We start from the raw sequence: 1153433 nt of genomic DNA on the forward strand, positions 1-1153433 counted from the left end.
GATTTGATCCATAGATCAGCATTTTCTAATGCAGTCTAAACTACATAACAAAATATAATAAAATTATGAAGAATAAAATAAATTAATCTGCACATATAAAATATACTGTGGAGTATGGCACACGAAGATAAAGTGTACAGTTGAAACTGACAGCAACAAGCTGAGGTTTAGAAGAAAATAGAGATGAAAAATGAAAAAGGAGGAAAGAGCAAAAAGGGAAAGGTGAAACATGATGTTGTGCCTATTTTCATCTTATGGACTCTATTCACAATCTTCACTCTGTTTACTATCAGGTTTAGTGTTCTTGTAAATGTGGCAATCAGAGTCCATAGAGGAAGTGAAATAAAACATAAAATAATGGCAAAATTTTAAAACTGGACACATGAAATTAAGTCTCAATTATCATGGAGCATGTTTGTAATGTGTCTTGTTTATAAAGCAATTATTCTGGGGTAAAAGAGGAAACACACCAAGGCAGACTGGGCTTGTTAGGTGCTTGAATTAGGAGGGTTCCACAAATTGCCAGTATGGATTTAATATCCTTCAACTTTTCCTCTGACCAAGGTAGACTGAGCTTATACAGTACTGTAAGATCCAGTGACTACTCTAATGGGTTCAAGGGTTCAAGGGGCGACCTTTGAATCAAACAGATCTCATGCCTTACTCATCACTGTCTCTGGACTGACTAGCAGGGTCTGCACCTGTAGTAGCTGCTCAATTGTCTGTTTACTTGGATGAAATATTTTGAAAAGTGCAATAAAGCAATCTATTTCCAGTTTAAACCATGTTACATATTACTTTATTTTAATGTTATTATATAAGATTAAAATTAAATAGAATAACATTAAAATAAAATACAATAAAATAAACCTACTTGAAGGTAGTAGGTTTATTTCTTCGGCTTGTAAAACTCATTCAGGAAGAATCAATAACAAACTATTTTTCTCCTTCCTCATTATTTAGTTCTTGAAGAACTAAAAATCTTATCTATTCCTAAATCATGAACACTAGGTCATATGTTATAATAAGAGGCAAAACATTAGAAGACCTTCATGATCTTGTTAGAAAACTATGAAAAATAAGTCTTACCATCAAGAAAGGTGGCAAAGGGACTAAAACCACATTTTTTGGGTACTATATGCTGCTTTCAATACTCGAAAATCCCTTGTTAAAACTGTCAATAAATAAAACAGCCCAATAAAACTTACAAAGCTAATGAACTCTCTTATTACCAGTTGTAGAAAGATAATCCTGATATCCAGCATTTACTGAGCACTTATGTGTCACTTATATGTCCTGTGCCATTTCTGTTTTAATTTCTGAGATTCTCATAATAACTTGCTGTCATAGATACTATTATTATATTCATTGTGTAGGAAATAAAGGCACAGAGAATGTAGGTAACATGACAAAGGTTATAAGTTGGTGAGGCTGAAGTTCGATTTTAGGAAGATTGGTTTCAAAATTTATGGTTAATAAACCAGGTTAGGCTAGTATTTCTCATATGATTATTGATTATTTCCCAACTAGCTGAAGAATCATAAAAAAAAAAAAAACAACAACACATTATTTTGAACTAAAAACTGGGTATACTGATAGATGTGCCCTACAGAAATAACAAGGGCATTTTTAATATCATACTCCATACTAGCTGAAACTTCCTTACTAAAGATATGCCATCCAATTCTGCACTCTATAAACTAAATATGACACAGAGAATCTTGCATGAGTCTGGATATGAGCTGTAAGAAATGATCACCGTAGAAGTCAACAGACAGACATGTACATATCCACACATAATATATATAGTAATGTCTTTTCTATCCAAAAATCTGACAAAAATGTTACATGATGGTAATTTTACATGATTTTATTAAGCAAAGGGGTGTGACAAAAACTTTAGATTTTCATAAAATTTTTAAAAATTAAAGTTTTTGCTTTTATTTCTAATAGTTTCATTTTATCAAGAATTTATATACCTTATCAGAACAGTAGCTTTCAAGCAAAGCCTGAAACTTGAGGAAACAGCTTTTAAATTAAATGCTTAAGATCCTTTTCATTGGTTATGTTTTTTTAATGTTTATTATTATTTTAAGTTTTTCTAATGCAAATTTAAACAAAAATAAACACAGAGGACACTAATCTCCTTAGGTCGGGCACACAGACAAGGAAAATATTTCCTGTTTTCACAATATTTCGAATTTCTAATCTAGATAGAAAAAATATGCATTATATTTTTTGAAACCAGCATTTGAAAATCTCTTCATCAGTAAGCATTCTTGAGTATACCACTTCAGTCACTGCACTTAATTAAATATAGAATTCCTAATAAAATGACAAGGATGTATATTTCCATTTCCTATTTGAAGGCAGAAAGCTCCAATCTATTTCTGATTCTGGGTTTGGAACAAGAAAAGAGCAACTAGAATTTTTTTTTTTTTTTAATGTCCAATATATAATGTTCGTGTACGGTGGCAGCATCTGTTCCTGCAGTTTTATGCCAGACATGATTTTGCTTTTTGAAAGATCGAACATAAATGATCCTGTACAAACACTGAATTCGAATATATATATTGGATAGAAGGTCAGTTAGGCTCAGAGGAAAACTGAACCACTACTGAGCTTTCCTGGGTCTTGGAAGTTCACAATCTACCATCAACCACTTCGCGTCTCAAGTCTGAAGCGACACAGGAAGGCTGTTCCAGCAAGCCGTGGGTATGCTAAGTTGCTTCCTGGCCTAGACGCCAACTTGGCAAGAATGTGCTGCTGGCAAACAGACTAGTCAGGATAAAGTCGCCACAGAGTCAACCAGACAAATCATAAATGGCCCATTCAGTACAAGCTTGCAGGGAAGAATGTTTCAGAGCCCAGCAACCCCATTTACTTTTTCCAGTATCCCTAAACCCCGGCTTCCTAATGCTTTCCGCTTCACGAGGGCCAGAACTGGAACCTAGGTTGGCGGCAGCACAGGTGCTTAATTACCCAAGCGCCCGCCTCCTTAGCATTTCCCCACCCCTTTGACCAAGTGCAACTTTTGAATGAGCTTCGTAGAAGTGAAGCAAAACGGGAAGCGTGGAAGGTGAGAAAAGGGGCGTTACCAAACGCAAAGCGCGCTGTGCTGGCGATGTTAAAAAATAAAGGCGGGCACGAGGACCAGGCGAGAGGCGGCAAAGATGGCACAGGACACGCCTTTCAGGGGAATAGGGGGCGGGGCCACGTGCCTGTCTCAGGGTTCGCAGCTCCAGTGCGCCTGAAGGGATCGAGAGCGTCCCAGACTGCTAGGTGTCCGCCGTTTCGCGGGCGAGCATCCTTGTCCCAGGACGCTATCCTTCGCTCAACCGGCGCGTGCGCGGCACAAAGGCGCGCCCGCATCCATGCCCTAGCCAGGGTCTTAAGAAGTGCTCGCAGCCCGAGACGCGTAATGCGAAGCTGAACTTGTGGCGGTCGGCGTCGTGCCGAGTTGAGCCAGGCGCGGGAGGACAGGGGCGCTGTAGTTTTGCTCGCAGCGCGCAGGGCGGGGCGCTCCTGGCAGGGGCTCAGCGGCCCGCGAGGAGCTGCAAAGGAGCAGGCGCGCTGTGGGCCTGAGAGGGGGCATGGTTAAAGCACTGCCATCAACCGTGAGCCCAGAGAGCCCGTCCTAAGCCAATTTACTAACTCCGCAAGCTCCCTCACGCCCCTAAACCACGTCCCCGGAAACGGTTACGCGACAGAGACATACTCAGACTCACGCGCTGCAGCCAAAGGACCAGGTGAGCTGACGGACCACGCCGTTCCCGCGGGAGGAAGGGGGGCGGGCTGGGAGAAGGTGAGGGGCGTTGTTTGCTCCCGGAGGTGAGTGCCGGGCGAATGGCTACCATCCAGGGGCGGGGGGTAGGAATCGGAAAGTGCAGATGGGTCTGGGCTGAGGGAGTTAGGAATGGATAATGGGAGTTGGGGGTTGAGGGTTGGGAAGAAAGGCTGGGGATTCGAGGTCGGGGTGTGAGGGAATTTTCTAGGCTGCCCCTCATCACGCCCGCGCTACTGTCCCTTCCAAATGGCACCCGTTTAGCATTTGCCCCTGCATTTGCTCCTGCAGGCGGAGGAAGGGTATAACAGGGCACGGAGCACCGGGACTACTGCCCCGGTGGAGGACCTTGCACTAGACCTTGGGACGTGGGCACCGAGGCTCCCTGAGGCCAGAGTTCCGTACCAGGCAGGTATGGGGGATCGGGAGGTGTTTCGGAACCTCTGCAACTCTTCTGTACTCCGTCTTTCTCCTAAGGGAGAAGCCAAGCGGAGTAAGTCGGGGGTAGGGTCACACAAACACGCACACGCACACACACACTGGGACTTGTCCGCACCAGCTGCCCCCTGCGCGGCCTTGCGACCCCCAGAAATGGGCAGTGGTGGCAAGGCCGCGCGTGGTTTCGGGCTCGGATGAGGCAACGGTCGCGGGAGCCCTTGCTTTAGAGAACCGCTTGCGGGCCTCCGGGGTTAGAGAGGTGAGGGCGGCGGGACGGAGAGAGAGAAGGACGCGCGGCGGAGAGAAGGGCGCCTTCCACGGGCTGGAGGAGTGGCGAGGGGGCCTGGTAAGAGTGGCTTGGGATGTAGGAGGCGAACCGCATTGGAGGGTGCAAGTTATGTGCAGTGCGACGGGGCAAAAGGGTAATCAAAGGAGTCAGGGCATGGTACCTGAACTGTATGTGTAAAATTACTGGTTTAATTGAGGGTTTATAAAGTTTGGGTACCGAGAACGATCCCCCCCCACACACACACACACCGACCCACAAACACACCGCATTTCCTAAGGGAAGGGACTGCCGTATAACTGTACCCGTAACTCTGGTTCCCATCACCTTAAATCATCACGGGGGGGGCGGGGGTGGAGAGAGATGGTGGAGAACTTCAGAGAGTCCAGCAAACTAATGTGGAAGGGTAGATTGTGTTGAACTTTTCATTCTCAGCAGGGAGAGGGCAAATCATAGGGAGAAGGGGTGGGTGGCGTTTTCAAATCAGGCTGACCCCAAGAGTCACTTCTATTATATGCTAGTGTTAGAAGTCAGAGCCTTTTATTTAAAGTGCGTTTCACTCGGAAAAGGTTAAAAACACTTCTAAAACCTGCAGTCCCATTAGGCTGTCACCATGTACAGTAAGTTTTTCAAGATTAATCACATAAAGGTGTGACAGTTTGATTAGATGCCAAGTGTGCTGTTGGTTCTATTTCTGATAATTTCACTTTGGAAAAATCAGTTGTCACTCGTAATTGGTGTGCTTCATTCTCATGCGTCCCTAGAGAAAATTGCCATTTGAAGGAAGGCTAGAAAGTGCTTTTTAATTGGTATTTTAATAGTATTAGTAGTAATCACACTTTGTCCCCTGGAGAGTTTTTAATTAATCTAAGAGTCATGCACCTAAATATTATGTGGAAAGGAGACCAGAAATTTGTGTTAATTGAATTAAATCTGATCCTATGTTCTTTCCATCTCAGCAAGAGAAACAGCTGACTTAGTTTTCTCCTGTAGAAACCATCTCTTGGTGAACTGAAGTTTTGCTTTAGGAATGTGTTTCTGTTCGGCAACTATTCTGGATAATTCTATAGGGAAACACTCTAGTGTTGGTTGATTTACGTGCTGTCCATAAGATTAATTTGACATCTAGTGTTGTATGACTTAGTGCTATAACAGTTTTTGGCCTGACATTTAGTAAAAGCTTGATAGTATATAGAATCTTGGGCATAACTGAGGAGAAAGTATACTACTGACTTTTTCTGAGTAACATTACTGTAGAGATTTCAACTGTGTTTTAAAATCTAAAATTTCCAGAATGTTTTGTTCATTGTATTTATCTTTGTGCATTTATTAGAAGAAATAAAAAAGTAGTGTAAATAGATGTTTAAAACAAATTTGTTTTTGTAAAATCTATTTTTTTGTTGTTGTTTAACAAACTTGACATATTTTACAATAATTTAATTTAAATTACTTAAAACAATTCATGGTAACTTGCAGATAGCCATCAACTAAATTACTATTTAAATACTGCTGAAAAGTGAAGAAAATAACCATAACCTCAATTCTCAACTCCTTTTCAAAATTGTTTATGTGACTGAATTTATCAGATAATAATGTTTTGATGGTCTTTAATTCACACGTGATTTACAATGTACACCATCAAAATAGGAAATTTTGATTGTTTATGCAGTAAATGATAATATCTCATTTATTTGAAATTTTCTAGATAGCTGAGCCCTCACATTATTAATTGCTGAGCCTTTAAAAAATTTAGCTGTTAAGATAAACAATTTCTAACTCTTACAATCTTCCTTGTTTCCTTGGAGGATATTGCATATACATTTATCTTTTAAATTGGGTTATCTTTGTGAGCATGAATTCATAAAGAATTATTGGTTGAGGTGTATAGAGTTGTTTTTGTCTAAATGGCCTTGGCTTCTGGGTTGAAATACTAGAAAGGAGACAGAAGTACCATTCTTCCTTTTATGGTTTTTCAGGGTCCTCTTTCTGTTATCAGCTATCATTTTCTACTGTTGTCAGGCTGTAATGGGCCTTGCTGCTATATTATCTGTTGTCTTATTTTCCATGAAATGCTGTGGTCTATATGCCTGAGTATAAAGCCTGTGGACTTTGTGACAGATACTTGCTGTTCACAGGCCTTACTTCTGGAATGGGCTGTGAGCTGCGTGGTTGAGGTTCTCAAAAGGATAGCCATTATATACATGGTTTTAATGTTATTTTTTATATAGTAAATTTTATGTATGGGATCATTAGAAGTGTGTCTTAATTTCAGGCAGTTCAGTCTTCTGGAAAATCTTTGCTTTTCTGAGAAACTTAAGCAGCCTTTTAAAAGATTACTTTTCTTTTGGTAAACCCAGATTGTCTTTGTGTAGGAATCTGAGTACCGTGATTTTTTACACTACCACTTCTCCATTGAAGCTCATGTAATGTTGGTAATGTTTCCCTACTAGAGAAGTAAGGAATAACAAGTATGATTTGATAATCCTGATAACCTTACTTGAGACTAGGTTGATTATTTAAATATTATTTTGCATACCTGCAGAGGAGCTACATATTTAAATTAGTTGAAATAAAGTAGCTAAATTTAGTTTTGAAAACAGTGGTAACTACATCTTCTTAAATCAGTAACAATTCACAAATATCAATTCTTTTATTCAATAAACACTTATTAAAATCATAGTATAGGCCAGTTACTGTGCTCTGGTTCTGTGCAGATAGATACAGCCTCAGAAGGCTTTGGGTTTAAGATGGAGAAATATATTGTAAACAATTTACTACAATAAGTACAATATAGTGCCATAAGTTCTGTAAGTGCTATGATAGCAATATGCACAGAGTACCCTGAGCAGGGATTTGGAAGTCATCAATTCTCCATGGGAGCAGAAGACTAGGGAGGCTTCAGAGAGATGGTGACGTAAAAGAGGAGTTGATGTTTAATGGGCAAAATCATGGAGTGCTGTTAGCCATCCTAAGTAGTATAGATCATTTACTATAAACAGTTGTTTTAAACAACTGATGAGAAGACAGCTCTCACAGTGATCTAGAGGGAGTGACCTGAGGAGCGTGAGGATGAAGCCAGGAAGAACACTTGAGAAAATATTGGAACGATCTTAAACCAAGCAGTAGCAGTGAGATGAAGAGAAGGGTTTGGCCAACAGAGAATTTCTAAGATTTAGTTTAGGTGGAGTGGCTGGGGGCAGGGGTGATATAGGAGGATGGGCTGGGAACTTTAATGGAGTTGCAGATTTGAGGAGCGTACGCTAAGAGTTGTTTTCCACACGTAGTATAGGAAGAGTTTATAGAAAATTCAACTGGAGGTGAGTGTCCAATGGATTATTGCATCTTAGTTCTGAGTGGAGAGATCTGGGCTGCGTAGATTGGTAGATAAATGAATGGATGGATGGACGGATGGGTGGATGGGTGGGTGGATAGATGGCTGGCTGGCTGGATAGACTTGATATATCAGTTTTCAGCATATGAGTGGTTATTGACGCAATGGAAGTTGATAGGTCTCCTAGGAAGAGGTGAAAGGGTGAAGAGGAAAATAGATGCCTGGGGGAAATCCTAAAACTTAAGAGTTGAGTAGAGAAATAGGGAGCAGCAAAGAAGAGTGAGAAGGTACAGAGCACAAGAGGTAGGAGGAGAATCAGGGGAGAGAAGCTTTTTAATAGCTGAAGGAGCTGATAATCTCAAGAAGTGAGAGATCTGGTACTAAAAGGAAGAACACCAGATAGTCCTGCTTTGGCCCCTGAACAGTTCTGTGACCTTGGATTCATAATTTAGTTCCATTTTCTCATGTACAAAATTAGAATAAAAGAACCTACCTCATTTTATAAAGCTACTCTGAGGTTGTAATGAGATGAAGTCTGTAAGGCTTTACTGGTTTGTGTTCAATAAATGCTAGCAGTTTTTATGAAAAGCAAGTCTTGGATTTGGTGATTAGAAGGTCAAGGACTATTGCTTACAGTAGTGCTTGCTGTTAGGGTTTAGGGACGGTGATTTATAAGACTAAAAGATGAACACAATCATATTTATAGCATTTGGGGCAGAAGCTGACATAATAGGGGAAACTGAAAATTTTGAAGAGACTCAACTGAACAAGGTCTCTGAAGAGAAGGTGAGGGGTTGTGTCAAGAGATCTGGAGGAGGGGTTGTCTTCTTCAGGGAAGTCTGGAAAGGCTGATAGCATAGATGTTTTTATCTTAAAAATTGGCACTGTGAAAAGCAATTATTAACCTGTATAATAGGTAAAGGACAGACTCAGAGGTTTTCTTTTTTTTTTTTTTAATAGAATTGAGTTTACTAAAGTAATGTTCTTTAAACCCCTATTTTTTTTCCTTAAGATTTTGTTTGGCTGAAGTGTTGCTTTATATTAGAGATAAGCATTAAAGTTAGATTTCTATTTTAATTTGGACATGAACTCATTATCCTGTAATTACTGGTTATTTTGAAAACATGTTTGTATTTATGAACTGCTTTGGGGACCAATCAATAATTGAACATAGTACGTATTGTTTACTACTTGGGTGTAAAGCTTAATGATTATTAATTGGTTATAAATAGTATGTATTATTCTTTTAAGTTTAAAAGTAACGGTACCACTTATGATCCTGTTACTTACAAAGCACTGTGATTGATTGGTGTAGGTGATTTTTTGTTCAGGGCTTCTGACAGTCCCACATTGTATATTTACCAAATCGTTTTTAGACTAAATATTGCCATACTCAGCACTCTCTTACAGAGATAACAGAGGCAGGGTAGAAATTGCATTAGAGTGCCACACTTAGATCAGCAGTTGAGTGCAAAGCCAAAACAAAAACTTTGGATGTATGAATGTCAGTACGCTTAGGACAACCTGGATCAGCTCCTACTCTCGAAGTGGAAATTTATTACATATTAGAATATTTGGATTAGATGTTTAGTAAGGAACATTTCAGAAATACCATTGCTTGGCTAATGGCTGTGCGCTATATATCTGAATTGTTAACTGGAACAATCACTATGCTAGTTTTATTTTGAAGGTATAATCTATTTCCATTGACTTGATTTAGATGACAAAAATGCATTCAGCTCAGTAAATAAATCATGCATTTATAATTGATTTGGTAAATGTGTGTTTGATTTTGGAATATTATTACTGTAAAATATGTCTAAAATCACTTTGAGGTTTTCAGTTTTGTTTTGAATAAATTTAACACTTGAAATATTTTCAAGACCAAGTGTCAAAATTTGTAACTATTGCATTAGATATACCTGCTTTAATAAGTAATAACTATAGAACTAATTATCCTCTGAACAAGAAATTTAAGTTTAAGTAATATGTGCCCATGAACATGGGAAGGAAAATCAAGTGGAAAAATTTGTTGCATATTCTTTAATATGTACCTGCAAAGTTGTATATAAATTCAGTTTTTATAAAATGAATCACATTTACAGCATTTTAAAATTTCAAAACACCTGAAATAGTAGGACAAAAATTTAACACTTGTTAAATACGGGTGAGGGGTATATAGATATTTGTTATAATTATTGTTTCTACTTTCCTGCATGTTTGAAATATTTTAGAGTAAAACTAAGGCAGACTTTGATTTTAAAGTTTATCATATTTTAAATACACCCAGAAACTTTGCTACTTAAAGCAATAAATATCAAAGTAAATCTTCCCATAAAAAGATTCCTATTATGATTAATGTGTTTTGAAAATTCAGACTTTCCTAATCCAGTTAAACACCATGCACACAAACACACACAGCAACAAACCACCACCAACCACCAAACTTGGGCAAACCTTGGTACCACATTTTGAATATAGTATCATTCATCAACAAAAATTTCTTGAGTTTCTAAACCTCATTCTCATCATAACATTCATTATTCAGGAAAGAAAGATTTTTTTTTTTTTTTAACTAGCAATGCAATGAGTGATTCCTTGGTGTTGCCTTACTCTTTGAGAGAACTACTCTAAGAGTAGGCTGTTAGTGAAAGACTTGATGCCCTCTGCTTAGGGTTCTTGTTATGACCAAAACCCTTGTGCTTTACATAGCTTTTGCATTGGTGCTGCTGTGCCTGTCCTTTAGTTGTATTCACCAGCGGATCAGGAGAGCAGGACTAAGAGGAAAACTAGTCAAACAGGTTTGCCTCTCGATTTAAAATGGGGGGAAAAAAACAGTGAAATTTATGGTTAAAGTCAAGGGTGAAATTGACCATTTTAAGGAATATTAATGAGAAAACACTCTCCTTCCTACTGGCTTTGAAAATACTTCAGGGGTATTTGAGAGACTATCTTAAGAGAGACAGAGAAAGTGAGAGAAAAGGAAACTGAAAGAGGAAGTAAGTAAGAAATAGGGAATAATTGCAAGATGGGAAGAGGGAAAGGAAAAACAACAGTGGGGGAAAACCAAGAGAGAAAGAACAGGACTGCCTGAGTCAGCGGTGATTCAGTGTAATATTTGGGCTGTGTGTAAGCAGAGTGTATCATAGTATTGATCTGAGAATGAGTGTAATTAAAACAAACACCTATGGTCTTCACCTTCCAAAGCAGGGAACACCATACCAGAACACAGCTGGGATTTATTGTAATATTGGTGGCGTAATGTTTTAGTTACCTTCTGTGACATTAAATATATCTTGAAATTAGTTCCCCCTAAACAATAATAAAACTTTACATTCATATCATTCTGCAGTTTGCAAATCTCTTGTACAACGTAGTCTATCATTTTATCCTCATTCTACCTCTGATGGGTGTTGAGTAAGTATTTGCATTTTACAGAACCTGACTTGGGAGTGCAGAGTTCTTAAGTATCTTCCTGAGGTCAGTCTACCAGAGCTCTTACCTAGAGCAGTGTGCTTGAACTATGGTTACCACCTGCTTCATTATCCATGAATGTTGATACCTTGATCCCATTTAAATTACCTTTAACTGGTCACCTGTAGGGTCCACCATATGCTCCTTTCCCACTGGTTGAGAATTTTTCCACCCTTACCTGCTGTAATGATACTCTTCTTCTACCCCTTTGATTGTGCCTTTACTGCCTTTCCTCACATTTTTTAAAATGGCTTTTATCCTCTAACCATTATTCTTCTCTCATTATTCTCACTACTTTGGCAAGCTTATTCATGTTCATGGATTGGAATTTTAATTTATAATTATGTGATTTACAATTCTCTATTTCCAGCTCTGACTTCTTACCTACTTTCCCAAGAGCTTAGAGTTCCCGGCTCAATTTCCAAACTCTGAACTGACCCTCGTTTGCATCAATCATCAAACAATAGACTTTGGTGTTGGTTTTAAGTCCACCCTCTCCTTCATCCCTTATTTCTAGTCTAGCCCCTAATTCTATCACTGTCTTCTTCATGAAGGCCTTTCACACTTTCTTGTTTCTTTCCTTTACCTTTTTGTTTCTCTGTGCAGTCCCTCATCACTTCACAAGCTCATTAATATCTCTTTCCCAACATCTTCTTGGCCTTCCATCTATCTTACCATAATCTTCAGTCAGTTCTCCTTATTAGTTACCTGCTTGCCTTCTTCTGCTTGCCATTTAACCCTGTCATTCATTTTCACATGAATCCAGAATCTTTAACCCGGCTTTCGGGGTTCTTTATTGTTCAGCTCTATTCTGATCACCCGTTTTTTTTTTTTTCTCCTGATCCGCAAAAGGGTTGCATTGATAAAGTTCCCTTTATCCCTTCAGGCATTTGGTTTGGGGCATTTCCCTACCTGAAATATTCTGACTCTTTAACACTCCACTTTCATATTCTCATCTTTATGGGTTTTACACTCCATTGTCAACTTCTCAGACTATTGCTTTCTAGTCTTCCTTTTGCATTTCTTTAAATTTTGTTTTTGTATATATTGCTGATATTTAACACTTAATTTTATGTTCATGATCTCTAAGGAGAGTAGGAGCTCTTAGAGGGTGGATTCTCACTTATAATTTTTTTGTTTCCCCTTTACTACCTTAGACAAACAGTACTGATCAGCGATAAGATATTCATATATAATTGATTATTATCATTTGTTTCTCTTAAGGCAGTGAGAGTTGGTAAGTTCCCTAATCTTCTGTATGTATTTTGATGCTTTTTTTCCCTTTTGTGTTTTCCTAAAACTGTATCATTCAAACTTGAAATGTTCTTTTCTTTTCTTTTTTAAATGAAATAGTTTATATGGGAACAACATACATCTTATAGAGACTGCTGCATCATGAATCACAACAGGGAAAAAAATTGACCTGGAAAAGTCATATTGTGGTTCCATTGAGATCCTTATTAGGAAGTATAGTGGTTTGACAGGGTTTTGTTGTTGTGGTTAATGTTATCTGGGATTTTCCAATAGATGGAAGTTCACTTACAGCTAATTCTAGGTAATGCCAAGAAAAGGAAATTATTGCAGAGATTATTCAAGATAACTAAGTATATTTAGTTTTTATTTTGTTTTTACATCTGAATATAAATATGCCTGATGTCATGAAACAGTAGTTGGAGAAAAGAATGATTACACATTAGGAAGATCTGACTTATAAAGCATTATAATTGCCTTTCTCCCTTGCTCCCACCCTTTAGACATTTTATATCAATTAATTCAAAGCACCATTCCAGGGAGCTCTTTTTTTTTTTTTTTTTGGTCAACTTTTCTGGGCTTGTTTTCTTTTTTTGGTAATTGCCAACATTCTTCTGGTTCAACATGTCTCCCCTAATGTATCCTTTGGGGCAGGGTAGTAGAAGTAGGAATAGGAATAGGAAGACATTTTAAGAAATTACCTTACCAAAGAAAGGAGATCAACAAGTTAATTAATAAGACTATTAATAAGAAGTGATGTTTGTTATGTTATTTGCCAATTTTAAATAATTCTTGAGGACATTGAGAGGTGATTGTATTATTTTTATCAGATTTTATCTACTTTGAAATGTACTTTTTCTTTAGATTTGTAAAGCATGCAAGACAGAGAAACAATGTTCTCTGGCTCTTCTCCCTCGTTTTTTTGAGGTCCTGCTCCTGCTCTCTTTTTCTTCTCTTACACGTGTCTGCCTTTTCAGAAATAATGTCCCTCCCTGCCTTTCCTAGGGAATTCAGAGGATGGATCCTAATGACTGGCTTACAAATTAGGGGTAGCGGGACAGATAAAGGGGTAGAGGGGGTAAAGGGCCTAGCCACCACTAGAGTAGGATTTTGTCTTTTTATTCAAATTGTATTATATAGTAGATTTTTAGCCTCCATGTGGGCCCTAAAGACTTTATGCTTTCTGATCATTATTTTACCTGTAAAAATAATCAGCTTTTCTTTCTAATAATACTTAAATGTATTCTTCTTATTCTTACTCCTACTGCTCTGCCCAAGTGGGGATAGAAGAGATATTTCGAACCAGGCATGTTAATTTCTTGGAGCTTTGTACAATGGATGTCTGTAACTTATTAGAATGAGTGTTCATTCGTTCAACGAGGAACCTATTATACGATAGAAACTCTAATGCCTTAGAGCCAAATGCCTGGTGATTTTTTTATATTAATAAAAAGGTGTAAGGCTTTTATAGTATAAAAGTTTAAGAAGGAAATTACTAAGGCTTCTCAGAGACCATTGATTTGTGTATCCCAGAATTCAAGAAAAAGGCTTCATCTATTACCTGACATATGGCAGTGATAACTTTGGAGGGCCTTTATGTGGCACAGGAAGAGATACTGGATTAGAACCTGGGAAACCTGAGTGCTAGTTTCCACTCTGCCAATGAGTAACTAAAAACTAGCTATTTGATGCTAGGCAACCACACTTTGGAGGCCTTGTGCCTTTCTCTACAAATACGAGGGTTTGGACTGAGTTATCTTTTATTTTAAATTATGACTTTGATTTATTTTTTTTAATTAAAAATATTTGGCATTTTAAAATGAATATATTATTTAGTAGTGTTTAAGTGTGTTTGTATTATTACAATAGCAATGATACACAGAATACATCTGTGGACTTGCTTCATTGTGCTGAATGTCTGATATGATCCTAGATGCTTAGAAGACACACAACTCCCTTTTTTACCTGTATCAATTAAGGGAGCATCCAACTAATGCATTCTGTCTTACTGCAGAACCCACCCAAATCTTTCTCTTCTGGTGAATAATCTAACATTGCTGTTTTTCTTAATGCTACTTAATTTTCAGAGTGATTATGGTGGACTTTTATGAGACAACAACAGGATAGTTTGTTATTTGTTTACAAGGAATTGAATAGGGAAATATCCAGAATTTTGTTTGTCTTATTTTTTAGTTATTCTTGGCCAGACTTTTTGGCCCCCAAACGTGTTTGAGATGTTAGGTGTGTAGGAGAATGAAGTAACTTAGGCTAAGAGATTTACAATAGAATTGTAAAGCTGTGCTTCTAGAAAGGCCCTATACCACCCCTGCCCTTATACCACCTTGGAAACCAAATGCTATCAGGGAAACCTAAACACTTTATAAAAATATCTTCCTTTATGGAGACACAAAACCTATTTCTACGACCCCCACCTTTACCAGTTTCTTCCTTTTTTCTTCTGCTTTTCCCCTTTTTTAAAAAAAGTCACCTGACAGCCCCAACTTGGGACACAATTTGGGTTGCTCCCTGAATCTGTGTTTCTCGAAGACAATTCTAAGACCCCAAATAAACATTTTTGGAGCCTTGCAATTCAGTTGGTCCTTTCACAGTCAACACATGAACATTTATTTTGTGACTCTTAACATCTACAGTGTTAATGTAGATCATGTTAAAAACCCATTTAAACAAGTAATATTAAAGAAAGGATAATATTAATTAGTAGGGAAACAGTCGCATGATCTTTTGCAATCCTAGTACATTTCAGAGGCCTGAAGAATATCTAAGTAATGGTGTATGAAAAGCTGTTTTTCCTCACAAGTCAATGTGTCTCATTATGGAAGACGAAAATTTGATCTGGATTTCCTCCAGATTCACTTGTGGTAAATGAAAAGTTTACTTAAGTAAATAAATAAAAATTAAAAATGAATAATATAAATAAAAAAATCACATCGTAATTTCATGTCATAAAGCTTTGCATTCATGGCTGCCTCGGGAAGAATAACGGGTAACCATGAGTTACCTCAGTATTATGTATGTTCAGAAATTAGGTAAGCCTTTGATTTGTCTTGATCACACTCTCCTTATCTGATATTCTATTCAGGTTTTGCTAGTTTCATAAAATGGGTTATATAATATCTGTTATTGTATATTTTCCAGAAGAATTTGTGATTTATTAGAATTTTTGATCTCTGAATATTTGTGAATGTTAATGTAAATTCTCCTGAGACAGCTTTTTCTTTGGGTAGATCTTAACTTAATAATCCAATGGTGTTATTAATTATATTTTGTTCAGTTTTTAAGATTTATTTTTAGATTTTTTAAAAAAGGTCTGTTTTAGTTTTAGAATTTAACTGTTTTCATATTATTCTCTGAATATTTTATTAGTCTTTCTAGGATTTGTTGTATTGCCCTCATTTTTTGCCTTGCATTTTTAATCTTTGCCTTTTTTTCTCAATCAGTCATTACAAAGGTTTGTATACTATAAAATTCATTAATTCTTAAGCTTATGTTAATTCCTTTCATTTTCTGTCTGTGTGTATCCTTGGTGATTTCTTTTAAGTTTCTTGATTGTATCCTTAACTTACCAGTAGTCAGTGCTGCTTCTCATCTAATATAACCCTGGGTTCCAGTCTAAGCTGTATCATCACCTGACTATTATTCAACATAAAAAATTTGTGTGGGTTTTGTGATTGTGAATTAAAGTAATGCTAAAAGTATTTTCATGATTTGTGAATATAGGTGTTACTAAAATATAGACGTGCAAATTTTGCCTTAAGGAAAAAAAAAAGGCCCAATAAAAGAGAGTGATGAAAAGTCTGAACAAAAATATTTTAATTTTTTTTTTAAGAATTGTATACCTGTCAGAATTTAAAGCCTCATACATCCTCGAAGTGGTATGACTTATGAGAGTTTTCTCATTTGTTTAAGGATGAGATTGGAATCAAAACAAAGAATTTCCGTATTGTTCTCTGAATGTTGATCACATGATGCAGTTGCATGGTGTTAACTGGTACCAAGCTAGTCTTGGGTATTTGCAAAAAAAAAAGAAACCCACACATTATACTGTATGACACATCTATTTTTAGTCTATTAATGCATTTTAAAACTAGGCTTGCCCTAAAATTTGAAATTATTTTACAGCAACTATTTCTTTTAATAAAAATGGAAAATTGCGTTATTAAAATTTGCAAACTCTTATTTATGTTAGTGATTCTCAAAATGTAGTCCCTGACCAGTTGCATCAGCAACTCCTGGGAACCTGTTAGAAATTCTTGGGCCCATCCTAGACCTACTGAAAAGAAACTCTGAAAGTAGGCCCAACAATATGTGTTTTAACAAGCCCACCAGTGATTCTGATGCTTGAGAGTTTGAGAGCCACTGAACTATGATACTAAACATCCAGTCAATTCAATTTTCTCATGTGATGAAAAAGTTTCTGATCATTTTAGGGACAAGGAAAAGTTTCTTTTTATATTTCAAAATGCTTTCCTAGTTAACACTTTGCTGGTTCAACACAGGATGACATATTTTACTTACTAATTGGTTATTTAGACATATACAAGTATTCTTAATTCAGTTAAATCACATACACACACATAGCCTGCAGTTTATTAAAAAACAAAACAGAAACCTAGTGGCTTAGTGATTCATTTTGTGTGTGTGTGTATTTTGCTGTGGCATTGTGCAGGTGTAGCCCAGTAGTTCTTTATCTTATAATCACTTGGGAAGCATTAAAATTAAATTTTAAGATGTAGGCTTCCTCCTCGGAAATTCTAATTTGATTGATTTAGGTTTGGAGATGGCAACTTTTCAGACACCTCTATTTTATAAAAGCTTCCCAGGTGGTTATAATGTGCAGCCAGAATTCAGAACAACTGGACTGTGGGCATATGTTTACAGATTGGCTGACATCCCTGAGTTTAAATATATATTTAACTTGATTTTAGATCTGTTTGGTCCTTTCATTATGTTAAGCAAGTCATCCTTTGTGTATGTGTGATTAAAAAATAATTTGTTTTCTAGTAGGTTATTCGTATTGTTGAATGGTTGGCCAAGTTATTGATGATGTCTTATTATTCTTCATTCTACCTCTTGTTTTTACTCTGAATCCTTGCTTCCTCAAAGTTTAATCCATGCACCAGCCACATCATATCTCCTAAGACCTACTAAATCAGAATTTGCAGCTTAACAGTGTCCCTATGAAATTTCTCTTAATATTAAGTGTTGGTAAGTTTTGCTGTAGAGCATAAAGCTCATTTCCGTATGAATTCCACTTCTCTTCATTTTTTTTACCTAGTATAAATTTAGCATTTAGCCAATCTTAATTTCTTCTTGAACCAGATTATATCAATTTTATTAAGGCTATTCTTAAACTCATTTTTTAGTAAGGTTTAGAACTGTAAGGGATCTTAGAGACCATCTAATTTAATATCCTTACCTGGCCGGTGAAGAAAACTAGGCCCAGAGAAATTAAATGACTTGGCCTAAATTACAAAGGCTGGTAAATTTGGGGTTCATAGATGCATGATATATATATTTTTCAGCAAGTCTTTTTAAAATGATACCGTTTAAAATGATACCGTTTTCATAATTTAAATTACTTGAAGTCTGAGTTACCCTTTTGAAAAGACGGTCTCAGGTTACTCAATATAATATGTATACAAAAAAACAAAAAATTTAAATGTGCACGAACATTTATTTTAACTCTGTATCTGTCACAATTGACTTGATAATATTTTGCTAATACGCTAATGTTTCAAATTAAAATAGAATTTTTGTAATTAAAATATATGTTAATGGGAAAGTAGAACATGTATTAACTGAATGAATAGTGTACTTCTGTGTTCTTATAAAGTACTAAAACTGTATTCATGCACTCCTGAAAGATTGCCACTGCTTTAAAATACTTTTAAAATGGTTTTTGGATTGTTTGTTTGTTTACTCTGAGTTCCTCAGGACCTGGGGTTATGCTTTATGCTTTTCTGAATCCCTGGGACAATTGAGCACTAACTCAGGTCTTTATATTTCATATCCACTTTCATTTCATTATGTCACCTGTATTTTTCCTATTGCACATAAATATTAATCACTAAGCCTTCATCTCTCAATCTGGTGAGATAATTGCATCAGAATCTCCAGCTGCTTATTGAAAATGCTGATTCTTGGGTTTCTCTCCAGGCCCCATAATAGTGTAACTGTTGAAGAGGCCCTGGGATCTGCATTTTTAGTAAGCACTTCTGGTGATTCTTCTGTACACTAAATCTTGAGAACCACTTCATTAGGTGATTTAATTTGTGTTCTAAATATTTTAATCAACAAGTATTAATTGAATACATATTATGTTCAAGGTATTGACGGCAATGTGTGGTGGTATCCGTATTATCCTATTTTCCTTTCCTTTCTGTTTTCTTGTTTTTATCATACCTTCCCAGCTGATGATTGCTGAGAAACTCAGCAGCTGGGCCTGGGCCAGCTATCACTGATAAGTGACTAGCATTGAGTTTCTCATTACAGCTTCACCACCTGTACTATAGATGCCTGAAAAGCGATAACTGCAGATACTTGTATACCTAGAAGAAATGGTAACTGCAGCTAGCTTGGAATTCTACAACAGCAGCAACAACTAAAAAAATGACACAAAAACATTCTTTACAACCTCTCCTTTGAGGTGAGGGTTTTTGTGTGTACCTTGGCACTCATCAGAGTCCTCCTAGGTGAAGAACTGAACTTTTTGAATAGTATTGCTAATGACCAGTTCCTTTCAGTATTTCATGTGTATAAAGAAAGCTCTGCCTGTGTAGTACTTCTAGATATTTATATTAGTTCTCTTTCCCTTAATGTGACATATTCATTTAAGGAATATGATGTTACTAATAAATATTTTGTATCATGCTCTTTCAGATGATTTCATTATACCATACAATTTTTTTTTAAAGCAAAATTACTGTGTTAGAAATTTTGACCAAAACTTCTAACAGAGTTTTAGGTTAATTTATTTTGAGAACTAAATTTCGTCTTCCTTTCCATTCATCATTTTTACTTGTATTACTGTGGTTAACCTGTGTCCATTCACAGGTTTAATTTTTCAGAATGAATCAAAACCCTTACTTTGCGAAAGTGGCAGGCTTTGAAAATCTGAGAGATATCCATCTTTTGTTCATAATTGTTGACAACCACCCTAAATTGTTCTTCTCCCAGTGTAAGTTTTTCACCCAGATTGCGTTGTTAATAAATTAAAGAAGCCATGCATTTACCAGATCAACTCTTTGTGGGGTGGTGGAGGGCTATTGACCAACTGGTGGCCTTAATTTTCTAAATTATCTCTTTGTCTCCTTCCGCCCAAGATAAGATGTTTCTTGTCTACAGTAGAAAGGTTTTTAAAGAATACCTTGCATTTAGCATTTTACTTGCAAAGAACAATACAAATAACTTCATAACTCACAGTATTGCCTAGGTATGATAAATACATGTTTAAAACCTGGGCTGTTTTAACAACTCTTAAGACTAAAGCTGAGTTTTCCCCCAATCAGTATAATCTACAATTTGTTTTTATCAGCATTCTTTTCTTTCTCTCATCATATTGTGTGATAAAAGTGGATTTAAAATGGAGCTGAAGCTCTACCTGAGGCTAAATCTTGGTCAAGTTTTTATCCTCTCAGTCTTATTCTCTTTATCTGTAAAATGGGAACAACTATTCTTGCCATGGTCTCAATACAAAATGAGATAATGCTTAAAAAGCCTGTAAATGTAGGTAAAGTACACAGTGATCAATAAGAGCTGTGGTTTATTAATAGTTGTATGTTAGGATATAGCTTCAGAGTTTAGGGTGACCAACTTGTTCTGGTTTGCCCAAGACCCTTTCAGTTTCAGCACCCAAATTCCTTTCTGGTAATCCCCTTAGTCCTGGGCAAACCAGGGTGGTTGGTCAACCTAACACTGAGACTCAAAGTAACAGTGGCTTAAAAAGGGTAGTTTCATTGCCTCACAGGTAATAAATAATCTGGGCATAAGCAGATAAGGCTGATATTCTGGTTCCAGTGGTCTTTGTTTTTATACTTTCCTCCTTCATACTTTTGTCTGCATGGTCCAGGGTGTTAATCATTACTATGTCCTCATTCCAGCCAGCAGGATGCTGAAAAGTGAAACCCCTGCTTCCTTTTAAAGGTATAAATTACAAATTGTACGTATCATTTCTATTCTTATCCCATTCATCAGAATTTAATTACATGGCTAAAACTAGCTGCTAGGGGCTTGGAAAATGTTGTCTTGAGTCTTTTTGACTATTAGCCCAGCTAAAGTGAAAGATTCCATTACTAGAGAAGAGGAGAATATGTAACACAGCTGCTTCCTATGTGCCTATGTATGGCAACAAATTCCTGTTTCCTATCATATTATTGTTCTTATTATTGAATATAATTCTCTATTTAGAACATTGCTGTGAAGCAAGCTAAGAAATAAGATGAAAAAAGACCCTAGGCTCAAGACCAAAGCTGTAATGAAATCTATACTTTGACTTGCTGCTTTTTTTCTTTAACTGCAGTACCCGTTAGTCCAGAAATTTTCTCCATCGCCAAGGTGCATAACTAACTTCAGTTACTCATACAAAAGTTTTTGATTTAGAATTGTGTTCAAAAGGAAGACAATTGATAGAAGATTCATTCATTTAAAATTAAAGAATAAAAATGGGGTCCTTCTGTAGCACTTACTTGGTAATAAATATATCCCTTATCTTTCAAGGAACTTGTGTTTAATGGAGGACACAGGTATGTAGTTTTAGACCTCTAATAGAAGTGTGAGAACTTTTGTGATAGAATAACCACAAAAGTCTTGGAGTTTTGGGTTGTTGTAAGAATTTCTATGCACTAACTTAATCTTAACTTCATTTTTCTGTTTCTACTTTTAATTTCTTATCTTTATGTATTTATTTTCTATTGTTTCATATACCTTTTTGTCAGCCACTTTTAAATCCCTGTTTGAGGTGATGGCAAAGTATACTGGGATATAACCATGCTTCTGTTTCATGAACAACTAGAATGTGGAATCTGGAAGGGGATCTGTGTTGGTTCATCATATTCCGTTTCATAACTTCCAGGGTCTCTCACTGCCCTCTGGATAAACTTCCTAGCAGGGATTCTGTAGCTCTCCAGTGGGTACCTGGATCTCTCTGCAGACTCACCTCTTATCTCTGCTGCACCATCTGTGTATTATTACTTCCAGCAAGATACTCAACGTAAGCCCTTGGTTTCCCTTGCAGTTGTTATTTTTTTATTATTTCTCCACATCCACACCTTGGCTTCTGGCATTCTGAACCTTCCCATAGTGTGCAGCCTTCTCTCTTGACTCTGGGCCTTTGGGCATGCTACTCTGGCCACACTCCTGGATGGCCAACACTGTCCTTCAGTTGTCAGTGTAGACATGATTTTCTCAGGAAGCCTTCCTTGACCTTGCATCTGGTTAGCACCAAGTTAGGTCTTTCTGTGTGTAGCCAGAGCACCTTGAACTTTCCCATCACAGCATTATCTTAAAACCTTTTCTATTTATTGTCTCACTGGAGGGTTACATCTGTTCTAAGTTGTATTCCCAGTGTCTGGTGTAATACTAGGGGTTCATGAATGATTTGAATGATTCATGAATAAGTGAATCTGCACATTTTTATATGGTGAAGTGATACAACAAATTAGAGAGGTGGTGAGGAGAGGAAGAAGACAATGCTAGAAAAGGACACATGGAACATTGATAGCTGAAAGCCATGGATGAGACAGAAGAGCTGGCCGTAAAAGCACATTTTAGTGGGCCCTGTAATGGTGGCACACATGGTCCAGCCATAAATCCTGGTTCAAAATCTCAATTACAGTCAGTCCTTCTTTCAATAGTATTTATTGAGCAACTACTGCATAGTTAGACATCGTGAGTAAAACACCAACTTTTATTGAAACCCCCCCCCCACCTATGGAGTTTAAACTATGGTGGTGGTGGTGGTGGTGGGGAGGTGGGCAGAAAATTGTGTTTTTAAAAATAAGAGTCATTTTTATTCAAAAACATTGTTAATGGTGCCCAGTTGGTGTTTTTACTTTCCTGGATTCCTCCCTTCTTTCCTCCCTCGCTCCCTGTCTTCCTTCCTTCCTTCCTTTCATTTTTTCTCTCTTTCTCTCTCTCGTTCTTTTTCTGCATGACCTTTTTCTAAGACTTACTAGTAGAAGGTGCTTGAAGAGAGAGGATGTTACTCTAACAGTACTAGGTATAGGGGTACAGGCCAAGGATGACCTCTGGTGGCAGTTGTGATTGATACATTTGCTCATGTTATTGTGGTCCACATAGTACTAAATGCCAGGGAAACTTAAAAGTAGTGAGAATCTCTCAGCTGTTCAGCTAGCCAGACTACTTAATCTGTTTCAAGGACTAAATTATCTATTTTCTGTTTCTAAATAGCCCAATTCACCATGTGCAGATGTGATTTTAAATTTCCCTTTAGCCCTTATTTTGTTTTTCCTTTAATGTGAAACCAGATTGATTAATTCTTGTTCAAAATGACAAACTATGAATTGCTGAGCTGCTGGGATGGTAAGCTGCCAAAAACGGAGTTCTTTCGTGTAGTTTCTGTGCTTGTCATCTTTTTCCTGTGTGGTTCATATTCATGGCCACTGCCCGAATGAGAGTTATTAGCGATCTAACCTCAAATAGGAAAAAACGGATAGAGGATTTTTTCAAGTGGTGGCCAAAGGTGGCCCCCTGTTTTTGTTTGTGTCTTGTTTTTTACTAAGTAGGTGGCAACAGCATTTTAAAGTAGGGTTGCCAGGAGTTCAGTTTGGAGTTAGACTGTTATTTTAGACTCATGTTTTTGAGAAAGTGGGGAAAATAAGGGCTCCATTAAAGTATATTTTTTCATCTTTAAAAAATCTCAGTAGTATATTGGGATGTTCTGTATCAAATTTCAGCATCTCTCAACTATTGCTTTGTCTAGGAACAGGCACAGAATATTTCATGTAAATTTTTTTCCAGAGCTCTAAGGGTCTAAAACTCTTCCTTTCGCCTTGGAGAGATCACATTTGCAAGTGAGTGTTTTTAGACATGCAAAATTTAAGTAAAGTACCTCTCAGAATCCTGGTTGTTTTGCCCAAATTAATCCACACATAAATGTTAAATGGCTTCCCTATGGTGAGGGGAGGGCATACCTATTAAAATTTTGTTTCCTGTCTTAAATGCATGAATAGAAATAATTTTTAATGTAAAGAAGAGCAGATGGATAGAGGTACAAAATGAAATTTGTATAGATTCTTTGAATTGTTGATTTTCTTCAATATTCAGGCAATGAGGAACAGTAAAATAGCAACAGCGTGCCCAAAACCAAGAGTAGATTCGGAGGATGAGATCAGTAGTGACTAGTGTTAGAGCATTTCCATGAACATTAGGTGGTGTTGTGCCTTTAACAACTAGAGTTTACACTGAGTTGGAGTCAGAGGCTGGTTATAATTATTTGGGGAGGAAATTGAACCCAGCAAATAGAGACTGATGTTTTCAGTTGCTTGACTCCAAAAGGAGAGTGAGGGTTAAACTGTAGCTCAAGGGCCATGTAGGAATGAAAGGGCGTGTTTTAAAATTTTGTATTTTTAATAGAAAACTTCAAAAGTCCAGAAAACTATAAATAGGAAAAAAAACCAAAATTACTTTTATTTGACAATCCAAAATTAGTACTGTTAACAGTTTGATATTTTACTTTGCTGTCATTATAATCATATTTATGTATATAACTTCATTTCTTGTTTTCTTAGTGTTATTTCAAGAGCATGTTGTCATCTTAAAATTCTTTCAAAACTTGCTTTTTGATGGTTTTGTAATATTCTATTGTAAAATATGCTATAATTTTATCAGCCCTTTCTTCTTGGACTCTCAGTGGATTCTGGCTCTTTGCTGTTGTAATACAGTGAGCATCTTTGACTTAAGTGTTGGTATTTCTGATTTAGTGTAGTTTCATAAATATAAAACAATGTGTCAATTGTTTTCTGGAATGTTTGTGCCCTTTTTATATTTGATCAGCTGTTTAATGCAGCACTATACCTTTGTAAGGGCTGAGGATTATCATTAATATATATACTTCTTGCCAATTTTATTAAAGAAAAGTGTAGTGTGTTCATTTGTTTAATCATTCAGCAAGTGTTAAGCTCCTACTTCTAGTTAGTTCTATGCAAGATAGTGGGGATATGTTGTGCAGCCAAGGGTAGAGGGATTGATGAGGAAGAAATGAATCTGCCTACATGGAATTTATGGAAAGATAATTCTAGCCAATGAATCAAAATATGAAGAAAATAAAACTTGCAACTCTGTTACAGGTAGCAAAAAAGCCAGTCAATGAAGTAATGGAAAGCTTTCCTGGGGAAACAGTGAGTGGAGCTCTGTAGAAAGATAGGAAAGGAAGGACAAGCATTGAAGCTAGAACATGAACAAAGTTCCTGTCTCAGGAGAGAGTTAGCCAAGAAGACAAGAGAGCTGGGATCTAGTGAACAAGAAAGGATATGAAACGAGGCTGCAGAGTTACGTAGCTCTCAGATCACTCAGGGCCAGGGGGACCACGTTAAGTATTTTGTGGGAAGATATTGTAATCTTTTAAGAGAGAGGGCTGACATCAGCTTTGCATTATGCAAAAATGTTCCAGGAGTTGTCTAGGGTGTGTTCAGAGGGTTCAGTTAGCAGATTGTTGTCGTCTATGCAAAAGATGGTGGAGCTTGGATTAAGTATGGTGGAAGAGATAAGTCAGGTTGGACAGATTTAAAAGAAAGCTCTGAGGTTACATCCATATTACTAGATGATGGTCTTTGTGAGGGAGGTGATCTGTCCAAGATAACTCTGAGGACATTTAGAATCTTCTCTTTATCCTATGTGTTCTTAATTTCACCAGCATGTGTCTAGTAAAAAATATTTGTTTATTCTCCTTATATGTACTGTTAGGCCCCTTTTAGACATCTTAGTCTCAAGTCTTAAATCTTTAGTTTCAGTCTTTAGTCTTAAGTCTTTTCCCAGTCCTGCAAAAATGTATTCTATTAGTTGCTTTTTAAATTTTGTTTTCCGCTTTCTAATCTTTATACCTTACTTATTCTCTATTACATTAGCTAGAACACTCAGAATTATGTTAAATAATTGAAATAATAGTGAAAATTCTTAAGTTGTCACCAACCCTCTGAGTTTAAAAACTTTTGGTAAGAGTGGATTTGTGCTTTTGTTGATTGGATATTACCCTTAAAGTCCCACCCAACTGTGTCCTAGCATACTTATAAGAAACTAAAGAGGTGCTGTTACATTTTTACTTTGTGTCACAAAAAACTCTCTTCTTGGCATTTAAAAATGTCAAGTGCTGTCATATGTCATATATTGAAAATGATGGTTCGTAATTAAAGTTTTAAAATCCTCACTGTGGTGAATGCTTAGTACCAGTGTATTAATGTATTAATTAATAAACGCTTATTTGAGTATTTTGATGAACATAAGGTTATAAGTGCTTATATTTTGGTAAGAAATTATGGTGCCATATCTTATTTTGTATATAAAATCCCTAACTATAAAGATGTGTAAAAACCGTATTACAATTTGGATATGGTACAGTAGGATGTATCAAAAATTATTCCTCCAATAGATAACACCCAGAAAACTGAATTAGCAGGAACATCAGCGTTAGTTGCCAGTTGTGGTATCCATTTTGTTACCCATACTGATGATTATGAGATTAAAGTGCTGTTGAAGTCTTTCATAATTAATTTTGTATTTGATTAGAAGAATAGCATTCTGTAAATGACACTTCTTTGTTGGCAGTCAGTATTGTTTCATGAAGACATGAAGATCTAGTAGGTATTTTTAAAAATTTTTTTGTCATATGAATAATGGTGTTTTTGAATAGGGAGTTTTAGAATCTGTATACAGAAATGATGTACTTTTTTCCCCACATTATTCTAGAACACCTTTCTGTAGTATGGTAGCCACATGTGGCTATTTAATTGTAAATTAATTGAAATGCAATAAAATTCTGTCCCTCAGTCTTACCAGCCACATTCCAACGGCTCAGTAGTCGCACAGGTTATTTTCTTGCACATGCAAGCAGTGATGGGAAATATTAATGACAGTAGTGGACAATGGCTGTGGAAATACATGTGTTTTTTGTTTTTGTTTGTTTGTTTTTTTAAGAAATCTCTTTGCTGAAATTCAGCACCTACACTTACATGCCCTAAGGTTTTTCTTTCTCTGTTTCTCTGGATATGAAGAAGGCAACATCAGAGAGACACTGGAGAGGAAGTACAGTAGAAAAAAGGCCTGGAAATTTTTCTCTAAGTTTGCCTACTTAATTTTCCTCCTTCATTGACCTTGTAATTGTAGTATAAATTTACTTTTCATTGCTACAGAAACAATGTTTCCTCCAAATTTATTTATTTTAAAAGCCCTCATAATAATTCAAGCAACAATTAATGCAGACTTTATGTGTTGTTTAGAATGTGCATTTACTTTTATTTGCTGTTAATGGTACAGTTTCAACTTATGTGGAAATAGTTTGAAAATTTCCTTGGAGTGGGAGAGAGAAAAGCACCCAGAAGTATATGGTATTTTATAGTTCAGTCTTGATGTTGGAAGAATCCGTCACTTGCCTGCTATTGATTTTTTTTCCTAGATTGCTTGCAGTGATTGAATGTTGAGAAACTATAGTTGTTAAAACTGCATTTAGGTGGTAAGATTCATACAAATAGGATAGTTAATGTATGATAATGAATAAAAATAGGTATTGATTTGCTGATGTACCTATAAATCTATTTTGAGTTCCTTAAAATAGAAGTGTTCAGTTTGCATTGGCAATTATCTGTTAGATCTTTTCTCTGTTTGGGAGCTAATTTAGGGCCTAAGAACAAATTATATTGCATAGTGTATAAAGTTAGCACACTATATGGCCCCTACATGCATAGTACTTATTTCTAAAAAATAATGTAACTATTTCACATAATCTATTAACATGAAATGGTGGTAGACACATTGGTCTCCAGGTATACAGCTATCATCTGAACTTGCTGTGTGCACCTGAGTTACAGGTACAGCACAACTGGAAATATTAATTCATCAGTTGCTACTTCCATATGCATTTACTGAGGAGGAGTTAACCTTCCTGAACTTTTCTTTCAGAAGTTGCTTTCCTAGATAATGGCCTGAAACGAATCAGCAAATTAATATAAATTATGTAAATTGAGACTGTCAGGATACATATGGTATTTAGGGAAGGGATAAATGCATATTAAAGATAATTTTCTCTTTTATAAAGTCTTCCTTCAGAACTACTACTTGAAAAATTATTTTCAAAAACATGATCTTTCTTTGGTATGCTTTGAACATATTTGGGAATGTAACTCCTAAGATAAAATCATTTACATAAAAAAAACATGCTGATATATTTGGAAATCAAAAATCCTGGGTCTTCTTGCTGGGATTAACATTGACTTTCAATTAGATGATAGACAAATGCTTCATAGATATTTCATAGACATCACTCAAGGAAGATGTATCATTTGTCTTTCAATCTTTGTGAAGTTTCATTTCAAATAAAAAAAATCTAGGTATCTATTAATGCAATTATATGCTTCAAAACTGATACATTTTAATGTATTTCAGTTTATGTCAGTTTAGTTTCCAACTGTATACTTAAATAAATTATCTTAAAAACAAAGGGAGAGTTACAGTAAATATTAAGGTAAGTATTGAAGCGATTCTTTAGAGAAAGAGTAGTTCTTCACCTTAAGTAGTGGCTCATCAGATAATTTTGAGGAAAAAAAAAGGCTTTGTGATTATTTTAATTGTAAGGATTGTATTCTGTTTTAAGTAGTTTTCTGGTTGTCATTTCAGCTATGAAGTCTTACACTCCGTATTTCATGCTTCTGTGGAGTGCTGTTGGGATAGCAAAGGCTGCCAAAATCATCATCGTGCCGCCAATTATGTTTGAAAGCCATATATACATTTTCAAGACGTTAGCCTCTGCCTTGCATGAGAGGGGCCACCACACAGTGTTCCTCCTTTCTGAAGGCAGAGACATCGCTCCGTCTAATCATTACAGCCTCCAGCGCTACCCAGGGATCTTTAACAGTACCACCTCGGATGCTTTCCTGCAGTCCAAAATGCGGAATATTTTCTCTGGGCGATTGACGGCAGTCGAACTGTTTGACATACTGGATCACTATACTAAGAACTGTGACATGATGGTTGGCAACCATGCCCTGGTTCAGCGGCTAAAAAAGGAAAAGTTTGACCTGCTGTTGGTGGACCCTAATGACATGTGTGGATTTGTGATAGCTCATCTTTTAGGCGTTAAATATGCTGTGTTTTCGACTGGCCTTTGGTATCCTGCTGAAGTGGGTGCTCCTGCTCCATTAGCTTATGTTCCAGAGTTTAACTCACTTCTCACAGACCACATGAATTTGCTGCAAAGGATGAAAAACACTGGCATTTACCTCATTTCCAGATTAGGGGTCAGCCTTCTGGTTGTTCCCAAGTATGAGAGGATAATGCAGAAGTACAGCCTGCTACCAGAGAAGTCCATGTATGATTTGGTTCATGGGTCCAGCCTGTGGATGCTGTGTACTGACGTAGCACTGGAGTTTCCAAGACCCACTCTGCCTAATGTGGTTTATGTAGGAGGAATCCTAACCAAACCAGCCAGCCCACTACCAGAAGTAAGGTTTGCTGAACTCTTTGGTAATCTTTTTTTAACATAAAGGTCAATTTTGATTTGGGGAAGAGTTAGGATTTGTTACTGTTTGATAACTTGTGCCATTCTGAAAACCAGTTAGGACACAGAGCCAACTGAGGTGTCTTTATTTGTGGATGTCAACACTTCCCTGGAATATGTTTCTGCTTTGAATGAGAATTTTTGTAATGCTGAGAGGCCACTCTGTCATATGGTCAGTAGACTGGCTAAGACACAGATTTTTTACTAAGTCATAATAATAGTATGTGAGGAGAATGTAGTTAGATGGTTAGTTTAATGCATGTAAATGATAGTGCTTTTATTTAAAAGCAGCATCCCCTCTATTTTACCCTAAATAACACAATCACAGATCTTGTTGCCTAAACCCTGGGTTGAGTTAGAGTTAGGTTCACTGAACCCAAAGAAGTATAACCCATGGGACTTCTTTTGGAAGTTAGAACCACAAGAATGTATGTCCCACGATGAAAATGGCTTTCATCAAAGTAGAAGTCAACTAATACTAAGTTAGGAAGAAAATGTCCTTTTTTTTTATTTCAGGAAAATCACACTCTATTGCTATTTCATTTCAAAGAAGGAATTAATGAGACTTAAGAAAACATGTTCACTAAGTCAAACCTAAATTCTTTCTGCTGCTTGAGCCACTAGCAGATTCTATTCTCCATCCTAGTTTGTTTTCTATTAGGAATCTCAAACTAGAAGCAACCAGACTCGTGTTTCATACTTGTGCATTTTCTAACCTCAGGAAGACTCTCTGGGTTTAACCTCAACATCTGATATTACCAGGAAGCTTAGGGCCTGTTCCATGATTTTCTCTATTGGAACCTCTGAAAATAGCTGCATTAGGTAACTCTGCTAAATTTTTCATTTCCAGCTCTGGTCACTACATTTAAAAATCTTTCAGGGCCCTGGTGAAGAGTAGATCCAGATTTTCTCATTTAGGCATTGGGTAAGGACAATCACAGGAGAATTTTCTTGTGAAGTAATAATATGTACTGAATATATGGCCTGTAGACTTTTCTATAATACCTTGTTGTATTTCATGTAACATGAAAACAGAATTATCCAGATTCATGGCCCATACTATCCCAGCATTTCAAATAGATGCTGATAGTAGAGGCTGCAAGGGTGTAGCCTTTTCTCTCTAACAACAACTGTGAAGGATAGGGGATAATCTCAGTTTATCCCACCCATTCATGAATTTCCTGAAGCCTATTTTTTAAAAAATAATTAATCAATTTATTTTTAATTGTGGTAAAATACACAAAAGTCATTTTAACCATTTTAAATAGACAGTTCTTTGACATTAAGTACATTGAAAATACTGTGTAACTTTCACTATTTCCAGACTGTTTTCATCATCCCAAACCAAAAATGATACTCAGTAAGCAATAACTCCCAATTCTCCCTTCCCTCTACCCATGATAACCACTATACTGATTTCTTTCTCTATGAATTTGTTTATTCTGTGTTATTTCATATTCGGGAAATCATATAATATTTGTTCTTTTATGTCTGGTTAATTCCACTCAACATGATTCCTTCAAGCTTGATCCGTGTTATAGCATGTCCCAGCACTTCATTTTCACTTCATTTCTTCTTGAATAATAGTCCATTGTATCTCTAAGCCCATTTTTAATTCTTAAATACTCTCTGCCAGAGTCACAGGATGATATATCAACTCCTCTTCCTCTGGGTAGCTAAAATCAGGTTTTTAGAAGCAGCTTCTGAAAGATTTGGTAGGCCAGCTTATCTTTACCTCACCTGATTCATTTATGATGTAATAGACATCTTTCCTGTTCCTTTGAAGTTCTTACTTTTTCACAAGTAGACAGTGCTCTTCTTCCTGCTTCTTTTGGTTTTTACTTGAATGCAGTCTGTCTTCCTCAGTCCTTTGATCGAAGAAGGAATCGATGATGAAGCATCTGATTGACTCCCTTGCCCCTCCAGTTCCTCTAAATTTTTCTGGAGTTGCAGCAGCTTGAACAAAACAGTTTAAGTATACAATAATATTTTATTATTGTATTTCTATGCTCTACCCTTCATTAATATGCCTAACATTTTGACCTACCACCCAAGTTTATCTTTTGTCCTGTTTACCTCTGCCCACTGGTGTCCTAACAAGTTTCATTATTTTGTTTTATTTTAAAAGCCGTTTTTTGCATGGTTTTTGAAGCCTTGTATAAGTTATTACTTAAATTGTTTTCTGAGTTGCTGCAATTTATAGTTTGACATTTCTTTGGCCTACTTTGTGGGCTTCCCTGTTCTTTTTTTTCTTCTGAGGACTTTTTGTGGTGACTTTTTTAGTGTCCTTTTTTTTTTTTTTTTTTTCCCCAAATAATCATTTTGGCTGTGGGAATAAGTTAGATAACACGAGTACATAGATGAGTTTATTGTCATCACTGAAAGTGTATTAGGTTATAAGCGTGAAGGTCTTATTTTGAGTTCAGTGTGCCATTTATAATTCTTCAGGGAGTATTTTGAAGAATGATGGTTCTAAACTTTTGCAGATATTCTTTACTCTGGTGAGGTTTTATATGCCTAAGAACACATGCTTTTTCTATTGAGATTTCTCTAGTAGATATATCTGAGACAGTAAATTGTTTTCTTAGAGTTCTAGAAGTTTACGTGTTTCTCAAATGCCTGTCTTATTATTAGACATGGTTTTTACACTAAAACAATAGGGCCCAATAAATGGCTGCTTAGAACACATAATTCATTAATACCATAATTGTAATTGACCTCGTATCTTACACTGGGACTGGATTAGGTTTTCCAAATGTCTGGAAATGATTTGACAGTGGGTTTTGAATTTTACAACCTGGAATGAGGGGATAGAGAAAATTTCTAAAGGACATTTTTAAAAGGTTTCATAATGTTTTAACCTAAAGAAGCTTTACAGAGCCTCTAGCTCCATTCATTTTATTTAGTTCCCCCTCACAAAAAGAGGAAATACTCCATTCATTTGTCACATAAGGAGATACAAAGAGTTTTATTGGCTCACTCAAGGGCATACAGCTAGTTTGTGGGAAAGCCATAGGTAATGTAGGTTTTGTTACTGGTTAGATATTTTGTCAAAATTCTTGTATCTCTTCTCATTCATTACACATCTAAAAAACTGTACAAAACTAGGTAGAGACAGCAATTTCTTTAATCTTATATATTTGATAGTTCAAAGATTCTGGCTGCTTAATATGAGAGTCAACTTAACTTATACTTTAATTGGAGATTTGATAATAGACCACAGCCCAAACCCAAATGCTCTTGATTACAAAGTGTTGTGTTTCTATAGATTGAAGAAATTGTCTGCCTTCAAAATTAGAATCATTTTATTGTATTTTATTTTATTTTTTTAATAATTCAATTTTATTGAGATATATTCATATACCATACAATCATACAAACTGTATAATCAGTTGTTCACAGTACCACCATATAGTTGTGCGTCCATCACCAAAATTAATTTTTGAATATTTTCATTACCACACACTCAAAAGGAATAATAAAAATTAAAGTGAAAAAGAACAATTAAACTAAAAAAGATCACTGGGTGCTTTTTTTTTTGCCCGTTTTTCTACTCATCCATCCATACACTAGACAAAGGGGAGTGTGATCCACATGGCTTTCCCAATCACATTGTCACCCCTCATAAGCTACATTTTTATACAATTGTCTTCAAGATTCAAGGGTTCTGGGTTGTAGTTTGATAGTTTCAGGTATTTACTGATAGCTATTCCAATTCATTAGAACCTATAAAGGATTATATTATGCTTAAGAGTGCCCACCAGAGTGACCTCTCGGCTCCTTTTGGAATCTCTCAGCCACTGAAACTTATTTCATTTCATTTCACATCCCCCTTTTGGTCAAGAAGATGTTCTCCAATCCACAATGGCGGATCCAGATTCCTCCCCAGGAGTTATATTCCATATTGCCAGGGGTATTTACACCCCTGGGTGTCAGATCCCAAGTGGAGGGGAGGGCAGTGATTTCCTCTGCCAAGTTGGCTTAGCTAGAGAGAGAGGGCCACATCTGAGCAACAAAGAGGCATTCAGGAGGAGACACTCAGGCACAGTTATAAGCAGGCCTAGCCTCTCTTTTGCAGTAACAGTTTTCCCAAGGGCATCTCCCGTGATTGAGGACGCAGCCCATCAAACCACCAGTCCCCAATGAGTGTGAGCACATCAGCAACCATCGAGGTGGGGAAGTCCAACTCCCCATGCATTCTCCTCCGGCAATGTTCACATTAGTGGTAGCATATAATATTTCTCTTTTTGTGCCTGGCTTATTTCGCTCAGCCTTATGTCTTCGAGGTTCATCCAAGTTGTCACATGTTTCACGAAATTGTTCGTTCTTACTGCTACGTAGTATTCCATTGTGTGTAGTACCATATTTTATTTATCCACTCATCTGTTAAAGGAAATTTGGGTTGTTTCCATCTCTTGGCAATTGTGAATAATGCTGCTATGAACATTGGCATGCAGATATCTGTTCGCGTCACTGCTTTCAGATCTTCCGGGTATATACCGAGAAGTGCAATTGCTGGATCGAAGGGTAACTCTACATCTAGTTTTCTAAGGAACTACCAGACTGTCTTCCAGAGTGGCTGAACCATTATACAGTCCCATCAACAATGAAAAAGAGTTCCAATTTCTCCACATCCTCTCCAGCATTTGTAGTTTCCTGTTTGTTTAATGGCAGCCATTCTAATTGGTGTGAGATGGTATCTCAGTGTGGTCTTAATTTGCATCTCTTTAATAGCTAGTGAAGCTGAATATTTTTTCATGTGTTTCTCAGCTATTTGTATTTCCCCTTTAGAGAACTGTCTTTTCATATCTTTTGCCTATTTTATAATTGGGCTGTCTGTACTATTGTCATTCAGTTGTAAGATTTGTTTATATATGCAAGATATCAGTCTTTTGTCAGATACATGGTTTCCAAAATTTTTTTCCCATTGAGTTGGCTGCCTCTTCACCTTATTGACAAATTCCTTTGAGGTACAGAAACTTCTAAGCTTGAGGAGTTCCCATTTATTTTTTCCTTTGTTGCTTGTGCTTTGGGTTTTAAGGTCTAGGAAGTGACCTCCTAATACAAGGTCTTGAAGAGGTTTCCCTACATTATCTTCTAGGAGTTTTATGGTTCTTTCTTTTATATTGAGGTCTTTGATCCACTTTGAGTGAATTTTTGTGTAGGGTGTGAGGTAGGGGTCCTCTTTCATTCTTTTGGATATGGATATCCAACTCTCCCAGCCCCATTTGTTGAAAAGACTGTTATCCCATTTCAGTGGCTTTGGGGGCCTTATCAAAGATCAGTCGGCCATAGATCTGGGGGTCTGTCTCTGAATTCTCAATTCGATTCCATTGATCGATGTATCTATCTTTGTGCCAGTACCATGCTGTTTTGACTACTGTGGCTTTATAGTAAGCTTCAAAGTCAGGGAGTGTAAGTCCTCCCACTTCGTTTTTCTTTTTTAGAGTGTTTTTAGCAATTCAAGGCATTTTCCCTTTCCAAATAAATTTGATAACTAGCTTTTCCAAGTCTGCGAAGTAGGTTTTTGGAATTTTGATTGGTATTGCATTGAATCTGTAGAGTTTGGGTAAAATTGATATCTTAATGATATTTAGCCTTCCAATCCATGAACGTGGACTATTTTTCCATCTTTTAAGGTCCCCTTCTATTTCTTATAGTAGAGTTATGTAGTTTTCTTTGTATAGGTCTTTTACATCTTTGATTAAGTTTATTCCTAGGTACTTGATTTTTTTAATTGCTATTGAAAAGGGTATCTTTTTCTTGAGTGACTCTTCGCTTCTTTTATTTCTAGCATATAGAAACATTACTGACTAATGTGCATTAACTTGTATCCTGCTACTTTGCCAAATTTGTTTATTAGCTCCAGTAGCCATATCGTCGATTTCTCAGGGTTTTCCAAATATAAGATCATATCATCTACAAATAATGACAGTTTTACTTCTTCCTTACCAATTTGGATCCCTTTTATTTCTTTGTCTAGCCAGATTGCCCTGGCTAGCACATCTAGCTCAATGTTGAATAACAGTGGTGACAGTGGGCATCCTTGTCTCATTCCTGATCTTAGAGGGAAGGCTTTCAGTCTCTCACCATTGAGTACTATGCTGTCTGTGGGTTTTTCATATATGCTCTTTATCATATTGAGGAAGTTTTCTGCAATTCCTACCTTTTGAAGTGTTTTTATCGAAAAGGAATGTTGGATTTTGTCAGGTGCTTTTTTAGCACCTATTGTGATGATCATTTGATTTTTCCATTTTGATTTGTTAATGTCTTGTATTACATTGATTGGTTTTCTTATGTTGAACCATCTTTGCATGCCTGGAATGAACCCTGCTTAGTCATGATGTATGATTTTTTTAATCTGTCTTTGGATTCAATTTGCAAGTATTTTTTTTGAGAATTTTTGCATCTATATTCATTAGGGAGATTGGCCGGTAGTTCTCCTTTTTTGTGGCATCTTTGCCTGGTTTTGGTATTAGACTGATGTTAGCTTCATAAAATGTGTTAGGTAGTGTTCCATTTTCTTCAGTATTTTGAAAGAGTTTAAGTAAGATGGTGTCATTTCTATTTGGAAAGTTCTGTAGAATTCTCCTTTGAAGCCATCTGGCCCTGGGCATTTATTTGTGGGAGGCTTTTTGATGACCAGTTGGATCTCTTTGCTTGTGATTAGTTGGTTGAGGTCTTCTATTTCTTCTCTGGTCAGTCTAGGTTGTTCATATGTTTCCAGGAAATTGTCCATTTCCTCTACATTATCCAGTTTGTTGCCATACAGTTGTTCATAGTATCCTCTTATAATTTTTTAAATTTCTTCAGGATCAGCAGTAATGTCACCTTTCTCATTCATTATTTTGTTTATATGGGTCTTCTCTCTTTTTGATTTTGTCAGTCTAGCTAGGGGCTTGTCAGTCTTGTTGATCTTCTCAAAAAACCAGCTCTTGGTGTTATTTATTCTCTCTATTTTTTTTTTTTTTTTTTGGTTCTCTGTGTCATTTATTTCTGCTTTAATCTTTGTTATTTCTTTTCTTCTACTTGGTTTAGGATCAGTTTGCTGTTCATTTTCTAGCTTCTTAAGTTGCTCTGTTAGTTCTGTGATTTTAGCTCTTTCTTCCTTTTTGATGTATGAGTTTAGTGCTATAAACTTCCCCCTCCGTACTGCTTTTGCTGCACCCCATAGGTTTTGATATGTTGTGTTCTTATTTTCATTTGTTTCTATAGATTTAGCAATTTCTGTTGCTATTTCTTCTTTAACCCACTGATTGTTTAGGAGTGTGTTGTTTAACCTCCAGGTATTTGTGAATTTTCTAAGTCTCTGATGGTTATTGACTTCTAATTGTATTCCATTGTGGTCAGAGAATGTGCTTTGAATAATTTCATTTTTTTTAAATTTATGAGGCTTGTTTTATTTCCAGTATATAATCTATTCTAGAGAAGTTCCGTGAGCACTAGGGAAGAATGTGTATACTGGTGATTTTGGTTGTAATGTTCTATATATGTCTGTTGAATCCAATTCATTTATGATTGTTTAGCTTTTCCATTTCCTTATTGGTCTTCTGTCTGGTTGACCTATCTATAGGAGAGAGTGATGTGTTGAAGTCTCCCACAATTATTGTGGAAACATCAATTGCTTCCTTCAGTTTTGCCAGTGTTTGTCTCATGTATTTGGTGGCACCATTATTGAGTGCATAAACATTTATGATTGTTATTTCTTCTTGTTGAATTGCTCTTTTTATTAGGATGTAGTGGCCTTCTTTGTCTCTCATAACATCCTTGCATTTAAGGTCTGTTTTGTCTGAGATTCATATAGCTATACCTGCTTTCTTTTGGCTGTAGCTTGCATGAAATATTTTTTTCCATCCTTTCACTTTCAATTTCTTTGTGTCCCTGTGTCTAAGATGAGTCTCTTGTATGCCACATATTGATAGTTCATATTTTTTGATCCATTCTGCCAATCTATGTCTTTTAATAGGGGGGTTTAATCCATTTACATTCAGCGTTATTACTGTGAAGGCATTTCTTGAATCAGCCATCCTATCCTTAGGTTTATGTTTGTCAGATATATATTTTCCCTCTCTCTCTTATTATCCTTTAATGAACCAATATTGAATCTCTTTAGTACTGAACCTCTCTCCATCGTCTTTCTCTCCTTTCTTTGTTTCTCTATTGATAGGGCTTCCTTTAGTATCTGAAGTAGGGCAGGTCTTTTGTTAGCAAAATCTCTCAACATTTGTCTGTGAAAAATTTAAGCTCTCCCTCCAAGTTGAAGGAGAGCTTTGCTGGATAAAGAATTCTTGGTTGGCAATTTTTCTCTTTCAGAATTTTAAATATGTCGTGCCACTGCCTTCTTGCCTCCATGGTGGCCGCTTAGTTGTCACTACTTAGTCTTATGTTGTTTCCTTTGTATGTGTTGAATTGCTTTTCTCTTGCTGCTTTCAGAACTTGCTCCTTCTCTTCAGTATTTGACAGTCTGATCAGAATATGTCTTGGAGTGGGTTTATTTGGATTTATTCTACTTGTAGTTTGCTGGGCATTTATGCTTTGTGTATTTATGTTATGTAGAAGGTTTGGGAGGTTTTCCTCAACAACTTCTTTGAATACTCTTTCTAGACCTTTACTCTTCTCTTCCCCTTCTGGGACATCAATGAGTCTTCTATTTGGATGTTTTATTTTATCTATCACATCCCTGAGGTCCATTTAGATTTTTTCAATTTTTTCCCCATTCTTTCTTTTGTTCTTTCATTTTCCATTTTGTCATCCTCCAGGTCGCTGATTCATTGTTCAGCTTCCTCTCTTCTTGTATTATGAGTATCCAGAATCTTTTTAATTTGGTCGACAGTTTCTTTTATTTCCATAAAATCATCTATTTTTTTATTTAATCTTGCAATTTATTCTTTATGCTCTTTAGGGTTTTCTTCATGTCCTTTATATCCTGTCCCATGCTCTCATTGTTTATATTTAGTTCTTTGATTAATTGCTCCAAGTACTGTGTCTCCTCTGATCTTTTGATTTGGGTGTTTAGGTTTGGGTTATCCATATTGTCTTGTTTTTTCATGTGTTTTAAAATTTTCTTTTGTTTTTGGCCTCCTGGCATTTGCTTAAGTTGATAGGGTTCTTTTGGGATATGTAGGCTAGTTCAAAGTCTAATCTCTAATTTGTCAGAGCTACAGCTTGGTGGCGAACACTTTCTCTAGCTAACCAGCAAGTGGTAACCATGAGCCACCCATTGCCTTCAAGCCAGTTCTCCCCAACTTTGTCTTTGTGGTGTGTGGGGGTCTGATTCTTGTAGGGGTCCAATTGGTGTACCAAGTTTGGGTATGTTGTTGCTGTCCTCCCTGAATGTGGGACGTGTGTCTGAGCAGTTAGGAAGGGAGGGCAGCTTTAATAATCAAACCTCCCAGGTGTTCCTGGAGATTTAAGGCTGTTGCAAGAGTTTCAGCCTTCAGTTCAGTCTCTCCACAGATTGTCTCTGCCGCTAACCCACAAGTCCTTGGTATTGGTGTATGGTCCCTGGGATATCAGAGCCATGCCCTCCCAGGGCCTCTGCTGAGGGAAGGCTGTGCTACGTCACAAGTGCACACTGTCCCTCAAAGGAAGTTCTGGGTCGCTGGATGTGTAGGGGCGTTCCCAGCCTGCTGTAAGGATGGCTGTATAAGGCGTGTTAATTTCCCCCTTTTCGCACAGCTCTGCCTTTCTAGCTCCAGGACAGTTAGCTGTGGGTGCACAAAAGGCCACTGTCCATGGCCGATATTGTGGAATGTGTGTATGATGCTCGAAACGCTTCCCATCACACTGGGTTTTTTGGCACAGCTCTGGGCTGTGGCGCCGGCGCCGGGCAAGAGCATTCCCAGCCCACCAGGAAGATGTCTGCTAGGGGCATGGTTATTTTCCCCTTTTGGCTCACCTCTGCCTGCCTCGCTCCGAGGCAATTAGCAGCATGTTTGTGAAAGGCTATTGTCCATGCCAGATATTGAGCTGTACCCACAGCCCGTTCCTGTGGGGCTTCACTGTGCAGTTCTTGCTGCCATATCTGCAGACGGTTTTGGTTTTTTTTTTTTTTAAAGAACTAGTCTGATTCCAAATGCCAACCCACGGTTTCCCCACACCGCAGCGTGGCTGCAGGATATTCTGCAGCTTACTAACTCATTTCAGAACGCAGACTCCTGGTTTCACCAAGTGTGCAGTTCCTGTGGATTTAGCAGACCTTGTCCATCTGATGCATTCCTGGAAGTGGTGTTCTAGGTCACTTTCTGGCTTTTATCTAGTATTTTTCAAGGAGGTGTCTTTTTGCCCTGTCTCTCCTAACTGCCATCTTCTGGAAGTCCTAGAATCATTTTAAAATGCCTGTTTTGAATGTTACTGGAGGAACCAACCTCTCACCACCTACCATTTACGTAAAAATAGCAATGGCTTCAATGTGGTAGGTAGGTGCTTAAAAGATGTGGATCAAGGGGAAGAGGTCTGGGTTGGCTCATAGCCATATAATGGTTTCTCTGTTCTACCAATGCAAGGCAGTAGAGACTATACACAAATTAAAAAGAGAAAAAAAAAAAAGGTTAGCTTCAACCAGAAAAGGGTGCTGTAGACAGTTTCCTGTTTGAATATGTCCTTTAAATATTAAATGTGAATGAAATACTGACATCTAATAGGAAGTGATAATAGCCATTGGCAGCTTTATTAGGGATTAATAACAGTAACACCACCAAAGACTAGTACATATTAATTTAAGGCATCTATCAGTTATTAAAATTTAAAATGCTTTGGTAATTTTTTTTTTTTTGATAATTCTCAGATGATTTCCCATTTACTGAAGTGGTTTGGCCTTGTCAGGCAGTTGACCTCTGCCATGTTTCAGCTCCTAGAACACTGACTCTAATCAGACTTAAAAGATTGTAGCTTAACTATTGGTTTACAAGGCTTTCTACCTAATAGGGTATGGGTGCTTCAAAAGGTCGACACCCTAGTTTGTTTACCTCTGTGCATTCAGTGCCTGGAAAATGGGAGGCACTCAATAAATGTTTAATGTTAAATGAACTGTGTCAAATGGAAATAGTCACCAAAAAATGGGTGATTCAGCTAGTACACCTATGTTGTTGATATTATAACCATTTTCTGTTTATTCCAAATTTATGTTCATGTACCATCCCAGCCTTTAAGCAACCAAAAATGCCAGGGGAAGTTATTTTAATGAATTGTAATAGCTACTCTAATGTGCTTGATATCATTGAGAATAGGGGAAAAACATACCTTTACCCAATTGGTGAATTAAAATGGTCTCCATTGTGTTCTGAATATGCACACAAAAGAGATAGTAGTGAAAGTTAGGATGGCTCTTGTGAGCTAAGAAATGTCACCTTGAAAGATGATTTGAGGTAGTTTGGCACTCCTTTGGTGCACCCCAGAGATGCTTTATTGCCTGGCTAGCAGTATTAAGGGTATCTCCATTTTATCATTTGTGGGACAGTTTTAATTTAGGGAAATATAGTCATGGGGAGAGATACAGATAAGATAAGAGAGAAGTAGGTATAAAAGGGCATGAGACCAAGGATAGGCTCATGAGCTACTTACCCACTGTTTGTTTGTCATGTTGTCATTTTCCAGAACTCCCCCATAGAGGGAGGTCTTGGGGAAAATGACAGATTGGGCAACACATTCATTAGATTAACCATGTGTGAGTGGGTCAGGTTATGGGAAGAAGATTGAACCCAAGAAAATAAATGATGAATTTGCATATTTAGTATTCATCAATTCACATTGAAGCCATTGCTATTTTTACGTAAATGGTAGTTGAAAGCTGATTTCCCCAATATTTTATCAAGGCTCTAGGCTGGAATGTGGAGCCAGAGTCCTTGGGGCAAAGAGACTTCATCCAGGATTGCAGCAGATGTATAAATTAAGGCCATTTTAATAATATATTACATTTCAAAATTATGTTTAATCATAAAACTTAAAGCTGGAATGGGATTATAACCATTGTACAGTATTGATTAAAATGTTAGTGTTTAAATAAGTCAGTTAATCAAAGTATATATCGTCTATTAGTTACTTACTATCACTTTGAAATAGGTTTTTTAGAATGTTTTCATTTATATAGCATTATTGTGCTAAAGCTATGTGGACAGCAGAAAACAGAAGGCTGTAATGTTTGGAAGAGACCAGTGGTTTAATTCCATTTGCCAATTCTGAGCACAAATATTCATCACAGCATAATGGTTGAGCAGAATGATAGATTCCATGTGGGAACTCATTCATATAAAATATTCTCACAGATACTTTTTGCAACAGTTTTGTAAGTTGACCATATATCTTACTTTTATTTTGTAGTAAGAAACCAGATTACCTTGCTATATGAATTTATCTGGGAAGCAAATCAGGCACTGTTGGAACCATCAATAACTTACTGTTTAGTTCACTGAAATGGTTATTTTTCTAAGCAGCACCATAATTGTAAATAGTTTATCACTTGCTTTATCTTTAAGAATTATAGGGTAGGCTTGCAAGGATTTCCTGGTATTATAGTCAACCAAAATATATGAACAGATACAAACAAAATTGATCATAATTGATATTACTTGATCTGATATGATTTTTAACATCCCCCCTCCCTCTGCTAAAGATTTAAGCTTTAGGGCACCCCATGGAATTGTTAATTTGGACAATAATTCCATAACTGGTAAATGCCAAGGGAAACATTTTTTAATTGATAATTTTTACAAGTGATAAATTTCACAATTGAATTGCTATTGGTACCAGTTTTGGCATATTATTCACAAATGCACTTTTTCCAAACCAATCAGTTCATTTTGGAAATTAAAATCACTACAGTCAATGAGCTTAACCGGAACTATTCGCGAGATATGATTTTGACAGGGAGAGGATGGAAGAAGCATGAGCTTCTGAAGGAATAAGATTCAATGGCATTGAAGACAAATGACCTGTTTCATAATTTTACTTATGGAATTTATTATACTAACTTTCCAGGATTTGTGGCAAAGGAGCAAGGTGGAAAAACATGGGTGTTCCAGCCAAATGGTACTGGCTTTTAATCTTGGCCTTACTATGACTCTTAGGTAAGGGAGTCAACCTCATTAAAATGAGGATAGCATTACTTACCTCACAGAGTTGTGATATGTGAGAGTTATGGCAATTCATGTTAATGGTACTTCTTGCTATTATTGTTGTTTGTGATTATTCTTACTGTTTATTATGCACTATAACTACTGAATCACTGACCACTTCCTGTTTTTCCACATGGCAAATAGAAAAGTGACTGGGAGACTGGTAGGGGTGAGGGAGGGATGTGGTGGAAATGTGTACAGCTTCACCTACACTCATTCTTGGGGTTGACCCTGGTACTTGTTCTTTCACCTTGGGAATTTTTATTTGTTGTTCCTTCATCCTCTTTCTCACTTAAGTAGAGGGAAGATGACAGATGAGTTGAGATATGTAGGTTGTAGTCAATCTGTAGTGTAAGAAATGAGCAGAAGTTGATGCTTATGTCTTCTCAAGGGCAAAAGAATTAAGGAAGTAGCTTATGGTACCTTGGAATGCTGATTCTTTACCCTCAGTGATATTGTCCGTGGTTTTGCAGGCCTTAAGATGGAGAGGAGAGAGAGAGAAAGAGAGATGAGAGAAACATACCATATTTTTTTTCTGAAAAGGTTTATCTAATTTGAAGAATTCCTATTAAAGTGGTCATTTACTTAAAATTAGAGTAATTTATTTTGGTGGCTTTTTAACAGGGTGACTTTTCTGCACAATTACAGTATTCAAATGCAAGAGGTGAAACTTAATACCATGTTGTGGATATTATTTATTTTCCTGCCATTTGCTTCTGCTTTTTTTTGCCCATCAATATATGATATAGCTAAAATAAACTTGTCAAAATAAACTGACTTGTTTTTACACTTCATAGAATATAGCAACTACTTAATAAATGTCTGTTGAATTAAATTGTTTTATACTCAATTAGATTTAGAGATAAGGCCTTTTTAGAGCAGTTGACACATTTAATTTGCATAGATGTTTAAGGAATACTCCAGAAATATTCGAAAGAAGTGAAATTCTTTCAGAAAGAATAATGAAAGAAGCAAAACACTTTGAAAGCAGGGATCTCAGCCCAGTCATCTTTTATATCTCACCCACTCCCATACCTGGTACTGCAGCACTTTGCATTCTATAAGCCTTAATGTATATGTTTTGAATTAAAGTAATTTCAGGTTAGTAAAAGCTGATGTACTTGCCCAATTTATTTTACAAAAACAGGATAAAATTGCTTTTTCACTTCTTTCTGGAGTGTTTCTTAAACATCTGTGCAAATGAAATGTGTCAACTGCTCTAAAAAGGCCTTATCTCTAAATCTAATTGAGTATAAAACAATTTAATTCAACAGACATTTATTAAGTAGTTGCTATATTCTATGAAGTGTAAAAACAGGTCAGTTTATTTTGACAAGTTCCCAACCCTTTTATCAGTGAAAAGCAGCTCAAGTGACTTGATAAATATTGTCAGAACCTTGAGGCTAACTAAATCCCTAAACTACCATTTCCAGGCTATGGTGAGGAGTAGAAAAACCAGCTTGACATTTTCTTTCTCACCACAAAGTCTTTTTAGAAATTTTTCACATGTGTAGCAGTGAAAAGATTTTGAAAACCACAAAGGGATGACTCTTCATAAAGGAATAGATAGCTATTTATTTATGCATTCAGTGCATATTTATTGAGTGCTTGCTATATGTCAGGCACTAAGTTAGGAGCTGGCTAGCATTGTTAAATGCAAGTCATAGTTTCTTTGCTCATGATGTTTATAGTCCAATGGGGTAAATGAATAATAAAGATGTAAACAAATTAATAAGTGTATAATTGCAACTCTGAAGTGTTGAGAAAAAAGGTGAAGAAGTCTTCTTTGGGGGTCAGAGGAAGGTTGCAGAGAAGGTGGAATCAGTCTGCGGAGGAAGAACATTCCAGGCAGAGAGCACAGCCCACCCATCCCAAAGCAGAAAGGAACTGGCCTTATGGAGACTGAGAAAGATCAGTGGTGCTGAAGTTCTGAAGGCATGGAAGGCTGGAGAGCCTCTGGTGAGTTGTGAGGAGTGAGAAGAAATATCATACAGGGTTCCCTAGAGATTGTTTTAAAGCTATTGGGATAAGTGAAGTTACTTATAAAGCAGTGTAGAAGTGGAGCAGAGGATTTAGGTCTGAACTCCAGCTACTAAGCCATTTAGAGGCTGAATAGAGGAAGAGGAGTCTGCAAGAATTCTGCCAAGTCATGGCCTGAGAAGGGAAGGATAACCAGGAAAAAGTGGTGTTTCAGAAATAAGTGTTTCAAAAAGACAAGGTTCACCAGTTATCATTGCTCCTGAATCAGATGTTTTCATGCATTAGTCAGGTGCATCCATGCACAATGGTACGTCACTGAACAATTTTAGTTGTTCTTGATTAGATAAATAGCAACAAATGTATAGTTCATACTCTCCTTTAATAATCCATTTATATCTGTGGTGTCAGTCCACTGATATGGGTGAAAGAGCACTCACTGAGAATCAGGTAGCCATATGCAAGGTTTCAATCTAGGTCTTTGGGAAGATTGTTTACATTTATGGGATGATTTTTTTTAAATGCAGTTTTATTGAGATATACTCACATACCATATAATCCATCCAACATAAATAATCAGTGGCACACAGTATCATCATGTAGTTGTGCATTCATCACCACAGTCATTGAGCATTTTCATTACTCTGAAATAAAGAAAAAAATATAAAATAAATTAAAAATTAAAAAAAAATTCAAAAAGAAATAAAAAAGAACATCCAAACCATCCCTTACCCCTTTTTGCCCCTATTATTTATATATTTCTTGTGATTATTTTGTTACTCATTTTCCCATACACAGGTTAAAGGGATTGTCAGTCACCAGGTTTTCACTATCACATGATAATGCAACAAAAGCTATATAGTTATACAGTTATCATCGAGAATCAAGTCTGCTGGATTACCATTCAACAGATTCATTTATTTCCTTCTAGCTATCCTGATAGACTAGAAACTTAAGAGGAATATCTGTATAACGCATGAGAATAACCTCCAGACAGACCTCTCGGCTCTATTTGAAATCTCTCAGCCACTGAAACTTTATTTTGTTTCATTTCTTTTCCCCATTTTGGTCAAGAAGGCTTTCTCAATCCCATGATGCCGGGGCCAGATCATCCCAAGGAGTCCTGTCCCTCATCGCCAGGGAGATTTATACCCCTGGGAGTCATGTCCCTTGAAGGGAGGAGGGTAGTCAGTTTGTTTGCAGAGTTGGCTGAGAGAAAGACACCACCTCTGAGCAACAAGAGGTTCTCTATGGGTGACTTTTAGGCATAATTATAAGTAGGCTTAGCTTCTCCTTTGCAAGAATAAGTTTTATAAGGGTAAGCCCCAAGATCAAGGGCTTGACTTATTAAATTGGAATTCCTTAATGCTTGTGGGAATATCAGGAATTCCCCAGGTGAGGAAGTTTAATGTTTCCATGTTTTTCATCAGACCTTCAAGGGGACTTTGTAAATACTTTTTTATTTTCTGCCCAAAGTACTCTGGGGTGCATCAGGGTATCATATTAACCTGCACAGAATAAACAAGATCTCATTCCCCATTCTAGGTTCCATGCAACCATGTTGTTTAAATAAACTGGCCATATGAGTTATATTAGAAAGCATGCTACAGAAAATATACATTTTGTACTAAATAAATATCTATTAAATGAAAGTCAAAACTCAGGAATAAATGTGACTGCTCTAAGAGCTTACAATCTATGAACTTCTACAACAAGCCTCGTTGAACACTCTGCACTCCTGCATCGTCAATTGCCCAACCTCTGTCCACATTCTATTACCTGTTACTTATGCTCTCAAATTCAGTTCTCGGTATTTGCTTATTATAGTAAGTTTAAATTAGTGAGGACTTACAATATTTTTCCTTTTGTTTCTGGCTTGTTTCACTCAACATAATGTCCCCAAGGTTCATTCACGTAGTTGCATGCCTCGCGACTTCAATCTTTCTTGCAGCCTTCAGTATTCCATATTTTGCTCTTCTGTTCACCCATCAATGTACCCTTAGGCCACCTCCATTCATTGCAAATTGTGAATACTGCTTCCATAAGCACAAGTGTGTAAATGTCTATTTGTGTCCCTGCTTTCAGTTCTTCCAAGCATATACCTGGCACCATTCTACTTCGCTGCCAACAGTGATAGGTATATCTCTCTCTCCACATCTTCTCTTGCACTTTTATCTTTCTGTTTATTTTTTAAACAGTTTTATTCACACACCATGCAGTCCATTCTGAGTGAACAATCAGTAGCTCCCAGTATAATCACACACTTATGCTTTCACCACCACAATATATGAGGTCATTTCCATTTCTTTGGCAAAAGAAGAAAAAAAAAGATAAACAAATAAAAATAAAGTAAAATAAAATTAAACTCAATTAAAAAGGAGAAACAACAACAAGAATCACAAACCCCTCTGTTATATACGCCTCTGTTGACGTTAGCTTTTAGGTATTGCCTTTGTTACAATCAATGGAAGAATATTACAATGTTATTGTTAACTATAGACCCTAGATTTCATTGATTGTGTTTTTTCCCATATACCATTGTATTTTGAACACCTTGCAATGTTGACATTCACTTGTTCTCCCTCATGTAAAAACGTTCTAATATTTCTGTGTTTAATCACCATCATTGTCCACTCTAGTTTTTGCTAAGTTATACAGACTCAGTTTTAACCTCTATTTTTCTTTCTGGTGTCATACATGCCCCTAGCTTTTCTCTTTCAACCTTACTCACACTCAGCTTTGTTCATTATACTTACAGCATTGTGCTGCCATCACACATTACTGTGCTGTCTGTTCCTGTGTCTTTACAATCAATACTGTTGAACATTCTATACTCTTTCAGCATCAAATGCCCGATCTCTACCCTCTTTCTACCTCTTGATAGCCTGTGTTCTTAACTTGTACTTTCAGAGTTTGCTTGTTATAGTTAGTTCATATTAGTGATACCATACAGTAGCTGTCCTTTTGTTTCTGGCTAATTTTGCTCAACATAATGTCCTCAGAGTTCATCCATGTTGTTTTATGTGTCATGACTTTATTTTGTCTTACAGCTGTGTAATATTCCATTGCATGTATATAACGCAATTTGTTTATCTACTTGTACGTTAATGAACATTTGGGCTGTTTCCATCTCTTGGGCTGTTTCTATCTCTTGGCAATCGTGAATAATGCCACTATAAACATTGGTGTACAAATGTCTGTTCGTGTCTTAGCTTTCAGTTCCTCTGAGTATATATGTAGAAATGGGATTGCTGGATCATAGGGCAGTTCTTTACTTAGCTTCCTGAGGAACAGCCACATTGTCTTCCAGAGTGGTTGTACCATTTTGCATTCCCACCAACAGTGAATAAGTGTATCTCTTTCTCCACAACCTCTTTAACACTTGTAGTTTTCTGTTTCTTTGATAATGGCCATTGTTGTATGTATGAGATGATATCTCATTGTGGTTTTGATTTGTATTTCCTTAATGGCTAGTGAAGTTGAGCATCTTTTCATATGTTTTTGAGCCATTTGTCTGTCCATGTCTTTTGCCCATTTTTTAGTTGGGTTATTTATCTTTTGGTTGATGTGTTGTAGGATCACTTTATATATTCTGGATGTTAAACCCTTATATGTAGTTTCCAAATACTGTCTCAGATTGCATAGGCTGCCTTTTTACTTTCCCAAAAAAGTCCTTTGATGTGCCAAAGTTTTCAATTTTGAGGAGGTCCCATTTATCTTATCTTTTCTTTCATTGCTCGCACTTTTGGTGTAAGGTCTGGGAAACCACCTCCTACCACAGGATCTTTAAAATATTTCCCTACTTTTTCTTCTACAGTTTTTATGGTCTTAACACTAATGTTTAGGTCTTTGATCCACTTTGAGTTAATTTTTGTATAAGGTGTGAAATAGGGGTCCTCTTTCATCCTTCTGGATGTCAGTGTCCAGTTCTCCAAGCATCATTTGTTGAAGAGGCTGCTCTGTCCCAGTTGAGTTGACTTGACCTTCTTATCAAGGATCAATTGTCCATAGATGAGAGGATCTATTTCTGAACACTCAATTTGATTCCATTGGTCAATATAGCTATCTTTATTCCAGTATCATGTAATTTTGACCATTGTAACTTTGTAATATGCTTTAAAGTCATTTAATATGCTTTGTAATGTACTTTAAAGTGTGAGACCTCCCACTTCATTTTTCTTTTTCAAGATATTTTTAGCTATTCAGGGCACCCTGCCCTTCCAAATAAATTTGATTATTGGTTTTTCTATTGCTGCAATATAAATTGTTGGAATTTTAATTGGTATTGCATTGAATCTTAAAACAATTTAGGTAGAATTGGCATCTTAACTATATTTAGTCTTCCAAACCATGAAAATGGTATGTCTTTCCATTTATTTAGGTCTTCCTTCATTTTTTTTTTAGCAATTTTTTTTCTATGTATAGGTCTTTCATGACCTTTGTTAAATTTATTCCTAAATATTTGATTCTTTTGGTTGCTATTGGAAATGGAATTTGTTTCTTGATTTCCTCCTCAGATTTCTCCTTAGTAGTGTATAGAAACACTACTGGTTTTTGCACATTGATATTGTATCCTGCCACTTTGTTGTACTTGTTTATTAGTTCTAGTAGCTTCACTGAAATTTTTCAGAATTTTCTACATATAGTATCATGTCATCTGCAAACAGTGAAAGTTTTGCTTCTTCCTCTCCAATTTGGATGCCTTTTATTTATTTTTCTTGCCTAATTGTTCTAGCTCAAATTTATAGCACAATGTTGAATGACATTGATGACAGTGGGCATCCTTGTCTTGTTCCTGATCTTAGAGGGAAAGCTTTCAGTCTTTCCCCATATGATGTTAGCTGTGGGGTTTACATATATTCCCTTTATCATGTTGAAGACGTTTCCTTGTATTCCTATCCTTTGAAGTGTTTTCATCAAGGAAGGATGCTGAATTTTGTCAAATGCCTTATCTGCATCAATTGAGATGATCATGTGGTTTTTCCTCTTTAATTTATTGATGTGGTATATTACGTTGATTTTCTTGTATTGAACTGCTCTTGCATACCTGGAATAAAATCCACTTGGTCGTGGTGTATAATTCTTCTAATGTGCTGCTGGATTCAATTTGCAAGTATTTTGTTTAGGATTTTTGTGTCTATATTCATTAAAGAGATTGGTCTATAATTTTCTTGTATCTTTGTCTGGTTTTGGTATTAGGGTTATGTTGGCTTCATAGAATGAGCTAGATAGCTCTCCTTCCCCTTCAATTTTTTGAAGAGTTTGAGCAGGATTGTTACTAATTCTTTCTTGAATGCTTGTTAGAATTCACATGTGAAGCCATCTGGTCCTGGACTTTGCTTTTTCAGGAGTTTTTTGATGACTGATTCAGTCTCTTGTGATTGGTTTGTTGAGGTCTTCTATTTCTTCTCAAGTCGTTGTTGGTTATTCATGCTTTTCTAGGAAGTTGTCCATTTCATCTAAGTTGTCTAGTTTGTTAGCATATAGTTGTTTCTAGTATCTTCTCATTATCTCCTTTATTTACATGGAGTGAAGCAGTTATGCCCCCCTCTGATTTCTGATTTTATTTATTTGCATTCTGGGATGATATCTAAAGTTTTTTTCCAACTTTAGTAATGGTGGGAAATCAAGCATTCTGATCCCCTTATATGTTAGAATACAGACTTACATTCTTAACTTACGTTCCTGTTTCTGGTGCAGTTATATTGATAGAACCAAAGTTGAGCAGATCTCTCTGTGTAGGTGTGTTTTAAGAAATCATTTATAAAGGTGGAGGCTGTGGAGGGTGTATAAGAGATAAGTATATTGAAGAACATGTCTTGATTTTATAATTCCTATACAAATGAAGCTTTGATTTTCTGATAAATCATAAGCAATAATTAGAAATAGGTTTAAGACAAGTAGTTTTTGATTTTTAAAAAGCTTGCAATTAAAAATTCAAACTATCATTGGTTTTATTTTGCATAGTACAGAAAATGTATGTTTTTTTTATTTTTAGGGAATATAAGTGAATTACCACTTTTCTTGAAGGATTTTTTTTGAACTCTGATCTCAAAGAGAGTTTTAAAATACATAAAACCGTATAAATAATTTGGCTTCTCAGTCTAATATTTTTCAGTTTTTGGTAATAGACAATTGTGAATTGGATTTTACAAAATATGTTTCTTTTAAAAGGCTGAAATTGAAATTCGAGGAAAATGCTTACACCTTTGAAAATTTGATCTTATTTTGGTAAAAGTCAGACTTAGTTGAATACTATATAGAGTTGTTCATAGGGAAGGAATCCACCCACCATGCTGCCAAAGCTTAGATGCATGAACACTTGGCCTGGCACATAGAAATAAGACTGAGAATAACCAATCATCTGAGCCACTTGACAACTATATTATTTTCTATTAACAGTGTCTACCAAACCAATTTGCTTTTGTTCTTTTTATAACTTATAATTATTTCAGTTAAATTTTAAGTAACTTGTTTCATAAGTAAAAATTCAAATGAGGCTTTCTTACAGGATCTTTATGGATATAAGGTTAGAAATTTAGTCAGATGTGTAATTTGGGTCAGTTTTCTCACATGGGGATAGAAAAATTTACATTGTTTTCGACTAGTTCAAGGAGTTAGATGTTATAAGAAGAATGGTGAAGATAAAAAGTGGAGTTATTTATGTACTAGATTTCATTCAGCCTATTTTCAGTTAAATACAGAAAGTTCATTTTTTTTTGAAAAGTATATGGGCTTCTGATAGTAATGCTTGAATATATATGATTTAGTTTATCCCTTGAAATTGGTTTAGCAATAAATTTAAAGTTTTAATAATGATAAATAATGAAACTCCTATATAATATGTTATACATGTGATTTCACTTGAATAAACCTCTTAGATTAGGCATATTTTCTATTTAGTCCAAATAGCTTTTCAACAGAGTGGACAAATACTACAACATTTTTAGCTCTATTCATATATTAAATATAATCAGCTTGAATGATTATGTTGATAATTTTACTGAAAAGGGTCTCAAAAGTTTTATATCCAGTATTTCAGTACTTCTGTTTTTCTGTTAAAAAAAATCAGTAATAGGCACTACTGGTTACTACCAGTTGAAGCCTCACTCTTAAGTCACAGCTGTGTATTTAGCATTTAATCATGCTAAGAATTGCTAATTAGAAAATCAAACTGGACAAAGCGTACCCAGTAGAGTTGATACAATACCATTTTTGTTCAAGAAACAAATAAATAATCTATAAATATTAGTGGCTTCATTAATACACACTTGTGCCAAGTGTGTAAAGCAGGCAGTCTTTAATAAGATGTTTTAATACTCCAGGAATAAGTTATCAATATCATACTTTCACAAAACCTGTAATCTCTTTAAAATCATGGCCAGCCTTTCTCAAGTTAATATTAGACCTTTTGATTTCCCTATCTATTCTTCACTTTCCCCTATTCTACTCCCTTTCAGTATTTCTCCTCATCCCCAACCCTCTACCTCACACATACACATAAACTCTCTACTGCTCTCCTCCCCTTTGTTTTGTTTTCCCCCTGATTTGAACCCTGTGTCCCAGGAACCCCCTCTGTAGCACCCTCAATCAACCTAACCCTAACTTAGGCTGCCTAATGGTCCAAAATCCCCTTCTTCTTTCCTTTTTTTTTTTTTTTTTGTTTCGTTTTGTTAAAACCACTTTGTTCTAATCCACAGATGCAGTTTAGCTGCAGCAATGAAGGAAGACTAAGAAATGCATTCATTCCTATGTGTTAAGGGCTGATAGCAATTTAATGTATTGCCTTTCTAGGAGTAGTGAACATTTTGTATTGAAATAGGAGGTCTAGAAGATAGTAAAGCATAAGTCAGAAGAGTCAATGCCAGCAACATAAGTCTGGTTAGTACAAGACTCATAGGCAATGGTGCAAGGCGATTAGAGGTCACATTCTGGGATTCCCTCATATCGGTTCTTATGGGCCATTCACAGGGGTGATTATACTTTTAAAGTGTCACTGTTTTTTGATGTAGGAAGTAATGCACCATTTTCAGTTTTTTGTTTTTTTTTTTGTAACACCAGATCTTGTAATCATTGTGAGTGCTTAAGTACTACAGAATGTTATGGTGTCTGACATTGTGCTAAATCTAATGAGTGCTAAACACTCTATGGTGTATTTGATTTTCCTTTTTCTGGTTTGAAAATAAAATAGGCCGGACACATACCATTATGTGAAGCTAAAGTATACAGAAGACATATGTGCATTTAAAATGTTTAAATTGTACAGGTTTTGTTGGCAATGTTTCCCTGTTTAGAAATCTGCATTTTGGGAAGTAATGAAGTATGATGATTGAAATTCAACAAGTACTCACTCATTAGTATGCTTAGTCCTTGTAAACTAGCTCTGCTCTATAATTCATATTATCAAACCATGTGCCTATAATAACCAAATACTCCTGGGATTCAGGAGGCAGTTTACATGAACTTTCCAGATGCAATTCTCTTATTTGTAAAAGGGGAGTGTTCTGGTTTGCTAATGCTGCCATTATACAAAATACCAGAAATGGATTGGCTTTTATAGAGGGGATTTATTGGATTACAGGTTTACAGTTCTGAGGCCATGAATGTGTCCAAACTAAGGCATCAACAAGAGGATACCTTCACTGAAGAAAGGCTGATGGCATCTGGGGTTCCTCTGTCACGTGGAAAGGCACATGGCAATGTCTGCTTGTCTTTCTTTCCCAGGCCCTGGTTTCAAAATGGCTTTCCCCAAAATGTCTCTGATGTTTTATCTCTAAGCATCTCTGAGCTCTCTCTCTCTGTGAGCTCTCTTAAGGACTCCAATAAACTAATTAAGGCCCACCTTGAATGAGTGGGGTCACATATCCATGGAAACAATTGAATCAAAAATTCCCACTCACTGTAAGTCTGCCCCCACAAGAGTGGATTAAAAGAACATAGTCTTCTATAGATAACAGATTCAAACCAGCACTCCTCCCTTCCTCCTTTTCTTCTTTTTCATCATTTCCATAATAATTTATTGAAGGTCATTGTTTAGAAAGCACTATGCACTGTACCATTTTAAAGCTCATTTCCTTTGGCAGGGAGCAGAGACCTCCTTCTGTTCCCATTATTGCTGACATGTTAGGTCATTCTGGTCTTTGGTTCTTGCTGAATGTTCTCTACCTTACTGGAAGTTTATTCCCTGCTATTTGCTACCTGTTTGGGTGATGAATTTTCCCTGTCATCTTGTGATTCCACTAAGTTTTGACAGTGACTAGCATGTCCAAACTCAGGTCTAACTGTCATTCTCTGTCTATTTTAATTTATTTTTAATTTTTTTATTATTTTTTATTTTGTTTTATTATTTTTTTTATTAGAGAAGTTGTAGGCTTACAGAAAAATCATGCATAAAATACAGAGTTTATATATACTCCCCTATTTTAACACCTTGCATTAGTGTAGTATACTTGCTGTGATTGGTGAAAGCACATTTTTATAATTGTACTAGCCAGTGGTTTACTCTAAGGTTCACTGTCTTGTACAGTCCTATGCATATTTTTTTTTAAGTTTTTATTCTAGTAACATATATAGAACTTAAAATTTCACCCTGTAACCACATTCAAATATATATTTCAGTTGTTAATTATATTCACAATCCATTACCAAAACTTTTCCATCATCCCAAATAGAAACTCTGTACAATTTAAGTATTAGTTCCTCATTCCCTACCACCACCTCAGCATTTGGTAACCTATATTCTGGACTCTGACTCTATGAATATGCTTATTCTAATTATTTCATATCAGTGAGATCATCCAATATTTGTTGTCTTGTGTCTGGCTTATTTCACTCAGCATGATGTATCAGAACTTCTTATTTCACTCAGCATGTATATCAGAGCTTCTTTCTTTTTTATGGTTGCATAATATTCCATTGTGTGCATATACCACATTTTGTTTATCCATTCATCGGTTGACAGACACAGGGCATACTTCTACCTTTTGGCAATTGTATATAATGTAGCTTACTGTGGAACATCATCTAGCTCCCATTCTGAGCTCACTGAGTATTTTTCGGTCTCACACACTTTCCTAATTTGATGGGGAACATGGCTGATAACAGTACTTCATCTGAATAAAAGAAAATGTCTAGTCATTCATGCCTGTATCTTTGATTTTTTCATTCATTCAGTTATTGAGCAATATTTGCTGAGTGCCTCTCTATTGCTGACAGGGCGGCGCAGGAATGAAACACGGACACAAAATATAAAGTTCTGGGAGCAGGGGACTCAGAGCCTTGAAGACAAAGAGTACCTCCGCTTGCTTCACATCGTATTTATTAGCTTCATCTTATCACAGAAAATAGGGGAGTTAGTAACAGGCCGGAGAAGGCAGGATAAAGAAATTAGTAAGACAGGGAAGTCAGGTACAGGCTGCGCTTCTTGTAGCAACAATGCGGGTGCTGCCCTGGACAGTGTTCTGTCCGGGCAGGATTTGATGTTCTGCACCCCCGAGCACGTCAAGGACACACTCCCAGCTCAGGCTGTTTTCCCACACCTCCCATGTGCAAAGCACTGTATTGCATCCTGGGGATACAGAATAAAATGTTTTAGTTCTTAAAGCTCTTGAGAATCTTATATGTGATCTATTTGTTTTATATTCCACTGTGTTTCCATAGCCAGTTCCATTTCTGAAAGAAAATCCCAAGTGGAAATAAAGGACAGAAGACTCTGGCTCTCTGCCATTCTCTTTATCACACTCTATTCACTCATTCATCGATTCTTTCAGCAAATATTGAGCGTCAGGTGTTATACTAGTTGCCATGGCCAAGTAGTGCATAAATAGTGCCTTCCATTAAAGGAACTGGAAGAGCCTGTATCCCCAAACCTGCTCTAGTGGACATTCTGAAATCCCTGGTTCTCTTGTTTAACATGAGGACGTTCCTGTTCCCCTTAAGACTGGGCAGAGTTGAGGCAAAGAGGGGGAATGGGATTATGTAAGTGGTGCCAGGAAAGGCAATCTCACTTGGCTTTATTTAATTGGAATGAAAAATCTGTGTCCTGTCATCCTTCCATTTCTTTGCTTTTTGCCTTTTCTTCTTTTATTGGCTCTTTATTTTTGCAATAACTTCTGAGTATAGTTCCTAACACAAGTAAACCTGTTTTAATCTTGATTTCACTGTTTACTGGCTATAAATCAGGCAAGTTATTTAATTTCTCTGAACCTCAACTTCTTTAGCCCTGAAATAAGAAAAACAATTCTGTTATAAAAATAAACAAGATAAATTATGTTAAGTACCTAGTACATGGTAAACTTACTGTCCTTTTGTCCCTGTGGTGGTTTGGAGCTATGTACCCCAGAAAAACATGTTCTTAAACTTAATCCATTCCTGTGGACATGAACCCATGGTAAGTAGAACCTTTTGATTAAGTTACTGAAATTAAGGTGTGGCTGAAATCATCTTCAATCAGGATGAGGCTTAATCCTATTCCTGGAGTCCTTCAAGGGGAATGAAATTCAAACAGAGAAAGCCAGAGGGAGCAGCCAAAGGCTGAAAGTCAGCAGAACCTGGAAGAAAAGGGAGAGGCCAGAAGAGGCCACCATGTGCATTTAGGTAAATTAATAGGAAAATAAGGAAGGAAGATGGAGAAGAAAGCATTTTATTAGACTTTTAGAATCTAAAAGAGGAGCCCAGGACCAAGTATCACTGGCAGCCAGCCCCTTCACACCAGTCTTCAGAAAGAAAGAACCACCTTGATGCATCACCTTGAGGATATCTGATTTGAACTTTTCTTAGTTTCAAAACCATGAACCATTAAATTTCCAATGATTATGCCAGCCCATTGTGTGGTAGTTCTTTGAGCAGCCAAGGAAACTAAATCATCTCCTAACATTGTCTCCCAGAAACAGAGCTTGGGTGGAGGAGAATAGCACATGAAAGCAATTAATAAAGATGATAGATGCTTTATCGGATGCATGAAACAAATATTGTTGACTTTAGTGTGATACTTGGTGCATTTTCCTTTTACTAGTACGATCTTATAGATTCATATTTCTTAGAAGAGAAAAAATCCTCAGGTTCCCAGTTCTGTATTTAAGAATACAGAATATTTAAGACTAAGAATATTTAATATTCTTCAGGAGGAATGGATTTGTACCTATTGAAAATAGTGACACTAGCCACATCCAAAATAAATAAATAAGAGAATACTTTTAAAGATAGAGTTAAAGGAAAAAAAAAATGATACATGGGCTTGTGTATTGTTAGATATTATTTAATTCAAGAACCATCCTTGAAAATATCACCAAAAAGACTGGGTATTCTCACCCGAGAATTGAAACTCTGATTTTTGTGGTCCTTAATTATTGTTGTCAAGCTTAAAGTAATTTCTGCGGAGAAGTTCTGCTGTATTTTTGAATGTCTCTGTATTTAAAACACCCAGCAGGCAAAATCTAAATTTAATAACCAATAGCTAATTTACCTCCCTCACTCCCCTCATAAGAAAGCCAGCCAACTACGCTTTCTTAATCAGCAGGTTCCCTGAAAGATTCCTTTACGCGAACACATTGAACTGTTTATTTATGAATCATTATCTCTTTGGCAGAAAGGAAATCAGAATATGGACTTGTGAAATAATAGTAAAACCATTTACTGGATTTTGCCAACATCTAAGTATATCTGAAATTATGGATTAGAGAATTTATGTTTCTAAACTTGATATTCCATGAAAGTTAAAGTTTTATATGTGACCCATTAAATAAATTCTAGCTTAGAAAGACTAAGAGTGAAGTTTGAATTGCAACATTATGAATTTGTAATTGATAATCAATTGCTGATAAAACGAACACAAAAGCTCCACTGTTGGTGGTATTGCTATCTTCATAGCTATTATTATTACCTTAAAATTGAGCACATTATCAGTTTATTCCTCTTTCCTCCAACCGTCTGAGACATCTGCCTGCTTTGCTCACACGCACACTCTTTTTCTATTCACATAGTCAAAGTAATAGTTGAATTCATATTTTATTAAATTTCAGAATGTTGACTGCTCTAAATGATCCAATCATATTCCTTCATAGATGCAATGAGAATGTTATTTCATAATTTAAAATGTTAGGCCTACAAATTTTTTATGATATAATGTTGATTAAAAAAATAAAGAAAACAGGAATGACCCATACCCATTTGGCCTCTCTAAACCTCTCTGATTGTTAATACAGGTTTACTCATATCCATTTGTATGACCAGAGTTACAGTGAGGTTAAGACCCCTGGTTTAGCTGACAATGTTTTTTAATTTATAAAATTAGAGGTTAACCATTTTGGTAAATTAATAGGAAAATGAGGAAGGAAGATGGAGAAGAAAACATTTTATTAGACTTTTAGAATCTAAAACAGATTGAACTAAACTTGAAGGCATTATAAGGACTAAACGGTCAGAGAAAAGCAAATGTTTATAGTCATTATATTTTTCTATCTACCTGTGCACTTAAGGATGTTTCAAAATTACCAATTGTTTTAAAGATGAATTTGCAATGTTACAAGATGAAATTTAATAGTTTTAAGTGCACAGGAATTCGCATTAAAAGGAAAGAAATAAATATCAATACAAGGAAAAAAAGGGCTCATTATGTCTTGAAAGATAGAAGAGATGGGCGTTAGGGCTTCCCATATGCTGAGTAATAGTCTCTCCTTATTGCCATGATCCCTATGTATTTAACTAGAATTGTAAGGTCGGATGCAAGAATGTCTGGAAGAAAGATAGCAAACTTTTTCAACTTAAATAAACCTTGGTTGAATTATTTTTTAGTCAGTTCTAACTTTGAGATATTGGGACTTCTGAACCTGCTGTTCTCTCATCTGTATAAAGAGGGAAACTACCATAAAGAGATGTTTTGCAGTTTAAAAGGAATAATAGAGTGAGAAAAGTACATTCTTAATTCTAATGCCATGTCCAGCACATAGTAGTTACTCAGTAATCAGTAGCTATTAGTTATCTTGTGGGAAGATGAATATACAGTTATAATTTCTTTGGTTAGAATTTAATTGACTTGTTCTTCCCAGTCGAAGACTCTTGAATCAGACTTTTTCTCATGACCAACTGTTTGGGCTGTGGAATATTTTGCTTCCTGAATTCTACTCCTATATTCTCACCTGAATGAGCAGCTGTGTAATGAATCACCCAGCATGGACAGCTGAATAAACTAGCACTCAACAATTCAGTAGATAAAACTTCATTTTATTTATTTTACCTTTCTCTTTTAACTATTTTAGTTTGTAAGCAACAGGATTTAAATTTAATGTTTTATAAGGTTTTAAAGGGATAACTCATAGAAAAATAAATAGGGTTTGATTAATTGTTTACAAAATATTTTGCTCTCATTTAGAAAAAATCTTTTGCTCTCATTTAGAAAAAATCTTTTTAATGCAGAATAGGGTGCCTTTATGTTATGAATTATTATCTATTTTATGAATTATTATCTATTGAGAAAAGCTATGTGATCTATGATCAGTATCATGTTTCATTCAGAACAAATTAGAAGCAGCTGCCCCATTAAAGGATTATTTTCTCCAAAATGGGAAATCACTATTTGGGGGCTATGAAAGAAGAACAAAAGACTTTTGTTTGTTTTTTCTGGTTATTTAATAATGTTTTTGTTTGTGTAACTTTAGTTTAAGGTCAAAAGTAAAAACTGTAAAAGGGCAGGACTTAAAGTACATAGCCACCATTTTCTCTGATTCTTGTTTAGGTTAAATTAAAAAGAGTGACTGGATGCAAGAGGATGGCAGTGGCATCAAATACAGCTTCTACATGATTAGATGCTCATATTTTCAGGGGAATGGAAAGAACTGCTGTAAGTGTAGGTTTACATTTTGATTGTGACAAGCAGTGTTAGGGGAATGATGAAGCACCTAAATAAATACTTGAAGAACAGTTGGGACAATTAGAAAAATCCTTGAGAAAAGTAGTGCTGAGCCATATGGTATCAGGCAGAAGTTTTTCTTATGTTTTGTGGAATTCCATTTGGTGCTGCTGAAGAGGAATTTGTGGAGATTAGAAAAAAGTTATATTATCACATTTTCCTGGGCAAGGCTAATAATATTTAGCTTTTAAATAGTTCTTCAGGGCATTATTTCTGAGTAATGTAATAGTTCACAAACAACAAATAAATCACTCAAACTTTATTTCTTTGTGAGGGCATATACATAGTAGGTACTCAGTGAATGTGCTGAATGAATGAATGCTTTTATAATTTTTATATCAGTTTCTCAGATGGTGGCCAAACTAAGTTTTAAAGCATTTTGCATAAGAGAGTTATAGAAAGGGAATCATTTTGGCTAACACAGACATTCTTTTTTAATCTCTGTTGAAAGCCGTATCAAAAGTGAAATATACATCCTTAAACTCTTTTAATATGATGGTTCCTCTTTGGATATGTCCACCCATTTCATTTTATTCCCACTCTCATTTTCTGCAAATGGTTTATGACCTCAGGTGTGGACACAGCTTCTAATAACCTGTTTTCCAGACTTCATAGTGCCCTTCTTCTCTGAATCTAATCCATCCTAAAAACAATGAGTGATTAATCTTCAAATAATACGGCACTTGCTAGGTTATTTTCCTCTTGACAAATTTTTGGTGCTTCCAATACCTAAATGATCAAGTTCAAACACCTGAGCCTTGCATTCAGGCCTACCTGCTTACTTGTACCCTTCCAATTTTATTCCTTACAGTTATTTACTCCAGATAAATGGATCTGTTCCTCATTTTTAACGTCACTGCATTTGAAAGGCCTCCTAGACCCTCTGATGTTCTTCATCTGTGTTCTTTATCTGCATCCCCATAGTACCTCTTGTATAATCTACTTTAGCATGTCACATTCAATTGCAATGGGTATTTTACTCATCTTTCTCTCATTGGACTGTAAGCCCCTTGAAGTAGGCACCATATTTCATCTTCTTTGCATTCCTGGCATTGGAATATTTTAGGCCTTCCATAAACATGCACTAAATAAATTAGTTAATATTTAAAATTTTTGGTCTATGCATTTTCAAACCTTTCTTTGCCTAAAACGTCCTAGCCATTTCTTTATGCCTATTAAAGCCTCGTATCTCCTTTCTTTCGTCAATTAATGCCTACTGAGTGCTTGGTGTCTTCAGGAAACTGTTCTAGATGCGTCACGCTTCTCTGTATGGTCCCTTAGCTCTTCTGGAACTCCTCACATTGCTAGTTATTCATTTGGGTTAGCATGCCTTATATTCCTAGCTTGGTTATTATCTCCTTAAAGCAACATTCAGCTTCATCTATAATTAAATAATTACAGATCACCTGCTACATGCAAGACACAGAGGTACAGTCTTCTCAAATACCTTCAAGGGCTGAAAAAAATAAGAAAACCTTGTGGTTTAAAATTCAGGTTGTATTTATAGAAGAGAAATTTTGTGGGCAAATAAATTAACAAGTATAAGAACTGGTTAAAATTTGTTTGCATGGCTTTTGCAGAATTTCTTGAATCGGCATAAGAAGTGCTAGTAGTAATGAGTTTCACTACCAAGGAACAATTTGGATCTTTTAAAACAATACTAGTGATTATCATTTGGTGAGTGCTTAACATGAGGAGACATAATGTTGACTATTTTCCTTACAACATTTCATTTTATCCTTATTGTAATCCTGTGAGGTGTAAGAATTTCACAACCTCATTATTCTTATGTTGTTTGCTAAGATTAGTCACTTCTCCAGAGTCAAAGTCGCATAGTTAAATACTGAGCCCAGGACTGTTAATTTATGTTCCTAACCACTATTTCTGTCCATTGAAGAGTTAATTTGACATCAAAATAGGCTAAACTATTGAAACAAAACTAGAGAAAAATAAGGAGAATTTTTGTGAGTTTTCAGGACTCCTCATAAACAGCATGATTATACTGAGTTGGTCAAGACATATTACCTGCACACATAGTAATAGATGTGCTCATAAATCACATTGTTGGGAATTGAAGGAAGCTCTCAAATGAGAACTCACAATTCCTTGTAATGTTTTTTATAGGAGGAAAAGAAAACAGACATGAAAAGGAAGTTTCTCTTATGATTGTCATAGGAAGAAATTGCTTACAGTAAAGAAATAACCGTTCAAAGTATATTAACAACCTCAAGTTAAAGTGCCATCTGGAGAAAGCAATTCTATAAAGGCTAGATGTGTTAGATTTGTGGATTCAAGAGGATCCGCACATCTGTTTTCTGATAGTCTGGCTTTTGCAGGCATAGATTAGTGAAATAGACTGTATGCCTCTCAGGACATTATTAACTCAGCAAATATTTATTGAGTGTTTATTATTAGTTAGCACTTTTCTAGGTTTGGGGGAGAGACGAGTGAAGGAGACAGAATCCTTCAAATATGTACATTCTGGAGCAATTAAGCCACTAATACACAGAGGCAGTCCTCCAACAATATCTTTTTATCATCTTATTTTGTATATATTTTAGAAAATATTGCAGAACCTCCATTTATCTTTGAATCTTTGAACATCGCCAGTTTCACCTTGCAATTTTCAAAGTGAATCAGCTCAGGAGTGCTTCTGACAGATGCGCTGTTTTGAAAGGTTTATATTTGATAAGATAAATATTTAAAGAAAGATTCCCATAGTATTGATAAGTGAAAATAGTACCTTTCAAGCATAAAAAATCTCCACTTATTTTTATTGCTAATTAAAAGCAGCCCTGCAATGGAATTTTGTTAACACAGATTATTTATTTGTTTGAAATTCACCGTGTACAAAAATAGCTGCTAACTGAAGTGACATCAGATTCACAGATGTATAGAACAGTCTTTCTGAATTCAACAGATCCTTAATCTCACATTTTTACTGGCTGGAAAAATAAAACACCTCAATACCCATCAACGTCACAGAAATAATGCGGTGAACAGTGGAAGTGGAGTCATCATTATCACCATCATTAAAAGTACCATGGGACACAATTTTTATTTTAATGAAAAGAAATTATTTCCCTGAAATACCATTTCTCAGTTTGGATTCCAAAACAGAAATGAGCCTTACAGAAAATTATTTGAGTGACTATTTTCTCTGTTCTCCCAGAGATGGTACAGAGCTAGTGTCATTCTAAGTGCTTAAGAGAGAAGTTAATTCATTACATACAGTGGAAGCCTTGGGTAGAAGGCAGTAGGTTTAATTCTCTCACAGATCTGTCAGTGAGAAAGGATCCAGACTATGGCTTATTTAAAGACTAGCCTGTTGAAATAAGTCTTAGTGCCCTGTGATGCTAATAATTCTTGATGATGATTTAGTGTTTTTTGAAATGCCTTGTTCTAGTTTGCTAATGCTGCTAGAATGCAAAACACCAAAAATGGATTGGCTTTTATAAAAGGGGTTTTATTTGGTCACACAGTTACAGTCTTAACGCCATGAAGTGTCCAAGGAACACATCAGCAATCGGGTACCTTCACTGGAGGATGGCCAATGGTGTCCGGAAAACCTCTGTTATCTGGGAAGGCACGTGGCTGGCGTCTGCTCCAAAGTTCTGGTTTCAAATTGGCTTTCTCCCAGGACATTCCTCTCTAGGCTGCAGTTCCTCAAAAATGTCACTCTTAGTTGCACTTGGGGTATTTGTCCTCTCTTAGCTTCTCCAGAGCAAGAGTCTGCTTTCAATGGCCGTCTTCAAACTGTCTCTCATCTGCAGCTCCTGTGCTTTCTTCAAAGTGTCCCTCTTAGCTGTAGCTCCTCTTCAAAATGTTGCTCTCAGCTGCACTCAGTTCCCTTTGCCTGTCAGCTCATATATATGGCTCCACTGATCAAGGCCCACCCTGAATGGGTGGGGCCATGCCTCCATGGAAATATCTCATCAGAGTTATCACCTACAGTTGGGTGGGGCACATCTCCATGGAAACACTCAAAGAATTTCAGTCTAATTAACACTGATCTGTCAGCCCACACAAGATTACATCAAAGATAATGGCGTTTGGGGGACATAATATATTCAAACCAGCACATGCCTATAGATCAAAGAATTTCTTTTTCAGGTAAAGTTTTTCAAGTTGTTTTTTGGGCCATTGCCAGTTCAGAGTCCACTGATCTGCACAAGTACATTTCCACCATCACTGGGACAGCCTTTTGCAAAAGTTTCAGAAATTGGGACAGAACAGATTCGTTTGGAGTTTAGAATCATAACTATGGATTTAGGGAAAAGAATCATTTTATTGTCATTAGGATTTATTCTGGCGTCTTCACTCTAGAGAGGTTTTGATTTGTAAAAAAGAACACAACTAGCACAGGTAGACAGTTTCACTGGTAAATGATGATTTTTTAATCATTGTAAAAAGTCATGTTGGCAAATGCCAAGTATTTATAAAATGCACCAGTTATAGTTTTAATCCATAATTAAAACTCAAGTTGTCTGAAGTACTTCCCATGAAGTTTTTTTTTTTTTTAACTTTTTATTTTAATACTTTGAAACTTACAGGACAATTACAAAAATCATACAAACCCCATACAGAGAATTCTTAACATATTCCTACCCCTGACTCAAATACCCAGATCTACCAGTTTTAACACTTTGCCACATTTGCTGTATCATTCTATCAGTACATTTTTTGAACACTTCAGTGTAGATTGTACACAGTATCTTAAGTTTAATACCTTAAATTTATAGTAATCTAATTTGCTTTGATACCAACTTAACTTCAATAGTATGCACACACTATGTTCTCATACCCTTTTGTACCCCCACATTTATGTAGTTCTGAATCCAAATAACATGTTTATACCTTATTAGTACAAAACCATCGATTTATCATTACATTTTATGCATTTGCCTTTAGATTCTCTTGGAAGTAAAAAGTGGAGTTATAAGTCAACAATACATTAGTAGTGGCATTTGTATTTACCCATTTCTTTACCCTCAACAAAGATCTTTATTTCTTCATGTACTTTGATTTCTTGTCTGTTGTTCTTTCCTTTCAACTCAGAGAACTTCCATTATCATCTCTGTAGGTCCAGTTTAGTGGTGGCAAATATCCCCAGCTTTTATTTATCTGGTAATGACTTAATCCCTCCCTCATTTTTGAAAGACAGTTTTGTCATTTATAGAATTCTTGTTTGGCAGTTGTTTCCTTTCAGCAGTTTGAATGTCATCCCCCTGCCTTCTTGCCTCCATGGTTTCCAATGAGAAATCATAGAGGATCCCTTGATGTAATACATTGCTACTCTCCTGTGGCTTTCAGAATTCTCACTTTATCTCAGGCATTCAACAGTTTGGTTGTAATGTTCTGTGCTATGGGTCTATTTGGTTATATCCTATTTGGAGATGTCTTCTTAAATTTGGGAAGTTTTCAGCTCTTATTTCTTTGAATATTCTCCCTCCCAATTTCTCTCTTGCTTCTTCTGGAACTCCCATAATGCATATATTGGTATACTTGATAGTGTCCTATAGGTTCCTTAGGCTCTATTCACTTTTCTTCATGCTTTCTTCTTTCTGCTTCTCAGGCTGGATGATTTCAATTGTCTTATCCTTGAGTTCACTGAGTCTTTCTTCTGTCAGCTCCAATTTTCTGTTGAACCCCTCTAGGATTAAGTTCTGTTACTGTGGTCTTCACTCTTTGGTCCCTTTTTATAATTTCCATCTCACTACTGTGAGTGTTTAGAGTAACTCCAGGCCAAAGCATAGGGACTTCCCTGATCCTTTCTGTGCATATATCTTATCTTGGGCATATATGTGTGACCCTAGAGATTACCCCATTTACATGGTTCCAAATGTCCCCTCTTCCCTATGAAACATTTTTCTCATGGTCCTAGGCACGCCACTGAATATTCTACAGCCAGTAGAATATACACGACCTGACAGCACGACTTCACTGCTCTCCCTCAGCATTCTGTAGAAGAGTTCTGTGAGCTGCCTTCCACACACAGGGCAAGTTCTGGGATGGTGAGTCCCTCAGGCCACCACCAGACAAATCAGACATGCCTACACTCGATATGTTCATGAGGGTTATTCTCCTCCCTCTGGAACCAGGACCAGGGATATGCACTGGGAGTGTGGGCCAGCTCCATAACAAGCTGGTGTGTAGTGGGGTAAGGGCCAGCCAGGATGCCAGGAGGTACTACTGCTTTTAAGTAGCCTTTTTCTTGTTTCGGTGCTCACCTTGTTACTACAGTCCTTTAAACGTTTTCTGGAGCTTTGAGAAAGATGTTTCTGCAAGTTCTTGCTGGTTATTCAAAGCTTCTGTGAAGGAACAGAGCCCTGAAGCATCTCATTCCTCCGTCTTGAGTGGGCCAAAGAAATTTTAAAAGATAACGTCAACTGCTTCTTTTCTTCAGGTGTGTAGCAATAACTTCTGATTTTCTTTTTTTTTGTTAGTGCTCACAATGACAGTTAAATAATAGCCAACACTTATTGAGTGCTTTATATACTGTTTAGCATTCTAAATTACTTAGCAATATGAATTAATTCAGTTAAGTCTTGTTTTGGTTTCCCAGCTGCTGAAACAAATACCATAAAATGAGTTGGCGTCAACAATGGGAACTTGTTGGCTCATGGTTTTGAGGCTAGGAGAAGTGCAAAATTGAGACATCAGCCAGGAGGCCCTTTCTTCTTGGAGACTGTGGCTGGCTGCCAGTGATCCGTGGTCCTTGACTTTTCTGTCACATGCCTCTGCACGTGGCAGCATCTCCTCCTTTCTCTTCCAGGTCCTTGACTTCCAGCTTCTGGCTCCTCCCCTTGACTTCTTTCTCTGTGGCCTTCTCTATGAGGCCTCCAGTAATAGGTTTAAGACTGATCCTGATTCACTTGGGCCACACCTTAAATGAAGCAACCTCATCAACAGGTCCTATTTGTAATGGGATCACACCCACAGGAATATATTAAGATTAAGATCATATTCTTCTGGGATACATAACTCCAAGCCACCACAAAGCTCATAACATAGCTATGAGGTAAAGACTGTTTTTATCCCTATTTCATAGATGAAATTGAGGTCTAGAAAGCTAAGTAACTTGCCCAAGGTCACCAGTCAGGAGTGGCAGAGGCAGAATTTAAATTCAGCTGCTGGTTCTTACACATCACACTACTGTTGTCCCCACAGGCTGTCTTTATCTTTCCTTCCTTGTCCCTTCTCATTAATTGACAGAACTGCAGAGGACATTGGTGAAAATAAGCAGATATTCCAGCTCATACTTAATGTAATGTTCTTGCTTATTATTACAGTTATTTGATGTCAATTCGTTGCCTTTTGTTTGCCGATTGGGGAGATTTTCTTATTCTCTAAAGAATCTAAAATCCAATTAATTCAGTTGTTTCTTTTAAAGTTTTTTGCCTAGTCTGTCCTTAGGCATATATAAGAATGATTGTTTTCATTCCCTTTATTCATCTGTATTATATAAGATGGAAGGCCATTCCATCATATTTGAGCTTAGTCTGATCCTATCACATCCTCTGTGCTTTAACTGATATTCAAAAACAGATGAGAAATGAAGAGTATACACTTCCTGGCTGTGGTTAGGAAGGAGGATTGTAAATGGTGTTAGTGTGTATGCCTGGTACTATCATTTATACATGACCACAGACACATAGATAATAATACATTTTTAATTTGTCATATTTTTTTTTAGTCAAATCAAATCAAGGATACCAAATGACATATATTTAGGTTGTATGTAACAATTTTGAGGAAAGGCATAATTTTTAAAATCTTGGTATTATGGCATAAGAATGAGATTTTAAGATATATGCACTTTTAGTCCAGTATTGTCATGAATCATTGTTAAAGAAGAATATATATACATGTATGCATATGTATCCATTTACATATATATGATGATGAAGCAGTTGACACATTTTTTAAACTATTGGCAGTGCTTCATTAAACTCCATACTTATACATTTTTTTAAAAGAAAAGAAAAAGAAGAAGAAAGGCAACGCATTTTTACCAGTTGCATAATGGGTTAAGGTTTCTTTATACATATCATTTCTTCTCTTCTTGCAAGTGCACAGCAAAGGGAAAAGTAAAATGTAGTTTTGGAGGCTATAATACAACATAATTCCTTTTCATTGAGCAAATAAAATTTTTCTTATGAATTCCTTGGGGTGATACCTTCAATTTACATATCTTTATCCTTGAGGAACTTAAAATATACTTTGCATTATTTCGTAGAGTATATGACCATACTTCAATTTTATCTCTGCATCTGATTACTTCCTTTCACTTAATGTCTGGCTTCAGTTTCTAGAATAAATTAGCAGGACAACATAAATTGTAGTTTTCCTTCGAAATTAATAATGCTAGGGATGAGGTTGGATTTTCACGTGCAACTTCTGGTCCCTAGGATTCTGGAGCTTTATATCTTTAGAAGCTATTCCAGTATGGGGTAAAGTATTCTGGTTTTAAAGCAATATGAATGGCCCAGAAATTAGTATATTAATAATTTACTTTGCAGTACTTTTCAAATCTAGAGAACAGAGATGAATTTGTTCACCTGGGTGATAGTGGGAAAGCCATATACAGTCAATACATTTATTTGAAGTCCCCTGTTTTGCATCCTTTTTTATGATGACATCAGACGGATTATGTTTTAATGCATATAACAGAAAAGAGAAGCCATATGTGATGGACGTTTATTTCTCTGTCATAAAAAGTAGTTCTGAGGTAGGCATTCCAGGGAGGTAGGGCATTTCTGAGGGATCTGCAGGGACCCACACTCTTTCATTCCCCTGCTCCTCCTTCCCTGTGGTTGCAGCTCTCATCCTCATGGTCAGTGGCTTTTGTGTTTCAGCTATGGGAAGTTGCAGTTATTCCTCCTTTCATCTGACTGTTCAGAACTTAATCACATGTCCACACTTAGCTCCAGCTAAGGCTGAAAAATGTAGTGTTTACCTGAGCTGCAATATGCCCAGCTAAAAGTTGGGAATTGTTACTAAGGAATTTTAGAAAATGGATGTTCCCTTTTGCTAATGCTGCCTTTTCGCAAAATACCAGAAATGGATTCACTTTTAAAAAGGGGGTTTATTTGGTTACAAAGTTACAGTCTTAAGGCCATAATTTCCAAAGTTAGCCATCAACAATAGGACACCTTCACTGGAGGATGGCCAATGGAATCTGGAAAACCTCTGTTACCTGGGAAGGCACGTGGCTAGCAACTGCTCCAGAGTTCTGGTTTCAAAATGGCTTTCTCCAAGGACGTTCCTCTCTAGGCTCCTCAAAAATGTCACTCTTAGTTGCTCTTGGGGCATTTGTCCTCTCTTACTTTCTCCAGAGCAAAAGTCTGCTTTCAAAAGCCATCTCCAAAATTTGCTCTGTAAGCTACAGCTCCTCTCTCAGCTCCTGGGCGTTCTTCAAAGTGTCCCTCCTGACTGCAGCAAGCTCGCTTTTTCTGTCTGAGCTTATATAGCACTCTAGTAAACTAATCAAAGCCCACACCAAATGGGCAGGGCCACACCTCCATGGAAATTATCCAGTAAGAGTTATCACCTACAGTTGGGTGGGTCGCATCTCCATGGAAACACTCAAAGAATTACAATCTAATCAACACTAATATGTCTGCCCACACAAGATTGCATCCAAGATAATGGCATTTTGGGGGACATAATACATTCAAGCTGGCACAATGGATGTTGGTAGAAAACTAGCAACCTCTTCCACAATCAAATACCTATTTGTTTATTATAAAAAAAAAATGTTATTTATGGATTAAAACTAACACTCCAGGATGATGTACTTGTTTATCTTATGACTTTGTATCATGAATTTCCTGGTACAGTTCAGTGTTTCTCCAGGGATGTCCTTAACCATTTTGAGAAGTATAGATTTACATGTGATTGTATACGCTACCAAAAAACAAAAAAAAAACCACTAATTTAAAATTGAATGAAAACTGTTCATTAAAGGCAGCAATGTCTTGAATCAGTGGTGTTCTTTGCACACTTAATTGGTATGTAGAGCAGTACCTGAACTGAGCTCCAGTGGAGATCTCTGTATTTGCCCTGGGACCTGATGTGTATTTGGATCACTGATTCCCCTCTACCCAAGTGTTGAATTCTTTGCAGTGACTCCAGCTGTGTAGTCACATTTGTTGCCTCTGGAGTTGCATTATTTCATGATTGGCAATTGGTTAACCTCTGAGCCCTTTTTCCTACCTGCTTATCTGCATGTTCTCCTTCTGTAGTGTATTGCAAACAACACTTGTTGGAGAATTTTCCCACACACACGTTCGTCTTAAATTAGGTAATTTTCAAAGGTCATGATCTTTGAATCAATCCATGTAAACTACTACATGAAAATATATTAAAGTTTTTTGAAATTTATTATACTTTAAAATGATATATGTGTATTCTCTACTTGTTTATGAAATACTTAGTCCAATATTGTATTTATTTTCAGTTCCACTAAAAGAATTGTTTTTGTTATTTTTGGGGGTTTTAATCTATTTTGGGTTTGTCAGAGTCAACCCTCAGTTTGCAGGAATACAGGATAAGCTCTTAAATTTGGAATTTTTTTTGTTATTGTTTATTTGTTTGGTTTTTTACCTTCTAGCCCAATGCCGCCTGGTCTTTAAATGACCATGTTACTATGTTCATTATCTGCTTTTCCATAGAAAGGATTTTTCTGACGTAGAGTGCAAGTTTTCTTTCTGTTCCTTGAGCTTCTTTTCCATCGACATTTTCTTGATTGGAAAAGTGATTTTTTTTATCCTGCCATTTCCTATCTTATATCACAAACTTCCCTACCTGAAACATACCTCTTCAAAAACTCCTTACTTGATTGATCCTCAAAAAATCTGATCTCTGCTTTACTTAGCATTCCTACAGTGCTTTTCTTTTCAGTTTGCTCACAGTTAGAATCAGATTTCCTGAACTAGATGAGCTATTTGAGATCTTTGCCAGAAAGCTCTTCTTTAATAGCTCTTTATTTAGGGAAAAAAAATTTTATTATCCATTTTTCCAGCTTTTCATTTTAGTGGATGATTGTCATAACCAGTTTTCCTTTGGAACCATGTAGTAGAATATATCACATATGAAGAAAATATGCAAACAGTTTAACTTAAAAATACCTGACAACTTACAATCATTGTTCTTCAGTTGAGAATATTTGAAGAGTCTTCTTCTTGGAAGTGTTTTTTAAGCCTTTTTCTTTAGCCAAGTTTCTCATTTTAGAAACACAAAAGCATCACATCCCCCTTTAATTTTACGTGTCATTTAAAATAATTTCAAGATTAAAAAGAAGTATCGACTTGTTTTCCAACTGTGTGTCACTTCTGCTCTTATTCTGAAATGTTCTGACAGGGGTTTTCTTCTTGTCCTTCTGCTGCTAACATATCTCAGATTCATAAATTCTTGAATGTGTTTACTGTTCAGGATATGCAAAAAGATGATTTTGTTTGAACAGATGCAAGTTCATCAGTTACTAGTTCGCACAAACAGGAGTAGAGAATATGAATTTTTTGTCCCAAGGTAGAACTAACAAGCATTTTTCCACTTCAACAATGTTATGTGCCATAGCTAGTTTCTCAAGGCATCATCCAAATATATTTTAAATTAATAATGGTTTCATAATATACGCAAAGTTCTGAAGAACAACTTCATTTCCCCTAAATTACAATGCTTAGTAATGACATTATGGGAAAATACATATGGGATTCTGAAAAGAAAATTTACAATGAGCTTTTGGAACCAACACATTTATAAGTTGATGGATGTTGGTTTGGGTTTGATTTACCAAAACAGTAGCAAAAATTTAATATGTTATCAGATATATATTCAGTGAGATTTTGTTGAGTGTACATGAATTATTGACAATACACTGTTTGGGTGCTTTGATACTCAAGGAATTTATGGCCTGCTAAAGGAGATGACATATGTATAGAAATAATTTTATAACATTAAAAAATGAACAGCACCATATCAAATAAGAGAAAGAATAGCTTTTTAAACTTGGGAAGATCAGACAAAGATTGATATAAAAAGTGGCATTTGAGCTGACCTTGAATGACCTGTTGAATTTGGACAGGTAGAGTGCAGTCATGCAAGGGAAATCATTGTGAACAAAGTCATGAGATTAGGCAAGGATGGTATGGACTAAGAGAATTCAGAATGTGGTTTAATGTGGGAAGAAGAGAAACAGATGGAACTTGAATGTCAGGTGATAGTTGAAACATTGAAAATTTTAAGATTTTCCTCATTGTAAATAAAGGTTTTTTTCTTTTATTAAGTAATTAGTATTGAGAACTTGAGTATTCAGTACTGGGTGGGGAGTTCTTGAATAAGACTTTGGGAATTTACTAGTTGGGATTAGAAAGTAAATTTTTGTGATAGGGTACTGGCATTAAGATAAAAATAAATTGGTGGGAAAGTAAATGTTGGGTTACTTAGTCGAAGATATACTTCTACTACAGGCTTTATTTAGGAACATGGTGTTTAATTGTATTAATGGAGGGAAGTCATGATTTTGATGGATTAGAAGAACAAATAAATCCAAGTTTCAGTTCTGCAGAATTGACTGTATTGTACATGTGCTGATGGAATGATCTTGTCAGAGCAACACCTGGAGCAGAGACTGAGGGTCCTAGTTTCCCCATACAGCTTTCCAGTGTGTGTGGATTGACTTTGTTGGGCCCAGCTAAGACTTTTCTCTAATTCTGGTCTTCCTGTTCTCTATCCAAGCAAAGAGTAACATTTACTCTATAAATTATCTTTATATAGGTTATTGCATGGAAGACTATACAGTCTAGCAGGCACTGTCTCCAGGGCTCTGCATGTTTGCACCCCAGGTACAATTGCTTCTCTGAGATGCTGATTACTCATCCCAGAATTAGTACACTTCTGGGTCATTAGCTTTATTGCATAGGAGGTATTGTGCTTCCTGAATAGTTGTAGGAATAGATTATCTAAAGGGAGAGTGAGATGAAGAGGAAGGGGCCAATCAGTTCCTAGTTTTCTAGTCTGTATAGTCACTCACCCCAAGAAGACAGCATAAATAAATCAAAACTTCCTCCTGCCGTTTTCCTGGCCACAATTACTGTTCATGCTTAGCAGGTAGAGGCACTAAAGCTAGTGGAAATGTTCATGAGGTCATAGGACTTGATCTTATTGCAAATTTTGGTCTTTGTCTATCTTCATAGATGCCTAATTAAGCATGTGGAAGAAACTGACTCAGTTGTACTCTCGTGCTGTCACTGACATGGAAGGAGCTATTAGGATGATTTACTTGGAAGTGATATGAACTAGGCTGGTTTTAGCCAAACTCTGAATTTATTGTTTCTCTCAATACATATTTATAATCTAGAAACACCAAACAATAGTTTTTATCAAGAGAAAATGTTATTTAATTCACGAAGAAATTTTTTAGTTGCCAAGGAATTTTTGGCATTTTGTTTAATTGAATTGTCCCTAACGCATTTCTAGTTGGTTTTGGAGACATTAGCCTACTATTAATTGCTCATGGTCAAACTATTGTTTTGGAAATTTAACTCTGAAATCAAGAGGAAAACTGTGATATAATTTATAGAAATTTAATGTAAATTCAATTTTAAAATTTTATTGTTTGTTAGTTCTGGTTCCCCATAGTGGAAGGAAGAAATAGGGCAGAGGCAATATTCATGTTCTGATAGTGAAGTCCACAAGTCTGAACTGGACTATGAACTTCTGGGCAGGGAACCATATCTTGGGCTTTTGTATTCCTAATACCTAGTGCCTGGTACGAGAAGGTTGCCAATGAAAGTTTGTTTAAATAACTATTCTAGAATTATTGATGAAAGGAATGTGCCTACAGATAAAAGGACACTACGCTCTTGTCCCCATTGGCAATATCAATAAACTTCAAAACGAAACATGGCAACAAAAATGATTATGGAAATTTACCAAGTAAACTTATGTTTCCTCTATTTAAGTATTGGTTGAGGACCATAGATCTGTGGCTGAGAATTAGATTCTTTAGTAATGATGGGATTCAACTTTATCCATGATCTTATTTTCTTAGAAGAGGTAATTTAGATGTATTTAAGTTCACAAAATGTACATTCAATGACTGTTCAATTCTTTCTGTTCTCCCTGGTCTTCTCTGGAGAAAAATGTTAAGAGACTTCATGTGGATCTGATAGCCCTGGTTTTAAAATCCATTTGTGACTCTTGAGAAAATAACCAAATGAAGACATACTGAGATATTCCAATTATTAGAACTGCATAAACAGCCCTAGCGGTGTTTAAACAACCATTTATTATGCCCACAGAATCTGTAGGTCAGGAATTCAGACAGGGCTCAGAAGGAATGACTTGTTTGTGCTTTATAGTGTCTGGGTCCTCAGCTGGAAGACTAAAGAGCTAGGGCCTGGAATCATCTTCAGGCTTGTTCACTCACATGTTTGGCGGTTAATAATGGCTATTGGCTGAAGCATTAACTGGGCTATTAGCTGGATACCTATTTATGGCCTCTCCATTTTGTCTGGATGTGCTCATAGCATGATGGTTGAATACCATGGATGAATATTGAAAGAGATGGAACAAGGTAGGAGCTGTATACAGTTTATGACCTAGCCTTGGAATTCACATAACATTGCTCAAATGTAGGGGACATAGATAGCTTCTCTTTATGGGAAGTAGGAAGGTACCGAAAGCATGCGGGACTGGAAATATTGGTTTGGATATTTTTAGAAAATTAACAAACTACCACTCAATATAATTCCCATGTCTTTTTCTATAGCTTTATAATTCCTATGCATAATTAATAATTTATTTATTTTTCCCTAGGTTGCTTTTACCAAATAAACTACTTACTATTCCCTGAATCTAGTTTTTTAAAAATAACTTGCAGTTAAATGTATTAATTAGTTGCTGAAATTGATGGAAGAAAGTTTTATTTTAAAAATAAAAAGAAATAAATTATCTAGAATATTTTACTTGTGTTTCCCAGTGAGGAGATTATAGGTTTACTAATATACTGGGGGGCAAATAATTAGGGTTTATAATAAAATAAAGATTGTAAAAGGAGTAAAATGACTATATCCTTCTCTTGCACAAGCAAGTAATGAATAGTCAGCTTCTAGATAATTTTTCTAGATTCTTGTGTTTTTGCTATAGCTTATCTAACTTTTCTCTTGCCTTATTTTAATCAAAGGCATCTTAATTCAGACACAGAGCAAAGAAACACTTGTCAATGAACTGCTGTCACTCTCCTTATAGTTCTAAGCTATATGTGTGATAAGAAAGGAAGATACAGAGACATTTTACACAGGGATTTCTCAATGGAAAATAGTGAATTCTGGAAATTTCAAAATAGATGTGTCCTCCCTTTCTCAAACTTCCTTATTTTGTTTTATATTATCTTCTCTTAGGATGAGGTGCTAGTTTTGCCAGTCAGGACGTTATTGCCTTCTTTGCCCTGATGAGTGCCACATTTGAGTTTTTGTCCAGAGAAAGCTCAGCCACCTCCTCCAGCTAGCCTGAGGGTAGTCTGTAAATCCAGGGGATTGCTCTAGCATGGGGCTTGCATGGTATTAAAATCATCAGATGAAGTTGGACTAGTTCTGGAATCACTGTAGTTGTCATTTTGAGACTCTGATTTGGTTTGGGATCCTCCCTGAAGGAACTGGATTGAGTATTAAACCAAACTGACCTTTTGTGAGACTTCCTGGATGAGGACTAGAGACATGTATCAGAAAGTCTCCATATTCCAGCTATAATGATCTCTTCCTTTCTAATCTCATTTTATTACAACTGTTTCACTCATCTGCTCCCATAACTAGATGTGGGTTTTGCCTTGTTCGTCTCTGTATCTCTGTGGCATAGCATTGTAATTAACATGAAGAAAGTGCTTTGTTTTATTTTGTTTTGTTTTCTGAGAGGAAGGGAGGCAGACAAATAGGCTGGCTGGCAAGAAAACTGTTAATTTTTTCTATGCAAACCATATAATGAATTTAAAAATGGGATATTTCTATAAAGTGTCTAACACATTCTCTGTTAGTTTAAATTCTAGGGAAAATGGACAAAGTTATTTATCCAATTAACTGAATGAAAAAATAAAACAATGTATTTATTGCTTTTTTTAGGATATAGATTACTATTAGCTTTCTTGATTTATAAGTATTGAGCTACATCTCACAACCTAGGGAGAGAGAGAATATTGTGCCTAAACACTCCATAGCAGTGTGCTAAGTGCCATATGAGCCAGTAGGTCTCAAGGGGGAGATTGGTGGATGGTGTCCTTTTGGGGGCTTTGATAAATAAGTATAATTGGAGAGCATGTTTTAGGTACCAAAGGATAGATTGTATTTGGGTATGAAGAGTAGATAAAGAGCTGGAAAGCAAATGTGATCTCCATGAGATAGAACTTTTTTTTAAAGGTAATTTTATTTACATATATTCATACAACATACAGTCTGTCCAAAGTATACAATCAGTGGTTCACAGTATCATTGCATATTTGTGTATTCATCACCATGATAATTTTTAGAACATTTGCATTACTCCAAAAAAGAAATAAAAAGAAAAAAAGAAGACCCCAAATGTCCCATACTCTTTATCCCTCCCTCTTATTGGCCACTAGTATTGCACTCGACCAAGTTTTAAGACTTTCAATAGAGATAGGTTAACTAAGACACTGTAGTATTGTCAGAGAAAGATATATAGATCGGCGGAACAGAACAAAACATCCAGAAGTAGATCCATACAAATACAGTGTGCCTGTTTGAAACTGTTATGGACCCCAGAAGAGCCATGATCTTTTAGTCCAATTTTGTTGGGTGAAACCTTTTGATTGCATGTTTCTATGGAGATGTAACCCACCCAACTGTAGGTGAGACAATTTGATTAGATCATTCCCATGGAGATGTGACCCCATCCATTCTGGGTGGGTCTTAATTAAATCACTGGAGTCCTTTAAGAGAACTGAGAGCCCACACAGACCCAAATGCTTGGAGACACTTGGAGATGCAGACAGAAGGACATTTGGAGATGCTAAACTAAGAGATGAAGCCCAGAATTTGCCCCAGAAAAGCTGAGAGAGGATCCCCAGATGCTTAAAGAAAGACACCCTGGGAGAACAAGCAAGGATGCCCAGAGGCTGAGAGAGAGAAGCTGAGAGAGACATTTTGGAGAAAGCCATTTTGAAACCAGAACCCAGGAGCCACATGCCTTCCTGTCTGACAGAGGCACTCTGGATGCCATTGGCCTTTCTTCAGTGAGGGTATCCTCTTGTTGATGTCTTAGTTTGGACACTTTTATCACCTTAGAACTGTAAATTTGTAACCTAATAAATCCCCTTTATAAAAGTCAATCCATTTCTGGTATTTTGCATAACAACAGCTTTAGCAAACTGGAAAACATGGGCAACTGACTCCTTTTTTTTTTGGTATATGGTTATGCAATCATTATCAAAGATCAAGACTACTAGATTACAGTTCAACAACTTCAGGTGTTTCCTTCTGGCTATTCTAAAACACTAGACACTAAAAAGAAATATCTACATAATGAGTTAGTAGTCACAGTCATTTGTTAAATTCTAATTTCTCAGTTACTCCTCTTCACTCTCATTTGATCTTTCCCTCAATCTTCAAGGATATCTGGGCAATGACCATTTTACTTTTTGTGTTAAAAGGGGTGTTGATCTTATAGGGTAGAGGAATGAAACTGGTTGATATTCTTGGAGAGATTGATACCTCTGGGTTTCAGGGCTTATGTGGCATAGAATCAACCTGGAGGCTTTAAATTTCTGAAAAAATAAACTTACTAAGAAAAACTTTTATAGAGACTTATATAGAGCCCAGTGCACTTCCCTAGGGATTTCAGGAATACTGTTGGTTGGGGTTTGGCATACTGTGGTAGTTTGCAATGTCTGGCTAAAGCTTGCATAAGAGTAACCTCCAGAATGACCTCTTGACTGAATTTGAAATCTCTTAGCCACTGAAACTTTATTTTGTTCCATTTCTTTTCTTCCTTTTGGTCCAGAAGGCATTCTCAATCCCATGAAGCTAGGGCCAAGCTCACCCTGAGAGTCATGTCTCACATAGGGGGATTGTGTAGTGAGATTATTTGCAGAGTAGGCTTAAAGAGAGAGGCCACATTTGAGCAACAAAAGAGGTTCTCTGGGAGTGACTCTTAGGCATAATTACATGCAGGCCTAGCTTCACCTTTGCAGAGATAAGTTTCATACAAGCATAAAGATTGAGGGTTTGGCTTATTAAATTGTGAGTCCTTAGTGCCTGAGAGAATATCAGGAATTTCCCAGGTGGGGAAGTTTAATAGTCCTCATTTTTTCTCCAGTCACTCAAGGGGCTTTTCACATACTTTTTTTAAATTTTCTGTCCAAATTACTCTGGAATGTATCAGGGTATTACATTAACCTGTACAGAATAACAAGTTCACATTCTCTATTCTAGGTTCCATGTAATTAGGCTGTTTAAATAAACTGACCAGACAGGGTAAGTTAGATAGTGTTCTACAGAAAATTTAAATTTTTGGCAGAATAAACATTGCTTCCTTTGGATGAGATAGAACTTTTGTTCATTTATTCATTGATATACCCAAGTGCCTAGAACTATTCCAGGGACAGTGTGTAGTAGGTATTCAGTAAGTGCTGAATAAATGAATGAAGTTTGAAATACACCTAACTTGCTAAGACATTATTGATAAGTGATTATTTGGTAGCCATGGCTGTTTTGTTCCAGCAGCACATTAAAAATGTAGCTGACATGAGATTAAGAATGTTCTAAGACTGCAGATCTATACACTACACTCAGATGTGCAAAAAAATTGTATCTTTCTCTACTCTGCATCTTTACCTCACCCTGCCCACCCAACCATCTTCTTGTTCTCTATTGCAAATGAACATGTTCAAATCACTTCCGTTTCCCACGAACTTTCTCTGGATTCTTAATTTCCTATTGTAATGCAAGAAAGATTTCAGTATCAAATTTAGACTGATTTTTCTTTTCTAGTAAAATTTTCAGTTTTGTTTATTTCGTATTTCTGCCCCTTTTATATTCAGTGGTTCCTTCTTCTAGCTCCTCAGTACCTTGCTGTGGTGATATACTTGGGACATCCTGATTGCTTGTGTGCAGTTTCTTGAAGGTCTTAACCGTGAAAACTTAACTTTCTTCAAAGTCAAAGGAGGGTTTCAAATGTTGCTTGCTTTTTAAAAGTGTAACTGTAATGGCAAAAGTTAAAAGCTTTATGAGAAAGTAAAAAAGATACTGCAGAATCTCAGTGGAAATGAATATACCCTTCTAAGTGCTTATTTCATTTCCTTGAATGTTCGAGTGTTCGTTCTGTTAATAAAGGCATCTTCTGAGATGTTTTCAAAAAATAACACCATTGTTGATCTCTTTTTTGTTTCTTGGGGTTAGTTGTGGCTTAAACCCCTTTGGAAAATTTTGGAAATCATTTGAATTTTCTGGTATCTGACTACTAGTTTTGATACTGCATGTAAAACAATTTTTTTGGTATGATTTCTTGTTTATGCATTCATTTTAATCAGCTTTATTCTGATTCTAAAAGACAGAATCTAAAAGACTGTGAACAAAGTATAATTGAGGGAAAATATCTTGGTTCAGAATGACTTTTTTTTTCTCAATGTGGGTATAATTTCAGCCCATAATCTGTGTATTCTTTATCAGACATTGTAATCAGGCAAAATAGGGTGATTTTTAGCTAACAAAGCATTTTTATGTATTTGATCTCATTTAATCTTCATAATAACCCTGTGAAGTATTATAATCATTTTTAAAGATGAGGAAGCTGGGTCTCAGAGAAGTTAAGTGATTTGATTAAGATAACACAGCAAATTGTGGAATTGGGGTTTGAATCAAATCCCTTACCAAATAAATCAGGAAAACAACAGTTGGTACATTTTCATTTTTAATAATAACTTTTATATTTTTGATGCTATTTTTTGTTTAAAGAAGTCTTGGTTAATTATTTGTCTTAGAAGTAGTCAAAGATGATGTCTGATATCACAAGATATTTTTAAAACTTTGTGTATCAAAATGTTAATTATTATCTTACCTATTCATTTTGCATATTTTAGCCCACCTGACCAAGCAGAACATTCTTTTTACAGGAACATTAAAAGGGGAAAAGTGGCCTATTGATGTTGGTGTTTGGAACAGAAAAGAGGCAGCAGGCACCCTTCATCATCTCCTCCCATCATCATCTCTATATAGGATTCTTTCACAGTCCAGGCATCCTTTGCTGCAGAATGGATGGGACTGACAAAGGATACAGCGTTATTGACTTTTTAACTTTGCTGGCCTCTCTCAAGGCTCCAACTCTTGGGGAACAGAGAGGAGGAGGTTTGGGTTACAGGCTGCCATCAGGACAGTTCTCGTGCTAACCTTAATGGCCTGATCTTCTCCCAAGGCTCATCTCTTTTAAAGATCTCCCTAGAGGTCTATCCAGATTCTGTTATCCTCAGAATCAAGCCTAGTGAGGGTAGAGATGGGCTTGCACAATACATCTGTAAATTAGTTACTCCTCAATGGCCCTGAAGCCATTTTAAAATAAGCAAAACCAACAACTTATATATTTTTGGAATTGGGATGTTTTACATTAGACACAATTAATATGAAGATTTTGGTTTTTTGTTCTTAGAGAAACTTAGCATATAAAAAAAGTAGTCACTCACTGATTGTTTCTCTAAAAGTCTCAAGAGTTTGCTTTTCCATTCCTTCTTTTAATATTTTTTTTTTTTAATCATCATTTTATTGAGATATATTCACATACCACGCAGTCATACAAAACAAATTGTACTTTCGATTGTTTACAGTACCATTACATAGTTGTACATTCATCACCTAAATCAATCCCTGACACCTTCATTAGCACACACACAAAAATAACAAGAATAATAATTAGAGTGAAAAAGAGCAATTGAAGTAAAAAAGAACACCAGGTACCTTTGTCTGTTTGTTTGCTTCCCCTACTTTTCTACACATCGATCCATAAACTAGACAAAGTGGAGTTTGGTCCTTATGGCATTCCCAATCCCACTGTCACCCCTCATAAGCTACACCCTTACACAACTGTCTTCGAGATTCATGGGTCCCGGGCTGCAGTTTAACAGCTTCAGGCATCCACCACCAGCTACCCCAACTCTTTAGAACCTAAAAAAGGTTGTCTAAAGTGTACGTAAGAGTGCCCACCAGAGTGATCTCTCGGCTCGTTTTGGAATCTCTCTGCCACTGAAGCTTATTTCATTTCCTTTCACATCCCCCTTTTGGTCAAGAAGATGTTCTCCATCCCACGATGCCGGGTCTACATTCCTCCCCGGGAGTCATATTCCACGTTGCCAGGGAGATTCACTTCCCTGGGTGTCTGATCCCACGTAGGGGGGAGGGCAGTGATTTCACCTTTCAAGTTGGCTTAGCCAGAGAGAGAGGGCCACATCTGAGCAACAAAGAGGCATTCAGGAGGAGACTCTTAGGCACAAATACAGGGAGGCCTAGCCTCTCCTTTGCAGCAACCGTCTTCCCAAGGGTAAAACTTATGGTAGAGGGCTCAACCCATCAAACCACCAGTCCCCTATGTCTGTGGTCATGTTAGCAACCATGGAGGTGGGGTAGGCGAATACCCCTGCATTCTCCACAGGCTCCTCAAGGGGGCACTACATCGTTTTTTTTTTTTTTTTTTTTTTTTTTCCTTGTTTGTCTTTTTTCTTTTTTTTTTTTTTTTAACTTTCCCTTCTTTTTTCAAATCAACTGTATGAAAAAAAAGTTAAAAAGAAAACAAACATACAATAAAAGAACATTTCAAAGAGACCATAGCAAGGGAGTAAGAAAAAGACAACTAACCTAAGATAACTGCTTAACTTCCAACATGTTCCTACTTTACCCCAAGAAAGTTACATACTATAGCAACATTTCAGTGAACTTGTTCCTACTACATCCATCAGAAATTAACAGACCATAGTCATTTCTGGGCATCCCCAGAACGTTAAATAGCTTATCTGTTCTTCTTGGATTATTGTTCCCCCTTCCTTAATTGCTCTCTACTGCTAGTTCCCCTACATTCTACATTATAAACCATTTGTTTTACATTTTTCAAAGTTCACATTAGTGGTAGCATATAATATTTCTCTTTTTGTGCCTGGCTTATTTCGCTCAGCATTATGTCTTCAAGGTTCATCCATGTTGTCATATGTTTCACCAGATCATTCCTTCTTACTGCCGCGTAGTATTCCATCGTGTGTATATACCACATTTTATTTATCCACTCATCTGTTGATGGACATTTGGGTTGTTTCCATCTCTTGGCAATTGTGAATAATGCTGCTATGAACATTGGCGTGCAGATATCTGTTCGTGTCACTGCTTTCCGATCTTCCGGGTATATCCCGAGAAGTGCAATCGCTGGATCGAATGGTAGCTCTATCTCTAGTTTTCTAAGGAACTGCCAGACTGACTTCCAGAGTGGCTGAACCATTATACAGTCCCACCAACAATGAATAAGAGTTCCAATTTCTCCACATCCCCTCCAGCATTTGTAGTTTCCTGTTTGTTTAATGGCAGCCATTCTAACCGGTGTTAGATGGTATCTCATTGTGGTCTTAATTTGCATCTCTCTAATAGCTAGTGAAGCTGAACATTTTTTCATGTGTTTCTTGGCCATTTGTATGTCCTCTTCAGAGAACTGTCTTTTCATATCTTTTGCCCATTTTATAATTGGGCTGTCTGTACTATTGTCATTGAGTTGTAGGATTTCTTTGTATATGCAAGATATCAGTCTTTTGTCAGATACATGGTTTCCAAAAATTTTTTCCCATTGAGTTGGCTGCCTCTTTACCTTTTTGAGAAATTCCTTTGAGGTGCAGAAACTTCTAAGCTTGAGGAGTTCCCATTTATCTATTTTCTCTTTTGTTGCTTGTGCTTTGGGTGTAAAGTCTAGGAAGTGGCCTCCTAATACAAGGTCTTGAAGATGTTTTCCTACATTATCTTCTAGGAGTTTAATGGTACTTTCTTTTATATTGAGATCTTTGGTCCATTTTGAGTTAATTTTTGTGTAGGGGGTGAGGTAGGGGTCCTCTTTCATTCTTTTGGATATGGATATCCAACTCTCCCAGCCCCATTTGTTGAAAAGACCATTATGGCTCAGTTCGGTGACTTTGGGGGCCTTATCAAAGATCAGTCGGCCATAGATCTGAGGGTCTATCTCCGAATTCTCAATTCGATTCCATTGATCTATATGTCTATCTTTGTGCCAGTACCATGCTGTTTTGGCAACTGTGGCTTTATAATAAGCTTCAAAGTCAGGGAGTGTAAGTCCTCCCACTTCGTTTTTCTTTTTTAGAGTGTCTTTAGCAATTCGAGGCATCTTCCCTTTCCAAATAAATTTGATAACTAGCTTTTCCAAGTCTGCAAAGTAGGTTGTTGGAATTTTGATTGGGATTGCATTGAATCTGTAGATGAGTTTGGGTAGAATTGACATCTTAATGACATTTAGCCTTCCTATCCATGAACATGGAATATTTTTCCATCTTTTAAGGTCCCCTTCTATTTCTTTTAGTAGAGTTATGTAGTTTTCTTTGTATAGGTCTTTTACATCTTTGGTTAAGTTGATTCCTAGGTACTTGATTTTTTTAGTTGCTATTGAAAATGGTATCTTTTTCTTGAGTGTCTCTTCAGTTTGTTCATTTCTAGCATATAGAAACATTACTGACTTATGTGCATTAATCTTGTATCCCGCTACTTTGCTAAATTTGTTTATTAGCTCTAGTAGGTGTATCGTTGATTTCTCAGGGTTTTCTAGATATAAGATCATATCATCTGCAAACAATGACAGTTTTACTTCTTCTTTTCCAATTTGGATGCCTTTTATTTCTTTGTCTTGCCGGATTGCCCTGGCTAGCACTTCCAGCACAATGTTGAATAACAGTGGTGACAGCGGGCATCCTTGTCTTGTTCCTGATCTTAGAGGGAAGGCTTTCAGTCTCTCACCATTGAGTAGTATGCTGGCTGTGGGTTTTTCATATATGCTCTTTATCATGTTGAGGAAGTTTCCTTCAATTCCTACCTTTTGAAGTGTTTTTATCAAAAACGGATGTTGGATTTTGTCAAATGCTTTTTCAGCATCTATTGAGATGATCAATTGATTTTTCCCTTTCGAGTTTTTAATGTGTTGTAATACATTGATTGTTTTTCTTATGTTGAACCATCCTTGCATGCCTGGAATGAACCCCACTTGGTCATGGTGTATGATTTTTTTAATGTGTCTTTGGATTCGATTTGCAAGTATTTTGTTGAGGATTTTTGCATCTATATTCATTAGGGAGATTGGCCGGTAGTTTTCCGTTTTTGTAGCATCTTTGCCTGGTTTTGGTATTAGATTGATGTTAGCTTCATAAAATGAATTAGGTAGTGTTCCATTTTTTTCAATGTTTTGAAAGAGTTTGAGTAAGATTGGTGTCAGTTCTTTCTGGAAAGTTTGGTAGAATTCCCCTGTGAAGCCATCTGGCCCTGGGCATTTATTTGTGGGAAGATTTTTGATGACTGATTGGATCTCTTTGCTTGTGATGGGTTGGTTGAGGTCTTCTATTTCTTCTCTGGTCAGTCTAGGTTGTTCATATGTTTCCAGGAAATTGTCCATTTCTTCTACATTATCCAGTTTGTTGCCATACAGTTGTTCATAATATCCTCTTATAATTTTTTTAATTTCTTCAGGATCTGCAGTTATGTCACCTTTTTCATTCATTATTTTGTTTATATGGGTCTTCTCTCTTTTTGATTTTGTCAGTCTAGCTAGGGGCTTGTCAATCTTGTTGATCTTCTCAAAGAACCAACTTTTGGTGATATTTATCCTTTCTATTGTTTTTTTGTTCTCTATGTCATTTATTTCTGCTTTAATCCTTGTTATTTCTTTTCTTGTACTTGGTTTAGGATTGGTTTGCTGTTCATTTTCTAGCTTCTTCAGTTGATCCATTAGTTCTTTGATTTTGGCTCTTTCTTCCTTTTTAATATATGCGTTTAGTGCTATAAATTTCCCCCTTAGCACTGCTTTTGCTGCATCCCATAGGTTTTGGTATGTTGTGTTCTCATTTTCATTCGTCTCTATATATTTAGCAATTTCTCTTGCTATTTCTTCTTTAACCCACTGATTGTTTAGGAGTGTGTTGTTTAACCTCCAGGTATTTGTGAATTTTCTAAGTCTCTGATGGTTATTGACTTCTAATTGTATTCCATTGTGGTCAGAGAATGTGCTTTGAATAATTTCAATCTTTTTAAATTTATTGAGGCTTGTTTTATGTCCCAGCATATGATCTATTCTGGAGAAAGTTCCGTGAGCACTAGAAAAGTATGTGTATCCTGTTGATTTGGGATGTAATGTCCTGTAGATGTCTGTTAAATCTAATTCATTTATCAGATTGTTTAGGTTTTCAATTTCCTTATTGGTCTTCTGTCTGGTTGATCTATCTATAGGAGAGAGTGATGTGTTGAAGTCTCCCACAATTATTGTGGAAACATCAATTGCTTCCTTTAGTTTTGCCAATGTTTCTCTCATGTATTTTGTGGCACCTTGATTGGGTGCATAGACATTTACGATTGTTATTTCTTCTTGCTGAATTGCCCCTTTTATTAGTATGTAGTGGCCTTCTTTGTCTCTCAAAACATCCCTGCATTTGAAGTCTATTTTATCTGAGATTAATATTGCTACACCTGCTTTCTTTTGGCTGTAGCTTGCATGAAATATTTTTTTCCATCCTTTCACTTTCAGTTTCTTTGTGTCCCTGTGTCTAAGATGAGTCTCTTGTATGCAACATATTGATGGTTCATTTTTTTTGATCCATTCTGCGAATCTATATCTTTTAATTGGGGAGTTTAATCCATTTACATTCAACGTTAAAACCGTGAAGGCATTTCTTGAATCGGCCATCTTATCCTTTGGATTATGTTTGCCATATTTTTCCCTCTCTCTATTAATATCCTTTATTGTACCCATACCGAATCTCTTTAGTACTGAACCTTTCTCCAAGTCTCTCTGTCCTGTCTTTGTTTCTCTGTCTGTAGGGCTCCCTTTAGTATCTCCAGTAGGGCAGGTCTCTTGTTAGCAAATTCTCTCAGCATTTCTTTGTCTGTGAAAAATTTAAGCTCTCCCTCAAGTTTGAAGGAGAGCTTTGCTGGATAAAGTATTCTTGGCTGGAAATTCCTCTCACTCAGAATTTTAAATATATCGTGCCACTGCCTTCTCGCCTCCATGGTGGCTGCTGAGTAGTCACTACTTAGTCTTATGCTGTTTCCTTTGTATGTGGTGAATTGCTTTTCTCTTGCTGCTTTCAGAACTTGCTCCTTCTCTTCTATGTTTGACAGTGTGATCAGTATATGTCTCGGAGTGGGTTTTTTTGGATTTATTCTATTTGGAGTTCGCTGAGCATTTATGATTTGTGTATTTATGTTGTTTAGAAGATTTGGGAAGTTTTCCCCAACAATTTCTTTGAATACTCTTCCTAGACCTTTACCCTTTTCTTCCCCTTCTGGGACACCAATGAGTCTTATATTCGGACGTTTCATATTATCTATCATATCCCTGAGGTCCATTTCGAGTTTTTCAATTTTTTTCCCCATTCTTTCTTTTATGTTTTCATTTTCCATTCTGTCATCTTCCAGGTCACTGATTCGTTGTTCAACTTCCTCTAGTCTTGTACTATGAGTGTCCAGAATCTTTTTAATTTGGTCAACAGTTTCTTTAATTTCCATAAGATCATCCATTTTTTTATTTAGTCTTGCAATGTCTTCTTTATGCTCTTCTAGGGTCTTCTTGATTTCCTTCATATCCCGTACTAGGGTCTCATTGTTCATCTTTAGTTCTTTGAGTAGCTGCTCTAGGTGTGTCTCTTCTGGTCTTTTGATTTGGGTGCTTGGGCTTGGGTTATCCATATCGTCTGGTTTTTTCATATGCTTTATAATTTTCTGTTGTTTTTGGCCTCGTGGCATTTGCTGACCTTGATAGGGTTCTTTTAGGGTTTGTAGACCAGTTGAAGTCCTTATCTCTAATTTATCAGATCTACAGCTTCGTGGAGTACACTTTCTCTAACTAACCAGCAGGTGGCGTCCACGAGCCACCTGTTCTCCACAAGCCAGATCTCCCCTGCTTAGCCTTTTTGGTGAGTGGGGGAGTGAGTCTTGTGGGGCCCAATTGGTGTCCCAAGCTTGCGTGTGTAGTTGGTGTTGCCTGCCCTGTATGTGGGGCGTGTTTCTGGGCAGTCGGGGAGGGGGGGTGGCCCTAACAATCAAATCTCCCTGATGATCCTAGAGTTTTAAAGCTACTGCAATAGTCTAATCCTTCAGTTCAGTCCTGCCACAGTTTGTCTCTGCCACTGACCCACAAGTCTTTGGTATTGGCGTATGGCTCCTGAGACTTGCAAGTGGGCCCCTCTTCCAGGCTGTGCACCCCGGGTCCTCTGTTGAGGGATGACTGTGCTATGTCGCAGGTGAGTGCCGTCCCCCCAGGGCAGTTCTGGGCTGCTGGGCTGTGTTGGGAGGCTCCCAGTCTGCTCAAATGATGGCTGAATGGGGCTCTGTTAATTCACACTGCTCCCCCTTCCCAGCTCTGGGACATTCAGCTGAGGTTGCAGGGAAGGCTAATGTCCACGCCCAGTTTTGTGGTGTGTGCCTGTTATTTGAAGCACTTCCGTCACACTGGGTTGTCTGGGGCAGCTCTGGGCTATGGGGCTGGCGATGGGCAGGAGTGTTTCCTGTCCACCAGGATGGTGGCTGTGAGCGGACACCCCCCTTTTCTTGGGAAGTTGTGTTGTTTAGTGAATTTTCTCAGCCACTGGATTATTGCCTTTTGTCTCAGAGCTCTCTTAGTTCTGCTCTTGACTTGACGTGCCCAAATTTCAATTCTTTGAAGCTTTCTGTATTGAGCTTCTTAGAGTAATTGTTTTAGAAAAAGCAAAAAGGATTTAAAAAAAAAAAAAAAAAAAAAAAAAAAAAAAACGGCCCTCCTCAGAGATCTAATGGGTTATTGAAATGCTAAGAGACAAAGCAACCAGGGCCATTAAGGAAAAGTGCCCAGGGCAGAGAGATCAGCCTTGCTTCGGGATTTGCATATGCGCCTCAAGGCCTGATCTCCGCCCTTCCCCTTTCTGTGTTCACCAGAACTCGAAAAATCCTCTGCTTTTATTTTGGAGTTTTTCGTGTTGTTTTTTTTTCTATGCCTGTCTCCTCTCTGCTGGGCTGGCTGCTCTCAGAGTCTCTGGTGTCTGGCCTCAGTCTATCTATGGTTGGAGTTTGAATCAGTAGAATGAGTTTCCGGTAAGAGCAGCCACTGCAATTCTCCCTTCTCCTTCCTGGAGCTGACAGCCCCTCCTCCCCCGGGACTGAGCCTGGCAGGGAGGGGCGCGGGTCCCCTGGCCGCAAAAACTTACAGATTTCGCTGATCTCAGCAGTTCCACGTTTTCATGAGTGTTGTATGAAGTATGCCCAAAGACAGATTGCTCTGTGGTGTCCAGTCCACGCAGTTCCTGGCTTTTTACCTACTTTCCTGGAGGAGTAACTAAAACATACAGCTCACCAGTCTGCCATCTTGCCCCGCCCTTTAATATTTTTTTAATCGTCCTCTATTTCTTAACATCCATTGTATCAAAATAAAATTACTGAAAAGTTTCCACTTTTGGAGCAGTTGCTCTTCAATCTAACTCTGGAGCATCTTTTAGCTCTTGTCTCACAGAGCCAGGCTACTTAAACTGGCTTTTCCTGAAAATCACCTACAGGAAAGGAAGTAGAGAGAGGTAGGAGGACAGTATACCTTTCATCGTCATATTCTTCCTTAGACCAAGTCAGGACATTTAACTCTAGGAAAAGAAATTTGGCAAAACCAGAAATCAAATCATTTTCTATCCAGGTTATGATCATAAACATATAGCTTTTCATTATAGTCAGCATAATCATTTCATCCATATTCATTTATTATCCTATCTTAAGGATTTAAGACAGCCTACTTAACCATACAAAAAAGGTAAAATGATTATTTTTATTGTGAAATTATCTTTTCTAAATTACTTTATAGCAAAGAATAGCTAGGTATCTAAATTAATTAACTGATTGCTTTAGTTGTATAGAAATGGAATTATCTGTATTAATACAGTGAGAGGAGCACCTATGACTATTGTTGATTTCCTGCGTAAGTTTTAATCCATTATTGTAATAATTTTGCTTTCATTTACATTTTGGAAATTACAAAGTTCTGCCTAGATGATGAACAAGAAAAACCATAGAGGGAGGCTGTGGGTTTGGACATGAGATGATGAATAAAGCCTGGGAAATACCGTGCACCCAGAGCCCAGACATCCACGCTTCCATTTCTGCCAGGCCTTATGGTGGGGCAGTGTGCACGCACGCAGTGCCAGCTCTATATATAAAGGACCGAATGCAATTTTTAAACTCAGTTATTGAGTCAGAGTGAATGTTTGTTTTGTACATAGATACACAAATATCCATTATCATATATAAGAAGTGGTAGTGGTAGTAAATGGCAGTTGAGGTGTCAAAAAATAAAAGATAAAAGATGGGGTTTTCAAAAAATGTATTAATATAAGACTAATTAGTGGAATTCCTAAATGAAAAGTAATGAAAAAATTCCTAAATGAAAAGTAACATTGTAAATATTAACATGTATCATAAAATAAGTGTAAATAAAACTTGTTGAAACAAGATCAGGAATGGGGAATAACATCAATGGAATAGAATAGAATTCAGAAATGGGCTGAGAGAGTAGCATTACCAACCAGTGAGGAGAGGATAAAAGGTTCAACACACAGTGTTGAGGGAAGTGACTAAGCATTTAGTTAAAATTAAAGCTGGATCCCAGCCTCATTCCTACCTCCAAAATAAATTCTGGATGAGTGAAAGATTAAAAGGTTAAAGAAATGGAACTATAAAATTACTTAAAGAATGTTGGGCCACTTAAATTGATTTTGAAATGGGGAAGGTTTTCTATAATTAGACACCCCTGAGAAACTATTTAGGAAAAGACATTTTATCCTTTTAGCAAAAAAATAAAAATGGAACAAGAAAATATTGAAAGAAAATTGCAAGCCAATAATACTTACAAGAAAAATACTACATTGCACTCTTTTTAAGTTAAAATTAATGAAAAGATACTGTATTTTGGCAACATGTAATAGAGTAATATAGAAAATACAGAAAAAGTAAAAGTTGATAATGATTTGCACTTGTGTTTCTTTGATTAGCAGTGAGACAGTGTCTTTTCTATATTTATGCCGTTTGGTCTCCTTCTGTAAATTGGATGGTTCCTCACGTTTTTTTTTTTGTTTGTTTGTTTTTTTGTTTTTTTTTTTTTTTGATAGTAATCCTTTATTATATGTGTTGCAAATATTTCTGCCAGTCTATTTGTTGTTCTTTTGCTTTTTAAAGTGTCTTTCATATTTTACAAGTTACTTGTTCTCTATAGTCAGATTTATCTGCCTTTTCTTTATGAAATCTGGGGTCTGTGACTTGCTTAGGAAGGTCTTTCTCACCTAGATGTCAAAATATTATTCTCAGGGAAAACTAAGATGGCGGCTAGGTGAGACGGGGGAAAAAAACACCTCCATGAAAAACACTAGATAAAAACCAGAAAGTGACCCAGAATACCAGTTACAGCGATGTGTCAGCTAGACAAGGTCTGTTAATTCCACAGGGGCCGTATACTTGCTGAAACCAGGAGTCTGCATTCTGAAACGAGTGAGTAAGCTGGCTGGAAGACCTGCAGCTGCGCGGCTGTCTGGGGAAGCCAGGGTTTGGTGTTTGGAGACCAATGGGCTCTTTTACAGAAAAAAAAAAAAAAAGGAAAAACCCAGGAGCAGCTGCAGCTGTGATAGTGGGAACCATGCAGTAAAACACAGCAAGAGGGGGCTGGGCCGGCCTCTTGGTGTCTAGCCTGGAAGATAACCCACTGCAGATACCCTTGGGGCCAGGGGAATGGAGGGGAGAGCCAGAAGCAGAAAGAAATCCCACAGCTAGCAGCTAGCTCCCCGGAGGGCTGGAGACACTCCTGCCTGGGGCCGTGCCCACAGTCCAGAGCCCTGCCAGTTGTCCCAGAGCTGGGAAGGAGGAACTGTGCGAGGAGGGGGGTGTGGAGACGCCCCATTCGGCCATCTTTGCATCAGGCTGAAAGTGCCCCAGCACGGCCTGGCAGCCCAGGGCTTCCCTCGAGGAACGGCGTGCACTAGTGACATAGCACGGCATTCCCTCGGAAGAGCTCCTGGAGGATCACAGCTGGGTGGGGGGACCCACTCGGAGATCCCAGGGACACTACGCCAAGTCCGGTGGTTTGTGGGACAGTGAGAGAGAGGGTCTGGGGCTGAAATGAAATGAAGGCTTAGACTCTTGCGGCGGCCTTGAATCTCTGGGAACCTGGGGGATTTGAATATTAAAGCTGTCCTTCCTCCCTGGTCACCCATACACACGCCCGACATTCAGGGCGGACGGCTCCAGCAACACACCCAAACTGAGTTCTCCAGCTGAACCCCACAAGAATCATTTCCTCACACACCTTGGGGACAAGGTGGAGAACTGACTTGAGGGGTATAGGTGACTCACAGACGCCATCTGCTGGTTAGTTAGAGAAAGTGTACGCCACCAAACTGTGTTTCTGAAAAATTAGATAGGTATTTTTTTTTTTTACAACTTGAAAGAACCCTATCAAGCAAAGCAAATGCCAAGAGGCCAAAAACAACAGAAAATCTTAATGTGTATGGTAAAACCAGATGATATGGAGAATCCAACTCCAAACACACAAATCAGGATATCTGAAGAGACACAGTACCTTGCACAATTAATGAAAGAACTACAATTGAGGAACAAAAACATGGCAAAGGATTTAAAGAACATCAAGAAGACCATGGCCCAGGATATAAGCAACATAAAGAAGACCCTAGAAGAGCATAAAGAAGACAATGCAAGAGTAAATAAAAAAAAATAGAAGATCTTATGGAAATAAAAGAAACTGTTGGCCAAATTAAAAAGACTCTGGATATTCACAATACAAGACTAGAGGAAGCTGAACAACGTCTCAGTGTCCTAGAAGTCCACAGAACAGAAAATGAAAGAACAAAAGAATGAATGGAGAAAAAAATCAAAAAAATTGAAGTGGATCTCAGGGATACGATAGATAAAATAAAGCATCCAAACTTAAGACTCATTGGTGTCCCAGAAGGGGAAGAGAAGGGTAAAGGTCTAGAAAGAGTATTCAAAGAAATTGTTGGGGAAAACTTCCCCAACCTTCTACACAATATAAATACACAAAGCATAAATGCCCAGCGAACTCCAAATAGGATAAATCCAAATAAACCCACTCCGAGACATATTCTGATCAGGCTCTCAAATACTGAAGAGGAGGAGCAAGTTCTGAAAGCAGCAAGAGAAAAGCAATTCACCACATACAAAGGAAACAACATAAGACTAAGTTGTGACTACTCAGCGGCCACCATGGAGGTGAGAAGGCAGTGGCATGACATATTTAAAATTCTGAGAGAGAAAAATTTCCAACCAAGAATACTTTATCCAGCAAAACTCTCCTTCAAATTTGAGGGAGAGCTTAAAATTTTCACAGACAAACAAATGCTGAGAGAGTTTGCCAATGAAAGACCTGACCTACTTCCGATACTAAAGGGAGCCCTACCAACAGAGAAACAAAGAAAGGAGAAAGAGATATAGAGAATTTTAACAGATATATATAGTACCTTACATTCCAGATCACCAGGACACTCATTTTTCTCCAGTGATCACAGATCTTTCTCCAGAAGGGACCATAAGCTGGGACATAAAACAAGCCTCAAGAAATTAAAAAAAAAAAAAAATGAATATACAAAAGCACATTCTCCGACCACAATGGGATACAAATAGCAGTCAATAATTTTTGAACTGTAACTCCACTATTTACTTCCTACATGATATAAAATACACAAACTCTGATGACAAATCAGTGATTTTGAACTCAATGTAAAATATGTAATTTAGACAACTATATAAAGGTGGCGGAATGGAGGAGTATAGGAACATAGTTTATGTGTCCTATTGAAGTGAAGGTGGTATCAAAGAAAAACAAGATTGATATGGATTTAAGAGGTTAATTTTAAGCCCCACAGTAAACACAAATAAATTATCAGAGAATATGACCATAGAGATGAAAAGTAGAGTCTGGGTTAAGAGAAATGGGGGAAGGGGCAGTGGGGAGTTAAGAAATGATTATAGGGTTGCTGTTTGAGGTGAAGGGAAATTTCTAGTAATGGATGGTGGGAAAGAGCATTACAACATTCTAAATGTCATTAATCCCACTAATGGAAGGCTACGAAGGGAGTGGAATGGGAAGATTTAGGCTGTATATATGTTTCCACAATTGAAAAAAAAAAAAAAAAGACTAACTAGATGACAATTGAATGCTAAGGATGAACTTGGATGGGATTGGAGGATAGAGGACAGGTGCCTCAAAGGGACACAGTTGAGACATAAGAAAAAGGAAATATAGAATGTAAGCTTTGTATCATTGTTGAATCTCTTGTACTTCTTAGCTGCACTTAATGGGATTGCATAAAAGAATGTTCTTGTTCATGGGAAGTGTATACGTGAATTATAGGGTATGTTCAAGGATATGTGCAGCTAGCTCTCATATGTTCAGAAGACAGAGCAATAGATGATGGATGATAGATAGGAAGGGAAAGAAATAATGATGTGACAGCATGTTAAAGCTGGTGGATTGAGCTTTTGGGGGAGGGGAGTCAGGGTATGATGGAATTCTGTGTGTGGGGTTAGTATTGTTTTTGCAACTGTTCCTATAACTTTGAATTTATATCAAAATAAAAAAATATTATTCTCCTGGATTTTCTTAAAGTAATTAATATTTTTTAATTCAATTTAGGTTTTTATTCCTTCTGAAATTTATGCTAGTTGAGAGATCTAACTTCATGGTTCTGTTTTTTTTGTTTTGTTTTGTTTTGTTTTCCTAAATTAATAGCCGGGTGACTTCCTTTTCCTGCTGCTGATGTGAAATGCTAAGTTCCATTTGCATAGCCCTTTCTCTCCAAACACCCCTCACCCTATTGCTGTTTATTCTTTTGGTAATACTGAAGATTTTAATTACAGTGACCCTAGATTCTGGACTATGCTTTAATATCTAAACAAGCAAGCTACCTCTGGCTGTTCCTTATCAAAATTTGCTTGCCCTTTCTTGTTCATTTTCTTTTGTACATTTTCTTTCCCAGATGAATTATAGCCTCAGCTTTTCAAGTTCTGTAGCAGTCCTCTTGGAATGTAGGTTGCAACTGTTTCGAATTTTAGATTAATTTATTAAAACGTTAGCATCTTCATAACATTGATATTTCCCATCTGGTCACTTGTTACATCTCTCCATTTATTCAAGTTTTCTTTTATGCCCTTCAGTAAAGTTTTCATGTTTTCTTCAGCTAGGTTTTGTACATTTTCTGGTAGATTTATTCTTAGGTATTTATGGATTTTGTTGATACTGTAAATGAAGATTTTTTCAAACCAAATGTTTAATTGGTATTTGCCTGGGGATAGATTCTATTGACTTTAATTTTTTTAACTTTTTATTGTAGTATTGTATATAAAACTCAAATTTTCCCATTTTACCCACTTTCATGTGCACACTTCAATAGTGTTAATTACATTGACAGTATTGTGCTGCACTCACCAACTTCCATTTTCCAAGCTTTTTTATCAAACAGAAACTCTGTACCCATTAAGCAACAGCTCCTCATTCCCCTTATCCCACCCCTAGCCCCTTGTAACCTATGATCTACTTTCTGTCTCTGTGAATTTGCTTATTCTAGTTTTTCATATGCATGGAATCATAAAATATTTGCCTTTTTATATCCAGCTTATTTCACTCAACATGATGTCTTCAAGGTTCATCCACATTTTAACATTTATCAGAACTTCTTTCCTCCTTACAGCTGAATAGTAATTCCATTGTATGTATATATCACATTTTGTTTATCCATTCATCTGTTGATAGACACTTGGGTTCCTGCCTCCTTTTGGCCATTGTGAATTATGCCACTGTGAACATTGGTGTACAAATATCTCCAGTACTTTTGGATATATGCCCAGAAGTGGAGTGCCATGTTATATGGTAATTCTGTGTTCAGCTTCCTAAGGGACTGCCAAACTGTTTTCCACGGTGGCTACACCATTTTACATTCCTACCAACAATGTATTAGAGAACTTTTATTTTATTTTTAAGTGTTACATTTCTGGAATTGGAATTTTTTAACATTAGACACATTTGTTACAAAGTGTTTTTTTAACAGTTGTTATGAAATCAACTTTATAATTGACGGGATCTTAAATTCCAGAAAATACTGTATGTGTGAAATTATATGTAGGAGATACCATTTGGACTTCCAAGCCCTTTGGAGGTCTAGGATATTTTTCATGAAGCTCCACTTCCAGTGTCTTTACCATGAGTTTAGTGAATTCAGGATCCCTTTGGTCTCTGGCTCCTACCTATGTTCATAAATGTCAGCCATGTCAGCCAAACACAAAACCCAGCCCCTTCTCTGTTCTGATGAAACATGAGTCACACCAAATGTGCTGTGAATTTAGGCTCGAGGGTAGGGCTTATGTCCAGGAGCAGCCAGCATCCACTATCTCACCATCTCCACTCTACCCTTCACTCCCTGTCTTACACTTCCAGCACAGTTTGGATATCAGCTGGGATTTCACTCTCCCTTCCAAGCAGTGTAGAGTATTGTCTTTTAAAAATAATGAATAAATTTTTCTCCACTTCCTTACACATAAGTAAAGGATATATACTTCAATATATTCTTGTTATGGTGAATGACTAGTATACGAAAAAGGCTGGAAAAAAAATACGTACTCAGATTTTATTTGATATCATGCGAAGCAGAGAACACACAACTAAAGTGTTTATTGCACAGAGATGGTTAAACACCTTTAACATCCTTGAGAAAAAAAATTAAGTAACATTATTACCATACAACCCAGAATGAATATCTGAGTTAAACTTTTTGTAAATGACATTGACTCTGAATGTTTCATCTTAACAGAATTGGGTAGTAGGTTTTAAATTATTTGAAGGCAAACCATAATGATGAAACACCATATGTATTCAATCATTCATCCAGCTTAGAGCTGTACATATTTAAAATTAAAATTTAAAATAGATTTGCACTTGTTTCTTACTTTGAATCCACAGATAACTATTAAATTTTCTGCACAAGTGATATTCTAGGTAAATGGAGCAGAATATAAATAAAAAAGAATCCAAAGTTGAAATCGGTTCTAATTCTCTGATTTATTTAGATATAAATAAAATTTCCTAAAAATAAGGTGTTTTGGTAAGATTTCCTTCACTCCCAAATAATTATAGCATACATTACTCATGCAGTAGGTAGAAGGGTATATTTCTTTTCCATCATCGATCCTCTTAAAGTTACACTATTCACAAATTCATTCTGGGCACAAAATGAAATCTACCCACCAAGAATGAATATGATAGAGTCAGTTAATATCAGATTTCACAATGTAATAAAAGAAAAAAGAAAAGGAGGGGAAAAGAGAAAAAAAAGAAAGACATAAGAAAGGCCTAAAGTTCCATTTAAGTAGTTAATATTGAGCTACATGGTGATGAAACTTCATATTGCACAATACTGCCAAGCTGCAAATCAGGTTATTCTAGAAGGCGGTGTGAAGTACAAAGAGCATCGGTAACACAGTCATCACAATAATTCTTTAGTCCTGAACAAGAGAGCTATGGGAACCGTGAGCTATAACTTTGACATCTCACTCGTGCGTGTGTGTTTCGTGACTATATTATGGCATAGGTTATTGATGTCCAGCAAGTGTATATTCTTTACAGTGCAATTATCTGTTCCACAGAGTGCTTGGGTTTATTAGTTTTCATATGGGAAACTGAAGCTCAGTGGCTTTGGCAGAGACTTATTCAAAGGAATGCCAATAAAAACAAGCTTGTAGCTGCAGAAATTAAACAAGGGTGATATCACTTAAAATGAACCACTTTCATTTTCATTACAGATCAACCATACTGAAAATATTTGTTAATGTGCCTTCCTACCAAATAAATAATTCCTGTGCTTTTAGAATTGTCTCTGTTTAACATCAGAACTGCTGTGACCTAGCATCTATTGGCTCTATAAAGACATGGCTGAGAATTTAATGTGTTCCCAGGCAATGAAGGAGAGCACTCAATGAGAAAGCTCCAGAACTCCTGGATGCCTCACCATAGAACATGGAAGATTACTGTTTCATGTGTTTGAGAAATATTCAGAGAAATAGTAATATTCTTAGACCTATGGATGTTTGGAATTGGTAGCTAATACAGTATAGCTCTGCAGAGATGAAAATTATTAAGCTTAGTCTAAGATAAAATTAGCCCATTTCCAAAATAAATTTCTCCCCATGGAGTGGAGGGAGATAGTTACTATTTTTGTCACATGTTCGATCCACAGCTTTTGCTTGTAAAGTAATACAAATTTATCTCTGACCATGTATCAGTCATCAGTTTACATTCTTTACACTTCTGTCTGAGCTACTGAATTTTTTTATACTGTTAAAGATCTTACCAAATTAGTTATCTCTCCTCCCTATTTCAGTTAACGTTGTCAGATGAAATATTTTAAACAAAAGCAATTTTTTAAAGGAAAATATCATATCCTCTTTATTTTCTAATGGTTTAAGAAAATTACCTGAAGGCTTTTTTAAACAGGGCTGTTGGTGACACTAATTATGAACTATATTGAACTTTCATAAAATTAAGTGCCATATTTTGATTTACAGGATCTCCAAAGGTGGGTAAATGGTGCTGATGAACATGGCTTTGTACTAGTGTCTTTTGGAGCCTGTGTCAAGTATTTGTCAGAAGACATTGCTAGCAAACTGGCAGGAGCTCTGGCAAAATTGCCTCAAAAAGTGATCTGGAGGTAAGGTCATGATTCAGAATATTTCTTTGCTGTTGATTTTCAGTACCCGTTTGTTTAGCCTGTAGCAGAGTACATTGATTCCCTGGCTAAATAACAAAATACTCCTGACTTTTCATTTTACTTCTTGGTGTATTGAAATCTAAGGGTAAATTTACAAGACTCTGTGATGGATGAAGAGACATCTAGCATATGGCTTAGAAAGTGATATGATTAGGAATGATTTATCCTTGTTTGGGATGCATTTTTATGTTAAGCTTGGTTTTCAACCCTCTTTTAATAGGGTTTTCAACCCTTCTGTTAATATTTATTATTTCTTAAGCTTAGTTTTTATTGTATGCGCTTCAGTATACTCCTTCAAATAAGTTTTGGAATGAGGTATAGAATGATAGATGAACAAATAAATAGGTAAAATATTTCACGGACCGTTTTTGAACTCCCACTTTGTCTTCTTTGCAAATGTCTTCAAATTATTTATCTAAGAAACCAGGCCCCTAAAAACACACTATCTTGCTAGTTAATATGGTTAAAACAGACATATAGATTGACCCCAGTGCATACCATCACTGTTGGCAGTAAACAACATCGACCCCACAGTTTCTATCACAATTAGAGGAATAAATCTCTCAAGCCGTTACTAATAGATCCTGAGTAATAGAGACTTTACTTTTATGACCATTGTGTGAAGATTAGCTCCCAACTCTTTGTCTAAGCTTTTAAATTGTACATATTTTATTCTAACCTTTCACAACTTTCCCCCTTTGGATTCCAGTCCTATTGGTTTTCCTCTATTAGGCTTAACCTAGAAAGCATCAATTCAAGTTTATATAGGGTCATCTGTGTCTGCTCAATTCAAACTCTTGCCATTCTCTCAGTTGCTAAATATCTTTTTGGTTTATCTTTTAAAAATCAAGACAGGGAACAGCCTAATTACATCTTTTGCCCCATGAAACTTCTATTTCCTAGGGCCAAGAGAGAGAAGAGCATCTTCATTTTTCTTTCAATACTTGCACCTTCTCGGGGTGTCAAGGGTTGGAGTTTATTGTCTGCCCAGTGGGGCCTTTCCTGACCCTTGGTGTTCTAACTTCTGGGTGCTGGATGGAAATGACTTCCTATCGTAGGTTTACTTGTTTGCTTTATCCCCATCTCTGTGCATAGGTGCAAGAAGCTAATGGAAAATTGCTCTCAGTATAAGCAAATTGTTTTTTATTTATTCTCAATCAGTGAAAGTGTGTGAAAATGAAAGCAATCACATTTTCTTTGCTACTAAAGTATTTTGCATTTTTAAGACTATCAATGAAAAAGGTTATGCAACATATTTTATTGTAATATAATAGTTAAGCAAGGTCCATACATGGGTGAGGTTGATTTTTGAAAGATTTGTCTGATGTACATTTTTTTTAGGTTTTCTGGAACCAAACCAAAGAATCTAGGAAACAACCACTAAGCTCATAGAATGGTTACACAAAACGATCTGCTTGGTAAGCTGGTGATGTGTTGGGCACTTTACTTTGGGTTTTGATTGTGTAGACATGAATTTATCCTTGAATGATTGTGCAATGTGCAAGTAGTTATGATAGTCATTATGCTTTTCATCTCAGATTTCAGATCAATAAGTCAAATTTTTATTTATTGGAAAATAACTTATAAAATGTAATATTTGGCCCTATAAATGAAAACTTTCATATACAGAATTTTTAGGCTCTTCAGCAATTTAATTATCTGGAAAATACACTTAATAAACAGCATAAATTAGCAATGAATAAAGTTATACCTGTTAAGATAATCAGCAAAAGCAGTAAACTATGCCTAGTAAAATTTAAACATTAAAAATGTAGATTTGTATTATAGTTTTACTACAGATGTGTCTGACAATTGAGAGTAATTAAATATTAATTTGTTTGAAACTGAAGAGAAGCAGAAGACCAACAAAACAGTCAGTTCATTTTAACTATTTGGATCATCTGACTAGATTTCCTCTTAAATCATGCATTGTTTTTGAAGCATTTTATTTCTTTTGATTATGAGGTTCTTATCCTCAGACTCAAAATCAAAATGCTATTTATCATATGCATACCTTTTAAGTATATTGAACCATAAGAATTTAACTGTGTTCAATAAGCACAGATAATAAAAATGTAAATTGTTTTCATTTGATTTTCTAAAAAACATAATACCATATTATGTTTTAATATATTATTTATTAAGTTATTTAAAAAAAATTTGATTTTGCAGTCTTGACCAGTGTTTTCTCAATAACACTGACATTTAAGAGATTTTGTAAAAGTGACTTTAAATTTTAACTTATACTAAAAAATAGAGGTTTTTAAAGTATTTTCTAGAAGCTATGATGATCCCCCCTGAAAACTACCAAATTGTATTTTTCATAACTAAAAAAGTGAAGAATTTTATTTATGTGTATTTAATCCCTATTCATCTAGTTCATTATAAATATTCCATAAATGATAAAACTGAGACAGAAAAAACTAGGCAATTTACCTTGCTTAACATTTGTATTTTTTCTTTCTTTTTTCCTTTCTTTCTCTTTCTTTCTTTACTGTTTTGACTTCAGAATCCAAAGAAGGTAGAGAAAGAAATAAGCAATTAAAAAAAAAATTCCCCATCAGCTAGCTCTGTGCAACGATGGGAGCCCAATATCTAGCAACATCTGAACTTCATTCTTTTTTTAAGCTGTGAAGCTCTACAGTAAGCTGCGGAGATATCCAGTGGTCCACAGGAACACTCTCTCCAAGCCCACAGCTCCTCTAGGTGCCTCAGAATCTCATCTCTGTCCTTTTCTGAGATTAGTGCCCTTATTTTGTAATTTTTGTATTATTTATTTATTTTTAATTGTGGTTAAATATATATAACGTAAAAATTGTTTGAACCATTTTAATTGGACAGTTGTTTGACATTAAGTATATTGACAATACCATGTAATATTCACTACTATCTATTCCCACAGTTTTTATCATCCCAAACCAAAACTCACACTCATCTGGCAATAACTCTGTTTTCTCCTCTTCTCCACCCTTAGTAACCACTATTCAGCTTTCTTTGTCCATAAATTTTCTTATTCTATGTATTTCATATAAGAGAAATCATGCGGTATTTGTCTTTTCATGTTTGGTTTATTTCACTCAACGTGATGTCTTCGAAGTTCATTCCGTTTTGTAGCATGCACCAGCACTTCACTTGTTTTTATGGCTGAATAACATTCCATGTTATGGATATACCACATATTATTTAGTCATTCATCTGTTGATGAACACTTAGATTGCTTCCACCTTCTGGCTTTTAGGAACACTGGTGTACAAATATCTGTTCGAGTCCCAGCTTTCAATTCTTTAGGATATACCTAAGAAGTGGAATTTCTGGTGTTTAACTTTCTGAGGAACCACTAAGCTGTTTTCCACAGTGGCTGCACCACTTCACATTCCTACCAAAAATGAATGGGGGTTCCTACTTCTCTGAATATTCTCTAACACTTGTTTTTTTTTCAGTGTTTTTTTTTTTTCCTTTTTAATGATTGTTATCCTAATGAGTGTGAAGTTGTATATCATTGTGGTTTTAATTTGCATTTCTTTAATGGCTAATCATGTTGAACATCTTTTTATATACTTACTGGCTATTTGAATATCTTCTTTGGAGAAATGACTATTCAAATCCTTGGCCCTTTTTTTAATTAGGTTGTTTGCCTTTTTGTTTTGAGTTGTAGGGTTTTTAAAATATATTCTAGATATTAAACCCTTATCAGATATATGGTTTTCAAATATTTTCTCCCATTCTGATAGTTGTCTTTTCATTGTATTGATAATGTCCTTTGATGCACAAAATTTCAAAATTTTGATGAAGTCTATTTTATCTATTTTTTCTTTTGTTGTTCGTGTTTGTGGTATAAAATCTAAAACTCCATCATCTACTACAAGGTTCTGAAGATATTTCTCTATATCCTTATAATAGTTTTATAGCATTAGTTGTTGATCCATGTTGGATTAATTTTTTTATGTGATGAGAAGTATGGGGTCCACATTTAGTCTTTTGAAAGTAGATTTCCAGTTTTCTCAGCACCATTTATTGAAGAGACTTTTCTTTCCCCATTGAATGATCTTGGTACCCTTGTCAAAAATCAACTGGCCATAGATGGGTGTATTTATCTCTGGACTCTTAATTCTCTTCCATTGGTCTATATGTCTATTCTAATGTTAGTACAATGGCTTTTTTTTTAAATTCAGTTTTATTGAGATATATTCACATATCATACAGTCATCCATAGTGTACAATCAACTCTTCACAGTACCATTGTACAGTTGTACATTCATCACCTCAATGAATTCTTTGACCATTTTCCTTGTACTAGAAAATGTAAAAATAAGAATAAAAAATTAAATTAAAAAAGAACACCCAAATCATCCCCCCACCCTGTTTTTCATTTAGCTTTTGTCCCCATTTTTCTACTCATACATCCATACACTGGATAAAGGGGGTGTGATCCACAAGGCTTTCACAATCACGCTGTCACCCCTTGTAAGCTACATTGCTATGCAACCATCTTCAAGAGTCAAGACTACTGGGTTGCAGTTTGATAGTTTCAAGTATTTACTTCTGGCTATTCCAATGCGTTAAAACCTAAAAAAGGTTATCTATATAGTGCATAAGAATGACCCCCTGAGTGACATCTTGACTCCATTTGGAATCTCTCAGCCACTGAAACTTTATTTTGTTTCATTTTGCATCCTCCTTTTGGTCAAGATGATGTTCTCAGTCCCATGATGTCAGGTCCAGATTTATCCTCGGGAGTCATATCCTGTGTTGCCAGTGAGATTTATACCCCTGGGAGTCAGATCCCACGTAGGGGGGAGGGCAGTGAGTTAACTTCCCGAGTTGGCTTAGCTAGAGAGAGAGGGCCACATCTGAGCAACAAAGAGGTACTCAAGGGGAGACTCTTAGACAATTATAAGCAGGTTTAGCCTCTCCATTGCAGTCACAAGCTTCATAAGGGCAAGTCTCGAGAGAGGGCTCGGCACACCAAACCACCAGTCCTCAGTGTTTGTGAGAACATCAGCAACAATCCAGGTGAGGAAGTCCAATGCCTCTGCATTTCCCCCCAGCTCCTCAGGGGGGCCTGCATACATATTTTTATTCTTTGCCCAAATTACTTTGGAATGTGTCGCTATTTCATACTAGCCTATACAAATGTACTAGGTCTTCCTATTCAAAGTTCCCTGTAATTATGGTATTTGAACAAACTGTACAAGTTAAATTGTTAAGGAAATATAGATCCTGCACCAACTAAACATCTCTTCCCTTGGTCTCACATGAAATTTGAAGTTTTAAAACACGGTCAGTGTCGTCCTTTACCCTTTGGCCTGGTTTGCCCTAGTCCTAACCACATCTGCTTCATTCATATCTCTAATTGAATTCTGGGCTCTTTTTCAGCTTTTTTTTAACAGTTGCAATATGTGCTAACACTGACATTCATATCTGCCGAGTTCTAGCTCTGAGTTTCACGTGTCACACAGATACCCAAAGTTCCAGGGATCAATCAGGTTATACACAAAGGGATCAGCATCTTGGAATTCGGAGATAGCCATTACAATTCAGGAATAGATGTGACTGCTCTAAGAGCTTACAATCGAGGGGCCGTTACAATAAGTGTTCCCCTGATAAGCTGTGCTCTAAGATTCAATGATGAGTTTACACATTGTTGTTAGTCCATATTGGTGAGGCATTATAGTGTTTGCCTTTATTTCTGGCATGGTTGACTCAAAATTGTGTCTACAGGATCCATTCACCTCTTTGCATGTCTCACAGCTTCACTCCTTCTCACAGTTGCTCAATATTCCACTGTATGCACACACTACAGTTCACCATTCTGTTCCTCAGTTGATGTACGCTTAGGCCACCCCCACCCATTGCAAATCATGCATATTGTCTCCGTAAACACCAGTGTGCAAATGTCCATTGATGTCCCTGCTCTCAGATAATCCAAATATATGCCCCCTAATGAGGGTGCAGGACATTATGGCACCCAAATACTTAGCTTCTTGTAGAACCACCGCACTGTCCTCCAGAAAAGCTATACCATTCTGCCTCCTAATCAACAATAAATATGTACATCCCTTTCTGCATGTTTTCTCCAGCACTTTTATCCCTGTTAATATTTTTCCCTATAGTTTTATGGCACTACATTCACATACCATGTAATTATCCACAGTGTACAATCAGTTGGTGGTGGTATCATCATACAGTTGTGCATTTATCACCACAGTCAGCACTTGAACATATTGATTACTATGAAAAAAGTTTTTTTTTTTTTAACGAATAATAAAAAAGATAGTAAAAAGCAAAATAAAATATCATACAATACAATATAATAGTAGGGTCAGACAACACCACTACCAAGAATCCCATATCCCTCCCTTATATCCCCCTCTCATACACATTTAGCTTTGGTATATTGCCTTTGTTACATTTAATGGAAGCATATTTTAAGGTTACTGTCGATCATAGACTCCAGTTTACTGTAATTATATTTTTTCAGCAATATCATCCCCTTTCCAACACTGTGGATGGTTGACATTCATTTGTTCTCCCACATGAAAGAACAAGTACAATGGTTTTTAGTAACTGCAGCTTTTAATTGCTGTAGTAAGTTTTGAACTCAGGAAGTGTGAGTCTTCCAGATAGGTTCTTTTTCAAGATCATTTTGGCTATTTGGAGTCACTTGTAGTTTCATTTGAATATGAAGATCAGCTTTTCCATTTTTGCCAAAAAAGCTGCTGGAGTATTGATGATCGCATTGAATTTGTACATCACTTTAGGCAGTGTTGACATCTTAACAATATTAAGTCTTCCATTCCACGAACACAGATGTCTTTCCATTTGTTTGGCCTTCTTTAATTTATTTCAGCAATATTTTGTAGTTTTCAGTGCATGAGACTTTCACGTCCTTGGTTTAATTTATTCCTAAGCATTTTATTCTTTTACATGCTATTCTAAATTGAATTGTTTCCTTGATTTCCTTTTTAAGTGGTTATTACTGGTGTGTAGAAAGCTGCCTGACTTTTGCATGTTTGTCTTGTATCCTGTAACTTTGCTGAATTCATTTATTAGTTCTTGTAGTTTTCTTGTGGGTTCTTTGGGATTTTATATAAATAGGATCATGTCATCAGCAGATAGATATAATTTGACTTCTTCCTTTCCAATCTAGATCTCTTTTATTTCCTTCTCTTGCCTAATTGCTCAGGCTAGAACTTCCAGTACAATATTTAATACCAGTGGTGACGGTGGACATCCTTGTCTTGTTTCTGATTTTGGAAAGATTTTTCATTGAGTGTGATATTTGCTGTGGGTTTTTCATAAGTGCTCTTTTTCATGTTGAGAAGCTTCCTGGTATCCTTTTAAAGTTTAGGCATGGTCTTTGTGGGTCCTCTAATGGCTTCTAAACCATGATCAGGAGATTCCTCCAGGATGGGAAATAGGAACCAAATTAGTGGCTTCCATCTTGCCCCACCTGCTCCAGCACACACAGTGCTTTTATAATTTACCCAGAATGGGCTTTCTGATAAGGTTTTCTTCAGAGAAAGGGTTCTGCTGCTAAAAGAAAATTTGAAATTCAGTGCTAGGGCACTATTCTGGAGTAGGTCCCTTATTTGGGCCTTGGAGTCTGAGAAGCACCTGAAGGTAAAACGTAGAGACACTGAGTGACCAACCCTACTGGTTGTTGGGATGTGGGGCCTCTGGAACCCCACCAAGAAAGTGGATCACACTCATAATCACTTTTGTTTTTGAGGTGCATATACTTACTGTTCATCTTAAAGAATTTTATTTGCAATCCATAATTCCATTCTGGCCATACAATGATTTTTCTAAGAGCATTCTTTCTTTCTTTCTTTTTTTTTTTTTTTAATCACTTCTTAGGCAAGTATTTGGATCCCTTTTATGAAACTTGGGATACTCACTAGCAGATCTGGGTTTTGAATACCCCATTATCTCTTACTGGTTTTCATTTTTATTCCAATGACAACTAGGTGTTGCATGATGTCTCATCTTCAACAACTGACTTTTATAAGTGTCTTTCCCTACTTGCTGGTATATATGAAGTGTAAAACTGTACCCTAAAATTGTGAAACATGGATGCTAACATCACTTCAGTGTTGCAAATGGTCCTTACCATACAGTGTTCCTTCTTAGATAAGCACATAAACTCTTCATGGGCTTCCTGTAATCCAGCCCCACATTTTGTATTTCTAAGTGTTTTTTACTTTGATATAGACAAATGCTTGAGTAGTCAGAAAGTAGCTGCCTATCTTTAGGAGGATGTGGTTTCACTCTGGTATTGTTGCCTATTTTTTGCTTTCATTGACTTATTGATTATTGGTCACTTACATAGGTGCTGCTAGCTAATTGATATTAATTTTTGAGAGCAAGTGGTAATATAGTACTTAAAGCTATAAATTTCAACAACTAAAAATAACTTTTAATTGATATATACAAATCAGATAATTATACACATAACAGACATTTTAATTGGTGTGTAGCGGAAGTCGGTAAAGTAATGCCTTTAAAAATCCTATGTTTGAAATGTATGTTTTCGCTAATGATAATCTTAAAGAAATTTCTGGAACAAGTCTTTTCCCTAGAGTAATCTGCAATGGTAAAAGTTGTTTTATTTTTCATCCTTTTTAGGCCATTCATATATTAAAGCCTTCCTGAGCCATGGTGGTTTGAACAGTATTTTTGAAACTATGTATCATGGCATACCTGTGGTAGGAATCCCACTTTTTGGAGACCATTATGATACTATGACCCGGGTACAGGCAAAAGGCATGGGGATATTGCTAGAGTGGAAGACAGTAACTGAAGGAGAGGTCTATGAAGCACTGGTCGAAGTTATCAATAATCCCAGGTAAGATTTCAATTAATACTAAAGCAGATAAAACATATATGCCATAGTATATTATCAATAACTCATTACTGTCAATAAATTATCAGTAACCAATTATAAAAGTATCTTTTAGGCTCCTGTATGTAATGTCTCATGCATGTTTTATATAATTCAGAAATTTTAAAATAGAGATCATTTGGCCAGCCATATTGTGACACTGAATATTATTCTACTAAGAGTTGCCAAACCTAAGTAGAAACTGCAGTGGGAACAATCACTGGGTACCTCCAATGTATCAAATTTTATATTCTTTATCTGATTTTAATATTCAGACTAACTGTATACCACTGTCTTCATTATCTACATTATAGAAATGAGGAGTTTGAAACTCAACTTATGTAATTTGCCCACAGTTACACAGCTATTGGAGTAGAAATTTAAAGCCAGGACTGTCTGATTGCAAAGCCTGTGTCTGTACTTCATGGTAGACCTGGATGCTGGGTTTCTCTAGCCCTGGGTTCACTGATTTACTCAGATGAATCAGAACCTTTATTTTATCTTATTTTAAAATTCTTGATGGGTCCTGTGTTTACCCAGTTCCCAACTGAGTCTCAAAGGGTGGGGAGGAGGCCTATGTAGTTTTAAAACAAAGTAGCTGGGGTGGTTTGGAGCTGTATGTGCCCCAGAAAAAGTATGGTCTTAAATTTAATCAATTCCTGTGGGTTTGGACTCATTGTAAGTAGGACCTTTTGATGAGTTACTTCAGGTAAGGTGTGACCCACCTCAAACAGGATGGATCTTAATCCTATTACTGAAATCCTTTATAGACAAAATAAGTTCAGGCATGAGAGAAAGAAAGCTACAGAAAGCACGAAGCTGAAACAGAACCCAGAAGAGAAGGAAACCCAGAAGTCTAGGAGAGACTGTCAGGCACCTTGCCATGTGATAAGCTAAGGACCAAGGGTTGCCAGCAGCCAATTCCAGATGACATAGTTTTGGGGAGAAAGCTTCTCCTAGAAAATGCCTTGATTTCAACATTTTCCTGCCTCTGAACTGTTAGGTAATAAATTCCCATTGTTTAAGCTAACTCATTTCATGGTATTAGCTTGTAGCAGCCTAGGACACTAAAACAGATGTTGGTACCTGAAGTGGGTTGCTGCTGGTGTAAATACCAAAAATGTGGAAATGGCTTCAGAATTGGGTAATGGATAGAGGCTGGAATAATTGTAAGGTGCAAAGGCCTAGATTGATTTGAAGAGTCTGTTCATAGAAATATGGATACTAGAGGTACTTCTGATGAGACCTTAGATGGAAATGATGAATGTGCTATTGGAAACTGGAGAAAAGGTGATCCTCGTTTTAAAGTGGCAGAGAACTTGGCAAAATTGAGTTCTGATGTTGGATGGAAGGCAGGTTTTGAGAGTGATGACCTTGGGGATTTAGCTGAGGAGATTTCCAAGCTAAATTTGAAAAGTGTACCCTGGTAGCTTATAGTAAAATGCAAGAGGAAAGAGATAAGCTTAGAACTGAACTCCTGGATGCATTGAAACCAGAAATTGATGGTTTGGAAAATTGTGGGCTTCCAGAAAATGAATTCCCAGAGAATAATGCTCCATATGAGGGTTTAACTGAACATGGAACTGGTCAGCAATTTCAGTGCAAATCAGCATTGGCAATGCAGTTATCCAGGAAGGATTTGTGGAAAGTTCTCTTGTCTGATGGTTTGGACCCCTGTGTACTACATGCAAAACTGTCAAGTTTTTTGCACGATTTGTATGTACGGAACCCTGCCAGCCTGGACTAAAAGGGACAGAAAGGGAACAGATAAAGGAAAAATGACTTCAAGATCAGAACTATGGAAGCTGAGGTATGAACTGAAGATATCCTCTCTGGCCAAGAGAGTGATCCCATCCATGTATATGGAAAGGACAGGTCTTCCACACCTTTGTTCAGGAAGAGTGTTGTCACCCCATTGTTTTCAGAGGTGAAGCCTATGTCCTGGGGATTGCAAAGTGCGTGGCCACCATCCAGTGCTTGAAGAGGGTGGAGTCTTCACCCAGTGTTCAGTGGGAGCTTGGCCTCTGCACAAGCACTTGGGAAGGTTGGGGCTGCCACTCCATCAGGTCTGGAGGATAAATCGCTGTTCCATATATGACTCTCAGAACTTAAAATCTAATGGAGTATGCCATGTAGGGTTTCAGAATTGTTTGGGACCTGTGACCCCTATTTTCCATAGGCTTTTGGGATATTGTGATGGAATAAACATTATTTGCATATAGAAAGAACATGCTTTTTTGGGGTTCAGAGGGAGGAATGTTGTGGTTTGAAGCTGTATTTACCCCCAAAAAACATGTTCTGAAATGGTTACTTCAGTTAAGGAGTGACCCACCTCAATCAGAATGGGTCTTGATCTTATTACTGGAGTCCCTTATAAAGGGAATGAATATATACATGGACGGAGGGAGAGAGGAAAGGAGGGAGGGAGGGAGGGGGGAGGAGAGAGAGAGAGAGAAAGAAAGCAAGCTTAAATGGAACCTAGAAGAAAATGAAGAGGTCAGGAGACACCACCATGTGCTTTGCCATGTGATAAACTAAGGACCAAGGGGTCACCAGCAGCCAGTTCCAGATGGCACAGTCTTTGGTAAAAAGCATCACCTAAAAATTGGGAGCTAATAAATTCTTATTGTTTGAACCAATCTATATCATGGTATTTTTTTGGAGCAGTCTAGGAAACTAAAACAGTAGCGCTTGGGCTCATCTTTAGACATATTATTTACTTTATCTTATATTTCAAATGACACAAAAGTTTTGAATATTGCTGAAGTTTTTTTTATTTATACCTGGGGGATATGGCTTGAAACTGGGTTGAGAAACACTGTCATGGTCTAAGGAACAATCCACAATAAGAAAAACTCTTTTATATAAAATGATGCAGCTTTGATATAAAAGGCTGTATTCAAGCATACTGAAGGTTCATTATGCTGTCTTTATGTGGGCTCAGAGGAGACCTTCCTGCTGGCTCTGTTAGGGATCCGGTACCTTGGTCACAATTCTGACACATGGAGCAATATGTTCTGTGACCCAGGGTGCCTGAGTGTATCTCTTCTTCATGTTCTGTAGTTTTTCTTTTGAAGCCTGGTGCACTTCAAAACATGATGTTTTCATAAAAAATGGTTTGCATTATACAGACTTTTTAAGGTAGACTTGTAAAATGCAGTGCTAAAGTAGATTTTGTGGGGGTAATCATTGCAGAGCTACTGAGATTGGGTCAGTCTTGGCGAAAAGAGCAAAAGACTGGCGTAGTCCGCCCAGTAGTGTTCTATTATCTTGAACCAGGCTGCATCAAAGAGAGAACAGGTTATAATCTTAGGTTACACTGCAATTAAATCCAAGCTATACAATTCTGGATTGTGTTAAGTGCTTAATTTCAGAATTTGCTTTTACTTTGTTCAGTGAATAAATGTATAACATTCTGAAAAGTATGCATGTTTAAAATCTAAGCATCTAACTAAAAGGCTCTTGCACATTGGGAGTAGAAAGACATCTTAGTATAAAAATAACAATGATTTGGGTAGCATGTCCTTTACTAAAATCATTATGTAAACTGAAGCCATTTAATCTGTCTTTCTTTGTTTAGAATATTTTATAATTTTTCACATTTAATATGCAATAATTATTGAAAAGGCTAATTTTCTTTGCTAATATTGTGTACAAAATATTTTAGTTTATTCCAAACAATCCATATTGCTAATGAAACATTACTTATTTTTTTTAACCTATAACTTAAAAGGAAATTATTACATTCCTTATTTTACTCCTACCAGTCATTTGGATTTATTTAGCGAAAACCTATTAACATTCTTGTTTGGGAGAAATGTTTTAGAGGTGGAGAAAGATGGAGAATTAATTCTCACTAACCTAGCACTTATCCAGTCTGTGGCTATTAACTTTTATTTAATAGAAGACACTTAAAGTGTGTTGTGCAAGTCATGTGAGCCCCTTACAAGGTAATTATTTTTATTAAAGGGACCTTTATCCAAAAGATTCCTAGAAATAGTTTGGAGATGGCTTGAATGACTGAATGACCATTTCACTTAAATTATATTATTCTTTCTTCTTTTATTTTTCATTTCGCAACATTTATATTCTTACTGTAAAGCATACTATGCTGAAAGGACAATACCACTTAATAGCAAATTTGAAGCCATGCCAGCATAGAAACTACCTTCCCTTCAAAATAACCTACCTTGGACGTTCCCAATATCCCATCCCAGTTGGTCCATGGACTTGTTACCTTTGAGCAGAATAGTCATAGAAAATCGGAATGATAACAAACATCCCAGCTGCATGAGTCTCCTGGGTAGGAGTAAGGGTCTGACTGACAATAGTGCTTCTTAGACCCAGAAAACCTGAGGCACACTGGTGAAGGACTTTTCTGGTAGTCATCCAGGAACACGTGAACCTATTGTTTCATATGGGTGATAAGTTTTTCAATAGTGCAAAAAGTCAAATTCCCCTCTGGAGAATCCTTGCCAGATGTAATCTGTTTAATCATCTCTACATCATCACATACACAGTGACATTAAGGTACCTGAGGACAAGGATTGTTTTTCTCCTCTCCTCATCCTCCTCCTCATTTGTTAAAAGAGAAGTTTAAATTGTATTTTCTAAGCTTATGTTTCATTTTGATCTTTTAAAGATGCTTTTTATACCGTAAACATTTTCTCACAAAACTGAATAACAGGAAGTTTCTAATTTCCATTCTGTCATCAACTGAAAATAATGATAAATTCCAAAGCAAAGTGAAGATGACCTCTTAACATTTGGATAAAAATTTACACTTTTAAAACAACTGGATTTATAATATAACAATAATTTTGTTGTGAGTCTATGAAAATAGGGAAAACGTGCCTCAATTTAAAATTGAGCCCTGTGCTGGTTTGTATATATTATATCCCCCAGAAAAAGCCATATTCTTTAATGCAATCTTGTTGATTAGATTGGAATTCTTTGATTGAGTGTTTCCATGGAAATGTGACTCAATCAACTGTGAGTGAAACATTTTGATTGGGTAATTTCCATGGAGGTGTTACCCTGCCCATTCAGGGTGGGTCTTTATTGGATCACTGGAGTACTTTAAAAAGGGCCACACAGGCCCAGATGCAGAGCAGCTGTGAGTGGAGAACAGCTAAGAGTGACACTTTGGAGGAGCTGCAGCTGAGAGACGCATTTTGAAGATGGCCGTTGGAAGCTGACACTGACATTTTGGAGAATGCCACTTTGAAACACAATCTGGGAGAAAGCAGATGCCAGTCATGTGCCTTCCCAGGTAACAGAGGTTTTTTCGGATGCCATTGACCATCCTTCAATGAAGGTACCCATTGTTGATGCCTTACCTTGGACACTTTATGGCCTTAAGACTGTAACTTTGTAACCAAATAACCCCCCTTTATAAAAGCCAGTCCATTTCTGGTGTTTTGCAAAACAGCAGCCCTTGCAAACCAGAACAGATTTTTGTACTGGAGAAATAGGGTGTTGCTTCTGCTGAGGTCCCAAATGCCAAACATGTTGGAATAGCTTCTTGGGTAGATGTGGGGAGGATTCTGGAGGAGCTTGATGGAAGAGGCCTGGACTGCTTTGAAGAGACTGTTGGTAGAAATATGGACTCTAAGGATACTTCTGATGAGGCCTTGAACAGAAGTGATGAGTGTGTCATTGCCACCTGAAAGAAAGGCAATCCTTGTTTTGAAGAGGTGGAGAATTTGGAAAAATTTTGCCCTAGTGTTGGATGGAAAACAATGAGCTGGGATAACTAACTTAAGAGATTTCAACACTATATATTGAAAATGTAGCCTGGCTTCTCCTTGCAGCTTGTGGTGAAATGCAACAGGACAGAGATAAGCTGAGAAATGAACTTTTGGGTATGAAGAATCAGAAACTGATCATTTGGAAAATTCCAGACTTTCAAAACACGAAAACCCAGAAGCTACAGCCCCACATGAGGATTTAACCAAACATGGAACCCGACTTCCATTTTGGTACAAGCCAGGATTGGAAATGGAGTTATCCAGAAAGGATTTGTGGAAAGTTCTATTGTCTGATGGTTTTGACCCCTGTGTGCTTCATGCCAAGCCAATGAGATTTTTGAGAGAACTGGATAGCCAGAGCCATGGCCAGTCTGGACTGGCAGGGACAGTGGAATAAATTGAAGGAAGAATTTCTTCAAAGACAGAGCCATGGAGATTGAGGTCTGGAGTCAGGAGGTCTCGGGCTTGGAGACTGGAGCAGCCCATGCACGTGGAAAGGTTGACTTTGCCCCGGAGGCAGAGAGTAGGCCTTCCACCTGGATGCTCAGGAAGAGTGCTGCCACCCCAGGCCCCAGAGGGTGGAACACAGTCCCTGGGGATTGGGAAGATCCTGGCTGCCACCCCACTGTGTGGAGAGGGGAGAGCCTTTGCCCTGGAGAGGCAGAGTCCGGGTGGCACCCTGATGTTTGAGGAGGGTGGGACCAAGAAGAAGGTGGTTTCCTCAATGTGTGGATATGTTGGAGCAGTCACCCCAGTGTTTGGAGAGAAAAGGGCTGCCTCAAAGGCCCTTGGAAAGGGTTAGACTCCCACTCTCTTAAGTCCCAAGGATAAATGACTCTCAAACTTTGAAATCTAATGGAGTTTGCCCTGCAGGTTTTAGGAATTGTTTTAGTCCCTTAAACCTGTTTTCCTTTCAGTTTTTCCTTATGGCAATGGGAATGTTTATCCTGACTGTCCCTCCTTTGTATATTGGAAACAGATAACTTGTTCTAAGTTTCATAGGTCCACATCCAGAGGGGAATTTTGCTTTAGGACAGACCATGCTTGTAACTGATTTTGATGAGATCTTGTACTTACCTATTGTTACTGATAAGATTTAAGTTTTTTTGATAATGTGATGGGATGAATCTATTTTGTATTTGGAATGTGCTGATCTGTGTATATTATGTCCCCCAGAAAAAGCCATATTCATTAATGCAGTCTTGTGGGGGTAGACTTATTAGTGTTGATTAGAATGGAATTCTTTGAGTGTTTCCATGGAAATGTGACTCAATCAACTGTGAGTGAAACATTTTGATTGGGTAATTTCCATGGAGTTGTTACCCCGCCCATTCAGGGTGGGTCTTTATTGGATCACTGGAGTACTTTAAAAAGGGCCTCACAGGCCCAGACACAGAGCAGCTATGAGTGACATTTTGGAGAACAACTAAGAGTGACATTTTGGAGGAGCTGCAGCTGAGAGACACATTTTGAAGATGGCCATTAGAAGCTGACACTGACATTTTGGAGAATGCCATTTTGGAATGCAACCTGGGAGCAAGCAGATGCCAGCCACATGCCTTCCCAGCTAACAGAGGTTTTCGGATGCCATTGACCATCCTTCAATGAAGGGACCCATTGTTGATGCCTTACCTTGTACACTTTATGGCCTTAAGACTGTAACTTTGTAACCAAATAACCCCCCTTTATAAAAGCCAATCCATTTCTCTTGTTTTGCGAAACAGCAGCATTAGCAAACTAGAACAAGCCCTTTGAGGATTGTGAGAAGATGGTGGAATAGGAAGTTCCAAGAATCAATCCTTTCAGCAGAACAACTATTAAACAGCCAGGAACTGTCTGAATCAACTATTTTGAAAGTGCAGAGACTACTAGAATCCTGTGAATTATCCAGGGGAAAGCAAAAGGAAGAGGCTTGTAAACTGTGGTAAATACTGGTGAATTTCACTCTCTCTGCAGTGGCTACTGTCACCCATCCCCCAGCCTTGTGGCAGGCAGCAGTGAGTTCCTCTACACCAGCTCATAATGAAATTTGCTGGTTCGTTGGTGGAATATAAATTTTCCCAAGATTCAGGGGTCTGCAGTCCAAATTACTGCTTTTGATCAGCTACCTGAGCTATCTGGGGGCCAGGCTCTGAGGATGGCCATTGTTCCAGCCCACTTCAGGCAACAGCAGCAGAGGGATCTTAAAGATAATACCGTTCCTCAAAATTACGAAAAACTGTTAAAGGGCTGTCTTTTCTGGGCAAGTGCCAAATCAAGAAAACACAGCTTCAGAGAGGCATTGGAGAAGCTCCTGGCATCCTTGCTGGCACCTTTCTCACCTCTACCCTAGGGCAGTTGGAGCCAGCCATTGAACACTTTGTGGGTCCCCGACCTCCTTCTGGCTGGGAAAGAGTAACCTAGGAAACTCCTGAGGCTCAACCCACATCCCAGAATTTGGTTTAAGAAACAATTGTGTCTGGCAACATAGGGTAAAAGCTTACCTGCTTTCATACTGCGGTGGTACAACCAGGAGAGTACTGTTAATTAGGGAGAGGAGGGGACATTCAAATTCCTTCATCAAGGGAACTCCTAAAGCCACTACCAAACACAAGGCCAGGACTTGAAGAGAAATATGTCCATACACATAGTAGTTAAACTGTTGAATGCAAAGGACCAAGAGAGAGTTCTGAAAGCTGTAAGAAAAAAGCAGCATGTTATGAGCAAGGGCGTCTCAGTTATATTAAGTGTTGATTTCTTATCAGAAACCATGGAAGCATGGGATGAAATACTTTTAAGTACTGAGATAAAACATTGCCAACATTGAGGCTGAAATCATACAATGTATCTTCTCCAATCTCAACATTATATCTGGTGAGAATGTCTTTCAAAAATGAGGGAGAGATTAAGACATTCCCAGAAAAACAAAAGCTGAGGAAGTTCATTACCACTAGACCTGCCCAACAGGCAATGCTAAAAGGAGTTGATCAGGCTGAAAAGGAAGGACACCAGACAAAGGATCAAAGCAATATAAAGAAATAAAGACCTCTAGTAAAAGTAACTACATGGGTAATTATAAATGCCAGTGCTATGGTATTGGATTTTTTGATGTGTAACCTCACTTCCTACTTATGCAAATACATAAAAGGTAATGATAAAGCTATGGTTTTGGACATACTGCTGTGCCGATTTGTATATTTATGTCACCCAGAAAAAGCCATATTCTTTAATGCATTCTTGTGGGACCAGACATATTAGTGTGGATTGGGTTGGAATCTGTTGGTTCAGTGTCCATGAAGACGTGACCCACCCAACCGTAAGGTGGTAACTCTGATTGGATAATTTCCATGGAGATGTGGCCCTGCGCATTCAGTGTGGGCCTCGATTAGTTTACTTGAGCACTGTATAAGCTCAGACAGAAGGTGCTCATAGCTAGCTGGAGCTGAGACAGACATTTTGAAAACAGCCATTGAAAGCTAATGCAGACATTTTGGAGAATGCCATTTCGAAACGCAACCTGGAAGCAAGCAGACACCAGCCATGTGCCTTCCCAGCTAACAGAGGTTTTCCGGACGCCATCAGCCATCCTACAGTGAAGGTACCCGATTGTTGATGCCTTACCTTGGACACTTTATGACCTTAAGACTGTAACCGTGTAACCAAATAAACCCCCTTTATAAAAGCCAGTCCATCTCTGGTATTTTGCATTCCAGCAGCATTAGCAAACTAGAACAACAATGTACAAGGATATAACTTTAACAGGTACAAAAAAAAGGTGGGGGGACAGAGAGGTATAGGAACAGTGTAAGTGTATGCTATTGAAGTAAGGTGTTATCAAAGCAAATATGACTGTTATATATTTGGGATATTAAATTTTGACACAGTGGTAACCAAAAAGAAAGTACATGAAAAATATATTCAGAAAGAAATCAGAAGGAACTCAAAATGATATAGCACAAAAAAAATAAATATGAAAGACATTAACAGAAGACTTGAGGTCCAAGAAAAGTAAAAGATTTACAAAGACAAAATAGCAAATGGCAGAAAAGAATCCTGCATTATCAGTAGTGACTTTAAATGTAAGTGGATTAAACTCTCCAGTCAAAAGGCAGAATGGCAGAATGGATAAAACAGCATGACCCAACTATATGCTGTTTACAAGACTCACCTTAATTTCAAAGACATAAGTAGGAAGAATGTGAAAGGATAGAAAAAATATATATGATGCAAGTGGTAACTGTTAGGTCGGAGTCGTTCAGGAATCCATACAATGCAGCGAGTCAAAGTTTAAGTATAAAGTTTAAGGTTTATTAAAGGAAGAAAGCAGGTGGGAGCCATCAGAAAAGAAGATAAAAGATAATGGCTCCAGCTCTCTATCTGAGAGCAGCATTTTTTAACAAAAAAAGGAACCCACATTGGGAAGTGTGCCTGCTGTGATGTTCTGTGCCTCGATTGGGTAAGTGCTTATCTAGTTTTGGGCTGATTGGTTGGTAGAGTTCTGAGACAATATTCTTTTTAGGAAAGCAGCTGCGTTATCTAACTAGGGAGAGCAGGCGTTTTTGGTTGTTCATCTTATGGACATATCTGACCTTGCCTTACCTGCCTTTGAGGTGCCACTGTGGCTGGAACAGCCTTGAACAGCCTTGAACAGCCTTCATTCTTTAGTTTATGGGGCACCTGTTTTCCGTGAGATAAGCTGCGGGGCTCCTGGGTTAGAAACTCCTTCTACATGTTAGTTTCTTCTTCTCAAAAGATAGCTGGGGTAGCTATATTAGTATCAGAAAAAATAAACTAAGTCAAAAATCTACAAGGTCATTATATACTGACACAGGGTCAATTCAATAAGAAGACATATCAATTACAAATATATATGAACCTAACATCAGAGTCATGAAATATATAAAGCAAATATTGACAGATCTGAAGGGAGAAATAGACAGTTCTTCATTAATAGTAGAAGACTTTAATATACCCCTTTCCATAGTGGATGGAACAGCTAGACAAAATATCAGAAAGAAAATAGAAGAATTGAATGATTCTCTAAGCCATTAGATGCAACAGACATATACAGGGCACTTCACCCAACAGCAGCAGAATGCACATTTTTTTTTCTAGTGCACGTGATCATTCTCCAGGATAAATCATATGTTAGATCACAGAATATGTTTCAATAAATTTGAAAATATTGAAATCATACAATGTATCTTCTCCGAACTCAATGGAATGAAACTAGAAATCAATAACAGAAGGAGAACTGGAAAATTCACAAATATGTGGAAATTAAACAGTGTAGCCCTAAATAATCAATGAGTCAAAGAATAAATCATAAGGGAAATAAAGAATTATTCTGCAGCAATGAAAATGAAAACAAAACATACCAAAACTTATGGGATGCAGGAAAGGCAGTTCTGAATGCTTACATTAAAGAAGAAAAACTCAAATCAGTATGTAACCTCAAAACTGAGGATCTAGAAAAGGAAGAGCAAGCTAAACTCAAAGCAATCAGAAGGAAGGAAATAACAAAGAACAGATTTGAGATAAATGAAACAGAGAACTAAAAACAATAGAAAGGTTCAACAAAACCAAATATTGGTTGTTTGAAAATATCAATAAATTTGACAGATCTTTACCTAGACTGACAAAGAAGAAAAGAAAGAGGGTGCAAATAAATAAAATTAGAAATGAAAAAGGGACATGGCATCCCAACTGACCTTACGGAAATAAAATGTATTATAAAAAGATACTATCAAAACCTGTATGCCCATAAATTAGATAACCTAGATCAAATGAACCAATTCCTAGAAACACACAAACTACCTATACTGACCTATGAGATATAGAAGATTTCAGCAAACCAATAACTAGTAAAGGGTTTGAATCAATAATCAGAAACTTCCCAACAACAACAAAACAACCGAGGACCAGATGACTTTGCAAGAGGGATTTTACCAAACATTCCAAAAAGAATTAACAACCATCCTGCTCAAACTCTCCGAAAATTTTGAAGAGGATGTAACGCTCTCTAGCCAACTCTGTGAGGCCTAAACCATCCTCATACAAAAGCCAGATAACCATGAGCAACAAAAATCACAGGCGAGTAGTTCTAATGAAAATATCGTAAACAAATTACTAGCAAACCAAGTGCAAGAGCACATTAAAATAATTATACACCATTATCAGGTGAAATTTATCCCAAGTATGCAAGGGATATGAGAAGTCAATTAATGAAATACTCCACATTGAAGGAAAAAACACATAGTCATCTCAATTATTACAGAAAAGACATTTGACAAAATCTAGCACCCAATCTTGATAAAACAGAAAACTAGGAATAAGGAAATGTTCTCTACATGGTAAAGTTCATATATGAAAAAACCAACAGCTAACATCATAAGTAAGGGTGAAAGACTGAAAACTTTCCCTCTAAGATCAGGAACAAGACCAGGATGCCCACTGTCAACACTGTTATTCAACATTGTACTGGAAGTTCTTGCCAGGCAAGAAATAGAAATAAAAGGCATCCAGGTTGGAAAAGAAGAAGAATTTTCCCTATTTGCAGATGTTAAAATCCTATATACAGAAAATCCTAAAAAAATCCACAATGAAGTTATTAGAGCTAATAAATGAATTCAGCAAAGTGGCAGTTGCAAGATCAACACACAAAAATCAGTGTTGTATCTATACACTAGTAAAGAACAATCTGAAGAAGAAATCAAGAAAAAAATCCGTTTCAATTGCAACCAGCAGAATCAAGTATCTAGGACTAAATCTAACCAAGGAGGTAAAGGACTTGTATCCAGAAAACTACAAAACATTTCTTAAAGAAATCAGAGAAGACCTAAATAAATAGAAGGGCATTCCAAGTTCATGGATTGGAAGACTAAATATTATTAAGTTGTTAATTCTACCCAAAGCAATTTACAGATTCAACTCAATCCCAATCAAAATTCCAGCAGCCTATTTTGCAGAAATGGAAAAGCCAATCATCAAATTTATATGAAAGATAAGGGGCCCCAAATAGTCAAAGGCCTCTCAAAAAGAAGAACAAAGTTGGATGTCTCACCCTTGCCAATCTTAAATCTTATTACAAAGCTATAGTAATGAAAATAGCACAGTACTGGCACAAGGACAGACATATAGACCAATGGAATCAAAATAAGAGTTCAGAAATCAACCCTCACATTTATGGCCAACAGATTTTTTACATGGGTACAAGTCCACTCACTGGGAAAGAACAGTCTCTTCAACAAATGATGCTGGGAAAACTGGGTTTCTATAGGTAAAAGAATGAAGGTGGACCACTACCTCACACCATATTCAAAGATCAACTCAAATTGCACCAAAAGACCTAAATAAAAGAACTATAACTTTAAAATACCTGGAAGAAAACATAGGGGAACATCTTCAGGATATTTTATTAGGCAATGGTTTCTTAGACTTTATTCACTGCACGGGCAACAAAAGAAAAACTATTTAATGGGACCTCATCAAAATTATAAACTTTTTTACATCAAAAGACTTTCTCATGAAAGTAAAATGACAACCTGCATAATGGGAGAAAATATTCAGAAACCACATCTCTGATAAGGGCTTAATATTCAGAATGTAAACAAACCATACAACTCAACAACAAAAAGAGATGCAACCCAATTAAAAAATGGAAAAATGTCTTGAATAGACATTTTGCCAAGAAGGTATGTAAATGGCCAAAAAGTACATGAAAAAGATGCTCAACACATTAGCCATTAGGTAATGCAAATCAAAACCAGAATGAAATAGCATTTAATACTCCCTAGAGTGGGTACTAGTTTAAAAAAAAAAAAAAAACAAAAAAAAAAACAGAAAATTATAGGTGTTGGAGAGGATGTGGAGAAATAGGAACACTCATTCATATTGGTGGGAATGTAAAATGGTGGCACCACTGTGGAAAACAGTTTGGCTATTCATCAGAAAGTTAAGTATAGAATTACCATATGACCCAGCAATCCCACTTCTCGGAATATACCCAAAAGTTTGAAAACAGGGACTTAAACAGATGTTTGCACACCAGTGTTCATAGCAGCATTATTCTCAATTGCCAAAATTGGAAGCAACCCAAATGCCCAGCAGCCAACCAGTGGATAGATGAAGTGTGGTGTATACATGCAATGGAATATTACTCAGCCATTAAAATGAATGAAGTTCTGATACACGTGACAATATAGATGAACCTTGAAGACATGTTGAGTGAAATAAGCCAGACACGAAAGGACAAATATTGCATATTCTCTCTGTATGAAATAATTAGAATAAGCAAATTCATAGAGTCAGAAACTAGAATACAGTTTACCAGCGGCTGGGTTTGGGGTGGGGAATGAGCAGTTAATGCTAAAATTATAAGTTCTATTTGAGCTGATGGAAAAGTTTTGGTAGTGGATGGTGGTGATGATACCACAATATTGTGAACGTAATTAACAGCACTGAATTATATTTTTTAGTGTGCTTAAAAGAGAAAATATTAGACCGTGTATATGTTACTAGAATAAAAAAAATATATATCCATAGTTTTGTACAACACAGTGAACCCTAAAGTAAACCCTGGACTATATTAATTGTACAATTTTAGAAATGTTCTTTCATCAGTTGCTATAATTGACTAATGCAAGGTGGTAGTAATAAGGTTGTATATGGGAACTCTGTATTTTATGCAGGATTTTTCTGTAAATCTACAACTTCTCTAATAAAAGAACAATTGAGCCTTTTATTCTCTCATCTTACATAATGCTGTAGAAAGAAGTGTGTAAGTAATAGCTGTGGCTTGCTCTTTCCTTCTGTCCTAGCACCCTGTTGACTCCTTCTTAAATTTGTTCTTATGTTTGTTGAAGCTTAAGGTTCAGAGGTAGAGCTAAATAATATATAAAACTGTTATCATATCAGTTCCTGAATTTTGAGTTGATTTTTCATTAGGCACGGATGCTCTACGTTTTCAGCTGCCTGCTCGATCTCTCCATTTACTGTGTTTCAGATTGTGGTAGTTTCTCTCAGCCTTCTCTGTGTTTTGTGTTTCCTTGTCCTTTTAATGGCTATACCGTTGTGAGCCATTCATGTTGGAAATATTGCTCGTCCCTCTGACTTCTCCCTGTCTCTTGGCCTCTAATCCAGTCTTTTAACCAGTGCTGCCAGCTCTTCTACTACACCACCTCTGGCATTTGCCCTATATGTGTCTAATCCCACTACCTATATGTCTAATCCCACTACCACATTTTTTGGTGTGTGGCAGTTTCTTTTGAGCCATTAGCATGGTTCTTTGAATGGTCTTCCTACCATCGATTCTTCCTTTCCTTAATCCTCTTCCAAAATGTCTGTTTTAATAACCCGTTTCTGTGATCTAAGGGCTCTTTGGTTCTAAGAACCAAGCTACTTCTCTTGTCATTCAGAACACCCTTGAGTGGGATTCATGTTTTCCTTCCAATCTAACTTCTAACCAAACACCTCTCATACTATAAACTCTTTCTAAATGTACTTGTTCTTGGCATACTCTCACTCTCCCACTTTCTTGCTTTAGTCACACTCTTTCCTTGGCCAATAAGTCTTCACATTTTCAAAGTTTTCTTTCTCTATAAGGCACAGCTCCAGGGCCACATACTCCATAATGTGTTTTTTTTTTATTACCTCCAGGTGAAGATTAATTCTCTTTTCTCTGAATGTTTCTGTCCCTCTTTGATGGTAATTTCTACATTTAGCCTGGTATTTAGATTAGCCTGATCTTGTTGCACATTATAAATGCTCTATGGACGTGTTATTTTTGAATTCTTAATTGTAACTTTCTCGGTGACTGTCATGGGATGTTGATCATACTCATGCTCAGCATGTTTTTATTCCATGAATGAATCAGTGAAAAAATAATGAATTCAAATTATAGCCATTGTTTTCAACTCTGTCGTTCATTAGCTGCATTGGTTTATTCAAAAAAAGAACCTTCCATAATGGGTCAAAAGATGACAAGATGGCATTATTTATGGTAGATACACATAGATCTATACATACAATTTCACCTCTTTACTTACATTCCCATTGACCAATTCCCCATAAACTTACCTGATATCTAGCACTCACCATTCCCTCCATACACTGACTGATGTATATTTCATCCTTAAGTTTCAGTTAGTGGACCACACTTGATTGTACCCATTTAATTCTGTTCCTACAAGTTGACTTACAAATTTAGCAAGAGTCAATTGTGTTTGTCCCCAAGCCTTTTTATAGTAATAATATAATTGAATTAAATATTAAATAAACTGATGAAATTGTGGGTGTTATAAGAATTGTATCTATGAAATTTTTTTTGATCTTCAATCACTTTTTTAATGCAATTTTATTGAGATATATTCATATAACATACAATCCTTCAAAGTATACAATCAGTTCATAGTATCATCATACAGTTGTGCATTCATCACCATAATCTTTGAACATTTTCATTTGAAAATTAAATTGTTTGGAAAGATATAATAAAAGTGAGTTGCTGAGAAAAGATGATGCTATTAAAACTAGGCATCAGAAAGACAACTGTGAAAGTCTGGGAGAGCACCAAACAGAAAGTACAAATTTAGGAAGATTCTGCATTCACATTGCTTCACAAGTATCTGTAATTTCTCATTCCACTTTAAAGAAGATTAAACTGGAAATCATAGAAGATTATTGATGTGCTTTATGCAGGAAAGAGTATCCATGTGGAATCCATGCCTACTCCCAATAGGGATCCATGTTCAAAGAGGCATTGACCATGTGCCAAGATTGACACACAAACGTGTAGTTATATATTTTAAATTAAAATAAAATGATTTCACTATGTATTATCACTTTTTGTGATTCTTCACTTTAATTGGTTTGTATTAACCACTTAAGAAGGGAGTTCTTTATATATACATATACACACACACATAAATGTATCTCCATAAGTACATCCATATGCCCATATACATATATTTACTGCATATAATGTCATACATGTCTTCATAGTGTTATTTCTCAGCCTTTTTCATCTGTTTAAAGTAACCTCACACCAACCATCCCTTAATGCTATCTTAAATTAAAACAATATTAAATATCATTAGTTAAGAAAAAGTAAAGCAGCGGGACTAAGTTCTGCATTTTTTCTCCATCCCTCTTTTTTAGAGTCTAATAAATTAACTTCCCTCCCTAGTTGGGACCCAATGCTTCACATATATGTAAAAGCACATGGAGAGAAGGACTAAGTGTGTATAGGAAGCATGGGGTAGTATGGAAAGAGCATAGGGGTCTAGAGTTTGAAAAACCTGAATCTGAATCTCAACTTTGAAACCATAATCAATTACTTAGGCTCTCTGATTTTCATTTTCCTCACCTGTTTAAAAAAATTGCTAATGGGTTTACATAGGAAAATATATTTAAAGCACTTAACAAAGTGCCTGGCACATACGAGGTATTTAATAACAGACGGTTGTTTTTATTGTTTGCATTGAGAGAGCCACCAGGATAATGAACCTTGCTACATACATGATCATTCTGTGTTTTGCTCCCCCGTTCCGTAGCTACCGTCAGAGGGCCCAGAAGCTTTCAGAAATCCACAAGGATCAACCTGGTCACCCAGTCAATCGGACTGTCTATTGGATAGATTACATTCTTCGTCACAATGGAGCCCATCATCTACGTGCTGCTGTCCATCAAATCTCTCTCTGTCAGTATTTTTTACTGGATATTGCCTTTGTGCTTTTGCTTGGTGCTGCCTTGTTTTACTTCCTCCTGTCCTGGGTGACAAAATTTATCTACAGAAAAATCAAAAGTCTGTGGTCTAGAAATAAGCATAGCACAGTTAATGGACATTATCACAGTGGAATCCTCAATGGCGAGTACAAAAGAAATGGCCACATTAAACATGAAAAGAAGGTGAAATGAGCCAGCAGCCCAAGTGATATTAACAAATCTGCTCAGTCATTGAATTTTTATCACTGTAATTTAGTCTAACAACTACTGAAAGTAAAAGCATCAGAAAGCAATTCTAACACTCCCTATCAGATCTTACTAATGAAATTTTGTGGAATTAAGATGGCTGTAAAAAGCACAAACCTAAAATGCAAAAACGTGTTTTATCCAAATACTGATGCAGAGTTTTGGCACTGAACCTTTTAGAAACCTTAATTATTTAAATCAACTAAATGACTGTGTCAGACCTTAGTTTTAAATTTTCATGTGTGTGTGTCCCAGATAAGGAACGGTTTCTTTTTTCTTAAAACGATAGTATGCGTGTATATGTGTGTGTGTCCTAATTAAGAGAATTTTAGCAGGCTGCTTGTTATATTTGTTGAAGATACAACACATTCAAAAATGAAATAGTTAACAGTCAGGATCCAAAATGTTTCTCTTCTAGCATTTAATATGTGTGAACTCAGACCATTACCCTGAAAGAACATTTTTCTCTCAAAACTGAATGCCGAGAAAGAAAATGAAAAGATAAATGGCACAGTTTTTTTGTACTTTTCTGTTGGCTTAGTTTTTTTGTTTTGTTTTCCTTTGTTTTGTTTTTGTTTCCCTTTTCCTACAGACTACGGACACTTCTAGGGTAGTGGGGAACATGTAATTAAGTAAATGTGCAAATTGGTTTTCACATCTTATTTTTGTTTTCCCTCTAACAATTTTCCTCTGGAAAAAAATTATAGCATTTTTTTATTTTAATGAGTAACATTATGTTAAATTTGTAATTAAGACATAAGAACAAAGCTCTGGCTTTGGTTCAAAGTACTGAAGATTATTGCATTGTTACGTGGGGACACTGAGTGTTTATGTAATTGTTTGATGGATTTTCTATAACGTGATCTTTGAATGTTCAGATGTTAATTCTTCCAAAGTTACATCTTGAAAAAAATTATCTTCATCCTTTTTACTGTCTGGGTCACACAATCTGCATTAAATAGTTGCCAACATTTAATTCTTTTAAATGGAACATTTGCAGTTCTCCATACTGGGACTTGCTTTAGAGCGTCTGGAGAGATGTGAGATCTTATTAACCATCCAAACTTTACATGATATACAGAAGTGACAGAGAAAATGTACCAATTGTTCATGAAAATGAGTTCCTATTTTTTTTCTTACTTCTTCAACCCCCGCTTCAGCACCTTTTTTCAGTCATTGTGGCTGACATGAAACAATGACAGTATTCATTTGAGAGTAAGGATGCAAGTTACAGATATAGAATCAGGACCTCCCTGCTGAACCATTCTCTGGTTGGCAACTATGAGTTTACTTAGCATTTGCACTACACATGTTCAGTGTATGCTTTATTTTTTGTAGTTTAAAATCCCACATCTGAAAGCCGAGAATTGAAAAATATACCATTTACCTATTGCCATTCACTAACATGGAAAGAGTTGTGAAAATTCTAGAATGCTGTAAGTCCTTGTCATACACAATGACATACAACTGCATTATTCTCCCACCAGGAGCCACTCTCCTCTATTTAGAAATAATGTCAAAAATAGTTTTCTAATATACAGTGCAGACAAATGTACTGCTCTCTAAATACTTGAAGAAATGATATTATGCATATAAGCCTATTAGTTATACTTTTTCACAATCTTATCACAATGTTGCAGTTAAAAGGGAAAAAGACAAAGGCAGTGAATGGTGGGATGGTAACAGGACTTAAGAGTGTATGAATGAGTTGATTTTACTTTTTGGAATTGGATGAAATTGACAGTAAACACTGACTGGATGATTAAGCGTAAGTTAATCTCCACTGTGATATAAAACTTAAACAATAAACATGATTTAAAATAGAGAAATGTTGGAAGAAATTTTTATTCTGATTTTGTTTTATAATATTATGTATATCCATTGTAAACATGTTTCTAAACATGTCTCCCAACTTATATATGTGTATAGGAGTGTAAAAACAGTATATCCATGTGAGAACATATTTTATTATTATTAAGCAGAGATACTTATAAGTAAATCAACATAGATATTCAAACTCTGTCCCAGAAGTAAGAAGGTTAAGTGTAGGTATTTACTTATCATTGCTGTTTTCTGTGCCAGTAAGCTTACTGTTAGCCAATTTGGGTAAACAGAGTAATTTAAAATATTCCACTCATGGGCTAGATTCTCCGATAAAGTAAAGTTTACAAGAAGATATTTATTCATTTATTTTTTAGAAAAACTTCTGTAAATACTTCCATAGCTGCCCATCATTATGTCAAAAGCAAATGAAAATTAAGATTTCCACCCACTTTTCCTCTGGAGTGGTAATTTCTAAGCATAAGCAAAGAGGCAGAATTTGGATGTCCAGTGTAGGAAGGGAGGATTTGTTTGGGGTAAAGCAATGATTTATGATCTTTCAGAAGTTGAAGAAAGCTAGAGATTCTCTCTCGAGAATATAGAAACTTTGTGTACAGTTTGGGGATGTTCTCAGTCTTCTAAGTATTATGTTGATCACCTTCTGAGAAGGTCTGCTACAGTGTTTATCAAATTAGGCTTGAGGTTCCTCAAAAAATCACGTCTGAGCTTTACTCAACAACATATTGACCAGCCCATCCCCATTTTATGATACACAACTTCCCCATTCCAACCCCTCTACACTGGAATCTCAAGGAATTCTTCACGTGATCTGATATCTACCCCTGCCCCCTCATCCCTGCTGGGAACAACTGGTGGCAAAGCAGTACAGAGGCAAAATCCTGTTGTTTTTTTTCACCCTTTACCTGTTTCCGCCAAGACTACAAGATTTGCTCTGAGATGACCAAATGGATTCTGATAACCTGCCCCTGCTCCTAGCTCTGCATTGTAATTAGGAATATTAGACAATGTAGTTAGATCTTATGGGGCATAAAACATGCACTGAAATTAGCATGAAAGACGATCAATTTGTTGTAGTGATAATACCTCCTGGAACATTGCTATTTATAAATAGTAAATGCCTTCTCTGAAATATACAACTGTAGTGAATGAAGGAAAGCAATTTTTCCACCAGAATTTAGAAACTGCCATGGAAGGCATTCATTGACATTCAGCACATACATATTCACAACGGACCAGACAATATGCTAGTTATTAAGGGAATTTACGGATGATTAGTGCAATGTCTCCTTCAAGGAGCTTGTGATCTAGTGGGAGACACAGATGCATAATTATAATGCAAGGTTGTGAGGGCTATGGCAGAAGTACATGCAGAGTACTGTACTGTGGGAGCCTCAGGATGCAGGGATACCATGCCTGAGAAGTCTTGGCATGCACCAAAGACAGCTCCGCCCTCATTACCCTCTTGCTTTGTTGTTGTTTATACAACTCCAGTATCATTCATTGCTTCATCACAAGCACCCTCATGAACTTAATTATTATAATTTTTGGAACATCACATTTTGAACTCAAACTCAGGTCGTCTGCTGGTCTTGACTTAGAAGGCTGGCTCCAATACTTCCTAATCTTTAACTTTTGAAGTCTTTATTTGTATAATGGTAATTATCTTGGGTTATCTTGAAGTACATATATATTTAAATACATACATAATATAAATAAACATTTAAATATATATAACCCATTTGAAACATTTAGCATCATGGACAGCATAGGGTGAGCACTCAAATTGGTGGTGTTATTACAGTCGTGGATTTACTGATTCGACTAACCTCTTTGGCATTATTGTGCTTTGGGTTCTTGAATGTTGTGTGTATATGTTTTTTTTTCATTCATTCATTCACCAACTATCCATTATATCTTATATTTGCCTAGTGCTGTTTGAGGTGCCAGAGGTGGAGTAGGCTGTCACATTTATTTCTTGTCTTCTCTCTTCAAAGCTCAGCCTCTCACCAAATCCCAAAGTGCTAGTGAAATTGAATAACTCCTCTTTGAAAATAAAAGGTTTAAAGATGAAAGAACCAAACTAACTTGGCAACATAATTTCAAGGAATAATTCAGTGATCTCTTTTATTATTGAAAGTATAATCAATTCATTTGTCATTCTTTCTTCTAAATAATTCCACTGGTTTCTAAGTGTAAAATCACATTGTAGAAGGCTTATTTGCAGCTGGTGTGATCTAAATGATCTGAAATAGAAAGCTTTTAAATTTAATATGACAAAGTTTGAGAATTAAATGAATTCTATTAGTGAAACTTATCCAAAATATGCACTTAAGAACTCCTTAGCCTTCTTACCTCTGAGACAGTGAGATTTTTCATACAGATTTTGAAGACATTTATTTCATGCAGAGGCTATTGATATTGTTGTCAGACAGCAAAAATATTGTTCCAAAAAATCTCTGTTAGAAATGCTTTGGAAAATGGCACAATTAAAACATTTATATTGCCATTTTTCTACAAATCCACAGAATGTTACAAGTTCTCAGTCATTTAGGTGAGTAGGTTCTGAGTCAAGGGATCAGCAGGGTGAAAAGAGAATGGATGCCAGTTCTCTTAGAATTCAAACAAGGCATTACAATAATTCCACAAAGCACACTATATTTACTTCTGAGTAATTTACATGTGATTTAAGAGAGAATTAATTCATATTGTAGACTGCAAGGTTACTGATAATATGCCTTATAATGTAATAAAAACAGGAGATTTTTTTCAATAGAGTAATATACAATCCAAATTCAGTCTACATAGTCAGAACTGCAATATAAAACTGTATTGTTATTCAAATGCAACCATTATAATAGTGTAAATCTCAAAGAAATCCAACACCAACAGTAAATATCTCAGGTATTTTTATTTATTAACCAATTAATAACCAATTTATTAACCAACTTATTAACCTATTTATTAACCAATTACCAAACATTTTATTTATTAACCAATAAAACCTGAAATTCTCATTGAATTTTATAAAACTAAAATATTTTATTCATGTGTTAGTTTATGTTTACAATTAGTTTTAACTATTTCAGTAACTCTATTTTGTGAAATAAGCAATTGTTTCCTATTATCTAGGGCAGAATTGGCTTGAATTTCACTGAATCATTTTAGTATCCACACTTTTAGAAGTTAACTTCTCCCCTGCCATGAGTCCAATTTTTAGTCCTAATATTAGAATCAAATTTCCATTCATTTCAGAAATAAGTAAAAAGGTAACCAAGAAGGGCTCGTTATTGAGATACTTCCTGCAAATAGATAATTTTATTATTGAGGGATCTATTACTCTTTTACTTAGTGTAATAGTGCATTAGAATGTGAAACACTTATTATGTTATAAAGATTAATTTTGCATATTTGTTCAAATTCTGCTTTAGTTATCCCCTAGAAACTGAAGCCACTGAGTAGTCGTCTTCTAGCAGGAAATGAGAAATTTTGGGTGTGAACACATTTAAGAAAATTGCACGTAACATTACATTTCAAGTTAGCAACAATGTGTAATGTTTTATCTCTCAGTGACTTGTAAGTATCTTGTTCACAAATCAAAGGAACCTGCAGTTACAGACCAGTCATCTAGAAAGGCCCAAGTCTACGATAATGCAAACGTCATCACTTCTGCACAAAATCCTGATTATGCCCCCTGGATATAATGAAAGGTTCAACTTACGAATAGGAAGGCAGTGCTTAAAATGCCAATGTGAACAGTTAGTCTCAGTGGAGAGAAAAAGCAAATGTTAATGACACATATAAAAGAGAGAAATGCATATTTATATAGTTAATTTTCTTTCTCAGTTAATATTTAAATCCCATACTAAATGTTTGTTTAGAAATTAGACTTTAAAAAATTAACTCAAACCAAAAATGGTTTCTCTGTATTTTTTAAAGAATAGCAGTGTTATTTAGCTATTTCAAGAATTCAAACTTCATTTTTTGTTTGTTTGTTTGTTTAGACTGAAGAATATTCAAAAGAACTTGCAAGTTTTAGCAACTAGGTCAGATGAACCTACAAAACCCTGAATAAATTATTAGGAAAATAGAATGAAATTGTTATAAAATAAAATCAACCCACTACTTTGAAAATATTCTTCTTTCTCATACTTCCATCTTCTCATTTATTCTAGAATAAAAAATATTTTGAAATTTAGAAATGTAAACTATATTTAGATCCTTGTAAACAACATTTTCTCTTACAATGAATTCAACTGAAACATGACAGTTTTTATTTGGTCTCTCAAGAAGATCAAGGGAAGGAAAGATGGTACCTCTGAGTAAATTTCATTTATCCAAGGGAGTGGTTTCGTCAGTCTTACCATTTGTGAAAGCACAATTAATATTGAGTTTGGATATGTCAGAGACCAGTTCCATATTTTGTGCTACTGATGTTGTACAACCTGTTCCCCAACCCACCCCCACCCCAAACCTGGTCTCTCCCATCTTCCTGCTTTCAAGCTGTTGCCTTTTTTTCTTGATTTTCAATCACCCTTGTTACGTGTTTTCTAAGTTGCCCTACCATTTTCAGGTTTATGATACATAAATTGTGCCCATGTGTCTAATGATGCTAAAAAAAAAATTTGGAAACAATTAGAAGTCTAAGCATTCCAAATTATAGTAGGCAAAAGCGAGAAAATATCCAGCTGTTTAAAATTTAAACTCTGAATGCTACCTAGGATCTAATGTCCATAAGAAACAATTAATATGCAGATAGTACTTTTTTAGGGATATCACGAGTACCCTCAGGGTACAGCAGAAGTAACCTCAGGGTACAGCATGATTCCCTAGATGTGGTACTGCATGGGATGGGTTTAGGGCTTAGCTCAGTGATCTCTAAACTGTTGAACCCCACATACCCCTTTGAATCCCACCTTGATCAGCTACAATTCTTGCACAATTGGCTTATACAAATAGAGTCCTTTCCTTTCCCTAGTGGAAGCCCATCTTCTATATTCATTAGTAGTGCTCCCTAACAGGATCCTCTATCCCAAGCTATGCTTTCTATCCCTGATTCTGTTAACTCTCATATATTTAGCATCACTCATATCCCTAATGTTAATGGAAGATAGTGGAACCATGGCCAGCTATCTGGTAATGCCAAAGAAAGGCCCAAGACAGATAAGTGTCCAGCGTTTAAGAACTTATGTGAACCTAGGATTGTAGCAGATTTATCTTCCATGTAGCAAGAAACAGAAAGACATGAATGGCAAAGGCAAAGACAAACTGAGAAGGGTTTTCTATAGCCTCAGAAGAAAAAGACCATCTATTCATGCAATTAAACTGAATATTTGTCCACTTTATCTCTGAGTATTACATGAGATACCATGTTTATTTGTTACTTTTGAGGTTTTCTTATAATCTTTGCTTTTGGATTCCAATTATAAACTGAAAGTTGAACACTAGGTGGTTTGTTGGGTTTGGGTGTAACATTGTCTAAGACTCCCTGTCCTCTAAATTTTACCAATATTCCAGTCCCTGCATCCCCTTACCTGTCAGTCCAAACGCTCTTATTAGTTCAAGGTAGGAGTACATTTTGTTGTTATCATCATCAAACAACTCCAATTGTTCTTGTTCTGGTGTCTCTTCTCCTGGAAGACTCTCTATTTCATTGTAAGTTAAATAGCCATTTGCATTGGTGTCAGCACCATAGAAAAAGACTTGCAGATCTAAGGAAATAAGATGCTTTGTGTATTTCAACTCAAATTTTGAATGTCACTCAAACCTCTTCCACCCCTTAGAACAGCACTTTGTTCTCATTAGGCTGATATTTCTGTTCCTCAAATATCCCTAGGCCATTTTTCCCTCCCACCTTGGCTTTTGCTGTATGTCTCTTTACCAATTTTGTTCTTCTTTACCTTTCTTTTTTATTATTTTTATTATTTTTTATTAGAGAAGTTATATATTTACAGAAAAATCATGCAGAAAATATAGAGTTGCTACATACCATCCCCCCTCTATTATTAAGACCTTCCATTAGTGTGGTATATTTCTTACAATTGATGAAAGAATAGAATTATAATTGTACTATTAACTATAGTCCATGTTTTACATTAGAGTTCTTTGTTTGTATTGTATAGTACTGCATGTGTGTTTTTTTTTTTAATTTTTATTCTTTTAACATGTATACAACCCAAAATTACCTTTCTTCCAACATCTAGTTTGTATTATTTCCTCTCCTAAGTGTAATCTGAATTATCTAATCATTTACTTTAATAATTACCTTCCTGTTATCTATATGCTCATGGTGTTTTTATGTTGAACCATCAACTCAGTGTTTTTATTGTTTTCTGTTTACCTCTTTTATCAATATAAGCATTTTAATGGAATAGTCTCCTTCCCTTATACTGCAGTTTTTTTATATATCCATTGGATTTTCTTTCTTTCCTAAAACTTACCAAAAACATTCATCTGACTAAGTTTTAATGGTCTCTTTATCCCTGGTCCTTGACTTAACCTTGCTTGCATTTACTTCCTAACCTCCTGTATTTCTAACATTTCTTACTTGTATATCAAAAGATGCCTATCTTTTGCTGTCAATTCTGAACACACTGATGTAAATCTTATGATCCTAAATTGGAGGTTATCTATAAAGTTTATTTTGGTTTCTGCATAATCAAACCCATTATTCCTTCATTTATGACACCATTAAATAATATCCCTTTGTTAGTATTCTTATCCTCTCTCACTGCTGTAAGTACTGTCCTTATTAAAGCACAAACAGATATTGTTTCCTACATTTGTAAAGTGCCAGGCACCGTATATGACTGAGAATGCAAGGATGAAGAAACCATAGTCCCCAACTTCTAAGAGACAAATCCAGCAACTAAGCAGTTTCAATAAGCAATTATATATTTATATAATGTATTATATGTATAGACAATGTCCATTGCAACTTAGAGAAGGGTGGGAGAAGTCACCACCTGGGTTGTTTTAGTTGCATCATAACAGATAAATAGAAGTTTGCCAGGCAGAGACGTGAATGGAGATAATTTTAGGAAGGTACGGCCTTTTGGTCAAAGGTTATGTAAAGTTTTGCACATTAGGAAACTGCAAGTAATTTAGTCTGACAGGAGTGTGAATGTTGAGTAATAAATGACCCCCATTCTAAGGAAACAGAGAACTATTTTCTAACTGACATCAAGAATTCCCTTTGGATCTTCAGTTTATGACTGTCAAACACATTCTGCACTGCATTAGCTACTCAGGAACTTCCCCCAGGTTACCCGTTTTTGTACCTGTGTGCCTGCTCATATGGTAAGTTTGAAACTTTTGGTTTCAAGCTTCTTATATTACAGATCATTTGACATAATGGAAAGGCTGATATACCAAACTGAACTGTAGATAAAGACAAAAAAAGTACAGTGTCCTTAAGTTTACTTTTGCTTCGTTTAGGAAATCTGCGAAATAGTTGTAATATGTCCACCTTCTTCTTAGCTACTTTGAAGAAACATAGATGAGAATTTTTTCTTCTTAAATTATAAAAGAATATATTGTGACAATGAAAGGATTCACCTAAAGCAACAATTTATAAACTATTTTTTTACTTAACATAATAAAGAAAAGTAAATGCCTAAGAATATTGATTGACAGAGATATCAGGGACAGAGTAGAGACTATGGTTATTTAAGTGGCCATGGATTAAACTATAGTACATAGATTACTGCATAATGTTGTTTATGTCAGAAAAAGAAAAAATTACTATAGTAAAAATAGTAAATAGGAATAATAATAACTGAATATTATGTGCTTTAATTTTAGAAATTTTTAAATCTAGCCATACATATTATCCAGTCAGCAGTCATTGTTTCTACCTACCATTTTTGGTTTTGCTTTAGCAGTTGCTACTCTGTTTTTATTAATCTCCATTTCACAAAAGTACACATTCCAAACACCCAACCCAGGTCCCAGAATCAGATCAACTGTGGCTTTTAAACCTTTCTAAAATTATGGAAGAAAAGTGATAAGCAAACCTGTCTTCAGCATAGCTAAAGGAAAGGAGTGTGGTAACCAAGTGTGGTAAAGAAAGTAATCGTTGCCCATGACTGTTTATTCAATAGTTAGCTCCTTTCTCAGATTCAGTATCTTCTCTGCCAAGGGGTGAAGAACACAGTTTGGCTGCAAAGTAATAAAATTACGAAAAGGTTCAGGTTTGTGTTTGGAGCCCCCGCAGAGTTCTTCTAACCCTTTTTATTTAGGTTTGATTAGATTGTTCTAGCTCCATATCCTTGGAATTAGCAATAAGGAACACGCTTCATTCTTGAGGATGGAGGAAAATAAAGAATAGACATAGATATTTTAAATCATGTTTGGTTACATATTAAGCCTGCATCTATATGAAGGTCAAAATTATAAGATTTAGGCAGATGGCGGGGGGGGGGGTTAAAAAAGAGCTGGCAGAGCAACAGTTGCTGAGAGTGAGAATTTAGATTAGCTTTGGTGCTCATGCAATGAAAAGTAGTTTGAATGTAACTAAGGGAAACTTAGTTACACTCATGCTCTGTTGTTCCTCTCTCTAGGAGTTTTGTTCAAGTGCTTTTGACCAAGAGGAAATCCAAAGCTCCAAATCAAGTCAATTGCTTTCTTCTGAAAAACAGTCAGGCTACTATGTATAAATAGTCACTAAATAAAAAAAAGCAAACAAGAAATATCACTGGCTTGTTTTACACTAGCTTTGTAGAGAACATGACCTAAATCATTCACAGAGGTGTGGCCTATTATGGGTCACTATTTCCCACTTAGGAAGATAGTTACTTTGGTAAGATTTATTGAAGGTTGCACCTTGATATAAGCTTCTGTTTAAGGAGGTTGGACTAGTGACCTTTAAAGTCCTTCTAAATACTGGGTGGACCACTTGACATTAGCATCATAGTTCCTTGGTGTTGTTAAACAAAACCATTGTCCTTTTCCTTCCTTCTTCTTCAGTCATCACCTCCATACCATGTTTGGGGCTTTTCATCACCAAGAATATCTTCACTTCTGAAATAGTCTACTCTAGTATCCCACCTTAGCTTCTGATCATTCCAGAATCCTTATGACTACATTTTTGATGTCCAGTTCCATAACTCTTCTATGTTTTTTCTCAATCTATTACATTCCTTCTGGATGTATTTCCTTTTATAATCAGTCTGGATCTTTGATCCCTAGCAAACAATTCTATTGTCTGGTACCCACGAACTGTCACTCTACTTTTCTTCTGCAGATCATGTTGCAAAAGTCCAGTCCTGGATCAACCCAACCACCTGTGTTCTCTTCCTCTACCTGGATTGCTAAACAATAATGGCAAAAAAAAAAAAACACTTACCCATGTGAACTGGTGCCACTGAAAATGCAAGGTCTTCGTCTTAAGTTGGACTCTCAATGATATTTACTTATCATATGATTTGTTCTTTTACAGTTTCCTCTCTTCTTCTCAATAACTATTTCAACTCTTCACCATTTTTCTCCTAAGGACTTTTAATTAATCAATTTACCTCCATCAGTTTCACAGATAACCTTGCTATTATTTCATCAAAAAAATACAGGCAAGCCAGCAAGTTCCTTCACCATCTTGCCACTTTTCCTAACTTATTTGTATCCACATCTACCCTTTTCTTCCTTTGTATAATTTCACTGAAATTAATGAAAATGTGACAAAACAAATAAAGCAAAACAGACATACATTTTCTCCTATTTTCTAAATATAATCTTACTATCTAGATTCCACTTTGGACTTGTTCATTTTTGTGGTGCCATCAAGATGTCCAAGTGGAAATGTCTAGTAGGCAGTTGAATATACAGATCTGGAATCTGGGAAAGGAAGTCTGACTGGAAATATGTCTTTTGGATTTATCAACAGATACATACTAAATTAAATTGTGGCAGAAGAGTGTCTGGCACACAGAACACACCCAATAGTATCAACAGTTTCTTGTCTCCAACCCCCAATCTCTTCCTCTTCCTCTATATATTTGCTGTAGCTTCCTAATTGTTCTCCCTGCCCCCAGACTTCCTTTCCCACAATCTATTTTTATTTGACTTCTGCTGTAATCTGTCAAAACATGCAAATTTAATCATGTTTCTTCTTATTACTCAAAGCCTTTAAGTAGCTCCCTATTCACAGTAAGATAAAACCTAGACTCTGCCATGGCCATTCATTAGCAATGACATCCACAAACTCTTTTCTTGCCACTTAGCACACCTTCCCACCAGTCAAATACATTTTCTTGTAATTTCTTACATATGTAATACACTCTCTATTGAATGTAAGCTTTAGTATTTACTTCTTTAGTTCCGGAGTTCCTATCACCTTTTATCTCTTTCCTGACCTCTCCTCCAATACTGTATTCACACTTTGCTTGGCTAACTACTTCTTTTTTAAATCTCAGCTCCGTTACTGTGTTATAGAGAAAGTCTTCTCAGTCTGGGATATACCCTTTCCCATAATTTCTCTCTTGGTTTTCTGTGCTCACTGCTAGCTTAGATTCATCATAATTGTCCACCTATGCGTTTCTCCACTAACAACACTGTTAGTGACCTTCTATATTTGTATTCCCAGCACTTAGTACAGACCTGAGACATAGGAAGCATAAATATTTGTGGAATTAATCAAAAGAGCATTCTAGTTCTTTTCTGTCTCACTGTTTCCATACCAGCATAAGTTATGACTTGGGATGAGAATTTGGGGTAGGAATAGGGCTAAATTTATTCTTACTGAGGCAAAAAATATATAAATGTTGCCTCTTACTTAGTTTTTCTCAAGTAAGATTCCTTGCTAGCTTTCTCTTAGAATGAAGCACGTATATATTTTTCTCTTTCCTCTACTAAAATTTAAGTTTCTCCATAGCAGGAACCATGTCTCCCTTGTTCACTGATGTATAGTCAGTACATGGCAGACAATCAGAGGATTTGGCAATAAGTAATTAATTAATTTCCTTCTAGGGGAAGTCTACAATAAGAGTGCATGAGGCTTTGTTTCTGACCTAATTTCTTCCATAATTATTCTTGCTTCATTAAAGATAGCCCTATGTTTGGATCTTTGTCTGTTAGGTTATTACTGACCTTTCTGCTTTGTTGCCCTGATTTTTATATTAAAAATTAAGCTATAAATATACTAGTTTTCAAACAACTTATTACAGCCATGTCAAAGGCAAACAACATAGTCATTTTTTTAAGTTCTTTAGCTATAATTTCCTCCAATGTGGGAGGCTTTGTTATCTTTTCATGAATTAACATTAACACATTATTCATGAGTATTCAGGCAATATAGGATTCATTTTTTTTAATACTAGATGAAATTTTACTCACTGTAGTTTGATTTTATGCCACTAGAACCTGGACACTGAACATTCAGGTTCATATAATTCTTGCTATCATTTCATAGAATAAACTATACATGGGAGCACTGTAGGGTAAAATGAAGAGATCATTCTTTCCAGTCATCCTCTCCCCTCAGAATTATTTTAGAGTTAAATATATAAAAGTATAATGAATTGTTTGGCAGAAGAAATGCTATAAATAGATATAATTAAAATATTGACATTTAATATTTATAAGCAGGAGAAATAAAGTGATAAAAATAAGGTGATATTTACACAGCTGACATGGAGACAAATTATTTTGGTGATTCTTTCCCAGATGATATTCTTGGACACTCAGCTTTGCTTCAAATCAGGAAACTTACCTGTAAGATTCTTTATTAATGAAATGATTATCTTGGATTTTTCTTTTAATATTTCAGAATTTACTATCTTGGGGGGATCTTGTGATGTTAGTTCTGGAACAGCTTTTAAAAAAGAACAAAATTGTCAGTGACCCTGATCTAAGAGATGAGAGCAAATGAATACTCACACATTTGGTATAGAGTAACTAGGCAAACAAATGTAGGTCTGAATTATCATCCTAGCCTATAATCATCTCACCAAGTGATCTGGAATAGATTGTGCTTATTTCCATGCTTTTTTCCATTATAAATACAATAAAAGGTTGCCCATTCTCACAGGGTGATGTTTCATTTCCTTCTCCCTCCCTTTACGAATGCTTGTCTGTGTTAAGTTATTTAGATTATTCAGTAGGATAATTCACTATTTTTTCATAAAAAGAAACATTTATTGAGTACCCACTCTGTGTGCTAGGCTAGGCATTGTGGATATTGGGTTAAGTAAGACATTGTCTTTGATACGAGATCTACGCTCTAACAAAAAGTTTGATACAAGAGGTTCTTGGTTGTAGAATCTGCCCAGGTTGAGATTTCCAATACAATTGACATTTCCAAATGTAGCTTCACCCATCTTTCTATTAAAATAGCCATGATGACAAAGGAAAAGGTAAAAATAATCACTTTATATATCTCAGGAAACCAAGCAACAGCTGTTTGATTACTCTAATGAAATTTTGACTAAAGATAAAATACTACATAGATATTACTTTGTGAGCAAGTCACTGTCATGTTAGCCTCCCCTCCCAGGAAGTGCTGTGATGTGGGTTGGGGAATGGATACTAGCATCTCTGGTGGCCAACTATACCAATTTTCTCAGAATGATCCAGACTTTAGCAGTGAAAGTCCCAGGTCTTGGCAAACCAGAATGGTTGGTCACCCAACTACCACCTTGCATTCTGTTAACCATAATCCTATTATGGAAAGGGTAAGGAAAACTAGAAATGCTTATCAGCAGTCTATATATTGTTCTCTTCTGTGCATGATTACATACAATTTCTAATATGTGGGTCTACACCACTTTCCTACCCCCTTTATTTATTTGGAGTTTTCATCAGAGTGGGTGAACTTACAAAAAAGAGAAATTCAAAATCTGTGGGACAAATTTTCAGAAGAAAGAAAACCAGAGCTGAAATGTACTCTTCACTCTGAGGGCAGAGTGAGGTAATGATCCCTACCGTATGCTCAGGATTTACTGTAGAACTATTTACTCTAATGCCTTAAGACTAAGAGTGGAGTTAAAGGACAGAATAGTATATTGGTTAAGAGCAGGGACTCTTGAACCAGATTTTCTGAGTTTCAAATCATAACTCTGGCACTTACCTTAGGTAAGTTATTGTATCTCAGTTTCCTCATTTGTATAAGGATGCTCATTATTATATCTACTCATTTAGTTATCATGAGGGAAAAGTATTTAAAAATTTGAAAATGTCTTAGAACAGTGCCCAAAACTGAATAGATTTTTAAACAAATAAAAGGGTAAAGCTAATAGAGCTAAGAGAGCGTGAATAAAAGAGTTCCATTAAGTCAAAAGAATGAAAGATCCCCAGGAGTTTTGAGGATCCTAGAGAACAGAAAAGTACAATTTTCTGAGATCCAATCCCTTGAACCTATGTAAATGTCTGAAATATATGAGTTAAAATTGAATTGATGTCCCAAACATCTTTAAATGTGTCACTACTCTGACACAGGACATGGTGAGCATCAGGGCTCCATAAGCATCACACATACAACATGGAAATTCTTCCCGTCAGAGATCCGGATAGTGAAAACAGAAGAAACATCTCACTGGTTCAGCAAATGTGTGCTCATATATTATAAATTAGGCTAACCACGCTGCAAGCTTCCAGGTGTGGATCCTCATCAAGCTTTCCTGGGAAAATCCAACTCTAGCTCTATACCCATATGTATATATATATATGTATAGACGTCCCAAATTTATATCTCCAACTTTTACCTGCCCTTTGAGTTCTCAAGTTAAAATTGCCTTCTTGGCATCTCCACTTGTAAGTCTAATAAGCATTTCAAATTAAAAATGTCAAAAACATAATTCTTAATTTCCCCCAAGATTTTTCCTTGTTGTAAATGGTACCAGTACTCACCGGGTTGCTCAAACAACTTGATTACTCTATTTTTCTCACTCTCCATGTCCAAACAAACAACTGCCTTCTCATTCAGACCTCAATCTAAATATCTTCTGCTCAGAAAGGGCTTTCTGGACCACTCAATTTGAATCAGCCTTTTCTAGTGGCTTATTATCTAATCACCCTTTCTTAATTTTTTCATAACACTTATTATTATGTAGTACCATCTTATTTTTGCATTTTCGTTACTAGTTTTATGTTTATTTCTCTCAAATAGAATGCACTCTTTAATGAGAGCAGAGATCTTATTCAATGCTGAGTCCTGGGTGACCAGAATAATGCCTGACAGGTGGTACTTGCTAAATATTTGTTGACTACGTGAAGATTTAAGAGGGGACATTTCCAAAGAAGTGTGAAAACAACCAAAGACAATCCATATATTCTCTCTGTAAGTAACACTGAATCTTATAAGTTATCCTTTCCTTAAAGAATAAATAAACAATACATCCTTTAAAGGATAAAAATCCTCTCCAAACCCTACCCCTGGTCAAAATGGACTTGGTACCATAAAATATGAGGATGTAGGAAAAATGGAATATCCACACTAAAGATTCAAAGAAAGGTTTGTAAATTAGTTACTTGATTTCTCAGTTTATTTATCTCAGGCTTCTGTGACAAGTTGACAATTGCCTCATTTTCTCCATTCATAAACTTGATAATTTCCACCTACTTGCAAGTGTAAATTGCATAAATAAAGTCTGCCCATGATAAAATATTTTGCCCATATGTTATCATGATTAATATTATATGTGGCAACTGGATTATTTATAGAAATGATCATTCTGGAAAGCCAAATTCTCTCTTATTGTGATTATTATCATGGATCATTCATATATTTATTCATTCATTTAACAAATATATGCAGTGTACCTAGTATGTGCCAAGAACTATACCTGAAGATATGCAAAGAGCTAAACAGATAGTATGCCTGCCCCTTTATGAATATCTTACTAAAGTAACTCATCAATATAACTTTGAATGATCATCATGCCAGAAATATCATAATTTTGACTAGACGTTACATATGGCAGCCACGGAGTATGTAATTTATTTTCTGTTTCTTGGAAGGTTTGAGTTGCTGATGTATACGAATTTAAATGTTCCATCTTAGTGAGATTCAGTGTGTTTTCCAGAACATAGAGATCATCTTTAAGTTGGGAGAGCTGCAAAAAAGCATTGTCAAAGCCCTAAGGAACAAAGTATAATTAGTGAATATTTAAAAGAAAACCAAAAATGCTCAATCAGAATTACTATAGTAGCACCTTGTTTTTGAAAAAGACTACAAAGTACAAATACCAAAAGTGATGTTTGAGAGTACATTACAAAGAAAAATTTATATTTTTAAAAATCTTAGTTGTAATATAATTGTTTTATTATTTTTCCCTCAGTCTTTCTGTTTAAAATGTTGCTGATTCAGATGAACCTCACCTTATTCATTGTATGCAAGGAAAAAAAGATGATTAGATTAGGTTTTTCAAATAGAATTATAAATGTAGCATGAGGGGTTTCTTTTTAAAGGAATTATACCACAAAACCCAATGAGGCAATTATCTCATTAATTTATCTCATGGGAAAAAATCCAATGAATGAAGAGTATATATTTAAATTATTTAAGACAATTTAGCATAAAAAATTAATTGGCAAAGTCTCTTTCTTAGGGTTTATAATAATGTACTAGTTATTTAGTTACATGATATGAACAGTTCCATTTGCATCTAGAGACATAATTCCCTACCTCAGTGAGGTGTCTTATGGGGGAGAGAGGTGAACCTATGTTCATTTCCTAATGGAAAATGAGGAGAAATCATATGCTTATATGTTCACTATTAATATAAGAACATATATGTTTTCATTAGGAATTAACTCTCAAGTTGGCAATACCTGTCAGCTGAGTCTATTAGGATTTTTGAAATGATGAATAGTGAATTCTTTATTAATATGTACTTGAGTTATTGTTATATACCTTGACAATATTGTTGCACATAGAAACACATTTTTGAAGAAGTTAGTACTTAGGTATTGTAAGGAATGTTTCACTAAAACAAAGGTTTCCTGTTGTACCGAAAAATGGTTTTTTCTAACAGGCACCTCGCATCAAATGGCAAAAAGCTGTGGCTGATATTGCGATAAACAAATCTCGGGTGACATCTAGTGGTAAAATTTAGATATACTTATTCACTTGAGAGATGCTGAGATAAGCCAGAGATTGGAACAACATGGAGAAGTTTAGTAAACTGCTTTTTTTTTAAAGCAAAAATACCTTAAAACTGGTTGTGAGCAAAGGAGAAGGTGGGAAAGAGATGAGACAAGTTGTTACTATAAAAATATACATTTTATTGTGAGAAATTTGTGTAAAGATTACAACTGAAAACAATCGGTTCATGGTTTTATATCATGACTATACTTATTTATGCAATTATGTTTATCATATGTGGATATGCTCCAGATATGATTTGAAGTACCATATTTACTGGTTCTGATTAGGTAAATTGAAATAAAAGCCAGTAAAGACTTGTGTATTATATTTTTTATTTTCCATAATCTTCCATTATCCATGCTTAAATTTGAGGGATGATTGAGAAAAGATGTCCTTATAGTTAGTGGTAGCACATTTTGGTGAACTAGGTTCCCATTTTCAATATATTAACTTAAGTCAAATAACTTGGCAAACAAGAAAGTCTTTGATTTTTGCTACGCCATGAAGCACAAAAATTGAGTATCTATATTTTTAACAAATCAACTGACTAGAGCTCGTCAGCATGTTTTATTGTCAGAAACACTGGGCTGGAGACTATCAGATTGTGTGTGTGTGTGTGTGTGTGTGTGTGTGTATACATACACACTAATGGGACTTGGGGCAAATTATTTAATATTTTTAAGCCTCAATTATCTAACACTGAGAATGAAAATTTCAGATTATATAGATTCCAACCTTCCTTTGATTACTAACCTTTGATTTTATATGACCTGCTATCTGCATTATTTACTCTTTTTTAATCACAATTTATTTCTCAAAGCTGTGTTCACATATCACAAGTGGAACTGGAATTTTGTTATCCAGTTAATTTAATTACTTCAGGCATTTAAATCCAAACTCAATTTTTCATAGCCTCATTTACCTGGTTTAACGTGTCTATATTGATCAAATTAAATGTTTAGTCTGCACTTTGCTATGTTGACTTATACCTGTGAACTGACAGGGAAGCAATGAAAGAGTATATAATAAGGTAAACTATTATAATATCTCAGGGGAAATATATGTTTTCTGTATATTGGACAAGCTCGACTGCATTTATCTTGTAAATGAGCAATGAAAGATTTTGAAATACATGTCCATAATTTCATGGACAGTCATTTTTATTTATTTGTCCAAAAAATATTTTCTGAGTGCCTACTATGTGCCAAGTACATTGTGTTTAGGGAGACTATGGTGATAGACAACTAAAACCATGAGGGAGCACACAGTCAGTCTAGCTGGGAAAACTGGCATTGATATAATTAAAATGTTGTCATAAACGGAGTCTAACAAGATGCTGTGGGAATTTATAACAGGAGACCCTAATGGTGTCAGGAAATTTAGTTGGCATATTAAAAAGTTATATTTTATTAACTATTTCTAAAACAAGGGCTTTCAAGTTATTTCACTCTGTGCCCTTGTTTGACCTGGAAGTGAGACTTTTTCTTAAATACAAAATTGAAAGACATCAGGTAGTGTTATCAGTTGCAATGTAAGTCACAAGTAATGATTTACTCAAAATCACCCTATCATAATGCTGTCCTTACCCCTTTTTTTCTGATGTTTTGGTAAGTGGGAGAGTGTCTATGGCTGATTCAAGCAGAAATTTTACAGGCCCTTGAGAGGGTCTTTGTACCATCTGTCTGTCGTGAGGTGGAGGAAAACCAAAGCTCTAAACTTTGCTTTCAAGCATCTTCTTTAGTATTTAATTTTCCTCTAATTTGGTGTCATATATGATTTTTTTTGTTTTCCACAAGACTCAGCAAATTTTTGTCTTCTTGCACCAAATTTTCAGATTTTAAAGTTGCATTTACCATCTTTGAATATCAGATTTAGATTCAACATCCCTAAAATGAGGCCCTAATATACTCCCAACCCTGTGCCAGTTACATCATTCTCCCAACACAATTTTACATGTAAAAAACTGGAAGCTGAGAAAGGTGGAGTGACTTATCCAAAGACACACAGTTCACAGTTAACAAAGTTTGGAAAATAAAGATAAGGAAGAAAAAAACCCAGCAACATCACATAGCTCGACAAATGCAACTTTCCTAGTTTGAAGATATTTCCTTCTTGTCTTTTTATATTTAAGTTTCTGTAATCAGTAAAATCATGGCTGTGTATGTATACAAATTTTTTGCATTTTTATTGGTGCTATAGAGTATTAATTTTTTCCACTCTGCTAAGATTGTATTATTGGTTGTAGTCCTGAATAATAGCCCATCAGATGTGTGTATATGTGTGTGTGTGTGTGTGTGTGTATGTGTGTGTGTGTGTATACTGATTCTACTTACATAAACATTTAATTTATTTTGTTGTATATTTCTTTCCAATTGTTTGCTATTATGAATAGCAAAGCAAACTTTGAGGAATATCTTCATGCTTGCTACTTGTTCTGGTTTGCTAATGTTGCTGTTTTGCAAAATACCAGAAGTGGATTGGCTTTTATAAAGGGGGCTTATTTGGTTATAAGGTTACAGTCTTAAGGCCATAATAGTGTCCAAGCTAAGTCATCAACAATAGGATACCTTCGCTGAAGAATGGCCAACGGCGTCCGGAAAGCCTCTTAGCTGGGAAAGCACATGGCTGGCATCTGCTTGCTCCCAGATTGCTTTCAAAATAGCGTTCTCCAAAATGTCAGCTTTCAACGGCCATCTTCAAAATGTGTCTGTCAGCTGCAGCAAGCAGTAAGCTCCTTCTGTCTGAGCTTTTATAGGGCTTCAGTGAACTAATCAAGGCCCAAGCTGAATGGGCAGGGCCACACCTCCATGGGAATTATCTAATCAGAGTTATCACCTACAGCTGGGTGGGTCACATCTCCATGGAAGCAAGCTAATCCAAAGGTTCCAACTTAATCAACACTAATACGTCTGCCTCCACAAGATTGCATCAAAGATAGTGGTGTTTTGGGGGCCATAATACATCCAAATCGGCACACTACTTTTGCTCTATTTGCATTATTTTATTAGGATAGAGTCCTAGAACTGAAATTCCTTGATCATTGGATAGGAATATTTTTGGCTCTTTATACATATATAACATGAAACTTATAATTTACAATTTTAACCGTTTTTAAGTGTACAATAGAGTGGCATTAATTACATTTGCAATCTTGTATTACCATCCACCACCATGTGGTACCAAAACTTTTTCATCACCCCAAACAGAAACTTTGTATCCATTAAGCAACAGCTCCCCACTACACCATGCCCCCAGCCCTAAGTAACCTCCAATTCACTCTGAGGGTCTATGAATTTGCTTATTCTAGATATTTCACATTGGTGGACTCATACAATATTTGTCCTTATGTGTCTGGCTTATTTCACTCAGTGTAATGTTTTCAAGGTCCATCCATGTAGTAGCATGTATCAGAACTTCATTCCTTTTTACAACTGTATAATATTCCATTGTATGCATATACCACATTTCATTTATCCATTCATCTATTGATGGACAATTGGATTGTTTCCACCTTTTGGTTATTCTGAATAATGCCACTGTGAATGTTGACATGCAAGTACCTGTTTGAGTTCCTGTTTTTAATTCCTGTTGTTATACGTAGGAGTGAAATTGCCTGTTTATATGGTAATTCTAAGTTTAATGTTCTGAGGAAGTGCAAACTGTTTTCCACAGTGGCTGCACCATTTTACATTCCTACCAGCAATGCACAGTTTCCAATTTCCCTGTATCCTTCTCAACACTTGGTATTTTCCAATAGTAGCCACCCTTGTGGGTGTGAAGTGGTATCTCATTGTGGTGTTGATTTGCATTTCCCTAATGACTAATGATTTTGAGCATTTTTTCATGTGCTTTTTTATTTATCTTCTTTGGAGAAATGTCTGTTCAAGTCCTTTCCCATTTTTAAATTGCTTATTTGTGTGTGTGTGTTTTTTTTTTGTTTTTTTTTTGTTTTTTTTGGTTGTTGTTTATGGCTCTTGATAGGCATTGTCAAACTGCTTTCCAAAATAACTTCAACAGTTTGCAATACCGCTGCTATCTTTTTTCCTTCCATGCACCATTATCAGAAATTAAATTTGGGTTTTTTCATCTTTTGCTAGTTTACTAAAGTAAAAACTGCACCTCATTTTTGGTGTTAAAATTCATTTCTTTGCTAACACAGATATGTGCATGTATTTTCTTATCTATCTTTTAGTATTTAAAAATTTTTCATTTTTTTCTTAAGTATTTCCATAAGTTTTCATATTTTTGACAAACATTTCTTCTTAATATGTTATTTGTCTTTTAATGTATGAGTATAATTGTTTAATTTTGGGGGGTCCCTTGTTTCCAGACTTACAAAGTCATCTCTGTCTCCTCTAGAACTTTGATAAATATTTAGTTCTAATATCCTTAGTTGTATGTGGTTTAATTTTTAATATTTTGCTTTTTAATTAGTTTTAGTGTTTAATATGAAGTATTTGCCTGAACTTACTTTCTTCCCAATTGGTAAACAATTATCTCAGCACTCTTTATTACATAATGCTTTCCTCATTCTGATTTGGTGGTGCTTTCTTTGTCATATACAGAGTTCTTAAACTTAACAGGACCAATATCAGTGTCTTAAGAGGCCTCTTTTTCTTCTTGCTCAGGTTTCATACTGTTATGTGATCCACCATCACTGACTCTTCCTCGATGAACATTAGTTGAGTGAATGGCTGTATTTTTAAAAATGTTTTTGTAACCTGATGAGCTAATTGATACTCAGATCTCCTAATATCAAATCTAATTATCTGCCTTTCACATTTTTCTCCTGTGCTCATTTCAATGTAATTTTGTTCAAATTCTTCTAAAAAACACTTAATCTCAGATTTATCATGCAAGGACTTCTTAAAATTTAGCTTTATTATTTCAACTGTACCACTTTTTCTAAGAAAACATACAGGGCTGCATGCTTTGCGAGTCTCTTAACATTTTACCAGTGAAGAAACAAGACACTGACCCAGGAACAAAGAAAAAGTTTTTAACAAAAACTGCATGAACAGATGGCAAATCTGGGAAAGAAAGCCTTCCTTTTTCTATTTAGACCACTGACCCTTTCTTCTGGAATGGAATAGGACTGATTTCAAAGATGCTCTTATGCTGTTCCAAGGAATTATTCTGTGCTGTTTATGAATGAGTACAAGCTAGCCTTTCAGTAAAGCAAGTCTGCTACTGTCTAAAAGCACAAAAGAACAATTCAAGGATAACTGACCTTGATACACTAGTTTTATCTCTTAAACATAAATTTGGTATTCACAGTCCAAGCCTGAAGTATACATTTGAAAAAGTAAAGCAGAAAAGACAAGTGAATATAAACTCGGTTATTAATACTATTCACAACATTAAACATGGACTATTTGAAAACATTCCCTGGATATATGTAGTGATTTATTTGTTTGGGGAGGAAGGCATGGAAATTCCTCCTCCTTCTCACTAAACAATCCCATTTGAGTTCTTCATGTTCAGTAAATTCTAAGCACTGGGGAATACATTTTCCTTCCTATAACTCAATGTGGTTTGCATTAGTCCTTAATAAATATATTATGATATGCTATATACCTCCGTTTGCAGCTTCAGAAATCATTGTGTAGCTTCCTGCCAACCACCTCGTAAATGAACAAATAGGCTATTGCACACAAGGTGAGTAACTGTGTATCTTTTAAAATTGAATTATTATCCTTTTAAAAAATTAATCATCCTCACTTGTGCACCAACGTACATAGAGTACTGACCTCCTCTATGTGGTTTTGAAGGTTATTCAAAGTGGCGGTGACATTTTCCAGTCATTTTTCTAATGCATTCATTTTTGAATCAACAGGATTCTGTAGCAGGCAAAAAAATAAAAATAAAAAGATTATTAGTTAGTTTGTAAGTAAAATTAGTGGAAGCAGTTTGACTTGAGAGTTTGTTCGTAAAGTGTCAGGTTCTCTTTTGCAAAGTAAAGATGGCAGTGATATTTTAGTGCTACAATACTGACTTCCAATGGAGAGACAAATTTAACTTTGCTTATTTCCTTTGAATGTACAGAAAAGAGCTGTTTATGGTATTTCTAAGCAAACTTCCACATTGAAGAATTCGTTTGATTTGAAGCATGCAAATTCATATCTCTATATTGCCCTTTTAAAACAGTATTACAATCATCAACACAGAGGCATGCCTTTGTCAAAATTTTCTGTTTTAATTTATTTTGTTTATTTTGATTAATGGAAATTTGCTGCAGGCAAATACATGTTTCTTAGTACATCAGACCATCATCACTAAGTAAATAAATATCATTTGATTCTATATCATTTTCATTATGTTAAAGTAAACCTAAAATGTATGTAGTTTATAAAAAGTGCAGGTAATTGTGGATTTTTTTTTTTCCAGAATTTTCTAGGGTTACACTGGGTCAATGTTTGGTTAATTTTCTGATATTGCATAATTAGGTTTAATTTAAGAATTAAAAAATATATGAAATTGCCATTAGTGGCATTGTCCTAAATCATAGTTTGTGTAAATGTATGTTCCTAAAAGGCCAGTGCTGTCATTGGAAATCGCAACCTCTAGCCTCTGGTTTTCCTGTCAGCAGAATGCAATGCGGGTGCTCCCCAACAGTCTTGAATGGGTTCCCATTCAAAATCCAGGTCAGTTTGATAGTCATGATGGACATCTGGTTGCATATGTATGCGCAGGCATGTGTGTGTTTTGCTAATCAGCGTATTTCCTCCTTTTCTTGATACTGGGACCCCTCTTTACTGTGGGCTTCCATGCAGTTTAGAAGAGGAAGATCCACCGCCCTAGAGACAGGCGTGGCCAGTTGAGTAACCCATCTCCTGCCCACAGTGCTCAGTGCAGGGATCAGCACAGGGACACAGCAGGAACCGCCCTATCTTTCAGATTCTGCCAAGATTGCTAACTTTGTAGAACAAGTGTTTTAGACCCAGTGGCTCTGGATCCTTGGATCCAGCTATACCTGAAACCAAGTATTAGATTTTTCAGTTGCATGAGCTGTTGCATTTATCCTTATATCTATGTAGTGAACCACATATTGGTGAACAACCCAAGGATTTTGAAATGAATCATAATTTACTTCCTTACAACCATAGATCAAATCTACTGAAACATATCTCTATCATTTACAAAGAGTTCCCTTTGATGGCAAAATGAAACTAGTTCTCTACTATCCAGGCTGTAAAAAGCTAGTATTAATAAAAAGTTAAAAAAAAAAAAAAAACCCACTAAATTAGGTGTGAGGACGTCGAGTGGGGCCTATCAACAGTTTTTTTACTATAGTGATCTTGAACAAATCAATTTCTTATGCTTTTGTTTCCTTACATGTTTTATGAAGGAGTTGTACTCTATAATATGAATGTATCATACCAGGTACCTGACTATTTTGGCTGGTATATAGACTACATCTCCTAAGGTCAGATAGTCTGCACAAAGCCAATCAGAAGAGAAACAAAAACAAAAACAAAAATAAAACAACTAATGAGCACAAAAGCAAACAATAAATACGAGTATGGGATTTTAATACCACTAAGTAATTTGTTTGTTTGATTTTCTTTTTCCATAAACATTTAAACCAGAGTTTTGTTTTTTTTTTCCATTTTTTTCCCTTAGTTTTGCCTTTTGCTTTCAAACAATGTTTTAGGTGTTGTGAAATTTATGATTTGAATTTATCTTTTTTTTCCTTTATTCTTTTACTTCTGTGGAAAGCTTAATGAAAAATAAAAAAAATCAAGAAAGAGAAGCTTGTATACACTGGAATGTAGATAATTAGATTGAGTGCATTTTTCATTCATTTATTCAACAATTCAATTATTCAACTCATACTTATTGAATGTGTACTGTATACTAGGCACTTTGCAAAAGTATTTTTTCTATTATTTTGAGAAACATCAAAATGATTGCTGTGGGGTTATTTGAAACAGGAATAGATGAAGATGATTTGGTGGCTTTAAGCATAATTTTAATTTAGATACATAGTTTTTCAATCTTGGGTCTCTCGATATACAAATTTGAATTGAGAAAAATGGGGGTGGGGCACATAAAACACTAACAGGACAAGGTGCTTTCAGAGTAAATCTGAGTCTTGCTACTACTTGAAAACCCTTTAGGAACTTGAAGGAGAGACTTCTCATTTCACCATCCCAAGAGTGTCAATAACCAAAACCTACTTTATCCCCTCGATTTCCAGGAAAGTAGGAATTTCTGGTTTAGTATCTACTTTTGGCAGAGAGTAGGCAGGTGAGAAACTTCTGTCTAGTTTAGTGAGCTAATGAAAAAGACAAAATATTGAAGTGGTAACTCAGGTTCTGCTTAAATGTAAAATTGTATAACTCTTATAACTTAGTTACAAATAATTCCATGGGGAGAGGGGATCCCAAAGTTGGTGGACAAATTCAAGAAGGATGATAGGTAAGGAAGCATGTCATCATGAATGTGAACTTGGCGAGTAAACTGTTGAAGCTTAGACACAAATTTACACAGGAGAAACTTACTTTTATCAGTGTAGTATCCCAATACCCATTGTCATATTCTTGGCTACTCTTTGATTGGTTCATACATAGTAGAGTTTAAATAATTAGGTTGAGCTACATAATATGTTGGAGGCAGATTTCTTTCTTTCATGATCATTTAAGGATCTTTCATAATGATTTTGCTTTTATCACTATTTTCTTATTTCTTATGACTCTGAATGTAGTCCATCCTAATTTTTAATAAAAAGGCAGCTCTTTGTTTCACCCAAATTATTGATACATTAAGACTTCAATTAAAAATGCATACTATTTTCTTTCTTAATGCTACTATAAATGACTTAGGTCAACATTCTGTAAGTACTGTGGGCTATATTTAGGGACTGCTATTCCAGGACTAACCACTGTTAAGATTTTGTGCTACTTCATTGCCAAATATTTTCGTACTCACCCAAAACTGTGGCTTTCACTGAAGTTTTCCCACCCTTTAAATTTGTGGACAGAAATCATTAAGGATTAAATTGTACTGATTAACATCAACCAGTTAATGCATGCAGACTTACATTATAATGCTACTAAAAAAATCAAGTTCAGTATGAATGGGTTATTGATGCATCAGATGATGAATTCCAGGGGAAGAAAAATAAGGATGTGTCCTGGTCACTCCCTCTTTCCCCATTTTAACATACTCCATAAGTATTTAATACCTCTAGACGAATATACCCTGATACAGACAACTGAAAGGTAAGTATTCTCCCATATGAAGACGATTAGTTTTACTGCCAGGAGCTAAGAGTGGTCCTAATAGAAATGTGTTCCAATTATCTATTTCCTGGCAGAAAGAAGGACTGCAAATGAAATATTCTAAAATGGAACTCATCATATTGGGTAAAACTTTTTGCTTATTTACAATTTATAGCATGTTACTGTATGAAGTTCATCTCGAACTACGCATTGTTTATTGGGAATTTTGGTTTTATTTTTAATGATTTAAGGAGCACAGGAATGTACCCTTGAAAACATTTTCCAGGCTAAAATGATTACAGTCATGCTTTATGGCTTGGAATTGTGAAGACTTGCTCGTCCAGTTGTTGCTGTATAAGAGCGCATTCAGAATTGCTAGAATTGCTGGAATCACTGTCTGTTGTAACCTTAATCTTACCCAGGGTAAGACTTCTTGCAGAGGTGAGCAGCCCTTCTAGTCAGGTACATGCCCTTTTCAGGATTCTTAATTTTTACAAGATGTCAGTCTGCTCCCTGCAAAACTGCCTATTGAAGCATGCAGCACTGCACTTACCTCTCACAGTAAAAGTGACTGTATTCAAGGCCGTTTCCAAGAATATAATCCTGAACTCACTGTCTTTCAATAGCTTTTATATGCTTGGTTGAGATAAATAATAGTCATAGAGGACTGCATGAAGATTATATCATCCACCCATTCATCTAGATCTGTATTTTTCAAACATTTTTTAGAAGCAAAACCCTTTTATTAAATGGAATTTTATATAGAGCTCAATAAATAAAATGGATTAAAAGAGGAGTCTACCCCTTGGCACTCTCCTTTGATGGGGAGGGGCCCCTGATGTTTTCCATGGAGCCTTCAACTCTGCAAAGAACAAATTGAGAACCTTTGCTCTAATATGCAAACCCAAACGTCTGTTGGGAGTACTTGGGAAAAGGTAAGTTGAGTCTATGTCTAAAACACATAGGAAGTAATTTATTATATATAACACGAACATACATACCTACCAAAAAGCATTCATTCAAATGTAATTTGCTTGTTTTCTTCTAAAATATTGTGCTGGCCAGACAAAGCACGTGTAATCCTCTCTTCACCTTTCAGCCACAAGTTCGCAACTCCTAGATACTCTAAAATCTATCTTTAAGTAGCCACATTATCAGAAAACTGCATCCTGGAACTGTACCATATTAGTAACATATATAATTTATTTTGCTTAATTGCATGTTTTCAAGTTGACATCAATATTACTTACTTATAGAAAATAGCCTCATGGATGAAAAGCGTCTACAGTGGTATTTCTTAAAGTCAGGTAAATGTATCTTTGTAATAGAATTCTCTGGAATGTACATTCCTTGGCCCTATCCTCAACTTACTATATCAGAATTTCTAGGAGTAAAGCCAGGAAAATGCACTTAAAATTAGATGATTACTATGAGCAATAAAATTTGAATATCGCTGGTCCAAAGGATGATTTTCTTTTTATTTATTTCTCAGGGTTCTAGAGAATTGATAGAAAATGTTCTCTGATCTTCTTGGAAATAGTAAGATTTATGCTGTTACTGGACAACAGGTTTTTTAATTTAACTTTCAGAAAGCTGTGAATTTTGAAACTGCTTGCTCTTACTTTTTTGTGTAGGCTGCTAATAACCGTAGAACCAAATTTTGTTTCTTTATTTCTCAAGTGTATGCCATTACAAGGCATTGGATAGGACTGCTAAGTTCATTCAGGCTTCATTATATTTTTCTATCTCTTAATTCTGTTCATTTCTATTTCTTCAATTACTTTATCTTATCTTGCTATATATTTTTGCTTCTCTGTAAGACATTTTAAATACTGCCACATTGGGCAATAACTGACTGACCATGTAGCCCAAGGTAAATTATTTAATCTTTTTGATGTGCCTTTGAATTTTTAAAATAGGAATATTATTACTGCACAAGTAAGACTGTTGGATAACTAAAGGAGATAATGCATATGAAATACTTAGCAGTGTGCCTGACACATAATAGGCACTCAATAAAAGTTAATTAGTAATATTTATTTTATAAATGGGAGAATATATAACATAAGAGCTATCAAAAGTCATCAGTTTTATTTTGGGAATTGATAACTATTTTTCACTGTAAAATTCCATTTTTATTTGCTAAACTATTGTGAAATAAATTATATATATCATTAAATTTCATCTCTAAATACTTCAAAATGCATCTTTACAAAATAAGAATATACAAAACTAAAATAACATTAACACATGAAAATAGTACTAATTCTTTAATATCATTCAATACTTGCTGCACTTTCAAATTTTGCCTATTGTCTGAAAAAATTAGTTTTATGACTCACTGTCCAATAAACACATTTAAAATGGAAAACAATTAGTTGGTTGCTTTCTATATAATCTAAAAATAATTTGGCCATGTCTAAGCAATTAATTTTTTACAAGCTGGCTAGTAGAACAGGACAAATGTTAGGCAAATGAGAAGGGCAAGGAAGAGACCTGAACAGGACAGGCTGCCACATCTGATCAGACAGCCAGAGCATGGTGTTCATGGCAATGGATACTTTTGCCGTTGGACTCTAATGCCACAGGATAAGGAGTCATGCTTTTAGAATTCATTTCAGCAAGTAATAAAGCAACAAACAATAATACAAACCTGGGAATTGATGGTATAAAACAGATAATTCATGAATGTCTCCATAGAAAGAAATTGTTCTGATAAATTATGCATATGATTGTGCAGTTGGATAATTTTGCCTTTCATTTCTTGAAGCTCCAGTGTAGCAGACATATTCAGTTTGTAAACACATTCAAATAGACAGGATACTTCCTATGAGGTGAAAAATAAAGGAGCACAGAAAGCAAAGATGATATATATATATATATATATATTTTTTTTTAATTGGCTTCCTAATATATTCTGTGGAATTGACTGAATTACAATTAAACCAAAAGAACTAAGCACAAGGAACAGCCATTGATGCAAAGGAATTAAATTGTAGTAAAATCAATGTAGTTCATGATTAGGTCTTATATTAGAAAATAACATGGCCCAGGGTTATCATTTGCTTTTCAAATTTAAGACCAGTTGCTTTGATTTTTGAGTTGTTGCCCTATATTTCCACTACTTGTGCTTTTGCACTTTGTAAGAGACTCACGGCAATCAGAGAAAAGATAAACAAGAATGCAGGTGAACATTTATTTTTTTAATTAGTTTAAACAGAGGTTTTCCAAATGTACATAGTAACCTAACAATTGGAGTGAGTTTCCCAAATTTCTAATTTTTGAAGGTAACACTAAATTTGTTTCCCCCTCTTATTTCTCTATTAAACACACACACACACACACTCACACTCATAGTATAATAATTTTTATAAGTAGTGTGACAACTTTAAGAATCATGAGCATAACTTATGCTAGCACATGAAGCAATTGGTTTACTTTTGAGTTTAGGAAACTGGAATCAAGTCACATATTTTAACTATTCCTTCTCAGTGTCCTTCCTTGTCTTCATTGCTCCTTTGTTTTCTCATTATGAACATCCTTTCTGAGTGATCTCATTCATTGTGTTTCAAATATGTTAGGTTTTCTTATTCATTAAGTCATTGTTAAGAAATATGATTTAGTGCCTACTATGTATCAGACACTTTTCTAAGCACTGAGAGGTACTGCATCTACCCTCATGGAGCTGGCATTCTAGAGGGAAGAGAGAGAAAATAACCAAAATACACAAGTGACATATATAATAACCTATGGAGAAAAATAAAGCCAGTAAGGAAGGAGAGCCCTTCTCAGGTGGGAGTGGGGAGAGGAGTCATAATTCTAAATAGGGTAGATGGGGAATTTTCTTATTGTGCCAGTTATCTTGTTTTTGGACTGTATTCAATAAAGGAAGGGGAGATAACGTTTTCCTTTTTACACAATGCCTCAAATGGGCTAGAAATGGCTTTGGGGAGGCAACCAAAGTCATCATATTGCCTTTAACTTTCACTGACTGGGATTAGAAGTCCACTGATTGCTGCCCATGTGAAGCCTGTTAGGAAGTTATAGTGAAATTAAAGCCAGCTCTGAGCAAGGAGATTGCAGTAGACGTAGTGCAGTAGATGTCAGTGGTCATATTCTGAATATATTTTGAAAGAGAACCAACAAAATGTGACTGTTAGAGAAAGAGAATGATCAAGATTGCCATTCGAGGTTTTGGCCTGAGCAACCAGAAGGGTGGAGTTACTATTGAGATGGGAAAGAGTGCTAAAAGTTTGGTGGGGTCTGTGCATGTTTGAGGGTGTAGAGGAGGTAGTAGGGAAGACAAGAGCAATATTTTGTTTGAGATGTCTATTTAATATCCAAATGGTGATGTTGAGTAGAGGGTCTTGAATATAAGAGGTTGGAGTTCAGGGCAGAGTTTATGGGTAGAGACATAAATTTGAGAATTGTAAGCATGATATCTCAAGCCATGAGATCAGAAGAGATCATCGAGGAAGTGAGTGCAGATAGAGAAGAGACGAGGTCCAAAGATTGAGATTTGAGTCACTCTACTCTTTGAAGACTGGACTATGAAAAGGGAAACAGCAAAGAAGATAGAGAAGGAGCCATCACTGAGAAAAGAAGACCAGAAAAGAATGGTGTCCTGAAAACTAAGAGAAGAAAGTACTTCATGGTTAAGAGACTGGTCAGCAGTATTGAATATTATTGATACGTCAAGTAAAATGATGGCTGATAATTACCTTTGGATTTTTCAATACAGGATCATTGGTGACTTGACAAAAAGTTGTTTTGGAGTGATTGAAGCAAATCTAATTGGAGTGGTTCTAGATAGAACAGAGGTAAGGAATAAAAGATAAGAAATATAATCAACTGTTTTGAGAAGTGTAGCTATAAAGAAGGAAATGGAGAAGCCACGGAAAAGGATGGGGTAGGCATGAAGGGATTTACAACCATTTTTAAGATAGAAGAAATAACAGCATGTTCATATATGAAATAAAATGATCCAGTAGAGAGAGAAAATCAAAGAATGAGAGAGACAGAACTTCTGGATTGACATACTAAAGAGCTGAGAAGAGATAAGATCTAGTGTCTAAGTAAAAGATTTTGTCTTAGCTAAGAACATAGACAAATCATCCATAGTCAGAAGATAAAGGGTAGAGTTGGTGGTTGTAATATATGCACATAATCTTCATATTGTTTCCTATGACCTAGTGTCAGAAGAAGTAAGATCATTGACCTGAAGTGATGGGAGAACAGGTATAGGGGTTTTAAGGGAAGGAGGACAGAATAAATTTAAAGTGATTGTGGTTAGCATGGTTGTGATGACCACATATGGATGCTGTTTTAGAGTAGGCTGAGAGCTGTATAAAACTAGTGGCTTCTAGTGTTTTATAGAGAAGAGAAAGATCGTAATGACTGACCATTGAAGTTAAGCTGGTGAATAAGTGACTTAAGTGAAGACATAAAAAGGGGCATCGAAAATGTGATAACATAAAAGAATTGTTTATTTTGAGGTTGTAGGGATTGTTGGAGTCAGGGGTATGTATTAATTTCCTATTGCTGCTGTAGCAAATTACCACAAATGTAGCCATTTAAAACAACACAAGCTTGTCATCTTGGAGGTCAGAACTTTGAAATGTGTCTCACTGAGCTAAACTAAAGCGGACAAAGTTGTGTTCCTTTCTGGAGGCTCTAGGGAAGAATCAGCTGTCTTTCCTTTTCTAGCTTCTAGAGCCACATTTCTTGGTTCATGCCCCCCTTCCATCTTTAAAGTCAGCAATGACCAGCTGTATTTTTCTCATGATGTCATCTCTCTGGTGCTGACTCTTCCGCTTCCCTTTTCCACATTGAGGGACCCTTGTGATGACATTAGGCCCTTCCGGATAATCCAGGACACCCTCCAAATCTTATGGTCTGCTGATTGGCAACTTTATTTCTCCCTTGCCATGTTACATGGCGTATTCATAGGCTCTAGAGATTGGGACACAGACATCCTTGGGAAGGAGCATTAGTCTGCTTATCATGGGATATTAAAAGTAGCGAGGAAGAAAAATGAGAGAAAATGGGAGGAAACAAATATAAAGAAAAGAGTTTATTGAAGTGTGGGAAGCTTGAAATTGTGATTTGGTAATGAGAAGGTATAGGGATTGACCATGGGAATGAGCCAATTTCATGGAGAAAAGTAGTCTAACAAACTGAGAGGCCATAGTGTTGAAATGATAATTTTCAAAGGATTATTGAAATCCCCATGACATTAAGACAATATTAACTTTTGAGAGAGTTCCGAGGTTCCATGGGGAGCAGTGATCCACTATGGCAAATTATATTATTGTTCATAAACTATCAGATACTTGGCTTGGCCAGGTAACTTGCTTTGGCCAATGGAACGTGAAGGTGAGTGAAGGTGTGCTGGATCTGAGCAGAGGCTTTAGGAGGCGCTGTGAGTTTCTGCCAGCCCTCTTGAGCTCCTGCTGCCCTTTGCTGTGAGAACCACATGCCCAGATGGTGGCTGCCCTTCAGCTTGCTTCCTAGAATGATAAGACATGTGGAGCAGACCAGAATCAGATCCTCAAATTGGAATGGAGCCCAGGAGAGTCCTTCTCATCCAGTCAAGCAAGGATCAACCCACAGACCTGTGAGTGAAAAGTAAATTATTGTTGTAAACCACTGAGTTTTGGGGTTGTTTTTCATGCCTCATTATGTGGCAAAAGCTGACTAAGACATCAGAGAGCATTAGATGACTGTTATAACTGGGGAGTAGGTAGAGTATTATGAAGACATGGAATTTAAAACTTTTTTTTCTTTTTCTTTCTTAGGGAAGAGGGAGGGAGAATGGTCTGGAAACCACTATGAGAAACAAGGACATCTGTTCCACTTACAGGCCAAGGGGTCAGGGGTATGAAGGCTGTGAGAGGGAAAATAGACTCCACTTCAAGGTTTCAAGGGAAAAAGTGTTCATAGAGAAGATATGAGTTTTCATTAAATCAAGAACCTGAAGGGAAAATGTGGAAAATAAGTTGAAGATGTAGGGAAATTTGCTAATGATTGTCCATAAATACCACAGTGCTGTGGGAAGATTTCTACTTCAATCTCTCTCTTATTTCCCACTACCTATTGTACATCTCAGTATGACAAAACCAGACATTTCAAGCTCAAAATAATCAAATTGAACTCCAGTCCCCCAAAGCATAATTCTCCTCCTGTAACACCTTTCATTTCTCCTAAGCTAAAAACCAGAGTCATACTCTCCTTTGCTTCTCACGTTCAATGAATGCCTATATATACTTTCAAGGTGTTTCCCAAATTGGTCCTCACTTCTCCATAACAACTGCTGACCAAGTACATACACTCTTCTAATCACTTGAATGAGATATTGAAACAATTTTCTAAAAGGTTTTTATGTCTCTAGTTTCAACACCTACAATTAATAAGCTAATCTAGTTAAAAGAATATAGATTCTGGAGTCAGATGGTTCTCAGTGTGCATACTCACTTGAGACTTACTATGGAACAAGAAAAAAGATAATTAAAACTTTATGAGCTTCAGCTTTCCTCACCTATCAAAATGGGACACAATAAAATTTCTAATTTGCAAGGTTGCTGCTAGAGTTAAATGAAACACCACCTAGCTAATCCATGGCACTAAATGATGTCTAATTAATGTTGTTTTTTTCATCCTCTTATTTTTCCAGAGTAATCTTTCTCAAATGCAAATTTGATTGTTAGTCTACTTTGAAAAAAATCTCAAATAGTTTTCTGCTGACTAAAGAATGAAAAACAAATTCTCTACCATTGCATAAAAAGCCTTCCAACCATTAGCACATCCTGTGAGCCTAAGATATAGTAACTCTATTGAAAGTAAACCCACATGGCTCAATTTCTGAGTAGTATGACATCCTGGAAATGGTCTAAGGCAGAAACTGTCAGCTGCTCACCAAAAATCCATTTTCTTTTTTGTTGTGGCAGAAACTTAGCAGCTGCAATCAATATCTGTGTTATCGTTCTCCTCACATGCTGTTAAACTATATGTCCTAATTCCCTGCTTTAAGATGGGGCCACGTTTCTGAGTGCTGAGAAGCAGAATGTAAGGAGAATGATGTGTACCTTTTCCAGGCCTGGGGCATAAAGACTTGAATAATGTCCCATACTCGTTTTCTCTTCCCTTATCTGCAGGCCAGTTGTGGATAATACAATGGAAGACTGAGGCTCTAAGGGATGGAAGAATAACCACAAGATGACAGGAGTCTGGATCCCTGAATAACTACATGGAGCAGTGCCCGTCTTCCCACCTACATTGGACCATGATGACAACACGAAACAAGTCTTTTTTGTGTGAAATCCATTGAGATGTTATTGTTCTTTATAATAGCCATTCGGTTGGCCAGACTGACAAAGAAATTGAGGGGGAGGGGGTAGCTGCTGTAATAAAATTTAAAGTATGTGTCTCTGGCTCAGTGGTTGAGTGGTGAGCTACAAAGTTGACAGCTGAAACTCATCCTTTATTATGGCAAAGTATTTGGTGAAAATGTCACTTGTGATAAAAGGAAGGCAGACTACAAGGCCAGCAATAATATCTCTATGAAAAGAGGTTGGACAACAGAATGTTTTTCGTTAGTATCAGTTACTAATATTGGATGAATTTGGCAAGATATTGAAAGAAAGAGAGAGCTCAGGTAGTATTTGGCATGTTTTCCATATTTGTTAGCATAAAATGAATATGAGAAATTTGGAGGCCTTGTGGAGATAGGAAAGCCAATTGATTCTAGACTCCAAATGGTAAGAAATATAAAATATGAAATTGAAAAAGAAAAGACTTTGAATGCTGAAAAGCCAGTGAGATTTCTCATTTGAATTGACTTACTCTGTCCCATAGAAAAATCAAATTAAAGGTAAGTACTCATTTAGGCTTGGCATCAAGGTCCCTCAGTAAATTGAGATAAGAGATTTGAGAGTGAGCAAAACACCGAAATAAAAGTAGGTCTAGAAAAGTACTTTGAATGTGGCTGTTACCACATAAAAATGACTCAAAGCAAATAAATTAGAAGTCTACTACTAAGTTTTTGAGGAACTTCATTGCCAGTGAAACAATGTCAAAGATAAACTTTGAATTTTCAATCTATCCAACAAATTTCAATCCACCAAGCTTATTCCAGGCGAAATGAGCTGGAAAAGCTGTGTACCCGTAAAGGATGGCATTCTCCCCAGTGGAGAATGATGGAGAATTAAGAAGCCTTGAGAGGGTGAGTCAAAGGCTATGAGGATCAATGGAAAATGAAGAGTTCCTCTCAGAAGTAGAAACAGGTTCTAATTTAGGAACTTATACCAAGTGCCAGGCGAACACCTTCACACTGTTGGCCCAACAGGATTTCAAAATTGCTTTAGCCAAATGACTGTTTTCATGCTTCTCTTCTCTAAATGGGCAAATTTGTTACACTTATTCTGACTCTTCTCCATATGGCAATATAACACCTTTTGTATTTGGGGGGTTGTCCAAATAAATGTGTCTTCTTAGTGCATATGGCATCACCAGGAGTGGCATTTGTCCTTGATGGAAAGGACTGCACATCTCATGGAGATTCTGGACTTTGAGCTAGAAGCAGTTACTGGATGGGAGTTTAGTCTGTCCCCTTTTGGTGGCAGAGGGTGGCAAGGGCATTCTGTGTGTGGAGAGTAAAAGGGATATTCAAAAAGGAAGGGTGGGCTGTGGAAAAGACTGGCTTGTTGTTCAACAATATCTATGTTTATCTGTCAAACAGCCAGATATCATTTCCTGGCCTTTTCATAGGTGGGATCATATGACCAACTTCTGTTCACAGGATTGTGGGGGGAAGGAATGTCCACCAATCCCAGGCCTGGCCTCTCACATGATCCTCTCTCCTATTATCTTCTGACCACTGTGGAGAATCAGGTAGAAGCCATAATGTCCAAGGGCCTGGCTGAACCACCCTATGGAAGAAATCTGATCTTTGTATGGCTTTATACAAGTTTCCTCACCAACTCTCATAGAACTGTGATGTGAGCAAGAAGCACAAGCTAATAGATTAGAGTGTTAATAGATTAAGCACAAGTTAATAGATTTGGATCTCACTGTGATAATCCAGTGAGATTCTGCATTTGTTTTGTTTTGTTTTTTAAATAGACATTAGCATCCCTTGCAAATACACTTGGAACTCCAGGTGACATAGCTAGATTATTGCTCCCAGCCACTCCCTAGAATTAAATGTGGCCATATCACTGGAGATAGAATATAGATAGATGTGAAGTGTGTCACTTGTGAGCTAAAGCTTTTAAAAAACAAATAAGATCCTTCACATCCTCATGCCCCTTCTGCTGGCTAGACACAGAAAGCAATCAAACCTTAAGACAGTCAAAAGCCCCAAGAAGGAAAGACCCAAGTCTCTGACTCACTGCATGGATATAAACTGTCTGCCATTCAGGAATATGGTTACATGAGAAAGGTAAAATTTTTTGTAAATATTTCAAAATTTTTTTGTAATAACATTTAGCATTTACCCTAGATAATAAATCGGGCCATATTCTTTCATATCTCCATGACTTTTGCATTACTGAGTCAGACTGGGCTTCCCTTCCCTCATTTCTACCTGACAACTTGTATTCAAACTTCAAAACTCATCTCAGATATCAATACACTCTAAGATTTTCTTAATGTTCTGAGAAGTTATTTACTCCCTTCTCTGGGATAAGTGTATCTCTATTATTCTCTTTATATTATTCAATTATAATTACTGATTTACACATAAACATAGAGGGGAGAAATTTACTTTGTATTTCTCTGTTTCTCTCGTGCCTCACACAGAATAGATAATACATGGCTTTCAAATGAACAAAATAATTTATATGGAGATGTATTGTCATGTTCTGTGGTCAAAGTTACTGAAATGATTTATGAGTCATGAATATATTGAATAAATATTATAGACTAAAAATATATTTTAAAGGTAATCTTATTATAACAGATTCATTTTTGGAACAAATTACTGTATCTGTCTGTCTGATTCAGTTTGAGTCTACTGAAATCCTAGTAGTGTCATGACCCTGATGAAAGAGGGTAGATGATGCCATAATGGAAATTTTTTTTCCCCACTCACCTCAGGTTAAGAAAGGACTTTAATTATTCCTACACTAATCTATTAATTATTCACAGACCTGAAGATTTGATTGCTCTGTTTCATTCTATGAGAATAAAGTTTCAGGCTTCCCCTGGCATGTGCTCTGGGTTGTTAAATATTACCAGGTTATGCTTAGCAGAGGTTTCTCACTACTCTCTCCAAGGTCTTCTATTACTGAGTAAAAATCTTTGTTTCATCAAATGAATTCAAAATGTGGAATTTGGAAAAAATGTAATTATATTTGATCTCAGATCCAATATGAACCAAGGAAAACAACTTACATGAAAAGCTCAATTTCCATTTGGTTGGTTCATGTATATTTCAATTACATTATTGATAAGAGTCTTCTCTTTTAAAATTTACCTTAATAGTTAACAAAAATGAATATAGGAATATGAGTCAGCTGCTCTTGCAGTGACCGAATTCTCAAAAGTTTTATTTTTATTATGGCAGACTGTGTGGATGTAGTGACAGGGCCATAGATTTAAAAGACATAGCTCATTTGCTCTGCATAGAAAATACCTTGGAGGAAATGTTGTCATCAGATCAATTCTGTTTATACATGAGACTATTTCTGGATAATATGATCAGGATTGATCACCAAAAGGCAAGCAAGGTAGAACAAAATACCATTGGTTTAATGATCTGGGCTTCTTTATTTTACTGTTCTCATCTTTTTTCTCTATATATTATTAAACCATGGAATAAAATCCTTATTAAATGCTCTCTTCTACCTGTAAGTGACAGACCCATTTTTTTTTTTTAAATGGGCATGGAGATATATATATTCATATATAGTTCACAGAAAAGAACATCAAATGCCTCTTAAACAAACAAAAAAAGATATTCAACCTGAAAATGAAATTTCAAACAGAGAATATTTTATCAAGTGGGTAAGATAAAAAGATAATATATTGCATTGGTGAGGGTTTGGGGAGACAGGCTCTACATTATTAGTGGGAGACGAATTGGAACAATTACCATCAAAGTAATTTTGTCAACATTTGTCAACTTACAAAAGCACAAACCCTTTGATACACCATTTCTGCTTCCAGAATTTACCCTACTGATATATTCACACACAAGCAAAATGATTTTTGTATAGGGTATTCATCATAACATTAATTATAATAACAAAAAATTGTAAACAACCTGAATTTCCATCAGCAGAGGCTGGTAAATGAATTATAACATACTCATATAATGGGATACTCATGCAGCCATAAAAAGGACAAAGAAGCTCTTTATGTACTAATTTAAAAGCTCTGCAAGACATATTGTTAAATACAAAATAAAACTGTATATGCATTGAGATAACTTTTATTTATTTATTTATTTTTATCTTCATTTTATTGAGATATATTCACATACCACGCAGTCATACAAAACAAATCGTACTTTCGATTGTTTACAGTGCCTTTACATAGTTGTACATTCATCACCTAAATCAATCCCTGACACCTTCATTAGCACACACACAAAAATAACAAGAATAATAATTAGAGTGAAAAAGAGCAATTGAAGTAAAAAAGAACACTGGGTACCTTTGTCTGTTTGTTTCCTTCCCCTATTTTTCTACTCATCCATCCATAAACTAGACAAAGTGGAGTGTGGTCCTTATGGCTTTCCCAATCCCATTGTCACCCCTCATAAGCTACATTTTTATACAACTGTCTTCGAGATTCATGGGTTCTGGGTTGTAGTTTGATAGTTTCAGGTATCCACCACCAGCTACCCCAATTCTTTAGAACCTAAAAAGGGTTGTCTAAAGTGTGCGTAAGAGTGCCCACCAGAGTGACCTCTCGGCTCCTTTTGGAATCTCTCTGCCACTGAAGCTTATTTCATTTCCTTTCACATCCCCCTTTTGGTCAAGAAGATGTTCTCCGTCCCACAATGCCGGGTCTACATTCCTCCCCGGGAGTCATATTCCAAGTTGCCAGGGAGATTCACTCCCCTGGGTGTCTGATCCCACGTAGGGGGGAAGGCAGTGATTTCACCTTTCAAGTTGGCTTAGCCAGAGAGAGAGGGCCACATCTGAGCAACAAAGAGGCATTCAGGAGGAGGCTCTTAGGCACAACCATAGGGAGGCCTAGCCTCTCCTTTGCAGCAACCGTCTTCCCAAGGGTAAAACTTATGGTAGAGGGCTCAACCCATCAAACCACCAGTCCCCTATGTCTGTGGTCATGTTAGCAACCATGGAGGTGGGGTAGGCGAATACCCCTGCATTCTCCACAGGCTCCTCAAGGGGGCAGTACATCTTTTTTTTCCTTGTTTTTCTTTTTTTTTTTTTTTTTTTACTTTCCCTTCTTTTTTAAATCAACTGTATGAAAAAAAAAGTTAAAAAGAAAACAAACATACAATAAAAGAACATTTCAAAGAGACCATAACAAGGGAGTAAGAAAAAGACAACTAACCTAAGATAACTGCTTAACTTCCAACATGTTCCTACTTTACCCCAAGAAAGTTACATAATATAGCAACATTTCTGTGAACTTGTTCCTACTATATCCATCAGTAATTAGCATCCCCAGAACGTTAAATAGCTTATCTGTTCTTCTTGGATTATTGTTCCCCCTTCCTTAATTGCTCTCTACTGCTAGTTCCCCTACATTCTACATTATAAACCATTTGTTTTACATTTTTCAAAGTTCACATTAGTGGTAGCATATAATATTTCTCTTTTTGTGCCTGGCTTATTTCGCTCAGCATTATGTCTTCAAGGTTCATCCATGTTGTCATATGTTTCACCAGATCGTTCCTTCTTACTGCCGTGTAGTATTCCATCGTGTGTATATACCACATTTTATTTATCCACTCATCTGTTGAAGGACATTTGGGTTGTTTCCATCTCTTGGCAATTGTGAATAACGCTGCTATGAACATTGGCGTGCAGATATCTGTTCGTGTCACTGCTTTCTGATCTTCCGGGTATATACTGAGAAGTGCAATCGCTGGATCGAATGGTAACTCTATATCTAGTTTTCTAAGGAACTGCCAGACTGACTTCCAGAGTGGCTGAACCATTATACAGTCCCACCAACAATGAATGAGAGTTCCAATTTCTCCACATCCCCTCCAGCATTTGTAGTTTCCTGTTTGTTTAATGGCAGCCATTCTAACCGGTGTTAGATGGTATCTCATTGTGGTCTTAATTTGCATCTCTCTAATAGCTAGTGAAGCTGAACATTTTTTCATCTGTTTCTTGGCCATTTGTATTTCCTATTCAGAGAACTGTCTTTTCATATCTTTTACCCATTTTATAATTGGGCTGTCTGTACTATTGTCATTGAGTTGTAGGATTTCTTTATATATGCAAGATATCAGTCTTTTGTCAGATACATGGTTTCCAAAAATTTTTTCCCATTGAGTTGGCTGCCTCTTTACCTTTTTGAGAAATTCCTTTGAGGTGCAGAAACTTCTAAGCTTGAGGAGTTCCCATTTATCTATTTTCTCTTTTGTTGCTTGTGCTTTGGGTGTAAAGTCTAGGAAGTGGCCGCCTAATACAAGGTCTTGAAGATGTTTTCCTACATTATCTTCTAGGAGTTTTATGGTACTTTCTTTTATATTGAGATCTTTGGTCCATTTTGAGTTAATTTTTGTGTAGGGGGTGAGGTAGGGGTCCTCTTTCATTCTTTTGGATATGGATATCCAACTCTCCCAGCCCCATTTGTTGAAAAGACCATTATGGCTCAGTTCGGTGACTTTGGGGGCCTTATCAAAGATTAGTCGGCCATAGATCTGAGGGTCTATCTCTGAATTCTCAATTCGATTCCATTGATCTATATGTCTATCTTTGTGCCAGTACCATGCTGTTTTGGCAACTGTGGCTTTATAATAAGCTTCAAAGTCAGGGAGTGTAAGTCCTCCCACTTCGTTTTTCTTTTTTAGAGTGTCTTTAGCAATTCGAGGCATCTTCCCTTTCCAAATAAATTTGATAACTAGCTTTTCCAAGTCTGCAAAGTAGGTTGTTGGAATTTTGATTGGGATTGCATTGAATCTGTAGATGAGTTTGGGTAGAATTGACATCTTAATGACATTTAGTCTTCCTATCCATGAGCATGGAATATTTTTCCATCTTTTAAGGTCCCCTTCTATTTCTTTTAGTAGAGTTATGCAGTTTTCTTTGTATAGGTCTTTTACATCTTTGGTTAAGTTTATTCCTAGGTACTTGATTTTTTTAGTTGCTATTGAAAATGGTATCTTTTTCTTGAGTGTCTCTTCAGTTTGTTCATTTCTAGCATATAGAAACATTACTGACTTATGTGCATTAATCTTGTATCCCGCTACTTTGCTAAATTTGTTTATTAGCTCTAGTAGGTGTATCGTTGATTTCTCAGGGTTTTCTAGATATAAGATCATATCATCTGCAAACAATGACAGTTTTACTTCTTCTTTTCCAATTTGGATGCCTTTTATTTCTTTGTCTTGCCGGATTGCCCTGGCTAGCACTTCCAGCACAATGTTGAATAACAGTGGTGACAGCGGGCATCCTTGTCTTGTTCCTGATCTTAGAGGGAAGGCTTTTAGTCTCTCACCATTGAGTACTATGCTGGCTGTGGGTTTTTCATATATGCTCTTTATCATGTTGAGGAAGTTTCCTTCAATTCCTACCTTTTGAAGTGTTTTTATCAAAAAGGGATGATGGATTTTGTCAAATGCTTTTTCAGCATCTATTGAGATGATCAATTGATTTTTCCCTTTTGACTTGTTAATGTGTTGTAATACATTGATTGATTTTCTTATGTTGAACCATCCTTGCATGCCTGGAATGAACCCCACTTGGTCATGGTGTATGATTTTTTTAATGTGTCTTTGGATTCGATTTGCAAGTATTTTGTTGAGGATTTTTGCATCTATATTCATTAGGGAGATTGGCCGGTAGTTTTCCTTTTTTGTAGCATCTTTGCCTGGTTTTGGTATTAGATTGATGTTAGCTTCATAAAATGAGTTAGGTAGTGTTCCATTTTCTTCAATGTTTTGAAAGAGTTTGAGTAAGATTGGTGTCAGTTCTTTCTGGAAAGTTTGGTAGAATTCCCCTGTGAAGCCATCTGGCCCTGGGCATTTATTTGTGGGAAGATTTTTGATGACTGATTGGATCTCTTTGCTTGTGATGGGTTGGTTGAGGTCTTCTATTTCTTCTCTGGTCAGTCTAGGTTGTTCATATGTTTCCAGGAAATTGTCCATTTCTTCTACATTGTCCAGTTTGTTGCCATACAGTTGTTCATAATATCCTCTTATAATTTTTTTAATTTCTTCAGGATCTGCAGTTATGTCACCTTTTTCATTCATTATTCTGTTTATATGGGTCTTCTCTCTTTTTGATTTTGTCAGTCTAGCTAGGGGCTTGTCAATCTTGTTGATCTTCTCAAAGAACCAACTTTTGGTGATATTTATCCTCTCTATTGTTTTTTTGTTCTCTATGTCATTTATTTCTGCTTTAATCCTTGTTATTTCTTTTCTTGTACTTGGTTTAGGATTGGTTTGCTGTTCATTTTCTAGCTTCTTCAGTTGATCCATTAGTTCTTTGATTTTGGCTCTTTCTTCCTTTTTAATATATGCGTTTAGTGCTATAAATTTCCCCCTTAGCACTGCTTTTGCTGCATCCCATAGGTTTTGGTATGTTGTGTTCTCATTTTCATTCGTCTCTATATATTTAGCAATTTCTCTTGCTATTTCTTCTTTAACCCACTGATTGTTTAGGAGTGTGTTGTTTAACTTCCAGGTATTTGTGAATTTTCTAAGTCTCTGATGGTTATTGACTTCTAATTGTATTCCATTGTGGTCAGAGAATGTGCTTTGAATAATTTCAGTCTTTTTAAATTTATTGAGGCTTGTTTTATGTCCCAGCATATGATCTATTCTGGAGAAAGTTCCGTGAGCACTAGAAAAGTATGTGTATCCTGGTGATTTGGGATGTAATGTCCTGTAGATGTCTGTTAAATCTAATTTATTTATCAGATTGTTTAGGTTTTCAATTTCCTTATTGGTCTTCTGTCTGTTTGATCTATCTATAGGAGAGAGTGATGTGTTGAAGTCTCCCACAATTATTGTGGAAACATCAATTGCTTCCTTTAGTTTTGCCAGTGTTTCTCTCATGTATTTTGTGGCACCTTGATTGGGTGCATAGACATTTACGATTGTTATTTCTTCTTGCTGAATTGCCCCTTTTATTAGTATGTAGTGGCCTTCTTTGTCTCTCAAAACATCCCTGCATTTGAAGTCTATTTTTTCTGAGATTAATATTGCTACACCTGTTTTCTTTTGGCTGTAGCTTGCATGAAATATTTTTTTCCATCCTTTCACTTTCAGTTTCTTTGTGTCTCTGTGTCTAAGATGAGTCTCTTGTATGCAACATATTGATGGTTCATTTTTTTTGATCCATTCTGCGAATCTGTATCTTTTAATTAGGGAGTTTAATCCATTTACATTCAACATTATAACCGTGAAGGCATTTCATGAATCAGCCATCTTATCCTTTGGTTTATGTTTGTCATATTTTCCCCTCTGTCTATTAATATCCTTTATTGTACCCATACCGAATCTCTTTAGTACTGAACCTTTCTCCAAGTCTCTCTGTCCTGTCTTTGTTTCTCTGTCTGTAGGGCTCCCTTTAGTACCTCCAGTAGGGCAGGTCTCTTGTTAGCAAATTCTCTCAGCATTTGTTTGTGTGTGAAAAATTTAAACTCTCCCTCAAATTTGAAGGAGAGCTTTGCTGGATAAAGTATTCTTGGCTGGAAATTTTTCTCACTCAGAATTTTAAATATATCGTGCCACTGCCTTCTCGACTCCATGGTGGCTGCTGAGTAGTCACTGCTTAGTCTTATGCTGTTTCCTTTGTATGTGGTGAATTGCTTTTCTCTTGCTGCTTTCAGAACTTGCTCCTTCTCTTCTGTGTTTGACAGTGTGATCAGTATATGTCTTGGAGTGGGTTTATTTGGATTTATTCTATTTGGAGTTCGCTGAGCATTTATGATTTGTGTATTTATGTTGTTTAGAAGATTTGGGAAGTTTTCCCCAACAATTTCTTTGAATACTCTTCCTAGACCTTTACCCTTTTCTTCCCCTTCTGGGACACCAATGAGTCTTATATTCAGACGTTTCATATTATCTATCATATCCCTGAGGTCCATTTCGATTTTTTCAATTTTTTTCCCCATTCTTTCTTTTATGCTTTCATTTTCCATTCTGTCATCTTCCAGGTCACTGATTCGTTGTTCAACTTCCTCTAGTCTTGTACTATGAGTGTCCAGAATCTTTTTAATTTGGTCAACAGTTTCTTTAATTTCCATAAGATCATCCATTTTTTTATTTAGTCTTGCAATGTCTTCTTTATGCTGTTCTAGGGTCTTCTTGATTTCCTTTGTATCCCGTACTATGGTCTCATTGTTCATCTTTAGTTCTTTGAGTAGCTGCTCTAGGTGCTGTGTCTCTTCTGGTCTTTTGATTTGGGTGCTTGGGCTTGGGTTATCCATATCGTCTGGTTTTTTCATATGCTTTATAATTTTCTGTTGTTTTTGGCCTCATGGCATTTGCTGAACTTAATAGGGTTCTTTTAGGATTTGTAGACCTATTGAAGTCCTTATCTCTAATTTATCAAATCTACAGCTTCATGGAGTACACTTTCTCTAACTAACCAGCAGGTGTTGTCCACGAGCCACCTGTTCTCCACAAGCCAGTTCTCCCCTGCTTAGCCTTTTTGGTGAGTGGGGGAGTGAGTCTTGTGGGGTCCAATTGGTGTACCAAGCTTGCGTGTGTAGTTGGTGTTGCCTGCCCTGTATATAGGGTGTGTTTCTGGGCAGTCAGGGAGGGGGGGGTGGCCCTAACAATCAAATCTCCCTGGTGATCCTAGAGTTTTAAAGCTGCTGCAATAGTCTAATCCTTCAGTTCAGTCCTGCCACAGTTTGTCTCTGCCACTGACCCACAAGTCTTTGGTATTGGCGTATGGCTCCTGAGACTTGCAAGTGGGCCCCTCTTCCAGGCTGTGCACCCCGGGTCCTCTGTTGAGGGATGACTGTGCTATGTCACAGGTGAGTGCCGTCCCCCCAGGGCAGTTCTGGGCTGCTGGGCTGTGTAGGGAGGCTCCCAGTCTGCTGAAATGATGGCTGAATGGGGCTTTGTTAATTCACACTGCTCCACCTTCCCAGCTCTGGGACAATCAGCTGAGGTTGCAGGGAAGGCTAATGTCCACGCCCAGTTTTGTGGTGTGTGCCTGTTATTTGAAGCACTTCCGTCACACTGGGTTGTCTGGGGCAGCTCTGGGCTATGGGGCTCGCGATGGGCAGGAGTGTTTCCTGTCCACCCGGATGATGGCTGTGAGCGGACACCCCCCTTTTCTTGGGAAGTTGTGGTGTTTAGTGAATTTTCTCAGCCACTGGATTATTGCCTTTTGTCTCAGAGCTCTCTTAGTTCTGCTCTTGACTTGACGTGCCCAAATTGCAAGTCTTTGAAGCTTTCTGTATTGGGCTTCTTAGAGTAATTGTTTTAGAAAAAGAAAAAAGGATTAAAAAAAAAAAAAAGGGCCCTCTTCAGAGATCTAATGGGTTATTGAAATGCTAAGAGACAAAGCAACCAGGGCCATTAAGGAAAGGTCCACAGGGCAGAGAGATCAGCTTTTCTTCGGGATTTGCATATGCGCCTCAGGGCCTGAGCTCCGCCCTTCCCCTTTCTATGTTCACCAGAACTCCAAAAATCCTCTGCTTTTATTTTGGAGTTTTTCGTGTTGTTTTTTTTTCTATGCCTGTCTCCTCTCTGCTGGGCTGGCAGCTCTCAGATTCTCTGGTGTCTGGTCTCAGTCTATCTATGGTTGGAGTTTGGATCAGTAGAATGAGTTTCCAATAAGGGCTGCCACTGCAGTTCTCCCTTCTCCTTCCCGGAGCTGACAGCCCCTCCTCCCACGGGACTGAGCCTGGCAGGGAGGGGCGCGGGTCCCCTGGCCGCGAAAACTTACAGATTTCACTGATCTCAGCAGTTCGACGTTTTCATGAGTGTTGTATGAAGTATGCCCAAAGTCAGATTGCTCTGTGGTGTCCAGTCCACGCAGTTCCTGGCTTTCTACCTACTTTCCTGGAGGAGTAACTAAAACATACAGCTCACCAGTCCACCATCTTGCCCCTCCTCGGGACCCATTTTTTATATATATCTGTTAAGATCATCCAGCAAATAGATATTTGGCACTATTTATGCCATTTCCCTTATCCTTTATACCTGCGATTAACTTCTTACAAGATATAACTATTGAATTTCACATGGTATTTTGAAAGGCCACCATTTTCAGCAAAAATAATCTGAAAGATTAGCCAAGCGATATACCTGGTACAATCAAACCATAAACAAACACCTAGAATTACACTTCTCCAGCATATACTATTGCCTATGGTCAGCAATTGAATAAGTAGAAAATGTAAGCACCAATGAGATGAAAAAGAGTTTAATGGTATTAAAGCATCTGAGGCTAATGAATAAGAATAATTTATGATGTTTTGTTTGTTTGTTTCCTCCTCTTTTTAAAAGATTACAAAAGGATTAGAGAGAATAGATCACCCTCAGTCACTTTGTGTTTTTACATACTCTAAAACTTGCCGCTCTGGGCAAGCTATACCCAGAAAAGATGGGGAAAAAAAAAAGATCCCAGCAGCAGAGCTATGAGGTTATTATTATTAGTAGTTTGAAAGGTTAAAACTTGGCTTTAAAAACTGGTAAGACAGAAATCACAATAATACTTAGCATTTGACAAAAAAGCACATTGTTTCTGGCTTAAAGAGGACAATGCACCCACCCACTCTAGGATTTCTGAGTAATAGCCTTTATATTTTATACTGGCTGAAACAGAAGAGTTAGATCCTTTTTCTAGTTCAGGGAGGAAGCGCAAAGAATCATTATGAAGTGTCTGACACAAGATAGGATCTGGACAGCCAAAGATTGGTATTCAATTCCACAGCCTGACTTTAACTTTCTCTTAGTTATATCTTAATTGCTTGTACTCAAGTTTTCAAAATATTTAAACTCATGATCTTTTCTGTAAAGCATTTCTAGGCTTCCCCTTATCAAAACCTTCCCTGGTCATCATTATATGGATGACAGGGACTTCCGTTATCAATTTTGGAAGTCAGATTTTATTTACATAGGCCAACCCCCCACCTCAAATTCTGACAGTGAAACTTATCTGCAATCTCTTAGTCAATAACACTACCTTGTTTTTTTATTCAGGAACTCAACCCATGCCTCAGCGTTATCCTTTTCTTCTTGTTCACCTTCTTTCACTACAGTTATTCAGTCCTGAAATCTTGTCCATCTCCTGAATATCTCTTGAAAATGTTCCCTCCTCCCCATTCCCACTGTCAAAGATTTTATTCTGGGTCTTGTTATCTCTTTTCTAGAATTAGCCTCCTAACTGGGCTTCCGATATCTAATCTCTCTCCTTTCTAATTTTATCTCTTTCCTTCTCCCAAACTTGTGTTTCTGAAACAAATTTGATCTTGTACTACTCAATTGAAAAACTTCATTAATGCCTTAGTATATGCAGGATAATGAAAAAAAAAATTCTTAGCTTGCCTTGTGTTTTCCTTCATAAGGTAGCGCCATATTACTTTTCTTATACCACTCCCTAACCACCACTTCATATTCCAGCCACAACAGATTTCCCCTTTCCCCAGAAAATACCCATGTACTCAGTAATCTCCTTTCTGGAATGAGAGATTAGGGAGATGGTAAAGCTCATTGTTGTGGACCATGAGTTTTGTACTGAATCCAAACAGGGCTTGAGTCTCTGCTCTGGAATTTACTAGCAGCAAGACCTGGTCAATTTACCAAAAATTACTAACCCATAAGCCCAGAGTCCTCATTTATTAAATGAGGATAATTGTACCTGCTTCTCAGGGTTCATTTGAAGATTATGTATAGTTACTTATACAAAGAGTGAGCACAATGACTGAAACATAGTAAATGCCCAATAAATAGTAGTTATTATTATTGCTGCCACTTTTATTACCACTATTTCTACTACTACTCCTACTACCACCATAGTCAGTTTTGCCTTTAGTTGGTAACACACTTTTTGAAATCCTCAGTGACGGATATTTGTGTTTTGAAAGTGAAACTTGATAATTAGAACAACTGAAAATAATTTAGATTTAATTCTTTAAAATGGATAATCACATTTTATAATACTATCATGGTTAAAAGTGAGATGTGATCATAAAATAATGTTATAATAGTCCAGTTTGAATGATTGACTTTGAAAACAATTTCAGCAGATGAGTTGAAAAGTACTTAGAGAACTCTTGTCATTTTTGAGGTAGTGGTATCATTAGAATGGCCATATAATTAAATTATCCAAATACTTTTCAGAATCAAAAAGGCATTGTTATTATGCCAGGAAAATAGATAAGAATTGAGGATCATCCTTAGGAAAATGTCTCCAAAGTTATTTCAGTAGGTTTTATTGTGAGTCAGATGTTGTGCCGGTTTGAATGTATTATGTCCCTCAGAAAAAGCCATATTCTTTGATGCAATCTTGTGGGGCAGACATAATAGTGGGGATTAAGTTGGAACATTTGGATTAGGTTTTTTGCATGGAGATGTGCCCCACCCAACTGTAGATGATAACTGATGGGATATTTCCATGGAGGCGTGGCCCCACCCATTCAGGGTGGGCCTTGATCAGTGGAGCCATATAAATGAGCTGACTCAAAGAGAAGAAACTCAGTGAAACTGTGAGTGACATTTTGAAGTGGAGCAAGCTTGCTAGAGAGGAATGTCCTGGGAGAAGCCATTTTGAAACCAGAACTTTGGAGCAGACGCCAGCCACGTGCCTTCCCAGCTAACAGAGGTTTTCCAGATGCTATTTGCCATCCTCCAGTGAAGGTACCCGATTACTGATGTTGTTACCTTGGACACTTTATGGCTTTAAGACTGTGACTGTATAGCCAAATAAACCCCCTTTTTATAAAAGCCAATCCATCTCTGGTGTTTTGCATACCGCAGCATTAGCAAACTAGAACAGATGTGTAGGCTTGGATTGACAAAGATATGATATAAATACAAAAGGGTCTAACATCAAAATAAACACTAAATTCAGTCTCTGTCATTCAAATAAAGCAAAATATTCCTTTTCTAGATTTTGTGATATGTGTAGCTTTTGGAAACAAAAACCTACTAAAATGGAAAATGTCAGCTATTTTGTCACTGAGAATTTAATTCAATGAGTAGAAGAATAGAAAAATAATTCCAGATGAATCTCCATTTTGGAAGAAATATGTATATCCCATTTATTTGAAGCCATAGCCAACAATTGTAATGGATCTGAATGTGTCTGGATGACGTGCCAAATGTGGTCAGCACAAAGAAGATCATTTGTAAATTATAATCCACAAAGCTAGCTACCCATAAGCTTGTTTGGGTTTTAGAGACAATAGAAAAATTTCAGGATTTTTAAAAATATTTGCATGAAGACAAGAAGACACTGGACAAGTTAAAGGTGTTACTATTTTTTAAAAGAATAAAATGACAGGTATGAAAATACCAAGTAAGCACAGTGTTGAAAAGCTGTCCTCACTACTGGAAAGAACCTGAAAAGGAAACCTCTTTTCCATTTGACATCTCACAACATTTTCCAAAAATTGTGCCAAAACGATTCTTTCCCTAGTTTTCTTAGTGGCAATCAACAGTCTGCATTTCGATAAGAGAAAAAAAATGCAAGGAAATTAGTTTATCTGCTAAAGGGACAGATTCCTGATGGTGATTTACCTGCTGACAATCTCACATGCATTTTAATAAGTTGGTTTTGAATCTCCTACATTTTTCTTTATTATCATCAGCTTTCCTGCATGATTATTAGGTGTGGAATATTTTACTAAGCACTGAGGTTACGAAAGTTTGTAAAGCACAGCTCCTTCCCAGCAGGTATTGGATGATAACTTTAGATTCTGCATCCTGTGATTGCTTGCCCAGCCATATCGATCAACTTTGTGGAAAAGAAATCCAGTCTGTTTCCAGAGTTAAATGGACTCATCCAGTATTTGGTTTGCATTCTTGTTTCTCATAACTTTTTCCTGCTTTTTCAACTCCTAATTCTTAGCTAACAATCTAGTACCATCAGTACATGCCATTGCCTCCTGACACCCTTACCTACATTCTGTGTTCACCCAACTGTAGATCCATGAACTGAACACTAATAGTAAGCCACTGATTTTGATCTTGATCTTGCCCTGTAGACCCCTGGATTCCACACAGAATCTACTTAGGTAAGGGACTGGAATTTTAAGAGTCAGAGAATAACACAAAAGTAATCTTTAAGAAATATTTGCAAATTCACATGAACATATAGATAAATATGAAAATCCATTCAAAAACATTTACTGAGCACCTACAGTATGTCCAGCATTGTTGAAAATGTTAGGGATAGAACACTTGAAAGAGCAATACAGTTCCTTCTTGCATGCTGCTTATAGTCTAGGGTATGTGTGGAGAAAAAACAATGTATTATGTGTGTAATGTACTTCTCAAGTACTGAGAAGTGTTCCGTGGAGAAGCAAAGCAGAACAAGGAGGCTAGGGTATGATTGGAGAGTACTTTTTTTTTAACAGGGTAGATAAGGAAAGCTGCCCTGATAAGTGTTTTTGAGCATAGACCTGAAGGAAGGGAAGAGGTTGAGAATATGTAGGGGAAGAGCCTTCCAGGGAAAGGAAAACCAAACTGCAAAGGCCCCAAGGCAGGAGTGTGCTTGGTGTTTGCAAAGAATAGTATACGGGATTAGAGCTCAATGAATGATCAGAGTATTAAAAAATAAGGTTAGAGAGGTTGGCAGAGGCAGGTCATGGAGAGTCTTCTGGGCCATGTTGAGAGGATTTTGGACATATTTGTGTAAGATGTAAAGCCATTGAGAGTTTATAGCAGAGGAGTGACATGGTCAGATTTCCTTTTTAATGGCTGTAAATGACTGCTATGTGGAGTAAGTCGAAAACAAGTATTCTAGTCCCAAAGCTACTGGTATATATCATGTGAGAGATGGGGGGGGGCTTGGATTGGATAGAAATGGAAAATATGAGGAGGCGAATTTGAATCCTGGATGTATTGAAAAGTAGAGTTGCAGGATTTGCAGATAGATAAACTGAAACCATGAGAGTGAAGGTTAAGGTAGAGTCTAAGTATTTTCACTTGAGCAAATGGCAAAATTGAGTTGTCATTTATTTAGATGGAGCAGGCTGAGGAAGAGGCAGGTGTTTGCATGTGTGTGTGATATCAAGAGTTTGGTTTCAGGCACAGTGAGTTTGGGATTCTAATTAGACAGCCAAGTTAAGATGCTTAGATGTAGTTGGGTTTGTTGGTTTCGAACACACATGAGAGTTCAGTGCTAGAGTATGAATTTGGGAGTCATTAGCATCTAGGCAGTATTTAAATCACTAGATGTGGATAAAAGCACCATGGAGTGAGTGAAAATAAGAAGCTTAAGGCCTGAAAGAGCATTACAAAATCAAGAGGTTGAGGAGATGGCACACAGCAGCATTAAAACTGAGAAGCGGGCAGTGAAGTATGTTAAGAAAGAGAGAGTGGTATCCTGTAGGCAAAGTGAAGACAGGTGTTCAAGGAGGGAAGGATCAACTATATCAAAGTGCTGCTTAGAAATCTAGTGAAATGAAGTCTAAGAAATAATCATTAAACTTGACAACATGGAAGCCACTGCTAACTGTGGCGAGGGATGTTCCAGTAGGATGACAGGGACAAAGCCTTGACTGAGTGGGTTCAGAGGGGCCCAAAGAAGAAGAAATGTTTTCAAGCACTGACAAAAAACACTGGCCAGTATTTCTAGAGTGCTTGGGATATGGAGGCATTTTTCTAAGCATGTTATATGCATTAATTTTCTATGAGGAAGGTATGAGTTTTAGCCATTTATAAATAAGGAAACTGAATTTACAGAGAAGCTAAGTAACTCATATAATAACAGAATAAGAGTGTGTTATTTGAAACTTTAGGAGTCTGGCTCCCAGAATCTGGCTCTTAATTGCTATGTTATGCCAGAAGAATCACTAAGATCAGTTCTGTAATTTTGCCATGGTAATATTGCAAAAAATTCCTTTTCATAGGAAGGACATTAATGATGAGGTTTTCAAGTTTACATGAAGTTGCTAGGAAATGTTTAATAATCTTATGGCTTCCTGCCTTCTCCTTCTCAAAATAAAATATTTAAAAAATTCTAATTTAGATTAATTAGGGGAGAGAGACAGAAAATACACTGAAAATATTTACTGGATGCTTACTATGTACCAGGCACCTCCTTAGTAAAATGAAAGACAAAGTCATTGTTCTCCCAAAGCTTAGTCTACTAAAAACAGAGAAAATTTAAAAATTACAAAATAGTGTGAGGTTGCGGTGAATATTATAGTAAGGCAGGCACATGTGCAATGGGAGCACAAAGCAGGGGGCTTATTTTGACCCAGAACCCAGTGACAGTCTCTCTCAGCGAGTGATGCTTAAGTTGAGATATGAGGGATATATGGATGTACAAGTATACAAGGTGAAAATCCCAATGCTTTGACTTTTAGAGGTAAGTATAGATCAAACTGTCACCCCATAGGCCAATTCTGGCATGTCATTTTTTTTTTGGGGGGGGGTAGCTAAAATTTTATTGGAACAAAGCTATGATCATCTGTTTACCTACTGATTGTTTATGGCTGCTTTCACACTGTAGTGGCAGAACTGAGTGGTCATATGGTCCTCTAGGCAAAATATATTTCCTATCTGGCCCTTTATAGTAAAAGTTTGCCAACCCCTGATATAAACCATCTTCCTGATTGCAGGCATATAGTTAGTTACCATTAGAATAAATGCTTTTGAAGGTACCTTTGTAAAAATTTGTCATTTGATTGACATGATGCTTAGAATAATTTTGAATTAGTTTCTTGAATTAAACCTAGTTGTAAAAAAAAAAAAAAAAAAGTAAAAAGATCTGGAAACACTGGCCCAGCTTTTTAGTAAGATAATTATTAACTAGTTCTCAGTAGCTGAGCCCCCTTAAGATGGATCATGAGCTCTCCAGAGCATCCTAGTTTCTCCCACTCCTTATTTGTTTTAAACCTGGCTCCTTTTCATTCATTTATATTACCTCTCTGGACCCTCTAGGAACTTGACTTTTGACCTCTGGAAAGTGAATCCAAGATGAAGTGCATCTTTCTAAGCAAAGGCCAGAACAGACAATCAATAGCAGTTCAAAGATTAACATAGAGTCTATTGACAGAGGTCCTGGCACATGTAAATGAATCTTTTTGTATATTTTATCAGAGTTGAAACCGCCTCAGTTTTATTATCTATCCCAGAGAATTACAGGGACTGAGATCAGAGCTTCTCATCTGGGAACAAGGGAAACTGTTTCCTGGAAAGGAAAGAGAGGTATTTTACTGGACCTCAAATTTCATGTAAATAAGAGAGCATTGTGTCAGTGTAAGAACAATACAGGCATTAGGTAAGAATATATCTAGGTCCAGTTTTACTTGAATGAAGATGATCATTGCTAATGACTAGTGATTATGTCTTTGTAATTTCACCATCGTCTATTATTTTTTCCCTCTATGTTTCCTTGTAGTTGTTGCAGAGAAAGAAGGGTAAAGGAAGGGACAAGGAAACAGCATTCTTTTCTGTATTGGACCTAGAGAAAAAGTGTCCAGGTGGGAGAAGAATGTTTGCAGAGAAGGAAGAAGCCAAATGAGTGGGGTTGTTAAAAGTTAACATGGGACAAGCAAAAGCAGGAGGTTCTGCATTACATTATACACGATCAACCCTAAGAGTAACATTTTGTTGATTCCACGTCTCGGCTGGGCTCTGTGGAAGTAGAGAGGTCCCAGCGTGTGGACTGGGAGTTAAATGATCCCAACTGCAAAGATAACAGAGCAGCAGGACATTGTGCTTGTATTTTGTGATGCTAAATGTTTGGCATTTCAGTTCTATCATCTGAAGTTTAGCAGAAAATACGATTCTTCCATCAAATCTAATGCATGTGAATGAATATCTTCTGATGTCTCTAAATTGTAATTTTGAATAATGGATTAAGGACACAAGTAGCCAGAATTTGTTTAGAGCCTAGAAATTTGAATTGATTTTCTTTTAGAAAATATAAATAACAGTTAATTGGAGAGAAACCGCAAGAAAAAAGTTGAGTCAAGTTGTATCTTGTAAAACTCTAATTAGGCTCATGTGTAAATGTTTCAGAATTGCTCTATTCCCTGTGCCCTCACTACATCTTGAGGCAAATTTACCTGAGAGCTTTCCAAGAAGATATTGTTACTTTTTTCTTTGTTCAAGAATTTCTAATATATTCCATGATTCTTCCTGATTTCCCACCTTATTTTCTACTCCCTTTGTTCTGTCCTCTTATCTTTTACTTTCTTATTCATTTCATCTGTTTGTTCAAGAAACTACTGCCTGAGATCATTTCATTATCTGACTACAGCATTTTTTACCACGAATTCTCTAATCCAGTGAAGTTGGCCCAACTCAAGACCCACCTCCTTTAGCACCTTCCTTGCTCAGAACACATAGAACTGTATGTACACATATACTGTGATATACAATGTGCAATTAATCATATGCTTATGTTTTGATGTGGCAATGCTGTGTAATGTGTTATTATTTGAAATGCTTATAATTTGGTCCTAAATCAAATTGCAAGCCACTCATGGTCAGAGTCCATGCCTCGAGCATTTTTTGTATCTCTCTCTTCTTCTATCCTTATATTGTACAGTGCAGTAGGTATTTGATTACTAGTAGTTGATTTCTTTTTCTATATTTAGCTGGAGAATGATCAAGACTTAGAGAACCATGCCCAAACTGATATATTCTGAAGATATGAAAATTGGGTAATCTATGAATTGTGATTTTTCTCTTGCTAATGGATGCTGTTCTATATGCTTTTGAAGACCTTTTAAAGTTTGTGGACTTCGTTAGATATGGATTCCAAATTCCAAATTTAATTGTTTTTTGCCTAATGACCTTAAGGTCAAAGGTATTACAATCAAAAGTCTAAGAAGCAAACTGTGATTTGTGAGAGCATCTTGTTGTTCCAGTAAAATAATCCTTTGGTATAAACTGTGCAAACTGTAGATAAGCAAAAAATCAAACTACTACTTTTATGAACATTGAGCTAAAGGGAAAGAGGCTCTGTGGGAAAGTAAATTTTAGTCAACTGGTGGAATGATTTTTCTGTAAGTAGCAGTCGTGAGTGTAGCATGGAGTCTGGGAGCATCCGTGTGTCAGGTGGGCTCCGCTGTGGATTTGGCAGAGTCCCCAGGGTGTGACTGGCAGGGGCTGTCCTGCAGCAGCTGGGAACACCAGGAGGCAGCAGCAGTGAGCATGTGGCTGGCAGCAAGACGGTCGTGTGGCTGGCAGGGGAGACCGGGAGGCAGTAACCTGGCTGGAGCTGTTGTCAGCAATTCAAACCGGGCATCGACCCCTCTCTTCACCGTCTCTCAGAAATCAAGGGTGGAGACCAACTGATTCTAAAAATAGTCGTCTAGGCCACATGAACTGGCCAAACAGAACATTTCATGTCTGTGTAGAATGACCTTCTTCTCTAAGAATATCCATTACTGGTTATCTTGTTGGCACCTGTTTTCTTCGATGGAAACTACAACCAGTAGAAGAATAAGGACATTTTGCAGCAAAAGAGAGACCTTTGCCTCCATCCTCAGAAATGCCTAATTAAACGTTAAGTCTTGACTAGCCATAGGCCAGGGAAGCATCTTGGCTCCTTTAACCAAGATTTAGAACAGCAATGCCCAAAGGTAACTTTCATTTTTCCAGAAACAAGGTTGTAATCTAGTATTAAAGAAAGGTCGCCTTTGCCGGCAAACCACGTCTATGCTTTGGCATTGTTTTAATACAAAGCACATCTGAATGAAAGAACATTAGGACAGCCAAGGTTAACTATCAGATGGCTCTGGAAACACACACACACACACACACACACACACACTCACACACACAGACACACACGTCTTGAATGTACCCAGTAGCTGCATAAATTATGTGAGGAAGGGAAATTAAAATCAGCAGTTCTTTATAGAAGTTGAGCAAAAAGCACAGTTTGAAAATTCTTTACCTGTGTTATGTTTGCTAATACACCCACAAGGAATTCATTTTCAACATTTACTAGTAGCAATCAGGAATAGATTAGCAATACTCATGATGGGGGTATGGCTCTTAAAGAAACCGTAGAACAGTCCAGCAGAATGTGGCAGCAGTATCATTAAAAGAATAATCTTGGCTGTATTCATATGTTCCATTCTTTTCCCATTTTCTCTGGTTTTCTCATATGTCTGACATCATCCCAACACTATCACGGAAATTTTAAGCTGTCTCTTCTTGGTAATACTATTTTGCCCACTTTTTACTAGCAAGAGTATTCTTATATATTTTAGTGGAGAGAAACAGAGTTCTTAGTGTGTGCATGAGGTAGGCAGTAGTGTCTGGGACATTTTGAGAAGTGGACTCTTTCCCATTGCTAGCTCTGTTGACAATAGGAACCATTTTGGTTAAGTCATGTGTTTGTGTTTCAATTTATTCCCCAAGAGAATGGGGGATAATCAAATGTAATCTCCCTCTTATATATTCCTAAGAACTGATAATATCTAAAATTATAATTTGCAACTTGTTTTGATATCCTTAAAACTAGGGACTTTATAAAATTGAATAGCTGACTTTTTCTAATATTCTTCACACTATACAGTAAATAATAAATAGCTAGAAGCTTCTTGCTGCTTTAAACATAATGTAGCATTTTTATGCGTGTAGGTTACAGCACTGCATTTATGAATTTCCTTTTTTTAGTTTTTACATGTCAATCCTTTGGCTGTGTATGTGGTAGAAGAATATTGCAAACAATGTGGAAACATTTCTTAGATGTTTACTGCTAATACTCATTTTTGTCTCTGCCATTTTATTTCATTCAGTGTCTCAGGAAGTCTAAGCAATGCTCACTACCGAATGTTACCACCTAATGCTGCATGATATTTTTCCCTTCTAACTATAAAGATAGTATCTTCCCAACATGACTACCTTGGAAAAAGAAATTGTTTCCTGAAGCAAGGTTGTGATTTCGTAAGGGCTCTTAATGGCATCTTTTCAGATAAATACATTGGAAGAAATGGATCAATGGCTTGGATTTTGATTATCCCATAGATCTATATTTTCATGTAATAAATGCAAAAACTGCTTTCATTTGCACTCAAGATCAGAATCACAAAGGACATTCAAGTAGCTGTCAAGAGCTCAGGGCTGGGAATCAGAATTCTGTACTGGGAATCAGAGAATCCTGTACTGGAAATCCAAGTTGCAAGCTTTGTGCCCCTGAGAATTCATAACTTAACCTCCTTCAGACATGCTTCCTCATGGATAAGATGGGGGTTATAACAAGCTCCATCACAGGAATACTGTGTAGACTCAATGATCTAATTCACGAATGGCTTGGTCCAGCCCCTCGCCAACAGTGGCACAAGGAGGGACTGCCCAGCAGTCTAAGCATATTCCTAGCTCCCACATGACATTACCTGACTTTCATCTTTAGGAATATCAGTTTTGTTTTTCTCAGCTGGTGTGGACTGCTTTTCAGGATTCCCAGAAATAATCGTTTCTATGGAGGCAATTCCCTGAAAAACAAAATGAAAGAAAACAAAAACCCAACAAAAATTGCAACAGACATAACTGATACATGGCATAAATGAATTAGTTACACATGGTCTGCTTTGTTTCCAAGGAAACTAGCACCAACATGGTTATTGTTTTTTGAAAATATTTCCTAAAAGTACTATTCAGGTTCTTTCTTAATGCCTTCGGAAGCCTAGAGATGACTTAGGCTATCATATAAAATGTAAATAAACACCCTGTGGTCAAATTATAAATTTTTTACCACAATTTATTATTTACAATTACTTTTGAATTAAAAAATATCAGTTGAGTACCTGCCGTGTCCCTTCTCTGCGCTGTGTGCAGGAGATACAGCAGCAAACAGGACGGACCCACATCACCTGCTGTTCTGCGGTTGACAGTGAAGTGGTGAAGTCGAATATGAAATGTGATTATGAGGATAGCAAGTGCGGCAAAGGGGGAAAAACGAGGTAAAATGGGAACACAGTAAGGGAATTTACCCTAATCTGGCTTGGCCATGCAATCTTTCTAGAGCAGAGAATATATTTTTTCAGTTCTAATAAAGAGGCCAGCTGCATCAGAGAGAGGTAGATTTCTTCACTTAGTAAATATTTTGCCAGGTCTTTATGATCAAGAATTAATTTTTCCAATTAACCAATGTCATGGATAGAAAGTATTGAGTTCATTCTTCCTTTTCTTTGCTGTACACGATTTAATGATAGTGGTGATTTAATAAACACTAACTATTGACTGATAAAGCTGTAGTGCTTTACAGGATTCAAATACAAACCCATGAATTATTATTTTCATTTTGTAGATAAAGAAACTGTGGAGGCACAGAATTTAATAACTGACTCAGTGTCACCAGGTAGGAAGTGATAGAGTTGAGAGTGTGCCAGGTCTGGTGTCGCCAACACTGACAAGATTTATCATTTCAAGACAATATGGCCCCAGTCAGAGCAAATATGTTCATTAGTGGTAGCTGGTGTTTTGTTATTCTTTACAATTTGTTCACATAACCTTAAATTATGCATCTCATCTAGATTTGAATGGAATGGGAATTTTAGGAGTTCAGAGGAAAACAATTGTTTAAGATGTTTACTGAATTAGATGATATGAACTCCATACCAGCAGGGTTCTTTGTACGACTTATTCACTGATTTGTTCCTAGAATAGTGCCTCTCACTCACAATGATTTGTTGTATCAACAAAATAACAAAAGAGAAAAAATAACCCAAAACAAAAGAATCATATTTGTCATTGGGGAGGGAGGAAAAAAGTAACATCACTTATTTGTATTTAAAGTTGTTACCTTCTCTCAAGTTCTTCTGAATCAAGTGAGAGATATTATCACTTTGATGCAGTTATTGATTTAGAAATTATTTGAAGCTCTAACAGAGGATTTTGATGTGCTAATTTCCTGATGAAGAATAAAGGGAAGATGAGTAAGTTGCTTGTTAGGAGGTGCATGAGGTTTAGTTTATAAGGTAAATATGAAAATAGAGCAGAAAGTAGTGTCTGCATGGAAGAAATGACAACAGTTTAGGGATCAAGGGATAGTTTTATGTGAATGCCCTCTTCATATTGAAATAGATTGTTTTGTATACTTCTTTCCCTGCATGAAATAATCTGAAGGTCTGGGAAGCTTCCAGGAGTGATGAAGCACTCAGTATAAAAGTAAGAATGAAACAATAGATCTACAGAACCAAGATATGACATTATAAAATGAATTATCAATTACTATTAGAAAGCCTGGCTATGCAGGATTATCTTTTTTTTTTTTTTTAATCACTTGTCCATTTAACAAATACTGATTTGTGATACCTACTATGTGTCACACACTGATTCAGACTCTCGAAGTTGATCAGTGAACAAAATAGACAGAAATCTCTGCCTGGATGGAAATTACAGTCTAGAAAGGGAAGAACATATTCAGTAAACATAATAAATAAGCACATTATATAGAATTTGAGATATGATTAAGCCTTATAGGGAAAAAGAAAAGGGAGGGTGGGGTAAGGAGTATACTAAGAAAAGGTGGGCAGTTTCAACTTAAATAGGGTGGGCAGAGGAGACTTTATTGAGAAACTGAAATTAAAGGTAGACAAAGGCAGTGAGGGTGTTAGCTCTGCATGTATCTGGCACAAGCATTCCAGGCAGTGAGAACAGAATGTGCAAAGATCTTAAGGCAGGAGCATGCCTGAAATGTTGAGAAGCAGCGAGAAGCTGCGTGAGCAAGGGAGACAGCAGTGGGAGGTGAGGTAGGAGAGGGTGATCCAGATCACTAGGGCCTTTGAGCCATTGTAAGGCCTTGGGCTCTTGCTGGATCTGGAATGGGGAGAAATTTGAAAGAAATTTGCCCAGAGTGATGGCATGAGCTAGCCTGCTTTTCAAAGGATCTTCTGTAAGGTTACAAGAATGGGAGCTAGGAGACACTTCAGCTTTCCAGGCAAAAGAGGATGTTGAACTAGTGTGGTTGCAGCGGAGGTGGTGAGAGTGGGCAAGTTCTGATCATATGTTGATTTCTTAATAAATTGGTTGTGGGAATGAGCACAAAGAAAAGATCAATTTAGTGGAATTTATTTTAAGCTTCTGTCATTAAATTCAATTTTGGTAAGCATGAAATGATTAAACCTGTATGACTGCTTTACCTTGGTAAAAACTTTTAATGAAATTTTTATGCAGCTAATACCACCAAATTACTGATTTCAACCAATGATTTTTTTTTTTTTTTTTTTTTTTTTAGTGAATTTAGGATTTAAACCCTGGCTGTTCATTAGATTTACGTGAAAACTTAAAAAAAATAATAGATGCCGTGTGCTACTTCAGAACAGCTGTCTGAGACCCTGTGATGGTGGTATGTGGATGCTTACACTTTTTTAGGTTAAACATTTCCCAGATAATCCTAATGTATAGGAGGGTTCGAAACAGGGAAATATTGCATAATATTGCATGCTTGTATTAAGTCAGGGGAAGTAGTGACCCCCTCCCCCAAAGGAAGAAGTTCATAACTTTATCTTGATTTTCTGATAGTGTAGTTTTAATTCTTTCTGAAAATTTTAAAGCAAACACCTACACACCAAAAATATATTCTTTTCCTTTTAGAACTTTGTTCAGTAAGGGCAGTCATTTATAGTACCTCTTTGAGCTAGAGCCCCCAGAAATTAGCACTTGAGCTCAGAAGATATACACATTATTTCTGAAAGTGTTATTGATGCCAAGACTTGTGTGAGGAAAGAAACCAAATTAATCACGTGGGTTTTAAGTCCATTAGAAACACCAGAGAGGGAGGAAATTTCTTTTTGCCAAATGGAAAATGTCAAAAAATCAGCAGGGTAAAAAAGGATTGGATTTTCATGCTTCTAAGAAGAAGGAAAATGGAAACAAAATAGGGACTAAAACATGCCAGCCGATTCTCCTAAATATGTCAATTTAGCGCATATCCATCATTGATACAGATCTTTACTGTATTATTTACAGACTTTATTTATTTATTTTATTTTATTTATTTACCAGGTCTTTAAAATAAATGTCCCCTTCTGTTTATTCCCCTGAATCATTTCTTCTCTATATCTGATATTACAGAATAGGGTCTAGGCTTGGTAAACCATGAATCTCTTCTTACCTGCTGGATTAAGTCTTTGAACTCAGAATCTGTCTGTTCTTTTCTGCTGTTAATTGTTTCCACTTCTGTCTGCTCACTGACAATGTGAAAAGGTGCTGTTAAAATAAAAGTGTAGACAGTGAGATCATTTTAAAGATATTTTTCAGAACATGAATTTTCATCATTAAAGTATATAGCAAATACATTTTAAATAACATATATAAATAAGTTAAGTCTTTAGTACAAACAGTGTAATGAACTTTGTTCAGAATTTTACTGAGAATTTTGGACTTATTATAATGAATATAAGCCTACCTAATCATACGAAACCAGTGTTTGATTGGCTATAACAAAATTGTTGTAAAAAGAACTATTATTTATTACTATCTTTCAAGTGAAAAATGAGGGCAGTTTATACCTATCCATAATGTGAATATACCATCACACATGCAATAACGTGCCATTGTATCTGAAAACTATAATCACAGAAGGATATTACATGGCATTTGGCTACAGTGCCGGTGGGATATTGGCGAATACAACCAATAATACATGTACTCAACAATTGAGATTTCCCAGACTTGTAGGCTACTCCTTTTACTATATTCCTTATATTCCTGAGTTTCCAATAATTTTTTTTTTTTAATTTTTGAAGCCCTAGTCTCCCCTTTTCCTTCCTTTTCTTATTAGAGAATGTGTGGGTTTCCAGAACAATCATGCATAAAATATGGTATTCCTATATACCACCATATTACTAACACCAGGCACTGGTGTAGAACATTTGTTATAATCAATGATAGTGCATTTTTATAAGTGTTCTGTTAACTGTAATCCATAATTTAACTTAGGGTTCACTATTTGCAAAGTGTAGTTCCACAGATTCTTTTTAAAATTTTTGTTCTGTTACCATATACGCAATCTAACGTTTTCCCTTTTAATCACATTCAGATACATCTTTTTGTGTTGTCAGTTATGTTCACAATGTTTTGTTGTCATTGCCACCATCCATTATTCCCAATAGGAACCCCATACATTTTAAGCCTTAACTTCCCATTCCTTAACCCTACCCCATCCCCTAATAATTTATATTCTAGATTCTGAATCTATGAGTTTGCTTACTCTAATTATTACAAATCAGTGAGGTCATACAGTATTTGCAATAATTGTCTTTTTGTGTCTGACTTATTTCACTCAACATGATGTCTCCAAGGTTCATCCATGTTGTTGCATGTATCAGGACTGCATTCCTATTTATGGCTGAATAATATTCCATTGTATGTATATAGCATGTTTTCTTTATCCAGTTATGGGTTGCTAGACATTAGGGTTGCTTCCATCTATTGGCAACTGGATGCAATACCACTTCTGGTATATACCCAAAAGAATTGAAAGCAGGGACTCAAACAGATATTTGCACACTGATATGCATTGCAACATTATCCTTCCTTTTTATATATGATGGTAAGAAAGCAAAATTGCAATGTTCAACATGAGACCACATATCTTAATTTTCTAGGTCTGCTATGACAAATACCACATAGTGGATTGGCTTAAACAAAAAGCACTTGGCTCACAGTTTAGAGACTAGGGCCATGTGTCCTCCTGGAGTTGGCAGTGTTCCACTGATGGCAATCCCCCATCACATGGTGAACTCTCGCTCCTCTCTGGTTTCTTCTGACTTCTGAATTCTTCTGAATGACTGTGTCCAAATTTCTTCTCTTAATAAGGCCTCCAGTCATATGGATTAAGACACCCCTGATTCAACATGGCCACACTTTAACTAATAGCATCTTCAAAAGGTCCTACTTACAAATGGGTTCACACCCACAGGAACACGGATTAAGACTTGAACATGTCCTTTGTGCAGGATGTGATTCAATCTCCAACAACATGGTATCTAATAATGTTACACATGCTATGTTTAACAGGATTTACTTAAATGGAAAGTTCTTCATGTTTGAGGTGTTAGGTGTTATCTTAGTTTGCTAATGCTGCGGAATGCAAAACACCAGAGATGGACTGGCTTTTATAAAAAGGGGGGTTATTTGGCTATACAGTTACAGTCTTAAGGCCATAAAGTGTCCAAGGTAACACATCAGTAATCAGGTACCTTCATTGCAGGATGGCAAATGGCGTCCGGAAAACCTCTGTTAGCTGGGAAGGCACGTGGCTGGCGTCTGCTCCAAAGTTCTGGTTTCAAAATGGCTTTCTCCCAGGACATTCCTCTCTAGCAAGCTTGCTCTTCTTCAAAACGTCACTCATGGCTGCACTCCCTTTCCTCTCCTTGAGCCAGCTCATTTATATGGCTCCACTGATCAAGGCCCACCCTGAATGGGTGGGGCCACGCCTCCATGGAAATATCCCATCAGTTATCATCCACAGTTGGGTGGGGCGCATCTCCATGCAAACAACCTAATTCAAACGTTCTAACTTAATCCCCACTATTCTGTCTGCCCCACAAGATTGCCTCAAAGAATATGGCTTTTTCTGGGGGACATAATACATTCAAACCAGCACAGGTGTCATTACATATGTAGGTTGTGGAGATAATAAGTGATATTTTTTAAACAAATGTGCACCTATAGTTTCTGGTGCCAGATGGACATCTTTGAATCATGGCTTGGCCACTTGCTAGCTCTGTAATCTTGGAATAACATCCTCCCTATGCCTCAATTTCATCACCTGTAACATTGAGATAATAATAGTGCCTATGTGTAAGATCATTGTGAGGATTAAATGAGTTAATGTGTATAAAAACCTAGTACAGTGCCTGTTATAAACACTATGTAACTATGTGCTATTACCAATGTATTTGTTATTATCAACAGTACTGTGGTATTATGCAATGTGATTCCCAAAGAGATCAATACTTTTGATATTTAATAATAAAAGAAACGAGGATACAATTAATTTCCTAAAAGCGTGTTGTAGATGCTATCAAATATTTCTTAACGTCTTAAGGAATTAGCATGGTACAGTAAAAAGACATACAATAAACAAACATGTGTAAAGTGTGCTTACTCCACACTGCATATTTAGGAAACACCCATCAAAATCAGTCTGAGAGTTTGGCTTTTGGAATGTGGTGTATGTAGTTCATTGACAAATAGTGGGTTGTGTTTCTCCACTAAAGAAGCCTGGCGATCATTTGAAATGCATTGCCAGACATATACATAAAATAAAATTCATACATAAAAATGAGGAAGAGTGCCAGGATTCCTCATTTTCTGCATATAAGAGATTTAGCTTTGGTGACACATCTGATAGTCGATATAGAAATCTCAGTTCATATTGAAGTTCCAAAGCTTTTTCATAATTTTAATTAAAATTCATAGGAGGCTAGTAAATTATACCATTAACCTTTCACCGCTAGAATTCAAGGGATCACTTTTTAGGCCAATGTGAATAATGAGTTCGCTAGTCTCATCCAAATGTCCATTTGTACACATACTGAAGCCAGGAGCAGGTTTATTAAATCATCATCCATTTGGCAGTCTTTGCCAAGAGAGAAGCACAAAAGGGGAGTTTCGGGTCAGAACTGTCTTCAATTGACAACACAGCATGACAAATTTAGTGAAGTCTATTCTCACTTCTTTCTTTATATAATTCTTTGCTATTAGTACCTGATTCATTCAAAAAACTCTTATTAATGGTTAAAGGCTTGCCAAAGAAGGAAGAGAAACATAAAAAGCTTGAGAAAACAGAAATTTGTTTAAAAAAATCTTATCAGTGCTATCTCTGATGTTAAATTGCATCTGCATTTGCATTTTGTGATTGACAAATGGTTAGGGGTCTATTGCTTATCACTGAGAAATTAATATGAAATTTTGAATTTGAAAGCAAAAGAGAAGGAGCATTGAGAGAAGGTGTGAGAGCATTTGAGGAAGATTGCTTTATTGAGGTTAATGTATTCATAGATAGCAAATAAAAAATAACTAGAATAAAAATCAAGAACAAGAAGATTGTGAGGAAGGTGAAGGCAATCAAAATCAGTAAAACCATCCTGGTGAATGGAAGAAGTGATTGAGAAGAGAAAAGAGAGAAAGAGCTTTGAACAAACAGTGCTATAGGATAAGTACATTCTTTTTCACAAGAGAGGAATTGAGACATTTGTTTCCCTGAATAGGAAAGAGATTTTCAGTCATTAGCAGACTTGAGGAAATCTGTTGCTGGACTCCAAGAAGAAAAGCTGACGCAGCTGATGACTCGTGGCTGAAGGGTACAGCAGTGTTTTTGTGGATGGGAGACTGCAAGAAGGGAAGGGTGTTGTCTTCCCTTATTAATTATTGTTTATGTGGCAAAGTAACTGCTGAAATTCTAAAGAAAAAAAAATTGCTGTCCGTTACCTTCTTCCCCTTTGTTTATCTTGAGACAAATGCCATTCCAGAATAAAGAACAAAGACATTTCTAAGAAACTATGTATTTTGAGGTAAAGAACAGAAAACCTTGAAGACATGGCTGATTTTGCCTCTTCTTGTAATAGAAGATTATAACTTTGGAAAAGTAAGAAAACTGGAAGTGAACAAAAGACTGTTGTATAGAAGAACAGGACTTATTTTCCTTGGCAAGTTTTGCACTATCAGAATGTGTCCTTGTTCTGAATTCAATTATTTGGAAAAGACAGAGAACAGTGACCCAGACACTTGCCAATCTGATCAGCAGGGTTTTAATTTAAAAGCAGAGAAATGGGAGGGAGAGTAATTCCTTAATTAAATTTAAAATGAAAAGCTAGAGTACATAGATTATGAGAGCCTAACTTTTATTTAGTACTTACTATATGCTATATGTGTTCTAAACTCCTTTCATGCACCTCTTTATTCCCCTGTTGGATAGGAACAGGGTTTTTTGTTGTTTTGTGTTTGTTTGGTTTTGTTTTGTTTTGAGTCATCAGATATAGATGAGGAAACTCAGGCCCAAAGAAATTAAGAAGCCTTATCAAATTCATACTGTAAGTAAGGATTTAAAACCAGCAGTCCAGTCCAACTCCTGAGCCTATGTACATAAATTATATTGTCTTCTATCTCCCTAAAATAGTTATGTCACAAAAAGAAGGGCAATAACAAAGGAAGTGCCAAGTAATTCATTGAGAAAATAAATATGAAGAGTAGCAGGAAATATACTTATCATCCATCTATGGTGACCATGAAATAAACAAAATGAAGAGGTGAAAAGGAGTGCCCAATTAGAAGGCAATGAATGATGGGCTTTAGGGAAAAAACGGAAAAAAAAAACAAACTGACAAAAGAAGTATACCAGTTCCCATAGTGTTGGGATTTCCCAATCATGTAAATATATTCTGGAAGGCAAATCTTCTAAAACCATGCTATTTTGTCTGTTTATAGCTGGCCTTGAAAGATATTTTCATTTCTCAGAACACAGTACAAGTAATAATTGAGGCAACTGCTCTGGACTTGATTGTGATCATCAAATAAAGGTGTTGGGTGACATGGAGATACTAGAGGCAGGTGGTTGTAGCTAAAGAAGGGTGCAATGGGCAAGGGATGCCACATGTGCAGTGGAAAGTTTAAGAAGATAGATTATAATGGGTAAGGGTAAAGATATTTATGGAATCCCATGCCCTGAGACACTAAAAGGAAAAGTGATGCAGGAAAGACTGATGACTCAAAAACAAAATTTTCACAAAAATGAAGGATCCCATCATTCGTGGGTACAAGTGGGGGTGGAGAAGAAGAGCCTAGTGGCCTTGCTCTTTCTATAAAAAACATTCTGAAGAGCTCAGGTATGAAGCATAGAGCATCAACTAACACTTACTTCCTATTGAATTAGAGTGGAATTTCTCATGCACACAACATGGAAATTAGATCACATTACCAAGCACCAATATTTAAAATGCTGTAGACTTGTAAGAATTCCATCAGAAAATCTATAGCCCTGAATACAATATAATTTCAGAAAAATGTCATAGGTACCAAAGGACTTTTTCAATCATTTTAAGAGCAAGGAGAAGAAAAAACTAGGCAAAAACCTGCTGCTTGGGACAGATGGTATAATGTTAACAGATGATGGGAAAAACAGGACTTCTTAACTCCTGTTGAATTTTAGTTACTTTGCCAGAGGAAATGATCCTTGAACTAAAGTGAGTAGAGAACATACTGCCAAGTAGGAACTGAAGTTCAAGAGAGATGAGATAGTTTATAGAGTGGACCTGGTGCTCTGAGGGAACTTGGGGAAGAACGTCTACATTTCTGCTGTGAATAAACTTTGAGGATTTGTGGGAAATGGAAAGAATTCTAGGAAATTGGGAGCAGAATATAATGTAATTTTTTTTCCAGAAAAGAGAAGCGGGAATAGATGATCTGTACTGCAGATTGGTGTGTTTGAAGCAATTCAAGAAAAAGATCTACAAAACAGCAGTTTTTCAGGCTTTGGTCATCCATGCCCTGGGATTCTCAGTAGAGTCTGAAGGATAATGGAGGTGAGGAAGAAGAGGGACAGTGAAAGGCTGCGTACCTGCACTGAGACCTCAACCAAAATATCAATGTTTTGCTTTCTATGGATTCTCAAAAAATCATGAAATAACACTGTATAATAGATTTAGAAACCTTTGATTTGTAAACACTTGGAGAGGACTTCAGTGAGCATCACTACCAACCCATAGTATTTTTTTTTTTCACCTTTCCTTCCTCCTTCCCCACCTTTTTTTTCCCCTCCTTTCTTCCCTCCTTCCCTCCTTCTTCCTTCCTTTCTTATTTAGATTACCAGAGGATTCTTTAGACATGTAGAACCTGATTTTCTGCAAGACACTGGCAATAACTTTTAATAAAATCCTTTGGGAGAGACAGAAGAATGTGGATGAAAGGTAGAATAATTAAGTAAAATTGTAAGTAGTTGATTAATTGCAACTAAAGTTGAAAATTCAGTGAATTGTTGTTAACCTAGAAAGATATCTCCAGTGAAGTCTCAGAGCTGTCTTCTCACAGTAACACTCAACATTTTTCATTAACAATGAGTTATTTCAATTAATAAAGTATTTGTACAGCATACAAAGCTGAGAGGAATAAAACATTTATTTTTTGATACTTCTGAAGTATTCTGGCAGGCTGGAATGGGACTGTGAATGGGACATGTGACTGATAACCATGCCTGCTGGGGATATGGGATGGGTCCCCACTTGGATGAAACAGAGAGGCTTCAGCCATGGTTCTGGAGAATTATCCACACCAGTCAGCTGCAAGAAGGGTCATACAGATGCCTGAAGGTCATTCTTACGGCACATGGTAAAAGCCAACCTCAGATGCCATCCAAGGTATTCCAAGGTACCTGCACCAGCTGGAGGAGCAGAAGAAACCAAAAAAGTGATGCATTGCCTTCAGTTATGCTAATGTGCACCCAACTGTGAGTGATACTTTCATTCTGTCCTTGCCGCTCCCAGCTCCTGGCACAAGCAAGCCAGTGAAATTAGAGAAGGAAACTGGTGGAGTGAGGAAAGACTTGAGAATGGGAGGAAGATCAGGGATGACAGAGGTATTAATACATTAATTGCACTAAATACTCAACCTATAGTTAGCTGTAACTATAAGTGGCGAGATTAAGTAATCCTCTGCCAAATAAGAATAGAACCTCATAAGGAAATTTGATTTTGTTAAACAAATAGAAATAATTCCTTTTCCTTTCCTTTTCTTCTTTTTTTTAAACTTGTATGATTTGACGATGTCCTTTTCCATCCCCGTTCCATGAGCTAATCACCTTGAATCGTCCCTTGTACTTTGTAAACACTAAATAAGTTACCATTTTATAAATAGAAGTCTTGCTTTTTTCTATGGTACCTAAGCCACATGTGGAAAATTTTACACAATTTAAGACGGAAATTGATAAACTAGCGTATATGTAGAAGAAATAGTCTGAGACAAGGAGAATAATTCTTGTCCTACGTACAGGGGTTGTCACTCCCACCCAAAATGTCTCAACTATACAACTACTAGGTATAAAGCAGATTTGGAGCTGGGGCTGAGTGGCCAGGGGAGACAAGAGGAAGGCAATACTGTGGCTCCCAGGAGTTTGTTCTGCGGAGAGCCAGAAGGGTGAATTTCCCACTGTAGATTGTTACAAAGGAAGATCGTTTTGGAATAGCACATAAACATATAAGGAAGAAGAAGTGGGGGAGAACCAACCCTATGCAAAATGGGGGCTGACTAGGACGAGTTTTAGAGCAGCATGGGCTAAGAGGAGGCACTATGCAGGCACAAGCTGGCAACTGAATCATTGTCATGCATTTTAGGCTGTGTGTTTGTGTTAACTCTAGATTATTATAAAATGAATTGAGTCTGGAAATTCAGAGCACAAAGATAGAATGTTGTCCTTAAGTAATTTACAGTTTAGTAAAGGGATATAGGAATACACAAATGAAGTGTTCTGCCATGAAAAAATCAGGTGCCCACGAAGAGTATAAGCACAAAAGAGCCAGAGGGATCAAGAAAGATTCCCAAGACAAGCTGGCACTGGAATTGAGTCTTGAAGGATGTACACATGTCCTTCAAATTGACTAGGGAACAGCCTTCCAGGTAGGAGGATCTCATGACGTTCAGCACAAGAGGGGAATATTATTATGAAATAGTCTAGAAAATTCAGGAAAATGCTAGGCATTCAGTACTATTGGACCATAAGATGTGAAAGAAATTACTGTGAGAGATGAAAGTGATAAAGATGGATAGCTCCTAGAGAGCAGGGAAACAGTGAAGAATTGTAAACTGGAATGTGACAATTCACACTGGAAAAATTTGGCAGATAAATTAGAGGAGAGAAGGCCCAAACCTTATAGAGATATTTTGAGGTTTGTTCAGTGATCCCAGGAAGGGTTGATGAGGGTCTGAAGGAAAGCAGTGGTGGGGCTGAAGGTAGAAGGGCATTGGAATTAATAGCATTCGGTCACCTTCTGGTTTTGGAGAGTAAGGGAGAAGGGAAATATTAATGGATGTCAGTTTTATGTTAAGAACATTTACTAAGAACAGCAATACAAATTACAGAGTCATTTCAGTTCAAGATGAATTCAGTATTAGACATGTCACCTTTCAGGTGTCAGTGGTAATCCAGGTAGCATTGTATACCAGGCAGGGTTTCAAACTGAAAAAAATGAGTTAGTGGGATAGATTTCAGATAAAAAGTAACAGTTGATTCATTGGGAATGTATGGGTTAAGTGTATGATGAGAAGTGTAAGTGTATAACGAGAAGAGGGGATTCACAAAATTTGGAATACAACATTAACCAGTTTACTAGAAGAAGAGGCTGCACAAGTCATTAGATGGAATGCTTGGAGAAATAAAATAAGAATATATGTGATATTTGTAATAGAAGGCAAGGAATAAGAGTTGCCAGAAGAAGGGAGTATTTGATAGAGTCAAATGTGGTAAAGAAATCAAAACAAGTGAGAACATAAAGGTATAGAGTGGACTCACTGGCTGAGTTGTAGGGGTGAAAGTTATATTGCAGTGAGTAGAACAAGAATGAAAGGTGAGAAAATGAACATGAGTATGAATTATTATTCTAAGGAATGTGACCAAGACTAGTTTTAAAGAAGAAATATCCCTTCCTCAGAGACCAGAGGAAGGTGACGATAACATCAGATATAGCTAAATGTGAGCAAAGAGAACATGTAGAATAGCAAAAAGATCCATCGTTTCCTTCTTCAGCATTGTCTGTTCTTTTACAAAAGGGCTATAATGTGAGACAATATTTTCCTTGGAAAAAAGTGTTCAAAATGAGAAAATTATCCTAAAAGTTTCATATGTATTTGGGAATTATTTTATTCACTTGAGTAAAACCTGGATATGTGTGCATAAAACAGAAAAGACACACATTCAAAAATCAAAGTCCAATTTTCAAATACAGTAACGAGGGCAAAAATAGTCAGATAAGTCTATTTAAGCAAAGTATCTTCTTGTTTTCATATTAAGAGTAATCTGTGCTGAAATTCACAATGACTGACTTTTGAATCCAATCTGCTAGGCACCATTCAGTACGCATGCCCTGTCGATGTCAGCTTAAGTTCTTCATCACAGGGAGAACGAGAATAATTGGACAGATTCCCACGGTGGTGCTGAGGTTAATAAAAAAAAAGTCATAAATAGACAGCATAAGGGAAAATAAGACTGGTAGGAACTAGCTTAGTAATAAAGCCTATCCCTTTCTCATTAAAAAGGAAATATACTGAATGATTTTTAAGATGAAAATACTCCTTGCAAATGCATTTTTTTCATTACCAAATAAGGTCCTGCAATTTTATCTTGTAAATTGGAATGAAAGATTGTATGAAATCTAACAGAGAGAAACTGCTGTAATCATCACCACTCTCCCTCTCAGCAGGATGTGGGTGCTATTAAGCTTAAATTTCCTTTCCCTTCTCAGTTCTATAGGTGTTTTCCCAGCTGATGGAATTAATGTGGGAGAATTGTGAAGGATGTGACACTAATAATCCCGGGAACCACACACACACAAAAAGGATCATAGTATTCTTTGCTACCTGGGGCTATTTTTGCCCACATCTTCTTAAATCACATCCATTGTATGATTTACAAGCATCTCTCTTTTATCTAGAGAGCCATCAGGATCAAAACAGTAATATAACTTTGTTGACAAATGCCACAAAGCCGACTTTATTCTCAAGATCCGTCTTGAATTTCTGCTTAGTCCCAGGCAGACCACAAATGAGCCTGATGAAAATCTCAGAACACCCTTTAATCCTGGGCTGTCCATCTCGGCCATGTTAGTTTTTTGAGGGTGTTATCTAGTATTTTGATGGTACACCAGGATCATGTAACTTTCACCAATGCTTTCATGAGGACATGTTGGAAGAAATCAATGTCATGTTCCCCGCATGTAGCTAGTCGTCTTTCTGGATTTTGAATTTTTGGCAAATTCCAAAAATTAGAGAGAAAATTTGATGGCTTCAACCAAATACAATAAAATTTTATATAATCAAATACTTTTTTTGTGTGAAATCCAGAATGCTGCTTCAATTTTAGTTCCCTTGAAAGGCCGGGAGCTCATAGCAGAGTTCCCTTTAGCTAAGATCCAGGCAAGAAGGAAATTGAAGGAGCTATTTTTCCTAAGTGACATTATGTGTTTCCAATTAATTGACACAGGGATATGAAAAGGGTCATGTGGTTTAAGAAGTTCACGCTATGGAGATTTGCTGAAATAAGTGCCCAGGTTGGAGGCTTCATCAACCTGTCAGATCTTGCCCCTGTGTGACCACTTTTGTAGTACGCTTTAAGAGACCACTGTGTAAACTTCACAGGCCAAACATCTACCCAGCAGCACATGATTAAACTCTCAAACATATATACAAAGAGCCCTGCTGGATATTCTCCTTTCAACCAGCCAGTATTTCAGACATCACAATGTACTATTTTTTATAACAGCTTGCATTATGAAAGGCTGTGTAACTGGAGGACTCAACAGCAGTAGTTGAAGAAAGTGAGTGTTGCAAACTGCATTTCTTCCTGGAATGATTAAAGGCATCTCAGCAATTCAAATTCAGTAATGTTTATTGCAAATTCACATGCATACCTACCTTGATCAAAATTATATGTTTTATTCTAGCCCTAAAGATGACACTGTTGAGTATTATTTCTTGTATGACTTAAGTGGATAAAAGAGGTTGATACATAGCTTACTATTAAGTATTGGTAATATATGTTGTAATGACATAGCACTGAATTGGAATGTAGGCTATCATACAGTGTTTAATCACCAGGTTCTGTAGCCAGACTCTCAGTTCAGATCCCAGCTTTATTATTTTTACTAGCTGCATGACCTTGGGCAAGGTATTTCACCTCCCTAAGCCTCAAGTTCTTCATCTATAAAATGATAATACTAATAGTATTTTTTCCTGGGTACAGGACATTGTGAGTATCAAACCTTGTAAAGTATTTCACACAAAACTTGACAAACTGCTCGTGCTCAACAATTGCTTCTGTTATTTTTGATAGCTTCATTATTATTATCATTGTTCTTCAGATGTAAATTTGACATGAAAACAGGTTCTTTGAATTGGTTTTCTCTTCATTGGTGAGGGAACCACCCAAAACCTTGAAAAAGTTAAATTGACATCAATAAGATGTGCTGAGTATAAGATGGTGTTTATGGGAAACAGGGTTAAAAGAAATGAATGGTCACTTACACAGTTCAAACCTGTCATCTGGCATTCTTAAACTTAGGGAATAGCAACAGGTAACTCCCTATATATAGCATTTGATTTGAGACTGCTTAAATGTATTCTTAGTCCTCTGTCTTAAAAAAGCACATATTCAAAATGGATGCCAACTCTTTCTTTGTATTAGTGTTTTGGATTGGTTAAGATAACATCAAGGGTGCTTCTTGTACTTTTTCATTGCCCTTCAGGACAATCCTTTCTGATTGCCGCATATACTACTGATGAATGCAGAATTCAACAGATAGTTATTATAAGAGGCATTAGGCCATGTCCCCATGGGGACAGGATCCTGAAAAGACTGCATTCTGATCTAGGAGCTTACCCTCTAGTGAAGTAGATAAACAAATAAGCAAATGCAACTGAATATCAGGAATACAAGAATAGTGTTCTCTGGGTTCCAATGGGACACAGTCTTGGAAGGGAAGAGATAAGTGTTCAAGGAAGGCTTTTTAGAAGAGTTTATTTGAGCCAATTCCTAACTGATAAATGGTAGTAAATAAGGAAAAGAGGAAGGGATAAGGGGTTGCAGATGAAGGGAGTATCAGTATTGCACAAAATCCATACTGTGCTTGGAGAACCACAGTTTTTATTTTCAGTATTAATGGAGAATGTATTAATGGGGTGGTGAGAGAATAAATATCAAGGAAGCTGGGTGACATCACTAAATGCTGTTCTTGCTTTGCAAGGAAATTTAGTTTTTACCCTGAAATCAATCGGAGCCATTGAAGAACTTTGAGCCAGGAGGTTTCATAACTTACAGTGAGGGAGAGAATGAATTTCAGGGTGATGGCATGGAGACCAGTTAGTCATAGCCATAGAAGAGTTAAAGTCAGCAGCTGGGGATTCTGTGGATTCTAAGGTTATCAAAGGTTGTATCTTCAACATGTAAATTGAACTCTATGTAAGAGGAGAAATTGAAAATTGAAGCTTAAGGAAGACTTCACATTCACGATTGCTTGTTATCTACATATGTTTTTACATCAATTTCTCTGGCCCATGGGTGTTTTATTTTAAATATTTGTAATCACACTAGAAATGTGAGTAAATAAAAAGTGACTCTTACAGTGTTTTTCTTCAGCACAAGGTTTTCACCAATTAACAAACAACACATCTGCTATTGCTTTTGCAAAACCATCTAAAACTGAAATGGCAGAGATATTCCCTAATTGCTGGACACATGTATATATGAGCTCATTTTTGCTACCATAACAATCCCTCAAGGTAGTTACTACTTTTATTTTAAATAGCAAACCCAGCTTTTTTGCAGGAAGTCACAGCTAGTAAATGGCACTACACTATCCTGGAAAGAAACTGGGATTACATAAAAATGCCTTACTGATATTGAAGGCAAGTGGGACTGATTAAAGGTCAACGAATCATGTAGTACTGCCATATTTTAAAGATAAAAAAGTTTGCATTTCTTAGGAACTTTTGCCAAAATAAACAAAGGTGAAAAGCTCCTCTTTTTTTTTTTTTTTTTTTTAACTTCTGGCATGCAGATGCCATTTTAAAGGTAATAAAGAAAAGAGATCCACAAAATTTGTTCTAGTCTCTAAAAATGGTGGCTCTGATGGCTGACAGAACATTTGGGGATGGACATGAATATGTTCAGAAAGGTCCTTTATGTGTGTAAATTATATAGGTGTATGCTACAGAAAACTATGTGATTGTGACAGATTTTGTAAAATTTTTTTCAGAAAGAATGTAAATGAGAGAGGACAAGAATAGCAGTGCTCCTGGGCACTGTGGAAAATCTTGAGGAGCTTTTCTGTTTTTCTATCAGAAAAAAGCAACTACTGAAAGGGAAAAACTTGTAACCTCTGAAAAATAGAAGGGAATCAATTGCGTTATCTAAGTGAAGATTTTACCTGGAGCTTACCTAACTTAAAACTGAAAATATGATTAAAAAACAAACAAGCAAGGAATTTATCATGGTCTTACCTTTCATTTGTGCTGAAGCTCCCTTTTGTTTAAGTGCGCGCAAATCTTGATGGATTTTCAGGACAAAAAAACTTAAAAATACTTGGGAGATTAAGATCAGCAGCACAAAAAAAGCGTGACACAGCCATCGGGGTTGATAGCAGGGTGTCTTAGTTTTATGACTTCCTGAGAGGAGTCTCCTCCCCAAAGGTAGACAATAAGGCATTTTAATTAAGGTGCATTATATTCTTTCAGTTAGTGAGAGGAAAGCAATATATTTTCCTTTAGAAATTTGTGAAATTACAAAAAAAATGAGATATGAAACAGGAAAAATTGGACAATATAATGCATGGATTTCTTTCTATGATAAAGCTATGGTTCGAAATGTTAATCTACACTTGAGATGGTGTAACTTTTTGTTTTACGTACATGGCATGCAAATTTTCAAGGGAAGTAAGTATTTTAATTTAATATGTCTAAAATTATATCTCACAAAGGTCAAAAATGATGTTATACAGCTTCACTCCTTTTGCACATAGGCAGAAATGCAGGGCTACTTCTCTGACCATTATCATATTAAATGCAAGCCTGACATTGGAATATGAAGTCCAAGAGCTCCTTCCTCCCTCCTTCCCTCCATCCCTCCCTCCCTTCTTTCCTTATTCCCCTCCCTCCTTACCCCTTCCTCCCTCCCTCCCTCCTTCCTTCCTTCCATCCTTCCATCCTTCTTGAATGCCCATCTTTCAAAATATTGCCTATTTGGAGAAAACATCTTAGTGGGATGCCAGAAAACACTAGTAAGCATTATCTCATTTAATCTTCACATTAACCTTTGAAGTAGTGGTGCTATCATTCCCATTTTACAGATGAGGACACAGAGGCTCAGAAAGATCAAGAAATTTGCTCAAACTCCAAAATTGTAAGTGTCAGAGCCAGGACTCAAATCCAGGAAGTCTGACTCCAGAGCTCCAGCTCTTAACAATTATACCCTTTACTCTCAAATTTTAGGTTAGCTTTGAGAAAAGATATGTAACTTTTTGTAAAAATTCCAAACAATGGATTTACTTTCATCTCCAACTTCTTCACATCATGTAGAGAGTAGAGGAGTTAGATAAAGGTAAAATAGTTATATCTCTCAACCTTTTCAATCAATATAGAAAGAATATATGTATCCTATATTGAAGGGAAATACCAAAGAATTCACCCTCCTCCAAGAGTGTGTAATGTGAAAGCATCGAAGTTGTTACGCATGCATTTAATTAAGCAGTATTTCTCTTGGCATCTTTGACTCACTGGGTGTAATGCTTATAATGCTTATTGTTGGATGATCTGGCCCAAATGGCTCAGAGTTCTGTTTTTTGATGTGTTTTTTTTTTTTTCCCCATTTTTCTCCCTTAGATGATGTTTCACATTTGGATTGTCTTTAACTCTTGTCCACATAGAAAAATTCTACTCATTTGATAAGACTTAGGTCAAATAGGATTCCCTAATAATTCCAGAGAGTTAGTATATGTCTCTTTCTGAGAGATACTCTTTATGTGCTCTGCATAAACCTCTCATGTCACTTTGAGCAATCAAATCTTGAGGACAAAAATCACATGCTCTATATTCCTCATCACCTGACACATAGTAGGAATGTATTTAAGACTGTTGAGATGAATAAAGGAAATACAGATGTACTTCAGAACACCATTGTGCACATTTCAAGTTGTGAGTTTAGCAGCCCTCTTTCTAGGGAACACAAGTGGAAGTCCTGAAGCAGTACAGAGATTTGTTGAACAGAAAATTTCAATTATGGGCCAAATGAAACTGTTAAAGTAATTTTGCTTGAAAGCTGTAATACACATGGGCTGAAAATATTTTAAAAAATATGACTTGGTGCTTTCTTCAATTTTTTCTTTCCAACTCTGAATCTATTCTTGATTGCCCTGAGTATCATCTTGCTGTTCAGAATGAGTGTCCAATTATATTTAATTGCGTCACTTTTCACAGTTAAAATTTCCACCATGACCAATTTTTCTAGGTTCCTGGATAACTTTATGAGTAATCTATTATTTTTTTAATTTCCAATTTGAAATAATGACATGCTCAATTTGCTTATGTTTGTCTAAATATACATGTATATGGATACCAATGGCTTTTAACCATTCTAGCAAAATTGTTAAATTCACTTTAATTATAAATTTTCTATGTTTTTGTTTAGAACAGACACATTGTAATATCAACATTTTCTCTGCTGTAACAATTATATTTCTCAGATGGCAAGTTATTATGCCAGAACAATCAAGTGGCCTGAGAGTTAGCCAAGGGGGATAATGGATGCAAATGGAAGGTTTATTTGCCACACTTAACAGATATGAATGTCTTTTTTGCATTTTGAAGAGAATAAATTTTATATAGTCCCAGGTAGAGAAGATGAAAGGAACCATATTCTCCACCCTCCTATTTTAAATAATGTATTCAATTTTTTTCTCCAACTTTAATGAAAGCAGTTTCTCTGAATGAAGTTATGCATTCATCTACGTAGACAAAGAGAGGAAACCCAGCATATTCTCAGTTCTCACTATGGTTAAGGAAGGACCTTGCTTGGTGATGGAATTTGAGTCAAGCATTAGCATATGAGAGTAACAAAATTTCCACCAAGTTGAATGCATTGCCTCTCAGTGTCTCCAAACTGAGAGAAAAATACCCAGCAATGAGACAGTCTGTCTGCAGGTACTCATTTAAGCAACTTCTGTTAAAGGGCTTCCATTTGCAAAGAATTTCATCTTTCCCCAAGTACACTGGTTTCATAGTAAGTTACAATAATTTACAAATGACTATTTCAACAAGCATTTCTGAAACTCCAACTACAGGCCCAGCGCTGTATCAGTCCGTGAAAGTTCCAGAAGTGAATATGCTATACAGGATAGTTAGGCAGTTTATAATCTAAAGGGGATGAAGGGCATCAACCAATTAATCCAATTGGGATGACTTCTCATAAGGAGACATACAAATGAAGGCCAGTTAAGAGGGACTTATACAGGTTTACAGCTGGGAGGCAGCCAAGCCAGATAGAGAACTTCTGAGCCAGCATTTAAACTCCTGATCTACCTCCTGTGCTCCATAAAATGCGAAAGGTTTCAAAACCCGTTTACGGTGTAGAGGAAGAAAGACTGAGGGCTAATTTTCTAGTTTTGGTATTTAGAAAATGCACTTCCTGAGCTAAGAAAATCTATCTCATAATGCTTTTGTGAAGACAGAATTAATATATTCATTTCAGTCATTGGTACATAGTGCTTAATAAAAGCTGCCTATTGACTTTAATAAGACCCTATGTATGAATTTTACCATAATGGAAGATTAAAGGAAAATATAACATTTTCTGAGCAGACTTTAGGCTAGCTATCACCTACTTAAATTCAGTTCAGTAGAGCTTTTTAATTTAGAAACTGTTTTTGGAAAAAAATCTGCAATAGTACTGAATGGAAGGCTTGGGGACTGCCAGAAGGGGAATATTGATATTAGGACAGACCTTCCTTCCTTCCTTCCTTCCTTCCTTCCTTCCTTCCTTCCTCCCTCCCTCCCTCCTTCCCCCTCCCTCCCCCTCCATCTTTTCCCCTTTTCTTTCTTCCTTTTCCTCTTTCAGCACATTTTATTTGTCTCTGTTGAGAGGATTCTTACTTCCAGTCTTCCTTGGAGGCAGTGGAAAGAGGAAGGAAACAGAGAGAAAAGAGAGGGGTTTTCAAGTCCAAAAGGAACTTTTGAAAATAGATAATTTGTGCCTGTATATTCTAGGATCTGAGAAGACTCATTTAGCTCTGAGTATACCAAATAAGTGTTTCTAGTCATCAGAGCTTTTAGGAGTCATTGCATGAGCTGAACAACATCCAACAACTACAACAAGAAGCAAAATTAGATAAACTGAAACTGAAGAATACCAAACAAAGCCCTGGGGCAGGTTTTCTTTATGCTTTTGGTAATATACACCTGACTACTCAACTGCTTTTCAAACTAAAATAAATTGGTCTATTGGTAGAGGCAAAACTTTTAAAGTAAACCTATGTATTTAAATTATTTCCACACACATGCTTTATTCTTCTGATTCAGACTTGAGTTGACTTGTTTGTTTACAGCATGAATACCTTACCTTTAAGCAAAAAGAGCATAAAATGCAGCTAATAGAGTAATTCCTTTTAAATTTTTTCTATACTTTTAAAAGAGACCTTTCCTTTTCAGAAGTAAAAATATCTGATTACAATTATTCTCTGTTCTCCTCATTTTTCTTTTTAATTGAATCAGTAGACATATAGACAGTTTAGCACTTTATGGGTCTTAAAAAATATTTCACCTCTAAATTCTTTCTCAATTTTCTGTGCCCAGTAGGAAGGGATTTGGGTTATGTCACCAGGAGAAGAAGGATTATGAAATGACACTTTCATTTGTTAGTATTCTGTGTGATTTACAGACATTGAATTTAGTGGGTTCAATTTTAATCTGTTTTACAAGAATATGTCACTTTATATCATGTGAAAAATATACTTCCTCAAGTGGGATACAAAACATGAAAGCACTTCTTTTAACCTTTCAATATATCTCCTTGGATGAAAACAAAAATTGTATCTTTTCTTTTTGCATCATATAGACTATTGTTTTGCACAGTCTGCACCCTAGATTAATTGTCATGTCTATAAATCACTGAATGTCCTAACATTTAATATGCTTGTTATATTAATGTTATGTCATGAAGACAAAGCATTTGATTTCTGTATTACAAACCAGTATTTACTTAGATTATGTGAAGCATGTCAATATTTCCAAATAAAATATAGTTTGTCAGTAACATTCATACAGAATTGATTTCCCAAGCATATCCTCAAAATTCTTTGAGATTACGATTTGTACTTACCTCCAATCCCTTTTGAAAATAGAGATATTGCAAACTGGACGTTAATAACGTGATAGTTATATAATTTACCAAAAACATCTACAAGTATTTTCCATAAACACAGATGCACCAAGCATTTTCAGTTTTCACATTATATAAAATTACTGAAAGCAAAGCAAAAACTTGAGTAAGGTGTTAGGTTCCATGCCAAGTATTGTCTTGTTTTCATGGTTCTTTGTTAATTCTTTAATCTGAATGTCTTTCTCTCAGTAGGATTAGCCTTCTTGGTATTAAGCTGAAGCTTCTGAAACTGTCTGTATATTTTCTATTTGGAGCTATTTTCTCAAAGGATTTTAATCAATTTGCTTATAAAGAAAAATAAGTGATATTTGAAAGAAGGTGATACACAGAAAATTCAAAGTAAAATTATTGTAGCTTGAAAAAACATCCTATAAGATTTGGCCAATTAGTATGAAAAATCCCTAAACCCCTGCTCTCAGAAATGTCAAATCTATCTGTCTATCTATCTATCTATCTATCTATCTATCTATCTATCTATATCAAAAGTGGTTCAATTTTATTCCATCCATATGCTGGTGATTTAGAAAAATAGAAGACACCTGAGAAAAACATTCAAAGGTGACCTTACTTACAGCTAATCAATGCTGTGCAAGAATCACATGGCTTTTTTTTTTTCTCTGTTGTATATGGCTCTAAATGTACAAATATAGTGTAGCCATAGATTGAATCTGAGTTGGGAAGTGAATAATAAACACGTGTTTTGTAAAACTCTTGCCTTTTTTGTTTAGAATTAGGTAATTTGATAAATTACCATATATTTAGATGCTCTCTTCAAAATAAACTCACTTAGCAATAGGATATTATTATAAAAATATTCCAATCCTGGGAGATAAAATACTTTACTGCCTTATATATAATACCTATGTATGTCTACAGATACAATTTCTATATGTTATTTGTTCTGTGTATGTATGTAGCTATAAACATTTTGAATAAAGTTATTCTATCCAGATATCACAAAACTTACCCATTCTGAGGGTGATGCATCAATGAAACTTGACTTTTGTCAAACTCTTCCAAGTCAGAGTCACTGTTTAAGAGAATGTATTTTTCCTGCTTTTCTGCTTCCATCATTTTCATTTCTGAAACTCTTGATTCAATAATCTCTAATGTCTGCTTAAATCCTAGCCTGGTTTTAAACATATGACTATAAATTCTATTTGTGCCCTATAACAACATTTAGGACCACACTTCAGGGCAGGCAGCTCCTTAGGCTGAACTTCAGTCTACAGTGTTGAGTCTGTAGCCCAAGTGGCCTGTGGAGCTTTTCTGGCAAATGCTCCACCCCCTTGCACTGCAGGTAGGATTGCAGCTCCACAGGACCAAGAGAATGTGGGGACAGAAAAGGAGAGAACAAGTCTAGCAAGATAAAGGACTCATATGTGAGGAGGGGACTTGAAAACCAATATCTATAAGTGTCCAACAATCTGCTTGGTGAATTTTTCACCTTAATTTTTCTTTCATCTGATATTGTTAATATATAAAGAGTCAAAGAAAAGAAATGTAAAGAGGAAAAAAGCTATAATTGCAACTTGAGATTACGTATCCTATAAGACAGAAGTTTAATTCTTAGGCAAACACTGAACAATATTCTTGAGCCAGATTTTTTTTTTCCTCTAGCTCAGGCTATCGTGTTACTCAGGCTCTGATGATTTTATTCAAATCAGAATACAAGTTCTCTCAGATAATATTTTATCAATCTTTATTCTGATATGATATGTAACACCTGCAATAAAAATTAGTACATATATTTTAGCTATAGACAAAGCTCATTAGTCACGTGATTATTAACAAGGGTAAGAAAATTAATAGATTGCTCCCATGTGGACAATTTTCTTCTTAATTTATTGGTTCTGTTTATTTTGAAAAGGGTAGTTACTTACACATGCAATTTCTGTCTTTCTACCTTGGTCATAATGAAGTGGTTTCAATCCTGGCTGCATATTAGATTTACCTGGGGTGTTTCTACAAACATGCCAATGCCAGAGGCCCACTCCAGATAAATTATATAAGAATCTTTGAAGAGAAAGTCCATTTTGTTTTATTATTCCAAAGCCAGCTATACAGTCCTAAAGTTTTGTTTTCAATTGCTGCTTATTAGATAAGTTTCTTGGTTGCAAGCATAGTAAATTGACACTTGCTAGCTTAAAACAGAGGATTTGGGACGAATACAGGCTTAGTGACAACATTTTGCCCTTTTCTGGGTGTGTGAGCTTGATGTAGTAACAGTATGAGATCTTGAATGGTGTTCCTTGAGGATAGGGTGAGTAGAGACACTTGGTGACCAGAAGATGTGACTATGGCAGAGACTGGTTAGCTGTGTGCCAAATGATTTCCCTGTCTCACCTTGGCACACAGCTGGATGACACACAGTTGTGTATGATCATAGGACTGAGCTCCAGCCAATGGATGTTGGTCTGAATGACAAAACTATTTTTGTTATTTATTTACTGGCTCAGCCGAGTGAACTCTGACTCAGAGGAGGGTAGAGTAGTAAGATGGAAGAAGCCTAAATCCCTAAATTGTCACTTTGAAGATACCTCCAAGTAGAGCCATCTATCTAAAACATACCCATTGGGCTGTATTGTGAAAAGCAGATAGATTTTACTGTGGGAAGTCAGTGAAATTTTGGGAGTTCTTATAGCCGTTAACCTATCTTCACTATTGCATGGAGGAAAGTATCAGAAGATGAGCTGAATAATCAAGTCTCAGGAAAAGAAGGATCCAGGCCAGCTGTGAGAACCCCAGCAGCAGCAGTTTGCTGATCTTAAGTCTATAGCATTCCCAGTTTCCAAGTTACTTCATTCTAAACTTCTGTTTGCTTGGAATAAGAATCTGCATGGTCCAAAGTTGACCAACAGTAACCCTGGATCAGCTAGTTAGCTGTGGCCTGCAGAAAAGGGTCTGGGAATCCACCCTTGATGACAGGGTGTCCATTTTGCAGAAGATATAAGAAGTCACCTCTAGTGCACTTTGCATACTAGCAGTCCCAGCTTCACACCCCCCCACCTTGAATTTTTTGTTGCTGTTATATTTCAATTTTACTGTAGTTATTTCTAAAATGCTTTCTGTAAATCTCCTCAAAAACCTGCATGAAATTAGCAGGGCATAAATACATAAATGTATAAATAATAAATAAATTGAGGACTCTATGTCTTCCCTCTTCTTAAATTAGCAGTGGCATTTATTTCTCCACAGGCCTTTGGCATCATTCATATTCTCCAAACTCTTCAAAGGTTTCTAACAGTAGTTCACTGATCTCATTTACACATTTTCCCTATATCCTGCGATATAATTATCCTCCCACCATGAGAATTTAATTTATTTAAAACAGTCAGGTATTATCTTATAATCTCTTCATTCATATTAGGTTTTATTTCCTTCCTACCATGATGAAGATTATTCTCTTAACAGGGAAAATAGAAACATGATGACAGAGAAAATATGCCTCATGTTGTCCATCTACAGTTTATCAGAGGCTGCTGAAAACAGGCCGTTGTATTTCATGACCTTTCCTGATTTGAAGAGTAGACATTGTGGTTCAGAGCAATTTTTAAAAGCTTATCCCTATTAGAAGCTTTAGATTCAATGGCATTAATCTTATTGGTGTGTGTTTTCTTATTATTTATTGATCTTTAACTGCCCTTTTCCCACCACTTGTATATGAATTTTAGAATGTGATCTCATCAGAGAACACCATACATATTCTTCCTGATATTATTTATGTATCTTATTATAACTTTCCTAATGCAACTATTTATGACTCAAAAAATAAAAATTATATTTCTGACAACCCCTAAGCCACCTCCTATGACAGAATCTCATATTGCAAAATCAATACTAACTCTTTCTTAGATGTTTGGATTTCTGCCTTCAAGGATACATGTCTTCATCTTCTCAGTTATTATAAACTCTAAAATGACAGATTCTTTCTCTTTTTCATTTTTGCAATGAGAAAGAATAGTGCCACCTGAGAAGACTGGCCATTGTCCAAAGGAGTGATGGATGATTGCATTTCAAAATTTTATTCTCAGATTATCAGACTTGGAAAAATAATTGTTAATGCATGCATAATCCCTAGTCAAGCCACAAAACTAATCAAAGCACAGCAAAATAAAATGTAAAACCAGAATGACAATTTGTGAATTCACACAAATCACAAACAGATCCATATCAGCCAGGATATGTAGTACTTTTATTGCCCTATTGCCACAGTTAGCTCCATTCTAACCAATCTCAGTAAACTTTAAGAGATCTTATTAACCACTCTAAATCTGTAGTTACAACTTCCAGTAAAGCTGAGCTTTTAATATCACCTGAGAACATTGCTGTATTTTCCTCATTATCTTCCTTTCTGCTTCCATGAAGTTCTTGTCAAACTTACTCTATTTCCCTCAAAACTGTCATCTGTCCTCAACTATCAAAGACTTAATAGATGAATAATCTTAACTTGGAAAAAAATCTATCTGCATCTGCAACCATCATGCCTCTTTCCCCTTATTTGTGATATTTATTAATTCATTTCTATGTGCCAATGAATTACATGCTGCTCCCAGTATTTGTGGCCTAGCAGTCAGGAAGATGTGCAAGCGTATCAGTAAGACCTATGTAACATGATAAATTCTATTATAGCAGTATGATTGTGTTTGAGGTACTAACAGAACAGAAGTTTAACCAGACAGTGAATCAGGTTTCTTCTATTCTGTAATACATGAACAAATTCTTGGAGAAAGTGAACGGTGAGGTGGGATGTTCTAACCAGATGACTCAGCATTTGTAGACATGGTGGCACAAAAGAGCATCGAGAGTTTTAATTTGTTTGTTTTTCTGAAGAATTGCAAGGTTTATCATTTATTGTATGACTGAAGCAACGGGAATGTATGGAAGGCAAGGAAAATACTGGAAAAGAAGTAAGAAAGTAGACAACAGAAAATTGTAAAGAATCTTAAGTGTTCATGCATTATTCTGATGTCTCAAAGGACGTGCGATCGGCATTGAAGGATTTTAACAAGAAGGGTCATGATAAAATTAATATTTCCAAAATACATTCTGACATCAATATAAAAAATGGATTAGATGGGTATGAGGGAAGAATGGATGAAAACTGGAAGCAAGCTATTATAGTAACAAGAATTTTATAGGCTGGAGATAAGTGTTTACTGGAGATTTGGGGCCCATAGATGTTAAGGAATTAAATTGAACTTGTCATGGCAGATTATTAGAAATGGAAGATAAGGTAGAGGAGGCATCAAAGATTATGCCCAAGTTTCTGTTTGGACAGCTGGACTGTACTGTTCATCACATTAAGAAATAGAGGAAAAAACAGATTTAGAGGAAAGATAATGGGTTGTGTTTGGGATATGAGTACTGCCTGTAAAATAGTCAAGTAGGATTTCCAATAGATTTTGGATGCATGTCTGGAGATAAGCCAAATTGTATGGGCCTCATATATATTTAGCACTACCAGGCTTTATGAAATCTAGTTCTTGGAGAGTACTCAGGAGCTTCTGGGAAGATGACAGTTTAGGAGAGACAGAGCAAAACTCTCCTCCATCAAAAACACTAGATACAGGACAGAAAGCACTCCAGAACAGCAGTTTTCAGTTTCCATGAGCTGGGCAGGGGCTACACCCATAATGAACATGTACTTGGGGAAACCAAGAGACTGGTTTTAAGAATGGTGAGTGTTTGGCCTGGAACACCACCAGGGAACAAGTGGTTGCAGCTGACTGAAGAGCACGGAGGGGAGCAGCCTTCCACACCCTGGGCACCATCCTCAGCACTTGGCTCGGGTGATAAACCTTCATAGAACTGCAGCAAAGAGTCCCCAAGCCAGGGACTGGCAGTTGGAGCAGGCAGACGAGTGCAGACGGGGGCATCTTTCCATGCCCCATCCAGCCATCTTTGCTGTTGACTGGGGAGATATCCCTTCAGAGCCCCACGGCCGAGAGCTTCATTGAGGGAATCCAGAATTCAGTAGGTTTGTGACAGCATCAACTCTTCCTCCATGGAAGCCTGTACGGTGCACAACTCAGAGGCAAGGGCACCACATGGAAGTGCCAGCAGACCTCCCCCAATTCCAGGGACATGTGGGAATATGGCAGACAGGGACTGTGGGGCATTTGAGTTGGAAGCTGAGACATGCAGCTCTGCAGCTCCAGAGAACTCCATCTATAGTACAGGGAATGGTTGGGACCACTGTGTCCTGGAGCGGACTACCTGCCAAACTGTGCGGGGTATGACTTCCACCCACAGGGCTGGCATTTCCCAGTGCATATAGAAAATCAGTGCACTGACTGGACTTCCACATGGTTTGGGCCCCCTCTCAGTGCATAGACAAAGTTGGGGGTGAACTGGCTAGAGGGGAAGAAGTGGCTCAAGAGCACCACCTGCTGGTAGGTTGGGGAAAGTGCACTCCATCAAGCTGTAGCTCTGCCGAATTATAGATACATGTTCAAATAATCCTGCATATCCTGAAAAAGCCCTATCAAGATAAGCAAATGCCAAGAGGACAAAAACAACAGAAAATTATAAAGCATATGAAGAAACCAGAAGATATGGTTAATCCAAACATCCAAATTAAAAAGCCAGATGGGACATGGAATTTGGAGCAATTAATCAAAGAAGCACATGCAAACATCAATGCCATGGATCAGGATATAAAGGACATGAAGAAGACCCTAGAAGAGCATAAAGAAGAATTTGCAATAGTAAATAAAAAAAAATGGTGGATTTTATGGAAATAAAAGATACTGTTGATAAAATTAAAAAAAATTCTTGAGACACATAACAGCAGGTTTGAAGAGGTAGAGGAAAGCAACCTCAAAGACAGGACAATGATATGCGAAGGCACAAAAGAATGAATGGTGAAAAAAATTGAAAAAAAAGTGGATCAAAGACCTCAATATAAGAGACAGTACCATAAAACTCCTAGGAGATAATGTAGGAAAATATCTTCAAGACCTAATATTAGGATGCTGCTTCTTAGACCTTACACCCAAAGCACAGCAACAAAAGAAAAAAATAGATAAATGGGAACTCCTCAAATTCAAAAGCTTCTGTACCTCAAAGAAATTTTTCAATAAGTTGAAGAGGCAGCCAAAGCAATGGGAGAAAATATTTGGAGATCATGTATCTGATAAGAGACTGATATCTGACATATATAAAAAATCCTAACACTCAACAATGATATTACAAACAACCAAATTATAAAAAGGGGAAAAAAATATGGACAGACATTTCTCTGAGAAGGAAATACAAATGACTAAAAAAAACATGAAAAAATGTTCATCTTCACTAGCGATTAAGGAGATGCAAATCAAGACAACAATGCCATATCTCACACCAATAAGAATGGTTTTCATTAAACAAACAGGAATCTATAAATGCTGAAGGTGGAGAAATTGAAACTCTTATTCCTTGCTGGTGGGACTGTATAATATGACAGCTGCTCTGGAAGACAGTTTGGTGTTTCCTCTGAAAGCTAGTTATCATTACCCTACAATCCAGCAATTTCAGGAATATGAAAAGGGATGAAATGATCCAGGAATTTCACTTCTCAGTATATACCCAGATCTGAAAGCAGTAACATGAACAGATATTTGCACACTGATGTTCATAGCAGCATTGTCCACAATTGCCAAGAGATGGAAACAACCCAAATTCCTTCAACAGATGAGTGGATAAACAAAATGTGATATATAAATATGAGGGAATACTACACAGCAATAAGAAGGAACAAGGTAATGAAACATATGACAACATGGATGACTCTTGAAGACATAATGCTGAATGAAATAAGTCAGACACAAACAGATACTTACTGTATGTTACCACTAATGTGAACTCCATGAAAAATGTAAAATTAGTGTCTTATAATGTAGATTATCAGGGTCCTAGAGATAGACAAAAGTTAGTGAAGAGGAAATGATAATCTAATATGTACAGATTTGGTAATGAGGCTGAACTTAATGGTATGGGAATGGTCAGGTGTGACTATGGTTTGTTAATGGGATTATAAGTATCAGTGATGTATTGAAGGTGAACCTGTTCATAAATGCTTGTTTAAAGGCATGTAACCCACAGAGTAGCACCACAAACCTAAACAAGTGTTTTCATGTTATGCTTACAAGGTATGACATTGGTGCAGAGGGTTAACAACAGAGTGGCATATGTAAAAACTACCCATTACATATTAAAGACTATATTTAATAGGAATATCTTACCAACACTACGCTAATAACTAGGGATGAATAATTAGCAGCTGGCAAGAGCTCTGGGATGTATTGTATTATAAATTGTTTTAAGTCAAGAGTGATGATGATTGTACAACTAAGTGAAAATAATGTAAGAAACTGTTTATCTTGGGATAGAATATATATTAAGTGAAATTAGGAACCTACTGCTTAATAAAAACCTACTACTAAAATCCTCGACTTGAGGCTTGCTCTTGTGAAACTTAGCGTTGTAAATTATGCCTAAGAGGCACCTCCAGAAAAACTCTTGCATTGTTTAGATGTGGTCTTTCTCTCTCTAAGCCCAACTCCACAAATAAATTCATTAACCTCCCCCCAAAGAGGGACATGACTCCCAGGGAAATGAATCTCCTTGGTGATGTGGGACATGATGCCCAGGAATGATCCGGGCCCTGGCAGTGAGGGATTGAAAATGCCTATTTGACCAAAAGAGGGATAAAAGAAAGATAACAAGCTGAGGTCACAGTGGCTGAGAGATCCCAAAAAGATAAGTTTTAACAAAGGTCTATGAATACTGAAACTTTGTATAAATACATAAATTTATATATATTTATATGCTGGGGTGTTGGAATAGCTGGAAGGAGGTAAATGATGTGGTAGAACTGTACCCTATAATATCCTTTGAAATTTGCTCTGTAGCTACTCATTGAATTGTGCTTTGAAAGTCTTTACCTTTCTGTATATATCCTATATTGCATAGTGAAGAAAGAACTGAAACTGTGGAACTGTAACCCATAACAATTTTTGAAATTGCCTATATAACTGCTTGTCAAGCTGTTAACACATTTCTGTATGTATGTTATATTTTACAATAATGGAAATACCTGAAGCTGTGGAATTGTGACCTATGGCATTCTTTGAAATTTGCTAACTACTTGTTAAATTGTACTTTGAAAGTTATCACTTATGTATATGTGTTAAAATTCACAGGAAAATATGCATTAAAGAAATCTAGTTCTTGGTAACCTACTTCCCCAAACTATTTTTCTATCATTCTTCATCATGCATATTTATACACCAACCACACTGGCCTTCTTGTTGTGCATTGAAAAATGCCAAGGACATACCTATTTAACATTTTTTGCACTTGATGTTTACTCTGTCTGGAAAGTTTTTATACCAGATATTTGAGAAGTGTGCAAGAAACAGTTAACTCAGCAGCACTGTGCAGCTTAAACACTTCACATTCCCAAGAAAGGCCTGTCTTCAGGACTGGCCTTTGGCTGGCCACTGGGAGATTAGCTTTGAGCTCTTTGAATATTCTGCTAGTTAAGTGTATTTTTGTATGCCTGAGACCTGTGTCATGTGGTACTGGCTGGATCAGATAGTTTATGATAACAATGTAGTTTATGGGAATACCTGTGTCAAAAGACAAATCACAGTCAAGTTTGCAGATTGCGTTTTATTTTGGACACCAAAAGTTTTTTTGCAGCAAAGAAGCACGATCACTTGTGGAAACAAAAGGTGCTTCAGGTTCTAGGGAAGGCAAATTATTTTTATAGACATAAAAAGGAAGTCACCTTGAGTCCTATCCTATTGGGTGGAAGGGGTTTGTCTGTCTTAAAGGCAGGTTTAAGGCCTGTGAGCTTTATTTTATATTGGGTCAAACATACTAACTAGAAGCTTGATTGGCTAGCTGGGTCAGCCACCTTGGTAAGGATTTCAAATTCCAAAAGATTTCAAGAGAAAACTCAAGAGGGATGTGCCAGTTTGGATATATCATGTCCTTCCAAAAGACATGTTTTAATCTAATCTTGTGGGAATTTTGGATTAGGTTGTTTCCATGAAGATGTGACTCACCCAACTATAGGTGGTAATTTTAATTAGATTATTTCCATGGAGGTGTGGCCCCACCCATTCAGTGTGGGTCTTGATTAGTTTGCAGGAGTACTTTAAAAAGAGCCACACAGGCCCAGACACTGATGCTGATGCTTAGATGCTTGGAGATGCAGACAGAAGGATCTTTAGCTAAGAGATGAAGCCCAGAGTTTGCCCAGGATATGCTGACAGGAGCCCCAGGCCCTTAGAGGGAAATATCCTGGGAGAAAGAAGCGAGAACGGTGCACAGGAGCTGAGAGAGGAGCTGGAATACAAACTGGGACCAGCAGATGCCAGCCACATGACTTCCCAGCCAACAGAGGTTTCCTGGTGCCAACAGCCTTTCTTCAGTGAGGTATACTCGTACTGATGCCTTAATCTGGACATTTTCATGGCCTTCGGACTGTAAATTTGTAACCAAATAAACCCTCTTTATAAAAGCCAATCCATTTCTGGTATTTTGCATAATGGCAGCATTGGAAAACTGGATTTCAGAATGATTTCAAAGAGGATGTAGGGCATGATTTTTGTTCTTTTTTGTTTGTTTGCTTGTTTTTAGCTCTTAGTTGTCCCTAAGACTTTATGTAACTTTATCACTTGTATTAACTCTCAGGAGGGGAGATTGGTGTCTGAGTAGCTCAGGTGAGTCATGCAGGTAATGTGTGCCTATGTGATTGACCCCCAGTAAAAATTCCTGAACACCAATGCTCAGATAAGCTTCTTTGGTTGGCAACACTTTGCAGGTATTGTCACACATTATTGCTGGGAGATTGTTTCTCATACTACTTCACGTATGGAAGTTGGTGCTTAATTTCTCCCAAACTTTACCCCAGGGCCTTTTGCCTTTGCCGGCTTTAATCTGTAGTGAGTCAAAAAGTTTTTCTGAGTCTCTTGAGTCCTTCTGGCAAATCATGGAGACTGAGGGTGGCCTTGGTAGTCACTGACACAAATTGCATTCTGCCTTACATCATTCAATTCCCTGTTCAAATGCCATCTACTCAAAGAAGCCTTCCCTGACGACCCTACTGAGAGTACTACCCACCACTGTCTGCCTCATTACCCTGAATTGTCTCCTGTGTAACTCTAACAATCAATTAACATTATATTCTCTCTTCATCCTTCTCTAGATAGTATGCTACAGATCAGGGACTATGAATTTTTCAAATTCAAAACTATAACCTCAGAATATATAATAGTGCCAGGTTAGTGACAGGTACTAAATGACTAAACAGTCAGACAGACAGGTAAAGAATAAATAAATATATAGAATGGCTGGAACTATTAAAATATAAACATTGTTTAAAGACTGTGCTTGCTTGAAGCTATTATGTACTCCAGAAAACGCCATGTTCTTTTAATCCATTCTTGTGGGTGCAGACCTATTGTGGGTGGGAACTTTTGATTAGATTTTTCAACTGAGATGTGATCCACCCAATTCCAGGTGGGCATTAATCCCTTATTGGAGTCCTTTATAAGGATAAAAGACAGAAAAAGCCAAGAGAGCAGAAAGAGAGAAACACCCACAGAAGTTTGGAGACAGCTGAGAGAGAAAAGCCCCCGAGGAGCTAAGGGAGAACCCACAGAAGCTGAAAGAGCCACTGAAGCCAAAACCTGAATACAAAGAAACCCAGGAGTGAAGGACCAGAAGACGCTGGCCGTATGCCTTCCCAGGTGACAAAGTGACCCGGATGCCAGGAGTCTGTCTTCAGAATCCAGGTATCATCCTGTTGATGCCTTAATTTGGACATTTTCATGGCCTAAGAACTGTAAATTTTAAGTTAATAAATCCCCATTGTAAAAGCCAACCCATTTCTGGTATATTGCATTCCAGCAGCTTTAGCAAACTGAAACAAAGACACAATACATGGATGATGTATCTAGAACAAGGTGTGAAGAATAAGTGTCCAGGACAGAATGCTGGGCAGCACTGGTTTTAAGGAGTGACTTAAAATAAAAGAGTCTCTTCTAGAAGATCTAAGAAGACAGAGATGTAGAAATAAACCAGAGGAGAAGTGTTGAGAAGGAAGAGATGGTCAAATGTTTCAAATATCTAAATCAAGTTAAAGAGAAGATATACTCCACAAGATTCATTAATAAGACTAAGGAAGGAAATACATATGGTTACCAGAGAAATACATAATGCTTACCTATATATTTATAAGCTAAACAATAGAGTCATTACAGAAAAGAAGACCTCCTTTTCTGGTTGCAAAAATTCTAAGTCTACTTCTATGAATTCCAGCTTAATGTACTGAAAACAATGAACACAGTGTCCTAAAGTGTTTTAGCTCTCTTTAAGCCTAATTTACCTCTGGGATGTGACTGAGGTCCCAAGGAGAGCCTGGTTATGTAAACATGATTGATTCCTGATATATTAAAGCACATAAAGAACATGTAAAAAACTTTGCTTCCATCTTCTTGAATTTGCCACTACTAGCATTACTTCTACTTCTAACAACTTGTTGCATTTCTACAGTGTTAAAGGAAAACAACTGAAGACAGTGGTTGAAACCTGAACAAACATACAAAATATCTAACCACAAAGGTCATCTCCGTATACATCTTAGAAGAGCTTAACTTTTATAAATATTTCCTGATCCCACATTTATACAATACAATTTTGTGTATTTTATTTAAAAATGGAAATTAGAAGGTAGCATATGCTTAGTTTTAATATCTCAATCCACTCCTCCTCCCACCATCATATGTCTATCGCCCTTGCTTGAAGAAGCTGTTACTGCTTTCTCTCTTATCTGAGGAAGCTACCTATTAAGGAGAAGATCCTTAAATCCTCAAACTCCAATATTCATGCTCCATTGTCTTCCAAATTATACCAGAGTCAAGCCTTTCCATGCCTAATGAATTGGTGGATATTTGATCAACAGATACATGGATGCAGCTGTGCTTGGGAACATTTTAAGAGAACACAGTAATAAAGAGCAGAAACCAAGAAGGTTCTGAAAGCACAAGAAAGTTGGCCATTCAAAATGCTTTCACTCCCAGAATCTCACACAGAGCCTCTTCTGCCCATCCCTTAAGAAACACGTATGACTTCAGGGGAAGATCCTGATGACATGGACCATTAAATAGGAAATAATTAAAGCTAGTTCACAGAAACTACATTGATATTGATAATTTTACAACTTACTATACATTTTGCAAAATCTTGGGATAGTGAGAGAGGCGGAATTGATAGAGGTCAGAGGCCTGGATCTTGAGCTATTGGATGTAGTCACTGATGAAGATCTGAGAAGGGAATGAATATTTTAAGTTTTATAAAGGATGGTTGCACTATGTTAGCTGGAGCCTCTCAAAAATTATTATGTTTTGGAAGCCTAAGAATAGGAGAAAGGGTATGTTTAGCTATTGGACAGCCAAAGAGTGGACTATAAGACAGAGGTTTACTTCATTTTTGTTGGTTTTTGTGAGTTATTTTGAGGGTTATTTCAAGCCTCAGTGTCTCTTTTTGCTTTGGGAAATTTTTCACTGTGTGTAGTATTTGCAGGAAACAATGCTTGTCTCCGATTACAAAGGCCAGCATGGGGGTGTTATCCTACTTCCCACTGTTAGTGAGGACACAGGGGAACCCAGCTAATTGAATGCTATTGCCTGGGACTTTGACGCAAAGATGAAAGATGCGAAGTTGGCATTGTGGGCAGAATGTTTATAAGAAAGAACAGTTGCTAAACTTCCTTTTTTTTGGTCTTCTGGAGCTGCACTTGTTCCTGCCTGTTTTGGTGGCATGATTCTCCAGGCTTCTTGATTCGGAGCTTCCTGATGTCCTTCCTGTATAATTACTCTTGTTTTTGCTTTTATTTAAGGTAGCCTGACTGAAAATCTCTGTTTCCATTGTAGAGAAGAGAAAAGCCTGTCTAGTTTTGTTTTTTTGTTCCATTGTCTTGATTATCATTCTCTTTTATATACACCTACCAATTCAAACCTTATGCCCTCCATGAAATTTTCCCTATATACTTAATTATTATATATTTTTTCTTTCTTTATACCATATTATTTATAGCATGTTACAATACTCACCGTAACAGGTTAATTACTCTGCTGTTATTTTGCATCTACCATACTGTGGCAAGCGCGTAGGTGCTCAGTGATAGTCTGATAGACTGATATAAATAGAGAGCATTGTATGATGTAATAAACTCATGCACTTCTTTGAAATATTTTCTTCTTAAAATTACATGAAAGGAGTTGACTTTAAAAACTGCATTATATTATGAAAAAACAAATAAAAATGGTTATATTATTGATCCAATATTGTTAGATTTAGACAAACTTACCTATTGGTATAGTCAAGTGAATCATAAAGACAAATTGGTTTATATAATAAATTATCAGTCTGCAATGTGCTTGGGCTTCTTGACAATGCGTTCTATCAACCTAAATTGATACCATGGACAGATTTCTCATTAGTCGTGCTTCACCTGGGCACTGGGTTAAATGTTTAAATAACAGGATGATAACAGTATTGCTGTCAATTTCATTTCTGCTCTTCAGGCTCTGGAAGACAGCTTCTTTCCCCTCCTTCCCTGGAGGAAGGGAATTCCATCAAAATGTCATTATTCTGCATGTGTGGTTGTGTCATTTCTCTTGGTTTCTGTGCAGGTAAAGTTGCAGCCAATGCTTGGTGATGAAGTACTTCTGATTGATCCTCATAGACTCAATTTTTTCCCCTCCTTACAACAAATATCCTGTTTTTAATCACTGGGCCGTGTATTTCCTTTGCCTTATCCATTATGCAAGGAGGTCAGCTAGTTACACTCAATATGATTAATTAAAAAGAGAACTCCAAAGTAAAGCACACAGAGGCACTCTGGTAATTGTAGTGAAATCTGTGAATAATAATGACAACTAATGACACCTGTAATAGCTTTGTAAATAGTCGTTTGCCCACTGACAGGAGGTGAATTACAATTTACATGGAGTGGGGAGAGTCAACTCTCCTGATTCATTTGAGCATTCTTTTCTTTCTGCTTTCTCAAGATGAATTAAAAAAAAAAAAAAAAATTCATGGATGCATTAACTTGGAGTCATGCTCTAAATGATAGTATAATGCTGCAATTTAAGGAACAAATAGTATCTTCTTTGCATGTGTTACTCCATGGAAAAAGATTCAGTTAGACTAAACTAAAGTACCTTTGGAGATTGGAAAGAGGGTATCTATATTTAAATGCAGATGGAATGTAGACAGTTGATGGAAATAGAATCTTCCAATTTGATAGCCAGGAGGAGCTTTAGTAGGTAGTTAGTAAAGATCTGGGGCCAAGTAAAGTAAAGATATTTACCCATGGTCTTGAAATTTGTTTATGTAAGAATTAGGATAAGAAAACAAGATTTCTAGCCTCATGCTTGTGATCTTCACAGACAAAACCTCAGAGGACTTTGAACATCTTTAGCAGGAGGCAGAATTAAATTGGGTTGGAAAGACCTCTCAGTGCTGTGAAGAGTTCTGTCCAGTGGTTAAACTGATTGTAAATAGCAGATTGCTAGAGAAGGAGCATAAAATCATACAGATGAAACGAAGAGCCAGAGATACATCAAGGCTGATGGCAAAGAGGATAATGAAAGAAAAAGATGTGACACCTTTCTTCAAATCCAGGCAGAAGCATCTTACACTGACATAAGAGCAAACAAAGAAACACACTTAACTTCTGAATAGTACTTTGTTATCTGGAAAATCAGTCTTCCCTTCTCCTCAGTGTACATTAAATCTCTTCAATACCATTCCTTAACATGGCCTCATCTCTATCTGCTCAGACTTGCCAGCTCCCTCCTGCCAGGATAATCAATTCCTTAATGCTTATAAGCAGAGGTTTTAAAAGAAAATTTTAAGTAAAAATAGAACTACCCATTCCATAGTATTTTAGAAGTCTTTAAAATGTCAGTGAGCCTATCATGACAAAAACTTTGACTTTATATTATCCCTTGCCATTGTGTGAATCACATTTTATTTATTTTTCACTCAAATTATTTAAGTAAGTATTCTCACTTAATAAAAATGTCAGTCATTCCCCCTTTTTCTATCACAGGAATCTTATGACAGATGAATTCTTATGTGAATGCCCATATGGAAAGCTTTTGTGAAGATGCTATAGAAAATTTGCAACTCAACTTTCTTAGTCAATTCTCTTAACCATTTACCTCTGAGTCATAGAGAGAGAACCCTTAGGGCTCTAAAAAGCACTCTGAAAAACTATAAAACAGATGAGAAACCTAAATATCTGCCTTTCTCCCCCCATCAAGTTTCATCTCTGTGTAGTTCTTTATAAAATGAGAGAGGAGGACTATCTCTATCCATTAATAAACCAACTCACATTATAATCTACTCCTCTGCTCTTCCCTGGCTCCTGCCTGCTATACTCAGCCAAGCCTTGGATAGCCACTGCTTTCCTGGAGCCAGGAAATCCCGGGACTTACCTTTCTCCCATCCTAGTAGAAATTCTCAACCCCCAGATAGACCTAGATCTCAGCAGTACAATGTTTCCAAAATACCATAACTTAGAACAATCATGTGCATCTGCCTTTGAAGACTTGAAGATAACTAGAGGTAAAACATTACAGAGAAAATAATAAGTCAGATGTTAGATTCATCTGTTTCCAAACCATGGAGGAGACATAAAATTTACACCCTTTACAAGATCCCCTCAATGAGCACATTCTCATTCCTAGACTTGCTGCCCCGAGTCAACATCCACATTCCTATAAAATGAGCCACTTATTTATTCCTTTAGTTGTGAATGTTGACCTCTGAGAAAACACCATATTCCATTTACAAGGATTTATCACCCTGTCATTAGCTCCCCTTCTCTGTCCTCTTACCAGGGAAATCCATGATAAAAATAATCCATGGTCAATTTTCATAAAGGTTAGAATTATTCTGACAACATCCTGGTACAGTAGGATGTCAGCAAATCTGTGAGGAGTGGCCTGAGTTATTCCAAGCCCTGGTCCTTTTAAAATCTCTGCCTTTATTTTAAGCTTTATCTCTATTTGGTAACTCTTGGAAAGTAAAGACACCCACAGAAATATAAACACACATAACACACATGGCTTTCTCTGAGGCAGAATCTACATCTATATTAAATAGAAGAAATATATTCCAGATGGCACCACAAAGTCAATACTCTTCCTAGCCCACAGTGTATATAACCTTTAACATAATAATGCAAGGAATTTCAATTCCCAAATTCTAAAATACTTCAAATATGCATAAAATCATAATCACCAAGATTAACAATTATTTGCTATAGTTGTTTAGATATTTAATAAATAAAAATTTTCAAATACATCTAAAGCCCAAGTTAACACTTTTGGTCAGTGTATTTCTTCTTTATGCATGTGTTTGTATTTTGTTGTACTTGGGTGCAAAACCGTTCCTCTTTTTCTAATATTCCTGCTTAAGTCCAAGTACTGGGCCTTCCTGGGTCCTGTTGTTGAGTCTTTCCAAACAACAGACACCTCTGATTTTCCCACAGTTAGGTGCACAACAAACCTTACGGATAGGAGGAGGGAGAGCCTAAAATTATTGGACCTGTTCTCTGTTCAGGTACCATGCCTGTCTTTCACATTTAATTATTACCTCCATTATATAAATAGGGAAATTGAGGCTCTAAGAGTTTAAAAAACTTAATTAAGTCCAGCCCATGTGGTAGTTAAAAGCCCATGTTTGAAGTTCATCTGACCCCACCACAAAGCTAGAAGGAAAGTTTCAGGTCTTGACCCTCTAAACCAGGTTAGTGATTTATACCATGAATATGTAAACTTTATAAGTGTATTCAATGAAAACTGTTAAATGAAGGATAACTCTACACTGGAAGTGAAAAATCACTTTAACAAGCACCTCCCCACTCATTACACTTTAAATACAGTTTATAACAGAGAATGCATTTTCTGTTTCCAAACACATACTCAATTCAGGGAATCAACTTCAGAATGAATTTGGTAACACTACGAAAATATGAGGGACTCTTAACAAACATAGATTCTTAAGATTTCTACCATGGAAAAAACAAAAAATTCCTTACAAGTAAAGAGCTGCAAATGATGGACTGAATGAAATGTTTAAAATGATTTCTGATAATGTTTGATATGGTTTTATATTAAAATATAGCATTTGTCAATTAATATTATTTTGGATCTTCAAAGATTTTGAACTCTGTGGTTGGAGATTGATTATCATATATTTATATTTACTTCTGGAAGGCAATTTATAATTTTTTTTGTTGATGTTAACCTTATTTAAGCTTCATAACAATGAACTTTTCATGTTTTAATGTTTTTCATGATCTTAGCTACAAGTATCTAATACCTGACACACAGAACATATTGTAATATTACCCTAAAACTTAATGAAGAGCAGCTTTACTTACTTTTTCTATATCTCCGCAGGCAGCTGGAACTTTTTAACAGCTGTGTGACTAATAAAACATGGCATCCTAATGTAGGAACAAGGAATAATGCTACTAAGCATTATTGTAACTGGGTCACAGTCACATAGCATGTTATCTGAAATAGTTGAGTGGTGCAGATATTAATGAATAACCTGGAACTATAACTGGGTTGAGGTTTTTTTTGCCTAACCCATTTTTCTTAAGAACAAGTGCAAAGCTTTGCAGAAACAACCAACCAAAAAAAACCATCAAAAAAATCAAACAGCTTTATTAACAGCATACAGTCAGAATAGAAATCAAGTAATGAGTAGTGGAAGAAAAGTCTGGGCAAGGGAAGTTATATTTATAGAGTACTTGTTTTCTGATTGACATATGCTTTGCCTTTTATATAGGTTACTTTATTTAATCCCCACAGAAAACACTATAAATTGATAATTATCCTCATTTTACTGAGGAAAAAACTAAGGTTCACAGTGTTTCAGTAACTTTGGCAGGTAGTAAATTATATCAGTGTGCTAGAAATGCCACTTTGACTCCAAGGCAACACTTCTTTCCATTAACCTGCTGTGTTTACCAATGAGCAAGGAGGTTTAGAAGGATAAATGTGTTGCAAGATGTGTTCCCAGGGAAGGAGATTCTGAAATGGAATTTGGTATACAAAATGTTTCTTAGAGTCATTAAGATCAATGCTTGTGGAAGGGTGAGGACCAAACAGGGTAGAGGAAGAAATCAAACAGCAACCCAGGCCTAAGGGCACCCTTGGCACATCCCAGAGGGAGCACTGGAACTGAAAAGGCTCATCACTGTTATTCCACGTCGAGCTGAGAAGGTTATACCTTTAAAGCCCCACATCAATCACTCACTGAACCTGGGCCACAGAATAAAGAGGCATGGCCTCAGATGAAGTGGTTCTCTGCAGCTGAGCCTATCCTTAAAGGAATGATAGTTAAAGTCATCCCAGAAGCTGATACAATAGGTCCTTCATTGAAGGGGATCTGAGAGGCACATCACAGCGTCCACCACAAAGTGCTGTAAAATATTCTTTTCTAAACAGCACATGGGCTAAGGGTTTTCTAACTAAATTGGTTAGTTTAAGGAAATGAGTGGTGTTTTAGTTTCCTAGCTGCTAAAACAAATACTATACCATGGGTTGGCTTAACCACAGGGGTTTATTGGCTCATGGTTTCAGAGGCTAGAAAGCTTGCTTCCTCCTGGGGTTGGTATCTTCTGACTTGCTGGCAATCTTTGGGGTTCCTGGCTTTTCTGTCACATGGCAATGCACATGGCAGCATCTTTTCCTTTTTCCTCCTGGTTCTGTTGATTTCCAGCTTCTGGCTGTTCCCATGTCTTCTTTCTGTGTGATTTTTCCTCTGCTTATAAAGGACTCTGATAATCTGGATTAAAGCCCAGCCTGATTCAGTTGGGCCACACATGAACTGAAGTACACATCTTGAAGAGATCTTATCCACGATGGGTCCACACCCACCAGAATGTGGGACCAAGACCAAGAACATATCCAAACTGGGGTACAAGAGTCAACCAACTATAGGTGAGAAATGCAATTTTGTGGTTCTGTGAAATATTCTCACTAAAGGGCCAATATACCTAACAAAAGCTGAAACTGCAAAACAGTCTATACATGGCAAGCTTAAGGAACAAGAAAAGATATTTGCCAATACCTTAAGACAGTGTTGGTAAATGTGTCATGTATGATAAATTGGAAAACTATTTCTCTAAGAAAAATGAAAGAGAGTGGCAAGACCAAAATGCTCCTAACAATGGCCAGGGAGTGTTGAAACACTGTAAAGAGAAACCTGCATGATAACTAAAAGCATTTTCCAGGGAAGGGAGTGAATTACAGTATTGAGAAAAGTGCATATTTATACTGGACTTTGGTTGAAATTTTGAATCCCTGAATGTAAGATTATTTTGAAAAAAGCTAACATGATACAACTATTACATTTATCAGGCAAAACAAATTCTAGAATGATTATTTTTGACTCAGCTTTTCCCTGTATCAAATCAAGTTTATAAAAATTTTTACTGGTAATATAAAGAGTTTGTTTAAATTTCTTTTTGTTGGTTGACTATTTTCTGCATGTGCATTTGTTATTTTGAAAGCTACTTTAGGCAAACTGTGTTACTGCTACCCTGAAGCTTTTGTTTTTTCACATTTTTGTACCCTTTCATTCCGTCTTATTTTCACTGACCTTAGATCTCCTTCAGTCTGAGAAAAGAGAGACAAGGAGATGAAAGAAAATAGCAGAGTTTGATAATAATATCCAAAGAAATATTTCCTGGACAAAAAAAATGTGACAATTTGGAATGAACACTGAGAAACAAGACAAGAATCATTTTGTCTTGTGTTACTTACTTCCTGTGAAAATCATCTCAGCTGGGTCACAGAGGATGGACACCATGCAAAGGCCAAGTCTAGAGACTACTAGAGGTCTGCTAGAGACTCGGTAGATCCTTTCTAAGTACTAGTGGATCACAAATGAAAGGAAAATGAATCCAGTTTCCAGCGCATAAATATGTTGAATGCAGTCTATGCAATATTGCAAAATTATTACAGGAGGTTTGGATTTGGGGACCTGAGGTGCAAGGTTCACAGAGAGGGTTCTGAGGTGTTTGGAGTTATATATACTCCAGAATAAGCATGTTGTTAAATTTAACTCATTCCTGTAGGTGTGAATCCACTGTATGTAAGACCTTTAAATGAAATTTCTTTAGTTAAGATGTGGCACACCTCAGTCAGGATGATTCTTAATCCTATTATTGGAGGCCTCTATAAGAGAACGAAGTTCAGACAGTGAGAAAGAAAACCACAGGGGTAGCAGCCAGGAGCTGAATGTCAGTGGAACCCAGAAAGACAAGGGAGAGACCAGGAGATGCCCTCATGTGCCCTGCCATGGGACAAGTTAAGTACCAAATATCTCTGGCAGCCTGCCCAAGAATGCCACAATCTAGAGGGACGTTTGGATTTTCTCTTCACCTCAAAACCACGAGTGAATAAATTTTAATTGTTAAAGCTGACCTATCGAGAGATATTTGCTTGAGTAGCCAAGTAAACTAAAACAGTTTTCCACCAGCCACAGGCAGCTCCCCTATTTTGAGGTAGGTACAGCGACGAGGAGCCAAGGGATCCCCATGGACTTGAAGATGGAAAAATTGGAAAGGTATGGCCCATTTCCCAAGTCTTCCCTCCTCCTTACCTTTTCTATCCCTCTCCAAAGTAAGGGCTTTGGTTTTCCTGGGATGGTAGGCGTAGATGTATTTCTAAGGTGGCCAAAGTTCCCACTGGACCTAACATTACTTGCTATTCTCTGTAGCCAGAACTGCTGCAGATTCCACCAGAAAGAGGCAGTAGGGGCTGGAGGATGGATGGACAGGTCCTCCCACAGGAAAGTCACCTGCTCCTTGGAGCCTGAGTTCTCTACCCTAGAAAACCCCAGGGCAAGGGGGATTGGAGCTGTGGCTGATGGTTTAGATATTGGACATTTTCCAAAGATCCTCTCCCCTTGCTCATCCTTCTCACCTCCCAAGAAAATCTGACCCATTAGCTTCTCAAGACCACAACCAGTGACACCCTCCTTTATGGTGACTCCTGATGAAGCACAAATCTCCATGGGATCTCCAGTTCACAGGGTTGACCATATTTGGGCAGATAAAGGAAAACACAGAAAAAGAACTAGGGGAAATCAGTAAAATGAGGAATGGACATTATGATAATATCAATAAAGAAACAGAAATTTTTAAAAGGAACAAAACAGAAATACTGAGTTGAAGATAAAATAATTGACATGAAAAATCCTAGAGGCTTTCAACAGCAGATTGGAGGTGGCTGAGAAAGATTCAGTGAACTTTAAGACAAGAAAATCGAGATGATTCAGGCTGAGGAGCAGAAAGAAAAAGAATTAGAAAAAGTGCACAGAGACTAAAAGACCTGTGAAACACCATAAAGTGTACAAATATATGCATTTTGGGATTACTAAAAGGAGAAAAAAGAGAGAAGGTGGCAGAGGGAATACTCAAAGAAATAATGGCTGAAAATTAACACATTTAATGAAATGCATGAATATGCATATTCAAGAATCCCAATTAACCTCCAACAGAATAAACTTCAAAGCACATGGTAGTCAAACTGTCAAATGCCAGTAACAAGGTAAGAGTTCTGAAAATTGCCAGAGCAAAGCTACATGTACTATACAAGGAAATCCCAGTAAGACAAAGTGCTGATTTCTCATCATAAGCCTAGAGACAAGAAGGCAGTGGGATGAAATATTTAAAATGCTGGAAAAAAAAATGCCAACCAAGAATTTTATATCAGGAGAGAATGTCTTTCAAAAATGAGGGAGAGAATAAGATATTGCCAAATAAATAAAATTTGAGGAAGTTCATCAAAACTAGATATGTCCTACAAGCAATGTTAATTGGAGTTATTCACACTGAAAGGAAATGACACTAGACAGTGGATCAAAGTGGCATAAAAAAATAAAGACATCTGGCAAAGAATAATTCTAAATGCCATTACTCCTGCATTATATGGAGTTCCACTTTTCAACTCTTGCATGTTCTACAGTTCAATGCATAAAAAGTAATGATAATTTATGGTTTTGGACATCAAATTTATAAAGATATCATTTGTAACAAGTACAACAAAAAACAGGGGGATGAAGATTTACAAAAGCAAATAGCAAAATAGTAGAAGAAAGTCCTCCATTATCAGTAGTTACTTTGAAAATCAGTTAAACTCACCAGTCAAAAGGCAGAGATTGACAAAATAGAAAAAAAAAAAAAAAAGCATGACCAAACTACATGCTGTTTAAAAGATACTTCCCTTAAATTCAAAGACATAATAGATTGAAAGTCAAAGTGCTGAGACGGAATTGTAGAAACATATTAAATGAGAGACATAACCTCACACCTGGAGAATCTAGGAAAAGAAGAGAAAACTAAGCCCAAAGTGAGCAGAAAAGAGTAAATAACAAGGATTAGAGTAGAAGTAAATGAAATAGAGGGCTACAATGGATAGAGAGAAATAACAAAAAGCACAAATTGTTACTGTGAAAAGATAAAGAAAGTCAAGAAAACTTTAGCTTGACTAACACAGAAAAAATAGAAGAAACAAATAACTAAAAACAAATGAAAGTGGAGACGTTACTATAAGCCACATAAAAATTTAAAGGATTGTAAAAGGATACCTCAAACAACTATGTATGTCGACAAATTAGGTAACCTAGATGAAATGAACTAATGCCTAGAGACACAAAAATTACTTTCTTTGACTCAGGAAGAAATAGAAGACCTCAATAGACTAATAAAAGTAAAGATTTTGACAGTAAAAATGATAAAATAAAAATTCTCCTAATGAAGAAAAGTCCAAATGGATTCACCAGATAATTTTACCAAATATTCACAGAAGACTTATGTCAATAATGCTCAAACACATCTAAAAATTGAAAAGCAGGAAACACTCCCTAACTCATTATATGAGGTCAACATAACTGTTATTCAAAAGCATATAAAGATACCACAAGAAAATTACAGACCAATTTCCCTCATGAATATATATGCAAAATTCTTCAACAAAATAACAAACCAAATTCAACAGCATATTAAAAGAATTATACACCAGATCAAATGTGATTTATCCCTGGATGGAAGGGTAGTGCAACATAAGAAAATCAATTACTATAATATATCAAATAAAATAATCAAGGAAAGTAGCACATGCTAATCTCAATGGACACAGAAAAGTCATTTGACAGAATCAGCACCTCTTATTAAAATCATTTTAAAAACTAGGAATAAAGAAATGTCCTCAATGTGATAAAGAACACACATGAAAATCACAGTTAATATATTCAATGGTGAAAGGCTGAATTCTTTCCCTCTAAGATCAGGCACAAGACAAAAATATCCACTGTTACTACCATTATTCCACATTGCAGTGGAAGTTCTAGCCAGAGCAATAGTAAGAGCAATAAATAAAAGCTATCCAAATTGGAAAGGAAGAAGTAAAACTTACAGTATTTGGAGATGACATGATTCTGTATATAGAAAGTCCTGAAAAATCCACAAGAAAGCTACTAGAGATAAGAAATGATTCATGAAAATGATGGAGTAAAGATCAATATGCCAAAATCAATGGTGTTACTATACACTAATAATGAACAATCTGGAGAGAAAATCAAGGAAAATTCCACTTCCAACAGCAACTAAAAGAATCAAATATCTAGGAATAAATTTAATCAAGGATGTCAAGGACTTGTACATGATCACCAAAAAACATTGCTGAGGGATATTTAAAAAAAAGATCTAAATAAATGGAAGGTATACTGTATCTATGGCTTGGAAGACTAAATATTGCTGTCATCTCAATTCTACCCAAAGTGAGGTATAGATTCAATAAAATCCTGATCAAAATTCTGACAGATTTTTTTTTGCAGAAATGGAAAATACAGTCATGAAATTTATGTGGAAAGGTAAGGACCCTCAAATAGTCAAAACCATCTTGAAAATAAAAGGGAGAAAATTGGAGGACTAACATTTCCTGGTTTTTGAACTTCTACAAAGTTACAATCAAAACTTAATGGTTGGGGAGAACCTAAGATGTCAGCTAGGAGAGCAAAAAAACACCTCCACGAAAAATAGTAGATAAAAGCTGGAAAGTGACTCAGAACACCAATTCCAGTGATGCACCAGCTGGACAAGTTCTGCTAAATCCACAGGGACCATGCACTTGGTGAAACCAGGAGTCTGCATTCTGAAATGAGTGAGTAAGCCTGCTAAATACGTGGAAGCCATGTTGTGGTGTGGGGAAACCATGGGTTGGCATTTGGAGGTGGACTAGTCCTTTTTTAAAAAACCCAAAAGTGGCTGCAGATATGGTGGCAAGAACCATACAGTGAAGCGCCACAGGAACAGGCTGTGCGAAAGCCTCAATATCTGGTGTGGAAGATAGCCTTTCACACACCTGCTGCTAATTGTCTCAGAGTGAGCCGGAAGGGGAAAAAAACCACGCCCCTTGCAGCCATCTTCCCGGTGGGCTGCGAACACTCCTGCCCAGCGCAGGCGCCACAGCCCAGAGCCATGCCAATAAAACCCAGTGTGACAGGAAGTGTTTCCAGCAACACATGCACACACCACAATATCAGGGATGGACAATAGCCTTTCACACACCCACAGCTAATAGTCCTGGAGCTGGGAAGGCAGAGCTGTGAGGAAAGGGGGAAATTAACATGCCCCATTCAGCCATCCTTACAGCAGGCTGGGAACTCCCCTACATGGCCCTGTGGCCCAGAACTTTCCTTGAGGGATGGTGCACACTTGTGATGTAGCAAAACCTTCCCTCAGCAGAGGCCCTACAAGGGCATGGCTTGGAAGAGGGACCCACACGGAAATCCCAGGGTCCATATGCCAATACCAAGGACTTGTGGGTCAGCAGCAGAGACAATCTGTGACAAGACTGAAATGAAGGTTTAGACTCATGCAACAGCCTTAAATCTCCAGGAACACTGGGAACTTGATTATTAAAGCTGCCCTCCCTCCCTAACTCTCAGACACATGCCCCACATTCAGGGTGGACAGCACCACCAACACACCAAAACTTGGTGCACCAGTTGGACCCCACAAGAATCAGACCCCCACACACCACAAAGACAAAGTTGGGGAGAATGGACTTGAGGGGATTATGTGGCTTGCGGATGCCATCTGCTGGTTAGTTAGAGAAAGTGTATGCCACCAAGCTGTAGATATGACAAATTAGAGATTAGTCTTTCAATAATCCTACATATCCTAAAAGAACCCTATCAAGTAGAGCAAATGCCAAGAGGCCAAAAAAAAAAAAAAAAAAAAAAAAAAAAAACCAGAAAATTTCAAAGCATATGAAAAAACCAGATGATATGGATAACGCAAACCCAAACACCCAAATCAAAAGGTCAGAGAAGACACAGTACTTTGAGCAATTAATAAAAGAACTAAAGACAAGCAATGAGAGTATGGCACAGGATATAAAGGACATTAAGAAGATCCTAGAAGACCATAAAAAAGAAATTGCAGGAGTAAATACAAAAACAGATGATCTTATGGAAATGAAAGAAACTGTTGACCAAATTAAAAAGATTCTGGATACTCATAGTACAAGACTAAAGGAAGCTGAACAATGAATCAGCAACCTTGAGGACCACAGAATGGAAAATGAAAAAACAAAAGAAAGAATGGGGAAAAATAAAAAAAATTGAAACGGACCTCAGGGATATGATAGATAAAATAAAACATCCACATATAAGACTCATTGGTGTCCCAGAAGGGGAAGAGAAGGGTAAAGGTCTAGGAAGAATATTCAAAGAAATTGTTGGGGAAAACTTCCCAAACCTTCCACATAATATAAATACACAAAGCATAAATACCCAGCGAACTCCAATTATAATAAATCCAAATAAACCCACTCCAAGACATTTTCTGATCAGACTCTCAAATACTGAAGAGAAGGAGCAAGTTCTGAGAGCAGCAAGAGAAAAGCAACTCACCACATACAAAGGCAACAACATAAGACTAAGTAGTGACTACTCAGCAACCACCATGGAGGCAAGAAGGCAATGGAATGACATATTTAAAATTCTGAGAGAGAAAAAATTCCAACCAAGAATACTTTATCCAGCAAAGCACTCCTTCAAATTTGAGAGAGAGCTTAAATTTTTCATGAACAAATGCTGAGATATTTTGATAATAAAAGTCCTGCCCTACTTCAGATACTAAAGGGAGCCCTACTGACAGAGACATATAGAAAGGAGAGAGACATATAGAGAAAGGTTCAGTACTAAAGAGATTCAATATTGGTTCATTAAAGGACAATAGGAGAGAGAGGGAAAAAAAATCTGAAAAACATAAACCAAAGGATAGAATGGCTGATTCAAGAAATCCCTTCACAGTAATAACATTGAATGTAAATGGATTAAACTCCCCAATTAAAAGATACAGATTGGCAGAATGGATCAAAAAATATGAACCATCAATATGTTGCATACAAGAGACTCATCATAGACACAGGGACACCAAAGAAATTGAAAGTGAAAGGATGGGAAAAATATTTCATGCAAGCTATAGCCAAAAGAAAGCAGGAGTAGCAATATTAATCTCAGATAAAATAGACTTTAAATGCAAGGATGTTATGAGAGGCAAAGAAGGTCAATACATACTAATAAAAGGGGCAATTCAACAAGAAGAAATAACAATCATAAATGTTTATGCACCCACTCATGGTGCCACAAAATTCATGAGACAAACACTGGCAAAACTAAAGGAAGCAACATATTGTTCCACAATAACTGTGGGAGACTTCAACACATCACTCTCTCCTATAGATAGATCAACCAGACAGAAGACCAGTAAGTAAATTAATAACCTAAACAATCTGACAAATGAATTTGATTTAACAGACATATATAGAACATTACATCCCAAATCACCAGGATAGACATTCTTCTCTAGTGAACACGGAACTTTCTCCAGAATATACCATAGGCTGAGACATAAAACAAGCCTCAATAAATTAAAAAAAAAATTGAAATTGTTCAAAGCACATTCTCTGACCACAGTGGAATACAAATAGAAGTCAATAACCATCAGAGACTTAGAAAATTCACAATCACCTGGAGGTTAAAAATGGGGGGGGGGATGAAAGCATTCCCAGATAATCAAAAGCTGAGGGACTTCATCACCAGTAGATCAGTCCTATAAGAAATGCTAAAGGGAATTGTACAGGCTGAAAGGAAGGGACACTGAACAATTGACTGACACCACATGAAGAAATAAAAATTTCCAGTAAAGATCACATGGTAAATATAAATATCAATATTACTGTATTTTTGATTTGTAACTCTACTATTTACTTCTTACACGATCCAGAATACATAAAGTATAATGTTAAATCAGTGGTTTGGGACTCAATGTAAAATATGTAATTTTTGAACAAGAACTCCATAAAGGTTGGGAAATGGAGGAGTATAGGGACATAATTTATGTGTCCTATTGAAGTTAAGTTGGTATCAAAGAAAACAAGATTGTTATAGATTTAGGATGTTAAATTTAAGCCCCACAGTGAACACAAAGAAATTATCAGCAAATATCATCATAGAGATGAAAAGTAGAATACGGGTTACAAGAAGTGGGGGAAGGGGCAATGGGGAGTTAATAAGAAATGAGTGTAGGGTTTCTGTTTGGGGTGAAGGGAAATTTCTAGTAATGGATGGTGGGAAGTTGATGGCATTGCAACATTGTGAATGTGATTAATACCACTAAATGGAGTGTTTGGGAGGGTTTGGAATGGGAAGATTTATGTTGTGTATATGTTTCCACAACTGAAAAAAAAAGACAGTCTAAACAGATAATGACAATTAAATGCCATAGATGATCTCAGATGAGATATAAGAATAGAGGAGAAAAGGTTCAAAAGGACACAATTGGGACATAAGAAAAAAATGAAATACATAATGTAAGCTTTATATCAATGTTAAATTTCTTAACTACACTTAATTTGATTACATAAATGACTATTCTTGTTCATAGGAAATGTATATGTGAATTATATTATTTATTCAAGGATGTGTGCAACTTGCTCTTATATGTTCAGAAGACAGAGCAATAGATGATGGAAGATAGGGAGGGAGGGAAAGAAAGAAAGGTAAAGTGACAAAATATTAAAGTTGGTAGATCTGGGTATCAGTGGAGGGAGGTTGGGGTATACTGGAGTTCTGTGTACGGGGCTTGTATTATTTTTGAAACTGTCCTATAAGTTTGCATTTATTTCAAAATAAAAAATAAAAAAAAAAAAAAACAGAAAAAAAATGTATGGTTCTGGATATCATCAAAATGGTGATGTAAGACAACTCCTCTAAAAGCCTCCACAGACATTTAGCAAATTAAAGCACAAACCCCATTTGCTTAGAATGCTGGAAGATTGTACAGCCTGGAGAAGGACTCTACAAATGCTGACTCAAAGAAATACAAAAATCCCAGGTAGGAAAATTCAATTCTGGACAACAGTCAGTTCCCTTTCACACCCCTGCTCACTCAGTCTCACACAGCCTGGGAGTCACACAGTAGGAGCACAGCCTGGCCCCCTCCCATCATGGGCAGAGACTGTAAACCAACTCACAGCAGTAAGTTAGAAGCCCACACATATCTAGGCACAGAAACCTAAGTCACAAGACCCAGGGCAGAACACAAGCCATTGAGGAGTGCAGCATACAAAAGGACTCCTAGGGAGAACAGGAGGAAAGACAAAAAGAGACCATGATAGAAAGATTCATAAGGGCTGTCCATTCTTCACTTAAAGCAGTTTCAGTGAGCTGTACCATCTAAAGGAAAAATGCACTTTTCTGAAGTGACCCACCTTTCTGGATTGACTTCATCTGGCTGCCCAGGGCAGGTTACACCATTAAGGAAGAAAACAGAGGCAGAAAATGTCACAGAAAAAAAATAGGGGGTTAAACTTTTCTATAAAATAAGGAAAGTGTAAGGAAAATGGGGCACTGAGTGAAGGACAGAATTTATACAATTCATAGGAGCTGGGGAGAAAAGTCTGCACAAAATCAAACAGGAAAAAATAAAGATTCCAAGAGAAGTAAAGAAAAAAAAGGAAGTCTGTCCTGGATGAGAGATAATTGCACAAGAAGTGAAATTTTAAAAAGTATACTGCATGTCCAGGGCAAGAATCAGATGAAGAAGAGCTGAGAAAATCTGGACACTTAAACACAGGCTATTCTAAAGGTCAAGAATAAGTTAGACCAATCAACAATGGAACCCAAAACAAAAAGGAGAAATGGATCCACAGGGTTAACTCATCTAGATAATCATATGCTTAGACATCAGCAATATATTACAAGTCATACTAAGAAACAGGAAGATATGGCTTAGTCAAGGAAACATATTAAAATTTCAGTAGAGACTTAAAATTTGGAACAATTAATCAAAGATATTCAAGCAAATCTCCTAAATCAATTCAAGGAGGCAAAGGAAAATATGCATAAAGAGATAAAGGATAGTAACAAGAAAATGTGTGAGAATAAAGAAGAATTTTAAAGCATAAAAATAAACATAACAGAAACTGTGGGAATGAAAAGTGGAATAAAAGTGATTAAAAAGACACTAGAGGCCTACAACAGCTTATTTAAACAGGCAGAAGAAAGAATCAGTGAACTAGAAGACAGGACAATCAACATCATGTAGCCAGAAGAACAGATACAGAAAAAAATAGAAAAATGTTATCAGTGTCTCAGAGATTTGAGTGACAGCATGAAGCAAACAAACATATGTATCATGAGTGTCCCAGGAGAAGAGTAGGGAAAAAGGGCAGAAAAAATATTTGAAGACATAATGGCCAAAAACTTCCCAACTCTTAAATGTACATGTCCAAAAAATTCAACATACTCCAAACAGAGTAAAACCTAATGGAGCTACTCCAAGGCACATACTAATCAGAATGTCAGTTACCAAAGATGAAGAGAGAATTCTGAGAGTATCAAGAGAGAAGCGATTTGTCAAATTCAAGGGATCCTCAATAAGACTGATTTCCCATCAGAAACCATGGAGGCAAGAAGGCAGTGGTATGATATCTTTAAGGTACTGAAAGAAAAATAAAATGTCAGCCAAAAATTCTTTGTCCAGCAAAACTCTCCTTAAAAAAAAAAAATGGAGGAGAGTTTTAAACATTCAGAGATAAATAGAAACTGAAAGAGTTCACTAAGAAGTGACATGCTTTACAACAATTACTAAAAGGAGTTTAGCAGGTTGAAAAGAAAAGACAGGAGAGAGTGACTTGGAGTAGTGTGAAGAAATGAAGATCATCAGTAAGGATAGCTAAAAGAGTAAATGTATAACCAAATAGTACTGTACTTCAATATACAACTATATTCTAATTCATATAAGAATCAGAATACAATTGAACAAGAAAAAGAAATATTTCTTGATAACCATCATGCAAAATACAAAGTGGAAAGTGTGCTGGTTTGTATAAATTATGTCCCCCAGAAAAAGCCATGTTCTTTAATGCAATCTTGTGGGTGCAGACATATTAGTGTTGTTTAGATTAGACTTCTTTGATTGAGTGTTTCCACAGAGATGTGACTCAGTCAACTGTGAATGAAATGTTTGACTGTATAATTTCCATGGAGGTGTTACACTGCCCATTCCTGGTGGATGTTATTGGATCACTGGAGTCGTATGAAGGAGTTCACAGATAGAAGGACCTCAGAGCAGCTAAGAGAAACATTTTGGAGAAGAGCTGCAGATGAGACAGACATCTTGGAGATGGCTGTTGAAAGCTGACTTTTGCTCTGGAAAAGCTAAGAGAGGATAAACACCCCAAAAGCAGCATTTTAGAGAATGCCATTTTGAAACACAACCTAGTATCAGCAGATGCCAGCCATGTGCCTTCCCAGGTAACAGAGATTTTCCAGACACCATTGGCCATCCTCCATTGAAGTTACCCAATTGTTGATGCCTTACCTTGGATACTTTATGGCCTTAAGACTGTAGCTGTAAAACCAAATAAACCCCCTTTATGAAAGCTGATCCATTTCTGGAGTTTTGAAAAATAGCAGCATTAGCAAACTGGGTCACTAAGGTGGGACAAAAACAGCATGAAGTATGGAAACAGGTAAATATGGGAGCAGAGAATCTGTGTGATATTTGAATCTAAGTTGGTATATTTTCAAATTAGTAGGATATAGTTGTAGGTTTTGTAATATAACCCCCAGGATAACCACAAAGGAAGTATTTTAAAAATATAGAGAAACAGAAATGAGAACAGGATCAGTCAGATATATCACAAAAGATCAACTATGCATAAAAGAAGACTGCAATAAAGGAAACGAGAGAAAAAAATAAAGAGGGGACATAAAAACTAAAGGACAAAATGGCTGTGATACATAATGCCTTTGCAGTAATAGCACTGAATGTTAATAGATTAAACTACTCAATCAAAGACATGGCTTGGCAGAATGGTTAAAAAAAAGCATGATCCAACTATATGTTGTTTACAAGAGACTCACCTTAGACCCTAAGACACAAATAGATTGAAAGGGAAAGGATGGAAAAATACCCTCCATGCAAATAGTAACAAAAAAAGAACTGGGGTTGCTATATTACAATCAGACTAAATCGAGTTTAAGTCAAAAGCTGTTATAAGACACAAAGAAAGACACTGTACATTAATAATCCACCAAGGGATAATCCACTTAGGAGATAAATTTTTTATGCACCCAACCAGGGTACCCCAAAATACATGAGGCCAACAGTGGCAAAATTGAAGTGAGAAATAGACACCCCTACAATAATATATGGAGGCTTCACTACATCACTCTCATCAAAAGATAGAACATCTAGATAGAAGATCAATAAGGAAACAGAGAATGTGAACAATGTGACAAATGTACTAGAACATTACACCCCCAAAACCAAGATATACATTCTTTCCAAGTGTACATGGATCATTCTCCAGGATAGACCAAATGTTGGGTCACAAGAAAAGTCTCAGTAAGTTTAGAAAGATTGAAATCATACAAAGCATCTTCTCTAACCATAATAGAAAGAAGCTGGAAATCAAAAACAGGAAGACAATTGGAAAATCCACAAAGATACAGAATATAAATAATAATCTCTTAAACAATCAGTGGATCAAAGAAGAAATTGCAAGAGAAATCAGTAAATATCTTGAGATGAACAAAATTGAGAACACAACAGATCAAAACTTCTGGAATGCAGTGAAGGCAGTGCTGAGAGGGAAAATATAGCCCAAAACACTTATATTAAAAGAGAAGAAAGAGCTAAAATCAAGGATCTAAAGTCACACCTAGAGGAACTAGGAAAAGAGCAGCAACCGAACCACAAAGCAAGCAGAAGGAAAGAAATAACAAAGGTTAGAGCAGAATTAATGAAATTAAGAGTAAAGAAATAGAAAGCATTAACAAAACCAAAAGTTAGTTCTTTGAAAAATCAACAAAATTGACAGACCTTTAGCTAGACTGACAAAGAAATAGAGGATATAAATAAATAAAACCAGAAATGAGAGAAGATACATTCCTACTGATCCCACAGAAATAAAAAGATCATAAGAGGATACTATGAACAATTGTATGCCAACAAATTAGACAACCTAGGTGAAATGGACTATTTCCTAGAAACACATGAACAACCTACACTGACTTTATAAGAAAAAGAAGATCTCAACAGACCAATTACAGGCAAATAGGTTTAATCAGTCATCAAAAAACTCCCAACAATGAAAAGTCCAGGAGCAAATGGCTCCACAGGTGAATTCTACCAATCCTGCTGAAACTCCTCCAAAAAAGTGAAGAGGAGGGAATAATACCTAATTCATTCAGTGAGGCCAACATCACCCTAATAACAAAGCATGATAAAGACACTGCAAGAAAAGAAAATTAGAGACCAATTTATCTTATGAACATAGATACAAAAATTCTCAACAAAATACATGCAAATAGAATCCAACAGCAAATCAATGGAATATACACCATGATCAAGCAAGTTTATCCAGGTATGCAAGAGTAGATCATCATAAGAAAATCAATTAATGTAATCCATCACATCAACAAAATGAAGGGGAAAAATACATGATTATCTCTATTGATGAAGAAAGAATTTGACAAAAACACTTTAAAAATTAGGAACAGAAGGAAACTTTTTCAACATGATAAAGGGCATAGATGAAAAACCCATAACAACATCATACTCGATGATGATAGACTGAAAGCTTTCCCTCTAAGATCTGGAACAAGACAAGAATGCTCACTGTCACCACTGTTATTCAGTATTTTACTGGAAGTTCTAACCAGAGCAATTCATCAAGGAAAAGAAATAAAAGCATCCAAATTGGAAAATAGGAAATAAAACTTTCACTATTTGCAGATGACATGATCCTGTATATAGAAACTCCTGAAAACTGATAACAAAGCTACCAGAGATAATAAAGGAATTCAGCAAAGTGGAGAGGTACAAGATCAACATGCAAAAATCAGTAGTGCTTCTATATAGTAGAAATGAGAAAGCGAAGAAAAAAAATCAAGAAAAATTCCCTTTAAATGGCAGCTAAAAGAATCAAATAACTAGGAATAAATTTAACAAAGGATGTAAAGCACTGTACACAGAAAACTACAAAACATTGTTAAAAGAAATAAAAAAAATCCAAAAGGGAAGGACATTCATGTGCAAGGATTGGAAGACTAAACATCGTTAAGATGGCAATTCTACCCAAAATGACTTATAGGTCCAATGCAACACCAAGCAAAATTCCAACAGCCTACTTTGTTGAAATGAAAAAGTCGATTATTAAATTTATTTGGAAGGCCAAGCTGCCCTGAATAGCCAAAAACATCTTGAACAAGAAGAATGAAATTGGACGGCTCACACTTCCTGACTTTAAAGACTGTTACAAAGCTATGGTGGTCAAAACAGCATGGTACTATTTTGACCAATGGAATGGAATTGAGATTTCAGAAACACACCCTCATACTTATGGCCAATTGATTTTTGACAAGGCTTTCAAGTCCACTCAATTGGGAAAGATAGTCTCTTCAAAAACTGGTGCTGGGAGAACTGGATACCCATATGCAAAAGAATGAAAAACAACCCCTATCTCATACCACGTACAAAAATAATCTCAAAATGAATCAAAGACCTAAACATAAGAGCCAGGACTACAAAATTCCTAGAAGAAAATGTAGGGAAGCCTCTTCAGGATCTTGTGTTGGGCACTGGTTTCTTAGACTTTATACTCAAAGCATAAGGACTGAAACAAAAAGGGGAATATACAAATGGCTATAAAGCACCTGAAAAGAGCTCATCACTTGCTATTAGGGAAATGCAAATCCACACCACAATGAGAAATCGTCTCATGCCTACTAGAATGGCTACTATTAAAAAAAAAAAAAAACAGAAAATTACTAGTTTTAGAAAGAATGTAAAAAATGGGAACACTCATTCATTATTAGTGACAATGTAAAATGGTGCAGCCACCATGGAAGACAGTTTGACAGCTCATCAGGAAGCTAAATATAGAATTACAACATGACCCAGCAATCCCACCCTAGGTATACACCGAGAAGAATTGGTAACAGGGGCTTGAACAGATTATTTGCACACTGATGTTCATAGCAGCATATTCACAGTTGCCAAAAGATGGAAGCAAACCATGTGTCCATGAATGGATAAACAAAATGTGGTACATACACGATTGAATATTATTCAGCTGTAGAAAGGAATGAAGTCCTGATGCGTGCGGCAACATGGATGAACTTTGAGGACATTATGCTGAGTGAAACAAGCCAGTCAAAAAAGGACAAATACTTTATGATCTCCATTATATGAACTAGTTATACTAGGCAAACTCATTGAGTTAGACTCTAGAATATAGTTTACCATGGGATAGTTTGTGGGTAGAGAATGAAAGCTGATGCTTATTTCTGCAAAATATTTATTTAGGTTTATTGTAAAGGTTTGGAAATGGATGGTGGTGATGGTTGTACATTATTGAGTGTAATTAACAATGCTGAATTATATATGTGATTGTGGTTGAAAGGGGAAGATTTGGGTAGTATGTTACTAGAATGAAAGTTAGAAAATAAAACATGGAATTGTATAATCCAGTGAATCTTGTTGTGGACAGTGGACTAAGGTTAATAGTACAAGTATAAGAATGCTCTTTTGTGAATTGTAACAAATATATGACACTAATGCAGGGTGTTGATGATGGGGTAATATATGAAAAAAATACACCTAATGTAAACTATGGACTTTAGTTAATAGTACTATTTTAATATTCTTTCATCAATTGTAATAAAGGTATCACACTAATACAAGGTGTCAACAATAATGGGATATGTTGGTAAGCTGTACTTTTTACATGACTTTTCTGTAGACCTACAACTTCTATAGTTAAAATAATAATAATAAAATTCAATATGTTAAAATTGTAAAAAGGAAAACAACTGCATGGTACTGGCACAAGAACAGACATATAGAGAAATGGGGTCAAATTGTGATCAAATTGTGAAATCAACCCTCACATCTATGGCCAACTGATTTTTGATGAAAGTTCCACATCCACTCAATGTGAAAAGAATAGTCTCTTAAACAAACGGTGCTGGGACAACCAGGTATCCATATGCAAAAGAATGAAATTGGACCTCTATCTCACACCAAATATAAAAATTAATTCAAAATGGATCAAAGACCTAAATATAAGAAACAAAACTATGAAACTCCTAGAAGAAAACATATGGAATCATCTTCAAGACCTGTGTTAGGCAATGGCTTCTTAGACTTTACACCAAAGGCATGAACAATGAAAAAAATAATAGAAAAATGGGACTTCATCAAAATTTTAAACATTTTTGCATCAAAGGACTTCATCATGAAAGTAAAAAGCAATCTACAGCATGGGAGAATATATTTGAATACCATATATACAATAATGGCTTAATATCCAGAATGTATAGACAAATCCTACAACTGAACCACAAAAAGGCAAACCCAATTAAAAATGGATAAATGGTTTGAGAAGACATTTCTGCGAAAAAGATATACAAATGGTCAAAAAGCACATGAAAGATTCTTAAAGTCGTGAGCCATTAGGTAACTGTAAATCAAAACCAAATGAGATACCCTTTCATACTCATTAGAATGACTATTATCAACACACACACACACACACATACACACACACACACAACTATACAAGAAATAACAAGTGTTGGAGAAGATGTGGAGAAATAGGAACACTCATTCATTGCTGATGCAGCCCCTGCAGAAAACAGTTTGGCACTTTCTCAGAAAGTTAAGTTTAGAATTACCATATGACCCGGCAATCCCACTTCTAGGTATATACCCCCAAAAATGGAAAGCAAGGATTAAAAAAGTTATTTGCAACCAACAAATGTTGAATGTTTTGATACATATGACAATATGGATGAACCTTGAAGACATCAAGTTGAGTGATAAAAACCAGACACAAAAGGGCAAATATTGTATGATTTTATTGATATGAAATAAATGCAACTAGAATACAGGTTACCAGGGGCCGGGGTGGGGGTAGGGAATGGGGAGTTAATATTTAACTGGTACAGAATTTCTGCTTGAAATGGTGGAAAGTTTTGGTAAGGGATGGTAACACAACATTGTAAATGCAATTAACACCACTCAAATACATATTTGAATGTGGTGTAAGGGGAATTTATGTGTTCCATATGTTACCAGAGTAAAAATTTTGTAAATAACATAGGACTGTACTACATAGTTATCTGCAATGCAAATTATGGACTACAGTTAATAGTTTAATTATAATAATGTATTTTCATCAATTGTAACAATGTTAGCACACTAATGCAAAGTGTTAGTAAAAGGGAGAACTGAGTGTGTGTGGCAGGGGCAGTAAATGAGAACTCTATTTCTCCCTGGTTTTTCCATAATCCTACACTTTGTCTAATAAAAAAATAAACTTTAAAATAATTTATGATAACCACCTACACCTTAGATTTCAGTACTAGGAGAGAGAACGTATGAGGTCGAGCAGCTTTTCAAATGTTTATTATCCATTCACAGTTTCTCTTCTGTAACATGTCTAATTTTGTATTTTGACAATTTTTCAATTGGACTACCAATTCCATTTCTAAGTTCTGAGTTGAATTAATTGGCAATTTAATTTCATGCTTACCTTTGTCCTTCCTGCGTGACTGGTGGGTACATGCATGGCTGAAGGGTGCCTGGATGGCTGGCTCTGAAGAGGATGGGCGGAGAGAATGAAAGTAACAGACACACTATAATATAGATTATGCTGGATCCTGACTCTATGGATTTATATTTATATTTATTTATGCATATTTATATAAATTATTATTATTTTATTCAAAGAGCAGGGAAGAAATTGTAGATTCCATAGAAGGATGGTAGAGAGCTAATGAAACGTTATTTTAGGAAGACCTTTGCTGCTAATCAAAAGGAGAGAGGACGCCTGGAAGCAGGATTGACTCCAACAAGCCTAAAACTTACCATTTGAAAATATATATAAGATAATCATATTATACCTAATATTATTTATATAAATGCCCATTTAAGTAAATGTGAAATGTATTGAGTGATATTGAAATCTTGTCAATTTCATAACAATAGGAAATCAAAAGCAATGGAAACTGAATCTGCATTGAAAAATTCATTTTTCAATTTTCAGTGGAAAGAATTACAGAATACACTTTATTTTAATTTAATGACTTTTCTTACCTACACTAATATTATAAAGAGGCATTATAAATTAATATTACATTTTTCATTCATTGTTCTTGCTGTTTATATTTTGTTTCTCTGCTCAGCTGGAATGCTGATGCAGAAGAATATGTTTCACTTCCCTGTTCTAAAGCATTAATATTAAGCTGTTTAGGATATTAAATACTTGAAATAACACTCCAGTATTTGTTAATCTGCATATATATCAACATTAGTTTGGGTTATTCTATACTAAGTAAGTATACAAAGTAAGTGTACAAAAGTAATTTCTCAAAATTATTTGGGAAACCGTAGAAAATACATAATTTTTAGTATTAAGGAAGGTGTCAGTGATTTAAATCTTGCCAGGTATCATAGACGTTCATGATATTTATTTAAATTTAGTCTCTTGCCACAAAATAAAGACTTTAATTCATATCTAGGAAATTTTTCAAAGGTTCAATAATATTTTAAATTTTCAAAATGCAAAGTTTAGTATTCTAGACCAGTTTTATTTTTCATCAAACCAACTAAATAGAGAAGATACTGCTATCACTAATTTACCCAATTCAGTGTTTAGACCCTATAGTTTAATTCTCTTCAATAAATTTAGAACTGCCTATAATATATTTATAGTGATTGAAACATTTAAAATGATTCATGCTTAGTTTATGAATATTCTACAGTAAGTAATAAACTTTTATTTTTTTAGCATTTCTCATCTGGAAGCATAAGTTTTAGTCATTTTAATATATTCTTTTAAAGTGCACACCTGGAACTTGGTAAATGTGAGCATGTTTTAATCTCCCCTTTGAAAATTTGTTTCGTTCTTTAGATGCAACAAAGAAGTCTTAAAAATATAAAGCCATCCCTCAGCATATAAGCATCTGGAAGGTAACTGAGTTTGTAAAAACTGCAGTAGAATTTGATTGTCTAGACATATTACAAATTTATCAATCTAAAATGTACTTACTGTTACTTAAGAAAATCAATTGTGAAACTACATTTTAAAAGTGCCCTTAACTTCAGAGAAAAACCACACTCAATGAGCTGTAGATGACCATTAAAGAGGACAGTTTTCCAAATGCTGTTTACGACATTGAAAATGCTCATGTTTCTTAACTATTTTTCAAGGTAACCTATTACATATTGGCTTAAAGTGATGCCTTTTTAAAAAACAAATTTTTCGGTTATCAGCTGTTACAGTACATTAAATTAATATGCAAACACCCTCTTTAAGTTTTCACATCCTGTTTTATGCTGTTTTTTTAATTCTTGTATTTATTTGTGTTTTTAATAAGTTATAATAGCCATTTCATCTTGTTCCTGGGGTTAGTTATTTAGTGTGCACTTAATTAAAAGTATCGCTGCTGCTGCTATGTTAATGACCAAATTAAAACTGGCATGGAAACTTTTGTTAAAGGACCTTTTACATTTACATTTTTTAAACTTTACATTTTGAGAAAACTTGGAGTGAAATTTCCATTCTAATAATTTGGTATTTCTTAAAAACCCAAATCATGGCATAATATTTTCCACCTTGCAATTAATTTCTGAGTAGCTCTACTTATGTACTATTATCTTCTTAAATGAATGCTATATCTGGTTAAGTTTGATTGCTTTAAATATTAAACATTTTGTTTCAGAGGCTAAAATAATATTTTATACTTACAAAGCTGATAATTACATCTAATACCTGATACCCTTAATGAAATTGTGCAAAGCTAGATTGTTTGATATGACAGCTGGATCCTGTAAGTAAGATCGTATTTCTGTAAGTCAGACATCAGAGGGATGGGAGAATGTTGCTCAAAATTCACAAGTTGTATCAGTCCCTGCAGACTCAGTAAAACATTTAAAAAGTTACTGTAATGCCACATTTTCTCTGAGAAACTGCTGAACTCATGGAATAACTGTTTATTCTATTAAATTGAATTTCTTCCCTGCATTTTCTTCACCCCTGCCCTCTTTAATTTCTCCTACATGTCATTTTGTTCACTCACATTTCAATTTTGAGTCAAATGTATCTTCTTGGAAGTATTTCCTGACCCTATCATCTGGGTCAAGTCCCCTCTTATTTTTCCCTAGTAACCCATAATTAATCTCGTTAGAATATTATCACTGCATTAAAATTGACTTGTCATTTGTCTTTATCCCTGCTTGACTGAAAAAATCTGTAAAAAAAATCCCTGCAAAATCTGTATTATTTCCGTCAACACCATTTTAAGAGCTCTATAAATATCTGCTAAGTGAATAACTGATGCTGGTGTGTATGGAAGTACAGTTCATGACCGTCTATCCACCTGGAAATATTCAGCAGTTTCAAGTACTTCTGACTCAGACCCTGGGAAGGTCCTATAAACAAGAAATATTTCAACTGATTAAAAAGATAGACTTTCAAATCATTGACAACACACTGCACATTTAAATTAATGATCTGGGAACAATGAGATAAGTATGTACACATCCTACATTGGTTGGACAACCTTATGAAATATTTTCATTCCTATGTTTTTGCCCAAGTCCAATCAGTTTTTTGAAGGAAAATCATAGCTACAGTTTCATCAGTTACATTTATTTATTCTGGTTTGTCAAGCTTAATGATATATGTTAAGAGCATTCCAACTAATTTGATCTGCTCATTTTATTTTTTTTTGTATTCTGGATGGCAAATCAATATGAAAATAGATTTTAAAAATGAATTATTAGGTTACAATAGTAATGTAAAATTGGTGTAGTTAAATAATGTCTATACACATTATTATTAATCATTAACATATTATTTAAAATCATGACTTGTGAAATGAAATATTCCTTTAATTCTTTTTGCCAGATATGGCAATCATTTCATTAATATTTAGTTTTCTGAATAGCAGTGTCTTCTAGTTAAAGAAAAGGTACTATAGAAAGCACTTTGCATGTTTCCCTAAATTTAATTCAATCATTTGACTTAAAATAATTTAGCAAATTTTTATTGAGAACTTAATATTGTTTTGGCATTGTTCTGGTTACTGAGGGGCTCACAGTTCAGGTTTATGGCAGATATTCGATCCCTATCACTGTAAAATTTGCTTGCAACATCCTTACCGTATTTTTAATTTATATAGTTAAACTAAACATATTTATTTACAGATGTATCACTTTAGTATTTGTAGTGAGACAGTATTTGATGGCTCCAAGCTTTTGAGTATATGAAATGATCTCAGAGAGTTTTGTGGATCGCTGATAGAGACTGACCTTACAAACTTCCCCAGGAATGGTCTTAATAAAGTCACTCACACTCTGCAAACATTTCAGATATGTTTCTTTTCTTATTCACACTTTTGTTTTTAAAATCCTAGGTTTTAGCCCTAATCAGTAGATCTTGCTAAAGTTTGCTTCATGTAGCATAATGAGATATTTGACAGGTCTGAACTACATTAAAGGTGAAACTTTAAAATGATTAAATGAGCATACCCTCAGAAGGTCATCAAAAGAACACATATCCTCCAATGGATATAAAGAAATAAACCCATATGCACTTACATTTCCTAAATTGAGTGTTTATTAATTGAAAAGACTTGTTCAACCTTCTTGAAATTTTTAATGATACAATTAAAAATGAGGTATGGCTATATGAGGGGAAGAGATAAAAATGTCATGATTTTCATATTTCAAAATTTACATCCAAGTAACTCAAGGAAATCAACTGCAAAACACAATTAAAATTCTTGGGAAACCACCATAAAGTACTTAAACACAAAATAATTAAAAGATTTCCATAGCTCTCTTTAGGAAAAGCTAATTTTCCTATAATGAAAACTAAACATGACAGAAATTACACTGGGGAAAACTTTTTCCCCAATACAAGCTCAATTATAACATGCATGGAGAAAAATGGGGACCGATATTAAGATGCCCCTAAAATCTTATTGAGATACATAAAATGAATCAAGAACATTTGTAGGTGGAAAGAGAAAATTTAAAGGTATTTTAAGTATATTTTAGGTATAATGATGCACTTACATTCAAAACCTCAGTAGAATTAATATGTTCATAAATGTTAATATTTTTAATATGATGCTAAAAACGTTTTGAAGAATAAATAAGCAAGAAGAGACATAGCACTTTTGAAAAGCAAGAATAATTCTAATAATATTAACCAAACTTTATAGGATCAACTAAGTTTAATATTGGCCCAGTAAATATTTTAATAGAAATGAATAAGTAGCCTATTTTATGTAATAGTTTAATAGTTAATAAAAGTAGCATTGTAAATCAGTGAGGGAAATGAAGGAGAAAAGTTTAGTCAGTTAGTATTATCTGACATGTGGGCAATGGTTTACTGTGGGATAATGAAGAAAAAGTCACTATAGTTCCTCCAGCAGAAAAAAGTAGCAAGACACATGGTAATATTTCGGGATGGCCTCTTTCTGAAACAAAGTAACCTAATACATGTAGTTATAGAAAAATAAACTTGGAACAATTTTATTAATATGAATGGAAATGAATTTGTTTAGTAAAATTGGTAACTCTGTAACCATACAGTTGCAGAATAGTACCAACATGCACAAATGTCTTTTAAATTAAACAAGTGTTTGATAAATACACAAACAAAATCTTTTGGTTATGTATTTCACTGTGTCACAGAAAAATAACATCTATTGGTTATGTGTTTGAGCTTCATTAGTAGTACTAGTAAAAGTGACACTTAACATACTGTTACCAATGCACTGGTTGTTTCCCTATGATTTAATGCTCCCGATTTTCTTGTTTATTTATGGCATTCTACTATTATCATTTTGATCAAAATACTATGACAATTGCCCAAACTGGCTTTACATTCTTTGTTTAAAAATGAAAGAAAACAGTGAATTTTTAGCAACCTATCATTTGTAATTTTCATTTGTCTAGTTTGCATTCCAAACCCTTTTAAATTAAATTATTGGTTACTAAATTATGACATGAGAAATTAGGTATGGGAAATAGCCACCACCTGTAATGATTAAAATGCATGTCCTTTGCTCAGTCGTTTCAATGTATGTTTGAACTTTCATTCATTTTTAAACTTGATACATTATTGAATCTAATGATTTAGATTCTTTCTCTTCCCTTATATGATTCTTATACCAAGAAATAAATAGCAGAACTCTTACATTTGGGAAAAATAATTAGTGTCAATATGTTTGAGAGTGATGATGGGATCACCAATCCAACCCTCTTTGATTTCCTCCTAACAACATAAATCAACAACAACAAAATAATCCCCTTCCAGAATTTAACAAATAAAAAAATAAAGCATTGATTTTATAACCCTCTTTTTAGTCTCTTGCCTTCACTTCTCTCAGATGTGAGGAGTGTCCACCATGTACGTGGGGTCACTTCTCTTCCAGGCGTCCCAAGCTTGCAGGAACCTCTGCCTTGGCCTGGTCAGTGGTGCTACAGGGTTATGATAAAGGATTAGGTTGATTTATCTGGCCTTCCTTGTCGTGCTTTGCTTAATCACAATACAGACCTTCTAAGATCAGTACCTAAATGCAGTCCCGTAACATGCACCACACAACCGCCATTTTCCCACTTTTCTTGTGTTTTTGAATCCAATATGGCTTCTCTTGTTTGGCTTCTCTGTGAATCCTTGGTTTTCCTTGATTCTGGTGGGATAGATCTTAGCTGTGTTGGCCTCTGTAAAAGTCATAAAGGAGACTTGGAAACAATGCAATCAGCACCCTGGTTGGAGCAGTGGAGAGGTCTGCAATAAATCCGTAAAACTCATTGCTGTAGCTTTGAATCTTTGAAACAGGCCAATTTACTTTCCTGTTCTGTAGGGCGTAATTCATTAGACTCCTGCTATAAAAATTTACTGGAGAAGTTGAATCATAAAGTCAGCCAGAAAGAAAGGATTTGGTGATAAGTGGCGTAAGTGTCATAATGTGAAGAGTAAAATGCTACAGACAAAATAGTGGTATTTATTTGCTGCTTTTAGAAGTGAAACAGCTTGAAAAAGATAACAAACTGTATTCCCAGTGATGATAAATTTTAGTTTTGCAAACTTTACAATGGCTTGTGAGAGTGGCATTTTTTCTCTATTACTGGATGCCTGATTACTCTATCAGTGCTCCCATATATATTATACACACACACACGCACAACACAAATGCGTGCGTGTGTGTGTGTGTGTGTTCTCCTGACTGGGGAAAAAGACTTGATTTGGAAATAAGGACAATTGCTCCCTCTTTTATAGAAATTTGGTGTAGATATAAGTCTCCTGGTCACATGTTTCTTCTCTAGGCTAAAAATATAAATAAGACTTTTCTAGCTGCATTATTAAATAAGTGAACAAATTTAATAAACAAATAGAAATTTCCCTACACAAACAACCAACCAAACAAAATATCTTGTGATTAGCTCTCTTTCCTACTCAAGTGTTATATCCTTTTTTCCTGTTCTTTTATTTTACTGTTAAACATCATACTCTTCAGAATTGGAAAGGAACATTTAGATTTGTTGACTTTCCTGTAAAATTCCAATTCAGCCTGTTGTAGAACCCTTTAAAATATGTGAAAGTTACTGCTCCTCTAAGCAGCTCATTCCAATTGCCCCATTTAGTGTAACATATTTTTTTCTTTAAGAGAGAGGGAATTTAACTTTCATAACTTCTACCCACCTTTGTGACAGGTTCTTGATACCATATTAAACAAAACTATTCTCTTGCTAACTCTTCATTTCTCTTGACTACACCCAAACTTCTGATTAAACATTCCTAATTTTTTCACATGCTCTTCCTGTATTATGGTTTTATGTTCCTTCACAATTCTGGTTTCTCTTTCCAATTTATTTATTTATTTTTTGCTAATATTTGTTGAGGATGTAAAATAATGTGCCGGAGTGCTCCATGCACAAAGAATACCACAATGAACAAAAGAAAGCCCCTTTCCTCATGGAGTTTATAATCTAGTTAGGGAAAGTGAACAAATGAACAAATAATCGTTTTCAGTTGGTTGTAAGCCCTAAGGAAAAGAATCAAGCAGGGAAAGCAGATGGAAAATGATGGTACAGGGGTCTAGAAAGACCTGTCTGATAAGCAAAGACTTGAAGGAAGTGAGGGGATGAGCGATGTCGATATCTGGGAAAATGGTCTTTAAGTAGAGGGAGCAGAGAATGTGAAGGCTCTGAGACAGGAAATGCTTGGCATGTTCAAAGAAAACTAAGGAGTCTAGTGTGGACTGAAAATGGCAATTTAAGGGGGAAGTGATAAGAAAATTGGTCAGTGTGCTAGCAGGCTTCAGGTCATGATGTGGCTCTGTTGACCATGGTGAGGAATTTGGACTTTGTTTACAGTAGCAACGGAGGGCAGAGGCAGGTTTTGAGGAGAGAAATAAGATGATGGTACTTTATATATATGTGTGTATATATATATATATTTTTTTTTTAAGTGTATTTTTTTATTGGGAAACAAATATACAACTTGGAATGGATTTGAGGCAAAATGTGCCATAAGCAGATTACCTTTAAGTGGCTAAAAAAGTTCAAAAAGCAAGTGACTATAAAAGAAAATGTTTCTGATACAGGAACAGCAATACAAAAAAAATAGTGTACGAGTACCTGGATAATACACCTGTTTTGCAATAGTGCAACTTTAAGTACATATTGTTGACTGTCCATAGTCCATGCAGATTTACAACTCCACACTTCAACAACAACATGCTGACAGTTCCTAAAGAAAACTACTTAAAACAAAGGCATAACCCAGAAGTTCCTTCATTTAACCAACTCCATCTAAGTTTAGATGTGCAAAAGGGCTTAGATATATCCAGAGTAAGCCACATGCAACATGTTACTTGATCAATTTTCTAAAATAAGGTTTCAAGACAATGACAGTAAGATAAGGGAAGAAAACATGGAGGAATGAAATCCTAATTACTATACATGCATATTCTTTTGACAGTAAGGGGAAACCTTTTCCAGATAAGTTACAAACAAAGAAAAGGCAAATAAACAATATTGTACAAGAAATTTAACACATTCTGTACAATGTCTTCACTTTGCTGTCATCATTTGTACAAATTCTTCACAGTTTACTTGACCATCACCATCAATTTCTGCTTCCCTGATCATTTCATCAACATCTGCATTTATTAACTTGTCTCTAAGGTTTGTCATCACATGGCGAAGCTCTGCTGCGCTAATGTAGCCATTGCTATGTTTATCAAACACACGGAATGCTTCTCTAATTTCTTCTTCACTGTGTCTTTCATTTTCCTTGCCATCATTGTCAGAAATTCCAGAAAGTCAATAATACCATTACCATCAGCATCTACTTCATTAATCATGTCCTGTAACTCTGCTTCTGTGGGATTCTGCCCAAGAGACCCCATTACAGTTCCCAACTCCTTTGTTATTATAGCTCCATCGTTATCCTTGTCAAATACTGAAAAAGCTTCTTTGAATTCTGCAATCTGCTCTTCAGTCAGATGGTCAGCCATGCTGCAAGTGCTACTGGTCTCCCAGACATGATCACACAACCGTTCGAACTGCTAGCTCCACTCGGACTCTATATAGTTTTATTAAAAATTGTTCCCACTGATATGGAAAATAAGCTATAGCAGCTTATGTATATAAGTAGGAAAAGCTATTACTAGCTTTTGAAAGGGAATGTGGTAGCTTGAATTAGGGTGTCAGGGTTGAAGGTGATGAGAATTTCTTGGAGTGTGAACAGTTTTGAACATAAAGCTTACAGAACTTGTTGATAGATGTAGGTTGTGAGAAGAAAGAAAGAAATCCTGGTTGGCTTTGAAGTTTTTAGTTTGAACAAGTGAAATTGCCTTTCTGGAAAGGGATAGCCCATTTTTCTGAGATGGAGAAGGAACTCCAGGTAGACTATGATCTCTTCACATGTTGCACTCTCATGTTATAAAGTTCACCCAAGAAATGTGATGTCCTAGATGTGATCTGTTTGGCACAAAACAAAGAAAAGCAGTCAATTCTCATGATCTAGATCTACGGTTATTAAAGTGTACTAATGTTGCATCATCATTTTTAAGTGCTCAGCATTTTTCATGTTGAGTTTACTATTAAATGAGATCCAGATGTCTTTTTGTGACTTAATCTATGTGGCAGGGGCTAGCTTGCTGTTTGCCAAATATATATCCCTTTTGTCCTTGAAGACAACTCAGTTACAGTTCCCAGCCTCTCTCTCATGACTGAGTTCTGACAAGTGAAACCTCAGCAGAAGTGATGAACATGCTTCCAAAAATGTCATGTTCAGAAATCTTTCAATCTGTCCTCCTGCTGCAGATTTTTGGATAATTACAGAAGACAACCTTAGGATGTAAATAGCCAAGAAGGCAGTCTCTGAGTAGAGGAGAATGTTTCTAGCCTTCACTGGAGGCTACGTTAGGAAAAATGAACTTTTACTGTTAGAGTGTACTAAGAGTTTGGTGTTAATCTATTACAGCAGCTAGTAGTACCTTAACTAATATGAAAATTGGTAGCTTGAAGATAGATGTAATAGAAAACTAAAATTGTCACATTTCCCAGGAGAAAGGGCAAGTGATGTTGAGAAAAATGATATGAGGGGTTGGATATGAGTGGAAAATCATTTGATAAAACTATAATACTGATAACTAGCTTGAAAGATACATCACATGCCTCCAAGGCCATTTTTATGGAGAGAGTTTGCATACTAGAATGTTTTTTGATACATAGTAGAAAGTATTAGAAGGAAGAGATGGTTCAGGCAAGAATTAGCCGGTATATAGGCAAATGTAAAACAAAAGACTTCAGGTACTTAGGGCCTCAAAAGTTTGCCAAATCTGAATAATTCTAAACCTCAAACAATGAAATAAGATTGAAATGAACTTCTAGTTACAGTGGTCAATTAAGACTCAGTCCTTTGACAAAGGTTAGATTGAATGCTCCCTTTTCAGTTAAGTCTGATGGCTTTGTGGTAGCTGCCATTAAATTGAGAAAGAAAGTGTGTGTGTGTGTGGGGGGGGGATGATGAGGGGGTAAGAAAATGACAAAATTAAATATAGAAAACCCTGGGGGCCCCTCAGAGCAAAAAACGTCTATCCTACTTCCTCTTTGCACACCCTCTTGAGTTTCCTCTTGATATGTCTTTTGAAATATGAAATCCCCACCAAGGCAAGCATCCCACATAGCTAATTAAATCTGTAGTTCATTACGTTTGACCCAATACAAAATAAAGTCCACTGGCCTCAAACCTGCCTGTGCCAGTTTGAATATATTGTGTCCTCCAAACGCCATTATCTTTGTTGTAATCTTGTGTGGGCAGATGTTATCAGTGTTGATTAGATTGTAATTCTTTGAGTGTTTCTTTGGAATGTGCCCCACCCAGCTGTAGGTGATGACTCTGGATAATTTCCATGGAGGTATTGCTCCGTCCATTTGGGGTGGGTCTAAGTTGAGTCACTGGAGCCATATAAATGAGCTGATGGACAGAGAGAACTCAGTGCAGCTGTGAGTGATGTTTTGAAGAGGAGCTACAGTCAAGAGGGACACTTTGAAGAATGCACAGAAGCTGAGAGAGTAGCTGCAGATGAGAGACAGTTTGAAGATGGCCATTGAAAGCAGACTCTTACTCCAGAGAAGCTAAGAGAGGACAAATACCCCAAAGTGCAACTAAGAATGACATTTTTGAGGAACTGCAGCCTAGAGAGGAACGTTCTGGGAGAAAGCCATTTTGAAGCCAGAACTTTGGAGCAGACGCCAGCCACGTGCCTTCCCAGCTAACAGAGGTTTTCCGGATACCTCTGGCCATCCTCCAGTGAAGGTACCCGAGTGCTGATGTGTTACCTTGGACAATTTATGGCCTTAAGACTATAACTGTGTAACCAAATAAACCTCCTTTATTAAAGGCAATCCATCTCTGATGTTTTGCATTCTGACAGCATTAGCAAACTAGGACACTGCCCTTAAGACAGACAAACCCTCATACAATCAGTTGGAGTCAACCTAAATTTCTTTTCATGTCTATAAAAATCATTTGCCAGCCCTAGAACCAAAACTGCTTCCATTTATGCAAGATTTCTGGCTTCCTTGCTGCAGAAAAATCCTGGTATCCCAAATAAAATGCTGTAATCTTCAAATTCAACTCTGAAAGACAATCTTTCAATAAAAGTGATGGAATAAAGCAAATTTGAGAACTAGTTCTAGGAATGTGCTTTTGGGGAGATCCCTGTAACATGGAACTGAATGGGGCCAACTAGATCAAACACCTACTAAATTTTAGAGGGAAGTATATTGGCAAAGAAATCACGAGTCCAGAGTTTTATTCTTCTTTTAAAATGACTCCTATCAGGTAGAGATGGGGCTGCCAGGATCAAAAAATGATAGAAAGAGTTCCTCTCAGAAGTCAAAATCAGGTTCTAATTAAGAAAAAATCTCCCACTGCCAGGCACCTCTTCACTGCCCAGAAGAAGCGCATAATCATTATTGTCTATTGACAGCTATGTTTCCCATTCTTCCCATTTCTAAATGGGAGTATTTATTGTGGTTATTGTGACTCTGGTCCACCATCTGTGGTGAGAAAAGGTAACTTGTATATGCATTGCCAGAACACAAAAAGTCATATCTGGACCTGATGGCGAGGCCTACACATGGCTACAAGATTTTCTACATTGAGTTGAATGAAGTGATCAGATCAGACTTTGGATTGTCTCACTTGGGGTAGGGGTGAATGTGTTCTATGTGTGAGAGGAAGCAGGTAATGAATATTTGATGAATAGAAGGATGAATTATGGCAGAGAATGTCTCTAAGTATTCACCAAACATATTTACCTTTCTTCTTGCCATAAAGCTGGACTACATTTCCCCATCCTTCCCCCAGTAAGGTGTAGCTTTGTGACCAAATTCTGGGCCAATGTTATGTACACTAGCGTGTTAGACATCACTATGAGTTCCATAAATGACTACAAATGATTCTCCATTCTGACTTCTCCTGTCTTGCAGTCTGAATATCCAATGTCTAGAATGACGATGGAAGCCATGTTTGTGTTGAAGAAGTCAAAGCCTTGATCAGCCCCATTTCTGGATGACAGCATGGAACAAAACTTCCTCCTTCACCAATCTCTGTCCCACTGATTGAATTTTAATTACATATTAATGTTGAATCCAGCACATACATTACCTTTTGAGATTTATACCCCTCCCAATTTTATTCTTTATACAATTTTCTTAATTATGCATTCAAAAATCAGGACCCATAAATCCCAAAGCCTTCAGAGTCTAGACAGCTAGGACTAAGAAAATAACAGGAAGTGCAACAAGCCCCAGAGAACTGGAAAGTGCATGCACAACCTAAATCAGTTTTAAAAAGCCCTATTGGCCAGTGTGCTCCAAAGATTACAATTTTAGGACACTTGATTTATATCTTCATATGAATATTTAAAAAAATATTAAAAAAAAAAAAAAAAACTTTTCCTGGACAAAACTGAGAAGAGAGTCACTAAAATTTTCTTTTCTTTTAAGTGGACATTTATTCCTTAATCATATCCTTTGAAAATGATCTTTCAACCATTTTCTGAGTTGCTACATTTCATTACCTTGTGGTTCACATTTCTCTTGCTTTTGAATTTGATAATTCATCAAATTATCAAGAGAAACCTTGCACCATGACTGCTGAAATACATATACATGCTTTCCAAATATTTCTAAAAGTATGGTCTGAAGACCATAAGCATTAGAATCACGTGAGGAATGTGGAAATTCTATTTCATCTCAAATTGTTGACTAAGAATTCCTCGGGAGGTAGAACTGTGACTCTGTATTCTCGACCAGCTCCCTAAGGAATTCTTAGGTTTTAGTTCTTCTGGCTTATAGTATTTCTTTTATTTGTCCATTCTGGCATATAAAATTAAATATATTTACTCTAAAATGATGGTCTTCTTTAGAACAAGTATTAGCGAGCTTTTTTGTAGAGGGCTAGATGGTAAATACTTTAGGCTTTGTGAGCCATGGACAGTCTCTATCTCATATTTTTCTTCTTCTTTTTAAAAATTAATTAAACAACACATTCAAAGTGTAAGAACCATTTTCAGCTCATGGAGGGTATACATAAACATAGGGTCTTGACCCAAGGGTCATGGTTTGCTGACTTTGCTTAAGATGAATCCCCCTCTTAAGGGTGCGTAGATGCCATCCCTTAAATGGAGGCTTTCTAAAGTGAATTATACTAAATTCTAACACTGCAGGATGAATTAAAAGTCAAAAACTTGCGCTTGAATAATTTTGGGAAGTATGATTCATTATTTTATCCTCATGGAGATTCACAAAGCATTTTAATATATTAAAGATTCTGAGATGTCTGGTTGATTAGCTCCATATTTAACAATACATTTTAAGTACGGAAACTCTTTCTTTCTCAAAAGTTCCCATTAATATCCTGGGAATTCATTTTCTGTGGAATACTTTTGGGAAATTTAGTTTCAAACACTTTATTCCAGAATCTTGTCCATGGGTAAATATTGTTAAGTTCAATGGTCTATAGTTTACAGAATATGGTTTTTTCCACAATTTCAAAAATCAAATTGGCATTTTCTAGTCTCCAGTCCTGTAGCATTTCTTCTCTTTTCCGTTACTCTGCAATAATAACCTGAACAATTTTATGTCATCCTTCATAAAAGTGATGATCGACTTTGCACATTCCCTCAGTGTTCTGAATAAATCCATCGTTTTCATGGGATTTGAATTTAATTAGAACAGTTCAGTTTTCTACTATAATTTTTTTTCAACCATCTAAATATTAAATTCATTTAATAGTGTTCTTTAAGTTCTTATCTTCAACTCTTTAGGAGGAAATGAGGCTCAGAATAATAGCATAATGTACTCAATCACATAAAATATTTGTTAGAATAATAATTTTAAAACACCTACATATTTTAGGTGATCACATTATTATTACCTTGTCATTACCTGTGAGCACCTTGTGGTTGTAGAATCCTATGTTTTTATGTTTTTTAAAGATGCTTAATTTTATATGACACCAAGATTTTTCTCTTTTTATAATGCAATTTTATTGAGATATATTCACATACCATATGTTCCAGTTCGGATGTATTATGTCTCCCAAAACACCATCTTCTTTGATACAATCTTCTGGGGGCTGGTATATTAGTGTTGATTAGATTGGAATCCTTTGATTGAGTGTTCCCATGGAGATGTGACTCAATCAAATGTGGGTGAAATGTTTGGATAATTTCCACGGAGGTGTTACCCCGCCCATTCAGGGTGGGTGGTACTTGGATCACTGGAGTCCTATAAAGGAGTTCACAGACAGAAGGACCTCAGAGCAGCTAAGAGTGACATTTTGGAGAGAGCTGTAGCTGAGACAGACATTTTGAAGACAGCTGTTGGAAGCTGATGCAGATATTTTGAGAATGCCATTTTGGAATGCAACCTGGGAGCAAGCAGATGCCAGTCATGTGCCTTCCTAGCTAACAGAGGTTTTCTGGATGCCTTTCTTCAGTAAAGGTACCCTATTGTTTTTGCCTTACCTTGGCCACTTTATAGCTTTAAGACTGTAACTTTGTAACCAAATAAACCCCCTTTATAAAAGCCAATCATTTCTGGTGTTTTGCAAGCATTAGCAAACCGAAACACCATACAATCATCCAAAGTGTACAATCAGTCATTCACAGTGTCATCACATAATTGTGCATTCATCACCACAATTTCTTGAACATTTTCATTACTCCAAAAAATAAGAATAAGACTAAAAATAAAAATAAAAATAAATGTTAAAAAACATCTCATACTCCTTTCCCCTCTATTATTCATTTATTTTCTGTCTCCTTTTTCTACTCATTTGTCCATACACTGGATAAAGGGAGTGTGAGTCACAAGGTTTTCACAATCACACAGTCATCCGTATAAGCTATATAGTTACACGTTCATCTCCAAGAATCAAGGATATAGGATTGCAGTTCAACAGTTTCAGGTATTTCCTTCTAGCTATTCTAGTACACTAAAAACTAAAAAGGGATATCTATTTAATACATAAGAATAACCTCCAGAATGACCCCTTGACTCCATTTGAGAACTCTCAGCCACTGAAACTTTATTTTGTTTAATTTCTCTTCCCCCTTTTGGTTAAGAAGACTTTCTCAATACCATGATGTCAGGTCCAGTCTCATCCCTGGGGGTCATGTCCCACATTGTCAGGGAGATTTACACCCCTGGGAGTCACACTCCACATAGGGGGGAGGGCAGTCAGTTTACCTGCCAAGTCTTAGAGAGAACCAGGCCTCACCTGAGCAACAAAAGAGGTTCTCTGGCACTTACTCTTAGACACCATTATAAGTATGCTTAGCCTCTCCTTTGCAGTAATGAGTTTCATAAGGGCAAGTCCCAAGATTGAGGACTTGGTCTACTACAATGATCGTCCCCAGTGCTTGTGAGAATATCTGGAGTTCCCCAGGTGGGGAAGTTTAATGTTTCACATTTTTCCCCAGGTCCTCAAGGGTGCTTTGCAAATACATTTTAGTCTCTTCAAAATTATTCTGGGATGTACCAGGGTTTCACTCTAACCTCTACTGACCAACTAGATCTCACTCCCTGTTCAAATTTCCATGTAATTATGGTGTTTGACTAAGCTGACTGTACAAGTTAAATTATATAGCGGGCTACAGAAATATAGATTTTTCACCAAATAAAACATCTCTTCCTTTGGTCTCACACAGAAGTTTAGGTTTTAAAACATAGTCAATATCATCCTTTTCCCTTTAGTCTGGTTTACCTTAGTTCTAATCAAGTCTTTTTTGTTCATATCTCTAATTGGGGTCTGATATCCTTTTCAGCTTTTTAAACATTTGCTGTATGGGGTAATGCTACATTCATAGCTGCCAAACTCTGGCTCTGAGTCTCAGGTGTCACACAGATTCTAAAGTTACAGGGAATGACCAGCTTAGCATCTCAGAATTTACAGATAACCATTACAATTCATGAATAGATGTGACTGCTGTAAGAGCTTACAATCTAGAGACATTTACCATAAGTCTTCCCCTGATAATCTATGCTCTCAGATTCAATTCTAAGAGCTTGCACATTATAGTTAGTCCATAAGAGTGAGGCCTTATAATGTTCATCTTTTCAATTTTGACTTATTTCACTCAACATAGTGCCCTCAAGGTCCATTCACCTAGGTGTATACCTCACAACTTCATTTCTTCTTGCCGCCACTCAGTATTCCACGGTATGTATACACTGCAGTTCACCATTCCACTGATCAGTCGATGTTCCCTTAGGCCACCTCCATCCATTGTGAATCATGAATACGGCTGCCATAAACACCAGTGTGCAATGTCCACTCATGTCCTTGCTCTCAGTTTTTCCAAGTATATATCCAATTACAGGGTTGCAGGACCATATGTCAACCCCATAGTTAGCTTCCTGTGGAGCCACCACACTGCCCTCCAGATGGGCTGCATCATTCTTCTTCCCTACCAACAAGGAATGGGTACATCCTTCTCTCCACATTTTCTCCAGCACTTATATCTCTCTGTTTATTTTTTTAACAGTTTTATTCACACATCATACAATCCACCTTAATAAACAATCAATGATTCCCAGTATAATCACATAATTATGCATTTAGCACCACAATCTATATGAGGATTTTTCCTTCTCTTCCTCAAAGAAAGAGGAAAAGGAGGAAAAAAAAAATGAAGAATAAAAATACAAAAGATAGAAAAAAATAAAAATAAAGTACAATTAAAAGTTCAGGCAGTATCACCACCACCAAGAATCCTATATCACTCCTTATATCCTCCTCTTACAGGCATTTAGCTTTGGTATATTGCCGTTGTTACAATTATTGGAAGCATCTTACAAAGTTACCATTAACTATCGAGTGTAGCTTGCATTGATTGTGATTGTATTTTTCCCCTATACCATCCAATTTCCAACACCTTGCAATGTTGACATTCATTTGTTCTCCCTCATTTAAAAACATTCTTATATTTGTACTTTTAATCACCATAATTGACCACTCTAGGTTTTGTCAAGTTATAATTGTAGCCTTTATCTTCTGTCTTTTCTTTTGATGTCATACCTGCCCTTAGCCTTCCTCTTTCAACTGTACTCACACTCATCTTTGTTCAGAATACTTACAATATTGTGCAACCATCACACACTATTGTGCTCTCCATTCCAATTCTGGACATGTACAACCAATCCTGTTAAACATTTTGTACTTCTTCAGCATCAAATGCCCAATCTGTACCCTCTGTCTATCTCCTGTTAACCTGTATTCTCAACTCTTAATTTTCACTCATCAATATTAGTCCATATCAGTGAGACCATACAGTATCTGTCCTTTTGTTTCTGGCTAATTTCACACAATGTAATGTCTACCATTGACTATTTTGTCTTTTGGGTTTTATATGTCATATCTTATTTTATTTTTATTTTTTCCTCTGTCTCTTTTTTTTACTCTCACTGATAGTCTTCATTTCTACACTCTTCTCCAAACCTCTCTCTCCTATCTCTTCTTATTTGCCTGTAGTGTTCCCTTTAGTATTTCTTGTAGACCAAGTATCTTTTTCACAAACTCTCTTGGTGTCTGTTTGTCTAGAAATATTTTGAACTCTCCCTCAGTTTTGAAGGACAGTTTTTTTCAGATATAGAATTCTGGGTTGGCACTTTTTCTCTTTCAGTATCTTAAATATATCATACCATTGCCTTCTTGCCTCCATGGTTTCTACTGAGAAATCCACACATAGTCTTATCAAGCTTCCCTTATATGTGATGGGTCACTTTTCTCTTGCTGCTTTTAGAATTCTTTATTTTTGACATTTGATAATATGGCATAGGTCTATTTGGATCTATTCTGTTTCAGGTACACTATGCTTCTTGGATCTGCGATTTTATGTCTTTCATAACAAATGGGAAATTTTCAATGACTATTTCCTCCATTATTCTTTCTGCTCCCTTTCTCTTGTCTTCTCCTTCTGGGACATCCATGACATGTATATTCATGCACTTCATGTTGTCATTCAGTCCCCTGAGACCCTGCTCATATTTTTCCATTCTTTTCCCTATCTGTTTTTCGTGCATAGAATTTCAGTTGTCCTGTCCTCCATTTCATGAATCTTTTCTTCTGCCTCTTCAAATCTCCTGTTGTATGTCTCAATTGTGTTTTTCGTGTCTTCTATTTTGCCTTTCATTCCCATAAGTTCTGCCAATTGGTTTTTTTTTTCAGATTATGAGTTATTCCTTATGTTTGCCCAATGTCTTCTTTATATCCTTCTCTTTTGCCATATCTTCCCTCAACTCATTGATTTTATTTTTTAATTGGTTTAGGAGATTTATTGATTAATGAATATTTGTTTCAATTCCTGTACCTCAGTTGAAATATAAGTTTGTTCCTTTGACTGAGCCATATCTTCAATTTTCCTAGTGTGATTTGTAATATTTTGTTGTCTAGGCATCTGGGTTCTTTGATTACCCCAATCAGATTTTCCAAGGCTAGACTGTCCCAGGTCCCAGGAGGAGGATGTATTCAGTATCAGATTTCCCTAAGGATGAGATCCAGCAGATTGTCAGATTTTCCTCTGAGACCTCTAGGCTTTGTGCTTTTCCTATCCTTCCTCTCAGGTGGCACTTGTCAGCCCACAGATCCCCACCGGTGTAAGGAATTGCAGTATATGTAATTCTCAGTGGACCCTGTCCTGGCTAGGTACCAATAGTGTTAGAATCCAAGCTTAGGCTCTTTCTTCCCCCACCCCAGCCCCAGACCCTGGGGTCTAAGTTCTCTGAGGGAGGGCTGCCACTTAAGCTGGGCTCCACCCCTCCCCCTTTCTTAGGAAAGCTAAGCCCCTTGGGGAGTTGTCTCCTATACTTGAGTTTTTCCTTTGACTCTCTATCTTAACTGCACCCTTGTGTGGGCAAATGCTAACAACTGAAACTGCCTGAGGCTTTCTCTAATGAGCTAATTAGAATGAGAGGAAAAAAAGGGAAAAAAGTAAGAAGCCCCCCTTTCAGAGCCAGTCCCCAGCCCACCAGATCACCAGGCAAGAACCAGAATTAGTACCCGGTTCTGTGTGTCCCTTTTCTTGGGACACAGCCCATTTCCAGTATTCTGAGCTCAGTGGACTCCAAAAGCCTCTGTTTTTATTTTATTTATTATTATTATTATTTTCCATCAGCCCTGTCTCCTCTCTGCCAGGATAAACCTCTGGGTTCCTTTCCTGTTTGCTCCAGATTTATCTGTGCTCATAGCATGTATTCAGTAGTCCAAATTTGTTAACTAAAACTGTAATTGGAACTTGGTTGAGCTACATTCCCTTGCTTTCAGCAGGGACTGCTGCTTTTTCCCTCAGCAAAGTTTTGCAATTTAGCCTGCTGTACTGGTGGGGGAGAGGCACCAGCTCTGCAGTTTGGGGAGCTTTACTTACAGTTCTTTGCTGCGGTCTCAGCTGTTACACCCATTTCAGGCTGGTGTACGATGTTGATCAGTCACTGATGTCCTGTTATCAGTTATTCCCAACTATTTTCTACTTGTTCCTATCTTCTAGTTGATTAGGGGATTAACTAAATTCCACACCTCCCTATGCCACCATCTTTTCCCACCTGAAACCAAGACTTTTAAATACATTTTTTAAAATGTGTATTATATCTTGAAATAGAAATACATAAAATAAACAATAGCAAACACTTTCATAGAGCTTGCTATGGACCAGCTACTGTTCTAGGTGCTTTTACATATTTTTTCTAATTTAAACAACATAATAATAATGTGTTATTCTTATTTGCAGCATAAAGATAAGGAAATGGAAGCATAGTGAGGGGAAATAAAATGCTCAAAGAAGAACATGCAATTAGTAAGTTTTGGAGGGAAAATCTGAGCCTGTCAGTCCAGTTTCAGAGTTCAAATCCCATTACTAAACTATACTTCTTTTGAGTGAAGATACTTTAAAATAATTTGATGGAACTTATCATATAACTCATGAGGGGTTTGTACAAGTTGGGTAAATGCTTTGATAAATATTTATATTGGTTTTAGGTGGTGGACAGAGGAGGTGGTTGAAGTTAGCATATATTGTAGGTTTGTCACCTGTGACAAAGGCTTAACTCTTTACCTAAATCTTTTGTATTTCTTTTTTAGCTCTTCCACACTACCGAAATGGGATCCAAGTGTTTTTAGGGTCTTATCCGTAAAGAGCATTCTTTATCACTTCATGGCATAGTTATAGGTTTATATATGCTTAATTTTTATCATAAATTAAAAAGTTTCTGGGTAAGAACTCTGTGTGATTTCTTGGCAATGTCCTGGGTATATGCAAGATGATTTACAATTGGTCTAGACTTGACAGTTTAATATATAGACTCTGCTGCTGTGGGATACAGAGAGAAAAATCCATCTACAGCTTCATTTTGCAGAATATGGAGGAAAGAGGATTTATTTTAAGTAAGTTTGACAACCGAAGTCTGTTGGCTTTGAACTTCAAATGCCAAGTAGATTATAAGCCTGTCCCAGCCAACATTCCCCACCACACACTACTATATCTTTTACTTGTGATCCATATTCATCAACAAAAAATAATAGAGGAAAGAAGGAAAATAAACTCAATGGAACATTTCATCTCCTTATGCACCCTCATTATGTCTGTGCAGCCTGGCCCACGTACCAGGAGGCCACCTCTTTCACTGTGACACAAGCAGTTGAATTTTCTGTTGCTTACCTGAAAACACTGTTGATACTTATCCAGTTTATAGTGATTTTCTCTTTTACATCCACCCATGCGATCTGGAAATGGTCCTTGTCAGCCCCAAGAATGCAGTCGTGATTCTCTTGTTTCCTAGTCGATTGGTTCCTGATTTCTCATATATGCAATATATTCTTACCCTGCTGCTAATGTCATATTCCCATTATATTGCTTATATTTCTGAAAAGGCTTGTAAAATGTAAGAAAAAGGTAGTGGAGTCTTAAATAATTAAGACTGTCCTAGATATAATTGCCTTTATATGGACATATCTGATTACTTAGGGATATTTTAATTCTACTTGAGTTCAAAACAAAGAGAAAGTATCAGAGTCTTTATAACATATCAATTCCACCTGTCCTTTTTCTTAGAAGTTTTTATGCAGACATTTAAAGTAATCATTAAACAATTAATATTATTGTCTTTATTAGTAATGTTGAAAAAAAAATACAACTTTAAAACACAAGGGCCTTAATGGTTAAATACCAAATCAGAGAACTCTTAACCCTTTCAATATACTGAACTCTTCTTGTAAGTCATGCACTTTCACCACACTAAGTGCATTGTAGACAGACAGATCTTGGTTTTGCTTTGATTGTAAACAAAACTATTTTGTAGAAAGCAACATTGTGTGATCGTTAAGCCTATATGAAAGGGCAACAGTCAATGTGGTTCAATTTCTGATGCATCTTGGGATGCTCAATTTGGACTTGTTTGGCTAAGTGGGAACATGATCTTATTAAACTATCATAGGAGACTTAGATGTACCCATATAAAGAATCTTCTAAAGAATAGGAAATGCCCTTAAACCAAAATAGCCTTGAAAATAAATGTTTTTGAACCATAAATAATAGACTGACTTCATATTTGTAAGTTTTATGCTTGTAAATTAAATTTCAATTTCCCACAGGTATAGAGATATAAAGTCATCCACACATTCATTTTGCAATTATTTGCTCTTATTCTGTGCTACATAATGTGCTAGGCATTCGAGACACAAAAATGAAAATGCGCCTCTCCTCTCTATACTTTACAGTTCAGCATGTAGACAGACATGAAAAATTTCAATACAATGTAGGTGCAATAATAATGGTGTAATCTAAGAACATCAGACTAGCTGCTAAGAGTATAGCTCTAAACATATCACCAGTGCTCAGATATTGATGGCTTAATGCCAGGGTAACTGGAAGATTTCTGATACAACTTAAATTCACAGACCCTCATTGACTTGTGTGAAGCTCAGAGGCTTGATATTTCTGAGTATTAGAGCTGAAGGAATGGCAGGTGGGTGGGTAGGGAAAGGACTTCCTTAATCAGGTTGCTTGAGGTTAGAAGGGTTAACCTATTAGTGAATCAGCAATTCCAATTCACACATATATGCCTTTCCCCCTAAATGCTGAATGAATGCTAGTGTGGTTGCATATTAATTCTAGCGTCAGTTCCATAGAGAGTCAATTATCACCATTCCTCTTTAATATTGAAACCTTCTTATGATCAGGATCAGTGTGCTAGACACCTTGCATTAAGGCCATTCTTATTTAGGTCCTCAATTTGATTTCTCTGAAATATCACAAAATTCTGTATGTTCATATTAATCTGTATCAGAATTTCTGACAGGATTTAAACTTGTTTTTTCTAGAGGCTCCTTAGGTTCCATGAAAATATACTGGTGCAAATGATACACTGGGGGAGATGTGTTAACACCTTCCACTGGACAGAAGGACCTTAGCTCTTGCCCTGCTCAGATGGCTCAGTCTCTGAAGGGTATAAGGTGCTACAGAAGGGTGGAAAGGAAGTTCCAAATCTCCTGCAGTGACTCCAGGAGGCTTCTCAGAGAAAGTCATGCTTGAGTAGGAACTTGAAAGGTGAGCAGATTGGTCAAAGAAATAACAAAAGGTGTTCAAGGCAGTAGAATGTACAGAACTGGAGAGGTAAAACTCATGGAGTAAGTAGAAATTTGCAAACACATTGTTCTTGCTAGAATTTAGAATGCAATTTTTACAAGATCATGATGTAAGAATGGTCAGGTAGACAAAGTCAGATCATAAAGGGCTCCATAGACTACATTGAATTCTCATATTTTCCTTTAGGTTTGGAGAATGTTTGAAGACTTCTAAAGTGAGGAATGGTGTGGTCTTATTAACTAGTTATAAAGACCATTCCATCCATAGTGTATGGATGATTTAGAGAGAAATAAAAACATCAATTCAGTGGATGTAGAAAGTAGAGGTTAGAGCTGTGCTGTCCAATATGTGGCTTTAGTCTCATGTGGTTATTGAGCAATGAAATTTGGTGAGTTGTAAATGATATGTGCTGTAAGTATAAAATTCAAACTATATTTTGAAGACTTGGTATGAAAAAAGAATATAAATATCCCAATAATATTTTATACTGATGACATGGTGAAACAATGAATTGGATATATTATATTAAGTAAAATAACATTAAAATTACTCTCAAGTTTCCATAGTTTTCTAAAATGGCTACTGGAAAATTTAAATTATGTAAGTCATTAATATTTGTGACTTGTATTATATTTCTATGGGGCAGCACTGGGTTAGTGAAAGATATTCAGGAAAAGATTCAGTGCAACTTGGGCATGTTTGAGACCATTTTAATCAGGTTGGAGGGGATAAGGGAACAGGAAGATTTCAATTTTGGATGTACTCAATTGAGGTGTCAGGCAGGTATTTAAATGGAGATGAACAATATAAGGTGGGTAATAGGTCTGGTATTCATGAGTAAGTTGGAGACTCAAGATAAATATTTTGTAGTCATTTGTCTGGAAGATAAAGTCATGAATAACATTCCCAGAAATGAGTAGAGCAAAACAAGAAGGTTGATGGTATATATTAGGGCTGGGAAGGTGATTAAGTAAATTGGTCCTGTTTCCCAAAATAATAGTCAAAACTTGCTAAACACATTTAGGTATTATTTTGCAGAAAATAGTAATGCTTCATGAATAAATATGATAGAAAACAATATATTTAAACATAGTAAAGTGCATTTATTCAATTGTTCATTCTTGTAGTAAAAGATCTTATTAGAAGAGGTAAAATTGGAGATAAATACTTACGGAGAATTTGAAAAAGTTTTCTTGTAATTTTCAAGTATCTAGAGATTGATACTGCTAATATTTTATTGTAAATATCCTCTACTAAATTTAAGACTTTTCTTTAGCTTGAGGAAGTTGTACCACTATATCACTCTTATGAACATTATTATTTCTGACAGAATATCTGTTGGATTGAAAAGGAATTGAAGAGAGACAAATAAAGAAGGTACAAGGGAGATATGCTAATTATTAAACTATCATTAATTTAGAGGCAAAGGGTTAAAGGGATGCCAATATAATGAATGGTCTGAGGTGGCATGGACTAGCTGTAAATGTTGATCATTGGAACAACAGTAGGGTGCAGAAAAAAAAATATTTTTGGATAGTGGTGGGGAAGACAGTTTCCTGTTTGACCAAATATAATTATTCATTTAAGGCATATTTGCTTTTTAATTTGAGGGAGTAGAGGAAACATTTTTGTTTGATGAAGAAGAGAGAGTTGTTGGAATATAATACATTATTTTTTAATTAACATGTTTCAACAAAACTGCATCAAGCTTCCTGCTATGTTATTTAAATGTATTGTCTAATTTAGTGTTTCCAACAACATAATGAGTAGTTTCTCTTATTGTCATCATTTTAGAGAAAAAGGAAACTGTGACTCAGGGAAGTTCCATAAATAGCCCAAGGCCAACAGCTAGTGAAAGACAGAACTGGGATGATGTGTTGGTTTGGATCCTTTATGTCCCCCAGAAAAAGTCATGTTCTTTTAATACAATCTTGTGGGTGCAAACTTACTGTGGGTGGGATCTTTTGATTAGGTTGTTTCCATGGAGATGTGACCAACCCAATTGTGGGTGGGACCTTTTGATTAGATTATTTCCATGGAGATGTGACCCCACCCATTCAATGCAGGTCTTAATTAGTTTACTGGAGTTTTTAAGACAGTGAATGCAGATCCAGACCTCTGGAGATGTAAGTTAAGAGAAGAAGCCAATGGAATCAGAAACTTAAAGCAGTGCAACCTGGGAACAAAGGACCATGCTAGCCCCGTGCTTTCCCAGCTGATAGAGGTGTTTCCAATACCATCAGCCTTTTCCTTGGAGATGATAGCTACCTCTTGATGCCTTAATTTGGACATTTTCATGACCTTAGAACTAAATTTGTGAACTAATAAACCCCCATTGTAAAAGCCAATCCATTTCTAGTATTTTGCATTTTGGCAGCTCTAGCATGAACCTGAATCCAAACTTCATGCTCCTAACTCCCTATTTATTCTTATATGTTTGGAACTCAGGGAGTATGTATGTTGTGAAGGAAGATAAAGGAAAGGAAAAACATTCAACTATTGATTAAGACCATGGATTTTAGAGAAGAGACAACATGACTCTCGTGACATACTGGTAGTAGTATTTATTCTGAAGAAGTGAGAACTGATAATTTGTTATGCATGTACTCCCACAATTATTTTAACAATTTGGATAAATACGTGGTTCTCTCTCTGCTTTTCCAACCCTCTAACCTGGCTCACACAAGAAAATATAATTAGAGTGATCAAGTCTTAAGTTCTCAGACACTACATGTGTGCACATGCATTTGCATATATACACATACTTGAGTGTGTTTTTATATGTGCCCATCATTCAGATGTGTTCTTGCAGTGGAGAGAAAAATCCCCTATGCAAGAATATTAGATTCCTTTCTTTTTAAAATCATTGCCAGCATTATTTTTGAAGCACTTCCATCAAGCAAGTGCTAAATATATTATCCAGTCACCCAAAACAGAATGTTATTATTATTATTCCACCATAAATTGTTTGTTCTGACTTCAATTAAAAATAAATCAATAGTCATAGATATGTGTGCTTTATAACATATAAGAACAGTGAAACAGAAGAACCAAACATACATAAGGCAAATATAAAATGGGTTTGTTAAAATAGAGGCAAATAAAGTCTCTTATTGAGGAAAAGCTATTTGTTTAAAAAAAATAATAACAGTAATAGCAGGAGTATAAATTTTTCTCACCAGCATTCTTCCTTGTGTCTTATTTAATTCTCTTTGGGCCTCCATTGCTCATTACAAACAAAATTAGCTTTGGATGAGTTCTATAACATAATTTTAAGACATTTTTAAACCTAGCATTTGACAAGCATATATAACATTTTTATGTAATTTCATGATCAAAAATTGCACTCACCTTTATCCATGTGAAATAGTCAATAATTTTATCTGTGGGTTAGACAATTGGACTAAAGTAAAGATGGAAGAAAAGAAACTAGCTTGATTACAGGTTTTTTGGGAGTTCTTTAAAATTTAAAAAAAAATATGCCATTCAAGACCATGAGATAGAATTTATTTAAAATTTTATAGAATTACATATATTAAATCTTGAATCAACAATCTAGAAGAAGTCAGTGGGTAAAAATTGCAAAAATCAGGGTATTCTTAAAACTAAAATTGTTTCTGATTTATTATAAGCATCTGCCAAACCAGAGTTCTCTAAATGGTTTATTGTAAGATGAAGATGTGTCACAAAATTAAAATTTATTTTGTTTTCTTCATTATCAAACTTGAAACAGTAAGAAAAATGTACGCACTGATTGAAATGAATCACAGGAAATGAGACTATTTGAGTTTGGGGAAATTTTGCTCTCAGATTCCTGTAATTTGGTAAATTGTAATGTAAACAGGAAAATTTTAAAAATGAGTTACATTTCTAAAAATCTGGTGATGAGTTGGAGAATCTTTAGTTAAATGAATTTTACTTGATATGAAAAATAACTCTCCTTCCTTCTATAAATATGTTGTACCACTTAAGGAAAAAAGATGATCTATATTTAAAGAAAGAAAAGATTAGATTAAAAAACAGTGGAAAATTAATTAACAAATCAATCAAATGTTAGAGCTTTAAATACACAAGTATTGTGATGTTAGTTTGCTTATGGACTGTTAAGCAAAATCTCACCTAAATAACTGAACAAGGCAGACAATTTGAGTTAATAGAGAAACAATATGGGTAATAATTTGTGACTTAATATTAACCCATGCCTGAGGAAAAAAAAATTTTTTTGGAAAGAGCTTCTAGACACAGTAGGAAAACAAACAAAAACCTTAATGAAGTATAAACTCAAAGTTGAGTTCTCAAATCAAATTCATAAAAATCCTGATTCACTTTTAGAACACCCAATTTTGGTTTCCTTGTTTCAGACAATAGCAGCAAAAACAAACAAAAAAAGATCTTCAGCTTCCTATTGAATTATGTGAAGCACAGTTTCTCAGATTACAAGAATATGAAATATTATTTATAACCTATAGAAAAATCATTCTGGAAGAAGGAAGGATTGAGGGATAAGCCAGTTTGATTAACTGTTCTGCTGAAATTCTTTCGTCATGTATCAGTGAAATGAATAATAAGCCTTAATAATTTCTACATTGACAAATGAGATAAACATTTAGCTAGCATGTCAATAAACCCAAAATAAGAGAGAAACCCATAACTGTAAGACAGAAGGACCTTACTTCTTCCTTAGAAATTAACTTGGGGGTGGTATGATTGTTTATTAGTGTTTAGGTTAGAGATGAGTAGTGTTTGCAGAGGTAAGTTTTGCATTTTATATACATATATTTAAAATAGGCATTAAAAACACAATCTTCTACAATAGTTTATGTACTGGTATATATGAAAAATCCATGCCTTAAAAAGATTGATATATACTACATAGAAGGCACAAGTGCCTCACAATACTTGTAAACAGAGCTTGGTACTTTCATTCAATATCTTATTAATCAATAAAGTTTGTCTTCTACCTTGGATAGTGAAAAAATATATAAATATTACATCATCGTCAAGGTGGGAATACCTAGATTAATGTATAGTAAAATTCTGGACCCATTTAAAGACGGCCTAAATATACTAGAGATATTATGCAGAGTATGCAATATCATTCCTTGTTCCCCAAACTCTGACAGCTTTTGTTGGAACCATAATGCAACATGCCCTGTTAGATAAAATAGCAGTATCAGAAGAATAACGACAAACAAACAAACAAACAAAAACATGGGAAGCTACAACTTCCCAACTTCTTTAGTAATCAGGGAAATTGATAAGGAGGAGTAACAACAGAGGAAAATATTTGTGGGCTACACCAAATAATAAGTGTTCAAAAATAGAAGAGTACAGGCAATATAATCTCTTTTCATAACAAAAGAAGACTTGTTTTAAAATTAACTAGGGAAAAAATGTTAGCCCTTAATTGAGATATTAGATTACTACTAATCTCGTTTACAGATACCTCCATCCTTATCTTTATCCTCAAGATTCTAATTTGTCACTTGCATATAATGAGGGTTATCAATTATACATAGAGTTTCTGCAACATTATGGTTAACAGAGAAACTGAGCTGTGTTATGATTCCCACACTGGAAAGTGGCTAATGGCACAAAACCCCACACTGTTTCCCAAAAGCTCACGTGGGGATTGGTGCTAGACATTGCCAATGCGTGCATATATAACAGTTTTCATTTTATGAAAAAGACAGAGGGAAATTTATTCACACAGTCTTCTGCTCACAATCACAAGTGCGATAAGGGGTTAAAAGTTGTGGGGTTTGTTTTTCTATTTAATAGGAAAAGTGTCTTGAGGGCCTTGGTTCAGGTCTCCAGTGCTATCTCACTTTCTGCAGCTCCTGTCTCAGCCATGATGGCAGAGGCTGCCCCAGTCTGTGTAGCAGTTTGGACAGTTCGACATTGTGATCTCGGTAGTAATTGGAGAGGAACACTCTGGACTGTAAAGCATTCAAAAAAAAAAAAAAAAAAAAGACTTGAAAGAAGTCAGTTCATCAAACATGACTATATAACCTATATAAAGGAATTCTATTACAAAGTAGATGTTTATAAAATACATTTATATATTTATTTCTTTGCATTTTTCCTCAGGTTTCACTCATTTGTACCTTTCACAAAAATCTGGCAAAAGTTTAGCTGTAAAATACAAATAGTCCCAGGTATATCCATATTTATTGCAGGATTGGTGAAGTCTACATTGAGAGACAAGTTGTTGAGAGGAATATAATACTGCAACAGAATGAGGGAGGGGCCTGATGTGAACCAAATATAGAGAAGTAAGCTGATAAAAACACATTTCTTTTTAAATTGATCATTTTCTGTAAAACTGTCCCATAGGATAACAATAAAATTGAACTTAACCATAAAATCTGAAATTCATGATTAATGAAATAACTTGCAACATTACACAAAACAAATTTCTAAATTGATTCAGGGTCAAAATAGAAATTTTAGATCATCAAGAACTTTCTGCTCACAAAATATTATAAGGTCTCTGAAGCCTGATCTTCTTTGTGATTCTTACATTCCTATTCAAGCCAGACTTATTGGCCTTTGTTAGATGAATGGTTAAAAACAGATTAGCAATTTTACCAATGGTTTTAGTTTTACATTTACCTTTTATTTATACAGATTTTGGGGAAACAGAAAAATTAGAATCGGGTTTCCTTTCTGGATGTAACTTCACATTGTAACACAGTGAACAGAGTTCTGGGTCTGTTTGATAAAATAGTAGAGACGAATACTTTCCCTGTGTCAGTACAGGTAGCAGTGGTCTACACAGCATTCTCCTCCTGGTTGAAGCCCCACCATTTCTCCTTAAGCCTACCCCCATATTTTAACACAAATAGATGTCTTTCTTCATGAAATTCCCTTAGCAATTTATGTGTATGCCATGAAAATGGATTTCATACAGCTGTATTTCATCTTGTACCATTCACCAGTTATTTCATTATATTTCTTCTCTTAAGCCAGATTGTAAACACTTCACATTCTGGATAAGATGTTTATAGAAGTAGTGGGAACATTACATTGATTTCTTGGCAGATTAAAGTGATCTCTGAAACCCTTTTGAAATTATTGAGGTCAAAGGTGTAGTGTAAGGACCTTCTGGTACTTCTATTTCCATAGTAACACTTGAATCACTTCCAACCACCCTCTGCCCACCTTGCCTTAAGGAGATACTCATTATATCTGGCGGAGCTGACTGCTAAAATGCTGATCTGTCACATAGGCATTTCTCCTCATATCCTCACTTCTGTTGAAAGGTTTTTCCTGTTTTGCAGTTTGTTTTATCATTGTTTTATGAGCCTTATTATAAATCAGTGCCCATAAGAAATTCATTCATTCTATCATAAACAATAACTTACAACTGTTTTATTCTTGTAGCCCCTTATAAATATTTAAAACTATTTGTAGCAAAGAAAGATCAGAAAAAGGAAGAAAATTTATTGTCATTAATTTTGAAATAGACATAGGCTCAGAATTTTACCAGAGCAATTCAAAGATTAGGAAAAATATTACCTCTGGATCCATGGGTGGATATTTTCGGCCTTTGCTTTTTCCAAGGCATTTGGTTTTTCCTCCTTCTAGTAGTTGACACCAAAAGCCCTTTTGGGGATCAAACCTACAATAGTTTGAGCACATAATGATTAAAAATTTTATACAGAATTTGGAGTGAGAGAGCGTCTCCAATTGGACAAAGGAAATTCACTTTTGTAGGCCCATTGCTTCAATTTAATAATTCAACTGATTTGAAAGAGACTGATTTGAGACTGAAGATAACATATATTCTAATAATCTGAAGAACTTTAATGAAAAAGACATACATATTCAATGTAATCTTATTTTGGAGTTATTAATTTCCACAAGTTACCTATGAACCCATAAAAGATCATCAAAATCACAGCCCAAATATAAAGGTCTATCAGGATAGTTTATCTCTTAGTAATGTGATTTCTCTGTCAAAATACATTGAGTTTTTTTTTTTTTGTACATTGAAGTAGCTGAATGTATTGTAAATATACAATACAGTTAACATGAATTAAACCTTCCTAATTTGGAAAAATACTGTACTTATTAAAGCTTAAAATTTTTACACTCTTCAAGAAGAAAATCAGAAGTGTAAAAATATAGGTACACTTTACCAGGCAAAATGAGACACAGACTACACAATTGGTGAATGGCAATGAGACAACTGTTTTTCTCTTTATTATATTTTATTTTATTTTATTTTTGTTGTTGAAGGCAGACGATCCTATTGGAAAACTCAGGTCATAAAGATGCTCTGAAAGAAAATTCTGTTTTGATCCAATGACTGCACTAAGTTACAAAAGAAAGATATGTGGTCTAATTATTTTGTTTAAACTCAAATTGATAAGAACTTCTATTTAGGCCTGACAAGATAGGAAAAATGAAAGAATGCACCAAATAAGAAAGGAAATTTTAAATTTACTGCTGTGGGATTCCCTGCATGCATAAAACATCCAAAAGGTTTGCATTTTTGTTGCTCAGCAGATGTTTTAGAAGGATGAAGCATAATTGACTGGGATGTAAAGTTAATTAGTTGCAGAATATTTTGTTGCCCTGGGCCCATCCCTATAATACAAGTACACCTGTAATTTGCCTCTGCACATAAGTGAACTCATGTAGGGAGAAAGGGAAATTTTCTTCACATTTCCCTGCCCAACCTATCATTAGAGACCTGATCCTTTCAGCCCAGGTTGTCCTAGTACATGTTATCAATTAAAATTAAATATTTCACTGGTTAAGTGGATAAAAGGGAGACAGAGTCATTTCCAACTTGGACATTTCAATCTGTTCCTTGTCTATCACTGCCCTTTCTCTAGTTTTAGTTAATTTCCCATGAGGAAAAACAGTTCAGCATGCTGTGCAAAATGAGAAGGAGAAGCCGGCATAATGGTGCCCTAAACAGCGTTTTCTGCCTCAGGATGAGAATATTTAACTGCATTAAGGTAAAATATGGCTCTGGCAACAAAGTCAAGATATTTATACACACTCTGAGAGCATCTCCTTTGCAGGTAGTGCAGAGGCTTCGGGATGGGCTGTAATTTTGCCTTTCTCACCATCGCAGCTGGGGAGAGGCAGCACTTAATACAACCAGAGGAACTAGAGCCATCAGGAAGACTGAAAGTCATTTCTTTAGAGCGGGTTGTAATAACCTTGAAGCCATATTACTTTGCTGCCCTGATTTCATTTATTGTGTTGACAACTTTATACACCCTAAGCCTAACAAAGGACATTTATTCCTCTATAAGTTATATCAATTTATGGTTTTATGGGTTTTTTTTTTTTATAGGTATGAAATTGTAAAATTAAGATGCAAAGCCTTTCTCAAATAACTGTTAGACAACTTTTGGGACATGAGTCAGGTTCCCATTTGAGCTCTTTTATTACACTAACCAGTGTGATAATTATTAATGTTTGTGATGTGTGAGACATATGAAAAACCATATTTTTTTACTTGTTTGTAATCTCTTCTACAAAAGTGTGATTTGACAGGTTTATTGAACCATAAGCAACTATTTGTAGTGAGTAGGATAAAACTATTACATAGTCTATTGCAGAGAGGCAGAGGAATATATACCAACATCAATAACTGTTAATGAAAAGCAGTATAGGAAGCTTTGTCTACTTAATCAACAGGGGCATGCCTTGGGTTGTTGTTATTTTCCTGTGTAAGGAGAAACTTCATTATAGTTGTTTTAGTGGCTAAGGAACAACCCAATCTTATTACTGCTTTTCCTGTCCCTCCATTACCCTCCCTAATTGTCTAATTGCTGATTCTAAGCTGCTGGGAACTGGGAAATTATATAACTAGGCTTGTTAGAATTTGCTTAACAAAATTCTATGTAATAGGCTTTATTTTGGGTACTGTGGGTGAGTCTTTTATGAGTCAAGAACCTGCCCTTTTAAAATATGTTTTAGCTGCTTGGACGTTTTTGTTCTTGTTTGTTACTTTGTTTCATTACTTTTTTTTTTTTTAAAGGTCAGGTTTTATTTTCCTAAGATGACTGCAACAATATCTCCCTTCCCCCCTTCTCTTCTGCAGAATGACCCTGCCACTCCGCTTCTAGAAATGGAGCCTCATTTCTCTCTCTGTGAATTTGGACTGGTTTTACTGACTTGCTTGTAACCAGTAGAATGCAATGTAAGAGATGGTGGGTGACTTTTGCAAGGCTGGGTCAGAGAGGGCCATGACTTTCTTAGAATAGTCACTGCCTGGACGTTTTCCTTCTTGAACCTGCTTCTACACTGTGAGAAACCCACCCTGTGGGGTGGATGGGAGATCACAGCAAGAGGCCCCCTTCTGCTAAGCTCTCAGCCTTTCAGTTATCCCAGCCTAGGAGACAGAGAAATTAGTGAAAAAGCCTCCAGATGATTGCTGTTGTCCCTAGTCATTTGAGTCATACCCAGTATTCAAGACTTCTCAGCTGTGGCCCAGGATATCATGGAGGAGAGAACAAGTAAGTCTTCCTTGCTGTGCTCCTGTCCTAATGCCCAATCCACAGAATCCAGGAGACAAGTGAAATTGTTCTTGTTGTGTGCCAGTATGTTTTGGGATGGTTTGTTATGCAACAATGGATAAGTGGGACATTATGCATGACTATATTTAGTTATAAATAATTTAGTAAATACAGAGTAAAACATAAACGTGCCCCTTCCCTAGTTCTGCACTAAGTACCACTCAATTCCATATAAGTGACGATAGTCCTTGTCTTTTCATGTCTAATCTGTGAATTGCCCTGCGGAGATACCGTATCTTTTTCACCCTTGTAACCTCAATTCCTAAGACAGTTTCTACACAGAGTACTAGGTAAAAAAATTTACTTAACCAAACTGATCTTGTGCAGAAGTCCACCAAAAAGGGGTTTGTGATAATATAAAATGAGATAAAGTATTCCTGGTATTCAAGAGGGAGACATTATATAAATAATGAGGATATTACTTTGATTGCTTTTGAGACGCATAATGATGTATAAATTCATGGTTAGTGTTAATGATGCTGTATACACACCTACCAGTGATAATTTATGATGGCAAATAATGGAAATGAAATCATGCATGAGAATAGACTCACGTTAGAGCTTCAGAGTAATTATAATGAGGTGTCACTCCCAGAAACTTCTGGACTTCATCCATTACAGTTGCTGGGTCAGATCTCAGCTGCTGTCCATCAATAATTAGCAACTATGAAATCAAAAAATGGTCACGTAATGAAGAACAAAACTAAATTGAGTAGAATAAGCTGCCTCTCTTGATCTGGTACTACATTAACAAATTAGCTCAGTGTAAATAAGAATAAGACTGCACTACTTTGAATACATTTTAATGTTTACTATTCTTATGCCCTTCCAATTAAACAAGAATTTAAATTTGTCACCAGGCATCATTTCTTGTTCATTATCTAATTATAGTCCTTAACTCACTTTATTGTAAATCCAAAATAAGCAAAGAAACTTTCTTTAGTACTTCAGTAGACACATGATTGTCCATCTTCAGTTTAATCAATTAGATAATTATCCCACCTACCAAACTCCCATGAGCTACCCCTGGAGTCAAGGGTTTAGAAAGAGTGGGCATCAAAACTGGAAATCATGCATTTGCATTCTTACAAACCACAACAGAGAACTCAAGTTCTAATTGTACCCTGAGCTGGAATGCAGAATATAAAGGATATGGATGTTTTGCTCAAATCCGTATTTCTTTTCTTAACCCACAGCTCCAGGGCTATTATAGCACTTCCCATTGTGACAGCCTTAATTCATGACCTCCTTCTTTCCAAATAAAGATCCCACATGACAGAGATCACTCAGTTTTCTACATATGTTGCTTCAGAAAGGTGTTGTCTAACTGGCTTCTTTATTATTAGTTGAGAGTTTTTGCCAGTAAATGTCACATTATGTCTCCTGTGTAAGGACTTAAAACTCATAGCTATTGTTTAAAAGAGTATTCCAAGTATATGTTTTCAGAGTCATTTAACAACATTTTAATAGCATTATGGAGATTAAAAATGTAAAAAAATTTACATTTCTCCCTTACTTATGATTTTATCTTAGTTTGTCACTAACTTTGGCAACATTGAATCAGGGTTTTTGTTTGTTACTGCAACACAATCATGATCTAATAAACAGGAGTAAGTAATTTCAAGGCATTACCTGAGAAGTAGCAAAGTAAGTTAGCCATCTTTCTATGTGAACTGCGTACCATCCAGGTACCAGGCATCTCCTCTGCAAAGTTTTTAAGTCAGATGGGGCCCAATGGCCTGTTGTAATAACTTCATAGAAATTAAATCTCAGAGCAGCTGGATCTTCATGTGATCGTTGATGCTTTAACAAGAAAGTCAATTGCAAAGTTAATTTTCTTTATGTCTGCATAGATATGTGTGTGTGCTTGCATGTTTGATATATATGTGTGTGTGCATGACTCCATTTCATAAAAATAATAAAAATTGATCACTTGATTTTAGAAGTAAAAATATGCTGAAAAGTTCATGGATTGTTACCTATGTATTGGAATATTGCTTATTTTAAAGTCTTTTAAAGTATAAGCCTCCAGTAATTTTAAGTGGTATGAAGATAACTTCACGATTGTCTTCATGCCTAAAATATCTAGTTTCAAGGCAGAGACCAAGTACAAGGATTTCCTTCAGAGGTCTAATTAGGAGAGAAAAGATGTCAGGGCCTAAATAAATCAAGCATGATGAAAAGAGATTTAGAAGGGCAAGAGTAGGCTTAGGTTTTATTCTGTTCACTGTTTAATTACAGCTAATACCACAGGTTCTGCCATCTACCCATTATCCCTGTGTGGTAGGTGCTAGGAGTACAGAAAAAGCAGATTTTATTCCTAACGTGTTTTTAGGTGTCATACATAAATTGACATTGCCCAATTTCCCCACCTTTTGCTCTCTTGAGGGTTTCCATCTAACACTGCTCATTCTTAAATACCGCTTCACTACCAGTTTTCAGTACCAAATCCCTGGAGTCATGCACACTGAACATCCATTGGTCAAGCATGAGAGAGCCCAACTAAGCGAAAGATGAATTTAACAGTCAATTCACAAATATTTATTAAGCCTTTTTCCAGAACAAAGAATCATGATATATTCTGAAGGTAAAATGATATAATAAAGACATAATCATTGTCATCAAAGAAATAAAAATCGAGTGAGAGAGACAGACTAATACATTATAATGATTTTGTATATTTGAATTGAGGAATAAGTTACTTGCTATAATGGCCAGACCAATAAATGACTAATCATGACTGGAGGAAGAAGAAAATTTTCTCAGTGGCTGAAGATTTTGAGCTTGAATTTGATGAGGAAGATTTTGATAAGCAGAATAAAGACAACCACTGAAACTGAGAGAGCTTTATCATTTAAGGTGAGTGAAGTTGGATAAGATGTGTGGAGATGGATGAGTACCTTGGTCCACTGAGATTTCTAAAAGGAGACATGAAGAAAATCTAGTACAAAACAAGGATAAAACTATATTGGAGCCTGATATAATACTGTAATAACAGGTTATATGTGAGAAATAAATAAGAATGACTAGAGAAGAAAAGACAATTAGAAAATGGTGAATGGTTAAAGAGTAACTAGTGAGTGGAAGACTGGTGGAACTAATAAACATTTTTTAAGCCCTCTCATGATTGTAATTTATTGAGTACTTTTATAGGTAAATGCATTATGCTGAGTAAATAGAGATTACATAATGTGTATGATTAATGTAATTAGAAGAAACGGCATAACATGAATAAAGAAATTAAACATAGTATATTCATGTCAATACAGTAATGCTAAAATTTCTACTTTAGGCAGCATGGCATAGAACTATACTTAATCTGCTCTACATTGATGTACACCAATTTACTACCAACTTATACTTATATTCCTGCAACTAAGAAGATTAGCATAAAAATATGACCAAGAAGTCACAAAGGGATGTATTTTATGGAAAAAATAGCACTATAGCTCCTCTGCGAAGTGCATTATAAAAATGTGGGGTAGAAATTACAGTGGCAGGTGACATTTGTAGGAGTCTCTGAATTATACCTGCTGAGCCTTGGATTTATGGTATTTGCTGAGCAGACAGGACCAGCTAAATAATAGGCTGCATTACTTTTTAAATGTGGAGCAGTTTGGGGTCCCTACTCTCAGCAAGACAGTGCTAAAAACTGTTACCAGAAAAAAAATAGTTCCTTTCAAATCTGTATGTTTAAAGCATTTACTTGAAGCAGGTACAGAGAAGCATGCTCCTCATATATATTATCTTTTATTTATTTTGTCTCATCTAAGTGAAGAAAGGATTCACATAAATCTGCTATAAGTAGTGACCAGGCTTTTCCCCAACCCCAAGGATTTGAATTAAACAATTAAGGAGCCCCACCCCAGTCAAGATGGTGGAGTGAGAAGCTTCAGGGCTCTGTCCCCCACAGCAGCTTTGAACAACCAGTAATAACTGGCAGAAAATCTTTCTCAAATATCCAGAAAACAGTTAAAGGATTACAGTAAGAGGGTGAGCACCAAATCAACAAAAAGGCTACTTAAAAGGAATAATCAGATCTCCTAGTACCTGGCTGGTCTCTGGCTCATCTCTCAATAGTTTGTTGTGAAATCAACCCATGGTCCCACTATGGGTTCCTGAACCTGGTTCTGGAAGAGGCAGAGTAACTATCATGCATATACCAGGCATACGTATGTCTGGCCTGATCTGTCTGGTGGTTTCCAGAGGGAGTGAACTAGGACACTTTTCCCAGGCTTGCTGTCCCAGAACTTGTTCTGTATGCAGAAGGCAGCTCATAGAACTCTCCTACAAAACAGTGTGGGAGAGCAGTCAAGTTGTATTTGCCTGGAGCAAGGGATTATTGGATGAAGGACATACAGTTCAGAGCACATGTACATAAAGGATCAGGGAGGCCCCTGTAATTTGTCCTGGAGTTATTTTCTAAACCCATTGTATGGCTAAACTGAGGGAGAGCTTTCACAGAAGTCAATCTGCAAGGACTGGGAAAAGTGTTTTCTTTTATTCCATTTTTTTTTTTATTGTTAGCTCTGACATTTAAGGAAAGCACTGTCATGATACAAGCTGGATAAAATCTTAAGGAGCAGATGCCTCAGTCTAAATTCCAGTTATAACAGCTTGAAATATCAAAATGTCCAGGTTTCAATAAAAGAAACAGGAGTGATGGCTCAGGTAAGGGATAAAATTAAAACATTAGAAAGCATCAGTGAGGAGGACCAGACCTGGAACATGCCAAATATATATATATTTTTAATTGGTCCTAAATAAGCTCAAAGGGCAAAAGGAAAATGTGGACAAGGAAATCAGGAAAAGATAGATGCACACAAAGATAATATCCATCGAGAGATGGAAATTATGAAAAGGAACCATACAGAGCTGAAGCCTACAATAACAGAATTAAAAAAAAAAATCCCTGCAGGGGTTCAACAGCAGAATGGAACTGGCAAAAAAAAAATAATAATAAAAAATAATAATAAAAAAAAGTAAAAAAATAAAAAAACAAAAATAAAAATAAATAAATAAATCAATGAACCTGAACATAGGACATTTTAAATCATCCAAACTGAGAAGCAGAAAGAGGAAAGAATGAAGAAAGGTGAACAGAGCCTGAAGTACTTGTGGGGCACATCAAGTCTACCAATGTGCACACTGTGGAAGTCCCAAAAGCAGAAGAAAGAAATGGTCAGGGAGAATATCCAAAGAAATAATGGCTGAAAACTTCCCAAATTGAATGAAAGACATGAATGTATACATCCAAAATGCTCAACAAACAAGATAAACCCCAATAGACCTACATCATGATATACTACAATCAAACTGTTGAATGCCAAAAAAAAAAAAAAAAAAAGAGAGAGAATTCTGAAAGACATAAGAGAGAAGCAACATGTTGCATACAAGGGAGCCTCAACAAAATTAAATGTCAATATCTCATTGGAAATCATGGAAGAAAGAAAGCAGTATGATGATATACTTAAGGTGCTGAAAGCAAAAAATTGTCGATTGCCAAGTAATAATTCTATACTGGCAAAACTCTCTTTCACAGCAGGGACATGAATAGGCAGTTGCACACTGGTGTTTATGGCAGCATTATTCATGATTTGCAATGGAAGGTGACGGCATAAGGGTACAACAACTAATGAATGGAAGGGCAAACCATGGTGTATAAACACTATGGGATATTGAGCAGCTGCAGGAAGGAATGAAGTCATGCGGCAAGCAACTAGGTGAATGAACCTTAAGGACATTATGTTGAGTGAAATAAGCTAGAAACAAAAGGACAAATAATATATGGTCTCACTAACATAAACTGACTATAATGAGCAAACTCTGTTAATTGAATTCAAGAGCACGGGTTATCAGGGAATAGAAAGTAGGCAGAGATTGGGCAATCAATGATTAAGGAGTACAGAATGTTCAGTAAGGCTCATTGTAAAATTTCCTAGATTGTAAGCTCTTACACTAGTCACATCTATTTCTGATTTTAATGTTATTTCTAAATTCTGAGATACTGTGCACTTTGTGTATAATCTGGTAGGTGCCTGGAACATTGGATATGTGTGTGACACCTGAGACTCAGAGTTAGAGTTCTGCAGTTCTGAAAGTCAGCATTACTCCATACAGCAACTATTGAAGAAGCTGAAAAAGAGACCAGACTTCAATTAGAGATATGAATGAAATGGACCTGGTTAGGTCTAAGGTAAATCAGAACACAGGGCAAAGGATGATATTATCTGTATTTTAAAATTTCAACTTCTGTGTGAGACCAAAGGAAAGGATATTTATTTGGTCTAAAATTTAAATTTTCTATAGCACACTATCTAATTTATCCTTCTTGGTCAATTTATTTAAACAACCTAATTACATGGGACCTAGAATAGAGAATGAGATCTTATTATTCTCTACATGTAAATGTAATAACTAGATGCATCCTAGAGTATTTGGGGCAGAAAATACAAAAGTATTTGCAAAGTCACCTTGAGGGACTAGGTAAAAATGTGGAACTATTAAACTTTCACACCTGGGAAATTTCTTATATTCTCTCAAGCATTAGCAACTCCTGATTCAATAAGCTAAGCCCTTGATCTTGAGGCTTACCCTTAAGAAACTTTTTCTGCAGTGGCAAAACTAGGCCTACTTATAATTATGCCTAAGAGTCACCCCCAGAGAGCCTCTTTTGTTCCTCAGATGTGGCCTCTTTATCTCAGCCCACTCTGCAAATAAACTCACTCCCTCCCCCCACTCCCCAGGGTGGGACATGACTTTCAGAGGTGTAAGTCTCCCTGGCAATGAGGGACAGGGCTCCCAGGAATGAGCCTGGCCCTGGCATAATGGGATTGAGAATGCCATCTTTACCAAAAGGGGGAAAAGAAATGGAAAAAAATTAAATTTCAGCAGCTAAGAGATTTCAAATAGAGCCAAGAGTTCATTCTGGAGGTTACTCTTATGTAAGCTTTAGCCAGATACCGCAAACTACTACAGTATGCCAAGCCCCAACCAACAGTATTACGGAAAACCCTAGGGAGTGCCCTGAGCTCTAACTAAGTCTCTATAAAAGTTTTTCTTATTAAGTTTATTCTTTCAGGAGAGGAGCAGAATTTCGTCTCTCCCCTAGAGCAGCTGGCAGTTACCCAAGAACTATATGAAACAGCGTTTTCGGGGTCTCCAGTAACCAGTCACACATTGGACTCAAGTTTGGAATTGGAGGAAAAGCTGAGATCGCAGCGAACATTGTAAGTTCCCCGGACCAGGGGTCTGGCGCCCCTCCCCACCCAGACCTCACAGACTGTCTTGCTGCCGGCTTCCTGAAAGTGGGGGGGGGGGGGAAGAACCAAAAAACAACAATCTGCTGAGGGCAAGAAGGGAGGCTCAACCCAGCCTCAACTGCAGAATTAATTAACAAATTAATTAACTAACTTTGGGAGCTGGGGTGCTAAAGAAGGGCTGGGCTCCAAGAAGTGGGGGCTCGTAAAAGCGGGCACCCATTCCCAGACTCCAAAAAAGCCATTTTTTTTTTCCCTTACATTTTGTCCCTTCTGGCTTCTCACTGATCCCTTATCTCTTTGCATTTCAATAGCCCCTGGCAGGGGTGGAACTGAAGCTGTTGGAGAGTAATTATCAGACAATAGCCCAAAGCATATCTTTAAATGCTCTATTCTGACACTGACACAACTTCCAGGCTGGGGAAAGACATTTAAAAGAGACTCTTTTTTTTTTTCCCTTTTTTCTTTTTCTTGATTTCTTTTCTACTTTTTTTTTTTTTTATCTAAAAGTAATATATGTGGTTATTTTCTATCGGAAAGCCCAGGTTGAGGGACTAGGCTGGGTTTGAGGGGAGACAAGAGTACCCACAGTGTCTTTGAATTCCGTATTCACTACTGAAGGCCTCCAGCCCCATCTTTAATTGGTAACTCAGGCTGACCAAGGAATCTACCTTGAGAGGCCCCAAAGAGGAGAGAGGAGAAGGGAATAGTGCCCCTGAGAGACAACTGGAGGTCTGAGGATTGGGAGAGTGGAGGGAGGCCCAGCTCAACTGGCAGTCCTCCTTCTGGGAATTCAGACCCCAGGGGCTGGAATTCAGATTCCAGCTTCAGTCAGCCACGCCCCTGACAGGCTCAGAGTCACCAGGAGAACTAAAGGCTCCACACCTCCTTACACTGGTGGGGGAGCTGCGGGCTGGCCAGCGCCACCTGCTGGACAGGAGAGGAAAAGCACCAATTCTAAAGGCCTCATAGGAGGGTCTCATTCTCAGGAAAACTCCATACCCTCCCAATGAGACCTGGGCCTCACTAGACTGGGAAAATCTGACTAGGGTCGACCATATCCAAGGAGACCCACTCACAAAAAGGTTACATAGAGGCAGAGCAAGAAACAGAAAAAACAAGAGGGGAAAAATTGTGATCAACTAAATAGAACCTAAGTTAGAGGTCTAGAATAAGTTGAACTGAATAACAGAGGCCAGAGAACAAAGCCAACCAACAAGAAAACCACTAGGTAAAAGACAGAAAACAAGCTCCAAAATAAACTAATCAAGAGAATCAGATGCCTAGACAACTTAAGATAACAAGCCATACCAGGAAATACGAAAACATGGACCAGCCAAAGGAACAAACTAATAGCTCAGCTGAGACACAGGAGTGGAGGCAACTAATGCTAAATAAAATTGATGAAATGAAGGAAGATATAGCAAAAGAGCTGAAGGATATAAAGAAGACACTGGCTGACCATAAAGAAGAATTCATAAACTTAAAAAAACAAATGGCAGAACTCATGGGAATGAAGGCCACAATGGAGGAGATGAAAAACACAATGGAGGGACACAACAGTAGATTTGAACAGGCAGAAGAAAGGATCAGTGAACTGGAAGACAGGTCATTCGAATTCATACACACAAAAGAACAGCTGGTGAAAAAAATGGAAAAATATGAGCAGGGTCTTAGGGAGCTGAGTGACAACATGAAACGCACAAATATACATGTTATGGGTATCCCAGAAGGAGAAGAGAAGGGAAAAGGGGCAGAAAGAGTAATAGAAGATATATTCACTGAAAATTTCCCAACTCTTATAAAAGACAGAAAATTAGAGATTCAAGAAGTACAACGTACCCCAAATAGAATAGATCCCAATAGACCTACTCCAAGACACTTACTGGTCAGATTGTCCAATGTCAAAGACAAAGAGAGGATTCTGAAAGCAGCAAGAGAAAAGCAATCCATCACATACAAGGGAAAGTCAATAAGACTATGTACAGATTTCTCTGCAGAAACCATGGAGGCAAGAAGACAGTGGCATGATATATTTAAGATACTGAAAGAGAAAAACTGCCAACCAAGAATTCTATATCCAGCAAAACTTTCCTTCAAAAATGAGGGAGAGATTAAAACATTTTCAGACAAACAGACACTGACAGAGTTTGTGAATAAGAGACCAGCACTACAAGAAATACTAAAGGGAGTGCTACAGGCTGATAGGAAAAGACAGGAGAGAGAGAGTTGGAGAAGAGTGCAGAAATGAAGATTATCAGGAAAGGTAAAAAGAGAGGAAAAAATAAGATATGACATATAAATTCCAAAAAACAAAATGGTAGTAGAAAGTACTGCCCTTACAGTAATAACACTAAATGTAAATGGATTAAACTCCCCAATAAAAAGACACAGACTGGCAGAATGGATTAAAAAACAGGACCCATCTATATGCTGTTTACAAGAAACTCACTTTAGACACAAGGACAAACATAGACTGAAAGTGAAAGGTTGGAAAAAGATATTTCATGCAAACAACAACCAGAAAAAAGCGGGAGTAGCTATATTAATATCAGACAAGTTAGACTTCAAAAGTGAAACAATTAAAAGAGACAAAGAAGGACACTATATATTAATAAAAGGGTCAATTCATCAAGAAAACATAACAGTCATAAATATTTATGCACCAAACCAGAATGCCCCAAAATTCATGAGGCAAACACTGCGATCACTGAAAGGAGAAATAGATACCTCTACAATAATAGTTGGAGACTTCAATACACCACTCTCATCAATGGATAGAACATCTAGACAGAGGATCACTAAAGAAACAGAGATGTTGAATTGTATGATAAATGAACTAGACTTGACAGACATTTATAGAACACTACACCCAACAACAGCAGGATACACTTTTTTCTCAAGTGCTCATGGAACATTCTCTAGGATAGACCACATGTTGGGTCACAAAGCAAGTCTCAACAAATTTAAAAATATTGATATTATACAAAACACTTTCTCAGACCACAATGGAATGAAGTTGGAAATAAATAAAAGGCAGAAGGTCATAAAATTCACAAACATATGGAGGCTAAACAACACCCTCTTAGAAAACCAGTGGGTAAAGGAAGAAATTACAAGAGAAATTAGTAAATACCTCGAGGCAAATGACAATGAAAACACAACTTATCAAAACTTATGGGATGCACTCCCCCCTACGTGGGATCAGACACCCAGGGGAGTGAATCTCCCTGGCAACGTGGAATATGACTCCCGGGGAGGAATGTAGACCCGGCATCGTGGGACGGAGAACATATTCTTGACCAAAAGGGGGATGTGAAAGGAAATGAAATAAGCTTCAGTGGCAGAGAGATTCCAAAACGAGCCGAGAGATCACTCTGGTGGGCACTCTTACGCACACTTTAGACAACCCTTTTTAGGTTCTAAAGAATTGGGGTAGCTGGTGGTGGATACCTGGAACTATCAAACTACAACCCAGAACCCATGAATCTCGAAGACAGTTGTATAAAAATGTAGCTTATGAGGGATGACAATGGGATTGGGAAAGCCATAAGGACCAAACTCCACTTTGTCTAGTTTATGGATGGATGTGTAGAAAAGTAGGGGAAGGAAACAAACAGACAAAGGTACCCAGTGTTCTTTTTTACTTCAATTGCTCTTTTTCACTCTAATTATTTTTCTTGTTATTTTTGTGTGTGTGCTAATGAAGGTGTCAGGGATTGATTTAGGGGATGAATGTACAACTATGTAATGGTACTGTAAACAATCGAAAGTACGATTTGTTTTGTATGACTGCGTGGTATGTGAATATATCTCAATAAAATGATTAAAAAAAAAAAAAACAAAAAAAAACTTATGGGATGCAGCAAAGGCAGTGCTGAGAGGGAAATTTATTGCCCTAAATGCCTATATTAAAAGAGAAGAGAGAGCAAAAATTGAAGAGTTAACTGCTCACCTGGAGGAATTAGAGAAAGAACAGCAAACTAAAACCAAAGCAAGCAGAAGGGAAGAAATAACAAAGATTAGAGCAGAAATAAATGCAATTGAGAACAGGAAAACAATAGAGAGAATCAACAAAACCAGAAGTTGGTTCTTTGAGAAAATCAATAAAATCGATGGACCACTGGCTAGGCTAACAAAAAAAAAGAGAGAGCAGATGCAAATAAATGCAATCAGAAATGGTAAAGGAAATATAACTACCGACCCTGCAGAAATTAAGGAGATAATGAGAAGATACTATGAGCAACTATATGCTAATAAACTAGACAACTTAGATGAAATGGACAACTTCCTAGAAAAGCATAAACAACCAACATTAACTCAAGAAGAAATAGATGACCTCAACAAACCAATCACAAGTAAAGAGATTGAGTCAGTCATCAAAAAGCTCCCAAAAAGGAAAAGCCCAGGACCAGATGGTTTCACATGTGAATTCTACCAAGCATTCAAGAACGAATTAGTACCAATCCTGCTCAATCTCTTCAAAAAAATTGAAGAAGAGGGAAAGCTACCTAACTCTTTCTATGAAGCCAACATCACCCTAATACCAAAACCAGGCAAAGATACTACAAAAAAAGAAAATTATAGACCAATTTCTTTAATGAATATAGATGCAAAAATCCTCAACAAAATACTCGCAAATCGAATCCAGCAGCACATTAAAAGAATTATACACCACGACCAGGTGGGATTTATTCCAGGTATGCAAGGCTGGTTCAACACAAGAAAATCAATTAATGTAATACACCACATCAATAAATCAAAGCAGAAGAACCACATGATCATCTCGATTGATGCAGAAAAGGCATTTGACAAAATTCAACATCCTTTCCTGATGAAAACACTTCAAAGGATAGGAATAGAAGGGAACTTTTTCAACATGATAAAGGCAATATATGAAAAACCCACAGCTAACATCACACTCAATGGGGAGAGACTGAAAGCTTTTCCTCTAAGAACAGGAACAAGACAGGGATGCCCACTATCACCATTGCTATTCAACATTGTGCTGGAAGTTCTAGCTAGAGCAATTAGGCAAGAAAAAGAAATAAAAGGCATCCAAATTGGAGAAGTTTATTCTTTCAGAAACTTTAGGCCTCCAGATTGATCCTATGGGTGCTAGATAAGCCCTGAAACCCAGAGGTATAAGTCTCTCCAAGAACATCAACAAGTTTCATTCCTCTTCCCAATAAGGTCAACACCCCTTTCCAGCAAAAAGAAGTTAAAATGGTCATTGCCCAGATATCCGTGAAGATTGAGAGAATGATCCAGGTGTACAGTGAAATTAGTACAAATGACTGTGACTGCTGACTCACTATATAGATACTCCATTTTAGTGTCTACTGTTTTAGAATAGCCAGAAGGAAATACCTGAAGTTGTTGAAATGTAACACTGATCTTTGATAATGATTGTATAACTATATAACAAAAAAAAGAAAAGTCAGTTCCCTGTGTTTGTATGGATCTACTTCTGGATGTTTTGTTCTGTTCCATTGATTGATCTGTCTATCTATCTATCTATCTATCTATCTATCTATCTATCTATCTATCTGATAATCTACTGTTTTAGTTAACCTACCTCTATTGCAAGTCTTAAAATTTGGTATAGTACAATGCTAGTGGTCAATAAGGAGGGCTGGGCATGGGGTATGGGAAGTTTGGGGTTTTCTTTTCTGTTTTTTTTTCTGGAGTAATGCAAATGTTCTAAAAATGATCGTGGTGATGAATGCACAACTATGTGAAGATACTGTTATCCAATGATTGTATACTTTGGATGGATGGATGGTGTGTGAATGTATTTCAATAAACTTACATTTAAAAAAAATGCCTTTCATAAATGAGAGAGGGATTAAGACATTCCCAGATAAATAAAAGCTGAGAGACTTTGTCACCACTTTACTCGCCTTACAGGCAATGCTGAAGGGAGTTCTGCAGGTTGAAAGGAAAGGACAATATACAATAGACTGAAGTCACACTAAGTAATAAAGATCTCCAGTGAAGGTGACTAGATGACTAACTATAAATGCCAATACTATTTTTGGTTTACAACTCAACTGTTTACTTCCTCCAGGCTCTACGAGGCAAATGAATAAAATGCAATGATAAATCGGTTGTTTTGGACTCATTAAATTTGTAGCAAGAACTGTATAAAGGGGGGCAGAGGTGTACAGAACATAGTTTGTGTATGCTTTTGAAGTTAAGTTGGTATCAAATCAAACAAAATTGTTCAAGATTGTTTAATTTAGGCCCCATGGTAACTACAAAGAAAATATTAGAGGATATTCAAGCACATAGAGACAGAAAGTAGAGTTCAAGTTGTCAGGGGTAGGGATGGGGGGAGGGATAATGGGGAGTTAATGCATAATGTATATACGGTTTTCATTTGGGGAGATAGGAAAGTGTTATTAATGGAAGGTGGTGAGGCTAGCACATTTTGAATGTGATTAATCCCACCGAATGGTAGCTTGGCATAGCTGAGATGAGAAAGTTGATTTTGTATACATGTTCTTACAATTAAAAATAAAAAAGAAAGAGCTACTAAATAGAAAATGCCAATTAAATATAATGTGTGATCCTGTACAGGACCTAATAAGGGAGGACAAGAGGCTCAAATAGACATTATTGGGACATATGAAAAAATAGGAATACAGATTGCAGGCTTTATGCCAATGTTAGATTTCTTGAACTTGGTAACTGCACTTGAAGTTGTTCCATAAGTGAATATCCTTGTTTTTTGGAAATGTACATGGCCATATTAAGTATTCAGGGAGCATGATGTTTGCAAACTATACTAAAGTGGATTAATAAATATAGATAGATAGATAGATGTTCCATAAGTGAATATCCTTGTTTTTTGGAAATGTACATGGCAGTATTAAGTATTCAGGGAGCATGATGTTTGCAAACTATACTAAAGTGGATTAATATAGATAGATAGATAGATAGATAGATAGATAGATAGCAAAAAGTGTAGCAGAATGTTAAAATTGGTGGAGCTGGGTATATGGGGAGATAGGGGTATGTTGGAGTTCTCTGTATGGGGTTTGAATCTTTTTTTAAAAGTGTTCTGTTAGTTTGAAAGTATTTCAAAATTTAGAGTTGTAAAGCAAACTTAATTAAAGCTTATCATCTCAATGCTTCTGGTGCAATTTTTAAAAGTAAATTTATCTTGCTTTGCAATATGAATTTTCATAAAGTGAGAAAGATGCTTTATTGTTTCTCATGGGAGAGACTGACTCATGGATTCTGATGATAATTTCTGACACTTGCTTCCAATCCAAGTGTCCATTTGGATCCCAAACCACTTGCAATCCCAACTTGCAGTGTCATATTGTTCTGTACATCAGTATTTCTTTTTGGTAATACATGCTTATTGAAGAAATTTGGCAAAGTCCAGAAAAATAGTGAAGAAAACATAAAAAGTAATTATCATACTCTATTCTTAAGAATTCCCTTTTAGTCTTTTTTAATTTTGGCATTGATTTTTAGATGCATTAAGCACACATATACAAATGTACTCACATAATTTGCAATACATGGATTGCTATGAACATAAATTCAGAATCATCAACTTCATTTAGGCCCTCATTACTGTAAGCAATTTAACGTTTTTCTGGTCAAATTTATCTCAATCATGCACAAAGATATCACACCCTTTTCACTCCCCTCAATTGGCTCCTTCCCCAAATCACCCTTCTCTTTTTTATCAGATTAACTCATTCCCAATTTCTCAAAGGAAGGGGAGACTATCACAGTCACTTTCACTTCCTCTATCCCAGACATAGAGCAGTATGTATATACATTCATTCCTCTGTCCTTCAAGCATCAATGTAGGAATTCTTAACCAGGACTTTGTTGATAGAATTCAGAAGGTTCATGAACTTGGATTAGTAAAAAATTACCTCTTTATTTTCACTAACTTCTAAATGAAATTTAGCATTTTTTTAAATTACGAACATAGATAACAGGCACAGAAATATTACTGTACCTGTGACTTTATCACCAACAAAATTCAGCTTTTGTGTCCCATTTCAGTGTTTCAGATATCTTGAAATGTGTATGCATATCATAACTTCAAAACTGCAGTAAGGTTAGACTACCATTATACCTTATTATCTAATGATTTAATAAAAATATTTATTACTTAAAAAGCATTTTGATAGTTCCATTTCTATATAGTTGTTTCCTTTGTAATTCCATGTGTTCAGTTTTAAGCTTTTCAAATATGTTTCTGAAATAGGGTCCATGGGCTTCACCAGACTGCCAAAAGCATTCTAGCACGGAAAGTTAAGAACTCTGGAAGTAGATGCAGTGCTTCCTCTTCCATCTAAGCCAGTTTCTTTAACCTCCATCTCTGGTTCTCAGAATCCTCATTGTATTGATAAACCATTTTCTATCCAGGACCTTTGAATGGCCTCTTTCTTTGGAAACTTCCCATTATAATTCAAATAACTATCACCACCGAACAAATTTCCTTTGACCCAATTTCAGCTTCTATGTAATTAGCATGTCTCTTGTTTCTCCCCTTTCACAATTACACTTTAGTTTTTTACAAGTGCTGCCTCCATTTTTTCATCCCCACTTCCTTATCCTTCAACTAAATCCACCTCGCTTTGATCTTCTCACTCCACAGCTAAGGGCTCCACTTCCCCCCATGTCTTTCAACTCAGTGCAAATAGTTCAGGCCTTGTTTTGCCTGGTTGTCTAATTTCTCAGCAGTTTGACACTGTTGTTACCCACTCCATTTGGCAGCAAAACCTTCCCTTGGATTTGGCATCACTGCACTCCCAGATTTTTTCTTCTACCACTCTGGCTTTACTTTCTTGTCCCTCTTGCTGTCTCATTCCATTCTGTCCTTTTCTTCTGTATACTCTCAAGCAGTTTCACCATTCTTTTGGCTATGGCTTTGTCTCCAGCCCAGACAGCTCCCCGAGTGCCAGCGTGCTCTACTGTTCCTCTTGGGTATGTCAGTGGTCTCATACCTCATACTCAGCATCAGAGTCACACATTTTATACCTTCCCTCACCTCCCACTTCCTCCTCAGTGGTTCTTTTTACCATGGGAAGGTATGGTCACCATGTAGCTACACAGTTCCAATTTTGATTCATCCTTGACATTTTTTTCTCACCCACTTTGTTGGTGTTAATCCCTAAATAATTCTCAAAACTTTGCGCTTCATTTAGTTTCTACTTAGATCATAGTCTATGCTACTTCCATTTGTCAGCAGGCCTGCCGCAATAGCCTTTATTTTGATTTCTCTGAATACTCATTTGTCACATTACAATCCATTCTTCAAAAGCAGATAGTTATGGTAGATTGAGCTGTAGACCCCAGGAAAAAAAAACAAAAAAAAAAAACAACAAAAAAAAACATGCACGTGATCTTCATTCTATTCCTGTGAGTGTGAATGCACTGTAAATAGGACCTACTGAAGATGTTATTTTTAGTTAAGGTATGGTCAACTCAATTGGGATGGATCTTAATTCTATACAGGAGGCCTTATAAAGAGAAAGTCATGGGAGAAGCTAGAAGCTGGGAGTCAAAGGAACCTGGAAGAGAAAGGAAAGGACATAGCCATGAGATGGGAAAGTCAAGAAGCCCAAGGATGTATGGCCAGCCAGAGCCTCATTGTCCCTGGGAGCAAGCAAGCCTTCTAGCCACTGAAACCATGAGCCAATAAATTCCTATTGTTAAGTCAACCCATGGTGTTGTATTTGTCATAGCAGCCTGGAAACTGATACAATAGTACAATGTTTTCTAAAAGGAAATCTAGTAGTCACAAACTGGTTTCAATTTTTTCAAAGGCTTTTCAACTGCTCAAAGAATGACAATGGGTTTGCCCACTTGATTCCAGCCCCAGTATGTCTCTCAGCCTTCTCTCTTAGGTCATCACCTAACCACTTGGAATTCCTTTTAGCTAAGTATGTAATGTTTCTTTGCAACCAGTGAACTCCAAACATACTCTTCCATCTCCTGCCTCCTCACCTTTCTCTACTTTCACTGTGTTAATATCTATGTATCTTTCAGTTTTAAGCCTAAAGTTTACTTCTCTAGAAAGTGTTCTACTAACACCTTCCATACTTCACAGCATGTGCACAATTTCGAATCAAATATTTTTATGACTATTTTATTAATAACTGTCTCTCTACCTACAGAATATAAGTTCCATGAGATTAGAAACCATGTTCTGCTTGCTTTTACATTCCTAATAGCTAAAACATGGTACACTGACAATAAAAACAGATTGTTTTAAATATTTGAAAAATAGATAAAATAGATAAGGGAACACAATATTTTAACTATTTTATTGATTAAAGTTTTCAAAATCACAATTATATATAGCTGCATTATTATGCCATTTCAACTTAACACAATTCCACATTGCTGGACATTTAGGTTCTTTTCCTTTTGTTGTTATAGATAGTATCACAATATACATACATATTTGGACACCTCTTTGAAGTTTTCCTTATGATAGATTCAAAAAGAGGAATCAACACAAATGGATCAGAGGCAGTTAGATAGGGAAGGAGGGAGGGGAAAGTGACCCTAAAACCCATAACTAGTAAAGAACAAAACAACAGGAAGTTCCAAGCATACCTAATCTCACTCGGGTCCAGGCCCAAAGAGGGCCAATAGAGGGCCACAGCTCACTCATCCCTCATTTACCTAAAAACCAGAGCCAATAGGACATCACAGCCCGAACATCCCTCATTAACATACTAGGAGGGAGGGAGACAGGACCTCACAAACATCAAGAAGCCCCAACCTTCGGGTGCTTCTCATCTCTTGGTGAGTGATCACACTTGCCTCCTCAAGTGCGTACTTTCTGTTTGTATTAAACTGTTTCTCGCTACTGAAAGGCCTTGAATTCATTCTCACCACTTAGTCAAGGACCCTCACCCGTCAGCTCCTGGTGAGGTCTCGACCTCTCCGAGAGTTCCCGAGAGTGGTCGGGCGACAGAACTTTACGAACTTACTGACAAATATTGCGAAACTGGTTTTCATGAAATATGCTCTAATATATCTTCCTATTGGAATGTTTCAGTACCGTTATAATCACACTTGCCAGCAGAGAGAATAAACATTATATTTTTTGCCATGATGATACCAAAAAAGTATCTTATTTTAATTTACATTTCTCTGCTCTCAAATTGAGCTGATCATTTTTTCATCTAAATGCTGACCAGTTGTACTTTTTTGTCTGTGAATTTTCTATATAGATAGCTTTTTGTTCATCTTGCCAATTTTTCTAGTGAGTTATTAGATTTATTTTTTTAATCAATTTGTAGGTGCTTTTTACAAATTATGGGCACTAGCCCGTTTCCCATGAATTTGTTAAAGATATTCCCCCTTGGATATTTACCTTTAATTTTGCTGATTTATGCCCAACCAATTTACCACATGTTTATACGGATTAGTCAATCTAGTAAATCTTTGACTTGTGATTTTTTTCTATTATTTTATGCTTGTAATTCCTCACCCAAATTTGGTATGAGTTAAATACTCAGCTCTTATTTCTTTATTTGTTGGATTAGCTGTTTTTACTTTTGACTCTTTAATGCATTTGAATTTATTTTAGGGTTTTACCATTGCTTACATGCTGTGACTCAGTGCTTTCAACAGTTATGTTTTGCTTTTTCCTACCTGGTACCAGGAGTAAGCCCGATCTGAAGGGTCAATGAGGATGGTGATGATCTTGGCCTTGGGGACCAGAGAAGCAGCTCTCTTAGGAGCTTCTTCTGAGTGGAAATAATTAGCACTCTTCTCAAACAGAAAGTCACTTGTAAGGTTGGATGGAGTAGGAAAAAAGTCCATATACCTGAAGGAGGAGCACAACAATGAATTAATCTGAGATTTAAATTTTCTTTCCCTACTATATTCAGTATATAATATAATTGGCATATTTTTGCACTTATTTAAATTACCTTGATCACTGATTTCTAATTATTGATGGTATAATAATATAAATAGTGAATATTCTTTGTGTGCTGAATGTGAAAACAACTGAAAGTATTATTGTTCTAATGGCCCAATTTAAGCAGAAGGAGTGAGATGGAATAAGTAGATTGATAAGGGATAGAAGGAAAGATCCTTTAGATAGAGGCTGATCTGTGCTATCAAAAGCCAAATCCAGAAAAATTAGGTAAACAGCAAATTACCCCATATTGCCTGCTAGGTATTTTAAAATAGTAAAATTTTGTTTGCAAACTTCAATGCAAAAATTCCAAAATTGTGATTAAAGAGCATAAGAGAGGTGGAAATTTATCAGAATAGCAATAAAATACTAAACAAATTAAGGCATAGCTATTCTCCTTCTTTTTAATTTCTGCATATTTTGTGGTGTGTAGCAATGTGAACACATTATAGTCTATCCAGAGTAATTAAGGGGATATTTCTTGCCAGTTGATCCTGTGGTGCCTTGGTAGGTTCACTCCTCCATATGTTGTTGGAATGTCCCTCTGTGTGTAGATTATGGAATCAATATGTTCTGAGGTTAATTCATGCAAGGCTTTAATTATATGTGTAACTCTCCTTACAGCTCATCACTTCTCTAACCCTCAAATGTTTTAGAAATAAATAATGAGAGCAATTAAGAATTTATATAAAACACTTATTTTCCTCTTTTGACATTTGTTATTATGTTTCCCAAATGTGGAGTGGTGAAGAGTCCCATTTATGTTCCAGCTTAAAAATTTGTGTTCTATTTGAGCTCGTAGATGACAGAGAATTAATCTGCTTTTAGTAACTTCCATGCAATTTCAAAGCACATAGAGTATTTTACAAGTAAAGTAGGATAGTAATGTCCTATGTGCAGAGTGGAAGAATCTGCACTCAGGGATGGGAAGCCAAACCTGTTCACTGGCCTTGGCTCTGCCCTATCCTAGTCAGAGCCATGTCTTAAAAGAACAGGTTTTAAGTCAAGGACAGGCTCGTGTGTGGTGATGTACAGAAAGTTACAGGCTACAGATATGTACATTAAAGGAAATTTTCCCCAGGGTGAGATTTGTCTTATATTCCAGGGACTTTGAATTCAGGCCCATATTATCATAGAAATTCGAGATAGAGTTAGAAAAAAGCACTAGAGTGAGTTCTATTCCAACATCAGATTTATTCTATTTCTGTTTGGGGAAATATTGTGATTTTTTTCATACTTTAACAAGTGCAAATGAATATTTCTCTTATGCAGCTGTGTGAATAGATGGATATGGTTTTGGAAATGTTCTGTTATGATTTGCATGATGAATATCAGCCTGTGTTATACTTTAACATATACAGTCTATGTAGTTAATGAAGATACATGTTACTGAACATAAAATAAAACATAACTTCTGATTTATTTGTTTCCTGAAGCATCTTTGTGGAAATGAATCATTTAGCAAAGAAAGAAAAATTTCAGCACAGTAAGATAATAATATGCATAAGGAGAATTTTAAATATCCTTATGAATGATTCTGGTGAAAAATATCCCATAATGTTCTTTATTTAATCATATTAATTTACCAGAAAAATATTATCATTAATGCACTGTCCAAATAAAATTATGGGCAACACTGATTAAAAGTATCATCACTATAAATTAATTTCTAATTCACTGTGATAGAGCTGAGCATAACAAATTTATTCTGTAATTATGCAGATGCCATGTATACATCTACAATTGCTTTGATATGATTTAGTATGTGTTAATAATGGACGTTACTTTTTATTTGTCTTACCAGTCAATTCCCTTGTGATAGTTGTTCCCATTAAAGAATTGAACTTCTTCAAATGTTTTTGGACTGGGGAGATTGCTGATGATGGAGGGGTGCATAAGAAGAAATAAATAAAGTGCAGTTGTTCCTATTACAAAAATAAAGAAGGTAAAAGGTTATATGGCAATTCAAGAAGAGACAGAATATGATTTGAGCGTATTTCTTGCTCAAAAATAATATTCAAATGACCATTTATTCCCAGCATCCAGTGGCTTCTCTAAAATCAATTAGGGCAGATTTCATGTAGCAACAATCTGAAAAGTCTTCTGTTAATCTGCATGATTATATTTACCTAAATGCATGATTTAATATTATTTACACAAAGAAAAGAAGACTGATGATAAAGCTAAGGAAGAACATCAGAAATTATGGCTCAATAATCCCCTAAAATACATAAGTGGCTAAAGCTTAGGGAGCCTCTCTTCCTAGTGTCCAGCACAGCCCGTGAACATGGTTGATCCTTATTTAATATCCAAATCCAGATCAATTAAATTAAATCAGACTACCTAAATCTGTTTGCTGAATGTTATTTGTACTACAGTGCCTTAGAAATTAAAAAATTGAAGGAGACAAAACTGGTTAAGAACTTAATTAGAGGCCTGAAGAGTTAAGCAGAAGAAATATCTCAATATATTTATATATCTTTATAAAGATGTGAAAATTATGAGGGCCAATAGGAGTCTTGGAGGACAGATCTGATTTGCTCTTGAAAATAACTTGAGCTCCAAAGAGAAATGTGGAAAGGAGGGAAAAATGTTCCAGGGAGAGGAAATGAATTAGAGATAGAATAGTAGCTAGCAGAGTATATGGAATCCAGAAAGGTTCTTTTTAAAACATTTTAAGGTGTGCACAAAGAAGCTTAAGTGATGATGAGAATGAAACATTAGAAAGAATGAGAGAGATTTTTAAGACATACAAGGGAGCTGAGAAAATTGGTAATTTAATACCCTAAAGTGTTGAGAACAGAGGGATCTGGGGCACAGATAAAGGAATGTTTCTGAATTGTTGCTGAATTTCCAAAAATAGATATTTTATAACCTCAATAGCAAATACCAATGTTTATCACCCTGATGGTCACAGGATTGTACCCAGATCTCCACTGGGCTACAGAAAGTCACAGCTTTCATGTTCTGAGCCTTCCGCTTTCATGCTGCCAGGAGCTGATGGGGCACGAGGAAGCATATGACAGGAAGAGAGGAGAAAGCTCTTTCAACTAGGGATAGTAGACATGTGGCTTGACGTTTATAAAATCAGCCAGAAAATCTAGGTCCACTCCCCAAAGTGTATATTTTTTTATCACTTATGTTTTCATTTACTATCTTTGACATTCATTTTTTTCCAATTTCTTCTGTATAAATATATGCTGTGGAGTAATTGGGACAGACCTCAAGCCTTGTATTACCCAAAGAGAAACTTTATTCTATTTTCATACAACCAACTTCTCTTTTAATACACCAAGGCAAGCTGGTCAAATCATAAGAAATTAATATTGATGACAGGAATACCGATATTCTACAAGATTTAAGATCAATGAATTATGCTCTGATAATTCCCATGCTAAAGTTAGCCCTATTAGAAATTGTCTCCCAGGCTGGTAATCCAAAATCTGACCTTGGGTCATGAAGGATGCTTATCTGTCCAAAGGATCAAAGTTGGAGTGTGATTTAAACTTTGAGTGCCTTAAATCCAAGGCTACTATACTCTGCCTGTTTCTCTTTACCCCACCCGCCACAAGCCACCCACTTCCGGTTGGCAGGAATTCCTTCTAGGATTCAAGAATGGAGAAGTGGGATACCAAGCTCATGCCCTGCCCTTCCATTCTCACCTCACAGCAACTGAGTAAACAGAAAGTTGAGGACCACTTTTGTACCTCATGTTTATTGTAAGGGATGCATGTACCATGTTTAAGTTGTTTGAAGGAAACTTTGCCTTCAGGGCTAGTTTCTTAGCCCTCCTCCACTTATCTGTGACCCCCTCCAGGGAATTAACAGCCTCTACAACAGCGGGAGTTTTACCAACTGAAGCAATAAAGACAACAAAATAAGACTTCAGACTTCTATGATTGAATGGACATTAATGATCATAACCATATTCATATAATATGAACAACATTTTCATAGTACATAAAAAAATCTTATTACTATCATCCAATTTCTTCATTTTAACTTCTTGTTTGTCTTGGAAAAGCCAAATCAGCTAAAAGCTTTTCCACTCCCATACTGGCAGGTCAAATATTAAAATATGAAAGTATATCTTATTGTCTTTATAAATAGAAACAAGAAGGAAAGATAAATTTACACTTACCAAACTGTATTTTTCTAGCAGATCTAAGAAGTAATAATATTCAGTGCAAATGATAGAGGATATGTCTTTAAATTAAACTTAATTTTACAACACAGGAATGTTTTATTTCTTTAGTAGTCATTCCAGAGTTAGCACTACCATAATGGAGTGGGTAGAAAATGAATGCATATTTTAAACAACAACAAAAACAGAGATAGATCTGAAAATATGTGCTGTTTTATTCCCTCGCTGCACATGTGTAACTTACTGTTGTAATAAAATTTATATTCCTAGAGGAAGAAAAGATTTCAACAACCAATATCTAATAGTTTGGAAATTTTGCCCACAACCTTTAAAATGATCTACTTGCTTGTTTTACACATACCTTTGTCCTGGTCAGGCTTATGTACTGTGACTGTTTGTATTGTGTTACGGTTGTACACTCACTGATGAAAATGATTCTAGTCAACGCAGTGAACTCAAAATATATCAACTCAGTAAAAACTTTAATTAATCAGGATATGAGCATAGTGTTTAAAACTGCCACGTACAGAAGAAAGAATAAAATATACTAATTGAAAGTGTCACATCATTGGTGAAATACTTGTACTCCCTTTTACTACATTTTTAATACAGTTGTCCTTCAGCACATGAGAAAATACTAGGGAAGAAAACTCCTGATGAACCTCAGATCTATCAGAAAATAAGTCCAAACCATATTTGCACCTGACAATTACTTTAACAAGAAAGAAAGAAAGAAAAGCATATAAAATATTTTAAAGAAAAAGTGGCTCTGGAGAAAAACAGCAATTCTAGGTTGATGGGCAGTATAAAATAGTTTCAGTTAAGCCAACACACTTTTAAAAAATGTAATTCACAAGTATATTAGGCAAAGCCACCAAAAATAGAAATTAAAAATCTGGTACCACAACTGTGACGAAGTAAACTCTTGTTTTTGAAAATTTGACACACCTGATGAATAGTTTTAAAATCTATATTTAAAGAATTTACTGCTTAATTCCAAATAACGGGCAGCAGTAGGGCCCAGTTGAGGTTCCTGGTATAAAGGTGATGCAAGGGGATCAAAAGCGGTTCAAACAATGAACATGCACAGATGTCTAAATATTTCAAAAAGCTAAACCGAATCCAGTGATACCATTTGGTAATATATTTCATGATTAAAAAAATAATAAGCAACAGTATTGGCTAATCTTACCTGTTTTTTGTGGCCCAATCACAAGGAATTTTGGTAAGTGGTCACAAGTTTTCTCTCTGGACCAGATATCTTTGTGTCGTTTATCATCACATGGATTCTGCAAGAGGGAAGAGCTACTGTTACTGTGTATTCATTGCCTGGCTCTGTTCCCTAAATATGATTGAAAAGGTAGGGTCAAATTCTTGCCTGATACCCTGGAGCTAGCAGTTAGTTAGGCCCCTCTCTGGTTCTCTGATTCCCAAATCTTTTCCTTATAAAGTGATTGGTGTCTTCCTTTCATTCAAGGTTGGAGCTTAGTGTCAAGTTGATCATGCTGTCATCTTCTTCTGATGTTTAGCTAGGTTCTAATAGCTGAGATTTTATTTCTGGGTTTATGTTTTGTGTCTTTACACCAGAGTCCTTGTTCAAAGATAGTTTCTCAGATATCGGTGCTTTACCACAGACCTTCATATTTGCTTTCCCGTAGAGGCTGGAATGGCGTCCTTAAATGCCAGACATGACCAGCATCTCTTTTTCTTTTCTTTCCATTTTTTTTTCACAGTATGTGCTGTTTTCTGTTGATACTATTTCAACAAGTTCAGCCACAACCCATAAGCTGATAGCATGTATATCAATATTTCTAACCCCTACCTCTATCCTGAGTTCTAGATTTACATGCTAAATTGCATTTGAGTCATTGTCATATAGATGTGATGAGGAAATTTCAGACCCAACCCATCCAACATAGCCAGCTGTCCAATTTTATTCCTATCTCAACTTTCTCCTCTCATTCCATTCTCCATCCTTTCCATTTTAGTGGCTGTATAATTTATCTTCTAAATCAGGACACTTCGGAGAATTTAAAGGGCTCTTAAAATGAAAATGGTACATTTTTGGAAATATTTATAAACTGACAAGTTGGTTTTATTATATTTAGGTTCTATGCAATTATTATATTCAAAATTGTTTTCACAAAATAAAATTCTTTCTAAAAATAATATATTTCTGGAAATTAAAGCAAACTTTATTTTTGTATTTATTATCCCCATATTTAAAATGACCTAGGCTGAGTAATAATTTATGGTTCATATTAATGTTCTTTAATTATTTCTTTACCCATGTCTTTCTCTGATGCCACATCAATAAAATTCTGAAGAATAGTTGTTTGTAGTATGATCTTATTATGTTTTCATTTTTCATGAAAATTCCTGCAATTCCTTTGCAAGCTGAATTTCATGGTTAATAAATTTTAAAATGTTGACACTTTCAACTGTCTCTTCTCCGTAGGCCACTGCATTTTAATCTGAGGAAGTATTTTCTTTACAGGGTAGTTAACTCACAGAAAATGCTGTTAAATAGTAGATACTTTCAATTACGTTTTTTCATATTGAAACATCTAAATTTTAGAAACAAAATATTTTCACAATTGTTTTCCATTCAGAGTGTCTTTCTTTGATAAATATATTTTAAGATAAAACTTGTCAAATAAGTTGTTTCCAGTTATGAGTCTTTTGATCAATTTGCCAAATATAGGAGCAGCAAAACCATACACTTCTCTGTATAATTTCATTCCAGCCCAGAATATAAATTATCCAAATATGTGTGTGTGTGTGTATATATACACACAGACATATATATATATCCACTTAAAATATGATAATTGCCAAGAAATACTAAACTTTCAAAGTTCAATTAAGGAGTATCAAAATTAAACCTTGTATTCCATTTGAACTGTCATTATTTGATTTGTCTATTTTCCCTTCCTACTTTGAAGCTTTGTGTTTTTTTTTTTTTTAAGAGAGAAAATAGTTATGAGGCACTTAAAGAAGAGAGATTGCAATAAAAGGAGTTAATTATGATCCAATAAACTTGACATTTCCTATCTAATTTATATAACTGAAATTTTGTTTTATTTAACTGGCATTTCTATCTTTCTGCAATTTTTTAATCCAGTATGCAAGTTCAACGTCCCCCATGGTCTAGCTTATCTTAAACTCTCTTACCTTATTTTTTCACTACGGCACAGATGACTAAACTGTCTACTTTCCATTTTTTACTTCAGTGATACAATGTTCCCTTATTTTGCTTGGCATATGGGTTCCCAGCTAGAGACTACATTGCAGTCTCTCTTGAAGTTAGGTATGATCATGTGAATAATTTCAGTCCAATGGAAAGTGAGACAAAATGATGTGAGGCTGCCTCTTAAGAATACAGCCATTTGCCCTGGATTTCCCTTCTTTAGTTTCTAGCTGTGAAATGGCTACAATTACGGTAACTGCCTGACTCAGAGGTAGCAGCCATGTATTGAGGGACCTGCCATCCTGGGACCCTGGATGACCGTGTGGAACAGAACTGTCTACCTGTCCTAGACTGCCTGCTCATTGTCGGATGGTTGTGTGAGATGGAAACACCTTTCCATCTTATTTAGCCACTGTGTTTTTAAGTGTCTTCATTACAGCAACATAGCTGATACCCTAACTCAATGTGTTTCCAAGTACTTGTCCATGAGACGATAAGGAGTTTGTTCCAGAATATAAATCAATACGCTGCTTCCTTCAATGAGAGAGACCTGCTACAAGAAAAAAAATATTTCAGCTTAAGTAAGCAGTGTATTAGTGTTATAGTCAGTTTACCTTCTGGTATAAGCTTCTTATCTCAGCGAATCAGCAACATAACAGTTTGGGTCAGTCCAGAGAAGTACTTTAAATAGCAGTTCTCGAAGTTGACAATTGCCAACACCAACCCAATGCTTCAGATATATTGTATTCATTACACACAAGTACTCATGCCTGCCTTTAAATGTTTCAGGACTTTTTTTTTTCCTGTGGGGCCCTTATTCTTCTCCACTTCATAGTGAAAATTTGCCAATCTTTCTTGCTCAAGCTAATATTGGCCATAGAACATTCCTATTTATTTTAGAGAAGCAGCATAACCCGGTTAAGAGTGTGAGCTGAAAAGGAAGACTACCTGGGTCTTAATCAACTTTCCCCAATTCTCTATGACTCAGTTTCCTTATCTGTAAAATAACAATTGATAGTACCTACCTCACATGGTGGTTGGGAGGATTAAATGAATTAATAAATTTAAAATGATCAAATCATGCAATGTATAAGTGAGAGTGCTGTTTAATTGATTCCATATTTGCCCTTTCTTTCCTTTTGTCCAGAAACTAGGCAATTGGAGTAACATCTAAGACATTGGTCTTACTGGTGTACTGGTTTATTATAAGTTTACATTCTGAGAAAACACTTCTGGTCCATTGTCAGAAAACACTGGTACTTTAGGCTGATGCCCCTCCAAGAGAGAAATTTCAGCTCACACAATTATATGACTGGTCATATAGGATATGTGAGTTTCTTGGTAGGGAAACAGCTTGAAGTTTCTCCAGGCAGGCTTGAGGATTTATAGGCTTTCCTAACAGATGAAACAAAGTCCCCTTTATAATTCTAATTAAATTTATTTCTGAGTAAACTTTGGTGCCTGACTCCTGCATCTCATCCAATCAATAGTTTTAGCATTTCTCATTATTGAGTTCTCAACTTAAATGTCACCCATCTAAGAGCTCCTCAATGATCATAACCAAAGCTACCTTTCACTCCTGCCTCTCTAAGATGGTTTCCTGGCATATTTTCTTCATTGTATTTCCATACCTGAAATTATACTATTCACTTGTGTGTGTCTTTTAGTCTTCCTATCTCAATCAGAATGTAAGCTCTCTGAAGACAGGGCCCTGTCTTCAATTAGATTATAGCAATTATAGATTGCTATAATCTAATTCAAAGAGGTGCTTGATAAATATTTGTGCACTGAATGACTGATTGAATGGCTTCCTTAGGATATGCATAGTGAATATTTAGTAATATGCATGGAAAATTTTTTGATGTAAGCTTGAAAACTGGTATACTATGAATTGTGTAGACATTTTGTTTCCAAAACTCCAAGGAAACCCCATTCACAGTTCCCTTTCTTTACAACCTGACTTTCATCACAAGTCCAGAAGCTATTTCTTGCTCCTCACTCATACTCTCATTTTGGAACATCAGTTTCCACATTTTATCATACAGCTGCTTCATTTGTAAAGAACTTGATTTCCCAACTATATTTAACATTTTAAGCAATAGGAATGCAGTCACCATGACCTATACTTATTCAACTTCCCCACAAAGATCCCAGGAAAGAGCAAATCTCAGCGTAAGTATTCCGTATTTGCTCAAATGAAGGTTCCTTTATACTTAGCAAAGGCAGAAGAACAAACTGAGTGATTATTCAGGGCCATTGTAGAAAGTCAAAGCCTTCCTTGTGAGATCTTTTCCTGGTTCTATACATTCAGCTAAACCACTTACCTCCTGATTGCATTACAGAGTTCTTTCCTATCCTAACATCTGCTCACAAAACTGGTGAAATACAACATTCACTGAAATAACTAGATTCAAAATATGCCTTGAAAAGAGGTCCCTTGGACTATAATACATGGAGCATGGATAAACAAACCTGTCTTTGGTAGCCAGAGAAACTAGCATTTTTAGTGACACTTTCTCAGGAAATTGTACTTATAGGAGTTTGTAAAAAATCAAATGAGATTATCTAGATGCTAAAATGTTACAGTATTACAAATGTTCCAAATGTTTTTTAATACTAAAGATTCCATTTGCATTACTTCAGTTTTTCCTGTTGGTATCTTACAGTAGGTGGCATTTGACACCCCCAAACTAGGCAGGCTGTCTTTCTAACTGTGCTCCTTCTATTTTATGCTATTTTAGGGTTTTCTGGATGCCTAGATTTCTGACATCAGCTTTTCTTCTGGCATGTTTTTCTTTTTGTCTGTTAATCACAACTTTATTAAAAGAATGTTTGCATATTATATTTTATATTCTGGAAATGTTTGTTTAGACTTTGCCTACTCTGGCTTTCCTTATATTGTCTGAACATGTAAATAACCAGCAAACATAATATCTAACTTTTATTGATCACATTCGTTCTATATTCCAAGCATCTGCTTTACATAGATTATTTCTAATCCTCATGGCAGCCCAGAAAGACAGATATTATTATCCCTTCTTTATAGCTGAGGAAGCTGAGGCACAAGGTGCTTTATTTAGGTATCACTGAAGGTCGCACAGCAAATTAGCTGCAGATTTGGAATCCAAAGCCAGGATTGTCTCTGCAGTTAAACTGTGTGTATATGTATGTGTGTGCGGTAGTGTGTGCGTGTGTGCATATGTGTGTGTGAAGTTTTTGCCATGATTATGAAGGTCAAAGTGTCTTCTCAAGAAAAAGCAAAATGTTTCCTCGCATTTTCATATTTTTTTCTATTGGTATTGTTTTGATTTTTAAAAATCAGAAAATTGCAAAGCAATTATATCCCTCTTCATTCTTCTCCACTTTTTTGGTTCCTGAAAATCTGAAACTGCTGTTAACAGCAATTTTCTGTTTTCAGTACCAAGCACTATAGATATATTTAAACTTTGAGAAAGGAATTCAGTTTAAGTTAGAGATTTGCTTTAGGCAGCTTGTGATTATAGTACCGTCTACTGAAAATGCATGTAAGTCAACTGTCACACAGGTAAAGGGGATGCAGCTAGTTTTTGTACATGGAATATGGGAAGAGGCAGATTTATTTTTAAGTAGACATTAATAAGGTGAAGAAAAAGTTCCCCGAGGCAGTGTACAAGACTTAGAAAGGGTAGTAAATTCTGATCAAATCATGTTACTTAGGGGTGTGCGAGCACCCAGATTTTTCCCCCTCCAATTAAGTCAAAATTGCAAGTTCACAACTAAACTAAAAGCATGAATTTTAAAAAATCTGAACTCCACAGTCTTACAGAAAATATGGAAATAACTTTTGTTCTCATTAAATTTAATTATTCCAAGCCTACATTGCCTTTTCTATACCTAAAATATGCTTCACTCAGGGGTTCTCCAAATCCCTCACTTCACTGTGGAGTTATCAATGGAAGATTAGTTGTCCCCACTCAGATCATGTGCTTACTCCAGATAACTAGGATACATCTAGATCTTTAAATAAAGTTTTTACTAAAACTTTCGAACTTCCCAGTGCTCATAGTGGAGACAATATTTTGTTACAAACATTTTAGAGGATATGGGTTTCCTCTTCATTTACCCTCTGCTTGCCTTCAGAGCAGAAGGTCGTTCTGACCTCACTGAATACCTAGGAGTCTGCTATCAAAGTTGCGCTTTTAAATTTTAATTCTTTTACTTCCTTGACTTGCAGAGTTGTTTTGAAGTGTCAACTGCTTGCTACATTTGCCTTATACATGCTTTTTTAAAAATCCTCTTCCATGTCTGTATTGCACAGACTGGTGACTGTATTTTTCTTTGCTTTTCAATGTCATTTAAGGCTAAATACAATTCATGTACAATGATGAGGAATTTTAATAGGCTGGGGATATTTATTCCCAATGCATCCATTAGCAAGTCCTGGTGGAGAAACTCTGAGAGAAGCACCATCTTTATCAAGACTCCATCATGACTTGTGCATATATGAGACCCACACAGTCCCTCCACCCCTTAGCAAAGCCTTGCTGAGTGCACTGATCCACAGTGAGCACTCTCTCCACAGAACTCCTGTAGCACTTAATTGTCTGATTCTTTCTCAACCTTTTCCAACAAGAATCACAGAGGAGTGGGTTGAGGGTGGGGAGGAGTCGTTATAGCTCCAAGAGTGTGAGTTTAAGCACAACATATCACTGACTTATCTTAAACATCTGTGCCTTCTCCACCATATTATAGCCATGTTTATTTAAATAAAATGATACTGTTGGTGTTTTTCCCTGAAATACTCCCATAGTAAAAATGACCCCAGGAGAGGTGGTATGATTTCTTGGTGGCTCTGAGTGTCTTCAAACACACTCCTGCACATTCCTGTACACCGTGCCTGATATGACTCTTTGTGGCATTATGAATATCCTGCCAGGGAATCCAGAAAGCCAACACTTTAATAGAATAAATTTTATTTTTAAACTCTTGTTAGTCAGTTGGTTTAGTATAGTGTTATTCGCTCATAGAATGACGTTAAATTTATCAGAAGTTTCTCTAGGACACACGCAAAATCAGCTTCATTCTTTGTTCCTTTTTGTTATTCTTGGATTAGGTGCTCAAATACATTTGTTTATGATGATTATGATTCAGAAAGTATGAAAATATTGTAATTCTATTTTATTTTATCTCTTTAGGGTACTTTCTTTAAGTAGTTTTTCCCTGACCGAACCTCATTAAGTGGTTGGTGGGGGAGTCTGACATTTGACAAGAACATATTTGCAATGATTGACAGGAAAAGAAAAAACCATTGCTTATGTTGCTGTTTTTGTACGTCACAATGTCTGACAGCCTTGTGCCATCAAAACAGTGAAGTGCTTCATTGCAAATTAAAGAAACAAAATGATGAGTAATCATCTAAATATTTTGGAGGCATTCCTGGAAGGTTTAGATAACATATTATTACTGTATTAAGCAAAGAAATGTAACATGGTAACAAATAAATTCATATTAAGAACATAATGAAGTCTGTGCTTCTACTCTATCATTTGTGAAGTGATAAAAACTATATTGGATATTTCACTGGAAAAGCTAAATAATCAATAAATGGAAGAAAATATGCAGTTAAAGAAATCCTGTTTCCCCAGGTTTGGAGTAAGTATTCATTGATCACTTCTTTAATCTCTGTGTTTCACCCACAAGCAAATTCTACCAGTTTCTTTTCTTTCTTTTGTTTGAAGACTTCATGCTTTTCAAAACCATGAAGATATTCAGGGCTTCCCTTTCTCATATCTAGATTATTTTCTTAACTTTAGCACCTCCCTATTATTGCAGGTCCTAGGGAAAAGACTTCTGGTGTAATTTTTATTGGCCAACTTATTATTATTTTTTTAATTGCTTCACTTCCATCTCCAGAACCTATGTATAAAATCCAAACTACTCTGGCAACTTTCAAACTTTCCCCTCTGACTTGTATCTGCTTCTCAAGGTCATTTCCCATTTAATCTCTATTCTTCTCCAAGAAATTAGTGTGTTCGTTGTATTGTTTATATACCCACACCTCTACTTGTGCTTATTCAGTTGTGATATTTTAGTGACAGCAGCTATGGTCCTAGGTTAGGTGCCAGGCATACGAATATGAATAAACATAGTCTCTCCTTTATTGTGTCCAAGTAGGTATATGATGCGCACAAACATCTGCAATACTGTATTGTAAGTGCCGTAACAGAATTGTAAATACAGTATAGTGTCAATAGAGAGGAATAAATATGAAGACAAGTTTATAATATGTCACTCTGTGCACATGAGAAGGAGACTTTATGGTTTGTAATTTCCATGAAGGCAAGGGCCTTTCTTTTTATTTTGTATATACTTAAAAAGTATGGGTCAAATACATTCACATTGAACATGCTATCAGATATGTGCTAATATAAGTGGACTCTTCCTAAGTAAGGCGTTATCTCTGAAGTTTTTCATTCTACAGAGACAATTAATGATAATAGTAGATTTTTCCATGTGTATAACTGCCATCATGTTGTGGTTGAAACTGCACTAGATGAATAAGAAAATCTGGGCTGTAGTCCTGTCTTGTCCCTAATAAGCCACGTGACTTTGAACAAGGCATCGCTATACTAGGTGTCATCCATTTCTTCTCTAAGATGAATTGGTTGGGCTAGATGTCCCTAACTTTTCCTGCCCTTACAATCTATAATTCAGCATGTCAGCATTCATTCATTCTTTCAACAGATGCATGATAGCACCTACTGTGTGTACACCACTAGATCCTGTGACTTGTTTATGACCCAGACATTCAAATCTTACAGTTTCTAAGTAGGGAGGGGCTAGAGGCTTTGACAGCTTGTATAAACAAAGGTGCTAAATACCCTAGGTAGTGTAATGTGATTTTTTCTCCTACTTCTTTAACCCTGGAGACCATGGATTGGAAGAGGAGAAACTGCAGCTCTTTCAACATCCCCCTAGCCAGTCAGGCAAGCAGAAGTCCACATCATGCTTGGCATGTTTGTTGGTAGTGAGACTCTGAAGTGACTGAGTAAAGACTGAGACTGAGCTAACCTGACAGCTTGAGAGCTTAAAAGCATCGATTAGTGAATGTGCAAGCATCTGAACTTCTAACTGCCTCCATATGTGGTTTTGGTTTCTATAATGAGAGTTTAAAAAAAAAGGAAATTCTATACTCTCATGCTTTATAGTGATTTTTCCAACAAAACAATAAGGGGCATGAATTAATAAGCTCCCATGAATATAATTGTAAGTTTCATATACATATACACCAGAGACTAAACTGAGGGGGATACACCCCAGGGATATCATTCCACATGTGTTATAGCACACGTCCCCATATTAAACAGCTTTGGAAGAATCTGCTTCGAGTGAGGGGAGCACAAACACATTTTGTGTTGTATTTACCATGCTGCCCATTGACAGATATTCATATTGCACTTCTTAATTAGGTGACAAAGCAGCTTCAAATATGATAGTTGGTGCTAATGAAAATTTACATAGGGAAGCAAAGAAAATTAAATAGATGCCAAGATTATCATTTTGTACTTTTTCTTTCTATTTATGGCAATAAAGAAGTGTGAATTGAAAATCTGAAGAAACATAAGAGTTGACTTATTTTTTAAAGGTGAAATATAATAAATAAGAAATCATGCTTATAAATACAAAATGGTACCTTAATATTTCATTTTAACAGTAGATAACAATGACAGACCCACATAATGTGCATCTATTCTAACTTTGTGGGAATATGATGAATAGGCTATAAAACATTTGCCAATTAATGTTCATTATGTACATTTTGTAAAACTAAATTAATGTTGCAAAAGGAAATGATGACAATGCTTACATTTGTTTTGTTTGGTATTCTAAGTTTGATAATATGAAAAGAAGAGGTAACCATAAGGGAAGGGAACTCTGAAAGCACTATGTACTTTATTTTTATTTCACTACTTTCAGATTTGTTTCAGACATCATTCTTGACTGTTTAAGTATACCAGGTTTGCTGAGATATGTTAGCTGTTTTCAAAATCACATGTACCTGAATAATTCTCTCTTCTACTCAACTGTTCTTCTGCTTTCTTTTCCTCACTTTTCTTCTTAAATGTATCTGATAATATGTTACATTGATTAGTTGGAAATGTCTGCAACTTCTATTTAGTTTTTAGTTGAAAGAAACTGTAAATAATGTAATTAACATGACACAGAAAGTAAAAATTCATGAAGCCTTTCTGATTAATTCATAAATGTATGAGGTCTTTTCTGATTAATTCTATTGGATATTTAAAACTTCCTAAGAACTTACCTATCTGGTGCTATTCAAAATTAAAATTGTCAGCACTTGCAAATATTTTATTTGTACATGTATGTGTTCTTATGATTTCCAAACTGACACATTTCTCAAAGGAATAGTCCTATTTTCTATTTCTTATTTTCACTTATCCCTCCCAATCAACCGGTGCAGTATTTTATACTTAACAAATGTTCAATCACTATTTAAAATCATCATGTCAAACAAGTCCTATTGGTGCTGGAGTATCTTTGATTATACTCAATAATAACAAAAGTAGAAGTGTCACTGATACTCAAACATTATCAAGAAATACAATTATTCATTTAAGAAACATTTTTCTTTAAAGGAAAAGAAAGAGTAGGGTTTGGAACCATTGGTTGATTCCCCATATGTCAGCTGTCTGAAACTTTGTTATTTAGTTTGCTTGCTTTTTGTTAATTTACATTATTATACATTATAAACATCTCAGAAATAAACAGACATAAGAAAAAATTGATTCACTATCAATATTTTTTAATTTTATAATATTGCATGAGCATTTTTGAGTAACTACTGTCTATGCTGCACAATGATTTTCTTTTATGAAATTCAACATCTCTTTGGTGTGACTCTACACACTTGTAGTAATCATGTCTCTATCTGTCTATGTATCTTTCTGTATAACTTACATATCAAACATGTAAATTGTCAAGCAGCTTATTGGTAAGGGTAAAAGAATTAGAATGTGTAGTCCAATGTAAACACAAACAGTTAAGGGTTGCCAAATAAATTACTAGTATAAAGCATGATTTACTGCAGCAGCCAGTTTTAAAACTGAATTTTGAAGCATATGACAGATTTTACTAGTAAATAAGAATAAGAAAGAAACCATCCACTAAATTTGAGAGAAAATATTGTATTTTATTCTTCTTTGCCTTCCCTAGAGCAACTGGTGCCTTGACTTACACATAGCAGGTGCTCAATAAACGTGTTGAATGAATTCCTGACTGTATAGATACAGAGTAATATGTAACGTGATTTATGGAATAAAAGAGAAACAAATATTCTTGAGGAAGGGAGAAAAGCCTGTATAATGTCTGTTTTACAGTGATTTCTCATTAATGGTGATACTATTTCTCTACCGACTGCTTAGCGGGGGACTGTCTGATCTGCTCTCGGCAGCCAGCTTATTGATTGGGTGGGTCGATGCAATCTGATGCATACAGAACCAAGAAAGTGGGAGGCAGCATTTTCCTCGATAACTGCTAAGGAGCGGATAGTCTACATTCAATGCTTCTAGACTGAGTGGCCCCTGTATGAAGTTGAATTATTCCTGAAAACAATCCTAAAAATGGCAATTCTTTCTTTTACCAGTAGTTCTAAGCCCAGTGATTGATTAGTTAGATCTGGAGAAAAGTGAAGACATATTAAAGATAGACTAAATCTATATTGGCCCAAGGTAAAGATTGCTTTTCCTTTTTCATATGCACCATCTGTACTATGCAGGTAAATATCAGTGCCTAGTTATAGGATCTTAAATTATTGTGACACTTGGTGTTCTGTTTCCCTAATTGTCCAGTGCCCAACTATTTTACCACTAGTTGATGCTTACAGTAAATGCAACTCGAAATGATTATCTGGGAGAAGACATTAACAATAAAACATCATCCCCAATTACAAAATTTCCAACCCAACAAACCAGTCAAACAACAGACTCAAACACTTAATTCATAAAATAAACAGTAAAAAGTATTATTGAAAATGGGAATGAAACTATTGGATAAAAGAGACATTTGTGCTAAATACAGGTTTTATTATCTCCAACAGAGTGCCTGACACAAGCTAAGCACTCAAAAATCGCTAGTTTCTTTCTTTCATCGCAGGGAAGAATGTTCTGTGTTACCTGCCATAGAGGATCTTTCTGCTCAGGAAAGAGCTCAAAGTACTTGTGAGCCAGCTGGACTGGAGGCAGAGTTTGCAATCGCAGGTTGGTCCAGCTCTGCACGAAGCTGGCTAGGTTCACAAAGGTGTACAACCCTAGGCGGTCATTCCCATAGTTTGACAAATGGGTCATGAAAATGCTGATCTGAAAGATAAATTAAAATGACTATAAAATGTCATACATGTAAGCTCAAAAGTGACAAAACAAGTTATAGGCAGCACCTCACCTAACCTTGAAATTTCAGGAGAAATTAGGTAGAAATCCACAATTTTGATTTACCTGTCAAACTCTATTGCTTATTCTTGAAATTAAAATTGAAACGGAAAATAGCATCCCCTCTCTTTATCAGAAGTACAGTATTATTTTCCATATCAGTTGTTTCCCCCATTGTGGAATCTACCCCATAAAATCTAGTAACTTCCAGACTTGGGAAGAATCAGAATTAGACCAATTCTAAAACTGAGCAATGGTTCAGATCTTTTTTTTTTTTTTTAATTAGAGAAGTTGTAGGTTTACAGAAAAATCATGTGTAAAATACAGACTTCCCAAATACCCCCATTACTAACACATGGCTAGTGTAATACATTTGTTGCAATTCATGAAAGAACATTTTTATAATTCTACTATAAACTATAGTCCATCATTTACAATAGGGTTCACTGCTTGTGTTGTTGTTGTCTTTTTATTTTTATTCTAGTAACACATATACAACCTAGACTTTCCCCTTGTAACTACATTCACATATATAATTCAGTGCTGTTAATTATATTCATAATGTCATGCTACCATCACTACCATCTATTATATAAACTTTACAGTCAATTCAAACAGGAACTCTGTACAATTTAAACATTAACTCCCCATTCCCTTCCCCCAGCCTGGTCCGTAGTAACCTATATTCTAGATTCTGACCCTATGAGTTGGCTTATTCTGGTGTAGATATATGTCCAAGTTGAAATGGAATCAGACACAAGCAAATTTGTTTCTCTGTGTCTATGAATTTTTTATGCAATAAAGAAATGGTTAATGTTTGTAAGAAAATTGGTTGCATCTAGCTAACATCTCTCTTATATTCATGAATCCTTTGACAATTTTTCATACCTCAATAACAGTTCTAAAAATATGGGATTTAAATGTTGTTCTTTTGTGGACCAAAGACTAGGGAAGAAGTAACATAGGTTGGTCTCTCATAAAATGGCAAAAATTTGAATGTGATTCGAGACATAATCTAATAGACAATCCATCAGTAATTACAGCTAAATAAAGGAGGAACTGCATAATCCTGATCTAAATTGTAGAGATTATTTATGCAATGCCATATCAAGGGAGTGTGTAATTTTTTTTTTACCAAAAAAAGTACATGTTTGTTTTTTAACCTCATTTTATTTTCACCTTTATTTCAAAAATTCATGTCTTGAGTTCATATTTAGATCTATAAATATTTCAGAGCAACCCAAGTATTTTAATTAACTACTTTATTACATCCATTAGAAAAGCAAGGGAAATATAATTTATAGATACATTAAAGCAAATATAATATGTGAAAGTAAACAGAAAAACAATATATGGGGTGAGTATATATAAGTCAAGTGTCCCAGGGCTAATATTTTGTATGATGTTCATTGACTCTTTTTAAAGAGTTTCCAGTATGGTTACTGAGTCATGCTATTTAAGAAATAAAAATGGTTTTGTAGTAACCATTCCAATATTATTTTCAGTGCAACATGGGTACAATAGTTAGCCATGCAGCATAGGTTAGATGGTGTAACTTTTCTCCCCAGACCTACTGTGTCACTGGATAGGTATAAATGCCCGGAGTTGAGGCCTTTCAATCTTAAAAATAACAGAAGCAGTACCTTGTACCAGAATTTTAAAAATAATACTCTGATAGGGCATTATAAGTTAAAGATATCTAGTTCATTGTTGAGTGTCCTTTTTGCTTTGAAAAAGATACTCTTTCTGTGTGTTATACTAGAATAGTAAAATGGATTTTCTGGGGAAAAGCTATGAACATTGTTAGAGACACTCCTAACTGTGGGAGAAGGTGGAGACGGGTGGATGAAATCTTGGCTCATTGCCTTTAATAACCCTAAAATAATACCTAAAAATTATTTAGTCCTACCATGTGCTAGGCAGAATTCTAAGCCCTCTACATATACGAAATGACTAAATCCCCATAGGAATCTTATGAGGTACTGTTATTGTCCCCTTTTACAAATGAAAAGACTGAGGGACAGAGTAGTAAAGCAATATGTCCAAGCCCCAGATATAGTCAGTGGCAGAGCAGGAATTCAAACCCAGGCAGTCTTATTCCAAAGTCCAACATGTGATGGTCCTGGCATCTTCACCAAATATTTTTATATATTGAGCTTAACATCTATCAATTTTTCCCCTTTTGCCTCTTTGAAAAGAAAAGAAAAGAAAAAAAAGTCTTTCTACAGAAGAAAGTGGGAAATCTCTGTATTTATTATCTTGGCAACAAAGTTTTCCTCTACTCTTTTAAATTGGAATGATGGCAAATAAATTGTTTTGGGAATCTCAAATAAAAAAAAAAACTTTTAAGTAAATAAATTATAGTATTTGAAAAGATATTACTGATAGAGTTCAAATTTATGCTCAAAGTCAATATCACCCCTATCATATTTCCAGTCCAATTTTTCCCCTGGAAAAGATTTTTATTCTAAAGGTCACAAAGAAAAAAAAAAAAAAATAGAAAAAAAAAAAAAGCCCATTATAAAGGATATTTTTGCACAGCTTGTTTAGATAGAAATTTAAATTAAATCCTGCAAATACTGGTTGATATAAAGCTCTTACTTAAGATTCACATGAATCATTTGGACAAGCTCAAGGTGCATATGTCACTGGTTTTCATATTGGCCGATCTCTCTCTTAAGCTCTTTTATCTCAAATAGGAAGTGCCCTCTTGCCAGGACTTAATTACAGAGTTTCTAGAACGTAACATGTTATCAATAGTTGAGGACCATCTAATCACAATTGTTGTCTTGAGAGCTCCTTTATCATCACCACAAAATAATATGCATTTGATCCCAATAAGGACATATTTATCTCATGTCACCACTGTAATTAAGAAATAAGACAATGGAAGTAGTGTGTTTCAGGATAATTATAGTTTCCTAGGACTGAAATTATTATGAAAAACTGGGATGCAGGCTGAATGCCTCAAGAAATATAATAGCGTTCTAGAAATCTACCACCTGCCCTCTAACATTGTTTTTAAGATGGAACTATAAGGCACCTGTGAATGTCTAAAGTCTGACAAAATTATAAACAAAAATACCACTCCGAGAACAACCTGAGAAAGTTATTTTTATATCATGGGCATATATATATTATCATTTCATTTGGGTATTAATGTAATACTTCTGAAAGATTTTGCAGCAACTAGCTCTAAGTCATTTATGTAGAATTACCTTGGGTTAGCAGCCTTGCAGTATGAAGGAAGAATACAACTTAATTCAGGGCAAATGGAAAGTATGCCTTGAGAAGAAAGCAGAGTTTAGAGATGTTGTGTGGTTCTAAGCTGCGGCATGCTGAAGCTTTTACATTTCCCTTTGCTGACAATAAAAACAAGCACCCTGGTCACAATGCTTACAGTTGCTGTTGTATGGGGGAGCATGTATGCATACTTAATGGTTAGAAACAAATTACATGGTTTCTGTACATGGTCAAGTACCACTGCACTTTAGGAAAAAAAAAATTCTGCAAGCACAGTTTAACTTTGCATATATGGCTTGCTAAAAGCACCTATTGTGTAGACGGTGCATTTTAGTTTTAATATTTATGGACAAATGGCTTTTTTATTATTAAACCATTTCAGAGAGTGTAGGCAGAGTAAAACAAATTAAAAATAGATTGGTTTGAAGAATAAATAAAAATAATTTTTTCAGACTTACAATCCTTAGCTACCATTTTTTACATGATAGTATATGTTCTGCTTATCTGTTCTTTTATTTATTTATTTTGATTGTTATTTTCTTATGTATCTAACAAAAATATTCTTCCTCTATATTCCCCAAAGTATCATCTGGAAAAGGTATGGCTGTGCTATGTTGGTACAAATTGTTTATAGATGCAACTCGCTGTACCTTGAAATATTGCAGCTCAGAGATATGCATTGATTCAGAAAGGCAGAGCTTTAGCTTTCATATGACAAAGACAGGCAAGGACACCTTGTTTAATGGGTGAGGTTGAGAATAAGATGTCAAGCGACAGTAGCAATAGGCCAACTGCACCAGGCCTGCCAGAAGGGTCTCTGAGGTCTGGTGCCATTGTTGCTTGTCGTCCAGCATGCCTCTGCACTGCCTTTGTCCTGTTTTTGGTGCTTCTGCATACGTCCCTTCCTTAGCTCTCAGTGTTTTTGACGTTGTTATAAATAAACATAAAATAAGTCTAAATTCTTCATTTTATCTGTTGTAAAAATATAAAACCAAGCTTGTTGGCACTCTCATAGTCTGATTTCTCATTAGAAAAATAATTTTTCTTTGGCTCAAATGCCAGACCCAAAATACAAAACTCAAATTTGGGAAGATCATAACCTGTGAAATAAATCCATTTAATGGCACATGTAGAATCGAAGAGAAAGGGGAGTTTTATATATAGTAATGTATATATCCTGATTAGAGGGAACTGGATAAGAATAATTGAACTCTATGGATAATCCTTAAATGTAGGTATAATCCTTTTGCAATGACAAATAGGATAATGTTATATAAATATGGGCAAGTGGCTATCCTGTTAAGTCTCTACCACAAGTTATACAATTAAATATTTTTGATAACCTTTCATTTTTACCTCTCTTATGAAGTCACTAATTCCAAAATATAAGAGAGAGGCAAAATAGAAGAATAAAATTTATAAAGGCCTCATTTTATCCTTAAGACAAAGCATCAAGCCTTCTCTAAGTTCATTTATAATATTTTGACTGGCAGTCCCAGAGAGTTTCCTTGCTTTTCCTACTTGTATTACCAACACAATTTTGTTGTAAATTGAATAGTTGCTAATATCAATAACATGAATATATATCACCCCACCCTGACCAAAATGGTGCAATGAGAAATTTCTGGACTCCATCCTCCAACAGAAGCTTTGAGTATTCAGTAAGAACTGGTAGAAACATCTTTCTCAAAGCCCCAGAAAACAATTATAATGCAGTAACATCTGAATTTTCAGTCAAGAAGAAGGCTACTTAAAAGCAGTAGGAGCTCGCGGTGCCCTTGCTGGCCCCCTTCACCCCTCAGCAGCTTAGTGCAGAGCCGCCCCCTGCAACCATTACAAATCGATGTCCTGGTTCCAGAGGGAGCAGAGTAATTCTCATATATGTATTGGGAGCCTGTAGGTCTGTCCCAATCTGTCTGGTGGTGGCCTGAAGGACTTGCTGTCCAAGAATCTTCCCTGCATGTAGAAGGCAGCTCGCTGAGCTCTACTACAGAATTCTGTGGGAGAGTAGTCAAGTTGTGGCTTCCTGAGGCCAGGGATCATTGGCTGCAGAGCATGCAGTGCAGTGCCCAGGACTAGGAGGAAATGGTTTTCCTAGGGAAGAGGGGACATTGGGAACTGGGTAATGAGGAAATTCCTAGGGCTACATATGCATGCTCAAGACAAGATACATATGCATAAAGAACTAGAGAGAACCCTATGCTTTGGCCTACAGCTATTCTCTAAAGTCATTATAAGAATAAGCTGCGAAGGATATCACTCATACGGGTCATTCTGCAAACACTGGGAAAGATGTTTTGGGTTTTGTTTTGGTACGTTTTTTACTTTTTTTTTGTTGTTAGCTTCTGCAATTCAAGGAAAGCTCTATCATAATACTAGTTGTATACAAGCTTAAGGAACAGATGCCTTAGAACATAAATTCTAGCACTAACACATTACAATATCGAAATCCTCAAGTTTCAGTGAAAGATTACATAACATGCAAACAAACAGGAAGCAATAACCAAGGCAAAGGAGAATGTTACAGGATTAGAAATGAACAATGAGGAGGATCAGACCTAGGACATTACAGAAAAAAGATATTACAAAAATTATGGACCCTTAAGATGCTAATGCTAAATATGCTGAAAGAACTAAAGAAAAATATTGACAAAGAACTAAAGGATATCAGGGAAACAATAGATGGACACAAAAAGGATATCAATTGAAAGCTGGAAATCACCAAAAGGAAGCTAACAGAGCTGAAGTCTACAGTAACATATATAAAAAATTCCCTACAGGGGTTCAACAGTAGTATGGAGCTGGCAGAAGAAAGAACCAGTGAACTTGAAGATAAGACAATTGAAATAATCCATTCTGAGGAGAGAAAAAGGAAAGAATGGAAAAACACAGCCTGAGAAATCTATGGTACACCATCAAGTATGCTAATTGATGCACTGTAGGAGTCCCAGAAGGAGAAAAATGAGAGAAAGGGACAAAGAGAATATTAAAAATAATAATGGCTGAAAACTTCCCAAATTTAACAAAAGACAAGAACATACATATCCAAGATACTCACTGTACTCCAAGCAGTGTGAGTAGACTCACACTGTAGCATGTTATAATCCAACTGTCAAATGAGAAAGATAAAAAAAGAATTCTGAAAGCCACAAGAGAAAAATAACGTGGCACATACAAGGGAGTCTCAAAAAGATTTAGCGCTGATTTCTCATTGGAAACCACAGAGGCAAGAAGGTTGTGGGAAGACATATTTAAAGTGTTGAAAATAAAAATTTGCTAACCAAGAATTCTACACCCTGCCAAACTGTCTTTCAATAATGAGGGAGGCAAAGAGGACTGGAAATAGCAGAGTCACAGAGACAAAAGGAGCTATTCAAATGCAGATGATAACTCCCTAGGGGGGTGAATCTTTCCTAAGAGGAAGGAGGTGGGGCCCAGCTCTACTACCCACCTTCACTTCAGAACCAGACCCCAGAGCCTGGGAAAAAACAGCCAAAACAGAAACTAAAGGGGCCACACCTCCTTACACCAGTCAGGACCGACAGGCTGACAGTGCCACCTGCTGGACAGGTTAGGAAAGCACAGTGGCTAGAGACCTCACAGGAAAGACTGTCAATTTCTAAGACACACCCACAGGGAGGCTTGAAGCTGAATATAAACCCATTCAGAGATCTGAACCCATTTTGATCTGGGAAAATATGATTGGGATAACTAAGGAAACCAGATGCCTAGACAATGGAAAACTACAATCTACACTAGGAAAAATTAAGATATGGCCCAGTCAAAGGAACAAACTTACACCTCAATAAAGATACAGTTGAGATATGTTTTCACTTTAATGAAACAATCTATTAAAGACTTTCAAAGAAATACGTTAAATCAAAGCAAAAACCAAATCAAAGAGTTCAGGGAAGATACGGCAAAAAGAGATGAAAGATATAAAGAAAACACTGGGCAAACATAAGGTAGAAATTGAAAGTTTGAAAAAACAACTAGTAGACTCTATGGAAATGAAAGGCACAACACAAGAGATGAAAAACACAATGGAGACACAATAGCAGATCTCAAGAGGCAGAAGAAAGCACTCAAGAACTGGAGAACAAGACACCTGAAATCCTACACACAAAAGAAGAGATAGGGAAAAGAATGGAAAAATATGAGCAACATCTCAGGGAATTAAATGACAATATGAAGTGCATGAAAGTATGTTTCATGGATGTCCCAGAGAAGAAGAGAAGGGAAAAGGGGCAGAAGCAATAATAGAGGAAATAATCAATGAAAACTTCCCATCTCTTATGAAAGACATAAGATTACAGATCCAAGAAGTGCAACTTACCCCAAACAGAATAGATCTGAATAGGCCTATGCTAAGACACTTAATAATCACATTATAAAACATCAAAGACAAAGAGGGAATCCTGAAAGCAGCAAGAAAAAAGCAATCCATCACATAGAAAGGAAGCTTAATAAGACTATGTGCAGATTTCTCAGTAGAAACCATGGAAGCAAGAAGGAAGTGATGTGATGTAATTAAGATACTGAAAGCGAAAAACCACCAACCAAGAATCCTATATCCAGCAAAACTGTCCTTCAAATATGACGGAGAGTTCAAAATACTCTCTGACAAACAGACAATAAGAGAGTTTGTAAACAAGATACCTGCACTGCAGGAAATACTAAAGGGAGCATTACAGACAGATAGGAAAAGATAGGAATGAGAGGTTCGGAACAAAATTTTGGGTGATGGTAGCACAGCAATGTAAGTAAACTGAACAAAGATGACTGTGAGTATGGTTGAAAGAGGAAGGTTAGGAGCACGTGGAACACCAGAAGGAAAGAGGAAAGATAAAGACTGGGACAGTATAACTCTGAAACCTGAAGTGCTCAACAATTGTGATAAAATGTACAAATATGTTTTTACATGAGGGAGAACAAATGAATGTCAACCTTGCAAGGTGTTAAAAATAAGGTGGTATTGGGGAAAAAATGCAATCAATGCAAACTAGAGAAAATAGTTAACAGAAACATTGTATTATGATTCCTTTAATGTAACAAAGGGAATATACCAAAGATAAATGCCTATTAGGGGGACATAAGGGAGGGATATGGGACTCTTGGCATTGGTGATGTTGTCTGACTCTTTTATTCTACTTTAGTTTAATTGTACCTTTCCTTTTGTTTTTCTTTTCCTTTCTTTTTCTTTTTATTTTGTCTCTCTACCTTCTTTGATTTTTCCTCCTTCTTTGTAGAAGAAATGGAGATGTCCTTATATACTTAGTGGTGGTGGTGGTGAATACATAAATACATGACTATATAGGGAACCGTCAATTGTTTACTTAGGACAGAATGTATGGTGGGTGAACAAAACTGTCTTAAAACAAAACAAAACAAAATGGGTTGATGAAGAAACCTTGATGGCACTATATTGAATGAAATAAATCAGACACATAAGGACAAATATTGCAAGGTCTCACTGATATGAACTAATTATAGTATGTAAACTCACAGACAGGAAATGTAAGTTATCAGGATATAGAATGAAGCTAAAGAATGTGGAGTGTTTGCTTATTATGAGCAGAATATTCAACTAGGTTGAACTCAAGTATTTGGAAATGGACAGAGGTGATGGTAGCATGTTATTGTGAGAATAACTAACAGTGTTGAATGGTGTGTGAATGTGGTGGAAAGGGGAAGCTCAGAGTCACATATGCCACCAGAAGGAAAGTTTGAGGTTAAAAGATGGGAATCTATAAAACAGTGAATCTTGTGGCCAATGTTTGTGATTAACTGTACAAATATTAGAAATCTTTTTCATGAGCTAGAACTATGACACTATAACCAGAAGTTAATAATAGAGGAATATATAGGGAAAAAATATACATATTGCACACTATGTACTACAGTTAGTAGAATTTTAACATTCTTTCATCAACAATAACAAATATACTATAACAATACTATGAGTCAGTAATGGAGGGAGGGTGGTTAGGGGTACAGGAGGAGCTGAGTTATCTTTTTTTGTCTTTATCTCTTTTCTGGAGTAACGAAAATGTTCTAAAAATTGAAAAAAGAATTAATTGTGGTGATGGATGCACAGCTGTGTGATGGTACCGTGGGCAACTGATTGTACATTTTGGATCTTTGGATAATTGTATGGTATGTGAACAATCTCAATAAAATCAAATTTACAAAAATGAGGATGAGATTAATACATTCCCAGATAAGCAAAAGCTAAGGACTTCATTATCACAAGAGCAGCCTTGTAATATTTTCTAAATGGAGTTTCACAGGTTGAAAGGAAAAGACACTAGACAATTCCCACATGAAGAAATAAAGATCTCCTGTAAAGATAATGACAGTAGTAAGTATAAATACCAATCCTATTGTATTTTGTTTTGTTACTCCACTTTTTTCTTCTTGCAGGATCTAAAAGGCAAATGCATAAAATGTAATGATAAATAGTGGTTTTGGATTCACAATGTATAAATACATAATCTGAGACAAGAACTAAGTAAAGGTGGAGGATGGAGGGATATAGAAGTATAATTTTGTATGCTACTGAGGTTAAACTGGTATCAAAGTAAATGAGATCATTATAGATTTAGGATGTTAAATTTGAGCCCCGTGGCAATCACAAAGAAAATAACAGAGAATATGTAAGCTCATAGATATAGGAAGTTACCAGGGGTGGAGGGTAGGGGCAATGGGGAGTTAATGAAAAAAGAGGGTAGGGTTTCTGTTTGTGGGTGAAGGGAAATTTCTAGTAATGAATGGTGGGGAGAGCACTGCAATACTATGAATGTGATAGTCCCACTGAATGGCATGCTTGGGAGGTGTTGGGAACGGAAGATTTATGTATATATTTTTTCCACAATTAAAAAAGAAAGCTAGACTAAAGTGATAATGACAATTAAATGCATTATATGGTACAGGATGGGATCTAAAAATGGAGGAGAAAGGCTCAAAAGGACATTTTTGAGACATAAGAGAAAAATGGAATATACAATGAAATTTTATATCAGTGTTAAATTTCTTGAACTTGAGAACTGCATTTAAGGTGATTATATAAGTGAATAGCCTTGGCCACAGGAATAGTACATGCAAGTATTATGTATTCAAAGATTATTAAGTATGCTACCTGTTCTAGTTTGCTAATGCTGCTGGAATGCAAAACACCAGAAATGGATTCGCTTTTATAAAAGGGGGTTTATTTGGATACAAAGTTACAGTCTTAAGGCCATAAAATACCCATCAGCAAAGGGTACCTCCACTAGAGGATGGCCAATGGTGTCTGGAAAACCTCTGTTAGCTGGGAAGGCACGTAGCTGGTGTCTGCTCCAAAGTTCTGGTTTCAAAATGGCTTTCTCCCAGGACGTTCCTCTCTAGGCTGCAGTTCCTGAAAAATGTCACTCTTAGTTGCACTTGGGGTATTTGTCCTCTCTCAGCTTCTCCAGAGCAAGAGTCTGCTTTCAACGGCCTTCTTCAAAATGTCTCTCATCTGCAACTCCTGTGCTTTCTTCAAAGTGTCCCTCTTGGCTGTGGCTCCTCTTCAAAACATCAATCACAGCTGCACTGAGTTCCCTCTGCCTGTCAGCTCATTTCCATGGCTCCACTGATCGAGGCCCACCCTGAATGGGTGGGGCCACACCTCCATGGGAATATCTCATCAGAGTTATCACCCACAGTTGGGCGGAGCACATTCCATGGAAACAATCAAAGAATTACAATCTAATTAACACTGATAGGTCTGCCCACACAAGATTACATCAAAGATAATGGCATTTGGGGGACATAATACATTCAAACTGGCACATTCCACCCCCTGGACCCAAAAATGACATTATCTTTCCATATACAAAATATATTCATCCCACAATATCACAGAAACTTAAATCATTTCAGTAACAATAGTTAAGTACAAAATTCCATCAAAATCAATTATAGGCATGGTCAGTCCTAAGGCATAATTTTGCTTTAGCTGTGGATCTGTGAACTTAGAACAAGTTATGTGCTTCCGATATACAAAGGAGAGACATTCACAGGATAAACATTCCCATTGCCATAAGGAGAAAGAGTAAGGAAAACTGGGTTACTAGGACCAAAACAGTTCCTAAAACCTGCAGGACAAACTCCATTAGATTTCAAAGTCTGAAAGTCATTAACAGAATGACGTTGCATCCTTGGGGCTTGAGAGAATGGGAGTCTAACCCTTCCTAAGGGCCTTTGTGGCAGCCCTTTCCTCTCCAAATGCTTGGGTGAGTGCTCCAAAATATCCACACATTGGGGAGACCACCTTCTTGGCCCCATCCTCCTCAAATATTGGGGCAGCACCCAGATTCCCTTCCATCTCTGGGGCACATGCTCAACCCCTTCAGAACAGTGGGGTGGCAGCCAGGCTCTCCCCAATTCCCTAGGAACGTACTCCACACTGGGATCTGGGGTGGCGAAACTCTTCTAGAGCATCGAGGCGGAATGCTCACCCTCGACCTCTGGGGCAAACTGAACCATTCCATGCATGTGGGCCACTCTGCTCTCCCAGCCCAAGGCCTCTTGACTCCAGACCTCAACCTCCATGGTGCTGTCTTTGAAGAAATTTTTCCTTCAATTTGTTCCTTGTCTGTCTCCTCCAGTCCAGACCAGCAATGGCTCTGTCTATAAAGATCTCCCAAAAATTCTGTTGGCTTTGCATGAAGCACACAGGGGTCAAAGCCATCAGACAATAGGACTTTCCACAAATCCTTTCTGCTTAACTCCTTTTCCAATCTTGACTTGTACTGAAATGGTGGCTGTGTTCCATGTTTGGTTACATCCTCACCTTGGGTTGTAGCTTCTGGGATTCCAGCCCCTGGAAGCCCATAATTTTCCAAGCCATCAGCTTCTGGTTTCTTTGAACCCAAGAGTTCAGTTCTAAGTTTCTCTCTTTCCTCTCACATTTTACTACAAGGTGCAAGGAGAAGCCAGGGTGCATCCTTTACATGTAGTCTGGAGATCTCCTTAGCTAAGTGTTCCAGGTTGTCGCTTTCAAATTCTTCCTTCCATCTGACACCAGGACTCAATTTTGCCAAATTCTCTGTCACTTTAAAACAAGGATCGCCTTTCTTCCAGTTCACCACCACAGATTCATCATGTCTGTTCAAAGTGTTGTCAGAAGTATCTTTAGAGTCCATATTTCCACCAACAGTCTCTTCAAAGCAGTTTAGGCCTTTTCTATCAAGCCCCTCATAATTCTTCCAGAATCTTCCCTGTATCCATTTAAAAAGCCGTTCCAACACATTTGGTATTTGCAAACTCACCAGCAAAAGCACCCCACTTCTCTGGTACCAAAATCTGTTCTAGTTTGCTAATGCTGCAGAATGCAAAACACCAGAGATGGATTAACTTTTATAAAGGGGGTTTATTTGGTTACACAGTTACAGTCATAAAGTGTCCAAGGTAACACATCAGCAATCAGGTACCTTCACTGGAGGATGGCCAATGGCATCCAGAAAACCTCTGTTAGCTGGGAAGGCATGTGGCTGGCATCTGCTCCAAAGTTCTTCTTTCAAATGGCTTTCTCCCAGGACATTCCTCTCTAGGCTGCAGTTCCTCAAAATTGTCACTCTTAGTTGCTCTTGGGGTGTTAATGTGCCAATTTGAATGTATTATGTCCCCCAAATGCCATTACCTTTGATGTAATCTTGTGTGGGCAGACCTATCAGTGTTAATTAGGTTGTAACTCTTTGAGTGTTTCCATGGAATGTGCCCCACCCAGCTGTGGGTGATAACTCTGATGAGATATTCCCATGGAGGTGTGGCCCCACCCATTCAGGGTGGGCCTCGATCAGTGGAGCCATAGAAATGAGCTGACAGGCAGAGGGAACTCAGTGCAGCTGTGAGTGATGTTTGAAGAGGAGCCACAGCCAAGAGGGACACTTTGAAGAAAGCACAGGAGCTGCAGATGAGAGACATTTTGAAGAAGGCTGTTGAAAGCAGACTCTTGCTCTGGGGAAGCTGAGATAGGACAAATACCCCAAGTGTTTTCTGAACAAATGTTCAGAAAACAGATATAGATAGATAGATGATTAGATGGATATAGAAATATAGATAGATAGATAAATGATACAGCAAATTTGGCTAAATGCTAAAATTCGTGGATCTGGTCATTTGGGATGTTGGTGTTCTCTGTTCATATTATTTTTGCAACTGTCCTGTAAGTTCAAAATTATTAAAAAAAAGTTTTAAAAAACCCTGAATATACATTCAGTATTAAATTGTAATTTAAAAATCATTGTTAGAGCATACATTTTTACTTAAAGTGCACATTAAATATTAAAATATTAGTTCCATGCCCTAGAGTGCCTTTAAAAATCAAATCATTTGCAGAATAGTCAGATACATATTTTGTAGGAAAAATCATATTATTATAACAAATATAGAAAAAAGCAATAACTTTGCAGAGCAAGAAATGTGCCCCCTTTCAAAGAAGCTTGCTCTGTATTTATGCCATAGACAATACCTTTTAAGATAAGCATTAAATACGAGCAATCAGTTTCCATTTTTGTCTCTGTGGTCCTGCCAGTGTGCCCCTTTCCAGAATGAGTGCATTGTGTTTAAAAATACATCCATTAGTTTGTTAAATTATTGATTAGGCTTTTAGTTCTCATAAAACAAGAAGATAGATGGAATATAGGGGAAGGTGTCCCTGATGGCCAATCTGCCAAGCTTTGGCATTGAACTCATTTTTTCCCTACAAAAAGGTTCTTTGTCTCTTAATTTTATTCTGAATATAGGCTGGAACTACACATGAGATTCTAAGAGACAAACTATATGCTTACCAATTTGAATGTCAATGTACTAATTAATTTAAATACATATGTCATACCTGTTGTGCAAAAACAAATATAATTTTACCATATTTTAGGCAACCCAAGTGATACTTCTTCAGTCCTGGACAACTAATAAATTGGTAAATGTTTACATGTGTTGTCAGCTAACATAAGTAAGGAACATATACCCAAACTTAACATAATGATATTATCCTACCAGCCAATCTAAAGACAGTCGGTAGCTTAGGATCCACTATTTAGAGATACCATTTCTGTTTTTCAAAAATGAAAACATTTACTAGAATGGTTGGTTAGGGATATGATCTTTTCTTAAAACATAGTTTTTTAAAATCATAATGTTAATTTGTTTGTATAACAATACAACACTATTTAAGGCTTACTTTATAGTGTAGCTCAATTAGGTATCAAGGAAACATCCTATTAAACAGACAAGGAGCTGAGCATCCAGGGCTCCGAGGAATCCCAGCAAAGCCAGGGCTCAGGCCAGGGCACAGGAATCCGTGCTCTCTCCCACATTTTGGTTCTGCTGGAGACTCTGGCGACAAGTTCATCAAACTTCCTTCTCCTATTTTTCTGCTGCTTCTCCTTCTATTGTGTTAATTACCTGATAGATGCTATTTTTAACAATCTTGGGATGAAACTAATAACATTTTATCATGGATTTTTTTACAATTGGCTCAGTATAAAATTTCACTTATGTGTTTTTAATTTTCTTTGGAAATTAACTAAAAGTTGAAATTTCAAGATTTATGTCTATACACACAGGTGTACTGCAGCTGACTGCTGACTCTGGGCATTCCAGGATAATACACACTGGAGAATGAAGCTATTATTTCATTTGGGAAGACCTTACTTCTCCCATAGCATTTGAAACAGATGCAAAGATTTTCCATGATGGGACACAAATAACACATTTCTACTAAGAAATTTGTGTTATAGATCTAGAAAGTAGAATCAGTCTTCTGATTAAAGAAATATGTTTGATTTATTGAGACAGATCTTTCAAGATGTGTTCCTATGAGTACCACTCCCAGAAAAGGACAAATAAAGAAAAAAGAGAAAGCAAAGAAGAAAAGGAGGAGGGGGGAATAGAGAAGGAGAAAAGAAAGGAAGGAAAGGTAGAGAAGCAAAGAAAATCTCCAAAATTGAACACTTCCCACCATCTGTTGGTCAGATAGACAGGGGAAAGGCAGACAGCTAAGATTGGATTAGATTGTGTCTGTAAATCTCCACTCAGAAAAAAACACTCCAGCTATTGATCTTCCTACCTGGGCTCCTTCCTTAAGCAGAGGGGTTGTTTTTGTTCCATGTGACTACCAAAGTGGTTTCATATGAGATGTGCATTATCACAGGCATTTATAATGAATCACTATTCCTAGTTGATGTTTTAACACCCCACTACCCTTGACCACGAAAAAAAGTACTTTCCTTGGGTGTGTGAGAAGACTAAATCTTAGTTTTCCAATTTGGAACCAAGTTTAATGAAAAGAAAAATAGTAACTGAATAGTTAAAAAATTAAAAGAGCTAGTGATTAAAATATTACCCAGGGACTCTTTGCATTTTGCATGAGTCTGAAAATATTGATAAATAGCTATCGGTTGCTGTTATAATTCACATTGGTTTAGTTTGCATTCAATAAGGCAGTACAAACATGAAATTTAGAATCAGAAGGCCTGAGTTTAAGGACTGGCTATGCCATTACCTTATTTAACCTCTCTGAATCTCAGTCTTCTCTACCATTAAATGAACACAATAACTTAGTTTACAGATTTGTTGTGATCTTCCCATGAGTTGGGGCATGTCAGAACATTTTATAAAATATAGAACATCATTTAAAATTATCATTGTTATGCATATTCAATAGAAGTTACTTCAGAAAAGTTAACATATCAAATCAAATTTTAAAGTATTTTAATTCTACTTCAGAGATATCGTTTATAAGCAGTCAGTAGTTCTTTGTTCCAAAAAAATCAACTGCATATACCATGACTATGATAATTAACATAATTTTTAGTTAAACCAGAAAATGATGGATACATGTAAACCAGAGTGACAATGACTAAGATTGATGCCTAAAGCATGAAGCTCTTTTGTAGCCTTCATGTTATTTCTTAGTAACTGTAGATTTCATCCATCAAAACCACCACTAACAGCTGCAGTTAAAAATCAGTAGAGGAAGAGATTGTTAAATGGAATCCTGTGTTTCATTTCAAAAGGTGCAGTGAATAAATACTACCCAGGGCTGGTGCTACGAGCTGATGTCTTGCTTTGCCCCAACTCTGTGGACCCTAAAGCAAAGAGTACTTCTTAGACATCTCCTTGTTGCCTCATTCTTCAGGCATATACTCCCTGACATACTGCATATTTTTTGGTTATCTATTGTCTCCCCCATGTCAGAATGTAAGCTCCATGGATACAGGGGCTTTGCTGCTATTGTCCACTTCAGTACCCTCAGTGCTTAGAAAAATGCCCAGCACATACCAGACGTGCAACAAATATTTATTAAATGAACAAACAAATTCCTGGTAACAAACACTTCTTTTTCCAGTAGAAAACAAGAAGCAACTTAATTGCTTTCCAATTATGCCCCAAATTCTAAAGACGTGAGGGGAAAAACAAAACTCTATCCTAAAACCCTGAAAACAGCTGGCATTTAATGGGATACGATGAATGGTTAAATTACATTTTTATTTGTGTTTTCCATTTCCATTATCAAACTAAATGCAACAGACTTTCCATCTCACATCTGATTATTTACCAGTGTCCCAGTTTTTCAGTCATAATATTTGGTTAGTGAATTATTAACAAATCAGAACTGTTTTGATTCAAGACCCACTGGAGTGTAAATACTGATCTTCCTGAATAAAGAAGTTGGGCAGTGACTTCGTCAAAGCAGCAATAAATAGGGCAGCTGTTCTAACAGAGAACAGAAGGCTCCTGCTCTATTTCAGTGATCAGGAGTTTTACTCTCCATTTTTCTTGTGCATTAATAGAGGCTTAAGTCATTTAAAGACAACACATGCATACAACCATACCATTATTACAAATATTTCTGTTTTGTTTTTCTTTAGCTGGCAAGTCAGAACTAAGGTTTTAGATGTCACGGTAATTGCCTTTCAGAATACCCTGATTTTGAACAAAGGTCTCTCTAGTTTTACAGGATGGGAGACAAAAGAAGCTGCTTCCCAACTGAACTACTTAGCATAACTCTCTTTTCAAGAGATCAAATCTCCTTTTCAGCCATGCTGCAATGATGCCATATAAAAGTCATTAAAGTGTAAATTCATAACCCAGGAAGAATCATGGGCAGTTCAACCACAGGGTGGAGAACACGTGGTCATTAGTGATCAGTGTAGGCTTCACTAATGGCCTCAAATGGAGCTCAACAGTTTTAGGTAGAGAACATGTCATCTTTCTTTATTCAAACAATCAACCAATTGACAAATATTGATTAAATCCTACTAAGTTCCTGGCAGTCTATTAGGAACTGGAGATATGAGAGTGAATAAATTATAAATGGCCCTTGCCTGGAGGAGCTTAGAGTCAAGTGAGGATATTGAAGAGAAAACACCAGACATGAGACACTAGGATAAGGAAATGTGACTGCTCTATGATATCACACAGGTGTGGAGGCTGGGGTGGGGGCACTGATTTAAGACTTATGGAAGGCTTTTTGAAAGAAGGGACATCAAAGCTGAGACCTGAAGGATGAGTAGGGACAATTCAGGTTAGAGAATGGGTTGGATAAGGGTGGGTGAAATGTGGTTGAGGTCATATATTAGACAGAGGGGTGTGCAAATGTGAAAAGTAGTTGGTGAGAGAGTGCATTCCAGAAACTAAAAGTTGTGTAATATGGTTCATGCAAGGAGGTAGAGTAACAAGAGAAGGAAAAGACCAGTACCTATAGATCCTATAAATCCTTAAGGGGGCCTAAGAGCAATGAAGAAGCATTAAAGGTTTGAGGAGGGAATGGACATACATAGTCAGACATGCATTTTAGGAAGAGCATCCTTAGGAAGAACAGGATAAGCTGATGAGAGGTTGGGAGTCACTCAGGAAGCTTTTATAGGCACATGATTGAGAGATGATGACCTGAACAGTGACAATGGGAAAATAGAGGAACAGATTTAAGACATGTTAAGGATATTGAGTCTCTAATGATTGGGTTTGATTTGATGTCAGTATATAAAAAAGAAGGAGTCAACGTGAAACTCAGGTTTCTGGCTTAGATAAGTGGATTGATGCTGGAGCAAATTCATCTACAGAGGAAACAATGGAAGGATGAATAGAACAAAAGATTGAAAGAAGCAAAAAAGTTTTAAAACAGCCGCTGTAGAGAACTGTACAAATGCTAACAAGGGAAGCCCAGAAGCATGCTGTGGCTGCTCTGAGGGACCAGAAAAGCCCATATACATTTATGCAAACCTTAATCTGTTTGTGTGATATTCTCCAGCATCGCATTAATTAGTAGCCCGATGTAGGTCTAGAGGGAGCAGACAGTTGAATTTTTCTAGAATTCAATTTGCCAAACAAATATGATGGACGAACAGTAAGACAAGGGAGTTCTACTAATGCTTATTAGACAGAGATTGAAATCACTCCTAGTGTGCTTTCTCTAAATAACTCGTATTTTCAATCTTCTAAATTGTATTTTTATAGTATTTTAAGTGATTCATCTTATGGATACAGGGTGGCTATATTTAAAGTATTATTTTGCTTATTCAAATGCACATTTTAAAGTTCCTACCAAGGAATGTTGTAAAGTACTGACAATTAGACAGACATTTTTTAACTCTATAGAACTTACCTCCCTTCTTCCTCAAGGGAGTATTCTGATCAGTGACAACTATGAACTGGAGGATATGCAATGTGTCCTTTTAGGAGAGGAACAAGAGGTTCAAAAATTTTTTACACTTCTGGTAACTCTTTTCAATTTCCTACTTTTGGAGCATTGTGATGAGGAAAGCAAGGGGGACCCCTGGAAAGGAAAACAAAAAAAAACGGGTTCCTAGACTAAGATTCGTGCTAAAATCATACAGAGGCATTTATATATATTTTTAGCTTTCCTCTTGGTTTAACTCTGCTTTCCATTGTAGAAATTATGAATTTCCTGTGGGCTAATTGACACCAGGGAAAATATCTTGGCCTCAGTTATTTTGCCTATAATCCCAAACAAGAGGGCTTACCTCAGCATAATGTGAAGGTTTCAATGGGGACTGAGACAGGTGGAGAAGCAGGTTGAGTAGGATTTGGATCTCCCACATGCCTTCTCTGTACTGTGGGATTTAGGTGCTAACCACCACTACTATAACTCCTGAAGAACCCACACAGTCCTCCATAAGAGGGCAGCATTTGAATGCCTGCCACACTGAGGGCACCCTTGCTTAGTTGGTATTAGCCAGCAAATCAGCAATTTATGGATAGATGCAAAACAACCAAGAAAGAATCAGTGAACTTGAAGATAGGTCAATAGAACTTCCCAGACTGAAGTGGAAAGAAAAAAAAAAGAAACAAAAGAAAACAACAGAACAGAATATACAATAAATGTTGGACAAGATGAAAATGTGTAACATATGTAAAATTGTAATACTGGAAGAAGAACAAAGAGAAAATGGAGCATAAGAAAACGTAAAGTAGTAACAGCTGATCAACTTTCAAAAAATTATGACAGATACCATACCAACAATCCAGACATCTCAGAAAACAACAAACAGAACAAATATCCAAAAAGCCACACCCAGGCATATCATATTCAAACAGTAGAAATCCAAAGACAAAATCTTGAAGCCAATGAAAAAAAAATAATAACTTGTATATAGACACAAGGACAAGAGTTACAGTGGATTTTTCATTAGAAAGTGTGCAAACAAGAAGAGTGGAGGAAAATATTGAAAGTATTGAAAGATACAAACCACTAACCTAGAATTATATATATATATATATAGCAAAATTATGCTTCAAAAGTGAAGGAAAGCACAACTATATGATGATACTGTAAACAATTGATTATACACTGTGGATGATTGTATGGTATTTGAATATATCCCTACAAAATTACAGGGAAAAAAATAAACAGAGGGATGCAAGTGCTGGAGAGAACTTGGAGAGAGAGATGTATGTATTCACTGTTGGTGGGGAAGTAGAATGGTGTAGCCTATCTTGAGGACAGTGTGGTGGTTCTATAAGAAGCTAGGTATGTGGGTGCCGTAAGGTCTTGCAACCTCATTATGGTGTATATACTTGGAAGATCTGAGAGCAGGGAAACAAGTGGACATTTGCAGGCCACTGTTTATGGAGGCAGTATTCATGATTTGCAATGGATGGAGATGGCCTAAGTGTACATCAACTGATACACAGAATGGTGAACTGTGGTGCATGCATACAATGGAATATTGAGTGGCTACAGGAAGGAATGAAACTGTGAGGTATGCAACTGAGTGAATGGATCTTGACTGCAGCATTTTGAGTGAAGCACAGCAGAAACAAGAGGATGAATATTATAGTGCCTCTCTAATATGGACTAACTATAATGTGTAAACTCTGAGAATTGAATCTTAGAGCACAACTTATCAAGGAAACACATTGTAATGGTCTCTAGATTGTAAGCTTTTGTGGCAGTCACATCTATTCCTGAGCTGTGGTGGTTATCTCTGAATTCTGAGATGCTGAGCTCCTTGTATTTAACCTGGTTGGTCTCTGAGACTTGGAGCTAGAGCTCGACAGCTATGAATGTCTGTATTACTTATGGCAACTGTTGAAAGAACTGAAAAAGAGTTCAGACTTCTATTAGAGATATGAATGAAGCAGATCTGGTTAGGACTAACACAAATCAGACCAAAGGGTAAAGGACAATACTGTCTGGGTTTTAAAATGACTTTTGTGCAAGACCAAGGGAGAAGAGGTTTATTTGGTGCAGGATCTATATTTTCTGTAGCACACTAGATAATTTAACTTGTATGATCAGTTTGGTTGAACACCATAGGTGGCTGGAACTTTGAATGGGAAGTGGGATTTGGTGAATTTGTAAAGGCTGGGGTGAAATCCTGACACATCCCAGAGTGATATGGGCAAAGAGTAAAAGTGTATTTGTGGGGCCTCCTGAGGAACTGGGGAGAAATGCAGAAATGTTGGACTGCCCCACCTGGGTTATTGCTGATTTTCTCATAAACATTGAGTACTGCCAATTTGGGGGGCCAGGTCCTTGATCTGGGGGCTTTTTCTTGTGAGGCTTGTTGTTACAAAGGAGAGGTTAAGCCTACTTATAATTGTGCCAAACGGTCTCCCCCAGAGAGCTTCTTTGTTGCTCAAATGTGGCCCCATCTCTCTCTAAGCCCATTCAGCAGGTGAACTCACTAATTTTCTCCCTCCATGGGACATAACACTGAAGGGTGTGAATCCCCCTGACAACACAGAAAATGACTCCTGGTGATGAGCCTGGACCCAGCACTGGGACTGAGAAAATATTCTTAACCAAAGAGGGAAGAAAGATGAAAACAAAAGGTTTCAGTGGCCAAGAGATTTCAAATGGAGTTGAGAGGTCACCCCGGAGGGTATTCTTATGTACTATATAGATATCAACTTCTACTCTTTAGTGTGTTGGAGTGACTAGAGGGAAATACCTGAAGCTGTCAAACTGCAATCAAGTGACCTTGATTCTTGAAGACGATTGTATAATTATGTAGCTTGCACAGTGTGACTGTGTGACTGTGAAAACCTTGTGGCTCTCACTCCCTTTATCCAGTGTATGGACAGATGAGTAGAAAAATGGGGAAAAAATTAGATATGAAGAATAGGGTGTCATGGAGGGGGTGGAAAGTTTTGGTTCTTTTTTGCATAGTTCAGAAACCTGTTTCTACAAAAAGAAAGGATAAGAGGATTGTGTGAAGACAGTCGACCAAGGTGATCCAGGATACAGTCCTTCCACCAAAACAGCTATTAAAGAGGAAGGACCTGTCTTAAACAACAATTTTGAAACTCTGGAGGCAAGAAAAGCACTGTACAGCATGCACTGCACAGAATAGGAGGAAAAAGCTAATAAACTATCATAAGAACAGAAGTTACTCTTTCCACACACAGCTACTGGTGCCCAATGATGCCCATATCCCACTCTTATAGCAGCCCCTTGCTAGCTCTCTGGTGACAGAAAGATACATAAAATCCTGTTTCCCAAGAACAGGATTGGGCTGGCTAATCATTGATTATGACTTCTGATTTGCAACTTTGGATCACTGCAGGCCCGGCCTTAAGGGCAGTTACTGTTTTGACCCATCCTGGACAAAGGTGGTGGCAGCAGCTGTTTCAGCTGGCCAGGACAAAAAGAGCAACAGCCATTATTTCAACCTTCCACATACGAGGCCTGCAGCAGAGGTGGCAACTTAAAGAGGCTATACTTCCTCAGTTATCTGCAGGGCACCATTTGCTGTGCAGGCTAGGAAAGCTCAGCTTTGGGGACTGTTAGAGAAGCCTTTGGCAACTTTTCTGATCCCCATCAATGGACAATTTGGAGCCAGTCTGTGCTCACTTCCTGGGTCCATAACCCTATTTTGACTGGGAAAAACTGATGTGGGAATGTCCTCTCAGGCATGACCCTCATCCCAGAATTTTCCCTCCAGGCAAAAGCAGCTTGAGACAAGGAAAGGAGTGTGAAGAACTACAGAGGTCTGTTAGCTTTTCAAACACCCAGGAGAGGGAGGTCTGTCTCCTGGGAAATGGAGGGGACAATCAGACTCCTATAACAGGGGAACTCAAAAACAACTAACAAGAAAAAGCCCAGGACAAAACAGAGGCCCAGAAAGACAGTGAAATCCCTGCACACTGCATTCACCTTAGGTCGACTTTCCTGACAGGAGGTTGGAGACTAAGAAAATCTGTCTTATCACCAGCTTTTTACAAAATCAGAAACAGGCATGTCAGGGAATAAATTCCAGTGTTAAAATTTTAAAATATTATAATGCTCAGTGTGCAAAAAAAGAGTACAAGAGAAAGAAACAGGAAATGATGGCCCATCCAAAGGAAGAAGCAAAGAATCAAGTAAACACCATTGAAGATGAAAGTGTGGACATATCAAACAAAGCCTTTAAAAACTTTTTAAATATTAAAAATACTCAAGGAGAAGAAAGAAAATACAGATAAAGAACTAAAGGATATCAGGAAAACAAGGAGTAAAAGGAGAAGGAAATTTTCAAAAGGAACCAAACAGAACTACTGGAGTTGAAGACCACATTAATTGAAATGGAAAATTCCAGGAGGGTTTCAAATGCATATTGGATCTGGCAGAAGAAAGTATTAGTGAACTCAAAGACAAGACACTTGAAAGGAGTCATACTTAGGAGCAGGAAGAAAAAATGAATTATTAAAAATGAAAATAGTCTAAGACAACTATGGAACACCATAAAACACACCAAAATACAGAAAGGATCTAAGGTGGTGGCATAGAGAGGAGTGGAAGCCAAGTAGTCCCCCTGGAACAACTAAAAAAACCCAGAAACAACTAGTAAATAATACAGAATAACTGCAGGGTGACAAACATGACTGTCCACTCATCATACACCAACCTGAATTGGGAGGAATGCCTGAGATCACAGCATAAAATCTGTAAGTAAAAACTGTGGATCCAGACTTCCGGAAGATGACGGTTAGGAGAGACAGGGCAAAAAAACACCACCATGAAAAATAATAGATAAAATCCAGAAAGTCACCCAGAACACCAGTTCCAGCGATGCACCAGTTGGACAAGGTCTGCTAAATCCACAGGACCATACACTTGGTGAAACCAGGAGTCTGTGTTCTGAAATGAGTGAGTAAGCTGCTGAATATCCAGCAGCCACACTACAGTGTGGGGAAACTGTGGGTTGGCATTTGCAGTTGGAGTAGTTCTTTTTAAAAACCCAAAGGTGGCTGCAGATATGTCAGTGAAAACCACAGAGGGAGTGTGGCAGGGACAGCGTCTCCACAACCTGTGTGTATGCCTCAATATCTGGCATGGATAATAGCCTTTTGCACACCCACTGTTAATTGTTTCAGAGCTAGGAAGGCAGAGGTTAGCCAAAAGGGGAAAAAACCCACGCCCCTTGCAGTCATCTTCCCGGCAGGCTGGGAATGCTCCTGCCCGGTGCTGGTACCATAGCACAGAGCTGCACCAAAAAACCCAGTGTGACAAGAAATGTTTCCAGCAACACGCGCACATGCCACAATATCTGGCATGGACAACAGCCTTTCGCGCACCTGCAGCTAACTGTCCCAGAGCTAGGAAGGCAGAGTGGTGCAGAAAGGGGGAAATTAACATGCCCCATTCAGCCATCCTTTCAGCAGGCTGAGAACACACCTACATGGCCTGGTGGCCCAGAACTTCCCTTGAGGGTCAGCGCACACTTGTGATGTAGCACAACCTTCCCTCAGCAGAAGCCCTAGAAGGGCATGGCTTGGAAGAGGGACCCACACGGAAATCCCAGGGACCATACGCCAATACCAAGGACTTGTGGGTCAGTGGCAGAGACAATCTGTGGCAAGACTGAACTGAAGGTTTAGACTCTTGCAACAACCTTAAATCTCCAGGAACAACTGGGAGGTTTGATTGTTAAAGCTGTTCTTGATCCCTAACTGCTCAAAAACACCCCCACATTCAGGGTGGACAACATCAACTACACATGCAAAACTGGTGCACCAATTGGACCCCACAAGAATCAGACCCCCACATACCACAAAGATGAAGTTGGGGAGAACTGGCTTGAGGGGAATAGGAAGCTCACAGATGCCACCAGCTGATGAGTTATAGAAAGTGTAAGCCACCAAGCTGTCGATCTGACAAATTAGAGAGAAGTCTTTGAATTCGCATACATATTCTAAAAGAACCCTATCAAATTAAGCACATGCCAAGAGGCCAAAAACAACAGAAAATTTTAAAGCGTATGAAAAAACCAAATGATATGGATAATCCATACCCAAACACCCAAATCAAAAAATCAGAGGAGACAGAGTACTTGGAGCAATTAATCAAAAAACTAAAGACAAACAATGAGAGCATGGTACAGGATATAACAGACATGAAGAAGAGCCTAGAAGACCATAAAGAAGAAATTGCAAGAATAAATAAAAAAATAGATGATCTTATGGAAATGAAAGAAACTGTCTACTAAATTAAAAAGATTCTGGATACTCATAGTACAAGACTAGAGGAAGCTGAACAATGCATCAGCAACCTGGAGTGTGACAAAATGGAAAAGGAAGGAACAAAAGAAAGAATGGGGAAAAAATTGAAAAAATCAAAATGGACCTCAGGAATATGATAGATAATATAAAACATCCAAATATTAGACTCATTGTGCCCCAGAAGGGTAAGAGAAAGGTAAAGGTCTAGAAGGAGTATTCAAAGAAATTGTTGAGGGAAATTTCCCAAGCCTTTTACACAACATAAATACACAAAGCATAAATGCCTGGTGAACTCCAAATAGAATAAATCCAAATAAACCCATTCTGAGACATATTCTGATCAGACTGTCAATTACTGAAGAGAAGGAGCAAGTTCTAAATGCAGCAAGAGAAAAACAATTCACCACATACAAAGGAAAAAACATAAGACTAAGTAGTGACTACTCAGCAGCCACCATGGAGGTGAGAAGGCAGTGGCACAACATATTTAAATTTCTGAGAGAGAAAAATTGCCAACCAAGAACTCTTTATCAGCAAAGCTCTCCTTCAAATTTGAGGGAGAGTTTAAATTTTTCACAGACAAACAAATGCTGAGAGATTTTGCTAACAGAAGACCTGCCCTACTTGAGATACTAAAGGGAGCCCTACAGACAGAGAAACAAAGAAAGGAGAGAGAGAGATGGAGAAAGGTTACACAATATTAGATGAGGATGCATTTTTTAAGCCATATAGTGACCACTGAATATAAGTTTGGCTTTATTATCATCATAGTCATCGTAAGACACAACCCAATATTAAATTATTTTTAATTCCATATTCCAGAGAGGAAGCAACAGACATTGCATAATGGTGACATCATTAAGGAGAAAACATACTTGGTATCACATCATATTCCATGCTACCATTTCTTTCACTCTATTTCAAATGGATAACCCAGGTTTATGGTATGGCATTCTTTCTGAAACACTAGAAGTTAGAAGATGAAGTTTCTTGCCTCATTTTTCTGACTTGCTTATTGTAAATGTGGTCATCTCACTTAACTTGTAAGATAACTCTTAGTTTCCTAACTGATAAAACAGGATTAGACTAAGAATAATTGAAGCTATTAAATATAAGCCTGAAAACACAGACTTCTTTGAAAATCTGAAGGAATACTCTTACACTTTTTGAGAGCATTGAAAAAGTGTATTCTGAATTATGTTTTATTGGTTGGTGTAGATTAGATGCCATTGTCTGCAGATAGGCATGGGATATATAGAGCAAAGGCATATAGGGAGCAGTGTTGGTGAAAATGCCTATTTATATATAGAGAGACATCTGTTATTGTAGTCATTGAACCACTAAATTTAAATGGCAATTATTAACTTCTATTTCATACACTGAAACAAAAGAACATTAATTGTGGACCCAAGATTTGCTATTTATTGCATAGTTAATGGAAAATACTGAACATTTTAGCTTCTGAGTTCAGATAGAGGGGTTGGCAAAAAAAATCTATTTGCTCTCTAATCCCTAAGCTTATATAGTTTACAGTGAGAATTACTATAAACAAAACAAAATTATCTCAATGCACTTAGTTCCTTGGTTCAGATAAAAATAATCTGAATAGCAAGGGTTATGTGTAGGCATGTTTGTAAATATACAAAGGAGGAAGAAGGGGAAGTTTTGATCTGTATTCAGATTTATTCTGCAACCTGTGTATGGTGAGAATAGTGCAATAATATCCTCATCTGTAAAATTTATAACACTGCCACTATTTTGTGGTATCGAATAAGATGACTATAAATATCTAAAAATTAAATACTATTCTGAAGCTTTAAAAAAATAATAGAGGGACATATAGGGAAAAATATACCGATTGCAAACTAATTACAGTTAGTAGTATTTTAACATTCTTTCATTAACAGTAACAAATGTACTATACCAATACTATGAGTCAACAATGGAGGGGGGATAGTTAGGGGTATGGGAGGATTTGCGTTTCCTTTTTTTGTCTGTATTTCTTTTCTGGAGTAATGAAAATGTTCTAAAAATTGAAAACAAATTAATTCTGGTGATGGATGCACAGCTATATGATGGTACTCAGGGCAATTGATTGTACACTTTGGATCTTTGGATAATTGTATGGTATGTGAACAATCTCAATAAATTAAAAAAAAAAAACAAAACACCAAAATACACATTTTGAAAGTACCTGAAGGAGAAGGAAAAGAGAAAGGGGCAGAAGGAATAGTCAAAGAAATAATGACAGAGAACTTCCCAAACTTAGCAAAAGACATGAAAATGCATATCTAAAAAGCCCAAAGAACACCCACAGGATTAACATGAAGAAAAATACACCCTCTCATATAGTGATCACATATTAGATGCCAAGGGGAAGGAGACTTCTGAAAGTAGCTAGAGAAAAACAACATGTTACATAAAGGGCGTCTCTATTAGATTGATTGCAAATTTCTCATCATAAAACATGGTGGCAAGAATGCATTGCATTGAAATACTTAAGTTGCTGAAAGAAAATAACTGCCATCCAAAAATTTTATATCTGGCAAACGTTTCTTTCAAAATGAGGGAGAGATTAAGAAATCTCAGATTAAAAAAAAAAAAAAAGCTGAGGGAGTTCATCACCATAAGACCTGCACTACAAGCAATGCTGAAGGGTGTTCTTCAGACTGCAATGAAAGCACACTAGACAGTGGTTCAAAGAGGCATAAAGAATAAAGACTTGCAGTAAAGGTAATTGAATAATTATAGATGCTAGTAATATTGTAGTGTATGTTTTGGTAAGTAACTTCACTTTTAACTTGCTACGGGTGCTAAAATGCAAATGCATAAAACCTACTGATAAATTTTATGTTTTTGGACATATAATGTAAAAATATATAAGTGATAGCATGTACAAAAAATGGTGGGAGGGCAAAGGGGTATAAAAATATATTTGCATGCTATTGAAGTGAGTGTGGTATCAAAACAAATATGACTGTTATATATTTAGGGTGTTAAATTTCAACTGCATGGTAACCACAAAAAAAAACTGATGTAAAATATATCCAGATAGAAATGAGAAGGCACTCAATGTAGCATAAAACAAAAAATCAAAGAAATATAAAAGTAAGCATTAATGGAAGAGGGGGAGAAAAAAGATATTAGGTTTACAGAGGCTAAATAAAAAGATGGCAGAAGAAAGTCCTGTATTACCAGTAGTGACTTTAAATATAAATGAGTTGAGCTCTCCAGTCAAAAGGTGGAAATTGGCAGAATGGATTTAGAAAAAAAAAAACATGTCCCTAATATATGCTGCCTGCAAGATACCTTAAAGATGAAGATAGAAGTAGGTGGAGAGTGAAAGGATGGAAAAGAATATACCATACAAGTAGTAACAAAAGGAAAGCTTGGGTGACTATACCAATATCAGATAAAATAGGCTTTAAGTCAAAAACAGTTATGAGGGACAGAGACGGTCATTATTTACTGATAAAAGGGACAATTCAACAGAAGATGCAACAATTATAAATATATATGCACCTAACAGCAGATCCCCAAAATACATGAAGGAAATACTGACAGATTTCAAGGGAGAAATTGATGGTTCAACATTAATAGTACGAGGTTTAGTAGATAACTCTCAATAATAGATTGATCATCTAGTCTTCAGATCAATAAGGAAGTACAAGACTTGAATGATACTCTAAACCAACTAGACCACACAGACATGTATAGAACATGCCACCCTACAAAAACAGAAGACAAATTCTTCTCATTTGCACATGGATCATTTTCAGAATAGACCACATTTTAGATCAGAAAACAAACCTCAATAAAATAAAAAATATTGAAATCATACAATGTATATCCCCCAACCACAGTGGAGTGATTCTAGAAATCAATAACAGAAGGAGAAATGGAAAATTCACAAATATGTGGAAATTAACATGCTGTTAAACAACCAGTGGGTTAAAGCAGAAATCAGAACCCAATTAACAGCACTGAAATATACATCTGAATGTGATTTTAAAAAGTGAAATGTTATACTGTGTATATGGTAACAGAATAAAGATTTAAAGAAAAGTTCATGGAACTAAAGTACATGGACACTGAACTCTACGTTAAACCACAGACTTTAGTTAATAATACAATTATAAAAATATGCTATCATAAATTGTAGCAAAAGTTCTACACCAGTGCAAGATGTTGATGGTTAAGTGGCATATGGGAATCCCATATTTTATTCATGATTGCTCTGTAAACACACAACTTCTCTAATTTTTTTAAAAAAAGCAGATATATATATTTAGAAGAGCAGATGTCAGAACAAGGAAGATCATCATGGATGAAGAGGGCAACACATGTTCTGCCAAGAGCAGATTCTAGAGTTTTCACACTCATACTTCTACACACACATAATAATACCTATATGCTGGTACACTTACATTACACTCATTCACACACACACGCTTCCTCACACATGTGTGTGCATATGTACACACCATCTCTAAGCTGCTTAGGAGAAAGGAATTTGTAGTCATATCTGGGAGCAGAAAATAACTTTAATTTGAGTTTAAAATCATACTTTTAGCTTAAAAGATCTTCAAGGTTCTCAACTAAAAGTTGTTAGAAATTTATGAATTTTGGCTAAGATATTCTTGTGGAATCATCCCTCTTGTGGGAAGCAATGTTCAATATAGCACAGACAAGACCTAACAAACATTGTCTAATCCTGTCTTTTCCGTTAATAGTTCTCTAATATTCCACAGTGTTATGGTACCTATTAAAAATATACTTCTCTCAATACTTTTACAGATATAATGCTTATATCTCTTTTTTTTATTAAATTCAGTTTTATTGAAATACAGTCACACACCATACAATCATCCATGATATACAATCCACTGTCCACAGTATGATAACATAGTTATGTGTTCATCATCACAATCTATCTCTGAACATTTTCCTTACATCAGAAAGAACCAGAACAAGAATAAAAAATAAAAGTGAAAAAAGAACACCCAAATCATCCCCCCATCCCACCCCATTTGTCCTTTAGTTTTTATCCCCATTTTTCTACTCATCCATACACTAGATAAAGGGGGTGTGATCCACAAGGTCTTCACAATCACACTGTCACCCCTTGTAATCTACATTATTATATAATTGTCTTCAGGAGTCCAGACTGCTGGGTTGGAGTTTGGTAGCTTCAGGTATTTACTTCTAGCTATTCCAATACATTAAAGCCTAAGAGGTGTTATCTGTATAGTGCATAAGAATGTCCACCAGAGTGACCTCTCGACTCCATTTGGAATCTCTCAGCCACTGAAACCATTTTGTCTCATTTTGCATCCCCCTTTTGGTCAAGAAGATACTCTCAGTCCCACGATGCCGGGTCCACATTCATCGCCAGGAGTCATACTCTGCATTGCCAGGGAGATTTACACCCCTGGGAGTCGGGTCCCACGTAGGGGGGAGGGCAGCGAGTTCACCTGTCGAGATGGCTCAGTTAGAGAGAGAGAGGGCCACATCTGAGCAACAAAGAGGTACTCAGGGGGAGACTCTTAGGCACCATTACATACAACTTTAGACTCTCCTTTGTGGTAATGAGCTTCATAAGGGCAAGTCCCATGCTTGAGGGCTCAGCACATCAAACCGCCAGTCCCAATGTTTGTGACAACATCAACACCAGTCCAGGTGAGGATGTTCAACACATCCGTACCTTCCCCCAGATCCTCGGGGCTGGGGAGGGGGAGGCTGTAAATATATTTTTTATTGTCTGCCCAAATTACTCTAGGATGTGTCACTATTTCACTCCAGCCTATACTAACCTACCGTATCTCACTTCCTGTTCAAAGTTCCATGCAATTGTGGTGTCTGAACAAATCGACTGTAGAGTTGTACCGTTTAGAAAATTTAGATCCTGTACCAAATAGATATCTATCCCCTTGGTCTTATATGAAAGTTGAAGTTTTAAAACACAATCAGTTTCAACCTTTATCCTTTAGCCTGGCTTGCCCTGGTCTTAACCAGACCTGCTTCATTCATATCACTAATTGAAGTCTGGGCTCTTTTTCAGCTTTTTTTTTTTTTTTTTGACAGTGGCTGTATGCACTAATACTGACATTCATATCTGCCGAGCTCTAGCTCTGAGTTTCAGGTGTCTCAGAGATATGCATTGTTCCAGAGACCAATCAGGTTATACGCTGGGGGATCAGCATCTCAAAGTTTAGAGATAGGCCTTACAATTCAGCGATAGAGTTAACTGCTGTAAGAGCTTACAATCTAGGGACTATTACAATTATTGTGTCCACGTTAGGCTATGTTCTAAGATTCAATTCTGAGTTTACACATTGTAGTTAGTCCATATTGGTGAGGCATCATCCCTCTCACCATGTTTTCTCCAATACTTTTACTCCTATATATATTTTTTCCTACAATTTTATAGAGTTATATTCACATACCATACATTTATCCACAGTGTACAATCAGTTGTTCATGGTATCATCATAAAGTTGTACATTTATCACCACAATCAGCACTTGAACATACTGATTACTACCAGAAAAATTGCTTGTTTGTTTTTTTTAGCAATAAGAAAAAATGATAAAAAGAAAAATAACATGTCATACAATACAATATACTACTAAGGACAGCAAATAACACCACTACCAAGAATCCCATATTACTCCCCTATATCCCCCTCTCATATACCTTTAGCATTGGCATATTGCCTTTGTTACATTTAATGGAGGTATATTACAATGTTACTGTTGACCATAGACTCCAGTTTGCTTTGATTATGTTTTTTCCTGAATACCATCCCTTTTTCAAATTTCTACATGGTTGACATTCATTTGCTTTCCCACATGCAAAAACATTTTTATATTTGTATATTTGGTAACAGTCATTGGCCACTCCAGTTTTTGCCACATTATACAGTCCCAGTCTTTATCATCTATCTTTACCTCTGGTGTCATACATTCTCCTATCCCACCTCTTTCAGCTTTACTCACAGACATCTTTGTTCAGTGTACTTACAATACCGTGCTACCATCACACAGTATTATGCTATCTATTTCTGGATCTATGCAATCAATCCTAAACATTCTGTAGTCCTTCAGCATCAAATGGCTGATCTCTGCCCTCTTTCTATCTCCTGGTCGCCTGTGTTGTCAGCTTTTAACTCCCAAAGTTTGTTCATTAATGTCTGTTCATATTAGTGAGACCATACAGAATCTGTCCTTTTGTTTTTGGGTAACTTCACTCAACATAATGTCCTCAAGGTTCATCCACATTATTACATGATCCATGTCTTTGTTCTGTCTTACAGCTGCATAATATTCCATCATGTGTATATACCACAGTTTGTTTATTCACTCGTCCTTTGATGGACATTTGGGCTGTTTCCATCTCTTGGTAATTGTGAATAATGCTGCAATAAACATTGGTTTACAAATGTCTGTTTGTGTCTTAAGTTTCAGTTCCTCTGAGTATATACCCAGCAATGGAATAGCTGGGTCATATGGCAAATCTATATTTAGCTTCCTGGGGAACCTCCATACTGTCTTCCAGAGTGGTTGCACCATTCTACATTCCCACCAACAATGAATAAGTGTGCCTCTTTCTCCACATCCTCTCCAGCACTTGTCATTTTCTGTTTTTTGAATAATGGCCATTCTGGTAGGTGTGAGATGATATCTCATTGTGGTTTTGATTTGCATTTCCTTAATAACCAGTGAAGTTGAGTGTTTTTTTATATGCTTTTGAGCTTATATCTCTTTTGAAATTTATTCCATTATTTATGTCAATATTCACTTATAAATTTCAATTCAATTATATTTTTAGAGATATTGGTTCACCATTTGAAATTCTCATCTTTTTCTTTTGCCTTTTTGTAAAGAACTCGTATAAAGTTTATCTTTTGCCAGCTTATATTAAATGAATTGCATTAAAAAATTCTCTTATGGAACATGATTGCCAAATATCTTAAACATGCATTTTATGATATTTAAAAATGAGGGTACTGAGATGGGTTGGAGAATGGTAGGGCAAGATGGTGGTATAGGGAGGTGCAGAATTTAGTTAGTCCTCTAGAGCAACTAGTAAGTAGCAAGAAACTGTCTGGACCAACTGTTTAGGGGACGTCAGTAACTGGACACACATTGTACACCAGTCTGAAATGGGTGGAATGTCTGAGATCTCAGTGGAATAACTGTAAGTAAAGCCCCTGCAGAGAGTGGTGCCCCTCTCCCACTGGCATGGCAGGCTGAGTTGGAACATTATCCAGTCGGAAAAAGCAGCAGTCTCTACTAGGAGCTAGGGAATATAGCATAATCAAGCTCCAACTGCAGTTTTAACTAACAAATTTGTACTACTAAATACAAGCTATGAGCACAGATAAACCCAGAGCGAGGAGGAAAGGAACCCTGAGGTCTCTCTTGGCACAGAGGAGGTGGGGATGATGGAAAGATAAAAAAATAAAAAAATAAAAAATAAATAAATAAATAATGAAAACAGAGGCTTTTGGAGTTGTCCAAGCTCAGAATACTGGAAAAAGGCTGTGCCCCAAGAAATAGGGCACATAAAGCCAGGCACCAACTTGGCTCTTGACTGGAGAAATTGGGGGCTGGGTACTGGCTCTGAAAAGAGGATTTTTTGTTTGTTTTGTTTTTTTAAACTATTCTAAGTAACTCATTAGAGAAAGCCTCCAGCATTTTCAATTAACAGCCCTGACCCAGGCAAGGGTGGAGTTCAGATAGATCTGAGAGACAAAGTGAGGAGCCAAATGAGGGAGATAATTCCCTAAAGGGTGTATCTTGGGAAAGCCCAAGAAAGGGGGTGGGGCCTAGCTTAAGTGGTGTCCCTCCTTCAGAGAATTCAGATACAAGTAACTGAAAAATAAAACAAAAAACACAGAAGCAGCTTAAGCTTACCTTCTACCTCAACCATGCCCCTGGCAGGGATAGGGATTGCTGAGAATTAAAGGCACTGTACTGCTTTACACTTTTGGGGAACTGTGGGCTTACAAGCTCTGCCTTTTGGGCAGGATAGGAAAAGCGCAGAGTCTAGAGGTCTCAGAGGAAAGTCTGATAACCTGCAGGGTTGATGTTGATTGCACCCTCTTCTTGAGACCTGGGCATGTCCTGGGAAAATCTAACAGGGGTTGATCATATCTGGGTAGACCATCCTCAAAAATAAAAAGGTTCCATATAGTCAGGGGAAGAACCAGAATAAGTAGAGCTGAAAAATTCTGATCAGTTAAACAGAAGCTATGCTAAAGGTTGAGAATAAGTTGAACTGAATTCCAAAGAACAGGTAAAGAGTAAAGTCAACCAACAGGAAAACCAAGGAAACCCTAGATAAAAGAGTGAATATAACATCTGGAATAAACTAATCAAGGAAACTGGAAGCCTAGACACCAAAAAAAAATTATGAGTCACACTAGGAAAACCAAAGATACGGTCCAATCAAAAGAACAAACTAACACTTCAAATGAGATACAGGAGTTGAAACAACTAATTAAAGATGTTCAAACAAACATACTAAATCAATTCAAAAATCAAATCAACAAGTTGCAGGAAGATATGGCAAAAGAGATGAAGAAAACAATGAAGACATTGAATGAACATAAGGAGGAACTCTATAGATTGAAAAAACAAGTGACACAATAGAAGAGATGAAAAACACAATGGGGACTTACAACAGCAGACTTGAAGAGGCAGAAGAAAGGTTTAGTGAACCAAAGAACATGGCATCAGAAATCCTACACACAAAAGAACCAATAGGGAAAAGAATGGAAAAATATGAGGAGGGTCTCGGTCAATTGAATGACAGCATGAAGTGCACAAATATATATGTCATGGTGTCTCAGAAGGAGAAGAGGAGGGAAAGGGGGCAGAAAGAATAATGGAAGAAATAATCAATGAAAATTTCCCATCTCTTTTGAAAGACATACAATTACAGATCCAAGAAGCACAAGGTACCCGAAACAGAATAGATCTGAATAGACCTACTCCAAGACAATTATTAATCAGTTTATCAAAAGACAAAGACAAAGAGAGAATTCTGAAAGCAGCAAGAGAAAAGCGATCCATCACATACAAATGAATCTTGATAAAACTGTGCAGATATCTCAGCAGAAACCATGGAGGGAAGAAGGCAGTGGTATGATATATTTAAGATACTGGAAGAGAAAAGCTGCCAACCCAGAATACTATATCTGGCAAAACTGTCACTCAAAAATGAGGAACAGTTTAAAATATTTTCATTTAAACATACACTGAGAGAGTTTGTGGACAAGAGACCTGCTCTACAAGAAATATGAAAAGAACTACAGAGAGATAGGAAAGGACAGGAAAGAGAGGTTTGTAGAACAGTGTATAAATGAAGACTATCAGTAATAGTAAACAGAGAAAAAAAGAAGCTATAAGACAGAATAAAATTATGAAGTATATAACAACATGGATGAATGTTGAGGATATAATGTTGAGTGAAATTATCCAGAAACAAAAGGACAAATATTGTATGGTCTTGCTAATATGAACTAACAATAATGAGCAAACCTTGAGAGTTAAAGTTGAGAACACATGTTATCAGGAGATAGAAAGAGGGTAGAGAATGGGCATTTGATGCTGGAAGGAGTACAGAATGTTCAACAGGATTGATTGCAAAGATCCAGAAATGGAAAAATGGAAAGCACAATGCTACCTGATGTTAGCACAATATTGTAAGTACACTGAACAAAGATGAATATAAGTATAGTTGGAAGAGGAAGGCTAGGGGCATGTGACACCAGAAAGAAAGATAGATGATAAGGACTGGGACTCTATTACTTAGCAAAACCTAGAGTGGTCAATGATGGTGATTAAATGTACAGATATAAGAATGTTTTTACATGAATGTGAACAAATGAATGTTAACATTGCAAGGTGTTGAAAATGGGTTGGTATATGCAAAATATTCAATCAATGCAATTTAGAGTCTATGCTTAAGAGTAAAATTGTAATATACTTTCATGAAATGTAACAAAGACAATACACAAAAGCTAAATGTAAATAAGACGTGGATATAAGGTAGGGGTATAGGATTCTTGGTGTTATTGTTTCTACTTTTTATTTTATTTTATTTATTTCATTTTTATTTATTTTTTATTCTTCATTTTTTTTTCTCTTCTTTCTTCATGGAAGAAAAGGAAATGGCCTTCTATAGATTGTGGTGATGAATGGTGAATGCATACCTATGTGATTATACCAGGAACCATTGACTGTTCACTTCGCGTGATTGTATCATATGTGAATAAAACTGTTTAAAAAATAAACAGAAAGATACTAGTGCTGAAGATGTGGAGAGAGAGATATACCTATCACTGTTGGTAGGGAAGTATAATGGTGCAGCCCATCTGGAATGCAGGGTGATGGTTCCACAGGAGGCTAAGTATACAGTTGCCACATGATCCTGCCACATCTTTATTAGTTATATACTCAGAAGAACTGAGAGCAGGGACAGGAATGGACATTTGCACACTGGTGTTTATGGTGGCAATGTTCACAATTTTCAATGAATGGAGGTGGCCTAAGGATATGTCGACTAATGAACAGAAGGGCAAACTATGCTGTATGCATACAATGGAATATTGAGCAGCTGCAAAAAGGATCGTAGTTGTGAGGCATGCAAATAGGTGAGTGACACTTGAGGGCAGTATGTTCAGTGAAATAAGCAAGAAATGACAAAAACAAATATTTTAACACCTCACTAATACTACTATAATACTACTATAACGTGTAAACTCAGAATTGAATAAGAGAGAATAAGTTATCAGGGGACCGCTTATTGTAAAAGGTCCTAGATTGTAAGATATTATAGCAGTCACATCTATTCCTGAGTTGTTACGGACATTCTGAGATGCTGGGCTCTTTGTGTATAACCTGGTTGGTCACTGGAACTTAGGGTATCTGTGTGACACCTGGGATTCAGAGTCAGAATTCTACAGCCATGAAAGTCAGCATTACCCCATTCAGCAACTGTTAAGCTGAAAAAGAGATCAGACTTCAATCAGAGATATGAATGAAGCTGATCTGATTAGGACTCAGGTAAATCAGACTAAAGGGTAAAGGATGATGTTGACGGTGTTTTAAAACTTCAATTTCTGTGTGAGGCTAAAGGTAGAGATGTCTATTTGGTGCAAAATTTATATTTTCTATAGCATACTATCTAATTTAACTTGTATGGTCAGTTTATTCAAACACCAAATTTACATAGAATCTTTTATAGGGATTGAGATCTTGTTGTTTTGGACAAATTAGTGTGATGCCCCAATATATCCCAGAGTAATTTGGGCAGAGAATAAAAAAGTATTTGCAAAGTCCCCTTGAGGGACTGGGGGAAAATATGGAAATACTAAACTTCCCTACCTGGGGAATTCCTGATATTCTTGCAAGCATCAGGGACTACCAGTTTAGTAGGCCAAGCCCTTGCTTTGGGGGCTTGCCCTTATGAAGCTTGTTATTGCAAAGGAGAAGCTAAGCCTACTTATAATTAGGCCTAAGAATCACTCCAGAGAACCTCTTTTGTTGTTCAGATATGCCTCTCTCTCCAAGCCAACTCAGCAGGTAAACTCACTGCCCCCCACCCCCTGCCATGTGTGACATGAATCCCAGGGGAGTAAAACTCCATGGAAACATGGAACATGACGCCAAAGGATGATCTTGGCCCTAGCATCAAGGGATTGAGAAAGCCTTCTTGGACCACAAGGGGGAAAAGAAATTAAACAAAATAAGTTTCAGTGGCTGAGAGACTTCATTTGGAGTTGAGAGGTAATTCTGGAGGTTATTTTTATTCATTATATAGATATCCCATTTTAGTTTTTAGTGTATTGGAATAGCTAGAAGTAAACACCTGAAACTCTTGAACTGTAATCCAAAAGCCTTGATTCTTGTATATGATTGTATAACTATATAGCTTTTATGGTGTGACTGTGTAATTGTGAAAACCTTGTGACGGACACTCTATCCAGTAAATGGACAGATTAGTAAGAAAACAAAGACAAAAAATAAATAAATAATAGGGTGGGATAAGAGGTATGGGATGTTTTGGGTGTTTTCTTTTATTATTTAAAATTTTATTTTTATTCTTTGAGTAATGAATATATTCAAAAATTGATTGTAGTGATGAATATACAACTATATGATGATACCGTGAACCACTGATTGTACACTTTGGATGATTATCTGGTATGTGAATATATCTCAATAAAATTGCATAAAAAATAGGGGTACTGAAATTTTTATAAAAGTGATTCAGGGAGCTCCAATGATTTTGATTTGGAAGCTAACTCTATTGTGTAATAGTAACCACACAGTGATTTTGAAATTTATACAAGACCTAAAAAATCAAAATTCTCTCCATTTCACCATTTATGTCTTCTATCTCCCTTTTTCCTCTTATACTTTCTTGTATACTGATCTAAATGTGGGCTTTGCTGGCTTCAGTCTTTTTATCATACTAGCAAAATGTTCTATAATTTCCAAACTGTCAAAATCTGATCTGCATGCCAGCAGGCTATATTTTTAAATACATGAATTGCATTGTGAAGAAAAACATTCCTGTCAAGTGTCCATTTCCCACTACCAAAACAGCTCCATCCTTGTTGTCTGTCACAGCAGTTCTTTGAGATTAGAGTGTTTAACATGTGTCATATCCTGACAGTCTACCATTAAAGATTACAGTCTGCTATTAGAGATTAAAAAATACAGTCCATTCACTGCTGTTGTATCTCCTAGAACATTTGGACCTGATAACACAAGACACAGCTGCAGTAACACAAAAGGATTGCTGAAATTGAGATTTTGTGTTGACAGAGCACTAATTTTAATAATGACAAATTGTCTCAGAATTCAACACTTTACATATTCATAACCCTTCTGCTCCTGAAACAAAGTAATTTATGTGTCTGAAAACTGTTCCCGTGCTTTAATTTGTACACCCTTGTAGATATCTTGTATTTTTAGTTCGCACATTTGACAAGAGTTGAATGTTTTCTTAGTAATATTTCTGCAAGGAAAGGTCACTGAGGCAATGTGTGAATGGAATTTTATCTCCCTTCTGAATTGTTATAGCACTTTAAACATGGCTTTATGCTACAGTTTATTGTATTTTAATTAATTATCACTTCCACTAGGCTGTGAGCATGTCTAGAACAGGAGATATATACATTTATTTATCATGAAGTCTTAATAGTTCCTGGCATATAAAAGAGCCAACACCACAAAATGAAATGTATGTAGGGCTCAGCAATCAAGTCATAATGAAGCAGATAGGTTTTATAAATTTACTGGGAAAAAAAGAAAGAACAAGCCACACAATGATAGAGAGCTCATGCTTCATGTTGAAGACAATACAGAGTAGTAATATCAGTATTAAACTGGGGAACTCATGTCCTGCTCTCTATGCTCTAATAGATAGGCATGACATTCTTAAAAGACTGTATGCAAATTTCGTTAATACATTTACATTTTTTAAAAAAAGCAGTGAACAATATACCTGTTAAGCAAAATATATCTATGAGCTGAATTTATGTGCTTGGCTGACAGTTTTTCAAACTTAGAAGAAAGTACTCAATAAATATGCTAATTACTAGGATTAGGGTACCAAAACATGTATCTTCGTAGCCCACTCATTTTGAATCAAGGTTTCATTAACCAGTTGTTTGTATTTTAAAATTTATTATTTATAAATCACATTTACATTAATCAACAAAACAAATAGCAATTCTACTGAAAATGAGATTAAAGTTGTAAAAATACGTTGAAAAATTAAAATTCAGTACAGTTTTTCTTTTTTTGTTGTTGTACAAATTTAAAGGAAAATATTTGGTATTTTGTAATGCTGAATCATAAATTTACTTCATTTCTAATAATTGTAAACAGTTGCTAGAGGACAGCATGAATTCTATTATTGAAATTTAGAAGTTCATGAGAAGATAAGTGAAAGATTGATAAATTTATAGTAGCTTAAAGCATTTAAATTAAAGGAAAAGCAACATTCCCAATTCTGCAAGTACTCATTCAGTTAAAAAATTGTCTCCATATGCTTTTGATTTATTTAGTAAAATTATTACTATATAATGCTTATATTTCTATAAATGATCACTGGTTAATAGGGAAATAAAGGTAAAAAAGGGGGATATAGAACTGGTGGAATATTGTTCCTAATTTTTTTGAGTAATATTTACTTGGAATCATTGACAGTTGTTATGTCAAAACAAAATGTAAGCTAATGAAATTTTTAGCAACTAAGAATAGAGGTAAAAATAATGAAAAAGAAAAAAACAAACTGAAAACATTGTTAAGAAGTTGGATGAATTTAATAGCCAGCATTTGCCTTGAGAATAGAGAATCATTGGCATGTTTGGTATGGTCTAAAAAGAGTTTGTGAAGTAAGAGGAACTTCAATTAGATTTTGAAATATAGATAGGATTTGAGTACATCAAGAAGAAAGAGCTTAATATCTCTTGCCCTGGATAGGAAGGAAAGCATGAAGATTGAACATGTAGGGTACCCTGGGTAAGAGTTAGCATGGCATTTGAGCAGGAGTGAAGGGTTTATAGACGGGGACAGTGGAATGTAGCTCAGGAAAGCTAGAGACCAAATAGAGGAGACCATTGTATCAATCAACATTGAGAAAGATACTGATGGAAAGACAAGTGAAGGAATGGATGGTTTGGGGGCTCGTTGCATTGTCTTATGCAGCGAGTGCCTGTATATGTAGCTGCCTTACTTTAATTCTTTGAATTAAACAAGTAATTGAATGTATATTAAATTCTTCAAAGTATAGAGGCAAGTCCCTGGATTCACTGAGGAATTCTTTAGATGGATGCAGAAAACCCTTTCTGGCAGTGATTTTGCCATTTCAAATTGCCAATTCATGGAGAAGAGAAATAAGTATTTGTGGCATAAACATCCAGGCTGTAACCTGAAATAATAGAACAGGTTATATACCTTCAAGTATTTTCTAAAATTGCAAAGTACAGTAAGCCAATTAACACATCATGTTTATTGTTTATAGTTTTGTTCATTATTATATAGTTTTTGGTAGAACTACTCATTCTCAATGGGAAAATTCATTTCTCTTATTATTAGCTTCCATATGCTGCTTCATGCAACAAGAAAATAAGGGAAAAAATGATGGAGTGATGGAGAGAAATAAATGCAGCAGCCACCTATTTCTATATTCTGCATGTCTTCTTATCTTCTAGCCTGTTTGTTGGCAAATGACAAACTGAAGTTTTGAGTATATTTTTGCATGGGTACTAAGTGCTTAGATTTTAAGATCCCTCACAAACAAAGGAACTCACAGGAGGACTGAGAAAACTGGAAAAGATAAGGAACTGTTTTGCCTTTGAGACTGTGGGATTATCAGATAGGCCTATGTAGCTTCTTTTCAGGAGGCGCATAAGAACAACTGATCCAATGTGAAATATACTTAGAAAACAACGATGCTGCAACACAAGAGGCTAACGTAAAGTCAAGTATTCTTAAATGTACTAAAGTTTTACTCTCAAGAATCTGAATTAAGAATCAAATGTTATGTAAGATACCAGGTGCTTTATGAAGGTAGACTACATGAATCTGAGAAGATCCGAGACAAAAGTAGTATACTCTATGGAATAACATCGACTTTAATATTTTTACTGTAAAAATTAATTCACTTCAGAAATTAAACATAATTTTCAAGTACAGAAAGAAACCAGATGAATAGAAATTAGTGTGGCAATTGAATCTAGGTTGTTTTAGGAATCATGGAAGAGAAGATTACACACCTGAACCAGAGTTCAGTGCTTACATGACAGAATTGTTTAACTAAATGTCTGTCTGACCATACATCCATCAGATTTGGTGCCAAGTTTTAGATTAACAAGAGGTTGACATTCAGCTGTGGCTACAGAGAAGAGGCTGTGCGATTAAAACTTATAAGCATTGCCTGCCTGCTTTTTGGCACAAAAACAAACAGGCATCCATGCATGGGTTTGCTTAATAATTATTCTGTCTATGAATTCCCAAACTATCTAGCTTAAAGTAATTTGGCATTAAAAATCCTTCAAATGTTCCGTAATACATCTGCTCACCTGGAGCGCATTCAATTCACTTATTAAAATAATGAGTTTGTTTGTCCCATGTAACATAACTTTTTCATCTTTTGGACTACAGTTGAGAAAGGGATGTTGACATACCACCAAGGGATTTCCCACTTTACTGTCCCTATGTAATGTCAGGTTTTCTCTTTACTGCCATTATCATGGTAAAAAGGGAGGTAGGCTCTTTTCATCTAATTACTTGTCTAGGTCTTGGTAAACCTTTTAATTCGGGGACTTGTGTATTGTCCCTGCCCTCTACCTTGTCAATTGCATCTACCACTCATTTATCTTAAAATGTAACTAAACTTTATTACAAGTTATGGAAATTCCAGGGAAGAAAAATTCATCTGACAAGTATGATCAGTTCAGTTTCAAACTTCTCAGTCAGTGCGGCTCAAGGTTTAAAGCATTTATTCACCCAGTCACTGATACAGAAGACTGTTGACGTTTGAAAATGTCAAATCACTAGCATTTATGATGCATTTCCTATGTGCTACAACCGTTTTTCGCAACCATCCTATCATGCTCATTTAACATATGAAGAAGCTAAAACTCAAGAGATTAAATAACTTATCTATAACAACACAGACTGTGTTAATAACACAGATTGTATTAAAAACACAAGAATTTTTGTCATTCCAAAGTCCAAGTTCTTAAACACTATTCTACATACAATGCATTATTTTTAGTTTCTTCTTGTTTATCCATAAAAGATTTCTTACATGTGATACAAGTTCACACCTGTAATTTTATTCTATTTTGTTGGCTTTGTTACTGCTTTCCTGATTAGGTCAGTGAGTAGCACTTTGACTCTGGCCTGAGAAATGCAATCTTACCTGTATTTCCTCCATAGAGAAAGCAAGAGAGGATGATAGCTGCAGATAGACTTGACACCTCTGTGTAGACCAGTCTCCTACCATGATTGCTTAGTGTCCAGTGACAGACTGATTATCCTTTATCTTCCATCTCACACTGCTTATTTTTTTCCTCTTCCCACATTTTTGATACTTTGGGAACCAGAATCACTGACATATCCCAATCTCTGTTCTTCTCTCTTTCATTTCCTTTCAGTCAGATCATTTCCACCGCCAGGTCCTCATCCGCAAATCTGTCCTTAGCTGTCAGTTCTTCTATCTACATTTAGGGACCCTGGATATTATCGTATGTTCTCAAATGACCTCCCTGATTGATATAAAATATGCACAACTACTTTTTCAAACCAACTTTCATAAGTTTTTATTTCTCAAAAAACGTATGTGTTTTAGCTCTGCCACCAAATTGGAAACTTCTTCAATTGTTATCCTCCCTTTGGAAAACTAAGGTATTCTTTCAGATTGCCCTCTTCAAATACTTGTGGATTGCTCATTTCAGTATGTGGTAGATTGAATTGTGTATCCTGATTTAGACATGTTCTCAATATTGATCTGCATTTTTGTGAGTGTGAACCCATGGTAAATAGGATCTCTTGAAGATGCTATTTTAGTTAAGGTTAGGTCCAACTGAGGGTGGGACTTAATCCAGACTACTAAAGTCCTTTATAGCAGAGGAAATTCAGACACAGTTAGAGAAAGCCATGGGGAGAAACCAGTAGCTGGAAGGCAACAGAATCCAGAAGAGAAAGTAGAGAGCATTGCCATTTGAGGCAAAGCAGGTATACAAACCGAGGAACTCCAAGGATCACTGGCATCAGCAGAATGTTACAGACTTTGAGGATAAAGCACTGCCTTGCTAATGCCTTGATTTTGGACTACTCTTAACCTCAAAACTGGTAGCCAATTAATTCCTGTTGTTTAAGCCAAACTACTGTGCCATATTTGTTATAGCAGCCTGGCAAACGATCATTCTTCAAATGATTGCTGTCAGACTCATCCTTGACAGGTGATAAATGCACAAATTATGGCACTGGTTATTGCTTATCAAATATTAAAGAAAAGTCAAGCAAAAAAGTGAGAAGCAGGTTGAAGATCACCTTGAAGATTACTTCAAGCCAGGTACTAAGAGCATATGATCATAAAATCTATGCTGAACCCGAACACTCTGGCAGAGATAATAAAACTTGTGTTCACGTTAGGTAATAAAGTGTTTGAGGTTAAGACATACTTAGAACAAAGTTTGGAATTCAAGAATGGTGCAGCAAAATTGATAATCCTCATAGAAGTTTACAAAGACCTTTAGAAAATGTCAAAGCAAACATTAATCATAAGCTACTTTCAAAAATCTTTCATGCTGTCTCCAAGCTACACTTTCCAGAGAGGTAATCTTGGATGGGGGGGAAAGCATAGAACTTTATATCAGATGCACCTGTGTCTAACTTCTGGTTTCATTGTTTTCTAACTCCTGGCCTTGGGGAATCTCTCCTCTCAAAGCCTCAGTCACTCCATCTGCAAATTGGGGATAATGATACCCACAACAAAAGTTGTTTTGAGAGGTAAGCACTTGGCTTACAGTCAACATGAAAACTGTGTTTTTGAATGCACAATATATTCACATATTGGCACAGAGTTGAGCCTCAAGAAATAAATCTTGGTGCTTTCATCAAGCCATTCTTTGGAGACCCCAACGCTCTTCGCCACCCAAATCTTTTGCTCTGTTGTATACTAAGAGGTTTTTTCATAATTTTTAATGCACTTACACAATATATTCATACAAATTTTTTGTAGCTAAAAATGGAAAGTTCTAAAGTCTAAAAGTCTTTCTAAAGTCTCTTAATTTTTATTTTTGTGGATTCTGCATTTGTGCCCTTTTCCAGGTTTTAGTTTTAAAGGAAAGTAGCTTTTCAAAAATGATATATTTATAGTTTATTGAGATGGCTGTAAGTTAGTGAAAAATGTAAATAAAATTTTAGACCAACTTTACATAAATAAATGGGAAGTCAGGAGCGTTTTGAGAAAACTCCATTAACACATAAGGCCTCTCACAGATAGAACAATGTTACGTGTAATAAGAATAGACCTTATCCATGGGAAATGCTCTGGGAAGAGTCCTTGAAGCCCTTTTTCTCAAGAATCACAGCCACCAGGATTTTCACTAAATATATGGCGGCAAATGCTATGCAGAACCTTTCCACCAAAAGGAAATTCTACCTTTCAACTGACTCCCTATGAACATAAAGCACAAATTGGGTGTTTAAAAAAAAAGCTGGGGAGAGAGGCATAGATAGGTAGGAATAGCATTTTTTCTTTACATAATTTGTCTCTTTTCTTTGTTTTCTCTCTTCTTTGTTTCTCTCTTTCTCTACTTTTTACTATATCATATTAGTTTCTGGCCAGTGCAGTAAGAAAAGGAAAATAAATAAAACACATTTATATTGGAAAGGAAGAATTAAAACTTTCTTTATCCACACACAGCATGATCGTCTATGTCAAAAATCCTATGAAATCAGTAAAATAACTCCTGGATGTAGTTAAGTGAGTTTAGCAAGGTTGTAGATACAAGAGCAATGTACAAAAAATGAGCTGTAATTCTGCATACAGGCATTGAAAGTTGGAAATAGAAATTGAAAAAATACCATTTACAGTAATATTAAAATGTACAAAATACTTAAAAGATAAACTCGACAAATGTGTTTAAGACTTTTATACTGAAAACTGCAAACCTCTGCTGGGAGAAATTATGACTGTACATCTTTGCTTTGTTCCTGATCTAAGGAAAACATTCTTTCATCCCTAGTATGATGGTAGCTCTGGGATTTTTTTCAGTGCACTTTTTCAGGTTGAGGAAGTTCACTTCTATTCCTAGTTTGCTGAGAGTTTTAAGTCAGTAAAGGATGTTGGATATTCCTTCATCTATTAAAATGATCATGTAGCTTTTCTTTTTTGGTGTGTTAATATGGTGAATTACATTGATTGTTTTTTTTAATGGGTAGGTAACCTTGCCATCTCAGGATAAATGCCACTTGGTCATGATATATTATCCCATATTGTTGGGTTTGATTTGCCAAAATTTTTGTTAATAATTTTTGCACCTATGTTCACGAGGGATTATGCTCTATAGTATCCTTTATGTAATGTCTTTCTCTGGACTTGTTATGAGAATAATTCCAGAAGCATTCCATCCTATTGAACTTTCTGAAAGTGTTTGTGTGCAGTTGGTATTATTTCTTTCATAAGTGTTTGATAGAATTCCACAGTGTGGCCATTAGGTTTGGCATTTTCTGGACTGCACATTGTATGAATATATCTCAATAAAATTGCTTTAAAAGAAAAAAGTAACAATTAAATTTTTAATTTAAAAATTTGTTTTAGCTAAAAATTCAACTTTTTTATCTCTCCTGATGCGAGCTGTGGCTGTTTGTGTCTTTCAAGGAAATTGTTCATTTCATCTATGTAGTCAAACTTATTGGTGTAAATTTGTTGATAATAATTCTGAAAAATCTGTAGTGATATCAGTTCTATAATTCCTGATGTTGGTAATTCATGTGATCTGCTTTTTTTGTTGTTCTACTAATCACTCTGTCTAATGGATGACCAACCTTATTGATCTTTGCAAAGAATCAGCTTTTGGTTTCATTGATTTTCTCTATTCTTATTCTGTTTTTTATTTTACTGATTTTTTTTCTCTGGTCTTTATTGTTTCTTTTTTCTTTCTCACTTTGGGTTCCTTTTCTCTTTTTTTATCTGGATTTTTATTGTGGCAGCAGAGATTATGGTTTTGAACCCTTGTCTTTTTTTTTTATTATATATGCACTATTGCTATAAATTTCCCACTAAGTACTACTTTAGCTACATCCCACAAATTTTGATTCCCTTTTGATTTCTTCTTTGATCCATGTGTTACTGAGAATTGTTTTATTTATTTTCCCAATATTTGGGTATTTCCTACATAGTGTTTTGTTGTTGGTATATAAATTGATTTCATTGTTCACAGAATATATTTTGCATGACTTAAATTCTTTTAATACTTTGAGACTTTTTTATGGTCCAAAATATGGTCTATTTTCATAAATGTTCTGTGTGAATTTGGACAGAATATATTCTTCTGTTATTGGTGAAAGTGTTCTATAAATATCAATTAGCTCAATTTGTTTGATGATGTTTTTAATGTCTTGTGTACCCTTATTGATTTTCTATTTACTTCTTCAATCAGTTATTGAGACAGGTATGTGGCAATCATGACTATAATTTTGGATTTGTGTATTTTTCTTCGAGTTCTATCAGTTTTTGCTTCATGGTTTAAAGACGCTCTTTGGTACAAAAAAGTTTTGATTATTACATCTTCTTGCTGAATTGACTTCTTTATCATTGTAAAATTGTCCTTTTTGTCATTGACAATATTCTTTGTTCTGAAAGTTCTTTTGTCCTCTAGCTTTGTGAAAAAATGCCAGTCATAATAGCCATTCTAATGTCCTTGCCTACTAATTCTATCAGCCGCGACATTTTGGAGTTGAATTTGATAGATTGATTTTCTCCTTATTATAGGTTGTTTTTACCTAACACTTTGGTGCTTTCTCAGGTTTAATTTGCTGCTATAAGTGTGAATTTTACCTTTTTGAGTGCTGGGTATCTTTGTATTCCTTTAAATATTCTTGAGCTTTGTTCTGACATGTAGTTAAATTACTTGGAAATTGTTTTGGGTCTTGCTGTTATACCTTATTAGTTATGAGGAATATTGGTCAATATCTGACCAATATTGATTAACATTTCCCCACTACTGAGGCAGGACCCTCTTGGCTGCTCTACTCTGTGGCCCATGAATGTGAGGTTTTCCACTCTGGTATTTAGGAATAGGAAATATTTCCAGCTCTTTGTTAGATGGGAGATGGTTACTGGTATTTGTTCCCCTGGCCTCACCTGGATCAGTACTTAGCTAAAGACTCAGGGTGACCTTTTGCAATTCTTAGCAGTTCTCTTTCTGAGCAATTCCATACTTCCTGTTACTCTACCCAGGGAGCTCTAGCCTTATTAGCCCTGTTGGAATCCTAGCTCTTCTCTAATCAGGTTAAAGAGTGGACTCTTCTTTGATTTTCTCTTCATGCATCAGGCAGTACCCTGGAGCAATCATATGCCTCACTTTATTTCCCCATCATTTTGGGATCACTATCTATTTTGCCTGCTATCTAATGTCTTGAACATTATTATTTCATATATGTTGTCTGGATTTTAGTTGTTTCAAGTGGGAGGAAAATCTGGTCCCTGTTACTCCATCTTATTTAGAAGTGGAAGTTCCCTTTCCATTTTAATTGTGGATTACTCTTTAATTTATTGTCTCACTCAGTACCAGGCACTCCAGTACAAAGAAGTCTTCCAGTTGTTATTTCATCTTAGTATAAAAGGTAGTGCTAAGTGATGGTTGGGGATTCCTGCAACTTTTTCCTCAAATATCTCCAAGCAACTCTAATTTTATCCTCTCTTTCTCTACTCCTTCATCCTTAGAATAGAATAGACCAGGAGGGCTCACCCAAGGTTAATTCTTTATATTCTGAGTGGGGTTCCTATTTGTTGTCAGGGAACTTTTCCTATTAATAACCCACTCCCTTCTCCTGCCCTAAGTAAACTCTTGCAACTGTATTCTCTCTCCTCTCCACTACTCCTTAGTCTGCAGTCACCCAGGCTCCTTATTCTAAAATAGCCTTCAAATCACTTATGCCCTGGAGTTGCTATGCAAACTATCTACTACTTTCCTGACAGAATTCTTCAAGTTCTTTCATTTTTCCCCCAGGCACTGATTCATCAGCATCTTTATATTTGGGTTGGTTTAGACCTCTATACTGAAACTTATTCCTCTTTTGAAAGTGACTAATGACTTCCTACTTGCCAAATCCTGACTTTACATTGATAATGAATTCCATGTACATCATTTACAGGTGTATATATCACATATAATTTACTTTGTGATCTTATCCTGCACATATACTTTTGCACTTTTTAAAAAAATGTTTTGTTCTTCGAAATACCATACATAAAGAAACGTGCAGGGCCTCAAAAGAAATTATGCAGCCAACCTACAAATAAACTCACTTCACTCTCTCACTCCCCCCAGTGTGAGACATGACTTACAGGGGTGTAAGTCTCCCTGATAACATGGGATGTGACTCCCAGACATGAGCTTGGCCTTGGCATCGTGGAATTGAGAATGGCTTCTTGACCAAAAAGGGGAAAATAAATGAAACAAAATAAAGTTTCAGTGGCTAAGGCATTTCAAATAGAGTTGAAAGGTCATTCTGGAGGTTATTCTTATGCATTATAGAGATATTCCTTTTTAGCTTCCAGTGTATTAGAATAGCTAGAAGGAAATACCTGAATTTGTTAAACAGTAGTCCAGTAGACTTGATTCTTGATGATAATTTTATAACTATATAGCTTTTATCGTGTGACTGTGTGAATGTGAATGAATGCCTTGTGACTGACACTCCTTTTATCCAGTGTATGAGCAGATGAGTAATAAAATAAAGACAAAAAATATATAAATAATAGAGGGGGATAAGGAGTTTGAGATGCTTTGGATGCTCTTTTTTTATTTTTATTTTTATTTTTATTTTTTATTTATTTTTGAGTAGTGAAAGTGTTCTAAAGTTGATTGTGGCGATGAATACATAACTATTTGATGATACTGTGGGCCACTGATTGTATACATTGGATGGATTATATAGTGTGTGAATATATCTCAATAAAATTTCATTTAAGAAACTATAATAAAAAAAGAGAGAGAGATCACGCATACTGAAATCATCTCTGAATCTGCTTCCTTTCAAAAGGGTCAAGTCTGCTTAACAAGTTTGCATTAAAATTTGTTTATCATGTATTTAAAATCTAATAAATCAATACATTAAAAATGATTTGAGTATAAAAAGTAGATATTGAAACTCTCCACCTTCTTATATTTGCAGAATTATGGTATGCAATTATCAGGGACCTAAAAACCTTGAAATCATTGAACCAGTGACAGCTATGAATATCTGTCTCTGTGGTATGGCTATGGCTCAGTCTTGGAGATCATTCACCTATATTTCTTTTAGTTAAAACCAAGAAAAAGGACTCTAATTAGTGTGGTTTTCAATCATAATGGCCGTTTAGGAGAAGATCATCTCTTTCTGAAATTATTGAATTTTGACAAACCACTGTACTTTGGAAGAACACATATTATTCTGGGTATTCACCTGGGCTATAAATGTATTGCTCAGATTGCAAGCAAGCAGCTATTCCGTTTGTTTGTTTAAGATAACTATGTTTGTTTGTTTCTATGTTTGCATGTTTTTAAGAAAATTATGGTTCTAGTCATCTGCCCCTCATGTTTGCCAAACTCAAGCAAATTCAAATCAAACTTTATTTGATTTAAAATAAAGGAAAACAAAGCAGAAATTAAAAAGCCACCCTCCCCAACACATCCCCTCGCTGTGAATTTGAAGCCTGTGTGATCTGAACTTTGTTTTCCCATCTTAACTATAGTATCTGGAAATCTCTAAAAATTAGAATACCTATTGACATCTACAGGAATTTTCATTTAAGTTACAGATACCAAGGCGAAAGCTATTGGAATGAAATAAGATTCTGAAATGTTTAGCTCAGGGTTCCTACGGAGTTGGCATTATATATTTATTTCATATTCAAGTTTTTCGAAAGATGTTATTCTTGATGTCATCTGCCTTTCACAAACAGTAGTGACTTCAATATGAAGATCTTTGTCCTTTCAATATTGCATAGTTATTAGAAAGAAAGTTAGGTGATGAAGTATGAGAGAGATCCTCCAGTTCACAAAATGCTATCTTTTCCATAAGAATTATCTCTAAGTAACCAGTTCTTTTGGCCATGAAGCAATCCCTATTTCCCACTCAAGCAACATAAGTTTTTACTGTAATACATGTAAACATATTTCTCATCTGTTTTGCCACTTATAGCTAACACATTAATAATATCACAAAAAAATGAAGCATTAGCATAATAACTGAAGGAAGAAACAGAAAACTGCTCAGAATATCTTTGTTTCTTTACTGTGGAACTGCCCAAGTTATTATCAGTAATAATTATTGCTATTATTCATCCTAACATCATCTAACAGGACAATTTTTGTGTCAATGATACATGTATACTTTATGTCATAAAGATCATAAACATGAAGAAAATAGAAATGTGTGTGCATATGCATATCTGAAACTTACTTTTGAAAATGTTCATCCAATTGCTTTGCTGCATAGATGCTAAAAAATTGCTGAATGTTAAAAGACATTTTGCACAATGACCATATTGATGTTTCTGACATATTTCACAAAAAAAAGGATAAGTTTTGTACCATTTTAGCTATCTGTAGGGCTAGTTTTACAGAGAACAAAATATATAAATTATTAATAGCAATAATATTAAAATACTCACTTGCAAGTAAACATATAGGCATTATATCCACATTCCCTCCACTAACTATGGAATGACACAGAGATACTATAGAAATTCTTCAGATACTCCAATAATTTTGAGATATTGGTATTTCTTGCCCACCTATGCAGTTAATTAAAGTCAGTGAAAGACTGGAATAGGCACAATAAGGAATATTTTCCTTCTCTGGTAATGGATTGATTGTAATGGATTGATTTCACATACATAGACTTTGCCTACACCATTGAACCAAGCTGAAAAAAAGAAAAACAGACAAATCCAGGCAATGATGATTTGTGGAACTCTGTTTCATCATCATGGTCTGCCCAAAATATAATAACATGATAAAAATTATTTCTTCTTTTACTTTGCACAAATCAGTCTGGGGTGCATATATAGCTTCAACCTAATAGATTATCTTATAAAGTTCCAACAGTCCCGAGACCACTTCATTGTTAATTGGTGTGAATAAAGCTTGATAAGTGGGCTATTCATCATGGATATAATTATACAACTAATATTTAACTTTATCTTAAAGTCATTGTTTAGCACCCACACCTTGAACATTTCCATAATGTGTTAACAAAGATTTCTTGTCAATTTATCTCCTGTTAACAGAGAAGACATAATCTGACTTTTTAATCAGGGAATCCTTATGAGAGTAGATAAAGGGTTTTATTTGACTTTGCCTTAGACCAAGGATGCTGGGTTTGTTGTTTGTCTGCTTGTTTTTTAAGAGTAAACAAAACAAAACAAACAAACCTTTGTCAAGCTGATTTCATGCAGTTTCATTTTTAATGATAACTCTTTTATGGTTGCAATTAGCATCAATTTTTGGACTTATACTATGTGTAAAAAAAAAAGAAACCTTGGAATTAATCCAATCCACTTTTCAATCAGTTCATTTGAGGATATTATATTTTCAAGTCAACCACTTTCCAATTAATTTTGACTGGTGTGCAGCACAGTTACAATTCTATTCCTGTCCATTTACTTCTATTAAAGATTCATTGTGGGTAATCAAAGAATTTTTAATTGGCTGTTGTTTTTTGTCTTAAAGGTTTGCTTCTGACAATTTAAAAAATAATCCTGCAGTGTGTGCTGGAAGGTAACTCAATTTTTGTAATCAACAGTCCTCTGGACACATATTCATTTATTACTATTTCTTCCATCAGCTGACTTATTTGAGATTAATTCTGATGAAGTGCCTTCAAACAAGGACTTCTATTGGTTTACATTAAGGAGGAAATTGTGGAAAGGCAGCTTTCAAACAGGAGAAATTAGAAAAAGAAAAATTACAAACCTTGGAATCAATTTTTTATGAGACACAACATAATTAGCTATAAAATATGAACTGAAAAGTATTATTCTCAATAGACCCTGATATTTTGTTTCATTTATGAACTCTGTATTAAGAAGGAAAATGAGGGAGAAGAATTGGAAAGAAAGATAAACTTAAAAATCATATTTAGGGAGAAAAATTGTGCAGAAAAGCTTGAGTTAGGAAGAAACAGATTTAATCATATATCTGGAGTTGCATGATAAAAGTCCCTTTGACTTTTATGTTTGTACTGTAATTTTTCTATCATGTTATCACCTTTAGCAGTATTGCTTGTTTTGAAAGGAGATATTTAGGGGAGATTATTTTACAGATAAATATTATTTAATAACATACTGTTCAGTATAAATGTAATCTTTGAACTTCCATACCATAAACAAATGGATGTGGTTAACCCATCCCATCCCTCTAGGTCAGTTTACAGCCTATGCATAACACAGATACGAGATATATCAGAAACTTAATTACATTTTCCCCACAGTTATTGAAGCACAATGAAATAATTTTCTTTGTCCTGCTTTAGATCTTTTGAATTTAATTATCAATGAGAGATTTTTTTTTTTTTTAATTCTTTTGTCTAGACTATATCCAGGCTTCCAGTCAAGTTACACTTGAATGTATATAGAACTCCAGCTTTTCTGAAGGGATTAGGGTGCCTTTATTTTTCACAATTAAATTTGTCAAGAGTAGACACTTGTGCATAGTTTGCAAAAAATATGGCTTTCAAAAAATAAAACCATAAATAATTTTAATAACTCTGTTATTTTAGAGATTCATGATTCTGTTTTCTTGAAATGGACTCCAATTTTACAGAAAAGAAGTACTCTGTCAGCTTAATCTAATGGGGAAGTGCATTTGAATGAGAGAAATGAGAAATAATTGTTCTCTTATATGACCCTAACTAACTAAGAAATATTTTACCATTTTTGCTTTAATCTAATATTTTGAAATTCTGGGAAATAGCATAGTGGCACTGAATGAGTGTCTGTGTTGATTTAATTGGTTGCTTTGCTTTAAAGTCCTGTCTCATGCTTGTCTTTGGATGCATTGCAGTCTTTGAGAAGAAACATCTGGCTCAAAGTAAAAGCACAGACTCTCAACACAGAATGCCTGTCCTAAAAAGCTGGTCCTGACATTTACTAATTGTGTAACCTCAGGGACATGTTATTCCACAGACTCTTCATCTGTAAAATGGGAAAATAATAGTACCTCTCACAGGGTTGTTATGAGGATAAAATTAAGTTAATCCATGCAAAGGACTTACACCAATGCCTGGTAAGTAGAACATTCTCAATAAATGCCATAATTTTTAATTTATTCTATTTAATAAATAGATTTATAAGCACTGAGTCACATTGGTGGAGTAACATGAATTTTATATACAAACTCCACCCTTAAACTGCTCACCATATAAACAAAAAACAGACAAGTTAACGATTGTTTTTAATACATTATGATAGGTGCTTGGTTAGATGTTTATCCAAGCCAATATGGGAAGTTAGAGGAGGGGAATCTAACTTAGGGGAGAGATGGAGGTGGTCAGGAAGTTTTTCAAAGAGATGTACCTGAACTGAGTCTGGAGAAGAAAAAGATATGCAAAGAAAGAATGAGAAAAAGAGAGAGGGGGGGGAGAGGGGAGAGGGAGGGAAGGAGGAAAGGAGAGAGAGAGAGAGGGAACAGGAACATGGGCACTATCTTACAGACATGGAAAAAAAAAGTCTCATTTGGGAAGCAACCAATATCAACATTGCTGGATGGTATAGTCTTTGTGATGGGGTGAGACTACGGTTCCAGAGGTGATTGCAGTAGTCAGATTAGGAAGAAACTTGCAGATTATGCTAGGATGTTAGCGCTTCTCTTGAAGGGGAGCCATTAAATGATGTTCAGGGGAATGCCTTGAAAACATTTTTGTTTATCAAAAAATATGTCTGGCAGTAGGGTGGAAGGTGAATTAAGGAAGTAATATTGGTAAGAAATATTCACCAAAGAGGAATGATCAAATAAATAATGATAAAGTCATATTTTATTCTATAATATAATCATGCATAGTATGACTAAATAATTTTGATGTTGGGGGAAATCCTCATGCTGTAATACTAAGTTAAAAGGTCAGGATACAAAAGTATGGTGATGCATATTTTAAAAGTACTTCATAGTGCTTTAAAATGTTAATTGTAGCGAATATTATAGTTCCTTTTTTCCCTTTTATTTTTCACATTGTCTGCAATAGGCATGCATTTACTACCTTTGTTTCCAGAAAAAGTACAATTTTAAACATTTTGAAACAGCTCAGTTAAGTTAAATTCTGGTGAGCATTTCTCCCTTTCTTGGACAGTTAAAACAATGCTGACCTACTTTTTAATTATGTAGAGTTTGTCAAATATAAAATGCTTGGCCCTTCCATTTTGTTTTAGATGATATGCAAAGTCACTTATTTGCTAACAGCTGCAGGACACTTGTGCAGTTTGAGTTATGAATTACATTTGGATTTTTGATAATTATTTTTTATGTTATTCAAGGTTAAATTTTTCTCCTTATCTAATTAGACTCAGAAAAAATAGACCAAAATCAAGAAAAATGTGAGCATACACACACACATACAAAAATAGAAAACATCCAAATCTCTTTTCTTAGAACTATAAATTAATGCTTGCAAGCATGTACATTTAATATTCTGAAACACTTTTGATTTTACATCATTGCCTATTCTTGTAATTATAGCAAAGAAATTAAACCATATATTGAAATAATCTATTTTTAGAAATTGATTAATGTAAAGTGTGTAGCAATATTATTAGGTTTAAAGATGAAGGAAAATTTTCATGAAATTATTTTATAATATATAATGCTTTGAATACCATGCCTTCTATGCACACCCTAATCAAAGTAGGGTGGAGATATGACCCAAATTTATAATTGAAGAATATTTATATATTTATTGTTATTTTAAAAACTCATGCTTCAAAATATTACCCCTCCTATTTGGGAATATCCTTCAATGAAACATAAACAGTGATCAGTATTATAAAAATTTTAAAGTTTTCCTTTAATTATTGTGATGATTAAAGAATAAAGCATTCTTGGGGATGAAGCTCAGGGGAGGTTTGTTATGTAATTTATTACATCCATGCTGACTTGGCATCAAAGCTAGAGGCTTAAATTCATCCTAATTTAGATGAATTTAATGCAATTCAAGGATTTCTAAATTAAGAAATCACCAATTTCTTTGGGTAAATCCTCACTTGCTAATAAGAATATTTTTATGGATTAGAACAAATTAAAAATTTATTGAGATGGCTAGCAGGATATATCTTTAAAACACCAGAAGAGTTGCTAATATCCCATTTGAAATGCAGATTTTATTTCTAATATTGTCTTAAACAGTTTGGTCTTATAGAGAGCTCTTCTTGCTTGGCATAAGGAATTATTCCAGGACAAATAATTCTTTGACTATTGTAAGGCAATGATATTTAGAGCTGTATTTATTAGCTTATCTCATCTGTTAAACATTTATGAGCTGGTTCTTCATCATCTAAAATGGCAAGGGAGCAAGAAAGATGAGCTGGAAAAAAGATACTATGAGACCTTGTGGACACTGAAGAGATGCAATCACTAGTACAGATTCTGTCTCAGGATGTCTTAAATATGTCAGTGCACATTCTCTTCAGAGTCACTCAAAGGCTTGGTGAAGGAATTGGGGGAAAATTAAAGGTACCCAATGAGGCATAAACTGTAGTATGTGAGCAAAAATGGAAAGCTCGTCTTGTTCATCCATGTCCTTAAATTTCTCAGAATTGCCATTTCAGGAAATGAACTTTTCTATTAGAAGGAAAAAGAAGCCCTAAAACACCATCATATTTCAAGATTATGACAGTAATTCAAGGGAGAGGGTTTTCTGTGTATGTATGTAGAGTGGCTTGTTCTTTGTCCTAGATAAAATGAGAGGATTTTCTTTGCAATTATTAACAAGAAATAGCAGTGACTGGATAATGTTCCTAAATATGTGGAAGAAATTTCACGCTATTGAAATCTATTTTTTGTTCTATAGATATCTCATTCAGTCCTTTAACTTTTCATGCCATCTAGATTCCAATATAGCTCGTAGTTATATAGCTCCTGACCAAATGACTAATGTTTTAGATGACTAAGAAAGAGGTACACTTATTCACTGTTGGTGGGAATGTAGACTTGTGCAACTGCTCTGGAAGGCAGTTTGGTGGCTCCTCAGGAAGCCAAGTAAATAACTGCCATATGCTCTAGCAATCCCATTACTAGATATATACTCTGAGGAACTGAAGGCAGAGACACCAATGGACATTTGTACACCAATGTTTATGGCAGCATTTTTCATGATTGCCATGAGAAGGAACAACCCAAGTGTCCATCAACAGAGGAGTAGATAAACAAACTGTGGTATGTACATGTGATAGAATATTATGCATCTCTAAGATGGAATAAATTTGTGACACATATAACAACATGGATGAACCTTCAGGACATTATGTTGAATGAAATTAGTCAGAAACAATAGGATAAATACTATATGGTCTCACTAATACGACCTAACAATAATGAGCAAACTTTGAGAGTTAAAGCTGAGAACACAGGTTATCAGGAGATAGAAAGAGGGTAGAGATTGGGCATTTGATGCTGAAGGAGTACAGAATGTTCAGTGGGATTGAATGTAAAGATCCAGAAATGGATAGCACAATACTATCTGATAGTAGCACAATACTGTAAGTATAATGGACAAAGCTGAGTCTGAGTATAGTTGAAAGAGGAAGGCTAGGGGCATGTGACACCAGAAGGAAAGACAGGAGATAAGGACTGGGACTCTACACTTTAGTGAAAACTAGAGTGGACAATGATGGTGATTAAATGTACAAATATAAGAAAGTTTTTATGTGAGGGAGAACAAATGAATGTCACCATTGCAAGGTGTTGAAAATGGGATGGTATACAGAAAAAATACAATCAATGAAAACTAGAGTCTATAGTAATAGTGTAATATTCTTCTGTTAATTGTAACATAACATAGACAATATGCCAAAGCTAAATGACAATGAGACGGGGATACATTGGAGGGGTATGGGATCCTTGTTTTTGATGTGGTTATCTCTCATTTTTATTTCTTCTCATTATTTATTATTATTTTTTTCTTTTTTCCTCTGCTTCTTTTCTTGTGGAAGAAATGGAAATTTTCTCATATGGATTGTGGTGGTAAATGCATAACTATGTGATTATACCAGGAGCCATTGACAGTTCACTTAAGATGGATTGTATGGTGTGTGAATAAAACTGTTTCAAAAATAAACAGAAAGCTACAAGTGCTGGAGAAGATGTGCAGAGAGAGATATAGCTATTCACTCTTGGTAGGGCAGTAGAATGGTGCAGCCCCTCTGGAGGAAGTGTGGTGGTTCCACAGGAGGCTGGGTGTAGGGCTGCCATATGATCCTGCAACCCCATTATGGAGTGTATACTTGGAAAAACTGAAAGCAGGGACACAGACATTTTCACACTAATGTTTATGGCAGCATTATTCATGGTTTCCAATGGATTGAGGTGGCCTAAGGGTATACCGATCGATGGATGAACAGAGGGGTGAAATGCACGTATACATACAATGAAATATTGGGCAGCTGCAAGAATGACTAAAGTTGTGAGGCATGCAACTTGGTGAATGAATCTTGAGGACATTAGGTTGAGTGAAATAAGCCAAAAATGAAGGGACAAATATTGTAAGGCCTCACTAATATAAAGTAAATATAATGAGCAAATGCTGCAAATTGAATTTGAGAGCATAGGTTATCCGGGGATAGAACAGGGGCAGAGATTGGACAATCAATGATTAAGAAGTACAGAATGTTCAGTGAAGCTCATTGTAAATGTTCCTAGATTGTAAGCTCTTTCAGCAGTCACATTTATCCCTGTGTTTTAACTTTTCTCTCTACATTCTGAGATGCTGTGCTTTGTCTATAACATGGTAGTTGCCTGCAACACTGGGTATCTGTGTGACACCTGAGACTGAGAGTTAGAGTTCTGCAGCTCTGTATGTCAGCATTACTCCATACAGCAACTGATAAAGAAGCTGAAAAAAAAGATCAGACTACAATTAGAGATATGAATGAAATGGACTTTGTTAGGACTAAGGTAAATTACAGTACAGGGTAAAGGATGATATGGACTGTATTTTAATATTATAGCCTATGGGTGAGACCAAAGGAAAAGAGATCTATTTGGTACAAAATTTATACTTTCTGCAGCACACTATCTAATTTAATCTGTCCGGTCAGTTTATTTAAACAACATAATTACATAGAACCTAGAATAGGGAATGAGTTCTTGTTATTCTGTATAGGCTAATGTAATGCCCAATACATTCCAGAATATTTTGGGCAGAGAATAAAAAAAGTATTTACAAAGATTAAGGAAAAATGTGGAACTATTAAGCTTTCCTACTATTCTCTTAGGCAAGAGGGGCTCCCAGTTTGATGAGCCAAGCCCTCAATATGGAGGCTTCCCCTTATGAGACATCTCTCCAATGGCAAAACTAAGCCTACATATAACTATGCCTAAGTGTCACCCCCAGAGAAACTCTTTTTTTGCTCAGATCACCTGCATCTCTAAGCCAACTCTGCAGATTAATTCACTACTCTCCCCTGCCTATGTGGGACATGACTCCTGGGGATGAACCTGGCACTGGCATTGTGGGACTGAGAATGCCTTCATGACAAACAGGGGGAAAAGAAATGCAACAAAATCAAGTTTCAGTGGCTAAGAGATTTCAGATAGATTTGAGAGGTCATTCTGGGTGTTATTCTTATGCATTGTATAGGTAGTTCTTTAAGTTTCTAGTGTATTAGAATAGCTAGAGGGAAATGCTTGAGGCTGTTGAACTGTAATTCAGTAGCCTTGATTCTCGATGATGATTGTATATTATATAGCATTTATTGTGTAACCATGTGATTGTGGGAACCCTGTGAGTGATACTTCCTGGATCCAGTGTATGGGCAGATGAGTAATAAAATAAAGACAAAAAGTATATAAATGATAGTGGGGGTATAGGGGTATGGGATGTTTTGAGTGCTCTTTTTCATTTTTTTTAAATTACTTTTTTATTTTTATTTTTGCATGGGGAATACTGAGGTTGTTCTAAGATTGATTGTGGTGATGAATGCACAAGTATGCGATGACACTGTGAGCCACTGATTGTATACTTTGGATGGATTATATGATGTGTAAACATATCTTAATAAAAAAGAATCCCATGTGGGTTAGTAAGCCCTTTTCCCCAGTGCAAAAAAAAAAAAAATTATTTTGCATGCCAATATAATGTATATAATGCATTGGTACAGTAGGAATAAATATAATTTAGATGTAAATAAATACTTATGCATTTTGAGAATACTTGCTCAAACTTATTTTTATTGAAATAGTTTATGTTAAAAAATGTTGGATACTGTTGCATTAGATGGAATTTCTTGCTTTTCTTGACCCATGGCAAGAGAAGAAATAGAAACCATACATTAATATCTTTCATGCAAATTAAGGGGAACATTCTGTTGTTTAATAAGGTAGCAATAATCCTGTCAGACCTGGTATCTTTTCTCTAGATTTCCTTGAAAATTAAGCAGGCAAGGCATTAGAGTTTTGTAATTTGCTTATGTTAAAGCTGAGGTAGCAGGAAATTGAGATGGGTAGTACTTGAATTTCCAGTCCATGCTTTTAATCACTATCTTTTAAAAGGCAAGAGCAGCTGTCTTGTTCCCTTTTAGTGTTTCTTTTCTCTTTTTCTGTTTTTTTAAGTCCTAGCATCACCACACTGAGAAGAGGACTCAAGAGGGTGGCAGCTGGGGGTAGGAGCATTTTTTACATCTGCTCCTAAAATTTCTTCTTTACTTCTCAATATCCAATCTTTATTTTCTCCTAAAATATAAAACTAGCACTATTTTTAGTGAAATTAAAAATAAAGAGGAATTTAATTTGAATGCAATATATTGCTTAGCAAAGGTGCTACGCACCTGAAAACCAGGTACTCTAAAAGAGTTGCCAAAAATAAAAACTCTGTAGGTAAATATTCTCACCAACCTCATTTCATTCTCAGGGATTTTCCAGCATTCACAAACAGGCAGTTTGTTCCTTGCCTCTCTGTTCTGCCTGTTAAGGTCAAAGCCACAGAAGTGCCAAGTCCGCAGGAGTGGGTCTGGAAAGACTGTGCAATGCCACCACACAGCCAGTGACCAGCCGTGTACTTGGTTTTTATTTCTTCATGGTTTACTTTTTCTACACTGACACCAGGTAGGATGCACTGAGGTTAACAAGTCTAATTAGAAGTTAAGATGACCAGATATTAAATTCATCCCTCTTTTATAATAGTCTAACTCTTAATGGTCAAGGATGTGGAATGAACTGTGGTCTTACTTTGCATAATGAAATTAAAAGTTAAAAAATGTTTTTCTTGGGCAGTGACATTTTAAAAACAGATTTCTTTCTGTTTTTATTTGGCACATAAAACACTTCATGAAAGACACTAAGTGGACTAGTATAATGAGTATGCTTTTATAAATTTAAGTTCGTTTTAAAATCCACTTCATTGATTGTTAATTAAAATCTATATTTTATCATTATACACAACATTGAAAGTCAGTGGACAGTGTAATAGTACTACATGTATTTTTGTGGTCTAGTAGTATAATGATTCAAAAAATAATGAACTTAAATTGTTCATAAAGAGAACCAAAATAAATAAGGAGGAGAAAGAGAAGAAGAAGGAGGTGAGGGGGAGAAAGTGGAAGAAGGAAGGAAGGAAAGAAGGAAGGAAGGGAGCAAGGGAGGGAAGGAGGAAGATAAGAAAGAGAAGAAAAGAAAGAGAATATAAGAAAAATGGGAAAAAATGCCAAGTTAACATGCAAATTTTCATTATTCCAATATTTACACATTAAAAAATATTTTAATAAAGCCAATCTTCAGAAGTCCCAAGATCCTTCATTTTCCAGAGACAGTCTAAGAAGAAGGGATGGCATTAACTGTTGGTTTCTTGTACTACCATCTCATCTGTTAGCAATGTACTAATATTACTGCATTTATTTCTGTGCTTCTTGAAATGAGGGCAGTTTTTTTAAAGTTCTAGCAAGGAGCAGAAATTACTCATGATCTATGGAAAAAACCTGACCTTTCTCAAGGAAAGTCACTATTTTGACAGAATAGCTTGAACATTAAAAAACAAGATATTAGCTTTCTGACTTAATCAGAATACAAAATCGCTCACTTACCTAAGTACCCCTCGGCATGATCCATAAAAACCTACACAGTCTAGTCCCCTGATGGTCTACTCCTCTCCTGTCACTCTCACCCCTCTCTGTCTCCTTTCTCTCTTTGTCCTTCCATACTGTTTTCTATATATTCCTCCAGGTACCACACATTAATGTCCTCTCAGCATAAAACATTCTTCTCCTTAATACCACTCAAAATTCTACAAACCCATTCTAGCTCCAGTGTCACATGGTCCTTGCGGATTTTCCTGATTCCTTCAGGCAGAGGAAGTCCCCAGTTTTCTGGAACACCTGGCCTTTTTTGACAGCACTCATCAAACTTCAATCAAATTTTATTTTGTAGGTTTATTTTTCCCACCAGTCTATGAGAATTGTGCCCATAATTGTTTCCTGGCACATTATAAATACTTCATTGGTGTTTACTGAACAAATCAAGGAGCCTGTACCTTTAAGGTGAGCATTGAATGCTAAAAGGTATATATACCTTTGCAATTACGTGAACGTATTCAACTCTGGAAGTTGATGGAGTACAGTTATTGCAGCCAAAATGACTCTCCTTCAGAAAGACAGATTTTTCTCAAGTTATCTTACATGAAAACCGTAGTCTGAGTTGGAACAGTATTTGTGAAAACAGTAGTCTGATTTGGAAAGATAGCATAGTGTACTGATAAAAGAATGAAGGTTGGGGGCCTGATTTCCTGAGTTCAAATTTAAGCGCTCTTACTGCCCAGTTGTGTGAGGTTAAATTAATTAGCTAACCCTTCTGGACTGTTTCCTCATTCAGAAAATAGAATAAATAATAGTATCCAACTCATAAACGATCATATGAGCTAGTCCATGTTGAGCACTTTAGATAATTAGATATATCAAACACTTAATAATTACTAACTCTTATAAATAAAACAAAGATAAATTTATCACATTAAAAATAATTGAAGATGCCCTGGATAACTCAGGAGTTTTGTAGATTTTTCCTCCTAAGTTTGTCAGGGCTGCTATGACAAATTTCATAAACTGGTTGACTTAAGCAATTAGAATTTATTCTCATGGTTTTGGAGACTAGAGGTCCAAAATGAAGGTGTCTGGAGTGTTCTGGTGATGGCAATCCTCTGTCACATAGCTTTATCTCTCTCTCTGTCTCCTATTACATCTGGATTCTTCTGACTTCTGATTTCCTCTGACTATGTCCTCATTTCCTTTTCTTATAAGGAATCCAGTAGTATGGATGAAGGCCCACTCTGATTCAATTTGGCCTCATCTAAATAGGATCTTCAAGGATTCTTCTCAGAATAAGCCCACACCTTGACTCACCTTAACATATTCAAAGATACTATTTACAAATGAGTTTACTCACACCTACAGGAATGCAGATTAAGATTTAAGCATGTCTTTTGTGGGGTACATGATTCAATTCCCAACACCCCCATATCCCAGATTTAGAAATGTGTTTCTTACGATATGATTGAGTAGATATCTGTTTCTAATTTTAGGCAGATATTTATATAACCAGCTTGGTAAGTTAAAATGAAATACTGCTTTAAATCAAATGTGCATAAACATAGAAATATTTCAGGTATATATTGCTTCCTACAAAAATTGTAAAGTTGTCTATGTGTGTCAAAAACAAAACAAAACAAAACAAAACAATGATCAATGCAAAATTTCTCTCATTTGCATATTACAAATGTTAATTCTTGGCTAAAGATCCCTTTTAAAATTCACAAAGATATCTACCGAGGAATATACATTTATCAAGTGGTTTAACAATGTGTATGTTACCTGCTTCCTCCCTGCATGCTCCACCCCACCAAAAGTGTTGCTGACCCATGAAGCTTATGTGTAAAGAACCATTTGTGGCATGAGTGGGAGTTGGGGGATAGGGGTGAATAGGAGAAGTGAGACAGACAGTAAATACATAAACAAACACAGTGATTTCAGAAAGTGGTAAATGCCTGAAGAAGTAACACCAGTAAGTGGTGTAAAGTGACTGGGACCTAAGGGGCAAACAGGTTCTGCATGTTTGAAGGGCAGTATAGAAAGAAGGACAGGATGGTTGGAGTGTCCTAAGTAAAGATCGGAGTGGAACTCAATAAATGCAGGAAAAGTTGCCAGTACTCGCTGATGGATTCATTCATTCAATAGATAGATAAATTTGGACCTACTATGGGAAAAAACTTGTAAAAGGAATGTCTCCTAATGTTACTAGGATGTTATTTGCTCTCTAGAAAGTCATTTTCAAAACCATAATGATTAAGTTGATGCTTTCTTACACTGCAAGTCACTATCACTTGTGCTTGCTTAAAGATGGGCTTCTTTTACAAAATTTAAATCAGTAAAGATTAAAAAGTCATCATAAGCTATACATCTAAATTTTGAAGATGCATTCTGCAGAAGATGGGATAGAAGCCGCTTCAAATTTAGGGTAACATGACATGTTTATTTCTTTTTAATTTCTCTAAATAGCTCATAATTCCTAAGCTCATTGTATTCATGAGCATAACATTTCAGCCCACGTAGAAATCTCTACCCATATATATATTTGATCATTTGAGCAAGTTGTTTAAGTGAACTACATAATGGACCTCTGAAAAGAAATTGCAGGGTGATAGCAATTTTCAAGTCACATCTTTTATTCACATTTGATTTGACTGTGTACCTGTGTGTGAGAGTTTAAGTGGATATAATAATAGCTTCAAGAAGGAGCAAAATCCCGTTACTTACACATTATACTTTGAATTGCATTATTGAATATTTTAAATTGCGTTAAAAGAAACAACTATAAATCAAGGAAACCCTTCATGCTTGGACTCTTATCTTTTGCATTGTTTAAGCTAGTAATTTTCACATAGTGCTAGAGGAGGCTGGCAGCCAATGTGAATTTTCAGTTTACAAGAACAACGACCTTTTCTTTATTTCTAAATCTTTTGGATGCTTCTCTGGTTTTAGTTAATGTTCTCACAGAGTGGTAGTTGAACGCTGAAGCACTTCTGTTGGGTGTGAAGTTCAATGGAGACAGTTCTATAGGATCAGTGACTGCGGACATAAGGAGTACCCTTTCTCCTAGTGTTAGGTAAGGAAATCCAGCCTAGAGTTTCCTATGTTTGAGTTTTCTTATTTCTATTAAACTCAACTTAGTCATCTAAATTGTCTAAAAATAGTTGGTGTTCTAGTTTTCATATTATTAATGTGTAGCACTAAACATAAAGAAAACAATAATTCTGTTATTCCTCATTTGAGCAAAGTCCAACAAGAAAGTCAGTGTTGGCCAAAAAGTATTAACAAATTATGGGCCTAGTGATTACAGGAAACACTTCTATTAATACAAAAATGAAAAGATTTTAAAACCAGTGGCATGAACAACAAAAACAAAAATCTTTGGCAAAAAAAAAAAAAAAAAATCTGAGGTACAAGAGCTTTGCTAGACACCAATCCACATGAAAAACAGTCTTGACTGACCAAGCAAACACTGCTTTAGAAGATGCAATTTGTTTCACTGGAAGTAAGAATAATGATAGAATTTTTACCATTCCTATCTCCTTATACTCTCTATGTAAGCAATGAAGGAATGTAACAGTATTTCCTTATTTTACACACAGTTATTCTGAAGCACTGAGAAATTATATGACTTTTTCTTCATATTTAGTAAATAACAAAATATACAATAAAACAATATTTTCTGAGTTTTGGTTACTAGATTCTGTAGTAACATTGCTGCTGTCCGTCTGATTTAATAAAACAGGAAGGAATGGCTTCCTGTTTTCCTTTTTCTTCTTTCTTTCCTTCCTTGGTTCCTTTCCTCCCTCCTCCTCTCTTGTCCCTTCCCCTCTCTTCCTGGCTCCTTTCCTTTTACTTTTTCTTCCTACATCTAGCCACTCATGTGAAAGAGCATGTGGTAGACACATATCATTTCATTCATTGATTTATTCAACACCTTTTGAGCCTATACTGAATGCCTGAGGATATCTGTAGAGAAGAAAGACATTGTTTAGCAAGCATACAGGAACCTCTGTGAGCTGTATTGTGTACCTGGCTGTATGTGAGGATAACAGTGAGATCTGGGGAAGAGAAAGCAGAGGCAAGATCAGAAGGATAAATGGTTAGGTTAAGGTGGGTGTAGAAGGGATAGGAAAGTACTAGGGGCAAAAGGCACAGAACACACTAAGACTGATTCAAAACAGGCCCTGTAGTGCCAGATAGAATTTCAGATAATTCTGCTATTATTTGATTCCCACACTTGCTTGCTTAGATTCTTTCCCTCTCTTCAACAGAAGAATAGTATTCTCTTAACATGTCATATGAAAATTTTCATCAGTGTACACTTTTTTCAAATGCAATTTTATTGAGGTATATTCACACACCATACAAACCATCCAAAGTATACAATCACTGTCTCATAGCATAATCACATATTTGAGCATACATCCCCATGATCAATTTTAGAACATTTTCTTACTCCAGAAATAAACAAAAAGAAAAAAGAAAACCCAAATCCTCCCATATCCCTTATCTCCCCCTAATATTGGCCCATAGTATTGGTGTGGTCCATTTGCTCCTGTTAAAATATTGCTGCTAACTATAATCCATAATTTGCAATAGATACATTTTTTCTCATATACCACTCTCTTCTTAACTCCATGTAGTAGTGTCACATGTTTATTCTAGCTCATGAAAGAACTTTTTAATATTTCTACAGTTAATCACAGACATCGTCCACCACAAGATTCACTGTGTTATACATTCCCATGTTTCAACCTCCAGCTTTCCTTCTGGTGACATGCGTGACTCTAGATGTCCCCTTTCCACATTCACACACCATTGAGCACTATTAATTATTCTCACAATATCAAGCTACTGTCACCTCTATCCATTTCCAAACATTTAAGCTCATCCTACATAAACTTAACTTTATCCTCTTAACTTAACTTTATCTTGTGCTCCTGCAAAACAAACTTTTACAGTTCCCAAATTTCCCTCTGACCTAAATACCTGCTACCAATAAATATCCAGTTCCCTAATCCCACCATGCCCTCTTGTTTGTCTGATGAATCCCTACCTGTTGCTCATCTCAATTCAAATATCAACTCCTCCCGACAGCATTCCCTCACATCCCTTGATTGGGTTCCACACACAACTGAACACACACACAACAGAATTATCAAATGGTGAACTCATCAAGGACACCTCCTTGAGAAAAATGAAATCAATTCAGAAATGAAATGATTGGGATACAAATAGTGGAGGGGACTGACACTCTAAGCAACTGATGACATTCTGTAGAAGTCATTATAAATTAAGCACCACGTTTTCAAATAATTTTACCAGTAATTTTAAAATTTAGAATTTGATAAATCTCAATGAAAAATTAAAAACTAAATATCACTAACTGACGTGAGAGGGTCCCTTGGGCATCTATGTTTAAGACTGTATGGACAGAAATCATAAGGCCTTTTCTTTTTAATTCCTCAGTGGATGCCAGCAAGCTTAGTATTTGCATAAATACTACATGTCATACCAGCATATAAGCCATTAATATGAAAACATATTTATTTGGCTTCTCTAAGTATGAAAACATGAAAGTATTGACATATTTTAGAAAAGAGTTCATGTTTTTATCTTCACAACATCTGACTCTGAGGAGTAACCATGGAAAAATTAAGTAGGGATAAGCAAAGAGAAATGAGGTCAAGTGATCTAAAGTAGTCTTTCTACTTCACTGTACTTTCTAACTTTCGGTTTTTAATAAATGTTAAGTACTTCATATATTGAAATACTTAAGCCTTATACTATTTGTAGAATAAATAATGTAAGTAAAAATTGTGAACCCAAGTGCGGGCTGAAAAATAACAAACAAAAAAGCACACATTTTCCATTTCAATTTTGTGGGAACTCACCACACTTCTGCCACTACCTGCCACTTTCCCAGCAACCCAGTAAGTCAATAAGTCATATAAACACTGTCACAGGGAGGTTTCCCTTTTTTTTTTTTTTTTTCTATTTCCATGAGTTCATTATTTATGTTTACAAACTGACCCTAAATGTCAAGAGGATTATGCACCAAATTGTTATATATTAAAAGCCTTGAAATACAGAGGAAAAAAAGGTTTTAACTATTGACTAACACCCTCATAAACAGGAGGCTGTGTTTTTCATTGTTGAAAATTTATTTATGCTAAGTGCTATTCCACCACCTTTAATACAATGCTTTGGGAAAACTAAATCATCCAGTTCTACTAGATGAGATGGGCTTTCTCAATAATACATTTTTTTCATATTTTTCCTGTGGAAACAAAACTGAAAAACAATGTAGTTTTATGGATTTTTTTCATGGCCTGGAAATATGTAGGAATGCAAATTGTATTCAATCCAGGCCCGTAGCAACCATTATATTAGAAAGATGCATCTCTACAAAATAATAGCAATCTTTCCTATATTTGATGAGAAGACAGAGTTTGAGTTGAGGAGGCAAAAATACTCTGGTCTTGTGTATTGGCATAATACATTGTCTGGACTATTGATTTCAGGAAAATGAAACAAAACCTGCACTACTCAGAAATTAGGAAGAAGCAAATTGTTCTCACATTCTCTATATCCTTACACTAATTCTGACCCTGATTTTCAGTACGAACAGAAAGAATAATGTCATACGTAGTGAGGCGACTGTTGTTAGCTGACTCCAGATTTTACAAAGTCCCTGCTGTGAGTGTGATTCCTGGCAAAAGTGGTGACTCACGTCCTTTTGTAAAGGTTAGTCCCGCAAATCTTTAAGAAAAGGGGGAAAAAAAAAAACTGATGAAGGGAAAAGAGGTGACCATAGGTCTTTCAGTGAGTGGAAATAGAATTTTCCACAATCTATATATTCCACAGGGGTCCATTCTTCTCAGAGTCGGTGGCTTGTTCTCTAGGGCCCTAAGCCCCAAGAGCTCCCAATAGCACTAATTGCTTCAAAGCCCTGCCTACATAAGAGACAGATTTCACTACAGTGGAGTTAGAAGTTTCTATAAATATAAATACTGCTGGAACACATAAAAATCACCCATGTCTGTGAGTTAGGACTATTCACATATTCTTTTATAAAGAGATATATTTTAATGAATATATAATCGCTTTATTCTACATGAAATACTGTCTGATTTTTATAGTTTTCTGTAAAACAGTGTTTTCGGAAATCAAAATCCTCAGAGGATATTCAGATGCCCTGAAATCAGTTATCATTAGCTCTTTATAATCTGCTCCAAAACAAATTTTGAGATGTTGCTTGCATTTAATTTTTTTGGTGCTGCATGTACAATATGTTAATGTGAACTATCTTGCATATCTGGTTCTACATAATTTCAGCATTACAAAGAACTCACCCAAACATGGCTCAGGCTATTTCATGTTAATGTTTTCTTATGCCTTACACAACCGCCTTTTCTCTAATCCGTCTGAAGAGCCAGCACTAATCCATAACGTACTGCACTTGCTATTAGATTCTACGAAGCTGAAGATTGATATACAGGAAGAAGGAAAGCTCATTAACCAGCCTAGGTGTATGAAAGCTCACCAGGCAGCACACAGAGAGGTATATCACTGCAATTCCATTATACTCCACTGTCAATTTCAAGTACACCACTCTTTCAAGCACATTTATTTTTGTTCACATGAACTTGTGATTGGCCAATAGAAAAGGCAAGGTTTAGGGAGTCTAGGCACTATTCTGAACTTTGGGAACCGTAGTAGATTTCCTAGCTCTACTATTCCCATTTAAAAGCATTCTAGAATCTGGGCATCTTTAAACATATCTGACAAGAAAACTTAGAAAATTCTATTTTTCATATGCATTTTGTGCAGCACAAAATTAAAATGAGTTAGAGAAAAAATTAAATCTGGTAGGACATATTCATTTGAAGCTTTTATAGTTGCTGGTGACACTATCTGATAAGAAGATTACAGACTTCTTTTACTATTGTCAGTTGCTGCATAATTTATAGGGTAGTGTCTCAACTTGAATGATGGCGGGTTACCTGGTATAAGCTGTTTCACCTCATACATGATTAAATTATATTTCTTCCTGTCTGAACAAAGATTATATTGAAAATACAGGAAGGATTCGGCACCAGGGAAATACATGTTAGTATTTGACAAGTGTGGAATAGTGCAGGAAAATATCAATATGTGATGAGGTCATGAAAGAATCTAAGAAAAATGAGAGGAAGTTATCTGAATGTTAAATGGACAGATGCCTAGCTATTCTTCTGAAATGTCATTCAAAAGGCCCTCATATCATTTAATTTTCAATTGTTAGAACTCATTTGGGCAAAACAAGTTAGTATCCAAGGAAATCAAGAAACCCCATTCCTTGCAGTGTGCTAAATCAAAAAATCTAATACATAACAGTAGCGGGAGTTCTTGTGTGAGTCAAGATGTAAAAATATTTTCCAAATTGCCTTATTTGTTTCATGGTAGATAAGAAAATAATGATATATTTTGAAATGTATAAAACTATGAAAACAAGATACATCTCTGAATGCCAATTAGAGTCAAACTTAAAATTAAAACAAACAAAACAGTTAAATATCCATAAAGGAATATATCTATATCTATATCTATCTATCTATCTATCTATCTATCTATCTATCTATCTATCTATATATATATCAGAGGCTTCTGAGCACAGAAAAGATTATGTGTGTATTCTAGAGAGGGGACAACACAAAAGTAATGTGAATCCTCAAATTGGAAGCTGGGTGACAAAAGAGACTTTGCCGGTCTTTGGGTGGTGTATGCTTTTTGCCTTCAAAGCAAAAGTGTAGAAGTTATAAACCATGATAAGTTACCCATTTCCCTTTCCTTTTGACACTAAAATCATACAGTAGGACCAAATTTATAATGCTGGCTTATAATATTTAAAATTAAACTTCCTTTATATTTTCCATCTTTTACAAGGAAAGAGATGCGAAGACTTATAGCATCAAATATTAGAAGTTATTGATGACAAATTCTTACAAATTTTCTATTTGAACAACTTCAGTGATGAGGAACTTAATGTATCATGATGCAACCCATACAATGTTCTAACAGATTTAATTTATCCTCACATAATATTGGAAATTAACCCCATGTAGATTTCACTAGTTAGTTTTAGTTTGCTGTCTATATGGCACAAAGAATGCATTTAAGCTCTAAAAGATAGCCTTTGAATAAGGAGCAGAATATTAAATGAATTAATGAGAGTGTTTGGCTTTTTTCAACATACATGCTATCTTTTCCAATTTAAGCCTTAATTCTTTCGACACTTTCTAACGTTATTGTTCTTACATACTTCCCATCCAGTGCTCTCTTTGCTGGGTGACCTCTGGTTTCTTATGCTCTTCTCGAAGGGGAACAAAAAGATTGGAGCTCATTTTTCTAGATGTGGAACCATAATTTAGGATGCAATTAGACTTTTGATGATTTATTCACTCGCTTAGAAGTCTTGACCCAAATCCCTAATTCACAAGATCAGATTTGCCCCATATCTTTTCAGACTACAGTCACCTCATTATACAGTTACTTTCCTTGAAAGCAATTTTGGGCAAAAGCAATACAATAGAAAGATATTTTAATTATGCCTTATTAAGTTTCATATTGCTAGATTTGGTCTATCATTCCAATGTATTAAGAAAAAATTGGTATTAATATTATTATCTGGTGTTTTACCATTATACCCAGCTTTTGTGCAATTCTGTCTATATTCTCAGATGCAATAATCATATATCCTACTTATATGGCTTCACATGCATCGCTGTTGCAATCATAGACCTCTCCTATAGGAACTGGTTCTGTTAGAATACAAATATTTTGTGGATTAACATATTAATTCATATCAATAACATATCTTCAAATCAATGAACTTACAGATCTTTACATCAGCATGAAATTGGCTAAAGAATATAGAGATACTGCTTATTCTGACAAAAAATTAAGTGACGGTTGGAGAAAAAGAATAGCATGAAGGAGAAGGCTGGGTGTCAGGGTTATTTTTTCACTTCCTGCTTTCATCTTTCCTCTCTCCAATTCTGCGGGTTCACTCCTTGCCAGCCTTGCTGCAATGTTCTAACTTTGAAGCTCTACTAATGAAGCAGCCTTAATATACCTCTTCTCCAGGTCAGTGAGATGACTATGGATCATAACCAATCACCCATGGTGCCTCTGTCTCATAATAGGACACTTGTACAAGAGAATCCCAAGGTTAAATTATCTTTTCTTCATTCACCATTTCCTCCACTCTTTCTATATTCCCTATTTATTTCACTCACTTCCAGTCTATTCCCCACATTAATTCCTCATCAGGTATCTTCTACCTGTGGAACCTTGGAAGAAAGTTTTTTGACTTGGAATCTACCAGCTGCTTCCTGCCTGCCCATCTCCCTTGAGGTCTGAGTAACATCTACCTAGATCATTTACGGCTATACGCTGTCTATGGTTTGAGGAATATTTTTTCATAATCACACATCTTTGTGGACTACTACTTGCCTGATCCAGATGTCATATTTCCATACTTAGAATGCCCTATCATATCCACACTGCTGAACATCTATCATTGCTCTTTCTAGTGTATCTATCCTGCCCTGTCTTTCTCCTTTACCCTTTAACCTATTTTGAATTCACCATCAATTCACCATGATAAGACAAGTACGTTTGGTATTTGCACACAAGAAGTCTCCTGAAACTTCCCTCTTTCCCTATGCTGTTCTACCTAAAATGAAACTAGATCTCTGTGGCAATGTTATGCTTCATAAGTGAGGCTTGCTACTGTAAGTCTTGTTTTGTTAGTTCATAAGGGAATGATGGAAATACTAGATACCCAATAGTCTTCAATGTTACTTAAAGAGTCAATTAGCAGTCTCTGAATGATGCTTTATGAGGGGTAATTGATTGAAAATGTATACTTTTTAAAAACAGAGGTGTTACGATAATTGTTTAAAGTTGAGAGTGATGATTATTATACAACTAAGTGAAGATAATGTAAGAAACTGACCATTTATCTTGAGATAGAATTTATATTAAGTGAAATTAGGAACCCATTATTTAATAAATAAAGTCCTTGACTTGAGGCTTGCTCTTGTGAAATTTAGGATTGTAAACGGGAGGCTGAGCTCTCCTATAATTATGCCTAAGAGGCCCCTCCAGGGAACCTCTTTTGTTGCTCAGATGTGGCCTTTCTCTCTCTAAGCCCAACCAGGCAAATAAATTCATTAGCCTCCCCCCAACAAGGGACATGACTCCCAGGGAAATGAATCTCCCTGGTGATGTGGGACATGATGCTCAGGAATCAGCTGGACCCTGGCAGCAAGGGATTGAAAATACCTACTTGATCAAAAGGGGGATAAAAGAAAGGTAACAAGCTGAGGTCACAGTGGCTGAGAGATCCCAAATAGAGTCAGGAGGCTATCCTGGAGGTTTCTCTTATGCAAGTTCCAGCTAGACATCCCAAATGGCCACAGTATACCATGCCCTTAAGAAAAGTAGTCCCCAAATACCTAGATCCCTACCTGAGATTCTATAAAAGATTTACTCACTAAGTTCTATTTCTCAGAAACTTAAATCCACCAGAGTGTTCCTATGCCAGCCAAGTCCTAAAACCCAGAGGCAACAGCCTCTTTAAGATCAACAATCAGATTCAGCCCCCTTCCCCATACTGTCATCACCCTCTTTCAATATGAACAAGTTAGGGTGCTCACTGCCTAGACACCCTGAAGATGGAGAAAGAGATTAAGTGAGAAGAAGGGGTAGCAACAAACAAGATAAGATTTAACAAAGGTCTATGAATAGTGGAACTTTGTATATATATATTTAGATGCTGCAGTGTTGGAATAACTGAAAGTAAGTTAAATAATGTGGTGGAACTATAAGCTTTAATATCCTTTGATGTTTGCTCTATAGCTACTCGTTGAATTGTGCTTTGAAAGTCTTCACCTTTCTGTGTATACCTTATATTGCATAATGGGGAAAGAACTGAGACTGTGGAGCTGTAACAATTTTTGAAATTACCCATGTAACTGCTTGTTGAACTGTCCACTGATAGTTAACACTGTTTTGTATGTATGATATATTTTACAATAATGGAAATAGCTGAAGTTGTGGAACTGTGACCCATGACAGTCTTTGAAATTTGGTCTCTAACTACTTGTTGAATCGTACTTTGAATGTTATCACTATTATGTATATATGTTAAAGTTCATAATAAAAAAATGAGGTAAAAGCCCATGTTTTTAATTACAAGTATTCAGACAGGCAGTAGCAGTCAAACCTGAGGGAAAAAGTTTGAGGGGAGGTAATAATCAGTGTTCTAATTCTTACCCATTTCTCTTTACCAGATCACTAGAGGAGTTTTGGGGTCAGGAGCGTAGGCTGAATGAAAATGGTATGATAAAGTGACCCTTCCCTCTGCTAAGATCAAATACTCAATTAGGGAAGGAAGGGGTAGACAGAGAGGTTTCCATGTTTTCTTTCATTAACATTCATGTGCAATATTTAATTATTTCCAGAATATCCTTGATACCTCCTAAGTGTCAATGAGTTTGAAATTTATATGCAAAAATAGAATCTCTCGGAATTATGTCCGGTAGGAATACCTTGAAAACAAATTGAAGACTGCCTATTTTGACTAGCATGTTTTACAAGACAGGAAGCAGGTTTTGAGGAATGAAGTTTCTTATCAGAGATCACAGAGTATCTAAGCTCCTGCTCCCCAATTTAGTGTCACCCCAACCCAACAGGTCTTTTATTTTGTATTACTTTTAATAACCATGCATTATATTCTGATAAAGCATTTTTACCCCTTCTTCCTTACTCCTACAAATCAATTTATAAATCCCAATTTTCATACAATATAGTTTTTTATTTAATTTCTTCAGGAATTTTAAATACCCTATTTGCTTCAACATAGGCAACTTAGCTATAGCTTAGTTTTGTTTAAAGCATGATTCATTTCTCTGTGTATAAAATCCATTATATTAATCAATATGGGCATAGTACAAGACATACTATTTCGTATTTTTGCATGTGCACTGGGGTGTAAGTGTGATGTGCTTCTCCAAAACCTCGGAAATGCAGTCTTAATTCACTCCAGAATTGCCTAATGGTAACATTTTCCCCCCTGCTATATATACTTTTACTCCATATTTATAACAAGAAATAAAATTGCAAAACTTTGAAAGATGAAATGGCACAAATTAAAGAAAGAAAAGGACCAAATTCTCTACCTTTGATCCCAAATAAAAATTAGCAGAGAACATATTTCCAATACAGGTTTGCACTGCGATCATGTTTAGAGACTGAAGTAAGTGAGCTTACTGAAATCTCAAGCCAGAATCAAACTCAACTTATAGATAAAATATGTACCACTGATGAAATTATAAATTCTAAGTTTTGTTTCAAGAACTACATATTAATATGTGTTTACTACAAGTCAAGAATAGAAGTCAAACTGAGATATTATGCTCCATTTATTCATTCTATTCAACACATGCTTCTTTACAAATTTGGGGGTGTTTTTTTACTAAGGATCATAAGAGAATTGAATAATGTGGAGACATTCTCTAATTTTCTCCCTAGTGGAGTTAGTGTTTGCCATCTATTCTTGTGGAATGGATTGGCAATCAATAAGATACAAATGAAGCACTTACTAGAAAATGCTGATGTTATTGTAAAAAGCGTAAATAGAATACATACCGGGTTTAGAAGGATTGTGAAGAAAAGTTCACCTCCTCTGATACTTCTGTCCAGTTCTTGGGGTCCTCCTGGATACTCGTTGTAGAAAATAGTGTGGGTGAACAACCCACAGGTCTGTCGAGGGAGAACCTGAGAAAAGGGGAGAAAAACAGCACATTGATATGAATTAATTAAGAACTCCTGTATCACATGACTGTAGAGTCATTTTCTATTGGAATTCCTTGGTTGCTAAATATGAAGTCGTATTGTAAACAAGAGTTGATGTTGGTGTAATCATGCAGATGTAAGAGAGCTGTTAAAGCAAAGCTACAGGGCACACACGTTAAAGTACTTTCCCTAAGTTCTACAAATCTCACTCAACAGCTGAGTTATGTGAAAGGATTGACAAAAGCAAAAGCTTTATTAGGGTGAATTTAATTATAAAAGAGAGATTCCCCCAAGGTTAGGTTTTTCATGCTACTGGGCCATTACTCGCCTTGTTTCTGAAATCCAGTCTTGCATTTTACTCAGGTTCTGGTATTCAAAAGAATAAGTTGCCATCCCCCTCATATCTTTACCCTTGTCTTTACTTTGTTTTTTTGGTTTTGTTTTTACTACACATTGAATTTAAATTTCATCACAGTAGTAGTGGTCAAACCATCTAATGATTACATCTGGCATATTCTGGAGTTAATTCTGTTGTAAATCTGAATGTTCAATAGAGAAAGCAAATAAGTAATTTTATTCCAAAAACTTATTTTGATTAATAAACTACTTATAATTAATGGGACAATATATATAACTGCATCAAATAGCTATAATTTTATTTATACTTTGCTCATTTTGTCAGATGTGTGTGTTTGTATTACATTCAAGGCAAATGAATGCAAGTAATATTGATTAAAAGGAATGTCTTTATTTTATAATACATCAAATAGTCAGGCAACCTAATAAAGAGAAAATAGATACTTTTACACTGACTCAATCACTCAGATGGCCAGGGATTATTGACTTCTTCTAGAATTAGGTTTTAATTTCCCACCACTTAGATAAGAATAATTCTTTTTTATGCCTTTTAGTTTTCTATGGGTATCAATACCATTATTTGTGTTATCAATAGCTCTATTTGATCTAAGGCGTCCCTAGGTCCTCTACTAACTCACAATCAAATAACTAAATTTCATGATTAATGAATATTGAGTTTCAGCTCTAGTTAGAGATGCATGCTGGCATTTTTCCTTCGGTTTTAGCTATAGTTACCTTTTATAATTCAACCCAATTCAATTAAACTTATACTTAATGATAGTATAGTGTCAGGGACTCTGCTTGATTCTACTGATTGAAAGATAAATTTACCTGGGGCTTGTCCTTGAGGATCTCCCAGTTTCTGAGGGGAGACATATTTATGTAAACAAATAATTAATAATTAAAAGATAGCAAGATCTGGATTGAGGGATGTGCCCACCATCAGCTGTGTGAGTGCTGCCAGAGGATGAATGTCAGGACAGCAACAAGATCTTCTGAGAGGAAATTATTGTCATTTGAATTCTGAAGACATCTGCAAAGTAAAGTCTCCCAAAGCAGAGGAATGCCAGGTTTTGAAAATCTAAAAATAATATAGCATATGTACAACTTAGAAGGCAGGCAAGAGTGGTGGAAGACAAGGCTGGTCATCAGTCATATATTGAAGCTCCAAGAGTGTCAGGCTAAAGAGTGCGGATCTTATCCAGCAGGCAAGGAAGTAATCTATATCAGGTTATTTCCTTGCCTATAAGATATACACACACACATACACACAAAACAAACCCATATATACATACACATATTCATATGCACACGCATGCATATATATATGTATATATATGTGTGTGTATATATATACATGTAATTTTAGAAAGATAATTCTTACAGAAATCTGAATAATGGATTTGGAAGGTAGAAATATTTAAAAGAGTTTGTAAACCTTACTATGATTTTGGCAACTGATGATGATGATGATGAGGGCATGATCTAAGGCTGTAAGGCACTGAAAGTGGGGATGAAGACTTTAATATTGGTTATTTTATCTCAAAGCACATAATATTTTTTCAGCCAATGAATGATTGCAAACTCCTGTCTAAAATGTACTTGGTTCTATTCTTGAATATAGTAACATACGTATCATTTTTGCCTCAGATTATTATTTTTTGTGTAAATATGCCAGGAAGGAAAATGTAGACTTCTACTTTCGAAGTATGTAAGGCAAAGAGAATGAAGAAGGTCAGTATCCTAAGACACTCTTGACTGTCTGAAAGTCAAAATCAACTGAGCATATAAATTTACCTCTTAGATAATGTTTGTTTGAATCTCTCTGTCAATACTGCAGCAATTTGAGAAGTGTTTCTTTGAACCACAGACCCACATTCTCCCTGGAAAATCCCCGGTAAACTATCCCCAAAAAATAGATATGAAGAAATTTCCAGATGTTTAGAATCCCTAGACAAAATGTCTGTCCAGAAACTACAGTAGATATATATTAAACTTATTTACAATACTTTGAGTTTGTTTTAGGCTCTCTAATGCCTCCCCACAGTTTAAGAAGTAAGCCTATAGCTGAAAAAATATATTATTAGGTCACCAGTCACATCATATTATGTTTGGAATATTTTGAACTCATGTTAAATTTGTTTGAAGTTACATCTTTAGAGATAATCTGTCCTCTTAGGATAGTTATTAAAAGCCTTCCATATACACAGCACTATGTGCTCACCATGATGCTATTGTGAATGAAGCCCTTTCTATACCGTGCAGGTTTCAAGTGTGGATATTCCTCAGTGCTGGTGACCTGAATACCCCAGACCTTCTTCCAAGCTGCATAAAGCTGAATATGAACCGGGTAGACCCCTGAGTGATGTGGTGCCACTGCATAGCCCATGCTGATCGGAATTCCATGCTCCTGAAAGAAAGCCAGAGAAAAATCATGATGGACTGTAGCCAACTCAATTGAATGAAAATTATTTCCACAAACATTTATTTTGTACACATTGAATTCCATGCTAAGTATGAGAAACATAAAACTAGTAAGACATAGTCTTTGTCTTTTAGCAATTAACACTCTTATAGAACTCCAATAGAGGTAGTAATTACTTTGGGCCTGTAGAATATGGCTGAGATTACTTCTGAACTTTGAATACACAAAGTTGTGGGGTAAGATAGGAAACTAAATTAGCTCTTCCTCAAACGTAGAAAAAACAAAATGATGGTAACTCTTGATCAAGTGCCCAAGGTGGAAAAGCACAGTGTGTGTGGGTGTATGTGTATGTGTGTGTATGTGTGTTTTGGTAATAGGATCAGAGTAGGCCAGGAAATAGGCACTATGGTGTAGAATACAACCAGAAAGGAAAGTATGAACCATAAAGTGGCAATCTTTTATTGCTAACCTGAGTGATTCAGAATTAATTTTATTTAAATAGGGTAGACAAAGAAACTCTCTGTGAATGGTGGGTCATGGTCTGCTCTGTGTTATAGGAAGAAGAATTAAGATGAATTAGAAATGGGGAGAGAAATAAAGAAAGGCATGCATTAGAAAGCTACTTCAGTGGTGCAGATTAGAGGGGATATGGATATCCAAACTACATTATTGGTGATCAGAATAAAAGGCAGGGGATAAATGCCATATAGGATCCAAGGATGTACTCCATACAGAGTGAAAATAAAAGGTTGTCCCCTGTTTTTAAACCTTAGCAGCTCAATTTATTTTTACAAAACATACATTTGCTATGAGATGGTTACCTTGGGTAAACAGTCAACTTGAAAGGAAAACAGTTACAAATTTAAAACAAGAATATGAAAAATTGTTAAAGAATGGCAATATTTTGCTAGGGACATGAAATAGATATGCACTTTTCTAATTTCTGCTTCTTTGTATTTCTCCCTTTAAATGCTTGTCTGCTTTAAAAAGACTCCTTGTAAAATTGAATCTCATCAATTGAGGTTATAAATGACAATGTACCGTCATATATGAAAGCTGATTGGATCAATAAACAGAACACAAAAATGTTGATTTGACAATTGCCATTTATATTTTCTATTACATGATGTACAGCATAGGCAAAATTTCAGTCTGGTATAATAAGCAAGTAGTGAATGAATCACATATCTACAATGCCCAAGTCATATATCTGCCACACAGCTCAGAATATGGAACCTAAATATTTCACCAGCCTATATCATTCTTCTTTTCACTAAATGACTTTCACTGTATAGCCAAATTCACCTCTCCTTCACCCAGACTGTGTTTTCCAATATCAATTACAGGAAATGACTCTGTAGATAGACTGGATTATGAAATCAATGCTATAAAATGAGGTTGAGTCTTTTGCTAGGAATTAGGGAAGATTCATCTGTGTACAGAGGACAAATACTTCTTCCAAGAGTTTGTGTTTTCAATATGAGGAAAGTTTGGAGAAGTCCAGTAATAATACTATTCGAAGCTACCAGAGGGGGCAGGCAACTGTTGTTCCCCTGATATATCGCTGGGGAATGTGTACTGGAAAAGCCTTCACTCTCTCTGGGTGGTTCCATGCTGCCCATGGAAAGTCTGAATATATTCTGAGCATGGCTGCCTGCCGGTGACCAGAAGTTGTCTGCCTCTGGATGCATTCAGAATGAGGCAGGGACCAACTTCCTCATGAGAGAAATCTACCATCAAGAGTCTCAAACCTTTTTTGCCTGGTAAATACAATTTGTGTGACTACAGCCTAGAGAAACACTCCTGATTCACAGGAAAAGAATAAATAATCTATTACCATCTCAGTACCTGTACGTGATTCACTCTGAGGTTTTGTAATAGGCTTCTCCCATAATCAACAGCATAAGAACCCTAACAGTTTCACTGATCACTTTGTTAGTCTTCATTTGCTATATGTGTATACTATTTTCTTCTAAATTTGGGCTTAAAATCCTAGATAAGTGTGTAAGTGCACTAGCAACAAAGAGATTAAGAATAAAATCAGTGAAGAGAATTGAAATATCAAACAACCATATCTCTTCAGGAAAGAAAAAGACATCTCACTTTTGATGGGTAGTAAAATGATTGTAGAAATTTCATGAAAAACAAGAAGGCAAAAAGCAATTGAAATGGTGTGTGGGAAGGAAGGAACAGTAAAAAGATTTTATGATATTTATTGATTTCTGGGGCTCAATCTTTTACTGCTCATAAGATCATCTTATCACACTGGCAACTGGAGCTCAATCAAAGCAGTAAATCACTCTAGATAATTATGAGTTTATATTTTTTCAATCTAAAGGATAACAAAAAGTGAAAAGTAATTCCCTAGTAAATCTTCTTCTGTTATCAAGGGGCTTGCTTGGCAGACAAGAAATCTTCATTTTTTACTGTCCCAGGCTTAAAACCCAGTTCACGGAGATTTGGTCAACTAAAAGGTGAACTAAACATCCTATTTATACAAGATCACAAAAATCACTAAATCAGAAAGACTTTCCAATGTAAATATAAGAAACACTTGAAACTCTACAAAAATAAACATGTACATCAGAGAAGAAACAAATTTAAATATAACTTCTATTATTTTTTAAAATGTCTCCCTTAAAGAATCTAAGAATTCTATGATTTTATAATACTCTCCTAATATTTATAAGGAGTTTGACTTGATCTAATTTTTCTACTTATTTTAAATTCCCAGTTGGTTGGGGAAAGAGATATCATGGTAATTTACAGTCTATGTAAAATAGGGTCAACATTTTTCAAAACTTAGGATAAAATAAAAGTAATTTACACTAAAGGTATAGTAACAACTGAAATTATCTCATGCAATTTTCTTCAGTCATTCCCCTTGATCATATCTACTTGCAATTGTATAGTACCTGATATTTTATGAAGTGTTTGTACATTCATGTCTGATTTGATCCTTAGGAAAATCCTATGAGATGGTCTGGATGTTATCATCAAATTTGGAAAGTGAAACTCAGAGAAGGCAAATGACTTGTTTATCTTCACAAGTGGCAAAGGTAGGATTGTACACAGATCCTCCCAATTCATAGGCTGTGCTTTTACTTTTCCAGTAAAGTACTGTACATTCAAAAGGGAATTGATTTGAATATACATTTCTGAACTGAAACTCCCAGCTACACTCTTCCTACTTGGTGAGGGTATCGAGACAAAATCTACGTTTCTGCCACTACTCCAGTGGTGGACTCAGAAGTGGTATTTCCCCAGGGAACCAGTCCTGTATGGCTCTGTGACTCCCTGCAGGAGTATCATCTGGAACCTGCTCCTCAACCATTTAAATGTTTTAGAAGTACTTAAATCCCGGAATAAAAACTCTCCCCGTTTAAAATACCTAAAGGTGGCTTCTCTTTCTAACGTGGAAACCTGACTGTTGTAGTTGAAATGTCCTATTGGTTTGAAATCCAGGAAAAGAGAGGAAGAGTTTTGTAAAGCACCACCCAGTATTTCTCCCAGAAAACTGATAGATGTTAAACACTTATTTGTCTGCCTGGATATTATTGTTTAACATATAAACCAGAAGACAATGTATAGCATATAAAAAATGCATAGTAGACTACAGTCTATTTAAATAATAAATCCCAAATGTACATCAACAAAATTAATTCAACTACATACAAGTAATTATTGTTGAGTACATGACTTATGTTAAGCACTCTGCCAAGCACTGGGGATACACTGGGTTGCCAGTAGACATGGCTTCTGTGTTTATCAAACTTGTAGTTGCAACATCTGTGGAATTCATGTAGATATATGCATCTCAATTCTATGTTAAGTTTTGACCTAGGTGCATTTGCTATTTATTGATTATGATGATGATGATTATGATTGATTAGCTAACTTCTAGGCATTTTGCCAGCAGAAAACAAAAGATGCCCTTGACATGAACATCTAAGGTGGAAAATCATTGTATTACTAGAAATGTCTTAAAAGATTTTGAGGCTAAGATAAGAAATTTCTATCTAGAAGCCTGTAAAGTCAGTCTCTCTGAGCATTTTAATAGGAAGTAGGAAAATGCAGTTTCATTATAATAAATTGAGGTCTAGAGAAAGATTTGATAAGAATGGGATATGGGTAATTACAACTTCTGCTCTGCTGATAGCTCTAGTGTTGCAGTTGTCTGAGCTAGTCTTTGGGCCAAAGATGCAATGTTGGTGTATTCTGCACAAATGCAGTAATTCAGCATGTATGCACAATGCCATCATCAAATCTAAAAAAAGTAACCTGTCACATAATGCCAGTCTATATTCAAACTTGCCCGTTATCTCAAAGATATCTTGCTATGTTTTAATAAAGGGATAAATGAGGTATAAAAATATACATAGATCATTCCAGGAAATATATCAAATTTGGGAAAAGTGGACACAAGGATTACAAGCTTTAGCCAAGGACAGTGACTAAAGATTGAAGCAGAAAGGAGATTTAGACTAACAACAAAGTATATCCAACCTTTGTATGAGCTCCAAGGAGGTGGGGCAGAGGATAAAATCTGAAATAGGGACTTGGCATTATCACTTGACATTTTTCTCCACCCTGTTCTATATCCCAATGGATTCTCTTGCTTTCTTGCTTCCAGTTGGGTTTGGCAAATGGAGAATCCTGGTAAGTGATCAGAGGGAGGAAATAGCAAAGTTGTGATATTTATCCTGCTGGCTCCCTCCATACAAAGTTGTCTTTCTCTTTTCTTGATTCACCAGTCAGAGGTTTCAAAAATTGTCAAATTGTCGCCCTTCACCCATCTCCTCCACACTCACACATATACAACTCCCTCCTTGCTGTTTCTGCAGTCACTTATTTCCCTTGTACCTTCAAGCCTGGAGATTTAACAGTCCCCACCCCTACTGTGACTAGTCCTAGGATATTGTTTGAGGGTTTCCCTTTACCACACTTACTCCTTTATAAGTAGTCCTTTCATTACTTCTCTGCAAATTGCCATTGTAATCTCTAATTTTCTGGCATTCAATATGCTATGCATACTTAATACAAGAATTTCTCTTACATCCTAGGAACACAAGACAGGTCAACACTGTGGTAGTACCATATTCTATAGTAACATAAAGGAGGGGGACAGATTCTATTGAAAGAACACTGCCCCAAGGGATTGATTTTGATGACCTTACTGCATTGGTGCCAGCATGCATGGCAGCACCCCTTCATGAAGATGACCACATTGTAATAAATGGGCAAAGATTTTGGCAGGCATCACATGCAGACATAGAAACTTAGTGGGGCCTTAGCAATATTCTGGTGTTGCATTTTGAGATCAGTCACTGGTAGATACTTTGAAGAAGTCCTAACCAACCACAGGGAGCCAGAAAGTAAAGAGAGAGAGAAAAACAGAAGAGTTGGGAAGACAGAGCTCAGAACATATAGGAGACATTCCCTAGATCTCCTACAAATAGCTAGACAGAAACTTGAAGAATATTTGTAGGTCTCCATATAAACCTATGTTTGTACTCCAGGCAGACTAGTTTATGAAACTAGTCCATAATATACTTGGGATGGTTTTATGTCCCTGGGACTTAGCAGAGTGCACATTCTTGGTTTTAATATATATTTTTGTAAGGGAAGTAATAAATAAAAATGTTATTAAATATATTGTAGGTGTTTAATAAATGACTTAATGGAATAATGAAACAAATGATGGCATACGTGAATCTATTTGTAGTAAAAAGATAATGCATTAAGCACTACCCTATTGAACTTAAAGTATTGATTTGTCTTTCTAAATAAACAACTTCCAGGGAGTTACACTGGTGCTGAAAAGAATAGCTCTCATTATCTGTTTTTCCTTTTAATAAGGACTTGGAATCATATCATCAACTTTGAACACAATCCTAGAATCATTGATTTTCCACTGTATTTTTGGGACTAAAATTGCTTTGTGTTTTCACAAGTTATAAAAAGCAATGGCTGTGTGACCCTGGAAATTGGATGGGTCAGTCCTGACACTTTTTGGACTGAAGCCTAGTAAATGGTGACAAATCTCTGGAGGGCTCTGTGTTACAAATGGATTTTTCTTTTGACAAAGAAATAGCACAGCAATGGTGATGCTTCTACAGCATTGAACTTTCAGATCCTAAATAGAGCTATTTTGGGCAATCAAGTCACATACTTTTAATATTGTTGACCCTGGTGAACATGTGCAGGAATGTCTGCTTTGCTGCTTAAAGGGAACTAACAGAAAAACTAAGTCTTCATGCACACTGTACATAATATGCCATTTTAGTTTATTTGGCACTTGCATTACTCCTAACTATTGATATACAGAAGTCTTATTTTGTTGACAATTAAAATGTTTAATACATTTTGGCTCATTAATTCCCATTATAAAATACATATTTATTATGTACCTCTGATGTACCAGGACCACTTTGGTTGGTGGGGATGCAGCAGTGACCACAATAGCTAGCTTATGTTTTAATGGGGTGAGACCAAGAATACACAAAATAAGTCAGTAAATTTTATAACATTAGGAGATATTAATTCTATGGAGAAAAATAAAGCAGAGAAATGCAGTTTGGTGAAATAAGGAGCAAGATCATCATCTGAGAGTGAGGCTGGGGAAAGAAGGGTGGCAGTTAGAGGAGAGAGGAGAAGGAATGGTCTAGAAGATGAGGATTATGAACAAAAGGAGGACTTGTGATGTGAAAGCTGGGCGGCATTGAGGGTCCACTTGAGATCTGTGGTCACGACTTCAAAGTAAGAGCAGTGAAGTGTCCGTCCCAGCCACATTCAGTTTCAGCGCTATAGTCATAGACAAGGTGGAGATTTGGACTCAACCAGGGTTGAGCCTTTGCAGGGGAGTATGATGAAAAGGAGAGGGAAGGCAGTTGAGGGTATATACGAGGGAATAATTGTGATGACAGACTCTTGAAATAAGTGGAGAGGGACTGAGAGGGGTAAGGGGGAAGCAAAGATGTGGTAACATGACATCTCAGGAAATGCCAGAAGTGCATTTTTGTACCTTTCCCTTCACTATCACTTCTGCTATATGGAAAGGGCTAGTTCTAGATTTAATTTGGTGACAAGACAAATATTAGCAGATGCTAAATATTTAGGGTTTCTGTTATCTGATAAGAAAAAACATTCAAGAGTCTTAAATGTATTAAGAGTCAGATGAAAATGATACTATCCATCCCATTATCATTTGGTGTCTAAAGTTCTGAAAGCAGCAACATGTAAAAAAAAAAGGAGCATTCAAAATAATTTTGCTTAATACAAATCACATCATTTTCACAATATGTTTCATTCACAATTTTGTCTTAAGTAACTAACATACCTAATATATCTTGGTTTTTATATACGTATAGCACACATTAGTTTTTTTTTTTTTCTTTAAATCTTCTACCTGACTGCCCATTTTTATGGAATAAAACCCTAGATTAAAATGGAGGGGTGTGAGTTTGTGTGTGCGTGTGAAAGATAAGATGAAAATGGCCAATTACTCCTTTTGAGACTGGCTAAAATGTCCTTCATTTTCTGATTTTGAACACATTTCCAAACATTTTAGAACTTTTCATAATTATACAGCTGATGGGCTGGAATCACTGAATTAAAGGCATTACTTTGCAGAAACAGGAGATTTGCATAAACTATTACTTTCTGTTAGCAATGGAACATTTTTCTAATATTTTTTAGGCAAGCTGAGATTTCCCTTAAGAGGCATCTTTTCCCCTTCATGTCATGTTAATGTATCTATGGAAAAAATTTTTCAAAATTCAGTTTGTGCATAAGCCTTCCCTCTGGTTGTCAATTCCCTGTCTTTCCATCCCCTAAATAAAAGGTGTTACTACATTTTGTCATTGCATGACATCCTGTTCTTTCTTTAAGAGTTAGAATAATCCATATCTGTGAATGTTTCCAATGTTGTGAAATGGTTACTACCATGGGAAGCAGGTTATATTCATCAGACAAAAGTAAGTTTGTTGATCAATGGTACCTATATATTCAAAAGATTTTATTAAATAAATATCATCATTTGAGTAACTTGCTATAAAGATTATCATTATTTTTTCTGTAAACATGGTTATATGTTTCAAATTAAAATGATTATATATTATCATATTCCATTTTGTTATCGTCGTGTCAAAATGTGTGGAAACAAATGATAATGTGTGGAAACAAAAGGCATCATGCAGTTTTTATCCCCCAAAAGTTGACTTCAAATACCCCAATTCTTCTATATAATTAACCAGCTGTAATTCTCCACATTATAACATGTTTGGAAATAATTTTTTATTTTCATATGCTCAGGATACTACAGAAATAACTAGAGGAAACTGAAGTGTCAATAGTAAAGAGGTAATTGTGGAATGATGAAAATATTTAGCCACTATAGATTAAGTATAAAGAAAACTGAGGAAGATCAAATTATATACCTCAAAAAATACATGTTCTTTATCTTAATTTGCATTCCTGTGGGTGTGAACCCATTGTAAAAAGGATCTTTTGAAAAGTTGTTTTAGATAAGGTCTGGTCCAAAGGAATGAGGGTGGACCTTAATCCGATAACTGGAGTTCATTATAAGAAGTAATTCAGATATAGTCATGAAGCTGCAAGTCAGGGAGAACCCAGAAGACAAAGGAGAGAATATCACCATGCAATGGGAAAGCCAAGGAACCCAAGGATTGCCAGACAGACAGAATGCTTCCAACCCCAGGAGGAAGTAAGCCTCCCAGTCTCCAAACCCTTGAGGCAAAAAATTCTCATTGCTTAAAGCAACTCACGGTAAAGGATTTGTCATAGCAGCCTGGAAGACTAAGAAACATTATCAAGCTGAAAGATTTTTTCAAATCCAAAAAGAAAAGGAAAAAGAAAAAAATAAATAAACTAACAAACCCGTTTGAGGGAATACCCAGTTCCAATGGGGTATAATCTTATTGCAGGAGTTAAATAATTTTGAAAAATCTTGACAACCTTGACTCTTAGTTGTTTCATAATCATTTAATAATTAGAAACAAGTCCAATCATTGAAACAATGAATTCAAATTCTATCAGTGAGAGTTAATTTATGCCATTATCCACAAATTTAAAAATCCATTTACAAAACTGCTAATGATTGGCAAATAGGCATAATATCTCACTATCAACACTTCTTAAAAAGTGTTGGGCCATTATGTTTTAGGGAATTCTTTTATAAAAATATTCCTTTGGAAGGTGAACAAATTATAGATCCTAGGGCAATTTGAATGTAGGCAAATCTCAAAACAGTTTGAGATTAAATGTAACAGAAAAAAGTTAGTGCACTCTATCAGATAGGGAATGGGTTCAACTATGTATCAGAAAAAAAAAATCAAATAACAGTGAGTTAAAACTGAGAGAAGTTTATTTTCCTTGACAGGGAATCTGGAGATGAGAGGTGGCTAGTGCTGGTTCAGCAGTTCTGGAATGAAAGAGGCGAGGTTTCTGATACTCTTGGAATTTCCTTCATAGTTTTAAAATGGATGACTTATCTGCAGACAAAAGGACCCATATGTAGGCAACAGAAAGGAACAAAGGCAAGGGGCAAAAGGTTAAGCTGTATCCATTCTTCCCTGCAACTTTTCTGGAAGTCCTTCCTCAAGACTTATTCTTACATCTGATTGGTCAGAAGTATGTTACATGCTGTATATCTGAAAGAAAAGCTTAGCAATTCAGTTCTTTAGCTTTAAAAGAACAAGCAAAATCTGGATTGACTTAATAAGGAAGAATGCAAAAATAAATACTGAGTATGCTTTTAGAAGTGTTGACCAAGGACTATAGATATTAGCATCCCGAAATGAGAAAGTGGAAACAAGGATTTCCATGGGTTGTTGCTAAGCAGCCCATTTTCTACGCTGATGTACAAAAGCCATGCAAAAATAGTGGCCTAGGATGTCATAGGGGAACAATAAATTAGAATATATTAATTACGAACATGTGGAGGGATATGGGAATCCAGAGAATTGATGTTTTGAATGGTAGAGTTATGAACAAAGGTGATTAGCAAAGTAGAACACAGGGTTCCTGAGACTCCCAAGGCCTGGGGTAAAAATGTTCCTCCATACTCTGTCCCCGCATGAGCAACTAAACCTCATTTTCTCCTAATTCCCAACTCAAGGTCTCCACTGAAACCACAGCAGTTTCTTCTTCCAACTTCTCATGCCCTTTTGGATATTCATCAGGGCAAGAATTATTCGAAATATGTTATGTTACACAAATTTCTTATTTCTAGGACACAGTGGGTCACCAATAATCATTGATGAATAGATCTGCATTAATTAGGGATTCATGAAATCCTGTTCATCATTATGATTCCAATTTAATTTGCCTTCATCTGGATCACTACTTAAATTGGTCAAGGGTTGGCAAAGTTTTTCTCTAAAGTAAATATTTTAGGCTTTGTGATCAGCATACCATCTTGCATATTTTTCTTTGTTTATTTGTTGGATTTTTACAACCATTCAAAAATGTAAGAACCATTCTTAGCACACCAAACATGCAAAACAGGATGTGGTAATATATATTTTGTAAGAAGAGTGAAACTCATTATACTGAGCATTATCTTGTACTCTTTCACATACTGCTTCCTCTGCTTGGATGCTCTCCTCCTGTTTTTTCCCTCATGCACACAACTCATTTTCCTCAATATTGCTACATCAATTAAATCTGTCCTGATTTTCTCCTTCCCCTTATAACTAACCAGTTTCTACTTTGTGGCTCTACTCTGCTCTGTACATTTCTCTCAAAGCACTTGAAACTCCACTTTATTATACTTTCCCCCTCTCTGTCTTTTACTTAAGTAAAATCCCTGATGATGAGCAGTGTATCATTCATTTTTGCATCTCTACTTTGTAGTAAAGTACTTGGCAGATAATATATATTCATTAAATGTCTTTTGAAGTGAGAAAGAATGGAAGGAAATGAAAGGAGGAGGGGAGGGAGGGAAGGGAGAAAGGGAGGGAGAGAGAAAGGAAGGAAGGAATGAACGAAAGAAGGAGGAATGGAGGGAGGGAGGGAAAGAGGGAAGGAAGGAAGGGAGTTACATTTTGATACTATCTGAAAACTTCTGCGCATAATTGGAAAGCAATAATTTCAAACATTTGAGTGTAACCTTTATGTGGATCCATGTTTTAATTTTTTTACTGATTCCCTTAAAAATACAAACCTTGTCATTAATATATATTTTTTTCTTGAAATATTTAAGATAGTAGTATCCTTTCATCATTAAAAATTGGTGACCACATTCAATATTGAATTATGTGTAGACGGAAGACTGTAATACCTATTTCTGTTGCTAACTCACGTGTTACATAATCTTGAAAAAATCACTTGGTAATTTTATGCATCATCAACCTTTTATACCACAAGGAATAGCCATGCCTCTTACTGAAATATGGTGAAAATATAGTAGCAATGATGACTGATGATGATGATGATGATGATGATGATGATGATGATGACGACGACGATGATGATGATGAAAACATTTTTTGAAATGCTATGGGCCAGGCACTTTGCTATATATTGTACATACATGAACATGTACACATGTCATATAATCCTCATAAAAACCTATGGGGTTGGAACTACTGTCATCTCCATTTTACAAATTTGAAAATTAAGGCACAGGAAGTTTAAGTAATTTGCCAAGGTCAACCATACAACAAACAGTAGGCAAAAAAAGGTATTTGCTCCAAGATATGTCTGAAGCCAAGATGACGAACAACTAGGTAATGGCATCTGCAAGGTAAACTCATATCACAAGGCATTCTTATTTATTAAAAATAGCTAGGGTTTATTTTCTTTAGAAGAACGAGATTTTTTATTTTGCATTTTGTCCACAGTTTATTGTTCTGTGTAATATAAATAAAGCTTAATATTTAAAGGAAATGTTAATTTGCTTTAAAGCAAGGAAATTAAATGTTAACAACTACTTAACCAGTTATCAGCTGAACTCCTAGGAGGAAAATCATGGTTGCAGTTGTTTCATGTATCAGCACTTGAAAAGAATTGGAGCTTCTCTGTTTAGTTAAACTTAAAAGATTATTTACATGCACCAAACTCTAAAGAGATCAAATAAAACAGGAGAAATGATTTTAAAGGCTTTATACTTAACAAAAATAACAATAACGAGGTATCTAAAACAGACATATGCAAGGCCTGATAGAGTCATATTAATGCATTTTGGTTATTATAAATAGTTCATTTCATTTAACTATTGCTGTCTGATATAATAGCAAATATTATAGGTAGCACTTATTCCTTTGAGGTTAAACATGTTGAGAAATAAAATAGCTACTTGACAGGAAAAAGATGCTGCAGCTAAAATAGGAATTTGGGTGCAAGTGGCTGCTGTTGCCCTTTGCTGGGAAAATCAAATAGATAAATATGTATTGAAGAGATTTTCCGTCTAATGGAAATTCTTTCATCTACCTGCCAATACCATATCAGAAAGTCAAGGACTTAGCATCATACAAGACATGACAAGAAAAGCCATTTTTCTCTAAATCCATTGCTAAGCAGTATGAATATTAATAGCTAATGAAATATCAAATCTAACTTGCAAGCAAAAATTTTATGCTATTTTCATGTTGGTGGTAAAAGCAGCTGTTAATGAGAACCTTGGAGACTACTTGAATAGCTAGCTAAGAATTTTACTAAGCAATGTTATCCTACTTGTAAAAAGGGTAAAAATCCACTTCGTTATCAATAGATAGCTCAGAGAAGAGAAATCCAAGTATTTTCTCTTATTATGCAATTCATTGATCTTCATGCCACTCATAAACTTCAGTTTTCCTTATTACTCTTCTAGGTTTTATAAAATAGCATCCACTTCTGTCAAAACAGGAAGGTCATGTTCTTCCACACTTTAATATCTTTTCAGAGATCATTTATAGGGTAGCTTAATTATCTGGCTATGGCTAAAAATTCCATTAGAAAAACAAGGCACATGAGTTGCCTCATTGTACTTTGTGGAAATACGGTCTGTTTTCCCAGGCATCCCCAGCTCTTACCTTGGGGTGCTGGGTGGTACAGTTGGTAGAGCATTGGATTAAGAACCACAAGGCAGAATATGGGTTCTCTGGGTGACCATGCCCAAGTCACTTACCTGTATAAGTTCTATAGCTCAGTTTGTGAAACTGAGAGCTTTCACTATCACTTTAGAAACAAGTCTAATAATCTTTCCCTATCTGATTTCCAAGCCCAGAGCAACTCAGATTCATAAAACTTTAGACAGATAGTGACTTGAATCATCACCTAGTTTGACCACTTCATTTTGCTGAAGTGGGAATATGGCTAATAGGACCAGGTAACCCAGAGTGTTAGAAGAGAAAACTATCAACCTTACAAACAGGGAAAAGGAGACTAGAAAACTAGAAAACTTAGACACAAGACCTAAAAAAATCCTGGAACGTAGTAGCAAATAGTACATATATCTCAGTAGACTCTGAGAGCACAGAACAAGTAGGTGTGGTAACATCATTCATATTAACAATGAAAATCTTTATTCCTTTTGAGAAGTTTAACATGTTGCTCAGTTCACAGTTAGTAATTTTAAATCAGTTAGTCATATATTTGAGAAAGTTACTCAATGAAATGGTTAAAGTAATATATCCCCCCCAAGGCTGATGCTTTTCAATGAATATTCCATGTTGACATGTCATAAATTAAGGGTTAATTTATAGGTATATAATCTTGACAATCCTGAATACAACACAAAAGTATTGATATGAAGGTACAAGAGATTGTCATTTGAAAAAAAAATAGTAGGGTGATGACTGAACTGTGTCTGACACTAATACTTCTGGACCATATATAATATGAAAAATCCATGCATACTTAACATAAAGAACAACATTAATTAATAAACATTGATGAAGAGACATTTCTACTGACCACATGGCTATATGTAAATACTTGTAGACTGTAATAAAATGTCATCTGTAAATAAATGTTCTAAATGCTGTAACAAAATTATTTTGGTGCTTATATAAATGAGCTTTGAATTTGCTGGCTGGTGTTCTATAATCTTCACACTGTGATTTCATTATTTTCTCCCTTCCTAGGACCATTTTACTCATCAGAGTTTTCCAATACAGTGTAGAATTAACTATATTCAAGATCATATGCATATTCCATTTTCTAAATATTTAGCTAATTTTCACTGCTCCTTGTTCCAAGGAAATGGCCTTAATACTTGATTTTATTATTTAATTCTTTTTTCAATTTAAAAATACTTTTTGCTTACCCTGCTTTAGGGTTTAAAAATACCTATATAAAAAACAGACATCGGAATTAGCAAGCAAATTATTCTCAAAACCACACTGGGTTATAATTTGCATACCCAGTCAGTCTAGGGAAATTACCAGAAACTCTAGCTTCAATTTTATCACAGGACTTAAATGTAAAAATAAAATAGCCACTTTGATATGGAGCATTAGGATAATGAATGACCTGAATTGAAGTTTGTAAACAAGGGGGTAAGATAAAAGTTTTCCCAGTCTTGGGGAGCAAAAAATATGGGGCAGGGGGGAATGAAGCTGAGACTAGAAGACAAGTAACTCACTTCTAGGTAGAAAAGGAATAAAAACAATACGCAGCTCTCCTCTTTTGGTACTGGCAAGGTGAACCTTTGAATTGATACAAGATGATGTCACGAAAATATTATTGAACCTAAGCCTCTGTAACTTCTTCTTAAGGGTGCAGGTGTAGGGAATGGGAGAGATGGAATTGTTCTTTCAAATGCAAGAATCACAGAGCCTGGATGGAGTGAGTTCAGCAGTGACATGTAAGGAGAGCAGGTGAATCTCAGGGTCAAGGCCAGAGACACTGAACTGGAAGGAGGAGAATAACAATTATGTGACAATTATGACAGTGGTGAAGATTGTTAGTAGTCACCAAGCTTAAGGCTGCTCCCTCTGAAGAGCAATATCAGAAGCTGCACACTGCAGGGAAAGAAAGTTCTCTAAAATTGTTCAGCCAATTCACTAAACAAATAAACAAGTAAATAACAACACAACAATCCATGGAGGGTAGGGGGCAAGATGGAAGCATAGAGAGGAGTGGAATTTAGTTAGCTCCATGTAGCAACTAACAAACAATCAGGAATAACTAGTAAATAATCTGGAATAACTACTGGGGGACAACCGTGAGTGTCCACACATTGTATGCCAAACTGGATTTGGTGGAATGGCTGAAATCATAGCATAAAATCTGTAAATAAAAGCTGCACACCCACACCAGGAGTCCCCTTCCCCCATGGCAGGCTGAGCTGCAAAACCTCACTGTGGGAGAAACCAGCAGTCCCTGTCAGGAGCAAGCGAATATAGCTCAGCCCAGCTCCAACTGGGGTCTTAACTAACAAATGTGGACTGCCGAATGCAAGCTACAAACCCCTAACAAGCAGACGGAGGCTTTTAGTGATGACTGAACTTAAAGAGCCAGAAAACTCCTTTGTCTCACGAAAGGGAGCCCAGAAGACCAGGTGTTCTACCTGACCAGCAGGTGAAACTTGGGGCTGTAAACTGGCTCTGAAAGAGGACTTTCTTTCCCTTTTTCTCTCTCTCAACCTGAGTGGCTCAGTGGAGAGAGACTCAGCCATTTTCAATTCCCAGTGTTCTGGCCCAGATAGCCATGGAGTTAACAGAGTCAGAGAGACAAAGAAGCTATTCAAATGCAGAAGATAACTCCCTAGGGGATGTATCTTCCTGAAGATGAAGAAGGTGGAGCCCAGCTCTTCTTTCCCTTCAGAATTCAGACCCAAGAGCCTGAGGGAAAATAGCCAAAACAGAAACTAAAGGGGCCACACCTCCTCACACCAGTCAGGAATGACAGGCTGACAGGCACCACCTGCTGGACAGATTAGGAAAAGCACAGCAGCTAGAGACCTCATAGGAAAGTCTGTCAATCTCTAAGATACAACCTCAGGGAGACTTGAAATTGAATATAACCCCATTCTGAGATTTGAACACATTCTGGTCTGGAAAAATCTGATTGGGGTAACCAAGGAAATCTGATTGGGGTAGCCAAGGAAATCAGATGCCTAGACAACAGAAAAATATAAACTACACTAGGAAAAACAAAGATATGGCCCCATCAAAGGAACAAACTTACACCTCAATCAAGACACAGCTGAGATATTGTTTCATGTTAATGAAATAATCAATTAAAGATTTTCAAAGAAATATGCTAAATCAATTCAAAAACCAAATCAATGAGTTCAGGGAAGATATGGCAAAAGAGATGAATGATATAAAGAAAACACCAGGTGAACACAAGGTAGAAATTGAAAGTTTGAAAAAACAATGGGCAGAATCTATGGAAATGAAAGGCACAACACAAAAGAAGAAAAACACAATGGAGACATACAACAGCAGATCTCAAGAGGCAGAAGAAACACTCAGGGACTGGAGAACAAGAGAGCTGAAATCCTACACACCAAAGAACAGATAGGGAAAAGAATGGAAAAATATGAGCATCTCAGGGAATTGAATGACAACATGAAGGACATGAATATGCATGTCATGGGTGTCCCAGAAGGAAAGAGAAAGGAAAAGGGGCAGAAGCAATAATAGAGGAAGTAATGAAAATTTCCCATCTCTTATGAAAGATAAAATTACAGATCCAAGAAGCACAGTGTACACCAAACAGAATAGATCTGAATAAATCTATGCCAAAACACTTAATAATCAGATTATCAAATGTCAAAGATAAAGAGAGAATCTTGAAAGCAGAAACAGAAAAGCAAACCATCACATACAAAGAAGCTTGATACAACTCTGTGGATTTTTCAATAGAAACCATGGAGGCAAGAAGGAAGTGGGGTAATAGACTTAAGATACTGAAAGACAAAAAAAGCCAACCAAGAAATCTATATCCAGCAAAGCTGTGCTTCAAATATGGGGGAGAGTTTAAAATAGTCTCTGAAAATCAGACAATGAGAGAGTTTGTGAACAAGATACCTGCTCTACGGGAAATACTAAAAGGAACACTACAGACAGATAGGAAAAGACAGGAGTGAGAGGTTTGGAACACAAGGCTGGGTGATGACTGCACAGCAATGTAAGTACACAGAACAAAGATGACTGTGAGTATGGTTGAAAGAGGAAGGTTAGGAGCATGTGGGACACCAGTAGCAAAGAGGAAAGATAAAGACTGGGACTGTATAACTCAGTGAAACCTACAGTGCTCAACAATTGTGATAAAATGCAGAAATATGTTTTTACATGAGGGAGAACAAATGAAAGTCAACCTTGCAAGGTGTTAAAAATGGGTGGTATGAGAAAAAAATACAATCAATGCAAACTAGAGAGTACAGTTAAAAGAAACACTGTATTATGTTTCCTTTAATGTAACAAAGGCAATGTACCAAAACTAAATGCCTATAAAAGGAGGACATAAGGGAGGGATATGGGACTCTTGGCATTGCTGATGTTGTCTGACTCTTTTTTTGTATTTTAGTTTAATTCTATCTTTCCTTTTCTTGCTTTTTGTCTGTCATTTTTTTCTCTCTCTCTTTCTTTTTCCTTTGTCTCTCTACCTTCTTTGACTCTCCTTCATTCTGGAAGAAATGGAGATGTCCTTATATAGATAGTGGTGATGGTGGTGAATGCATAAATATGTGATCATACAGGGAACCATCAATAGTTTACCTAGGATGGAATGTATGGTGGGTGAACAAAACCATCTTAAAAAAAAACACAGGTTGATGAAGAAACCTTGAGGGCACTATATGGAGTGAAATAAGTTAGACACATAAGGACAAATATTTTATGGTCTCACTGATATGAACTGATTATAATATGTAAACTCATAGACATGAAATATAAGTTACCAGGATACAGAACAAGGCTAAAGAAATGGACAGGGGTGACAGTAGCATGTTATTGTGAGAATAAGTAATAGTGCTGAATGTTGTGTGAATGTGGTGGAAAGGGGAAGCTTAGAGTTCCATATGTGACCAGAAGGAAAGTTGGAGGTTAAAATATGTAAATGTTTAAAACAGTGAATCTTGTGGTTGACAATGTCTGTGATTAACTGTACAAATATTAGAAAAATCTTTCATGAACCAGAACAAATGTATGACACTATAACTAGAAGTTAATAATAGAGGGGTATATAGGGAAAAAATATACCTATTGCAACCTACATACTACAGTTAGTATTTTTTTTTCCTTTTTAATTTTTATTGAGATTGTTCAGATACCATACAATTATCCAAAGATCCAAAGTGTACAATCAGTTGCCCCTGGTACCCTCATACAGCTGAGCATCCATCAACACACTTAATTTCTGTTCAATTTTTAGAAACTTTTCATTACTCCAGACAAGAAATAAAGTGAAAGATGAAAAAAGAAAAAAAGAAAGGAAACTCGAATCCTCCCATATCCCTAACCAAACCCCCTCAATTATTGACTTGTAGTGTTGGTATAGTACATTTGTTACTGTTTATGAAAAAACAATGAAATACTACAAACTGTAGTATTTAGTTTGCAATAGGTATATAGTTCTTCCTTATATGCTCCTCTATTATTAACTTCTAATTGTATTGTCATACATTTGTTCTGGTTCATGAAAGAGATTTCTAATATTTGTACAGTTAATCATGAACATTGCCCACTATAGGATTCAGTTTTATACATTCCCATCTTTTGATCTCCAACTTTCCTTCTGGTGACATATATGACTCTGAGCTTCCCCTTTCCACCTCATTCATGCACCATTCGGCACTGTTAGTTATTCTCACATCTTGCTACTGACACCTCTGTTCATTTCCAAACACTTAAGTTCATCCTAGATGAACATTCTGCTCATACTAAGCAACTGCTCCCCATTCTTAAGCCTCATCCTATATCTTGGTACCTTATATTTCATGTCTATGAGTTTACATATTGTAATTAGTTCCTATCAGTGAGACCCTGCAATATTTGTCCTTATGTGTCTGGCTTATTTCACTCAGTATATTGCCCTCGAGGTTTTGTCATTAACCCATTTTTTTTTTAAGATGATTTTGTTCACCCACCATACATTCCATCCTAAGTAAATAATTGTAGGTACTCTGTATGGTCATATATTTATGTGTTCCCCACTTTCACCACTATCTATATAAGGGCATCTACATTTCTTCCACAAGGCAGGAGGGAAAGTCAAAGAAGGTAGAGCAGCAAAAGAAAGAGGAAAAAAAGAAAAAAAAAAATGACACCTAGGAAGCAGCAAAAGGAAAAGTAACCTTAAATCAAAGTAGAGAGTGAGATAACACCACCAATGTCAAGTGTCTAACATGCCTCCCCTATCCACCCCCCTTATCTGCATTTACCTTGGTATATCACCTTTGTTATGTTAAAGGAAGCATAATATAATGATTCTGTTACTTACAGTCTCTTGTTTACGTTGATTATATCCCTCCCCCAATGCCTCCCCATTTTTAACACCATGCAAGATGAGATTTGATTGTTCTCCCTCATAAAAGAACATACTTTTACATTTTATCACAATTATTGAACACTCTAGATTTCACCAAGTTACATAGTCCCAGTCTTTATCTTTCCTCCTTTCTTCTGGTGTCTCACATGCTCCCAACTTTCCTCTCTCAACCTTATTCATAGTTCTCTTTGTTCAGTGTACTTACATTGCTGTGCTACCATCTCCCAAAATTGTGTTCCAAACCATGCACTCCTGTCTTCTCCTATCACTCTGTAGTGCTCCCTTTAGTATTTCCTGTAGGGCAGGTGTCTTGTTCACAAAGTCTCTCATTGTCTGTTTGTCAGAAAATATGTTGAGCTCTCCCTCATATTTGAAGGACAGCTTTGCTGGATATAGGATTCTTGGTTGGTGGTTTTCCTCTTTCAGTATCTTAAATATATCACACCACTTCCTTCTTGCCTCCATGGTTTCTGCTGAGAGATCTGCACATAATCTTATTAAGCTTCCTTTGTATGTGATGGATTGCTTTTCTCTTGCTGCTTTCAGGATTCTCTCTTTGTCTTTGACATTTGATAATCTGATTATTAAGTGTCTTGGCATAGGCCTATTCAGATCTGTTTGGTTTGGAGTACACTGTGCTTCTTGGATCTATAATTTTATATCTTTCATAAGGAATGGGAAATTTTCATTAATTATTTCCTCTATTATTGCTTCTTCCCCTTTTCCCTTCTCTTCTCCTTCTGGGACACCAATGATATGTACATTCTTATACTTTGTTTCATCCTTAAGTTCCCAGAGATGTTGCTCATATTTTTTCGTTCTTTTCTCCATCTGCTCCTTTGTGTGTAGGCTTTCAGGTGTTTTGTTCTCCAGTTCCTGAGTGTTTTCTTCTGCCTCTTGAGATCTGCTGTTGTATGTTTCCATTGTGTCTTTCATGTCTTGTGTTGTGACTTTCTTTCATTTCCATAGATTCTACTAGTTGTTTTTTGAACTTTCAATTTCTGCCTTGTGTATGCCCAGTGTTTTCTTTACAGCCTCTATCTCTTTTGCAAAATATTCTCTAAACTTTTTGAATTGATTTAGCATTAGTTGTTTAAATTCCTGTATTTCAGTTGAAGTGTACATTTGTTCCTTTGACTGGGCCATAACTTCACTTTTCTTAGTGTAGGTTGTAGTTTTCTGTTGTCTAGGCATGGTTTCCTTGGTTACTCCAATCAGGTTTTCCCAAACCAGAATGGGCTCAGGTCCCAAAGAGAAGAAATATTCAGTATCTGGTTTCCCTGAGGGTGTGTCTTAGAAAATTGCTCCACCCTGTGATGCCTCAGGTCACTGTGATTTTCTGCCCAGCAGGTGGTACCTGTTAGCCTATAATTCTTGACTGTGTAAGGAGGTATGGCCATGTTCCCCCAGGCTCTGGAGTCTGGTTCTGAATGGAATGGGCCCCACCCCTTTCCTCTTAGAGAAGATAGACCCCCTAGGGGGAGGTCATTAGCATTTCAATGGTCTCTCTGCTTGTGCTATCTCCACCCTTCTCTGAGTCACAGCACTGGGAACTGAAAATGGCTGGGGCTTTCTCCACTGAGCTGAAAAACAAACAGATAGCCCCCTTCAGATCTAGTCCAACAGGACCCTCTGGCTCTCCAAGGTCAGTCGTCAACCAAAGCCTCTGTTTTTTGGGGATTCGTACCTGTAGTGAGCAGTTCACACATGCTACTTAAAAACCCAGTTGCAGCTCAGCTGAGCTATATTTGCTTGCTGGGAGAGAGCTTCTCTTTGGCCCCATGAGGCTTTGCAGCTCAGGCTATGGGGAAGGGGGCTCCCGGCTTGGATCTGCAGGTTTTACTTTCAGATTTTTGCTATGATCTTGGGCATTCCTCCCAATTCAGGTTGGTGTATGATGAGTGGACGGTCTCATTTGTCCCCCTGAAGTTATTCTGGATTATTTACTAGTTGTTTCTGGTTTTCTTTAGTTGTTCCATGGGGACTACTTAGCTTCCATGCCTCTCTATGCCGCCATCTTCCCCTGCCAGTTAGTAGTATTTTAACATTCTTTCATCAACAGTAACAAGTACTAGACCAATACAATGAGTCAATATGGAGGGGGGGAGGTGGTTAGGGGTATGGGAGGATTTGAGTTTTCTTTTTTTCTCTTTGTTTCTTTTCTGGCGTAATGAAAATGTTCTAAAAATTGAAAAAAAATTAATTGTGGTGATAGATGCACAGCTGTGTGATGGTACTGCAGGCAATTGTGCACTTTGGATCTTTGGATGAGTGTATGGTATGTGAAGAATCTCAATACAATTGAATTTGAAAAAAGCCATGGAGATTGAGAGGATATCAGTATTCAGAGTTGCTATATATATTATCAAAATACCTGATTTTCAACCAAAAATTATGAGATATGCAAAACATATTAGTCATTGTTCTCCAGAGAGAAAGAACTGATAGTATGTGTGTGTATATATATATATATATATATATATATATATGTAAGTATTAAGAGATTTGTTTTCTAGGAAATTAGAAATTGGCTCACATGAGCATGGGGATTGGCAAGTCTGAATTCTGTAGAGCAGGCTGCAAATTGGGAACTCCAATGAAGATTTCAGTGAATTCCCCAGGAGCGGCTGATTGGCTGATAGAAATTCTTCTTTCTGATTGCTGATGTCATTGGGTGAAATTTATTTCACTGCTAAAAGCAGTCTTCTGTGTTGATTATAGATGTAATCATCCATAGAAGCAACCAACTGATTGATGATTTAAATCTAAGAAATTCCACCACAGTAACACTCAGTCTAGTGTTTGCTTGACCAAACAACTGGACACCATAACATAGCAAATTTGATACATGAAATTAACCATCAAACAAAGACTGGAAAGTGTGACCCATACACAAGAAAAAATGAATCATGCAATAGAAGCTGCCTTTATGGTAGCAGGCAAGTACTTAAAAAATGTTCAAAGAACTTAAAGAAAAACATGCTTAAAAATGTAGGAAGGTATGATGAGAATGTCTCATCATCAGATAGAGAATACCAAGAAAAAGATAGAAACCATTAAAAAGAGTCATATGAAAGTTTTGGAGTTGACAACTAAAATAACTGAAATAAAAAATTTGCTAGCAGGGCTTTACAGTAGATTTGTACTGGCAGAAGAAAGAATCAGCAAACTTGAAGACAGATGATAGAAGTCATGCAATCTGAAGAACAGAAAAGAAAAATAATTAAGAGAAATGAACAAAGCCTCATAAAAATGTGTGACAATAATAAGTGCATCAATATACATGTACTAGGATAGCAGGATAGGGGAGAAAGGAGCAGAAAATGTATTTAAAGAAATAATACCTGAAAACTTCCCAAATTTGATGAAAAATATTAATCCGCATATCCAAGAAGCCAAATTAACTCCAAGAAAGATAAACACAAAGAAATCTAAGAGCAGACACATTATGGTGAAAATGTTGAAAGCCAAAAGCCAATAAAAATCCTTAAAATAGCAAAAGAAACACAACTTGTCACATACAAGGGAAACACAGTAAGATTAACATTTGACTTCTCATTAGAAATTATGGAGGCCAGAAGAAGTGTGATGACATATGCAGGTTAATGAAACAATCAAGGAAATGTCATCGAAGAATCTTATACACAGCAAGCCTTTCAAAAATAAAGGTGAAATAAAAACATTCCTATGTAGACAAAACTTGAGAGAGTTTAAACCTCAACAAGCAGAATACTAAAGGAAATTATTCAAGCTGAAAACAAATGATCTTAGACAGTAGTTTAATCTAAATGAAAAAACAGAGTGCCAGTTCAGGTAATTACGTAATTATAGACGAGAGTATAAATACATATTTCTTCTTCTTTCTTAACTGATTTAAAAATCAATTATATAAAACAATATTCACATAAGTGTATTTTTAGCCTATAACATACAGAGAAGTAACATACTTGACAATAACAGCAAAATAAGAGGTGGGTGGGAGAAAAGAGGTATTGAAATAAGAAAGTAACATAGAATGGTAACTTAAATCCATGACAAAAAGTAAAGAGAATTAGAAATATTATAAGGTTAATATAGCAAATGCTATAAGTACATATGTTCTCCTTTCTTAGACCTGCTTCCTTAAAAGACCAAAAATTATATAAAGTAATAATTAGAACAATGTATTTTGGGGATTATAAAATATATGGATATAATATGTATAGCAGCAATAGAATAGAAAGGGGGAGAGGGGACTGGAACTACATAGAAATAATGTATTTTTATCTCACTGGAAATAAGTTGGCATAAAATTGAAGTTGACTCTGATAAGATGTACATGGTAAGCCCTAGAGCAACCACTAAGAATAAATCACAAGGTAAATTAGAAAATACTTTGAAGGAATTAAAATTGTGATACAACATACAAAAACTTACGGGATTCAGCTAACCCAGTGCTTAGAGGGAAATTTATACCTGTATGTGTCCATATTAAAAATAAAGAAAGATCTCAAATCAATAGACTAATCTTTCTCCTTCAGACACTGGTTAAGAAGAGCAAATTAAACCTCAACAAGCAGAAGTAAAGAAATGAGGTGGTATGTCACGTTCAATAGGATGGCTGTAATCAAGATTACAAATAACAGTAAGTATTGGCAGGGATGTGCAGAAACTGGAAACCTCATACATTGTTTATTCAAATGTCAAATGGTGCCACCACTTTGGAAAATAGTCTGGAAGTTCCTTGAAAATTTTGCCATAAGACCTAAAAATTCCACTCTGGCATACATATACAAGAAAATGAAAACATATGTCTATGCAAAAACTTGTACAAGAATGCTCATAGCAGCATTACTAATGTGGAGTGATACAAAGTGGGAACAACCCACATGTAGAAATTGATGAATGGACAAATAAAAAGATGGTGCACCCATACAGTTGTATATTACTTGGCAATAAAAAGTAATGAAGTACTGATGCATGCTACAATATGGATGACTTGAAAATATAATTCTACATTTAAAAAATCAGTCACAAAAGACTAGATATTGTAAGTTTCCATTTATATGAAATATGAAGAATACGCAAATCAATAGAGACAGTAAGTAGATTAGTGATTGCCTAGGGTTGAGGGAGTTAGGGGAAAAATGAGGAGTGATTGATAATTAGTACAGGATTTCTTTTTGAAGTGATGAAAATATTCTAAAATTGTAGTGGTTTACACAATCCTGTGAATACAATCAAAATCATTGAATTTTACACTTTATATGTGTATGTGTGATATGTGAAGGATATCTCAATATCAATAAAGCTAAAAAAGAGGTTCCACTATGGTGATAGCAGTAGAAGTGTTGAGAATAGATCAGAGTCTAGATATATTTCCGAGTAGAGGCAACAGATTAGATGAGAGAGAGGTGTCACATGAATCCAATATTATTAATTTGGAAGTCTGTAATTGATATTAAGGTTGAGGATAGAGACATTAGGAGTTTAATCCTTTAGTTCATATGCAAATCTTTTTTTAATTAATGGAAGAATAAATGTGAGATATATTATACAGGATTACCTATCTACTTTACTACTAGTTAGACATGACAGGAAACCTTTTAAAACGACTTCCAGTGATCTGTGCTACCTGGTATTGGTATTCAATCTTTTATGTAATTCCCTCAAGTAGATTCTGGGCTGGATCTAGTGACTTACAAATAGGGTATGGTAAAAGTGATAGGATATTACTTTTGAAATTAGGTTATAAAGACTGTGCATGCATTCTCTCTCTTTTTCTTTCTCTTAGCTGCCTTAGCCTTAGCCCCAATGAAGCCAACTGCCATGTTGTGAACTGCCCTCTGGAGGGGTCTAGATGACGGGGAATGAAGGGCAGACCCAGTCAACAGCCAGTGAGGAACTGAATCCTGCCCAGAACCATGTGAGTGACTCTGATTCCACCCCTGTTGAGCCTTGAAATTGCTGCAACCTCAACTAATACCTTGACTGAATCTTTTAAGGACCCTGAACCACAGATACAGTTAAGTCACACTTGGCTTCCTGTCCTACAGAAACTGTGAAATAATTAATCCATATCAGTTTAAGTCATTAAGTTTTGGGGTGATCTGCTAAATGGCAGTACATAACTAACACAGTTACTGAAGTAGTTTACATAGATACACATACTACATTGGTATGTATCCCACAGGATCCCTCAAGACCTCATGTAATTGTCAAAAATGTTTTAACATTTTCTATGCCTGGATGTTTTGATTTTTAAAAATTTAAACTAAACCATTTATGCTCATATAAGTTTCTACTCCTCTTAGTGTACAGACTGTTTTATATATTGAGCATACAAAATACACTGTTTGCTATACAGTGAACTTTAAATCAATATTTAGTTATGGCTTTATTTTAAATTAAATATTTTTATCTTCTTTTAGATTTCCAATCTATTAAACACCCTACTAGTTACATGTTCATCATTTTTTCCCAATATCTTGCATTTGTCGCACAGTTCAAGGCAGTATACTGCAAATTTAGTGAAGATACAGATGTAGATGATATAAGAAAGCAGTCCTCCTCATCCCATTTCATTGTGCCACTAATTCCACTATCATATTCTTTTATTTTTAAAGTAAGACCACTTGCAACCTAGCAGAGTCAGTGTGTAGTCCATTATGTCATGTCAAGATTTTCCATAGCTGCTCTTTGATAAGTTTGTATTTCTATGAGAAAATCTAATATCAGAATTTTTCCTTTGTGACTTTTGTGTCTAATTATGAAAAAGTTATAAAGAGTTCATAAATATGTGAAGCATTTTAAAAGCAGAATTTGAAAATGTATATTTCAAGAATCCTCCAATTACTTAGTCATGAATAAGATACTTGACTTTCAGTAAAATATCAAGAAATAGTCACAAAATTATTGAAAAAGTTAGCAGTGAAGACAAAATGTTGATCCTTTATCTCTTCAGATTATTTTACATTCTGCTGTTAGTGGGTTGAAATGCTCCACTTGCTTGGAAATTATAATGAGTTACAGGTAAAACTTAAAACAATAGAACACCATTTCTTACTTCTTCCACAAATCTATTGTGGAATAAGGATAAATAATTCAGTTTTATGCTTCAGGCACTCTACTTTCCGTGACTAAAAAGGAGATATAGGCTAAATCATGGATTATTTTTGGTTACTTTTTCATCAAGCACTTTCATGTTGGTTAATGTTTCTAGTTTGCTTTGGCCTTTGGATGTCTGCTGCCATCTTTGCAGTTCTGCTTCTATTTAGTGGTATACTCAAGCAAGAGTATGGCAGCAAAGATCTATGATTCGTTAAAGGAAAAAGAAGCACTTTTTTTTTAAACTCACTCCATTGCCATGCCAAGTGTAGCATCTTGCAATTATCATTAGACCTATCATTAGATTAGCACCTTCTACACAAACATGCACACACGTGCATACCCTCACACAGCACACATGTTTAGGGATTAAGTGCAATGACAGATATACACAGATATACACACATACACCTACCTGTGCACTCACACTGCATATATATGTGTTCATGGATTAAGCATTAACTATATTTTACAATTATAAAGCTTATTACAACACGATGAAAGGGTAAAGATGCAGCCTTGTATTGTGCTTCTTTCATGAATTTTAGACATATTACAACAGATCCTGAACTCTATCCAAAAGGAGTTTGGAGGAATTCCACAAACAAAACTATTCCAAATGATGATTTAACTATTTTTGAAGTATCAACATGAAGGTATTAGTATGCCATTTGATTCATTTTTGGAAACTGTATGGGAACAACTGTGCTTTTGAGGATGATAAACCCTCTGCCAGCCAAGGTTATACCAAGGAAGACTGAGGAGTGCCAGGATGGAATTTAAAAAGGGATTTAAATACTTTGGTGTTTTATGAGCCCCAACTGCTTGTTTAGGTTGACAGTCTCTTTCCATAATTGCTTCAATTGCATCCAGATGAGTATTTAATGATGTTCATTCCAAATTTGTGAACCAACATTGTCAATGATCACAGAATTTTAGAGCAGGAATTGATCAGTGGCATTATCTGGTCTAGTACTTATGTGTGGCAGATGAGTTGATGTAAATTAATTAACTAAAAACTTTGTATTTGAAAGAGTAAAAAACAGAATCACTACCATCTCAGGGGAGACAAGTGAAACATAAAGACCTTAAAAGAGTTGCCTAAATTTTTGAACTTGTTACTAACATTCAGGACTAACATTTTGCCTGCCAATATGTTATTTAATGATTTCCTTATCCTATGCTGTCCCAATACTGTTGATAGCTTTGAGGTGTCACCAGATGTAGAAAGATAATAATGTAATAAGAAAGAAATATATTTCTTGGCTCTGCAGACAACACATATATTATGATGTTATGCTTAAAATAAATGTGGGGTTCTGAATGCCATTGTTTAAAGAATCCTGACATGTTTTACTGAGCTAAACTCAAGGAAGAAAAGGACAATGCTATTTCAGTATGTGTTTAACTGACTTCATTTTAATTGCAATATTTTGACCATGCAATATGTAATAAGTTATTTTTACAAAATATATTTATAGGCTGCAGTATAGCTCCTAGCCATGCTGACTAAACAAATGTAATTGTTCTGAATGGACTCTAAATAGCTTTCAACATTTCATTACAAAGCAATTACATCTGAGTCTTTCCCAGAGCTCTCGGCATGGCTTTCAAAAAAGAAATTACACAAACAGGTGAAATCAACCATTATGAAATATCACCTACAAGCTTAAAAAGCAAGGCTTCAAAGTAGAAGTGGAGTAGGAGAGATTTAAGCCAAGTGATAAACACGGTTTATTTTTCAAAATAAAAAGGTAAGTGTACTGAGGGAATTCAAGCATGCTTACTCAAGGCAAATTTATTTTTTTAAAAGAGGAACATTTGCCTAATTTTACAATGCTATGAAGCAGTGCAAAATTTATTAGACATTCCCTAAAGGTGAGTTGCAGACCAGTGATCCTGTAAATTCGTATTTAAAAATATATATTTGGCTTTCTTAAAATGATATGTATCTGCATACTATTTGTTACAGATTGAATTGTGTCCCCCTAAAAGGTATGTTCAAGTCCTCACCCTTTCCTCTGAGTCTTCTGAATGTGAACCTGTTTGGAAATAGAATCTTTGAAGATGTTATTAGTTAAAATGAGGACAAACTGGATTAGAGTAGGCTGTAATCCAGTATGCCTGGTGTCCATAGAGGAAATATGCACATGGATAGGTAGGCAGAGAGAGAAGACAGCCACATGACAGAGGCAGTATAGAGTTATGCCATGACCCAAAGAACTCCATGGACTGCCAGCCAGCCACAGCCAGAATCCTATAGACTTTAGAGGAAACATGGCCTTGCTGACCCCTTGATTTGGACTTCTAGCCTCCAGAACAGCAACACAATATGTTTCTGTTGTTTTAGTCCACCCAGTTTATGGTACTTTGTTACTAGCAAACTAAGACATTCTTCTTTATTTGGAAAGGTCATGACTGGTTCAAGATGTTAATTAACAACTGAGTGTTTACTGTCTACAAGGTACTGCTCTAAGAACTTTACATGAATCTTCACAACAATCCTGATTTAGACAACACTGTTATTCTCATGTTTTTGGATGGAGAAACTGAGACACAGAGAGGCTGAGTAACTTATTCCAAGTCCAGCAGCCACTACTGGGAGGCCATGATTCGAACGTGGGCACTCCAGAGTCTGAGTCCAGGACCTGAAATGCTTTGTCATGCTGCCCATGCGGACTAACTGGGGTCCTGTGTGCAGATCTCATTAGGGAAGGCCAGACTCTGACATGGATCTGGATATCTAGAGGTGGAAAGAGGAATGTGTCATTAATGTAACAGGTAAAACTTTATAAAATATCATGTCTTCTTTAAGCCTTGGGTGTACACCTCCTATCAGGCTTTTAAGAAATGAAACACACCAGGAGTCACACAGTGAAAAGGGAACATAAGTGTTCCCTTTAAGATGGGTTTGTAGCAGGGGACTTGGAGTCTTCTGGTGATTCACCAGCCCCTTCTGATTACATAGCCATTGTGTGACAATTGGAGAGTGTGCACATGGGTAATTTTTTCTGGGGAACAGACTTCAGCCTTTCATTAGATTCTTAAAGCGATGCATGGCATAATTAATGTTTAAAGCAGGGGTGGCAAACTTTGTTGGTAAAGATCCAGATAGTAAATATTTTAGGCTTTGTGGTTCATATAGTCTTTGTCACAACTACTCAACTCTGCTGATGTAGTATGAAAGCAGTCACAGAAAATGCATAAAGAAATGAACATGGCAGTGTTCCAATAAATATTTATGGACATTGAAATTTGCATTTCAGATACTTTTCATATGTCACAAATATTATTCTTACTTTGATGGTTTTTTAAAAACACAAACCATACAATGAAAAAGGCATCAGAGAGAACCTAAGATGGCAGCTAGGAGAGACAGGGCAAAAAAACACCTCCGTGAAAAATACTAGACAAAAGCCAGAAAGTGACCCAGAACACCAGTTCCAGCGATGCATCAGCTGGACAAGGTCTGCTAAATCTACAGGGACCATGCACTTGGTGAAACCGGGAGTCTGGATTCTGAAACGAGTGAGTAAGCTGCTGAATTTCTGGCAGCCATGCTGCAGTGTGGGGAAACAAGGTTGGCATTTGAAGGTGGACTAGTCCTTTTTTAAAAAACCCAAAAGCGGCTGCAGATACGGCAGCAAGAACCGCACAGTGAAGCGCGGCAGGAACAGGCTGTGCGAACACCGCAATATCTGGCGTGGAAAATAGCCTTTCGTGTACCCGCTGCTAACTGCCTCGGAGCAAGGAAGGCAGAGGTTAGCCAAAAGGGGAAAAAAACATGCCCCTTGCAGCCATCTTCCCAGCTGGCTGGGAACGCTCCTGCCAGGTGCCGGAGCCACAGCCCAGAGCCACACCAAAAAACCAGTGTGACAGGAAGTGTTTCCAGCAACACATGCACACACCACAATATCAGGCATGGACAATAGCCTTTCGTGCACCCACAGCTAATTGTCCCAGAGCTGGGAAGGCGGAGCTGTGTGAAAAGGGGGAAATTAACATGCCCCATACAGCCATCCTTACAACAGGCTGGGAACGCACCTACACGGCCCGGTGGCCCAGAACTTTCCCTTGAGGGATGGCATGCATTTGTGATGTAGCACAACCTTCCCTCAGCAGAGGTCCTAGAAGGGCACGGCTTGGAAGAGGGACCCACTAGGAAATCCCAGGAACCATATGCCAATACCAAAGACTTGTGGGTCAGCAGCAGAGACAATCTGTGGTGAGACTGAAATGAAGGTTTAGACTCTTGCAACAGCCTTAAATCTCCAGAAACACCTGGGAGGTTTGATTATGAAAGTTGTCGTCCCTCCCTAACTGCTCAGAGACACCACACATTCAGGGCGGACAGCACCAACAACACACCCAAACTTGGTGCACCAATTGGACCCCACAAGAATCAGAGCCCCACACATCACAAAGACAAAGTTGGGGAGAACTGACTTGAGGGGAATAGGTGACTCACAGATGCCATCTGCTGGTTAGTTAGAGAAAGTGTACAAAGCTGTAGATCTGACAAATTAGAGATTCATCTTTGAATAATCCTGTATATCCTAAAAGAACCCTATCATGTTAAGCAAATGCCAAGAGGCCAAAGACAACAGAAAATTTTAAAGCATATGATAAAACCAGATGATATGATAACCCAAACCCAAACACCCAAATCAAAAGATCAGAGGAGACACAGTACTTGGAGCAATTAATCAAAGAACTAAAGACAAGAAATGAGAACATGGCACAGGATATAAAGGACATGAAGAAGAGCATGACACAGGATATAAAGGACATGAAGAAGACCCTAGAAGAGCATAAAGAAGAAATTGCAAGAGTAAATAAAAAAATAGATGATCTTATGGAAATAAAAGAAACTGTTGACCAAATTAAAAAGATTCTGGATACTCATAGTACAAGACTAGTGGAAGCTGAACAATGAATCAGTGACCTCAAGGACCACAGAATAGAAAATGAAAGAACAAAGAAAGAATGGGGGAGAAAATAAAAAAAAATTGAAATGGACCTCAGGGATATGATAGGTAAAATAAAATGTCCAAATATAAGACTCATTGGTGTCCTAGAAGGGGAAGAGAAGGGTAAAGGTCTAGAAAGTGTTTTCAAAGAAATTGTTGGGGCAAACTTCCCAAACCTTCTACACAATATAAGTACACAAAGCATAAATGCCCAGCGAACTCCAAATAGAATAAATCCAAATAAACCCACTCCAAGACATGTTCCGATCAGACTGCCAAATACTGAAGAGAAGGAGCAAATTCTGAAAGCAGCAAAAGAAAAGCAATTCACCGCATACAAAGGAAACAACATAAGACTGAGTAGTGACTACTCAGTGTCCACCATGGAGGTGAGAAGGCAGTGGCATGACATATTTAAAATTCTGAGAGAGAAAAATTTCCAACCAAGAATACGTCATCCAGCAAAGCTTTCCTTCAAATTTGAGGGAGAGTTTAAATTTTTCACAGACAAACAAATGCTGAGAGATTTTGCTATAAAAGTCCTGCCCTACTTCAGATAATAAAGGGAACCCTACCAACAGAGAAGCAAAGAAAGGACAGAGTGAAATGGAAAAAGGTTCAGTACTAAAGAGATGCAAAATTGGTTCATTAAAGGATATTAAGAGAGAGAGGGAAAAGATATATCTGACAAACATAAACCAAAGGATAGAATGGCTGATTCAAGAAATGCCTTCACAGTAATAACATTGAATGCAAATAGATTAAACTCCCCAATTAAAAGATATAGATTGGCAGAATGGGTCAAAAATATGAATCATCAATATGTTGCATAAAAGGGACTCATCTTAGACACAGGAACACAAAGAAATTGAAAGTGAAAGGATGGAAAAAATATTTCATGCAAGCTATAGCCAAAAGAAAGCAGGAGTAGCAATATTAATCTCAGATAAAATAGAGTTTAAATGCAAGGATGTTAGGAGAGACAAAGAAGGCCACTACATACTAATAAAAGGGGCAATTCAACAAGAAAAAATAACAATCATAAATGTTTATGTCCCCAACCACAAAATACATGAGACAAACACTGTCAAAACTAAAGGATGCAATGGATGTTTCCACAATAATTGTGGGAGACTTCAACACATCACTCTCTCCTATAGATAGATCAACCAGACTGAAGACCAATAAGGAAATTGAAAGCCTAAACAATCTGATAAATGAATCTGATTTAACAGACATATATGAAACATCATATCCCTAATCACCAGGATACCCATTCTTCTCTAGTGATCATGGAACTTTCTCCAGAATAGACCATATGCTGGGACATAAAACAAGCCTCAATAAATTAAAAAAAAAAATTGAAATTATTCAAAGCACATCCTCTGACCACAATGGAATACAATTAGATGTCAATAGCTATCAGAGACTTAGAAAATTCACAAACACCTGGAGGTTAAACAACAAACTCCTAAAATAAATGGTTTATAAAGTAGAAAGTAGGGGAACTAGCGATAGAGAGCAATTAATGAAGGGGGAACGATAACCCAATGAGAACAGATAAGCTACTGTGGGTAAACTTAATGTTCTGGGAATGCCCGGGAATGACTATGGTTTGTTAATTTCTGGTGGGTATGGTAGGAACAAGTTCACAGAAATGTTGCTATATTAGGTTATTTTCTTGGGGTAGAGTAGGAACATGTTGGAAGTAAAGTAGTTATTTTAGGTTAGTTGTCTTTTTCTTACTCCCTTGTTATGGTTTGTTTGAAAGGTTTGCTTATTGTATATCTTTTTAAAAAAATTTTTTTTTGATATAGTTAATTTAAAAAAAAGTTAATTAAGATTAATGACAATCAATGCAGTATATGATACTGGAGTAGATCTAAGAAAGGAGGAGAAAAGCTCAAAGGGGGCATAAGGAAAAATTGGAACATAGAATTTAAGCTTTATATCCATATTAATTTTGTTGAATTAACTGCAGTTAAGTTAATGACATAAGTGAATATCCTTGTTCATAGGAAATGTACATGGAAGTGTTATGAGTTCAAGGAGTATGATATATGCAACCTGCTCTCAAATGTTCAGAAGGTGATAAATGGGTAGATAGATAATTGATAGACAGATAATAGATACAGTTGAAAGAAAGAGGAAGGAGGAAGGAGGGGGAAGGGAGAGAGGAAAGAAGGGAGGAAGGAAGGAAGGAAGAAAGGAAGGAAGGAAGGACAGAGAAAGAAAGGTATTGCAGAGGTAGCAAAATGTAAAATTGGTAGTTACGGGTATCTGGGGGTGGGGGGATGCTGGAGTTCTCTGTATGGGGTTTGTATTGTATTTGCAACTGTCCTATATGTTTGAAATTATTTCAAAATAAAAATTAAAAAAAAAAAAGACTTCAGACCAGATTGGACCCAAGGGCCACAGTTTGCCAACCCCTGGTCTTAATCTGTGGCTTTCAAAGCATAGACCAAGCAGCAGCAAAAGCATAGGAGAACTTGTAAGAAATGCAAATTCTCAGGCTTCTTCAGAGATCTACTGAATTAAGAATTCTGGAAGAGGGGCCTAGGCCCCTGTGCTTTACAAAGACTTCTGGGTGAAACTGATACACGCTAAAGGTATGTTTAGCATATATAAGTTTGAAAACCACTGGTCTAAAGTCATTGCTGATGATTCAGTTCACCCATTCATCTATTCATTCTTTCAACAAATGATTTTTGAGAGTTTAATTATGCTTCACCTGACATATGATGGAGAAAGTGCTATTTTTTCATCTTCATGGATGCAAGAATAATCATAGGAGATTGCAACTTTTTGATAATGACCTACACTTTGAAATACATTTTATATCATGACCCAATACATAAACACACACATAACTGAAGCATAGTACCTTTAACAGTACCTTAATACATATGATGCCTTAATACATAGGATGCACTCTGGCATTTTCTATTCTATACCACTTCCATTGGATCCACGCCCCCCCCCCCCCCATTGATTTATAATCCCCTAGTAAGCCACAACTCATTCTGAGCGATACTGCAAAAAAATATACTCACCAGGGCAAATTCCTTGTTGAGAATCATCTGCTCCACCAAAGAGGACTCGTTCTGGAAGAGGTGAGGCTGCATGTGGCTCCACATGTGAGGAAACCACCAGAACTCATCCACAGACCGAAGCAAAAGGTCATCTCCTTCATCTTCCTCTTCAGTCCCTACAAAACATGAAGTTAAAAATGGCTTAACTGAACAGCTCATCTAGCTTAAAGGTTATTCTTGTGAGACTTTGGCTGTTCTTCACTCTACTGATACATTGATCCAATTCTGTGTCGTTTTAATCAGGAAAAATAGGGCAATAGTCTCAATTACATCAGAGGCAATGGCATTAGGGGTTGGGCTGGGGTGAGGTGGATGTGGCCAGCCCCAAGTACAGACGGTTGTTTTGTTTAGAGCTTTTGGGGGTATTTTATCACTGCTATTGCTTCGCATTGCCAGCACATGGTGATAATAAAAACCAGATATACATTAGTTGGTTTATTTTTGTTTTAAAATTATCAACAGGCAATTAATTCCCCTTTTTTTTGCCTACACAGGGAAAACTGATCAGAGATGATAATTCCTTTTTTCTCTTAAAGTTTCCTGCTTATAAGTTTAAAATCAAGCTTAAAACTTAGCTAATGATGTTTGTTGATTACAAAAATATATGCTTATTGAAGAAATGTGAAAAGCACAGACAAAAGAAATCCAAGCCCCCCACCCCACAACAAACAAACAAAAACTATCTTCCAGAGCTAACCAGTGGAGACATTATTATGATATCTTTTTCAATTTTTTTTTCTATTTTATTAAAGTTGAGCTCTAGCTCTTACTGCATACATACCTTTCTGTCCTTACATTTTTACCTTAACATTATGACCACAAACATGTCCCATTTCAATACAAATATTTCATAAATTAAATAATGAATATTATAACTGCTTATAATAGAAAATTATCTTAGGAAATTGAAACTAATATTAGTTTCTCATCGCCTATTAGGCAAATTTGATAACAGCACCAATTCAGAGAAAAATCATTTGTCCTAACACAAGTTAAAAAATTATTTAAAGGGAAGTCATATGTTTGCAGCTATTCAAGAATATTTTTGCTGTATTAAAACATAGATTTTATACAATTTTATGATATTCAGTCCAATCTAAAAATCTGTGAATCAATAATATAAGAATTGATTTATATTTGGTCTCTAAATAACTAAATAAATGGGTAAAGTAAAATAAATTCTGGCTTAAAGTGTGGAGCATATTTAGTTGGCTTCCTCTTCTATAACAGAGTACATATATAGGTGGGTGCTTGATTTTATATTCTTTATAAAAATATTAGAATTAGTAAAATAAAAATATAGAAAAATATAATATTCTTTATTTAAATTAAGTAAATAAATAATAAAGGTCTTTCTAATAGCTTTTTCAAAATGTTCTATTTGTGTAACCTTTAGTAAAGATTTCATTCATCATGAGGATGGTACTATGCCATGGTTAAAGCACATATTTGGTGTCACTCAGTAGCTAGGTTAGAATCCCTATCTCTGCCACTTAATTAGCTATGTGGTCCTGGGAAAGTTAACTTCTCTGAGACTTAGTTTTCTGATTTAAAATGGGGATATAAATATCTACTCATAGTTTCTTAGTGAAGAGCCAATGAGATAAATATCTTAAAGCATTTAATAATAATATTGTGGCTTGCAGCTAGTAAGCACTTAATAAATATGATCTCTTCTTTCTTAAAAACAGTATCTTATGGTTTATATCTGTGTTTTTTTGAATTTGTATGTCTACAAAAAATTAAATTCTTTAAAACATCATCTGCTTAGATTAAAAAACTTCTGAAATCAGGAATTGGGGCCCTTAACTTGCCCTGTAATTTGCTCCTTCACCAGAGCTGTAAGTAAATTAACAGTATAATTGTCTGTATTAATATAAAGGCTGTGAACTTTAGAGACTTCATATGCTCCCTGATGCGTCTGCCAACTTTTGTGCGTATTTACATATATGCATTTTCTTGGGATATAATACATTTTCCATAGTCTTCAAAAGGTGTAAAGATCACCACATTTTAATTAGTGTTTTGACACCATGAGTTGCTGCTACACGAGGAGTAACTGGAAGTGATAAGTCAAAAAATGAGATGAGCAGACTACAAAATCCTTAATTTTTATTCATATTAGCTAAAACTATTAGTACTACAGAGTCACAGTCTATTGACTATCTTAGTTAATATTTTAAGGATTTCAAATATTGAAATCCAAATGAAGAAGAGCTTTACACTGCCTCAGATGGATTTTAAGCAAAGAGAAGTGTTTATGTTATAGACCACCAGGTGTTTTTCTTGGCCATGATTTAGCAGACTGAGGCATAGATTATGAAGAGTTCCTCTATGTCACACGCAATGAAGGAGTTGATATTTCTCCCCACACTCCAGAATTTCCTGTTGAAACATGCTTTGAGTATAGCAAGTTTGAGATATGCTTCCACTCACTTTAAACTCCACTGCTTGTTATTGGAAGTGGCAGGAAGAGAATAATGCATACTTGACCAGGAAGGATGTCAGTTACTCACTTTAAAGAAAATTTTGCACACTAATGACATACATAAACAGATGCATGACTGATTATAAAATCTAAGTAATCTTGATACCAGAGATAGGTAATTTATAAATAGTCCTCAAAAGTTTGAGAATGATATTTATAATGTCCTTTTCCACCTAATGGATTAATTTCCTGTCAGTGTTTTTCTTATTTTATATAGACCATATAACTCAAAGCCACATGAGCCAGGCACAGGACCCTGGGAAATACCTTAATGTTTCAAATGTTTTCAAATCCAACTTAATGAAAATATTGAATTTTGGACTCCCTGCAAATACACATTTTGCTACATTTATGCATGCTTAAATTATGTATGAAAATATAATTTGCAGTTCATAAGTGACCACAGTTAATACAAATTACAGACCGTCAAAGTATTTGTGTTCAGTTTGAGCCTTTAACTTCTAACCTGCTCTAGACTATTATTAATTAAAATATAGTACTTTTTTGTACTTATTTAAAAATTATGCCCTTTTACATTTCCTGATTCCCAGAGAATAAAAAGTGTTTTAATTCAGAAGTAAAATTTTTGAAGAATTCATTTCCTTATTATCATTTCTGGTGGATCTGTGTTAAGAAACAATAGTGTGCTTCTAAAAGTTCTTTAAGTCTGCCAAAATAGAAATAAGTTTCACAAGATCTGTACTTTAGGTTAATTTCCATAAAGGCCCAGTTGTAACATTAAAGTAAGATAGATAAAATTTCAGTGTCTGCGTCAACTCTTTTGTACAAATTTCTCCCTTACATTTGCTAGTTGTGTGTGAAATATTGTAGTTCCTAACTGGCAAGATGTTTCTCAATTTTCTTTATGCACTGAGCCTGGCACACCTCCATACAGTAGGTATAAAATAAGGGGCTTTTAAATATTATACTAAATAAAAAGAAAATATGGTGATTAAAATTGAATAAAAGCTATATATGTTTCCAAAATCAGAAAATAGAGCCATGTGAATTGTTTATTTTTTTATAATATTTGATTATTATACAAAAATAATTGTAAAAGTAACATTGATAATACAATAGCACTTAAAAATGGTAGTCACTATTCCAGGTGAGATAGACATTATTATCCTCATTTTTAGATGTAGAAACTGAGGAACAGAGAGGTTAAGTGAACTGTCTGTTTGTACATAGCTAGTAAAATGTTTCTGGACTTGTACACAGGCAGTCTAATTTTAACACCCAGTCTTTTATCTAATACTTTATACAGCAAAAGCCAAAACAAATAAACAAAGCAACCAAAGAGAAAGAATGCAATGCATTTTTTACTTTGATGTTTGAAGATTAATAGTCTTATATAAAGGGTTATTTTTTGTAAAATAAACTCTCATGAAGTCCAATATTAATCCAATTTACAAATATTACCCATGAAGTAATTAATGATAAAGTCATATTCAATTTATTATTAATTTCAAAGAAAGGCAATGATTGTTACCAGAAATCACATCCCATGAAAAATGATTTGAAGCCTTCCATCCCTAGAAGGCATTTTAATACTATAATGTACCTATTTTTCAACTGAGGTTTCATTTGTGCAATTCCAATCAAGCTTTAAACATTTCCAGACTAAAATATTTTATTCCAAAATCCATGCTTTTTTTTTTTTTTTTTTTTTTTTGACCTAATCTACAGTATTTCCTTTGTCTTTCAATTTGGCACCTGTGGGTGACTGACTTTTAGGAAAGACTTAGCAATATGCTTTTTTTGGATGAGACTGTTTTCAGTTTATGAAGGACAGAGAATCTGAACAGGAAGGAATATGTGGGAAATACACATTAGTGAAGCAGTCTAAGAAATGCAGAATCAATCATTATTACACTGGGCATATGTGATTAAATGTCTTCAAAACAATGAGGCTCATCAATCAGCAGCCTCAGTCATTGGGAAATCAGATCAACCTGGGAGAGAATCGAGACAGTCAATGAGACAAGGCCATCTCCTCATGACTACACATCACAGGTACTTGCACAGGTAAGGAAAGCACTTCCCTGAATTGCACTGTTTTGTCTACCTACTTAAACTCCCATATAGGAATATAGGAATGTGACCAAAGGAGGGTGAGGAATGTCTTCATGAGAGTAGATGTCACTAATGTTTAACAATGCATTGGAAGAAACCTCGATTGCCCCGAATGAGTTAATACATATTCAACATAACATGATTACACCCCTGAAATACCTTATGGATTCATTTCAGTGACAAAGTGGAAAGTTAATTAAAGCTATCTATGTGAAGAAAATTAAACATCCAGTTTTTATAAATTTCTACATTGCTTAATTTCCAAAATGCACTATCAACACAATATAACATATTCTATTTGAGTGTTTCTTTCATTATTTTGATAAGGTTAATTTCAACATAAGGAGTCAATAAGGGTAAATTAAGAGAGAATTAAAATATGTCTTTATCTTCCTTCAAAAACTATAACTGTGTTATTTGATATTAACTTGCCTGTTGTTTATTTCCTAGTGCAGAAGTCCTGTATACATGTTCAAGATTATAGAGAAGAAATGGTAAGTATTATAAACAGCTATCAACATTTATTCTGCAAATGTCTGGCAGGCTTGATAGGTCTGAATATGAAAAGCAAATAAAAACTGAGGCAGTTATCCAGATATATTCAAGCCAAAAGAATGGCTTTACTTATAGTATAGAAGCTATTTAAGACAACATAATATTGCTTGTGTGTGAACCCTAAATAATTCCCCATTTATATACCCTGCATTAGAAGATACATCCTTTGGAGGTTTTCTGCTTTATAACTTCAGAGTCAGAGCTTCTTAGGCCTGAACTCACTTCTTCAGGGTGCTTTTGAAAAAGATTTACAAAACCATGTCTATTTTCAAAATTGCAAGCTGGAAGTCCTTTGCCTGTTCAGATAAGATGACCCAAATCTTTTTCAGCAAACGACCTTTTAAAATATGCAATCATTTGATATATCAGCTGGTTTAAATACTATTTTTCCTTCTATTACTTTAAACAGATTTACATGTTTCAAAGCAGGAGAAAAATCATTAAGGAAAAGCCAATAAAACATTGACACTTCGATATTCTAATAAACCGTGCTGAGATTTTACATTAAAAGTCTCTTTGGGTAAACAGCTGCATTTATGATAATTAAAGATTACCTTTGCATGGGATATTTTTAATGAGTCAATAAACTGAATGCATGCATGGAGAATACCGTGAAATGTTTCCACTAAGATGCTCTGAAGAAACAACAGTGAAAGCTCCTAAATGAAGCATTTAGCTCACAGCCCAGATGCACGAGTGAGAACAGATTGTAAGTATTCCCCCAATACATGCCCCAATACATGGCTTTGTGCTATTTTTGCCATCATTATAAAGTAATCTATTTTAATCACTTGGTTTTGCTCAATTCTAGTGCCAGACATTACAATGCTAATATTCTGATAATAAAAATCAAATTCTGGAAGTGCAGATGAGTAAAGAAAGAAGTTACAAATATCAGAACATAGAGTTGTGCATGAACACTGATCACATTTTTAGAATTTGTTCAGAGACTGGGACTGAACGAAGTGCAACTGTGACTAGATAGAGATGAAAAGAAATACAAGCCAGATTGTGATGGTTTTAATGTATTCTGGTCCAAATGAGCAATAACATTTTTAGAAAAAAAATCATTCAAGGAAAGGTAAGTTAAGAAAAATACCCTTAAGTCTATTAAATTTCTTTGAGATTATAAGATTTCTCTCTTATCACCAGATGTTTCCCGAAGGAAAATAATACATATGAAAATATCCATTGCCTTGACTTTCTTCATCACCAGATGTTTCCCAAAGGAAAATAATGTGTACAAAAATATCCATTGCCTTGACTATCTGATAATTTTTAAATGTTGTCTATTATTGTTATTAATATTATTAATGTTATTTTTTATTTATATTTACTATGCTTTCTACTTAGGCAATGCTGAGAGACAAATTCAATAGTCATACTTAGAACAGTAGTTATAGTTTCTTTTACTGGTTAAAAAAGTCAATTCTCTTCTTCATCTGCCCTTGATTCTAACAGTATTTGCCAAAGTAAAGAAGCTCATTTATTTTGGATTTGGCTATTCATATAACATGTCCAAGTTTTTCCCATAATTAGTCTGGAGATTCTATTCCTCCTACTTATGGAACATTTAAAATCCTATCTTCTATTTATATGTAGCTGCCTGTGAACACAAAGCTCCTTCTTACCTGTGTGGTAAAACTTCCCTGAAAATCCAAGGTTGAAGGTAAAATTTGCAACCTGAGTGCGCAGTAAATTTTGAGTCTCTAGTAATGCCTGAAATAAATAAGAAATTAACATGATTTTAGAAAGATAAATATGAAAGCTTTGGGATGCCTCTTTTGAAAATGTGCGTGCATGGATAAAACAAATAATTTGGGTGTCACTGCTTTTTAGAGCTTAATGGGAATTGTTACATGCTCTTCATAGTTCAGGTATCATTATTACTATTATTACTACTATTATTATTATTAAAGGTCACCAAATTATAAAGCAGTTAAAGTTCTAAGTACATTGTAAGTTGCTGAGAGGCAATTCTTCTACTGCATAACACTGAAATCATTTTTCATTTCTGTCTGAGACATTTCCTGAATTTCAGATTATTATATTTCCTTTCCTTGGGGAAAATTTTTCAAATTGTTGGATGTAGACAAGTCTTGTAGTTACTGGTAAGAATAGAAAAAGAACTTCTTTTTGAATGGAAATCTAATAGTTTATTTCACTCTACCTCCTCAACATGTTTTAAGGCATAATTTTTTAGTTGAAAGCTTGGGTTATTTGTTTACAAACTAAAGAGCAATATATATTATATACATATATTGCTCACAAATCAAGACATATGAAAAAAGGAGAGGATGGGTAAAAAATAGGTGCCCTTTACATTACTAATTACATGAAGAAATGTTATTTAACAAAGGTATCAAAATTCCCCTAATTTCCTAGAATTGGAATCATGGTATGTTCATTTCTTGTTTGTAGACAAGATAAGTAAACACTGATAGTAGTCTTAGAATCAGAATGTAGTCGTGGAAATTTTCTGCCAGTATTTCCTCTGCTACTGTTCCTATATCAACATATGTAGCATAATTCAGATCTCATATCCTCAGGCTTTTTAGTCTGCTTGACTCAGAGTACTTTTTCTGTTTGTTTTGTTTAGGGAATTTTTTTATGGGCTTACTTTGTTCTGACAGAAATGAGACACTGATTTCAAACTAAAGATATTATTTTTCCCCAGTATGATTTCTTTTTTATTTTGCTAATTTTATTTTAAAGTTTCCAAAATTTACAAGTTTTGATTTTTGATTACTGCTATCCATCTGTTAAAGTGAGTGAAGAGCCAGAGGTTTAGAAAATTTCTTTTAAGCATTAATTACGGTGGTTAAACATTTGCTTCATAAATTTGTGAACCTAACTTTTTATCCTTCTCCCCAGTTAAGGAGTCTCCTATAAATTAGTTGATTTTTAAAAAAAAAAGTAGAAATGAACAAGTATCTAAAAGGTTATAAGCTATATAGTTAGAGGTTATGTAGGATACCATTTACATTGAGTGAGTATAATCCTGGCCAAGCTTATTTTTAAAATTATCATTTAAATGGACAAGGAAAAAAACAGACCCATTAGTTTAACACAGTTATATAAAATGTAAAAAGAAAGTATTCTCAAAAGGAAACACTGAATATTAAAAAGAGGGTGGGGTTAAAAATAAAGTCTATTGAACTAGTTTAGCTTATTGGTAAACACTGTGGAATACAGCCTTTAAAAAGTATATCATGCATCTCTTTTCTTTTAGTTAGTTCTTTATATGGCTTTCTTATTTTTTCAATATACAATCCCTAAATCAGTTTTTCTGTTCCCCTGTTTTCCCCACGACCCCACCCCCATCCACACAATTATCTATCTCTGAGTTTTGAAATCATTCTGTATTCTGTATTCATTTATCCACCATTCATTCTTTAATTCAATGAATGTTTATTCTAAGAACTTTAATAGATAAATCATATACAGTGTTGAGCTTAACAAGCATGTCCCTGCAACCTGGAACCGTACTGCTTGCAAGGGAGAGAGATTAAACAGTGACATGAATGTGTGATTACAACTTGTGATACGTGCTACAAAAAAAATTCCAGAGTGTGCTGTAATAGATGTCATAGGGGACCTTAATTTAGATTGAGGGAATGGGTCCAAATACTTTGTACTTTCTTAGGAGTGATCTATAAAGATAAAAACATCTATTTTCTTTTTTTCCCTATCAATTTGCCGCCACCTTAGGAGACCTTCATTACCTTTTTCTTGGGCTTTTAAAATTCTGTATTCTCCTAACTCTGCTCCCACCTTTCATTTTCAGCCTCCTGTCTGTAATCATGCTGACATCCCTAAGGCAGTAAGTGTAGTGCACTTTTGTGAACAGGGAAGCTACTCAGTGACTTCCAGTCATTTCAATTCTCTAAGCCTTTCCCTTGTCTGTGAAAGTGGACAATGCTTAACAATTCTTCCCTATTATTATTGAGGGCATTACATTGTATAAGGCATGCAAAGTGTTTATCTATGTGCTTGGCAAGCAATAAAAGCTCAATAACTGCTGTTTATTGAGCAATGAATGTATCATTCCCTCCCCATAAATCTATAGTACGTCCAGGTTTCCAACTAGGTACATTCATTGCTATTTCTCTGAAATCATCATGTTTTCTGGTTAAACTGACCTAACTCTCACCCTCTACATTCCTGCAGGCTTTTTCTCAGCTCCCTTTACCTACAAAGCCTCTGCTGCAACCGATCCCATTGTCCAAGCCCCACCCATCCTTTATAATCATGCCCAATACCATGTTTTTGCATGAAGTCTTCCCTGATGTCTCAAAATTTTCCCTTTTCTGTTTTCCCAAATTAGTTTCTAAATTATTTTTCTTAAGACTTGCACCACCTTCTACTTTATTCCATGGTTAAAAGTGTTTCTTATTTCTCCCTCTAGACTTTAAACTCAAGGTGGATCCCACCTTGCTCATCTTATGTATACCACATCACTAACTATATTTTCTTATATGAGGAAACATCCAAAACATGATGAATCCAGCTATTAAAACACAACAATAAGTTGAGCTATTCTTATTTATTTTTATTAGTAGCATTTGTCTGATGTTAAAATGATCAATATTGTACATAGTCCTTACCACAAAATATCAGAATAATATAGATAGGCATCTGCATTTTACCAGCATGTTTTATAACACAGATGTTTTATAACTTTACATTACAGATCTGCTAGGAGATTAAGGAAGGTCACCAAGTTCTGAGCAGGTGAATCTACTTCCATTGGTGCTAATTAGCGATCTAAAGAAATTGACAGACCTTCTCTCCATTGTTGAAAGAAAGAGTTATCTAGTCATATCTCTCAGTATGTAATCTTGATTACTGTGGGAGTAAAAATGACAGATTCTGTAAGTAAAAACAAAACAATTGGATAAAGAAAGCAAATTTTAAATTGTTCCAGTCTTCCCTATTTCAGTGTCAATGTTCTTTAGTATTCAAAACTGAAAAAGGAAGTTTCCAGGCCTTGCAATAATAAAGGAAGAAAAAAGAAACAAACAGATACAAAGTAGTTAAAAGTAAAAAAATGAAAATAAAAAATAAGTTTGAAAGAGAAAAGTGCTAATCCATAAAAATTTTAAATGAAGAATAAAAATAATAGAAGATTGAATCCCAATCTGAAGAAGTATAAGAACAAGAAAAATATGGGTTTACAGTGAAGAAAAAATGAAGCATAATGAAATTTCAAAAAAAAAAAAAAACTTGTCTTGGAAAAACTGATAAATGAAATATAAATGTTATAATTCTCATTTTGAGATTAAAATCAAATGGAAAAGCTTAGGAAACAAGCATGCTGATGAAAATATTTCTGTATCTGTGTACTTTGTGGAGAAGTTTGAGTAATGTTTGGAAATATGTGTAAAATTTGAATATATTTAGAGTTTAAACATTCAATCTCATTTATTTTCTTTAATAGTCTGTGAGTCATAAAAACCAATATAAATGGTTTTGAAGGTATTCCATGCACTATTTATGGAAAATTTACTAGGTAATTTGATTGGATATTGCAGGGAATATATAGCCTATATAAGAAAAAACTATCTTTCATTATTTTAGTAATCATTACTTGCATCATTCAGTGTTCTCAGCATGAGTCCAAACTTGCCCTTATATGACCGCATATTCTTAAAGACAACAGTGGTTCTCAAATATCACATAAATTTTTCTAGAGGAGATTACAAAAAATGTAAATTTTGGGGACCCACTAGACATATTGCTATAATTTGTGATGGGGTCCAAGAATGTGGATTTCCTCAGACATCACAGTTGATTCAAAAAATGTCAGGCAATTGTTTCCAATTTACTCATAAGAAATAATCAACAGACTGTTTATAAATACCTGTTCCCAGGCCTTTCCTCTGGGAATTTTGAATCCAAGGGTATGATGAATCCCATGCATTTTTAACAATTGATTTTCAGAGCTTCAAATTGGAGATAATTACCATGAAGGAAGTTTGGAAAATATTGACTAAGAGGATTAGTTATATTGAGTTCTAGGTATATTGCATATGCCTTAAATTGTTCTGGTATTCAGATTGTTCACTATCAGACTATTTTAATTTCCTAGCTACTGAAACCAATACCATACTATGGGTTGGCTTAAACAATGGGGATTTATTGACTTACAGTTTTGAGGCTAGGAAAAGCCCAAAATTAAGGCATCAGCAAGGTGATGCTTTTTCCCCTGAAGACTGTAGCATTCTGGGGCTGGTGATCCTTGGTCCTTGTCTTTTCTGTCACATGGCAATGCACATGGTGGCATATCCCCCTTTTTCTTCTTGTTTCCATTGCTTTCCAGCTTCTGGCTCCTACCCCTTGCTTCTTGCTTCTCTTTGCTTTGAGGACTTCAGCCATGTTGGACCAAGACCCACCCTCATTCAGTTGGGCACACCTTAACTGATAACATCTTCAAAGCTCCTACTTACATATCAGTTCTCACCCACAGGACCAGGGGCTGGGAACTGAGCCTGCCTTTTGTGGAGGAAATGATTCAGTCCCCAGTGCAGGCTAACCTTGTCCTTAACTGTACTTAATTTTTATTGTACCTAAACTTTGATGATGTGTAGTCTTATACTTTCACAATTTCAAGCCAAATGCCCAAAGGTGATAATTTTGTTATTTTTGTGTATTTTATGCAGTGCCTTTCTGTTACTATAATTGATAACTCAATAAAAATATCTTATTTATCCTAATAAGACCCTGATATAGGAATCAAAAGAGATAACTTATATTCTTATTTTCTAGGTAGAAAAGAATTGCTCCATGGGAATATTAAATGGCCCACTCAGGAAGAAATGGGCCAAAATTGAGCATGTTTTCCTTAATATCCAGTCCAGTTTTAAGGTCCTTAGATCCCATGACAGTAAGTTTGTGTAATCACCCAAGATGTAACGTTCTCGGGATTCCATGGTCTTCTGTGCAGAAACTCTGTCTATATACAAATGAAGATAAATGGCACTCACCCAGGATGAAAGTATGAAGTTTTTGAAGTTGGCCCTTTATAGTTTCTGACTTCCTTCTTACTCATTTCTCTCTTTAGAAGCAATGCCCATTCTTTCAGAAACCTGCTCCATTCTTTCTTGATAAACTCTTAAGGTTACTCAAAGAGAAAATTGTCCAATATGATTTATCAGTTGACAGAAACTCAACAACATACTAAGTCTTCTAAGTAATTTCACATTGAACAGTTTCTCTCTTATTGTGGAGTGAATGAATGAATGAATGCCTTTGATGAGAATACTGGATAGGTGTGGGGGTTTTTGTGGGGAGACAGGTTTGTGGCATGGGGATCTTTGTATTGAAATCACACTCTGTCTGAACAAAAATCTGGTAAGTCAAAAAACATGTTGGTGTTTTATAGTGATTTATCTGTTCCCCTTTCTACCCATCACTAAAGAGCTTCATTCTAATCTCTCTTCTCTGGTTAAAATTTCCAAGAGGCTGGGAACCTGGAACTCACTTTCTCTGCTCTCTCTTCCATCCTTTTACCATCATTCACTCATTAATTCTTTAAAACAATGTTTATTAAACTCATGGTATGTTTTAGGAGCTCTTCTAGGCACTAAAGATTGAGTGGACAATGGTAATAATAAATATTTTAAACTATTGAGCCTTTGCTATATCCCAAGCACTGTACAAAGCCCTCTACTAGAATTATGTCTTGAAATATACCAATGGATACCTTTATTATCCATATTTTGCAAATGGGAAAAATAAGGCCTAGATAGGCTAAATAAGCTACTCAAAGTTTTTGGAGTTAGAAAAAATCTGGGAAACAAAGCTGATGTTTGCTATTAGCATAGAGCTTGCATTCTTTTAAGGCACAGAGGTGGTACAGATAGCAAATTAATTATTTAATTGCAAATTATTATTAGTGGTGAAAAATGCATGGTATTATTGAAATTAACACAGGACCTACATTTTGACAGGATGGGCAATGAGGTCAATGAAGACCTCTTTGAGAAAGCAACAATTTAATTTGGTTGTGAAAGACGAGAAGGCAGGCATATGAAAAACAGGGGACCTGGGGAGAGTCTGCTCCAGGCAGAGGAGCCAGTGAGAGCAACACTGCCTTTTTGTGAGGAAAGATCTTGGCATATTCTCAATATACCACCCTCTACCTCATCTCACATAGGATGCTTAGCATTTTAAATTGATATCTCCTGCTACTTGCTGAAAAGGAATCAAAGGAAAACTGGAGAGGAAAGAGGGAGATCATTTAAGAGGCTTTTTTGTAGTAGTTCTTGTAAAGGATGATGAAGACATGGTATTCATTGTTGGATTGGGAATGGCAAGAAGTAAGGGGATTGTTGATGGGCTCATTTGGAAGGTGAGGTGGAGTGTGATTTCATCAACTCGGGTTTCTGGCATTCAATGAAATGGGGGAAGAGTTGGGAAAGATTTGGAGGGAAATTTTAATACTTCCACTTCAATACTAACCATTTCTTTCCCCACAACAGCATGACTGTGTTTGTGAAACCACTAAGTCAACCTTAACGGGAAAGAAAGGGCTTAGAATCATGTAGTGTCACTGCTTTTACCCCTTTATTACCCAGGATTTCAGGGTAAACTTCCTGAAGTAAATGCACAAAGAATGTATATATGTAAAATAGAATGTTTTCATAGCACAGGAGAGCTTTGGGACACTGAAAATTAAACACTTATGCTTCCTAAAAAATATTGGCAAAGAGGAAAGAAAAATTAAAAATTGGTTTGACCATGTAAAATATATTAACTCATGTCATGTATGTGAAGAGTTTGCATTTTCCATTTGTTTATAAAAGAACACGAATAAAGGTTATATGAACCAGTAAATCTGAAGTGCATTTATGGCGGTCTAACTTTTATTTGAACGCATCAGTGAAACACTCCATGTGTCTTTTATTCCCTTTCCAGTGGGTCTGGATGGCTTTGTCTTGTGCCCTAAACTTTTTTACTAGACAATGTCCTAGGCATCTCTGTGTCCACCGAATTCCAAGCCACTGACATCAGTCCATTCTGAAAGTATGTGAAGAGAGCTTCTGCTTCTGTTTTTTAATTAGCACTCTGGTTCTCTCCCTGGATCTGAAAATTTCCTTATTTTGTCCAGTTCTTATCAACCTCAATTTCTCTTTCAATTGTGTCCTCAGTTTCAGTCCATATAGGTCATGTTAAACTATGAGGGTAGTCTGGTCTCTGTATCTCTGTCTCCATGCCCTATCTAATTGATTGGAATTTTGAATCAAGTAAATAAATTAGAATAAAATATGAGCTCATCATGACTCTTCAGAAAGCATTATTTGAACCACTGGCCTTTTTTTTTTCAGTTAGTTCTTCTAAGCCTGGCCTTCTATTACATTATTTCCTTTACTTTTCCTATAAACTTTTGCTCTAAAAAGTCTCCATCATGGTCTACAAACATGTATGAGCTATAAACTGCAACTTATGTGGCATGATTATACCCTTAAAAGATATTTTTACAGTAATGATGAAAATGTCTCTCTTGTTTCCCCAGGCCAAAATATTTATGTAAATGATACAGTAATAGTAAGGTGTAACTACCTTATATTTAGCGTTTCTTTGGGAAGGATATGGATTTGAGGAGCCAGAGGGTAGACTATTATGGATTGAATTATGTTCCCCCAAAAGATATGCTGAAATTCTAATTTCTGGCACCTCAGAATCTGACATTATTTGTGACTCTATTAATCCAATAGGACTGGATTCCTTATAAGAGAAAATTTGAACAGTGTTTCCAAAATTGTGATCCATGGATCATTAGGTCTATGAAATGCAATAATTCTGTGAAAACATAATTCCATATTCCACATGCTTAGAAAACACTCAAAATATTATACATTTCTTAGAGGATTCTCAATACATATTAAAATACTGTATTCCTTTGGTAGGACAAATCCTGTAGTTGATTGACCTCAGCTTTTTACCCAAATCATTAGCCAGAAACACCCATCCCTGCACACCCAAGATTGCAAGACACAGTCTTAGGAAAAACATTAAGTGGATGGCTAGACCCAGGGAAGTAGAGGCATTATCTGGGGTCATGCTATCCTCTATTAAATATAGTTCTCTATTTATTATCCAATGCAAGTAGCAAAATATAATATGATTTTATATGAAATATGATTCTGAATATACATTGTCATATAATCACATTAGCTCTCTGCAAGCTCTCTGTACAAATGAGTATTTTGCCAGGATTTGTCATACCTAAAGAGTTTCAGATCAATTTTTTCAAATTACGAATTCTGGAAATATATTTAGGAATAACAATTATACTTTTGAAAAATGTGATGTTACGCTTCATGGAGCATCTTATCCTTGTTGAGGAATTGTTTAAAAAAACTGTTAAATTATTTTCATTAACAAAGTTACTTTTAACTTAAGAATAAAAAGTATCCTTAAGTATAGTTCTCACCTTATTTTCTAGCCCTTAAAACATGTAAGCCTCCAAAGTATTGATCTTATGCAAGGTCAAATATTGGTAGTCTGTCTTAGGACTTCTGATTGTCTTTGCCTATGTCATTTTAATCTCCATGTCTCATCCTCCATACTCTCATTACTCACTATAAATCTAAGGCAGAGTTACAATGCTTGGAACAACATATGTATTTGAGAATTGTTGCCTGGTATTGTAACCTACTGCCCTGATTTTGTATCCTCTAGAAACATTCATATATTGTATTGTATGATTGGGAATCTCTTCAGTGTTAAATTACTCACATAGTACCTGCATTATATTTCTTTTTCATTAAATGTAATGTTGTAACAATTCCAAAATGTTTTGTGAACACAGGTATTATACAGTCTATTCACATTTTTACAAACTTTCCAGTCTTTCATGGACACACTTGGGAACATCTGAACTCTGTGACAATCTTTAAGGTCTTGGACTGCGGAGATTGGCTTCACAGATTCCTGGCATAGCTTTGGCAGTTATGTTGGTCATATAGTAATTATCCTAAATATTTCCTGGAACCATAGAAGGGGTACCCTGTAGATGGTGTGTATTCAGGATTCTAATTTCAAACTTTATATCCTGAGCCATTTAATTTAATATTAAAAAAAGAAAAAAAAATTTCACTTTCCTGTCAATTTCTTCCATTCCTGACCCACAGCAGCAGGCGGCACATCACTGAGAGCAGCCAGGGATGACTGACAGATTTTTATCTATTTTCCTATGTAACATATTCTTCTCTATCCTTAATATTAATTAATTTGAGATTAAAATCCAAATGATGGTTTAAATTGGCATACTTTTCTTCTGTATGTGTAATTTTCTGTATGTGTAATTCTGTATGTGTAATTAATTTAGGCTACACATTTTCCACATGTAAAAGTACTTTGAGGTAAAAAGTGATAAATATTTATTTTAACTTTACTATTATCTTTCCATATTACTCATCTAAAATAAACCAAATCTTTGTTTTATTTTTCTTTATTGCATATCATAGAATGAATACTGTGAAACCAAAGTTTCCATAGGGGCAGAGCAAGCACCACAGAAAAAGAAAACTTGATAATGGTGATATTGATAATGTGAAGAAATGGTTCAATTGATTGATATGCTGCAGGTGATTAATAAAGACAAGTTGTTGGCCTTTGTTAGGTATTATATATTGCATAATAAATGCATGATAGGTGGCATGCTATAAATGCATATTCCATGTTTCACTGCAAATATATCTGCTTTCTTTCTGAATGAGATGGATATATATTATAAAGTACATATTTGGACCAATAGATGAATAAACAAGTAATATCTATACACATATTCATTATTTAATATCAGAGTCCACTTACATAGTACAAGATAAGTTAATTGTTGAAGATATTTTTAAAAGACACAATTGTATTAAAATTTTGACAAAAGCTGATGTAATAATGATGGTTAGACACAACTAAAGAAAAGGACAAATCCCATTTTCTTGGAATGATGCAGGACCATATTGATTAGAGAAAGACTTCACAAACACTGAATTGAAAACAAAAGAAAAATAAAACACCAAAGAAAAGTAGGAGATCTGAACTCAGACCTACTAGTCTAGACCTCACCCCTTACTTGGTATCATGCAGTGAAAGAGTCACACAATGGCAGCCCTTGGGCTCGGGCACCTCCTGCTGTGGTCATGGACCACAGAGCCACTCACCACAGCTACTTAGAGCACAATGCACATTCAGGCACAGGGACCAAAGTCTGCAGGGACCCAGGGCGGGGTCTTAGTGTCAGCATACACATGTATACAAAAGGACCTCCAGAAAACAAAAGAGATTCACAGAGGTACCACTGGCAAAGTGGTGCACATACCCAATCCCATCTCTAATTGCAGGTGTACTTTAGTGGAAAAAAAATGGGTATTTGAACATGGATCCATCTGGCTCTGTGGGGCAGGGAATCAAAATATGGAAGGTACTGGAGACAGAAAAGCATCAGGGAAATAAGTGGAACTGAATTGCTCTAAGGCAGGGCAGTTTCCAAGACTGAAAGTTGTAATGAAAAGGTGGCACTGTGTATGTGAGAGAAGTTGAGCAAATCATAGCACTGGGGAGGAAAAACAAACAAATCAACTGAGGACTCCTGGAGAAGCAACAGAAGAAAAGAGCTCTTTTCTTGGAGGTGAAACAGTTGCACATAGAGGGCAATCTTAAAAATTGCACCACTTGTCCAGAGCAAGAAACAGATGCAGAAGACCTGAAAATATCTGAACCAGTAACACAGGCTGCTCTAAAGGAGCAGTATAGGAAGAGCCTTAACACACAGCCAATCTACAAGAAAACCCTAGGCAAAGAGGCAAAGAGAGAAACTGACTTTCAGACTTTCAGAGTAAGCATATCAAATTAATCAAATATCCAGACATCAGCAAAAATTCATAAGCCATACTAAGAAACAGGAAGATACAGCTCATTTTAGGGAACAAATTGAAACTTCCAAGGAAACACATACTTTGGAATAACTAAACTAAGCTAAAAAAAAGTCTCCTAAGTCAATTCAAGAAGTTGAAGGAAAATAGGTAGAGAAGTAAATTAAGTATGAATATAGAGTTAAGGATATTAAGAAGACAATGTATGAACAAAAAGAAGAATTAGGAAGTTTAAAAAGAAATATAACAGAATATATGGGGTTGAAAAACATGATAATGGTGATTTAAAAAGATGATAGAAGTAAACAATAGCAGATTTGAACAGGCAAAGGAAAGAATTAGTGAACTAGATGACAGGGAAATCAAATTCACACAGTAAGGGGGAGAGGGGGCAAGATGGCAGCATAGGGAGGTGTTGAATTTAGTTAGTCCTCTGGAACAACTAGCACATAGCCAGGAATAACTACAAAATAGTCTGGAACACCTGTTGGGGGACAACAGTGATTGGATACTGTGATGGTTAGGTTCATGTGTCAACTTGGCTGGGTGATAGTACCCAAGTGTCTAGTTAAGCAAGCTCTGGCATAACCATTACTGCAAGGACATTTGTGGTTGGTTAATAAACCAGAAGGCTGGTTTATTAACATCAGTCAATTGGCTGCAGCTGTGACTGATCAGGGCATGTCTTTCACAATGAGAGAACACAATCAGCTGGATTTAACCCAATCAGTTGAAGACTTTTAGGCAAGACAGATAGAGGACCTTCACTTCTTCTTTGGCTAACCAGTGAAGCATTTCCTGACGAGTTCATCAAAGTTGCCAGTTTGTTTCCTGAGGAGTTCATCGGACATCTTCATTGGAGTTGCCAGTTTGCTGCCTGCCCGACAGAATTTGTACTCATGCATTCCCACAGTTATGTGAGACACTTTTATAAAATCTTGTATTTATAGATCTCTCTTGTTGATTCTGTTTCCCTAGAGAACCCTAACTAATACAGACACACATTGTGTACCACTCTGGAATGGGTGGAACAGCTGAGATCACAGCACAGAACTATAAGTAAAGATCCCCCAACTACAGAGCTTGTACTGCTCTCCCACTGGCATGGCAGGTTGAGCTGAAACACTTCCTGGTATGAAAAAGAGGCAGTCTACTAGGAGGAAGGAAAGGTAGCTCAAAGAAACTCCAATTGCAGTTTTAGTTAATGAATTTGGACTACTAAATACAAGCTATGAACACAAATAAACCTGGAGCAAGCAGGAAAGGAACCTGGAAGTTTGTCTCAGCAAAGAGGAGGTGGGGCTGATGGAAAAAAATGCATAAATTAATAAAAACTGGCACTTTTGGAGTTGGTTGAGCTCAGAATACTAAAAAAGGGCTGTGTGCCAATAAAAGGGGCACATAGGACCAGGTATCAGCTCTGCTTCTTGACTGGTAACTGGGGGGCTGGGGACTGGCTTTGAGAAGGGGATTTGTTTTTTTGTTTTGTTTTTTTTTTTTGTTTTTTGCCTTTTTTCTCTCATTCTAAGCAGCACATTAGAGAAAGCCTCAGGCATTTTCAATTTGTCAGCCTGATCCAGGCAAGGATGGAGTTAAGATAGTTAGACAAAAGAAGAAGTCAAATGTAGGAGATAAACCCTAAAGGGCTTATCTTCCCTAAGAAAAGGGGGAGGCAGGGCCCAGCTCATGTGGCTGCCCTCCCTCAGAGAACTCAGACACTAGGGTCTGGGGGAAAAAAAAAACAAAACAGGAACAGCTTAAGCTTTGCTTCTGACACTATTAGCCCCTGACAGGGACAGGGTATACTGAGAATAAAGGCAACATGCCTGTTTATGCCAGTGGGGAGCTGTGGGGTGATAAGTGCCACCTGCTGGGCAGGATAGGAAAAGCACATTTAGAGGCCTCACAGGAAATTCTGACAATTTTCTGGGTCTCATCCTCAGGGAAACTTGATTCTTATTACACCCTCTTCCTGAGACCTGGGCCCATCTGATCTGGGAAAATCTGATTGGGGTAATCAAGGAAACCAAATGTCTGGACAGCAAAAAATGATGAATCACATTAGAAAATACAAAGATATGGTCCAGTCAAAGGAACAAACATACATTTCAAATGAGATAACAGGAGTTGAAACAACTAATTAAAGATCTTCAAATATGCTAAATCAATTCAAAAATCAAATCAATGAGTTGAGGGAAGATATGGCAAAAGAGATGAGGAACATGAAGAAGACATTGGGTGAACATAAGGAAGAACTTGAAAGTTTGAAAAAAATTGGCAGAACTTATGGGGATGAAATGCACAATAGAAGAGATGAAAGGCACCATGGAAATATGCAACAGCAGATTTGAAGAGGTAGAAGAAAGGATTCAGGAACTAGAGGACAGGACATCTGAAATCCTACACAGAAAAGGACAGATAGGGAAAAGAATGGAAAAATAGAAGCAGGATCTCAGGGAGGTGAATGACAACACGAAGCACATGAATATACATGTCGTGGGTTTTCCAGAAGGAGAAGAGAAGGGAAAAGGAACAGAAATAATAATGGAGGAAACAACATTTCCCATCTCTTATGAGAGACATAAAATTGCAGATCCAAGAAGCACAGATTACTACAAACAGAATAGATCCAAGTAGATTAACTCCAAGACATTTAACAATCAGATTATCAAATGTCAAAGGCAGAGAGAGAATTCTGAAAGGAGCAAGAGAGAAGCGATCCATCACATACAAAGGAAGCTCAATAAGACTATGAACAGATTTCTCAGTAGAAACCATGGAGGTGAGAAGGCAGTGGCATGATGTATATAATATGACACTGAAGGAGAAAAACTGCCAACCCAGAATTCTATACCTGGCAAAATTGTCCTTCAAAAATGAGGGAGAGGTTAAAATATTTTCAAACAGACACTAAGAGGGTTTGTGAACAAGAGACCTGCTCTACAAGAAATAGTAAAGGGAGCACTACAGGCAGATAGGAAAAGACAAGAGTGAGAGTTTGGAGAAAAGAGTAGAAATGAAGACTATCAGTGAGAGCAAAAAGAGAGAGGGGGAAAAATAAAGTAAAGTAAAATAAAATAAATAAAATAATAAAATAAAATACATATAAATTCCAAAAGTCAAATGGTAGAGAGTAGACATTACATAGAGTCAAATAAGCCAGAAACAAAAATAGGGTACTCTATGGACTTGCTAAAATGAACTGACATTGATGAGTGAAATTTGAAAGTTAAAGTTGAGAACACAGGTTATCAGGAGACAGAATGAGGCTAGAAGTTGGGCATTTGATGTTGAAGGAGTACAAAATGGTAAACAGGATTGATTGCATAGATCCAGAAATGGATAACATAATACTTTGTGATGGTACCACAATATTGTAAGAACTCTGAACAAAGATGAGTGTGAGTACAGTTGAAAGAGAAAGGTTAGGGGGATGTATGACACCGGAAGGAAAGACTGAAGATGAAGACAGGGATTGTATAACTTAGTGAAACCTAGAGTGGTCAGTGATGGTGATTAAAGGTACAAATATAAGAATGTGAGAACAAACGAATGTCAAAATTGCAAAGTGTTGAAATTTGATGATACAAGGGAAAAATACAATCAATGAAAATTATAGCCTACATTAACATAAACATTGTAAGATGCTTCCATTAATTGTAACAAAGGCAATATACCAAAGCTAAACGTCTATAATAGGGGGATATACGGGAGTGAAACTGGATTCTTGGTGGTAGTGGTGTTGTCTGACTTTTTCATTGTATTTTACTTTATTTTTATTTTTCTTCAATCTTTTATATTTTTTATGCTTCATTTTTTCTTCCTTTTCCTTTCTTTGCAGAAGAAATGGAAATGAGCTCCTATAGGAGGAGATGTGAATACATAACTCTGTGACAATACCAGGAATGATTGATTGTATACATAGAATGAATTGTATGGTGAAAGACTAAAACTGTTTAAAAAATAAACAGAGGGATGCAAGTGTTGGATAAAATGTGGAGAGAAGGATACACCATTTCACTGTTGGTGGGGAAGTAGAATGGTGCAGGCCATCAGGAGGGCAGTATGGTGGTTCCACAGAAAGCTAACTGTTGGGTTGCCATATGGTCCTGCAACCCTGTTATTGAGTATATACTTGGAAGAACTGAGAGCAGGGACATGAATGACCATTGTACTATGGTGTTTATGGTGGCAGTATTTACAATTTGCAATAAATAGTGGTGACCTAAGGGTGCTATGACCAGTAAACCGAGTGGTGAACTATGGTGTATGCATTCAATGGAATATTAAGCAGCAGCAAGAAGAAATGAAGTTGTGAGGTATGAAGCAAGATGAATGGACCTTGAGGACAGTATGTTGAGTGAAATAAGCCAGAATCGAAAAGGTAAACATTATAATGCCTCTCTAATATACAATAACTATAATCTGCAAACTCTGAGAATTGAATCTAAGAGCATAGGTAACCAGCAAAAAGCTTATGGTAAAGATTCCTAAATTGTAAGCCCTTACAGCAGTCACATCTATTCATTAGTTGTAATGGCTATTTCTAAATTCTGAGACAATGGGCTGTTTGTGTATAACCTGGTAAGCCCTTGAAACTTCAGGTATCTGTTGACACCTAGACTCAGAGTCAGAGTTTGTCATCTAATAATGTCAGCATTACCCCATACAGCAAAGGTTTAAGAAGCTGAAAAAGAGATCAGACTTTAATTAGAGATATGAACACAATGGACTTGGTTAGGACTAAGGTAAATCAGACAAAAGGGAAAAGGATGATATTGGCTGTGTTTTAAAACTTCAACTTCTATGTGGGACCAAAGAAAAAGATGATTATTTGGCGGAAAATTTATATTTTCTGTAACATGCTGTATAATTTAACTTGTATGGTCAGTTTAGTTAAACACCATAATTAAATGGAACCTTGAATAGGGGTTGAGATCCAATTGGTTTTACCAGTTAGCATGAAGCCCTGATACATCCAGTGTAATTTGGGTAGAGAATAAAAACGTATTTGCAAAGCCTCCTTGAGAGACCGGGGAATAATTGGAAATATTAAACTTACCCACCTGGGGAATTCCTGATATTCTCACAAGCACTGGGGACTACCATTGTATTAGGCCAAGCCCTTTATCTTGGGGCTTGCCCTTATGAAGCTTGTTACTGCAAAGGAGAGGCTAAGCCTACTTATAATTGTGCCTAAGATTCAACCCCAGAGAACTTCTTTCATTACTCAGATGTGGCCTCTTTCTCTAAGAAACACTGCAGGTAAATTCACTGCCTTCCCCAACTACATGGACCATGACTCCCAAGGGAGTAAATTTCCCTGGCAACCTGGTACATGACTCCCAGGGATGAGCATGGACCTGGCATCATGGGATTGAGAAATTCTTCTTGACCCAAAGTGGGCAGAGAAATGAAACAAAGTTTCAGTGGCTGAGAGATTTCAAATGGAGTTGAAAGGTCATTCTGGAGGTGATTTTTTGCATTTTATAGATAACACATTTTAGTTATTAGTGTATTAAAATAGCTGGATGGAAACACCTAAACTGTTCAGCTGCAATCCAGGATCCTTGATTCCTGAAGACGATTGTATAACTGTGTAACTTATATGGTGTGACTGTGATTTTGAAAACATTGTGGCTCACACTCCCCTTATCCAGTGTATGGACATATGATTAGAATAATGTGGGACAAAAATAAATGCATAATAGGGTGGAAAAGGAGTATGAGATGTTTTGGGTGTTCTTTCATACTTTTATTTTTATTTTTATTTTCATTTTTATTTCTTAAAGTAATGAAAATGGTCAAAAAATGGATTGTGGTGATGAATGCACAACTATAGGAGGATACTGTGAACAACTGATTGTACATTTTGGATGACTGTATGGTATGTGAATACATCTCAATAAAATTGCATAAAAAATCACACAGAAGAATACAGCCAGAATAGAGAAAAGAACAGAAAAAAAATTATCAGTATTAGTTCCTTTGAACAGTATGAAGTGTACCAACAAACACATCATTGGAGTCCCAGAAGGAGAAGAAAAGGGAAAGGGGGAAGCAATAATATTTGAGGAAATGATGGACAAAATTTCCCAACTATTACTAAAAACCTAAATTTACATTTTCAAAAGCTCAATATACTAAAAGAAAGGCAAACCCTAATAGACCTAATCTAAGACACATGCTAATCAAAATGTCAATTATGAAAGGACAATTCTGAAAGCAGAAACAGAAAAATGGTTCATCACATACAAGGGATCCTCAATATGATTATGCGATCATTTCTTACCAGAAGCCAGAGATTTGAGAAGGTAGTGATATGACATATTTAAGCTACTGAAAGAGAGCTGCCAGCCCAAAGTTCTCCATCCAGCAAAACTCTCCTTTAAAAATGAGGATGAGTTTAAGACATTCACAGATAAACAAATAGTGGGTTTGTTCCCCAAAGAATTGCTGTACAAGAAGTGCTAAAGGGAGTTCTTCAGTTTGAAAGGAAAAGATGGACAAGAGTAGCTTGGAGCAGTATCCAGTAAAGAACTTCAATAAAGGTAATTATGTGGGTAAATTCAAAACACAATGGTATTGTATCCTCAATGTATAACTCTACTCTTTATTTTATATAAGGATAAGAATAATATTGAATAAGAAATAATCATATTTTCTTGTAACAGACACACAAAATATAAAGTGATAATGTGTGACAAAAACAACATAAAGAAGATTAACAGAGGGATATGGTAGTAGATAATGTGTATGCTATTGAAATTAAGTTGTAAAAGAAAGTATTTAAAAATTAAGCAGAAATGGAAATTAGAAAGAGATCAATTAATAAAATCACAAAAGATCAACTGTACTCAAAAAAGAGACTGCAATAAAAGGAAAGAGAGCAAAAAAAGACATGCCATGTAAAAATCAAAGGACCAAATGGATGAAATAAATCATAACTTTTTTCAGTAATAACACTGAATGTTAATGAATTAAATAAACTCCCCAATCAAAAGACATTGTTTCAGTTTCCTAAGGCTGCTGGAATGCAATATACCAAAAAAATGGGTTGACTTTTAACAATAGGTTTTTATTAAGTTACAAGTTACAATTCTAAGGGCATGAAGATGTCCAAATTAAGGCACCAACAAGAGGATACCTTCTCAGGGGAATGTCCACTGGCATCTGGGTTTCCTCTGTCACATGAGAAGGCACATGGTGATGTCTCCTGGTCCTTATCTCCCAGCTTCTGGTTTCAAAATGGCTCTCTCGGCTCCTGTGGGTCCCTTTTGCTTCTCCCCAGGGCATTTTATTTCTTAGCTTCTCTAAACTCTCTCAGCTCTAAGCTCTTTCCCAAATGTCTCTCCCTTAAAGGAATCCAGCAAGTGGATTAAGACCCACCTTGAATGGGTGAGGTCACATCTCCATGGAAACAACCTAACCTAAAGGTCCCATCCACAATAGGTCTGCCTCCACAAGATTGTATTAAAAGAACATAGGCTTTTCTGGGGGTACATAACAGATTCAAATCAGCACAGACATGGATTGGCAGAATGGATAAAAAGCATAATCCAACTATATGCTGTTTACAAGAGACTCACCTTAGACCCAAAGACACAAATAGTTTGAAAGGGAATAGATGGAAAAAATATTTAATGCAAATATTAACCAAAAGAGAGATGGAATAACTATACTAGTATTGGATAAAATAGACTTTAAGTCAAAATACTGTTACAAAGAAGGGCATTGGATATAAATAAATGGGTAAAACCACTAAGAAGAAATAACAGTCATAAACATTCATGCACCCAACCACAGTGCCCCAAAATACATGAGACAAATATTGACAAAATTGAGGGGAGAAACAGATGCCTCTATAATAATAGTTGGAGATTCATTACACCACTTTCATCAATGATTAGAACCACTAGAAAGAAGACCAATTAGGAAACAGAGAACTTGAACAATATGATTAATGAACTAGATGAAACAGACATTTACAGAACCCCATACACCAAAATAGCAGCATACACATTCTTCTCATGTGCACATGGATCATTTTCCAGGATAGACCACACATTGAGTCACAAAACAAGTTCCAATAAATTTATAAGATTGAAAATATATGAGGCATCTTCTCTGAGCACATGGAATGAAGCTAGAAATCTAAAACAGATAGTGAACTGGAAAATCCACAAATATATGTAAGTTAACACAAATGTTGATCAAAGAAAAAAATCACAATGGGTCAAAGAAACAATTCATAAGGGAAACAAACTTTTGGGAAACAGTAAGTCAATGCTTAGAGAGAAATTTATGCTCTAAATGCTTACACTGAAAAATAAGAAAAAGCTCAAATCAGACACCTAACTGCACACCTGGATGAACCGGAAAAAGAACAACAAACAAAACCCAAGCTGCAGAAGGAAGGAAATAACAATGATTAGAGCAGTAATGAAAGAAACAGAGAATAAAAAGAAAAAAGAAAGAAAAAACCAACAAGAGAGTATTAACAAAGCCATAAGTTCATTCATACCGTGAAAAGATCAATAAAATCAACAAACTTTAGCTAGACCAACAAAGAAAATAGAAAAGATGCAAATCATTAAGATCAGAAATGAAAGGGCATCATTACTACCCACCACACAGAAACAAAAAGGCTCATAAGAGGATACTATGAACAACCATATGCCAACAAGTTAGACAACCTGGATGAAATGGACAAGCTCCTAGAAACACACATAGGACATGCACTGACTCTAGATGAAATAGAAGTTCTCAACAGACCAATTACAAGTAAAGAGATTGAATCAGTCATCAAAAACTTCCCAGCAAAAAAAAGCCCAGGATCAGATGGATTCACAGGTGATTTTTAATATTCCAAGAAGAATTAACACTAATCCTGTTCAAGATCTTCTGAAAAACTGAAGAGGCTGTAACACTACTTAACTCATTCTGTGAGGACAACATCAACCATAGCCAGATAAAGATGCCACAAAAAAGAAAAGTACAGATTAATATCCCTTATGAAGATTGATGAAACTCCTCCAGAAAATACTAGCAAACCAAATCAGACAGCCCATTTAAAAAAAATATACAGCATGATCAAATGGCATTGATCCCAGGTATGCAATGGTAGTTCAACATAAGAAAATCAATAGCAATTAATTGACCTCAGTAACAGAACAAAGAAAAAAATACATGTTCATCTCAATTGATGCAGAAAAGGCATTTGAAAAAATCCAGCACACCTTACTGATAAAAGTCTTAGAAAATGGTGAATAGAAGATGTGATTGGAACTGCATGTACCTCAAAACCATGTTCTTAAAGATAATACATTCCTGTGGGTGTGGACCCATTGTAAGAAGAACTTTTTGATAAGGTTGCTTCAGGTAAGTTGTGACTCTCCTTAATTTCAATGGGTCTTAATCCTCTTACTGGAATTTTTAATAATAGAATGAAATTTAAACAAAGAGAGAGAAAGCCACAAAACCAAGAAGTTGAAACCAATGAAACCTCAAAGAGAAGGAAGAGACCAGGAGAAACCACCATGTGCCTTGCAATATGGCATAGGAGCCAAGGATCACTGGCAGCCAGTCTTCATGATGGTGCCTTGATTTGGACATTTTTCTCAGCCTCAAAATTGTTGGCTAATAAACTCCTATTGTTAAGCCAACCCATTTCATGATATCTGCTTTCAGCAGCCTAGCAAACTAAAACAGAAGGAAATATCTTCAACATGATGAAGGATGTATATGAAAAACCCATCACTACATCATACTCAACGGTGAAAGACTGAAAGTTTACCCTCTAAGATGGGAACAGGGCAAGGATGTTACCATTTCTTTCACCACTGTTATCTAACATTCTATTGGAATTCTAGCCAGAGCAATTAGGCAAGATAAAGAAATAAAGCCATTCAAATTGGAAAGGAAGAACAAAAATGTTTCCTATCTGCAGAAGACATGATCCTATATATAAAAAAGTCCTATAAAATCTACAGCAAAGCTACTAAAGCTGAAAACAAATTCACCAAAGTCATGGGGGAACAAGATCAGCACTCAAAAATCATAGTGTTTCTGTTCACTAGTAATCACTAGTAATAAACAATTAAGGTGGAAATTAATTTAAAAATCCACTTACAATAGCAACTAAAATATCTAGGAACACAGTTAACAAAGAATGAAAAGGACTTATACACAGCAAAATACAAAATTTCCTGAAAGAAATCAAAGACCTAAATAAAAGGAAGGGCATTTCATGTTGATGGGTTGGAAGATTAAATATTGTCAACACGTCAATGCTACATAAAGTAATTTACAGGTGCATTGCAATCCCAATTAAATTGCCAACAGTCTTATTTGCAGAAATGGAAATGACCATCACTGAATTTATTTGAAAGGGTAAAGGGCCTGAATAACCAATACCATCTTAGAAAAGAATGTAGCAGAAGACTCACACTTTCCAATTTTTAGACTTTTTACAAAGCTACGGGGGTCAAAACAGCATGGTACTGGCACAAGAACAGACATATATAGCAATGGAATAGAATTGAGAGTTCATAAATAGACCCTCACATCTTTGGCCAAAATTGATTTTTGATAAGGGTGCCAAGTCTATTCAATGAGGAACAAATAATATCCTCAACAAATAGTGCTGGGAAAACAGGATATCCATATGCAAAAAATATGAAGAGAGATCACTACCTCATACCATATCCAAAAATTAACTCAAAATGTATAAAGAACCTAAATATAGCAGCCAAACCTATAAAACTTCTTGAAGAAAACATAGGGAAGCACCTTCCGGACTGTTCCAGTTTGCTAATGCTGCAGAATGCAAAACACCAGAGATGGATAGGCTTTTATAAAATGGGGGTTTATTTCGCTACACAGTTACAGTGTTAAGGCCACAAAACGTCCAAGGTAACACAACAGGAATCGGGTACCTTCACCAGAGGATGGCCAATGGTGTCCAGAAAACCTCTGCTAGCTAGGAAGGCAGCCGGTGTCTGCTCCAAAGCTCTGGCCTCAAAATGGCTTTCTCCCAGGACGTTCCTCTCTAGCAAGCTTGCTCCTCTTCAAAACATCACTCACAGCTGCAATCACTGAGTTCCCTCTCTCTGAGTCAGCTCATTTATATGGCTCCACTGATCAAGGCCCACCCTGAATGGGCGGGGCCACACCTCCATGGGAACATCTCATCAAAATCATCACCCACAGATGAGTGGGGCACATTCCAAGCAAATCTAACCAGCACCAAAACGTCTACCCCACAGGACCACAAAGATAATGGCATTTGGGGAACACAATACACTCAAACCAGCACATTCCACCCCCCGGACCCCAAAATGACATTATCTTTCCAAATACAAAATACATTCATTTCATCACAATATCACAAAAACTTAAATCATTTCAGTAACAAAAGTTAAGTACAAAATCCCATCAAAATCAGTTATAGGCCTGGCCAGTCCTAAGGCATAATTTTTCTTTAGCTGTGGATCTGTGAACTTAGAACAAGTTACGTGCTCCCAATATACAAAGGAGACACATTCATAGGATAAACATTTCCATTGCCATAAGGAGAAACAGTAAGGAAAACAGGGTTAACAGGAGCAAAACAGTTCCTGAAACCCGCAGGAGAAACTCCATTAGATTTCAAAGTCTGAGAGTCATTAACAGAACAACGTTGCATCCTTGGGGCTTGAGAGAGTGGGAGCTTAACCCTTCCCAAGGACCTTTTTGGCAGCTGTTTCCTCTCCAAATGCTTGGGTGAGTGCTCCAACATACCCACACATTGAGGAGACCACCTTCTCAACCCCACTCTCCTCAAACATTGGGGCAGCTCCCGGATTCCTTTCCATCTCCGGGGCACATGCTCAACCCCTTCAGAACAGTGGGGTGGCAGCCAGGCTCTCCCCAATTCCCTGGAAATGTGCTCCACCCTCTTTGGGACCTGAGGTGGCAAAACTCTTCCAGAGCATCGAGGCGGAAAGCCCGCCCTCAACCTCCAGGGCAAACTCACCCTTTCCATGCATGTGGGCTGCTCCGCTCTCCCAGCCCTAAACCTCCTGACTCCAGACCTCAACCTCCATGGCAGTCTTTGAAGAAATTTTTCCTTCAATTTGTTCCTTGTCTGTCTCCTTCAGTCCAGACCGGCGATGGCTCTGTCTATAAAGAGCTTGCAAAAATTCTGTTGGCTTTGCATGAAGCACACAGGGGTCAAAGCGATTAGACAATAGGACTTTCCACAAATCCTTTCTGGATAATTCCGTCTCCAATCTTGGCTTGTACTGAAATGGTGGCTGGGTTCCTTGTTTGGTTACATCCTCATGTTGGGCTGTAGCTTCTGGGATTCCACCCCCTGGAAGCTCGTAATTTTCCAAGCGATCAGCTTCTGGTCTCTTTGAACCCAAGAGTTCAGTTCTAAGTTTATCTTTCGGCTCGCATTTTACTATAAGCTGCAAGGAGAAGCCAGGGTACCTCCTCCACATGTAATCTGGAGATCTCCTCAGCTAAGTATTCCAGGTTGTCGCTTTCAAATTCTTCCTTCTATCTGACACCAGGATTCAATTTTGCCAAATTCTGTGCCACTTTAAAACAAGGATCACCTTTCTTCCAGTTTACAACAACATATTCATCATTTCTGTTCAAGTCCTCATCAGAAGTATCTTTAGAGTCCATATTTCCACAAACAGTCTCTTTAAAGCAGTTTTGGCCTTTTCTATCAAGCTCCTCACAATTCTTCCAGAAACTTCCCCTTATCCATTTGAAAAGCCATTCCAACATGTTTGGTATTTGCAAACACAGCAGCAAAAGCACCCCACTTTCCTGGTACCAAAATCTGTTCTAGTTTGCTAATGCTGCAGAATGCAAAACACCAGAGATGGATACGCTTTTATAAAACGGGGGTTTATTTCACTACACAGTTACAGGCTCAAGGCCACAAAGCGTCCAAGGTAACACCTCAGCAATTGGGTTCCTTCACCGGAGGATGGTCAATGGCGTCCAGAAAAACCTCTGCTAGCTAGGAAGGCAGCTGGCGTCTGCTTGAAAGCTCTGGCCTCAAAACGGCTTTCTCCCAGGACGTTCCTCTCCAGCAAGCTTGCTCCTCTTGAAAACATCACTCACAGCTGCACTCAGTTCCGTCTCTTTGAGTCAGCTCATTTATATGGCTCCACTGATCAAGGCCCACCCGGAATGGACGGGGCCACACCTCCATGGGAATATCTCATCAGAATCATTACCCACAGCTGGGTGGGGCACATTCCAAGCAAATCTAACCAGCACCAATGTCTGCCCCACAAATCTACAAAGATAATGGCATTTGGGGGACACAATACATTCAAACCAGCACAAGGACTTTGTGTTAACAATGGTTTCTTAGATTTTACAACAAAAGCATGAGCAACAACAGAAAAAAAAGATAAATGGGACCTCATTAAAATTAAAAAAAGGAAAAACTTGGAGGCATCAAAGGATTTCATCATGAAAGTAAAGATTCAGCCTACAGGATGGGAGGAAATATTTGGAAACATTCTGATAAGGGATTAATGTCCAGAATTTATAAATATATGCTACAGCTTAACCCAAAAAGAGAAACAACCCATTTAAAAATGGACAAAAGACTTGAAGAGACATTTCTCCAAGGAAGATATACAAATAGTCAAAAAGTACATGAAAAGATGCTCAACATTATTAGCCATTAGGGAAATCCAAATGAAAACCTCAGGGAGACATAATTTCACACCCATTAGAATGGCTACTATCAACAAAAAAATGGAAAATAACAAGTATTGGAGAGGATGTGGAAAAATAGGAACACTGGTTAACTGTTGGTAAGAATATGAACTTCTGCAGCCACTGTGAGAAACAGTTTGGCAGTTCCTCAGAAAGTTTAGTGTAGAATTACCACATGACCCAGCAATCCCACTTGTAGTTGATTATTTTCAATACTCAAAAGTATTTAAAGCAAGGACTCAAACAGATATTTTCACATTGATGTTCATAGTGGCATTATTCACTACTTCCAAAAGATGGAAACAACTTAAATGTCCATTAACAGATAAATGAAGAAGTAAAATGTGGTAAATACATACAATAAAATATTATGCAGTCATGAAATGGAAAAAAGTTCTGATACATGTAACAAAATGGAAGAACCTTGAAAACTTCATGTTAAGTGAAATAAGCTAGATGCAAAAGGGCCAATATTATTTGATCTCACTGATCTGAAATAATTAGAATAAGCAGGTTTATAGAGTCAGAAACTAGAATACAGGGTACCAGGTGCTGAGGTGGGGTTGGGAAATGAAGAGTTAATGCTTAATTTGTACAGAATTTCTGTTTGGGGTGGTGGAAAAAATTAAGTAATGAATGGTCATGATGATAGCACATTGTGTATGTAATTAATACCACTAAATTATATATATGAATGTTTTTAAAAGGGAAATTTTAGTTTGTTACTAAAATCAAAATTTCTAAAAATGCAAGGAATAAAGTGAAAGTTCACATTTAAAAATATAGTCACACAATTTGTATAAAAGAATAGGGTTAAAAAATTTCAAGCACATCTCCTTTGATGATTTAAAAAAAATAAATGAAAGTTTATCATTGATGATATAATTGGAAATATAATTTTCATTATGAAATTCTTATTTTAGTAACTATATAGAATAATTATTTAACAAAATATGAGTTTGTTTAACAGCTCAATTGGGAAAAATTTGCAAATAAACACATAGACTGCTAGCGAAATTTACCTTAGGTAAAAACCAAAAGCCTTATCTCCATAAGGAACCACATCAGCAAACATTTAATGAGCCACTTCTAAATTCCAAGCATTATCCTAGGTCCCCCTTACAAAAAAATTTGTGTGTATGTATATAGGTGTGTGTACATATACATATATATATATGAATAGTTTCCATGTGAAAACTTTTTTTTTTGTTTTATTTTCATGTTGTTTTACCATACCTGAATAAATATGGATTACATCAAATCATTATGCTCACCTTTATAAACTTCTGAAAGATGTTCATATGAGCTGTAGCTGAACATTTGCCTGCACACACTCACATACAATTTTAAAAATTGTAACACAAAAATCATTTCCAATTACTATATATCAACTCATGAGTCATTTTATGTACATTTGAGTCATTAGAACTTCTTTATTGTTTAAGCTCAAATATAAGACAGCCTTCTACTTACCCTGTCAATGAGGTAAAAGTAGCTTCTTTTTATTAGAGAAGTTGTGGGTTTTCAGAACAAACATGCATAAAATACAAAATAATGGGATTCTTGTATACCACCCTGTTTTTTACAAATTGCATTGGTGTGGAACAATTTGTTACAGTTGATGATAGCAAATTTTTATAATTGTATTCTTATGTATAATGCATGTTTTAACTCAGTTTTTAAAAAATTTTTGTTATACATCTGAAAAGCATGTCATTATCTATATAGAACAATGATTTGGTTAAAGAAACCATGATCAAAATATATTAAAATCCAAGGTAAAAACCTACACATCTCTGATAAAATATCCATGGTAAAGCATAATATTTTAAGATGAATTTTTGCTGTACTTTGTAGACATATCTTCTTTTAGCAAATCTCTTCCTCTGACAAAACTTACGAGTTTCAAGAATAAAAGCTCTATGAGATCTTGTTGTCATCTCCTCATACTCAACCCTATTTAAAGTCTAATTATAATTCACATTTGTAGCAAAATGGGCTTGACTTCATCTGATAAACACCTACTAGTCTATCAACTCTATTCCCCAGCAGATGAAGGAAATTAGTGAGATGCTCATGAAATAGAAAAACATAAACCAAAAAAAATATCAATAGCAACAATTTCCAGCACAGCTCTCAATTCTCAACAAAAGGAGGTACCATTAGAAATATATTCTATGGGAATGGTAATCCTTTGGAGTTCCATGACTGGCATTATCTGCCTGACATTATCCCCATCTCATATTAATTTTGCTCTAATTTAATTTTAAGGAAGACTCAAATAAGGGAAGTGTGTAATTGCACTCATTTATTTAAGAAACATTGATAACTAATATGCTCTAAATGTTCTAGGTATTGGAGATTTAGCTTTGAGCAAAACAAAGTGCTTTTATTTAGAAGTTTATATCCCACATGATGAGATAGACAATAAATAAATAATATGGTGCAGTAACTTGAGTGTAAAGGGAAGTCATCAGAGAGTTTTAAGTAGAGATATAAAGTCATAATTCCCACCTTAGACGTGTGAGCAACATGTGAAGGAATGATTGGGTTGGGAGAAGTTCAAGAATGGAGGGCAGAGACACTTTGAAGGGAGAAACAGCCTAATTGAGAGTGTGTGTCTTGGAGTGGATAGTAAAATTAGAGGAAAGTGGTCAGATATGCATATAGTTTGAATATAAAATACTAGGACTCTAAATATCAAGTGATGAGATGCCAAATGAACAATGGCATATGAGAGAACTGAATGTGGTGAGTGATGCTCCTGAATTGGTTCACAGATTATGGGTAACAGATGATCATTGTTTGCAAATTACCAACTACTTATTGTTTATTCTTATCTGAAGAGTGAAATAACTCTTCAAAACCCTTAAGGTATCATTTAATCAGTTGCCTGTATCTGCAAAATGCAGGTGTTTCTAATATATTAAATATTTTGGCCCCAAACAATATTTTCTCTTTCTGTATTTCCATAAGAGCTCAGAAAATGAGGAATGCAAGCTAGCTTCAACAAACATGCTGAAAAAAATTGATGGAATGAATTATCAAGTAAGAATATTGCTCTAATAATTTTTTATATAAGAATAATTTTATACACATGTTAAATACAGAGGACACGAATTGAAAGAAATGTCTTATCTTATTTAAAGAATATGTAACATTGGAGAAGGAAAAGCAAATAGTTACCAATCATTTAATGTAAATATTGTGATGTAGTTAATAAACATTAGAAAGAATTTATATGCTCATGCTATTCTCTGAACTGTTGAAATAAAACCCCTAACTACTATTTTACTAATCACAGCTCATTTAGATTTATAGAAAACATTCAAAGTATTAGAATTTGTTAAAACAAGTCTTTGAACTTCTATAAATGAAGTGTAGTAGTGCTTTTAAATAAGTTCTTAAGGAATCTCTTTCCCAGAAGATATTTAATCAACTACAAGGGTGTTCCGTTTTATTAACTGACTCTTTAGTTTGACATTGCAAATATCTCTCACCTGGGGCCATGAATGAGATGAAGTCTCTTTTAAAAATCTAGTTCTTTCATTCTGCTTCATTTTATGTTAATCTCTAGAATTACCTTTAGAGATTTTGATTTGTCTTTATCCTTCCTAATTGCTGCATCTATTAAGCAAGACAGATATTTTTCTACAATATCCTTGTTAATTACTAACACATCCTACATTTACATAATATACTTTTTGGGGCAATTTTTCTGTGGTAACATTTCATGGTTAATAGGAAACAATTTGCTTTCTTTTATTTAGTTTATTAAAACTTCATGCCCCAGACATCGATGGTAAACATTTGATTCTGCTCAAATTTAATGCACTGAGGCATTTTGCTGTGCCATATTAGGTTTATTTATGTGCTGTGTTCTGCATTGTTAGCTGCTAATGAGACTTCAACTCTTATTGCTCTAAGGCCTGAACACTAACCTCATTTTAATGAGTTCATTATTTGCTGTCTTCTAAAAGGAAGACAACAAATTTTCCTTTTAATTAAAGGTCAAAACACCTCTGGCGAAGGAAAGGGAACAGGTTATCAACCCCTAGGAGAAACTTGCAGATTTCTAAGCTAAGCAGTGCTAGTGTAGACTGGCGTAGGTGGTGATTTCTCAAGAATATAGACGGTCAATCAATCTCTGGAGACCAAGGTGCGTCTAAATTTAAGACAAACGAGAACACTACAACATGATAGCTCATGTGCCTAAGACTTTGTAAAAAATGAAAGTCAGCCAAAGTAATTAAAGAGGCTTTACTCCTAACCAAAAGGGCCACATGGATCAATACAGCTGCAGGAGCAAGATTCCTCTTTTGCATGAGGAATGAGTTACAGGGTTCAGAGAACAGATGCCATACTAATTGAGCCAAGAAAAACTAATTTCAAACATTTTATCACAAAGTGAAGCAAGGGCAAATCAATATTTCTGGGGAACTATTTTTAATAATATAAAGGATATATGGGCCCAGATGACATATAAGAATATGTATATTCAGAGGAAACTGGCTGCTGAACTGTGACATTCTTGGAAATATCAGTTGTTGTTTGCATTTGCAGTTAATGCATATTTCTAACCTCAGTGGGAAGGTAAAATTTCATAGTCCTATCATAACAGATAGTATGAACAACTGGCTACTAATGTAAAACTTAATCCAAATGAAATCAAGAGATTTGAGCAAAATCAATAAACAGAGTGTTTGCACATAACAAATAGTGTGGTTATATTAAGATCAAAACACTTTCATTTTTCACTGATGACATATACTTTCTACACAGGAATTTTTTGAATCTTATACATTATTCCCTAATTGAGATTTAAATTTTAATATATTTTATTTAAACACATGCCTTTAAGAAATTTATAATGTGCCATTTTATGCTTCTAGGATGGTGCCTGGCTTAGAGTATATGATCAATAAATCTTATCTATTGAATGATTTCATATGAAAAGTCTGATCAGTTTTTATTGAGCATTCTCTATGCATATTAGTGCTTTGATAGGTACAAGGGTAAGACGATGTGGGAAGGAGAGAGTATAAGAAGTCATCCTTGTCTCTAAGGAACTTAAAATACAGTACTTTGCTAATGATAAAGAAATAACTTTAAATATTTATTTAAACCCCCTTTATGTGTTGATTAAGTGTATTTAAATGCAATCAAAAGCAGTTAATTGTGTGCACTTGGATGCAATCCAAAAAATTTAATATAAATTAGCTTCAAAGCCAAAAATCTCAGGTTGAGAGAGACATGGAAAATTCTTTAAAGTTGCCTTTTGACAATCTCTTCCTATTGACTTTTGCCAAATAAGCAGAGTAGAAAATTAAGGTTTGAAGGAAGAGTTTTAAAAAATGAGATTTCAAAAGATGTAAAACACAAAGCTGAGAAAGTAGATTATACTGTAGTACTTGAATACGAATAATGCCTGCTGAGTATTTTATAATTATCAAAGGATTATAATATACATTGTGTCACTTAACCTTCAAAATAATTCTAGGTATTGTTATGTCTGTTTCACAGATGGGGTTAACAATTCTCCTAGAGAGTGATGAGGGTGAACCTAGCTCTAAAATTGAAATCTGATGATTACAAATCTGGAGTTCCTTACAGTTCCTATGGGAACTCTAGAGCAACTGGACAATGGCTGACACCATCTACTTGCTAACTGTTAGCTGAACTGTGACTATTTTAGCTGAGCTGTATATATTTTTCTTAAAGAAAATAGCTAATTCAGTTCCAGAATTTAGTGTTTCGGAGAAGGAGCTAAAACACAGAAATGAAATAATGCTTAAATAATTATTATATATATTAAATATATGTAAGTATATTTAAGTTTCATGCTGTGTTATATATAGCAAATGCTTGAAATTTCATTAAGATGAGACTCAGATTGCAAAGGATCTGTATTTTGCTTGTAGCTAAGATTGTTTGGTGTTTTGTGTTTTTTTGTTTTAGATCTCTACTTTTTACTTTTACTTAGATGCTAGGGTTCTAGAGGCCTTTTTTTGGAATACGGGGATTTCATCTAGGTGTGGACTACTAAATTCTACTCAGTTTGAAAAGCTGAACACTCATTTATTATGACATTAACCTGTATTAATAATGTATTTCTTCCTAATTATTCCTTATATATGAGGAATAGAGTATCAACATACTCTAAACATATGCACTCTTCTTTGTGCATATGTTTAAGAAATTTCCACATATATAGTAACTTGGGTGTTTTTTCTCTCTGTAGACTTAAAATTATTGTTTCTGTTTTAAATGAGTCAAGCGCTGGAGCTGGCAGTGGGTCAGTGGAGGAAAAACAGAAAATAGCTCTGTTTCATTACCGTTTCATTATTGTATATGATGTCTTCCAATGGACACATATTCTGGTTCCTTGTATATCTGGTTTTCATGGAGAATTTTCCTTTTTGGTGGAGAAATACATTTAAATAAATTAAAAAAAATTAGCTTCTTATTTCAAAACCAAGTAATGATGATAACTTTCCATATTGGCATTGTATCCACCCTGGGGACCTGGGCACTTAGAAAATCTACCTTCTGCTCTGACAGTTCTCTAATTATTTAAATATGCATACTTGTTCTTAATGTCAACCACTTAAAGACATTGCTCTTCTCAGATTTGTTTGCACCACCTGAACTCAGAATTCAAAAGCAAACTAGTAACTCTATCATTATTCTTGATTCCTAAGTGGTCAATTTCGACAGTGGACACTGTCTGTTGGTAACTCTTACAGAAATTATTAAGAGTAAGATGTTGCATCTCTTCCATTTTCCAAGGCCACATTTGGCCCTGCTATTTGGTCCAGATATTGATGACAAATTAAGACACATCTGTATAAGTCCCCAAAAGTATATACTTGCTTTCTTGATATTTGTTCTGTTAAAAATCATATTCTTAAAAGAACTCCATTTAATAAAACATGTGCTAATGGAGTACTTAGGATATACTTGGAATTCATCCATGATCGTTGGAGGAACCAAAGAACTAAAAGTCATTGCCTCTACATTTAAATAAAAATGGGTATTCTATTAAACAAAACAAAACAAATAAAACTATATAAAAGGCAGCATGGAAGGAAGGATATGATAAAATAAATTAGGTGCAAATTGTGAAAGAATACAAAATAAGGAAAAGGATAGTGTAATGTAATGTTAATCAGTGGAGGTTTCATTAAATAAATAAGTTTTAAATATATCTTTGAGGAAATTATAATATCTGTTGTAGTGCAAAAATTTTAGGAATGGTGAGGTAAAGTAAGCAAGGGTATATTATTTTTCAGCATATTTCTCTTCCCTTCTCCGTTTTTGCAGACAGTTGGGTAATTCACTAAATGACATTTCACAATTTGCATATCTGGCTGTAAAAATATACTGTGTTTTCACATTTATCATTAAAGGACATAACATCAAATTACCCTCACTTCTTTGTGCATATGTTTAAGAAACTTCCACATATATAGTAACTTTCAAATATACTGAGAAATGAAAAGCAGGACATAGTGTCTTTAAGGTGCTGAAATATGCTAAAATACAGTTTGTTTTTTAACCTCAAGAAATATGTAATCCATATGAAAAAAAAACATATACCTGAATAATTATCATAATATGCAGAAAGAAATGTTATAAGTATTTTATCAGAAAACACAATGAAAGTTCAAAAGTCTTTAGAACATTGCCTTAAACTAGAAGGTAGGAAAAGCACAGAATACGTGTAGGCAAAAGTGTGCAAGATAAGGCAGGTGGGGCAGAGAGTTTTATAAGTCAACGGGGTGAATTTAAATACTTTGTGATGGGGTCTGAGGAGGACTGGAAATAAATCCTCCTCAGTACATCAAAATGAGATTAATCTATCAAGTGTGGACAGAAGGGATCATGGATGTTATATAGGGATTGGACTTGACCGGGGAGACCAGCAAAAAAGAGGCTATTAAAATAATATATACATGTCTTTAAGAACTTAGATGGTGCTGGCAATGGGAAAGGAGAAGAAAGGGCAATGGGAAAATGGAACAATGGGAAAGGAAAGGAAGAGACAATGGAAAAAAAACACAGGATTTGTCAACTTGTTAAATGTGCCAAGACATAGTGAAAGCTTTGAGCTTAAGTAGCTGAGAAGTTTGAAAGTCCATTGACAGAAAGATACAGAAGTTAAAGGAAAAAGCCAGCATCTGTATCGAAATCAATGAAAAGTAGACATTGAATATTTTAATTGAATTAAAATGAGTTGGAAATTCCATGATGGTCTTGAATAAATGAATGTATATGTGCCAAAAAAGACCCCTTGTAGAGGGAAATAAAAACGGTTATAACTTAGCTTGAAATAGTGAGATTTATTTAAGGCATTTTGGGATATTATATAAAAGTTACAAGTGTGGACACTTAGTTCCTATTAATTTGTAGGTTAATACAGAAATAAATTAATGTTAATTTTATAATAAAAGCTTATTCCCATTTGTCATGTTAATTGTTTTGATGATCCTAATTTGTGGCCTTACAACTATCAGCAAATATTTGAGAATGCATTCCAATATATGAATGTTTATTTTTATAGTCATATGCTTGTACTTCTATAATAATTTGTGAACTTTTTAAAATATGCAAAATGTAAAATAGCAGATGAATTAAACACTATTTAAATATTCTTTTTACTAACAATATAACACCTTTTTTTGTGCTAACAAAATTATTATGTTTTCACAGAAAAGAGTGCAACTGTGTCAGTTCTAATTCAATGTCCTTATTTGAAATCTATAATGTGACTTTACTGACAAACTGTGCATTAAGGAAGTGGAAGAACTGTCAGCTGTGCCATTTTCTTGCTGTTCATACATGATTGAGTTATTAGTATTATATTCTATGTACAGTCTCTTTGCAGGAGTTTTCAAACTACTTGCCTCTTTTCTGAGGGATAATTGAGTCAAACTAGATTATAAAATCTGTAAATGCTTTTATAGAAATAGACTGAAAATGAAGTAACAAGGGGGATCTCAATTGTTAACTCTGTTCACTGTGACACTCCCATTTTCCCCCTCAGGATGCTGTGCAGATGGTCTGAAACATGAGATTTTCTGAGATACAAACCGAGCGGGGCAAAAAGTTTCATCACTGTTAAATATTATTTCAGGTCAGTATCTTTCCTACTTTTGGATGAACATTAATAAACATCCCGATACTTTTATCTGCATCCCAGTGGATTGTCTTGCATACAGCCCATGTTGGGGTAGCAGGTCAAAACTGCTTATAGGAGTCATGTGACATTGTGGTTAAAAGGTCAGGTTCTGTAGTCTAAATACAACGGTTCAAACTAGCTCTAACACTGACCATACTTATCCCTTCTGCTTCTTAATTTCCTCATCTGTAAAATTTTTCAGATGAAAAAATAAGATGATAATATTATGTCTCTCATAGACTCATTGGGAGGATTAATTGAAGTAACATGTTACACTCCTATGTTTGAACAGCGTGTGGTAGGTAATAAGACTTCAATAAGAGTGAATTATTATTTTATTACTATTGTTGTTTTTTGTTGTTATCAGGATATGAAGAATTCATCTGAGATCAAGCAGGTTCCAGAATGTGTGAAATGATATTAGTTCCAACAATAGCAAATGTACACATACGCTTGGGTTATTTCGTTTTACCTCAAACCTCCTTGCTTTGGCAGCATGTAATGTGATATCTTTGAAGGTGGGTGGCCCCTTCATCAGCTGTAGCTTATCTACTTTCAGGATACATTAGAAGATTCTTTGCTCTCTTCAGAAATTTAATTTGCAGTTTGTGATAGAATATATTTTAAAAATATATCTGATGAAGTAATTACCAAACAACAACAACAACAAGCTGTGACTCAATATATCTTTCCTGGACCAAAATTCTTGGTAAGTGTTCCAGTATAATTTGCATTTTAAATGTGATGGGAACTACATTCCTTTATTTCATGTAATTGTTTATTTTGAATAGGTTTTACTTGGCTAACAATGATTTCCTTGTTTTTATACAGAGAAGTAGGAGGCTTGGTTTGTTAAAACAGTACTGATGGCTAACTCCTTCACATCCTTCAAGACTTTGCTGAATTCTCACTTTTCTTCAAGGGGCAAGCCTGACTACTCTATTTACAGCCTCCTCCAACTCTCTGTAGGAACTCCTTACCCTGCCCTACATTTTCTCTGTGTTGCATAGGACTTAACACCTTCTAATATACTATATCATTTACTTATTTTACTTATTTACTTATTTATATATAAATATATATAAACTGTCTTTGTTCCCATACTAGAATGAGGGTAGGGAACTGTGCTGCTTTGAATCTATTATGTCCCCCACAAAAGCCATGTTCTTTGATGCAATCTTGTGGGGACAGATATATTACTAGGGTGAAAACTTTTGATTTAATGTTTCCATGGAGATGTGACTCACCCTACTGTGGGTGAGACCTTTCATAAAATTATTTCCATCTAGATGTGAGCCTGCCCATTCCAGATGGGTCTTAATTAAATCACTGGAGACCTTTAAGAGAGCTCAAGCAGAGCAGAGAGCTTAGAGAGGCTGAGAGAGACATTTTGGAGAGATGCTCCTAGAGTTTGCCCCCAGGAGAAGTTAAGAGCCAACACAGACCCAGATGCTTGGAGATGCTTGGCGGTACAGACAGAAAGATGTTTGGAGATCCTAAGCTAAGAGATGAAGCCAGAGTTCGCCCTCGAGAACCTAAGAGAGGACCGCCAGACAGAGAGAAGCAGCCTGGGAGAACAAGCAAGGATGCACAGGAGCTGAGAGAGAGAGAAGCTGAGAGAGACTAAAGGCCAAAGACATTTTGGAGGAAGCCATTTTGAAACTGGAGCCCAGATCAAAGTATCAGCAGATGCCAGCTACATGCCTTCCAAGCTGACAGAGGTGTTTTGGACACCATTGGCCTTTCTTCAATGATGGTATCCTCTTGTTGATGCTTAGTTTGGACACTTTTATGGCCTTAGAACTGTAGATTTGCAACCTAATAAATCCCCTTTATAAAAGCCAATACATTTCTGGTGTTTTGCATAATGGTAGCTCTAGTAAACCGGAACAGGAACCTTTCTTTGTACCCTGCTGTCTCCTATTGAGGCTAAAATAGTACCAGGAACATAAAGGGCTCAATAAGTATGTTTGGAATGACTGATGATTGTGTTTCAAACTGATGGAAATCAATTACTGGGAGCTAGGTGCTCAGCTTTCACTGCCCCAGTAGGAAGAACTTTCCAGTACAACTGTAATTACCATTAGTTGACTATAGAGATGGAGTCATATTCAAATGTATACCATTACTGAGTTGTCATACATAGTTAGGTTTCTTGAGACTGCTGGGTTAGATAATTAGATGATGCAACAAGAAGGGTATTAGAACTTGAAGAACATTTTGAAATGATGAAAAATTCAACCCCTAGGGTTGAAAAAAAAGTTAATAGCTTTCATTTTCTTGCTAATTGATCAGCAATCTAGAACTAAGTAGGCATTCATGATTAATCAGAAAATGCTAGGCTGAATGGAGAAAAATCATAAAATCCCCATATATTTCTTTAGCAGCAGAGGAAAAATCCCTGAAGAAATTATCTGCTTTCCTTGCTATAAGTCACTTCATAAAGTGTCTGAAATTTCATTTGGTTTGTAACTATTGCAGATTGTTGAGGACATACCAGAAGTATAAATTTAGAGGCTGAAATGTGAGCTGAATTGGCACTTTAATTCACATGACTCTTTCCCAAGGATCTCAAAGATATATTTAAGTTATTGTTTCTCATTTTTTTCTAATTTCACCTAAACTGGGCAGAAAGCTATGTAGTTATAAACCATTTATTTAACAATTGTATGGCTGAAACTAGAACTATCATCACTGTTACTGGAATTGTGAATGTAGAATCAGTGCATGAAGTCTTTATAATGATATTTTTATATGTATAAATTTGAATTTAGAGGAGATTAAATTCATGATAATCTTTATTGTTTCATCTACAATTAACTGCTATCTCTAATAATTTTACTCAGAACTGGTAAAAGGTAAAAGTATTTTACCCTCTCTATATATACATACATAAATTAACTATTATTGTTACAATGTTGAAATGCTGACATTGAAACACAATGTCAACATGAACAAGCATATATATTATCCACATATGTACAGACATATTGCACTGCACAACACTCTACTTCCAGTCCACCAAGTATAGCCAGAGAATAAACGATGTTAAAGGAACCTGGCATTTTTCTGCAAATTTTATTTTAATTTGCCAAAATGATCTTCCTAATTATTTATTTTAATTAGAATACTTTGCTTTTATTTATTTCCTACATTTTGAATTTGTTTTTTCGAGTGTCTTTTAAAATCTTGCTGTGATTATTACTGTGCAAAACAAACAAAAAAACTCTTGTTTGTCTTTTGATGCATTTAAACAATAATGCAGTAGAGATTTAAAGCAGATACTTGGGTTGTCTACTGACTGGCAGTGAGTTTTCTGTGCTTCAGGTTTTTTATCCTTAAAATGGGGATAAAATGATGTACTTGAAGAATTAATGTAAGATAATGTAGATAACTCATGAAAATATGCCTTGTGCATATAATTTAGGGTATGAAGAAACAGGAAGCTAGAATGGTTATATGACTGCTCAAATACCCAGAACTCATCTTAGAATTGTATTTAGGATCCAAGTTTTCTGAGCCCTAATTTTTCTACTATGCCATCTTGTTATTATTCATGCCTAACTCCAAATTGTTATGCCTGAGAACACCTTTTTTTTTTTTTTAATAATAATAAGGACATGTTTAAATAGTAGCAGGCAAGTGGCATTTTTAGGGCTGAATCTTCATCTTTCAACTCTGTTTCCAAAGATTGGTCTCTGATCTGGAGGTACTTGGTTTCTGCTGCAAGCACAGACTCTGTTTTTAAGCCTATCAGAAAGGTGATCAGCCCAGGATGAAATAAACATCACTCATTTTTCTTACGACAAACTCCTTAGGTTTTTTAAACAAAGCTGATATAAAAATTCCAACTTTCATTCAGTGTGCATCCCTCCTCTAGTTAAGTTGAGGACCCAAATTACTTGCCAGTGAATGTCTCTTCATTCAAGCTAATTTAGAAAATGTCTCTGGAGAATTTCTCTTTCGTGTGTTCATAGATGGCCTCATACACCAAAATGGAAAATAAAAGTAACATTTAGAATAACTACTTGTTTTTACGCCAATGTATTCTTCATAAATCAGTGATGCTGCAAGATATGCTATTAAACAGGTACTTCAGGTACCCATGAGGCAGCTAACTGACCTAGCCTTGCTGGGCTTACTTGATTAAAGGTACATACTGTAGCCAGTGATGTGCATACCTTTTTACATCCTCACATTTTTCTTCTTGTGCAGGCCCATCATACAACTTGTTGTTTAAAAAATATGAGTCATGTTCTCCAACCTCTGAGCTTTAGCTTATGGAATACCTTTTATGCCCTTTATGTGGGATACTTTCCACTTACATCAGAGGTACAAAGCTATTCTTCCTCCAAACCCGCCTATAAATCCAAATCCTCCATGAGACCTTTGTGATTCTTCAATAGGAGAGAATTTTTTTCTCCACATTATTTTCTACTTCTCCTCACATATTTAGTCTTCAGGATAGATCAAGAAGATAAAACAAGGAAAACAATGGAGACATATAGCCCAAGTTCCTAAAGGAAAAAAGTGTAATTGCCAGGTGAAAATATTATAAAAATTCATGAAATCAGCTCTTCAAAACGTGAAACATATCACTGGTATAATTGTTCTGTGACAGATTTTTCAGTAAAGTAGGAAATATCCTTCCACCTCCATGTCTGAGTTATCTGAATGAATAAGCATAACATTCCATTCAAGTAAAGCTATGTCTATGAATTCAGTCTGGTATAGTAATTTTTATGGTACATAACTTCCTAAAAGATAGCAGGACCCTTGAAAGCAGGCACTGAATATTATTTATCTTCATGTTTCTTACTTAGAAAAAAACCCAAAAACATTCATGGTGCCATATACATAGTACAGTCCCACAGATACTGCATTGAATGGCATTGAATCAAATTGAATTGAATACTCTTTTAGCTTTCTTGATTAATCCAGAGAGAAATATGACTCAATATGAAAGAATTTTGTAACAGATTTTTTTTTCCCTCCTCCAACCACCAAAATTCTAATTCTAATAGACAAAAAATATGTCCCTGGTCCTAGGGGTTTTAAACTTGCAGCTTTTTAAAGAAGATTAAAAGATTTGTTGCAAATGACACTCTGTATTTGAAATTTTATGTAGTTTTTGATACATAGGCATGTACACTATGCTGTGCTAGTCATTCTGGTCTTCCCCCACTGATAACATTGAAGTAATGTGGCTAATCGAACAGTTCTGCTCCGGACTGGATGCATATACTTAGAGGATTAACCATTTCCACACACATCTTTTTTTCCTTTGCCTGATTTCCTGGAATGTCCTCTAGTCTCAGAATTCTTGCAACTGCCCACAATTTAGTTTTTGGTTTGCTAAAGGCAACATTGGCTGCTTCACACAGCAACATTCTCTCTGTCTGTCCCCAAAGTGAGCATCCTGTATCTACAGCCTCTTCTAGAGAACTCTTTTCCCTGCATGCTGTGGGTATGACAGAGGCTTTTTAAAAAACTTGTTTTAATGGAAAGAATTACTTCCAGCTTGGAATAAGTTGAAAATGAATTTCCCAAAGTGCAGAGGTCACTGGAGGTCAGGGCTCCTACCATACTGTCCCATTAACTATTTCTTGGGTAACAGATGTCCTGGAGTAGCACATGCCTACCCCACCCCCATGATGAATTTGCTAGGGAAACATTTCTAAAAGAAAGCAGGCTCTGGGCAACAACTAGAAGCTGTCTCATAGCGTAAGTACTAGAATTCAGGCTTTTATGCCTCAGTGTTCTCAGATACATCATCAGAGTGACACTGCAGAATTTATGTGGTCTGACCATAGTTTTGCAATCAGAAAGCTTTCCTGTTTAATTTACCCCTGACCTTCATCAAATGAGTATTTTGTGGTCTTTCCCCTCTTTACCTAGGAAACAGCCATAAGGCATATGTTCTGCCCTTTGGTAGACGGTCTCTTGCTGGCAAAGCAAGATCTCTTTTAGACTTTGGATTTAAATTTGGCTTGCCCTTCTCAGATGATTTACCTCATTCACCAGCCTCAAAACAGGGCATAATTTGCAATCTGCTTCATTGTGTGGTCCAAACAGCAGATCAAGTCAACTACATTTCTTGCTTATTTCCTACCTTATCTCCTACCATTAATCACAAAAGATTGATAGAATAAGCTTCATAGGATTGAGTCAAAATTTTGTTGTTTTTCTTTCTTATTGCTCTGTCATCAATTAAGTTTAAACATAATTCTAAGAAGATTGCCAAATCATTCTAAATACAAAGTGAAGTAAAACAAAACAAACAAACCTGAGGTTAAGAGTCAATGACAAGCTTTCATACTTTGGTAGTGGTCCACAGCCCTTGGCTTGAAACTAATTTTTGTACAAGGTTTCTTACACTTCTACAAGAGCTTTCCACCCTCAACTGTTCAAATGCTAAATGTCCTTCAAGACCTACACTTACCATGAAGTCTTCCCTGAATTCCTCCACCCAACAAAATCTTTGCTCGTCTTCTTAGAGTAGTTATTTTTGTCATTCAGAGCCAATCATTCATTTCCCATTCTACTGGCAACAGCACTTTGATTTTCCTCCATTCCATAAGGTCTTGGGATTTATAAGGCACACCCTGCCTTGTCCAAGGGGTGAGCATGCACTCATACTAGGCCAACCAGACTCTCCCAGGAATTTGACTATTCAATGGAGTGACCCAAAGAAAGAGAGGTTAGAAATGATCAATCTACCACAGTGATGCTGTGGAAAGCATGACTATTAGTCTCTTCCACCTAGGCTCTCAAAGCTTTCCTGCTCCCTAAATTTCCTGAGACCTATTTTTTTTTCAGCTTTTCAAACAAACATATGAGCCGTCACACACTTTTCAATAACTCAGTATGGCTAAAGGTACAACCTTGTTTGATTGCGAAAGAACAACTCCTTTATATAGGCAATTTTTTATTGGAGCCGCATAATTGAGAATTCCAGTACTTATTTACAAGTACTTTCCCTACTTTTTTTTTTTTTTTTTTTAATGTATTAGTCTTGTGTGTATTATAATATTTTAAATTTCTTCAGGGCTAGAATATTACACTTTATTTTCACAACATCCCTCAAACTAGTGCTAAGCATATATTTATTGCTTATAAATAGTTGCTAAAATGGCACCTTGCTTTCATTAATGATTTACAGTTTTCAAATTACTTCATAAACCGAATTTGTTTTATTTTCATATCCATCTTGGGCACTTTCCCAAAGCAGGTATTAACATTGTGCCAAAAGGCAGCATTGCATTTAGGAAAGAGCATGGGTAGAGTGAGGTTCGAAACTCACTGCTCTACTTAGGAGATCTGTCAGCTGCATGAGTGCAAAGTACACACTCAACAAATATGTGGTGAACAAGTGAACAGGGAAGTGATAAATGAATTAGTCTTCTTTTAGGCAGTATGGTGCCGTACACATAACAGGAATTCAGTAAGTGTTTGTAGAATTAATATTTGCCCCCTCTAGCAAAGAATAAATAAATAACGTCTACTTAAGTTGTAACATGGCTATACAGTGATGTAAAAGAAGTCATATAAAACTGGCACTGGGATTTAATAAATGTTAATTATTTCATCCTCCATTTACAGATAAAGAAAATGAGATGCAACATGTTTAGTGGATATTGCTAGTTCACATTGTCAATAAGTCGCTGAGTAAGGCTGAATGTAACCCTACACTACTAAGCATCCCATTACAGCAAGGCACTGCTCTGTCCTTATTGACAGATGACCTCCTTAAATTTTACTTCTAGCAATTAAATAAATGTCCTGAACTTTGCCTATCTCTACAGATCTAGTGTCCTAAACTTCTACTTATTTTAATTGTGTAGCTAAAAAGTAAAATAATAACTAAAATATATAAACCTTTGGAAATCAACACTTTGTATTAAGACAATGTCATATACTATTAAAATAAAAAAAAATAATTAAAGGTTATTTATCCTGGTCACCCAACATTATTAATACTTATTTTAGCTTCAAATTTTTTTTCTATTCACTCATGATCCAAACAATAAATATATAGGTATCCTGGTGGAGATCTAGGAAAGGTACAGTCTTCCAAATATCACCCTTTGAGGGTGAAGGGATTTTGCAGACTGCTTTTGCAGGTGACACATGGTAATACTTTATTCCCCAGCCCCTAGGCTTTGAGTGCACTATGTGCAACGAATCCAATAGGAGACTTTCTGAGCTGTGACAGACAAAAAGCAGGGCTATTTGTCATTCTGTAAGTAAAGCTGGCCCCGAGCATGGGGTTGCTATAAATATATCTTCATCTTGCTGCTCATCACACTAGCCACCCCTTCTCAATCAACTGAATCACAGTATGACTTGAACATATAATAGAAAGTTATTCTACTGCAAGAGATGCATTAATTTGGTGAGTTGAACATTACATGCATGGTGTTTCCTCAGTACTTAGTATTTCACCCTTTTTAAAGATAATTGGGCAAAATTTCCTAGGGCTGTCACTAAATTGGTGATAGGAGAAAAGAGTGTAAAATAATTTATGCCCCTTTGTATTTAGGTTATCAAACTGGAATACGATTGAATTCACAAAGTCAAGTATATTTCAATCCTACTACAACCCTACTTTAATTTTAATAAGGTCTCAATTATTTATTTTTGAATTGCTTAAATTGAATTTGTTAAAACTTACTTGTTTAAGGCTTTTAATTTCTCATTAATTCAACACAAATTTATTAATACCTATCAGGTACATGGCACTATATTGCCAAAAAAAAAAGAAAGAAAAATTCATTTATCACTTCTCCCATTTATTTGTTCACCAAATATTTGTTGAGTACACACTTTGTTCTAGGCACTGGGATACAACAGAAAACAAAACAAACAAATGGGTCTTCTTTTGTGATTACATTCTGATTGGAGAAGTTAGTCTGTAAACCTAATGAATATGTTATACAATATCTTATAGGTTGAGAAGATAAGGGGGGTTGCTTTTGCTGGGAATGGGGGCATGAAGAGTGATTTCCAATTTAGATAGGGTGGTCATGACAGGCCTCATGAAGGAAGTGAGATTTGAGCAAAGCCTTGAAGGAAGTGAAGCAGTGAATTGCGGGTATATCTGGCAGAAGGAAGAAGCAGTGCAAATCTCTGAGGGAAGAGCATGCCTGACATGGTTAGTGAAGAGCCAAGAGAACACTACAGCTAGGGTAGAAGGAGTAAGAGAGAGAGTGGTGAGAGATAAGCCCTTGCCTTTTTTGGGTTTATAGTCTAGTGTAAAATAGACAAGAATATTATTATTTAAAGTATGGTACCATATATGCTGTGATCAAATTAACCTTAGGTGTGAATGCGGCTTCTGTATCAAACTGGGAAGTTCTAGAATAGGTGACTAAGAGACTTAGAGAGTGGGCAATCCAGAAAGAGAAAGAGAGAAAAGAATATGGTAAGCCTAGAGAGATGACACAACAAAATATATTCAAGAAACTACAAGATGCTTTGTGTGATTGAGGGATAGCTGAGAGAAAGCTTAAAAAGGAGACAGAAGCGAAGGGCTTTGTGTGCCAAACTAAGGATTCACATTTTATCCTAAAAGTAAGAGTGTGCCATTTAATCAGGAGAATGACATAGCCAAATTTTTATTATGGGAAAATCATTCGGATAGTATTTGTTGCAGACGGACTTAAACTAAGACAGCAGCCAACAGGCAGTTGGAATGTAGGGCCATAATCCAGGGAAAAAGTGAACTGGGAAAAAAAGGAATAGGGAAAGATACAAGATATATGAATATAGTATAATCTACACATATTAGATATATCGGATATATGGGGGAAGTCAGAAGCAGATGTCAAATTTTACTCCCAAACTTTTGGTTTGGACAAGTGGAGGGATAAGAATGCCATTTACAGTCAGAAGAAGAACAATTTTATGGAAAAATAAATGATGGTATTATTTAGACATGAGTTTGAAGTGCTTAAGGGATATTTAAGCTGAGATATCTACAAGTGGTATAGATAGATTAGATAGATTAGCTAGCTAGCTAGCTAGCTAGCTAGACAGATAGATGGATATTATGGAGTCCAGCAGAGAGGTTTGGAGTTGTCACAGTTCCGGTGTTGAAACTCTAAGTTTGGAGAAGTTTTACAAGGAGAATATATAGAATTAGTAAAGTAGAAAGCCAACAATAGCACCCTGGGAGCACTTTTAATGACTACCCCATGAACATAAGAAGACCGAAGGAACTTGCTAAGAAATAGCCAGGAAAAACAAACAAACAAACAAAAACAAAACAGATAATAACAAAAAAACAGTAATAGTGTGGTCAAGAGTGACAAATCTGCGTGTTTTAAAACTGCCAGATTATACTGAATACTTACTATGTGTACCTTACATTGATTAACTCATTCACTTCAGAAACACCCTAAATAGAAGGAATTGTTATAATCTCCCCATTTTACATCTCAAGAACCTGAGGAAAAGATAGTTACGTTAAACTTTTTGAGGCAGACACCACTCTTAGCACCTTATACAGACTAACTAATTTAATTTTTGCAATCACATTGCAGAGGTACTAATATTTTAACTCCAGTTTACTGATATGGAAATTAAGCCAAGCAATTAAGTAAACTTGTTCAAAGTTACAGAACCAGGAAATGAAACTGCACCTGGGGCAGTCTGGTTCTATAGTCAAAATGTGTAAGCCCTATACTGCTGGTTTTGTGAAATGGAGACAGAAACATGCATTTTTACTTTCGTAATATGAATATTATTGGGGAATAACAAGAACAGTTTAAGTGGAGTGACTGTGGCAAGAACACAGACTATAATCTATTAAAGAGTAAAGTGAACAGCAAATGTGGGCAAACTTCCAAGAGGTTAGGTAGTGAAGGTTCTGAGATGGTGAGTTTGTTTAAGTGGGAAGGAAGGTGAGTGGAAAATTCCAGTAGAGAAAAGGAATGATGACACAAGAAAGAGATGGAAGGAGTGAGCAATGTCCTAGAAAGTTGGGGAGAGATGGGATATAAAGGTGATAATTTACCACAGTGATGGCAAACATATATAATACAAACAAACCAATAAACAAACAAAACAAAACACTTTATTGACTGACAACTCCTCAGATGCTAAAGACAACAGGAAGACTGTCCTGGATATGTCAAGTCAATCTAAGCATTTCCTCTTGTTTCTTGGGAGATGAATGTGATTGTGGCAAAGACATTTAGCCTGGTTCCTATTCTGGATTCTGCTTTCAATCATCCTGTAAGGAGCTGGGTCCTGAGTCTAAGTTGGTTCCATTCTTGGGTCCATCTTGGAATTCAGGTGGCTCAGGGGACGCTATAATAAAAATTCACTTGTAATCCTACCACGGGATGGGTCTTAAATTCCTTTATTTTCTTTTCAACTAAATTGGAAACTTGGGGAATGACCTAGAGCTCACAGGGTCTCTCTAAGGTTGTTGCACCAGAAGAGAATCTATGAGTTGGCCTTTGTGCCAGTTTGAATGTATTGTGTCCCCCAAACACCATTATCTTTGATGTAATCTTGTGTGGGCAGACGTTATCAGTGTTAATGAGATTGTAATTCTTTGAGTGTTTCCATGGAGATGCGTCCCACCCAGCTGTGGGTGATGACTCTGATGAGATATTTCCATGGAGGCGTGGTCCCGCCCATTCAGGGTGGGCCTTGATTAGTGGAGCCATATAAATGAGCTGACTCAAAGAGAAGGAACTCAGTGCAGCTGTGAGTGATGTTTTGAAGAGGAGCTACAGCCAAGAGGGACACTATGAAGAAAACACAGGAGCTGCAGATGAGAGACAGTTTGAAGACAGCTGTTGAAAGCAGCTTTGCTCTGGAGAAGCTGAGAGAGGACCAATATCCCAAGTGCAACTAAGAGTGACATTTTTGAGGAACTGCAGCCTAGAGAGGAACGTCCTGGGAGAAAGCCATTTTGAAACCAGAACTTTGGAGCAGACGCCAGCCACGTGCCTTCCCAGCTAACAGAGGTTTCCCGGACACCATTGGCCTTCCTCCAGTGAAGGTACCCAATTGCTGATGTGTTACCTTGGACACTTTATGGCCTTAAGACTGTAACTGTGTAACCAAATAAACCCACTTTTATAAAAGCCAATCCGTCTCTGGTGTTTTGCATTCTGGCAGCATTAGCAAACTAGAATAGCCTTAATAATAGCATCAGAGCTTGGATAGGTTATGACTGCTCTTTCTGGCTAGATGAGGTAAGGGGGAATTAAAATTCTGCCATCTTAGACATTTCCCTAGATAGAGAATTTCCATCATATACTCATCAAATGTAATAAATTTAAAGAGGGCATAATAAAAACTATTATATCTCAATTATAACATTCATCTTTCTTTACTTCCATACAATTACCAATGACTTATATTCACAGTTCTTGATGACGAGATGATTTTGTGGTTCCCCAGTGAATACATTCCTTGACTGTCTAAGTTTAGGTCCATAAATTTAATATTTTAAAGAGTTCTCCTTTTACATAGATTAATAATTTACTGAAGAATTCTTTTATATTTCAACTAAAGTTGTAGATATTAATCTTGACCAGAAGTTGTTGCCTTTTTCTCTGCTAAATTTCCATCCCATATTTATTTGGCAAGAGTAAATGCAGTTACATTATGATTGTCTTTGAAAGATATAGGGCACAGCTTTATAGAGATTACAAACAATTTACTTTACAATATAGGACCAACAAAAATATCACTCGCATATATTTAATGCAGTAGATCCCCATTAATCTTGTCTCAAGCAATCACATTCGCTTGCACTCACTGAAACACATGGATGTCAGAAGGTAAACTGTATTTTCTGAGGCTGATAGAATTTGCCTATTAGCCCTTCCATAAACTTCAGAGCTTCGACTATTTTGAGATGAGGTCACAGCAATTTCCTTGATCTTTCAGTGCTATTCTAAATAATTTACTAGAGTAACCCTGCAGTAAGGATTCTTAAGGGGAAAAAAACTCATAAAACTCACTGAATTAAGCACTCAGTTGCTACTAAAATAACTATTCTGGAAAAATGAGTCACTGATATATAAGACTGTTAATATGCTGTAATCTCTTAAATTTTGAGACTTACTCCATTAAGAATAGATAATTAAGCAACAAAAATTCTCGAATTAAAGGCAGATGTACAACTGGACTGTCATCATCTAAAAAAATAATTTATTAAAATATTTTTGTGGAGATCAAGTAAGTATTAACTCTTCAGGATGTGGGAGTATTGTCTTTACCCATCTTCTTTCCCTATCCCTGCAAGAAGGCAACTTCTTCTTTCATGTCACACTGTAATATATTATATCTACATTCATACATACAAATACATATTTAAATCAAAGTAATATTATTTGTCTATATTTCTATTTAATAAATTAGCTTCTTGAGGGTATATAATTTTATTCACCCCTGAAATCAAAGGTCTGTTAGGTGCTTTGAATAAACGAATGTCAGATATGAAATTCCAACTTCCTAGTACTTACAATACATGTTACCAACCTGATAAGAAATGGACATATATCAAATGAAAGATAACTTTAAAAACTAATACACTATCTACAAATAAGTTAATATATTATTTACTGATGAAGTGAGAAAAAATGTTAGAGAAAAACAATATTTAGAGCTGTAGTATATATTTAAAATCCAGTGCACTTCAATATATTTTGATGGCCTATAAAACTTTTCATGCCGTGATACTCAGCTGTCATGAAAACCAATACAAAAAAATAGAAGACTTTCTGAAATTGTTTTTATTCAGATTAGTATTTTATGGAGAAATAATTTAAATGCAATATAATGCACACATCTTGACTATTTAGTTTGATGAATTTTTCATTTGAAGACACCTGTGAAAACACTACCTGAAACAAAGTATAGAACATTGCTTTAACCTCTGGAAGTTCCCTTGTGCCTTTCAGTTAATTCCTGCCTTTCTGGAAACATCCTTTTTCTTATTTCTATCACCCTATTGTATTTTTTTCATTTTTAAAATCAACTTTAGTCAGAGCTATAATTAACAATAAAATGAAACTATTAAGTGTGTAATGTAATGTTACATTTCCATCAACCTAAAATGTTCCCCCATGCCCCTTTTAGTCAACCCTGCCCAAAGTAACCACTGATCTGCTTTGTGTCACTACAGATTAGCTTTTATGTATTCTAGAATTGCTTATCAATGGCACATTTTCAACATTTTTGTTATTGAGTAGTGTTCCAAAGAATGAATACACCACAATTTGTTTATCCATTCTCCTTTTGATGAACATTTGAATTAGTTTTGTAATGATCACATTAAATAAAATGGTAAGAATGAACATCATAACAATATGTATTCTTATTCATGAATGTGATATATTCCTACAATTCTTTAGATCTTTACTTTCTCTTAGCAATGTTTGATGGTTTTCAGTTTAAATTTTTGTATGTTTTTCATTTTTTGATGCTATTGTAACTGGTGTTCTTTTAAATTTAATTTTCCACTTTTTTGCTAGTACATAGACATACAGTTGATTTTCTATACTGATCACATACCCTGATATATTATATTCTATGATCTTGCTTAATTCACAAGGCTTTGTAGCTTTAACTAGAATTTCTATGTACATGGTCATGCTGTCTAAAAATGACTGTAGTTTATTTCTTCTCTTCCAATGTTTATACCTTTTATTTCTATTTTCTTGCCTTGTTTCCATGGCTAAGAGGTCCAGTAAAATGTCGACTAGTAGTTACAGCAAATATCATTCCTTTTCCCTCCATTATAGGAAAAAAGGATTCAATGTTTCACATTAATTATTATGGTAATTGTAGTTATTCTATATATGCCCTTTATCAGATTAATGATGTTTCCTTCTATTCCATGGTGTGCTGAATCGCTTTGGTCACAAATAATTGTTGAATTTCATCTACTGCTTCTTCTGCATCTACTGAGATGGTCATATGATATTCTCTTTTACTCTGTTTATATGGTGAATTACATTGATTCACTTTCTTATATGAAATCAACATTGCATTTTTGGAATAATCCCCATTTAGTCATGATTTATTATCATTTCTAGATTGCTGTGTTTGTTTGCTCACATTTGGTTTAGAAGTATTGTATTTATGTTCATGAGAGATGAAGTCTGTCATTTTATTTTTTCTTAATGTCCTTGTCATGTTTTGGTATCTGGCTCTCAGAAAATGAGTAGGGGATTTATCCTTCCTCTAATTTTTGCAAGTTTGTGTAAGATTGGTGTTACTATTTTCTTAAATACTTTACAGAAATCAGAAGTACTATAGACCTGGAATTTTCATCATAAGAAAGTTTCAAATTTCAAATACAATTAATTTTATATATACAGGACTATTTAGGTTTTCTCTGTTTATTGTGTCACTTATGATAAACTGCCTTTTTATTTGTGGGGAAAATTTGTCTATTGCATCTAAGTTATCAAATTTATTAATTTACAGTTTTAAAAATAATATTCATTTTTGTAATGTCTGTATGATCAGTAATGAAAATCCTTAATTCATTCCTGATATTGATAATTACAATTTTTTTCTTTTTCTCTTGACCAGCCTTAGTAGGAATTTATTGATTTTGTTAATCTTTTCAGAGAGCTAAAATTACTTTGTTGATTTTCTCTTACTTTCTATTTAATTGATTTTCTATTTTTATAATATTTTTATTCTACTTACTTTGGTTTAATCTGTCATTCTTTGCTTCTACCTTCTTAAAATGGAAACAGATTATTTACTTACATCTTCTTAGTTTCTAATATATATTCTTATTTCTCCTGTGATTTCTTCTTTGATCTGAGTTATTTAGAAGTACACTGTTTAGTCTACAAATATTTTGGGAATTTCAATATATTTTATTATTATTTATTTGTAATTCTATTGTGTTCAGAAAACAACTCTTGTTAAGTTTTGTTCCTCTGTCATTTTTTGACATTTATTGAAACATCTTTTATGACTCAGTATATGGTGAAACTTTGTGAATGGTCTGTGTGTACCTAAGAAATAATAGGCGTTCTCCAGTTGTTTGGTGTAATCTTCTATAAATGTCACTTAGATCAGGTTGATATTTGTATTGTTCAAATCTTCTGAATCTTTGCTGATTTTTTTGTTTATTCCATCACTTTCTGAGAGAGGAGTGTTAAAACCTCCAACTATGATTAAGCTTTGTGCATTTCTCTCATTATTTTTGATAATATGGTTTTCATGTATTTTGAAACTTTGTTATTAGGTGCATTCATATTTAGGATTGGTATATTTTTTGACAAATTAGCCTTTTATCATTATGAAATATCATTCTTTATATCTGGTACACTATTTATCTTGGAAATCTATCATCTGGTAGTGATTTAGATCCACCAGCATTCTTTAGTTTAATGCTTCCATGGTATATTTTTCACCCTCTTACTTTCCAACTTTATATTAAAATGAGTTTCATGTAAATAGCCTAGAGTTGTGATGTGCATGTGTTCAGTACGGCAATCTCTGTCTTTTATGCTGAGTCATTCTCACTTCAGTAACTGTTGATGTTCTTATATTTTATATCAACCATCTCAGTATTTATTTTTTATGTCTCATGCGGTTTATTCTTATTTTATTCCTCCCTTCGTGCTTTCTTTTGGGTGAATTAAATATTTTTGTATTCCATTCATCTCCTCTACTGACTTTTTAACTATAGGTCTTTATTTTTAAGCAATTTCTTTAGAATTACAATATGTACCCTTAATGCATTACAGTCTACATTCAAATAATATACTACTTCACTGACAACACAAGAACCACAGAACATTATAATTCCCACCTTTTGTATTCTTGTTGGTACACGTTTTACTATGAGATCCATAATATAATGTTACTTTGTTGCTTTAAACAGACAACAGGCTTTTTAAAATATTAAAAATTATATACATGATCAAAAAATAAAGATAACAAAAATGTTTGTATGAACCCAGATATTTGTCCCTTCTTTGGTTCTTTTCATTGTTCTTTGCATAGCCTGGGCTTCACGTAGTGTCATTACATAGCAACTTTAAGAATATCTTTTTAGCTTTCCATGCAGGATAGATAGATTTCAGCTTTTATTCTGTCTCAAATGTTTCTACTTCACCTTAATTTTTGAAGAATTTATTCACTGGACGTAGAAATCTAAGTTTCAAAATCTCTCCCACCCCTGAACAGTTTAAAGATGTCTTTCCATTGCCATCTAGTCTCTTGCTTATTATGAGACATCTGGCATAATTTGTATCATTACTTCCTTCCATGTAATGCTTCTATGTCACTGCTGCACTTGAATTTTGTCTTTTGTTTCATTTTCAGTTGTTTGGCCACACTGTGTCTCGGTAAGGTGGGTTTGTTAGTGTCTTTTTTTTTTTTTTTTTTTTTTTGAATTTATTTCTTGATGTTTGTCTAATTTCTTGTATATTAAACTAAAATCATTCCTCAATTTTTGAATATTCTCAGCCATTAAGTCTTAAAATATTTTGTCTTCCCCATTCATTCTTTTTTCTTCTGAATCTACAATTAACATAAGTCAGATCACCTGATATTTGTAACTTCATTTTGTCAGGTTTCTCCTCATGATATTGATACCTTAAATGGTGACTGAATATAGATAACAAATTGGAATATCAGATGATATGAAAGATGATCACTGCCCAAACTCTTCATTCTTTTACACATAATCCAAATTTTTTTTATAAATTGCTTCTAAAAGTTTGCTAGAAACTACCTGGCAATTTGTTCAGTATCAACAAAAAATTAATCTATGCTTAAGAAAATTTTCAGATCTTCTGCTGCTGTTTGATTAAACACAGTGTTGAAGTTTGTCACTAATTCAAAATTGAACATTGCAAAGAAGGATGATCAAGGAAGTGTATGTTGTAAGCTTTTTCACACCTATGATAGTTTAATTTTCCTATTCATTGCAATTGTGATGCCTTTCCTTTCCTACATTCACTACTATACTGAGAAACTGACAAATGGAAAAAAAAAAAAAGAAAAGAATAGAAACATCTATACTATTCACAGCTTGCCTCCAGGAATTTAGTAAACATAATGTGCTTATCTCTCCCTACTGTATGACTTGTCTCTTGAATGATTTCTATTCATCCGTTTGCTACATGTCTATTGATACACTAAACAATTGCCTTAACCTCACTTTGTAGCTATCATTCCATTCTGGTACTTATCTATATTTCAAATACTCCATTCACGACTATTTCTTAACCTATCATTATACTTCATGAACCATCAAACTCTCTAGTTTTACAACAGAATTTCAGACCAACATTAAGACTTCACATTTTTGCTACAACGTCCATGAATGTCCTTTTCTAAAATGATTGTTAGCTTTCTGAACTGACATTTTTTGTGAGACCTACCACGGTTAACTTAGACATCTCCTTTTAAAGTGAAGAATTTAATGTGCTAGAGAAATAGCAATGTCAGGTAAATAATAAAAATCTACTTGTTTAAGGTTTGCTCAATTCATATGTAAGCATGCAATATATGCATATTAAACTATTAAAATACTATTTCATCTTTCTATAGACTGCAGAACAATATTTTCTACCTAAGGCAAAATAACTACATTTAACATGGAACCCAAACAATAAGAATCAAAATAAGAAATAACATTTAATTTATATTAGTCACATGGTCCTATATGTCTGGTGTGGCAGACACATGGACAAATGATCATTTTTCATGTTTATGATCCACAGAATACATTTGTCAATTTTAATAGAAGTATTGTAATGCATAAAAGAAGTTACCAATGGTATATTCAAATGGAAAAATGAAAGCGAGATTTTAAAAAGTGTGTGTGTCATTGTGTGTGTGTGCATAGTGTGGGTGAGGTTGAAAATGTGGGAGAGGATTCAGTCACTACCTAGATTCAATGGAGCTAATCCATAGTTTCATAAAACAAAGTAAACAAAAAAATACAAACAACAGACAAACAAAAATTGATTCTAACTATTAATGACAATATCATATAACAAATGATCATTTATCAAATTTACAATCTAGATACTATGCCTATTAAAATTAGGTATTCCTAAGAACATTTTTTACAACTGCCAAAACTTCTTGTTTTTAATTTTATCACTGATATATGGGAGCTTTCACTTATAAATTTCTGGGTTATCTGATGAGTAATTGAACCCGCAACTTAAATTTTCACTACTTGATACAATCACTCAATGTTGATCTAAACCAACTGTGTTATTATTTGATGGTTACAAAATAAAATTATTATCCCAATACTATAGCTCAAGTGACCTAACTTGTTCTCTATTCTTAAGGGAATTTTTTCACCCACATTAAGTAAAATTAACACTTCATATATATTGGAGTACTTGCTTATCTATGATGTTTAAAATAAAGGTTTGATTCAAACATATTTTCAATTCCATAATCAATTTTGCTAAATACATTAGTTTCTCTAAGGTACTTTATCAACTTACTATATTTTTCAAATTAACTGCATTTCCTACCTCTAAATTGTTTTGGATTTTGGTTTTCATTCTTTTTTTAAAAAAAATTATGGCTAAATGTACAAAGAGTACAAAGATCTTTTTTTCCCAATAAAAAAAGACAAAAATGTTGTTGATTTTTCAGAGTATTATTTCATCAATCCTACCACTGGTGACTTCTTTTAAAAAGAGATGCCATTTACTCCTTTACTTCCAATAACCTGGTTTATATCAGCAATATCTGAAATTCAACACAATTGCCATTAATAACTCCTCATTGCAGAGGGGTTATTATTCTCATTCTTCATACTCCTTGATAGTCTTTTAATTTTTTTCTCTCCATCTTTGTATGACATTGAACAAAGTAGATTTTCTTCTATTGTTCCTTTTTCTATTTCAGTGGCTGCTCTTATTGACTTTCAATGTATGATATTTCTCAAACTTCTTTCTCTTATAAATGTCACCTACATTTTAAACTTTTTATTTAACTATCACCACATTTCATACAGCCAATTAAATATATACCTGGCCTGTAACTCTCTTGACACATAGTCCACCTGCCAGTTGCCTGCTGTACCTCTCAAGTCAAATGCCTTCCATCACCCCAAGATTAGCATATTTAAAATTTAATTCATCTCCCTCTCAAAATCAAAGTCAGCATCCTCTCCAGTTTTCCTATCCCCTCCAATGCTAAAATCACTCCCAAAAATCCAGGATTGTGTCTGACTCTTCAATCTCCTACCATCATCTCTCCATTTTTTTCAATGCATTTTTTATTGTGAACTTTAACATATATACATAACAGTGATAACTTTCAAAATATGATTTAACAAGTAGTTAGCAAATTTCAAAGAATGTCATGGGTCACAATTCCAGAACTTCTGCTATTTCTATTATTGTAACATATAACATACATACAGAAAGTGTTAATTTTTGATGTACAGCTCAACAAGAAGTTATATAGGTAATTTCAAAAATTGTTATGAGTTACAGTTCCACAGTTTCAGTTTTTTCTTTATTATGCAATATAGGATATATATAGAAAGGTGAAGACTTTCAAAACACAATTCAATGAGTAACTATAGAACAAATTTCAAAGGATGTTATAGGTTACAGTTCCACCACATCATTTACCTCCTTCCAGCTATTCCAACAACCCAGCATCTAAATATATATATTCATAGATGTTTGTTAAATCTTATTTTTTGTTACCCCTTCTTCTCACTTAATCTCTTTCTCCATCTTCAGAGATGTCTAGGCAGTGAGCGCACTAACTTGTTCATATTGAAAGGGGGTGTTAATGGTATGGGAATAGGGCTGCATTTGACTGTTGTTCTTAGAAGAAGCTGCAACCTCTGAGATTTAGGACTTGTCTTGCCTAGGAACACTCTGGTGGATTTAAGTTTCTGAGAGATAAAACTTAGTGAGTGAATCTTTTATTGAATCTCAGGTAAGGACCTAGGTATTTGGGGACTATTTTTTGTAAGGGCATGGCATAATGTGGCCATTTGGGATGTCTAGCTGGAGCTTGCATAAGAGAAACCTCCAGCATAGCCTCTCAACTCTATCTGGGATCTCTCAGCCACTGTAACCTCAGCTTTTCACCTTTCTTTTTCCCCTTTTGGTCAGGTAGGCATTTTTAATCCCTTGCTGCCAGGGCCAGGCTCATTCCTGGGCATCATGTCCCACATAACCAGGGAGATTTATTCCCCTGAGAGTCATGTCTCTCGTGGTGGTGGTGGTGGTGGTGGGGCAGTTAATGAATTTATTTGCCAAGTTGGACTTAGAGAGAGAAAGGCCACATCTGAGCAACAAAAGAGGTTTCCTTATATTTTAATTGCATCTAAGTATGTCAGACTTACAACCCAGCTCTAGATATTTGTTAATGTTACCTCATTCAAAACTTGTCAATGACTATATATTATCTGCCAAAGACAAATATCATTACCCAGTATATAAAATTGTCTACAATCTCCCATATTCTTTTCTAAATGTATATCTCAGAGTTCCCCTTTATACACTGTAAGTGCAAATTGTATCAAATATAATTCAGATGAAGATACTTTTCTATCCTCCATGGGGACTCTTATTCTGCTTGTGTTTCATATTCACATATTCAAAGCAGACCTCTAATTCAAAACCTAGAGAAAACAATGTTTTCTCCAGGATGTCTTAGTTATGCCACTTAGAGTTCTAACTACCAGCTTGAACTAATATTTTTTTCTATAAGGAATTAGCTTAAAGGCATTCTGCCTTGAGAATATTATTGGTTCATTATGTTTCCAGTTGGGCATAAGACTAGCTCATGATATTTGTGTCTGCCACTATCCTACCATTTACTTATTGTGAGACCTCTAATATTTATTAAATGAACAACTCAATGAATGGAAACTCAGAATCATACTTCAGAGAAACTTTGTAAAAAATTAGGTATCTTAAAACTAGTTAACAGTTTTCCTTGAACAGAATTTGGGAATTTATAATGCTTTTAAAATAAATTTTATTGTTCAATTTTTTTTATTAAATTCAGTTTTATTGAAATACATTCACACACCATACAATCATCCATGGTATACAATCCACTGTCCACAGTATGATAACATAGTTATGCGTTCATCACCACAATCTATCTCTGAACATTTTCCTTACATCAGAAAGAACCAGAAGAAGAATAAAAAATAAAAGTGAAAAAAGAACACCGAAATCATCCCCCCATCCCACCCCATTTGTCCTTTAGTTTTTATCCCCATTTTTCTACTCATCCATACACTAGATAAAGGGGGTGTGATCCACAAGGTCTTCACAATCACACTGTCACCCCTTGTAATCTCCATTATTATATAATTGTCTTCAAGAGTCCAGACTGCTGGGTTGGAGTTTGGTAGTTTCAGGTATTTACTTCTAGCTATTCCAATACATTAAAACCTAAGAGGTTTTATCTATATAGTGCATAAAAATGTCCACCAGAGTGACCTCTTGACTCCATTTGAAATCTCTCAGCCACTGAAACTATTTCATCTCATTTTGCATCCCCCTTTTGGTCAAGAAGATACTCTCAGTCCCACGATGCCAGGTCCACTTTCATCCCCGGGAGTCATATTCTGCATTGCCAGGGAGATTTACACCCCTGGGAGTCGGGTCCCACGTAGCGGGGAGGGCAGCGAGTTCACCTGTCGAGATGGCTCAGTTAGAGAGAGAGAGGGCCACATCTGAGCAACAAAGAGGTACTCAGGGGGAGACTCTTAGGCACCATTACATGCAAGTTTAGACTCTCCTTTGTGGTAATGAGCTTCATAAGGGCAAGTCCCATGCTCGAGGGCTCAGCACATCAAACTGTCAGTCCCAATGTTTGTGACAACGTCAACACCAGTCCAGGTGAGGATGTCCAACACATCCGCACCTTTCCCCAGATCCTCGGGGCTGGGGAGGGGCAGGCTGTAAATATATTTTTTATTATCTGCCCAAATTACTCTAGGATGTGTCACTATTTCACTCCAGCCTATACTAACCTACCGTATCTCACTTCCTATTCAAAGTTCCATGCAATTGTGGTATTTGAACAAATCGACTGCAGAGTTGTACCGTTTAGAAAATTTAGATCCTGTACCAAATAGATATCTATCCCTTTGGTCTCATATGGAAGTTGAAGTTTTAAAACACAATCAGTTTCAACCTTTACCCTTTGGCCTAGCTTGCCCTGGTCTTAACCAGACCTGCTTGATTCATATCACTAATTGAAGTCTGGGCTCTTTTTCAGCTTTTTTTTTTTTTTTTTTTTTGACAGTGGCTGTATGCACTAATACTGACATTCATATCTGCCGAGCTCTAGCTCTGAGTTTCAGGTGTCTCAGAGATATGCATTGTTCCAGAAACCAATCAGGTTATACGCTAGGGGATCAGCATCTCAAAGTTTAGAGATAGGCATTACAATTCAGGGATAGAGTTAACTGCTGTAAGAGCTTACAATCTAGGGACTATTACAATTATTGTGTCCACATTAGGCTATGTTCTAAGATTCAATTCTGAGTTTACACATTGTAGTTAGTCCATATTGGTGAGGCATCATCCCTCTCACCATGTTTTCTCCAATACTTTTACTCCTATATATATTTTTTCCTACAATTTTATAGAGTTATATTCACATACCATACATTTATCCACAGTGTACAATCAGTTGTTCATGGTATCATCATAAAGTTGTACATTTATCACCACAATCAGCATTTGAACATAATGATTACTACAAGAAAAATTTTTTTTTTTTTTAGGAATAAGAAAAAAATGATAAAAAGAAAAATAACATGTCATATAATACAATATACTAGTAAGGACGGCAAATAACACTGCTACCAAGAATCCCATATTCCTCCCCTATATCCCCCTCTCATATACATTTAGCATTGGCATATTGCCTTTGTTACATTTAATGGAGGTATATTACGATGTTACTGTTGACCATAGACTCCAGTTTGCTTTGATTATGTTTTTTCCTGAATACCATCCCCTTTTCAAATTTCTACATGGTTGACATTCATTTGCTTTCCCACATGCAAAAACATTTTTATATTTGTATATTTAGTAACAGTCATTGGCCACTCCAGTTTTTGCCACGTTATACAGTCCCAGTCTTTATCATCTATCTTTACCTCTGTTGTCATACATTCTCCTATCCCACCTCTTTCAGCTTTACTCACAGACATCTTTGTTCAGTGTACTTACAATACTGTGCTACCATCACACAGTATTATGCTATCTATTTCTGGATCTATGCAATCAATCCTAAACATTCTGTAGTCCTTCAGCATCAAATGGCTGATCTCTGCCCTCTTTCTATCTCCTGGTCGCCTGTGTTGTCAGCTTTTAACTCCCAAAGTTTGTTCATTGTCTGTTCATATTAGTGAGACCATACAGAATCTGTCCTTTTGTTTCTGCCTAACTTCACTCAACATAATGTCCTCAAGGTTCATCCACATTATTACATGATCCATGTCTTTGTTCTGTCTTACAGCTGCATAATATTCCATCATATGTATATACCACAGTTTGTTTATCCACTTTTCCTTTGATGGACATTTGGGCTGTTTCCATCTCTTGGCAATTGTGAATAATGCTGCAATAAACATTGGTTTACAAATGTCTGTTTGTGTCTGAAGTTTCAGTTCCTCTGAGTATATAACTAGCAATGGAATAGCTGGGTCATATGGCAAATCTATATTTAGCTTCCTGAGGAACCTCCACACTGTCTTCCAGAGTGGTTGCACCATTCTACATTCCCACCAACAATGAAGAAGTGTGCCTCTTTCTCCACATCCTCTCCAGGACTTGTCATTTTCTGTTTTTTGGATAATGGCCATTCTGGTAGGTGTGAGATGATATCTCATTGTGGTTTTGATTTGCATTTCCTTAATAGCCAGTGAAGTTGAGCATTTTTTCATATGCTTTTGAGCCATTTGTATTTCCTCTTCAGAAAAATGTCTGTTCATGTCTTTTGCCCATTTTTTAATTGGATTGTTTGTCTTTCTGTTATTGAGATGCAGGATTCCTTTATATATTTGGGATATTAAACCCTTATCTTATATGTGGTTTCCAAATATCATCTCCCATTGTGTAGGTTGCCTTTTTACTTTTCTGGCAAAGTCCTTTGAAGTACAAAAGTGTTTAATTTTGAGGAGATACCATTTGTCTATTTGTTCTTTGGTTGCTCGTGCCTTGGGTATGAGGTCTAAGAAACCACCTCCTATCATAAGATCTTTAAGATATTGCCCTACATTTTCTTCTAAGAGTTTTATGGTCTTGGTGCTAATGTTTAGGTCTTTGATCCACTTTGAGTTAATTTTGGTATAAGGTGTGAGATGGACATCCTCTTTCATTCTTTTGGAAATGGATACCCAGTTCTCCAAACACCATTTATTGAACAGGCTGCTCTTTCCCAGTTGCTTCGGCTTCACTGCCTTATTATTGTTCAATTTTTTAACTGCAAAATGATCTCAATTGCAATTATGTGACTCAATCAGAAAGATCATTTAAAAGTTGTCAAATTATTGCTAGTTACTAGTAAGGAAAACATATTACTTAATAAAGCAAATTGTCTTTTAAAAATATCAACATATTAATGTAGAAAAGACAAGGGTGGATTCTAAGTGTTTTATTTTCCATAATGCCACTTTTTGATCCTATACAATTCAACTACACTTCATAGAAATCTTTATTCAACATAAATATTTTCTTTCTTTGCTTTAACACCAAATTCATTTCCCCTCAAAAAAAGCCACATAATAGATATCCTTTGCCTTTAGCCCAAATTGGAAAATTTCATATGTACATGTACAGTAGAAATTTTGCCACATTACCTAGTGTTATATGTGGCAGACAGATTTCTTAACAGAATTCAGAATTAATCTCCTCAGTACGTTGCAGAAACATCTTAATTTAGTTTACTTTATGAAATCCCTTTTGCACACAAACAATATATATGCTATTCCATTAAGAGCATTTAACAATATATTTTTAAGTTGATAATGTTCTTTGCTTGTTTTGCCAGCAATCTCAGCTGCATTTTTGACTTTAAATTATTTATTCACAAACAGGTTAAAAATGAAGGAACTCAATCAAAAATATACAGAATGTATTTCCATAATTATTATATTCAAATAGATAATTCATTAGTTATTACAAGATGGATTATCAATTTTCCATTTTCATTTAGTACCTTAGGCAGAGTTTTGTTTCAAAAAGCAATTCAGTTTCTTTGTGAGTACAAGTAACAGAAGCCAAAATTAAGTGGCACATGTGATAAATGTATGTCATTTTATTTTATAAGATTGTAAAATTCAGGATACTTATAAAATAGTTGTGAATCTAAAATAATGAAGTCCTTATAAAATTATTCTTACATTTATTGTCCATGCTGATTAAAAATATATTAATGTATACAATAAAAATTGTTACCCATATGTGAAAATTTGCTCTTTGAAAACTCTTTCCTACTTTCTCCAAAATATATTTTCTCTGTGAGAACATAACTGTTATATGCTTATGTTTTGTAGGTAATCATAATTAGAAGGAGGAAAAAAAAAAAGACTACTCCTTTTTAGCCCTCTCTTCAAAACCATTTCCTTTGTTTCTAGTCTAAATATTCATGTAACCAGCCAAATGCTTGTTCTCACTCACCATTTCTCCTGTGTTCTACATTATTAGTAAAGTAGTTGTTATAGAACTTGGACTAAGGAAAGATGTCTCACAATATAATACCTATATTTTATATAACTGTTCAAAAATGTTTTCAGACATTAAGAGAAACATTAGGGAAACATTATGTAAAAATTCCATACAAATGTGAATTCCAGTAAACAAAGGTTGTACACACATATGAAGAATCTTATAGAACATATTAACTAGAAAAAAGGAATCACGGCAGCTGACCTGTATCAAGATGACATCTCCAGAGGAAAGAAAAGAAGCAGGTGACAAAGTCTCATCTCCTTGTCATCTGGATCTTTGGGTAAACAGAGTGATCATATTTTCTAGAATATAGAGACCTTATCTCTGAAATGTCCTCAGCATGATGCCCTGGCTGAAGGTGACTTACAGTAAAAAGAATCCAGCATCTGTGAGGCTATAAAACTCTCAAGTTATAAAATGGATGTGTCAGAACTTTAACTCTCCCACTGTGTGAGAGACAAATGAACCTCCCCTAGAGATCTCTTCTATGTTGTGCCAGAGGACCATCTCCCACATGGAAAGAAGACACCCAGAAACATGCCCCTGGTATCCTAGTACACTGGTTCATCTGAACATCTTGAATGCCTGTATCCTTGAAACTGTTTAGTAAGATGTGATCCTAAGTTGTCTTATTCATGTTAGCCTCATTTGACAAATCTGACACTGTTTGTTAGCTCTGACCCTTACCTGGAAAATGTCTGATTTGGATGAGGTAAAGGTTTCCTATTTCTTAATAATGCTTTCTTTGTGAACATGTAGAAACAACATACAAACTCAAAAGCAAACTTAACATTGAAGAATATTATTGAGAGATCCTCATAGAATTTAAACTTAGGGTTACACATTAGTAAGTTGCCACCTCTCTCACTGTTTCTTTTTTTTTTTTTTTTTTACTTTTTAATAATTCAATTCCATTGAGACATATTCACACATCGTACAGTCATCCAAAGTGCACAATCAACTGCCCACAGCATCACCATACAGTTGTGCATTCATGACCAAAATCAACCTTCTGAACATTTTCATTATTTCAATAAAAATGAAAACAAAAATAAAAGTACAAAAGAACACCCAAAACATCTCATATTCCTTCTGCACCTTATTATTCATTTACTTCTTGTCCCCTTTTTCTCCACTCATCTGTCCACACACTGGACAAAGGGAGCATGAGCTACAACGTCCTCACAATCACACAGTCACACCTTATAAGCCACACACCCATACAATCATCTTCAAGAATCAAGGATACTGGATTGCAGTTCAATAGTTTCGGTTATTTCCTTCAAGCTATTCTAGTACACTAAAAACTAAAAAGGGATATCTATGTTTCTTCATAGTAATCTAAGCAAAGGAGAATTATTCCATAAAAGTATCACTTGCTTCCCATCACATGAATAATGTCCATTATATTTCTAGAGTTCACATATCCTGTGGTATGCATTTATCACCTTAGATGAAATAGACTTTATATACTATGTAAAAATAGAATTAAGAGTGACCCCTGAATTTAAGTTTACTTGCTTTCAAACTTACTAGTCCTGGATAAAAATAGAAATACCATTTTATCCTAGGTATATACTTATTCAATATGACTTTATTATTGATAATTGGGGAAATTCTATTAAAATATTTTATAGAATGAAACATTTAAAAAATAATGTCTGTGAGTCTTGTTCCTTTCTACAAAGGTGTCACTTAGGTTAGCAAACTAATACTCATATTGTCATTGAACCAGACCTGCAGTCTTTAAAATTAATATTTATGATTTTCCATTCAGGTAATTGATGGTTATTTAGAGTGCTTCCCCTTCAAACATTCTATGCTCTAGTTCTAGAGTAATAAAGCCCTATTTCCCTCTCAACTCTCTTGGGTAGCCAATTTTCCATTTGATTGCAAAAGGTCAACCTGCAGTTCACCTTCTATAGCATTACAAACCATTTGTGTAATTGATTTCATTGAAACATGTTGGTACGGGTCAGTACAGGGCTCGCAAAGAAAGGTGTGTTATAAGAAGCATAGTGTTACTATCTGTAGAAGAGGAACATAATTGGGAATGTAAACTTTTGGGTACAATGTATTTGAACTATGGTTTCTGCATATTTGCTCCCCAAAACACCCATACACACCACTCACAAACACACACATTTCTCTTTGTCTCATTTCTTGGAAGAAAATTATATAATTTGTTTTTCATATAAATCACAATTTAAAGAAGGAAGCTATGATACTAACTCAGACCATCCGTCTAGTTTAATCTCCTGCTTTGCTTGGCCAGTCATATAAAAGTCTAGACATTCATTGACCTGCTGCGCTTCATTCACAATAGCGTTATTTTTTTTTCCTTGACTCAGATTTTCATTTCAAATGTCTTCTAACCACCAGAGAGATGGGTGAGGGCCGCATTGTGGAGGGATCTGAAAGGACAGGGCTCATAGAAAAAGGAGCCACTGAAGAGTTTTATGTGTGACAGTGGCTTGATTGTGTAGGAATTCTAGATGGATTCTTCTGGAAGTTTTTTGGAATATTAGCTAAAGAGAATCAAAATAGAATCAGGTAAAAGAGTTAGGAGGTTGTTATAGTTGTCCTAAAGAGATAGGACTGGAGGCTTAAGTAAACACATCTTTGTTGTCATTGTCATCAAAAAGACAATAATAAAAATGACAATAGCAGCAAATGTACCCAGTCAGTTGATGTGCACAGTGTGAAATAATCAAAACAAGGATTTATTTTGGCTTCCATTAGCCTTTAAAAATGTACACAACAGGGATCAATTTTCCCTGCCTGGCAAGGAAAGTGAGCAGGTCTTACAACCTTCCTGCTCAATCTTAGACAACAGGCAGTACTATTTCTGCACAGATTTAATCACAGTGTAATTAAAAGTACCCCAACCAAGATATTAATCACATCCAAACCAAGATCAATCTTTATATTCAGGGTAAACTTTCTCTTCCTTTCTTTCTCTTCCAAAGACTATGACCTGCCTTTAAAGAAGGAGGTGTGGTCAGCTTCTTACTTCCCTACTTCCTCAAAGACTAGTTGCTGTTTAGCTCTCTGCTTGGCTCAAAGGAAGGATGGTAGGGAAAAGAGGTGACCTGGGAGGAAGTAAAGCTGACCCTATTTCTGATAGGATATTTTCAGCACTCCTTGAAGATTCCAAATGCAGTAGACTGCATCCCATGATAGTCTCAGGCTGTATTTCTGCTTTTTGGGATAGCTGAGGCATTTTGTTTTCCGGATTGACACTCTCCCTCAGTAAGTGTTTTACAGCTGGGCAGCTTCATACAGGATCACTCTGCTGAAGTCTACACATGTTCCCAGAAATTCCTCTTGGACAGGACTTAAAACCTTCTGAATCCTCTTTCTGTGTCTGAGTTTCACATCTGTTCCTTGCAAAATACACATGCATCCTTTGCCATGCATGCTCTCACTTACCTCCTCCAACAAGGCAGTTCTTCAGCCCATGAGGGGATTTCTATATTTCCAGGTAGGAGCAAAACCCCAGCCCACCTTGTCTCAAAGTTGTATACAACACACATCAAGGTCTCTGAGTATCTCCTTGAAGTGCAATCTCTATATGTTAGAAGCAAAAAAGAGAGCAGCTACCACCATCCCCTCCCCTGGGGAGGAGAATGGGGTTTCATGGCAACATTTTTTTGAAGATTCTTTATCATATTGCTTTCTTGATCTTTTTTGTTTATTTGTTTCATAGGGAGTGAGAAATTTCAATAATCACACATCTAGTTTTTGACTATTTCCTTTGTAAATTCTTCATATCCTGATCTGCTTTGTAATTTCATATATATTGTATCCTGGTATCTTGTTGGTAACTTAAATTTTAACATCCTGTTATAGCACCTTTTTTGAGCACTCAGCATTTTTGTCAGGCACTGCTAATAAGATCTTCACATATATCAACTCAGTGACTCTTCACAATAACCCTGAGTAGAAGAAATTATTATCCTAATCATTCAGGTGAATGCACTTGTAGTAGAGAAGGACAGGAGTATTAACATTCAAGGAGATATTCAGGATATTATAATCAGTTGGATCTCTTGATTAGATGTTGGAGGTTATGGAGAAGATCAGATATGACCCAGGATTCTTAGCATAAATGCCTGGTTGGATGAATAATATTAATAAATACAGCAGCAAGACCATTCATGAGGGCAGGAGTTGATAGGTACACTTTGTCCTTGGACTGCCAGGTGGTGATGCCTCATATGTGGTTGACTATTAAAATCTGAATCTCAGGGAAGAGACTTTGGTAGATTTGGGTACTTCAGCCTACATGTTGTTGCTGAAAATCTATTGATCAGCCCCACAAAAGTAAACATGTAAAATAAAAATAACAAGGAGCTGAAATGGAAAAATAGAGAACAACATTTCAGGAGGAGATATTAGAAGATAAAAAAAGATACAAAAATATATTAGAAGATGCAATAAAAAAGGACTCAAAAAAGTCTGATAGGCAGTGACAATGAAAACAAAAAGACTGTTGTATATCTGAAACATTGAAAATAGCAAGTTGCAGGGGAGTATCACTGTAGCAGCAGCAATATCAATAAAAGTGGAATTAGAAAATACTTACTGAGGATAGGAATTACAAAGCACCTGGAACCCTTAGCAAGAATGGTTTTATTACAGGGATATGTGGAATCCAGATACTTTGGGTGAGAATTGAACATTGTATTAGCTAAGATCTTTGCAGGAAGCACACCACGCTAAAATTAGGATAATTTGAAGAGAATTTAATAAATAGAATCCTTACAAAAATGAGAGCAGGGAATAGAGAAAACACAAAAGCTAATACATTAGCTTAGGGCTTAAAGCAAGGATCCAAGGCTTAAAGCAAGGGCCAAGAGGAAGAAGGTGTTGGCAGAATTCCGAGAAAAAAAGGATACTGTGTAGAGAGAGCCACCTGACAAGAGGTGATATCTGCTATCAGGATACCCAGCCAGCACACAGCAACCTCACAGGGAAATGGATATCTTTATTTCAGCTTCCAAGCCAATTTTCTATATATGTTTCCATATTATTTTCCTATGGCTACTGTAATAATGTAACACAAGCTAGGTGACTTAAAACAACAGAAATTTTATTGTCTTCTATTTCTGGAGGCTAGAAGTCTGGAATCAAATATCAGCAGGGTCATGCTTTCTATGAGACTTGCCAGGGAGAATCCTTCCTTATCTCCACAAGCTTCTAGGAGTTCCTTGGCTTGCAGCAGCAATACTTTAATTTCTGCCTCTGCTATTACATGGCATGCTCCCTTTTCTGTCTGTCTGTCTCTGTGCCCAAATTTCCTCTTATTAGTAGCAGTCATACTGTATTAAGTCCCTCCCTAATTCAGTTTCGCTTTAACTTAACTAATCACATATTCAAAAACCCTCTTTCCAAATAAGGTCATACTCATGGGACAGGTGGATAGGACTTGAAAATATATCTTTTCTGGGAGGTACAATTTGTTTTAGTTTCCTGGCTGCTGAAACAAATTCTATGCAATGGGTTGGTTTAAACAATGGGAAATTTTGGCTCATGGTTTTGAGGCTAGGAGAAGTCTGAAATTGAGGTGGCAGCAAGGCGAAGTTTTCTCACAGAAGACTATGACATTCAGGGGTTGACTGCTGGCAAGCCTCGGTTTTTTATTATCTGTCACATGGCAATGCATGTGGCAGCCTCTAATGCTTTTTCTCTCAGTCTGACTTTCATTCTGCCTGTAACGGACTCCAATAATCTGGATTAAAGCCCAACCAGATTCAGTTGGCCCACACTTTAACTTAAAGTAACATATTGAAGAGAGCTTATTTACAATGGGTCTACAAGCACCAGAATTTGAACCAAGACCAAAACCAAACCAAGACTAAGAACATGTCCAAACGGGTACAAAATTCAATCCACCACAGTCAATCCTAAGAATGCCCAAAACACATGTTCTTCCCACATGCAAAACACATTCATTCTATCACAACATTCCCAAAGCCTTAAGTAATTTCAGTAACAATTCTAAGCTCTAAGTCTCATCATAACTGATTATGGGTGTGTTCTGTCCTGGGACACAATTCTCTGTCTTTGGACCTGTGAAACATAGAAAAGAAATTATCTTCTTCCAATATAAAATAGTGGAACAGACATAGGATAACATTCCCATTCCAGAAGGGAGAAATTAGAAGGAAAACAAGGGTCACTGGTCCCAAACAATTCTGAAACTCAGCAGGGCAAATTCCATCAGATTTCACAATCTGAGACTTATCTATGAATCAATATTTTGTCTTCCAGACCTGATGGAACAGCAGCCCCACCCCTTCCAAACACTTGTGCAGCAGCCCTGCTCTCCCCAAACCCTGGCGTGAAGGTCCCACCCTCTTCAAGCACTGAGTTGGTGACCAGTCTCTCCCAGACCCCAGGGCACAGGCCCCATCATCTCCTAATATTGGGGTTGCAGTGGTCTCCCTGAACAATGCGGCATAAGGCCCAGCCCCTCCAAACACTGCAGCAGCTGGTTTGTTCCCTCCAAGTGCAGGGGTGAACCTGCCCTTTGCACACATGTGGGTGGGCTCGCTGTCTTGCCTGCAGGAGATCTCTTCAGTCTAGACCTCGGCTTCCATGGTTCTGTCCTTGAAGTCATTTTTCCTTCAATTTGTCCTTTCTCTTCCTTTCAGTCCAGGCTGGCAGTGTTTCAGCTCACTCAAATTTCACAAAAACCCTGTTAGCTTTGTGCACAGTTTACAGGAATCCAAACGAGCAGACAGAAGAACTTTCCATAGATCCTTCTGGATAAATGCATTACTAATCTTGACTTCCACTGAGAAGGCTGACTGGATCCATGTTCAGACATACACACTTTAGCAAAGGGCTGTTCAGTTAAACCTTCACATGGAGATCTTTCCTCTGGGGAATCATTTCCTGAAAGGTTAGGGAAGTCCCTGATAGAGCTGCTTCTGGCCCTAGTCTCAGAGCACATTATCTGACAGGTAATTTTCCAATGAATTCCTGGTTTCTCTGTGCTTAAGTGTGCAGTTCTCAGCTTATGCCTTACCTTTCACATTTTACTATAAGTTACCAGGAGAAGCCAGGCTGTACTTGTAATTTAGCTTGCTTTTTGAAAGTAAAGAAAGTATAGAATGGGTAGTGGAAGAAGGTAGGTATAAATACTACTTATGACCATGTAAGAAGTTTACAGAAGTCAGGACTGTGACAGTTATGAGTATTTCTTCCTTGTTTTGCAATGAATACGTATATACACATAAACTAATCATTTTTTGTTTTCTTCCCTATCTCATTCCCTTATCATATAACATAAGTTGTATTACCTTTGTATCATAATATTTAAGTTACAGAATATCAAGTTTAAGAGTGAAAATTACCCAAGGACTTGTACCCTTTTCTGGGGAAAGAGTTAGTGCATTTCTGGTTGTATGCAGGACAGTTGAATTATGTTAAGTGACATTATAACTGTTATTCCTTTTATTTAGAAATTAAGTATGCTTTAAGGAAATGTGTTTAGGGGCCAAGTTGACAAGGGGCAGACTGTGATGGTAAAATTCATGTGTTGAGTACACCAGGCTATGGTGCTTGGTCAAGCAAGCACTACCTGACTGTTACTGTGAGGCTATTTCATGCATTTAAATCATCAGTCAGTGGATTGCATCTATGGCTGATTACATCTACAATCAACAAAGGAGACTGCCTTCAGCAATGAGAGAAGTCCCATCTGATCAGCTGAAGTCCTCAAAGGGAGAACTGATGATTTCAGAAGCCAGAAAGAATTTCTAATTCTACTTCAGCCAGCCAGATTTTCCTGGGGAATTCACTGAAACCCTTATCAGAATTCCTAGCCTGTGGCCTTCCCTGTTGAATTTGGACTTGCAAATCCCCACAGTTGCATGAGTCAATTCCTATAATAAATTTCATAATACTTACATTATATACATCCTGTTGATTGTTTTCCTGGAGAACCCTGACTTACACACATTTCAACCCGTAACAGATTTCTATTAACAAAATCCAATTAGAAGCTTGAGAGCAAGGTGGTTCATTGGTAATCCATAGAAGGCAGCATGGATCAGGAGAGGCACACGGAAGGTACCCAGCACACACATGACTGAAGGGAGTGGTAAAATAAAGAGGAGATTACTATTTAAAGCAGTGTCAATAATAAGAAGAGGAAGATAACGTACAACTAGAAAGGCAGTTAAAGAAGGGATTTGTAGAATGGGCAAAACTTGAGCATGTTAATATGTCATGAGAAAGAATCTCTTAGAGGAAGATGAGGTTAAAAATATAGGAGTCCCAGCAGTGAATTAATAAAGCAAGATTGCACAGAAAACCAAATTGGAATCAGAGGCACAGGATGAGGATTTGGTCTTAAACAGGAAAAGAGACACTTCTTCCTCTGAACTTTTGTGGAAAAAAAAAAAACCTAAGTACTGACACATATTAGGTAAGTTTTATGCATGGGATGAGTTATATTAGGCAGATCATTTTAGGTGGCCTTTATTTTCTTTCTAAAGTAGAGAACAAGACCACTGAAATTGCAGGCTGCTGAGTAAGGGGCAATATGAATTATGTTTGCTATTATCTTTGAGAACAATGAATGAGTGGATAAGCAAACAAATTCCAAGGGCCCAGGTGGATACAGATATATAGCTTCCACTTTCACCGTTCTTTACTCATATCTAATGACAGAGAAGACAGATTTTAATATTGCTTCTATTCAGACTGGTAGAAAGTGAAAGAGAGACATTGTGGGTAGGTAAGGGTAGAGGAAATCTAAATAGGAAAAAAAATGGTCAGCAGGCAGGACAGTGAAATCTCTCTCTGAGGTTGTTATGTTTCAGGAGATGGCTCTAGACGGTTAACGGAAAGTGGAGCTGAAGCTACTGGAATTGATGCTGGGCAGAGAATTGAGAGCTTGGGGCAGTGGAACTTGAATATATTCAAGCATAACAAAAACTGAGAAAGCTAAATGTGAACATTTAAAACCCATCTACAAAGGAACTGACTCACTGAGCCCACCTTGGGTCTGGAAATCTCTTTCTTATCCCCTTATGTAACTCTGTTACAGGCAGTTCCAACTTAGAAAATGACTTTTAGGTTAATATGTAGGGTGAAAGTGGAGGTTGGAGTGGAGAGGAAGACTGGGAGAGAGCCTGAAGTTTTCTATGTTTGAATAGGAGGTTGTTAGATATCAACAGAACAGGTTGGCATTGATGTGCTAATTGGTTCGATGCTTAAATCAGGAACTAGAAACATCCTAAATATTCATGATCATGGAAGAGTGATATTTGGAGCATCAGTAAAGTATCAGGAAAATGCCAAGCCTCCCTGCTGGACCAGTCTTATTTGAGTCACAGAAAAAGCTATAGAGAAAATGGTGTCCTTTGGAAAGTTGGAAAATGTATCAAAGTTGCCTCATAATTAAATGAGCATTGCATAGAATTCCGTGGGAATGTTTGTAGTTGGGAGCAGGACATAATTCTGTGAAAATAATCAGGCATGAGAGTGCATAACATATACTTATTTAAAAGAAACAAACAAAATAAAAATTTTCTTTTAAAGCAGGGAAGTCAATGTGATTTGCCTTATTGTGTGGTTTTGTTACTATTGTTGTTTTATGCTAACCAATGGGAGGGTACATGAAGAAGAGACATTCCTGTATGGAAATTCATAAGCTGAAGAGTTCAAAATAAGAGAAGTTTGAATGCTTATAAATGGAGAGAGAAACAGAAGTGATACATATGTGGAAACATGTTAAGAACTTCCAGAAACATTATTCTGTTAATGTCAAGCACCTTATAAATTCTTAATGAATTTGCAGACAATCATGCTACTCAGAAGAAGATGACAACAAGGGAAACTGCTAGCTTGAACTTAATTCTGTTTACATAGAAACACTTATTTCTAGTGTCATCTTGACAGAAAGCATAAGGCACAGTGACCAGGTAGCCATTTGTATCTAATACTGAAAGAAGGAAATACTGGAAGGCAGGTTAGACTTTTGGGAAAAATAAAAAGCAGGGAAATTTTATTTTTATTCCAAGTTTAGTTAATCTAACTGAAAAGTCATTTCAAAAAGATGAATGGAGAATGCCAAAAATATAATTCTGATCTTACGATCTCAAATAATCACAATAAAAATTTTAACACAAACAAAACAAAATAAAGCAAAACAAAACAGAACAAAACAAATGTAATTGGGTGGGGACTTCTCCAAACATCTCAAAATTTAAAAGATGTTTGTAAGATGAAAGAAAGAGCATGATGCTAGGTTTGGATACAAAATTGTGTAACATTCCTTTGAATATAGTGCTATGGTGAGGTAAGTAGCAGGTAGGTAGAGTTGGGGTCCCACACTTCAATGGAGAAACTCTAGAGAATCCATAAAAGGGTTACAAGAATGTCTAGAAACCTTTATATCATATCCTGTATGGAATGGTTGAACCATAGCCAACATAACCAGCCTAATTCGTTCATTCATTGTTGTCTTCTAGTCTGTACTGGCTCTCCCTTCCCTACTCTGTTAATGATAGCTCAGGTTGATCTCAGAGCACTGCTCATTTTCCAGGTCTTAAAATAAATCTAGTCCCATGAAAAAAACTTTGACCTCTTATCTGATTTAATATATCCTTTTCCTTCCGAGCCCAGACATAATGAGGTGATAGGAAAAGGGGAGAATGGTCTGCTCATTTATTATTCCTCTACCTGGTTCTTCAACACCTTCTCTCCCAAGCATTATGCTCCTTTGGCCTCTTCACGGCCTGGAAGATAGGTGAGTGGGAATAGAATAGGGTATTGCCTGACTGAAGGTGATCAATTCACCCTTTAGGTGGAACTTTTTCAAGGTTGCTCTAGCCTGTGTCATCCACTCCCAGACGTGCAGGTTCCTCCCACTAACAGCCTCTCTTCACTCCGCTCTTACAGGTGTCTCTGGCCAACTTCATTCTTTTGAAAATAAGGCACCAGCTTTCTCCCCTCTACACTCCAGAGGGTTATAATCAAATTCTCCCAAGAACTTGTTCCCCTGAAATCCCATGAGAGCTCTCTGGGCCTCTGGGAACCACCTCAAGTGGTTTAAACTATATAGGTGGAAAGCTGGAAAACCTCTTCCTCTCTCCAAATAGACAGGAGTGGAGGGAAGATGTCATAGTGCTCCTGTCTACAAGTAATCATCACTTCCTAGAGCACACTTTGATTTTTTCTCTTCCCTTTTATAACCTAGAAGTGAGAGAGGGAATAAGAGTCAACCCATCATCTAATACCCATCTCACTTGAGAATGTCAGCACTTTATACCCATCATCATCAGTAAAAGAGGAAAAGCTCCAAGAAACATTTTGTTACGCATGCAATCTGGAAGAAGACAATATTTATGGTGTTTGTGGTAGCTAAAAACACTGAGGAACCTTTGAAAAATATTTGAAGAGCTGGAATATCACAGGATCTTTTCTCTAACTCCAGAAAGCAGAATCAAGGGCACTGATGTTAGAAGATTCAGGGATGCAGATAAGGAAGGAGGTTCTGTTTCATTTTGCTAAGGCTGCCATTGTGCAAAATACCAGAAATGGTTTGGGTTTTATAAAGGGGGTTTATTCAGTTACAAATTTACAGTCCTAAGGCAATAACAGTGTTCAAACTAAGGCGTCAACAAGATGACATCTTCACTGAAGAAAGGCCAGTGGCTTCCGGAACACCTCTGTAAGCTGGGAAGGTACATGGCTGGTATTTGTTGGTCCTTTGCTCCTGTTTGTGTTTCAAAATGGCTTTCTCCAAAATGTCTCTGGGCTTCTATCTGCAGTCCTCTCTTTCAGCTCCTGTGCATCCTTGCTTCTTTTTCCCAGGGCATTTCTCTCTAAGCATCCAGGGGTCCTCTCTTAGCTTCTCCGGGGCCAACTCTGGGCTTCATCTCTTAGCTTGGCATCTCCAAATGTCCTTCTGTCTGCATCTCCAAGCATCTCTCAGCATCAGCCTCTGTATCATCTGCTAGATATCTCAAAATACTCCAGTGAACCAATCAAGACCCACCAGAATGGGTGGGGTACACACCTCCATGGAAACAATCCAATCAGAGTTATCACTCACAGTTGTGTGAGTCACATCTCCATGGAAGCACTCAATCAAGAGGCTCCACCCAAAAGTTGGTTTAAAAGATCATGACTATTCTGGGGTCCATAACAGTTTCAAACTGGCACATTCCACCCCTGGGTCCCAGAAAGACATGGTTTTTCCAAATGCAAAAATACATTAATTCCTTCACACTATAGATGTTTAAGTACAAAATCCTGACATTCTCCTCTGGCTGTGGACCTGTGAAACTCAGTACAAGTTATCTCCTGCCAATATAGAAAGGAGGGACAGTCATAGAATAATTTGAAGGAAAACAGAGGTCAAAGTTGTGAAACAGTTCCTAACACCTGCAGGGAAAACTTCATTAGATTTCAAAGTCTGAGAGTCATCTATAGAATGATGTTATATCCTCAGGGCTCGAGAGAGCAGTAGTTCCATCCTTTCCAAAGGCTAACATTTGCAACAGCTGCCATTATACAAAATACCAGAAACAGATAGGCTTTTATAAAGGGGATTTATTAGACTAAAAAATTACAATTCTAGTGGAATGCAAGGTATGTGTTTCAGTTACTCCTCTGGGACAGCTGGTAGATGACAGAAACTATGTGGAATGGATCCACAAGAACTTACAGATTTCACTGATCTCAGCAGGTTCATGCTCTGGAGACTTGTTTGATGTGAGCATGGACCAACTGAGATAGGCAAAATCTGTAAGTTCTTGCAGCCAGGAGGCCTGTGACCCTCCCTGCCAGGCACAACAGACTGTTATGCAGCTGGTCTCCCGAGGGAGAGAGGAGGGACCCTTGGTGCTTGGAACCAGGAGGCAGAACAGCAGTTGCAGCATTGATAAAAAACTCAGACTGCTGAGCAAAAACTCCAACCATAGATAAACTGAGACTAGACACTGGAGAATCTGGGAGCAGTCAGCCTGGCAGAGAGGAGATAGGGCTAGAAAAAACAGCAGAAAAATCAAAAACAAAAACAGAGACTGTTGGAGTTAAGGGTGAACATATTAAAGAGAAGGGCTGGGCTCAGACAGAATCAGGAACATATGCAAACCAAGGGGTCCAGGACTCTTCTCTGAAAAGCCAGTTTTTCTGGTTTTATGTTTGCTACTCAATTGCTCTCCAAATCCTTGTCTTTTTGCATTTCAATAGCCCATCAGAACTGCAAGGATGGAATCAAAGGGCTTTTCTTTAAATAGTCTATACTGGTTCTTTTACTTTCTTCTTTTCTTTTTTTTTTTTCTTTTTCTCTTTTTTTTAATAACTGTTCTAAGTAGCCCATTACCGAAAGCCTTAAAGACTTGCAATTTGGGACAAGGCAAGAGCAGAGCTCTGAGAGACAAAGCAATAGGCCTAGTGGGGAAGAAGATTTGCTAAAGAACATATCTTCCCCAAGAAAAGGGAGGTGTGGTGCAGCTCCAAGGGTAGCCCTCCTTTGGGGAACTCATACCCCAGGGGCTAGAATTCAGAAATCACCTTCAGTCAGCCATGCCCCCAACAGGGTCAGAGTCACTGGGAGAACTAAGGGATCCACACCTCCTCACACTGGTGGGGGAACTGTGGGCTGGCAACCACCAACTGCTGGACAGGAAAGGAAAAGTACAGAATCTAAGACCTCACAGGAGGATCTCATTCTCAAGGAAATGCCGTACCTTTTTCCTGACACCTGTACCTCTCTGGACTGGGAAAACCTGACGGGGGTTGACTGTAACTGAGGAGACCCTCACACAAAAAGGCTACATAGAGGCAGGGCAATAAACCGAAAAACAAGAGGTGAAAAACTCTGATCAACTAAATAGAACCTAAGTTGGAGGTCTAGAATAAGCTGAACTGAACACCAAAGGTTAGAGAACAATGCCAACCAACAAGAAAACCCTAGGTAAAAGAATGAAAATGAGCTCTGGAATAAACTAATCAAGAAAGTCAGATACCTAGATAGCTCAAGATAATGAGCCATACTAGGAAACATGAAAATATGGACCAGCCAAAGGAACAAACTAATAGTTCAACTGAGATACAGGAGTTGAGGCAATTAATGCTAAATCAAGTTAATGAACTGAAAGAAGAACTAATTAAAAATGTTCAGACAAACCTAAATCAATTCAAAAATCAAGTCAATGAACTGAGGGAAAACATAGCAAAAGAGATGAAGGCTATAAGGAAGACATGGGATGACCATAAAGAAGAATTCATAAACTTGAAAAAACAAATGGCAGAACTTATGGGAATGAAGGGCATAATGGAGGAGATGAAAAAGACAATGGAGGGATACAACAGTAGATTGAACAGGCAGAAGAAAGGATCAGTGAATTGGAAGACAAGACATTTGAATTCACACACACAAAAGAACAGATGGTGAAAAGAATGGAAAAATACAAGCAGGGTCTTAGGGAGCTGAGTGGCAACATAAAGCACATAAATATACATGTTATGCATGTCCCAGAGGGAGAAGAGAGGGGAAAGGGAGCAAACAGAATAATAGAATAAATACTTACTGAAAATTTCCCAACTCTTATGGAATATAGAAAATTACAGATTCGAGAAGTACAGCATACCCCAAACAGAATAGATCCCAATAGATCTACTCCAAGACACTTACTGTTTAGATTGGCCAATGCCAAAGACAAAGAGAGAATTTTGAAAGCAGCAAGAGAAAAGCAATCCATCACATACAAGGGAAGTTCCATAGACTATGTACAGATTTCTCCACAGAAACCATGGAGGCAAGAAGACAGTGGTATGATATATTTAGAAAGAGAGGCACTGCCAACCAGTATTTCTATATCTGGCCAAACTGTCCTTCAAAAATGAGGGAGAGATTAAAATATTTTCAGACAAACAGACAGTGAGAGAGTTTGTGAATAAGAGACTGGCACTACAAGAAATACTAAAGGGAGTGCTACAGCCTGATAGGAAAAGACAGGAGAGAGAGGTCTGGAGAAGAGTGTAGAAATGAAGATTATCAAGAAGGATAAAAGGAAAGAGTGGAAAAAATAAGACATGACATACAAAATACAAAAGACAAAATGGTAGAAGAAAGTACTGCCCTTACAGTAATAACACTAAATGCTAATGGGTTAAACTCCCCAATGAAAACACACCGACTGGCAGAATTGATTAAAACACAAGACCCATCTATGTGCTGTCTACAAGAAACTCACTTTAGACACAAGGAAAAAAATTGGCTGAAAGTGAAAGGTTGGAAAAACTTTTCATGCAAACAGCAACCAGAAAAAAGCAGGACTAGCTATATTAATATCAGAAAAATTAGACTTCAAAAGTAAAACAACTAAAAGGGATGAAGAAGGACACTATATATTAATAAAAGGGTCAATTCATCAAGAAAACATAACAATCATAAATATTTATGCACCAAGCCAGAGTGCCCCAAGATTCATGAGGCAAACATTGAGAACACTGAAAGGAGAAGTAGATACCTGTACAATAATAGTTGGAGACTTCAATACACCACTATCATTAATGGATAGAACATATAGACAGAAGATCAATAAGGAAATGGAGATAAACTGTGGTACATATACATGATGGAATATTATGCATCTCTAAGACAGAACAAAGACATGGAACATATAATAACATGGATGAATCTTGAGCACATTATGCCAGAAACAAAAGGACAAATACTGTCTGGTCTCACTAATACGAATTACCATTAATAAGCAAATTTTGAGAGTTAAAAGCTGATAACACAGGCTACCAGGACACAGAAAGTGGGTAGAGATCCGGCATTTGATGCTGAAGGACTATAGAATATTCAGCAGGATTGATTGCACAGATCCAGACACAGATAGGATAATACTGTGTGATGTTAGCACAATATTGTAACTACACTGAACAGAGATGTCCATGAGTAAAGCTGAAAGAGGTGGGCTAGGGGCATGAATGACACCTGCAGTAAAGATAGAATATAAAGACTGAGCCTGTTCAACTTAGCAAAAACTGGAGTGGTCAATGATTGTGACTAAATGTACAAATATAAAACTGTTCTTGTATGTCAGAGAACAAATGAATGTAAACCATGCAGAATATTGGAAAGGGGAAGGTATTGGGAAAAAATATAATCAAAACACACTGGAGTCTATGGTCAACAGTAACATTGTAATATGCTTCCATTAAATGTAACAAAGGCAATATACCAAAGCTAAATGTGTATGAGAGGGGGATAAAAGGGAGGTATATGGGATTCTTGGTAGTGGTTTTGTTGTCTGACCCTCCTATTATATTGTATTGTATGATATTTAATTGTCTTTTTATCATCTTTTTTGTTATTCATTAAAAATACCTTTTTTTCATAGTAATCAATACGTTCAAGTGCTGACTGTGGTGATAAATGCATAACTGTATGATGATACCATGAACAGCTGACTGTACACTGTGGATAATTGTATGATTTGTGAATATAGCTCTACAAAATTTATGGAAAAACATAAACAGGGATAAAAGTGCTGGAGAAAACTTGGAGAGAAGAATGTACGTATTTACTGTTGGTTAGGAGGTAGAATGGTATTAGCCTTTCTGGAGGACAGTGGAGTGGGTCCACATGAAGCTAAGTTTGTGGGTGCCAAAAGGTCCTGCAACCTCATTAGGGGGCATTTACTTGGTGGATCTGAGAGCAGGGACATGAATGGTCATTCGCACACTGGTGTTTACAGAGAGAGTGCGCATGATTTGCAATGGGTGGTGGTGGCCTAAGAGTACATTGACTGAGAAACAGAATGGTGAACTGTTGTGTGTGCATACAATGGAATATTGAGCAACTGTGAGGAGTGAAGCGGTGAGACATGCAACGAGGCGAATGGAACCTGTAGACAGCATTTTGAGTGAACTACACCAGAAACAAAAGCAAACACTGTAATGTCTCACTAATATGGACTAACTACAATGTGTAAACTCAGAATTGAACCTTAGAGCACAGCTTACCAGAGGAATGCTTATTGTAATGGTTCCTAGATTGTAAGCTTTTACAGCAGTCACATCTATTCCCAAATTGTAAAGATTATCTCCAGATTCTGAGCCGCTCATCCCTTTATGTATAACCTGATCGATCCCTGGCACTTGGGTATCTGTGTGACACCTGAAATTCTGAGCTATAACTTGGCAGATATGAACATCAGTATTATAACTTATAGCAACTGTTAAAAAAGCTGAAAAAGAGTCCAGACTTCAACTAGAGATATGAATGAATCAGGGCAAATCAGGCCAAAGGGTAAAGAACAATACTGACTGTTTTAAAACCTCAAATTCCATGTGAGACTAAGGGAAGAGATGTTTAGTTGGTGCAAGATCTATATTTCCTAAACAATTTAACTCATACAGTTTGTTCAAATACCATTAATATATGGAACTTTTAATATGAAGTGAGACTGGTTAGGTTTGCATAGGTTAGTGTGAACTAGTAACACATCCCAAAGCAATTTGGGCAGAGAATAAAAATATATATGCAGGGCCTCCCTGAGGAGCTGGGGGGAAATGCAGAGGTTTTGGGCTTCCTCCCCTGGATTTCTGCTGATGTTCTCACAAATATTGAGGACCGACAGTTTGATGTGCCAAGTCCTCTGTCACAGAACTTGCCCTTATTAGGCTCGTTACTGCAAAAGAGAGGCTAAACGTATTTATAATTGTGCCTGAGTCTCACCCTAAATAGCTCTTTGTTGCTCAGATGTGGCCCTCTCTTTCTAGCTAGTGAACTCACTGCCTGCTCCCCTACATGGGATCTGACTCCCAGGGGTGTAAATCTCCCAGGCAATGTGGGATATGACTCCTGGGGATGAATCTGGACCCAACACCATGGGATTGATAACATCTTCTTGACCAAAAGGGGGATGCAAAATGAAATGAAACAAAGTTTCAGTGGCTGAGAGATTCTAAACAGAGTTGAGAGATCATTCTGGTGGGCATTCTTATATGCTACATAGATAACACTTTCAGGTTTTAATGCATTGGAATAGCTAGAAATAAATACCTGAAATATTAAACAACAACCCGGGATCCTTGACTCTTGAAGATGATTGTATATCAATGAAGCTTACAAGAGATGACAGTGTGATTGTGAAAGCATTGTGGATCACATTCCTTTTATTCAGTGTATAAAAGGATGAGTAGATAAATGGGTACAAAAAACTAAATGAAAAACAGGGTGGAAGAGGGGAGATGATTTGTGTGTTCTTTTCTACTTTTATTTTTTATTCTTATTTTCACTTTTTCTGATACAAGGAAAATTCAAAAAACAGATTGGGGCGATGAATGCACAACTATATGATGGTACTGTGGAAAACTGATTGTACACTTAGCTTCTTCAGGGCAAACTCTGGGTTTCATCTCTTAGCTTAGCATCTCCAAATGTCATTCTGCCCACATCTCTAAACATGTCTGTCAGCTCCTTCTGTCTGTGAGCCCTCTTAAAGGACTACTGGGGTCTAATTAATACCTACTCTGAGTGAGTGTGGTCACACCTCTATGGAAATAATCTAATCAGCTGGGCACACACCAATCAAAAGGCTAATAAGTCTTCCCCCACAGACTGCATTAAAGAACATGGCTTTTCTGGGGGACATAACAGACACACACCAGAACAGTTTCCAATCATTAAAAATTGGAGATCTCGCACCTCTAGAACATTTCATGTAAATTTTCGAACTACTCAGTAACTTTACAGAATTCAATCATGTTTAAGTAAAATGATGTTCTCAATGAACACAAGTTTCTCCTAATGCTAAATTTATGTTATTTACCTCCTTGTCTTTCTTCAAAGTTGATTTCTCAACTAAAACGTGTACATGGAACTATACATCTTGAAGACATGGCAGCCATAAAAATGTGCTGCTCCAACCTTCCATTATAGGAAGCACAACTGATTAACAACTCAGCTGCAGCCCCTCTCTATCCACCTTTGCCTTCACACCAAAGCCACCCTTCCCCAGCCTGCTTCTACCTGTTTACTTAGCATGGCATGTGTTCCAGTTTGCTAATGCTGCCATTTTGCAAAACACCAGAAATGGATTGGCTTTTATAAAGGGGGTTTATTTGGTTATAAGGTTACAGTCTTAAGACCATAAAGTGTCCAAGGTAAGACATCAACCATAGGGTACCTTCACTGTAGAAAGGCTATTGGCATCCAGAAAACCCCTGTTAGCTGGGAAGGCACATGGTTAGCATCTGCTTGCTCTCAGGTTGTGTTTCAAAACGGCGTTCTCCAAAATGTCTGTATCAGCTTCTAACGGCTGTCTTCAAAATGTCTGTCTCAGCTGCAGCTGCTAGCTGGTTCTGTCTGGGCTCTTACACAAGGTTCTAGTAAACTAATCAAGGCCCATGTTGAATGGGTGGGGACCCATTTCCATGGAAACATTCAATCAAGAGGCCACACCCTAATCAAAGGTGTCACTCACAGTTGAGTGGGTCACATCTCCATGGAAACACTCAATCAGAAGTTCCAATGTAATCAACACTAACAAGTCTGCCTCTACAAGATTGCATTGAAGAAAATGGCTTTTTCTGGGGGACAATATATACAAACCAGCACAGCATGAGTGCTCAATCAGGCCTGTTCCTGCAAAAAAACATGAATTCTCCAATGTGTGTCTTTGAGCAAAGAGTTTTCATCAGCCTAGCCTAAATTTTATTAGACCTGTACTGCAGTCTGAGATTCTTCCAAATGAATCCTCCTTCTCTCTCCCTCTTCTTCTGTGGGGGATTGAATCATGTCCCCCACAAAAGGAATGTTCAGGTCCCAAACCCTGGTCCAGTATGTGTGAACTCATTTATAGGAACTTTGGCAATGTTATTAGCTAAAGTGTGTCCAAACTAAATGAGAGTGGTTCTTAATATAATATGACCGAAGTCCTTATAAGGAAAATAAATTAGACGAGAAAGAGAAGCTCTTTTGGGGAGAAACCAGAAGCTTGAAGTGAATGGAAGCTAGAAAAGAAAGAAGACACTATATACATTGCCCTGTGACAGGAAAGGCAAGGGCTAAAGATTGCCAGCAGCCAGCCTACAATTCCAGTCCTTGGGGAGAAAGTGTCTCCTTGCCGACAGTTTGATTTCGGACTTCCCCTAACCTCAGAATCATGAGCCAATAAATTTCAATTGTTGAAACCAACCCATTGCACGGTATTTGTTTTAGGAGCAGGGAAACTAAAACAGCTTCACATGGTCAACTGCATATTACAGCCTGAAAGCTCTCACCATCTTCTTCTATTCCTGCCACCCAATAAATTTCTTGTACATCTAATCCCAAATTGGCAGCTAGGCCTCAAATCACCCAAACTAACACAATGACCTTGGGTGATAAGATTATTAGTAGTTTTAAAACTTTTTCTTTTATTTTCCAATAATATATTACACTTAATTGCAGAAAATAGTGATGTTATTACCCATTACTTTTGTTATTGCTTTTGTTTGCATTCATTTTCATTTGTTTACCATAAATTTAATATTACTCTATTAATATTATGCATTAGGGGCATAATTATGCAGTAGGGGCTATGCCATTAAAGGATTTGCAAATTGGTTGTAGAAATAAGACATGTATAATGTAAATAATAAGAGTGTATAAAAGAAGAATAAATGAAACTTCACTAGGTTGTATTTCATTTTGTGATTCAGGTGAAGAACAGAAAATAAGGACTGTGTACTGTGAAAAGATAAAGTTGTTTGGAGTAGTGGGTAAAGTATTTGTGGTCATAGGATTTGAGCTGTTCTCCATGGGTAGGATAACACAGGGAAACACCAGGAATGACAGAGAATCGTATGAATAAGGGGAAGCAGAAATTATAGGAAAAGAGGAACACAGAAAGAATGTGTGACATGTTCAAAGAGTAATGAACAAACCATTCCAGAAATAGAGTTTGTAGTCACTGTTGAATTTGGAGATTTAAATACCTGCCACAGTATTTAAAATACCACGGTATGCTTTTATTTTTAAGAGCACCTAATGAATTATTTAAGCAGTTGACTTTCATTCTACATATGTATCTATCTGAACTGTTAGTTAAGGAGTAAGACTATCCCACATATGGGTGTGAATGTTACAAATGGTTATATATAATGAATGCCTCAGTTACATATTGAGATAACAGGACCATGTTGATTTCTGATTCCCTGTACAGCACCTCCTTTGTCAGCTGCATACCAAAGATGTCAGGAAAAACCTAATTCATTCTATGAAAGTCAATTATAGAAATCTGCTTACAATAGAAAATGTCATTACCAGTAAGCATACAGAAAGATAATGAGAGCATAACTTGGATTTATCTTATACCCTATATTCAGGCCAAGATAATTGGGATTCTAAGCTTTTGAGTAGTTGTCTTTGGAAGCAAAGATTCAAATAAATGATTAGTAATACTGCATCCTCTGCTTGTTTTTTTAAGTCATAGTAGTTTAAACAGGTAACACAATAATAAATAAAAAAGTGAATGTCGTGTTCTTTATTCCAAAAGCCTCTCAAAAGAAAGATATTTTTGCCCAATTGGAATATTTTCTCTGAATTCAGTACTATATGTCATTTCTTAATAGAACTTTTCCTTTAACATATATTTGAAAAAAGTTTAAAGGGGTCTACCATTCTTTCTATCACCTTATCATTTTAAAGTAAAATATGCCTTTTGCAATAGTTACAGCTGTAAACTATTAGTTTTTATATAGTAGTTTTTAATACAGTATTTAAAATATAAAATTTCTATATTTATATAGTTTTAAAACACAGTAATTATATATGTACAATTTATGTATATATTATGTATGATCAAAATAGTCTAAATTATATAAGATTGCCATTAACAGTAAGGATGTATATTATAAAGTGATTCAAACTAACATTTAATCATTTAAGCAAACCCATGAAAAAAAAATATATATATTTTCTCTTTCTAAGTGAAGATTCTGCAAAAAGAGATTAGTTAAATTGCCAAGATTAAATAGCAGGCAGATGTCAAAACCACAATTCTACTCCAGGTATTTTAGTGTGAGTTTGTGCATCTTTTTCTAAGTTTGGAGAACCACTTAAAGGCATACTTAATGGGAGCTGATTGATATTTTGTATTTTAATTAAGAGACTAAGAGTAGTCTTAAATGTAAATATATTTAAACACAATTATTATTTGATAGTAAGAAAAATTCTTAAGCATTGTATTGGCCTTATACAAAGAACATTATATAAAATTCTTCAAATTTGTTTATTTTCATAATGATACCCTTGAGTCAGCAGATAAAACAGGTAAAATATAAAGAAAAGTCAGTTAAAAATATGAAAAGAATAAAAACTTGAAAATATCTAAGAAATAAAACTTTTTTATATATTATTTCACTTGGCAAATTAATTAAGCTGCCTTTTTAGACAGAGAGAGAGAGACAGAGGGAAGAGTGGGGAGAGAATGTGTGTGGTTACTGGAGCTTTCATGGAAAGAGGAATAGAATTATTTAATTAAGATAAAAGAGGCTATGATCTGAGGCTGTTCCACTTTTGTAAAGATAATGATCATTAATGGTCTATCCAGAAAGAAAAAACAAAGGAGAGGAGGATCTAATCTCCAACACAGTGAACACTGCTAGAGACTGGTGACCCAAGGAAACAGAGTTAAAGCAAGACAAGCAGCCGAAGCAAATGAGCAAAAGGTAACACCAGAGAAGAGATTATGAATCACTTTTGACTTCTTGATTTGAGCACTAATTAAAGTCCACAAATCAAAAGCAAACTAAAAATATAATTTTATCTTTTGAAAGTTTTTTCTATACATCATGTAAACCCTGGGAGCAAATTTTTTTAATTTTTCTTACTATATTGTTATATGAATTTATGTATTTGTATGCCTTTTTTTCCCAGAATGTTCTCTGTGAGGAAGGGCTTTCTTCTCTATATTTCCAGGGCATAAGCTTAGCATATGGAAATTCATATGTATTTGGGAAATATTTGGTGAAGTAGTAAATGAATAGTTCGTCTGAATAACTCCTAACACATAGCAAAGGCTGAAGGGCAAAGTGAGAATTCTAGTAAATCTAGTCTGTGTCAGTTCTGAGTCATAATTTGCTGACTCAGGTATTCAACTGCAAAAAACATCAGTATTGTGCCTCCCTCAGTAATGTACACTTAAATTAGAATAAATAAATTTCTTAGGAAATATCTGAAAAAAGCATAAACAGTATAGGAGAGTGACATGGTGGAATAAACAGACCATCACAGATGAAAATGTGAGGTGTATTCAGAGGTGAGATCTTACATGGTTAAATGCATCTGAAGGCAAAGTCAGAAAGTGAGGATAAAACAGAAGTCAAAATCTAATCCATCCAGAATAGACTGTACATTTTGTGAGTGCTAGAATCACATCATTGGCACTTAACACAGTGCCTGACACACACCTGCTCAATTCATATTTGTTTAATGAATGAATGAGCTCAAATTCATTTGTCACTAACCGTTCCATAAGGGAATAAAAATTATAAACAGAAACCACTGCAATTAATGTTATAAAGTCCAATAACCTTTTCAACTTTCCCATGATGTTCAGTTTGCTATCTCAAATCGTTTCCATGTAGTCACTGCCCAGTAAAATCATTACAATTTGATTTGTCCTTAACTTCAGAAACAACAGGGATGGGAAAGGATAAACAGGGCGAAAGGGAACCTTAGGCAAAAGAAGGGATGACAGATGCTATCAAAGAGAGTAAGAAGGTCAAGTTCCTCAGAATTTCTGCAATAATAATAATGATAATAATAATAATAATAATAATAATAATAATAGCCAGGGAAGCCAGTCTAGGGCTGAGAAAGTATCAAGGGCTTAACACCTACTCATTAAATTCACCATTCATCAAAATGAAAATCCCTTGAGGCATCCTGGACCTAATATTAATATTATATATTCATATAATGATGTACAATTATTTATTTCCATAGCTTTAAAAATTTTAATTAAACTTCAATTTTGTATCATATGAATTTTTACCTTTAAAAATTAAGTTGTAAGAAATATTGTGGAAAAATGGTACCAACAGCACAACTCACTGAATTTCCCATAAACAGATCAGTTAGTATAGAAAAAAAATCCATGGACTACCTCTGAAAGTAGTTGAAGAGGTATTCCAATAAAACCCACAAAGTGAGTGAGTAGGACCGAACTACAAACTGGTAAAAGACTCACATACTTTCAGGATCAGTAGAGGAGGAAGCAAAAGGAAGCAACAAGGTGAGTGAAACACCTGAGAAGAGAATACCAAATCACGGGTAACACTCACTTGAAAGCACTCTTGAGACAATTTTAGAATAACTGCTGAAGCTGGAACATTTTTTTACTATTTCCCTTCACAGGTGAGCCAAAGAAAGCTATAGTGAAGTATACAGTGAGTAGTGATCTCTGGGTATATGCACCTCAGAACTGACCCACAGGAGCTTCCAGTATCCACAGAGTCTAGACTAAAGAAAAATGGTACTACAGGAATAGAATCAACATTGAGCAAGAAAGGGAAATAGGCAAATACATTTATATAAAACATGTGTGTATACACATATTAAATGTATATCAAATATATATATATATACATACAACATAAAATAGTATTACCAAACTGAAGCTAATCATACCAATTACATCAATATGTGTGAATGAGAATACATCTATTCAAAAAATATTAGTATTTTCTAACAAACTTAATCCAGCACTATGTTGTATATCTCTCTATGCTATTATGGTTTAATTTCCATTTCTTTTATTAATAAAAAAGTCAATATAGGGATAAGTGTGTATTGCATAGTAGCATTTATTGAAGAAAAGATGGGGTGTGTGAATAATAGATATGTATCTATTTATATTTTTTAAAAATAGAAGGGCAAACCAAAAAAATTTTTTTGAAAAGATCACCTACACAGGATTGATGGAATAGTAGAAAAGTTAGATCTCTTGTATCTGTGTGGTAGATTTGTCTTTGGAGACATGCAAATATTGTATATAATTTAAAAATAATTATTAAAAAGCAATACATAAATATTAAAAATACAATGAAAGAAATGAATATAAATGTATATCCAGTTAGAAGTATAACCACACAATAAAGTGCTATTCCAAGTGACTTTTATCATTCTTTACTTAACTACTGATATATATCATAAGAACAATAAGGAAATAAATTGAACTGTTGTCAGTAAACACATTGGTTGTGGTAGTGTTGTGCCAGTATCCTAAGACTGGTGTGTTGCTGGTGTGAAATATGGTAAATAAGTAATCTATGCTCTTCTATTATTCCCAGTGCCACTGAGCACCTATCAGCATGGGATACAGGAGATGCAGATGTGAGACAGAAATGAAACTGTGGTCCTGTTTGAGTTGGACGTATAAGCATAGACACACAAAACCATAATGTATTTTATATTAAAACAATGAGCATCCTTAGGGCACAGACTGTGGCTATGAAACACCATTTTTGTTAACAGGAACCAGGGCTCTTAGGCAAAGTAGCTAAATTTAGTTCCAGACCAGAAAATGAACAAGATGAGACTGGAACATTTTGTTATACTGAAGAGTAAATTGAATAGACCCACACCAATCAAAGTTGGAATAATTTGAGCATCAATAGATAATAACTTCAATGGATTAAAAAACATTCTTTTCAATACATTTGCTCATAAGAATACTAAAAAATTAAAACAAATAATTATTTATAGTTGGACAATGACAGTTAAACAACATTCTATTTTGGGGGACAGACTGAGCACAGAGAAGCAGGCAAGCAGACACAGCCCCATGCCCACCCAGGGTGCTCACCATGGCAATTCAGGTTCTCCAGTAAGCTTGGCCCCTGTGTAGGGCCAGGCAGAGTTTGGTGACATGAGTCAGACCCCATTCAGAACCGAAAGGCAAGCTTGCTGAGTGCAGGGAACACAATAGGCAGGTCTGTTTTCTGGTCTCCACCAAGCCCAAAGCTGCAGTGCACAAGTCTGAACTAAGGGATTTAGGAGTCACATGGATGAAGTCTCCCACCCTATGCAGAAACACTCACTTTTGGCCAGAGGCCTTTTATTGTCTCTCTTATTGGGGTTTCAGGGTAAGAGTGGGGCTCTACCTGGAAGCCTGTCTCTACCAAAGTTAGCAGAGGCCTGAGACAATGAGGCCAAACCAAAGGAAAGAGTTCCTAGAGTCCTGCTCCCATTTTACAGCTGAGGAGACAGAGCCAAAGGGGGCCTGCTGTGTCTCAGTAGCTCAAGACAACACAGCTGGTTCCTGGTTAGCTAGGCTTTGCTGCTTCTGGGCAAGCTGTAAAAAAACTGCAGTGAATATCAACAGAATGGCCTGAAGGGAGCTTGTTAAAGTCTTGTATCTAAAAATAGATATCTATATGCAAAATAATGAAGGTGGGCCCCTATCTTATGCCATATACAAAAATTAACTCCAAACGGAACAAATACCTAAATGTAAGAACCAACACTATAAAACTCCTACAGAAAAACATAGGAAAGCAACTTGCAGACCTTATGTTAGAAACTGTTTCTTAGATTTTATGTCCAAAGCACAAGCAACAAAAGAAAAAATAGATAAATGGGACCTCATAAAAATTAAAAATATGTGCATCATAGGATTTCATTATGAAACTAAAAAGACAACTTACAGAATGAGTGAAAATATTTGGAAACCACATATCCAACAAGGTTTTAATATCCAGAATATATAAAGAAATCCTACAACTCATCAACAAAAAGACAACCCAATTTAAAAATGGGTAAAAGACTTGAATAGACATTTCTCCAAGAAGATATATAAATGGCCAAAAGCACACTGAAAGGTGCTCAACATCATTCACCAATAAGGAAATGATAAATCAAAAGCACAGTGAAATACCATTTTATACCCACTAGGATGACTACTACTAAAAAAATGGGAAATAAGTGTTGGAGATGGTGTGGAGAAATAGGAACCCTCACTCATTGTTGGTGGGAAAGTAAAACGGTGCGGCCACTGTGGAAAACAGGTCAGTGGTTCCCCAGAAAGCTAAATACAAAATTATCATATGGCCTGGCATTTCCATTTCTAGGTATATACCCAAAAGAATGGAAAGCAGGGACTCGGATACATATTTGTATACAGATGCTCATAGCAGCGTATTTAATTACCAAAAAATGGAAGCAACACAAGTGCTCCTTAACAGATGAATGGATAAATAAAATGTGGTACATACATGCAATGGAATATTATTCAGCCATAAAAAGGAATGAAGTCCTGATACATGCATGGATGTATGCATAAACATGGATGAATCTTGAAGACACCATGTTGAGTGAAATAAGCCAGACACAAAAGGACAAATATTGTACAATCTCACTGACATGAATAATTAGAATAAGCAAATTCATAAAGTCAAAACTAAAATACAAGTTACCAGGAGCTGGGATTGAAGTAGGAAATGGGGAGTTGATGCGTAGTTGGTACACAATTTCTGTTTGGGGTGATGGAAAAGTTTTGGTAATGGATGATGGTGATGGTACCACAACACTGTGAATGTAATCAACACCACTGAGTTATATATGTGAATGTGGTTAAAAGGGGAAATTTTAGGTTCTATATATGTTACTGGAATAAAACTTTGAAAAAAACCTCTATTTTGAAAACTAGGTAAAGAGAACCAATAATTTATTTCATCTTTTGTTTATGAGCTGTACCACTGGGTAATCAAACAGTACAGAAATTTCTCTTTATAGTGGTACTACAGCTAATGAGTGAAGAATGAATTACAATATCAAAATTTCACAACACCTGATGAATTAATGAATCTATGTATTGATCATTACTAGTTGTTAAAAACATACAAAGAGAGACACTGGACTTTAAGTGCCTCCCTGATGGAAGAAAACAACACCCTTTTTGAAGCAGTCTTTAAAATAAAGAACCTGAATCTGATCTAGTCTCTAGATCTAACTCTCAACTTAAAGAAAATACAGAGCATGTTAAAGGACACCACTGGGGTAAATTAACAAATTCTTCACTATGGAAAACTCCTTATCACCAACAACACAGTTTCTTCAATAAATACATTGATAGAAGGAAAGCAAAGAGATAAAGAGGAACCTAAAAATAAAACACTGAAGACATATCAACTAATTGCAATATGTAGACCACGGTTGGATACTGAGTCAGACAAAAAATTCTCCTTCTAACATTTTCTGAGCCCATGTGATTGGATATTATATGATAGTAGGGAACAACTGATAGTTTTTTAGGAGTCATGATGGAACAATGGTTACAGATTTTTAAAATAGTCCTTGCCTTTTAGGTATATATACTGAAATATTTTAATTTGAAATGAAAAATTCTGGGATTTGCTGCAACTTAATATCGGAAGAAGGAATGGATAAAGGTACTAATGAAATGGGGCTGGAATTGTTAGAGCAAAATGTTACGTATATGAGGGTTCACTATTCTGTGCTGTCTATTCATGTATATTTTTAAAATATTTCATATTAATTAGCTAAAAATAAGTCAAAAATTATGTTTCATTAAAAGGAAGAGACATTAAGAATAGTACTGTTGTTTTACCCCAGAGCATCATGAAACAGATTAGTATCTCTTTTACCAAGTGAAAAAATTAGTAAATCCATGTTCCTTTTCCCTTGAAGTAGAAATAGGAATATGATATAAATACAAAAGTTTGTAGGACACAAAAATATACATATGTATATATTATGTGTGCATTTATAATAGAGGCACTCCAGCTAAAGAAGAAATTACAGTATCTCCATTTTACAACCCTAATGAATTAATAGATCTATCTATCTATCCATCTTTCTTCTCTCTCCCTCTCTCATTTTGGAAGATTCACTAGGACTATTTGACAAATTATTTAACAAATGACTATTTCTTGGATTTCATTATTATTATTATTATTTACTTAAAATAGCTCTTTTAAACCATGTCATTACTTGTCAAGTGCTTCAGCCTTCCAGAAGAACTTTCCCATCTTAGGTTTAAAAAAATCCTCAGTATTAAGTATGAATATGAGACAAATCATTTCAAGGTGGTTTCTGGTTAGCCGTGTGCTGACAGGCTGGCTAATGACATTCCCTAAGAAGGATTACCTATAAATAAAGGTGTATTACTGAAATATGAATGTAAAGGAAAAAGATTACATGTCTTGTTTGAAGGTAATTTAATCATAGGGATTTGGTATCTATCTCCTTTCATTCTAAAAATTCACTGATTGCATTGTAACCAGGATTTGGTGTGTTCCATTTATTTCTTCCTGACACATCACATTATGTACTTGTGAGTCCTTGCCTATAGGTTTTAATTTTCACAAAACAATCTCAGAGAAATTATATCTCTCAGATATCTGTGAGGGTAACTTGAGAAATCAAAATCAGGTAGCGTATTTCCCCTTCTGAAGTCATGGCTTCCTATGAAAGGACTTAGCTCTTCATTTTTTCATTCAGTCATCACACACTTATCAAGTGACTATTATATGCCAACTTCTAAGGTATGTGCTGGGGACACACTGATTTACTTATTTAAATTTATTTAACAAACTTAACAGTTTTATGATACTCATTATATCTTAGTCATCTTTATAAGCAGCAGATCTGGGATTGGAACTTGGAGAGTTTGTCCCCAAATTCTATGTCAGAGTTGCCCATACTTTTTCATTCACCTTTAGTGTCTCAGTAAATTATTGCAGGATATTCCTAGGCCAAAAGAAATATCTTAGAGTTACATTATTTCGTATTTAGCTCCCAACAACTTAATAATAACAGTGTATGTAGTGCCCAGCAGATGTCATTGTGTTTCTCTCAAGTATTTGAAATATTCATGGCAAACCTGGGAGTTCACTGCACACCCCAGACCCCAGAGCACTTGGGAAATGCTGATCTACATATAAAGAACAGTATCTAGTCTGGACACTGAAACCAAGGTTAGCAGAAATTTTGGACTTTCCTTTCAATTTCAAAATTTATTTTTTAACCAAAACAATGTAAAAACAAAAACAGAACTTATTAAAAATCAAAATAAATTGATAATAAGTGTATACTTTTAAGTATTGGTTCTCAACCATATTCTTATACTGATATACTAGAACGTATCTAACAATTGGCAGACATGTTACAAGAAAAGATTTATTAGGAGCTAAAGGATCAAAGTTTAAGGGATGATATGTTTTAATAAAATAATAAAAAAGAGACTAAAAGTTATAACTAAAATGCATTATTTCCAAATATGTTATTGAATGGAGAAAATAAATAGCTATATGTGTAAGCAGTGCATTATCTTCATAACATTCATTCATGATTTTAGGTAATGTATATGATCATCACTGATCATGTCTTTGGCAGGGGGAAAAAAAGAAGAAGACAGAACTACTCTCTGCGGTTATATAAAGGCAGAATGATAAAGTGAAGAGCATAGGTTTTCAGGTGTGAGATACCTGGAGTTGAATCCAGGATGAGCTAATCAATAACTGTGGGGCAAGCTATTTAAGGTCTCTTGGAATCCTGGTTTCCTCATCTGTAAAATGGGGTGAATATTTTTCAGCTTGCATCTTGTCATTCTGAATTAAATAAGATAAAATAAGTTATCAGGAAAGATTACAGTTTGGCACACATTATTAATGAAATAAATATTGAATAAATGAAATGATTTGATTAAAAAGTTGACTGTATGAAGTATCATATCAATAATATAATTAAAATGCTATGTTGTTTCAGAGTGGGGAGAAATAATCTGTGGCCAGAAGGATCAAAAACGATATCACAGAAGTGGCTTTTGAGAGTAGCTTAGAGCAGTGTTGTTCAAACATTTTACCGTGACCACAACGTACATTTTATATGACTCATTAAGACTGTAATTTTGTATAATTGTTTAAAAATAAAAACTTCCTTTTTATATTCTTTGCATCTGGTATAAAACCTACTAAACTATGTATTTGTCCCATAATTTGAAACATGCTCTTTTAAAGTATAGGCAGAATTGAATAGTATATAAGAAGGGACTAATCTTTCTGATGGTATAGTGGGTTAGATATGCTAGAGAACATGCCACTAAAATTACAAGTACTGGAATAAATTACAATAGCCTATATGCTAAACATTCCTTGCTCATTAAAGATTAAGAGATAATTCAGGGGCAATAAACAAACACACAAAGACACATGCTTATATATACAACATTGTAAGCTGAACTGTGAGCAGGGAGCAGTAAAGAGGAAGCAAGTGAGTAGGGAGTGATAAGGTAAAGTGCTTGCCATCAGGGTAAGTGCCCATATTAATATTGTAAGGGAAACACTCTTGAAGCCCTGGTAAAGTGGGATAGGTAAACCAGAAATTCCTCCAATTGAATCAGTACCCTTGACAAGGGTGAAAATAATCTTTCAATTGTACCTATTGATTCAGTAACAGGAGAAAACTCAAATTCCCTCTGGTGAAATCATTCTCAGTTTAGGCCCTACCCATTTTCATAGATTAAACTCAAAATCAAATGTATTCAAACATATAAGGAAACAAGGCACCATGAGTAAATGCCAGCAGGAAGGAAAGAAAAAAAAAATTAGATCACCAAAATAATCAGATATTGAAATTATTAAAGATTATAAAATAATTAAAAACAAAATGCAGAAAGAAAACCATAAAATGAAATACACATGTAAAAAGAGAATATCAAAAATAGCCAGCCAACTTTCACAGAAATGACTGGTAAACATTTAAAAAGATGTTCAAACTTATCACTAATCATGGAAATTCAAATTACATTACAATAGATGCCATTTTACAACCACTGGGGAAGAATTAAGGAGTCTGGCAATATAAGGTGTTGGCAAGAATGTGAAGCAGTGGGAATTTTTACACTCTCCTGGTGGGAATGTAAATTGACAGAATCACTTTAAAACAACTTGGCACTAATTTTAAAAATGAACATGTGCATACTCTACAACTTGGCAATTCTACTCTTAGAAAATCTCTAATGAGGACTAAAAATTTATACCCACATAAAATGAGACTTCTTCTTTTTTTTTTTTTTTTTTTTTTTTGTATCCTCAGTCTAAGGATGAATGGGAAATAAGCCTTCCATAAAGAAAGGGAACAAGGAGTTTGCCTAGGTGTGGGGAAAATTTGCTTGTATGGCAGAACAATTTGGAACCAAAAGCCAACCCTTATATAGGTTTGAAGTCCAAAACATACTCCCTTTGTTGCCCTGAAACCTCACAAGGTTATTCAATTAAATGGCAACTACAACAAAAACTTTTGTTGGTAGTGTCCCTAGGGGACTGATTCAAGTAAACACAGATCTTCTCTAGAGGAACTCAAATTAATTGAGTACTCAAGTAATTTCCACAGGAAGTGATCTAGGAAAGGAATGACTGGAGATGTTTTCAGTGATGGAAGGTTACAGAAACTCCCTCTCACCAAGGATGGCTGAGCTCCTGCTCGACCCCTGCCAAATGGCTGTTTTCCCAGCAGCAGAGACTGACTATGAACACCTGGCCCCCTACCTCTGGAGGGGAAAGTGATTCATTTTTTATCAGAACTGACACTTTTTCCTACTGTGGGTTTGCCTTCCCTGCCTACAGTGCTTTTGCTTTTATAAATTTTGTTTTTAACATTGAGTTATAATAGCAAGTGGGATGAGATGGCTTCCTATCTAGTAGAGAGAGAAAAACTGCTATAGTAGAGAGAGGGGAGAATTGCTAGAGAAAAATCCTTGAGTGATAAACTACATATTGGGCTACTAATTCATGAATGGCAAGGGATTGGGGGTTATGGATAACTGTGCTGGATCTCTTGGTACCCTGCCCAGGTCATCTTTACCAAGAGGCACACCATCCCTGTAACTGCTGAAGCATTGAAGTGTTGTCTGCTAAAGGCCCAGAGATGTCCTCCTCTCTAGAGAAATCGCCTCAGCGGGGTAAGAGCCTAGTTGCCTAGACGGTCATGCAGAACAACCCCTACACCCACACTCAACCCCACCCAAGCCAAATGACTGAAGCTACTCTCTAGCTGAGATCACTTTCGAACTTAGTTTTAATCTATCCCCTATTCTGCCTCCCAACTGCCCTGCGCCTAAGCACTTCCTCAATAAATCTCTTGAGCAAAGATCTTTTCTCTCAGGTTCTGCTTCTAGGTAACCCAAACCAAGATGATCACTTCAAAGGAACCACTGTCCAGATACTTATCTTCCATGTGTTCTCTTTATTAACATTCTGTTGAGTACTTGCCTGCATTCATGGTAGTCCCTCTGCCACTCCATAAAAGAAATTTACACTCTTCACCACAATTGTGTACTATTGTGGTGCATTCTCCAAAGGCAAAAATTGCTGGTGAGGGTGTATGTGTGTGTATGGAGAGGGTGGGTGGGCAGGGGGCAGGGCAGGGTGGAACCAAAGGGATAACTAAAATATTGATATCAGGATTGCCTCCCTTAATCGTTAATCGAGGCACATAAACACATCAGATTTCTTATTGCTCCCTGTTTGATATGTATGTGTATGTGTACAATATATATTTGATTAAGAGTACTTTCTGTTAAGCCTGCATTTTAATCTACTTTGGGAAGTTCTTTATTCAGAAATTTGAATAATGGTGTGGTAAGAGTAATGGCAATTGCTTATTAATATATTTTCCATCTCTGAATAACTGTCAAAGAATTTACTGCACTGGAGGAAAAATCTACCGAGAACCAAAGAGAAAATTGATATGAAATATTAACTCCCAAAGGTCTTTATATTTCACACATTAAAATATATTTAAATATATTTCAGATAGTCTCAAAACTCATTCCTAGTATGTAGTTTAGCTGGAAAGAGAAGCATGTTGTAATTGCCTAAGTACTTAGTGATGGTTGTTCCGGTTTGCTAGAGCTGCCATTATGCAAAATACCAGACATGGATTGGCTTTTATAAAGGGGGTTTATTTGGTTACAAATTTACAGTCCTAAGGCCACGAAAATACCTAAACTAAAGCATCAACAAGAGGATACCTCTACTGAAGAAAGGCCATGGAGTCCGGAACACCTCTGTTGGCTGGGAAGGCATGCAACTGGCATTTACTGGTCCTTTGCTCCCAGGTTGTATTTCAAAATGGCTTTCTCCAAAATGTCTTTGGGCTTCTGTCTTAGCTCCTCTCAGATCCAGTGTGTCTTTGTTTCTTTCTCCCAGGCTATTTCTCTCTTAGCTTCTTCTGGGGCAAACTCTGGGCTTCATCTCTTAGCTTAGCATCTCCAAACATCTTTCTTCTGCATCTCCACATGTCTTCAAGCATCAGCACCTGTATTGGTTCCTGAGCGCTCTTAAGTAGTCCAGTGAACCAATCAAGACCCACCTTGAATGGGTGGGATCCTCACCTCCATGGAAATAACTCAATTAAAGGTCTCACCCACAGTTGGGTGAGTTACATTTCCATGGAAACACTCAATGAAAGGTACCACTCTAGTCAAAATACTAATAAGTCTGTCCCCACAAGATTGCATCAAAGAACATGGCTTTTCTGGGGAACACAATATATCCAAATGGGCACAATCATCAATCTTTTAAATGTGATTGGAATGTTTTCCAAGATTAGTAAATTTGCAAGACACAATGGATATAATCCATTGTAAACAATTTATATGGCTTTGTATCAGTACTAAAATGGTTAAAAACCATGTTTTCAGTAATATCACAAAATTATCAAGTCAATCATTATCCTTTTTTTCATTTTATAAAATAATATTTTAAAAACCTATTAAAAATAAAATCATATGCTGGATGTTGGACCCATTAAATTTTACAAGCATATATTTTTCTTTTTGTTTAAGCGTATAGAAATTAATGAAGTCATTTCTGAGTTTTTATACTGCTCTTATTAATTATTCCCCAAAAATTAATATTTGCACCAAAAGAAAACCATGGCTTTTAGCAAACTCCTCACTTTCTTCACAAATAACTTAATATTCTAGTTATACATTATTAGCATTATGGCAAATTAAGTAAGGAAAACAAAATATGTATTTATCTTATATTTTAAAAAGAGATAATTACATTGATCAATTTGATTTAATGCTTATTGCTTTAGTTTATAATCTAGTTTACAGGTTGAATCTTCAATTTATTTCAGAGTAGTTTTAATATAATTACTCAAAATATTTTTAAATTTAATAGTGAAGATGGGCAGTCTCTGAGAGCAAATTAGTTTGGTAGGTTTGACAGTAGAGACTGCCCTTGCTAATTGGTTTAATAACACATCTTCTCAAGAAATTAAGTGAAATCTGCAGCTTGTTTTTTGATGACTATGTATATCCATTGAGATCTCTATCATCTATTTATATCTATCTATTTCTATCTATCTAATCTATCTGTAATAGAAGTATCTTATGAAAAATACTGCCTTGTCAGTAGCAATAAAAGCAGCAATATATTCATTTCCCCAATACTTTCTCTGTGTGTGAAATTAAACAAGATACTGTTATGTGAAATCGTAATATAGCGAGTAAATAGTTATTTGAAAATTATGGATAAATCTTTTAGTATTCTTTCCAGAAACTGAGGAAGGACTCTAATGACGTGGTAACATGTTCAATTATAGGGTAGGAGCTTTCTAATATTTTCCTGAAACAAAATTCAAGGATTGCCTAACCTCATCAGATTTTCAGCTGATAGATATAAAGGGATTTTTTTTTTTTTAAATGAGAGATTACTGTGTGGGCTTTTGGCTTTTAATTTAGAAGCAGTTACAATAATTGAATTATATTACTGAAATAAAACTCCTTCCACTTCCAATTTCTTCATTATGTAAAGAAGGCTTTTAGCACTTACTGTAATAAAAACCAAAGATAAGAAAAGAACTGATGCTGAACTGTTTTTTTTTCCTAAAATAAGTAAAATTCATCCATGGAAACATAAAATTATTGAAAAAAAATCTTATTCAAATTGCTTAGGATAGTCATTCAAATAAAATATTATTTTGCATTCACTAATTACTTACAAATGTTTGTGAAATTATTTCATTTTGATCAAAATCATAAGAGCAATGACATTTCTTCCAGAAGAATTTGTTAAAGCTTATAACTCATGGAAAGAGGAAGAAGAATACATTTTAAAATTTTAAGTTACAACATTTTTCTAAAGATATATGACCTTTGTGCATTAATTACATTAGGACAATTTTTTTTTTTTTTTTTTTTTGTGAGGCAAATGGATTTGAATCAAAGTTGTAAGAGAAAAACAAAAGTGTGATTTTTTTTTAACATGAAATAAGGGCTACTTCCTGATTACCATTTGTATTAGCCAGGGTTCTCTAGGGAAACAGAACCAAGAGAAGATATCTGTAAATTTGAGATTTTTATAAAAGTATCTCATGTGACTGTGGGGATTCACAAGTCTAAATTACATAGGGCAGGCTGCAAGCTGACAACTCCACTGAAAGTTTTCGATGAATTCCCCAAGAGAGGCTGGCTGGCTGAAGGAGAAGTGAAACTTCCCTCTTCTGACTGCGAAGTCATCACTTCTCCTTTTAAAGCTTTCAATTGATTGGATTAAATGTCTCTCATTGCTGAAGACAGTCTCCTTAGTTGATTGTAGATATAATCAGTCAGAGATCCAATCAACTTACTGCTAATTTACATTTATGAAATGTCCTTGCAGCAACTGTTAGGCCAGTGCTTGCTTGACCAGACAACTGGGCACCATCACCTTGCCAAGTTGACACACAAACCTAACCATCACCCCATGTATTTTTTTTCTCAATGAATGATTGAAGATTTTAAACTATTTTTGTTGAAAGCAAGAATTGGAACTGCTTGACTTGTAACAGGATTTGTATTCTAACAACACCAATAACCCAGAGATGATTATCCTTTAGCAATGTATCATGATAAGATTTATGTTGATGAGAAATAGTGCCTTTCTTTTGTAAATGGGAGAATGATATAAAAGAAGTTGGAAAGGAGACCAGTAAAATGTTAGTACCTTCAGTGCCTTCTGTTGCAAATCAATTCTAGGAGGGCGTGCATATGGGAAATTAAGGATATTGTAATTGATTAGCTTAAAACTACTTCTGCTAGGAATGTCTTCCATTTCCCCAAGGGTTACACAAAAGCCACTGGGTTGGATGATCCTGGCACTCAGGGAATCCTGTAGGATGACCAGGTAACATTGAGCATCCTTTATAGGTAAGAAGTAGACAAATTAAAGTAAGTCAGCAGTGCGATTGTGTGATTTTCGCCAATCAATTTAACAATTGAAGTCACATGTAGAGGAACTGAAGTGTTAGAGTTGAAGAAGTTTGTCCTCTGAAAAATGGGCAAGATACGAAGAACCTACAATGAATTATGTGTGCGATGAGGGGGAGTGAGTTAAAAAAAAATTGTTGGAGTCAGGGAACTAGAGAAAACACATGAGGTAATGGTGTGAAAGTGGAAGGCTAAAATAGAGATATGTAAAACATACGTTTTATGCTGTTTTGTTACATCCACATCAAATGATCAATTTTTAGATTTGGCTTTATAGCTCTTCAGGGCCTCTTTAGTCCATTATTCTCATTTTATTGATGAAGAAACTGAGGCACAGTGACATTCAATGAGAGGGTTTTGCCTAAGAGTCTATGAAAGCTAGGTCTAAATTTTCTGATTATCAGAAGTCATTGTTTTTTTTCCCCTCCTTCCTTCTGGCTCCTTTTTTTTTTCAATATTTTGTATTCATATTAATATTCTCACCAATATGAAGAGTTCAAAGTTTTCCTCCTGGAGAATATAAATTGAGTGATTTCTTAAAGTTATACTCTTTCATATGCAAAGAAGATCCTAATGATAATATTTTGAGTTGTTCTATGCAAATGCCCTGGGGAATTATAATACTTAAAGATGCAATTATATCTCACCCCTATTAAAACATCTTTGAGAGCATCAATTACAAATATTGCATAGTGGCCTTATGGAAGTGTGTAAACAGTTGAATCTATTTTATCAATCATAATTTACACCTGTTTACCTGACATGTATTGCTTTGAAAACAAAAGATAATGCACATACATGCACTCATACATGCACATCACTGTTCAGAATGTAAGTCTTGTCAGTTTTTAAATGGAATTAAACACTTCAGAAATACTTATGGTGCTTATAATGAGATAACACTTCCCAGCCATGCTCTAGAAGCATACTTCTAGTTTTCAAAGAAATGGTGTCTTTTTATAGGAAATTTTGTTTTCATCTTCAGCAACATATAGGGTGGAAATACAGTTTGTATTATTCTGATCATTTTTGGTTATTGTATCCATGAATCTTAGCCGATATTGGGAGGAGATGTACAGTTTTTGAGGTTCATAAAAGATTCATAGTCTTTGCATGTTTCCCTCTAAAACAACAATTATTAGTCACAATTCTAAGTATGTGAGATGTTATACTACATTAAATTCCTATCGCCATAGAAATAAAGAGGTAATACATGTCTTGATGAAATAAAATCTCCTTCAAACAAGAACAAATTATGGGTTTGTAATGCAGAGAATCTTATTCCAGAAGAAAATCCCTAGATTAATTGGTGAAGAATGGCTTCTTAGTGTGAAATATTGCATTTTATTTAGATTGTATTTATATTAGTAAAATTGTTCTAAGTATCCCTGAACTTAAGTCAGAATATACTTTTATAGTTTCAAGTTAAACCACTTTTATAGAAAGATTTCTTTTTAAAATTGCAAGATTTTATTGGGCTAGGAATTGCTCACTGCCTTCCTATATTCACTGGATTTTTTTCCATGACAGTAGATGATGGTTTATAGTTTCTAGTTTTATTAGGTTCTTACTTGCATTTATGATTTTGTGTAGTGTTAAATTTATTCCACAGTAATTCAAATTTCAGCATTTCATCATCAGGTTTACCAAAGTTCATATAAAACATTTATTTCTGTAAATTGACTATAGAAACTGTTCCCTAGCTCCTCAAAACATTGATTGATTGGCTTGAAATTCACATGAATCCAAACTTAAACAGGTTTCTGCCTCCAAGCTTTCTTTTAAAATCAGCCTTTGCTCCTTCTGAACAACTGTGAAACAACACACATCACAGTAAAGAATCTGTGGTTGTTCCACAAGCCAGCACTGGCAGTAGGCAATCCAATTAAAACAGCATTTTGCCAACTGCAAAGGTTTTACCCAACTCCTGTCAAAAAACATAGCAAAAAAAAGTGTACATATAAATTTTCATCCTAGTATTTTGCCAGTATAAGATATCTCATTCACCTATTTCTCCATTCATTCATTAAACTTTTCACTGAATCCAATTGACATTGTTTGCTGTTAGCAATTAGCTACTTCATTCTATCCCAATTAGTATGAATGTTAAGAAAGATATTTAAGAAAGAATGAGTGTCACTGGAAAATTGGCTGTGATTCCTGGTGCAGTAAAGCTGTATAACAAATGATATTAAATATATGTGTAGGCCAAAATAAAAGAAAAATCAAGAACACTTTATGTCAAAATTTCACTGTATGAAAGTCATAAGGAAATAAGGCCATTTCTTACATAAACCCAGTGAAATATTTGGGGTGAATAGCATACATTAATTCATTAATAAATGGAAGCTCCCCTCCATTATCTAGTAGAGAAGAATAATGTATTGTCTAAAAGTAAAATTGAATGGAAAGAAGATTCTGTTAGTGCCACGGAGAAGGAGATATAGCTGAAAATTAAACAAGATTTTGTTTGATTTTAAAAGAAGTCAAGATAGTAATTATAGAAGAACACTTTAACCACTAGTAAATAATTAGTAAATAATTTCAGGAAAATATAATATACTCAACGTCCTTAAATAGGGTGGACTTATTCTTTCAAAAGAATGAGGTAATTGTCCCAAGACTCAATATTTTACTTATTCTCTGGGAACAAATGCTGTCTCCTTTTTCCTGCCATACTCTCCCTAGACAATTTTCACTTCTATTAAACTGTCAGTCCTGTGCATTTCCAGAATACTTTACAATGTGTTTGGGTAACTTTGACACTTGAATGATGAACACAGTCACATAAAAACGTATTGATGGTGCTCAAGGAAATGAAATCTTCCCTAGGAATGCAAAAATTCAGGTGAACTATTTACTAAAACTGTTATTCCACTAGCTGTTGTCCTAGCATGCACATATACCCTGAGGAATAATAAAGTGGTCTAATGAAGAGAGGGGGATAACTGAATCTGTATATATGCAGTTTCCTCCAAAATGCCTCTGATCATTTGATCTCCTTTATTATGGCATCAAAATTATGGCAATAATACTTGCCTCTTCTTATATCAGGGGGATATCTACCTACATATCTAAAATGCCTTTGTTTAGTTAGACCAAAGAAAGTCAAAGGATCATAATAATTTTGGTTTTAGTGTAGAGTGTTATCTACTGAATATTTGTTATCCATTGAATTTCTCTAACTACCAATTGCCCACAATGATTTCATCCAAAGACTAAAAAACACACAAACTATTAAAGTTTTACAAAGCTTTATAATATTTAATAATTAATATTTACAATATTTAAAGCATTGTGGTGGTTTGAAGCTGTATATACCCCAGAAAAAAGACGTGTTCTTAAATTTAATCCATTCCTTTGGTGTGGACCCATTGTAAGCAGGACCTTTGGATGAGGCTACTTCAGTTAAGGTGTGACCCACCTCAATTAGAATGGGTCCTAATCCTCTTACTAGAGTCCTTTATAAGAAAATGAAATTCAGACAAAGAAAGAAAGCCACAGAAGCAAGAAGCTGAAGTCAGCTAAACCCGGAAGAGAAGGGAGGGACCAGGAGCCACTGCCATGTGCCTTGCCATGTCAGAGAGGAGACAAGGATCACTGGCAGCTGGTTTTGGGGAAGAAATCATCACCTTGATGATGCCTTAATTTGGACATTTCCCTGGCCTCAAAACTGTTAGCTAATAAATTCCCATTGTGCAAGCCAACCATTTTCATGGTATTTGCTAGAACAGCCTAGGAAACCAAAACAAGCAAGATACAGTGAAGAAAAGATATGAAACGGTTTAAGATGATGAGACATGGGAGCTTTATTTTCAACATAAGAATCATAGGATGACTAGACAAAGAACAGGATAATTTAAATCTATTTGAGGCAAGAAATCACTGGAATCACACTCTTGCATATGATTATATCTAATAAAGAGAGAATATTGGACAGAAAGTAATTTAATTAAATCATTTTCCTCTGATTTAGTGTGTTCACTTTAGGCAGTATTTCTCCAACTGGAGTCTGGATTTACTCTAGTGGACATATGAGTTCTCTGTCACACAGACATATCACTTGGCTTGGCAACACATAATTTTGTGTTTTTATTTCAGTGATAATCATTTAAAGGTATAGCACATATTCAACAAAAATGTGATCACCAAACTTTTTGATTTTATGCAGATTTTTAAAAATATATTAGAAAATATAGTTATTAGAAAACTAACATAAACTCTAAAGAATAGAAATTATGAAGTTTTTCTCCTGTGCTTCAATGGTATGCATGCAACTTTGTAGACCACAGATTCACCAGAGGGCCAGGCCTGCAGCGAGTAGACTAACAATTACCTATGGAGGACTTACTCATATGTTAGCATTAGCTCAGAATTTTAGGTCCTTTATAATTGATATGGTTTCTACCCTCTGGCTGAATGTGTAAAATTTGGAAAATCTAACACTTAAATCACATTTGACTTTGAGGATCCCTTATTCCATGACAGTTATGTTACCTGTTGTAAAGTCAGCAGTATTTCTTCACCTGTGTTTTTGACTTGAATAAATCCTTTGTACTGTTAGCTCATTTGGAAGTAGATCAAAGTGGAAGCAAACACAATCAGAATTCAAGTCATCATTCATGTCAGTGCTCCAGTCCAAATAGACTTTGTCGTTTTCTCTAACTTACCACCTTACAGCTAGTACTACAGGTGATATTAATGTGTAATTTGTATCTGTATCTTAAGTGGAATCTGTGCAAAGTAGTACTTATTTGACTCTTTAGTTTAATGAAAAAGAAAAGAGGGAGACTTAAATAAATAAGAGGCAGGATGATACCAAATGACAGCAAACAGGGAGTACAACTGAGAGTCACTCCGTACCAAAATAAAGTATAAGCCAGCTGAACATAAATGAATCTCTGCCCAACAGATAGCACTATATTCACATTGTTCATTGTACTTAAATTGTGGGCAACATTTAATTTAAACAACAACATTATCTATCACATTAAATTAGTGTTAATTTTGGTTCTGACCATTGGTAATTTTGTTTATATCTAAACTATGGGTTGTTCTGGGGTTATAATTGAATGACAACTGACAGTTTACATATAGATTTATATTTACACATATTTCTGAAGTCTTATAAAAATGATTTAAATTATCACTGTTTCATAATTGTTTTCTTTAAAATGGACCTGCAAAACAATCAAATTTGAGAAACACTGACAGATACATGGTCAATAATATAACTAATTGCAAATTGTGTTAAAGTAATAGTAATAGTTAATAGATTTGAAAAGAGTAAAGCAATCCCTATATAGGCCCCTAAATTAGTTGTAATCATGTAAGGCTAACGGTGATGTTGATAGAGTTAACGTAGTTTCAAAAGAAACTTGATTTGTTTTAGAGGTTCTTTCCAATTTAATTTAAGTTTTTCAACCAGGGAGCAGCTCAAATGATTTGTAGTTTCATAAAGCATTCTGAAAGGGCATTTCATTGGCCAGAAGAAATAAACTTGAAATCAGATTCCTCTACCTGGTGTTTGATAGAATACCACTTTCACAATGTGCCATACAATTTTTATTAGAAGTGTTGTATCACCATAAAACCAAACTCTTCACTGTATTTCTGGTCATGCTCAGTGAATAAATATTTATACTATGATTTAAGCATAGTTTAGAGACTTTCAAGACCGTGACTCTTCACATTAATATGTTTTCTTTTTTTCTAGAGTTTATTTGCTCCTCTTTTAACAAATTTAAATTATAGGAAAAGAAATCCTTCATGTTTCTGGATGTTTAAGGTCAAAGAGATTTCAATTTTGAAAGTTATGTTATAGTAAGTTCTAATAAAAACAAATCCTGTAAGAAAATGCAAAACTGTTTTACATGATTTTTCCACTTTTTTGTTCTTCTGTTTTTCTCTCATATTACCATACATACACACACACATACACACAAAGACACTTGAAATTACCTTTAGAAACTAAAATGTCAATTTAACTGGAATTGATATCTCATAGATCACAGATTTCAGGCAGCATTTGTTTCCCTAAAGCCTAAAATAAAAGAGTTCTCTTAAATTTCCATGTTAGTATATGTGTCATTACAACTACTTGTATATATATTTTTATATATTTTACCTTAATATTCCTAGGTTTACTATTTGTATTTGGCCTTTTTTTCCTTCTTCCCATACTTGTTTATAAAGTCTCTTTATAAAAGATAAAATAAACTGGGAAGAAAATGTTTCATAGCTATGACTATAACAAAAAGAAGTTTAAACTAAACATATGGATTCAAATATAGTAAGGCATCATTCTTGAATTTGCTGTTATTAATAAGCATTAGGGCAAATTACCTTGTCTTGTCAGTGGTTTGGTGAACAATTCACCATAGCTTGTCGGTCATCTAAGCTAGGGAGGAATACGAAGTCAGAGATATCAGACGAACAGACAGACACTGCCTTGCAGGTGAGAGTATGAGTGTATTCAATGTTTGTAGACATGTATAAGCAAATATGGAGTCTGTCAATGTACCAATTAATATTTCATATTAATATATCACCAATTGGGAGGAATAGTCATATATTGCCATGTAATTATTTGTACTGAGATGAAATTCATAGGCAAGTAAATCACAGTACATAATCCCAAGAGACTGAGGCTTTTAGGAGAGATTGTTTTTCTCTGGAATAAATGGTCCTTGGTGAGCAAACGCATTAATGGAGGCACAAATGTCCAGTATTTCCAGCCCATGAGTGGGCATACCTTGGAAGGAAAAGGGGAGATAACATAACAAAGAGTTATTTAATTTTTTCTTGATTACAGATGAACTCAAATGTACAGCCTGGGATGGGCAATAAGTGGCTGAAGGAGGAAGTGGTTGAAGTGGGGAGGGAAGAGGAGGAGAGGAGTGTGAAGTCAGAGGTGAAGGAGGAGGCAGATAGAATAGGGGAGGAGGAGGAGTAGAAAAAAGAAAGTATACCAGAAATAGAGTAATCCACAAGGGACCTGCAGAAAAATGACTGCCAGAAATTAATTTCCTATAAGAGGGTGGCTAAAGGATTTTTTAAAAGTTGGATATACAGTATTTCATTTTAATTGTTGTCATTATGGTGTTGTAATTTAGTTCCCCTTGTCACTGCAAAAACCCATCAAAGTCTGCTATATACCTCTGCCTCTGAGGTATTTTGGGAATCTCAAGTGAAATGCGGCAATGTGTAAGGGAGGAAGGATGCAGAGATAACCTGTGATTAGTTCATTTCTGTGTCACTCTCTCAGTATGTGGATTGGAAGAAATCATTCATCATTTTCAGAGCCTCATTTTTCTCATCTCTAACATGGGTATAATTATAATCACCTTAAAATTATTGAGAAGGTTAGAGGATATATAAAATGCCCATCACTATGTATGCACACAAAAACAATTTCCTTTCCCATTATTAATATAATAATTGTATCTTGGGATAGAAAGCATATTAAGTAAAGTTAGGAACCCACTACTTAATAAATCAAGCCCTGGACTTGAGGCTTGCTCTTGTGAAATTTAGTGTTGAAAATAGAAGGCTGAGCCCTCCCACAATTATGCCTAAAAGACACCTCCAGGGAACTTGTTTTGTTACTCAATTGTAGACTTTCTGTCTCTAAGCCCAATTTGGCAAACAAATTCATTACCCTCCCCCTAACGAGGGACATGACTCCCAGGGGAATGAATCTCCCTGGCAACACACGGCGTGATTCCCAGGAATGAGCTTGGCCCTGGCAGTGAGGGATTGAAGATGCCTACTTGACCAAAAGGGAAAAAAAGAAAGGTAACAAGCTGAGCTCACAGTGGCTGAGAGATCCCAAATAGTCAAGATGCTGTCCGGGAGGTTTCTCTTATGCAAGCTCCAGCTAAACATCCCAAATGTCCACAGTACACCATGCCCTTACCACAAGTAGTCCCCAAATACCTCGGTCCCTACCTGAGATTCTATAAAAGATTCACTCACCAAGTTTCATCTCTCAGAAACTTAAATCCACCAGAGTGTTCCTTCCTATGCCAGATGAGTCCTAAAACCCAGAGGCAACAGTCTCTTTAAGATCAACTATCAGAGGCAGCCTCCTTCCCCCCATAATGTTGCCACCCCCTTTCCATATGAACAAGTTAGGGTGCTCACTGTCTAAAAGAGATTATGTGAGAAGAAGGGGTCGCAACAAGAAGATAAGATTTAACAAAGGTCTATGAATACTGAAACTTTATATAACTGTATACAATTTTTTGGATGCTGGGGTGTTGGAATGGCTGGATGGAGGTAGATGACAATGGTGGAATTGTGCCCTATGGCATCCTTCAGGATTTGCTCTGTGGCTGTTCACTGAATTGTGCCTTGAAGTTCTTCCTTTCTGTATATACCTTGTGTTGCATAATGGGGAAGGAACTGAGGCTGTGGAACTGTAGCCCATGGCAATTTTTGAGGTTGCCTTTGTGACTGCTTGTTGAGCTGTACATCAAGAGATGACACATTTCTGTGTGTGTGATGCATTTTACAATAATGGAGATGGCTGGGGTTGTGGAACTGTGAACCCATTACATTCTTTGAGGTTTGCTCTCTAGCTAATTGTGGAATCATGCTTTGAGGGTTATCATTGTCATGTGTGTTAGAGTTCATGAAAAAAAATTATGGGAGAAAAACTGAAAATTCAGGAAAAAAAATGTAAGAACTAGACTTTAAGCCCAGGAGAGCTGACTCTGGAACTTGTTCTGTCTGCGCTACTACATCAGTCTGCTCCCTACTTAAAAAAAAAAAAAAAAAAAAAAAAAAAAAAAAAAAAAAAAATCCCGTTATTAATAAAAGGAAGATAATTGTGAGGTGTATGTCTAATTCTCTCTCATATTTTTCCTGTTTTCTTAATTTATAAATATTTGTTTTTAAACTTAGACCAACATTTCCCATAGAATGTTTTGTTTTGCACCAAAGTATACTTGCTTAAAACAAATCTCAAATTGAATTCCTTCTCTAACAACCCTGTTTCTAGTGACAGAATCACACACTCCTCCTTACTTCTTAGTTTCATAACGTAAGCTTGAAGTTATATTTGTGTCATTTTACTTCTTTTTACTTCATAGATTCAATTCACTAAGTTCAGCATGTTTGCCCTTCAAATATTTAAGATATATCACTCCCTTCCAGTTCTTAATATGTCCATTCTGACATGAGCTCCTATCACTTAACTAAAGTATCACTCCACAGCTTTCCTGCTGCAATTCACCTTCCATATTAAATGGAATTTGTCCTGCTTCAACAGAGCACAACTCTCCTTCAAAGCTTCTCCAGGTGAACCTACACTGACCTACACTGAGTCCCTTAGGTCTTTAAGAGAAAAAGCAAATATAACCAAAGACACCACCAAACCACCACTTACTGAGCTCATCTCATCAGTGACTCTTTTTTTTTAAATTCAGTTTTATTGAGATATATTCACATACCATACAATCATCCATGGTGTACAATCAACTGTTCACAGTCCCATCATATAGCTGTGCATTCATCAATCTATTTTTGAACATTTTCCTTACACCAGAAAGAATCAGAATAAGAGTAAAAAATAAAAAAAAAAAAGAACAACCAAATCACTCCCCCATCCCACCCTATTTTTCATTTAGGTTTTGTCCTCATTTTTCTACTCATCCATTCATACACTGGATAAAGGGAGTGCGATCCACAAGGTTTTCACAATCTTACTCATCACAGTGACTTTTAATACTTCCTCACAAGAATGCCCAAATCCTTCATTCTTATGCTCTTTTCCTATTGTAGTTTTCATGAGAAGCCCTTTCTCTTATCTTTGACTTTTCTTAAATAATCACTTCAACATTTACTATCTTCATGAAACTGACCTCACTTGTAACATTATTTCCCTGCTTAATTTTCAACAGTAATGCAATAACTATTTATACTCCCGTAATTTGCTTACTTTGCTTATTACTCTCCTCCCAATCACTGTGAAAATACATGCTGGGTTTCTTTTCTCTCTATTAATTGCAACTAATGAACTAAAAATTCAAATCTTAGAATAATTTTTAAATGTTTCTCTCCCTCCATTCTCTCCGGATACCCACCACTACAACCCTCTACCAACTGGTAAGCAGGCTCTTATTGACTTTTACCTGCAGGATGTCTTCTGTGTCCATCCTCTCCTGTCTAGTCCCAATGGCACAAGAATAATTCAGGTCCTTATTACTACCTGCAAGATTTATTGTCACAATTCCCTGAGCAATGACTCTAACCAGCCTCAACTCCTCCCGTCCATTCTACATGGGTATTCTAAGATGTAGCCTTGATTGGCCTGCTTCCTGCTTTAAAAACAAAACAAAACAACATAACTTCATTTACTGCAAAAGAAAGCCTAAACTCTTTAATGCATCCTTTGAGACATCACATAAAATAATCCCAAAACAAATTTCAGTCTTCCTTTCACATTTTCCACACAGATATAAGATCTAGTCACACCAGATAAATGGTGTACCTTCCCATCTAAGAATTTTGCAGTGCGGTCCTTTCATCCTGGAATATTCTCTGATTAGTGACAATCTCTAAATCATTCAATGTCTGGTTCAAATACCACCTTCTCCATAAAACTTTTCCCAGTCATCCTTGTCAGAATTAATTCCCTATTCAGTATTCTCATAGCTATGATTCATCTTTTATTTATATCTCACTTTTGTCACATACGATAATGCATTGAAATTATTTCCATACATATGTTACCTCTAGCAGACTATAGATCTCTCATTCAAAATTTCTGGAAACTATCCCCGTGTTCTAACTTCCATCATATAATATTGCTCATTGAAGTAGAAACATTATTAACACATTTGATTGATTGAATTTCACTTCTCTTGCACCTCAGCCATGGCTAAGCCAGTTCTTTCTAAAGAACCATTTCTTAAATATTGTTGACCTCTAGGACCACAGGTTACTGGTGAATTAGAACAGATCAGACAATTTTGCTATTATGTTTCTGAATGATTACAAACACTGTAAGTGAAAATTAATATGTAGTATGTTATGGGTTGAATTGTACCCCACAAAAAGATGTGATGTGAAATCATTTGGAAATAGGGTCATTTCAGATGGAATTAGTTAAGTTAAAATGAGATCATTCTGGAGTAGGGGTTGCCTCCACTAATATGCCCCATGTCCTTATAAGAAGGGGAAGTGGGGACACAGGCAGACAGAGGGTGGACTGCCAGGTGATAACTGAGGCAAAGACTGAAGCACTATAAGAAAAGGAATGTCAGATTGTCAGCCACCACCAGCAGTCAAAAGAGAGCCATGGAATAGATTGTTTTCTACAGACTTCAGAGGGAGCGTGGCCCTTCCCACATCTGAATTTAGGACTTTTAGCCTTTAGAACTGTGAGACAATGAATTTCTGTTGTTTTAAGTCATGCAGTTCATGGCGCTTTGTTACAGCAGCCCGAGCAAAGGTAGTTTGTATTTTTATCTTTATTGGGATTAGGTCAAAATTTAATTAAATTAGAAATTTTAAAAAAGACTATAAGAAACTTGCTTTTTTGATCTATACTTTGTTGAACATGACTTATGTATATTCTAAAAGAAGTGAAGCACTTTCCAACTGGTATAAGGGTAAGAGGCTGTTCATACAAGTACATACACACAACGTTTGTATATCTCACACATTCTTGATTAGCTAAAACTATTTTACATTTCTTTTCTAATGAAAAGTCAAGTTTCTCTATATAAATTATAAACACATCTAAAGGACGAGGCAGTTTTGGTTGAAAGGAAGAAAAATATGCTTCGGTTTCCACTTAAAAATGTCTTTGTTAGTTTTTTAACTAAATAAAAACAAAAATGAAAATACTCTAATTAAAAAATAATCTGCATTCCCTATCTTTGTTTTTCTCTGCATAAAGACCATTCACACATTAATGAATGTATCAGAATATTTCAATCTTTCACTTACTTCAGATCCTGATATTTGTATTTAGTTCAAAATCCCTAAGATAGAAGAACCACAGTATATAGCAGCTGTTTTTTAAAATTTCCTTAACTTCCAACACCACCATTAAAAAATCAAATTGGGAGTTCTTGTCACAGAGTGAGTGAAGATTTAAAGTTCTAAGAAATTTAATGAAATTATTACAACTCTTAGCAGTTTCATCTAACACCTTTCATGTATATGTGTTTTTCAGACACATTTCTTAGATTATCTGATGCTTAAAAGAAACACACATTAATTTATTGCTTGATCACTAGAGTAAAAATATAGCCAATAACAAACAAACCATTAACAATCACATCTATATCTGTAGCATTAAAAAATAGATGAGGGAAACAATTGCAATTCTGGAAAGCTTTATCTTCTTCCAGTGTTACACAGTAGTAACTGAACAGCCTAGTTATATGGAGACAAATTTTCACACCCTCAAAAATCAGTTTTATAAATGGAATTAAATATGCAAACACACATACATACCTAATACGAGCATTTGCATGATTTGTCAAAGGTCTAATGCTCATCATGGATGCAGTTTAATGGATGAAATCATGGCTATTTTGAATTTAAGTTTCACTATATTATATGTTAAAAAGTAAAAGAGTGTTAGACGAGTTTGGCAAAGGAATGGATTATGAATTGCAGTTACTGTCTCAAATTTCCATTTCTAAGAGTAACAGCTTCTAATGAGGACAGTTAATTTACAAAGGATTTTAAGTAAAACATATTCAGAAAAAACTCAACCTGAAAATATGATGATCAGAGCAAAAATTCAAGATTTGGAGACAATATTGAGAGGCTTTAGAGTGTATTTAGAAAGATTAAGATTCCTGAGCTAGACTTCTGGAATTTAAATAACCGCTTTCCTTCCTTCTCATTATATAACCTTGGGTGAGTTATTTAAGCTTACCACATCTCTGTTTCCTCTTCTGTAAAAAGGAGCATACTAAATGCACCCTATGACTTAGTTTTTTTAAGGATTAAATGAATTTAAATCTGTAGAACAATAAGAATAATGCTTGCACAGAGTAAATACTAAAGACTTTTTTTAATTAATTTTTTTATCAATTGCTTTATTGTTAAAGCTCTACTTTTAATACTTATTTGCACTCATTATTATGACATCCTTATTTCGTATCTATTTTAGTTAAAGTAGATAAATACAGTAATACACTAATGCTATGTTTAAATTATGAAAACATCTGGCAAAACGTTCAGAATTATACTTAATATAAATTGTTTCAATATTTCCATTTAGTTCCATAAGGCTACTACTTTGGTTGACTTGATAAAAATGTATGTTCAGCCAATACACGAATATGGCTTTGTTTTGTTATTTGTGGCTAGAAATTTTATACAGGTAACACGCATACACATGCTCACATACACACCCACCAGAAAAGAGTTGTGTTCAGATATGAGATTTCTATTAATTTAGCTGCTTGATATCTTTTCTATATTGTTCATAAGATGATTATATCACTGTTGCAAGAATCATAAAGTATGGAATTTTAGTGATGTTGGACCTTGACTAATGAGGCTAGCAGACAAACGATTATGTGTGTGTATTTTTTGATACCTATATGTGTGCATACATGTGTGTACATGTTTTTCAAATCATGAAATTTCACCAGTAAGTCAACATGGGAAATGGAAAATTACCTCACATCTGTTCCATATTCCATTCATTTTATATCACTAACATAAGCAAATCAAGAAAGTCATTATACTGTCTAAATAAAACTAGTGTACTGCTCACAAAGGTAATGTTTTCCTTACCAAGCAAAGGGAAATTATACTTTTCATCTTTTCGTAGCTATCCATCCACCTGAGCCATTACTGCCACTGATGAATGGGACTTGTTAAAAATCTGCTTGAGTAAAGCTAATGATATTAAATCATGTTATTACCCTAAGTGTTTATTATTGTACTTGAACTGGAATGACAAAGCAACTTCAAAAATACCATTGCTAATGGAAATGCATTATATTTGACCATTTTTGTGGTGTGTTTATTGCTGCAACAAGGCTTTCAAGCTAATCATTATATCACCACTCCTTGAGTTTGGATGAGTTACTTATTTTATAAGATATTAAAACTTCTTCCTATATGCTATTTTCCAATATAGAGAAAATTCTTTTTGTTTCCTGCTAAATTTTATTACTTTGTATTTTGTTTTTAAAATATAGTTTAACTTGTCCTTTTTTTTACTTTATTTTTACATTTTTTTTCATTACATTTACCTTGAAATCAAGATTTATTTTTCTATAGCAGAACACAAAGCTTTGAACTGATTCCTTCTACTTTGAGGTAAATGCAACAATGTATGAATATAGCATTTTCAGAACCAGTTTCAATTTCAAGATCTGTTTCAATTTCTTTTCCATTTGGTAGTAATGTTACAAAGTGAAACTGTACTCCAAAGGGGCTCTGAACTTCTTTTAGGTAAGAAATGCTTAGACTTAAATTATATAACCTTAGTAGGTAGTAAAAATTAATTGTGCTTTTTTTGTATAAAACATTAATTGGTTTCATAGAGTCAGGACGAATGAGTAGCTGAGACTATGAAAAGAGTTTGGAAGTTGCACACACATGAACACAAAATGAGATTTCCTGAGGTGAAGAACTAAGGACTCATATTCTTTCTCATTAACACACAGCACTAAACAGAAACTTATTTACCTTTCTTAGTGTGATGATGAGGAATTGTTCTAAGTGCAATAACTTCAACCCCTCCACCCCAACAGCCAAAGCAATCAATTGACTTCTACTGATTGTACCAGTAAGATGGTAAAGTGAGAATTGGTCATAAAACATGAAGAGACTAGAAATTGACTGGGTATGGAATGTCGATAAAGCTTAGTTGGATTTTCCTTTGCTGCTAACAGAACTTCTCTCACACACCTACACACATCCACAGTATCTAATTATCATATTGCCATTTCCTTCATTAATGAAAAGTTTTCAGATGTCTAGTTACATATGGCACTCTAACGGATACATTATTTTTCAGCGATAAGTTTGGCCTACCAAAAGCTTGTGACCTGAGAATAAATACTTATGTGTATACCCTAAGGACAGTCATAGAACAAAATCAAAGCAGAAACACAGTTATTAATCTTTTGAGTTAAATGACTTTTTCCTTATCAAAATCTTCTAAAATTTTTTCATGTACCATCTCTTTTTTCACCCATATTTCCTAATCTATCACTACTGTTTCATCCAAGTTTCTTTCATTAAATGGGGACACATCTGCTCAGTTCTTCCACTCCTCATCAGCCCCAGAAATTAGGCCTTGACATTTTAAAGTTTCTAAGGTCTTTAATGAGGAGTCACTAAAGGAAAGAAATTGCATAAAGAAAAGCAAGGAAAATCACAAGAAATCTTAAAATTTTAAAAATGTTCCTAATAAGAGTACTCACAGAGTCTTACTAGGTTAACCCTTTCTAAAGCTTCAGTATAGGAACTAATTGGCGGGTCTTATCTTGAGAGTCATTCCCACTACCTCATAATCCTGTGGCCAAGTACTGGGTCCCTTCCATTTCCCCAGCTGTTTCCTCACCCACCTCCCCTACTCCCATATAAAAACCTTTTTTTTATTGTTTATATCAGATATAGTAAGTGACAAACGTGATATGGTATAAATAGTGGTAATTTTAGTAAACAAATCATTCAAATGGAATTCATTTTCATCCCGGAGTAAATGCTACATGATTGTCAATCACTGCCTTCTTATTTCATTCTATAAACTTTGATAAGTCTTTTCTTCATTTGTGCAGTTTGGGGAAAAAGTTCAACAAGGTTTATTGCTCTTAAGATGTACAAATCTCAGCAGGGTCATGCTTATGTCCAAATTGGAAAACAATCTTCTGAAAGAAAGGGTAATTTACTGTTTTTACTATAATTTAATATAACTTCATATATAAATTCATATGAAAATATGCAATGATCATTTTTTTAAGAGGTCAACATTGTCTTTTGTAAGCATCGTAGAAGTGCTAATTGCTATCAAATGAACTCTTACTGACTTAGTCTATGAGACATTTTTAAACAAAACTTAAATTTAAAGTAGCTATGTTTATATAAACTAAAATTTCAATTAAATGCTCAAAATGAATAGCACTTTAATATTTGAAACACACAGTTTATAGCTGAAATTTTGTGTCACAAATGAGGTGATTAAATAGGGAACAAATTGTAAGGGTCCACGTATTGTTTGTGGACACTATAAATTCTGAGGTTTAAGTAATAACGGGAATGATGTTAATTTTTTCCTTCAGGGTAGATCCCATGGAGCATTTATAAGAGCAAGAATTCCTTAAGGTAATTAAACAAATTAGGCAAATTATGACACATACATAATACAAATAAAGGGAATTATATTCCTACTTTAAATTAGTATTTTTAAATGCTTTTTAATTGGGCACATTGAAATAAGATTTCGGTATATTGCTGCATTATAAAGAATATGTGAAATAGTCCAAAAGTTATGACATTTCTACTTATATAGGAAATAATAGCTAAATGTAAGGAAAACAGTAGTTGGTGTGAAAAAAGCCTATGGAAATTTTTACTTATTTCACCTTATATATAAAATATTTTGTGAATTGAGTGCTTAAACTGAAATATTAGATTGAATAGTTAGAAAATGATAAACTGAATATAAAAATGAGCATACAAAAACTTTAGTCATGTATTTATTGATTTCTATTCTCTTTGTAAACATAATTGAAAAATAATGAAATAGTACACATTAGTAATGTTAGATATAAATATTGATATATATATATTTACAGAAAAGCCAGATTATTCAGGGATTGGGGAAGCTATTTCCCCTGATGTATAAGTTTACATGAATAGACATTCTTAAGAAAGCCAAGTTTAATAAAAAAATTAACATATATTTATTGGTTGCTTTGTTCACTGTAACTTTTTAAAAAAGATAAACAGATATAGGTGATACATGGTATGAACATTGTAAAGCATTTTGTATTTCAGACATATTTTACAAAATATCATTTGTAAGAGTTATGTGCAAACAAATAAAAAATACTTGTATAATATTATACTGATAACATATTCATGTTTCAAAAGAAAGAGAATTTGACAAATTGTGACTAGCTTTGTCAAGTTTATATCTTTAGAAATATCATGAAACTTGGGTTTATAGTTATAAAACTTCTGTTTTTATGAAAATTCTCTATGTATTGCTTTCTTGCATATATTTCAATCAGTTCTATTCATTTGTCTTAGTTTATAATTCCTTTATGACTGTTAAGTTATTCAACTATCATAATAGTTGAAGATTCAACTAAAGAGTATTAAAAACATTTAAACATCATTGATACCTTGACATTAGTGAATGATAAAAAAATAACTGGTGAAAGTTTTAATTTTCTGTGCAAGCTTCAGAACTTTTTTGGGAGTCAGAGGGGTGCCCAGGAATGTGTTGTAACTTTTAAATAGTACAGCATGTTTTTTTCTTATTTAAAAATACATGACCTAATGCATTCTGAACCCATAATATGCATTTGCACATCACATTCAATGGATCATAAAAGTTTTATTAATTATACTTCTTACCTTTAATATAAACAACTGGAAGAAGTACATCTGTTTTAAATAGTGGTATCCCTTTGTTGAGCAAAGGTGTTTTTGTAGGTTTGCTTTTCAAACTGAGGGGGAAAATCACCTAATAGTGACATCTTTCAGATTCCAGAATGTGGACTTGCATTATAAGGTAAATTAGGTACTATAATCCTTTTAAATTACTGTATTTCATAGAAAGTAATATGCCATTAGTTAAAAGACATATGTGATATCTTAGATGTTAAAATGTAAAATATGAATGTTAAAATGTGAATCTTAGAATCAATGAAATATAGTAATCAAAGTATTGAAAAATATCAATAGAATCTTTTTTCTTGTTCTCCATCATCAAGTAATATTCACTAATTTGTACTGTGTCAGGCAGATTGCTGAGCCTAATTTATGCAGTTACTCATTTAATCTTCACAACAATGTGTTGCATATGTATTACTATCAGAGGCTCATAAGACTATTAAGGCACATAAGATTAATCAGCACAAGATTATATTTAATAATCAATAGAGTCATGATTCAGTCTTTGTCAGACTTTTTTCAAAACTAATGCTATCTTGCATTATTTTAAACCACTGAAGACAAGAGTCTATTTTTTTTCTGCCCGAATCAAGTTTCCTTAAAACATATGCCTATGTCTGGAAAACAAGCAACTTGTATTCATGCCAGATTTGTTTGAAAAAGAATTTCAAGACTAGAATAGAATATCTTCCCATAATTCATCTCTATGCCAAGAAAATAATTCTGTTTTGTTAGATAAACAAAAAGACTAATCATCCCTACATAAGTTGATTCTTGATCTTGGTTCTTTTGCTGATTGTGAGAAGTCAACTGGCAGTCTTTCTTTTTCTTTTATAGAATGTCTAGTGTTAACTTGAATCATATCATGTATCTAGGTAGGGATCTATTTTGCAGACAAGCTTTCTGAAATGGAGAATTGTCATTCATTCATTCTGGAAGAGTCTCAGTTATTATCTCTTTGAATATTGCTTTTCTGTTATCTTCTGGAAATCTGGTTATATTCATTAGTAAAAAACTAAGATTATCAGGTTCTATTAAAAATAACAACAAAATCAATCTATATTCTCCTTACGAGAGACAAAACTAAGTCCATAGAACACAAAAGATGGACATAAGTCAATTCAAAATGATTTAGCAAGCAAAAACTAATCCAAGAAGGTTAGTGGAACTATAATAATATTAAACAAAAGAATACTCTTAGGCAAAGAGCATTTCAGAAATAATGTAAGTTACTTCATAATGATAAAGATAAAGGTTTTAATTCATCAGGAATATATAGTAATTTAAAATTTCTAAGAATCAAAAAAAAAAAATAAACAAACAGAACTTCATAATACAAATCACAAACTGAAAATTATACTGGGAAATTTGGCATTGTCATTGGAGATTTTGGCATACTTCTCACATACCAAACAGAAAAAAATGTCACAGAAAAGCAGACAAATTTTAGAAAGGATTCAAAGGATTTAACCAACACAACTAACATGATCTTATTACAGAGATTATAACCAGATCTCCAAACCCAACAATTAGAGTAGATACATAGTTTTCATCAAGCATACAATAATTATGGTGAAAGAAAAATAAAACCATAGTGCTTCATCTCAAAGAATTAGCAAAAAATGAATATGCAGGTCATGTTGAATTAGAAATCAGAATTAAAAGGATAATTAAAACAATTCATAGAGTAGGAAAATTTAAAAACACACTCATGAATGATTCAAGAGTCAAAAAAGAAATCATAAAAATTGGACAATGCTTATAACTGAATGATAACAACTATACAAGTATAAAAAAGCATGTGAGATTAGCTAAAATTATTACTTCAAAATACATGGCCCTAAATGCTTACATTAGATTATAGAAAAGGGGAGAAACTTAGTCAATCATATATATTTAAGAAGACAGGTAAAGAGCAGCAGAATGAAATGTAAATAACAAGGAAAGAATGTACAAAGATAAAAGAAAGCATACTGAAATAGAAAACAAAGACACAGTAGAGAAGATAAAGAAAAGGAAAAAAAAAATAGCCAATCTCTGTCAGAGAGATCATTAAAGAAACTGGAAGAGAAAAAACACAAATGAGCAACATTAGGAAGCAACTGCTGGAGAGATTTAAAATATAATAAAGATCTATTTGAACAACTTTAAAGTAGACATGTGGAAGCAAAGCAATGGAAAAAACTCCTTGAAAGTATAAATTATAAAAGTGACTCTTGCAATTCCTGTTGACCAAGATTGTGGTGTAGGATACTCCAAGATGTGATTTGCCCACAGAGTTTTTGAACAACTGGAAAAAACTGGCAGAGCCATATTCCTTAAAACTCTGGAAAAATAATTAAAAGCTTGTAGTGACTGGGTGAGTGCCAATATTCATAACAGCATTATTCACATTCGCTTAAAGATGGAAGCAATGTGAATGTCCATCAACTGATGAATGGATAAACAAACTATGGTCTATGCAAGGTAATATTATTCAGCTGTAAAAAAGGAATGAAATTCTGACACATGTGTCAGCATGAATGAACCTTGAAGGCATCATATTGAGTGAAATAAGCCAGAAACTACAGGGCAGAGACAGAAAAGTAGAATAGAGGTTACTAGGGACTGAGTAGGGGTAGGGAATGGGGAGTTAATGCTTAAATGTTGCATTGTTTTTATTTGGGATGATGGGAAAGTTTTGGTAATGGGATGGTGGTGATAGCACAGTATTGCAGATGTAATTAACAGCACTGAAATATATACATACTTGAATACAGTTAAAAAGGAAAAGTTTGGGTTGTATATATATTACTAGAATAAAACTTTAAAAAAAAGAAAGTCCATAAGATTGTACAACACAAATTATGGACAGTAAGGTGAATCATGATCTATAGTTAATAGAACAATTATAAAAAAATTGTACCATTATAAAAAAAATGTTCTTTCATCAACTGCAGCAAACACATCACACTAATGCAAAATGTTAACAATAAGGAAAACTGTGTGTGCAAAGAGGGGTGTATGGGCACCTCTGTATATTTCTGCACGATTTTTCTCTAAACCTACAATTCACCAAAAACAAAAAGGAAAAAAAAAGGGTGAAAAGGTAAATCTTGAAGAAATTTTTAAAAGAATATATGTCCTATAATCATTTTTTAAAAGTAGTGATTTTAAATCATCCCAAAATGACATGTTTCAGACTCAGACTTTTTAGATTGCTTTTAAAAAACAGATAAAGCCAGTATTATACAAACACTTAGAGATGATAAAACGTACTTTAAAAAAATTACTCCCACATAATGTATGAATACATTAGTAAATTTTGCTTCAATAAAAATTAAATATATTTATGAATGAAATGAGACCACAAACAAGTGAAAAGATAAGTAATATATTGAGATAAGATATTTGCAATCATTGTGTTTTAGTTTCCTAGCTGAGAAAACAAAATACCGTAAACGGGTTGTCTTAACAACAGGAATTTTTATGGCTTAAGGTTTCAGAAGCTAGAAGGCTTGCTTCCTCAATGGGTCAGTGTCTTCTGGCTAGCCAACAATCTTTGGGGTTTCTTGACTTCTCTGTCACATGATTCCTCCTATCTCTTCTGGGTTTCATTGACTTCCCCCTTATGGCTGCTCCCTGGGGCTTCTCCTGTGTCATTCATTTTCTTTGCTTATAAGAACTTCAACAATATTGGATTGATGTCCACCCTCATTCAGTTTGGGTACACCTTAAATAAAAACATCTTCAAAAGACCTATATGCAAATGCATTCACATCCAGAGGAACAGTGCTGGGACCGGAACATGCCTTATATGGTGGATACCATTTAATCCCCAACATGTATCATTAACAAGGGATTAATATCCAGACTATAAAAAATCATAAAAATCAAAATAAAATATAAATAATTCAAAATCAATAAGATAGCAGGCCATAAAGGAAAATGTGAAAAAGAAACACTCATGAAACACAAGAAAGTTCAACCTCAATCATGAGGAAAATGCAAATACAAACCAAGATATACCACTTTACACCCACCAAATTGCCAAAAAATTTTAAGTCTGACAATGCCAAAATTGGAGAGGATAAATACTAAAAAGAAAACAGAGTGAAATAGAACTATAAGGACAAATGTGGATAAATCTCAGAAATAAAAGTAAGGGAAAAAAGCAGTCTGCAGAAAATATTTATGGTAGGAGTCTATTTGTATAAAGTTCAAATGAAAAATACTAAAATAGTAGACAATTTATTGTTTAGGAATGCTTTCAAATGCAGTACAAGTATCAAGAAAATGACGGGAATGATACACTCAAAGTTAGGATACTGGTTGTTTCTAGAGTTGAAAAAGTAGCATATGATTGGAAAGGCAGTAGTCATGGTCTATTTTCTAAATTAAATGTTGAGTACAAGACTGTTCATATTATTACAATATTTAAATTGCAGATATTTGTTATGTATACTCTTTAGGATGTATGAAGTGTTTCAAAATTTTAATAATAAAAACATAGACACAACAGGAATATTTGACTTATTTAATAAAAATGTTATGGGGGAAGATCATCAACCCCAGCTAGTCTCAGAGTGACATGAATAATTATGATTTGAATGAAAATAAAATACAATGTCTATGATCACTTTAACATTTGAATCTATTTTCTGAATAATAATTTATTCTAGCTCTCTCAGTAGTATAAAATCAAGGTGCTATTTTCCATGATAATTTATTTTCAAACACACTTGTTTATTTCTACAGGAATTTAAAAAAGATTTTTTTTTGTTTTTTTTCTTCCTCCTTAGTTGCTCTTTATCAATGAAACCATTTTATGATATCTTTTGATGATTGTCATACAAAAACATGATGGCTTTACCTGAAGAGGCTCATTATAATGAGTCAAACAATTAATTGGCTAATTAATTGCTGTTTAATTCATCACAGAGAATGACAAAATATAGAAAGTCAATCAAAACAAAAAAAGTCTCCATGGATATCCCAGGGCCTTTAAGGCATTAGCCATGAAATTCAAGGACTCTTTAATAAAGGTTTGCTTTTCCACCACAAAGTGTCATTTGTGATACATTCAAAATGGTTACCTTGATGAGACTTTGCCAGGTTAGCTGCTTCTATCAAGATATTTTCTAATATTTGCTATTTCACATGGGGGTAGTTGCTCCAACTCAAGCAGCAAAATGGAGCTTATGACTTTAATTGTGTTCTTTCCCTGGTGTATCAAGAGATTGCTTCTTCTCAGTAATTATCCTATACTGTAAACTAAACAAAGTGAGCACTAATGTTAGTGTTATATCCATTACTAGATAGCCTGTTTGGAGTGCAAATGAATTCAGGGAATGTCCAATCTTTGAATAAAAAGCCAATTTGCAAAGAAAAAGCTTAAAAATTATTCTGAGCAGAAAAGCCTCAGTTGGTCACATGGGTTGTTTAAAAATTTACTTTTTAAAGAAGTAATAATAATTGTTGGATATATAAGAAACAGTTTAAATGAACGCATGTCTCTAAAACCCTTGTTTCTAACAAAAAGTAGACATGTTCACAATGAATAGTCATCAGGAAATTAAACACATAAAAGCAAAATAAAATTCTCTTAGTAGAATTTAATCTCCAGGCAAAACTTAAAGCTAAGGTTTAGCTCCTTGTTCTCTTGATCTTTAACCCCTACACATTGCCCCAAATTTCAGGGAAATTCATGACAGATTGTTATTTGGTACATCTCACAATCATGTTAGGAGGGGTAATAAGAAGGAAAAAAGAATTCAAAATGCTAAATTCCAGAAGAATGTGCTTTCTCTGTTGTATGAACACTGTACTGTTCTCAGCCAGGCATTCCTGTAATTTTATTTCTCTGAGGACATCCAACAATTGCTGAGCTTTATGCTTTCTCCCAGATAACCAATGGGAGGCAAGTAAGATGCTGTCAGGTTGGCCACTATCTCAGTCCATGAAACAATTTTCCTCTGTTTGAAACTAATTTGCCTGTGACCTTGGCTTGATTAGAGCATATCGCAAATTCTGCATTCAACCCATTTTCCTTCTTTGATTCATTCCCTTTGGTGATCACCACTGAGAGTTCAAGTATTAAACTTGAAGCTTTCTAAGTCTACACTATTACCTCTGGCAGTGTCAAAAAATCTGTATTTGTGTTTCCAAATGCCTAAATCTGGGTGTTCCACATTAAAATGTCTTTCACCACTATTTTTTAATTACTTTAAAGGCTTAACTTGGGCTGACCCACTGGCCTGGAATACACTTTCCCATCATGGTTTGCAAGGACCCTCTCCAACCATCACAGAAGACTCAAATGTCACCTTCTCTTTGAAATGTTGCCTAATTCCTAGAGGAACAAATACTGTCACCTGGTCTTTCTTCTCATTATCTACAAAAATTTTGTCATGGCACATTACATCTTGTCTTATAATGCAGGCATATATACGTCCTACTTATACTACTGAAATCAGAAACTGAATTTTAAGTTTTATTCTAAACCCAATAATCGAGAATGACATACAGAACCCATGAGTGATTAATAAATGCTTTTTGGATTCAACTAAATGAAGGTTGATACACAAAATGTAAATGTTTCCAATTGAATTTGTAAGGAGATATTGTTGGTATTATTTTCTTGCTTTTTACATTCTTATTTAAAAGTGGAATTTTATTTAATTTTCGCATCTTTTAAATGGAGAAAAAGATACCATTTGTTTCCACAATTTTTTTTTTCTTTTTTTGTAGTAGGTAGCTTTTTGTTCAATTGACAAAATTATATGTATGGTGCTACTTGAAAGAATTCAGAAGAAAAGAGTCACCAACAGAGAGATTCTAAATGAAAGAAGGAAAATTATGATTAAATATATCCTGTATGGCAGCTCTCCTCTTATAAGTATGTTCGAGGTTCTCTGAAGTCACTACTGACCTTGCCAAAATGCATTAATTATATTGAGCTTCCCTTTCACACAAGCCGAATTCTGCTTACTAAAATATTTTAATTGACACAGTGATTCTCGCTTTTATACTGTGCTTATATGGAAAATGAACCATTCTCATTGTAAGTCTTTGATAGTACCTGCTTTGCCTCTTGAACCTATTGAGCTCCTTTAATTAGCACATCTAATTCTCTCAGTGGGACACTTAAGTATTCTGTAAAATTTAAGTCCTGTCCCTTCTGACAATGGAGACATAAGGAGCCCTCTGTCAGGGTGTCAGGGCCTCAGTTTCAAGCAAGTCTTGCTGATGTCTCCTCTCTCCTTTTATTCCAGGACAAAAACAAGGCTGTTATTGTGACTGAGTCCCTGTCTTCCAGGTTCCCCATCTTGTCCCCCTATGCCATACTTGATGTTGTCACTTGTCATTGGACACCACCCTTCCTCCATGACTGTGTCACTGCTTTCTTGTGCCATTTTCCCAGGGAGAAAACTCCTGCCCACAGACCTGAACCAAGGGTCTGGTAACTTTGATACTGCTGTAAAATTTCTTTGATAAGTGCTTGCACCCCAGCCTAACCCTTATGCCACACTTTCTGGTTGTGAGCTCAGCCTTCTGTCTAGAAACCACCACAGAACTTTTAGATACTGCTTACCTGCTTGCCTCACTGGGCCACCCACCAATCTCCCACTGCTGGCACTGTTCTGGAATGCTGAATCTGCTCACTGATATGTGTCATAACTGGATTCCAACTACCAACACATCACCTTTCCTTTTCAGCTCTCATTTTGGTAGTGACTCTCTTCAGTATGAATATTGAAGAGTCTTAAAATAATCATTTATATTAATTTTCCAAATGTATCAGGTGTTTTCAGTTATAACTAGAGTATAAAAAGTAAAAAACTAATCTTTTCAATTACCAGATGTTTCCTCTCATCTTCTGTTGGTTTGTAGCACCAACATATTGCAATTTTCTTAGGTCACGACCTTAGGAATAATGAGATTATTTTCTCTTTCTCCTCCAACCCTTATTCAATTTAGTAACCAAGTTTTTAACATTTTCATCTCTGATAGATTTTTTCTTTCCTGTTCATAGCAACCTGGCCCCTGTTTAATGTAGTAATTCCTACAGAAGTTTTAAACTGGGATTTTCTTTAGATATTTACTAATAAAATGCATTTTCCCAAATATTTTCATAGTATCATTTCTTTATTTTAGAAAGAGCAGAGGCTTTCAAATGGCTATTGGAACTAACCAAAATACATTTCCCGATATTTCAGAATCTTCTATTGACTAGCTCCTTTTTACCTACTGAAATTTTGTGACTTATCCAAATTATCATCTTTGTTTCAGTCCTCTAAGTTACCTAATTTATTACTTTTGTACTTTTATCTTTGAGCATATGGTTTTTCAACACAGGAAATATGTAGTCAAAATAGATACATGAAAACATTCAGGTTCAGACATTGCTAAATTGATTGTGTCTGGATCAAGCTTTAACACAGCATAGATACAGATCCTTTAAAAACACCATGTGGGAAAAAAAAGTTCCAAGAAAACTAACCTTCTAGTCACTTATTTTGGAGTCCACCAGATTTCCAACAGAGATTTGCTTTCTTAGTTTCATCCTGTATCCAAAATATACACCTTTTTTTTTTTTTTTAGAGACAAGGCTCAAAACTATTTTCAGATTGTTCTTTGCCAAGATAGTTAAATCAAGTATTCTGTGACTCATTAGTTACTCACTCACCAAGCAGTTGAAAGACAGTATAATAATTATCAATGAAATGTTTTTATAATCATGTCTAATGTTGCTTGTCACATACTTTGGGGTATATTAAGATATATTGGAAAAAATATCTCACCACCTAATTTTGAAGTTGACTCATAAATCTGAAAATGCTAGATGAGGGTTAAAGGCAGTGACTATTCAAGGACTCAGGTTACATTGAAATCACTGTCTCCTGGAGTCAATGGGGGACGTGGCACCATTTCATAAGGAGTAGGACTTGAGATACATATAAGGACAGATTCAAGAAGAGTTTCATTCAAGACATACAAGCTTATAAAAGAAGCCAAGGGAAAAATGAGCAAGTCATGTTTGAGAATTAGAAAGTCAGCTAGCTTAACAGAATAAGCAATGTTTGCTGACATGTAGTAAGAGTAGAGTTAAAAAGATAAATTTGAACTGGATCACCTAGGACCTTGAATAAGTTTAGAATTATTAGGTAAGTAATATCGTATATTTATATATATGTATATAAAACATGTACATTAAACAAATGGATGCATTTCCTTAAAGACATTTAAAAATGTTAATAATGATGTTTTGCTGCCAACAGAGAGAATAATGATTGGTCACAGAATTGATTGAAGCACCAATATCATTAGTAACATCAATAATAAACCTAATGTCATCACTAAGCAGAATCTCACATTGACCATGTTCATGTTTTTCAAAACCTCCGTTGGAAAATGGCATTTATTCTGCTTCAAGGAAACTATGAATAAAAAAAGGAACAGTATCTTAAGTTTACCAAATGACAAAGACTACAGAAAATTTTCTTTATTCAGTAAATTTGAGTACAAACAAAATCCCGTATCTGGATGAGGCATCATCCACAGAAATCAGAATAGATGACCATAAGACAATTCAAAAATAAAATGTCAACATTGCCCTTTTTTTTTTTAATTCTCCCTAAAATGCATTATTTTTCAACTGATATCATATTTAGAATGAACATTACAAGGCCGTTGTGAAAACAGGAGATGATTTCAGAACTATGAAAAAGTAAGTCCAAGTGTTCAGGACATCAACCTAAATAACCTGAAGTAATCTTGCTGATAGAATTTTAGAGTAAGTTTTGGATGTTCAGAAAGTACTGTGTAATTGCCCTGAGGACTGCTGGGAAAGTCAGACACAAGTCCAGTGGTCGTCTCCCAGGCCTCGCCTACACCACCCCTGCCCACCCCACTCCTATCTATTTCTGCCTCCTTTTCTACTGTGCTACAATGTTTCCAGTCTATTTTCATTTTACAGCCCAGGTATATGTTACGTTTAATGGAAAGACCCAACCATACCTTGATCCTGGAAACCAGGAACAAGCAGCTGCAGATGCTTATCAGGACAGGGACTCCCAGTGGTTAAGAACTCTCCCCCTGGGGTGGAAAAATACTCAACACAAACAGCACAGATTTGTCTCTCCTCCTCGGAGCTGTGTGGATCTGCCATTTACCAACCCTAACCCGAGCGGCTGGCCTCGCCAGGAGACTGGCCGCGATGGAATCTCTTCCCTGCTCTTCTGGACCCTTTGTGCTGTGTAAGAAATAAAGTGGTCATTTGCTGCAAGTTTCTGTTGTGCCTGAGCCTGTGTCCCCACAACTCACCATGTAGCAACTCACTCCACAAGGACCACACAGATATTTTACCAGGCCAACACATGAGCATTACTTTCTGACTTCATTTATAGCTAATATTTCATAATCTTTCAAAATACAATTAGTTTCTAGAAGCGTATATACATGAGTAACATTTCCCTCATATCTCAGGTTTTTAGATACACAATTAAATTTTATTTACAATATGAGGACAGTTATTGACCACGGTTCTGTTCTCCTTTGAAGTGTACCTATTTATTTCTAGCTCAGTGGCCTTGGTGGGGCAAGGGAATGATATAATGAGATAAGGCATGCAAGACTCTACAGTGAAGCTTGATATATGGCACCTTAGTGCAGTCAGAACTAAGGAACCATGAAGTGGAAAGAATATGGGCTTTCAAGAGCAGTTAAAGAAGGCCATGTTCTTTTCACTACGTTATAATGATTCACCATAAAATGGCTTATTTTTAAACAGTATAATCCAAAATCTCTATCTTATGGGTAGGAAGGGGCTTAAATGAATATATGTAAATATATTTCTTGCAAACAGAGTGAGGGGGTGCTTTGGACAAGTCTATGTGTGAACGGTGGTTAAATGTTCCCAGCTCTCCCAGTCTAATTGCGTGAGTAGACCATGGAGAGGATAGTCATGCACATAATCAAGAATTTCCAACCACAATACTCCTCATTCCTCAGTGTGTAACTTTCCCTTTATTTCAGAATGACACAGAAAAAATATCAGTGCCTACACAATCCCCTTGCTCTAGAAGACTTGGGGAGAGTTTGAGGGAAGATGGATTTCTCCACATCTACTAGTAAGTGACTAAATGCCAAACACCAGAAAACGACATGAGGATGAAGATCTTGTAACTATCCAAAACTTATCTACATCTAATTTAAGTTTTTCCCACTCAATCATATTTATCCAAAAAAAAAAAACAAAAGTAGCAATGAAATGCAAAACACCAGAGCTATAGTTTTTATATGAGAAAGATAATATTTTCTATTGCTCTATAAGTAACCCAGGAGATTAATAGTCCTCTCTATTCCAATCATATTTCTTATATTCTTTGATTAGTTGTTCTGAAGGAGAGCCAGAAACAACACTAAAAGAGAAAGGAATAGGAGTATTTTCTTTAAAGTGACAGTTTATACACACACACACACATATACATGTGTATACATACAATAATATATTTATGCATATATACGTGTGCATATGTACACATACCAATACGTATTTGTATATACATACACCTTTTCTGATTCTTTCTCTACCTGTGACATTGTTCCAGCCTTTATTAAATTTTGTTCTTCTGTTAATCTATTTGGTTTTATACTACTCAAGAAGTCACCAATGACTTTTAAATGTTGTATGAGCAATGGCAAGTAGCTATCTAGTTTTCTATTGAGATTAAGTGAAAGAGATGAATATGAGCTGGGAAATTTGGTTTAGAATTACAAAGATGATTTCAATTAATATAACATATTGAACTGAAATTAGGAAAATCCATCAATTTAGGATTTCAGGCTAGGAACCTACCGTAACAGAGTACTTGCAAGCACATGATCTACTCTTAAGTTTACAATTTTAAAATTACAATAAAACTGGCATTTTTATTAATTAAAAGGAATGACAAATACAAAAAAGAAAAGGAAGAATAAAAAGAGAGAAACCTAGATAGAACTTGAGAGGGGTAACTTAGTCAATTTATGACAGCTCCCAAAATAAAATAATTGCATCACACTCAAGAGAGGCCCCATTCAGTGACTCATTGAGAACAATTCGCTGGTCTACGTGTACTTTGAAGGTTTTTAAAAAGAGAATGTTTTCCACTAGTTTTAATCCTGTGTTACTACAGTGGCCATAAGGTCTTAGGACAGGAAAACAAAGATGATATTTTGAAGTAGTATACAGGTTTTATCTTTGGAGGATAAAAGGCTCAATAACAGAAATTCAAAAAAGATGACATTATCCTAACAATATCTAGTTCCTTTATAATTCTAAGCTGTATCCTATTGTTTTTAAGTTTCCTAAATTATTTACGCACTGGATGAATTAGTAGATATAGGGCAGGGTAGGCACAAATGAAAGAACATGTGAGAATGTCAAATCAAGATAAGGAAAGAGGGAGTTTTTCTCAGAATCACCCACCTAACACCTAGTGTAATATTTTTTACTTTTACTCTCTCTAAGAGCAATCCCAAGATGAACTTGTTATACAGTCAATTCAATCATATTCTAGCATATCATATCAAAATATTATGACAAATTAATAATAGTTATAGAAGTCTCCTGAGGTCCAGTCCAATACCACATTACCTCTAAAACTATCTTTGTTAGTATCTATATTTACAAGTGTATGAACATTTCATATAAGCAAATATTATGTCTACTAGAGGTTATGGAGAGGTCTCAGGCTTCTTTTCTATCTTGTATTTCAGCCACGATTGTCAAATCCAAGTGGAGCCTGGGGAAGAGCCCAGGAAAAGTGTTCTCTGACTGTCTAAGTCTCGCTGCAACACCTCGCTACAACATGAGGTGTGCTAGAAAAAGGCAGGTTGTTATAGCTGGTTCTTGCTGGGCTGGGTAAGGCCTAAGAAGAGCAAAGTGGCCAAGGACAGATATTCTTTGGGATGTTTTAGTTTTTCCCCTGTCTGAAGCATCTGATGTGAGTGAGAGGAATGGTAAATGGAGGAAAATCTAAGATTTTTCAAAAATGCCTATTTTATTTCAAACCTTCTGCATCTTAAATTTTTTATTGATTAGGAATCTAAAATATTCAAAAATATATTTTACCAATACCTCAAAATTAGAGAAATAAAAATTGTGATGTCAACTATAATTGTTCTTACCTTCACATCTTTGACATTCATCCTTGTTCCCTCCTTCCCAACAAAGATATCATCAATGTCCACAAGGATGTATCTGTCCAAAGACAGTGTCAGCCTCTTCCCTGACAAGAAGGAGATGGCATCTATGAAGATGAGCTTGTGCAGCCAGAAGTTTAAGTTGTTGCCAAAAAGAACTCGCTGAATTCCATCATGAAGCCCCAGATCTTGAATCACTGTCGCATAGAGAGTTTTGCTGGACAAGGATGAAAGTGATTTTTCTGTCTGTAATTCAGTTAGAAGCACAGGTTGGTAGGTTGAATGATTATACTGGAAAATAGTCCAGTCTTCTCCAGGAAGGGGGCCTTTCTCAACCTTGGGGGCTTTGGTAATATGCAGCAAAGGAGACTGAGGGTTGACAAAACAATCTTTTAGAGCTAGATTATTGAAAAGGTTTAATGGAAAACCTTTTAATTGTGTATTGGGTAAGCAGTTCTCATTGGCTTTATGAAAACCAATTATACTAACACTGTATTCCACACAGTATTTTTCCAAAAGTTCTCGATTCCATGAGTCCATGCTGACGTACTTCAGAATGTTTTCATAAATAACTAAACTGTATTTCCCTTTGCCGTTATCTGTAAGAGGAGGTATATCTCCCTTGCCAGGAGCAATGACCATGTGGTACTGAAATCGGCTGGACTCCAAAATAGCTATGATGTCTTGACCTAGTTGAGAGTATTGGCTCTCCACAAAGAGGAGGACAGTAGGGTTGGTTTTGGATGTATCAATAGGTTTAACTGTTTTCAGCTCTATTGACCGATACGGTAGAATTTTGATGTCAGTACATTCTGCTTCCGCAGTGGTTTCAATAAGTGTCATTTCCTGTTTATAGCCAGAGTAGAGGAAGTAGGCAGAAATGACAATGCTCACCAAGCAAAAGGTAGCTAAGAGAACAATCAGTGTTCGAAAACTTCTCCGAAGCTTCACAAGAAGATTCATTTTCTAAAACAGCGCTTTTGAAGCGTTTTCCAATTTCTTTTCCTAAAGTGCCATATTGAATAAAGTATGAGATGGTGTAAATACCACTCCTCAAAAGTTCATGTAACCATTGCAAATCATATAAAATGTTTGAAGGAATCACAAACAAGTTAAAGCTGGAAGGCGATGGACCCGGAGGGCAAAAGTTGAAGAGATTTTAAATATGTCCAATACCAAAGATCGCTTATAGAATCCTCTAAACATTATCTGAAACAGAGGAGAAAAAATAAGATGAAAATAGAAACACAAATATTTATGTTTACATTTATATACTGATATCTAAGAAACACATATTAGAGATAATTTTAATATGTCAATATTCTAATATATTAATAACCTGAAGTTCATAGGCTAGGTTTTACTTCTTAGTGTACAGCAGATTTTTTCACATCCTTGAGAATAAAGAATCCTATGTAATTTTCACAAACCATCCATAACTATATAGAAACATTGAGTAATCATTTCAAAAATAAGAGGTAAGTAAGAAAGCTTCTGAATAAAAGTTTTGATTACCTTAAAGTGTTTCTATGGGCTTGGTAAACATTTTATGGCTACAGAACTAGGTAGTCCAGTATCTGTGTGGGGGATGGAGCAGCAGAATTTAGGGTCTGCTTAGAATCCTGAGTGCCAAGCTGAGGGATTAGTTTTGTCATAAGTTATAGTAGTTACAAATTTTTCCCTTAATAATATATTCTTTTTACTGAGCTTGCAGGGAGCTGTTTGTCTCTATTCAGTATAAGAGCCCATATAGCCAGAATTGTCTCTTTTTTACCCTGAGTAGCAAAGTTAAGAGAGGCTGTAGGGAGAAGGATCAAAATGGGAACAAGCATGCTCAGATCATTCCAATGAAAAAGAGGCCAGGAGGCCTAAATGAGAAGAAAATTTTCGACACATTTTTCTCAGAGCACATTCTTTAATTTGGCGTACTCTTGTAATCGGAATTGAAACTGAGTTTTCCGTTGTTAATTTTTATCAAACAATATTTCTACATCCCTATCACTTTCTTTAGTTCAAAAGAAACAGAATGAAGAAAGTGTTAAAAAAAAAACTTTCCCAAACACTTCATCACAAATGGCATAATTTTCCTTTATTATTAAATGCTTTTACATTTGTGTGTGTGTAATTTTTATAGAACTCCTTTCTCTGCAACTTTTCTTCATTCCCCTCATAACTGAGTTCAATCACTTATGTAACTTTTCATTTCCGAGTCTGCAAAACTAGTGCTACAATAAAGCATCCAAAAGATTCCATGTTGTCAATCTGTGACACATATACTTTAAGATGTATATTATTGACTGAAACTAATATAAAGAATCAAATTAGCATATGTTTTAATGTAATGATCATATAGTCCATCATACTTTCAGGTGTTTCTGGTTTTTATTTTATTATTTTTTTATTTGGGGAAACTGAGTGATTTATGGATATTGATGGTGATCAGAAATTTACTAGAGTAAATATTTGCAAATTATGTCACTGCTTCCATTTTATAATTTTATGTTCTGAAATACGTTGTTTCAGTTAATAATTTAAATTTTTAAAAAAGTTCAACAATAAGTTAATAATGTTTGTTTTGTCCTAGATTTTGGACTAATGTTTTTTAAACATCCTCAAAAATCTACAATTTGGAGTTTTGGAATTTCTACCAAATACTATAAATTTAATCCTTTGCATTCCAAACATATTAATAGACCTTAATTTTACCTTGTGAAAAACACTGCAGGAAAATAAAACATCTTTTCAGTGATTTCAGATTCATTTTAGAGGAAAATTTACTCCAAATGTTTGGGAATCATTAATACTTGGTTATCAAATGCAATTCTTTAAAAGAATTATTTACTCTCCAAAAACTTTTCAAGTTTTTAAAAACTCTGTTCCCTTTGAACAAATTGAACTGGCATTTACTAAAAAAGAGAAATGAAATAAAGCACTGAAAAGGCTGTATTTATAGCAAACCAGTTATAAAATAATAAATCACAAGTATTGAAAAATATTTGGAATTTGCCAAAGGAGATTTGCCAACTCTTTTGTATTATACACAATATCCTATACTTCTCCAAGCCCATGTATTTGATTTAAAAATCCATTTAAGCAAACATGTAATCTGCTCCCTCCCCTCTGTCTCTTCTTCCTCTGTCATCTCACCCACAAATTTTAGAGGTTTGTTTAGTACTTTAAGAATATATTTAATCCAGAAATGCAGAAAAGCAACTAAAGTAGGGCAAATAAATACTGTTTTAAATCCTTACCTGTTCTGACATGAAAAACATGATTTTTTGTGAATATAAAAAGGATGATACATGTTTTGCATATCAGAACAGCTCATCCTAATATGCAATAGTGCAAAAGAAAAAAAAACATATGGAACTAGAATCTGCCAACACAAAGAATAAATAAAATTTAAATGTGACATTTTAGCATGAATATGTTCAGCATTTCAAGAATGATAGATATATATTCCTACCACTGCATATGTGTGTGTTTGAATATGTGTGTGTGTGTATGTGTACATGTGTTTTAACACAAGAAATTATCTTTCCTACTCTATCCTCCTATTTCTCCTTCCTTAACAAAATTGGTCAGTGGAGGTGAGGAAACTTGGAACAGAAAAAATGAAATACCAGGGATGTTTACTTATGTTCCATCGTTGTCTCGAACCTGAGATTGTTTGAGATATTGAAGAGACATAGTCTGTGATTTGTCTGAATCTCTTACCTAATATAATGTGCTCTTCTAAAAAATAAAAATAAATAAAAATTAAAAAAGAAAGGGGGTGAGAAACATAAATGTAAGAATCTTCAAAATTTCAATAAGAGTATGATCATTTTTAAAAAGACAAATATATTAATTGAGTCCTATAAAATTAAGGATATTCATTTAAGGGTAATGGTGAAGACCTTAAAATGTTGTTCCAAAGGTCTATAAATGTGGCCATAGTTCTTAAGGACTCTAATGTGATTGCTAACACTTTTATTTTACCTTAATCCAAGGCACTGTGTAGGAAAAACCTGAGACTAGTTAGCAAAAAAGAGCCATATGTGGAGGGCTCCTTCTTTTGCCCTGTTTTCCTGCTTACATTGTGATTCTGATCTTTCATTACTGAAAGGATAGACAATGGACAAAAGAGGGATAAATAAGTAAACAGCATCTGTGAAAAACTTGTATTTCTTCAGCCACCATACAAAGCAAATTAAGTAGGCGTTGATTCCAATAGTTCTAAAGCTTTCTTTCACATGTCCTAGCACATCTATTGTTAGATATTTGGAAAGACAGGTCTACTCATTATTTGTTGTGACACCCTATCCTAAAATGTGGGCTGCATGACTTCTCTGCAGTCTTTGGTAAAGGAAAGGGAGGTTTTTTAGGTGCTTCCTTCCTTGTTCCCATTGTTTTCTCTTCTTTTCCTTATATCCTACCTGTGTGACTCATCAACTCACTGGAAGTGAAATAAATGACTCTCAGGATCTTTTAATCTTTATTAAATCAGCTCATGTGAAGAAATCATTGTTTTATACATCTGTTTTATAAAAGTGTTTTGCCTTATCTTCAAATGTGTTTATAGATTCTCTAAAATAGAGTTTACAAAGTCCATTTCCCAAATGCTCTCAATCATTGCGAATTGCTAGTAATCTCTGGTAGCAGTAGAAGTTAGTGAACAAAGCAACTATAGGTAGTACTGCAGCTATTGCAATTTATTCTGAAAGAAGGAAATTCAGAAGTAAGAAGAAGCTAGGAATCATATTAGATATATTTGTGATTGTTTCTTTCTTGATGGTAGATATAAAGATCACCAAAGTGGTTCGTTCAAGTTCAGCTAAAATTGAAAAACAAAAAAAATTTGCATAAACTAATGCTTAATGAATGCTTACTACTTACCAGGCACTATGCTACATTCTTTGCACTCATCATCCTGTTTAATCAGTATTGCTTCATTTTACAAATGAGGAAGCAGAAATTTAGAGGATTTAAGAAAGGGACTGAAATTATACTGCTAGTGAATTGTGATGCTAGATTTCTGTGTTTCACCAGTTTCCCTAGTGAGAGAAACCAAGGATTAAGTCAGATGAAGCCAAACACTTAGGAGTAAGCATAATTAAACAATTTAACACCTACACCAGCAAGTTTTTTTATAAGTTTAAAAATTCAGAAAGTCATGTCCACTAAAAATTGCCGATACAGTTGCAAAGGTGAATTGGATCATCTCAAAAATAGCTGTGTTGAAAGCTGTGATTATATAAGCATTGGCAGATTTTCATGATACACAAGGAGGTAAATATATTTTATTAAATATCTTGTTTCTACATCATGAGTTTTTGTTTGCTTTTGGGAATCTTATAAATAATTAGCTCATATTTAATATTAATAAAACTTAATTTTTTTTTAAATTAAAAGGTATGCTGTATAATCATTTTACCATTAGTTCACATATATTAACAACATTAGTACATTCTTAAAATGAATTCCAAAATTTACAAACATCTTTCAAGGCTGATCCAGTTCTTTTCAAATTATTTGTCACCACCATATAAAAGAAAAAGACCAGAAAGGCAATACCAATCTACTTTGTATACTGTATAAGTAAGTGCTTTCATGAAACTTTTGTTTTAGTTAGTTATGTGTATATGTGTTTGTGTGTCTGGATCCCAGTGTAATATTATTTCTTATTCTGGGTCATGCACTATTCAAGGGGGCAAAATTAATTCAAATTATTTTAACCTGATTTTAAGAGAATTATAAATTTCACAGGGGTTTTAGCTAAAGATGAATGCAGTGTCTTATGATTCTGAGTGGTTTCTGAAAATATCCATTATTGATTCAACAGAAGTTGAGTCTGGGAATTGGTTGATATAATATGGTTTAGGTCCCTTAGAACTCCTTTCAGCTTCCTGGGCACAAAATATCATGACATTGTTTGGGGAGAAACTACACCTATGTATATTGTGCCTCTTTTTCCAAAAGGAAGGTACTGAGTAGTGAGTAATTGTTATATTTAATCAAAATGAAAATAGTATGCTTCCTTTATTACTTCCTGCAAAAGTGATCTTTTCCATTCTTGTAAATAACCAGTTATCACCTAACTTTTATATATTTCATATTTTCTTGATTTCAGTGACATAATAAAAATATATTTTAGTCCCCAAAGTGCATGTTTTTATTAGTACAAACTCTTAAAAGTGTCATTTCAAACATAATGATAACATTACTACCATGCTATTATAGAGTAACATAATATTATACTATGTACATGGCTCTGAGTTATCAGTATATTCACACTTCAAAGGATTATGAAGGAAACCCAGTAAATAGAAGAGAAAATGTCAGGCAATTTCTTTTATCACCACTTCTTGGAAATGTATGTAGTGTCTATTTACCATTTTCCTAGGTCTTGTTTTCTAAAACAGAAGAAAAACATGACTTTTTAAAATAAAGAATTCATTTTTATTAAAATCAAACCTCAAATTTCTATGTAGTTATCCTGTTTATTAGAAAAATATGGGAACTTTGAGGAAAAAGAAAATAATGCCATATGGGCATTTGTTTAGCTTTGCAATATAAGATTTCTATATATAGCAGCTGAAATGCTTCTGTGGTCACATTGAGAGGTCTAATAGAGCAATCATTGCCTGGAAATCTATATTTACTCAAGAGTTCATCATTGAATTTTATCTTTGAATTTGCCAAATAACGGTATCTCCAGAACCGATGGGCCAGAATTAAACAGGATTAAACGACTTTGGAATGCATATGTCTATTCTAAAAATTCCTAAATGCCTGACAGTTCCTTTTGGGCCATGGAATGTCTTTCGGATAGATCTGTGGCATCTGTTTCATTTTTGTATAGATTTTTGGGTAATATTTACAACAGGACAATCAGAATCAAACTAGGCTGACAGGCTATCCAAAATGGGGTGCAACCTTGCATAGGCTTCAATTTTCTCTCCTATGTAAGAAGCAAAGAATTCATCTGGCATCTGTTCAACAAATAAATGTATTAACCTTTCTCAAGTGCCTACAATTTTCCAGGTACATCTTCAAGTTCAACTGCATGTCATATCACCATCGCTTTTATTTACATCTCTCTTATTTGCTATTTCTCTTTCATGTCCAAAGCATCTTTTCTTTGACAGTGGGCAGTTTTGAAGTTAATGATTTAAAGCTTCTGCAAATGGATGATTGAGCCTGGACATCAATCATCCAGGCTATATAACATTTCCATTTCCGATCTCCTTTTTCTTTTTTCCTCCATGTGAACAATTTATATAAAGCCTACAAAATATGACTGGAGAAATGCAACATAATGATATGGTTCCTTGATTAGATATTAACAATTTCTCTTGAAAGTAGGCTCTTTTTCCATATAATTGTCTCATCAACAAAGATTATGGAATAAAGTGTTCAAAAACTCATAGTTGTTATATTCTGATGACTTCAATAAGTTTCTAAGCCTGGTAACTCTTCTAACTCCAAAACCTTCTACTTTGCAAAGAGAATAGATAGTGAGGGTTGAACTCCTTCTACATCATCTACAGAGCTGAGCTGAGTACCATCAGTGTTCCCCAAGTCTAAAGAATTTTCATCTATTGCTTCTTGATGCCATGGAAAAGGTGTGTCTCTTCTAAAGTCAAACATTCCCTTATAACCTACATCTCTTCTAGAACTTGATTCTGCCTTTCTTTTCTGAGGGCTTTATATAAACTGAAGGTAATAATCTATTAGTAATTGATCATATATGTTTGGCAATTACAGTATTTTAATATGTGAATTGTTCAATGTCTACCACTCACTCACTACTTTTAGTCTATCTGCCTGGGCATGTACCTGTTTTACTTTGAAATCCCAGGTATAATCTTCTTAACAAGTTCAACTGCCACCCATGTTCATAAAATTCTCTATCATACTCACCCCCTCCTCCAATCCTGCAACTACCTTAATCTTTCTCTTCACCTTCAGGGTTAAGCTTTTTGTGTTTCACATGCAAAATTTTTCAAATTGTGGTTCCTGAACTTTACATATTTAAAAAAAAATGGTTCACCATTTGCAGCTGAAGAATGCCCAATATTGTGTCTCCTAATTCGAAACCTGGACAACTTTCATTCATTGTTAGGAATTCAGCTTAGATAAAACTACCCCTAGAAAATCTTCCCTGACCTTGAAGATGGTAGTTTAGATGTGTCACAATTATGCTCTCATGGTGAGACCTCTATCACATGACATTTCAATCAAATAATTAATCCATGAATATCAAGGAATGCAGGGGCTGTGATTTATTTAGAGTTGAATCTTTAGCACTTGGTAGACCGTCTGGTATGTCATGCTCAAAAGAATCATCCAAATCAACAACTTATTTACATCTTGCATATATTTACTTTCTTTCTCTACTCCAAGGTATAGTTTAAATGCTGCCTTCTTAAGTAACTTGTGTGTGTGTGTGTTGGGGGGTGGGGAGAACAGCTCTGAGCTTCAGTTTCCTCACTGGAGCATCTCTTTTCATACCAAGATACTTTTCCTTCCTTCAGGCATGACCCAGTGTTAAATCAGACACACAACAGATTCTTAATACACCTTGACTCAGTGAGTTACATTGATGTTCTGTGTTTTAATATTTGTCAAAGTTCTATTGGACCTATTCAAGCCTGAGGTTTTTGGAAGCTAGGAAATAAATTACACCATATTTTCTCTTAGTTTATTCATAATTAGGATTTTATGAGTCATCAGGGGTTTCTAATGAGTCAAATTGGTCAGAAGATATGACACATATTAAAAGAAGTAAATAATTATTTAAAAAACACAAAAGTTTTATTCATCTGTCATTGAAAAGGAAATAAAATGCTCAAAGAGGAATAAAAAGGGTAACAAGTCACTAAGGAGCCTAAGATGTGTCTATCACTGAGTCAGGTCCTAATATCTCTTATCAACTAGAGTCTATAGGGATTGGGAAACAATCATCCATCCATTTGTCTGAACTGATTTGCAAAATTTTCCCAAGAACCTTGTGCACAGAGAGCTTTGGGAGTTATGGAAAGCTGCAGCTTTGCATGTTCATCATGGTTCCATGGTGGATACCTGCAGTGGTGACCTTGCTGGGATGCACTCAGTGATCTCTGGACCGTGGGATTAGGGACAGCAGAAAACCCATGATAGACCTATGGCATGGTGAGCGGATGAAACCTTGAAGGGTGCTGAAAGGCCTCTGCAACAAGGGAGTGGGGAGAGCCCATAATTAAGCAGACCCATTTGTACTCATAGATGGGGAGACTTGGAGAAACTTGGAATCCATTAATATTGGTATATTTTCCCCTAGCATTTAATTTTAAGTCTCATTCTATCATTTTATAACTACAGTAATAAATATCATGTTCTTTCTACCTTAATCCTTAACATTCTACTTATGTCATTTCCTAGGAGACTTTTTCTAAATAACACTTCACTCAAGCCTCTATCTTATATTTTAGAGAGAGGAAAAATTTTCACTAAGAACAGAGTCTGGCTAAAAAAGGACCCATAAAATTACCTTTCTAATTGAGGGGACTTATACTGCAAAGTTACGGTCTTTACTTGTTAAAAAATTAAAAAATGATATTTACAGCTAAATTTTATTATAAATGCTAAAATAATTATACATACTGGGAGATAAAGTGTTGTAATGAAATCCTGTTTCCTAAACTTGTAATACTTTCACCCAAGACTATAATGAACAAATAAGAAGTAATTAAAATTACAAAAAAACACACTAAAATATGCAAATAAAACAATTTCTTCAGGTCCACATTTTCTCTCTATATTTTTTATACCAGAGACAATAAACAGTAAACTAATCAATCATACTTGATATTTGGTTTTACAGTGTTAGCAAAAAAAATAGTGATCTATCTTTTGGTATATCATATTTATTTGAAAAGAAAGTAAGACATTTACATTTTAAAAGGCTCATTTCTGTATTTCTAAACAATCTCTAGCTCACCTAACTTTGTCAACACTAGAGGGCAATGTGTTCTTGCTTTTATTGTAAAAAAGACCAACAGCACTTGTTCTCCATTCATAGTTTACCAAACAAAAGAAAGTACTATCTAGATGAGTCCAATGAGGTCACAGGTAGCTTTGCTCTCAGGAAGAACATCATATCATTGACATCAGTGAAAGAAAGATGAATCTGAATGTTAAAACCCCATTATGCCACAATCTCATGCCAAACATTGGTCGATTCTCTTCCTCATATTTCTAATAACCGAAATTATATTTCTTGTATGATTTCTTGCTTCTTAATTTTTATTCATGGCTTTCAATTTAAACCTTCATGTTTTTACCATTGTGAGCAAGAAACAGATAAATGGAACATTATACTTAATACCTTGATCATTTTGTGAACTTTGAAGATCTAAATCCCTTTTCTTCAGGGAACAGAGAAGTAGAATACCTGCACTACCAAAAGGTACAAAATCCGTTTTCACAATATCTTGGTTCCAACTTAATATTTTTTTCTTGGAATATGTTTAATATATATCTTAATTACATAAATTTTTTTTTGCAGAACAGGGTGACTGTTCATTTTTACATTTCTCTACTATGCACACGTTTGTGTGATTATTTCACTTACAAAAGAAACATGATTTCCAAAGTTTTGAATCTGCTTAAATTATTAACCATTTATTACATGTTATTGGAGAACTAACATAAAATGAATTATCAGCAAAAATTATAAAAGAAAGAGGAATGGGTACCCCATGATTTAAGTTGTCTCCCTATTTATTCTATTTCTCAGTTGTAATCTGAATATATAAAACATAAGAACTAAATTCAAATAACTCAAAGTCATGATTATGATTTTCATTTTGGATGACATTGTGGTTTATTTGTAAGGAAGCTATTCTAGGTAGCAGCTTCTACTGCTCATCATTAAATCCTGGAGTTGTAAAATTATGTGTTCACATTACAATTTATCAGTTACTGGAGAATCTGTAAAAATACCTGCTCACATGCAGCTGCTTTGCAGATGATTTGGAAGATAATGGATCATTAGAAAGTTGTACATGCAATGAAGTATATTCAAATTAACCATACTGACTAAACTGCAAAATCATATGATAGAATTTATTTCTACTTCAAGTTCTGAGATTTTTTCCAAAGTTGCTTTTCCTAAATTAGCAACATAAAAATTGTTAGAGTATTTTTAGAGACAAAAACTTATTTTCAAAACAATGACAGAATTTATTATAAATGAGTACTGAATAAGACTGCAATGTAAGATGCAAACTATAGCTGGAATATAAATATCTAGGTGATTAAAAATTGCAATTCCCCCCAAATCAGTCCTTAAGTATGATTTAGTCACACCATTATATTTGAGGACATTAAAAAAATTATAAAATTCCATTCCAAGTAAATGGGCACAAACTGAATTTTGCAAAATCAGCATTGCTAACACAGGAAACAGAACAGTTCTTCAAGTTCACAAGTTCTACTGGTGTTCTGGAATATGGATGTAGGTGAAGATACTCACCTAAAGGGAATCTATTCTGGACCTGCTTCTGACTTCACTAACTTCTGACTGAAAGTCTGCTAGGGGGTATATCTGATTAGAAGCTTTGAGGTGGCATGACCATGACTTTGCTGTGAGGGAAGCTGGAAAAGAATTATGTAGTAAAAGGTGGAGACTCATAATATCATGAATTTCCCAAACATAGAAAGAGAATTCAAATTGCTAGATAGCAGTGAAGATACAAGAAACTGGCAAAAACATGAGTGGTTCTAAATGAACTTAAGTATATATAATAAAAGCAATACCTTATGGCATTAACAATAAAAACAAAGTCTATTTGAAATAAATAAGGTTAATAACATAAAATTCAGGAGGGGATAAATGGAGTAAAAGTGTTCTAAGAACTTTTTGTTATATGGGAAAAAGGTAATGATATTAATTGGCTTCAGACTTTCAGACTTTAATAGTTGGGTACGCATATTGTGCTTTCCACTGAAACCAATGAAGAATAGATGAAATACATAAGTATGTAATTTCAAAACCAGTAAAGGAAAAAGAAATGGAGTGATAGAAACAATACTAAATTAAAAGAAAAAGCAACAAAGAAGAGTTGCTGAAGGGTATAGTCCCCCTTTCCTACACAGCTCTGTCTTACATAAAACCTGATCTGGTGGGATTGGCAATCAAATCGCAACTCCCATATCCACAGCTGTCTGGGGTAGGGAAAAATAAAAGAGGGAGAAAAATAAGCATAGACCAACTAGGACTAAGGGAAAACACCAAATAAATAGTTCCATATGTTAGTAGTTAGATTAAATGTAAATGAACTGAATTGTCTTTTAAAAACACAGAATGGAAGACTGATTTTTTTAAAAAAGATCCAAGTATTACAAGCAATATATCTAAAAAGGAAGTGTGAAAGTTTAAACATAGAGAAAAAGATATGCCAGAAATATTCTAATTAGAAGAAAGCTGATAAAATATATAAATATCAGCAAAAATAAATTTTAAGGCAAAAGGGATTAGTAGACATACAGTTATCTCTTTATAATAATAAAGGGTTCAATTTACCAGGAAGACATTAAAATTTATAACTATATCCATCTGTGGTGGATTGAACTGTATAACCCAGTTTTGACATGTTTTTAGTCTTTGTCTGCATTCTGGTGGGTCATTGTAAATATGATGTCTTCAAGATTTTAATTCAGTTAAGGTGTGACCCAACTGGATCAGTTTGGGTTTTAATCCAGATTACTGGAGTCTTTTATGAGCAGAGTGGGAGACAGACAGAGAGAGAAGCCAGGAGCAGCAGCTAGAAGCCGGAAGTCAACAGAACCTGGAAAAGAAAGGAAAAGATGCCTGCCTTCCATGTGTTATTGGCATGTGACAGAAAACCCAGGATTTGTAGTCCAGCCAGAAGTTACAAACCCTGAGAGGAAGCAAGCCTTCTAGCTTCTGAAATAGCAAGCCAATGATTTCCTGCTGTTGAGCCAACCCATTGAGTGGTATTTGGGTTAGTAGCTAGGAAACTAAAACAGCACTAATATCATAAAGAAAAAATAGTCAAAACTACAAGGAGGAATTTACAAATTCACAATCATAGAGGAAAATTTTATAACATTTCTTAAAGATTGCAAAAGTGATCAGAAGATTACTAAGGATACATAAGATTTAAAGAACAAGATTAACAAACTTGATGTAAAAGATCTATTAGAAATATGATGTTCAACAGCTTAAAATACATATAAAACATGGGGATAGTTACAGAAATTGATTATACTGAGCCCCAAAGCAAGTTTCAATAAATTTCACATGGCTACAAATCACATACAGTATATACTATGACAACAATGCAATTAATCTGTAAACTAGATTTATAACCAGAAAATCCCCATATATTTGAAAAACATAATTCTAAGCCAAAGAAAAAAATGAACATATCATATGTTCCAAACTATATCCCAAAGAACACATATCAAAACTTATGGATTTAACTGACACAATAATTAGGGAAATTTAGAACCTTTAAAAAGTATATAATCAAAACAAGTCTGAAGTTTAATGAATTAAACATTCATCTCAATAATTTAGAACAAGATGTCTAATAACAAAGATTTTAGGAGGAAACACATAATGAAGATGAGCAGAAAACTATTATGTTAGAAAAACTTACAATAGAGATAAAGACAAAACCAATTTTTTTTTCCCAAAAAGGCTAATACATTCAAAATGCCATTGGTGGCATTAATTAAGATAAAAAAAAGAGAGGAATCATGAACAACTGATATGAATGAGAAAGAGACCTTAACTACATTTGCTCCAAACATTAAAAAAAGAAGAGATTATCAATGACTTTATAACAAACATATTTCAATTTTGAATGATTTTAAATGAACTTTCTGGAAAATATAGCTTTGTAAAATGAATTAAAGGAGTCTCGAAATGAATAAATTAAAATCAAGAATTTGAACCAATATCAAAAATATTCCTCCTAAGAAAACTTTAGTCACTGATGCCTTCACCTGAAAAACCCATCAAAGCTTCAAGGAATAAATGATTTCAATCTTAGCAATCTTTTTCCAGAGAAGTGAAAAAGAAATAATACCCTCTCTACCTTTCTTTCTGAGTCTATCATAACCTTGATAGCAAAAACAAAAATGAAAATTACAGACAAACTCCTTCATGAATAGAACATGCAAATACTCTATACAAAGCATTTACAAAACAAACCTGCTATCTAAAAAACGAATGATGTAGAATATGAAGTTGAGAGCAGCTGTGGAGTATAATATTAGTTTAATATTAGAAAATTGATTAATACTTCCAACACTCTAGCAGTGCCAGCTAACTGCCCACCCAAAATTCCCTCCCCTCTCTGCATGTCCCCACCTCATCCAACTCTCATAGCCTGGTGGTTGCTCTCTGCTTCAGGGATCCTCAGGAAAGCTATCCTCGTACAAGAACCTTAACCACTTCTCTCATCAGGCCTTTTGTCCCTGGCGATGTCAGCCACCATAAGACAATCAGGACTCCAAGAACTTTCCTTATCCCTTAGATAATGACTTTTGTGATCATGTTTCCCAACCTTCCCCATGTCTTGAAATTTTTTACTGTGCTTATCATAACACTTGGTCAACCATTAGTAAAATTCCTTCCCTATATAGTAAAACTCTCCTAAGAACATTTTCTTCTAGCTCTAACTGGCACCTGACTGTCCCTTGAGGTTACTGTTTCCATTATAGCTATATTTTCTCCCAGGTCTTCTACCACTGGATCGGGGGTTGGTTAGATGCCCTTGTTTCTTGTTGCCATTTCCAGACTATTCTCCGTTGTTAATCCCTAAAAATAGCTAACTTTTCATCTTATCAGAATGTACCACTCACCTCTCCTCATAGCAGTCATCAACTAACACCTGGGTTAGTTCCTTTCATTCCTGGAAAATCTTAGTCTCTGGATCACTCTTATTCTTTTTTAAAACTTCTCATGTAATAATTGTTGGCTATATCCATATCCATATAGATGATCCTTCCAAAATCTACTCTCAGTTTTTTAACCTCCTTTCTAACATTCTTGTTGTTCTCCCTACCATTGCTGTCCAGTCCCATAGTCATATACTACATCCTTTCATACCAATAACTGAAACCTACTCATTATATTAATTTCATACATTTGATATACAATCACTATCTTCTACCTTTTTAGCTCACTTTCTTGTTACCCCAACTTCAACAGTGTTTCAACCCCTTAGCACTTCCAAGTCATTACAAATTTTACTCTTCACAGTCTCTCTCATGGTTTCATACTCCTCTCAATTTAAATTCCATAGTAGATCATTATATTTTTTTCCATTTCATATATGTACTAGTTTAAACAACAACACTGGTTAAATCCCACATTCCACCAATTCGATGCCTGCACCTCTGAAGACAGATGGGACTAAGGAAAAACACAATACAAAACTTAATGGTCTCACCTCAAGTTCATTTTCATTAACCTCACTTGGGCCCTTCAAGCTGCCAGGCAATCATGCTATATTTTCTTAGCTATCTACTCTCCTAAACGACTGTTCCATAACTTTTCTTCTGTCTTCAAACTTCTAATATTTCTTTCCTTTTCTTCACTATCAGATGATGATCTTGTTTTCTATTTCATGAACAACATAGTAGCAGGCAGAAATGAATTTCCATAAGCACCCACCACTACACTTACTTATATGAGTTTGTTCTCTTCTGGATGAAAGATCCATTGTAGCCAAGACTGATCCTCCACTAATGCACTAGTTCTAATGATCTATCACCAATTCATAGAGATTGCTTCAGTAATATTCTCCTCTGTCCCCTGTAGTTGTGATGTTTTCCTTCTCCACTGGATAATTCACATCAGAATACAAACATTCTGATATTTCTTTCATGATTCACTTAACCTACATGCTATTGCTCCTTTTGTTTCTGCTTCACAGCAAACTTTTTTGAAACGCGAAGTGCAATTCTCTCTGGAATTTGCTCCAATCAGGTTTACCACCATCACTTCATCAAAATTTCTTTTATCAAAGTCATCAATAAACTCCACATTGTGAAATCCAAGTGTCAATTAATTCCCAGTCCTCATCTACCTTTTCCCATCAGCAGCATTTTACACAACTAATTATCCCCTCCTACTCACACATACACACACACACAAACTAAAACAAAACAAACAAACAAAAAGATCTTTACCCACATTCCAACAAATCATACTTTATTTTTTTCTATGATTTCTTAGTCTCATTCTGGTTGCTTTATATCTCCTTAACATCTAAAATGTGTAGTTCCCCAGGGCTTATTCCTTGGACCTCGTTTCTTTTTTATTAACATTCACATCCTTGTTGACCTCACACAATTTCATGGTTTAAAATACTATGTATATGCTGCTGACTCCAAAACTTACATCTACAGCTAGATCTTTCCCTTGATCCTATTATATACTGGACCTTCTATTTGGTATTTCCACTTAGAATTCTAACGGCTAACTCAAACTTACACATGCTTAATCTGACTTTCTGATCTTCTCTGTGCCTCCAAATAGTTCCTTTTACAGTTTCCCCAGATGCATAAGCGGCAGATCCATTCTTCTGCCTAATTAAGGAATCACACACCTTTGCCTTGGGGATGCCATTGTCCCACCTCTTCCTTTTCCACTACACATACAATCCATTGGCTTTACTTATAAAATATATCCAGAATCTGAACATGACTCACCACCTTCGTGGCTACTTCCCTAGGCCAAGTTAGCATTATTTCTCCCCTGGGTTATTGAAATATCCTCCTAACTGATCTTTCTGCTTTGATCCTTGTCCCATGCCAGTTTTTTCTCAATATGTTGGCCAGAGTGGTCAGGTTTACCACCACCACTTCATCAAAATTTCTTTTATCAAAGTCATCAATAAACTCCACATTGTGAAATCCAAGTGTCAATTAATTAATTCCCAGTCCTCATCTACCTTTTCCTATCAGCAGCATGTGATAGGAATGTGCATGTTTATGATTCTCCTCTGATCAACCATCCGCACACAATGGTTGTCCATGTCACTCCAAGTAACAGCCAAATCTTTAGCATGGTCAACAAAGCTCTACATAAACTTTTACCGTTTCTCTTTTACTAAATTTTCTACAGCCCCATGGAACTTTTCCATGTCCTCAGAACATTCTGTTTTCTGCAGATACCTGCTTCTGGGCTTCTGCATTTACTGTTTCCTTGGCCTTGAATACTTTCCCCCAACAGTTCAACATGACTTATATCCTCTACTTGAATGTCATCTTTTCAGTATAGCTGCTTCTTGCCTCCCAATGTGAATCTGCAAATCTCTCTCCCAACGTTCTTTACCCCCTTTTTGTTTTATTTCTTATGCTTGTGATATTTGACAATGTTATAATCTAAATAACATTAATTTTTTATTTTCTCTCCCTGCTTTTAGAATATAAACTCTTTGAAGCAGGAATATTATTCTACTTTCTTCCCTTCTATTTTCAGTGTCTATAGCCAACTTTATTAAAGAGAAGCAGGAAACTGAATTGAAAATATAGATAGGGGCCAGAGGATTTAAAGGCCTTGAATAAAATGTTAAGATTTTAAAATACTGTAGGTATTGGAAAACTATTGAAATACTTCTATTTGAAGACTGATTTGGTAATTGGCTTTTAGAAAGTTTTCTCTTGAAGGAGTAAGAGGACAATTTGGAGTCATGAGAGAGAGAGACCAGCTAAGAATTGAGTACAATTTTGTATGTGAAGACTTAAAAAAATATATAAATAAGGATTTTAAAGAGCAAGCAATTTCACCATATTTATACATACTTCTACCTCTTATAAATCTGTGGCCCCATGTGGGTAATACAGTCAGATGCATTTAAAAACACAGTTTGAGAGCCACAATAATTTATTTTAAAGGAATTTTCTTCTTTACCATACTTTCCAAACAACCTTAAAGAGCTCCAATTCATAGAACAAAATCACTTCTAAAATGTCTGTTTCTCTACCCTCCAATTCCCCTGCATCACGAAGGTACTCTGGAAATCCACACGACAAAATTTTCTCTCTGCCATCAGCATCTCTTTTGCCTTCTCTCTCTCCTCTCAGCTCCTCTCTCTAAGATCTTATGAAAATGCTAATGGTTCTCAGAAAGCAAGATATCCTTCTCTTTAGAGGGAAAAAGAAAAAGCTGAATGGAGGATTATTTCACAATGTTGTTGGAGGGAAAACATTGTGGACACTCTCATATGGATTATTTCTTTCCAGTCACATAATAAATAGAAGTGTCATGACTTCAAGACTGGTTTGACATGGACAGGACAAAAATGAATTACCCAAATATTTCTGGCTGTCATACTCATTCATTCAGTATCCATTGAACGCTTACGAAGCCTGAGGTACTACATACCTGAACAACAATACTTCTGTTCTTCAAGGCAATGAAATTCTATTCTATGACATATTTGAGTAAAAGTCAATTACAATACAGCATGATAAGTGCAATATTAGGGAAGCTACACAGTTCTATGGAAGCAGAGGTGATGTAGGAAGAAAAAATGAATAGATTGTAATTTATTATTTTTGAGATGTCTTGGATATATTCAAAAGTAAATGTCCATTAGCCTGTTGAATACATAGAATTAGAATTTAAGATCTGTACTGGAATAGTATGTTAATGGACAGGAAAAGCCATGATATTGAGTGAGAGAGCTACAAGATAGTGTGCACAGTAAAACGGTAGAAGCATATCATTAAAATCTTAAGAAACAACACTGAGTAAATTGCAGTTAGTGGAAGAAATGGATGCCAGAAGCAAAGAGACAAAAATATTTCTGATCAAGTATTGATATGTTAAGAAATTCAACTGCAAGTTGACAATTTGTCAATTAAGAGAATACTAGTGATCTTATCAAAATAAGTCCAGTGGTATTAATGAGGCAAATAAAATATTAAAGTGAGTTAAGGAGGAAGCAGGTTATGAACAGGCTGAGAATAAAAAGAAAAAAAAAAAATACAAGAAATGAAAGAGTTAAAGGGAATACAAAACGTTTTCTGCCATGAGGAAATACATGCTTATTAGCCAAGCTAGGGCTTTGAAGATAAGTGCTATGAGATTTCAGAGAAAAGAAAAAGTCCCAAGGATTGAAATTATCAGGAGAGGGTTTAAAGAGAGGTGGAAATTGATCTAATCATTGAAGAATGGGAGGATTTGGATTTTGAGGAGGAGAGAGCAAAGAGAGACTTGAAACAGAAGAAGCAACCAAGATGAAGGACCAGGCAGGGAAATGAGGTGACCAATTTTGCCCTTGTAATAAAAGGCAGTTTTTATTTTCTGTGACTTTCTCTATACAATTAAGTTAAATCAACTCCTAACCAGCAGCAATAAAATGGTTGCCATCAACGGAAAATTGCTTTGGTTTAGTTCAATAATCATTCTTTAAAAACCATTGTTATAATTATTATTGATCTGCATCCTTGTTAATTGTCTCAGCAGACTATTCCAGAAGCAGTTATCTGTGAAACATAAAGTGTTCACTTGGTCCTCATACTCCTGCAAGCAAGAAAACCGTGAGACACAGATATGAATGAGTAATCCAGAATGCAGATATTTACTTGCTTATTTATGAGTGAACAATAGAGAGAAGAAAATAATTTATGTCTAGTATATACAATCAAAGTTTAATTTTAAGAAATCACAAAGGGAGGCGGGGCAAGATGGCAGACTGGTGAGCTGTAAGTTTTAGTTACTCCTCCAGGAAAGTAGGTAAAAAGCCAGGAACTGCGTGGACTGGACACCACAGAGCAATCTGACCTTGGGCATACTTCATACAACACTCATGAAAATGTCGAACTGCTGAGATCAGCGAAATCCGTAAGTTTTTGCGGCCAGGGGACCTGCGCCCCTCCCTGCCAGGCTCAGTCCCGTGGGAGGAGGGGCTGCCAGCTCCGGGAAGGAGAAGGGAGAACTGCAGTGGTAGCCCTTCTCAGAAACTCATTCTACTGATTCATACTCCAACCATAGATAGACTGAGACCAGACACCAGAGAATGTGAGAGCTGCCAGCCCAGCAGAGAGGAGACAGGCATAGAAAAAAAAAAATAACGCAAAAAACTCCAAAAAAAAAGCAGAGGATTTTTGGAGTTCTGGTGAACACAGAAAGGGGAAGGGCGGAGCTCAGGCCTTGAGGCCCATATGCAAATCCCGAAGAAAAGCTGATCTCTCTGCCCTGTGGACCTTTCCTTAATGGCCCTGGTTGCTTTGTCTATTAGCATTTCAATAACCCATTAGATCTCTGAGGAAGGAACATTTTTTTTTTTTAATCCTTTTTTCTTTTTCTAAAACAATTACTCTAAGAAGCCCAATACAGAAAGCTTCAAAGAATTGCAATTTGGGCACGTCAAGTCAAGAGCAGAACTAAGAGAGCTCTGAGACAAAAGGCAATAATCCAGTGGCTGAGAAAATTCACTAAACACCACAACTTCCCAAGAAAAGGGGGGTGTCTGCTCACAGCCACCATCCTGGTGGACAGGAAACACTCCTGCCCATCGCCAGCCCCATAGCCCAGAGCTGCCCCAGACAACCCAGTGTGATGGAAGTGCTTCAAATAACAGGCACACACCACAAAACTGGGCGTGGACATTAGCCTTCCCTGCAACCTCAGCTGATTGTCCCAGAGCTGGGAAGGTGGAGCGGTGTGAATTAACAAAGCCCCATTCAGCCATCATTTGAGCAGACTGGGAGCCTCCCTACACAGCCCAGCAGCCCAGAACTGCCCTGGGGGGACGGCACTCACCTGTGACATAGCACAGTCATCCCTCAACAGAGGACCCGGGGTGCACAGCCTGGAAGAGGGGCCCACTTGCAAGTCTCAGGAGCCATACGCCAATACCAAAGACTAGTGGGTCAATGGCAGAGACAAACTGTGGCAGGACTGAACTGAAGGATTAGACTATTGCAGCAGCTTTAAAACTCTAGGATCATCAGGGAGATTTGATTGTTAGGGCCACCCCCCCTCCCCGACTGCCCAGAAACACGCCCCACATACAAGGCAGGCAACACCAACTACACACGCAAGCTTGGTACACCAGTTGAGCCCCACAAGACTCATTCCCCCACTAACCAAAAAGGCTAAGCAGGGGAGAACTGGCTTGTGGAGAACAGCTGGCTCGTGGACGCCACCTACTGGTTAGTTAGAGAAAGTGTACTCCACGAAGCTGTAGATCTGATAAATTAGAGATAAGGACTTCAATAGGTCTACAAACCCTAAAAGAACCCTATCAATTTCAGCAAATGCCACGAGGCCAAAAACAACAGAAAATTATAAAGCATATGAAAAAACCAGACGATATGGATAACCCAAGCCCAAGCACCCAAATCAAAAGACCAGAAGAGACACAGCACCTAGAGCAGCTACTCAAAGAACTAAAGATGAACAATGAGACCATAGTACGGGATATGAAAGAAATCAAGAAGACTCTAGAAGAGCATAAAGAAGACATTGCAAGACTAAATAAAAAAATGGATGATCTTATGGAAATTAAAGAAACGGTTGACCAAATTAAAAAGATTCTGGACACTCATAGTACAAGACTAGAGGAAGTTGAACAACGAATCAGTGACCTGGAAGATGACAGAATGGAAAATGAAAGCATAAAAGAAAGAATGGGGAAAAAAATTGAAAAAATCGAAATGGACCTCAGGGATATGATAGATAATATGAAACGTCCAAATATAAGACTCATTGGTGTCCCAGAAGGGGAAGAAAAGGGTAAAGGTCTAGGAAGAGTATTCAAAGAAATTGTTGGGGAAAACTTCCCAAATCTTCTAACCAACATAAATACACAAATCATAAATGCTCAGCGAACCCCAAATAGAATAAATCCAAATAAACCCACTCCGAGACATATACTGATCACACTGTCAAACACAGAAGAGAAGGAGCAAGTTCTGAAAGCAGCAAGAGAAAAGCAATTCACCACATACAAAGGAAACAGCATAAGACTAAGTAGTGACTACTCAGCAGCCACCATGGAGGCGAGAAGGCAGTGGCACGATATATTTAAAATTCTGAGTGAGAAAAATTTCCAGCCAAGAATACTTTATCCAGCAAAGCTCTCCTTCAAATTCGAGGGAGAGCTTAAATTTTTCACAGACAAACAAATGCTGAGAGAATTTGCTAACAAGAGACATGCCCTACTGGAGATACTAAAGGGGGCCCTACAGACAGAGAAACAAAGACAGGACAGAGAGACTTGGAGAAAGGTTCAGTACTAAAGAGATTCAGTATGGGTACAATAAAGGATATTAATAGAGAGAGGGGAAAAATATGGCAAACATAAACCAAAGGATAAGATGGCCGATTCAAGAAATGCCTTCACGGTTTTAACATTGAATGTAAATGGATTAAACTCCCCAATTAAAAGATATAGATTCGCAGAATGGATCAAAAAAAATGAACCATCAATATGTTGCATACAAGAGACTCATCTTAGACACAGGGACACAAAGAAACTGAAAGTGAAAGGATGGAAAAAAATATTTCATGCAAGCTACAGCCAAAAGAAAGCAGGTGTAGCAATATTAATCTCAGATAAAATAGACTTCAAATGCAGGGATGTTTTGAGAGACAAAGAAGGCCACTACATACTAATAAAAGGGGCAATTCAGCAAGAAGAAATAACAATCGTAAATGTCTATGCACCCAATCAAGGTGCCACAAAATACATGAGAGAAACACTGGCAAAACTAAAGGAAGCAATTGATGTTTCCACAATAATTGTGGGAGACTTCAACACATCACTCTCTCCTATAGATAGATCAACCAGACAGAAGACCAATAAGGAAATTGAAAACCTAAACAATCTGATAAATGAATTAGATTTAACAGACATATACAGGACATTACATCCCAAATCACCAGGTTACACATACTTTTCTAGTGCTCATGGAACTTTCTCCAGAATAGATCATATGCTGGGACATAAAACAAGCCTCAATAAATTTAAAAAGATTGAAATTATTCAAAGCACATTCTCTGACCACAATGGAATACAATTAGAAGTCAATAACCATCAGAGACTTAGAAAATTCACAAATACCTGGAGGTTAAACAACACACTCCTAAACAATCAGTGGGTTAAAGAAGAAATGGCAAGAGAAATTGCTAAATATATAGAGATGAATGAAATTGAGAACACAACATACCAAAACCTATGGGATGCAGCAAAAGCAGTGCTAAGGGGGAAATTTATAGCACTAAACGCATATATTAAAAAGGAAGAAAGAGCCAAAATCAAAGAACTAATGGATCAACTGAAGAAGCTAGAAAATGAACAGCAAACCAATCCTAAACCAAGTAGAAGAAAAGAAATAACAAGGATTAAAGCAGAAATAAATGACATAGAGAACAAAAAAACAATAGAGAGGATAAATATCACCAAAAGTTGGTTCTTTGAGAAGATCAAGAAGATTGACAAGCCCCTAGCTAGACTGACAAAATCAAAAAGAGAGAAGACCCATATAAACAAAATAATGAATGAAAAAGGTGACATAACTGCAGATCCTGAAGAAATTAAAAAAATTATAAGAGGATACTATGAACAACTGTATGGCAAAAAACTGGAGAATGTAGAGGAAATGGACAATTTCCTGGAAACATATGAACAACCTAGACTGACCAGAGAAGAAATAGAAGACCTCAACCAACCCATCACAAACAAAGAGATCCAATCAGTCATCAAAAATCTTCCCACAAATAAATGCCCAGGGCCAGATGGCTTCACAGGGGAATTCTACCAAACTTTCCAGAAAGAACTGACACCAATCTTACTCAAACTCTTTCAAACATTGAAGAAAATGGAGCACTATCTAACTCATTTTATGAAGCTAACATCAATCTAATACCAAAACCAGGCAAAGATGCTACAAAAAAGGAAAACTACCGGCCAATCTCCCTAATGAATATAGATGCAAAAATCAACAAAATACTTGCAAATCAAATCCAAAGACACATTAAAAAAATCATACACCATGACCAAGTGGGGTTCATTCCGGGCATGCAAGGATGGTTCAACATAAGAAAAACAATCAATGTATTACAACACATTAACAAGTCCAAAGGGAAAAATCAATTGATCATCTCAATAGATGCTGAAAAAGCATTTGACAAAATCCAACATCCCTTTTTGATAAAAACACTTCAAAAGGTAGGAATTGAAGGAAACTTCCTCAACATGATAAAGAGTATACATGAAAAACCCACAGCAAGCATAGTACTCAATGGTGAGAGACTGAAAGCCTTCCCTCTAAGATCAGGAACAAGACAAGGATGCCCGCTGTCACCACTGTTATTCAACATTGTGCTGGAAGTGCTAGCCAGGGCAATCCGGCAAGACAAAGAAATAAAAGGCATCCAAATTGGAAAAGAAGAAGTAAAACTGTCATTGTTTGCAGATGATATGATCTTATATCTAGAAAACCCTGAGTAATCAACGATACACCTACTAGAGCTAATAAACAAATTTAGCAAAGTAGCGGGATACAAGATTAATGCACATAAGTCAGTAATGTTTCTATATGCTAGAAATGAACAAACTGAAGAGACACTCAAGTAAAAGATACCATTTTCAATAGCAACTAAAAAAAATCAAGTACCTAGGAATAAACTTAACCAAAGATGTAAAAGACCTATACAAAGAAAACTACATAACTCTACTAAAAGAAATAGAAGTGGACCTTAAAAGATGGAAAAATATTCCATGTTCATGGATAGGAAGGCTAAATGTCATTAAGATGTCAATTCTACCCAAACTCATCTACAGATTCAATGCAATCCCAATCAAAATTCCAACAACCTACTTTGCAGACTTGGAAAAGCTAGTTATCAAATTTATTTGGAAAGGGAAGATGCCTCGAATTGCTAAAGACACTCTAAAAAAGAAAAACGAAGTGGGAGGACTTACACTGCCTGACTTTGAAGCTTATTATAAAGCCACAGTTGCCAAAACAGCATGGTACTGGCACAAAGATAGACATATAGATCAATGGTATCGAATTGAGAATTCAGAGATAGACCCTCAGATCTATGGCCGACTGATCTTTGATAAGGCCCCCAAAGTCACTGAACTGAGCCATAATGGTCTTTTCAACAAATGGGGCTGGGAGAGTTGGATATCCATATCCAAAAGAATGAAAGAGGACCACTACCTCACCCCCTACACAAAAATTAACTCAAAATGGACCAAAGATCTCAATATAAAAGAAAGTACCATAAAACTCCTAGAAGATAATGTAGGAAAACATCTTCAAGACCTTGTATTAGGCGGCCGCTTCCTAGACTTTACACCCAAAGCACAAGCAACAAAAGAGAAAATAGATAAATGGGAACTCCTCAAGCTTAGAAGTTTCTGCACCTCAAAGGAATTTCTCAAAAAGGTAAAGAGGCAGCCAACTCAATGGGAAAAAATTTTTGGAAACCATGTATCTGACAAAAGACTGATATCTTGCATATACAAAGAAATCCTACAACTCAATGACAATAGTACAGACAGCCCAATTATAAAATGGGCAAAAGATATGAAAAGACAGTTCTCTGAAGAGGAAATACAAATGGCCAAGAAACACATGAAAAAATGTTCAGCTTCACTAGCTATTAGAGAGATGCAAATTAAGACCACAATGAGATACCATCTAACACCGGTTAGAATGGCTGCCATTAAACAAACAGGAAACTACAAATGCTGGAGGAGATGTGGAGAAATTGGAACTCTTATTCATTGTTGGTGGGACTGTATAATGGTTCAGCCACTCTGGAAGTCAGTCTGGCAGTTCCTTAGAAAACTAGATATAGAGCTACCATTCGATCCAGCGATTGCACTTCTCGGTATATACCCGGAAGATCGGAAAGCAGTGACACGAACAGATATCTGCACGCCAATGTTCATAGCAGCATTATTCACAATTGCCAAGAGATGGAAACAACCCAAATGTCCTTCAACAGATGAGTGGATAAATAAAATGTGGTATATACACACGATGGAATACTACGCGGCAGTAAGAAGGAACGATCTCGTGAAACATATGACAACATGGATGAACCTTGAAGACATAATGCTGAGCGAAATAAGCCAGGCACAAAAAGAGAAATATTATATGCTACCACTAATGTGAACTTTGAAAAATGTAAAACAAATGGTTTATAATGTAGAATGTAGGGGAACTAGCAGTAGAGAGCAATTAAGGAAGGGGGAACAATAATCCAAGAAGAACAGATAAGCTATTTAACGTTCTGGGGATGCCCAGTAATGACTATGGTCTGTTAATTTCTGATGGATATAGTAGGAACAAGTTCACAGAAATGTTGCTATATTATGTAACTTTCTTGGGGTAAAGTAGGAACATGTGGGAAGTTAAGCAGTTATCTTAGGTTAGTTGTCTTTTTCTTACCCCCTTGTTATGGTCTCTTTGAAATGTTCTTTTATTGTATGTTTGTTTTCTTTTTAACTTTTTTTTTCATACAGTTGATTTAAAAAAGAAGGGAAAGTTAAAAAAAAAAAAAAAAAAGAAAAACAAGGAAAAAAAAAAAAGATGTAGTGCCCCCTTGAGGAGCCTGTGGAGAATGCAGGGGTTTTTGTCTACCCCTCCTCCATGGTTGCTAACATCACCACAGACATAGGGGACTGGTGGTTTGATGGGTTGAGCCCTCTATCATAAGTTTTACCCTTGGGAAGATGGTTGCTGCAAAGGAGAGGCTAGGCTTCCCTATATTTGTGCCTAAGAGTCTCCTCCTGAATGCCTCTTTGTTGCTCAGATGTGGCCCTCTCTCTCTGGCTAAGCCAACTTGAAAGGTGAAATCACTGCCCTCCCCCCTACGTGGGATCAGACACCCAGGGGAGTGAATCTCCCTGGCAACGTGGAATATGATTCCCTGGGAGGAATGTAGACCCGGCATCGTGGGACAGAGAACATCTTCTTGACCAAAAGGGGGATGTGAAAGGAAATGAAATAAGCTTCAGTGGCAGAGAGATTCCAAAATGAGCCGAGAGATCACTCTGGTGGGCACTCTTACGCACACTTTAGACAACCCTTTTTAGGTTCTAAAGAATTGGGGTAGCTGGTGGTGGATACCTGAAACTATCAAACTACAACCCAGAACCCATGAATCTCGAAGACAGTTGTATAAAAATGTAGCTTATGAGGGATGACAATGGGATTGGGAAAGCCATAAGGACCAAACTCCACTTTGTCTAGTTTATGGATGGATGTGTAGAAAAGTAGGGGAAGGAAACAAACAGACAAAGGTACCCAGTGTTCTTTTTTACTTCAATTGCTCTTTTTCACTCTAATTATTATTCTTGTTATTTTTGTGTGTGTGCTAATGAAGGTGTCAGGGATTGATTTAGGTGATGAATGTACAACTATGTAATGGTACTGTAAACAATCGAAAGTACGATTTGTTTTGTATGACTGCGTGGTATGTGAATATATCTCAATAAAATGATGATTAAAAAAAAAGAAATCACAAAGGAGAATTTATAAAATATGAATTATAAATTAATCAAAATTTCTGCTAATAGATTTTTTTAGTTATGTGAGTTTAATGTGTTCCTAAAAATATTATTATATTTACAAGTTACATTAATATCCAGAGCCTTTTAGAATTTATACTTTTAACTTTTTAATTATTCTTTTCCTAACTTTAGATGAGCTATCACTTAAATAATATAAATGGAATTCTCCTGCATCTGAAGCAACAAAAGGTTATCATCTCTTAAAATTCATTTCAACAATCACTTCTTTGCTACTTACTTTCTTACCTAGAGATACCTAAAGTTGTCAATACAGAAATGCCCAGGGAAAAATGTAGATTGTTCTTAGTAGTATAACTGAAGTCTGTTATCTAGTTTATAGGGAATTTTAGTGAGGTATTTTTCTTTTCATTATATTATTTCACTATCAGGAAATTTTCTGTGTAACATATGCTGCTCTTTTTGAGCTGCTTATAATGGGTTTTTCAAAAGGGCACAATCTACATTGTGCAAAACTGCTATACATTCCACTAATCAAAATTATTATTCAAAGAGCTCAATGATTTAATTAACAGAGAATTTAATGCCCAGAGAAGTGAAGCAAATTGTTCAATGTCACACAGCTATGGATCCACAATTTATGTTATATCTCCTCCCTTGCCTGCTTTTCTGCATTGTCACCCTAAATATCAACAAGTAGAATTTTATTGGCATGCTTAAGACTTATAAAGAACCTTATTGAAACAGAAAATATTGAGATTACCTGTTGATTATTGTGTCCTAACTATAGATTTTATATGTCCTGTAGGTACTACTTCTATATTTCCACCTTTTACTTTTTTTTTCTCTTTCAGAGAATTCTTTGTTATGCACAAAACAAAAACTGTTTGGTTAATTCTTTACCAAAGAGAAACAAGTTCCATTTAATTTCACGGTAATTTATGCCTGCTAGTTTTCATCTAATTGCTTCATATTTTATGTTATTTTAACTTTAGATACTGTGATGGATGAATGGCATGAACCAGAAAGATCATGTATGATCACCTGTAAACGTATGCCATATATAGTTTCATTCTCCCACCCAAAATTAATCCAGGCTATACAATTCTCTAAAGCTTGGAAAAGCATGACAAAAACTCATGGGAAGAGATCTGGAGTGAATTCAAGCATTCTGCAACTTGTCAAAGGGAACATTTCTTGAGATGTTCCTATTTTAATACTTGATGATTGAAATCTAGAATTATTACAAAAGTTACTTATGAATGCTTTAAAAGGATACCAGACACTATACCAAAATAATTTGCTTTAGCAAGCCTATTTGGTAGAAAATACTGGCAGATTATGAAATGTGTAACATTTTGTTGATCTTCAAAATATCTTTGGGAGCATAAAATAGGAGGAATGAAAATAGTCTTGTTTTACATCTGGAAACCATGAGAATAATTTTAAATATACCAACACATTTGTGGCGAAACTTAGAATATAATTTGTTTCTTTTTTTCTCAGTCTGGGTCAACATAGTAACTTACAACAGCTCAGTATATTGTCCAGAAGGCTTGTATGGAAGAAATTTCTGCCTTGTGTGGAAGACAGACGGCTGCCACCAAGGTCTCACGTTTCTTGATGTGTGACTGTAAGGAGTGTGGATTAACACTAAAGCTCTGCTCTAACACTTGCTTAGAAGACAGGTCAACAAAATTCATGTAAACAACCATTGGGTAAAATTACGTAACGACAATAAGTCTATTAGACTTGTAAAAGAAAACCATTCATATTACTCTTATTCTTTATTCCCAAATAGATTTTGATGATCAATAAAGTATTTCATATTTCATAATCAACAAGTATTTTCTACTAAATAGATTTACTAAGTAATTTTTGGCACAGTACCTTGCATACTTTTAAAGAATTCATAGGTAAATTTTAATAATAATTACAATCAATATAGTGATGCAAAGACACCAACCAAAACTATTTTTGGTTTCTCACTAGAAAAAATTGCAAACTAAGAACCATTTGTATTTGTTTTGTTATATTCAGTTCCAGTTTCTGAAACTGTGTCTTCTTGATTTCTTCCAATGCCATGTTTCTCCTTACTCCTGCATGCCAGAAAATCAAGATCAACTACTTGGGCACCTTTTTCTCAGAGTTTTTGCCTCTGGTTTATGTTTGTTTTCTTTAAGACTTTTAAGTGTGTGTTAATTTTCAAAACTGTGATAAGGCCGATTCAAATGTCGATCAATGAAGTTTGATCTTTTAAATTAGGTTCAAGGTTATTAATATTCAAATATGAGACCACAAATACAGTAAAGACAGTGCAAAGAAGATGATTTAGATCATTACCTCTGTGCCGGTTTGAATGTATTGTGTCCCCCAAATGCCATTATCTTTGATGTAGTCTTGTGGGACAGACTTTTGGTGCTGATTAGATTTGCTTGGAATGTGCCCCACCCAGCTGTGGGTGGTGACTCTGGTGGGATAGTCCCATGGAGGCGCAGCCCTGCCCATTCAGGGTGGGCCTTGATCAGGGGAGCCATATAAACGTGCTGACTCAGAGAGATTGAACGCAGTGCAGCTGTGAGTGATGTTATTTGAAGAGGAGCAAGCTTGCTAGAGAGGAATGTCCTGGGAGAAGCCATTTTGAAACCAGAACTTTGGAGCAGACGCCAGCCATGTGCCTTCCCAGCTAACAGAGGTTTTCCGGACGCTATTTGCCATCCTCCAGTGAAGGTACCCGATTACTGATGTGTTACTTTGGATACTTTATGGCCTTAAGACTGTAACTGTATAGCCAAATAAACCCCCTTTTTATAAAAGCCAATCCATCTCTGGTGTTTTGCATTCCGCAGCATTAGCAAACTAGAACAGATTTTGGTACCAAAGAAGTGGGGTGCTTTTGCTGCTGAGTTTGCAAATACCAAACATGTTGGAACAGCTTTTTAAACGGATAAGGGGAAGATTCTGGAAGAATTGGGACAAGCTTGATAGAAAAGGCCAAAACTGCTTTAAAGAGACTGTCTATGGAAATATGGACTCTAAAGATACTTCTGATGAGGACTTGAGCAGAAATGTTGAATGTGTTGTTGCAAACTGGAAGAAAGGCGATCCTTGTTTTAAAGTGGCAGAGAATTTGGCAAAATTGAGTCCTGGTGTTAGATGGAAGGAAGAATTTAAAAGTGACAACCTGGAATACTTAGCTGAGGAGATCTCCAGACTATGTGTGGAGGATATACCCTGGCTTCTCCTTGCAGCTTATAGTAAAATGCGAGCAGAGAGAGATAAACTTAGAACTGAACTCTTGGGTTCAAAGAAACCAGAAGCTGATGGTTTGGGAAACTATGAGCTTCCAGGGGTTGGATTCCCAGAAGCTACAGCCCAACGTGAGGATGTAACCAAACATGGAACCCAGACACCATTTCAGTACAAGCCAAGATTGGAGATGGAATTATCCAGAAAGGATTTGTGGAAACTCCTATTGTCTGATGGCTTTGACCCCTGTGTGCTTCATGCAAAGCCAACAGAATTTTTGCAAGATCTTTACAGACAGAGCCGCTGCCAGTCAGGACTGGAGGAGAAAGACAAGGAACAAATTGAAGGAAAAATTTCTTCAAAGACAGAGCCATGAAGGTTGAGGTCTGGAGTCAAGAGGCCTTGGGCTGTGAGAGTGGAGCAGCCCACACGCATGGAAAGGGTGAGTTTGCCCCGGAGGTCGAGGGTGGGCATTCCACCTCAATGCTCTGGAAGAGTTTTGCCACCCAAGGTCCCAAAGAGGGTGGAACACGTTCCCAGGGAATTGGGGAGAGCCTGGCTGCCACCACACTGTGCTGAAGGGGTTGAGCGTGTGCCCCGGAGATGGAAGGGAATCCGGGAGCTGCCCCGATGTTTTAGGAGGGTGGGGCCAAGAAGGGGGTCTCCCCAATGTGTGAGTATGTTGGAGCACTCACCTAAGCATTTGGAGAGGAAAGGGCTGCCGAAAAGGCCCTTAGGAAGGGTTAGACTCCCGCTCTCTCAAGCCCCAAGGATGCAACGTCTTTCCGTAAATGACTCTCAGAATTTGAAATCTAATGGAGTTTGTCCTGCAGGTTTTAGGAACTGTTTTGGTCCTGTTAACCCTGTTTTTCTTACTCTTTCTCCTTATGGCAATGGGAATGTTTATCCTATGAATGTCCCTCCTTTGTATATTGGAAGCATATAACTTGTTCTAAGTCCACCGATCCAAAGCTAAAGGAAAAGTATGCCTTAGGACTGACCACGCCTATATTTGATTTTGATGGGATTTTGTACTTAACTTTTGTTACTGAAATGATTCAAGTTTTTGTGATACTGTGATGAAATGAATGTATTTTGTATTTGGAAAGATAATGTCATTTTGGGGTCCAGGGGGTGGAATGTGCCGGTTTGAATGTATTGTGTCCCCCAAATGCCATTATCTTTGATGTAGTCTTGTGGGACAGACTTTTGATGCTGATTAGATTTGCTTGGAATGTGCCCCACCCAGCTGTGGGTGGTGACTCTGGTGGGATAGTCCCATGGAGGCGCAGCCCTGCCCATTCAGGGTGGGCCTTGATCAGGGGAGCCATATAAACGTGCTGACTCAGAGAGACTGAACGCAGTGCAGCTGTGAGTGATGTTATTTGAAGAGGAGCAAGCTTGCTAGAGAGGAATGTCCTGGGAGAAGCCATTTTGAAACCAGAACTTTGGAGCAGATGCCAGCCATGTGCCTTCCCAGCTAACAGAGGTTTTCCGGACGCTATTTGCCATCCTCCAGTGAAGGTACCCAATTACTGATGTGTTACTTTGGATACTTTATGGCCTTAAGACTGTAACTGAATAGCCAAATAAACCCCCTTTTTATAAAAGCCAATCCATCTCTGGTGTTTTGCATTCCGCAGCATTAGCAAACTAGGACAACCTCCAAGTGAAGGACATTGGAAATAGTCAATGCTCATCACTCAGGGGTTACTCCAAATCGGTACAAAATGTTACATTGCAGGCCAAGGTCAGGGTACTGCAGCATGTAATTAAAACTTAATTCCATTAATTTTATACCTCTTACGTCCTCAACTTTGATAGTAACTTTACATTTATTGTCCCATGTAGTTTCCCCAGCAATCCTATGAAGAATGTGTATTACTCTTGCTTGCCATTCATGAATCTGAGGCTCATCAGGGTAATTAACTCATTCAAGCTTATGTCAAAAGTAAGGGCAAAGCCAGAATTTGAATCCAGATTTGGTGGAAACCAGCATTACTCACCAGTTTTCCACTATGCCATGATATCATTTCATCTTTAAACCAAATCATGTTTGCTTTTAGAGGGCTTATACTTCACAATTAATCCAAACATTTTCAAAATTCATTTAGAAGTTAATAGAAGCCAGAGTAAGTTTCTTATTCATGCAACTAATCTTTAAATATTTTCTTTCTCGGTCTGGCTCAAAATACATTGGCAAAACCAATAGATTTGATTTTTAAAATCAATTTTTCACTTGCTCAAGAAATTTATCTGTTCATTTTTTCAGAGATGGCACGTTTCGTAAAATTATCCTTTTTCGCAAATTTGCTTTTATCTTCAAGGGCACATCCTGATCAATATATTCCTGCTACATTGTTTTGCCCAATTCTTGTTTCCTTGAATTTTGTTAAGCAGTCTTCTAAGCAGCTGCTACAGCAGCATTTTCAGTGGACAATACATTCATTCTAAAGCTCTTATCTCTACTCCTTACAGTCATACATTGAGAAACATGAGATCTTGATGGCGGTCATCAGTCTCCTATTCAAGGCAGAAATCTCTTCCAAAGAAGCCTTCTGGACAGATAACTCTCCAACCAGAGATAGTTGCTTCAATTGACTGGAATCCTACTGATTTTTAGAAGGTATATATATTTTTTCCTTATATCACATAGAAGCAACCTCCCAATATCTTTCATTTTGCAGTCTGTTCATGTCATATGGTATAAAGCTAATTTCTTTTTCATTTAAACAAAAAACTTCCAACATGTAAATGTCACTATACTGTGTTTCTGTAGTCCTCTTTCTTTTAAAAGTCGTTTCTTTCTTCAACCATGGCTCATATGACATTGTTCCTGGGTGTCTCGTTACATTTTACTTTAATGAAATTCTTGCTGACTGCCTATGGGTCAAGCCCTCTCTAAGCATTCCTGCCCTCCAAATGTTTTTGGATAAATGGGATATGATACACGTACAAAATTACACCATAAAGTAGTACGGCTGTGAGTGAACAGTGTGAGGGTAGAGCACGGACACCTGATCCATTCTGGGGGAAGGAGGAAGTCAGAGGAGGCAGCTGTTAATATGAGGCATTGAGCACTGAGATTGGTGAACAATCCAAATATGTCAGACCTGTGCTAATTAAGATCATGGATACTTTGAAGTTGACACTATGATTCTATTGCTAACACTCTAAGTTTGCATTATCATCAACTTATATTTTTGGTTCTGGTTGAGCTTGAAGTACTTTTCTACTTGGCCAAATAAAATAAAACATTAAGAGATTAAAGACCTACATGTATCCCTCTGTGATTTCCTCATGTTTTTTAAGTCCAGTGTTCCAACCATCTGAATGATGTTTTGAAATATTGGTTTTTATACCCACTGATTCGTTAGAATTATTAAATGAGATGGGGCAACCAGGTGTTCTGCCACTTATGTTTCAGTAATAACATTGACTTTCAGGACACAGGGAAAAATACAATAATTTGTGGTAATTTAGTCACACGCTACTTTAAAAATATCTTAAAACTGTAAAAAGTAGAAATAAAGATGATAATAACATTTTCTAAAACTGATTAGTCTTTCTACTTTCCAGAAAAGTAACACTAAACAGCATGCTGTATCTTAAATACTACAAAACAAGTTCAATGATATCAAAATAATCAAATAGCAGGGTCGAAATGCATCTTGTCAGCTTATATATTACAAGGAATTGCTACTCCTAGTTACATTTTTCTATTAGATGAAGTAATGCTGTTGCCCAGTTTGACATGTAACTTTTAAATGGATTTTCTAAAGGTGATCTATCAGAAAGGCATTTGCTAATCACCCCATAAGCTTTCACTTACACCCATTAACCCATTACCTTGATTTATTTATTGTTATAGAACTTTAAGCCACCTGTCTTAGGACTTTTCTTTCTTTACTGTCTGTTTTCTCCCATCAGCATATGTACCTCCTGAGCATAGGTTTATTCACTCTAGTACTTTGATAGTTTGTGCCACATATTAAAAATGATAAATAATATTTATTATCATTATCATTATGAACATTATTGAGGAAAAATTAAAAGCTATCCTCTGTGTTTAACATGAAAATATGCCCAGAGAAATAGAGTAACTTAAGTAGTAAATTGATCTCAATTTCAAATGACCAATTTAAGCACTATTTTTGTGATTAATAAGAAAATACCCTAATCCAAGGAAAGAAGCTTCTCAGATTAAAGTATCAGGAGCCATAACACTTTAAATGAATTAATAAATGTAATCTCTAAATGATCGCCTTTGTTTTATTTTACTTATTTTAGTATATGAAATCTCAATTGGATTGACATAAGTATTAGGGAAAGATTGGGTTTAGAAACAAATGAAATTTAAATTCTGATTCTAATTAGTCACTTGCACTTTAGAATAATGAAAAGAATTAGGACTTCCATATGCTTTCTCAGGAGCATATGCATCTCTGCATCTGTTTCCTTTCCTTGTATTAATCTTTAGTGTCGCAATATTTATTTCTAAGGTTTAAATGATTTTCATGTAGGTGTGAAAGACTATTTAGTACATCAAGCAGAATGCTTTTGAGATAACAGATAAAATATGACAAATTCTGTGGATCAGCAGTTTAGAATTGAGTTTCTGATTCGGGAATGGACTTAAGCCAAAGCATGTTAATGTGCAAAATAGTCTTCCCATCTCTTTTTTTCTCCCACTAACATGGCAGTCAGCCTTTGGGCTGCATAGGAATGTTACTAAGTTTAAATTACTAAATATAAAAATGATTTATGGGGGTTTAAATCACTATATAAGGTTTCTTTACATTTATTATTATTATTATTAATATTAATATTATCACTTTTACTGTCAAGCATTTGCTGCATGGAAGACATATCAATGAAAATGAAAGCTGAAGTATATGGAAAGACTCCACTTAAAGAATTCAGTAAATTAAATGGAAAGTCATAGGTGGGAGAGCAGTCAATATTTTAAAGCTGATGTTACTACTCTCTGACATGAATTTCCCATGCTATCTTCCCTTTATTTTATTGTTTAGCGTATTTTATCCCCTCCTTCCAGGCATTTTATCTAAACACACCCCCTTCTGTGTTCAAATTTGGTGACTAGATTAATAATTGCTGCCATCCTAAGCATGAGTGGTTTACCCCTAAGGTGTGCAAGTGAATATTAAAGCTGAAGTGACAATAGTGAAAATAGAAAAGGGGAAGGAGGAAGGGAGGGAAAAAGGAAGGAAGGAAGAGAAGGAGGGAAGTAGGAGAGTGAGGAAGGGAAAAAAGGAAAGAGAAGGGAATAGGAAAGGAAGGGAAAGGAGAAAGAAAAGTGAATAAAGAAAGAGAAAGAAAGGAGGGAGTACAGAGAGAATAAGGAAACTTCTCTACGTTTACTTGTTTCTTGATCATAACTGAACCTGACCAGCTGACTTTAAACTTCAGATTATGGCTGAAAATAAATTGCATTAAAGACTTTTAATGAGAAAATTATATGTTTTAAATAAAGCAAACACAAATTCAACTGATGGTGATGGTGGAATGGCCAAAATGGGGAAATTCTTATTTGGGGAAGAAAAGTATGTGTGTATGTGTGTGTATGTGTGCGTTAACTTGCTAAAACCTGCTCACTTTAATAACACTTCAAATACTTTTAAAATTAAAATCTATAACGGGTAAAAATTTGGTCTGGTACAGAAGTGTCAATTTTGCATCTTTATATAATCATCACTTTTGTTTTCTCAAATACCCTGGGTACAAAATCAAATCATGTTCTCAAAATTTAATCACAGTCTATTTTAACTTTTTATTTTTTGCTTCAGATATTTCCTGAATTTCAAGTAATTAATCACGATCATTCACTTAGTTTTAATTAAGTGTCTTAAATTTATCTTTCCTGAAAAAAATTTCTTAGGTAGTTTGCATATGCAAATTACCTCAATAAGTCGCTTGAAAACCATTACTTCTTTAGTTTGTCAAAAGCAAGCTATTTCATTTTAACCCATGCTATGCCCTGAATTATCTGGGTATTCATGCATAGAGACAAATTATTTGGGAGGCAAATGAAATAAATGCATTAGTTTTTATTGGCAGACATTTTTACCAGTAGGAATAGAGAGTAGGTTGTTATTCACATGTTTTACAATCTATTTATCTTGAAATGCCTGAAACCATATATGAGTTTGGAATATATTATCAAACTATTTTGTTTTGGGGGAGAATCTACTATCAATTCAATATTATTTCTAAAATAAATTTCAGATTTGTCAACTCTTGAATGTGATAGCATTCCTTAGAAAACTGAGATAAAGAAAGCTTGGAACTAGGACTGTGAGTAAAAGTTCTGCATTGCAATTGACACCTTCAACTTCTGTAGCTTGCTAAACAGAACTAAAAAAAGAGTGCATTTAACACGCTGTCTAACAGCATTGCTGAAAGTTTCCTGAAGTGTTAAAGAAAAGGAAGGCTAAGTTGTTCCATGATGGCTGAAGGCAGTGTCACTGTGTCTGACACCTGAACAATTTCTCTCACTCCATAAACTTAAAATAAATCAACAAACAACATTGTTTTCCCCCTCCCCCAGTTCTTTGAAGTACATAATGGATGAGCATTTACCTTCCCTTTTGTTGTCTAGCTTCACAAAATATATACTACAATAGCATTTAGTATGTCTTCTTCTACTGTGAAATTTACTAGGCCAGTTACTTTAATAAAACCTCCACTTTTCTTACTTTTGGCCTGTATCCATATGTGGCTTTCTGATCTTTCTGCCGTCTCCAAGAGGAGTTAAACAATGCATCTCTCCTTTATCTTTTTCTGCTCCTCACTATATACTGACTTTTACAGGTGCTTCTCTCTTTACATTTTTTTCATTAGAGTGATATTTAATAAAGAAGAAAACTTGGTTACTTAAAATTTTACTCTATACAGAATATAACATTGTTCTTAAATGTTCCACAGTTTGTGCTGGAGAAAAAAGTAACACTTCAGGTTAGACTTTAAACATAATGCATTATCAATGAATTTCAGTCCAGATGAATTAGCCTTCTGGGTGCACAGCTTCTCAGTCTTGGCTTCCAGCCAAAGCTGATATTCTAGCTTTATTTTGTAAGTTTCCCCAGCTGCTTTCCAAATCTGGGGAGGCAGCACCAGCCAGAATCTTCCAGTTTGAGCACAGTATACTGAAAGCTTCTCTGTTCTCCCTGAGTAGCTGCTATTAAATGAAGCACCGAAAATCTGATCTTTGGATTTTATTCTCAATGGCACCTTTCCCACTCAAACATAATGTGCAAAGAGAGCATATAAACATTAGACCTATTGGGGACAAATATTTTACTGGGTAGAAGCATTTACTTAGCATCTTTTAGATGCAATGTTAGTATTGAGATTGATTTTAGAAATTAAAAAAAACTAAAGTTATTTTAAATCCAATTACAGAATGCCTTTTTGGAAGGAAAGCAACAATAGGCCTAAGAGTTTTAATACTCAGATAAAAATTAAAAGATATTCCTTTTACAGAGGTGACTATATATGTATGTATGCATATTTATCCTTTAGTATCAGATACATAAATTTCAAATTATGATTTTATATACTTGTTAGGTATATATAAAATCCTCTATTTACTTCCTCTTGGTATTTAGGGAAAAGCTTTTAAAGGGCACATTTCTTAGATAATAACTTTAGCTGGCAGAAACAAATTAATTTATATACCTTTGTAATTTTATTAAAAGGAAAATAGATGTTAACATTCTCATGTTAAATGCTAACATTTTCACTTTTCTTTTATTTTGAATGATACCTCAGTTTCTAAATTACATCTATATTTTCCTGTTATGGTCGATTCTCATGTTATAGCTAAAAAAGTAGCACATATTGCAATTTTTTTCAGAAGGTTTTTTAAGCATCAAATTAGTGGGGATAAATTTCCATTAAGAAGGAATAGAAAAAGACTATTCTGTTTAGTATTCAACTGCAAAAATCTTCCCCATTACCTTATTATCAGACTCCTATCAATGTAAGGGCTTGCTAGTAATGATCATTGTAAATATTCATAGGATTCATTATTTAAAAATGTCAGAAATTATAGCAGGTGTTAAATTCCCATTATATATTGAGAAAAATTTAAGTGGCAAGTATAATTTGCTTATCAATCACTTCTTGTTTTATCATTTCCAGTTGTAGACTTAGGTGCTCTAGTTAGACAACTCCATTCTCTATATTCCCTTGCCTCATGACATAATGACCAATGTGGCACCTACCTGACATCTGGAAATAGCCAATTTGGGATAATCCTAATAGAAGAAATTAAAAGTATTCTTTTTATAATTATAAATAACTGTCAAATTTCTGTAGAAAAAATAATCTAGTTTTTAGAAACTTTAACCAATTACAGTAACTTTTGTCTTCACTGATGTCCTTTTGTGGTAAGAAACTCACAGGGTTTTAACCATGAAATTGGTAAAAATGGGGGGAACTAAACATTCTAAGAGTTAATGAAACACATCAATATATTTGGATGCAATTTACTTTAAAATCTTTATGATCTTTGGGTTGGTGAAAAAAATTCTGGTAAAAAGTACTGTGAATGCAAGCAAAAGTGGATTTGAAAATGACATGATAATATACAAGCCATTAAACTTTTTGAGTTATAGTAGAACTCACAGTTTAACAAATACAATGAACAAAATACATCATCACTTGAAAATACTTTGATACCAACTCTGAAACATGTACTGTTTTGTTAATCACAAAAATTACAAGGAAAACACAAGTTTAAAAGTCTTTTATATTCAGTTTTCTCTAACAGAGATATTGGAAATGATCATTAAAAACATATTTAAATAATATCTCTAGTTTGCTAACTTATTCTATGCAAGAGGAATCTGGAGCCTTCCTTTACAGGTAAACCATAAAGCTGCTTTTGCTCACCTGGGATTTCTTTACCTACGGCTTTGGACGTATATTAGTCTAACAATTTATTTTTTTTTCTTACTAGGAGCTAGGAAGAAAGCATCTATATCTTTATAGGCAATTTATGGACTGTATCACACAATTTCTAATGCTGTGACAGCTGTTTCTCTAAAGCAAACCATTAGAACAGAGCATGCCTAATAAATCTCAGGTCCCAAAGAGAGGAGTTCCCATCTTGGGTAATTTGAGTGTCAGGATATCAGTAATATTTCTCTGGGAAATATTTACAATGCCAATAGCTTTTTGGATATTGAGATTGTAGAACTAGAGATTTCAATATAAAAGCTAAAATTGTTATCAAATGAGGTGTTTTCTTATAAAAACATTCCAGCAACTGTTTGAATTATCTCAAATTCTATCTCTTTTTTAGGCTAACTGTATTTTCCATTTATAGTGCAAATACAACTTCTGCAAAGCCTAATGACAGGTGAGCATACACATGCTGAAAAGGGAGACTGAATTTAGTTTAAATATACAACCTGCTTCTATGTAAATCTTCCACAAATAAAACTTTATTGTGTTCAACTTGTTTACATAGCTAAGCAACATATATCCATTTACTGTACACACCTTGTTTTCAGCAAATTAAACAGTAACTTACCTAGAGAAGCATTTCAATTTTTTTTTCCTTTTCCTAACTTGAATTTATCCCGAGTTAGAAAACGAGATATCCAGTATTCAGATTCACTTGGCTCCAGGTTAATTAGAAGGAGCTTTCAGTTCATACAATCTGTCTCAACAATATTCCGAGAGCACTCTTCAGCTCCAGTCCTAGTATCTGAACTCTTCCAGCAGAGTCTCTTTTATTTATATACACACTGTCCTTTTCAAAACAAGCAGCCAGCTGGAATGATTCAAACCTCTGTTCAGCACACCGTTAAAATGCAGCTTCCTTCTTGGACACGAGAATTACACCAGGGAGCAGACCCAGTACAGCAAAAAGGCTATGAGAACTATTTAATCACCGGAATACCAGCTGCTCCTGCTCTGCTGTTGCTACTGCTGCTGTGCCGCTTGTTTAGCTGTAGTCAGTTTTTCCCTCCCTCTCTCTTTCTCTCATATCTCCAGAACTCTAAAGGCAGCTTTGCAGGATTATGATTGGCAGAAACAGCCAATTCCTTCAGCTAATCATCCTCAACACTTTCAAGGACCAGGAGCCGTTGTGATGTCATCCAGACTCTGGGATGTTACACATGAATACATTTCAATAGAAGCTAATTCAGCGATCAGCTGCATTCCTCTCACACCAGGGTGATTGATTAGATGTTCCTTGAGGATTTGCATAATCTTTCATTGTACAGTTGGGCTATTTCTTGCGAAATTCTAGAGTAAAATTCCACTTTGATGCTATGACATTATATCAAAAGATTCTATTGGATAAACAAAGAAAAGTTAAAAACAGGTTTTTCGGCTGAGAACGCGTGCTAGTCAAACACATGAATTAAGAACTCAACAAAAGCCAACAATCAGCAATAAGAAACTTGGAGCAATATTAGTGAGCTATATACTCCTGAAATTAAATATAGTATTTCAGACCATAATGAAGTTTAGGAAACAATGATAGAGTAGTTATTTGGAAGGGGATTATGTGTATATAGTTATACATTTGCATAGAGTATTTCATTAATTGAAATAAATTTCTGGATTATTATGGAAAAGTTCTGTTCTCACCACAAACAACAATTAGTTGTCTCCACTCCATATCTCATTTTTCTACTAGAAATGTAAATGGAGGATTGCTTGCTCTTTACCTCTGCTAATTCATGTCAACTCGTAGAGATACAATAAGGTGTTTTAAGTATTTTTTCATAAAGTTCTTTGAACTTCTTCATTAATAGACATACGAGATAAAATTAAAGTGTTTTCAGGTTTATTACTTCATTACATGGTATGGATTCCCCGAGCTTTCTTGCTTCACTACCTTCTTTAGTCTCTACCACTTAATTCAGTGGAACAAGACACACTAATGAGCATTCCATCCAAGACTTCTCACAGGCTAGAGAACAGAGCTGCAAACTTTTCTCAATCCCAAGTACTCTTCTGATTTGCATGTGTTTTTGGTTATAAAGCGTTCTGCTTGAAATACTGGGGAAGTTTCCTTTGAGAACTAGTATGACTGGGGAAGAAAAATCCTCAAACTTCAGGATTCATTAATGATAGGCAGATGATGTTGTCTCTTAGATGTAAAATCTTAATAAACTCAGTGTTCCTAGGGTTACTGTACTGAACAAGATGCAAAGTGTCACCAAACTAAACATCCTAGAGAGCAGATAGTGTAAAAAATTAATCTAGCAAATTAAAAGAATGACTCTGTTATTTCTTAACTAACAAATATGATCTCTAATAGATCATGTGTCAATCAATTGCTTTCACAGACTGAAAAAAATTAAGGGGAAAAAATCCTCAAAGATGAGTCCAGGAACTACTTACTACTTGTTAAAAATCTTTTGTCATACAAACATGCATTTGAAGATCAAGTCATTTGACGATCCATAGTGATACATATAAAAATTTTAGATGGATAAATAAAAGGCAGTTAAATATCTCAACAACATCTTAATAAAAGATTTATCATTAAAACAAAATCATGCCAAGCACTAACTGCTGATAAAAGAAAAAAAAAAAAAAAAGCTGATTGAAGAGTTTCCATTTTTTGTAGGTTCTTTATTCAAGTTTAGTCATCATTAAGTCTTACCTTTGAAACATGACATTATTCTCTGGAGGGAAATGAATAATATGCGTGGAAGTACTTTGATAATGTAAAAGTTATGTGTGATATGGATGGAAGATGTTCTTAATATTAAACATACATCACTTTAAGCTATGTGTTTTACATTAACATAAGAAACAGAAAAGCACAGAGCTGCCGAATTCAAATTCATTGTAGCAAAGAAAAACAAAACAAAACAAAACACTTTATTGTGTTTTCTCATTGTTCATCAGAAATAAATTAAATCTTAGTGATAGAGGCTCCCACTAGATGTGCACATTAATTGGAAACTAACCCCAAAGTGTTTTCTTTCCCCATCCTAGGGAAAGTTAGAGAAAGTAACAGCATCCATACTAAACAATAACAACAAAATAATCCCCAAATTATTATGATTAATTGTCTTAAAATTTTTGTATAAGTTATATTTCAATTATTAAAAAGCTTATTTCTGAAATTATCTTTTATCATTACCTAATCTGTTAGGTTGGGAAAATGAAGTAAATGTCCTTGGACACTGAATGGAGAGAGTGTGACTTCCAAGAGACAAGAAGATAGGGAAAATTCTAAAAATCATGTAATCTTTGTACTACAATTTATAGGCAGCTATAGCATCTTTCAGTTAGTTTGTAATAATATGCATTAAGTAAAGCATTTGCCCAACCCCCTCCTAGTTGAATTCTACAGAGAAGAAAGCAGATATTCTATTTTTCTTTTGACAACTCATGAACTGCAAAATCATATTTCCCTTTTCTATTAAGATACAGGTCCAGACATACAGTAAGTCCTTAAAATTTTTTTAAAAATTTATTTGAATGTGTTGAACTTCTGGAGAACCATGTGTTTTTATTCCACTGTTATCACTGCTTCAGGGAAACTTAATAAAATCTGATCGCTACAACACCAGTATTTCAACTGAATTTAACTTGAAACTTATCTTTGAAACTTTTAGTGGAATTGCTTTCTTGAAAGTTCAAAATGTGTCATATGCATTTTTTTGAAATTGTATAGACACAAAACAAAAATATTCTATAATGCAAAATTATAATGTATATAATTTGTAAGTACTAATGGTTAGCACAGTGCTTAGTGCCTATTATTCAACAGAAGACACAGAAAACAAAACTACATGTTTACTGTAGAGAAATTCATTTTTTTGGTCTATATTCCAATTATTTCTTTACAGTGAAAGTCAGAGACCTGATCAGAAAATTTAACAATTTCAACAATTTCTAGGCATTATTCTCTTTCTCATTCACTTTTTTTATTTGCTGATTGTTACTAAAGGAAACTTCTAAATGCATGCATCTAAAATAAACAGTAAATTGCATCGAAAATACCAAAAAATAATCCCAAGTACCTTGCGATTTCCATTTTTAAAATAATTTCTTCACATACGTGTACACATGATAAATTGAAGATATTTACATTTTTAAAGTTACATTTTTATTCTTTCCAAGATTTTTTCTTCCTTAATTCTCCTGTAAAAATGATAATTTTAAATGAATACAACTAATGTAATTCATAGTTTAAACTACTAAGTCTTATATATGCAGGATTCTTTTGGCATGGTATCACATTGTGACCCATTTTCTTGCAATGCGTTTTTTTTTTTCCTCATGAGCAACTGTTCGGTTGTCCCAACTAACACAAAAGACTTACTAACCCTTTTTAAAAGGAAAAAGCATGAGTAAAAGGAACTGTTATGTTGAAAGTTTTATGCCTTCAGGGGGGAAGGCGTCTACTGACTAATACAAAAACGTTTTTTTCAAAAGTTCTGCTGGAAATTCTCATGTGAGAAAGAGCATAAAGTCAGTTTTGCTCTATTGGTATCATAAAGTATGGTGAGAAAAATTAGTGCCATATAGCATTACTTATATTAAAAACACCCCAATCACAGACAAATGTTTTCTAACTTCACATCTGGATCTCTTGTTAGTAAAGTACTGAGCAAAGAAGAAATAAGAACCACAGGTTGGAAAAAAGAATCTTCTTGCCAGTATCACTATAGTGCATTGTTTTAGCAAGAGAAAAATCAGCATGTCAATGCTTCAAATAAATCCTTTGAAGATGCAAAGCTTGAAAGGGCAAGTGAGAGAACAAACAGACTAAACAGTCCAATTCTAGTTTGGCTGACAACTGCCTAAAGGAACATGATTTTTAATAAATAACAGCTGTTGACCAACTCATCCTTGTATCACAAAAATCTTTGTTTTGTAGTGAAAGGGTAGCACACAAGCTAGCCCCGGGTGAGGTGGGGGATGGGAGTAGAAATTAAATTTATGATTATTCCATGGTCTGCATTGCTGGCATGAGGATTTTCAGTGGCTTTCTATTTTCGAAGCCCTACAAAAGTGGCGAGGGCCCACAAAGTACATTAAATTAGGCCACACCTCCAGTGAGTCTGTCATCAGAGAGGGATCTTAAATACTGCAGAGTGCTTCAATGAATTTTGTATCTCAAAAGGCAGGCCCACTTTGTTTCTTTTTTCTTTTCACTTTCTTTTCTTTGATAATGCTTTTGCCAGAATTTCATTATGATTTAATGACCATTTCCTTTTGAGTTAGGCCTTACAAACCAAGACATTTTATATTCTCTAATTTAAAGCCCCAAATATTCAGACTGAGAGATCTACTTGCAGACCAGAATCCTAGCACCACAGTGATAAATTTGTAAAAACGCTTTCTGTTGTATAGGGTATTTTGTTTCATCTGTTAGCAAATTCCTTTTATCTTAGGTATCCCGATATCATTTGTTTTCTGTCTGCTCTAGTCCTTCGGGGAAAGGCATCTCATTTATGAGCTACTCCTGCTAATGCTCTGATCAGCATGGGAAATCTTAATGTTTCACAAAGCCTTCGTAAATCAGTTTCTGTCCGTTAGCTCTAATGCCTCACTCTAAATTACCATCATTCTGGAGTAATTCACTGGATGCTCCCACTCCATCTCATATCTGGTTTCAGCATAGTGTTGTGTTTATCTGCGGGAGGAGGGGGCGGGGTGAGTGAGCAGTGAGGTAGAAATATGGGGTGCTTTACTGCTAGCCAACTAAAAGTTATACTTGAGAGGCTATGAGTAGATGAATGAGTTTTAATGACCAGGGTCAGGCTGTACTCCATGTCCTGTATACCCAGTGGCATCTTCTGTAACCACCTAGCAGTTAGGTATACAACATACAAAACACATATGACTATACCACTACCATTGCCTGTCTTCAAGACATACTAATCTCGAATCCCCATCATAATCCAGACAATCCCTTTCAGCACAGGGATTGTCATAACTGCCTTTTTCTGAGAGTTGTATCATCAAAACTTGAAACAGTGCTAAGTATAGGGTAGATACTCACAGGTGTGTTTGTTTTGTTTTTAATGAACTTATGCATGCATGAATGAATGAATGAATGGTGGCAACTCAGAGCTAGGACATGGGGAGGAGGTGTAGCACTAATATTTCCCATTCAAATATATGTTCAGTGTAACCATTAAACCAGTTGCATACTCCACAAATAGAAGCAACAACTCATTTCAAAAGAAAGATGCAAAAATGCACTTTAAAGCAATTTTCCCCATGGATAAGAATCTGATCAGTTTTTCCTTTTAGTACACATATCATATAAATCTCCCTAATGTCATTAATGTATAAAAAAATTTTAGTAAGAATAGTCTTTTCTTCTTCAAAAACCTCAAATGTTATTTATATATATAACTTCAAAATGATTTATATTTACACATCCAAAGAATGATGGGATTTCTAAATGTTCCTTGATATAAAAGGAATTGTCTTTTTTTCTATATTATTATAAATCTTTTTTAGAACTTTAATTAAAGTTTCCCCATTTTGAATATGAATTCTCATATATGAAATGATTATAAAGTAACTGAAAACAAATGTACTATCCTGAGGCCAGAGATACTTTACCCAAAAAAGACAAAACAAATAATTGAATGTAATATAGTACAAATAAATAAAATGAAGTAAAAATAAGCAAAATAAATTCTGGTACTGTTAACATAACAAATAATAAAGAAATAATAAATTCATTTGCCAGCTTAGCTGCTGATATTTGTTAGGGAGTAGCAAAGAGGGCAGAAATTAAATTAAGAATGTAAAGAAGCATGTGATGACCACAGAAATGTGTCAAAAATATACTTTACCACCTAGTGAAAAATCTTCAACACTTTATGTTCCCATAGAGGGCAATATTGTATAAAAGATGATGAACCAAGAATCTGCCAATTCATCTCTGTTGATATGCTTTAAAGAAAACTGCTGTTACCATAAATTTGATGCTGCACTTCTCCTCAAACTCTGACTAATATATAAGATGCTGAACACAAAATACAGTTTCATCAAAGGTGAAGAAAATTAATTTGGTAACCTACTTACTGGTAGATGACTTGAGTGAATAGCCTCAACTGTTGCCTATAATTGGACTCAATAACTGAATCTCAGATAGTAGATTGAACTCCATCATGTAACCACTGTATACACATATACATACATAGAAATAGATAATCAGTTATATGCATAGTACTTATATCTACTATGCGTGTTTGTGTGTGTATGTATAATCATTTGATGAAGACTGTCTTCATCAATGCCTGGAAAAGACAGGTAAACTATAAACAAAAAAAAGGACTTGTGTGTTTTTCAAATCAGATTGCAGGGATATAATCAGGGTTCAGGAAGATAGGGAATGCAAAGTTATTATTAGCTATGGATCTCAAAGTTATTTCTATCACTAAGATTTCATGGACTCATTAAATTACTATTATATAAATATATATTATTATATAAATGGCAAAATAATTGCTTCACCATAAGCTCCATCCTCTCGTTGATACTAAATATAACTACAACTAGAAGTATCTACTTTCAAATGACCTTTTGTAGAAATTGCTCATTTGTATTGAGTTTATACTGAGATTAAAGGTAGGAGAATATGCACCCTACATAATCTCATTAAATCATGAGATTATTTTAAGTGTTCTCCAGTTATCTATATGCTTCAAGACCTGTGGTAATACGTGGAGTTATGGGGAGTGCTATACTTACCTGCTATGCATCAGATGCAATTCTACCTTCAGAGAGATACTTTTCTTAAATTTCCTTTGTTATGGGATATCCAGTCAGAGGTTATAATGATTATATCATTTAGGAAGTACTTAAGGCTAACATAAATGACCTAAAATGAATACAGCTAGAAGTCATAAGAATTAGAATTCTAGGCCTTTAATTTAGGACATTGCTTTGTACATAAATGTTAAATCTATTCAAATTATAATAAATTGGTTGGTTAAAATTAAATCACGCTAATATTTGAAATAAAGTTCATTACTTATCAATGACAACTTCTCAAGTCTAAATATTTAATATTCTCCAATCTACAAGGACTCTAAGGTAATCAAACAATAATTGTTTGCGTGTGTGTTGTTTTTGCAATTAAGCAGGAGCTAAATTTGGAATAACCTGGATTATACCCATATGTCAGGTTTTCAGATAATCTAGGAAGCTGTTATTCCAATGGCGTGAACCATTATTTGGCCTGGCACTTACATGTCCATTGTTAGGATGATACAGGGAGAAAGGGTGTTTGTTTAACTCCATATTCTCAGCCACTGCTCCCAGCAGAGGACTTTTATCAATATGCCTATTTTCATAACACATTCATTACCAGAATTATTTTATTTTCAAATCATTTAAAAAGTACATAGCATTTACAAAAGACGTTCTCATGCATTGCTCATTTGAGACTCACCTTGATCTTACGATGTGTTAGTGCTATATTATCCACATTGGAAAGTACAGGACATTGAGACCCAAGTAGCACAGCTGGAATGAGCAGCAGGACTCAGTGACACCTAGTCCTGTGGTCTTTCTACCATACCAAAGAGTTTCTCTGAATGAATCTGCCCAGAGAATTCTCTTTTACATCACACTGTGACATCTAAAGTCTTATGCTCTACAGTGCATTTGGTAAAATATAAAAGGGTTAGGAGTCATGCTTTCAGCTTATCTATATGGCAAGTTATCAATAATTTGGCAGCATTCAAATTACTATATATGCTCTATTGATATGTTGTGCAAAAAACTTACCTGTCCTAAGAGCTAAGCTAAAGGACAGAATAGCAGGAAGGATATAACTTAGACTTTAGAAATAATTAGCAGCATCGGGAATCATGGTCGTTGAAATAAGCTAATGGGGAAAATAAATGGAGGGAAATTTGTGAGGTTTTAGTCTCTATATATTTTTATTTAAATTATACAATTTCTTTTCCCAGTTTAAGAAAGAGGGATGGGCCAGAATTTCTCAAGTCTGTGTAATGATATCACAATCTAGATCACTTGTCACATTTTTTGGGACCCATAGGCGCACACAAATACACATGAGCACACATACAGACATCAGATATACAAAATCTCACTGTAACTATGTGCAATGCATTTGATATTTTCTTTTCTGTTTCATTCCATTCTATTCCATTCCATCCCATGCCATCCCATCCCGTTCATTCCATTCCATTCCATTATTTCATAAACATTTTGAAAATGCTGAATTTAATCTATTAATGTAGATGCATATTATGTGCGTGACCTGTATTTTGAACAACAAATCTAGATTCATTATATATGTATAAAATACTGAACAGAGAAATATTATTATATCAATTTCATGGTATTACAATTGGACATTTTCCCTAATTTTTCCTTCTAGTTGACAATTTTCATAATCTGAGCAGAGCATAATTATCATTTCAAAAAGTGACTGTCAACAGATGATGCTATTCTTTGGAATATAGAGCCAAAGAGACAAACCATATTAACATAATGAACATAGAAATAAATGAAGCTTTGAGTTATACAATAATAATACTGGCCTGTTCAAGTAGACAGCACCATAATAGCTAATGCATCAACTCCCTTTAGCACTTTAATTGTTTGCAATTATAAATTTATAGACAAACACTAAGAAATCCCAATCTTCCAATTAGAGGGGGAAAATGAGTTGTCATAAAGCCATGGAGGGAAGCATTCGGCATTTTTTTTCATGATTGTTGGAAAACAGGAAGATTATACCTCACTGTATCACAGAAACCTTACTGCTACTTTATAGGGTTGAATGAATTTAGTTGCCACTAGTAAACTCATTTTTTGTTGTACATTGTCTTTTGTGAAGACAATTCTAAACTACCTCTAATAATAAATTAATGCTTTCTTTTGATGTGAAATATGCAGATACAAATTGAGGAAAGAATCACTGATTCAAAATATAAAAGGAAGAGGGAAAATTCAGTAAGAATATGTTATAGTTCCTAATTCTTCACCCCTACCTGTATTAAAGTTTGTCATGAGACTTTGCATTTCCTTACAGTAAGAGGATTACTTTATTTCTCCACCTCATCACCTTTACTTCTGCCACGACTTTGCTTGGCTATAGAATGAGGAGAAAGTGACTCTGCTGATTTGAAGTCCAGGCCAAAGAGGGTTCACGTGTTTCCACTTGCTCTCTTGTTAATTCAGCCATTACTCTGAGAAGGGCATGCCTGGGTATGTGGCTCAGAGTTGCCCCAACTGAGATGTCCTGCCCATGCCCAGCTTAGAACAGAGACCACAACAGATCTGCGGATAAATGTGCAAGCCTAAAAGAAATAGCAGAACCCAATCAGATCAGCTGACCCGCTGATGCATGCGCTCTACAGGAGAATAGAGACAGCAGAGTAAGTTAATGCAATGAACATGGAAATAAATGGAGCTTTGAGTTATATGTTTATACTGGCTTCCTTATATGAATAACAGCAGAATACTTAATACAAGGATTTATTACTTCACTTGTTTGCAATTATGAAATTTCAGACAAGCACTTACATTTTCAGATCTTAGTTTTAAGGGATGAAATAAATATTTATTCAAGCCATTGAATTTTGAGGTAGTGTTTTATACAGTATCATTTAACTGATACAGAAAGATGCGTTCGTCTGTGTCTAAAACCATTCGGAAAAGACTTCATCCTAATTAATATAAGGAGATTGAATTGAAGCAAAAAAAAAAAGAGAATGATCATATGTTTCCTCATCACTAGAATCTATCATATGCCTTTGAAAATAATTTTCATAGGTATTGTAAGATTTTTTAAAAACACTTTTTAAAATTGTAAGTAAATTTCAAGATTTTTCTTCATTGTGTTTAGTTCTGCCAATTTCCTTGGGGCAAGCATGTACTGTAGTTCTTAAAATACATTTACTATTGTATTGCAAAGGAAAAGATGGTGTTCAAAGCAGAAATGCCATTCATGTACTCAATAGGAAACCTTTTCTCAGTAAAGATATGGAGAAAAATCCACATTAAAAAATTAAAACAAAACTAACTTTTTGGTACTAAAATGATACTAAATTTATGAAGAAAGGCATTTTTTTTTGGGGGGGTGACCCATTTATGAAAGGATTAGAATACTATCATTTTTACCCTAAAGTAGCAATTGTGAAGAAAGTAGACTTTGCTATAAAAAACACATTCTTTACTAAAGATAGTAAACATAAGTTTTAACATCAGAGTGATTTAGTCTTCTTGAAATAAGGTCAAACTAATATTTCACTGATTCATACTTACAGTATCATTTCACTATGCCTACTCAAAAACTGAAACAAACAAACTCTCCCGGTTTGATTCCAGAGCATCAGTAAAGTAGCCACTAAGTAGGCTGATATTTTCCTCTTTGTGTTAGAGCTAACTGAAGGCATATTAATACTTTTACATAGGAAATAAATTGACAAATGGTTAGTACACATCCAATCACTCATCTTTTTATTACTCACTAAGAAATGTGATTAATAGTAACCTCCAAATAATAATATCAGATAGTAATAACCACAATAATGATACTGCAACTAATGCCACCAAGCATCAGCAATGATAATAGTAACAGCTAATATTTACTGAAACTTAGTAGGGGTCAATGTGCGGAATGGTTTAAGCTTTCTTCATAAGAACAAACTCAAGGTTTTACACACAAGCTATGATAGGACCCAAGTGAACTCTATCAGACTGCATGGATTATATAAATGTAGGTGTTTATCTACAAGTTGAGAGAGAAGGATAATAAATGAAAAGGAAGAGGAGAAGTAAAATAAGAACAGAATAGAAATAAAACAATCTCATGATAACAATGATTATAGCAGACATTGATTGCACCTGGTGTCTTCTAGAAATTTATTTTTATTAACCTCCTTAATCAAAAAGAAAAACAAAATAAAAAAGAAAAGCCTATCTCATAAGAAACAAATGAAGATACAAAGAAGTTGAGTATCTAGATTGCCCAAAGTCGTAGGATTGGCATTTGAACTTGATTAAGTCGAGCTCCAGAGCTCCTGATGTTAACTTCATGCCACACAAATAGTAAAAAAAGACAAAGGCAGAGAAGAAAGAGATGTAGCCCCCAGTTTTAATAATGTGGCAAGACAGTCTGGCTCTTTCATATCATAATTTTCAAAGCACTATTAAATCATTCAATGATCAAAATACCTGAATTATCAAACATAATATCACACTAGAAGACAAAGTAAAGCATTAAAACATTACTAAGCTATCTTTAGAGACATTCTTTAGAAAAGGAGGAAAAACTCTACCAGTGAACAATAAATTGAAGAAATTAATAGTTAAGTAAAAGGAATGCTAGGATCAGACTTGAGAATTTACCTATTCATGTGAGAAGCCTATCAGTAAACCTGGTTTGACCTGGACAGTTCTGGTTTATTCCTGTTGTCCAGGCTTGCTGCCTGCTTCGTTTAGCCTTTTCCTAGAGTTTTAAATAAAATATAGTTATTAATAGTGCCTAATAGTTCCGCTTCTGCCGCTTCTTGTATTGCGTGAGACACAGAGCAAGCACAAAGTTCTTTAACGTGATTAAACATGAAAGATTACCAGCAAAAACACATCGCCTTTCCTTCTTTGCTTCACCTTTTCCATTCTCAACTTAATGAACACCTGTCTTTTGAACTCAGCATTCAGGATATTTACGTAGGTGCTTAACACTAGTGGTGAGAAACGGCACCGAGAGTGCTATGGTCTGCGCTAAAGCCTGCCAAGAGACATGAAACCGCCAGGCTGCCAGTCAGTGCGATCAGTGGGAAGTAGAAATTATATTTTTGTGAATGTGATATATGTATACTTTATAAAGAATTAGTAGTCCTACTATAGTGTTTAAAGAGAATGTATAGAGAGTAGCCCAAATATTCTTGCTGCAGTAGCTTGGCAATATATAGTATGATATAATTTGCAACTATTTATATCAACAGTTAAAAATGTTTTTTTTTTTTTGAAATTATACAGTAATACTTGTCTGCAGCAAAGAGATTAAAAAAACTCATGTTCAGTGAAACAATAAGTATTTCATTTCATTTTACAAAAGAAGTTGACAAACTTAACACATCATCTGCTAAGGGTATTGTGATACCACTTTGTATTAAGACAACCAATGACAAATCTGTTAAATATGTGCCAGGATCTATTTAAGTGTTATAATAAGTTTACTTAGAATGTGCCCACATGATAATTTATCATATAGAGCTCCAGAAGGGCACCTACATATCACACAGTGAAGTGTAAGTTTACATTTAGATTACGGCTTCTTCTAAAGTAATTTTTATCGCTTTCAATTTCAAGTTTTCTTCTGTATGTATGAAAACTTAAATAACACCTGTTCGTATTGGCCCTATTAGAAGAAAAATATTATCACAAAAAGTTAAATGATGGCATTTGAAGACAGCATCCTCAGAGATTTGAAATATAAATAAAAAAATTAAAACCAATATCTGTTTGAATTTTTTCCCTCCAACTCTTAGACTCAAAATAAAATTACTGGAAGTGGATTCTGATATTTGACACTGAGAATATTATTGTAAATTCCATTAAAACTCAATATTGAAAATAAAAGTAACTGCTTTTATAATAATAAAATAAATGAAAGTTTGGGTAGGGCAGAGTGTAATGGTAAAGGCTATGCAAACCCCAATAAGTTTTTAAAAATGAACTGAAATATACTTGTAATTACTTGTGGTCTATATATAATTTATGATTGATTCCAAATAACTTCTAATATTTTCTCAATTTAAAGAGAAGGCATACTTGTCACATTTTAAAATATTTGTATAAATACACAGCTAGAGTAAGTGAACTACAAAATTTTTGCAAGGAAGCTGGCATAATGTGTGTGGGTATGTCTGTGTGTGTATATGTATATCTATACCTATACATCTGCCTACACTTTTAGCATAACAGATGTGCTTTCTTTGTCTGTCATTAATCAGATTGTAGAGATGTTTGAGTCTTTGAAGAATTATTTTTTAAATCAACCTAAATGTACTTGGTAGTATTTAACATTTAAAGTAAATAAGTTTCCTATACTTTGTCTGAATCATTTTCTAGTGCCTTTAGAAAACTTGAATAAAGTATGGCAAGAATGGAGTATCCTAAATCCTCAATTTTAAAGTTTTTACAGAATTATAATAATTATCTCCCAAATTTGAAAATAGAAAGACATTGTAATTAAGTTATCTGAAGGCAAGGGTGATAATAAATCAAATGATGTGAACTCAAAGTTGCATAAAATTTAATTTTTAAATTATATAATTGCCCTGTGGGATACCTTCACTTGCAGGAAGAAGTTTATGACTTTTTATTTCATTGGATAAATTTATATTCTATATTAGGTTGGGATAAAATTATTAATATCATTTTAAATGGGGATTTTTCTTTATTATTTAAAAAAATTAATTAGAAAAGTTGTAGATTTACAGAAAAATCATGTAAAAAATAAAATGATAGTCAGAAATTCTGTCTTTGAAATTTTTTCCGCTTTTATTTTTCAAAATTTATTTTATAACATTTTTAAAAGACTATTATGAATATTCATTTTAAAGAAACCAAGGAAAGGTGTTTATGTCTACATTCAAATTTGATCTTTAGAGGCCAGAAGCACTCCTTTTGGGACTGGGTAAAGAAATATTCAAAGTGAATGAACCCCCAGAAGGAAAGCTGGCAGATCTGATGGATCACACCTTCCTGCAAAATCATCCTTGCTATAATCTTGATGCCTTTCTATTTTAATAAAGCAAAAGCAAATATAAATACATGAATAAATAAATAAATAAATGAATAAACAACTGAATAAATGATGAATTTCCCAGTTCTTACTCAATACTGAGGTGACATCTGCATTTAATCATATTATATAATAGTATATACATTTAAAAGACAATAATGAGAGCCAAAAACTCAATCCTCCTATTATTTTAAAAGAGATCTGTTAGACCTAAACTGTTTTCAACAAGGATTTTCCTAAATGTTACTGTCTGAGAGCACACAACTGACAGAACGATTTCTAGTAAACAATCTGAGTGCTCATAAATATTCAGAAAAATCAATGTTAGAATTCATATTCTGAAGAATAGAAGGTAATCAATCAGTGGAAACCTCATGGTAGAAATTTCCATAATAAAGTACAAATAATAAGGTTATGACAAAAATACTGTCTTGTATTAAATATGGCGACTCAAAGAAATAGTGATTATTAAAGATCAGACTACATAACTTATCTATTCAAAATGTGGTCTTATGTATTTTTGAATATGTGTTTGTTATAAGAAGCAGGTGGGTAATTTCTTGTGAAAGAGAAACAGAGATTATCAGAAAAATTCTGTTTGAAATTATAATCTACTTTTCTTAGCTTCCTAAGAGGTGGAATTTGATAGTAGATGGTTGTATTCAGCTAAGATAACAGAAAATAACATGAAATTAGCTTGATTGAGCATGACATTAGTACAATTATATATATTATATATATGTTACCTAGAATTACCTCGAATTTTAATATTTACAATGATACAGCTGAAATGTATAGCTGTCAGAAAACTTATATTCTTCTGGAACTTTAATAAAATCTCTTGAAATTGCTGACATGACATGTTTACTTAATTTTGATACTTCTTACCTACTTATATCTTTAGGACCAAAACTGATTCAACTCATTCCCTGTATCATGTAGTGTAGTTGGTACCCTATATATTTGCTGATTGACAAATATTTGTTGAATTGCATGGTTCATCTCTAGCACCTTCTAATTAATCTTTAGAAGCTCTAAGAAGAGAGAAATTAAACTTCATATTACCATTATGAGTTCCTGGAGTTCCATGGAGTTAGTGAGTTATTGGAAGCAATATACCAATATAATTTTTCTTGCTCTTTGAATTTAATAATAAAGATGTAGCATTTATATAATCAAAAGCATGAATATAGCTGTGAATTTGTTCTGTTTCCCCAGTCTTATGCAAATGGTTTGGACTTATTTTATATTTCCATTAAATTTTTACATTCATTTTTGTATTCTTTCATTTAACAAACAATTAAGCATACGCATATGGCAATGCAATAGTCATGGGGATACAAGATTAGTAAGATATGACAGCTTGCTCAAGAAATTTAGAATAATAAAATCTCCATATAATATATTAAGAATAATGGTAGAAGTTTTCTGGGTCACCCAGAATGGGCACTTAGAAATAAAAACTAACACCTATATAATATCCACTGTGTTCCATGCACTGTTCTAAATTTTTTACATTTATCCTCTCACTTACTGTGTACAAAAATCTTATGAAGTATTTACTGTCATTAGCCCTAATTTACAGATGAAGAAATGAAGACACAAAGAGGTTGAGTTGATTTATTCATGATCACACAGCTATTAGGTGACTTGTATCCACAGTAGGTGCTCTTAACTATGATATACCATCCAATTTAACTTAGGGGTTTACTTGTCTTGGCAGGGAATGGTAGAGGGATGGAGGTGGAGTATTTTGACACCAATGACAAAAGTATTGTTCTCTTTATGTTAAGAAATTTAAAGACCCTTTGAAATTCTAGAAGAAATATATATAAATATTTACACACACACACACACATATATATACTTATATCCTCTCTTTTTATCTCTCTCTATATACACATATATACGTATATATATGTATACACACATCTTAAATCTTGATAACAACAACTATTTAATGAATTCTTACATGTGCCAGACATTGTGCCTAGGTGCTTCGCACATATTATTTCATTTAAACTTTATAGCAGTACTATGCAGAAAAGGTTACAGTCTCCATTTTACACATCCGCAAATTGTATGTAATACAAGCTGTGAATGTTTTCTAAATTCATAATAAGGGGAAGGGGGTGGTTTCTTAGACCCATCTGACTCCATAGCGCTCAAAGAATATGCACCTTTCTTCAATTTGAGTAACTTCCAACTGTAAGGCCATGGTATTAATTTTTCAGCATGGTTTGAGACCTCTGAGACACAGACACCAAGATCCGATTCATTTTGCAAGAGATTATTGAAGGAGGCAAATGTCTGGAAGGAATAATGGGGAGGAAGCAGGCATAGACAAGGGGAGCTTTCAGACTGCAAAGCAAGTCTGACACCTGTTAAGAGTTAGAGGAAAGAAAAGAAGCTTGGCCTGAGCTAGTACCTTGTTGGCCTCAGACATTGGATAGGAGAAGCCAAGGGGAAGTGTGGTAGAGGTACAAATTTGGTACTTTGTACAGAGGGATAATTTGGGGTTCTCAGTCAACTGTATTTCTCAAATTAAGAGATCTGAGCAGTATATTTTCCTGGCTACCACACACTCACAGTGTTCAAAACCTTCCATGGACTTGGATAAATTTAAGCTCCTGATGCCCAATTCTATTTCCTTTTATATCTGTGGTGAGTGGACATCGTTTATTTTACAAGAAGATTCCATGCCTGTGATGGTTAGGTTCATGTGTCAACTTGGCCAGGTGATAGTACCCAGGTGTCTGGTCAAGCATGCACTGGCCTATTACTGTAAGGACATTGGTGGCTGATTAATAAACCAGAAGGCTGGTTTATTAAATTGTCAGTCAAATGGCTGCAGCCGTGACTGATCACATCAATGAAGGGCGTGTCTTTTGCTATTTTGCCACTGTAATATAATCAGACTGAAAACAAAGTCCTCAAAACACAGCTAAGGGAATTTCTAGTGAAATTCATAGATCTGAAATCACTGAATTAAGGTAACTATGAATCCAGCATTATTTCTTAGCTTCCAATTACATCTCCTTTTTGTTTTTGTACGATTGAGTGAGGTTTTCTGAGATTTGTTACTTGCAGCTGAAAGAGACAACTGGTTTTAGTACTGTGATTTTTCCATACTGTTTTGAAAGCCCTCCCAGCCTTCACACATTTCTCCTCTCCATAAAAGTTCCAACCCACCCACTGAGGTTAAACTCAACTGCAATAACCTATATTAAGTTTTCCCATTCTCAATCCAGTCAGAATTAATTAATTATCATTTTGGGCTTTCACTCCACTTATTGGCACTGATTAAACTGTGTCTTGTATCCTGCTGTTTTTTATGATCGTTTCCTCACTGGCTTTGTGATTAGAAAGATGGGGTCCAAACGTCAACTCCTCCAATTACTAGCTGGAAGTTCACTAAATTTCTTTCACTTATTTCTTCTTCATATCTCCAAAATAGTGATAATAAAAACTAGATCATAGGACTAAATAGGATGAAATTAGAGAGCACATGCAACAAACAGTATGTAGTTCCTGAAACTTAATAGTTATGCAATAAAGAGCAGATAAATGTTAATTTTTAAAAAATTTTTGTATGGTTCACAATGCTAAACACTAACATATGTTATAGTAAGCAATAAATATATACGTGTATATATACAAAATATTAATATATATTATTAGTAAATAATATATGTGCATATACACATATATACATATATATGTGTATGTATATATGCACATATATATTGCATACCTATTAAACAGGTTACATAGATAAATACAAATGTAAATGTATAAAGGTATAGATATATGTGGATATGCATATATACATGTGAAGACCTGTTTTATGCATATATCTATATCTCTAGCTGTCATCTCTCTATCTTTATTCTGCATTTATATAACTGTGTAACAAGTTTTCATTATATAACAAGATCAATAAATTTATACTCTCAGGCAAAGGCTGCATGAAATCTCTGGTTCTATCTATTGTCTTCTTTGATACATTGATGCACCAGGTCTAACTGTGCTCCAATAATTAATAGTGTACAGGGATGGTATCTCTTCCTCCAGGACTTTACACCCATTTTTCTCTTGCCATGTGCTAAAGAAAGTCTGTTTCATTGAGTATTAGCAGGATTTCCTTTGCAAATGGGCCAGAAGCTGCCAAATTACTAAGAAAATTTAAAACTTTAGTTCATGGAGTGATTTTAAATATCACAGCACTCAATGTTCCCATGGCCTACTAGATTGTAATTGTTTTGTTGTTTTATTTTTGGAAGTTCATGAATTATGGAAAAACATCCTAAATCCTCTTAAATCATGTCTAAAATGCATTACACATTTAGTCTGCATGTAGAATAACTTATTTTGAATGGACATTAATAAAGAAGACCTTTTCAAGAAGATTGATAACAGCACTATTGACATATCATTTATGAAATTTTGTTCTTGCTTCAATTTGGAGAGCTATTGGCTAGAATTACCCAAAGATATGAAGCTGTATACGTAAGTGAGTGCAGGTATATATTCTTTATATGAGGAAATCTTAAATCTGGGTATCCTATAAATTCTGGCCTCTGAGACCAAATTGTATACACTTGAGTCCCAAACAGATTTCATTGTGTATAATGATCTCCGAAGCATGCAATCCTATATATGTCTGTGTGTGTATGTGTGTGTGCTCATGTGTGTGTGTTTCAAGCTGTACACAGTGATATATTAAACCAGACATACTTCCTACTGGGAACTGAAGCCTCAAATAGTACATAGATAGTTCAAGAAGTACATCCTGTATCCTTTGGTATCTGAAATTATGCACCCTGTAAACAAGTACCTGAAATCTTGCACCTCAAACACGCTATTACCTGAGGCTCTACCTTATGTACACATGGGTGCCTGAAGCATTCATTCCATTTATCCTAGTTCCTTTATATGCTAGAATCCAAAGCTATAAAGACAGGGCTTTAGATCTTTATTTTATCATTTTTCTCTTTCACCTGGAGGTACAGTTTTAAGGACTTATATTTAAACATGCATATGTATACAGGGCAACAATTTAGGATTTATTTCTTAATTGACTTTTATTTTTTTTTTTTTTTTTTTTTTTTCTAGTGCATACCACAGTGTAGAACATAATTTTATTGCCATTTCATTTACAATCAAATTTAATATTTGAAAGGAATTCCAGTACTTCCTTTTTAATTTGCTATTTTTCATTTATTTTTCTCTGAATATAGTGTCTTTTGAATGAAAAACAAATATGAGAAACAGAAGTTCATTTACATTTTTTTTTTTTTTTCCATTTTTATTGAGATTGTTCAGATACCATACAATTATCCAAAGATCCAAAGTGTACAATCACTTGCCCCTGGGTACCCTCATACAGCTGTGCATCCATCACACTTAATTTTTGTTCAATTTTTAGAAACTTTTCATTACTCCAGACAAGAAATAAAGTGAAAGATGAAAAAAGAAAAAAAGAAAAGGAAACTCTAATCCTCCCCTATCCCTAACCAACCCCCCTCAATTGTTGACTCCTAGTATTGATATAGTACGTTTGTTACTGTTTATGAAAAAATGTTGAAATACTACTAACTGTAGTATATAGTTTGTAATAGGTATGTAGTTCTTTCCTATATGCCCCTCTATTATTAACTTCTAATTGTATTGTCATACATTTGTTCTGGTTCATGAAGTGATTTCTAGTATTTGTACAGTTGATCATGGACATTACCCACCATAAAGAATCAGACGATACCACCAATGTCAAGTGTCTAACATGCCTCTCCTATCCCCCCCTCTTATCTGCATTTACCTTAGTATATCACCTTTGTTACATTAAAGGAAGCATAATACAATGATTCTATTAGTTACAGTCTCTAGTTTATGCTGATTGCATCCCTCCCCCAATGCCTCCCCATTTTTAACACCTTGCAAGGTTGACATTTGCTTGTTCTCCCTCGTAAAAGAACATATTTGTACATTTTATCACAATTGTTGAATACTCTAGATTTCACCAAGTTACACAGTCCCAGTCATTATCTTTCCTCCTTTCTTGTGGTGTCTCACATGCTCCCCATCTTCCTCTCTCAACCGTATTCATAGTTACCTTTGTTCAGTGTACTTACATTGTTGTGCTACCATCTCCCAAAATTGTGTTCCAAACCACACACTCCTGTCTTCTATCACCCTGTAGTGCTCCCTTTAGTATTTCCTGTAGGGCAGGTATCTTGTTCACAAAGTCTCTCATTGTCTGTTTGTCAGAAAATATTTTGAGCTCTCCCTCATATTTGAAGGACAGCTTTGCTGGATACAGGATTCTTGGTTGGTGGTTTTTCTCTTTCAGTATCTTAAACATATCACACCACTTCCTTCTTGCCTCCATGGTTTCTACTGAGAGATCCGCACATAGTCTTATTAAGCTTCCTTTGTATGTAATGGATTGCTTTTTTCTTGCTGCTTTCAGGATTCTCTCTTTGTCTTTGACATTTGATAATCTGATTATTAAGTGTCTTGGCGTAGGCCTATTCATATCTCTTCTGTTTGGAGTACGCTGCGCTTCTTGGATCTGTAATTTTATGTCTTTCTTAAGAGATGGGAAATTTTCATGAATTGTTTCCTCTATTATTGCTTCTGCCCCCTTTCCCCTCTCTTCTCCTTCTGGGATACCAATGATACGTACATTATTGTACTTTGTTTCATCTTTGAGTTCCCGGAGACGTTGCTCATATTTTTTCATTCTTTTCTCCATCTGCTCCTTTGTGTGTAGGCTTTCAGGTGTTTTGTTCTCCAGTTCCTGAGTGTTTTCTTCTGCCTCTTGAGATCTGTTGTTGTATGTTTCCATTGTGTCTTTCATCTCTTGTGTTGTGCCTTTCATTTCCATAGATTCTACCTGTAGGTTTTTTGAACTTTTGATTTCTGCCGTATACATGTCCAGTGCTTCCTTTACAGCCTCTATCTCTTTTGCAATATCTTCTCTAAACTTTTTGAATTGATTTAGCATTAGTTGTTTAAATTCCTGTATCTCAGTTGAAGTGTACGTTTGTTCCTTTGACTGGGCCATAACTTTGTTTTTCTTAGTGTAGGTTGTAATTTTCTGTTGTCTAGTCATGGTTTCCTTGTTTATCCAAATCAGGTTTTCCCAGACCAGAACAGAGGGAAGAAATATTCAGTATCTGGTTTCCCTGCGGGTGTGTCTTAGAAAATTGCTCCACCCTTTGATGCCTCGGGTCACTGTGCTTTTCTGCCCAGCAGGTGACGCCTGTTAGCCTATAATTCTTGACTGGTGTGAGGAGGTATGGCCGTGTTCCCCCAGGCTCTGGGGTCTGGTTCTGAATGGAAAGGGCCCCACCCCTTTCCTCCTAGAGAAGACAGACCCCTCAGGTGGAGGTCATTAGCATTTCAATGGTCTCACTCTCTGCTTGTGGTGTCTCCGCCCTTCCCCGAGTCACAGCCCTGGAAACTGAATATGACTGGGGCTTTCTCCACTGAGCCGAAAAAGAAACAGATAGTCCCCTTCAGACCCAGTCAAGGTGACCCTCCGGCTCTCCCAGGTCAGTGGTCACCTAAAGCCTCTGTCTGTTTTTTGGGGCTGCATACCTGTAGTGAGCAGTTCACACTCGCTACTTAAAACCCCAGTTGGAGCTCAGCTGAGCTGTATTCGCTTGCTGGGAGAGAGATTCTCTCTGGCACCACGCGGCTCTGCAGCTCGGGCTATGGGGGAGGGGGTCTCACGACTTGGATCCGCAGGTTTTACTTACAGATTTTATGCTGTGTTCTCGGGCATTCCTCCCAATTCAGGTTGGTGTATGATGAGTGGATGGTCTCGTTTGTCCCCCCGCAGTTATTCTGGATTATTAACTAGTTGTTTCTGGTTTTTTGTAGTTGTTCCAGGGGGACTGCTTAGCTTCCACTCCTCTCTATGCCGCCATCTTGCCTCGTTCTTAATTGACTTTTAAACCTCCACAATTTTCCGTGACTAATTAGTTCAGTTGGTTAGATTCTGATGTTAATGAAATCAAATGCGTGTGCTCAATTTCTCTATGAAAATGATTCCATACCTTCCGTTCTCCTTCCCTCCTTCATTTCTTTCCTTTCTTCTTTCCTCCCTTACTTCCTTTCTTCATCATTGTATCTTCTTATACAGACTTTCTTAATATTGTAGGCTTAGACATTTAAAAGAAATCTGGCAGGAAAATATGATTAGACATGCACAAATTAATAGAACTAGTGCTAAAATCTCTATAAAGTACAATCAAATCTCCTACTTCAGTTAAGTTCAGAAAACACATATTGAGGACTAGGTTCTAGTTAATGAGGACACAAAAATTAACGGTTGCCAAGTTATTCAAGATTTAATGATCAAGACAGCTCACTATACAAGAGATCATAATATTAGACTATCATAAGTACTCTAGTAGAGTTATAAAAATATTGCTTAAGTTCATACAAATGAAAGCTATAAATATTGATTGAGACAATGAGTGTAGCATGACATAGAAAATTACTCTTCAACAGATCTTCAAGGATGACCTGGAATTGGATAGATGGTAGTTACTCAATGTTCTTGGAAACAGCTACAGAAATTGCCTCTAGTTTGGGGTTTACAGATTTACCAGTTTGCCAGATTCAGCAATATATATTGCCAGAAGAGAGGTTAGATGTGGGGCAGTAAAAATAATGACAGATGCCCACTGGGATACAAAATGTAAAACCATAGGCATTGAGGGGGGAATTGTGGAAAGACGGTAAAGTTGAAAGCTTGAGAAATCAGTCCCTCCACCAGAACAATTATTAAGCAGGCATGAACTGTCTGAATCTACTATTCTGAAACTCTCCAGTCCAGTAGAACACTACACAGTATCCAGGTAAATTATGGTAAGTACCAGTAAATTGCTCTCTCCACATGACAGTTATCTTCACCACTCTTGTGGCAGGAAGCAGTGGGGTCTAGCCCCTGGTATAATTTGCTAATGCCAGAGAAGGATGTAAAATCTAGGTCCCCAAGATCAGGGAGGTGTGGCGTGCATGGCCCAATTGTCAGTCACTGCTTTCGATTAGCTGCTTTGGATTAGCTGCTTTGGACAACTGGGGGCCCGGCTCTGAGGGCAGCCATTGTTCCGACCCACCCTGGACAAAGACAGCAGAGGAGATTAAAGACCATGTGCTTCCTCAGGGCTGTGCAGGATGGTTGAAAGGCAGTATTTGCTCAGCAGGTGCAAGGCAAGAAAGTGCAGCTTTGGGGAACAGAGGGAAAAGTTCCTGGCACCCTTCCTGGCCCCTCCCTCATAACATCCCCAGAGCAGTTTGGAGCCTGCTAGAACTCTATTTGTGGGTCTGATCCTGTCAGGCTATGAAAGGCTGATTTAGGAAACTCCCCTCTGGTGTTTACCCCCTCCCAGAATTTGTTCTCTTAGCAAAAGCAGCTTAAAACAATGAAAGTGGTAAAAGAAACAATTGAGTATTGAGTGGGAAACTGGGCAGAAGGCTTACCTGCTTTAAGTCCTGCAGAAAAACACCCATGTGAGGGAGGAGGATTGTTTCCTAGGAAGTAGAGGGGGCATTCAAACTCCTGTAAACAGAGGTTTCCTAAGACCACCAGGAAACACAAGCCCAGGACAAGACAGGCCCAGAAAAGACAGGGAGGACCCTGTACTTTGCATTTGCTTTGCACTGACCCTCCTAACAGGAGGGCTGAACCCTGATGGAGAGCATCAGTCAATGCAAAGACAATTTGCAGATAGTGAAAGGTGTTTTTTGCTTGGATTTGCTTGGTCCTGACACTCAAGAAAATTTCTGTTATATCACCAGCTAGATAGAAACTCAAAAAACAGATATCTCAGAGAATAAATCCCAGAGCTCACATTTTAAAATATTAAAATATAAAGTGCAACAAAAGATTACAAGGCAAAGAAACAGGAATGATGATCCATCTAAAGGAAGAGGATAAAAATCCAGAAAACCTAAATAAAATAGGCCATACAGTGGACATACTGCATAAAGACTAAAAAAAAAAATGTCTTTAGTATGCTCAAGAAGATGAAGGAAAACGAAGAATAACTAAAAGATATCAGGAAAACTATGAATGAACAATATGAGAATTCAATAAAGAGAAATTTTAAATAGGTACTAAACAGAAATAATGGAGTGAAAGACCACAATAACTGAAATGCAAAATGCTCAGGAGGGTTTCAACAGCAGATTGGAGCTGGCAGAAGAATCAGTGAACTCAAAGACTAGACAATTGTAATGAATCAGGCTGAGGAGCAGAAAGAAAAAAGAATTATAAAAAGAAAAATAGCCTGAGACCTCTGTGACATCACCAAGTGCACCAATATAAGTGTTATAGGAGTGCCAGAAGAAGAAGAAAGAGAGAAAGCAGCAGAAGGAAAAGTCAAAGAAATGATGAAAGAAAACTTCCCAAACTTAGCAAAAGGTATGAATATGAGCACCCAAGAAGTGGTGACAACACGAAACAGGATAAACTTAAAGAAAAATAAACCCTGCTACCTACTGATCAAAGTGTCTAATGCAAAAGACAAGGAGAATGTTCTGAAAGGTGCAAGAGAGAAGCAACATGTTTTGTACAAGTGAGTCCCAATTAAATTGAAAAGCTCTCCCTCTAAGATTAGGTGCAAGTAAAGGATGCCTACTGTCAGCACTAAATTCAACATTGCACGGAAAGTTCTAGTCTGAATTAGGCAAGAAAAAGAAATAAAAGGCATCCAAGTTGGGAAGACAGAAAGAAAACCTTACCCATTTGCAGAAGATCCAACATACAGAAAATCCTGAAAAATCCAAGCAAATACCCTAGAGCTAATAAATGAATGCATTAAAGTGGCAGGGTAAATATTAACACCCTCAAATCAGGAGTGTTTCTGTACATTAGTAATGAACAATCAAAAGAAGAAATCAAGAAAAAAATTCCGTTTACAATAGCAACTAAAAGAATAAAATATCTATGAATAAGTTTAACCAAGCATATAAAGGACTTGTACACAGAAAACTACAAGGCATCACAAAGGAAAATCAAAGAAGACCTAAATGAATGGAGGAACATTTCATATTCATAGATTGGAAGACTAAATATTGTTAAGAAGTCAATTCTACCAAAGTGATTCACTGTAAAGCAATTCAACACAATCCCAATCAAAATTCCAACAACCTGCTCTGCAGAAATGGAAAAGCCAATCACCAATTTATATGGAAGCACAAGGGGCCCTGAATAACCAAAGCCATCTTGAAGAAGAAGTTGGAGACTCACACTTCTCAATCATAAACATACTAAAAACCTACAGTAATCAAAACAGCCCTGTAGTGGCACAAGAAGAGACATATGATCAATGGAATAGAATTGAAAACTCAGAAATCCAACATCAAATTTATGGCCAAATGATTTTGACATGGGTGCAGAGACTACTTAATTGGTAAAGAATATTCTCTTCAACAAATGGTGCTGGGAAAATTGGATCTCCATATTCAGCAAAATGAAGGTATACCTCTGCCTCTCACCATATACAAAAATCAACTCAAAATGAATCAAAGACCTAAATATAAAAGCCGTAACTATCACACTCCTAGATGAAATTATAGGGAAACACCTTGTGTTAGGCGATGGTAGACTTTATACCAAAAGGACAAGCTCAAAAACAAAAAATAGGTTAATGGGACCCCATCTGTTTCAGTTTGCTAATGCTGCCATTATGCAAAATACCAAAAATGAATTGGCTTTTAGAGAGGTGGTTTATCTGGTTACAAATTTACAGTCTGCAGGCCATGAAAACGTCCAAATGAAGGCATCAACATGAGTATGCCTTCACTGAAGAAAGGCTGTTGGCATCCTGAAAACCTGTTAGCTGGGAAGGCATGGGGCTGGCATCTGCTGATTCTGGGTTGTGTTCCAGCTCCTCTCTCAGCTCCTGTGCATTCTTGGTTCTTTCTCCCAGGACGTGTCTTTCTAAGTGCCTGGGGTTCCTGTTTTAGCATATCCTGGGGCAAACTCTGGACTTCATTTCTTAGCTAAAGGCCCTTCTGTCTGCATCTCCAAGCATGTCTAAGCATCAGTGTCAGAAAGTGTCTGGGTCTGTATGGCTTTTAAAAGTACTCCAATAAACTAATCAAGAGTCATGCTGAAAGGGCAGGGTCACACCTCCATGGAAGTAATCTAATCAAAATTATCACCTACATTTGGATGAATCACAACTCCATGGAAACAACCTAATCCAAATATTCCACAAGAATGGATTAAAACATGCCTTTTGGGGGGACACAATATATCCAAAGTGGCACACCATCAAAATTAAAAACTTTTGTGCATCAAATGACTTATCATGAAAGAAAAATGATAACCTACAAAAAATGCCAGGAAGTATTTGGAAACCACATATCCAATAAGGGTTTAATATCCAGAATATATAAAGAAATCTTTCAACTGAATAACAAAAAATAAAAACAACCCAATTTAAAAATGGGCTAAAAGCTTGAATAGACATTTCTACAAAGAAGATATACAAATGGTCAAAAGGTACAGGAAAAAAATGCGCAACATCACTATCCATTAGGGAAATGTAAATCAAAACCACAATGAGTTACAATTTCTCACCCACTGGAATGGCTACTATTTAAAAAATGGAAATTACAAGTGTTGGAAAGAATGTGGAGAAATAGGAACACTCATTCATTGCTGATGGGAATGTAAAATGGTGCAGCTGCTGTGGAAGACAGTTTGGTGGTTCCTCAGAAATTTAAGTTTAGAATTGCCATATGACCTGGCAATCCAATTTCTAGGTATATTTTAACTTCAACAGAATTGGAAGTAGGGACATAAAAAGGACAAATATTTTATGATCTTACTGACATGAAATAGAATAAGCAAACTCATGGAGTCAAGAGCTAGAATCTAAGTTACCAGGGGACAGGGTAGGGGTCGGTAATAGAGGGTTAAGGTTTCAAGTGCACAAGTTGCTAGTTGGGACAATGGAAAATTTTGGTAATGGATGGTAGTGATGGTAACACAACATTGTGAAAGTAACTTTAAAAAATGTGATAATGTAAAAACCTGCAAATTTATATGACCATAGGATTTTCTGCACATATATATATGAGTAAAAATTATGCAGGATTCTTTAAGGGATTAACTTAATCTTTAGTGTCCTAAATGATCTATAGTCTTTAAGCTGAAAAACAAATAAGTACAAAGTTTAGTTTTTTTTCAGGAACTGTATATTGCACTACAGAACTATGTGTGAAATTCAGCAAACACTTACCATCCTACAAGAACTGGCAAGGAATCTGAAGAAATTATTTTCACGGTATCACAAACTGTGTAAGTGTAGTCCTTGGGGAAATATCAGGTCTTTGTTGAATAAGTGTGATAACTTGAATTTCAATCAGATATCAATTTCCTGCCAAAGTATCATTTCTTTTATCTAATATAGTTACCTCCATGGCAAAACCTATTAGATTTAAAAGGTCAAAACTTTGGATGCTTCTGCTTTTATTTAATAAGTATTTAAATGAGCTGTTATTCTTTGGAACTTTTTTAAAGGGTATATAGACATTTTGTTCCTATACTAGTAGACTTATTTTCATAAACAAAGGTTTATTTCTTTATAGAAGACATTTGAATTTATGGATTATTACATTGTTACATCAACCAGCCCATGTGTACTGCCCTGTTCTGGAGCTGCCCTCCAAGTGAGGCAGGGAAAAACCAATCAATCCCAAAGCATCTTTACTCAGTAATTAGTAAATACCCTGAATAAGAAATTACTCTTTTTACACAATTTATCTCTTGAATCATTAACATTATATATTGTTCTGAACTGAAAGACTTTATTATATCCCAGGATTTAGGATTAGGATTTATGCTAACAAATTGTCATAGAAACAAAGTGTCTAGGTAGAATGAAAACTGGGATGTCATGCAATTTTTTAAAATCATTATGGGGAATAAGAGAGACTCTCTCATTTACAGAATTAACATGCCCAGTTTTGCTATACCAGGATAGCAAATAAGTTTTATTTCATATCCCCAGACCAATCAATGAGAGGTTATGGATAGAAGATACTCCAGCTACATACAGGTGTAGATGGAAAGAGCACTATAATCCATTAGGAATGTGTGCTATAGGTGTAGCAAGGGGTAGGTAGCAGTGAAACATTTGCAATTATTTGACATTCCTGAATCTGACATTGTAAGTTTATACAATTATGGTTGTTTGGTCAAATTGCAGCTTGATAATATGTCTAATTAGATTATTGGAAGTCATTTATCACTGACTTCCTATATTTTATTTCTTAAATAAAATGACTATAATTTTTATATTAATTTTAATTTTATATTAATTTTTATATTAATTTTAATCATGTTTGTCACATCTCTTGTGCTATGACATAATGATTCAGTCTGACTTCAGAATCTGCATCATTAGTTAACACACCAGACACCTGGTTGCCAGGTGATGCTGACTGTCAAAATTTAGCTTTCCACAAGAAAATCATTTTAAACCATGTTAGCCAAAGACAAATCCAAGAAACAAAACAAAACAAAATAAAAATACAGCTAGATTTTCTCATTGGTAGAAAGGACCCTGTAATTCAGGGGTCTAAATGATGGTACAAAGGTACATAGAGAACCAACGACAGAAAGAAGAATGTGTAGAGAACATAGAAGCATGATACCCACTTAGAGTAAGTCATAAATAAAATAATCAAGAAAACACCACTACTGTAAGGTATAGAGACAAAAGAAAAGACCAACTCAGCAAATAAAGAAATATTCCTTTCCTTATCAGTGAGAATAATTATGTCATTTCCCAGAGGACAGCGAATGAACTTGGTAGAAAGTCGTGTCCAAAGGAAGGAATATTGCAACGGGTACTGTGAGGTGAAGCTGTGAAAGCAGAAATATAAGGTGGATGAAAAGTTTTGAGCACAAATTAGATTTTATATGATATGATAAAAAGGAAAGACACCCTGTAAGTTCTTTTGTGGAGTGGCCAGATAAAATGCCATAAAAAGAAGATTGCTGTAATACCTGAGCAGAATTTGGATGAAACCAGTATTAGTCAACTTTTCAGTATAGTTGAGGAGAGGGACATGGGTTATATTTCACCTTTTAAATAAGAGGTCTGGGATAGTAAATAATTTAATATTTTAGCAGAAATTAGTTAAGAACAAAAATAAATACAAAAAAGTAGGGGTATTTTGAAGGACAGACAAGGATCTCTAAGTTACCTTTAGGTTGCAGTTTCTTCTAGTAACATCCACAGCCACAGTTCACCTAATCATGCCTTTTGCTTTTGATTATTCTCTGGATTTCTGGCAGGTGGGAACTTTAGGAAACTATTGAAAATGACCTGGGAAGAGGAGACAGGTCTCATTATAAGAGGTAAAGTAAATGTAATTTGGTGAAGAATTTGAAGTTGTTTTTAGAAGAAAAATAGTAAATTTTTGAGTCTAGAGAATCAGAATATGGTAGTGAGGTCTATGGCAATGTAGATGCTGTTAAGCAAAGAGATATTTTGTAGATACGAATGAAGTTTATTTTCATCACATATTTCAATGTACCTGGAACCACTATCTACTTATTATTATATACTCTTTAAATATAAATATTGTTTTTTATTTTAATTTTCAGGTTTGTTTTCTATTGACCATTGAAAATAAAGGTTCTGTGCATAGTGGAAAATGTGTGGGATTGCAAAACAGTTGAGAATCCTAGATTGAGTCCCAGCTCCCAAGCTAACTATCTGAGACCTTAGCCAGGGCACTCTCGTTATCTGGGTTTCACTTTCCCGTTTGGTGAAACTGGGAAATTAAACCAGTTTATCTCTAAAGTCTCCTAGACTCTAAATCAGGTTAAGTGATAAAAGTTTAATTATGAAATAAAATCTCATATAATGTTAGTGGTTACTTAATATATACAAATGAATAACGGGGTTTTTGTTTCTGATGAGATCATAAACAGAATTCAGGGGGTGAGTGTAGATTTGTCCATCTTTCTCATAAAGCTCCCTTCCTCCAGTGTCAGCATGGCTAACTGCTTAATTTCCTCCCAGTTAAATTCTCAGTGAAGCCTTCCCTGACCACGCTGCTTAAAATGGCAGCTCCCACACCCACAGACCCTCTCCTCCCCTGCAATAGTTGTCAATATAGTACTTAAAACTTTCTAACACACTGTACAATTTACTTATATACTTACTGTAAAGTGTACATTTGTGCAACATAGAATACATAAATTATGTCTCTGGAGTTGTGCAAGAGGGCTGGACCTGCCAGATTGGCAACTTGGACGCACCTGAAGAGTTTATTGCCAAACCAGCATGTACCAAATCAAGGAGATATGTGCATAGACATAACTCTCCATATCTTATCTCCCTCAAGGGCCATAAATGGAATTCAATTCATCTTGGAAGCCTAGACAGAGTAAGGGTCTGTCTATGCACAGAGGTGATCCTGAAGTCCTTCTCATAAAGGACACATGTACCATTTTGGAAAAACCAATAGTGTAAGAAATTTTCACAATGAGATACTGTCAGGACTTTATACAACCTCTCTTAGCCTCCCCAAAATAAGAAAAAGACTTCTCATGACCCATAAAACTAAGGGTAAGGGTGGAATATTTGTCACTCCTGGAGTAATTTCTACTGACCACAAAAGTGATGGGCCTATGCTGAGAAGCAAATTCAAGACTGATACAAATGCAGTAACAAGAAATAGCATGGCTGGCCAGGAGGCCATAAGATGGAAAAAAAGATAAAAAGAAAAAAGAAAAAAAAAAACATTTTAACTGTTCTGTGGGGACAAACTGTGCAGCAACCAGAACCCCTGGGAAGCTCACTCCTTTTTCTATTGCACAGAAATATCTTTCTGAGGCAGACAGTTTCTTTTTTCCTGTTTCCCCTCTGACTTTTCTTTTTGCATCCACTCAAAACTTAGAACTCCCAGTCAACAACCAAAACAAGAGAAGAAGAGAATTGTCCTTCACACACTCCTCATATTTATGTCCCTTAAAGAAGCTTCACATAATATTCAGTGCATGTAGTGGGGGCAGGACTGGAGGAGTGGACAGAGAAAAGGAATCCTAGAACCTGCACATATTACAGAAGAGGGAATGTAATATTTTTATATTCCACACGTGGTTAAAGAGATAAAAAGTGCTTTAGTTTATTTAGGACACATATCTTTTTCCAAAGGGTCACATTCCTGTTCAGAAAAGACATACAGTGTCACCAACATCACTAGTTCTCAAACTGTTTTATCCAGTGTCCTCTTTTTAATATTAATATTGTAAATATAGCTATAAATTGATGGCTGAATAATACACAATTCTCAAGAAATGTATCCTACAATTTCATAAAATTTACAAACAGTAATATATGTTAAATTTTTAGAGTAAAGTAACAAAATCTACAAAGAAGAAATATGGCCAGGCAGTATGGAAAATTTTCTTTGAAGTTATTATAATTTGAGGACTATAGGTTCAAGTTTATACTGGTTATGGTGATTGATCCTGATTATCAAGGGAACACAGGACTGCTACTACACAATGGAGGGAAAGAATTTGCCTGCAATACAGAATATTCCTTCGGGCATGTCTTAGTATTACAATCCCTTGTGATTAAAGTCAATGGAAAACTATAATAACACATCTGGGCAGGATTACTAATGGCCCAGAACCTTCAGGAATGCAGGTTTGGGTCACCCCAGCAGGCAAAGAACCATGACCAACTGAGGTGCTTGCTAAGGGTAAAGAGATTATGGAATGGGCAGTGGAATTTACTCATATTTATAAATATGAACTATGACCACATGATCAGTTACAGAAATGAGTTGTAGTGGTTATGAATATTTCTTTCTTGTTTTGTTATGAATATGTTTGTATACGTGAAGCAGATATGTTTATTTCCTCCCCTGTTTTATCCCCTTATCATATGACATAAATTGTGTTTACTTTATGTCATAGTATTTAAGTTATAGGATATCAGGTTTAAGAGTGAACATTACCTAAGGACTTGTATCGTTTCTGGGGAAAGGGTTAGTGCATTTCCGGTTGTATGAAGGACAGTTTAATTATTTTAAGTGAACCTATAACAGTTATTGTTTTTATTTTGAGATCAAGTATGGTTTAAGGAGGTGTGTAAGGGTGCAAAGATGACAAAGGGTGGACTGGGAAGGTTAATTTTATGTGTCAAATTGGCTAGGTTATACTGTCCATTTGTTCGGTCAAGCAAGCACTGGCCTGATTGTTACTATGAGTGTATTTCGTAGATGGATTAGCATCTATTGTCAGTTGATTGTACCTATAACTGATTACATCTACAATCAACTGAGGAGATAGCCTTCAACATGAGAGAAGTTGCATACGATCAGTTGAAGACAATAAAAGAAGTGATGATTATACAGCAGTCAGAAGGAAGATTGTCCATCTCTACTTCAGTCTGCCAGCTTCTCCTGGGGAATTCATCAAAAACCTTCATCAGACTTCGCAGCTTGTGTCCTGCCCTATGAAATTTGGACTTGCTCATCCCCATAGTTAGATGAGCAAATTCCTATAATAAATTTCATAATATTTACATATATCTATATCTATAAATCATGTTGGTTCTGTTTCCCTAGAGACCCCTGACTAATACAGATTACTTCTATCATAATTAAAAATAAAAATCTTTGAATTAAATTGATCCTGATTATGTTTCCAGTTGGTCATGAGGATTATCAAATCATGTTGATAAATAGATATGCCTTTCAAATCCTACAGCAGTATTTTTAACATTAGCACTATTGACATTTAGGGGTGGACAATTCTTTGTGTTAGGAGGCTGTAGTAAGTGTTATTGGATGTTTGACAGCATCGTCTCTACCCACGAGATACCAGGACCACCCCTGCCCTTGTTGTGACAACCAAAAATTTCTTCAGATATTGCCAAGTAGCCTCAGATTGGGGAGTGTGTGTGCAAAATTGCCTCTGGTTGAGAAACTGTCCTAAAAGATGTAAAAGTAAACACATAGATCCCTTATGACTAACACACATAAGAAAAGTAAAAATCTAGGAAGTGTGAGAAAAGGAAGAAAACTTACAACCAATGGGAGAGAAATAAGATCAAATATATCTATAATTGTAAGTATTACAGCTTAAAATGCTTCTATTAAAGGCAAAGAGTCACATAAAATTAAATTAAAAAAAATTACCTTTAAGAGAAAAACAAGACCTGAGAAAGTTTAAAAATACATAGTTGAAAAAGTTAAAGACAGTAGTACTTTTTTAGAAGAGTAATTTCAAAAAATATGATTCAAAGGAACATTATTCAATTGGATCAAATACCTATTTGTAATGAAAAAAAGTTAAATTCACAAATGCGTATACACCAAGGAATATAACAAAAAGCAAAAAGTATTAAAAATGAAAGGCAATATTGGAAAACAGGAGTTCAAAAAGGAAATTTAATGTGACACTATATCTGGTAGAGGAATATTAGAACTTGATGGTAGAAACCATGAAATAACAATAAAAGTTAAATTCGTAAGTGTTTTTTGAGCATTTTCCCTACTACCTGGGTTTATAGTTTTTTTCAATGCTCCAAATAACATTTACCAAAATTGATTAAAAGCTAAAAAACAAAGAAATCTAAAGTTTGTTTGTGTTTGTGCTCATGTGTATATTACAATCATAAAAGCCATATTCTCTAACCACAGTAAACCTAAAAAGGAATAGCAAAATATGAAAAAAATAACAATACCAGGAAACCCTATATACATAAAATTAAAGCACAAAAAAATAGACTCCAACCATTTGGAAATTTTAGCAAAACAAAATGAAACACCAAAATGAAAAAGTCTCCAACAACTTTTGAATAATAATAACAGTAATAATAGCAAAGCAACTATTAGCCAGTAGATTCTCACTACCTGTTTCTTACTATACTAAGAAATTTTATATCTAAATTTGTTTAATTTTCTAAATAACCCAGCAAAATAGATGCTCCCAACACTCTTACATTATATATTCCTCTTTTTGCTGATATGGATAAAAATAAGGAAGAGCGTATTTGTCTGGATGGGGAAATGGATGGGTTCAAGGAGAGAGAATCAAGAGCTTTGCTTATAGGTACTACAATTGAACTACTTGCACTGACTTTTCCTTCATCCTGGAAAGTTCTGCCCCTGGATTTGTACATGATTCACATCCCCACTTTATTCAGCTCACCTTTTCACAGACTATCACTTATTAAAATGTGTATTTATGTGCCACCTTCTCACTGTACTTAATTGTTCTTTATATGTATGTGTTGTTCTAAGCAATTGCAGTGGGGTCTACATTTGATTCATCCTTAGCCTAGCCTTGACACAGTTTGTATGACTGAATCAGCATTCAATAAAGACTTGACAAATTAATTCATATGGAGTGAGAAAATGAAAGAACATTCCAAGGCAGAATTTGGCATAATCAGAGAATCCAGTTCTGGATTTACAGCTGACTGTGTCACAGGACTGGACATAAGACGCTATCTCCTGTTGAGTTGAGTAACCTTGGGAACATGCCTTTGTCATTGTATGTGGATGACTGACTAGGACAAAGTGAGAAACTCGAGTTATAGCCAGCATTAAGTGGAGTTCTCGATATGTATATGTTGGACCAGAACTTTGGGTCTCAATGTTGTCCTAAATGAGTAGACTTCTCTTTAGAGTGGTGTTTCGGCAGATCGTGATGCATCACAATCTGCTGTTTATAGAAAGTTGCGATGTTCAACAATAAAAGCAAATTTTGTCACTTAGCAAAATAAAGGTGATTATATATTAAAATAAAAGAAAAAAATCTTGTACTGTTTTAATTTATTTTAAATTGTATTATTTTCCAGAAAAAGATGCACTGGGCTTTAATTATGTGATTTAATCCTGAAGTAGAAAATTTCCTTTGACTTTGAAGTTCACTGACTTTCTTGTTAGTGCCTTCTGTTAATACATAATACACCACTCTCCATTTTTAACGTTTTGAGTTTGTTTTATCTGAAGAAGAGTTCTACTTTACTTCTCTCATTACTCAAGCCAGCCCATTCCTTAACAAAGCCCAGAAGAATATTTAGCCTACAGTTGCTTTATAGATCAATGATCAGGTAAACTTTCAATCAGATTAAATGTTACTACTTAATCCCAAAGAGTAGAAACTTGATCCTTTGCTACTGCAATTTTGTATCTCCACCTGATACTGACACAACCATGTTACTAGGAATTGCATCTTGTAGTTCAAATTTGGAATGCATTGGTTTTATCCTTGTTACATTTGGCTTTCCTTTTGGGGAAATTTTCCTCCATGTACTTCCTCTGTATTTAATTGAATTGTTTCAAGTTATTTGTTTTCAGCACACATCTACAGTTGCTTCCAAATGTCACATTTCTTCCCCTTTCCTATATTTTGTTTTGGTGAATTTATATTTAGAAGACAATAAATAATTATCTATTATTTCCCTGGTTCAATATAATGTTTTCTTAATATTGCTGAAACATTATGTTAGGCAATGATGTCACAGAAATGGCTGAAATTGGCATTAAGAATCTTTCATTTAAAAATATTTTTAATATACCGCTTACTGCATACATTTGAACTTATGCAAAGTTTCAATGTCTGCATTCTACATTATAATAGGAAAATGGTGACCAAAGACAGAATGATGTATTTTTAAGCCAAATAGTCTCAGAATATGGGGTTGAACATGTCATTTTATTATGATGTAAGATTTTCTTATCCCACCTCTTGCCTTTCATTTCATACCACCTAGGCAAAACAAACCATCCACTCTTCCACCATCCCCAATTCATATCCATTTATGTACATACATGTGCACACATATTTTCTAGGACAAGTCACTACCATGACTTTTAATCAGTCTATAGCAGAGTGTTGAGAAACTGCTGCATTTACTGGCCACAAAATGGAGTATGGTATAATGACAGACCAAAGAAAAGAATGTTTTACAAGAAACGGTCATCAATGGCAGATGCTGCTGAGAAGGCAAATAAGGTCCAGCAGTTGTACTCTTTGGTATTTATTCAAAAGGAGTTGAAAATGTATGTCTATACCAAGACTTGCACATAAATGTTTAGGGCAGCTTTATTCATAATTTCCCAAAATTAGAAGGAAGCAAGATGCTCTTTCATAAACGGATCAACAAACTGTGGCACATTTCATGGAATTTTATTCAGCAGTAAAAAAAAAAAAAAGAGCTAACATGCCTTGAAAAGAAATGTAGGAACTTTAAATACATACTGCTAAGTGAAAGAAGTCAGTCTGAAAAGGTGACACACTGTATGACTCCAACTATATGACGTTATGGAAATGGCAAAACTACAGAGAGATTAAAAGATCAGCAGTTGCCCGACACTCAAGGGGAGAAAGGGAGGGAGGAATAGGGAATTTTTAGGACAGTAAAACTATTCTGTGTGATACCATATTGAGAGACATGACATTACACATTTGTCAAAACCTATAGAATTGTATATACAAGGAATGAATGCTAATATAAACTATGGATTTTAGTTACTAATAATGTATCAGCATTGGTTCATCAATTATAACAAATGTGCCATTCTAACATGAAATGTTAATGATAAGGGAAACTGTGTGTGTTTGGGGGTGGAGGCCCAGTATTAGGAACTTTCTGTAAACCTAAAAGTGCTGTAAAATACAGTTTATTATTAAAATAATGTCAACCAAATGTTTGGTATGGAGGAAACTTGTGTCCTTGTTGATATCTCTTTTATTGAAATAATTATGGTGTAAAGTCAGATCAGAGCAGATTTCAGAGTTAGTGGGAAGAAAAGATATGGAGAAAACAATTATATAAACATTTTTTCCTGGAAATTCAGTTGTAAGGAATAAGTAAGAGATGTGGATTTTGTTTGGGGGAGGTGGCTTTATGTATTATTTCCTGGGTTAAATGGAAGGGACATGAGTATGTGTCAAAATGGGTGGAAGAAATTCAGATAAGAAATAAGAGGTTAATTGATGGTGCTGTTTCTGAGAAGAGGGGGATTTGCCATAGATAGATGGAGCAAACTTCCTTTATTCAAAATGTAAAGGAGAAGATGAGGCATAGTTTTGTTTGTCTGCCTGCTGTGAAACTTGAATATCTGTTGGTCAACATCTTTCTTACAATATCCTAATATCCATAGTATAATAATGTCAACAGAAAGAATATATTATTCGCACCTTCCACACAGTTTGAAATAATTCAACATAGAGTCATGTAGAGTAGAGCAGTCTTTTTCAAACTGCACTGGGTCCTAAACTCAATAAAGTGGGTGTTCTGGTTTGCTAATGCTGCCAGAATGCAAAATACCTGAAATGGATTGGCTTTTATAAAGGGGGTTTATTTGGTTACAAAATTATAGTCGTAAGTCTTAAAAGTGACCAAGCTTAGGCGTCAACCATAGGATACCTTCACAGAAGAATGGCCAATGGCATCCGGAAAACCTCTGTTAGATCAGAAGGCATGTGGCTGGCATCTGCTTGCTCCCAGGTTGCATTTGAAAATGACGTTCTCCAAAATGGTTTCTCTTGGGGCATTTTGTCCTCTCTTAGCTGCAGTTCCTCTTCAAAATATCACTCTCAGTTGCTCTGCTTTTTCTGTTTGTCAGCTCATTTTTATGGCTCCAGTGATTTAATTCACACCCACCCTGAATGGGTGGAGTAACACCTCCATAGAAATTATCCAATCAAAGTCATCAACCAGTTGGGTGGCTCATATCTCCATGGAAACATCCAATCAAAAGTTCCCACCCAATCAACACTAATACATTGGCCCCCACAAGATGGCATCAAAGATAATGGCATTTTGGGGGACATAATACATCCAAACCGGCACAGTGGGTTTTGTCGACCATTTAAAAAAACAAAATAGAATAGGAAAAAAAAAAAAACAGAAAACAGCAAAGTGCCTTGCAAATAGTACAAGTAAGTATTGTCCTAGCTTTCAGTAATATACATGTGAATTATGTGTGGAATGGATGGGTCACAATGTGAAATTTATTTCCTATTATAGGCTGTGGGCAAAAAAGTACATTTAACTGGAGTATATTATAATTAATATATTAATTTAGTTATTTGATTACTTCATTGAATGGAAGTGCCAAGGAGATCTCTTTATTTTCTATTTTTTTTTTTTTTTCAGATTTCTTAGGCAGATAGCCTACTAAATCTTAGTGGATAAACAAATTATATGTCGATTCAAATATTATCAGCAACATAAACATTTAAACTGAGAGCTAACGGATTATTCTGTTAAGATCTGTTCAGTAAAAGTCAGTAACAAATCTCTTATTCTTTTCTGAAAGCTTTTTCTCATCCAACATAAACTGATTTTAATACATTTATCTGTGGTTTGCTAAGATGCTAAAATAAAATGAAAATACATCTTCTATTGTTGGTCTACAAAGGAAGTTTCGCCTGCGCACTTTAACCCATAAGCTTATTAATCATTCTAAGGCTTTCGTCAAAGGGAGAGTGTGGTTTAGTGAAGCAGTTATGGCCATGAGTATTTGGGTCCTATTTTCAGTTCTTCCAATTCCTTGTGTTTAGTGACTTAGGAAGTCATTTAACTTCATGGGGGCATATTTTTGTAATTTTTCCAGTTACAGAGTATTTCAATGAGAGTAGTCCATAGTATACCAGCTTACCAATAATGGAAAAGAATTCCATGGATCTGAAGGGAATTCCTGGAAATGGTGAACATTACAGACTGGTTTTAAATGTGTTACTGCTGGCAACAAATGAACTAGTCCCATTTCCTGTAACCCATTACCACCTGTGCTTTCATCTCTTTCTATATTAATTGCTTCACATTATACATGTCCACCATGAAGTGTGTTTGATTTGCTGGCCAGTAGAACTTATGTTACAACTCTGTAAAATGTTGAGTCCACATATGTATTATCTCATAAGAGTTTGAAGACTAAGAAGCTCAGAGGTTTTTGAATGACCAAGGTAGAAATCAAAGTAGGTTTGTTGACATGTTGCTAAAATATACAGATCAAGGATTTTCCAACTTAACAGCAAATAGTTATGGCATGGCAGCTCCCAAGTTTATTTGGTTGTGTTTGTTTTTTTGTAATGACTATCAGTAATCAGTGCTCAATTGAACACTCCCTAATAAACGATAGTGTCCTTTAGAGCACTTTAACTTCATATTGAGTTCTAAGAATGCAAAATATTATAAAATATTTCATAATCACTGGAGAATAGAAATAGCTATAAAAGTGTTGCTACAATGTGGTGAATTTATTATTATTCACAATTATTTACCTGACTGTCCAGTACAATTATACTTTCCTACCCACTGCTTTGTTTCTCAGCGCCTCTTGTGGGAAGATCACACTTCCATGTCTCATTGACATTAAGATTGACCATGTGTCCTATTTTGGCCAATGGGATACAAACAAATATGCCATAGCCTGGTGGGAGAAGAAGCTTTATGAATGATTGCATGACTCTGCCTTCAGTCACAAGAACAACATGTCCCAAAATGCAGCTACCCCTTTTAGCTTACATTCTGGAATGAGGATTTCCACCAAGCAATGCTTGCAGTCAGTGCACAACACTGACATTTAACACAAATAGGAAGTTGGTGGTGGTTGTTCTAAGTCACAGAAATTCTGGGCTGTTTGTTACTAAGGAATAGCTGAATAATAAACACAATGCACATTGTAGGGGTGAAGGTGATTTAGGAAAATGCTTCATACATCTTTTCTGATATTTATGTGAAAGACAAAATTTCCTGGGTCTAACGGTTTGGATATATTATGTCCCCCACAAAGCCATAATCTTTTAATCCAATCTTGTTGGGTGGAACACTTTGATTGAGTGTTTTCCTGCAGATGTGACTCACCCAAGTGTGGGCAATACCTTTGATTAGATTATTTCTATGGAGGTGTTACCCTGCCCATTCAGTGCAGGTCTTAATTAAATCACTAGAGCCTGATAAGAGCTCAAACAGAAGGAGTTCAGTGCTGCAGCTGAGAGTGATATTTTGAAGATGGCTGTTGAAGCAGACTTTTGCTAGCCCAGAGTTTGCCTGACAGAAATTAAGGAAACATTCCCAGACACTTAGAGAGAATGTCATTTTGAAACCAGAACCCTGGAGCAGATGCCAGCCATGTGCCTTCCCAGATGATAGAGGTTTTCCAGATGCCATTGGTATTCTTCAGTGAAGGTATCCTATTATTGATGCCTTTCTTTGGACACTTTTATAGCCTTAGGGCTGTAACTTTGTAACCAAATAAACCTCCTTTATAAAAGCCAATCCATTTCTGGTATTTTGCATAATGGCAGCACTAGCAAACCAGAGAGGTTTTGGTACCAGAAGTGGGGTGTGGCTGAGTTTGCAAATACCAAACATATTGGAAAGGCTTTTTAAATGGGTAGGGGGAAGATTCTGGGAGGATTGTGAGGAACTTGATAGAAAAGGCCTAGATTTCTGTGCCACTGGATATAAATATTATGTCCCCAGAAAAAGTGATATTCTCTGATGCAATCTTGTGGGGGCAGATGTATTAGTGTTGATTAGGTTGGAACCTATTGATTGAGTGTTTCCATGGAAATCTGACAATCAACGGTGCACAAGACATTTGATTGGATAATTTCAATGGAGGTGTTACCCCACCCATTTAGGGTGGATCTTAATTAAATCACTGGAGTCCTATAAGGGAGTTCATAGACAGATGGAATTCAGAGCATCTGTGAGTGACATTTTGTAGAGAGCTGCAACTTAGAGAGACATTTTAAAAATGGTTGTTGAAAGCAGACTTTTCCTCCAGAGAAGCTAAGAGAGGACAAAATGCCCCAAGAGGGACACTTTGAAGAATGCATAGGAGCTGATAGTGGAGCTTGAACACACCCTGGGATTAGTAGACAACAGCTACATGCCTTCCCAGCTAACAGAGGTTTTCCAGATGTCAATGGCCTTTCTCCAGTGAAGGTACCCTATTTTTGATGCTTTATCTTGGACACTTTATGACCTTAAGACTGTAACTTTGTAACCGAATAAACCCCCTTTATAAAAACCAATCAGTTTCTGATATTTTGCATAATGGCAGCATTAGCAAACCAGAACAATTGCTTTGAAGAGAGTGTTTGTAGAAATATGGACTCTAATGATAGCTCTGATGAGGCCTTGAGCAGAAATGTTGAATGTGTTGTTGCAAACTGGAAGAAAGGCGATCCTTGTTTTAAGGTGGCAGGTAATTTGGCAAAACTGAGTCCTGGTGTTATATGGAGGGCAGAATTTGAAAGCAACAACCTGGGATACTTAGCTAAAGAGATATCCAAACTACATGTGGAAGATGTAGCCCGGTTTCTCCTTGTAGTTTATAGTAAATGCAAGAGGAGAGGGATAAGCTAAGAAATAAACTCTTGGGTTCAAAGAAACCAGAAATTGATGGTATGGAAAACTCTGGGCTTCCAGAAAGTGAAACCCCAAAGGCTATAGCCCCATGTGAGGATTTAATGAAACCTGGAACCAGCCAGCCATTTCAGTACAGGTCAAGATGGAGATGGAGTTATCCAGAATGCATTTGTGGAAAGTCCTATTGTCTGAAGGTTTTGACCCCTGTAAGCTGCATGCCAAGCCAACAAGATTTTTTGTGATATCTTATAGACAGAACCACTGCCAGGTTGGACTGGAAGATATGAAGAAGGAACAAATTGAAGGAAAAAACTGAAGATACCCTATTGCTGATGCCTTAGTGTGGACACTTTTATGGCCTTAGGACTGCAACTTTGTAACCAGATAAACCCCCTTTATAAAAACCAATCCATTTCTGGCATTTTGAATAACAGCAGCAGCATACTGGAACTCTGGGCAATAGTCTGGAAGTGGTAGAGAAAGATGGAAAAAAAATTAATTTTTCCATTATGAAAACCTTGAGAATTTGGAAATTGCTCCTGCAGCTTACAAAGCAAAAAGTCTGGGGAAAAGTTGGAAAGGACAACTTCAGAGAGGGGAGAGACCAATGGCATGTCACAAAAGAACTGTACAGTAAGAAATCTAAAAGTCTGTATGCAATTTTTAATTGTTTCTCATGCTACATGGTATGATAATCACCCTTTCCCATTCCCAAGTCTTTTGTATTCATGAAATGCTCCTTTATTATATACATCATCTTTACATTAGAGGTATTTTGAAGAATGAGGGAAAAGGAACAATGTCCAGAGGAGATAAAGAGTGTATACTTCGGCAGTAACTGAGAAGCAAATATGCTGAACCAGTCTACAGTAAACACAAATTCAGAATCACATATGAGACAGCTTCCTCTCCCTTTCCTTAAATATTTTAACAAATGGTGACCATGGAAATGGTGTGGGGTATGAGTGATGGGTGGGTGGGAGGTGGCTATTACATGGAAAGGAGTTATCTAGGTGGCAGACACACAATACAAGTATCTACTCATTTGTCAAGATGCTATTCAATTTAAGGAGTTACACAGAAGATTGGAACTAATTATGTTTATGTCCTTATTTTGGAGCATGAGGTATGTAAAATCTTATTCTCTAATTTTAAAAAAATTAGTGCCATGTCAATAGTATTCATTTTGATGAGGGAGTGAGAGTCCCTTGTTGCTAGTGATATTATTATTATTATCATTATTATTGTTATTTCTATCAAGATAGGTAAATGAACATTTTAATGTAAATCTTTTAAGACACTTCATTTTTGCTTTTGAAAAATATTTGGATGAAAAAGATGGCTTTCATGGTGTTCTGAATTTTATGAGCATCTGCATAGTCAGTTTTTAAAAGTAGAGTTCTTTAGAGCCTGATCGGTGATCATTTAATGGATTGATTATTACTAAGATTGATGGGTAAAATTACTCACTAATCACTATCATTGTTTAAAACTTTAAGTGAATCTACAGTCTGTTAACATTCTAACTAATGCAATTTCCTCTAACAAATTGACTGTATTCTCAAGTTTTAACCTGACAAGAACATTTAAGTAGTATAACAAAAGACCCTAACCTTTCTTAGACAAACAATTTAGATAGAAATTGAAATTTATGTTAAGATATAGAATTAGTATATGCATATTTTGGCTAACATTTTTTATGCTATCTAACAAGATATAAATTTTAGCTCAAGAATTATTTTCCTAAAAAAAATGAGTCAACTATTTCCCATCATTAAAAATTTATCATTGAAAACTAACAAGATAAACTTGCAGCTTGTTCCAGTTTGCTCAGCTGCTGTTATGCAAAATACCAGAAATTGATTGGCTTGCATAAAGGGGATTTATTGGGTTATAAATTTACAGTTCTAAAGCCATAAAATAGTCCAAACTAAGGCATCAACAAGAGGATGCCTTCACTGAAGAATGGTCGATGGCATCCAGAACACCACTGTCAGCTGGGAAGCATGTGGCTGGCGTCTGCTGGTCATTTGCTCCTGGGTTTTGGTTTCAAATGGCTTTCTCCAAAATGTCTCTTGGCTTCTGTCTCTCTTAGCTTCTCTGTCTCAGCCTCTGTGCATCCTTGCTTGTTCTCCCAGGGTGTTTCTGTCTACATGTCTGGGAATCTTCTCTTTGCTTCTCGGGGGCAAACTCTGAAATAATTTCTCTCCAAAATGTCTCTGACAGCTTCTCTGAGGTCCACCCAACAGGACTGGATTAAAAGATCATGGCTCTTCTGGGGTCCAAAATAGTTTCAGATTGGCACATTCCACCCTCTGGACACCAGAAAGTCATGTTCTTTCCAAATGCCAAAATACATTCATGTAATCACAGTATAGATAAGTACAAAAGCTTATAAAAATAAGTTATGGTTGTGGTTTGTCCTAAGGCAGCATTCTTCTTTGGTTGTGGAACTGTGAAACTCAGAACAAGCTATCTGCTGCCAATATACAAAGGAGGGACAGTCATAGGATAAATGTTCTCATTGCCATAGGGAGAAATTGGAAGGAAAACAGGTGTCATGGGAACAAAAGAGTTCCTACAACCAGCAGGGCATGCTTCATTAGATTTCAAAGTCTGAGAGTCATTTATCAAATTATATTTTATCCTCGGGGCTTGAGAGAGTGGCAGTCCCATCTTTGCCAAAGGCTTATGCAGTAATCTTTTCTTTCCAAACACTGGGATGATTGCTCCATCATATCCTTGCATTGGGGAGACCCTTTTCTTCTCATCCTCACCATCCTCAAGCATTGGGGTACCACCCAGACTCCATCTCTGGGGCAAAGGCTCTCCCCTCTCTGAACAGTGGGGTGGTGGCCAGGCTCTCCTCAATCCTCAGGGAATGTGCTCCACCCTCTCCAAGGCCAGGAGTGGCAGCACTTTTCCTGAGCATCGAGGCAAAAGGCCCACCCTCTGCCCCCCAAGGCAAACTCATCCTTTCCATGTGCCTTTGTAGGTCTGCTCTCCTGGCCCAAGGTTTCTTGGCTCCAGAATTTAGCTTCCATGGTTCTGCCTTTGAAGTCATCCTTCTTTCAATTTGTCCCTTTACTATCCCCTCCAGTCCAGACTGGCAGTGGTTCCATTTATACAGACCTCACAAAAAATTATTTTGGCTTGGCAAATGCAGGGGTCAAAGCCTTCAGACAATAGGCTTTCCACAAATCCTTTGTGGATGACTCCATCTCCAATCCTGGCCTGTACTGAAATGACTGGCTGATTCCAAGTTTTGTTAAATCCTCATGTGACACACTATCCTCTATCCTCTGGGGTCTCACTTTCTGGAAGCCGAGAATTTTCCAGACCATCAGTTTCTGGTTTCTTTGTACCCAGCAGTTCTGTTCTTGGTTTATATCTTTCCTCTCACATTTTACTATAAGCTGCAAGGAGAAGCCAGGTTACATTTTCCACCTTTAGTTTGCAGATCTCTTCAGCTAAGTATCCTAGGTTGTTTCTTTCAAATTCTTCCTTCCTCCAACCCCAGGACTCAACTTTGCCTTTAAAACAAGGATCACCTTTTTTCCAGTTGGCAATGACACATTCACCATTTCTGTTTAAGACCTCATCAGAAGTATCTTTAGAGTCCGTATTTCTACCAACAATCTCTTCAAAGCAATCTATGCTTTTTATATCAAGCTCCTCACAATTCTTCTAGAGTCTTCCTCCTATGCATTTAAAAAGCTGTTTCATCATGTTTGGTATTTGCAAACTCAGCATCCCAAAATCTGTTCTGGTTTGCTAAGCTGCTGTAATGCAAAATACCAGAAATAGATTGGCTTTTATAAAGGGGATTTATTAGATTATGAATTTACAGTTCTAAGGCCATAAAGTGTCCAAACTAAGGCAACAACAAGAGGATACATTCACTGAAGAATCGCTGATGGCATTCAGAACACCTCTGTCAGCTGGAAAGGCATGTGGCTGGTGTCTGCTGGTCATTTGCTCATGGTTCTGGTTTCAAATGTCTTTCCTCAAAATGCCTCTGGGCTTCTGTCTCTCTTAGCTTCTCTCTCTCAGCTTCTGTGCATCCTTGCTTGTTCTCCCAGGGCACTTCTCCCTAAGCATCTGGGGATCCTCTCTTTATTTTCTGGGGAAAATTCTGGGCTTCATCTTTTAGCTTAGCATCTCCAAACATCCTTCTGTAGGCATCTCCCAGTGTCTCCAAGTGTCTGGGTCTATGTTGGCTCTTAGCTTTTCCTGGGGACAAACTCTGGATTATATATTTTAGTTTCTCTCCAAAATGTCTGTGTTAGCTTCTCTGAGCTGCTTGTTTCTGTGAGCTCTGTTCAAGGACTCATGATCTAATTAGGACCCACTGGGAATGGGTGGTGTAACATCTCCATGGAAATAATTTAAACAAAGTGTCTCACCTGCAGTTGGGTGAGTCACATCTCCATGGAAACATTCAATCAAAAGGTTCCACCCAACAAAATTTGATCAAAAGTTCATGGCTTTTCTGGGGTCCATAACAGTTTCATACTGGCACATAGCTTTAATCTAAATTTGTTCAAATTTAATTCAAATTTATAGTCAATGCTTAATTATGCAAAATGGGACTTAAACATTTCTGTTTCCACATATTTCAGAATATTTTGTAATTAATTCTTATAAATGTGTTGATTTTTCCCTTTACTTACTTCTGTTTGTTTGTTTTGAATATGATAATGAAAACTCTTTATTGAGCAACTGCTATGTATCCAAGTTGTTGTGGGTGAATTGTATCCATTGTATAATTTATTCCTTACAATAAGCCATTAAGTTACATATCAAAATTCTTATTTTCCAAATTAGTAAACTGAGACTGATAAAAGTTAACTTTTTAAAAAAATGTGTTAAAAACTGTAAAGAGAATGCAAAGAGAGACTGTAGATTGAGAGGAAAAATGTGCAAATCACATATCCAACAGAACATTTATAACTAGATTATATAATAAACACTAAAAATTCAATAACAATAATTAACCCAATCAAAAAATGGGGAAGGGATTTGAACATATACTTCATCAAAGAAGTTACATAGATGAAAAATAAGCACATGAAAAGATCTTCAATGTCATAAGTGATTAGGACAATGCAAATTTAAACTACAATATCTGCCACCACATGGCTATTAGAATGTGTCAAATTAGGATTCCATCTTGATTTATTCATGGTGTTTTGAGTACCTCCTATTTTATGGTTTCTTAGTTATTGTGGGTGTTTTAGTGACCTATCATTGTCTACTGGTATTCACATTTTACCACTTCAAATGAAATGTAGAAACTTTACTACCTTTTGGCTCCTTTTAACTTCTCCATCTTATCATTGTCTTGAGTATCAGATGATGTTATAATTTTTGTTTCAATCTTCAAATATAGTTTATAAAACTCATGAGGAGAGTCTATTGTATATGACCATATGTCTTCCCTTTTGTTACTCTTCCTTCCTCATGCTCAAAGATTATTTCGTTATCATTTGCTTTCTGTTTAAAGACTTTTTTTTAGCTATTATTTAATTGTAGGTCTAAGTACAAATTCTTTTAGTTTTCCTCCATCTTAGAATATATTTATTTCCAATTCTCTCAGGATGTATGGCTTCACTGGATGTAGAATTTGTGATTTACAGTTTTCTTTCAGTATTTGAAAAATATTATGCCACTTGTTTCTGACCACCATTGTTTCATAAGAGAAATCTACTGTCATTTGATGTTTTTTCCCCTGCAGGCAACACATCATTTTTCTCTAGATGCTTTCAAAATTTTTTCTTCAACTTTACTTTTCAGAAGTTTAATGATGATGTGTCTGGGCCTGGATTTCTACTCATTTGTCTTATTTGAGGTTCACCTGTATGTAGGTTTATATCTTTTGTCAAATTGGGAGGTGTTTAGGCATGACTTATTTGAGTACTATCTCAGCCACATTATATTTTGCCACAGTTTCTAGGACTCCAATTATAGGAATGTTGGATCTTTCCTTATTGTCCCATAGATCCCTAACTCTCTGTTAAAAATTTGATTTGCTTCAGTCAATTTTTCCTCTTTGTACAGAATGGGTAAATTCTATTGATCTTTCTTCGAGTTCACTGACTCTATTCTATGTTATCTCTTACTAATCCATCTAGCAAATTTTTTATTCTTGTTATTGTATTCATCGGTTATATAATTTCCATTAAATTAGCTTCAATTTCTTGATATTTTCTGTTTATTTCATTTCAAAGAGACTTGGCAATTGCATATTGAAACATTTTTATTATTACTTTAAAATATTGTAAGGTGATTCCAACATTGGATTCGTTTCAGTTGTCCACCACATGGCTATTAGTCATCAGTTGTCTCTTCTAATTCCAGTTGTGATTCCCCTGGTTCTTGGTATTATGGGCAATTTTTAATTATGTCCTGAACATTTTGGCTATTATAGTAAGAGATCTGGGGCCCATTTGAATAATTTATTTTTTCACACACTCACCTGCTTAGTTTTAGTACATGTCTTGACCTCCTTTGGTAGGCTGTGATCCCAATCATACTTGAAATTTAAGAAAATTTGTGGTGCTGTTTTTGTCCATTTGGTTGATGGAACTTGTACTGGCTCCAGTTGGTGTTGACTGATGGGGTAAAGGGGTTTCTCCAGTCCAGAACATCTGGTATCTCTAATTAGGGCTAAGAAATTCCTGGCCTTCAGGTATGAAGAGGCTTTCAGTACAAGCCATTTGTTGTGAAGGGATCCCCCTTGTTAGTACTGCTTAGCTAGCCAATATCTCTTGCTGTGGGAGAAGAATCTCTGACTGGTGAAGGAGAGCATTTCTTAGGTCAGGGGCTTGTTGTGTCAGCATTTTCATTGCCATTGGTTTATTTGGGACTGGTATTGCTGAGTGAGGGAGGAAAATCTCAAGTCCATGATGATAAAGATCATATATGGCATTATGATTGTGATGGTGGGAGACCCCTTGCCAATGCCACCTGGTTGTTTGGTTTCCTTGGAAGGAGGTGAGTCCCCTCTCCTCATGAGGAGGAGATTGCTTTCCCTCATTGCTATTTCAGTGAGGTTTCCAAATGATTCTCCATGCTCTTGCTGCTGTGCTCCCCTGATGCTGTTAACGGGACATCTATTTGATTTGAAGGAGATGCAAGCTTACCTGATTGTGCTTGTTTGGTTGAAGGCTGTGAAACAGCCGGCTGGAATTACTGCCTTCCATTTGTTGAGAGCTCATTGGATGCCCCATTGCTCTTTCCTCTTTCCAACCTGTAGTACATTCCTTTGATTGCATCTTGTATTACTTCCAGGTCTTGCAGTTGCAATGAATGGGGAAGAGCATGGAGAGACAGATCTATGCCATATGTTGTAAGCAAAGTTCTTGTAAATGTGCCTTAAAGATGATTTTTAACTTGGGGACTTATTTCTTATAGCTGGAGACAGATCATTTTATTCAATTTTGTCTCTGAATTAGATTGTGTGGCAAATTGACCAATTTAAGAAATTAATTGATAAAAAACAAATCACAGCATTAAAAATATTAAGCAATTACTATGTTAAAAGCTTCTGCAATAGAATAGGAATACAGCTGAGTTTGTCTGTTTGTTTTTAACTAATGTCATTACCAAAAGAATTCCCCATCAGTTAATGGCAGCTGTGTTCTTCCAAGCGGTTCAAAAGTCTTGATTTCCCCTTTGATTCCTCCCTCTACTTCACACACCACATCTGATCTCTCATTAAATCTGCTTAGGTTTACCTGCAAAATACACCAATACTCAATAACTTCCTGTTACAATATCCAACACCCTGGTTCAAGTCATTTTCATATCTGTCCTGGATTATTATAGTAGCTCTTCAATTTGTCTTCTTGTTCTTCCCTTAACCCCTACAGTTTACTCTCAACCTAGTAGCCAGAGTAATATTGTTAAAATGTGAATGATGTCATCATAAAACCTTTTAATGACTTCCATTACAATGACTTACCAGCCTTACATAATTCCCCTTTTACTTCTTCCATTTAATCCACTGCTACTCTTCTTGTATCTGTTCTAGCCATCTTAACCTCTTGCTATTATTCAAATTTTCAAGCATGGTCTTGCCTCTGGACTTTTACACTTACTGTTCACCCTCTGCCTACTTTGTTCTTTACTAAAATACCTAAAGGCTCAGCTTTCTCCTTTCCTTCAACTCTGTACTTAAGTCACCTTGTCACTGATGCCTTTCCCAGCCATTCTGTTTTAAATTTTGTGCTTTTAAGGCATTTCATGACCCCTTTACCTTGTTTTTTATTTAAGTTAGTAGTTGTTCTAGTTTGCTAATGCTGCCAGAATGCAAAACACCAGAAATGGATTGGCTTTTATAAAAGGGGGTTTATTTGGTTACAAAGTTACAGTCTTAAGGCCATAAAGTGTCCAAGGTAACACATCACTAATTGGGTACTTTCACTGGAGGATGGCCAACGGTGTCCAGAAAACCTCTGTTAGCTGAGAAGGCACATGGCTGGCATCTGCTCCAAAGTTCTGGGTTCAAAATGGCTTTCTCCCAGGACATTCCTTTCTAGGCTGCAGTTCCTCAAAAATGTCACTCTCAGTTGCTCTTGGGGTGTTTGTCCTCTCTTAGCTTCTATGGAGTAAAAGTCTGCTTTCAGTGGCCTTCTTCAAACTGTCTCTCATCTGCAGCTCCTCTCTCAGCTCTGTGCATTCTTCAAAGTGTCCCTCTTGGCTGTAGCAAGCTTACTCCTTCTGTCTGATCTTATATAGTGCTCTAGTAAACCAATCAAGGCCCAAGCTGAATGGGCAGGGCCACACCTTCATAGAAATTATCCAGAGTTATCACCTACCATTGGGTGGGTCACATCTCCATGGAAATACTTAAAGGATTCCAATCCAATCAACATGAAACTGTCTGCCCCACAAGACTGCATCAAAGAATATGGCTTTTTCTGGGGCACATAATACATTCAAACAGGCACAGTAGTTACCACCACCCAATATAATACATATTTTACTTTTTAATCTCTCTTTTCAATTTAATTTCTGTCCCAGTAAAATGAAGACTGCATAAGGACATGGATTTTACATTGTTGTTTATATCATTGAATCCTTAGTGTCCGTCAAATAATTATCACTTAATAAATAGTTTTTGAATAAATGACTGTATGCAAAAAAATGAAAGGTGTCAGCATTTAGATTTCCTAAAAATTGGTAGGTCTTAGAAATAGGCAAGCCTGACAAGTGTCCAATTTTAGGTTACAAGTTTTGTTTACATAGATCAAAGCAAGTATACGCCTGTACTATATAAAAAAATTAATAAATTATAATAAAAATACCTACATTGATGTCCATATTTTTAAAAAATCAAAAGGAAATACTTGATTTAACACTGCTTTTACTTTACTCAACTTCTTTTTATTGTACTTTATATCTCTTTTGAATATGCTTATCAACACATGGCCTTTCCCAAACTCAAATTTATTTTAAATCAAATTAATAATAGAAAATTAGTATTATTTTTAAATACTTAAATTTCACAAATTTAGTATGTGGAAACTCCTGTAAGTTGACTCTTTATTCCTTCACATTTTCCTTTGTGCTGGTTTGTATATATTACGTCCCCCAGAAAAAGCCATGTTCTTTGATGCATTCTTGTGCGGGCAGACGTATTAGTGTGGATTGGGTTGGAACATATTGGTTCAGTGTCCATGGAGATGTCATCCACCAAACTGTAAGTGATAACTCTGATTGGATAATTTCCATGGAGGCGTGGCCCCACCCATTCAGTGTGGGCCTTGTTTAGTTTACTGGTGCACTAAATAAGCTCAGACAAAAGGAGCTCACAGAGAGCTGGAGCTGAGACAGACATTTTGAAGACGGCCATTGGAAGCTGATGCAGGCATTTTGGAAAATGCCATTTTGAAACACAATCTGGTGAAGCAAGCAGATGCCAGCCACGTGCCTTCCCAGCTAACAGAGGTTTTCTGGATGCCAATGGCCTTTCTCCAGTGAAAGTACCCTTTGTTGATGGACACTTTGTGGCCTTAAAACTGTAACTGTATAAACAAATAAACCCCCTTTTATAAAAGCCAATACATTTCTGGTGTTTTGTACTCTGGCAGCATTAGCAAACTAGAACATCCTTTAATATTTTTTAAAGTTTCTTCGAGTTCTGAAAAGAAGTTGTTCCAAACACTTCCTGATTTTCTTCCAGCTCTAAGATACAGAATTAGAGAGCCTCGAAGGAGTCTCAGTTTCCTTTAATGCAGAATATTAGTAGAGGACTTGGAGTTCAGAGGGGACTAGGTGGTGGATAAATATTTTCCCCTGTTGCTTCTACTTGGACCACTTTTAGGAGAGAAAGATCTTGAAAATATTTCCTTTCTGGTTATGAGTTCACATTGATCTTACAAATTTAACATATCATATTGCTTACCCTATTCCTTAATAGTGTGTGGTTCATTGATTACCACGGTTTTCTCTATATTGGTATTTGGCATACCAGATGTCAGGCCGTGTTAACAACAAAAACAATCCATGGACTAGGAAATAATGTAGGAGCCAAGGAACCAAGACTTGAAGTTATTTTAAGTTCTTCCCTTACAGCCCTTTATCAAATACTAATCACTGCCTCCCTGCCCCTGATACCCACTTTACTCTCAACTTGCTTCATTTTTTCTATAGCACAGAAAAAAATGATTTTTCTTTTTTGTTATCTATTTTTCTCCACTAGAAACTAACCTCTATCGGAAGACTATACTCTATTCTCTATTTTGCAAACAGTTGTGTATCTGTTGCCTAAGAGTGTGAGGCATTTAACAGTGTTGAATAAATGAATAAGTTTGTTATTCCTTATAAAATCCATAAGTTTGAATGAAGTCAAAAAAAGAAATTTTTTTAAGAGAAAAGAGCTGAGGCAGTCGAATGTATTTAAATCCTGTTTTGTTTCAGGACAAAGAGAAGAATAATAAACTATGGTGACTGAGAAGAACTCTCCAAAGATAAAAAGACAAAAACAAAAACAAAACAGGGATGACAGAGGCCAAAGAACAGTGAACGGACAGTCAGATTATAAGGAAATGCACATTTAATATAGCCTCAAAAAAACTGGTATGAAGGAAAGGAAGCATATAGGAATAGTAGGTAAATAGAAAAGTGAATTCTCTGAAAAAGTTTTCTTTTCCTTGGAAAAGAGAGAGGCTTGTGCCTGATTTATATTCTAAGAGAAAATATTCACTAAAAAATTGAAGATAAGTGATGGATATGAAATTCAAAGAAAAGGATAACCTAGAATAAGGGAAAGGCCATACTTCTCCAAAAAGAGCAGAGGACACAATATAGCTGGTAGGATAGGTAGAATAATTTGGGAGAATTTCCAAGTGAGAGACGTAACCCATTAATTTCCAGGGAATTTGGAGGAAAGGTCTTCTGCCAAGAGTGTGGGAGTAGACGAAAGTGGAACATACTTGTGGAAAGGCAAGATGAGAAAATATGGATTTTGGAGACCAGACAGAGGAATGGCATGGGGACAGTCTACAGTCTTGAAGGATGGCTGGCATGCAGCTCAGTGGCCTTGATGGGATGGAGACCATGCATTTGTACTGACACAAATTTACAAGGGTGGCTCATTTTCTTTATTTTCTTTGTATTCCTTTGGGTGCCAGTGTAAGATAGCTTAAAGTTTAGATCTTTGGAATGTTTGGATGAATCTATCATAAGAGGGTGGATATATTATAGAGGAATGGAATGATTACACAACTGATGGTACTGATGAGATTAAAAGGAAGTAGGAGAAAGGATTTAAAAAGCTGTAAGAAGAGGGCATTGTATTCAGAGGCAAAAATGGGATTCAACATTTTTAAAATGTAAAAATTTAGATTACAAAAAGGTTCAGAGCTTGGCCTTGGGAATAGTTTATGAATAATGAATGCACAGAGATAAAGATTATTGAAGTCAGGCGTTCAAGAACGTATAAATTTACGGTGTTGAGTGGATGCATCCAATACATAAAAGGTTGTAAAATTCCAAGATACAGAAGTGTCAGGATGATAGTATATCTAGTTGCAGAGATAAATGTGCAATCCTTGTGTGTCAAATTATTGGTGAAGCTAGAGACTACGATATATTGAGTGATGACAACATCAAAGGACTAAGGATTTTAGAGGTGTCTGGCAAATTCCTAAAGGGGGCTGCTTTTATATGAGGGTGCAAAATTAGTGGTTTGAAACATAACTCAGGAGAAAGAATGCCACCCATCCTTCATGACCTAAAATAAGTAAATGAGGTGCTTCTCCAGGTTGTAGGCAAGGAGGTATCTACAGGCAAGAGTAGACAAACTGAAGTGGATAATTGTCTACATGTCTGTTGCAGTCACTATACAATGGCCTTTGTTCAAGGTTTGCAATAGTATATTAGTAAAAACTGCCTTGCTTCTTTGCAGAACTCAACCCAATACAGTGAAAAATGGTACAACCAGTACTCAGTATACACTATTGTGCTCAACTAGACATGCAATCTCTGCAGAGCTCAGTTGAATATGGAAAGAATAGCTTAGTTAGACATGAATCAAGAAGATGATGTTGATGATGAAATGAAGGAAAAAGGGAGGATAAAGACAAACTCAGTGAGATAACCCTTATGAAATAGTTTCCTATTCTTCTTTACCCCTGCTCCCATAGTGCCTTTGCCTGCATGCTTCCATACATTCCCTTGCTTTTTAGGAACAGAAAGAGCAAAACCTTAGAATATGGTCCTTAAGAGATAACAGCAATAATAAATGGAAGAACTACACAGTCTAAGCAAGGACACATGAAATGTTAGGAATGAGTCAGAAAGGTGATGGTTCTAGGGAAGGTAGTGGTGATCAAGGAAATGAAGTACAGAAATAGGAAGGTCAGGGGACTTCAAAAGGAGTTGCAACTTGAATTATCTTTGAGGTAAGAATTATCATTCCTACATTATATATAAGAATACTAAAAATCCAAGATGAAAAGTTACATAATCTAAGTTTGCTCAGCTAATTAGAAATAGAGCCAAGATTCATACCCAAAAGTAAGTCTTTCTACAATCAGTGTAGAGCATTTAACTTTTGTAAGTCACACTGAATTAGATCTGGTTTCAAACAGGAAGGATCATTGCTTAGTTAAACATCTTGTCATAGTAAACTTCATACTGGTGTGGAAGGCAGAATGCAATTAGAATGGAAACAGCTTGCATGGATGTAGTTTTCTAACATTGGCAAAGTGTAACTCTGGGTGCACGTTCTTACTTACATTTATTTATGTCTTTTTTTTTTTCTCTCTACAACTAAAATTTTTGGAATACAAATATTGTATTTTGTAATATTTGCCTTTATACACTTATGAATGCATTCAAATATATAACAACATCAGTTGTGACCTTTGGGGTATAATTCATGTAACATTTACAATAAATATCTTCAATAGCATCAGTTTGTTAATGAGAAATTTTTAGCTTCTCATATTGAATCTTTATCTCACTTTCTTTTATATTTAGTTTTCAAAAGAGAGGTTTTGCTCTTCAATAATTTGATTCTGAAAATAAACTTGTGCTTTTAGGCAGTCAAGGGTCTGATGTGCTTCTTTTTCTTGCAGTTTATAAAATGAGATATTTAGTTCTATAGTAATGCTACAGTGCTTATAATATCTACAGTCAGTTTGTAGCAGTTTGTAGTAGTAGTGAATATGCTAGAAGAATGAAAATTGTTAAAATATTTCCATCATTGCTATTAGTTTTGGATGCCTATCCCCAAATCTAATTCTGTGGTAGATGGAAATGCACATTCCATTTTACTAATAAAACAACGTCATTCCATTGATGCAGCCTTCAACTAGAACTGCCTATTTCTATCAATCGGTGAAATAGCATTTTTAGCACATATGATTTAGTACAAAAGCCAATTTTTCCTTTTATGATGCAATTTCTTTCTTTCTCTTTGCTGAATTCTCTGGTAGGTTTCACATAAAACTGAAAATAGTCTGAAACTGTAATGCAGTTATAAATAAAGTAAGCAATCATATATGTAAACTACTTACTGCTCAGTCACCATGTGCATTTAGTATATACTGTGTTCTAAGATTTTGAAAGCTGGGCAGCAGTTAGCACAAGCCATAAAATGCTCCCCAATTTCTACGGGAGGCACTTGGGCTAAGGTCTGAAAATTACTAACAGGTTGGCCGATGTCCTGAGATGAAGTCACAGAAGACAGCTAGACATATAGGAGTATGACCACTCTAAAACACACCTACTGAACTACCCCTATTGCATGAAACAGAATTAGTGGAGAATAGTCAGCAGATATTTACAATAAGCAATTAGCCATTTCCACTGGTTTAAGAAGTCATAAGAAAATTTATTAATTACTTTAAACTGAATGAAGTGTAACAATTTGAAGGCAAGTAGTAAAATTTTTGTTAGTTGGAGGCAATATAATCATCTGCATGGGCCATTGTCAATATTTCCTGTGAAATAGAATCACTTGAAGATAGGGTTGCCAGATGAACATAGGATGCCTCGTTAAATTTGAATTCAGAAAAGGAACAAATAACTTTTAGTGTAAGTATGCCCAAAGTGTTGCATGAGACAAACGTACAATAAAAATGTCTTCATTCTTTATCTGAAATTAAAATTTAACTAGAAATCCTGAACTTTGATACGACAAGCCTGGTACTCTATATGGAGAGCTTCAGCTTGTTCATTACCACTGAGAGTTAGGGCCTTGGAATTTTTCAAAACTTTACTGGGTGATTCTGGAGGGGAGCCATTTTGAAGATCATTGACCAATATAGGAAAGACAAAAGATTCCATGTGCAAATTAATAAGACTATTAAGAAATTCAGCAAGGTTATTTGGCATGAACAAATTGCAAAAATTGATAGTATTTATTTATATCAGCAATAATAAATTGATAATAGAAATTTCAATGGAAAATGAGATATAATACGGAAAATCCCAGGAACCATACCGAAGTTTGTCAAGTAGATGTTACTTTGAAAAAGAATTGGGAGAAATGATTACATTCTATTGAATGACCCAATTGAAAGTATTTCTTATTCCTGGATGAGATAATCTGACATTTTGAAAATGTCAAGTTTCCAAAAATATTACTTAAATTCATTGCAATCCCAATCAAATTCTGGGGGTAGATTATATAGAGGTCATTCTAAAATTATTCTGAATTATTGTAAAACTTATTCTAAAACAAATATGGAGGACTAAAATCCATAGACAGCTAAGCCAACTTTGAATAAAAGTGCAAAGTGGAAGTTGTAAGGAAAAACTTGCCCTATCTGATAGTTAGATAAATTACAGCACCACCAGAGTAAAAATGTTTATGTTAATGGCACAAGAAAAGGCAAGACCTATTGTACACAATAAAGAGATTCAGGGAGAGCTATTGGGGAAATTTATAAGTAATAAAGAGAGTACTATGAATTAACAGAGAAAGGATGAATTGAGTAAGTTTCAAAATCTTGTTCACTATGGAGAAAAATATTACAGTATATAAGTGGATTCCTGATAGACTAAAGAATTAAATATGACAGAAATAATTATAAAGACTATAGAATTAAAAGGAAGAGAATATTTGGGTGACCTTGGGGAGATGATGGGTTGTTTTAATAGTATTCAACCAATTCTAACCATTGAGGAAAAAAACTGATTATGTAAAAATTGAAAATATTGGCAAAGTTAGCAGAGAGAAGGCACTTTGTGCAAAGATATCTGCAACATTTAAAACTCCTGTGAGACTAGCAAGTAAAATTTATAAGAAATTACTACAAATCAAAGAGAGGAGGTAAGAAAAGTGGTGCTAAAAAACTGGACAAAGTATTTCCATAGGCAACTCACCAAAGGAGAAATGCAAATGGCTAACCAGTAAATTTGAAAAGATGATTAAATTGATTAATAACCACAGACATTCCAATCAAAACAGCAAAGAATTACCAATCATTTTAATTCACAGAGGAAGAACAACATTTAAGTGACATACCAAACTATGTTACTAATTTATTATTTTCAACATTTTATTTACTCTGAATCTACTGTCTTTGTAGTGCCAGGGGTACAAAGGCCCAGAACTAGTTTTCTAAAGTTTTAAAATCTGTACCCTTGGGCAGAACACTGAGACACTTTCCATTTATACAATCTAAAAGTTCTTATCGAAGGCTTCCCTATTGTTTTCTTTGGCAACTTGCTTCGACATTTTGAAAATTTCTTGTGAAATTTCACATGAAAATTGTTTTGCTGGAAATGTATTTTCACATCATGAATCTTTCTCTACTTCTCTGTTTTTTTAGCCTATAGGCTTTACTAAATTTTGTTTATAAATTTTTGATAGACTTATCATTTCCTCTTTTAGTCTAATAAAACACTGTAACAGGAAAAGTACTTTCTTGACTTCTCTTGGCAGATTTAACATTTCTCTGTTACTCTTAGTTCTTTTCCTGTCCATTCTTTCATCTTTATCTCCGTGTATAAACTCCTCTTTCATTTTGTTTCCAGTCTCCATCCTCCATCCCCCATGCCCCCCCCCTTTTTTTTTGATTTTTTCCTCCAGTACCTAGGATGGGCAGTTTGGAATATGGGTATGAGTGTTGAAGGGACACACAAAATTTCTCCCTCAGATTATAACCAGATCTTATAAGGGACATGTGATCTGAACTGGAATGAGTATATAAGACAATTGATGTAGTTCTGTATCTATTTTTTTACCTTGGTGGATGGGTTGCATTAAACATTGAATGAATGTTTTACCTCCAGTTTAATATGTTGGAAACACCTCATTGTTTACATTAATGAAATTGTAGTCTAAGCACAAGACTGAATAAAATTTTTCTTAGAAATTTCAATAGCATTCTAACATGCCTCCTCAATCTAGAATAAAATCTAAACATAATGATGATTGCAAGGTAACATAAGCAGCATTCATACCAAATTATTCAATGCATATTTTTACCTAGAGTTTTGACTTCCACAGAGGTACAGAGATTTTCTTGTGATTTCTTTTGTTCTTTGTAAATAGCACAATATTCCTGTGAGGCAGAAGGATATTATAAGTGTTTATAATTAAGGAAATTAAGACACTTTTAATCAAAGACAATCAATTAACTCAGTTAATCATATTTAATTAGATACAGAAATAGAGAAAAATAAATATTAATGTCAGCCTGAAACCTCCTATAAGAAAGGAACAAAAATGTTCAAGAAAGCAATATTTATTATTTAAGTCCCTCAACACTAATGATACTTCTTTCCTATAATTGAATTTATATTATAATATTCAAAGATATTGTATCTTATGACTGTAGGAACATGTTAATGAATAAAATAGTGCATTAATTGATAGACCTCATTCCCTCTTCTTTTATATCCCTTTTGCCTAAATGTTAGGATCTATATCAATATAGGAAGAACTCTTGGATTATTTTCAGCTAAATATTCTCTACCTTTACATTTGGTAGATTTTATCTGAATCTTGATATTAACGTTCTTTTTCTGCTTTTGCATTTCCACTGAATAATATATTATTTTGCTAATTAATAGCCATAGTTCTAAAAATTACAGAAATCTTTTGGATCTAATTGCTTTGCTCCTGGCATTTCCTATGTCTTCCTTACAGATTTCAAACAACTGTATTTTGTTTTGCACCATCCAACACATCTTCTGTACAAAAGTGGGTACAGTTTCCAAAATTTGATTTTCTGCTATACAACACAAAATCAAACTAACCTTTGACCAATGAGGAGAAATGTGAAATGTCAGTAACACACTGGACAGAAGGAACAGTGAGACCAGCAGGCCATTTAACCTACATTATCCCTGCAGTGCTTCTTAAAAAATAATTATGCCATTATGTGCTTTTTGCTTCTACTATGTCATAATTGTCTTACGTCTCAAGTCATTAATTAAAACAGTTTAAGAACAGTGAACTGGCTGATTTAGTATAAGTGATTTAGATCAGGCAAGGGTTTCTTCTTGTGAAATATGTCAAGGCTAACTTAGAAGTTCTTGTTTTTCGTTACATACTGCATGTGTGTAATAGAAGAAATAGTGTTATGAAGGTTCTAATGCCAGAGAAAAGAATTTCCATTTCCAAAGTATCTTTTATGTATTTTTAAAAGAAGTCATGAGGTATATTAGCTATCAGTTTGTAATATAATATGTTCCATTTCTATATTAAAACTTCAATCTTTCTTAATTTCAAGAAGTATAAAAGTATCTAGAAAAAAAATGATCAGTATCAAGTAATGAGGTTAAGAAGACTATCTTGTTCCTAATTGAAATAAAATATGAGAATTAAAAAAAGAGAGAGAGATACCTTTGAAATCTACAAAATCCCAACTTTACAGAAATAGATGCTGTGGGCTTACATTTTAGCAGGGAATGACAGAAAATATGTTAATATGTAAACTATGTAAAATAAAGCATGTGCTGGATGGTGATATGTGCTATGAATGAGAACGAAAAACAAGTAAAGGAGCAAATTGCCATTTTAGTAGATAGTAACAATAACAAAAAAAAGTTCACTAATTTAAATGGCATTTGAGTCACGATATGGAGGAAGTAAGTGTTAAGTCACGTAGACATGCAGGACATGAGAATTCCAGGCAAAGAGTGGGTCAGAAGCATACCTGATATGGTCCCAGAATAGCAGAAAGGTGATTTTGGTTGATTGTCTGTTAGCATGTAGTTATGTCTAAAAGGTAGTGGTGGTAGGGGTGGCAGTGGTAATCTTGTGCTCCCGTATAACCTACCCTACAGAATTTGACCTGAATTAAGTGGGAACTCACTGAATGGTTTTATGTGTTATGACTTATGTTTGCACAGGATTATCTTACTGCTTACTGCTTGTGGAGAGCAGATTGAAGTGTAGCCAGAGAAGAGAAAGAAAGGGAGAACGATTATGAAGCAATTGCAATAATGCGTGAGAGAAATGTTCCTGACTTAACCCAGAGAAGTAGCAATGAAGATAGTGAAAAGTAGTAGGAACTTGGATTATTTTGAAGGAAGCACTAACAGGATTTTCTGGGACTTGGAAATGGGGAGGAAAGAAAGAAAGACGTCAAGGATCATCTAACGTTTTGGCTAGAGCAACTGATAGGATAAAGTTGCCATTAAATGAAATGACAAGATTAGGGGAATATACTGTTTGGGTAGCAAGGAGTGGGTTAGTGATCAAAAGTTCAATTCGGGGAATTTTAGGTCTAAAATGCTTGTAATATATCACAGCATAGACACCAACTAGGCATGTGAATATGAATCTAGAGTTCAGGAGAGAATTCTGGAGTGGAGATATAAACTTGGGGGTCATTAGAATAACATGTTATTTAAAATGATAAGATTGGATAATATCCCCAAGGAATTGAATGAAGATGGAAAAGAAAAGAGTCTAAGGTTGAATTCCCAGGGCATTCCACTATTGGAAATAAGGTCGAACCATTTAAGGAGACTGAGAAGGAGCAGCCAGTTAAGAAAACATGAAAACCAAGACACTGTAGATTTGGAAGCTAAGATAGATAATGTTTTGAATATGAAGGAGTGCCAAACAGGAACTGATAAATGGCAATGCGATTTGGCAGACTGGAAGTAACTGACTACCTTTTCAGGGGAGTGATGGTACAAAAGTGATACTGAATTCAGTTCAAGAAGCAATATTGAAGACAGAAAACTGAGGAGTTGTAGGGGTTGGCTATAAAGAGAGAGCAAGATATAGTACAGAAGATAGAGGGAGAACTGGGATTGAAGTAAAAATGACTCAAATTAATGTGAATCTCAGCATCTCATTCCAATGAACCAGAGTTCTCAAGTCTTAGAGTACTTGCATATCCAAATTTAATAAGTATCTGCAAACCATTTCTGACTGATTTGTTTTTCTTTACTGACAATCATCTCAAATTTTAACTGAACTATTTTTAAGCATGTAATTAAAAAAAAAATTCCCTGAATGTAAGATTTCATACTAAACCAGTAACTTAAGCATAACTAGCTATGAAATTAAAAACCTAAGTTAGGTACCACTGACTCAACTTCTGTCAGGTGTTTTCTACAGGAATTTGTATGAAGACTTACACAATTCCATAAAACTATTTCCCTGAATTGCCTAAAGAAATATTTTGTATTTGTTTGCAAGTTCTTTTACAAACAACCTATGTTCAAAGTTTTATACTTGTCATGAATACAGTAAAGCAAAAACTATATAAAAATAGGAATAGTTTGTTTTCTTTAAATCAAGAGGATGGTTTTATTTAATTGAGTTTTGTGTGTATTAAAATTATACTTTAATAGAGCTTTGTTCAGGCATGTACAAAAGTGCTGATAATCAAATGACACTACATTCATTTTCACTTCATGAGCATCACTAGGTTTTTGCCACAAAAATATTTTTGCAAATCAAAATAAAATATAAATGAAGCCACACATCCTCATAGGTTTATGCTTTATCATCCAAAAGAGGAAGTGGGAACATCAACCATTATTCTAGAGAAGCTAAATTGAAATATGAAATGTTTCGGAAAAAGCATCTTTTTGATGGCAGATAAAGTCAGATCCAGTTCTATATTTAGTTTTGCTTCAAGTTTCAATACAAGCTTGAATAAAGTTCTAATGAAATGTTATTATTTATGTGAGGTTGTTTATACACTAACCCCCCCCCCCCCAACACACACACTATATTTCTAACACTACTGAGTGGTACGTAAACACAGTCTCCTGTTGCTTTGGTTTGACGGCTTAAACAGCTTTTGGTTTGACATTAAAAGTAATGCATAATCTTTAGGAAAGCATCATTTGGATAGTAAGTTTAACTAATGTAACTGCAATAAAACACATGTCTAAATGTAGTGCTATCTTTTCCCCAAAATATTTGGAACAGCTGATGCACTCTTACAATATTAGTTCTGCATGAATCTAGGTCTTGTTATCAAACATGTGAATCCCTTATTCAGGGCATGTATACTTATTAAATTCATATCTTTTTACATATTAATTACCTTATGTTTTCATTTCAATTCTATTTGATTTTACAAAAATTCTATTAATCACTTTAACATACAAAGACATTGTGATTTAAGATGAGAAAGAGGTAACTGCCTTTAAGATGCTCAACCATCCTTGAATCGACACATTATTAACAACCAACAGTAAGCTCTGTGCTAAAATCAGAATATGAACAATCTATTCAGTCTGAAGAGTTAAGGTAGGCTTCGGAGAGGACATGGATTTGAGTTGCTTCATTATGCTGTAAAATAAAGGACTGGTTTCACATGCATGATTTCACTTGATACTTCTGTTCCTTCCTGAACCCATACCAATAGGGCTTTCTTCTCAGTCCTTTCATTGAATACACTTGTTAAAAGCACAAGGAATGAATTGCTGAGAATTTCAGTCATGACTCATGTGCTCTCAGCAGTATGCAAAACAAGTTGACCACCTTTTCCTTTTTGAAATCCTCTCCTTTCTTGAATACTATTGTATTTATGGTTTTTGCTTCTCTGTTCTTGAGGATTGACCTTTAGTTTCCTTTCCATACACCCTTCCTCAAAGTTAGTTATTAAGTTGACACCAGACTTATAAAATTCATCAGGGAAAGTTGTCTTTTTTCTCTATTTTCATTCCTTTTACTTTGTGACGTTTACGTATTATCAGAATTTGCAGATATATTTGTTGCTTATATATTTGGTAAAACTTGCCTGTAAAATACATTTCCTGCATGGGATTTTTTTTTTAAATACTAAACAAATTTCTTTAGAAGTTATAAGTGTATTCATAATTTACAATTTTCATCAAAGTGGTGAGGTATGTTTTGTAGGAATTTGTCCATATTGTCTAATTTCAAATTTATTGGTGTAGCCATCTTTCTTTTAATCAAGCCTCAGGGTCTTTCTACTGACTTTTCCATTTGCCATGAATCCTTTTTCCCTAGATCTTATAATTAGGTCTCAACTCAAATGTACTCTCAAAGAAGGCATCATTGACCATGCTATACTATTTTTTTTCACAGACATCTAGTTACTGGCTGTATCATTAACCCATTTTATTTCCTTTATAACACCACCATTTCCTCAAATTATCTTACTTGTTTCCTTGTTTATTAGGATTTAAGCTTCATGAAAGCTGGGGCATGGCCTGTCTTGTTCAGCACTAAATTCTCTAATCCTATAATAGTGTCTAGGGTATAATACTCCATAAATGTTTGTTGAATAAATGGTACTTATTAGTGTTGGGAGACAATTCTATGGAGTTCTCACACATTTCTGCATGTCTTTCAGGGAGTCATCACTCGCCATTTTGTTTTGGACTATCTTTTCAAGAATGTTGGTATAAAGAACAGCCTTTGAAGGCACAGATAGTGTCTCCCTCTGGAGTAAAGGGCAGACATAACTTTCTGTCTACTATAATAAAGTTTATTTCTTTCTCCAGAGTATAGGGTAGGCATGTTTACTGCCCAATATAGAATATTTGAATTCTCTATGCTCAGGGTTCTTTTCCTGAAATACAACCCATGTGTATACAGACGTTCATCTGGGTCCATTCACTTTGCCCCTGTGGGACTTGGGGGCAAAGAAAACTGACATAAATACACTGATACTAATGCTGCCTGCCGAGATATAAGTAAAAATTCCTTTATCTCTATCCAGGAATCTCAAGGTTTCTGTGGGCAGCCATAAAATGTGGCAGGCTAGCTTGTGAGCTTGCAAGTAAGATAAAATCTTAGGTTTTCATTGATAATTGCACCTCAATTGACTATGCAGATATGATATGAGGTAAAGTATGCTTGAACATACTGAGACTTGGAGACTTAAAAATTATATAGTGAATAACTTGAGATTTTTGGACTATGCCTAATTTGTACTATCTAACATGACTTACCACTAGAGCAAAATATCCCAGTGTCTGTGAGAAGATATATTTTGCATCTTCCTTTTGTAAGCTTTTAATATCTTTTGATATTCTATGATTGTATTCATGTTTACATGATTATTTTTAATGACGAAGATGAATGCTATCAGCCAAGCCCTTTCATGTATTATCATACTGAAATGAAATTGTTTGCAGTTTCCTATGGTTAAATGGGGCTAAAACAATCATTTTGTAAGTTACTTGCCAATAGCTCATTTCTCTTTTAGGTGTGTTAAAATATCTATTTAGTTATGAGTGTTCTTTTGCATTTTCCATAAATATGGGGGTCTTAATTGTAATAGCCTGAATAAAATAGTTCTTTCCAAGAGTATGTTCTAAACTGTTTTGTAGAATTCCTACTTAAACTCCAGTTATACCTCTTTTTAAGTCAAGAAAATAATACAGCTGAAGTCTGTTATAGCACAGTTATCCTATTTGTTACACTAGCTTTGTAGCTACCCAAATTTCCTTGAATTATAGCTTCAAAATTTATCCAAGGTCCCCCACCCTAACCATCCATGGCTGAAATCATCCTTAATAATTTTCTCTGACTTGATACATAAACAGCAATATATTGACTTTATATTCCATCTGGATATGGCTAATAAATTTGGGTTACTCAGCTTTAAAATTGTTTGGGGGACATAAAACTCATTTAGCTCATCAATTATGTGGTTGCAGTCACTGTCACTTGGCTTTTGGAGTATAAATAACTTGCTACAGTTAAGCTACTGAGCTTTTGTTTTATAAATTTTACCAACTGCAGGATTATTGCAGATACATGCAATTGTGAACAATTGGTATCCATATAATTCAAAATATATTCACTCTAGGATTTAACTATTCTGGCTAAAAAATATTCCATTAAATGCACAAATATTTACTGTGGCTTAAATTACTGTATATGATGTATTTCAATGTTTTGTCTCCCAAGGAATTGAAACTTTTTAAACAGGTGTCAATCTTTAACATTAGAGGGTAAAGACAAGCTGCAAAATGTAAAATTATATTTAAAGGAATATGTTTACCAAACCTTCACTGTGTAACTCATTATTTTGCTACTCATATATATGCAGTTATAATCAAATACTATTTAAACCTGCCATTGAAATAATAGCTTCCAAGAAACAGTTCTAAAAACCATAAAATTCAGTTAATTTTGAACAAAAGGGATAATATGTTCGATTTCTCTTGAATATTTTTACATTATAAGAAACGTGTTTCATAGTGTTTCTCTTTCTTTGAAGTTTAAATGATATCTCTGTATCATTCTAAACAATAAATCTGGTATAAAGCAAACAAAAGTTTTCCTTTACCCTTATTCTATTTATTTATCTACTTATTTATTTATTTAATTCATTTAATTTACTCTATTAGAGAAGTAATAGGTTTACAAAACAATCATGAATAAAATACAGATTTCCAATATACCACCCTATTATTAACATCCTGTGTTGTTTTACTACATTTGTTATAATTGATAAAAACACATTTTTATAATTGTTCTATTAACCATAGTCCATGGTTTAACATATCGTTCACTATTCATGATATGCAGTCCCATGGATAACTTTATTTTTATCCTAGTACCAAATATACAACATAAAATAGTCCCTTTAACCACAGTCAAATGTATAATTCAGCTCTGTTAATTACATTCACAATATTGTGCTACCATCACCACCATCCGTTACCAAAATTTTTCCTTCATCCCAAATAGAAATTATGTACATTTTAAGCCTTAACTTCCTATTCCCTGACCCTCTCCTCTGGTACATTCTACATTCTGATTCTATGGGTTTGCTTATCCTAATTATTTCATATCAGTGAAATCATGCAATATTTGTCTTTTTGTGTCTGCCAGTCACTGTCTTTTGACTGTGGAGTTTAATTCATTCAGATTTAAAGTCACTATTGACAATGCAGGATTTTCTTCTGCAATTTGGCTTTTTAGTCTTTGTAAGTCTTATACCTTTTTAGTCCTTCAATTCTTCCATTCATGCCTACTTTCATAGTTATTTGTTTTTTTGTATCATACCATACTGAGTCCCTTCCTTCTCATTTCTATATGGATGTATCTTTCACATACATTCCTTGTGATTACCATGGGGTTAGAATTTAACATCTTAAATGTATAACAAACATATTTGATTCGATACCAATTTTATTTCAATAGCATAGACTTACACTGTTCCTATACCCCTTCACTACCCTCCACCTTTTTTGTACTTGCTAAAATTATGTCTTTGCTTGGCCTGTGTCTTGTCCTTGGCTTGTGTTTGCTAGTGGCTTAGGAGTTCTCCTGTTTACCAGGTTTTTCATGGCCCTCTGTTCCCCAGAAGACAGAACTTTTCCCTCTATCATGTGTTCTACTGCTGGGCTTAAAGCAGATAAGTCTTTGCTCCAGGCAGTCCACTTCAATTGTTTCTTACACTGCTTTCAAGGTTTCAAGCTGCCTTTGCCCAGAGGGCAAATTCTGGGAAAGGGAGCACAGTGGAGAGGAGTTTCCCAAGTCAGTCTTTCCCAGCTGGAACCAGGCCAAAGCCCCACAAAGGGATTGCATGCTGGCTTCAAACTATTCTGGAGAGGCAAGGAGGGATGGGTCAGGAAGGGCACCAGGAGCTTCTTCCATGGCTCTTGAAAGCTGTACTTTCTTGACTTGCCCAGCAAATGCAGTCCCTCAGCTGTCCTCTGCAGTTCTGAGGGAGAATGCCATGTTTAAGTCTCCTCAGAAGACTTCGTCCAGGTCAGGTTGGAACAATAACCACCTTCAGAATGGGGTCCCAGTGATCTGAAGCAGCTTGTCATCTGAAGTAGCCCATGTCCCCCACCCCCACCCCAGATCATGGGGAAGTGGAATTTTATGTCCCTTTCTGGAACCAACAAGCTATGCCATAGGTCATGACAGCCTGCTGTGAGAGTGGGGGATGGACATAGGTAGCTGCCTCAGAGAGAGAAATTTACTGTAGTTTACCAGCCTCTTCTTGCCACTCTTCCCTAGGTGCTGTATAGCTTTTTATTGGACTCTGGAGTTTCACAACAGTTGATTCAGATAGTTCCTGCCTGTTTAATAGTAGTTCTGGTGATGGGAATGATTCATAGAACTTCCTACTCTGCCATCTTCCCACAATCTGGTTCTCCTTTACCCTTACTCTTGACAACAACTGCAAAATGCTTTTGAAAATTTTGTTTCGTTTTCTTTAATGCTATTTAAAAATATACAGAACCCTTCAATATAAGGTCTTAAAGCTCCTGAAACACGTTTATGTTATTAGAAATGAGACCCTTCTGAACAAAATAGGGCACTCATATATATTTAATGGTTATTTCAGTGTATGGAGATTAAGTTACAGTTTTGGGGTTTATAGATATGAAAAGGACTATCCCAGAAAAAAATTGCCTGCTTCACTAGTTAATATTTTCTCATACTTGTAAATGGGAGGGGAGTTCCTGGATACTTAGTCTTTCCTCCATCCTACTTCTTGCTAGGCACACTCACACTTTGCTTCTGCCATACCTGGTAATGAACACACAGAGTACATGCTATGTGCCAGGCACTCTTCATATATGAACCAATTTAGTTTCCAACACAGTCTTTATAGATAGAGAAACAAGCAGAGAGATGAAGAAAGCTTTCACAGTCACATCCTGGTAAGAGATTTTTGCAGGGATTTGAATGCAGGCAATCTGCCTTTGGAACCCGGGCTCCTAACCACGGCACTCTTTGATAGAAGATTTTGAAAGTTCCACTTGTCAAATTTTTATTAAAATATATTTCTCCCTCTGTAAGTCTTTGTTAAAAATATAGTATATCTCTTTTATCTAAAGCTCAGTAAATGAGTCATCTATTTAAATCCATGAAATTGCTACACATTTGTTAAAATGATTGATAAAGATTGCTTTCCAGTGTCAAAATTAAGGGGCACATTTTTTTCCTTAATTCTTGTGTATTCCTTCTAATCTTAGTAATAAGCTCCCTAGATACAGCAGAAAAGAAAAGAAAGGAAAATGAAAGAAAGAAAAAGAAAAGAAATGCAAGTGTTTATAAATTCATAAAAGAGAAAACAATTATTTTCACAGACAGGCTAGAAATAGTCTTTCATTTTTCACTTGCAGATTTGAATATATTCTTCTATTTCATGTAAACCCTATCAAGCACAGTCCAAACTTTTGCAAATTACTCATCCATTTAACTTGTATATGATTTTAATTATATTAAATATGAGGCTACAATAATTATATAATCAGGTAGGAATAAAAGACAAAATTTTCTAAAAAGACATAACCCTTGTAGAGTGTGAGTATATATTGTGCTAACTTAGTATTTGCTGTATTCATCGAAGTTTAAAATTCATCAGAAGGATGTCCTAAACATTATGATCTGAAGATAGAGCTCAAGCAGAGAAACATTTTATATTACAAGTAAAAAATCTTAATTTAAATCAAAGTTCACACTCAAGCTTGAGTTAATTGTGAATTCACAAAAAGTAGTGCTCTTTAGGCTGTTTGTGGTGATTATCATTAGTGTAAGATATTGCTTGGGAAAAATGAGCAATTTCTATCTTTGTGTATGCCTAAATGAAATTATCTTCTGAACACTGACCATTTGCATATTAGCACCGTTTTAATATAGTAAAGGTAACAAAAAACCTTATAAAAAGTAAGAATTATAACCTAATTTTTAAATTATGTGATTTTCAGTATTAATTTGACACGAGAGAGAAACTTATCTGAACTAAAGTTAGAAATATGGCCAAAAGGTAGGTGTCTGTCTGTGGTTTGCTGACTCCTTTACCTAAATATATACCAGAAAGCTCAGCACATCTCCATTGCAAATGCCAAATTAAATATTAACAATGTAAACCCTCAACTATTCCAAGTGATAGCTGGATTTCAAGCAGGAAACTGTTTTGGATATATCTCTAAATGTCCAGGGTTCTTTCTAATGTGCTTTTAGATTGTTATAATTAGAAATAGTTTTAGTAGAGGTGTGACAGAAGTCTAATTTGATAGGAGCTCCCAGCTTACCATTCAACATACATTTTGTTTATAAAATTTTTAATTTGTTTAGAGGTATTACACCATAGAATATGGAGTGCCTAAGTAGGTACAGCAAAGATTCACTGTTGTTTCTATTGCCCTTAGCTTTCAGAAGCTATATATCTCACCTGGAGATTTCAAGAAATGATACATGTCCTAGTTTGCCAATGCTGCGGAATGCAAAACACCAGAGATGGATTGGCTTTTATAAAAAAGGGGGTTTATTTGGCTACACAGTTACAGTCTTAAGGCCATAAAGTGTCCAAGGTAACACATCAGTAATCGGGTACCTTCACTGGAGGATGGCCAATGGTGTCCGGAAAACCTCTGTTAGCTGGGAATGCACGTGGCTGGCGTCTGCTCCAAAGTTCTGGTTTCAAAATGACTTTCTCCCAGGACATTCCTCTCTAGCAAGCTTGCTCCTCTTCAAAACGTCACTCACAGCTGCACTGAGTTCCATCTCTTAAGTCAGCTCATTTATATGGCTCCACTGATCAAGACCCACCCTGAATGGGTGGGGCCACGCCTCCATGGAAATATCCCATCAGTTATCATCTACAGTTGGGTGGGGCACATCTCCATGCAAACAACCTAATTCAAACGTTCCAACTTAATCCCCACTATTCTGTCTGCCCCACAAGATTGCACCAAAGAATATGGCTTTTTCTGGGGGACATAATACATTCAAACCGGCACATTCCACCCCCTGGACCCCAGAAAAACATATTCTTTCCAAATACAAAATACATTCATCCCACAATACCACAGAAACTTAAATCATTTCAGTAACAATAGTTAAGTACAAGATCCCATCAAAATCAAATATCGACATGGTCAGTCCTAAGGCATACTTTTCCTTTAGCTTTGGATCTGTGGACTTAGAACAAGTTATATGCTTCCAATATACAAAGGAGGGACATTCATAGGATAAACATTCCCATTGCCATAAGGAGAAAGAGTAAGGAAAACACGGTTAACAGGACCAAAACAGTTCCTAAAACCTGCAGGACAAACTCCATTAGATTTCAAAGTCTGAGAGTCATTAACAGAACAATGTTGCATCCTTGGGGCTTGAGAGAGCGGGAGCCTAACCCTTCCTAAGGGCCTTTTCAGCAGCCCTTTCCTCTCCAAATGCTTAGATGAGTGCTCCAACATACCCACACATTGGGGAGACCACCTTCTCGGCCCCACCCTCCTCAAACATTGGGGCAGCTCCTGGATTCCCTTCCATCTCCGGGGCACATGCTCAACCACTTCAGAACAGTGTGGTGGCAGCCAGGCTCTCCCCAATTCCCTGGGAATGTGCTCCACCCTCTTTGGGACCTGAGGTGGCAAAACTCTTCCAGAGCATCGAGGCAGAAAACCTGCCCTCGACCTCCAGGGCAAACTCACCCTTTCCATGCATGTGGGCTGCTCCACTCTCCCAGCCCAAGACCTCTTGACTCCAGACCTCAACCTCCATGGCTCTGTCTTTGAAGAAATTTTTCCTTCAGTTTGTTCCTTGTCTGTCTCCTCCAGTCCAGACCGGCAATGGCTCCGTCTATAAAGATCTCACAAAAATTCTGTTGGCTTTGCATGAAGCATGCAGGGGTCAAAGCCATCAGACAATAGGAGTTTCCACAAATCCTTTCTGCTTAACTCCTTATCCAATCTTGGCTTGTCCTCATGTTGGGCTGTAGCTTCTGGGATTCTACCCACTGGAAGCCCGTAATTTTCCAAGCCATCAACTTCTGTTTTCTTTGAACCCAAGAGTTCAGTTCTAAGTTTATCTCTCTCTGCTCGCATTTTACTATAAGCTACAAGAAGAAGCCAGGGTATCTTCTCCACATGTAGTCTGGAGATCTCCTCAGCTAAGTCTTCCAGGTTGTCACTCTCAAATTCTTCCTTCCATCTGACACGAGGATTCAATTTTGCCAAATTCTGTGCCACTTTAAAACAAGGATCGCCTTTCTTCCAGTTTACAACAACATATTCATCATTTCTGTTCAAGGCCTCATCAGAAGTATCTTTAGAGTCCATATTTCCACTAACAGTCTCTTTAAAGCAGTTTTGGCCTTTTCTATCAAGCTCCTCACAACTCTTCCAGAAACTCCCCATTATCCATTTAAAAAGCCGTTCCAACATGTTTGGTATTCGCAAACTCAGCAGCAAAAGCACCCCACTCCTGGTACCAAAATCTGTCCTAGTTTGCCAATGCTGCGGAATGCAAAACACCAGAGATGGATTGGCTTTTATAAAAAAGGGGGTTTATTTGGCTACACAGTTACAGTCTTAAGGCCATAAAGTGTCCAAGGTAACACATCAGTGATCGGGTACCTTCACTGGAGGATGGCCAATGGCGTCCGGAAAACCTCTGTTAGCTGGGAAGGCACATGGCTGGCGTCTGCTCCAAAGTTCTGGTTTCAAAATGACTTTCTCCCAGGACATTCCTCTCTAGCAAGCTTGCTCCTCTTCAAAACGTCACTCACAGCTGCACTGAGTTCCATCTCTTAAATCAGCTCATTTATATGGCTCCACTGATCAAGTCCCACCCTGAATGGGTGGGGCCACGTCTCCATGGAAATATCCCATCAGTTATCATCTACAGTTGGGTGGGGCGCATCTCCATGCAAGCAACCTAATTCAAATGTTCCAACTTAATCCCCACTATTCTGTCTGCCCCACAAGATTGCACCAAAGAATATGGCTTTTTCTGGGGGACATAATACATTCAGACCGGCACAATATACTTTTAGTTCTTTACAAATTTATAAATTCTGGAATTTAACTTGTGTTATCATAACAAGTGTAAACCAATTTCTAGGCAACTAAAACGCCCCCTCTCCTTTTTACCTGGAGCTGCCAAGTATGTATGCCTTGTAACATAAAGGAAAATATTTACTTTAAATAAATAATTCTTCTAAGTGTTTATCTGAGCATTTCACACATACTTAATAGAGTAAGATATACTGTATGGACTTACTTCTAGTTCTTCTCTTTTACAGTATTTCTGTTACAAAATTTATTTTTATTGATTGCTGAAATTGTCAGAAGGACAGGTAGCTGTCTCATCTTTTCCTTCCCTCTCTCCCTCCCTCCATCCCTCCCTTTTTCTTCCTTCCTTCCCTTTCATTCCTTTCTTATTTCTTTCCATTATAACTCCTTTCTTCCTTTCTCTGTCTCCCCTCCTCCTGTCCTCACCTTCTTTCTCTCTTCCTTCCTTCCTGCTTTCTTTTACTCTTCCCTCTCTTCCTTCCCTCCATCCCTTCTTATCTACACTTCTCTTTGCTTTTTTCCCCTTACCTGTGCAAATGGTGTAGTTTGTTGGCATCCAGGCATCTATAATTGGATCAAGGTAATTGATTTTCAGCTGCATGAAGGAGAGAGAATTAGAATAATCTATGGATGATTTCCTAAAGTAAATATGCTCTGGACCTCTAGGGATTATGACATTCTCACATATTACCATCTGGGAATGAGGAAAATGTACACTTAAAAAAATTCCTAGGTGATTCTGCTATTATCTCTTACATGTTCCACATCTCTAATCAGCAACCATAATTTTAGGATATCATGATGATGCTCTGTGTTTATGATGAAAATAACTACACACAGCCATACCTAAATTTCAAGAATTTCAAAACAATCCAGGGCATGATTTCAATGGAAATTACTTGAAAAAATATTTGAAGATTAAACAGAAATACAGAACAGCATCTTTCTAACTGAATATACATTATTGAATGCTTTGTTTCATCATTCAGCTTTCTCACCTTCTATGGATTTACATGTGTGTACACAACATTGTGTTAAAATGATCAAATCTTGCCTTAGATGTGTCAGGATAAAACTGAGCAAGTTACTGACTTTATATCAGCTATATTCTACTCATGCCTTCTAAGAATTTATCTCAAATTTTTTGGATTTCATAATAGCTTGGTATTCACATTTCTCAATAAAAATTAATAAATTGATACTAAGTCTTGTCTAGCAGTATCTAGAGAGATTGTTAGTGGAAATTAGCATTCTAGAGTCAGTTTGCCTCTGGATTAACTAAGAATATTATTTTTTATTATTTGAAAACTGAGATCAGATTCTGAGGAAGTGACTTCAAGATAATTTACGCTTTGCCTGAAAAATTGATATTCTTTAACCTAATTTCTTTATTACTAAATAAATCCAGTGATAAATATTAACAAAGCCTGCAATGCATGGAACAAATAGGGCATTTGGAAATTTACAATCCTGAAAAGCTTCGTAATGTCTGGGACAACTGAGAGGCTTAATGAATAAAGACATCAGTTTTTAGTCAGTAATATGTCCATGTGATGCTAACTGGAAAATAAGTAGACAAGATCCACTTTTATTCTCCCAAATAAAGTAGGGAGGTTAAGACAAAAGAACTCACTACTGAGTCAGGATATCTAGAAATACAGTTGCAGATAGTTACCTTTTGAAGGTTCTATAGGTAGGTCATAGGTATAGACATTGGAGCTTGGTCAACATATCTGGCAATGACTCCTGCAGAATGTTCCGACCCAGATTAGCCCAAAGACCAAGAATATACCTGGCATGGAGTTACCCATGAAGTTAATTAGGAACTTACAAAACAGGAGACAACTTTTCATGATGGTGGCGGGTTGGGAGAGTAAAATCAGCATACCACCATTCCAGAGAGAGAGAGCAAGGGGTGCCGGGAGTGGGGTGGGGCTTATAAAGGTTTGTGACAAGAGTGTCTCACAAGATTTGGTTTCAACAAGGTCTCCCATGATTTGGTTACTGACAATGATTAGGTAAGGGAAGTTTTAATGCTTCCCCCCCCGGGAGTAGGGGGTGCCTGTTGCCTGGTCACATAGGCGGCTGCGTGTATCTCATAATGGAGAAGGGGGTGGGGCTCTGGGCCCTGGGTCCTTACATATGAGTATCAGAAAATCCTTTATCATACCCTGTACAGATGTCCTGGGATTTCCTTTTCTCCCCTTCTCTCTTACTATGAGCCTATAAACAAAAGGCATTGGTGTGACACTCTTCATTAGTGTAACTCTAATTTTTATCTTCAATCAGCTGGACATTCAACATGTCTTTATCATGATTTACTTTCTGTCCAATGAGATGGGGATATGAGGTTTCATTTTTGAACAAATTGACTTTATAGTGCATATTGACCTGCTAAACAAGCTATCTAACTCTACTGTATGGTTGATACAATTGATTGAGGTTAAGTTGTGGGTGGTTAAAATAAATTGAAAAATAATGACTCTGTGATGCTTATAACATCACAGCATATACATTATTCTATATTTTGTAATAATTATTGACGGCATACACATTTTAAGATAATTCATTATATGTCTGCCAACATAGTTAACTTTTCATATACATCAAAACAATCAGGGTATTTAGAACGAGATAGGTGACAATCAGGTTCCAATCATAATGGGGATCAGTTTTCAGAAAAGAGGGGTAGGAAGTGAATTGAAAAGCCTCTTCATTATATTGAAGGGACTTAAAAGAACTGTAGAACCAACACATGAAAACATATGAAAGAACCAGACATGTTTTTGACAGAATAAGAGAAGACCATAATTTATTTTACATAGTGGTTGGCTTGTTCTATAGAAGAATAATGAGAGTAGTCTTGTATGACCTGCAATGACAGAATTTAGATCAACCAGAGAAATATTGGTAGATATGAAATCATTAATGTATGCAAGGATTTTTTAACAAAGCAGTCAAAAATTGAATAGGCTCTCTACAAAGGTAATGTGGAAGTCTGCAACAAAGTATCTATAGTGCAGATATTATATAAGGAATTTAATCATTGTTTGGGTAGTTGGAACTATGTGACATTTAAATGTCCTTCTGATTCTTAAATTCTTGATTTATGACTACAATCAATCTTTCATTGATAATTTATTTTTTTTATTTTTTGCTTTTTATGTGACAGAGCTTCATTTGTTTTACCAATCTGATTCATTTTAGCTTTTTTCCATTAGAAAAGTTTATTCCAGTTCTGTGATTCTTAGTCACAATCCCTCTTTCTCCATTATGTTACTATAATTCTATTACTTTTTTATCTTTTCCTTATACTAGATTCAAGTAGGTAGAGTCATGAAAATCAAGTTTTATTATGAAAAAAAAAAAACACTCATCCTCTGCTCCAAACCATTAAATTACATGTCAGAAAACTGATTTCCTGAACTGGGAGAGTACCATATTATCATCTAAATAAATCATATATTTTATGGCAAAAATACAAAAAAGACTAATGGAAATGGTGAGACAAAGAATACATCCTCCTTACTGTAAATGTCATTGGGCTTCACTCTCTTAGACCAGTCTTATGAAAAAGAAAATCCAATTTATAGCTAAAAACATAAAGTAAGAGTAGAATTGGAAATATTGCTCTTGCATAGGTAATCCCTCAACCTTAGACAAAATTGTTTGACTGATACCAATATCATCACCAAAAATAAACAAAAAAACTTTCTCTGCTATTGTCATTTATTTGTGGTATTTTAAATGGTTTAAAAATGTAACACAATACCTTTACCCAAGAAGTAATGTTTATATTTGAAATATATAAAACACTATGCATTGAGTCAAACCTTCAGTCTGTTAGAAAAGTATATATAGTTTTCTTCTAGGTGGTGATAACTAGGTGGGAAACATTGACACTGACGGAGTAAAATTCTTAGCTTCATGCCTAACATATTAAAAATGGTAGATGTCAATACATTAAGAAAGGAAAACACTGAAGCATTAATTGATTTCATATTTTAAATGAAGCTGGAATGATAGCTAAAAACTATGGGTTTTGGTGTTCTAAAGATCTTATTGGCCTGAATGATGACATAATTCTAAGTGATACTTTTTTTTCCTTTTTTTGATATATTTTTTATTGAGATTGTTCACATACCACACAATTATCCAAAGATCCAAAGTGTACAATCAATTGCCCACAATACCATCATATAGCTGTGCATCCATCACCACAATTAATATTTTTTCAAGTTTTAGGACAATTTCATTACTCCAGAAAAGAAATAAAGACAAAAAAAGGAAACTCAGATCCTCCCATACCCCTAACCATGCCTCCCTGCATTATTGATTCGTAGTTTTGGTATAGTACATTTGTTACTCTTGAGAAAGAATGTTAAAATACTACTAACTGTAGCATATAGTTTGCAATAGGTATATATATTTTCCTATATGCCCCCCTATTTTAACTTCTCGTTATAGTGTCATACATTTGCTATTGTTCATGAGAGAGATTTCTAATATTTGTACAGTTAATCACAGACATTGTCCATCACAAGATTCACTGTTTTATACATTCCCATCTTTTAACTTCCAACTTTCCTTTTGGTGACATACTTGGCTCTGAGCTTACCCTTTCCACCACATTCACACACCTTTCAGCACCATTTGTTATTCTCACAACATGCTGCCGTCACCCCTGTCCATTTCCAAATGTTTAAGTTCACCCTAGTTGAACATTCTGCTCATAATAAGCAACCACTCCCCATTCTTTAGACTTATTCTATATCCTGGTAACTTGTATTTCATGTCTATGAGTTTACAGATTATAATTAGTTCATATCAGTGAGACCCTTCAATATTTGTCCTTATCTGTCTGTCTTATTTCACTCAATGTAGTGCTCTCAGGTTTCCTCAACCCATTTCTTTTAAGATGGTTTTGTTCACACACCATATATTCCATCCTAAGTAACCAATCAATGGTTCCCTGTATAGTAACTTATTTATGTATTCCCCACCATCACCACTGCCTATATAAGGACATCTCCATTTCTTTCAGAAAGAAGGAGGAAGAGTGAAAGAAGGTAGAAAGACAAAAGAAAAAGAAAAAAGAAAGAGAGAAAAAAATACAAAACAAAACATGACAGCTAGGAAGCAGCAAAAGGAAAGATAGCATTAAACTAAAGTATAGGAGGATCTAAAATGGTGGCATACAGAGGGGTAGAAGCTAGCTAATCCCCCTGGAACAACTAATAGACAACCAGGAACAACTAGTCAATAATCTGGAATAACTGCAGGACGACAAATGTGACCATCCACTCATCATACACCAACCTGAATTGGGAGCAATGCCTGAGATTGCAGCATAAAATCTATAAGTAAAAACTGCAGATCAAAGCTGGGAGCCCCCTCCCCCCACAGCCCTAGCTGCAAAGCCTCATGGTGCTAGAGAGAAGCTCTCGCCCAGCAAGTGAATATAGCTCAGCTGAGCTCCATCTGGGGTTTTAATTAACAAATGTGGACTGCTTGCTATGAGCTACGAATCCCCGACAAGCAGACAGAGGCTTTGGGTGATGACTGACCTTGGAGAGCTGGAGGGTGGCTGCAGACATGCCCTGAAGTAGGCTTTCTCTCTCTTTTGGCTCAGTGGAGAAAGCCTCAGCCATTTTCAGGTCCCAGCACTCTGATCCAGACAAGGGTGGGAATAGCATGGGTAGAGTCTATTCAAATACTAATGACCTCTCCCTAGGGGGATTATCTTCCCTAAGTGGGAAAGGGTGGGGCCCAGCTCTACTACCCGCCTTCCATTCAGAACCAGACCCCAGAGCCTGGGAGAAAACAGCCATGGGCCACACCTCCCTACACCAGTCTGGAGTTACAGGCTGACAGGCACCACCTGCTGGGCAGAAAAGCACAGTGACCTGAGGCATCAAAGGGTGTACCAATTCTCTAAGACACACCATCAGAGAAACCAGATACTGAATATTTCTTCGTTCTGGGGCCTGAGCCTATTCTGGTCTGGGAAAACCTGATTGGGGTAACCAAGGAAACCATGCCTAGACAACAGAAAACTACAACCTACACTAAGAAAAACGAAGTTATGGCCCAGTCAAAGGAACAAACTTAAACTTCAACTGAGATACAGAATTGAAACAACTAATAATAAGTCAATTCAAAAAGTTTAGGGAAGATATGATGAAAAAGATGAACCATATAATGGAAATACTGGGTGTACATAAGGTAGAAATTGAAATTTCAAAAAATCAACTGGCAGAATCTATGGAAATGAAAGGCACAACACAAGAGATGAAAGACACAATGGAAACATACAACAGCAGATCACAAGAGGCAGAAGAAAACACTCAGGAACTGGAGAACAAGACACCTGAAAGACTACACACAAAAGAACAGATAGAGAAAAGAATGGAAAAATATGAGCAACATCTCCAGGAACTTAAGGACAAAATGAAACATAATAACGTATGTATCATTGGTGTCCCAGAAGAGAAGGGAAAAGGAGCAGAAGAAATAATAGAGAAAATAATCAATGACAATTTCCCATCTTTTATGAAAGACATAAAATAACGGATCCAAAAATGTAGCATATCCAAAACAGAATAGATCTGAATAGGCCTACACCAAGACACTTAATAATCAGATTATCAAACATCAAAGATAAAGAGCGAATCCTGAAAGCAGCAAGAGAAAAGTGATCCATCATATACAAATGAAGCTTGATAAGACTATGTGCGGATTTCTCAATAGAAACCATGAAGGCAAGAAGGAAGTGGGGTGATATATTTAAGATACTGAAAGAGAAAAAATGCCAACCAAGAATCTTGTATCTGGCAAAACTATCCTTCAAGCATGAGGGAAAGCATAAAATATTCTGTGACAAACAGACAATGACAGAGTTTGTGAACAAGATACCTGCTCTACCAGAAACACTAAAGGAAGCACTGCAGACAGAAATGAAAAGAAAGGAGTGAGAGGTTTGGAAAACAATTTTGGGAGATAGTAGCACAGCAATGTAAGTACACTGAACAAAGATGACTGTGAGTATGGTTGAAAGAGGAAAGTTGGAACCATGTGGGACACCAGAACAAAAGACAAAGGATAAAGACTGGGACTGTGTAACTCAGGGAAACCTAGAGTGCTCAATGATTGTAATAAAAGGTACAAGTATGCTTTTACATGCGGTAGAACAAATGAATGTCAACATTGCAAGGTTTTAAAAATAGGGTGGGATTGGGGTGAAAATACAATCATTGCAAACTAGAGACTATAATTAATGCAAACGTATTTTGCTTGGTTTAATATAACAAAGGAGATACACCAAAGCTAAAAGCATATGTGGGGGGGTGCGGGGGATAGGGGAAGGGTATGGGACCCCTGGCATTGGTGATGTTGTCTGACTCTTTATTCTGCTTTAGGTTGGTGCTGTCTTTCCTTTTGTCACTTTCTAGCTATCAAGTTTTGTTTGTTTGTTTGTTTTTCTCTCTCTTTTCTTTTTCTTTTTCTCTCTGCCTTCTTTGACTCTTCCTCCATCTTTGTGGAAGAAATGGAGATGTCCTCATATAGAGAGCGGCAGTGGTGCTGAATACATAAATACATGACCATACAGGGAACCAGCAATTTTTTATTTAAGATGGAATGTATACTGTGTGAAAAAAAAATCTTAAAAGAAATGGGTTGATGAAGAAACCTTGAGGGCACTATATTGAGTGAAATAAGACAGACACGTAGAGGCAAATATTGCAGGATCTCACTGATATGAACTAATTATAATATGTAAATTCATAGAAATGAAATATAAGTTACCAGGATATAGAAATGAGGCTAAAGAATGGGGAGTGGTTGCTTATTATGAGCAGAATGTTCAACTAGCGTGAACTTAAATGTTTGGAAATAGACAGGGGTGATGGTAGCATGTTGTGAGAATAACTAACAGTGCTGAAAGGTGTGTGAAGGTGGTGGAAAGGGTAAGCTTAGAGTCATGAATGTCACCAAAAGGAAAGTTGGAAGTTAAAAGATAGGAATGTATAAAACAGTGAATCTTGTGGTGGACAATGTCTGTGATTAACTACACAAATATTAGAAATTTCTCTCACAAACTAGAACAAATGTATGTCATTATAACTAGAAGTTAACAATAGAAAAGCATATAGGGAAAAAATATATACCTATTGCACACTGTATACTACAGTTAGTAGTATTTTAACATTTTTTCATCAATAGTAACAAATGGACTATACCAAAACTATGAATCAATAATATAGGGAGGCATGGTTAGGGGTATGAGAGGATCTGAGTTACCTTCTTTTTGTCTTTATTTCTTTTCTGGAGTAGTGAAAATGTTCTAAAAATTGAAAAAAAAATTAATTGTGTTAATGAATGCATAGCTGTATGGTGGTGCCGTGAGCAATTGATTATATGCTTTGAATCTTTGGATAGTTTATGGTATCTGAACTATCTCAGTAAAAAAAATGAAAGAAAAATAAATGGGAGATAACTTTTTAAAGATCTTATTATGATAACTATTACTATCATTCCTACAATTTAGTAAGAGATATGTTCTAGTTTGCTAATGCTGCCAGGATGCAAAACACCAGAAATGGATTGGCTTTTATAAGGGGGGTTTATTTGGTTACAAAGTTACAGTTTTAAGGCTATAAAGTGTCCAAGGTAACACATCAACAATCAGGTACCTTCACTGGAGGATGGCCAATGGTGTCTGGAAAGCTTCTGTTAGCTGGGAAGGCACATGGCTGGCATCTGCTCCAAAGTTCTGGGTTCAAAATGGCTTTCTCCCAGGATGTTCCTGTCTAGGCCTCAGCTCCTGCTCAAAATGTCACTCTCAGTTGCTCTTGGGGCATTTTTCCTCTCTTAGCTTCTCCAGAGCAAAATCTGCTTTGAATGGCCATCTTCAAACTGTCTCTTATCTGTAGCTCTTCTCTCACCTCCTGTGCATTCTTCAAAGTATCCCTCTTGGCTGTAGCAAGCTCGCCTCTTCTGTCTGAGCTTATATCACGCTCCAGTAAACCAATAAAGGCCCATGCTGAATGGGCAGTCACATCTCCATGGAAATTATACAATCAGAGTTATCACCCACAGTTGAGTGGGGCACATTTCCATGGAAACAACCTAATCCAAACGTTTCAACTGAATTCCCACTAATATGTCTGCCCCCACAAGATTGTATCAAAGAGCATGACTTTTTCTGGGGGACATAATATATACAATCTGGTACAAGATATAAACAACATAGAATTAATAATGAAGGGCATTATTAGGATGTTAAACTTAGTAGCAATATGAAAGGAAAGAGAAAAGAAAACCTAACAAATATGCTTATTAGATAAAAGAAGAGTTTTAAGAATTTCATATGTTCTTTCAGCACTTTTCCTTCTACTCTCCTTTCTCTTCACCCTCTTTCTGGAGATACTCAGTTCAAGGCCATGAGGGAGGGGAGTGCAAAGGGATGGTACAAAAAGGCAGGCATCTGAAATGAAGGGGGAACTGGGGCAGCAGCAACCCAGAGCTTAGTTCATAGAAAGTACTATGTAGTAATTGTTAAATGAAACCAGCCAACCCACAAAAATTAGAAACATACGTTAGTTGTCAGCCATTGAATATCACCTATTATAATTTCAGGTTTAGCTTTGAGGTGCCTGAGGCACATTCAGGTTGAAATATAAAAATATTGATTTAAGCAATTAGATTTAATACTAGCAATTCTGGAGAAAACTATGAATGAGGATCATCCATTTGAAGGTCATCAGCACCTAGCTGAGTGCGTGTGCAATAACCAGGGGAATGGTAGAGTATAAAAACCTAAGGGCCAGAACTGAACACAGAGAGGCACTGATAAAGAAGATATTGATACGTAGATAGATCATCTTTGTAAAAAATATTTCTAGATGAGTGTTAATGCCAGTCTTAATGTAAAATTCCACTATAGATTATTGATAGGAAATTATTCACAGGAACACCCAGGGGCATGGGAGATGTTAAGGGGAAAGAAGTTTTGTGAATTGGTTACAGAGGAAATTTGACTTTTGTCGATTAGAAAGAATCCTGTCTCAGACAGTAAAATGCGAAAATGTTGGTGACATCTGGTAGCATTTGAAAGAAATAAAAAGATGACAATAGCCCAATTAAGAAAGAAAGAAATCCCCTCCCTTTTTGTAAAATAAGTGAGGTTTTTCTAATGTCTGGACAGAGAACTCCAGCAATGTATGTTTGCATACTACTAAGGGAGATAGCTTAGTGAATGCCACAAGTGTTGGAAGGAGGACAATTATGGACACTACAGTGATAGCATCACATCAGAAAGGCACAATATCAAAGAAGACTCCTCTCCATTTATTTTATGCCTGCTGGCAAACATATACAAGATCAAGAATTTGGTTGCAGAGGGAAAAGAAAAGACTTGAAAGACTCATAAAACAGCAACTGAAATTAACATTTTTGATGTCAACTATAACTATTAATATAACTCTTGCAAAAGCCCCTGTTCCATATTTTAGATATTCCCAGGAGTGTAAGGAGATGGGGACTATGTTGATGAAACTAATTACCTGGGAAAAATTATTTTTAAAATTTGTACTGAAAATGGTGCTTCATTAATATGAATCAATAATGCACTTTGCTCAAAAGGCTAATGCAATTTCAGGCTGCATTAATTGAACCAGAGTGCCAAATTACAGGAAATAATAGTCTTACTGTACTTGAGTTTATTCAAAATTAGTTTAAAATGCTTATTATATGTATTTCTAGGATTTACACTTTGGGTGAAACAAACACGCTAGACTATTCAGAAAAGAGTTGTTAGAAGTCAAGTAATACACAAAGCAGTTTTCTCCTAGGGATTATTTGTCTGGAGATAGTCTGCCTGGTTTTTGCCTAACAAACTTTCTCCTGAGATATTCTTGTGATGGTTCTTTCTTATAATTTAGGTCTCAGCTTAAATATCACCTCCTGAATTGAATGCTTTCATCATTCACTATATCTAAAGCAGTCCCCTCCCAAGACAACATCTTCTCATCCTCCTGTTTAATTATCTTCATAGCAATCTACGTTATTTCATATTTGTATCTATAGTTGTTGATTGTTTATTCTCCATCCAGAGAATATGATTATGGAAGCTTAAATTTTCTCTTCACAGCTTATTGCCTTATCTCCAGCCAATCACTTGACCAGGCACATAGTAAGCCATTGGTATATATGAATAAAACATGATTTAACAGATTGAGGATATTTTGACTAGAGAAGTTTAAAGGGGAATACAAAAGTGTGATTAAAATTAGAATGTAACTTTGTCGGTATTGTTTCAGAATACAGAATGAGAAACAATGGACTGAATTTGAAAGAGAGCATATTTAATTTCAGTGGAAAAAAAATAAAGCTTTCATACAAGCAAAATATCCTGCAATGAAAAGGGTTGCCTCATGCTGAAGGAAGTATGCAGAAACTTCATGTAGAAACTACATGCTCACCTGTTAATTAAACTGTGATGATTTGAGAATGGTCTAGGTGACTTTTAAGGTCCCTCCAAACTCTTAGACCTTATTATGATATAATCCATAATTTGTGATACATTTTTATTTCAAGAAAAAATTATTAAAAGTGTTACCCAGTAATATAATATGTCTACCTTTATGGTTCCTATTATGTCTATTCATGTTGCCTTCGGAAAAACTTACTATATCACCTCATTGGGCATTGAGAAAAAAGTGGTTTTCATGTAACAGAGGGAATATAGAAATCAAACCAACAGTTCATCTGGAATCAAATGAATTATTAAATGTTCTCCTTGATACCATACTAAGTATTTTGCATTTTTAAATGCAGAACTATATATAGACAAATTCATCTAAATTTTAAATTCATTTATATTTCCTGTTGCCACTACCTCTTTAACAGTGATCTTTATAGATGTTGCCTCTACTCTATTAAATGTAAAGAATTGTGAGATACTTTAATTATTTTCAAATATTTGGATTTCAGTGTGTACTTCTATTGGTCTGTATTCTTGCTGTTGAAAGTATTAGATATTTACTTTTATGAAGCACACACACAAAAATTTATTTGCTCATATACCCTGAAGCAGACTTGGCATTATTTTAGCGGGATTCAGGAACTCATTCTTTCTCTTACATCACCCAACCTGACATTCTCTTTTTTTGGGCTTCAATCTAATGCAGGGTAACTCCCTAAAAATCACAAAATTATATTCTACCAGCTTAGCAATCCCAGCAAATGTGATTTTACCATTTCAACAATTCCAGCAATTCCTGAGCAGTGAATTTTCATTGATCCATAATTGGGTTGGAGAATTTTTCTGAGCAGACCAAAGACTGAGCTGATCCCTGATCTTCCCCCAGCTTATGGCTTGGACTGATAATTGGGAGAGGCAGACACTTCTTCAAAATGAAAATAAAATAAAATAAAATTGTATTGTTACTAGAAGGGAGGAGTGAAACAATAGTCATTCACTACAGGACCTCTTTTTCCCGTATTGGGGGAATTGGTGAACTATTCTGACATTACCTTACTACACAGCTTCACCATCACATTTTACAAATTCTGTTCTCTACCCCCCTTACTTTAAATCTTCATTTAAAATTAACTCCTCATTTTATTATTTCCTGATATTATCTTCCTTCCTTTGTACATTTTCATTGCCCATTTGTGGTTCCTTCCTGTACTTCTTGATGCATAGTGAACATAACCACAAAGACATTTATATAAAACTGGAGGAGAATTTTTCTTTGAGTTTCTAATACCTTCCTGAGGCTCCAACCTTTCATTGGCCTTTAAGGCTGCTGCAGAATTGAAGGCCCATTATCTTACAGTGCAATCTAAAATAATACCAGGAGTTTTCTTATATTATTATTTAAAGCTGAGCACTAAGACCATTTTATAAGTGTTTATTTTACAAATACTTTAGAGTTGTTCCCATATAAAATATTTTGGTATATAACAAAAAAAGTGGTGCCCTCAGTCTTTTTAGAAAGAGGGAGAGACAATAAAGGATAGTTATCTAGAATAGAGAGCTAGATAGAAAGATAGACAGTAGGGAGAGATAAATAAAGATATATCACTATTTGATAAAAAAGTACTTTCAATATGAAAGTGGAAAATCTCCCTAATACATTGCTTACAAAAGACTAAAGTAAAGCATTCTGTTGCCACTTTTACCATTTTCTCCCCAATCTCACTCTAACCTCACAATCTGCAAGGTTCATGAGCCTTCTTCCTCGTTTTGGCTAAAGGACAGCAGGGAAAAGCAAGCATTTACTGAATGTTAGATATTGAAGTGGGAAGAAATGAAATTTGAAAAGGTTGTGTTACTGGGACCCATAATCCTCCTTTGAAAAACAGTATCATGTAAAATGAGGCTGTAAATGAAGATGGCCAGGGAGATGACCAACCATTCATGGGCTATGGAAGATGCTTGCTACAAAGTTCCACCCACATTGTTTTACTTACATTTTTAAGGTTCCATTCAGACACATTTTAAAAGTATAAAGATAGATATTTTTGTGTTTCCAGGAGAGGATACCAGCCTGTATGGTGCATCAAGAAGGTAATAGGGGTGAATGAGACATTTTTTTCTATGAAAATTTATTATATAAATATATATAAATACACACACATACAAAAATCAAATACATGTGTATTCTATATATATGTGTGTGTGTGTATATACATATATTCATGGAATAGTTTTCTGTTTTACCTAATTTGATTTATTAATAACATCATAATCTGTGAGATTCCCTGACTTCTCTTATTATTGGCGTTTGCTACCTATTCAATTTTTGCTTCAGTTCAACACTGGGCACCTTCTATCAGGTCCTACAGAACAAAAGGCTGAGCAATTTAAAAACATTTTTTCTCCTGTCATATTTTTGACAAACCTGACTTACATTTGTATAATATAGACCTATTTATACATGATAAGTAGATACTTGTGAAAGTGTTTCTGGAGTTTTAGGTTTTTGTCATTGTCAGCATGAAAACATAGAAAATGACCCAAATAAGTAATATGGAACTTGATCAAAGACCAATCAACATACAGAAATTATCTGTAAGAACTCTACATTTTAACAAACTATGCATTTGTGAAAAGAATTAAAATACTGTTTGTAGTAAACTTGCTGGCATTTTTAACATGTGAAAAATCATTATGAATCCCCTAATGTAACAGTATGGAAGGAGTGTTATAAAGTTAATAAAACTGCAGAAATTGGACTTTATTTCACAATTAGGTTAGGACCTCCTTCTCCTCCTTGGTCATGAACGCCAGCTACTACTCTATTCCAAAATGAGGTCGTGGACCACACGAAGCTGGACTTACCAAGAAGGTGGCCTAGTATTAGGTTTCCTCTAACTTCTAAAAGCTGTTGTCTTGGCACAACTAAGAGATATATCTGAGATTGGAGTGGGAATTTCTTCACAGTTAATTCAAGAACAAAAGGTTTTAAGACCTTGACTTGGAATTCCCTAGAAGATTGGGACATAGAAATTGGTTCCAGAATCACATCTGGATAAGCACTATGGCTGGTTGGTTGTTCTAATTACAAAATTTAAAAGTAAGAACCTGCGTTCCACAGTCTATGAGAAAAAAGAATGCATGAATTTTATCTAACAAGATAAACACCAAATAGATCAGTACTGCCTTTTACTTCTTTTCTCACTAATCCCCACTCCTTTCAACTCTGGAGCATCCTAAGACTGGTGAGAGATGGAGCAGTATAATAATCTTGGCAGGGAAATAGAAAAGAAAGCATGAATATAGCATTTTCCATCTGCAAACTTATTTCTGGGAGGCTTGTTCTGTTGGAAGGGACAAAATTTAACTTTAAACAAAGTTTTAGTTTTCAGACATGTACTGGTTTGTATATATTATGTCCCCCAGAAAAAGTCATGCTCTTTGATGCAATCCTGTGGGGGCAGACTTATTATTGGGGAGTAAGTTGGAACATTTGGATTAGGTTGTTTCCATGGAAATGCACCCCACCCAACTGTGGGTGATAACTCTGATTGGATAGTTTCCATGGAGGTGTGGCCCCACCCACTCAGCATGGGCCTTGATTAGTTCACTGGAGCACTATATAAGCTCAGACAGAAGGAGTAAGCTTTGCTACAGCCAAGAGGGACACTTTGAAGAATTCCCAGGAGCTGAGAGAGGAGCTGCAGATGAGAGACAGTTTGAAGATGGCCGTTGAAAGCAGACTCTTGCTCCGGAGAAGCTAAGAGAGGAAAAACAATTAAGAGTGACATTTTTGAGGGACTGCAGCCTAGAGAGGAACGTCCTGGGAGAAGGCTTTTTTTTTTAACCCAGAACTTTGGAGCAGATGCCAGACACATGCCTTCCCAGCTAACACAGGTTTTCTGGACACCATTGGCCATCCTCCAATGAAGGTGCCTGATTGCTGATGTGTTACCTTGGACACGTTATAGCCTCAAGACTGTAACTGTGTAACCAAATAAACCCCCTTTTATAAAAGCCAATCCCTTTCTAGTATTTTGCATCCCAGCGGCATTAGCAAAATAGAACAAATCATTACACTGGACTAACCTTACCAATTATTAGAGTGAGATTCTTGTTATTTGAAAGAAAACAGAAGATAGGGTGTGCATGTGTGCACACAGACAAACATTCACTGGGAGAGCAAATGAAAGAATTTTAGACCCTGTCAAAAATTTCTTCCATGAGTGCAGGGCAATCCTATTCTCACAGAGCATGTTGAAATGAGCAGAGGTGGAGAGGAAAATAAATTTTTCTGATTGTGCCCTAAGAGTCTCACTTGTTCCATGAAATAATTGCATAAATAAAATCTAAATTACAAAGCATTAAGAAAAATATCTTTCAATTGCTATTTGAATGGGAAATCTACAAGTTCAAACATTGAATATTACATCTCTTAGCTATTCTATAGGTTAAAACAAAAACAAAAGCAAAACAACAACAACAAAAAACTTTTGACACTATAGAATCAAATTTGCTTAGGTGGAGGCATCTTTCTGGGAAGGATTTTAGAAATATTCATAGTCAACTGAAATGTCAACCAGCTATTACATTGGGCTAAATGAATTGTAAATAGCATTCGATAATGCTATCATTTGTTTTTGTATCGCTATCTACCACCCCCCAAGACTGTTATTGTATCTTTTAGTCACATTTAAAAATTAATACTTGTGGACAAAAGTCATTAATGATTGATTGAATGAATGTATGAATGAATGAATGAGTAAATAAAAGAAAATAAATGGACCTGCAAATTGAAAAACGCACCTGAATAAACTCAGCTGGCAGTTGTTACTTCATTCTTACGAAAGTTAAAAATAAGGAACTTGAGTTTTCTATGATCTGAGCTAAAGGAAGCAATATGGATGGAAAACATGTATAGATTCACGTAGATTCTTGAATATTATATTTGAGTCTATTCAGGGTATTTAATGCAGCTAATTTAATCTTGTGAACTTTTTATCTTTTTTCCTTAGTTGTCTGAACTTTTGCTGCTGTGAAAGCAGGGGAGAAAAACCTTCATTTACCCATCCCCCACGCTGCCTGAGTGAAGATATGGGAGCTATAGGAGAGAACTCTTAGCAGAATTCAGAGTAGGTTCTCTCAAGAGAGACTTGAGAGTGTTCTTGTGGAGAAGGACAAACCATTATTTATATTCATCTCTGACCCCGTGGTCTGCTCCTGGCTGTGGCAGGAAAATTACACAAGGGAGTGAGTGTGTGAATTTAGTTTCAATGTATTACTTAAAGGAAGTAAATGAAAAGCATGGAAATTGAAGTGCCTCTTCCAAATTTAGCCCCTCTTTTGAACTCAGTATTTAAAAATAAATAAAATGATTATACTCGATGATCTCAAATGTCATTTTCAGGTGTAAAAATCAAGAAACACCATTTTCTGATTTGTAAACTTAATAGCCATTTTGGAAAAGGAAATATTGTTGCTTAGACTTTAATGTGAGTGCCTGTATTAAACACAATGCACAGTAATAATATACTGTATTAACATTTTTAAAGCCATCATTAACAGAAATATTTTAAGGAGCATGATTGCATTCTACTAACACTCCATATTTCATGTTTCTTTAAATCATCCTAGGACAGACTGACTAATTTAAATGATAGCCCCCCCCCACTCCTAATAGGATGCTCTGGGGTACTTTCTAACATTAGTAACCATTGATTTCACCTTGGCTACCTGTCTACTGTCTTCCTGACTATTTTGGTTTATGTATGTTTTAGGTGCAGGAAGTTTGAAGGTTGGCAATTGTTTTTAAATTTGGTCGTTTTCCATTTGAAATAAATGTAAGAGTAAATAGATCCCAGCAAGTGTTAACTAACCAAACACTAGGTTTAAGGAAAACTGTCAGATGGCAAGGGGAGAGGACATAACAGAAAATAAATGTTTGCTTAGACACCAGCTTCAGGAGACATCTGTATGTTTCACATAACTGATAGTGTATTGACTGTACACTAGGAGTCCTGTACTCACTCAGGCTTGCCTATTATTAGGGGAAGATGGCAGGTGTGTGACAGGTTCAGTCTGATCACAAGGACTAAATTTAAATACGAAGGCATATTTCAATTCTTTTGAGAGATGCAGTGTGGCAGCTGGAGAGCAGAGTCTGAGCAACGGGGTGAAGAAGATGCTGAGAATAAAGTGACTCCTAGCAATTAATCACACATGTCAAGGAACAGTCAAGGGGATCTGTTGAATTTGACAAAATGAGGGATTCCTCATGCCCCTGAAGAGCAGAGACTTCAAGTCTTCTTGTACCCAGTGACTATGCTTGTTATAATCAAGTGGCACTGGGATGGGACACTAAATGGAAAATGGAATTTCATAAATGTAAATTAGTTCATGAAATTCTACAATCACATTGTTGATTTTGCTGCAATTAAAATCACTAAAAGCAATAGACTATCTTGATTTTTATATGTAATTACAAAAAAAGCATTTTTTTGTTTCATTGGTTTTGTTGTTGTTTTGTTTTGTTTTTGGAGGGAGGGGTGTATGGGAACCCCATACATTTTAAGCCTTAAAATGTACATTCCCCATTCCCTATCCCACCCCAACACCTGTTTACTTATATTCTAGATTCTGTCTCTGAGTTTGCTTATTCCAAGTTTCTCAAATCAGTGAGATCATGCAGTATTTGTTCTTTTCTGTCTGACTTATTTCACTCAACATGATGTCTTCAAGGTTCAACTTTTCTTCCATGTTTCAAGACATCATTTCTTTTTATGGCTGAATATTCCCCTGTATGTATATACCACATTTTGTTTATCCATTCATCGGTTGATGGGCACTTGGGTTGCTTCCATCTTCGGGCAATTGAGAACAATGCTTCTATGGAAACTTGTGTGTAAATATCTGTTTGAGTGTCCTTTTCAATTCTTTTGAGTTTATACCAAGTAGTGGGACTCCTTTGCAAATTTTTTTTACTTTTTGTCTATGACTTTTGGAGACACATGGTACCTTATGATTTGTCTCCATTTGTGATTCCTATTCCACTTAAATTCCTATATTCTATTTAGCGCTCACATTTAAAAAAAATATCTTTTACTCCTCATTCTCCCCCACCTATAAAATCTAGTCTGTCCCTATTTTATCTGCTTTGCTCACAAATCTCTCTCTAATCCTGCCCATTTCTGGTCTCTAGTTTCTACTCTAATTTCTCTTCCACACAACTGCCAAAGCTATTTTCTAATGTAGACCTGTTCATAACACTCCTCAGTTAAAGCAAAGGCTTTGAATATTGATAGAACAAAATTATATTTTGGTATTTAAATAGTGTGGTAAGGGTAGATGTCTTTACATTAATATAGTTGTAGATAGCTAAAAGCATGTAATTAAAAGAATTTACATTATCATCCAAAGTTTTACTTTAAATAAAATTTAAATTTTATAAATTTTGTTAGTATAAGCTTGAAAAGAGATGTTGAAATATTCAGTCTTTGTCTCTAGGTAATAAACATGTGTTCTTTTCATAATGAGACACATACTCTCATACTCAAAGACATAAGAATATCTTCATGGTTGCCTTATGTGTACAGCATCTAAAGCTCTCCCTAATCTTCCACAGCCTACATACCTAGCTAATATGCTGCAAACTCTCTTAGTCCCTCCTCCTGTCAATATTACGGTCTAGCCACATGAGTTGGCATACTTTTCCCAGAGAAATATGTGCATTTCCAGGAATTTTCCCTTTTTACACATCATTCCTTCTCCCTGAAATTTTCTTCCTTTGGTAATTGATGAATCCCTACTTGTCCTTTAAGAACCTTTGAATTTTACTTCTTCTCTGAAGATGTCCTCAACCTCAACAGGGAAATGAATCAATCTGCTCTGGGTAAGGTATTATAGTAACCAGGATAAGTATAATAGCTATCAATTTATACACTACTTTTTAATTTTCTTGACTCCTAGAAAAATCATTAGCTTTTTGAGACTACATTGTCAATCAATTGCACTTTATTACTTATTTTATCCACAGTTTTTTGTAAAATACTTTGCACTTGGTTAGTTGTCAATGAAATGTAAAAATGAATAGTTAATAAGTGATGAGAGGCTTAACTTTACATTTTTGGGAAAACATTGCATTTGGATTTTTGTACCTCAAGGATTCTCTCTGAATTTAAAATAGCATTTCTTTATCTTTTTAATTGTAATTACTTCCCTCATTTCTTTCTTCTTCCAGTCACCCCCAGACAAAAATCATATGCAAACAACACATTCCTGAACTACTGAGAAATGTATTCTTTCAAACAGAGCTCTGGTATAAGGGGAATTCCCTGGGAGGGAGAAACTACATCAGGCAAATTTAGACCTTGACCTCTCAATCTTCTCAAAAGTCAACCTCTAAATACTTATGACCTCAGAAAATGTCTTTTATTAATGGAAGATTAACCTGAAAAAAACAGTCAAGGATTATCTGTAGCATTAGAAATGAGTGTGAAAGCTTTAATCATAAATGATTGTCAGGAGGCATTTATGCTGTCTCATTGTTTCCCTAAATGCCGGTCCTCAATAATTATTTTTCTCAATAGAAAATGTTAAATGATAGAATTAGGAAGGAGGAGAAAAGGCAGATGGGAAGGCACATTTTCAATTTGCTCATAGCAATTCTCATTCAGTCCAGCACGGTTCATGGTAGACTAGGAACACTCAATAGATGTTTGTTATTTGAAATAATGAATTTGACAAATATAAATTGAGCATCTAATGCAATCAAACACCTTTGTAGGCCTGGGCAATTCTTAATTTATGGAAGAAATGCTGTATGTTGGTTAATTTATTCAATAAATACTTAAGGAACACCTTTGTTCTGCCTGACACTGAATTGCAGTATGGATACAGAGGAAAACAAGCCAGATGTGACTCCTGAATCCACAGTGATAGAAGAATATTTAAATGCTATAAATTTAAATTGGAAAAACATTTAATTCTACCTAAGGGTGAATGGTAAAACATTTGGAGATTTGTTGAGCATCTGTCGATGGATATGCCAAGTATTGTACACAGATGTGTCATTTATGCTACCCTGCTTGTTTGTTATCATACAATTTGATTCTGAAATGCCTTTTAAAATTTAGCATAGAGCAAAATAGAATCAATTGGTATTGTACAAAGTGCAATTTTATTTGAGTGCTATTCTACCTTCTTAGCCAACATTTGCTCTAACTTGCTGTCCTTAATTGAGTTTATTATAAGCGTGGTTTTTACCACTATAAGTTCTCTATCTATTTTTAATTTTTATTCTGGCTAACAGTTTTGACTCATATGCCTGAAAAAGGATAGCAAGTAATAGTGCTTAACATGCTGAAAAGGAAAAAAACAACAATGTATCTTTGGATATTAAAATGGAAATTGTGTAGATGCTGGAAATCTCATCAGAAAAATGACTGTAAAGATGGCAAAGGTTATATAATTAAGAGTTGGTGGACAGACTATCATGAAAGGTGCCAGAATATTTAGTGTAACTTGGGAGTATGGCCAAAGCTGAAAGAAAAGATGACTAGGGCAATTGCATATTTGTTGTGCCGTAAACTCCTGAATATGCAGCAAACACATTCTCAGGGGATCATGCCATGGAGGCCCCATAAAGAACCATCTAGCTCACAAGACTGCATCCAAAAATACACCCCCAACCCAAAGAAGGCTTGAGGACATGGTCCTTTTATATTAATTATATATGGGTAATGAAAGCTACAAAAAGAATCAAATTGAACTGGACTTGAACAACAAATTATAGTTGTGCAGGTGTACAATGAAGAGAAGAGAAAATCAGTAGACAAAATGACCTAAATATGTATGCTACATTCTGGGACTTTGGGAATATTACAGGAGGAGGCTATGACCAGGGAGAGGATTGGGGAGAGGAGGAGAAATTAGAAATATAAAAGGGAGCAGTTGTATGAAATAGTGGTGCTTTTTGATATTATTGAAATATATAAAGCTATTTTAAATATCTTTAATAGGAGTTTGAAAATATCAGTAATAGAATCAAAAGAAAACAAGAAAGAAAACTGAAGACCATGCACTTTACTCTAAGTGAGCCTGTTGACTAACTTTACAGTTTGGCTCAATGTGCATCTTTCTTATCTGTCAATCTCAGTTCTCTAAAACACAGCCAAGAAACAAGAAGTAAGGTAAGAAAAGTATAAACAGCCAAATATTTTATGAAATTTCATCTACTTTATTAATAATAGAGTGCCTATTTAACAATCAAAATGGTCTCCCCCTACCTCACCCCTCAATCTACAAGAGGCCAGGGGCAGTAAATTTACAAGTTCTTAGAGAGGATCTCTGCTTCCAGAGATGAGGGTGTAGATTGCAACAAAATAATATTTCTGCCCATAATAAGGAGAAAAGCCAGATGAAATGCAAGAGAAATATCTGTTTGTAGATTTGCTAGCCAAGATTTGAGCAGACTACTGAAGAGTGAGCTGATGTTTTACAAGCTCCTCTTCCCTCAGTGCATTTGCCAATCTTGGGGAAGCAGAAAAGTCATGATGTCAAGCACAGAGTGTCACTAAGAGGCCAGAAACGCAACAGAGGTGTTAGCAATTTTATAAGTCGTGGAGAAAAAATGGAGTTTGGCGTTGTAATGGCAGCTAAAATTTGATAGGCCAAAATCTCAGAAAAATGGATGCATAAAATAAGACAAAATCCTTTGATTTTTCCCTTTGGTGCATTACCTGAGTAGTTAAACTACACAGGGAAAGAGGCAAGAAGCTAAGCAGAAAGTTGCTCAAAACATGATAGAGGTTTGGAGATTTAAGAAAAAAAAAAAAAAAGAAAGATGTTAAACCCAGGATAAGGGGTCTTGGTAAACACACCATGAATAAACTCAGCCCCTGATTAGATTAAGGTAATCTGACCCAACTCTAGCTGTTCAACAAAAGGAAATGTGACTCCTCTAGAGCGAGGTAAAATTGTTCAGTGCCTTTCCAATTACAGTACAACCTGCCTCACAAATAATAAAAAGAAATACCTGGCATACTGTTACTGATTGATTCATGTCCCCCACAAAGACATGCTCAAGTTCAAACCCCTGGTCCTATAGATGTGAACCCATTTATAAATTGGATCTTGAAAGACATTGGTAACTAAGATGAGGCCTAAATAAATCAGGTAATCCAATGTAGCTGGAGTCCTCGTAAGCATAGGAAATTTGAACACAGTTGTAGTAGGAAACAGATGGGGAGAAATATGGGTATGTGACAGAAGCAGAGATTGAGTTATAAACTGCTGACAAGCCCCCATCAGAACTCTACAGACTTTGGTGAAAGAATTATCTACTAACACCTTGATTTTGGACTTCTAGCCTCAAAAACTGTAAGAAAATAAAATTCTGTTGTCTAAACCAACTAGCCTATTGTACTTGGTTACATCAGCCTTGGAAACCTGAGACACATAGCAAGTAACAATGCCAAGAGAACAAAGTATGACCAGAGAAGACCTAGATATTACATTTATTAATAATATATTTTATGCTATTAGATTTATGTTAAAGAGAATAGATGAAACAATGGAGAATTTCACAGAGATACGGAGTCTATGAAATCAAAGTAATCAGTAGGATGTATACAAATTAGAAATTCAAAAACTTCAATTGAAAACAAATAGATGACTTTAAAACAACAAACTGGATTCAATAAAAGAGTTTTAGTGAACTGGAAATTAAGGTCAATAGAAAATATCTTGATTAGCACACTGAGGGGAAAAAAAAAAACAGAAAATAAAGAAAAGGGACTAAAAGACTGTAATAGTTTGAAGCTATATTTGCCCAGAAATACATTTTCTTAAATCTAATCCATTCCTGTGGGTGTGAACCTATTGTAAGTAGGACTTTTTGATGAGGGTACTTCAGTTAAGATGTGGCCCACCTCATTCAGGACAGCTTTTAATTTCATTGCTGGAGTTCTTTATAAGTGGAATGAAATTCAGAAAGAGAGAAAGTCACAGAAAGTAAGAAGCTGAGTGTCAATAGAACTCAGGAAAGAAGGGAAAAACCAGGAGACGCCACCATGTGCCTTGCCATGTGACACGCTGAGGACCAAAGATTGCCAGCCACAGCCTTAAAATACCACAGTCTTCAGGAAGAAAATATTGCCTTCATGATGTCTAGATTTGGACTTTTTCCAAGCCTCAAATCATGAGCAAATAAATTCCTTTTGTTTAACCCAACCCATTCAGCACATTTGATAAGCCTAGGAAGCTAAAACAGAGACACACGAAGAGAAATTGAAAAGGTATAACATACTCACATTTTGAGTTCTGGAAGGACAGAAGAAAGAGAATGGAGCAGAGCAATAATTAATAATGACCATGAATTTTCCTAGATTGACAAAAGACATCAAACCACATACTCAAGAAATGATGCAGTATCCAAACAAGACAAATCACAATGAAAGGAGCACCATGGTCTGGTCCATTATGGTTTTGAAGCTGAGTAAACTGAGCAAACATTGGTATCACTAAAAAATAGAGACACCTTAATGGGTGGATGATTTAAACAAAAAACATGGTGAGTGAGCTTGATTGTGGAAATGATCAGAAAGCTCAGCTGAAGAAGTACCAGAGACAAGCAACCTCAGGAGAGATCCGCCAGAAGGTGCAGAGGAGGCATCCTCCATAGTCAAAGAGATGCCTCGTCCCAAGGCAAAGGAAGTGGCTTCATCAGGAAAGAGGAGAATGGAAGACTCAGGAAATTTGGGCCCTTCTCCCAGGTCTGCACAAGTTGTAATTTGGGCTCCACTTGGCTTATATAAAATGAGAGATTTGGCAGAGATTATTGTAGTTACTTGTATATAGAATTTTATGGTTGTCAGTGTTTTCACATATTTTGTCTCTCCTATTTCATAACCATGCTATGATAGAGAAAAGGTCAATGTTAAAATTTTTCATTTCAACAACAGCGGAATTGACCCTGAGAAAAGGTAAGTGTGTTGGTTAGGATCCTCTGGATATAATATTCTAAGAATCCACCTTTAAGGGAAGGAGGCATGTTTTAAATTAAAAAGTCAAGTCTTTGAAAGTTTGATAAAATTAAGGAACTGCAGTTAATATTTTTAATAGTGATGTTATCGTGGTTATGTTTTTAAGAGTCTTTATTTTTCAATCTACCTGTGAGTATGACACCTGGAGTTTGCACTCAAACAATACAAGAGGTGAGCGAGTAGGTGAAGATGTAGACGCAACAAGATTATCCCAAAATTAATAACTGTTGAAATTAAGTGGTGAGTATATTGGGAACTATTATAATATTCTCACTAATTTTGCATATGTTTAAAAATTTTCCAAAAAATAAATTTTTTAAATCAAGTTTTCTGCTTTTCTGAACATGAAATTAAATTCAAGAATTATTGAAAAAAATGCCTAGGTAAACTTTCAAAACTTCATTATGGGGAGGAAAAACAGAGTACATTTGGGAAAAATATTTTCATAATGTATACCAAAAAGTTAAATTTCTCAACCAGAACAGATCCCATAACTTCATTTTCTGATGGCAATCTTTTAGTAATGGATGGTGGTGATGGTAGTACACTGTGAACATAATAGCATTGAATATATATATATATATACCTGAATGTGGTTAAAAAGGAAACTGTTAGGTTGCATCACAGTAATAGAATAATTTTTTTAAAGAAACAATCCATGAAACTGTACCACAAAAACAATGAAACCTGAGTTAAACCATGGACTGTACTTAGTACATTTATAAAACTGTGCTGTCATCAATTGTAACAAATGTTCCAAACTGATGCAAGGTGTTGATAATAGGATGGTAAATCCTGTATTTTGTGTATGATTGTTCTTTAAACCCACAAATGTCCTAATAATAAATATAAGAAGACCCCAGGAAAATCAATAAAAATATAAATGGTACAGGAGAAGGGAAATGACGTGAATAGAGTAGTTGCTTGACAACAAATCCAAATAATCAAGATATGTATGAAAATTTTGAACTTCACTGAAGTATAAGAAATGTATGTTAACCTACAATAAAAAATGTTTTCCCCTTTTACGTTGACAAAGATTTAAAAAACTGAGAAACCCATATTGGTGGGGGGGGGCAGGATGGGCATTTTCATACAGTGGTGGTAGGAGTATATGTAGAATGGATTTCTAATAAGTAACTTAGTTATGTGTATCAAAAACCTTAAATGCATACTTCCCCAGCAAAGCAGTAATGCTACTTATGAGACTTTACAATAAAGGGATAGATAAATGTTGCTCCAATTTTATGTACAAAAATGAAAAAGTAGAAAACACCTACATGTCAGTTTAAGTTAGGGTTAAATCATACTACAGTACACTTTGCAGTTATTAAAATGCTAAAGAATAATGATAACATAAGAATCATGCATTGTTAAATACACCAGCAGATTAAAAAAACAAAATATTCAGTCCTCTAATATGAGATATTATCTCTATGCATCAAAAGGAGACTGGGAATGCAAAGATGTGAATATACAAACAAATAAATAAAAGTAGGCTAAAGAACTGAAAAGACACTTCAGAAAAAATGATGTATGGGTGCTCAAAACTGGTGCTGAATATCACCAGTTATCAGGGAAAAGCAAATTTAAACTATAATAAAATACACTTTTACAACTACTACAATGGCTTAGATTAAAACAAAAAGATATTTTTGATCAGATAGCCACATATTAAATAACTATCATTCTCTTTCTTTGCTAATGGAGATATAAAATGTTAAAATAAATTTGGAGAATTTTTTGGTAGTTTCTTATAACATTAAGCTATCTTTACTCTATGATCCAGCAATTCTACTCCTAGATATTTCTCCAAGATTCTAGTTATTTATCTAAGGGAAATGAAATAGTCACAAAATGATTTGTAAAATGAATGGTCATAGAAGTTTTATTAATTATTAATAACTGTCCCAAGCTGGGAAAAACCCAAATGTTCCTCAACAGGAAAATGGATAAACAAATTGTATAATACTCATACAGTGAGATATTACTCTTTAATAAATAAAATAGGATCAACTATTGATGCACTCAACAGTATGAATTAACCTCTAAAACATTATATTTAACCAAGGAAGTGAGACACACAAAGAATACACACTACCATTTGTAAAACCATTTTCTACTATTAAAATTTAATAACAGCACAAATAATCTATAATGATGGAAATCAGAAATTGCCTATGGAAGGGCCTTGAATGGAAAGGTCAGGAAATAATTTATCAAGGATATATAAAAGGCAACTCAACATATGAAAGGTTCTTAACTTCATTAACCACAGAGAAATGCAAATTAAAATCAAATGCAATATAATTACATAACCTCCAGAATGCTAAAATCAAAAAGAGAGGCATTATCTAGTTTTAGTGAGAATATGCAATAATCGGAGTATTGGTATGCTGCTGATGGGAGTGTTAAATTTAAAAAAAAATACTTTTTGGCAAGAGTTAGTAATGCAGTCAGGGCATAATCATATTTTTGGACACAGGATTTCATTCCTTGGTATATACCCAACTTACAAGCATGCACATGTTCAATAAAATATTTAATGGGTGTTGATAGTAACATTATGCATTGAAGATAACTGGAAATAATCCAAATGGCCACCACCAGTAGAGTGGATAAATAAATAGCATTCTGTTTGTAAAAATAAGTACTGACAAAGCAAGGAGAAAACACAAATTACTGCTACACTGAAGACCATAAATGAATCTCATATTTGAAATACTGAGTGCAAGAAGCCAGATACACAAGCGAATATAAATTATAATTTCAGTTCAAACTAGGCAGAAATAATGTATAACAGAAGTTATGTTTGCAGGGTATTGAGTAGGAGAAGTCATAAAGGGGGCTTTTGAGATGCTGGTAATATTTTGTTTCTTAATATGTTTGGTTTGCAGTTAAGAAGATATTGTGGCCAAAAAAGAACATGTAAATACATGCATACATATATACACATGTACATATGACATTTACAATTCCATAAAATGACCATGATGCTTAAGTTCATGTGTCAATTTGGCTAGGTTATGGTACCCAGTTGTTTAGTCAAGCAAGCACTGGCCTGATTGTTACTGTGAGGCTATTCTGCGGAGTTAAAATTATCAGTTATTTGATTGCATCTATGACTGATTACAACCACAATCAACTAAGGAGACTTCCTCAACAATGAGAGAAGTCTGATCCAGTCAGTCGAAGGCCTTAAAAGAAGAACTGATGATCCAGGAGGCTGTATATGCCCTATATCCCTCCATGGTGCTGTTTCTCCCATAGCCAAGATTCAAGGGACCAGGAATTAAGGGGTGGAAATGGGAGTGGCACCGTCACTATTACCTCTAGCAAGCCACTAGAAAAATGTTTACTTCCTGTCCCCACAATCTTAGGCTCTTCTCATCTACAGGTCTTAGACTCAAAAGGAGAAATGCTTCCACCAGGAGACAACAAGTCGAATGAGCTGGAAGCTCAGACTGCCACCCAACCATTTTGGGTTCCTCTTTCCTCTGAATCAACAGGCATAAATGTACTTAACATATGAGATGAGGTTATTGATCCTGATTATCAAGGGGTAAAAGGGCTTTTACTAAATAATGGAGGTAAAGAAGAGTTTGCCTGGAATTTTGGAGATCCCTTAGGGGTCATTTAGTTCTGCCAAGCCTTGTGATTAAGGTCAATGGAAAAGTGCAACAACCCAATCAAAGAAGGACTACTAATGGCCCAGAAACTTCAGGAATGAAAGTTTGGGTCACCCAACAGGCCACCAGGCAAAGAACCACAACCAGCTAAGGTGATTTTTAAGGGTAAAGAGAACATGGAATGGGTAGGGGAAAAGGTAGTTATAAATACCAGCTATGACTGAGTGACCAGTTACAAAAACAAAGAATGTAATTGCTATGAATATTTCTTCTTTGTTTTCTTATGAATGTGTTTGTATATATACAGAAAGGAAATATATTTATTTTCTTCCCTATCTTATCCCCTTATCATATAGCATAAGTTGTATTGAATTTATGTCATAGTACATAAATTATATGATACCACATTTAAGAGTTAATGTTATCCAAGTACTTGTAGCCTTTTCTGGGGAAAGATTTAGTGCATTTCTGGTTGCATGCAAGACAGCTGAGTATTGATAGGTGAAAATATGTCTGTTATTGTTTTTGTTTAGGGATTAAGTATGTTTTAAAGACATGTGTGTGGGTGCCAAGATGACAAGGGGAGTACTGTGATGTTTAAGTGCATGTTTCAGTTTGGCTAAATTATGGTGTCCAGTTGTTTGGTCAAGCAAGCACTGGCTGATTGTTACTGTGAGAATATTAAATGGATTTAAATCATCAGTCAGTTGCTTGCATCTATGGCTGATTACATCTACAATCAACTAAGGAGATTGCCTTCAATGAGAGAAGTCTCACCCAATCAGTTGAAGGCCTGAAAGGGAGAATGTGATGATTTTCGCAGTCTGAAGAAGGAAGAATTTCCGTCTCTACTTCAGCCATCCAACTTCTCCTGAGAAATTCATCAAAAACCTTCATCGGAGTTCCTATCTTGTGACCTGCCCTAAGGAATTTGGATTGTGTACCCCCACAGTTACATGAGCCAACTCATACCCTATGTATCTCATAATATTCGCATTTTATATAATGCAAAATATACTAGATACACACACACACACACACACTCACACTCACACACACTGTCTGTTCTGTTTCCCTGGAAAACACTAATACAATGGTTAAAATAGTATTCTATTGATTAAAGCTGTAGTCATTATACATTTATCAATTTAATAACTTTATTATTTGTGTGTGATGACAATATAAAAATAGGGACCTTTAGAATCATCATACTTTACAATTATTTCCTATACATTAATATAAAATGTACCCCTCTCCTTAAACACACTCAATATATTATGTTATTTAACACCTAGGAGGTAATAAGCACTGTCTTGGACAGTGCTTACTATTTTATTAATAAAATATATAGTCCTATTATCTTGGAATCTTTTAACTAATTGGGGAAATTAACAAATTAACAAACAAATAAATATAAATTTGGAAATTAACATGAACTCTTTACTGTTTAATGAATTAGAAGCCAGCTCATGAGAAAGAATAATGGACTAGACAAAAGGGAAGGAAATGGCAATAATGGCAGGGGTGGTGTTGAACCTCCTCTCCAAAGTTGTGATACTGCAGCTGAAGCCTGATGGAAGGGGAAGGGCTATGTTTGTCTAGTGAGAGAAAGATTGTCTCAGTCACTCAGAAAGTTGTATATTTGAGAAACTAAAAGAAAGCCACTGTGACTGAGGATATATTCCACCAGATGAGGTTGTAAAGTCTGGCAGATGCCAGATGAGAAGAGTCTTAAAGGCTCTGTATAAATGGCAAGACATTTAGATTCTATTCCTCAGGCACAAGCCATTGGAGGGTTTTAAGCAGGTTGGAGCATCATCTGATTTATGGTAGACAGTCTCACTCCAGCTGCTATATCAAGACTAGATTGCGGAGGAGCAAGAGTGAGTTGGGGAGGCCAGTTAAAGGTTTTTTACATATTTCATGTTGGAAAAGATGGAGCCCCAAATAATGGTAATGTCAAGAGAGAAGCACAGAGAAACAGTTGGTGGGGAGGTATACTTGATCACATTTGCTGATGTATATGATTTGAATAGATATTAGCTGGCCAATATGAAATAGAAATAATTAAGAATAATTTCCAGGTTTCTGGTTTGCTTATGTGAGTATATATTCCTTTCATTTACTGAAAGAGAACTTAATGACAAACAACTTTCAGGGAAAGCAGAAATCTATTGTGAATATAAGTAACTAAATGATTTACATGTGTATAAGAGTACAATAGTATAAACCACTTGAGACCTCCTCAAGGAAGTTGCCAGGATATAGTTATATAAAGCCTTGAGAATGTGTGAGTTCACTTAGAGGGAATCAGTAAAGAGAGAATGCCCAGGATCTAGCATTAGATTTCATCTTTCTTACATCTTAGTGCCTGGAAATGAGCCTGAGAAGAAGCAGTGAAAGAAGTGCTGTTTTGTTATAAAATATAACTGAAGTAAGTACTCCAGGAAAGAGGAAGTAGTCAAATTGGAAATTCTGTCTTTGGTTAAGGTCTTTGACAAGAACAGTTTCTGTGGTGTTTTCACAGTAAGAGCCAGATGTGATTGGGCTTTAGGGTAAATTGTGTCCATATCTGGCATTATGGGAGATTTAGAGACCCTGAATTGCTTAAAACAACTCAAATCTTGGTTATATTAGTTAAAGAAAATTTTAATACATTGAGGGGCTGTACTAAAAAAAAAAATGCACTGTCATTAAATTGAAATTAACTCAGAAACTTGGGAAGCAAGTGAATGTCAAAGCTAGTTTTCAGCCAGGGTTCTGCCAAACCCTGAGAACTTAAGGCTCTGGATTAATGACTGCATAGGGAATGAAAACAGAAGATAAAGCTTACGGCCTGCCCAAGAGGTGTAAACAAATTTGAGATCCAGCATTAAGAGCTTAATGAAAATACACCCTAATGCACAGAAATGGACACCCTGGAAAACCTGTGTGTCTTCACCTTGGAAATGGATGGAGAGAAAAAGAGGCCTTTTACGTGCAGTAAAAACCTAAGAAGGGGATTTAATTCAAAGTTCCACAAATAATTTATATATTTTAACGTGTAAAAATGAAAGGATAAGTCATATTATCTTCATAGTGGTCAAAAAATGCAATAAATTCAACATTAATTACTTATAAAACTCTTTTTAGCAGGAGAGGAATAGTAAACCTTTTTTCAACTTAATAAAGTATATGCACAAAAATAATTAGCAAAACTCTTACCTAAGAAAAAAAAATGGAAAGATTGCCTTTAACATTGGGAACAATACAAAGATGACTGCTGTCACTGCTCCTAACTAATCATAATATTGAGGTCCTAGTCAGTGAAGAAAAACAAAAAAAAGTAACTAAGTTTAAATGTGTTAAATCTGTAGGGATTAAATTATAAAACTACTGTAAGACATTAAAGAAAACCTGAAAAATAAGTAGAGGAAATATATCAATTTCATGAGTCAGAAGACCCAGCATTGCTAACATGTAATATAATGTAATAAAGATTGATAAAAAATAATGTAAAATTCCCAAAACAGTTTGCTTTATTTATTCTGGAAACTACTGATTTTATTCTAAAATTTATGTCAAGGAGCAAAGGAAAAAAAAATCCTGGAAAAAGAACAAAGGGAAACAATAACCCTTTCCAGATATTAAGAGGAGCTATAAAGCTGTAGTAAACACAGGAAAGATTTAGCATTGTGAGTGTTTCAGTTTCCTAAGCTGCTTAAAGCAAATGCCATGAAATGATTCATCATGAACAATAGGAATTTTTAAGCTTACAGGATTTTTGTTTGCTGTTGTTTTTTTGTTAGAGAAGTTTGGGTTATATAGAACAATTATGCATATAATACAGGATTCCCATATACCACCTGACCAACAACTTGCATTGGTGTGGAACAATTGTTAAAATTAATGATAGCACATTTTAAAAATTGTACTATTAATTAAAGTCCATGGTTTAACATAGGGTTCACTGCTTATGTAGTGTACTTACATGAATTTTTTTTTTTTACTTTTTATTCTGTTATCTTATATGCAATCTAATATTTCCCCTTTTAATCATATACAGATATATATTTCAATGTTAATTGCATACAAAATGCTGTGCTGCTACCATCACCATCGATTACCAAAATGTTTCCATCATTCCAAAGTAGGAGCCCTGTACATTTTAAGCTTTAACTTCCCATTCCCTATCTCCACCCTGAAACCTGGTAAACTATATTCGTAGTGGCATTATTCACAACGGCCAAAGATTGTAGCAACCCAAGTATCCTTCAACCAATGAATGGATAAATAAAATGTGGTATATACACGCAATGGAATATTATTCAGCATTAAAAAGGAATGAAGCACTGATACAAGCAACAACATGGATGAACCTTAAAGACATGTTGAGTGAAATAAACCAAACACAAAAGAACATATAGGATCTCACTGTTTTGAATAATTAGAATAAGCAAATCATAGAGTCAGAATCTAGTACATCTCAATTGACATGATCGTATTCTTTTATCCCTTCATGTTAATGTTATGTGTCACATTAATTGATTTTCTTATGTTGAACCAACCTCGCATACAAGGGATAAATACCACTTGATCATGGTGTATAATTCTTTTAATATGCTGTCGGATTTGGGTTGCTAGTATTTTGTTTGTTGGGGCTTTTTGCATCTATATTTATGAAAGATATTGGTCTGTAGTTTTATTTTCTTGTGGTTTCTTTATTCAGCTTTGGTATGAGGGTGATGCTGACCTCATAGAATGAAATAGTGAGAGTGCCCTTTTCTTCAACCTTTAGAAATAGTTTGAGCAGAACTGGAGTTCAGTCTTCTTGGAATCTTTGGGAGAATTCCCCTGTGAAGCTGTCTCATCCTGGGGTTTTCTTTGTTGAGAAGTTTTTTAATAATGATTCAATCTCTTTCTTAGTAATTGGTTTGTTGAGATCTTCTATTTCTTCTTGAGTCAATCAATGTAGGTAGTTTTTGTGTTTCTAAAAATTTGTTCATTTCATCTAAGTTAACTAATTTATTGGAAGGCAGTTTTTCATAGTACCTTCTTATAGTATTTTTTATTTCAGTGGGGTCAGTAAGAATATTCCCCTTTCATTTCTGCTTTTTATCATTTGTATCCTCTTTTTTTCTTTGTAAGTCTAGCTAAAGTTTCATTAATTTTATTATCTTCTCAAAGAACCAACATTTAGTTTTGTTGATTCTCTTTCTTTCTTTTTTTTTTTTTTCATTTATCTCTGCTCTGATTTTTGTTATTTCTTTCCTTTTGTTTGCTTTCACTTTAGTTTGCTCTCATTGTTCTAGTTCTTCATGTTTTGAGGTTAGGTCCCTGGCTGAAGCCTTTCTTCCTTATTAATGTATGCATTTAGACCTATAAATTTACCCATCAGCACTATCTTCACTGCATCCACAAGTTTTAGTCTGTTGTATTTTCATTTTCATTTTCCTCAAGATAATTTCATAATTTTGCATCTGATTTCCTCTTTAACCCATTGGTTAAGAATATCCTGTTTAATTTCCACATAGTTATAAATTTTCCTTTTCTCTCTATGTTATTGATTTCTAGCTTCATTCCATTGTGATTAGAGAATATACACTGCATGATTTCAATATTTTTTTAAATTTATTGAGACTTGTTTTGTGATCCATCATATGGTTTATCCTGGATGATGATCCATATACACTCCAGAAGAATATGTATTCTGTTTTGTCGGGTGCAGTTGTTCTATATATGTTTGTTAGGTCTAGTTAGTTTAGTGTACAATTCAAGTCCTGTACTTCCTTATTGATCTGACTAGATGTTCTAACCATTATTGAGAGTGGTGAGTTAAAGTCTCCTACTATTAATGTACAACTAAAAATTTCTGCCTCGAAATCTGTCAGAATTTGCTTCATATATTTTGGGTCTCTGCTGTTAGGTACATATATATTTATAATTGTTACATCTTCTTGTTTATTTGTCCCTTTATCAGTAATGTAATGACCATCTTTGTCCCTCATAACTGTCTTTGAGTTAGTCTATTTTTATCTGATATTAGTACAGCCACCCCCAGCTCTCTTTTTGTTCCTACTTGCATTTTATATTTTTTCCATACTTTTATCCTCAACGTACTTGTACTTCTGACTTTAAGATCAGTTTCTTACAGACAGTATATAGTTGTGTCATGCTTTTTTTTTTTAAATCCACTCTACCAATCTCTGTGCTTTGACTGGAGAGTTTAATTCATTTATATTTAAAGTAATTATTGATAATACAGGATTTTCTTCTGCTATTTTTCTATTTAGCCTTTGTAAGTCTTATACCTTTTTTGTCCCTCAATTCCAGTAAAGCCTACTTGTATTTATTTCCTTTATTGTGTTGTACCATATTGAGTGCCTTCTCACTTCTATCTGGATATATTTTTCCTCTGTGTTCCTTGTGGTTATCATGGGGTTAAAATTTAACATCCTAAATATATAACAATCATATTTGGTTTGATACCAACTTAACTTCAATAGCTTGCCTTTATATTTTTCCTATATCACTGTCCCCCACCATGTTTTTGTACTTGTTACCACTTATATCATTGTACAATGTATATATAGTTTCAAATCACCACAGTGAGAAACAGATAACAGAGGCTGAAAAGAGAGTCTAGAAATAGCCTCTTTGCATATATGCAAACCTGATTTGAGATAGATTTGTGCAAGCAAGAGACTTCAACAAGTAACAATGTGACAGTTGCATCAATAATAACAAAAGAGTAGAATATGTGCAAATATTACTTCTTTGCATTTTTAAAATGTATTTCCCTAAATAAAAATAAGCAAAATAGCAAATATGATTAAAAATAGTGAATGATATGTAAGGAAGTGGAAATATATAAGCAACTCTTGAACTTTGGCTCTGAAGAAAATCAGAATATTTTGTCACTAGTTTGAGGGATGCAAGGATTATAAGAATGATCCTGTAAGGATTGAAAATTGGTAAGGCCAGATGGTAAGGGTATCAGTTGGCTAAAAGGCACCTGCATATGGAACTTTTAATCCTCTGAAATGAAGTATAAATGAAGCATGATTATAATGTAGACATTGTGAGCATGGGCTGGAATAGCACCAGGTTCTTAGATTGCAGATAGAAAAGAAATTGGCTGAAAGGAAAAAACAAACAAAGAATATTTCTGGAAAAATATTTTTGACATTGAAACACATAAAGCAGACATCAGTGTTAAATGCATGAGTTTGGATATCATGGGACAAAGAGAGATAATTTGATAAAATTTACTTCCTTTTATTCCTACAAGGAAGTTTTCCTTCTTGATGTATGGTCAAGTGTTACTGTTTTGAATTTCTTAATTTTAGAATGGGCCCTGGGTCTACTGAGCTTGTGCAGTGGATAAGGCAGGGTTGACTGAAGTTAAAGTTATAGAAATCCTTCCTTATCCCCTATGCATACATTTCTGCATCCCTTTTTTCCAACCTTGAACTTTTAATTCTAATTGATATGGGTTAATTAAAAATTATCTTGGGGTGGTTGTAAAAATACTTGGTAAGCATTACTGCTATTCACCAAAATCTGTCCCTTTTCTACCTCTGAGAGTATGGGGAAATTGTACTTTCCTACTCCTTAACTTATGGAGTGATCATGTGACTTGTTCTGGCCAATTCTAATATGGGGAGGAATGAGAAGGAGTAAAGCGTCTTACTTCTGGGTGGAAGTCTGTGATGGATTCTCTAGCCCTCTCATCCCTGACTGCCATGATGGTGAAAGTATGTGTTGATGTGGACATGCCATAAATTTAAAGCAGCCTGGGACGCTGAGCAAACATATGGAGTGAGGCTGCCCTGGGGAGGGTACCAGAGTAGACTCTGAGTGAACAGAAACAAATCCTTGTTAGGTTAAGTCATTGAAAACTTCAGATTTTTGTTACAACAGCATTTACAGAATAGCATGGAGCACCTTGATTGAACCAAAAAGCCAAAGCAGAAGGTAGACCAGAAGAATTCAATGCCAAGAGAGGGAAGGAAGCCCAGTAGTAGAAAATCTAAGTCTTCAAAACATCCTTGAATCTTAGGAAGGAGTTGTATAAGTAAGAAACTGTAAAAAATGCTATGTCATGGTTTAGTTCAGGCTATTGATTGCTTTTTGCTTGGTCTGGGTTTGAAGGTTGCCTGCTCTGTTATCTGTTATCAATATCTTAATAATATTTTATCTCATTTTTTTCTATTTTAAGTGCCTTGCTTGCTCCAGAACCAAAAAAGCTACAGCCTAGAATTTTGAGTCATACAGCTAGAAAATGGAATACATTTTTTTCAATGTGTTTAGTATTTTTTAAAGAAATTCCTAGGATTTTATTAATTCTTTGGGGAAAGATTATCTTGCAAAAGTTAACAGTGACCAAGGAACGGTAATTAGAAATGACTGTTTTGGGGAGTTTGTATTTACATGTTTTCTCTGTCATTTTATTTTGGGCACCTTGCCCAAATTTCCTAAAAACAAACAAACAAACAAACAAACAAACAAACAAACAGCAGCTCAAGCTTCCCAGCTCAATATACTCCTACCAAGAGATTTCAAAAACTTTATCTTCCTGGTTGGGAACACACTTCTGTAGTGAGAAGAGATATTTGTCAGTGAATTCCAGGCATGACATATAAAAAGTTTCACACTCAGACTTTCCTTTTTTCATTCCTTATTGACTTTTAATATTAAGACAGACAATAATGTTTTTATTCCAAGGGTCAGTTTGCTGAAACAATAAGCTGGATAAAAATAATACTGCAATATTTCATAAAATGAAACCAGAAAATAAAGCTCTGAAATTCAGATTGCCACTTTGTCCTTACTTTGGCTTTCTTGTTGGAATATATTGAAGAGCCTTTTAAATGGCATCAGAAAAGCCTCATATCAGTTAATGCTAGCGTGGAGAAGAATAGGTTTTGCTATGTTTAAATTCCATTAGAGCATTGCGGGTTTTCACTTCCTAAGTGAACCTTTTAACTTCTGAAGAAAATCCTTTGAGGGCTAAGCCTATTTGCTGTCACCAAAAATATAGTTTGGGGAGTAAGAAATAAAAAAGTTTTTTTTAAACAACAGTAATTTTTAAGCATGCATTTATGAAATGTTTTCATACCATAATATGTAATTCAAATTTATTTAAAAATTAAATTTCATGTCATAATGTATCAGTTTAAATTTATAATTAAATAGAATACAGCTAAACTGAGCAATCAATTGCAATTTTTTATTTCATTTATGGAAGGAAGCACTAAATAATAAGAAACAAATAGCTCACAACTTCAACATAGTAGAAAAAATGAGTCATTTCAAACCACATGATACAGTTATTTTCCAAATTTTGCTGTTGGGTTTTAATATAGGATGGATTAGATCCTAAAGCTTCATGCAAGATGCATTTGTTAGCCTAAATAGGGTCATTGATAAATATAACTTACATAAATTCATGATTATATGAGATAGAAAACATAAAAACAATTTTGACCTGTTTTTACCAGTTTTATTGATCATATCTACTAACACATTGCATAATCAACACTTTTCTTAGAGATTACATAATTCTGATTCACTAATTTGACTCAAGCTTCTGGTTAGACAAGGAAGGTTATCATTAGCACTTATTTCCTCTATGAAAATTCACTGATATAGGAATTAAAACTATGTAAAAACTCTTAAGGTCAAAGAGAACAAGACAAGAAATAGTGCAGCCTTGGAGAGAGGCATGGATCCCTCACTTAGCAGATTTAAAATATAATGTCTGCAGGTGTCATGACTGACAAGAAGAATTGTTTCCACAGCAACGGGGATTTAAGTTACCGAAGAAGGCAGGGATAAGGTGGGGAGTTGAAAAGAGGACATTTGGGAAAAGTCTGTATTTCAACTGCGCACCCCCAGTCTTTCTCTACAAACACATGATCGAACACTAAAGGTTTTTCTAGAGAAATTCAACACTACCTGAGAATAATAGGCACAGAAGATGGCATAAGTCAGGCTTTGGGCTTTAAACAGAAGATTAGATGAAAACTAGAACACTAGCCATCTTCCTCAACCTTTCGCATAATAAATACAGCACTCTAGCATGTATCTTTACAACAGGAAATTAAAGGATACCAATAAAGAAAGACAGGCTTTTTGCAGTTCATCCATAGTAAAGAGCTCCAGTCAACAAATCCCTCACAAAAAGCATCCAATCAGCTTTAAGTGCCTCACTTTTAAATATAATGGGACAGTTAAGGGTTACCATATTTTTGAGGAAAGCACTAACTTGCCTATCCCCTCCATTTTCCAAAACTAACAGAAAATAGAAAACGTAGGAAAAGAAACCAGTGCACCAAGAAGAAAATAAAGTTAAAACAAAACAAAACTAATTACTTTATTGAAATATGAGATATTATATCTAAAAAATAGGTGTTCTGTTCAGAAAAATTGAGAGAAAAAGAAAGAGGTCTTGGAATGAAATAAAAGCATTTGCTTAATGGACTGGATGATAAAGCTGAACCAATTTTGTATTATGTCCTTAGGTTAGAAAATGCACCTTGCAAAGGCAAGACAAGAAGATACAGGGAGGGGAGTGATATCTTTGGCACAATTAGAGCATTTCTCTTCTACTAGAACTGGCAGGTGATATTTGGCAGAACGTGTCAAAATTCAGTTGGTAGCAACGATACTTGAACATCAAACATTTGAGCAACAGAGGTCAGGTTTATGAGTATTTTATTTATTATTAGACTGTTGCATCTGTATGCATAAGGGAAATAAGACTGCAGTTTCATTTTTTGGTCAGATTTTGATTACAAGCTTTTAAAGTTTTTTATTTTATAATATTTCCTATATTCTGGAAGATTTTTCTCAAAATGATCACAAAAATTTGAAATACCTGCTACAAAACCAACTGTGTCCATAGTTTCTAAAAGTAAATGATTTTAAATCTATTTCAGTTTCTCCATGGATGTTAAGCTGTTGAAATTTTGTTTTGTTTTTTTAGTAGACTTTGGTAACTTATACTTTCTCAGATATTTTCCACTTCCTTTGTTTTTCAAATGTACTGGCATATATAAATGCATATAATATACTCTAATTTGAAGGTATTATTTGTGGTTTTAGCCTTATAAACATGCCTTTATGTGTTGATTTGATTAAACTTGTATTTTTTATGTTTCTATTACCAGACAAACTTCATTTTATTGTTCTTTGCTTTATTGCACTTTGCAAATACTGCTTTTTTTTTTTTTTTATAAATTGAGGTTTTGTGGCAATTCGTGTCTAGCTAGTCCATCAGAGCCATTTTTTCCAACAGTGTTTGCTCACTGTGTATCTCTGTGTCACAGTTTAATGAATGTATATACTTTGTTTTTTTAGACATGATGCTATTGTACACTTAGACTACAGAATAGTGTAAACATAACTTTCATATGAACTGGGAAACCAAAGAATTTCTATCACTCTCTTTATTACCATATTTGCTTTACTTCAGTGGTCTGAGACTGAACCCTCAATATCTCCAAGCTATATGCCTGTATTTACCCCAGAAAACCATCCTCTGAAGTGATTTATTTATTCTGCTCAGTATTTTTTCTTTCTGTTTCTAATTTATAAATTTCTCTTTAACTTACCTATCTCCTCTACTTTTCTTTGGTTGAATTTCTTGTATCTTTCTTAATATAATAATTAATTTCTATTCAATTTAATGAAAATATATGATATTTGCCTCAGAAAACAGTTGTGTCCACATCCTAAAGCGTTTGAAAGTATTCCCATTTTCAATAAAAACTTTTAATTGCAGAATAGAATTTCTTAATTGAGGCAAGTTTGCTTTTAGAGGAATGTGGTTCAATACATAAATCAGCATTTTATTAATTTTGTCAATGAATTTATACTTGTATTACTTTTAACAGAAAATACAATTAATGCAATCTCCATTCATTGGAGTTTATTGAGCTTTCTTTTATGTTTTAATAAATGATCCTGATTAAGAAATGATTTGTAGAAATAAGAACTATCCCAATATTTAGCCTTATTAAATGTTATACGACTCACTTATATCCTCCTTTTGTTTGTACTGATGATGTAGGCAAAAGCAAACATTATATTTTCTATCGTTTGGATAGAAACTGTATTGTATGTTATAAGGAGTATAGATATACATATTTTACAAATTTTTTTTAATTTGGAGTTGTGTCTTAATGTCTCTTACTGATCTTATGTTTCCCTCAACTTACATTTGTATTCATAAGAATTCCTGGTGTGTGTGTATATATAATACATTCATGTATTATGTATCTATATATATATTCATAGTTATATATTTCATTAGTTAAGCAAATTCTTTTTTCTATGAAGATTCTTTACCCTATTTATTGCTTATACCTTGAAATATACTTCATTGTTTATTTTGTTTATTAATGTAATTCATCTTAAATCTTTTTATTTAAATTTCTCTTATGGAAGTTACTCAAATCTGTTACTTAAATTTTGTCTGTGTTATATATTTTATACATAGTAGATGCATTGATTTTTAACTCCAAGTTTTTTTTTAAGATTTTAGCCAAATTTCATTTTTTTTTAAATATTTTGTTTTATTTCCTTTTGTGGTATCTGTTCTTGAAACTATTGTTTACTGTTTTTTTAATCATATGGAGTATCTTTTCTTTATATTCATTTTTAATCTCTGGAAAATTAGGTATTATACATATTTTCCCCATGGAAGTTAATCTGTTGAAATTTTGTTTTATTCGTTTTCATTTCATTAGTGGTCATTTTATGATTATGCTACTTGCTAAATATCATGTGCTAATCAACATTTCTCTGTCTGGTTTAAGAATAAGGAAGCATCTAGTGAAGTCTCAAGAATTGGGATTGCATTTGCCTGTTAGTAACCAAAAATATAATCACAATTACTTGTAAAAATAGCAGCACATTTTTCTTACAAAAGAACAGATCTGGAAGTTGGTGGTTTCCTGCATTAGCTCAGAGAAGTACAAGGGGCCAATGTCCCCAATATTTTCTTAGCCTTTTCCTAATGTCCTCAAGATATCTACTCTGGCTCTAGTCATGAGAGATCTGTTGTTGATGTAGAAGAAGTAATCCAAAGTTTTCAAGGGGCAACCTCTTTTGTGGAGGTAGGTAAAAGATGTTACTACTGAGATTTCTCTAAATAGGTAAAAACAAGTTAGCACCCTTGAAATAACCAGGTGATATTTTATTTTCATCTTCATAAATAAAATTGAAATAAATAATCTGGAAACATCCAGATAGAAAAATCAACCAATTATCCAAAGATAAAACAAAAACATGCTACTTATGAGGGCACAAAAATCATATTGACCAAGGGTTTTAAGGATAAAACAAACTTTTTTTTTGTTTTTCTTATAATCCTCTTCTATCCTTTTCCAAATTTGACACATATTCTGGTTTATATATGAGAGTTATCTTTATTATTATAAAAAGTTATCTTTAATACTAGATTTTATTAAATCTAATTTTTTATATTTAATTTCTATGTAAAGTTTTATAAAATTATGTATAAAAATATTTAGACAACAACCTTGTTTAAGAGTGAAGGAGTAGGCTCTTTGCCAATGGCCTGCAACCTAAGCTGACAAGGTTTTCAGGGATGAAAACTCACCTACTAGTTACTTCTCCAGGAAAGTAGGTAGAAAGCCAGGAACTGCGTGGACTGGACACCACAGAGCAATCTGACTTTCGGCATACTTCATACAACACTCATGAAAACGTGGAACTGCTGAGATCAGCGAAATCTGTAAGTTTTTGCGGCCAGGGGACCCGCGCCCCTCCCTGCCAGGCTCAGTCCCGGGGGAGGAGGGGCTGTCAGCTCCGGGAAGGAGAAGGGAGAACTGCAGTGGCTGCTCTTATCGAAAACTCATTCTACTGATTCAAACTCCAACCATAGATAGACTGAGACCAGACACCAGAGACTCTGAGAGCAGCCAGCCCAGCAGAGAGGAGACAGGCATAGAAAAAAAACAACACGAAAAACTCCAAAATAAAAGCAGAGGATTTTTGGAGTTCTGGTGAACACAGAAAGGGGAAGGGCGGAGCTCAGGCCTTGAGGCGCATATGCAAATCCCGAAGCAAAGCTGATCTCTCTGCCCTGTGGACCTTTCCTTAATGGCCCTGGTTGCTTTGTCTATTAGCATTTCAATAACCCATTAGATCTCTGAGGAGGGCCTTTTTTTTTTTTTTTTTTTTTTTAAATCCTTTTTGCTTTTTCTAAAACAATTACTCTAAGAAGCTCAATACAGAAAGCTTCAAAGAATTGCAATTTGGGCACGTCAAGTCAAGAGCAGAACTAAGAGAGCTCTGAGACAAAAGGCAATAATCCAGTGGCTGAGAAAATTCACTAAACAACACAACTTCCCAAGAAAAGGGGGGTGTCCGCTCACAGCCACCATTCTGGTGGACAGGAAACACTCCTGCCCATCGCCAGCCCCATAGCCCAGAGCTGCCCCAGACAACCCAGTGTGACGGAAGTGCTTCAAATAACAGGCACACACCACAAAACTGGGCGTGGATATTAGCCTTCCCTGCAACCTCAGCTGAATGTCCCAGAGCTGGGAAGGTGGAGCAGTGTGAATTAACAAAGCCCCATTCAGCCATCATTTGAGCAGACTGGGAGCCTCCCTACACAGCCCAGCAGCCCAGAACTGCCCTGGGGGGACAGCACTCACCTGTGACATAGCACAGTCATCCCTCAACAGAGGACCCGGGGTGCACAGCCTGGAAGAGGGGCCCACTTGCAAGTCTCAGGAGCCATACGCCAATACCAAAGACTTGTGGGTCAGTGGCAGAGACAAACTGTGGCAGGACTGAACTGAAGGATTAGACTATTGCAGCAGCTTTAAAACTCTAGGATCATCAGGGAGATTTGATTGTTAGGGCCACCCCCCCTCCCCGACTGCCCAGAAACACGCCCCACATACAGGGCAGGCAACACCAACTACACACGCAAGCTTGGTACACCAATTGGGCCCCACAAGACTCACTCCCCCACTCACCAAAAAGGCTAAGCAGGGGAGATCTGGCTTGTGGAGAACAGGTGGCTCGTGGACGCCACCTGCTGGTTAGTTAGAGAAAGTGTACTCCACGAAGCTGTAGATCTGATAAATTAGAGATAAGGACTTCAATAGGTCTACAAACCCTAAAAGAACCCTATCAAGTTCAGCAAATGCCACGAGGCCAAAAACAACAGAAAATTATAAAGCATATGAAAAAACCAGACGATATGGATAACCCAAGCCCAAGCACCCAAATCAAAAGACCAGAAGAGACACAGCACCTAGAGCAGCTACTCAAAGAACTAAAGATGAACAATGAGACCATAGTACGGGATATGAAGGAAATCAAGAAGACCCTAGAAGAGCATAAAGAAGACATTGCAAGACTAAATAAAAAAATGGATGATGTTATGGAAATTAAAGAAACTGTTGACCAAATTAAAAAGATTCTGGACACTCATAGTACAAGACTAGAGGAAGTTGAACAACGAATCAGTGACCTGGAAGATGACAGAATGGAAAATTAAAGCATAAAAGAAAGAATGGGGAAAAAAATTGAAAAACTCGAAATGGACCTCAGGGATATGATAGATAATATGAAACGTCCAAATATAAGACTCATTGGTGTCCCAGAAGGGGAAGAAAAGGGTAAAGGTCTAGGAAGAGTATTCAAAGAAATTGTTGGGGAAAACTTCCCAAATCTTCTAAACAACATAAATACACAAATCATAAATGCTCAGCGAACTCCAAATAGAATAAATCCAAAAAAACCCACTCCGAGACATATACTGATCACACTGTCAAACATAGAAGAGAAGGAGCAAGTTCTGAAAGCAGCAAGAGAAAAGCAATTCACCACATACAAAGGAAACAGCATAAGACTAAGTAGTGACTACTCAGCAGCCACCATGGAGGCAAGAAGGCAGTGGCACGATATATTTAAAATTCTGAGTGAGAGGAATTTCCAGCCAAGAATACTTTATCCAGCAAAGCTCTCCTTCAAATTTGAGGGAGAGCTTAAATTTTTCACAGACAAAGAAATGCTGAGAGAATTTGCTAACAAGAGACCTGCCCTACTGGAGATACTAAAGGGAGCCCTACAGACAGAGAAACAAAGACAGGACAGAGAGACTTGGAGAAAGGTTCAGTACTAAAGAGATTCGGTATGGGTACAATAAAGGATATTAATAGAGAGAGGGAAAAATATGGCAAACATAATCCAAAGGATAAGATGGCCGATTCAAGAAATGCCTTCACGGTTTTAATGTTGAATGTAAATGGATTAAACTCCCCAATTAAAAGATATAGATTTGCAGAATGGATCAAAAAAAATGAACCATCAATATGTTGCATACAAGAGACTCATCTTAGACACAGGGACACAAAGAAACTGAAAGTGAAAGGATGGAAAAAAATATTTCATGCAAGCTACAGCCAAATGAAAGCAGGTGTAGCAATATTAATCTCAGATAAAATAGACTTCAAATGCAGGGATGTTTTGAGAGACAAAGAAGGCCACTACATACTAATAAAAGGGGCAATTCAGCAAGAAGAAATAACAATCGTAAATGTCTATGCACCCAATCAAGGTGCCACAAAATACATGAGAGAAACACTGGCAAAACTAAAGGAAGCAATTGATGTTTCCACAATAATTGTGGGAGACTTCAACACATCACTCTCTCCTATAGATAGATCAACCAGACAGAAGACCAATAAGGAAATTGAAAACCTAAACAATCTGATAAATGAATTAGATTTAACAGACATATACAGGACATTACATCCCAAATCACCAGGATACACATACTTTTCTAGTGCTCACGGAACTTTCTCCAGAATAGATCATATGCTGGGACATAAAACAAGCCTCAATAAATTTAAAAAGATTGAAATTATTCAAAGCACATTCTCTGACCACAATGGAATACAATTAGAAGTCAATAACCATCAGAGACTTAGAAAATTCACAAATACCTGGAGGTTAAACAACACACTCCTAAACAATCAGTGGGTTAAAGAAGAAATAGCAAGAGAAATTGCTAAATATATAGAGACGAATGAAAATGAGAACACAACATACCAAAACCTATGGGATGCAGCAAAAGCAGTGCTAAGGGGGAAATTTATAGCACTAAATGCATATATTAAAAAGGAAGAAAGAGCCAAAATCAAAGAACTAATGGATCAACTGAAGAAGCTAGAAAATGAACAGCAAACCAATCCTAAACCAAGTACAAGAAAAGAAATAACAAGGATTAAAGCAGAAATAAATGACATAGAGAACAAAAAAACAATAGAGAGGATAAATATCACTAAAAGTTGGTTCTTTGAGAAGATCAACAAGATTGACAAGCCCCTAGCTAGACTGACAAAATCAAAAAGAGAGAAGACCCATATAAACAAAATAATGAATGAAAAAGGTGACATAACTGCAGATCCTGAAGAAATTAAAAAAATTATAAGAGGATATTATGAACAACTGTATGGCAACAAACTGGATAATGTAGAAGAAATGGACAATTTCCTGGAAACATATGAACAACCTAGACTGACCAGAGAAGAAATAGAAGACCTCAACCAACCCATCACAAGCAAAGAGATCCAATCAATCATCAAAAATCTTCCCACAAATAAATGCCCAGGGCCAGATGGCTTCACAGGGGAATTCTACCAAACTTTCCAGAAAGAACTGACACCAATCTTACTCAAACTCTTTCAAAACATTGAAAAAAATGGAACACTACCTAACTCATTTTATGAAGCTAGCATCAATCTAATACCAAAACCAGGCAAAGATGCTACAAAAAAGGAAAACTACCGGTCAATCTCCCTAATGAATATAGATGCAAAAATCCTCAACAAAATACTTGCAAATCGAATCCAAAGACACATTAAAAAAATCATACACCATGACCAAGTGGGGTTCATTCCAGGCATGCAAGGATGGTTCAACATAAGAAAATCAATCAATGTATTACAACACATTAACAAGTCAAAAGGGAAAAATCAATTGATCATCTCAATAGATGCTGAAAAAGCATTTGACAAAATCCAACATCCCTTTTTGATAAAAACACTTCAAAAGGTAGGAATTGAAGGAAACTTCCTCAACATGATAAAGAGCATATATGAAAAACCCACAGCCAGCATAGTACTCAATGGTGAGAGACTGAAAGCCTTCCCTGTAAGATCAGGAACAAGACAAGGATGCCCGCTGTCACCACTGTTATTCAACATTGTGCTGGAAGTGCTAGCCAGGGCAATCCGGCAAGACAAAGAAATAAAAGGCATCCAAATTGGAAAAGAAGAAGTAAAACTGTCATTGTTTGCAGATGATATGATCTTATATCTAGAAAACCCTGAGAAATCGACGATACAGCTACTAGAGCTAATAAACAAATTTAGCAAAGTAGCGGGATACAAGGTTAATGCACATAAGTCAGTAATGTTTCTATATGCTAGAAATGAACAAACTGAAGAGACACTCAAGAAAAAGATACCATTTTCAATAGCAACTAAAAAAATCAAGTACCTAGGAATAAACTTAACCAAAGATGTAAAAGACCTATACAAAGGAAACTACATAACTCTACTAAAAGAAATAGAAGGGGACCTTAAAAGATGGAAAAATATTCCATGTTCATGGATAAGAAGGCTAAATGTCATTAAGATGTCAATTCTACCCAAACTCATCTACAGATTCAATGCAATCCCAATCAAAATTCCAACAACCTACTTTGCAGACTTGGAAAAGCTAGTTATCAAATTTATTTGGAAAGGGAAGATGCCTCGAATTGCTAAAGACACTCTAAAAAAGAAAAACGAAGTGGGAGGACTTACACTCCCTGACTTTGAAGCTTATTATAAAGCCACAGTTGCCAAAACAGCATGGTACTGGCACAAAGATAGACATATAGATCAATGGAATCGAATTGAGAATTCAGAGATAGACCCTCAGATCTATGGCCGACTGATCTTTGATAAGGCCCCCAAAGTCACCGAACTGAGCCATAATGGTCTTTTCAACAAATGGGGCTGGGAGAGTTGGATATCCATATCCAAAAGAATGAAAGAGGACCCCTACCTCACCCCCTACACAAAAATTAACTCAAAATGGACCAAAGATCTCAATATAAAAGAAAGTACCATTAAACTCCTAGAAGATAATGTAGGAAAACATCTTCAAGACCTTGTATTAGGAGGCCACTTCCTAGACTTTACACCCAAAGCACAAGCAACAAAAGAGAAAATAGATAAATGGGAACTCCTCAAGCTTAGAAGTTTCTGCACCTCAAAGGAATTTCTCAAAAAGGTAAAGAGGCAGCCAACTCAATGGGAAAAAATTTTTGGAAACCATGTATCTGACAAAAGACTGATATCTTGCATATACAAAGAAATCCTACAACTCAATGACAATAGTACAGACAGCCCAATTATAAAATGGGCAAAAGATATGAAAAGACAGTTCTCTGAAGAGGAAATACAAATGGCCAAGAAACACATGAAAAAATGTTCAGCTTCACTAGCTATTAGAGAGATGCAAATTAAGACCACAATGAGATACCATCTAACACCGATTAGAATGGCTACCATTAAACAAACAGGAAATTACAAATGCTGGAGGGGATGTGGAGAAATTGGAGCTCTTATTCATTGTTGGTGGGACTGTATAATGGTTCAGCCACTGTGGAAGTCAGTCTGGCAGTTCCTTAGAAAACTAGATATAGAGCTACCATTCGATCCAGCGATTGCACTTCTCGGTATATACCCGGAAGATCGGAAAGCAGTGACACGAACAGATATCTGCACGCCAATGTTCATAGCAGCATTATTCACAATTGCCAAGAGATGGAAACAACCCAAATGTCCTTCAACAGATGAGTGGATAAATAAAATGTGGTATATACACACGATGGAATACTACGCGGCAGTAAGAAGGAACGATCTGGTGAAACATATGACAACATGGATGAACCTTGAAGACATAATGCTGAGCGAAATAAGCCAGGCACAAAAAGAGAAATATTATATGCTACCACTAATGTGAACTCTGAAAAATGTAAAACAAATGGTTTATAATGTAGAATGTAGGGGAACTAGCAATAGAGAGCAATTAAGGAAGGGGGAACAATAATCCAAGAAGAACAGATAAGCTATTTAACGTTCTTGGGATGCCCAGAAATGACTATGGTCTGTTAATTTCTGATGGATGTAGTAGGAACAAGTTCACTGAAATGTTGCTATATTATGTAACTTTCTTGGGGTAAAGTAGGAACATGTTGGAAGTTAAGCAGTTATCTTAGGTTAGTTGTCTTTTTCTTACTCCCTTGTTATGGTCTCTTTGAAATGTTCTTTTATTGTATGTTTGTTTTCTTTTTAACTTTTTTTTTCATACAGTTGATTTAAAAAAGAAGGGAAAGTTAAAAAAAAAAAAGAAAAAGAAAAAAGACAAACAAGGGAAAAAAAAAAAAAAAAAAGATTTTGTGCCCCCTTGAGGAGCCTGTGGAGAATGCAGGGGTATTCGCCTACCCCACCTCCAGGGTTGCTAACATGACCACAGACATAGGGGACTGGTGGTTTGATGGGTTGAGCCCTCTACCATAAGTTTTACCCTTGGGAAGACGGTTGCTGCAAAGGAGAGGCTAGGCCTCCCTGTATTTGTGCCTAAGAGTCTCCTCCTGAATGCCTCTTTGTTGCTCAGATGTGGCCCTCTCTCTCTGGCTAAGCCAACTTGAAACGTGAAATCACTGCCCTCCCCCCTACGTGGGATCAGACACCCAGGGAAGTGAATCTCCCTGGCAATGTGGAATATGACTCCCGGGGAGGAATGTAGACCCGGCATCGTGGGACGAAGAACATCTTCTTGACCAAAAGGGGGATGTGAAAGGAAATGAAATAAGCTTCAGTGGCAGAGAGATTCCAAAACGAGCCGAGAGATCACTCTGGTGGGCACTCTTACGCACACTTTAGACAACCTTTTTTAGGTTCTAAAGAATTGGGGTAGCAGGTGGTGGATACCTGAAACTATTAAACTACAACCCAGAACCCATGAATCTCGAAGACAGTTGTATAAAAATGTAGCTTATGAGGGGTGACAGTGGGATTGGGAATGCCATAAGGACCAAACTCCACTTTGTCTAGTTTATGGATGGATGTGTAGAAAAGTAGGGGAAGGAAACAAACAGACAAAGGTACCCAGTGTTCTTTTTTACTTCAATTGCTCTTTTTCACTCTAATTATTATTCTTGTTATTTTTGTGTGTGTGCTAATGAAGGTGTCAGGGATTGATTTAAGTGATGAATGTACAACTATGTAATGGTACTGTAAACAATCGAAAGTACAATTTGTTTTGTATGACTGCGTGGTATGTGAATATATCTCAATAAAATGATGATTAAAAAAAAAATATTTAGACAAAAGGTATTTAAGTGTTCATATGATGATTTTCCAACTTTTTAGTTGCATCTTTTGATACATCACTGGTGAATTGTGAGGTTTATGTTCATAGTTGGAGCCCATAGTTTTAATATCTTTATGTTATCTTTTCAAATTCTTGAGTCCAACATTTCCTTGAAGGTATTAGAAAAATTTTCTCAATATTAGAAAACTGGCATGGTCTTCTACCATTCAGTCTTATTTCTGAGAAAACCTTGCTCTACAACTTTTGTGCTCTCACAAGAAACACATTTTTTGTTTCATTTGTTGGATAGTTAGTTGGTTTTTCTCTCTGTATACTTCTAAATTACTTATTTTAATTTGATTTATGAAAATACAAAACAAAAATCCATCTAGTTATTTCAAGAGTGCTGACTTGTTTTTACCTTTTTTGAGAATCTGAGTGAATCACTGCCATTTACATTGAGTAATTTATAAGATCACTATTATCTATACAGTTGAACCAGTAGTCCAGCATGTAGTTTAGTGTGGAGGCTGCTACAAAATGTTGCTGATAGCTTGTAGCAAAGCTAGTCAAAACATCCTGTTACCCCACCACTACCCAGGAATTGAAATACTGAGCGTTAAGACGCAGTTTTAAGTGTTCAAGATGTTATTTGGGATGAAAGAAAAGATATTAGGAGATACATACGAGTGTTATTAATTTTAGGAAACCAGATAAAAGATCTATGAAATCCTATTTATAAGGTCATTAGATGTATCTTGAATCCAGTCCCATTATTCTGTTCCAGTTTATTTCAGGAATGGCCTCAATCACGATGATTAGATTTCCATGAATTTTCTTCTTGTGTTTTTGTCCCACACAATTTTTCAGAATGAAATTTCTCTCTTGAGCTACTTGAGTCATTTACAGTCTTGATTATTTTTGCTTTTGGTACTATGCTTAGAAAGGATACTCTCAAGTAAAAAATCTAAGAATATTGACCAATATTTTCTTATACCCTTTTCTGTGGTTTCAAGTTGTTCATCTTTTGTCTATCTGTATTTATTTGCCCATATGATAGGGCAGTACAGCTTAACCTTTTCTCCTAACCATTTAAACAACTCACAGTTTCCACAATCCTATATATTAGTGCACCCCACCTCATAATACATATGATTATACAATAATATTTTTGCTAAGTAATTACATCGAAAAGTAGTTGAACTCAAGGTGTAAGTTTGAAAAAAAGCATTGCACATTATTTTTTGCCTGAGATTCTTTTACTCACAAGATGCAATGCTAAGGTCACAATGCTTAAAATAAGCACTTTCTACTAGATTAAGGATAACTTTTAATTATAATGCCATTCATACAATATCTCTAATCAAAGCCCTATCTTAGGATTATACAAATATGCTCTAAACATGCAGCTTTAACCTCCACTGATTTCAAGGACTCTGTCATTATCCCATTTTCCAGGCTGAGGTTATTTCTAATTACTGCACATACTGGTGTTTAATTTCTTGTGATAATCTAGAAACTAATAGATGAATGGTTCTGCATATTTCTGAGGACAATATCATTTGATCAGAATGGCAGACAGAAAGCACTTCAGAAATGATAAAGTGAATTTCACAAAGTGAAATATATTTTAAATATGGTTTGCCTACAGTTTTCCTACAAAATGCACAGAAAAATAAAATAGACTAAAATGAAAAAGACAACCATTTTGCTGTTGATTGGATACTGTGTCATAAAAAATCACAGAAAATGGGTAAATTTATTGCTCAAAATGTAATGACATTGGGAGAATGTATGCTATGTATAACATATATAACAGCTTTATTTTACTTTTTGATAGTAGTGAGACATTTAAAAATATTCAAATGAGCATGCAGAGGCAAACAGAAGCATAGCTTTTACTATACTGCTTCTAGAAAATGATTCTTTCAAATAATTATTCCTCTCCCTATTTTTCATAAAAAGAAAGGTAATATCTGCTTATGCTTAATGGACTTTAAATATATGGCTATTGTAACTGTGATGTCAGCAGGCTAGTTTAGGGTTAACAAAATGTCTCTCTAATTAGTGTTGCTTACCTATGTGAAATAGGGGTTTGCTATTGCAGTTGAAGAAGTTAGGGGCAAGTTAGAGGCTCTTTAAAGAAACACACAAAATATTCAAGCATGGCTTGATATTCCCTTGCTGTTCACTCATTTGAGTGCAAAAAGTGGTTTTTGCTAACTTCATTTTGTTGTTTACGGAAGGCTGAAAAATCGATAACTGCAGGTTGATGAAACCTAAATCCATTTGATTCCTTTCCATCACTGCTATTATGCAGACAGTCAAGTGTGATGTATTTAGTTTCTGGAGTACTTATTACTCTCAAGCACAGAAAATTAGAACAGATGAGAAGTAATCAAGAAATTCTGGAGAGGTTGCAAAGATCTTCCTTCTAACTGTTTTTTTCTTTTTCTGTGCTTTTGGCTCCCTCAGGATCTACAAGAAAGGAAAAGTTAACATCTCTGGCACAGATCTCCAGAAAATTCTGCAGAATTGCTTTAAGTCAGTATTTTCTTTAGCATATTATTTTTTTTTTTTTAATTTCAAAACAACCACAGACAAAAGATACTAGCTGAACAAATGCCCAATTAGAAATCTTTTCCCTTCACTAGAGTTACCAGAGCCACCAGTTTGGCAGAATTAAACAAATTCAAAGATGCTTGAATTCACCTGGATACTCTGATTTTCACCAAATTGGTAGGGTATTTAAAGTGCTTGTATAATCCGGTGGTTAAGAAGGTGATTTCAGCAATGGACTGCCTTGATTCAGATCATATTTTCATTAATACTAGATGTTTAGACTTGACCAAGCTATCTGTCCTCTCTAATCATCAATTTCCCCTTCTGTAAAAGGAAATCATAACAGCATCAACCTCAAAAGCCTTTTTGTGAGAAGAAAAGGGGTAATCAATATAAAGCATTTAACACAGTAAACATTCAATATGCTAGTTTTTAGTATTTATTCCTTCATAGCAATACAGATTTGAATATGAGCTAACTCTGTTCTATTTTAGCAATGTTTTGTGACATCTGAATTTAATATTTTAGGTATTTAAATGACAGACCCTCCTATGCCACATGGCTGAAATGCAGATAGCATAATAAAAGATTAAATGATCATCTAATCCAACTTCATATTTTAGTATATAAACCCTAATATGACAGAAAGTCTAAGCGACTTGCCTGAAATCAAATAGCAATGCTTGGTCATGATCCAAGACTGGAACTTGGGTAGTCTGACTTCCACATATATCTTCTTATCTACATGCTCCCATCTTTGAGTCCAGAAATTCTTGCTTTTCAGATGTAGGTGAATAAGATAGGCTCCAGATTGTAGTGTGAGAACTTGGTCACAGGGCTAAACATAATGATTAGTCTTAATAGGAATAGTGCAAGTGGCTGACCAATTGAGGTCAGAATAAACCAAACCTAAAGGAAGGGATAAAATGGTCCTACATATGAAGGTAAAAAGAGACAAAGAGTTTTAAGTTTTAGGGTAAATGAGTGCTACGATCAAGGTCATGATTTAAGAAGATGGACCTAGTTGTAGTGGACAAATTAATTAAATCCAAGAGAAACTGAAGATGGATAGAAGAGCAAGGATACCTATTAAGATTTTCTGGGGACTTTGAACCCTAAGACAAAAAAATACTGTATTCCACTGAAATATTTTCTGTTTAGTAAGACACCAGATACTCTCTGGGTCATACTATGTCAGAGCAGGTAAGGCCATATAATTGAATAAGCATCCTCTGGAATTGTAAGTTATTCAAGAAGGAAGTAAATTCTATTCTATATTGAGTATGCTTTCGTCTGTTCTAATTTTGTAGTATGCACACTTGTGGTATACACAAATAGTGATCATAAAGATGAAAGAATAATTTTTGGTTATGAGCTACAGGAAAACAATACAACTTTCAACATGTCCTTATCCTTTCAATTAGAAAAGATTTCTAATTAAAATGATTTATAGAAATTCATTTTTAAATTGAAGAAAGGTGAGGAAAAAGTCCTACAATGAAATGATTTTAGAATTTTGGATTTTTCAAATATTCTAAGCACAATGTTAGCTAACCTCTGAATTAACCAGAAGTATGACTTTTGAGAAGTGTGTCTCAGATTTTAGTGAATTAAAAGTATCACTTTTAATCCATTAAAGTCTCACTTTTAATCTGAAGAATTTAATTTTTTCACTGGGATTGTGAGAAATTTCAGCAAATAATAAAGTGATGTAGAGATTTGCAAAAAGATGCCAAATTAAAAGTCTCACTTTTAATCTGAAGAATTTAATTTTTTCACTGGGATTGTGGGAAATTTCAGCAAATAATAAAGTGATGTAGAGATTTGCAAAAAGATGCCATACTAGTCCATAAGTTCTTTCTTTTCTTTTCTTATCTTTTGTCTCTGCTTTTAAGCAACATATATCCCTCTATTAACTTTCTTCAACACCCATGCACATTTCTGATGCCCGGCCCCATATCTGCTTAGCCTTCTGCTAATTCCAGCTGGATAGTCTGTATAGGCTGTATCTAATCTTGTAGTAATACCATTTTACCTCAAGCACATGCCAAATATCTTTCAATCTCTTCACTATTTACAGCTTCTCCAAATACGTGGACACCAGTGAGAGACTGCTTGGCACACATGGAAGTGCAAGGAAGCTGATGCCTCCAATGAAACCTTCAACCAAGTAGGAGTCAAGGGCTTTATGTTCCCCTTGGTAGGCCTTAGGTTGGATAAGTCTGCAAAGTATTCTGTATGTTTCTTAACAGGTATTGGGTTAATTTGAGCTCCAGTTCTTCAAGTGAAATTTGATAACATAATTTTTATTAGCCTTTGATCTTTTCCTTATTTCCTCAGTCCTATTTCCTCAGGTTACTTCCTGAATGAACTATCGGTACAAAAGTCTATGTATCAGACAATTGGTACATGGCATGGCCTTAGAATGAAGAACTTCAGCAAGGGGTGGTGGAATTGGCGTACTCATGAATATAAGAGCCTCCATGTTGGTAATAAGTGGGCTGGTGGCAATCCTTGGCATGATGTAACAATACAATTAGTAATATTTGCACCAATGGTAGGTTAGAATGAAATTTAGGTAAAAGATGAAGATTTCGGCTATGATATAGCTAGAGTATTGAAAGAGCATGAGGACAATATGAATAGCAAATATTGTGGAGTTGGTTGGTGTGCTGGTTTGGATACATTATGTCCCCCACAAAAATCATTATCTTTTAACCCAATCTTGTTGGGTGGAACCTCTTGACTGAGTGTTTCCATGGAGATGTGACTCACCCAACTGTGGGCAATAACTTTGATTAAATTATTTCCATGGTGTTGTGGACCCTGTCACTCATGATGGGACTCAATTGATTCACTGTATTACTTAAGAGAACTCAAAAGCTGACACAGTAGCTTGCTGACAATGGAGATGCTTGGAGATACAGACAGAAGGACCTTCAGAGATGGTAAACTAAGAGACGAAGTACAGAGTTTGCCCTGGAGAAGCTAAGAGAGGACCCCCACATGCTTAGAGAGAAATGTCCTGGGAGAAAGTCATCCTGGGACCAGCAGATGCCAGCCACTTGTCTTCCCAGCTGACAAAGGTGTTCTGGACACCATTCTTCAGTGAAGATATACTCTTGTTGATGCCTTAGTATAGATACTTTTATGGCCTTAGAAATGCAAATTTGTAACCTAATAAATCCCCTTTATTAAAGCCAATCCATTTCTGGTATTCTGCATAACAGCAGCTTTAGCAAACCAGAACAGTTGCCTTTTGAGTAAAATGACAGGTTCAGGTAAGCCAATGATGGGCACACTGTGAAATCTAAAATACCTTTCTTGCAGCATTTCCAGAGACATTAATCTCTTGCCACTGAATGACAGACTGTAGTTAAAATCAGCCCAGGATATAATTGTAAGTTTGGTAGAGCTGCAAAGAAAACTGATGTACAGACACATCTTCTATGCCAAATTCAGGGCCATAGTAAAAAGGAAGTGGGCACTTGAGTCCAAGAATAGAGATATTTGGAGGTCAGGCCTGTTACTCTTGAAATCTATATTCTACTGAACTCTCTGTACCTACTGTGCTCCTTCTCCAACAGACAACAACCTTGCCTTGCCTTGCCTTGCCTTGCCTTCTTGAAGCTTGATGACTTATAATGAATGAATTAAAGGTTCTGGAACTGCCTTGGAAGGATGTTGAGAAATATGTCAGGAGGTTCAAGGATGTTCTCTTGATAGAATGAATATGTTACTTGAGAAGGGAATCTCCCACCATCTTAACCTTCCTTACAGCAAAGAGAAATGCATGGGTGAGGAAGGCACTAGTATCTCTGAGAAATCCATGGGTGGCTGTTCTCTGTTGACCAAAGTTAACATAAAATGTTTTGCATACAATTGGTCTCCTTAATAGTATGAAGCTAACAGTATTATGTGGAATTACTTAGGCATATGTGGAAATGCTAAAAGACCATGACAGGAGTAAGACAAATGGACAGCTGACTAAGGTACTCCTTGACTTGTATAACCAGAAAATAATGAGATCTGGAGAGCTGAAGGCTGGTGCCAACTTCCATTTTGGAAAATTGGGATCACTCAAAAATATGTCATGGGGACCTGAAATGCTACCATGCCCTCCTAACAGAGTGGTAGGTTATGGAGAGCATATGATAAATGTTGATACACTCATGTCTGTTTCACAGTGGGTTAATTGGGATTGCACACCCACCCAGACCCGTAATACATATTTGGCATCATTTAGCAGTTGGCAAAAACCATTATTTCTCTGAGTGATTTAGTGATAGCCATTGTGATAAGAACAGACTGGAAGTCCCTGTAAAAGCCCCATACTACCAGATAAGACAGGAAATATAAAGCAGTATTCTGTCACAAGAGGAGATTAATCTACCATCAGATTCTTTCAGGATCATAGAAAATGGTCTTCATTATTTCCATTCATTTCAATTGTCTGGGTTCTACAGAATCAGATGGTTTGTTACAGGTGACTGTGGATTACCATAATTTTAATCAAATGTTAGCCCCCAGCACATTTGAAGTTCTGAATGAGGTACCTTTACCCAAATATATCAACTCAGCCTTGGGCACTTAGTATAGTATGTAGCTATTGATCTGGTAAATGCACTTTTACCATATTAATAGCTGTTTGTCTTCTGTGAAAAGAACAGCAGAAGACTTCATCTTGCTCCAAGGCTAGTTCAACTCAACTTTTCTCTGTTCAAAATTAGATAACACTCTGTTTATCATGACCTCAGAACATCACAATGGCTCACCATGTGGATTAATTCATAATGGAACTAGGAGGCAGGAAATAGTATACAGTTTGTATGTCATGATAAGACATATGGCTGCCTGCCAGTGAGAAATAAAGTCTACCAAGATTCAAGACATGCCATATTATTGAAAGTATTTTTGGTTGTTTACCGAAAGTGGTTGGTACGTAACGGAGACAAGGCAGATTGAGTATGTCCAGTATTGAAGGGATTCACTGGATTGTCTCTTGGTACGTTCATGCTTGTTGATAATGGAGGATACACAATTGTATCAGCCACAGCCTAACAAGAGCAAGGCAGTAAAAAGTTCAGAAATCTCTGAGATGAAGTATGGATCAACCAACAATGGACGCTATCTAGACCAACTGAATTGCTGTGCCAGGCTGAGAGAAATCTAGAATGTTAGTAGAAGAGGGAAATGAATATATAATAAAAGTGGAGAGTATAATTTTTATTTCAGTGACCACTGTCTGTAGTGTTTTCTAGAATATACAAAAGGAAGTGGCCCACCATTTTGAAAACTCAATGGTGGATAACACTAAAGTGGTGCAAATGGTACAGAGTATTAGCAGCTTCAGCTGCCCCACCCTACATCTTCTCTGCTTACTTATGATTGCATCTGAGATTATAGAGACAGTTCTGTGTGGCCTTTGAGACATATGCCAACAGCATCTTGTTGTGTGCCCCAAGATCACTCCAGATCAGAGACACAAATGGAAATTATTCCAACATTCTCAAGAGAAATCTGGAAACAAAGGGGAATTAGAGCCCTTGAGAATAATCTATAACCAGTGTGGTGAAAGGAGCAGATGTATTAATGCTCCTCCTGATTAATCTACAGGTGTATAATTCCAGGAGACAATCTTATCCTCCTTTGAGTATTCCATTTGGAATTCAATTTCAGTTGCCCACAGCAGAGAGGTCAATAAGGCCTTTCCTCCTTCCCTTAGTTCTCTCAGTTTTTCAGTTCTACTCACTCAGATCATCTCCTAAACAAACAATTTGCTTGTAAATCCTTGATTTTGGCTCTGCTTCAAAGGGTGGCCAGGCTAAGACATCCTCTCTAAGCAAATCCATAGTATTAAATTCTGCCTGGTCATAAGAGAAACATTTTGGTAAAGCAATTATACTGCATGTTTAATGGATTAGTAAAAAGAGTTCTTTCAATTATGAAATCCAAGATATTTCTTATGACTTTTCTCACATACCCTACATAATCAATTTTGTATACATATATTAATGAAAGTTAAGCACATTTGTAATGTCTGTTTCCTCTTTATTGATCACCACTATACATTTTAAACAAAAGATTCTTTCTTTTCTTGATTGCTATTTTCACTCAAGTCACTATTACATTTAGTTTCAAAACTCACTAGTCCCTAAATTTTAAAGAACTATATGACATCATGTATAAATCAGGGGGAAAAATGAAGGCTCAGCACTTACAAATGTAATTTAAGCATTATGGGGAATTAGATAAGGGAATCTGGGTAGTTTCGTGTTTGAATAATAGATTTGTAATGATATTAAATTCAGTAGGATTAGAGACATAAGAGAATTGTTAAACCCATGCCCCAATTGAATTTATTTACCACTTATAGTGTATTGTTACTGGAAATACTCTTATTATATTGTGATTCTCTGTGACATGTATTCATTAGAGTCTTTTATTACATTTGGGAAAGCCAGAAATGTAATTTATATCAATTTGCTTTCCATACTTCTAAGGGAATTTGATTGAATATGAAAAAGTACTTCTGAATTGCTGCATGATATACCAGTAATTGGGATATATACCTGCACAAATTAGTTGTTAAAATGTCTAACACTTTCAAATAATTCACTATAAAATATATAAGGCTACCAATTCCTGCCAGGTTCTGAAGACATTCTTCACTTTTGAATTTGGGGTGGGGGGAAGCATGGAGAATTGGTAAAGGGTGGGAAGTAAACCTCATAGGATTCTATAACAAATCGTCTATTTAACTGTGTTTATTATGTGCCAGGTATTTGGAAGTGCCCAATATCAGTTCTTCAAGACTGTCTTTGAAGTAGGTATTATTTTCTTTTTTATACAGGTAAAAATATTGGGCTCAGAGGCATTAGTCAGTTTGATCTTGGCCACACAACTATTAAGTGTTAGAATTGGAATTCAAATCCTTGTTTTATTTTAGATTTAATATTTTCATGACTATTTATTCCTTTCTCTGGATGGAATACATTTGGCTTCCACTTAACCAAAGTACTTTTCTAAGCTCTTAAGTATACAACTACATGTTTATGAACTGATTTTCTCATGTAATTTTCTATTATCTAATTTATTTCACTCCTCCTTTAAATTCCTCAATCAGGACATTTATTATATTGTATTAAAAGATTGGCTTATCTGTAACTTTTTCTAGACTGTGTGTTCTTTGAGGGAAAGGACTTCATCTGTTTAATTATAATGGTATATATAAAATTGTTTAAGATTTTCAGTAAAGATGAATGATTCTACCTCTGCCCTTCTTTCTATTATAAGCTATGAATTTGTTTCATTAATATTGCTATGCTTAATTGCAAATGTTACTTATTTTATAGTTATTGCATTATACTTATCTGATGACAGTGATTTATGTAAAGCTTTCAAAAAATAATTTGACTTTGAACATTAGAATTAACAAGAATTTGTAAGAGATGCTAGAAAAAGGTAATCAATTATTATGAGAGGATTTTGAACTCTTTGAAGAAAATAATATATTGAACCTATGTGATATGACTCCATATCAATCAAAGTAAAAACCTTTTAACCAGGATTGTTTAGATATCAATTTGCCTGGTAATTGTTCTAGTCCAAAAACATGACTGAACTGTTGTTTAAAAATTATATACAAATTATGTTAAATGGTACTTAAATGATGCTTTAATTCTTATTATTAGATTCAAGCTAGTTTCTTCCCTTGCATGAAAATGGCTGACTTCTATCTTCTAAATAGTCAATATTTTAAGAATAAATAAATTTGTAATATTATTACCAAGTATATATTCTTTAATTTACTAAATTATTCTTTCACTTTAATTTTGATTTGGTTAAAAATAAAAACTTAGCAATTTGAGCTTATTTTGCTATTCTGTCAAAGAAGCTGAGGTTTTTGGTTTGTTTGTTTTTGTTTTGTTTTGTTTTGTTTTTTAAGATAGATTATACAAGGTACCAGAGCTTTTAAATAGCTTAATGTAAAAATAAAAATTATTGATCATATATATCCCTTTGAGATATTTTGGTAGGTTGCTTATTGTACTATTAGAAAATGAATGCTTCTATTTCAACAAGTTCAGTTAATAAAACAAATTATATAATAGACCTGCCAGTGCCACAACCTCATCAAAATGTTTTTGGCTCACTCCTGAAGAAATCTTCTCCCACATGTCCTATGTGAATTCATCAATATTCTTATTTGTATTTCTCTGTTTTCTGAGTTGACTTACTAAGGGGATGAACCATCCCCTCACTAAGCAACTTCTAGAACTTTCTGAAAGCTTAATAAATTTTTGTTGATTATATTTTAAATGTAATATTATTAAAGAAAAGGTGTTTGTCTTAAATACTCATTGGAGGAGACCAGGGAAGGCTGTTCCAGGCATGGAAAGCATTGTCTCATCCTTTGAGGACACACCTCTGACCCTTTTATGGCACCCACTGGGGAAGCGCTGGTGCAGACCCTCTCATTTCCAGGTTCTCCAGAACTTCCAAAGATTAGCAGCTGCAGTTGCAGCTTCATGTGAACATCAGACATTCATTCAATGCTCAATCAGTACCAGTCACAGGGCTAATTCCCTTTCACACTTGACCACTTCTAATGTCCATAACAAAGCTTTGAGGTATGTATTAATACGTAGTTGATGTAAAATAAAATTTGGATTTAAAGAAGTTCAACAATTTTTCTATGATGGAAAGGTAAGACCATCTAGAACCAAGATTCTACACAGGTCAGTGTGACCTCAAAGCCATGGTGTAAAGGAAGTGAGTAGTGTTCCCTTGGAGGAAGGACTTATCCCTTTCATTTCATATATTTTTAGCTCATAATGATCTATTGGTGCTTTAATGTACAAATATCCTCAAGTAACTTCCATCTCTAAACCTCCAATCTTCTCTCTGGTCCACATGTCTATTTACTGAATATTCTGACTCACTTCTTAAAAAAGCATCTACATTAACTATCTTTTTCAATTCCCCATATCAGTATGTCCATGTGGCCCAACCTAAGGGCTTATTTCCTACTTGCATTACTTGACCTCTGTCTCAGGTGACAATGCTGACCACACTCACTTCTATAACACTTTTCTACCTCAACTTGTTCTACTCTACTGAATGCTTTGAAATCTCCCTATGGGCTGCTCTTCCTCTGCTTCTTTTCCAGGATTCTGGAAGTTTCCTGGCATGGGTAGTGTCCTTCAATAGTGCCAGGTTTTTAACGTCTATACTTGCCCTTTGCCAAGTACCACAAGCCATTCAAACTCAACATTACTTTTCCTAAAAGCCCTCTTCTTCATTATTAACACTTGATAAATTATACCACTTCACATTCAGAATCACCAAGCCAACTGATATTCTCTAAAGATCTTTTATATATGATTTCATTCTATATCCATTAAATCTGCCTCTTTTTTTTTTTTTTTTTTTTTCATTCACATCCAATCATATCTCACTGGGTAACTGGGAAAAATGACTATTTTATGTACATTAAAGGTATTAATTAATTTCAGCTTGGAAACAGGTTGATGAAGCAGAAAGTATTAATATTATTCCATTTATAAGGGTGGAAACTGAAGTAGAGAGAGTTTAAGTAACTCAGCAAAGATGGCACAGAGGAAATTCAATGCAGATTGATCTAGTTCCAGAGCAGTACTTTTATCCTCTCTGTTATACTTTCTTTTTCACTGATTTTGCATCCTCACTCATCTAGCCCTAAATAAAACAGGAAAACAGAAATGTGGTTTCTCATTTGTGTCAGAATTACTTAATTACAAATGTGACAATATTTTACTAACATCTCTAGACTGACAGGCTGCTAACATAGCCTCTCTGTTTCATATAATTGATGAGAAATCTTCATTTCCTTTTCTATATTTTTACTCCTGGCATCGAAATATGAACTCAACTTCATAGAAGCAATCCCCTTGTTTAAAACTTTTAAGATTCAGTCAATGTGATCATTACTAGTATTTCTTTTCAATGAAGATTATTTGCATGTGATATTTTTTCAATATGAATTTAAGTCTAAGACTGGGGAAATATATTTGAAGATATTCAATACCATCCTGGCAATAGTGAAGATATGGAAATGTTGGTTAGCAACACAGTTTTGAAGTGTAAAATAAGTTCAGTATACACAAATGTGATAATCATTTTCTGTTTGCGTTAGTGTTTAACAAGCATTATTCATCTCTCATTGACCGTGAAAGTTTTCTAGATCCTGAAGTATCTCAAAGAACCAGTGGTGGTCTGTATGCTAAGTTTGGTAGCTTTATTACTGAGAGATTTCAAAAGTGTTAATCCCATTTTATAACTGTTTTGAATAAATGGGGTGTTAATTTCTAACATTGCTGAAATATAATAATGGTAGAGATAATGAGAAAATATATTTAGTGTTTTGGAAATCCAGTTTTCATTCATATGTAACTGTAAAAAAAGGGAGACTCTTACCAATGGATGTCAATGGAGTCATGAACTGCTTTTTACCCCCCTCCTTTTAACTGCATTTTTATTTCTATCATAATTCTAACCTGACTGTTCTTTAGAAAGTGATATGTTTTTTACTACTCCAACTTTGACCACTTTTAAGATGTATATTCCAAATGTCATAAGAGCTGTAGGAAACCCAAATTTTCATTTAAGAAGAAAGAAATTTGACAGTCAGAACTGTAAAGAAATGCTGAAAAATCAATTATGCCTGATCCAGTTGTTAAAATTTCACTTACACACATAAATTAATCTAGGTAGGTACATTAAAAACTTTTACTGGCATTCTTGAATCTAGGAATTCCTAGACATACATTAAGGATTAAAATGGAATTAATACTGCATAATTTCTAAATAAATCTCCAGTTTGGCTAGAATAGATACATGCAAATGCATACTGATGCTAAATTGAAAGTGAGTTTAAGTGGACTAACACTTTCCAGATTGGAAACTTTCTTTAGTGAACAGGTTAAAACATCCATACTTATTAACAAAGTCCATAGTAGAATACTGTCATTCTCATTTCTTCTGAGCCCCAGGCATAGGGGAATAGCATAACTTGATTCTAAATGAAGCTGCATTCTCTCAGAACTTACTAGTCCTCAATAGCCAATGTATGTCTACAAAATGAAAATTCTCACTCATCAATTATCAAAGACCTATATAACATTGATTATTGTTTATAGGACAATTACCTCAATATTTTACACAATATCTAATATATGTGCATTGCTCAGTTAAATGCTGATTGGATCTTTTTTATGTTAATACTTAACAGACAGTTTGTGTAAGTACTATTACTTTGGGAAGGTGACACTAATCATAGAAGATCTGCTTGGAGCAAAATTCAAACAGATAAACCCTTTTCTTTGTCATCTCATATGAAGGAATCATCAGTGAGTACCAATGGTAACAGGCTTTTGATTGTGTGGGTAGAATAAATGCAGGCACTCAAGAATATCATTGTAGCTAAGTGGTTAAAGAAATGGACTCTGGAGTGTAACAGATTTTTCATCTTGACTCTCAATGTTATTTGTACTTGGATAAATTACTTAAACTCTGTAAGTCTCACTTCTCATCTGTAAACTGGGGGTAATAATAACAGACATTTCATATGAACAATGACTAAAACAGAACAGATACTAAATATATGTTAGTTATTTATATGAGAAATTTGACATCTGTATCTGATGTTAGAATACAGGTGATTTTTAATCATTTTTCTTGCTTTTTGTCAGTACTAATATTAGTTCCATATTTGTATCCTAAAACCCTCCTAAAATTCTGAATGACAGGTAAGAATTAAAAAATTAAAGTAAATTTTTCCGGGGAATGTTTTAACATTCCTTGAAACAAGTGTCCTGAATTATATTAGTTTAGCTCAATATTGGGGTCATATTCATTTTTCTGTGTTTTTATTTGTATTATTAGAATTACATAGGAAGCTAACATTGGAAGGGAATTTACAGGGAATTTAGAGGTCATCAATCAATAGTTTCAAATAAGAGGGTTGGAATCTAGACCCAGAAGAATTTAATCACCTTTTTGAAATCATCCAGTAAGAAGTAGAGGACCTGAGACTGAAACTCAGGGCTTCTGATACACAGACCTGCCTTTTTCAGTAACAGTACTCTGCTCTTCTCAGGTCTGAAACTGAAAGACTTTTTGTTTGTTTGTGTTTGTTTTGAAATGTACATATTCTCTCTTATTTACACATGTATTCCTCAGAAATGATGGAATGCTATTATGATTGAAAAATAAATTTTCCAGACTAATTTATACGCAGACAGCATTTTCCTAGCTTTCTGATTCTAAATAATCTTTACACTATTGAACAAATGATTAGGCATTTTTCACATCCCAGGATGTAAAGCCAGTATTGTTTAATCTTTAAGCAAACCCAGAGGCAATACATCAAAGGAATCAACCATTGTAATGATGATGACTTCAATTAACTATTTTGTAATCTGATAATGCATTTCATTAGAGTAGTCTAAAAACTTTCCAGGCATTATTACTATAATCTTCAGTGCTCCTATTGGTATTTATTTCTGGTCCTGAACATAACAGATAGAGAAACACAGTCCCTCCTCCAGATGACTTTCATTTCTTAGCAGAACATACTGTAGAATAATACGTGCCATAAAAGGAAATATTTGCACCAAAATTGTACTACTGTGTATTAGTGACAGGTCCAGGTATGTTCTTTATCAGAGAAGAAAGAAGAGGTTTGAAAATCAAATGAGAGATTGTTTTCTGGCTGTCAGACAACAGCTCTTGCCAAGTATTAAAGCTGCTGGCAATTTGTAAATGAAGGTGAGTTATTCACTTAATTCACGAAAGACCCGTGAAAGATAACAAACAATAAGCATAGCTTTTCACTCTGGAGAGTTGAGACAATTATTAACAACAGGCTCTGGGTCCTTGTGATATTCTGACCTCCCAATTAATTTTTTTAAACCTTATCATCATCTTTTTTTCAACTCAGAATCTCCTTCAGCAATATAATTTCTCTGTAAACAGTTCTATGTTTCTGTGAGTCTAAATATGTTTTCTTTTAACAATAACTGTCAATCAATCAAGAGACTATATGTTAGTTCCTGCTAGGCAGAGTAAGTGAATGAGCATGTGCACACACACACATACCTTAAAACCAGGTTATCTCCCTGCCTAACAAGTTCTTTGACATATGAAGAACTGACAGAAATTCAACTGCACCTGAACTTAATCTTTGTCTTCCTGGGGATAAGAAAAAAATTGATGTTCATGCTTATTTTCCATTTTCCAGTACCATAAGATTAACTCCTAAAAGGGGGAAGAATACAGCTCATCCACAATTATTACAGGGAGGGCTTTCTCTGTATGCGTTCGTTGTGACTAGGAACTCTGCATAAGTGGTCATTTTTCTGTAGGTTTACAATGAATTGTTCCTTTATATTTTCACAGCTCTGACTGGAGGCCATTTTATCTAAAGTACAGCTTAACTTCTCTCTCTCTACCATATAAAAGTAGATCAGAATGACAACAGTGACTCCTATAATTTTAACTAAATTTTTTCTTGGTTACTATGATATTTGCCCCATTTAACAGGTAAAATTAAAAAAATCTATAGAGCTTATAAAACAGGCTTTTTAATAAAACCATGTATTTGAAAAGATTTTTCTTTTTTGATTTTGTTTTTGTCTTTAATTTCAGTCAATGAATCTAATCATTTAATAAAAAGTCATGCAGCAGTTCCTTTAGAAATCAAAAAAATAGGTTATTGGTTATCAAAACCTTAGTATTTAATTTCATACATTTCCTATTTGTCTAACTGTAATATTTCCAAGAATTGCAATTGTTATTGTGGTAGTTTGAAGCTGTTATATTCCCCAGAAAAAGGCCATGTTCTTTTAGTCTATTCCTTTAGATGTAGACCTATTTTGGGTGGGACCTTTTGATTAGGTTATTTCAATTGAGATGTGACCCACCTCATTCAAGGTGGGTCTTGATCCCCTTGCTGGAATCCTTTATAAGAGGATAAAACATACAGAAGCTAAGATGAAATTTGAGAAACACCCAGAGAAGTTTAGAGAAAAAGCCACAGATGGAGAAGTCAGAAGTGAAAGCAATGGAACCCAAAAACCAGCAGACATTGACAAGTGCCTTGATCTGTCAGAGGAGCCCAAGCTTGCCAGCAACCAATCTTCAGAGAAGGTATCATCCTGTTGATGCCTTAATTTGGACATTTTCATGTAAGGTAATAAATTCACATTGTAAAAGCCAACCCATTTCTGGCATATTGCATTCTGGCAGCTTTAGCAAACCAAAACAGTTTTCCTTCTAGCTTCTTTTTTTAAATTATTACTATTTTTTCTTAATTAGAGAAATTGAAGGTTTACAGGAAAGTCATGTAAAAACACAATGTTCCATACAGCTCCCTAATGTTGACACTTTGTATTAGCGTGGTAGCTTTGTTAAAATTGTTGAAAGATTATTTAAGTAATATTATTAACCGTATTCCATAGTTTACATTAGGTGTACTTTTTTCCATATATCATCCTGTTATTAACACCCTATATTAGTGTCACACATTCATCATAATTGATGAAAGGATATTCTTATCCTTGTACTTTTAACCCTGTCCATCATCCACAACAGGGCTCACTGTGTTATACAGCCCCATATTTTTTTCTTTTTTTTAAATTTATTTTGAAATAAATCCAAATTTACGTGAATAGTTGCAAAAACAATACTAGCCCCATACATAGAGTTCCATCATACCCTGACCCCCCTCCCCCGATAGCTCAATCCACCAACTTTAACTTGCTGTCACATCGCTGTTTCTTTTCCTCCCTCCCTCCCTCCCTATCTATCATCCATCATCTATTGATCTGTCTTCTGAACATATGAGAGTTAGCTGCACACATCCTTGAACATACAGTATAATTCACATATATACTTCCCATGAACAAGAACATTCTTTTATGTAATTCCATTAAGCGCAGCTAAGAAGTATAAGAGATTCAACAATGATACAAAGCTTACATTCTATATTTCCTTTTCCTTATGTCTCAGCTGTGTCCCTTTGAGGCACCTGTCCTCTATCCTCCAATCTCATCCAAGTTCATCCTTAGCATTCAATTGTCGTCTAGTTAGACTGTCTTTTTTTTTTTTTTCTTTTTTCAGTTGTGGAAACATATATACAGCCTAAATCTTCCCATTCCACCCCCTCCCTAGCCTTCCATTAGTGGGATTAATCACATTTAGAATGTTGTAATGCTCTTTCCCACCATCCATTACTAGAAATTTCCCTTCACCTCAAACAGCAACCCTACACTCATTTCTTAACTCCCCATTGCCCCTTCCCCCATTTCTCTTAACCCAAACTCTAGTTTTCATCTCTATGGTTATATTCTCTGATAATTTCTTTGTGTTTACTGTGGGGCTTAAAATTAACCTCTTAAATCCCTATCAGTCTTCTTTTTCTTTGATACCACCTTCACTTCAATAGGGCATGTAAACTATGTTGCTATACTCCTTCAGTCCCCCACCTTTATATAGTTGTCTAAAATTACATATTTTACATTGAGTTCAAAACCACTGATTTGTCCTTAGAGTTGGTGCATTTTTTATCATGTAGGAAGTAAATAGTGGAGTTACAGTTCAAAAATTATTGACTTCTATTTGTATTCGATTGTGGTTGGAGAATGTGCTTTGAGCATATTCATTTTTTTTTTTTTTTTTTTTTAATTTCTTGAGGCTTGTTTTATGTCCCAGCTTATGGTCCCTTCTGGAGAAAGATCTGTGATCAGTAGAGAAAAATGAGTGTCCTGGTGATTTGGGATGTAAGGTGCTATATATGTCTGTTAAAATTCTCTATATCTCTTTCTCCTTTCTTTGTCTCTCTGTTGGTAGGGCTCTCTTTAGAATCTGAAGTAGGGCAGGTCTTTTATTGGCAAACTCTCTCAGCATTTGTTTGTCTGTGAAAAATTTAAGCTCTCCCTCAAATTTGAAGGAGAGTTTTGCTGGATAAAGTATTCTTGGTTGGAAATTTTTCTCCCTCAGAATTTTAAATATGTCATGCCAGTGCCTTCTCACCTCCATGGTGGCTGCTGAGTAGTCACAACTTAGTCTTATGTTGTTTCCTTTGTATGTGGTGAATTGCTTTTCTCTTGCTGCTTTCAGAACCTGCTCCTCTTCAGTATTTGAGAGTTTGATCAGAATATGTCTTGGAGTGGGTTTATTTGGATTTATTCTATTTGGAGTTCGCTGGGCATTTATGCTTTGTGTGTTTATATTGTGTAGAAGGTTGGGGAAGTTTTCCCCAACAATTTCTATGAATACTCTTTCTAGACCTTTACCCTTCTCTTCCCCTTCTGGGACACCAATGAGTCTTAAATTTGGATGTTTTACTTTATCTATCCTTTCCCTGAGATCCATTTCAATTTTTTTTTTATTTTTTTCTCCATTCTTTCTTTTGTTCTTTCATTTTCTGTTTTGTGGATGTCTAGGACACTGAGATGTTGTTCAGCTTCCTCTAGTCTTGTATTGTGAATATCCAGAGTCTTTTTAATTTGGCCAACAGTTTCTTTTATTTCCATAAGATCTTCTGTTTTTTTATTTACTCTTGCAATGTGTTCTTTATGCTCTTCTAAGGTCTTCTTTATGTCACTTATATCCTGGGCCATGGTCTTCCTGAGTCCTTTAAATCCTTTGCCATGTTTTCATTCCTCGATTGTAGTTCATTGATTAATTGTGCGAGGTAGAATGTTTCTTCCGAAATCTTGATTTGTGTGTTTGGAGTTGGATTCTCCATATTGTCTGGTTTTATCATATGCATTAAGATTTTCTGTTGTTTTTGGCCTCTTGGCATTTGTTTTACTTGATAGGGTTCTTTCAAGTTGTAACAAAAAAAAAGATATCAATCTAATTTTTCAGAGACATAGTTTGGTGATGTACACTTTCTCTAACTAACCAGCAGATGGCGTCTGTGAGTCATCTATATCCCTCAAGTCAGTTCACAACCTTGTTCCTGTGGTGTGTGGGGAAATGATTCTTGTGTGTTCAGTTGGAGAACTTGGTTTGGGTATGTTGCTGGAGCTGTCCACCCTGAATGTGGGGGCGTGTGTACAGGTGGCCAGGGAGGAAGGGCAGGTCTAATGTTCAAATCCCCCTGGTTCCAGGAGATTCCAGGCCACCGCAAGAGTCTAAGCCTTCATTTCAGTTCAGCCCCAGACCCTCTCTCTCGCTGCTCCACAAACCACTGGACTTTGCATAGCGCCCTTGGGTTCTCCAAGCAGGTCCCCCCTCCCAGCCGCAATCCTCCAGGAGCTCAGCCGAGGGAATGCCATGCTACATCACCAGTGCGCGCCATCCCTCAAGGGGAGCCCGGGGCTGCCAGGCCGTGCCGCATCATGCTCTCAGCTTGTTTCAGAATGCAGAATGTCTGAGGCTGTCTTTACTGCAACACCTTGCAGGCTGAGAACAGCTGAAGTTTTCTCCACAGAGAGAGAGGGACAGAAAAACTCCCAGGTTCACCTGTCAGCCAGAGATAGCACCCGATCCTCTGGGCTCCCTATCCTGAGACAGATATGTCCCCCGATTCTCCCAAGGTCAGTTGTCACCAAAAGCCTCTGTCTGCTTGTTGAGGATTCGTTGTCTGTATTGAGCAGTTAATATTAAAACCTCACTTGGAGCTGGGCTGAGAGAGAGCATGGCGCGGCTTCCGTGAGGGAGGGGCTCTCAGCTCTAGGCTCTCTGCTCTCAGCATGGGTCCGCAGTTTTACTTACAGATTTTATGCTGTGATCTTGGGCATTCCTCCCAATTCAGGTTGGTGGATGATGAGTGGGCAGTCACGTTTGTCTCCCCGCTGTTATTCCAGGTTATTTACTGGTTTTTTGTTCATTAATGAATTGTTCTGGGGGAGACTAAGTCTTCCACTTCTCTCTATGCTGCCATCTTCCCAGTGCTCACCCCATATTTTATGTTCTAACTTTCATTCTAGCAATGTACATGACCCCAAATTTCCTCTTTCAAATACATTTACAAACATAATCCAGCTGTATTAATTACACTCACAATGTGCTACGATTAATATCATCTACTTCCAAACCTTTACAATCAACCTAAATAGAAACTCTGTACAAATTAAGCATCAGCTCCCATTCTCTACCCCAATCTATTACCTGAAAACCTGTATTGTAGATTTTAACTCTGAGTTTTCTTGTTATAATTAGTTCATATCAGTGAAATCATACAATATTTGTGCTTTTGTGACTGGCTTATGTCACTCAGCATAATGACCTCAAGGTTCACATATATTGTCTCATGCAACAAGACTCATTCCTTTTTTTTTTTTTTTTTTTTTTAATCTTCATTTTATTGAGATATATTCACATACCACGCAGTCATACAAAACAAATCGTACTTTCGATTGTTTACAGTACCATTACATAGTGGTACATTCATCACCCAAATCAATCCCTGGCACCTTCATTAGCACACACACAAAAATAACAAGAATAATAATTAGAGTGAAAAAGAGCAATTGAAGTAAAAAAGAACACTGGGTACCTTTGTCTGTTTGTTTCCTTCCCCTATTTTTCTACTCATCCATCCATAAACTAGACAAAGGGGAGTGTGGTCCTTATGGCTTTCCCAATCCCATTGTCACCCCTCATAAGCTACATTTTTATACAACTGTCTTTGAGATTCATGGGTTCTGGGTTGTAGTTTGATAGTTTCAGGTATCCACCACCAGCTACCCCAATTCTTTAGAACCTAAAAAGGGTTGTCTAAAGTGTGCATAAGAATGCCCACCAGAGTGACCTCTCGGCTCCTTTTGGAATCTCTCTGCCACTGAAGCTTATTTCATTTCCTTTCACATCCCCCTTTTGGTCAAGAAGATGTTCTCTGTCCCACGATGCCAGGTCTACATTCCTCCCCGGGAGTCGTATTCCATGTTGCCAGGGAGATTCACTCCCCTGGGTGTCTGATCCCACGTAGGGGGGAGGGCAGTGATTTCACCTTTCAAGTTGGCTTAGCTAGAGAGACAGGGCCACATCTGAGCAACAAAGAGGCATTCGGGAGGAGGCTCTTAGGCACAACCATAGGGAGGCCTAGCCTCTCCTTTGCAGCAACCGTCTTCCCAAGGGTAAAACCTGTGGTAGAGGGCTCAACCCATCAAACCACCAGTCCCCTATGCAACATTCCTTTTTATAAGTGTGTAATAGTCCATCATATGTATATACCACATTTTGTTTATCAATTCATTGGTTGATGTCAATTGGGTTGCTGTTATCTTTTGGCAATTGTGAATTATGCCACTATGAACATCAGTGTACAAATATCTGTTCAAGTTTCACCTTTCAGTTCTTCTGAGTATATACCCAGTAGTGGGATTGATGGGTCATATGGTAATTCTATATTTAGGTTCCTGAGGAACTGCACCATTTTACATTCCCACCAGCAATAAATGTGTGTTCCTATTTCTCCATATCCTCTCCAACACTTGTAATTTTCTGTTTTGTTTTTAACAGTAAACATTCTAGTGGGTGTGAAATGATATCTCATGGTGTTTTTGATTTGCATTTCCCTAATAGCTAGTGATGTTGAGCATCTCTTCATGCGCTTTTTAGCCATTTGTGTACATTCTTTGGAGAAATGACTATTCAAGCCTTTTGCCCATTTTTTATTTGGGTTGCATATCTTCTTTATTATTGATTTGTAGAGTTCCTTTATATATTCTGGATATTAGACTCTTATCAGATATGTGGTTTCCACATATTTTCTCCCATTGAGTAGACTGCCTTTTCATACTCTTGACAAAGTCCTTTGAAGCACAAAAGTATTTAATTTTGAGGTCTCTTTTATCTATTTTTTCTTTCATTACTTGTGCTTTGGGTGTAAAATCTGAGAAACTATTGCCTAACATGAGATCCTGAAGAAGTTTCCTTATATTTTCTTCTAGGAATTTTATAGTGTTGGCTCTTATATGTAGGTCTTTGGTCCATTTTGAGTTGATTTTTGTATATGATTGAGATAAGAGTCCTCTTTCACTCTTTGCTTATGAATATCCAGTTTATCCAGCACCATTTGTTGAAGAGTATTCTTTCTCAATTGAGTGGACTAGGGAACCTTGTCAAAAATCAATTGGCCATAGGTTTGTGGGTCTATTTCTAAACTCTCAGTTCAATTCCATTGGTGGATACATCTATTCTTGTGCCAGTACTATGCTGTTTTCACCACTGCAGCTTTGTAATATGCTTTAAAGACAGAAAATGTTGGTCCTCCAACTTCATTCTTTCTTGTCAAAATGCTTAAGGCTGTTTGTGGCCCCTTACCCTTCCAAATAAATTTGATTGGCTTTTCCATTTCTGCAGCATAGGCTATTTGAATTTTGATTGGGATTTCATTTAAGATAGAATTGACATCTTAACAATATTTAGTCCTCCAATCCATGAACATAGAATGTCCTTCTATTTATTTAGATCTTCTTTGATTTCTTTTAACAATTTATTTTAGTTTTATATATGTTCCAGTTTGCTAATTCTGCCAATATGCAAAATACCAGAAGTGGATTGGCTTTTATAATAGGGGTTTATTTGGTTACAACGTTACAGTCTTAAGGCCATAAAGTGTCCAAAGTAAGGCATCAACAATAGGGTACCTTCACTGGAGAAAAGCCATTGGCATCTGGAAAACCTCTGTTTGCTGGGAAGGCACATGGCTGGCATTTTCTTGCTCCCAGGTTGCGTTTCAAAATGGCATTCTCCAGAATGTCAATGTCATCTTTCAACAGCCATCTTCAAAACATCTCTAAGCTGCTCTCCAAAATGTCACTCACCGCTACTCTGAGGTTCTTCTGTTCTGTTTGTCAGCTCTTTTATATGGCTCCAGTGATTTAATTAAGACCCGCCATGAATGCGTGGGGTAATACCTCCATGGAAATTATCCAGTCAAAGGTCTTGCCCATAGTTGATTGAGTCACATCTCCATGGAAACACTCAATCAGAAGGTTACAACCTAATTAACACTAATATGTCTGCCCCCACAAGGTTGTATTAAAGAACATGGCATTTTGGGGGACATAATACATCCAAACCGGCACAATATATATTCTTTACATCCTTTGTTAAATCTATTCCTAGATATTTGATTCTTTTAGTTGCTATTTATAAATGGGTTTTTTCCTTGATTTCCTCCTCAGATTGTTCATTATTAATGTATAGAAACACTACTGAATTTTTTATGTTGAGCCTGTACCCCACCACTTTGCTGAATTCATTTGTTAGCCCTAGTAGCTTTGTTGCTGATTTTTTGGGACTTGTGTGCATAGGATCCTGTCATTTGCAAATAGTGAAAGTTTTAATTCGCCTTTTCCAATTTGGATGCCTTTTATTTCTTTTTCTTGTGTAATTACTCTGGCTAGAACTTCCAGTACAATGTTGACTGGTGGTAGTGACAGTGGGCATTCTTGTCTTTTTCCAGATTTTAGAGGCAAAGTTTTCAGTCTTTTGTCATTGAGTATGATGGGTTTTTCATATATGTCCTTTATTATGTTGAAGAATGTCCCTTCTATTCTTATTTTTTCCTAAGTGATTTTCTAAGTTTTCAAGAAAGGATGCTAATTTTGTCAAATGCATTTGCTTTACCAGTTGAGATTATCATGTTTTTTCCCCTTTGTTTTGTTGATGTGATGTATTATAGTAATTGATTTTCTTATGCTCAAGCACCCTTGCACACCTTGATAAAACCCACTTGATCATGGTATATAAATCTTTAAATGTGCTGTTGGATTTAATTTGCAAGTATTGAATTATTTTTAAATCTCTATTTGTTAGAAAAATTGGTCTGTATTTCTTTATCTTGTAGCATTTTTACCTGAGTTTGGTATTAGGGTAATATTGGCTTCATAGAATGAGTTAGGTAGTGTTCTCTCTGTTCAATTTTTGGAAGAAATTCAGCAGGATACATCATTAATTTTTCATGGAACATTTGATAGAATTCTCCGTTGAAGCCATCTGGTCCCGGGTTTTACTTTTTGGGGAGGTTTTTGATGACTGACTCAAACTTTTTGCTTGTAATTGGTCTGCTGATGTCTTCTATTTCTTGTAGAGTTAGTGTAGGTGGTTCATGTGTTTCTAAGAATTTGTCTATTTCATCTAGGTTATACAATTTGTTGGAATACAGTTGTTCATAGTATCCTCTTTTAGTTGTTTTAATTCTGTGGGATCAGTAGTGATGCCCCCCAACATCATTTCTGTTTTTATTTCAATCTCTCGTTTTCAGTATCATTCTTGCTGTTTGTCAATTTTATTCATATTTCCTATAACAGACTTAGTTTTGTTAATTCTCTCTATTGTTACTTTTTTCTTCTCAATTTCATGTATTTCTGCTCTAATCTTTGATGTATAGTTTGCTGATATTATTCTTTTATTTCCTCCAGCTGTGCAGTTGCATCTTTGATTTTAACTCTTTATTCTTTTTTAATGTAAGCATTTAGGGCTATAAATTTCCTGCTGAGCCTTAACTGTGTCCCATAAATTTTGATGTGTTGTGTTCTCATTTCTATGTGTCTCAAGATATTTACTAATTTCCCTTACAATTTTTCTTTGACCTGCTGATTTTTTGAGAGAGTATTTAACATCCATATATTTGTGGATTTTCCAGTTCTTTGCCTGTTACTGATTTCCAGCTTCATTCCATTATGAGAATATGCTTTGTATTATTTCAGTTTTTCTAAATTTATTGAGACTTTTTTGTGACCCAACATCTGGTCTATCCTGGAGAATGATCCATGTACACTTGAGAAGAATGTTTTGGTATGCAGTGTTCTATATTATGAACTTTAGTTCTAGTTCATTTATCATATTATTCAAGTTCTCTGTTTCCTTATTATCTTCATCTGGATGTTCTATGTATTGATGAGTGTGGTGTATTGAAGTCTCCAACTATTATTATGGAGGTGTCTATTTCTTTATTTTTTCCATCAGTTTTGCAAGTGTTGGCCTCATATATTTTTGGGCAGTGTGGTTAGGTGCATAAATATTTATGGTTGTTATTCCTTCTTGTTGAGTTACTCCTTTATTAATATATGATGTCCTTCTTTGTTTTATAACAGCTTTTGACATAAAGTCTGTTTTATCTGATATTAGTATACCTACCCCAGCCCCTTATGGGTTACTATTTGCATAGAATATCTTTTCCCATCCTTTCACTTTCAAACTATTTGTGTCTTTGGGTCTATGGTGAGTTTTGTAAGCAGCATATTGTTGGGCCATACTTTTTAATCCATTCTGCCACCCTGTGGCTTTTGCTTTGGGAGTTTAATCAATTAACATTCAGTGTTATTCCTGTATAGGCAATATCTACTTTAACCATTTTGTCCATTGGTTTTCATATGTCATATCTTTTTTGTCTCTTTTTTCCTTTATTGGAAACTCCTTTTTTGTATAGTTGATTTTTTTGTGATGTATGTGACTGACCCCTCTCTCAATTCTGTTTCTGTATATATTTTAAACACTATCTTTGTGGCTACCCTGGGTTTTATATTACACAATGCATATTTACAATTTACTAATTTGTGAAGATACCAAATTACCTTCAATACCATACATGATTTCTGCTCCAATATCCCTCTATTTCCCCTCATTATGTTATTTTTATCCCACTTTACCACTATATATTTTGCACATCACTTATCAGTAAATATGCCTTTATATTGTTCCTTTGTATTCTGATTCTTTCATGAATAAAAGAGTGGTGCTGTATATTGAGGATACAGAACTATTGGGTTTTGCAATTACCCTTTTAATTATCTTTACTGATGATCTTCATTTCCTCACACTACTCCAAGCCACTCTCTCCTGTCTTTTCCTTTCAGTCTGCAGAACTCCCTTTAGTAATTCTTGCAGGGCAGATTTCTTGTTGCTCTCACTGATCTTGATACCTAACCAGGGACACTCAGACTGTTTCTGTGGGTAGTCCTGTTCTGAAGCATCTTTGGCCATGGCAGGTGATAACTGCATTTGGCAAGGAGAGTTCGTGCTGCAAATGTCACTCCAGAAACCTTTGGCTGGGTGTTCCACTGCTTCTTGTTCCACACTACTCCAATTGCTAGATGCAAGGCTACTATCTTCTCTGGGGCCAGAGTCCAATTTCAAATGCAAATCTTGACTTTCACCAAATATTTTCTCTTCTGGAATACCTGCACCTGACAAAGGATGTTCTGTTAACACTGTTGTGTTTTGCAAACCAGCAAAATTCAAGTCACCATATTGGTCTATGTGTGTGAAAGAGACAGAGAATAGAGTCCATGAGTCTGTAGAACTGTGGGAGAAAGTAGTCACTTCTGTTTTTCCCTATGAACACTGAGAAGTAGGATCTTTCTGCTTTATTTCTTCATGTTCCATTGCTAATATACCTTCTTCACATTTTAAAGTCACCTGTCCATCTGCACAGTTCTGGACTCCTCCTGGACATTCATTTTCCAAGGTCTTGTTTGTCTGAACCAAAGAAGTCTGAATGTGTTTGACAATAGATTCCATAATATGGACTCTGTCAGTTCCAAATTCCTCCACTTCATCAATTTCTAGATCCCTCTGGTCCAAAAGTAAAAATTTAAGTTCTGTTTTCTGACAATGTGTTGGGAAGTATTTTTTCCTTGGGCATTCAGTAGAGTCCAAAAACAAATTTGAGAAACTGAAAGCAGGATTCCTCAATATTATGTACACCTAAAAATTCCACACATTTACACACTTCATTCCACATTGTCCTTACTTAAAATCAGTTTAACAGTGTAGGCAAACTAAATTAAAGGTTCAAAACCTTTAACTGTCACCTCTTCTAGTAGAGTATTATTAAGTTCTGCATTGGCCTGCCCTGATTCTCTGGTGGAAGTAACTGCTGCATGAAACCAGCAAGGACCAGTGAGCATGGAATCACTGATCCTCCACGAAGGTGGTGACATCACACAGCTTTTTTATTTTTTATTTATATTAAATTTCCTAAAGTATATTAAATTTATTAAATATTATTTATATATTTTAACATGTATCTTTCCTAATATATATTTATAAATCTATAAATTCTACTCTACTACTTTGCTTCATAAAATATTTTGCTTCATTTTGATATATACTAGTTTTGTTTGATTTGCTTCTAAATGATTTTTTTTTAATTTGAGGAATTTGGAAATATGGCTTTAAAATAAAAATGAATCTTTATTGCTCATGTTGTCATTATTGATATTTAATTTAATTGTATTACAAGTAGAGTAAGTTGTCTGTATAATAATGATTTTTGAGCATTTTCAGCTTTTTTTTACTGCCAAGCTAATAGCCTATTTTTATAAATAGCTTATGTATGTTACAGAATAATCTGTATAATGTTGACTGCAAAGTTTAATATATGCCCAGTAAATGAAAATTACTCATTTCATTGTTAAATATTTCTTACTTTCCTGTTTTTTCACTTTGGTATCACTAATTGAAAGGATTCTGTTGAAATTTTTGACTAAGATGGTAACTTCTTCCATTTCTTCCTGTTTTACATTTTAAAAATATATCATGAGGCAATTTTATTAGGAAACACAAGATTAAAATCATTATTTCTTCTGGGGGTATTGAATCTTTAATCATTATACAGTGTTCTTATTTCTTATTGAAGTTATTTTATATAACAGTAATAGGATTACACCAACTTTTCCTGGAACATATTTTTCCATCTTTTACTTTCAATATTCCCTTTTCTTATTTTAAGAGGGTCTCTTATAAACACCAGACACCTGATTTTTAAAAGTCCAATTTGACATTCTCTTGCTTTAAATGAAGAGTTTATTCTGAGATTGCCCATGCATTTAAATTTGTTCCTAGCTTTTTAGTTTTTTGCTTTCTATTTTCCCACTTTTTTCTTACTTTCCTTGAAACAAAGTGGGAAAAGTTGCATATCTGTACCTTTAATTAAAATTTTTAATTCCATTTTTCTTCTATTCCTTTGGAAATTGAATCTTATATTTCTTTCCTGTTAAAGATTATCATTTATGAGTTGCACTTATTATAGTGCAACATATATATTTTAACACACTTCCAAAAATGTAAGGACCTTAGAACCTACTAATTTGGGTAAATCCCATTAATTGAAATTCTTTGCCATTTTTGTCCAGTTTCTTTTTTAACAAAAATATTGGATACTATAATTATTATTGTTGATACAGACAAGGCTTGGCTAGATTTACCCATATTTATTAGTTTACTTTTTGACTGCTCAGTATAATTTTTATTCTGTTTTAGAACACCCTTTAAGTCTATTTTTCATATCCCCTCAATTTTCATTATATGAATTATGTTTTAATTTTATTCACACTCTAAATTTTTTCTAGATTTAAAATTCTAGATTGGTAATTTTAGTCTTGACTTTATCCCATGTCAATGTTTTTTAGCTTCACTTTTTATTAATAAATCTGCTGAAAGTTTAATTATTATTTTTAATTAACTTTATTTATCAAAACAATAAAAAAAATCATTCCCAGGTAAAATAAAACAAAGGAATAGGAAAAACAAATATCTTGAAATAACTTCATTGCTTCCAATATGCTCCTACCATACCACAAAAAAATTAACAAATCATAGTCATTCCTGAACATTCACAACTTTTTTGAATTTTTCTTTCTTTCTCTGCTTTTAAGAGATTTGGTTAGACTTTGGTATCTCCATTTTCATCTTGAAGCATCTGGGTGTGGATTTCTTTTATTCATCTTATTTAGTTTGCATTGTGTTCAAGAAATACAATGTACATGATATCTGTTGATGTAGATTTTTTCATAAGTTCTGGATAACTTTGTTCTTTTTTCTCTCAATTAATACTGTTCTGTTTTCTAAGTCTCTCCCCCTAGAATTTATTTATTTATTTATTTGTTTATTTATTTATCTCTCAAGTCCATTTGCCTGAATTCTTTAGAATTTTCTATCAATTGTCTACTCAGATGCTTTTTCCATATTTCAAGTATGTCTATTAGGAGTTACATTTTTTACCTAAAAACCTTCTCTTTGGTTCTTTTTCAAATTTGTCTATTGATTACACATTTTTGTAACTCTAATTTTATTTTCTTTAATCATCAATACATAGGAAAATATATACTGATAACTCAAATAGTTTAATATTTGAAGTACTTGGTTATCTAAATCTGTTTTTTTAGAGCTAATTTGCATTCTTATATCTTGCTTGATTGCATGTTTGGTGATTTATTGAGCTCATATTTGGGTGATCACAACCTCTGAAAAATCTAGAGGCCTCAGTTGAGGAGATTTGCTCTTGCTATGTTGTCAGAATCCAGTAATGATTTCTGATTTGTAGCTCCCCTTCTTGCTCCAGCCTTGGAGCAACCTCCTTTTATATATACTCACAATTCATTACTCTTTTTGGCCTCATGGAATTTATTTTCTTTCCTTTGAGACCCAAAATACAATGAACATTTTGTGCACCATCTGCATCACTAGAACTTCTTAAGCTATCTATCCACAAATATTATAGTTTCTTTTTTAAAATTATCTTTTAATCAAGTCATTGCTATATTGAAATTTGAAAAATCTGTAAGTTTATGTAATATAGTATTAAACTTACTCATTTAATAATTTAATTAGTGGATATTTGTGTATGTGTTTTAAGAAGTAAAGTTATAACTCATTAAACAAGATGCCATAGACGTGCGAAGGGGCAAAACTTTAAAATAATAGTTCTTTCTCTATAGCCACACTATTTTATACAGCTTAAATTCTCAGTCCATGAAGTTGCCAACTTTATTTTCTTTTAACCAATATATAAACTAGATTAAAATTGATTGTATTTGTTGTTTTAATGAACCAAGGTACTGCATTTCTAACTAATGCTTTGGAGAATATTTATGTAATATAGAAGTCTTCCATCATAAATCACTTTGGTGAATGCAACAATTTTTTATTGGAGGTCATCAGAGTCAGGACAAAAATCAATTCAAATCAAATCAGAGTGTGGCTGCACACATCTGAAGCCTTTAATGGAATTTATATACTTGCATTGGGTTTGCTCTTAATACTTAATTTTAATCTTTAAATAGCATTCAGATAAGGTTAGTGTGTCATTTCTACTTATATTTTTACCAAAAATACAAATGTGAGGGAGTTTAAATATGATTTGCAATGATGTCTTAATGCATAATTAATTTCTACCACCAAAGGGCTATGGCCAATATGATATTTTACAGGTAGAGAACAAGAGTCTACTTAAAATGCAATTAAAACCACACATGATCACATAAAATTGAGCCTACAAGTTTCTTTTTATAAATGAATAAATGAATAAAGAGACAATTGAATACAAGGGCTTCTATATGGGAATGCTGTGCATCCTAGAACTACAGATTTGAGTACATCCTGGTCCTAAATTGGCAATTACAAAAAATGAAAAGAAAATATTTATTGGTTTTCACAATAATTTTAACCTTTCATATTGCTGTAATAATATGCAAAGCTCTACCAAATCATTTTCAGAGTAAAAACTATGTAGATAAATTGTGTTTCTTCCTTAGAAATTAAGCCCAAAATCTAAACTCTTTGAATATCTTAATAGAGAGATGATCATTTTATGCTCTAATATGTACTTATGTTTAAAGTTTTAAGGTTACCATTTTTCTCATATGAAAATTCTTCTCATGCCTAGTGGAAATAAGAAAGGCATGGATCATCCCTTGAATCTAGAAGGAAAACACCACCATCATCAACAATATAGTGCAAGGCAATGGCTCATATTATTACATGCCTTAAGAAAATTACTCCAGACAACAAACCTAAGAGATAAGTAGATACATTATAGCCACTTTCCACAAGAGAAAGATATGGAAAATTGATTTTCTCAACACCTCTTTATCCCTTTATTTTAGCCTGAATTCCTATAAATGTAAAGCAGGAAATCAAAAGTATATATTACAAAAATTCTCTTATAGTTGGACTTTTCATGTGATCCAGCATTTACCAAGCACACATAGCTTGTGTGACATGGAAGTTGAAAGTGACGGTTGTGAAAGGGCTGCCACATTGGTCTTCTGATCCAGGTGTTTTGGTTTGTCTTTTCTTCTGAGACAGATAGATCAGTGGCTCTGGTGTGCAAAGAGTCCCGAAATTGAATGTTGCCAAGTGGCAACAATGGTAGCTTATTGATTTAAACCTTTCTTGTTTGTGAAAAATGCCACATGGTTCTTAGGTCAACAGAAATGGCAGCTCCCTAGCCAAGCCAGTTTCACAGTGTGTCTTGGGGAGGCTTTCCTGGGAGGTCAGCCAAAGCCACTTTCTTCAGCTCTTGAACACTTCTTCATGCCACCTAAAACCATGTAATAAATTATTTTTTTCTTACATCTTGGATGGATTATATTGTCTGCAACTATGCTCTGGTCTATAAAGCAGATAGGGGAACTGAGACAGAGAAAGGCTAAGTTACATGCTTCAGGTTTATCAGTTGTAGAGACAGAGTTTGAATTTAGTTAGCTTGGTGCTAGAGCCCTAAATATACAAATATACCATTTTGCCAGTTGTGGTGGTTTGGAACTGTATGTACCCCAGAAAATCATGTGTTTAAAGCTAATCCATTCCTGTAGGTATAAACCTACTGCAAGTAAGACCTTTTGATGAGTTCACTGCAATTAAGCCATGGTCCAAATTGAGTCTTAATCTTCTTACTGCAGTTCTTTATAAGAGAATGAAATACAGATTAAGAGAGAAAAAGCCACAGAAACAAGAATCTGAAAGCAATGAAATCTGCTAGAGAAGGGAGAGAACAGCAGACACTACCACGTGCCTTGCCATTTGGCAGAGGGGTCAAGGACTGCAGGAAGCCAGTCTTCAGAAAGAAAGCATCTCTTTGACGATGCCTTGATTTGGACATTTTTCTCAGCCTCAAAACTGCAAGCTAATAAATTCCCATTACTAAGCCAACCTACTTCATGGTATCTTCTTCAGCAGCCTAGCAAACTAAAACACCAGCAAATCAAATATTTAAGGATATCAAGTAAAGGCACACACAGAGCATGATATTAGAAAGGGCCACATAGGCAAACTTAATTATTTGAATAAATTTACAATTCAATGAAATGCAGGCATCATAAAATATGTTACCATTTAATTCCAGAAATATGCAAAATAAAGGAGTAAAACACCAACGGGAGAACCAGAAAACAAATTTTTAATGTGGTAGACGTAAATACAAACATATCAATAAATGCATTAATTGTTAATAAACACTCCAATTTAAACTCAGAGAATATAAAAAAGGAACTGAATTTTATAATCTACAAATTATGCACTTTAAATATATGCAGGTGGATGGGTTAAATGTAAATGGATGGAAGAAGATTTGCAATGAAAGCATGAGAAGACTGGAGTTGCTATATTAATATGACATAGTCTAGACTTCAAGAGAAAGATTATTATTCTAGGTAAACAGGGACACTTCTGTTTTGGTTTGCTAAAGCTGCCAGAATGCAATGTAACAGAAATGGGTTGCCTTTTACAATGGGGATTTACTAGCTGACTAATTTCAGTTCTAAGGCCATGAAAATGTCCAAATTAAGGCATTAACAGGACCATTCCTTCTCTGAAGAAAGGCCACCAGCAGTTGGGACAGCTCTGTCACATGGGAAGGCACATGGCCAATGTCTGCTGGTTCTTTTCTCCCTGGATTTGTTATATTCAGCTTCCAGCTTCAGTGGCTTCCTCTCTCAGCTCCTCTGGGGGCTTTTTCCCTTTGTGGGCTTCTTTAATTTCATGTCTCAGTTTCTCTGAGCTCTCTGGGCTTTTTCTGTCTTTTATCCTTTCATAAAGGACTCCAGTAAAGGATTAACACCTGTTTTGTGTGGGCCAGATCACATATCAATTGAAATTACCTAACCAAAAGGTCCCACCCATAATAGGTCTGTACCCATAGGAATGACTTAAAAGAACATGGCCTTTTTGGGGGTGCATAACAGCTCCAAACCAGCACAACTTAATTATAATAAAAGTTAATTCTTTGTGAATATATAGCAATTGTAAATTTTTTTCTAATAACAAATCTTAAAATTACATGAAACAGAAATTGGCAGAATTAAGGGAGCTATAAAAGACCCAGTCTAGCATCCTTGGAAGCATTTTGTATAGTCATTATTTCTTATTTTAACAATTTTAATAAATATGTAGTGATAGCTCATTGTGGTCCAAATCTGCATTTTCCTGATGGCTAATGAGTTAAATATATTTTCATGTTTCTATTTTCCATTAATACAGACTCTTTGATGAAATGACTCCTCAGGTCTTTCACCCATTTTATATTTGGATTGTTGAACTTTTATTGTTGAATTATCTGAGTTCTTCATGTATTCTAGATACAAGTTCTTTGTCACTTAAGTGGATTGCAAATATTTTCTCTATAGCTGGTTCTTTCATCCTCTTAACAGAACACAGAAGAAAAGCTTTTTCATGGACCCAAAAGCTTTTAATTTTAATAACTTCTAGCTTACCATTTTCTGAATGCACTGTAACTTTCATGTCATATCTAACAACTCTTCTCCAAGTTTAGACCTGTGTTTTCATCCAAAAGTTTTATAATATTAAATTTAAATTTATTATTCATCTGGAGTATTTTTGTGCAGGATGTAAGATTAAGTCAAGGTTCTTCTTTTAATTATTATAATTTATTATTGTTATTATTTTGGCTATGGATACCCAGTTACTCCATCACCATTTATTAAAAAGTCTGTCCATCCTCCTTTGAACTGCTTTTACATTTTTATCAAAAGTCAGTTGGCTGTAATTGTCCAGGTCTATTTCTGAGTTCTCAATTCTGTTCCATTGATCTATGCATGTATCCACTTGCCAATGCCAAATAATCATCTTGAAATATAATGTATATTATATATATAATGAATATAATATTATACAATTATATAATATATATATATAATGCAAATATAATAAGTATTGAAATAGAGTTAATCAATTCCTACCAGTTTATTTTTCTATTTCAATATGGTTTTAGCTATTTTGGTCCCTTTTGTGTTTTGCTGTTGTTAGGCAGATGTTTCTATAAATGATGATTAGATTCTGTCAATTAATGTTCTTACATACTTGCTTCTTTCCTATTAATTTTAGCAATTGTTGAAATAGGATGTGGATTTCTGATGGTAATTATGGGATTTTCTGTTTCTCTTTTCTGATCTCCCAGTTTCTTCTTCACATTTTTTTTTCAGTTCTGTTGTTCACTGTATACATATTTAAGATTGCTCTTCTTTTGTTGGTAGATCAATCCTTTTTGCATTATATGGTATTGCTCTCTATCCCAGGTAATAGTCTTTTGCTCTAAATCACCTTATGTGATATTATCACATTTGTGCCTCCTTTCTTTTGATCAATATTTGTATGCTATATCTTTCTCTATCTTTATGTTTTCCAACCTACCTATATCATATCTGTGGAGAGTTTGCTGTATGCAGCATAAATTGGGTCATTGCATTTTTATATATTCTGCTAATCTTCTAATTAATGTACTTAGAACATTTACATTTACTGTAATTATTGATATTTAGGCCTTAAGCATGCCATTTTATGTTTGTTTTGTTCGGTCCTTCTGTTCTTTGTTTCTCTATTTCTTTTTGGCTCCTTCCTTCAGGCTTCTTGTACCTTTTATTAAATTCTACTTGAATTTATCAATAGTATTTTGGGGTGTATCCCTTTTTGCAGGTTTAGGTTTCTTCAGTGGTTACTCTATATATTACTTTTTTACATAAATAACTTCTCAAAGTCTACTAGTGTTAACCTTTTAAAGTTCATGTGAAGTGTAGAAACTTTACTTCCCTGTATATTTCTTTAACCCCCAACTGTATATAATTATCTTAAATATTTTCTCTATATACATGGCAAATCACATCAGATGTTCATATGATTTTTCCTTCAACCATCAAGCATAATTTTGAAAACTCAGCAACATAAGGGAAGTCTATTGTATTCAACCAGATTCCCTCCTATTATTAACAACCTACATTAATGTGGTATATTTGTTACAATTGTTGAACAAATATTAATACAATAATATTAACTAAAGTCTATTGCTTATATTACATTCAGGTTCACTCTTTGTGTTAACAGTTCTATGGCTTTTGATAAAAGTATAATATCACATAGCCTTCATGACCGTGCCATACAGAATAGTTTCACCCCCTTAAAAATTCCCTGTGTTCCACCTATCCATCCCTCCTTTCCATCCTATGCATGCCTGACAACCTATGATCTTTTTAATGTCTTTGTAGTTTGCCTTTTCCAGAATACATATAGTTGGGATCATAGAGTATATAGCATTTTCACACTGGTGTCTTTCAATCAGCAATATGTATTTAAAGTTCCCCAATGTATTTTTGTAGCTTCCAGTCTGTCTATCTTACAAAGTAGCTGTTCAATTTTGCATTTCCACCAGCAGTGAATTCTTACCTGCTGTGCCACTTCTTCCCCAGCATTTGAAGCTGTCATTGTTTTGGATTTTATTCATTCTAATAGGTACGTGGTGGTATTTTGTTGTTGTAATTTACAATTCCCTAATTACACATAATATTACCATATTTTCATATGCTTACTTTCCAAGTGTACATCTTCTTTTGTGAAATGTCTGTTCAGATCTTTTGCCCATTTTGTAATTAGATTTATTTCCTTATTGAATTTTAAGAGATCTTTGTATAATTTAGATACAAGTTCTGTATCAGATACGTACTTTGCAAATATTTTTCCCAGTCTGTGGCTTGTGTTTTCATTGTCTTAACAGCGTCTTTAAGATCATAAGTTTTAATATTAATGAAGTCTAATTTACAAATTTTTCTTCTATGGATTGTGCTTTTAGTGTTGCATGTAAAAAGTCATCATCAAGCCCAAGCTCTCCTAGATTTTCTTCTATGTTATATTCTAGAAGCTGTGTAGCTTTGCATTTTGAATTCATCCATACATATGACCCATTTTCAGTTAATTTTTGTAAAATATATAATATTTGTGTCCCAACTCATTTTTGGATGTGTGCCAATATTCAGGTATTCTAGCATCATTTATTTCAAAGAATATCTTTTCTCCATTGAACGTCTTTGCTTTTTATCAAAGATCAGTTGACTATAATTGTGTGGGTCTATTTCTGGGCTTTCTTTTATGTTTCATTGATCTATCAGTCTATTCTATTGCCAGTACCATGCTCTCTTGATCACTGTAACTCTATAGTAAGTCTTGAAGTTAGGTAGGGTCAGTCCTCTGATTTTGTACTTCTTCAGTGTTGTTTTAGCTTTTCTGGATCTTTTGACTCTACATATAATTTTAAGCATCAGTTCGTCAACATACACAAAATAACTTGCTGGGATTTAGACTGCTGTTATGTTCAATCTATTGAACAAGCTGGCAAAATTGACATTTTGTAAAATTGTTTTCTTTCCCTGTTACCCCTTTTCTATGAAAGGGAAATTTAACTTCACTAAATGTGCAAACAAGCTACAAGCAAATCAATGAAAAAAGTAGTGCAGCATGACAATACTCATTAATTATTTTAGCAGAAATATATATGTATGTATATATTTACTTTCACTTTGCATGTTGGTTTAATCTACCTTTACCCCTCTAGACATTATCCCAGTAACCAGTAATTAGTTTCTTATATTTTATTGCCTTCTTTTTCACAGTACAGTCTTGAATGTAGGTTTTATGTTTTCAATATTTATAATCTTCAAAATGTCTCTTTTGTTTTAAATGGTCCAATGATTATTTGACCTTTGATTGACAGATATCAAACTGGTTTTAGGCTATTTGAGAATTAGTTTCCTGTTTTCTTCCCTCTCAGATACTTGTCTAAATGTTTATTATAAATCAGTAGCATATTATTGTCTTCACTGAATAGTTTTCTAGTGACTTCAAAAAGTAAATACATGTCTTTCTCATTTAATTCAAGATCTGGGGATAATTTAGGCAGAAGAAAGTAAAAGTCATATCAAAATAATACATCTTTGTGTTTCAGTTTCTCAGTCAGCAATATAGCAAACACTAGGTGCATATGAAATCACTGGGTCATGTAAATAATAATGATGCATTCATAAATTTACTGTACCTAAATGGCAGAAGGGAGCATATGAAAATGGAAACTCTCGGATTCTCTTTTCAGTAACAACCACAATTGTAATGATATAATATTTAAGGAATCAGTCATTCAGAGGAACATGGGAATTCAATGAGAAAACATTTTGTTTGATAGAAAAGACATTAAAGCTATTTATGATCAAAACCTATAATTGTAAAACTCTAGCTACAGTTTATTGGCCACTTACAGTATGCTTTTCATATCTACATAATTTAATTCTTTCAAAAACATTCAGAGGTTTATATTATCTCTGATCTAATTATGAGACAAATGAAGCTCAGGAAAGTTATTTTCCCATTGTCACAATCAGCAAATACTAGAATTGGGATCCAACTCAGGCTAATATGTCCCAGACTCATTTACCTATGCAAAGCTAAGTTTCAATATTATTAATTACTTCCTTAAATAGGGTATACTAGCTATTTTAAGATTATTTAATTTGGTGAATAATTTTTAATTAAATATGCAAATAAAATATTTCTTCAGCTTTGCCAGGTCTTCCTTTTATCTCTTTCTAGAGATAATGACATGTGCAGTTTAGTTTTTAAATGAAGGATAAGTAGTACGAATGATGCTACACAAATATGGAAGAGTGATTAAGCAGACTGTTTGAATTCCTGCTGCTTTCTTAAAGGTAGATTTATGATGCTGTGCTGATAGGGTTTTTCAATGCCTCAACAAAAATTCATATCAAAGATAACTGAATACCTTTTGGAGTAGATAATGCCTGAATCTGAAATCTGTAATAGCGTGAACAATGTCCTCGACTACTAGTGTATTAAGTAAGTATAGAAGATCTTTAAAAATATTAGGTCCTATTTTTCAAAGGCTATAAAAGGCATAATTCCATCTTTTGAAGAAAATACATCTTTAATACACTGTTTTTTTCTATGCATTACTTCTGGTCTACTGCTCACGCTCCTCTGTCTTCTTTCCTGTTTGGTCTACAGGGAGAATGGTTTTCCATCTGCCTAGGTCCTAGGGATTATTCTTATGCGTCTTTTAAGTGGTATATGATAACATGTCTTAGGGCAAATGAAATGTTTATGTTCTTGGTGCAAAAATTCTAGAATATATTGAATTTATGATGCCTGGGAGAAGACTCAGGCAGACCAAATTTATGTTTGTTTGGAGCTAGTCTTTTCCTGTGAGAATTTATTATAACCTACCACTTCCAAAATCCAGAGAAAGTAAAATTGTGGTTTAGTGAGAAACTTATTTTGTATTATTTGCTACAAATATACAAATAAATTTTAAAGTAAAATAAAACTTAAATGTTGTTTCTTAATTGAAGAATAAAGGCCAGTGATTGAGAAATATAAGAGAAGGGAAAAGAAAGCCATTTAATATAAAATTATTTTATCATTTAGACTAAAATTCCCTGTTAAACTTAAATAAATTTCAATATTACAATTTCAATTTTTCATCCTGATTCCATTATTTCTAGTAACAATAATTGCAGCTAATACTAATTGTGTGCTTGCTGTGTGCATTTATCTGAATGCTTTATACTGATTATGCCACTCTCACACTATAAGGTAGAAACTAAAAATATTTTCTTTATATAGGTGATAAAATTGAGGATTAGCAAGTCTAAGTAGCTCATCAAGTTGGAGAGCAATGCTGTATTTGAACACAGCTGTGCTGTCTCCAAAATTTGCATTCTAAGCCAGAACAGGATTCTCCCTCTAAATGGTTTGGAGGCCAACATAGATATACACACACTGTAAAGACAAATAACACTTTCTGTAAATTTTTCCTGACTCCATTTTCACTGATTTGCATTTGTCAGGTATCATACATGGACCCTGTCTCACTTCAGAATAAAGGAATGCCTCTGCTTCCACTTGACAACTGTTAAATTCTCCTGGCATTTTCGAACTGGATTGGAGGACAGAGTAATTTCTCAAGCTGCTTTTGGAAGTTTCAGCATGTCACCTTGGGAGGGGAAAAAAAAAAACTACTTCCATTGGTTGTATAAAATCTCAAGCAATTATATTTATTATTGATATTTCCAGGAACCCACTGGGTATCACTGTGCTACTGCAACAATAAAGAAATGCAAAGAACTATGGTCAAATATATAGGGAAAGCTAATTCTTCAAGAGTGTTTCAAGTTCTGTCTCCAACTGCAGCGAAGTTCTGTTTGATTTTGGTAACTAGGACTTTCATGCCTCTATCCTGCAAAATAATTTTATTTGGTGATTTAAATCAACACATACCTTTAGACTAAAGCCAAAAAGGATTTCAGGTGTATAAGTTGATGTCCAGAAGACTAGTCACAATATTTTGAATTTTGTGTTTTTGACTGTCTTCATCTGTTTCTGTGGGAAGAAAATAGAAGCTGCATCTAAGGTCACTAATCATATGCTATTTCAAAAGAGAATACTTCTTACCATTTACTGTCAGAAATAAGAGATTAGACCCAAGAAAATAAGCCAGTTGGCAGCATTGCATCACTAACTTTTTCTGTATTCAAAGGTATAAATTCCAGTTACATGTTGTTTACAACATATTGTAGAAAGAACAAAGGGAATGAATGATTAACTTAGAAAATCTGCCATTCATTAAATATATGCAGAAAACTGTTCATACTACAAGATTGCATCAATATTCAACTTGTGGATTTGAGAATTCAGAACACAGATTTTGCAAGAGGAAGTTTCACTTTGAGAACATGTTCAAATCTCAGGTGCTATCAGAGCAGAATAAACCACATGGCAGCTGGTAGTCATGAGAGAGCCCCACTGGTGAAGTCTAAATTGCACTTTGTATGTTAAGGTATCTTTGCCTCGTGTCACTGCAGAATCTTCACCATTATGCATAGATTTTCTTAGGAGTTTTAGCTAATTTTTAAGTGTAAATAACTGGTACAGTTTCTATACCATTTCCTCTCAGGGGCTTTAGGAAAGTTGTTGAAACTAGCATATTTTTTAGAATTAAAAAAAACAACAACTAGTATTTATGCTCCTAGAAGTGTAGTTATTCATGTCTTAGAACAAATGTGACCTTAAAAAACTATGGGTGGATTTTTGGCTTCATTTTCTAATTACAATGAAGTGTAAAGTAGTATCCAGTTTCATGTGATTTAGGTACATGTCTTTTCACTATTAAACTAGAAATGTGTCTTTTGTTTTAAAGAAGAGAAATGAACATCTTGATTTCCATTCAAACAAATCACTCTTTTTCTCCCTGTATGTATATGTGTGAATGTATACACACATATATGCCTTTGTGTATCTGTGTATGAATGTATATATTATATGTATAGATACATATATATGTGTATGTGTAAGTGCATACACATGCATGTGTGTATATATCTCCCACCATGAGCTCAATGAAATGTTAGGTGAGGCTGTGGAAACTACAAATGCACTGTGAAGTAACAAGGAATCAGTGTTAATGTTTACTGACTGGCATCATCAATGTTCTTCCTAAATAGAGAGTCTTGTAAACTTCAACCTTCTATCTAAGCTTAGTCGTTAGACATTGATGATGCAACTACTGATTGTCCAATCGTCTCCCACCCAAGGCCTTTAAAATCCTCCCAGTTGGAAATGTGGGGTATCCTAAAATTTTATCTTCAAGAGAAGGGATTCCTGTAAAATTTGTCAAGTTTTTCATCATTTACCACACTTATTTCTTTTAGCACATTTTTAGTAGATACATACTAATACAAACCAAATATATATTAGATACAGCCAAAATGTTGAATAATATCTGCCCTCAAAGAGTTCACAATCTAATACACATAGCACTAGTTTTCAGGTCCGACATAATCTAATTGCAATCTCTGCCACAACACTACTTAAATATATGACATAGAGATGCAGCGAACAAAAATTACGTAATATTTGTGAAGTGCTTATTACAGTGAAATGGACAAGAAAAACAGTCAGCAACTAGTAGCTTTAAATGTAAGATTCAATAATAATATTCAAATAGAGTAAACATGTTACTAACGAAGAAATCACTAAATCACTGTAAGTTCGCCATTCTGCTATGACATATATGAGATGTCTTAAACAATGAGAATTTATTGGCTCATGGTTTTAAGGCCAGGTGAGGTCTAAAATCAAAGCATCAGCAAGGTGACACCTTCTCCCTAAAGTCTGTAATGTTCTGGTGCTGACTACAGGCTATTCTTGAGTTCCTTGGAGCTGTCCTCTCATTTCTCATCCCAGTTCCATTGACTTCTGGCTACCAGCTTCTCCCCATGGCTTTCTCTCACACTGGCTTCTGTTTAATTCTCATTATAAGGCCTCCTGTAGTCTGAATTAAGACTAAACTTCATTCATTTAGGCCACGATTTATCTTAAAATAGTATCTTCAAGAGATACTATTCACAATGAGTTTTTATCCACAGGAATGTGGATTAACATTGAGATCATGTCTAAACTGGGGTACATAATTCAATCTATCACAGTTGCTTAGATATTTTTCTGATGAATTATAAAACAAATATTCTGACTATTACTTTGTCTGTACCAATTTTGTCCTCATCTTTCCCCCAAAAATGCATGTTATATCAGAAGCCAAAGTGAACAATATTTTTTCTTTAACAACCATCATTGTCTAAATTATGTCATTTTGTATTTTTAAACCTATTTGTATAGCACATATTCAGCTTTGTGAAAAGACTTCTCTATAAATTGAAAGATTATACTGAAGAAAGAAAGGTACTATATATTTAAGGAGCACTTTTTAAAGTACACTTAAAACTGCAAAAAAATAAACATAAAAATACACACCTTACTAGTGTTCAGCTCAATAAATTATCACAAAGTAAATCCACTAATATAACCAGCACTCAGATCAAGTAAAATACTACATATCAGAAGTCCTATTCATGCCCCTTTAAGTCACTCCTTTACAAAGGTAACCAATATCCTAATTTCTATCATGTTAAATTAATTCTGCCTATTTTTTTGACCATATATAAATGGAATCTTATTGTCTATTCTTTTTTTGAGTCTGGCTTCTATCACTTGGCATTATGTTTTTAAATCTTCAATGATGTTCTGAGTAGCAGTAATTCGTTCATTCACATTGCTGTGTTATATACTATTTCGTTGCATGACTATACTGCAATTTGTTTATCCTTTCTAGTGTTGATGGACATTTGGCCATTTCAAGATTCCAACTCCTGTGAATTATAATGCTATGAATAGTCTTGTACATCTTTTTGCTTAAAGTGTGGCTGCATATCTCTTCAGAACAAGTGTATTCTTTTGAGTTTGGCTTTTTTGTCTGAATAGCACACTTGCTGTTGAGGTGGTAGTTTATTCATTCACCTTGCCCTATAATGTCTGAGTGCTGTGTTTTGATATGTGTTTTCTTGCTGCTTTCCCTGGCTTGCACATTTTTCTGATTCAGGTTTAATTTGCCTAGAATGATGTTTGCCCCAGGGAAGAACTGTTAATGGCCTGTGCATTTTCTGCCTCTTTGCTGCCATCCTGAAACAGCTTTCTTAGATGAACACTCAGCAATCAATGCTTAGTACCTCAGTAAAATAAACTATAATCACGTGAACACCAAAAAAAATACTCTACAAAACAAAGAGTTAAAACCTTTATCATTTAAATCAATTTGCCATTGATTTTATAATTTATTGCTCTTTTTTTTGGAATCTCTAATTAAGCAAAGCCAATGCCTAATTTTACTAGAACTCTTACTTTTGGTTAGTCTTTTATCTCACAGTGTGCATTTCTAGAAATTTAGAAAGTAATGAAAAAAAGCTTGCTTAGATTTGTTCAAAATGAAAGTTCATATATAAATGGTTACAAATTAGTCAGTTCTATCTGTCCTATCAGGTTGTTCTGGGCTTCTCACCAGCAAATTGCATGTTGAATGGTTCTACAGAAATTGTTGGCTTTATTTTTATTTTAAACAATCAGCCATGTCACTATGTCACTTACACTTTATCTTATCTCAAGATTTAGTTACTGACACTATGAAAAATTGTATCGCTTCATCTCCGTTTAAAGAAAATTCTATTACTTAAGTCAATTTCTACTATTCAAGTGCTATATCTATTTTTGAATTTTAGTTTTTCTATTTTTAATACATAATTTCAACATTCCTTAGAGATTTTTGCCAATACTTTTTAAAAAATAAGACTTTACTTAGTAGTATTTTTAGCATGGGATTCTCATATATACATACAAAGACAAATTATCTTCCTCAAAGATATATCAGAATAGCTTGAAACATGAAGCTTATAACAGTTGCCTTAGATTATCTATTTCATCTCTCCCCCAAATTATATTTTTCTCTGATTTTTTCATTAGAGAAGTCATAGGTTTACAGAAAGATCATGCAGGAACTACAGAGTTCCCATATACCCCTACCGGGTTTAACATTTTCATTAGTGTGGAACTTTCTTGCAATTGATGAGAGCATATTGTTAAAATTGTGCTGTTACCTATAGTCCATAATTTACATTAGGGTTCACTGCATGTGATGTTTGTTTTTTTTTCCTTTTAATTTTCATTCATACTATATATATATATAGTAAGATAAATTCAGAGAGTATACATATATAATATATATATAGAAAACAAATAACCATGGAAGTAGAATATTGGAATATTTTAATTTGGGGAGGAAAAATAGCAGGAATAAATTCATTAAGAATAATGAAATTGTGCTGATCTATTCTTGAGGGCATCATATGCACAAAATATTTGTTTATAGACAAAGTTGTACAGAAGTACCTTTTAATACAGTAACTTATTTCAAAAAACAGTGACAAAAATGTGCTTAGTTATTGCCTGAATATGGAAATTGACTATTGTATTTTCTTCTTAGGGAAAGTTATAAATACAAATAAGTAAATATTTACTATAAAGGGTATAGTCATTATCCAAAGACATATCCTTATGATTCCTGTATAAAAATATATCAACTCACTAATAACTATTGTAAAGAATGAAAAATTCAACCTTAATATCAACTCTTTCTATATCTTTTATTCTTGAAATGAGTTTATTTACCTGGTAGGTTTTATAAGTAAGACCTGATAAGTTTAATTTCTTCTAAATACAAATGAAACCTGAAAGCAATGACTCCCTCTGGACCATAGGTAATTTCCAAGTTGCTACAATTTAGTGTTACAGTCAAGTAATGATATTAAAATAAAATATATCAACTTCTTTGCCTTATGTGCAACAATGATTATATTAAATCACTATTACAACTGTGCAATTTTATCATCACAGACAAAAACATGAAAAGAAGTCTTCAAATTACCTTTTGCCTGTAAATTGTCCACTGTTGCGATGACCGTTGATACTTAATGATTTTGTAAAGTGTTATATAAATCACCACTTCCTGTTTTGCTCTTAGACTTGAATTTCCTGTCTCCTGCTGTGCTGTCCTATATATCCACTTACCCCATGTGCCTGTCAACCTACTATTTTTAAATTTAATATATTGTAAGAAGCAAATGAATTATGAGAATGAAAAATGCTATTAAATTTTATTTTTCATAAAGTGGCTTTATACTTTGTATCATAAATGCAAAAGAAGTAAAGCAGTTTTCAAATTATTTATGCTGAGCTAGACTACTTCAAATGTAAAATAATTCAGTTTTCTCATTTGTAAATCAAAAATACCACAACTGATTTTTAAAATCAGCTTGCATATCTGAGAATTGCTGCTGTACCTCTCATTCTACAAACTTTCAAATATTTCCTTTCTAAATTTTATTCAAATATGAACATATTTTGAGAACAATTAAATAAAGATAGATGAAATCCTTGTGGATCTCACAGGATTTAACATAGTTTTAGCCTTTAAAAGATAACCAAAATAAAAACATAATAAACCTTCTTTGTGAAATTATTTGAAGGGTTTAGTTTCTGGAACAATAAATGACTGCTTGTTTCCATACATCTTTTTACAAGCATGTTTTTATAAACACTATGAATCACAGACTTTTAAAGAAATCTATATTTTGTCCTTTATTATCTTGCTCTGTCTTAGATTCTGATCTCCTTCTGATCCATCTACTAATCCATATGAGTCAGAGTAGCAGCAGGATGGGAGAAGGTCTGAGATTCTTCTTTAAGGCTACAGACTCTGTGACAAATAAGCTCGACCAGTTCTAAGATCAATTCTCTACATTCTTGGGAAGCTGTGAAAGGAAGAAAGGGGAGATGAGTTAAGAAATTGGAATGCTGTCAAAAATGGAATAACTTGAAAAGCTCTAATGCAAAGAGAATATGGGTGTAAGCAGTATGGCACAAATAAGAAGAGAATTTCTTCTCAGAGTTGTTCCATGGTATTTTCTACCCTTCTGCTTCCTGGATTTCAGCAGAGATTCGTCTGTTGTTGGACAGCAGCTAAGTTCTCTTCTTCCTTGGCACTCTGCTAGACAGCATTTCTCAGGTCTTTTGCTGTTATCTGCAGACATGTAACAGAGTAGTGGCCAATGTCCTGTCAGTAGAAGGGTGTCATAGAAGGGTTGTACACCTGTTCCTGGCCTGGTTCTTAGATACCTACAATTTCTCATATAGTCCCCCAAGTTCTTTCTCTTTCCGCAAAATGCAGAGACTCTAATGAATGATCCCAAGCCCTTGAGCAGCCACATAAAAGGGAGGAGTCGTGATCCCTGAGTAACTCTGTGAAGGACTGAGAAATAATCTCTGATTGTATTAAGTCACTGAGATGTTGGAGTTGGAAGTTGTTTTTATACTAATTAATAATACTTAGAATGATTAATATATTTTGTTTGTTGTCATGTGCCTATTACTGATAAATGTTGAACATAACAAGTCAAAATTTCCAGTCTGTAAGTTATTTTGCCTAGTCTACATGTGTTTGTATATATGTTTTTTGACATACAATTTTTATTATACAATTATATATAATATATAAATATGTTAATATATAAATATATGTTATATATTTACTATACAGTGAACTGCAGAATAAAAATATCACAGTTGAAGATTTAATATGAATTTTCATTCTCTCATTTGGGACAGATTTAGAAACATACACTTGCCTCTGTTGCTTAAAGAAAGAGCTCTATTCTGGTTTTGACTGAATTTCTCTTCTTGCAATATTTGGTTCTGAACAGGTTTTTTTGCTGATATTAATATTCTAGTCCAAGCTATTTTGGAATATTGTCTTTTTGTAAAAGACCTTCACAATTTTTGGAGAAATTTTTGAGTTTTTTTAAAGTACATAATTTATTTTAAACAGATGTATTGTTTTGAATATTAAGTCTTTCAATATTATCTAAAAAATGCAAAATAGGATTTATATGATACCTTCCTGAAAATAACTGAATGGTCTGAGATTTTACCCTTCTTGCAACCAAACAAGTTAGTCTGTTACAATTTTATCTTGGAAGAAGTTTGTCTTGGCAGTTTTCTTTTGAAAGAAGTTAAGAATATACTCAGTCAGAAACAAAGGATTTTATTATTCACAGAGATAACATTGACTACAGTATCAGCATCTCCTTGCACTGATTCCCCAAGCACCAGTCCTCACAAAGAAAGAGTAAGAGGCCTAATGATACCTGCACTCACAGGAGAGCAACCCTTATCTTAGGGAACCTGAATATTTTTAAATTGGCAGTAGGGATGCCTGCCCTTTGCTCCACAAGGAGCCTCGATTTGCATCTTCTAATATCATTTCTGTACAATCTTGAAAACATGTTCCAGAACAAGGGTGCCTGTGCTTGTAAGATGTATAGAAACATGAGGGAGCAATGGAGAATTGTTTCCAAACACTACCAAAGACACTGTATATCTATAGACACCTCTACTTTTGTTTCAGTTTCTATAAATTATTTTCTTTTCTCTGTCCTTGTTACTACAATGAGAGAGTCTTTATTCTACTCTATTTACTGAAAAGAATAACAACTATATTATAATGTCAGCCAAAACTTGTTGTTCCCACTGTGCTGAGTCAAAGGATTTTGATATGTGTTTGACACCATCCTTGAACAGCTTCTCTGCATTCTGTTTACAGCTGCTCAAGGTACTAATATTTTTTTTTCCATTTTTATTGAGATTGTTCAGATACCATACAATTATCCAAAGATCCAAAGTGTACAATCACTTGCCCCTGGGTACCCTCCGACACCTGTGCATCCATCACACTTAATTTTTGTTCAATTTTTAGAAACTTTTCATTACTCCAGAAAAGAAATAAAGTGAAAGATGAAAAAAGAAAAAAAGGAAAGGAAACTCTAAACCTCCCCTATCCCTAACCAACCCCCCTCAATTGTTGACTCCTAGTATTGATATAGTACGTTTGTTACTGTTTATGAAAAAATGTTGAAATACTACTAACTGTAGTATATAGTTTGTAATAGGTATATAGTTCTTCCCTATATGCCCCTCTATTATTAACTTCTAATTGTATTGTCATACATTTGTTCTGGTTCATGAAGTGATTTCTAGTATTTGTACAGTTGATCATGGACATTGCCCACCATAGGATTCAGTTTTATACATTTCCATCTTTTGACCTCCAACTTTCCTTCTGGTGACATATATGACTCTGAGCTTCCCCTTTCCACCTCATTCACACAACATTCAGTGCTGTTAGTTATTCTCACATCTTGCTACCAACACCCCTGTTCATTTCCAAACATTTAAGTTCATCCTAATTGAACATTCTGCTCATACTAAGCAAGAGCATCTACATTTCTTCCACAAGGCAGGAGGGAGAGTCAAAGAAGGTAGAGAGGCAAAAGAAAGAGGAAACAAAAAAAAATGACAGCTAGGAAGCAGCAAAAGGAAAAATAACCTTAAATCAAAGTAGAATAAAGAATCAGACAATACCACCAATGTCAAGTGTCTAACATGCCTCCCCTATCCCCCCCCCCTTATCTGCATTCACCTTGGTATATCACCTGTGTTACATTAAACGAAGCATAATACAATGATTCTCTTAGTTACAGTCTCTAGTTTATGCTGATTGCATCCCTCCCCCAATTCCTCCCCATTTTTAACACCTTGCAAGGTTGACATTTGCTTGTTCTCCCTCGTAAAAGAACATATTTGTACATTTTATCACAATTGTTGAATACTCTAGATTTCACCAATTTACACAGTCCCAGTCTCTATCTTTCCTCCTTTCTTGTGGTGTCTCACATGCTCCCCATCTTTCTCTCTCAACCGTATTCATAGTTACCTTTGTTCAGTGTACTTACATTGTTGTGCTACCATCTCCCAAAATTGTGTTCCAAACCACACACTCCTGTCTTCTATCACCCTGTAGTGCTCCCTTTAGTATTTCCTGTAGGGCAGGTGTCTTGTTCACAAAGTCTCTCATTGTCTGTTTGTCAGAAAATATTTTGAGCTCTCCCTCATATTTGAAGGACAGCTTTGCTGGATACAGGATTCTTGGTTGGTGGTTTTTCTCTTTCAGTATCTTAAATATATCACACCACTTCCTTCTTGCCTCCATGGTTTCTGCTGAGAGATCTGCACTTAGTCTTATTAATCTTCCTTTGTATGTAATGGATTGCTTTTCTCTTGCTGCTTTCAGGATTCTCTCTTTGTCTTTGACATTTGATAATCTGATTATTAAGTGTCTTGGCATAGGCCTCTTCATATCTCTTCTGTTTGGAGTACGCTGCGCTTCTTGGATCTGTAATTTTATGTCTTTCATAAGAGATGGGAAATTTTCATTAATTATTTCCTCTACTATTGCTTCTGCCCCCTTTCCCTTCTCTTCTCCTTCTGGGACACCAATGATACATATGTTATTGTACTTTGTTTCATCCTTGAGTTCCTGGAGACGTTGCTCATATTTTTTCATTCTTTTCTCCATCTGCTCCTTTGCATGTAGGCTTTCAGGTGTTTTGTTCTCCAGTTCCTGAGTGTTTTCTTCTGCCTCTTGAGATCTGCTGTTGTATGTTTCCATTGTGTCTTTCATCTCTTGTGTTGTGCCTTTCATTTCCATAGATTCTGCTAGTAGGTTTTTTGAACTTTTCATTTCTGCCGTATACATGTCCAGTGCTTCCTTTACAGCCTCTATCTCTTTTGCAATATCTTCTCTAAACTTTTTGAATTGATTTAGCATTAGTTGTTTAAATTCCTGTATCTCAGTTGAAGTGTACGTTTGTTCCTTTGACTGGGCCATAACTTTGCTTTTCTTAGTGTAGGTTGTAATTTTCTGTTGTCTAGGCATGGTTTCCTTGGTTATCCAAATCAGGTTTTCTCAGACCAGAACAGGCTCAGGTCCCAGTGGGAAGAAATATTCAGTATCTGGTTTCCCTGAGGGTGCGTCATAGAAAATTGCTCCACCCTTTGATGCCTCGGGTCACTGTGCTTTTCTGCCCAGCAGGTGACGCCTGTTAGCCTATAATTCTTGACTGGTGTGAGGAGGTATGGCCATGTTCCCCCAGGCTCTGGGGTCTGGTTCTGAATGGAAAGGGCCCCTCCCCTTTCCTCCTAGAGAAGACAGACCCCTCAGGTGGAGGTCATTAGCATTTCAATGGTCTCCCTCTCTGCTTGTGGTGTCTCCACCCTTCCCCGAGTCACAGCCCTGGAAACGGAAAATGACTGGGGCTTTCTCCACTGAGCCAAAAAAGAAACAGATAGTCCCCTTCAGACCCAGTCCAAGGCAACCCTCCGGCTCTCCCAGGTCAGTCGTCACCTAAAGCCTCTGTCTGTTTTTTGGGGCTGCGTACCTGTAGTGAGCAGTTCACACTCGCTACTTAAAACCCCAGTTGGAGCTCAGCTGAGCTATATTCGCTTGCTGGGAGAGAGCTTCTCTCTGGCACCACGAGGCTCCGCAGCTCGGGCTATGGGGGAGGGGGTCTCCCAACCTAGTTCCGCAGGTTTTACTTACAGATTTTATGCTGTGTTCTCGGGCATTCCTCCCAATTCAGGTTGGTGTATGATGAATGGATGGTCTCGTTTGCCCCCCCGCAGTTATTCTGGATTATTTACTAGTTGTTTCTGGTTTTTTGTAGTTGTTCCAGGGGGACTACTTAGCTTCCACTCCTCTCTGTGCCGCCATCTTGCCCGACCCCTGCTTTATCAAGGTACTAATATTTAACCATCAACAGCCTGTGCTCTCTGATATGGGTAATGTGAGCCACAAAGTACATGATTCTTTATTGTTTCCCTTAAAGGATACATGTTATAAAAGCCACAACAAGACATATCACATGAATATAAAAATAATATGTAAGAGGCTGAATGTGAACAGAGCCAAATGTCAAGGTAAGTATGATTGGTACATAAATTCCTTTGTTTCAAGTAAAAACTGCTCATAAAGATGGACGCTAATGGATCATCTCTACTAAAGAAGCTATTTGAATAGAGGTTTTAATTTAGTCAAGCATAAAGTTAGAGTCCTCACATGCTAACACGATTAGTTAATTCTGCCAATTTGCTTGCAAAAGTTGCTCACTTTAGAGCATCACTGTTCAATAAATAAGTAATATAAGCCTCAAAGGTGAGTATCATACAGAATTTAAGTGCTAGCAGACACATTAAAAAATAAAAAAGATAAATTAATGTCAACATTTTAAATCCACATATGCAAAATATTATCGTTTATGTTATATAATTAATATAAAATTCTTAAAGAGGTAGTTGACTTTTTTCTTTAACCTAATCATTCAAAAGCAGTTTTATTTTACAATTGCAGCACATCTCAATTTGAGCCAGAAACATTTCAAGAGCTCAATAGCTATAGATGTCTAGTAGCTATAATATTACACAGTAGAGATTTAGAAGAAGAAAAATAAAATAGTTTCATTTACTTGCTGCATCAAATGTACAAAATGTTTATTAAATTGGAATTACAGGATGCCAAGATGTTCTGTATGAATGTATCTGGACAAACTAGTTTTCATTTCATCTTTCCATTATAGCAGGATGGTACGATGGCAAGAGCATTGGATTAAGGTTCTGGAGTCACAGGCTCAAGTTTTAGCTGAACTACACACTAGTTCTACAACCTTGAATAAGTAATGCAAATTGGGTCTTATTCCCTTATATGTAGTAGAAGGGCATTGGGTTTTATGATTCATGAAGTAGTTTTAGTTCTAAAAGTTTGTTATTCTATGCAGGCCAAGTAAATGGATATGGAGAAAATAAAATTCCATTAATGTGAGAAATAGATAACTCCAACTTTGATCTGTTTTCATTTCCTAGGCTGCTGAAAACAGTACCATGAAATGGGTTGGCTTAACAATGGGAATTTATTATCCCACAGTTCTGAGACTGAGACAAATGTCCAGATCAAGGTATCATCAAACTGATGTTTTCTTCTGAAGACTGGCTGCCTCCGAACCTCTGCCACCTGACTCCTCTGCTACCTGGCAGGGTGCATGGCAGCATCTGCTGGACTCTCCCCTCTCTCCTGGGTTTCGTTGCGTTCAGCTTCTGGCTTCCATGGATTTCTCTCTCTCTTTCTGTATTCATCCCATTAATTAGGGCTCCAGTAGGATGATTAAGTCCCACCCTAGGCCACCTTAACTAAGGTAACCTCATCAAAAGGTCCTACTTACAATAGGTTACACACACAAGAATGAATTAGCTTTAAGAACATGTTTTTCTGGGGTACATCCAGTTCCAAACCACCACAATGCTTTACATAGTTACTAAACCTACCTTATCTAGGTAACAATCACATAAACATTTGTGATGTCACACAAAGTATTGAAATTACCTAGGAATAAACATTTAACAAAATTTAATTAAACATTTAACAAAATTGGGATGATTATACCATATTTTGATTTGAGGGCCATATTAATATATCTTTGTCATCTATCACCAAAAATTCTATTGAGACAGTTCATCTAATTCAGAAGTACATCATGTTTTTTTGTTGTTTTTTTTTTCTCAAGAAGTTTGGTACAATGAACCAGCAAAATGCGGTAGAGAAAACGATTCATTAAACATGCTGCGGTCTTCCCAGACACATGCATTAGCCTGTCTTGCTGAAGGTATTTGCTAATTTATTTAGTTCAAAACAGTGTCTTGAAAACTCACAGCTGATAAGAAATCCAATCTTTTACAAAGCTATATACCTGCTGGCAGCACAAAGAAATATTCAAGTTCAACTTCAACTGCAATGGGAAGTTAATCATTAAGTTAACTTCCAGATTTCAATTATATTGAATTTGCCCTTTTACATTTTGCTTTTGTTCTGCCAAAAAGTGTTTTGGCCCCAAAAAGAGAGGAAAACTGGTATTGATAGAACAATTGTATACAGGAATGTTTGCTCTGCAACCACTGGGCTTATCATTCCTTGCTGATGACTCATTGTGTTTGAGTAAGGCGAATTTCTTCAAATTTCTGATCTTACTAACACCTCAGAATTCAGGAACATTTTATTAAGTTTCCTTAATTTTATGGCAATGTAGTTGTCTGCATACATTCCATAAGAAGCTGCTTTACTTAACCAGAATCAAAGCATACCGAGTGTTCTATTTGAGAACAAATTTCATCATTCAGTAAAGACAAGCCATCCATTAAAAAACAAGGTCAGTATTTTATATGTAAAGGCAATGTATAGAAAACCTCCTGGAAACTGGCCTGATACCTTGTTTATAACTAATACACCTCAGTCTTACTTGCTGGCAGGACTAGAATATTTTGGGGAAATTGAGAAATCTCACCTACATCAACACGTACTGAAGGTAAAGTCTGATGGAGAGAGTTTCTTCTGCTTGGCGTCCTAGGCTTATTATACAAGAACAAATGATAGAGGTTTTTAAAAAAGTTCAATTCTATATTTCTTAGTGAAAGTTCCAGATAAAAATTATTCCCTGGCCTTAGTAGTTTCTCAATAATGCGTGCTCAAGGAGATTTATAATTAATACCTGTAGCTTCATCTATGTAAATAATAATGCCAAAACATAACGAGACCAGCCTTTTGTTAAATCAAAACACATTTAGAGACTATTTATGATCAAATGGAAACATTGTTAAGGAAAACTATCAAAAACTGGCAGTTTTACACAAGCTCAGTAAATGATTTTCTATTTCTCCAGAAGAATTTACCTGCTATTTATTATTTGATATGATCCTAGACATTGTAGAGTTGGATATTAGCTTATAGATTTCTATCAGGTGGAAGAGATAGCCCTAAGGGCTATGAGGATGAACCAGGTTTGTATCTAGTCTAACAACTCTGTAATAATATCATATTTTTCTACAGTCCTTTGCCAGTGGACTATATATACTGGCTCTTTAAACGATAATGGAGTCAGCTCTACTATCTTGCTAGTTCTATCATTAATCAATGAGTAGAATAAACCAATCTTCACACAGTCATTAATTATACTTTAACACTGAAAATTATCTTGAACACTAAATTATAAATGTGATTCAGTAATCTTAGAAAGCTCTGTAAAATGTGTCTAACCATATTCCCAAACAGTTTGCTCATTTCAGCAAATGCCTCTTCTATCAAGTCAATATATTGTTCACTTACCAAAGAGACAACTGTATATATATGAAGACACCTGTGTTACCAGTTCTGAACCATTGTGACCCAGAATTTGCCCATGCCCAATAGATTGTCTTTTACAGCTACTGATATCTTATAAATACACTCTCCTAACCTCCCCTTTCTCAGAAACTACTAAGATACTGTTAAATTGTAGTCTACTTTATTATAAGGTCTAACAAACTTAAATTCACCTGAACAACAGAAGAGTTTAGTAGTCCTTTTGTGGGGTTGACGGGTGAGATTCTGGACCATGGATAGGACTTTGAATTATTTTGAAATTGTTTTGTGTTTATGAGGATATGTCAATCTGTGGATATAAAGAATGACTTTTATCACATTATAAAGTGCTCTGCATCTCAAAATGTAAGATGTATTCATTAATTAGAAGATTTACTTTCTGGATTATTTTGATGATTAAAAGGTACTGGATCTATCTTGTTATACCTAGAGAATCTAAGTTCTTTACATGGGTGAGTATAATGGTTGTTATATGACTTTTTCTAGGCACAGCAATATCTTCACAGTTATTTTAAAATTTCAGTGATGTTTCCTCATTGTACACATGAGTGTAACCAATCAGGAAAATGACTGCTTAATGTCTTACTGCATATTTATACCCCCATAAGCTGTTTTAAGATCCTCATTTTATGAGTGGTTTCTTGGAACATTATTTACCTGTTACACTCAAATAAAATGATCAAAAAGTAAGAATCTATAAGAAAAATCTTTAAGGAAAATCTTAAAGGTGATATACCATTAAGCGTGATAGCAATAGCAATATGTCAAGCCAACCTTTTTTCATTGCTATATCCTTTTTTCCTCTATTTTTTTTTTTAGTTTATTTATTTATTTGTTTTTTTAAGTTGAAAGAATAAATTCTTTGTAACTGCTGGGAATAAAATGATATTCTTTAGAGTTTGACCTTGAGAAAGTAAAATGTTAAAAGTTATTAGGTTTGAAACAGTATATATATATATATTTATTTAGTTAAAGTTAAGGAAAAGACTTAGCTTTTTTAAAAGTGAGAAGACAATATTTTTAAACAACCAAGGATATGATAAATTTAACATATGTTGAGTGCAAGAAGTTATTTTGATAAAACAGACTTTTTGCATCTTACACTGATTATTTAGAAAAACACTTCTATAACCTTTTATTAAGAGATAACACCTTAATAATTTAAGGAAACCTTTTTCTTAATAAAGACAGCAAGAGACCGTAACATGAGGAGCTTGCAGTACGGTGAGGAATGTTTTATATTTTATGAATTATTAGGCACATAGCCACAACATTGAATTATTAATTACTGCTTTGGGTGGTGGTTAAAATATTTAATGCTATTTTGTTTTATAAAACTACCCTTTTTTCTTTAAGTTGTGAGGTTTTATTGTTAAGCAGTGTTATTACTAGTTTTTACCATTTTTTAACTTTGACTACAGAAATAATTGTTTTCACAAACTTTTTACAGCTTTTTGTATATATCTTTTAACCTTGACTACAGAAATAAATTTTCCACTTTCTACAAACCTTCTACAACTTTCTATATCCATTTAAGCTTTATCCCACATTCCTATCTTTCCAGGATTTATTTTACATTCCTAAACAATCGGTTATTTAGGACAAAGTTCCTTGCCTTTTTCCCTTAATTAGAAAAACATTCTTTATACCTTCTACACAACATGATATTACCACCAAAATCAAACTTGTTATAATGATGCTAAATATTCAAAACAAAACATTCTTTATAGAGAGAGGGAGTTCAAGTTTCCATTATCAGATTCCTTAGTAGAGATCTTATTTTATGACACTGGTTTTTTACACAAATGCAAACTGTGCAAACTGCACAAAATTTAAAAGAACTATAAATCTGGGGTTATGGTTAGTGGAGTGCTCAAACCCGCTGAGTTTGTGTGCACGACTCTTGGATTAACTTAATCAGCTTTTACTACATAATAGACTAATTGAAATAAAAGAAAGCAAAGTGAAGACAATAAAGAAAAATTACACACTTACCCAACACAGGGAAAGTTTGAATTGTAAAGCTACCTTAACTCAGATGCATTTGGCATTTGTCTGTGGCAGGCACTTTCATCTGGACTTCCTAGACCGGGTATTCTAGGAAAAATTTCTGGGCAATTGGTTAAGCATAATGAGGCAAACAAAATTTCCAGCTAATGCTGCCTTGTGAAGACAGCATTGCCGAACTTGTGTGGCACTTTTAGGGAGGGAAGGCAGCAGTGGTGGCAGTGGTGGTGGCGCAGGTGGCAGCTGTGAAGGCAGCAGTAAAGGAGAAAGGGGAAGGAGTGAGGCTATGGTCATTTCCCTGCTGCCTTTATAGGCTGGTGATATGGGGACCGAGGGCTTGGGAGGCGGGAGGCATTTATCAGAGAGAGCAGAGGTTTCTCTTTCAGGGACCTCAGTTTTAGAACTCTCAGTCTCAGCAATATGAAGAGGGGCCAGGGCAATGCCAATAAGAGCCCATGTAGTAAATGTTTTAGAGGAAACTTTTTGTCCTTGCTTAAAGTGGCACTTTAAATTTTGTCCAGCGTGCTCCCACACATCTAAGTCTAACATGCCTTCCTCAGGAAATCAGCGGTTATACTGAACCACCTCATGCAGGAAAGAATACAAATTATCTTCTGAAACAGAAGCTCCACTAGCCTGCAGCAGCCATTGTAAAACTAACATATACCGGCACTGGGGAACACTGAGAGACTGACACATATCCTTGAGTGGCTGAAACTACTGACCCACCACGAGACAACTCGCTTGTACTTACTGTGCAGCTTCCAAACATCATGATCAGGATTGGTGAGCCTCACACAGGGCAGCAATTGTGAAAGAAGGGGAGCACACTCCATCTTCAGTGTCCATGCAAAAGAAAGTTTTATTCTACTCATTTCTACAGGTCTTTATAGCATACAAGGTAGTTTCCTATGTGACTGCTCTCAGGCATTTCAGGGAGGGTACATTTTTTCTAAAGCCATGAGGTATATTTACATATCTTTAGTCTTAAGGGACAATTTCTTTGGGGGCTAGATGGGAAACAGTGGGGGTGGGAGACAGGAACACAGAAGGAGCCCAGCAGGAGCTCAGAGATTATTCCCTCATCTAAATTGCAGTCTGCTTTCAGACATGCAAGGCTTTTGGCCTTTTCCTAGCCCAGAGCCTGCCTTCAGGCTTCCAGATTTTAGGAAATGGGCCCTATGTATAATCTATCAAGCCAGGGGAACTTTCGTGTCTCCACACTGGCCAGAGCATGTCCAGCAGATTCCTGAACAACCTCCAGGTCAATATAGCTGAAGCAGAGTGAGCTGGGGCAGAGGTGGGGATGGTAGGAGATGTGGTCAGAGAGTTGAAGACTTGGGTGGCATAGATCATGTAGGACCTAGTGAGACATATTATGGGTTTTAGCTTTTCCCTTCAATGGAATGTGGATATCTTTGTGGGTTTTGAGCTTAAAAAAAAAGTGCTATGAACTTTCTTTCATTTAAAAAAACATCTTCTATTTGCTGAATTGAGAATAGATTCACTCCTAGATGGCTAGAAACAAGGAAATCATTTTGGAGAGGATTGCAATAATCCAAACAAGAAATGATAAATGATTTAGACAAAAGTTTTGAGGAAAGCTGAGTAAGTTTTGAATTTAGAAGCACTAGGATTTGATGATGGAACAAATTTAACTTGTGGAAGAAAAAGAAGAGGTAAAAACTTTACCTGAGACTGGAAGAGTGAGTTTAACTGAGAGTTTTTAATGAAAATCAAATTAGCAAATCTAGAAACTGTTTAAGGAATTTCTACTTTTAACATATTTTAAGATGAGGAATTCATTGTAATGTTAAAAACAATGAGATATATTGGGGGGGCAAAAACAATAAGAGAGGCAAAAGAGCTAATTTTTGCTTCTAAGTAAAGACCACATTTCTCTTAGAAACATCAATCAGTTTGTTTCTGATTTGGAAAAAGTATAATTTATAGAAATGTGACTATGTAGGATACCATCTACACTTAAGTATCCAGGTCATTTTACACTTGATTATGTTTTTTTTTTTTTTCAAATTCAGTTTTATTGGGATATATTCATATACCTTACAATCATCCACAGTGTACAGTCAACAGTTCACAGTACCATGATATAGTTGTGCATTCATCACCACAAGTTTTGAACATTTTTATTACTCCAAAAACTAAAAATAAGAATAAAAATGCAAACACCTCCCCCACCCAGAATTCATTTAATTTTTGTTCCCCTTTCTCTGTTCATCTGTCCATACACTGGATAAAGGGAGTGTGAGCCACAAGGTTTTCACAATCACAGTCACACCATGTAAGTGACATAGTTATATAATCATCTTCAAGAATCAAGGCTACTGGATTGCAGTTCAAGTTTCAAGCATTTCCTTCTAGCTGTTCCAATATACTAAAAACTAAAAAGGATATCTATATAACATAAGAATAACCTTCAGAATGACCTCTCAACTCCATTTGAAACATCTCAGCCACTGAAACTTTATTTTGTTTCATTTCTCTATCCCTTCCCCCCACCTTGGTCATGAAGACTTTCTCAATCCCCCAATGCCAGGACCAGGCTTATCTCCAGGAGCCATGTCCATGTTGTCAGGGAGACTTACATCCCTGGGAGTCATGTCTCCCATTGTGGCGAAGGCAGTGAATTTACCTACCAAATGGGCTTAGAGAGATAGGCCACATCTGAGCAACAAAGAAGTTCTCTGGAGGTGACCCATAGGCACAATTATAAGTAGGCTTAACCTCTTCTTTGCAGTAACAGGCTTCATAAGGTAAGCTCCAAGGTCAAGGGCTTGGCCTTCTAAACTGATAGTCCCCAATGCTTGTGAGAATATCAGGAATTCCCCAGGTGGGGAAGTTTAATATTTCCACATTTTCCCCAGTCCCTCAGGGGTGCTTTGCAAATACAATTTTATTCTCTGCCCAAGTTACTTTGGGATATATCAGGGTTTCACACTAAACTGTACAAACCAACCAGATCTTACTCCCTATTCAAAGTTCCAAGTAATTATGGTGTTTGAATGAACTGATTGCAAAAGTTAAATTATTTAGTGTGCTACAGAAAATATAGATTTTTGCACAAAATAAACTCTCTTCCTTTGGGCTCACACAAAAAAAGTTGACATTTTAAAACACAGTCAATAGCATCCTTTACCATTTAGTCTGATTTGCCTTAGTCCTAACCAGATCTGCTTCATTCGTATCTCTAATTGAAGTCTGCTCTCATGTTCAGCTTTTTTCAAAGTTGCTATTTGGGGTAATATTGACATTCATAGCTGACAAACTCTAGCTCTGAGTCTCAGGTGTCACACAGATACTCGAAGTTCCAGAGACCAACCAGGTTATACACAAAGAGCTCAGCACCTCAGCATTTAGATAGCCATTACAACTCAGGAATAAATGTGACTTCTTTAAGAGCTTACAAACTAGAGATCTTTACAATAAGCCTTTCTCTGATAATCTGTGCTCTAAGATTCAATTCTCAGAGTTTGTACATTATAGTTAGTCCATATTAGTGAGTTGTTACAATATTTGTCTTTTGTTTCTGGCTTATTTCACTCAAAATGCTTCCCTCAAAATTGATTCGCCCAGTTGCATGCCTCACAACTTCATTCTTTCTTGCAGCTGCTCAATATTCTACTGTATACATATGACTCAGTTCACCATTTTGTTAATCAGTGTACCCTTAGGCCACCTCTATCCATTGCAAATTGTGACCACTGCCACCATAAACACCAGTGTGCAAATGTCCATTCATATCCCTGCTCTCAGTTCTTCCAAGTATATACCCAATAATGGGGTTGCAGGACAATATGCCAACCTCATACTTAGCCTCCTGTGGGACCACCACACTACCCTCCTTATTGCCTGCACCACTCTACTTCCCCACCAACAGGGAATAGGTACATACCTCTCCCCATGTTTTCTCCAGCATTTGTATTCCTCTGTTTATTTTTCCCCTGCAATTTTATAGAGATATATTCACATACCCTACAATCATCCACAGTGTACAATCAATTGTTCACAGTTATCATCATATAGTTATGCATTCATTACCACAATCAGCCCTTGAACATGCCAATACTCCAAAAAAAATTAAAATAGAATAATAAAAATGATAAAAGAAAAGAAAATACAATAAAAAGGTCAGACAACACCACCACCACCAAGAATCACATACCCCTCCCTTTTATCCCCCTCTTATAGACTTTAAGCTTTGGCATATCGCCTTTGTTACAATCAATGGAAGCATATTGCAATGTTACTCTTAACTATAGACTCTAGCTTTTATTGATTATATTTTTCCCCAATACCATTCCATTTTCAAACCTTGCAAAATTGACATTCATTTGTTCTCCCACATTAGTACATTTAAACTGATTATTTTGAAGTCAGTGATGATGAGGAAATCATGTCATGGAGAATGGATTGAAGATTATTTAAGATTATTTACCATTTTTTCCTAATTAATAGAATTTACTCCTTTAAGATTGACCCTCCTTTCTAGTTCAAAATACTACCACACAATTCTTCACTATTCTGACAAAACAAATTTACAGATTTGTAGTCTTATTTTATTGAAACTATCAATAAATCTTTCACTATAACTAGTAATAATAAAACTGAATAATGAATGTTTGCTCCTTTCTCCCAGATTCTATAGATTTTGGAATTTTGAGGTGTTGTAGAAATAAGTGAACTATAAAAAAAGAAATGGTGGGAAGCAGCCATAAACTGGATAATCAACTCCTAAATAGTTAATACTAAGCTGCAAGGTAAAGTAATAAAATAAAATCTGGCAAGGGAGATTTGAAAAACATTCACTGCTCTTATAAGTAGATAGTACAATAAGTATGCCATTGGCATAAACAAGCTTATGGTACAGTAACTGCATTCATAATAACAGAAATTTAAAGGAATTACATGTTAAGTGATGCTTCTCTGAGATAATTTTCAAATAGTTGAAATTCAATCAATTTAATTTTCAAGGCTAACAAATGCATGATAAATTCATTTTTTGAACAAGGCACTACACACCAAGTCAAGAAGACTAATTTGATTTTTTTCAAGTGTGCTGAGTGTTAGGAATTCATAATAGCATAGTGATCACTGTACATTTGTATGTTAATGTTACCAGGTAATCATCTTGAAAGACTGGAAATGATTAACACCTTGAAGCATAAACCAGAGAAAATGTTCAACACTTGACAGAGACAGGAACATTTAGGACAATGCAAAAACATCTGCTCAGGAAATTGTTTTCCAAACACTGAAAATTATAAGCAATTATCAATAATTTTACCTGACTCTACTCATAACTCAGACTTAGTGGCAGCTTAACTGGTATACTTCATTTTTCAGCACTAGGAATTTTGGATAATCACCATGTGCCTGTACTTTATAATGCTTCATCTTTCTTCTTTATACGTGCAGAAAATATTTCAGCAATGTATTTTTAAAAGGGTAATTAGGTGGAAGTATAAAGCTCATTTTATTTTTTAGAACTAGTGGAAAGATTTGGTGTTACTGTGCTTACCTAAAAGTTTGAGAACATGTATTTTTCTCATTTTTACTTTTATCTTTTTACAAATTAATACCAGGATACCACTTCTCATTATCAATGTGTATACATTTTAATTGCACTCATCTATGAATTAGTTAATAATAAATTATAATACTAGTAAAAAAGAAATAAATATCATAAAGGACCATGTAAAAAGGTATAGATTTTTTATCAAACTAACCTTCTAATTTTAGCATCTTTGTCCACTCCTCTGTGAACTTGGACTTCCTTCAATCTCAGTCTTCTCATCTGTAAAATGGGAAATATTTCTGCTGGAAGTATTAATAACATAGTTTACATGAAGTGTGTGGCCAGCATATAGTAAATATTAAATTAATAATAATTACTTTTTGGCAACAGTGCACTTTTATAATATCCATTAACTATTATAATTTCTAATACATAATTTAACTACTGTTTTAGTCTCATTAAATATATAAACTTTTATATCAAAATAAAATAAGAGGATAATTGGTTGATGAAAAGATTGTTTAAATTATGTGCGAAGATCAAAGAGGGTAACCATAAAGTAAATGTAAAGTGCTCTGAGCTTTTAAACCTCAGTGGAAGACAAAATCCAATGTTGTTATGTATGTGATGAACTTCCTTTTCAATTCTTTAACCTGTCACAGCTACATCTAAAAAAGTGAACCACAAAATTTTTTGGCATGAGGCTGCCAGAAATAAAGTGGTACCTATAAGGGAATAAACACTCACTTGGTTCTGGAGGAAAAAAGAATTTATTTATGATCTGGCAAGATACGGTACATTTAGACAGAAATGTGGTGGACTGGTGTGTGGGAGGAAGGACATGGATATCTTTTAATCTATTCCTATTGTGCAAGTCCCTCCCCTGTTTCCCCATTGGCTGGGTACTACAGAGGTTACAGCCTATCCAAGAGAGCCAACTATCCCATCTTTAAGATTTTGAATTGTACAGCCTATCCAAGAGAGTTCATTTAGTTTAAATTTCCTGCTGGGAGTTCCCGCCTCTGTTTATACCCCATATCCCTTTACATTCCAGTAACCATGGTTACTTTTCTATATAAGTAGCTGGTACAGATTCTAGGCTTACATCATGGCTCTGTTTCTCTTCCCTTTACCACAGGCCTTTTTAGTCTAGTTCTGCCACCATTTTCCCTATTCCATGCTGTCTCTATGTGAAAGCTAAACTTAACCCTTTCTTACAAATTTCCTCCTCTTTCTTTTTTAAACCTTTTTAGTTTTCACATTTTAGATTCTCCAATTTGCTAAGAGCTTTTTCACATTCCTTATCATAGGGATCTTTCTTTTTAAGGGGGGTATACATTGTTCTGTTGATATTCTTGATTAGAGTGGTTTTGATGGGTCTCTGAACTAGCCTCTGGGCACACGGGATGATGTAGCACCCAGCTGCTGCAAACATTCCAGCTGAAATGATAAGGAAAATGAAAATAGACATTGCAATTCCATTCCATTTCCCGAACCAATTTTCCAACCATACTGTGAATGGGTTGTCAATGCTAGAATTTTTTGCTAGTTCCTGAAATAAGGCTGCTAAGCCTTGTAGATCTTTGGTGATAGGTCCATCAGGTGCTATATTATTGGGGATGAATGTGCAACAACTTCCCCCAACTATAGCACAGATACCTCCTTTTTCAGCTAGCATAATGTCTAGGGCCATTCTATTTTCCCATGCCATTTGTCTAGTGGCATCTAACTGTTCTGCTATTCCCTTAATGACATCCCTGGTATAGTTGATAAATCTTAGCTGATGATCCACATTTTTATTGATGGTGACCCACCAGAATAAGAACAATTCAAATCCTGCAGCTACTTGATTTCTAGCTTTAAACTCATTAGGAACTTCCCAGGGAACCTCTATACTATCTATATAAATCTTTCTATTGAAGGAACCAGGTACGTTTTGTACATTTCTCTTTTCTCCTTTGCCTTGGGTTGGTACCTTTTCTTTACTTTCAAATGCCAGGGTGAATGAGATAGCCAATTGAACCAGAGCACAGGTTCCTCCCCACTTTTCATGTAGTGTTGGTCAGAGGATGCCCTTCCCGCAGTACCACCAGAGATCTGCTCAGGGCATAGCTAAGCTGGAAGAATTGCCAGTACTATCCTTGCTCACATTTCACACTTGTGTACACCAAGCCATGGTACCAAGATCCTGGAGCCCTTCTTCCCATCTGGAGAGATAGGCAGAGTGGTTTCTGGGATCAAGGCAAGAAGCTGGTATGGCCTTGACACTTCCCTTCTGGACTGGAGGGAAAAGGGATGGCAACGTACTACAACTTTCACCAGGAGTAGCATTTTGAAAGAGAAGTGTCATACACTTAAACTCCTTTTCATGCTTTTTCATCCCCAAGGGGAATGGCACAATTTGAGCAGTGGGTTGTCCCATTGCACAAGCATATCAGTCGCTTTTGTTTAGACTCTGGATGGTATATTTGACCCATTCTACCCAGGCATTTGTATTTTCATAAACTGTTTCTATTTTTATGGTCTGCTTTAAGTCTTTGGCCTTAAGTATTCTAATGTCTTTGGGGTCAATTTGAACTGGGGAGTTAGACTCCAGCCAAGTTTCCCTTAATGGTTTTCCTTCCAATGTGGGTGAGACCCATTTCTTATTCTGTGTTGTCTACCAAACAGTTTTCCAAGAATAGCAGGGGTGTTCTAGTTTGCTAATGCTGCCAGAGTGCAAAACACCAGAGATGGATTGGTTTTTACAAAAGGGGGTTTATTTGGTTACACAGTTACAGTCTGAAGGCCATACAGTGTCCAAGGTTAAGCATCAACAATCAGGTACCTTCACTGGAGGATGGTCAATGGTATCCAGAAAACCTCTGTTAGCTGGGAAGGCATGTGGCTGGCATCTGCTCCAAAGTTCTGGTTTCAAAATGGCTTTCTCCCAGGACATTCCTCTCTAGGCTGCAGTTCCTCAAAAATGTCACTCTTAGTTGCACTTGGGATATTTGTCCTCTCTCAGCTTCTCTGGAGCAAGAGTCTGCTTTCAACAGCCATTTTCAAACTGTCTCTCATCTGCAGCTCCTGTGCTTTCTTCAAAGTGTCCCTCTTGGCTGTAGCTCCTCTTCAAAATGTCACTCACAGCTGCACTGAGTTCCCTCTGCCCATCAGCTCATTTATATAGCTCCACTGATCAAGGCCCACCCTTAATGGCTGGGGCCACACATTCATGGAAATATCTCATCAGAGTTATCACCTACAGTTGGGTGGGGCGCATCTTCATGGAAACACTCAAAGAATTCCAATCTAATCAGTACTTAAATGTCTGCCCCACAAGATTGCATCAAAGAATATGGCTTTTTCTGGGGGACACAATACATGCAAACTGGCACATTCCACCCCTGGACCCCAGAAAAACATATTCTTTCCAAATGCAAAATATATTCATCACATCACAATATCACAAAAACTTAAATCATTCCAGTAACAATAGTAAAGTACAAGATCCCATTGAAATCAATTATAGGCATTGTCAGTCCCAAAGCATAATTTTCCTTTAGCTGTGGATCTGTGAACTTAGAACAAGTTATGTGCTTCCAATATACAAAGGAGGGACATTCATAGGACACACATTCTCATTGCCATAAGGAGAAAGAGTAAGGAAAACAGGGTTAACAGGACCAAAACAGTTCCTAAAACCTGCAGGACAAATTCCATTAGATTTCAAAGTCTGAGAGTCATTAACAAAGTGAGGTTGCATCCTTGGGGCTTGAGAGAGTAGGAGTCTAACCCTTCCTAAGGTCCTTTGTGGCAGCCCTTTCCTCTCCAAATGCTTAGGTAAGGGCTCCAACATGTCCACACATTAGGGAGACCACCTTCTCAGCCCCACTTTCCTCAAACATTGGGGCAGCTCTCAGATTCCCTTCCATCTCCAGGGCACATGCTCAACCTCTTCAGAACAGTATGGTGGCAGCCAGGCTCTCCCCAATTCCCTGGGAATGTGCTCCACCCTAATTGGGGCTTGGGGTGGCAAAACTCTTCTGGAGCATTGAGGTGGAAGGCCCACCCTCAACCTCCAGGGCAAACTCATCCTTTCCATGCATGTGAGCCACTCCACTCTCCCAGCCCAAGGCCTCTTGACTCCAGACCTCAATCTTCATGGCTTTGTCTTTGAAGAAATTTTTCCTTCAATTTGTTCCTTGTCTGTCCCTTCCAGTCCAGACTGGTGGCAGCTCCATCTATAAAGATCTCACAAAAATTCTGTTGGCTTCGCATGAAGCACACAGGGGTCAAAGCCATCAGACAACAGAATTTTCCAGAAATCCTTTCTGCTTAACTCCTTTTCCAATCTTGGCTTGTACTGAAATGGCAGCTGGGTTCCAGGTTTGGTTACCTCCTCACATTGGGCTGTAGCTTCTGGGATTTCACCCCCTGGAAGCCTGGAATTTTCCAAACCATCAGCTTCTGGTTTCTTTGAATCCAAGAGTTCAGTTCTAAGTTTATCTCTGTCCTCTTGCATTTTACTATAAGCTGCAAGTAGAAGCCAGGCTACTTCCTCCACATGTAGTCTGGAGATCTCCTCAGCTAAGTATTCCAGGTTGTCGCTTTCAAGTTCTTCCTTCCTTCTATCACCAGGACTCAATTTTGCCAAATTCTCTGCCACTTTAAAACAAGGATCACCTTTCTTCCTGTTCACAACAACACAGTCATCGTTTTTGTTCAAGGCCTTGTCAGAAGTATCTTTAGAGTCCATATTTCCACAAATAGTCTCTTCAATGCAGTTTAGACCTTTTCTATTAAGCTCCTCACAATTCTTCCAGAATCTTCCCCTTATCCATTTAAAAAGCCATTCCAACATGTTTGGTATTTGCAAACTCAGCAGCAAAAGCACCCCACTTCTCTGGTACCAAAATCTGTTCTAGCCTGCTAATGCTGCTGGAGTACAAAACACCAGAGATGGATTGGTTTTTATAAAAGGGGGTTTATTTGGTTACACAGTTACAGTCTGAAGGCCGTAAAGTGTCCAAGGTAACATATCAGCAATCAGGTACCTTCACTGGAGGATGGCCAATGGTATCCAGAAAACCTCTGTTAGCTGAGAAGGCACGTGGCTGGCATCTGCTCCAAAGTTCTGGTTTCAAAATGGCTTTCTCCCAGGATGTTCCTCTCTAGGCTGCAGTTCCTTAAAAATGTCACTCTTAGTTGCACTTGGGATATTTGTGCTCTCTCAGCTTCTCTGGAGCAAGGGTCTGCTTTCAATGGCCATTTTCAAACTGTCTCTCATCTGCAGCTCCTGTGCTTTCTTCAAAGTGTCCCTCTTGGCTGTAGCTCCTCTTCAAAATGTCACTCACAGTGGCAATGAGTTCCCTCTGCCTGTCAGCTCATTTATATGGCTCCACTGATCAAGGCTCACCCTTAATGGGTGGGGCCATGCCTCCATGGAAATATCTCATCAGAGTTATCACCTACAGTTGAGTGGGGCACATCTCCATAGAAAAACTCAAAGAATTCCAATTTAATCAGCACTAAAATGCCCCACAAGACTGCATCAAAGAATATGGCTTTTTCTGGGGGACACAATACATTCAAAATGGCACAAGGGGTCAGGTGACTCATTAGTTATACTCTCAAATGTTCACCCCCCAACAATCTTGCTCTCTGTTTGAACAGTCTGCTTACATAAATACTTATATTCCTCCCTTAGTTGTCGCTGATGTTTTAGATTTTTACAGCTAATTACTTGAAAAATGTCAGATTGTACAGTTTGGAACTCTATGCCTTTGACTACACTTATAACTAGTTTAGCAGAACCTGTTACTCCTTGAATATCTAACATTATGATCAGTACAAGCAATTTCATGATTAAGCTATACACAGAGCACAATGCAAACACAAGGTTTAATCCAGCCCTTCCTCCCTCCTAGTATGTTCTTCCAACTACTGTCTTTTTAGAGTGATCTTTAGGGGATCTGAGGTGGGAGTCACTCTCCAGGATTTGGGTTGAGTTGCTGGATACTTATTGTCTGGTTCAGGCACTGGTCCCTTTACTCATGTGTAATGAGTCCAGCCTCTTTCTGCTGTTTGGACTGCCATCTCAGTCATCAGCAAGACTTGATAGGGTCCCTCCCAGATCAGTTGAAGTTTAGATTCTCTCCATGACTGGATCAGAACACAGCTGCCAGGCTGATGGCAATGGGCAGTAAATTCAAGAGGTGGGGTCTGAGCCAGCAATCCACAGTGCCTGAAAGATGATAAGGTAGAAGACAAGGCCAGTATATAACTCTCAAGGAAAAGATCCTTCATGTCTAGGGAGGGGAGCTCTCCAGTCCTCCTGGGGAAAGGCAAACCAAAAAGCATTTCATGAGGGGAAACTCCCAGTTCTTTTCTAGGGGCAGTCCTGATTCTTAGTAGAGCTATAGGTAAGCACTTGATCCAGGGTAACTTTGTTTCCAAATCTCATTTAGAAAGATGTTTCTTTAAGATTTGATTCATTCTTTCCACTCTCTTGGAGGATGGCAGATGCCAGGGAGTGTGGAAGTCCCAAGTGACACCCAGGCTTCCCATGACGTTCTGCAACACATGGGAGGTAAAGTGACTGCCATTGTCAGAGTCTATATTTTCCACTAACCCATAATGGAGAATGATTTGTTCAAGGATAACTTTAGAAGTTCCCAGTGCTGTGGCTGAGGATAGAGGGTAGGCTTCCACCCATCCGGTGAGGTGGTCGACAATTACCAAAATAGACTAAACGACCTATTGGGGGCATTTCAGTGTAATCAACTTGAATGCTCTGGAATGGTCTCAGGCCCGGCTCTCTTCCCCCTTGTACCTGTTTTCTCAAGACCTTTTTATTAATCTGAAAAATTATGCACTGTTCACTTATTTGTTTAGCAACTGTATAAAGGCCTACACATCCAAATTGTCTAAGTACTACATCACACATGGCTTGTACCCCCCAATGACTCCCCTGGTGTAAGACTGCTAATATCTCCCTCATTATTGTTTATTCAACATTTGTCTGCCATCTGGGAGAAACCATTTCCCCTGATCATTTAAGGTTGCTTCTAACTGTTCCAGCTCCTTTACTTCTTGGTAGAGAATGCCAAATAACTTCTATCCCAAACTCTTTAGGGATAGAGGTTATCAGGACCATTATTTCAAAAGGCAGACAGAAAGAGTCCTCCTTAGCCTTCTCATCAGCTAACCTATTGCCTTTTGCCTCAAAAGTAGGGCCCTTTTGATGTCCATTTATATGTACCACTGATATTTCTCTAGGTAAGAGTAGATTGGTTAATACTTGTTTCACCAATTCCCCATGAACCAGTTCTTTTCCTTTGCTATTGATTAATCCCCTTTCTTCCCAGATCTTTCCAAAGGTGTGGACTACCCCAAAGGCATACTTAGAGTTGGTGTAGATTGTACCATCCTTTCCCTCTAATAATTTAAGGGTTTGATATAGTGCATACAACTCACAAGTTTGAGCTGACCACTTATTGGGCAATTGGCTAACTTCTTTTACTACACAAGTTACCCCATCTACAACTGCATAGCCATTGTGCCTTTCTCCTTCTAAGACTTTAGCAGATCCATCTACAAACAATCTTTCCCCTGAGTGCAGGGGAAGATCCCTTAGGTCAGGTTGGACTTGGGTTTGGTATTCAATTAGGTGTAAACAGTCATGTTCAGGGTCTCTACTTGTTCAGGCCCCTTCCAGAGGAAGGAGGTTGGGTTTAGGCTATGATCTGTTGTCAAGACTAAATCATCTTTTTCCATTAGGATTGCCTCATATTTCAGGATTTGGGTATCAGTGAACCATCTCCCTGCTCTTTGAGACAGAACAGTTCTCACCTGATGAGGGGTACAAACTACTAATGCCCCTCCAAAGGTCAACTTCCTGCTTTCTTCTACTAAAAGGGTGGTTGCTGCAATGGCTTGAACACACCCAGGCCACCCCCTAGAGACTGGATCTAAAACTTTTGAAAGGTAAGCTACAGGCCTTCTTTCACCTCCCCAGATTTAGGTTAGGACCCCTAAAGCCATTCCCTTATCTACTGTAACAAACAGGTGAAAGGGTTTCTCAAGGGAAGGAAGCGCTAGAACAAGAGCTTGCACCAGTGCCTGCTTGAGCTCATTTAAAGCTTCTATTTCCACTTCCTACCATTCTATATTGTCAGGCTCTTCCTCTAGTAATTTTTGGTATAGCCCCTTAGTTCAAGATGAAAAAGAATCTATCCACAATCTATAGTATCCTACCAATCCCAGGAATTTTCTTTTGTTTGAGGAAGAGGTAACTTGACTATGGCCTGGATCCTTTCTGGATGGATTTTTCTTTTTCCTTCGCTTATGAGGTGGCCTAGGTACTTAACTTCCCTTGCTGCAAACTGCAGTTTACTTTTAGATACCTTTAATCCTTGATCCCCTAAAAAGTTCAGTAGATTCTTTGTAGCTTGAGCCATCACTTGCCTTTCTTTACCCAAAATTAATAGATCATCTACGTATTGCAGACAGGTGATCTCAGGTGGGATTGGAAATTTTTCTAGTACCCTTTCTAACTCTTGCCCAAAGAGATTGGGGGCTCTGTAAAACCCTGAGTTTAGACCGTCAATTTGTATTGCTGCTTTTGCCCATTGAAGGGATCTTCCCACTCAAAGGCAAACAGATCTTTACTTTCTGGATCAAGGGGACAGGCCCAGAAGGCATCCTTTAAATCTACTACACTAAACCAGTCATGATGGTAGGGGATTTTACCCAGGAGAGTGTAAGGATTAGGAACTACAGGGTGTCAAATCTGGACAATTTGATTAATGGCCCTTAGGTCCTGCACCATTCTCCAGTCACCATCTGGTTTCTGGATAGGGACAATGGGAGTATTAAAAGAGGACATACAGGTCTCTAAGAGTCCATCTCAAAGGAGACCCTTAATGATGACTTGGAGTCCCTGTCTTCCTTTAAGGGGAATAGGATATTGTTTCTGGCACATGACCTTCCCTTCCTTCTTTAACTTGATTTTAATTGGGGGAATTTGAAACCCTCCCCTGTTTCCTTCTTTTACCCATACCTCCTCCTTAATGTCCTCATCTTCTTCAGTGAGCAGGGCCAAAACCTCAATTTGTCCATTCCTTACTTCTAAATCCAGTCCCATAGGCATTATTAGGTCTCTTCCTAATAAATTACTCCCAGCTTCTGGGATGTGCAACAAGGGAGCTATAATTGGATTATTTTCCCAACAAATGTTAGTAGGCTCAAGAACGGGAACTTTAAATCCCTCCCCTTTTATCCCAGAGATGGTGAGGAAACTGCTAGAGAGCCTGGCCCCCTTTGGAAGATGATTTACAGAGGATTGAGCTGCTCCAGTGTCTACCCAGAATGTAATTTCCTCTTGATATGGGCCCACCTTTAAATTTACTAAAGGCTCCTGGTGGTCTTCTGAGATGAAAAGCCTCTGACTCTTCCAGTCCTCAAAATTCATTAGGGGTATAACTTGACCCTCCTTCTGTAAGTCTGGGCACTCCCTTTTGAAATGGCCTGGTTTTCCACAGTGATAACATCCTACAGAGTTCTGCATTCTCCTTGCTCCATTATTTAAGTCAGCCCAGCCCACTCCCTTATTTTGCCTCTGTCTGCTTCCTCCATTCTATGCTTCTAATCTTTTCTTGACCAAGTGTCGACAGTGGTCATCATGACTTTAACCTGTTGCTTTTGCTTTTTTGTCCTCCCTTCTTACAAATACTTTCTGTGCTTCCCTTAATAACTCCTCCAATGGCTTATTCATCCATCCATCTATTTTCTGGATCTTTTTCTGAATATCAGGCCAAGATCCCTTCACATAGCTGACCTTTAACATTCCCTGGGTCACAGGGTCATCAGGGTCCATACCTGAATATTTCCTCATTTGATCTCTCAATCTTTGCAGATAAGCAGAGGGAGACTCATCTTTCTCTTGATTCACTTCAAAAGCCTTTTCCAAATTTTGAAATTTTGGTACAGCCAATTTTAACCCCTCTGTAATGAGGTCTCTGAGATCCTACATTTGTGCCCTATCCTCCTTGTTGTTAATATACCAATTGGGGTCAGTGCTTGGAAATTTTTGCTCTGCTGCCATCACCCCTTGCCCTGGCATGTGTTGCCTTTCCCATTCTTTCATAGCCACCCCTCTCACCATTCCTCTCTTCTTTTGTAAAGAGGATGTTTAATATAGACATAAGTCCAGACCACATGTATAGGCTAGAGCCTAGGAATTGATCTATTTGCTCAGCCAGCCCCATTGGGGCCTCTATTAGCAATTTCATCTCTTTAAATTCCTTACTTTTGCACTCATTAATGGGGCATCTACATATCCAACTTCTTTTGGTCCCATAGGTACCTCCCTCAAGAGGTAAAGGGATTCAATGGGGTGATGTTACCTTACTGTCTTTCTTTCAAGAGTTTTTGGAAATGGAAAATTCTGTATCTCCTTTTTGCACTGTGCTAATTCTTTCCTCAACAATTGATGGGTCATATCTGGTGGGGCAGTTGGCACCGACGGCTCTCCTGGTTCCCCTGGAACCTGTGTGGACTTTATTAGGTTCTCAGATTCTAACAATTTCTGCCCTGGGAGAGGACGGGAATAGTAGGGAGGAGGAAGGCTTAATAAGGGGTCCCAGGGTTTAGATTCTACCAACTCAGTTTCTGAGTTTGGATTTTTATCTTTCACAGGGAAGAGGGAAGATTTTTTATTCTTTAGCCAGCAAGTGGAGTAATTAGACTCCTCCTTAGAAAAGGGTTTCTTCTCATTAACATAAATTGCAAGATTGGCACAGAGCCAATCCTCCTCTGTCCTGTACTTTGGCCAGAATACATCTGGTGGTGAAATGCTTTCTTTGGTCCAAATGTAACAACAACATTTAATCATTTTCTTTTTGTCCTTTCTCTTGGTCCAATCACTATTGGTCCAATATTTTAACATCCTACCTAGTGGACTATCTGGAGGGATGTCCCTGAGGGACCCTATAGGTGCCCCCTTTGCTTCCTCCTTGGCTAGCCAACTGCCTCTATTCCCTATTCTGAGTCTTGTCTGGGCTTCTTTCTCTCAGTTCCTTTTGCTGTGTCCATCTCTGGCCCTTTCCGTCACGGAAGAAGGGAATTGCAATTCGGGACTCCACACTCATTTCATGCAGTATGTCGTACATCTCAGTCACACACAATCAGCCTCAGACTCATCACGAGTTCCCAACCACCAAGGTGATATAATATTTAATAATCCTCTTTCCTTACCTTGGTCCATGCATGAAGTTGCTTGGTCAACCAGAGGCAGGCTTTCCCTTTTCCCCTTTTTCTTATCCACAACCAGCAGATCCAAGCATCTGGTCTTGGGCCCTTCAGCTGCCAGAGATGGGCCCCCAATGATGGAGTCCGAGACCGCTCAATCAGTGGGGCATGCCTTCCCTTTGTCCACCTCGGGGGTCCCCCTCTGAAGCTCCAGATCCCAGATGATCCCCCAAGTTGTAGGAAATAAAGCAGTACCTATAAGGGAATAAACAGTTCTGGAGGAGAAAAGAATTTCTTTACGATCTTGCAATATAGGGTGCACAACCAGAAACATGGTGGGCTGGTGCGTGGGAGGAAGAACATGGCGATCTTTTAATCTCCTATTCCTAATGTGCAAGTCCCTCCCCCATTTCCCCATTGTCTGGGTACTACAGAGGTTACAGCCTATCTGAGAGAGCTAACTAGCCCATCTTTGAGATCTTAATTTGTACAGCCTATCCAGGAGAGCCCACTAGCCCATCTTTAAGATTTTGGATTGTACAGCCTATCTGAGAGAGTTCATTCAGTTTAAGTTTCCTGATGGGAGTTCTTGCCTCTGATTATACCCCATATCCCTTTACATTCCAGTAATCATGGTTACTTTTCTGTATAAGGAGCTGGTGCAGATTCTAGGCTTACATCATGGCTCTCTCTGTCTTCCCTTTACCATAGGGCCTGTTTAGGCTGGTTCTGCTGCCATTTTCCCTATTCCATGCTGTCTCTATGTGAAAGCTAAACTTAACCCTTTCTACAAGGCTGCATTCCCTCATCTGATTTGCATCCAGGATAACTGCATCTAGGTATCAAACAATAACATAAGTATTATAATCAGAGTACTGGTGTTAAAGGCTATAAGAAAAGGATTTGATGGCTGATAAATTTTGAAATGTAAGTCTAAGGTAAAGATAATCCATAGCAAAATAGATGACATAACTGCTCAGTATTCCATATTTGACATTGATGTCTCTAAACATGAATCCATACTGCCTTTATTTTAATATTACAAAAGTGATATGTTTAACCTCTAAGTAAATTTGTAAAAATGACACAAAATAAAATGCCTTATCTATGAAACTATGTCACTAGTCAACATTCTTCTGAATCTCAGAAGATCCATTCTTAATTTGCTTGATACCTTCCTGATATAATTATTCTTCTATTATATTTTAAGTTGTGATACAATGTTGAATGCAAAGTTTCAAAATTTTAAAATATATTTAATAAATTTTACTTACAAATAAAAATGCTAAAAATTCTCATTTACTGCAGAATCATATTGATTATAAATGCTAATTATATTCTGCTATCAAGATAACAGTTCATGAAGACTCCTTTTTGAACCACAGCATAATTTTGTGACTTCTGTTAATAAGAAGAGAATTTATGACATGGGAAAAGTTCACACAAGTGAATAAAACACCATCATCATGATCATCATTTTAATTATTATCAGTATTGTTTCTAATACTAAATATGTAGGGATCAATTTAGTGTTAGGACAGAAAGCTATCAATTTTATAAGCATTGATAGATATATAAAAATATTGAACATCTACCAAATGCCAAAACATATTTTGAATCTATGTCTCAAATACACTGGGTACAGATGGTATGGCTGAGTGAAATGTAAAATATTTATTTGAATTACATCAAATTACTTTTCTTCTAAAATGTAGATGATAAAAGCCTGTACGGTTAAGAGAAGAATTAGGTAGGACCAGGAAAATATCTGTTTTTTCTTTCTTAAAGTCCATTTATTTTATTTTTTTTTCTCAACTTTGAGAAACTCAGTTGAAAAGTGATACTTAAGGAAGATTGAGGAATTTGTCATCCATCCACTTCTCAATGACTATTTTCTTTTAGAATCAAGTTCAATAAGAAGAAAGATATACTTTTGAATTATCTTAGACAACAGTGTCAGCTATAGTGCCACTTTCATTGAATTGCACTTTATTAAAAGAAATGACATATTTTGTTTAAGAAAGAGGCCATTTTTTTGGCAGACAATAATAATTATAATACTTCCATTAAGTATTTCTTTTCAAATAAATCTCTGGTTCTTAAAATCCATCTGCAATGCCATAACTATTTTATTTGATAGAAAGAAAATAGGTGGATTTAGGTAGTATTATCTACTAATTACCAATGCTTTCATTTTTTTATTTGTCATCAAAATTCTATCCTATCAAAGAATATTTCTGAAAGGTAATTTTCTATTTGATTACATATTTTGTTGACAGAATTTTAATGAATTAAAATTAGTTTTTTTAGCCTAATGAATTAAAATTAATTCCACTGCCACCAAGCAATGAAATATGGTGGAAAATCTACTTTATTCCCTCAAGATTTTCCTAGTAATAAAATGTTTGTTTTCTGGTGCCTGTACATTTGGTTCATTTCAAAAATTTTCTTCAGAATTCTCAGCACCTTTGTACTGAAAAATAATTCAGAACATTCTTGGAGTTGATTAAACAACTTGTAGCCTCAGGTCATTATGGAAATTATCTGTTTTTGAAAAGGTTCTATCCTGAAAGTATTACCTTACTGCCAGAAATCTGACTCTTTCTGGAGGTCTTGTGTAATGGATTCTGGTGGGAAAATGGTAGGAAGCAGTGGATTAAGAAAGATACTTTACTACTTCAATAATATCTATTGAAAAAGAAATGGATAGAAAAAGCAATTTTAAAACATAAACCATTTTGAGGATCTTTGAAAGAAGCACTAGCTGGCTGACCAAAGACAATTAACAATTGATACCATACAAATAGAAAGAAATGCTGGTTTTATTCATTTTGCTGCATGAGGAAACAACCTGATGATTGCTGTGTGTGGTCTATTAAGGGTCTGCATCTATGCATAAGGATTTGTCATGTTAGCACATGAATGCTGTTTGTAGGATAGATTGTAGAATGCAGAGACAGAAATTCCACTATATTTTGGTTGCTAAGAACTAGGTGATAATATTTGAGCTGAAACAATGAATTCAAAAATTAATTGGAAATGGTATATATGAAAAATATATAGAATTGACTGTGTATTTACATTTTTATGCAATGTCATTTAAACTATGTAACCTAGTCTAACTTTTCATGCTTTTACAGGCAAATGGGAACCTACCCTTTACAAAAAATCTTCTTTCTCTAAAAGAAAAGAATAAAAGATGTGGTGTTTTTTCTTAAACTCATGCCAGTCTCTCTTTTTGTTTCCTTTCTTGCTCAATCTAGTCCAGGTAGTTGAACTTTTGCTTCTCAAAGTTCAACTTATTCTATTCTTTAGCCTCCCATACAATGCCATGCTATTTTAATGCAGTTTTTGGCATTTTATTCATGCCATCCTTCCATCTTTTAATACATTTTTTTTAAAGACATAAGCCCATTAATGAGCACATCTATATACAACCAAATTATTATCTGTAGCTGATTGAATTTCTTTTATTAATGTTAACTTTTTTCCCTTGGTAATTACAGTCTTTCTTGAACTTGAGTTATAGTTGTGTCTTGTTTTATCTTTAAAACTTATGCAAATTATCCTTTTCAATCCTAATTCTATTAAATATTCCTTTCCTTGGCAATTACGATTTATGAGATATCTTGAATCCAGAGTGGCATTTTTCTCTGATTCTTTCCTCAAACCAATGAGGAATTAAATTATCATTTGGTCACATTATCTGATTTTATTACAATGAGGCATCTTGTATCAGGACTCAGCAAATATTTGAAGCAGGTGTTATAATGGTATATCACTGCCCAGTCCTACCCAAATACCTGTACTGAAATTCTCCCTCAATATTTCTAAGGCATCATTGGGGATCAATGGCTCCACCTCCATTTTCTGGGTAGAGAAGTTTCCTATCCAACCGCTTGCCCTATTAACAACAATGATGATACCAAGTGAAGTCCAGATACAGAGACCCATCAAGCTCAGTTTGTCATGAGTGTGTTCTACAGGATGAGCCATAGAAAAAAGGCAGGTAGCTTTCTGACACATGGTGTAGGAAGAGGATGTGAGGTGTTGTTCTGGCTTCTACTCAGCTCAATCAACTGCTCTTGGCCATCTCTCAAGAATGATTACTGCATTGCTTCCTGGTCCACCTGGCCCCATCACATCCCTATTGTGTTAGGGGTTAATTTCTTTGAACAAACAAGCAAACAAAAATATATTAACTTTTTAAATTCAATGTTCTTGTATAACAATCCTAGTTTTCCTCAAGGCCCTGTAGATGACCCTAATTGACCAGAAGAAAGATATTTATTTTGAACCTATTTTACAGTGACAGTTCTAAGTGTTGATGATGTTTGCTCCTTGGCCCATGATTGCTCCCAACAAATTACTTTTAATTTGTGGCAATTTGAACACCCACGCAGGTGATTTTCCAAAATTATAGCCTTTCTGTTCCTTGAAGTCCTCTTTGGAGATACTGTCCTGTACTCTACAACAGTATCTCACTCCCATGGTCATATCTTCAACTTGATTGATACAAATAACTGCAATACCACCATAGTTTGCATTTCATGTTTCCAATCCTTGACCACTACATCATATTTTTCCATGTCATTCCTTTTGGTATCCTGATCTGGAAAACTCTGTGCCACTGAGACCTCCAGTTCATTGCCACTACCACTTTTGGAATGTTCCTTGTGCAGTTGATGCCCTCTATGCCTTCCTTATCAAGTTTAAATCCTATGTTTAATTATTATCACTTCCTTATATACTCCTTTAATTCCATTGTCCCATCTTCATTTGTGTAAGCACTAGGAAAAAACATATCGCTGGTGAAAATCATCTCATTGCCTAATTTTGCACCTTCCTCAGTGCTGCTGAATATGACTAAAGGAAAATACACACACACTAGATTATCTCACTTTAAATTCATGAACTATAAACCTCAAGTGGGCCATTAATGGTGCAGTAAATAATACTCTAGATCTCTCATTTATTTATTTTTTTAATCTCAGACATGTTTATTTCACATTTTTCTCTTTTGTTCAAGAATCTGAGACTTTATTTTCCACCTCATATTTAGACAATGGCCATGTTTTCTACTTTACTGACCAAACAGAAGCAATTTGAATAGAATTTTCAGAAACTGAATACTTCTTTTACCCACTTATCAGCACTCAGATATTGTCTTTTCTCTTTTTTACCATAAATGAACTCTCTATATTTTGATTACAAAATTTGATACAACAAAATTTAAGTTGTACATCAAATTCTTTCACTTCTCCTGTTTGTTAGAATATTACTTCAACAGTTTTCCCCTCTCTCCATCATTAATTTGCATCGGTCTACAGCAAAATTCTCATGAAAATGCAAACATACTCTTATTTCTCCCATTTTGTGGAGGAAATGAAAAATAAAACAAACAACAAAAAAACACAAAACTGACAAGCAAACAAAAACACCTTTTCTTAAATCTATTGCCCTTTCATGTTACTTTCCCATTTTTAGGCCACCTTTTGTAACATTACATTTCAAAAGAATTATCTTTACTTGTTGTCTCCAATGTCCTTTTAAACATACTCTATAAATCAACATAAGTAAAGCTTTCACCCCTTCTGCACTACATGTTGTTATAAAGGTCATCAGGGTCTCTCTTCTCACCTTACTTGAACTTGTAACAACATTTGGTAGAGTTGATTTTTCTTAACCTGTTAGCATATTCTTAACCTGTTTTCTAGAATGCCACACTTTTTTTGCCTATTTCACTTTTTGACCCTTTATTTATTCTTGTTCATCTTTCCTCTTCTCCAACCTTTCATTTTGGGGTACCCTGGGGCTCCATCTTTCTTCCACTTTTCTCTATCCACACCCACTCCCTTAGTTATCTCATCCAGCCTCAAGGTCTAAAACCCTGTCTGTATGTGAATGGCTCCCCAATGTACAGCTCTATATTTTTGACATACTCTCCACTTGTCCACTTGGATATCTAAATATACATACCTGAAATACAGCATATCCAAAACTAAATTCATGATCTCTCCCAAAACCTTCACTACTTGTGGTATTCTCCATCTCAATTGATGGCAAGTCCATACTTATATTTACTTGAAACAAAATCTTTGGAATCATCTTGGATCATCCTTAATTCACCTCTTTTATCACATCATTTATGCATTTGGCAGCAATCACCACTGGCTGTTCTTTATAAATACATCCAAAATGTAAACACACCTCATTAATTCCACAGCTACAACACTGGACCAAGCCACAGCCCTATTTTAGCTAGCTTGCCAGAATAGAATTCTTACTGTTGCCTTACTTCTCTAGAAGTCTTTTCTCAAATCAGCAGCTAGAGTGATCTTTTTTAAAACAAATGAAAGTTGATCATGTCATTCCACTCCTAAAAACCCTATAATGGCTTACCATGGAATTCAATATAAAAAGGAAGTTTCTTAAAATGACTTATGAGGTCCTACGTGATATGTTCATTTTTCTCCCCCTCCATTTGTCTTCTGTCTTTATCTTTCTTGCTTATTTTGCTTCCTCCACAATGGCCTTCTTGTTTTCTGAACAAGCCAGTATGCTTCCTTCCACTTTCTTCTCTTTGTTCTCATTGCTTCCTCTGCCTGAAACATATTTCCTCTGATATATGCATGGCTAGCTCCCTCAGTTTCTTTAAGATTTTTCTTATGTCTCACTTTTTCAGAGAGGTCTGCTTTGACCCTCCTGTTTAAAAAGGCAGTCTTTCCTGCATGCCCTACTTTTCCCTGGCACCTACATCACTCTCACCCTCTTCTACTTTTATTATTTTTCCCCTCATAGCACTTAATATTTACTGATATATCATAAAATTTACTCAATTTTTAAAAATTTTTTCTCCCTCTGCTACATTTCATGAGAGTCATTTCTTATATGCATGGCTTTTAGAGGTTTGAGTCCTCCCATGTTCTACAATCTCCCAGGCAGTCAGTTCTTATGATTTCCTGTGGTCTGAATGTACCACAAACTACTTCTCTGAGCAAATATGTAAGGAAACAGATCCCTAACACATACTGATTTGGAACCACCCCAATCCCCACCCACAGAATCTTTTCTCTAATCACTTCAACAAAATATTTTTTAAACCTTGGAAACCTCTTCTTTTACTCACTCAATAAACCCTCACAATTTTTTAACTGAATGTTGACTATACAAAGTCAGAAATAGCTGCAGATTCTTCTGCAAAGCTCCTCTGAACCAAAAGCAACTGAGCCATCTACAATCTAATGAGCAGGGAAAATATATACATAGCTATAGATAAGCATACATGCATACACACAGACATAAACAAATTGATGATTAAGTTGAATATTTATGCTTACTATGAACCAGATAATGTGCTGTTTCTCTTCTGTATAAAGACAGGAAGAAATATTCCTTGTCTTCAAGAAACTAACATATTCTACATTTGAGGTACCCTATCACCATGTTATCTCCTAATTTAATAAAATATTAGAGTAGAAGGGAGATTTAGATGACATAGAGATAAGTATCCTAAACTTCTGCAATGAAAGTAGAATCTAGTAACGGATTTGATGAACATGGTTTCTGTCATTTGATATGGGGATCTGGATTTGATGAATGCTTTCTTCTTGAGACCAATCAATAAGGAGGGACATGCAAGGGAAATGGTATACTTTCACTGTACTGCTTCTGGGCTTTATTATTGTAATGGTTTAAAGCTCAAAAACATGTCCTTAAACTGAATACCCTTCTGTGGGTGTGGACCCATTGTAAGTGGGACCTTTTGATGAGGTTACTGAAGTTAAGTTCAGGCTCTGCCTTCTGAGAACACTGGGGGACAGCACTCTCCCTGAACAACTGAGCAGAAGATGTGCTCTCTCCAAGCATAAGGGCAGACTCACCCTTCCCACACACCTGGGTGGGCCCAGGCCCTTGACCTGAGAACATGTCTTTGGTTCAGACCTAAGCTTCCATGGTAATGCCCTTGAAGTGATTTTTTTCTCCTCAAACTGTCTCTTTTCTTTCTCATTTAGTCCAGGCTGGCATCGTATAGATGTCACAGAAATTTTTTTGCTTTTGCATGTAGTATACAGGGGTCCAAACCTTCAGAAGGTAGGAATTTCCACAGATCCTTTCTGAAGAACTGCACCTCCAATCCGGACATGCACTGAAATGACTAACTGGATCCATATTAAGTCAAACTCTCACATGGAGTATTATTCTCTGGAGACTCACTTTCCAGGAACTCAGAATTTTCCACACTATCAATTTCTGGTTTCTTTGTGCCCATGAGTTAGTTCTCAGCTTACCCCTTTCCTTTTGCATTTTACTATAAGCTATAAGGAGAAACCAGGCTGTACTTTCCACACTTAGCTTGGACATCTCTTCAGCTAAATATCCAAGTTCATAGCTTTCAATTTCTGCCTTCCATCTAACATCCATCCTAGGTTGCTCAAAGCAAATACCATGAAATGGGTCAGGTTAAACAATGGAATTTATTAGCTCATGGTTTTGAGGCTGGGAAAATGTCCAAATCAAGGCATCATCAAGACAATGCTTTCTTTTAGAAGACCAGATGATGGCAACCCTTGGCTTCTCTGCCACATAGCAAGGCACATGATGGCTTCTGCTGGTGTCTTTCTTCTCTTCTGGACTTTGTTGCTTTCAGCTGCTTGCTTCTGTGCCTTTCTTTTTGTCTTGCTTTCACTTATAAAGGACTCTAGTAGTAGGATTAAGACCCATCCTGAATGAAGTGGGTCACACCTTTACTGAAGTAGCCTCACCAAAAGATCCTGTTTACAATGGGTTCACACCCACAGAAATGGGTTAATTTTAAGAACATGTTTTTCTGGAGTCCACACAGCTTCGAACCACCACACTCCAGCCTCTGAACTCCAAATAAAACATGTTATTTCTACATGCAAAATAGATTTATTCCATCACAATATCCCAAACACCTTAAGTCATTTCAGTAACTGCTTAGTACAAAGTCTCATCAAAATTGGTTATGGGTGTTCTCTGTCCTGGGGCACAATCCCCCTGTCTGTGGACCAGTGAAACCTAGAGAACAAGTTATTTGCTTCCAATATACAAAGGAAGTACAGGCATAGGATGAACATTTCCATTCCAGAAGGGAGAAATTGGAAGGAAAACAGGTGTCATGAATCCCAAGCAATTCCAAAACACTGCAGGGTATGTGCCATTAGATTTCAAGGTCTGACAGTCATTTACAAAATAATGTTTTGTCCTCCAGTCCTTATAGAGTGATAGCCCCAACCCTTCTAAGGGCTCACACAGCAGCCAAGCTCTCACGGGGTGAAGGCTCCAGCCTCTCAAATCATTGAGAGGACAGCAAGACTCTCTGCAAATACCAGGGCACAGATTCCACTCTCATCAAGCACTAGGGTGGCAGCAATACACTGCAATCCTCAGGTGTAGGCTCTGCCTTCTGAGGACACCAAGGTTGCAACACTATTTTTCAACAAGGTGGAAGGCCCACCCTCTCCAATCACTAGGACAGATTCAACTTTCCCACATGCCTGAGTGCACCACTCTCTTGAACCAAGAAGATGTATTTGGTTCAGACCTAAGCTTCCTCAGTAATTTCCTTGAAGTGATTTCCCTTCAATTTGTCCCTTTTCTGTCCCACTTCATCCAGGCTGGCATCATTTACATGTCACAAATTTTTTTTCAGTTTTGCATGTTGTACATAGGGGTCCAAACCGTTAGAGGGTAGGATTTTCCACAGATCTTTTCTGGAGAACTGCACCTCCAATTCTGTCTTGTACTGAAATGGCTGAGTGGATCCATATTCTGTCAAACTCTCACATGGAGCATTATTCTTTGGGAACTCACTTTCCAGAAACTCAGAATTTTCCACACCATCAATTTCTGGTTTCTTTGTGCCTAGGAGTTAAGTTCTCAACTTATACATTCCCTCTTGCATTTTACTATAAACTGCAGGGAGAAAACAGGCTTACTTTCTACACTTAGCTTGGAAATCTCTTCAGCTAAATATCCAAGCTCATAGCTTTCAAGTTCTACCTTCCATTCAGCATCAGAAATCACTTTTGCCAAGTTCTCTGCCATTTTAAAACAAGGATCTCCTTTCCTCCTGATTCCAATAACACATTCATCATTTCCTTTTAAGGCCTCATCAGAAGTACAAATAGAATCCATATTTCTGCCAACAGTCTCTTCAAAGCTAGAATCTAGGCCTCTGTCAAGTGCCTCAGAATTCTCCCAGTTTTTACCCATTACCCAATTGCAAAGCTATTTCTGCATTTTTGGAATTTACCATAGCAGCACTCTACTCCTAGCACCAAAATCTCTTTCAGTTTCCTACACTGCTGAAATAAATACCATGAAATAGGTTGGCTTAAACCATGGGAATTTTTTCACTCACAGTTAAAAGTCCACAAAAATACCCAAATCATGGCATCACCAAGGAGATACTTTCTTCCCAGAAACCAGCTCCCAGTGATTCTTCACTCCTCTGCTACATGGCAAGTGTCTTCTGGCTTCCCCCTTCTCCTCTGGGTGTTGTTGCTTTCAGCTTCTTGCTTCATGGCTTTCTTCTTTGACTTGCTTTCATTTTTAAAGGACTCCAGTAATAGGATTAAGACCTATCCTGAATGAGGTGGGTCACATCTCAACTGAAGTAGCCTCATCAAAAGGCTACTTACAATGGGTTCACACCCACAGGAATGGATTAACCTTGAGAACATGTTTTTGGGGGTACATACAGCTTCAAACCACCACATATATCATATGTTTACGATATATAGAAATTTTAAAAATAGATTACATTGCTATTTTAAAATTCATAAATGTTTTCAAAAAAGCATATGGAAATATTTATGAACAAAGTCAATATAATATACATATCTATAATATCTGTCTACTCATCCTGATATACATGTTTATAGACAGCATCTGTATCAATACCTTAACCTATGCTTACACCTTTATCTACTTGTATATACTCATACATACACATACCTGTGCATGTATAACTATGTCTAAATCATCTAATCTACATCTATATTTGTTCTATACCCATATCAATATCTATATATCTACCTGTATCTATAGCCACATTCTACATGAAATTTCTTTCTGCATCAACCTACTCAACCCCATTCAGGAAAAATCCTGGGAATAAAATGAAATGAAATGAATGTAAATGAAATAAAAGGGAACTTGCAGAGTAGATGTGTCAACTTGATGATTACAAATCAGTCTCAAAGGAAAAAACAAAGCACATGGTTCTTTGCAAAATAATAGCTGGGTCAATTTTTTTCTAAAAGAGGGTAAGTTTCAAAGTCCTTATTTAGGAAAAATGGTCTTTCTCTGACATGATATTAGACTTCTTTCTACTGAAAAGCAATTGCTTCCCTTGGCAAAGTGTGCTTGTCATTTAGATAAACTATGAGGGAAAATGATGGCTATTTGGTGATAAGACAAAATGAAATTGGAGTAGCCAACTTAATTTCTAAAGGTTTTACCAATCTGTCCTAGTTTGCTAATGCTGCAGAATGCAAAACACCAGAGTTGGATAGGCTTTTATAAAACGAGGGTTTATTTCACTACACAGTTACAGTCTTAAGGCCATAAAGCGTCCAAGGTAACACTTCAGCAATCGGGTACCTTCACCGGAGGATGGCCAGTGGTGTCCGGAAAACCTCTGTTAGCTAGGAAGGCAGCTGGCGTCTGCTCCAAAGCTCCGGCCTCAAAACGGCTTTCTCTCAGGACTTTCCTTTCTAGCAAGCTTGCTTCTCTTCAAAACATCACTCCCAGCTGCACTCTCTTAGTTTCCTCTCTCTGAGTCAGCTCATTTATATAGCTCCACTGATCAAGGCCCACACCGAATGGGTGGGGCCACGCCTCCATGGGAACATCTCATCAAAATGATCATTACCCACAGTTGAGTGGGGCACATTCCAAGCAAGTCTAACCAGCACCAAAAACGTCTGCCCCACACAAGACCACAAAGATAATGGCATTTGGGGGACGCAATACATTCAAACTGGCACACTCCCTGTGAAGATCTTTGAAGCATCTATGATTGTACCCTATTTGCAAGACAACAAGTTAGGCTGAGACAGTTTCATGGATGCTGGCAGAGGACATAAGACTACTTGGTCTGAGAGAAAAGACTTTCTTACTTTAAAGTATAGCACACAGCAAATTTGCATGAGTTCCCCTGCATAATGGGATACATTATAGGACATACATTTTCATCTTAGGGAACTGAATCTTTTATAAAAGACAAAAAGCAAACCACCTTTGCTACAGAAGGTGGCGATGTCTCTGTACTCGAAGGCTGTTTATTATGCAAACATTCTTCAAAAATAGTCCCGAACAAAGAGTGAACAGTGATTTGCTTCTCAAGACGTGAAAAATATTGAGAGATACATGGAGAATTGTTTTCCCACACTCTTCATGATTGCATTTATAAGCACTGCTCTGTTTAAAAGGCTGAATTGTTGTGATAGACAGAATAATACCTCCCCCCAAGATGTCCACATTCTAATCCCTGGAAACTGTGAACATGTTACCTTACATGATGTGTTGGTTTGGAGCTGTTACATACCCCAGAAAAGGCCATGTTCTTGTGTCCATTTTGGGGGGTGCAGACCTGTTGTGAGTGGGACCTTTTGATTGTGTTGTTTCAGTTGAGATATGACCCATCCCATTCAAGGTGGGTCTCAATCCTCTACTGGAGTCCTTTATGAGAGTTTAAAAGTCAGAGACATTTGAAAAGAGCAGAGAGAGAAATGCCCCAGAAATGTTAAGAGAGAACTCACAGATGCTCAGACAGAAAGCCACTGCAAGCAGAGGCTGAAAGCAATGGAAACTGGGAGTGAAGGACCAGTAGATGTTAGCTATGTGCCTTCTCATATGACAGAGGATCCCCAGATGCCAGTAACCTCTTCTGAGAGAAGGTATCTTCCTCTTGATGCCTTAATTTGGACATTTTGATGGCCTTAGAACTGTAAATTTGCAAACTAATAAATTCCCATTGTAAAAGCCAACCCATTATATTGCATTCTGGCAGCTTTAGCAAATGGAAACATATGGTAAAAACGACCTTGCAAATGTGATTAACTTAGGAATCTTGATATAGGAAAATTATCCTAGATTTTTCTGGTATTCACAAGGGTACCAATGTAATCACATCAGTAATTATAAGAGGGCACCTGGAAGTTCACAGTTGCAAATCAATTAAGCGGACTTGGGAAGTTATCACAGATCAAAATAAAATCTGTACAGTTCACTGTTGCCCATAGATTAAGGTCACTTTCCCAGGAAAAATAAATAAATAAGAAGAATGATAGATCATGTGCAGAGAATAGTCAAGTGCAATCTATTAAACTAGGTAAACACAACCCATATTTTAAATAAAAGCTGAACTCAGAACACATCCTAGAATTTATGGGACAGATTTCAACTCACAAAGAACTACCCAGATTTATTCAATATTAATGGGTAACTAAGATCAGAGACAATGTTAAATGAAAGGAAACTTTGAATTGAGTCTTGAAAGAAAGAAGGAATGAAGGAATGAGATAAGGAGAAGCAGTTCAAAGAAAATATAAAAATATTGAAACTATCTAGATAAGGATATTTTCCAAAATATACTAATAAATAAACATTATTTATAAGCCAGGCATTTATAATCATTATAACTGATAAATGGATGACTTTTTCCTTTCATCCCTCCAACTCTCACCAAAGGACAGAGAAGAGTAATTTAAGATCTAGTAAGGTGCTGTATATTTGAAAGACACCATGAATTTTTGAAGCTACTGTGATGGTTAAGTGTCAGCTGGGCTAATTTATGGTATCCAGTTGTTTGGTCAAGCAAGCACTGGCCTGATTTTTACATAGGGATATTTTCTAGATGGATTTCAATTATTAGTCAGATGATTGCATCTATGATTGATTGCATTTACTATCAACAGAGGAGATTGCCTTTAGCTATGAGATGAGTCCCCTCATCCAGTAAGTTGAAGACCTTAAGGCAAGAACTGAGGATTTCAGCAGAAGGAAAGAATTTCTGTGAATATTTCATTCAACCAGCTTCTCCTGGGGAATTCAACTTCATCTTTATCAAATTTCCAACTAGTGGTCTGAAATATGGAATTTGGACTTGCCAATCTCCAAGGTTATATGAACCAATTCCTATAATAAGTATCTTTATATAAGAATGTCAGCTCTATTTCTCTGGAAAACCCTGATTAATCCAGATACTAAATAATTTTCACCCAGTGATGTAGTTTGTATGTTACGTTTGATGAGAACATGGAGTCACTGGACTTACCTTGCCTCTTAGAAAATCTGTAGTATAAAAGAAAAATGTGTCTTTGCAATCCAATTATCTGAGCCTAAACTCCACTGAATATTTTTTATTCATGCCATGACGATAGAAGTTAACCTCTTGCTTTCATGAGACATTTGTTTTTGCAGATGTACTCTAGGTATTATTGAATATTTCTACCATATATTTCTACCGTATTTCAGGTGGTAGAATATTTTCTCTTTACTGTTAAAAAAAGACACAAGTACCTGATTAAAAACACAAAAACATAAAAAATAGCAAACATGGATTTTTAAGTATTACTCTTTCAATGTAAAATCTAAATATTCTCATTATTTTACTTTCAGAAATAACCAAACCTATTTGTGCATGGTACAAAATCTGAAAGAGTAATGGAAAATTCTTCCCTAAATCACTTCATTTCAATAAAGTTTTTGAAGTCAATTTTCATAAGTCAGAATGCTGTACCAGTGAAGATTATCTGGTTAGAGTTCAGTGTGTTCATGACATGAATTTCATAATTTGCAAACTCCTTCATTAAGAGGTTTTGCCAATTATACCAACAATTTTGAAAACATTTACAATTTTTCACAGCTGCATTTCCTTTTTTCAAATCAAGTGAGTGTGATAGGATAAAACTAACTCCAGATTTGACTTGTTTCAATAAAATTAATGCTTTCCAATGGATATTTTATTTCTATTGTATCTAGCATTCTGAAAATGTGAAAATATAATACATGTATTTTGCTAAGAAAACTTTTGATTTACTTTGTCATCACCCTTGTATTATTGAGAGTACTCTTTCTTACTCTTAGAATGAACAGTAGTTCTGGAAACTTCTCCAACGAATTGTGGCAATATTCAACTTTAGCTCTATATGTGAGATCACTTAACTTCTTCTATTTGCAAACCTCCTGTTTATATTTTAAGATATTCTGAAAGTGATGGGTGTGTTGGTTTGGAGTTGTATGTGCCCTAGAAAAACATGTTCTTAAACTCTAACCATTCCTGTGGGTGTGACCCCTTTTTAAGTAGGATCTTTTGATGAGGTTACTTCAATTAAGGTGTGGCCCAACACAAGCAGGATGGGCCTTAATCCTGTTACTGGAGTCCTTTATGTTCAGAATGAAATTCACGCAGAGATGGACAAAGCCAAGGCTGTGGCCAGAAAGTGAAATTCAGCAGAACCAGAAGGGCTGGGAGAGGCTAGAAGAAGCCTCCATTTGCACCACCATGTGACACAGGAGCCAAAGATTGCTGGCAGCCGGCCCCAGAACACCAGTCTTAGGGAAGAAAACATCTCCTTGATAACACCTTGACTTGGACTTTCTTTTAGTCTCACAACTGTGAATGAATAAATTCTCATTACTTAAGCTGTCCAGTGTATGGTATTTGCTTGAGCAGCAGAAGGAAAACTGTAACAGTGAGTTTTTGGCAGAGGAATTTATAGTGTTTGGACAATATGTGTTCCAAGGCAAGCCTGTGTGTGGGGCTGAAGTGAGGGAGGTGGTGTCAGGGTAAATATACTCTGAGTACTCTCATCAACAAACAGAGTTGGTACTTATGCCAATCCACTCTGAATAACTAATATTGTATGCGTGTGTGTGTATGTGTATACATTCCATTATTTTCCGAATTTTAAAAGTTAGGAAATTGAGTCTTCAGTTATATAATTTTCCTAGATTACACATCAGATAAACAAAAGAGTCAGAGCTATAACCCAGGGATATATGATTCCAATGTTCAAACTTTCAATTACAGTAGTTGTAATTGCCTCAATATACAAGCTTTATGCAACCTAAAGTTATATGAGGCAATCGGGAGTAGCCTTACCATCTGTCTGCCTTGGATCACAAATGAGAGAAAATAAAAGGATAGTTTAGTTAAAATGCATGTGGTTCAGTTATCTCCTGCTACATAACATATCCCTGAATCTCTCATAGTTATGGGGGTAACTGGGCACTGTTAGGCAATTCTCAGCTGCGCTCTAATGGATTTGCAGTCAGTTGGCAGCTGGGAATAGAGTTATGTCCAAGGTTTCTTCACTCATGCATCTGACAGTTGATGAGCTGATTGTGAGCTAGGAACTCAGGAAAGGCTGTCAGCCAGAACACGTACATATGTCCTCTATATGTATCTGTGTTTCTTTTGGCATGGCAGTTGGATTCCAAGAACAAGCATCCAAGAGAGAAAGTCAAGTGGAAACTTTTACAACTTAGCCTCAGAATCATGGTGTCAGTTCTACAGCACTCACATATATGTTATAATGTGAGTCAACCAGTATTCAAAGGGAGGGGATTAGATTCCCACTCTTGATGGGAAGTAGACCAAAAAACCTACAGTCCTATTTAAAAACCTCTTAAGTATACATGTGTCCTAATCTCTTCAAATACTTTTATTTCATTACCAGCTAGTAGACTCATTTCCTAATTCCTTGCCAGTTGTTTGGGAATCATTGTTCACAACCACCAAAACATAGGAACCAGGCTGGTCATTCATATTTGACATACCCTATGGTCATTTAATAACTGTTAAACTACATGCTAAAAGTTTTAATGCTTGACAACTTGACACAATTATGTAATGAGTTAGAATGAAAGGAATACCTTCATGGAAATCAGAAGACATGGGCTCCTGGCTTTATCCCTTACTAGTCAACATACTCTTGGGCAAGTTACTAAACTTCCTGAGCTTTAGTTTCCCCATCTGAAAAAAATGGAATACCTATAATGCTTCAAATTCTAAATGAGATAATGAGAATTACAAAAGGACATATGATAAACTTTTCTCAACATATGGTACAATTTCAAGAAGGAGGAAAACAGCCTACCCATTAAACAAAATAGATGTGCTGCCTCAAATAAGCTGACTTTGAAAGCAGATAAAAAAATTTAAACAAAGACATTTCAATGTAAAATGGACTTTAGAGAGAACCTACTGAACTCTTAATTTTACAAATGAGGGAAATGAGATTAAAAAGGTTACAATATTTACACAGGTCACAGATTGCTGGACAATGGCATAGATGAATTCAAAAATCTGATACTGGTACTCCATTTCAGAATCTTATAACAACTTACCAGTAACATAAGATATCATTGGTGTGTTTTTATAATCAAATTACATTTTTTGGCTTTATTTTTTTATGCATTGACTTAATTGGTCTATCTTTTGTTTGTGTGCTGAGAAGTTTAGCCAACTTGGAGCCTGTGTTTTTACCATTTCATTTGTTTCTAAGTTATTCTTTTATTCTAAAATCTATGTTTTAGTAATAATTATGTTTAAACTTTATCCTTTTTGATCAAGATGAGTGTAAAGGGAATGGAATCTGATTATAGTGATTTACTGGTGGAGCAAGAAAAAATGTAGTCAGGAAGTGAATAATCAATTGGCAATGTAGAGAAGGAAAGCTAGAACACATTAGTGAGTTAACATATTATTCTTCTATTTTTTTCTCTCATAGATATTCCCTTGCCTTCTATTTATGGCAGTGAGGTACATTTAAGAAGAAATAAGACCATATTTTGAAGTACATGTCACATATTATACAGTACCTTTGATGAGCTCACCTTACATTTTAAACAAAATTTGTCTTAGAATAGGACTGTAGCTGTGTATTTTCTTACTCATTTATTGGGTCTCTTTTACATCCCTGGGCCTATATGAGATGCTGGAGATAAAGTAATGATGAAATGGTGGCTTTGGCTTATGGAGAATCTGTCTTATGGAGAATATAGATAGTTGATACATCATGGAGGAACATGATGAGTAACTTGTTGGTGGAGGGATGGGTCTCAAAGGAAGTACTTGTTAAATTACTGACTACGACATGGGCTGGTGATTTAGTTTGCTGAGTCTACTATGACAAATACCACAAAAAGAATTGGCTTAAACAATGGGAACTTACTGTCTTATGGTTTGGGCAGCTAGGAATAAAAATAAATAAATAAATAAAAATAAAGGTCTCGACAGGCCATGTTTTCTCCAGGAGTCTGTGTTGTTCAGGTGCTGGCTTGAACAGTACTTGGGGTTCCTTAGTTTGCATCTGTGCCTGCATCACTCGGTTCTTCTTCTGGTTTTCCCTTCTTCTGCTCCGTCATCTTTCCAGATATTCTCTCTTATAAGCTCTTCACCCATATAGATCAAGGCCTACCCTAATCCAATTTGGCCTCATCTAAATAGGATCTTTGAAGATCCCATTCACAAATGAGTCCACACTTTAACTAATAATATCACATTCAAAGGTCTCCTTTGCAAATGAGTTCACATGCATAGGACTGGGTTTTGAGACCTGAACATGACTTTTGTGGTGGGCATGATTCAATCTTCAACAGAAACTAAGAGAAGATTTGATAGCTAGCATAGTCTGAGAGGATAGCCAAATTAACTTCTCTGGTGAGAAAGGAAATGATAAGCTAATGAGGTATGGAACTTCAGAGAAGTAAAAGAAACTGAGAATAGGTAAAATAGGACTAAAACAATAGACTATCCTTGTTTTGATGAGAATTTTAAAACAGTACTTTATGGTTAAAGTGAAAATTATAATACTCTCTGATGTACTGCTCAAAATAGGTAGAGAAAGTACTTAAGGAAATAGTATTTTTAAAATGAGGAGGATAAAAGGTTTTGAATGGTGATAAAATTTATATAATGATCCTAAGTATGTATGCATCAAACAGTAGAATCTACAAATACATGAAGCAAAACTGATAGAACTAAAAGAAGAAACAGAGAGATCTGTATCTATATTTGGGAACTGAACCTCCCACTATCAATGATAAACAGATGTATTATACAGAAGGATATAGAAGAACTGAACAACACAATCAACCAAAAGGATAAAATTCATTCTGATTTACTTATTGTATGTGTTTATGTGTATATATGAAACTCCTCCCCCTAAAAGCAGAATAAATATTTTTTAAAAATTTTAACATTTTTTATACATATGTAATTAGAATAAGCATAAAAACAAAAGTACCCATACAACATTCACCAGATAGACTATATCCTGGGACTTAAAACTAACTCACGAAATTTAAAATAATTGAAATCACATGGAGAATATTTTCATATTATAGAGGAATGGAGATTGAGACTTGAATGTGTCTTTTGTGGGAGACATGATTCAATCTCCAACAGTTGGTGGGTGACGTTTTAGTTAAGACCTAAAGCTTGAGGAAGATTAATCAGACAATGGTCAGAGATGGGTAAGAAAACACATATTTAAGAAGCAACAACAAAAATTAAAAAAAAGAAAACTTTCATTTTGGCTGAAATGGCAGAAAATTTTCATATGTAAGAAGAGGACAAAGCACTGAGTGAATTATGAAGCATATTCAAGGGTTTAGATTCTATTTCCAGAATAATGAGAAAGCAAAGAATGTATTAGATCTTCTTCCTCTTTCAAAATTTGGGGTAAGTTTCTCCATACCTCTTTTCTGACTTATTCCCCACTCACCAAACCTAGAGTCCAACCCCACTTATCTTTTTTTTTTTTTTTTTTTTAATCATCATTTTATTGAGATATATTCACATACCACGCAGTCATACAAAACAAATTGTACTTTCGATTGTTTACAGTACCATTACATAGTTGTACATTCATCACCTAAATCAATCCCTGACACCTTCATTAGCACACACACAAAAATAACAAGAATAATAATTAGAGTGAAAAAGAGCAATTGAAGTAAAAAAGAACACTAGGGACCTTTGTCTGTTTGTTTGCTTCCCCTACTTTTCTACACATCCATCCATAAACTAGACAAAGTGGAGTGTGGTCCTTATGGCTTTCCCAATCCCACTGTCACCCCTCATAAGCTACATTTTTATACAACTGTTTTCGAGATTCATGGGTTCTGGGTTGTAGTTTAATAGTTTCAGGTATCCACCACCAGCTACCCCAATTCTTTAGAACCTAAAAAAGGTTGTCTAAAGTGTGCGTAAGAGTGCCCACCAGAGTGATCTCTCGGCTCGTTTTGGAATCTCTCTGCCACTGAAGCTTATTTCATTTCCTTTCACATCCCCCTTTTGGTCAAGAAGATGTTCTCCATCCCACGATGCCGGGTCTACATTCCTCCCCGGGAGTCATATTCCACGTTGCCAGGGAGATTCACTTCCCTGGGTGTCTGATCCCACGTAGTGGGGAGGGCAGTGATTTCACCTTTCAAGTTGGCTTAGCCAGAGAGAGAGGGCCACATCTGAGCAACAAAGAGGCATTCAGGAGGAGACTCTTAGGCACAAATACAGGGAGGCCTAGCCTCTCCTTTGCAGCAACCATCTTCCCAAGGGTAAAACTTATGGTAGAGGGCTCAACCCATCAAACCACCAGTCCCCTATGTCTGTGGTCATGTTAGCAACCATGGAGGTGGGGTAGGCGAATACCCCTGCATTCTCCACAGGCTCCTCAAGGGGGCACTACATCTTTTTTGTTTTTTTTTTTTTTCCTTGTTTGTCTTTTTTCTTTTTTTTTTTTTTTTTTAACTTTCCCTTCTTTTTTCAAATCAACTGTATGAAAAAAAAAGTTAAAAAGAAAACAAACATACAATAAAAGAACATTTCAAAGAGACCATAGCAAGGGAGTAAGAAAAAGACAACTAACCTAAGATAACTGCTTAACTTCCAACATGTTCCTACTTTACCCCAAGAAAGTTACATAATATAGCAACATTTCAGTGAACTTGTTCCTACTACATCCATCAGAAATTAACAGACCATAGTCATTTCTGGGCATCCCCAGAACGTTAAATAGCTTATCTGTTCTTCTTGGATTATTGTTCCCCTTTCCTTAATTGCTCTCTACTGCTAGTTCCCCTACATTCTACATTATAAACCATTTGTTTTACATTTTTCAAAGTTCACATTAGTGGTAGCATATAATATTTCTCTTTTTGTTCCTGGCTTATTTCGCTCAGCATTATGTCTTCAAGGTTCATCCATGTTGTCATATGTTTCACCAGATCGTTCCTTCTTACTGCCACGTAGTATTCCATCGTGTGTATATACCACATTTTATTTATCCACTCATCTGTTGAAGGACATTTGGGTTGTTTCCATCTCTTGGCAATTGTGAATAATGCTGCTATGAACATTGGCGTGCAGATATCTGTTCGTGTCACTGCTTTCCGATCTTCCGGGTATATACCGAGAAGTGCAATCGCTGGATCGAATGGTAGCTCTATATCTAGTTTTCTAAGGAACTGCCAGACTGACTTCCAGAGTGGCTGAACCATTATACAGTCCCACCAACAATGAATAAGTGTTCCAATTTCTCCACATCCCCTCCAGCATTTGTAGTTTCCTGTTTGTTTAATGGCAGCCATTCTAACCGGTGTTAGATGGTATCTCATTGTGGTCTTAATTTGCATCTCTCTAATAGCTAGTGAAGCTGAACATTTTTTCATGTGTTTCTTGGCCATTTGTATTTCCTCTTCAGAGAACTGTCTTTTCATATCTTTTGCCCATTTTATAATTGGGCTGTCTGTACTATTGTCATTGAGTTGTAGGATTTCTTTGTATATGCAAGATATCAGTCTTTTGTCAGATACATGGTTTCCAAAAATTTTTTCCCATTGAGTTGGCTGCCTCTTTACCTTTTTGAGAAATTCCTTTGAGGTGCAGAAACTTCTAAGCTTGAGGAGTTCCCATTTATCTATTTTCTCTTTTGTTGCTTGTGCTTTGGGTGTAAAGTCTAGGAAGTGGCCTCCTAATACAAGGTCTTGAAGATGTTTTCCTACATTATCTTCTAGGAGTTTAATGGTACTTTCTTTTATATTGAGATCTTTGGTCCATTTTGAGTTAATTTTTGTGTAGGGGGTGAGGTAGGGGTCCTCTTTCATTCTTTTGGATATGGATATCCAACTCTCCCAGCCCCATTCGTTGAAAAGACCATTATGGCTCAGTTCGGTGACTTTGGGGGCCTTATCAAAGATCAGTCGGCCATAGATCTGAGGGTCTATCTCTGAATTCTCAATTCGATTCCATTGATCTATATGTCTATCTTTGTGCCAGTACCATGCTGTTTTGGCAACTGTGGCTTTATAATAAGCTTCAAAGTCAGGGAGTGTAAGTCCTCCCACTTTGTTTTTCTTTTTAGAGTGTCTTTAGCAATTCGAGGCATCTTCCCTTTCCAAATAAATTTGATAACTAGCTTTTCCAAGTCTGCAAAGTAGGTTGTTGGAATTTTGATTGGGATTGCATTGAATCTGTAGATGAGTTTGGGTAGAATTGACATCTTAATGACATTTAGCCTTCCTATCCATGAACATGGAATATTTTTCCATCTTTTAAGGTCCCCTTCTATTTCTTTTAGTAGAGTTATGTAGTTTTCTTTGTATAGGTCTTTTACATCTTTGGTTAAGTTTATTCCTAGGTACTTGATTTTTTTAGTTGCTATTGAAAATGGTATCTTTTTCTTGAGTGTCTCTTCAGTTTGTTCATTTCTAGCATATAGAAACATTACTGACTTATGTGCACTAATCTTGTATCCCGCTACTTTGCTAAATTTGTTTATTAGCTCTAGTAGGTATATCGTTGATTTCTCAGGGTTTTCTAGATATAAGATCATATCATCTGCAAACAATGACAGTTTTACTTCTTCTTTTCCAATTTGGATGCCTTTTATTTCTTTGTCTTGCCGGATTGCCCTGGCTAGCACTTCCAGCACAATGTTGAATAACAGTGGTGACAGCGGGCATCCTTGTCTTGTTCCTGATCTTAGAGGGAAGGCTTTCAGTCTCTCACCATTGAGTACTATGCTGGCTGTGGGTTTTTCATATATGCTCTTTATCATGTTGAGGAAGTTTCCTTCAATTCCTACCTTTTGAAGTGTTTTTATCAAAAAGGGATGTTGGATTTTGTCAAATGCTTTTTCAGCATCTATTGAGATGATCAATTGATTTTTCCCTTTCGAGTTTTTAATGTGTTGTAATACATTGATTGTTTTTCTTATGTTGAACCATCCTTGCATGCCTGGAATGAACCCCACTTGGTCATGGTGTATGATTTTTTTAATGTGTCTTTGGATTCGATTTGCAAGTATTTTGTTGAGGATTTTTGCATCGATATTCATTAGGGAGATTGGCCGGTAGTTTTCCTTTTTTGTAGCATCTTTGCCTGGTTTTGGTATTAGATTGATGTTAGCTTCATACAATGAGTTAGGTAGTGTTCCATTTTTTTCAATGTTTTGAAAGAGTTTGAGTAAGATTGGTGTCAGTTCTTTCTGGAAAGTTTGGTAGAATTCCCCTGTGAAGCCATCTGGCCCTGGGCATTTATTTGTGGGAAGATTTTTGATGACTGATTGGATCTCTTTGCTTGTGATGGGTTGGTTGAGGTCTTCTATTTCTTCTCTGGTCAGTCTAGGTTGTTCATATGTTTCCAGGAAATTGTCCATTTCTTCTACATTATCCAGTTTGTTGCCATACAGTTGTTCATAATATCCTCTTATAATTTTTTTAATCGCTTCAGGATCTGCAGTTATGTCACCTTTTTCATTCATTATTTTGTTTATATGGGTCTTCTCTCTTTTTGATTTTGTCAGTCTAGCTAGGGGCTTGTCAATCTTGTTGATCTTCTCAAAGAACCAACTTTTGGTGATATTTATCCTTTCTATTGTTTTTTTTGTTCTCTATGTCATTTATTTCTGCTTTAATCCTTGTTATTTCTTTTCTTGTACTTGGTTTAGGATTGGTTTGCTGTTCATTTTCTAGCTTCTTCAGTTGATCCATTAGTTCTTTGATTTTGGCTCTTTCTTCCTTTTTCATATATGCGTTTAGTGCTATAAATTTCCCCCTTAGCACTGCTTTTGCTGCATCCCATAGGTTTTGGTATGTTGTATTCTCATTGTCATTCGTCTCTATATATTTAGCAATTTCTCTTGCTATTTCTTCTTTAACCCACTGATTGTTTAGGAGTGTGTTGTTTAACCTCCAGGTATTTGTGAATTTTCTAAGTCTCTGATGGTTATTGACTTCTAATTGTATTCCATTGTGGTCAGAGAATGTGCTTTGAATAATTTCAATCTTTTTAAATTTATTGAGGCTTGTTTTATGTCCCAGCATATGATCTATTCTGGAGAAAGTTCCGTGAGCACTAGAAAAGTATGTGTATCCTGGTGATTTGGGATGTAATGTCCTGTAGATGTCTGTTAAATCTAATTCATTTATCAGATTGTTTAGGTTTTCAATTTCCTTATTGGTCTTCTGTCTGGTTGATCTATCTATAGGAGAGAGTGATGTGTTGAAGTCTCCCACAATTATTGTGGAAACATCAATTGCTTCCTTTAGTTTTGCCAATGTTTCTCTCATGTATTTTGTGGCACCTTGATTGGGTGCATAGACATTTACGATTGTTATTTCTTCTTGCTGAATTGCCCCTTTTATTAGTATGTAGTGGCCTTCTTTGTCTCTCAAAACATCCCTGCATTTGAAGTCTATTTTATCTGAGATTAATATTGCTACACCTGCTTTCTTTTGGCTGTAGCTTGCATGAAATATTTTTTTCCATCCTTCCACTTTCAGTTTCTTTGTGTCCCTGTGTCTAAGATGAGTCTCTTGTATGCAACATATTGATGGTTCATTTTTTTGATCCATTCTGCAAATCTATATCTTTTAATTGGGGAGTTTAATCCATTTACATTCAACGTTAAAACCGTGAAGGCATTTCTTGAATCGGCCATCTTATACTTTGGATTATGTTTGCCATATTTTTCCCTCTCTCTATTAATATCCTTTATTGTACCCATACCAAATCTCTTTAGTACTGAACCTTTCTCCAAGTCTCTCTGTCCTGTCTTTGTTTCTCTGTCTGTAGGGCTCCCTTTAGTATCTCCAGTAGGGCAGGTCTCTTGTTAGCAAATTCTCTCAGCATTTCTTTGTCTGTGAAAAATTTAAGCTCTCCCTCAAATTTGAAGGAGAGCTTTGCTGGATAAAGTATTCTTGGCTGGAAATTCCTCTCACTCAGAATTTTAAATATATCGTGCCACTGCCTTCTCGCCTCCATGGTGGCTGCTGAGTAGTCACTACTTAGTCTTATGCTGTTTCCTTTGTATGTGGTGAATTGCTTTTCTCTTGCTGCTTTCAGAACTTGCTCCTTCTCTTCTATGTTTGACAGTGTGATCAGTATATGTCTCGGAGTGGGTTTTTTTGGATTTATTCTATTTGGAGTTCGCTGAGCATTTATGATTTGTGTATTTATGTTGTTTAGAAGATTTGGGAAGTTTTCCCCAACAATTTCTTTGAATACTCTTCCTAGACCTTTACCCTTTTCTTCCCCTTCTGGGACACCAATGAGTCTTATATTCGGACGTTTCATATTATCTATCATATCCCTGAGGTCCATTTCGAGTTTTTCAATTTTTTTCCCCATTCTTTCTTTTATGCTTTCATTTTCCATTCTGTCATCTTCCAGGTCACTGATTCGTTGTTCAACTTCCTCTAGTCTTGTACTATGAGTGTCCAGAATCTTTTTAATTTGGTCAACAGTTTCTTTAATTTCCATAAGATCATCCATTTTTTTATTTAGTCTTGCAATGTCTTCTTTATGCTCTTCTAGGGTCTTCTTGATTTCCTTCATATCCCGTACTATGGTCTCATTGTTCATCTTTAGTTCTTTGAGTAGCTGCTCTAGGTGTGTCTCTTCTGGTCTTTTGATTTGGGTGCTTGGGCTTGGGTTATCCATATCGTCTGGTTTTTTCATATGCTTTATAATTTTCTGTTGTTTTTGGCCTCGTGGCCTTTGCTGAACTTGATAGGGTTCTTTTAGGGTTTGTAGACCAGTTAAAGTCCTTATCTCTAATTTATCAGATCTACAGCTTCGTGGAGTACACTTTCTCTAACTAACCAGCAGGTGGCGTCCACGAGCCACCTGTTCTCCACAAGCCAGATCTCCCCTGCTTAGCCTTTTTGGGGAGTGGGGGAGTGAGTCTTGTGGGGCCCAATTGGTGTACCAAGCTTGCGTGTGTAGTTGGTGTTGCCTGCCCTGTATGTGGGGCGTGTTTCTGGGCAGTCGGGGAGGGGGGGTGGCCCTAACAATCAAATCTCCCTGATGATCCTAGAGTTTTAAAGCTACTGCAATAGTCTAATCCTTCAGTTCAGTCCTGCCACAGTTTGTCTCTGCTACTGACCCACAAGTCTTTGGTATTGGCGTATGGCTCCTGAGACTTGCAAGTGGGCCCCTCTTCCAGGCTGTGCACCCCGGGTCCTCTGTTGAGGGATGACTGTGCTATGTCACAGGTGAGTGCCGTCCCCCCAGGTCAGTTCTGGGCTGCTGGGCTGTGTTGGGAGGCTCCCAGTCTGCTCAAATGATGGCTGAATGGGGCTCTGTTAATTCACAGTGCTCTCCCTTCCCAGCTCTGGGACATTCAGCTGAGGTTGCAGGGAAGGCTAATGTCCACGCCCAGTTTTGTGGTGTGTGCCTGTTATTTGAAGCACTTCCGTCACACTGGGTTGTCTGGGGCAGCTCTGGGCTATGGGGCTGGCGATGGGCAGGAGTGTTTCCTGTCCACCAGGATGATGGCTGTGAGCGGACACCCCCCTTTTCTTGGGAAGTTGTGTTGTTTAGTGAATTTTCTCAGCCACTGGATTATTGCCTTTTGTCTCAGAGCTCTCTTAGTTCTGCTCTTGACTTGACGTGCCAAATTTCAATTCTTTGAAGCTTTCTGTATTGAGCTTCTTAGAGTAATTGTTTTAGAAAAAGCAAAAAGGATTTAAAAAAAAAAAAAACAAAAAAAAAAAAACGGCCCTCCTCAGAGATCTAATGGGTTATTGAAATGCTAATAGACAAAGCAACCAGGGCCATTAAGGAAAGGTGCACAGGGCAGAGAGATCAGCTTTGCTTCGGGATTTGCATATGCGCCTCAAGGCCTGATCTCCGCCCTTCCCCTTTCTGTGTTCACCAGAACTCCAAAAATCCTCTGCTTTTATTTTGGAGTTTTTCGTGTTGTTTTTTTTCTATGCCTGTCTCCTCTCTGCTGGGCTGGCTGCTCTCAGAGTCTCTGGTGTCTGGTCTCAGTCTATCTATGGTTGGAGTTTGAATCAGTAGAATGAGTTTCCGATAGGAGCAGCCACTGCAATTCTCCCTTCTCCTTCCTGGAGCTGACAGCCCCTCCTCCCCCGGGACTGAGCCTGGCAGGGAGGGGCGCGGGTCCCCTGGCTGCAAAAACTTACAGATTTCGCTGATCTCAGCAGTTCCACGTTTTCATGAGTGTTGTATGAAGTATGCCCAAAGACAGATTGCTCTGTGGTGTCCAGTCCACGCAGTTCCTGGCTTTTTACCTACTTTCCTGGAGGAGTAACTAAAACATACAGCTCACCAGTCTGCCCCCCACTTATCTTTGTTAACATGAACATAGAATAGTGGCAAAAAAAAAAGTTTGATATGCATAATTAATAACATGGAGAGATATTAATTTGTGTTTCCTGAATGTTTCTTGTTCTTATAAGAGAACCATGCATAATGAGAATTTTTTTTTATTTAATTTCCCCCTCTGTCTATACTCTCCATCCACCACTGCCCCATCACAAAAACAGTAAATAGCAATTTGATTCAGTCAGACATTTAGGTTTTGAAGTAGCATAGTTCCCCTTGATCCAAGAGAAAAAAAATAAACCATATACTTTTTAAATAAAAAAAACAAAAACAAAAACTAAACTGAAATCTAGTTAGTTTCACAACCTCAAATGCCAACTGGAGTAAGTTAACTAAGCTAAATGAGTAAAAGTGGCCATATTTAAGAAATGAATAAACAGTTAAAACGTGTGTAAAATATATTTGGAGGAATAATTGGAGAATTAGAATATAATTAAGTATTTGATGACATTAAGGGATTATTGTTAATTTTTTACTTGTAATAATGGTATTGCACTTCTGTATAAAAAATGTTATTTTTTAAAGATGCACACTGAATTATTTAAGAATAGCACAATGTCTGCATTTAACGTATAAACATTTTGCCAACAAAGGTAAATAAGTAAAAAAAAAAAAGTTTAAGAAATGATAGGAACTGTATTTAAGGAAGAAAAATCTTATATATTAGGAAGCCATTACTCAGCTTTCCTGACAAGATGAAACAGCGGCCCACAGTTTGCCAGATGTCAATTTTGTAAAATAACCCATATATCCAGAGTTTTATATAAGATCACCTGAGTATTAAACATTAGCAATTAATTCATCAATTTAAATGTATCATTTAGTCCAAACAAAGCAGATTAAAAGCCCTTAAATGCTTAGACCATCTCTGGGATCTCTAGCCTAGGCTCATTTACAAACATGGGTGTTAGGTTTGGAGGGTGAGAAGGCAGAAGCAGCCATCCAAGGAGAGGTGTTGAATGCATCCGTTTAGAACAGGAAGCAAATATGATAGTTGAAGTGCTCAAGTAGTGCATGTGCAGGAGATGGTGGGGTTGAGAGGGCTATATATCATAAAGATGTTTGTGTCATGCCCCTTTTCCTTCAGGAACTATGTGGGTTTGTATTATAAACATATTGGTAGATACCAATATGAGCCTATGTACCTTAAGTTTTGGATTTTATAAGATCCCTGGGACATTGGTGTCCATTTGGGAGTTGCACATCCTCCCATGGCTGTAATTGAATTTTACGCACCATCTGGTAGGATAGAAAGTAGAATGGATTATGTTTTATTCAGTAGCATAAAGTAAATGTGACGTTTCATATAAACATTTTGTTGGGTGAAGTTCAAATCTGCTACAGATAATTTAGAATTATTGTATCTAAAAATACCAGTTTGGAAAATGAGTTAGAAGTGATAAACCTAATCAATGATGGTGAGATCAAAAAGGAGGCTATTTTAGTAGTCCAACCAAGAGGGGATGATGTTCTGAGCTAGGGATCTACAATGGGAGCACAATTCAGTGGAATATAAGAAATATTGAAGAAATTTGATTTAATAGAATTTAAAAATGAGATGGATTGGAGTAATGGAATTTTCAAAGAGAATTCCTGGGTTTCAAGTTTAGTCAACTGGGTGGATCCTCACATCATCTACTGGGACAAAAAAAGCTGGCATAGAAGCAAGTTTAATTTAAGATGTGACCCACCTCATTTAGTTAAGTCTTAATCCTTTTACTGGAGTCCTTTATAAAAGAATGAAATTCAGACAAAGAGAGAGAAAGACATGGAAGCAAGAAGTTGAAAGCCAGGAAATCTGGAAGAGAAGGGTGATACAAGCAGATACCGTGTGTTGCCATGTGACAGAGGAGTCCACGATGGCTGGTAACTGGTCTTCAGGAAGAAGGTATCATCTTGATAATGCCTTGATTTGGACATTTTCACAGCTTCTGAACTGTAAGCTCGTAAGCTGTTAAATTCTCATTACTAAAAGCCAACCCATTTTATTGTATCTGCTTTTGGCAGCCTAGCAAACTAGAACACCATTCCTTTGGCCACATTTATTGGTAAAAAGGGTAAGCATGTGACCTGAACAGGAGTAATAAGAGTTAAACTAGATCTGGAAGAAAGATGTTCTTTTTTGTTCCTATTGGGGGCCGTGAGTGGATGATTTCAGGGCACCTCTTTGAGAGAAAGCAAGGCTGCAGTGGAAAAGAATGCAGCTCATAAACAGGGAAAGACAGAGTTGAAGGCTGTGAGATAGTCTTGATGGCATTCAAGATTTTGGTTCCACTTTTTCTCAAAGCCAATTTATAAAACTCCAATGTATTTTTTTGAGTTGCTTAAGTTAATTCATTCCCAATATGTAACATTTCCAAGAAGTTGTTGCAGGGTCGTAAGGTATGTTAGGGTTTAGGAAGAGTTGTTTTTTTGTTGTTGTTGTTGTTTCTTAATTTAAGGAGAAAAAAGGTAAAGTATGTTTAAATGACTGTAGGAAGAAACCAGTAGTAAAAGCGGGGAGGGTGCATTTAGGGAATCAAACTGTGAATATTAACATCCATTCTTAATCATGTAACTCACAAAAAAGTGATTTAAGTAGAAGTTCATCTTTAATAAATAGGATTATTTTACCAAAGTAATCACAAAAGGATCTATTTTCCAAGGGAAAAAAATCTGTGTATAAAATGTGAAATTTAAAAACTTGTGAGAACAAATAATATATCATATTGCACAGTAATTTTAGCATTGAGTGTTTTTTCCCCTTGATATTTAAACTATTTCAAAGTATTCATGTAGACAAGGTGATGTACCACTGAATTTACAAGCTCATTTTATTGCAATTAGTAGTATTTTATATATTAAATGTAAAATACATTCTCCCACAATTTACTTATAAAAATTGTTTTGGATTTATCTTTTTCTTATCTTGATCTTTGGATTAAAACAAAACAAAACTCTTATTTAGCAAGCCCTGGATGTGAGTCTGATACTGGTAAGTGAGAAATTCACTAGAATTTTGACACAGTAGAAAAAGGTGCCAACATCAAAGTGTCATTCTAAGGGGGAACTGAGCCATGCAAATATGATGAAATAGCTTGACTAGGTGGCAAATCATCAATTTATATTCCCACAAAGTTTATGGTAAAATCAATAAATTTGTATTCCCACAAAATGAATTTGGAACATTACTATGAATCTCATTTCTTTATTTGGATAGTTCTGAGAAATAACTACTTTGAATTTAAAATGAGGTATCATTACTAAAGAAAGTATATTCATATGGAATGTCATTAGTAAGTAGGGTGATGATTAGGCTTCCTTTATTATTATTATTATTATTTTCATCATCTTCATTATTATTTAATAGATTTTATCTTTTCCACTTTATTTCCTTTTTGCCAAAGACATATTTTTTGGAAAGTAGATCTATTACAATTACTGTATTTCAATTAAGGGTATGGAAAGAGAGTAAAAGTAAACTGTTATTTGTTACATTACTTGTTTCCAATGCACTTTCATCTGAAATGACATCCTTGTTAATAATTTAAATATGAACCTTACATTCATTTAAGAGAAGTTACGTAGACACTCAAAATGAATTCTTTTAAATGTATTATAGACTTCTATGTATTATGCTGATGGAATATACTAGATGCTACTTTTTAATTTAAAATAAATCCAAATACTTCTAATGTGTTTGATGGCCAATTTGCAGTTATGATCTCCAGGATGAGATTCTTCCAGGAAATGAGAGGTGCATTATAATTTAAATGGAGTTATAGATCTGGATGATTTAAATTTGTAACCTAGAGGTCAATAATTATTGGGTGTAATAACCCTCTGGTAATGGAGAAATTCAAGGCACATTTATATAATGAGAAATCATAACTAGTTATGATTCAGGAGATGATTTTTCTCTTTACCATTCTGATCTGCTGCTATTCTGATTTTATTTTATAGACCATACCTCCAGCATTTAAGACATATCTTTAGTAGGCAAAGTTATAAAGTTAGCCTTTGATTTATAATGAAGTTTATAATATTCACTGCGTTCAATGCAGTACTACTTTATATGCTTGCTATTTTTAAATGTGTGATTTTATAGTCTTTCTGGTAACTTTTGTATTAGTGTTTCCTTAATATTTTGTTCCTCAGGTTTGTCTTTCAGACAATTAGATTTTCTTAATTTCAGATTTTCCTAGTTTTATTTATTTATATATTCTTCACTAAATTAAAATGCACATTTCCTAGAAGAAAAAAATTCAGAGCAGAGCTGCCCTTGTATATAAAAGTTTTTATTGCTCATAAACACATACAAAAAAATTCATGACAGCATCAGAAGCTATTATTTCCTAGTTAAATGAGAATTACACATAGCAAAATACCTTAAAATCTGATCTTTATTCATCATCACCTGAATCAGAATTTAGCCTTAAATTTAGAATGATGCAAATCTAAATACAGTAAAAACTTTAAAAAGTGAGTGAAAAAGATTTTAATATATAGAAGTGCTTTACTCATGAGTAATACAATAAGGATAAGATAAATTTTCTTCAGCAATTATGTTGCTATATGACAGAAACTCATTAAGTAAAGCATTCTTTTACTTAATCTTCATACTACCAGATTAGATTGCTATTACTGTTACATCCATTTAAAAATAAGAAATCTGAGACTAACGCAAGTTTAGTAAGTTGGTCAAAGTCACATTGCTATTAAGTTAAAGCAATGAAAGCCAGTACTTTGCAACCTCAAACCCTGTGCTTTCTGAACAGCAGAATTCTTGTCTACGGGACATGAGAATCTGTATTTTAACATCTGCACTAGAATTCACATTTCTTACATGTGGTAGCCTGCAGAAGATAAGTACTGGTAAATAACTAATGATGGGTCTAACTCACTTCAGATGATAAGCTATGAACAGGATTGTGGCCGAACCAATAATAAAGTGGGATAAACTGGTAGAAAACTGTCTAATTTAAATGATACATAAAGTAGTAAAACCTTTGACAGTGCTTTCCTTGGACTTCCCCTCTTCTAGTTCTGAACTACATCTCAATATCCTTAAAATGTGTGCTTAGGAGCTTATACTTGACTCATCTCTTTGTCAGAAAAAATTGGTCAGAGTTGATGTTGGAAGCAGTAATATCTTGTGTGTGGTGTGTGTGTATGTATGCATGTGTCTGTGTGTTCGTGTGTTTATATATACACAGTTATGTTGAACATTCTCTTGATTTGTTTCAAGGAGCTTTTTAGGCACCACTTTTGTTTTTCAACAAATATATCACAGACTTTGTAATCATAATTAGACTTTTTAAAATATCAACATTCCTTTCCTGGAGTTTAAATGGTTTTATAATAGGTGAAACAAATATGTTTATTGAATGTCTTTGATATTTAAATGAACAAATTTTCAGTCATTATTTGATATTAAAAACGAACCTAGAACTCTGATCTATTGGGGGAAAATTAAAAAAAAAATTAAAATCTGAAAATATCAAAGCTGGAATTTAGATGTTGTGTGTTTGAAATATGGGTGAAAGAAATGTTTAATATGTTTCAAGCTCTTAAATATCTTCAGTCAAAATGCTGAATTTTTGGTGTATTTGAATCCTGAAAAAATGTTCATATTCTAAGGTAATATTGAGTAATTTATGGGAGCTTCAGTAAAAGTGGTTTTTGAAAGGTTAAAATTACATTTAAAAATAAAATAGAAACTAAAAATTGGAAATCAGGTAAAAAATACAAATATAAAAAAAAATATGATTCAGGTCACCTGACTCACATTTGAAAAAATAGGATTATTCTTTATCTACCTAACCATGTTAGCAATCCAGTGACAGCCTCCCAGAGACAGCAAAAGTTTTAAGAGTTCTTAAACCTGTCAGATAAGACCAATTTGTTCAGATACCCAAGGCCTTCAGAGTAGATCTGCTCAAGATCAACAAACAAACTTTGTGTATTACAAGAATAAAGTGGTTCATTGTAGAATAAAGAAAAAAAATAAAATTATGCATTGCCCACCTGAGTGGAACATTATCATTTGGTGTGTATTCTCTCTCTCTCTATCTCTCCACACAGTTGGAAACACAGTGGTATGATATCTGGTAAATTCTTCCATCACTTTGCAATCTTCCCTGAATCTTCTTAGGAAGTACTTTTGATGACTATTTTAATGGCTTTATTCTATTTTCCCAAATGGATTTTTTTAAAAGTGAATTAAATTAGCTACTTCGGACATAACAACTGTCAAGATTTGATTCTGCATGTACTCCAGAAAAACATGTTGTTAAAGTTAACACATTCCTGTGGGTATGAATCCATTGGAAGTAGGATCTTTTGATAAGATTATTCAGTTAAGGTGTGACATACCTCAATTAGAATGGGTCTTAATCATATTACTGTGGTCCTTTATAAGCAGAATGAAGTCCAGACAGAGGGGGAAAAAGCTACAGAGGGATCAGCCAAAAGCTGAAGCCAGTGGAACCTGGAAGAGAAAGAAGAGGCCAGAAGAAGCTACCATGTGCCGTGACATGTGACGAAGGAGCCAAGGGTCACCAGCAGGCAGCCCCAGCATGCCGGTCTTCAGGAAGAAAGCATAGGCTTGATGATGCCTTGATTTGAGCTTTCTTTTAGCCTCAAAACTGTATGTGAATAAATTCCCATAGTTTAAGCAAACCAATTGCATGGTATTTGCTTTACCAGCCTAGGAAACTAAAACAACCACCATATAATAAAGGGGATAAAATGCCGGCTGTGGAAACAACTACATAGTCTTAAATATTTGGTGCACTTCCTCCAAGTGGAATGATCTAATCTGTGATATTTAACCTCTCTGTGCCTCAGTTTTGTCAAATGAAAATATGAATAAAGTTATTTTTTGCCTCATAGAGTTGTGAGGAGTCAATGAATTAACACTTTTTAAAAACAGTAACTGGAACATGAATGTCTGCTTAATGAATATTAGGTATTGTGAAGTCAATGATGATTGTGATATAACTTCCAACAAGTAGAATTTATGAGTCAAAAATGATGCATAATTTTTAAAACCTTTGACACCTGTTAAGAAATTGCTCGGGTTTGCCCCACTGGAAGAAAGAGAGAGAAACAGAATTGGATCTAGTTCTATTCTCAGATCCAGAATTTACAACAAAATTTAACAAGCCAATAACCAACATTTTTTTTCAGAATTTATGAAACTAATATGCCAGGCACAAAATTCAGCTATGTTTCTAACTCAGTTCTTTATATTTTACTTGTAAGTTGTTCATATCTGTTATGATGAGCAATACATCGTATTACCATCCTTGGATAGTTAACTGTCTTTTCTTCCTCCACGTCCATGCTAACTAGCACATGTTATTGGAACTTTATAAAGTCTTTCCCAAGTTGAAATACACAAATAGCATATCAGTGTTCTTTAAAAAAATATATTTAATATATTTTTTAGGTAAACAATTTTTCTTCTTTTTTTCTTTGAGCTACTTTATATTTTATTATTTCTATTAGGTTCCTGTTTCCACTCATTACTAATGCGTTAAACCTTTGTCTGTAAAGCAATTTGCACCCTTTCTCTTTCACAGTTCGCTTCTTGCCTTGACTTCTTTCTTTCATTGCTTCTTCATAGGGTTTATGATGTGTTTATAAATGTGTGTGTGTTGTTAAGTCTATCAATACTTAAGTTTATCAACTTTTTTGTTTTTATAGTTGATGTAAAATTAATGTTTATTTTTAAATTTTGACTTGGTGTGTGTGTATCATCAAACTATTGCATATTTCATACTAAAAATATTAATAATATTAATCAATTTTGGCTTCCAAAAAATTCTTCATAATTTCCACAATGGCAGCAATAATGCCTAATTGTTCTGTCATTCTAATAAGTAATTTGTATGCATTCTTTAACTTATTTTCACAGAGAACAAGTATTCTATTAACTCTGGTTTGTTTTTGTCATTTTTTTTTTTTTCAAATTAGGCATATAAACTTTGGTAATGACCGAATTTCATAGTTCTAGAAATGGCAGGGATGACTTTTCTTGCAAACCTAACCACTCTCTATGTCATAGCTCCCTAACATATTGGAAACGGTGACACACAGTAAAAGGTGATGAAAGGCTGTGTGCATCAGAACTATGGAGCTGGAAGAGAACTTTGAGATCATCTGTTTCAAATGCTTCAGGTTTTCCATGAATGGACCTAGGACCAGTGTAGTTGAATATCTTGCCTAACTCATCATATAGTAAAGATTTTCAGAATTTAAAGTTTGCATATTGCATATAGATATGGGAAGTACTTGGTTGAAGTCTTTGAATCTGGAAATTAAAACATCTTGATCCATGTAAAGTACTTTTCTTCTTAGCATTACCATTTCCAGTTTTGTTTTTTATCATATTTACATGCTCTTAATTTTAAGACATTGACATTTTATCAATATTTGCTCAAAAGTCCCCGTTATTGACTGCTTTATGGAAAGATGCAAATAAGCTACCAAAGATTATTATTACTTTATTAAACATATGTGACATATATATCTTTATTATATATTATCTTTATTATGTATAGTTAGCTCAACCCTTGGAGTTGTGCAACATATTTGCTCGCATATATTTCCTCTGATTATTAGGATTGAAAATGAAATTAATACAAAAATTTTCCATACATGATTCCTACTTCCATGTAGCTTAGTACTTTCATGCACACCAGCAGGTTTATTTTCCCTCCTTTTTTTTGATATTGATACAATGACTGACAGCAGAGCCACTTGAGGCTTTGAGAACATAATTTATTCTTCAGAATAGGATTTTGAGAGAAAGCTCAACAAGGTCCTCACTTGAAACATTGCTCTAAATGTTTTCTGTATACTTGGATTCTCATGTTAAGGGGATACATTTATAAATAAACCAATACCATGTTAATGCCGTATGTTTTGTGCCAGAGAAGAGGATTATATTAATGATAAATCAAATAGAATTCTTTTCTTCTGGCAGTGATGGAGAACAGCAAGTCTTCACCTCTCTACCTCTTGTAGCTTTTCTCTAGTTACTTCTCACTCCATCTTGACTAGTATCTCAAGTTTTTTTCTAGGGATATCTCTGTGCAGTAATATGGAGCAGTGAAACTGAGAAGCAAGGGCTGAATTCTTTATGGAAAAAAACACCCTTCAAGTTCATCTCTGACATTAATTCTAAAAGTGAACACCACATTTCAATTGTCTTTTTAAATTCTTTCTCTCTTTTCCCTTTATTTCTCTTGAATAAATGGGAATATGAGAGACAAATGTTCCAGGATTAACATAAGTGAAAAGAAGTATGGCCTGGCATTTATGATTCCTGTGAATTTAAATTTTTGTTGGGACCTGTTCTTCCTGTTGGTAAGTCTGAATGGTATTTTCTCCCCAGTTCTAGCCTCTAAGATTAACCAGTTCATTTTGATGTGCTATGGGCTTCTTTGGTTTGTTCACTCTGATATTGACATTAACTCCTGTTTTGCTTCACAACACCTTCTCATCCCATCCTGATAAAGGTGTTTATTGGCTTGATCACTTTTTCCCACAGGAATACATGGAAGCTAACTTAAGGAAATTCACAAAGACCCCCACAGATTGTCTTCTTATGTGACTGACATAGGGTATATCTATAACACGCAAACAAATCCATGTTGATTCACTTTTACTGACATTTATGGAACACTTACCTATATACTAAGCACTGTGCTAGATGTTAAGAAATTACAAAGAATAGACACTTCCCTTGGGAATGCCAATCTTCCTGATGTCTTTTAGTTGTCTTTCTTAAATCCAACAAGAATGGACAATTGTAGTATCCTTCAAAGTGGACAGATAGTTCCACAGAAAAAAAGTTAAAGATTAAGATTGTACTGGCTGAGCAAAAATGCATACAGCACCAAGCAGGGTGAGAGGGAACTCTATGCCTATTTGTGTCTGTTTTCCTAGTCTCTAGAGGTGTGTCTGACAAGAGTAGGCCTCAAAATGTATTACGTTTCCTTAACTGTGCAATTATTAGTGATTCTGAGTGCCATAAGAACTCAGAATAAATAGAATACACTGATAAGCTGGATAGGTCAGGTCAAAAAAGGCCCAGTGGAGATTTCATTTAAATTGAAGATAGAAGTATTAGATAAGCTGAAATGGGAGAAAGGGTAGTTAATCAACTTACAGATTATTGTGAACGGAGATGGGACTTCGTAATCAATCCAAGAGAATCCACCCTCTCTAGTCTGCTTATTAATGTAGTTACTTGAAGTTTGCAAAAATGAATTTATATAAATTACACGCACTTTGGTGTAAATTATATCACATTAATTTATTCTATAAGAAGAGGGACACAAACCTTTATGAAAATAGGAGAAAATTGAGAACGTACGCTGTGTAAAAGAAAGCAAAAGAGTTACAGATTTTTAAAATGTATAGACTTAATTATATTTTATGTTGATTTTCACTGTGAACATATTTATTTCAAGCTATGAGTAGAGATCAAAAATATTGATACATTCTCAGAAGTCCTCCTTTTCTCTTCCTTTGTTTTAAGTTAATGCATGAGAAAGGAAAATTAGGAGAGTGAATGTGAGATGTTAATACAGTAATTTGATAAATAGGCATTATGCCAAAACAGCATTTTCCACACACATACACACAGAAAACTTGATAAAGAACCAATAAACCCCAAAAATGGGGAATGCTTCTGAAGACAACAGAAGGTAAAGTTTTATTTTGGAGCAGTATAACCATGACATTGTTTTTGGAGACTCAATAGCCATAGCTGATTATGCCTTTGTGCAATAAGCAGATGTGGTGGTTTAATTTGTAATAAAAGTAGAAAGTCAGCCTGAAGTTAGAAGAGTAGGTTTTAGGCTCTCTCCCAAGCTTTAATAGTGAGAATAAATGGTGTGTGCTGACTAAGTGGGAGAAATGGCAATGATGAAGTCTTTGAATAGACAAGAAAATATGTTTTTGAGACCATCTTCTCATGGATAAACCAATAATTGTTTTAAATTATCTTTAGCATCTAAAACTACATTATTAGATTTTAGTATCTAAAACTATAATTCAGGACCAAGCTTATGTAAAAACCATGAAGATGGAGAAATTTATTTGCAAGGTCTCTAGTCACCTCTGTAGAATTTTGTATGTCCCTTGTTGATATACACTTGAATAAAAAGAACTTTTTGTCATGGTCAATTTAATACAGCTAATAAGAGGTGCCTGTGCAAGGTTCAATTCAAGATGGAAAAAAGCAAGTATGAACTCAGGAGATATCCCCAACCCATTCCCCAAACTTGTGCCTTTCCCTGTCTCTCAGTTTCTCTCAATTTCCTCCCAATTAAATGATACTAGGTGGGATGAGAATTTTTTTTTGCATAAAAATTAAAACCTCGGAAGTATAAATGTTTATGAAAGTACTTGGAGATAAGTATAAGTGACTATTTTTATTATTTTGGTGTGAAGAAGAACTTTTATATAAGGACACACAAAAGCTACAAACCTAAGAAGAAAAGCATTGCAGCATTTAACTATTATAGCTTTTATGTAAATGATAAACTGGGCAAAAAATATTTACTATATATGTATGAGAGGGTTCATATTCTTTATATAACAAAAGTGCTTATAAATTAACAGAAAAAGCAGGAACGTAAGAAGAAATAGGGAACAAATATGTACAATTAAAGTTTAAAAAGATATTCTTATAAATAGGCAATGAAAATAAGATATTTAAAGTCATGCAAAATTTCAAACATGAGATTTTTTTTTTAACATCATATTAACAATGATGGAAGACTCTCCAAGATTCAAGATACATTGTTAATATTAAAAGTCAAGTTCAAAGGATAATATGAATACTATAATCTCAGTTGTGAAAACCCATCCAGTTATTAGCGTGTTTGTTGTTTATGTTAATACAAACCTATCTGAATTATGTGTGTGTGTGTGTGTGTGTGTACACATACATATAAATCCATGATGGTCTGGAAGGATACACATAAAACTTCATTCTGAGCATTTTGGACAAGGTGAGTTGATTGCAGGATGGTTAAGGAGAACCTCTCTTCTCATTTCATTACCCAGAATTATGACACATATCTAAATAAAAACCAAGTTTTGGCATAAAAGCTGAGACCAGTGGTAAACTGGAGATGGCTTCAACCAGCTCATGAGAGCTGATTGTGTACACTTTCTTCTAACTACATTTTCAGTGACATAATGTTGGTAGTTTAAAATAGTGGGAGTATTTATACCACAGCAGTCACCAAACACTGCAAATCAGGGCTTTTTTCTTTTCTTTGTTTCTTTTTTATTTTATTTTTTTTCTGAAGAGATGATTGTTACATATTTATCAGTACACCACTGGATGAGCTCGCCATAATTGGTTTAGACATATTAGGATTTACCCCTCAGCGTGAGTCATACATGAGGGGCTTTATTATAAACTCAGTGTTCTCAGTAATTTAAAGTGGTGGAAGAAGTTTAGATAATTAATTAACAGTGACTGCTAGTGTAGCATAGAGATGAAGAGCAGAGATGATTTCAGTGTATTCTGGACTGTGCTAGTACCTTTCAATTACCAAATTCAATTCTAGCTAATTCATTTTAAGGTTACACTGACAAAACAGGGGATTCAGATGAAGAAAAACAAAGGTGCTATGTCTAGAAAGCATGACACAAATTATCATTTAAGGATATGTGACTGCTTATACTGGAACAGACAAGTATCAAGGAAAGTATTGCATGTTCCTCAATATTTGAACATCCGTCACTTGAAAGAGTGCATTGACTTTCGGGGAGCAGGGCTGGAATGTGATCATACACATTCATGGAAGCCAAAATACTTTCTTGAGAACTTGTATGATTAACAGCATAATTATTGTGGGCTTGACTGCTTCTACTTCATTGGATATAATTTTGTTTTTTAACCATGTATAATTTAATAATCACAACTTATTACATTTTTGAAGACATAAAGCCATCTTTAAATTAAATAAGCAATAAGGCAAAAGTCAACCTCTTAAATCTTCTTTTTAATCCTGTTTTTATCAGCTTTTATAATTATCCACTTAAATAATTTGATGTGTGGAAAATAATCTTTACACTACTATAAAAACACATTAGTCTCTATACTTTCTTGTATAACACATTTTCATGTTAACTATGACTGAATATTATAAATACTATCATTGAGGAACACCACAGACCAGAAGAAAATATGTTTTTATGCAGTGTTCCTGTCAGTACAGTGAAAGTTAACAACAACAAAAAAGGCAAAAGAAATCATTGCTGCCCACAAGAAACCAGTGCCACATCAGGACAAGGAAGGCAATTCTTTGCCCCAGTTTCCTGTTAGCTTTTCTGCTGCATTCTTATCATAGCAGCAAAAACAAATGCTGTGCCTTTTTCCCTTATATTGCCTTTGGCTATTTTTATGCCACTGTTGTAACAAAGTAAGGTAAATGACAATGACGTACAACCCATAAACATAATGTCATGCTTCATAACAAAACAACATAATATGTTCTATATATAACTCTTGCTGTGCTGCACAAACTGCTCATATTTTGACTAGGCATGATAGCTCCAATTATATGCCTAAATCAGAAGCAAAATGCCTAAAACAATATGGCTTACAGAGGGATGATCAGAGCAACTCATTTTAATTAGGGGAATTGGGCATTTAAATAAGATTTTACTTGCTACTACATTTCTTTGTCTGCTAGTATATGCAAATAGGAAAATGAAGTAAAACAAATAGTATTGGTTTCTTCACCTTTTCTTCTTAAACCAACTAACAGTATGCCAGTATATATTGATTAGCAACTTGGAGTCAAATGTTGGACCAGAATTACAGAATGTCAAACTCCCTATTTACCCAAAATGTGTGAGCATGAGGAAATGCCTTGTATTCATCAGACTTTTTCATCATTTTGCGAAAAAACAGAGAGTTTCTACATAATTTAATTTAAAAAATTTGTATTTTAATTCAACATCCAAATAAAAAGAATTTGCTGTGAAAAATCAGAAAATCTAGAATCAATTCCATATTCTATAAAAAATGTATGAGGAAATCACTTCCACACACAAATGTCCCAGCTACACTGTGCCGAATGGAAGGAAGAATGCCTTAGCTTCTTTATGGGATTTGCACATCAATTAAGATATATATAATGCTTGTTTTAAAATATGAATGCACTATATAATTAGCAAGACCTTATTACTATTTTTGCAGACATGTATTTACTATTTACAATGTTCTAGATATTCTATAGGATATGGATTTTTATTTAAGCAATATTTATTTATGGTCTACTAGGTAATAAGGTGCTACCTTAACTCCTTATACTGTTACTGAACCTTTTGGACAACCAACTGAGGATATATTTCCTTATTACAGATGAGAGAACTGGAACTCAGATATGTGAAATTTGTTAAATGTCTAATAGCTAATAGACCCCAAAATAAATTAGTTAGATTTTAAATCCAGTTCTCCTTTATGCATATATGAGTAAATATAAGGCATATTTTGCCATGAAAGAGTTTCAATTCTACTTGGACAAAAAAAAATAAATAAATTTTAAAATGTTACTTAAAACAAGAATCTAAAATATTTGTGTCTTTCTGGCATCGATAAGAGAGATATAAAATTTCTAAGGAAGGAGAGATCACTGGTGGCTGAAAGGGTAAGCAAGGACTGTAGAAGCTGTTATTCAAAGTTTAATAGTAATTATAATGGCAACATGAGGGCTACGGAAGGACAAGCCTAGCACAGAAATGGTGGGAGACGAAAGAGGCAAGAATTCATAAGGGCTGTGAGATGAGGAAATTATTAATAAACATGTTGGTATAAAATATAAAATATCAATCATTACACCTCCATGTGCTTTGTTAAGTGCAGCAATGGAAAGGAGATCGTAAAAGTGTATGTTAAAAATCCTTTTCAATTAGATACAATACTAGCCTATAATTAATTTTCAAAATTTACAAGAATGAAATGAAAACATCCAAATATGCCTTTCCCTTATAGTCATTCACTTCTCTGTTTTTCATAAGATGTATGTGTGTGGGTGTATGTGTGTGTAAGTGAGTGCATATGATATATTACATATATATTAAAATATCTACACTTTAACTATCAATGTTTTCTTAATAAATTCAGATAGTAGTTGAAAGGAATAGCCACTGTATCATTTTCTCAGCTTCAAACAGCCATTTTGTTTGTACTTTTATTGCAGCCTCAGAATCTTTCTAACATTACCATTCAGTAAATCAATGGATCTAAACATACTGGCAAGCTGCACACAATAGTAATATTGTGTTTTATTCATTATTGTGAAGCAATACCTGGAGACATCAGAGGACAAAACCATTGAGGAGGGAGCTGACCATTAAATCATTGATTTTTCACTATTATTTAAATCCTGAGCATACATGAAAAGATTAAAAATTGGGTCAATTCTAGGATAACCACTTGGCAAACTTCCATGGAATTCATGATCTTAATTTCTTCCCCTTTTCCCTCTTGAATTCATATGGTTCAGAAATAAGAACAATGTAACTTCCTATGAGTTACAGTTCATAGTGTTCATTAGCATTTACACATAAGCCCAGATTACTCATCTATACAATGCGTAGAATGATAAATATTTACCTTTTTTCTCACAGGTTTTCCTAAAACCTTGCTAAATAATGCTCATAATATGCTTTGAGATTCACTGATTAAAGCTATTATATAGATATAAACATAATACCTGAAAATGAAAATTTTGGCTTCCTATATTCTTTTTTTTTTTTTCTCATTGACATTGGTTTATTTAAATTATAGATATTACCAAAAGATGGGAAGATACATTCTATACATTTTCAAATAAGTGTATGTTACTTACAGCTCACTCTTTTTTTTTTCTGACTTTATTTTTTTATCTTCATTTTATTGAGATATATTCACATACCACACAGTCATACAAAACAAATCGTACATTAGATTGTTCACAGTACCATTACATAGTTGTACATTCATCACCTAAATCAATCCCTGACACCTTCATTAGCACACACACAAAAATAACAAGAATAATAATTAAAGTGAAAAAGAGCAATTGAAGTAAAAAAGAACACTGGGTACCTTTGTCTGTTTGTTTGTTTCCTTCCCCTATTTTCTACTCATCCATCCATAAACTAGACAAAGTGGAGTGTGGTCCTTATGGCTTTCCCAATCCCATTGTCACCCCCCATAAGCTACATTTTTATACAATTATCTTCAAGATTCATGGGTTCTGGGTTGCAGTTTGATAGTTTCAGGTATCCACCACCAGCCACCCCAATTCTTTAGAACCTAAAAGGGGTTGTCTAAATTGTGAGTAAGAGTGCCCACCAGAGTGACCTCTCGGCTCCTTTTGGAATCTCTCTGCCACTGAAGCTTATTTCATTTCCTTTCACATCCCCCTTTTGGTCAAGAAGATGTTCTCCATCCCACGATGCCGGGTCTACATTCCTCCCCGGGAGTCATATTCCACGTCGCCAGGGAGATTCACTCCCCTGGGTGTCTGATCCCACGTAGTGGGGAGGGCAGTGAACTCACCCTTCAAGTTGGCCCAGCTAGAGAGAGAGGGCCACATCTGAGTAACAAGGAGGCATTCGGGAGGAGGCTCTTAGGCACAATTATAGGGAGGCCTAGCCTCTCCTTTGCAGCAACCGTCTTCCCAAGGGTAAAACCTATGGTAGAGGGCTCAACCCATCAAACCACCAGTCCCCTATGCCTGTGGTCATGTTAGCAACCAATGAAAACAAACAAAAGGAACAAAACAAAACGCAGACATGTTTGCCAGAAGAAAGCCCTAAAGTTTTGCCAATTCAAATGGCCTAGTTTTCTGGCCAACAAGTATTTTGCGTTCAAAATATACTATATATAACAATATATAACATAAAATATGAAGTAAAAATATATATCTATAATGCAATTTGTTTGAGATACAGTGAAGCAATAGTGTACAAACACTTGAGAATATTTATTTTTCACTTTGCTTTTCTTTTGTCTTGCTTTTTAAGAATAAGAAGTGTCATTCATATTTTGCAACTCAAAAGATGCTCATCCCATGTTTAAAAAACATGATTCAATACAGAGTTTATTGTATATGTAAAAAAGAACATTAAAATTATTTCCCCTATAAAATTCAATAATTACTGAATGAGGGTCTGAGAGACTAAAAGACAAGAAATTGAGCTGTTAAAAAAGATGTATTACACATAATTCAGTAATGCATATTTGTAAAAAAAAAATACAGCAACAAAAACAAAAACAAATAACTTGATTCCTAAAATAATTAAAATATTTTGATTTTGTTAGGTTATTCTTACCATTAATGGGATACAATTTAGAGTGTTACTAGTTCTGTGACAGGGCAACATAAAGAGATATGAAGATAATCTGTCACATTTGAAGATTTGAAGGATATCTATATTTTGGAAATTTTATTTATGAATAAAAAGTGGCACCAATCAATTCCAGAAAAGGAACCAAACAAAAGGTGGCAGAATGATTCAAGTCATCCTTAAATACATGAATATTCATGGTATAGTCACTCAAACTTTGCTCTATGGGTCCTCAAGAGGGTTACAATTTTAGTGTGAGAAGGAAATAGTAGAATTTTCAACACATTTATTTTTTCTCATTTTCCTATTCTTTCCATTATTGTTTTTATGTGATAGTATATCATATATTATTATAATACATATTTGTAAATTATGATAAATAACTGAACATATATAGGGTTGTAAGTTATTTTTTAACCAATATAATTGTAAAGTTAGGAGATCTCTCCTCTAGGAAATCTCCCTTATACACCACCCAGAGCAAGGATATTTAAAGGAACTCTAAAAATATGTTAGTTGTGCAAGAATTAAACTGAATTTAATCAATACAATGATAGATAAACCATTTACCTCCATATAACAAAAAGAAGGGAAATTTGTATATTTCATTAATTCTATTTTTAATGAAATCTTAAAGGTCTTTAGAGAGATTTAAGAAAGTATTTTCTGATAACCTTGGAAAGGTTGCTTAAATTCCCTTCTGAGCTTTTTTTCTTTTCCTGATTATGTGGAAATAGGCCAACAACTTCATTATTCTAGTTTGCTAAAGCTGCCGGAATGCAGAACACCAGAAATGGACTGGCTTTTATAAAAGCGGGTTTATTTGGTTACACAATTACAGTCTGAAGGCCATAAAGTGTCCAAGGTAACACGTCAGCAATAGTGTACCTTCACTGGAGGATGGCCAATGGTGTCCGGAAAACCTCCGCTAGCTGGGAAGGCACATGGCTGGCGTCTGCTCCAAAGCAGAATGATAAAAGATAGATAATGATAGAAGAAAAGTTAGGACAAATTTTAAGGTTCCTTCCTTGTTCATACTTAAATTTTTTTCTTTTTAAAATATGAATAGAATGTCATTATTCAGTCATTATTTGTTTTTCTTAGTCCTCTTGATTAATTCTTTTAAAAAATGCCTGTTCCTGAGGTAACTGTATGTAGTTCCTCTTTTCATGTTCTAGAATACCTAAAACAGTAATTCACAAATATCTTTGAGGCAAAAAGTCAAGGATAAGCTTGCTGACGTTGTATTACATTTTTCCTGACTAATCAACAGATCAGACACATTATATTTAGCTTGGTGTCTCTTCTATGAACATTATTGTTTGCTGGTTTTCGTATATATTTTATGAAGTTGTATTGATTGCATATATATATCAAGCAAACATATTATATTGTACACAAGGGGTAGCTACCTTGTTTCCCACTGGGAAAGTGACTTCTGTAATCATAAAAGATTGTGCTGACATAATCATATGCTTGATCTTTATTATCTTAAAATATTTAAAGGATAGACTGTCTAGAGAGAAATAGAAATTTTCAATATATTTTGTTGGGAAGTAGTTCTATTATTTGTAAGTAATTATATTTCAAATAATTTACTTTTTCTGAAATAAGAAACAAATTCAAGATAGTACTGTATAGATAGACTATGACTTTACATTTTAGAGTATGCTGTATGTTAAAAGATGTGCATTTTTAATAGGCCAAACTATGATTTCGGGACAGCAAACAGTCTTTCAGTGGGCACTGAAGAATGAAGTCCTAGAAATTTTGCTAGTGCTGTATGTCTTCCTCATTTTCCTCCTTCTCTTTTTAAAGAAAACAGAAAATAAAAAAAAAAAAAAGATATGTGTGAAACATGTTAACAAATGCTACTTCTGGTATTTGCATAATCCAAAAAGAATGACAATGTTTCAGTATAAAAATAGGTTATGACCATACTAAATACATTTCATATATTACTCTATTTTTCTAAGCCATAGGTCTAAGAATACAGATTCACTAGCTTTTTGAGGAGTTATAAAACTGTATAGCATTTAGTATAGCACTTAATGTCAGGAATTAGATTACTGTTTGGAGTTCAGTTTAGATCAGTCCCATGTAGAAAACTAGAATTGTTCTCCACATTTTAATAGGATCACAACAATCTCTTAACACACCTGAGAAGTATCCAAAGATACTGCATGAAAGACCAGTCTAAAGGATGGCATAAGAATAGTTGAACATTGACCTCAAGAGTTAGCTTTTCCAATAATAGACAGTGGGAAAAAGCCAATCATCTGCAACTTACAGTTTCCTCTGTCAAATTCACAATGCCACTTTAAGATAACACAGCAAACTTACTCAAAGGTTTCATCTTGATTTTTTTTGAAAAGCCATTTTATTTAATATTGTGCCAGTTTGAAAAAGCCATACTCTTTGATGCAATCTTGTGGGGCAGACATTTTAGTGCTGATTATATTGGAATTCTTTGAGTGTTTCCATGGAGATGTGCCCCACCCAACTGTAGGTGGTAACTCTGATGAGATAATTTCCATGGAGGTGTGGCCCCGCCCATTCAGCATGGACCTTGATTACTGGAGCAGTATATAAGCTCAGACAGAAGGAGCCAGCTTGCTACAGCCAAGAGGGACACTTTGAAGAAAGCACAGGAGCTGCGGTTGAGAGACATTTTGAGGAAGGGTGTTGAAAGCAGACTCTTTCTCTGGAGAACTGCAGCCTAGAGAGGAACGTCCTGGGAGAAAGCCATTCTGAAATCAGAACTTTGGAGCAGACACCAGCCATGTGCCTTCCCAGCTAACGGAGGTTTTCCGGACACCATTGGCCATCCTCCAGTGAAGGTACCCGATTGCTGATGTGTTACCTTGGACACTTTATGGCCTTAAGGCTGTAACTGTGTAACCAAATAAACCCCCTTTATAAAAGCCAATCCATTTCTGGTGTTTTGCATTCTGGCAGCATTAGCAAACTAGAACAAATATGTTCAAATATGTTATATTTATAGGTTATGTTAATATGTTTAATATGTTCAAATCTTACCCCCAAAAGAAGTCCAGCAAAGTTGCTAAGCTTTCTTAAGAGGTCATCAATGGTTTTAATGCTTTTTCACATATAGAAGCAAGAATTAGAATTCTATAATGCTATTCAATAATTCATTTAATTAAGAACTCTCTAGGCATCTACATTGTACATTACATTGCACAAGTCAAAATAGGGAAATAGAATGCTCTGGTAATAGATGACTCCAATGGCAAAAATTTAAAAAAAATTCAGTTAAGGAGAGAAGACCTGTCATTTAAAAAAAAATGTCTAGGCAGTATGTCAGCTATCTGATCAAAAGACAGTTAATACATATGAAAAACTTCAATTTTTTTTTCAAACGGGACCTGGAATGGCTGTGAAAAAAAGACATTCTATAAAAGGATTGAATGTCCAGACCATTTATTTGAAAATTTTAGCCAGTCAATAAATGTTTATTAATTGGAATTGAATCCCCACCTCCACTGCCTTAATTGTCTAGGGGTTTACAAAGTATCCTATTTTCCCCTAATGTGCTTCAGAAATACAGGGCAAATTACACATGCCTGGCAATTGAATTTGCTGAAAACAGCTTTGCAAATTAAATATGGCCAGGTTCCGAAGACATTCATTTGACATTTACCCTGCAGGCCTATAACTTTCAGCTTTCCCAGGTGAGTGACATTCAGGATGTAATTGGTCATTGAGTTTTCTAAGCTCATATTGTTGTTAAATGGGGCTATATGAAAAGAAAAACACAGAAATAAATGTATTTCTGCAAATCACACTTTAAGTTGCATTAGCTGAATACATAAATAAAAGTGTTATCTTTGTAGACAACTTAGTCTTTGCATTTCTATACTCAAATCTGCAAATTAAGAATGTCCTGAAATCCTATAGTATCCTTCATTCCATTAGAAATGTGCCCAAAGGCTGCCAAGTGATTGGAACATCCAATATACCTAATACATAATACATGTTCCTATTGACTATGGCTAATGTGGACCTAGTCCTCCTTCAGGATATAGGAAAGCATTCAATTATTAATTTAAAAATGACATTCAAGAAAGAAACAGTCTTTTAAGTTTAATTAGTAAATCTTAAAAGACATATTGCTAAAATAGTGTATTATTTTCTAATATATTTTCTATATTTGTCTCAAATAACTTACGAAATATTATCAATAAATTTAGGATCTCCAGAATGATATCATCCATCTCAAAGGTTAGGTCTTCCATGTCCCATGAAATTAAAACCATCTTGTAAAGTTAACTTTTTACACATTGTAAGCATTTAGATGTTATGCATACCATTTTTCATTGGGCAACTTTGAATTGGGTACTTTGAGTGTTCTGTTACTTATTTGTCAGCTATAGACTTTAATATTAAAAAAAATTAACAATTCACTCCTATTAGTGATTCTGAAGTTTGATTTAAGTATGTTATTGTTACTAGAAGACTTTGTAAGAATCAACTCCTATTATGCTTAAATTGTGTAACTGGAAAATACATGTTTTGTCTTTACTATACATTTTTAAAATATTGTTCAAGGTCTTATAATATTCACAATGAACACCATGCAATTTCCTGCTAAGGAGCCTTCTTTGCTTGCATTCCAGTGCACTTCTTATGAATGGCTCTTAATCATCAATGACCTCCCTGATCTGCACTCTACCTTTATTCCCAAGTTCCTTTCTCAGCTTTCCATGCCTCACCTCAGTAAAACAGCAGATGTCTATTCTTTAAACTGTCCTGCTTCTTTTTCCTGAGCTGTGAAATGGCTCGTAAAATCCCTTCCTCCATTCTCCCCATTCCAAGAGGCTAGTCATTCTTCCATTCCATAACAATGGTTCTCTGCCCATTACTCTGTTCCAAGCACTGCTCTAAGTGCTTTATATTTGTTAAGTTGGTTAATCCTCAGAATAACCCATGAAATATTATTGTTGCTGCCTCCATTTTATGGATGAGGAAACTGAGGCATAGTGAAGTTAATTCCCTGCCAGTTGCCCAGCTAATTAGGACAAAGCTAAAATTTGTACCTGGATCATAAGATTCCAGAACCAGGATTTTTAGCTCTTACATGGCCTCTTAATTATGAGCTCCAGCTCAAAAATTATTTTCCTAGGCAGTATACTAACTCATCATAGGCAAAGTACCTTTTCTTTCACTGCATTACTCTTTTGATTCCTATTTTAGCTCTTACGATATTGAAGTTATGTTATAAAAGCTTGTGTGTGCAAGATAACCTAGCCAATTATTAGTTGCCTCAAATAAATACAGATGAAACATTGTTAGCATCATTAGGTGAAAAGACTCCAAATTATATATTTTTTCCCTTGTCACTAGCTATCATTTTATCTTTAACCACAGAAAATTAAAAATGGAAAAGTTGCAAAATCAGGGACTGAAACATTTATTTTGACATTGGTCAAACTAGAAATTCTGACCAAATTCACATGTAGTTGTCTTCTTTATATCTGTTCACTTCTCCAACACTTTTGTCTGTATTTTGTAGATCTTAGGTATCTAGTGTATATTCACAAAATTCATTTTGAACTCGAGAAAAAGGGGTAGCCTGGTTATCGAGATTTCCCAGAGATTTATTGAATTTCCCAACATTTGGTAAATATATACATTTTTCCCTGCTTTAAAACAGAATCAGTTTGCATTTTCTGAAATTGGCAAAATTAATTAGTGGAGGTGTAGGTACCAGGAGTGGTTGCTGGTTGCAGGCAGATTTCCAAGAAAACTTGATAGTATGATATTGATTATTGGGTCCGGCAGAGGCTGAGAGCAATAAAAATCCAGTAAGTATTAAAGAGTGTGAATTTGGCAGCTAGGACATGTAGTGGCAAAACAATTAAACAATAATATATTGTCATCTGAAATGAGGGACACAATTTAGGAAAGACTTTGGTAAATCAAGTGGCCATTGATTAAAACTAGCTAACAAAATAACAACATAACATAAATGTTTGAAGGGTGTGAGGATGTAAAAATTGGGAGTAGGGTGGCTGTCTCTAATGATTGTAGGTAACTGGAAAAGACAAAGACAAACTCAGATGCCTACAATTTAATTTCAAGGCACAGACTGAATCCCAGGGACTTCTTATAAGCTGATGAAAGAATGTCTTAATTCACACAGCCATAGGGCCAAGGTAGTTAAAATCCGCATGCAAATTCTGAATTGGTTGGTTGCTAAATTATGATGTTAGTTGGATTTAAAGTCTCACAAGGTTTTACAAATAAAATGTAGGGTATTTAATAAGATAGAGAAGGATGCTGAGAATTGGAATGGGGATTCAGAGAACTCTAGGTAACTCATCTCCCAATCCCCATAGGAATTCCTTTGCCACTTGAACAGCTGTTCCTCTGTTGTTCAGAAATGGCTTCTTGTATTAGCTGAAGTTCTGCAATAATTTTGTGTAAGTTAATTACATATGAGGAAAAGCCAATTTGCTTTTCAGATATTTCCCTTGCTAACCTCTTCCTTTCACTTCTGCTTATTGCTTCTGTATATAAAACTGGGTTCTGGATCCCTTTAATATAATGGGCAAATGACAAAGTCAAAGCAAATGTAGAAGGCTTACCTCACAAAATTGTTTCCAGACTTTGATGTTATATATAAACAACACTTGGGTGAATGTATGTGGGAATGGATTTTGGAGTATAGGCAAAGAAAGTAAAAACATGCTTTCACATGGAAGTAAATTTATAGATATGATTGGACTTCTCATTTTGCACTTAAATATACTAACATTATTATTACCATGAAAATAATTATTGTAGTTATAACTAACATTTATTGAAAACTTCTGCAGGACACTGCTTTTTAAATTTACTTTTTTTTACTTTACATACAATAAAATTCACTCTTTCTAGTTTAGAGTTTGTTGAGCTTTGACCAAATACATAGAGTCATGAACTAAACTACCACCTTTTAAAATCAAGATATAAATCAGTTCTAATACCACCTTGAAATTTCCTCATGGTGATCTGTTGTAATCAGTCCATCCCCTTACTCCTAAACCATGGCAACAACACATAAGTTCCTATAGTTATGTGTTTCCAGAATGTCACATTAATGGAATCATATAATATATAGCCTTTTGAGTCTGGCTTCTTTCATGTAGGATAATAAATTTTGGTGTTCATTTTTAGTATTTGGTTGCTTTTTATTGTTGAATAGTATCCATTGCATGGATATACCAGAATTGTTTTTTAATACATTCACAAGTTAAAGTATATTTTTTGAATTGTGTCCAGTTTTTGACAATTATGACTAAAGCCATCAACAATAGTCATGTACAGGTTTTTGTGAATATATTTTTTATTTCTTTCAGTTATATAGTGAAGAGCAGGATTTCTAAGTCATATGGTAAATTCATGTTTAACTTAATAAAAAACTGTAGAACTGTTTTCACTTATATAATTGTTGATATGGTTGGTTGTAGGTCTACTATTTTATTTGATTTCTGTTTATCCTTCTTTTTTTGTCCTCTTTTCCAACTTTCTTGCCATATTTTGATTATTTGAATAATTTTTAATATTCCACTATGATTTATTGTATTTTAAGCTACACATATTTTTTGTTTGTTTCAGTGATTGTTGTAGATCACTGAATCTAACTTTTCACTTAAACTCTTTACATTGAGTTTATATTTTACCACTGTAGTGTAAATAGGGGTAATGTTTACATATAGGTCTTTCACCTTCACCACTTTGTGTTATGGTTGTCAAATGCTCTAGATTTATATACACTATACATATTGAAAACTCTACCAGACAACTTTATATATAATTTTTATTTCTATTGGTAATAGATATTTTTAAAAATTTAATAGCATTAGAATATCTATTGTGTTTACCGAGATGTTTACCATTCCTGTTGCTCTTTATTCCTAAATTCCAACTTTGCTCTAATCATTTCCTTAGGCCAAAAAGAATTCCTTTAGCATTTCTTTTAGAGCAAATCTGCTATCGACAAATTCTCTTTGTTTTCCTTCTTTTGAAAGTCTTTTTTTTAAATTCCAATTCATACCTGAAGGATATAGAATTCTTTATTGACAGTTCTTTCCTTTCATCTCATTAAAGATAATGTTCTGCATCATAGTTTTTAATGAGAAACTGCAGTCATTCTAATCATTGCCCCTCTGTATGTAATGAATCAATTCATTTGGGCTGCTTTCAAGCCATTTTTTTCTTTATCTTTGATTTTCAGCAGTTTGTTTATGATGTGTCTGGGTGTAGTTTAATTTGAGTTTATTCTCTTTAGGATTTTCTGAGCTTCTTGAATATGTAATTATATATCTTCCACTAAATTTGGGAATTTTTCAACCATTACTTATTCAAATACTTTTCTGCACCAATTTCCTTCTCCTTTCTTCCTGGACTCCAATGAAGCAAATATCAGACCTGTTGATATTCGAAAATTCCCTGATGCTCTATGTTGCTTTTTCCTTTTTGCTTTTCTAATACCTTTTCTCTTTGTTCTCAAAATTAGATGATTGCTATTCATTGATCTTAAAGTTCACTGATGCTTTCCTCCATTCTGCTCCTGAGCCTATTCACAAAACTTATTGTTTCTGATATTGTATTTTTCAGTTAAAAATTTTCATGGATTCTTTTTCTACAGTTTCCATTTCTTTTCTGAGAGCTTCTATCTTTCCATTCATTTCAAGAATGTTTTTATTTATCTCATCTTGCCTGATTAAAATAGCCACTTCAGTCTTTGTCCTCTCAGCACTGAGTGGTTTTTGTTGATTGTATTTTTCTTTGAAATGCATCTTATTCTCATGTTTTATTTTTGAAGTTGAGTAATTTTGATTTTTACCCTTGCAATACTACATTGCAAGCCTCTGGTGCTACTACAGTTTTATGGAGACCATTCATTTTTGTTTTGTTTTTGTTTTACAAGCTGTCCAGATGTAGAACATATCTTTCATTACAAAAGTTCAATGGACAGTGCTACTTCTGAGCCTGTTTGCTTTAGTAGTTAACTGAAATCCTGTTTCAACAATGACAGAATGATGATGGAACTTAAGCAAGTACTCAACAAAATTCAGAAGAAGAAATCACAAGATGTAGGGACAAATGGATATGGGAGACATTTGATATGTATGGGCATTTCACCTGGCCTTTAAGTTTCCTTGAGTAGACCTATAAAGCACTCTCATTATGCTTTCAAATATATTTATGAAAAGGAGCTCCAGATTATTTGAAAAGTTTGTCAGTGGCTGTTTTCTTTAGCCAAGAGGTACTTGTGAAAGACATTGCACATGAAATAGGCATCCATGATCCTAAGATAGCAGAGGCTAAGGAAGGACACTTAAGAAGCAGGAGCAAGGTGGACATGGTTATCATAGGTCTGACCTGATAATCAACCAATATCAGAACCTGAGCCAGTTCACATACCTAGGAAACTGTGAATGAAGGAAAATCTTAGTACAGTTGAGGAAGGACCTGCAATAACATTGTTAATCATGCTCTGAATGTGACTCATAGCCTTCCCATGGGTTTGGGGTATAATTACAAGGATATCTAAACTCTAGGGAAAAAGAAATATCCTGATGTTTCCGGAATTATTGGAAACTAACACTAATCATTGCAGATAAAGGTCCTCTGCTCATCATAGTGACAGTTAATATATGATAGATATTAAAAGGAATTTTGACACCAGTTTGACCCAATCTAGTCTCCATGAAAATCCCAAATAATACCAGACTTATTTCCAACTTTCCTAAGTGGGTAGTTCGGTCAGATAAAAATATCTTTATGTAGAATTACTGCATTTTCTTTGTGATTCTAGATATAAATACCATTATTCTAGGATGGGCCAAATATTATCATAGATTTGACAAATACTTATGAAATCAACTATTTGAAGAAGGCTGAGTGTTGGTTCCTATTATGTCCTATAGATGCCCTTTCCCAATAAGCAAGAATATTTTCAAAGAGGTCCAGTAGAACAATGAGGACAAGAAATCTTCCCAGTAACTAGAGCTTCAAGAGGGGCTACTTGCTTTCCCTTTGTTAGGAAAATCTGGCTCAAGATAAGTACATACATTGACTTTATATAAGGTATAATTTTTTCTCTTTTGCTAGGTGATTGTGGACTTTGATGAATCAATATTTAAGAATGTGAATAGTCTATAGTACAAAAATAGAAGTGTCCTATGAGAGTTATCACTAAAAGTACCTCATTGGTAAGAAGATTCTTAGAAATAATGCAGACAAGCGTAGAATTCAGTCCCCTTTCCCATCTATGCTCATTATTTTTAATAGGTTCATTCATTAATTTAACAATATTAGGATGATTTAGAAGTTTTAGTATGTCAGGCACTATTTTAGATGTAGGGGTATAAAAGTAAACAAATCAGGCAAAATCTTTGACTTACAATCAAGGAAATGAGATAGACAATACAAAAAACAAATATATTAATCAGATAGTGCTATGTGCTACATCAGGGGATAGAGAATGTTCGGGGCAGGTGATGCTTCAGATAGGGCAGTCATGGAAAGACTGAGCAGAGTTCCTAGACTCTGTGGACTTGATCACAGAATGGAAGTTATACAAGCCTCCACAACATGTTCCTCTTCTCATATAGAATACTCCATTTTCATGCAGTAAAATCCAGTGCTGAGTCCAACATGGCACTTTATACCATGTGACCAGCCCTCTCGCTATAACAGCTGGTTACACTGAATCCTTTCTATTAATGAGAGGGCAACAATATTTTCCAGTGAAATACACATTTATTTTGGATTTGGATTTCCTTTCCATGCCTGATTTTTATGCAGTATTATTGAAGGGCACTGTAGATTTATTGAATGGCATCCCACCCACATTTGCTTCACATTCAGGGATTCCACTTTACAACAAATTTAAAGGGATTTCCTGGTGTTATCATATATCCAAATCCCCAAATGTACTTAAACTTAAAGAATAAGAATGGTTAAATGTAAGCAAATTTGGCATGTTATTCTATTAATTCAAAATACGCTCAGACTACTTATTGATATATGAGACTATTTTTCCTGAAAGCAAATACACATATCTTGCCACCAGAATGTCTATATGGGAATGAACCCTTTCATTAAAATAACTCATTATCCATTTTTTAAATACACAGAAATTTTCAACTCTTGCTGGGAGATAAAACAGAAGAGGTTTACTGTTACACAATGATGGAAGGAAAGAGTAGGGACGGCAACTAGAGGGCATCCCTCATTAGCAAACACACTGGCATTAAGTTAAGGAAATCTGAATCATGTGGGTAGGACCATATAGATACTACTTGGACCATTTAAGACCCATATAATGCCATGGGAAGGTTCCCAACAACTCAGAGCCCATGGGAACAGAGTTTTGGGTTGCTCAAAGCTGAAATAATTCATTGAACTAAAAAGATAGTTGAAGATAAAGGGAAAAAAAAGGAATGGATAATAGAAGAGGGAAATAATAAGTGTCAACCATACCCCATTACCAGTTATAGAAGTGAAATGAGGATTGCATCCTATACCAGCATTTCTTTCCTATTGAATTACAATTATCATATAGATAGATTGATGTATATATGTAGATATATACATATGGCCTTTTATAGATAAATCAACATGATAAATATATATTTATTTATCTAACATAAATAGATAAAACATCTGTCTATCCAAAGAAATTTCTCTTTATTTGTTTGTTTCATTTTTGAGTGTAACGAAGTAAGGGAAGACTGGCCATTACCCAGAAATTTTTGGTTTAGGGAGGAGTATATAATTGATGAGCCTTCGGGTGTACCTTGTGCTGCTTGAGGAGTAATTTCATCATGATTGTGAAATCGTAGTGAAATTATAGGAATAAAGGCTTATATTGATATCATGCAAAGTTTGTACTACTATAGACATTTTTTTTTTCTTTTTTCTTTTTGACTTATCAACATATGATCCATTTTCTTTGGGGAATTCTCGACCGTAGGAGCAGAGAGCTTACTTCCAATTATACAAACCCAAAGGACTGAATACTCACTTCCATAGTGGCCCCTTTCAATAATGTTACACAAAATTATGTAGCTTCAGAAGGCTTTACCTCTGATTTTTATGCAGAATTGCAGGATAAAAAGAAGCAAGAAGAGAGGAAAATGCATTCTGAAGCCAATGCTGCTATTCAGGAAAGCTCCATCCAGTTTTCATTGGAAACAGTGGCAAAACTGCCAATGTTAGCAACCAAGGTCCATTTCAAGCAGTGTTCACGATGTAAGCTGTGCCAGCTGGTGTTGAGGTTTGGCAACTGGTGTTCTTACTACACTAGTTCTGTGGATGACATTGGCCATATCTCTGGCTGGCTAGTTTCTTTTACCTCCTGCTGACTTTCTGAGCCCATTTCTCCAACTTCCTATAAATTTAGTGACCTATTCAAATTAATATCAATAATTTATTTTTCTGCTTTATTCAGTTAGAGTCACATTATATTGTTGACAATTAGGAAAACAAACATGCCTAGTATGTAATTATATTTTTGTTATTCTTTTGATCATTGCATGCTCTCTTTATTTGGTCATGAGCACAAATTACCCAAATCATGACACTGAATTTTTTCCCTTTTTCTTTCAATATTTTTTCTTATTATTTTTATGGCCTTGTCTTTTGTCTATGCAATCTTGTGAAATATTCTTAGATCTTCTGCATCATACATTTGTTATTTCATGGAGTCATCTTTTTCTGTTATATTTGCCAATGTGATATTATAATGGTGCTATTGAAATTTTGAAATTCCTTAAGTCAGTCATTTCAGTGTTATTTAATCTGCTGAAGTTTACTTACGATTTTCTAGTATTACATTGCAGAAGCCAGTCAAGGTGAATTCAATTCTTCTAGTACCACTAGGCTATTCATTTTTTATACCTACTTATGTTTTGTAATGTTCTTCTTCTCTCTCTACTGCTCAGTTTTCTGACACCCTGAATGTAATGTATATAAAAGTACCATTCCCAGCACACAAGGCCCTCATTCAGGGCTTCTTATTGGCATATTATAATGCACAAAATTTACTTTTGGATATTACAAGTCCCAAAATTCAATAAATATCTCCCACCTCCTCACTCTTTTTTGGGGAACTGTAAAATCACCTGGATATAACAAATGGTGTAATACAAAAGGAGGAATTGTTACAAATTGGGAAGAATAGTTAGCTAAACTCACAAAGCAATCCTCTGGCCAATCTTTACATCTTGGAGACATGAGAAGAATAGTTGGGGATATTCTAGGTTCTTCAACTAATTTCTGCTTCATAAAACAAATAAACACTATGTTGCAAGCTATTAAGCTTTTCTCATCCTAGGTCTATCTGTCTTATAATTAGTATTCTTTTTCTTCCACATTCTAAATTTTATTATCCATCACTCTTGGTTTTGAGTGCTGTTGAGTTTTGATCTTTTTCCGTTGCTGCTAATTTGTTGAAAGAATATAGGATGTTTAAGGGAAAGCTAACAAAATGCATTTTTCAGTTGATAGCCATTTTAAAAAATTATGCATTGAAATATTGAAAAAAAATCTTAAGGGAGTATTGCTTACATGAAAATAGTATCTGCTTTTCTAGATTAGGAGCACTCACACTTAATGGGTAAAAAGTCCTTTATATTTAAGCAAAACTAATAGGTCTCTTGCTTTACAATTATTCAATCTCAGGGTCCTTTTTTTATATATTTTATAGGCAGGCCTATGTTGTCTTGAGGACATTTGGCTGGGCTACTTCCAAATTATCTTCTCTGGTTAAGTACTGTGCAAGCCTTTGAAAGGACTGTTTAACAGAGCTTTGTCTATGGCTCTGGTGTATTATTTAGAGTCAGAAAATGAAGAGAAATCATATATTGATGCAAAGTTTTCAATCTTCAAATGAATTAGAGTCATTTATATATACTTGTTATTTGCTATTTTAACATGTGAAACATTGGTCTTTAGCTTTAACTCAATGTCAAATATATAATGTCAATTTTTTTTGTTTGTTTTGTTTTTTTCAGGTACTGTAGGGAAAGAACAAAATGTCTCTCTTGTTTTTTTTCTTCATCATTGTATATTTCCTCTACTAAATTTAGTGACATGCTTATTCCTTTGGAAGTAGTACATGTTATACAATGGCAAAATGATGGCAATACATGGCAAATACAGGGACAAGGTGAGCATTTGTGCTATTATTAAATAAAATGATATATAGACAGAAGACATTCCAATAATTAGTATCTGTGTTTTGCCTTCAGTCTTGAGGCTTGCCCTTCTGAGAATTATTACTGTAGTGGTAAAGCTAAGCTTGCTTATAATTATGCCTGAAAGTCACTCCCAGAGAATCTCTTTTCTTGCTCAGATGTGGCCTCTTTCTCTAAGCCAAACTCTGCAAATAAACTCCATACCCTCCGCCCTATGTGGAACATGACTCCCAGGGATGAGCCTGGCTATGGCATCGTGGGATTGACAATGCCTTCTTGACCAAAAGGGGGAAAATAAATAAAACAAGATAAAGTTTCAGTGGCCAAGAGATTTCAAATAGTTGAGAGGTCATTTGGGAGGTTACTTTTTTGTAAATGTCAGCCAGATATTGCAAATTGCCACAGTTTGCTATTCACCTTCAATACAGCTCTGATACTTATAATCCCATTAACAAACAATTGTCACCCTTATTCATTACCATACCTTTGAATTCACCATCATTAACATATCCGAACATTTTAGATTATCATTCCCCCTCAGTAGCTACTATCTAGTAGTAGAGATATTGTACTAGAAAATACTAGATTGTACTAGATAGTCCTAGATATCTAGTAGAGATATTGTGTGACCACTACTACAAACTCTGTGAACAATGTAAAATCAATGTCTTATAATGTAGAATATTGGAGACCTAGTGACAGACAGAAGCTAGTGGAGGGGGGATGATAATATAATATGTTCACATATTTTAATGAGGGTGAATTCAAAGGTATGGGAATGGATGGGGAGATGATTGTTTTTAACAGGATTATAAATATCAGATTTGCATTGAAGGTGAACTGGGTTGGAAGGAGTTGTTTAAAGGCATGTTTCCTGAAGATCAGCACCACAATTATAGATAGGTGCTTGCATGATGCACTGCTAAAGTGTAACAGTAGCACAAAGAGCTGACAACAGAAGGATATATGGGAAAAATCTATATGTTGCATCATAGGGACTATAATTAATAGGGATACCATACTAGCACTGCACAAATACTAGGGACAAATAATTAAGGGCTGACAAGAGCTACAAGATGTTTTTGGTTATGAGAATTGTTTAAAATAGAGAATGATGAGGATTATGCAACTAAGTGATGATAATGTGAGATATGGCTGGGTTATCATGGACATAACATATGCTATGTGAATTTAGGAACTTGCTACTTTATAAATCAAGCCCTCAATCTTGAGGCTTGCTTGAGTGAAACTTACGGTTGCAAAGGGAAGGCTGAGCCCACCTATAATTATGCCTGTGAATCACCTCCAGAGAACCTCTTTTGTTGTTCTAAGCCTCTGCAAATGAAGTCATCACCCTCCCCTGACATGGGACAGGAACCCCATACCACCCCCAGTTGAATGAGTCTTCCTGGTGATGTGGAACACAGATTTTTGGAACATCCCTGATCCTGGAATCAAGGGATTGAGAATGCCTTTTTGACCAAAAGAAGGAAAAGGAAGGCAACAAAATAAGGTTTCCATGGCTGAGAGAATTCAAATAGAGTCAAGAGGCTGTCCAGGAAGTTATTCCTATGCAGGCTTCACCTAGATAAGCCAAATGGCAACAGTGTGATAAGCCCAAGTCAACAGTAATCAAGAAAACCTTAAAGAATGCCTGGATCCCTATCTGGGACTCTATAAAAGTTTTACTCACTAAGTTTATTCTTCAGAAACTTAAATCCTTCAGAGAACTCCTATGACAGCTAAGCCCCCAAACCCAGCATCTTCAAGAACATCAACTAGCTGTGTCCTCTTTTCTCATAAAGTTGATACTCCTTTTCTACATGGACAAGTTATGGTGGTCACTGCCTAGACATCCCTGAATATTGGAAAGTGATTAAAATAGGGGAATGGGTAGCAACAAACAAGATGGAATTTAACAAAGGATTATGAATAATGAATCTTTATATATGTTTCTTTTTCTTAGTTGCTAGAGTATTAGAATAGCTAGAAGGAATGAATTGAAATGGTGTAATTGTAATACATGAAATTTGTTCTATAGCAACTTGTTATATTGTAATTTGAAAGCTATATTTTTTGTATATATGCTATGCTTCACAATAAGAAAATAACTGAAACTATGGTACTATAACTCTTAGCAACTTTGAAAATTTCCTATATATCTAGTTATTAAATCAAAATTTGAAAGATGTTGCCTTTTTGTATATATGCTGTATTTCATAATAAGGAAATAACTGAAACTGTGGAAATGTAACCTATAATATTCTTTGAAATTTGTTCTTTAAATACTTGTTGAATTAAACTTGGATAGTTATCACATCTTTGTACATGTTGTTATATAATACAATAAAGAAATTAAAAATGAAGTTGTTACAGTATGCCAAGCCCCAACCAACAATATTCCTGAAAACCCTAAAGAGTAACCTGGGGAGAACCTAAGATGACGGCTAGGTGAGACTGGGCAAAAAAACACCTCCATGAAAAATACTAGATGAAAACCAGAAAGTGACCCAGAACACCACTGCCAGTGATGAACCAGCCGGACAAGGTCTGCTAAATCCATGGGGAATGGGCATTTGGTGAATTCTGAAATGAGTGAGTGAGTCAGCTAAAAGTCCCACGGCTGCACTGCGGTGTGGGGAAACGGTGGGCTGGTGTTTGGAGATGGACTAGTTCTTTAAAAAAAAAGAGCCTGGGAGTGGCTGCGGATATGACGGGGAGAGCCACACAGTGAAGCATGGTGGGAGCAGGCTGGGCTAATGTCTCGGTGTCTGGTGTGAAGGATACCCCTGCCTACACCTGCTGCTGATTGTCTTGAGACCAGAGGAGCAGAGGGGAGCCAAAAGGAGGAAAAAAAACCATGTTCCTTGCAGCCATCTCCCCAGTGGGTGGGAGACACTCCTGCCCGGGGCCAGACCCACAACCCAGAGCCGCACCAAGAAACCCAGTGTGACGGGGAATCTTTCCCGCAGCACTACACACAAGCCACAATATCAGCCATGGACAGTGGCCTTTAATACACCCACAGCTGATTGTCCCAGAGCTGGGAGGGCAGAGCTGTGGGAAAAGGGGGAAGTTAATGCTCCCCATTCAACCATCTTTGAAGTAGGCTGGGAGCACCCCTGCTTGGCCCATTGACCCAGGGCTTCCCTGGCAGGTCAGCATGCACTAGTGACGTGGCACAGCCCTCCCTCAGCAGAGGTCCTGGAAGAACACAGCTGGGAAGGGGGAACCACTTGGAAATCCCAGGGAACCTATGCGAATACCAAGGACTTGTGGGTCAGCGACAGAGAGAATTGGTGGAAAGACTGAAATGAAGGCTTAGTCTCCTGCAACAGCATTAAATCTCCAGGAACACCTGGGAGGTTTGATTATTAAAGCTGCCCTGCCTGCCTAACCATCCAGACACACGCCCCACATTCAGCATGGACAGCACCAGCAACACACCCAAACTTGGTGCACCAATTGGACCCCACAAGAATCAGACCCCCACACATCACAAAGACAAAGTGGGAGAGAACTGACTTGAGGGGAATAGGTGACTCATGGACGCCATCTGCTGGTTAGTTAGAGAAAGTGTATGCCACCAAGCTGCAGTTCTGTCAAATTGGGGATCAAGTAAAGCAAATGCCAAGAGGCCAAAAACAACAGAAACTCTTAAAGCATACGATAAAACCAGACGATATGGAGAACCCAAACCAAAACACCCAAATCAAAAGATCAGAAGACACACAGTGCTTGGCACAATTAATCAAAGAATTACAGACAGAAAACAAGAGCATGGCTCGGGATATAAAGGACATGAAGAAGAGCATTGCACAGGATATAAAGAAGACCCTATAAGAGCATAAAGAAGAAATTGCAAGAGTAAATAAAAAAAAGAAGATCTTATGGAAATTAAAGAAACTGTAGGCCAAATTAAAAAGACTCTGGATACTCATAATACAAGATTAGAGGAAGCTGAAGAACAACTCAGCCTCCTCAAGGACCACAGAACAGAAAATGAAAGAACAAAAGAAAGGGGAAAAAATCAAAAAAATCGAAATGAATCTCAGGGATACAATAGATAAAATAAAACGTCCAAATTTAAGACTCATTGGTGTCCCAGAAGGGGAAGAGAAGGGTAAAAGTCTAGAAAGAGTATTCAAAGAAATTGTTGGGGAAAACTCCCCCAACCTTATACACAATATAAATACACAAAGCATAAATGCCTAGTGACCCCGAAATAGAATAAATCCAAATAAACCCACTCCAAGACATATTCTGATCAGATTGTCAAATACTGAAGAGAAGGAAAAAGTTCTGAAAGCAGCAAGAGAAAAACAATTCACCACATACAAAGGAAACAACATAAGACTAAGTGGTGACTACTTAGTGGCCACCATGGAGGTGAGAAGGCAGTGGCATGACATATTTAAAATTCTGAGAGAGAAAAATTTCCAACCAAGAATACTTTATCCAGCAAAACTCTCCTTCAAATTTGAGGGAGAGCTTAAATTTTTCACAGACAAACAAATGCTGAGAGATTTTGCTAATAAAAGTCATGCCCTACTTGAGATACTAAAGGGAGCCCTACCGACAGAGAAATAAAGAAAGGAGAGAGAGATATAGATAATTTTAACAGACATATATAGAATATTACATCCCAGGTCACCGGGACACACATTCTTCTCTAGTGATCATGGATCTTTCTCCAGAATGGACCACATGCTAGGGCATAAAAACAAGCCTCAATAAATTAAAAAAAAGAAAAATGAATTCGTTCAAAGCACATTTTCTGAACACAATGGAATACAACTAGAAGTTAATATCCATCAGAGACTTGGAGAATTCACAAACACCTGGAGGATAAAAATGAGGGGGAGATAAAAACATTTCCAGATAATTAAAAGCTGAGGGACTTCATCACCTGTAATCAGTCCTATAAGAAATGCTAAAAGGAGTTGAGCAGGCTGAAAGGAAGGGACAGTAAACAATTGACTGAAACTACATGAAGAAATAAAGATTTCCAGTAAAGATCACATGGTAAATATAAATACCAATACTACTGTATTTTTGATTTGTAACTCCACCATTTAGTTCCTACAGGATCTAAAATACATAAACTATAATGATAAATCAGTGGTTTTGGACTCAGTGTAAAATATGTAATTTTTTACAAGAACTACATAAAGGTGGAGGAATAATGGAGTATAGGAACATAGTTTATGTGTCATATTGAAGTTAGGTTGGTATCAAAGAAAAACAAGATTGTTATAGATTTAATATATTAAATTTAAGCCCCATGGTAAACACAAAGAAAATATCAGAGAATATGACCATGGAGATGAAAAGTAGAGTAGGGGTTCTGAGAAGTGGGGGAAGGGGCAATGGGGAGTTAAGAAATGAGTATAGGGTTTCTGTTTGGGGTGAAGAGAAACTTCTAGAAATGGATGGTGGGAAGGTGATAGCATTGCAACACTCTAAATGTGATTAATCCCACTAATGGAATGCTAGGGAGGGAGGTGGAATGGGAAAATTTATGCTATATATATGTTTCCACAATTAAAAAAAAAAGTTTAAATAGATGACAATTAAATGCCAAGGATGATCCTGGATGGGATCTGAGGATGGAGGAGAGGAAGCTCAAAGGGACACAGATGGGACACATGCACACACACATAAAAAGGAAATATAGAATGTAAGCTTTGTATCAATGTTGAATTTCTTGAACTTCTTAGCTGCACTTAATGGGATTGCATAAAAGAATGTTCTTGTCCATGGGAAAGGTATATGTAAATTATATTGTTTGTTCATAGATATGTGCAGCTTACTCACATGTGTTCAGAGGACAGAGCAATAGATGGCGGATGATAGGGAGAGAAAGAGGGAGAGAGGGAGGGAAAGAAAGAAATGGTGGTGTGACAGGATGTTAAAGGTAGTGGATCGGGTTATCAGGGGAGGGGGGTCGGGGTATGATGGAGTTCTGTGTATGGGGTTTGTACTGTTTTTGCAACTCTTCCTGTAAGATTGAATTTATTTCAAAATAAAATCTATTAAATTAAAAAAAAAGACAAACCTGGGCTATGTCTAACACTCAATAAAAGCTTTACTTATTAAGTTTATTTCATCAGAAACTTAAAGCTTCCTGATTGTTCCTATGCCGGATAAGCCCTGAAACCCAGAGATAACAATATCTCCAAGAACATCAACCAGTTTCATTCCTCTCCCCCATATTGTCGACACCCCTTTTCAGCTCAAAGAAGTTAGAATGGTCATTGCCCAGATATGACTGAATAATCAAATGAGAAGGAGGACTTGTAAGGGAGAAGTTAGGAATTAACAAATGATTATGAGTAACTGACTCATTATAAAGATATTTCCTTTTCGTTTCTAGTGTATTAGAATAGCCAGAAAGAAATAGTGGATAATGATGAACTGTAATACAATAGTCTTGATATATGATATGATTGTATAATGATATAGCTTTAATCTTGTGACTGTGTGATTGTGAAAACCTTGTGACTGACACCCACTTTAATCTACAGTATGGGTAGATGAGTAAAAAAATAAACACATACATGACAAAATAAATGAGAATATTTTAAACTCTCCCTCATTTTTGAAGGGCAGTTTTGCCAGATCTAGAATTCTTGGTTGGCAGTTTTTCTCTTTCAGTATCTTAAATATATCATACCACTGCCTTCTTGTCTCCATGGTTTCTACTGAGAAATCTGCACATAGCCTTATTGAGCTTCCCATGAATGTGATGGATCGCTTTTCTCTTGCTGCTTTCAGAATTCTCTCTTTGTCTTTGACATTCAATAATCTGATTATTAAGTGTCTTGGCATAGGTCTATTCAGATCTATTCTGTTTGGGGTATGCTGTGCTTCTTGGATATGTAATTTTATGTCTTTCATAAAAGATGGGAAATTTTCAGTGATGTTTTCCTCCATTACTGTTTCTGCTCCTTTTCCCTTCTCTTCTTCTCTGAGGACACCATGACATGTACATTCATGCACTTCATGTTGTCACTCACTCAATTCTCTGGTATGAGATGCTCCTCATATTTTTCCATTCTTTTCCCTAGCTGTTCTTTTGTGTGTAGTATTTTTGATGTCCTGGCCTCCAGTTCATGAATCTTTTCATCTGACTCTTCAAATCTGCTGTTGTGTATCTCCATTTTGGTTTTCATCTTTTTTTATTGTGCCTTTCATTCCCATAAATTCTGCCAATTGTTTTTTTTCAAAATTTTGAGTTCTTCCTTATGTTTGCCCTATATCTTCTTTATATCCTTCATCTCTTTTGCCATATCTTCCCTCAACTCATTGATTTGAATTTTGAATTGATTTAGGAGATTTGTTTGATTAATAATTAGTTGTTTCAATTCCTGTATCTCAGTTGAAGTGTAATTTTTTTTCCTTTGATTGGGCCAGATCTTCATTTTTCCTAGTGTGATTTGTAATTTTTTGTGTCTAGGCATCTGGTTTCTTTGATTACCCCAATCAGATTTTCCCACACTAGACAAGCCCAGGTCTCAGGAGGATAACTGTATCCAGCATCAGGTTTTCCTGAGGGTAAGACCCAGAAGATTGTGAAACTTACTTCTGAGGCCTCTACACTCTGTGCTTTTCCTATCCTGCCCAGCAGGTGGTGTTTTTCAGCCCACAGCTCCCACTGGTGTAAGAGGTGTGATCCTTTTAATTCTCAGCAGACCCTGTCCTGGCCAGAGGTGAAGGGTGTCAGAAGCCAAGCTTAAATTGTTTCTGTTCCCCCCCTCCCCAACTCCACTCAGTTCCTGGGGTCTGAATTCTTGCAGGGAGAGCAGCCACTTGAGCTGGGCCCTGCATCCCTTTTCTTAGGGAAGATACATCCTTTAGGGAGTTATCTTCTACATTTCAATTCCTCCTTTATCTCTCTGACTCTGTTAACTCCACCCTTGCCTGGGTCAATGCTGACAATTGAAAATGCCTGAGGCTTTCTCTAATGAGCTACTTAGCATGAGAGAAAAAGGAAAGGAAAAAGACAGCAAGCCCCTTTTCAGAGCCAGTCCCCAGCCCCTTCAGTTCACCGATTGACAGGTGTTGGTACCTGGCTCTCTATGCCCCATTCTTGGGACACAGCCATTTTCCAGTATTCTGAGCTTAGCTATCTCCAAAAGCCTCTGTTTTTAATTATTTATGCATTTTTGTTTCAGTCAGCCCTGTTCTCTCTCTGCCGGGAGGAAACTCAGTTTCCCTTCCTGCTTGCTCTGGGTGTATCTATGCTTGTCGTTTGTATTCAGTAGTCCAAACTTGTTAATTAAAACCACAATTGGAGCTTGGTTGAGTTACCTTCTCCTGCTACAGGTAACATGCTTCTGTTTTCCACTGGGAATGTTTCAGCTTAGACTGCAGTGCCGGTGGGGGAGGGGAGCCAACTCTGCAGTTTGGGGAGCTTTACTTACAATTCTATGCTGCAATCTTAGCTGTTCCCCCCACTCCAGGCTGGTGTACAATGTGTGTTCAGTCATGGATGTCTCCCAACTGTTGTTCCAGACTATTTACTAGTTGTTCCTGGCTATTTACTAGTTGTTCTAGAGGACTAACTAAATTCCACACCTCTCTATGCCATCTTTCCCTGCCTCCTGTATGATTTTTAAATCCACAACTTCTCTAATAAAAAAATTTAAAAAATTATGAATAAAATTCTAGATTTTATATATTAATTCTTTAAGTATTAAGTTTAAAAAATATTTATTGAGGCTCATACAATACTTCACACAAGTATTTGTTTTGGCAAAATAAATACCTTTCATGGAGAGCAGTTAGCTATATTACCAGCAATACAGATTACAAATTTAAGAAGATACTAAGTGCCTATTTGAAAATCCAACAAGGGACTCTTATTCCAATTTTTAAAGTAATGTATCTGTTTATATGATATTGACTCTGAAAGAGAAAAGTTCCCTTGAATGACATAGAATCATGTGGTAGAGTTAGGATACTCCATATTAAATATTGAAGCTTAAACATTTTGTGACTTCTATTATGTTATTTTCCTATTGATGTTCATTTTGCATATCCTATTCTGACTGGCTTAGTTTAGGAAAACACAAAGCTGCTGGAAATATGAGATACAATAGCACAACAGCTTTTAAAAAATTATTATCACTCTCACCAAAGACTCCTGAAGTGTGCAGTGTGGGGCAGTGGTACAGCTTGGCTTACTGTGTTCATCTAGGGACCTAAGTTTCTTCCATCTTGTTCTGCCATTGCTTTAGGTAGAAGCCAGGAAGCTTTCTGTAAAGGGCCAGATAGTAGATATTTTAGGTTTTGCAGGCCTTGTGGTTTTGTTGAAGCTACTTAACTCTTCCGCTGTGGTGGGAAAGTAGCTGTAGACTGTATGTCTTGCATGGATGTGGCTATATTCCAATAAAGCTTTTAAAAGTCAGGCAGAGGGCCAGATTTGATTAGTAGGCTGCTGGTTGCCAACCTCGGTACTAAGGCACGGTTGTTATTTGTTGGTTGAGGCTGGGTCACTGCCATGCCTGGGTTCTGGCAGGAATGGGAAAAGAAGTTTGGAATTGTCACACCGATTTTCTTAACACCAAGACTTGAAAATGAGAAGTGCCACTTGGGCTTACATTAAATTGCAAAAATTTATTCATAGTATCTAACTACTAAGAAGAGATAGTTTAGCCACATGGTGCTGTGTCTGGTGACATTTCTATTTTTACGGAATAAGTGGAGAAATGTATTTGGTGGACAACCATCATTATCTGTCACATTGACACAGTTTGGTGAGAGAAATGTAGAAAATTGATGTCAAAATATCAGCCTCCCTATTTGCGACTCTATAAAAGTTTCACTCACTAAATTTATTCTTCAGAAACTTAATCCTTCAGAGAACTTCTGTGACAGCTAAGTCCCAAAACCCAGAGGCAATAACCTCTTTAAGAACATCAACCAGATGTGTCCCCTTTTCGCATAAAGTCAACATCCCTTTTCAACATGAAAAAGTTGGGGTGGTCACTGCCTAGACATTCCAGAAGTTCAAGAAAGGGATTAAACTGGAGGAAAATGTAGTAGCAGATAAGATGGAATTTAACAAATGATAAAAAAAATAAAAGATTGTATGTCATAAAGTCTATCCCTGGTAATTGCCACCTTTGTCATACTAAGTTAGAACACTTAACAAATGTTTTAGATACTATAATGGATAAATTTTAACTGGCAGCTCATTTTTTCTTTTACTTTGCATGCCTGACACATTCTTAAAACAGAATCCATATTCAGAGCCTGCAGAAATTGATAAATGTATCTGTGCAGCTTTGTGGAGAATTTATGCCATTTGAAACAGCTGAATGTTAACTGGGTTGATGATGCTTCCCAGCTGTCAGCAATGCACTAGAGAGAGTCATGCTATGTACATATACACATCAATATGTTAACAAATATTTTCCCAAAATATATATGCATTCTAAATCTATGTCCCAGGTTTTTCATCCAAAAGATAAACCCAAAAACGAATTCACTGAAATTACTAAAATGTCAGAAGTTAGTTGCCTAAATCAATGTAATTCCATGAATACAATTAAGATACTATGTAATCATGTAGTAATGCAATGTGCTGTTAGCGTTTTTGTTTTCTATGCTTGTCAGTAAGGTGTAAGAACTTTTGACTGATGGTTGGTCCCGCACTTCAATCACTTTACATATTTTCAATAATATAAGATTCATTCATATAAAATTCTAATAATAGCATTTACTCAACACCCTCAAATGGCAACCTGCAAAAACACAATTTTTTGGCTATAGTACACCAAACATATAATGGGATCCATTCAAATGCTCATTTTATTTTCTTTTCACGACAGATTCTCTCTCCTTTAGCATTTCAGCATGTATGTAGACCATGTGCATTTTGTCACAAATGTTTATATTTTTGTTGCTATGTAAAAACTTGATTCCTTTCCCTGTTGAGATATTTGTTGAATTATTGCCTGAAATTTTATATTTGGCAGCACAATATTCAAGCTTATATTTCTCTTTCTCTTCCTAAAAATTATTTGTTTATGTGGTTTGTAGGTACATGAAGGCTTTTAAATTAATTTCTGCTTGTCTGACTTGACAACAGTATAATCATGTTATTTTCTAGAGCAATAAAGATTTCTAATATAATAGGCTGTTAAATAAAACAGGTAAACGAGTCTTTTCAGAGAGTAAATTAATGGCTTTTTTTTTTTTTTGGAAAGGAGTAAAATCAGGCTTCTTTGTGTATTTTAAAAGGATGATTTAATCCATTAGGCATTTGAACTTATGTAATAATGTACTTTTATAAAGGTTCCTAACACATCTCCTAGATTTCTTTAAAGCAATATGCATTTAAGTTATGAATTTGCATAGCACCAGAATAGCAGTCCCTGATTTAATTAATTCTGTTTCCTCATCACAGTACTCTTGAGCACAACAAAACTATGAAAATACCATGGAAAAATACTAAATTAAGCAATGCACCTCTACTATTATAGTGATAAAGTATTTTCATTGTTAAACATATTTGGAGATACATCCCTGCCTCTCTGAGATTCACAATAATGTATAGTAAGTAGAGAAGGAGATTTTGCTCTTAGTTACTACTTCTACTCCCTTAAGATGAAGATCTGATGAAAAGGTTAAAAATGTCACAGCATAGGATAATGTGGGTATGGGTGGAGTGAGATAAAACCCTGATTAAGAAAGTGCTTTTTTCATTTTCTTGCATCTTTGCAAAGGAGAAATTCAGATTCTTTGGATATTCCAAAAAAAAGCCATTCTTCTGCTAAAAGTTAAAAAAAAAGGAAGAGAGAAGTGAGGTCAGGTGTTCTAGTTTGCTAATGCTGCTGGAATGCAAAACACCAGAGATGGATTGGCTTTTATAAAGGGAGTTTATTTGGTTAAACAGTTACAGTCTTAAAGCCATAAAGTGTCCAAGGTAACACATCAACAATCGGGTACCTTTACTGGAGGATGGCCAATGGTGTCTGGAAAACCTCTGTTAGCTGGAAAGGCATGTGGCTGGCATCTGCTCCAAAGTTCTGGTTTCAAAATGGCTTTCTCCCAGGATGTTTCTCTCTAGGCTGCAGTTTCCTCAAAAATGTCAATCTTAGTTGCACTTGGGGTATTTGTCCTCTCTTAGCTTCTCTGGAGCAAGAGTCTGCTTCCAACGGCCATCTTCAAAATGTCTCTCATCTGCAGCTCCTGTGCTTTCTTCGAAGTGTCCCTCTTGGCTGTAGCTCCTCTTCAAAATGTCACTCTCAACTGTACTGAGTTCCTTCTGTTTGTCAGCTCATTTATATGGCTCTGCTGATCACGGCCCACACTGAATGGGTGGGGCCATGCCTCCATGGAAATTATCTCATCAGAGTTATCACCTACAGTTGGGTGGGGTGCATTTCCATGCAGACAACCTAATCCAAATGTTCCAACTTAATCTCCACTAATATGTCTGCCCCACAAAATTGCATCAAAAAATATGGCTTTTTCTGGGGGACATAATACATTCAAACCAGCACATCATCTTTATGTATGTTTTTTTTCCCTAATTTCTTTTTTTTTATACTGTTGAGTTTTAAGAATTCTCTCTCTCTCTATATATATATATTATAGATAAGATAGCTATGACTCCTTTTTCCAATATGTGGCTGACAATTTTTCTGCCATTCTGGACTTTATATTTTCATCCTCTTGATCAGGTACTTTGCAGTGAAAACATTTTCATTTTGATGATGTAAAATTTATCTTTGTGTTCCTTTTATGGATTGTGTATTTGGTGTCACATCTAACAAAGGGTTCTTTGTCTAGCCCTAGATTCTAGTTATTTTCTCTTATGTGTATTTTTTAAAGTTTTGTAGTTTTATATTTAAGTTTGTGATCCACTTTGAGTTATTTTTTGGAAGTTTGAGAAAATTTCATTTTGATTTTTGCCTATAAATGTCTATTTGCCCCATTTGTTGAAAAGAATACCTTCCTCCATTGAATTCCTTTTGTAACTGTCAGAAATCTAGCCTTCCAAACTGTGAACCTAAAAATTCCTATTGTTGGCTAACTCATGCACGGTATTTGTCACAGAAGCTCTGGCAAACTAAGACACTTAAGTAAGTAATACATTTTGCTTTATGTTTTTGTTTCAGATTTTGAAAAGAAAAAACAGCTGGGCATATTTATGTGGCTCTATTTCTGGGTTCTCTATGTGTCTATCACTCCACTTATACTATCTTGATTACTGTAGCCGTATAATCAGCCTTACTATATAATTCTATAAATTCCTTGTTCTGTTTAACTGTGGCCAGATGATTTTGGAAGTTCAGCTCCCCACTGGTCTTGCTGACACTAAGGGTAAGGGGGAAGTGGGGTGCTTACCAGTCCCTGTTTGTTCTGCCTTGTTCAGTCTTCTATATCTGTCACCCTCATTATAATATTCTATATTGTTTGATCACTTTCTTCTTTTTTAAAAAAATCTCAACTTTATTCTTTATATTTTTTATTAGACTTCCTGCAGTGTCAATTCATTTTTACCCTTCTTCTTACATGGATATAATTTTGTTTTCCTTTTAGATTCTTGCAATAATTTTTCCTTCAGGTTATCTTCCTTGTAAGTTAATTTGCCTCTTTCTTTCTTGGTGCAAAATATTTTATTGTTTACTCATGACATCTTTGTCTTGTTTAATTGAAGTCATTTTTTTTAGTTCTCTGTGGAAAAATAGAACATATTATGTGCGTGTGTTTCTGTGTGCCTCTTTTCAATCTAGAAAACATATTGCCTTTAAAACATGGGAATTATTTATAAGTCCTATTCTTGGTATTTTCTATTTACTAATTTTTGACTATTGATCAATAACTATAGACTTATTGTTTGTCACCAGGCATGGTGCACTGCTTGTTCTCATCCATTGCTTTCACTCAGGTACTGCCAGAGTCCCCCTACCTGGTATTTAGATTCTCTTGTCTGTTGCAGAGAATGATTAATGCAGTGCACCAGCATAAAAGGGTATTCGCTTCTATGCTGGTTTGAATGTATTATGTACCCCAGAAAAAGCTATATTCTTTGATGCAATCTTGTGGGGCAGACATATTAATGGGGATTAAGTTGGAACATTTGGATTATGTTGTTTGCATGGAAATGCGCCCCACCCAATTGTAGGTGATAACTCTGATGAGATAATTTCCATGGAGGCATGGCCCCACACATTCAGTGTGGGTCTTGATCAGTGGAGCCATATAAATGAGCTGACAAACAGAAGGAACTCAGTGCAGATGAGAGTGACACTTTGAAGAGAAGCAACAGCCAAGAGGGACACTTTGAAGAATGCACTGGAACTGAGAGAGGAGCTTCAGCTTACAGACACATTTTGGAGATGGCCCTTGAAAGCCAACTTTTTCTCTGTAGAAGCTAAGAGAGGACAAATGCTCCAAGAGTAACTGAGAGTGATATTTTGGAGAGAAGCTGAAGCCTAGGGAGGAACATCCTGGGAGAAAGCCATTTTGAAACAAGTACTCTGGAGCAGATGCCAGCCATGTGCCTTCCCAGCTAACAGAGGTTTTCCAGACACTATTGGCCATCCTCCAGTGAAGGTACCCGATTGTTGATGACTTACCTTGGACACTTTATGGCCTTAAGACTGTGACTCTGTAACCAAATAAACCCCCTTTTATAAAAGCCAATCTATTTCTGGTGTTTTGCATTTCTGGCAACATTAGAAAAACAGAAAAGAGGATTTCATCAAAAGGGATATAGAGATGCAAATTAGCACATAGAAAGGTATTTGGCATCATTAGTCTTTAGGGAAATTCAAATTAAAATTGTGATATATTACTACAAACCTATCAAAATGACTAAAATTAAAAATAGTGGCAACATCAAATGTTCATCGATGAAGATTTGTAGAAAGTGATTGTACATACATTGCTGTGGTAACATGGCAGCCCCTCTGGAAAACAGTTTGATGGTTTCTTATAAAGCTAAACATGCAACTTCCATATGACCCAGCAACTGCACTCCTGAACATTTATTTAGAGAAAAAATTTATATTCACTTAACTGGCACATGAATGTTCATAGCAGATTTATTTGTAATAGCTGAAAACTATCATTAATGCAAGAGGCAAATGGTTAAGCAAACTATGGTACATGCATATCATGGAATACTACTCAGCAATCAAAAAATAAACCAAAACTATTGATACAAGCAACAACCTGGATACATCTCCAGAGAATTATGCTGAATAAGAAAAACCAATCCCGAAGTTACATACTGTACTATTCCATGTGCTTAATGTTCTTGATATTATAAAATAACAGAAATGAAGAAACAATTTAGTAGTTTCTAGATGTGTGGGAAACAAATTGGTTGTAGAATAACAAAGGCAATAACAGGGATCATTTTGGGTAATGGAAATGTTCTGTGTCATGACTGTATTTCTGCTAATATCTTTGTTGTGATATTGGACTATAGCTTTACAAGATGTTACTGATAGAGGAAAAGGGTAAAGGTGCAAGAGGTCTGTCTGTATTATTTCTTACAACTTCATGTGATCTACAATAGTCTCAAAATGAAGCTTTTTGTTTTTTTGTTTTTTTGCTTAAACTAACATTTCAATGAGTAGAACATTCTTAAAATACATTGATGAAGTTTTACCTCTTGATTTAATTCCTGAGAATCTTTCTCTATTTGGTCTTCACTCATTGTCTTGTCTTCAATTCCCCTCATTTGTGTTATTTATGTATTTATTTAGCACTTACTATGTGGCAGACATGCTACTAAGAACATTACACTTACCACCACATTTAATTTTCCCAAAGATCCTATTAGATACTTCCCTACTAATAGGTACTATTAATATCTTCAGTTTAAGAATATGTATATCGACAGATGGAGAGGCGGGGCAAGATGGTGGACTGGTGAGCTGTATGTTTTAGTTACTCCTCCAGGAAAGTGGGTAGAAAGCCAGGAACTGCCTGAACTGGACACCACAGAGCAATCTGATTTTGGGCATACTTCATACAACACTCATGAAAACATGGAACTGTTGAGATCAGTGAAATCTGTAAGTTTTTGTGCCAGGCTCAGTCCCGTGGGAGGAGGGGCTGTCAGCTCCGGGAAGGAGAAGGGGAACTGCAGTGGCAGCCCTTATCAGAAACACATTCTACTGACCCAAACTCCAACCATAGATAGACTGAGACCAGACACCAGAGAATTTGAGAGCAGCCAGCACAGCAGAGAGGAGACAGGCATAGGAAAAAACAACACAAAAAACTCCAAAATAAAAGCGGAGGATTTTTGGAGTTCTGGTGAACATAGAAAGGAGAAGGGCAGAGCTCAGGCCCTGAGGCTCATATGCAAATCCCGAAGAAAAGCTGATCTCTCTGCCCTGTGGACCTTTCCTTAATGGCCCTAATTGCTTTGTCTCTTAGCATTTCAATAACCCATTAGATCTCTGAGGAGGGCCCTTTTTTTTTTAATCCTTTTTTCTTTTTCTAAAACAATTACTCAATTACCCAATACAGAAAGCTTCAAAGACTTGCAATTTGGGCAGGTCAAGACAAGAGCAGAACTAAGAGAGATCTCAGACAAAAGGCAATAATCCAGTGGCTGAGAAAATTCACTAAACACCACAACTTCCCAAGAAAAGGGGGGTGTCTGCTCACAGCCATCATCCTGGTGGACAGGAAACACTCCTGCCCATCGCCAGCCCCATAGCCCAGAGCTGCCCCAGACAACCCAGTGTGACAGAAGCGCTTCAAATAACAGGCACATGCCACAAAACTGGGTGTGGACATTAGCCTTCCCTGCAACCTCAGCTGATTGTCCCAGAGTTGGGAAGGTGGAGCAGTGTGAATTAACAAAGCCCCATTCAGCCATCATTTCAGCAGACTGGGAGCCTCCCTACACAGCCCAGCAGCCCAGAACTGCCCTGGGGGGACGGCACACACCTGTGACATAGCACAGTCATCCCTCAACAGAGGACCCAGGGTGCACACCCTGGAAGAGGGGCCCACTTGCAAGTCTCAGGAACCATACTCCATTACCAAGGACTTGTGGGTCAGAGGCAGAGACAAACTGTGGCAGGACTGAACTGAAGGATTAGACTATTGCAGCAGCTTTAAAACTCTAGGATCACAAGGGAGATTTGATTGTTGGAGCCACCCCCCCTCCCTGACTGCCCAGAAACATGCCCCATATACAGGGCAGGCAACACCAACTACACACGCAAGCTTGGTACACCAATTGGACCCCACAAGACTCACTCCCCCACTTACCAAAAAGGCTAAGCAGAGGAGAACTGGCTTGTGGAGAACAGGTGGCTCGTGGACGCCACCTGCTGGTTAGTTAGAGAAAGTGTACTCCACAAAGCTGTAGATCTGATAAATTAGAGATAAGGACTTCAATTGGTTTACAAATCCTAAAAGAACCCTATCAAATTCAGCAAATGCCAAGAGGCCAAACACAACAGAAAATTATAAAGCATATGAAAAAACCAGACGATATGGATAACCCAAGCCCAAGCACCCAAATCAAAAGATCAGAAGAGACACAGCATCTAGAGCATCTACTCAAAAAACTAAGATGAACAATGATACCATAGTAGGGGATACAAAGGAGATCAAGAAGACCCTAGAAGAGCATAAAGAAGACATTGCAAGACTAAATAAAAAAATGGATGATCTTATGGAAATTAAAGAAACTGTTGACCAAATTAAAAAGATTCTGGACACTCATAGTACAAGACTAGGGGAAGTTGAACAACGAATCAGTGACCTGGAAGATGACAGAATGGAAAATGAAAGCATAAAAGAAAGAATGGGGAAAAAATTGAAAAAATTGAAATGGACCTCAGGGATATGATAGATAATATGAAACGTCCGAATATAAGACTCATTGGTGTTCCAGAAGGGGAAGAAAAGGGTAAAGGTCTAGGAAGAGTATTCAAAGAAATTGTTGGGGAAAACTTCCCAAATCTTCTAAACAACGTAAATACACAAATCATAAATGCTCAGCGAACTCCAAATAGAATAAATCCAAATAAACACACTCCGAGACATATTCTGATCACACTGTCAAACACAGAAGAGAAGGAGCAAGTTCTGAAAGCAGCAAGAGAAAAGCAATTCACCACATACAAAAGAAACAGCATAAGACTAAGTAGTGACTACTCAGCAGCCACCATGGAGGCGAGAAGGCAGTGGCATGATATATTTAAAATTCTGAGTGAGAAAAATTTCCAACCAAGAATACTTTATCCAGCAAAGCTCTCCTTCAAATTTGAGGGAGAGCTTAAATTTTTCACAGACAAACAAATGCTGAGAGAATTTGCTAACAAGAGACCTGCCCTACTGGAGATACTCAAGGGAGCCCTACAGACAGAGAAACAAAGAAAGGACAGAGAGACTTGGAGAAAGGTTCAGTACTAAAGAGATTCGGTATGGGTACAATAAAGGATATTAATAGACAGAGGGGAAAAATATGACAAACATAAACCAAAGGATAAGATGGCTGATTCAAGAAATGCCTTCACGGTTATAACGTTGAATGTAAATGGATTAAACTCCCCAATTAAAAGATATAGATTCGCAGAATGGATCAAAAAAAAATGAACCATCAATATGTTGCATACAAGAGACTCATCTTAGACACAGGGACACAAAAAAACTGACAGTGAAAGGATGGAAAAAAATATTTCATGCAAGCTACAGCCAAAAGAAAGCAGGTGTAGCAATATTAATCTCAGATAAAATAGACTTTAAATGCAGAGATGTTTTGAGAGACAAAGAAGGCCACTACATACTAATAAAAGGGGCAATTCAGCAAGAAGAAATAACAATCGTAAATGTCTATGCACCCAATCAAGGTGCCACAAAATACATGAGAGAAACGCTGGCAAAACTAAAGGAAGCAATTGATGTTTCCACAATAATTGTGGGAGACTTCAACACATCACTCTCTCCTATAGATAGATCAACCAGGCAGAAGACCAGTAAGGAAATTGAAAACCTAAACAATCTGATAAATGAATTAGATTTAACAGACATATACAGGACATTACATCCCAAATCACCAGGATACACATACTTTTCTAGTGCTCATGGAACTTTCTCCAGAATAGATCATATGCTGGGACATAAAACAAGCCTCAATAAATTTAAAAAGATTGAAATTATTCAAAGCACATTCTCTGACCACAATGGAATACAATTAGAAGTCAATAACCATCAGAGACTTAGAAAATTCACAAATACCTGGAGGTTAAACAACACACTCCTAAACAATCATTGGGTTAACGAAGAAATAGCAAGAGAAATTGCTAAATATATAGAGACGAATGAAAATGAGAACACAACATACCAAAACCTATGCGATGTAGCAAAAGCAGTGCTAAGGGGGAAATTTATAGCACTAAATGCATATATTAAAAAGGAAGAAAGAGCCAAAATCAAAGAACTAATGGATCAACTGAAGAAGCTAGAAAATGAACAGCAAACCAATCCTAAACCAAGTACAAGAAAAGAAATAACAAGGATTAAAGCAGAAATAAATGACATAGAGAACAAAAAAACAATAGAGAGGATAAATATCACCAAAAGTTGGTTCTTTGAGAAGATCAACAAGATTGACAAGCCCCTAGCTAGACTGACAAAATCAAAAAGAGAGAAGACCCATATAAACAAAATAATGAATGAAAAAGGTGACATAACTGCAGATCCTGAAGAAATTAAAAAAATTATAAGAGGATACTATGAACAACTGTATGGCAACAAACTGGATAATGTAGAGGAAATGGACAATTTCCTGGAAACATATGAACAACCTAGACTGACCAGAGAAGAAATAGAAGACCTCAACCAACCCATCACATGCAAAGAGATCCAATCAGTCATCAAAAATCTTCCCACAAATAAATGCCCAGGGCCAGATGGCTTCACAGGGGAATTCTCCCAAACTTTCTAGAAAGAACTGACACCAATCTTACTCAAACTCTTTGAAAACATTGAAGAAAATGGAACACTACCTAACTCATTTTATGAAGCTAACATCAATCTAATACCAAAACCAGGCAAAGATGCTACAAAAAAGGGAAACTACCGGCCAATCTCCCTAATGAATATAGATGCAAAAATCCTCAACAAAATACTTGCAAATCGAATCCAAAGACACATTAAAAAATTATACACCATGACCAAGTGGGGTTCATTCCAGGCATGCAAGGATGGTTCAACATAAGAAAATCAATCAATGTATTACAACACATTTACAAGTCAAAAGGGAAAAATCAATTGATCATCTCAATAGATGCTGAAAAAGCATTTGACAAAATCCAACATCCCTTTTTGATAAAAACACTTCAAAAGGTAGGAATTGAAGGAAACTTCCTCAACATGATAAAGAGCATATATGAAAAACCCACAGCCAGCATAGTACTCAATGGAGAGAGACTGAAAGCCTTCCCTCTAAGATCAGGAACAAGACAAGGATGCCCGCTGTCACCACTGTTATTCAACATTGTGCTGGAAGTGCTAGCCAGGGCAATCCGGCAAGACAAAGAAATAAAAGGCATCCAAATTGGAAAAGAAGAAGTAAAACTCTCATTGTTTGCAGATGATATGATCTTATAGCTAGAAAACCCTGAAAAATCGACGATACAGCTACTAGAGCTAATAAACAAATTTAGCAAAGTAGCAGGATACAAGGTTAATGCACATAAGTCAGTAATGTTTCTATATGCTAGAAATGAACAAACTGAAGAGACACTCAAGAAAAAGATACCATTTTCAATAGCAACTAAAAAAATCAAGTACCTAGGAATAAACTTAACCAAAGATGTAAAAGACCTATACAAAGAAAACTACATAACTCTACTAAAAGAAATAGAAGGGGACCTTAAAAGATGGAAAAATATTCCATGTTCATGGATAAGAAGACTAAATGTCATTAAGATGTCAATTCTACCCAAACTCATCTACAGATTCAATGCAATCCCAATCAAAATTCCAACAACCTACTTTGCAGACTTGGAAAAGCTAGTTATCAAATTTATTTGGAAAGGGAAGATGCCTCGAATTGCTAAAGACACTCTAAAAAAGAAAAATGAAGTGGGAGGACTTACACTCCCTGACTTTGAAGCTTATTATAAAGCCACAGTTGCCAAAACAGCATGGTACTGGCACAAAGATAGACATATAGATCAATGGAATCGAATGGAGAATTCAGAGATAGACCCTCAGATCTATGGCCGACTGATCTTTGATAAGGCCCCCAAAGTCACTGAACTGAGTCATAATGATCTTTTCAACAAATGGGGCTGGGAGAGTTGGATATCCATATCCAAAAGAATGAAAGAGGACCTCTACCTCACCCCCTACACAAAAATTAACTCAAAATGGACGAAAGATCTCAATATAAAAGAAAGTACCATAAAACTCCTAGAAGATAATGTAGGAAAACATCTTCAAGACCTTGTATTAAGTGGCCACTTCCTAGATTTTACACCCAAAGCACAAGCAACAAAAGAAAGAATAGATAAATGGGAACTCCTCAAGCTTAGAAGTTTCTGCACCTCAAAGGAATTTCTCAAAAAGGTAAAGAGGCAGCCAACTCAATGGGAAAAGATTTTTGGAAACCATGTATCTGACAAAAGACTGATATCTTGCATATATAAAGAAATCCTACAACTCAATGACAATAGTACAGACAGCCCAATTATAAAATGGGCAAAAGATATGAAAAGACAGTTCTCTGAAGAGGAAATACAAATGGCCAAGAAACACATGAAAAAATGTTCAGCTTCACTAGCTATTAGAGAGATGCAAATTAAGACCACAATGAGATACCATCTAACACCGGTTAGAATGGCTGCCATTAAACAAACAGGAAACTACAAATGCTGGAGGGGATGTGGAGAAATTGGAACTTTTATTCATTGTTGGTGGGACTGTATAATGGTTCAGCTGCTCTGTAAGTCAGTCTGGCAGTTCCTTAGAAAAGTAGAAATAGAGTTACCATTCGATCCAGCGATTGCACTTCTCGGTATATACCCGGAAGATCGGAAAGCAGTGACATGAACAGATATCTGCATGCCAATGTTCATAGCAGCACTATTCACAATTGCCAAGAGATGGAAACAACCCAAATGTCCTTCAACAGATGAGTGGATAAATAAAATGTGGTATATACACACGATGGAATACTACACGGCAGTAAGAAGGAACGATCTCGTGAATCATATGACAACATGGATGAACCTTGAAGACATAATGCTGAGCGAAATAAGCCAGGCACAAAAAGAGAAATATTATATGCTACCACTAATGTGAACTTTGAAAAATGTAAAACAAATGGTTTATAATGTCGAATGTAGGGGAACTAGCAATAGAGAGCAATTAAGGAAGGGGGAACAATAATCCAAGAAGAACAGATAAGCTATTTAACGTTCTGGGGATGCCCAGGAATGACTATGGTCTGTTAATTTCTAATGGATATAGTAGGAACAAGTTCACAGAAATGTTGCTATATTAGGTAACTTTCTTGGGGTAAAGTAGGAACATGTTGGAAGTAAAGCAGTTATCTTAGGTTAGTTGTCTTTTTCTTACTCCCTTGTTATGGTCTCTTTGAAATGTTCTTTTATTCTAAGTTTGTTTTCTTTTTGACTTTTTTTTCATACAGTTGATTTAAAAAAGAAGGGAAAGTTAAAAAAAAAAAGATGAAAAACAAGGAAAAAAAGATGTGGTGCCCCCTTGAGGAGCCTGTGGAGAATGCAGGGGTGTTTGCCTGCCCCGCCTCGATGTTTGCTGGCATGGCCGCTTATATGGGGGACTGGTGGTTTGGTGGGTTGAGCCCTCTACCATAGGTTTTACCCTTGGGAAGACGGTTGCTGCAAAGGAGAGGCTAGGCCTCCCTATGGTTCTGCCTAAGAGCCTCCTCCCGAATGCCTCTTTGTTGCTCAGATGTGGCCCTCTCTCTCTAGCTAAACAAACTTGAAAGGTGAAATCACTGCCCTCCCCACTACGTGGGATCAGACACCCAGGGGAGTGAATCTCCCTGGCAACGTGGAATATGACTCCCAGGGAGGAATGTAGACCTGGCATCATGGGACAGAGAACATCTTCTTGACCAAAAGGGGAATGTGAAAGGAAATGAAATAAGCTTCAGTAGCAGAGAGATTCCAAAAGGAGCCGAGAGGTCACTCTGGTGGGCACTCTTACACACACTTTAGACAACCCTTTTTAGGTTCTAAAGAATTGGGGTAGCTGGTGGTGGATACCTGAAACTATCAAACTATAACCCAGAACCCATGAATCTTGAAGACAGTTGTATAAAAATGTAGCTTCTGAGGGGTGACGATGGGATTGGGAAAGCCATAAGGACCACACTCCACTTTGTCTAGTTTATGGATGGATGAGTAGAAAAATAGGGGAAGGAAACAGACAAAGGTACCCAGTGTTCTTTTTTACTTCAATTGCTCTTTTTCATTCTAATTATTATTCTTGTTATTTTTGTGTGTGTGCTAATGAAGGTGTCAGGGATTGATTTAGGTGATGAATGTACAACTATTTAATGGTACTCTGAACAATCGAAAGTGTGATTTGTTTTGTATGACTGCGTGGTATGTGAATATATCTCAATAAAATGAAGATAAAAAAAGAATACGCATATCACACAAAAAGTACATGATTGAACTGGTTTCATGTTCAGTATGATATAACTTTAATGGCATGATATTCACTGGTAACTTCTGCAGAGTTATTTTAATAGTCAAAGAGAAAAGAAAGAAAAAGTCATCACCCACATACTTAAAATAGAGAATTAATGAAATGTTTGCTCTTCAAATTATTACTACTAAACATGAAAATATATTGAACAAGGTGCTTTTTTATATAAGAGGAAAGCTCACTTGATTCATTATGATCACAATTATGTGATATTGGGAGGAAAGTCTATAAATAATTACAGTTTCTTCTATGTGCTGCAATTTATGCCTATTTAATTATCTTATTAATCACAGTTCTATGAAGATAAAATTGGGTAAAGTGTTGTTTATTCCTGTTATGTCAAGAAATAATGCATTCTTTTCTTTAGAAAGCACATCATGTGGCCCCTTTGAATATCTCCTTGTGAATGATTCATGTCTGCCATCATTTTGACCATAAGGATGATATGTTCAGACATGAAGCAATTAAGTATTAAACATAGGTAAATAGCACTAGGAATGCCTTACATTTACCCAGCCATATTAAGAGAAACTGCTTAAAAAGAAACCACGTTTACTTACATATCATGACAATAGTAGTAACTGTGTTTTCATGTTAACATGTTGTGCTAATTATTTAACCAGTTACCTTTGCAGTTGCAGTATAATTGATAGTTTAGTAATTAATTTTCTAAAAATGTAGAACTGATAGTTCAGAAATTTATTTTTTCCAGAAGGTAAGTAGTGGTTTGGGTATTATTCTAACAAACTAGTCATTAAGTGGAACATGAAGTAATCTATTAGGGAATAATTTTTTTATAACCATGTCCAATAAATTTAGAATTAAAAAGTGTGTTTTATGAACTAGGGCAAATTTGTTTGAAACTAAGCTAAAGTTATCACAGCTCTTGTTTTGGGAAAATACTTACCCAGCTTTGGTGATTTCTGTTTATTTTTCAGAACGTCTTGTTAAAAATTGAGTTGACCAATTATTCAGACATCAGGTTTTTTTTTTTTTTTTTAATTAAAATAACCATCTACCTTGGACAAAAACATTTTAGTAAATACAGCAAGGAACACAATTATAAAGAAACACACAGAACTGAACTCTTTTGTCACATTTGAATATGCTGTAAAAATCTTACTTTATGTTTGTAACCTATACTTGAAACAATTCAAAGTCATGAGATAATCTCGGGCAATTTCTACTCTGAAATTCTTTTGTGCATTGTTTAGAACAGAGTTTTCTTTGTATTTTGAACATTATTTTAATTTAATCTTAAGTAAGTCACTTAATTTTATTTTTAGATCTAAAAATCACAATTACATGTTTATGATCATATCATAGAGTTTCAATCACTCTGGTAGAAACATAAAAATTTGTGTTCTCCGTAATAGGAAAGCAGACTGCTACATTTTGCGATTCAATCATGACAAACAAAAATCACTGGGAATGTTACATTACTTAGTACTGGTAATAAGATCTATGGTTTAGCTAACCAGGATTGTAGTGTTTATTTAAATTAATCTATTTAAGATGGGTGGGTGTTTGAGATTCAAAAGAATGGGAGACAATCCAGAAGAAAGTCAACATTTTATGATCAATGACTTGAACTCTGTTGACACATTTAACATACTGAAATAACCTTAATTTATAATGTGTAACCACTACTTTGTACAATTAGAACTTGGATATAATCATAAACCGTCTTTACTTTTGTTTTCTGCTCTCCTTACATGATTTATTTGCTGGGGAAATATTTCCTCTTGCCCTTAGTGAAAATTCATCAGGAATTAGAAACTCTATGACCATTTAAGTCCCAAACACAATTTCAACTAAAAAATTTAAAATGTTCAGACTCACATAAAAATCAAAATTAAGCACATGATATAATATAAAAGTTCTTACATGAACTAGAACAAAAGTATGTCAATATTACAGGGTATTAATAATAGGATAGTATATGGGAAAAATATAATTAATGCAAACTAAGAACTATAGTTAATAGCAACATTGTAATATTCTTTCATCAGTTCTAACAAAGGTACTATATAACAAAGTAAAGCATCAATAATAGAGGGGTATAAGGGGTATAGGATTTTTTTTTTCTTTTTCAGAGCAATGAGATTGTTCTCAAATTGATTGTGGTACTGAATAAATAATTCTGATTATATCAAGAGCCACTGATTATGTACTTTGGTTGGTATGTATGGTGTGTGAAAAAAACTGATAAAATTATATATAAATGAAATTTTAAGACATTTTTAAAAAAGTATCCCAATACCTTTCTTATTCTACAAAACTTAGATGATTTGTGAATCAAGGTATATTGTGATTTTTTTTTATTTAAACCATGACATTAATCACATAAGTAGGGGAATAAATCAACCATTATAAAAGGTAATCACTGCTATTAAGGTTTTTAATTGACATGACATTGTCACACAAGTGTTGTGTCTCAATTAAAAGTGTACTTTGAAAATAAATAGGTGAACAAAAAGAAAAAACAAAAACAAAACAGCTCTCTAAGTCACTGACACACTAACTATGACTACCAGGCTTTAGTTAGCTAACATTTTTAAGAACTCCACTATTCCTCAAAAATGTAAAACAGAGAGGAGAATTGGAATAATGGTGCTAATTGCTTCGTTACATGGACGGGAAAATCTGTTGGTCTAACATAAAGTAAACACAGAAAAAATAAACAAATACCCAAAGAAGTCCCATTATTCCGAGTCTGGTGTTAGGATGAGGGAGAAATGCTTCCTTCCGTCTGGCAGGACCATATTCTTGGATGGCAGGAAAATGACCCTATGCTCACTACCTTTTATTTAATTAGCATCTTGTATGGTGCTATAATTCCTGTAGTGCAACATGGATTGTAATTGGGATTGTAACAGTAGGATGAGATTATATGCTATGGGCATACCATTTTATAGATACTGTTCCTGGAGTAAGAAAAGGGCAGATTGTTTTAACTTAAACTTGATTCATAATGAGATGATTGAACATCGGAGCATTGGGTGCTTCCTCAGTTCTGAACCCACATCAGAGACTAGAAATTTTTTAAGTTTTTTTGGCACACATGCCAACTCTCCATCTCAATAATTTAGAGAATATGTTTTAAAAGGATCAAGTGAAAAGGAAACAAGGTGAATCCATGCAATATGTTTATGAATACATTTCATGCTTAGCTCTTCCTTCATTCAAAATACATAAAATGATTCATTGAACATGAATTTAATGAAGGCCTAATTTATATTCAGACCATGTGACTCCTGAGGCCTCTGACCAAAAAAAAAAAAAAAAAAAAAAAAACAAAAAAGCAAAAAAATAATCAAAGAACAATGAAAAGAAAATGAACATGCATGAATGATAACATGGCAATGCAGACAACATGTGGGACAAGCACATACATTGAAATAGTTGCCACAGTAAGCAGAGATAAATTTTAGAAGACATCTTCTCTATGTTGTCAGTGAATTTCAGGAATATATGGACTCTGAGTTAAGAGATTTGAGATATAATATTCACTAAGAGATTAAGAAAGATAGCTGAGCAAGAAGCAGAAAGAAATTAAAACATAAGGATAAGAGAAGGATATATTATAAGAAATCTAAAAACACAATAGGAAAACTTTGAGACCCATTAGAAAAAAAAAGCACTAGGAATCAGGATAGTATATATTCAAATTAGGGAGCAAGTTAGAGTAATTCTTAATATGCAGTAGAAAGATGACAAAGAGATGAAAAAGACCACAGAGATTATAACGAAATGGAAGACAGAGAATTCAGATTCAAGGTAAGATACACGTCATTGGTGTTCATTAACTGATTGATTCATTCAACAATTGATTTTTGCCAAGCCCTATGCTAAGCACTATGATTATATGTATGAATGAAACGGATATGGTCTAAACTTTCCAGAAGGGCACATTTTAGTGGGCAGGTGACAATAATAATAATAATATGATTTTAAAATATGATGATATAATTATATAATATTTATAAATTTAGAAAAATGTTTTATTCAGAGTTTAGTTATAGAGAACAGAATTTACTCTAGCTAATTTAATTAGAAAGGAAATTTTTTATAGGTTAATAAATGCCTGCAGAATCATTGAAAGGCCTGAGGAAAATGCTCTAGATTGAATTTCAGGAAAGACTTAAATCCATTTGCAAAACTGAAAACCTTCAGAAGCCACATACAAAATCAAGGAAGCTGTCTCTACAGCTGTTGGTGTCAAGGGTTATCACAATAAGGATCTGCTGCGATCAAGAAACTTGCTATAATCAAGATATATAACCATATAACCATCACTGATGCTATCTGCACAATCACCCTAGGTCAGTTTGATTGGAAGTTGAGCATTCATGGCAGTGCCTCAAGGAAACAATCTAGGAACAGACTGAAATAGAGAATTATGGGGTGAAGCTGTAGGTATGGGCTTGAAGGAAGACAAAATTTGCATAGTGGCTGAGAAAACAATAGGGCATTTTAAACTGGTATCTGAAGATGTGAGAACTAATGTAATGGAACATTTCCTGAACCAAAGGTAGATCTGAGTATACAGTCAAGGGTATTAAAAAATACATGGAAAAAATAATAATAATGGCAGGTAAATAGGTAAAGGTGAATATTTTTAATTTCAATGATTAAAAATAGGATATCTGCAGCTATATAAGCAATGAAAACAAGATACATACAAAGGATATATGTGCCCATTTTATTAAATGGCAATAGAATATATTGTAAATCCATTCACTGCTTCCTTTGTACAGTGTAGTAGATTGAAACATGCACCCCAGAAAAGACATGTTCTTAATCTTTATCCACATTACTGTAGGTGTGAATAGTGACTTTAAATATTTTAAGGTGAATCAGGTTATGGACTCATTTGTGAATAGGATCTTTAAAGGTCCTTTAGGCATGGCCAAATAAATCTGGGTGGATCTTAATCTGTATTAATGGAGGCCTTATAAAGAGAATGTGAAAGTCATAGAAATCAGCCAACAGTGGGCACTGCAATGTGACAGAAGGCAGAGGTAGAAGCCAATGAACTCCCAGGGTTGCCGGCAGCCAGCACCAGAACTCTACAGATGCCTGGAGAAAACAAGCCTTGCTGGTAGCTTGATATTGGACTTCCAGCCTCAAAATCATGAGCCAATAAATTCGTATTGTTAAGATCAAACAATTTTTTTGGTATTCGTGATAGCAGCTCTGGCAAACAAATATATATTTTAAGGATTTGTAACGGTATTGAAGAAGAGGAATTTAAAAGATATACACAAGCTTTTTTGGACATATTAAGTTTATGATACTTATTAGATATTCCAGCAGAGATGCTGTGTAGACTGTTCAGTATTCAAATGATTGAATGGGAAATGATTGAGCAGATGACAAAATAGGGGCAAAATCTATTTTTAGAAAGAAAGAAAATATAGCCATGTGACTGTACAAAATCACAAGGGTGTGAGTGCAAAAAAGAAAAGATAATCAGCCCATAGTCTGAGATAGGGCACTTAGACATGAAGGAGTCAGGGAGATGAGGAGAAACAAGTAAAAGAGATTGTGGAAAATTAACTAGTGTGGGAGGAAGAAAATAGAGAGAGTATTATGCCTTAGAAACCAGAATTAAAAGGGAACCAACTCTTTGTATATCACTATTGTTAGCAATACAGTGGCCCATTCTGGACCTATGATTGAAATTAAATTCATACTTTATAAGCCCCTCTTCTTCAAAAGTAGAAAATGAAAAAGAGGGGAAGGGTTAGGGTCAGCCTCAAATAAAATACAGTGTCTCAGTGGAATAGGCACAGACTAGAAGTGATAAAGAGCAAAAAACTGAAGCTCTGGGCTTTCTTGGTTTATATCTTAATGCAGGCAGCAATTGTGAAAGAGATTTTGAAACATCTGGGAAAAGGAGACAAAAAGAACTGAGGGCCGTAACATGGCTCACTGATTAAATCCAAGGACATTCTGAACTAATCAAATGCAGTTGTAAAAAGGTTGTTGAACTGTCCTTAGAGTCAAGGAGAAATAATCTGGCTTCCAGAGATGGCCAATCTTACTGATAACTGAGCTGGATCTGTCATATTTAATCCTATAAATGCTAAATGAAATGTTCTAATGAATAAATGTCATGAAAATTAAGAGAGCTTTAAAATTCCCTTTAAAAACCGTGTGATCCCCAAATTCAAAAACACATGATGAAATCAAAGATAATCAAATTTCCAAAGTTAATTGTAAAGAATTTTTCAACAACTTTTTAATAATATGCATATGGTAATTGTCACTTCATTATATATTAAAAGGCATAAAACATTTTTGAAAGATAATGAAATTATGAAACAAAAGCAGAGAGAGATAAAACAATATCAGACACATGAAAAAAGAAATAATAATAAGCTATATTAGAAATGAAATGTATAGCTATAAAATAAAAAAAAAAATAACAGGTAGGATGAACACTATAATTTACATGCTAAAAAAAACAATTAATGAATTAAAAGTTACTTCTGAGAAACCCACCTAGATGGACATACACAAAAAATACGAACAAGCACTGAAGAGGAATTAGATGGATTAATTCAGTATTCTTTCCATAGTATTCTGAGAATAGAATGCAAGGAATGACAAAAAGAATACCTAAAAAGATACTTCCTTTGGTGGTTTGGAGCTGTGCCCTAGAAGGAAACATATCCTCAAAGTTAATCTATTCCTGTGAGTGTGAACCTGTTTTAAGTAGGACCTTGTGATGAGGTTACTTCAGTTAAGGTGTGATTCAACTCAATCAGGATGAGCTTAATCATGTTTCTGGAGCCCTTTATAAATAAAATGAAATTCAGACAGATAGAAGGCAAGCCACAGAGGGAACAGTCAGAAAGTGAAATCAGTGGAACCTGCAAAAGAAGGGAGAAGCCCAGGAGAGGCCCAGGAGAGGCCTCCATGTGCATTGTCATTGACAGAAAAGCTAAGGACCAAGGTTCATCAGCAGCCAGCCTCAGAATGCCAAAGTCTTTAAGCAGAAATCATCACCTTGATGAAATCTTGATTTGGACTTTTCCTAGCCTCAAAACCAATAAATTCCCGTTGTTTAAGCCAACTTTTTGCATGGTATTTGCTTCGGCAGCCAGAAAACTAAAACATTTTTCGATAATTTTGTAGAATTAAAATAAAAAATCTGCCTTAAGTTGAGCAGGATAAGAAATAATATCTCCAACCCAAGCAAACTGTAATAAAACTGAAGAGTGTGCTAGATAAAAGAATCTAAAAGCTGATCCCCAAAAGGATAGATTACCTACAAAGAATGAAAGAGTAAGGACTGATGTCCTAGCAGCATGGTAGTAGCTAAAAGACACAGGAGTAATATCTTGAGGAGCTCTTATACTTACCCAAATTATCATATGAAATGAGGGCAAAATAAAGATAACTTCAGACATACTAAAGACCAAGAGTAATTAAAAATCACCAATGTTTACTAAAACAGATTTTAAAGGTATTTTTGCTGAATAAAAATATTTACACAAAGAAATGACTTGATGAAGAAGTGTGGTGAGTACATAAACTGATGAAATAAGTTGAGCAATTTAATTACCTACTGATTACGTGTGTGTGTGTGTATACATATATATATATATATATGACTAAAACAAAAGATCAAATTAAATCATTAAAAAGGTAATGATAAGCTCACTGGGAGGAGTTTGGAAAACAAGTGACTATGCAGTGAATGTTTGAAAATAAGGGTAAGGAAAAAGTTCTCTAGCTCAAAAAATATTTTCCAAAAAAATAAAAAATAAAATAACCACAACACCAATTTTAAAAAGCAGTAGTAGCAATAGTAATATTGGGGAAAACAGATTTTAAGGCCAAAAAGCTTTAGTAGAAATGAAAATGGAGCAATATAATATAGTAATTTAATAAAAGCATGACAGGTAACTCTAACTATCATATACCTATATACATCTGATAACATAATCACAAAGTATGTAAAGTGAAAACTGAATTTTAAAAAGATACTGAAAAACCCTAACCATAATACAAATTTTGTATCTACCTTAAAGAATCCTACTTGATAAAGCAAAAATATATTTAGAAAATAGGTGCTTTGAATATAATTTTTTAACAAATTAAAAGATGAGTAATGTATAGCTCCTGTATTTGTACACACCCATACATACATACTTACATATATATATATATATATACACGCACACACACACATATATGTAGGCACTACATATTTCTCACCTATCAAATTGTTAAAAATATTGATATTTCTGTGTGTCTACATGTGTGTGTACATATATATATATATGTACTCTTACAAACAGATTTACACAAACATATACATATACATGCAGGCATACACAAATGGATTTACATTGTATATATACACAACGTAATTTAATGCATGTCGACATATATACACATATGCAAATACACGTATTATACCTGTACAGCACAAAGATACACACATATACACATGCAAGTATATGTAATATACACATGTGTATATATGCATGTATGCATAGATAACTCTGCTTTAAAAAATAAAGAGCATTTATTCATTCCCTGTCCAAGAAAAAAAGGAAACATTCATAAAATCTTACTATGGACCAAGACACAAAGGAAATTTCAATACATTTCAAAAATCTGTGTTATATAAACTTCTTTTTCTGAAGACCAAATATTTAAATAATAAATAATACTTAAATATCACAGCTAAGAAAATTCACTAAATCTTGGTTCAGTTAAGGAAGTTAGTGTTTCCCATTAAGGAACTTTTTACTGACTAATGGATTGATTTTAGGTGTCTCACCCTTCTTTCTCAATTATTTTATAAGGGACACATTAGATTCAGTGTTGAATTGGAGTTGAAAAATAAATTAAAATTCTTTGCCTCCATTATTAAGAAACCACATGCATTTTGTTTTTCATTTCTGCAACATTTATCTCACTCTGTTACATATCTTAACTCCTACCTCACTATTCAATCATTTCCAAAACTATCACACTTCTATAAATCAATATCCTTGCTCACCCTGTTTCGTTTCCAGCTCCCCAGCCAGCATTAAAATCCACTACTTCTTTCAAGCATGGATCTGAAGTCCTTACTTAGAGAAGAAACTTACAACCCCCCAGTCTGAATTTACCATGAACTCTCATATTACCTGTAACACTTAACTGATTCAACCCTGTAGATTATTTAAATTCCCTAAATAAATTATTAAACATTGAAGTCCTGTATGTAGGAGCTAATCATAATTTATATTTATGTACTTAAGACTCATATATACATTTCTATTCAGTGCCTGCCCTACAGACTGGTGTTTCTTAAGGTGCAAAGAACCCAAGTTAATGTATTAATGGGGACCAAATTTTTTACAACAACATATTTTAAAACTTAACAAATTGAATATATACACTCAATTGGAATAAAAAAGGTTAAAATAAAGTTTTCCTCATTTTTTTAAATTGAAAGGTATAAAATTTTAATGACCTTATTCTGGTTTCTCACAGTTTTTTAAAAAAATTCTAATTGGCATTAATAAAGAGATTTCCTTAAAAACTGGAATTAACATTACAAAAATGTTTAGACAATCCCTCAAAGAACCAAGAATTCTGGGGACATTATTAGTGAAAGACTGAGGACTTCTTGCTGCTCAATAAATGTCACTAGCATTATTGAGGGCTTACATCCTTAACATAGTTAATATTTTTCCAAATGAGTGATACCATTTCAATAAAATATATTAATTATCATAATAGAAAATTTTGTCAATGATAAATTTTGTAAAGTTTGCTTTAGGTATTTGAATTATGCTGGTTAATGTAGAAAAATATCTTCAAAATAATTTTGATAAGAATATGATATATAAAATAAGAGCAATATGATAAGAAAATATGATCCCAAAGAAGTTAAATGAGATTTCCAAATCCACAAATGTATTTCCTGAATTGGTAAAAGCAATCTAGTATTTTATTCCTTCTTTCTTGCACTTGTAATATCTTTTTCCTACAGGGTAGGGTCAAAATACTTATCGTGATTCTTATGTGCTACAAAGTGGGTTAATAGACCAATTGGAAATTAAACATTTATGAAAAAATAAAGGGTTTATAAATGTGCATTTATTTTTTGTTATCTTTTTAGAATAACAAGCCCTGGAATTTGTACATTACCTAAAGGTGTCCATTGACCTTCTAGTTAAGTTGACATTATTTTACTACATCTGGATCAATGCCTATTTAATGTCAAATTCAAAATATTTGTGAGTAGGTGAGCATATCTCACCAGAGCTCAATTTTCCCTGAGTACAAAAAGTTATAGTTTAAGACCTGTTTAGCTATTAACCTGGGATTCTCCTGTTAAGTTTCATGGATTTGGAGGAGTTTCTAAAATTTCTGGAAGTAAGTATTTGCAAGGTTTGGGAAACACTTTGCCAATATTATTGGTTTCTCTATATGAGAGGTTGTTGAGTCAGCAGACCACTGCAAGTAGTATAAAATTATATAGAATATATCTGTTTTAGTTTAATTTTAGTATAAAGTATGGTTCAACTATGATATCATCATTAAATTAAAAATTAAATAAAAATATAGAAATGTAATAGCAAAACATAAAGATATATGTTAAAATATTATATATCTTTATATATATAATATATTATAATATATATTACACTTTAAAAGAGACACTTAGAAATTTGACTGCATAAAACTTTGGATAATACATTTTAGTAAAATGACTGGTAAAGATGAATACCTCAAAATCAATGCCCTGCTTATATGCCCAGAAAAAATACAGTAAAAGAGTAAAAAAGGAAAAAGAACATTCTATTATAAAAGAAAACAACCATAAAACAGCAATGAATAAATCTAACAAGAAATCTGCAGGATTTAAATGTATTAAAAAGTTACAAACTCAGAAGTCACAAAAGAAAATCTGAATAAATGTCCAATGAAAATATTCATAATTATAGCTCCTCCAAAATTAATCTACATATTTAGAAAAATTCTAGTCAAGTTTCCAGTGGAAGTTTTTGAGGGCAAAATTATTTTAAAGCTTATCTGCAAATTTAATGCATAAGAATATTAGTAAAGTTCAAAAAATGAAAAATTCTTGGGGGGACTTTTTGTTTAAGACATAAATACTTATTATAAACTTAGCATATTAAACTGACATAAAATAGGCATGAATGAAGAACTAGAGCATACAAATATGCCTCACTGTTCTATGACTTAAGCAATTCATTGTCTAATAAATGACATTAGGATAAACAAATATATATACTTACCCACGTCTCAGGACAAAATAATATTAGTTGTATTTAAGGATTATATTTTTTAAAAAAGTCATAAAAGAAATAGAAAAAAAATAGATGAATGTCCACATAAATCCTTATGTTAAAGAAGATCTTTAGAACCATGAAAGTCATAGGTAGAAATCATAATATAAATTACTTTGAAATGTCCATATAAAAAATAAAAATATCTTTATAAGCAAAGTATGACAGAGATGGCAACTGCTATGCTTTCAAAATATTCACTTAAAAACTAAAATTGGCAGGAAAAGGTTAAGTATTTCTTTTTACCTTCTATTTACATACACAATCCATTGTCTGTCTATCTATCTATCTATCTATCTATCTATCTATCTATCTATACCTATCTATCTCTGTATCTGTATCTCTATCACTTTCTATTTGTCCAGGGACCTCTTGTAACTTAATTATGGGATAAAAATAGAAATAAATCATTTAAGGTCATGTACCGGATAGTCACAATATTAAAAATGTAAATAATAAACAAGTGTAGAAACAGCTAATCATGAAAATAATCTATAGCAAAATCAAATGAGATACTACATTTTATATCTCATATAACAAACAATAAAGTTCAAGAGGTAGAAAGGAAAAGTGCTTTCTTGGGTACTGCTGGTAGAATATATGTGACCACAAAGGCTCTGGAAAACAATTTGGTAAATTTCACTTAAACCTCTAAAAATAATGCCGTCATTTGATTTTTTGAGTTTCTAATGGTGAAAGATAATGACAAATGCATAACTCAAATAGAAAAAATATAAGTAAACTTTTATATGTCAGTGTGCTAGAAGATTAAGAAAACATTAAAAGGATGTTGATATAATAAGATATTCTCAGTGTATGGATGACATTTGGAAATGAAGTTACAGCTCTTCTCTGCCACCTCCTCTTGTTTTCCTCATTCCTTCTGTTCCCTTTCCTTCCCTTTTCTATAGATTCAGTCTGTTTTGAGGAGTCCCAGAAAGACTGGCATCATGTGAGAATGGTAAGGAATGGAGAACCCAGAACAGGGTGAAGGGAATAGCCACCATGGAGGTTGGGGAGCAGTGGTGGTTCTAGAGGGGTATGTCATATCCAAACAGGATGAGGGGAACATCCAGGTAAGACGATGACCATCATGGAATGTTAGAGATCAAGAAGTGTGTGCAGGGCTTTCATGGTGGCGATGGAGGTGAGGAGGAGGCCTACAAAAGGATACTGGAGCCTATGGGGTGAGGAAGGTGTTTATGAGAATAACACTGGAGGCCTGGCAAGGGATGAGGTAGCCATGTAGGTTGATGTGGGGAAGATGACAGCAATGGGATATTTGACCCTATTCAAGCTGTTGAAGGCCAACGTGATGAAGGAGGTGATCTATGGTCAGGCATGGTGTCTTAAAGTTTAAGTGGGGACAGGAGGTCATCTGTGTAAGAAGTGGGGACACTAGTGGCTCAGCAAAGAGTGTGGAACAAAATGAATGAGAAATGCTTTTATGCTGGAGTTGTCAGCTGACCAATGTCAGCTATAGAATGTTGGTATATCATCGGTCAAGTATATTGAGTATCAGTATATTGAGATAAATAGGAGCTTGCTTTCTTACAATTAGATAAATGAGTTACATTACGGGAAAGGAATAAATTTGAATGAACCATGACATGTTGGATTAGAATTGCAGGTATTTGTCTAAAGTTACAGTTTTCAATCTGTATCTAGATCTATCTATATATCTACTTCTATATCTTTCTCTATATCTTTATCTATATCTATTTTTCTATATCTATATCTATATTCAACCATATCCATATCTATATCAAGTTTTCTGTACCATGATGACAATTTACCTATAATCTGAGTTACTCCCCAAACAAAAGGTGTGTCATTTTTTAAAAAATTAAAATTACGATATCTCAATGCATCAAATTACTCTTTGAGCAAGCAAAATCAATAATTAGAAAAAACCGTTTAGTATATAAAAATTTTCAACAGTGACTATTTTTAATAACAGATCTATTAAGATATAATTCTTCTAGCATAATGGTCATAATTTTAACATATAAAATTCAGTATTTTTTCAGTATATTCATAAAGTTGGGCACCCACCATAACCATCTACTTCCAGAATATTTTCATCACCACAAAATAGATCTTCATACCTTTTAGTAGTCACTTTCCATGCTGGGAAAATCCCAGACACACCTATCAACCAACTCTCAGCCCTTGCCCACATCCCCTCCTTTTCTATCGTGTGCAGATGTTTCAGTATGTTTTCCATTCCACAACCCAGGGAGATGGCCTACCCAATACCTTAAACCCTAAACCTGGATACTGGGAACAAGTCACCCCAGCTGCTTATCACGGCAGGAACTCTCATTGGCAGGGACCCTTCTGACTGGGTTGTATAAATTCCCCTGTCCTCTGGCAGCACAGATTTGTTTCTCCTGACATGAAGTGCAGCTTGCAGATCTGCCATCCATTGACCTTGCCAAGAGCAGTTGGTCTCCCTGGGAGATTGGTCATAATGAGATATCGTCTCCTTTTCTTTTGGATCCATTGTGCTTTGTCAGTAATAAAGCCATCAGTAGCTGTAAGTTTCTGTTGCGCCTGAGCCTGTTCTCCCAGGACACACCATAAAGAAGTAGTTTCACACCCCAGTCCCCTCCTTATCTAGTCCCTGACAATCACTAAACTACTCTGCCCATGGATTTGCTTATTTTGAACATTTCATATGAATTAAAACATACAATATGTGGGCTTTTGCATTTGGCTTCTTTCCTCAAACATGATATTTTCAAGGTTTATCCATATTGTCACGTGCATTAGAACTTTGTTTCTTTTTATAACTGATATTTTATCTTATGCATACACTACATTTTTTTTTTTTTAATCCAGTCATTTGTTACTGGACACTTGGTTCACTTCCACCATTTGGCTATTGAGAATAATGCTACTATGAACACTGTTTTACAAATATCTGTTTGAGTTCCTACTTCCAATTCTTTGGGGACTATAACTAGAAGTGGGATTATGGGGAGTCATATGATAATTCTGTGTTTGACTTATTGAGGAACTGCTAAACTGTTTTCCACAGAAGCTGCACCGGTTTACTTTCCCACCCAATACAAGTGTTTCTATTTCTCTGTGTCCTCACCACCAGTACTTGTTACTTTCTGGTTTTTTTTTTTTTTTTTTTAGTAATAACCATTCTAGTGTATGTATACTGGTATATCATTGTGGTTTTAATTTGCATTTCCTTAATGGCTAATGATGTTGAGCATTACTTCATGTGCTTTTTGGCTATTTGTATATCTTTTTAGGAAAAAAATGTCTATTCAAGTGCTTTGTCCATTTTTAATTGGGTTGTTTGTCTTTTTTGTTATTGAATTGTAGGACTTCTTTATATATTCCATATACTAAACCCTTATTAGATATATGCTCTGCAAATATTTTCTCTCATTCTTTTGGTATCTTTTCCCTTTCCTGATAATATCCTTTGGTGCACAAAATTTTTTAATTTTCATGAAATCCAGTTTATCTAATTTTTAAAATTTTGTTATTTCTGATGTAAAGTCTAGGAATCCTTTGCCAAATACAAAGGTCCAGAGATATTTGTCAATATTTTCTTCTAAGAGTTTTAAATTTTTTCTCTTATCATTAGGTCTTTGATCCATTTTGGGATAATATTTGTATATAATGTAAGGTAAGGGTCCACTTTCATTCTTTTGCATGTGGATATCCAGTTTTCCCAGCACCATTTAATGAAGACACTATTCTTTTTCCATTGAGTACACTTGGCACCCTTGTGAAATCAATCTGACCAGGTGTGTTGGTTTATTTCTGAACTGTTAAATCTATTCCATTGCTCTATATGTCTGTTCCTGTGCCAGTAACACACTGTTTTCATTACTGTAACTTTATATTAAATTTTGAAATTGGGAAGTAAGCCCTCAAACTTTGCTCTTCTTTTGAAGATGGTTTTGGCTATTTGGGATCCCTTACCCTTCTAAATAAATTTGACAATTAAATTCTCCTTATCTGTAGAGAAGGCTGTTGGAATTTTGTTTGAAATTATTTGAATATTTAAATCACTTCGGGTAGAATTGACATTTTAACAATATTAAGTCTTCCAATCCATAAACATGTGATATTATTCCATTTATTTAGGTCTTCTTTAATTTCTTTAAGGAATGGTTTATAATTTTCCATGTAAAAGTCCTTTACATCCCTGATTAAATTTATTCCTAGATATTTGAATCTTTTAATTGCTATTTACAAATGGAATTGTTTTCTTGATTTCTTTTTTGGGTAGTATAGAAACACCACTAATATTTGCATGTTCATCTTATACCTCAGCGCTTTGCTGAATTTCTTTATTAGCTCTAGTAGCTTTCTTGTAGATTCTTTGGCATTCTCTCTACATAAGATTATGTCATCTGCTAATAAAGATAATTTTACCTTTTCCTTTTGAATTTGGATGCATTTAATACTTTTTATTGTCTAATGCTCTGGCTAGGCCTTTTAGTGCAACTTTGAGTAACAGTGGTGAAAGTGGGCATCTTTATCTTGTTCCTCCTCTTAAAGAGAAAGCTTTCAGTCTTTCACCCTCTAATAGACTTTGTAATCCAGTTGTTTACTTTTCAACCTCTGAATTTCTACTTTGTTATTTGTTTTAAAATGATCTCTATCTCTTTATTGGTATTATCTCTTTGGTGAGACTTTATTTTCATACTCTCCTTTAATTCTACAGATATGTTTTTAATTTAGATATTTGAACATATTTATAATAGCTGATTTAAAATTTTTGTCTGGGCTTCTTCAGGGAAAGATTCTGTTGACTTTTATTTTTCTTTGTAAGGGACATATCTTTTTGTTTCTTTGCATATACCACAGTTTTGTAGAAATTTCACTTCCTAAATAATATAATGTAGCAATTCTGGAATTCAAATCCTTCCTCCCCTTCCCCTCTCCCCCCATGGTTGTTTGTTGTTGCTCTTTGTTGTTGATCTCCCTGTTTGTTATTTTCCTGGACAGGTTCTCAAAATCTGTAATCTTTGTCATAGGCACCACTGAAGTCTCTTGTTTAGCTTAGGTGTTCACATAATTATTGGACAGACATTTTTTAAAACCTTGGATCAATAAGACTCTTAGCCTTTGATGTTTTTTTTTGTGTATGTTTTCAGCACTCTCGCAGGCAATTTATATCTCTGCTTTAGCATTCATTTCTTCATGCTCAAAACCCCAAGGTTAGCGAGACCTAAGAGATTTGGACCTAGTCAAGTCTTTCCTGGGACTTCAGATAGCCTTGTATATGCACACAGCCTTCTAGATTCCCAGGGATATGTCAGAGTTTTTCAGAGACCCTCTGGATTACTCATTCTCCAGTTTCTCGTTCAAAATTTTTGGGTCAGCCTCTTATTAGCCTCGACTGGAAATGCTGCCTCAGGCAGCTGTGCTATCAAACAATTGCCACTGATAGTGTATTCTTTTGCATATAACAGTTTGCGTGGATTGAGCGCTACGTGGGGACAGGTAAAGACATGCCCGCAGAAGAGAGTTTTTCAGTGAGTTCCCAGACAAGTAAAGTAGTGGTGATTCTTGAGGGTAGGGTTTTGGGGGAACTCTATACTGTTTTTGCCTCTCCCAGTGATTGCTTGGCACCTGTTTTTCAAAGCTATCATAGTTTCAAGGCTCTTGGTTCTCCAAGAGAACAGCACAGATCTGGGGAGGGAGAATGATACGGCATTAGAGCATGTTAAAATGCGACAAAACCCGCTCTTCTTAGAGAGGTTCAGCCACCCTTGAATAAACACTTCTCAGATTGCTGCCAGCCTTTTAAGTTAATTTTCAGTATTCTGAAAAAGTTGATTTTGACAGCTTTTGCCAGTGTTTTCATTTTATTTATTTATTTATTTATTTATTTATTTATTTATTTATTTTAATGTGAAGAATTGGGTTTCAGAGGGTGTTAAGCCACCATTCTGGAACTTGCACGTTTAATTTTGCATCATGGGATAGATAACAAGTACTGTTTGTTTGCTTGCTTGTTGATTTATTTATTTTCTTGCCATATAGTCATAATTTCTGTTCTTGGTATGAGAACAATCAACTACACAATGCACTCTTCATTACATGCCCCTGAGATACTTTGATATTGCATAAGTTATTTCTCTGAATGAAACTATTCTATTTTATAAGGCTGAGTTAAATAGCATTTCATTGATTAAAAAAGTTAAAATAGCCAGGTACTAGAATGATGATAAACTCACTGTGCAGTCCTTGTAAGATGATGTTTTATTGTAGCAGTCACAGTCCATGGAACTCAGTGTAGAATAATAATATAGGAGAACTTTTGTCTCCAGTCATGGCTCTAGTACCGTCACTGAGCAAATTACAATTAAAACGTAAATATCCATATTGTAGGGAATATGGGGTAATTGGCAAGATTAAATACAATTAGTTCAGAATATATATTGGTGCAAACTTTCTGGAATATAATATATATCCACCAAAATGTAAAAATATATGTAACTGTTAACATAGCAACTCTATTGTAAGGATATTACCTCATGTAAATATAATCATAAAACTTTGCCAATGTAGTGTAATACAGCTAAGTTTGAAAAAGCAAAAATTTGGATACATCCAAAATGCCACCCAATTAATTGAGTTATTGTCAAATAACCCTATGGTAAATCCAAATAGTGAGGTATCTCTGCATATACCACTATGGAATATTTTTAAGATACATTATTAGAATTAAAAACCAAAGTAAAGGCAAGTCATGTTTCATGGTCCCACTGTACAAATAACCTTTTAGACCCCTATTAAATCATAAAATATTTAATGCTGTAGAATGAATTTAGACATACATATGTTAAATATATGTTGAAATTACTTTGATTATATAGTCATTTTATTAGAATATTTAAGAAAATAATATGTTGCAATATTTGTTATAAACAAGGATTTATTTTCTGCTGTTTTGAAAAGCCACATGGGCAAATCCCTATAAAGAGGGTGAGGGATCTGTTTTGTCTTTTGGGTAGGTACCTTTTAAAAAAAATAATCTTTATTGCTGAGTATTATATTGTAATTTTTCTGGTTGACTCTTAACCACATCCATATACAACTTTTACTTTTTTATCAATTTCTACAGTATTTACATGAGATTGAATGATAGAAATTTTAATAGTTAATACTTTTCAAAAGGAAAAATGAGTACATATGTGTATTATTATTCTTTAAAGTAACTTATGTTAAGATATATGCTTACTCTCAAAGAAAATTGCAGAAAGTATTTTCATTTATTTAATATAGTATCTGTGGCAATTCTATATTTAACTATGCAAGCATACCTGCCAACATGTTTCTTTCCTACATTAGGTTTATGAGATTTACAAAGCTTTGGTTAAAGCTTGAATTGCAGTAATGCTTGTTCAGTTGCTTAAAAATACTCTAGCTTCATATGAGTGGGTTACTATAGAAACTTCACTTGAATTCCATTTGTCATCCCTCCTACTTCCTCAGAATTGTTTCTCTCAAGAATATTGGAAAATACCTAGAAGTCTGAAGCTTTCCCAAGGCTGCTTTATACTTGAATGCAAGACAGTGATTGATATGAGACACTATCATTCTCACAAGCTCTGCAAAGTAAAGGTTATTTTCTCCACCAGAATAAGTTTAACTTTTGCCAGGGGAGTGCTCAGGCAAGTTACAATAACTTCTCACTTTACCTCAAATTTTGTCAGGGGTAACTAAGATATGCACTGTCCTAGTTTGCTTATGCTGCAGAATGCAAAACACCAGAGACGGATAGGTTTTTATAAAACGGGGGTTTATTTCACTACACAGTTACAGTCTTAAGGCCACAAAGCGTCCAAGGCAACACATCAGCAACCAGGCACCTTCACCGGAGGATGGCCAGTGGCGTCCGGAAAACCTCTGTTAGCTGGGAAGGCAGCCAGCGTCTGCTTCCTCTTTCAAAACAGAGCTTGCTCCTCTTCAAAACATCACTCTCAGCTGCACTCAGTTTCCTCTCTTTGAGTCAGCTCATTTTTATAGCTCCGCTGATCAAGGCCCACCCCGAATGGGCGGGGCCACGCCTCCATGGGAACATCGCATCAAAATTATCATTACCCACAGCTGGGTGGGGCACATTCCAAGCAAATCCAACCAGCACAAAAACTTCTGCCCCACAAAACTACAAAGGTAATGGCATTTGGGGGACACAATACATTCAAACCGGCACACGCACCTATTGGAATGTTGGTGCAATGATCCTGCTATGCCCAAGTTCAATTTTTATAGCATAAAATTGTCATAAATGGCAAAATACACAACAGGACAAGACAAAATATTTGGATAGAATATCACAAGTATAAGCTGGATCATTAATATGTAGGAAGGATTTTTTTAATATTCTCATGTTTTGGTGGTTAAATGACATGCACATCTGGGTTTTAGAAGTAATTTATTTTGTGACGTATTTTCCACTGATTAAGTTAAAACCTCTGTAATAAGTCCTGCAATAGGTATTAGTATCCTTCAGGCAAGTAGTTTTTCTAAGCAGAATATTCTATTGATCCTGTGTCAAGCTTATTGTACACAAGGATAGAGTACAATCCATTATCAGAGAAAGCAAAGCCATTAGACTCCTCATGCATTCAATTAGGCAATTACTTTATCTATCTTAATTGATACTGCTAATAGTATCATATATAATTGCTCTATATAGGCAAAAATGTGCTTGTTAATGCATCTTAGCTAATTCACAGAATGACATTTAAGCACTACCTAGGACTGCACATAGGTCCAAAATCAATATATGACCTATCTCCTGATCTTATAAGGGGTGTTGAGAATCTGGAATTTAAAGTGGGCGATGATAATTTACAGTGAATCTTAGTGTATTTCAGATTGTTTTCAGGGCAATATGATTTCCTTTTTTATGTTTTTGCTTTTTTTTTTTTCTTTTTGGGAATTACCCAGGGATATAAATTTAGATCTGGATCGATGACCAAATGGGTCTGAAATTTGAACTGCAGTTTTCATAAACTTTTTATGTTTAATTATATCATAAGAAACATACACTAAAAGAAAACAAACTCATTAAAAAGGAAAGCAAAACAAGTTAAAATATTAATCCCCTTCAACTTGTTTGGATTTAAAAATATATGCTGCAGTATAATTAGAAACTGAGTAAAAATATGCATGGATTAGGGGCTATTTTACAATGCATGACTTTTAAACAAGTTGATCTTTGCTTAATGGAAATTGTCCTATGAGTATAAATTAAGCAATTTTCCTAGCTGTCTTAACTCGTTTAATCAATGCAATGCTATTTAACTCAGCCTTATAAAATGGAATAGTTTCTTTCAAAGAAATAACTTATGCAATATCAAAGCATCTCAGGGGCTTATAATGAAGGGTGTGTTGTGGAGTTGATTGTTCTACAAGAACGGAGTGTGTTCTGGATCTGGATTGGAGAGCCTCCTAACTGCAATTAAGTGGCTGTACTAGTGTGGGAAGGGACAGGGAGGGGGTAAATAAAGCTAGGATGTTTTTGTTTGAAAGGCCTACTCTCCTATTCCCTACCATTGCCTGCTAAAATGTTTAATAAATTCTCTTCCTTTAAGTCACATAACTGTTGTCACTAAAAAGAAATTGAGCTATAAAGAAATTGATGTCCTTGGAAGATTATTTGACTTGTCCAAGGCCTTACCCAGCAAAGTTCTCTGCTGAGATATAATTAGATTCAGAATTCTTAAGAACTTATTTTAATTTTTTGGTGGGGTGCTTAGATCACTGAACCATGAACTTAATTTAGAAAAATTTGCATAATATTGTGCATTTTCAATCAATTTATGCAATGTATCTGGCATGTTTTCAAACCAGAAAGAGCATATTTACAGTCACTTTGCAAAAGCAGTTAGAAAAGTGTTTCATTTCTGACACTAAGGTGCCCTCGCCTCAGATCTTTATAAATTTTATCCAATATTTCTACAAGTTCTTCCCAATGGAAACCAACGAACAGCATACAGCTTCTTTTTTTTTTTTTTTTGCTTTCGGTCTCTGAGCAGGATTTTGCTACTAGACTGGAAAATGAGTGAAGAAGAAATTGGAAAAAGAGGCATCTCTATTTTCCAGCTCACTAAGATCCCTAAATGTTACATAAATTCTAAATGGTATAGCATGCAATATTTGAAGAGTGCTTTGGACTTGAATACTAGATAAGTCTGTTTCTTCTTACAGAGAAAATGATTTGAAAACTGAGAAGACATTTCAAACAGTAGTACAAAACCACAAATACGTAATTATCTCACAGCTGTTCTTTGTTTTGTTATGAACAGTTAGGTAACTGAATAACACATACTCATTCTGAGAAAGAAAATCAGTTTCTCCCTGTGAGTGATTGCCTATATTTCTGTTTCTTTGAACAGTTTTAAATGGAATTCAGTTGTTTATCTTTTTATTTGGAAGGGGAGGTGTGAATGCAATAGCTAAACCATATTCAAGATGTAGTAGGGATTGGAGCTTCAATTTCTTCTTTCTTTTAATGTAGGACTATCACAGAAACTTTGACCTTTCAAAAATTTTAATTAATATTCTAAGATCAACTGCTGAATTGTTTCTCAGAAGTGTACTTATATTTAGTTTGTGTAATACAAATCCAAGAGGTTTGGGGAAGGTGCTATTCTTACCAGAACATACTCCAGACTGAAATAACTGGGAAAATGTCTAGCTTACATAGATTGGTAAGCATAACTCTAGAGAAATAAAACTATGCAGCAACTTTTTGTATACAACCAAAATTCGCAATTCAGCCTACATGTGCATAATATGAGCACCAAAAATAAATGGAACATGAAAGTAAAGAAAAAAATTAAATTAAAAAAATAGACAATTTATAGTTTCAATTATAAGATTTATTAAAAATGTATATTTGGATCTCAGTAGACTACCTATTAGCTTTTTGATCTAATGTATTATAATTAACCACTCGAAATCTTGTATTGTTAGGGCCATAACTTTCAAAATGAGAATAATAATACTTCCATATTGAGATGTGAAATTAAATGAAAATGCATTTATAATATATGATTTTGTGTCTATTACATACTAAGCAACCAATATACACTAGCTTGGGCACTGATTATGGATAAAGTACCCATCTAATTGATTTGTTTATAATGCCACACAATAAATGCTTTCTTAAGGATTTATAATGTTTCAACCACACATAAATTATTTAAATTAGGTAAAAACAACTTTCATAAAATATCTCTTCTGCTGTTTTTCTATTGCAAACAGACAATTCTCTAAATTGAAGACAAATATCTTTGTTGGGAAGGAAAAAAATATATATATAGAGAGAGGTAGGGATATATATTACCTATTGATATATAGACATTGATATATAGATATAGATAGATGATAGATAGATAATTAGATAGATAGATGGATATTGATAAAGCCAATCCTGCTGGTGAGAGCTAGGCAAGGCAAAGGAAATCTGCTTTTAGCCGACTGTACCCTGAGAAGTTGCTTTTCATCTACATTTTTTGTATCGTCCGCTAGGTCCTGTTTTTCCTGATCTAAGTTTATGTGGTTGTGACTTGTCTTTTCTTGTGAGCTTGAATTGTGTTCTGGAGCTTGAGACTCCAACTGGTCCTCCCTTTTATGGATACAAAGTACATGAGCACCAATACTGAAATCTGAAATTAAGGGAAATTCAAAAGTCTAATACAACAACTTAAATAATATTATCTTACCCAAATATTTCCTCATTTCTTTTCAATGTCATTCTCTGAAAAACACATTTCTGTGCTCTGGCAGCTCTTCATGGTAAGTATGATAAACTTGCTTGAATAAGGACATCTATTATAATTTGAGTTCAGTGTACTTCACCACTGATTTCTGTGTGACAGTTAATGACTTTTACTTTTAGTAATAGAAGTACAAATCTTGACACAATAATTCCACGGGTGAGATAAGGTAGTAGATGTATACTCATATTAAATTTTAATTATCTCCTTGTCTCCCTCATTTGAAAATGAAAACATGAGGAAAATGGGCCAAAGTTATATAGCATAAGACATTTGTGGAAGATATCATTTGCCCTACTAAGTGTTCTCAACTTCATAAAAGAAGAAATATTTACTTCTTACATGTTAAAGGTTGTCCTAGTTTGCTAATGCTGCAGAATGCAAAACACCAGAGATGGATAAGCTTTTATAAAACGGGGGTTTATTTACAATTACAGTCTTAAGGCCACAAAGCATCCAAGGTAACACATCAGCAATCGGGTACCCTCACCGGAGGATGGGCAGTGGCCTCCGGAAAACCTCTGTTAGCTAGGAAGGCAGCTGGCATCTGCTCCAAAGCTCCGGCCTCAAAACGGCTTTCTCCCAGGACGTTCCTTTCTAGCAAGCTTGCTTCTCTTCAAAACATCACTCCCAGCTGCACTCTCTTCCTCCCCCCGAGTCAGCTCATTTATGTAGCTCCACCGATCAAGGCCCACCCTGAATGGGCGGGGCCACACCTCCATGAGAACATCTCATCAGAATCATTGCCCACAGCTGGGTGGGGCACATTCCAAGCAAATCCAACCATCACCAAAACGCCTGCCCCACACAAAACCACAAAGATAATGGCATTTGGGGGACACAATACACTCAAACCGGCACATTCCACCCCCTGAACCCCAAAATGACATTATCTTTCCAAATACAAAATATATTCATTCCATCACAATATCACAAAAACTTAAATCATTTCAGTAACAAAAGTTAAGTACAAAATCCCATCAAAATCAGTTTAGGCTTGGTCAGTTCTAAGGCATAATTCCCCTCTAGCTGTGGATCTGTGAACCTAGAACAAGTTATGTGCTTCCAATATACAAAGGAGAGACATTCATAGAATAAACATTTCCATTGCCATAAGGAGAAACAGTAAGGAAAACAGGGTTAACAGGAGCAAAACAGTTCCTAAAACCCACAGGACAAAGTCCATTAGATTTCAAAGTCCGAGAGTCATTTTGTTGCATCCTTGGGGCTTGAGAGAGTGGGAGCCTAACCCTTCCCAAGGGCCTTTTCAGCAGCCCGTTCCTCTCCAAACACTTAGGTGAGTGCTCCAACATTTCCACACATTGGGGAGACCACCTTCTCGGCCCCACCCTCCTCAAACATCGGGGCAGCTCCCGGATTCCCTTCCATCTCCGGGGCACACGCTCAACCCCTTCAGAACAGTGTGGTGGCAGCCAGGCTCTCCCCAATTCCCTGGAAATGTGCTCCACCCTCTTTGGGACCTGAGGTGGCAAAACTCTTCCAGAGCATCGAGGCGGAAAGCCCGCCCTCGACCTCCAGGGCAAACTCACCCTTTCCATGCATATGGGCTGCTCCGCTCTCCCAGCCCCAAACCTCTTGACTCCAGACCTCAACCTCCATGGCTCTGTCTTTGAAGAGATTTTTCCTTTAATTTTTTCCTTGTCTGTCTCCTCCAGTCCAGACCGGCAATGGCTCTGTCTTTTACCTTAAAATAATTTTCAGTGGTGGAATAAAGTTGAGAAATAATATGTGATATGGTAGTTTGACATCTGGTTGAATCCTGAGAAACCTTAAAGACTCCTTGTTCCAAATTTCAAACAAATTTTTAAATTCTCTATTTTTGAAAAACTTATCAATCACTCTCTCATAGCACATTATATACTTATTCATCCATTTTTAAAAGTGTCTGTTTCATTATTGGAAGATAAATTTCTAGGGACTTGTTTCATTATCTTCTCTATACTTGGTAATTAGATCGTTGTCTGACTGCAACTCTATGGTGACCAGTGTCTGGCTACTTCAGTTACTCAATAATGCTTATGAAATATATCACTGAAATTTATCAATGAAAAATCAAGCGGCTTAAGCTATGCTTGCAGAATTAAGTTTTTGGCTAATTTTTATGTATTTTATGATAATTTCTATCCTTTTGTGTCATAAATATATTCTTAAAGTACTTTTACCAATGAAAATTTTTGATGATTCCTTAAGAATCATATCTACACCTCCTTCCTTTAAGTATAATAAGTAAAGTAGAGAGAGAACAGTGTTGTTACAATTGAATAGTATAATATTGTACTAATATTAGAGTGAGCCTTTGTAAACCCTCCAGTGGCTACAAAAGCTAAAGCATCACAGATAGCCTTGAAGTTGTGCTCAAGGTTATGCTCCTGCCCAATCGTAGTCCAAAATCTAAAGTTTTTTGAAGATTTAAATCTACAAGTTTGCTGAAGTTTACTTAGATGGCATGTTCTTGCATATTTAATGAATATTTTTTACTGTACATATGTTAGCTTGTATTCAACATATGGCAACATTAAGAGCCTAAATTGAGTTTCTTTTGTCTTTCTTCTTGGGATTTGCTTTGGACTGGGAGTCAATGAATGCCAGTGGAATAACTGAGCATGCTATATTGGTTCTAGTTTAATGTAAACATCTGAGATTTGGCTCCTCCACATTGTTGCTGGTCCCAGGCTTAGTCTCATAATCTCAGAGTAGGTATCTGTAATTGCAAGTCTGGTTTTGTGTTTGTTTACTGCTCACAAATCAGATCTCAGCATTTTATTGTTGTCATTCTTCCTTTTTGCAAGCCCAACAATGCTTTAAACAATGAAAACAGAATGTTTCCTATTTCTTTTTTATCCTGATAAAGTTAATGCTTGTTTATACTGCTTTGGACTACTCTAACTTATATTTCCATATTTATCCAAACAAGCACCATTCCCTTAAAAAAAAAAAAAAAGTCACAGGTCCAGGAAAGACTAGAGGACAGTACACACGTGCATCTTGCAAAAACCTCATTTGTTTCCCACAAGTGTCCTGAGGCTCTACTCCAGTAGAAACCTTGGTTGACTTTTTTCAGATAGCCAAAAGATTTTCTTTTATTTCTCCCATGAATTTTTCCTTCAAAATAGCAAACCAATGGAAAGGCTATGGATCTTTCTCAATGGATTTTCCTTCAGTCTTTCTGCAATTACTGATCACAATCAGAGGCAATAATAAAGGTATAGAGCTCCCTTTTGCTCCAATGCAGCTGACACTGTGCAAGTCTTTTTTCCTAAAGAATTAAGACAATGCTAGAAACAAATTTCCTGTAGCAGAGACAGTTTAATATCTAGGTATCTTGGAATTTTGCTTACTTCTCTCAAGGTATTAATGTCTTTTAAATATTCCTAAACTTTTCACAGTCAAGAAGTTTCCTATGTATCAGGTCATATCATCTGCAAATAGGGAAAGTTTTTCTTCTTTTATTTCTTTTTCTTGACTAACTGCTCTGGCTAAAACAGTGTTATACAATGTTGAATAACAGTGGTAACAAGGTAACAAACAGTGTACCCTTGTCTTATTTCTGATATTAGAGGGAAAGTTTTCAGTCTTTTACCATTGAGTATGGTGTTAGTGGTTCATTGTTCATACAGACACTTTGTATGTTGAGGCAGTTTCCTTATATTCTTACTTAAATATTTTTTTCAAGAAGTGGTGCTGTATTTTGTCACATGCCATCTCTGCATCAAATGAGATGATAATGTGTTTTCCCCTTTGTTCTGTTAATGTGGTCTATTACATTAACTGTCTTATATTGAACCACCCTAGAGTATCTGGGATATAGAAAAGTTTGAAAAATCCACAATAAAAATTGTTAGAATTAATAAACAAATTCAGCAAATTGATGGGCTACAAGAGCAACACCCAACAATCAGTACTTTTTATATACACTAGTAATTAATCAAAAAGGGAAATCAAGAAAACAAAGTCCATTTACAATGGCAACTAAAGTAATCAAATACCTAGGAATAAATCTAACAGAGGATGTAAAGGACTTGTACCCAGAAAATCACAAAACGTTGCTAAGAGAAATCAAAGAAGACCTAAATAAACAGGAAGAAATTCTGAGTTCATGGATTGGAAGACAAAATACTGTTAAGATGCCAATTCTACCACAAATAAGTTACCAATTCAATGGAATCCCAATCAAAATTCCAACAACTTTCTATGCAGGACTGGTAAAGCCAAATCATTAAATTTATATGGGAGAAAACATGGTGAGAGGAATGATGCCTCACCAGTATGGACTAACTACAATGTGTAAACTCAGAATTGAATCTTAGAACATAGCTTAGCATGGCCATAATAATTGTAATAGTCCCTAGATTGTAAGCTCTTACAGCAGTTAACTCTATCCCTGAATTGTAATGCCTATCTCTAAACTTGGAGATGCTGATCCCCTAGCGTATAACCTGATTGGTCTCTGGAACAATGAGTATCTCTGAGACACCTGAAACTCAGAGCTAGAGCTCGGCAGATATGAATGTCAGTATTAGTGCATACAGACACTGTCAAAAAAAAAAAAAAAAAGCTGAAAAAGAGCCCAGACTTCAATTAGTGATATGAATGAAGCAGGTCTGGTTAAGACCAGGGCAAGCCAGGCTAAAGGGTAAAGGTTGAAACTGATTGTGTTTTAAAACTTCAACTTCCATATGAGACCAAGGGAAGAGATATCTATTTGGTACAGGATCTAAATTTTCTAAATGGTACAACTGTACAGTCGATTTGTTCAAAAACCACAATTGCATGGAACTTTGAATAGGAAGTGAGATACAGTAGGTTAGTATAGGCTGGAGTGAAATAGTGACACATCTCAGAGTAATTTGGGCAGATAATAAAAAAATATTTTTACAGCCTCCCCCTCTCCAGCCCCGAGGATCTGGGGGAAGGTGTGGATGTGTTGGACATCCTCACGTGGACTGGTGTTGATATCACAAACATTGGGATTGGCGGTTTGATGTGCTGAGCCCTCGATCATGGGACTTGACCTTATGAAGCTCATTACCGCAAAGGAGAGTCTAAACTTGCATGTAGTTGTCCCCAAGTGTCTCCCCTGAGTACCTCTTTGTTGCTCAGATGTGGCCCTCTCTCTCTCTAACTGAGCCATCTCAACAGGTGAACTTGCTGCCCTCCCCCCTACGTGGGACCCGACTCCCAGGGTTGTAAATCTCCCTGGCAATGCAGAATATGACTCCCGGGGATGAATGTGGACCCGGCATCATGGGACTGAGAGTATCTTCTTGACCAAAAGGGGGATGCAAAATGAGACAAAATAGTTTCAGTGGCTGAAGATTTCAAATGGAGTCGAGAGGTCACTCTGGTGGACATTCTTATGCACTATATAGATAACACCTTTTAGGTTTTAATGTATTGGAATAGCTAGAAGTAAATAACTGAAGCTACCAAACTCCAACCCAGCAGTCTGGACTCCTGAAGACAATTATATAATAATGTAGATTACAAGGGGTGACAGTGTGATTGTAAAGACCTTGTGGATCACACCCCCTTTATCTAGTGTATGGATGAGTAGAAAAATTGAGATAAAAACTAAAGGACAAATGGGGTGGGATGGGGGGATGATTTGGGTGTTCTTTTTTCACTTTTATTTTTTATTCTTGTTCTGGTTCTTTCTGATGTAAGGAAAATGTTCAGAGATAGATTGTGGTGATGAACGCATAACTATGTTATCATACTGTGGACAGTGGATTGTACACCATGGGTGATTGTATGGTGTGGGAATATATTTCAATAAAACTGAATTTAATAAAAAAAAATTTATATGGAAGGGTAAGGGGCCCTAAATATCCAAAACCATGTTGAAAAAGAAGAATGAAGTGAGAGGGTTAACATTTCCTGATTTGAAAATTTATTACAAAGCTACAGTGGAACAAAACAGCATAGTACCTGCACAAGGACAGACATATAGACCAATGGCATCAAAGTTAGAGTCCAGATAAAAAAAATCCTTTCATATCTATGGCCAACAGATTTTTGATAATGGTTCCAAGTCCAGTCAGTTGGGCAAGTATAATCTTTTCAGTGAATTGTTCTGGGAAAACCAAATGTCCATATGCAAAAGAATGAACATGGAACCATACCTCACACCATATACAAAACTCGACTCAAAATGGATCAAATACCTAAATGTAAGAACCAAACTATAAAAATACAGAAGAAAATGTAGGGATGAGTCTGTAGGACCTTGTGTTAGGAAATGGTTTCTTAGACTTTACACCAAAAGCATAAGCAGCAAAAGAAAACATAGATAAATGGGATCATATCAAAATTAAATACTGTTGTGCATAAAAGTATTTGATCATGAAAGTAAAATGAGAACCTAAAGAATGGGAGAAAATATTTGGAAACCACATATCCAAAAAAAGTTTACTATCCAGAATATAAAAACAAATCCTACAACTCAGCAATAATGAGACAACCCAATTAAAAGTGGAGAGCATTTTATTTATCTCCAAAGAAGATACTAAAATGGCCAAAAAGCACATGAAATGATGCACAACATCATTAGCCATTAGGGAAACACAAATTAAAACCACAATGGGATACCATTTTGCACCCACTAGACTGAGTGCTATTAAAAACAAAACAACAACAACAAAAAAACAGAAATTCCAAGTGTTGGAGAGGATGTGGAGAAATAGGAATACCCTTTCACTGGTGGGAATGTAAAATGGTACAACTGCTGTGGAAGACAATTTGGCAGTTACTTAGAAAGTTAAGTTTAGAATTCTTACATGACTCAGTTATCCCATTTCTAGGTTTATACCTAAGTGTCCATCAGCTGACTAATGGATAAACAAAATGTGATGTATACATACACTGGAACATTATTCAGCCATAAAAAGGAATGAAGTTCTGATAACATGCAAAAACATGGATAAACTTTGAAGACATCATGTTGAGCAAAATAAGCCAGACACAAATGGACAATTGTTGTATGATATGAAATAACCAGAATAAGCAAATTCAAGTAAAAACTGAAATAAAACTTACAAGGGGTTTAGGTGGGGAAAAAGAATGGGGAGTTCATCTTAAAGTGTACAGAATTTCTATTTGGGGTAATGAAAAAAATGGTAATAGATGGTGGGCATGGTAGCACAACATTTTGAATCTAATTAATAACACTGAATTATATAATTGAATGTGGTTAAAAGGGGGAATTTAGGTTGTATATATGTTACTAGAACAAAGATTAAAACAAAAAAGCACAGGACTGTATAACACAAATAGGGAGCTCAGATATAAACTGTGGACTCTAGTTAATAATACAATTATAATAATATTATTTCATTAACTGTAACAAATGTACCACACAAATGCACGATGTTAATAATAGGGAGGAAATATGGAAATTCTCTATTTTCTGCATGTTTTTTTTCTGTAAAACCTCAATTCTCTAACCTTCTATTCCTCACCTGACTTTCTTACACCACCAATAGCATTTTCTTCAGTTCTCTTAGGCCACCAGTCCTACTGTTCCCCTTTGGGAAATATCAGCCTTTTTCATCAGAAGATACCATTTCTTTAAGCCCTCTCCTTTCTCCTTTTCCCCTTACAAAATTGTATTCTTTTTGATGTGATTGCCATTAAAAATGGTTTATTGCCCAGTTTCCCTTATAGTTAAAGAAGTTAGGTGCTGGGGTGATGAGAATCCAAGGTTGAGAAGGGATAGTTTTTTCCTCAGTTTCATGAGTATTGATGAAATCACCTGGACATTTATCAATATTTTCACTACTGAATGTGGAGGCTTTCAAAATTTCTTTTCAAGTTAACTTATGGCAAGTGTATTCAGTGTTCCTGATTCACAGGAAAGGTTTTGGTTTTGGACTGATTCATAGAAAAATAAATTTATTTTGTTGTACTTAGGGGTATTTCACTCTTTCCTAATCTTTTTGAGGTTGACAAATCACAAAAGAGTTTCACAGATTGTAATGGCAACGTTCTTTTTTAAAAGAAATGGTGATAATTTCTATCAATACCTTTTGACTCCTTCTTTGATAGGAGAGAAAAATGAGCAGTTAATTTCTAAAATGACATATGTTATCAGATAACAATATGTCTTACCTAAGGACACTATGTTACAGACTATTATTCATTCTTCAGTTATTTTTTCAGCCCCTGGTTTTGTCCCCTTCCCCTCCTGGCATTCATCTTTGGTACCCAAACCTGAGGGTTGTCTCCTCTTCTGATCACTGGATAATCAATTACTAAACCTTAGCTGGCATGAACAAAAACCATCTCATAGTTATGGCCATGAAAGCTGCCCTTGAGGAGAGCCCTGAATAAACCTGAATTTACCCCACAAGTAGGTCTGTAAAAGGTTTTCTGAACACTTATCTGTGTAATTTACATGTTGACATGAAATATGATATCCATATTTATTTCAAATTGTAAAATGGCAAAGTTCCCCATTATGAAAAACTTTACTTGTATTTGTAAAAGTATTAACAGCCTGCTTCTTTACAGACTGCCCTAAATTGACGTCTGAACTTATCAAGCTTGCTGTTTGCATTATGCATGCTCTTCTTAAGTCTTTTTTCTTTGACAGACCCTCCACATGGCATATGCATGGATTTCATATATAATGATGATTGTATGTAGTGAAAATAATGTGAAGAAAAATGACTTTATTTAAGTGAAACTGTTTCTTTCCTTTTTTCCTCTTTTTATCCACTATATTTTCCATATTTTTCAGTATAAGGATTATGCTGTTTTCATTATCCAGTCTACTCACTAAGCCACTAGATCTCTCTCAAATGCCTTCCACAGGTGAAGTAACCAAAAAGCTTATCAGCAATAACCCAGAGGTGATAGGGTTGTGAAATTAGAGAATAGGTGTAGAGGTGTGTGTTTAGGTGAGGTTAGTATTAAGAAGGATTAGATAAACACATTTCAAAATATACAGAATTCCTTCTTAGATACTTTTAATCACATATTCTATTATTAATTGAGTAGAGTTTTTCTTTCTATTTGTCTTCCTATATTTCACAATATTATATTAGAACAATGGTTCTCAAAGAGGAATCTCCAGACCAGCAGCATTGGTATCACCAGGAAATATTTTTTTTTTTTTAATCTTCATTTTATTGAGATATATTCACATACCACGCAGTCATACAAAACAAATCGTACTTTTGATTGTTTACAGTACCATTACATAGTGGTACATTCATCACCCAAATCAATCCCTGACACCTTCATTAGCACACACACAAAAATAACAAGAATAATAATTAGAGTGAAAAAGAGCAATTGAAGTAAAAAAGAACACTGGGTACCTTTGTCTGTTTGTTTCCTTCCCCTATTTTTCTACTCATCCATCCATAAACTAGACAAAGTGGAGTGTGGTCCTTATGGCTTTCCCAATCCCATTGTCACCCCTCATAAGCTACATTTTTATACAACTGTCTTCGAGATTCATGGGTTCTGGGTTGTAGTTTGATAGTTTCAGGTATCCACCACCAGCTACCCCAATTCTTTAGAACCTAAAAAGGGTTGTCTAAAGTGTGCATAAGAGTGCCCACCAGAGTGACCTCTCGGCTCCTTTTGGAATCTCTCTGCCACTGAAGCTTATTTCATTTCCTTTCACATCCCCCTTTTGGTCAAGAAGATGTTCTCCATCCCACAATGCCAGGTCTACATTACCAGGAAATATTTTAAAACAGCAAATCCTTGAGTGCAACCCCAGACCTCCTGAATCAAATGGGAACTTCAGGGATTAGGACCCAATGATGTGTGTTTTAACAAGTCCTCTGAGTTATTCTGGTGCAGAAAACTTGAGAACCACTAATTTAGTGATATCCTAAGCCTAAATTAGCAAGGTGATTCTTCAAAGAAAGAATTCAATAAACTTTTAATTGCTTTTACTATCCTTGAAGTTATGATAACAAAGATCATCTCTTTCATGAGATGTAGTTTTGAGAAGACATTACATAAAAATGAACCCAAAGCATTAGACATCAACGGCAGTTAAAATATACCTAGAAACAGATTTATTGTATATTCTTATGTTTGCATTTGTTTAATTTATAATCTATCAATTTAAGCTTTTATTTCTATCAGGAACTCAATTTACCCATATTAACATAGTCTAAAAATATCTCATAAAATGTTTTTTAAAATAGCTGTGTTTCATGTTACCCCATGTGCTCTTATTGTTCCAATTTATTAAAATAACTGCTGATTTGGAATAACTTTAGAGTTACAAGGGAATGTATGGCTTCAAGAGGAGGAAAAGGAAAATGGTCAAGATGAACTGAATGAAACAGTCTCCCTTCTGTCTTAATATGCTGTTGTGTATGTGCATGTGTATGTTCATAAATGTACTGAAAAGACAAGAATTGACACAGGAGAGCTGTATATTCCAGTAAGTAAGTAAGAGTATGAAAACTGGCATAGTTAAAATTCCTCTACAAAAGACTGAAGATAAGAGATTTTCTTCCCAAGTATACCCTGATAATCACTTATCCAGGAGTCATCAAGTAAACAGAGAAAGAAGAAGCTCTGCAATATAAAGTGTTTTAGAGAAGCCACTCTTCTTCCTCTATTAATATTGAGCAGAAGGCAGCAATAACATTTGCCTCCAGGCTACAAATTCAAGCCAGATTTCCAAACATCTTCTAAGTAACTGGGAAGTGAGTGATGTAATATGAGTTTCTGGGTTCAAGAAAATAAAAAAAAAAGCATAGTTTGATGTCATTTTCCCCATCCCTATTCATGGTAGAGGAAAATTAAAAGGTGGTAGAAGCCAATTCTGAAGTATACCTCCAGCATAAAGCAGTACATATAGCATTCTGTTCCCTGAAGAGGTTTTACTGACAAACAAAGTGTTAGTGCAGACATCTAAATAGCTTACAATCACTAGGAGAGATGGGAAAACAAACTCATTCAAACACACATGACCAGAAGAAGACCACTGACATCATTGCTTTTCATTAAACTATTGTATCTCAACATCAAACTCAGTTTTTGATATTGTGCTTTGTGATGGTTGGGGCTGGGACCACACAAACAACATTGCTCCTTTGTCAGCTGGTCTTCTCACAGGATTTGCCAATGTGAGTTTCTGGAAAGTCTGTGATGCTAGAATAGAAACACAAGACTTGCATTTTCCTTTAACAATCGTTTTCTTGTCATTGTCACTCCAAATTTTTTCTTCTCTTTGGAAACAGCATAATATCTGTTCAAAGATTCCCAAGTAATCTAGCCAGCACTTCCACCTTAGAAATCTGGGTCCCACCAACATGGAGATTGTCCTCCACCTCCATCAATAGAGAATGATTAGTAAATTGTGGTAGGTACAAATAACGGGACAATACACAGCAACCAAAACAGAATGAAAAACTGCTATGTGGCTAATCTCACAGACATTTTGTGGAGCAAAATAAACCTGACATAAAAGTGTATATAATTATTGAATCAATTTATATTCATTTTAAGGACAAACAAAACAAATCTAACAAAAGAATAGTGTTTTCCTCTGCAGGGGATGTAAGGCAGGAAGTATAATGGAAACTCCTGAGGTCCCGAAAATATTTTCTTTGTATTTATCTGCATGGTAGTTATACAGATTTCTGCATATGTAAAATCCACCATGCTGTATGCATATAATTAGAGCACTAAATGTGCTTGCTGTATATCTGTTTAATCACAATAACAAAATAAAATCAAATGATAGAATTAACTAATATAGTTTATGTTTTCACACTGTATTGTTACTAATACAACAATTTAGGAAAAAATAAATGCATTGAAAAAGCCCTTCCAAACTCAAATGCCCAACAACAGTGAAAGCAAAACAGTATTGGAAAAATAAAACAAATAAATCCCTGAAAAATGGATGAGATTGGAAATAAATGTGTTTTCTGTTATTAAGCATTTTTTTAAGTGGTTATTATTAATAGGCAGAAATATTAAGTGGGTATCTATATCTTTATTTTTCACTCACTCTTGAATACTAGTTCACAATGAATTCAGAATTCTTGGCTGGCTCAAAGTCATATCCATTCAAAATGTTTCAAGGTGTATGCACTTGAAATTAAAATATTAAAAATAAAACAAATAAGGGTGTCTTTTATAAGAAATAGTAGTGAGCAAAGCTATAGTATTTTTTAGCCATGGGTTAAAAAATAAAAAAAAAATGATAAAGTATTTCAATTTTTCACAATAAGGAAGTGGTGGAGTGGAAGAATATGGAGTGAATGGATGCTATAGTTGTTTATTGATATTATTTCAAAATATTGAAAGAAAATATAAGCTTAAATATGTTTTAATGTAAATAGCTCAAAGAACAGGAATAGATACACAAATATTTTAAGAGGGAGAGTAAGAGAAATAAAGACATCTAGAACAACTAAAAGAAAAAAGCATGAGAAGTGGTGGAAGAAGAACATGTATATGAAAAAGTAAGAAAAAATGAGATGTCAAAAATAGTTTCAGAACTATCAGTTACTATTATCTCTGTGAAATGGTTAAATTTTCATATTACATTTTAGACTATAGCATAAAGTTAAAAAATAAAACAAAAATAACTAAATGAACAAAATCCAGCTATATACTATATATAAGGAATATTAGATAAAAACAAAATGACCCAGAATGGTTAAAAATACAGAGGCAATAAATGATATGCCAGGCAAATAGTACCAAATAGAGGGCTGGTGAGTAAACATTAATACCAAAGTAGAAGTCAAAGTGAGACCTTAGAAAGGACAAATAAATATTTTACATTAAGAAAAGATATCATCTACTCAGGAAATATGCCAGGAGACTTTTTTAATCTATGAAATTAGCTTTGAAGTAGAAAATGGAATGTGAAATTGACAAATACACACTCTTAGCAGGAAAGTAAAAATCCTCTCTCTCAGACATAGTTGAAAAAAAGCAGAAATACTTAAAGGTTTAGGAGTATGTCAGTAACATAATCAGTTTATTCAAATAGATAATATGTGCACATATGACTTCATGAGGCAGTGCATAGGCATTTTTAGGTCAGTGAAACTATTCTGTATGCTGCTGTAATGGTGTATACATGATATTACACATTTGTCAAAACCCATAGAGTTGCAGAACACGAGGAGTGAACTCTAAAGTATGGACTTTAGTTAATAATAGTGTATCAACATGGGTTCCTCAATTGTCAAAAATTTACCACACCAGTGCCAAATATTAAGAATAGGAAAAACTCTGTAGGTGGTTGGAGATGGGGGTGAGGTGTATGTGGGAAGATTGTGCGCAATTTTTCTGTACACCTAAAATTGCTCTAAATATAATTAGCCCATACCATTTCTACGAAATACTCTCCTGAAAATGTCAAATCTGCCCTCATAACAAATTATTATTATTGACGGAATTGATACTGAAAATCCAAACCATTTAAAATTTCATGATATTTAAAAATGAAATCATTGACTTTTAAAATCAGTGGATGTTTTAGTAACCTCATTGCTAAAGCATGTACCATGCCACGGGTTGGCTTAAACAGTGAGAATTTATTGGCTCATTATTTTGAGGCTAGGAGAAATCCAAGTCCAGGTGTCCTCAAGGTGATGCTTTTCTTCCCAAAGACTGGCATTCTGGGACTGAATGTGGATGATTCTTGGTCCTGGGCTTCTCTATTGCATGTCAATGCATGGGGGCCCTCTTCTGGTCTCTCCTTTCCCTTGCCAGTTCCTTTGACTTTCAGCTTCTGACTGTCCCTTCTGTTGCTTTTTTTTTCCCTCTGTGACTTTCCCTATAAGGCCTTAAGTAATAGAATTAAGCCCTATCCTGGGCCATACCTTATCTGAAGTAACCTCATCAAAAGGTCCTATTAACAAGGGTTCACACCCACAGCCATGGATTAAGAGCATGTTTTTTTTTGTGGTACATAGTATCACAGTGGGTATGGTTCACTGATACAAATAAAAAAAAAATATGCAGCCTTAGATTCATTTGAGGTGAAGTGAGCAATATCAAAAATAAGTTATCAAAGAGATACCAAATTTCTAAAGAAAGAAAAACACTACAAATTCCAGAGAAAATATACCTAATAAAAGTGGATAAATAAACAATAGAACAGAATGACTAATTCCTTTTAGTGCATATTCCTTAAAAATATCAAGGTAATAAATGGTTATGAAGTAGTATTACACAAATAAATAACATTATAGGTGTCTATTTCTGACAATATGGTATACATGCCCAGTAAAAGACTACCTGGCATAAATGAATATAAGCCACAGCAAAACAAGATACCTTAAAATGTTGTCAGTCAATTTATTGCTTGCCTTTCAGGGCAAAACTTTTGGAAACAATTTTTTCTCCTTACTGCCTCCAATTTCCTACTCCCATTCTTTCTTAAACCTACTCTGATCGGGTATACATTTCCATTACTTCACAGAAACTATTCTTGTTGATAAATCTAATCGTCCATTCTCAAGCTCCTTCTTTCTTGACCTATGAATAGCATCTAACATTACTGATCTTTCTTCTCAGAAACCTTTCTTCTATTAACTTCCAGGGCATCACCCTCAGGTTTCCTCCTGTATCTTGGGCTGTTCCTTCTGACTGTCTTTGCTAATTCCTCCTTATCACTCTGATATAGAGTTTACTATTGATCACAGCTTTAAATAACATCAGTTGTCCTAGAACCCATATATCTATAGTTTACATTGGTTAAACATAGCCTAAGCAAACTTGAATTGTTGACTATCCAGCTTGTAGAATTGTGACTATCCAGCTGCCTTCTTGATACTTCCAGTTGGACAACTAATATGTTCAGAGTAGAGTTCTTCATGTTAGCCACCCAAACCTGCTCATCATCACTCTATTCTCCTAGTTGTTTAAGACACCTCAGAATCTTCCCTAACTTCTCATTTTCTATCAAACCAACAAACTGGCAACAAATTTTGTCTCTGTCATATTTCCAGAATAAATATAGAATCTGATGACTTCTTACCACCTCCTTTACTACTACCACATTTGAAGCCACCATTTTCTGTCTCTTGTAGTGTTTCAATGACATGGTTTTCATTTTCTTGGTTTCTTCTCTTCCCTTCCTTTCAGTCTATTCTCATACAAAATACAAAATTCTTACAATGAAAACATGGCCTTGCAGCAACTGACTTCCCATTACCTTTGGTGACTTCATCTCCTAATAATGAAAAAACAAAAATAAAACAACAACGGTGTTGGTGATGATGATGGTAATAATAATAATAAAAATTACTATGTGTGTGTATATTCAAGCTGGAGGGCTAAGTTCATTTGATACTCACTGTTACCCCATGAGGCAAGTATTGATATTATCCCTACTTTTCTGGTGAGGAAAATGAGACCCAGGAACCAACATCTGTTCAGAGTGATCATTCACACTTGATCTCAGGGGTATGATGCTAATATTGCCTTCTTTACTTGGACCACCCTATGCCCCTTATGAACTTGGTTCAGAATGTGTGCTTACCTCCTGATTCAGGAGTTCTCTTCCTATGTATATATTGAAATAAAATGTTACACCAATGTACAGGGGGTATGTACAAGAACATTTCATAGCAATGTTTGCAATTGCAAAAAAATGAAATTAATCTGACACTCAATCAACAGGAGCATGTATAAATAAATTGTGGTATATTCATACATCCAGATCCCCTCCTGCTATGAAAATAATGAACTGAAGCTACTGTATACACATGGATGAAGTCCACAAACAAAATATGAAATCATAAAAAACAGTTGAAAATGTGTGTATGCATAAAAGATTTATGAACAGTTTAAGAACTGACAAGACAATTCACAATGCCATTTATGGGTACACATGTCTCCATAAAACCATAAAGATATCAACTGGAATGACAAACACCAAATCAAATATAGAAGTTACATTCAATGAGGGCAAAGGAGGGTGAAGAAAACAGGAGGGTTCAAAAGGAGTGTCAATGGTGTTGGTTATATTTCTGTCTCAAGCTGAGAGGTAGGTAAATGGATATATATTATGTTGATATTTATTCAATTTTATGTCAATGAAATAATTCATAATACTGATTTTAAAATCAAAATATTCATTCTAATAAAGAAAACTATGACTTCATTTTAAAGAATTGTAAGTAATCATGCATAACCTTAAAATGCATCTAAAATGTCAAATGGATGATTTTATACAAAACAATCATATCACACTGACTCAAGAAGAGAGAGAAAATATCTATGAAACCTTGGGTAAGATAGTTACCCTATCTGTGCCTCTTTTACTATATGCATATCAAATGAAAACAATTATATCCATACATAGGGTTGTTGTGAATATTCAATGAGTTAATATTCACAAATCTCCTAGCACTTTACCAAGTACATGGTAAGCCCTACACAAACCACATCTATTATCATTATTATTGTTATTATATATAAATATGTAATGCACCCTCATTTGTAAGATTAAAAAGGGAAATAACACACGCATTGCTTTAGTTTCCTTGGCTGCTCAAGCAAATACCATGCAATGGATTGGCTTAAACAATGGGAATTTATTAGCTCACAGTTTCAAGGTAGGAAAAAGTTCAAATCAAGGCACCATCAAGGCAATGCGTTATTCCCAAAGACTGGCATTCTGGGCATGCTGCAAATAGTCCATTGTCCTGGACTACCTTCTTTTCTGGTTTCCATTGACTTCCAACTTCTGGCTGCTCTCTCTCACTTCTTTTGTGTCTGTGTGATCTTTCTATAAAGCTTTCAGTAATAGGATTAAAACCCATTTTGGAGAGAGTATGTGGGAAGGTGACAGAGTAGGGATCTCCAGGACACAGTCCTTCCACCCAAACAATTATTAAACAGGCAGAAACTGTTTAATAGTATACAGAGAAGAACAGGAGGAAGCAGGTGATACATTATGTAAAGAACATTAAATTACTCTCTCTGCACAGTGGCCACTGGTGCCCATCCCCCCTCTCCTGGAAAGCTTCTGAAGGGTCCAGATCCTGGCTAGCTGGTGAGAGAAAGGAATATAAAAACTGTATTCCCCCAAAACACATGTGGGCACAATTGGTCACATCATGGATTTTGATTAGCAATTTCAGATCACTGAGGTTCTGTATCTGAGGGCAGCTATTGTTTCAACTCATCCTGGACAAACATGGAGGCAGTCATTGTTTCAGCCATCCCTGGGCAAGGGACTGCAGTGTCCCAGGTGGAGGATTAAAGATGCTGTATTTCCTCAGCTCTGTGAGGGATAATTAGCTGAAGGGCTGCATCTGCCAGGCAAGCCAGGAAAGCTTGGCTTTGGGAAATTATCAGAGAAGATATTGACACCCACCTGGTCCCCTTCCAGGGGCAATTTGTAACTAGTCTATGTCCTTTCTTGGGACCCTGGCTCTCTTTGGGCTAGGAAAGATTGACTTGGAAAAGACAAAAATGTGGACAGACTGAACAAAGCCTGAAAAAATTGATCTTAAAAACACACAAGGAGATGAAGGAAAATATAGAGAAAGAACTAAAAGGTACCAGGAAACAATGAATGATATATCTGAGAGTCTTAGTGAAGAGAGGGAAATATTGAAAAGGAACTAAACAGAAATACTAGAGTTGAAGACTACGATAACTGAAATGAAAAATTTGCCAGGAGGATTTCAACAACTGATTGGAGCTGGCAAAGGAAAAAAAAATCAGTTAACTTGAACAAAAGACACATGAAAATATCAGGTAGAGGAGAAGAAAAATAAAAGAATTATTAAGAGCAAAAACAGCTAAAACACCTTTGGGACACTATGAAGCACACCATTATACACATTATGGGAATCCCAGAAGGAGAAGAAAACAAGAGAGGGGCAGAAGAACTATTCAAAAAATAATGACAGAGAACTGCCCAAACTTAAAAAAAAAAAAAAAAAAAAGTGAATATTCATATCCAAGAAGACCATAGAATACCAAACAGTTAAACATGAAGCAAAATAAACTCTATCACATATTGATCACACTACTGAATGCAAAAGATAAGGAGAGGATTCTGAAAGCTGCAAGAGAAAAGCAATGTGCTACATGTAAGGAAATCCAAATGAGGTTGAGGGCCAATTTCTCATCAGCAACCATGGAAGCATGAAGGCAATGGGTTGAAATATGTGAAGTCCTGAAAGAAAAAAATTGCCTGACAAGATTTGTTTATATCCAGCAGGACTCTTTTTCAAAAATGAGGGAGAGATCAAGGTATTCCCAGATAAAAAAAAGGTGAGAGAGTTCATCATCACTAGACCAGCCCTACAAGTAATGCTAATGGGAGTTCTTCAGATTGAAAAGAAAGGACAATAGATAGTGTTTCAAAGCAGCATGAAGAAATAAAGCCCTGCAATAAAGCTAACCATTTGGTTAATTTTAGATATTATTATTGTAGTGTATTATTTTGTATGTAACCCTACTTCATACTTCATGCAGGTGAAAAAATGCAAATTCATAAAAGTAGTGGTAAGTAAGTTTTTGTGCGTATGCTGTACAAAGATGTAAGTAGCAACAAGTACAAAAAAGGTAACAGGACAGAGGAATTTAGAAAAAGTATATATGCATACTAGTTGGCATCAAACCAAATGTGATTGCTATATATTTGGAATGTTGAATTGTAGCCCATGGAAATCACAAGGAAAATAAGTGAAATATATACTTCATATAGAAATGAGAAGGCGCTCAATATGGTAAAACACAAAAAAAATCAAATAAATTTAAAAAAATCATTAATGGAATTGAGGGAAAAACATGTGATTTACAAACTCTGAATAGAAAAATAGCACAAGAAAGTCATGCATTGCCTGTTATGACTTTAATGTAAGTGGATTAAACTCTCTAGTCAAATGTCAGAGATTGGAAGAATGGATAAAAAGTCATGACCTTACTATATGCTGTCTGCAAGAGACTCACCTTAAATTCAAACTTGCAAGTAGGTTGAGGGTAAAAGGATGGGAAAATGTACCATGTAAGTGGTACCCAAAAGAGAGCTGGGATGGCTATACTAATATCAGATAAAATAGACTTTCAGTCAAAAACAGATATAAGGGACAAAGATAGTCATTATATCTGATAAAGAGGAAATTTCATTAAGAATGTGTAGCAGTTATAAATACATATGCACCTAACAGCAGAGTCCCAAAAATATACAATGCAAATACTGACAGATTTGAAGGGAGAAATTGATGGTTCTACATTAATAGTAGGAGTCTGTAATACACAACTCTCAATAATGGATAGAACCTCTAGTCAGAATATCAATGAGGAGGTAAAAGTTAATAATGATACTCTAAACCAGGCAGCTACAACTAACAGAAATATATAGAACACTTCAGATGAAAAAGACAGAGTACACATTCTTCTCCAGTGCACATGGTTCATTCTTCAGGATAAACCATAAGTTAGGTCACAAAACAAGTCTAAAGAAATTCAAAAACATTGAAATCACACAATGCATATTCTTTGTCCACAATGGAATGAAGCTAGAATCATGAACAGATGTTATGTTGGTTTGAAACTGTTATGGGCTCCAGAAGAGCCATGATCTTTAACCCAATCTTGTTGGGTGGAACCTTTTGATTGTTTCCATGGAGATCTGACTCACCCAACTGTGGGTGAGAACTTTGATTAAGCTATTTCCATGGAGGTGTGGACCCCACCTATTCAGGGTGGGTCTTGATTATTTCACTGGAGTACTTAATAGAATTCAAGAGCCAACAAAGCTGCTGACATTTGGAGATGCCTGGACATACAGACAGAAGGAGGTTTGGAGATGCTAAGCTAAGGGATGAAACCCAGAGTTTGCCCTGGAGAAGCTAAGAGAGGATCCTCATATGCTGAAAGAGAAACACCCCGGAGGAAAGGAGCAATAATGCACAGGAGCTGAGAGAGAGGAGGAGCCAGGACAAAATCCCAGAGACAATTTGTAGAAAGCCATTTTGAAACACAACCCAGGAGCAAAGGACCAGCAGACACCAGCCACTTGCCTTCCCAGCTGACAGAGGTGTTCTGGATACCATTGACTATTCTTCAGTGAAGGCATCCTCTTGCTGATGCCTTACTTTGGATACTTCTATGGACCTAGGATTGTAAATTTCTAACTAATAAACCCCCTTTATAAATGCTGATCCATTTCTGATATTTAGCATAATGTCAGTTTAGCAAACAAGAACAAATGGAGAAATGGAAAATTATCAAATAGGTGGTGATTAAACAACCATACTCTTAAATGACCAATGGGTTAAAGTGGAAGTCAGAAGCAACATTAGGAAATATCTTCAGGCAAATGAACATGAAAATACAAGGTACCCAAACTTATGCGATGCAATGAAGGCAGTGCTGAGAGGGAAACTTATAGCTCTAAATGCTTACATTAAAAAAGAAGAAAATTAAAATCAGAAACTTAATCTCAAAACTGGAAGAACTAGAAAAAGAAGAGTAAACTAAACCTAAAGGGGATGGAAGCAAAGAAATAAAGATTAGAGTGGAGATAAATGAAATAGAAAACAAAAGAAAAATAAAGACAATCAACAGAACAAAAGATGGTTCTTTGAAAAGATCAATAAAATTGACAAACCATTAGCAAGGATACAACTAATGAAAATCAGATATGAATGTAGAGGCATTACTACCAAACCTGCTGAAATAAAAAGGACCGTAAGAAAATACTATGAACAATAGTAAGCAAATAAATTAGATAATCTGGAAGAAATGGACAAATTCTTAGAAACACACAAACTACCTATGTTGACTCAAGAAGACAGAATGTCTCAACAAACTAATTCCTATTAAAGAAATGGCATCAGTAAAAAAAGAAAAAAAAGTCTCCCAACAAAGAGAGTCCCAGGACCAGAGGGTTTCCAGGTGAATTCTGCCACATATTCCAAGAAGACTTAGCTCCAATTCTGCTCAAACTCTTCCAAAAATTGAACAGGAGGGATGCTCACTAACCCCTTCTATGAAGTGAACATCAGTCTCATACCAAAGCCATTTAAAGATACCATAGGTAAAGAATATTAGAGACCATTATCTCTCATGAATATAGATGCAAAAATCCTCAACAAAATAATAGCTAACCAAATCCAACAGCATAGTAAAAGAATAATACACCAAGATAAAGTTATACTTATCCCTGGTATGCAACATATCCCTGGTATCTCTGGTATGGTTCAACATAAAAAAAAAATCAATTAATATGACATACGCCATTAGCAGAATGGAGAAAAAATAACACATGATCATCTCAATTGATGCAGAAAAGGCATTTGACAAAATGCAACATACTTTCTTGATAAAAAATATTTAGAACACTAGAAATAGAAGGAAACTTCCTCAATGCAATAAAAGGCATATAGGAAAAGTCCACAGTTAACATCATATTTAATGGTGAAAGAATAATAGGTTTCCCTCTAAGATCAGGAATAAGACAAAGATGCCCACTATCATCACTGTTATTCAACATTGTACTGGAAGTTCTTGACAGAGCAATTAGGCAAGAGAAAGAAATAAAAGACAACCAAATTGGTAAGGAGGAAGTAAACCATTCCCTGTTTGCTGTTATGATCCTATAAACAGAAATATATGAAAAATCCACAAGAAAGCTCCTAGAGCTAAAAATTGAATTCAGCAAATTGTGAGATATATGACCAATATCCAAAACTCAGTAGTGTTTCTATACACAAGCAATGAACCATGGGAAAAAGAATTCAAGAACAAAATTACATTAACAGTAGCAACTAAAAGAAGCAAATGTCTAGGAATAAATCTAAGAAGTATGTAAAAAATTTGTACATAGAAAACTACAAAACATTGCTAAAAGAAATCAAAGAAAACCTAAATAAATGGAAGAACATTCTCTGTTCATGGGCTGGAAGACTAAATATAATTAAAATATTAATCCTACCCAAAGCAATTTATAGATCCAATGCAGTCTAATCAAATTTCCAGCAAACTTCTTTGCAGGAACAGAAAAGCCAATAATCAAATTTATATGGAGAGTTAAGGGGCCCTGAAGTTATAGAACTCACACTAGCTCATTTTAAAACTTATTACTGAGGTTGGGACAAGATGGAGGCCTAGAGAGCTGTGGAATTTAGTTGTTGTTCTAGAGCATCTAATAAACAGCCAGGAAAAACTATTGAATAGTCTCAAATAATTGTTTGGGGAACATCTGTGACCAGACACACATTGTACATGAGTCTGGTTGGGTGAAAGAGCCAAGACCACTGTGCAGAATTGTAAGTAAAGCCCCCTCAATGGTAGAGACTGACATCCCTCCATGACAGGCATGGGAAACTGAGTTGCAACACTTTACTGTGGGAAAAAGACACAGTTTTTACTAGGAACAAGAGATGGTATTTCCATCAAGCTCCAATTATGGTTTTAATTAATGAATTTGGACTACTGAATACAAGTTATGAGCACAGATAAACCCAGAGCAAACAGGAAAAGAACCCTGAGGTGTCTCTTGGCAGAGAGGAGACAGGGCTAACAGAAAAAAAAGAAATAGAGGCTTTTTGAGTCAGCAGAGCTCAGAATACTGGAAAAGGTCTGTGCCCCAAGAAAAGGTGCACATAGAACTGGGTACCAACTCCAGCACTTGGCTGGTGAAACTGGGGACCTGGGGATTGGCTCTGAAAAGAAGATTTCTCTTTTTTTTCTCTCTCTCCCTTTTTAAACTATTCTAAGTAGCTCATTAGAGAAAGCCTCAGGCATTTTCAATTGTCAGCAGTGACCCAGGCAAGGGTGGAGTTAAGATAGGTCTGAGAGACAAAGTAATGAATCAAGTGACAGAGATAATTCCCTAAAGAGCATATCTTCCCCCCAAAAAAGGGTGATGGTGGAGCCCAGCTCAAGTCACAGCCATCCTTCAGAGAATTCAGACCCCAGGGGTGGTGAAAATTTTAAAAAACAGGAACAACTTAAGCTTGGCTTCTGACTTACCCTTGGTCTAAACCATGTACCTGGAACGGACAGGGTCTGCTGAGAACTAAATGCACCATACTCTTTATACTGGTGGGTAATGGTGGGCTGACAAGCACCATCTGCTGGGTGTACTGTGAAAAACACAGAGTCTAGAGGCTTCCCAGGATAGTCTGACAATCTTCTGGGTCTCATCCTCAAGGCAACTTGATACTGATTACACCCTCCTTCTGAAAACCCTCTTCCTGTCTGGTCTGGGAAAATGTGTCTGGGGTCCATCATATCTGGAAAGACCTTCCTCCAAAAATAAATAAATAAATAAATAAAGTTTCCATATAGGCAGGCAAGAAGCAGAATGAAAAGAGCTAAACAGTTCTGATAAGTTAAACAGAAGCTATGCTAGATGTCTAGAATAAGTTGAACTGAACACCAAAGAACAGATAGAGAACAAAGCCAACAAGAAAACCCTAGGTAAAAGAGTGACAACCACCTCCAGAATAAGCTAATCAAGGAAATGAGATGCCTAGACACCAACAAAAAATCATAAGTCCCATTAAGGAAAGCAAAGATATGACACAGTCAAAAGGAACAAACAAACACTTCAAATGAGATACAGGAATTGAAACAGCTAATTAAAGATGTTTAAGCAAACATGCTAAATCAATTCAAAAATCAAATCAGTGAGTTGATGGAAGATACGGAAAAAGTGATGATGAATATAAAGAAAACATTGAGTGAACATAAGGAAAAAATCAAAGGTTTGGTAAAACAACTGGCAGAACTTATGGGAATAAACCTATTGAAGACTTAGAACAGCAGAATTGAAGAGAAAGAAGAAATTATTAGTGAACTAGAGGACAGAAAATCTGAAATCCTACACACAAAAGAACAGATAGGGTAAGGAATGGAAAAATATAAGCAGTGTCTCAGGGAATTGAATGACATGAAGCACGTGTGTATACATGTCATGAGTGTCACAGAAGAAGGGAATGGAAAGGGGGCAGAAAGAATAGTAGTAGAAATAATCACTGAAAATTTAGCATCTCTTATGAAAGACATAAAATTACTGGTACAAGAAGTACAATGTACCCAAAACAGAATAGATCCAAATAGACCAACTCTAAGAAACTTACTAATCAGATTATCAAATGTCAAAGACAAAGAGAATTCTGTAAGCAGCAAGAGAAAAGCAATCCATCACATATGAGGGAAGCTTGATTAGACTATGTGTGGATTTCTCAGCAGAAACCATGGAGGGCAAGAAGGCAGTGGCATGCTACATTTAAGATACTGAAAGAGACAAATTGCTAACCATGAATTCTATATACACTAAGCCCGTCCTTCAAAAATATCTTAGAGTTTAAAATATTTTCAGAAAAACAAAAACTGAAAGAGGTTTTGAAGAAGAGACCTGCTCAACAGGTAATACTAAAAGGAGCACTAGAGGCAGATAGGAAAAGGCAGGAGAGAGAGGTTTGGAGAAGAGTATAGAAATGAAGACTGTCAGTAAAGGTAAGAAAAGAGAGAGATAAAAATAAAATAAGGTATGACATAAAATCCAAAAGACAAAATGGTAGTTGGTAGCACAATATTGTAAGTACATTGAACAAAGCTGAGTATGAGTATGGTTGGAAGAGGAACATAGGGGCATGTGTGACACAAGAAGGAAACAAAGAAGATAAGGACAGGAACTGTACAACTTAGCAAAACCTAGAGTGGACAATAATGCATATTAAATGTACGAGTATAAGAATGTTTTTATATGAAGGACAACAAGTGAATTTCAACTTTGCAAAATGTTGAAAATGGGATGGTATACAGAAAAATACAATCAATGCAAATTAAAGTCTATAGGTAATAGTAACAGTGTAATATACTTCTATGAAATGTAACAAAGTCAATGTACAAAAGCTAAATGTCAAGAAGGGTAGGATATAAGGGAGGGGTATGGGATTCTTGGTGTTATTGTTGTTTTTTCTCTTTTTTATTTTATTTTGTATTTTTTTATTATTTATTGTTCATATTTCCCCTCTTCTCCTTTCTTTGCAAAAGAAATGGGAATGTCCTCACTTAGATTCTCACGGTGAATGCCAAATTATGTGATTATACCAGGAACCATTGATTGCTTACTAAGGATGGATTTTATGGTGTTTGAATAAAACTGTTTAAAAAATAAACAGGAAGATACAAGTGCTGGAGAAAATGTACTGAGAGGGATGAACCTCTTCACTGTTGGTAGAGAATCAGAATGGTGCAACCCATCTAAAGGGCAGTTTGGTGGCTCCACAGGAAGTCAAGTGTAGGGTTGCAATAAGATCCTATGACCCCATTATTAGTCATATACTTGGATGAACTGAAAATAGGGACATGAATGGACATTTGCACACTGGTATTTTTGGTGGCAGTATTCATTATCTGCAAAGGATGTAGGTGGTCTAATGGTACATCAACTGAAGAATGGAAGGATCAACTGTGGTGTATGCATATGTGCAGTTTGGATATATTACGTCCCCCAAAATGCCATGTTCTTTAATGAAATCTTGTGAGGGCAGATGTATTAATGCTGATTAGGTTGGAATCTTTGGATTAGATTGTTTCCATGGAGATGTGACCCACCCAACTGTGAGTAATAACTTTGGTTAGACTATTTCCATGGAGGGGTGGCCCCACCCATTCAGGATGGGTCTTGCTTAGTTCTGTTGGAGTACTTTTAAAAGAGCTACACCAGTCCAGATGCTTGCTTGCTGGCTGGCTTGCTGATGCTCATGCTTAGACATGCTTGGAGCTGCAGCTTAGAGAGACATTTTAGGGATGGCCATTGAAAGCAGACTTTTGCTAACACTTCATTGATGCTCCAGAGAAGATAAGAGAGGAAAAAACACCCCAAGAGCAACACTTTGAAGAATGCAAAGAAGCTGAGAGAGGAGCTGGAACACAACCCAGGATCAGCAGACGCCAGCCGCATGCCTTCCCAGCTAAGAGGTTTTCCAAACACCATTGGCCTTCTTTTGCTGGAGGTATACTCCTGTGGATGGCTTAATTTGGACATTTTCATGGCGTTCAGACTAAATTTGTAACCAGATAAACCCCCTTTATAAAAGCCAATCCATTTCTGGTATTTTGCATAATGGCATCATTAGCAAGCTGGAACAGCATACAATGGAATATTGTGTGGCTGCAAGAAGGATTGAAGTTGAGAAGCATGCAACTAGATGAACGGACATTGAGGACATTATGTTTAGTGAAATAAGCCAGAAACACAAAGACAAATATTGTAACAACTCACTAATAGGACTTAATATAATGTGCAAACTCTGAGAATTGAATTTGAGAACATAGGTTATATGGGGAAGTTTTATTGTAAAGTTTCCTAGATTGTAGCTTCCTACAGCAGTAACATCTATTCCTGAGCTGTTGTGTTTTTTTCTAAATTCTGAGATGCTGGGCCCTTTGTGTATAACCTGGTCATTCCCTGGAACTATGAGCATGTGTGTGACACCTGATACTGAGAGTTAGAGTTCTGCAGCCATGAAAGTTAGCATTACCAGGTAAGGCAACTGTTAAAAAAGCTGAAAAAGAGGTCAGATTTCACTCAGAGATATGAATGAAGCTGATCTGGTTAGAACTAAGAAAATCAGACTAAAGGACAAAGGATGATATTGACTGTTTTGAAACTTCAACTTTTGTGTGAGACCAAAGGAAAAGATGTTTGTTTGGTGCAAAATTTATATTTTCTGTAGCACACTACCTAATTTAACTTGTATTGTCAATTTATTTGAACATCGTAATTACTTGGAACCTAGAATAAAGAATGAGATCTTGTTGGATTGTACAGGTTAGGATGATGCCCCAATTCATCCCAAAGTAATTTGGGTAGAGAATAAAAAAGTATTTGCATAAACCCCTTGAGGGACTAGGGAAAAATGTGGAAATATTAAACATCCTCTCCTGGGGAATTCCAGATTTTCTCACAAGCACTGGGTAGTACCAATTTAATAAGTTGATCCCTCAATCTTGGGGCTTGACCATATGGAACATCTTCCTGCAAAGGAGAAGCTAATCCTACTAATAATTACGCTTGTGTCATCCCCAGAGAACCTTCTTTTGTTGCTCAGATGTGGCCTGTCTCTCTAAGCCAACTCAAACTAAACTCACTTTCCTCCTCACTACATGGGACATGACTCCCAGGGGATGTGCCTGGCCCTGGCATCATGGGATTAAGAAAGCCTTCTTGGACAAAAAGGAGGAAGGGAAATGAAACAAAATAGTTTCAGTGGCTGAGAGTTTTCAAATGGAGAGTTTTCAAAATGATTTTATCATTAAAATAAAATATCAACCTACACAATGGAAGAGAATATTTGGAAACCACATATCTAATAGAGTTGAATATCCTGACTATATAAAAAGTCCTTCAGCTTAACAAGAGGCAAACAACCCAATTTAAAAATTGGGCAAAAGACTTGAATAGACATCTCTCATATGAAGATATATGAATGGCCAGAAAGCACATGAAAAGATGCTCAACATCATTAGCCTGTTAGAGAAACACAAGTCAAAACCAAAATGAGATACCATTTTACACACATTAGAATCACTGCTATTAAAAATAGCATGGAAAATAACAAGAGTTGGAGAAGGTGCAGAGAAATTGGAACACTAATTCATTGCTGGTGGTAATGTAAAATGGTCAGCTTCTGTGGAATATGGTGTTTTGGTTCCTCAGAAAGCTAAGCATAGAACTACCACAGGACCTGACAATCTCATACTATGTACATACACAAAAGAACTGAAAGCAGGGACTCTAACAGACATTTGTACACTAATGTTCATAGAAGTGCTATTAATAGTTAGCAAAAATGGAAGCAATCCTAGTGGCCATCAACCATTGAATGGATAAATAAAATGTGGCATGTATGTATAATAGAATATTATTCAGCTGAAAAAAGTAATGTAGTCCTGATACATGCAATAACATGGATGTACCTTGAAGATGTGTTGAGTGTAATAAGCCAGACACAAAAGGACAAATATTGTACTATCTCACTGATTTGAAACAAGTAGAATAAGGAAACTGAAAGACTCGTGAGCTAGAATATAGGTTAGCAAGGGTCAGGGTGGGGATACACAATGATTAAAAAACCTTATAAGTCCTTCCCTCTGCTAATGGAGCTCACAATTCAGAACAATGGGAAGTTAGGGTTTAATATGTACAGGGTTCCTTTTTGAAATGATGTTGGTAATGGATGGTGGTGATGGTAGCAAATTTTGAGTATGATTACCAGCACCCAAATATAAATCTGAATATAATTAAAATTGGAAATGTTATATATAGGGTAACAAAAGATCTTTTAAAAACCCATGGAACCACACTACACAAACTGTGAAACCTGTTAAACCATGGACTTTACTTAATATTACAATTATAAAAATGTGCCTGCATGAACATAAGGTGTTAGTGGTGGGGTGGTGTATGGGAATCCTGTATTTTATTCATGATTGTATTGTAAACCCACAACTTCTCTAATAAAGAAAAAAAATTTAAAAAATCTAGATATAGTTGGGCCACACTTTAACTAAATTAACTTCATCAAAAAGTCCTACTTACGGTGGGTTCACACCCACAGGAATGGATTAAGTTTAAGACCATGATTTTCTGGGGTACAGAGCTCCAAATCACTATACCCAATCAAAAGAAAAATGCTTCAGTAAGTTATGAACTATCCAAATCATGAAATACAATGTAACATTAAATGAATTAGTTGGATGTATATGTAAAGACATGGGGCTTTCAAGTCATATACTAGTTTAGATAAGTTAAGGGAAGTAAAAACTCAAACAAAATAAACTTAGTATTTGTGTTTGTAAACATACATTCACACATATTTCATTCATTTCTATGTATAAAAATGCATAGAAACATGCCTGCTAGTATTTGTGCCATGGTTTTAACAGTAATCACAATTAGAAGAAGCTAAGTTGTTTTGCAAAGGGAGGTTATAACACGATATTAATGGCTAGGACATAAGCTAAGTGTTTTAGATATTTTATCTCCTAAAAGAGTTATTTGAAATGTATGATTATAACCTATATTTCGCTGATGAAGAAACTAATATTTATAGTTAATTAACTTGACCAATATTATAGTGGTATCAAAAGCTAAAGTTGGAATATGAATAAAGTAGAGTAAAAATTCTAATGAATGCACTGGCATATATAGCTTCTATTTTGTTTTATTTTATTTTATTATTTTTTAAAATTTTATTTTTTGTTTTACATTGGATATGGGAAAACATTTTAATTTTCTAGGGCACTTTTAATGCCTTTTAAATTAGCATGAAACAAAAAAAAAAAAACCTTGTAAGTCCTTCCCTCTGCTAATGGAGCTCACAATTCAGAACAATTTTTTTTTTGCTATCCTACTTTTGATTGACAAAGAAGGACATATGTACCTTTCCTGTATTTTGCTGATGAGTCCTTGATCCAACAAAGGAAAAAAATAAATAAATAAAACCTACTAATTACTTTTCAAATCACCCTGTTTTTAAATGTAATTTTTATTGTAGGGTAGTTTTAAGATTTGGAGAAAAGTTGTGAAGATTATACAGAGTTTCCATATACACTGCCCTCAGTTTCCACTATTATTGACATCTTACATTAGCATAGCACATTTGCTACAATTAATGAACAAGTATCAACACACTATAATAAAATTCCATTCCTGACTTTATATTCCCTTTTCTGTTTCAGGATACCACATTACATGTAGCTGTCCTGTCTCCTTTGGTATCTTTTGGCTTTGACAATTTTTCAGACTATCCTTATTTTGATGTCCTTACTAGTTTTGAGGTGTTCTGTGAGATATTTTGTGTAATTTATCTCAGTTTCAATTTGTCCAATGTTTTTCCCATGATTAGATTAAGGCTGTGGGTTTTGATGGCAGGAACATATCAAGGGTACATGCTATCAACATGAAATATCACTGCTGTTGTTGATCTTGATCACCTGGTCGAGGTTGCATTTATCAGTTTTTTTCCTATAAAAGTAGTCTTTTTTTTTTTTTTTTTTTTTTTTTTTCTGTCCTCTTTCCACTTTGTACTCTTTAAAAGGTGGCTACTATATGCAGGCTATGCTTAAAGAAGGAGGTGATAAGCTATACTTCTTTAAGGGTAGGGTGTCTATATAAATTATTTAAATTGTTTTCTGTACAGGAGATTTTTCTCTTCTCACCCACTCATGAATTCAATAATTTATATCACTATGGGCACAAAGATATTCATTTTATACTTTTCATTATAATCCAATACTACTTTAATTATTTTGTTGATCGAATTTTTCCAGCTTTGGCCATTGGGTGCTCTTTCAGTTGATCATGTATCCCTTTGACATACTTCCATCATTGTATGTGTATTTGTGTGCATGCATGTGTTTACTGCTTCTTTGCTTTCTCACAACACAAGATCATTCAGTTCATGGTGCATATTTCCTGTCCCAGTACTGAAATCAGCTGTTTCTCAAGGAGCATTCGTTCTTTTTATTGCAGAATGGTAATAGAAAACAAGATCTAGGCACTAAGTCTGTTTGTTGTTACTGGTGTGATAGTGCTTCTAGTCCCTCGCAATTGACAGGGCAAGAAAATATATGTGTATATGCTAATCCATTCATATACATATGTCTTTAAAAACCGTGTTATGTGTAAATATTAAACGAGTTCATACTGATGACTCTAACTCTAATCCATTACTCTATGGATGATTCTAGCTTTCTTTTTCGGCTTGTCTGTTACCTCCCACTGCAACAGTAAGAAAGGTGGTTCACACCATTTGCCTTCAAATTACTAAACTCTTTAATTTTAGTATACATGTATATTGGTTTCAGTATTGTTAACCAATACCGGCATTGCCGTCAAATACAGTACAGTGTTTATGTACTGTTTCTTCTGCTTTTAGTCTTATAGAATCCGCTAATTTTCAAAGTTACTGAGGTCAGCACTTAATTTTTCCTTAGCCCTTTCATTGTGATTGTTTCATATATTTGTTATAAAATTAGATCGTTTGCCACAGTATGAAAGCTATTCTAGGACCCCCCAACCATGTAAATAATTTTTTTTTAACTTGCATTAATTAATGTTGACTCTTCAAGCTGAAAGGTTCTATGGGTTTTGAAAATAGACATATTGCCATATATCCACAATTAGGGTGTCATATGGAATAGTTTTACCACTGTAAAAAATTCCCATGCCTCACCTATTCAATCTTCCCCCTTACTCAAACTCCTGACAGGCATAGATCTGTTTAACAACTCTCTATTTTTTTTTTATTTTCTAGAATTCTACATAAATGGAATCATATTCTATGTAGCTTTTTCTTTATTGGTTTCTTTCACTTACTAATATGCACTTAAGATTCATCCATGTTTTTACCTCGCTTGATAACTCATTCCTTTTTATTGCTGAATAGTGTATGGATATACCATATTTGTTTATTCAGTCACCTATCAGAGGTTTTAGCAATAATGAATACAGCTTCTAAAAATATGTAAATGCAGGTATTTTTATGGACATAAAATTTCAAATGAGTTGGGTAAATACCTTGAGGGCAATTGCTGGACCATATGGTAAGACTGTGTTTTACCTTGTAAGAAATTGCTGAACTGTCTTCCAAAGTGGCTATACCATTTGTCATTACTGCCAGCATTGAAGGAAAGTTCCTGTTCTCCACACGTTCTCCAGCATTTATTTTCATTTTTTTTTCAATTTGATCTATTCTAAAAAGGTATGTAATAATATTTCATTGCCGTTTTAATTTGAAATTCCTTAATGACAAATGATGTGCATTACTCTATATGTTTATTTTTCACCTGTATAGTTTTGATGAGGAATTTGTTCAGATCTTTTGCCCGTTTTAAAAACTGGATTGTTTTCATACTGTTGAATTTTAATTCTTTTCTGTATTTTGGATAACAAGTCCTTTATCAGATATGTGTTTTGCAAGTGCATTCTCCCCATTTGAGGCTTGCCTTTTTATTCCCTTAACATGTCCTTCAAAGGTCATAAATTTTTAATTTTAGTGAAGTACTATCAATTTGTTTTTCTCTTGTATCATACCTTGGGTTTTGTATATAAAAAGGAATTGTCAAACCCAGGTTCACCTCGATTTTCTCCTATGTTATATTGTAGATGAGATAGAGTTGTGCATTTTAATTTGGGTTTATGATTGGTTTTGAATTAATTTTGTGAAAGGTGTAAGGAATTTATCAATGTTACTATTTTTTGGCACATGGACATTCAATTTTTCAACACCACCATGTATTGAAAAGTCTATAATTTCTCAATTGAATTTTTTCTGTCAAAAATTAGTACATTTGTGTTGGTCTATTTCTGGGCTCCATTCCATTCCATTGATCTATGTCTCTATTTTACCAATACTACAGTGTTTTGGTTAATACAATTTTATAAAAAGTCTTGAATTGGGTAGTGCACATCCTCCAATTTTGTTATTCTTCAGTAAGTATATTGTATATTTTAGGTACTTAATCTTTCTATGTAAATTTTAGCATTATTTTATTGATATCTGCGGAATAACAGGGGATTTTGATTGTAATTGCATTGAATCTATTGACCAAGTTGTAAAGTTTGACAATATTGATTCTTACAGTTCATGAACCTTGAATATCTCCATTTGTTTAGATTTTCTTAAGGTCTTTATCAGTGTTTTGCTGTCTTCTGCATATAGATCCTGCATGTATATCAATAAATTTATGCACAAGTACTTCAGTTTCTGGTGTTATGCTAATTGATATTGATTTTTATTTCAAATTCCAATTATTCATTGTAGGCATGCAGGAAAAGAATTGACCTTTCTTTGTGTATTGACCTTATACATGCAACCTTTCTATATTTGCTTAAGAGTTGCAGGTTTTTTTTGTTTTTTTTTTTTTTCTTTTTTTTGGAGCTTCTACAGAGTTTTCAACATAGATAATCATGTCATCTACAAATAGACACTTATTTCTCCTTTTCCATCTGTATACTTTTTATTTCTTCTTGCTTTCCTGCTTTTTAAGCTTATAGCACCAGCTAAGACTTTCAGTAAAATGTTGAATAGGAATGGTTAGGGAGAACATCCTTGCATTGTCCCTGATCATAGCAGGAAAGAGTTCCATCTCACACCTGTAATGATGATGTTAATTATACATATATTTGGTAATTTTTTTTTTATCACTTGAGGAAGTTCCCTACTATTTCCAGTTGGATAATTGTTTATATCATGGAGGGGTTTTAGATGGTGCTTAATGCCTTCTCTGTATGAATTAATATAATCATATGATTTTTCTTCTTTAACCTGTTGATATTGTAGATTACAATAATTAACATTTGATTAATGAACCAGTCTTGCATTCCTAGAATAAATCCCACTTGATCTTGATGTATGATTCTTTATAACATTTTTGGAATCAATTTACTAATATTTTCAGGATTTTTTGTCTATATTAATGACAGATATTTATCTGTAGTTTTCATTTTTTGTAAAGACTTCATTTATTTATGGTGTTAGGTTTCACAGATTGAGATAGGTAGTGATCTCTTTGCTTCTATTTTTTGCTTCAAGAAATTATGCAGAATTGGTATTATTTATTCCTTAAATGTTGGAAAGAATTCACTAGTGAAATTATCTGGACATGCTGTTTATTTTTAGAAAGTTTTAGAGCATTGACTATATTCCTTTAAAAGATGTAGGCCTATTCAGGTTATCTGTTTTTCTTTGTATGAGTTTAGTATTTGTGTCTTTCAAGGAATCAGACCATTTCATCTAGGGTATTAAATTTGTAGGTTGTTCATAGTGTTCCATTATTATCCTTACAGTGTCCATGAATCAGTAGTGATCACCTGTCTTTTATTTTGATCTTGGTTATTTGTGTTTTCTCTCTTTTTTCTTAGTTTTATTGGGGAGAAATTTGTCAATTTTATTGGTGGCTTCAAAGAACCAGATTTTAGTATTGTTATTATCTCTATTGATTTCCTTTTTTCGGTTTCAATGATTTGTTCTTTTATTCTTTTATTTCTTCTGCTGGATTTAGGCTTAATCTGTTTCTTCCTCTAGTTTCCTTGATTTCAGATCTTTCTTCTTTTTAATATATGCATTTAGTGCTACTAATTTCCCTTTAAGCACTGATTTTGATGTGCTTAATATTAAATATCAAATATTTTAAGCACAAATTTTGAAAAGTTGCCTTTTCACTTTTATTTGGTTCAAAACATTTTTTTTCATTTCTGTTGAGACTTCTATTTTGACCCACAAATCATTTAAAAGGGTGTTTAATGTCCAAATATTTTGGGAATTTTCCATTTATCTTTCTGTTCTTTTTCCTAGTTTAATTTCATTGTGTTAGGAAAACATACTTTACATGATTTCTATAGTTCTAAATTTGATAAGATATGTTTAATAGTTCAGGATGTGGTCTGCCTTGGTGAAGTTCCATGTGAGCTTGGAAAGGATGTTTATTCAGCTTTCGTTGGACAGGATATTCTATAAATATCAAGTAAATCAAGTTGATTGATAGTGCTGTTCAGGTCACCTACATCCTCACTGATTTTCTGGCAGCATATTCTATCAATTACTGACAGAAAGTTTTTGAAATCTCCAACTATAATAGTGGATATATCTATTTCTCCTGTTAGTTCTATCAATTTTTGCCTCATGTATTTTGACACTTTTTTTAGGTGCATACACATTTAGGATGGTTATGTCTTCTTGGAGAATTGACAACTTGGTCATTATTGCTGAAATATTTCATTGTTCTGAAGTCTGCTATGTCTGAAATTAGCAGACATTCTCCAGATTTCTTTTCAGTAGTATCAAGATGATGCATCGTTCTCTGTTCCTTTCCTTTTAGCCTATCAGGGACTTTATATTTAAAGTGAGTTGGTTTTATACAACATATATTAGGGTATTGTGTTTTATCCACTCTGACAATCTCTGTCTTTTAATGGGTATATTTATCCATTCACATTCAAATGATTATTGATAGAATTGGATTGATAACTACCATATTTGTAACTGTTTACTATTTTTTGCATTTGTTCTTTACTTCTGTCCCCCTCTTTTTCTGCCTTTCCTCATTTTAATTGGGCATTTTATATGATTACATTTTATCTCCTCTCAGCATATCAACTGTACTTCTTTTAGAAAATTACTGACTGTCTAAAGTTTACAATACACATTTTTAACAAACTATACCCAACTTTAAATTTCAATAAACCACTCCATGCATAGCACTGGTAAGAAAAAACATTCTCATTTCATCCCTCTTGTCTCATGATATTGTAATTTACTTCACTTATGCATATGCCATAAACACCCAGTACATGGTTACCTTTATGCTCTAAGCAAACAGTTATATTTTAGATGAATTAAGAATAAGAAAAATAAAATATTTTATGTTACCTTCATTTGTTCCTACTCTGATGCTCTTGCTTTCTTTACATAGATCTGTGTTTCTGACCTATATCATTTACTTCTTCCTAAAGAACTTCTTATCTTTTCTTTCAGGGAAGGTCTGCAGATAATAAATTTCTTCCATTTTTGTTTGCCTGATAATGTCTATATTTCTCCTTTATTATTTGAAGGGTAATTTAACTGGGCAAAGAATTCTAGGTTGGTGGTTTTATTGTTTCAACACTTTAAATATTTCCCACCATTCTCTTCTTGCTTGCATGGTTTCAGACAGGAAGTCTGATGTAATTCTTACTCCTCCATAATTAAGTGTTTTTCACAACTCTGACTTGCTTCTTCTCTCAAGATATTATCTGTTTTTGGTTCTGCAATTTGAACATGATATGCCCAGTTTGGGGGTTTTGTTTATATGCTTGTTTGATACATTTTATTTTATTTTGTTGACATTTTTCTTGCTTCGTGCACTCTGAGCTTCCTGAATGTGTGGTTTGCAGTCTATTATTAATTGGGGTAATTTTTCAGTCATTTGTTACTTCAAATAGTTCCTATTCTATTTTTTCTTCTTTTTGTGTTCCAATTACACGTTATAATTTTTGATATTATCTCACATTGTTGAATGTTCTGTTTTGATTATTCCCCATTTTTTTCTTATTGAATTTCAGTGTGAGAAATTTCTATTGACACATCTTCAAGTTCACTGATTTTTTTCCCTTAGCCATGTCAAGGCTACTGATAAGCCCACTAAATGCAACTTCATACGTGATACTATGCTGTGCCTTTTAGCAATTTTTGGCATTTCTGTTTGATTATTCCCTAGTTTCAGTCTCTGTGCTTACGTTACTCATCTATTCTTGTATGTTGTATACTTTTTCCATTCAGACCTTAACATAGGAATCATAGTTATTATATTTTGTGTGATAACTACGTCTGTGTCATTGAATCATTCTACTGAATGACTCTACTGAATTCTACCAATTCTTCTTCAAAGATAGCCTGCCTTGCAGCTCTTTCATCTGTAACCCATTGTTATTATGAGATGAAAGGAATCATCTCATTGCCGAGGGAGCCCTGAATAAAAAGCTCTTGCTGTTTCATGGACCTTGGAGCTGGTAAGAAGGGGAAGAATTAGTAGTGGAAAAGGATTGGGTATTGAATATTGAGTAGAGAAAAGTGCCTTCAAGATACTCCCCTTTTCCCCCCACCCAAAGGAAGTTTTGGCGCAAGTGCCTGAGGAAAACCTTTGCCAAGGGCCTCTGGGATAAGGAGGACTCTGAATGGGGGATACTGAGCTAGGAAGGCAGGATGCCTGACAGCATGGCCACCCAGGGAGACCTGAATCCTTGAATGAGACTTCTTTCAGTGATGGACCAATACTGACTGTGCACCAAGTTTGGTGCAGGGAGAGCAACTTTCCCCCTGTGTGGCTGACCAAATTAAGCCTCTCAAATTGTCTGTAATTGGGCTGAAAGATCATACAAAGGAATTTGGCCAGGAGCTAGACTCCTCACTCCCTTTTCTGGCTGCAGCAATTTTTCCTAATCTTTCTGCTTGAAATCCTGACCCCTGTTGACTATGTTTATTATTTTCACCTTTAGGTGAGACAGGAAGGTTGGAGAGGGCTGGTTTGCAGAGGAATTTCTTTCTCCCATCTGGAATAATTTTTCAGAATTTCACTCTGGCAAAGTTTTTTCCTTGGGAGTAGTTCTTTGCTATTGGGAAGGCTCTGAAAGTGTATCATGAGGGAACACTTTTTCTCTACTGCCAATGCAACAAGGAAATATTTCTAGGATCCTCATGAAAACCTGGGAAAGGGAAGTTCCTGGAGAGAAAGGCCATGGAAATTTGGGCATTCTGGGAGTTTAGCACATTCATACTAGTCTATACTCTTTCTCCATCAATTTAATAATGTAATTATGCAAGTGTACCTGCAGATGTATGCCTCCAGATCCAGGTAAGCTGTCCTTTGTTGCTGTATTTCTTTAGTTGCATGTGATTCTCTAGATTTGGGGGTGGTGTTTGCCCTGTGAACTTGGTCCCCTGATAGGTCTAAGAAAAGTTTTTGATTTTAATTTTGTCCAGCTTCATCCTAATTCAAAGACAGGGGTGATGACTTCTAAGCTCCTTACATGTTTAAGCTGAAAACAGAAGTCCTAATACTCTTGTGCCAGTTTGGATGTATCATGTCCCCCAAAATGCCAAGTTCTTTGATGCAATCTTGTGGGGCTGATGTATTTAGTGCTGATCAGATTGAAATTCTTTGATTGAGTGTTTCCATGGAGATGTGACTCAATCAACTGTGAGTGAAATGTTTGATTGGATAATTTCCATGGAGCCATTATCCCACCCATTCAGGGTGGATGTCAATTGGATCACTGGAGTCATATAAAGGAGTTCACAGACACAAGGACCTCAGAGCAACTGAGAGTGACATTTTGAAGAGCAGCTGCAGCTAAGAGAGGACAAAATGCTCCAAGAGCAACATTTCGAAGAATGCCATTTTGAAATGCCACCTGAGAGCAAGTGAGCACCAGCCATGTGCCTTCTGAGCCAACAGAGGTTTTCTGGACACCAATGGCCATCCTTCAGTGAAGGTACCCTATTGTTGATTGTAACTTTGTAGCCAAATAAACCCCTTTATAAAAGCCAATTCATTTCCGGTGTTTTGCATAATGGCACCATTAGTGAACTGCAACAGATTTTGGTACCAGAATTGAGGTGCTGCTGAGCTTGCAAATACCGAACATGTTGGAATGGCTTTTTGAATAGATAAGGGGCAGATTCTGGAAGAACTGTGAGGAGCTTAATAGAAAAGGCCTAGACTGGTTTGAGACTGTTGGTAGAAATTTGGACTCTAAAGATACTTCTGATGAGGCCTTGAGCAGAAATAATGAATGCATCATTGCCAACTGGAAGAAAGGCTATCCTTGATTTAAAGTGACAGAGAATTTTGCAAAACTGAGTCCTGGTTTCAGATGGAAGGCAGAATTTGAAAGTGATGAACTGGGATACTTAGCTGAGGAGATGTCCAGACTACATGCGGAAGATGTACCCTGGCTAGTCCTTGTACCTTATGGTAAAATGTGACAGGGCAGAGATAAGCTGAGAAATGAACTCTTGGGTATGAAGAAAGCAGAAACTGGTAGTTTGGAAAATTCTTGGTTTCCAAAAAGTGAGATACCAGAAGCTCCAGCCCCACATGAGGATTTAACCAAACTTGCATTCTGACTGCCATTTTAGTACAAGCCAAGATTGGAGATGGAGTTATTCAGAAAGCATTTGTGGAAACTCCCGTTGTCTGACAGTTTTGACCCCTGTGTCCTTCATGCCAAGCCAACCAGATATTTGCTAGATCTATATTTACAGAGCCACTGCTGGTCTGGACTGGAAGGGACACAGAAGGAAAAAATTGAAGGAAAAATTTCTTCAAGGATAGAATCATGTAAATTGAGTTCTGGAATCAAGAAATCTCAGGTATGAAGAGCAGAGCAACCAAGGCACATGGAAAGGGTGAGTTTGCCCTTGAGGTTGAGGGCAGGCTTTCTGCCTCATTGCTCAGGAAGAGTGCTGCCACCCCAGGCCCCAGAGAGGGTGGAGCATATTTTATGTGGATTGCGGAGAGCCTGCCCACCACCCCATTTTTCAGAGAGGAGAGAGCCTTTGCCCTGGAGAGGCAGAGTCTGGGTGGCACCCCGATGTTTGAGAAGGGTGAGGCCAAAAAGTGGTCTCCCCAATGTGTGAATATGTTGGAGCTCTCACCCCAGCATTTGGAGAGGAAAGGGCTGCCTCACAAGCCTTTGGAAAGGGTTGGACTCTTGTGCTCTCAAGCCCCAAGGATACAACATCATTTGATAAATGAGTCTCAGACTTTGAAATCTAATGAAGTTTGCCCTGCAGGTTTTAGGAACTGTTTTGGTCCTGTTAACCCAGTTTTCCTTTCAGTTTCTCCTCATGGCAATGGGAATGTTTATCCTATGACTGTCCCTTCTTTCTATACTGGAGACAGATAATTTGTTCTAAGTTTCACAGGTCCACAGCTAGAGGGAAATTTTGCTTTAGGACAGACCATGCCTGTACTGATTTTGATGGGATTTTGTACTTAAACATTGTTGCTGAAATGGTTTAAGTTTTTTTGATATTCTGATAGGATTAATGTATTTTGTATATGGAAAGATCATGTCATTTTGGGGTCCAGGGGATGGAATGTGCCAGTTTGAATGTATTATGTCCCTCCAAATGCTATGTTCTTTGATGCAATCTTGTGGGGACAGATGTATTAGTGTTGATTAGATTGAAATTCTTTGATTGTTTCCATGGAGATGTGACTCAATCAACTGTGAGTGAAACATGTAATTAGATAATTTCCATGGTGCTGTTACTCCGCCCATTCAGGGTGGATGTTTGTTGGATCATTGGAGTCATATAAAGGAGTTCACAGACAGAAGGACCTCAGAGCAACTGAAAGTGACATTTTAGAGAGCAGCTGCAGCTAAGAGAGGAGAAAACACCCCAAGAGCAACATTTCAAACAGTGCCATTTTGGAACACTACCTGAGAGCAAGCAGACACCAGCCACATGCCTTCTGAGCTAACAGAGGTTTTCTGGACACCAATAGCTATCCTTTAGTGAAGGTACCCTGTTTTGATGCCTTACCTTGGACACTTTATGGCCTTAAGACTGTAACTTTGTAACCAAATAACCCCCTTTATAAAAGCCAATCCATTTCTGGTGTTTTGCATAACAGCAGCATTAGTGAACCGGAACAACCCTCTTTAAAAATCATATTCGCTGTAAATTGCTTATTAAAAAAAAAATGAAATTTTTTAATGCATAAGTCTGAATTTTCTTACATGATTTAAATAAATTGCCTAAGCATCAACCAAATACAGATCCAAAAAAGGTAGTAAACATCTATTTTAATGCAAACATTTATGGCAGAACTGAGGAAAATACATGAGAGTTATAAGATAGCTTGCTTAAGAGCATCATATAAGTGTGAATGCACAAAAATACTGGAATTTTGATTAGAAGATTTGAAGGATGGTAGATATTTGAAGCATGGAGCACTTTGAAAGGTAGGACCAGAAAAGATGATAAGGTGTTGGTGTCAATATCCTTATATTAGTCACACCTGTTTCGCTTAGGAAACTAAAATATGTATCTATTTTCAGTAACGGAATAGGGTTGTGACCCTGTATTTTGAATTGTTGTTTTTCCAGTTTTGTTTATTATTAAATATGTTACAAACAGATATTTATGTGACCTTTGAAACACATGATAGAGTTATTAGTAATCCACAGGTTTCTCCAATGAATGGCAGCAATAATAGGTGACCTAAAGTTTTTGTTTATTAAGAGATATCCAAATCTACCAATTTTGGCAGATTTATGTGAATACTAATTCAATCACAAGAGGGTTTCAGGGCCATATTAAATGTTATTATACTCCTTTCCAAGGTAAACAAAGTAGAATCACATGGAGTATATGTGAAGTCAGGTATCAAATATCAATGAATAGTCAAGGGAAAGAATAATTTTTTGTGAGGATATTTGAAAACCTGGCCTTTCATTTTATTTTATTTAACTACCAACATAATTTCAATTAAATTAGCAAAGGAGAAAAATATTAAGTCAGGAAATGTCACCTATTGCCCTTTTGAGAATAAGCAGTCTTTATCACAATTTCCAGGTTAAAAAAAGTATAATTCTGCAATTGCCTTTCATAAAAAATGATTAATTTTATATATTACCAAATTTCAGTTCAAACAATAATTTATGGAACTAGGAAAAGGAAGTCCCTTTATCTGAACATATAAATATACTTTTTCTTAAGTGTTTTTTTTTTTTTTAATTTTAATGTATTAGAAAGACAATGATAACGTTATGGCAAATGTATTTAATAATTTTCAATATTTAAAACTTGAGATACATAGATTAAGACTGTAAAGGAGCATGGAAAAATGAAAATAGTAGTCTTTTGAATAGAATATTTTAGGTAATTGTTTCTTTTAAAATTATTCATATTGTTACAGTAGTCTAAGCAATATAGCAAATAAAATTTTTAATATTAAAGGTTATTCTTTCTACTTAGCCTATGAATACAATCAAACTAACAAGTTTAATGTGTTTATTAGACATAATAATTTGTGCAATACATTTATTAAAGCCAGAACCATATCTCTTATTTATTTTAAATTATTTTATTTTATTTTATCCTGGTGCCTCCTAATTCATAGAAAATAAAAACACAAAAATATTCATCTTAAAATAAATAATTTTATTTATTTTATTTTATTTATAAATGTTGTGTATCATATGTTTAGGCATTTTATCATGGAATTTGCTTGATTAAATTACCTGTAAACACTTAAAATTGGAAGCTTTGTTTACATTGAAGAATAAAATCATATCAATATCAATTTAACTGCCCATGTAAGACAAATTTATTTATTAGACTATTACTTAATCTACTTATATAAGAATGTGTGTGATTATACAGTTGCAAATGGACTATTAATCTAATATTTAACTTTTTCTTTTTATACACTATAGTATCTTGGGGTCTGTACAAAAACACTCTGATACATACTTACTTTGAATTTCATGTGCAGAAACTCAAGTGCAGATATTTGAGATAATCATTATTTCATGCCACACCTATTATTCAGTGCTAATGCTCTTTTTCACTTAATTAATTTTTCCTTTGTCTTTAACCAACATCCCACCCTAAACGTACAATGGTACTATTTACATTTTGTTTGATATACTGAATCTATATGTTCATTTTTAACTGTTTTTCATGTTTGTATAAGTTTTAAATTTATATATATACACTCATAATTTTACTTTTAAAATTTTTTCCACTTAGTATTTTCCCATGTGGATCTAGCCTGTTCATTTTAAATGCTGCATAACATCAGTAGCATGAATAGATGACAGTTTACTTAAATATTCTTCTAATGATAGTCGGTTAAGTTGCCTCCAAACACCCACTACCAAAACAGCACATTTTGTACATATAGATGTACCTGTGCATGAATTCATTTGGGATATAAGCCCAGAAGTGAGTTTGCTATGTTGTAGGGCATATGCATTCTTAATTTCAGTAAGAACTCTTATATTTACATCTAGAATGGTTCTGACAGTTTAATCTCTCAACAGCATTTCCCATCTTCAGATACCCTGAAAACAGATGCTTCGCCATCTGTTTTGCTAAGTTATCCAGTGGTAACTTAGGTTTTAAGTTTGCCTTGCTGATTATTTCTGTTTCATATCATCTTTTCAAATATTAGTTAGAACTCAAACTTGCCCTTCTGGAATTGCCTATTCACATCTTTTGCCCTATTTCTTGATTTGGTATTTGCCTTTTTCTTGTTTTTTAACAGGGGTTCCTTACATATTTTAGGTAGTAATCCCTTATTGATTTTAGGAATTGTTTGATAACTTTGAATATGTGTTTGTTAACTTCGTTTGTTAGTTTGACTATATGATACTTTGTTGAGCAGAAATTCATACTTTTATTATCAAATTTGATTACTTCATGTCTTAAGGTGCTTAGAGAAACTGAAAAAATCTTTTCCCACAAAGATATTTTATATCTTTGTTTCATATATATATATATGTCTATATATGCATATAAATATACATACTACAGGCAATGTGAATGAATCTCATAAACATAATATGAATGCAAAATAACAGACAAAAAGTTTATATATATGTATGTACATATATACAATTTCCAATACCAAATAATAAAAAGTTATATCATTGGCATTTATTTGTAGTTCCAACTTGATTATATAGCAAGTTCCCGTATTTATAGAAGTTCTTTTTAGAGTCTTCTTTATTCTGGTCCATTGATCTATTTGTTTCAACACAAATGGCTTTAATTAATTCATAATTCTTCTTAAAAGCTCAAGAGCTTTATTTATATTTACATCTAAAATAAATGTAAAGAAGTTTAGCAAATGTATACAAATCCTTAAAGCTGTTATAGAGAATAATCACAAAATGAGCAAACTGGATACCCACCATCCACGTTTAAGAAACAAAGCATTACCTCTGAAGGATACCCCATCTGTGCTCACCATATATTAGTTTTGCATGTTTTGGAATTTGTCTGATTGGAACTATGCAGAATTTATTCTTTTTGTCTTGTTTTCACTCAAATTATGTTTATGAGATTCATTCTTATTGTGTGTTGATGTAGTGTATTCATTTAAAAATATTCCATACTAGAAATAAGCCACAATTTTTGTATACTAGCATGGATATTTATTTGAGTTATTTCCCACATAGGGATAATTGCGAACTGTTATAAATATGCCTATACATTTAATGTGGCACACTTATGAATTGTTTTTTGTTGGGTATATAATTAGTGTATAATTGCTGTGCCCTAGTATATGCCATAATGCACAAAGAATTCTCAAAAGTGATCTTACAAAGTTATCATCCTGTAATTAATAAAAATAGCTAATCATCCTGCTCTGCACAGGATGATCCTGATTTTAGCACTGGGAGTCCAGTGTCCCAGGAAACTCTTTGGGCTCAGACAATTTGGGACAACTGATCACCCAACTAATGTGGTCCTATATTAATGTTACATATGCATAATATACTTCCCATCTCTTCTTAAGATAAACCTTACTTGGACATAGGATATTAATATTTTAATACTCTATTGCATTCTAGTATTACACACTTTTTAAAAGATTTTATATCAGTTAATATCATGTAAGACCAGGTTTGGTTTTACTTCTCAGATTAACACAAAATAGCAGTGGATAAAAAAAGACTTTTGTTTTTGTCTCATGTTTTGGAACTGGTCAGTTCAGAGTTGATATTGTCTTCCATGGAGGTAGAGTTCTAAACCACTTTTATGCTATTTCTTCAACATAAATGGTCTTCATTCTAAAGATCAGTTCATGGCCCAAGATGGCTGTTAGAGTTAAGGCCATTAAGCCACTGAGCAGAAAACAGAGAGAAGTCCTTCACCATTCCCTTAAGGACATTCCCTAAAAGTTGTGCATAATCACTTCTGCTTACATCTCATTAGCCTGAATATAATCACATGGTCATGCTCAGATAAAACTGATATTTGAAAATGCTATTGTTATTGCTGCATTGGTAATGTCTTTTAAGGAAATAAACCAGTATTCTTTGGTGGGTCTTCACACCATCTGATATTGCAAAAACCTGCCTCTCGAATGCTTTCCTTATTTTCAAATTGTGGGTAGTTTCCCTTAACAGTTTAAAAAATTTAAGTGTCAGCTTAAAATTAATAAAGGGAAGCAACAGACTTTTTATAAGCATACAGAAAAGAATTTATTGCTTCACTTCAAATTATATTTAAGTAACCTAAATAATCTACATTTGTTTAAAGTTCAAGCAAGATGTTTCCTTGTGTCTTAATGGAAGTTCTTTTTTCTCTATGCTTAAAATTAAAATGAAAATAGGTGTGCTCATTGGGCAATTCTTTAAAACTATCCTTTCTTCAATTCTTTAAAACTATTCTTTCCTGTTGTAAAACTCTCATCTATTCATCAACCATTTATTGTGCTTTATACCATGTCTACATGTCAGGTGCTGCTCTGGGATCTGAGGTAGATGAGAAAACACAAAGCACCACCTTCTTCCTCTCATGGCATTTACATGTTAGTGGCAGGTAGCAAACAACACTCTCATAAAATAAATGACGTAATTTCAGATAGTGGTAAGTGCCATGTAAAAAATAAATTTAAAAAGTAAAAATAAAATTAGGATAATGGGAGAGAAAAGATCTAGGGGTAGAGGGAGAAGGCTGTTTTAGATCAGGAAGATAGTTTAGGTGAGGAAAGCCTCCTTGATGATGAGAAAAAGCTAATTGTACTAAGATCATTTGAAAACTGAAGTTGCCTTCTGACATATTCTTTTGATTGGCACATGTGGTAAAAATACCACGTTGGCATTTCAAAAGTTAGGCTACAAATGTATATATCATGTCTGACAGATAAATTCAACTTATCTAATGTAGTGCTCGGCCATATTTCCAAGTAGAAAAGGCTGTTGTTTCTAATCTGGTACTTCTGTTTCAAAGCAATTTGTCAAAATTTAAAACAAAATATGAGTTATATTTGGAGCTGTGGGAATGCCATGGATTGCAGTATAAGATTACATGTAACAAGATTATTGAATCAAATTGCAAAGCAGAACCTTTCACTAATTGAAAAAATGCTGCTAAAATCTTAAGATTGTGTTTTATATTATCTCTATCTCCATTATCATATTTACCATTAGAATTTAGTTGTTTAAAATAACTAATTTTTCATTTCAATCTTTTATTATTATTATTGAGCTATACATACATAGGAATGAAATTTCAGGCCATATAAATGGGCATAATAATATAAGTAAAATAAAAGTCCCTGTTTCTGCCTTTCCCCCAACTCCCGCTAATTTTACTCATTTCCTGTTTTTAGATGAACAGGCAGTTTATCCAAACTCCAAATAATGTATTATCTGCATCTTTCATAATAATTGGTTATACTTATTTATTAATTTTATCATGCTGCACACATACATTCTTTAAATGTGTTATTTAATCCTCCCCACAGCCCTAGTAATTACCTGCCTTTATTTTTCCCATTATATAGATGAAAAACAATTCATAAGGAAGAGAGTATTCTTCCCCACGTCACAGGCACTTGACTCCAAGATTGATCTCTCAACCATGCCAAAATTATATTGATTTCATGATTTATAAAGTTTTAGCTAACTCTAATGAATTTCCCAGTAAGACGGCTGAAAAATTTAGTTTACTTAAAACATTCTTTCCTATCATAACCTCAAATATTTATTACTTTTAAAAACTATAATTATTATTTGGTAGCTTTGCTTTTAAATAGTAAATGATACATCTATTTCCTTATCATTCACCTTTAAACAGTATTTCTTATCTACCCACTCTATAAAATTAAGAATACAGCTCTCCCCCATGTCACTTAATTTCTACCTCTTTTTACCTCCCAATGCCTGTCTCTTCTGCTGTTGAGTTTGTATTGTAAAGGAATTTAATGTTCTTGATGTTCCATAACCTTAATTAGGCTTTCCCAGATTCAGAGATCATTCTCTATTATATAAATGTTATTTTTTATAAAGCTAATGATATAATTGAATCATAGAGAAGGAAATTAATTCTTTGCTACTAAACATGTCATTCAGGGATTCAAATTTCAAGATCAGATGAAATATCTTTTACTATACTTTTTCAACTGATCAAAATGTTTTAATTTGCCTCCTTTTTGAATTTTCATATTCTTGCACATCCTCTGCCAATGCCATTTCCTATAGAATTTCCTACTGCTTTCCTCTCTTGTTATTAAAAGCAAAAAAAAAAAAAAAAAAATACATTAACATCTTTAACTATATAATAAAGCAAATATTTTGCTCTCTTTCTAAGTGGGTTACATGGCTGTTGTCCTGGTACCTCTTTTCATTGCATGCCTACACTACTTTTAAGTTTTAACATTTTTCTCTGGGGTCCTTTTTTTTGTTCTTCCAGATCATAATATCTGTACTTCAGAAATGTTTCCAGGACCTTGTATGTTGTAAAATATTTTTATTTTACCTTTATGCCAATTGATAGGATACAGAATTTTAGGTGGAAAATTCTTTTTCCCGAGAACTTTGCAGGCATTGCATTTTCTTAAAATCACTAATGAAAATTGTGATAAAAATATAATTGGCTTTTTTCTTAGTTTGAATCTTGCCTAAAGTTTGAATCCAAGTAGAAGGAAGTGGACCTAATATATATATACTTGAAAGTTTGTGGGTAAGTGGTACAGAGGATTAGATGGTAGGCAATAGAGGATTTATTATCAAGCCAGTCGCAACTGTGGGTGCCTGAAGCCTATTCCCACAGAGGTTGGGAGCCATTGCAGAAGATGTGCCTCAAAGTAATTCTTGCTAAGGAGCCAAGGAGTAGGGGCATTTATACTTCAATATTTGTCAGGCATTGATTGTGGGAGTGAATTCTCTGCTACTGACTCCAATGAGCTGAAAAATTTCAGGCAAAGAAACTCAGGTGCTGACAGTTGGGGGTTGAACCTGGGCAAATTTACTGAAGTGGTAAGGGTGAGGAAATATCAGCCTAACTCCTCCAGTATATGTACATTATTTCTTTGTTCATAGCCCATCAACTTGTATCTATTTTCCTTATTCTAGAAGCTTTTATGATTTTCTCCTTATTCTTTGCATTCTAAAATTTCAAGAGAATTTATATATATATATATATATATATATATATATATATATATATATTATCTGCATCTTTCATAATAATTGGTTATACTTATTTATTAATTTTATCATGCTGCACACATACATTCTTTAAATGTGTTATTTAATCCTCCCCACAGCCCTAGTAATTACCTGCCTTTATATATATGGGTCATTTATTTTGTCTAATATTTAGCAGGGCCTTTTAAAGAAAGTCAGAAACCTTTCTAAGCTCGGTGAAATTTACTCTATTATTACTTTGATTAGTTCCTTCATTCCACTATCATTCTTTTCACTTTCAGAATCTACTATTAGACATATGTGGGTTAATATTTTTAGATTTTACATTCTCATACACACATTGATTTTCTTTTTCCCAGACAATTGTGTTCTTGTTTTCCAATTTCTAAATGCTTGTTATTTCTTTTTCACAGTAAGCTGTTAGTTTTTTTAATGCATGTTTTTATTGTTAACTTTACCATATATACATAACAGAGATAACTTTCAAAATACAACATAACAAGTAGATAGTGAATTTCAAAGAATATTATGGGTCACAGTTCCACAACTTTAGCTATTTCCATTATTGTAAAATATTACATACATACAGACAGATGTTAACTTTCACTATGCAGCTCAATAAGCAGTTACACAGGTAATTTCAAAAATTGTTATGGGTCACAGTTCCCAGTTTCAGTTCTTTCCTTATTATGCAATATAGGGTATATACAGAAAGGTGAAAACTTTCAAAGCACAATTGAATGAGTAGCTATAGGACAAATTTCAACTGATGTTATGAGTTACAGTTCCATTATGTCATTTACCTTCTTCCAGCTATTCTGACACTCTGGCACTATATATATATATATATATATATATATGTAAATTTTCAGTATTCATAGACATTTATTAAATCTTATCTTGTTTATACTGCCCCTTCCTCTCACTTATCTTTTTCTCCATCTTCAGGGGTGTCTAGGCAGTGAGCACGCTAACTTGTTCATATTGAAATGGGGTGTCAACAGTATGAGGAAGGGGTTAACATCTGATAGTTGCTCTTAAAGAGGCTGTTGCCTCTGGGTTTTAGGACTTGTCTGGCATAGGAACACTCTGGTGGATTTAAGTTTCTGAGAGATAAAACTTAGTGAATGAATCTTTTATAGAATCTCAGGTATGGACCTAGGTGTTTGGGGACTACTTTTGGTGAGGACATGGCATACTGTGGCCATTCGGGATGTCTAGCCGGAGCTTGCATAAGAGAAACCTCCAGGATAGCCTCTCGACTCTATTTGGGATCTCTCAGCCACCGTGACCTCAGCTTGTTATCTTTCTTTTCCCCCTTTTGGTCAAGTAGGCATTTTCAATCCTTCACTGCCAGGGCTGGCTCATTCCTGGGAATCATGCCGCATGTTGCCCAGGAGAGTCACTTCCCTGGGAGTCATGTCCCTCATGGGTGGGGAGGTTAATGAATATATTTGCCAATTTGGGCTTAGAGAGAGAAAGGCCACATCTGAGCAATGAAACGGGTTCCCTGGAGCAACCTCTTAGGCATAATTATAAGAGGGCTCAGCCTCCCATTTTCAACCTTAAATTTCATAGGAGCAATCCTCAAGTCAAGGACTTGATTTATTAAGTATTGGGATCCTAATTTCACTTAATATATATTCTATCCCAAGATAAACAGTCAGTTTCATACATTATCTTCACTTAGTTGTGCAATGATCATTGCCCTCAACTTTAAACAATTATCATAATATAGTATATCCCAGAGCTCTTATCAGCTGCTAATTATCCATCCCTAGTATTAGTATAGTGTTGGTAAGATATTCCTATTAAATATAATCTTTAATATGTAATGTAAGTATAGTCTTTTATATGTAGTTTTTTCATATACCACTCTGTTAACCTTCTGCACCAGTATCATACCTTATAAGCTCAAGCTAACACTAATTTTGGTTTATGGTGTTACTCTGTGAGTTATATGCCTTTAAACAACCATTTACAAACATGTTCAACTTCAATGCATCACTGTTACTTGTAATCCCATTAACAAACCATAGTCACACCTGACCATTCCAATGCCATTAAGTTCAACCCTCATTATCATATCTGTATATATTAGATTATCATTCCCCCTTCACTAACTTCTATCTCTAGGTTCCCTATATACTACATTATTCTACACTTATTTTACATTTTTTGTGGAGTTCACATTAGTTGTAACATACATTTCTCCTTTTGTGTCTGGCTTATTTCACTCAGCATTATGTCTTTAAGGTTTATCCATGTTGTCATATGTTTCAGGACCTTGTTCCTTCTTACTGCTGCATAATATTACATCATATGTATATATTACATTTTGTTTGTCCACTCATCTGTTGAAGGACACTTGGATTGTTTCTATCTCTTGGCAACACTTGAACAACACTGTTACGAACATCAGTGTGCAAATGTCTGTTCATGTCACTGCTTTCAGAGCTTCTGGGTATATACTGAGAAGTGGAATTGCCAGATCATAGGGTATCTCAATATCTAGTTTTCTGAGGAACCACCAACTATCTTCCATAGTGGCTCTACCATTATGCATCCCCACCAGCAATGAATAAGAGTTCCAATTTCTCCACATCCTCTCTAGCATTTGTTGTTTCCTGTTTGCTTAATGGCAGCCATTCCTATATGTGTGAGATGTGATCTCATTGTGGTCTTGATTTGCATCTCCCTAAGAGTTAGTGAAGATGAACTTTTATTTATGTGTTTTTTAGCCATTTGTATTTCCTCTTCAGAGAAATGTCTTTTCATATCTTTTGCCCATTTTATAATTGGGCTTTTGTACTACTGTTGTAGAGTTGTGGGATTTCCTTATATATGCAAGATATCAGTCTCTTATCAGATACATGGTTTCCAAATATTTTCTCCCATTGAATTGGCTGCCTCTTGACCTTTTTGACAAATCCCTTTGAGGTTCAAAAGCTTTTTATTTTGAGGAGTTACCATTTATCTATTTTTTCTTTCTTTGCTGTGCTTTGGGTATAAGATCTAAGACAGGACCTCCTAATACTAGGTCTTGAAGATGTTTCCCTACATTATCTTCTAGGAGTTTTATGGTACTGTCTCTTATATTGAGGGTTTTGATCCCCTTTGAGTTAATTTTTGTGTAGGCTGTGAAGTAGGGGTCCTCTTTCATTCTTTTGGATATAGATATCCAGTTATCTCAGCCCCATTTTTTGAAGATACTGACCCAATTCAGTGGATTTGTGGTCCTTAACAAAAATCAGTTGACTGTAGATCTGTGGGTCTATTTCTGAATTCTCAAATTGATACCATTGATCAATAAGTTTATCTTTGTGCCAATACCATGCTGTTTTGACTACTGTGGCTTTATAGTAGGCTTCAAAGTCACAAAGTGTAAGTCCTCTGACTTTGTTTTTCTTTTTCAGAATGCTTTAGCAATTTGAGGCCCCTTTCTCTTCCAAATAAATTTGATATTTAGCTTTTCCAAATCTGTAAAGTAGGTTGATTGAATTTTAATTGGAATTGAGTTTAATCTGTAGATCAGTTTGGGTAGGATTGACATCTTAATGGCATTTAGCCTCCCTATCCATGAAAACAGAATATTTTTTCATCTCTTTGGGCCCACTTTTATTTATTTTAGTAACATTATGTAATTTTCTGTGTAGAGGTATTTTACATCTTGGTTACGTTTATTTCTAGATACTTGATTTTTTTAATTGCATTGAGACTGGAATCTTTTTCTTGAGTGTCACTTCACTTAGGTCATTTCTGGTGTATAGGAGCATTACTGACTTATGTACATTAATCCTGTATCCTGCCACTTTGCTAAATTTGTTTATTAGCTCAAGTAACTGTGCCATCGATTGCTTAGGGTTTTCTAAAAATAAGATCATATCATCTGTATATAATGACAGTTTTACTTCTTCCTTTCTAATTTGGATGCCTTTTATTTCCTTGTCTTACTGGATTGCTCTGGCTAGAACTTCTAGCACAATGTTGAATAATAATGGTGACAGTGGACATCCTTGTCTCTTTCCTGATCTTAAAGGGAAAGCTTTCAGTCTCTCACCATTGAGAACCATGCTGGCTGAGGGTTTTTCATACATGTCCTTTATCATATTTAGGAAGTTTCCTTCAATTCCTATCTTTTGAACTATTTTTATCAAAAAAAGAAGCTGAATTTTGTCGAATGCTTCTTCAGCATCTATTGAGATGATGTTTTGATTTTTCCCTTTTGATTTGTTAATGTGTTGTATTACATTGATTGATTTTCTTATGTTGAGCCACCCTTGCATGCCTGGGATGAACCCCACTTGGTCATGGTGTATGAATTTTTAAAGGTGTCTTTAGATTTGATTTGCAAGTATATCATTGAGAATTTTTGCATCTATATTCATTAGGGAAATTGGCCTTTAGTTTCCTTTCTTGTAGCATTTTTATCTTGTTTTGGTATTAGAGTGATGTTGCCTTCATAAAATGAGTTATGTAGTATTCTGTTTTCTTCAATTTTTTAAAAGAGTTTGAGTAGCACTGGTGTCAGTTCTTTTTGGAAAGTTTGGTAGAATTCCCCTGTGAAGCCATCTGGCCCTGGGCTTTCATTTGTAGGAACCTTTTTGCTGACTGATTGGATCTCTTTATTTGTGATTGGTTTGCTGAGGTCAGTCTAGGTTGTTCATGTGTTTCCAGGAAATTATCTATTTCCTCTAAATTGTCTAGTTTGTTGATGTACCATTGTTCATAGTATTATCTTATGATTTTTAAAATTTCTTCAGGATCTGCAGTAATGTCCCCCTTCTCATTTATTATATTGCTTATTTGGGTATTCTCTCTTTTTTACTTTGTCAGTCTAGGTAAGGGTTTGTCAATCTTGTTTATCTTCTCAAAGAACTGACTGTTGGTTATATTTATTCTTTCTCTATTTTTTGTTCTCTATATCATTTATTTATGTTTTATTCCTTGTTACTTCTTTTCTTCTACTTGCTTTAGGATTAGTTTGCTGATTATTTTCTAGCTTCTTCAGTTGTTCCATTAGTTCTTTTATTCTAGCTCTTTCTTCCTTTTTAATGTATGCATTTAGAGCTATAAATTTCCCCCTCAATACCACCTTCACTGCATCACATAAGTTTTGATAGGTTGTGTTCTCATTTTCATTCATATCTAGATATTTAGCAATTTCTCTTGCAATTTCTTCTTTGACCCACTGATTGTTTAGGAGTGTATTGTTTAACCTCCAGATATTTTTGAATATTCTAGATCTTTGATGGTTATTGACTTCTAGTTGCATTCCACTGTGGTCAGAGAATGTGCTTTGAATAATTTCAATTTTTTAAATTTATTGAGGCTTTTTTCATACCCCAGCATATGATCAAACCTGGAGAAAGTTCCACAAGCACTAGAGAAGAATGTATATCCTGGTAATTTGTGATGTAATGCTTTCCATATGTCTGTTAAGTCTAATTTGCTTATCATATTGTTGAGGTTCTCAGTTTCCCTATTGATCCTCTGTCTGGTTGATACATCTATAGGACGGAGTGGCATATTGAAGTTTCTCATGATTATTGTGGAAACATCTGTTGCTTCCTTAATTTATGCCAGTTTTTTGTCTCATGTATTTGGAGCACATTGGGTGCATAAACATTTATGATTGTTATTTCTTCCTGGTTAATTGTCCCTTTTATTAATATACAGTGTCCTTCTTTGTCTCTTATGAAATCCTTGCACTTAAAGTCTATCTTATCTGAAATTAGTATTACTACCCCTGCTTTCTTTTGGCTGTAACTTGCGTGGAATATTTTTTTTCCATCCTTTCACTTTCAGTCTCTTGGTGTTGCTGGGTCAATGAGTCTCTTGTAAACAGCATATTGACGGTTCATATTTTTTGATCCATTCTGCCAATCTATATCTTTTAATTGGGGTGTTTAACCCATTCACATTCAAAGTTATTACCATGAAGGCAGTTCTTGAATCAGCCATTGAATCCTTTGGTTTTTATTTGTCAGATCTATTTTTTTCCCTCTCTCTCTTTATTTCCTTTAAGTTCTCCTTACTAATACTCTTCAGTTCTGTTCCCTTCTCCAGGCCTCTCACTCCTGTCTTTTCTTCTCAGTCAGTAGAGCTCCCTTTAACATTTCTTCTAGGGTAGGTCTCTTGTTAACACATTATGTCAGCATTTGTTTGTCTGTGAAATTTTAAATTCTTCCTCTGTTTTGAAGGAGAGTTGTGCTGGATGAAGAATTCTTGGCTGGAAATTTTTCTCTTTCAGAATTTTAAATATGTCATACCACTGCCTTCTTGCCCCCATGGTGGCCACTACTCAGTACTTAGTCTTATGCTGTTCCCTTTGTATGTGATGAATTGCTTCTCCCTTGCTGTTTTCAGAAGTTTCTTCTTCTCTTTAGAATTTGACAATCTGATCAGAATATGTCTTGGAGTGGGTTTATTTGGATTTATTCTGTTTGGAGTTCATTGGGCATCTTTGATTTGCATAGCTGTGTCATTTAGAACAGTTGGGATTCTTTTCCCAACAAAGTCTTTGAATACTCTTCCTAGCTCTTCATTCTTCCCTTCACATTCTGGGACACTAATGATTCTTATATTTGTGCATTTCATATTGTCCATGATTTCCCTGATATCCACTTCAAATTTTTCAAATTTTTTTCACCATTCATTCTTTTGTGCTTTCACATTCCATCTGCCTGTCCTTGAGTTTGCTAATTTGTTCCTCTGTCTCTTCAAATCTGCTGTTATGTGTCTCAAGAATATTTTTAGTTTGCTCAACAGTACCTTTTATTTCCATAAGATCTGCTATTTTTTTATTTACTCTTGCAAATTCTTTTTATGCTCTTATAGGGTCTTCTTCATGTCCTTTATATCCTGAACCAAGACATTGATGTTTGTGCATACTTGTTTGATTAATTGCTCCAACTTGTCCGGCGCTGCCCCGCTCGGTCCCCGGTTCCCGGCCGGCGAGGGGAAACAGGGAAGGAGAGAGAGAGATGCAGACTGCGCGAACTAACCTGGTCATGAATCACGACTCGAACCACACGGCAGTTGTGAAAGCAAGCCCTTTACTACAGCTAGATGAACATTCTGTGTTACTGGTTCCCACACGGGGCACGGCGCCTCGTGGGAGAGCAGCCTCGATGTGGCCGTCAGGCACGGCTCCTTGTGGGCTGTCTCACCCTACCCCGTCCGGGTAAGACCTTTTATACACAATTAACAACCAATAAGCTTCTAGGCTAGTATCGCGTATACAGGATTTCGATTGGTAGGAGCGGGTGGCGGATACATGCGTCACTATGCGGAAACAGGATGCAGGCGCCATCTTGGCTCACTCGATGGGCGGGGGTAACTCTAGAGCAGGCTGCAGCGCATACGCTAGGCCCGATTCGGGAGGCGGCTTTCCACATCTCCCCCTTTCTTATTTATTTTTGACCCAGTGTCTCCAGTGATGAGCGTGCTCCCGTGAACCCAAATGGTTCACAACCTCTTTGGTGCTTTGGGGAGTCTGGACTAGGCCTCAGCCATCCAGCGGCGGAGCCTCTAGCACCAACCAGAATGCTCACGTCATATGGAGACCGGAGAGTCCGTAAGCTGGAAGCAACGTGACTCTCCCTGCAGTGCTTTGCCTGGCAACTGGGGAACAACGACGGGGGCAGGAACAGCAGTAACCAGAGTCGGGGGTGTCACTAGGTGTCTCTGTGCAATGGCTAGGGTCCAGTCTGGCCACAACTAGGACTCTGCCCTAGAGACCCACCTGAGACAAAATTATGACTACTGGTGTCGCCTTTTACACCCGAGAAACAGCCATGCGATTCGCTACAAATTTTGCTCCAAAGCGCCCCACCTGAGGCGACCAGGAAGGGATATGGTTAATAAATCGGTCACTATCGGGGGTAACAGAGGTGGGAGTCATAGCCATCATAGTGGTAACACGCAATTGCTGCTGCGCTTGAAACAGGCGTTCTAGCAAACATTTAACAACGACTAATCCCACCAATAATCCCACTGCAATGAGGATCCAATTAGTTAAATTGGGCCAAGAGAACCAGGAAGAAACACTGTGCAATAGTTTCTGTAGAACCTCGCCTAACCCGGAGAGATCGACTTTAACGGGTTTTAACTTGATCCCCCCAATTGTGTCTAAACTAGATTCCACCTGTTGGGAGAGATTAACAAATTCAGGAAAATATGACCTTTTCAGCCAATCAGAGACTCTGGAAATGCTTCCGGTCACGTTGGCCCTGACAGGAGTGACACAGAGTTTAACCGTAAGCCACCGGGTGTCACATGTTTGCTGAAGCACTCTCCAGAGTCCATCTATTTCCAGTCCAAGTTCATCTATCTCCGCTTGGAGTTTCTGAATGGCCTGGAAATTTAAGTTCAGCATCTGATTGTGGCGGCGTAGCACGTCTCGGGTAAGGTTGACCAAGCCATTTACCGTTTCCATCGTTATGGCGAGCTGCCGATCTGTCCATGCTTGTAGCACAGCCTGCCCGATCGTTGGGACAAACAAAGAGGAAGCTACACTGGCAGCATTCGATAGCCATTCTTTTATGCCTCTTGGACGCCTAGACTTAGAGAAGGGGATATTGTTAAGTGAAACAACTTGAGAAACAGGGCCAACCCAGTCGGTTGCCTTGACGGGGAGCCAGACATAACTTGGGCGATACACTAGGATAGCGGGGCGGCGAGGCATCCGGGTCTTTGGAACGGTTGCAGACTGTAGGAGCAAGCCCTGGAAGGAAAAGGCACCTTTGAGTCTCCTTTTTACTCAAGATCCCTTCACAAGACTGGCGGCTCTTCCCTGTAACGTTAAGAAATTCAAGCAAGACTCCCTTACTTAACTCGCCATTACCAGTTTCACAAGTAGCATTCGCCGCAACTGTGGTGTTGACAACCTTGACAGAGAGGTTAGCAAAAGAGAGGATCAGTGTGTCATTGGTGAGGGGGAAGGACTCGTTGAAGCTTGTGGAGGAAATATAGTTAAAAAGGCAGATTAGAAGGATTGCTATAGGAGAGCAAAGAACAGAGTTACCGATCCTCTTTTTGGGCAACCGCGGGGTGGTCAGTCCTACTATTATCGTCTTGTCGGTCGTCGCCATCATCAGCAGGGTCGGAGGCTTGGTCTAATGGTTCAGGTTGTATATTCGTTGGCGTTTCTGACAGCTGTTCCTTGGCTTCTTCAGGTGATGTCACGGTTCTCACCAGTCTTTCCGGAACCCACACTGGTTGACGTCCTGTTTCCTGGGGAAAAACACAAACAGAGCCTCTGGCCCAGCTGAGCACCGGGTCAGGGCCTTTCCACTGCCCCGACAGGACATCCTTCCAACGGACTAGACCTCTATGCGGAGGACTCGGGGTGGTGTGTTGCAGGGCAGGTGTCATTCCTTGTGAATTTTCGTTTAAAAAATTATATGTGAGCAAGGCTACAGACAGTCGAGCTTTTGGGGACAGGCCGTGGCCTATACCCTCTTTCTGTTTTTTAAGCAAGTCTTTGAGAGATCTGTGCGCTCTTTCAATGATTCCTTGCCCCTGAGGGTTATAGGAGATGCCATGTTTTAATTGGACATCCATGTTGTCACAAAATTTTTGGAAGGATTTACTAGTGTAGGCAGGCCCGTTATCCGTCTTTAACGTCTTTGGCTTACCCCAAGCTGCCCATGCAGCAAGGCAGTGTGCAATGACGTGGGAGACTCTTTCTCCTGGTTCAGCAGAGGCAAATAAAACTTGGGAGCATGTGTCCACCGACACATGTAAGTACTTGATCTTACCATACTCTGAATGATGAGTGACATCCATCTGCCAAGTATCCCCTGGGGTGAGACCCCTAGGGTTGACCCCAACCGAGGGGACTGCTCTCTGCTCTGCACAATTGTTGCAGGCTCGGACAATATCTCGAGCAGCTGCACGTGGTATGCTGAACCGCTTAGCTAGGGTACCTGCATTGATGTGAAAGTTGGCATGGAATTCTCGGGCTTGTTGATACGGTACCAGCGTCGGAAAGATGTGCAGCTGTCGAGTGGCTACATCTGCGCTATGGTTCCCCTGGGCCATAGGGCCAGGCAAACCTGTGTGGGCTCTAATATGGGTTATGTAAAAAGGGTGTTGCCTGGTCCATATAACCTCCTGTAGTTTGGCAAAGAACGTCCTTACTGTAGAGGAATGTTTAACAATGCCCACCGTTTCTAAAATTTGTACAGAGTTCACAACATAAGCAGAATCCGAGACGACATTTAAGGGCTCGGAAAGGCTTTCCAGGACTGCAATGATAACCTGCAGTTCTACCCATTGAGGCTTTTGTGGTTGGAAGAGCACTGTTTTAGGAGTGTCCCCCTCCACACAATACGCCCCTGTTCCAGAGCTGGAGCCGTCCGTGTATACGGTGGGGGCGCCTGCTAGTGGCCTAGGAGAGGTTACTTTGGGAAAAATCACTGGGTGCCGGGTGACAAACTGCAAGAGAGGAGCCTTAGGGAACTGATTGTTAATGGGACCAAGAAATGTACACCGGAGAATGGCCCATTGATCTATGCATCCGGTGAGTATCTCAAGCTGCTGGGAAGAATAAGGCACCCTGAGATTTTTGGGCTGCTGACCGAAATGCTGCACAGCCCTTTTAATGCATTCTAGGGCCAAGTCTGCAACCGCTGTAGGATAGTGCTCTAGGACTTTTTTGGGGGAAACTCCAGGGTGGACCCAGAGCAGCGGCCCCCGCTGCCACAGTACCGCAGTGGGCTGTAATTCTGTCGGCAGCACGCAGGCTTCAAAAGGCTCATCAGGGTCTATTCTCTTCAATGCAGCGCCACTGAGCGCCTGTTCCACCTGGCATAGTGCTCGCCTTGCCTCTGGAGTGAAGCTTCGAGGTGAGTTTATATTAGAATCCCCCTTCAACAGGTCGAACAAAGGTGTTAGTTTGACATTGGGTATTTTTAGGTATGGACGGATCCAATTGATATCCCCCATGAGTTTTTGTAGATCATTGAGAGTGTGTATATTGTCTAGCCTGAGAGACACCTTTTGGGGGGAAACATGAGTGGGTGCGACTTTCGCCCCCAGGAAAGTGGTAATGTCAGTCATTTGGATTTTTTCAGGGGCAATCTCTAGGTTAGCTTCTCTAAGACTAAGGACTAAATGTGACAAAACTGTTTTAAGAAGATCTGTGTCTCTATGGGCTAAGAGAATGTCATCCATATAATGGATGATTTTCACTTGAGGGAACTGCTGCCGAGTGCTAGCTAGCTTCGCAGCGACATACAGCTGGCACATGGTAGGACTATTAGCCATGCCTTGGGGCAGGACTGTCCATTCAAAGCGTTGACAGGGCTCCTCTTGATTACTAGAGGGCACAGTAAAGGCAAACTTAGGGGCAAAAGTATCAACATCATCAAGAAAACGCTGAAGGGAGCTTTTCCTGACCGAGATACCCCGTTGTTTCAAAAGGTTCTTTAAGGGAGCTAAGAGAGGTGAACTTCCGGACTGCCCCATGATTGCAGTCGGCACTATACTTCAGTCACTCGGAGAGCTCTTCCGAGTCCCCCGGGGTCACCTGAAAACCCACGGGCCCTAACTATCATGTAATAAGACGCACTCACCTTCTCGCGTTGATCAGGCGCGGGAAGTCCGCCGTAAGCTCGACGCGCAGCGCTGCTCTCCTCACAGAGGGACCGTCGAGAGCGAGGCAGGAGGAGGAGCTTCCCCGTACGGGCCACCACTTGTCCGGCGCTGCCCCGCTCGGTCCCCGGTTCCCGGCCGGCGAGGGGAAACAGGGAAGGAGAGAGAGAGATGCAGACTGCGCGAACTAACCTGGTCATGAATCACGACTCGAACCACACGGCAGTTGTGAAAGCAAGCCCTTTACTACAGCTAGATGAACATTCTGTGTTACTGGTTCCCACACGGGGCACGGCGCCTCGTGGGAGAGCAGCCTCGATGTGGCCGTCAGGCACGGCTCCTTGTGGGCTGTCTCACCCTACCCCGTCCGGGTAAGACCTTTTATACACAATTAACAACCAATAAGCTTCTAGGCTAGTATCGCGTATACAGGATTTCGATTGGTAGGAGCGGGTGGCGGATACATGCGTCACTATGCGGAAACAGGATGCAGGCGCCATCTTGGCTCACTCGATGGGCGGGGGTAACTCTAGAGCAGGCTGCAGCGCATACGCTAGGCCCGATTCGGGAGGCGGCTTTCTACACCAACTTCCTTGTCTTCTATGGATTTTTGATTTGAATGTTTGATTTTTTCATACATTTCATAATTTTCTGTTGTCTTTGGCATCTTGGCATTTATTTGCTTATCTTGATAAGGTTCTTTTAGTATGAAGGATTATTTGAACATTTATATACAATTTGGCACAACTACAGCTTGGTGGAGTGCACCTTCCCTGACCTACCAGCAGATGGCACTCTTGAACTTCCTCTTACCCTCAAGCCAGTTCTCACCAACTTCATCTATGCACTGACTGGGGTCAAAACCATGTGGAAGTCCAATCAGTGCACCAATTTTCCATGTGCACTGTGGGCTGTCAGCCCTATGAGTGGGGGGCATGTCCTGCACAGTTTGGCAGGGAGTCTGCTCCAGGACACAGTGGTCCCAGCCATTCCTGGGACTGTGGATGGAGTTCTCTGGGGCTGCATAGCTGTGTGTCTGTCTCACCTCCCAGCTCAAATGCCCACAGTCCCTGTCTGCCATATATCCACGTATCCCTGGGATTGGAGGAATAGTCTTGGCACTTCCTTTTGTCATCCTTTCCTCCAGGCTGTGCATACTTTGGGCTTCCATGGAGGAAGAGTGGATGCCATCGCAAGCCTGCCAAATCCTGAATTCCCTCAAGGATGCACTTGGCCACAGGGCTGTGAAAGTTCATCTCCCCAGACACCTGAAAAGATAGCTGCATGGAGCATGGATAGCTGCCCCCTCTGCACTCATCTGCCTGCTCTAGCCACCAGTTCCTGGCACTGGGGGCTCTTGGCTGTGGCTCTGTGAAGTGTTATCACCCAGGCCAAATACTGAGGAGGGTGCCTGGGGTGTGGAAGGCTGCTCCTCTCTGTGCTTGTCACCTGGCTCCAACCACCCATTCCCCAGCAATGAATGTTCCAGGCTTAATACTCACCAATCCTAAATGTAATCTCTTGGCTTCTCCAAGTACACATTCGCTATCGGTGACTAAGTCCCTGCCCAGCTGGTGGAACCCTGGAACTGATGTTCTGGAGTGCTTTCTGTCCTTTATCTAGCCTTTTTCATGGAGGAGAATTTTGCTCTGTCTCTCGTAATCAGCTGTCTTCCCATAATTCAGCTATTAGGTTATGGAATCTTTTTTTTTTCCCTTACCTTTTAATAGAATTGTTATAGTCTGAGGACATTTTAAAAGAATTATCTTAAATTTTCTTTGTTCTTAGTCTCACATTAATCAAAGTATCATTTAATAGACCTTTTATTATTATGACACCTACTTCTAGGAAGATATTTTTCTTACTTGGGATCTAGAGAGCATCCACTCTACTTTCTTGGTATATGTACTTATCAGGTAAGCTTTATTAGATGGATCTTGCCATTATTGTCTTTATTTTGATGTTAAATATATTTCTTCTATTTTTCCTCCTTGGGAAATTGTGGTTGATTTCTAGGAAAGGCTCTAGAGTAGTTCACCAATTTCAACACAGATTAACAAACTTTAAAGTCAATCCATGTAAAAATACGAACTTTTAAAAATGGATACTTTTCTGTTAATAGATTTCTAGCATGGCTCTTTCTTATTGGCTATTAAAATTTATACTTGGTATTAAAATACGTTTCTTCTAATTGTAAAAGTGTTATGTGTTCAATCTAGAAATATTTCAAAATGTGGAAATATATAAAAAAGAATACAAGAATATTAATAACAACACCACAAACTTTATTTTTATGTATATGTATTTTCTTTACATATATTTAAAATTTTACTAGTGAATTGCTCTTTAAGACATTTTAATGTATATTGTCCTGATTATCATCCATAATAACTGATGAAGCAATTAACATCTGTTAATTCCCTAAAGTTTCTCCCACATTGCCATATGTGTCTTTCATTAAAAAAAAAAAACTTTGTTTTTATTACTGGAGATTTAATTTAAAGTATTGTTATTAGTAGTATTTATTTACCCTTTAAAGTACAATTTCTGACATTTACATCAACTTTGTTATTAATCTTGTCAATGATTTAGGGCACACCAAATTTGACTTGTATACAGCTCACCATTAACACTTTTAACCAAGCATTTTTTCATTCTTTGATTCTCTATGTTTGGTTTTACTTTGTCGGTGAGGTTACACTTTCAAATAATTTCTTTACCAAAACATACATGAGTTACTACCACAGATAAAAGCTGCCAGTGACATCATTAATTCTAAAAGATTTTCACAGAAACTTTCTAGCTTTTACATTATTTGTGTTGCAGAAATGTCTGGATCCACTTTCATTTCATCATTTTTTCTTCAATCAGGTAGCTACTTTTGTTTCCTATGTTTATAGTTACTTTTTCTTTATTATTGAAATTCAAATAATTTTATGAACATGTCACTTTCAATGGTTTTTACCTGGAATACTCTGTATATTGCAGATCAAATTCTATCAAAGAAACAAAATGATTAAAGAACATTGTTCTTACCCTTAGAGATGATTGTGGAAATATTGCAAAGAAAACAAACAACAGAACAACTGAATCCAGCATTTAAGCCAAATGTCTGGGTCATTTGTTCTGTCTTTAAAAATAGGTATCAGAGGAACTAAGATGGCGGCTAGCTGAGACAGGGCGAAAAACACACCTCCATGAAAAACGCTAGCTAAACCAGAAAGTGACCTAGAATACCGGTTACAGTGATGCACCAACTGGATGAGGGCTCCTAGCTCCAGAGAGGCCGTATACTTGGTGAAACCGGGAGTCGGCATTCTGAAACGAGTGAGTAAGCTGGCTGGAAGACCTGCAGCTGCGCAGCGGGCTGGAGAAGCCAGGGTTCAGCGTATGGAGACCAGCTGGCTGTTTAAAAAAAAAAAAAAAAAAGTGGCTCCAGAAGCAATTGTGGGAACCACACAGAAAAACACAGTAAGAGGGGGCTGGGCTGGCCTCTTGCTGTCTGGTGGGGAAGATAGCCCGCAGCAGATACCCTTGGGTCCAGGGGAACAGAGGGGAGAGCCAGAAGCAGAAAGAAATCCTGCGGCTTGCAGCTGGCCCCCGGAGGGCTGGATAAACTCCTGCCTGGGGCCGTGCCCACAGCCCAAAGCCCCGCCAGTTGTCCCGAAGCTGGGAAGGAGGAACAGTGCAAGGAGGAGGGGACTGAGATGCCCCGCTCAGCCATTTTTGCTTTGGGATGGGAGTGCACCACCACGCGGCCTGGCGGCTTGGGGCTTCCCTTGTGGGACAGCGCGCAGTGATGATGTAGCACAGCCTTCCCTTGGCTGAGCTACTGGAGGAGCGCGGCTGGGAGGGGGGGATCCACTCAGAGAACCCAGGGATGCTACGCCAAGTCCGGTGGTTTATAGATCAGCGAGACTGAGAGGCTGGGGCTGAACTGAAATGAAGGCTTAGACTTGTGCGGCGGCCTTGAATCTCTGGGATCCTGGGGGATTTGAACATTAGAACTGCCCTTCCTCCCTGACTACCCGTACACACGCCCCACATTCAGGGCAGACAGCTCCAGCAACACACCCAAACTGAGTTCTCCAACTGAACCCACAAGAATCATTTCCCCACACAAAGTGGAAAAAAGGTTGAGAACTGACTCAAGGGATATAGGTGACTCACAGACGCCATCTGCTGGTTAGTTAGAGAAAGTGTATGTCACCAAACTGCGCTCCTGAAAAATTAGATCAATATCCCTTTTTCTTTACAACTTGAAAGAGCCCTATCAAGCAAAACAAATGCCAAGAGGCCAAAAACAACAGAAAATCTTAATGCATATGATAAAACCAGAAGATATGGAGAATCCAACTCCAAACACACAAACCAAAATATCAGAAGATACAGTATACCTCGCAAAATTAATCAAAGAACTACAATCGAGGAACAAAAACATGGCAAAGGATTTAAAGGACATCAAGAAGACCATGGCCCAGGATATAAGCTACATAAAGAAGACCCTAGAAGAGCATAAAGAAGACATAGCAAGAGTAAATAAAAAAATAGAAGATCTTATGGAAATAAAAGAAACTGTTGGCCAAATTAAAAAGACTCTGGATATTCACAATACAAGACTAGAGGAAGCCGAACAACATCTCAGTGTCCTAGAAGCCCACAGAACAGAAAATGAAAGAACAAAAGAAAGAATGGAGAAAAAAATCAAAAAAGTCAAAATGGATCTCAGGGATATGATAGATAAAATAAAACATCCAAACTTAAGACTCATTGGTGTCCCAGAAGGGGAAGAGAAGGGTAAAGGTCTAGAAAGAGTATTCAAAGAAATTGTTGGGGAAAACTTCCCCAACCTTCTACACAATATAAATACACAAAGCATAAATGCCCAGCGAACTCCAAATAGAATAATTCCAAATAAACCACCTCCAAGACATATTCTGATCAGACTCTCAAATACTGAAGAGAAGGAGCAAGTTCTGAAAGCAGCAAGAGAAAAGCAACTCACCACATACAAAGGAAACAACATAAGACTAAGTAGTGACTAGTCAGCAGCAACCATGGAGGCGAGAAGGCAGTGGCATGACATATTTAAGATTCTGAGAGAGAAAAATTTCCAATCAAGAATACTTTATCCAGCAAAACTCTCCTTCAAATTTGAGGGAGAGCTTAAATTTTTCACAGACAAACAAATGCTGAGAGACTTTGCCAATGAAAGACCTGCCCTACTTCAGATTCTGAGGGGAGCCCTGCTGGCAGAGAGACAAGGAAAGGAGAAAGAGATATAGAGAATTTTAACAGACATATATAGTACCTTACATCCCAAATCACCAGGACACTCACTTTTCTCTAGTGATCACAGATCTTTCTCAAGAAGGGACCATAAGCTGGGTCATAAAACAAGCCTCAAGAAATTTAAAAAAAAAAAACATTGAATATACTCAAAGCACATTCTCCAACCACAATGGAATACAAATAGAAATCAATAATTTTTGAACTGTAATTCCACTAGTTACTTCCTACATGATATAAAATACACAAACTCTAAGGACAAATCAGCAGTTTTGAACTCAATGTAAAATATGTAATTTTAGACAACTGTATAAAGGTGGGGGAATGAAGGAGTATAGGAACATAGTTTATGTGTCCTATTGAAGTGAAGGTGGCATCAAAGTAAAACAAGATTGATATGGATTTAAGAGGTTAATTTTAAGCCTCACACAAAGAAATTATCAGAGAATATAACCAAAGAGATGAAAACTAGAGTTTGGGTTAAGAGAAATGGGGGAAGGGGCAATGGGGAGTTAAGAAATGAGTGTAGGGTTGCTGTTTGAGGTGAAGGGAAATTTCTAGTATTGGATGGTGGGAAAGAGCATTACAACATTCTAAACTTGATTAATCCCACTAATGAAAGGCTAGAGAGGGAGTGGAATGGGAAGATTTAGGCTGTATATATGTTTCCACAACTGAAAAAAAAAAAAAATGTCAGTCTAACTAGATGACAATTGAATACTAAGGATGAACTTGGATGGGATAGGAGGATAGAGGACAGGTGGCTCAAAGGGACACAGTTGAGACATAAGGAAAAGGAAATATAGAATGTAAGCTTTTTATCATTGTTGAATCTGTTGTACTTCTTAGCTGCGCTTAATGGAATTGCATGAAAGAAAGTTCTTGTACGTGGGAAGTGTATACGTGAATTATAGTGAATGCTCAAGGATGTGTGCAGCTAACTCTCATATGTTCAGACGACAGAGCAATAGATGATGGATGATAGGGAGGGAGGGAGGGAAAGAAATAGCAATGTGTCAGCATGTTAAAGTTGGTGGATTGAGCTACCGGGGGAGGGGGGGTCAGAGTATGATGGAATTCTGTGTATGGGGCTAGTATTGTTTTTGCAACTGTTCATATAACTTTGAATTTATTTCAAAATAAAAAAAAGAAAAGAAAAAGGGAGGAGATTAACACTATTTGTGACTATTTATAAAGCAGTTATCATAAAGCCACAAAGAATAAAGAGTGGGTTAGATCTATTAATACTCTCTAGATCCCCTGAAATTGAGTTTCTTGTTCGCTCGCTTTGTGAGAACAGCACCTCCCCCGGCCCTGCCAAAATAGCAAACAAAAGAAGAAACTCTCCTGAGACGGTCCACCTCTATCGTCAAAAGTTCACCGGGATTTGATGGATGTTGCCCTTGACCTTGAGGCCATAACTACAAATTGCCTTTATGTATTTGTTGTAAGAATTTTTAATTGTTCGCTATATTTTTGATTATAAGAAATTGTACCTTCTGGGAAATGCTTGCTGAAAGAATTTAGTGATTTAAGTCATAAAGTTTCTGTAGCCTCAAAAAAAAAAAAAATAGGTATCAAAAACTACCCAATTGAAAGCTTCTGAAAAAAAAATTGCATTAGATACAGTTTTTAAAAGTCTCACTTGTTATAAAATAATTACAAATTAGATTGAGCTGGAAGAAGGTAAAGCACATTGCAAATTCAGTAAAATATTTGTGTCAAGAAGGACCAATCAGCTGAGTTCAGAATTTTAACACTTCCCTTCTGCCACTCATTTACCAAGACCTTAAAATACTTTCCAGTTTGTATTTTACTTCACTTCAAACTAAGGTTTACTCTGGTATTTGATACTAACATGGTTATTCCTAATATCCTAATTAGTTTTAAATTTATACTATTGTTTTGACAGTGGAAATGGAAGGGGAAAGAGAATGGAATAACCAAAGAGATTTGGAGTCTGAAAATTTATGATAAACCAAGATAAAAGACTTTCCAAGGCAGTAAAAAGAAGAGCAGGGGAAATGATATTCCATCTAAAAGAAATGACTTATTAGGGGAGAACTGCTATTTCCACAGACTGTTCAAATGTAGAGAGAGAAAAATGTGATTATGTATAAATATGTTCAATTTGAGGTATTTTCCTTCCATGCCATCTGGTAGTGATGTGGGACTGTTGTTTAAGTGAGAAGTTTGTATTGAACTTGTAGATATTGGGGCTTTTTTATATAAAGGTCTGTTCAGTTGGGAATAATTAGAGGAGAGTCTATAGTTGAAGCAAAGGACCTACAATAGGGATTGAGTGGAGATACAACACATAGCTCAAACTGTTGGAATGAGTTTGGGAAGAATAACTAATATTTACCACAGAAATCTGTGGAAGAATTTGATAAGGAGACTTCAAAGACATAAAAGACAAATAGATTGCATTGGTATAGAGACCAAGGGAGAAAAACAAGAAAGACATGCTCAGGTATCAAATGTATCAGAAAAGAGAAATGGGAAAATTGAAACCAAATAAATCCTGATTCATATAAAAGGTGCACCATAGTTGCTTTAGTTAAGTTTCAAGTAATAAAAGAGAAGACATTGCTTAGCATTGAGAGTAAATTTTGGTAAGAAAATGCAAGTATGAGACTCAATTCTCACTGAAAAAGGAAAGCCTAGAATAACAAATATATAGAAAGAGATCCTAAAAAATAGTTGTTGATCACAGTCTTTCTCAATTCAAGACTGGATGCTGCATTAAATTAGTCGGGAAAAAGTAAGTGACAAAATAGTAATTCCTGATATTCAATTTGTACTTTATTCTTCACAAAGATTTTCACAGAAACTGTCACCCCCAACATACTATACAACATTCCTGACATTCACTCTTCACATGTGTTTGAGTTTCCTCATTGCTGAAGCAAATAGCATGTAATGTGCTGGCTTAAACAATGGGAATTTATTGGCTCATGGTGGTGAGGCTAGGAGAAGCCCCAAATCAAAGTTTTACCAAGACAATGCTTTCTCCCCAAAGACTGGCATTCTGGCACTGGCTGTTAGCTATCTTTGGTGCTTGGCTTTTCTGTCACATGGCAATGCATATGGTGGCCTTTCCTGGATTCTTTTTCTCTTCTAGGTTGTTGAATTTCAGCTTCTGGCCATGTGCTCTGGCTTTTTTTCTCTGTGTGTCTGAATTCCATTCTGCTTATAAAGGACTCCAATAATAGGATTAAAACCCATCCTCATTCAGTTGGGCCACAACTTAACTGAAGTAACATCATCAGAAGTTCATACTTAGATGGGTTCACACCCACAGGAATGGATTAAGATCAAGAAGAGGTTTCTCTGGGTTACATAACTTCAAGCCACCAGAACATGTGTGCTATGACTAACTTGTTAATTGGCTGCACATGTGTAATAATTAATAAGGCTATACAAATTTATTCCCAATGCCATCCAAAGTGGGTAATGAATAAAGTTACATCACAGAAAAATTATCTCAGTAATCTGCAGTAGGTTTAATAAACCAGATCTATGGGGCCATTTTGATAGGCAGCTAAGATTTTGTTAGGAATTGATTCTCTTTCAACATTTCTTAAATCTGAGCTTAAGTTGTTGTTGCTGGGTTTAATACCATCATTAATACCCTCTCTGATGTTCAGTAGCCACTTAGCTCCCTCAGAACCTAAGGTTGGAAGAATTGATGGCACAGTGTAGAATTGTCATAGGATAGTATACTAGTTCTCTTTCGGCACACATTTGTTCTTCAATTATTGTAAATATTTCATGTGCCATATAAGATAACAAAATTATAAAAGTAAATAATTTGCATCAAATATATCTGCTTAGTTGATCATTACCCAGAAGACTTTGACCAATTATCCAATGATTACTTCCATCATACAGCAGTTCTCTGACACAGGCATTCCATGCACAAAGACAGCAGGAGGAATTTCCAATTTTTCTGCAAAACCTAATATGGAGTCTTGTTTGCTAAAGGTCAATTTATAGGAAAATAACCTCATTGTACTCTTTCTTACACATAGGGAGTGATAAACTATTCTATCTCCTCCACTTTTCTAATGCCTTATGCCAATTTGTGTTTCTTTAAATGACTATGAATTGGGCCAACAAATTTCTCCCTCACCTCTGCTTCAGCAGGGCTGCTATGAGGTTACATAATGAAATAGGCAGCCATTGCTCAGTTGCACACTGCTGCCAGAGGGAATGGCAGAATTAATCCTGGTAGTTACGTTTATGTAACTTGCTTTCAACGGTGCTACCACCACAAAATGTCTTTGAAGGAGCTGTATTTTACCCATTAAAAGTATATTTGACAAATCTTTTGGCTAGAGGAGTCTTTTCTCTACTTATTCTGAGTTACTCTTTTCAAAATGGATATATAGGAAAGGTGAATGGAAAGTTCTGTTAGCTATATTAAGTGACTGAATGAAATTCATATGAAGTCATATATTGGCTGTGAAAGTTCTTTCAATAGTTGTCTTAATTGGCCATTCAAATTTTCAAATATATGCAAAGGGACAGACTTTTAAAAGCCCTTTTAATGAGAAACTTGTGAGAAATGATTGTATAATTTACATTTTTAGTACTCTTACAAGCAGCATACTAAGTTTCCATTAGGAGAGGGTAAATATTTTGTTATTCACTGTATATACATGACCACTTTTGAGTTTGTGTGTTCTTGTATCTTATGTTTTAGAAGAATATAACTATTTGTATTATGATTGCCAAAATTCAAATGCAAGAAAAATACAATTTATCCACATATATCCCTATGACAATTGTTATTTAGTAGTAGCTTACGATTGCCATATATCACAAAAAGAAGCCCCAGTCCATATTCAACCATTTTAAAATGAATACAATGAATCACATTAAAGCATAAGATATTTTCTGGGTAATGTTTCCCACAGCAAGAACCACATTTCTGTATGGATAATTATCTAAATTGCATTTAAATTAAAACAGGAAAGGCACAATTCATTTCATATAATGTAAACAATATACAATGTATGTAACATATTTTGTGTATGTATCCATATAGTTAAAACACACTCATGCAAAAAATATAGACATGCATAATATAAAGTAAGATAAAATGCAATTTCCAAATGAATTCAATTTTAAAAGTAAGAGAATTGAAGGAATTTCTGAAAGGGCAATATTAAAAGAAATAATTTGTCTAGATTTACATCTAAATAATAAAACTAATGGATGATTATTCCATTCATTGAAACTCAGTGAGGAAATTTATTACTTTTTTTACCTTGGCACTTTAAAATGTTAATACACATACAGAGAGACACACACTCACAGAGGTGGGTTTCTTTGGTTCTAAAAGCTATTTTGTGTTTTATTATCATTTTCTTCATCTGGTTTCTTCCAAAAGTGCTGATACCTACAGCTTAGAAAATTATGGGTTAAGTAGGAATGGTTCTTTTTTTTATGCCACTCTTTTTGACTAAAATTGGAAATCACAATTCTAATCCCTTTTTTCTTATTCTTAAATGCAATGAGTATTAGTCATAAATGTCAGTTCCACGTGAAACCAATCTATTTAAGAATATAGTACATAAAAAAGTGAAAGTGTCTCTTTTGTTCTTTCTCTCAACCTTAACAATGTTAGAGGCATTTTGTTGTTCCCTTTAATAATATTAAATTTTACTTATATGTGTCGTCGAATAAGTACACCTTCAGAGCCTAAAATTCTCTTTAAGCATTTTCCTTCCAACTGTTCTTTTAATTTTGCACATTAAAAACCCAATTCTCCAATTTACAGGTTTCGTAGGGGGTGGGGAAAATCATAATTCTCACCACTGTGGGAATATTGCCTCTCTCTGCAAGCTCATTCTACCTCCAAGACCTAGGTGGTGTTGAGGAAGCTGTGTGAGTCTAGTAGCAGAGTATTTGACTCCAATACCATGCTATGTGACATCTTAGTGTGTCCCTTATATATATGCATATTGTGATGTTGTGTAGCTGGGAGACAGCCATCAGACAATAGCTCAATAAATGTCAGCTCAAAGCAGGGAGAATTTATGGCTTGTAACAGGAACTAGAAATGGTTGTGGTGTGGAAGTGTTTTTTTTTTGTTTTTTGTTTTTTGTTTTTTTATATCTCCTGCAATTATAGTGACACTCCATGGAGATGAAAGGGGAAATAGGACAGCAAATGGATTATGAACTTTTTGTGCAGTCTTCCAAAGAAGTTAGTACGATATCAGGAAAAATTTAACTTGCCTTAAGCATTGCACTATATTGACAAATTACAGTCCACAAACATGATGGTTTGAAGCTATTGCATATTCAGAAAATACCATGTTCTTAAAGCTAATTCACTTCTGTTGGTGTAGACTTATTTTGGGTGCGACATTTTGATTAGGTTATTTCAATTGAGGCATGCCCCAGATGGGTCTTAATCCTCTTATTGGACTCCTTTTTAAGAGGATGAAATAGAAACAGAAAACAGAAGCTGACAGAGAGAAAAACACAGAAGTTGAGAGAGAGAGCCACAGAAAGAGAAGACAGAAGCTGAAAGCAACAAAACACATTAGAGAAGGGAGAGACCAGCAGACACACCCTGTGCCTTGCCATATGGTAGAGGAGCTGAGGATTGCTAGCAGCCTATCTTCAGAATTTAGGTATCATCTTGATGATTCCTTGATTTGGACATTTTCATGGCCTCAGAACTGTAAGCTTGTAAGTTAATAAATCTCCATTGCAAACCCCACCTATTTCTGATATATTGCATTTTGGCAACTTTAGCAAACTGGAACAGGTTTTAGTACCAGAAGAAGAGTGGGATGCTGAGATAGCAAATACCAAAAAATGCTGGAACAGCTTTATAAATGGGTAAGGGGAAGTTTCTGGAAGACTTGTGTGGTGCTTGATAGAAAAGGTCTAGATAGGTTTGAAGAGACTGTTGGTAGAAATATGGATGCTAAAGTACTTCAAATGAGGCTTTAGATAGAAATGATGAATGTTTCATTGCCAACTGGAAGAAAGGTGATCCTTTTTTTAAATTGGCAGAGAATTTGGTGAAGTTGCATCCTGATGTCCGATGGAAGGCAGAAATTGAAAATGATGACCTTGGGTATTTAGCTGAGATTTCCAAACTAAATGTGGAAACTGCAGCCTGGCTAACCGTTGCAACTTATAGTAAAATCTGAGAGGAAAAGGATAAGCTGAGACCCAAACTCCTCAACACAAAGAAACCAGAAATTGATGGTTTGCAAAATTCTGAGTTTCTGGAAAATGTGTCCCCATAGAATAGTACCCCGTGTGTGAATTTAACTGAACATGGAGCCAATTAGCAATTTCTGTGTGTCAGGTTGGGAATGCAGCTATCCAGGAAGGATTTGTGGAAAGTCCCATTGTCTGATTATTGGGACCTCTGTGTACAGCATGTGAAATTGACAAGTAATTTGCAAGATCTGTATGAATGGATCACTGCCAGCCTGGATTAAAAGGGACAGAAAAGGGACAAACTGAAGGAAAACTCACTTCAAAGGCCGAATCATGGAAATTGAGATCTGAAGCAGAAATCTTGGGGCATGAAAGTGGATCCACCTATATACGTGGAAAGGATGAATTTGCCCTGGAAATTACAGAGGGCAGGCCTTCTGCCCCATTGTTCAGGAAGAGTGCTGCCACCCCAGTCTTCAGAGAAGGTTGAGCCTATTCCCCAGGGTTTGGGGGTGTCTGCCACCACCCCAGTATTCTGAGGGGTTAAGTCAGTGCCCCAGAGATTGCAGAGAGCAGCCACCACCTTGATGTTGAGGAGGGTGGGGCCTAGGGTACAGCTATCCCCCCAATGCTTAGAGATATTGGAGTCTTCTCTCCAATGTTTGGGGGAGAACATGGCCACTTTCCAAACCTTTGGAAAGGGTGGGGCTGCTGCTTCATTAAGCCTGGAGGATGAAATATCTTTCTAGAGATGACTCTCAGACCTTGAAATCTAATGAAGTATGCCCTGCAAGTTTTTGGTACTGTTTGGCATGGGTGACACCTGTTTTCCTTCTTATTTCTCCCTAAGGAAATGGGAATGTTTATCCTGTGACTATCCCTCCTTTGTATATTGGAAGCAGATGACTTGTTCTAAGTTTCATAGGGCCACAGTCAAAGAGGAATTTTCCCCAGGACAGACCACATATGTAACTGATTTTGATGAGACTTTGTACTTAATTGTGTTACTGAAAAGATTTAAGACTTTTGTACTGTTGTGATGGAATGAATACATTTTGCTTAGGAAAGAACACATCTTTTTTTGGGGTCCAGAGGGTGGAATGTAATGGTTTTGAAGCTCTTATGTACCCCAGAAAAGATTATGTTCTTTAAGCTGATCCATTCCTGTGGGTATAGAAAGAGACAGACAGAAGCTGAGAGAGAAAGGCACAGAAATGGAGAAACTGGAAGCAACAAAGCCAGAAGCTGGAAACAATGAAGCAGAGAAAAGAAGGGAGAGAACAGCAGATGCTGCCATGTGCCTTGTCATATGACAGAGAAGTCCACATTACAATTAGCTGGTCTTTGGGGAGAAGGCATTTCCTGTTGATACCTTGATTTGGCATTTTCATGGCCTTAGAACTGTAAGCTGGTAAGTTAATAGATCTCCGTGTCAAGAGTCAACCCTTTTTATGTTATCTGTTTGTCAGCATACAGATACATCTTTAGCTAACTAAGATACCCAACAATAGGACTTAAAATCTGAAAAACCAGTGACACCAAGTGCTCCATGAGTGTGTAAATTAATAACATAACTGAAAAGTATCTTAGTTCACTAGACCTGGAATGGAGATTTTCTTAAAATTAATTCTAGGCATTGATCATTTTTTAAGCATGTTGCATGAGACAATGTTATATTAGTTACTAAAGAAAATAATGCATTAGGGTCTGAAGATTTTGAAACAGAAAAATATAGACACTTCAATTATTATTAATAATAGAATAAATAAAGGGAAATGGAGATATAAAGTTAATGCCAATTTAATATTTTTCCAACAAGTTATAGAGACAAAGAGAATAGCGAGATAGATTTTTTTTCTGGAAACATTCTAATTAAAATGTTTGAAGTTAGCTCAAGCCCCCAACAAAATGGAGAGAGACAGAGAAATGATTAACTTCATTAATGAAAAAAACTAAAGCACTTAATTATCATTTCCCCACAAATTGCACTCATTAGTGTTAGTGTGGTAGACACATCTGTGAAGTGTATACACACCTTTGAAGTCCTACAATTGTTTTTCTGCGATGGGTTCTTCAGAGATAATATGTGGTTCTCCACAATACCATAGTATTTGATCCTTCTATATAGATACTGAACTCATATTCTATTCTCCACTCATTCTTCCCCACCCCATCACTATCAGCCTGAATTTTTTTGGTAGGCCAGATGTCAGGTGCATTTCCTGTCAATTTCTTAAACTTTCTTTTCCCATGACCTTTGGTGGCTCTTGACTCTCTATTTTAATTTTCAAAATACCCATAAAAATTTAATCAGAAAAAGAATAGTTTATGTTTTTGAGTCTATTTTGATAAATTGGTGCTGAATGCCTAGAGCATTTATCGAAGTAAATTATGAGGTCATGCTTGAGCATCATGGTTTTTATATATGGATATCTAATATCAATGGAGCAAGGGAAAAATTGGGGTCAAAGTAGGTAAATACTTGGTAATGCTGCTTTTAGTCCTATGCTAACCTACTCTCATTTGTACTGTTGTTGAAAGATCACAGTTCTTGATATGGGATATGCTTGATTTGGAATGATAACCTTGCCCTTAAAATATTTTTGACTCAGTTACGTAATTTCATTGAACATTGCTTTCTTTGAAATGGGAACCTTTTAAATGAATGTAAAATCTGTGCCAGTGTTAGATGTTTATTGTCAGTTTCCTTCCATTCCTTTTGTTCCTAGTTCCTACTGTTAAGTATGAAAGATATGGAAGCAGAAATTATATATGTATAATTTTGATATCACCAATATATTAAAAATATTTTGGAATATAACCAATGTCAGGAATATGTTACTATCTAGTTAGTAGAAAATACTATTTATTTTTAAATTAGATATTGGTAGCTAACATATGAGAAAATTTTAAAAAGATGAACAAATAAATCAGTGCTACATTTACTTATAGAGTTCCAGCTATTTGCACCTTAAGATGAGCATTTTACATTTCTGGATTTTCAGTTATGCATAAAAACCATTGAATTTTTTGTAATTATCTCCATTCAGATTTGTTAAAATTAAAATAGGATTGAGAGAACTTTAAGTTATTTGGAAATAAATTATTTCTGCAGACACAAATAAAATAATTATCAGATTTGTGATAATTTGCAAGCATAAAAATCCCAAAGAATGAACAACTATTACCATGTGCATCTCTACTGTAAATTTTCTCATTTTTAAAACATTTTCTTTGCAATGGTATGGCTCTTTGGTGAGAGGCAAAGTGTTAGTCTTGTTGAGAGCATTGTAGCTTCATCACACTTGATTTAGAATAAAGGTAAATTGATGTTTCTGAATTTGAATCTGTTCTTCCTTTCTGATATGTTTAGTCCCAGTTTCAATTCATTTTCACTCTGGTCTGCACTTAATGACCATTATGAGTTGAATTATGTGCCCCCAAAAGATATGGTGAAATTCTAACCCCAGTGATCTTACTTGGAAATAGAGTTATTGAAGCTGAAATTAGTTAAGATTCAGATAAGGTCATACTGGAGTAGGATGGGCCCTTACTCCACTATGGTTGGTGTCTTTATAAGAAGAGGGATGATACAGATAGACACAGGGGAGAATGCCATGTCACGATGGAGGCAGACACTGAGGTGCTGCAACTGTAAGTCAAGGAAGGCCAAAGATTGCCAACAAACCACCAGAAGCTATGGGGAGACAAGGAAGGATTTTCCCCTACAGCTTTCAGAGAAAGAATGTCCCTGCCCAACACCTTAATTTCAGACTCCTCGCCTCCAGAATGGTGAGAAAAATATCTGTTGTTTTAAGCAATTTAGTATGTGGTGTCTTGTTACAACCAATCTAGGAAATTAAGACAATGACTAACTCCACCTTGGCTTAATTTTCTTGACTATTCTTCAAAATCAAGATGTGGTTTCATGGTTGTACACTATGATATTACCAACTCAAGTTATGTCAATGGTAGCTATTAGACATGTTTATAAGAAGAAACTTCCTGTAGATTTTTAAAGAATACACTTGAAGACCTTATTCAAATTTTGTTTAATAGCCACAAATTAATGCGACAGCAAAAATTATTCTTAGTGCTTACTGTTGAACATTTTATTTCTCCTCCTGAGAAGTGGACTTGCACTTCTTAGACTGTTAGAGCCAAGTATTCACTCTATTTTCAAGCCACTGTGATTTTATTGACAGAAAGTGAAGAACTAAGATTTTATTCAAATTCACTAATTATATTTAGCCTAATTTTTCAACATTAATAAGCTCTCTCCCTCTCCCATTTACTATTTAACTCTTAATTTATGTGGTATCAGAGTTCTATTGCATTTATGTTTTTTTTGTAAATCATCTCAAATACTTATTGAGGTAGTCAAAATACTATATTAAAATTAAATTAAAATTACATTTGTAAGCTGGGCCCTCTTAAAATTCTGTTTTTTTTTTTTCCCTTTCTGAATGACAGTGTTTCTTTTCTCATTTCCAATGCGAAAAGTAAAGTTACTAAATGCAGCAATAGTTTTGAACAGTATGGATCATTAAAGTAAAATAACAGACCAAAGTTGAAATTTTTGAGACTTCAGAACCAGTTACTGAGGAAAGTTGGGAAATATTTTTACAGGCTATAGATGTAGTAACAACACTCTCAAAGGCCTGCCTATGCAAACCAATGATTTTGGGAAACTGCTAATACTTTCCAAGTTTGACCATCTGTGAATCCAGACTATTGAAATATAAACATTCTAATTGAAAAGTTCCAATGCTTTTGCTTTCTTTACAATGACCTTGACTATTCTTAATAAGGACATCTATCCTTATGTACAGTATTGGAAAGACTGCATTTAAAACACAAGTGATTTAAAATCAGCTGTTTTGCAGAAATTATTTATAGAAAATTTAAGAAATAAAACAAAAATGTTACTCTAACAGTATACATGAAGAAATAAATAGCTGTGAAGAATTTATGTATTTAGAAAAATGTATAATCAACAAATAGGATAAATACTCCTAACCAACAAATAGGATAAAGCCATTTATTCTTTGAAAATTATCAGGAGATGATTTTCTACTTTTTAAACAACTTAATTTCTACCCAAGAGGTGTCATATATTACTGCATTTTATAACTTCTAATAAGGATACATGAGTGTAACTTTTATTAAAACAACAGCTACAGAAACCACACATTTCTTAGAAAGTTTCCCATCAAATTATTGTTCTATGTTTTCACTGCTTCATTCAGGCATTTAATTGAGATTGGTCTTTTATAAATACTCATTAGTGGGTCTGAGTCTTTCTCTGGTAGTAGCCTTCATGGGAGAAGACAGAACTGGCATAGGGCACACATTCAATTTCTTAAAAGAAAGTTCATACTCTTTTGAGATAATGCAAAAATATTCTTCTACTTCCTTAGTTTTAATTCATTTTCTCTTTCAGTTTACTAAGAGGGCACAATTAGGTGAGGTGTCATGGGGAGAGGCCAGAAGACAAAAGAGAAAGACAGTCTCATTAATTGAAATTGTATTTCCTGCTTCTTAATTATCTGAATGCTGAGCTACCTGAATTGAGAAAAGTAACTTTTGAAAATGTTGGGATTTCTTTGCAAGAGATTATTAACATAAAGTTTACATTTTAATTGGATTTTTGGTAAGTGACCTTTATTACTCATGGCAAGGACATAGGCACACAATAATTAAATAATCCCATTGGATTCAAAGGGATTCCAAATGTCAAGATGGCAATGAAAGTAGGACAGAGCATGCTTCTAAGTTTGAAAAGCAAAATAGCAAAACACAGCACACACATTAAACTCAGTGAGGCAATGAAATTGAATCTACTGCCCTGCAACCTACCATCTACACATATTTGAGGAAGGCATATAAGAATAACATACTGAGCCTTTCATCTTTAACTACATTTGTAGAATGAAGAACAATAGGACCTTCTGCTATGCCTTTGAATTCAACCCTAATCAGAAAAAGTATTGAATGAACTATAGGTCATAAAAAAGTATATTGTTTCCCAATTTTGCATGGCAAGTAGGTTTGATTTCATTCAAAAATAAGTTCGACTATAGAAACTACCCTAAACCTTCAATGATGAGGCAATTAGTGAGAATGTGATATCTTCCCAAAAGTAATATAATTTGGGAAAATCTTATCAAGAGGAATGTGAGAAGATGGCAGAGTTGGAAGGTCCAGGATTAAGTTTGTCCACCAGAACAACTATTAAATAGGAAGTAACTGTCTGAAATAACCATTTTAAAACTCTGGGGTCTCATAAAAACTGTACAGTGTCCAGGGAAGAGTGGGAGGGAGAGGCTAGCAAGTTATGGTAAAGACTAGTAAATTACTCTGTCCATGCAGCAGTTACTGCTATACATTCTCCAGTCTGGTGGCAGACTCCCAAGGGCTCTGGCTCTGATAGCTCACTGGTGACAGACAGGTATGTAAAAATCCACTGCCTCAAGACCTGGGGTTCAGGGGCACAGCCAATTGCTGATCATTTTTGAGTAGTGACTTTGGATCACTGTGGGACTGGCTCTGAGGATGGCCATTGTTCCAACCCAACCAAGATAAAGGTGGCAGTGGAGGAGACCAAAGACACTATGCTTCCTCAGGGCTATGGGGGACAGATAGTTGAAAAACTGCATTTGCTTGGCCTGTCAAGAAAGTGTAGGTTTAGGGAGGCACAGAAGAGGTTCTTGGCACCCTTTCTGATCCTTCCTAGCATAGTTTGAGGCTGGTATGTGCTCTATTCATGGGTCCTTGGCCTTGTTCCAGCTGGGAAAGTCTGACTTGGGAAACTCCACTCTAGTGTGCCACCACCTATCAGTTTTGACCTCCAGGTGAAAGCAAGTAGAGATGGCAGTGAAAGCAGTGTAAGAAACTACTGAGGTGGATGCTCTGGGGTGAAGGATTACCTGCCTAAATCACCCAGCAGAGGGAGAATTTCTGTCTTCTGTGAAATAGAGAGGGAATTCAAAATACTATGAAGAGCAGAATTACAAAGCAAGTAAAAAGCACAGGCCTAGGACAAGATATAGGTCTAGAAAAGACAGGGCAGATGCTGAACTTAGCATTCACCTGGGTGGACTTTCCTGATATAATGGTTGACACATAGCAAAATATCTGTCATATCACCAGCTAGTTATAAAATCAAGAAACAGATGTGGCAAGGAATAAATCCCAGGGTTAACACTCAAAAATTTTAAAATATGCAGTGTTCAACAAAAGAGTACAAGACAACAAAGAAACAGGAAATGATGGACCATCCAAAGGAAGAGGAAAAATAATCCAGAAAACAGCTATATAGAAGTTCAGACTTTGGACATACCAAAGACTTGAAAAACTGATCTTAAAAATGCCCAAGATGATGAAGGAAAATACAGAGAAAGAACTAAAGGATATCAGTAAAACAATGAATGAGCAATATGAAAATTTTAGTAAAGTGATAGAAACTTTGGAAAGAAACTCCAGAAGTACTGGAGTTGAAGACAGCAACAATAAAAATGAAAAGTTGCCAGAGGGTTCAACAGAAAATTGGAACTGGCAGAAGAAAGAATCAGCAATCTCAAGGACAAGACAATTAAAATGAGTCAGGGTGAGGAATAGGAAAAAAGAAAGACAAAAAGCAAAAATAGCCTAATATACCTGTGTGACACCATCAAGCATACCAATACTTGAATTAAGATGGTCCCAGAAGAAGAAGAAAGAGAAAAAGGGGAAGAAGGAATATTCAAAGAAATAATGACAGGAAACTCCTGAAATTTATTAAAAGACATCAATGTTCACATCCAAGAAACTCAGAGAACTCTAAACAGGATAAACATGAAGACAAACACAATACATCATATATTGATAAACTATTGAATTCAAAGTACAAGCAGAGTTCCGAAAGCTGCAATAAAATTAACATAATATGCAAAAGGGACTGTCAATTAGATTGGGCCTTGATTTCTCTTCAGAAAAAATGGAAGAAAGAAGGCAGTGGGTTAAAATACTTATAGTACTGAAATGAAACAACTTCCAACAAAGAATTTCATATATGTCAACACTTTAAAAAATGAGTGAGAGAAGGTGATGTATGATGTATGAAGGCATAGAGAGGAGTGGAATTTAGCTAGTCCCCTGGAGCAACAGGAACAACTAGTAAATAATTGGGAATAACAGCTGGGGGACAACTGTGACTGTCCACACATCATACACCAATCTGGATTGGATGGAGTGGCTGAGATTGCAGCATAAAATCTGTAAGTAAAAACTGTGGAACCAAGCCAGAAGTCCCATCCCCCCATGGCAGGCTGAGATGCAAAACCTCACTGTGGGAGAAACCAGCAATCCCAGAGAAAGCAATATAGCTCAGCCCAGCTCCAACTGGGGATTTAGTTAACAAATGTGGACTGCTGAATATAAGCTACAAACATAGACAAACCCCTAAAAAGCAGAGGATTTCAGTGATGACTGACTTCCCAGGAAACTCCTGTTTCCTGGGAAAGGGAGCCCAGAAGTCTGGGTGCTCTCCCTGACCAATGGGCAGCACAGGAAGACCATGGACTGATTCTGAAAGTGGGCTTTATTTCCCTTTTTGTCTTTCTCAACCTGAGTGGCTCAGTGGAGAGAGCCTCAGCCATTTTCAGCTCACAGCACTCTGACCCAGAAAGGGATGGAGTTAACAGAGTCAGAGAGACAAAGGAGCAATTGAAATGCAGAAGACACCTCCCTAGGGGGTGTATCTTCTTTAAGAGGAAGGAGATGGGCCCCAGCTGTAGTGCTGGCCCTCCCTTCAGAACTCATACCCCAGGGCCTTGGGGGAAACTGTCAATACAGAAACAATCTAAGCAGAGAATTGAAGGGTCCACACCTCCTTACACCAGTCACGAGTGACAGGCTGACAGGTGCAACCTGCTATGCAGGTTAGGAAAAGCACAGTGGCTAGAGACTTCACAGGGAAGTCAGTCAATCTTCTAAGACACTCTCAAGGAAACTTGACACTGATCTAGCCCCATTCTGAGACCTGAACCAGTGCTGGTCTTGAAAAATCTGATTAAGGTAACCAAGAAAACCAGATACCTGGACAATAGAAAACTACAAATAGCACTAGGATAAAAGATATGGCCCAGACAAAGGAACAAACTTACACCTCAATTAAGAAACAGTTGAGATATTGTCTCATTTTAATGGCACAATCAAAGATTTTCAAAGAAATATGCTAAATCAATTAGAAAACCAAGTCAATATCTTCAGGGAAGTTATGGAAAAAGAGATGAAGTATATAAAGAAAACACTGGGTAAATATAAGGTAGAAATCAAAAGTTTGAAAAAGCAACTGGCAGAATTTATGGAAATGAAAGGCACAACACAAGAGATGAAAAACACAATGGAGACATAAAACAGCAGATTTTAAGAGGAAGAAGAAAACTCTCAGGAACTGGAAAACAAGACACCTGAAATCCTGCACACAAGAGAATGGATAGGGAAAAGAATGGAAAAATATGAGCAACATCTCAGGGAATTGAATGACAACATGAAGTGCATCAATGTACATGTCATGGGTGTCCCAGAAGGAGAAGAGAAGGGAAAAGGGGTAGAAGCAATAATAGAGGAAGTAATCAATGAAAATTTCCCATCTCTTAGGAAAGACATAAAATTACAGATCCAAGAAGTGCAGTGTACCCAAAACAGAATAGATCTGAATAGATCTATGCCAAGACAATCAGATTATCAAATGTCAAAGACAAAGAGAGAATCTTAAAGGGACAAGAGGAAAGCAATCCATCACATACAAAGGAATCTGGATAAGACTATGTGCAGATTTCTCAGTAGAAACCATGGAGGCAAGAAGGAAGTGGTGTGATATTTTTAAAATACTTAAAGAGAAAAAATGCCAACCAAGAATCCTATATCTGACAAAACTGTCTTTCAAATAAGAGGGTGAGCTTAAAACATTCTCTGAAAAACATACAGTGAGAGAGTTTGTGAACAAGACACTTGCTCTACAGGAAATACTAAATGGAGCACTACAAACACATAGGAAAAGACAGGAGTGAGAGTTTTGGAATACAATTTTGGGTGATGGTAGCACAGCAATGTAAGTACGCTGAACAAGGATGACTGTGAGTATGGTTGAAAGAGGAAGTTTAGGAGCATGTGGGACAGCAGAAGGAAAGAGGAAAGATAAAGATTGGGACTGTATAACTCAGTGAAACCTAGAGTGATCAACAATTGTGATAAAATGTACACGTATGTTTTTCCATGAGGGAGAACAAATGAATGTCAACCTTGCAAGGTGTTAAAAATGGGGTGGTATTGGGCAAAAAAATGCAATCAATGCAAAGTAGAGAGTATAATTAACAGAAGCATTGTATTATGCTTCCTTTATATAACAAATACAATTTACAAAAGCTAAATGCCTATAAAGGGGATATAAGAGACAGGCATGGGACTTTTGGCATTGGTGTTGTTGTCTGACCCTTTTATTATACTTTAGTTTAATTCTATCTTTCCTTTTGTTGCTTTTAGCAGTCATTTTTTCTTTCTTTTTCTTTTTCTTTTGTTTTTCTACCTTCTTTGACTCTTCCTCCTTTGTTGAAGAAATGCAGATGTCCTTATATAGATAGTGGTGATGGTGGTGAATGCATAAATATGTGATTATACAGGGAACCTTCAATTGTTCACTTAGGATGGAATGTATGGTGAGTGAACAAAACCATCTTTAAAAAAATGGGTTGATTTTAGGCAGGTATATTGAGTGAAATAAGTGAAGCACCTAGGGACAAATATTGTATGGTCTCACTGATATGAACTAATTACCATATGTAAACTCATAGACATGAAATGTAAGTTACCAGGACATAGAATGAGGCTAAAGAATGGGGAGTAGTTGCTTATTATGAGCGGAATGTTTAACTAGGTTGAACTTAAATGTTTGGAAATGGACAGAGATGACAGTATCACATTATTGTCAGAATAATTAACAGTTCTTAATGGTGTATGAATGTGGTGGAAAGGGGGAGCTTAGAGTCATGTATGTCACCAGAAGGAACATTGGAGATGAAAATATGGCAATGTATGAAACAGTGAATCTTATGGTGGACAATGTCTGTGATTAACGGTACAAATATTAGAAATCTCTTTAATGATCTAGAAAAAATGTATGACACTATAACTAGAAGTTAGTAACAGACAGCCATATATAGAGACAAGTATACCTATTGCAAACTATATGCTATAGTTCCTAGTATTTTAACATTCTTTCATCAACAGTAACAAACATACTATACTAATACTGAGTCAATAATGGAGGGGAGTGTTTTGGGGTATGGGAGGATTTGAGTTTTCTTTTTTGTTTTTATTTCTTTTCTGAAGTAATGAAAATGTTCTAAAAATTGAAAAAATATAATTGTGGTGATGGAGGCACAGATGTATGATGATACCATGGGCGACTGATTGTGTACTTTGGATGATTGTATGGTATGTGAACAATCTCAATAAAATAGAATTAAGAAAAAGAAAAAAAAAAAAAAAAGCAACTCCCAACCAAGAAATGCAAAGGACCAGATTGCTTCAGAAGGAATTTTACTAAACATTCCAAGATGAATTAATGCCAATCTTGCTCATCTCTTCCAAAAATTTGAAGAAGAGGGAACATTCCCTAATTTGTTCTACAGGCCAACATCAGCTTGAAACCAAAGCCAGATAAAGATACTACTAGTAAGGAAAATTACAGATCAATATCTCTTATGAATATAGATACAAAAACCTCAATAAAATGCTAGCAAACCAAATCTGACAACACATTTGAAGTATTATGCACCATGATAAATTTGGTATTATCCATGGTTTGTAAGGGTAGCTCAATGTTAGAAAATCAATTAATGTAATATACCACATTAACAGAATGAAGGGAAAAATGATCAAAATTGTTGCAGTAAATGCACTTGACAAAATCCAGCATTGCTTCTTGATAAAAGCACTCAGAACACTAGAAACAGAAAGAAACTTCCTCAACATAATAAAGAGCATATCTGAAAACCTCACATTAATATCCTTCTTAATGGCTAAGGTCTGTAATCTTTTCTCTAAGATCAGTAGGAGCAAGACAAAGGTGCCCACTCTCACCACTGTTATTCAATATTTTACTAGAAGATCTTGCCTGAACAGTTAGATAAGAAAAAGAAAGAAAAAGCATCCAAATTGGAAAGGAAGAAGTGAAACTTTCTCAATTTGCACATGACATCATCCCATATAAAGAAAATCTTGAAAAATGCATAGCAAACCTCCTAGAGCTAATAAATGTGTTCAGCAAAGTAGTGGGGTACTAGTTCAATACCAAAAAAATCAGCAGTATTTATATAAGCAAGCAATGAACAATCAGAAGATGTCAAGAAAAAAAATCATTTACATGCCAACTAATAAATCAAATGTCTAGGAGTAAATCTAACCAAAGATGTAAAGGACTTGTACACAGAAAACTATAAACATTGTTAAAAGAAATCACAGGCCTAAATAAATGGGAGGACATCCCATATTCATGGATTGGAAGACTAAATATCGTTGAGGTCAAATGTACCCAAAAGCAATATACAGATTCAATAAAATCTGAATCAAAATTCCAACAGCCTTCTTTAGAGAAATGGAGGAGTCAATCATCGAATTTATATGGAAGGGTAAGGGGCCTCAAATAGCCAAAGTCATCTTGAAAAAGAAGAAAAAGGTGGAAGACTCACACTTCTCAGTCTTAAACTTATTACAAAGCAACAGTAAACCAGTATGATACTGGCATGAGGACCGACACATAGGCAAATGGAATAAAATTGAGCTCTCAGAAATCAACCCTCCCACTTTAGGCCAAATGATTTTTGAAAAGAGGAAAAGAACACTTAATCTGGAAAGAATATTGTGTTCAGTAAGTAGTGCTGGGAAAACTGGATCTCCATTTGCAAAAGAATAAAGGATGACCCCATCTCATACCTTATACAAAAATTATCTTGAAATGGATCAAAGATCTAAATACAGAAGCCAAACTTTTAAACTCCTAGAAGAAAATATAGGGAAGCATCTTCAGGATCTTGAGTTTAGCAATGGTTTCTTAGACTTAGACTTAGAAAATTTTTGAAATCACATATCTGATAAAGGTATAATATCCAAAATATTTTAAGAAACACTTCAAATTAATAAAAAGACAAAAAAAAAAATTAAAAATTTTCAAAAGACCTGAATAGATATTGCTCCAAAGAGGACATATAAATGACTAATGATGTTACACATTTTTTCATGTGTTTATTGGTCATTTGTGTATCTTCTTTAGAGAAATGTCTATTCAAGTTCTTTGAACACATTTTTAATTGGGCTTTTCTTTGTTTTGGTTGTTGCATTGTAAAATTTTTAATATATTCTGTATATTAAACCTTTATCTGATAATTTTGCAATTATTTTCTCCCATTCTGTAGAGGGTCTTTTTCTTTATGATTTCCTTTGATGCACAAATGTATTTAATTTTGATTCAATAATATGTATCTATGTTCCATGTTGTCACTCACGTGTTTGGTGTCATAGCTAAGAATCCATTGCTGAATCCCAGGTCTTGAACCTGTTCCTCCTAGGTTATTGTTCCAGTTTGCTAATGCTGCTGTTATGCAAAATACCAGAAATGGATTGCCTTTTATAAAGGGGGTTTATTTGGTTAAAAATTTATAGTCTGAAGGCCTTGAAAATGTCCAAATTAAGGCATCAACAGAAGTATATCTTCACCAAAGGAAGGACAATGACATCCAGGAAAGCCTCTGTTAGCTGGGAAGACATGTGACTGGCATCTGCTGATCCTGGGTTGTGTTCCAGCTCCTCTCTCAGCTTCTGTGCATTCTTCAAAATGTTGCTCTTGGGGCATTTTGTCTTCTTTTAGCTTCTCTGGAGCAAACACTAGGTTAGCATCCCCAAAGTGTCAGCAAGAGTCTGCTTTCAGCAGTCATCTCCAAAATGTCTCTCTTAGCTCCTCTCCAAAATGTCATTCTCAGCTGCTCTGAGCTCTTTCTGTCTGTGAACTCCTTTATAGGAGTCCAGTGAGTTAAGCCCCACCCTGAATGGGTGGGCCCACATCTCCATGGGAATAATTTAATCAACCGACAGTTGATAGAATCACATCTCCATGGAAACACTCAAAGAATTCCAACTTAATAAACATCAATAGCCCACAAGATTGCATTAAAGAACATGGCATTTGGGGAGATATAATAAATCCAAACCAGCACAGTTATCTTGTAAGAGTTTTATAGTTTTGGCCCTTATTAGTTCTTGATCTATTTCAAGTAGATTTTTGTATATGGTATGCTTTAGGGAATCTAACTTCATTCTTTTGCATGTAGCTATCCAGTTTTCTTAACACAATTTTTCCCCGTTGCCTCAGTTAATTTCTGTTTTTGAAGATAGTAAACCTAACTCTGCCTGCCACTACCATTTACTGCTGCAATGATCATATTAGCAAGCTATAATTCTTAATTTAGCTTGCATCTAGACCCACAAAACTATCTCCCTTGAAACATTTTTGTAATTACTTCAGCATTCTTCAAACCAACAGCTATTATTGGATTATATATTAATAGAACACACATATATTTATATTTACTGGTTATATGTAAATTATATATTTAGAATATAATTGCATATAGTTCTAAACTTACATAAACAGAAGTTCACATCTGTAACCATACATTTATATATGAATTTTAAACATGTCATTAAAAAATCTTTAGAATGCACTGTATTTATATTTTAAAATGTGTCCAGTTTCATTCCTCACTGACTCGGATTTGAGAAGCATTATTTTTTAAATCATATTTTTCATTGTAGAATATATAACATATATACATAGAAGTGATAACTTTCCAAGTGCAATTTAACAAGTAATTAGCAAATTTCAAAGAATGTTATGGATTATGGATCCATAGTTTCAGTTATTTCCTTATTGTAAAATGACATATATACAAAAAGATAATACCTTTCAAAGTATGTTTTAACTAGCAGATATATAGGAAATTTCCAAAAATGTTATGAGTAACAGCACCACAGTTTCAGTTACTTCCTTTTTGTGAAATATATATATATATATATATATATATATATATATATAGTGATCATTTTGATAGATGCTGAAAAAGCATTTGACAAAATCCAACATATCTTTTTTGATAAAAAACACTTCAAAAGTTAGGAATTGAGGGAGCCTTCATCAATATGATAAAGGGCATAAATGAAAACCCACAGCCAGCATAGTACTTAATGATGAGGGACTGAAAGCCTTCCCCCTAAGATCAGGAATGAGAAAGGGATGCCCACTGTCACCACTGTTATTCAACATCATGCTAGAAGTTCTAGCCAGAGCAATTTGCCAAGACAAAGAAATAAAAGTTATCCAAATTGTAAAGGAAGAAGTAAAACTGTCATTACTTGCAGATGATATGATCTTATATTTAGAAAATCCTGAAAATTCAATGACAAAGCCACTTGAACTAATAAAAAAAATTCATCAGCATGGCAGGATATAAGATTAATGTACATAAGTCAGTAATGTTCCTATACACCAGTAATGACCTAACTGAAGAGGCCATAAAAAATTTCCATTCACAATAGCAACTAAAAAATTAGGCAACTAGGAATAAACTTAACCAAGGACATAAAAGACCTATACACAGAAAATTACAAAATTTTACTGAGAAACATTACTTTTTACATACTTATCAAGATTTTACTAGGCATTATAAAATTGCAAATAAATAAGCAATATTTTATTATCTATAAATATCCTGTTTCATTCCATAATATGCATGTACAAAAGATTATATTTTGTTAAAACATCTAGAGGAGACTTGGTTTCATCAACAATTTTCTTTCTTTTCATTGTGATCTATAAAATATGCTTAATCTATATCTTTAAATTCCTCACTATTATATGCTTGCACACTAATCTTTGACTATGCTACAAGTCAATACATCTTCTTACTCCACCATTTATCTTGGTAATATTTGTTTTCATGAGTTCCAAAATATAGAATGTATTTATCACATGCAGCAATTATAAAATATAAATAAAAGTAAGAATGCACCAGATGAAAATATCATAATCACCAGACTCTTGCAATTATTAAATATATAATTGCTATTCAGAATATATACTGATAATCAAAGAAACAAGCATCTAAGAACTCAGTATGAAATATATCCTACCTATTATCTCTTTTATATCACTGTTTAAAGCAAGGGACATAGCATTTTAAAATATTTTTGATAACATCTAATATTGTCATTAAATTAATATCTAAATTATCTGCACATAGTTTGTATAGTTTGAAATACTGAACTTCACTGAGAATTCAGAATTTTGCAGCTACTCCAACTGTTACTATCATGTAGGAACAAAAGCTCTAAATCATGTGATGGAAGGAAATACGGGAGGTAATTCCCATATAAACTTATAAAGTATAAGTTGACTGAAAAATTTAAGAGTTCAGAAGCTAATCAGAAATAACTCTAAGCATTCAGTATTTGGAAATTATTTGATACATGGAGATAAGGACACTTGGGATAGAGTGAGAAATGTCTAATTAAGATATATTAGGGTAAGGTCAGAAATAATTTCTTAATGCAGGTGGGGATATTCTTTTACAAATTTTATTTGCCTTCTGTTATTTTGTTTTCTCTGAATTTACAAGAACAGAATTAAGGGTAACATGCTTAAGAAATCTCAATATTTTTCCAATCAACTTATCTTTTTTTATGCAGTTTTATTGAAATATATTCATATCTCATGCAATCATCCAAAATGTACAATTGTTCACAGTATCATCATATGGTTGTACATTCATTGTCACAATCAACTTTTGAACATTTTCATTATTCCAAAAAATACAAATAAAAATAAGAATAAAAACAAATAAAACTGAAAAAGAATACCCACAACATCTCATACCCCTCCTGCCCCATTATTCCTTTACATTTTGTCCAAATTTTTCTACTTATCTGTCCATACACTGGATAAAGGGAGTGTGAGCCACAAGGTTTTCATAATCACATAGTCACATCATGTAAGCTATATACTTATATGATCATCTTCAAGATTCAAGGATACTGGATTGCAGTTCAACACTTTCAGGTATTTCCTCCTAGCTACTTTAATAAACTAAAAACTAAAAAGAGATATCTATATAATGCATAAGAATAACCTCCAGAATGACCTCTCAACCACTGAAACTTTATTTTGTTTCATTTATCCTCCCTTTTTGATCCAGAAAGCTTTCTCAATCCTGCAATTCTGGGTCCAGGCTCATCCATGGTTGTCATGTCCCACATTGCTAGGGAGATTTAACCCCCTGGGAGTCATGTCCCATGTAGAGGGGGGAGGGCAGTGAGTTTGCCTGCAGAGTTGGCTTATAGAGAGAGACCACATCTGAGCAACAAAAGAGGTTTCTGGGGTTGACTCTTAGGCAGAATTATAAGTGGATTTAGCCTCTCCTTTGTAGTAACAATCTTCATAAGGACAAGTCTCAAGATAAAGAACATGGCCTAATAAACTGGTAGTCTCCAATGACTGTGAGAATATCAGGCAGTCCCCAGATGGGGAAGTATAATATTTCCACATTTTTCCCCAGTGCCTCTAAGGGGCTTTGCAAATACTTTTTATTCTCTTCTCAAATTACTGTGGGATTTATCAGGGCTTTAGGTTAACCTGTTCAAACCAACCAGATCTCATTCTCTATTCAGGGTTCCATGTAATTATGGTGTTTGGATAAATTGACCATATGAGTTCAATTATATAGTGTGCTACAAATAATATAGATTTTGCACCAAGTAAACATCTCTTCCTTTGATCTCACACAGAAGTTGAGGTTTTAAAACACATTGAGTATCATCCTTTACTTTTAGTCTGATTTACCTTAGTCTTAACCAAGTTGATTTTATTCATATTTCTAATTGAAGTTTGATTTCTTTTTCAGTCTTTTCAACATTTGCTGTGTGGGGTAATGTGACATTCATACCTGTTGAACTCTGGCTCTGAGTCTCAGGTGTCACATAGATACCCAAAGTTACAATGGCTAAGTTATACACAAACAGCTCTTCATCTCAGAATTTAGAAATAACCATTAGATGTGATGCTGTAGGAACTTACAATCAAGGAACTTTAACTATAAGCCCTCCCTTGATAACCTATGCCCTCAGATTCAGTTCTCAGAGTTTGCATATTATAGTTACTCCAAATTAGTGAGGCATTATAATGTTTGTCTTTTTGATTCTGGCTCATTTCACTCAACATACTGTCCTCAAGGTCCATTCATCTAGTTGTATACCTTACAATTTCATTCCTTCTTGCTGCCACTCAATATTCCATTATATGTATACACCACAGCTAACCATTCTGTTTATCAGTCAATGTACCCTTAGGCTACCCTCATCCATTAAATATCATGAATACTGCCACTGTAAACACAAGTATAAAAATGTCCATTCATGTCCCTGCTCTCAGTTCTTCCAAGTTTATACCCAATAACAGGGTTTCAGGACCATATGGCACCCACATACTTAGCTTTCTGTGGAACCACCACACTGCCTTCCAGATGTGCTGTACCATTCTACTTCCCCACCAACAGGGAATAGGTAGATACCTCTCCACATTTTCTCCAGCACTTGTATCTCTCTGTTTACTTTTTAAATAGTTTTATTCACTCCCCATACATTCCATCCTAAGTAAACAATCAATGCTTCCTTGTATAATCACTGTCATGCATTCACCACCACAATCTCTATGAGGATATTTCCATCTCTTCCATAAAGAAAGAGGAAGAAGAGGAAAAAAAAAGAATAAAAAACACAAAAGATAGAAGAAAAAATTAAAATAGAATAAAATAAAATACACAGACAACAACAACAACAACAAGAATCCTATACCACTCCTTATATCCCCCTCTTAAAGACATTTAACTTGGGTTTATTGCCTTTGTTACAATTAAAGGAAGCATCTTACAATGTTACTGTTAACTACAGACTCCAGTTTTCATTGATTGCATTTTTCCCCTATACCATCTGTTCTAGTTTGCTAATGCAAACTAATTCTAGTTTTGCCGGAATGCAAAACACCAGAGATGGATTGGCTTTTATAAAAGGGGTTTATTTGGTTACACAGTCACAGTCTTAAGGCCATAAAGTGTCCAAGGTAATGCATCAACAATCTGGTACCTTTACTGGAGGATGGCCAATAGTGCCCGGAAAACCTCTGCTAGCTGGGAAGGTATGTGGCTGGCATCTGCTCCAGAGTTCTGGTTTCAAAATGACTTTCTCCCAGGATGTTCTTCTCTAGGCTTCAGCTTCTTTCCAAAATGTCCCTCTCAGTTGCTCTTGGGGCATTTGTCCTCTCTTAGCTTCTCCAGAACAAAAGTAGGCTTTCAAAGGCCATCTCCAAAATGACTCTGTAAGCTGAAGCTCCTCTCAGCTCCAGTGCATTCTTCAAAGTGTCTCTCTTGGCTGTAGCTCCTCTTCAAGATGTCACTCTCAGCTGCAGCTAAACTGAGTTCCTTCTGTCAGCCCATTTATATGGCTCCACTGATAAAGGCCCACCCTGAATGGGTGGGGCCATGCCTCCATGGAAATACCTCATCAGAGTTATCACCTACAGTTGGGTGGGGCACATTTCCATGCAAGCAACCTAATCCAAATGTTCCAACTTAATCCCCACTAATATGTCTGCCCCACAAGATTGCATCAAAGAATATGGCTTTTCCTGGGGGACATAATACATTCAAACCAGCACACCATCTAATCTTCAACACCTTGCAATGCTGATATTCATTTGTTTTCCCTCATGTGAAAACATTCTTGTCTTTGTACATGTAATCACTATCATTGACTATTCTATGTGTTGCTAAGTTATACATTCCCAGTCTTTATCTTCTATCTTTCCTTTGGTGTCATACATTTTCCTAGCCTTCCTCTTTCAACCATCTAATTTCACTCAACATAATATCTACTGTTTCCCATTTTGTCTTTTGGATTTTCTATGTCATATTTTATTTTATTTTTCTTCCCCACCTCTTTATCCTTACTGATAGTCTTCATTTCTTCACTCTTCTCCAAATCTATCCCTCCTGTCTTTTCCTATCTGCCTGTGATGCTCCCTTTACTATTTCTTGCATAGCAAGTCTCTTGTTCACAAATTCTCTCAGTTTCTTTTTCTCTGAAAATATTTTAAAGTCTCCCTCGTTTTTAATAGATAGTTTTGCTGGATACAGAAACCTTAGTTGGTAGTTTTTCTCTTTCAGTGTCGTAAATATATCATACCACTGCCTTCTTGCCTCCCTGGTTTCTATGGAGAAATTTGCATACAGTCTTATAGAGCTTCCCTTGTATGTGATGGATCACTTTTTCTCTTGCTGCTTTCAGAATTCTCTCTTTGTCTTTGACATTTGATAATCTTATTTTTAAGTGTGTTGGAGTAAGGTCTATTTGGATCTATTCTGTTTGTGTTATGCTGTGCTTCTTGGATTTGTACTTTTATGTCTTTCATAACAGATGGGAAATTTTCAGTGATTACTCCATTATTGTTTCTGTCCCTTTTCCCTTCTCTTCTCCTTCTGGGGCATCCATGACATGTATATTCATATGCTTCATGTTTTCCTTCAGTTCCCTGAGCCCCTGCTCATATTTTTCCATTCTTGTCCATATCTGTTCTTTTGTGTATAGGGTTTCTGATGTCCTGTCTTCTAGATCATGAAACCTTTCTTCTGCCTCTTCAAATCTGCTGTTGTGTGTCTCCATTGTGCTTTTCAGCCCTTCTGTTTTGCCCTTTCATTCTCATAAGTTCTCCATTTATTTTATCAAGCTTACAAATTCTTTGTTATGGTCATCCAGTGTCTTTTTTATATCCTTTATCTCTTTTGCCACATTTTCCTTCAGCTCATCTATTTGATTTAGAGAATTTGTTGGAACATCTTTAACTAGTTGCTTCAACTCCTGTGTCTCACTTGAAGTGAAACTTTGTTTCTCTGACTGGGCATATTTTCATTTTTCCTTGTGTGAATCAAAATTTTTTTGTCTCTAGGCATCTGCTTTGATTACCCCAACCAGGTTTTCCCAGACCAGATGGGCCCAGGTGTCAGGAAGAGGGTGTAATCAGTATCAGGTTTCCCTGAGGATGAGACCCAACAAGCTGTTAGAATTTCCTGTGATGCCTCTAGACTCTGTGCTTTTCCTATCCTGCCCAGCATGTGGCACTTGTCAGCCTGCAGCTCCCCATCTGTGCAAAGAAATGTGGTGCCTAAATTATCAGCAGACCCTATACCTGCCAGGGCCAAGGGTGAATCTCAAGCCATGCTTAAGCCACTTGAGCTGGGCCCTGCCCCCACCTTTTCTTATGGAAGATGAGCCCTTTAGAGAATTATCTTCTTCACTTGACTTCTTCCTTTGTCTTTCTGACTATTCTTACTCCACCCTTGCCTAGGTCAGGGCTGACATTTGAAAATACCTGAGGCTTTCTCTGTTGTGCTACTTAGAATAAGAGAAAAAAAGAAGAAAAAAAAGAAAGAAATCCCCTTTTCAAAGCCAGTCCCCAGCCCCCAGTTTCACTGGTCGACTGCAGTTGGTACTTGGTTCTATGTACCCCTTTTGTTTAGGGCACAGCCCTTTTCCAGTAATCTAAGTGCAGCTGACTCCAAAAGTGTCTGCTTTTATTTATTTATTATTATTATTTTCTGTCAGCCCTGCCTCTTCTCTGCTAGGAGATACCTCTGGGTTCCTTTCCTGCTTGCTCTGGGTTTTTCTGTGGTTATAGCTTGTATTCAGTGGTCTAAATTTGTTAATTAAAACTGTGGTTGGAGCTTAGTTGAGCTGATTTCCCTTTCTCCCAGCAGAGATCACTTCTTTTTCTCACAGGGATGTTTTCCAATGCAGCCGGATGTGCTGGTGGGGGAGGGGCACCTGGTTCACAGTTTGAGTTACTTTACTTATAGTTCTATGCTGTGATCTCAACAATTCTACCCATTCCAGAGTGATGTACGATGTGTGTCCAGACACAGATATGCCACAGTTGTTCCAGACTAAGTTCTAGTTATTCCTGACTAATTACTAGTTGCTCTAGGGAACTAACTAAATTCATACTTCTCTATGCTGCCATCTTTTTATTCAGTCTTACATTGAGGTCCTAAACAATGCACAGGGCAACAAAAATAAATTAAAGTATACTTTAGAATTGCAAAGAAGAACAATAGTTACAGTATTTACATATCTTTGTGTACATGGAAAATCCAAAAACTCAAGAGATACATTGCAAGAATTAATAATTAAATTTATCAAGGTTAATATGCAGCTTTTAGTTGTGAATCTCTAAAGCAGCAACAAATATAAAATGAAATTCTAAAAACAGATTCCATTTATAACAGCATTGAATTATCTGGATATAAATATAATAATGTGTACAAAACTCACATATAGAAACTTTTTTAAAATAAATTTTAAAAGGCCCATATAAAGGAAGCATAGGGGTAGAAAGATGCAATATTGTAAAGATGACAGTACTTCATAATTTTTCTTTGGATTAAATGCCATGCCAATCCCAAGGCTGTCAGGTATTGTTGGTAGAAATGTACCAGATTATTGCATTTTATATTGTTTCTAGGGCCAAGAATAAAAAGACACTCTTGAAGCAAATGTAGGAGGTGACAGTGGGCTTCCTTTTATAGTTTCCAGTTCTAGAAGGAATGTTTCAACCCTTTACTATTAATTATGCTGTGTACTGTAGTTTTATTGTAGTTAATCTTTATCAGATTAAGGGTCTTACAAAATATCAAAGATTATTACAAATGAAGATGATAGTACAGTATTGGCTGAAAAACAGGAAAATGGAACAAACCCTTAAATATATAGACAATTTATTACAAAGGTGACAATACAGAGCAGTGGGGAAAATGTGGTCTTTTAAATCCATAGTGCTGGGTCAATTGGAAAGTCACATAGGAAAAAAAAATTAAAATTGACACAATACCTCATTCTATACATAAATATCAATTATGTAGATTGTACACTTCATCGTGAAAGATAAAACAAAGCTTCTAGAAGTTAGCACAAGAGAATGTTTTAAAGACCACTGGGTAAGCAAGGATTTCTTAATATGACATAAAAATTGCAATCAACAATTAAAAAGACTTTAAATTCAATAACTTTAAAATTACAAATTTCTGGTCATCAAAAGCATTAAAATGAAAAAGGCAAACTAAAATGGGAAAATTTATTTTAATATTTATATTTACTCTTTTTTAGAATATTAAAGAACTCAAGTTATTGAGGAAAAGACAGAGAATACAGAATAAAGAACAAGAGACATGAGAAAACAGATTATGTAAGAGGAATTGAAGTGACCACTAAAGTTTTGAAAAAGTGCTCAAACTCATTTGTAATCAGGGACCTACAACTTAAAACTACAAAGAGATACTAACACAAGGCTGCAAAATTGGTAAGAAAAGATAAAACAAAACAAAATGCAAAAACAATAACAACAGTCTTGCAAGACCAAGTTTTTACCCAAGATGTGGCAAAGGCCACTCTGTTAAACAGCCTGGGAAAGTGTGACTATATAATGCATTCAACCAATTTTGGAAACTGTTTGACACTATCTAAATTGAAAATACACAAACCTTCTGACCCAGAATATCTACTCTTCTGTTTGTTTGTTTAGAAGGAAGCTGTGAAACTTTATTTTGATGATTTCTTTTTCTTTTTTAAATTAGAGAAGCTGTATGTTTACAGAAAAATCATGCAGGAAATACAGCATCCCCATATACCTGCCCCCATTATTAACATTTTGCATTTGTTAAAATTAACAACTAATGTTAACTGTAGTCCATACTTTGCACTGGAGTTCACTATTTATTTTTTAAAGTCCTATTTTTTTTATTGTTTAAATTTTTATTCTAGCAACATACATACAACCGAAATTCCACATTTAACCACTCTTAAGCAGATAATACAAGTGTGTGTATAGACACCCAGACTTGTGCAAAACTATCCATACCAATGTCATAAGGAAATACTGGTAAACACCCAATTTTCCATCATCAGTAGAATGAGTGCATAAAATGTGCTAAATTCATTAAATGAAATAATAAACCTCAGTGAAAATGAAAAGGAAAATTACCTCAATACTTGACAATATATGAATTAAATAAACATGATGTTGAATGAAATTCAGATTATATAACATTTATGTGTATATATATATTATGTATGCACAATTTTTAATTTTTACTGCATGTAATCTGCACTGTTATATGTCTTATAGACATTAGATATAATTTCTCTGTATATCTATTATATATGTATTATATATATGTTTATATATATGTTTATATATATATGTACAAACTGTGAGTGTAAAATAATATTAAAATCACGATAGTGATTACCTTTGGGGAGGAAGGAAATAGTAGTTGATAGTTGGGAAGGGGCAAGGTGGCAACTTCTGAGTTTGTGGTGATGGCTCATTTCTAGAACTGGTCAATTTGTGAAAATGTATCAGCCTATGCATTTGTATTTTGTACCCTTTTAATTGAAAATTATATACTTTAAGTGAAGTAAAATACTGGGAAAAAGTTAAATTCATATAAATAAGGCATGGAGAGGAATCTGGGAGAGGGGCAAAACAGGAGTGGGCAAAAGACCCCAACAACATGAGAAGAAGCCAAATCCTAGATTGACAGAAACGGTGGAGGGAGTTGTCAACAATGTGTGGACACCTTCAGACCTAGCTTAGCATGAACAATTAAAGCATCCTTCCGACTTCTTTGTAAAGGAAGAAAAGTGAGTAGGTCATCATTTCCATCAATCAGCATTTGCTGTTTCTTAATTAGCTAAATAACCAGTGATACAAAGTGCATCAGGATAGTCCTTGCTCCCAGGGGGACTTCAGTCTTTTAGGAGAGAGAGATGGGTAAATAGATGAAGAGCCTCAGGGTTCTCTTCTACCCGAAGTGAACCTTGGGACCTGAAATAACCTTTCTTTGTTGTTTAAATTGCTGCAGCATGGGATGACTTCTCAGCCATGAGTGATATTTCAGAACTGTGTGTGCCAGTACTGTATTAGTTTCAATATTATTTATAAATTTTACTTAATAATTGTAATTTTATGAATGGTTATTTAGAAATGGCTGCCATATAAAACATCACTCTGAACAAATTACTGCTGCTTCTACTACCACTAACTGCTGCAACTACTACCACTGTGAATACAACTATACCTAAAACTAGCCAACATTTATTGGAAATTCATTTATTTCCTTCTGAATTACACTGTAAGTAGTGGTTGGCAAGCTTTTACTGAATATGTACCATGTGTTTCATGCTTCTTTAAGTGCTTGATAGTATAAACTATTTTAATCTTCACAACAAATGAATGAAGAAGCCACATTTAGTTTTTTATTTTAGAGATGAGGAAACTGAAGAGCAGAAAAATACATAAAAGTATTGCACAAATCTTTCATATAAATAATTTGCATTGAAAGTTTTTTTTTTTCTTTTTAAATTATTGCTCTCTGGAACTTAGAATACTAAGTAAAAAAACACTTGATTAAAGTAGCAGGCAACTTTTCCCATATATCTGTTGGATGAGAGTTCACTTACTATCTCATAAATCATGACAACACAAGTATTTTACACCTCCAAAGAAAAGAAAAGTGAACTCAGGCACTGAGTTTCCTAGTGGTCTTAAGTATCTATTATGCTATCAGGAGGAAACAGGGGCTTAGTTATATTCCTTCCTTGAATGTGATATAAATGTGAACATATATTCTATCTGTTTTAGATTGCAGTTAATTTTATGACTATACTTTATAATAAATTAATTTCCTCTATGAAATATGTATCTTTTGGCAGTGACAGCTATTTTTAAAAGTATTATGCTCCTAGAATGTTGTACCATGACTTTTATTTTTACCTTCTAGAAATAGTTAATTTTTATTGTTTTTTGTTGCTGTTGTTTTTATATTAGTTGGGAAAACAATTTAGCACTTTTGGAAGGAATCCATTGTATCTATCATTAAAATGTTTGGGAGAAAAGCTGGAAAGATCACATCATATTTCACCTCACAGTTCTATAAGACAAAAGCCATAATTGAATTATCAATTTGTCTTCTACAGCATGATTTGCAAAGGATTTATCTCTGTGGAAATATATTTTTCACGACTGGAAAGAAAGTTTTAAAGGGAACACAATTTCATATTTTTCATTAAAACCAGTAAGCCAATAAGAACAGGAAAATATTTTTAACTGAAGTAATGCTATTTTGAACTTGAGCAGCACAGGGAAGATTACAGTACCTAGAAAAGAAAGTCAAATGACATATATCAAAGCTTCTTACTCATTGCATAGTCCAAAATACAAATATGAGTACCAGGTATTTTCCAAATGCAAATGCCATACAAAGACAGTAGTTCAAACAAACAGGAACATTTTCCAAAATAATCTAATAAATAAACATAAATACTGCAGGAAGTTTTTTTTTAATAATCTCTTGCAAATTGTGCTATTTGGATTTAATTTAATTCATTCCATTTAACTTCATACAGTCAAAGAAGTTTATCCTGCAATACAATATAAATGAAAACTTATAAGAAAACCATCACTTGTAACCTACAGGCATAGAACAGCCATATTAAGCCTGTTTTGAATCCCACGCTGATGCAGATCTTGACTTGGGAACATTTTTCATTATCTAGGCAGATGACATTACAACGAATCAGTTTAACACTTTGGCCATTAAAAAAACTCACTACTTGATCACACTGTGATAAAAATAAGAAGTTCAGAGCTGGCATTGTATTGAAAAGAGAAGCTGCTATCAAACAGAGATTTGAATCCTTTATTTAAATATTCCCCATCTCCTTTACTTCAACATTCATGCTTTTTAAACAAGAAGCCAGATAACCAATATTCAGAAGAACAACATTTGTAACAAAGAGCTCTTTGTGCTATTATTAACACAAAAATATGCAAGAGAAAACTTGTTTAACTGCATTATTTATGAATCTCTAATACAAATATAATATTTATTTATATTTTTGCCATAAGTGCATGAAAACATTCAGTGCTAACCAACCTAGTAGTATGGCAAATGAAGAATTTTCACATCATCCAAAATAGCAAATAGTTGTTTATTCCAAGGGCTGATCTCAAAATTAATGTGCAGATGTTTCCCCTTTATTTGACAGCATAACACTAATACTCACCAGAATAGGAGTTAAAGTAGCTGATAACAAAAAAAATTAATGATAGGAGTTAAAGTTTATAATAATACAACTCATTTATTTAAAGCATATTACACAAATGCCATTATCTTTGCTTTGAACATTTTAATAACAATACAAGTATTAAAAATTAATTTCCCTTAGACTCTCTACTAGGTTATGTGTTTCTCAGAACGATGCTGTGAAGTAAGCAGCACTGAGACTTTAAAAGCTTTTAATAAATGAGTAACTAATGTTCAGTGAAAGGAAAAATAACTTGCCCAATGTTGGAAAGCAATTCTCCAAAGGTCTTTGCATTTCTGCCCATCTTCTGAGCAAAGGCATTGACAGGTTTTGTTTCAGGCTATCTTTTCAAAAAAGCTTGCAGAGTAAACAATGTATGGGGTGAGATTCTACATTTTTACTACAATGGCTTAAATTAAAATGACTAAAAGTACTAGGTTTTGTTGAGTATATGGAGCAACTGCAACTCACTGAAGACGTGTTGGAGTTAGGCATTTAGTCTCTTTTATGGTTCAATAAACTTTATGATCAAATCATGGATTTGAATTTCAGCACCATCTGACCTTTACTTGTTAGACACTATGTATGATATGTGTCTCTCTAAATGTGGCCATCAGGGCTTTCTGGTATTCATGATGAGCATTGAATTGATAGTCGATGACTTGAACCTGTCATTCTCTTTCTTCAGTTCTTCTAGATGAGTAAACAAAATCTAGACAACTCCAAAAATATTTGTTAATACCATTGTTCAAAAATTTTTAATTGCTAGAACTATTGCTATGAGTAACAACTATCCTTCATCTCTGACCCGAGATTCTCCTGTCTTCTAACAGTCTCCATGAGACTTTGGCAAGCTACCATTTTAGTGTCCATGTAGGGTAAATATCAGAGCCTTCAAAGTTTATGACAATTTTGGTGATAAAGATCAGATGCTGACAGAGACATGCCTTTCTCAAAGTAAAAAGGCAAAGGCCGTCTGGAATAGGGCTGGAGCAGGAAAGATGAGAAAACTCCTGGGATCTGGTTGTGAATGTTCTTTCCCAAATGGTGGGAAAGAAGGATTGGAATCTGATTCCAATCCTCTCCCTCCCGCTGTCCTACTTGTTAATGAGACTTGAAACAAGATGCCCAAATTGTGCTGTGGTTTTTCTTCACTCTTCTCTGGGAAGTAGGAGAAAGGGTCAAGGGGTCCCCAAATTTGAAGTACATTATATCACCAATGAAGATATAGTGCCTTGGTTGGATGAAAAATGGAAATATGTTTAGTTAAGCCCAGACAGACATCCTGTTGTCGAAAACAGAAAGCAAATGCAGAGCCATGCTTGCTGGAACAGAAGTACTTTCTCTGTCCTTACACACTGATCCCTCACTTACTCTGTGCCCTGTCCTCTGCTACTTTGAGAGGAAAAATGACTAAGGATGAAGCTGAGGTCTCCCTGGGTGTCCAAATGGAATAGAAAGGCATATATAACTGTTCATGTATGTTGGGGAACTTCAGTGAGTTAAGGGACTCAAAATTTTATGGCTTTGTTGGACACAGGTACCTAATTGATCATATTTTTCAGATCAGTGGGGTATATGGATGCCTGGAGTCAACTAAATGTGTTTAACAGTGTGAGAGGGAAACTAACTTTACCTTGTGGTTGGGGATCTTTGGACTTCTTCAATGTACTTTTTGTTATTTCCTTATCTGAATGTATAGTAATAATTTATGTGCTATATGTTTGTATTTCCACATCTCATAGTACCAGGGGATATATACCTGTTGGGGAAAAGCAGCAGGTATAGAAGTGATTTTAAGAAAAATTTTCCTGACATTTGTCATCAGTGAATGGATCAGGATTTAGTGAAAGCACCTATATGAATGATGTATTGTTGGTTGGCAAGTTACAAGCTGCAGTCTAATGTGTCCTGACTATGATGTTACCACACTTTCCCCAGCAGGAGGTCTAAGTAAGGCAGAAAAAAAAATGAGAGACCCATTACCAAGTAGTCTCTTAGGAAGATGTCTGTTGATTCACAACACTCAAACCCTCCAGCAGTGACGCAGGTGAGGCTATTTCTTCAGCCCCCATCACCAGAAAGGGGACTCCCAACCTTGCTATACTTTTTGGGTACTGGAGTCAGTATTAGGTCTCTGGGAAGATTTTGCCGATTGGAGTCTCCACTGGAAGCAGCCTCCATTAGTGTTGCCTGCAGCCCAATCATCTGGCCCCCATTGATACCACTGGGCCCCAACCCTATCTACAGGCTTGTGTGTTTCTGGACTGCACCTGGGAGTGCTCCCATGGAGCCACCAATCCTTCTGTAGACTTGTGCACTGCTCAGCTGCACTCCTGATGCTTCCTTCTGTAGATCTGCATGCACTCACCTGCATGCCAGATCCCTTTTCCCTCTGCACACCCAGATCTCTTGTGATTGCTTGGCCTTGCCTGTACTCTGGTGACTTGATTTCTGTGTACCCAGCAACTGCAAACAAACTTTTATCTGGGAAAATAGTGAATGGATATGATATCCAGTGGTCTGAAATATACCTTGGTCTAAACCCCAGCCTAGTGGAGGTAGATCCCTTCCAAATGTGTCCTTCCTTGCTTTCTTTCCCTCAGCTCTAGGTTGCCATATATAGAATTCCCTTATATCTTGTAATCACTCCTTTATCAATGTTTAAGAAGTCTTTATATTAAATTCCCTGTGTTTAACCCACTGTGTTGTTTCTATCTCCTGATTGGACTACAATGACACAGAATATTTAATAAGGTAGTTGGTCTGGCCCCAGTGACAACCATGCTTAACATAAAATATGGCAACTATTCTTCTGGGATAAACTTTATCCCCACACTACTACCAGAAGCAAAGCTTCATAGAGCTTTCCCTAAATGCCCAAACCTTGTCTCATAATGGCTCAGCTAAGTTGAACCACAACTGATATTTGGGCTATTGCCAATGTCTTATCTATTTGATCTCCCATTTGGAAAACTATAGATTAACAGATAAAAAACCTCTTTGGGGGTCACAAACTGTAAACAAATCAATGCTAGTGATTGGACTATCTGGGTCACTCATATAGATGCTCATTTTAGGGGCTGTTCTCTAATGGTAATGGAAACAAGCAGCTGATCAAGCCTGATTGTGTGTTTCTGAAACAGAAGCTACCAATGCATGCCAGATGTGTGACTCCTGCCAAAAATTTATCTGTTTGTTTCTTGATGAAATGGGAGGGTCTTTCAGTTTGCTAAAACTGCTGAAATGCAATATACTAGAAGTAGAGCAGCTTTTAACAATGGGGATTTATTAGCTCACAATTCACATTTCTAATGCCATGAAAATGTTCAAATTAAGGCATCACCAGGAGGATACTTTCTCTGAAAAAAGGCTGCTGGCATCTGGGACACCTCTGTCACATAAGAAGGCACATGGCTGGTGTCTGCTGGTCCTTCTCTCTCAGGTTTTGATGCTTTTAGATTCTGGCTTCAATGGGTCTTTGAGCTTCTGTGGGTACTTGCTTACTTCTCAGGGGCTTTTCTCTCTTGTCTCTCTCAGTTTTTTCTATCTTTTTTCCTCTCATAAAGGACTCCAGTAAAAGGACTAAGACCCACCTTGAATGGGGTGGGTCACATCTTGAACTGAAATAACCTAACTAAAAGGTCCCACCTACAATAGATCTACACCCACAGGAATGGATTAAAAGAACATATGCTTTTCTAGGGTACATAGTGGCTTCAAACCAGCACAAAGGAGTGTGCCAACAAAGGGTGTTGCTCCTCCCCACTTCTGGCACTTTGATTCAACCATGAACTTCCTCTTGGAGTTATTTGTGGTGCCTTATAATTAGTGACTCTTTCAGATTTTTGAACAGATTTTTGACTGTAGCTACATCACTGTGAACCTTGGAACCAATCTGTGTCACATGTTTGAATTTTCTTGACCATTTGTAATTTGGCAACAATGGCTCTTATAACCCAAAAGCTACCAAGCAAAGGCTGGATAGTCTGACACTCCCTCCATCATCTTCTCATGGTCGACAAATCTTAGGAAGGCAGTTAGTCACTGGATGTATATGTTTTAAGGAAGGTTCTCTTTCCTCTTTGTTGCTTCCTACATAATGATCATGACAAAAAAGGCTTGAAGATTATAGAAGACTCTAGAGAGCTATTTTATAAATTCAGGATTCCATGCTGATCATTCCCGGGAATAATTCATCTTTTTTATCCCTATCAGCAATATCAAATCAGCCTAATTGGCACATGTTCTGTCATCAAAAGCAGCCTCATCAAAAAGAGCCTAGGAGATTCAAATTGAATTCTGGTTATCCTTCATAAAAAATGCCCTTTGCTCTCTTAAATATGACTCTTTCAGACATCAGGTCTGGGTTTGACAAAAAGATAACTGGAAAAAGTGAATTTTTAACTACTGGAATAGGACTCCCAGATTTTATGGAGGTGGAAAGAGAGCAAAATCCCTAAATATACAGAGTGAACATCTTAGATTTCTGGAAGTATGGGATCAGGAAGTCTATTATCATTATTTTTTTCTTCTTTCAGAACTGTCCATTGAAGCTTCTTCCAGAAAGAAATTAACCTGGTGTTGCTCCCTCAAATTGTTTCAAATACCTTAAATTTAATTGAGTGCTGGATCCACTATCCCCCATCAGACATTTCTGACCATGGTTTGATTGTTAATCCCATTAAATTTACTGAAAGGACAACCAGAAAATGCAAGGGTTGATCCCAGCTTCTGAACCACCCACACAAAATGCCCATGGTGTTTTCCTTAACGCCGTTCACAAGCTTTCCATAGGGTAGATGAATGCCACCTAGTTGGTGGTTTGGAAAAAGAGAACAGGTGGGCCTGACTATTCTCAGGTAGTCCCTCCTTCCAACAGAATGACTCTACTCAATTATCATAAGTGAAATGGGAACACTAAGTCCTATTAGCCAACTGGGTGACAATGTGGAAAGTATTCTCAACCTGCATCTCCCACTAATGTAGGTCCCAATTGGATAGCCCCAACAATTGTGACTACTCTTTCTTTCCAGGGGCACTATATGCACTCTAGAGAATCTACTTCTTATATGAAAAATCAGGTATTAACGTGTCTCTTTCCTGAGAATACAGTGAATTGTACTTTAGATATGGTTATAAAAGATCTTCAAGTTTTAAAGAAATAACCACATTGGAAGGTATGGAAGTCAGACTCAACTCACTGTCCAGAGTTGCTACAAATAATGAAATTCCCTAGACTTGTACATATAGGTAAATTTAAAGTATGGGCAATCCTGGTGTATGTGGATTAGTGCCTTGAGATAAGTTCAGCCCGGGTGCTAGAGGGCATGGCTGAGATCAGTACCGCATATTGGCGGCCTCATCTTGCTTCTTGGAACCCAGTTGATGTTAGCCTTAATTCAATGCTATCCAAGGCAAATTGCTGAGATTGGTCTCAGCGCCTATTGGAAAGGTTAATTAGAATGACTGAGAGAGTGGAGTGCTTATTGGAAAATTCACCAGAAGCCCAAACTGCAGAAACAAGGAGTGGATAATTTTGGATGACGATTTTGGTCTCATGTTTCTGCTTTCTTCCAAGCAGAGGCATTGACAGGGTTTCTTCAGGATGATCATTTCAAGGATGTTTGTATAGCAAATGTTTTAAAGGGTAGAAGATAGTGTCTCACTCCAGGGCAGAAGGAAGATTTGTTTCCTGATCACACTAATAATGATAATATCTCCTTCTCAGGCAGATGTTGGCAGATTTGCTAGCAGCCCACTTATAAAAGTTGCGATCTCCTAAGCTTAAGGTTCCTTAACTGTAGTGCAGGATCCACCTGAGATTCACCCCATCACATCTGTCAGACTTGGGAGCATGAGGAACAAATGCAAACATGAAGTTCATGCTGCCTGCTGTTCTGTGAGTAAAAGTCTTTATTAGATCAAGGAATTTTGTATTTTCTGCCAGCACCCATGAAACTAGCAGGCCACCTTTTAGCTTGCAAGTAGAGTAAAACCTCAGATCATCACAGATCTTGTCAGCAGCATTAAACTTTTATCATGTTTACAAAATAGAACTAGAACCCAGGTCTCCGTTTTTCCAATGTTATCATTCTTTCCATACAATCATAATATTTGTTATTACTTCTAAAACAATTTCTAATGGGAAACGATTATTGTCTCAAAATATTTTTGTCAGAATAAAAGATATTACGTGAGTCTTCATTTCTAATGTTTACTTAAGAATACATTTCTTGCATTGAAGAGCAAAATCTGAGTTACAATGGAATTTTGTTTTCTTATAAGAAGGGTTCACCACACTACTGTTGATTTTAAAGTCATGAAACGTATTTTTCAATTTCAAATTTAAACTGAGAGGGAGTAATCAGCAATAACAGGGCTGTAGGGGAAAACAGCGTGCTGAACTAAAAGTACTTTTGGTTCCTTGAATTATAGGGATTTACTTTGCTACAAGATTTATGTACAACCTAAAGCAATGCACATTAAAAAAAATATATTTCCCTGGTGATTAACCTGCAGTCTTTGGAAAAAGTAATGCAAACTTGAAAGTTTTTGATAAAAACTTTAAAACATTGTGTTTTTGGATGGATTCTTTAGAATTCTAAGAGAATTCAAGGTATAAAACTCATAAAAGCTACAATAGGAATGTCAATTATTTTAATTTGCAATAGTATATACATTTAATGAATTATTTAGAAAGCTATTAATATTATGGTATAAGATAGTTATCATTATGTTCACAGTTATAAACACTTTGTAAGTGAAATAAATGTATACAAACTGACTATGCTTAGAGTATATTTATCACAATCCATGCATAATCTTTTTTTTAAACAATGTAAGTTAACTCTGAGGAAAATTAACTGATGAAAACTTCATTAACACTAACCCAATAAAATATATTTTATTTGTTTTGATGGAAATCCAGTTCTATCATTGAAGTCTAAATTGCAGAATAAATTTAACAGAGCTGCAAAAGAACCTTTCTATGTATACGTAAATCAATCAAATTAATTCAGCAAGTATTGCTTCAAAGAGGACCTTAGATTCCTGGTTTTAATTTTAGTATAGGAAGAAAAAAATTGCTTAAGACTATTCCATCATGTCAGGGGAAGGAACTGTAACAGATTCTGAATTAGTAAAGTCTATGATATGAAAAAGGTGTATATTTAATTCACTTCTCTTTAACTCTGGTCTTTTAAACTATATATATATATATATATATATATATATATATATATATAGTTTTAAAATATGAAGACTCTTCTGTGTAGTCTATATATTTTAATTTTTTTCATTTTGTTTCAGTTAACTCTACAAATATTTCATGTGAAAGTCTCTGATTTTTTCTATTTGTCACAATTCATGTTTACTCACTTTTTAAAATCTTCATGTTATTTTGAATCATACCCATGTATTAATGCATACTGTTTTCAATAAGAATGATGTCTATAGTACTACAGATAAAGTGCCCTAATATTTAAAAATAATTACCCTACGCATATACTTTTAATACCACAGAACTTGGGACAATAAGACCCTACTCAAATTGGATGAGTTTAAAATACTGGACTTGTACAATTCCCTACAAACTATTGAAAAATGGATGCCATTGACTTACTCAATGCTGAACTGCTGAAACAGGTCTCATCCATAAACTATTCCATGCTCATGATTTATTTCATCAAAAATGATCAAGAATAAAGTAGATTCAACTACGTAAAATCTGTAATTAAAACTAAAAACAGATGTTCCCTCACATTTAAGAAAATGTAAAATAATTATTTTAATGTATATATTATCCCACAGTTGTAATTTTTTCTTGAGCTTTTCACCCATATTTTAAAAATTCAGACCTTTAACTATTTTTAATGCACTACTCAAGACAAGGTTCCAAGTATTATGGTTGATAAATATGCATTCATTTGCATTACGTTTCAATTGTATTTGGGAGGAATAACATTGAAAAGCCTTCATTTCTGGAGCATCATTTTGGTTGGTGATCCTGGAAAGTATTTAAACATTGAAGTGGGCTAGAACCTTGTCTCCCACTAATTATCCTGCTCATGACTTGGAATCCTAATATACTTCATGAGGGTAGAAGGTGGAGTAAAGCCCATTTCTTCAATAAGGGTTATGGTAATAGTGCTTGTAGAATATATAGTCTCCAAAAATATCATTGTAGTACATAAACCACTGTTCTCATTTATATATTTGGGAAACTGTGGAGTCAGTGGCAAAGGGTTTAGGTTTCCATAAATGCCATGAGACTCTAGATTGTAAGGCATAATGTCCACAAAAGTTTTTTCTTTTCTTTTCTTTTTTCTTAACTCATAGGATAAATATTTTCAAACATAGCCAAGGAGGAAAAACAGCGCAAAAAAATTCCTACATATGGCATAATCCAGCTTAAACAATTACTATATTTTGTCCTATGTGCTCCAAATATTTTTTGTTGTTGTTGTAGCAGAAGTATTTTAAAGCAAATCCTAGACTTCATTTTATTTCCCTCTATATTTTATGACATATTCTTATATAACCATGATGACTTTATACACATAACAAAATTAAAAGTATTTTTGGAAGCATTTAATACACAATCCAAATTATAATTTCTCCAACAATCTCAAAATATTGTGTTGAAGTTGTTTTTTCTGTTGTGGTTGTTGTTTCTTAAGTCAGGATCCAAACAAGGTTTATCCATTTCATTTCCCTGTAATATTTTAAATAATTATTTTAATTCAATGCATTAGCCCTTTTTTTTTTTTGTTTTTTTTGAATTCTCTTTTGAATTAATATTTTAGCAGAATTAGAACTAAACTGATTTTACTGTGGTAAATACTTTGTGCTATAATAAATCATAGCATGCGTATCTTTACATAGGTGGCTATTTCTTTCCTTCAAACACTAATAATCAGAGAAATAAACTAAATTCTCAGTGATCTTCTTAAACAACACATAATGCCATATTTTCATTTAACATAATGCAACTGTTCTTTGAAAACCAGAAACATACTAATTATTTCCCCATAAAGGGATGCAAGTCCTTGGGTAATAGTCACTCTTAAATTTGATATTCTGTAACTTAAATATTATGACACAACATTAATACAACTTGTGCTATTTGATAGGGGATAAGAGAGGGAAGAAAACAAAAATATTTGCTTTATGTACATATACAGATTATATTCATAACAAAACAAAGAAAAAATACTCATAACCACAAAGTCCTTGTTTCTGTAACTGGTCATGACACTGTAGCTAATATTTATCACCACCTTCTTCCACTACCCATTCCCTTTGCCCTCAGAAAGCAGCTTAGCTGGCCATGGTTCTTTGACTGATGAGGTGACCCAAATATTCATTCCTGAATGGTCATGGTCATTTGCAGTTCTGCTTGGTTTGACTTGCAGTTTTCCACTGACTTTAATCACAGAGCATTATATTATCAACAGGTGCTTGAAGGGAACTCCTGTATTCCAGTCATACTCTTCCTTACCTCCATTGTGTAGTTGGAGTCCTATTTCCCCTTGACAATCAGGACCAATTACCCAGCCAGTACAGTAATTCTTTCTTATGCCTGTTAATTCAGAGACATGAAGAACCTAAAGTGGCCAGATGACAGTCTTATCTTCAATTTCAATGGGATCATTGTTGTGTCTCCTGTTAGAAGCACTCCTCCTTTAGGAACATAGACATGTAGACCAGCAGAGCGTAAGGTTGTGGGGACAGGAAACAATTTTTTTTTTCTAGTGGATCATTAGGGGTAATAGTGAGTGACTGCTACTCCCATTTCCACCACCTGATCCCTGGGTCCATGAATCCTGACTATGGGAAAAACAGCACTATAGACTGGACACTAACTTAGAGCACATATAGCTCCTGAAGCATATTTTCCCAGTCCTGCAAAGGTCTTGCTACCCAGTTGGCACCATAATTGATCTTCAAAAGGCCATTCCACCATCTGTCAATCTATTTCAGGGTGATGGGAACAAGGTAAGGCCAGTGAATTCCATGAGCACTTATCCATACCGGCACATCACTTACTGTGAAGTAGGTTTCTTGATCGGAAGCAATGCTATGTGGAATACGATGATGGTTGATTAGGCATTCTGTAAATCTATGGATTGGAACTGCATGCAGGTAAGGCAAATCTGTATTTAGAGTATGATTCTATTCCAGTAAGAACAAAATACTGCCTCTTCCATGATTGAAGTGGTCTAAGGTAATCAATGAATTTTCACTCACAGTTGTTTTAGGTAATATAATCTTTGATTTCTATATTAACTCAGTTTCACATGTTAAACATGGAAAGAAAATAGGGAAGGAGAAAATAGGTATTTTATGTTGGTCACCAGATTTGTTCTTTGGCTCTTTGCCTAATTTTTATTAACATTAGTCTGATTGCTTTACTTCCCTGGCTATTTTAACAATTGCTAATTAAACATTAGTCTGATTGCTTTACTTCCCTGGCTATTTTAACAATTGCTAATTAAACAGCTTTATCATGTTTTCATTGACCATTTCAATGTAAATCACTTCCAAAAATTAAAGTTTATTTTTAGATTTCACGTTACTGTTTAAATCAGCCCACTACACACTAAGGACATGTTTATTTTGAGTAAATAATTTGTTCTCTCTGGAAACAAATTGATTTACTTATCTGTAACATGTCCATGTTAATATCCATCACCATCCGACATGAATGGAATAAAGCAAATGTCATTTGCTTAATTGCCACAAGAATTTTAAAAATGTTTTGTTAATGTACTGATATAGAAAAATTTTTTGAACATTAAATAACTCAGCCTTAAATTTTTGTCAAAAGGGCAAGAATCTTCAATAAGAAAGTATTTTTTAAATTATCACTTCTGTAACTAATGCCTTAATTTAACCTTTTTTTTTTTCCTGCTTGTTCATTGACCTTAGATGTGTCTTGAGATATTTATCACCCAAATAGCTGGACCTGAATCATATTATAAATCTTATAATACTAATCTCTCCTAAGGCAATCAAAACATTCCTTGACCCCATGGCCATTTTTAATGGCATATATGATTTGAACACTATTTAAAAGTATGAAGTATCTACTTTTTCTCCTCAAAATGAATAGTGCTAATAATATCTTCTTTTTGGCTTTTTTTTTTTTTTGGGATCTGATATTATAGTTATAGATGCCAAAGATGCCCTTCAATTTCTACTGCCAAAGCTATAATTCTATTTTGCTGCCTTCTGAAAATTGTACTTCAAAATTTAGAGGTATTTAAATGTACAGTGCAGATTGAGCTAATATTATACTTACAAGACAATTTAAAAATAAAGTAGGGCTTATTTTTTTTTAAATTATCTAATTTCCTTACAAATATGCCAGATGAATTTATACTCTTGGTTAATGAATATGTATTTTGAGTTTTGATATTCAATATAGAATGACAGGTGATAGAGTTAGTACTCAAAATACTACTTTGACTGAGGACAGAATAAGAGCCTTGAGGCTGCCTTCACATTATCCTTAAGTCTAGGAAGCAGTTATTTTTTTTGTAAAAAGCCAGATAATAAATAATTTAGACTTTTCAGCCATACAATCTCTGCTGCAAATAGTCAATACTACCATTGTAGCTTAAATGTATTTGTAAGCAATGCAGAAACAAATAACATGACTGTGTTCCAATAAAATTTTATTTCTTAAACAGCTGTCTATTTGACCTTCTGGCTGCATTTTACTGACCCCCATTCACTATCTCATTCTTCAATCTTTGCATTAAATTATGAAGAAAGAGGCAGCAGGTAGTTGCAGGTATTCCTGGATGCCATACTGTGGAGAGAGACTTACGTGTCTGACAAAAGATGCCAAGACTGGTCTTTTCTACAGGAGTTAATTGAGACAAGAATAGCTTTCTCTTTCTGCTGACCAATCCACACTAAGGAAAGCAACAAAGACAATATTTAAAATTCATATTAATGTTTTAAATGTCAATCTTGGTGAAAACCAAAACTATAATATTTTATCTCTATTACAATACTATAACGTAAAAAGTAAAAATAGAAAATTATCAAAAGTTAATACCAGTTCTTCTTGATGTTCACATTTAGTGTCACTTTATCAAAACATAATTTTGTTTTGTAGCCATGGCAACTGTTTGACAATCGTTGAATTTTGAATTAACTTTACTCTTTCCAAAATGTATTCGTATTTCTCCCTACAGAAGACTAGTGACTCCCAGGGTTATTCCACATTCCTCAGCCATGTAAAATAGATTTGTTGAAAATAAGATGTAAAATACTTCATAACTGCCTAGTACTTCATCATTTGTAAAATGCTAGGGCATTATGCAAAACAGTATGTAGAACGTGTTATCGGACTTTCATTCTGTTGTAGAGGAAATGGTTGCTTAGGGTGTTGACATGGCTACTCCAAGATCAGAGATGAAAAGTGTCTGTTATTCACTCCACATTTTTTTTTGCTTGTTTTCAGAATCAATGTTCTTTGGTGATAGAAAATTTTAATAATTTTTATTTATTTATTGTATGTTTGTATCAGAGTCTGCATATTATATTAGGAAGCATAAGAGTGGGTGCATGGTATACTGACTATGAAGAGACACATGAGTTGTAATTAACTCTGTTAATATCTCTTAACTTGGCAGGTTTATTATAACACATTTGAGTCTGTTTCTCCCTATTTAAGATGATCTTCTAAATATTACTGTAAGGGTAGCTGTCCTCTTTACCCCACTTGAACTCTGACTCTCCATATCAGATTGCGCTTCCAGATGAACTCCTAATTCTGTAACAGTTTCTTAATATTTCTTCCAGGTACCAAGCTGATGCTATTGCAGTAAATTTACACCAAATCAAAATTTCTAAACTGTCATTCTGGATCTTCTGGTGGAACAATATGTCAGCATAAGATGCCCCAGGGTGTTGTTCCACACCACAGAATCTTTGAATAACTAGCAAAATTGGGAAAGTCTTCTACCTCAAAATTCTGGAAAACAGCTCAAGGATTGGAATAACTGTGTAAGGTCCAAATTAAGAAAATAATCTGAAAGACTGAACCAGAAAACTCCACTCTCTTTCTCCCTCACAGAATTTGCCCTGAAGGCAGAAGCAGCTTGCCAATGGCTAAATAAGTATAAGAAACAATTAAGTAAAAGCAGCCTGGGGCAAAGAATTACCTGCTTTAAGTCCTAAAACAGAGCAACTGGGAGGGGAATAAAGTGTATTATCAAGGATTGTAGAGGTGCAATTTGAATTCCCTTGAATGGGAGTCTTCCTATGGCTATAAGCAAACACAAGCTTATGAGAGGACTCAGGCTCAGACAATACAGGGAGGATCTTGCTCTTTTGTCTCAGTCTGACTGTTTGATAGAAAAAATAACCGTGGAAGTTATTTTTTGCATAGATTTGTTTGTTTTAGTTAGCTACTGGCACTCAAAAAAATTTCTATCATACCACTAGGTGGATACAAACTTAAAGAAAAAGAAATCTCAGGGATTAAAGCCCAGAGTTAATGCTTTTAAAATATTAAAATGTACTGGTGTGCCACAAAAGATTATGAGACAAAGAAGCCAAAAAAGATGGCCCATCCAAAGGAAAAAGATAAAAATCCAGAGGCTATCAATGAAAAAGAATTTTTCATACAAAAAAAAAATATTTTAAAAAATTATCTGCAACATGCTAAAGGAAATAAAGGAAAACACAGAGAAGTAAATGAAATGATATCAGGAAAACAAAACATGAATAATGTGACAGTTTTGATAAAGAGATAGATATTTTAAAAAGAAACCAAAGAGAAATACTGGGGTTGAAGCCCACAATAACTGAAATAAAAATTTGCCTAGAGGGCTTCAACAGCAGATTGCATCAAGCAGATGAATCGGTGAGCTCAAATAAAAGACAAATGAAATATTCAGGTTGAGGAGCCAAAAGAAAAAAAAAAAGAATTTTACAAAAGCCAACAGCCAAAGAGTTCTCTTGGACACCATCAAGCATACCAATACACACATTAAGAATGTCCAAGAAGAAGAAAGAAAGGGCAGATGGACTATTCAAAGAAATAATGCCATAAACTTCCCAAATTTAGACAAAGATATGAACATTCGCATTCAAGAATTCCAATGAACCCAAAACAAGATAAACTGAAAAAGAACCATGCCCAGACCCAGAGTCAAACCATCAAGGGCAAGAAGACAGTTCTGAAAGCTGCAAGACAAAAGCAACATTGATGTACAAAGGAGCTCCAATAAGATTAAGTGTCAATTTCTCATCAGAAACCATGGAGGTAAGAAGGCAGTGGGACAAAATATTTAAAGTGCTTAAGAAAAACAAACACCAATGAAGGATTTTTTATTTAGCAAGACTATCATTCAAAAATGAGGGAGAGATTAAGACATTCTCAGATAAACAAAAGCTGTGGGAGTTTTATCAACACAAAATCTGCCCTACAAGCAATGATAAAGGGAGTTCCTTATACTGAAAGGAAAAGACAATAGACACTGGATCACAGTGGCACAAAGAAATAAAAATCTCTGGTAAAGGTAACCATCTGGGTAATTATAAATGCAGGTACTATTGTGTTGTGATTTTGGTATGTAAAGCCACTTCTTACAGTTTCTAAAATGTGAATGCATAAAATGTAATAATAAATCTATGGTTTTGGACATGTATAAAGATATAATCTGTTACAAGTACAATAGAAAATGGGGTATGGTATAGGAAAAGTGTATTTGTAGGTCAGTTTGTATCAAATCAATCACGATTGTTATAGATATAGGATGTCAGATTTTGACCCTGTGGTAACCATGAAGAATAAATATCAAACAACACAAACAGAAAGAAATGAGAAGTCATTCAAAATGTACAACACAAAAATCAAATAAAAAGTAGACACTAATGGAAGAATGAAGGTCAAGAAATGTATGACACTTAAAAAACTAAATAGTACAATGGCAGAAGAAAGTCCTGAAATATCAGTAGTTAATTTAAATGGAAAGGGATAAAATGCTAGTCAAAAGGCAGAGATTGACAGAAATGATAAAAAAAAAAAAGCATAGCCCAACTATATGCTTTGCACAAGAGACACCTTAAATCCAAAGACAAAGTAGGTTGAAAGTGAAAAGATGGGAAATTAGTAACAAAAAGATTGCTGGGGTAACTAAACTAATTTCAGGGAAAAATAGATTTTAAATAAAAACTGTTGCAAGAGACAAAGAAGGTCAATATATACTGATAAAGGGATCAATTGAGCAGCAATACCTAATGATTATAAACGTATATGCACCCAGTGGCAGAACCTCAAAATATTTGAAACAAATTTTGACAAAATTGAAGGGAGAAATAAATAATTCTATATTAATAGAAGTAGACTTCAATACATTACTTTCAATAATGGTTAGAACATAATAAGGACATAGAAGACTTGAATGATACTATATTCTAACTACACCTAACAAACACATATGAAACATTTCACACAACAGCCCCAGAATACAGATTCTTCTTTAGTGCAAGTGGGTCATTCTGCAGAATAGACCATATGCTAAACACAAAACAGGGCTAAATAAATTTTAAAATACTGAAATCATGCAATGTATTATTATCTCTGACTATGGTAGAATGAAGCTAGAAATCAATAATGGAGGGAGAATTAGAAAATTCATAAATATATGGAATTAAAAATCACATTCTTAACCAGTGGTTCTAAAAAGAAATCAGAAGGGAAATTAAGAAATATCTTGAGGTGAATGAAAATGAAAACACAACATACCAAAACTTATGAGATGTCATACAGGCAATACTGATAGGGAAATTTATAGCCCTAATTATTTACATTAAAAAAAAAATCTCAAATCACAAAGCTAGCCTTGCAACTGGAGTATCTAGAAAAAGAGTGAACTAAACCTAAAGTAAGCAGAAGGAAGGAAATAAACATTAGAGTCTATTTCTCAATGAAATAGAGAATAAAAATAATAGAGAATCCACAAAACCAAAATTTGGTTCCTTGAAAAGATCAATACATTCCAAAAATCTTTAGATAGACTGACACAGGAAACAAAAAGAGGATGCCTATAACAAAAATCATACATGAAAGTGGGATATTGCTACCATTAGCATAGAAATAAAACAAGTTTTACATGAACAGAAAATCTAGATGAAATATGCATATCCCAAGAAACACACTATTTGTCTATACCGACTTATGAAAAAATAGATCTCAACAAAACAATAGTACCTAAACATATCAAATTAGTCATCAAAATCTTCCCAGCAAAGAAAATCCCAGGACAAGATGGCTTCACTGGTGAATTTTACCAAACATTCCAAGAAGAATTAAAACCAGTCATGTTCAAACTCTTCCAAAAATTTGAACAGGAGGAAGCCTCCCTAACTTATTTCATGAGGCTAGCATTAACCTAATACCAAAGCCAGATAAGGATAGCAAAGAAAAGAAAATTATAGACCAATACACTTTATGAATATAAATGTGAAATATTTCAAACAATAGTAAGAAACCAAATCCAATAGCACATTAAAAGAATTATGCAATGTGATTGTGATGGTTTGAAACTGTATGTACCCCAGAAAAATACAATCTTAAATTTAGTACATGCCTGTGAGTGTGAACCCACTGTAAGTAGGACCTTTTGTTAAGGTTCCTTCAGTTAAGGTGTGGCCCAGCCCAATCAGGATGATTCCTAATCCTATTATTGTATATCTTTATAATCAGAATGAAATTCAGACATAGAAAGAAACAAGTTGCAGCAAGTTGCATCAATGGAAACCATAAGAGAAGGAAGAAACCAAGACAACATTTCCCTTGTCATGTGACAAGCTAAGGACAGAATCACCAGCAGCCACCCTGAAAAGGCCACAATCTTCAGGAAGAAAGCATCACCTTGATGGCACATTGATTTGGATTTTCCCTAGCCTCCAACCATGAGCAAATATATTCCCATTTAATGATATTTGTTCAAGCAGCCAAGGAAACTAAAATAGGCTTCTGTACCAGGCAAGTGTAGCGCTGCTACAGCAAACACCAAAAATGTAGAAAAGGCTTCAGCATTGAATAATGTGTAGAGGCTGGAAGAGTTGCGAAGTGCCGATGGAAAAGACCTAGATTGCTTTAAAGAGACTTTTGGTAGAAATATGGTTGCTAAAGTTACTTCTGATGAAGTCTTATTAAGAAATGAGAATTCCACTGCCAGAGGGGAATTGTGCCCCAAGAAAGACCACACCTATAACTGATTTTCATGAGACTTTGTAGCTAATACTGTTATTGAAATGATTTATGGTTTTGGGGATATTGTAATGCAATGACTGTATTTTGTATATGGGTAAAACATGTCTTTTTGGGGTGGAGTATGATGATTTGAAGTTGTATGTACCCCAGAAAAGATCATATTCTACTTATCCATTCCTGTGGGTTTAAACCTATTATAGGTGGGACCTTTTGATTAGGTTATTTCAGTTGAGGCCTGACCCAGGGTGGTTCTTAATACTCTTACTAGGTCTTAATCCTCTTACTGAAGTCCTTTGTAAGAGGATAAATAAAACACATAGAGAAGGTCACAGAAAAAAATCCCCATAGAAGCTGAGAGAAGAATCGCATAGAAAATAGAAAGGAGGCCACTGAAACCAGAAGCTGAAACAAATTCACAATTTCAGGGGAAGTCAGAATTGGAAATACAGTTACCCAGGAAGGATCTGTGAAAAGTTCTTTTGTCTGATGAGTTGTACCTCTGTGTTCTACATGCAAAACTGACAAATTTTCTGTGAGATGTGCATGAACAGAACCACTGCCAGCCTAGACTAATAGGGAAAGAAAAAGGCAGATTGAGGGGAAAATGACTTCAATGGCAGAAACATGGAAGCTGAGATCTGAACTGAAGACATCTTCTTAAGCCAAGAGATCAGGCCCACTCAGGTGTGTGGAAAGTGTGAGTCTGAGTGTTTGGATAGGGTTGGCGTTCTGTGCCATTGTTCAGGAAGACAGCTGCCATCCCAATGCTCATAGAAGGTGGTGCCAGTTCCCTGACATTCATGGGGAAGGGGTCTGTGCCCCAATGTTCAGGGAAAACTAGGAATAGAAGGAAAATTCCCAATATGTAAAATCCCACAGCTAATATCACACTCAGTAGTGAAGGACTGGGATCTTTCCAAGATCTGGAACAAGATAAGGATGTACACTGTTACCATTGTTAATCAACATTGTACTGATGTTGTAGCCAAAATAATTAGTCAGTAAAAAGAAATAAAAGGCATCTAAATTGCAAAGGAAGAAGCAAAACTATCCTTATTTACAGATGACATGATCCTATATACAAAAACTCTATAAAAATCTACAATAAAGCTACTACAGCTAATCAATGAATTCAGGTAAATGGTGAGGTACAGGATCAACATGCAAAAATTACAAGTTTTTCTTTTACCCTAGTAATGAAAAACTCTGAAGAAGAAGTCCAGAAAAAATCCATTTACAATAGCAACTAAAAGAATCAAATATCTAGGAATAAATTTAGCCAAGAACTTAAGGGACTTGTACACAGAAAACTATAACACATTCCAAGAATTTAAGGTAAACATAAATAAATCAAAAGGTATCCAATGACTATGGATTGAAAGAATTAATATTATTAAGATGTTAATTCTAAAATATTAATTTGCATATACAAAGCAATCCCAACCAAGATTCCAACACTGTTCTTTGCAGACATGGAAAAGACAATCATCACATTTCTATGGAAGGAGTGATGTCATCAACATGGTGACATATGACATCCACTGGAAAAATCTTTCAAAAACAACTAATAAAAGACAAATCCCACATGCTTGGAATTCTGGACAAAGATAGAGACTGGAGAAGGACTCCACATATACTGAATCAAAGGAAAAGAGAAATTAAAAAAAAAAAAAGTAGACGATCCACAACCAAGATATGACAGCCCAAACCCCTCACATCACTCAGACCCACACAACTTAGAGTTACGCAGGGGCAGAATGGCCTGGGACACACTGCGATGGATTCAGAACATAAAGTCTCTCACAGCAGTGAGTTAGAATCCCATGCATATGCAGACACAGGTACTCAAGTCAGCAGAGACTCAAGGAGGCTCACAATTATCTGGTGAGTGCTTACATACAAAAGGGCCCCCAGGAATTAATAGAAACTGTAACAGAACTGCTGGCAAGAAGTCTACTTACTCAATCCAATCTCTGATTGCTGGGTTACCTTAGAGAAAAAATGGGTGTTTTTGAACATTTACCACATCTATCTCCCTGGGGTTGGATATAATAATGGGGAAGTAACATAGGCAGAAAAGTCTCACAGAAATTAAAAATAGGGAAAATTTAACTGCTGTAAATCAGGATGGGTCCCAGAACTGAAAAGTGTAATGAAAAGGGGGCACTGTGTGAGAGAAAAGAGTTACACAAAATCATAGGAGCTGGGGAGAAAATTGTGTGTGATAAAACAGCAGAACTCAGGATTTCCAGAGAAGGAACAGAGAAAAGTAAGCTTTCTCCTGGAGGTGAAAAATTGCACATAAAAAGGAAATCTTAAAAATTGTACTGCATGTCCAGGGCAAGGATCAGGTGCAAAAGACCTTAGAAAATCTGAACAGCTAAATATGGCTTACTCTAAAGTTCCATTATAAGTTGGGCCAAGCATCAAAGAAGATCCTCAACACATAGCTAACCTACAATAAAACCAAAGACAAAAGGGAAAACTAGCCTTCAGAGTTAGCACATCAAAATAATCAGATGTCCAGACATCCACAATAAATTGCAACTCATATTAAGAAAGAGGAAGATAAGGCTCAGTCAAGTGGACAAATTATGACATCAGAAGAGATGTAGATTTTGGAACAACTAACCAAAGAAGTTCAAAGAAATCTCCTATATCAATTCAAGGAGATGAAAGAAAATATTGATAGAAACAAACTAATGATTGATACAGTGTTAAAGCATATTAAGAAAATGTGTGAGTAAAATATAGAATTAGAAAGTTTAAAGAGAAACATAACATAAATTATGGGGATAAAAGGCACAATAATGGAGATTAAAAATAGACTAGAGGCTTAGGATTCTCTAGGGAAACAGGATCAACAAGAAATATCTATAAATGCAAGATTTTATACAAGTGTCTCACACAACTCTGGGTATACACAAGATAGACAGTAGCAGAACAGAAAAAAAACAATCAGTGATCTGCAAGATAGGACAATGGAAATCATATAGTCAGAAGAAAAAATAAAGAAAAAGATAGAAAAATTTGAGCAGTGCTTAAGGGACTTGAGTGACAGCATAAAGAAGAAAAAGAAGAAAGGAGAAAAGGGGTAGAAAGTCTATTTGAGGAATAATGGCAAAATATTTCCCATGTTATGAAAAATATAAATATACATGTCCAAGAAGGGCAATGTATGACACACAGGATAACTCTAATAGGCCTACACCGATACACATACTAATCAGAATGTCAAATTACAAAGACAAAGAGAAAATTCTGAAAACAACAAGAGAAAAGTGATTTGTCACATACAAGGGATGCTCCATAAGACTAAGTTCCAATTCCTCATCAGAAACCATGGAGGAGAGAAGGCAATTAAATGATATATTTAAGGTCCTGAAAGAGAAAAAAAAAATGCCATCCAAACTGTCCTAAAATAAGTGAGAGTTTAAAGCATTCATTGAAAAACAGGAATTGAGAGAGTTCATCACCCAAAGACTTGACCTACAAGAATTGCTAAAGGGAGTTTTTGAGGTTGAAAGGAATAGACAGGAGAGAGTGGCTTGGAGCATTGTGAAGAAGTGAAGATCTTCAGTAAAAGTAACTAAGTGGATAAATGCAATGCCCAATAGTACTTATCCTCAGTATATAACTCAACATATATTACACTACTCTTTAATTCCTATAAGAGTTAGAATACAATTGAGTAAGAAATAATCATATTTCCTGATAATGGACATACAAAATATAGAGATAATGTGGGAAAAAAATAACAAAGAGTGGAAATGAAAGGATATGTGAGCAGAAAAAAAATGTATGTGATTGAAGTTAAGCTGGTATCTTTCCAAATGAGTAAGTTATAGACTTAAGTTGTGTAATATGACCCCCATGGTAATCACAAAGAAAGTATTTAAAAATATATACAGAAATGGAAATTAGAAAGGGTTCAACCAGATGCATCACAGAAGATAAACCATACAGGAAAGGAGGATAAAATAAAGAAAAAAGAGAGATGAAAAAGGTATGAGACAAGTAAAAACCAAATGACAAAATTGTTAAAGTAAGTACTGCCTTTATGGTAATAACACTAAATGTTAACCAATTAAACTCTCCAATCAAAAGACATAGATTGAAAGAATGGATAAAAAAGCACAAGCCAATTATATGTTGTTTACAAGAGACTCAGCTTAGACCCAGAGATATAAATAGGTTGAAAATGAAAGAATGAAAAAAGATACTGCATACAAATTATAACCAAAAAAAATCTGAGATAGGTATACTAATATCAGATAAAATTGACCTTTAGTCAAAAGCTGTTACAAGGGACAAAGAAACACACTACATATAATGAAAAGGCTAAATCCACTATGAAGAAATAACAATAATAAATATTTATGCTGATTTTAAAAAAGCTACACTAATCAAAACAGTCTGGTACTGGTACGAGGACACCTAGATCAATGGAATAAAATTAGAGTTCAGAAATAAATCCTCATAATGTTGGCCAATTGACTTTTGACAAGTCTGACAACCCCACTCAATGGAGAAAGCATAGTCTCCTCAACAAATAATGCTGGGAAAACTGAATATCCATATGTAAACAAATGAAGGAAGTCCCTACTCAATACCATATACAAAAACTAACTAAAAATAAGAGCCCAAACTCTGAAACTTCTAGAACAAAATGTAGGAAAGCATCTGTAAGATCTTGTATTAGGCAATGCTTTCCTAGACTATATCAAAAGAATGGAGCACCAAAAGAGAAATAGAAAAATGGGACTTCAGCAAAATAAAAACTTCTGCACATCAAAGGGTTTTATCATGAAACTGAAAAGACAACCTACTCAATGTGAGAAAATATTTGGAAACTGTGTATTCAATAAGGGTATAATATCCAGAATATATAAAATGCTGCAACTCAGTAACAAAAGGACAAGAAACCCAATTAAAAATCAGACTTGAATAGACATTTCTCCAAAGAAGATATACAAATGTCTAAAAAGTACATGAAAAAATGCTCAACATCATTAGCCATTAGGGAAATGCAAATCAAAACCACAATGAGATACCATTTGACACCCATTAGAATTGCTGCTATTAAAATAACAGAAAATAACACATGTTGGAGAAGATGTAGAGAAATAGAAAATCTCATTCATTGTTGGAGGGATGTAAAATGGTGCAACAACTGTGGAAAACAATTCAGTGGTTCCTCAGAAATTTATGTATAGAATTATCATATGAGCTGGCAATCCCACTTCTAGGTATATACCCAGGAGAATTGAAAGCAGGGACTTCAATAGACATTTGCACACCAGTGTTCATATCTGCATTATGCATAATTGCTAGAAATTGGAAGCAACTTACAAGTCCATCAACTGATGAATAAAGAAAAGGAAGTATATACATATAATGGAATATTATTCATCCAATAAAAATGAAGGAAGTTCCAATACATGTGACAATATGACTGAACCTTTGAGACATCATGTTGAATAAAATAAGCCACACACAATAGGACAATAATGTATAATCTTACAGATATGGATTAATTAAAATAAGCAAATTCATAGATTCAGAAACTAGAATACAGGTTTCCAGGTAGGAGGGTGGGGATGGGTAATGGGGAGTTAATTCTTAATTGGCATATTTCTATTTGGGGTGATGAAAATGTGTCTAATGGGTGGTGGTAATGGCAGCACAACTTGGTGAATATAATTAACATCACTGAATTATATACACAAATGTGGTTAAAAGGGGGAAATTTTAGGTTGTATATATATCACTACAGGAAACATTTTTAAAAAACTGCTATATTGGACTCTACAACACAAATAGTAAACCTTAATATGAACTATGGACTATAGCTAATAGAACAATTATAAAAATATTCTTTCATCTCTTTTAACAAGGGTATCATGCTAATGAAATGTGCTAATAACAGGGGTGTATATGGGAATTCTGTATTTGCTGGATGATTTTTTTTGTAAACTTACAACTTCTCTAATAAAAATATTTTAAAAATTCAATCTGAACATTTATTCTTCAGCTGAAAAATTTTTATTTGCTTTCTATGGTTCTCTGAAAAAAAAAAAAAAGCAGTCTCTGAAGCAAGACTTTCAAAATATCATTATCTATTTCTCCAGCCTCAATTTTGACCACTGTTTTATACCTAAAGTAAAATTCATGTATATTTTGCACACTCTTTGGTCTGTCTGGGTAATTCTTTCAAACTCCAGACCTGAATTTGACTACTTTCTGTTTACTCACTCTTAGAGATTCACTTTTTGGACCTCTCTGCTGTGAACCTTCCATCCATCTTCCAATTTAGTTAGGTCCATGTTCCAGTGTGTTAATGCTGCCATTAAGCAAAATACCAGAAATGGATTGGCTTTTGTGAAGGGGATTTATTTGGTTACACAGTTACAGTCTTAAGGCCATAAAGTGTCCAAGGTAAGGCATCAACAATAGGGTACTCTTACTGGAGGATGGCCAGTGGTGTCTGGAAAACCTCTGTTAAGTGGGCAGGCACATGGCTGGCATCTGCTCTGGAGTTCTGGTTTCAAAATGGTTTTCTCCTAGGACATTTCTCTCTAGACCTCAGCTCCTCCTCAAAATGTCACTCTCAGTTGCTCTTGGGGTGTCTCCTCTCTTAGCTTCTCTGGAGCAAGAGTCTACTTTCAAGGGCTGTCTTCAAACTGTCTCTCATCTGCAGCTCCTCTCTCAGCTCCTGTGCATTCTTCAAAGTGTCCCTCTTGGCGGTAGCAAGCTTGTTTCTTCTGTCTGAGCTTATACAGTGCTCTAGTAAACTGTTCAAGGCCCACACTGAATGGGTGGGGCCATACCTCTAAGGAAATCATCCAGATTTATCACCCATAGCTGGGTAGGGTGCATCTCCATGGAAACAACCCAATCCAAACATTCCAACTTAATCAGGAATTCTTGACCTCATTCAGCTTTAAGAAAAGTAGAAGTGTCTGCATATACCCTTCCTTTCTTCTCTTCTTTCACAGTCCCAGTTCACACAGTTTTCATGAGTCACAGGGACCAAAAATATTATCACAAGTGAGTTTAGTAAAGGAACATGGTTAGCACTTAAGACATGGCTTCTGGTGCTGGATTTCAAAATTAAGACTTTGGCAAGGTATTTAACTTCTGTAAGTTTGAATTTTGTCATCTGCAAAACAGGAGTGTTAGTTATACGTAGCTCATGGGCCTATTATGAGATGAATGAGTTCACGAAGGTAAAACATTTAGGAGAAAGATTTTATTGGTGAGTACATTTGATCCCAACCTCTCCCCACACACTCAGGAGAATATGTTCTTTCTTAGCTACATTTCAATTCTCCATAAACACCCATGCTTACAAACTTCATGTGTGGTTGTGATGTTGCTTTATTTTTCCAGGGCCTTGTTCATGGATTGACAGACATAGTTAATCAGAGGTGATTGGGATCAACTGAGATGCTAGAAGAATTTACAGTGGAAAATGCAAAGGAAGGAAAAGCAGAGGTAGAGAGTGGAAGGGTTGGGAAATTAGTTTCGGAATTTGGATAGGAGAAAAAAAGATTTTTTGGAAGAAGCTGCATTCTATGTGAGAGATATTACCAGAATGGGAGACATGAAAAGGAGGATAATTAAATAAATTTTGCTGAGTTTCATATGCCCTCTTACTTAAGTATTTCTCTTTTTATTTTTATTTTTTAGTAGTTCTTTTTAATTTCAAAGCATATTTGTTGTCTTATTTTTTTATAACACATTCTTTGAATGAAATATCCATTCAAGGTAAGAAGAAACTATTCCAGGTTTCTGAAGATAATATATACACATGCGTAAGATATACATCAGTATTTCTACAAACTTTCCAAGTTCAAACAAAAACTAGATAAAAATTCTACAGTTATAATGCATCACTATACTTCTAGTGACTATCTGCACCTCTAAATCTTACCAGTACTGTAATGTTGAGAAACACGCATCTTTCTAATATAAATACCTTATAAGACCATTCTATTTTGCAGAACAAATGATGCTTTTACTCTGCATTTTGGTCTGTAGTGAGGCTAAAGTTAAGGCACAGCCACAGATTCCTCAAGGAACAGGATCCATGAATTCAACCTGAAAATATTTTCCCACAGAATCAATGGGTAGACACCATACTAATTTTCTACGTGGCATGAGTAAATAACTCCATTTTCTTCAGGCACAAGTTTGTTTAAAAGTTACATTCAATTTTAGCTAAAATGACAGGGTTATTTGGAACCTAGATTACTGAATACTTAGTGCTTCCATTATCATAGTTGCATGTTTTTATCCAGAGCTATCTGTCTTTAACATTGAAAATAGTACAAGTTTCAGTAAGAAATGTTTCTAGATGTTATAGTTGCTACCCTAAAATAGAGGGGTTACAAGAGAACATTGCTTCAGGAAAGCAAATTTCTTGATTTTCTTCTTGATACACAGTACAGGAAGGCATCATTTGCAGGAAGTACATGTATTATGGCAAAAAAGGGCACAAATCACATTTTGAAATTAGAAAATTCATTATTTGGGCCATTATAAGCATGCTGGTTTTTCATACCCATTTGGCAACATTTTCAAATATAAGTATACACAACATAAATAAACACCATTCATCATTGAAAACTCATATTATCAAGCTTGAAAGCATTTGTATTCTTTCCTAGAGCTTTAAGACTCTAGGGAAAGGTTGCCCATAGTAAAATGGTTATTTTAAAAATTATAGTAATTTCATGTAGATTGAGTAAACACTAGGTTTGTAAACAGTTATAGAATTTGGCCATAATTCTTAGCAAATTTTGAACACTATATGCTAACAAATCAATTTGTTTTGTTGTTGGAGATCATATAGCATTTATTTGTATAGGAATCCCTGCAAGTCTAACTTCTGATATTGCCAGGGCTTTAGCACAGAAAACACAGTCAATGAATAACAGCAACATGCATATTCTTCTCAGTAGTCATAATGCTACAGTCAGTAGATGTACTATCACTACTTCAAATGCTAATGCACATGCACACACACTAACCCATTATTTAATTTTGGTTTCTATTACTTTCAGTTATTGGCATGATGGTTCACAACACTTAAATTAAGTACAGATATTTTATCACTGCAACTGAGGAGCAAGAAAATGGTAGCAATAACAATGAAATGTAGTTCAATTGCAAAAATTCAACAGACTCTAAAATATATGTGGCCAAAAACTCCACTGAGAACAACTGGAAAATTATAATTGAATATTATATGCATTATTTTGTATGTTTCAATAAATATTACGATTATATACATTAAAATTTTAACAAGAAATTTCCAATATTCTTTATTATATATTATACATTATTTATTATTTTCATTATAATACTTATCTTTACAATTATTATAAACCAAATTATTGAAAATATTTCTTTGAAAGCCAGAGAAGCCTGACTTCAGTGAAGCACATCTGAGCTTTTCTGGATAAGTTGAGATGGTTCCTTCATTTGTTCATTACCTTAACAAAATGAAGCAAACTATATGTTCCGGTTTGCTAGAACTGCTGTTATGAAAAATACCAGAAATGATTTGCTTTTATAAAGGGGATTTATTAGGTTACAAACTTACAGTTCTAAGGTCATAAAAGTGTCCATACTAAGGCATCAACAAGAGGATGCCTTCAATGAAGAATGGCCAGTGGCATCCAGAACATGTCTTCAGCTGGGAAGGCATGTGCCTGGTGTCTGGTGGTCCTTTGCTCCTCGGGTCTGGTTTCAAAATGTCTTTCTCCAAAATGTTTCTGGGATCCTGTTTTTCAGATCCTATGCATCCTTGCTTCTTTCTCCCAGGGCGTTTCCTCTAAGTATCTGGGGTTTCTCTCTTAGCTTCTCTGGGACAAACTCTTGGCTTCATCTCTTAGCTTAGTATATCCAAACATCCTTCTGTCTGCATCTCCAAGCACCTCCAAGCATCAGCAAGCATTTGTGTCTGTGTTGGCTATTAGCTTCTTTCTTAAATACTCCAGTGAACTAATTAAGACCCACCCTGAATGGGTGGGGCCACACCTCCAAGGAAATAATCTAACCAGAAGTATCACCCACAGCTGAGTGAGTCACCTCTCCATGGAAACACTCAGTAGAAAGGTTCCACCCTAATCAAAAGACTATTAAATCAGCCTTTATAAGATTGTGCTAAAGAACATGGCTTTTTGGGGGACATAATATTTCCAAACTGACACACTATATATGTGCTAATTCCATACATGACCACAAATTCTTTCCCTCCCTTATCTCCTTTTCTTGTGATTGCCCTCACATGCTGATTTTAGGCCCATCCTTGTGACTTGCCTGTGACAATGTTGTTAGGAAATGTGGTGGAAGGAGAGGCTCGAAAAGCACTTGTGCTGAGGACATGTCCTTTCTTGTAGGCTTGGAGCTCCTGTCACTGCTATCATGACAAGAAGCCCAGGTTAGCCCACCAGATGATGAAAGACCATCTGCCAGCCATGCACGTGAGTGAAGCCGTGCTGGAACATCCAACCACAGCAAATCTGCCTCAGATCCAAGATCCAAGAGGAAGCCCAGCAGAGATAAGTAAACTAGCCCAATTTAGAATAAATTGCCCAAATAATCCACAAAGTAATCATCTAATTTTGCAGTTTTAAGCTACATTGATCTGGGGTGATTTGTTATACAGCAAAAGCTACACACAAAAAAATTACATAAACTAAATATCCTTGTTAAGGATTATTTAATTATATAATGCAACATGCTTAAAATGGGAGATTATATAACAAGTTTAACAATTGTAGGGATAGCTGTATTTTTAGAAAAACAAGCTATAATAGTAAAATGTAAGCACCATCGTTTGTCACTTACCACTGTTACTTCACACTGTTTCAATTACTTTACATGTATTAAGGAATTATATTCCCATATCAGCCCAATGAGGTAGTGCTATTTTTACCTATCTTATTTTATTGAAGAGGACACAGAGGAAACATAGCCCATTGATTTTAACCAAGGCTTTCTGGTTCCAGAAGCTGTACTCTTATACTCTCAATCATCATATTATATTGCTTCTTGTGATAGAGATCCTTAATACTTTGTTATGCAAAAAAAAAAAAAAAAAAAACAGGAAACAGAAAATGTAAGTTACAACAAAATTGTTTGTTAAAAATATCAGTGGGATATATGGAGATAGGATGAAAATAAGAGGGAAGTAAATGACCTTTGTATTAGTTTCTTGTTGCTGCCATATCAAATTACTATAAATTTAGTGCTTACAACAATATAAATTTATTATCTTATGTTTGTCCAGTTCTAAAGTCTGGTACAGGTCTCAGTGGACTAAAATTAGGATGTAGTTTCCTTTTTGGAAACTATGGAGGAGAATCTGTTTCCTGCTCATTAATATTGTGGCAGAATTCAATTCCTTGCAGTTGTTGCACTGTTGGTTCTTTTTTTCTTTCTGCCTGAGGACCTTTCCCAGCTTCTGGAAGTGAATGTATTCTTTGGATCCTGGCCCCTCCTTGCAGTTTCAAGGCCAGCAGTGCAGGTTGAGCCATTCTCATGTCACATCACTCTGACTTACTCTTCTCCCTTTTTACATTCTTAAGGATTCAAGTGATTAGATTGAGCCCACCTGGGTAATGCAGGATAATCTCTTTACATGATGGTCCTTAAACTTAATTGCATCTGCATAATCTCCCTGGTCAGGTAAGGTAACATACTCACCCAGGGATCATGGACATATTTGGGAGACCATTATTCTGGCCACAACCTGTAAAGATACATGCTGCACCGCAAAGTTAGCAATTGTTATTTCTGAATGATTAGTTTGTGGGTGAGTTTTGTTTACATGTTTTAGATTAACTGAATTGTCTGATATTTCCATAAGAATAATGTATTACAAATTGATATAAAATATTTGCATAAAGAAAAAGATTAAATTTTTTCATAGGGCATTGATACATAATACATTTATTGAAAATTACTTTAAGGATATTTTTCAGGTACTCAAGTTTATATGTTATTTAAATATAAAAACTAACATTTCATCAGTAGGGCTTGTATCTCGTTTGCTTCATAATTTATTACCAAAGTCAAAATCATTGTGTCATCTAACATAAAATTGGTCTGTTTTTAGGCTTACAGTATTTCCAGTTGAAATTGTTTTTTTCTAATAGAAATGTTAAGAGCCATTAACGTATTAAAATTAGGTATTTATTCTTTTACTCTGACTTCCTTTATAATCTATTATGGTATTATCAGTTATAAATTTCTCATCAATGAATTTAATAATATTTCTTGAACATTTTCTTATATTTTTCCACTACCAAATACTGCGTTCAGTTAGTTAATTATCTGCGCTGAAATATTATAGAAGTTCTTCAGCCAACTGGCATTTTCAAATATATTTCTTAAATAGTAATACTTGTAATAATAATAATAATATTAATAACAATAAATTTTCTTTCTGCCCTTTTCTCCCTTCTCTCACCATCCCCTAAGAATGTTTGTACCCTATTACCTTGAAATATTATCTCTTTCTTTAATATTTAGCTCATTTTAGTTTCTATATCCATCCCCAGTTCCTTTTTTGTTTGGTTTTATTGACGAGTCTTTGCTGGGACATTATTAGTCTCACTGAACTGCCACAACATTGGCATTCTGTGCTCACAGGACATGGTGAACACTGTATGTGTGAGGCAGCAAAGAACATTTGGCATGCATGTTGCACCATCTCTTCTGGTAGCATACATCTTTCATATTCTGTCTGGCTTCACTTGCAAAACATGAGCTCAAAGATAATTGTTTCAACAATTTTGAGATGATGATGCATTGCATTAAACTAAATGTGGCATCATTTTGAGCAAGGAGTGCTCTGTGATTGCACACCTTGCAAGCCCATGAAAACAGCCCTGTTTCTTCCATTCCCATTCTACTTCCCAAACTACCTTAATTTTGCTATCTCTTGTTACCTTCCAAATGAATGACTAATATCCCAAACCTTTATTCTTTGTTATATTTTAAGGAAATCCATACCAATATGGTAACAGTAGTGGCCATCATGGTGAAATACTGAAATTAGTCACAGGGCACCAAGTACCCTACTGATGGTGGTAAATTGGATAGTGATGATATGCTGAGCTGAAGCATCTCAGCTATTCATTCCCTCATTTCTCGTGAATGAAATCAGGTACATTAGAAAGGAAAACACTGATTTATACAACAGCTCTAGCACTTAAAACCTATAGGAGCCATGGTAATTACATAGATTGGAATTGGCTAGATTTTGTTTACCAATCTAGAAGCCCTGAAGAAAGGGAATGATAGTAAAGGTTAGTCAGTTATCAATTCAAGGTACACTGGGCAATCCAAAATTCCATCTTGGAAAATGTAAAGAAACACACATCTTTAGCCACCAAAGGTCAGATTGTGCTGAAAATCAAACCCATATCTTGATTTTAAGGATTGAATAACTACTAACAGGATTAAATGCCCAGACTAATTTTCATTCTTCAATGCAAAAATTAAGCAACCCCCCCCCAACAACAACACCAAAAGCATAGGACTCTATTAACTGTATCTTTTGCATGATTTTTCAGTAACCTAGGGTTTCTCTAATTTGCAACCTTCCTGGCATGAAATGCTTCTGCCAAAACTACCATCTGTGGACTTACAGAATGCCTTATCCACTGCCATGGTATTCCACACAGGTTTGCTTCTGACCAAGGAACCCACTTCACAGCAAATGAGGTGAGGAAATGGGCACATGCTCATGGAATTCTCTGGTCTTACTATGCTCCCCATAATCCAGAGGCAGCTGGGTTGATAGAATGGTGGGATGGCCTGTTGAAGACTCAATTATGATGCCAACTAGGTGGCAGTACCTTTCAGGGCTAGGTCAGTGTTCTCCAGGAGGTTGTGTATGTTCTGAATCAGCAAGCACTCTATGTTGGTGTTTCTCCCATAGCCAGGATTCAAGGGACCAGGAATCAAGGGGTAGAAACAGGAATGGCACCACTCACTATCACTCCTAGTGATCCACTAGGAAAATTTTTGCTTCCTGTCCCTGCAAGCTTAAGCTCTTCTGGTCTACAGGTCTTTGTTCCAAAAGGAGGAGTGCTTCCACCAGGAAACAACAATAATTCCATTGAACTGGAAGTTAAGACTGCCACCTGGCCACTTTGGGTTTCTTATGCCTCTGAATCAACAGGCAAGGAAGGGGATTACTGTACTGGCTGGGGTGGTTGATCCTGACTATCAAGGAGAAATAGCACTGCAACTACCTAATGGAAGTAAAGAAGAGTTTTCCTGGAATACAAGGGATCCCCTGGGCATCTCTTAGTACTACCATGGCCTGTGATTCAAGTCAATGGAAAACTGCAACAACCCAATCCAGGCAGGACTACCAATGGCAAAGAAACTTCAGTAATGAAGGTTTGTATCACCCCATCAGGCAAAGAACCATGGCCAGCTGAAGTGCTTGCTGAGGGTAAAGGGAACATGGAATGGGTAGTTGAAGAAGGTTATGATAAATATGAACTATGGCCAGGTGACCAGTTACAGAAATGAGGATTATGATGACATGAATATTTCCTCCTTGTTTTGCTATGATTATGTTTGCATTGGTCTGTAAAGCAAATATCTTTGCTTTCTTCTCTGTCTTATCCCCTATCATATGGTGTAAGCTGTATTGTTTATTTTGCTGTATTTAAGCTAAAGGAAATCAATTTTAAGAGTTAATGTCACCCAAGGACTTGCACCCTATTCTGGAGAGATTTAGTGTGTTTCCAGTTGTATGCTGCACAGTGGAGTACTGTTAGGTGAAATATATGTCTGCTTTTGTTCTCTCCTTAGAGATAAAGTATGGCTTTAGGTGATGTGTATAACTGTCAAGTTGACAAGGGGTGGACTGTGTTGGTTAGGTCCATGTGTCAACTTGGCCAGGTGATAGTACCCAGCTGTCTGATCAAGCAAGCATTGGCCTAACTATTGCTGCAGGGATGTTTGTGACTGGTTAATAAACAAACAGGCTGATTTGTTAAATCATCAATTGGCTGCAGCTGTGACTGATGACTTCAATGAAGGGTGTGTCTTCCACAATGAGAAAATGCAGTTGGCTGCATTTAATCCAATTAATCAGTTGAAGACTTTTAAGCAATACAGACAGAAGACCTTCACTTCTTCAGCTGCCCAGCAAAGCATTTCCTGAGGAGTTTGTTGAAGTTGCCAGTCTGTTTCCTGAGGAGTTCATTGAACATGTTCATTGGAGTTGCCAGTTTGCTGCCTGCCCTATGGAATTTAGACTCATGCATACCCATGGTAGCATGAGACACTTTTATAAATCTTATATTCATAGATATCTCTCATTGATTCTGTTTCCCTAGAGAACCCTAACTAATACACCTTCACTGGAGGATGGCCAATGGTGTCCAGAAAACCTCAGTTAGCTGGGGAAGGTACGTGGCTGGTATCTGCTCCAAAGTTCTGGGTTCAAAATGGCTTTCTCCCAGGATGTTCCTCTCTAGGCTGCAGTTCCTCAAAAATGTCACTCTCAGTTATTCTTGGGGCTTCTGTCCTCTCTTAGCTTCTCCAGAGCAAAAGTCTGCTTTCAATGGCCATCTTCAAACTGTCTCTCATCTGCAACTACTCTCTCAGTTTCTGTGCATTCTTCAAAGTGTCCCTCTTGGCTGTAGCAAGCTTGTTCCTTCTGTCTGAGCTTATATAGTGCTCTAGTAAACTAATCAAGGCCTGTGCTGAATGGGCAGGGCCACAAGTCCTTGGAAATGATCCAATCAGAATTATCAACCACAGTTGGGTGGGGCATATTTCCATGGAAACACCCTAATCCAAATGTTCCAATTTAATTCCCATTAAAATGTCTGCACCCACAAGAGTGCATCAAAGAACGTGGCTTTTTCTTGGGGACATAATATATACAAACTGGTACAGGTACCTTCATTGGAGGATGCCCAATGGTGTCCAGAAAACCTCTCTTAGCTGGGAAGCCATGTGGCTAGCATCTGCTCTGGAGTTCTGGTTTCAAAATGACTTTCTCCCAGGATGTTCCTCTCTAGGCTACAGCTGCTCTTCAAAATGTCACTCTCAGTTGCTCTTGGGCTTTTGTCCTTTCTTAGCTTCTCTGTGGCAAAAATCTTGTTTCAATGGCTGTCTTCAAACTGTTTCTCATCTGTAGCTCCTCTCTCAGTTCCTTTACATTCTTCAAAGTGTCCCTCTTGGCTGTAGCAAGAGTCTGGGCCTGTGTGGCTCTTTTTAAAGAACTCCAGTGATCCAATCAACATCAACCCTGAGTGGGTGGGGTAACACCTCAATGGAAGTTATCCAATCAAACAGTTCATTCACAGTTGATTGAGCTACAACTCCATGAAAACAATCAAAGGATTCCAATCTAATCAACACTAAATACATCTCCCCCCACAAGATTGCATCAAAGAACATGGCATTTTGGGGACATAATACATCGAAACCAGCATACACCCCAAGAGCAACATTTGGAAGAATGTGAAGGAGCTCAGAGAGAAGGTGGAACACAACCCAGGATCAGCAGGCACCAGCCATATGTTTTCCCAGCTAACAGAGGTTTTCTAGAGGCCACTGGCCTTCCTTCAGTGAAGGTACAATTGTGTTGATGCCTTAATTTGGACATTTTCATGGCCTACAGACTGCAAGTTTGTAATGAAATAAACCCCCTTTATAAAAGGCAATCCATTTCTGGTATTTTGCATAACAGCAGCATTAGAAAACCAGAACAAACAATGACAGGAGTGGCTAGGGAAAGAGGCTGACTTGTCCACAGAAAGAGTCATCCTGTCTTCTTGATTAAAATATTCTGCTGAAGTCACCTTTTCATGATCATTCACATGGGATGCAAATATATTCATGTTTTTGCCCACTCAGAAAGGTCTATCCACAGACATCTTCCCCAGACCTCTTTGTCACCAATCTTCCAACCATGTTCCTTCTTAGACCCTCACCATCAAACCAATCCATTAGCCACAGCCAATGAGTCAGTATACACACATACCTCTGGAGAGTTCTCCTTCCAAACAGAATGAACAACCAGGTGCACTGCTCAAAGTTCAACCCACTGGGATGATTTCCCCTACCACTGTTTTTTGGGGATATCACAGAATGGGATGGCAGTGCTGTAGCTGTTCATTTTTTAGGTGTTACCTACATGTCTTGCAGAACCATCTGTAAGCCAGGCCCTAGTTTTCTCTTCTACAGTCAACTGATTGTATGGAACTCCCCAAGAGGTGATAGTTCTAGGCTGGGAAAGAAAAAGTAATGTGGCAATAGTGGGGGCCACGGGCATTGGGCCGTTTCCTCAGGCTACTTACTTATGCCTCCAGGACCCACTCAAACCCTATCTGGTAAATACAATTTCCATTTTATGATGGAGTGCTGTTATGAACACAGAACTTTATGGGTTGGAGGGTCAGTCAACGCTCAGCTTATTATAGGCAACTCGGGCTTGTTGGTAACTTAAGCACATGGTTAAGCATAGAGTCTCTACTAAAGCCCAGTAGCAGGCCAAATGCTGTTTCTCAAAAGGGAGTAGCTATCTATAGAGGATGGCAAGGCTTTACTCCAAAATCCTAAGGGTCTGTGTTGTTATTCTCGTATAGGGTCCTGCCAAAGCCTCCAGACAGCATCTCTATTTGTCACTGACAATTCCAGCACCACTGGATCTGCTGGATCATACAGTCCAAGTGACAGAGCAAGTTGTACAGCATCTGCAACTGTTGCAGAGGAGCCTCCTCTTGTTTCAGTCACCACTCACAACTAGCAGCTTTTCTGGTCACTTGGCAAATGGGCGGGAGGTGCACACCCAAATGAGGAATATTTTGCTTCCAAAATGCAAAGAATTCCGAGACCAACTAGGCATTGTGCCTTTTTATTTATTTATTTATTTACTTATTTGGTCATAGGAGGGGTCAGGTACAACAGCTTATCCTTCACCTTAGAGGGGATATCTCAACATGCCTCACATCACTGGACACCTAGAAATTTCGGTGAGGTAGAAGGCCCCTGTTCTAGTTTGCTAATGCTGATGTTATGCAAAACATCAGAAATGGATCAGCTTTTATAAAGGGGGTTTATTCGATTACAAAGTTACAGTCTTAAGGCCATAAAGTGTCCAAGATAAGGCATCAACAATTGGGTACCTTCACTGGAGGATGAACAATGGCATCCAGGAAACCTGTTAGCTGTGAAGTCATGTGGCTGGTGTCTACTCCAGAGTTCTGGTTTCAAAATGGCTTTCTCCCAAGATGTTCCTCTCTAGGCTTCAGCTCCTCAAAAATGGCACTCTCAGTTGCTCTTGGGGCATTTGTCCTCTCTTAGCTTCTCCAGAGCAAGAGTCTGCTTTCAAAGGCCATCTCCAAAATGTCTCTGTAAGGCATAGCTCCTCTTTTAGCTTCTGTGTGTTCTTCAAAGTGTCCCTCTTAGCTGTAGCAAGCTTGCTCCTTCTGTCTGAGCTTATATAGTGTTCTAGTAAACTAATCAAGGCCTACACTGAATAGGCCTTGCCACACCTCCATGGAAATTACCTAATCAGAGTTATTACCTACAGTTGGGTGGGTCACATCTCCATGGAAACAAAGAATTACAATCTAAGCAACACTAATACATCTGCCAACAAAATATCTCATCAAAGATAATGGCACTTTGGGGGACATAATACATTCAAACTGGCACAGGTCCTATGTTTTTGTTGGCTTTATCACCCACCCTCTCTCACATAAATGCCTTACCAATAAGTCTAGAGTAGTTGCTACTTCTGGGTCACTAGGTCCAATCAACATGATATCATCAATATAATGGACCAGTGTGATGTGTTGTTGGGAGAATAAATGATCAGTCTCTGAGGACAAGATTATGACATAGAACTGGAGAATTGATACACTTCTGAGGTAGGACGGTGAAGATAAACTGCTTGCCTTGTCAACTGAAAGCAAACTATTTCTGACACATTTAGCATTCTGAACCTGGGGAAATAACCACAAAATGGGTCCAAGGACAACTAGACCCACTGTGAGACAGACTTGAGCTAAAACTCCATCAATCACCTGACCTCCATAAGCCCCTACTCTGATGGGTGGACCAGAATGACATTTTAAGTCTCCTGGAATTAATGTCCCTTCTGAATCTGTGTCATACATTCCCCTAATATCTGATCATTTCCTTTTTTCCAATGCACAATTACACTGGTAAAAAGCCAAAAATCTCTTTGAGGAGAGCTGGGAGGAAGATTAACAGTGTAAATATTTGGTAGTATAACAGGGTCCTTCTTCAAGTTGACCTGGCATTTCCCTCATGGAAGAAGCTCTGGGTCTGTAAACTGTCTCAATTCTGGGAATTGATTAAGGGGCTGGGATTTGCTGTTTCTGGAATTCAATTTAGACATTTGTTCACTTGACCTAGAACTATTCTGCTTATATAGATCAGGTAAGAATTTAGTAGATTGACCATCTATTTTACTTGTAAGTACCTCATTATCTACTAGCCAATGTTATAGGTCTCTTTGAGTTAGATTATTTTGACTGCTGCTTTAGTCTGCTGTCTGTTATTGTAGCCACATCCACCTTTTCTTTGGTGATTAAGTGCTGCTACATGGTTTCTGCTAACTTGAGATCTGATCATCCCCACTGTGTTTAAGGATTCCAGTTCAGTGACATCTGTTCCCACAGCCATATCTGACTTACAGAGATGGGAGACTTCACAGCTTTACAGAGATAATGGAATTATGCTAACAAATTTATTCCTCATGATCCTGGTGAAAGGTGTGTCTTCTGAACATTCCTGGGTTGGGTGATCAGGTCTTACATGATCAATCCACTCTAATATTTCAATCTCTCTAAACCTTTGGATCCCCTCCTCTACATTAAACCAGAGCAGTTCTGCCATTTTTACCTCCTGTAATGTCAGCTACCTATTGATACATGTTTCAGCCAATCACTCAAACAGTTTACAACCTTTCCATCCCCTTGAGCTACAGCACTGAATGCAGAATCTTTGCTTAATGGGCCCTTATCAATAAATTTAGCCTGATCCAACTTTATATTCCTTCCATCATTATCCCACACCCTTAATATCCATTCCCACACATATTCCCCTTATTTCTATCTCTATAAATTGAAAATCCATGCAGTTATTTTGAAGTATAGCATACCTCCTCATGGGTCACATTTTATACCTCACCTTTTGTTTGGGTCCTGCTGGAACATCCAGTGTAGTTATAGTCTGGAAGAAAAGAGGGATAGTGGGGGTGAGTCATGAAAAGAATTGGACAAGCCTTTCAAGCCAATTACTTCAGGGCACTTTGTGGCAGTTTGGTGAAAGGGGATTAATTGCTCCAGACAGAGATGTGTGGACTTTTTCCTCAGGGGATATGGTTACAGGTTTATCAGACATTGTAGGTTTAATCTCCTCAAGTAGATGTTGGATGATATATTACACAGTGCAGACTGGAGGTCTGGAAGCTGTTTGCTCAAGGCAAGCTGGAGATCAGATAGCTGTCTCCTCAAGGCAGGCTGGAGATTGGGTGGCTGTTTCCTTAGGGCCGGTTGGAGGTCTGGTGGATGTTCTCTCAGGACAGACCATTACAGGTGTATCTAGCAAATACTCAGCAGAATCTAGGATTTCAACATCCCCACAGTCAGCATTTTCAACCCATATGTCCCCATTCAAATTTTAGGATCCCATTATTTCCCAATCAATGCCCTCACTTTAAAAGCAAGGTTAAAATTCTCACCCTTCAAAGTTCAGAATTTAGTTTATGTTGTAATTCTGCAACAAGCACAATGAGGCTCTGAGTCTGGTTTTCAGAAATCTCAAGTCTGCAGCCACAGGAAATAATATTTTCCTTCCAGGTGCACTTAGAAACTTATACATCTTTCATATAGTGTTGAAATTGCAAATTTTAAGGCTTCGGCTCATCTCATTCTTTTATAACTGTATCCAGTTTATCTAGGAAAAACTAGCCAACAACATTATAATTTTTAACTCCACAAAACTCTGTCAAGGTATTATGCTTTTTTTGCATTGCTCAGTTGTCTTCCCTGTGAACGCGATGCCTGCCCAGCCTGAGAGAGCCGTCATGATCTCTCCACGACTTCTCACCCTTATCATAGGGAAATTCAAATCAAAACCATAAGGAGGGGCAAGATGGCGGAGTGGTGAGGAGCAGAATTTCGTCTCTCCCGTAGAGCAGCTGGCAATTACCCAAGAACTATATGAAACAGTGTTTTCGGGGTCTCCAGTAACCAGTCACACATTGGACACAAGTTTGGAATTGGAGGAAAAGCTGAGATCACAACGAACATTGTAAGTTCCCTGGACCAGGGGTCTGGCACCCCTCCCCACCCAGACGTCACAGATTGTCTTGCTGCCGGCTCCCTGAAAGGGGGGGGGGGCAAAAAACAGCAATCTGCTGAGGGCAAGAAGGGAGGCTCAACCCAGCCTCAACTGCAGAATTAATTAACAAATTAATTAACTAACTTTGGGAGCTGGGGTGCTAAAGAAGGGCTGGGCTCTGAGAAGTGGGGGCACGTAAAAGCGGGCACCCATTCCCAGACTCCAAAAAAGCCATTTTTTTCCCCCTACATTTTGTTCCTTCTGGCTTCTCACTGATCCCTTATCTTTTTGCATTTCAATAGTCTCAGGCAGGGGTGGAACTGAAGCGGTTGGAGAGTAATTATCAGACAATAGCCCAAAGCATATCTTTAAATGCTCTATTCTGACACTGACAAAACTTCCAGGCTGGGGAAAGACTTTTAAAAGACTCTTTTTTTTTTTTTTTTCCTTTTTTCTTTTTCTTGATTTCGTTTCTACTTTTTTTTTTTAAATCTAAAAGTAATATATGTGGTTATTTTCTACCGGAAAGCCCAGGTTGAGGGACTAGGCTGGGCTTGGGGGAGACAGTGTACCCACAGTGTCTTTGAATTCCGTATTCACTACTGAAGGTCTCCACCCCGTCTTTAACTGGCAACTCAGGCTGACCAAGGAATCTACCTGGAAAGGCCCCAAAGAGGAGAGAGGAGAAGGGAGTAATGCCCCTGAGAGACAACTGGAGTTCTGAGGATTGGGAGAGTGGAGGGAGGTCCAGCTCAACTGGCAGTCCTCCTTCTGGGAATTCAGACCCCAGGGGCTGGAATTCAGATTCCAGCTTCAGTCAGCCATGCCCCTGACAGGATCAGAGTCACCAGGAGAACTAAAGGCTCCATACCTCCTTACACTGCTGGGGGAGCTGCAGGCTGGCCAGCGTCACCTGCTGGACAGGAGAGGAAAAGCACCAATTCTAAAGGCCTCTTAGGAGGGTCTCATTCTCAGGAAAACTCCATACCCTCCCAATGAGACCTGGGCCTCACTAGACTTGGAAAAGCTGACTAGGGTCGACCATATCTGAGGAGACCCACTCACAAAAAGGTTACATAGAGGCAGAGCAAGAAACAGAAAAAACAAGAGGGGAAAAATTCTGATCAACTAAATAGAACCTAAGTTAGAGGTCTAGAATAAGTTAAACTGAATAACAGAGACCAGAGAACAAAGCCAACCAACAAGAAAACCACTAGGTAAAAGACAGAAAACAAGCTCTGAAATAAACTAATCAAGAAAATCAGATGCCTAGACAACTTAAGATAACAAGCCATACCAGGAAACACGAAAACATGGACCAGCCAAAGGAACAAACTAATAGGTCAGCTGAGACACAGGAGTGGAGGCAACTAAAGCTAAATAAATTTGATGAAATGAAGGAAGATATAGCAAAAGAGCTGAAGGATATAAAGAAGACACTGGCTGACCATAAAGAAGAATTCATATACTTAAAAAAACAAATGGCAGAACTCATGGGAATGAAGGCCACAATGGAGGAGATGAAAAACACAATGGAGGGACACAACAGTAGATTTGAACAGGCAGAAGAAAGGATCAGTGAACTGGAAGACAGGTCATTTGAATTCATACACACAAAAGAACAGATGGTGAAAAAAATGGAAAAATATGAGTAGGGTCTTAGGGAGCTGAGTGACAACATGAAACACACAAATATACGTGTTATGGGTATCCCAGAAGGAGAAGAGAGGGGAAAAGGGGAAGAAAGACTAATAGAAGACATATTCACTGAAAATTTCCCGACTCTTATAAAAGACAGAAAATTAGAGATTCAAGAAGTACAACGTACCCCAAATAGAATAGATCCCAATAGACCTACTCCAAGACACTTACTGGTCAGATTGTCCAATGTCAAAGACAAAGAGAGGATTCTGAAAGCAGCAAGAGAAAAGCAATCCATCACATACAAGGGAAGGTCAGTAAGACTATGTACAGATTTCTCTGCAGAAACCATGGAGTCAAGAAGACAGTGGCATGATATATTTAAGATACTGAAAGAGAAAAACTGCCAACCAAGAATTCTATATCCAGCAAAACTTTCCTTCAAAAATGAGGGAGAGATTAAAACATTTTCAGACAAACAGACACTGAGAGAGTTTGTGAATAAGAGACCGGCACTACAAGAAATACTAAAGGGAGTGCTACAGGCTGATAGGAAAAGACAGGAGAGAAAGAGTTGGAGAAGAGTGCAGAAATGAAGATTATCAGGAAAGGTAAAAGGAGAGGAAAAAATAAGATATGACATATAAATTCCAAAAAACAAAATGGTAGTAGAAAGTACTGCCCTTACAGTAATAACACTAAATGTAAATGGATTAAACTCCCCAATAAAAAGACACAGACTGGTAGAATGGATTACAAAACAGGACCCATCTATATGCTGTCTACAAGAAACTCACTTTAGACACAAGGACAAACGTAGACTGAAAGTGAAAGGTTGGAAAAAGATATTTCATGCAAACAACAACCAGAAAAAAAGCAGGAGTAGCTATATTAATATCAGACAAGTTAGACTTCAAAAGCAAAACAATTAAAAGAGACAAAGAAGGACACTATATATTAATAAAAGGGTCAATTCATCAAGAAAACATAACAGTCATAAATATTTATGCACCAAACCAGAATGCCCCAAAATTCATGAGGCAAACACTGCAATCACTGAAAGGAGAAATAGATACCTCCACAATAATAGTTGGAGACTTCAATACACCACTCTCATCAATGGATAGAACATCTAGACAGAGGATCACTTAAGAAACAGAGATGTTGAATTGTATGATAAATGAACTAGACTTGACAGACATTTATAGAACACTACATCCAACAACAGCAGGATACCCTTTTTTCTCAAGTGCTCATGGAACATTCTCTAGGATAGACCACATGTTGGGTCACAAAGCAAGTCTCAACAAATTTAAAAATATTGATATTATACAAAACACTTTCTCAGACCACAATGGAATGAAGTTGGAAATAAATAAAAGGCAAAAGGTCATAAATTTCACAAATACATGGAGGCTAAACAATACCCTCTTAGAAAACCAGTGGGTAAAGGAAGAAATTACAAGAGAAATTAGTAAATACCTCGAGGCAAATGACAATGAAAACACAACTTATCAAAATTTATGGGATGCAGCAAAGGTGGTGCTGAGAGAGAAATTTATTACCCTAAATGTCTATATTAAAAGAGAAGAGAGAGCAAAAATTGAAGAGTTAACTGCTCACCTGGAGGAATTAGAGAAAGAACAGCAAACTAACCCCAAAGCAAGCAGAAGGGAAGAAATAACAAAGATTAGAGCAGAAATAAATGCAATTGAGAACAGGAAAACAATAGAGAGAATCAACAAAACCAGAAGTTGGTTCTTTGAGAAAATCAATAAAATCGATGGACCACTGGCTAGGCTAACAAAAAAAGAGAGAGCAGATGCAAATAAATGCAATCAGAAATGGGAAAGGAAATATAACCACCGACCCTACAGAAATTAAGGAGATAATGAGAAGATACTATGAGCAACTATATGCTAATAAACTAGACAACTTAGATGAAATGGACAACTTCCTAGAAAAGTGTAAACAACCAACATTAATTCAAGAAGAAATAGATGACCTCAACAAACCAATCACAAGTAAAGAGATTGAGACAGTCATCAAAAAGCTCCCAAAAAGGAAAAGCCCAGGACCAGATGGTTTCACATGTGAATTCTACCAAGCATTCAAGAACAAATTAGTACCAATCCTGCTCAATCTCTTCAAAAAAATTGAATAAGAGGGAAAGCTACCTAACTCTTTTTATGAGGCCATCATCACCCTAATACCAAAACCAGGCAAAGATACTACAAAAAAAGAAAATTATAGACCAATTTCTTTAATGAATATAGACACAAAAATCCTCAACAAAATACTCGCAAATCGAATCCAGCAGCACATTAAAAGAATTATATACCATGACCAGGTGGGATTTATTCCAGGTATGCAAGGCTGGTTCAACACAAGAAAATCAATTAATGTAATACACCACATCAATGAATCAAAGCAGAAGAACCACGTGATCATCTTGATTGATGCAGAAAAGGCATTTGACAAAATTCAACATCCTTTCCTGATGAAAACATTTCAAAGGATAGGAATAGAAGGGAACTTTTTCAATATGATAAAGGCAATATATGAAAAACCCACAGCTAACATCACACTCAATGGGGAGAGACCGAAAGCTTTTCCTCTAAGATCAGGAACAAGACCGGGATGCCCACTATTACCATTGTTATTCAACATTGTGCTGGAAGTTCTAGCTAGAGCAATTAGGCAAGAAAAAGAAATAAAAGGCATCCAAATTGGAGAGGAAGAAGTAAAACTTTCACTATTTGCAGATGACATGATTCTACATGTAGGAAATCCAGAAAAATCTACAGCAAAGCTACTAGAACTAGTCAATGAATACAGCAAAGTAGCAGGCTGCAAGATCAACACGCAAAAATCTGTAGTGTTCCTATACACAAGTAATGTGCAACAAGAGGAGGAAATCAAGAAAAAAATCCCATTTACAATAGCAACCAAAAGAATCAAGTATTTAGGAATAAACTTAACCAAGGACACAAAAGACCTTTACATAGAAAACTATAAGAAACTGCTAAAAGAAATTGAACAAGACCTGAAAAAATGGAAGAACATACCATGTTCATGGATTGGAAGACTAAATATAGTTAAGATGGCAATTTTACCTAAACTGATTTACAGATTCAATGCAATACCAATTCAAATCCCAACAACTTACTTTACAGAAATAGAAAAACCAATAACTAAATTTATTTGGAAGGGTAAGGTGCCCCAAATAGCCAAAAATGTCTTGAGAAAGAGGAGTGAAGTGGGAGGTCTCACACTACCTGACTTTGAAGCATATTACAAAGCTACAGTGCTCAAAACAGCATGGTACTGGCATAAGGACAGATATACTGATCAATGGAATCGAATTGAGTGTTCAGAAGTAGACCCTTACATCTATGGACAACTGATCTTTGATAAGGCAGTGAAGCCAAAGCAACTGGGAAAGAGCAGCCTGTTCAATAAATGGTGTTTGGAGAACTGGATATCCATTTCCAAAGGAATGAAAGAGGATGTCCATCTCACACCTTATACCAAAATTAACTCAAAGTGGATCAAAGACCTAAACATTAGCACCAAGACCATAAAACTCTTAGAAGAAAATGTAGGGCAATATCTTAAAGATCTTGTGAAAGGAGGTGGTTTCTTAGACCTCACACCCTAGGCACGAGCAACCAAAGAACAAATAGACAAATGGGATCTCCTCAAAATTAAACACTTTTGTACATCAAAGGACGTTGTCAGAAAAGTAAAAAGGCAACCTACACAATGGGAGATGATATTTGGAAACCACATATCAGATAAGGGTTTAATATCCCGAATATATAAAGGAATCCTGCATCTCAATAACAGAAAGGCAAACAATCCAATTAAAAAATGGGCAAAAGGCATGAACAGACATTTTTCTGAAGCGGAAATAGAAATGGCTCAAAAGCATATAAAAAAATGCTCAACTTCACTGGCTATTAAGGAAATGCAAATCAAAACCACAATGAGATATCATCTCACACTTACCAGAATGGCCATTATCCAAAAAACAGAAAATGACAAGTGCTGGAGAGGATGTGGAGAAAGAGGCCCACTTATTCATTGTTGGTGGGAATGTAGAATGGTGCAACCACTCTGGAAGACAGTATGGAGGTTCCTCAGGAAGCTAAATATAGATTTGTCATATGACCCAGCTATTCCATTGCTGGGTATATACTCAGAGGGACTGAAACTTAAGATACAAACAGACATTTGTAAACCAATGTTTATTGCAGCATTATTCACAATTGCCAAGAGATGGAAACAGCCCAAATGTCCATCAAAGGACGAGTGGATAAACAAACTGTGGTATATACACATGATGGAATATTATGCAGCTGTAAGACAGAACAAAGGCATGGATCATGTAATAATGTGGATGAACCTTGAGGACATTATGTTGAGTGAAGTTAGCCAGAAACAAAAGGACAGATTCTGTATGGTCTCACTAATATGAACAGAGATTAATGAACAAACTTTGGGAGTTAAAAGCTGACAACACAGGTGACCAGGAGATAGAAAGAGGGCAGAGATCAGCCATTTGATGCTGAAGGACTACAGAATGTTTAAGATTGATTGCATAGATCCAGAAACAGATAGCATAATACTGTGTGATGGTAGCATGGTATTGTAAGCACACTGAACAAAGATGTCTGTGAGTAAAGCTGAAAGAGGTGGGATAGGAGAATGTATGACACCAGAGGTAAAGATAGATGATAAAGACTGGGACTGTATAACATGGCAAAAACTGGAGTGGCCAATGACTGTTACTAAATATACAAATATAAAAATGTTTTTGCATGTGGGAAAGCAAATGAATGTCAACCATGTAGAAATTTGAAAAAGGGATGGTATTCAGGAAAAATCATAATCAATGCAAACTGGAGTCTATGGTCAACAGTAACGTTGTAATATACCTCCATTAAATGTAACAAAGGCAATATGCCAATGCTAAAGGTATATGGGAGGGGGATATAAGGGAGTAATATGGGATTCTTGGTAGTAGTGTTATTTGCTGTCCTTAGTAGTATATTGTATTGTATGACATGTTATTTTTCTTTTTATCATTTTTTCTTATTGCTAAAAAAAAAACAAACAATTTTTCTTGTAGTAATCAGTATGTTCAAGTGCTGATTGTGGTGATAAATGTACAACTTTATGATGATACCATGAACAACTGATTGTACACTGTGGATAAATGTATGGTATGTGAATATAACTCTGTAAAATTGTAGGAAAATATTTACATAGGAGTAAAAGTGTTGGAGAAAACATGGTGAGAGGGATGATGCCTCACCAATATGGACTAACTACAGTGTGTAAACTCAGAATTGAATCTTAGAACATAGCCTAACGTGGACACAATAATTGTAATAGTCCCTAGATTGTAAGCTCTTACAGCAGTTAACTCTATCCCTGAAGTGTAAGGCCTATCGCTAAACTTTGAGATGCTGATCCCCTAGCATATAACCTGATTGCATATCTCTGAGACACCTGAAACTCAGAGCTAGAGCTTGGCAGATATGAATGTCAGTATTAGTGCATACAGCCACTGTCAAAAAAAAAAAAAAAGCTGAAAAAGAGCCCAGACTTCAGTTAGTGATATGAATGAAGCAGGTCTGGTTAAGACCAGGGCAAGCCAGGCCAAAGGATAAAGGTTGAAAGTGATTGTGTTTTAATTCAACTTTCATATGAGACCAAGGGAATAGATATCTATTTGGTACAGGATCTAAATTTTCTAAATGGTACAACTCTACAGTCGATTTGTTCAAACACCACAATTGCATGGAACTTTGAATGGGAAGTGAGATATGGTAGGTTAGTATAGGCTGGAGTGAAATAGTGACACATCCTAGAGTAATTTGGGCAGATAATAAAAAATATATTTACAGCCTCCCCCTCCCCAGCCCCGAGGATCTGGGGGAAGGTGCGGATGTGTTGGACATCCTCACCTGGACTGGTGTTGATGTTGTCACAAACATTGGGACTGGCAGTTTGATGTGCTGAGCCCTCGAGCATGGGACTTGCCCTTATGAAGCTCATTACCACAAAGGAGAGTCTAAAGTTGTATGTAATGGTGCCTAAGAGTCTCCCCCTGAGTACCTCTTTGTTTCTCAGATGTAGCCCTCTCTCTCTCTAACTGAGCCATCTCAACAGGTGAACTGGCTGCCCTCCCCCCTACGTGGGACCCGACTCCCAGGGGTGTAAATCTCCCTGGTAATGCAGAGAATGACTCCCAGGGATGAATGTGGACCCGGCATCGTGGGACTGAGAGTATCTTCTTGACCAAAAGGGGGATGCAAAATGAGACGAAATAGTTTCAGTGGCTGAGAGATTCCAAATGGAGTCGAGAGGTCACTCTGGTGGACATTCTTACGCACTATATAGATAACACCTCTTAGGCTTTAATGTATTGGAATAGCTAGAAGTAAATACCTGAGACTACCAAACTCCAACCCAGCAGTCTGGACTCCTGAAGACAATTATATAATAATGTAGATTACAAGGGGTGACAGTGTGATTGTGAAGACCTTGTGGATCACACCCCCTTTATCTAGTGTATGGATGAGTGGAGGAATGGGGATAAAAACTAAAGGACAAATGGGGTGGGATGGGGGATGATCTGCGTGTTCTTTTTTCACTTTTATTTTTTATTCTTGTTCTGGTTCTTTCTGATGTAAGGAAAATGTTCAGAGATAGATTGTGGTGATGAACACGTAACTATGTTATCATACTGTGGACAGTGGATTGTATATCATGGATAATTATATGGTGTGTGAATGTATTTCAATAAAACTGAATTTAAAAAAAAAAAAAAAAAAAAAAACTCTGTCAAGGTGTCAAAAACACTTTTGCCCAGAGCCTTGCCACTTATAAGTGTATTAGTAGCAGTATTGTGTGGTGATATTTGTGTATCTCTATTGTCAACTCACACCATGGATTGTCAGTGTCATCCTGATTATTGGAAATAGTGTCCTTAGTTCCTTTGAATCTAATCAGAGTAGAAAACCAATTGTAAAAACCCGTTGTCAAGATTCTGTTTCTCAAGAACCACTCCCAGTTCCAAAGCTGTATTAGTACGGTTTCCTAGGGAAACAGAACCAACAGGAGATATCTGTAAATAATATGAGATTTTGTAAAGGTATCTCACACAACTGTGGCATGCATGAGTCAAATTCCATAGGGTAAACTGCAAACTGCAATTCCAATGAAGGTTATTGATGAATTCTCCAGGAGAAGCTAGCTGGCTGAAGTAGAGATGAAAGTTCTTTCTTCTGGCTGCTGTAGTCATCACTTCTTTTAAAGCTTTCAACTGATTGAAGTAAGTGTCTCTCATTGTGGAATATATTCCCCTTAGTTGATTATAGATTTAGTCAACCATAGATGCAATCAACTTATAGTCCATGAAATGTCCTCATTGAAAAAGTTATGTCAGTGCTTGCTTGACCAACAACTGGGCACCATTGCCTGGCATATTTGATACATAAAGCTAACCATCACACCACCCTATTATTAGCACCTTGTATTTCTGCAAAGAATGCCTTTGGAATTTTGATTGGGTTTGCATTGAATCTGTATACACCTTTCGGTAGTATTGATACCTTAAAAATATTTAGTCTTTTAATTCATGGAGCATGAAATATCTTTCCATTTATTTAGGTCTTTTTTATTTCCCTTAGCAATGTCTTGTAGCTTTTTTTTTTTGTATACAAGTCCTCTACATCTTTGGCTAGATATATTCCTAGATATTTTATTCTTTTAGTTGCTACTACAAGTGAAAATTTTTCTTGATTTCTTCAGATTGATCATTACTAATATATAGAAATACTATTGACTTTTGCACATTGGTTGATGTTATAACACCCCTTCCCTCACATTGCTGAATTCATTTATTAATTCCAGTAGCTTTGCTGTAGAATTTTAAGGATTTTCTCTATATAGGGTCATCTCATCTGCAAAGAGGGATAACTTTACTTCTTCCTTTGCAGTTTGGATGCCTTTTATTTATTTTTATTGACTAATTCCTCTAACTGGAATTTCTAATACCATGTTGAATAACAGCTAAAATGGTGGGCATCCTATCCTTGTTCCTGATCTTAGAGGGAAAGTCCTCAGTCTTTTACCATTGCACATGATGTAAGATATGGGTTTTTCATGTATTGAAGACGCTTCTTCTATTTATAGCTTTCTAAGTGTTTTTGGTCTAGTAGGGGTGTTGGGTTTTGCCAAATGCCTCTTCTGCAGAGAAATTCTTTATTGTATATAGGAAAGGTTACCAAAGAACTAGTCTCCAAGTGATGGTGCAGATTATATTATTTCAGAATAGCATAAGCCAATGACATATATCTGTCAGAGGCAAAGTGAATATGATTACCAAAGAGGGAGCAAGGCAACAGTGGCAACCAGGAGACTTACCAGCAGGAATCTCTGGCAATAGCTAATACATCATTGTATTTCTTGGGTTGAGAATATTGGCATCCAATCAGGGTGTAAATTTACCTACCGCCATAAGTAATACATGATGAGCAAAAGACTGAGATCTGACACTGAAAAGAATCATTATGTCTTATTGTCAGACTCAGACCTTAGTATCTATTAAAGGGATTTTCTAATCCTTGAGATAAGACCTTACAATGGCACCACAAGTATATACAATTAATATACCACAATTCCTTTCCTAAAGGGTCTTAAATGACTTTACATTATGTAAAAGAAAATTCCAGACCCTTTAAGAACTATTGAATAAGGGTCTGAGTTGTATGTCACTATGACCCCAATTTAAAATTAGCAAATATTAAACCCAGGTTGACAAATAGAATCCTGGCTTAAGTCTGTTTTATAGTAGGTTTAAAAGATCAGCAGACTTACTCTGTGGTCATATCTTGAGTACTTGAGTGTATAAAATGTATGGATAAACTTGGTAGATTGGTACTAATCTGGAGAGTAAGAGCACTTATCATAGAGATTAGATTGTATCTCAAAGTCTTTAAGGAAACAGGAGTAGTATTTCTCATCATACCACCATTCAATTTTCTTGTATGACCCCTGAAGAAAATAGATAAATCATGATGAGAGTTGGTAGGCCATTTAAACTTAATCATGTAGTGGACTCAGTTGCAGGTCTTGTGCCAAATGTGGTATTTTTATTAAAATAGATCCACACAGCCTCTAGCTATGGTTTTGTAACTACTGATCACTCAAATGTGTTCTTTCCAGTTACCAACAGAAAAGGACCCTTGAATAATCCACTCTTGTTCTGAATGGAGACCAAAACTCTACTTGCTTTAAGTGGGGACAAGAGTAAGAGAGGAATCTGTAACAGGTTCAGGTATCTGAACCTGATCTACCTTTTAGAGGGTAAGTCAAGTTCAAAAGATGGGATGCAGTGTACACCAATAGAGTTCTCAAGAAAAGTCAAGCTTTATGCAGTAGAGAACTATTACTATTACTATTATTCTTCAAAAGGTAGCCCCTAGCTTTCTACTAGACCATAAAAGAGACACAGCACTGAAAATTGTGCAAGTGACTGTGAAAGTCATCCTGCCCTTCATAAGCTGGGTTGTCAGATATACAGATTCATTGAATTATGGGAATTATTTCATTATGATTGAATCATAGTAGGCCTAGAGGAAACAAGTAAGTTACAGTAACAAAACCTCACATTAACTACATTTGTTGCACAAAACCTCCCTATCAGCTAAGACCTATGTTTTTGTGTAATTGTTATTTTCATATAATGAAGGAGGAAAATACTGGGGAGTAGCTTAATGATGGATCAAGTGAAATATGTATATGTCAGCTGAAAATATGCTGCTTCTGAATAAGTGGGCAAAGTGATACGGAGAAGAAGCACATTAATGGAATGAGCAGAAAATGTTCAGAGTTTGGAACAAAGAGTGAAGATCTGGATAACAGCTGCTGCAGAGAAAGTATAGAAAAATCAGGTGGATATTATGATTCATCCAGTGTACATCATCCAGCTCCATCTGCAGTCACACCACTGCTTGCAGAATAAGAATACGAACAGAGTAGTCATGGTAGAGACTAAGCATAAAGCCCAATTGCATGGACTTCTCACTGAGTCTGTTGTAGTTACAGTTGCTGCTGAATGCCTAAACTGTCATTAGTATAGATAGTCAATCCTTTACATAATACCATCTTCTGAGATGATCAACAAACCTTTACTAAGAAACTGATTATATAAGACGTCTACCATTAGGGACATACAGGAATATCACTTTATCTGATTGATATTTATCTGAAAATGGGTATACTTTCTCTGCCTGCAGCTACTTTACTGACAATTTCCAGAGGAGTTTCATATTTCCTGATATATCAGCACAGTACTTGGCATAATACTGCTTCTGTACTGCGTTGAATGGTGTTTTTTGAACAAATTCATGCCCACTTAGAAATTCTGAATGTAACTTTTTTTGAAATAGTGTCTTTGCAGATGTAGTTAGTTAAGATGATTTCATACTGGGTTAGGTTAGGCCTAAATCTAATGACAGGTGTCCTTATAAGAAAGCTGTGTGAAGAGACCCACAGTCACACACACAGGGAAGATGGGCATATGAAGATGGATGCAAAGTTGGAGGGCTAGAGATGCAAATCAAGGAATGCCAAGGATTGCTATGAGCCAGCTGAAGCTAGGAAGAAGTAAGGAAGAAACCGCCTCTAGAAACTTCAGAGGTAGCATAGCCCTGCTCAATCTTGATTTCAGATTTCTAGACTCTGGAATATATATATATATATACATATACACACACACACACAGACACACACACAGACACACATGCATACATATATGATAACACTACATTCCCTATAATTCCATTACATATTCTAAGCTACCCAGTTTGTGGTAATTTGTTACGGCAGATCTAGGAAACTAACCCAGCCTCCTACAATGAGGCATATTTTTAAGGTAAAGGAAGTGTGAAATGTGTAGTTTACCATGGGATCTGCTAGTTATTTCATATACCATATCACCCAGAAGCTGCCAGCTTGATAAAACTTTGCAATGGTCTCTTAAAGGTTTGGGTAAAATATCCAACTTAGGGCTTACCCTCTGAAATGTTGGGAACAGAACTTCAGGATGTGTTATATGTATTTATTCAAGTGCTATCATGTGTTTAGTCTCTGCTAGAATATGTAGCACTAGGAAGGAAGGTATGAAATTAGAATGGACTCCTCTCACTGTGTTCTATGTCAGGACCTGTGCATTTAGTCCCTATTCTGATGGCTTTAGGTTCTTGTTATGAATTGTGTTCTCCCAAGATGATATAAGTCCTACTTACAGTATCTTGCATTGTAAGCATATTTGGAAATAGATTTGTTACTAACAGAATTAGGCAAGTTAGAATGAGGTCATATGGAATATGGTGTGCCTTTAATCCAATATGGCTGATGCCCTTATAAAAAAGGAAGAGGAGACACAGACAATAGAGAGAGAAAAACTCATGTGATGATTGGGGCAGAGATTGAAGCCCATCTACTGCTGACAAACCATTGGATGCTGGGAAGAGACAAGGATGGATTCTCCCCTACAGATTTCAGACTTCTAGCCTCTGGAACTGTGATATAATAAATTTCTGTTGCTTTAAGCCATCCAGTTTGTGGTCCTTTATGGTACGTTGTTATGACAGCTCTGGGAAACTGAGACAGTGCTGTTTCCTAGGTTGGTGGGTTGAGTTCATTTTTACCAGAGGACAGAGGGTTCTTCTGAACCTAAAGTTACAATGGACACATTGCTGTTCATTTTGGGTTCCTCATACCAATAAACTAACAATTACGTAGCACCTTTTAGTGCATTATTTTATGTTTATTTTGGTAAGTGGGCTAAGGTATCAAACACCAACTAAAAAGAGCAAAGTAACCAGGGCTTAGAACCTTTAGGGATGAAGTTCTGTGTCACTTCATAGGACAAATAACCTAGAATAAGGTTGAGAAGAATATTGAATGAGTGGCTATGTTCTCAGGACCAGGAGCAGCAGTGTGGTACACAGATTCTTCTATTAATACATCATTAACAGAACCCCCAAAATATAGGCAACTATTGTTATCATATAGTTGTTTCACCATCATTTCACTATTTCTCACAAGTTGGAACTTAATGTCTACGTTAGTCTTAAACATTTCTTTTTTTAATAATTTTTATTCATGTATTGATTTATTTCTTGGGCTTTCTTGTTGATTTGCAAGAATTCTTTGCATACTCCAGGTATTTATTTAATATCTATATTTAAACATTGCAAATATATTTTTCCAAAAGGTCATCTATAGTTTCTTCAAAAATAGCAGTCATAGATGGAAATTCTTAATTTTTATGTAATTACATTACCATTTGGGTTTTTTTTTTTCATTTTCTTTCTTTTAAACCATGAATAAGCAGTTGTCTTTAATTTTTGTTTGGGTAGCAGATTGGCTTACCTATATGTGGCTCTTTGTTCCTCTATGTAAATTTTGGAGTAAAGTTATCAAGTTCTTAAAAAATCCACACTGCAATTATGATAGTTTGCATTGATATTTAGGTTAATTTGTGGATATCTTTCATCTACTTATGGGACATATCTGCATTTATTCAGGTCATCTTCCTGTTCTTGATGAACATCTTACATTCTAGGAAGAATGTTCTAATTGTAATACTTTACAAATATTAGTCCATCATAATGCTTTAGTCTATACCTAAAATATATTATGCTGTATTGCATTGTTTAGAAGTCTTATATACATACATCTGATAATAGGCTTTTTAAAATTTTTACCTGATTTGGCCTTTATTCCCAAAAGCTTATAGACATTTATTTTAATATTTGATATCTTTAAAAATCACTATAATGTATCTAGCTGTGAGCTTTTCATGATTTCTCCTACTTGTCATGATATGAGTCCTTTCAATCTGTGCATTTTCATCTTCCTCTAAATCTGAGAAATTTATTCTCATTATTCCTTCAAAACTTTCTTCTGTTCAATTATATTTCCTTCCACTTGGGACTCCTATATGCTGATGCTGACATCTTTGTGTCTACCACTGTGCATTTAGAGAAGGAAGTGGGTGAGGAGCACTTTACCCACTCCTCAGAATTTCACCTTAAAATCTTTTGTAAACTTACATAGTCCTTGGAGGTATATTTCATTATGTAACTTTATAGAGCAACGTTTTCATCTAATAACAAAATCAATAACATTTTAAACTCTTTGCAAAGTATGACATAAAAGTAGACTATAGTTTTTTAAGTAATGGGTTATGGGAAATACTTAAAATTCTAAAAAAGAAAATAATTTTGATTTGCATAAAACTTGAACATTTTATGCTTATAAGAAAAAAGTATTTTTTCTGATTATCTTTTTCAGACACTTTAGGCAATGTAAAAGAAATTAAAGAGAAAACAATCAAAATTATTATTATGTCCTCTTACATGTACATGCATAATCATTATCTATATTTGAATGTACCTCCATCCATATATTTACTTTAGCATACACACATGAACAAATACATATATTAATGTAAACATATATTGGTAGTATATATCATATATACTTTTTTACAAAAGCATGTTTTACAACTTGTCCTTTATTATTTAATACTATATTATATGTTCTTCATTGTCAAATGATTCTCTTAAATTTAATTTTAATTATTCCATTTTGATTATCCTGCCTGTTGGAAAATGATGATTGTTATATTTGCCAGTGTACAGCTAGGTTTTCTGCCTTAAAGCACCCTTAAAATGTTAATGGCATATAATGAAGGAACAAATTTATTACTCACTTCTGTGATGTGTATAGCAAGAGATTGCTGGAGGCCTGTGATCCTAAAAATGCTGCATTTTACAGGATTAGAGGGAAGGGGAGCATGTAAATATATACTCATTCTTGAAGTTTTCAATCAGAAGTGGCATATGCATTTTATCTTTACCCTAATTGAATGGAAAAGCAAATCCTCAAATGTATATGGAATTGCAAGGGGCCCCAAATAGCCAAATCAATATGACAAAGGAAGAACACTTCCCAATGTCAAAATTTACTATAAAGGAAGACTTTCACTCTACTTATAAAAGTCTCCAGTGATAAAATTAAAGTCTAACCTGATTCAGCTGGGCCACACCTTAACAGTAGTAATGTCAAAAATAGATTTTATTTACAATGGGTCCACACTCACCAGAACACAAAGACCAAGAACATGTCCAAACTGGATTACACAATTCAATTCACCACATTTGAAAACTGTTTTAGTTTCCTAGCTGCTAAAACCAGGCCCTTGCATATTTGACCATGCCCTGATCATTTACAATTGAAAGCACAAGGGTTAATTGAAATCTCAATCACTGCTGTTTTAGATTGGTTGGGGGCTCTTGACAATATCTCCCCTCAATTTTTTTAGCTTCTCTTCTATTTGCTTTCAGTCAGCTTTATACATCAATTATCATTTTCTTGGTTCTTTTCTAGGAACATTGAAAAATTTGCTATATGTTTGCTTTCCTCCTGCATCTTTCTCAATCATATTCATAATTACAAGAATCTTGCATTTATAAGGTTCTGGATGAAGAAACACATAGTTAATTTCCTTTAAATGAACAATTTATTACATTAAAGGATCAGCACCCCCTTAATTGGACTTTAATCTGAAACACATTTATCCATGTAGAACAGACTTTTTAACACAGGATGTGAGGGCCATCAAAATAATTTGACCTTTGGTACAATGCTTAGTATTCATTGGCATTTGTGCTCTAGGATCTTTCCAATTTCATGTTTTGCAAAGGGAATGATAACTGTTACAGCCTGAGGGGGCTTTGTCAGTTAAAAGACCAAAAAAGATGCCAAGCATTTTCTGAAACATAACTTTATTTGGGGCTTTTTCATAGGGAGGCAGAAATCAGCAGAAATTAAATGGCTTTTTTTTCTCACTGGGTGGGTACCACTTTTGCAGGGAAGTTGGCCATGCAATTGAAAAAGGACAGCAAGCCAGTTATATAGGGTTTAAGACAAAGACATTCCTAAGGGTGGGATAGCATCCTATGTCATGGGAGTGGTACAGGAAGGAGCGAATTATAGGTTGGGGCTTTGTAATAACCACAAGAATGATAACACTTGGGGGCCAGGAAGCAGACAGACTAGATTAACATCCTTGGTCTTTCAGGAGACCAAGAGCTTCTCACCTCCTGCTTACTTCCCATTTAAAGTCACAATTTACGCTTTTTCTCTTCACTGGCTTACAAAGCAAACATTAGCTGCCTGGGTCACACAGATTGCTGTGTGCCAAGGTCCACAGGTCTGTTTTTTTCAGGCCAGGGGCTGGCACAATCTACCCCTGCACAACAGTTTGTGTTGACCATAGGACAGAATTTACACTTGTAATTTATAATAACAATACAATAAACAACATAGTATTATAGCACAGAGAGATAATAAATCTATTAACAAGTGGTGCTATGGCCAAATTAATGGGTTCCACCATTTAGATAAGAGGATCATTAGATAAATGATCATTACTTTGTATGTGATTTTGCATATGATTAAAAGTGTGGGTTACACAGAAGCCCACCATAGAAATGTATTTCCTACAGTGCTATGGGCGAAAAGAAAGATGTTTATGGGGTAAAATAAGGGGCAAATCTTGGTGATCTAACAATACACAAGCTACATTCCCATCCATAGAAAACTGTTTCAGGCAAAGGAGCATTGTGGGGGTGTTTGAGATATCACACCTTTTTCCCCTGGGGTTATATAAGGCTTTCAGGGGTTAGATCCAAAGTTAACCTGGGCATAATGAGAGTCCACAAACAATACATATAGTTTCCTGGGGTATGGGGGGCCCAGGATTAACAATATACTCCACTTCAGGCATTGTTTGAATAAACTATGGCTGAATATTTAAGTTTTGGGCAACCTCAACCACCCCACCCCCCGCCATGGATTTAGGACACCCAACCAATGAGGCTGCATGGGCCAGGACCAGGGCCACTGTTGTGAAAGAGAACACAGGTTGACAGGAAGAATCTAGAGGAATACTAAAGAAGGCGTTGGTGAGACCTAACACTTAATGAAACAGGCCTAATTTTGTGCTAATATCCTGGAGCAACATGGCGATGTTCGGCACCACTGCAAACAAAGGAGGGTTTACCTTATTTAGCTCTCCATAATTAATAGTCCTTCTTCAAGAGCCATCAGACATCTTTACCAGCCAGACCAGACTGTTGAAGGGGCTATGGGTGGGGATAATAATACCCACCCTTTCTAACTTCTTTATGGTAGCTGTAATTTCCCAGTGCCTTCCAGGTAACTTGTGCTGGCAAATGGCAACTGTGCACCTAGGAGGAGGCACCTTTACTGGTGACCATTTAGCAAGTCTGCTTAGGACTGCTTTTACAACTCAGCACCAGAGATGGAATTCCACTATAGTGATTTGCAGGGTGATATTCTGCAGAATATCAATCCCCAATATATATTCCGGAATAGGGGAGATACATACTGTGTAAGTTTGGGGAGGTAGCTGGCCAATTTGCATTAGAAACTATTTTTGAGTTACTTTAACCCTTTGGACCCCATAACTAGCAGTGTTTAGTGTGGGGCCTCCACTTCGTGGTTTCCTCCCATATATTAGGGTATGCTCCGCTCCTGTGTCTACTAGGGCTAAAACTTTATGTTCATTAGTGGGAGAACAAAAAATAGTTAATTCAATGTGTGGCCGCCTATCCCCAGTACCCCCATAAATTGCTCTTATTTGGGGATCTTGACCCCAACACTTATCTAGGGGAAATAGGGCCTCCCAAACTTCCTTTGCTGGTGGAACAGAGGGTTCTGTTTGCAAACCATGTGCCTGATAGCCTAATGCATCTTTTTATTTTTTTCCCTGAGGGTTTAATTTCCTGCTTAGTAAACCTCTGTTCTTTGGACAACTTACTCCATAGTTTAACTAGCACAGCATTCTGTTGTACATCAATTTCCTCTATTTCTGTTCCAGTTGCTGTGAGATCTGCCCACATTTGCTTATGTGACACCTTATTTGGCCTGTCATGCCCTCTGGGGACTCTCCCTGTTGCTCTAACCCCAGCCTTGGTTTCCTGTAGATAGTCTGCTTCTCCCAACTCCATGATCTCTTAGGCAGCTTCCATGAGAGGCTTTCCTATTAGGGGCTTAAGAAAGGGCATTAAAGTTCCACACCATTGATTACGGGCCATGTGCAGAATTGTTTGGCACAAACCTTGAGTGAAAGTGACATCATCTGGTCCCACAGTTTCATTAGTGTAAATCTAATGTTTCATGCCTAATCTCTGAAGTGTATCCTGAAGCTCCTCTATGCTATTCCACTGTAGTGGGGTGTAGGGTAAATCCCCTTCCTGCAGCTGTACAATTTTACATTTTTGACTAGCCACTGAAAAAGAGAATAAGTCTCTATGTTAGTTCCAAGTGAGTACAATCACTGGCATAAGGAAGAGTGAGCAGAAATGGCAGCTAACTTACTCATTTCCTGCCCAGCGAGCAGAGTGCTGTCTGCATCATCATACCATAGCTGCAGCCACCAGTTTGCTAATGGCTCCCTAGGCTTTTGTTGATATTGATTCCAAATATCCCTTAATTCTGCCGGGGAGAATTCCTCTGATGTGACAAGCACCTTTGGATCATCAGGTGCCCATTCTGCCTCACCCTCCCCTTGATCAGTAGAGCCTACTGGCAATTCTGATTTAATTTTACAGCAGACCAGAGGATGGATGATCTTATGCTCCTCTTCCACCTCCCATTCCAACTGTGACTCTTCCTCTGAAGAGAAATCCACAGGGTCCCAAACCTTAGGATTCCAGTCAGGCAAGGTTAGAATGCAACTGATTTGCATTTTGTGCAGCTTGCATCCTTTCACTTTAGCATAATGGCACGGAAGCATGGCCAAATTTTCATCTACTCACTTTAATCTTTTATTCAAAGCATCCCTCAGCTTGGCTTGCACCAGCCTCATATTCTTTTCTAGTTTTAGTTCAGCCTCCAGGTGGCTTATGGCCACCTTTGCCTCTAAAACTTCCTCAGTAGTGGCACATATAGCATCTAATAATGGCCAGCCCACTGTGGCTGCAATCTGGTGGCCCCTTTTATTTATTTATTTTTGGATTCCCAAAGCTCCTGCAGTCTGCTGCAGGATATCTATTAGTTCTGCTGGGGAGGTGCACAAATCTCCATATTCCCTCTGTGGGCCCCATTCATCCAGGATGGTAGCTACTCTTCCCCCACATCAAAGTCCCAGGCCACCCTGATACCCCCCCAGGGTCTCTCCCTTCCCTGGCTTCATGACTGCAGAAGTGGGGGTCCCTTTGGTCTCCTGGCTGGCTCACCAATTGTTTCGGCCCAAGGGGGCTTTGACAGTCTAAAGACCAAAAAAAGATGCTGAGCATTTTATGAAATATAAACTTTATTTGGGGCTTAATCACAGGGAGGCAGAAATCAGGAGAAATTATATGTTTTTTTTCTTGCTGGGTGGGTACTGCTTCCACAGGGAAGTTGGCCACTTGATTGAAAGAGGATAGCAAGACAGTTATAAGGGTTTAAGACAAAGACATTCCTAAGGGTGGGAGAGCATCCTTTAACATGGGGGTGGTTCAGGAAGGAAAGAATTTTAGGATAGGGCTCTGTAAATAACCACAAGAGTGATAAAACTGGGGGGCCAGGAAGCAGGTAGACTGTATCGTCCTTGCTCTTTCATGAGATCAAGAGTTTCTCACCTCCAGCTTACTCCCAATTTAAAGTTACAATTTACACTTTTTCTCTTTACTGGCTTACAAGGGAAACATTAGCTGCCTAGGTCATGCAGACTGCTGTACACCAGGTCTGCAGGCCTGTTTGGTTCAGGCCAGGGGCAGCTACAATAACCTATTGTCTTTTTTAAAACCACAAATTTATGCATCTAGGCACTCTATTTCCTTTATTTTTGTTTGTAAGCCAGACAACTTACCAATTTCTTGCAATGTTTTGTTAGGATAGCTAAAAATAACCAACATGCAATGCTAACTGTATGTATATCTGGTTTCTAACTTCTTTCCTTGAAACTACAATTTCTTTCATTAAATGAGGTATGCCCCAGATTATGATGGAGACAAACTTGAAAAACATGCCATGACTTAAGACGGATTTCTGAGTTACCAGTGTCTAGTAAAAGTTTTCTTGCTATCTACCTAATGACCCATTAAGACATTTCCACATGGTCGAACTTTTTGTTATGGCAGTAATTTTTTTCTCATTAACAAATTCAGCAGCCAGGAAAATCTAAATTATGGTACAATAGGAGCAACTGCAAAATTTTAGTGACCTGAAACATCAAAGTTATATTTCTTTTAATGTTTTAATGACCATTTTGGGATGGCTTGCAACTTTGATCAATTTCTTCTTTATCTTGGAACCAGGCTGTTGGGGCCACTATCATCTTGAATACTGAGAGTTGCCCTAGAGAAGGTTAGAGAACCTAATAACCTGCACCTTGAATCTTAATGTTTCCTCCTAAAAATGACAAAGATCATTTATACTCACATACCATCTGTGCCAGTTGGGATGTATTATGCCCCCCAAAAGACCATGCTCTTTGATGTAATCTTGTGTGGGCAGACATGTTAGTGTTGATTAGATTGTAATTCTTTGAACATTTCCATGGAGATGTGATCCACCCAACTGTAGGTGATAACTCTGATTGGATAATTTTCATGGAGGTGTGGGCCCACCCATTCAGCATGGGCCTTGATTAGTTTACTAGAGTACTATATAAGCTCAGACAGAAGGAGTAAGCTTGCTACAGCCATGAGGGATGCTTTGAAGAATGCACGGGAGACGACAGTGGAGCTGCAGATGAGAGACATTTTGCAGACAGCCACTGGAAGCAGACTCTTGCTCTGGAGAAGCTAGGGAGGACAAATGCCCCAAGGGCAACTGAGAGTGACATTTTGAAGAGTAGTTGTGGCCTAGAGAGTAATGTCCCGGGAGAAAGCCATTTTGAAACCAGAACTTGGAGCAGACACCAGCCATGTGCCTTCCCAGCTAACAGAGGTTTTCCAGATGCCATTGGCTATCCTCCAGTGAAGGTACCTAATTGTTGATGCATTACCTTGGATACTTTATGGCCTTAAGACTGTAACTATGTAACCAAAGAAACCACTTTTATAAAAGCCAATCCATTTCTGGTATTTTGCGTAACAGGCAGAATTAGCAAACTGGAACTTATTTTGGTACCAGAAGTCGGGTGCTGCTGAGTTTGCAAATGCCAAACATGTTGGAATGGCTTTTTAAATGGATAAGGGTAAGACTCTGGAAGAATTGTGAGAAGCTTGGTAGAAAAGAACTAAACTGCTTTGAAGAGACTGTTTGTGGAAATATGGACTCTAAAGATACTTCTGATGAGGCCTTGAGCAGAAATGATGAAGGTGATGTTGTGAACTGGAAGAAAGGTGAAGCTTGTTTTAAAGTGGCAGATAATTTGGCAAAATTGAATGCTGGTGTTGCATGGAAGGAAGAATTTCAGCATGACAAGCTGGGATACTTGGCTGATGAGATTTTGAAACTAAAAGTTGTGGATCTAGCATGGCTTCTCCTTGCAGCTTATAGTAAAATGTTAGCAGAGAGAGATAAACTTAGAACTGAACTCTTGGGTTCAAAGAAACCAGAAACTGATTTTTTGAAAAATTCCAGGCTTCCGGGGAGTGGAACCCCAGAAGGTATAGCTCCACATGAGGATGTAACCAACAACGGAAACTGACGACCATTTCAGTACAAGCCAAAATTGAAGATGGAGTTATCCAGAAAGGATTTATGGAAAGTCCTATTGTCTGATGGCTTTGGCCCTTGTGTGCTTCATGTTAAGCCAACAGAATTTTTGTGAGATCTTTATAGATGGAGCCACTGCTGGTCTGGACTGGAGGAGACAGACATGGAACAAATTGAAGGAAAATTTTCTTCAAAGACAGAGTCATGGAGGTTGAAGTCTGGAGTCAAGAGGTCTTGGGCTGGGAGAGTGGAGTGGCCCACATGCATGGAAAGGGTGAATTTGCCCTGGAGGTCAAGTGTGGGCCTTCCACCTCAATGTTCAGGAAGAGTTTTGCCACCTCAGGCCTCAAAGAGGGTGGAGCACATTCCCAGGGGACTGGGGAAAGCCTGGCTGCCACCCACTGTTCTGAAGGGGTTGCGCATGTGCCCCAGAGATGGAAGAAAATCCTGGTGATGCCCTGATGTTTGAGGAGGGTGGGGCTGAGAAGGTGGTCTCCCCAATGTGTGGATATGTTCGAGCACTCACCCCAGCATTTGGAGAGGAAAGGGCTGCCACAAAGGCCCTTAGGAAGAGTTAGACTCCCACTCTCTCAAGTCCCAAGGATACATCATTTTGTAAATGACTCTCAGACTTTGAAATCTAATGGAGTTTGCCCTGCAGGTTTTAGGAAGTGTTTTGGTCCTGTTAACCCTGTTTTTCTTTCAGTTTCTCCTTATGGCAAAGGGAATATTTATTCTATGACTGTCCCTTCTTTGTATATTGGAAGCAGATAGCTTGTTCTACATTTCACAGGTCCACAGCCAGAGGGGAATTTTGCTTTAGGACAGACCACTCTTGTAACTGATTTTGACAGGATCTTGTACTTACCTATTGTTACTGAAATGATGTAAGTTTCTGTGATATTTGATGAAATGAATGTATTTTGTATATGGAAAGATCATGTCATTTTGAGGTTGAGGGGGTGGAATGTGCCAGTTTGAATATATTATGTCCCCCCAAATGCCATTATCTTTGATGCAATCTTGTGTTGGCAGACATATTAGTGCTGATTAGATTGTAATTCTTTGATTGAGCATTTCCATGGAGATGTGACCCACCCAACTGTAGGTGATATGTCTGATGGGATAATTTCCATGGAGGCATGGCCCCACCCATTCAGTGTGGGCCTTGATTAGTTTACTAGAACACTATATAAGCTCAGACAGGAGTGAGTTTATCTACAGCCAAGAGGGAAACTGACGAATGCACAGGAGCTGAGAGTGGAGCTGCAGATGAGAGACATTTTGAAGATGGCCATTGAAAGCAGACTCTTGCTCCAGAGAAGCTAAGAGAGGACAAACACCCCAAGGGCAACTGAGAGTGACATTCTGAAGAGGAGCTGTGGCCTAGAGAGTAATGTCCAGGGAGAAAGCCATTTTGAAACCAGAACTTGGAGCAGATGCCAGCCATGTGCCTTCCCAGCTAACAGAGGTTTTCTGGACACCATTGGCCACCCTCCAGTGATGGTACCCATTGTTGATATGTTACCTTGGACACTCAATGACATTAAGGCTGTAACTTTGTAACCAAACAGACCCCTTTCATAAAAGCCAATCCATTTCTGGCATTTTGCATAACAGGCAGCATTAGCAAACCAGAACACCTTCTCAAGAGTCAGGAAGTTCAATTCAACCATATGTCCAGGGAATGAAAATAGATTTGTGAGCATCCCAAATGACTGTCTCATGTATTTTTAAATTCATAACCATTTTAAATGTCTTCTCTGAATATCTGTCTCTATAAATTATTATGCTGTTTTCTTAAGAATTTCTTGAAGTAGAATTTAACTTTGATAACTACTCTGTCAGTTTCTAGGTTTTTATTAAATCAAATTGAATTGAGTCAAATTGTTGTCTCTCAAGCATGTTTTGATGGTCTATATATTTTTAAGCACTTATTTTTATCTTTTTGCATTTTTTGGCAATATGAAAAGAAATTGCACACTATTATTTTAATTTGTATTCCTTTTTACTAGCAATTTTTCTTTCCCTCAACAATCATTGACCATTTATAATAATTTTGTGAATGGCTTATGCATGTTTGTTGGAAATTTTTTTATAGGAAGGGGGTTGGCTTTCCTTTAAGTAGGTTTATTTATATATTAAAATATTAATCTTTCATGTATGTCATATATTTTTCACTTTTACCTATAGTGATTTGCCTTTCTGTTACTTTCAAGACACTTTTTTTTTAATATGCAGAAATATTAATTAGTATACATCTACAAGTCAGGGTTTTCCAGAGAAACAGAACCAACAGAAAACAGGATATTTATAAATAAATAAATATAAAGAGAGTTATTATAGGAATTGACTCACACAACCATGGGGATTAGCTGACAAGTTGAAATTCCATGTAGAAGTTGGAGACCCAATGAAAGTGAAGTTGAAATCCCTAGGAGAAGCCACAAGTTTGAAACTTCAATGAAGGTGATAGTGAATTCCCCAGGAGAAGCTGGCTGTGTGAAGTAGAATAGAAATGGTTCTTCTTGACTGCTGAAATCCTCATTTCTCCCTTTAAGGCCCAAATGATTGAATAAGGAGACAATTTCCTTTGTTCACTGTAGATGTATCCAGCCACAGATGCAATCAACTGACAAATGAGTTCAATCCATCAATGAAATTACCTCACAGTAACAATCATGCCAGTGCTTCCTTAAGCAAACCACTAGACACTGTAACCTAACCAAATGACACATGAAATTAACCATCACAACCAATCTTTTCTTTCATGGTTGTTTCATTTGCTTCTATACCACAGAAAGATATCCATAAACCAAGATGGGATTTTCACTTTGTTTTCCATAATTTATCTCATATAAAAAAATATTTTAACTGCTTCACTCATTCTTTTTTCTGGCACTTTCTGAAATGTACTTTCCAAAATGAAACCAAAGTGTACTCAAATGGCACTGGGAATCAAGCCTATATATGAAGATATTTGTGGTAATCACAGCTGGAGTAGGTACTGACAGAATCTAGTGGGTAGAGGCCAGGGTTACTATTCAACATCCTGCAATACACAAGACAGCCCTCCCCTCCATCACCATCCCATCAAAGAATTGTAAGGCCAGAAACATCTATGGTGCAGAAGATGAGAAGCCCTGCCCTTACTCTGTGTTTATCTCTACTCTCTGTACTTCAGTCAAATTGCCTCTTGCAGACCCATTACATCCCATGCTCCCTAACAACTCATGGCTGTCTAGGAGACAGCAACCACATAAGGTTTGTCTACCACTGGGTGCCTAGCAATTACCCCAGTGCCTGACACAGAGAAACAGATAAATAAATAGCTTTTAAATGAATGAATGAAATACATTTATCTGGGTTCAGTCAGCTTGTTGGAGATAATTAACAATGAAAAATTTTTCTTCAAATTTATAGATTGGTATATTTCTATTCAAATTCTTAATAAGTCCATATTTATACATTTTTAAGCACATTATTTCATTTCAAAATCATTATAGAATTATGCACATTATGTCCTTATTTGTGATTTCTCTTATTTTTATTACAAGGTTTTATTGTGGTAATTTTGAATCCATTTTCTTTATTGTTTCTTCTCTACAATATATTTTGTCTTGACTACTAGCTAAATTGGTTTTCAATGGGTCCACAAATTCTGGTCATCTATATGGATGGAAATAGTATTAAGCTAAATGTTGATTTGACATTTATATTGAATGAGTTCTACTTTAGCATCTTAACATAATTAGCCAACATAGTTTCATCATTACAAAATGTTCAACAGATACAATTTCTATGTAATTAAATTCAGCCTAGTCATAGGCTAAAAAGTATTGGATTAAGTCAGTGACAGGTAGATTATTAAGACCATCTTCCTTAGTGACACTGCATCAGTATTTCAGATTATCTTTTACACTGATTGTCAATATGGAACTACCAAAAGGAAACTTGTCAATATTGGTCCCAAACTGTCTTATCTTGGGAATCAAATGCTGATTCCTCCTAGGCATTTTCTAGCAAACTTCACCTTACCTTTAACAGATAATTAGATTCTCTTTATTTTTTAAGTTCCTATGCAATAGTTTCATTTTCTTGGGGTATTTTGTAGAATTAATTTCTATCTGAGCATCCTCTGTACTTTTACCCATTTTTCTTCTTTTTGCTGACTGTATTGATTCTCCTTATGCTGACTGAAGTTCTTATTTATTCTTTTGCTATTTTATAAGGTTTGATGATAATACAAGACAGTTTCATTGAGTGCTCTTCCCAAACTTTCCACTCTCCTTGTTATGAATTCTACTGAGATCACAGCATTTTTAGTTGGTATAAGTGCTGTGTATAAATTTGTAGATTCTGTATTTTTTCTCATTTTAATTATGAGTGCATTGGAATCAGAAATCAGAACCCAAAATTATCATCTTCATGTATAGTTGTTGATCAATAGTCTGACATATTTGGTAGTATCAAATTATTTGGTTAGTTTTTATCATATCAGACATATTTACTTAACAAAATCTGTGATGACCAATCCCAAGTATTTATAAGCAAATCCTTCCAAAAATTCTCAAAATGATGTAATAAACCTTATTTCTTTGGGCATTCTCCACAAACCTTAACAATGGCAGCCTGGGCAAAGGTCTTCTTTGCTTCCTTAAGGCAATGTTGTCACTTTCTCAATTGCTTCAATAACTGAAGGATTGTTAGTTTTAACCCTAGCTATGACAAAGTTTTAAAGTTCAATGACTTGGATAGCTGCCCAGAATTAGAAATAGTAGTACTGTATCCCCTCATTCTTCCTTATATAGCAGGGAAGGATCCCCACATTTTCATTCTTAATGATCTTTCTGAGATCATGCTCAAGTTCTCTGTGATGGATTGAATCACATCCTACACAGACACAAGTTCAACTCCTAACCCTGAGTCCTGTGGATGTGAATCTATTTGTAAATTATATCTTTGAAGCTGTAATTAGTTAAGATGAGGCCAAACTGAATCAGATTGGTACTTAATCCAACATAACTGAAGTTCTATAAACAGAAAAAGATTGGACTCAAGAGGAGACAGATGGCAGTGGGGGGGCAGCTTTATGACAGTGGCAGAGATTGAGTAATGAATTGCTGGCAAGCCACCCCTAGAACACTACAGACTCCTATCCTACCAAAATATGAGACAATAAATTCCTGTTATGTAATACCAGTCTGTGGTACCTTGTTACAGTAGTCCTGGCAAACTAAGATATTTAGTTATCTAGACTGCTTAAAGCAGTATCATAAAATAAGTTGGCTTAAACAATGGACATTTATTAACTTATTGTTTGAGGCTGTGAAAATGTCCGAATCAAGGCATCATCAAGGTGATTCTTTATTCCTAAGGAATGACTGCTAGCATGCCTTCACTCCTCTGTCATGTGGCAAAGGACATGACAGCATCTGCTGGTCTCTTCCTTCTCTTCTGGGTTTCATTGATTTCACCTTCTTGTTCCCATGGCTTTTTTCTCCCTCTCTGTATTCATCACTTTTATAAAGGACTCCAGGAATAGGATTAAGACCCATCCTAAATGAAGGGTCACACCTTAATTGAAGTAGGCTCATCAAAAGGTCCTACTCACAATGGGTTCACACCCACAGAAATGGATTAGATTTATAAACATATATTTCTGGTTTACAGACAGCTCCAAACAACTACCCAATTTTTTTTTTCTTAAGCTCATTGGATTTGTTTCTGTGTCTTAGGGAAGCCTGAGATCACAAAGTATTTATATGAAATCAGGGAATCTATTAAAACAAGAGACAGTAATTATAAAAATCTGGGAAAATGGCAGTACAAAGAAGCCTGGTAAATTCCTTCCCAACTACTAATCTCTCTTCAGTTAAACAGCTTTTTGGTGCTTGGGAGTTAGGCTGAAAAATGTTGGCAAGTGGAAAGAGCATAGTTAAAAAATGTGTTTCTGTTATATTAAATGGTAGCTGAAAGACCACAGGTGGAATGCCCCAGGTCATGCTTTCATGAACAGAGATTCTGGAGAAACTTGCACTGAGCAGATCTATGGAATGTGGAAAGAAAGGGGATACTCCTGTGGCCCTGTAAAGGGGCTCAAAATTAGCAAATTAGATAAACTGAAGCCTTTCTGCCCTTCAAGCTAGGAAATCTCTAACTTATGCTACTGATACCAGGAAAGAAATATTTTCTCTTAATGCCTGGGCAAAGGAACTGACACCTTGTAAACTAGTGCAGCTCTCACCCACACAGAGAATGATCTAATTCCCATCTTTTCTTGGGACCCACTTAAGGTAAGTCATTACCTGAAGTCAAGCCACAAAGAGTAGCAAAAAAGCTGATAATGCACCAAAATGTGTTCTAGCAGCCAGAGAGAAAGCAAAACAAAATGAAAAAAAGAAATCCAAATACTAGTTAAGTGGAATGACTGGAGAACACTGGTGGCAATTTGAATGTGAATAAGAGCAAGAAAGAGAGATAGGGACAGTGATTATATTTATCAAATATAAAGGTCAAATAAAGAACAAATATGGAACTTATTTAGGAGAAAATATACAAAAGGATTATTACAAAGTGGGGAAAGGGACTATAGCAATAGAGGGTAGGCAACTATTGCAATTGTAAGAACACTCTAACCATAAGTTGCAAAAGTGTCTCAAAGGTTAGGCAAAGAGTTAATACCCAAACATATACTCTCCCCTACCCTCAAATCCCAACAGAGTTTTTCTTTTATAGGGGGGAGTAAACAAGGCTAGAAAGAGCCAGGTATGGGAAAATGGGATGACAGGGAGTGCCATGATTAGACAGTAGATCACAGAATGTTGTACCCTGAGACAAGCCCATTCTCAGGAGGGGCTCAGGTTGAGGGTGGGCCAAAGTTTATGGGCCCAGGGGAGAACATTTATCAGACTGTGGTTCACAAGCAGTTTGTTCTGACTGATCAGTGGGGACAAAACAGTTGGATTAATCATTTATGAGACAAAGAGTGGGAATTTGGCAGGTCTGTGTCTGGCCTCATCATAGTTAATCAGGCGGCTTCTGTGAGTCTTATCGAAGTCATGTGGTAAAGGGTGGTTCTTGCAGTAAGCTATTTCTTAAAACATTTCTGTTTTCAGGATAATAGGACTCATAAAATTTAGAACAAAGTTCCAGAAAGATTAAAAAATGAAAAAGAGAAAAGAATTAGAGTACATGTAATGACTATTAATGTGCAAAACAAAAGTTATGAAGGGCATTAAAAGATCAACTTAAGGAGAGACAAAACTAATGGAAATCATAGATAAAATATTCTCTGAGGTGAAAATTTTGGAGTCCTAAGTTTATTTCCAAGTTCAAGGTAGGACTGAAAATAACACACACACAAATACATGCACATAAGCATCTATGGGTAAAATATTTCAAATCCATGGAAAACACAAAATATTGCAAGCTTCCAATTAGAGATAATAAATGATTTGTAAAGTTAGAAACATTAAGACTGATATTAGTTTTCTTATCTGCCACACTGGAAGCTAGAAGACTATGGAATAACATCTACATAGTAATGAGAAAAATAAGCCTGAAAATCAATATCCTCCTATGCAGCTAAAGATATATTATTCATGATAGAATGATATTTGCAATTTTCAAGGATCCAGAGATTATATCATTCATGTCCCATATCTGAAGGAAATATTTAGTAAAAAGTCACTAACAGAATAATGCATTAAACCAAACTAATTCTTTAGATAGGGGAAAATGAAGAAGAAAATAAAGAAGGAAGGACTTCAGTGAGTAATCAGTCTTTATAATCTGCTGGTCATATCTCTCTTTCTCTCTCTCTGTCTCTCTTTCTCTCTCTATATATATATGTATATACATGTGTACAATATATATCATTATATATGTATGTTTGTTATAATTATAAAGTGTATAATGTATATAACATCTATCAATCACCTACCTGTTGTGGGTTTAAATGTAAAAGGAGATAGTATCAATGGAGTGTCTTAGATTGTAATATTAATCCTGCAGAAGATTATTGAAATATAATAGACATACCACAAGTAAAAACAGAATACTAGAAACTCTGCAAAACCTCAGAGCCAATTGGTGGAAGGTGAAAAGTAAAATTCTTTAAAGATCATTCCAGTAATGGTGGAGAGTGCAGAAGTCACGTTAATCTAATAGTGAAACAATAGATTTGTATAGTAGAACCACCAAATTAACCAGGATGAAAGAAGATGAGTAATAGTAACATGGATCAGCTAGCCAAAATAAACAATGTTGGGAGGATAAAACTGCAGCAAAGAACAGAATTAAACAAAGATTAAAAAACAAATCTAGTATGTATATTGTTAATTGAAAGGTAAATGTTTCATTAAATATTAGAGATTATACAACTGGGTTATAGAAAATAAACATCTATATGTAGCTTAAAATAAAAAAAAAACTTCAAGTGTAATATAAAGGTAAAAATAAATTAATAAAGGCACAATAGACAACCACATAAAAATAAAGTGGCACTATTAATATTGATTTAATGTTAAAATTATTAAATATGATAATGATCACACTGCATTGATAAAACCTCAATTTATAAATTTACATACACCTCAAAACATAATAACTAAATATATAAAGGAAAAGCTATGAAAATGTAAGGCAAAGAAAGAAATAAAGTTTTTAAAAAGGAGATTTTAGTACAGACTGTTTTAAGAATTGGAGAGGTTTAATAGTCAAAAGTATGTAATGATACATGACATATTTAAAATGCAACTGAGATATTGATTACATCAATATATTGGAACATGGCATAACAAGAATGGAGACTATAAAGACAATATTTATTTATTATGCTTCTTACACTTTTACACTTCTGCACATGGACTTTAAGGAAGCCTATCAAATTATCTCATCACTATTCTCCCAAAATAGAATTATGTGTTGACAATATAGCAAAATATATTATTTTTAAATTAAGATATATAATTCTGAATTATGCTAATTCAAAGAGGAGATCAACATTAGAGTTCAGTCTGTCTGAAAGCAATGAAAAGAGCATAGACACTTAAACAAAAATTTAAGCCAGATGAATTTTGGAGAACGGTGTTAATATTCTAAATTTACAGATGGTGTGTTAGTTTCCTAGGGGTATGGTAATGAAGTACCAGAAACTGTAGTTTAACACAACAGAAATGTATTCCCTCATAGTTCTGGAGAGCAGAAGTCTAAAATCAATGTATTGGCTGGACGATGCTCCCTCCAAAGTCTCTAGTGGAGGATTTATTTTTGCCTCTTCTAGCTATGGTGGCCCCTGGCATTCTTTGGCTTGTGGCAGCATCACTCCAGTCTCTGCCTCTGTCTTCACACAGCTGAATTCCTTCTGTATGTCTGCCTCTGTTTACAAATCCCTCTCTTTTTATAAGAACATCAGACCTATTGATTTTAAGGCCCACTCTAATCTGATATGGCCTTATCTTAACTAATTACAACTATAAAGAAACTCTCCAAATAAAGTTACTTTCTGAGGTTTTGGGTGGGGGTTTGGGAGAAGGGCATGAAATGGGGGATAATATTTATACCAGTATGGATGGTGATTCCAATTTTAACTGCAGCAAATTAAGAAAGTCCTTGAAACTATGTTTGGAGAGAAAGGGTGAAAGGATAAGGGACCTCACCTCCTTTGCATTGCATTGAATCTCATGGCAGCTGCATTTCCTCATGGCTCCACCTCTTCCCTGACTGGGTCACCATGATTCTAGCTTCCCTCATCTATTTGCTTTTCAGCCTGGGTAATGGAATCTGGCAGCTGTTAATCTCTCACCATCCTCTGTTGCCTTCTTTGCTTTCCAATTATCTTTGATTTTTAATTTTAGAAATATTGTAGAATAATTCTTTACCTCATTATTAATTTTGATGTTCTAGGAATAGGGTAGCCTGTACAGAGTCTCATCTCATTTCCTACATGATTCATATATCTGTTGGCTACTGACATGATTGATTGACTACTACTGTGATGACCCAGTCTCAGACTAGATGGTTATACTGTAGTTTCTTCAAATGTAACATCTATTTTGATCTGTTTTAAAAATAGAATAAGTAACAAATTATTACTGTTTTCTCTGACGATCTGAAAATTAGACACTAGTCTCAAGAGTCTGCCTACTGAATATCAGTGTCAGCATAACAAGATTTATAACAAAAAACTCAGTGATTTAATGAGTATGGAACAAAACTATTATTAAGATACCTTGACATGACAAAATATGACTGGAAAGTTTTAGTCAAGATGCAGGAGATGACATTTTCAGGTCTTCTAATTCTTAACATCTTCTTTTCCTTTCCTGAAGAGACAAACATTTTCACTGAAATTATACTTAACTGCTCATTAAGAAAATAAAGATTGAAAAAATCAGTTGGCTTTTGTTACAATAGTGCTGAATTACAAACCACTGCAGAGGTCATTAGCTTACTACAATAATGAATTAGCTTAATACAATAATCATTTACTTGCATGCATCTGCATTTCTACTGAGGGTTGGCTGATCTAGGCTGGGCTTTGTTCCAAGCTGCAGGTTTGGTCAAGATCTGCTCCATGTATCTTTCATTCTGCTCAATCAGCATTATGTTCTTATTATTTTATGATGGAAGAAGAGTAGAGGGTAAGCTCAACAACATAAGCACATTCAAGCCTCCGCTTGCACCCTGTCTTCTAACATCTTTTGGACAAAGCAAGCCTTATGATGAACCCAGTCAAGAGGCAAGGAAGTACGCTTGCCATCTAGTGGAGAAACTGCAAAGTTACAACACCAAGGGAGTAAGTTTACTGAGATGTGAAGATTTGGGAATGAGGGATATTTTTGCTGAGCTAAGTAAATGTTAACAAGTGATATTCACTCTCTCATTTGATTCTTAAATTATTTTGAGAATGTTATAATTAATTTTATATTGTAGATATGGTAACTGAAGCACAAGTATCTAATGATTAAAATATTTTTGCTACACTGTACTGTAAAACTATTTTTAAATTCCATGGTAAAACCATTCACAGAAGCCTCTTCCTGTCATCTCTATCCATTTCTATCTTTGTTCTTGCCTTCAAAGTCTTAAAGTGGAATGAGAAGGCTGATCAGTTATTCTTACAAAGTGTAAGATAGATGAACCCCATCATGAAGTCTACTAAAGTAATCAGTTATGTCTAGATGGATTTTTTATAACAAAACAGATCTCAGGACAAGCATTTTTATTACTTAAAAATTTTCACAGTCAAGTCTTAAATGATTCTTCAAAAATACCTATAAATGGAAAAACAAATCGTTGCTCATTGGGAATAAAACTACGTTTTGCAAATTACTTATGGGCAAAATGTTTAGATTACACAAGCTTTTAAGATTTTGCACTTGAAGAGTGACAATCTCAGTGGAATGTCTAAAGGAAAAACTTGCCATCTTTTCCAAGAAGTATCTCAGAGCACTGAATTTTGTATTAAAACAATAAACTTCATAAGAAAGTGAAAATATGGTCATATCAAACAGGATTGGGCAAAATGCACTGTATTTAACATAGTAATAGAATTTCAATTGTTATATGTACTCAGAATTACAGCTTTGTACCCATAAAACATCATATAATAGATTCTCTCAGTCTGTCACTTATTATTTCTGGGCAGCAATCATTTTATGGGTAAAATTTGTAGTGAAATATTACTACATAAGTAAATTCTACTTTCATAATTACAACATAGGAAATATAGTACTGCATTAGTACAGATATATCAATTTTTAAAAATGGAATTTTTGATAACATTATTTTGGTAAGATTACATTTTTTTTAAATATTTTTACGGGACCTAGATTTTAAAATGAGAAAGTTCACATTAAATGAAAAATTTCAAAATATTTAAAAATTAGTAAGTGAAATAGTTATAAAAGTAGAATATTTTTATTTTCTGTGATTTGTTGACTAACTGAAGTTTAACCAATAGCACTATTACTGCAGTTCGAAAGAGAAAAAAAATGTGCCTTTGGATTTCTTCAAAATTTCTGATTGAAACATGATATAAATAATTTTCACTACTTATAAGATGTATAGAGGATATCTGCTGAAATTCTGAAAAAAAAAATATGTTGACCAAGGAATCTCAAAACATGGACAACTTTCATGACTTTCATTCAGTTCTCTAGCTTCACTTTTTTGAACTGTGGGAATGTTTAACTAAACCTAAGTACTGATAGTGTCCTTTCAGTTCATTTGTTCTATCTGGAGCAAATGTATTTGTGTGTGTGTGTGTGCATGCTGAGGGAATGGCATTTTTGGTAAAAACTGCATCCTGTTGAAATGAAGAGGTAGAAACAAAGAATTTCTAACTTACATTCCCAAACTAGCCTGGCCATAAAACATGTCACCTCTAAATAGTTTCAAAACTTTAAGTTGGGTATTAGATAAGTTGAAATACATGGAAATGAAAGTACTTAATAATTTTTTTTTTACCTACAGATGGTAATTTCATATAATTTAACCTAGTGAATCAGTCAAGGTTCTCTAGGGTAACAGAACTGACAGGAGATATCTGTAAATATTATCACATTTTATAAAATTGTCTCGTGCAACTGTGGAGATGCATGAATCCAAATTCCATAGGGCAGGCTGCAAGCTTGAGAACTCCAATGAAGATTTTCAGTGAATTCCACAAGAGAAACTGGCCGGCTGAAGTAGAGATGAAAATATTCTCTCTGAATGCTGAAGTCATCATTTTCCCTTTTAAAGCCTTCAACTGATTGGATGAAAAGTGTCTCGTTGCTGAAGGCAATCTCCTCAGTTGATTGTAGATGTAACCAGTCCTATATGTAATCAACTTACTGATGATTTAAGTCCATGAAATGTCCTCATGGTAACAGGCCAGTGCTTGCTTGACCAAACAACTGGGCACCATTATGTGGCCAAATTGACACATAAGCCTAATCGTCACAGCCCACCCCTTGTCAACTTGGCAGCTTTACACATCACTTAAATCATAATAAATCTCTAAATAAATAAAAAAAAAAAAAACAGCAAAAGACATATTTTTTGCCTAAGAATAGTCAGCTGTCTTATGTACAACCAGAAATGCGCTAGATCTCTCCAGAACAGGTTGCAAATTCTTGAGTAATATGCACCCTTAAACTTGATGTACTATAACTTAAATACTATGACATGAAATAATGCAACTTGATAAGATAGGGAAGATAAAAGATATTTGCTTTATGTACATATTCAAACATATGCACAGCAAAACAGGGAATAAATACTCATACCCTTACCGTCCTCATTCCTGTAACTGTCAAATGGTGGTAGTCTGTATTTATAACTACCTTCTTCATTACCCATTCCAAGTTCCCCTTACTCTCAGCAAGCAGCTCAGAGCAGATGGCCATGCTTCTTTGTCTGGTGGGGTGACCCAACCTTCATTCCTGAAGTTTCTGAATTATTGGTAATCCTGCCTGGATTGGGTTGTTGTTTTCCATTGACTTTAATCACAGGTCATGGTAGTACTAAGAGACATCCTAGGGGATCTCCTGTATTCCAAGAAAACTCTTCTTTACCTCCATTGTGTAGTTGCCATTCTAGTTCCTATAGATAGTCAGGATCAATCACCCCAAACCATACAGTAATTCCCTTCTTTACCTGTTGATTCAGAGTCATGAGATGCCCAAAGTAGCCAGGTGGCAGTATTAACTTCCAGTTCAATGGAATCATTGTGTCTTCTGGTGAAAACACTCTTCCTTTTGGAACTAAGAACTATAGACCAGCAGAGCTTAAGGTTGCAGGGACATAATCAAAAATTTTTCTAGTAGATTAATAGAGGTAATAGTGAGGGTCTGCCACTCCCATTTACAAACCTTGATTCCTGGGCTCATGAATCCTGGCTATGAGAAAAACAGCACTAAAGAGTGGAGCTGATTTAGAGTATACACAGCCTCTTGGAGAATATTACCTCATCCCTGAAAGGTATTGCCACTTAGCTGGTGCCATAATTGTCTTCAAATGGTGGTTCTATCAATCCAACTCCTTCAGGATGGAGGACATGGTAAGATAAGAGAATTTCATGGGTATGTTCCCATTCCAACATATCATTTGCTCTGAACTGGATTACTTGATTGGATGCAATACTGTGTGGAATGCCATGATGGTGGATAAGGCATTCTGTAATTCCACAGAAGGTAGCTTTAGCAGAAGCATTTCATGCAGGGAAGGCAAACCCATTTCCAGAGTATGTGTCTATTCCAATTAGAACAAATCACCACCTCTTCTATGATGGAAGTGGTTCAATGTAATAAACCTGCCAACAGGTAGCAGGCTGATCACCCTGGGGAATGGTGCCATATTGGGAATGGAGTGTGGGTCTCTGCTGCTGGCATATTGGGTACACAGCAATGGCTGTAGCCAGGTCAGCCTTGCTGAGTGGAAGTCCATGTTGCTGAGCCCATGCATAACCTGCATCCCTACCACCATGACCACTTTGTTCATTAACCCATTGGGCAATGACAGGAGTGGCTGGGGAAAGAGGTCAACTAGCATCCACAGAATGGGTCATCTTATCCACTTGATGATTAAAACCTACCTCTGCTAAAGTCACCCTCTGGTGAGTATTCACATATGACACAAATGTCTTCATGTTTTTTGCCCACTCAGAGAGGTCTAACCACATACCTGTTCCCCAGAGCTTTTGTCACCAATTTTCCAATCATGCTATTCCAATCATGCTATTTTCCAATCATGCTATATCCTTGACCATCCAGCCAAATCATTAGTGACAGCCCTTGAGGAAGTACACAAATACATCTCTGGCCATTTCTCCTTCCAAGCAAAATTAACAACCAGGTGCACTGATTAAAGTTGCACCCACTCAGAGAATTTCTCCTGACTACTGTCCTTCAGGGATGTCCCAGAAAGCTCTCCACTTTTGAATGGTACTGCATATCATGCAGAACCATCTGCAAACCAGGCCCTAGTTTTCTCTTCAAATAAATGTAAGGAACTCCCTAGAACACCACATAGCTGTGGGCTGGAAAAGAGAAGGCAATGTGGCATTAGTGGAGGTCATGGGCATTTGGGCCACTTCCTCATGTAACTTGCTTATGCCTTCAGGAAGCACTCAAGCCCTATCTCATATACACCACTTCTACTTTATGACAGAGTGCTGCTGTGAATGTCCAAATTTATGGCTTGATGGGTCAGATATCACCTAACTCCTGATAGGCACCTCAGGTCTCTTGATAACTTGATGGCCCATGGTTAAGTATTTCATCTCTACTAAGGCCAAATAACAGGTCAAAAGCTGTTTCTCAAAAGACAGTCATTATTTTCAGAGGACGGCAAGGCTTTACTTCCAAATCCTAAGGGCCTGAATTGTGATTCTCCTACTGTGGCCTGCCATAGGCTCCAGCCGGCAACTCTACTTGCCACAGACACTTTCAGCACCATTGGATGTGCATATCATATGGCCCAGGTGGCAGAGCAGCTCACACAGCAGCCTGGACCTGTCACATAGCCTCCTCTTATTTTGGTCTGCACTCAAAATTAGCAGATTATCTGGTCATTCTGTAAACTGATTGGAATAGCACACAAAAATGAGGAATATATTGTCTCCAAAATCCAAAAAGGCCAACTACGCATTGTGCCTTTTTTTTTTATTGTAGGAGGGGCTATATGAAGTAGCTTATCCTTCACCCTGGAATGTGTATCTTGACATGTCCCACACCACTGTATGCCTAGATATTTCACTGAAGGGGAAGGTCCCTGATTTTTTTTGTATTTATCTCCCATCCTCTGACACACAAATACCTTACCAATAAGTCTAGAATAGTTGCTACTTCTTGCTCACTATGTCCAATCAACATGATATCATCAATATAATGGACCAGTGTGATGTCTTGTGGGAGGGAGAAATGATCAGTCTCTGAGGACAAGATTATAACATAGAGCTGGAGAATTGATATACCCCTGAGGTAGGACAGTGATGGTATATTGCTGGTTTTGCCAGCTGTAGGCAAACTGTTTCTGGTGGTCCTTACTAATAGCAATTGAGAAAAAAGCATTTTCCAGACCAATAGCCACACACTAGGTACCATAGTATGTGTTGACCTGCTCAGCAATGAAACATCTGGAACAGCAGCTGCAATTGGCGTGACAACCTGGTTAAGTTTCTGATAATCCACTGTCATTCTCCAAGTTCTATCTGTCTTCTACACAGGCCAAATGTGAGAGTTGAATGATGAAGTATAGTGGGAATTATCCTTCAAGTCCTTGATGATGACACTAACCTCTGCAATTGCTCCATAAACCCAGCATTTCTTTTGGCTTATTATTTTGCTAGGTAGGGGCAGATCTAACAGCTTCTGACTTGGCTTTTCCTACCTTAATAGCCCTCAAGCCATGAGTCAGGAAACCAATGCAGGGGTTCTGCCAGTTTCTGAGTTATGTCTATTCCAATTACACATTATGGAATTTGGAAAATAACCACAGAATGGGTCTGGTGACCCACTGGACTCACTGTGAGATGAACCTGAGATAAAACTCTATCAATCACATGACCTCCATAAGCTCCTACTCTGACAGGTGGACCACAGTGATGTTTTGGGTCCCCTGGAATTAATGTCACTTCTGAGCCAGTGTCTAATAATCCCCAAAATATCTGATGTTTTCTTTTCCCCAATGCACAGTTACTCTGGTTTTATGTCCCCCAGAAAAGGCTATGTTCTTTGATGCAATCTTGTGGGGGCAAACATATTAGTGTTGATTAGGTCAGAATTCATTGAGTGTTTCCCTGGAGATGTGACCCACACAACAGTGGTTAATGCCATTGATTGGATTATTTCCAGGGAGGTGTGGCCCCACCCATTTAGGGTGGGTCTTGGTAGGTTTACTGAAGTACATTAAAAAGAGCCACACATGCCTGAACATTTGCTGCAACTTACAGAAACATTTTGAAGATGACCATTGAAAGCAGAGTTTTCCTGATGCTTTGGCAGTACTAGCCCAGAGTATGCCCCAAGAAGCTGATATAGAGACATTTTGGAGAATGCCATTTTGAAACACAACCTGGGAACAAGCAGAAACCAGCCACATGCCTTCCCAGCTAACAGAGGTTTTGCAGATGCCAATGAAGTTACCCTGTTGCTGATGCCTTTACCTTGGACAATTTATGGCCTTAAGACTGTAACTGTGTAACCAAATAAGCCCCCTTTATAAAAGCCAATCCATTTCTGGTGTTTTGCAAATGACTTTCATTAGCAAATCGGAACACCTTGTAAAATGCAGTAGGTCTTTTTGGGGATGGCTGTGAGGAAGATTGACAGTATAAATTTTTGGCAGTGTAACAGGGTCCTTCCCCAAGAGAACTTGGCCTTCTGCTCATTCAATGGAGTCTGGGTTTGTAAACTGTCTCAAGTCTGGGAATTGATTAAGGGGCCATGGTTCTCTGTTTTTGTAATTCAGGTTAGACTTTTGTTCACTTGACCTAGAACTCTTTTTCCTATACAGATCAAGTAAGAATTTAGTAGACTGCCTATCTCTTTTACTTCTAGATAACTCATGATCTACTAGCCAAAACCATAGGTCTCTGCAAGTCAGGTTATTTTGATTACTCTTTATATAAATTGGAAAACTCATGAGTTCTTTTGGAGTGCAGCATACTTCCTCATGGGTCATATTCTGTACCTCATCTTTTAGGTCCTGTTGGGACTTCAGTCTACTTATAGGTCTGGGAGAAAAGAGGGGTGGTGGAGGTATGTATTAGTTAGGTTTCTCTAGGGAAAGAGAACCAATAATAGATATCTGTAAATATAAGATTTTATAAAAGTGTCTCATACAACTGTGAGGATGCTCAAGTCCAGAATCTGTAGGGCAGGAATCACAAACCCGAATTTCATAGGGCAGGATGCATGAGTCCAAATTCCATAGGGCAGACAGTGATCTGGCAACTCTGATGAAGGTATTTGATAAAACTCTTCAGGAGATGTTGGCTAGGCAAATAACTGAAGGTTCTCTCTCTTCTCCCTTAAACGTCCTCAACTGATTAGATTAAATCCAGCTGATTGAATTTTCTCATTGTGGAAGGCATTGCTCTTCATTGATGTAATCAGTCACAGATTCAGTCAATTGATGATTTAATAAACCAGCCTTCTGGTTTATTAGCCAGCTACAAATATCCTTGCAGTAATGGTCAGGCCAGTGCTTGCTTGACCAGACACATGGACACCATCATCTGGCCAAGATGACACATGAACCTAGCAATCAAAGGATGGGTCATGAGAAGAATTAGAAGTATCTTTTAAACCAATTATCTCAGGGCATTCCCTTGCAGTGGAATCTGGTGAAAAGTGATTAATTTCTCCCGACAGAAGAAAGAGGCAGTGGCTACAGGTTTATCAGGCACTGTAGGGTTAAACTCATCAGGTGGAAGCTGGATGGCAGATTCCCTGGGGCAGATTAAAGATCCAGGGCAGGCTGGAGGTCAGGGGGCTCTTCCCTCATGTCAGACTATTACAGGTTTACCTGGCAAAGACTCAGCATAATCTAGGGTTTCAGTGTCCCCACTGTCACCATTATCAACCCATATCCCCATTCCAATATTTAAGATCCAATTCCTTTCCAATCAATGTCCTCAATAGCAGACACCCTGCAAGGTTGGAATTTAATTTACATTGTAATTCTGCCACTCACACAATGAGAGTCTGGGTTTTGTTCTCAGTGATCTCAAGTCTGCATCTACAGGCAATAAGATTTTCTTTCAGGGCACAGATAGAAACTTTCATATCCTTCATGTGGCACTTAAGTTGCAAATTTGAAGCCTTCAGCTCATCCCTTTCTTTTATAACTACATCCAGCATATTTAGAAACTACCAGCCAACATCATTATACATTTTAACTCCAAAAAACTCTGTTAAGGTGTGAAAAACACTCTTACCCGGACCTTGCATTTTATAAGCATTTGAGTAGCCATATCTAGGGGTGATAATTTGTTTTTATCTATTGCCAACTCATGCCATGGACCATTAGTGTCATCTTGATTACTGGAATAGAAGTCCTTAGTGTCTTTGAACATAATCAGAGTGGAGAACCAATTGCAAAAACCCGAGAACAAATTCAGAAATCCCATTTTTAAAATTCTGATTCTCAAGAACCACTTCTGGTACCAAAGGTGCGTTAGTCAGTGTTCTCTTAAAGCCAAATAATTTCTGGTATAGTGCATTTCATAGCTTCAGTACACCAAAACACTTTTTGGTACTAAGAAATGGAATGCTAAAATGCAAATACCAAAAATGCTGGAACAGCTTTATAAATGGGTAAGGGGAAGATTCTGGAAGAATTGTGAGGTGTCTGATATAAAAGACTTAGATTGCTTTAAAGAGACTGTTGGTAGAAATGTGGATGCTAAAGGTGTTTCTGATAAGGCCTTAGACAGAAATGATGAATGTGTTATTGCAAATTGGAAGAAAGGTGATCCTTGTTTTAAAGTGGCAGAGAATTTGACAAAATTGAATCCTGATGTCAGATGGAAGGCAGAAGCTGAAAGTGATGAACTTGGTTATTTAGCTGAGGGGATTTCCAAACTAAATGTGTAAAGTGCAGCCTGGCTTCCCCTTGCAGCTTACAATAAAATGTAAAAGTTAAGGGATAAGCTGAGAACTGAAATCCTGGGCAAAAAGAAACAAGAAATTGATGGTTTGAAAAACTATGAGCATCTGGAAAGGGAGTCCCCAAAGAATAGTACCCCATGTGAGAATTTAACTGAACATGGAGCCAGTCAGCCATTTCAGTGCAAGTCAGGATTGGAAATGCAGTGATCCAGCAAAGATTTGTGGAAAGTCCCATTGTCCGATGGTTGGGTCCTCTGTGTATGGTACAAGTATTTTGCAAGATCTATATGAGTGGACCACTGCCAGCCTGGACTAAAAGTAACAGAAAAGAGACAAACTGAAGGAAAAACTACTTCAAATGCAGAACATGGAAGCTGAGGTCTGGAGCAAAGACATTTTGGGGTAGGTGAGTGGACCCACCTATGTATGTGGAAAGGATGGGTTTGCCATGGAGATTACAGAGGGCAGGACTTCTGCCACATTGTTCAGGAAGAATGTTACCACCCCATGGATTTCAGATACCTGGGGAATTAAGGAGAGCTTGGTTGCCCTGTTGTTCAGGAAGAGTGTTGCCACCCCAGTCTTCAGAGAAGGTGGAACACATTCCCTGGGGATTGGGGAGAGTCTGCTACCACCCCACTGTTCTGAGGGAGTTGAGCCTCTGCCTGGGAAATTGCAGAGAGTCTGACTGCCACATAATGCTTGAGGAAGGTAGGTCCTAGAGTTCAGCCATCACCCTGATGCTTGATGATGGTGGAGCCTTCACCCCAGTGTTTGGAAAGAGCATGGCTGTTGTGCAAGCCCTTAGAAAGAGTGAGGCTGCTGCCCTGAGGACAAGCCCTGAGGGAAAAACATCTTTCTATAGATGACTCAGCTCTTGAAATCTTATGAAGTGTGCCCTGCAGTTTTTCTGAACCCTTTGGAATCCATGAACCCTGTTTTCCTTTTAATTTCTCCTTATGGCAATGGGAACTGTCACTCTGTGATTTTCCCTCCTTTGTGTATTAGAAGCAGACAACTTGTTCTAAATTTCACAGTTTCACAGGCAAAGGGGAATTGTGCCCCAACACGGACTACACCTGCAACTGATTTTGATGAGACTTTGTAGTTAATACTGTTACTGAAATGATTTATGGTTATTCTGGTTTGCTAATGCTGCTATTAAGCAAAATACCAGAAATGGATTGGCTTTTTATAAAGGGGGTTTATTTGGTTACAAAGTTACAGTCTTAAGGCCATAAAGTGTCCAAGGTAAGGCATCAACAATGGGTATCTTCACTGAAGGATGGCCAATGGCATCCAGAAACCTCTGTTAGCTGGGAAGGTATGTGGCTGGCATCTGCTTGCTCCTAGGTTGTTTCCACTCCTGTGCATTCTTCAAAGTGTCACTTTGCTTGCTCCTTCTGTCTGAGATTATAAGTGCTCTAGTAAACTAATCAGTGTTATCACCTACAGTTGGGTGGGGCACATTTCCATGGAAGCAACCTAATCCAAACTTTCCAACTTAATCAACACTAATATGTCTGCCCACATAAGATTGTATCAAAGAACATGGCTTTTTCTGGGTGACATAATATGTACAAATTGGTACATTCCACCCCCTGGATCCCAGAAAAACATGATCTTTCCATATTAAAAATACATTCATCTCATCATAGTATCAGAAAAACTCAAATCATTTCAGTAAAAATAGGTAAGTACAAGATCTCATCAAAATCTGCCACATGCATGGTCTTGCCCTAAAGCAAAATTCCCCTCTGGATGTGGATCTGTAGAACTTAGAACAAGTTATCTGCTTCCAGTATACAAAGGAGGGACATTCATAATATAAACATTCTAACTGCCATAAGGAGAGACTGAAAGGAAAACAGGGTATAAAAGACCAAAACAGTTCTTAAAACCCATGGGGCAGACTCCATTAGATTCCAAAGTCTGAGAGTCATATAGATAATGGCATTTTATCCTTAGGGCTTGAGATAGTGGGAGTCCAACCCTTTCTCAGGGCCTTCATGGTAGCCCCTTTCTCTACAAATGCTGGGGTGAGTGCTCCAACATATCCACATGTTAGAGAGACCACCTTCTCAGCCCCACCCTACTCAAACATCGGGGTGCCACTCAGACTCTGCCTCTCCGGGGCAAAGGCTCTACCCTCTCCAAACAGTAGGGTGGTGGCCAAGCTCTCCCCAATCCCTGGGGAATGTGCTCCACCCTCTCTGAGGCCTGGGGTGGCAACACTCTTCCTAAGTATTGAGGCAGAATGCCTGCCCTCAACCTCTGGGGCAAACTCACCTTATCCACAAGTGTGGACTGCTTTGTTCTCCCTGCAGGAGACTTCTTGACTCAATCTCCATGGTTCTCTTTGAAGACATTTTTCTTTTAATTTGTTCCTCTCTCCCCTTCAGTCCAGACTGGCCATGGCTTTGGCTATAGAGTTCTCCCAAAAATCTTGTTGGCTTGGCATGAAGCATGCAGGGGCAAATAGGACTTTCCACAAATCCTTTCTGGATAACTCCATTTCTAATCCTGGCTTCTACTGAAATGGCAGTTAGTTCCCATGTTTGGTCAAATTCTCATGTGGAGCTGTAACTTCTGGTGTTCCACCCCCTGGAAGCCCAGAGTTTTTTAGGCCATCAGTTTCTGATTTCTCTGAAACCAAAAGTTCATTTCTCAGCTTATCCCTTTCTTTTCACATTTTACTATATGCTACCAGGAGAAGTCAGGCCACACTTTCAATATTTAGTGCCCAAATCTCTTCAACTAAGTATCCCAGCTTATTGTTTTCAAATTCTGTCTTCCATCCAGCACCAGGACTCAATTTTGCCAAATTCTCTGCCACTTTAAAACAAGGATCACCGTTTTTCCAGTTGGCAATGACATTTTCATCATTTTTGCTCAAGGCCTCTTCAGAAGTATCTTTAGAGTCCATATTGCCACAGACAGTCTCTTAAAAGCAATCTAGGCCTTTTCTGTCAAGCTCTTCACAGTTCTTCCAGAGTCTTCCCCTTATCCATTTAGAAAACCATTCCAACAAGTTTGGTATTTGCAAACACAGCAGCACCAGCATCCCACTTCTCTCGTGCCAAAATCTGTTCCAGTTTGCTAATGCTGCCATTAAGCAAAATACCAGAAATGGATTGGCTTTTTATAAAGGGGGTTTATTTGGTTACAAGATTACAGTCTTAAGGCCATAAAGTGTTCAAGCTAAGGTGTCAACAATAGTTATCTTCACTGAAGGATGGCCAATGGCATCCAGAAAACCTTTGTTAGCTGAGAAGGTATGTGGCTGGCATCTGCTTGCTCCAAGATTGTGTTTTAGCTCCTGTCTCAGCTCCTGTGCATTCTTCAAAGTGTCCCTGAAGCTGCAGCAATCTTGCTCCTTCTGTCTGAGCTTATAAGTGCTCTAGTAAACTAATGAAGGCCCATGCTGAATGGGCAGGGCCATGCCTCCATGGGAATTATCTAATCAGAGTTATCACCTGTTTTCACAGTTAGGTGGGGCACATCTCCATGGAAACCACCTAATCCAAATGTTCCAAATTACTCAACACTAATAAGTCTGCCCCCACAAGATTGTGTCAAAGAACATGGCTTTTTCTGGGGGACATAATATATACAAACTGGTGCAATGGTTTTTGGGACATTGTAATGCAATGAATGCATTTTGTATATGGACATAACATGTCTTTTGAAAAAAGAGAAAAAAACATGTCTTTTGGGGGTGGAATATGATGGTTTGAAGCTGTATATACCCCAGAAAAGATCATATCCTATTTATCCATTCCTGTGGGTGTAAACCTACTATAGGTGAGACCTTTTGATTAGGTTATTTCAGTTGAGGCCTGATCCAGGGTGGGACTTAATACTTACTGCATCTTAATCTTTTTACTGGAGCCCTTTGTAAGAGGATAAATAAAACACATAGAGAAGCTTACAGAAAAAAGCCCCATAGAAGCTGAGAGAAAAATCACATAGAAAACAGAAAGGAGGCCACTGAAGCCAGAAGCTGAAAGCAACAAAACCTGGGAGTGAAGGACAAGCAGATGCTGGCCATGTGCCTTGCCATGTGACAGAGGTGTCCCAGATACTGGCAGCCTGTCTTCAGAGTCCAGGTATTGTCTTGTTGATGCCTTGATTTGGACAATTTCATGGCTTAAGAACTGTAAATTGTAAGGTAATAAATTCCCATTGTAAAAGGCAACCCATTTCTACTGCACTGCATTTCATCTGCTTTAGCAAATCAAAACACCTAGTAAGGATGAAAAACATGGAAGGTGTGCCTTACCTGAAGAGAACAAGAGGCAGGTGGGTTAGTAGGCCTGGGTAACTGATTATTTGGGCCTAAAGAAGAACTTCTTTTTTATCCAAAATCACCATAACTTAAGAAAAGAGAAAAAAACAAAAGTCAGAGACTAAAAAGAATGCAGAACCCCTCTAAGATAGGGGCATGGAGAGGAGTGGAGGCTAGTTAGTCCCCCTGGAATGACTCATAACCAGGAACAACTAATAAATAATCTGGAATGACTGTGGGGGGACAAATGTGACCATCCACTTATCATACACCAGCCTGAATTTTGAGGAATGCCTGAGATTGCAGCATAAAATCTGTAAGTAAAAACTGTGGATCCAAGCTGGGAGCCCCCACCCCCCAAGGCCCGAGCTGCAAAGCCTTGTGGTGCTAAAGAGCAGCACTCTCCGAGCAAGTGAATACAGTTCAGCTGAGTTCCAACTGGGGTTTTAATTAACAAACATGAACTGCTTGATACAAGCTATGAATCTCCAAAAAGCAGACAGAGGCTTTGGGTGATGATTGACCTTGGAGAGTCAGAGGGTGGCTGCAGACTGGCACTGAAGGGGGCTTTCAGTCCTTGTTTCAGCTCAGTGGAGAAAACATCAGCCATTTTCAGTTCCCAGCACTCTGACCCAGACAAGGGCGGAGATACCACAGGCAGAGAGAGACCATTCAAATGCTAATGATTGCTCCTTAGGGGGTCTATCTTCCCTAAGAGGAAAGAGGTGGGGCAAAGCTCTACTACCCACCTTCCATTGAGAACCAGACCCCGGAGGCTAGGGGACAACAGCCATGGGCCTCACATCCTTACATCAGTCTGGAGTTACAGACTGACAGGTGCCACCTGCTGGGCAGAAAAGCACAATGACTTGAGGCCTCACAGGGTGTACCAATTTTCTAAGACACACCCTCAGGGAAATCAGATACTGAATATTTCTTCCTTCTGGGACCTGAGCCCATTTTGCTCTGGGAAAACCTGATTGGGGATAACCAAGGAAACCATGCCTAGACAACAGAAAAATACAAACTTCACTAAGAAAAATGAAGTTATGGCCCAGTCGAAAGAACAAACTTACACTTCAACTGAGATACAGGAATTGAAACAACTAATACTAAATCCATTCAAAAAGTTTAAGGAAGATATGGCAAAAGAGGTGAACCATATAATGAAAACACTGGGCATATATAAGGTAGAAATTGAAAGTTTGAAAAACCAACTAGCAGAATCTATGGAAATGAAAGGCACAACACAAGAGATGAAAGACACAATGGAAACATACAACAGCAGATCTCAAGAGGCAGAAGAAAACACTCAGGAATTGGAGAACAAGGCAACTGAAAGACTACACACAAAAGAACAGATAGAGAAAAGAATGGAAAAATATGAGCAATGTCTCCAGGAACTTAAGGACAAAATGAATTATAAGAAAGTATGTATCATTGGTGTCCCAGAGGAGAAGAGAAGGGAAAAGGGGCAGAAGCAATAATAGAGGATATAATCAATGAAAATTTCCCATCTCTTATGAAAGACATAAAATTATAGATCCAAGAAGCACAGCATGTCACAAACAGAACAGATCTGAATAAGCCTGTGCCAAGAGACTTAATAATCAGATTACCAAACATCAAAGATAAAGAGAGAATTCTGAAAGCAGCAAGAAAAAAGCAATCCATCACATACAAAAGAAGCTTGGTAAGACTATGTGAGGATTTCTCAGTAGAAACCATGGAGGCAAGAAGGAAATAAGATATATTTAAGACACTGAAAGTGAAAAACCACCAACCAAGAATCCTATATCCAGCAAAATTGTCCTTCAAGTATGAGGGAGAGCTTAAAATATTCTCTGGCAAACAGACAATGACAGAGTTTATGGACAAGATACCTGCTCTACAGGAAACACTAAAGGAAGCACTGCAGACAAAAAGGAAAAGACAAGAGTGAGAGGTTTGGAAAACAATTTTGGGAGATAGTAGCACAGCAATATAAGTACACAGAACAAAGATGACTGTGAGTATGGTTGAAATAGGAAGGTTAGGACTATGTGGGACACCAGAACAAAAGAGGAAGGATAAAGACTGGGATTGTATAACTCAGGGAAACCTAGGGTGCTCAATGATTGTAATAAAAGGTAAAAATATGTTTTTTCATGAGGTAGAACAAATGAATATCAACACTGCAATGTGTTAAAAATAGGGTGGGATTGGAGGGGAATACAATAAATGCAGACTAGAGACTATAATTAACAGAAACATTGTCTTATGCTTCCTTTAATGTAATAAAGGCAATATACCAAAGCTAAATGCATATGGGGGGGCAGGGATAGGGGAAGGGTATGGGACTCCTGGCATTGGTGATATTGCCTGACTCTTTATTCTACTTTATGTTAGTGCTACCTTTCATTTCATTGCTTTTTAGCTGTCATGCTTTTGTTTTTTTTCTCTCCCTCTTTTTCTTTTTTCTTTTTCTTTTGTCTCTCTGCCTTCTTTGACTCTTCCTCCTTCTTTGTGGGAAAAATGGAGATGTCCTTATAGAGATAGTGGAAATGTTACTGAATACATAAATATGTGACTATACAGGGAACCAATGATTGTTTACTCAGGAGAGAATGTATGGTATGTGAACAAAACCATCTTGAAAAAAAATGGCTTGATGAAGAAATCTTGAGGGCACTATATTGAGTGAAATAAGGCAGATACATAAAGACAAATATTTCAGGGTCTCAATAATATGAACTAATTATAATATGTAAACTCATACATGTTAAATATAAGTTACCAGGGTATAGAATGAGGCTGAAGAATGGGTAGCAGTTGCTTATTATGAGCAGAATGTTCAACTAGGGTGCACTTAAACATTTGGAAAGGGACAGAGGTGATGGTAGTATGTTGTAAGAATAATTAACAGTGCTGAAAGGTGTGTGAAGGTGGTGGAAAGGGTAAGCTCTGAGTCATGTATGTCACCAGAAGGAAAGTTTGAGGTTAAAAGATGGGAATGTATAAAACAGTGAATCTTGTGGTGAACAATGTTTATGATTAACTATAGAAATATTAGAAATCTCTCTCATGAATTAGAACAAATATATGACACTATAACTAGAAGTTAATAATAGAGAGGCAGATAGGAAAAAATATATACCTATTATAAACTGTATACTACCTTTTAGTAGTATTTTAATATTCTTTCATCAACAGTAACAAATGTACTATACCAAAACTATGAATCAATAATGGAGGTGGGGGTAGTTAGGGGTATGGGAGGGTTTGAGTTTCTGTTTTTTGTCTTTATTTCTTTTCTGGAGTGATAAAATTTTCAAAAAATTGGAAAAAAAAATTGTGGTGATGGATGCACAGCTGTATGATGGTACCATGGGCAATTGATTGTACGCTTTGGATCTTTGGATAGTTGTATGGTATGCGAACAATATCAATAATATATATATATGAATTATATATGTGTGTGTGTGTGTGTGTGTGTGTGTGTTTGTGTGTTTATGTATGTGTACGAATGCAGAGACCAAGACAGGGAACACAAACCATAAGGGATCACAAGTAAGTCAACCTAAAGCATGGAGTCAAATAGGGATTGGAGAAACAAAGAAGCTGAAAAATGAGAATGAGAAAGTGTTCTAAAGAATAAAAAGAGGGTTGTCAGCATGGAGGATTATGCTCATGATTGAGTTTTTATGAAATCAAATAAATTTCATTTATTTGAATAATCTGGCTCCTTTTAATGGGTTTAGAATGAGCTGAATTTCATTTAAACTCTAAACCTTTCTGCAACTTTATTCAGTCTCTCTTGTACCAAAACCACAAATATTTTTGGTGCATTCTTTAAATTGTTGGTGTTTACCCATGTTGAAACCTCTGTGTCACAACATTGGGATTTATTGTACAGGGAAATAGTGAAAAACTGAGTAATAGCTTACAGAAAACCATTAGATCATACGTTCATCCAATCACATCATTCTCAGAAATTTTAAAAGAGATTTGTCCTTTTTAAAAGAGCTGAACTAAAAGAAGGAAGGTGAGGCAAGTCTGCAAGCCTGGGGCTGTGTACCATTACATACTTGGTTCTATAACACGTGAAAATACAGGTTTCCTGTATATAGTATATCCAAAGGCCCCTCTTCCTTGTGATCAACAGGGAAGTAGAATCGTTGTGACACTGAGATGGGTAGAAGAGACTGAGTGACACTCGGACTAAGGCAGGGGAACTAAAGGGTTTTTTTAATAGATGATAAAAATAATGACAAACTTGGAAAGGATCACAGTATTTTAGTTGTGAAATATTTTATATTTATAAAAGTTCACAGTATTTGGTTTAGGGGAGTAAAACATTCAGGGTTTCTGGATCTTCTTTCTCAGTAAACATATTGCAGGAAATGTCTTTCTTGATGTGCTTTTTACAGTAGATTCCTTTCTTAATAGACTGACCTGTAGGATTATTTTATTATTGCAGAACTCATTTCTTCATCTGTGATTATCATGTGTCAGGTACTGTTAAAGAGAGTTTGTTGTTGCAGATACTTTCCTTTACATCGCCCACATTTCAATCCCAATGACTTTATGGAACTAAATATGCTTGTTTCCATCCTGGGCTGCCTTTCCCATTCTTCCAACTTATCTTTTTCAATTTAATAATAGCAAAAAATAATACTTGGCTAATTAAACCATAAGTGCTTTAAAAAATACATACATAAAAACCAATAAATGTAGTGTAAGGTAAGCTTTAAAAAGTTGCATTTTCCCAAATCATATGTTCCACGAATCTCCCAGTTAGTTTTCAGTGAAATTGCTTTGGAAAAGTCAGTGATAATTCAGTGATGATTTGTGTTTTCATGTTTCCACACAGGATTCCCCTCTGGTATACATCCCATTGTTGAATGTCTTTGAAATTGTCATTCAAGAGAATTAGAAAAATGACCTAAGCTTATGTTGCTAGGAACATTTCCATTATTAGGTTTTTGCATAATGATGCTCTGAGGAAAATAAATTCTCATAACTCCTTTTTTTTTCTTGCTTCAGTGTTGCTTGGCCCATGCAAACAATGAATACTCCATTGGAAAGAATTCCAATTAGTAGGCCTGTTTGTATGCATATTTCAAGATTTTTTTTTTTTTTATTTTTTCAGATCCACTGTTGTTTTATTTGGAAATGTCGTGAAATGTAAGAATAACATTATTATTAATTCAAGAGCAGTAACTTAATATAGAAAAGAAAGTTACAACTTTTCTTACAGCAAATCACTTCAACAAGCTTTCATTTAGTCAGCCCTAGCATTATATTGTGTACAACTCTAAGACATACGTGAGTCAATAATATTAACTCATCTCTATTTAATATGTGTCATTTAAAACTTATACACAACATATTGCAGGAGCCTATAATAGACAAAAAAAAAAAAAGTTTTGGCAACAACACCTACAAATTAAGCAAATGGTGCTCTTGGAAAAGTATAAAGTAGGATAATAAATTTCAAAGTTAAATTTTATTTTTCTTTTAAAATAGGGTGCAAAAGAGTGATTATTTTTGATGAACAATTCAATAGTCAACTTTCCATATTGAAATGTAAGATCTGAGAATATGAGAGTTTTTGACTATTTTGTTTACTGATGTTTACCCAGTGCCCAAACAATATTTAGCACATAATGGAAGCCTATAGTAATCAGAATTCACTAAGTTATGCTGTAATCAACAACCTTAAAAGTGCTGGGAGGTTAACACTTAGCATATCTAATGTTTCTGGTCTACAAAGTGACACTATGTATCCTATATCCTTGTTCAAAAGAGCTGCTCCAGGTGATAGAAACTCCAGGTACACCATCTGGAATACCAAGTCTCCTGATCACTTCAGCAAAGGGAGTGCTTGACAGTCCTCATTTACAGTTAAACGCTCTGTCCCGAAGTGATATGTATCACTTTTCCAGAACCAACCACATGGCTCTGCCTAACTTCCTTCCAGGGGAAAAGGAAGTATAATCCTCTAGTAAAGGAAAGAACAAATGTTGGTGAACAATGTTTCTACATTAAACACAAAGAACATTATGAATGAATGAATCACATAATAAATTGTGATTGATCACATCCGTATGATTTAAGAGAATCTTAGTGGGAATGTGAATAGCAGAAAAAGTATTGTGCATCTTAAGGAAAACAGCTGGAGGACTCATAGGAAAACAACTTAGACTGTGATCTCAGGCATAAAAATGGTAAATTGAGCTGTAGAGTGGACACCACAAGACGCACACTGGGTGAAGTGCCTATACTCTACCCACTGTACGTGCCATTAAAACAATACAAAAGACATAGAGAAAGTGTGTTTAATGTGACTTTCAATTTATTAGAGTGACTTGAGAACTGCCTCCATATGGTTATATATATATTTAATACTTTTCTAACTGTTAGATGTTCACGTTTATTGAAAGTAGGATATGGCCCTTGAAATGCACAAACATTTTAAAACCAGTGTTTCCCTAGTCATACTGGGACCAGTTACAGAAACTCTATTCTATTTACGTTCAGTAAGCCAAGAAAATCACTGCCTCACTTATGTATGTGCTCCTTGGTATTCCCAGTGATCTTGAAACAGACATAAAATAAATAACTTCAGTTGGAAAATAAATGGCTTTGCTTGAGAAGCTACAAATCATTGATGTTGGAGAAAAAGACACATGCAAACAAAAGACTTATATAATAATTTAACAGTTAACATTATTATGTTTTACTAATGCCAAGGAAAAGCTTACAAGAATACAAACTCTCTGTGTTCATCAGTATTGTTTTTAGAAATTTCCTCTTTCGATATATTTTATTTTGAAAAATGTCACTATTTCATCTAATGGAGCTTTAATATTCCCACCAACATCTTGATAAATCTAATTATGCATGGTGATTTTTTGGACACAGGGAAGTAGGGAGTGTGCCATGTTCTGCAGTAGTTCATATGGCATGATGCACAAAGATCTAATAAATTGTATTCCTTTAAAAATTAAACTACACACATCTTAAGTAAAGCCTCTGTAAATTATTATTGAATTTTTATATTGAGCATCTTCTTATCTCCCCAAAATAATAAATACCATAGGCGGTACATATTGCTTTCTGAATCAAAATTACTAAATAAATATAGATTTAACATAATTTAACATAAATAATTAGCAATGAAAGAAAGTACATTTGGCTTATTTACTATAAGAATTACAATTTTTAGGACCTGGAATATTTCTGTTCAAGGTGTGGTAAAATAGTTGGCAGCCGATCAAGATCCATTCCCCCAGGGCTTTCCTGCTAATAGTGTTGTAGCTGGAAGGGCTTGATTGGCTTAGAATTATCCAGCTACCCTGGGAACTAGGTGTAGGTATGTCAATTAGTTCTTCCAAATGTAAGGTAAGTAATGATGTGGGTCAGTTCTATGCTTGGCCTAAAAAACTTTCAGGTTTGCTGCTTCGGTCTTTCTCTTTCCCACAAGCTAGAACATGGAAATCCCTACAATGCAACTTCATACATGCAATAAAACAGCTGAGGCAAAAAAACATGTATGCGATCTTGATCTGTAAATGGCTATGTGAAGCAGTCACCTGCCATTTGAGGTGCAAGAGTAATGGGCATCTTTTCTTTCATTAAGGCTCTAAATTATTATTATGCCTGTTTGTTACAACTGAGTTGTACAAAACCAGCACAGGTATGTGTACCACTAATGATATGTAGTATAAATATAAAATAGGTTTTATTTGAGCAAAAATTCGAAGAAGTAGTAGAGTACACAAAGATCCTCTGAATTCTCATTATACAACAAAGTGGTATGCTGGTTTGGGCATAGCTGGATGAAAGCTCTATAACAAGATCTTTCGGCTCCTTATTAGTCTACTAAGAAAAACAACAAAAACACACTTTAATATTTATTGATAATTTTCATTATTCTGATCATTTGATTCATTTCATTTTTATTAAGTCTTTTATATGTACTTATTTATTTTGTTTTATATTTCTAATTTAATAAGGTGAACTTATATTTATATTTAATCATAATTTTAATAAAATAATTTAAATATATGCTATATTTTTAACAGTTTACTATAGATTTTGGAAAGCAATGGTTTCATCCTTATCTCTAGATAATGTATAATTTCACTTTATATTTCCTCTTTGATTCAAAATTTAATTTTATTCAGAGAAATTCTTAATTTATAGGAAGTCAAGGATTCAGGGTATCTTTTATTATTAACATGTAACATTTAAAAATTTTAACTGTAAAACTTGGATTTTGATCTTGATATATTTAGTGCAAAATTTAGATAATATTATAGAGACATATGAAACACTGGTGATTTTATGTAAAGATAAATATATAGAATAGAAGTTTCAACTTGTTTTTATCGTATTTTATTCTTATAGTAAATTTTTCTTTCTGTTTTACAGTTGACTTTTATTTTACATAATCATTGCATTATGTAATTTTTTTCTTACTTCATGACCCTGTTTTTCCTTAGGAACTTTATTATTAATATTTTCATGCACAGTTTTGTTTCTTTTTATTATACAGGAATATATTTTATTTTCCACAGCAGACTGACAGGATTTTGGAGTTTGGCCTTACTTAACATATGTTGACTGTCTCTGTCTTATGGAAATAGAATCTTACCAGGTCACCCTTAATGTAATAACAATGTGCTAACACAATATAAGTGTTCTCCCTTTTTCTATTTCCATATCGCTGGTGCGCTTGTCAAGTTGTTCTTTACCATAGTCTTTTGCTTATTTGGACATTCTACTAAGCTTTTCAATAGTTCACATCATTACTTTCTCATTCCTAGAAATCATAATTAAACTTAGATTGATAGTTATAATAAAAGGGAAACAGTAATCATATTTTCCAAAGGAGAGATTTTTATTTCTGTCACCTCTACAAGAAGAAAAATTTAGAACACTGTTTCCTAGTACCTTATCCTCTCCATGCCCCTCAACTCCCATGTTTTGCAGAGATAATTAAATGTTATTTTTATGTTGTTTATCTATAGTATGTCCACTGGAGGACAGTTTTTCATGGATTTCTTGTATTTCTGTACAGTCAGCAAAGGGCATGTTTGAACAGACACATTCTAGGGTAGGAATGTCTCCTTCTTCTCCCCCATAGACATTTGCTTTCCATTGTAGTAATGGTAGACCTTACTCCTTCCACTCCCCAAAGAAGTTTTGTTTCTCCAGCATGGAGAATGGACAGATATTTCAGCCACCCTGTCTAACCTCTGAGTCTCAATTCTGATACTCTTTTCCTGTAGAGCAACCCACTGCATGCTCAGGTTCATCTGACCCTCATTTTGCCACTCTGTGGAAACAGAGACATGGAGAACCGAATCGATGCAGGAAACTGCTCTAGCTGTTGCTTTCTGGTGTGTGTGTGTGTGTGTGTGTGTGTGTGTGTGTGTGTGACATTTCATGCCTCTGACCCAAGGTCTTGTGTTCTTTCAGTATATGTATAGAAAACCGTCAAGCATCTTGTTAGTTTTCAGTCAGGGTGATCTCAGACACTTCACAGTTTCTGACCCAACAACACTTCTGTTCATTTCTAAGAATCCCCAGAAACATAATAATCCATTTGGGTTTAACTAAGTACTGATTCATCTTATCCACTGTAAATTATCCTGTTTTATCTTCCCTAATTCAATATTTGTTGTGTCAGAATATTTCACTGGGTATTTTTCTCACACAGTATACCCAAATAGTATTCCAATTAAACCTTTGCATGCTAAAAATCTCATTCATTTTTCTTAATAGATAGAGGTAATAATGGCTATCAGGTGTCCTTAAGTCATAATTCTTATTCCCCTCTCCCCCTTCCTCCCCAACATCTAGGATTTTCTATAATCCAACATTGGATAGGAGAAGTTTAATATATCTAATCCTTTTGCATTAATTATGTATAAATTTGAATATGTTCAATTTTAGAAAGGAAAAGCATATTGTTAAAGGAAAAACAATGGAGGCATTAGTTGAATAATATAATGTTTTTGATCAATGTCCACATTAGAAGGAGATCTGGCCCTTCTAGAAAAATCACTGTAAGTACAGTAATGCATTGCTCTATTAAAGATATTATGTCCTCCTGGATCTGGAAGTTGGGGGAAATATGTCTAACAGAGCGACTTCTACAGCACAGTAGGGAGGGATGATCTCCCACCCATCACATAAGAGTATTCTTTTTCATTTTCATTTTATGTTGTGGTAAATACTTTGCCATTTTTGCTATTTTAAGTGTACAATTTAGTGGCTTTAAGGACATTCACAGTGTAGGGTACCCATCACCACTTTCTATTCCCAGAACAGTTTCATCATCCCAAACTGAAGCATTGTACCCATTACAAACAGCTGTCCAACCCCTCTCCTCCCAGTCCCTGGTAAACACTATTATATTTTACGTTTTTGTGAATTTGCTTATTCTAGATACCACATATAAGTTGAATCATTCAATATTTGTCCTTTTGCATCTGGGGTTTTTCACTTAGCATAATGTTCTCAAGGTTCATGCATGTTGCAGCATGTACCAAAATTTCATTCCTATTTATGGCTAAAATATATTCCATTTTATTTATATACCACATTTTGTTTTTCCATTCATCTGTTGATGGACATGGGGCTATTTAGCCATTCTGAATAATACTGCTGTAAATATAAGAATACAAGTTTGGGCCCATTATTCAGTTCTTTAAGATATATATCTAAGAGTAGTCATGTGTAATTCTGTGTCAAACTTCCTGAGGAATAGCTAAAATGTTTTCCCTGGAAGCCACATCATTTTACATTCCTACCAGCCAGGTACACGTGTTCCAACATCTAACATTCATTATTTTCTGTTATTTTGTTAATATCCATCTTAGTGAGTGTGAATTGGTGTCTCATTGTGATTTGAATTTTCATTTCCATAATGACTAATGATTTTGAGCATCTTTTCATGGTTTTTTTTTTGGCCATTTACATAACTTCTTTGGAAAAATGTGTATTTAAGTTCTTTTCCTATTTTCCTATTTTTTTTTTTCATGGGGTGCTTGTCTTTTTGTTATGAATTGAAGAAGTTCTTTATATATTCAAGATATTAAACCCATATCAGATATATGTTTTGTAGCTCTTCAATTCTGTAGCTTGCCTTTTCACTTTTTTGATAATGTCTGATGCACAAAAAAATTTAATTTTGATGAAGTTCAATTTATCTCTTTATTCCTTTGCTGTGCATGCTTTTGATTTCATACTTAATCTATTGCTAAATCCAAGGTCATGAAATTTAACCACTATGTTTTCTTCTTGTAGTTTTATGGTTTTAGCTTTCATATTTAGGTAGTTGATCCATTTTGAGTTAATTTTAAATATGATAAGAGGTAAGGGTCCAACAACATCCTTTTACTTGTCAAATTCCAGTTGTTCCTGCACGGTTTGTTGAAGGCACAGTTCTTTCCCCAGTGCATTAATTGTGGCACCCTTGATGACAGTAAATTGACTACAGATGTAAAGATTTATTTCTGCAGTGTCAATTTCAATGGTCTTTATGTCTATCCTTGTGACAGTATCACACTGTTTTGGTTAGTATAGCTTTGATATGAGGGAATGAGCTCCAACTTTGTTCTTATTTTTCAAAATTGTTTTGGCTATGCAAGGCCCTTTGTAACCATACAAATTGAGGATCAGTTTTTCCATTTCTACATGAAAGCTGTTGAGATTTTGATAGGATTGCATTGGATCTATAGATCACAATTGGCATCTTCACAATACTAAGTCTTCCTATCTGCAAGCACTGGATACCTTCCCATTTATTTAGGTACTCTCTATTTTCCTTCAGCAAAGTTTTGTAGTTTTTGGTGGTTTAAGTTCTTTGACTCCTTGGTTACATTTATCCCTAAGTATTTTATTCTTTTAGATCCTACTGTAAAAGGAATTATTTCAAATTTCCTTTTACAGATTGTTCACTACTGGTGTACAGAAGCATAGCTGATGCATTGATCGTGTATCCTGCAACTTTGCTGAGTTAATACATTAGCTTTAGTGGCTTTTGTGGATTCTTGCAATATTAGAATTTCACCTGCATTTCACATATGTATTTGTCTTTTTACAAAAGAAATAATGACACTTTTACCTGTCATTTTGACATATTTGAGAAAAACATTTGAAAACAGATGAAAGATAAATTGTACCAATATAGGAACTCTCCCTTATCACAGTTTCTTCCTTTCTCTACCTATGCCCCTGCCTATAAAATGATGTAAAATGTACTAAAGCCATCTGTGGCAAAATTAAGGGATAACACTTATTACTATAGGAATTTTTCAAAATACATTTTAGAAATTATATTAAATTTTCTTAGCACTTGCATCAGGATGTAAACATAAAATGCAAAAATTCAGGGATAGTTAAAATATATCAAACATGTGCTAAAGATATATTTGAAAGAAATCTATTTGGAAGAAAAGATATTAGAAAGAACAGTAAATAATGGGAAATGTATTTTTCTTACATCCAAATAATAAATCAATTAAAAAAGTATTTTCAGTTAAAAAGAAAAGTATATCTGCTGAGTATATTTTTCTAAAATAATATAATGACATTTTATCAGAGTCAATTTCAGTGTCCAAACAGAATATATGATTTATTGATTTACAATAAAATAAAAATAATATTTAAGAAATGGCCAATGATATCAAGATTCAATACCCATTGAATCAATATTGCCTTTTTTGTTCTTTTCAATTCTTAATATTGATGGTAAGATAATTGCCTATAACATTTTATAATAATTCACATTATTGGCATTTATGAACAAATTGGCAAAAAGAATGCATGCTTTAAGCTTTGAAAATTACTTTAAGCTATGAAAAATAAGATTCTAAGGTGCATGATTTTTATCAAGTGGTTAATAATCAGTTTTGGATGGTTTAAATGTTTTTGGGGAATAAATCCAGTGACAAAAGATTAGAGGGAAGTGTACAGCAATAAAACTAAAGAAAACAAAAGCTTAGCACTTTACTCTTTTCCAATTCATATTTTACTAAAATTAATATAAATTGAGCCAATTTTTCCTGAAATTTGGATACAAAAACAAATATAAATTTTCATTTTGTATGAAATTTATATCAAAATAATACAATTACCACAGGTCATAAAATACACTACTTATGTAGAATTGCAAAACCATTTTTATTATACCTCCAAAAGCTTTGCTTAATCATTCAAGATTCTTAGGAAACAGAAGATGTACATCATGCAGATGGCAAACTGAACACATTCATCACCATTTTAAGCATCACATTTTGGCAGCAGTCAAACATTTCATCACATACATATGCATATTAATGTTTTCTACATAATTAATGCTATTAGAATAACATCAAAATTCCAGTATTATATTTAACTTGAGATAATTGTTGCCTCACCTAGACTATTAATCTAAGTTGCCTTGCCATCAAAATTTCATTAGTTGATTTTAATCTTTTCTTGAAATTACCTCTTCTAAATTTAAACAAATCAGGCATGAATTAATAGTCTGTACCTAGAAGTATGGAAAAACAATAAACTGCAGTATATCTCTGATTCATTGTCTTTCCTCATGATGTTGTCAGGTCCTGTGCTCCATTATTCCTGACTTGAGTGCTTATTGTCTGAATAATTGAGACAAATTTCAGTGGAAGTGATCTTTTTCCCTGAAATCATATGACAAGTACATTTCCAAACATTGTGTGGTAGAGGACTTTTATTTGTTAACAGGACACAGAAATTCCATCTCTAGCATATTCTGTAATATAATGTTATGAGATTTCTTCCTGTATATATCTCTGCTTATAAAACCTTGAAAATTCATCACAATATAATAACCAAATGTAATGCTTCTCTTAACACAAGTATATTGTTAAGCAGTCAATAAACTATTTTAAATGAAGGCAGGTAAAATATTAGCATTGAATATTATCTTAATAGTAGTATTGCAGGAACCAAAAATTGTAAGCTTTAACAAGATAGCTTTATATAGCAGAAACCAGTCTCCTTGCATGTGTAAACTGATGAATCTGATGAGTTTAATGTGTACAAATACTTTGTCTTTTACTTTGCGATACATTTGAAGTTGTATACTTTTAAATTGTTAATTATCACAAGTTTCCATTTTGCTTTTCTTATTATTTAAATACATAATTAACAAATACTTTTCAATATATTTGCATTAGGTTTAAGCAGGGAGGGAATAACATTTATTTCCTTATATTTATGGTCTTATTATTCCTTGTATTAAAAATCAGATATGTCTATTATGAAATCTATTTGCATGGAATAAAGTAGATATTTGATTCATAAGGTTAAAATGATTAATAATTAATATAGAAGAATGTGTTGTTTAATAATTTGTCTCTTAAAAAGTCATTGTCTCTCTGAATATATGTGGTATTCCAGTTAAAAAAATTATAAAATCTAAGATATCATTAAATAAAAGCACGATGAACACTTTTTCTAAGGCTAGCTATTTCAGTTTATTCCATCCTGGTTAGAAAAAATATATATCATGGGCATAGAATGATTGTCAAAATTACTTTTTCTTCATTTTAATTGATGCTTCAAATTGTTTGAGGATTATCAGGTAGGCAGTTTTCCTAAAAGATGCATGTTTAGCTTCAAGGGTCTATGAAAATTGTATAGAGGCAAAACTCAGAGATATTACAGGTAAGGTTCCAAAATACCACAACAAAGTGAATATTGCAATGAAGGAAGTCATACCAATTTTTTGGTTTCCCAGTGCAAATAAAAGTTATTTTTACATATATTGTAGTCTACTAGGTGTGCAATAACATTATGTCTAAAAAGACAATGTACATATATCTTAATTTAAAAATACTTTATTGCAAGAAGTGCTAATCATCATCTGCTCCTTCAGTGAGTCATAATCTTTTAGAGGGCCTTGTCTGAATGTTGATGGGGTGATGGTTGCTGAAGGTTGGGGTGGGATGACAATTTCTTAAAATAAGACAACAATGAAGTTTGCTGGATTAATTGACTTTCCTGTCTTGAAAGGTTCCCCTGTAGCATGTGATGCTGTTTGATAGCAGTTTACCTGAAGAACTTCTTTCAAAATTAGAGTCACTCCTCTCAAACCCTGCCTCTGCTTTATCAACTAACTTTACGTAATATTCCAAATCCTTTGTTGACATTTCTACAACATTCACAGCATCTTCACCAAGAATAGATTCTATATCAAGAAACCACTTTATTTGCACATCCATATGAAGCAACTCCTTGCCTATTTAAGATTTATCATGAGATTGCAGCAATTCAGTCACATCTTCAGATTCCACTTCAAATTCTAGTGCTCTTGCTATTTCTACCACTTCTGGAATTACTCCCTCCAACAAAGTATGGAATCTCTTAAAGTCATCAATGATGTTTGGAAACAACTTCTTCAAAACTCCTGTTAATTTTGACATTTTGACCTTCCATGAATCACAAATGTCCTTAATGGCATCTACAGTGGTGAATCCTTTACAGAGTTTTTTCAATTTACTTTGCCCAGATCTGTCAGAGAAATCAATATCTATAGCAGCTATAGCCTTATAAAATGTAGTTCTCAAATAATAAGCTTTTAAAATCAAAATTACTCCTTGACCCAGGGGCTGCAGAATAGATGTGTTGCAAGCATGAAAACATCAATTTCATTGTACATCTCCATCAGCGCTCTGGTGTCCAGGTGCATTATCAATAAGCAGTAATATTTTGAAAAGAATCTTTTATTCTGAGCAGTGGTTATCAAGAGTGGGCTTAAAATATTCACTAAACCATGCCATAAGCAAATGTGCTGTCATCCAGGCTATGTTCTTCCAGTTATAGAGCACAGACAGAGTAAATTTAGCATAATTCTTAGGGGTCCTAGAATTTTGGAATGGTAAGTGAGCATTGGCTTCAACTTTAAGTCACCAGTTTCACTGGCTTCTTACATGAGTCAACCTGTACTTTGAAGCTTTGAAGCCAGACATTGGCTTCTCCTCTCTAGCTATGTAAGTCCTAGATGGCATCGTTTTCTTCCAATATTAGACTCTTGCACCCACATTGAAACTCTGTTGTTTAGTGTAGCCACCTTCATCAATTATCTTATTTACATCTTCTGGATAACTTGCTATAACTTTTGCCTCATCACTTGCTGCTTCACCTTGTACTTTTTATGTTATGGAGGTGGATTCTTTCATTAAACCTCATGAAACAATCTCTGCTATTCTCAGACTCTTCTGTGTTCCTTGCCTCTCTCAGCCTTCATAGAATTGAAGAGAGTAAGGGCCTTGTTCTGGATTAGGTTTTGGCTTAAGGGTATATTGTGGCTGGTGTGATCTTCTATCCAGGCCACTAAAACTTTCTCCATATCGACAGTACATCTATTTTGCTTTCTTCTCATCTGTGTGTTCAGTGGAGTAGCACATTTCATGTCCTGCAAGAACTTTTCCTTTGCATTCACAACTAGATTGACTGCTTGGCACAAGAGGTCTAACTTTTGGCCCATTTCAGCTTTCAAAAATTTGGCCTAATTTTACTATTGTGAGGTCTCAGGGAATAGGGAGGCCTGAGAAGAAGGAGAGAGATGGGAAAGGGCTGATCAGTGGAGTAGTCAGAACACACGCAACATTTATGGATTAAGTTCGCCATCTTATATGGGTACATTTCATGGCACCACAAAATAATTATAATAGTAATAACAAAGATCATTGATCACAGATCACCATAACAGGTATAACAATTGAAATGTTGTGAAATTTACCAAAATGCGCCACAAAGACATGAAGTGATCACATGCTGTTAGAAAAATGGTAGTGATAGACATACTCAGTGCAGGGTTACTACAAACCTTCAATTTGTAGAAAAAAATACAATATCTGTGAAGTGCAATAAAGTGAACTGTAATAAAATAAGTTATGTCCATATTTAAATATGATTTAAAGTATTGCATTATTTATCACATTCTCTAAGATACAGTTTTTCATCCTACTATAAATGAAAAAGTAACATAAAGAAGGTACATGATTTGCTTAGAATGATATAGACAGCTGGCTATGGAGTTCAACTATACATTGATTTCATGACATGCTGATGAGAGCACCATTTTAGTAAGGCATGTGGAGTAGCACAACTGTTTAGGTATATTTTTCTTTTTATGGAAAATTCATTAGAAGAATGAAAATCACCAAAGCATGCAATCAGGAAGACACAAGCAATCAATATTTGACATTTATGAGAAACAGGAACATATGAATCAATAAGTAAATAAACTTTGCATTACTTTGTATCATTTCATTCTATATTTATTCATAGAAGAAAGTGTAGTTAGAAATGTCTCTTCTGAATATAAAATCATATAACATGTAATATTATTGAACATTAACTCAATTTAGAAGTTTCATATAGTATACATGAATGCCATTAGTTTAAATATTGCATTAACTCAAAAAACTTGCAGTATCTCTTCCAAACCTGTTACAGATCATTGAGTATTAAATGGGGCAAGAGTAGCTCTTAATTAAATTCATATGTGGTGGCTTTTAACTTAATTAGCAACAAATGAGGGGACGCAGGTTTTCTCTCCATTTCTTAGAAAACTCAACTATTGTTTCCAAATATTATTTATCTTTTGAAAATAACTATAATTATTAGACTCTGTATCATTGCAGAGCATATTTGATAATAAAATCCATAAAAAGAGATCTGTTAAAGTTCAGAAAAAGTACAAATTCCAGATAGTAATTTTTCACATTAAAGCAGTTGTTATGTAACTACTCACCAGTCTCTCTTCCTTTTTGGCAAAGAATACAATGTAATTTTACCCACAAAGATTTATACTAAAGTGAATAAACAAATATTAAAATTACTGAAATATGTATTTTCTTATTTACTTTATTTGGCAGAACAGCACTGTCTTTTAATATTTTATATAATTAACAACTTGTAGGGAAATAAGTAAAAGAGCTTGTGAGATGAAAAATTAATTGTTCATTTTATTTAGAAACTGAATCTGTTTCTCTTCTTAGTATTCTGATTATATTTCAATCACTGTGAGATTAACTACTCTGTAGTCAACTTGCAGCTACATATGCTGGCAATGACTCAGAATAACCTTATATATTCTTCAAAGAATATTGTATGTATAATTATGTAATATTTATTTCTTCAGAAATGGTCAATAATGTAAACTGTCAGGCTGGGTGGACAAATTATGTTGGGAATTCTGGATATCCATATGCAGAAGAATAAAGTTGGGCACAATCTCACAAAATATACACAAGTTAATTCTAAATGAATCAAGGACATAAATATAAAAGCTAAAATCATAAAAATTTTAGAAATAACATAGGGGCAACTACTCATGACTTGGGATTCAGCAATGAATTCTTAGATATGACACAAAAAGCATGAGCAATGAAAGAAACAATAGATAAATTCAATTTCATCAAAAATAAAACTTTTTTCGCATCAAAATATGTTATAAAGTAAGTGAAAAGAAAACCTACACAGTGAAGGAAAGTAGTTGCAAACCATATATCAGATAAAGGCTTAATCCCAAGAACATATAAAGAATTTTTACAAGGCAACAACAAAACATCAAACAACTCCCTTAAAAGCTTAACAAAGGACTTGAACAGATATGTTTTCCCAAGAGGATATACATATGGCTAATAAGAATATGAAAAGATGCTCAATATCATTAGCCAAGAAATGCAAATAAAAACCATGAGATACAACCTCACCCTCACAAGGATGGCTACTACTATAAATAAAACAGGAAATAAGTGTTGGAGAAGATTTGGAAAAATAAGAACATTGTTGGAGGGGATGTAAAATGGTGCAATCTTTCTGGAAAGCAATATAATGGATCTTCAAAAAGTAAAATATAGAATTTCCACATGACCTGCCAATTTCACTCCTTGGTATATACCCAAAGAAAGTGAAAACAGAGTCTCAAAAAGATACTTGTACACCAGAGTTCCTAGCAGCAAATTCATAAGAGCCAAAATGTCTAAGCAACTTGTGTCCTTTAACTGAAAAATGTGTAAACAAAATGTGGTACATACAAACAATGGAGTATTATTGAGCCACAGAAGGAACGGAATTCTGAGTTATGCTGCAACGTGGAGGAACCTTGAAAATATTATGCTGAGTGAAATAAACAAGGAACCTAAAGACAAATATTGTATGATATACTATATAGGAGATATCTAGATATAGCAAACTCAGAGAGACAAAAAGTAAGGGTTGGGGGAGGGGAGGATATTTGTTTGGTGGGTACAGAGTGCTTGTAAATAAAAATTAATAAAAATATTTTTTTTAAAAATTGAAAAACTGAATCCATCCCAATAAACATGTACATTAAATATTATGGGACTAAGTATTATAAATAAAAGACAGATTATCAAAATGGGTAAGAACTAAAGACATAACTACATACTTTTTATGGAAAATGCACTCCAAAGACAAGAGCAAATGAATATAAACATTAATCATAAGAAGACTGAAATAGCTATGTTAATAACAGATAAAACCAATTTTTGACAAAAAGTATTCCCAATCATACATGTAGATATTCCACAATAACACTGTCAATTCATCAAGAAAATATAGCTATCATAAATATTTATAAACTTAATGAGGAGCCCCACAAGATTTAAAGCAAAATTGACAGAATTAAAATAAAGACCATTGAACAAACATTCAGATATTTTAGATGTTCTTTAAGAAATTGATAGCCAATTAAGCCAAAAAGCTATAAAGACATAGCAGATCTGGAAAAACACTATTGATCTAATAAAAACTGAGTATATATTTATGGAACAATATTCTTAACAATAGTAGAATCTATATTTTCACATGCAAATTGAAAGTTCACTGGTCTAGACCATAAGATGTGCAATAAAACAAGTCAATAAATTTTAAAAGATTTAAATCAAATAGTAACTCTATTTTTACCAAATTGAAGTGTAGATAATTGAAGAGTCCCAGTTATTTGGAAATTATATCACATACTTCTAAATAAATCATAGGTCAAATAAAGTATCACAAGGCAATTAGAAAGTATTTTGGACCAAATGAGAATGAAAACATATCATATCAACATTTATGGGATGAAGCTAAAATAGTTCTTACAGGGAAATTTATAGCTTTAAAAGCATATGCTAGTGATCTAAGATCAATGATCTGAGATTCCACATTAAGAAATTAGAAAAAAAGAGAAAAAAAAAACCCAAAGTAGGTAGGAGGAAAGAATGATAAATATAGGTCAGAAATAAACAGAATAGAAAATGTATAAAAAAAGAAGCAATGAAACAAAAAGTTGGTTCTTCAGAAACATAAAATGATATTTTATATAGACTGATCAAAAATAAAAAGAAATGTTCATTACCAATATCATTAACAAAAAAGAGACATCACTATTGATTAAGAAGGCATTAAAAGATGATAAAGAAATATCAATAATTTTATGTCAATGAATTTGAAATAATTTAGGTGAAATGGACTAATTATTTGAAAAAGATAACTTACTAAAAGTGGAATTAAGAATAATTAGGAAAAATAACCTCATATTTATTAAAAATTGAAAATAATATTAAAAAAAAAACTTTTCCACAAAAAAACTCCAGTCTGGATTGCCTCACAGGTGAATTCTTCACAAACTCTTCAAAATATAAAAGTAGAGAGAGCATATCTCAACTCATGTCATGAGACCAGAGTTATCTTGACAACTCACAAGTAAAATTAATGCAAGGAAAGGAAAAAGAAAAATTTTACTCTAGAATATAGGCACAAAAATTGTTACAAATCCATATCCAGAGGAAGTGTCTAGCCCTGTAAGAACAGTAATGGGAGCAGTCCAATGTAATCAGTCTGTCACCAGGTAGTCACTGTTGCCCTGGGGAATGATGCCTCATAGGTGACTCACTGTCAGTCACCTTCCCACCTCTTTCCTATTCTGTGCAGATGTTTCCATCACACAACACAGGGAAGATCTCTCTGACACAAAGTGGGGTGTAGATGACCCAAGTGGTTGATCTTGAGAGACTGGCCATGATGGGAAATCTTTTTTGGATGCTTTGTGCTGTGTAAGTAATATAGTGGTTTTGGTTTGCTTAAAGCTGCGAAAATACAATATACCAGAAATGGATTGGCTTTTATAAAGGGAATTTATTAGGTTACAAATTTACAATACTAAGGCCATGAAAATATCCAAACTAAGGCATCAACAAGAGGATGCCTTCACTGAAGAAAGGACAATGGCATCTGGAACACTGCTGTCAGCGGGGAAGGCACGTGGCTGGTGTCTTCTGCTCTGTTGCTCCTGGGTTGCATTGCTTTCAGCTTCCGATTCCAGTGGCTTTCTCTCTCTAAGTGTCTGTGGGTCCTCTCTTGGCTTCTCTAGGGAAAACTCTGGATTTTGTCTTGGCTCCCTTGGCTCTCTACTGGTTCTGTTTTCAATGACTGTCCCCAAAATGTCTCTGTGCATTTTCTCTTTAAGTTTCTTTGAGCTCTCTTCTCTTCAAAATCTCTCTGCCTTTTAACTCTCATAGAGAACACCACTAAACTTATTAAGATCTGCCTTGAATGGGCAGAGTCACATCTCCATGGAAATAATCTAATCAAAATATCCCACCTACAATTGGGTGGGTCACATCCCCATGGAAACAACCTAATCAAAAGATTCCACCCATAATAAGTCTGCACTCACAGGACTGGATTAAAACATTGTTTTTGTGTGGTGCATAATAGATACAAACCAGTGCATTCCACCCTCTGGACCCCAAAAAGACATGTTCTTTCCATATGCAAAATACATTAATTCCATCACAATATCATAAAAACCTTAAATCATTTCAGTAACAATACAAATACAATGCCAAGTTAAACACAGTATAAAATCTCATCAAAGTCAGCTATAGGCATGATCTGTCCTAAGGCAAACTTCTCCTCTGACTGTGGACCTGCGAAATTCAGAACAAGTTATCTGCTTCCAATATACAAAGAAGGGATAGTCACAGGTTAAACATTCCCATTGCCATAGGGAGAAATTGAAAGGAAAACAGTGATCATGAATCCAAAGAGTTCCTAAAACCTGCAAGGCAAACTCCATTAGCTTTCAGAGTCTGAGAGTCATTTATAGAAAGATGTTTTATCCTCAGAGTTTGAAAAAGCAGCAGTCCCACCATTTCCAAAGGTTTATGCAGTGGCCTTACTCTCTCCAAATGCTGGGGTGTTTGCTACAACATAAGAAAGTAGTGGGGAGACTACCTTGTTCTTGTCTTCATGCTCCTCAAACACTGGGACAGCACCCAGACTCTCTGCCAACTCCACAGCATAAGCTCTCCCCTCTCCAAACAGTGGGGTGGTAGCCAGGCTCTCCCCAATCCCCAGGGAATGTGCTCAACCCCCTCCATACATACATGGTGGGTCCACTCTCCTGGCCCCAGGTTTCTTTACTCCAGAACTCAGCTTCTGTGGTTCTGCCTTTGAAGAGATATTTCCTTTATTCTGTCCCTTTCCTATCCCTTTTAGTCCAGACTGGTGGTGGTTCGTTTATGCAGATCTCACAAAAAAATTTTGTTGGCTTAACATGTAGTATACAGGGGCCAAGTCCATCAGACAATAGGACTTTCCACAAATCCTTTCTTGATAACTCCACCACCAATCGTAGATTGTACTGAAATGGCTGGTGGTTCCAGGTTTTGTTAAATCATCACATGGGGCACTATCCTCTGAGATCTCATTTTCTAGAAGCCCAGAATTTTCCAGAACATTAATTTCTGGTATCTTTGTATCTAAGTGCTCAGTTCTCAGTTTATCTCTTTCCTCTCACATTTTACTATAAGCTGCAAGGAGAGCCAGGCTGCATTTTCCACATTTAGTTTGAAAATCTCCTCAGCTAGATGTCCCAGTTTGTCACTTTCAAATTCTACCTCCCATCTAACACCAGGATTGATTCAATTTTGCCAAATTCTCTGCCACTTTAAAGCAAGGATAGCCTTTCTTCCAGTTGGCAATGACACATTCATCATTTCTGTCTAAGTTCTCATTGAAAGTTCCTCTAGAGTCCATATAGCTACCAACAGTCTCTTCAAAGCAATCTAGACATTTTCTTTCAAGTTCCTCACAATTTTTCCAGAATCTTCCCCTTATCCATTTAAAAAGCCATTCCAATATGTTTGGTATTTGCAAACTCAGCAGCAACCCACTTCTCTGATACCAAAAATCTGTTCCAATTTGCTAAAGCTACTGGAAATGCAATATACCAGAAATGGATTGGCTTTTCCAATGGGTGTTTATTAAATCACAAATTTACAGTTCTATGGCCATGAGAGTGTCCAAATTAAGGTATCAAGAGGTAGACACCTTCTCTGAGGAAAAGGCTGATGGCATCTTGAATACCTCTGTCAGCTGGGAAGGCAAGGGGTTGGTGTCTGCTGGTCTTTCTTCCCAGGTTGCGTTTCTTTTCAGATTCTGATTCTTGTGGCTTTCTCCTTAAGTGTCTGTGTATTCTCACTTAGCTTCCCCAGGGCAAACTCTGGGCTTCATCTCTTAGCTTAGCATCTTCAAACATCTGGGACTGATGGCTCTGGTTTCAATGGCTGTCTCCAAAATGTCTCTGGTCATTTTCTCTCTGTGTCTTTCAGCTCTCTTCTCTTCAAATGTCTCTGCCTTTTATCCTTTTATAGAGAATGCCAGTAAACTGATTAAGACCCAGTTGAATCATCAGGGCCAACTCTCCATGGAAATAATCTAATCAAAAGATTCCACTCACAATTGGCTGGGTCACATCTCCATAGAAACAACCTAATCCTACAATCCCAAACACAATACGTCTGCCACCACAAGACTGCATTAAAGAACATGGCTTTTTATGGGGTACAAAACAGATTCAAACCAGTGCAATGGTCATTTGCTCAAAGTTTCAGTTGTGCCTGAGCCTGTGCTCCCATGACAGCTATACAGCAACTCATGACATAAACTTCATTCTCCATGGAAAAAGCTCAATGCTTTCTATCTAAAAATCCAACAATGCCATGACTTCCATGCTCACCACTGACATTCAAATTAAAGCAAGAAAATAGAACCAAAAATTGATTAGAAAGGAAGAAGTAAAATGATTTTCTATTTGCAAATGACATAATTTCATGTACAAAATCCTAGGGAATCTGCAAAAAGATAAACCTAATAAGGGGATCTTAGAACTAATCAGCAAAGTAGCAAGGTCTCAAGATAAAATCAATTTTCTTACTCTACACCAGCAATAAAAATTAAGTATTAATTATAACACCAAATCAATTTATATAAAAAGTCTTATAAACATATTTAACCACAGATATGCAAAACCAATATACTAAAATTACAGAATATTGCAAAGGGAAATTAAAGCCAACCTAGATAAATGGATAACTCTGCCATTTCCATGGACTGGAAAACTCAAAATTCATAAGATGGCAATTCTTTTCTAACTAAACTTCATATAAAATGGAATCCAAATCCAAATCCTCAGCAATTTTTCAGGAAATTGGCATTTTGATTCTAAGCTCATACCAAAAATCTAAAATGATAGAATGAGGTATATTACCTAGAATAGCCAAATAATTTTCATAAGATAGAGAAGATTTAAGAATTTTTACCTCAATTTCAAGTTTTACTATAAAGCTACAGTATTCAAGATAATTTGATATTGATATAAGGACAGTCACGTAGAAAACTGGACAGAATAAAGGACCCAGAAATAAACCTACACTTATATATTTAATTAAAATGGACAAAGATTCAAAGTAATTCAATAAGGAAAATATTTTATTTAATAAACACCCTGTAACACGTATATGTGTGGAAAATAGGGAACCTCAACTCTTACTTCAGGCAGTGCACAAGATTAATTAAAATTGATTGTAAATCTAAATTTAAGAGGTAAAACTATAAAACCTTTATAAGAAAAGATAAAATATTGTGGCATTGGGTTAGTTATATATTTCTTAGACAGGGCATGAAAAGCATAGTCTTCAAAAGAAAAAAAAAATAGAACAATGAATTTCCTTAAAACTCAAACTTTGTGGTCTTTTAGACAAATAATGAAGATTTAGAAAATTCAATCAGGACTAGTAGAAAATATTTGCCAAACATATATCTGACAAAAGGTTCATATACAAAACATAAAAAGAATTCTTAGAACTCAATAATATGACAAATAACTTTGCAAAAATATGACAAAATATTTGATCACTCTTCACAAAAGAAGATATATGAATAGCTAATAAGAACAGGAAAAGCTTGTCAACATAACTAGTTTTCAAGGTCATACAAATTAAAACCACAATGAGATTCTTCTACATTATCACCAGAGTGGCTACGTTTTAAAATGCTGAGAATATGAAGTGCTGTCAAAGATATGGAACAACTAGAATTCTTCTGTATTTTTGGTGAAATACAAAACATTGTAGTCACTTTGGAAATGTGTAGTGCAATGTCTTAAAAGGTTAAAAATACACCTATCATATGACCCAGGAATTCCATTCTTAAGAATTCACCCAAAAGAAATAAAAACACATTTCCAAGGAAAAAAATTGTAAAAAAAAAAAATTGTTTATTGTAGTATTGTATTTAATGGCCAAAATTTTATTAGCACTCAAATTTCCACCAACTGGTGAATTTATAAACAAGTTCTGCTATATCCATGCTATATAGAATAGTATTTAGCAATTTAACAGAATAGAATATTGATGAGTACAACATGGATAAATATAAAAAAATACATTAAGTGAAACACAGAAGATTATATATTGTATGATTCTATCCAATGGAATTCTAAAAAAAAAGGAAACCTATAGATATTCAAAGATCAGTTGTTGCAGAGTAGAAGTCGCGGAAGGGTCCCAACTCTAAATGTACATGCGAGTATTTTTTAAGTTACTGGAAATTTTCTGTATCATGATTGTGATGGTAGTTATATGAATGCATACCACGCCCAAATTCATCAAACTGTACGTCTAAAACAGGTGAAATTTATTTTACGTAAATTAAAATATCAATAAAGCTGGAAGAAAATTGAACCAGCTGCTTCACCATATTGTATGCATAAATAAGATAAGAAATTATTTTATTTGATTCTGAATTCTCCGCTGTGTATGCACATAGTAAGAAATTAATAACTGTTAGCTGGATGATGAAAAAAAATGCCAATGAGTTATATTATTGCTTCTCTATATAAAACACGTATATAGAATACACTATTTGTAAATATACTTATGTGAACTCTGATATCTAAAATACATTTGAGATCAAATATGCTTGTCATTTCCCACAGAGTAAGTATATGACATTTATTATATAATTGTATAATAGTAAGCTTCTTGTAATTAGTCATTCTGAATTTTTGCCTTTTAATCAATCTATAACCCATGGTTGACTGAATTGTAAATGAAGGAGTGGAAATAAACTTTTACTGTGATTTTGGAGTAAACAGACATCCATAACAGACCAACAACAGCAGCAAAATCAAGTGTTTTTTTCTGTGCTTTGTAATTTTCCTTCTGTATGATCTCTTTATTTCTTCAGGACCTCTTTATTTCTTCAGGACATATTCTCTCCCCCAACCTACAGTACATTAAAAACAAGTATTCAAAGAAAATGGGGGAAGAAAAAAAAAAAACTGGCTTGTGGAGGAAATATTTCATCTTTAAATGCTTGAATGGAGAGAGGGAATAGGGAAAGAAAGTGGTAAGACATACTGGTGGAGAAGTATTTAGTATAAGGGAGAAGGGGAAGATTCCATCACAGAGCCTCTTGAGCAAGATGGAAGGGACTTTCAGAATAAGCCACCTTTGAACATGCATGCCTTCTTGCTTCTACCTGTGAGCAAATTCCCCATGTCCCTAACCAGCAGAAGAAAGGGCCTTGGACATCTGGTATAAGGTTGCAGTCTGAAAGGGCAATTTTATTTACTGAGTAAAGAGGAATGAAACAGCAGTGGGAGAGGAATTTCCCATGCATGTGGGCAGTGTATGCTTTCTGCAACTGTTATTCTGCTTCTTAGAGGAAAGGAGGAAGAGCCTCTCCAATCTAATCAGACCCACTTAGTACAGTTCTCCAGAAAGAATGAGAATCACATCTGTAAGAGCAGAGATGAAATAGTCTGCTTGACATCCAGATGCCTCATTACAATGAATCAGCACTAGTAATCTTGTGATTTTATCAGGAAAAAAAAAGCAAACCTTTTTTCCGTTACATTCATATGCTCCTCAGAAGTTTCCTAACTGTCTGAAATTATTTTTGAACATTTTAGCTTTTCCAGTAGCCATTTAGCACACTCTCTTAAGTGTTAGCAACCTCTGCTAAGTCATTGTTCAAAAAGAGCAATTCTTGGTTGGGTTGTGCATCGTTTTTAGTCTGCCACTGTTGTTTTTCTGCTTTCTACATCTCTGCCTTAGTGAATTCAGCTAAATCCTAATAGTATTTCTTTTGCCTTCATTTAAATAAAAATCAGCAGCTGTTTGGATGTCAGGCTTTACATCTGTCTCCTCATCCTGTACTTCTTTCTAAATTCACAATTCTATCATGCCACTGCTACTCTTTCCAATTCCTTTGGACCACAATTTTATATTACTTTGATTCCCATGCATGCTTCATCTCCCATACATCAGCTCATTTATCATTTTTTTGTTTGTTAATGATTCTCAGATACCTTTTCTATCTATTTGACCTGCCACCAAGATTCTCCAGCGCCTTTCCTTCACATTTATCAGAAATATAACCTCAATATTGTTTTTCGATTAATATTCTTGAAACATTCCTTTCAGAACTTTATTCCTTGGTCAAAACCTTTTGCTAGCTCTGAATCACTGAGCATATCAAATCCAAATGGCTCAACTTGGCAACAAAGGCTTTCCAAATCTTGAACTTCTCTCACTGTTCCCCACCCCAACACTGATACATGCTTCTACATCTAAATGTAGCCATTGCTTGACTTTGTGAATTCTCATCCAAGACAGATCTGTCTTCTTATGAAATGCATCTTCAAGCCACACATTTCTGTTTCCACAGTGACATCTATGCCTTTTCAGTGTGTCCCTAATTTAGTATCTATAGCAGCAGCCAATATTAATATTTTATTTTGCATATACTCTAATTCTCTAATTTTGTGCACTTGATCTCATCATATTACATGACAATCAATTTAAGACAAAACCACATGAATGTGAGTGTGTGTGTCTGTTTCACAAAGTTCCAGCGCAGTGATGAGGAAACAATAGATATATTTATTAAACAGTCAAATTTAGTCAGTTGTAGTTTGCTGTTATATTCTTTTTAACAATATTAATTTGCCTGACCTCAATATAAAATGCAATTCTTTATCTTCTAGTCTTAAAACATCATATTCAGGATAGCTCATTTAGATGTTTTTGTTTGCAGAAGAGCTTTATAATATTTATGTTGGTAATTATAATGAAACCTAACTTTTATTGAATATCTACTAAGCAACAAACATTATTCTCAGTTCTTCATATACATTTAGCTCTTAACCCTTACATCAATATTATCATTTAAGTTCTTTAATTTTTTACATATCAAACAACATGGAAAAAGCAGAGCAGTTTTATATTAAGGTTATTCTTGGCTGTAGAATCTAAAGTATATTGATATCTGTACATTCAAATATATTCTATGTAAAATTTGAAAATATGTTGGTATAGATATTATTTTTAACATGAAGGTATTATTCTGAGTATTTTGAAAATTGGTTTTGATGTACTGATTGAACAAAATAAAATCAAAAGTCACAGAAGAGACTTGTAGTTTCAGCTTGGAGATATAGAGAGTTGAAAAGATTATTACTCCCACACAATAAGAAAAAACCTATACAAATTTCATCTAAATTAGTTTTCTTGAAATCATCAGAGAACTGAGATACAAGGCAAACAACTAACCTGAAATCAGTGGGAGGAGGACACCAACAAGTAGAAACAGGACCCAACCATTTGCTTACCTTGAACAGATGCCACTGAATGTTGTATCAGCAAGATTCATCTGTAAGTGTTTAAAAAGTTGTTAAAGACTGTTTGTGGGTTGACTGAGTGAAGCCACAGAAATGGGAACGTTTGCACCTTCTTGAAAGCTTTTCCTCCAGAACCCCCCACCAGAACTTTGCAGGAAATATCAGGGAGAATCCTGAAAAAGTTTCTCTTGTACTACAGGAGAAGGAAATATCAGCCTCTCCCCAAAAAAGACCAGACCCATCTTTCTTAACTTCCACATGGAACAGAATGTTTATCTGCAGAAGGGAGACTATGGGAAAAAAAGCAGCCTGAAAGTACTAGAGGATACCCACTGCAGCTGGAGATGCAGAACAGCATCCACCACTGAAATCTGCCTGTAGCTATCTCCCCACTCTACCACATGGAACAAAAGACTTATATTACATGGAAAAGATTAAATAAAAAAAAAATTCAAACAAACAAAAATCTGTGATCTGAAGATATTGGTGGTACTATGGAAGTCCTCAATTATTATTATTACTAATTACTAATTATTAATAAAAATAGGAAGAAAATAAGGGGAGGAAGGGAGAGAGAGAAATAGAGAGAGGTAAGAGACATGGAGAAAGGGAGAAAGAAAAAGAAAGAAAGAGGGAAGGAAAGAAAGAAATAAAAAGAAAGAACAAATGAAAGAAAGACCAGAAAGGAAAGAAAGACAGATACGACAGGACAGGACAGGACAGGAAAGGAAAGGAAAGGAAAGGAATGAAGAAAGAAAGAAAAATCTTCACTCGAGTGTAATTGCTAGGGGCAGAAATAAATCTGGAGAATGGGTAGGAACACTTGTGAAGAACACACTAAGACCAAGATTCACAATTCCTAATCAGGACTGAGTTTTAATCAGGACATCAAAGAATACCCCCCTCCAATTTATCTTCACTATTATGCTAATAAGCATGAAGCATGAAGCAAAAAGAAAAAATAAATGATAACATCATAAAGCATTTGGAAAAGGGGCAAGTGACAGATCCTTTCTGTCCTGTCTTGTCTGTAATATAAGGCTTTTGTTCCATGTGGTAGCTCTAGGGGAGATCTAGAGGTAAATGGGGAGATATAAAGCCAATCAGGAAACCACCTTCAAACCCAATCCTACTTCTTAGTAAATTAAACACAAAAACTCACACTAAGAGCATAGCAGAAGGCATGGAAAACTCAATTTTAGGCAGGAAAATAATATTTAAACCAATGTCTATCTAACCAGTACAACATGTCTAGCTTTCAAACAAAATTCCCAAGGTGTACAAAAAGAGATAATTTGAATGTGCTGTATCTTTAAATAAATTGATACTTAGAAACCTTCCCAAACATAAAATTTCAGGTTTAGATGGCTACACTGGCAAATTTTTCTAAACATTTAAGGACTATATAAACCAATTATACACAATCTCTTCCAGAAAATAGGAAAAGAGAAAACACTTTCAAATTTATTTCTTGAAGTATGTATTTACTGTATTTCCAAAGACATTGTAAGAAAAGAAAATTAGATACTAGTCCAATACTGCTCATGAACATAAACTTAAAAATCATCAACAGAATTGAATCCAGCAAAATATAAAAAGGATAATATATTACAACAAAGTGGGGTTCATCCAAGGAATGCAATGCTGATTCAATATTTTAAAATCAATGTTATTTAACATTATGAGGTTAAATAAGGATGTCATAATGTCATATCAACTAATATAGAAAAAAGCACTGATAATTTTTCAGATCACTCACAATAAAATCTCAGCAAATTAGGGATAGAAAGTAAATCTCTTAAGCCAATAAACAACATCTATAAGAAAACTTACATTATAATGAATATTGAGAGGCTTTATACTTGCTCTCCAAGATCAGGAAAAGGGCAAGAGTACTTTTTCTTCCCACTTAAACTTAACACTTTACTGTAAATTCTAACAATTTTGATAAACTGTGAAGAAATAAAAATGACTAATTCAAGACATAGAATTAAAATTCTCTATTCACAGAAGGTATAATTTTCTAAATAGGAATTCCTTCAAAATCTACACACCTTAAGACAATTCCAGATATTTTCATAAACATATAGTATTTTCCCTATAATATTTATCAATAAATGTGGTGGCTTTAAGAGATACCCACAGATATTTCCTATTTTTCCCTCCAAGAAGTAGAGTTTAATTATCCTCCCCTTGGGTGTGGGCTCTACAGAGTGAATTACTCCTAATGAATTGAGCATGGAAAGTGAAAAATATTTACTTGAGAGAACCATGGAAGATGCAACCTTAATAAAGATATCAAGATTAATATCATTAGTAATAAGTATGCTGACATCATGAACCCCATGATATGATCCAATGAAGAGGTCAAGTCTCTTCGGTGGTACACTACTCTGGTTGCAAACCCAATTTGAAGGATAGTCTATAAAATACCTGACTTGTGTTTTTTGAAAGACAAGAAAAGACTATGAAATGTCAGAGATTGGGAGACACCAGGGAGGTATGATGACTAAATGCAATGTGGTATACTAAATTGTATGCTAGAACATAAATAGGGCACTAGTGGAAAATCTGGTGAAATATGAAATCTGTAGTTTGTTTAATAGTATTGTATGGATAGTAATTTCTTAGTTTTGTAAAAGGTACAATAGTTATGTAAGGTTAACATTAGGGGAAGTTGGGGTAAATGTATACAGGGATTTTCTGCACTGTATAACTTGTATGTAAATCTAAAATTATTTCAAAGTAAATGTTTCCAAAAGTCAAAGAAAAAGAAAATATGTAGTATGTGTGTTTATGAAAAATCATAGCTAAATTCATGAACTCTCCATACCTGACAAAGTTCAAGAACTCACTGGAAATGTTTAGGATGCAGAAACTCTAACATTCGGGTACCTATAATGAGAAAGTAAAGAGATTTTTAATTTAATGACCAGAAATTAAACTAAGATTATAATGTGCCTTTTGAGAAGACAACAGAAATTTATATAAAACAAAAAACATTTAAATTATAGTAATAAAATTGAAGGACTTACAGTGAGTCTTACAAGGTTTTAAAAATCTTTTCCCAAGTAAAAGTTTTTGATATTAATATACCTAATCAAAATTCACATTATAATTTTAATATTGTAAAAATTTGTGAAATCATTAAAAATGCTTTAATCATAACTAAAATCACTGAGAAGTGAGTCTTACATGGTTTTAAAAAAATCTTTTCCCAAGTAAGTTTCTGATGTTAATATACCTAATCAAAATTCACATTATAATTTTAATATTACAAAAATTTGTGAAATCATTAAAAACGCCTTAATCATAACTGAAATCACTGAGACTCTCCATGCTCTCAGTAATAATAATCTCTTGATTAATCTCTAACTAAATATTTTTTCTTCTCTTTTCTTTTTTCCAATATCTCCCTTAGAGAGTTTTAGACAGTGATTCACAAAGCAAATTTCTCCAAACAGCCAAGTTTAATCTCAAATCCCATCATGTACAGACAGTGTAACCTGGGATACACTTAGTCTCTCTGGATAATGTTTTGTTTTTCTTTTTATTTCTAAATGGAGATGATAATGATGATGATGAAGATGATGATGGTAAAATAATAAAAATAATATCTACTTCATAGAGTTGAAAGATTGGATAATGATATGTGTAACTTGCTTAAAAGAGTGTGTGGCACATAGTGTTGAAAAATGTGGCACATTAGTTGTCTTCATTGAATTATTATCCTGAAGATAGTAATGAGTTTCTAAAGGCTGCTTTTCAAAATTCTGATATAACCTTTAGGTTATATCCTTGATTTGCTTTGATACTTTTGTAATATATAAAGTATAATTTCTCAGTGACCCTATAGACAACTCCTGGTCCTATGCCACCAATAAAAAATGTGGGTTTCCTATAGGCTAAAAATTATCATCACTTTATAGTCCACCATTTCCACAGTAACTATAATAATCTGTTATACACTTTCTTGTGTGCATGAATAGCAAATTCAATTTCATTTTATAATTTATATTGTCAGTTTTTAAATTTGTTTTAGCATCCTGTATGCTACTTCAGTAAAATATTTAAAATGATATACTTTTTTTTTAGAATTCAAATGATTATTTTAATCATTTTTGAAGTTTGAGTTAAGCTTTCATGCAAGTTTAAGCAGGGTAAAACTATTCAGTAATAGATAATGCCAACATGTTTAGAAACTGGGCCAGTTTGGGTTGCTTTACTTGGTATTAAAGCAGTGATAATTTGCTACAGTTTCAGTTCATTTCAACCATATGCAATTCCAGATTGGTTGCACATTAATTTTTCATTGCAATAACATTATTAATAATATTTATTAATAAATAATTATTGGTAATACTAAGTGACTTCTGGTTAGTTGCAAATTCAAGTAACTAAAAATATTAAAATTAGGCATTTATATGCTACTATATTTGGAAATAAACTCAGCTATGTAACTTGTACAACTTGATATTCCCACTTTCATTTTAATGTGATTGTTGACACAAACCCTATTTTACTAAATATGAAAAATGTCAATTTTTGAAAAGTATTCCTAAATATTTGGTGATTTTGCATCTTAGGTTATGAATGTGGGAATTGGGATTTTTGAATGCAAGTGAGTAATTCAACCTCTAACGAGTCACTCACAGATTATTAGCTGTATTCTGCATTCTTACATATCTGATTTTTTTCTGTAATTCTTCAAATAAAAGTAAGGGAGTGCCTGTTACAAAATATGTTTCTTTACTATGGGATTACAGATAAAAATTAGTATATAGATAAACTCAATATTAAACACAAGTAGATTTTATTATTTTTGCTTAGTATGCCTAAAATGAATGTATTACCTCATCCCAGGTAATTTCTTTCTTAATAAAGCCTGTACTTTGGGCCTGAGATTTGATCTATGTTGTCCTCATAAACATGTCTGGCATTACCCACATAAAATATAAACCAAATTAAATTTGTCAGGCATTGTGGTGAGTTGAATCACTCTGGGGTCTGCATCCCTTAGGCAATGCCAAAGAGGCAAAAAATTGACAAGACACATCTATTCATTCATTTTATCAACAATTATTTATTAAGAACTTTTATATGTCATTTGCTGTTTTTGCTGCTAGAGACAAAGCATAATCTAAGCAAAGTTCCTGTGCTAATTGACCCCACCTTCTATGATTAAATGTTGACTTACTTTAAATGTACAGAACTTGCTAGTGCTTTTTTTTGGAGGCACTACGTATTCAGAAAGCTAGCAGAGATTAAATTTTTTACTTGACTAAATATAAAAGATTTGCAAGAATAAAGTTAAATGAGGACAAATTGAGAGAAAATCCTAAGCATCCGTGTGGAATAAAGGATCAATATATAGCCCATGGTACAATCTCTGTTTTTGTCTCATTGCAACTGACTCACTCACTAGAATTGTAACAAAAGTTTTAGGGGGAAAATTAAACTGGCAACTAAAAATGGTACGTAATGTTCTTATTTGTGATGTTCAATATAGACTCATTAAAGTTGTGTTTGTCCTTTCATATTTTTCAACACCATCTTCATCATCTTGTATCATTATCATTGACATTGACATTACCATCATCATCTTAATCGGTATTCTTATTGTAGTCATCAAATGTTATTGAGTGCTCACTATGGTATACAGTACTAGGTGCTATGTGTACAACAGGGAAAGTCCAGCCCCCAATTCATCTCAGTAAATAGCTCTACGAGTCATCTGACTGATCAAAGTAAGCATGGAGTTGGTTAAAACTTCTCCTTGAGATCATACCCTGAATCTAAAATGTCAGAAAATTGTCTCTCTTGTCATCAACATGTATCCTGAATTTGATTCCTTCTGACCTTAACCTATCCCACCTTAGTAGAAGCCACCATCATCTCTCATTGGAACCACTGAAATATCTTCTCTGCTTCCACTCTTGTTCCCTACAGTCTATTCTCCACATAGCAGCTAAAAGGATTTCTTAAATTGTAAATCAGATAAAGACACTGCATTCTGCACTCATCAAAGATATCTCTATCATATTGAATTAGTTTTCTATCTAATTCTGCTAAATAAAAGTATCACAAATTTAGTGGCTTAAAACAACTCAAACTTACTATCTTAATTTCTGGAGTCAGAAATCTAAAATAGTCTCACTAGGCTAAAGTAAATCTGAGGAACTAAGGAAGAATCTGTTTCCTTGCCTTTTCAAGCTTCTATAAACTGCCTGCATTCCTTGGCTCATGGCCTCCTTCCATCTTCAAAGCCAGCAATGGCTTTTCAATTCTTTTTCATGATGCATCACTCTGACACTGAATATTGTGTCTATCTCTTCCACATTTAAGGACCCTTGCAATTAGACTGGGCCCATTCAAATAATCCAGCATAATCTCTTATTTACAGTCAACTGATTAACAGTCTTAATTCCATCTGCAATGTGATCCCCTTTGCCATATAACATAAGACATTCATAGGTTCTGGGGGTTAGAGGGCCATTATTCTACCAAGTACACATATTTACTATAAGTTCACATAACCTTCCCCTGACCACTTTTCCAATCTTCTTTCTTACTGCTCTGCATCTCTCTTAATGCACTTAAGCCATGGAAGGCTTCTTGTGTTCCCTGAACATACAGATGAATTTGAATGGCAGGGCCTTTACACAAGCTTCCCTCCTTTCTTAAGCCCTCTTCTCCCAGATACATGCATCGATCCCTTCTTTGCTTCATGTCATTTGGTCAGTGTATTTGCTTCAAAAAATTCTTCCATGACCAACATACTTAATATAATATAATCTGTCACTCTCTATCATTTTATCTTGTCTTAATTTTTTTATAAAGTACATGTATTAGTACTTGTTTTTATTATTGTCTGTGAACCTCATGAGAATTTAAGCTTCATGAAGGCTGAGACTTAGATGTTTTTATTCACTTTGGTGTTCTCATCATCTAGAATAGTGACTATTAGAGAGAGGGTACCCATATATTTGTTATATAAATTGATGAATGTGTAAAAGCATGTCAAGGTCTATGATAGACATTTAAAATTTGACATTTCATTTAATCCTCTCAATTTTCCAGTGAGGTAGTTTAACATCTGTATTTTATAACCAATTAAACTGTGGTTCATTGAAATTAATTTATCTGAGATTATACAGTTAGCATAACTGGCACACCTCCTCATTTATATCTTACTCCATATTCCATACTGTTCCACAGCAAAGTCTATACTGTTCCTCTATGCTCCCCTGCTATACAAAGAACTGAATAATGTTGATCTGTGTCTTAAAGTGTTTACAATCTCATTGGAGATATATGATATTTGAGGGCATATATTATGATATATAAAAATTCAGAGAATGGAAGAAATAACACAGTACCTGCTACATAGCATTTTACCATAAATATTTGTTGAAAAAAGTTAAGTTCTTTAGGAATTCAGAGAGGTGCAAAAGGAATTGAAAAGTGGACCCATCTGAGGCATCTTCATATAAGAGGTGGATTTGAACAGCACTAGAAGGAAGCATGCATTTTACCACACTGCTCTCACTTCAGGATCTTCTGATGATATCATTAGCAGGTGAATTTGTGTATGTTGAATTTTTCTGAGATAGAACCGAGTCCTTGGCTATGTCAATTTTAGGATAATTAGTGTCATAGTTCTCCACCCTAGCTTCACATTGAAATCACTTGGGGAACTTTACAAATGCTGCCATTTGCCTGTCTCCACCAGTGATTCAGATTTAATTGGCATTAGAATCTTTAAATTCTCCCCTGGTGGTTCTGATGTGTTGAGAACCACGGCCATACTATGCATGCAGGTGAGAATACAGGATGAAGGCAGGGTGGCATCCCATGCACAGAAATGCTTCGGTTTTCCAAATTAATGGTTGTTTTAAACTGTACTTTGTTGAAGAAAGAACATTTAGTAAGAAGCATTGTGCTGTCTTCAATCTAATTTGTATGTAACAAATGTATAAATAATAAAATCCTTACATATGCTACAAATCAGGGTTATGGCAAACACATATCTTTCCACTATTAAGCAATACAAATTAATGTGAACTTATTTAACTGGAATGATCTTTCCATGCCCTTAAAATAAGGCATGACTTAATTCAAAATTATTCATCTGCATAAGTCCTCAGAAACCGTATAGTCCTCTTGTTTTCCCTGGGTAGAAGTTGAGATATCAGTGTATAAGTCTGAACAAGTATTGCATAAAATCTTGTATCATTTTACTTCTATCACTTATTATCAGAGAGAGTGATTCTTCCAAAATCCTTGTATATGAAATATAGGAAATGCAAACTGTTTTAGTCTCCTTGGCTGCTCAAAAAAAAATGTCATGCAATGGATTGGCTTTAACAATGGGAATTCTTTTAGCTTACAGTTTTGAGGATAAGGGAAAAGTCCAAATCAAGTCCAAATCAAGGAGATGCTTTCTTCCTGAAGACTGGCATTCTGGGGCTGGCTGCTGGGGATCCTTGGTCCTGGGCTCCTCTGTCAAACAGCAGTGCACATGGCAACCTCTCCGGGACTCTCCCTTCTCTTCCCAATTCCCTCAACCTTCAGATTCTTGCTTCCTGTGGCTTTCATTCTCTCAGTCTGAATTTCAGTCTTATAAAGTACTCCAGTAATAGAATTAAGAGCCATCCTGATGGAGATGAGTCACACCATAACTGAGGTAACCTCATTAAAAAAGCCTATTTTACGATTAGTTTACACCCACAGGAATTGATTAAGTTTAATAAGACGATCTCCTGAGGAACATACAGTTCCAAACCACCACATTCCACCCTCTTGGCCCCCAAAAGATAAATTCTTTTTACATAAAAAATGTTTTTTTTTCCATTTTAATATCCCTCAAACTATAAGTTATTTCAGAAACAATGCTAAGTACAAATCTCATCAAAATCAAAATCTGTTATGAGTGTGGTGTGTCCTAGGGCACAATTGCCCTGTCTGTAGACCTGTGAAACCTAGAGAACAAGTTATCTGCTTCCAACATACAAGGCAGGGACAGGCATAGGAGAAACATTCCATTGGAAACATGGAAGGAAAACTTGGATCATGGGTTCCAAACAAGTCCAAAATCCAGCAAGGAAAAATCCTTGGATTGCAAAGTCTGAGGGTCACCTATGGATCAATGTTCTGTCTTCTGGGCCTGATGGAGTAGTAGCCCCACTCCTTCTAAGTGCCTGTGCAGCAGCCTTGCTATCCCCAAACACTGGATGAAGGCCTCCACCCTCTCCAAGCATAGGGGTGGTGGCCAGGCTCTCCATGAACCTTGCAGCCCAGGCCCCACTATCTCTAAGCATTGTGGTGATGGACAGCTCACTGCAGTACAGGGTCACAGCCATGCCCCCTCCAAGCACTGGAATGGCTGCCAGGACACAGGTCCCCACCATCTCTGAGCATTGTGGTGGCAGCTCTCTTCCTGAAATGCCCACCCCCTCCAAGTGCTAGGCAGACTCACCTTTTCCACACACATGGGTTGGCCCTCTCTCTTGGTTCAAGGAGATCTCTTCTGTCCAAAACTTGGCTCCCATGGTGCTGCCCTTGAAGTCATTCTTCCTTCAATTTGTCCCTTCTCTGTCCTTTTTAGTCCAAGCCTGCATTGGTTCCACTCATATAAATTTTGGAAAAACTCACTGGCTTTGCATGTACTTCACAGGCAAAGCTGTCAGACAAAGGACACTCCATAGATCCTTCCTGCCTAATTTCATTTCCAATCTTGACTTCCACTGAAATGGCTGACTGGTTCCATGCCATGTTTAACCCTCATGTGGAGCCCTATTCTCCAGGGACTTGCTTTCAGGAAGTTCAGGGAAGTCCCTGACAGAGCCACTTCTGGACCTAGTCTCAGAGCACACATCTGAATAGGCTCAGAATTTTCCAAGCCATCAGTTTCTGGTTTCTTTGCATTCAGGTGTTCAGTTCTCAGCTTATACTTTCCCTCTAGCATTACACTATAAACTAAAAGGAAATATGAAGCTGCACCTTCCACACCTAGCTTGGAACTCTCCTCAGCTAAATATCCAAGTTCATCATTTGTAAGTTCTGCCTTCCATCTGACATTAGAACTCAATTTTTTTCAAGTCTACTGCCACTTTAGAACAAGGATCATCTTTCTTCCAATTTCCAACACAACATTTATCATTTCTTTCTAAGGCATCACTGAAACTAACTTTAAAGTCCATATTTCTACAAACATTCTGTTCATGATGAATTAGGTATTCTTTAAAACAATACAAACAGCTTTCACTCATTTTTGATGCCTCACAATTCTTTCTGCCTCTATCCATCACCCAATTCCAAAGCCATTTCCACATTTTTTGAATTTACAATAGCAATACCCCTGTCTTCTGGTACCAGAATCTGTTTTAGTTTCCTGGACTGCTCAAGCAAATATCATGAAATGCCTTAAACAATGGAAACTCTTTCAGCTCAGTTTTGAGGATAAAGGAAAAGTTGAAATCAAGATGCTTTCTTCCTGAAAACCAGCATTCTGGGAATGGCTACTGGCAATCCTTGGTCCTGGGCTCCTCTGTCACATGGCAGAGCACATGGCAGCCTGTTCCAGATTCTGTTGACCTTCAGCTTCTTGCTTCCCATGACTTTCTCTCTGTCTGAATTTCATTCTGCTTGTAAAGGTCTCCATTAATAGGGTTAAGACCCATCCTCATTGAGGTGGGTCACAACTTAACTGAGCTAATCTCATCAAAATGTCCTCCTTAAAATGGATTCACACCCACAGGAATGGATTAAGTTTAAGAACATATTTTTCTGAGTTCAAAACCACCACATAAACTTTTTAAACTAACACTCTCTTTCTAAAATAATAATTTTCCTTTAAAGTCAGGTACACTGAGTGACGGAATAAGTTAACTTTATTTTAACTTGATTGTATTTAAACAATTGAAACACTGATATAATTGTTCTTTTACCAGCCAATCAATGAATATAAGTATCTAAGGAAAAAAGATGCAAAATAAAACTGTTTTATCAAATACAGTAGACTGGAGGCTATATAAAAGAAAGTATAAACTCCTTATGGAATATAATTGAATATCTGAATCTAGTCAGCATTTAGACCAAAGAGCAACAGCTCTACAATAGTATAAATTCCTATGTTTACACCACCTGCAAAATTTAATAGTAAAGCAATTCTTAAATCAGTGATTTACTTAAGATATATTTTGTCCTTTTCAATTTGTAAGGTTTGCTCTTCCAATTGTATATATAATTCTCTGTTCTTTATATAACTGCTCAAGTGAGTGATCTGCAATGTCAGTGAAAGGGTCTGTGTTGAAGGGGAATCACAATTGAATGCATAATCAAAAACCATGAATAAAAATTTCATTGCAAAAGAAGACCAAAGAAAGACAGAGCAAAGACATGAGAAATTTCAGGACTTCTTACAAGCACAGCTTCTCTGTGCACTTTTCAGTTTAATTTTCTGTAATTGTCTTATCTTAAGCAGCAAAGTATCACACATAACATTTTTTTACTGAAAAAGCCGGAAGGGAATTATGATTGAAATTATCAGCTAAAATTTGAAATCAAATACTAATAGCCATGACTGAAAAGTGAGAAACAGTGAGGAAAAAAGCAGAGCTGTAGATTAGAGGGGTGGGGCAGGGGGAGGGGGAGGGGGCGGTGTACAACTAATCAGTTAGCAAGAAAGTAGAGTACTTGGTTGCTATAGTAAAGAGGAAAAAAAAAATGGACATTTTGAGATCAATTCAGCAGGTGCAGAAGCCAGGCAATGCCTTGGAGCAGCTGCTTTTTGCATGTCATTGGGGATTGATGTCGACTTCACAAACACACCTTAGAGAGAGATTGGGCCACATGAATGAGTATTTTGCCCCTTGTTCATTCTTTTGCTTCTTTTCTCCTATTGCCTCTTTAAGTCATAAGCAAACTACTTATGGCTGCATTTCAGGCTGTGCTGTTTACTTCTGTATTACTCACTTGTGCCCTTCCGGGTACTTGGTTTACTTACGAAAAAGAATGGCTGTAGTATTATTCTGAAAATAATAAAAAAAAAAAGATTCTAACATTGTCTTTGTTTTTTGGATCTCACTTTCCCACAAAGAATGGTAATTTTTTTCCATTGGATGTTCATTTCCAAGTTCAATTATTCTTGAGAATAACCTAAAACCATAATAAAGCATCTAAGGGATTTTTAAGCACTGATATGGAGGTAAAATTAGCATATTTTGAAACTTTTTTTACTTTTCCTTCCCTTTCTTTTCTCCATCATTTCTTTCTTTTACTCTATTGTTACTCTTCTCTTTTCATTCATTTCTTTCTTTCTTTATGAATTCCTGCTCTCCCAACCATTTCTAGTGCTTTGTTTAATCACAGGGATGAAACAGATTGGGGTCACAGGAAAAATGACTGGCCCTTGGATATGGGAGAGGGGATGGCCAGGGAACTGATATGGTGAGCCCTGGTAGTCTGTGTCCTCCTTCTGAGTATCCCTTCCCTGCTGGAAACACAGGGCACGTTGAAAAGTGCTGACTTGAATTTTCTAACAATTTAAGAGGAAGGTTATTGTTTACTGTGAGATAGTTCTGATAGAATAGAAAGGATAGAAAATGTATAAAAGCATTATGATAAGGAAAGTTTTCATTTATAAATAGCAATTTAAATAATTATACTCTATTTTAGAAGAAAATATGTTCTTTTCCTTTTATTTCCTTGGTAACAACATTAAACCCAAATACTAAAGGCTAAATTTAACATTTCCTTGTAAGAAGCATAGATGCAATTATTTCCTAAAATTACTATTGATTACATAAAATCATTTTATAAAAGGTCATTTAAAATTGGTTATACTCATTATTCAGAAGCCTATTATTCTGATTTGAATTGAAATGAACATTTCTTACTACAGCATATACAGAATGACATATTGTGAATTATTAAAATCTCATTTTTTTTCAAGAAATATTAGAAAATAAACACTGCTTTACTTGAAAAGAATTTTTAAAAATGTGTATAAAATGAAATAGAATCATGGTCCCAAAGTTTTCAAGTAATTTTTAATCACAGACATTTGAAACTTTCTGTAGGAAATGTGTCAGAAATTACTAATTATCAAGAGAAAATCCATTTTGTGCTTTATTTTTAGTAACAACAACAGTATGTTTATAGAGGTTGTCATTTTCTCAGCTATGAAAAACCTTCATATTTGGCCTTCCTTTGAAAAATGTTTTGTAAGGCCATTGGCTGAGTCTTTGAGGAAGAGTGTTTAATGAGTTGGAAGATTCCTTTTGCATTTTCTGTCTCTTATTCTTCTTGCATTTAGTTAGGATTAGTGATCTGTACACCAGGACTGATCTTGTTGAGCAGCAGGCAATCTGAAGTACTAAAGATGGGAGCAGACAGATGGAAGGATCCTGGCACCTACTGATGACATTGACATTCTGTTGAGACACAGAACCAACCTTTGGCTAATTTCTTAAAACCTTAAATCATATTTTCTTTAAGGCTGTTTTATTTCAGGTCCATTTCCCCATTCATTTCTGATAGAAAACATTTCAATTCCAACTACCATTCTAAGTACCTATGTTCCATTTGTGTCCCTAGGGACAGATGTTCAGTAATCTCTACCATTTATGACGTACTGATGACTCTCTCCTATTCCTGCACTTACCAAAAAGACCTTATCGGGATTTCATATAGTTAATGTGGGTAACAGATTGTGAAAATCCCAGGGATGGGGGAGTGGGGCTATGGGAGTTAGGGAGAGTCTTGGTATGTATTGAACTGAACTTGAAGTTAAAATATACACTAATGAATAGAATGTTTAACATACAAATAATCATATTAAGACTAATACATTTGTTTAAAGCTTTCAAGTGCTGTTTATCTGGATAAACTATTTTTCTTTAATTTTTTGTTTTTATTTTTTTGTGTTGAGTAAATTATTTTTCAATAAATATTTTAATGTTCTTTATTGTTCATGGTAATTTTTTATCTAAAAGTTTGATGTTTCTCTACTTTTTTTCCTTAAATTTCTTAAAGGAAATATCATATTATTCTCTAACTGTTGTAAAATGTTCCTTTTAGGAGCGAGTGCATATTTATGGGCTAGACCTTGATGTTTGTAAGTTGTACAGACAAGAAAAATATAAACAATGAGACTGATATGATAAATATATATATATATGTGTATGTATATAAATATATTTGACAACAATTACTTCAGGGGTAGCCATCTTTTAGGCTCCTATTTTCATGTATCTTTGAGATTATCGTATCTAGAAGCTTGTAAAAATCAGTTGAAATTATTCTATTTTTAAGATATATTATAGGTCTCTCAGATTAAAACAAAGGCTATATATCAAAATACTCAGTTAAAACATAATATTCAAATATGTCTAGTTTGGATGATAAAACTTTCTAGTTCTACACATCTTTATTCATAAATCCCCTGGAACACTTTCAACTATTCAATTACATTATCAGTGAATCTTGCTTTAAACACCTTCAAGATCAAGAAACTCTCTACCTGTGTCTCATTCATAGGGACCCAAAACTAATGAAAGTTTCATCAGGGAAACTGTCTGCTCATTAGCAGCCTTAGTACTGCTTTCTAGAGGCTACAGAAATATATGCTTCTCCGTTCAGCTGATATAACACCCAATATCTGATGATACTATGTGTTCCTCTTTAAATCACTCCCGTAGAACATATTTTCAAATTTCACCACCATCTATTACAGCTATTGTTGTTAATTACAATAATAATAAATAAGTTGTTTATGAGGAAATGAGCATATTTTATATAAATGTATATAGAGGTATATAGGAGTAAATTTACTCAATGAATAATACTGCTTTTCAAATTCTTCATATAGATAACAAGGAATAAACAGAGCAAATATGACACAATTTCAATAATTGTTCACTCTAAGTGATGGCCATATGGGGTTTTATTAAACTATTCCAATTTTTAATACATAAGAAAAAAATAGGTTTCTTTTTATGTAAACAATGAGAGTGCATTGGAAAGAAGGAGTTCCAAGAAGCAACAGGTCATTCAAGATATAATAAAATTTCTTAAATCAACAAATAATTTAAAATTATCATACACCATAATTTTGGTGCTCCAAAATTTTAACATATTTCTTATTATATAGGTTGAAAATGACATGCAATACTGTAGACGTGGTCTGCCCAGTAAAGTGGGCCTTACCTGTGATGTGATACTATTAGTTTCCTTGTCTTCTACACTGTGTTCCTATTAAAGGATCCTAAATCCATCATAGCAGATTTTTTTCTTCCTTTTTAATTTTTATTGGAATTGTTCAGATACCATACCATTATTCAAAGATCCAAAGTGTACAATCAGTTGCCCCTGGTTCCCTCATACAGCTGTGCATCCATCACCACACTTAATTTTTGTTCAATTTTTAGAGCCTTTTCATTAATCCAGACAAGAAATAAGTGAAAGATGAAAAAAAAGAAAAAAAAACAGAAAAGGAAACTCGAATCCTCCCATATCTCTAACCAACCCCATTCAATTGTTGACTCGTAGTGTTGGTATAGTACATTTGTTACTGTTTAGGTAAGAATGTTGAAATACTACTAACTGTAGTACATAGTTTGCAATAGGTATATATTTCTTCCCTATATGCCCCTCTATTATTAACTTCTAATTGTATTGTCATACATTTGTTCTGGTTCATGGACGAGATTTCTAATATTTGTATAGTTAATCATGGACATTGCCCACCATAGGATTCAGTTTTGTTTTTTGTTTTTTTTTTATGTTTTTTTGTTTTTTTTGTTTTTTTTGTTTTTTTTTCATTTTTATTGAGATTGTTCAGATACCATACAATTATCCAAAGATCCAAAGTGTACAATCACTTGCCCCTGGGTACCCTCATACAGCTGTGCATCCATCACTACACTTAATTTTTGTTCAATTTTTAGAAACTTTTCATTACTCCAGACAAGAAATAAAGTGAAAGATGATAAAAGAAAAAAAGAAAAGGAAACTCTAATCCTCCCCTATCCCTAACCAACCCCCCTCAATTGTTGACTCCTAGTATTGATATAGTACGTTTGTTACTGTTTATGAAAAAATGTTGAAATACTACTAACTGTAGTATATAGTTTGTAATAGGTATATAGTTTGTAATAGGTATATAGTTCTTTCCTATATGCCCCTCTATTATTAACTTCTAATTGTATTGTCATACATTTGTTCTGGTTCATGAAGTGATTTCTAGTATTTGTACAGTTGATCATGGACATTGCCCACCATAGGATTCAGTTTTATACATTCCCATCTTTTGACCTCCAACTTTCCTTCTGGTGACATATATGACTCTGAGCTACCCCTTTCCACCTCATTCACACACCATTCGGCACTGTTAGTTATTCTCACGTCTTGCTACCAACACTCCTGTTCATTTCCAAACATTTAAGTTCATCCTAATTGAACATTCTGCTCATACTAAGCAACCACTCCCCATTCTTAAGCCTCGTCCTATATCCTGGTACCTTATATTTCATGTCTATGAGTTTACATATTGTAATTAGTTCCTATCAGTGAGACCCTCCAATAATTGTCCTAATGTGTCTGGCTTATTTCACTCAGTATATTGCCCTCGACGTTTTGTCATCAACCCATTTTTTTTAATATGGTTTTGTTCACTCACCATACATTCCATCCCAAGTAAATAATCGATGGTTTTCTGCATGGTCATACATTTATGTGTTCACCACCTTCACCACTATCTATATAAGAGCATCTACATTTCTTCCACAAGGCAGGAGGGAGAGTCAAAGAAGGTAGAGAGGCAAAAGAAAGAGGAAAAAAAAAATGACAGCTAGGAAGCAGCAAAAGAAAAAATAACCTTAAATCAAAGTAGAATAAAGAATCAGACAATACCACCAATGTCAAGTGTCTAACATGACTCTCCTATCCCTGCCTCTTATCTGCATTCACCTTGGTATATCACCTTTGTTACATTAAAGGAAGCATAATACAATGATTCTATTAGTTACAGTCTCTAGTTTATGATGATTGCATCCCTCCCCCAATGCCTCCCCATTTTTAACACCTTGCAAGGTTGACATTTGCTTGTTCTCCCTCGTAAAAGAACATATTTGTATGTAATGGATTGCTTTTCTCTTGCTGCTTTCAGGATTCTCTCTTTGTCTTTGACATTTGATAATCTGATTATTAAGTGTCTTGGCGTAGGCCTATTCATATCTCTTCTGTTTGGAGTACGCTGCGCTTCTTGGAGCTGTAATTTTATGTCTTTCATAAGAGATGGGAAATTTTCATTAATTATTTCCTCTATTATTGCTTCTGCCCCCTTTCCCTTCTCTTCTCCTTCTGGGACACCAATGATACGTACATTATTTATTGTACTTTGTTTCATCCTTGAGTTCCCGGAGACGTTGCTCATATTTTTTCATTCTTTTCTCCATCTGCTCCTTTGCGTGTAGGCTTTCAGGTGTTTTGTTCTCCAGTTCCTGAGTGTTTTCTTCTGCCTCTTGAGATCTGCTGTTGTATGTTTCCATTGTGTCTTTCATCTCTTGTGTTGTGCCTTTCATTTCCATAGATTCTACTAGTAGGTTTTTTGAACTTTCGATTTCTGCTGTATACATGTCCAGTGCTTCCTTTATAGCCTCTATCTCTTTTGCAATATCTTCTCTAAACTTTTTTATTTGATTTAGCATTAGTTGTTTAAATTCCTGTATCTCAGTTGAAGTGTACGTTTGTTCCTTTGACTGGGCCATAATTTTGTTTTTCTTAGTGTAGGTTGTAATTTTCTGTTGTCTAGGCATGGTTTCCTTGGTTATCCAAATCAGGTTTTCCCAGACCAGAACAGGCTCAGGTCCCAGAGGGAAGAAATATTCAGTATCTGGTTTCCCTGTGGGTGTGTCTTAGAAAATTGCTCCACCCTTTGCTGCTTCAGGTCACTGTGCTTTTCTGCCCAGCATGTGACGCCTGTTAGCCTATAATTCTTGACTGGTGTGAGGAGGTATGGCCGTGTTCCCCCAGGCTTTGGGGTCTGGTTCTGAATGGAAAGGGCCCCACCCCTTTCCTCCTAGAGAAGACAGAGCCCCCAGGTGGAGGACATTAGCATTTCAATGGTCTTGCTCTCTGCTTGTGCTGTCTCCGCCCTTCCCCGAGTCACAGCCCTGGAAACTTAAAATGACTGGGGCTTTCTCCACTGAGCCAAAAAAGAAACAGATATTCCCCTTCAGACCCAGTCAAGGTGACCCTCCAGCTCTCCCAGGTCAGTCGTCACCCAAAGCCTCTGTCTGTTTTTTGGGGATGCGTACCTGTATTGAGCAGTTCACATTCGCTACTTAAAACCCCAGTTGGAGCTCAGCTGAGCTATATTCACTTGCTGGGAGAGAGCTTCTCTCTGGCACCACGAGGCTCCGCAGCTCGGGCTATGGGGGAGGGGGTCTCCCGACCTGGTTCCGCAGGTTTTACTTACAAATTTTATGCTGTATTCTCGGGCATTCCTCCCAATTCAGGTTGGTGTATGATGAGTGGATGGTCTCGTTTGTTCCCCCGCAGTTATTCTGGATTATTTACTAGTTGTTTCTGGTTTTTTGTAGTTGTTCCAGGGGGACTACTTAGCTTCCACTCCTCTCTATGCCGCCATCTTGCCCCTCAGTCAGGATTCAGTTTTATACATTCCCATCTTTTGACCTCCCACTTTCCTTCTGGTGACATATATGACTCTGAGCTTCCCCTTTCTACCTCTTTCACGCACCATTTGGCGCTGTTAGTTATTCTCACATCTTGCTACGTACACCTCTGTTCATTTCCAAACATTTAAGTTCGTCCTAGTTGAACATTCTGCTCATACTAAGCAACTGTTCCCCATTCTTAAGCCTTGTCCTATATCTTGGTACCTTATATTTCATGTCTATGTGTTTACATATTGTAATTAGTTCCTATCAGTGAGACCCTGCAATATTTGTCCTTGGGTGTCTGGCTCATGTCACTCAGTATATTGCCCTAGGGGTTTTGTTGTCAACCCATTTTTTTTTTTTTTTCCTTTTAAGATGGTTTTGTTCACACACCATACATTCCATCCTAAGTAAACAATTCATGGTTCCCTGTATGGTCACATATTTATGTGTTCACCACCTTCACCACTATCTATATAAGGGCATCTCCATTTCTTCCACAAGGCAGGAGGGAGAGTCAAAGAAGGTAGATAGGCAAAAGAAAGAGGAAAAAAAAATGACAGCTAGGAAGCAGCAAAAGGAAAAATAACCTTAAATCAAAGTAAAGAGTCAGACAACACCACCAATGTCAAGTGTCTAACATGCCTTCCCTATCCCCACCTCTTATCTGCATTTACCTTGGTATATCACCTTTGCTACATTAAAGGAAGCATAATACGATGATTCTGTTAGTTAAAGTCTCTAGTTTACATTGATTGCATCCCTCCCCCAATGCCTCCCCATTTTTAACACCTTGCAAGGTTGACATTTGCTTGTTCTCCCTTGTTAAAGGACACATTTGTACATTTTATCACAATTGTTGAACACTCTAGATTTCACCAAGTTACACAGTCTCAGTCTTTATCTTTCCTCCTTTCTTCTGGTGTCTCACATGCTCCCAACCTTCCTCTCTCAACTGTATTCATAGTTAACTTTGTTCAGTGTACTTACATTGCTGTGCTACCATCTCCCAAAATTGTGTTCCAAACCACGCACTCCTGTCTTCTATCACTCTGTAGTGCTCCCTTTAGTATTTCCTGTAGGGCAGGTGTCTTGTTCACAAAGTCTCTCATTGTCTGTCAGAAAATATTTTGAGCTCTCCCTCATATTTGAAGGACAGCTTTGCTGGATATAGGATTCTTGGTTGGCGGTTTTTCTCTTTTGGTATCTTAAATATATCACACCACTTCCTTCTTGCCTCCATGGTTTCTGCTGAGAGATCCACACACAGTCTTATTAAGCTTCCTTCGTATGTGATGGATTGCTTTTCTCTTGCTGCTTTCAGGATTCTCTCTTTGTCTTTGACATTTGATAATCTGATTATTAAGTATCTTGGGGTAGGCCCGTTCGTATCTCTTCTGTTTGGAGTACGCTGCACTTCTTGGATCCGTAATTTTATGTCTTTCATAAGAGATGGGAAATTGTCATTTGATTATTTCCTCTATTATTGCCTCTGTCCCTTTTCCCTTCTCTTCTCCTTCTGGGACACCAACGATAAGTACATTCTTGTACTCTGTTTCATCCTTAAGTTCCTGGAAACATTGCTCATATTTTTTTATTCTTTTCTCCATTTGGTCCTTTGCATGTAGGCTTTTAGGTGTTTTGTTCTCCAGTTCCTGAGTATATTCTTCTGCCTCTTGAGATCTGTTGTTGCATGTTTCCATTGTGTCTTTCATCTCTTGTGTTGTGCTTTTCATTTCCATAGATTCTACTAGTTGTCTTTTTGAACTTTCTATTTGTGCCTTATGTATGCCCAGTGTTTTCTTTACAGCCTCTATCTCTTTTGTGAAATCTTCTCTAAACTTTTTGAATTTATTTAGCATTAATTGTTTAAATTCCTGTATCTCAGTTGAAGTATATGTTTGTCCCTTTGACTGGGCCATAACTTCATTTTTCTTAGTGTAGGTTATAGTTTTCTGTTGTTTAGGCATCTAACCTCCCAGGCCACCCCAATCAGGTTTTCCCAGATGAGAACAGGCTCAGGTCACAGAAGAAGAAAATATTCAGTATCCAGTTTCCCTGATGGCTTTTCCTAGAGGATTGACACACCTGTGCTTTTCTGCCCAGCAGGTGCACCTGTCAGCCTGTCACCAGCTGGTGTAAGAGGGTGTGGCCTGTGGCTCTCCTCCCTCAGGCTTTGGGGTCTGATTCCCGAAAAGCAGGCAGTAGAGCTGGGCCCCTCCCTTTCCTCTTGGGAAGCTATGCCCCCTCCAGAGACGTCATCTGCATATCAATATGTTCTTTGTTTCAAAACACTCTGCTGATCAAAGTGTTTTGATTTTAAAATGGCTGAGGCTTTCTTTACTGCAAAGCGCTGCAGGCTGAAAATGGCTGAGGTTTTCTCCACAGAGAAAGAAAGGGACAGAAAGCTCCCAGATTCACCAGTCAGCCAGAGATAGCACCTGATCCTCTGGGATCCCTGTCCTGAGACAGATATATCCCCCAACTCTCCCAAGGTCAGTTGTCAGCAAAAGCCTCTGTCTGCTTGTTGGGGATTCACTGTTTGTATTGAGCAGTTAATATTAAAACCCCAGTTGGGGCTGGGCTGAGGTCCACTCGCTTGTTTGGAGAGTGCTGCTCTCTAGCACCGTGAGGCTTCCGTGAGGGAGGGGCTCTCGGCTCTCAGCGCTGGTAAGCAGTTTTTACTTACAGATTTTGTGCTGTGATCTTGGGCATTCCTCCCAATTCAGGTTGGTTGATGATGAGTGGTCAGTCACGTTTGTCTCCCTGCAGTTATTCAAGGTTATTTACTAGTTTTTTGGTCATTTATGAATTGTTCCCGGGGGACCAACAGTCTTCCACACCTCTCTATGCCACCATCTTAGCTCCTCCTCCATCATAGCAGATTTTAACACATTCATCATGGCAGTAATTTGCATGAAACTGTAATCAATTGCTTTCTATAATACATAGTTGTATACATATGTGTATAATATACATATGCCATATGCTGCTAGACTTCCACTTTCAATTTCTACCCAGAACATTTAGTTACATAATTATGCTGTCCTTTTGCAGGTAAAATGATTATCTCTAAATCCAATACATTATTCTTTTTGCTACAGTCACTGTTCCATCTTGTTAGGATTATTTTGCATCCTAATGCTTTCATCAAAATATTTTGCTGTTGTTCTTGGCTTCTCTAGCTCTGAAAATGTGGTATATATGACTTCTATTGTTTCATCCAAGTTTTAGAGGTGAAGGTATAAAGTGTAATAACTTCCTCCATATGGACCACACTCCCCGTTGTCTAGTTTATGGATGGATGAGTAGAAAAATGGGGGAAGGAAAGAAACAAACAAACAAACATACAAACAAAGGCACCCAGTGTTCTTGTTTACTTTATTTGCTCTTTTTCACTTTAATTTTTATTCTTGTTATTTTTGTGTGTATGGTAATGAAGGTGTCATGGATTGATTTTGGTGATGAATGCACAACTATGTAATGGTACTGTGAACAATTGAATGTATGCTTTGTTTTGTATGACTGCGTGGTATGTGAATATATCTCAATAAAATGAATTTTTAAAAAAAGCGTAATAAATTCCTAATTAATGTATTGAATAACTATTACAAACAGGGCCATTTATAAAAAAATTAAAATAACAAGATCACTGAGAGAAAAAGATCTGGGACATGCCAAAAAAAAAACATCTAATAATAGGTTAGTATTGACAATGAGTTATCTAATAATAAGCTATTAAACAATGATTGTTTATTAAGCATTACATCTTTAAAATATGATGATTTCAGTCATAAACAAGTATAAAAAACACCCAAGCACTTACCACACACCTTATACAATATCATGTTACCAATATATTGGAAGTTCCTATTCAATCCTTTTGTTTCTGTTTCCCACCCTCTCCACCAAATTCGTTTTATATAATTTCCATGAATTTATTCATAGGTTTACCACACAACTATGTATCTCTAAACAAACTACTCATATATATTAATTTTCATGTTTGAACATTTATGTTTTACTATAATCTATATATACTCCTGAAGCTTGCTTTGCATACATTTCTATTAAAATATTTCTTACACAAATGCAAATATTTAACATCAATTGTCCCCCTCCACCAAAGCTGGTCTACTACTGTTGAGCAACTCATCTACCTGCAACAAAGGTCAAGGCTGAGCCATGATCCTTTAAGGAGACCAACAAATGGCAAGTTGATAGCATGCCATACCTTCCACTCTGGAAATAGCAATGTTTCATCCCGACTGTTTTAGCAAATATTCCAGTTATAATTTGGCACCTTTGGTACAAAGTGTTTTACCCAGCATTCTATCAGAGGGCTCACTGCAGTGTCATCTACTAGGATGGGATCCTACATAACATTTACTCAGACTAAGGGAGCTACCTAATGGGAAATGAGGTGCTGCAGTGGATGCAATACCATGATCCCAGCACATTCTGTAGCATCCAGAAATTGTCATCCTGAAAGAACATTGGGATGGTCTCTTAAAAACGAAGCAGGCACACCAGTTTGGAAACACCCTGTGAGGATGGTACATCATCTTTCACAAAGCCATATATTCCTTAAATCAGTGGACATTGCATGGTTCTTTAGCCCTGCTCACAGGAAGTGTGTCACTCCCAGTGATCCACTTGGGAAATTGAAGTTTCCACAATTTTTGTCCCTGAAAACTTAAACATTTTGCTTCTCAGAAAATGAACACATCTAGCAAGGAACATATTAAAATTCCCACTAATATTAAAGCTATGACTGTTGCCTGAACATTTTGGGCTCCTTTTGCCAGTAGATCAGCAGACACAAAAAGTTATTCTGGCAGGGGTGATTGACCCTAATTATCATGAGATGATAGAACTGCTAGTGCATAGTGGGTACAGGTCAAATATGCTTAACACCCGTGTGGTCCAAGCCACATCTCTTGGGACATCCTTGCTCAGCTTTAAGTAAATAAACAATTTCAGCAATCTTGGCCTGATAAGATCACGAAATACAGAGTCTCACTGCTGAAGGTCTGTGTCATCTCAACAGACAAGAACTTTAGACCAGCTCAAGCTACAGGCATCAGGAAAATCAGGAATAATTGGTAGAATTGATATCATTATGACCTTGATATCATTTATACAGCACTGGGGTAGGGGCTGTAGTATATTCCACTAAATCACAATTTTTCTAAATATTGTGATGTCCCAAAATCCTAGAGAAACTGTGCCTAGATGGAGCAAACAGGATGAAAAGAGAGAGAATCCATCTTGAGTAAGGGAAGGATGGATTATAGCGGACAGATATTTAGTAGTCTGGTGCCTCTTCCTCAGTCTGCTGTGTTAACTCAGAGCTGCCCCATCTCCACAGAATTGCCCTTACCCCAGTAGAACCCTCCTCACTTAGTAATTACTCATTCCTAAGGGGCAGTCCACAACACCTCTGATCCCAGGGTGTTACCACCCTTGCTTTGGAAACCAAAGAACACCTTGGGAAGACACAGACAAATCACACAACAGTTTATTTAGGGAAGTTTGCCTACAGGGGAGTGGTCCCAGGCTGCAGCTGGACCCCAAGTAGCACTCCGCTATTCATGTGGGGATATGCAGTAGTATATATAAGAAGAGAACAACAAAGGCACAATCCAGGGCTATAATAAATCACAAGATTTGGGTACATGCATAATGTTTCTTAACATACTTTCCTACGGTCTTTGCACAGAGACCCTTATCTGTGTGGTCACAAGACTGGGTTTCGACCAGTATATTCAGCCCCATGAACTGGTCATGTTCTATGTACCCAACACTCTCCTTACATAGAAGATTGATGAAGGGGAATGGGAATGAAGGGGAAAATAAGTCATAACAAGCAAGGGAAGCAAGTTTTGCACAAATGAAACTATTTACCTTGCAGCAGCCACTTGACTGCCTGACTCATGAGCATAAAAGTCAGGCCCCTTTGTCTTAAGAGGAAACTAAGTATGGTTGGACTCAGGTTCCAAATCCCCAAGGGATCTGGTTGAAGCTTAGATTTCTTCCTTTGCCCTACCCTGCTTCTTATCCTGTCCTCCTATGTCTACTCCCTCATAAATCACTTCCACAGGAATCCACATCTCAGATCCTGCTTCTAGGGAACCCATCCAAAGACATAGGTTATGTAACATCTTCACCTTTTCTAGTTACCTATACATTAAAGTGGTAGTAACAATGTATATCCTCAGCAAAATTTCTATGTTTTTGAGTTGGACCACATCCTCATCAACACTGAGTGTTCTCAAACTTTTTATCATTTCTATGGGTGCCATGATAGAAGCATTTACTTTAAATTCAGAAAGGAAGTAAAAATGACCAATGTCACAGATTTGATTTAAAAAAAAAAAACATTATTACTGAACATTCTAGTCGGCACCTTCAGCAAAGAAAATATAAAATCATAATGTTTGAAAAGAAAAAAAATGAAAACAATCATTGTAAATTTAGAAAAAGGATAATGGAAACAATCATTGTTTGGAACACAAGAAAATCTATTAGATTATAAAAGTAAAATAAGATAGTTCAGGGTTGTGGGGATATATTATCTACATATTAAGTTCATTTCTATGCACCAACAACAAATATTTTAAAAATGAAATAAATTAAACACAAGAACTAAACTGGCAAAGGCTCAGTTCTCAGAAGCAGGGGAGTTACACGAGGGATCTGAAGGAATACATGGGAGAAGACTCATTTTCCAGGCAGGTGAAATATCATGGGCAAGGTCCTGCTGTGTCTGGAGCAGTGTAAATGCAACCTCGAGTCAGGGATTCATGGCAGTTCTTTTCACAGTTACACACCCAAAATGGAAAACACACAATCCTGATTTTCTTCCTAGCTGCTATCTAATTAACCCCTCTATCTTCTTTCTCTCGCTCTCTTTTTCTATTTTTCTATTTCCTCCTAAGCACTTTGTCCTAAGGTTACTTTCCTATTCTTACATTTTCTATATTATGACTATATGATTCCCCTCAGTCAACTTCTTTCCAATAAATCTACTGACCACATCCTTTATCTCAAATCTAATATTTAAATTAGGTGGACTTATGTACTGTTAAGCAACTCTAACCTTTAAATTATACAGAATGATGCATTGTCAGGCATCTAGTCCTTGAAATTCCTGCTTCAATTTCTATCATAGAGTGGTTTGCTCATTCTCCTGCTGCTCAGTAAAAGGTTCAAGATGATTATAGGGAACTAGATCTGGGCAGCTCCATCGCTCTGTGAGTTATTGACCTTGTTTCTCTGAGTTCTGGTCCTCCCTCTGCCGTGCATATCGACCACTAATTCAGCGATTTATCTTAGCCAGATGCTGGGCTAAACTTGCACTCTCTCCTGCCTAATATGATCTTTAACTTCAACTCCAAAAGTGACCTTTACCACTACACCATTTCTCCTCTTGGATCAGTTTTCAATATTTGTTGAACAAACACATGAGTATTATCTGCAGTACCTAACTCTTTAATTCAGTCAGTTGATGTCATTCAATTTATAACCTATTGCTTTCTTCCTAATATTCTCCTCTGGACAAAATTTTACCCAATTATTTAATTTATTAAATTCAAACACCTCTCTCTAGCTTTCATAAACTAGTGTAATATATTTTTATTATACTTAAGCAATGTTATTTCCCCGTAGTCCTCAAAAGATACTGTGGGCTTCAGTTAGATCCATTTTCACCAATGACATAACCAGGACTTTATTCATTCTATTCACCTTCTCTGTTTTGAATTATCCACCAAACACCTTGCCCTTCCAAAAAGAGTTTTCTGATTAGTAAAAGCCACACATTTTCCTTATCTCAAGTATATGACATTTAAAACCATCATCTAATAATTTATTTCAATTATTTTATGTCATTATTCTTCTATTACTATCTAATCTCTTTTTAAGTAATATATAAATATATTTAAGTAAATATATATATACATATGTATGCTACTTTTGCACACCCTCACAACCCTAGAAATGCTGTCTGCATGCTACAATGAATGGAATATACCTAAATATCTACAGTTTAAAGTGTTCCAGTTGTTCTGCATCCTCTCCCATACTTGATATTATCATTCTTTTAATTTTAGGCCTTGTAAATCATATCTCACTTTAGCTTTAATTTGCTTTTCTCTGATGATTAATTATGTTGGTCATCTTTTCATGTGCTTGCTGACAATTCCTATATCTCGTGTGTGTGTGTGTGTGTGTGTGTGTGTGTGTGTGTGTGTGTGTGTGCGCGCGCACGCAAAGAGAGAGAGAGAAAGAGAGATGGAGGGGGAGAGGTAGAGGGATGGAGGGAGAGACAGGGAGAGATACAGAGAGAGAGAGAAAAGGGAAAATATCCAAGTCTTTTGTTCATATTTCAAATTAGGTTGTCATCTCATAATTGAGTTTTAGCAGTTGTTTACACGGTCCCTTGCCATTTCATTTCTTAATGGTTTTAACTATCATTTCAGTGATGAAATGTTTTAATTTTGAAAAATTCCAGTTTACCTAAATTTTCTTTTTTTTCTTCCTTTTTGTGTTACAGTTAATAAATCTTCATCTAACCCAAGTTGCAAAGATTTTCTCCTATGATTTATTGTAGAAATTTCAAAATTTTGATCTTTACATTTAGATTTATGACTCATTTTGGGTTATTTTTGAAAGTGGTATGAGAGAAAGATCACACCTTTATTAAAAGGGTTAATTTTTCCCTATGAATTTCTAGGATCATGTGTTGAAATGTCTTTGCTTTTCCCACTGAAACTTGGAATCCCTGTTAAAAAATAATTGACCATATTTGTATGGATCAATTTCTGGACTCTATTCTGTTCCATTGATTTCATCTCTATCACCAATACTAACCACCTTGACCACCGCAGCTTTAAAGTAAGTCTTGTAATCAGTTATTGTAAACCCTTCAACTTTGTTCTTTAATTTGCTTTACCTATTCCAGGTCATGTTCATTGCCCATATATTTTATAATCAGCCTAAAAATGTTGCAAAACACTGCTGGAATATGACTGATGTTTCCTTAACAACACTGAGTCTTTGAATGCCATTTTTAGTGGAATTGTACCACTTTGGAAATCTGACAGTTTCTTAAGATGTTAAATATAAACCTACCATATAACCTAACCATTCCTTTCCTTGGGTTAATACCCAAGAGAAATGAAAGCATGTGTACAGAAAGTCTAGTAGATAAATATTTGTAAAACCTTTATTCACAATATACCAAACTAGAAACAAGCCAAATATCTCTCAACATTCAAATGGGTACACAAAATGAGGTATTTCCATACCCTGTAATAAAAATGATTGAACTACTGATACATGTAACATAGGTAACTCTCAAAAACATTATACAGAGGAAAGAAGCTGGATTCAAAAGAGTAAATACTGTTTGAGTACATTTGTGTAAAATTCTAGAAAATGCAAAAAATGCAATATGCAAAAAGCGTATTGGCTGTTGCCATTGACAAGGGGTTGAGGGAGGGATGGAAAACAAAATGACATAAGGATGCTTTCAAGGGTGATGGAAATGTTCTGAATCTTGAAATGAAAACTTTTAAATGGGTTCAGTTTACTCTACGTAAATTGACTCATAATGAAATTGATACATAATGTAAAAATTACAGACAACTTTAACCATCAAAAGATTGCACTATTTAAGAAAATTGATAAAGAAGGAAAGTTATCTTTATAATAGTCATCGACACTGCATTGTGAGCTAAGTAATTATTTTTTTAAATATGAGAAGGAAAAAAACAGCATCTGTGTTGCTAAAACAACTCTTATGCCTGATATAACTAACTCTACTGTGTGTTATATTAGATTATGTGTTTCTAATGACTATTTCTTTACTAAATTTGCCTTAATGTGTTTTTTCCTTTTTTGTTCTTCCCTTAAGTTTTGCATATAGAATTAAAAGGAATAATCTAGCAATATTGAAACCTCATATTAACAGATATAGAATGGTTATTCTAATACCTCTTTTGTGAACCAGATCCTTAAAAAGGAATCTGGTTCTGGAAAGAAAATGTAATGAATTATGCCTATCAGGGCAAGGTATTATAATATTGTGGTTTAGGAGTATATGCTTTGATATTAAACAGTTCTGCTCATACATTCTTTGTCTATATCTTATTATCTTCATGACCTTGACAAATAATATATCTCCTCTGAGCTTCAGTTTCTTTTAATCTGTCAAATAAGGTTAATCATTTCTATTTCATACAACAGTTATGCAGATTGAATTGAATGAAATGCTTTATATGAAGCTTATCACATGTCTCTGCACACACAAAATATTTCATGAACTGGAGTTTTCATTACAGTAAAATGTTGACAATTGGTTTGGATTTACCAATACTTTAAAAGCAAAACAAACAAACAAAAAATATGGAATGAACAACAGTAGGAGACAAGTGCCCCTGAAGACTACCACCAAAAACAAACATTGCAAGTTTACCAGAAAAGCAACACAAATTTTGCTCAGAAAAGCTTAACTTTCAATAAAAATCCTCAAAGCCTCATGTGGCTCTCTTAAAACTGAGGTAGCTGGATATCAGGCTGAGATGGCAGCTGGTAAAATAAGATGTAATCTCCTGAAAAGTTTTGCTTTATATTCACAATGTGGAGTTAAAGGAATAAAGGAATATTTGGTTAGTAGGATAATTATTGGAACCCATTATGATTGTGGAATAATGTGGGTAGCATATATGAAAGTATATTCTAATCATTTGTGTGTATACATGTTCAAAACTCCTGTAATTAATAACAGAAAACATGGTAGAATAATATGCTTGTTTTAAGAGACTCTCAGAAGCCAATTTGAACCCAGAATCTTTATCTGAAATGGATTTCTATACCCCTTGAAATTAGCCTAACACTAATTACGGTTCTATTATCTTACTAGTAAAAACAAATAGACTCTCAATTTGATTTATAGGCAATGTAATAATCACCTATGACCTCCAGTTTTCTAGGCTATTGTAATGAAGGTTTGTTGAGTTTAGAAGTTTCTAGAACAGAAAGAAAAGGTTGAGGAGGTATTAGCTTGCCTGGATTATAAATCATTATACTCTTGCTACAGAAATAATTCTTCAGGGCTTTGTAGTAAAAATGCACTTAGTTTGTGTCTCTTATTCACTTTATTATTATTATTATTATTGTTATTGTTATTAAAATCTGTTTTTGTGGAGTGAAGTAAAGCAGTTTTGATCTGTTGACATTGACTGGTTAGACTATTGTAGTTTCCTCTACAAGTCTTTGTTTTGCAAATAGTGGTTAACTAAGTAACTACCAGGTTATACTTATTTGAAATTGCTAAAGGAGCTACAATTTACTATAGAAAATGAAAGAAGTTTTTTTTTAATCTTCCTTCAGCATATTTGTCTAATATATCAGAGTTTGAAATTTTTTCTATTCATACCCTAAAGATAAATGTGCTATGTATTCATAAAACCACTTAGTCAGTTGGAAAAATATATAAGATTTAGTAAAAACATCACTCATCTTGAATGTGAAACTCATTATTAAGTATAAGTTTTGTTTTTTTTTTTAAACTGAATTTGCTCTTTCTCTGACGAAATTGACTGGATAGTGTTTAATATCATAAGCACTGTCATTGTTTTATTTGTGTTTCTTCCATATATTTCCATATATTTTTCTGGTTGTACATTTTATAAAAAGGTAAGTACTCTGGCACAAACATTTTCAAAAACTTCTTTGTATTGATATGTGAAAATATTTACCTTTTTATATTTTTGACAATTTAAGGGGAAACATGAATATCAGTGTAGTTTTTCTGTGCTGAGAAAGAAATAAGATAAGGTTCCCTTTTATGATTTCTAATCAAGGAGTTTTATTATTTGGGAAGTTAAGATTAAAACATCCTTGGAGATAGTTGTCAGAACGGAAATTTCTCTTTGAAATAATGTTATTAATAGCAAATATCCATTGATTGCTTTTAAGAGGCCAGGAACTATCTAAGCACTTTACATGTATATCTTAAGTTCCATTGCAACCCTATTAGAAAATAAGATTAAAGCAGAGAGAGAGAGAGAGAGAAAGAGAGAGGGAGAGAGGAAAAGAGAGAGAGAGATGGAGAGAATATTTAAATAACTTGCCCAAGGTCACAGAGCTACTAAATAGATGGCAAAGTAAGAATTCAAACTCATTCATTCTGCCACCGGAGCTTGAGCACCTGATCACTGATCTTTACTACCTCCCAAGAGAAAAACAAATGAAAAGCGATGATATATTATTAATAATACTGATGGAGCATGGAAATTATTTTCCCATAATTTGGCATTGGATCTATCCTTAAAGTGATAAAAGTAACTAAAATAGCCTACGTTTCATTGTGGAAAATTAAACCACATGATATCAAAAAGATACTTCACTGAGAGGAAGATATGAAACACTCCCTTGACATTTGTAGTATCATTTGACAACTTAAAAATAACCATTTTTAAAGAATTCAAAAATATATATATATATATAAATTAGTAAAAATGAGCATACACTGATACAATATTTCTGCAGTATCATATATGAAGTAAAAAATAAGACTAACCCTTTTTGCACATAATCTTGATGCATGTTTTACTTTATCATTTTAATCCACATTTATAATGCTATTTTCCTGCATTTAGAAATCCAAATATTGAATAATCTTATGCACTCATTAATAAAGGGATTTTGAAGTTGAGTCTTTTGGTGCCACCTTCTGGCATGAATTATTGTATAAAATATTTCAAATTATAGCAAAGTTTCTAATGGGTGACTGAGTTAAATCTTGGGGTTTTATGTCTGTTCAGTATAAGAATTCTCTTTTAAGTGACTTTATCTGCACTAAGGAAAATATGGAGAAGAAAAATGTGAAACTGACTTTAACTCTATAAAAGGTTAGATTCAGACGCCAATGAAAATTCAGTACAGTAGTAGCTGCAGAAAGAAAGCAGAAAAAGAAAAGGAAAAGAAACAAAGAAATAAAAAAAAATTAATGGGAACGAGTACTAAGTAGTGACATTAAAAAATTCTTTATGATTCTTTCACTATTTTTATTAGCTAGTTGTTGTCAATGACCTTAAAAATGCTATTGTTTCTAAACAACAAAATACAAGGCTCTACAACTTTAATTACCCCTTGAATTAATTGCATTTCATCCAATATTTTGGTTTTAATTACTCATGACACTCTACTCAGGTTATTCATGTTTGATTAGTATATTATTTATTGTACAAACCTTAATATTAGTCTATCTTTATTTACCACACATATGTCTGATAAAAATAGAAAACAATTCTGGAGGGAAAGATAAGGTTAGAAGATTTTACCTGATGATGGTAACCTATTTTTCTGGGAAACCATCAATACCCGGTAGTATTATACCTAGAAATTACAAACCACATAAATGGGCCCAATAAATGAACCCTTGGATTATGATGACCTTTTCATAATGCAAATTTACAGTGAATTTAACAATTCACTAGAAGAACAAGATGGGAACTTTAGAACTTAAGCAAAGTTTTTAGGTTATTTTTATTATCAGTTATTGTTATTATTAGCAATAATGGTATTAGTACATCTATTCAAGTACACTGGTGTTATAAATTTGAAAAGATACTAAAAAAGCTTTTAGTTCTGCTGTTTAAAATTAGGAACACTACCCACTCCTAATTCTCTACATATGCTTGTTTTCCTTTGGCCAACTATTTTCCTCTATAAGGTCTATATACTTGTTTCCCTTTTAGTGTTTTGTTAAGAAATTAAACAAAATGTCTTCTGTTAATGTATACTGCAGGCAATGTAAAAATATCAAAATACCCTAATTTTTTTTTTTTAATGTATGAACAGGGTGACAGGAAGAGGTCCAGTCTTTCATAAGACAATTTCTAGAAGGGAAATACTTAATTTTGATTCATATTTTTGAAATAATTATTAATCTAACAATCAAGATTTATCTAATTCCTCTGAGATATTTCAGGATTGTTGACAACCTCTCTCTCTTTCTGTTTCTCTCTTTGTTTGTGATTCTGAGGTTTTATAATATAAAAATAAATATATACATTCATATAGTCTAGAAGATTTAGTCTGATAATTTCAGGACAGAATTCAAGAAAACATATATAAAGGGGAACTTGACCTTATTATACTTCTAAATTGATCAAATAATTTTGGTACATTGTACTTTAATAAATATTTTGTCATTACTGGACTTTTAATATTTATATAATTAGATAAAATTATGAGATTATATAAAGAGAAGAAATATATTTATTTGGTATCTACTGTATGAATATGTAGTGCAGCAAAATGGTTGAGAGGTAGGATTTTGTAGTCAGACGACCAATATTCCAATCAATGGTCAAGATTTTTACCAATTCTTAGCTCTGTGAAATTTTTCAAGTTGTTTAACCATTTAATTTTGTTCCTTCATCTGCAAATTTGAAAAAAAAATTTTACCTGAATCATTGTACCCTAGGAGACAATGCATATTTATGTTCAACTTTTTGGTAGAATGCTTCTAGTGTTTTTAACTTCAATTGAATATATATTTTATACTTAGAATTTATGCTGTCATCATTTTTTTTTCTTTCTAGTCTAAATTTTGTCGTTGATTTCTTAGTCAATATGAAAACTGGCTTTTTTACCTAAAAAATCTAGGGCATCTAATTTATACATAATTGGTTAAGAAAGCAAAGGGACATATGCATACCAAGTTTGAAAAAATATATTTTTAATAGCTAAATTTTAAACTGTATCTATTCAAGCAGCAGATTCCCTTTCAAGACACCCCCAAATATCTATTTAAAGTATGCTATCTAAAAATTAGCTATTTGCAAAAATTCCATATTAAAGTCCCATGGAAGAAATTTGTTCACTCTTTGCTCTCTTTTCAGCACTGGTTCATTTATACTGTACTCAGTTGGTATTCTCATCTTTCATAAAAATGACAACCACATACTATTCAAGCCAATAAATATGACCACATGATAATCACAGTTTGCTGTTTTTGCCAGGTATGACTGAATGCTGCTGAAATGTTAAAGTCATTGACATATTGAACTGAACTGAAATGTGGGCTTTATCATACCCCAATTTAAAGCAAATAGTAGAGCAAAATATTGATAATCCAAAATTTCTGTAAATTATTTTGGAACTTAACTCTTCATAAACTTCATGTGCTCTAAGAAAGAATTTTGAAGTACCACAATAGCATGACGTTGTTTTTTCTTCAATAATAAGCGGTTTAGTCCTCAAACAATTTTCATATCATTCAGAATTCTCCCTGATTTGACTTCTTTTGATGACATTATTTAATTACATAAAATACTGAGAAGTTGTTTTGAGTAACTAATTAATATAAGAAAGGCATTTCACAAGAGTTTTCTGGAACAAACTTCTTGAGTGACCTTGAGAAGTTCTTTAACTTCTTGGGGGGTTTTTCTTTCTGTGTGAAATAGGGGTTTTGGAGTCAATAACTCTTTCAATTTTGTCAGTCCTGACATTCTCTGCACATATGCTTCTGCCAGTCAGAATATAAATGCAATGGAATACTTTATTGTATTAATTTCTTTGGTTTCAGTAGCTAGAGGAGAATCTCAGGATTAATAAATGAGTACAACAGACAAGTTTTTCTGCATTGTAGGTGTATCCTTTGCCTCAAGATTATACTAATGCTTTCCGTTTTGTTTTGTTTTCATGTATCAGAGTCCAGAAGAGAAGTTGATGGCATCCTGAAGATGATTTTCATTCAAATGTTTATGTGAGAGTTTTGGCCCGACAGGAGTTCCTCAGATATACAAAGGAGAAAGAAACAAAATGCTGGTATTTTGAGTCAGAATGAAGAATTTGCCAAAGATGGTGAGAGATGAGATCTGAAAGTGAGGAAAGTTTCCATGATTGGCAGGGAAATGTTCAGTTGCAGAAACTGTGGTAGATTAGTGTACTTGGTGTATGTGTGCATGTGTATGTGTGGTGTGTGTGTGTGTGTGTGTGTGTGTGTGTGTGTGTATGTGGATGAAGTGCACCCTAATGGGACTAGAGGGAAAACAAGACTTATTTCCCACAACGTCAATGCTAATACAAAGGAGTAGTGCTGCCAGCCTTTAAATGCCTAAGAAGAGGGTGGGTAGTGGTAATACCAGGAGTGGAACCATCACAGATATAAGTAGCAATAATAAAAGATAAAAGAGCCCTTTCTTAAGTCCTTTGTAGTGGTTAAGGCCTCCAGTGTTGTTTTGTATCTACAGGAAGGAGAAATGATTTTCCTAAGGACTTATTTTCAGAACTCCATTAGGCTTGTAATTGGTAGCTCAGAGTTAGATTTACATTTGATTCTAAAAATTCCTCACTTGTCTATGGAGTAAGAATATTCCAGATCATTTTGCTAAAGGTTGCTTTGAACCGTGTTTCACCTTCAAATGTTTGAAGAGAAAAGGCACTTTCTTTCATCATTCTTCTTTTTTCCTGTCTCAATGACTGCTATATATCCTTTCCTTTTCTTTTTTGATTGATTAAATATTAAGAATGTAATATTATTATAGTTGGTAACTGGAGTAGTTTAAAGCTGTTATGTGCCCCAGAAAGAATCATGTTCTTTTAATCCATTCCTGTGGGTGCAGACCTATTGTGGGTGGGACCCTTTGATTAGGTTATTTCAGTGGACGCATGTTCCAGTTGTATCTTCATCCTCTTACTGGAGTCCTTTATAAGAGGATAAAAGACAGAAAAAGCCCAAAGAATCTCAGAGAGAAAAAGATAGAAGCTGAGAAAAGAAGACAGATGGAGAAGCCGGAAGCTGAAAGCAATGAAACCTGGGAGCAAAGGACCAGCAGACACCGGCCATGTGCCTTCTCATGTGACACAGGAGTCCTGGATGCCAGCAGCCTTTCTTCAGAGTCCAGGTATCATACTTTTAATGCCTTGAATTTTGAACGTACTTAGAACTGTAAATTGTAAGTTAATAAAATCCCCATTGTGAAAGCCAAGCCATTTCTGGTATTTTGCATTCCAGCAGCTTTAGCAAACCAAAACAGTAACATGTAAGAATTAAAAGGTAGAGATTCATTGTTTTTTTCTTCTATAAATTTTTATACTTCTAATGGATTTACTTAGTGCTGTTTCAAGGATTTTATTTACCAGGACAATGCCCCTCATTTGTAAAGGATGAAAAGTAGATAGCTATAAGACCAGAATATGATTT

General features: G+C 35.8%; 2 protein-coding genes, 2 long non-coding RNA genes and 2 pseudogenes across 10 annotated transcripts; 2 read left to right on the forward strand and 4 right to left on the reverse strand.

The window, feature by feature from the left end:
* The first annotated feature begins 3262 nt into the window (after window positions 1-3262).
* Window positions 3263-125751, forward strand: UGT8 (UDP glycosyltransferase 8). The gene is given in 7 exon segments (XM_037830536.1): window positions 3263-3749; window positions 4076-4192; window positions 28429-29252; window positions 97141-97283; window positions 98685-98761; window positions 105972-106191; window positions 123509-125751. Coding segments are annotated over 5 exon segments (1626 nt in total). The 5' UTR covers window positions 3263-3749; window positions 4076-4192; window positions 28429-28430; the 3' UTR covers window positions 123873-125751.
* Window positions 125752-137549: 11798 nt separating this feature from the next.
* On the reverse strand, window positions 137550-186528 carry LOC119529794. The gene is made up of 4 exons (XR_005215950.1): window positions 186434-186528; window positions 182712-182810; window positions 147594-147683; window positions 137550-137571 (listed from the first exon to the last, which is right to left on the reverse strand). It is a non-coding gene; the product is annotated as an uncharacterized LOC119529794 (long non-coding RNA).
* Window positions 153571-159496, forward strand: LOC119529793. The gene is made up of 2 exons (XR_005215949.1): window positions 153571-155887; window positions 157569-159496. It is a non-coding gene; the product is annotated as an uncharacterized LOC119529793 (long non-coding RNA).
* A 65420-nt stretch (window positions 186529-251948) lies between the features above and the next one.
* LOC119528777 lies at window positions 251949-252670 on the reverse strand (annotated as a pseudogene).
* Window positions 252671-271821: 19151 nt separating this feature from the next.
* NDST4 (N-deacetylase and N-sulfotransferase 4) lies at window positions 271822-770974 on the reverse strand. Of its 7 annotated transcripts, XM_037830538.1 has the most exons (20): window positions 770525-770974; window positions 765493-765594; window positions 676547-676613; window positions 662283-662358; window positions 633171-633292; window positions 625994-626118; window positions 603726-604494; window positions 563391-564614; window positions 434506-434593; window positions 427717-427871; window positions 392964-393149; window positions 390236-390364; window positions 314039-314221; window positions 301869-301965; window positions 298334-298457; window positions 296262-296436; window positions 278989-279159; window positions 277911-278020; window positions 274334-274436; window positions 271822-272751 (listed from the first exon to the last, which is right to left on the reverse strand). In XM_037830538.1, the coding sequence occupies exons 8-20, from the start codon at window positions 564366-564368 to the stop codon at window positions 272632-272634; spliced, it is 2619 nt and encodes an 872-aa protein (XP_037686466.1). In that variant the 5' UTR covers window positions 564369-564614; window positions 603726-604494; window positions 625994-626118; window positions 633171-633292; window positions 662283-662358; window positions 676547-676613; window positions 765493-765594; window positions 770525-770974; the 3' UTR covers window positions 271822-272631. The 7 variants fall into 7 exon arrangements, with proteins under 7 accessions (XP_037686466.1, XP_037686470.1, XP_037686468.1 ...); XM_037830542.1 differs by lacking the exon at window positions 676547-676613; XM_037830540.1 differs by lacking the exon at window positions 662283-662358.
* Window positions 733059-761637, reverse strand: LOC119530411 (annotated as a pseudogene).
* Window positions 770975-1153433: the final 382459 nt, after the last annotated feature.

This window comes from Choloepus didactylus, chromosome 3, assembly GCF_015220235.1.
Source record: "Choloepus didactylus isolate mChoDid1 chromosome 3, mChoDid1.pri, whole genome shotgun sequence".
NCBI classification, from domain to species: Eukaryota; Metazoa; Chordata; class Mammalia; order Pilosa; family Megalonychidae; genus Choloepus; species Choloepus didactylus.

What these genes read in the sequence shown, in the direction of transcription:
- NDST4 (XM_037830542.1), bottom strand. Translation starts at nt 564,368, where the DNA reads ATGAATCTTCTTGTGAAGCTTCGGAGAAGTTTTCGAACACTGATTGTT. An exon ending in TCATTCACAATAGCATCATG is followed by an intron (nt 390,365 to 392,963) that starts GTGAGCACATAG and finishes CCCTTTTCTCAG; the next exon opens with GTTCTCCCTCGACAGACCTG. An exon ending in GGGCTTACTCCTGGTACCAG is followed by an intron (nt 279,160 to 296,261) that starts GTAGGAAAAAGC and finishes TTCTTGTTAAAG; the next exon opens with CATCAACGATCACATGAAGA.